Source organism: Podarcis pityusensis (genome assembly GCF_964106645.2).
Source record: "Podarcis pityusensis genome assembly, chromosome: 1".
NCBI lineage: Eukaryota > Metazoa > Chordata > Lepidosauria > Squamata > Lacertidae > Podarcis > Podarcis pityusensis.
In genome coordinates, this window is record NC_138028.1 from 96,800,146 (window position 1) to 97,843,348 (window position 1,043,203).

The 1,043,203-nt window shown below is 40.6% G+C and overlaps 5 protein-coding genes and 5 long non-coding RNA genes across 27 annotated transcripts; 7 read left to right on the top strand and 3 right to left on the bottom strand.

Annotated features, from left to right (window-relative positions):
• Positions 1-19,540: 19,540 nt before the first annotated feature.
• Positions 19,541-147,712, top strand: GPR39 (G protein-coupled receptor 39). Of its 2 annotated transcripts, none has more exons than XM_081008149.1 (3): positions 19,541-19,884; positions 20,258-21,133; positions 147,185-147,712. In XM_081008149.1, the coding sequence occupies exons 1-3, from the start codon at positions 19,854-19,856 to the stop codon at positions 147,709-147,711; spliced, it is 1,434 nt and encodes a 477-aa protein (XP_080864275.1). In that variant the 5' UTR covers positions 19,541-19,853; the 3' UTR covers position 147,712. The 2 variants fall into 2 exon arrangements, with proteins under 2 accessions (XP_080864275.1, XP_080864276.1); XM_081008150.1 differs by lacking the exon at positions 19,541-19,884 and adding an exon at positions 19,918-20,060.
• Positions 147,713-148,080: 368 nt separating this feature from the next.
• LYPD1 (LY6/PLAUR domain containing 1) lies at positions 148,081-174,938 on the bottom strand (the record flags this gene model as incomplete). Its single annotated transcript, XM_081009566.1, is given in 4 exon segments — positions 148,081-148,319; positions 169,452-169,589; positions 172,817-172,834; positions 172,837-174,938. Coding segments are annotated over 4 exon segments (492 nt in total). The 5' UTR covers positions 172,934-174,938.
• Positions 174,939-175,870: 932 nt separating this feature from the next.
• Positions 175,871-803,442, bottom strand: NCKAP5 (NCK associated protein 5). 12 transcript variants are annotated; one of them, XM_081005048.1, is made up of 23 exons: positions 803,319-803,393; positions 788,531-788,616; positions 746,972-747,112; positions 684,191-684,243; positions 673,248-673,373; positions 551,599-551,672; positions 492,599-492,662; positions 464,198-464,331; positions 388,058-388,148; positions 374,166-374,309; positions 332,558-332,626; positions 327,493-327,531; positions 317,714-317,833; positions 277,727-277,831; positions 273,662-273,853; positions 268,281-272,047; positions 266,531-266,708; positions 262,808-262,886; positions 243,023-243,340; positions 235,684-235,820; positions 234,252-234,384; positions 228,071-228,258; positions 175,871-177,293 (listed from the first exon to the last, which is right to left on the bottom strand). In XM_081005048.1, exons 5-23 carry the CDS (start codon positions 673,314-673,316, stop codon positions 177,024-177,026), a joined length of 6,171 nt encoding a protein of 2,056 aa, XP_080861174.1. In that variant the 5' UTR covers positions 673,317-673,373; positions 684,191-684,243; positions 746,972-747,112; positions 788,531-788,616; positions 803,319-803,393; the 3' UTR covers positions 175,871-177,023. The 12 variants fall into 12 exon arrangements, with proteins under 12 accessions (XP_080861174.1, XP_080861175.1, XP_080861176.1 ...); XM_081005049.1 differs by lacking the exon at positions 788,531-788,616 and having other exon boundaries at positions 803,319-803,442; XM_081005050.1 differs by lacking the exon at positions 684,191-684,243.
• On the top strand, positions 533,331-602,098 carry LOC308479331. 2 transcript variants are annotated; one of them, XR_013987608.1, is made up of 5 exons: positions 533,331-533,523; positions 542,451-542,634; positions 586,998-590,339; positions 597,423-597,780; positions 600,165-602,098. It is a non-coding gene; the product is annotated as an uncharacterized lncRNA (long non-coding RNA). The 2 variants fall into 2 exon arrangements; XR_013987609.1 differs by lacking the exons at positions 597,423-597,780; positions 600,165-602,098 and having other exon boundaries at positions 533,348-533,523; positions 586,998-592,164.
• On the top strand, positions 691,174-708,237 carry LOC308479627. The gene is made up of 3 exons (XR_013987763.1): positions 691,174-691,518; positions 693,832-693,986; positions 708,180-708,237. It is a non-coding gene; the product is annotated as an uncharacterized lncRNA (long non-coding RNA).
• A 145-nt stretch (positions 803,443-803,587) lies between the features above and the next one.
• Positions 803,588-821,924, top strand: LOC308479372. Its single transcript, XR_013987649.1, has 4 exons — positions 803,588-804,095; positions 804,585-805,025; positions 812,361-812,452; positions 821,434-821,924. It is a non-coding gene; the product is annotated as an uncharacterized lncRNA (long non-coding RNA).
• A 15,274-nt stretch (positions 821,925-837,198) lies between these two features.
• Positions 837,199-952,332, top strand: MGAT5 (alpha-1,6-mannosylglycoprotein 6-beta-N-acetylglucosaminyltransferase). 4 transcript variants are annotated; one of them, XR_013986736.1, is made up of 18 exons: positions 837,199-837,522; positions 885,659-886,055; positions 895,924-896,091; positions 905,534-905,610; positions 905,980-906,069; positions 911,283-911,354; positions 911,938-912,099; positions 916,127-916,296; positions 918,798-918,932; positions 922,245-922,378; positions 923,327-923,460; positions 937,824-937,973; positions 943,257-943,403; positions 945,357-945,473; positions 946,233-946,307; positions 948,067-948,224; positions 949,917-951,080; positions 951,184-952,332. XR_013986736.1 is itself a non-coding variant. In XM_081006941.1 (17 exons), exons 2-17 carry the CDS (start codon positions 885,815-885,817, stop codon positions 950,113-950,115), a joined length of 2,229 nt encoding a protein of 742 aa, XP_080863067.1. In that variant the 5' UTR covers positions 837,199-837,522; positions 885,659-885,814; the 3' UTR covers positions 950,116-952,332. The 4 variants fall into 4 exon arrangements, 3 of the variants coding, with proteins under 3 accessions (XP_080863067.1, XP_080863069.1, XP_080863068.1); XM_081006941.1 differs by having other exon boundaries at positions 949,917-952,332; XM_081006943.1 differs by lacking the exon at positions 837,199-837,522 and adding an exon at positions 837,932-837,952 and having other exon boundaries at positions 949,917-952,332.
• Positions 952,333-954,500: 2,168 nt separating this feature from the next.
• On the top strand, positions 954,501-958,337 carry LOC308479247. The gene is made up of 2 exons (XR_013987574.1): positions 954,501-955,173; positions 955,350-958,337. It is a non-coding gene; the product is annotated as an uncharacterized lncRNA (long non-coding RNA).
• Positions 958,338-959,914: 1,577 nt separating this feature from the next.
• TMEM163 (transmembrane protein 163) lies at positions 959,915-1,030,792 on the bottom strand. 2 transcript variants are annotated; one of them, XM_081008952.1, is made up of 8 exons: positions 1,030,103-1,030,792; positions 1,026,458-1,026,577; positions 988,573-988,616; positions 987,038-987,129; positions 977,464-977,560; positions 968,457-968,568; positions 961,459-961,600; positions 959,915-961,040 (listed from the first exon to the last, which is right to left on the bottom strand). In XM_081008952.1, the coding sequence occupies exons 1-8, from the start codon at positions 1,030,275-1,030,277 to the stop codon at positions 960,980-960,982; spliced, it is 843 nt and encodes a 280-aa protein (XP_080865078.1). In that variant the 5' UTR covers positions 1,030,278-1,030,792; the 3' UTR covers positions 959,915-960,979. The 2 variants fall into 2 exon arrangements, with proteins under 2 accessions (XP_080865078.1, XP_080865079.1); XM_081008953.1 differs by lacking the exon at positions 1,030,103-1,030,792 and adding an exon at positions 1,028,701-1,028,837.
• Positions 1,029,329-1,036,687, top strand: LOC308479641. The gene is made up of 3 exons (XR_013987770.1): positions 1,029,329-1,029,982; positions 1,031,502-1,031,632; positions 1,035,729-1,036,687. It is a non-coding gene; the product is annotated as an uncharacterized lncRNA (long non-coding RNA).
• Positions 1,036,688-1,043,203: the final 6,516 nt, after the last annotated feature.

Consider the following 1,043,203-nt stretch of genomic DNA (forward strand, 5'->3'; position numbering starts at 1 on the left):
TAAGGGACTACAATGATGGAGATGAATTAGAACAGCCATCCGGTTAACAGCTGGGGAGCGACAGTAAAGAGAAAAGGCCTCCAGCAACCATTATGGAAGACAACAATGGTCTGGTCTTCCTTGTTACTATGTGAAAAATAAACCCATCATACTGTGGACAATCCATCATACTGATGCTGAACTGTGACAATCAGTCCTAGTGATACCACCAAATTGTTTCCCCAGCCACTCTGGGCGGCTTCCAGCACATATCATTGCACCTTGTATGGTTCCAACTTTAAAACTTCAAACATCCAATCATCTGATGTCACTGTGATGTCAGAGTTTGACCTGTGAGGCTCGATCCTGATAAGGATCTGGTCTACAGAACAAAAATACTTCCCTGCCCCTAAAGATACCATTACTTTAAGCATAGGTGCCAACTATAGGGGGCCATGGGGGCCCAGGCACCCACAAATGTTTCAATGCAACTTCCAGTTTCTACCAAAAGTCATGTTGGAGGCCAGACATGACCTCTGAGGTGATGTTGGAGGCCCTGCCAGGCCTCCAACACGAATTCTGGTACAAAGTGCCGCTGCAGCACGTTGATGTAATGTGATGTTAGGACGTCATGTTATGTCATGGGTGCCATTGGGCACCCATAACCTAGTGCCCAAACTGGCGCCTCTGGCTTGAAGACAGTGTCTATAACCTTGAACTAGAACACTTTTCCAAATCAATGCTATTTGCTAATGCTTCTCTTATTACAACTCCTGCCCAGTCAGCACACCTGTGAGTTCAAAAGTTTAAGCCTGATTCTGGTTTTGATTCTGGTCTGGGTGTAAGCAGTGATGCTTCCACCCAGAAGAGTTATTTCCATTGTAGGTCCCTCCAGACCCAGCAGCTTCCTGAGCTCAGCTGTTTATACCTCACAGATGTGGCTTCAGCTCTCTTGGAGGTCTGCTACAGAGAATTTCCTCTCCCTGCAGATGCCCTCGGCTGTGTGATTTCTGCTCTCTGTGTTGCCCCTCTTCTGCCGCCTTCTCTTCCTCTCGACAGCCACTGCCTGCTTTCTTCTCAGTTGTCCCTCCACCGGTCAGAACCCTTCACAGAATCATAAATTACACTCTACAGGCTCATAGTCCATTAGCCTATAATTAAGGACCGAGGAGAGGAGATAAGTCCAGGAGGGAACATTCAATCAGTGTTTTGACCTTTGACTGCATGTTTTAATTATTATTCCTGTGTGCAGCATAAAAGCAGAGGACTTCGATTGTCACAATGACATAACTGTAAACCCCTCAGGTGATAGGTACTTCAATTTACACAGCAACTTTATCAGTTGTGCTGTTTTTTTGGCAAGCTGCCAGCTGAAGGCCATAGATGCATTGTATCTGTGACCCTCAGGCAGTAAACAAACTGCCATCCTTCTTTACCCCTAGACATTAACCATTCTGTGTCACGGAAGACATTTTTATTTATAAATCTACATGACATTCTGACAAACTTTTAAACTCAGGATTTGCTTATTCCCCACATGCTGTCAAAGATATACACAAGGCCAGCCTTGGTTACATGCCAGGCTCCAACAGTAGAAATAACCTAAATATTCCAAGGGAAATATAAACATTGGACAATGTTTGTTCTGAGTTTGGACAAATAAGTTCTTGAAACAGAGAAATTGAATCATCCAGTCTTTGAATGCCATGGTTGCCTTCACCGCTAGGTAATTATCCTTCAAATGGATGGCCATTATTCAGACCTGAAGCCTGGTTTTGTAGAACCAAGGTAGTTTCTGCTGGGTTATCCAGACGATCTAGTACAGTACATTTAAAGGTAGTTTGGGTGGATTCCAGCATATCACCATTCTGTCAGTGCCAAGATTTCTGGTTGTGCATTCTCCCCCTCTCCTCTCTCTGTGTCCCCCCTAAATCTGTTCTAGGGGTGCTCTTACCCTCTTGAGCATACTTAAGGCAGGTGTGTGTTGTGAGGAGGAGAGAGAGGAAGGTTCATTGCACAGGTGTAAATCCTTACACTGATAGGTCTTATTTGTAGAATATGGCCCTTAGTCACCTCAGACCAGCTGTGAGGGTAACAAAACTGTGAGTTACATTTGGAGCAATTGTTTCTAATCTGATCACACACACACACACACACCCTTCACCACACACACTCATTGTACCTGCTCACACCCTCATACCCTCACAAAATAAACTGTGACTGGATCTTCAATGCATTTTGGGGGTGGCAGTATTGTTATATTGAGCTGGAAGCAACTAAGGAAATTAGTACTTTGAAATCAGTCCTTGTGGAGTGTGAGTACATCCTCAGGTAAAAAGTTGTCCAGAATGTTATAAAAGTATGTAAACAAGTCAACTGGTGTGAAATAAAGAGTCATTTGCTGTGTGAATAGTTAAAAGGTGATGTTAAAAGGCTGATAGCTTGCCTCCAAGCCTAGGTTATGAGCAAGTCCCTCAAAAAGGAGTCCAAAGGACCTACACATTTAGTTCCAGGAGCATATATTCTACTTCCATTCAGCAGTCATTAATGATGAGCCAGGGAACTATCTGTCGGCCATAGTAACATTGGACTGGGAAGAGTCTTCTGGAATAAAGGCCAGGCATGGCCATATCCAGCTCCAAGCTGGTTGTTGGTTGGGACAAGACTCAGTAAGAGAGCTGGAGAGAGAGAAAACAGAGGGAAGAATGAAGAAGCCAGCTCACAGGAGTGAGGTGAAGGCAGAAAGAGGACAATAGGGAATGGGGATCATGAAGGGAGAAGCTGAGAGGAGCTACTGGAAATGGCTGGGCTTTTGAAATAGTCCTTCATATAGCCAGGTTGTTCATCTGTGCTGTCTATAGGCAAGCTAAATGCAACTTATACAAATTATTTCGTACTGTACATTTACCAGCATATTCCTAACCAGAGGGAAATCTTGAGTCTTAAACCGATTTGTGATAAGAGGGTGATCTGTCACAGCCCCATTTTATAATGCCGCAACAGAAAATAGAATTTGAAGGTAAGCACTCTTTTCACACAAGTTTCTGCCAGTGAAGACTTCTGTGGGTCAAATATTCAATGAGAGTCTCATATGGCTCCACTTTTAGGTTCCTGACAGGATTATATTTCTCATCAACTTATGCACTGAGGCTGCATTTCACAAGTAGGTATGCACAGAAGGTGTATGATGTTGCCCCCCGTCATTCATTCAAACACAAGAGCCGCATATAAATCTTGGTTGTGTCACAGATCACTGTTCAATTAAACATAAGTCCTTTCTGATAGTTTATGAATTATACCTTAACATGCCATAGATATATAATTGAGAACGTGTGCTTTCATATAAGAAGGTCAGTGTGAAAAAGATCAGCATTACTCAGCTCCTGCTCTTTTAGACCAGTGCTGGCTACTTAACTGCTTTAAAAGTAAGGGTCCTCTCTCTGTCTCTATTTTTTCTTGAACCAACTCACCACTATATATTGAAGGGAACCCATCAGAGCTGCAGTAGAGCTGTGTATTGTACCACAGAGAGCGCTTCCAGACTGTCACTATTGTCAGGTGGAATTCAATCATATCCTAGCAAGTTCAGTCTGCACAAATCAAGCTGATTTGGAGCTCCTGTGGTACAAAACCACAGGAAAGTCATAGGAAAATGCACTGGGAAATGTAGGAAACAAAGGGAAAGAGCTATTGGAAGACTTTTGAAACAGTCCTTCAAGAGAGCTATAGTTTGCTTGTCATCAAATCCCTCTGCAAACAAATCAGGCTGCATCATCATCATCATCATCATCATTTGTGGCTGCTCATTAACTATCAAAATGCAAATACTTTCCTCCAAATGATATCTACTCATGTAGTGGGGTATACTGCAGGAGAGTTTTGCCAACGTGGATATTGCACCAAGGCAGAATTAAATTCTCAGTCTGGCACAGAAAATTTAAACACCACCAACGCCAAGAACTGTTTCAGTTTGCTGTTCAAAATCAGGATGCGAGATTAGAGATGGGCAAATCTGTCAATTTTGGTTTCTCTCGGTTTCTCAGTCTTGAGTTTAGCTCTCTGCATTCCCACATTAATTTGTGATACAGGTACATTTTATGAAAATTCACCAGCATTTAAATGTGAATATATCCTAATTTACATATCTTAGCAAAGCAATATACAAATACAGTGCATTTCTGTATGCTGTTTTCATTAATATATGCACTTTTATGCACACTTTACCCTAGCATATCTATTTGTGTACAAGTTACTTGACTGGAGAGCATGCAAGACACTCTTCATTCTCTCGTGAGCTAAATATCCCAGTGCACATGTACAGGTTATGTTTCAAGCTTTTGCATTAGATAAAAACTTCCACTACTGATTTTTACTGAAAAGCTTTGGCAACCAACCTAAAATACTGGCTCTTGCACAAAAGCATCTGGCAACAGGCTCCAGCAGACCTAAAGCCAGCCGGATTATTATTTTCCCCCCTCCTGACAGTTGGCAACAATACATGTAGGAAGCATATCTGAGGCCAAGGCCTCCTAAGCTTAGCTCTGTCTAATAAGCATTGTACAACTTGGTCTCTCTGAGCACAGCTAGCAAAAGTATGATTACTGACAGAGTTCAAAATGTCCAAGTGCAGTCAAGTCTCAGTACATATCTGTCCCTTTCTCTTAAACCAGGAGCACACAAACCAGTTCTAACTAAGCAGCTACAGGTAAACAATGAGCATTAATCAGAGAGAGCTCACACTCCCAACAAACTCTGATTATAACAGCTGGGACTGTCAGGACCCAGAAACGAAACTCAGAATGACATACTGTTACTAGAATCACTGCTCAGTGCGCTATGAGAAACATTTTTAATGGAATAAAATTATAGTGAGGCTGTGCATGTTTTTTTTTAGCAATGGCACATTGAGACCAAAATTAATCACAATACAGAGAATGACGCAAAAAGTCAAATTCAGTGAGTTGGAAGCACACAGTTTTCTAGCTGCTTGTGTGCCTATATCATGTGCCCAACTTACTGCAATTGGGAATTGAGTTAGAGCCCCAGCAATCCATGGGGAGGTGATCACACGATCGTTGCCAGCATTCTGTGTTCAGTACAGATGTGGTGATATTCTAAAACCAAACACATCGTCATCAGTTCACAGAAAGTCATAAATATGAAGCTGCACAACCTGTGACTCACCAGTGCAGCCCATCAGCCATGCTTCGTGACTAAAAGCCAATTTACACAGAACTCAGGCTTTTGCTTCCTTGGTGCATTCTGCTGGAGCTAAAACACAGCACAGGCTGTCTTTGGTGCAAAACAGTCACTGAAAGGGAATGGAATAAAGGAAATTGCCTTCAACCCCAATTCTAGCACGCAGAAAGGGTGAGAGTTTGATGTTGTTGTTGGCATCTGTCCGTCTCAAGAGACAATGGAGTGTGCCTCTAGGGGTGAAGTCAAACCACTGGGTTAGCAGCATCAAAGTGACATCCCTGGGGCACAAGCATGGGCAGTGTAGATGGAGGTCCTGGGCTCCCAGACAACAAGACTTTGCTCTCAGCCTTTCTGATGTAGTCCAAATGAAAGCAGAGTAATACATTCAGCACTAGCTGGGCTGCAGGAGTTGTAAGAAGGAGGCTTACAAGGCACCATCCAACCGTCTTAGGGACTCCACTCCAGATTTGTGTGGGGTTTACTCCTTAGCCTTTTCTTCTCCCAAAGCTAACCTGCAAGGCGGTGGATCTTTAGGATCAGAGTTTTCCTTCTCTTAGATGAGCTACCTTCCCAGGTTGACAAGCCTCATCTGCCCCTCACTTCCCTCTACAGCATGTGCAGAAACCACCTTCTTAACCATTGGACCCACTATTGGTCTCATCTGCTCAATCCGCTGCAGCCTGTCTTCACATGCAGGGGAAGTCCCTGATTCACTGAGGGTTTGAGACCCACTGGCTACCCACACCTGATTTAGCCAGCCAGTCAAAGCCGTTCCCATGGTGTGGCTGCTGTCGCATGCCAACAGCTTCTAGGAACCACAGGTAAGAGCTGAGTGCAGGTGGGGTCCAAAGGTGTTCAAACTACCCCAGAAGGAGCATGACATGTTGCCCACCAGAGGTGTTGTTTTATACAACTCCTATCTGAGTCTTTAGTAGTTTATCTCTTCTTCCATTGCCCCACTGCTTTAAGTTTTCCTCTCCATTTTTACCCTTTCTACCCTCTTGAACTCCTTTTGAGATTCTCCTCCACTCCTATTAAATTAGTCCAAGAGCATCATGCAATTTGCTCTTGGGCAGCAAATTGCTCACCCCTACCACAGATGGGATTTTTTTGTAGTGCTTTCCAGAAATAGGACCTTCCCCCCCCCCCCAACCGCAGCAGCACACCTAGGTTCCATACATATTATGGGCTCAAAATGCAGCTAGGCTGCTCTTTCCCCCTATTCGGATAGATGGTAGTTTGGAGAAAATGCATCAAAATGCAGTTTTTCATAAGACTAGTATTTCACAGGCTAGATATGGATTGTGACTAATGCCATGTGTACACCACTTTCTAACCAGCAGTGGGAGTGCACTGGATGGAGAGTAAGTGGAAGTGTGTCCACAACCTCACATTCATTGCAAACAATGAAATATTACCTGTACTAGAACACAGATGCTCATTTCTCTATACGCAGGATGCTGCTTCTTCTTTCCATTCACAGCCAGCTTTGTATGATGCAAATTTGCAATGGGAATTAGGATGCAGAAATACAAAGTCTCAACACTCAACCACCCAACTTAACATGTTCTAGGAGGCACATGTTAAATAGCTCTTGGATAAATGCAGAGCTTTTTTATCCCTAGCAGCTTATGTGGAATCCAACACCCAATTGACGGTCTGAAGAGCAGAGGGCTGTGTTAACCTCCTTGAGAAGTAGAATTTAAATCGCTGTGACTTTATTTCAGTTTTAAAGCCTTACTCAGCGTTGCCTGCAACCCACCGTAATCCAATGGCTTCCCAAGAGAATATAACATTTCCATAATATGCTGCAGATGAATTTACTTTACATGGTAAAATCCTTTGCCCACTACATCCTAAAGAGCTAATGAAAACAAATGTTATTCGAGAAGCGGTGAGCTATCTGAACTCAGCCATATGCAAGTGCTACTTAAGAACTTCCAAATGGGAATGTGGTTCATCATGCAAAATGGCATGGAAAGGAAGGACCCAGATTGGGGGTGGGGGGGGGAGATTTGGGGAGGACTGCTGGAGATGCTATTTAGGAAGCTTGATTGCAACAGGGAGAAGCAAAGGAGATTCAGAATCTTGAATGGGTAGGAAATACTCCATGCAGCAAAGTAAGATGGCGATGGCACGCCAGTAATCGACATGATTCTTGTGTATCAGTCATTTTAACCAGAGACCTTTTATAATCCCTGTACATAAGTATTTGTATACTAAAATTGAAAGTGGTGTTAGATCCTTTGAAAAGAGAGACTGAATAATGAAAAAGAGATAGGAAATCCTTTTGTCTCCTGGATTAGTAAAATTTATCTTCTGTTGCCATTAAGAACTGGATAGACCAGGACCCTTGGGTTGCAACATTCTTGCTGCATAGTAACAGCGTAATGATGGTGCACAGTATCTCATTCCCCTTGGCATACCAGAGTATGGGGCTGCTTTGCTTCTTTACTTGGTTTGAATGAAACTCTGATTACCTTTTCACTTCTATTTGTTTTGCCAAGAAAGAAAATCTATGCTGCTCAATTGGTTTGCATCCTCCTTTCCCAATAGAAGTGCATTCAATAATAAATGTCACCCGCGTGACAGGTCTATAAATGAAGGAGATTTTATTTTTGTTTTTTAAAAGGCCAACTTCAGCAAGACACAACACTGAAACAGGATTTTTCATATGCTCAAATACACTGGTGCGCTTAACCAACATACAATCATTCAGCATAAAAAGCACAAAAGGTGTACTACTGTGTGTGAGGTGCCTTTGTTAGGCAAACCAGAGGAAACTGAGAAAACACCTCACCTCTGATTTAGTACACACAAACAGCAAGAAACTCTCCATATGGCAACGCCCCAGGATGTTGCCAGGCGCCACTACAAAGGTCACGTGATCGATTACCCAATTCTAATGTTCAGATTTCACAGTATAAGATTTTGCAGCGGCATTTTAAAGGTGAAAGTGTTATTTTGGAAGTCTGGTATATTTCCCACAAACTAATACTTTAGGATTTGCATTAGAAGTTTCATTAGTGTGATTATTATGAAAGTCTACTGTCTGCTATGAATGTTGCAGTGTTTGGAGAACAAACAGGAGGGGAATACACAATGTCTAGCATTAGCGCTAAAAATAAAATTAGCATTGTAATGCAATCTTTAAACAAAAGTGGCTCCTTTCTACCAGCATGCAGCTTTTAATAACAGAATTCTAATGATGCAAACAGCGTGTATTTTAGGCTTTTATACCTTCGAACATTTAAATAAAAGAATTTGTGTTCACTGCCCCACTTTCCAGACCCAACACTTCCACTGCTGGAATTCACCACCAGGTAAGGTGGCTGCCCACCCTCTAATCTTGATCCCATTGTCCTGACCCTTTTTATAGAAAGATTACATGTATATTCAGTTTTTTAAAAGCTACTAAATAGTCAAGCTAGCACCCATAGTTAAGACAGTTGCTTACTCGCGGCAGTTGTTTTTAAAAAGCATGGGTATGTGTGGGAACACTGTAAGCTAGTGGCCATGAGTAGAAAGAGAACAAGGAAACTGAACAGTACCTGTCCTTTCTACAGAAGCATTACTAGGAATGGACCATTTTACAAATCTTGATGACATTTCAATCTGCGCTGATGTTTCTAATTCCCCTCTCGCTCCTTAATCCCAGTTTGACTTTAATTTTATCCCCGGTTCCATTAAAACACACTTTTTAATAAATAATTGCAATTGTGTGTGTGCATATTCTAGACAGTGGTACCTTGGGTTACATATGCTTCAGGTTACAGACTATGCTAACCCAGAAATAGTACCTTGGGTTAAGAACTTTGCTTCAGGATGAGAACAGAAATCGTGCTCCGGTGGTGCGGCGGCAGCAGGAGGCCCCATTAGCTAAAGTGGTGCTTCAGGTTAAGAACTTACCTCCGGAACGAATTAAGTACTTAACCCGAGTTACCACTGTTCATTCAATGTGCGCACAGTGTGATGTACAGATTTTATACACCATGCACCTTGAGCCTCTGTAAGTAATACACTTCATGGTCTGTCAGTGTGGCATAGTGGAAAGAACTGGAAATGGACAGAGCCATAGGCAGAAATGTGGTTGGTGGCTGAGTGAATGGTCTAGCATACAAAGGCGGAATGCCACCTTAGTTCAATGAGAATCAGCAAAGGTCAACTAATTGGGGTACCAACTACCCCTTGCATACTCCTTGCTTACCATGGAGGTTAATGGTTGATAAGACATGGTTGGCCAAGTACAATTTCAAGATGCAGAATTCAAAGTGAGGAGATGAAGAGAGGGTTATATGTCACCCGTACCAATGGTCTAATTAGCCATGCTTAAAGTCCAACGCAATCAGCAGGTTAGATAACTGTTTTTCTTTTATTTCTACTGTTGTTACAGCAGACACCCTGAGCATGATTTGGTGGGAAGGTGGGATACAAATCTGACAAGCAGACAACTAAAATATTAGTCTGCTGAATGGAGACGCAGAGCATTTCATGCACTCAGTCCAGGATACTTTGTAGATAGCAGGTATGCATAAGGTACATATGCATGTGTTCTTGTAGAAGTGACACAGCTGGAACATTTTACTTTGAAGTAGGACAAAGTACACTGTCTTTTTCCACCCCTAGCAAATGTTATTAGCTGATTTTTGAAGTGAAGGCTGAATGGCTCTATAATTATTGAGATGGACATGTAAGTTTCAAGTACAGAAAGTAACAAGAGATGAAATACAAGATTCCCATTAGCAATGATTTCCTTCCTTCAGCAGATGTGCAGTGTATCACTGAAACAAATAACGTTGCACAAAATAGAGAATTCAAAGTCTTGCCTAGGACTTCCACAGAATTAATTTACCCCCTGCTCCCAAATTCAAACGCCCACTACCTTTCAACAACAATAGCTGTTATGAATTGCACTACTCTTTCACCACTGATGAGAAACCTCTGCATACCCATATTCCGTTGAATTGAATGCTTAATCCTATAGGTTCATAATCAGAATCTGCAGAGATCAAAGCACCTAAGATGATGGGTTTTTAAGAGTGACTCTATTATGTCCTGTGGATGTGATAAGCTGAAGTTGTTGAACTTACATTTAAAGGAATTAAAGGCAAGATTCTATAGCCATTTATGGAACAGCTGAAACTCTGTTAATATTAACTGAGAAGGCCATGTCCCCTGTTATTAACACAGCTATTCTGTACTGAGGAAGGATGTATTGCAGACATTGTGGATAAATGTTTTTGAGATCCAGCAAAGGAGGAAAAAGCATCATCCCAAGCAGGTGGACAGACACTGTTTTAATGCCAATAAACATCCATCAGGGCAAGCAGACAAATTCGCCATCTGGAACAAAAGTAAGTGTGATTTTGGATCATAGGTCATAGGATTATAGAATAGGAAGGGACCACAAGTGTCTACCCCCTGCAGTGCAAGAATCTTTTGCTCAACATGAGTATCAAACCCATGACCCTGAGATTAAGAGTCTCATGCTGACCGACTGAGCTACCCCAGCTTAATGCTCTTCCTACTACAATGAAACCAAAGAGTAGACACAAACATGGGTATCTGATGTCATTTCCCCATCAGTGAGGGGAACTCTGCTGCTGGTGTAAGAAGACTGACCACACAGCCAACTAAGAGGGGCAACGCATTTAAGAAGTATAATTCTTAAAACTTACACAGCCTTGTCTACTTCCCTGGATCTCTGATCTGGCTTCAGTCCAGGCTGGTACACATAGGGATGGATGAGAAATCCCATATAGTTCAATATAAACATGTATGAACATTACTGGCAGGTTCCCCTTGTGACAATTTTGTCACAAGTTGCTTGAGCCAGAGGCGGATTTAGGGTGTGGAGCCTTGAGGCCACCACAACTAGGATTTAGAATTTAGAACTATTTAGAATGGATCGCAAGAGGTGCCGGGGGGGAGTGTGTGCCAAATTTTGGCATCGCACAGAATGCTGCTGAAATTTGAAACCCCAAAGTCCATCACTGCTTGAGTAAAGTGTCAGAGTAGTTGTTGCCATCCTGGTTATGTCAGATATAACCCTTGGAACACTTCTTCGTATGTGGCACCAAGCATAGCAGGTTTTTTTGTGCAATCATCCAAGTGACTCTTAGTTCTTCATTTCCAAAGGTGTTTCGCAGAATGAATGTTATGCTCTTGGCCAGTTTAAACCGCAAGTTAGGACATATATTCTTGCTTCATCCTCTTCCCTTCAGTCTAGCACAACCATATACCCTGTGAGAAATTGTCTGTTCCCATTGTTCCTCTGATGTGGCCTTTTGCCTTAGCTGAGAACTTAGGTCTCATTCCAGTCCTCGGGTTTTGAGATTCCTCCAATACTGCAGTGGTGCATTTTTTGCTGTGCACACAAATAACAGTGGGATTTCTAAGGCTGAAAGCCTTAGAATACCAACCAAGTATAACTGCAACCTCTCCAGGTTTTCAGGAAGGCTTACATTACATTGTTGGTTGGCTATAGCTCATAAGGTAGAATGAGCAATATGTGGTCAGACCATCTTACCTTACTATGACCTGACCACCATCCACCTCCATATTTCCCTCTGCCCCTTCTCCACTCGAGCAATGGATATGTCCAAATCCACACACTGCCCTGGGGGACTTCCAGACTGTTGCTATTCTCTGACGGGATTCAATTACATACAGTAAGCCCACAACTTATGCATATTTAACTTGTGAGTATTCAGCTTTATATACTTGGCAAAAAAAAAAAAAGAGGGTGGAAAGGGGGCTGGCATGTGGGGAAAAGTCTTTGGCAATCCCGCCTGCCATTGCACTCAGTGTGTTTTGAATATACATTAAATATACATGATTTTGGCATTAGTTGAGATTGTTGTATTGCAGGGGGTTGCACTAGATGACCCTCAGAATCCCTTCCAACTCTACAATTCTATGCATCTATGAATGCTAATTGCTGGATGATGTATGATAAATAATTGGAGAAGGATGTTGCAATACATCAGGGGCAGGAAATATTTCACAGCCAGAGTGCCACATCCCCTTCCCAGAACCACATGGCAGTGGTAGGTGGAACAACAAAATGAGACTCTTATTATTGTATTCAAACCATGCAAAAATAAGTATTTACACATACACACCCCTTTCCGTCCAAGCAAACAAGTTCATATATTCCCATTTTGTCATTCCAGACAAAATGAGTTGAGTGCCGGTGGGGGCAGAGCAGGGCTGGTGAGAGGAGTGTGACCTGTGGAGAGACCAGAGGGCCAGGCAGAGAGGCCAGGAGGACTGGATCCAGCCTGCAGGCCAGAGGTTCCTAACCCTGCCAGGGCACTCTGCTTTTAGGCTTCCGAGAGGCATCAACTTGGCCATGTGGAAATGAGATGGGCTTCAGTCTGATCCAGCGAGACGGTTTCAACTTTCTTAATCCGTTACCTTAAAAGATACAGAGAAGGATAAATCACACTGTCCCAAATGAACCACTGATCGTTTAAGCAGTTCCACAGCCTTATTTTTGTCTGTGCTTCTGAGATTTTTCACTTGTGTCCTCTAAGGCTCCACCCAGAAAAAGAGAAAAATCAAGGTGGACTTATTGTCACTGTCAATTTAGGAGGATGGTAGACAAAAAAAGCCAATCAGGGCAGGGAGATTAGCAGAGCCAATTAGGGTACATTTGCATATGCACAGCACAGCTATTGAGAAACAAATATGAAGACAATGGAAAATTAATAATCTCTGGGAGCCATTCTGAGGCAAGGGATTCCCAAGATGAATGGTAATTGAGAAATAAACATACTGTGCTTATGCAGATTTGGATACCAAGAACCCATAAACAAGGATACAATAACACAACTGGGGGAGAAATCTACATATAGGAGTTAGTCATGTAATTATATTCCAGTACAGCAAGAGAATGAAATCTGTAAAAAGGCACCTAAAATGGGACGGCATCTGTCAAATTATGTTGATGTCCTCCATCCAGTTCCTAACGGAAACTTTTTAAGGCTCAAATGTAGGCTATGTAAAGTTAGGTCATGATGAGCCAGTTGATTGATCAGGGAGTTAAGAGCGAGGAATCAGGGGGCAAAAGACAAAGTATATTTTGCTGTGAGTTGGGGGTGCAGTAGGCTGAATGCCAAGACCCTTCTAATTCCTCGATCCAGCAAGTGTCAAAATCTAAGCAAGGATGCAAATTCCTGGAATAGCCAGCCTAGCTTTCTGATGGAAAGCTCTTCAATCTGAGCAGGCTGAAAGCAAAGAGCATGTGGTATGGCACAGGCTCCCTACTTATTTAAAATGAACTACATTAAATGCATTTGTGTATAATGTGTGGTTTCACACATGCATATTCAAAACTTGATAGCTGCAATGTCAGCATGAGCCACTAAAGATCAACGGCAGATCTGCTAAGTATTATTAATTAAATTTGTGTCCTGCTTTTAGACCAACCTTCATAGCATTCATATAATACATCACTTCCAATAAAACTCTTTAAAAATTTAAAAATCAATTAATGGATCCACGAGAGATGACACCTGAGAATGTAGAAAAGAGAAGAACTGGGTGAAAAACAGAATTTTGAAGCAATGGATTCAAAAACAAACCAATTTCCCCCTCTCCACACATGGATAATGTCAAGTTCCTCTGAACATTGGGTACAATGATAACATGTGGAGGGACCCAAAAACATCACTCTGGCAACAGGAGGTGCAAATATGAGTCAAGCAGGTGTGTCTAATAATGTGTTTGCCTGCTTCTTTCCTTCTTCCAGTTCACTCAGATTAGGCAAGTGTTGTGAAGTGTTTACTTTGTATGCATAATCTTTACACCAGCCCTGAAGAGTCACATACTGAAGGCGCGAGGCCAAGAGAGACTGTCTCACATAATGACAGAGGTGAGAACTGAACCAGGAAATAATTGATGTGTAGCTCACACATTCAGCCAATATGCTACACTGGCTTTTCACTTTGACTGCATCATGCCCTAAGTTGCCAGTTCTCATGGCTATCAGTTATCCCTTAAACAATATGTATGGCATCCCTCGTGACACAGCAGTCCATCTTTATAATGTTCCATAGACCAGAGAATGAACATTCCTATTATTCTTCATTTCCAGATTTTATTTGATCTAGCACACTTGCTCAACCCAGTCCACACTGATACTAAAAAAGAAGTTTATACATAATTCAAAAAGAATCTGTGCACGTGACCACAGGCACGCTAAACTATTTTATCTCTTTAGAAAATGGATGTGTGCTTTACAGCCCCTTGTCTACTTTATAAGGCAAATGTATCATTAGAGGAGTTAATGTTGACTGGCCTGTAGGCTATGGGCAGAATGAGATGCCACTGCTAAATCTGCATTGTGTGCAAATAATCTCCATTTTTATGGGCTTTCTGCATTATCTTAATTTCCTAGTTTATATATCACTTTCATTTCTGATTGATGGCAGCCTGCCTCTATAGCTGGATGCTAATGAAACAAAATCAATGTTTTATATTCAGTCCCTTCTAGATAACCAGGGCAGGCGCATACTTACCTTAAGGACTGCAAAGCACTTCTGTAAACATTTTCACATCCCTGCCATTTGCTGAGAGTGCAAACTATTATGCACCCAAACATCTTCCTATCTTTCTCCAAATAGCAAGGGGAAAGAAAAGAAAACACTGCTCTGATTTTTTAAAAAATAATAATAATTCAAGGTCTTCTTAGCCCCCCCCCAAAAGAAAACCCACCTCGGAAGCTAATGGCCTATGTCGCAAAACATTAAAATCATCTAGGTGTTTCTAAGTGCCATTTACTACTATATAGGAATGCAATTCCTTATTACAACAGGCACAGATTTTGCCATTGCAATCGTATACACAAAATGCTTAGCTCGCACGACGGAACTTATGGACTCGGTTTCTTTTTTAAGAAGCTCAGCAACATTAGTCATATTAAAAACACACAGAGACATTAAAATGCAAGCCACCATTAAATCCACTAGGCTTTAAAATATAAGTATATCCCCCCCCCCATCTTTTTCTCTTCAATTATCCCCGAAGGTACAGATTACCACTTTCTTTTCTGACAGAGGCTCCTGTGCCTGCCTATAAGAACCAGAAGTGTGAGATATTTAGCAGGAGCTGCATTTCTCATCACAGAGTTATATGCAGCAAGAAGAGAAGTCGTAGCTCTTGATTTTCTCCCTGTTAGACCATGTTATTCATGTCCAGAAAAGAGAAGGGAATAGTGGTCAGGGAAGGTAACTGCACTTTGAAACATTATATATATGTAAATTACAATTAAGGAGTTCAAATAAGGTTGACACTACAGAAAATGCTCAGGTTTTGTCAGCTTCCAGGAAAATGGAATTCTTTAACTGTGGAGCAGCCACGCGGTGTGTCCATATATGTTGAATGTGGTGTTTTTACAATATTCATAAGGTAGATTCTTTTTTTTTTCTAAAAAAATGTTTAGGGGTAATCTCATTTTGACTCAAGAAAATCACCATTTTATAGTTCAAATTGGGGAAAATAAATACTGTAAATGGACAAAAGTATAAAGATTCACAAAATGTTTAGGGGTATGTGTACCCCTGGGTACCCCCAGAAAAAAGCACTGCATAAGGTGGCTCTAAAGCTGCAACTATGCTTATAATACAATTAACTTAACTTAATGAGGGAGAAATGTTTCTTCACCAGTTAAAAGGTAAAGGTACCCCTGCCCGTACAGGCCAGTCTTGACAGACTCTAGGGTTGTGTGCTCATCTCACTCTAGAGGCCGGGAGCCAGCGCTGTCCGCAGACACTTCCGGGTCACGTGGCCAGCGTGACAAGCTGCATCTGGCGAGCCAGCGCAGCACACAGAACGCCGTTTACCTTCCTGCTGGTAAGCGGTCCCTATTTATCTACTTGCACCTGGAGGTGCTTTTGAACTGCTAGGTTGGCAGGTGCTGGGACCGAACGACGGGAGCGCACCCCGCCGTGGGGATTCGAACCGCCGACCATGCGATCGGCAAGTCCTAGGCGTTGAGGTTTTACCCACAGCGCCACCCGCGTCCCTACCTTCACCAATTACAGAAATATTATTACAAAATTATCGGCACCTAAAGCTCATATAGGTAAACAATGGCAGAGAAGACCATAGTTGATTAGCATTGGAGCAATTTACATATTTTGAGACAGAATAGTCATAATTTGCATTACTGTTGATATGGTGGTGTTTGCTTTTGCTTTGTATCAGTTCCACAACACATATTTGAAGGTAGTTATTGCTCAAAATTACAGGTTTATATATATATATATATATATATATATATATATATACACACACACACACACACACACACACACACATACATACACACCGTATATATATTTCAGGCTCTCAAATCCTACACAAAATTATGCATGCTTAGGTTGCAATCTTTAGCCACTTACCTGGGAGTAAACTCAATTGAACTCAAAGGGAATTGCTTTTGAGTAGAATTGTGATGATGAAATGACTTAAATCATTGGGCTTAAGCACATCTAAGTTGCATCTTACCCACATTTAGATTCTAGACTGCTGTCAGTCAACATAGTCTGTGGTCTGGGATGATGGGAGTTAGAATTAAAAAACACCTGATCTTGAAGTTGCAGCAAATTGTCTTCTTGGAATTATATTACAAGAAATATATTATTACCTCCTCTCAAGTCAACTACCGGTATATCACTCCTTCTAATAGCAAACACTTATGGTGGGTATCAACAGGACTGTAGGTAAGTCAGTTTGGATGGAATATCTGTCTGGAACCCTGAAAATGAGCACTCTTTTAAGAGAGAAAATATGTTGCAACAATTTGTTGCTTAGCCACAATGTTTGACTATGTGCCCTGGTATTGATAACTACCAATATTCAAAGCCCTGCGCTACTCTCCTTCCCTTCTAGAACCACACACGTTTCTTCCAAACCTTTTGGTGGTAGGGTAGACTAAGTGAAAATGCCTATACAGAAACAAATGTAGGTTTTAACTAGCTGTCATGCAGTGGAGAAATGCCCTGTTTCTTGAATATGGAAGGTCTTGCTAACTGAAGATGGCAATGGAAGCTGATTAATGGGGAATTAGCAATAACAGGAAACAAGATATACACAAGCCCAGTGCATAAAACAGTCCCAGTGCATCCAAGTACAGTGGTACCTCGGTTGGCGAACTTAATCCGTTCTGGAAGTCCATTCTTAAACCGAAACCATTCTTAAACCGAGGCGTGCTTTCCCTAATGAGGCCTCCCACTGCCAGTGCCCTTCCACCATTTGGATTCTGTTCTTAGACCAAGGTAAAGTTCTCAAATGAAGACACTATTTCCGGTTTTGTGGAGTTCATAAACCGAATCATTCTTAAACTGGACTGAGAGCCAGTGTGGTGTAGTGGTTAAGAGCGGTAGACTCATAATCTGGTGAACCGGGTTCGCATCTCCGCTCCTCCACATGTAGCAGCTGGGTGACCTTGGGCTAGTCACACTTCTTTGAAGTCTCTCAGCCCCACTCACCTCACAGAGGGTTTGTTGTGGGGGAGGAAGGGAACGGAGAATTTTAGCCGCTTTGAGACTCCTCTGGGTAGTGATAAAGCGGGATATCAAATCCAAACTCTTAATAAAGGTGGTTTTCCTTCTTGTAACCGGTCTCTTAAGAAGACAACACACCTTTCCCAATTGCTGTGGGGAAGAAGCTAGTAGAGGAAGTGATAAATTCACCCCATACCTCTCTCTTACTAGAAGACATGTTAATAATACAATCTGATTACATATGTTATCATACCGAGATTACAAAACTGGTGCTTTTTTATATAATTGGATAGGAAAGTATGTCTGTGGGGGAACCAACAAATTTCCCTGGGCCCTTATTTCCTCTCTTTCCTCAGCCCCTGGTAATGGGCAAATTTTAATTTGTTTCATATCCACAATTCAGCCATGCATATGTAATCTTTGTTCACACTTTTATAAAGTAAAATTAAGTGAAAGAAATTGGGCAATAATAGAAAGCTTGTCTGAGCAGAACAAATTTGAATTATCAAGCACAAGGAAGGAGGATTGGGGCAAGAGGGCTTGAAGCGGCACGGAGATTGGAGGAAAGAGGTTTTTCTCTGAAATAGGACTGCATGAATAATCAACTGGAGCAGGTGCTGATTTTTCGGCATCTTTTGTTCGTTAAGTTTTTGGGTGGGAAGATAACCACCTTGAATATGATGAGAACTGTTTAATAGCTATCTGTTGTTCCACTCTTGTGAAGAGCTAAAAAGCAAGCCCACCTTTTCTAATTATAACCATTTTTAGTCTGGAACTTGTTGCTTTGAGATTTTGTAGTAGATTGAGCCTAGTAGTCTGGAGAAAGTCCTCTGGAAGTGATTCTATTTAGCTGTGGAGTAGTCTGCACTGAAATGTGAAGGTATGCTAATCTATAAATATAAAACTCTGGAGGTTACCATGAGAGGTTCTTGGAAACAAAAAATATAGTGTGCATTAAATTCACTTCCCTCTAGGGCTCAGAGGAATAAGCATGGTTAGGACTGCTATCTATATGTATTTCTGTTATCTAGCAGGAAAAGAAGGAAATCTTAAAATAATGCTATTAAGGGTTTGTATGAAGAGTTTATCCCACATTACATTATGGGCAGACCCACACCCTACATTTGAATCACATTCAGCACACATTTAAAGCATGACCCACTCCAAAGAATCATGAGAACTGTAGCTTCCCCCTCATAGAGTTACACTTCCCAGAATCCTTATCAAACTACAGTTCCCAGGATTATTGGGCTTCAAACGTGCACTGAAAGTGCTTTAAATTTAACTTACCTGGGGGTAGGTCCCATTGAACTAAGTGGCACGTAGTTCTGAGCAGACATGTCTAGAATTGCACTGAGAGTATAAAATAATGGATTTTGGAAATTATTAGCCCAATTTATTAAATATGACTTCTGTTTAGAGAAGGCTCTTGACTTGCCTTGTAATTTGGGTTTAAAAGTTCTTGGGAGCAGGTGAGAGTTTCATAAGCCTATACGTCTTTTTTTTTGGGGGGGGGTTGCATGCTGTCTGTTGCAGGAAGCTTTTTGTACTTTTAGGCAGTTATGTATTCTAGAGCCCTGTGTTCTAAAGCAGCAATGGGATCAACCATCACAGCCCGGCAGAGTTCCTATTTTTCCTCTAGTCCCATGTTCATATGGCATTTGAAGCAATAATCGTTTCTTTTTCCTCTGCTCCTTGGTGACGTGAAAACCTGTACACTAATCTCCCATGTAGAAAAGACGAGGAAACGGAAAGCTGCAAAAACTTCCACCCACGTGAAGTGCTGTAAACAGAGGACATTGAGAAAGAGGGCAAAATCAAACACCCTAGCAGCCACGCCCTGCCTTTATTTAATTTATTTATTTTCCTTGTCTGGTTTCACTTCACAGTTGTTAAGAAGGAGTAGAGATCAGATTTCAGGGAGGGCAGAGGAAGCTAACTGGCTGGAACCAGGCTTGCCTTGTCCCTTTTTTTGGCCACCTTATCTTTTCAGTCACTAACCACATCCCACCCGGCTGTTCAGCTAGAAGTTAATGTTTGACGGAAGTGGTTGCCTGTCGGCCAGAGGGAAGTCTCGTCACTCAGAAGCTGGCGGGGCAAGGAACAGGGAGTGCCTGGAGAAAATCCGAAGGGCTTAGCGTTCCTTCCATCAGGGAGAATTGGATGCACCCTGAAGCGTGTGAGGAGGAAATAGGTACAGGACAGAAACAATACTTAGAAGAAAGAAGCATTTCCTTCGTGGTTCTTCTTCTTCTTTTTAAAGCGAATAATGGTTTGTCTCATCTCTTTCCTGGATTGACTAATCCACCAATGCGACTGGTGTGAGGTGCTGATTCAGAAAAAAAAGTTGTGTTGCCTGTTTGGGTGTAGGTGAGTCATTGCTATTACTTCACAGCTTCTACCTGTGTGAAATAAGCTTCCTAGAATGCAGTAGGCCTTGGCCTGTGAGTAAACTTGTAAGCTTTGTTAGGAAGGATGTTTGGATCAGTGACATGTTTTGACCCACCTTTTGTCTCTCTTTCCTCCATTGTGTGTGTGTGTGTGTGTGTGTGTGTGTGTGTGATTAGCTCTGCTCATGGAGCCAGGAAACAGCCAGCAGGATTGTTGGGATATAATTGATGAAACCCACATTAAAGAATTTGAAGTGGACCAATGGATCAAGATCACCCTAGCCCTTATCTACGTCGTCATCTTTGTGGCAGGCATTGTGGGCAACAGTGTCACCATCCGGACAACCAAACTGCTGCAGAAGAAGGGCTACTTGCAGAAAGAGGTCACAGACCACATGGTGAGCCTCGCATGCTCGGACCTGCTGGTCCTCTTGCTGGGGATGCCCGTGGAGTTCTTCAGTATGATCTGGACCCCTTTCTCCACCCCTCAAGGCAACCTCGCCTGCAAGCTCTACTGCTTCCTTTTTGAGGCCTGCAGCTATGCTACGGTACTGCATGTGGCCACTCTCAGCTTTGAAAGGTACATTGCCATCTGCCACCCTTTCAAGTTTAAAGCTGCTTCTGGGCCCTGCAAAGTGAGGATCCTCATTGCCTTTGTCTGGATTACATCTGTCCTTGTGGCCTTACCTCTTCTCTTTGCGATGGGCACAGAGTACCCATTGGAAGCCATCCAGGGCCACCGAGGACTGGTTCCCTGCAGCAAACCCAAACCCCGGCACCACATGCCTAACTTGATGCTAAATGTCACCATATGCACCAGCTTGTCGTCTCGATGGAAGGCCTTCCAGGCTGGTATCTTCACTGCTTTTATTGTGTATGTCGTGGTGTTGGTATCTGTGGCTTTTATGTGCCGGAATATGATGAAAGCCCTTATGATCCACAAACAAGGGACCTTAGCTGTGAGAGGGAAGAGAGAAAGCCAAAACCAGTACCTAAGGAAAAACGAGAATCCCGATGGCAGGAGTTCCAGGAAACAGACTATCCTCTTCCTAGGTAAGACCCTGTGTATGTACATGTGTGTGTGTGTGTGTGTTGGTAATGACTCTGCAGCTACAAAAGGAAAGACAAATGGCAGGGTGGAATTGATTCAGGATGAAATGATGGGAAAATGAGGTGGGTTTCATCTCCCTTTTAGTGTTTCACCATTCCCTATTCATTATGGAAATAATTCTGCTCAGCACAAAGCAAATGGCATAAATTGCATGGAACCTGTGCGGTGGTGATATTAAAGTAAGCATTAGTGCCTTCAGAATGTGCATTTGAGAGGAATGGTTTTCATTTCAGCTGCATTTCCCTTTTCTTTATGCACAGAACCAAGTAACTCAGCTTTTCAACAGGCTTCTCTACCCATCCTGTCCCACTTTCCCATCATCACTTAAAGAAAGCACTTTTGATTTAAATATTTCAATTTTAAAGCTAAATGCTTATCTTGTGTAGTGTTATAATTTTTGTCTCGTTTGAATTAAGCGGGGGATCCTAAAATTCAATTTGCTTTTACTAGTCATGCTGCTTGATAACATCTTATCCCCCATTTTTAGATAAATGAAACTAGTTTTTTTTATTTTTATAGGCAAAGTGGGGGAGATGTATGGAATGGGGTTCAAGGAAAGGAAGCTTTTTACATGTTGATCTTGCCGGAAAGAATGAGGAGCCCTTTGCAAATCACAACCTTAAGCTGCAATCGGAAATCCTTTACCTGGCGAAAGTCCCACTAGCATCACTAAGAATTATTTCTGAACAAATAGGTTCAGGACTGGAGTGCTGATTAAAAGACTTTGTTTTTAAACTGTTCCAAAAAAACCCAAAAACAAACAAACAAGCAGAAACAAATAATGAGCCTTGCAAGCTCCAAATGCTACTCAAATATGTTCATTCGGAAAGCTTAAACCTGAGATTTGGGTTGTTGCCAGGGCCACTTTCATTTACTGTAGCCCTGCTCATGTGCCTTTAACAGAATCCCTGGTAACTGAAACTGTCCTGGCAAAGATTAGAGTCTGGCTCATGATGATGCCCAGCCCACCAGATCCCACTCCACCCTCTGGGCTGGCATGGAGGTGGCAGTTGTGGAGACACTGGTTTTCAGACATGTGGACTCTCCAGACTACTTCCAAGAATGAGCAGCCTTTCCTTGGGCACTATGATTCCTGCCTCTTTTGCCTCTTTACAAGACTGTTAGCCTGAGTCAGTCACATGCCTGGCAGCAGCCATTCATATTCTCAAGGAGGTTGTCACTAAATGTGAAGACAGTGGCATGCCATAAGAAACCTTCAGATGCTGAAGTTGCCATTAAAGGTATGAGAGCAGGGGCTCTTAAAAAGTTGGAAGCCTTTCTTTCAACTTATTTGTTTTTGCTAGGCCTTGATCACTTTAAGCCAGCCAGATAGTTGCCTTTCTCGGAATTTCCCCTCCCTGCACCTAGAGCTTATTAAAAGACCAATAACTTGGGAATTATGTTTGATTCTGATCTCTCTTGCCACATTTTTCAGACTAAATCTAATCAAGTTGTCATCTCACCATCTTGAGAATCTTTCCAGGCTGTGATCCATGTAGTCTCAGCATCTTGTTGAGAGCTCTTAGATGTGATTTTCATCATGTTCTGCTTGAATTGCTGCAATTCCTCGTTTTCACTGGCCTGCTTTGTACGGTGCTAGCACTACAATAAACGAATCAGCTAACATACCAAACCAGAGTGCACAACCAAACCAGAGGAGATTTTAAAATTGTTTTTCTAGAGGTCCACTACATTGGGGGGGGGGTAAAGGGTGTGATAAAGGGGGCACAAATTACATAGATTACATAGATTAATAACTGTGTCCTCTGCTTTTTTTTAGTTCCTTGCTCTTTTGCTATGATCTGTGAAAAGCCCCTGCTCGTTTCTTGTCTAAGAATGAATTTTCCAACCAAAAATCCCAGATGCAGTAAATGTCAGTGCTGGCTCTATTTAAAAAATAGATTGTATTGGAGAGGCCCTGATAAGTTTTGAACTGTAGCAAGGGCTAGTAATCTACCATCAGTTTGGGAGAAGTGTGCAGTCAACAGAGGTATGTTCAGACGAAAAAAGAAGCCAGGTTTGTGTGTGAGAGAGAAAAATATGGGATGAGAGAGTGGCGAATATATAATCAAGTTTGCTTTATTGTGGCCTTTTGTTTTATTTAATAAGTATATTTCTAGTCCATATTCATGGTTGTGCAAAGACGATAGGATTTATGATGGAAATATGTGCTACACCAAACAGGCTGGTTCAGGTATAGTGACTGATGAAAAATGCCATACTACTTGTTGCCGTTTTCATTATTAAAGCTAAGAAGAAGAATGCACTCCACATATATTATATTAGTAAGCCTTGTGAGGAAGGTCAGTATTGTTTTCTTCATAGGTAAGATCTGCATTGGGAGAGAAACAACTAGGAAATAAAGGCTTGCCTAAAGTCCATCTAAGGGACGCAGGTGGCGCTCTGGGTTAAACCACAGAGCCTAGGGCTTGCTGATCAGAGGTCGGCGGTTCGAATCCCCGCAACGGGGTGAGCTCCCGTTGCTCGGTCCCAGCTCCTGCCAGCCTAGCAGTTCGAAAGCACGTGCAAGTAGATAAATAGGTACATCTCCGGCTGGAAGGTAAACAGCGTTTCCGTGCGCTGCTCTGCTTCCCCAGAAGCGGTTTAGTCATGCTGGCCACATGATCCGGAAGCTGTACGGCGGCTCCCTCGGCCAGTAAAGCGAGATGAGCGCCGCAACCCCAGAGTCGGTCACGACTGGACCTAATAGTCAGGGGTCCCTTTACCTTTAAAGTGCATCTGGTCAGTTCTTGGTGGCTGGCATGATGTGAACAACAGAAGACTTGAGTTTCTAAGCCATAATGCTATACTCACACTGGCTTAGTTTTTCTTACTTGCAGCACCTTTACACATGATTCCAGTTTAGTACTACAAAGTTAAACCAGGCCTGGAAAGAAGGGCCATTTCAAAAACCCAAGTGTGATTTCATTGTGGTTTTTGGTTCAACACTTAGCTCTTTTTATGTGCTTTCTGGTTATTGTTTTTCACCTTAACCTTTTCTAGTGTTTCCATATACTATCAGGATGCTGTGTACTTGGATGAGTCATATGATTTGCTTTCGCACCTGGGTTGGTTTGTCTGTTCTTTTGGTGAGCAACATCACTGTGACTAGATGTGCTACAGCCTTTGAACATTATTTCGTCACCTTCCCAGGTGACGGTACCACAATGCACTTCATGGGAATTTAACAACTGGAAGTTAATCTGTGGGTCGCTACAATGGGCCATATTCTAGGAACTGTTACCTTCCTGTCTGTCAGGCCATGCTCTTTTCCCTGCCTGCATTTTCACAGACATTCAGAAATATCCACATACTTTAACAGGACAGAGCATAGGGACTTCAGTTTTGTCTCTCTTATCTTCCATAGTATAAAGCAGGGGTGGGGAGACAGCAAATCCAGATTGATTGGAAAATCTCTGGGTGATTTGTCATCGATGGCAAAAGATTTTTGACTCTCAATTGTTTACCAATAGCAGCAATGAAATAATGCCCCTCTCCCACAGATTATATACTTTTGAAGTAGAAAAAAAAAAGCGTAGGATAGCCTAAGTCGATTTTTGTGTGAAGGAACTCTGCGCTACATTCAGTTCTGATCCTGAAAACAGTTCTGGGCTTAGAATTCTTTAATTCTAAGCACATGTATTTTGCATCTGGTTGATCTCAGGGTTCTAGTAAACCCTGGCCAGGGTAAGGTTGCATTACCACGCCTACCATGTGGTTGTGACGAAAAAGCATATTTCTCCGCCATTGATGCATCTACAAGTGGTGAATGGGCTTTGTCATCTGTGCAAGAGAGCATTGTTCTGCCACCCTTGGCTGTAACAAATTTGCAAAGCACTTAGAGGGGGGGAAATGGTCTTGAATCCAAACAGAGTTGGATGCCACATTTAGAGCAAGTCTACTGGCAGCATAGAGAGCATTGTCTGTTCCATCTGTATTGGATTAATTTTGATTATTGTGACCAAAGGATGTGGACACGCTGCTTTAAGGAGTGCATCTGGCCACCTGCTCCCTCGATCGCCACCCATCTTGACTTGGACAGGATGTACCTGAACTAGAACTAGTTCCTTTTTAAAGTGAACTTTCCAAGGACTGAGTCTACCCACCACTGGCATACAGAACATAAGATTTTTTGAAAGATTCTAATATCTGAAAATACGATAATGTAATTTTGTCAAAAGTCAGGAATGACCCCCTTTTCTGTAAGATGAAGACAGGGCTTCAAATTTCTTCAATATGAAGACCCTGTTATCTGTTGCTATCCTCATATGCTACAGCACTATTAGCATGTGTAATCTTTCCTTGGACCTATCAATACACCGAGTTCTCAAGGTATATTTGTTTTTCTTTGTTTGAAAAACTTTTGTTCAAAGAAGAAGAAAAAAGCCATTCTGTAACTTCTAGTGATAATTTTGTCTGCAAGCAGATTTGCATTAATGCCTACAAGTGTCTATTGAGGGGGGGGGGGAAGGGTGTTTGGTGTTCTCTTCCCTGACTTCTGTGCTGTATTTCAAATGACTCTCTTAATATGAGTCTCACTAATTAACTTTGGTTAGAAAATAAATTAATGAACAGAAGACAGAAACCATGGCCTGCATCCATGAGAATAATACATTTTGAAGTGGTGGCTTTCATAAGAATTATGCTTTAGGGTGCTTTTAACCCAGGCAGAACGAACAGATATATTGTTTACAAATTGCTGAATTTAAACATTGTGATGTAGCAGGCCTGTTTGAATTTCATTTAACAGATGGGTCAAATTAAAACAAATATTTGCTCATTCCAAATGTATTTCACATTTAATGTGAAATGTAAATGACAACACGGAGCAAGATGTGTTGAAGAGTCTAGCAGTAATAAAAGCAATTTAGAGTCTCTCTCCTCTAGTTGTTAAAAGTGATAACTTCTATAAAGCAGAAATTAAATTCATAAATCTAGTACTCAAGAAGGAAGAGGGTAAGTTGAAAAACAAGTGGTTTTAGTGCTATGCTTTGGTGCAATGTTTGAAAAATAATGAAAACAAATTGAAAACATTTTAGTATGTGTGTGCGGGCGCGCATGCACGCATATGTGAGGAAATGTTTTCTATATGATATTTAGAATCTGCCCAAGAACAAGAACATAAAAATGGCAGGCAAGGGTATAAATAAGCTTGGTGAAAAAATTATAAAGTGGATATTGTAATGTATGGGAGAAACTTGTAAGGCTAAAATTTGGTGTAGTCTCTCCTACAACATTTGCCCCATAATTTCTACAGTTTTGCAGTACCCTTTTCTCATTAAATTAGTGGTCTCAAACTGAGACAGGCTTACTGTGGGAGGAGAGAGTCTTACAGCAAAGCCATAGGCACACTTCATTTAAAAGCAGTTAAAACCTAGTATTCTGGCCGAACAAAATGGCTGTGAGGCATGGAAGGGACACAGTAGCCTGGTTTACACATAACACTAAATCATTGTTATACTAGCCATGATTTACACATTATTTGCCCCTTAGATAATCAAATAAAACAAATCATAGTTTGTTTCTCTGAAGTTTGGTATGTATTACAGCTCCTTTTATCTTGTGCATTGGTAGTTTCATTAGCATGGTTAAACAAACTATGGTTAAGGAAAGGTGCTGAGTTCACACAAAACACCAAGCCATAGTTAAATCAAAGCAAGGTTTGTAAGCCAAACAACAAACCATGGCTTCAGATCATGTTTTTTGGGAGGGCAGTAAAGAAACTATAGCTGCCCAGCAGGATTCACATATAGCACTAGGACATGATTTAGAAAACCATAATGTATTAAACCATGATTTAATGTTCTGTGAGAACCTGCCAGTGAACATATGGGAGATTCTGGCCGCAAGAGGTCTTCCTGTTCATTGTATTGCTGGTTTTAGGCAGAGTTTGAGGACCACTTTACATGTTTCATTAAAACCTGGAGTGTATCTGTAGTGCTGGGGAGGAGAGAGTGCTAATGCTTTTGTTTTCCTTCACTCCATTTTCCCATCTTAAATCTGAAGAAAGAGCTGTTATCGGGGTATGGGGGTGGGCTCAGGAAGGCAGAGTAAATATAGAGGGGTTTTAAAAGGTTGAGAAACAATTGAAGCTAATAAGTGATTATGAGAGAAATAAGCCTTTTTACTGCACAAAGAAGCTAGCTGAGTTATTCTCCCCTTGACATCTAGCTATGTATGACATCCCTGGAGCAAGTGACTGACATATGCCCTTGCCTTGGGCATGCTAGTGTTTTGTGCACATAATCTTAGGATACATCAGCACCATCATATTTTACATGATTTGTGCTGGTAAATATTGTATAAGGTTTGTACAGTCCTGTCCATATATGTCACTGTGGGCCTCTCAGCTCTGGACCTTTGACACAGATAGTGGTATTTCATGAAGTCAGTGCAAATCTTACTATGATGGTCATTAGCACAAGCAGTGTTTTATTCCGATGCTTGCTCAGGAAATGTGTCTTTAAATATGACAGTGAACCTAACCATTTGCAAGGAATTTCCAAACCTGAGTGCTGAAGTGGGTAGCTAGGGGAACTGCTTCTTAGGATTATTCTGTTCAGTGGACAGTGCTGTCAATGACAGGGGCATGGTGCAACTTTTGGCTTCAAAGGAGGTGGAAAGAAGGGGGGAAATTGCAGTGGGACTTGAAAGAAGGCAAGCAAGGACATTGAAAGAGAAGAGAAGCCGATTATTACCTTCTGTTTGAACACTGGAGGAGTGATGGTCTAATGTTCAAACAAGCCAAGCACAAGCTCAGGGAAGAAGAGGGGGGAAAAGAGTGAGACTCAGAAGGGGATGGAGGCATCCAGGACCTCAAGCGTGAGAAGGGAGAGATTCAGGGGAGAAGGGAATCCTGGGGAGGGAAACCATGAACTTTCTTTCCATTCTGACTTGGAGGATAACAAGAAATAGGGATGGTATGTCATCAGCATATTGTTAGCACCTTACTCCAGATCCTCTGCTAACGTCTTCTAGTGGGTTCATGGGAATATTAAACACCACAGGGATGTTTAACAGAAGCTTGTAGTAGTTGCACTGCCCATACTCTGTTGGTCATCTGGCCTCAGAAGTGGCTGACAGGGAGGGTGGGTGCTTACTTGGTGCCTACACTGGTATTGAGTAGGTCAGGGAAGTGATGACGCCGCTCCTCACCAGCCATTCCTGTCTGACCTACCTAATTGTCTAAAGGTCCCCAGAAAACCAGGGAGCATCATGGGGTCATGAATGCTATCTGTCTCTCTTCATCTCACCATTCCATAGTGAAACCAGGTCCCTGACAGAACCCCCAGCCTTCTCACCCAGGACATGGGCCATTATAACTTAATTCAGCAAAAGTTCAGCAAGGGTTGGTTTGATTGGAACTAGATGGAAGTGGTAACAGCAGTCACGAAATTAAAAGACGTCTGCTTCTTGGGAGAAAAGCAATGACAAACCTAGACAGCATCTTAAAAAGCAGAGTCATCAGCTTGCCAACAAAGGTCCGTATAGTTAAAGCTATGGTTTTCCCAGTAGTGATGTGTGGAAGTGAGAGCTGAACCATAAAGAAGGCTGATCGCCAAAGAATTGATGCTTTTGAATTATGGTGCTGGAGGAGACTCTTAAGAGTCCCATGGACTGCAAGAAGATCAAACCTATCCATTCTGAAGGAAATCAGCCCTGAGTGCTCACTGGAAGGACAGATCGTGAAGCTGAGGCTCTAATACTTTGGCCACCTCATGAGAAGAGAAGACTCCGTGGAAAAGACCCTGATGCTGGGAAAGATTGAGGGCACAAGGAGAAGGGGACGACAGAAGACAAGATGGCTGGACAGTGTTCTCGAAGCTACCAGCATGAGTTTGACCAAACTGAGGGAGGCAGTGGAAGACAGGAGTGCCTGGCGTGCTCTGGTCCATGGGGCATGAAGAGTCGGAGACGACTAAACGACTAAACAACAAAACAACAACAACAAGATGGAAGTGGAGTGTTTACATGCTAGCTGACTAGTGGAAAGGGATTACCTCCTTGTCCATGTCAGTAGAGTAAGAGACTATTAAATTTGCCCTGTGCAAACTAAATCCTTACTTGCTTGCCTATCCAGACCAAAATGGACTCTTTTGGAGCCAGGGTGCTAGGAAACACATCAAATGGCAGTGGAATTTTGCTCTCCCGACCACTGCTCAAATGTCTGGCTAACTCCTTTCATTTCTGTCTTTGTCTGGTCTTCTCTCTCTTTTTGAGAATGTATTGATTAATTTCTTCTTAACTTAAAAAACCCCAAAACCTTTCAGCATTTCATGTAGCTGCTGCCTCACAGAAACAGTTTTCAAGAACCCAAATTTATTAAAAACACCGACACCTGTGTGAAGTCAGAAGTTTTCCGCAGAAAGACATCTGTCTGTATAGAAATATTTAGTGTGGTTATAAACCAAACTCTTGACCCCATCCACAATAAGAGAAAGTGCTGTAAATTTTGCAATGTGGAAAGTACATGGTACATGCTCTGACCAAAGAAGTGAATTGGGAAACCAAAAGTTAAAATTGCTACAGAGGTGGATGCTGCTTAGATCTAAATTTCCTTTAGTAAGGCTGCTTTTAAGTACACCAACAAAAGAAGGTTTGGCATTGTTGATTGCTTTAACAAAATACTGAAATATGTAACTTATTTGTGAAGGAGCAATAAGGTGTTTCACATGTGGGCCTGAAGCTAGCAAGAGGGATCAAAAACATCAGGTTAAGTATCACAGATGACAGGTTTTGGTTCTTCATACTGGTGCATGTAATACTTTTTGGCAGTAAACCACATACTGTACAGTGATTGTCACAGTGTGGTTGTATGGGAGAAGGGAAGGAATGCCAGATGGGGAACTAAAAAGAGTCGTCGTTGCACAAAGTGCATGCTGAAAGAGAGTGCTGTGGTATATTTTAGTCTATGGTAAATACAGTTTTGTACTTGTGGCTTTCCTCTGTGTTGCTGAGAATCCGGAGGCCAGCAGAGTGTAAAGGGAAACTGTGTGTGTGCTAAATATATTTGCCTGGAACGAAGACTCACAGCTTTTGGTAAAACCAGTTTCCATTTTTTTAATCATTATTATAGTGCAGGCTTGCAAACCATTACTCCAGTTGCCTGCTCCATTTGCTTGCCTCTTTCCCTCTGATTCCATGACAACTACTACTGCTCTATTGGACCAAATGGGACCTCCCCTGCAATACAGATGTGCCCCCCCGATCCCCAGACCACAGCAGTGGGGAAAGGGTCAAAGTCTTCCCCAAGTCACAGTTACAGTCCAAATTGTAGGCTTGCCCTGAGTTGCCCATCCCTTTGGTCAGACTTCCACTGTGTGGTTGGGAAGGAGGAGAAAGTAAGAAAATGACCTTTTCCACCAGTAGGAGACGCATGATTTGGCAGCAGAAATGACCATGAAATCTCTCTTATTCCATCCTGGCTTCATTCTTTGCTTTTGAGGCAGGAAGGTGGTAGCTGGTGTCCACCTGCTCTCTTTCTCATTCTCTCTTGCTACTCAGGTGTTTGAATGGCAAAAGGCAAGGCTTTTCATAGTATAATTGCATAGCAAGGATTAAACACACATACAAAGCAGACAATCATTCATTCATTTGCACAGACTTTAACAGGACTTGAGTAACATTTTCCTCTCCAAGGCTGAGAGCTGTTGTCTGTCGTTGCCATGAAACTCCCTCAGTAGTGCATACGTCTGCATTTTAAGAAAAACTTGTTTGAAAATACAAGACATTCACTCCAAACATAATAATTCCCCAGCTCCACAAGTAGTCATGAAACACAGTCTGACTCTATTCTAGTTCTTCAAAAAGAAACCTGCAGAAAATTATTATTCAGTAACATTGGGAAGTGTGTGCTAATTGTTTTGCAGCTGAGACTTTAACTTGACAGAATGGGCTACTTTCACATCTCAGTTGGGTTGAGACATTTGGTTTGGGCCTCAGATCATATCCCTCCTAGTGGTGCTGCAATAAAACTGCTAGCACATTTGCAAAGCTAAGTAGGGTCTGGTATGGTTTCAAATTGGACAGGGGACTGTGTGTTGAGACTAGATGATCCGGGGGGGGGGGGTCCCTTCCAACTCTACAGTTCTATGAGGCGTAGAGAAGGGAATATATGTTGGTACTTGGCACAGAAGCTTATTTGTTGTGCCTGTGACTAAAGTTCTGTTCCATCTCCCCAGGTGAGCTTGGTGGCCTTCCATGAGCATGGTCGTTACGGTTGTGGCCACTCAGTTCTGCAACATTCTTCCTTTATCCAAACATCACAGTCTATCTCTTTGACCTTCCGAAACTGAAGATGTCTCTTGGGTTAGCTTCTAATATGGGTTGATGCTGATGGCATTTAGTGATATTGTTCTGCTCCTTTAGCTCTATAAATTCTAGTGATAACTTTAGATTTTTACATTTGTAAACCATTTTAAGAGACCAGACTATAAATATTTCAAGTGAAATAAAAATAAGCAGATTTCTTTTTTAAGAAAAATAGTCTTTAAAAAGGTTTCTTCAATAAACAAGTTGTCTCTAGAGAACAATGGTGATAGAATTTGATTGTGAGTGCTTTAAAAATGGTTTATAGTGTTCTACAAAAATAATTTGCGCTGAAAATGAAAACAACATTTTCCTGCCGTGGCAGCTGTTAAAATAGCAGTTGTGGTATGCGAATGTCTCAAGTGCTCTCTGTGAAAAATATGTTGGACTTCAACACAACGAAGTATCCAGTTTTCAAAATTAAGCAGCCTTTAGTGGATTCTGCCCATACAGACAGAAGTTGTGATGAATAGGTGAAGTGTCTCCTCCCTATGAACAGGCAGCCTGTTACCACATTAAGGGAGTTAACTAATGTTACGATGTACTTTTTAGAATTAGGCTATGTGCGCATTACTGCAGCTAGGTTGCTCTTTTTCTCTGTTCAGACCAAAGCTGGTTTGTGGGGAAGTGCATCAAACTGCAGTATTTCATAAGAAGCAACAGGATAGATGCTGATTTTGGCTAATGCCGTGCGCATACTGCTTCCCAAAGCAGAGGTGGGGGTGCACCAGATGGGAATGTGTACACAGCCACTGTGAAAGCTGCCACAATGTTATTTAAGCATTCCTCACGAGGTGGGTGGGTGGGGGTGTTAGTTGTATAAGCACAAGGGCCAGCAGATGGCACTGAGCAAGGAGGTCAGAGGTCGCAAATATGAAAATAGAGTTAGCTATGTTTTAGTGTCCTGGTTTTCTGCTAATCCTACACTTATGTGCATGCAAACTGTACATGTGTAGACTCTTGTAAGGAAGTCTTGCACACAGCTGCCTTGTGAGGCAAGCCAGTTGTGCACACATCTATCTTTTGACTAGGTTTCTGCCACAACTTCTCTTTTCCCTCGCAAGGAGGAGGGAAGGACAGATCTGCGAGCAAGCATCTGTCTGGGCGAGGTAGCTACCATATTTATTACATTCTAGCTTGGGTGGTCTTGATAGACAGCCTGTCATTTGCCAATCAACTGAGTTTCATGTAGCCAGGAAGGCACTCATAACACCTTTTTGAGCCAGGAGATGAGACTGGAAAGGTGTTAATTAAAAAGGATATTGCTTGGGCTGTCCTTAGTGGACTTGACACATCAAAGGAGTTTTTAGATTTTGTACTGGAAAATAATGTAAAAAATGGGTAAAAGGATTAAAACTAAAATCGCCAGTACGATAAATTCTGTTATACAAGTCCATGGTGTGTCCACACTTGGAATACTGTTGCTTTATCTCAAAAAGGATATTGTAGAGCTGGAAAAGGACAGCCAACATTATCAAAGTGTTGTTGCAATTCCTCTATGAGGAAATATTGCAATATTTGGGGCCTTTTAATTTTAGAAAATAGGCAATTAAGGGAGGGTCATGGTATACAGGTGTATAAAAATATTTGCGTACCCAGGCACTCTGAGCTCACCACCTATTGAAGCTGTGTTTGTGGAAGCTGAAAAGACCACAGTACAGTGTTTTCAGTTCAAATCAGGTCACAACTTTATTTACAGATGAAAGTGAGTTTGGCTTAGACATTGGGTATCACCTGTTACAACCAGCCCACCTGCTACAAGATTTTGCTGGGGGTCAGTCCTGCTTTGGGGCTGACTTAAGACATACATCAAATGGGTGCAACCTCAACAGGATTGCCACTTTAGAAGATACTATGGCCCTCAGTCCCTGCCTGGACATATGGACTGAACCACTTCCCTTAGGATCCCTTTAATAGGATACCCCGATTCATTGCAGGTAAAGACAAAGGCTTACAACCTTCCATCCTTGATTAAGGATTTTACCCAATGCGTTACCCACCAAAGTTGTGACAGTTGCTATAAGGTAGGCAAAACCCCCAGACAGAGCCAATTAGTCCAAAGGAAAAATTCCTCTCTAGCCCTGAATATGGCAGTCAAAAGTTCTGCCACAGCAAGTTTGTATGGAAGGCACCATCCCCTCTGGTGGGTGGGTTCAGCAATGCAATAAGGGTGAGAGATCCATAGGCTGACTGAGGTCCTGAGGCAATGAAATGAGCCTTATTTAAGCCTATGGAGCAGATCTGAGTGAAGACTCAGGAAGGTGTCCCAGGCAGCTCTGCCCCGACTAGGTCCCGCTTCCAGGCCCGCCTACAATTGGCCAGTTTACAGGAGGGCCTGAATTCAAATCCCCACATGCAGGTGATGAAGGATGTGATGTCCCCTGCCAGCCATTGAGAACAGAAATTAGGCATCCAGTAATGGCGGTGGGGCAGTGTTGTGCTGCAGTGGCCATACCACGAAGTAGGTGAACAGATATAAGGTGTGGAGAAAAGAAAAACAGGCAGTTTATTGCTGGAAGTGATACCCCCTCGCTGGAATAGCCCAAGCCAAAGTAGAAATGATGAAATAAGTGAAAGGGGGGGGGGTGTTCCTCAATAATCCTTGCACATCCACACTCTTTTCTCACCAGGGCTACAGGTGCTGGCTACTTGCTTTAAATGGTATTAAGTTGGATGAGTCACCATATTTATGCATTCCCATGTCTGTGCCATTATGGAGTCTGTTGTATGAAAAGCTGGAATGATTTAGGCACTAGGAACGGTTTCGATGTTTAGCCCATTCATTAGCAAGGAGCACAAGCTAGGACACAGGAGCAAATATGGAGGAATTCTGGCAAAGACAGGGCCATTTCCGCGTGTAAAGAGGTGTTTATGACAGATTCCTAACTTAATAGCTCAGCACAGTGTGCATTATGCCATGTATACTACATCTGTGCTTTGGCAGTTAAGTTTGTGTTAACACTGACACATGAACTCAATCAATGGTTTGGTATTTACAGTCACAGCAAAAAAAGAAAAAAAAGAAGGCACCTTAATTTGTTGCTAAATAAAACTTTGCACTTCCTAAATATCTATTAATATTGCAGCAAGCTGCTTTGAAGGCATTTTGCAGGCCTGACCTATAAAATATATTGCTGTAAAACATAATTAGCGACCCGTGTTGGATCTTTTTTGCCTTCCTATATCTAAGACAAAAAAAAAAGACCATAGCCCAACACTCTAAAGCTGAACATCTAATTTTTGCACAATCAATCTACTGTTGGCAGATTAATGTGCAGCTCAAAATAAGGGTGTCGTGCGTAGAAAGAAATAGCCTTTCAAAAGATCACTGAGGAAATATATTTTCTGAGGCACCTGGCAAATGGATTTGCAGTAGGACAGATTACTTCAAGCACTCTGCTAAAAATATGTGCTTGACATCTATGGATGACTCGAGCACTGTAAAACTTGACAATGGTAGGACTTCTGTTACAGGAAAATTAGATGTTTCTTCGTAGGCTGAAAATTGTCTGTGTTTGGGTTGTTGTTGTTTTTCCCTCTTTTACAGAAAAAGATACAGCTTGAGGACAGAATGAAATTGAAAGAACAGCTTGATTGATTGGTTTTCAGAAAAAAATATAGCTTCAGTTCATGTACTTTAGTTGACTTCCTTGGAGTTCCTTGTTACACTCTATTGCGTTTCTTCTTAGGCTTCACTGGAGTTATCAGAGATGTAGATATTTGTGTCTTGGAATTATTTTCATCTGGATGTCCCATGCAATAGTAATCATGTGAGAGATTAATGGATAGAATGCTTGATAATGGACAATATTTCATCATGCGTATGAATCTCATGCCAGTCTAGGCAAATATTTATAATTGATTGGTAGGCGCATATGGGATGTGTTGCCATTTACATGAAAACTATTTGGCTGCCCTGAAGAATGCCTTGAAAATGGGTCACAGTTAAAACGGTGCTTTATTTTTTAAAGTGAGAGGCGCCAGAATTTACCGTAAACTAGCGTAGAGGTCAGACCTTCCGATTAGGCAGCCCTAATCCCATGTGGCTTAGGACTCAACAACCTGGCCCATGATGATGGGAGGCCCTTCTCAGTATCCCATCTGGCTGAGCTGCTGAGGTCCTTTTCAGTAATGGCTTCCCATTTGTGGAATTCTTTAACCAGTAAGGTCTGACTGACATTTTTTGGCACCAGGCAAAGATTTACCATCTCTCTAGAGATTGTTAATTTTGCTGGTAGTGATATGTGCTGGCTAGTTACTTTAATGACTATGCTGTAATAGTAATAGTAATAATTTATTATTACGGTCAAAGACCAGTTCAAGAAGCACAACTGAAACTGCTTTCACAAGAGTGAAGTAGACATTTAAAACAATCTACAGTAACAGTTTATAGATTAAAATTAAAATAGTCGCATGAGCACAAAATGACCTAAGGTTAAACTAACATGCATATTGCCCCTGGGACACCCAGGAGAACGGCTACTATGCTGCTTATGTAGTGCGGTGATTTTTTTTAATGCACCACTGGTTTTTGTTTTTTTAAAAAATTAGTTCTCTCTTAATTTTGCTCTCCAGATTTACGGTAAATTGCTATGAGACTGCAAATCCCCCCCAATATCAACCATCTTGAGCTGTACAATCAGCGGAGGAGACCCTGTGGCTAGTGCTGCCTCTGGTTGCTGTTAGGTTGATGTTTATTCTTGACAGGGCCTTCTTGGTGAAGGTTCCCTGTTTGTAGAATGTCCTCCCTTGTGAGGTGACTTTCAGGATAAATTTTAAAGTATTCCTGTTTTCATCCAGGCATTTTATGACTGAAATGTACCAGTCACGCCAACTGTGAAATTCGGAACTGAGGGGATGTGATAGCTTTTAAATATTTTTAGGTGCTCAAAATATTTTCAAATGTTTCTAAACAGTGTTTAAATGGGCCACTATCTTAAATTGTATTATTTAGATGTTTAGATGTTTGCTGTCTTCTGCTCCTTTGGGAGGAAAGCTGGGATAGGAATTTAACCACAACCACCTGAGAAGAATCGGGGGGTGGGTGGTTAAGTATAAATTTTTTAGTAGGTATGGCTAGAAAGATAGACATGACAATGGCAGTATTATTTATTTTCTTTCATAACCTTTATATACCACTTGATTGGGAAAAACCTCAAAGCAGATTACAAAAGGATAAAATGAAAACAAAAAAATGGAAAGATTCACAACCATACCTTTAAACACACAAAAGTAAAAATACCAAAACAGATTAAGATTACCTCAACTTTCTAAGCGTCTGGGTAGGCTTGTCTAAGTAAGAATGGTCTAGCATGCGCTGAAAAGAGTAAAGTGATATCAATGGGCAGGGAGTTCCTAAGTGGCCAAAATATCTAATGAAATTCTAGAGTTTGAGTGTGTTGTGTGTGATCAAGATTTCTGATTAGAGGTTAAAGCATCAGAATTCTGCATGGAAGCCTTGCCCATAAATAGCAGTGGCACATAGCTGTCAAGCGTCCCTTATTTGGCGGGACAGTCCCTTATCCCAGGGCCATGTCCCGCTGCTGTCCCTTATTGATGATGTCCCTTAAATAAGCTACTGAAGGTAATGGGGCCCTTTCTATGTCCAGCTGTGCTTTGTCAACAACAAATTGTTGCTGTTTTTTGTGTTGAATATATGCTATATGGTAATTTATGGACTTAATACGTATCTAAAGCCATTTGCACGCAACTAAATATGTATTTTATCAAAGTAATTGTTGATCCCTTATTTTGGTTCCTGATCCCTTATTTTCAAGGCTGCTGGTCCCTTATTTTCAAATCTGTAAGTTGACAGCTATGCAGTGGCATAATAAACTGGGCTAAGTAAGGATATGTGCACATCTAGTTAGCCTGCATAATTTGTACAGCTCATGGAATCCGTTTTTGCTGGGTGCGGAATTTTAAACTTTTAGCATAAGCCTTCTGTTTAGAGCTGAAGGAGACCTGTTCCATAATCTTCTGACTGATTCATATTCTCATTAATGAGTAATTAATATTCTTAAGTGCAAGGGAACATCCTCAAGCTTATCTGACCTTGGGGATATGCTAATTTTATATTGCATATAAAGGGATTGCAGATAAAAATGCTACCTTTTCTGTAGTATTCGGCTATATAGATCAAATCTGGATCTTGTAAATACTTTTTAGGTTACCTCTGGGAAGATCTAGAAGGACATGCTGCAGCTATTGCAGAGTTTTACCCAGAACAACCTAGTTATGGCTTGAATATAAAGTGCAATGTCGGAACAATCCTTTAGTAGAATATAATATTGTGGGGTTTCTTTTTAACTGCTGTAGCTACTGATTTAGACCTTTGGCAGAATACTGCTGTAGTGAAAAGACAGTTGTTCTGACTTCCTCTTCTGAACTTTGCCTCTAGGTAACAAGTGCATTAGAGAGTGAGCAGAGTTGCAGCGCCAAATTGCTGGGAACTCATAAGACACTATCTTCGTTCTATTAAATTTTGAAGAGCAACAATTATTGTTTTCTTGCAGACATCACAGGCATTATCTTGACACAAAAGGTTTAATTTTGTGAGAAGTGGTATAATTGGAACTGGAAACAATGGAAGAATAGATAATGGATTTAATATTCATAGGTGAAAGCTTTAATAAATCAGCTGTGAAGGTACCGTAAATGAGTCCTATCTTTTCTGAGTTAGGATGAGATAAGCAAGAAATCATGATTTGAAGAACAATAATGGTAAAGTACTTCAGTTGTGGTCCTTTCAGTTTTACGTGTTGGAAGAGAATAGTAAGTACCATTCCAGGGTCCTATCTAGAATCCAGAGTGAGACGTTGTTAGGCCCATGTAATGAACCTCACTCACAAGCAGGCACATAGGCAACCGTACAGCAAGTGGAGGCTATGAATGTCGAATCTAGTCCCCAAAGGTCTTCCTAGTTCCCCAACAAAAGCTTGGGCAGAATTATTCCTTTAGACAAATTGTATGTTCACTGCTATTTGCCTGCATCATGGCTTGATCATAGGAGTGAACAGTAGAGGTAAATAAAGAGAACACATAGAGACTTCTTTTGCTGTTTTTTCTGTGAAGGAGATGGAGGTAAAGAGCTTATGACACTACTTAGGAGAAAGTGGTTGAAATGCATGCTTTTGTAGGATGAGGGTTTATGGAATAAAGGTCAGCTAGGTGTCCTATTCCTGCGTTAGTCACTGACCTAATATAAGCCCATTTCAGACATAATGTGAAACCATGGTTTCCCACTATTCAGGGATGGGAACCTATGGCTTTTTCAGCAGCATTAGAAACTGATCTAAATGGCACCCTAAACTTAGGTTATGAGTGCTGCAATGCAGTGTCTAGGCGCGCTTTTTTTTATAACAATAATACAAAACAGTGGCAGTTTTAATCTGAAATCATAGGCGCAGTACCTTGCCCAGAACTCAGAAACTGTGCTCGCATTAATGAAATTCCCTGTTGCAAAAAGTGCCTAGAACAATGGGAGTTTCAAACGCTGCTCTTCAGGTGTTGTTGGTTTGTGATTACTATATTTGATCATTGACTCTGCTGGCTGGGGCTGATTGGAGCTGTCCAGCAACATTTGGAGGACTACAGGTTCCCCATCCCAGCACTATGCGAATGAAGTTAAGATCAGATGGTTTTGTTATTAACAAACCACATTTCCCCATGATGCCTGAACTTCAGGAAATGTGGCTTGCTTAAACTGTAGTTAGTGAAAACAATCCAGGATCTGAAATAATGGTTTGAAGCTGTCTTCCCACTTAGCCAGAGTTTAACCAAGCAGAGGTCTTAAAAAGCAGAGACATCACCTTGCCAACAAAGGTCCGTATAGTAAAAGCTATGGTTTTCCCAGTAGTGATGTACGGAAGTAAGAGCTGGACCATAAAGAAGGCTGATCGCCGAAGAATTGATGCTTTTGAATTATGGTGCTGGAGGAGACTCTTGAGAGTCCCATGGACTGCAAGAAGATCAAACGTATCCATTCTGAAGGAAATCAGCCCTGAGTGCTAACTGGAAGGACAGATCGTGAAGCTGAGGCTCTAATACTTTGGCCACCTCATGAGAAGAGAAGACTCCGTGGAAAAGACCCTGATGCTGGGAAAGATTGAGGGCACAAGGAGAAGGGGACGACAGAGGACGAGATGGTTGGACAGTGTTCTTGAAGCTACAAACATGAGTCTGACCAAACTGCGGGAGGCAGTGGAAGACAGGAGTGCCTGGCATGCTCTGGTCCATGGGGTCACGAAGAGTCGGACACGACTAAATGACTAAACAACAACAACCAAGCAACAATTTCCTGAGTTCAGACATCATGAAGAATTATTGTATATTTAAAGGAAACTTGAAACATGAGATTTTGCTTAGAAAACAGAACAGTTTTGTTTCCACATTTGAAAAATTCAGCATAAAATCAACATTTAAACTATGAGAAAGTTGACAAATTCTATTGGCTATCCTAGTGGGAAATATTATTCGTATTCCACATATTTTAGTTTTTATTCCAATCTATATTTTATCCCGACCAAGCCTGAATGAGTTCCTGCATTTGGAAACAAAAACAAACTGTAAAACAAATGCACAAAACTATCTCTGCTACAATTAAGTTCCGGGTCATCGCTGTTTTCTTCTATGAGCAAGTAACTGCTCTCCTATACAGTGGTGGTTTTGTTCATACATAGTAATTCCTCTTCGTTTGAAGAAAACAGGAAAGCCTTTTGCACAGTGTGGCTTTATAATATTGTAGCCCACAAAGAGCATCTGCAAAGCTCCCAACAGTACAAAAATCCAGCAAGAATTACTCCATACCATTTTCAGTCATTTATCTGAAAGCCATCACATGCAATAAGGATCCTGAAAAAGGAGATGTCTGTTGAGAGAGTATCTCTATATAGGTGCAACTTAGGAAAGAATTCTCTGTTTATTTTAGAAACTTCAATAGGGCATTTAGAGGATGCAGCAAATAGGTTTTGTTGTTGTTGCTGTTGCTATTTCTTAAAGGATGGATACAATGAGCATTCAGTACCACTGAATGCAGTTAGCCACTAACAGTTAACATGGGCAGATATCCAGCGCTGCTTCTTACCTGTGCAATTTCTGCCAAATGAAAAATGGATCGTGTGGAGGGACGCAGTGCACACTGCTATTGGCCCTCTACTGGTGTATATAGGGTTGTCATATATGCACTGCCGAAAGAAAGAAAATGAATCACCCCCCCACACACAAAAAACAACCAGGTTTGCATAACATTTGCATGTCTATAATTGCTTTAATTTAAATAGAAATACACCAAGTTTCATTACATTGGTGGGGAAAACTGCAACCTGTGTGCCTCTCAGTCTGCTGTCCAGGTGTTGATTGGCAACATCAAGGCTTCTGCTTGCCCTTATTATGGTCCTTTACCTTTAAACCATACTTGGTCTTTCAGATAGAGGACTGTCCCCTGACCCGGAAACTACAACTAATCCAGAATGTGGCAGCTAGACTGGTGACTGGGAGCGGCCGCTGAGACCATATAACACGGGTTCTGAAAGACCTACATTGGCTCCCAGTACGTTTCCGAGCAGAATTCAAAGTGTTGATGCTAACCTTTAAAGCCCTAAACGGCCTTGGCCCAGCATACCTGAAGGAGCGTCTCCACCCCCATCATTCTGCCTGGACACTGAGGTCCAGCTCTGAGGGCCTTCTGGGGGTTTCCTCACTGCTTGAAGTGAAGTTACAGGGAACCAGGCAGAAGGCCTTCTCAGTGGTGGCGCCCAACTTGTGGAACGCTCTGCCATCAGATGTCAAGGAAGTAAACAACTACAGTGGTGCCTCGCAAGACGAAATTAATCCGTTCCGCCAGTCTCTTCGTCTTGCGGTTTTTTCGTCTTGCGAAGCACGGCTATTAGCGGCTTAGCGGCTATTAGCGGCTTAGCGGCTATTAACGGCTTAGCGGCTTTAAGAAAAAGGAAACAAACTCGCAAGAACTCGCAAGACGTTTCGTCTTGCGAAGCAAGCCCATAGGGAAATTCGTCTTGCGGAACGACTCAAAAAACGGAAAACTCTTTCGTCTTGCGAGGCATTCGTCTTGCGGGGCACCACTGTACCTGACTTTTAGACACATCTGACGAAAGCCCTGTTTAGGGAAGCTTTTAACGTTTTATCATGTTTTTAATATTCTGTTGGGAGCCTCCCAGTGTGGCTATGAAAACCCAGTCAGATGGGGTATGAATAAATAAATAAATAAATAAATAAATAAATAACATCTTTCTCTGTGCAGCTGCCCAAGGAAACAGGACAGTTGAAGGGGAGACACAGAAAAAAGGCATGAGGAGGGGCAGGCGAGACCCCAGGGAGAGGTGGGTGCCTACAGTTTGAGAAATGCCCTTGTGCCCATGTTTGGAAAAGCAACCACAAAACCTCGATGGCACCACTGACTGGCAGAGAGAGAGAGAGAGAGAGAGAGAGAGAGAGAGAGAAAGGGTCATAGACTCTGACCAAAAGAAGACATCTGAAAGCAGCCCTGTTTAGGGAAGTTTTTAATGTGTGACATTTTAATGTATTTTTAATCTTTGTTGGAAGCCGCCCAGAGTGGCTGGGGAAACACAGCCAGATGGGTGGGGTACAAATAATAATTAATAATAATAATAGGATGCACAGACACCCTAGGTAGGTGTACACATAGAATGAATAGTTGGATCTGTGTTTCCCTGAGACTGGAAGATGGGGGGAAGCAGAATCAATGCTGTCTGGTGCTACACTCTGTTGTTGCAGGAAATAGTGAAGGCATATCGCTTTAGTCGAATGTTGTAAATAAGCCTTGAGTTGAATTCCCTGTCTACCTCACTTGCCTCTAATAGCTATGCTTTTGCTTGAAACCTTTCACAAGCTCCTTGTGATTTGTAATTATTTTCTGCATGTTTTAATGAAAAAGTAATAACCTTTGAAATGCTTAAGTGGCCTTTGGCCTCTTACAGCTTAACCTGCTATTTGTCTGCTCTGGGTACCACTTCACTATCCCCAATTGAGGGAGAAGAACCTAATTATAATGTGAAGAAAAGCTCTCCTCCATGCTCTAAGAGGCCAATTAAAAGTGACAGTATCTGCAACAGTTTATAAACAGCTGGTTATGCAGTAGGGAGGAAAAACCCCACACTGGATTCCACTCCTTTTCAGCTTCAGATGATTCTGTGAGAATCTGAATTGTGAAATTGTTTGTAAAGCCCATTCGAAATGAGATCCTGGGTTTTGTATGTAGTTCTTGCCATCCTCAAGCATTCAAAACAACATAGGATGACATGAACTACAGGTGGGTAACCTGTGACAACCCAACTTTTTACGTAGTTTCTCAACAACTAGAATGGGCAGTATGTATTTATTTAAATGAAAGTAGATATTTAAAAAACTTATCCCACACCTTTTTGGATGGCTTGTGTTAAATAATCCCTCATACCTCACCACCGGCTGTCCGATAACAAATTAGCAGCCTTATATAGATCACAGTAAAGTCAGAAAGGAATTGTTTTCCTTTGTTTTCCAGAGAGGTAGCCCTTTTGATTTGCTGCACTTGAGCAGGGGGATTCCTTGGTATAATAACATGAAAGTAATGGAAGGAAGTTCATGGGAGGAAAGTTTTCCATCCCTTTCTCTTTCCCTTTCCCACTTCCCCTACTTTTCCCTGCAAAGCCAGACTATACTCCTGAGTGGTGTGGATGAGTCATACAGGTGTTGCTGAAGGAGAACACAATTGCCCTGATTTGGGGCAATTCCTGGGTCCTGTCCTATAATGTCCAAGTGGGGTCCCAAGCTTCCAGAGAGTCTATGTGGTGGGGTTGTAGCTGTGGGAGGACAGGGAGAGAAAAGATGTGAAATACTTCTACAGTGGTACCTCGGGTTACATACGCTTCAGGTTACAGACTCTGCTAACCCAGAAATATTATCTCAGGTTAAGAACTTTGCTTCAGGATGTGAACAGAAATTGCACAGCCGCGGCGCGGCGGCAGCGGGAGGCCCCATTAGCTAAAGTGGTTCTTCAGGTTAAGAACAATTCAGGTTAAGAACGGACCTCTGGAACGAATTAAGTACGTAACCAGAGGTACCACTGTACTGTGAACTAATTTATATTGGGATCCAAGCCATTATATTGTTAGCTGCCTTGAGCGTAATTTTATGGGCAGGGATTTAGAGAGGTCAATATCAATAAATAAAGTATCCAAAGTATTGGAAGTTGGTTTCCTGGGACCTGTTCCCATTCATACTCAAAGGCGAAAGTGTAAAGATAAACAGCACCAAGACACGCAACTGTAGGCTGCTCTTTGCTTCAGGTGTTACACTTCATGACCTGAGTGTTTGCAAGTCTCCTTGTGCACAATTTAAAGTCCTGCATTGTGAATTCTCTTTGCTGTGGTAGGGCAGATTAGTTTAACCTTATCAAACTGCTGTGAAGTTTAAAAGGTCTGGATATTTGTTTACTGACAGGGAAATGATGATGCTTTCCAGACAGGCTGTCAAGAGTGTGAGCAAAGTACTGTAAAAACCAAATCATAACTTCTTGTTAGCCTTCAATCAGGCTGCATTATGGGTTGGAAAGAGAGATGCTTCTTTGACCAGCTTGGTTCATGCATAGGATTCCCATTTTGAAGCGTGATGCCATGATGAAGGGCGCATTAGGTATCTGCATAATTCAGACGGATGGAGTCCTCTAACAACCTCACAAGTTTCAATTTCATTAGCTTCTGAGAGCGGCTGACTGTTTCCAGCCTTTCGTTGCAGAGGGCAAATTCTTTTTCACTGCAAGTGTTCTTACAGATTAATTTCTTTCTTTAATCAAGCAGAGAAATTCTACTCAAGGGAACCCAAAATTGATTTCCCTTACTGATAAAATGAGTAACATTTTATCATGGGCGAAAGCCTCCCCCACAGTCACAAAATACATGGTCCAAACCCCTTTGCTTTCTGCAAATCAACTGCAGTGAGCTCCTTTGTGCTGCAGTAATATAGATGGTCTGCATGTGATAAAAGCACCAATGTTAAAGGGCTATAAATGGGTGGAAATACATAATTTGAACTCTATGTAATTGCAAGTGGGTGGACATCCTAGGAGATGCTAGGGGTGTCATTATGGATTTTCTTCCATAATAGCCTATCTTACTCATTAAGTGCAAGTACGGTGCTAAGCTGGTTGTTGAACCAGGCACGCAACCAGACCCCGGTTTCAAGAGACTGTCTAAATAGATGTGTGTTTTGCTACGGTGTGGTCTGACATAAGGTGAGTTGGATGTAGGGATTTTCTAGAAAACTGGAGAGCAAATAGTCTTTTAGAAAGTCATTTGAATAACTGAGTAAAGTCTTGCTTTATGTGATCAGTTTCTTAAACGCCTTTCCATTCACCCACTAAACGCCTTCCATAATATGAGCTATACTGGTCGCAGAGTAGAACAACTTTGGGAGGCTCTTTGGAAGGTAGAGAAAGGTTGCCAATTGGCCTAGAAAAGGTTGGGAGAAAACCACTGACTGATGGGTATATGCTAAGACACTTAAATGAATGTACCCCAAAATGAAACTCACACTGATCCCAGGATAGAAAAAGTTCAACTCTACTCCTCTTAATTCATTCCAGTAGCAAGCTCCAAGTGAGGTTAGGTTTGTTTATTATCAGGGCTATAGTTGGAAACCTTTGTATTCCCCCCGCCACGGCCACTGCCTGGAGCAAGTTTTAATCCAGCTTTCCAGTAGTGCCTTTCTACAATTCCTTCATAGAATCATAGAGCTGGAAAGGGACCAGATGGATCATCCAGTCCAACCCCCTGCAATGCAGGAATATGTACCCATAAGGGGGTCAAACCCATGACTTTGGCATCATCAGCACCACAATCTACCCTACTGAGCTCAAATGAAGCTTTTAGGGCTTTAGGTCATAAGTCTGTACACAAAGTAAGCATTGCTCTCAAAGCTTTACAGCCATGTAATTAGCACACGCCTTCTTTAAGATTGTTTTTTTGCATCTTGTCAAGTGTAATTTTATTAGACCAGAGTAGCCCTCCAGGTGTTACTTGACTACAACTCCCATCATCCCTGACTATTTGCCCTGCTGGCTGAGGCTGATGGGAGCTGGAATCCCACAACAACTAGAGGGCTGTACATTGGCTACACTTGCCCTAGATCTTACTTCCTTTATATATGAGTGAAAGGGACTGAGGTTGCTGATCGTATTTCCAATGTTCTGAATGTTTGATTCTCTTCATTTAAATTTAATGGCCATGTATATATACTGAATGTCACAGTTATTTCTTATTAGCTTTCCTTTGTTTATTCTACTCTCTTAAACAGCACATCAGCTCTCTGAAACAGCACATCAGCTCAAAGTCTGGGGCAACATGAACATTCTTGGTAATACGTAGTATTGTTGTAGGCACCTCTTGAGGCAACTATGAGCAAACAAATGATGAGAACAAATATTATGTATATGACTATTGTTATTTGTGCTGGTCAAAGAAATGACACCATCAATTTGATTTTGACTTCAAAGCAGTCTGGGGGATTTCTGTGTTTAAAGGTGGCTTACTTCAGGAAGTGTGTATAAACTTCTCTTAATATCCCCACGTTCTGCGTATGCATTGATGAGAGACCATATGCTGTTTAAACACAGACTAGGGGAAAATAAAAAAGAGAAGCATCTCTTTGAAATGTTTCTTCTGAGGCAAATTTATCTTAAACTTAAGGGTACTTTCCCCAGGAAAAGTTCTGCATCCTGCAAACTTTATGATAGAATTTTTTACCTCAGAGCAGTTGTAAAGATTCTTATGTTCTTCTTTAAAAAAAACACACACACAAAAAGCCTTTATTTTCTCCAAGCCCTGAAGTGCCTGTGAAGCTATCCCTACTACTTTCAGCCTGAAACAAGAACAAACTTCTCTCAGTATCCTGGTGCATCAGTTGTAAATTTAGTGCCATTGAGTACTTGGGTTTCTTTAATTTGCATAACTTCTTTTTAAGGTATAAGTCGTCTACTGTTTTGCAGGAAAGCCACCTTGAGAGGCAAGCCAACTTTCCTCTTCTGGACCCAAAGATCCTTTCATCAAGCCCCATTACTGTAGCTGTTCCAGGCTTCTCTCTCAACTCTGAGTTGGCAACCTGGAAAGGGACCAAGCAGAACTCCCTCAGTGACTAGTAATGGTTCTGAAGATGCCGTTACCGACCCCCGACTTTAAGAAATCTTTGAGATGATTATAATTCCCTCCCTGGTATGGAGGTGAATTGACTTAGCTATTGCAGGGAAGTCAAGATTTTGTGCAAATATTCCCATAACAGGAAAGATAGAGTGCAGATCCACATTCTGTCTTTTCTGCTTCCTTAGTTGCCATTTGCAGTAGAGTGAATAACGTTAAGTGGACGGCACTCTCTTACAATGTGATTTCTCTTCTATAAAAGGCAGCAGGGAACCATGCTGCCATGATGAAACAGCAGCAGCATCAATAAAACAGGTTATTATGCTCTAAGAGTTGTCCACACATACACACAAACACATACACACATAAAGGAAGTGTTTTTAATATTCTCACTATTTATTGCAGAATCCCTCTCTCCTCTTTTGGAAGCAGCATAGAAAAGAAGAGCTTTATTTCACCTCCATAGATTTCCCCCCCAGTTTTCTGTGAAAAATAGCCACCGTTTCCAATTTCATGCTAGTTTAGGATATGGAAGGATTGGTACTGATTGATTGACAGAAACTTATCTATACATCATTTTTTGTTTCTGGTGACCAATGTTTACCATACCAAGGTGACATATTCTCTGTTCCATGTGGTGGCTTGCTTTTTATTGACTTAGTCTCTGCTTTGTTTTGATGCCAGCACAAGAATTATTGCTGGCGCAGCAGGATTTTTCCTGTCCTCCTCCCATGGGTGCCTCATGCCATCCCCCAATCTATTTCTGAGGGTTGGTGGAAGCCCCAGAACCCCAGGAGTTGGGGAGAACATTCTGTTACCCAAGGAAAAATCCTTGCACTGATGGAATGTTTTGCTTAGCACTGCATTGAATACAACCCCAGGACTCCATTTAAAAGTTTCTGTTCCACTGAAGTGATAGAATATATTCTCAAAAAAGGCAAATGGAAAGGACCCAAATTTGTTTTGAGTCATTTCAACTCTGCGATGATGGGCTGCCTTGTCTAAGAGCCTATAGTGAAGTAAAGCATGTGCAAAAAAATAGTTTCTTTTTTGTTAGTTTCATTGGCTATCTGTAAGGAATTACCTCAATTTATACTGAAATAGTTTTATTCAAATACTGTCACATCCAGCATGTGCATGCGCATATATATATATATATATATATATGAACATCTGTTCCTCGCAGCATACAACTTATTTTCATTTAAAATTAGTTGTGGCCTTCTGCTTAGGAAGATTTCCAAACAGGCCTCTGAAGCAAGAAAATGGAAAAGGAGTGGTGTGTGAGAAAACTGGAGAAAGAGTAGAACAATCTCTGTATATCAGTCCTTGCTCTTTGTGCATTCCTGGGTAACCAGTTTCCAACAATGTGATGGCTGTGGGTTTAATTTCTTATAAATCTTGTGATTTCATGGGCAAAGTTATAAGAAGCGCCAATAGAGAGCAGTGAAATTGTACAGCTTGATTCTGATCCAACTCTCTCCACGTAAGTAATAATCTACCTACCTGAATGGTGTGACTTGTCAGTTTTCATTGCCACACCAAAAACAGACTAGTGAACATTTAGAACTGTTTCAAAATTGATGCTGATATCAGGATTCCATTTTGTAGCCATCATTTCTCAGTCTCTGATATCAAGATGGAGCTTTCATCGCTTGTGCTGGGGAGCAGATTGCATGACAGAGAGTTTTAATGATGTGTCATTTTTAAAAACAAAAGGCCTAAATCTTTCTATCTGGATGGGTAGACCAATGTCCTTGGTCTCTGCTTCAGGAAGCATTTTGTAAATGTGAAATAAATCCGGGTTTCTGCAGCAAGGAACTAGTCAGGGAACAAATGTGGTTGAAAGTTGGAAATGTTTGGGCTTTAGATATTACAAATTAAAAAGTAATATGGTTTCCACTACTGTAACCTATATAATACACCACTGCACTATGGCACTGTTACCTTCTAGGTTTGATTTTGTATATGCGTGAAACCATTTCAAAAAGTTGTGCAGCAGAAAACTTCTGCTCTTCTAAGGGCTTATCTACACTTACTTTTTCTCTGCTCTTTTAGGCATGGTCTGCGCTTTAAAGCTCTGTGTCTGAGCTCGTCTCCCTTTGACCAACCAGATTAGAAAAAGAGTTCATTTTTGTGGTTAACTTACGATGTACAAATAAACCACAAGAATGGTGTCTTGGTGTTGCAGAAGAATCCTCTATGAATTTGTTTGAAACACAGGTGTATGCATTTCATTGCTATACCTAAGGGTGGTATGTATAGTAAACATACTGTTTTGTTCATGGGTTTTTCTTCATAGTTATACTTGCTTAGGTTGACTTACAAGCTGCATAACTATGGTCAAAGTTGTTTCCTTTGAATCTTCTCAGTTTCAAAACTCAGCTGAAGAGGGATTCTCAAAGGGTAGGGAAAGACTTTTACTTCCGCATCCTCCATTAAACAGCTGTCACAATGTGCGACTTAGAAAAATATTTCATTTCTCGTAGTTGTTTTGCCACTCACGTGCCATTTCCTAGAGTCTGTAAAATCAGTCTGGAGTGCGGGAGTGGGGGTGGGGAACCCAGAAAGTAAACTTCTCCCGAGGATGCATAGCATTATGGATTTCATATTAATATAATCCAATTATACTAGACTAGGGCTGTGCCGTCTTATTTTGTCCAAGGAATACATCAATTCAGGGTAAGTAGAAAGCGTCTCCAGCTATTCTTTAGCGGCGTAGCACAATGCAGTTGCCAAGGGAAGACTCTACTTCTGTTCTGTAGTAGGGTTTGAAGTGAGTAATTTTCAAGGAGTGGGGGATAAGCGACTTTGGGGAGGCAGGGTCATGGAAGTATTCTCTTAAGGGAACAGGGAGTTTTTTATAACAAAAATACCATCTGGTGCATTCAGAGTATAAAAAGGTTTTCTCTTCAGAAGTTTGAGCCAAGGATGATAATCCTTCCTTTGCCAGGGGTGGCTTAGTGGTATCCAGAGAGCAGGGATGAGTTTCAGAGGCAGAAAAAAAATTCCCTCCCATAACCTCCAATTCAGACATCAAATACGGATCTAACTGCATTTGGTAGCGGCTTATTTATACATGTATCTGGAGATGTCAGCAGTCTACTAAGAAATCTTTCATCTTTTTTTTCTTTTTTCTTTTTTGCTTTCCTTCTGGAAAAGTCTTTCTAAAGCAGCCAAGTATGGATAAGGTTGTGTATGTGTGTGTCTGCAGGAGGCCAGCTGTATCCATTATTTTTATTCCCCACAAGGTCTCCGAACATACATTTTTTAGGAACAGGAAAGAGTAAAAAGAGGACAAACAATATTAATGCAAATAGACAAACCTCAGTTCTTTTATAAATGAGAGTTCGTAAAGAAGTAGACTATTCTAGAAGGCTAGAAGAAAGCTGCTATTCTACTCCTTTTTTGTATAGGCTACGGGTTGACTCAGAGTTGTGTGTGCTCTCAGCCTTAGGTCTATTCATTTTGTTCAGTAGAGCTGACGGTTTTACTGAAACTAGGACAAACCACTTGCAGATAATCTAAATTTCTACAGGCATTCAGGTACAATGAGGACTTACTAAAGAACGGAATACAGTGGAGGTGACCTTCCTTAGTAACAACTTGCCTAGAATAGGAGAACATGATGTCATCCAGTAGCCCACGTGATTGGCCTTTTCTGACATCCCAGAGTAGGATGATTATGGACTGCAATGCAGGAACCATCTTATAATTGCCTACTTTGATCAGCAATCCTGTGGGAGCAGAGACCTAATGTCTAGTAGTCCATAGGGCTCATGGTTCAAGACGAGCAACACCCGGCAGAAAGCTCATGTTGTGCTATAGAAGCTTTCAGGACCTGTCTTCCTTCATCTTGCTGTAATCACAGGTTCCAAGCACTGCATGTGGGTGGGCCAACATATCATAGAATCATTGGAAGGGACCCTGAGGGTCTTCCAGCCCAAACCCCTGCAATGCGGGAACATCAGCTAAAGCATCCATGACAGATGGCCATCCAACCTCTGCTTACAAACCTCCAAGGAAGGAGAACCCACAACCTCCTGAGGGAGATCTTGTTGCTCACCCCATCACAAACATTCCTTTTAATTATTATTAATATATAATTTTTATTTTTCTCTTACAAAATTGTACACCCAGAAATAATAAAACACGACATGACTGACAAAAATAAAAAATCGGTCACCAGGGGGATAAAATACTAAACATATGATTTTACAGTACAAGAGAAAGGGGTGATTAGAGTAATCCAGTTCAGGGAATTCTTGAGTAAATCGGAAAATACAGAAATAGGAGTAAGCTAATGAGTAGCGCCTGCTTATCTACGCCATATTGCAATATATGTTGTAGGTATTTCTTGTCTCTGTGTTGTTTCATTTGTATATTTAATAAAATCGCACCATACAGCGTAAACATTATCTTATTTTTTCTGTCCCTTTGCCACCTTCAATTTTAGTGACAGCTTTTCCATTACAGTTGTTTGCCATACTATATTATACCAGTGATCAATATTAATTAATTGCAAGGCTTACCAGGTTCTGGTTATTACCGTTCTAGCTGCTGTTAATAAATGTGTTATTAATTCCTTATTTATTAATTGTTCCATATCTGAAGTATATAAATTAAATAAGGCTAAAGGAGGCTTAAACTTACATTCTGTTCTACCCTGTTGGTCCATCTGCACAGGATATAGCTGTTTGCCACATAGAATATATTTCCTTTATAGTTCATACTGGCAGTTCCGAAATGTGAAAACTTTGCAGTAGTTTCCTTCCCAATTGCTTGTAAAGCTTTTCTGTTGAAATGTTCTTTCAAAGTGCAGTCCCCCTTTACTTACCGTTTTAATATACAAGGAAGATCCGGCTTATCGTCAACTCTCTTCTTAGTGATTCATGTTGCATATTAGCTCTTTATCATCTTTTTTGCATTTTTTTATGACTGACGTCTAATAAAACCATCTCCCCCTTAGTCTTTTGTTAGACAGATTTTTCTGTATTCCTTGTTTTTCAGTGAATCAACCTTCAGATGTTTTTTTAATTAGTCATTTTATCTTCATTTTTTTCAATTTACACCTCTGCTTGATAGATACCGCGTGTAATGCTGATGGAGATATCCAAAGATAGCATAGATCTTTTAAAAAGAACTCTTGTTATTGTGCTGAAGAATATCTCATTGTATTTAGGATAAAAGATGGATCATGCAGTTCTTTGCTTGATGCCGTGTGTCTTACAAATCCATATAAATGATTTTTGTTTTCATGTTTTGAAAGTTAACCATTTCCTCCTGGTGGCAATACATTTTATGGATGTAAGCTGGTGTGTAGGAAGCAAATAGGACAGGGAATATAATGGCAAGGAATGTCTGCCGTATTATAAATGCTAATTGTGAAGTGGTGTTATAGCATGGCTCAGGAATCTGTGGGCCTCCAGATGTTTTAAGAAATATTGCTAAAAATCACTAGTAGTCTTTACGTCTTTCAGTTAAAGTTCTACAAATGAAATTGAACAGTATACCGTCTAGAACAATAAAGTGCCAATAATAAGTGCACTATGTAGCTGTGTCTGTACCACACATTTAAGTTAAATTACTGACCAGCTTTTAGTGTCTCTCTTCCAGTTCTTAGAACCTAAAGCCAGCAATATGTTTGGGTTTTTTGGTCACTTTGTGATATTCCATGATCTAACTCTATCTGGCCATTATTATATTCACTTATGTGTTCCTATTTTTATAGCTAATCCAAAAAGTAAACGGTCAAGGATCCCTGGACTGTTAAGTCCACCCAAAGGCGACTATGGGGTGCGGTGCTCATCTTGCTTCAGGCCAAGGGAGCCTGTGTTTTTCCACAGACCGCTTTCCAGGTCATGTGGCCAGCATGACTAAACAGCTTCTGGTGCAACGAGACACCATGACAAGTGCTAGAGTGTACGGAAATGCCGTCTACCTTCCCTTGTGGGAATGGATGGCGCTGTGGTCTAAGCCACTCAGCCTCTTGGACTTGCTGATCAGAAGGTTGGCTGTTCAAATCCGCGCGATGGGGTGAACTTCCATTGCTTTGTCCCAGCTTCTGCTAACCTAGCAGTTCGAAAGCACACCAGTGCAAGTAGATAAATATGTACCGCTGTGGCAGGATAGCTAATCCACATGGTATCATAGTAAAATCATTGCATTCCAGTGTTTTCTTAGTTATTTTTTCTCTCTCTCTTTCTCTCTTTTTTCTAGATCTGACTAGTGGTAATTCCCTACACCCACACCTATAAAATTCAATTGCTGCAATAGTTTGTCATGTGTGGACAGCAAAGGACTATTGGTGGTTTAAGGGAAACAGTCCTTAAAATCCAAAGCTTCCTATTTGCAGGTTTTGCCCATGTTCCTTCATCAGAGTGGTTGTCAGAATAGCGCTGAACTGTCCTTTAATCAATCTGCTTTTGTTCCTGTGTGTGAAGGAGGTTATGTATGTATGTATGTATGTAAGCATGTATAAGCCACCTCCTATTTTTGGAGACTCAGATTTAAGAAAATGGGGGGAGATGGCCCAGAGTATAAGACCCCCCTTAATTTTTGAAATTATTTTTTAGGGGAAAAACCTAGTCTTATACACGGAAAAATACGGTGTGTGCACACACACACACACACACACATTTTGGTCAATGACCAGTAGAAGTGTGAAGGAGCTTAAATTACAAGTTCTCCCACATTCCATTATATCAAAATAGTGCAAGAAATACATAATATAACACACACCCCATTTCAGGAACGAAATCACAATGTAAGTGTGGCAAATGTGCATATTCCCTCCACAGCTGTGATATTTCTTCCATGATTGTTCTCTTATATCCCTGCCTCCAACATCTTTGTGAAAATGCTGTCATGAGTACCAGAGGATTATTGTGTAGATCTTTAAAATTGTGGCCTTCAGCAGGGGTTGTATTGTTGGACCGCATGTGACTCGGATATTCTGGCGCACGGACTGGACACAGGGAGGCAAACGCCAATTCAGGTTTCAAGCAGAGTTTATTTGGTTCGCATATGCAAAGCAAATGGTGCAGCGCAATACGTTCACAATCTGCACACCCCAATTAGGGTGCGCCCACTTTTTATAGACTATACAAATAAACAGAGAGGGAAAATTTACATTCTTATCCAATCAGGCTCTAACATTCCATGTTTCTCCTTTTGAAGGTTAAATTCTTAATTTACTCATTCTTGTTTGTCTGCCTGCTATGGCCTTGATCGTCTTGTAATAGTTGCATGATAACTGCATGCTGGAAGTTTCTATTTCTGAGGCCCTTCAGTATTAACCCGTTTATTAAAGTTGTGTGTTGCTGCAGTCCATGCCATAGACTCTCCTGGCCTTTTGGTGGATGGTTCTTCTAAAACCCTGATCTAAGCCTATTAATGCCAGAAAAATTAAGTGTTTTTGCTGCTGACAAACCTGTGTTCATCAAATCTTTTTTATTTAGGTAAAACTATTCTCCTCTGTGCCAATAATAACCCATTACTCTTGTGATATCCAGCTGCTTATAGCAATGATTCTGTGTTAGCCCCTGTATTATCCCTCTTCCTTCCCATACTTAATCAAAGTATAATCTGCCACATCTAGTGTATATGAATATGTGCGTGGTATTTTAGTCCTACAGCTGGCTGTGTGAATGTGGCTTTTCCTTCTGGGTAGAATGACAGACTGAAAAATGACATTGAAAGTTGCAACACTCCTAGAAATAGCTTGATGTCATGTAGAAGCAATACTAAAGTAACTAATGTGTTGTGATTTTTCTTTTCAGCTGAAATAAGGCGTGCAGACGGATATTTTTCTAAATGAAAATGTCAAAGTATCACTAAGTAATGTATTTTGTTAGGATTTACAAATATTAATATTTAAGGTCTTTGACTATAATTTGCTACATCAGCAGTGGAATATGATTTTTTGTTTTTGGAGTAGGGTTTTGAATGTTTGTCACTTGTGTTGGAAAATTTGCAGTCTTTATAGCTGTGTTGATAAATGAAACCATTATGAAGTTTAACTATGGAAGGCTGGCACCTTTCAGCCTCTCTTCACTGAGCTTCTAGAAGGAATCTTGCATGGCTAAAATTGTCTCCATCTATCAGCTTAATACAATGCCAGATAATGGACAGCAGCGGGCTGTGGTTCCACAAATATTTGTAACAGATGCTCAAGCCTCATTGCCATCTTGCCATGTGTTGACTCTGTGATTACTGAATACACAAGGCATAAAGCTATCCCCAGGGCAGCTCAGTGTCGGACTGATCCGGAACAGATTTTGATGGCGTAAAAGTGCCTATGCCGTACCTGTTTAGCCAGGGCTGTGAAGATTTGTTTCCTAGAGTAGCTCGGAGCCACGCTAACTAAATTTACTGGCATACTGCACAGAGTATTGGGCTGTGAGCTGTTAGTATTATAAGGGTCATTTCCCCCTTCTAGGCACCAGTAAGCGCCCTGTTAAAAGCCATTGACCTGTTGGCAATGAGGGGGAAGTGAGTGACATGCACTGTTTTAGTTGTGAATTCCAAGGCTCGGAGCATGCTGAATTTTTCTTTCTGTCTTGTAATGTCTGAAGACAGCTTGGATGCTTCAAGCATGCTGTAATTTGAAGGCATTAAGCTTTTACTTGGCTCTGTCTTTAAAAGTCTGCAGTCCAAGCACGATAGTTTGGCTGCAATTATATATTGCTCAGTTTTATGGCTCTGCACACGTAAACTCTGGAGCTTATTCAGCCATGAGTAAATCCTAAAATGTACAGATCATTAGAGGAAGTATTGAACCATTTACTTGTAGAATGGGCATAGATTAACTGGGAATGGATCAGTGCTTTTTTACCACATAACATCAATTGAAATGCTTAATGTTTTCTCTCTTTTGGGTGGGAGAAAGGCCTAGTCTTGGATCCTGAAGACTCTTTCTCAGTTCTCAGACATACAAGCAGAGCTTAACTACTTCGGGAAATGAACGATAATGACACTTAGCATTTATATAGGGTTTTTAAAGAGTTCCTCACAGACAGTTATCTCAGCAGTCTTTACAACAAACCTGTAATGTAGATTGGCATTTTCATTCCCATATTGCAGATGGGAGATAGTGAGAGAGCAGTGGCTTAAGTAAGGACAGACCAGCTACTCAGTGCATGGCTGGACGAATGTTGGAAGTGGTCCACAGCCATAGAGTGCCAAATAGGTAGGTCCAAGGACTTGAAAATAAGAGAGAAGGAGGAAAAGTTCACTAAAGGGGGAGGGAAAAATAGCAGCTCTTTAGGACCCAGGGGGTTCCAATTGCCTGGTGACCAAGCAATCTACTTAACAAGCACATTCATTGGATAAAAACACCGGCAGGTGGGAGCTGGTGCACTTCAAAGAAATTGCTTAGAAGGGTACCTGCACATTTTTGCTTCAAAATCTGTTTTCTAGAAGGCTTTTTTAAAATAGGAAAGCTCAGAGTCAGGAGGCCCTGTGTTGGGACACCAGTTAAGGCCTTCTCAGGCATCCCATTTCCCATGGGCACTGGGTCGATGACCCTGTTATATAACAATGAAATACAGAAAAAAAGAGATATCTGTTATAACAATGAGATACATCACTTTTTGATGCCTGCTGAAGACCTTCCTCTTCCAACAAGCCTTTTAAGTTGAGATCTGTCCTAGTCTGCATCTGTATTGGAATTGTTTTAAATATGTTTTTGTTGTTTCCTCACTTGTTGTTTGCTGTCCTTGGCTCGTTTGGGAGGAGGGGAGGGTTTGGGAAATAAATTGAGTAAATAAATAATGTTATACCACTTTATGGGAATATGCCTCTACTGTATATGGGAACATCATTAATGCAGTGGTTTCTGAGCTACATTTTGATTGGTTGAAAACCACGGAATCCCCAGTTATGAGTTCTTTCATCCTGTTGGAACAGCTGTGGCCAGAGTTTAAAAGACAGGCAGTAATCTCTGTTGTTTTAATGAACATTTTGCCACCCTGCCTGAATTGGTGGACATTCCGGAGCACAGCTTTTGATGGTATATCTTCAGTACTAACCTAGATTGAAAAAGCAGACAATTTCATATCTTGAAATTGTTCCATATAAACATAGATGAGCTTGCAGTAACGTGCTCTTTAAGGAATTCTCTCTTTCCATTTAAATTGAAGTGGGAACGAACTGCAGTTGATCTGTAAAACCACCCGGGACCTGGCTTTTCTCTTCTCAAACTGTAACTTGCACAGGTGGTGTCTCCAAAAATATGTCGCTGTCACTACCTGTTAATGGCGCACAGTAATATTTGTGTAGCTTTGGCCCTTCAAATAATTTGGCCCCGCCAGTAGGCTTTTGCTACTGAACACTTTGTTCATATCCTGTTAATATTCACTTTTTCTAGTTTTTATTGTGTGTATGTGACTGTGTGTGTGTGTGTGCTGCTGCAAGAGTGGAATTAATTGGAAATATATATTCTAAGAGTGAGAAACAGCCCATTTTTCTAATTTTTTTAGACTTGGACATTATTACTGAAATACTGGCAAATTCCCGCATCAGTGTAAATTGTCTAGCTGCATCTGTCAACAAGCACCTAAAGCAATAATAAAGGGAGAATAGCTCCTCATAAATATCCAATATCCTAATTATCAGAGCTTGACTTAACCAATGGCAGGATAATAAAAAATGAAGTTTTCTTTGCCATGAAAAATGCACACTTTACTCTTCGAAAACTGACTGCTGTGTCACTCCCTTTTTTGTTGCAAGCAGAGCATGAAGCGTATTGTCAAAAATATGGTTGGGGAATATGAAGCCACTAAATATTTTATCACATTGGCAATGCAGTCGGCAAAAGTATGAGCCCTAAATCTATCAAGTTCTCCCCTTCCACCTCCCAAACTCTTTTTAATAATATAAAAATTCAAGTTGTAGTGAGGTGTACCATCCACTTCTCAATGTGCTGTGATATATATAAGGCATACCATGAATTATGTAGTGGTTTTCTTAACTGATATTTTAAGATGTCACTGAGAAACACTTTGCAAGTTTCTGCTTACAGACTTTGACTTGATTAAGGCAGGTGCGTAATTGGAAATTTTGATGGGAAAAGACTTCAGCTACACATGGTCTCCCATTCGTTCTCATCCTCTGGCATGGTCGTGAGAAAGAGAGCTGAACCCTAAGCTGTGGCTAATTATGGTTTGATCACAACCCATCAAATGGAATGTCACGATTGATCATAAATGGAATTAAAAACCCCTGAACCTCCCCTCTTGGCCACGCCAAGGAGGAAGATGGGGAAAAGCACAAACATAAGACCTCGCCTAGGTTCATCTTGTTCCAGAAAAACATAATTTTTCATGATGTCTAAATGCAACCATAACTGTAGAGGAAACATGATTCAGCTGTAGAAAACATTATTTGCCTCCTGGTCTCTGTATATTGCTTGCAAAGCCTAAATTCCAGCCTTCATATTTGCTTCAGTCTGGTGTGCATGTTACGTTTCCCAAGATGCACAAAAATGAAAACGTTGATCTAAATTCTCTTGAATCTTAAGAATGATTAAAATGGTTTGTGTCACTGTATGTAAATATAATGCGGTATTTGGGCTCCAGGGTGGATTGTGGCCTGGTGACACAAATCTCAATATTGCAATAAACTAGAATGCAAACTAAGACACTTGGGGCTCATATTCATTATTATGGAATAACGCTGATCCAAACATAGCCTGCTCAGGTTACTCAATTCTGCTGTGCATCAGTGGGTTAGGATTTGTACAGAAAATAGAAGCAACATAGTGGAGTCTCCTGTTGACCTTTTCCAACAGGTTTTAGCATTTCAAATTTAGAAAACTCTTGTGTGGTTTTGGGTGATGCCTGGCATGCATATCTCTCATACCAACAAATAAGTTGAGGCCTGATTTGAATGTCAGAACCACTGCCATATCTTACAGGTATGACATCTCCATGAGGTGTGCTTGGAAAGCTCCAGGCCCAGTTCTGGCCCACCCCCTTTTTTTAAACAACAAAACTTTATTTTATTGGCACTCTGCCGCAAAGCACTTTGCAGCAACCAAATTGAATTTACCTCCAACCCCCCAGACACCAGATCATTTCAGATCATTGGGTTAGAGGGAGAGAGGGTGTTATCACAAAGATGCATATTTTTTTCTCCATGGAGAGCCAGAATAACTTGGCTTCTAAGGCATGTGGCACAATAAGTAGTGTGTCTAGCTGTTTACCAGAAGGTTAGTGGTTTGAGCCCATCCAGTGACAGATGTGGGCAGGATTCCTGCAACTCAGAGGGTTGGACTATAGATGACCCTTGGGGTCTCTTCCAGCTCTACAATTCTGTGAAAGAGATAATTATTTTAACAGTGGGCCAAGGCAGGTGTTCCCTTTGCTATGGAGACCTTCAACCCTGGAGCCGGACCATGTATGCAGAAGCAAGAAGGGATTTTTTCCCCATCATTGAATATATCAGTATATAACACATTCATATACTCATTTAACATCCGCTTTACCATTTGCCCTACTGGTATCACTAGCATGGCTTTACCTTGACCATTTTGCACTCTTCAGCCAAGAAGACGTAGGTCAGGGCTTGCCACCAAGGCATCTAGAGGCACTGTGTCTGCAAAAGGCCTCAGGAAATATCCCCATAAAAATCCAGAATGTGTGAGAGATGGGTGCCAACAGTGGCTCAGCCTCTCCTACATTGAACAGACACACTTTAGTTTGCCCAGAGCGTCACTTTGTGAGCAAGTCCAGTGGAGGCTGATGCCTTCTTCCCCATTGATACGGGGGCATGCCTGCACTATTTTGTCATCCCATTTTTTGCTTTTTTGTATGTGGAAACCATTCAGTTTATATAATAATTTATTATTTATACCCTGCCCATCTGGCTGGGTCCCCCCAGCCACTCTGGGCGGCTTCCAACAAAACACTAAAATACAATAACCTATTAAACATTAAAAGCTTCCCTAAACAGGGCTGCCTTTAGATGTCTTCTAAAAGTTTGGTAGTTATTTTTCTCTTTGACATCTGGTGGGAGGGCGTTCCACAGGGCGGGCGCCACCACCGAGAAGGCCCTCTGCCTGGTTCCCTGTAACTTGGCTTCTCGCAGGAGGGAACCGCCAGAAGGCCCTAGGTGCTGGACCTCAGTATATTCTTTGCCACTGTGGCGCCCATTTTGTGACTGGTACCCATGGCATTTTCTCACAGCAACACATGTTCCCAGTGGCCGAAAGGGTTTGGGAACACCCCATACCTAAGTTAATCTTTTGGCTATGGATCTGAAGGATCTTGTATTATTCTTACAGTTCTTTGATACAGTAAGAGAAAAATGGGATAAATTGGTTAGCAGTATAAATATTTATTTTGTATACCTTGGACCAGAATCCAGGGCCTTTTTTTAATAACTTGTAGGGGCAATGCCGCTGTATGAACATGAGAGTTGAATGAATCACAAGCCTTGTGTCAGGCAGGCTCTGATGTTTGATACTTCACTCTATCAAACCGAGGTATAAAATGGTTGGCCAGAGTGCATCATATGCAATTTCATTTATATGGAATGAAGAAAGAGGAAGCGACAGCACGAATCCTCAGAAGCCAGCATTTGGAGAATTCCAGTTATATAGCTAACTCACTTAGATTTTTCTCTCATCCTAGAGATTGGATTCTAATTATTTCGCCAATGCAGAAACAAATTATTTCAGGGAGAGAAATCGATCGCTGCTTCACTAGCAGGAATCTTCAGATTTAAAGGCTGCGTTTTTCTCCTCGATTTCCTTGAAAGTGTCAGATGAATTTTCAAAGGCTTATTTATTTTTTAGTTATAGATAAATTAGCCGCGTTTATCAGGGTGAAGCCCAAGCAGATGTAATTGATCTATTGACCTGATTCTATAATAAATGAAAAAAAGGTTATCCTCCCCCCGCCCCCCGGAATGCAATCTAAACTAAAATTATAGCTTTCCATTGATGCTTCAGAATTATATGCACAGGCCAGTTGTTCTCAAATCTTGATTTCTGGTCTCCCAAGATAGTAGCATTAGATGCTTGCAGTTTCTCTCCCCCCCCCCCCAAAAAAAGATTCCGTATTGTCTTTCAGAGAGAAGCTTAGCAAGAAGAGCTCAGTGGATTCCTCAGTGGCAAGACATTTTTTGCGGTTGGCCCTGCCTCCTCAAAGGAGCTGGATGTGTTCTTTTAAAGCGACCTTGTCCAATTATGAAATTGCTGGCTGCTGTGAGGCTGAAAGTGATAGAGATGCAATGTGGAACTCATCCTTGGAGTCAGAGGATGGCAGGGAGAGAGCAACATTTTCTGATTAGAAGGACAAGGAAGACGTTGCTGAAGTGTTCCACACCCCCCCCCCTTCCTCAGGTGGGCAAGCCTGTATAATAATAATACTACTAATAATATTTTTTTATTTATACCCCGCCCTTCCTGGTTCAGAAAACTGGGCTCAGGGCAGCTAACAACAAATTTAAAACACTTAATTGTAATACAACATAGAAGCAACATAAAATATAGTATAAAAACATGAATAACAATAAAATTCAAAGTTCAAAAATCAATTTGGGGGAAATCCATCCAATAAACATTAGATAGTCACTAGGGCTAGCTAGCTGAATTAGTCCTACTTGGGCCAGCAAGGAGGCCAGGGGAGAATTAGCTGTGGGGTCCCAGAGCAGGTAATCTTCATAAAAGGGGAGGGGAGGGAAGAGAAGGGAAACAAAAGATCAGGCTGAATTTAAATTAAAGACCAGGCGGAATAGCTCTGCCTTACAGGCCCGATGAAAGGAGGTTAAATGCTGTAGGGCCCTAGTCTCATGGGACAGAGCATTCCACCAGGGTTGGAGCCATCACTGAAAAGGCCCTGGCCCTGGTGGAGGATGTATTGGCTACCACATCACTGGTGTCAAAGAATTCTGAAGGCATTCCAAAATGATCATGAGATATTTAGAGGATTAGAGATGCTACCTGACAATTAGTATAGGAAGCTGCATTTTATTGAGTTGGATAATTGATTCATCCATCCATTTCCAGCATTGTCCACCGACAATGGCTCTCCAGGTTTCCAGACAGGGGTCTTTCCCAGCAATTCCTGGCAACACCAAGGATTTCACCTAGGAACGTCTGCATGCAAAGCGTGTGTTTTACCCAGTGAACTACAGCCCTCCATTCATTCAGTTCGTTAGGCAAAAGCAGCAGTTTTGGTTTGTTTGGGCACGAAATCTGCAGATGAACTAGACGGGAATCAGTGCCAAGTCCTCTAGGTCAGAGAATCTGTAAACTGTTTGTTAACTCTATCACAGCCAGATCTAAATAGGCAGATGAAAGCAATGCAGAAGCTATGGACAGCCCATGAGTATCTTGAGTTTTTCTCCTTTGTTTTATCTCTCCTTACCCTTGGATTTACCCTTGGCCATATAAGCAATTCCAAGACTGTGTTAATTGGTTTTAGAGATTTGTCTTTTTAGCTAAGTTACATGCACAAATTGTCTGATCTGTTGCAGTAATCTGTATGCTCAGTGCATTAAAGATGCTCTGGCTGACCTCTGTAACCTTCAGAAAAGTAATGGCCAACCTTATTGATAGATTTGGTTCCCAATATTTTAGTGAATGGGCATCTGTCAATGAGGAGGATGCATTTTTCAATCTGGTGAGAATCCACCCAGTTACATATGCACTACTCTAATGTGTATAGACAGAACTATGCACCTGCATGATTATATTGCTGCCTGCTGTGTGCCAAAGCATCACTTGCATTTTATAGCTCTCACAAGGTAAGAAATAGGGCAGACAGCTTTTTGCTGAAGATTGTTTGAGATTATGTTCCTTTCACTAGTTCTTCATGTTAGTGCGTTTCAAGAGAAATATACCTTGATGTGATGGTTCTTCTATTTTTGGATTGCTTTCAATCATGCCAGGTGTTGAACAAAGTTTCAGTGAAACAAAGCCAATTTTGGTAGGGTGAGGAGTTGTTGCTTTTAGCAAGCTTCAGGGTGCTGTGGCATGGATACTTTTTGGTGGGGATTTTTAAGCAGTGGGTTCTTTTATGTAGTTGCACATTTACAGATGTTTCCATTCTTAAGTGATTTAAAAAATACAATAGAGCTGAAGAAGGGGCTTCTAGAGTTCCTCTCCTTCTGCCTGGTCGAACAGCCCCAGAGCAGTTTATTCCCATTAAACTGATTAAAGCTTGCAACCCTAATATTTTCAAATACAGTACAGAATAGGGCAGGAAATACATTTCAATTAATAATGGAACGTGGTGCTAAAGCATTGAACCATAGATGACTAACCACTACAGCAGTAATCTCGTGTGGCTGCAGTTACCATAAAAATGTAGATGTTGTAATTTGAATAATTTGTATTCAAAGTGTATAATACTTGACTTTGGTCATAATACTGCTTAAGAAATACACTGCATGCATGCATACAACAGTCACAGGCTGTGCTTATGATTACATTATAAATGTGTTTTCAGTGTTCTTCTGGCAAGCCACATATATTTCAAAATGCATTAAAAAGTAGCCTCCTATAAAACTTATTGGCCTGATTTTTGGGTTTTTTAAAAGATGCTTTCTCACCTGTTTCTCCAGTAATTTTTTCCACTGGCTTAATGCCTTCTTGCTGTCAGACTTTCATACTGATCTTCCAGTTCAAATACATTCAAAATGCACCTTGGTACACTACAAATCTATGCAGATTCTAACTGTAAAACCTTAAAACTCAACCAAAGCTTACATTTGCCCTTTTATGTTAGCTCTCGTATTCTTTAAAAATACAAACAGGAGTGAAAGCAGCTAAATCTTTTTTTTTTTTTTTTTTTTTAAGTGTGTGAACATAAGTGAGCCCTGCTGCATCAGACCAAAGACCCATCTAGTCTTGCATCCTATTTTCACAGTCGTCAATCAAATGTTATGGGAATCTCACAAGCAGGAAATGAGTGCAACTATACTCTAGGGATGCGGGTGGCTCTGTGATCTAAACCACAGAGCCTAGGGCTTGCCGATCAGAAGGTCGGCGGTTCGAATCCCTGTGATGGGGTTAGTTCTCGTTGCACGGTCCCAGCTCCTGCCCAGCTAGCAGTTCGAAAGCACGTCGAAGTGCAAGTAGATAAATAGGTACCGCTCCAGCGGGAAGGTAAACGGCGTTTCGGTGCGCTGCTCTGGTTTGCCAGAAGCGGCTTAGTCATGCTGGCCACATGACCTGGAAGCTGTATACCGGCTCCTTCGGCCAATAAAGCGAGATCAGCGCCGCAACCCCAGAGTCGTCCGCGACTGGACCTAACAGTCAGGGGTCCCTTTACTTTTACCTTTACCTTTATACTCTCTGCTTGTGCTTCTCTGCAACTGGTGTTCAATTGTATACTGCATCCCAGTACCAGAGGTATTACACAGTGTTTGTGGCTAATAGTAAATGATTGCTTCATCGTCCATGAATGTTTCTAACCTCCTTTTAAATCCATCCATCTTCATAACCATTACTACATCACATTTTAGCAAATTCCATAATATAATTATTTGTTGTGTTAAGAAGTGTTTCCATTTGTCTATCTGAATCTTCCAACATTCAGCTTCATTGGATGGCCTTATCGGATGGCCATCATGAGAGCTGGAGGGAAGAAATCCATCTATTTTAAATATACTGTTGTTGTTTTTTAGACTACTGTTCAGCATTGAACCTTAAGCGGAGGTTACAAAATATCCATACTTCATTGAGAATTTATCCAGATTTGTTTGTGTGGAACTTATGTATCTCATTCCCTGTCACTTTCCTAACTGCAAAAGTTCTGTTTCTTTTCAAGGGACTTTGTTACACTAGAGTGCTTTAATACCCTTTTAACTGTACAAATATGAATTTCCACTATGTGATTGAATTCCACCTGCAAAATAGTGATGTTCTGGAGGTGGCTCATGCATAATTATATACATGTTATCATATTCTTCCTTACTTGCTCTTCCCCCTTACTAGAACGCCCCACACATTGCAATATTTCCTCGGCGGGAAATTGTTCCTGGCCCACAATCATCTGGGCTGCCGTTTTCTGAAACTTTTCCAGCTCTACAATATCCATTTTGAGGTGTGGCGACCAGAACTTTACATAGTATTCCAAATGTGGTTGCACTGTACAGATTCATATGACAGCATTACTATGTTGGCAGTTTTATTTTCCATGCCTTTCTAAATCATCCCTAACACCCCACCTTTTCCACAGCTGCTGCACACTGGGCTGATGTTTTCATTGAGCTATCCACCATGATTTCAAGATTGGTTTTTTGGGCAGTCACTGCCAGTTCAGACCCTATAAGTGTATATGTGAAGCCTAAACTGGCAGTTTCTGTTCAGGAAAGGTTCTGGTGGATAGATTGATGACTGGTTTGTTTTTAGATGCTGCTGTTTGTAAAACACACACACACACAGAGAGAGAGACAGACAGACTCATTCATTCCTTCATTCATTCTTCAATTTATATCCCTCCTTTCCTCCCGAAGAAGTCTGGGATGGCTTGTGTATAGCTGTCTTTTCTTGTTCATACATAGTAAAGCTTATATTATTTGAAGTGACTTGTCAGTAATGTGTACCTGAGCTCTTTCTTGCTTTGTTTGAAAAGGGATGCATTTGATGGAATTCAACATCACACTCTTCTGATCGTTTCATCAGTGCAAGCATTTCAGCTTGGCAAGTGGAACAATCTCCCCCTCTTCTCCCCCTGCGCACAGTTCTGGAGGTTCTCATGACTTCTCTGGAGACAGTTTCGGGAAGGCAGGACATGTGTGAGGAGGAGCGAAATCCCCACTGTGAAAGCAGAAGTCCTTGCACAGGGCGTCTGCTGACAGGGCTCGTTAGGTGAATCCCACCCAATTTAAACTTGTATGATTGTGTGGTGCTGAATAGTGTGATGCCAAATTGTAGCCTCCAGCAAGCTCCTGGTGTTTACTAAAGTTGAGTCCTCTTAAATCCCAACATGTATAAATCTACTCATTTGAGGTATGTTAATGTGCTGGAGGTCCTGAACCACAGACTCAGGCAGCTAGACCAGCAGACATACTGTCTCTCTAATGATGCAAGGGCTTTCCAGGAGGAGAGCAACTGGTCTGCTGTGCTTTAGATTCGTAAGTGTGGCAGGCCAAAAAGATGCCACTGCAGCTACCAGTTCAGTAAGAATTAAGTTGCACAATAAATCATAGAAGTTCCATCTGGTCCCTAGAAAGCCTGTGACTGAGCTTCTGGGGCTGGGGACCAAATCGAGCTCATTTATGTGCTAGGCCTATGCTTGTCACTGCCTAATTTGCCTGTAGACTTCCAGCCTTGACAGAAGGATTACCAGAGTTGTGGATGCATCTGTCTGTGTCACACTAAAAACATAAGGCACCTGTCCTGTTAGCAATAAGGATTTCCTTTTACACAATAGAACTTCTCTCTTCTCCCTGCATGTGCCCCATGTCTTACCCAGATATTCTCCAGAGGGTCAGGAAAAACCCCACAACAAATTTAGTGGGTTTGCAAGGAGAGACAGGGGAAGTTCTTGCACTGGTGGAACAAGTGCATTGAATACAACCCATAATCTCAAACAAGCTATAGTTAACTTTAAACATGGGGTGGAATTCACCCCCCATTTTAGTGGGTTCCTTCTTCCTGTGTGGAAATAGGAGGCGAGTTTCTGCGGTCATGAACACAGCCTTGAAATTTTTTGTAGTGGGTGCTTGTTCTTCTTTGCTTTTGCCTGGTTTATGAGGTGGGTGAAGTTTTCTTTCCTTGCTGTACTGGTAATTGCAATAGCCTTGCGTCTCTCTTTACCTTTGGTTGCATTTCCTGGAGGGTCTGTGAAAACTCTTTGAATGGATACTCCTGGAAATGCAGCTGAAGCTGCAAAGTACACAAAATAAAGACCCAGGTAGAGAGAACTCATTATTTTTTCCTGTACGTGACGGAAGGGGGGGGAAGCCCTATCCTGCCTTGAAACTGAGATAAGGTAGTATTTGGATTTCCCACTTCTCATATTTATAGTGCTTTGGATAAAATACATAGCATTTTGAAATGGATACACTGGAAAGTCCTGATTGAAGTTGTTATGCTTCATAATAATACTTTAAAAAAAAATTAATATTCATCTGTGCATCTTGGTTGTAATTATATATCAGCTATACCTGATAAGCATTTTTGTGATATAACAGGCTTTGCCAACCTGGTGTTTTGGACTACAATTGTCATCAGCCCCAGTCATCATCATACAACAAGCTCATGCTAAAGAAAAATAGAAGTGGTCTCTGCAGAACTATTCAAAGTTAGCAACCAGATTTTCCTGGCCACGAATATTTAGGGGGGAATGTTGGAAAGAAACAGAGTTTAATGGGCTTGGCAAAGTGAATCTGAAAAGCTGAAGGGCCTCACAGTAGTCACATCTAAGAACCGTTTCACTTAAGGTTGTGTAAAATTCCCCTGCACCTGTACTACCTGAAACTATAGGTGTTAAATGACATTATAAAATGCTCCTTCATATACAAAATCTTCCCACATGGATAGCTAGATTACTGGAGAAGAGTTGGTGTTTTACTCGGTATGCTGGTTTTGTTAGCACAGGTCTCCCTTTCTTTTCTTTACAGAGAAATGTTTAAATCATATAATCTCCCAGTCTGGAAGTAGTACAGTCCTGATACAATTTTACCAGCTTGTTTGGCCATTTTGTGAACTATACCAGACATGGGCAGGTAAATATACAGTAACTGTAAGCAGCCCTGGAGAGAGAGGTTTGTTTCAAAGCTTGAATGTGAAAAAGGATGATCTTACTCTTTTGTCTTATTCTCCTACATGGATGCATGGACGCCGTCTAAACCACTGAGCCTCTTGGGCTTGCTGATTGGAAGGTCGGCAGTTCGAATCCCCGCAACGGAGGTGAGCTCCTGTTGTTCTGTCCCAGCTTCTGCCAACCTAGCAGTTCGAAAGCACGCCAGTGCAAGTGGATAAATAGGTACTGCTGCAGTGGAAAGGTAAACGGCGTTTCCATGTGCTCTGGCTTCTGTGATGGTGCCCCGATGCTCCATTAGCGGTTTAGTCATGCTGGCCACATGACCCAGAAAACTGTCTGTGGACAAACGCCGGCTCCCTCGGCCTCAAGCAAGATGAGCGGCACACCCCTTTGTCGCCTTTGACTGGACTTAACCGTCCAGGGGTCCTTTACCTTTACCTTTTTATGTGGATGCAGTATATATCCTTATAAAAACTTGGGTCTATCAGATATGGGATAAGCTGGAGTGCGATGTACTGTGTTAGGATGGCTCTTGTTTGCTTTCCTGCCCAGATCTAGGGTTTGACACAGTGACTTTACAGCTTGTGCTTTCTACTCTTGGGAGTTATGTTTATAAAATACAGTTGGCTTTTAAAAAATTGCCTTTGGTTTCTTTGCTTTTCCATGTGTCCAAATGGATTTTACACAAATTGTATGTCTGTGGGCTTAAAAAAGAAACTTCGCTGTTTCGTGCCTTGCACAGACCAAATTTATGGACTACTTGGTCTATAAACTAGAGAAATAACTTAAGGGTTTTTTTCTCTCTTTAAAGTTCCGTTTCAGACAGAAGGGGGCAGCAGTGCACAAAAGTAACAAGGCTAATGTTAAGAGGAAACAAATTTCATAGTCTGGAGACAAAGCAGTATCAAATTAAACAGAGGAATGCGCAAGGTTTGTAATCTTCACCGGTGATTCCTCAAAGAAGATATTGGCAAAGCTGCCCATATCTAGTTGTTCACATGCACCTGGACCTCCCTACACTAAATTGCAAAAATATAATCAACAATTAGTACTTGTCTAATTTAAAAGACCCTTTTAATCATCCTCCTGCTCTGTGTAACTTGTAAATTGCACAGCCTTCCTGGAAATTATATAAAAACTCGGAATTAAAGGCTGCATTTTATTACAGAAATAAGCTTTGTAGCAAATGATTTCTTTGAGCCAGCTGATTAGCTTTCCCTGTTGTTGACAATCCTCCCCCTCCGCCCCCCCAACATAATTTGCCTTTGCAGGTGACTTGCATCTGGGAATGCACACCTGCATATTTTAAAAGTAAAATGAAACTGGCCTTCAGCTAGGAGGGCATGAACATTTTAGCTTATTTGTTTATACAACTTGCTGAAGTAAGATAGGAAGCATAAACCTACAGCATATATTATCCAGTGAAAACGTTGCTGAGGTGAATTCTCAAAACCGGTTAACCCAACTGTTAGGCTTTTTTAGCCACTTATCTGGTCTGACTAGCATGCCTGTGATAAAAGTGTTCAGCTGAATCTTCTGCCATAGGCAGCAAACAGCTTCAAGGCTGGGAAGCAGGGCTGGGCGATGTCTGGTTTTCAACATTGTGATATATCACCAGCATTGCAATATACCAATATATCATGATGTCTGAAATAAAGATGATACCAAGCAGAGGCGAATGAAGCAATGTACTGGAAACTGCTACTCCTTAGAAGTCTAACACTAATACCTTTAACATATTGTTACAGCTGTTATTTTATAGTACAGAAAAACAGGGGCGGCAGGAATCACAAGAGAAGAGATGACCAGCTTCACGATTTTCCTCACGGCACGATTATTCACATAGCACATGTGCAAATCATGATTTGCGATGTATCACCATGTTGAATATTATGAAACCGTTGCTTCAATGTGCACTTCAAACCATTTTTGGATGATGTATTGATACATTGCCCAGCCCCACTAGAAAGTGGGATAATTTTTTTGAATGTTTCATGATAGAATACTCACATGACTATTTTTCATTTCTATTTCATGACTACCCATCCAGTGATACCTGCCCAACTTGTGTGATGGAAATCTTGTATAATGGGAATTCTGATTTCTGTTTTCCACCTTCATCCCTCCAGAGCAGAATATGAGGGTGTGTGATGAGGTGTGTGTAAGGGGAAGGAAGAGGGAAAAGCCCCACTGCACAAGTGGATGTGCCTGCCCACTCTGTAATGAATCTCACCCCATAAGTGGCCATTTACAATCCCAAGAATTTGGTGAACAGGATCTCAGTCCCATTAAATTTGCCATTTTCTTCACATTCATTTCTGTGGGGCCAATGTGACAGCTAAGCCTTGCCAATCACAAGCTGTTTCCCAAACAGATGGATCACAGGTTCAGTTTAGCTATCCATGTCAAACTTATTCCTTAACGTATATAATACTATATTCAACCATTAGCCTCAATAGTGATTTGGGAATGGCTCAGTTACCGCAAACAGATTAGAGAGTCAAAAATAAAAGGTATGTTTTGACACTGGCATCAAGCAGGAAATGTAAAAGAGGCAGCAACACAGCCAGAGATTAAAATAAGAAAGAAAAACAAGAACATTTTAAATGTATGGCCCTGAAATCCTTTTGAGCATTGCTAAAAGGTTTTCTCAGAGACCCAAGATCAGCAAAACAGGCTTTTTAAGGTTTGTACCTATTATAGTGCTAAGCAATAACTAATTATTAACTGATAATTTGAAAGTTTTGTTCTCATGTGCTTTGTAGGGGTGATCTAGCATTGTAGAAGTTTAACCTAAAGGTTAGCATGAGAAGGTGTTTTTTTAAAAAAAATAAATTAAAAATTAAGTCAAACTAGTTCAGCTCTTTTTGATTTATGCAAGCATGGGGAAAATACACTTTTCCCGTATCTTCAGAGCAAAAAAAATTGCACACTCATAAGTCAGAGCTGGCTGAAGCAAGAAATGTCAAATTAGCTTATTTATAGTCCTCACTGGGGAGTTCCAAGTTCATAGAAAATCATTTCCTTGTTTTTTAAGTTCTGTTTATAAAGTCAGCATTTTCGTGCATGCACATTGCTACCCCCCTCCCCGCATCATGCTTTTAACCTAGATCAGCCTAGAGGATTTAAGGAAGGCTTGGTTAACAATTTATTTGGTTGAGACTTGGCTTTCTGAAGCTGATATCACTTTTAAAGCATTTTGGCCATGCATGCATAGGTGTTTCTGGAAGCAATAAGCAGCAAGTGACATATGTCTTCAAGAAAAGACAATCTAAGAAATATAGTCCCACACTGTTTTTGTTATTACATGGTTTTAGAATAGCTCATCCAGTGCAGTAACAATCATCAGGAAAGAAAATACAGTATATGTTAGTGAAATGCTTGCTAAGATCTCCCACTTGCATGGGTCTACACACAGTACCCTGTGGCAAGTTCTGCAAAAGAAGCCATATAACTTAATAAAAAATAAGTAAATAATAACAAGTACTCTAACCAGTGAGCATCTAAATAAAGGGTACCCCTGACCATTAGGTCCAGTCGTGGCCGACTCTGGGGTTGCGGCGCTCATCTCGCTTTACTGACTGAGGGAGCCGGCATACAGTGACTAAGCCACTTCTGGGGAACCAGAGCAGCGCACGGAAACGCCGTTTACCTTCCCACTGGAGTGGTACCTATTTATCTACTTGCACTTTGACGTACTTTCGAACTGCTAGGTTGGCAGAAGCAGGGACCGAGCAATGGGAGCTCACTCTGCCGCGGGAATTCGAACCGCCAACCTTCTGATCAGCAAGTCCTAGGCTCTGTGGTTTAACCCACAGCGCCACCCGCGTCCCTTGAGCATCTAAATAGGTCTTTGCAAAAAAAGAGAGTAAGTTTCTGCAAAAGTAGTGTTGCAACCCAAGGTTATATCACAGTGTTATACATTGCTTTGATATCTTCAAATTGTGGTTTTAATTAGATGCACCAATTCATTGTTACAATTAATATTGTGCTTACTGTATGTATACATATAGCTTACTGCATGTATACATATAGCTTACTGCATGTATACATATAGCTTACTGCATCTATACATGGACAGAGATGATGTAAAAGTACTATTTCTAATGTGATGCAAGCTTTTGTCTCACATAATGACCAGATGATCATCATGGAAGAAACTATAGGCTGTCGTTATGGTGTACTTGTCAAGTAATGTATAGATACCTCATCATAGTTCACTCAATGGAGTCTGTGTCAGCAGACCTAGAATAACTGGAATTCATCCCTGGAGGGAAGGAGAAGTAGCAATGGCTCCCACTTGTTCATCCTTGATGATTCAGATGCAGCCTGTCCTGGAAGAATATTAAGCAGTTTTCTCCAGCAAACCTGGAATTAACTCATACAGTCTTCATAGATGACTTCACCTAGCTTCTTTTCTACAGGACTAAAGGACCTGTAAATATAGGGGTTGCAGGTGGCGCTGTGGTCTAAACCACTGAGCCTAGAGCTTGCTGATCAGAAGGTTGGCAGTTCGAATTCCCGCGATGGGGTGAGCTCCCGTTGCTCGGTCCCAGCTCCTGCCAACCTAGCAGTTCGAAAGCACGCCAGTGCATGTAGATAAATAGGTAGCGCTCCAGCGGGAAGGCAATCGGTGTTTCCGTGCGCTGCCCTGGTTTTGCCAGAAGTGGCTTAGTCATGCTGGCCACATGACCCGGAAAAACTGTCTGCGGACAAACACCGGCACCCTTGGCCAGTAAAGTGAGATGAGCGATTGGACTTAACTGTCAGGGTTCCTTTACCTTTACCTTTACCTTTAAAGGTAAATATGCCAAATGTATTAAGAAGGTGGGGATCAAATGCTCGAATGTAATACAATCATTATTTCAAATAATAGTGCCCCAATGCCCATGGTTAGCTTCAAACATGATAGAATAATATCATTCTTTAGATGTGACTGTAGCTTCTTACTAAGGTAAATGCCTATTCAATGCCCTACTTTGAGGAATTGCTAGAGAGTCTGGGGCTAGCCCTCCAGTGATGATGGCAATTCCAGTTCAGAGCATTTAGACCCAAATATATATCTTTATTTGTAAATACAGAGAGATAAAAGCATCACCCATACTAGCAAATTTGGAAAAAAGAACCCAGAAGGAAAATTGCCATCTCTACTCTAGTGCTGCATTGATGAAAGGCATGAAAAGTTAGTCGGTTAGAAATTTAGCACACTAGCAAATTGATTTAAAATATACAGGCAGCATTTTTGCCAGGGTGATTTTCTGACCCTACGCTTCATCCCTCATAGTAAAAGCCTCTTATCCCCAGAAGGACACTTTAGGTGGTGAAATTTTACTTTGAGACTCTTAGCTAATGAGGTCTGGGACCCAGGGATTTGTGTCACTTGCAAATTTTGGACCAGCTGATGGAGACGTTAGCTATGAAGCTGACCCTTCCTGGTGTGTTGTTAATTGCTAAAGACAAATAGGGCAGGAAATGAATGTTATTTTCTGTTGTGGAGAGGTTTCTCTCCTGGGGCATTAGTTTTTCATGCCAATTACTGTAGCCCAATCTCTGGATCTGCTTGTAACCACACACTGACTCTGTGGCACAGGCCTGTTAAGACTCATAGGATCTAAGGAAGAGAGCAAACTTATCTTGGCTCTGAGGTAGGCAAAAGCCTGCTGGAAGACTAAATTCAGGCTGCTTTATTATAGAAATCAGCAAGAGAAACTGGTCTACAAAATATCCGGCAAACCAAAGACTAGGCTGCACCTGTTTCTTGGGGCCATTACAGTGGTACCTTGGGTTAAGTACTTAATTTGTTCCGGAGGTCTGTTCTTAACCTGAAACTTTTCTTAACCTGAAGCACCACTTTAGCTAATGGGGCCTCCTGCTGATGCTGTGCCGCCGAAGCATGATTTCTGTTCTCATCCTGAAGCAAAGTTCTTGACCCGAGTTACTATTCCTGGGTTAGTGGAGTCTGTAACCTGAAGTGTATGTAACCCGAAGTACCACTGTATACTATACTTGGGACTATTCATGTGTAACAGTTTGCTACCCAACCCAACGACTTAGATAAATAACTTTACCCAGGCCAATCGGACACCTTCTGCCTTGACTGTCAGCCCGTGTTTCTGGAACTTTCCAGGAAGGTCTGAAAATAGACATGTCATCAACGCTGAGTGCTCCAAAAGCACCAGTTCCATTTACCTTGGACCTGATATTGTTGGCTATTGATTGTGTCTCAGTTGGATGAAGAAGCAATGCAAAGTCCGAATGGCAGGACTATCAGTTCAGTAGCCCGAAATGTTAGTAAAAGCATATTCTTGTTAGATTCAGATGTTCAATCACTGCCTCCCATACTCAAGTAACATAAGTAAGTGGTAGGGCATCTGCTTTGCATGCAGAAGTTCCCTGGCTCAGTCCCTGGCATTTTCAGGTAGCGCTGGGAAAGACCTCTGCCTGAAACCCTGGAGAGCAGGCGCCAGTCAGAGTAGGCAGTACTGCACCAGATGGACCAATGGTCTGAATCTGTATAAGACAGTTTCCTATGTTCCATGGGTCATCCCTACTTGGAGCAGAAATAGCATAGAGTAGCTTTATAGCAGTGAAATAACTCTGTGGTAAATCTGATACTGTGTAAAAGGAGGCAATTTAAATCTCTAAGGTGTATGGGTTCCAGACTCAAGAAACTGCTTCCCCACATTCCTATGGAAAAAAGCAAAGGGATATATTTGTGTACACTATTGGCCTGGGAGCAGCTGAACCTGCCTTCTGACAGAGTTTGGATGAAGGAAGTCACTCCAGATAACTCAGTAGAGAGCTGTTGAGAAACTGCCACCACTGCTCCCACAGTTGTTGCTGAACTACAACTTCCATCATACGTGATCATTGACCATGTTTGCTGAAGCTGGTAGGAGTTGGGAGTCCAGCAACAACTGGAAAGCCATAGGCTCCTCCACAATTGATGTATGGAAATAGAAGCATGCTCAAAATCCTTGCCCTCAAAATGGGAAATGCGCCAAAAGTAGCTGTTCAACATGCACAATACAGATTCTGAATATGGACTAAACATCTACATATACAAGATAATATGCCTTTCCAGGGTGTGGCATTAACTTTAGACCAAACAAAGATCACAGCCAGTTGGCTTTCACCAGAGCCAGCCCCAGAGATTTTGTTGCCTGAAGTAGAAGACAAGCTGCCACACCCCTGTACAGAAACGTAACTGTAGTGGCTGTTGATACTTACTTCAACATTGGTCTTGAGACAGTGTCTTCTTCTGCACCTGAGGGCTTGTTGTGTGGCACACAGCTCTGTCCTTCAGTTCCTCATCAGTGCCACTTGACCCCGAGCTTGTGCTGCCTGAGGCAGCTTCCTTGCTCTAGATAGTGATAGGGCTGGCCCTGAATGTCACCAGCTTGGACAATTAATAACTGGCCACAGATTTAGTGCAGTAGAAGTTGATTACTGAAACCACTCCAAATGAACAAAGCTGAGCCTGTAACATTTTATTTTACTTTATTTTCTTCTGATCATGCCATTTTTGTAACCTTTCCTAGGACAGTTTGGTGAAGGGCAGAATATAAACACAAACAATAAATAAACCTTGAACTTTGAAAATGTTGGGAAGTGGTAGCTCCCAGTTTCAGCTCACTGCGAATTACTGTGTCTGCAAAGTGGTTGGCAAACTCATCATAGATGACTTGGTCTCTGGGTGGAAACTTCTATGGCTTTCATAAAACTACCTGCATAAAGCCCATCTGCTACAGAACACTTAGTGCTAGATTTTTCATGCGTATGAAAAAGTGAAGCTGCTTTAGGAGAGATCTATTTCTATGCAAATAGATCTATGGCCCTAGTTTGTTTGTGCATTAATCATCATTAACTAAATTACATACATTTAATCATCTTAACCTTGATGTTACCCTAGGCAAGAGGCCCAGGAGATATCTGCAAAGAAAACAATGAAGCATTTGATAATAGTTCAGGGAGAAATTAGAGGTTATTAATTTCATTGTAGTTTACAATTAAGAATTCTACAAGTAGGAACCTGCAGCAATATATATAGCCACTATTCTGTGGCTTAGCTGCCCTCAATAATAGACTTCTTAATGTTAGTTTCAATATAATCTGCATAATTTCCAGTACCTTTAACTCCTCTCTTTTTAAGTTCCACCTCTAGCCTGTAGTAGAACCATGGACTACCTTGTCATGAGCTGTTCCCTCCCAGTCACGCTGCTTCTTCCCACAAAGTGGTGGTGATTGACTGCACTGGCATTAGCAGGGCAATTTTAAAAAATGTTTTACAACTTTCATTTTTAAAAACACCCCAAGTAAGACATGATTTAGAAAGTGTTTCTTAGTTTTATTTTGGGCAGAAATGTTGATGTCCAATTGCACCTTCATTAATTGCAAAGCTGCGTAATGATGTTTATCACATAGCTTTCCCTTGAGTGTGAGCCTTTTCTCCCACAAATTATCAGCGCAGGTTCCTCAGTCTGGATCAGGAGGACCCAGATGTGATTGGGGGGCAGCTGTGAAAGCTACCATTTGCTCCTATGGGAGTTCCTCTTTTGATGGGAAAAAAAATCCAGTTCAGTTTTGATGCAAAAAAAAATACAGGTGTGGGATCCTGAACTGGATTGAGATCACAGTGGGAACATAGGATAAAAACATCCCCGTCCCACATGACAGGAACACAGGATTAACCTGATAGGCAGTGCTTTTCTACTAAAAAAACGGTGCTGGTACTCACTATGAAGTTGAAAATGTGTCCATGCATGATAGACACAAATGGAATACACAACTGGCAATCTGTTAAAGAAAAAACATGTATATAAATTCAATAAAGAAATAAAATAATAATAATAATAAACAATAATTTATTTATACCCCACCCATCTGGCTGGGTTGCTTCCAACACATATAAAAACATAATAAAACATCAAGCATTAATAGTAACAATCTGATCCAGTATTTAAAAAATCACAACAAGGGCGAACTGCATGAGAAATAACTATCAAGACATAATTTGGCCCTGAAATTATAGATTTTGTTTCTTTGGCCCATTCTCCCTTCTTCTGAAGATGAGAAAGAAAATATGGAGTTGAATGTAAACCCTTAAGTTTCTTCCCTGCAAAATGAGACTATTTACTTTGGTATTGTGCTCTCTCTATGCCCTCAACATTTTTTAGGTCAAATTTGGGAGGTTTAAACAATTATTTTTCTTTGAATTTACAAACGGGTATGTAAACCACAGAGCCTAGGGCTTGCCAATCAGAAGGGCGGCGGTTTGAATCCCCACAACGGGGTGAGCTCCCATTGTTTGGTCCCATCTCCTGCCCACCTAGCAGTTCGAAAGCACGAAGTCCAAGTAGATAAATAGATAACGCTTCGGCGGGAAGGTAAATGGCGTTTCTGTGTACTGCTTTGGTTCGCCAGAAGCGACTTAGTCATGCTGGCCACATGACCCGGAAGCTGTCTGCGGACAAATGATCGACACCAGCTGATGACATGGCTCCCCAAATGTCTTTTCTGATGAGAGCAGCTTTTGCATCTCATTTGGAAACCAAGGACCCAGAGTCTGGTCAAGAATGGGGAGGCACACAATGCCAGATGCTTGAAGTCCAATGTGAAGTTTCTACAGTCTGTGTTGATTTGGGGAGCCATGTCATCAGCTGGTGTTGGTCCACTGTGCTTCATTAAGTCCAGGGTCAATGCAGCCATCTACCAAGAGATTTTGGAGCACTTCATGCTTCCTTCCACAGACGAGCTTTATGGGGATGCTGATTTCATTTTCCAGCAGGACTTTGGCACCTGCCCACCCTGCCTAAAGTACCAAAACCTGGTTCAATGCCCATGGGATTACTGTGCTTGATTGGCCAGCAAACCCGCCTGACCTGAACCCCATAGAGAATCTATGGGGCATTGTCAAGAGAAAGATGTGAGACATGAGACCAAGCAATGCAGAAGAGCTGAAGGCTAATATTGAAGCTTCCTGGTCTTCCATAACACCTCAGCAGTGCCACAGGCTGATAGCATCCATGCCACGCTGCATTGAGGCAGTAATTGATGCAAAAGAGGCCCAAACCAAGTACTGAGTATATGTGCATGCTTCTACTTCTCAGAGGTCCAATATTGCTCTATTTGCAGTCCTTGTTTTGCTGATTTCATTTAATATTCTAATTTTGTGAGATTGTTAATTTGGGGTTTTCATCAGCTGTACGCCATAAACATCACAATTATAACAAATAAAGGCTTGATATATCTCGCTTTACATGTCATGAGTCTATCTCATATATTGGTTTTACCTTTTAAGTTGAATTACTGAAATAAATGAACTTTTCCACAATATTCTTATTTTTTGAGTTTCACCTGTACAGTAGAAACTGCTACCTTTATATTTGGGTTGTTATGTTTTACATCCAAACCAGCAGGCACTTTGATTACCCAAGTTTGCTATTAAATGAAGTAGTGATGCTGCAGTGGGTTCTCTTGTTGTTGTTGTTTAGTCTTTTAGTCGTGTCCGACTCTTCGTGACCCCATGGAGCAGAGCACGCCAGGCACTCCTGTCTTCACTGTCTTCCGCAGTTTGGTCAAACTCATGTTCGTAGCTTTGAGAACACTGTCCAACCATGTCGTCCTCTGTCGTCCCCTTCTCCTTGTGCCCTCAATCTTTCCCAACATCAGGGTCTTTTCCAGGGAGTCTTCTCTTCTTATGAGGTGGCCAAAGTATTGGAGTCTCAGCTTCAGGATCTTTTCTTCCAGTGAGCACTCAGGGCTGATTTCCTTAAGAAGGGATAGGTTGGATCTTCTTGCAGTCCATGGGACTCTCAAGAGTCTCCTCCAGCACCATAATTCAAAAGCATCAATTCTTCGGCGGCCAGCCTTCTTTATGGTCCAGCTCTCACTTCCATACATCACTATGGCAGTGGGTTCTCTATCCATCCTGTATTCTAATGCCAACCTACAATTCCAAACACACTTACCTGAGATTAAGTCCCATTGAACTCAGTGGGTCTTTCTTCTTAGTGGATGTGCATAGGATTGTGTTGCCAGTTGTGTATTCCCATTTGTATCTATTCTATTTGTGTCTATCAAGCATGGACACATTTTCAACAAACAGGGTGTTCTCTAGCAGCAATCCTGATTTGGCATTTAATACAGTATTGGTGTATTCAATACAAAATGCATTATTATTTCTGAACCATTATACAATATGAAGTAGCATGGATATTTATAGCCACTTGGGTTATCTTGTCCCTGCTTATTTTTAAAGTAATGTAGGCGCATAATGTTCTGTTCAAGTTGCCTAAACTAAATATCATTCACCTTGTGAAGGTGTTTAGCTGCAATGATTATATAATCAATTTAGATAAATGAATTATGTGGCAAGTGACTTTTTAGAATGCCAGATGCTTACTCACATATAGAAAAGGCCCGATTTAATGGTTTTATGTGCCGTACTTTCTAAATGATAAAGCTTAAGACCACACACTTAGTTGGAATATCTGCTCAGTTTGTATGATAATAAAATCAGGAAAACATGGGGATAAATATTTGCTGTCGTCCTTTGACAAGAGCCTACTGACAGAAGGATGGACAGTTTCTGCTTATCAATCCACTTAAACTATACATGTGAACTGTTATTTAGGGCTTTTTCACACATTTATTGGGATTCTCATGCACTTCCAAATATGTATGTGAGGAATGTGTGTGTTCTATTCACAGATTCTCAATAATGTGCAGAGTGAGGCAGCAGAGACAAGAGGGTGCAACCTCACAATCTTTATGCATTCCTTTATACAAGTCTTGTATGTCTGTATGCACTCCCAGACACCATTGCACATGCATACATGTATAATAAAATTCTGATAGTTGCTTTTCCTAGGTTTGGAACTCCACTGGGGTAGGGGAGAATGAATTTGATTTTGAATGGTGAAGTGGATTCTGTATCCCTATAGCCTCTGTGTCTTAAATAACATTTTTCCTTATGAAAATCAGTTGCTAAGCTTTTGTATGCAAGTAGCATGCAGTTCTGCTCTGAAATAAAGTGGATAAAAACCATTTGTCACAAATTATACAGTAGTATCTTAAGCCATATAGCTACAGATAGATGAGAGACACCTAGATTGCCAGTATTACATGTAAAAAGCATCTAGAAGTCTTAGTAAACCACAAGCTTAACAGGAGTCAACTGTGTGATGTAGCAGAAAGAAAGAAAGAAAGAAAGAAAGAAAGAAAGAAAGAAAGCTAATGCTATTATAGGCTGCATCAACAGAAGTGTAGTGTTCCAATCAAGGGATGTAATAGTCCCATTCTATTCTGCTTTGGTCAGACCACACCTGGAGAATTGTGTTCTGTTCTGGGCACCACAGTTTAAGAAGGACACAGTTCCTTGGTTCTCGAACTCAATCCGTTCTGGAAGTCCATTTGACTTACAAAACGTTCAAAAACCAAGGCTTGGCTTCTGATTGGTTGATTGGCCCCGGAAACAATGCTGACAGCTGAAACGGACATTCAGGTTCCGAAAAATGTTCACAAACCGGAACACTTCTGGGTTTGCGGCGTTCGGGAGATGATTTGTTTGTCAACTAAGTCATTTGCCTTGCATTGACAAGCGCTGGAACATGTGCAGAGGAGAGCGACCAAGATGATCAGGAGTCTGGAAACCAAGCCTTATGAAGAACGGATGAGGGAGTTGGTTGTGTTTACTCTGGAAAAGAAGAAACTGAGAGGAGATATGATAGCCATCTTTAAATATTTAAAGGGCTGTCACACAGAAGATGGAGCACACCTGTTTTCTCCTGTTCCCAAGGGTAGGACCCAAACCAATGACTTCAAGTTGCAAGAAAAGGGATTCCAACTTAACATTAGGAAGAACTTTCTGATGGTAAGAGCTGTTTGACATTGAAATAGACTCCCTCGGAAGGTGGTGGACTTCACTGGATGTTTTAAAGCAGAGATTGGCTGGCCATTTGTCATGGATGCTTTAGTTGTGATTCTTGCATTGAAGGGTGTTGGACTAGATGACCCTCTGGGTTCCTTCTAGCTCTACAATTCTGTGATTCATAGGTGCTGAGTAGCCCATCTGGAAAGGATATCCCACACACCAAAAAATAAATTGGGCTGTTGGTCCTTCTCTTAATCAACAAGCAATCATTGCTGCATTATTTCTTCAAATCACATGATCTAGGATTTCTTGGAACTCCTTCCAGGATAGCACCAGTTCCAAAAAAACCTAGTATTTTTAAGTTGCTACTTGGTGCAGGTATGGGCAACTTTCCAATTTGGAGGCCTTTTTAGGTGCTGTAATGCTTCTTATGATTGTACCATTTGGGGTATCTTGATTGTAGTCAGTATCATAACAGCTTGTATCTGTAGTGCTCATTTGGAAACACTAGCAGAACTGGAAACTTTTATTTTCCTTTGACTTTAAAATAAATAAATGAAAGTGTTTATGTTTCACAGTGATACTATGTGGAGTGTTGCTATGGTGCATGAGGTTAGGCTCCTGTAATGGAATCAATTTTAATTCTTCATAGCTTATAACTTGTTCTTTGGATATTGTGGTTCACTTTGAATGTGTGTGAGAGAATTCCAAATAAAACGTTGATAGAGAGGCCTACACTTATTAGGGCTGACTTTTACATTTTCTGCTTTCATCTACTGGAAATAATGAGTTCGTATGCCTTACAATATGCTTGTCTCCTTTGAGAAGCAGAGATGGGGGACTGGATAAACACAAAGCTTAATGTTTCCCTTTAAGGAAAAGAGATGATTGACAGAAGCTTGCAAGTCGCCAATAAGGTGCCAACTAACAGCAATTAATTCTCTTTGAGTAAAGAGGCTAGTGAATTTGCAGCTGCTCAGAAGTGGTTTAAAGATTCTGCAATGGTCTAAGATTAAATTAGTATAGGGACAAAAATCAAAGAAGATCTAGAGGCCATTATAAAACTTGTGTATGTTTAGTTTAGTTTTGCCATCTTTCATCTGAGGGGTTTGTAGTTTTAAACTGAGATTTGAAGACAAGGATTATGTTTTGGTGGTGGCGGGGAGACCCTGGGAACATGGTGGCAGGTGTCTTGATTAAAAGACTGGCCTAGAGCCATGGTCTAGAGTCCCCACTGAGCTATGATGTGACCATGGAGTTCTGGATTCTTGAGATTTCCCCATTCACTTCATTGGTAGAGGTAACCCACTGTGTGTCACTTGGTACATGCAGAGACTCTCCACTGCTGAAGCGTATATTATTTGATTTTGTGGGGACGCGGGTGGCGCTGTGGTCTAAACCACCGAGCCTCTTGGGCGGGCCAATTGTAAGTAGTTCAAATGTGCACGACGGAATGATCTCCCACTGCTTTGTCCCAGCTCCTGCCAACCTAGCAGTTTGAAAGCATGCCAGCTTAGATAAATAGGTACTGCTGTGGCAAAAAGGTGAATGGTGTTTCCGTGTTCTCTGGTTTCCATCACTGTGTTCCATTGTGCCAGAAGCGGTTTAGTCATGCTGGTCACATGACCCAGAAAAGCTGTTTGCAGACAAATGCCAACTCCCTTAACCTGAAAGAGGAGATAAGCGCTGTACCCCATAGTCAAATTCAGTTGGACATAACTGGCCAGGGATCCTTTACCTTTATTATTTGATTGTGCTGACTGTGCTCTGTTAATAGCCATGAAACACATTGCATTTTTAAATATATATATACATACACACACACAGTATATTTATTTTTATTATGGTGGGACGCGGGTGGCGTTGTGGTCTAAACCACTGAGCATCTTGGGGTTGCCAATCAGAAGGTTGGCGGTTCGACTCCCTGCAACGGGGTGAGCTCCCATTGCTAGGTCCCATCTCCTGCCCACCTAGCAGTTCAAAATATATTATCATTTCTCCTAAACACAGTAAAACTGTATTGAATATATGCATGACATATGAATTTGTAGGTCATATAATAATAATAATAATAATAATAATAATACCCCACTCATCTGGCAGGGTTTCCCCAGCCACTCTGGGTGGCATCCAACAAAATATTTAAAATATTTAAAATATCAGACATTAAAAACTTCCATTAAAATTCATTGATTTTCCAGCACAAGAGCAGTTTATACTATTTCTTTTAATTATATTTCTAAACTACCTTTTTCTCCAAGGAGCCCAAGGTGGTGTACATGGTTATCTGCTCCTGTTTTATCCTTACCACAGCCCTGTGATGTAGGTTAGGCTGAGGAAAAGTGACTGGCCTAAGCGAAAGCGACTCAGAGAGCTTCTTGGCTGAGTGAGGATTTGAACCCGGGTCTCTCAGGTCATGCTCCAACCCTCTTAACCAATATACCACACTGGCTCTCTTTCAGCAAAAATATAGCAGCCACACTCCTTTTGATTTTTAGTCATCTCTTGAAGATGTTTCTATGCCATCAGAACTTTTCAGCTGTTGAATTAGCCACTTTGCTGCCTATTTGTACTGTTTCTTAATGGTGTTTTACTCTTTGTGTGCGGTTGTGTATTATTATTATTATTAGTAGTAGTAGTAGTAGTAGTACCTTAAGAACTGGTGACTTCAAAATTTCCCCTCTGTTTAGGCCTTATGTTGTGTGAACCAGTGTAAATATTGTAGCACTATTTTAATTAAATATTAAGGTTGTATAACTGAATAGTCTCTTAAGCCTCAGCAAGTCAGAATAATTGGTTATTACAGTAAACATCTTGGAGTGTTTTTAAAGGTGCCCCCCCCCCGCAAATAAACAATGTATTCGTGAACATGGAAAACCCCCTGTATTAATTGTGAATTGTACATCCAGCTATGGGCCTCTGGGATGTAGTGAAACACTGCTCTCCAACGGGGTACAGCCATCTTTTGCACCTGTCAGAGATGATGTCCATAGAGCCACTTCTCTTTCTGACACAAGATGCATAGAACAATGTAGATTGTTAATTGAGTAATGGCCCTGTTATGCTTCATGCGCCTTATACCATGTGTACTTCTATCCTTATGCTGCTTGCATGTATTTAGTTCTAGATTCTTAGTTTTTGGAGCGCAAGCAGAATGAACTAATTCCTTGAAGCAGCTCTCTGCCAGGATATAAAATTGATCTGTTTTCGTGTATATTTAGCATTCCTCTGTTTCTTCCACTAAGGGTATTTAAAAAGGCCTCTGTTAGTGCTTCAAGGTTAGTGCTTACGCTTCCAAGCTGCTTGTCTGTTTTCTGTTTCCATAAAACTTGAACCCTACAAGGCTTGGGATGGGTCAATCAAATGATATTTGCCAGCATTCCTACAGATCTAGGACAGGGAACTTGTGGGTCTCCAGAAGTTTTGGGGCTTCCAGCTCCCATTGCCTTCAGCCAGCAAGGCCAGTGGTCAGGAGTGATGGCAGCTATAATCCAAAAACATTCAGAGGGCTATAGACTCCCCAGCCCTGCTATAGATATTCTGACAATCCTGAATTTACAGATGCTCATTCCTCTATTCCTTAGTTTGTACTACAACCCTTTTGCAACAAACATGAGCAGTCATAATGGAAAAAACTGACTCTTCCTATGACAATTCAAAGGGGTTCACAAAGGGGCAGGAAAAATAATCTCAGGATTTACAATGCTAATAGCAATGTGTGATGGAGTTCATTATTATGCTAAACTTTCAAATAAAGCAAGGGGACAAAAATTGCCACAGGCACTGACCTGTGTGTTGGTGATAATTGAGTCCATTAGCCTTAATTTTATAATTTCTAAATTAACTTTGCTCACTTACAAATAGCTTTAATTGCTTGATGGAAAAAGTTAGATAAGGGGGAGGGCAGTCTGGTGTGTACTAGTCAGAGCAATGTTGTGGGTTCATTTATATGCAATGTACTCAATTTAGATGGAGGAATATCTTTATCATTATGCGATGACCCATAAACAAAGCTTCACATCAATCCTGGGAGACTAGGACTCCTATTTTTGCATTACTTGTATGTAGGGCATTACCTTGTTTAATCTAGAGTGGGGCCACAGCTTTAGTGTTGTTTCTTCCTCCTCCAACAACTGTGTGTTTTGCTCAGTTATCTGTAAAGAAACCCAATCGCATGATCTTCCATGATGGGAACAACTGGTTACACAGGTGTGCGGATTGTATGGAGCCCACACAGACTATTGTTGGCTTGCATGTTGGGATTTCTTTGCAGACAGCTGCATGCAACTTGCAATTGGTGGAGGAAGAAGAGACTTTACAGTGAAGCTAAAATTATGGCAATACCCAATATATTGATAGGGTGGGGATTGGAAAACTATGTTGAACTGTATCTCCCATCATCCCTAACTGTTGGCAATGCTGGCTGGCGCTGATGGGAGTTGGAGCCAAAACATTTGGAGGGTCACGGGTTCCCCATCTCCGGCCTACAGTATTGCTTTGCATCCAAGGTTAAGACTACTTGCCGGACCCTTCTGTTTTCCTTTGGGTCCATGCCCCATTCAACTCTCCTGATGCTGCTGAATTTCTGCCCAACTGCAGTTTGCAGGCCAAGATGGAAGACATTACTGACCATTGTTACCCAACCTTGAAACTGGACCGAGGGAGACACAGAACTACAGACAAGAGGAAAACACTAGAACTTTCTGCTCTTTGGCTTGGCTCATGTACTCTGTCTTGTCTCTCTGCAAACCACTGCCTAATATTTGGCTGTGATTATAGCTTTTGTCTGCCTCATATCTGAAGTCTTTTGAATGGCGTGTTCCAACAGCGTATCTAATTTAAAGGTGACTTTTGCACTTGAATGAGTAAGGTTGAACGACTGCTGACTTCTGAACAGAGCCAAAACACTGATCATGAGGCCCCCCAACACAAAAGTTTGAAAAGCTTTATGTATTACTCTGATGGATTGAAGAATATGATTAAGAGTGCAATCCTGCTCACATTAAAGCCGGTGTCAAAACTTCCACCGAATTTAAGAGAGCTGGACGACAGTATAAATGTTGCAAGCTAAGTGCCTTGGAACTAATCCTGTTGAGGCAGATTAGATGAGTCTTCAGATATGAAGACGAATGCCTTAGAAGCTTGCATATTTTGCTGCCGTTATATTCAGCAATTACTTCTGTGTTCCCGCAGGCCTAAAATAATTGATTTTGCATTCCACAATGTTTTAGTTTATGTTTAATTTTCTAGATCTACTTTTATATAGATATAAATGGCCTGCTGCAGTATCAAGGGGTACAGATTGGAAATAATAATGAACACTACACACACTTATCTTTGAATAGGTCTTAATGAACAAAAGGGCTGGCTTCTGAATAAACATGCATAGACTTAGCCTGCCAATTGAACTGTGTTGCGTGAACTATGTATTCATTTCTTCATCGCATTTATATTATAAGTCATGTCCAAGGAACATATGGGGAACCTGTGTCCCCCCCCCCCGTGTTGTTGGACTTTAGCTCCCATCATTCCCAGCCAAATGACCAATGTGCTCCACTCCCTTTCATCCCTACAAGAACCCTGTGAAGTAAGTTGGGCTTACCCAGTGAACATCATAGCAGAGGAGAGATTAAGACTTGGGTTTCCTCAGCACTAGCTTCAAGCTGTACCTACAGGTGTAGAGAGACTTTGACCACCTAGATGAACCTTTACAACAGGCATGTCCAACAGGTAGATCACTGGACATCTGTGATAGATCAGTAGATCACCAGTAGATCACTGGCTCCCTCCAAAGAAACTCATCAACTTTGACTCTCCTAAAAAAAGCTCAACAACTTTCCCTTGCACCCCTAAAAAGCGGGGTTTTGTTTCTCCCTAAAAAAAATCTCAACAACTTTGACCTGAACCCCCCCAAAAGGGGGTAGATCACTGCCAGTTTTTAACTCTGTGAGTAGATTGTGGTCTCTTGGAGTTGGCCACCCCTGCTCTACAACTCCCATCATCCCTGCCCACTTGCCATGTTTGCTGGGATGGATACAAATTGTGGTATAGCAGCATCTGGAGGGTCAAAAGTTCCCCACATCCACACTAGCTGGAAAAGACTTGCAAAGCAGACTGGCTTGAAGAAACAGATGTTCTACTTCCTGTAAAACTTGCTAAAATCCTTTCTGCACTTCACAGGAAAGCAAAGGTTTTATGGCTGTGGAATGGGTTAATGGAGCCATGGAATCTTCTCTGCCATTGTGTGGCTCTGTCATCTATGATGAGCCATCACAAATATCACTTTGTTGTCTTGGCACCTCAGAGCTTGGTAGCAGAGCTTGCCACAGTCAAACCAAGCACAGTACATCTGGTATATCCCAGCATGCAAAGTTGGCTTCTTGAACTCAGGCATTAGAGATCAGTCACTCTGCTTTTGTTGGAGTTTCTGATGCTGAGAACATGCAGTGGAATGTATCTTTTTCTTTTTCTTTGCTACTGAGGAGCTGCTAAGCTAGCAATAGCTGAAAGAGTAGACGGCCAAAACTTAACTGCACATTATCCCAGTGTCTTGATCAGTATCTCAGACTCAGGCCCTGCGTCGCTGCTTCAAGAATATAAAGGTGGAGGGTTTAGAAGAGAAGGAAGCTGACGGGATGCCTGGAGGTTCTGTTAAAAGATTGTGCAGTGCAGAAGGGCAAATGTCACCCAGCTTTTAACTCTGCTGTGAAGCAAATGGGCAATAAAAGGGAAAATAATTGGGCTTCTTGCTGGTTGCATTGTCTTTGGTGCCTTAAACCAGGGCAGCAAGCTTATTTCCCGTGCAAGGAGAGGAGAACCTTTCTCACACTGACTTTTCTCACCTTAGCAAAGCCTTTTTTAAATGAAGTCCATTTGTCTCTGATAATCTGGCACATTCACTTTTGGGAAACCTTGCTTTAGAGTCCAATGGCTTTCCTTTGTCAGTAGCTAACTGTTGTGGTTCCATTGAATACCTTGTGGAAGGTCATAATTTTCTTTGGTAATCACTTGCAAAAACAAACGCGGTCTCTGTAACATACATCCACCACATTTCCTCTCAGCTGGTGCCTTAGTATTAGTATTGCTATTTTAATTTATCCAAAGATTAAATTAATCCAAAAGTCACAGAGTAGTTTACACTATAAAAACACAAAAATGTATAACATGATAACAAACAAAACAATACCCCACCCCTGCCCCGGAGTTTTAAAAGCCATAGATGAAGGTGAATGTTTTTGCCGGGTGTCAAAATATATATCTGATGAAGGCACCAGGTGAGGCTTTCTGGGGAGAGCATTCCTTAAATGGAGAACCACTGCAGAAAAGGCAGTGTTGCTACCTTCTGGACTTCTCACGGAGGGGGCACACAAAGAAAAGCCTCAGGTGATGATCAGTAGCTTTGTTGGATTAATTTGTGAAGTGTTACATTATAATTTGACATTTTTAAAAACAAAAAAAAGTGAATATTGGGTTATTTCATGGGACCTAAAGCTCAGCCCTAGGAATAACTTCCCCTTTGAGGTGTGTCTTGCATCATCACTGTGCGCTTTTTGATGATTGGTCAAGACTGCCCTCTTTACCACAAAGGCCTTGGGCTGTGCAGAAGTCATTCCTTTTTCTGCATTGCTGGGCACTGTGGTTCTGTGATGCTGTTGTGTTATTTTGCTGTGGGCTGTTCCATAGCATTATTTTTATTACTTTAATGTAAATTGTATTTGTTTTAATTCACAGACTTTTGTAATCCACTGTGGCACCATTTGGTGAAGGGTGGGCTATAAGTACAAAAAATAATAAGCAAACTGCACACCTTTCTACATAGAAGTAAGTCCCATTGATTTCAACGAGGCTTCCTTCTTTCAAAGATTTGATGAGAACTGCAGACTAGTGTAACATAATATTGGCAAGTGGTCTGTTGTCTTTTCAGTGCTTAAGGACCTGTGGTTTCAAGGATTTCACATCCAGTTAGTGGAGCTAGGGTGGCCGTTTTGGAGGTGGTATGAAATATTCAAGGAGGCAGTGGAATCAAAGTCTAGGAGTTACATCTAATGGATGTGATGGCTAATGCAGGCCCACTTCTAAGTGACAAGAAGCTAATCATGACTGCTTGCCATTTCCCATAGAGGGAGGCACCTGAAGCAACCGAGAAAGCAATTTCTTTACCTATAAATTGTTTTTCTCTTTTTCTTTGAGTATCTAGACATGAGATCCCTCCCTTCTACAGTGTGATTGACACTTTCAATGGGGGAAGTAGTTGACCGCTACAGAAATGCTCTGTTTTATATATCTGAGGACATTGGCTTATAAAAGGAATCCTGTGAGGCTAATTGAATAAGATTGGCATCTGTTACTGATACAGTGAGTAGAAGAAAAGGCATACATTTTGAGCCGGTGGAAACAGGCTGCTAAGTAAAAACCATAAGTAGTAAGAAGCTACCATTCTTTCATTCTTCATCTTTTATGCTCTCTGGAACAGTTGGAACTTAATGGAGAATGAGAATGCAGTTTGCTCTGTGAAAGTCAAAAAATGCACAGAAATGGCTTTGGCCTTCCCAGAGCAAGAGGTCTGAAGGAAATTGTTTGGCTTAATTTATATATCCCATAAACTTGCTATAACCCAGAATTCTGTGCAGCACTCATTTTGTATGCTCTGTGAACCAATTTCTTTGTTCATTTGCACCTGTTATTCCATTTTAAATTGAAAGAGGTTTCTGGTTGTATCCAAGGGGCAGAGTTTATTACACCAATTTGGTTAAACTATAAATACAGAAATGGACTCTGAAGGTATTGTAGGTGGAGAAAGCTGAATGAAGTCTTATGCTTTGTTTACAAGTTTTGGTTGCATATTTGCATGAAAGCTTCATCAGTTTTCTAGCTTGAAACTGTTACTTTAATTCCTAAATAAAAGGCCAAGTTTTAATATTTTGCGTTCAAGACCAGGATCATATATTCTCATGGCAGCCACTGAAAATTCCACCACAATGTACCTGTGCAGTAGTTGTCTGTCACTAGAATGGATATGAGCTTATAATCCCTTTGTATCTATGCTGTACAGTGAAACTAAGTGCCCAGGCCACTGCAGTGTCATTTGAACAGCCTGAACACCACTGCTGTTTTCATGCACCATTTCAACAAGGCCAGCTGAGCTGGATTTTCCAAGTGGCAGGTTTTCAGTTCCATGGTCAGCCATGATGGGCTTCAAAGGCTGCAGAAAAGAAGTAATGGTTGAAGTGTGAATTGTTCATGCTTTTCATATTCCTTGTGAATTGTGCATGAATTGTGTGCTTGCATGTTGAGTTCCTCATTTGAACACACAGCTGAAAGTATGAAAAGAGGATGGGCAAACTACCCACATAGTTTGTCATTCTCTGCAACACCTCAACTTATTCCTTTGCAAGAGACTGCACAGTTCCAGAAGCATGTTGTTCATTGTGAGCAGAAGCCTCTTCTTTTTCTAATGGTATCTCTATTCTTTTATATGACACTGGATTTGAAATGTGGCTTTTCTTTTTTTTTAAAGGAACCCCTACTTGGCTGGGGTGAAGTTTCACTAATGGGGGGAAGCATCACACCCTTGCCCTCACTGGTTCCCTGCTTGGTCCTGCTAGCCATTTTTATTCCTGATATTGCTACGTGGCGGGCAGTCTTATTTCATCTCTATTCTTGAAGTTTGATGGAGTGAATAGGTAGGAACAGATTGAGCCTGGCTGAGCAACTGTGAAGCACCACACATAAAGGGATATACTTATGGGTCAGACATCAGAAAAGGATGTGAAATGAAGACTGCGTAAATAAAAAACTAATTGGTTATCTGCCGATGGCAACAAGACTGACCACTGCACATTTTTGGAAGTATTAGGGAAAAACCTATGATGTAGCATAACTTCTGGCTATGTCAGAAAAGCTCATCCTAAAATTTCATTTTAACAAGTCAAAATGGACATGTTTTATCAATTTTGGTTTGATATAAGAAGATCCTGCTGGATGAGGCCAACATCCCATCTGGCCCAGCATCCTTGTTCTCACAGCAGCCAACTAGATGCCTGTGGGAAGCTTGTAAGCAGTGCCTGAATGTAAGAGGACATAACACATTTCTGTGATTCCCATAATTGGTATTCAGAAGGATACTGCCTCCAACAGTGGAGGTAGAACATAACTAACATGGCCCATAGGCATTGATAGCCATGTCAATGAATTTTTCTAAACCTCTTATAAAACCATCCAAGTTGGTGCCATCACTGCCTCTTGTGGAAGTGAGTTTATCCATAGTTTATCTATGCTCTCCTTGCTTTTATTTGTACTGAAACTTCTAACAGTCAGCTTCATTGGGATGTCCATGAGATATAGTAATATAAGAGAGGGATAAAACCTTTTCTCTATCTGCTTTCTCCACGCTATGTGTAAATTCATAAACTTCTATCATGTCACCTCTATTTCACCTTCTCTTTGGGCTAAAAAGTCCCAAATGATGCAGCCTTTCTTCAAAGAGGAGTTGGTTCATCCCCTTGATTATTTTGCTCGCCCCTTTTATTGATATAGCTAATTTTATTAAGTATATAGATGGAGCAGCAAAGACCCTGAATTACACCAGGAAAAAAAATGTAATTTTGTGGAATTCTTAACTTCAAAGAGACATGATATTGGAGACAGTATCTCTTCAACTCTATGCTGTGTCATCATGACACTGTGAAAAGTATAATTAGAATAAGCAAAGATCAAAGTTTATGTTAACTTACTTTTAGTGTATATTTTCCTCCCAATTCCCTTGTTAATACTGTTTGCCTTCCTATCCATTTCAAAAATCCTAATTGAAATGAAAAGGACAATAAGTCAAGCAAGCAAGTAGAGGGAGGAACAACCTTTGAAAGACCGGCAGCAGGAAATCTCAGAAGTTTATCAAGAGTTGGATGTTGGAAGGGGAATGGCATAATTCCTCCAATAAGTGGCAGAGGCTGTGTGGTTTTACGGGTCCTTGAGGAATTAAATATGGGCATTCATGCATTCCATTGTATGATGCTGATATTGAAAGGTGAGTCTCTCATCTGGTTTGGAGCTTGATTGTGCCATGAACCTCAAGCAATAAGGCAGAGCCTAACTGCCACTTGACAATTGAAATAGACGTGAACATGCTTTCCTTTATTTCAGTGTGTGGATTTGAAACTGACCCCACAAGCTTCAGTGTTTCCTTTGAAGCTTGATTCCATAATGATAGCAAATTGGGCTAGTCAGAGAATCCAGCATTAGAATTCCTGTGCGATGTCTTCCTGAGAAATACTGAACTATTTCAGCTTTGTAGTTTGTGTTTCATTTCAGAAAATGGATGGTGGGTTTGAGGGAGGATTTGAGAGGCTGAAAAGGAAGCAGAGTGGAATTCTATAAAATTGGTAATGCTGTTTTGTACAGCCTTCGAAAACAGCCCATGCTACTTTCAGGGATGAGGGTAAAAAACTAGCCTATGCTTTGATGAAGGGGGTGAGGTCTTGAAGCCCAAGCCCAGCATTATCAGACCCTGCTCTCCACTCCTATATTTCTGAGATAGCTACAGGAATTTAGTAATACTGAGCTATAGGAACATGGTAATGCTGCCTTCAAATGGTTAGAATTTCATTTCTAACCTTACTGACGCAGAAGCTGAATATAACTGCTTTACTATAATTTGTTAGTGCAGGCTAAATTGTATAGGACCAGCTTAAATTGTATAGGAGCAGCTTAAATGTTTAATGCAAGCTTTCTTATCAAATGGTGTAAATTCTAGAAGAGGAGAGGTGTTAGCGTATAAGCATTTTATTCTAGCATGAACTGAGAAAGGAAATAGCTAATTCATCTGATCGTTCATTACATGGTAATGAGCAAACAGGAGCAACACTGAGCCCAGACAGACAGTTACATAAAGAAACTTTAGTATTTGCAACACATTTTAGATTAATCTAAAAAGTACTGTAAACAGAAGATGAATGAGAGATACAAACCTATTGGTTCTAGTAGACTGGGTGGCATTCAACAATGTTTTACTCAGAGTGGATCTGTTGAAATCTGTTGAGCCATGTTCATTAATTTCTACTCTGAATAAAACTTTGTTGAATATCAACCATTGTTTCGTATTGCGCTGTACCAACATTAATTCAAACTGTCTGCTTTTCATAATAAAAAGTCTTATTTGAAACATGTCTGCTCCCCCCTTTCTTCCAAACAGTATTTTTCCTTGTTACCAATAAGCACCATTGATTACCTGTATGTCTCACAGGGTGATATGTAACATTTCAAACTGCTTCACGTGTGATGGTTTTCTTAAAGAAACCAATACTGGATTTTGATACGGAAGTGTGATGTGATTTATATTCTTTGACAAAGGACCAAGGGGTCTATGTGTGTGTTTTTAATAAGTGGTGCTTAAGTCTGAAGTCTTGGGGGAATCACTTTTTAGTAAGGAGCGTTGTTTGGATGCAGCACTGCAAGAGTTAAAGGGGCTTGCCTTTTCTCTTTTCCCATGCTTCACCGCAAGGAGGATGAGTAGGGAGGCGGTGGTTCTGATTCACAGAGCTCTTTCTGCAGGGAGTGCAGCCTGAAGCTCACGTTTGCCAGCCACTGGAGAGACAGGGGAAGGGGGAGGCACAGGAAAGAACCCCATCCCTCGCTTGTTCAGAATCCTTGCGAAAAAGAAAAGCACGGGGGGGGGGGTCATCTGTCCAGGGCTTTCCCACCATCACCATCAAACCAAGAGGATCCTCCAACTCTCTGTCCCCATTCCCCTGCTTAAAATGTAAAAATTGCATCTGTGAGGAATATTTTCCTTAGCAAAAAAAGGTGTTAGGGTGGTGGTGGGGAAGGAGTCTCTCTGTGTGTTTTCTGGACTGCTTTGCAAGCTGCATACATGAGCATGGAATGAGCCAGCTGCTTTGGCTCTGTTAGACTCCCTAACTTGCCAAGACTCCCCCCACCCGCATCCTTTTTGTTTTTTGGTCTTCAAGATATGGCAACCCTAACTCAGCAAGTTTGGTAAAGAAAGAGCATTTTAATATGCTTTGTATATGCAGTTATAACACTCTGACACCAGATGGTGCTGTAGAGTCCCATCTTTCCCTACTGGATTTCCCTGCATGAATTTACAACGCGTTTAACTTACTGTATTTTTCCGTATATAAGACTATATTTTTTTCCTATTTTTTCAATTTTAAAATTGTGGGGGTCGTCTTATACACGGATAGTGCATATGGGGGGATTTCTTTATTTGGAGTCCCCCAAAATAGGAATCGTGTTATACACAGAAAAATACAGTAATTGCTTCTTTGATGTGTCTAGATCCAGCCCTAATTTCCTCTAAGAAGTGGCAGAGGTTGTGTGGTATTTCCTTCCACATAAACATAGTTAGGATTAAGATTCAAAAAGGAAATCTTTGTATGAAATGATGCCAGTGCCCCAAACATAATTACCATACTTTTCAGTGTATAAGACAAGTTTTTTTTTACTCTAAAATAATGTTCAAAAACATGCCTTGTCTTATACATGGATGGTGAATGGGGTGGACAGGTGATTGGCTGCAGCTGCAAGCAGGAACTTGTCAGCGACGATTTGGTGGGTGATTGTTGGCTGCTAGAAGGGCTTCTTTGTATTGGCTGCTGCTGCTGCTGCTTGGGTTGGTGATTGGTTTCTGCAGCAAAGACTGCTTTGGATTGGTTGTTGCTGCCGTGATTGGCGGCTGCTGTTCTGGGATGCGTGCGATTGTCAGTGGACAGCTTTTCACAGGTGGGTTTGTGATTTTCAGCTGGGGAAGAGTCTGTTGGCTATTGGCTGTCACTGTGGGAAGTGGGCAGTTGATTAGCGGGTGCCAGCGATTGCCAGTGTGGGTGCTGCAGGTGAGTGATTTTTGTGCAATCCCCTCCCAAAAAAGCCATCTCCCCCCCATTTCCTTAAATTTGAGTCCCCCAAAATAGGGGGCGTCTTATACATGGGGGCGTCTTATAGACAGAAAAGTATGGTACTGGTTTACAATGGGGAGTCCCTCTAGTGAAGGATAATACCATTTCACATGCAAGTGTATATGTTGCCTTGTGCGGTGCTACAATTATTATGAGACACTTTAAATCTCAGGGTAGTGTTCAACATTTCCTCGTAAATACAAAGCTGAAGTATCAGGTTAGGCCAGTTTGAATGTCCAAATGCTGCCAAGTGAAAAACTGGGAATTTTTGCTTTCAGTGACTAGTTCAGTAGCCATAGCATTGAACTGCATCATAATTGGAAAGCGCACAAGTTCAATAACTGTGACGAAAATGGTAATAAAAGTGTGTGCACATAATTCAGCTAAAATTAATAAAAATCCTGTTTTCTGATATTATATAAGCAGCTGACCTTTGCCACTTTAAATATCTTTATCATCTTATCACGGTAAACACAGAAAGCTGCAAGTAAAACGTATTCTGAAATTTAAATGCATAGATCTCCCTTGTGGTTCCTCCAACTCTACAATTCTATGAGATCTCCTTTTTACTTTTGTAGCTGCTTCTATCATTCTGAAAAAATAAATGCATCAGTGTGTTGTCTTCTACTTCCCCTGTTCCCCACAGTAACCCATAGAGTAGGTAATTCGATAAAGTCACTCTGGTGGCTTCTGCATACTGTAGATTGCTACTGCCAAAAGGACTATATACCTTTTTTCCCTTCCTTTGCAATAGCTGTGAAAATCAGTGACTTCGCTGCTGGAAGAGTGATATACTGGGGAGCGGGGGTGGGGTGGACTTTATTATAACATGATTGCTGCTGAAAAACTGTGAGGTTTTTCTCTTAAGAGAGCTTTTCAGTGACTTTCTCGTTGCCATATTCACTGTATGCTACCGTGGTTTATTCCTGTGATGTTTTGCTTCTTTCCTATTTTCTCCTTAAACTGCTACGTGCTTGATTTCAGAGGTGTTCTTCTTGGTTTCTCATATGCCTACACAATTTCAAACATATGCAGTAGTGACTCTTTATTCAGTGAACACTGTACACTCTATTAAAGGCAAGAAAGCTCTTAAATCACCTGCACAAATTGATTCTTACAATGAAAAAGGTGTGTGTGGGGGGGTTGCCTTGAAGACCATGGTCAGGAGTTTGGGGACCTATGGAGGTTCTGAAGCTCTAGTTGGTGGAAGCATCAGTCCTGGTGTCGTGCATAGTTCACTGTCTGCCAGGTGGTGCCAGAACACATGTTCTTCATAAGGGATGCTTAAGGGTGGAGGCAAACAAGTTCATAGGTAGTGATGGATTGGTTGTCTTGATCAGCATGAACTTGTCATGGGAATTGAACCCACTTCCCTCCTAATGAGAGCTCCTGGACAATCCAACAAGACTGAAAGAGAGTAGGCATGATTGCTTTGCCATTCTTTGCAGGATTTCTGGAAACTATTGCTTGAGGAGACAGTTAAAATGAATAGGGGGTGGTGGGATAATCTCTCTGTGTGGAGGGGAATCTAGAAAGAGAAATATATTATATTCCCACAGTGCAAAGGATCCTGGGCACCAAGTCAGGTGTCTTTAAAAGGGCATTAGGCAAATTCATGGAGGACAGAACTATCCATGGCTACTAATCATGTTGGCTATAGACAACCTCCAGGATCAGAGGCACCATGCCTCTGAATACCAGTTGCTGAAGACCACAAAGAACAACTCTCTGGGAAGCAACAGTCTGTTTATCCTCATGCTCAGCTTCTGGGCTTCCAATAGGCACCTGGTTGACCACTTCAGAGAGTAGGATGTTGGCCTAGATAGATCTTTAATATCCTCGAGTAGGACTCTTCTCATCCCCCCCCCCCAATTTTTTAATTAATGTGACAGGTAGGATTGTGGAAATTCAGGGTTTCATTGCTGGATTATGGCATAAAGAAGATCCTTGGTAGACAGCAAGGTCTATCTAATTTTGTTACAACAACAACAACAAGAAGAGGAAGCCAGATGCCTTTGGAAGCAGGGGATGAAGGCGATACTGGCCACTGGTTCTAGACACCAGGGCAGCTCTACCTCATCTTCCCAGAGGTCTACCCCTGATTGTCAGAGAAGCTGTGGCTTCAGAGGGAACTCTATCTACCTTTGTCTATGCCCAATAGTGGCATTGTTCCGGACAAACGTATCCCAAGAAATAACTACAATTTTGAAAGACTATATTGCATTAACTCTGCACTTGGGTTTAACTGTCTTTGAAGGTCCAAACTTGGACACTAAATCCAATGAAGTGTTGTCTTTTGTAATAAAGGCAGCACGTTTATCAATAGCTCAACTTTGGAAGAACCTGTTAGATTTGGACTTGTCTCTGTAGTACTGCAAAGTTTGGACTATAGCAGTAGCTGGAAAATTAACCCATCATTTATGGACAATAATAGGACTGGACAGCCTGGACACATATTATGAACCATTGCAGAGTTTCATTTTATTTTCACACTATATTGATCAAGGTTATGTTCCAACACAGTTACAAAGACAGTTACGGTTTTCAAGATGAGAAATTCTTGAGCTACTTGGCATCAGAACCTCCTTGATAGTTGTCTGCCTTTCCTGCCTTTTCTTTTGTGTGAGAGCTAAGAGAGAAGGGCTGGTGGGAGAGGTAGTAATGTATAGCTGCTGCTATCTCTGTTATGTTACTATTGTGAAATCTCTTTGTTTGTATAATGTCCCACTGTGTTTATAAATACAAAATCCCTTTAGAAATGATCATCATCATCTGGTCTCCAGATCATACAGCTTCTGAACATTGAACTCCCAGTTGAGCAATAGCTGTCAATAGACCTTTTCTTTTTGAATATGTCTTAATTGTGTGTGTGTGTGTGTGTGTGTGTGTGTGTCAAAGCTAAGCACCACATCTTGCAGCAGCGAATCTTTTGTTAATTATGCTTTGCAAAGAGAACACATGTTTGCATCATTACAGTGAGAATTTATTTTTCCCTTTTAGTCACTGCAAACCTAAAAAAGTCTACAGGGATAGAAGAGCCATTCAGAACATTTCATACCATGGCTTGACAAGAAATATTATTCCAGAAGCAGTACTAATATCAGGAAAGAGAAATGATTTGGGGCTTTGCTGTTTAGGGCTTGGAGCCCAAATCACCTTCTAGTTCAGCACTGTGCCTTTATCGCTGGCCAGCCAAACACTTCTGGGAAGCATTAAAACAAGCCATGAAGGCAACATTATTCCCCTGTGTTTATCCTAAATAGGGATGGGTGGTTACAATGCTGCTCCCATTAGAATTGCATGGGACTTTTAAGTTATTCTAGGTGAAAGCCCCAAGCAGCTGGCCTGCCTGATGCTGCCCTCTGATTCTCCTCCCCCTCCTCCTTTTTCCTCTCCATTGCAAACAAAAATGATCTCTGGGAATGGAAGGGGGCAGCGGACAAGACCTCTCCCACAGATGCATGGAGAGCTATCTCTTCCTGCTCAGGATTTGGGGCGTCAAGTTGCAGAATTCCCAGTAGGAACTCCCAAATGTCGTTAGTTGTTAAGGAGCTTCATCAGGAACTGATTTGGGCCTCATCTAAGGCACTGCCATCTCTCCCCCAAGAAAAGGTGTCCCTTCCTTTGAGAAGGTTAACGGGCACCCAAGGGCCGTGAGCAAATTTGAGGTGGGGGTCCAGCTTGCAGCAGGCTATGCCCTCACCTTGCACCTGTGCACAGAAAAGTACAGGGATGCATGTGTTAACGAGAGCTCACTTCATCCTAAAGGTAAGGAGGCACATTGCCTCTGAGTACCAGGCATTTAGTTTCTATGACTGATAGGGCTCGCCGGGATGAAACAGAGCTTTAGGCAGCTGGAGCTGATGGAATGTGTGATGGAGATGGCTTAGCAAGGTGGCTTGGATTTGTTGTAACCCCCTTGCTTTGGGGAGGCAGTGGCAATCCCTGTAATTCCTATCGGTTCATTCACTCGGCTTAGTTTTCTTTTCTTCCTGCCTGCCCTCCCCCTGCGAGCAGTTAAAACAAATTCTGTCTGAGTTATGAAGCTCTTGTTTTTAATTAAAATGCAGAAATAGGATCTGGACTATGTGTAATAAAGAAGAGAGGATCTATTAAGGTGGTTACTAAAAGTGAGCTAATTTTTTTAAAGCAAAACAAGAAAACAGGATCAGGAAGTTTTGATGAAAGGCAAGCAAAGGTTTGGCAGCTCAATCCAGGGCGGACTGGAATTGGCTGGTGTCCACTTGGAATCGGTTTCCTAATTAACTCGAATTCTCTTTTCACTTGTGCATTTTTGGAATGGATAGTTGCTGCTCTTCTCCCCGTCCTCAAAGCCATTTGCTTATTGTGAGTCCTGGTCCAGAAGAGGTGCAAGCCAGAAAGCAAAGGAAGTAAATGAAGAAGACCATTTTGAGTTTTCAAGGGTATTGGATATGCTTTCAATACCCCTTTCCAAGCGGCACATTCCACTGCAGGAACTTCATTAACTCACTCATTAGTGTTATCTGATTCACTGCTGCAGCCTCTCATCGGAACGTGGAACAGCAGCTGGAGGAAGAAATCAGCTCAAGCTAATGTATATGTTAATAACACTAATGTTTGTAGCATTTGGTGTTAGTAAAAGAGAGGCAGTAAAAAATCTACAGTGTATCCCTCCAACGAAGAGTGGCGGAGAGGGAGAGAAATATCCTCGCAGCCATAAAAGTTACCAGCTCAGAACATTTATAGTTGGTATTTATAGATTAGTGGAGTATGTTAGAAATTCCGAGAGTACAATACCCACATGAAGATCCACACCATGAATTATTCAATGAGATGGATTGCAAACCAGTCTAGTGACAAACAAAACAAAACTGATGTTTCACAGAGTTGAAATGAACTTGCCCCTATGACCCTGCCAACCCTCCTTAGTCAATAGACTTCAGCCAGCAAAAACTTCATATGCTTTATGGTTCCTTGATCTTTTTCCTTTAGAAACTCCTAGAATCTTCTAGTCTTTAAGTTAATACTTGAAGAATCTCAGTGGAAATTCAAGTAGAATCAAATGAATTAGCAGCCCTGCTTTTTACAGTGGTAAAGGTAAAGGGACCCCTGACCATTAGGTCCAGTCGCAGTTGACTCTGGGGTTGCGGTGCTCATCTTGCTTTATAGGCCGAGGGAGCCGGCGTACAGCTTCCGTCATGTGGCCAGCATGACTAAACCACTTCTGGCGAACCAGAACAGTGCACAGAAACGCTGTTTACCTTCCTGCTGGAGCGGTACCTATTTATCTACTTGCACTTTGATGTGCTTTCAAACTGCTAGGTTGTCAGGAGCAGGGACCGAGCAACAGGAGCTCGCCCCGTTGTGGGGATTCGAACTGCCGACCTTTTGATTGGCAAGCCCTGGGCTCTGTGGTTTAACCCACAGTGCCACCCTCGTCCCTTTTACAGCGGTAGGAATAAGTAAATTTGCTTTGAAGTGTTGCATTAACTCAGCCTTCGCCAATCTAGAGCTCTCGATATTTTAAGTTGGAGCCCTAGATAGCATGGTCAGCAATCGGGGATGATGGAAGCTGTAGTCCAAACCATCTTGAGGGCTGCTAGGTTGGGAGAAAGCTGCATTAACCAATATGCACTATCCAATTTTTCAGAGGCACACTTACTCCAATTATAAGCGTAAGCCAAACTCTCTTGAATGGAGGGAGTGTGACTTCCTGCCACCATCTACTGACAGGTGATAGCACTACTTGTAATAGACTGTCAAGTGGGATGTTGATTTACAAAAGAGCTTCTATTGATCTGTGATATAAATGATTACAGAAAAAACTCTTGCAGGATCTCCTCTTGACTTTGTCAAAGGCAAACTGTTACCCGCTTCTGTTCCAGAAATCCCATCTAGGCACCAAAGCCTTACTTTGACATATCCCCACAAGCAACTTATGGAACACCCTTGAGTTGTTTTGAAATGTGTGTGTAATTCAGGCTACCAGCTTGCCTGGGAGTGAGTCCCACTGAGTACAGTAGGGGTTACGTCTGAGTAAACTTGCCTAGGGCTGCACTGCCAAATTCATTTGCTAAAAATTCCACGCTGAACTCAAACCAATGCCCTAGATAAAATTTTGGTTTTTTGATATCTTCATATTTCTGAATGTATCTGCTATAGCACTTGGCTTGAGTGATGCTAATCCTCCCCCCCTCCCGTCAACTGCCTCACCCTGCAGACAGGCTTCTGTGCAACCATATGCAGCATGACTGGGAGCCTGTCTATTCAATCTGTTAAAGCCTATGGCACTAACCATTAATCCCCATGCTGTAGCCCAAAGTTCTGACTAAAACAATAGCGTATTCTCCCCCTGTTTTTCCCAGCTTTAATTTTAATCACATGTACTTAGGCTTGCTTACAGAAGGACAAAGACCTGCCCTCTTGAGCTTCACAAAGCAATATGCATTTTGACATTGCTATAACACTAATAAATAATATTTTTATTAATAATAAATAGTAATATTTCAGTATCTGAAAGGGTGGTACCTTGGTTCTCAAACTTAATCCGTTCCGGAAGTCTGTTCCAAAACCAAAGTGTTCCAAAACTAAGGTGTGTTTTCCCATAGAAAGTAATGCAAAATGGATTAATCCGTTCCAGACTTTTAAAAACAACACCTAAAACAGCAATTTAACATGAATTTTACTATCTAATGAGACCATTGAGCCTTAAAATGAAAGCAATTATCAATTTACTATACTATAAAATAAATAAGACAGTATTGTAGATGATAAGAATTAAAATTATTATTTTTTCTTGCCTGCACTGATGATAGTCATTGTTTGGATGGGGGGCTTTTATCCATTTCCGCAGGCACACAATCAGACAATCAGTAGTAGCTGAACTGGGTTCCACACAGTCACAAAAACAAATTAACCGAAAAGGCCTCAAAAACAAAAATGCAAAATAAATAGCAAAAACAAAAACTCCAAACTCTATCCGTTCCGGAAGTCTGTTTCACTTCTGAAATGTTTGAAAACCAAGGCGCAGCTTCTGATTGGTGCAGGTGCCCCGGAAACAATAGCCGACAGCCGCATTGGGCGTTTGGCTTCCCAAAAACATTTGAAAACCAGAACACTTACTTCTGGGTTTTCGGCGTTTGAGAACCAAGGCGTTTGAGAACCAAGGTACCACTGTACCACATATATGAAACACAGAATTAACCATTGTGTAATATCCAGTGTATTAAGGCTATGCATGCATTATTGGCTTAAAATGCAGCAAGGTCATTTTTTTCTTGCTGATTTTCATGTTGAATTTGCCTGTCATGGTAGTCATCAGCATGGGTTGATGTGTATAGAAGTGACTCACTGTTTGTGCATATCAGTGGATGGAGACTGGGCAGTGATTTCTTTGCTTGAGGGAATCGCCTGGTTGCTTTTCCTGCCCCATCTCCGCTAACAGAAATCTGGAAAACAAGGACAGTTTCCAAAATGTACTGTATACACCTGGGATTCAGTATGACTTGAATAAGGATTGAATTACATTGATGTTGGCTTAGGGAAAACCCCCATCAAAATGCAGTATTTCACCAGAAACTCCGAGATAACTCTGGATCCTGGGTAACATCATGTGTACATGGATTTTAAAAAATGAGCAGTGTATGCACAGTGGAGTCAGAGTAAATGACCAGGTGTACACAGCCTAAGAGGGACTGCCCGTCTTAGAGTAGACAGTAAAAAATGGAGGTACTCATGCTGATAAAACAACATGACTGACTTGATCTAATCAGTGCCGAAGATGTGTTACTGAGCTGGATGAGCCATTGATTTGACACCCCCCGGTTTCACATCAGTGAATAACATTTGGAGTCGTGCCCTTGAAAGAGAACAGCAGAACTCTGATAAGCTGTATGCTAAGATGGACAATGGGTATTCCAAACTGCTGGAATGTATTGCACTGTCTGGATTGAAATTTCAGTGGAGAGCTAAATGTGTTCTACTCTGGTAATTCCTTCCATCATGGTAAGCCACTTGAAGTTGCAAAAGAGAAAACAGTAGCATTGCCTTCTAAAGTCCCAGCATGACTTCTTCTTTCTCACTTGGCATTCTTTTCGCCCATTGTCAGCTGGGAAAGCTCAGTGGGTGGAACATGAGACTCTTACTCTCAGGTTTGTGGGTTCGAGCCCTATATTGGGCAAAAGTTTCCTGCATTGCAGGGGGTTGGACTAGATGACCCTTGTGGTCCCAGATTATGATTTTTTCTTAGCTTCTCTACCTCTGCTTTGGTATCTGCTCATCTCCCTAGAGACCACTTTATCCACCTCCCTAGCCAGAGTCTGGTGCTTCTTTAAATCCCTGTTCTATGCACCTTCAGTCAAACTCTTCAGCCTTCTGTTGAGGATGCAGAACAGAGAGCAGGCATTGGGCTTCTATGACCAGGCTTCTATTCTTTCTCAACCTAGGTCCCAATTCAGCAAGCACTTGGAACAATCTGCCCCTTACCTCCTCTACTGTGGTTTGTAACAGAGCAAACCGCTTTGTAAGCACGCTTCAAGTACCAATCAACTTATTGGGGCTGGAAGTACACTGTCAAAGGAGGTCACAGGGATTGCCAACCAGCTGATTGGCAGTTATGGCAAGCAACTTTAAACATTGACAGATGTCAGTCACCTGACATCATTATGACATAAGGTGATTGACAGGTGGACAGGACCACTCGCCTGTCAAAGTTGACTGAAGGGTTGGAGAATGAGAGGTTCAATCTGCTGGACAGATCCATTTCCCCAGTTCTGTCCTACAGCATTGTTTTGACACAACTCACCTGTGGAATAGATGGTGGGTTGTTTTTTTCCACCATGGTGACTTGACTATGCACTGCCCTTAAGTTCAACCCAGCCTCTCTTCCATGGGGGTTAGGAGATACTCTGCTACAGGTCTGTGTTAAGATCCCTGTCAGGGAGCTATATGCATATGGCCCTGTTTAATAGTCTCAATATATTATCAAGATTTCACAGAGGGCTTCTGCAATTTGATTTGGGTCAGTATAAGAGACCTCCATTTTCAGAGGCAGTCTGGGGCAATAAAGAAAGTGTTAAGAGTTGGGGTGAGGCCCTGGGTTCAAATCTTATTCAAGCAAGAAACCTACTGCTGATCTACTACTTAGGATTCTTGGAATGTATAATACAACAAAGGAGACATGTATGGCTCCCTGAGCTTCTAGAAGGAAAAGCATAATAAAAATGTTATAAATTATAGATTGGGAACATAGAGGTTTAGAGTTACAGTATTTTGGGGCCATCAGCTGCCCATTGTTCCCACAACTGGCATATGTGTAAATAAATGGATGTTACATAAATTCTGTATAAGGAGACATGGCATGGCATGTTCTTCACATATCTCCTATATTCACGTTGAAAATGTTGACTAGTTTTGCAGTGCACAGGTGAAGATCCATGTGAATCCTCTTTCTCTCCAGCTTTCCCTTTCTGCAGTCAGTATTGGCACTTTTTCACCCTACCCAGCTGTTCCTGTCACCCATACATTCCTAAAAGTAGACAAAAACAGGGCAGAACATGAGATTGAACAACATGAGCCTTCCTTTGGCCCTTGGTTTCTCTCTATTCCAATGGAATCTATGCTTGTAAAGCTTCCATGGGGAAATGGGAGAGAGCATCTCATCGCTGCATGAGAAACATGGGCTTGTCAAAAGATGTAATACTCATGAGTTAGAGCAGTGGAAACTTAGCTCTCAGTAATGGGATTGTCATATTATTATTATTATACACCTGAATTCTCTTTTCCTGTCCATAGTGTCTGCTAAGCACCAATATAATTTCAATTAAATTTTGCATCAGATAAAAGGCCTTCAGCTAATTTCATGTGAGTTAATAAGTAATTCTTCTTTCCAAACTGCATTTTCAGATGTCTTATCTGGAATTCTGATCTCTGCCATGCACACTCTGTATTCTGAACATCAATTCTGTGCATTGAACTGTTGCAGAGTATTATTCTGTCATTAACTCCTACTTGGAGGTGTGTAGAGAACTCTGTCCAGCTAGTACTTTTCCTCCCTGAATTTCTGTGTGGCGTATTTGGCTTTGCAGATACTGTTAATATGTGCTCTTAGTTGGTTTAGTCATGGTCCGTTTATCTACATACAGCGTTTCCCACAAACAAATAAATGTTTGCTCTAAGCACAGAAAACAAGCAAAGTCTAAATGCAATAACCACGGTGCATAATAAAAACCATAATATCTGTGCAACATACTGAGCATTCAACAATTAATAGTTCATTTTAAATATATCAAAAGATCAAGTGCATCTAAAGCTTACCAATAGGCCAATTATTCAGTACATCCCCAAATAGTCCCAAAGCTTATGGCAATAGTGCTTAGCAACCCCCAGTCCATTTTTATATCTAGACCCAGAAGGTCAGAACCAGCATTACCATTTCATCTAGAAGCAGCTCCCTTGTAAAGGCTCCTAAGGCTGGTAGATGGGGCAAAGCAAGTAGAAACTCCAGGCATCAAAAGCAAACACTACCCCTCTCTCTCCCTCTCCCTCCCTCCCCCCCCCTCTCTCTCTCTCCCTCTCCCCTGAGTAAATTCTGGTGCTTGGGATTTATTTTAATACATGGAGCAAGCCCACAGAGACTAGAAAATCGTGATCTTGTCTTTACAACGCACTTAACTTGTGCAGTCTATATATTACGTGTGTATATGCTTTCTTGAAGTGTCAAGGATAACAAATTATGTTTTTTTAAAATAATAAAAAAACACAATAAAAACATAGGCATCAAGAGTTGAGAATGGGAAGTGAAGCATGAACAACATTTAGATAAGTTTTGCTAGAGCTCATTGGATATGGGATCCCAGCAGGAAAAGCATAACCCATAAATAAAAAATTATGGCACTGACTTAGTAGCAGCAGCAGCAGCAGCAGCACAATGTTCCACTGTGAAAGTAGAAACTCATTAAGTGCCTCTTGCCAGTTTTCCTTAGCACATCCTAGCTTGCTTGCCCTTCTATAAAATTTTCTTAGTATCTTGGTCTTATTAATTTTATACCTTTTCTCCCAAAAAACCTGCAATAAAAGCCTATTTTGAAATTCATTGCAATATTTACAGAAGCGTCAAAACTCTCTCAGCTTTTTAACTGGAGTTGTCACCTGCCTTTTATTTCCTGGTGTTAAAGTATTAGAGCATTGGCAATTCTAAATCTGCATATATTCATAGGAGTATATATACTGAAAGAATAGTCTTTTAAAAAATAATACCTGGAGAGGTAGCAGTACTGATTCTTTTAATACACTTGAGACAACCCAATTTGATTTATTTATTTATTTATATGTAAGGGCCGTGGCTAAAGGGAAGTAGAGTCCAAAATATCTGGAGGACACCAGGTTGGCAAAGGCTGAATTACATATTATGAATAATTTCCAGCTCTTTGGCCTGGAATCCTGTTTTGCCTTAACCTTGGCATGCAGAGGCCTTCATATATCCTTAACAGCTTCATATAGCCTTCAAGTTGGAGGAGGAGCCCTTGGTGCTTTTAATCTGTTCTAACATTTATATTGCATTTTATGTCTCTCTGTGTGTTTATTTTAGTATTCTAGATTTAGCATTTTAGATTGTAAAACACCTTGGCAGAAAGGTAGGCATGTAAATAACCCAAAAAAAGCAAAACAAAAACTTGCAAAGGAGGCAACTCATTATTATCAAATTAAGTTTCCAGTTTCCATTGATTTCCCATGAGTTCTATTCACGTCACCACTGTTTCCATAAAAGTAAGTTAATTGTAAGGTTAAAAAAGTTGTGTGGTGCACGTGCAGTTATGGTGCTGTATAAAAATAATAAATAATAGCTGTTAAGTAACTAGGCTGCCTGGCTGGGAATGCACACAAGCCTCCCATGGATAGCTTGATTAGATTCCTTTTCCTCTGTGGATGTTGCTATGGTTTCAAGTTTGCGCTCTCAATACATTTCTGCCTTGGGCCACATAATGTTTAACCTGAAATCACCTGCACTGGTACAAGATCTCAGAGTACCTTTACATGTTCTCTGAAGAAACTGGGACAAACCAGGTCCAAGTAACCCAAACCTAGCAAAGTGACTCTGAGGAAGGTTGCAATGTTAACAGTGATCCCCAGCACTAGGTATTCCTGACCTGTATTGACAGAGCGTGCAATTTATTGACACTCCCTTAGAGCTCTGCCCTGGGTCACATGACCTGGTCACATGACCTGGGCAGTTATTTAGGCCTTTAGTTTTGAGTTCTAGATTCTTCTAAAAAACTGTTCCTCGTTCATGGTGCCCAGAAACATTACATGGTGTCAGAAAGAGAGAATGAGGAGTAAATTGCATTGACCAGCAGAGGTTTTCTGGCCAAAGGGCTACAAGCAAAAGATAAGAAACTGTGAGAGCCACGCCCAGAGAAAGCATTAGGTAAGTGTTGCTAAATATTTGCTTAAATGGAAAATTTTCAGCCTTTATTCCTCAAGGGGATATTATTGCAGAAAACAGGAGGACGTTAAGACAAAGGTTTGAACTGTACAGACTTGGCTTGCGGTCGTTCAGAAGCAGTGATCTTGTGAACATCCTGGGTCAAAGCACAGGTGGTCTAGAATGAACACATTATCAGGCTGTGAGAATGGTAAATAATTGCATTTCTTCTGTGATTATTGGTTGTCTGTAAGCTCATGATGTGGAAACTCTGGAGGTGCTGTCTGGCTTCTGCTTGGTTATAGAGCATGGGCAAAATGGCCTCTCCTCTTGACTGAATGCTGCAGGTGAGCAGGTTGCCATGTAGTTCTGTGTCTGGTGAGTTTACTTACGAGAACATGCCACGGGCAAATGACTATCGTGTAGAAAGCTCCAGAGTACTACAGCTGGGTGTAGACTTCTGCTATGTCTTTATAGCAGCTTCAGTAAAGTTTGGTTTTCGTTTGGTAGAGATAAATTAGAAAAGTACAGGGAGAACTAATTGCCTTTCACAAGGAAAGTGGGAATTCAAATATTGTGAGAGAGTATCTTGTTTGTCCTCCTTTCTCCCTTCCCCTTTCTCTGGCTTTCTCAGTAAGAGAGGCAGAGAAAGGCTTCGCTTGTCCTGCAAGCTAGAAATCTATAATGAAAACCAGCTGAATGTCACAGGAAGTGTGAAAAGCACAAAATAATGGCACTTGTTATCCCTGCAGAACAACACAGGCAGGAGAGAGGAAATGAAATATTGTTTAAAGGAAAGCTATTACAGCCCTCTCAGATGATACCATCTCATCCCAATTTGCAAAGCAGTCCCACCATTTAGAGCCATGCCAGTTGCTAATTTGATTGGGATGTAGCAGTGTAAAATTATAAACACAATGCGCTATAAGTACAGACATAGGACTAAACTGGATTGAGTTGGGGTGTCTGGAGCCAAAGCTCAATACAATACATAGATAACCCAGATAACCTAAGGAAAGCGAACACTTGCTGATTAAATTATTCCCGTTGGAGGATGTTATGAGGATTTCACCAGTTGTTGGAGCTAAAAATACTTCCATTATTCAAATACTGAAATGAACAAAGTCATTAAGTTCCTTTTTCTCTTAAAGTTTCCTGTTAAAAAATGTTAATCGGAAGCCTTAGATTACTTAAATGCTTGAGTGAACCATACATGTTGTTCTCTGAAGGATGGCAAAAATCTGTATTGTCTGATGCTTCTATATGTCCCTTTATTTGATTTGGTTTCTGCCACTTGTCACTAAACTGGGGTTATAATGACAAATCATCTAGTAACAAGTCCATTTGTCCTATTTCCAAGTAGTAGGAATCAATGGATAGTTCAAGGGGCAACTCTGGAAATGTGTTATGAGCTGCTGAAGAGCTGCAGTTGCTCATCTTAAATCCATATGATCAGCATATTTATCACTCTCACAAATGTACCAAAGTATGAATGTAAAAAGAAACAAACATTAATGACATCCAGTCCTGAGCAGTGCATTTAAAAATGGATTAATACCCCTTTATTAAATATGGGAACACTCATTGGAAAAGAACTGGGGACCTTTGTTCAGATTTATTGCAGAAAAACTTGATTCTGCTTGTATTGTTTATAGCTTTGATGCTTTTGTTCCTGAGCTTTTTACGCATACACACAGAAGTGAACTGGTCTAAAATGATCAACCAAGCTGCCTTATCTATTAGTACAAAATAGCCCCTCATCCCCTGATTGTACTGTATTTAAAACGAAGTGTTGCCTAGTGTTAAAAGCAGGTTTGAAATCAAAGCTGCTCTTGACACCTACATAAAGGCCAAATGCTGAGCACAAAAGCCATTTTTTAGTGTAGTAGTTTAAGCCTCCTCAGAAACCAGCTCTATAATGGAACTGATAATGAAAGTTTAATTACAACTGTTCTTGCAGGCTCCCTCAGCATACACATCCCATTAGATTGTTTCTGCCACGATAGTGCTGTCTTTCAACCTCATTTCTAGGAAACATTTGGCTTTACCTGAGACTAGAGCTCACAGCATTCGTGTAGGTATTTTTGGCACACCTAAAGGAGGATTAATATTTTAATTTGAAGCCTGACATGCGACTATTCAGATTGGGGGAGGTATAGAGAATGAAAATTACATTTGTGTAGGAGAGACTTTGCATGCTGAAAATGCCAAAGGGCAGAATTTTTTTTCTTGATATCATTATAAAAAGCTAAACATTAAAGGCCAGGAAATCACCCCAAGAAAAGAGTTGACATGTGGCAGTGTTTTATTGTTGATTGTGTTATAAAAACATTGTTTTCTTCAATATGACTGAAGATGGCTGTTGTATTCCAGCCATATACCTGGTGTGGTGAAGCAAGCAAAGTACCACCTACATTGTTCATATGCATGTAATGTCCATCCATTCACTTCAGAAGTGTTGCTGGGTACTTGAAGACTTGTGGCATAGACCCACGACACAAATGTTTATTAACTGTGCATAAGCTAATGTATTGATATTTCTGGGAAATTAAGGTGGTGGGTGGGTGGTCTCTCAGCAGCATAGAGCTTCTGCAGTGTATTCATTCACCCTATAAGCAAAGTAACTTAGAAAGGCGGGCAGGCAGGAGATTTCTGCCCCAAAGTTGGCAGCAGCATGTGTTGTCTGAATTGACCATAGGGCAACAGCAGTTGGAAAACTGGTTAAGATTCCTGAAAGACACATGGCGTATTTTGAATATTTTAATAAACATTTTATTATCATTTGAATAATAATAACTTAATAATTAAAGTGTGCTGTAGAAGTGCCATTTTTAGTATTTTTAAAATCACATACAGAAGAAATTACCTTAAAAGCAAATGATCATACTTCATAAAACAGTGTCAGTTCCGGATTTAATGGCATTGGTTTGCATTTAAAAGTACACATCTAATGAATTTGGGAGTTTAAAAATTGAAAATGTTCTTTAACTCCAGAGTGTCAGTTTCAGTAGTGTTGCATCAACATTTGATGTTGGAGATCGCATAACCCAGAAATCTGTTCCAGCCTTTGCCAACTACATTAAAGATGATACATCTTTTAGAGATTTCAAGGTGCCACAGAATCCATGTTAGGTCCTGTCACTTATGAAAACGGATGTCTTAACAGCATAGATCAGTCTTTGTCTCTAGATGTTTTGTATTTTACCTCCCATTCCCAAGCTGTGCTGATAAGTGTTGCAGTCCAAAACATCTGGAGGAAACCAGGTTGGTGAAAGCTGTAACACATCTATTTTTGTTACATATCTGTTCTTGTTTTCTGCAAGTGACCAGATTTGGCGTTGGTTTTGTGGCATCTAAAGATTCCCTACAGCTGGTACCATCTTGGACATAATGCCATTGAAAAGGGCTGTGTTATGGAAAACGTGGCTTTGGGATTGCGACCGGCAGTGGATCCTTTTAAGATGAATTCACCAATTTATCTGCTGAGAAATGTTTGTTGTTGAAGAGTTATAGCGCACATAAATAACTTTTATTCCAATATTTGAATTTCAGAATCCAGTAGTAAATGGGTATCTCTGACCAAGGTACAAGGTTATGTTTTCAAAGGTTTTATCCCAAAACATGCAAGTGTGTCCAGAATAATGATTCCAGGTTTTATATTGTACCGGAATATAACAAAACACTTGGCAAGGTACTGACACTTAATTTGAGTATGTTTTAATGTAATTTATATAGTTTGACCTCTTAAGCAGCCCACCTCACTGAACCCTTTTTTCAATGCTGTGTTTAATGCTTTGAAACAACTGTAAGTGTGGAGTGATAAATGTTCATCTGCATAAATCCAACATCAGTAATAATATCCTGTACCTAGAAGTAGATGCATCATTGCTGCTTAGAGAAAGGATTCATGATTTCTGTGACATTTCTAAACGCTCATACCTGCTTGAGGACGCTTCCATTCAGATGCACCTTCCAGTTTTGGAGAGGTTTTTTCTCCCTTACATGTGCTTTGTACAAAAGAACAGGTGTTAAGAGCTTTCTGACCTCCTGGGTGCTGCATGAATAACAATCACCAAGTGACTCTAGTACTGCTGAGAGTCTTCCGAGAGAGTGTATAAATGTGAAAGGTATAAGCATTTGAGCCCGGTGATGGCATTAGCTAACCGTGAGGTCTGAAACCTTTACACTACTGCAGCAAAAAATGTACACCTTCTTCTTAACTGATTGAAAAAAAGATCTGCTGGTAGTTGAGCTTATAAAAACCTGGATTCTTATTCTAAAATAACCTCCAAAGGCAAATCTGTTTCTCAAGAGAAAATCTGAATTCGTGAATGTTAGGTACAACTACTTCATAGAAATAAGAGGGATAAGGTCATTTCCAAAGCTGAACCTAAACTCTCACTAGGAATATGCACCTCATCTTTTATTTCACAGATGTCCAGTTTCAGTTTTTATTATAGAAGAGAAGTTTGTCGTGTTTAGTCTGATACCTCTGTCTGTAAGGCACATAATGTATGGAATTCAATACAGTACCACATTATTTTGAGTGCTTCTTATGTGCGAGCATTTAAGCTTGCCAAACGGAATGATTCCACCCTTCCCCTCTGCTGTTCTGAGGGTTCTCCTGACCCCCTGAGCCAACTTCAAGGGCATACAAGGTGTGGAGAGAAAGGAAGACCCCATTGCGCATGCAGAAGTTCTTGCACAGGGCTTCTGTTGATGGGGCGAGTAAGGTGAATCCTGCCCATTATGTTTCTGTCGTCACAGATTTACGGAGCTCTTAAGCATTCAGACAAAAGGCATTTATTAATAAGATTTCCAAGGAGAAGTTTGAATCAAGTGTATGCATAATACCATGTAGGTACATTAAAAATGTTGTGTGTCTTCCTGTTGAGAAGGAAAATAGTTTCTCTGCAAACTCACATTTGAGGTTATGATCTCTGCAAGAATCTGCAACTTCCCACTTCACTAACCGCCTACTCCATTCTGTTCAAATACAATACTGCTTGCATTCGAGTTTAAATAATTAGTCCTTGCTGGCTGGGAACATTTCCACATGCAGATCTGATTTTAAAAGGCCATTGCCATGTATGAAGGGAGGGGAACGATGTGGATGAGAAAAAGACAGGAAAGAGCTATTAGCAAAGCCATTGTATTGTAATGCCTTCTAGCAAATGCACCACTGCTCTGATATACCTCCTTCCTAATTTTTATTCTTCTGAATCATGCAAGAAGAATCCTGTTACGCGTACTCATTTTACCATTATTAAGGTTGCAATCCTACCCATACTTGCTTGGCTGTAAGCGTGATTGGACAAACTGAGATCAAGCATAAGACTGGGTGTAAGAGTAGCAATATACACTGAGAACAAGGCTGTTTGTTGTGTATGCTGCCATTCCATGGGAATGAAGAAAAAGCACGTAATGTTTTGTACATCCACACATGAATGCAAGTGATTTAGTAAGTATTGGACATAAGGGATGCTTCATAATAATTGTTAAGCAACAATTGGAATTTGATCCTGGTGTGTTACTATGACAAACCTAGTTTTTTTAACCTGCAGGGTAGGTATGAAAGTTCTCCTCCTCCTTGCAAGCCTGGTACATATGATACTATCCTAATTCAGCACTGGAGGCCAAGCTATGAAATTGTCCCATAAGACAAAGCAGCAGCACCATGTGTTGGTGGGATTGACCAGTACTGCAGCACTCCTAGGAAGAGACTTAACTGTCTGTTAGCTTGCCACTTTAATATGCATTATATATCTTAATAAAGTGAGCTTGAATGCCAGGAGTGTGGTTTATAAAGAATAGGCTATTTGGTTGCGCCTGTGCTTGGGGAATGTTTTTGATGCAGCATTTAAATTGACATTGTACACAGCTGCATTCATAATAAATGTAAAAGCTCTTCTCAGACCTTACTTGATTTGTACTAGAATGCTGCCCATTTAGACTTCGCCATGGGCAGTGAACTTATTTAGCGTGATTCATGGTCTACTTAGAGAAGATGGCTGAAAATTCTGTGTAGAATGCCTCCCCTCCTCCCCAAATAGATCATTCTTTATTTCACTGTTTCAAAATAGTACAAACCCGTTTTTCATTGTTTGGCTGACCTCTGCCTCTTTTCTGCACTCTTTCCCCCTTCATTGTCAGTGCATCATACTTAATACGTGTGTCTCTAGGTTTTTCAAGTTGAACTTTAGTAAGGCAAGAGTCATAAATTTTTACCTTTTTTCATTTTTGCCATTCACAGTGTTTTCTGCTGCAAGCAGTATCCACTTTGCGCTCTGAGCTTTACAGAATTATTTGTTTTATTGAAGGGGGATATTTATACCCCGCTTTTCAGGCGAACCTTACAAAGTGGTTCGTACTGAAATAAGCACCAATTAAAACTACATCAAAAGGCAGCCAAGGGAAGCTACCACGGTTGGGGTTGAAAACTACATCTCTCCTCCCCTTAGTGAAGCCCTGTGATGATACTTGAGGGAGATGCCACCTCAGTTAAATTGCTAGAAGCTAGATAACAGGTGGTTCTCAAGTGGGCTGGGGGTGGGGCTCCAGCCTTGTACCTCCACATTTGACCTGTGGGTCTCTGTGCTACACCTGACTCCTTATAGCATGTTAGGTGTGGGGCAGGTAAAATAACAACAATGTACTCCTCCCCCCCCCCAAAAAAAATCCCTGGTCGTCCTCCTCATAATTCTCTAAATTTCATATATGGATATGGGTGGTGGTGATTAGAAATATTCAGCTCACAAAATCACATTGGAAAGGTTAAGATAATATTTTTAAAAACTCGCTTAATTCTTTCTAATACCAGAGATCTTCCCAGTTGCTTTTAATAGTATAGGCTTATCCACTCGCTTTCAAGATGGTTGTTTGCGATTGGGGACTGTTAGAGGCTGATGCACCTTAGAGGCTTACCTTTGTGGTTGTTGCTGCCCTGGCATGGTAGCATTTTGGCATTGGCTATCATAGAAGGTTGTTGTTTCAAACATTTCTGAGTGATTTGGATATGTTTATAGTTCTCTCTTGCTCTTCTTATTGTGATTGAGAATTTGCAGTTGCTGTTTGTGTATTTTTGTATACTCTCAAAGCTGGTTTCAAAACTTGGGTTTTTAAGTTCTATCCTGAGGTCACTTAAAAAAAATTTGTACCTAATTTGGTTTATTACAATTAAATGTGTCACATCACAGATACATACATACATTATTTTATTTGCATGCCACCTTTCCATAGTTCAAAACATGCTCAACAGCTTACAACGAGGAAAAAATGCGTAATTAGAAACACTACATAAGTAGTCATAAGCAATAAATAAAACATCAAAAGTTCACAACCAAACTAAACAATTTCCACATAAATCGTAGTAAGATATAAAATAAAAATACAAAAATTAATTTCAATAACAGCAACAATCCTCCTTCCCAAAACAAAACCCCCTAAACCAGGCATCCCCAACCTGGGCCCTCCAGATGTTTTGGCCTACAACTCCCATGATCCCTAGCTAACAGGACCAGTGGTCAGGGATGATGGGAATTGTAGTCCAAAGCATCTGGAGGGCCGAAGGTTGGGATGCCTGATGTAAAGCATGCCAATGCACCATCACAAGGTAAGAACAGTTATATGGATGGCATATAAATAATAAAATTATTAGTGGTGCTGTTGCAAACTGAGGCTGAACTATTTGAAATCACCAGTTTCTTTTTAAGGACTAATGCTCTCTTTGCTTTGAGACAAGGAAGCTATTAGTGGAGAAGACCATAAAACAAGAACATCTTACCAGGAATCTAGCTTGTACAGTCAGTCCCAATTTCACTAGGAACACATGCTTGCACAAGTTGAATTCTAACTAGGTATATTTTGAAGTGATTCCATTGAACTCAGCGGGAATTGGTTCCAAGTGAGTTTAGAGTTGTGTATTTTAATGACATTTTAATAAAACCTTGCTAGCTGACGATATTTTCAGGGATGATGGGAATTGTAGTCCAAAACATCTGGAGGGCCGAAGGTTGGGGATGCCTGCCCTAAACCATACCCCAGCACTAGATGGTGGGGGGAGGGGTATGTCTAGCCTAGTGCTGGAAACCAGAGGTGGGAAAGGAATAAATTAATACAATATTATATTTTATAGCAATAATAGCAAAATTCTTCAAGCTGGATAATTTGCAATAGATTATGTAATTAACCAGATGGAAGAAACAAAAAAGTTTCTTGTAAACTGTAGGAGTGACAAAGTATTTGACAAAGTACTGGTAGATGCATATGATCTTGCTGAAGTAGTAGAAATCCGAGCAATTTTGAACCAGATCCAGTTTGCTTGAGAAAAAGTAGAAGCAATTTGCATATGAAATGAACAATGAACCTATCGAGAATCCTAAAGAAAAATTGAAAGTAAACTTTTACTTTGGTATCCCTGAAACTGCAATGCAATCCCTTGATGGAAGGTTCAAACAGACAGATAAAATCAATTCTTCATTGGGCTTCTTCTGTAATATTCAAAGTTTGCAGAATAGTACATCAGCACAAATTATATAACACTGTGTAAATTTAGAGAAAGCTTTACAACATAGGGATGCCAAAGACATTGATGCTGCTGAATTATTATGATGAATTAAAAACTATTGGCCGACAACTTCTGAACCATGCAACACCCAAGAGATAATTACATTTATATGTAAACATAACGTGACTGATAGTGTACCCAATACATTTATTGCTCTTTGCATCCTCTTGACCCTTCCTGTTTATGTTTCCAGTGGTGAGCAAAGTTTTTCAATACTGAAGTTAATTAAATCATTTATACATTTTTTTGATGTCTCAAGAAAGGCAATATTGATAGAGCATGAAATTGCAGAAAGTGTAGAGGTATCTGCACAACTTTAGGCAAGAAGAATTAGATTCTTAATGTATTAAAGATGTAAAACTTTTGTAAATTTGTTCTGGAAACTTGTTGGAAATTTATGGAATTAACAAATTAACACAATTTATAATAATAATAATAATAATAATAATAATAATAATAATAATAATATTGTTTTATTGTGTCAACCACCTTGAGAAGACTACATAGTCCTGAAACGTGGCATACTAATCCTGGAAAGCAGGTAAATGGCTCTAGTAAAGGAGTAAGTAGAAGCGTGGCGGTGGGTTTTCTTCCAGGCTGTTCTCACTCTGAAGTCAGAGTCCTCATTTCCAGCTCACCCAACTGCACACATTTCCTTTGATCGGGTCCAGAGCTTTGAGGAGGCAGCAGGTCAAAGGGAGAGTGTGTGTTTGGCTGTGCAGGAAAAATGGGATGAGACTTGGGAGAGAGAGTGGTCTTAAAAGAATGAAGGGGAAGAGCAAAAAGGGACAGAAATGTTTGGCCTGAAGCTACTGAGGTGAAGAATCAAAAGTGGATTTGAAATAACCAGTCAAGTCTTGGCTACAGGCTTGCAGTAGGAAAAGAATGCTTCAAAGTTCAAGTTGTATTGATTTTTCACTGCTTGTTTTCACATTCCTCTCATTTCTTGTTGTGCGTTATTGGGCTTTTTCCATGAGATCAATAGGTTTTGTGTGGTGACATCACAGGTAAAGGAAACGCAACATCTCCGTAACTTGATGGAGAACATACCATGCAAAATACTATGGAAATTGCTTTGATTTAGGCTGGAGACCTCTGTCTCTTTTGATTAAGAATGTTTCAAACTTGTGGACTTTGTGATAGTTGCATCTGTTGAGAATGCAGGAAGAGTTCTGCAAGGCAGAGAAAGACTATACTGGACAGTAATTAAAAGAAGGAGGAGACTGTCTGAAATGAATTCAAATGTGGCTGCATTTATTTCTACCCTATTCATTCCAAAACACTTTTGACTGGTTGGGTACAATAATTTTCACAGCTCAATTTGGTCTGGTGGCCATCTGGTACTTTTTAAAGGTTACATCTTATTTTCTGTTAAAACTGAGGCACTAGATTTGCAAGCCTGATATTAATCATTTTATATACACAATTTTCCTGATAGCAACCAAATGCTGATCCTGGACAGTGGAAATAGAAAATCAAGACAATGATTCATTTCTAGGTTAACCTGTGCAACATGTGACCAAGAAATATTGTAGGAGCGCCATACATTCACTGGAAGCAGTTCTTTCTTCAAAAGGGAAATTATTTTAATTAACAAATGCAATAGGTCCTGTAAAAGTTTATATATCTATGCAATGTGTGGATAGAATACCATTACAAATGTTAAGGCAACATTTTTTTTGCAATATCAAAGGAATAATGGATCTGTCTACTCTATTAAGATGTTAGCATAATCTTAATTAACATATTTATTAGTCTAATTAAGTGACAACGCTCTGATAGTAAACTTGCTGTTGACCGTTCCTCAACATCAAGGATGGAATGAGGATATGAAAACCAAATTGATACAGAATCCACACTTTAATGGCCTCACACAGTTATTTGGTGGTGGTGGTGTAGAAAATATAGCTGGTTATGAAGGCACGGTTCATGCATAACACTAAAATAGGAGTGGCTAACATTTATACTTGCATATGTTGCTGGACTAGATCTTCCATGAACCCTGGCTATTGGCTCTGCTGCCTACAGCTAATGGGAACTGGAGCCCAACATTATCTGAGCAGGAGGTTGTCACCCCTCTGTTTAAACATGGTTTAGCCTTATGTGTGCAGACTTCACCCTTGTGCACTTCCTCCTCCACTCAGGGGCTTTCTTGAAGACTTTTTCATGATGTCTGTGTGAGGAGAGGAGGATGGCTCAGGAATGGATGAACCAGAATATTGGAAGGAGCAGCAAGTTCTGCTCAAGTTGGCACCTTGCTAACGCCTCTCTATACTCAATATTCATATTCTGTTTCTTTGTGTGTTTTGAGTGACAGTATTGGCCAGAATGCGTTGCCCCTGGGACAAAAGAAGAAAAAAGGAAAAATTAAGCCAGGTAAGACACAGAAGGCATATAGGATTGTGACATACATGGTGTGTAAATCAGTGTTAAACAAGAACTCCGCTCCTGGCTGGCTCAGATTTCAAAGGAAAACATTTCAAAACACTGGGGGAGATTGTGCTGTTAAGCTGGTGATGCAATTACAAGGCTGTAAGCTGGAGAAACGTTTTCGAAGTGGCACATATTAAACCTTTCGAAGGTAGTGCTTTGATTTTTAATTTTACGCTCTTGGCAGGCAGGCAGGGTCTTTAATAGTATGAAGGCCAGAGGGAAAATGTTTCAAAACAGTGAGGATCTTATCATAGTGTGCAATTAATGAATAATTATTAAAAACCCCAGAAATAACTGGGAAAAAGGAAGCAGAAGTGGGCAGTGCATAGCTCTGGTTTCTAGCCTATAATGAAACCTCAAGAGGAGAAAAACACGATATTTTTTCATTCAATTAATTCCCCGCTCTCATACCGCAGTTAAAAGATCAGTAAAAGATACATCAGTCACTTCAGTTTGGTTTTCAGTGACTTTACCATCATGTGGGATGGTATTTTATATATTTGACTAGTTAAGAGACAATCTACCATCTTCCTTCATTAAGTAAGTTCTTTTTTATATTAAAAAAAAGTACGGCAGTAGAAGTCTAAATTGGAAGACAGTCACTCTGGCAGGCTTATCATATATGATTTCCTTTAAATCTTTAGATCAGATTCAAAGCTGTAACAGATTAAACTAATTAGCATGTAATGGCTTCATTGAAGTACAGTGGTACCTCGGGTTAAAAACTTAATTTTTTCTGGAGGTTGGTTCTTAACCTGAAACTGTTCTTAACTGTTCTTAACCTGAGGTACCACTTTAGCTAATGGGGCCTCCTGCTTTTCACTCCATAAGACACACCTGACCATAAGACGTGCCTAATTTATAGAGGAGAAAAGGGGGAAAGCCCTGTTTTTTGGGGATCAGCTCACAGTTGTGCAGCTTCTTTTGCAAAGGGTAAAAGCCCCGTTTTTTTGAGGATCAGCCCGTCACATGTCGCTGGGGAAACAAACAGCCTCCATCTGCAGAACATTCAACAATGGAGGCCTGGGCAAGGGGCCAGGGCCAGAAAGGGAGCCAGCGATCGACCACACATTTGCTCCATAAGACACACAGACATTTCCCCATACTTTTTAGGAGGGAAAAGGTGCGTCTTATGGAGCGAAAAATACGGTAATTTACGAATTCCAGTGCTTTTTTTCTTAAAAAATGTTTAGGGGTACTCTCAATTTGACTCAAGAAAATCACCATTTTATAGTTCAAATTAGGAAAAATAATTACAGTAAATGGATAAAAATACTGAGATTCACAAAATGTTTAGGGGTATGCATACCCCTCCGCCCCCCCAGAAACAAAGCACTGACGAATTCCACAATTCTTAACTTAAAAATGATATATTGCATAGAATAGTACTTTTTCTGTTTTAAATTTTAAAGCCAATTGATATCATTGGTTGATCTCAACTTGCAGTATATTAGAAAATAATTATTTCCTTCCACTCCATACCAATTTTAAATTTATATCTATTAAGTCTCCTCCCTCAATTAGGCTGAAATCCTAAGCACATGCACGCACAGCTACTAAAGTAAAGCAAATCTTAAACTTTGGAAGAAATCTCACCGTGGCTGACTTCTCAGTAAACAAATTTAGGATTTTACGCTACAAATCCTGTTGTTTTTTTCCAATTTAAAAAAGCTCAAAAGCTTTTGGACTGTGACATACTCTTCACATGTATTTTTCAAAATACATATCCACATTTGACTCAATATTTTAAAGAAGTGGGAATAGTCACCTTCTTGAAAACGTCTTTAAGATGGGAAAGGTGTTTCTTTTCTAATGCATATGCATTTTCTTCGTTTTAGAAACAAATTAGCTCTCCCAGTTGCATTACATCAAGGGGCGGGGGGTGGGGGACAAGATGACAGTACCATGCAGTGAAAACACTTAGCAAGATGGACTGTATGTAAGGGGATAACCAAAAGAATTTGTATGTGGCATTTCCCAGGAACTGTAACTAGGAGACAATGTTCAAACTTCTCTGCTTTTTACTATTGCTTTCCGTTTTGTGTGTGCATGCCCATTTTTAAATCCTTTCTGTCATTTTGAGTTCTCCAGCACAACCTTTGACATAGAGTGAAACAGAGAGCAGCATATATAAGCCATGACAGCTAGTTTATGCATTCCCCGCTACAGAAATTTATCTGTGTCAACATCGTATCCAGTCATATTGCCATAGTGAGGGAGAAAGCGTTCTCAGGAACTTCAGTTTCTATGTGACGTGTTTCTTTTGAGAAAGGATTGTCTGTTGAGTTAGAGCAAGATGGCTGCAATATAGTGAGGACATAAATGTAAAAGTGAGGAGGAATTAAAGAACCTTTTAATGAGGGTGAAAGAGGAGAGCGCAAAATACGGTCTGAAGCTCAACATCAAAAAAACGAAGATCATGGCCACTGGGCCCATCACCTCCTGGCAAATAGAAGGGGAAGAAATGGAGGCAGTGAGAGATTTTACTTTCTAGGGCTCCATGATCACTGCAGATGGTGACAGCAGTCACGAAATTAAAAGACGCCTGCTCCTTGGGAGAAAGGCGATGGCAAATCTAGACAACATCTTAAAAAGTAGAGACATCACCTTACCAACAAAGGTCCGTATAGTAAAAGCTATGGTTTTCCCAGTAGTGATGTATGGAAGTGAGAGCTGGACCATCAAGAAGCCTGATCGCCGAAGAATTGATGCTTTTGAATTATGGTGCTGGAGGAGACTCTTGAGAGTCCCATGGACTGCAAGAAGATCAAACGTATCCATTCTTAAGGAAATCAGCCCTGAGTGCTCACTGGAAGGACAGATCGTGAAGCTGAGGCTCCAATACTTTGGCCACCTCATGAGAAGAGAAGACTCCCTGGAAAAGACCCTGATGCTGGGAAAGATGGAGGGCACAAGGAGAAGGGGACGACAGAGGACGAGATGGTTGGACAGTGTTCTCGAAGCTACAAACATGAGTCTGACCAAACTGCGGGAGGCAGTGGAAGACAGGAGTGCCTGGCGTGCTCTGGTCCATGGGGTCACAAAGAGTCGGACACAACTAAACGACTAAACAACAACAACAAAACAAAATGTAAAAGTTTTTGAGCTTTGTCAAGTGGTTGTCAATTTCCCATAATATACACTTGCTTGTGCAAGCAGAATCATGTGCCTCTGGAGAGGGCAGCATAGACAATACCTTGCTCACAGTTGGAGTCTCTATGGACCAACCAGAAGTGTGGTTAGTTATCGTTTCCTCCAGGACACCTTTGAAAACCAGCCACAGAGACAGCTTTATTTATCCTGTCAGATTGCCAGGTGGTAACAGTGAGAACAGGTGGTAACATGAGAATGGTGGTCCCTAGCCGAGGTGCCTAGCATGGAATGAAAACATCCTTGTTTCACCATTCCTGAAACAAATGCCTCTTAGTACAAGTATTTTATGCAAATATATTTTTTAAACTTCAGTGGTATCTCCAAAGGATTTTGGGAAGCCTTCTATTTATATTATCTTGCACAGTTCTGTTGTCTACTCAGGTTGAATGAGTAGTTCTTGGTGGCGGCTCCCTCAGCAGAACATTTGAATACCATAATCATGAATTTCTGTGTTGATTAGAGTCGTTCAAGGCGCTTTCACAAAGGATAGCAGAGCTATCCAGTTGTTCTTGCATTCTGTCTATAGAGGAGGAGTGGAGTCACAGTCCCTCTAATTCAACCTTCCCATGTTGAGCAGGAAGATTTGGAGCTGTTTAGCTAAACACAGGTATAGTCTTCTGAGTAGACATGGTTATGGTTGTGCCGTGAAGTACCAAGATGAAAGATGCAATTTCCTTACTTACTACGTACTTTATAACAGAAATTAGAATGAAGAACATCTAAATCAGAGGGAAATGTGGGTTCTTTCTAAGAAATTAGCCACTGTGACCATACCGTACTTTTCACAGGACCTGGAATTATAGCAGTAATTGAAGGAAGAGGTACTGAGAAGCTTTGTGTGATTTTTTTACTGTACTACCCACACTTAACCTGCTAACTTTAGTCTAGTATTTATATAAACTGGCTTTAGCACAGTCCCCATGTGACATGGGGGTATTTGTCATGCTGGCTCTGCATATAGAAGTACCTTAGTAGTGTCCATCTTTAAGACATATATATTTTCATGAAACCATGGGAATTTGTTTTCTCCAAATAGTTTTAAGTTTAGTTGGGGATTATAATTAAGTAAAAATGGATACGCTTGTCAGGAACGGACTCCCTCAGAAGGTGGTGGACTCGCCTTCGTTGGAGATTTTTAAGCAGAGGTTGGAGGGCCATCTGTCATGGATGCTTTAGCCGAGATTCCCGCAATGCTGGGGTTGGACTAGATGACCCATGAGGTCCCTTCCAGTGCTACAGTTCTATGATTCTATGTCCCATACTGCATGCTCTATTTAGCCTAACTCACTTCTTAAAAAGGCACTCTAAATAAACACTCATGTACATTCCATGGTTCTTTATTTTCATATATATATGGACCACCTTCTGTCATCCTTTCTACCTTTCTCTGAAAAGCAAGTATGAATAATGCATGGAAGAGGAGGAGGGTGTTGTATTGTTTTTAATGAACAGACTGGCGCCATGTTGTTTTTATTCTAATTATTTGGTGGGTGGGTGTGGTTTTAATTTTATCAGTGTTTAATTATAGGTTTTTAAAAATGTTTTCCCCCTGTGTTTTCCTTGTCAGGGGAAAAGGTGGGGTATGTATGTATGAATGAATGAATGTTTCTTCTTTTGCCTCTGCCCTGGACCACTATGCATTCCTTGTAACTTCATGATTAGAGCCAGTGTATGTACAACTTGTACACATAGGTTCTATCCATATGCAGTTGGAGTCCGAGCTAGATCAAGTATCCAAACTTCAATGCACGTAGGCTCTGTTTACATAGAATAATGTGTGGACAACAAGATGGGCACAGTGGGCACGAAGGACACATTTAGTGTTGGTGGTTTTAGACTAGATGAAAAGGGATATGTTTTGTGTAGGACATAACTTCTCTAACTACAGCAAGATATAACATATCAACTAGATGTCCATTCCTCCCCCTTCAAAAGTATATAGGTTCTTCTTTGCCAGTGAGATTTGCTTAGCTGTCTTGCCTGGCCTTTTTCTACTGTCGTTAATTCATAATCTTGCCAGATAAGCTTTAATTTAGTGCCAACTCAGCAAGTAACTCATGGGTAAAAGTGCTTTACGTGTCAAGCCCACTGGTGGCAGTTCATCACTTGATTTATCTCTTATTTCCATGTGGAGTTAAATGTAAACTGCCACCGTAAATCATCAGTGTGAATGGTGCACTATTTGCATATTTCTGTACTACCCAATTTTAAAAAATTGCCCATATGTTTATCCTCTTTTGTCCGCTCTCAGACTTAGCAAGGTTTATTTCTTATCTTTTATTCCAAATCAAGAAGCACTGGCTTAATTTTGATTTCAGACTGACTTGTTGATCACAAAATGGCTTTAGTAATGCATGTTGCTGCCCACAGAGAACCAACACAAGAATGTGTGTTTCCAGGTCCTTTCCCTAACGTTTGCCCATGCTAATAATTCTTATATATGAACCACTCCTTCCTGTTCAATAGGGACAGTCCTGATTTTCTGGTGTCCATCCATCATAAATTACTGTAAATTACAGTTTTCATAAATTACAGTTTTGGTGAAGAGTAAATTGAATTTACTGCACATTTTGCTCTGTTTCCCACAAAGATTTATAGAGATCCAAGGAGTGAGACTAAAATATAAAGACTTCAGGGGAAGGTATATATACTAGAGCTAGCTTAAAAGGTCATCCCCCAAAACTCTCCAGAGAGCAAGATCACAACTTACAGTAACTTATGATGGATAGGACTTACCATGGGGTTCAATCAGGAATTTCAAAAACTTTTTAAAATTCCTTTTCTTCCTTACTTATCATTTCTTTGTATAATTTCTCTTAAAATTTGGGATGTATCTCTTTGGTAGGGTGATCTGTTGATGCACTGCTTCTAGAATGCTCTTCTATCCTGAAATCTGATGTCAGATTTTGACTGACCTTGCTGTGGGAAAAGAACCACCCATTGCTCTGCTTAGCCGACTTTCCCCCAGATAGCAGCAGGAGTGAGATCAGGACAATTCTCTTCAGGAGATTTTTTTCCACACCTGGGTGACAAGGGTGCAGCATAGAACAGAAGCTGAACGCTGATCACATTTAGAAGTGAGCTTTTATACTATTGACTAAACAACATCTCAGGAGGAAGATCCCAGGTGGAAAGTTCCTACCTGTCAGTCCAGACTGTCATGAAAACCACAATATCTATTTGCAAACATATATTTCCTTATCTAAAGGTCATTTAAGCTTTTGCTGCTTAGCTCTGTGCTTAGCTGCTTCTTGTTCTTGCTTTAAGCACACATTTACTGCCTTCTCGGTAGTGGCGCCCGCCATGTGGAATGCCCTCCCATCAGATGTTAAGGCATTAAGCAGACATCCTATTTTTAAAAGATATTTGAAGGCAGCCCTGTTTAGGGAAGTTTGTAATATTTAATGCTGTATTGTTTTAACACTCGATTGGGAGCCACCCAGAGTGGCTGGGGAAACTCAGCCAGATGGGCGGGGTATAAATAATAAATTATGTTGTTGTTGTTTATATAGAGATGAGCTCAGACTTCAACCAAAATGTAGTCAGTCCTGCTTCACTTACATCAACATGCACAGGGCTGGTCTTACCAAAGAATATGCTAGCATGAAGAAAAGGTTAAACAAGCACTCTTTTCTTGTACTGTTATCCAGCAGCTTGTCAAAATTTGACAATTCTTTTTTTAAAAAAAGGTAATTCCGATCATATTAGGGTTGCCAGAGAGGGTAAAAACCATATATTTCAAAACTGAACTATGGATCGATAGGGAACCTATGGCCCTCCAAATGCTGTTTTAACTACAACTTCCATCATCCTTGACAATCAGCCATGCTGTCTGGGGCTGATGGAAGCTGGAGTACAACAATATTTGGAGGAGCACAGGTTCCTCATCCCTGAACTGTGGATTTTTTCTAATTTTTTCTTTGGTAATATATGGGTATAGCATGGTTATTTTGTAGAACCTAGAGATGTCATTCAGAATAAAGGCTGTTTGGTGACCCTATCTTGGCTGAACTCAAGGGAAGCGACTAATATGAGCCATAAGGAGGCAGCCACAACTTAATTTCCTCTCTCTGAGGCCTTATTCCAGAATATTGCTAGTGTTGCTGCTTTGGCCAGCTGCTTGAAAAAGGGTAAGCACTTAAGAATACCGCACAAAGTCTGTTTTTGAAACTGTCAAAACCCAGATCAAAATGCATATAAGCATTTACTTTCACAGTTTTGAAGGGAAGAAAATAGTATTGTGCCTTCTGACAAGAAAGTATAAATTGTGCCACTTGATTTGTTACCAGTAATGCTTCAGTGGCTAGCAGTGCGTAATAACTTTTCCCTTTATGGCTAGTACATTGCATTGTTGTCTCTAAAATTTTCATGTTTGGATCAATTTACTGGATTTTCATTTCATGTTGAGGTGGTTCAATCTACGTCTGAAGGCCCATTTTGTTCAGACTCATAACTCAAGCGGCGTCCTGTAGCTAGAAGAGATTGCTTTTGAATGGTTATGTTGGTTAATCATAAACTGTTGCTTTGGTGTGTGAGTAAGTGAAAGCATTTTGCTGATGATAAAACATGAGTTTTGAGTGCAGTTCAACTGCTACCTTGACCAAATGCACAAAAGAGGTAAAAAATTAAATATATAGCTCCTGTAGCCTAATCCAGTGCTTCTGCATTGCTGAATGTGTAGAAGATTGCACTTTTGGGGAACGAACCTCCCATAGTGCTTAGTAATAGGATTTACTGTGGATGGAATCACTGTGCTGTTGAAAGCCTGCAGCTTAGATATAGATAAAGCAAGACTTTGTACCACCTGCGCACATACACGGGAACACTGCTGTTGTTGATCATCCATCTATAATTAATGTGTTCTTTGCTTAATTGGATATAGAATATGACCCTAGCATGCTGATCTGAATGAATATGATGGGGGATTAAATCATTAACAGTATGAATAAAGTGAAAACCCAGAATGTATTGAACATAAGCTCATTTCTATACTGCAGAAGTCAGCAATGTTTCAAGCGGTGCTTCCAATTTGCTTCTGTTTACTGATCACTGCGAAAAATGCTTTCCCACTTGTCCTTCTTGCCCTCTGTTACGCTTCAACATTTTGGGGAGTATAAATTACATTCATCCAAATTAAAGGCTCCAGATAAACTTATTTTAACACTTTTTGGGTCTGTGAAATTGGAGAATTTACTGCAGAAGAATGAAATCTATGAAACTGAGTGAGGATCTTTAAACCCATAATAGAATAAATATAATCTATAAGCTAACATAAAACAGAGGTGGATTTGTAACACCCCAAAATGCTATTCATTTGTTGATTTTGCTTGCCTGGCATTGCTGAAGAAAATAAATTGCTATCTGGGCATTACTAGAAAGCTATCACAACATACATTTAAAGTGGAATCTAGCTAGCTTCTCTGGAAATCTGTGGTGAAACTAGGCATTGAGGTAGCTATGATAATTACTTTGTTGTTTTCTTGTTTTGCCCTAGTATTTGTTGCATAGTAGCCTATGTCCAGTCTTGGTTTGCAGCTAGTATGTATGCCTTTACTTGATGTTCATCCTAGTCTTCCAACAGATGCTCCGCACAATAGTCTTATAACCCACATTCAGAAAAGATCAGGGTGAAGTCTTTAAAAAGTAAATATATGATGGAATTTAAGGCTACTCCCACCTCAGTTAAATCAATATGTGATTATTTGGCTTACAGTTTATCTGTGCTGAGACTGCAGTACTAAGCATTCGTGCGTGCAGCAACCATAATATTCCCCTTGTGTCGAAATAGAAAAATTCCTTCCTGTAGCACCTTAAAGACCAACTAAGTTAGTTCTTGGTATAAGCTTTCGTGTGCAAGCACACTTCTTCAGATACACTGAAACAGAAGTTACCAGATCCTTCTATATATTGAGAAGGTGGGGAGGGGTATTACTTAGAAGGGTGGTGGGAATCGGAGATTGGCAGATAGCTGAGATGAGCCTGTTGACGACTCTTAACGACTGTAATAGGTCTTACAGGAAAAGGCAAGGGGTGAGAAGGTGAGAATTGGCTTAGTCATGTATAATGAGATAAGAATCCAATGTCTTTGTTCAAACCAGGTTTCTCCATTGTTTTAAGTTTGGTAATGAGTTGTAATTCAGCAGCTTCTCTTTCCAGTCTATTTCTGAAATTCCTTTGTAGTAAAACAGCTACTTTGAGATCTTGTATAGAATGTCCTGGGAGATTGAAGTGTTCTCCTACTGGTTTCTCTGTTTTGTGATTCTTGATGTCAGATTTATGTCCGTTTATTCTTTGGCGTAAGGTTTGGCCTGTTTGTCCAATATAGAGAGCTGAAGGACACTGTTGGCATTTGATGGCATACACAATGTTAGACGATGAGCAATTAAATAGTCCCGAGATGGTATGTGTGATGTTGTTGGGGCCAGTAATGGTGTTGTCCGGGTGTATGTGGCAGCAAAGTTGGCATCTGGGTTTATTGCAGGCTCTGGTGCCAGTGTCCGTGTTAAGTCTGGTTGTAGTATTATTGTGGGTTAGGAGTTGTTTAAGATTGGGTGGCTGTCTGTAGGCAATGAAAGGTCTTCCTCCCAGAGCTTGAGAAAGAGAACTGTCATTGTCCAGGAGAGGTTGTAGATCTCTGATGATGCGTTGAACTGTTTTAACTTGGGAGCTGTATGTGATGACTAGTGGAGTTCTGTTATTTTCTTTTTTGGGTCTGTCTTGCAGCAAGTTCTCTCTGGGTATCAGTCTGGCTCTGTTGATCTGTTGTCTAACTTCATCTGCTGGGTATTTTAGTTCTGAGAAGGTTTGCTGTAGATCTCTTAGGTGAGAGTCTCTGTCTGTAGAATTGGAACAGATGCGGCTGTAACGTAGTGCCTGGCTATATACAATGGACTGTTTGGTATGTTTGGGATGGTAGCTAGAGGCATGTAGATATGTTTGTCAGTCAGTTGGTTTACGGTATAAGGTGGTGTCTATGTGTCCATCCTGTATTTTTATAGTAGTGTCCAAAATACAGTGTACTGTATTTTTATAGTAGTGTCCTTTCACGTGGACTGTCATTCTGCCCTGCCAAATCCCCACACATGATCCAGTTCTACGGGGACTTGGAAGCATTTTTCCGCCGTTTACGCCTGAAGGAGTATTTTCAACACACACAACAACAAGACAAATCAGAACAAACAACAACTTCACAACACAACACCTCTCAACCCACTGGAGAACAACAACCACCCTCCCAACAGAACACGGACCACCAACTACCACTGAAAAAGTGTTACACAAAAAGGGACTCCACATGGACCCCTCCTGATGGACGCAATACCACACTGGACTTGTACATTGACTGCTTCCGCCACAGAATCCAAACAGATGTAACCAGAAAACACCATCGCTTACAACAAAATCTAAACCATGCTGAAAGGAGAGCCATAGATAATCTCAGAAACAACCCAAACATTATAATTAAAGAAGCAGACAAAGGGGGAGCTGTCGTCATCATGAACAAAACTGACTACATTCAGGAGGCTCGCAGACAACTTTCCAATACCGCCTTTTACACAAAATTGGACTCAGACCCCACACAAGAATACAAGAAAGAACTGAACAAGATTGTTAAGGAGCTACCCCCACACATCCAAGAACAGATCCTCACCAACACACCAACAGAACCTCGACCAGGAACTTTCTATCTTCTACCTAAAATACACAAACCAGGAAATCCAGGACGCCCCATCATTTCAGGTATTGGCACTATTACAGTGGGTGTCTCCGGTTATATGGACTCTGTTCTGAAACCATATGCCATCAGTGCTCCCAGCTATGTACGTGACACCACAGATTTTCTGAGGAAAATACAATCTTTAAATAATCTTCCCAACAATACTATACTAGCTACTATGGACGTGGAATCTCTGTATACCAACATCCCACACAACGATGGTTTACAAGCTATAAGGAACACCATTTCAGATAAAACCACAGCGGACCTTGCCACCAAACTCTGCCAATTTGTCCTTACCCACAACAACTTCAAATTCGGTGATGACCTGTTCCTTCAGATCAGCGGCACAGCAATGGGCACCCGCATGGCCCCACAGTATGCCAACATCTTCATGGCAGATTTAGAACAACGTTTCCTAAACTCCTACCCACTCAAACCTCTCTTGTACCTACGATACATTGACGATATTTTTATCATCTGGACACATGGTCAACAGACCCTGGACACCTTTCACCAGAAATTCAATGATTTTCACCCCACAATCAACCTTACAATGAATCAATCTATGCAAGAAATACATTTTTTGGACACTACTATAAAAATACAGGATGGACACATAGACACCACCTTATACCGTAAACCAACTGACTGACAAACATATCTACATGCCTCTAGCTACCATCCCAAACATACCAAACAGTCTATTGTATATAGCCAGGCACTACGTTACAGCCGCATCTGTTCCAATTCTACAGACAGAGACTCTCACCTAAGAGATCTACAGCAAACCTTCTCAGAACTAAAATACCCAGCAGATGAAGTTAGACAACAGATCAACAGAGCCAGACTGATACCCAGAGAGAACTTGCTGCAAGACAGACCCAAAAAAGAAAATAACAGAACTCCACTAGTCATCACATACAGCTCCCAAGTTAAAACAGTTCAACGCATCATCAGAGATCTACAACCTCTCCTGGACAATGACAGTTCTCTTTCTCAAGCTCTGGGAGGAAGACCTTTCATTGCCTACAGACAGCCACCCAATCTTAAACAACTCCTAACCCACAATAATACTACAACCAGACTTAACACGGACACTGGCACCAGAGCCTGCAATAAACCCAGATGCCAACTTTGCTGCCACATACACCCGGACAACACCATTACTGGCCCCAACAACATCACACATACCATCTCGGGACTATTTAATTGCTCATCGTCTAACATTGTGTATGCCATCAAATGCCAACAGTGTCCTTCAGCTCTCTATATTGGACAAACAGGCCAAACCTTACGCCAAAGAATAAACGGACATAAATCTGACATCAAGAATCACAAAACAGAGAAACCAGTAGGAGAACACTTCAATCTCCCAGGACATTCTATACAAGATCTCAAAGTAGCTGTTTTACTACAAAGGAATTTCAGAAATAGACTGGAAAGAGAAGCTGCTGAATTACAACTCATTACCAAACTTAAAACAATGGAGAAACCTGGTTTGAACAAAGACATTGGATTCTTATCTCATTATACATGACTAAGCCATTTCTCACCTTCTCACCCCTTGCCTTTTCCTGTAAGACCTATTACAGTCGTTAAGAGTCGTCAACAGGCTCATCTCAGCTATCTGCCAATCTCCGATTCCCACCACCCTTCTAAGTAATACCCCTCCCCACCTTCTCAATATATAGAAGGATCTGGTAACTTCTGTTTCAGTGTATCTGAAGAAGTGTGCTTGCACACGAAAGCTTATACCAAGAACTAACTTAGTTGGTCTTTAAGGTGCTACAGGAAGGAATTTTTCTATTTCGACTATGGCAGACCAACACGGCTACCCATCTGTAACATTCCCCTTGTGTGTATCAGTAGAAGGGGATAGCAAGTGGAAGGTTGGAAGAACAGTTTGAGAAGAGCATCCGAGCTCATAATGATTCAGTGTGTTGAGGCATTTGACAGGCACAAAATTCTGCTCCTTAGTTTCTCTCGTGTGTGTGTGTGTGTGTGTGAGAGAGAGAGAGAGAGAGAGAGAGATAGTATGTATGGGGTGGGAGCAAGGGAATGAATCTGCCTTTATCTTAGCTGATATTATGGTTCAAGGTGGACCTGACCCTAAGGCTACGAAATGGTGAAGGCCCTTAGAAACCACCTTTCAGCAGGAAGCAGGAGTGATGACGTCTATATTCTACTTCCACTGTGGAAGATTGTATGCCTCTGAATAGCAGTTCCTGAGAATCCTGTGTGAGTAGAGCACTGTTATACTCGGGTCATACTTTTGGACTTCCCGTGGACATTTGGTTGGCCACTGAAAACAAGAGCACTGGATGAGATGGGCCTTTGGCCTGATTTGGCAGGGCTTTCACGTTCTTGCATTTCTTCTGTTAGAATCTTTTTCATTAAAACCTGTTCAGACACCTGTTGAATATGCTTTAGATTTGTATACTTCTAGCAGCATTGCTGTTTAAATGTAACTCACTCCATCTTTCTGGCTCCTAAATTTTACCATTATAATTTCTCCAGAATATTATTCCTTTCCATTTCTGTCTTTTTGTACATGGGGGTTTGTGTGACCCATAGGCTGGGGCTGGGGTAGTGAAGGCCGTGCTCTAACTACTTTTACCTGGTCTTCATGAATGTTGCCCTGCATATCCTGGGGTAACAAAAGCTGGAGAACTATGCAGGTGAACCTCCAGTTGAAACACCAAAGCCTCAGCCATAGGAGCCAGGGAATGTTAACAGAGATGTCTGAACACAGTGTGACTAATTACAGCAGCTATTGTGGCACTTGACACATAACCATCTTACCCTCTTTTTCCAGTGTGAGAAAGGGGTGACAAGGAAATATAATTGCCAATTATTGTTGCAGCACATATTTAGTCTGTTCAGTCTTTTGCATTGTATCCAGAAAGCATTCACGAAGCGCCTGTATCCTTTTTGCCTTTTCATGAATGTGGTTTGGATGGGAAAGCCCAAGGGGAGAGGAGCGGGGGAGAGGTTTCAAAACTACTATAGCTTGTTTCCTCCTCTTCCCAGGTTTGATTTCAATGCAGTGCTAGGTATTGGCCTTCTGTGGAAAGGATCTTTTCTATTCCCTCCACTGCATAGAATTGGGGATCCTGAGAATGTTGGCTGGGATAGTTAGGATAGCAGGCTTGTTGGTTTCTGAATGTCTGATGTAGATTTTCAATTTCATTGTTCTGTATGGGACAATGACAATAAAGATTGTCGTATTGTGTTGTATCGTATCGTATCGTATCGTATCGTGCGTCCATGAACTGTCCCCTGTATAACTTCAGGTTGTCAACCTAATCTCTTAAAAAGGGCTAGAGTTCAAGCCTGTCTGGAACACCAGCCATCAGTGGGAAGCCCAGATCCCTGGCCCAGATCTGTGTGTGGTTTGGCTGCACTTAGAATTAGAGAGTTGGAAGGGGCGGGCGTGGAGGTCCCACTGCCCAATGCAGGGTCTACAATGCAGTTTACAACTGCAGCATGCCTGCAGATCATCAGCCTCTTCTTAAAAGGCCTACTGCGTGTGGTGGTGTGATTAGAGTGCCAGACTAAGCCTTAGGTGATCTTGGTTCAACAGTCCACTTAACCACGAACCTTGCTGGAAGACTTGCAACCAATGACAGTTTTTAAAGAGGGCTTGCAGAACAGGACAATAAGCAGGTCTAATCAGACAACCCAATCCTAGTCAGTTTTAGAACGAGCTAGAAATCTTTGCAGCCTGGTTTTATTTGCTTGTTCATTGTGTTGTGGTTTAAATAAAAATAAATAAATGAAGCATTCCTCAAAGGGTTAGCGATTGCACGCTTTCAGGGTGACAACCACAACCTACATTCTGTACTTGCAAGCAAGCGCTGCTGTTTTCAATGAAATCTACTCGTTAAATAGCTAATTGAAGTGTGTGGGTTGAGGAATCCTAATTCCAGGAAGCAATTAATTAAGGATGAGAGCCAGTTGATCCATGGAAATGACTTCGAGGCTCAGGATATGAAATAGCTCTGAAACCAGAAATGCACATCAAGTAATAGAGAATGTAGGGCCATTCCAGGCATGTCATCCATCTCTCCCAGGGATAATTCCTCCCTCTGTGCCTCAGCTGCACATTTTCCTATTCACACCTGAAGAGGTTGTGCTGCTGTTCTGCTCTTTCTCTTTTTTATGGAGTTACTGCAGAAAGAAAAAAACTTGTATTAAGCAGTGGGAAAGCACAGGTGGATTACAATTGGCTTACAACATCATCTTTGACCCCTCTGAAAGTTGCATAAAAGAAGCATTAAAAGCCTGATCTGAAACAGCACTCAGGTATGTGAATTAAGTGTATGAGGCATGGTTGCCTGTGAGAGTGTTTGTATTTTGTATGTCTAATCTTCCTCTTCTCACGCATAGACAAAGAGGCAGAGAGAGAAAGGGGGCAAAGAGATGGATGAGAGCCTGATGAATGTTCCTAACTATTGTTTGATTGTGGCTTAGAACATGAGTTTTGCCCATCACAAACTCTGGGTCTACATGCAGTTGATATACTAGTTATATTGGTGAAGATCTTGTCTTTTCTTTCCTACATAGGCTACAATCCTATGTCCACTTCTTGTTGTTTAGTCGTTTAGTCGTGTCCGACTCTTCGTGACCCCATGGACCAGAGCACGCCAGGCACTCCTGTCTTCCACTGCCTCCCGCAGTTTGGTCAGACTCATGTTGGTAGCTTCCGCTTACCTGGATGTAAATCTCATTGAACTTTGTTTGACTTACTTCTGAGTAGACATGCATGGGCTTGTACAGCATATCTTTCAGAGTAAACTGCACTATCCAGTTTTCACATGATACTCTGGCTGTCATTCCCCGCCCCTTGCTTTAATTCATTAACTTACTTTGTAATGATTTAACGTTTTTTGCGTGGTTACTGTGTGAAAAAACTGTTACCCCACCATTGCTTCATTTGATGTTTATCAAGATGGCTGACTGTCTTAAGAGGATGCATTTATTTCTATTCTCTTTGAAAAAGCTTTGTTGAGTCCTACTGTGGTGATTGGTTTGGTATTAAAAAAGAAATATCTCAGGCCTGTCTTTCTAGCAGGAATCTTTATGACATGACATCTCATATCATGTTTTGTCTCATTGGGTATATGTATTGAGCAATTGATTATTCATTGAATTCTGCAGCCAGCTTGCAATAGACAACATCTGCTTTATTTGGCTTATGCTGTGCTGGCTGAATTTTGTTTTTAAAACAACAACAACAAAACTTTGTTTGCACACCCAATTGAATGGTTTCACCTCAGAATTTAAATGTGGATTTGTTTTGGAAAGTACATTTTCAGCAATGAAGACATATCCTTTGTCAAAATAAAAGGCAACTGGACAAAAGAAATAATTCTGCATGAATCTTTGGAGCATTGCTTGTATTTTATATCTATATTCTTTCTTCTGTCTCATGCCCTTGAACAGATCTTTTATTATTATGGCATTATACTTTGGGGCAGTTTCTTTGGTATGGGGATATTGAGCTCTGAATTTCATTTAACTACTTTGTGGTCTCAAATATCACAGTTATTGAGACCTTGGCTTTAATCATCTGTGCGCATGAATAAGGGTTTGATCATTCTTCATTGATTTTTTAAAAAAAACCCCATAGATTTTAAAATGAATTTTAATTTTTAAGTTCTAAAATAAATTTCAGTCAGTCAGTTCATCTTTAGTATAAAGGCTGAATCAGCAGGGAGGATGACATGAAAAAGTTACTTCTTGCTTACTTTTATCTAACTTTATGCCACAGCCATCACTGTCAAGCGGCCTCTGGAAGGTTGCCCATGCAGGAGTGTGGCCCTCAGGCTAAATGTCTAACACCAACCTACATGGTACCAGGTGGCTGTGGAGTTGATTGCTGCACCATGTGCATATTCTGTCTCCTGTGAGAGGCAGACTGCATGTACACTAGGGCTTCTGGCACTACCTTTCTAAGTACAGTGGTACCTTGGGTTAAGAACTTAATTCGTTCTGGAGGTCCATTCTTAACCTGAAACTGTTCTTAACCTGAAGTACCACTTTAGCTAATGGGGCCTCCCACCGCCACTGTGCGATTTCTGTTCTCATCCTGAAGCAAAGTTCTTAACCCGAGGTAATATTTCTGGGTTAGCAGAGTCTGTAACCTGAAATGTCTGTAACCTGAAGCGTCTGTAACCCGAGGTACCACTGTAAAGAATTGTGTAGTTTATATAAAATACTCAATATTAAATAGCAATTTATGTTACTTCCAGTGCTGCTGGAACATCTTTTTGCAAGGTACTGGTAAATTCATAATATTAAAAAGAGAAATCAATAGCAATGTGTGTACTATAAGAAAAAACTTTGCAAGCAAACGAAATGGGCTAAGAACATACTTTTAGCAGAGCTTCACTCAAAGTAATAAGTATGGAATGTACAGCTGAAATTAATATTGAGGAGTGCAAATTAAAAAAAAATTCTGCTTTCACACAATTGCAAATTCAGTAGTGGTGTTCATTAAAGTAAGCAAATGTTTGAGTATTTGCTTTGAGAGTCATTACTTTGTGTTAGCTCTGTTGTAGCTCTATTTGAGATAAAGGAGCTTAGGGAATTTCTAAGCAAGCAGTTCATACTGCAAACAAGATATGCTGTTGTTACTCCCTTGTAGCAAGCATCAGTATGCTACCTTCCCTTATAGCAGTGTTTCCCTTTCAATAACACATTTTATCACTGAGAGCGTGACACTATCCCCAGTTTATGAACTTGCTGTGATTTGGAGTGAGATGCAGAATGCAGCTGACAAAGTGACATGGTCCCTGTGGCATCACATCTACAAAATTCCTTAATGCCCCAGCACTCAGTTGTATGTGTGTTTATGCAGCCACTAAAAGTTGTAAATTCCACACTTTCCACTCCCCCTTCATTTCAACCAACAGCTATTTCATTGACCTTTCTTTTTCTTTTTACACAGCACTGGTAAAAAGAAGAAAAAGCTGTATCTAAAATTTATAAGCTTTTGACGAATGAAACCTGGCAAGAGCTAAATTTATACAAAACATTGGGAAGCAGTTGGGTAGATCGGTAACTGGAAAGACCTTCATTTGGATTACAAGCATTTTTGGACGGTGTGCGAAAATGTGTGCTGGGAACCACCGGCCAGTAAACTCCATCCAAAGGCAACCATTATGACTTTGCTATGAACTTTGCTAAATCAGAAATTCTTAGGGAAAACATCTGTCCTTTAAACGCTTTAAGCTAATCACAATTATGGTACCGATTCTATAATTTTGCTGGCTTTATGCACACAGGACATCTAGCCCCCGAGAGCTGTAGTTGCATTTAGTTCTATCATCTGCAGAGCAGTTAGTTATGCTGCAGTGGCTTCATTCTTCAGATACATCTGTGCAGACCTGAACATTGGCAGCAGAATTTTTCCTGGGGCTGTCATGTAAAGGCGGTTAGATTGCAAGAGGTAAGGAGAACTTGGCTGGACAGGAGATGAGCACACACGGATGTACGTAGCAGCTTGCCCTAGTTAACTCTCGGATTCGTTGGTGAAGCTAAGGAACCAGCAGATCGAAATGGAAATTATTTGACATGGAAGGAGGGACTCAAAGGCATTCTGGCAAATATAACATCATTTACTATACATCATCATCATCATAACGCAGCTCTCCCCAGCTCACCATGGAAATGTGTGAAGTTGGAGCTATTACCAAACAGCCAACAACCACAGTCATACCTTGGTTCTTGAATGCCTTGGTACTCGTATGTCTTGGCTCCTGAACGCCGAAAACCCAGAAGTGTTCCGGTTTTTGGATGCCAAATATCCGACACAGCTTCCGCCTGAGTGCAGGAAGCTCCTGTAACCAATTGGAGGCTGTGCCTTGGTTTTCGAATGGTTCCAGGAGCCGAATGGACTAAGCTCGAGAACCAAGGTTCCACTGTAATTGCAAGGTAGGCAAGTGATCTGACCCTATGTAGTGGTGTGATTAGAGTACCAGACCAAGCGTAAGGTGATCTTGGTTCAATGCTCTACTCAACCATGAACCTTACTGGAAGGCTGGCTGCAAGCTGCACTCTCTCAGTATAACCTAAGAGGACTATGATGGAGATAAATGGAGCAGGGTGTGTGTGAACCAGATATGCTCACTGATGTCCTTGGAGAAAGGGCAGAATAAAATATAAATAAATGCTTCCTTTGCAGCTATTTTACAATATGAATTTTGGGAAGATGCCAGAAGAAATAGTAGTGCAATAATATAGCAGTTTTATATCTTCTAGAATGTGAGTCTCTTTCAAGGAAGTTGTGACATTTGAGACTACAAAGCAGTCAAAACAAATTCAGAGTTTTTAAAAATATAGACATAGGCATAGACCCGAGTGTGTTGATAGGTTGGTTCAGTTAATGCACTAATTTATTTTCCTTTGTAAATATTGACAAAGGTAAAGCAGAGTCAATAATTATGTCTCTGATTAATGAATTGTGATACTTCCAACATTATCAATATAATTTGCTTCTAATTAGCTGTTACAAATATTTGTCCTTGAGTAAACAAAGCATAACCTCTGAAAAGAAATGTAAAGGGATGATGTACCAGCTCCATTGCCATTTGCCATCATTAGGTGCTTTGTTGTTTAGCATATATATGAACTGTAGCCTGATGGCCAGTGTAATTCTTTGTAACTTTGACTAGGTTGAAGCATTCAAGGTGAGATAAAACTGGAATGTGTCAGGTATACTATACACATGATTTAAAGAATTACATTACAGGGTGTATGAGGTATTAGGGCAAGGGGGTAGTACCTCTGGTGGGGGGACATGTTGTGCTCCTTCTGGGATAGTTTGTCCAGCTTTGGCCCCTACCCTGTACTGAGCTCTCACCGGTGGCTCCTAGAAGCTGTCAGCCTGAAACAGCAGCCCCACCCCGGGAAACTTCTTTGACTGGCCAGCTAAACCAAGTGCGGGTAGCTGATGAGTATCAAGCCTTTGGTGAGTTAGGTACTTCCATTGCATGTGAAGACAGGCTCCAGTGGATTAAGAAGACAAGACCAATAGTGGGTCCAATTGTCAATGAAGTTTTAAGAGGAATAAGTGAAAATTAGCTCCTTCTGTTCAACTGACCATATAGTTCATACAGAGTCTGTAGGGGTTCCCTCAGGGGCAGCCAAGAGGTGCCCTCCAGATATTAGACTACAGCACCCATTATTCTTGACCACTGGCCATGCTGGTGGGGGCTGATGGCAGCTGTAGCTCAGCAAAAGTTGCGGTGCCACAGGTTAGCCACCTTCGTTATCAATGGTTCACCTCTATGGTGACATACTTCTTGCGTATATGATAAAACATATGTGAACCTATGAATCTACAGGTCTGTGTTGTACTGTTCACCTTGCCCAGTGGCGCTGTTGGCTTTGACTGGCAGCAGCTCTCCAAGGATCTTATGCAGAAATATTTCCCAGGGCAATATTGGAACTTGTATATGCATAGAACATGCTTTACCATTGTAAAGGTAAAGGGACCCCTGACCATTAGGTCCAGTCGTGGCCGACTCTGGGGTTGTGGCACTCATCTCGCTTTATTGGCTGAGGGAGCTGGCGTACAGCTTCTGGGTCATGTGGCCAGCATGACTAAGCCGCTTCTGGCGAACCAGAGCAGCTCACGGAAACGCCGTTTACCTTCCCACCAGAGCGGTACCTATTTATCTACTTGCACGTTGACATGCTTTCAAACTGCTAGGTTGGCAGGAGCAGGGACCGAGCAACGGGAGCTCACTCCGTCACGAGGATTCGAACCGCCGACCTTCTGATCGGCAAGTTCTAGGCTCTGTGGTTTAACCCACAGCGCCACCCGCGTCCCCCACCCCTATATTGGAATATAGGATTATTGGGACATAGGCTGTGTGCATTTCTGTATTGGAAGTAGGCTAAAGCTCCTCAGTACCGCAACGGGGCGCAAATTTTGATTCAACCATAAATTGAGCCCATGTAATTCTTTATTCAGATTCTTTAATCCAGATTCCTCCCTTTTCTTAAACAGTAATCCAATATCCCTAGATCTTTGTTTCTGCCCTTTTCTCCTGATTTCTTTTCAAAGTTTTTTCTCCCACCACACTGCCTTGTCTCTTTGCTGAAGAACATTCAGTAGCTGCAAATGAAAAGTGGCCACATGGTACAGAACTGTATAACATTTTAAAAATAAACTCCCCACTGGGGGATTTTATGACGCCGGTTTTATATCATCATCATCATTTTTATTCGACCGTCAGTCAGAAAAAAAGTACATTTTGTCAATACACAGTTAAAAACATCCAGGAAGATTTTATAAATATAAATAATGCAGGAAGGTGATAGGAGACTAATGACGCAACTTATACCTAACTATGGTATATAAAGCCAGGTCAGGTAAATGAAAAGCTAAAATTTTAAAACTTAGTCATGTACGTTTTTGTCCACTCGGAACGCAACTAGCCATATGCTTATGTTCCACTGACAATTACCATTTAAATGTCAGTGTATAAACAGATGCTGGGAATCCTCTTTTGTGCCATTAATTTAATGACAAAAAAACTCCTTTTGGTAATTAACCTTGTTCATGCCAGTGCTGTTTTTGTAAATGAGTTGGTCTTGGTCCCAATGAATCACCTATATCCTGTGACTCATACAAGTAATTGGGGTACCCAGAATGGAGTCTTGAAATATAAGTGACTATGGAAATGGTTAACAGGGGTCAGCATTAGATACAGGTATAAATATTTGAGCACTCCTCACAACAGCAGCAGTCTTTAACTCATCAGATGACTCAGGTTCTATGGGTTAATTGGTCTCTCTGGAGAGGCTGCTGTGAGACAAGGTTTGCTTAGACCTTAAAACTTAACATTTAAAAGAACCCAACACTTAACATTTTAAAAGCATCATAAGATGAATGCATATTAATCTTGGAGTAAATGATCCGGTGTTCTCCGCTGTACTTTGAATGCTGCTCTCTAGAATGTATTTTAAAATCCTCAATAAAGATGCAGATAGTAATGAGCTGAGTTTGGAATCCTGTTGCCTGAGGGAGTGTTGTTGAGTCATAAAAAGGAAGAATTGTTAAGGGGAAAGTGACTGCCAAGTTTCTTCTGTTCTGTGCCAGTGAGGCAGAGTTATGCTGTTGGCACTTAATGCGCTACGTTTACTTTGCTGCGACTGTTTTGCTGGTGTGAATGCTATTTAATAAATTGTGATAATTGTTTTTATTTTAACATGAGCACCGCCATGGGTTCTTGTAATAAGCCAGCTTGGGTGTAGGATTATCTGCTTATATGGTGTCTTAAATGCTGCGTGGGGCAACAAGGCATTAGGATAATCGACATTTTGGATACATGTGTTTTACGCTGCATTACATCAATATGCAATATTTTTATTTGCAACCATGATTTTTTTAATAATGTAGTTTCTGCTGCAACCTTAGGAAAAATGACTTCTACTCTGGTTTTGTGCTTCTGTAGAGAGTCTAAAAACTCAAATCCTTTGGGACTGTGTAGAACAAAATTCAACCTAATCATGCACTTTTAAGGCTGCAGTTTTAGACTGACTTACCTGGGCATAAACCCCATTGAACTCAGTGGGGCTTGCCATCTGAGTAGACATGTGTAGCCATGCGCTGAAAGTCTTACTAATGTGCATGGAAAGATTCAGTGGTGACCTTAACTCTTTCTTGTAAATTACTGGAACTTACTGATAGTGGATCTTTATTACTCAGAGCCATAGGCAACCACAATTCAATATATATACAGTACAGATAGAGATACAAATCAACTTAGCATATTTTATAACCTAAAAGTGTTTTAAAAGTGTTGATGTTTGGCTGGACCATGCCACCTTTTGCAGACAGGAGGAGGGAGGGGGAAAGTGTAGAAATATAAGTGAAAGACTGTTCGTTTTTTACTATGTTAAAAGCTGAAGCTATAGATGGACACTTTGTTCCTGCAAATGCTTCTCTTAAAAGTATGTGCCATCTAATGGCTGTTGTGGTTTGGGTACAGTAATTGGATGGGGGGGGAATGAAACTACCGCTCTCCTTACCTTCTGATTAGATTTGCAGTATTCTGAAAGCACACTAAGCCCCTGACCACTGAATAGGTTCTAAGATGGAGCAGCTGCTCAGTCTAATAGAAAATATTGCTTCCTGTGTTATAAGAGCATTTGCTTTACTGGCCTACATAAAAGTTCACACTGCATTACTTAAGCCCACTCTGCCCATTTATAAAGCAGTAGTAGTTGCTATGCATAGCCTATTCGGTCTCTCTCAGTTTGTCATACTCAGGTTTGTATTGGTTGTACCAGCACATTAAACAGAGTGGAAGGATTTTATGCACTATCGTATTATGGCTTGAATGAGAATATAACAGTTTCCCTTGGAGGCTTGTGGTAATTCCTAAACATCTGAGCCAAAACGTAAAGTGTTTTGGGTTGGGGTTTCCCTGCCTGCCTAACCGCTTGCCACCCCTTCCCCCCGCCATGTTTATTCACATCTCTGCAAAAGCAAAGGATGTGTTTTTTCCCCCTGAGGAAGAGAGATGAGCAATTACTTGTGCTTATAAAAATGACAAAGTTTACACACACAGCCTTCCTTCTGCCCCATGAAAGACTAACCTCTACAGTATCGTGCAAGGTTACTAACAACTCATTTTTCACTTGCTGAATGTACAACCAAGCAGTTTGGTGCCTTCTGAAGAATCTAAGGAAGAACCTTGCATGTGCAACATTTCATACTCTCAGTGAAGGTCAAAGCCAAGAATATAGATAAGAACAAAATCTGACTGTAATGCGGTGTTTTTGTCTTGTTTTATAGTCCCGGATGCTAATTTTGGCACACAGTATTGTCCAAATGGTGTGGGTTTTTTTTTGAAATTGTAATTTGTCCCTGTGAATGTGTCAGTCTGTAATACCTAAGAGACAGCCCGCTGGAATTTTGTTCCAAAACAATATTTTTATTTAATTAAATGTATAACCCACACAACCCTGAAGACTCAAGGTAGATTAACAGTAAATTTGAGAGACTGTGTTTAATTTAAAAGCCAATAAAATACCTTGTTGGTGCAGAATAAAAAACTCAGATTAACAGGCATTAAATCTCCCTGCCTTCTGTTGGCCTAAACCAATTGCCGCAAGATAGCTTGAAGTTATGCTATAGCTGTTATAATGCATTGGATACTGTGGAAAACTTGGGAGGGGCAGTGTTCTAGTAAGAATAAGGCAGTGGTACTGAAAGCTCCTCTCTCTATCTAATTCAAAATAGTATAAAACTGGTATTATGATAGGGCATTCTATATCATTTTAAATATATGACAGATATGCAGAACCAACCCATTACTAATAAACTCAGCAATATCTAAATCTAAATCTAACTTGGTGCCAGATCAGATTTTGAGGGGCTGTCAGGAAAGATGCCTTGAATGAATGATCCCACATGTTCCGATGCTTTTGTCGCTATAAATTTGCTGGACTTGTCCTCGGGGCCCAAGTTTGCTGCTGTTTTCTTTGTTTATGGGACTGCACATCCTTAGAGTGAACAGCAGCAAACAGAAGTAACAGCAGGTTCCTTGAGTTAGCTGTGTGCCTGGCTTGTCCTGCTACTAGCCCTGAACTGACTGCATACAAAAAAGAAAAAGGAAAAAAGGAAATTGTATAGTGACTTTCACAATCCTGGTCCTGTTAGCTAGGGATGATGGGAGTTGTAGTCCGAAAACATCTGGAGGGCTGAGTTTGTCTATGCCTGGCCTAGTTTATAGATTAAAGCACCGTTTCTTGGTTTGGAAGTCACAGGAAACTGTAGTGAAACAAAACTCTGGAACTCTTGCATCACAGTATATGGGACAACAATCATTCTCGGTTCCATAAACCATGGGAGCAAGATTGTTATGTCTGAACCAAAGCATAGCTTCGTGTTATGACAAACGCCATTTTTTAAAAAGGGTGATCTGGGGGTGATCCTGGAAATTCCAGGCCAGCTAGCTGGAAAAAATGGTGGAAAGTATTGTTAAAATAACAAAGCATATAGAAGAACAAGCTTTGCTTAAACTATGCCAGTGTGTCTTCTGCAAAGGCCAGTTCTGTCTTACAAACCTAATATTCTGCAAGAGTGTCCAAAAGAAAATAGAGATGGTCCAGTTTCCATAGTGTACTATGTGCTATTTAGACAAGGTACTTCTCACCAAAGTCTCCTGAGTAAGCTTAGCAGTCAGGGGAATAACAGGAGAGGTCCAGGAATTGTGGACCAGGGCAGCAGAGAGCAGGAATAAATAAGACAGTTCTTCAGGTGGAGGGATGTAGAAAGTGGGTGAGCAGTGAGGTAACCAACTTTGCGTATGATACTGAACTGTGCAGCATTGTTTAAATAGATTGTGAAGAGCTCCCTTTCTTTTAGCATTAGAATTTGTGGACGTGCAAAGGAAGACCAGCACAGGCAAAGGAAAGTTCTTCTTCTTCACACAGCACATAGTTAAACTATGTAACTAACTGCCACGTGAAGCACTGGTGGCCAGCAACTTGTCCAAGGTTCATTGGACAACATTATGGCTATGCTCCATCTCCATGGATGGAGGCAGTAATGTTTCTGCATGCCACTTGCTGGAAACTGCAGGAGAACATAGTTTGCTTGTGCTCAGGGCCTTCTTGTGGGTTGGCCAGAGTGAGAGCAGGAGCTGGAATAGGTGTTATTTACTTTGTTTCCACTTTTCCTGCTTTTGCTTTTTTTCCTTTTTCTTCACAATAGCCACAGCAGTGTGGCCTCCTCATAAACATCCTAGATTAGGGCCCTAATGTTCAGCGCTAATCGAAAAATAGATATGTGTATCTGTATCACTTCTACTTTAGGGGAAAGGCATGCATGGGTTTTTCTCAGGAAAAAAACGACCTTGACTTCCAGTGTTTTGGTCAATGAACACAGGGGCACTAGGATAGCGCAAATGCCCTAACTTCATAAAGTTATTTAATTAGATGATGATGATGATGATGATGTAATACAATGATTGCACATCTTAGCACAAAATTTCTGGCTACTGGCCTAAATTGAAAGTATTCTAAAGGTTCAAAAATAAATTCATTTGCTCCACCTTTTTTTCTTAAAAACAAACAAACGGAGTACCTTTGTTAGATTTACACGCCTTCAGTGACATCTATGCTGTGCCTCATTGATCTTTAGTTCTTGTTAATGATTATGACAGCACAGAGAAACAAGTGTGAGGGCATGACCTCATTGTGCTTTTTACATGAGGAATGATCAAAGAGCAAGTAGTGATGAAATGCCTGTTTTAAAAGCAGGTCTGTTGTAGTATAAGGAAGGAAACAGACCTGAAGTGAAGCAAGTGCAAACCTACTACAAAATAACTGCTATGGGGTGAGGCTTACTCCTAGGTTAGTGTGCATAGGCTACAATCCTATACACATTTGCCAGGGAATAAGTCCCATTGAACTTCCTTCTGAGCAGACTTTTATAGGATTGCATTGGAACAGGGAACACATGCAATCAGAACCATCACCTGGTTCAGTTTTTGCAATTTAAACGAATAGGTAAATTTCTAAAGAGCTAGGAAGCGCTTGTTTGAATAGGTAAATGTACACACGTACACTCACACACGTTTGCCTGCATGTACAGAGACTTCCTGCATGTTAAAAGCAAGGCCTAATTTTGCATGGTCATGGGAACATTCAAAATGCAGTTCTTTACTTTGTGCTTCAATTTAGACATCAGAACAAGCCACGATTGTGCTAACAGCTCACAGCATCATTTATTTCCACCATGGTTTAGAATTCTTTAATGCTTTTTCAGAGTCAAATACATTCCTATCACTGGACAGCAAGCAGCCTTTTGAGGCAGAGCAATTGCCATAACTATATGGTTTTTGAAATCATAAGCAAATCTCAGCAAACACACTGGTTTACAAAAAAGCTCAAAAAAAATGGTTTTGCAGCCCTTTGCAAATTAGTTTGTGAGTAGTGATGGTAACAAGTACAAAACAAACCATGGTTCAGTAGTGTGATGTGTGAATGTGTTTTGTATGAAATGGTACATACAGTCTAGTAAAAGCGGTCTCCACATGACTCTTCTGCTTGTCTGTTTGGGCTTCAAGATTTGAAGTAATTAAGCGACTTCTCACAATCCCATCTTCCATGTGCTACTAGAAACACAAGGGCATCACATTCATTGTTAGTACATTCTGTGTGTGTGCCTTATACCATCTATGCACTAATTAGGAGCTGGCAAAGAAACAGTGCACCTACCTTGGGTCTGCTATGGGCAGCTGTTGCCATGAGGATGATTGAGGATAATAGGAAGATGCAAAACAGGGAGTATAATCTACAAACTTAGTCATGTGTTCTTAAGCACCAGTGAGGAAAATGACAAAATGACATTTTCCTTCTGTTTAAGTCCTTTTGAAAGATAGACCTGTGCATGCTATATGACCTGCTATGCGCTCTCTAAGCCAACCTGTTACCCTCAGGTGTGGTAGCGGATGGTGCTATCATGCTACCATGTCACCAGTGGTCAAGTAAGATGCAACTACCAGTCCAGTTTGATTTTGGTTAGGGAATGCAGAAGGATGCTGTTTGCTCTTTGCCTCTGGCAATCTTGTTCACCAGCTGGTACTTTCCTGTCTGCGAAACCAAACGCACCAAGATGTCTGCTGTTGCAAAACTGTCCCTTGGCATTAAAACTGTACACATTTGTGTGTTTATCTACGGTGTAGTAATGAGCACAGCAAATACAGAAAGGTTTTGATTAACGGAAAATTCTCAGTTACAAAAATTAATCTCTTTTTATTAACCAAAAGTAAACATTCAAAACAAAAAGGTTCACAAAACTACTATCACACAAAGGTTATGTTCAATCCTGGCTCTTCCAAGGCGCTGGCCAAAATTTCCCACTACTTCAATATACATTCATATTTATTGTTCTATCGGCATTGTCAAATTCCTTTACATTCCTCGAGACAACAATATTCCTTTTCCATTTAGAATCCTGGACATCTCAATTGTTCTAACCTTTTTTATTTTGGTGTTCCCATATAATAGTGATTAGATACGAGTCCAGATTAATTTTGGCAAGAGTAAATAAGCATAATGCTTGTGCTCTTGCCAAAGAAGCAGGCTGAGTTGAGTAACTAGCCTTAGAGCAAATAGGAGCTTGAGTAAACGGCATGGTGCAAAATGCACAAATCAATGAAAACATTTGCAATGGTTGGGGAACCTCTGTTATGAAAGTGTTTTGTTTTACACATAAGGCACATTTACTGCAAAACAAGGAACACCATTGCAGGGTAAAGAGGCTGAAAACTTTGGAATTGCATTATAGAGGAGTTTAATAATTAAACAGAATTTTTTAAACACTTTCCCCCATACCACTGAGTGCATCCTTGAAAAAAGAAAGAGGCTCCAAGTACATTCATTTTAATACTATCCAGTTTCTGGGTAGAGATTCCTGTTAGAGAAACATTATCAATCAAAATTTAAAAGCACACAATCCAGTGCATTTTTACTTGGAAGTTGGTCCTACTGTGTTCAGTGCAACTTGGGCTGCAATCCTTGCATACTTAAACTAGAACTAATAGACATTGGCTGTTATCCAGACCATGTGTGTGTTCATCAACTCCCATTGTAGTCTACCAGCTAAAAGCACGATCAATGGGGCCTCCTTCTAAGTAAATGGGGTTAGGATTGCAGCCTAAGAGGCTGAACTACAATCACGGTTCAAGACTCACCACCATTATGAGGTTCAAAGCAAGTCATTTTCTGTTCAGTGGCAGCAATAACAGCGACTTACCTCATAGGTTCCATTGTATGCAAGATAATGAATGGGAAGGACACTGAATATTTTAAAGCTCTATCTAAAAGTGTTTTTGTCAGCTATAGCAGATAAAGCACTACAAGTACCTGGGAGTCTGTCCCCTGTTGCAACCAGCAATTAGCTGTCGTTGTGTGGGCTGGTACTGGATCAAGGACAAATCTAACGTGTTGAAAAACAAAATAAAACTCCAGGGCCTAATAAAGTGGAGAAAATATGTTTATAGGTGACTACAAAATGCATGGGATATCAAAGTTCTGAACATACTTCATATTAACTGCAACTATTTGCCATTTCCATTGTATACTTGAGTGTTTTTTTCCTGTGCCATATTACTTTATATTTTAATTCTACTGGATTTTTTTTCCTGGAAAGCCCATTATATGCTCCTTATCATAAAGAGCCATTCACACAGTACGTAAAAATATCTTTTGTAAGAGAAAAGTTACCAAAAATAATGCCAAATATACAGTTGTATGCATATTTGTATTGTAAAATATAAACAGAATCTGGTCATCTTTTGGGTATTGCCTGCTCTAATATGGCTGTATTTTTTTTTAATAATTGAGGGGGGATGAAGGAAAAGGGAAGGGAGCAGGAACGAGAAAAATATATATAATTTTTTGAGGAATGCAGTATCGCTGAAAGACAATGTCTTTGAACGTAACCAATGCCAAGGAGTAAAGAGAAATGCTGTCTTAAATATTATATAATACTTATCGGAGCACAGACTGCAGTGACCTTGAATCAGTGGCTTGCTTTTTCCCCTCACTCGGCTCCTTCTTTTCCCCTTCCTTGGAACAAATTTTGCTACTGGCAGAAGAAGCTGTCAGGCAAAACACTGAAAAATTGGTGTCATTTCCTAGCCGGTAAGTGCAGAACTGATACTAAATATTTTATGATTTGTTTTCACATGCTTTCTCTTTTCTCTTTCTTTGCTTGCAGGATTGATCGTTGCCTCTCTGGCAATATGCTGGCTGCCAAATCAAGTTCGAAGGATCATGGCTGCTGCTAGACCTAAGCAGGACTGGACAGTCCCCTACTTCAGAGCATACATCACCCTGCTCCCTATAGCAGATACGTTCTTCTACCTCAGCTCCGTCGTGAACCCGCTCCTGTACAATATCTCCTCCCAGCAGTTCCGGAATGTGTTTGTTCAGGTCCTCTGTTGTCGCCTGACACTGGAACACGCCAACAAACAGAAGCTTTTAAGAGCCAATTTGAATTCTGCAGCCGATAGCGGCCGCTCGCGGCGCCCATTGATCTTCACGTCATCCGCCATGCGCAAGTCTTCCACCAAGAGCGCTAACAAGGTTTTCTTAAGTACTTTTCAGAGCGAAACCAAGCCTGGCTGCAGTTTGCAGAAATTGAGTCTTGAATCACTGGAGCTGAATGTGAAAACGATGCCACTGGAGACTTCCACAGATCCTTGCCCTGCTAACCAAAATGGACTTTGTGAACACGAACTGTGAATCCACATTAAAAAAACCAGAGCCAGATGAGACAGTATGCTAAAAATTGGATTTTTTTTGGAAATAAATAAAAAGCACAACAAAGGGTTTTTTGCAGCCTATGTGGTTGCACCCTTCAAGTTTAAGTGCTTTGTTTCAATAGACTACGTTCCCAATAACATAAATGAATATGGGTTCTACATGGGTGACGGCTTTTTTTTGTTTTTTAAGTGCTTACCAGAAAGACAGGACAACTAGACCTAGTTGCTGAGGATTTTTCAAATCAAACTCTTCTTTTAGCAGTTGGAAGCAAACAGCAACATTACAATGGAAACCAGCTGTGTCTGGACAAAACGATGCCAACAACAACAAAAAATCTTCCATTAGAGTTCAGCAGTGTACTGGTGTTAAAAATGCCAAGCTAGAGAGCAGTATGGTTGTTAATACACCAGCCCTGGGCATGGTGCCAGAGTTTCCTCTCTTCTTTGGCCTGGGCCCATTGCAGAGTGGAGTATTGCAGCAGCTTATACAAACAGAGTTTATCTTCCCTGGAGTACAGAAAGTCTGGTATCCGGCAGAGGTCATGAGGCAAGCTGCAGAGGATGCGCAGGACTTGCGATACAGGATCCCTGTGACACAGAACAAAAGTTTATTTAGCCTGATATGAACAAACATGCTTTCTACTGTATGTTAGCTCTTTTTTTTATTTAAACAGACTGCCAAGTTTTCCGTAATAGTGGTTCTGATTCTCAGCGCGTTTCCAAAGGATTTAGCCCACCATCACCTGTTGTGTATCTTAGCAGGAAATGTAGGGCTTTAAATAAATGGCACTATTCTTAAGCCCCCCCCCCCTTCTGCTTTTGCTTTCCACAAAGCCTGGAAAATGCAAAATCAATACATTTGGGGCATACAGCACTTAAAACTTTAAAAGTTGTACCTATTAAAGATTTGAGTACATGTAAGTTTGATCACATTCCAAACAGCATTATGGGAGCTTAAGGAGACCCACGATTGTTTTTATGCTTCTGATTTGCAACGTGCTAAAAGGAAGTTCTCCTTTTACACACTTTCTGCAGGGAGGAAATGAGCCCCAAACAAAGAAAAAGCTCATGGGAGAATTTGGAGTCTACAGAGCAATACTCACAAACACAAAAGTTATAAATATTCTCTCTCTCCATCCTTGTAACTAGGCTGCTGTAGGAAGTTGGATAAACAGAAGTCAGAACGAAATGACTTGCCTTGTAAGAAGCCCTCTAGAGACTGTTCTGCACCTTTTTTTAATTGAATGCGTGTAATATGTACATTAAATATGTATTTTAAATTTTACGTGTGTGTGTGTGTGTACAATACAAATACACTCACACAAACCAAATTGGTTCAGAGGGAGTTAAGAACAGCACACAGGGTGGGGGGCGTTGTTCCATCTGGCAAGCTGTTATGCAGACAGAATGTTTGTATTAACACAGTGTTGAATTCCACCTGATCCATAGAACATTGCATGGAAAACCACATTTTATGAGCAGGAAAATGGAACAGAACAGATGAGTTTTACTAAACTTAGCAATCCTGTGAGTAAAAGCTGTAAGCTGCACCGCACACACTAATAAAGAGGGCTACGTTATTAGTATATTACGTTATATACGTTCTATGTATTAGAACCCAGGCATGGTACCCTAAAAGGTTCATGATTTTGGAGACAATGCTCTTGGAGAATAAACTTCCATAGCTTGTGGGAAATACAACACGTGAGAAACTTGAATTTAAATGGAATTTAATGGAAATGGAGTGGATCCCCCCCCCCCGCCCCACATAGCAGATACTGTATACTTATGATTAAGGTTTATTCACTTGAATTGGGTTAGTGGACCAGCCTACAGTTAAGTCTATGGTATTATGTATATGGACCATGTACACAGTCCAATTAAATCTAGGAAATGAGAAGTCTGCCTGCTTTACTAATGTAAGTCTTGACAGCTGTTTATGCTTATTATAATTTATTGGTTTCCTTCATTTATGTAGCTGCATTCACCCAACAGTTTTATTCCATTTCCCCAAACCCCATTCCCAGATCATATTTGAGTTTCCACACAACATAGAAGCCATTTCCAGAAAACTAATGGAACACAACACAGATTAAGTGCTCTTTCTATGTTACTTAGTTCCAGGGGAGGGAAATCCCCCCTGACCTAGAAAATCATGGAAGTGACTAAATTTGGATAAGTATACCAGCATATGGTTCTTTCCTGCTGCTTTCATGGTTGAATCATAGACAAATAGAAGCCCACACGGGTGGGAGGGGTGGTGGAGCAGTGAATGAATATTCAGTGACATTCATTGTTGGGTCAAACCACAACTGGTGTGAATGAAATTTAGCATGACATACAGGTATAGAGGTCAAAAAGCCACAGTTCCATAACAAAACTAGTATTGCAGTCTGAAATGAACACTAGAAAGCAGGACAGAAGCACTAGCATTATAATCAGGAATTGTAGCGTTGAAAGGGACCCCAAGGATCATCTAGTCCAACCCCTGGCAGTGCTGGAATATGCAACTGTCCCATACTGGGATTGAACCTGCAACCTTGGCATCAGCACCACACTATAACCAACTGACCTATCCAGGTTTTATGCAATATTCATCATGTATGAGTACACCAGTAATCAAGAAAATACATGCATATAGGGTGGCTTATTCTATTCTCTTAGTAAAATACCGGTAAGTATCTTTCTACCTTTTTTATCCTACTTAGTGGATAAAGATTGAAGCCACTTTCAGACACGTTTCTAGCAGAACACTTGCAAAAGCTCCCTACACCAGTAGGTGACGGTTATACCAACTTCTGCCTAATTGGGTTGGCTTTGGCATGGTGTGGATTGAGATTAACCCCACTGTAAATGGAAGGGCTTCCTCCTTTCATTCGCAGAAGAGACCAGAATCCAGTAGGGCTCCATGTCAGAGGAAAAGATGGAGCAATTTTTGCTAATCATACCTGTCTCATCACCACCCTCCAGAAATGTTCCAGAGGATTTCCCAACTCCCCATAACACCTTTTCATGAGGCACAGGGGTATGGCAACAGGCAACAATTGCCTCCTCAACCCTTCAGCATGAGTGGAACTCTGCTCATCACAAGTCCAAACTCAGATATCTAAGCTAGGTGTCAAATGGCTACTTAAACCACAATTGACCTCACCGGAATATCTAGTTGCCACTTTAGGGCAAGATAGGTCTAAAGTCTTATTTTTCAAATAATGGACTGACTCTGATTGATTCTCAGTTAAACACCCGGCTAGCTCAGATGACAAACTTGAGCCAGGTTAAGAACTTTGAGAACTTAAAGAAAAGTAGTCACTTTATCCTGGGGCAGTCCACATATATATGGCCTATTTCTACCTCTTTTTCTAAACGGTGACACAGTCTATTTATAACGTAAGAATATTCTTCACAACTACGAGCATAGTGGTGGGGTGGGGTAAGCAAAGACAGGCCACAACATTTAGCTATAACGTTACTCACTCTTCCTGCCCAAGCTGCGCAGAAAAAAGCATTTTGGTTCCTGATACTCATTCCAATTGTGCAGATCCTACAGAATGTGGTATTGGTGTGTGAAAACAGTTAACATCCAATGATCTCCAGATGGTGGAGATGTCAGGCACCATGCTAGTGCCCAGGCATCTTCACTTGGTCGCAGGTGGCCAATAAGGTGCAAAATGCACTTGGCGCCTGGCTAATTTCAAACACGGAATCCAGACCATTGTGATCAGCATCCTTGCAGAACGTGAATTTTACGGGAGATTACTATTTCCTGCATTGTTGCTGGCACGTGGTCATGGCAGCTGCAGCAGGCACAGCTCTTTACAGCAGGGAAAGAGAACCTGCGACTCCCCAGATGTTTGGCTCAAATTCCAGTCATTCCCAGCCAGCCTTGCCAGTTATCAAGGGTAGGAGCTGTAGCCCAGCTGCCTTTAGCACATCTGTGAGAATTGCTGCAGATATACTAACAGAGGGCCTGAAATGTAAAGGAATTCAAGACCAATTGCTCTGCAAGAAATAAGAATCTCAAAAAAGGGCATATCTCCTAATTGCTTAAGGAGTTCACTGTGGATTACCAGAGCTTGTTGCACATGCCTCACTCCGCAGCTAAAGTCACAAAAACAAAATAACTAAAGGATCAAAATGCTGCCACATAGCTATGCCTCCTTGTGTGCAACAGATAATAAGGGTTTTCAATTGTAAAAACAAGTCATGTATTTATTTCCTTCACATTTCGCACAGGAACAGCAGATGAAAGAGACCATATCAGTCCTTGAAAGCTGAATGCAAACTGAAAAACCTCAGGTGAAAGGTTTCATATCTGTCTTTCAGCGGTAACAACCCTGCAGCTACTTAAATATCTGAATAACACAAAGAGCCAAATGAGGTAAAATGCTCATAAAATGTAGCTCAATGCCAAGCTTTTCATTTAGGGCATTGGGATGAGCTGTGTTTAATCCTTCTATTCAAAAGACCTAATGGTGCAACAGCTGAGCGTCCAATCAAACCTGCAGGAATTCATCTTTCAGTGGCAAACACTCTGAAACCATCAGTTCCATGCTGGCGTTTCAGTCACATTGAACAACAAATGCAGCAGTGGTAACTCACTAATCTGCCAATCTAATGTCACTTTTATCATCCATTACCATAAACTGAACAGCTCATCTAGAAACATCTCATAGAAACAAATTATCACAAGTGAAACCTTTTGCATTTCACAGGACAATGATACGGCACATAATGTCTATAGTCACGACAACTAACAAAACTTTGCAATGTCTGGTGGAACAATTGGCATCTTCCCACACAAGCTGCAATCCAGTGCACACTTACCTGGAAGCCCCACTGAATTCCGTGGGACTTGCTTCTGCATAAATGTGAATAGGATTGTGCTGGTATAGTAGCTCAACCAACCTGTCATTAAATGTGTCTGCTCATTTAATACCTTCCTCGAGAGACTATGGAGTCTTCAGTGCCTCTGTGTTAGTCCCCTGATCTCTTTTCCCAATGCTGTTATTTCTAGAAAAAACTAATTCCTAGGAGTGCCTCTGGGCTAAGCAATAATTTAAAAAGGGAGCAAGTTTCTTCCTTTCATTTCTTCTTTCTCTCTTTTTTTGTAGCATAGCACCAAACAACACGTTCAGGTTGCAGAAACCAGAAATCACATACACTGGAGTTTTCTTGATTTCTGTCAAGTTAGCACACTGAGATGGGTCCATACAAAGTTAGCTCCCCTTGGGACTTATCGTCACCAGTATGAGAAGTTAGTAATGATTTAACTTAAAACTCATCGATTGCAATGGAAGATAAATGCAACTGACTCCGTTTAGTTCCAAGCCACTGGAATTACAAATGCCAAGATTGTTTGCATCTAAAAAGACATACTTTGTGCTCCCACCTGAAATATCACTAAAAACCTGAAAGCTAGGTGTGGCAGCTCCAATGTTATGCAACTTCCTCCCCCAAAGATGCATCTAACACCTTCATTATGCAATCCACGTCATATGCTGCAGATGCCCTGGAACTTCATTGTGAATGGTGGGTAAGAAATCGAAACTATAAAAGAGTACCGACCAATAACTTTTCATAAATTACCTGTGTTGTGAAATAAATTTTAGCTTATGCAAGCTGGGCTTCACTACTGATTGAATAATAATCAGCGTGTACTATGTTTCTCCTTAACTACATTTCTAAAAAAGCAAGAACTGTTTTTACCAAATGGTGCTATCCTAATACTAGAGAAAAGGTGAGGACTGGATTCCTAACAGGAGCTAACCCATCTTTGTATTCTTGACTTGGAATTTGATGAACATCCTTTGGCTTTGATAGTTTTGCATTGCTTATACTACAAATAAGTTTCTACTCAGAAAGGAATCTGTCACCGTGTAGCTAGGCCTACTGGATGTGTTGAAATGACACAGAGACCCATTCATAACCAACCATTGAATATATGTCATGGGATATTTTCCCCTGTTCTGGCCTGGCCAATCGCCATCTGTGGCCAAGAAACAGGTTAGCCATACAAAGACCAAGTCACCAAGTAGATTCTAGTTTCCAGTGTCTACCCATTTCCTTTATCCCTCTTGCTCTGTGATCATTATCCTTTTATGATCATAAAGCCAATTCATGAAACACTCTCTTTCCCCATTATGTATTGCACTGATGACAGCTCATTTAGGAATATAAAATGGGTGGCAGAATCTTTTGTTGGGAACTTCTGCACCAGGTGATACCAAAAAGCAATCCATGTCTTAATGAGAACTAATTTGAACCAAATAATTATGCTATATATATAGATAACTGCACCACATAATGCAATAAAACTGTTAGCACATCTGCAAAGCTAATGGGTCCAGTACGGTTTCAAATTGGATGGGGACCATTTGTTGAGGTCCCTGCATTGCAGCGAGTTGGACTATATGACCCTTGGGATCCCTTCCAACTCTACAATTCTATGATCCTATGATAATATACAGCCTCCATCATTCCTCAATAAAACTCAATGAACCTCCAGGTGGGATTGTGCCCTGTGTTCCACTCCAGGACAACCCCACCAACAGAAATGTATATTTTTTTAAAAAAAAAATGAAGAATCACCTTCCCCACTGGCAGACTCCTCTACAGCATCTTAATTCCATTTGCACACAGAATTAGTCCTTCCATTTGTGGAAGTCTAATTAGGATCCAGGCCCTAGCCTTTTTACATGGAGAAATTTTTGCATTACATTTTCTCTCTCACTCTCCCAACTCCCTCTCTCATTTGCAGACTTGGTCATAATTCATGTCAATCTCTGCTGCCTCCATTAAATTTAATTTTCAGCACATCATATAGACAGGCTAGTAATTAATAATTATTCTTTTCTTAATGATACACTTTTGTGATTTATGACTGTTTTCTCTTGGATGTTATTCCCATTTGTTTGTTCATAAAGACAAGATTGAATACCTTGTGCGTAAACTGATAAAGGCTTTTCAGCTCACTCCTGATAAGGGTCTCCTGTAAATGGGCCCATTTATCTCTCCTTTCTCAAACTTTCTCTCGTGTGTGTGTGTGTGTGTGTGTGTGTGTGAGAGAGAGAGAGAGAGAGAGAGAGAGAGAGAGAGAGAGAGAGAGAATTTCTTTTAAAGCATTTGCTTTGATGGAAGTGTCAATCCACACTTACAAATTACCTGTTCTTTCTTCCCCTCCAGATAGTATTCCTTACCTCCTCTCAAATTACATTGTGTTTAGTTCTAACTAACCAAAATTTTAATATACAGTTGCAGAACCACATTCAGATCTTTTAAAATCGCATTTATATTCCACCTTTTCGCTAAGGCACTCAAAGAACCATGGTGTACACGGTTCTCCTCCTCCTGCTGGGGGAGGCTCAGCGTAGTAGACTGAGAGGCAGTGACTAGCCCAAAGTCTCTGAGTGAGTTTCATGGCTGAGTGTGGATCTGAACCCTGGACTCCTGGGTTATAGAATCGTAGAGTTGTAAGAGACCTGAAGGGTCATCTAGTCCAACCCCCTGCAATGCAGAAACCTCAGCTAAAGCATCCATGACAGATGGCCATCTAACCTCTGCTTTAAAACCTCCATACTGCTGGTAAGTCCAAGAATGTATGGACAGCATATCAAAGTTTTGTCTTTCTTATAAAATAAATGTACTGTATGCTGGTAAATTTAAGGAGAGCCCTGCTGGATCAGGCCACAGACCTATCTAGTCCAGCTTTCCCTTTCCCACAGCAGCTATCTCTGGGAAGCCTACAAGCAAGCTATGAGAGGAACAGCGCTCTCTGGCTGCTGCTCGCTAGCAATTCGGAGGCACAATACCTCTGATACTGGAAATAAAAGAACCTGATCAGGATTAAGAGTCATTAATCTGTCTCTTTTAAAGCCATCCAATTATGTACCAATCGCAACATCCCGTGGAAATGAATTCCCAAGTATTTCCTTTTGACTGTCTTGAATCTCTCCCACCCTGCAGTTTCATTAGCCAAACCTAGGTCCAAGTAGTATGAGAGAAGGAGAGAACCTCTCTCCCCACTTCCTCCACACCATGAATTATTTCATCCTTACTCACGTTTTTAATAAACCATAAATATTGGGACCTTTTTTCAAAAGGGAGTTGTCTCAGACCTGATCACTTTGGTCCCATCTTAGCACCATCTACACTATAGAGAAAGGACCGTATCTCAGAAGGTATGTGCAGAAGAGGGCATATTTACCTGGGAAAAGAGGAGATATGATAGCCATTTTCAAATATCTGAAGGGCTGTCACATAGGACTTGAGGGTAGGACTTGAACCAATGGCTTTAAGTTGCAGGAAAGGAGATTCTGACTAAACACACGGAAAAACTTTCTGACAGTAAGAGCTGTTTGACAGTGGAACAGTCTCCCTTCGGAGGTTGTGGACTCTCCTTCCTTGGAGGTTTATAGGCAGAGGTTAGATGGCCATCTGTCATGGATGCTTTTAGCTGAGATTCCTGCATTGCAGGGGGTTGGACTAGATGACCCTTGGGATCCCTTCCAACTACCCAGAACAATGTGGACAGGAGGAAAGAATTGTTCCACCTGGCAAGCAGAAATGCTTGCATTGATGAAATAATCATAAGAATGCAATGCTGAATTCCTCCTCACAGTATTCCAAGACTTTATACAGATTTGCATAAAGGCAGTAAGATATTGCTTGTCTCATTTTCAACCATTTCCCTAATGGTCCCTGACAGGGAATTGACCTTTTTAATAGCTGCCACATTGAGTGTTTACACTAAACTGACCACAATAACCCCATGATCCCTTGCCTGGTCACCCAGTCTTTGGTATACATGTGAAGCTATCATTCTTTTGCCCCAGTGTGCAACGCTGATAGTTTCCTTATATTCCCAAATAATTAATCATGTGAGATGAAACTTTAGTACAAAATTTACAATTCTGTAAGTATTCATTCCTGAAGATGAAGACTCTGTTTTCTGTCACCTTTTCTATTCTGATACTTTGATCCATTCTTTCAGGTCCAAATAACAGAGTAGAACAGACATATTCTCAGGTATATAACCTACAAGGAATCTTTATAAAGATTCCGAAATGACTCTGAAAAGCAGACTCTCCCTATTGGATATACAGGGTGAGTCTTTTAAAAGACACCCTGTGGAACATGTGTACTCTGTATTCACGGGGCCTCTTTTAAAGGACTCACCCTGTATATATTATTTTATTAAAAGATTTTGAAACAACACCCTTCATAAATTAGTAATCAAGGTAGCGTAAAAGTAAGACCAAAGAGATCAATACCTATGTAGACACAACCATAAAACAGAGTACGTGATGTGTCCTTTTACCAAATATATTCTCATAACCTTTGCTATAGCATTTCTCACAAGAATCCCTGTCTATCGTTGTTGACCAGTCAGAGCAAGCACTGTTTTCATATATTTTATCCAATGGAACTCAAAATGTATTAGAAGTGGGGGTGATGCAGTAGCATTGTGTATAAAAAGCAGCACACTGTTTAATTTGTGTAATGTTTCACTAAATTATTACCATTCTGCTTTAAGAGTGAGATGCTTCTAGTAACTCTTTAACATGCTTTCCTTATGTACACAAATGAAGTAATCCGTCAAATAATCTGTTTTGGCAGGAGGAATTTTTATGAGATAAGATACTACATTCCTCGAAGGGCTGATTTATGCAAGGGCTGATTATGTGGCAAGCATTCCTGTTGTGTGTACACTGATGATTGCACTGCCTAACACCATAAGCAGTAAACAAAATGTACACATCTCCAAAATGTCAGGGGTAAGCAGTGAATAATCCAAAGGATGCTGCTGTGGGACTACTGCAGTTTCCCAGGAGTGTTTTAAGATATTTGTCTTCCCTTCATGAGTTTACTGTATAGTGTTCAGCACAGCAAACATGGGTGTGCAAGAGCATCTTGTGTAGAATGAGCACGTATATATTCTACATGAGATGCTCTTGCACACCCATATACAGTATTCCTATATGCATTAAAAAAAATGTAAGGCTGTCACTACACCGCTCACAATGGAGGGTTGTGTTGTTTTTTGCCGCACTACTAGATTTGCATAAAGTCAGCAGGAGCAGGGGATAAAAGAGATGGCAGGTTGCGCAGCAGCAGAGCCCATGTGATGGGAGTGAGAAGAGAGATCACTGAAAATGAAAAGGGGGTGGTTTAAAACAACAGCAGAATAAAGCAGAGATGGAAGGAGACAGAGGAGATTGGTGGTTTTAAACAGCAGAGATTTAAATAAAGCAGTGATGGAGCAACACTGAGAGGGGGGAAACATTTGAAACAATGGGAGAGATTTGAGTGAGCAGGAGGTGACACAGGGGGAAAGGGACAATGTTTTCATACAGCAAGAAGGGAGTTACTCAAACTTATGCCATTGTTTGAGCAAAGCAAGAAGAACAGAATGCCGAAAAGAAAAGAAAAATGGCTGTCCTGAACTTCTCCCTCTTCATCAACTGCCTCATGTGAGAAAGATAAAAGTTGCAGGAAAGGGGGAAGGAAGGAGATATTGGAATTGGGTTGAAGATTAAAGTAGGGGTGTGGAATGGCCCGAAGAACAGGAAGGGGTGGAGGCTTGTTAATTGGGAAGATGAACAGGGTGCTTAGTATTTGCATTGTGTGGGAGGGAAGAAGATGCAGGAACTCAACATGGGGGTGGTTTGTATGGGGGGGGTCTTAAAAAATCAGCTAAAGTCTATGTTGTCCGACTATCTCCTTCCTAAACTTTCAAGCAAACCATATATGGCACTGACTTACAGATACATGTATGGCTCATAGTGTACAACTCAATTAACGCCACAGATAAATGGCTGTATCCATGATATTCCTAATGCAGTTGTAGGTTGGGCTACTGCCGCATTTCTACTTTATAATGAGATCCAGCTTTGGAGACAGTGTGGGGACTGGCATGCTGCTTTTATCTGTGGAGTCATTGAAGCAAAGTTTAGGCATGTTGTTTTCCTCAGTTGTTCTTAAGCCTTCTTGTAAATGGTATACGGAACCATTTTAATGTGCAATCCCATATGTGAATGGAGTCTGGATCCATACCCTGATTGTCCAATAACGTTTAGGAAATTTGGAATATGCCATTCAGGTACGCACGCAATTAACCTCCCTGCTACACAGATTGTTCCTCCTTTCCCCTTCCATTGTTTTCTTTAACTGTGGTGTACCTTTACGTCTAAATCAGTGCACCAGCGAGGATTGCTCTCATCACCAGATTTGCAAACCTCAGTGATTGGTATTGGTGTGTGTGTGTGTGTGTGTGTGTGTGTGTGTGTAGAATCTTGTTATAGTTAATCTAGGCACATATGCATATTTAAAACAACACTGAAGTTAAAACAACAATGGAAAGATGGAATTTATGTAGGAAAGGCTATGTGAGCCCATAACAAAATGTCTGAGCATCAAGACTGAGAATATGACATTGACATCTACAGCCACCATAGTTTTATGAGACAGCTTCATTGTTTTGTCTGCAAACAGCACCCTACCACTGATTGTTTGAAGTGCTTTCAGTTCTTTTTGACAGCATCATTAGCAGTAATAGTACTATAAAATTTCTAGCCCTTTGGTGTTTTGGGTTTAGCAGTGGATAAGAGTACTCAGATGTTTGCTCAGAGATCCGACCAATAAAATGTAAAGGATTGCTGGCATTAAATCCACTTGTCATTATAATAAACTTTTAGAAGGGAAGGGGAGTGTAGTGCATAGATCTGGGTAGGTCACTGCAAATTGTTCTGGAATTTATTCATTTATATGTGAAATTTAAACCACACTCTAGTAGTCTGGAAGCTTAGAACTGAACTGCTAAGATAGCAGCCTGTGGGCACCATATCTGATCATTGTATATCCCCTCAGAACAAGTCCAAGAAATGGAAAAACATAAAAAGCTATTGTCCATATCATTGTGAGAAATTAAAGTCGCTCAACCAGAAATTGCAACTTCCTTTTAAAATAATCCATCAATTTTTTGCATTTTATTCTTTTCATGTTTTTTTCCAAATCATAAACTACTTCAAGTCAACTTCTAGCTCCATCACTGCTTTACTGTGTTTAAAAGTACTAAAAAAAAAAAGCAATTTATTATAAGCTCTCCATGGTTTCACCTTATCTAATGCACTTAATTTAGTTCATCTCCTGCTTCCTTTGTAGTGTTACAGGCAACCGTAAGATTGGAAGCAATTTATTAATAAGAGAACATGCCCTACAGCTTTAGCATCTGAAAACACTTCCTGAATGGTAATATATCTGAAGCTCAGAATTTATAGCATATAGTGAAAGTTAATAACATATACCATAATTCTTTTATTGCATGCAGCCTTGTTTATCATCAACAGAAAGGAGCTGGGTGCTTCAGATATGGGCAACTATAAAGTTATTCCAGACAAACACTGCCAGTAAGGAACTGGCTGCAATGCCTCTACAGTGGTACCTTGGGTTAAGAACTTAATTTGTTCTGGAGGTCTGTTCTTAACCTGAAACTGTTCTTAACCTGAGGTACCACTTTAGCTAATGGGACCTCCCGCTGCCACCGCCGCGCCATTTCTGTTCTCATCCTGAGGTAAAGTTCTTAACCTGAGGTACTATTTCTGGGTTAGCGGAGTCTGTAACCTGAAGCATCTGTAACCTAAAGCGTCTGTAACCCGAGGTACCACTGTAGTTGGTGAAGGTGTCCAGGAGCCAAGGCAGCAAATGTCCCTGCTTCTCCCTCTGGGAAGCCTATTTCATTAATAACTTATTGGAAGAGATGCACATCTCCTCATCCTTTCTTGTTAAGCCTTACCACTCCAGTACGATGGAGTATCCTGTCCAAACGCATTTTAAACTGTGTAATACGGAATGCATGCCCCATTATTTTTAAAAGGACTGTATTAAGGAGAGGACTGTGCTTCTAAGCAAAAAAGCCCTCTTACCAGTGCAGACTCCTGGGAAGTAACCCCCTCCCCACGGTAGATTTACATCTATTTTATTTTTATATATTAATTTTCATGCCACCCTTCATCCGAGGATCACAGGGCGGTTTACAATATCTACACACACAGTATTTAATACAGAGTTTAAAAGTTAATGTGCAGCTCAGGCACATTAGTGTGAGGGCCTCCCGAGAAATTATTCTGATCCTCCACTCATTGATTTGGTGGCAATGGTGAAAAGAAAAACCATTGAAGTAGACACAGCACTGAAGTAGGTGGACACAAAGATGTGGATACAAAGAACCATCTCTAAAATCATCATGTCAATCATTTGATGAGCAGGGCAGAAAAATAAACCTTTCTCAACTGATCAGAGGCGTACTTAGGCGCCCTTGTGCCCTTGGCAAGAAGATATATTAACACTCCCCCTCAGGCTCTTGGCAATCGCTGTCCATCTCCCCCCCCCCCACAAGCCCCTTCTAATAGTGCCAACCAGAGGTGCCCAGAAGTGTCTGTGGGGGCCTGGTCTGGCCCCCAGAGAAGTTGAGGAGAAGCTGGGGGAGCACATGCACAGGCTCCTAGCCACTCTGAGCCACAGTCGAAAGGTGTGATTTGGCAGGAGCCAACCTGCGACTAATCTACTCAGGAGGGGAAAACTGTGTGCCATTGTGTACAAATAAATGAGGTTGTGGGAGAGCCACTTCCCCCAAGGATTGGCTGAATTGAAATTTTTCAGTTTTTAAAATGTTGTCAATATGTAAATGTGAGTAATATACAATTTTTCAGCCTTTCTTAAGTAAGGGGGGGGGGGAATGTGCACCTTTAACATAGATGCAACTAGTATGTCACCTTTTCCCGGGAGAGGTTCCTCTACCTTTTGACAGGTGGGTGAAAAACAAAAACTCAGCAACTGATTGTTTTGTACTGCAGCTGTACTGTAGTAAAAGCTTCACTAGATATATATATTTGCTCATCATGGTCATAGTAAGGCAAAACTGAATGCAACAGCCGTTGAATTACACATGCAGCAGATCAATGAGTTAAATAATTAAGGGGAACTTTTTCAAAATTAGTTTTTCTTTTGGTTTCTGATAATTAGTACGAAAATAACTTGTTTTGCAGAGCTTTAAAAACAGCATTTATTAATCTGCACTGTACCCAGTTTTCTAACATACTAGCTGAAGTACACAATTACAGTAATTGCTTTAATTGCACTGCAGCATTTTATACAACCTTGCATGCACAGGAAAATGCCACTGTAAACTGAACAAATGTATTTTTAAAATCCCAAACATTTAATTTAAGGGAATCATGTTGCTGGTAAATTCAGTTGCAGTAGAAATTCAGCTCTCTGGACTGTTTGTCATTATGGCTTCTAGTTTTTCACTTTATTAGTTTCTTTTTTAAAAAAGTAAAGTATTTAAGCCCAAGCCCATACCACTATTTTTCAGGTTCTCTTACAAATGATATAACACAGCTTATACCCGAAGAATGGAGTAGAAACAATGGGAAATATGTGCTTAAAAGCCGCATAACAGTAAAAGTTCAGAAACTGTTATTTATATATATATATATATATATATATATATATATATATATATCACTAGTTGGATAGCCACCTAACCCCCCCTTTTTTTCTTCCTTCTTCCTACTCTCAATTTCTTTCTCCATATTTATTTGCCATGATGGGGAAATTGAATTTAGACAACTAATATCAAGAACCAAGCTCCCAAAGTACTCTCCATGGGATATGCTTTGCACTCCATGCTGGGATGAAGCAAAATACTGTATATTGATGGCAATCACTAACTGCCACCAGCTTTGTTGCTGAATACTTTCCTTAATTAGCGATAAATATTTGTCACAATTACAAAAGCTAGTTTGCACTGCGTTTCTTGAAATTGCAATGACAGCATTTTTTCAGGCATGCCTACTTATAAGTAAGTCCTACTCAATTCAATGGCACTAACCTCCAGGAAAGTGTATATAGAATTGCAGCCTACGTCTGAATTCTTGCACCCTTTTGCTATTCTGATGATGTATTTCACTAACAGAGAGAACTTCCTTGTACAGTGGTACCTCGGGTTAAGAACTTAATTCGTTCTGTGAGACTGTTCTTAACCTGAGACTGTTCTTAACCTGAAGCACCACTTTAGCTAATGGGGCCTCCTGCTGCTGCCGCCGCGCTGCCGGAACACGATTTCTGTTCTCATCCTGAAGCAAAGTTCTTAACCTGAAGCACTATTTTTTGGGTTAGTGGAGTCTGTAACCTGAAGCGTATGTAACCCGAGGTACCACTGTAGTTGTATGGTAGCATGTGGTGTATTTATATTTTATTTATCATTAGTTCACTTATTTCTTATTCAAAGCAGCATACAAAGGATTCCCTTATGCCCAGACCTGAGCCCTCCTTACCTTACATGCTTGTGTGACTCAAGTTATGAAATTTGCCTTGAAATCTAAGCAACTTTGAAGGCAAGTTCTCACATTTTGAAAATATTGTCAGCTAGCAAAGTTTTATTAAAATGCCATTAAAATACGCAACTCTAAACTCACTTGGAACCAATTCCCATTGAGTTCAATGGAATCACTTCAAAATATGCCTAGTTAGAATACGACTTGTGCAAGTATGTGTTCCTAGTGACCCTGGGAATGACTGTACACCTGGTAAGATGTTCTTGTTTTATGGTCTTCTCCACTAATAGCTTCCTGGTCTCAAAGCAAAGAGGGCATTAGTCCTTAAAAAGAAACTGGTGATTTCAAATGGTTCAGCCTCAGTTTGCAAGAGCACCACTAATAATTTTATTATTTATATGCCATCCATATAACTGTTCTTATCTTGTGATGGTGCATTGGCATGCTTTACATCAGGCATCCCCAACCTTCGTTCCTCTAGATTTTTTGGACTACAATTCCCATCATCCCTGACCACTGGTCCCGTTAGCTAGGGATCATGGGGGTTGTAGGCCAAAACATCTGGAGGGCCACAGATTGGGGATGCCTGCTTTACATCGTTCTCCGAGTACAGTCTAAAGACACTTCATACAGCCAGCTTGCTGCACCACCTAGGTATGGTCAATACCTGGATGGGTTATCCTCTTGGGGGATGCTGCCTTGAGTTGTATGATAATAAGGCAGGCAGGAGACAAATGATATATATCTCACAGGTGCAGTTGGTGTGAGAATCAGACTATAGATTTGGAAGGGGAATTCTGTCTTATTTTATTTAGTTCATTCAGCAACAGAATACCCTTATACTCACATTATTGTCCATGATTTGGCTGTGTCCCTCCATTTTAAACGTACTAGATATCCTGTGCCTCTCTCACAATTTAAAATTTATTTTGGCACTCACTGCCAAAGCTACTGTTCCATTGACACTACTTCGCCTTCTTCTCTGTTCTGCTGGTTTCCTACACACATCAGTCTGAGGTTTCGCACATGCAAAGTATCAACCAGAATATAATCCATAACATGTCTTTACACTCAGTCACCCTATTTACCTCTCTACATGTATAATCTAAACTCCTTCATCCTCCACTATCTCTGAAAACTTTGGGTTGCGTCCAACAGCTGGCTTTGAACTGCTAAGCAGAAAGCACTGCCACTTACGTGAGGAAGAGTATCCCATTTTTACCAATTTCCTCCACACATCTACTGCAGCCCATCACACTCCTTATCCCATACTATTCCAGAGTGTTCCACAGCTGTCAAGAGCAGCATTGCATGGGACAATTTGTAGGTGGAATCAACAAAAATCAGGTGTCTCACTTTACGGAAGTGCTTTTCGCTAGTGAAAATCCACTATTTCTACAACCATTTGGTCTCTTTAATTAGGCAATGAAAGTATGTTGCATTGTTTGTAGAAATGTCTACCCAGTAAGCCTGATGTGATTATTTTATGGGTTGCTTAGTATCCACACTAAATAATCTATAATCAAAGCTATTACTCTGTTTTTAAATTTGGATTTTCTGAAATTTCTCTGTCAGTCATATGTTTTGTCTACAGACAGACTGAATCTGATTTGGATACTGCTAGAAACTACTCTAGTAAAGGTTTGTATGTTGGCTTGTGTAACTTACAAATGGGTCTGTCTTGACCAATAATCATGTTCAATGAAGTACATTCTAATTCATTTACATGGCACTTAATTATAAACTGGTTTATCATTCTTTATTAGCTAACTATCTGAGCTGAGCCACAACAATTCCGTTTCCAAATGAAGAAATGGCACCGGGAGATCTAAAATTGCCGGGGGGGGGGGCGTCCCACAAGCTAAGATTTGAATCCAAGTCAAATATGCCAATATCTTTCAAATATCCTAAAAGGTGTCAAGATGGTGAAAAGCCAAACTACTTCATAATTACAAAAGGAACTGAAAATAATGCAGCAGGTCTTAGGGTGTTGTTATATAAACCTTTTGGTGCGTACACATTTAGTGTAGTCAACATTATGTATGTGGAAATCTGTTTGCACATGAGGGTTTTCCTGACCCTTCCTCCCTGTAGCCCCCTGTATCCTTCAGGGAAGAAAACCTGGTATGTGGTGCATGGGCTTCAACAACATGCAGAATCATTAAAAGTTAGTGTGAGGCAGTTTGCATAAACAAGCTGCTTCCATCTGACTGTCAGCATTTCTGTCTCCAGCTGCAGCTTCTGAACCATCTCCCACGCCTTTCCTAAGGATTGTCTGATCCACAGGCGAAACTTATCATGGGCCCATGAGACTGCAATGGAGTGGGAGGGGGAATTGGGAAAGCCCATTACACACAGATAAGTCTGCTCATATAACATTGGCGACTGTATACAGTTTTGGTTGCACTGTCGTTAAAAGAACAAGTTGAAGAAAATTAATGCAGCTTTTTGGACTACTGTTTTAAGACCTTCCTGTAAGCAAAGACTGAAGAGCCTAGAACTTATTGCGGGGGGCGGGGAGAGGCATACTAAGATTGGAGGATGGTATGAGAGAGATTTGCAAAACTGAACAACTGGGCATAGCATTAAAAACAAACAAACCCAAAGCATTGCTTCAATACTAGGCTATAATTTGTAATGGTTCACACAGTTCATAATTAATGCATGGGATTCACTATCACAAGATGTGGTTGTAATCACTGGTTTTGAAGAGTCTCTCACACACACACATACACACACGTTAATGGAGAATAGTTCTATCCAGGACTGTTAGCTACAATACCTAAAATCACAGCAGTATGCCTGTTCTGAGCCCCAGATAATAGAACTAAGAACGGGGGGGGGGGGGGGAGGGCGTCGTTCAGTTTGACTTTCCAAAAACATCACATTGGACCAACATCCATCTAATGTACAGAGTGGCCAATCTAAAAAGGCCATTCTTACGTTTTTGATCACAAGTGGGAAATCTGTGGCCCTCCAGATATTGTTGGACTACAAGTCCTATCATCCCGGATCATTGGTCATGTTGGTGGGGGCTGATGGCAGTTGGCAGTCCAACAACATCTGAGAAATCACAGGTTCCCTATTTTATCTGGATTATGATAAAAGGGAGACTCTGGTGCCTGGGTTCTGTGTAACAAACCAAAAAATTCAGTACAGAAATTGACCTGCGTAGGTGTCAGCATTCCATTTAATGAATACGAACAAACATGTGTGTCACATTCCCGCCATTATCATGTAGATAATATATATAACTGTATGTAAGTAAGTGATCCTATATATTGCAAAACAGGAAAATAGCTAAATGCATGTTCAAGTGTGTGGATCCATTGGCTTACTGATTTGGACCATTAACATGGTTTCAATTAAATTATTATTATTATTATTATTATTATTATTATTATTTGCCTGCCCTTAACCATAAGGTCCTAGGATGGTTGCAACAATTTAAAATACAACATTGCCTTAAAAAAAAAGTACAAAATATGTTGCATTTCACTTTGAAGTAAGATTTACAGAAACCTTAATTATGCGCACTGAGAGAAATATCTTACTAAAGAAAACAACTATTAAATCTATACTAATTTGATTTTAGCCCTAGTAGTCAAAAGGAGAACCTGTAATTGCAAGATTGCAATTTTATTTATTTTATATATTGGGTTAAAAATTCAAACTGAGTGGCTCTCTTTGAATAAGAAATCTCTTCAGTGCTGAACAAGTGTAAAAGTAAGCAGCATTGGGAAATGGTATGTTAAATGTTGAGCTAGACATGTGCTAAAGCATAGGAATGTGGCAAATTTTTTGGTACACATTTTTAAGTATCTGTAAGCAAACAAAAATCTAGCTGAACACAATCGCACCAGAGGTAATTATTTGAGCCCTGAATTGTTTCACAGTACCCTGTAACCTACCATCTCTTGGATTTAGCTACTCATAACCTGATCCTAAGCACATATATGGAGCTAAGTCTTACTAGCGTGAATGAAATTTTCTTGTAAGAGTGCTCAGTATCACAACCTTGACCCCACTGATTGCAATGGGAAAAAACTGATTTAAAAATCAAAGTGTTGTTGCCTTGCCTATTGGGTTAACTGCAGACTGGGATGTCTTTGATATAGGTAAGAATATATATAAATGTCATCAATCATGGAAACTCCTGATCAAAGTTACAAATATATTTACGTATGAAATTAAGCAGACCAGTAAGATAGTATGTGTACTGCTGCTTGATATGCATAGGGAAAGTTCTGCTGTTAAGTCAGGTACTATTGTTACAACTTGATACAAGATTCATAGGTTGAGTAATTCAAAGAAAAAATATCGTTTAAAATGCCTCTCTCTTACTGAAGCCATTACAAATCAATTTCTCTCCAGTGGGGAAAGCATATTTATGTCACTCTAAATGTTTTAAGATCCAATTAGAACGGTTCTTACTTTGAACTTAACATAGTCATGGTAGCTTTATCAATCAGTTTCAAAATCCAGTAGTAAATCTGATTTTTTAAAAACTCCAACAAATTCATCACTTTAAAAATCTAGGTATCCCAAAGGTTTAAGCAAGCCATTCCCAGATAAAGGCCTACTGCTAGCACAGATTTTTCTGCCTCGCTAACCTTCAGCTTAAAAGATTACCAAAATGGTTTCTGGGAGGCTGTTAAAAGTTTTAAATTGCAAGTTGAAATAAAAATATTATGGCCAGAAGAAGCAATGCTCAAAAAGCACAACTAAGGAAAACACTTTAACATTTCCGCTGGGATGTTGTTAATGGCCTTTCAGCCCCCTCCCATTCAATCCACTGAAGTCTCTCTATATTTTTACAAAAATGTGAATGTTCTGCTTGTGTTATTGTGAGAGTCTTTAAAACTGTATTTCAGATACCTTTCCAAAATTGCTTTTAAGTTTTAAAGAGCATCATAATGTGTTAAATTTCTCTCTAGCAGGAGGATTTCCAGGTAGTATTAGGATTAAGAGGAAATGTTTGCTCTGTGTTGTGCATTCAAATGTTTACGTGTTGAACTTGGGAGTATATATTTTTATTGCATACTTTCAGAGAGCAGAGACAGATCTTTTCCCACCACCACTGTTCAATTCTTTACAGCTTCACAGATCATTTAGAAGATTAGTGCTTTTATTTACAGGATTTCTACCTGGAGTAGGAATGTACTGAACTGCCAATTCTCACCCATTCATTTTCACAGGTTTTAAAGAGGAAACAAATTACAAAACGCTGGTCACCAATAATGGTTATTGTGGCACTTGTTTCATTTACCACAAAAAAGGCCCACTTTACTAAACAACCATTGGTTTGTTGCTGTTGTTATTTTTATGATTAACAAACCAAATATATTGTAATTATATATTTATGTCTTCCATTATCAGATAGGTCCCAGTGTTATTGACATGGGTACTGAAGCATTCCTAGTTCAACAGGCATAACTTGTTGATCTCCTTAGCAAATATATTCTACTCCTCCCAAGATGGATGATAATCTTCCATGTCAGTGATACACAATATTCTCTGCATCTTCTATCGTCTTGCTTTTGTATGTCCCAATTTCATCCCTCTAGAGATTTCAAAGCCAGATATGATTTCAGGAAGGGTTAGAATCAGTGGTTTTACATGGGCTTTCCCATAGATGCCAAAGACCTTTTCCCCCCTAGGTACAATTGTAAATCCAAACCTGTTTGATAGCAACTAGCATGGATCACGTGATCTATGCTGCTTTAAAAATATATAACCCTTCCATGTTGCATGGTTTGGTACACAGAAGAACAATTTATGTTATCAACATTTTCAGCCAACAGACTGTCAGCTACTTTTGCAAAGCATGCCCTTTTGTGTGAAATTCTACATGGGAAATAAATGATCTAGGACCCTTATTCCCAAGACCAAAGCAGAGCCTCCTAACCTTCAGCCCATCTTATGCAATTCCATTATATTTAATGGCCGAAAGCTCAGTTCACCACATCCGCTCTCCCTAAAGATCAACCACTGGGTATGTGACTTGCTAGAGTAAATAACGGCAGCTACTAATTCAATACATTTCCCTCCAACTGATGGGAAAAGGCCCGTGTAATTAACTGTAATGAGATTAAATGAACTTGTTATTAATTCCAGAGTATTCTAAAGAGGTCTGAGGCTTCAAGTGTTGTTTTATTGTACTTTTGATAACTTATTTTAAGTAAGCTTCAGCATTTACAATGTAAAGTGGAAGGATGAACCCTGTGACATACAGCAGAATAAATGAATGGCATGGTTAATGATTCAAATCAAAATAAAGGTGTTATAAACATGCATTTGAATTACCTATGGAGTTGAGTTAGACAGGAAATAAAATGAAAAAGGAAGAGACTTAATGAGAAAGAACTGATATAGTTTACCCTACCTGTACTTTGTTCCATGACTTCCTTTTGACACATATCTTGGACATTCACAGTGCAATTCACTATGAACTCTGGGGACGAGCAATCATTATTTAGCTGAAATTCCTCACACTGATAGCACTGTATTTGCAAAGCAAATCCTAGAATAGAAAGAAACATTATTTAGCATGTGCTAAGAATAATTTTTAATGCAGAAATTCTGTATTTCTATAGGAATAAGCCCCATTGAACTTAATAGGACTTATTTCATAAGCATAAAGACTTGCAGTAAGCAAGCAAGTCCCATTGATTCAGTAGCACTTACTTTTGAGCAGTCATGCTTAGGATTGTGCTGTATATTAAGTTTCCTTTTATTTAATTTCTCGCATATACACACACATACACACTCATTCATTCTCTATTTGGCTGTAACCGTTGTCCTTTTAGCTAACACCATGGTTTAAGCATATAGTATCCTTTAATAATCTGCCAACTTTAATCCACATCAGACCTTTAAACATGGGCAAAACTCATTATCAGTTATGTTTGCTTCCAAGTTTTCAAACCCTTCTGGCTTCATCAACCTAAACTGTATCCAGCAGGGGGCAGAATGAACAATAATGAGCAGTATCAAAATTGATCTGTTTTGCTCACCATCTTTTCCTCTCTGCTTTTCCTTCTTAAAAGGTTTGGTGTAGGGTTGTGGTTTTTTTTAAGCACTAGGCTTTTAAAAAGCAAGCAAATGACCGAAAAAGTAAACCACCTAATAGATGTGCTCCAGAGCTTTTCTGTGCCAAAGGGTTTACTTAACTACTAATTAATTGCAATGATTTAATTACTATTTTGCCATGCACAATTACAGCTGCAAAGCATCCTTAGCTTCCCTCTTTTATCATGCAAACGAGGGTCCTTCTGGAAGTTTAAGGCGAGGGCCGGGGGAGTTTCCCCATATTTACTGTCTGCTGGAGCTGCGCCTGAGCAAGGGCATCCATCCTAGATCTCCCAGCGCTCCTGGAGGATTTGGGTGCTACGGAAAGAGCCGGACGGGATAGCCAACGCCGCCCCACACCTATTGACAGTCGAGGGCACTTGGGAGGGAAGCTGTGCTTTTAGCAATGTCTCCTTAAAATGAAGTGCGATCATTGGAAGGAGCGGTTTGATCGGGCTATCACGCAGGGAACTGGCTTCAGCGCGGTCACAGCGGAGAATGAAGCTCAGCTAGTCATTTAGCTGCCCAAGGATGCCTGAATAGTTGCCATTACTCAGCCGAGTTTCCTCCCCATTCAACTCGTGGGGCCAAGCAGTAGGTATCTGGGCTGTTTTACTTAAACAGGTGCCTGCTGGCTCCTGGCGGGCAGCCCTAGCGTTGTTGCTCCTTAAGGTAGTTTGCAGGAGAACTACTAACACTCCCCACCAAAGGGCTCTGCAAGGAACACGGGGGTTGGGAGGGTAACCGTGACGCACAGACCGAGAAGAATCCTCTGTTCCGAGGGTTGCTAGTTGGCTACTAAGCGGAGGGCTTCCCGGGCAACCGCTTGCCAGTGTGAATCGTCACCCCTCCCCGGGAAATAGGGGGAAGGAGACTCGCGGGAGCGATGGGGCGGGGGCGGCTGCTCTACGGCTTGCTGCGATCTGCCCGCGGAAGTTCCCAGGGCTTGTCTGGGAAGCTCGCCTCGGCAGCGTCCCTTAGGCAGCGCAAGTGGACTGCTTCCAGACAGATCCCAAGCGAGTTCTCCTTGGAAAGCCGAGTTTCTCTTCCAGAAACAAGCGCAGCAGGGATGGGCAAGCAAGCTTTCCTTGCTGCTGTGAGCGAGACCTCGGGAAGCGGACGGGTTCCAGAGGCGGCGATGACCACGGGTGGTCTGCGTGACCCCGCGCATTTCTCGGGAGAGGCACACAGAGGAGCCAGGGTCCGGCGGTGGCTCAAGCTGGCAGGCCAGAGCTGCCGGCGAGACGGTAGCAAAAGGAGCAGCCGCCGCCGCCTTCTTGGCTGGCTGGGGCGGGAGCTGCAGAGTTGGTGCCAGCAGCAGCAGCTGTTGAATGGCAGGCGCGAACTTTGCAGAGTGTCGGCGAGGAGTCCTTGGCACCGGGCAGGCACCGATTCGAGTCGGCGGGGCGGGGGTTGGGGGTCGGCTACGGCGGGCGTCCCCTCTTACCTGGCGCCAGCAACAATCCCCAGAAAGTTGTCGCCACGGCGAGGAGCCACATCCTCTTGGAGCCGTCGGAGGGGCTGGCGGTGGCGGTAGGAGACGCTGGCCAAGGCACGGCAGCTCTCAGCAGAAGCAGCAGCCGGGCGACGCCGGGAGAGCCGCGCACCTCTGCCTCGTCGGACTGGTGCGAGTGCTGCAGCCGCTGCGGAGAGGAGCTCCGGGGGCAGCAGGCGACGCCTCAGCCCGCATCGCCCGCCCGAGCCCCGGCTCCCTCTCGTCCTCCCTGCGAGAGCTCCCTCCAGCCTCGCCGGAGTTGAGAGACTGAAACTACAGCGGAAGACGCCTAGCCAAGAAGAGGCGACGGAGAGGAGGGCGGGGAGAGAGAGAGACCCACCGAATAACCCTCACCCGCCTTCCCGGGGTCACGTGGTGCCCCCTCCCCCCTTTCCTGCAGGGGGGAAGGAGGGAGAAAGTTTATGGAGACAGGCAGAATCCTTCAGCTTGGAGAGGCGAAGGGGGAGGAGCCCCTCCCACCCTCCAAACACCTGCACGCGCCGCAGCTGCGATGGGGGAGGAGGCCGGCGGTCAGCCACTCAGTTCCCACCTGCGGGGCTAACGCGGAAGCTTCTCCGACGCAGCCGCGTCCCCAGTTGGATTGGTACGGAAAGATCGGCACTCATCTAACACCCAGCTGTACAATAGCCCCTTCGTGGACCAACTTTAAACAGCTGCTTACTCTTTTGCTCAGGCTTCTCTCTCTGCCCACCAGGGTCTTCTCTCCCTCTGTCACTCACGCTCACTTTCACGCTGTCTCCCCCTTTCATACCCTCGCCAGATTCCTCCGCCGCCTTAGGACGGTGTGTGGTTGTGAGACTCCCTCTCCCCCACTTAAAACAATGATCAGTTTTCCTAAGCAGCCTTTAAAACGAATGAATGAATAAATAAAACCACACAAACGCTGTGGAGATGCAATAGTCAAAATGACTCATCGAGAGTGGATTAGTTGGCTGCTACAATCAATCAACCACTTTCAAGTAATTTTGCAATTAGTGGCTAATAGGTGGGTTTCCTCCGCTGATTGCCGCCACCTCCCAGCCCCTCCGCGCTTTTATGGGCGCGATTGTGGTTGTGCGAGCACATTAATTGGCCGTAGACGACGTGAACTGGAACCAAGGCCATGGGGGGGGGGGGGGGTTCGCGCTCTGAGAGCCAACGAGGCAGGGGAGCCATTCACTTACCCGCCCGCTGTAGGAGGCCGCGGCCTGTCCCATGCCTATAGCGCCTTCCACCGGTGTGGTGTCTGTATTGGAGCGTCTCGTCTCCAGTGCGCCCAGGGTGGGCGACGCTTCTTCCATCCTAGATTATATACGTTGCGCTTTTGCCGCCTGTTGTAACTGCCTGAGGCACTTGGAAAAGAGAGGAAGCCTCTCTCGGGCGCGGGAAAAAGGCCGCCCTTTCCGCACAGAGACAGCCGCGAGGGACAACAAACGGAGCCGTGCAAAGAAAGGAGCTCGTTTTGGTCTGGGCTTTTCCCAGGGCGATGCCTTCTGCTCCTAAATAATCGGCACATATCAAGCAGTGGCAGCTTCAGTGCCCTGTCCCCAATAGTTTCAACCTGGTGCAGGGACCGCAGGGCCGGCTCATGTTGTGGAGCAGGTGGAGAACAGCTTGAGGTTGCTGCGGATGGGTTGGGGGGTGTCTAAGGGTAGTAGGCTAATACCTAAGATGTCACGATCGCACAGGTCACAGTATAGGCGTGCACACCGGCACACATTCATCTCCTCCACTGGAGAGGGATGTGCTTGGTGTTTATGTTTCTCCTGTCTTTCATGTGGCGCTTTGGCAGCATTTGAGGCGGCAGCTTGCTGAACTGACTGCAGAGAAGGTGAAGGGTGCTCTCCTGGGAGGCCGAGCGGATGCGCCAAGTCGTCTCCCGGCCAAAATTATTTCTGTACTTTCGAGAGAGAACATACCCGACACCCTTGAGGACTAGAAACGGACTTTTAAGAAAACGAAAGAGGGATGAGTTGTAAAATGCCCCCATTCGGTGCCAGATTGCTAAATTTGCGCAAGCATCCTGATGGTGTGGATGCACGAAATGCTCACCTAAGGTGCTCCCCCCGCACAAAGAGGGTAGCCTGAGCAGTTGCTGAAGGCTACGTTATGGGTTTACTTGCATAGAGGCTGTCAAGTTTTGAACCAGGAAGTCAGTGTTCAAATCTTGTCTCTGCTCTGAATTTATGCTAACTTTAACCTAAGCAGTTTCCCTTCATGCAACACGGGGGAAAATAATTCTTACTTGTAAGGGTCGCAAAGCGTGAAGCGCTCTGAATACTTGAGAGCGATATGCAAACATTTAATACAATTAGTTTGCACAAGTCAGAGAAAAGCATCTGTTGCTGCTTTTTATTCCCTGGATACGTGTTCCTGAAGCAGAGATGGGGAACCTCTGGTCCTCCAGATACGGGTGAAGCACAACTGCCACCATTCCTGGGCACTGATAATGCGGACTGGGGCTCATGGGACTAGGAGTCCAAACAGATCGGGTTCGCTATCCCTGTTCTGAACTCTGTCTAGTAACACTGGGTGAATCAACAGGGCGCGTGGGTTAACGTTTTGCGCGCCTCCCGCGTGCATTCAGAGAGGCATGCGTGGGCAGCCTCTTTTCTCAGACTCTTAAAAAAAAAAGTGCGGCGACTGTACACTGACAGCGTCCACCAAACAACTCACACGCTACTGCGAGGCAGCGGGGAGGAAGTGACGCTGTGCAGTAGTGAGGAGGCGCCAATGCGCTCTAACCAAACAACCAAATAGGCGAGCTTAAACGAGTGAAGGCTTTGCGCAAGCGTGTGTGCGTGTAGGATTAGGTGGTCAAAAGGGCGCGCGCTCAGGCACGCACCACCGCCCGCCTCGCTCGCTCATCTTTTTGGCGGGAAAAACGAAGGACGAGGCGCGAGGACGACGGCACTGCCTCCCGCGCGAAAAGGGTCTTACGGAACGGAGAACGCACGCTCTTCAGCGTTTTCAGCCAAGTGTTGCTGAGCACCGGGAAAGCGCTTCGTTCTGTGGGAAAACAACGCGCCAAGCGGCCCTTCGGAGCGCGCCGCCTACTACCTGCCTGCCGCTCTCGCGCGCTGCTGTGCTCCAAAGGCGCGAAACCTCACCCCGCTCCCATCAGCACGGCCCGGAGCGATTGTGTGTGTGTGTGCGCGCGCGCGCGCTTGACTCGCTGAAAAGCGCCTTCTGCAGCCCGCGCAGCCTCTTCCAACCTGAGAAAAATGAGCCAAACAGGCAGCAAATGGGAAAGGGGGACCGGCAGGCAGCCTATCCTCCACATAAGTTTAAGCTTGATAACATTATGGCAATACAGCTGGAGGGGGCGCCAGGTTGGCGAAATAAGAGTTAAAGCATCTCTCATGCCTTACCTTAGTGCTGCAGAGGGGGCGGCAGTCGGGGATCGCTTCTCGCCTTCTAGGATTTACCAAAAAATTTAAAAAAATGAAGTGAGGGCCTGGGCGTCGTTTCTTGGCAATTGGGGACTATTCAGGGCAATCCTATACACGTCCAAGAAGCGAGCTTGAGGGAGCTCAGTGGGACTCACTCTCTGACTGGTAACGGAAGCTTAGGCTTCACCATGTTTCATGCCAGTGACACAAAGGACGTAAGAAAATAAAATAAATATAACGCACGCGCCTTATAAACGGGCAGCCTTCTTTTTATCAGGGCTCAGACCCCTGTCCCATTTATCTCCATGCCTGCAGTTCTGTGGCGGCTTCACTTTGTTGCTGGAGCACTTTATCTCCCATAAGATTATGTGTCTAAAGCTGTTCCATTACCACTTGCACCCGCCTCTGATGGCTTTTTCCAGCCTCATCTCTCCGAGACCTTTCTTTGCTTTTCATCATTCACCCAATCTTTTCTCAGAGAGAGAGAATGAGAGCTAGAGAGAAATCGCTAGAGAGGTTTGAATTAAGCTTAAATTACTTCTTAGTTGCCATGTAGAAAATTCATTTGACTGATTTTGCATCCTATCTGCACATACATTAGCAGAGAAGCATACCAGGCAAGCTTGGTTTGAGAAGGGAAATGGCTGGAGAATCATTAGTATACAGCTGTGTATTTTGTTGCAGTTGGTCCTCCTGTCTATAAATATTGCTTCTTTATATTTACATATAAAGATAGTTTTAACTATCAATTTCCAGGTAGATTTTAAATGCCTGCTTCAAATCAACCCTTACCACTGTTAGAACATCTGTTGATGTGTATGTAATATCATTGTTTGGATAACCATATATGATATGACTTTTATTCAGAAATAAACTTCAAAGGAAATTTCATAAAAATCAGAAACAACCAAACTCTACCCCAACATTATTTAAAACAACATGAAATGTAACATTGCACGAAAGTATTAACCAAGTAACACTGATAGTACAACATAGTGGGTGGAAATCAACAGGCTTATGCTACAAACATAGTAAACGGGTTAGGAAGTATTGTAAATATAGCTAGCTTACAGGCTGCTGTACAAAAGTTGTTATAAATATTCCACATCTAAAAAAAATACGCTCCACCATTGAAATAGACTTCTCCCTTACATATAAAGAGTCTTTGTAGGAAACCCCCACCCCCCATAATTTGTTTGCTGGCACCAATCTTTTTCTTGATTAAAAAAATTTAAATTGTTGAATACAAATCTAAATCAATTGCATTATAGTCCATGATTCCCGAAATAACAGAATTAATATGAAATCATATCAAAGTTAAATCAACACAACATGTATTCATGGTATAAGGCTACAGATTATAGGGAAGGAGGGTATCTCTTGGATGATTTCACCAAATGGCATTAAGAGAAATATGCAAGTTCATAGAGAATCTTTTCAAAATTGCACAAATATATGCATTTTAAAAAACGTATGTTGTACAATGTGGTTCAAGGTGATTCATTATAGACCATTTGGCAAGTTCAATTTTGCGATAAAGCAGTGTTTCTACATACAGTTTTAAGACTAGAACGTTCATAAATCTTTATTTTACAAAAAAATTACTAACTTTGTTAATATTAACATCAGTGTTTAAAGTTAGTAGCCTGCTATTTCAGGAGCATGGCACCAATTAGTATTTATTGCTGTCATGTTTTTCTACAAATATAATTTTATTTCTCTTCCCCAGAACATTTTTTACAACTTCTGTACAATAATTCATAAAAGTGCAAAATTAAGACTATTTCTTTTTAGTAACAACTGTGTTGTACTGTCAAACTTTCAGTCTTTTTGTTATAATGCAGATTTTTCTTCGTTATTGCTCTATATGAATATATCTGGATATATCCTATCATGAGTCTTAGCAACTTACTTTGAATATTTTCAACAGCTCTTATTTATTTAGTTCTTCTGTTCATTAAGTGCTCCACTCAGTGGCCACCCATGTCGAGTGTCCTCTTTATACATCATTTGAGCCTTGGCTTGCACAGGATGAGAAGCTATCATATAAAGAATCACTCAAGGACTCCAAGTGGTCTATATCATGCCTATCAGAACTATTTAGAGAAACCTCTTCATTCTTCCCATTTTCTTCTTCTTGCCCTTCAACCTTGCTCTCCTTTTCCAATAAAATGCTTCTGCTGCTGTTAAATTTATTGAGAGACTCCAGGGAAATTTTAGATAACCCCTTTTCAGAATCTTCCTTTGCTTCTTCAGGTTGCTTCAATTTCTGTAACGATTTAAGAGGAGAGGAAGTCAGAATTAGAAACATACTCTTCTCCAAAAACAAAAATAGTTATCAAAATTGTAAATAGTCAATTACTGCCTGTCCAAAGTTCACAGCAGAAAAGAAATAGATAGTTAAATGCTTTGGGGCTTAATCCTCCATAATAATTAAATCCAAGAATAAAGTTCATTTTGGGATAAATCATAGCTTTAATGATTCTGCTGAGACAAATAGGACTCAATTTGCAAAACAGTTAAGTGCCATTTACATTTTAAGCAGCTGATTTTGGAATTTGTATGTGTAAAATATCTCCAGCATCTCCAGAGTAATTTACATTTCCCATCCTTTTTCAGGAATCATTATTTAAGGACAACTGGCTATTCGTCAAAGTAGCTGGCACTATTATTTCATTTGGACTCCAGTGAGTGCACTCCTATTCTGAGACTCAGTAACAGTGCAAATATTAGGTGAAAGCAGAAGACAAGACAGGCATGGTTAAGTTCTATTAAAATCAGTGGAACTTTTGCATACAGACAAATGTTCATGTCTCACTTATTTCAATAAATCCAAAGTGCACCTAACTTGTCAGGGTCACACCAGAAAGAATAGTGAAAGCAAAGGTCCCCCCCCCACATCATTTCCTAGGCCCTCCCTGCCACCTCCATCCAACACTTATCAGCTTCAAGGCAGGTGTAGTTGTCTCCTTGGCTTGGGGGCATGTTGGTGAACTCCAAAAGCCCCTATACTGCCCCAGGTATACCCACTTTCTGTCTCTATCAGACATCAGTGAGGCAAGAACCAGGAACATTTCTGTAGCAGCAGGAGGGGGCCCTACAACACTGGGTCTCCCTCTCCATCCTTGGAGGATACTGTCCAAAACACCCAATGGCCACTGGAGTGCCTTCCCAGGGACTACAAGACTGCAGGTATTTTTTTTTTTTTAAAGCAATTTATTAGGTTTTACAATAAAGATAAACATAATAAGCAATATAACATTGATCTTAACATATTTTCACATTTTCTTTGGACTTCCTCACATCTCCCGCTCCCACTTTCATCGTTGTAACGTTTTGTCAGCAATTTATCATCTTATTTAAATTCTTATATCCCTTCTATATTTCATAATCTTATAATTCTCAGTAAGGAGCTAAATTTCACAATCTTACTTATTTTCTTAAAAACTTCTAAATTTAGTGGTGCTCAGTTATTTTGATCTAGCATCTTATTTAGCATTCACTCAAATTACAATACTTTTGTAAATAATTCTTAAATTTCTTCCAGTCCTCCTCGATCCTCTCTTCTCCCAGGTCACGGATTCTGCCAGTCATTTCAGCCAGTTCCATGTAGTCTATCAGTTGTATCTGCCATTCTTCCAGTGTGGGTAGATCTTGAGTTTTCCAATGTTTTGCGAGAAGTATCCTTGCTGCTGTTGTTGCATACATAAAAAATGTCTGGTCCTTCTTTGCCACCCCTTGGCCGACAATACCCAAAAGGAAAGCCTCTGGTTTCTTAGTGAAGGTATATTTAAATACCTTTTTCAGTTCATTATAAATCATTTCCCAGAACGCCTTCACTTTAGGGCAAGTCCACCAGAGGTGGAAGAACGTTCCCTCACACTCTTTGCATTTCCAACACTTATTATCAGACAGGTGGTAAATTTTGGCAAGTTTGACTGGGGTCATATACCATCTATAGATCATTTTCATTACATTTTCTTTCAGAGCGTTACATGCAGTAAATTTCAATCCATTACTCCACAACCTCTCCCAGTCCTCAAACATAATATTATGCCCAATGTCCTGTGCCCACCTTATCATAGCCGATTTAACCGTTTCGTCTTGTGTATTCCATTTCAACAGCAAGTTATACATCCTTGAAAGTACCTTAATCTTTGATTCTAACAATTCTGTTTCTAATTTCGATTTCTCCACCTGGAACCCTAGTTTCTTATCATTTTTAAAAACTTCTTTAATCTGAGCGTAATGTAACCAATCTCGCACTTTGTCTTTCATTTTCTCCAAACTCTGCAATTTCCAATTGTCTCCATCCTTTTCTAGTATTTCCCAATATTTTGGCCATTTAGCCTCCATATTGGGTCTTTTTCGGGCCTTGGCTTCCAAAGGTGAAAGCCACCTTGGTGTTTTATTTTCCAGCAAGTCTTTATATTTTGTCCAGACATTAAACAATGATTTTCTGACAATATGGTTCTTGAAGGCCTTATTTGCTTTAACCTTGTCATACCATAAATATGCATGCCATCCAAAGGCATTGTTAAACCCTTCCAAATCTAACACATCAGTGTCTTCAAGAAGTAGCCAGTCTTTTAGCCAGCAGAACGCTGCGGCTTCATAATACAACTTTAAGTCTGGCAGGGCAAAGCCCCCTCTTTGTTTTGCATCGGTTAATATCTTAAACTTAATTCTGGGCTTTTTGCCCTGCCAGACAAACTTAGAGATGTCTCTCTGCCACTTCTGAAAGCACTCCGTTTTGTCCAAGACCTGAAGTGTTTGAAATAAAAACAACATCCTTGGCAATACATTCATCTTGATGGCAGCAATTCGGCCTAACAAAGAAAGTTTCAGTTTTGACCAACTATCTAAGTCTCTCTTAATTTCTGTCCAGCATTTTTCATAATTGTCCTTAAATAGACTTAGATTTTTTGCTGTTATGTTTACCCCTAGGTATTTTACTTTTTTAACCACATTAAGTTCCGTCTCATTCTGAAACCGTTCTGACTCTGTATCAGTCAAATTTTTCCCCAAAACCTTAGTTTTCTGTTTATTTAGTTTAAATCCAGCCACCCGACCAAAGTCATTAATCAGTTGTAATACTCTTTTCGTACTGGGCTCTGGCTTCTGCAAGGTCAAAACCAGGTCATCTGCGAAAGCTTTTAATTTATATTGTTTCTGACCGACCTGAATTCCTTCCACCAACCGATCCCCTCTAATCATGTTCAATAGCACTTCCAGAACCGAAATGAATAACAAAGGGGAAATAGGGCAGCCTTGTCGTGTCCCTTTTTCAATTTTAAACTCTTCTGTAACCACATTATTAACTATCAGTTTAGCTTTCTGTTCTGAATATATCGCCTCAATCCCATTCTCAAAACCCCGTCCCACTCCCATCTCTTTTAAATTTCCCATCATAAATTTCCAGGAGATATTGTCAAAGGCCTTCTCCGCGTCTATAAAAATTAAAACTGCTTTTGTATTTATGTCTGTTTGCAAAAGTTCCAAAATGTCAATAATGTTCCTTGTATTAGCAAACAGATGTCTACCTGGGAGAAAGCCAGCCTGGTCCTTATGAATTACTTCATTTAAAACTTTTTTAAATCTATTTGCCAAAATGTCTGCAAATATTTTGTAATCCACATTTAAAAGAGAGATGGGACGGTAGTTCTTAAGTTGTGTCTTTTCAGCTTCCGACTTTGGTATTAATGTGATGAACGCTTCCTTCCACGACTCCGGTGCCCTCTTCCCCTCCATAATTTCATTGCTGACCTCCATCAAAGGTTGTATCAAATAGTCTTTTAATGTCTTATAGTACTTGGAGGTCAGCCCATCTGGTCCTGGAGATTTGCCAAGTTGCATGTTCTGGATGGCTTGTTCGATCTCCTGTCGTGTTATTTTAGAATTCAGGATTGTCCTATTTTCTTGTGACAATTTAGATAGTCCGTTTTTTGCCAAAAATTGTTTAATCTCAACATCGTCTTGCGGCCCTTGGGTGTATAATTTTTTGAAATATCTCTGGAAACACTTTCTGATATCCACTGGATTCTGGATGTTTTTTCCATCAACCTCTAAATTTGTAACAGTATTTAATCTTTGTCTTCTCTTCAACTGCCAAGCTAGCAGTTTTCCACATTTATTCGCCGACTCAAACGTTTTTTGTTTCATTAATTTAACTTTCCATTCAATTTCCTGATTTATCAATTTAGAATATTGTGTTTGATAAAGTTTAATTTCTCTCAGAGTTGGCTGTGACTTCGGATTCACTCTTAATTTCTTCTCTAATTCTTTTATTTTATCCAAGATCTTATCTTTTTTCTCATTTTGTGTTCTTTTCTTTACTGCATTCTGTTGTATCAAGAATCCCCTCATTACAGCTTTGCTTGCGTCCCAGATTATTCTTTTTTCCACCATATACAAGACTGCAGGTAATGTCTGCAGTGTTATATATACATGTACCTGATCTCACTGGAACATGTTTTTGTTGTCAGATTTTGTTGTCAGTAGTGTAAATCAGATATAAAAACTATGCATTACAGTGGTACCTCGGGTTAAGTACTTAATTCGTTCTGGAGGTCCGTTCTTAACCTGAAACTGTTCTTAACCTGAAGCACCACTTTAGCTAATGGGGCCTCCTGCTGCTGCCACGCCGCCGGAGCACGATTTCTGTTCTCATCCTGAAGCAAAGTTCTTAACCCAAGGTACTATTTCTGGGTTAGCGGAGTCTGTAACCTGAAGCGTATGTAACCGGAAGTACTACTGTCCTTTGAGAGAGAAATGCTGGAGTACAAAATATCTAAACGTGTATGGAATGGTGTGGCCTATACCTAACCGGTATCAGAGGAAAAGAAGCAACTTCTGCTATCCAATTAATCTATAGATTAATATACCACCTGTTTTAACAGGCTGAGTATTTGGAACTTTAGTAAGGAACCTGGAATCTGAGGAAAAGTATCCCAATGTGTATTGGATATATATTTACTAAAATAAATCTGTATAATGCAGACATTAATTAAATTTACTAGGAAAGAACTTCACATTTTGCATGTGTATTGATTTTCATGAACTAAAAAACCTTTCCAACAGAAATGAAAGCAACAGGAGAGGAAATTACACTGAGCTGGTCCAATCCCCTCAGGCCAGAATCAATCAGATATTGGCTATGTCTATTTGGAGAAGTGTTGTAATCTGACAAAACTACATAAAATGAAGCACTGGACAATGTATCAGCATATTATTATTATTTTTTAAAAAACCCACACAACTGGATTGTACAATACCAATTTTATCTCTGCTTGAAGAACACTTTTAATCAGCTGTTTTAGGGAGAGGTTCAATATAAAAATGACCTGGTTTTCACACACAGCTGGTGTTTTTTAAAAAACCAAAAAAAAACCATCTCTTCTCAATAATATCATTAAAGAAATACATGAAAATACTGAATGCATTAGGGGCTTTACCAATATCTAAGGTTTTTGCAGTATCCATTGTTAAATGAGGTGTGCTAAAGTCACAATCATTCTTCATTTTCAGTCTTAGTTCCAAGCAGAAATAAATGGATCAATAAACTATTGGCAGTCCAAGAACAAACATTTTTACTTTATGTCTAGTTGGCAAGTGAAGTGGCTGATTTAGTGGTCATTCAGAAATATCAAGAATACAATACAGACTACCAAAGGAAAAAAAGATATTGCAATGTAAGAGCAACATAAGATGAGGATGTTTGACTCTGAAGAACTTAGGGTTCTGTTTAGGTCCACGTTATGTGTGCCCATTTTTGCAAAAAAAAAAAAAAAAAAAAAAATTAAGCCACAATGCTAATTTTTACAGTTGAAGCCCAACCCATAACCAGCTAGGCCTGGTTAATTTGATTTTTAAAAAATGCTTTAAGCCCAAGTACAAATTGTGCAAGTTATTTTCAAAAAGCATAAGTAGCCAGGGTGATGGGTCTGTGTTCACTGCTACTGAATTACACTACCATTTCCACAATCAGACTATAACATCTGCACTATCTTATTCCATTACAAGAGTGAGATAAGCCAGCTGAAACGTAAGCCTTACATTTATTGATTCAAACCACCCAGTAATTCATGGAAAAAACCACTAAAGTCACTGTGTCTCCAACTGCCAGCCATGCCCCAGCAAAGACATATGCTCATGCATGAGCTGAATAAACTGTGTGTAAGGGAGTATGCTCATGTATTCATGAGGACCATGTATTTTTGTGGAAGAAAATGGAGCACTTCTGCATATGTAATGCTTTGGATCATGTCCAATGTAGGATTAGGTATTCTAGTTCTGTTAGTATTCTATTGGTCTGAATCCTAAGGGCCCCATGCATGTGTTGAAAGCAGTTCTGCACACTTGCAGGGTATGGGGCTGCCCATCTCCCCTCTGACTGCATCCCTCCTCCCCATGCCATATGAAGCCAGCTACAGACATGGCCTGTCAGGCATGCTAATTTTAGGGTTGGTCAGTGCAGGGATGTAGCTGGAGAGCTGGAAAATACACAGCCCTTTGGAGCCAGAGAGAGAGAGAGAGAGAGAGAGAGAGAGAGAGAGAGAGAGAGAGACTAGTTTGATTTTTGCATCTCAGTCATATAGGCCACTGGGTTATTGTCAGCTTGATCCTACAAAACCACTTTCACTGTCAAACACGAAACACCAAAATTCAGTAGCCCAAAAATGGCCTGCAAAGCAGACAAACTACCCGTGGCCCTATTGTGTCCTGCCTTCCACACCTTGTTAGCATGGACAATATACTAACAGGGTATTGGCAATTTTGTGTTGTGGAACCACTAGAGCTGCTCCAAAATCCTTTTTTCTGAAATGTTTCTGAAGTGTTCTTGGCACTGCTACAAGAGCCTTTGTTGTACAACTAAGTTTGTGTTTTGGAACTTAAGCATTATCATATGGTCTTGGTTGCAAAATGCTAAACCACGGTGCGGGGGAGACATTCCATAATTTTTCATTCATTTTCAGCTACACAGCTCTGTTTTGAATACATTTAACACAGCCAAGAAAATCTTAAGAAAAATATTATAATTATTAATAATTCATATAAGGCTGTTTAGTGGTACAGAAATCTGTGGTGCAGTCCTTTTTCTCATGAAGATCCTTGTGAGGTATGTCACTATGAGTCCCATGCTGCAGGATATGGGGAAAAGGTTTCTCAAGGCCACCTAATTACACCACTGCTGAGTTTTGAATGGAATCCAGGCTTCCCAAATTAGCATGTAACACTTCAGTTACATGGTATCCTTCTGTACCATCTGGCTGGATTAGGGCTTGGAGGCAAGGTATTATAGTGGCTGCAGTCCTTTCTGAAGTGACACATCCAAAAGGTGGTGCTGAGGGGCTCATGAGCCATACTGCAGCCATCGATCTCTGGATTCCCTAAACTGTTTGACACCTGCAAACATCTCAGGTGTCACCACTATGTGGGTGTTAATACAACACCATTCTTTTCTATCTGTTCATCCTAGAGAAACTGTTGAAACCCTGAATGGGTATCTGGAGGGAAGTTTTGGGATGGATGTCCTCAAGCAAGCTGGAACTAAATTCAGATAAAATGAATTATCTGTGTGAGAAAATATGTAGATCTGGATGGAGGTATCCTGCTGGTTCTGGTTGCCTTCTCCCAAAAGACAAAATTCTCATTTTTGGAGGTTCTACTGGACTTGGCACTGTCAAATGATGTCCAGGTGGCTTCAATGGCTAGAAATGCTTTTTAGCACTTTAGACTGATTTGCCAACTGCAATCCTATCTAGAGAAAGCAGACCTTGTCACAGTCGTGCAAGCCTTCAGAACATACTATTGTAATGCACTCTATATGACATGAACGGCTGAATTGTTTGTGTGGGCCTCATGATCAGAGCAATTGATATATTTTATATCAGGTGCACCAGTTACCAGTTTGATTCAGGACAAAATTTAAAGTGCCACTGGCTACTTTTAGAGCCTTAGATGGGTTGGGATCAAATTATCTGAAGGACTGCCTGCACTTGTACAAACCAGGCCCTAAGATCAGTTTCTGATGTTCTTCTCATAGGCCCACCCCCAAGAAATATTAGGTTAGTGGGAACTAAAGACTGTCTTTTCGGCGGAGACCCCATATTTATGATCCTCCTATCCATATGTACATGGTTCTTACAGTTTTAAACCAGCCCTGAAAACTTTTGACAGTGAAAAACATCTTCTGTGTTTAAGATGCAATATAAGTACTTTGTTGTATATGCCCAACCCCACAGAAGCAGGGGTCTTCATCTCAAAGAACTTGCCACAAGGCAGTGATATATTTAATACTTTACATATATAGAGATACATGGAAGATTTCCCAAAACAGTAGGAACTGCTTGAGTGGGATGCCAGATTCCTTCTATCAAAATTTAAGGAGATAGCTGTAAAAGGAGCTAAGGGTTTCACCTCTAACCTTGTGGGTAGAACTGATAGACTGATCTAGACAAAGATAAACTTATGCTGATCGGACAAAAGAAATTGCAGCTTCCTTCTATTTATCACTTTCAGTGGTAGTATTACAGTTTAGTTAGTAATTTAATATGATGACATCAATTAATAAAATATACTGGATTAAGGTGGGGGAAAACATTAAGGTCAAATTCTATGATGTTAAATCAAGGAGCCAAATTAAACCAAAATGTTGAGCAATAAACAGTATTCAGCAGTGAAACTAGGCAAGGGATTTAAAATTTAATCCAAAGTCTACCAAAGTCAACAGGAGTCTTCCTGCTAACTGTAATGCGTTTTGGATTAGGTCATATTGTCATCAAAACTGGGTCTAGCTTTTAAAGGTAATAGCTGTCTGGCTGTTATCATAAACACTGGAGGACAGCTTTGGTGGTGAAATGAGTTCTTTTTGTACTTATACTTGACAATACAATAAATAAATTTAATTCCTGTGCTTTAGCACCAAGATTAGTGATCTGAGGGGCACTTGACATACTGCATTGATAGTTGTACACCTAAAGGCTTTTAAGTGTGAAGAGGATAAACATGTGTATCATTAAGGTACAATAGTCAAAGAACTGTGGTTGCAGTTTGAATAAAAATGTGGTGGCAAACTCAGGCTGCATTCACACGTGGGGTTTGTTGCATTAGCCACCACATGGAAACATCAGGAAAATGGAATAAACTGTCAGGTGAATGCTGTCCAAATTCCAACATGTGAATGTTTTATTGAAGCAGGTGTAGGAGTAGGTTGGTCTTCCATATGTTGCTTGACTACAACTCCCATCATCCACTGCCCATGCTTGCTGGGGCTGATGGAAGTTTCAGAAACATCTGGAAGGTTAGAGGAAGGATTTCTGCTTGTGCAATGGAATCCTCCCAGGTGCCCTCTAAAACTGTTTATCCTCTGGAGCAGATTTGGGAAGGGCGCAGTGTATACACATGGAGTAGCAGAGAGGGGAAGTCTGTGTGCGTAAGCAAAAATCTATTCACTACCATGATCTCCAGATGTTGCTGGACTCCAGATGCCATCCGTTCCAGCGAGGATGATCAGTGGTCAGGAACAAGGGAAGATACAGCCCAACAACACCTGGGAAGTTAGCCATCCATGGCACAATAACAGTAACAATTAATTATTTATAAACCACCCATCTGACTGGGTTGCCCCAGCCACTCTGGGCAGCTTCTAACAATTATGAAACCACCATGTGTGAAAGGTTTTTTAACTGATCATCAACGGTGGAAGAGAATCTGGTTTTTCTTTTGTTTAATTAACAGTATTTTATTATACTACAGTAAGGTTATGGCTGTGCTGGAATGGAAGATGTTTGGTAGTGTGCTATTGCTCTTTGAACAAATACTCATGTAAACTATTAAAAATAAGCCTTTTTTAATTTTTGGATTTTATTTATTTTTACTGAAGAGAAAAATTTCAATTACCATTTAAAGTCAGGCTATGAAAAAATGCTCATGATGAGTTTGGTAGACCAATGAATATGAAGACACTCACCTCTCCCCCCACCCTCAGCATGGCCCTTAGTTTAATCTTCAAAACTTTATTTGCAGAATAGATTAACACCTGCATCCTGCTGTCTCTGGGGTAAGAAGTTATGTAATATAATACTTAATGCACATGGGCAAATCATTACAAAAGTGTGTGCAATTAATTGTAAGCCTAAAAATAAACTCAATTATATCTTAGCTTCCTTCTGAAATAAATGTGTCTGAACAAAACTTATGAAAATGAACTGTTCTTCTCTCATGTTAATGGAATAAAGTAAGGATTGCCAAATGGATGGCAAGAAACCATCACATCTGCTCAATTTGGTCCTTATTTTGATTACTTTCTATTCCAACTTTTTATCAGGTTTGGGGTTTTTTTGTTATCAGTTAGCGAAATGACCAAGATGTAGTGTGGTTGATATAAATTTGGCTATTACTACCATGATTATTTTTAAAAATTATTATTATTATTATTATTATTATTATTATTACTACTACTGCTTATACTTTTGGAACATGTAAATCTTTCCACTAATACCAAAGTCATATACAGGTTTGGGACTGCCCTTAATAAAAAATGCAGAAATGCTTCCAAAGATTTTAAAAAACAGATTTGGCATAACATGTAAAAGAAAGAAAACAAAGGAACTGACATTATAAGCATCCAGTTACACAATGGAGAGATAGATGGTGCAGATTTAGCCACCACTACAGTGCTTCTAAATCCACTACTGATTTCAGCCACTAGGAAGCTCAAAACCTCTGCTCATGTTTAAATCATTATTTTACTAATGCACTTTTAGTGTGAATCAGTACTTTTTCTTGCTGATAAGGGCCGTTCTGCAGGATATCAGATATATATTGTATCCTGGGGAATTGGATGGCTCAGGGATTTGGTAATAGTATATGAAGCCTTTAACCTCTAGGTCACTGGTTCAGATAAAATCTGGCCTACACAAGTGACTGAAAATCATTGCTATCAAAAGCTTGCCTGATGAACCCTGACTAACTCCTCCAGATACTTAGTTTACCTGCCAAGTATTCACATCATCATCACAAAGGAAAGGGGAGAACAAGCAAAAAAACCACAAGAGAACAAAGTGCTACCACTACTTCTTAGCTGATTTTCAATGCGATTTCCTGATGATTCACAATTATGTTTGCACATATATACATGTCTGCACACACACACACACACACACACACACACACACATGCTGCTTCATTAAAGATTTAATTAAAACATGCTGCATCATTAAAGATTTAATTAAAACTTAATCACCAAAGTAATGATTACATATTGTTTTGGGTATACTGGATTCCAGAAACAAACAAAAAGACTTAACATGCTACATGTTGTAAGTACAAATAAATAATAAAATGCAGCACATAGTGCCCTTTAACTGTCAATCCACTATGGCAATTCTTCTACTTCAATGAAGATGTATTTATGTTGACTTGTTATACACCCTCAATTGCTAGGAATTGGGTATATTATACTGTACTATTAAACAGACACACAAATGGCAAAATCTGTTCCGGATACCTGAGTGAGCTCAGACTCAAGTTTATGGAGGTGACAGACATGGGTACATTGGAGAATGGGAGGTGAGCAGATCTCCCATTGTAAATCAGAGTTGTTTTGCTACAAGCCATGTCCATGTGCCTAAGAGCTATCTGGGTGGGGAAATGGGCAAAGCAGCCCGTGCAGACTGAAGGATCATGCTCCAAAAATATAAAGATGAAAATGTGAAGAACTACAACAGGTGTGACACCCAATCTAAAGCTTAGACTTGGCCACAAAGAGAAGGCAGCCAATATCTAAAAATCTTTAATGCAACTCAGGCTCAGGAACATTTAAATTTAAGGTTCTTCAATGCTTCCAATAACAACTCAGGTTCAGTTATGGGAGTTCATAACTGAGCCATCCAGCATAGATGTCCTTCTCCATATCCACTGCCATTTGATCCTGCTGTCAGGGATTAATTTAGAAGCCATCTGTGATAAGTCTGAAAGATTGTGACAGGCGAGTGGAGAGAAAATTGTCTGTAAGGCATGCCCAGCAACTGAGTGGGAGCAGTAAAAAGGGTGCAGGGAAGGAAGATAGGTATGGTGTGTATTTTTGTGTTTTTATATTGTAAGCCGCCAAATTGCTATGAGAATTAAATATAGATCAACAAAATCAATACTTAATTGCATAACTCAAGGTCTTTCATTTCACACCTAATCCCTGATCAGAAGTAGCAAGTATGCTGATTAAAAAGTAAAATAAAAATGTCGCTATGAAGTGGAATAGTTTTCAAGCTTTTTGCATGTTTAAATCTGCAAGTTACTCTGCCTTTGCTTATCCAAGGTCATATTGATCCAATAATCTATACTATTTATCATGTTAAATTTCACATTTAATCAGAGCTAGATGTCTTAGAAATCACTGAAGGTACTTTATATTTATGATATAAAGTAACTAATGGGCCATCAAGTAAATTACATAAAAACATCATAGTGCATGCTATTAACATTCTGTGGCTCCCCCCCTTTTTTTTAATTCAAATTTTCTATTGTTAACAAGTTCCTTGGAAACAGTGGAGCTGAATCATACAATAATACAAATCAGAGTTCTTACTCCACTAATGTAACTGGTGATAAATTAGTCAGTCTATTATGCATAAATTTGAAAGTTTGTGCGTGCCCAAGGAATTTGTTTTATAAAAAGGTTTATTTAGTTTTCAAGCTGGAATCAGCAGTTTTCTATCTGCTGAAAACCAAATATACATCCAAAGGAACAGTATTTTGTGTGTGCAATCTGCTGCCAAAAATCACCTGAAAAGAATGAGATACCCATACTGCTTCCTGTGATTGCCATCATTATAGCACATTCCTAGGTATGTCTATTCAGAAAGAAGCCTTATATGGTTAAACTGGGCTTATCCCAGATTAAGTGGGCACAGGGTTGCAGCCTGAGACTGTGTACACACTCCTGTTTACTCTGCACCCTGTGTACTCTCACTGCTGGCTTGGGAAGTGGTGTACATATAACATTAGCCACAATGCATACCTAGCCTGTAATTTCTAATGAAATGCTGCATTTTGATGTGTTTCCCCCCTAACCAGCTACTATCCAAATTGAGAAAAAGTACAACCTTGCTGTATTTTAACCTGGTAACACAGCCTTAGCTGATCTTCAGTGCACTGCTTCCAGATTTTTATTTCTTCTTTCATATGAAAGCTATTACTTTACAAAGGAGGGGAAGAGAAACATTCCTACAATTTATTTTTCCTGCATCTTATTATGCCCCCTCCTTTCCATTATCAGAGCCACTTTCTGCATTGCCACCACAAACCCTGTCAAAATAAGCATTTTGTTAATTTCACTGGATGGTTCCTTTTTGCCAGAGCTAAAATGGGTTCTTCTCAAGTCCAGAAGTCATAGGCTTTCCAAAAATTAGGAAAAATGGATATAGCTGGGCATGCAGTCAGTGACAGGGCTGTTGCAGGCCATACCCCAACATATGCATTCCCAACCTGTGCAAATTCATTTATAAGTTGGAACAGAGCTTACATAAAACTGGAAATGTCTCTCTCCCTAAAATGGGGTCAAATGGTCAAACAATGCAAGGAATAGCATGTGTCACAGTGCTATTTAGAGCACAAACGAATACAGAATGCCCTAAAATGAATATAATCCCATCACTGATATGGATGTGGACCAGTCCCAACCACCACCAGCTGCTAATGAATAAACATGACCAGCAGTGCCCTTCTGCCATTTACATAGTCCAAACAGGTCAGTCTGCACAAGAGGGCAAATGGATACAACTTAGATGGGGTTTGTTTGTTTTTTTAAAAAGGAGAGCACTCAAAGCACTGAGGGAGCATTTTGACCTCTAGAACATCCAGAAACAGGCTTTAAGCTCACTGCGGCTCCAACAAATAAGTTTCAAAGGGATATTCAACTGTGAAGCTCTCTCACTGAACTTCATTAGCAAATTTGACATGGTGGGATTTGGTTTGAGCTGATCCTAGATATCCTAGCTTACCACGGAAGTAAAGAGTGTGGCTACATGTTATGTGCAGTTCTTTTTACTATTAAAAAAAACCCAGCTGCTGAAGCATCAGTTAGAAGTGGAAAACCAATGCAGGGGAGAGGAGCTTATTAAATATTTCTGCTCTGGCTGTTTTTCTGTTGCAAAACATCCTCCTCAGCTGCTTTTACCTCCCACTAGGTAACAGATGGCAGCTAACAAATGCAGAAGGGCACTGTTGGCTATACCTGTTCATCATCCGAAGTTTCTATTTGGGAATGGATCATATCCATGTTGCAGATTTGAACTAGTAATTCTGTATTCACCTGTCTCTGCCTAGATGCCATTCATTTCTTCCTTTCTTTTTACTTGGTAACAAAAACTTTCCTCTTCTCTTTATATTCATATTACAGTATATACCTGCCTACTTTGGTGTATCTGATACGTGATCTCTGGACCATGAAGCTTTTGTGCCACAGCTTTTTAGTCTTTAAGGAGCTACAAAACGTTGTTATGCTGCAATAAACTAACATGGTCAACACTTCCGGTAATAAAAATATTTATACAGTATAGTGCTTCAGCAATTAGCTGTTGAACAGTAATTATACTGGGTATCCAAGATTGCAGCTCTGCTGTTGCACTGTACCTGCATCATCATCATTATTATTTATTCAACTTATACACCGCCCTATACCCGGAGGTCTCAGGGCGGTTCACAACAAGACCACAACATATAAACATATAAAATCAAACCAAAAGCAGTAACCAAATAAACCTGCATGCAACAGAACTTCCCCTTCCCCTCCTGTTCCCAGCCCCAGCCCCCTCTCTGGAAATTTGGGAGACTGTCTGGAGCACATTTTGAGAACTCATGGAAGGAGAGGAAAGAAAAGTTCCATTGTACCAGAGGAAGCAAGCGCATAGAACTTTAGTTAAAAAGGTAAAGGTAAAGGGACCCCTGACCATTAGGTCCAGTCATGGCCGACTCTGGGGTTGTAGCGCTCATCTCGCTTTATTGGCCGAGGGAGCCGGCGTACAGCTTCAGGGTCATGTGGCCAGCATGACTAAGCCGCTTCTGGCGAACCAGAGCAGCGCACGGAAATGCCGTTTACCTTCCCGCCAGAGCAGTACCTATTTATCTACTTGCACTCTGACGTGGTTTCGAACTGCTAGGTTGGCAGGAGCAGGGACCGATCAACGGGAGCTCACCCCATCATGGGGATTTGAACTGCTGACCTTCTGATCGGCAAGCCCTAGGCTCTGTGGTTTAACCCACAGTGTCACCCGCGTCCCCTAGAACTTTGGTTACAACCCACCAAAAGGAATAAACCTTGGCTTACACTCTTTAAAATATGCATGTATGTAAATGTACAAATTCAACATTATTTTTAGGAAGGGGAATAATTTTACATCTAAACATTCCATTCCAGGTGGAAGAAGTGTGCATGAACCAGAACCACGTGCCAATAAATACCAGGACATGGAAGAACAGTGAGGAATGAAAGAAAAGTTAAAGGTATCTTGAGTGCAAGTCTGGACACAATCAAGAGTCATCCCCCCACCCGCCCAGAACAGATTCTGAGAGAAAGCAAGGGAAGAGAGGAAGGTGAAATTGAGTTTACAGACAAGTTTGGATGGAATCCTTTGCCAGTTGATACTTTCCTCCTAATTCTTCAGAAGTTTTTTTCCAGTGAAAACTTCCATACTGGCCCCCAAATTTCACTTTAGGCAAAATTTGATGCCAACTCTCAATAATAGTTTTTCAACAGAGTGGAGTAGAGTCCCCAGATCTCATTTAGCCAAATGAAAGAAAGTGTATGTGGATAAGTAAAGCTCCACAGTGAAAATAGTTGTAAAATCACCTCCTGGAAACTACAAAGGTGAATGCTGTAACTGCATGACCTCTGTTATATTACAGCTAAGCTAAAAATGTAACGTTTGAACCTTTCCCCCCTTTAAAGCGTAACCTTAAATAATAAGTAAAGCCTTTCTCTCCCTCATATATTGTGAGAAGCTTTCATCTATTTTCTAGACTGGCAGTAAAATAATTTTTTGAAATAATGAATCATTTTCCTGCTTGAACAGAAATCCCATGATTATTTTGCTGAAGCAGACAATGACCTTCTCAAAGGAACCCCATCACATTCTCAGGATAAATAATGAGAGGCCCTCTCTTTTCTGCCTCATGGAAAAATTGCATTGATATGAAGTGCTTGTGAAATTATCGATCTGTTCATCATTTTTATAAGAAAACAATATACACTTAGCAGAAAGTAATCTACATAGGCATTATGCTTAACCAAAGTATGAGAGGAGAACAACTTTCCTTATTTGAGATTTTAGTTACAGAAAGGATTTGGGAAGTGGATATATCAAAAGGATTTTTTTTTGGTAAGTAAGTAAATTGTATGGGAGGAAAGAACAATTTATTAGCATGAGCTGTGTGAATGGATCCCACCTGTTGGCCTGAACAAAATGGTTATTGATGAGCAAATAGCTAGCTGTGAAAGGGAGAACCAAAATTGTCCATGCTTTGTATATCTGAATAACACAAAAGGAAGAAAGTATTGAATGAACAAGCCTCACATATTTAAATACAAAATTGCTATAATAGGGTCAGACAACTGATAACGTTTTGGGGGGAGGGAGGAAGCTCACCTAAGGTAAATAACTGGTAAGCAAATATTTTATTTGTTCTATTGGGTTGTTGTTTTTATTTTGATTATGTATTTTGTGGTTTTATATTTTGATTTTATTCTGTGAACCGCCCTGAGACCTCCAGGTATAGGGCAGTATATATATTCAATAAATAATAATAATAAATAACATGATCAGAATTATGTTTAATCCACATTTAAGATTCACCATAACAAAAATATAAGTTTGTACAACTAATACAAAATTAAGCTTCACATTCTTTTGTGTTCAATACTGCACCACAATTAGGCTGCTAAAACTATTGGCTTCGATAGGATATAAGAACATAGCACTGTAGCAAGCAATTGGCTTCCAGGAGGAAGGTGCGGGGGAGAGTTAAGGAATCTGTGGGACGGAGGAGCTACACACTTACCTGAAAGTAAGCCCCACTGAACACAGTGGGATTGCTTCTAAGTAAACATGAACATAACTGAGCTGTTAAAAGTGCTTAGTCCTTGCTGGATAGTGTCCTATGTTACTGTGTTTGAAAAACAGCCCTTGTGGATAGTAGCCCTATGATCCATGAATTCATCTGATTTCCTTTTAAAGGGAATGGTTGGCGGCTATCGCTATACCTGGTGGTCCCAAATCCACGTTTTAACTATTGTTGTAAGCCACCTCAATCTCCAGGAGGCATGGGATTCCAGGGGTTCCAGGCGCTTACTTGGGGTTCGTGTTTCCCCTGGCATGCAGGACAACGGAGACTGTGGTGTTTTTATTATATATACAGTTTATTTACACATATTCTGTGACTACTATGAAGGAGTTCACAGCATTCACAAACCAAGAGGGTCTTGCTTCTCCATAGCCACAGCTTTGGATTCTTGCAGAAATCAGCCATGGCTCTGACACCCCCCCCCCCCGCCTGCTTCTTTAGGGTTGCCATATGTCCAGAATTTCCCATACATAGCCTGCAATTGGCTGTTGTAAGTAGTGTCTGGGGCAGAACGCCAGCCGTGTTGTTTTTGGTGATTTTCCTTAAAATAGCTCAACAAAAAAAGCTCAACAATTTTTCTGTCTGGATTTTCACTTTTTGAAATATGGCAACCATAGCTTCCTCCTTCCAGCTTGTAAGCTTACACACCCAACTCCCAACTCTGGCCTTTGTCTTTGTAACTACCAGCAAGTTGAGGGGCACAGAGCCTATTCCTTGATACCTTAATGGCCTTAATACCTGAATAGCTGCAATAGCTCAAGGACCACCTCTCTCCATATGAACCTATCTGGACACTCTGACTACCATCTGACCACATTTGCTGTCGCATCTACTAAGTTAAAGAGCAGTAGGACTCTCACTCTATAGTCACTCCAGACACATGGAGTGAGACACTCTACCCATTTGTGATTGCCAGAAACTGGTATTCAGAGGTACACTGCCTCCAACGATGAAGGTAGAATGTAGTATCATGGATTCTGTTCTTCCTGAGCAAGGCAATTTATTTCATCAACCATAAGGACCCTCCATCCCACTCCATATACATTTTATTTTTTATGCTAGCAACCATCTCTTCCGGGAAATGAATTAAGATTCTCAACCTATGAATAGGGAAAGTTTGTTATTTGACCCAGACTGGAGGAGGGGCAGGTTGGGGTGTGGGAAGGGCAGGCAGAAAATGTGGAAACATTCATTTTTCAAGGGACAGTTTTCACAAGTGATCAGCGGCCTGAGCCAGCTGTTGAGAAACTACTATTTCTGTTGTGAAAAACAAGCCACATTTTTTAATGCATGAAAGGAAATGCCTTTCCTAATGCTCAGTTCAAGTACAGCTTGTCTACTGGGAGATGAACATAAGGAAAGAGAGAAGGAATTTCCTGTAGAATACCACAAAGCTTATTCTCAAGAGGTGCTTCATCTAAATGGTGGGAAAACATTTACCCACTCTTTCCGTCTATTCCTTCTGTCTATTCCTCCACATATTCCTTCTAAAGTAAATGGAAAAATATTGCATTCCCCATCTTCACTACTAAATTACTCCCCAGGCATCAAAATAAGGAGTACATAAACTATTCGTGTGTACTCTACTAGAACTATATCTAACCCTCCATGTAATAGCTCAGTCTTTGGAAACTTTTCCTTTTCCATCAGTTGGCCCCAGGGAACTCTAAATCTGCATTTGAAAGTTAAAGTTTCAACAGTCATTTGGGGAATTGGTACAAGGATTACATTTCAGGAAATCAAAACAAAACAAAATAAATAAAATAAAATAAATCCTTCCAGTAGCACCTTAGAGACCAACTAAGTTAGTTATTGGTATGAGCTTTTGTGTGCATGCACACTTTTTTTTTGATTTTTTGAATTCTGTTTTGACTACGGCAGACCAACACGGCTAGCTACCTGTAACTATTTCAGGAAATACTACATATACAGAAGCAACAGATTCCCCTCTCCCAAGCAGATGCACCTGTGCAAAATGAGGTTCGTTTCCAAACACCCTGTGTGCAGAAATAGAACTGGTTTACCCCTGCTCCCATTTTCAAACAGAAAATGCAAATGTAAAATACAGTGGTACCTCGGATTACAGACGCTTCAGGTTACAGACGCTTCAGGTTACAGACTGCGCTAACCCAGAAATAGTGCCTCGGGTTAAGAACTTTGCTTCAGGATGAGAACAGAAATCGTGCAGCGGCGGTGAGGCTGCAGCGGGAGGTTCCATTAGCTAAAGTGGTACCTCAGGTTAAGAACAGTTTCAGGTTAAGAATGGACCTCCAGAACGAATTAAGTTCTTAACCCGAGGTACCACTGTACAATGCAATAAATGCCTTGAAACACTGAGACATCTCAATGGAAGCTGATATATATGTATGTTCAGGAAGCCCCCATGAACCCCACCTATTTTCAAGGGGCAGCAAGTATATCCTTCTTGAAGACTGAGAAAGAAAAGGAAACTTGGCGTACAAGATTGGAACACAAACTCTTGAACTATTGCAGCACCAAAAAGGTTAGGAGTCAGAGAAGCCTCTAAAACTTTCTACATTACTTAGTTAACATACTATAAGAGAGAGTGGTCACTTACTCTCAGTCCTGTATAATCGGAGCCTCTAAAGTGGTAGAAAGTATTTGCAGGAATAAGCCAAGAGTTGTGAAAGCTTGTGGACTAAGCGACAGTCACTCCTAGGAATCCAGCTTAAATGATCATGTCTAAGATAGCTAACAAGGCAATTCATAGCTGAGAACACAAACAAGAAGAAGTTGGCAAATTCAGCTAGGGGGACTCACACAAAATATGTGGTTGCAGGCAGAAAATATATATGTGGGACTTCCGGGTCAGCGCCATTGGTTAATGGCGGAGTTCCTCCAACTGGAGGAACGGGCTCCGTGAAAACTGGGTCTTCCCGCCGTGGCGAAGGTGGGGACCTGCTAGAAATCCCAGGCGGAGGAAGCCTGGGAACGTGGGGTTCGGCAGGGCACCAGAAGCGCCCCCCTACTCGCGGGGAATCCCATCTAGGGGCTCCGGAGCGAAGTGGGGTGAGAAGCGCGGTGCTACGAACTGACTGCTACTTTCACGGAGTGAAGCCGCACAGCCATTGCCAGAGAGCACTGACTTTTTCCTGTGGACAACTGGACTTAAAACAAGTACCTGTGAGTAGAAACGGAAAATTGGATCAAGAAATTGTTTTAATTTGATATCGAAGCGGGAAGGTGCAAACAGGAAGTCCGCTTTCCGCTTTTTTGTATATAGACTAAAGCAAAAATTTTGCAAGCTAAAGCCGGGAAGCTGTCAAAAAAGGACTAAATTTCCTTCATTTAGAACCACTGAAACCCCCCTTGGAAGCAGGAGAAAGGGGGGGGGGGGACTCTGTTTAACCCTAGCAGGAGAGGGAGTGAAGAAGGATAAGTTTCCACCGTCTCTAACCTGGGAACGGGGTGTCAGAGACAGAAACTGTTGGAGAGGTTCATTGACTGTGAACGTAACACTTTGACAGATAGCCAATGAAGAGAAACAAGTTGATTCTAATGTTGCCTTTTGCATCCTAAAGAAACAAAATATCTGAAAAATGTCTGAAATATCTGAAAAATGAAAGTAACTTTCCTTTGTCTTAAAAAAAAAATGGAAACAAGTAGATTGTCTCCTCTAGAGGGAGCTTGCTAAATTGTTGTTGCAGCATATTTGAGACCCAACATCTGTGAGATTAAGACTGTGGGAACAGTCTTTTCTGACCTTGAACAAAGATGAGCTGGGAGACAGACTGGCTGCTTGCTCTATGCAAGACAAATGCTTTGCTTTGGAACAGATGCATGAAAAGATGGACTTGATGAATGAGAAAATGGATTTGACTGTTGTGGTTAATAACATTGATACAGAAATCATCCAAGAACCAACCTATCAATCTGTACCAACTGGGCAAGTGCAGTTGACAATGGAGGAGGATGTGGCTGCACCTCAAATAGTACAAATGGAGAGACCCAAGGCCCTACAGGAGCATAAGCCGCTGCTATTGAAGACTGAAGTTGGAGTGGGCCAAGGGGAGTCTGCAGATGAGGAGGTTCCTAGCTTTGGAGAGATCTTGAAATTTGATTTTAAATTTATTTTGGATTATATCGAGGACTGTGGGGAGTGGGACTGTGGGGAATGGGTGAGCTGGATGAAGGGTGATGGAGACAATTTTGGGTTGGAATCCCCCAGAGACCTACTCCTCAATGAGAAAGGAAAGAAACTAAGACAGAGACCAACAAGAGACAAGGAAAAGGGCAAGCACAAACAAGATGAAGAAGAGTTGCAGAAGGGACATGGAAGAGATTTAAGGGCCTCGGACATAAGGCTTCCAGGTTGATGGACTAGACGGAATGGACAATAAGGACTGACATGACCCAAGACCAGGAAGAAGAGACGCTGGATGATGATTGGAAGAGAATTTATAATGGAAACTTTTTTATTTTAGAATCAGCTAATGAATATTAGGGGAAATGTAGGAATGAAACTATACGACTCTAGCAGAAATGATATCAGGAGCTATCTATATTTGAAATTTAAGATTTAAGTTTTAAGGCACTTAGGGATAAGATAAGGTTAAATAAATTAAGGTAATCTGAATAATAGAATGTGGGGAAAGATGGTAAGGATTTGTTGAGTTAATTATTAGGTTAAATTGTTAAGATAAATTTTATAATAAAAATTGAGAAAGATGGAAAGAATTTTCTGAAATAATTACTAAACTAGAACACAAAAACGGAGGTGTGAGGAGGTCAATGAAACAAGCAAATGGAAATTATGGATATGCAATTTGGGATTTGTGTTTTTTTTGGTTTTTTTTCTTTTTTTTTATTGCTGTATTGTCATATTGGTTTTCACATTTTGTGCCTTTCTCTTTTTTTATTGTCTTCTTTTTCTTTTTTCTTTTTTTGTATTGTAGTGTTGTTTTTTGTTTTTTATTTTTCCTGTAATTTTGAAATTATCAATAAATATTATTTAAAAAAAGAAGAAAATATATATGTGGTGCAATCACACTGATGAGGGTGGACAAGATACAGTGATGGACCTTGGAGTCTAAAATTTCAGCAGCACCCTGTACGATGACAAAATCTGGTGCCCCTCGCCTCTTGCCTTCCCTTCTACATCTTAGTTGTGGCGCCCCCTATAGTGCCCCCGAGGCTCCATGCCCAATGCGACTGAACTGGTTGTGTTCCCTTAAATCTGCCTCTGCAAGTAGAGTTACTTGGGTCCAGGGGTCCCACAGACTACAAGAAAGCAAAACTCTGGCTCTAGCTCCACCAGTGGAAGATACTTCCTTTTCAGCCGTACTTGAGAATTTTTGGAGCAGATGGTCACACTTCTCAATCTTCTACTATTCACAACTATTCATGTGTAATACAGCGGAACCTCTGGTTACGAACGTAATTCGTTCCGGAGGTCCGTTCTTAAGCTGAAACTGTTCTTATCCTGAGGCGCGCTTTCGCTAATGGGTCCAGCCTCCGGCGCGCGCTTTCCGTTTGCATCCTGGGGCAAAGTTTGCAACCAGGAGCAGCTACTTCTAGGTTAGTGGAGCTCGTAACCTGAAGCATTCATAACCAGAAGCATTCATAACAGAGGTGCCACTGTAGACATATGCTGGCTCCAGGATTCTTGCTCTCTGCTCAGACAAGGTAAGTTTGACAATGAAAAATTCATTATTTTCTTTTTTTACCTTTCATAGTGCTTACAGCAGGAGCTTCATTTAAAGCGGTTAATGTCTTTTACCCACCATGGCATTAATATGCCAAAGGAGCCTCTGCAGGCTGCCTAGTAGGTCTGCATGGTAGCTTAAAATAACAATGAGCTGGCTTGCACTGGGTGAGTGCTGCCATTTGTATATTTCTCTCTGGGGTGTGCTCTGATCTTTACAATCAACTAGATAAAAAGCGGAGGGAGGGACTGAAGTCTAATTGCTGATGATGGCTGAGCAACACTTCTTCCAGAATACAAGGAACAGTGTTTAGTCAGTATTTGGCTCTCTGATCAAATTCTGAAAGACTGAAAAGGCAAATGGCTCAGCCTCTATTAAAATCTACACCTGCCTAAGCCATCAGCTGTCAAATCCTGCATACTTAGTGCAAAATGCCAAAAACCCTGAAAGCAAGTTGGAAATTTCACATTTGTATATTGTCTTTGCAGAATTCAAATGATATATGCCTATATCTGGAGCAGCAGATTTTTGCCGATATCATCTGGAAAAATATATTTCTAGTACACACCTGTTCACTATGTTTTACTCTGATCAGTACTCCACTTCTAGGCCACCACAAGCTATACAGACAATTCCCTTCTACACTCTTTTCTGCTTTCTGCAGGATTTTAAATGAATTTTCATTTTGTTATGTTAATTTCAGCATGTGTGTCATCTACAAGAATTCACTGATCTTTAAAAAGGATAATAAATCATTTTTTAAATGAGTTAGAATGAACTCACCTATTTTTCCAAGCCATACGGACTTATTTTCTGCTTTTTGATATTTGCTCACCTTGTGCACTGGGGTGAGTGTTAAATGGGTTGTTTATCTGGTTATGCACATATCTGGCTTTTTTGGGGGGGCGGAGAGACTTTATTGTTCTTCCTCTATGTACCACTCTTAGAACACAGAAATTAGATAGGTGCCCATGCATCAACTGTGGCCAGGCTCAGTGCCCCAGTTGTATCTGTTTCTGGTATTCTCACTTGCATTCATCACATCTTGACCTGATGACTCTTTGTGGGAACTGCCCTTTAAAACAACTCAGAGGCCTCAGTTGGTGGAGAATGCTGCTGCCATAATCTTATCTGAAGGCAAGGTGCTGGGATCATGTGACTCCCTTGGTTTATCAGCTGCAGACTCTTGCCTCTAAAGCCCTGAACAGTATGGATCTAAGCTACTTGAAGGGCCATCTTCTCTTATGTGACTCTCTACCTGTTCTTTAAGACCAGCTGTTGCACCCCTCTCACAAGTGCCACTGCATAGAAATGTACAGTTACTATTATACAGAGACTATGGCATCCACACTTCTAGCTGTGTTCTGTGATACAGAATTGGGGACATGACAGTACCTAATACAAATGTACTTCTACTGATAAATGTTCAGCTCCAGCAGACTGTTCTTGGATTTTACTCTGTGCACAGTAGGTAAAATTCATATACGGACTACCCCATCCTCAAACAGTTCTCTCATTCATTTCATCAATGGAAAGCCATGGCTAAGTACATCCCTTTGTGCAGGGGGATTAGCTTTCACAATTGAAATGAATGGGCACCCTGCATGCATTTTTTAAAAAGAAAACAAGGAAGAAGTGCATCTATGAGCATATGGGTGAGTGGATCAGGGCAGAAGTGTGAAACTGGAATAATTAATGCTATGGTAGAAAACGGCTTGCATCCCTTTTAAAAAAATAAAAATCCAGCTTATCTAGTTATGTCAGTGAAGAACTCATGGTACTGTAAAAGAAAACTAAATGGCATGAAGGATGTTTCATTTTATGTGGTTTGAATTTGATTAGTGATTAGTCTTGGCAGTTGAAACCACACGGGAACAGTAATCAAGGTTTCTCTACTGCAGCTCTGTAACAACCAGAAAACATTCTCTTGGCTCTTATCCCACACTATGATAGGATATTAACCTAAAATCTAATTAATCTATGAATGAATTATGGCTCCAGAAATATAGTACATTATAATCAATTTTAAGTGAGTTCCTAACAGAAGATAAGATGAAGAAAAAGCTGTAAAATTACCAGAGGTTGATACATTCTGTTTACTATGACTGATGATTTTTAGGGGGATAATTTTACAATCCATCAAACTTTTGTCAGCTCAAACATCACGCTGCCAAACATATGCAGTAAATTAATTTTTAAATTTACATATTTATTAAAAATCTTATTGAAAACAGCAAGAAGTAAGCTGTGTTTGAATAATAAAAGAACTTGTTATTCTGCTGGATACAAAAAACCCCCCTGTTCTATTAAAAAAGCTTTTATAGTCAGGCAATAATCATATAAATTGCTATCTGAATTAACTAAGTAAACAATTTATTAAGTTGCCCACTAAAATTACATTAATAATTAAGAGACTGATAGAAAAACAGTCAACCCAAGAAAATTGGTAAATAAGGATAAAATTTGCAGCATGCCTGTTCCCCCCACCCACCCAACTAGCCAATTTTATCTAAAGTTACAAACTGAAGGCTAAGAGCCACTGTTACCCTAAACAACATAAATAGAGAAAGGCAATATAAATAGGAAGTATCTGAGTCTTGGAAACATAAATTGGGCTAGTTTGGATTATATTTTCTACCCTGATCTGACCGAATGTGTGGAGGTGAGTGAGTACACAAAGCTTCTCTGGGGCACATTATGTCCATGCCACTCCCATTTTCTCTGGCTCCCTTTCTGCAGAGGTACGAACAAAATGTCTGACTTCTCCCTATGCATATACAAATTGTTTTCCTGTATTGAATTTGGAAAATGTAATTGTTGTGTACAATATATGACAATCAGACAATCCATGTACAGGCGGAGGTGGGGACAGTGCACTGAGTGCGGGTCAGTGCATCTGATGGGAAGAGCAGCCGCATGCCCTCCTTCCCACCTCACTTTGGACAGACTGGGGTATCTTCCAAACCAGCTCACTGACTGTAGCATTCCTGAGCAGGGGAATGTAGACTTTCTGGAGTGTTCTTAAGTTGTTATTTCTTGTAAAACCTTAAGGGTCTATGGCTAGTCTACAATAGAGTGACAAACTGAATCCTGATTGTGTCCTACATTTGTAATAAAATTAGTAATATGTAGCAGTATGTCCCTACTGTACATATTAAAACCTTTGGATTTCTCTGCCTTTGCTACTGACCTGATAGCTTCTGGGGACTAATATTTCAACTGGTATTGGCTTACTATTTGCTCAGCTTGAAATAAGTGAATATTACAAACGAACCTGTAAGTCTGCAGTGACCCCTCATCCAAAGAAAAGGAAATCCATAGCAATGTTCCATAACTTTTCCAGAACCGAGAAAGCAGAGCAATATAACGAATGCTGCAAAAAGACTACTTGGCTTCTTCACTTTTTGAGTTCTTCTGGTACCTCTAGGGCACTCACTGGCACTGTAGATCCAGTAACCACATTAAGCTTAATTCCTTAAAATGCAGCCAGATTCAACAACTAAACACTGTTCTGAGAAATGCACCAAGCACATCAAAGCTGTGCTGTGGCTTCTATCAACCCATGCAAATGTTTGGAAGTGGTATACATTGCACATCAGAGCCAAACATAGACAATAGCTGCTTCCCAAACAGCAGATAAAGGCTGCTTGTGAGCTTCCTAGGGCTGTATAGGAAGGCATTATTGGAGACTGAATTAGATGGAGCTCTGACGTGATTCAGCAAGGCACTCTTCTGCATCTCTTCCCTTTTGCCTCAGAAATTCACCAGTGTTTATGGCAGCTGCTAAAGAGGAGGTCCTGTAACACTAATGACTGATTGTAGGTCTTTTTGAATGGAAAAGCTAATGTTATTGTGAGGTTATTAACTTTCAGTAGCAGCATGGATGAGTTAGCAATGGAGCCAGGGACTAGGTTTGGGGTTGCAAAGAAGACTGGACACATGAGAGAGCTGACTAAGACAAGAATTTTATATTAGGTATAGAGAGTTCTATGAATGGAATAACATGGGAAAATGCACCTCCCTGGGAAATTTAGGGTTCAATACAATTGTAAATGCATCTAGACTGTAACAAATAACAACAGTTAAATAGGATGAGGGGTGGAATGCTTATATGAAGACCTATGTTTTTAAAGGTAAACTCAGCTATGGGATTAAGTATAATTGCGCAGGGCAGACTCGAAGATCTCTGAGTGACTGTCAGCAGATTGACATGCATTACTGATTCCCACTGGTTTAACAACGGTAATAACAAAATAACCTTTTATACCTAAATTAAGCTGCTGAAATGAAGAAAACTAACCAGGAGTGGACTTCCAGTGAATGTGCTCTCAGTTCAGTTGTGCTATTTAAAATGAATTTCCAGGCACAGACATTATTCAGAGGCATCCTATTCTCTACTTCTATCACTTTTACATCTAGCAGTGGTTGGTAGATCTTGGGGTTTTATTAAAAAAAGTAGTTCTGACAAGCCTGAAGTCTGCCCACTCCTGTTGTACATATAGGCAGTGCTTTTTTCTGGGGGGGACACATACCCCTAAACATTTTATGAATCTAAGTTTGGCCTCATTGAGGGGCAGTATTACAATATGAGCAGGGTAATGAGAGTACCACTAAACATTTTTTTAGAAAAAAGCACTGCATATAGGCATGGATACATCCTTTTATTAACAGTCGCACCTCAGCTCCCAAACACCTTGGAAGTCGAGCGTTCCGGCTCCTGAAGGATTGAAAACCAGAAGTGAGTGTTCTGGTTTTCGAACGTTCTTTTGGAAGCAGAACATCTGACGGGGCTTCCACAGCTTCCAATAGGCTGCAGGAGCTTCCTGCAGCCAATCAGAAGCAGTGTTTTAGAAGTCAAACGTTTTGGAAGTTGAACGGACTTCCGGAACGGATTCTGTTTAACTTCCAAGGTATGACTGTACAGGCTAATTGGTAATATTTTGTTGGTATAGGGGATTCCAATCCAATATAATAAACTGGAATAGGTGCTATTGAGTTTCAGCTGATTAAATGTAATCTGTAGCCTGAAGCACATCTGTGTGAACACAAATATGGATCAAAAGCTAAATTTTACACTTGCAAGGAAAGTCAAGGGTACAGTCTCAGGGTGTGACCCATCTGGTGTAAACATGCAGAAAATAAGTAACGGAGGACCGGGTGTTCAGCGAATGTAATTCATGACATATACAAAACCAGACTGCAGGAGACACCCACTCCCTTCTGGAGCATTATAAATAAAAGCAATAGGGGGAACATACTCAGAGCAAAATGCAAAAAAAAAAGGGGGGCGGGGAGGAAAGGAAAGGAAAGGAAAGGAAAGGAAAGGAAGGCTCACATGTGTGTTTGGGAAAACTGCTTGGATCTTTGTAATCAAACATTTAAATAATGTAATTTTAAGGCCTGAACACAAATTGCCTGTTTCAGTTGGAGTTGTGTTTTTTTAACCACTGAAACAGGATTGAAACATTTCTGTTTCATCACATGTGGTGGAACTGTAAAGTAATCAAAAGCTATTGGGAAATGATTTATAATGAAATTGAAAAAATGTTTAAGATAACTTTTGTCAAAAGACCAGCTTTTCTGCTAGGCATTACAGGTCAAGACTTGCCAAAAAAGTGGAAGAAACTATGTATGCTACAACAGCAGCTAGGATATTACTAACCAAAATTGGAAAGACGACAAGATACCAACCAAAGAAGAATGGCAAGTAAAATTGATGGAATATGCTGAAATGGCGAAGCTCACTGGAAAACTTAGAGACAAGGACAATAGAGACTTTAAAAAAGACGGAACCGTTTATGATGTACTTACAGAAACAGTGTAAAGAAGTAGACTCACTTCTAAACACTTACAACTAAGATAACAAATATAAAAGTTAAGAGGCAATAACTGGGAAAATAATAAAACGTAAGATGTAATTTGGGAAAATATGATATAAAAATGATAAGAATGTAATAATGTTTAGCTAAAAGAATACAAAATTAAGGTAGAACAAAACAAGCAGGAGAAACTGATATTTAAAGAACCAGAAGAGGAAGTTGAGGGAAGTCGGGGTGGGGGGAGATGGGGATTCACATATGTTTTTATTTCTGTGATAATGATAATTGTGTTGAATTCAAATGTAAAACTTAATAAAAATTATTTAAAAAAGAAACATTTCTGTTTCAATCCCAATAAAACATACGGACTACTGCACTGGAGAAAGCTGCTCTTCCAGCTGCTTGCCTTTGCCTTAAGAATTGGTCGAGGCAATTTTAAAGGCTGTAGATACCTCAGAAAATTGTCAGTCAGCAAATCAAGTTTCCCTACTATACTACTTACTATACTACTTCAGATTACAACTGGGGGTGGGGGTACGGTTGCCTATTTGAAAATGTTCCTAATTAAAGAAAAGAGAGCACCTTTCCAAATGCGGAGAGTGTGTGTGTGTGTGTGTGTGTGTGTGGAATAGAATGTGTACTCTGCTGAACTTTTCACCCTGATATGTTCGTGTTTTTAATTCAGAAAAAAGTTTTTTAAAGCAAGAGTAGTCAAATATACAGCCTCTAACTTGCAACCTAGATTGGTACTGTCCAGAAAAGGTGTGATTCTGCTAAACATATAAACTGGGTCTTGGAGTTCAGACAGCTATTTCTGGCAGATTTCATGGTCCAAATATTGTATTTTCACTCTTTCCTTATTTCAGTATTCAATCTGTCATGGAACCATCTTAACCATTCTGACAGTCAATAGTGAATAAGTGAGACCGAAATATATTTTATGATAGATCTGTGAATGAACTTGTGTTTGCCTTATATAACTAAAAACTATTAGGAGGACTGAAATACTACTGAAATGCAAGGGTAGTGCATATGATGTCTCTAAAATACATTACTATATGTTTTATAGATAAACTTCATTGACACTCCAAATAAACATGATATAGTAGCTATATTAGAACTTTTGGTTCCAATCTATAAGAAAGTTAGGAACATTCTCCGGGCTTTAGCATTTACTGTGGTTAAAATCATCCCTACAGTGGGTGGGGTCAGATCCCAAAGAAGGTGGGGGCCGAGTCGAAGTGGGTGGCCCACAATCACACACTTTTCAAACACCTAATACACAACACATGTTATTCGCAATCACACACAGACAAACAACCACACACAGACTTATTCCCCTGCCCCTAGCACCGCACCCCCTTCTGCTCTCAACAGCTCAGTTTGTGGAGCATGAGGCTCTTAAATCTCAGGGTCTTGGGTTTGATCCCCACATCGGGCAAAAGTTTCCTGCACTGCAGAGGGCTGAACTAGATGACCCTTGTGGTCCCTTCCAACTCTACAATTCTATGATTCTCGGCTCAACCTAGAGACACTCATTGTGTTGTCTGTGGAGGCGACAGTGGACAATGACAGACATAATGTGTTCCCTGCTGCTCTTTCCTTCCACTTCTCTCCTCCATGGTGGAGGTGGGTGGACCAAGTCCTCCAAATTGCTCTGATGATTGCTGAGTGCTCAGGTGCGCGAAATCTTCCCATCTGCTCTGATATTTCCAAGGTGCTAGGAATGATTGCAGAGCACTTGGGAAGTATTGAAGAAGAGCAGAGTAGGTTGGAGCGCTCAGTCTTGCCTACTTCCTCTATGGAGGTGATAAGCAGCATGGAATGATGTGGGAAATAGAGCGTGTCTGATATTTCATGTTTTTAATATATTTTGTTGGAAGCCGCCCTGAGTGGCTGGGGCAACCCTGTCAGATGGGTGGGGTATAACAATGACAATAATTATGTCATTTTTTGTCCATGGCTACTGCTGCCAGTGATCACAGAGTGTGCCCTGGGAACTCAAGAAACATCAGAGCAGACTGATGCCAGCAAAACAGACTTGGCTTCATTACTTGCCACATATTTGGACTGAACACAATCTAAAATACAATTGTAAGCTATTAACTGTTTATACCTGTCGCTGTTTGGTGCGATATGTCCGTCAGCACCCTAATAAGGAGCCATGGCTGACTTCTTACAGGTTTCATGAGAGAACTCCTCACACACCAGATTTATATTTGAAAATTTTTCATTATTAAGGAGTGGGTACAGAAAATAAATACTGGTGTGGTTTTTTTAATCATAATTCATTGACATTGCGCCACATAGACCTAAATCAGTAGTCCCATACAGTTAATAAAGGGATACGGAAATGGAATTGCTTTCAGGAATAGGTTATTAGTGCCTACCTGAAACAGATATTATCATTTTAGCCCCAGCTTTCCCTAAAAGATCCATAGATGAATCCAGGCCGATTCTAAAGCTACAGCTAAGTTAAAATATCTCAATAATGTTGTTCAGTTCTTAAGCACCACCATGACACGTTTCCTTCCTTATCACTGAATATACTGTATATCAACAACATTGAATAATATCTGCTTTTAGCCCTTGTTTTAGTGATGCATAAATGAAATGTGGTTTTATGATATGCAAACATTTGTAACATAAAAATACCAGGAGACTCGTGGAACCATTGTTCCCTCAGTTTTATTCCTTGGTACTTTAAATTCTTGGGGCATGCAGAGATGATTTTCTTTCAGCCAAGAAATCTCCCTGAAATAAATATCACTTTAGGATTAGTTTTTACTAGATTATTTCCTGCAGCAGTTCAGAAGTTCAGTATTAACTAAACAATTGCCAAAGTTAAAACAAATCTTTCTGATAGCTTCAGTGGACTTTTGATCATGCAGATTATGGGCCACACATATAAGTGATTTAACTTGTCCCTCTTTCCTTGAAACAAAATACCACGCTGCAAATAAACTAGCAATCACCAAATGGGACACCATCTGGTGTAATGAAGAGAACACAACCAACTCTCCATATCAGAGATCCTTCCAAAGTAAAATCTGAAATGGATTTTCATTAGATTCCCAAGTGGCTCACAAAACTGGCTCAACATCGGTAAGCAATTATTTTAGACACGGGCTGCTTTAAAATCGTATTTGGAAATATTGTGCAGAATTGGCCAAAGCTTTGGTGCCACTGGAGCACCCTTTATATTTTTTTTCTAAAATCTACACAAATTTGCAACACAGAGTGCTAGCTGTTCTTCACCACCAAAACTGAGAATTAAAATTTAAATATGTTGCACCCACTCATCTATCCCCAATTTATGAACTGCACAAGGAAGCAAGAGGGGAAGAACTACAGAATTGGTACCTGCTTTGACTAAGGGACGCGGATGGCGCTGTGGGTAAAACCTCAGTGCCTAGGGCTTGCCGATCGCATGGTCGGCGGTTCAAATCCCCGCGGCGGGGTGAGCTCCCATCATTCGGTCCCAGCTCCTGCCCACCTAGCAGTTCGAAAGCACCCCTAAGTGCAAGTAGATAAATAGGTACCGCTTTCTAGCGGGAAGGTAAACGGCGTTTCCGTGTGCTGCGCTGGTGCTGGCTCGCCAGAGCAGCTTCGTCACGCTGGCCACGTTACCCGGAAGTGTCTCCGGACAGCGCTGGCCCCCGGCCAATAAGTGAGATGGGCGCACAACCCTAGAGTCGGACACAACTGGCCCGTACGGGCAGGGGTACCTTTACCTTTACCTTTACCTTGACTAAGGGACGCGGATGGCACTGTGGGTTAAACCACAGAGCCTAGGGCTTGCCGTTCAGAAGGTTGGCAGTTTGAATCCCCGTGACAGGGTGAGCTCCTGCTGCTTGGTCCCTGCTCCTGCCAACCTAGCAGTTCGAAAGCACACCAGTGCAAGTAGATAAATAGGTACCGCTCTGGCAGGAAGGCGTTTCCATGTGCTGCTCTGGTTCTCCAGAAGTGGCTTAATCATGCTGGCCACATGATCCGGAAGCCATACGCCGGCTCCCTTGGCCAATAAAGCGAGATGAGCACATAGCAGAGGTGTGATCTTTATTAGCACTATATCTAGGAAACTCTGCAATTCAGTTCAATTTAAGATTATTTCACTTGTTACAGGAAATGCAGGCACACAAATATTTAGCATGTGATGCGCACTGCAGCTGTGTTTACCACCTCCCACTGCACAGATACTTCAGGGAGCCAGATCTATGCCTCAAAGTCTTCACGTGCTTTCACTAAAAGTGCTCCCTTTTTGTGATAAGAATGGGAACATCTTAAGCAGTTCACTGACTTTTTTTTGACTATCACCTCTGAAACATTCAAGATACTGATTTAATAATCTCCAAATGTCTTAGTATCTAAGGAACTAACAAATGTGTTTGAGTCTTCAGAAGCACATTGTAAATAGCTTTCCATTTAAGTCTAACTCTTGTGCATGAAGACTGAACAGGGAGCTGGGAGTGGTAGGTTTGTATCTGTTATGTCCTGGGATAATGGGGTTATCAACATACCACATGCAATATAAAGTGCTTAGAGGTTTCACTACAATCAAGTGGTACATAAATTTTATTTTTTTTAAAAACAAAATGCTGGATCTGGGCTTTTCCTGTGTACACTGGGTAGCTACTTCTAACTTTGCGGCAACTGCAAATCCATCAGCAGGCTTACGTTCATGGACTGCTGTTGCTTAATCAAAGCAATTTTTAACAGGATGGTTCCATTCTAAGGAACTGTAAGTGTATGCTACCTTCAGTTATGCCAGCAAAAGCTTCAGTAGTTCATAATCTCTGTGAAAAGCTCTACTGTTAATTTATGATACTTTATATGGCTTGAGTTGCCTCAGCTTCAAAAGCCCGGCAGGCCTGCTCTCCTGGCTTTTCAGATCTGACTTCAGGAATGGCTGCATTGTTTGGCTTTAGCATGAAAATTATTCTTGCAAGTGTGTGACCAAATTCCATTTACCTTCTGCTTATCGGCTAACCACTTTCCAGAAATTCTAATAAACATAACTCTTGTGTTTCTAATTCCATTTTGCAGCTTTATAAATACATGATCCCCGACTTGCCAGATATATGATCCTGGTGAAGTTTAAAGCCCTCCTGACATAAAAAAGTCTCATGTACTATTAATGTGAGGTTACAATTTTAATTTTAAAATTCCCTCTAATGTAATTTATTCCTATTTAATTTCCCCATTTCTACCCACTTGTGTTTTATTTGACATTTACTGAAATCTATTTGAGGTCTTGTTTTACAGTATGTTCTATGTTACCTTTCATTTTTGCTGTTGTGTTGGGTGCATATTTTAAAAGCATATCTACTGGAGAGATCACTTTTAGATGTTTGACAGCAATTATCCAGTAATTCTTTAAGTAACCACTCAGGCTTTTATTTACTATGAATAACCCCTAGAGTTGTTAAAAGAAGCCCTTTAAGTCTGCAGGCATTTGACAGTAGTTCTAGGGGGCTTGCCAGTGATTAAGCAAAGAATGGAGTAATCCAAAGCAGCTACTTACTGGAAATACAGCAGTTAGGAAGTGTCCGAAATGATTAATAGAGAGCAATTCAAGCTGGGCGGACTCTGATATATGCCACTAAAGCTTACATTCACTCTTATGAGCCTTTGTAAAATGTTATTAAAAGATGACTAAATTATATAGCTGCAACGTACAGACATCTGAAATGGTATTTGTCATTCATTGCTCACTGCTATTAGTTCTATGGCATCCCCCTGTTGGTTTATCACAGTAGATACAGATATTGCTTTTCAATCAACAACAATACATGAATATTGCATGGGGTACTGAAAGGCAAGTTCCAAGGGAAGGAAGACAAGCCTGATGTGAAGAAAGAAAGGAAGGAAGGAAGGGGGGGGGGAATGGCTCAAGTCAAAATTAATGGCATGGGCTTCCATTAACCCTCATTTTTAGTTCTTAAACTGATATCATTTATGAAACCTTACTGTAATATTATATTAGATCATTCTGTGAGAATTAAGCTGCAAGCCTATGCACACTTACTTGGAAATAAGCCCCACTGAACTTTATTTTTTTAAAAAAATAATATTTATTAATAATTTCAAAATTACAGAAAAAAGAAAAAAAAAATTAAGAACAACATTACAATACAAAAACAAAAAGAATAAAAAAGCAAAACATAAAAACCAATGCAACAATACAGCAAAAAGGTAAAAAAAGAAAAAGAAAAAAGAAAAAAAGACACAGATCCCATATTACATATCTTTAACTTCCATTTGCTTGTTTCATTGGCCTCCTCACACCTCCCTTTTTGTATTCTAGTTTGATTAGTTATTTCAGCAAATTCTTTCCATCTTTCTCAATTTTTATTAGATAATTTATCTTAACAATTTAACCTATTAATTAACTCAACAAACCCTTTCCATCTTTTCCCCATATTCTGTTATTCAAATTACCTTAATTTATTTAACCTTACCTTACCAAAAAATACTTTAAAGCTTAAAGCTTAATACACGATTATACATAACTCCTGATATCATTTCTACTAGAGTCATATAGTTTCATTCCAACATTTTCCCTAATATTCATTAATTTTAGGCTAATTCCCTAGGAAAAAAAAAATTCTTTATAAATTTTCTTCCAATCTTCATCCAACGTCTCTTCTTCCTAGTCTCGGGTCGTGTCAGTCCTTACTGTCCATTCCATCTAGTCCATCAACCTGGTAATCTTATGTCCGAGGCCCTTAAATCTCTTCCATGTCCCTTCTGCAGATCTTCTTCTTCTTGTCTATACTTGCACTTTTCCTTGTCTTTTGTTGGTCTCTTTCTTAATTTCTTTCCTTTCTCATTGAGGAGTAGGTCTCTGGGGAATACCAACCCAAAATTATCTCCGTCTCCCTTCATCAAACCAGCCCATTCCCCACAGTCCCACTCTCCACAGTCATCAATGTAGTCCAAAAAATATTTAAAAGCATATTTCAAGGTCTCTCCAAAGTTAAGAACCTCCTCAGCTCCAGACTCCCCCTGGCCCACTCCAACTTCAATCTTCAAAGACAGCAGCTTATGCTCCTGTAGGGCCTCGGGTCTCTCCATTTGTATTATTTGAGGTGCAACCGCAACCTCCTCCATTATCTTCTGCACTTGCCCAATCAGTTCAGGTTCCTGAGTTGGTCCCTGAATAGTTTCTGTATCAATATTCCCTGTTTGTCCACAATTATTGACCACAACAGTCATCAAATCCATTTTCTCATTCATCAAATCCATCTTCTCATGCATCTGTTCCAGCAAGGCATTTGTCTTGCATAAAGCAAGCACCAAAACTTCCTCCCAGCTCATATTTAGTCAAGGTCAAAAAAGACTGGTCCCATGATCTTAATCTGACAGCTGTAGAGTCCTCAAGTAGACTGCAGCAACAATTTAACAAGCTCCCTCTAGAGGAGACAATTTCTATTTGTATCCATTTTTTTGAGGCAAGTCCAACAAAGGAAAATTACTTTTATTTTTCAGATATTTTGTTTCTTTAGAATGCAAAAGGCAACATTGGAATCAGTTTATTTCTCTTCTTTAGCTATCTGTCAAAATATTCCGTTCACAGTCAATGAACCTCTCCAACCATTTCTGTCTCTGACACCCCGTTCCCAGGTTAGAGACGGTGGAAACTTATCTTTCTTCACTCCCTCTCCTGCAGGCGTTAAACAAAGTCCCCCCCCCCTTTTCTCCTGCTTCCAAGGGGGTTTCAGTAGTTATAAATGAAGGAAATTTAGACTTTTTTAACGACTTTCCAGGCTTTAGCTTACAAGGTTTTTGCTTAAGTCTATATACAAAAAGCGGAAGGCGGACTTCCTGTTTTGATCCTTCCCGCTTCGATGCCAAATTAAGATATTTCTTGATCCAATTTTCCGTTTCTACTCACGGGTACTTGTTTTAAATCCAATTGTCCACAGGAAAAAGTCAGCGCTCTCCGGCGATGGCTGTGCGGCTTCACTCCATGAAAATAGCAATCAGTTCGCAGCACCGCGCCGCTCACCCCACTTCGCTCCGGAGCCCCAAAATGGGGTTCCCGGTGAGTAGGGGGGGCGCTCCTGGTGCCCTGCTGAACCCCACGTTCCCAGGCTTCCTCCGCCTGGGATTTCTAGCGGGTCCCCACCTTCGCCGCGGTGGGAAGACCCAGTTTCCATGGAGCCAGTTCCTCCAGTCGTATAGGCCAAGTCTCTCAGTTCAGAAAGGAACTGGACTAAACTCTCTTTTTTGGGAACAGAATAAATAGGAATCTTTAAAACATACCAATCATTTCATAAATTGAGACTGGTATTTTATTTTAAGTATATTTAACCTTCCTTTCCCACAAGAACATAGGGTGCTTTAGAGGAAAACAACAACATCCAACAAGTATAAAAGTAATAAAATAAATACAATTAAATATTTATTTGTGACAAAGAAATGAGTGAGCTCTAGCAGCAAACTGGGCACCAATGAGCAGCATGCACCAGTACGCTGCTCATTCATTTCAATTCACAGCTGATGTTTACCGTAATTATGGTTCAACGATATGTGTGGAACTGGGCCACTTTCAAGTAATATTTAAAAGCTGCAATTCTAAATGTTCTCCACTAGGTAAGCAAGGTAGCAGAACTCAGCGAGGTTGTACACTTTTGTGACCTCTTCAAATAGCTGATTTGCTGTGTAAAAGATTGTTTTGATAGAAGGCTTTTGCATTTTGTGTGTGTGTGTGGTAAAAAATCATTAAAACAACAACAACAACGATATTGGGACATTCCTCTCCGGACTCAGTCCCATAAAACACTACGACCCACATCCATAGATGTGAGCACACATTAGAAGAGTAAGCGAAAAGCAAGATTGTGCTGGATATGTAGTATCGAGCCTTTATTTACAGCAAAGAAAACAAAAGCATCATGAGGAGCAGTGAGCTGCGTCTTCTCACACAGACAGTTCCCTCAGAAGAGAGAGAACAAAGAGCGGAAGCTTCTCAGACTGACTTCCGTTTCCATGCATAACAGTACAGAAAAGAAAACACAGATATGATACAGCAATGGGAGAATGAAATACTAACATTCAATATCAACCCCAAATATCTCTCCGATATATCCTATGAGTGGTTGGTGGTTTATGTGGTGTGCTTTCTGTGCTAACATGCATAATAAAAGTGGAAACCACTCCCTCCACCCAAGTATCTGATTCTCTGGTGGTCTTATGCATTTTTATCAGTTTCTCAGCAAGTGCAATGTTCCATAATTGCTGACACCACCTGCCTAGGTTAAGTTCCTATAAGAAACCATCAGTTTTGCTTTGCTTTGCCTGTTGGCATGCATTTGAGGAGAGTAATGCTGCAAGACTATGTTGTGTACTATTATCATGCTACTGACTCCAGCATTCAAATTAGCTGAGAAACTCAGTTCTGAGTTCATAATGAGGAATGGAAGGAGAAAGAAATATCTAGAGGCCCTTCCATATGTTCAGGTTTTTTGTTTGGAATAAAGGCACGTTCATTGCACACTGTCTGCATGTCCTCTCTCAAAGTTGCTGTTCTGTAGAGAAGAAATGCCATTTCTCCAGCCCTAAAATCTGCAATATTTTGAATGGACGGGCTATTACTGTCTGGAATGCTGTGGTTTTAATGCTATTGGATAGTGTTTGTGATTCTGATCAGCACAGAATAAGTCAACTCATTCCCATACCTGCATGACATAGTTGTGTGTCTATATCTAGATCTGTATGCGTGTCTGTATATTAAACTATTCTCAGGGAATGTGCTCCTTGAATTTTAAGGTTTCAGAATGAAAGGAATAGCATAGCAACAAGACGTACATGCATGGACACAAGCATGAGCACACATGTGTATCATGTGTGCTATTTATTGAATGATTTATACTCTTTCTAAAACATAATTACTTAGGAGCTGTATGTCCTCTCCTTCAATAGCAGAAATACATCCAGAGGCATGTGGCTGTTGACCATGTGATGTAGCATGTTGGAATGCATAGGACCTTGGTCTGATCACAGCTCTTTGTTGTAGGATAGCTATCCATCCTGCAACAAGGCAGGTATTCCACCCCCACCACCCGCCACTGCTTCCATGCCCACTGCACAATAACATTCTTTTTTGGCCTGGTGCCAGTATATAATAAGGCCTGCTGCTCTCTCACATGAACCTTAGTTTGTTTTGATAAATTGCAAGACTGAACAATATCCTCCACCAACCTCTTTTCATTCACAATGTTTACCCTCCTTACATTACTGGATTCCTGATTTGTATTAAAATGAAGGGCATTATGACCAGAGGCCTAACTCATTTACTCGCAAATGTTCTGGGACCTGTAAATCCTATCAGCAACATTGGATCCCACTATTCTTCAAATCCCATTGCCCCTGATTATTAGAGATACATGAACGTCCCTAGGCTCTTCTTGGGCTTAACTGGAAATAAACAGATTTGTTTCCCCCAAAACTGGAAACAAGTTTCTTGAGACAATCTGAGAGTGTCATGAAATGAAAGGATCCCTTCCACATGAGCCCCAAGGCAATCTTTCCATCCTTCCCATTATTAACTTGAAAGAGAAGATGGTGGCAGTAGCAGCAGGGGGAAAAGTTTCCTTCCTCCCTCCCTCTCTTCCTCCACTTTTCTGACACTGTTAGAAACAGCACATCAAGACTGACAGAGCACTTGGGAAGCCAAAAACTCTGTCCAAAAACTCAAGGGGAAGCAAGGGGAAAAACCTCTTCACCTTCTACCAATCTCTGCCACCATCCCCATTTGCAGGCAAGTAAGTAGAAAGGTGCAGAGAGTCTTTTGGAGGCTGGTACTAAGGAATTTGGGGGATGGCAGGAACAAGGGGAGGGACGTTTGGAACTCTTATTCATTCCAGATATTGATGCTATCTGAAAAAGTATTTTCAAGGAGGGTCTCTCCTTTGAGATCACCGCTAGTTGATTTGTGAACCAGGATTGGTCAAACCTTTCCAGCATAGATGGTCAGGGTACCTGTCCCTTCCTCCTGCCAGGAGGAACTCTGGGACTTGTAGTTCTTGAAAGAGCATGCTACCTGAGGGGCATACTGTTTCTCAGCCTACTTAGCCCCATAATAACTTGTTCAATTTTTATTTCTCTCTTTTGAAACACCCAATCAATAGCTCACTGTTTAGAATGTTTCTTTTTCTGTTGAAACATTATTTTTAATTAGATCTGGAAGACTACCAGTTTCTGATTATTACATGCGAGATAAAATTTTCATCCTCAGTTTATATTCAATTTCTTTTTCAGTGCTTTATGTGTGTGTGATGGTACTGTCACCTCTATTTTTTGCTTTCCGTGGCATCCATCTTTTGCTGGCACCCACAGCCAAGAAATGAATACTGGTACCTCCTTTTTTTAAAAAACCCCAAAAGCACTGACTGTATCCATTCTCCCACGATCTTAAAGCATTCTTGAGTGATAACACATCTTTCTCTAGTATTGGCAGAGGGGTCCGTGAAATATTATGAAAGACACACTATCCTAACAGCAGAAGAGCAAAGTTGATGGAGGTTTGTTAGGACTATGTATTTAAAAAACCAAGAAATAAATACCCATTGATAGTGCAAACCTATAATTGTGTGGAAGAATAAACTGTGCACAACCCACAGGTTCTCTAGGATTTTGGAACCTATAACTATAGCCCAGCTATTGACTTTCAGTGCTCTGAAAAAGAGAGAGGAAAACAAAAGCAGCTAAGATTGGCCAAATCTGAAGCAGAAAGAATCATACAACTGAAGAAATACAAAATGGTTCGGCAGTTCATTTTCGATGCTGTACACAATTCTCATTAATGCAAGCTATGTAACATATTCCCCACTCATCATGCCGAGAACATAACTCTCATATTAGTATATCAGTAATTTCCTATTCCTTTCTTCATAATATTTAACTGCGTAATGCAGAGCATATCAATGTTATAAATGAAGAAGGTACATTTCGGCTATAAAGAAGAAAAAAACCAATTCCCTGAAATACGTTAGCATTATTCATGTAATTTAACTCGGCTGATCAGATTCTCCTTTTGGAGTCAAAATATTTTTCCAATCCTGCATTATAAAAAAGGAGGGGGTATGTTTTTGAGCAGCACTTCTTCCCAACTTCTCTTATCTTGATTGAGTCAGTGCCATGTTTATTGCATTCAATTTAGTTTTTATCTCTTTCTTTTATTAGTAATGACGTTTGTACTGTTATAACAATTACACTGTCTTACAAACTTCCTAAGTAATATTTGTCATTTGTTGCTTTGAATGCTCTATTCAGTCCTGTGTTGGATTCATTGTATCAGTTTATTATAATCCACTCCTAGGCAACAATAGGAATGTGAAGGGACATAAAACGTCAATTTCATTTCTACAGCTTCAAGACTGAAGAGGTCATGATGACAAATGGAAGAAACTTTACTGTACTTTAGGCGATGCTGCAAGTTGCAGTCACTGCATCCGTCATTTTTTGACAAATGGCTATGAATGTCACACAATTAAAGTGAACCAGGGATCAACATTTTCCTTTTTATACAACATATATTCCTTCGTCATTTATCCACATACTAGAAAGACCAATTACATATGGTTAGTTGACATAGCATCCTTTCAAACCTCTAATTTGTTCTATTTTGTTTGGAAGTGAATGAATCTTTAAGGATGCACCACTATTTTTGAGGTTAATTAAACCTTGAAAGTAAGAAATGTGTAATGCTGATACCTTTATAAGGCACATATGTTTGGCCTTTTTCAGCCCATTCAGCCAATGGCTTACTGAATTATACCAAAGAGAAACATGGGCTGCTGTGTACATCAGACAAGCATTGATAGTTGCAGTGTGCAAGAATTTTTAATGGACAACATCAATAGGAGTTGGTAATGTGAAAAGATTTCAGTAGGAAAGTCAAGATTTAGCAATGCACAAATGCTCAGTCCTATTTGATTGTCCTATATGTCCACTCCTATTTAAACAAGAGGTTAAATTTAGCACACACAAAAAAGTAGGCTATTCCCATTGTGGATGATGATTACTGCTATTTGCTTACTTTATGACAACAAACCATGGCAACACAGGTCAGTCTTTTTAACTAATGGGATTTACCTAGATCACATACGTACCCAGCACAAAAAGATCACAAGAGCCCTGTTGGGGCATGTCTTCTACATACAGAACTCTACAAAATCTTTTAGAAACTTCTGTAGAACAATTTTGCCTCAATGTTCAAAATTTGGTGTTCTGCAAAGCTCCTGTACAAAAACAACCAAACAATTTATGGTCCAAATTGATAGATCATTGTTCCGCTATCAGAAATCTCAAAAGTTGGCTTACTGGTGCAAACAATCTCTATCTGCTGCATTATCACCCCTAATAGATGCAGGATCTGCATGTACAGATGGGATGCTTACATGTCCATATTTCCCTTACTGGTTTGGAAGGACTATTAATAGTGAGGTCAAAAGCTGAAATGCAGCCTGTTGAATTTTGTTTAGAGTTCTGTAGATTTACAATGTGGCATACCTTTCATCCATTCTGTACAAGGTAGGTGGGCACCCAACAGGGCTGCTTGTCCTATTTTTCAGGGAAAGTATGAGGAAGTTCCTTAATTCTTTATACATATATATTTTGACTGATTATTCTCACTGACCAGAATGCGTTCACTCTGGATCTATGTACAGACCACAAAGTTAAAGGAATATGGGATTCAATATAATTTATTTCACTGGTGGGAACAACGCACAACAACAGCATCAGCAATTCTTCCCAACTTGCTTTTATTTTAATAATTTGATAAATCATGGTTTAATGTTATATGTGAACCAGGTCAACCCCTGCAAGCCTTCATGCTATCCTAAAGCTATTCTTGGGGATTGCAGAGAGTGACATGTAATGTGGTATAAAGGTGCTGCTTCTGGAGGAGGAAAAACTGGTGAGACTATTTACAGGGATCTTTGGATTCAAGCTGTGCTTGCAAAGTGCTTTGGAATGTTTCAAGGTGGTAAGCAGTATAAGTAGCACCAAATATAATCATCCTTTTGATAGGCCTAATTTGGATAACAGTTTGTGCTAATATGATACATCTGAAGTCTCACAAGCCCAATGAGACATGTTTATGCCATTAATTCCAAATCAATTCACTCAGTCAAAAAAAATAATCCTGAGTTTATCTGGGAATGAAGCCATTTCAATTCTGTTCAAAACCACAGCCAAATCAGCAGCATCTCCTTTCTTAGTGGAGTGTGAATGTTTTAAAAAAATCTGCTCATCTCTGCTAGCTAATTCTTGAATTGCATAGCACGGTAATATGAGCATCAAAACTCCTTAATGAATCATCTGCACAATACACAAAACCACTCTGCCACACGAAGCGAAAAACAAAACAAATGGAAAGCTACATTTAGGTGAACGTAAGTCTCTTTGGCTAACTGAGCCTTGCAGTGGAATTACTGACGTAATAAAAGAATGGAAGGCTCATATGATCTGAAGAGAAACCAGAGTCCTCAATGTAGTAACACCTTACAAATAATGCAAGGTGAAAAGTTACTGGTACTTATGCCACAGCATGTTGGAAAGCACAGGTAGGCCAGCTGGCTGCCAGCACAGCCAGGGGATCAGACTAAGCATTTTAGGGTATACCCTCAGAAGTGAGGAAACATATACTTAAAATAGTAAATACAAATATGTTCTCCCCATTTCCTGAAACCTTCCTCAGGTTTCAAGTTTATTAAAACAAACATATGTCTCTTTGGTTTCAAGGGGTCTCTGGAAAATCCTATGAAAGCTAAACAGTCAATATTTCAACCTATTAAATGCTGTTATTTCACTAACGCCAATGAAATAGCCAGAAATTGCAGAAGAACATTGTTTAAAGTCATAGCCCCTTAGGATTCCATGTGTGCATGTGCATGAAACAGAGGAAATTTTACTGTGGCAAACCAAGAAAATTATTGGACTTGCACATAAATTGTATTATTCTGCACTCCAAAAGCTACATTTTGTTGCTGAATTTGTGTACTTTGGACTGTAGCATAGTGCCAAGTAATACATTCTTCCTCACTCTCCATACCAGTGCTACATTGTGACCTTCCTTTATTGTTTCTATTAAAAAAACCCCCACTTTTTAAAGAGGTTGAACACTCTTCTACTGTAAAAGTGCAGGGGCATTAATGAAGCAATTTTTAAAAAGTGTTGAAGACCAGTAAGAGATGCCTGTTCTACTTCAGTACAGTAACAAAATATTATACTTTAAAAAACCCACCTGTAAGACTATTCTCTTCTGCAGGAAAGAACCTTCCCCCCCCCCCCCCCACAAATCTATATGGAAATGACATCATACCACTGGCGCCTGATAGAGTAAATAAAATAGAGGTGTGTTCAGGTATGCTACCTGCATGAACATCCCTCAGGGGCAGGCACACAAGCCCTGCCTGCAATGTCCCCATGCACTGTGCCCTGCAAAACAAGTCCCTGACCGCCTCTGCACTGAGCAGGGAAGATGTGCAAGGGACTTTTCATTGCATTTGCTTTAAGACAAGGAGAATGCCTTGCTCTATCTACTCAAGTGAATGTGAGTAGAAGCCTCCTGCAGCAGGCCTTTTGGGGCAACATGGGGAAGGTCAAGGACAAGCACCAGAACATCAGGGCTGGGGCTTACATGTGTGCTCTGTTCCTGTCCCCAAATGCCTGAACACACCTCATTATATTTCTCTGTCATCTGCAAAAGCCCACAGAGGGTACCTCGAAAACAAAGATTGGATCTGCTTTTTAAAAAACATTCTTCTCTCAATTTTGTAACACCACAATCAATAACAAAGCTGTTGTGTCAGAAAAAAGATATCAATGGTGTGATAATTCTGATGTAAGGGCAATAATATGCACCCTTCAATTAACTTTAAATGCTTTTGCTTGAACTATGAGTGGAGCTGGTCACAATTCTCAACTATACCCTTGGGTTACAAAGCACATGCATGAACAAATCAATTGCTAAGAATTACAGACCATAAAAATTCAACAACATCAAACCAATTTGCCAACAAACCAACATTTTATATGTGGGAGGCACAGAGCTTAAGAATTTTTGAGGTCATGCAGGGTTGATATTTATATAGAGTAGATAACACTTCAAAGTAAGGAAAGACACAGGCTATAGGAATTAAGCATGTGGCATACTAGAAAACATCTGTTCATTTTATCCATAAGGAATTAAGAAACTGAGACACATTATTATAGCAGACCTGGTGCTGGCTCCAAATTATTGTGGTCCTTGGGCAGGATGCCCCGAGTAAGCCCATTTCCTTGCTCCTGCTGCATTGCCTATTCAGTGTCCTGTGTTGCTTCCTTCCAGGCCCAATTCCAGATGCTCACATTGGTGATTAAAACCCTAAATGACTTAAGACCCCAAACATCTGGAAGATTGCCTCCTTTCCTACAGATCATCTCAGACGTTAAGGCCAGTAGAAGGAGACCTTTTAGTAGTTCAGTTGCTCTCAGAAAACGTGGGAGATGGCAGCCCTGAAAAGGGTCCTCTCTAAGGTAGCCCTTAAATCATGGAACTTCCTTGCCATGGCTGTGTGTCCACAATTTCTGTTGTGTAGCTCCTGCTATACACTGAGGAAGCACCTCTTTATCCTGGTTTTTGACACATTAGGTATTTTGGTTTGTAGGACCCACATCTTATTCTTTGTTTAACCTTCATAGTACTACTTTTGCTGGAGACTGTTTTACTGGTTCTTAATTGCATAATTAGACCAGCCGTCCCTCTGCAATATGAGACCAGCTGGTTGTTGCCATAATGCTGGGGTCACTGACTGCCCTCCTGCTTAAACCGCAGTGTGCATGTGTGTCAGTGGGATGTAGTGACTTTTCTCCCCCCTGGAGAGAGGAAGAAGGTGGAGCCGGCAACCATCCTGGTCATGGCCCACTGCAAAGTACATAGCAGACTAGTAATAGACTGACTGATATTTCCCCCAACTGTATAATAAATAATACATTATATACAATCTTGGCTTCAGTACATTAGCTTTGCACTAATAATATGATATATATTGTGATTTATTATGCTACACTACAAAGTGCTGCCTGTTTTCTGGCAGGCTTCCTATGCTTTTTAACACGAGTTCAGCCATGCCTTCAGCTTCTCCTGACACTGAAGTGCAGTGATGGAAAGAAAAATGCTCCTGCCACACAGCAGCAAAATATGTAGGAACCCTGCCAAATAAAAAAAACAAACAGGGAATTGGACACCTTAGCAGAGGTTCCCTCCAAAAAGTCTTGTTAGGGAAGCAGTCTGAAATCACCATTTTATTATTTTATTCATGCTTTAAGATTCTATTTAATTGAGCCACCTTACACAGAGTCATGGCACACTGCTCTTTTGACAACAGAGTAAACTCATTCTGTCCATCTTGACACCTATGCTTCCTTCCCACTAAACCTTCACATTTTTCTTCGAAGTGGAATTACAGGCGCATAACACTTTTGTTTAAAACAGACCCCATTATAGATCTAAATTGCTTTATGGAAGGCATGACTTTTTTTGCCTGTGCAAAATTTCAGGGGCAGTTTGCTTATCACAGGCACTGCTCCTCATTTGTCATCCTGCAGCATTTAATACTAAAATAGGTAAATCCTATGTGTTTTACTGAGCTCTCAAGAGTTTGCTGTCTTCGAGATGGTAAATATTAAAAACCAACCCAACACGCTGCTGCACAACAACGTGCTGGAGAAAAATTACCGTATTTTTTGCTCCATTGGACGCACCGGACCATAGGACGCACCGGACCATAGGAGGGGGAGAACAGGGAAAAAACAAGGTGCGTTCAAGGTACATTCACCAGAGCTTGTGGGGCTGGCGGTGGGGGGAAGTGCTGCTTTCCCCCACCGCCAGCCTCAAAGATCCCTGAAGCCTTTGGAGCGCAGCACTGCAGAGGTTTGCACGCAGCCGTCCCCAAGCTAGAGCAGCAAAACGGAGCCCTCCGTCTCGCTGTTCTGGCTTGGGAACAGCCTTGCTAGCTTCTGCAGGACAGCGGGGTGAAGGCACCCCGCTGCCCTGCAGAGGTTTGCGCGCAGCCGTCCCCAAGCTAGAGCAGCGAGACGGAGCGCTCCGCAGTGCTCCGTCTTCCTGTTCTGGCTTTGGGCTTAGCGGCGCAGCCTGCATTCGCTCTATAGGACGCACACACATTTCCCCTTAATTTTTGGAGGGGGAAATGTGCGTCCTATAGAACGAAAAATACGGTACCTACAACCCAACAATTGGTGTTTTGCTCCCTCATCAGCCTCTCTCCCAAGCAGCACTGTTTTCTGATCCCTTCAACCAAAATTTACCCAATGCTGCATTTATACATTCCAGAAATGTGCCCCTGTATTTAAGCCATGCAAAACCAACAACCACCCCAATTCTTCATATCTGACATAGAACAAACCAAAGAGATTAAATGCATTTGTAGCTTGAGATCTTAGATGCCACAAACCAAGGTTGTTGCTTTTCATAGCATTTATCTTCCTCAGATAATTGTGATTTCTAAGCATTTTAGCAGTGGAACATCTAGTTCCTTTCCTTTATTCTTTTTGGTGTAGTTGTATTGACATCATTCTTTAAAACCTAATAATAAAAAGTAAAGCTACTTTATGTTTTTCCACATAAACGAAACACTTTTCAAAATGGCATTTATTCTGTTTTGGCTTGAGAGGTGTTAGGACTGTCTGTCTGTCTTTGATTGCATATATATTAAAAGTATCGATGTATCTTTTGTGTCTTTCCACTTCAATGTTTACTTTTTCGGTGATGGACCAACTAACTCTCTGTTCCACCTAGAAGTGTCCCTTCCTCAATTTCTCCCCCTCTGTATTCTGCACACTGCCATGACTACTAAACTAGACTTGCCAGACATTGCTAGACACAAGGCTGATGGACATTTGTGAATGACAGACTTTCAGAGTTAAACACAGCACAAACCAGAGCCTGGTGTCTAAAGCAATCCAGTATTTACAGCCAACTCCAAGCAAGCTTACAGTAAAAACAGAGTGAGTAAAAGGGGAAACAGTAATCACATAAACAAGGCAACACAAACACTTTGATAAACACATTTTAGTTGGCTTTTAATTAAAAATAATAATTAATTTCCTGATTTTTAAAATAAAAAACCCCAGGTAGTTTTGCTTGGCCATAATTTTGGCAGGACACGTGAGGCTAAAAACTGAAAGAGCAAGGGCAGAAGAAACAGCAGCTGACAGTCATTTTTCACACATTGTACTAAGCCTAAGGAAAATGCCACACTGTAGAATATCAGGCCAGGACTGGGAAGGCCCAGGTTCAAATTGCTGAGAAGCTCACTGGAAGACCTTGGGCCAGTCAGTAACCCAGTGTGCACATAAAGCTACGCCAAACCATGACTTAGCATGAATAAGCAAATGTGCCACCTCCTGGAACAATTATCATAGCTGCTGTGCTCCTCTCCCATGTCCTCCTGCTGCTGTGCTACCTGGTGCTAAGCTGTGTATAAAAAGGATGCAGGAGGTGATGCTAATTTCCTTGTCACTGCTCTCCCTGCTAGTTCACATGAAGATGCAAGTGAGCCAGATGTGACAGGATGGCAGCAGCTGTGGGGCATTACAAAGATGCTCACAGCAGCTGCAGAAAAAGGCAGGATGCTGAAACATCAGGGAGAGGTCCCGGGCATAAATAAAGAGAGAAGAGAGAGGGCATTTGAAGAGTTTATAGGATATGGAGAGGCTACAGAACAATGAAAGTGAAACCAGGAGAGAAAGAGGTGGATTACCAGGAGAGATAAAAGTATATAGAAAGGAAGCAGGCCTCAGTTAGCAAGCCCCGTGGAGAGCCAGGGGAGAGAAAGGAAGAAGTGCAAAGGCGAGGAAAGAAGCCACTGTGATCCACGCGACGGTCACCTCCAGGCTGGATTATTGTAACTCACTCTATGTGAGACTGCCCTTGAGACTGACCCAGAAACTCCAGCGGGTGCAGAATGCCGCAGCGAGACTCCTTACGGGGTCTTCGCTGTGAGATCTTATTCATCCGGTGCTATACCAGCTGCACTGGCTCCCGGTGGAGTACAGGATCAGGTTTAAGGTGCTGGTTTTAACCTTCAAAGCCCTATACGGCCTAGGACCCTCGTACCTACGTGTAATGGGTTTAGGGGTTGCTCGTGCGTAAGTTGCCGCCACTCCTGGCTAGGTTACCTGGTTGAACCCTTTCTGACTGGACAGCCTCTAGCTTCGTGGCTGTCTCAGTCGCTGGCAGAATCCGTCAGTGGGCGTTTCTTGAACTTCTTCCAGCAAAGAAGTTCTTTGACGCCAAGTCTCCTCCTAGTCTCCCTGCGCGGAAGTCTTCTGCGCAGGGAGGGTGTGGGCAGCGGAGTACCCGTACTCTCTCCGCTGGTCTCCGGTGAGGAGTCTTGGAGCCTCTTCTCTGATTCCCCCATCTGCCCCCCTTCTCTACTGGTGTTACGCTGATTTCCTTCCCCATCAGATGGGCTGCCTCTCTCCCTACTGGGACCCTCTCCGGCATCCCTCTGGAGCCTTCCCTCTGCCTCTAGCTCCGATGGCAGTTCCCTGACACTACGGGACCGCCTCTCCTGGTATGCCCCACAGAGGAACTTACGGTCTTCAAATAAAAACATCTTGAAGGTCCCAGGCCACAGAGAGGTTAGGCTGGCCTCAACTAGAGCCAGGGCTTTTTCGGCTGCGGCTCCAACCTGGTGGAACGCTCTGTCACAAGAGACAAGGGCCCTGCAGGACTTGACATCTTTCTGCAGGGCCTGCAAGACAGAGCTGTTCCACCAGGCCTTTGGTCAGGGCGCAGCCTGACTCCCTCCTTTGGCAATCTTTACAAAACTTTAGTTTATGGTTGCCATCAATTTTGATTTTAATTAATTTTTATAATGTTTTTATAATGTTGCACTATTTCAGTGTTGTTAGCCACCCTGAGCCCGGCTTCGGCTGGGGAGGGCGGGATATAAATAAAATTTATTATTATTATTATTATTTATTATTATTATTATTATTATTATTATTAACATGAGACTGTGGTTTGGGACTGTCGGGAAGAAGGTACAGGTCCTGCAATGAAAAAGGTATGTACGCACAACTGGCAAAGGTCCCTTCCGAGGTCTCCAACAGGAAGAGACAACCAGGTGCTCTAAGGATCTTTGGGTTTGTGGCTTGTTCTGCTTCAGACAAACCACAAGCAGTAAGCCAAGAACAAACCTTAGTTACAGATCATGGAGTGAGACAAACTATGGCTTAGCAGCTGCATTAGGAGAAGAGCACAGTGGCTGCGATCTTAGCTCTGGGAACTGGCCTGTTTGTTCATTCATGTTATGCCATGGTTTGGGTCGGTGTTACGTGTGAACTGGGTCACTGCATTTCAGTTTAATCTACCTAACAGGAAAGCTGTGAGGATAAAACTGGAGGAGGGGAAGAGAATTGTGTACTCTGTCTTGAGCTCCTTGGAGGAAAGGCAGAGGATACATTAATTATATAAACAGGCTCAGAACATGTGGCTGGGCTATATACCGTATTTTTCGCCCCATAGGACACACTTTTCCCCCTCCAAAAATGAAGGGGAAATGTGTGTGCGTCCTATGGGGCGAATGCAGGCTTTCGCTGAAGCCTGGAGAGTGAGAGGGGTAGGTGCGCACCGATGCCTCTCGCTCTCCAGGTTTCAGGAAGCTATACGCAAGCCTTGCAAGCCCGGCAGGAGTTCCCGCAGGCTCACAAGGCTTGCGGGCAGCAGCCTGCAGCCTGAAGCACGGGGCACCCTCCGGAGGGCGCCCCCGGCTTCGGGCAGGTGTGCGCAAGGCTTGGGGCTGCAGCCGCGGCTGGGGGGGGGGAATATTTATTTTTTATTCATTTCCCCCCCCAAAAACGAGGTGCGTCCTATGGGCCGGTGCGCCCTATAGGACGAAAAAACGGTAAACTCATCTTAAAACCTTGGCTATATGTAACTGCATTTCTGTAATCTGTTCATTGTTTTAAAAAATAAACCAAGTGACTCTGGATCTTAATGGAAGTTTCAGTTGTGCACGCACGTTCTCTCACTCTGCATATATTTTAAAGAGCAGTGCTGTTTATAGTCATACTGCATTATTTGATGCACTGTGGTTTATTGCAAAATGGCTCAAAGCAGCTATAAGCAACCTTCCAAATTTCCGCTTGTAAAAACTGACAACACTGAATGCCAGCCAATCTTTAATGTTCGGCATTCGCAGGATGTTGCTACGAAAGTTGCTGCCACATATATATATGTAACTTGCCTCAAGGAAAGAAAATGCTTAAAAGTTCCTTTTACTCTTCCCTGCAGTCCATGTGACATTTTCAATCTGGACATCCATAAATAGTAATGATGCGTGCAGAAAAAGAAAGCAAACCAGACATATCCCTCAAGAAAGAAGAGAGGTAATAGCATCAAAGAAAGCAAGAAAACTCACACTAGGGATCTTTTTGCTCTTGCCATCTTTAGTGGAAGTTCCATTCAGCTGCTCAATAAAACTGTAATGTGCTAATTGTTCAGGTCCATCCTCTCCATAATGGCCACAGAGACTGTGCTGGTATATATCCAAGATAGACATGGGCCTCCCCATAAAGGACTTTCTCACACTATTTTCTTCTTGCTCAGCTAAGGACAGATTTGAAATAAGAATAAAAAGCACACCCACTATGTACATTTCTTTGAGAAAAAAGCCTACACACTGCTTGGCATGCTGTGTGTTTGTTCAATGTGAAAAATGGACACATTAGGGCTAAGGCTATAACATCCAAAATGATCCCCCATCCAATGTTATGAATGGCATGGTGTAATTTAAACTCACAAATGCAAGGCGATTCTGGGTTACAATTCAAGCTAATGATTCATGCTTTTCAAAAAAAGAAAAAAGAAAAAGGAATAAAGAAAGGAAAGTATATGAGATAAGCGTTTCTATTTTAAATAGTAGGTAATTTCCTTGAAGTGAAATTGCTAATTTCACTTTAATATAGTGTTTTGGGTGTTAGTTTAGCTTAAATCTCTATCTTAATCGTAGTGGCTCATCTGCCCTACATACCTTGAGGATATGTCTAGTTTCTAGTTTTAAACATTCTTTTCTTCCTGCCAATTACATTCTTAGTTGGTCATCTTGCTAATCTTAAATGCTTAAGTGAGAGAGGCAGAGAGAGAGAGACTGGCTGCTGAGTTGATACCTCATTTTTATGGCCATCATGAATTTCACTATCTACATTAAATAATGTGCTATTCTTACATATCAATTCTCTATTTACTGAAGAAGAAGGAAATCATTCAGTTTTAGCATTTAGAAATGAAATCTAGTAAAGTTGAATGAGAGTATTTTTAAAAACCTATTTAGGGGAAGGTCCTCTGGTTCCTGGGATGATGTCCTGGGGTCCAAAGGTTTTTTTTAATATCCCCCTTTCCATAAACAGAGGAGGAGAAACACAGCTGGAGCAGGAGGTCTAAACTCAAAGGCTCCTAATTGCTAATGCGGAAACCTCCACATTGTTCTTCCTACATTCTTGCTGCTCCAGTGACCATGAGGGCAAAAGTTAAGATTTTCTGATAGTGTGTTGGGGCTGCTGTCAGTGTATACTATTTTCTGGGGGTTCTTTTTTGGGGCGGGTGGGTGGGGAGACTGTTGATGCAAGGTCCCCTAAAAGAAAAGGAAAAAAAAACCCTGTCCCTTCCACATACACACAGAGCTTCTTCCTTGGCATTGGCAACCCAGGTTCTGTCAACTCATCCACTCAATCACACACACCCCTCACCAAATCTAGTAGATTGTTCTGCCCAAAGGTTCATTTTTATAGATTTTATAGTTTACCTAATTGTGCAAGTTCCATTCATATATTAGTAAGTAGGTTTAAATCTTGAAGTTCTGCTTGGGAGAGTAAACATGATCCGGCCCAGCTCAAAGATTATGCAGCCTGGTCCTAACCATTATTACCATATTTTTTGCACCATAACACTCACTTTTTTCCTCCTAAAAAGTAAGGGGAAATGTCTGTGCGTGTTATGGAGGGATTGCCTACAGGTGGCATGCCTACGGATTTTCTTCCTCTAAAAACTACGTGCGTGTTATGGTCGGGTGCGTGTTATAGAGCGAAAAAATTGTATTTTTTGTTTTTCTTTTAAAAGCAGCTTCCACTAAATTCAGTGAGACCTGCTAGTAAGTATGTTTAGTATAGCAGACTCCTGATGTACCATGTCTTCCCAAATGTGTTAAAATACTACCAAGGAACAAGGATTATGGTTACTATGAAGACATACATTTTGGTCAGAGACAAGAGTCTGTCACTACAGGCCTGATTCGCTGATCTGCTGAAACACAGTAATCTCTAAACAAGTCACCATATGTGCCTAACCTTCCATGCACTTATTACAGCTGTCAATCACAACAGCTGCTCCAGGCACTCCTGGCCCTTCCAGCCCCCTCTTTGCCCCACACAACAAGCAACGAGAGCCATGTGGCCACCAAGCACCCTCCCAGCAGTTGCTCATTTTAATTTCAGCCATCAGAGAAGGAAAAGGGAAGTGGTGCTTTGAGGCTGTTTTGTTTTCTTTTTTCTCTGGCTTGGCTGCTTGTCCCTGCTCATAATTGCAGAGGCTAGTAGCTGAGCTAGAAAGAGAAAAGGGAATGGGTGGGGGGAGAGAGAGAACAGCCCAGCAGCCTAATTTACTTCTTCTGCTCTGGTTGATGGAATGAAAGTGAGGTGCTGCCAAGGAAGGTGAGTGACCAGAGGCAGCAGCAACAGCTTCTGAGCTTGCAGCAAAGCACTATAATTTTTGACTGGGAGCTTGAAGGGATATTGCAGGAAAATTCAAATGTAGGTGGCATGAAAGATGCCCACAGAATTATTCCCATCCAAATATCTCTTTGGGGTTTACTAAAATATCATTTGCAGAGCAACAATGTGATGATGTTAGCCAGCCATTCTCCTTAAAAACAACGGAGTCTTGGGGCACCTGAAAGAACATGGTGCTACAAAACTATTTTGTCGCTTTTGCTTCAACACACTAATATGGCTACTGCTCTGGAAACCATTTTTACGTGTTGTTTTTTACTGGAGTATTTCAGGATTTTCTTCAGACTCTTTTGCATTTGCAGTCTGCTGCAAGTTTTCAGTTCATGTCTCTTTCCTCCCCCCCTCCACCAATTATGGGGTAATAATGTGCACAAGCGTGTATGTGCATTGATTAAATCACAGCACAAATAAGGAGCACGGCTTCAATCACACAGTCACTTCAGCATTTATTTATTTTTGCACTGCAATTTAATGAATGTATAGAGATGCTTTAACAGAGAAAGGAAATCGTATCAGATAACCATTCCTTTTTGCACCTTGTTTAAAATAATGTACATGTGCACATCAGTAACAAGTACTGGATGTTTTGGATAATTGGAAAATTAATTTTAGAGACTTTACAGTTTAAACTAGAAAATCACACAGCAGAGCTAGCCTGCAGATAGTTGTTCATTGTTATATAAACTTGTATTAGGGATGGCATTTGCACCCCTACTCTGCCTGAAAGCACTCAGAACCATTTGAATGTTCAGCTGCAGCACTCTCTGACACCTCTACCTCCTCCTTACCTGTCAGGGAACTGACATCGGAGCCTGAGACGGAGGGAAGGCTCTCAAATGATGCTGGAGAAGGGCCAAGCAGGGAGAGAGGCAGTTCAGCAGAGGGGGAAGCAAATCAACGTTACACCAGGGATAAAGGGGGGCAGATGGGGTAATCGGCGAGAGGGCTCCAGGACTCTTCACTGGACACCAGCGGGGAGAGCACTGGTCCTCCGCTACCCACACCCTCCCTGCGCAGAAGACTTCCACGCAGGGAGAGTAGGAGGAGACTGGGCGTCAAACAACTTTTATGTTGGAAGAGGTTTAAGAAACGCCCACTGACGGATTCTGCTAGTGACTGAGGCAGCCACGAATTGAAGGGCTGTCCAGACAGAAAGGTTTAACAAGGCAACATAGCCAGGAGAGGCGGCAACTAACGCACGAGCAACCCCATACCCATTATATTACCCTTGGCCATAAAACCTTCCAAAAGCTTACATAGAGCAAGTTGGGGGTGGCAGCAGTGGGAAGTCCCTTCACTGCTTGTAATGTCATCTTTTCTGCTGAGTCCCTGAGAACTGACCATGAATCCTAGGATCATTGGCAGAAAAATATGGAATCACCCACCACCATCTCCCCCAAGGTAAGATGCTGGGGGTTTTTTAAGTGTGGAAGGGGGCTACGAAGCAGGCACTCCAGCAGGGTCTCGTGTCTGCTCTCAAGAAACTCAAGCAGGTTTATTTGCATAGTAATAGTTGATACATTGAATTCCCAACCAACCCTCACTTGAACTCATTATAAAATGAACTTTAAAAAGCTCTGATTGGCTTACAAGCTCTGGTGTATATACAAGAACGCTTGGGGGTATGAATATATGTTGAATAGCAAGTTTTGACTTGATGCACCATGGGTGGTGTGTGTGTGTGTGTGTGTGAGAGAGAGAGAGAGAGAGAGAGAGAGAGAGAGAGACCTGTGTTGGTTTGGAACTGGTAGTAACATAGCAACCTAAAGATAGAGCTATAAAAACGGGAAGTCCCAGGTTTGAATTTTCCTTTTGTCAAGGTCTTAGGAAAGCCACTCTCTCTCTCTCAAACAGCCTCCAATCTGAAAATATGAGGTCAATACTGATCTATCTTACAGGGTTGTTGTAGTAATTACAGGACAATCTGAGTGAAGCGCTTTGACCACTCAAAAGAATTATGAGTGCTATTATGAGTCTATCCATCCATTCACCCATCCATCCTTAAATTGATTCTGGCATCAACAAGATGCTGTATAGTAAAAAGTCTTGATCCCAGCATCTGGGTTGAAGGGTGGGTGTGTACCACTATGGACTGTTCACACCCTAGAATCCCCTGCCTGAAAGAGCACTGCATAGAGATCCATATCTGCAGTCGGTGCATGTTGAACATCACAATATTTGCAAATACGTTGCTATTTCTCAAATGAGAAATAGAATATTGATTCTGGAAACATTTCAGGAGTCATTAAGTCACTGCAGAATCTCAAAAAGAGACTGCAGTTGTTTTAGCTATAAGGTAAAATAATTATTCCTCATTTCCTTTCTTCTCAAAACAGTCTTCCTTTGATCAGATCTATTCACTACAGTTTAGTCTGCAATCTGCATATCACTGAAGTTCTGTATATGCCCCTGGGTTAGTCACAGAACTTAAACAACTTCATGTAATAGTACTTGCTCAACCATGCTTTCTTCTGCCCACTGCACAGACTCTGGGACCTGTCTCTGGAACAATTAAAAGCAGTAAGCAATGAGGTGACATGGTGACTAGGTGAAAATACCCTACTGTTAGGGAACCCTGGGCCAAATGTGACCTTCTATGTCTCTTTATCTGGCCCTTGGGACTCTCCTCATCCCACACACCCTCCCCAGCCAACACTGGCCCTGCCACATACCCTCCTTGGCCTAGTTGGAGTGCATCCTTAAACTCTTGTTTGTCTGATGGAAGTCTGACAGGAGTGTGAGATTGGGTGTAAAACTAGCCTAATGTTCAAAGGTAAAGTTTCTATTTGCTGCTGTGCCCACTTTTGCCTCTGGACCCAACTCACCACTGGAATGTAGCTCCCCCCCCCCCAAAGGGTGTCCAGAAGAGAATGCGGCCCTTGGCTTGAAAAAGGTTTCCCAACCCTACCCTGTGCAATCTGCTGTCCTCATGAACTTTTATATTAAAGAAGAAAAGGAAAATGACACAATCAGCAGCTTTGCTGGATCTGGATCAAATTTTGTTCTCATACTCATACTCTGGGATGGATTTGTAGTCAATGCCTGCACACTGCATATCAGGGATGAACTGGATGATGAACTGGGGGTTCTCAAGAGATTGCTGTTCAGTCCCAGCCAGTATGGCTGATGGTCAGTTGATGGGAGTTGTAGTCCAACATAAACTGATGGGAGTTATAGTCCAACAAGTTCCCCACTCACCCCTGATCTATATTTTAATCTCACCGTTGCACTAAAAAAGAGGATAAAATCCTACATTCTTTAAAACTGTATGCATATCTGTCTACCACTTGTTCTAACACATTTTTAGAGAGACAGCAAATTCACCAAAATATCACACTGATTTTTTTTGTCCTAATTTTAGTAACAATCAACAAGTATTAACTGAAATGGAATGGGTGAGGACAAAATGGTTATTTGTGAGGGGAGAACCAGAAACAGCTTTAACTGTATGTAGCAGTGTGAGCTACATAACATGGAGGTGAGGAAATTAACTTCATGGCTCATTGGGTTATTTTAAACTACCTACAAATGCAATATATATAAATACAAAGAGATATATTATTGAAGCTATAATCCAACTGAAGACGTTTTTAGTTTCAACACAGGGATTTACAACAAAAAAAGTTATAGTTTGGCTTTTAGTGTCAAACACAGCATAAGAGGCAAAAATTGATGTACATATACAATAAAAAGCACATAATGGAAAATGAGATTTGGAAAGAGATGAGAAAACGTAGACATAGTGCAAGCAAAACACAAACAGCTGCCATGACAAAGGTGGGATCAATACATCCCTGTGTACAAATTTTAAATTACCTTGCTTGTTGTTTTTCATTAAATCTACCAACTTTTCCCCTCCGGTTCCAAAATCGTTTGTTTCGTACTCCAGCTCTGTTTCGGTATCACTGCTACTGCTAGCAGAGTAAGTGCACACTCTCAGCGCCCTGTCCTGTACACAGCAACATTAAAGGACAAATCCATGACTCAGAAGAAAAAAACATTACACTGAATACAAAGGATCAGGAGTGCAGCACAATAGGCGAATCATTTCGTCTCTCTTCAGTCTAGCCTATTTATTTAGCTGCTGCAATTTGGCATTGATTATGTAATCAAATGTCACAAATCTCTGAAAACAGATTTCATCCTCCAGCAAGTATTGTCCAGGCATAATCTATGTTCACAGTCCCTATTTTCAAGAAATCCAGCCTGGGTATATGCATAGATTCTTCTCAGGTTTATGTCATAACAAAGCATTTGAGAAAAGGTGATCTATAAGTGGTGACAAACAAGAATTCAGACTGGAACATTTACCTGCCATTACATTTGAGGACTGAGCAAGGCATTATCTCAGCAAATAAATATCTTCCAACCTGCATTTCCCAGCATCAATCCCTGGCATCTCTAGGTGGAAGAGCTAGATAGACCAACGGCCAGACACAGTAGAATGCAACTTCCTATGTTCCTAACAGGAATATGGGGGAATGGAGATACTGATGGATGAACATCAGTGGGCAAGAGGGGGGGAATTGCATTAAATTAAATGAATTTGATTTGATCTGCAATAATTTAGAAAATAAATAAAAATAATTTGAAAAAAGAGAAAAGTTTGGTGTGGGGGCTTCATCTCTTAAGGAGCCATATTATAAGCTCTTATGTCAAAGATTCCTCCTCTGTAAACTTATTGTTGTCCTAATAATAATTACCAATTTATTTATACAGTCTGCAAATTAAAGGGTAAAACACACACAGTTTATTATTAATTACGAATACTCACAATACATCATTAGATGGAAGGTGATAATTGAATATGAAGTTATTTCTGTGAGGTTGTTAGACTAATATTACACAAGGTACTTAGCAATCTGGTTACTTTACTACTCTTCCTGGTACCCAAAATCTAACATTTGCAGTGGTTGATACTTGCTTCCCATTGGTGGCCTGGGCCAGTCACACTCATGAGAAAATGGAACACAGGAACCTGCTTTATACCAACTCAGACCATTGGTCCTTCTAACTCAGTACTGTCTACTCTGACTGGACGTAGCTTTCCAGGGTTCCAGGCAGGAGTCTTTCCCAGTTCTATCTGGAGATGCTGGGAATTCAAGCTTGGACATTCTGTATGCAAAGCATACAGTTCTACCTACTTCACATGTAGGTAGAGCAAAACGAAACTATAGCCCCATTGTCTGTTGCCTGAGCTACTTAAAGGAAATTATATATGTGTCCGGTTTGCCTCTTTCATTTGTACCTTGGCTTTAATAGCTTTTTTGCTGCTCCAATCCGGAAACATCTTGTTGCCACATTTTTCTTTTTCTGAATGCTTTAATGATACAGAAGTCAGAGAACTCTCTTCTTGTCCACTTTTTTTCACAGGGCTCGTTATTCCTGGGTAAGAGAAAGTAGCAGCAAAAGATTTTGAACATCAGAGTGTGAAAAATAGCGTTTGATTCCATTTCCATGAAAGGGTCAAGTTCTTTCACTTGATCCACCCTGAATGCACTGCACTTCTACAAAGACGAGTTTTGCTTAATGTGTTAGGAAAGCAATGTGTTCCGAAAGCAATATCGGAAATGGTTACCCAGTAAATGGGGAAAGAGACATCCACTGGACAGAAGAGGAAAAGGAGAAATGAGTCTCCAGAGCCTCATCCCTTAAATAGCCCAGAAAACATTTCCAAACCTCTGTTGGATTGGGTTTTCATGTATGCATTTTTAATATATATATATATATATATATATATATATATATCAAACTTTATTTATTTATTTTGCAGTAGTGAGGAATAGATTGTGCAACATATCCCACATAGGCCCCATCTCACACAGGTCCCAATTATGATTCCAGTAAAATGGATTTGCACTTCCATGTAAATAACTCATGAGTAAAGAACACGGCTGGTGCAACCCCTTGTTTTTGTGACATGAAGGGTTCAGAAACCGTTCTTTCCATTTCCCACAGTTTCTTTCCGTTCCCAATGTGTTTGGGTGGCAGGAAGGGTAAATACGGATAGACCTAGATCAGGAGTAGGGTACCTGTGGTCCTCCATATGTTGTTTGTTGTTGGACTATGATTTCCATCATCCCTGACCATGGGCCAATAATTTAAACTGGCAGACTTTAAGAAAAATATCTCAGCACAAATGCTTTCAGCCAACTCATTTCTTTCTTTCTTTTTGAAACAACATTGTGTAGAACAAACATGCAAGTAAATTCACTGTGTTTTGTAGAATTCACTGATAATTGCTGTGTGTGTGTATGAGAAAGGGGGAGGGAGGAGATGGGGGAGATGGGTCAGATGATAAAATCTGAGAATGGGAAAGTTGACCTCCCAATCTGCTATATACTACTTTTTTACATTCCTTCAAGACAATTTAATTAAGAAACAAACCCTGGAAGCCTGGTGCAGTGAATATTAGCATTAAGTTCAGGACAATCTTATTGCTACTGACTTCTTATGAAGCAATTCAGTGCTTGCAGTTTCTATTCAATTTGTTATAATGACAGTGTTTAATCATGAAGTCTACTGCATAGCACACTGCTGAATTGAGGTCACACATGTAGCTATCCAAGCATGTAGCATATAATCTATAACTAAGATTTCTCTTCTGAATCTCCCTTAGTTGTGCTATTAATTAACAATACACTTTTTCACACACACACACACACACACACACACGTGAATTAAAAATATCTTTTCTTTTGCTTTGATTTGAAATGAGCAGGGGAGTTTCCAATGAAGGGTGTACAATTTGTGTGTTTGCATTCCATTATAACTACAGTGCAAAACTGCACTGGGAATATTGCTAAATCAACTAAATTCCAACATGTTTAATTAGAATACTTCACATAAACTCACAAGAATCTTTAATGCTGCCTATTTACTCTTTTGCTCAATTTAAATATTGACACATTAGCAAAACATTATTTGGTACACTTGCCATAGACTTCAGCCAAATCTCTAATTCTCACATGGATATGGGAGGGGGGTAGAGAGTGATTCTGTTTCATAGTTATGCAGGCTAAACATATTACTGTGGTCCTTTTGCATGAGTCCCCCCTGCCACCTCTCCTTTATGAAGCACTTAGAAAGCCTGATTCAGAACTTAGCCGAGTTGAAGTTAACAAGATCTAAGCAGACTCATTTTATTCCCATCTAATGGAAGAGTAAGTGGGTGAGTCCTGATCCTAACATGGAGGCAGGGACATGGGAACTAGCCAAATGTCTCACAGGTTACATCAACTACCATGTTTAAACAGGCTGGCAAGGCCAGCTCCACCACCTTGTCATTTGCCTCAGGCAGCAAAATGTCTTGGGCTGGTCCTTCCAGCGGAGATAAGTTTTTTGGTCCAGATCTTCAAATGATCCAGAGAATACAGAATGTTTCAACAGGTCTTGTCCTAAATGTCTATATAATTGCTTGGCTTTGGACTTGTATCTGTCATCCTTGCATAGATCTGGGTGTTCTTTGCATGCTGCAGGACTGGATGGCTGTCTTTAAAGATTTCTCAATTTAACTTTAAATATTGTTTTATTAACAATAACAATTAATAAAATTATGGTCTCAGTTATTATTCAAATAATGGGTTGGTACCTTGATTTTGGGTTCCTAAAGATAATAATTATATTGGCTCAACCCCAAGGTGCTTCAAATTACCTTGGGGTTGTGGATTACGCAATGCTAGCCTTATCTAATTCATTATCACAAGCCTTTACTTTCCACATTTGACTAATCACTAATGCATCTCTAACAGAAGTCACATGGCTAATGTATAGAAAAGATGGGATTTTGTTTTTTTAAAAAATAATATTTATTACTTTTATAGATTACAAAAAGAGAGAAAAAAGCAAAAAAGAGAAAAAACAGAAAAAAAGAACAAAGGGAAAAAAACAGAAAGAAAAACACAATACAATACAATATATAAACAATACAAAACACAACCTAAACTCAAAACTAAACACATTAAGCTGAACTAAACAAACCCCACTCCCAAAACAAAAACAATTTAAAAACATATATCATCTCTTTTCCATACTCTATCTTTCATTCCCTTGTTTCCTCGACCTCCTCACACCTCCCTTTTTGTGTTCCACTTCTATTAATTGTTTCAGCAAATCCTTTCCATCTTTCTCCATTTTCTGTGATATTGTAAATAACGTATTATTTTAACCTTATTTTCCATTAAAACTAAATTACTTATATGTGCTTAACTCCTTATAACATTTCTGTTAAGCCCATAAATAATAAAAAATAAAAAATCATTCCACCATTTTTCTATCACTCATTAGTTTTACCATAAGTCTATATATAAACTTTAAATTTTCCAATCTTCTTCCACCATCTCCTCTCCCAGGTTTTGGATTCTGCCAGTCCTTTCCGTCAATTCCATAAAGTCCATCAACCTGGTGATCTTATGTCCGAGGCTCTTAACTCTTTTCCAAGTCCCTTCTGCAGGTCTTCTTCATTTTCTTTAATGCTAAATAGCCAGTCTCGGGGAAATTCCAACCTGTCAATCCTTTTCTTCCTTCTGAACAGATCAGCTGAATTTCCATAGTTAAAACTACAGTCCATAAAGTATTTCCGGGTATATTTCAAGATTCCTCCAATTCCAAAGGCCCCCCAAACTTCAATCTCCTCCAGACCCGAGTCCATGTCCCAAAAGTCAGTTAGTCCCTGCATAGAGCGCTCTTTCCAACTTTCCTTCTTTAATCCAAACCGGGATCCATTCCTCGGAGTCTGGCTTTTCCTAGATTCAATCATAGAAGGCCTCTATTTATAATCTCCAATTTGCTTCTGTAAATCCCCAGATCTCACTTGTATTATTTTATGTTCAACAACAGCTGCATTCTCCTTCTCCTCCTTCTCCTCCACCATTTGTCCTGCCAAAGTGGGTTCCTGTACCAAGTCCTGAATTATTTCTGTGTTAGTGTTCGCTTTTTGACTCAATTTGGTCACTTTCTGTTCCAAATCATCAACTTTGAGAGTCATATCATCCATCTTCTTGTGAAGCTGTCCCAGCGAACAGCTTATCTTACATAAAACAGTCACAATGGCCTCTCCTGTCAACATTTTGAAATAGTCCAAGGTCGCTCTCTGGTTCCCAAACTCCTTTTCTGCAGCTGGAAATCCCCCAGTTACAGTCCTGTTACAGTTTCAAAAGCTCCCTCTAGAGGGAAACAGTCTCCACTTGTATCAGTTCTTTCAAGCGCAATTTCAAACATTAAAGATAAAATTTCAGTTACTTTTCCTCTTTTTTTTTAAACGCAGAAAGGGACAATGGAAACAGTATCTTACTCTTGTTTAGCTAGCTGTCAAATCCTTTCTGTCAAAAGCACTCTCTCCAAATGTCATCTGGCAGCCCGTTCCCAGGTTCAGAGCAGTGGTAATTTGATTTTTTCACTCTCTCCTGCAGGCTCACTAGATCAAAAAATCTCCCCCTCTTCTCCTGCTTCCAAGGGGGGTTCTGTATTTTTAAACTGGTGAAAATTTAATCCCTTGCCAAAAGCTCTCAAAGGCTTTACTTGCAACGTCTTTGCTTCAGTCTATTTACAAAAACGGGAGGCGGACTTCCTGTTTATAACCTTCCCATTTCAGTGCCAAATTGAAGTATTTAAGAATCCAATTTTCCGTTTTACTCACGAGTAGTTGTTTAAAATCCAATTGTCCACAGGAAAAAGTCAGCGCTCTCCGGCAACAGCAATGCGGCTTCACTCCATGAAAGAAGCAGTCGATTCAAAGCACCGCGCCACTCACCCCACGTCGCTCCGGACCCCCAAAACAGGGTTTCCCCGCGAGTAGGGGAGGCGCAAAGGTGCCAGCCGAATCCCACGTCCACAGGCTTCTCCCGCCTGTGGTTTTTAATGGGTCTCCGCCTCGCCGTGGCGGTTCAGACCCTGTTTTTCACGGAGCGGGTTCCTCCCGATCGGAGGAAATCCGCCATTGCCAGAGGCGCCAACCCGTAAGAGAGAAAAGATGGGATTTTGACGCATGGTTCTCATAAGGCAGAACATAATACAGCTGATCATTAATAAAATACATTAATTCTAGAGGGACTGGGGAAAGATATACATGAGAAAGCTGATAACTTACCATATTTTTCCGTGTATAACATGCCCCCGTGTATAAGATGACCCCTATTTTGGGGGACTACATATTAAGAAAATGGGGCGAGATTGCCCAGAGTTGTTGAGCTTTTTTAAGGGGGGTATTACTGAAAATCGCTCAACCACCTGACCTACGCTATCACATGCGTCACAAAAACCACCTATCGTCTGTCCCACCACCAGCAGAGGCCGCCAATTGCCCGCCCTATTGCCGCAACAACAGCAAATCAACACCAGCCCTTGCCGCAGCCACCAATACCACACCACTGGTTTTAGGCTCACAGCAGCAACCAATCCCATAGCCCCTCTATGCACTATGCACTATCTGTGTATAAGACGACCCCCAATTTTTAACATACTTTTAAAATAAAAAATAAAGTCTTATACACGAAAAAGTATGATACTCTCCTTTGCTTTCCTCTTCCAGTCAGAACACTTCAGCCCTATCTTTGTGTGCAGAAATGAGATTTTTACATTTCATTTTCGTGTGTCCATTCCTAGAATTCTTGTCCAGATCAATTTTTTTAGCCTTTGTGGGCCCTGAGTGTTGTGTCCTATGTGTCTGGAGTGTTGAGGAAAGGGTGGGATTATCCATGCATGAAAATGCAGCATGGTTGATGGGCATGGCTTAGTGTTCCCACAGTCACTGCCTCCTCCATGAGCTACCCAAAGCTGCCACTGCTTAGTAAAAGCATGAAGGGTAGAAAAGGGGATGTTAGTACTCTCTGCCCTAAATTTATCTACTAAGCTGGTTCCCTGGGGCTGGCTTTCCACAGGAATGCTGGAGAGCTAAACAGAGGAGGAAGCATGAGGAATGTGTTGAGAATGGCCTGCAGGCAACCATGAGGGTGGGGAGTCTAGCCTTGAGCATCTTGGCCTGTATTTCATTCAGAAGCCACTTTGAAGGACCATCAGGGCAACATTGGAATAGATTTCTCCCTCCTTCTCTAGCCCTCAGTTCTTAAAGTAAGCTGCTATCTCCATGATCACAACAGTGCCTTGAGTGAAGTTCTGAAAGTCAGGGATATGGTAAGCATTCAGGCAAACCACTGTTGGTACTGATGAATGCAGGGGAGTAGGAGGAAATAGACAATACAACAACAAAGACAAGCGCTGCTGTGCTTCAAGCATTCATTCTAAAGGTATCTTTTCAGCCCTGAACCCCATACATAATGCAACAAATGAATAGCTTTATGCATTAGGAACTATACTGAGTATACATATAATAAAAAGTACTCCTAAGAACAACAAATGGAAGATTTGGGGACTTGGTATGCCACTTCTATTCCATGTTGTTACTGATTTATATGTTTTATATATAAGGGCACATGCTCCCTAGCTGGATTTCCAGCATTTTGTGCTCCTTGTATAGTGATGTATCCCTGTGTTGTAGTCATAGTTATCAAAAACTTACATTTATTGTTAGGTTGCTTCAAGCTTTATGTTTATTTCATGGTTAGCACTTGCTCCAGTGTAAATCTTGTTGGCCAGGGGAGCAACCAGTATCTAACAGTTTATGTTGTAAGTATGTACCCCTGGATAATGTCTGAAAACTGTACTATCCACTAGTATCTCTGCACATGATTTTGAAGTGTTATTGCCATGCTACAGTTTTCTGGAGTCAATAAGGTAAGCACATCCATGCTTTACAAAATATACCTCTTTTCTAAACCACCCTAACAGTGCCATGAATTAAACAGGACTCTCAACAACTACACTTAACAAGCAGTGGGTGTCTTAATATAAGCTAAGCATGACACAGCTTGCATCCCTTGTAGTAGCCAGCCTGATTATGATAAAATGTCTATTATATTGCATGAAAGGTTTGACACATCAAGCTGGATAACGTTAGTTGCATTTAGGTCCCATTTAAATCTATGTAAAAAGATACCAGGACTTAAATACCACTAAAGTTCAACTAACCTAATAGGGATTCAACCCATGCTGATCAACAAGAGGGCAGCAGTCCATTAATCCCTGGGACTGTGGTGTATTAACTTTGAAAATGTAAACATCATATTACAGGAGTAATCATGGGGACCTGTCCTTTCATTGGAAGAAAATTTCATTCCAACATTCATCATAAGTCACCACATTCTATTAGCAAAGCAACTGCTGTTTAACTTTCACAATACTGTCATATCTATATTTAAAGAAAATTTAGGAAGCAAAAGTTGTGACATTTCTGAAGCCTCTTGGACTTGTTTTTGGTAAACATTCCTGGTGTATGCTTTAAATTTATCACTGGGCTGCTTATAGACATGGTGTGTCATACAGCATTTTTTTTAATAGATTAGTATTTTATTTAACAAGATTTCCATGTCAGTGCAGTCTCCAGCTTGTTAACCTTCTGCAGTGACTTGAAGAGTCTTTTCAGCTGTACATTTCATATGTCTTTCATCCAATGTCATTAGTACAGGTCTCCACTAATGGGAACAGGCACCAGGGCACAAAAGATCTAATTTCCAGTACAACTGTCATTTTACCTGCAGAAGCTGGCTTTGGAAGGCGACTCTGAAAAGTCTGTACACCCTTAGCAGTCATGGCAGGATCTGATGTTGAATGTGTTATTATGCTCTCCACAGATCCCTGGTCCTTATTAGCTGTTGAAGGCACTTCTCGCTCAAGGGTTTTGGCTTTCTCAGAAGAAGCCGGAGGGAAAGCTTGTGCAGATGATATGAAAACGTCAGCTTCTAAATCCAGTTCTTGTTTAGAAACGTGTCGTCCAGTCGAGCGGTTTCCTGAGTCCGGAAGAGGGAAGGTTCCTATCCCACTGTCCAGCGTCCTCATTTGGCAGCAGGATTCTAAGAAAGAGGAATACAGTGTAATTTGGAGAACCTGACAAAAACTACAAAAAACAAAGGACACCTTGAAGAAACAACTTTTGTGCAGCGGTGGGAAAGTGGCTTCACCCACAAAGGGCATCAGGTTCAGCCTCTAGCATCTCTAGGTAAAACATTGGAGATCTCAGAGGCCCACTGTTGGTCATAATGTACAATACTGGTCTAGAACAGACCCAGTGGATCGTAGGTTCAAACATATTTGGTACCAAAGAAGTACTATACTTATGGTAATGGGGTCCTTCCAGTATTTTGGCTTAGATTATTTTTTCATTCGTAAGAAAAAAGTGCTGTTTCTCAACTGAAATAAAAAACTCAGCACAGAATTAATCATAGCTGCATGACTAACTTGTGTCTGTTTGATTAGGAGACATACATTATAAAAGGCCCAATTCATAATCTTCTTAAGCAAAGTGCTTAAGTATGCAATTGAATTCAGTTTAATCAGGAGCATTTCCACACAAAGCTCAAAGAATAACACAGTTTTGTTACAACTGTAGTATTTTGTTTTTTTCTAGGGGGACTTTCATCACAGCTTTTTTCTATTATTGTTTAGACTCCACACACTGCTGTGGGCTGATTTTATCCACAACAATATATGATTATGTTCACTGAGTTAACAGAAGGCATCTCAATCCAAAAGAGTTAGCTGCTACCAGTGATTATGTTTGCCTGTTTAGCCAGTTCATTAATTATTTGTGGATGTGCCAGTCTTTGATATCTGGGACTTCAGCAAGAAATATTGTCCCTGTTATATAACTCAAGTATGGGCATCCAAATTCATTTGCACCTCACTAGTTTATAGCACAGAAACCTCAACACAGTGTAGGAACTCTATGGGGTTATAGGCTACACAGAATAAATGTCAAGGTAGAATGTGAGTATCTTAAATCATAGGGTTTTTTTCAGGACAAATTATATATATATATATATATATATATATTAAACACACCTTCTAGCTATTACATGTACTTAACTTCAGATGCAATTTGGTTGAGTAGGAAAACATTCTCAGTTTACAAAAAGTGAGATTAAGAAAGCATTGGAATAACTTTGGAAGTAATTTTGCTTCTGCATAGCTGACTGTCATTTCAGCACCACGGACAGCCCCCATACATGGAATTAAAGCTCAGAGTGTGTGATCAGTTGACTCAGCTTGCTTCTTTTGTGCAGAGTATTAAGCCAGACTTAAAAAGCAACTCTTCCCAAAGGGTGCTGGCAGTGGCAACCATAACCGCCCTGCAGGTACATTCAAATCTAATCATGCTCACCACATGGTCTGATCTATATGTATTCACTAACATTGCAGGGAGGTGGAGATGGAAGACAATCCAGAAAATATTCTGCTTTCCTAAGCCTTTTGTTTTCATTGATGAGTTTTGTTTTGACATTTCCATGTCTGTCAGTGGAGTGGTAAGGCCTCAGATATTTTATTATAGACCACATGATGTTGTAGTCTATGAATCCTCTTTACAATAATATATTTTCTGACCACAGCATCCAACTATAACAGAAGCCTTCACTATGTCCAGTTTGGCTTAATTTATTTTCCTTTTGCTGAATACCATTTTAATCCTCATTTCTAGTTTCAGCAGGTGTCATTAGTTTTGTACAGTGAAGAAAACAAATACATGACAGAATCTTTCTACTTGTACAAATTAGATGCCCACCTCTTCAGCTTGCACAGTACATGTAATATAAGAAATATCAAATATTCTGGAACTGGAAGGCAATTAAATCAAATCCCCCTTTAAAGCACTGATAATTGAGAAGACTTTACAGCAGAGGTTTTCAACCTTTTTGAGTCCATGGCTCCCTTAACCAACTACATTCTTTCTGCGGCACCCCTGTGGGGCTCAGGAGCCCAGTTATTTCACCTGTTGTCTGCAGAGGTAGAAGAAGAAGAAGAGTTTGGATTTGATATCCCGCCTTTCACTCCCTTTAAGGAGTCTCAAAGCGACTAACATTCTCCTTTCCCTTCCTCCCCCACAACAAACACTCTGTGAGGTGAGTGAGGCTGAGAGACTTCAGAGAAGTGTGACTGGCCCAAGGTCACCCAGCAGCTGCATGTGGAGGAGCGGAGACACGAACCCGGTTCCCCAGATTACGAGTCCACCACTCTCAACCACTACACCACACTGGCTCTCAGGTGGCAGTCCCTCACCCCTTTTTGAACACCCTTGCTTGTGGAGGGTTCCCTCAGCCTCCTCTTCTCTCCCCTCTCTCTGGGAGTCCTCCAGGCAGCTGCTGCTGCTGTCCCTGGTCTCTGAGCTTCTCTCCACCCCCCCCCCCAAATAAAGGTGCCTCCCAGAAGTACCATTTGCCTGTGGAGCTTATAGCCAGGGCTGCTGCAATAAACAGCTGTGCAAGCCTTTGGAAGGCAGAGATGTGAGAGGGTATCAGAGGAGGGAGGGAAGAAAAGAGGGACAGAGGCCAGTGTTGCCCGCAGCATCCCTGACTATCATTCAAGGCACCCCAGGGTCCCATGGCACACTGACTGAAAACCACTGCTTTACAGAAATGAATTCAAATGTCTAGTGGCAAAAGGGAATGATGTAGACAAAGAAACCGAAACTGCTATAGGCAGCCATATAGAAAGGCAGCACACTCTTTCACAACCAGAGCTTGCAATTCTCAAAAGATTTATTTCCAAGGGAGAAAAACTCCAGCCCAAGCCTCTTTTGTTCTCTGAATTCTAGAGTCAAGACTGCTACATGCTGTAACTCTGTTTATGGCAGCTCCTCCCTCCTCCCTCTCCCTCTGTACATTTTGTGTTGGATCCCTGCTTATGGCTGTCAATGGAACTATAATTTTGGTTCCTATCATCAATCTACATTTATGGGGTTTGTGATGGAGTGGGAAATGATGACTTATGCACTGGGTCCTTCAAATGAAGAAATTTCCTCAAAATGGGACTGGTAGAAAGGAGGTTGAAAGGAAGAGATTGAAATCCTTCAATAATTCTTGGTGGTTATTCAAAACCAAAATAATAGAAGCTCGGCTAATATGTATACTGCAGATCAGGAAAGGTACAAGGAGGGCCAAGAGGACAACAATGTGGTCAACAGACAGAGTTAAGGAAATTATTAGAGGCAAGAAGGCTTCCTTCAGAAAATGGAAATATCCTCCAAATGAGGAAAACAAGAAGGGCCACAAACTTTGGTAAAAGAAATGGGAACAGACTACAGTGGTACCTCAGGTTAAGAACTTAATTCATTCTGGAGGTCGATTCTTAACCTGAAACTGTTCTTAACCTGAAGTACCACTTTAGCTAATGGGGCCTCCTGCTGAAGCATCTGTAACCTGAAACGTCTGTAACCCGAGGTACCACTGTATAAGTGATGAAATGATGCAAACACTGAAAAAGCTTGTTCTGTTGGAGCCACCAACAAGATTATATCCTTTCCAAAAAACAAACAAATCTCAGCACCAGATATGTTACATTAAACATATGGCTTGTAGGATGTGGGATCCTGCTTTTATCCTGGGTGTGCTCAGTGCAAAACATGATCCCACCCTTCATATCATTTCTATATTCTCTTTTGGGTGGAGGGCAAGTTAGGAATGCATTTAGGTATACAAAGCATGAACAGCACCAAACGGAAGGCACAGACTTCTGATTAACTCCTACTGAAGAACCTAATGATATTTGCTTTTGTTCACATGAACACAGCCTCTGTCACTTAAATATATTACCCATGTGTCCTGGAGCTAGTATCTCCAAATAGCGGTTAAAAGGATTATAATGGCAATTTACATGTAGCTTAAAAAGTAAATACCCAAGAGACCGATTTAGAAGTGCTGGCTTAAATCTGAGCAAAATTTAGGCTAAATGTCTGATAACATCTCTCGATAGCGAGCTCTTTAAAATTGTGGCAGATTTCCTCAAGGGAAAAGTTAGAAGTTCCACTGCTTGGGCAATTTCAAATTAGACTGAATAAAGGACTTCAGAATATACTGCGGTGAGCTATCTCATATTGGCTGACGATACTCAAAATGATGTAACGAATCTTTTCCCTTTCAATTTTATGTTCCTATGTATTGATGTTTTTATAATATTCTCCATTAGTTATTTAACTCTGCCCTAGTTAGCAAGGCTCTTTCAAATTCTGTTTTCATTCTTTCAAACTGTGAATCTTAAGAAGTTCTCCTCATATGATCCCATATAAATATTTTGCCTAAAAACCATGCCTTTAACAATGCATTGGTTTCTGAGCCAAGGCTGTGGCAACATGAGAGAGTGCATTTTCTGCCATGGCACCCTGTATGTGATGCTGCAACTCTGCTCCAAAAAGTTAGGTTAGTTTCCCCTATTTGTGTTCTGCTACCAATTCTATTTCTCTGCTTATTCATTTATACTGACATCCTCTATGCTGCTTTTCAGGATCACAGCTCCTCCCAAAGCGGCTTGCAATAAAAATCACAACACAATAAAACATTATGAACTACGTAATTAAAATGAATACATAATTTAACTCCTTATATATAAGGCAGACAATCAGGAGATACCAAGACTACATAAAAACACCATAGCCGGCACCCTCATTCCCAACACTGAATATGAGCCACCCCAGCTCATCTTAAGCAAAAGCTGACCAGAATGATATTTTATGGCTCTTCTGAAAGAAAACAAGGAGAGTGCTACATAAAACTCACCGGGAAGGGAGTTCCATAAACAGGGTCCCACCAATGAAAAATCCCTATCTCATGTGGCCACCCATCTAACTGTATCCACTGGTGGATCCATAAGCAGAACCTCTGATGGTTCACATGGATTCACATGGATGCACACTGTCCTTTCACTTAACTTGGTTTCAAACAATTTGGGGCTTTAAAGCACTTTGAACTGAGCCCAGAAATGAATTGGCAACCATTGCAGCTGGAGTAATAGGCTCAGAGTGTCTTGCCCCAACTAACACCCAGTTGCATTCTGCACTAGCTTTCATTTCTGAGCCATATTCAAAGGCATCCCCATATAAAGTGCACTGCAGCAGTATACTCAATTGAAAAGTTTCCCTTTTTAAACAAACTATTGATTCTGTTGACAATTTTCATGCTTTTGCTTTTGTTGAATTTTTAACTACTGCTGTGCGTATGAGTGACTACTGCTGTGCAGAAGAACAGAGTACACATTATTAAAAATAAACATTGCAACATCATTTGGATTCACATTTAATTAATGGACCCCAGCCACTCTGTTCCTCTGTTCAGCCCTTGCTGTAATATTAGTAATTTTGTTCTGCAAGCCATAAGTGAGAATGGGACATGCCTACACCTTCAAAGTTGCACTGAACTGTTCCTTATAAAAAAATATGTGGAGACCATAACAGTCCAGGCTGGCCCAATAATTTTTAAATGTTCTAACTTCCAAATATTAGTCTCTCTTTTTCATAGCACCTCCAATGCAAATAGGTTTTTACAGCCTTTTTTGTTGTTGTGTGCTACTAATGAACACTTTTAAGCTACATGTGTTGTTGGCAAGACAATCTCAAACTACAGATGGCAGAGCAGATCTCTTTATTTGCCTGTCCTTTCCATTCTCGGAAATGCTAAAACAAGTGAAAAAACACACACACTAATAGATATCTGCCAAATCAATGTCAGTTTTAAAGTGGATTATTTCTTTAGGGCTATAGCATCATTTGATCTAATTAGTCAAAGCTGAACGAAGCAGTTGTTTATAGTTTTTTTTTAAAGTCAAATCATGTACAAGTCTGAGAAGCAGTGAAACCACCTTCAGTAATAATTTCCACAGGGAAAGTATTGTGAGTCTCTTGCAGCAGAAATAACAAAAAGAGTCTTGTGGCACCTTAAAGAGCTTAACAAATGTTATTATAACACAAGCTTTCACGGACCAGATCCTTCAGATGCACAGAGTGTGACCCCCAGTTGTCAGGCGTAAACTTGACATGGCTGTAAAAGGGTGAAATATAGTTCAGCTAAGGCTTCAGCTACTTAACACTACTCATCTGAGCCTAAATCAGCCCATGTAGTTCATCCACTTTCTGGTCACTACTGTGCAACTACATAATGGACATACAAGCACCAACTTATATCAGAAACCTACTACAGATATTTACATGCTTCTGTCTGGTTTCTATCAAGGAATAATCTACTATGAAACAGACCCAGAGCACTTCTTGTTACCTATGACTCCCAGATAAAACCACTACAACAAATCATCAGATATCTAAAGCTTATCCTGGACAATGATACTACTCACAGTCCTTAGGTGACAATTCTGTACTCTTTTTTTTTTTTACCAATGACCCCACCCTCAACCAAAAACATCTACTCAGCAGCAAGAGCAGGCAACACAACAGAGAAATAAACAAGGACCAGACCCTACAACAAACCCAAATGTCAACTCTTGTCCCCATGTCTACTCTGGCAATAGTATTACAGGACCTAAATACATCAGCCACAATATATACAGGACAATCTGCCAGAAATGACCTTCTGATTTTTACATAGACCAGGCCCGACACAAAAGAATGAATGGATACAAATATGGCATTGGAAATGGCTTCCCCTCCTTTTCAGAACACAAATTCACCTCCCCCAGACTAAATGACATTCTAATCTCTGAATCTGAAGCGAGCGGTAGCTAAGCAGGAAGCAGCAGTTAGTAACAAATGGTGATGATTTAAAGCCAACATTCGAATACTGATTTATTTCAAGAAGTGTGTTTTCCATGCAACAAATGTCTGAAATATAAAAGCTAGTTTGAGCTTTGGAGACATAATTCTGGAATGAAAATTGGTGGGTAATTAATATTAATTCACTTGATGGGTCTTACATGATTTAGGATTCAACAGTGCAACCTTATAGCTCAGTTGTAAAGCACACGCTTCGCATGCAAAAAGTTCAAGGTTCAATTGCCGGCAGAGAGAGGGCTGGGAAAGACCCCTGTCTGAAACTGTGGAGAGATGCTGCCAGTCAGTATTGACACTACTGAGCTAGAGTAACCAATTTTCTTACTTGGTATAAGGCAGCGTCCTATGTTCCTGTCAGAGCCAGGTTACATGTTGGTGGACATCTACTCTAAAATCTAAATGGCCTTCACTCATTTCCTGAATAGGGAGCTGGCTCACATTTTAAGCTTGTCTACATCTATATCTATATCCAATGTACAGACAATGACCGATTTGCACCTGTCCAATTGATGTGCGGCCATGACTGCGCATCATGGTGACCCAGAAGTGGCTTGGAAAGGGGGTGTAATTGGAGGGAGGGATAGGATGGGGGCATAACAGGGAATAGCAGGATGGAGCGGGATGGAACGGGCTTATGCACGCTCCACTGATGCGTGTGAAGACCTAGAACACAACCCCCCCCCCAAATCCGGGGTGGCCTGTATAACAATTACAAAAACCTTGACCCTTTCAAGAGTGGAAGCATACTATAAAAAGCCACCTAAGCATTAAGGTTTCTCATGAAGCATATCATATTACATGCAAAATCTAAATTAGAAGACTAACTTTAAAAGCAGATACTTGTGACCTGGCCACTGGAGCACCCTGGCGTTTGAAAAAACGCTTACATGTCATACTGATGTTGCTGTCGTGTGGGAATCCCTTGCAGATGAGTGCAGTGCCTGGAGACAGTCAGGTTGTGTATCCATAGCAGTGATCACAGGAGGAATGACCACTGGGAGGAGTGCAGAAAAAAGTAACGCCATGTGCATCTGCATTGTGCACAACCTTCATCCACCCCAGCTGCAACAAAACATCTCTCTCCTATATCGGTTTCTAAAGATGTTGTAACCTTCCAACAGTTTGACTTCACCCCCAAAAGCACACTCCTCCATTCTCTCCTGAGACGTATGGATGCCACCAACATGCGGTTTCTAACTGAAAAGTATATTTGGAACACAAAAGCCTGGTTTGCAGTCACACTAAACCAATCCTAGCTTAGCACAAATGTGCAGGCTCCCAGAGAGGAGTTCAGTATCATTTTGCTCTTGAACAAAGCAATGGCTAGGCTTAGTGTGTCTTCTGAACACAGGCTTGTGGTTTAGCTCTCTCTAAACTAACTATGAAGTGTGACCAATATTTACCCTGTGGGAGAATAAAGCCACGAGTCCAGTTTTGGATGGCACAGTAGGTCAAGCCTTTACTTTGCTCAAGCACAACACAGCAGCAGAACTACCAGGGAGGATCAAAATGTCTGCAATCTCTTCTCCAGGAGCTCTCACACATTTGTGCTAAGCAGTGGTTTGGCTTAATGTGACGTGCAACCCAGGCCACAGTTACAACTTACAGAAACCCTGGAAGAAGGGAAGCCTGAAACAACAACACTGCATAGAGAACATATTCCACCATTACGATTGGCCAAAAACATGGGGGAAGCAAGCAACAAAACTACTTGCAAGCACATATATTTCACTGAACTTAATAGAACATAATTGTGGATAGGATCTTGCAAACAAACAGAAACACTTTCCTTTTTGAGAAAAAGCAAAACAGGCTCAATTACCCAACGTTCAAATAATCAAATGGTACAAACTGGTACAATATCATTGACTTATATCACATTACTATGTACAATCAGCTCTTCAAGTGCTTATCAGTTAGGAAATACACATACATATTTCCAGACATTAGTCACTATATCATCTGCATCTAGCTTAAAGAAGATACTAGTTTTTCTGGAATCCTTGATATCACAATACAGTATTTTAGCTTTACATAAACGGAAGGTTAAAAGTTTTTTTTTTTTTTTTTAAATACTTTGTTTAACAAGGAAGTTGAGCCAAATGCTATTGTGTTCTCTTTAGTGGAGGGATAACTAAACTGCATGCCACAGTAATGCTGCAGAAAAATTGGCAATTAGACAAGTGCCATGTGTACTATCTCTTAGAAGCAGAAAGCAATTATTTGTCTCCGCCAGACTGTGACGAACAGTAACTTGACATTATTTAAAAGATACTAATGCATGGTAGATTCTTATTATTCAGGGAGGACAGGGTTTTATATAATCTTCAAGTTACAACGATTTATTATTACATGTGTATATGCCTGAAGTGCAGTTATTTCTATATGACACCATTTCAACAAGTCCCTGTTAACTATGTCTATCCGAAGAACTTTCAGAGTTTAGCAAACGTCCAATCATTCCTATAACAAAGATGATGCCCAGAGTGGAGACTAATTTTCTATCACACAAAGATTAATTGTGCTTTTATCTGCTGAATATGTACACTTTTTGTAAACTGTATTGAAATTGATAAAAGGATGACTATAAATGATTTAAATAAATAAGATTTTTTTTTAAAAAATGAAGGCTGACTTTTAAAGCAAGAAGATATTATGCTGCATTTCTTTTCAAAATCAGACCTGTATGTTGATTTTGAACCATTATTTAATGTTCCCCTTTAAAAAGTTGATAAAAGGAGGATCGTTCTTTAAATGGAAAGGCATATAACAGATGCCTTTTTTTCAGGCATTCAACTACTTCCATGAAAAATGTACTGGCACATATGCTTCCAGTGTCAATTTTTCGGTTACATTTCAGTTCTCTAGTCCTCTCTTCAAAAACCATAAAGCGGTGACTACAAAGAATGATGTCTGTGTATACACATGCTCTTGTTAGGTTTAATACATTTTTTTAAAAAACCGGGTTGTCTCTCGGATGCCTTAGGAAACAAGCCTCCCTCTGGAAGTGCTAGAAGACCTGTGATTACAGGTAACGTTGTGCACACATAAATGACTGCTGAAAAACGTGATCTGCTGCCATTCTTCTTATCAAACTGCAACACCTCAGAATAGATACCTTTTTTAAAAAAAAGAAAACCATATATATATATATATATATATATATATATATATATATCCCACACAAAAAAGAGAATGGAAATTGATTCAGTGCTACTGGTTTTATCTGACAGTGTTTTCACAGCTGGCAACCTACTATATGCCTGCAAAGACATTTAGAAGTACTATAGATTTCTTTGGATGGCAAATGAGGAGATAAAGCAAATATCATTCCTTTATCTGATCATGTGTAAAATGAATGGTTCAAACACTACAACAGTGATAAGATGATTGCTAAATGATTCTTTTCAATTTCTATCAAAAGGGTTGATGGAAGAAATTAAGACTGACATTGATAAGTTGCATTCTCAAGCACTGTGAGGTTTCATGATGAAAGACTACTTTGGGGAGGGGGCGGGAAGTAGAAATACATCTACTGCACGTAGCTCTTTGTTTCACATGGGAGGAACTTTTGGAATTATTTTTTCCCCCGTTTTCTCTGCCTTGCCAAATCAATGCCTTTCGGTTCTAAAAGCAAACCTTGCAAGTGTGATCTATTTGTACTTTGTCATTCAATCCCATTTAGTTTGTTGCACAATTCTGCTCTATCTCAATAATTCATTAAAGCACTCACCTAATCTGACTCTGGTTTTTCAGTTCTTTCTAAGGCGAACATTATTTACTCAAATATGTCACGCTTAATAGAGACATTACAGTATGACACGTGCCAGACTTAATGCATAGACCCCATTAATCATATCCTTTCCTTCCATGCAATGCATCTGGCTATATTTTTTAAGAGGATATTGTGAAACCTAAAAAAACAGAGTCTAAACCAGGAACTGATACTCCTAAGTATTGGCCATGCTGGCTGGGAGCCGATGAGAGTTCAGGTCCAACAACATCTGGCAGGGGTGGTGGTAGCATGTTTCCCCACACCTGGTCCAAATAGTAAAGTAACAACAAAGAATAGTTGTTGTAATACAGTTAACAAGTATCATCATACATATAAATACTACTAACTGGAGAGCCATTTGACACAGTAGCAAAATATGACTATACTTGGGTTTCAGGTTTCATTTAAAAGCTGGTATAGCATAGTGGATGGCTAAAGTTGGGAGGTAGGTACTTAAACCTGTGGTCATGTATGAACTCAGTATCATTTGTAAGATCTGTAAAGCTAATGGCCTAATATGCAGTGGGTAGAACTATGATCTACTATGTAAGGATTAGGAAATTTGAATAATTGAAATTACCACCATCATCACCACCACTATTTAAATAGAGTCAGCTGCATCTCAGTTGTATTGGAATCAATGGGACTGCAGTTGCAACTAGCTTGCCTCACTGATTCCTGCAGAACTTGGGTTTCATGCAAAACTTATGGTCTAATGAATTACACTTTCTGAGTAGGTTCAGGAATATCTTGGATTGCAAGACATGCACACTGTCTACCACTCTGGGCTTTAGGCTTGTTGTTCTTGCTGCTCCTGGAGGTCTGGAAGCAACTGTATAAGGTTTGGAATCTTGTGTTGTGGCCATCAGTTTGTCTGTAGGCTCACAGAGTGTAGTGTCACATAAGGCTGTCAAGTCCTTGCGGCCTCTTTACAACTAAAGTCCATGTTGGGTTTCTAGTAGCCCAGCCTCCGCCTACAAAGATGTCCTTTCCAGGTGGTGGTACACCCTTAAAGCATCCAGCAGAATGGGGAGGATTAGGGTGGTAACAGTTGTACCAGGTATAAATGCTACTTGTCTGTGTGAGGAGCCTGGAGAGAGGCCAAGTCTCTCGGTACACTACTGTCCAGAAATGATCCTAAAGGTTACCTAGCTAAGGCATAAAGTATAGTGAACTCAGTTCTATGAGTGCAAGTTCCTATGTAGCCAAAACAGTACCATTCATGTGAGAGAACTGCTCTGGCAGAACTCAAAGGTTTTCAGAAACAGAAAAACCTTTAAACACACATCTAAGTTGGGGAGTAGCCACAGGATGTGGTGGACTATTGGGAGTGGGTGAGGAACTCAGAAAACCTGGGTGGTCGGGAATGGAAGAAGGCATATCTGGCTGACAGGCAAAGGAACATTCCACACTCTTAACATTTTGATGCAGGCCCCATTTATGTAAACTAAGAGTGAATCCATTTATCTATTAAATTACAGTGCTTGTAGCCCACTTTTCATTGAATATTTTCAATCCCAGAGCAGGGCACAAAAGTAATAGAGATAAACGGAGCAAAAACAGTATACCAAAATCATATGAACAGGTCCAGTGAACAAATTAGCAACTCTACCCTAAGGCAAACAAGAAAAACAACAATGAAGACAAAAGCTATCATTTCCAATTTAGCCAAATACCTAACAAATACGTGCACAACCAATGGTCTTATAGTAACAGTTCCCAGCCCATTTTTCATCTATGGCAACTCCTTCTCTCTCACACACAGAGGGGCCCACTATATGGCTTTTGAGCAACTTACCACCTTACACTCTGAGCCCCACTCTCCAATCCACCCAGGCTCTCACCCTGAATGGTATGAAGAATTGTCCTTAAGCATCCATAGCAAAGGCCTCCCACTTCTTGGTTCATATTGACTACAGAACAGAAGGCAATCACAAAAGAAATGGAGGGAGGCAGTGATCCACAGCTGGCATTTTTCTCCCCTTCCCAGTCCTGACAAAACTCATGGTGCCTAAAACTACTATTGGGAGGGACCCGCAGGTGGATTTTCTGGCTTCGTTCACCCTTACCAGATGTCAGGGATGGTTCAGCTGCAGTTCAGCGCAGAAACTCAGGGATGAGCAGTAAGGTTGATTCTTTATTCAGAGAAACAAAACCCAACAGAGAACTCCACAGGCAAAACTAGCCTATTGAGACCATTGACAGAACTGAGGATCTAAGCCTTCCACTTCCTCCTAAGGCTCCCCCCCAGCCGGCTGCCTACCCAACAGTCACAAACTCCTTCAAGGTGGGGCTCTCTGTGCCTTTTGTTCTGCTACATGTAACACCCTTCTCGTTCTTGGGGGCAGAGGAGGATGGGGGAAGGAAACAGTGGAACTGGCAGGTGGCTGGGGATCTGTCACAGCCTCAGTCTCCTCTTCCTCCTCAGCTGCCTCAGTCTCACTTAAAACTTGATTGCTCAGCCTCCAACCTAGCTGCACCCCCTTCTTCCTCTGATCTTCCTCCTGCATCCCACTATTATTTTCTTGGCTCAGAACCTTCCCTTTGGGGGGGGCTGTAGCTAGACTGAAAACCCAAGGCTTACTGGTTTTTTTTAAAGGATTCCATTAATAAAATCCCCCTACCAGCCCAATGAGGACTGGACATGCGCAGAATGCATGTGATATTGACGTGTTGTTTTAATGGTAGTAGGGCAGAAAACTGTGGAGAAATGAAATGGAGAGGCTGAAAACAAGGAGAGGCGTATTCCATTCTCCAAAATTTGTTGTAGTTCTGTCATTCAAAAATTGTAAGCAAATGAGCTACAATTGGCATTTTAGACAGCTTTGATTCCTCTGGTTTTTCATTGATTTTGTACCTGTCTAGTACTATGACTTGTAACTTAATCAAACTTCTAGGTTGGGTACTTATTAGGTTATGCTGAATAGACAGATACTTATTAGAGAAAAATATTGACACTGTCGTAAGTGTGGTCTCATAAGAAAGAACCCTTCACTTGCATTTGTGAAGGTGGGATTAAAGCATTAAAACTTAAATTCACCAATGTCTTTATTACTTAATAAACACCTGGGTGGGCAGATAAGGACTGAAGAAAGACTGTTACATTAATTTAATATACAATCATTGCCCATTTAATGTTTCTGTTTAAATGAGAAAGCTATAGAGAACTGAATGAGTGTAATGCTGAATTAATCAGCATTAGAACTAGTGAACGAAAATGCTTTATACAGATTTTGTTGCCATAACCAAAGTACTTTAAATGCTGAAACTTCATTCTAACTCTACTGCTTATAGCCATTATCTTTACTAAGCATTCTATCAAATAACACATAAAAACTCTCTTATCAAGACAATTCCAGTCTCTCATTGAAATTTATTTTTTCATCACTTGTCTCCCTTTCTTTATAAGAAGCCCAAAGATGGGGATTGAAAAATAGCCTCACTACTATACAATACCAACAACCCTCAATTTCAAGAACATTTCAAGATCCATTGAATTCAGCTCAACATTTTCACTAAATAAGGATACCTACAATAACAAAGGTATACGAAAAGAGAGACCTTTCTTTTCTGATCAGATTGCTTTTAAATTAAACTGCAGAACCTTTTGCAGAGTTGTTCTTGGAAAGCGAAAAATGATGTTAAAAGAAAGTGCTTGGCTATAAGCTAGATGATTATCAAGAACTTTAATGGACTGGAGTGCCTGGATTCAAGACTATAAAATAAAATCTTCACCTTAGTGTAAAATTCTAGCACAAAGAACTGTATTTTTCTGTGCACCCAAAGAGTGAAGACTCAAAACACATGGAATTGGTGTAAATACTGTAACTTTAGATGCCTAAAGATGCAGCAAGACATAAGTGGCAGTAGGCGTGGAATTTGCATAGAGAGCGTAGGGCCTGATCTTGGGTGGGATTCACCTAATGAGTGCACAATGTCTGCGCAAAGACTTCCACAAGGCTTTCTCACCTCTCTTCTTCCTGCAGCCCCCATTGGGTTGGGAGGGGGGAGGTCAGAGGAACCTCCAAATTATCACATGGTGTAGTAGGGGGGCGTCATTCCTTCTGGCAAGCTGAAATGCTTGCGCTGATGGAACATTTGTCTTAGTGAGACAATAAATTCTTCCAAATATTTCTTATTTTGTAAACCACTTAGTAAACCGTCTTAAGTATTAAATTATATATATATAAATATATTAAGCTCAGTGGAGCTTATTCTCACGTGATTGTGTTACTGTGTACAGGATTGCAGTCTTGCAGTGTTCCTCCTACTTTAGCTCTGGCTGTTGTTATCCCTGACTCCCCCTACCAATAGCTAACTTTCTCCTTGCCTCACCAGCCTCAATGGGCAACAGCTGCCATCCCTGGATTATGCTATAAACATTTTTGTAAGACAGTAGGTACACAGAGGATGGGGAAGAAGCAGTCAAAGAGGTTCCCTGATATCCTTGCTTCTGCAACTCAGCAAAAGAAAAATGCAACTGAGATAATTACTTGTAGCATCTTAATATATATACCAGATTTTATAAGATTTCTATGCATATATACTGTGTGCATGAATGGACCAAATAGCCAAGCTGAACGCTGAATATGATGAGAGACAGAGAGATGGTACAGCACACAGATGGGAAGTTAAGAGTTAAGAATTATGTTCTGCAATTTCTAGATGAATAACTTCAGCTGTGTTGCATGATAGCTTTTCTGTAAGTCAAGGTTTCCCCAGCCGTAAAAGTATCTTGTGAAGGTGCAGTGCCCAAAATAATATCTTATATGTTTATTGATATGTATTACATTGTCTTCTCAGGGTCTTTTAAAAGAAGACTCATCCAGGAAACCATTAACTTATTTAAAGCTATTGGCTTGCTAAGAGCACTTTTGAACAGAATATAAAGTAACTGGAACATGCATGACAAGAACTAGGAGTACTTCACTGTGATAAAATACCATTGTGCCAAATAATACCATACCTGTAGTCCACTGGCTATTATTTAACTTGCATATTATCTAACTTTATAGACCAGATACCCATTTGAGGATCTTACACTGACAATTGTTAACAACTGAATCTCTCTCATTAAAATTATTAGCTTATTAATTTATTTACAAATCTGTAAGTCCCGCTTTCATAAAAATATAGCTGGGTAGAGTACAAGGATAAAATCAACAAAAGATCCATTAAAACATCAGTAATAAACACCAATAAATACACATTGGGTAAAAGAAAAAGAACAAGCATGTTGTATTTGGAGGGAGGGAGGGATGGTTTCTGAAGAACCTCTACTGGTAGGGGCAGGACCTGCTGAACTAAATGCTCTGTCTTTAGTGAAGGTGAATCAAAACTCATGAGTGTTGCTGAGATCAGAGGATCTCAGCAACTGAAGAGGAACATAAGGAATCAAGATAGTCCTTAAGGTACTTTGAGCCCAAGTTGTGATTTATGGATTAGCACATGGACCTTGAACCTGGTCTCTGTACTTGCTCCTTCAGAGGGAGTGCTACCTTCTGAACAGACAACTGACCAACTTCCTGGACATCAGAACCACCCACCCCAAAGGCGTCTTTCTCCCCAGAATTCAAACTCCATTTGTTGACCCTCATCCAGTTCACCACTGTATCCAGGCACCAGTCCAGGGATTGCACAGTGTATCCTGAACTTAGTGCCATTAGCATAGTTTCCCCCTACCCTCACACTATACACACACATTCCACTTTGTTAAAATGTTAGTTTGCACAGTGAAAAATTAGGTGGCAGTGGGGAGGAGAGAGAGAGAATGGCTCGTTAAAATGTGAGTATGTAACCATTTATCATAATAATCTTTAAATTATAGTTTCGAAGCACCTTCTGTGATTGGGAGGAAGTTTGAAACAAAGCACACAAAGTCATATCAGCTGGAGCCTGGCACTGAGAGAGAGATTGCTGTGAGCTGGCAGCGCAGATGTTTTCATATGGAGTATAAGCAGGAGAAAACGAGAACAAGACACAGATCCTCATCACAAACATTTTGGTTTACATTTATGCCAACACTCAGCCTCCCAAAATGTGAAGTGTGGTACATGAATGTATTTGCACTGCCATCTCTTGATAAGAAGGAAACAATAAAGAGCTGAGAAAAAGAGACTTACAGAGGAATTGTAAGTGTGGGAGAAACAGGGGAAATGTGCCTGTTAATTTTCCTCAACCTCTCAGCAGCTTTTGATATTATTGACCATTGTATCCTTCTGGATAACATGTCTGAGTTGGTGGTGGTTCCAGTCCTACTTGGATGGCCATTTTCAGAGGATGATGCTTGGGGAGTGCTTTTCAGCTCCATGGAGCCTTTAATGTGGAGTTCCTCAGGGCTCAATTTTATCCCCTATGCTATTTAATATTGGCAGTGGAATGGTCTCCCTCGAGAGGTTGTGGACTCTCCTTCATTGGAGGTTTTTAAGCAGAGGTTGGATGACCATCTGTCATGGATGCTTTAGATGAGATTCCTGCATTGCAGGGGGTTGGACTACATTACCTTTGGGATCCCTTCCAACTCTACAATTCTATGATTTTATGATTCTATGAAACCACTGAGTGGGGTTATCTGCAGGTCTGGAGTACATTGTCAGAAATTAAGCTGGTGACACACAATTCTACTTCTTCTTTAAATCTACAGGTGAGGCAGTGGAAGTGCTGGACCATTGTCTTGCCTCAGTAGCAGACTGGATGAGAGCCAACAGACTGAAGCTCAATCCAGATAAGAAGAGGCACTGTTAGTGGGTGATTTCCTAGAACAGATGGCTGGGAGGTTGCCTGCTCTTGATGGGGTCATACTCCATCTAAAGGAGCAGGTATACAACTTGGGAGTACTTCTGGATCCTTTGCTGATGCTTGAGTCTCAAGTGGCTTCAGTGGTATGGAGTGCCTTCCATTAGCTTCAGATGGTGGCCCAGCTATGCCCCTATTGGGGCAGGAATAACCTAACTTCTATCTATGCTCTGGTAACCTCTAGATTAGATAACTGCAACACTTTGATAACATGTAGGGCTGCCTCTGAAGATGGTTTGGAAACTTCAGCTGGTGCAGAATTCAGCAGGTTGCTCATCAGGGCAAGACAGTTGAACATATTATACCAATCCTGGCCTGACTGCACTGGCAACCAATTTTTTTCCAGGCCCAATTCAAGGTGCTGGTTTTGACCTATAAAACCTTGTACAGCTCAAGACCACAACACCTCAAGGACCACTTCTCCCCATATGAACCAACCTGTATCCTGCATTGATCACCTGAGGCCTTCTTCATGTGTCTCCTCTGTGAGAGGTCCAGAGAGTGGCAACAAGGGAATGGGCCTTTTCTGCAGTGGCTCACCATTTGTGGAATGCTCTCCCCAGGGAGGCTTGCCTGGCATCTTCATTACCTATCTTTAGACACCAGCCAAAAACCAAGCCTTTGGCTGATTAACCTTATATGACCCTTTAAATGTGTTTAATGGTTTAATAGTTAATGGTTTTGGGTTTTTTGCTTTCGTTTTATTATGTGTTTTGTGTTCTCATCTTTTATTTTTATGTTGTGAACTGCCCTGTGATCTTCAGATGAAGGGTAGTATACAAATATAATAAATAATAATGATAATTTATTCTCTGATGTCAATCATGCTAAATAGTTCTGTAAATAGTATTAGAAATATATAAGCAGCATAGTATATGCAGTCATTTTATGTTCTTACATTTGACAATACTATTCAACATCCTAATTTATATTCCCATGAACCTTTCCTCTACTGATGATTCATCTTGGGAGTGCACATAACCAGGGTGGGGAACTGGATCTGGCTGGAAGGCCAGATCTTTATCTCCGCTATCCTCTGTCGCCGAATTTGATAGGGGACAAGAACATCCACCTGCCAGTCGCCTGATCGGTGCTGGGAACTTGCCTTCAAAACAGCTGATCCTTGGTCACAGAGAGGTCCTTTGAAGCCCTTCAGAATGCAACTAGTATTCAGAGCATTGGAAGAAGAGCTTTGAATACAAGCTGTTTTCTCCAGTCCCCTCATCAGCGCTAGGCAGTTCCTGATCCCAGATGATTGTCAGTGTTTCGGCTGTGTAGCACTCTTTTCAAGCCCCGACCACCAACTGATCCTCGGTGCTTGCAGAGAGCCCTGGGCTGCGCTTTGAAGCCCTGATATTCAGCTGATTGACGGTGCCTGCACATTCCCCTTTTGGACCAGCTGTGACTTTACCTGTCCCCCAGCACACATTATATACATTGTCAGGTGTAGGGTAAGTAGCTGTGGTCTGGCCAAAATAAACTGATGGGACAAATGAGAAGGCCTGCTAATTAGCCTAATTAGCCGCATGAGCTGGAGGTTCCCATCGCTGGCATATAGCATCCAACTTGGTAAACTGGTATGTTCCAAATGCACTGCTACAATGATGCACAAATAACATAGCACTAAAAATCAGGGTGAAGGATAGCAGTGTAGCCAGGAAGTATGGCTATTTAGAAGCCTGTTCATAACATTTCTACAGATGGTAAAGCTACCTGCATTAAGGCAATAAATTTCTCACTGAAAAGAAATATGATTTGAATGAAGAAAAGTAGATGATTATGGTTTAAAGGCATTTCTGATGAGACCCAACCACAGTTTACACTTAGGCAAACAAGGAAAGGCATGATGGAACTAGCATGTAGAGGTAGAATATTTGTGCTTATGGCATATTTCCGATCCCCAATATATGATTACATTAATTTCTGTACTGAGCCATTGAAGGAGAAGTATCTTGTTCCTATTCGAACAGATATCTGTTAGGCCACTGCAAGTACAGGCTGCTGGCTGAGTAAGATCTTTGGCCTGATCCCCCAATGCTGCCTGCTAAAATATATAGAGAAGAGACTCATCCAGTTTTACCTTCAGTCTAGTGTGATTCAATGGGATTAATTGTACATAACTCTGTTCAATTGCACAGACTACATAATGTACTAAGAGAATCTAAGCCACAAATTACAACATTTTAAATTTTTTGTTGATGTTACCTATTAAGTGGCTTTGACAAGTTGAGTCAGCGATGGCGTTCTCTTCATCTTCTTGGAAGTTTTCTGTTACCACTTTGATCTGTGTTGTAAGGGGGGGGGAACAGTAATTGTAACTGCTTACATATCTCTCTTTTAACAGAACAAAAACCGTGTATTTCAAAACAAATCTGTTTAACTTTTAGTATCTCTGCTATCACCCTTTACTATCCACCTTAATGCAACTCCCACATAGTACCAGCTTGCACGGCATCCTATTATGAATGATGTTTAAATTGTTTCTAGATGCTTTGCTAAGAACAATACGATGCAACTGGCAAGAAAAATTAAGTCTTTGTGCAAAGCTACAAACATGAGTTTGACCAAACTGTGGGAGGCAGTGGAAGACAGGAATGCCTGGCGTGCTCTGGTCCATGGGGTCATGAAGAGTCGGACACGACTAAATGACTAAACAACAATTTCTCAAAAAGATAAAGTAATATTTATTTTTATAAGATTAAAGAAATGCATTAAGTTCTCATGATCTTGTATTTTTCTTCCTCCTCAAATGTTGTATCTTATTAATTTATGTTAAAGAACTGAGGAAATAAAATTAATGTGTGACATGGTATCTTCATTCAGTGCTGCAGTCACATAATTCTGGCATCTTTTTCACATCTATATAAATAAAATGAACTGCCACCTCCGCTGTCACTACCACCTGGGCTGAAACAGATTTTGAATTGAAAAGCTGTTGAAAGAAAAAAGGTTAAGAACTCTCCACTCCATTTCTCCACTCAGCTACCAACACTATCTTTCACTGATAACTGGTTTGCTGCCTTAGATACTATTTTGTCAACCAGTGGTTTAAAGGTGCATGGGCAACTTAAATACTTTGACACCCAAGGTAAAAATATGGGAAGAAAGAATGAGCACTGCAATCCATTGTGCCCTTCCCATTGTACCATATTAGCTTCAACAATGTGGCTCAGTTCTAACTCAAGCAAGAATGCTTTCATTATGGCAGTCTGATATTCTACTCTCACACACCTGGCTTCCCAAGGTGCTTTTCCACCTTGGCTGTGGTAAGCACATAAAAACTAAAACCACATTGGCTTTAGTTTGGGGGAGCATAGAATCTTTCCTGCTTTTCACAAAATACTCAATGGTTAGGTTCGAAATGGGGCTATTTATGTAAGCAAATGAGCAAGATTTCCAGCAAAGTCCTTGTTTTGCATACCCTGCGCAAACGATCTGTTCCAACGATGCTAATGGAACATGTTTTTCTTAAAAATGTATATAAAAATCGCCAGGAAACCACAGTCTGAGATAAGTGTTTAAGTGATGGCATAATAGAACCCTAAGCCTTTAATTAACATGCTGAAAAAGAAAAGACATAATTCTATGGCGCATGAAAGATACACTTTTGAAAACCCACTTTAGAGGAGCATTAAATGTAAAAGGCACATTTGATTTTTCCGTTCAGATGAAATTTAAGGCATGCATTCTTTATCAACTTTTGCAAGTGTTAGTTACTGGTTTGACCCTCATCTCTAAATGTACCTTGTATTGTTACAGTGTAAAAAGAAAAAGAAATCATCTCTGCTCAGGGCTTTTGAAAAGGTTTGTGCTGTTTTTCTCAAAAAGGCATGTCCCCCCCTCCTTTTTTAGGGAAAAAAGAATGCACAATGGGAAATTCTACCACACGCTAGTGTTTTCAATCACAGCTATCTTTTTTTACTGAATTCTCTGCAACGTGATTCAAAGTGAGAAGCCAGTAAAGGGAGAAAAAGACATGAAGACCAGGAAATAATATAGGCATTTTAAATGAGATTGAGTAGTACCAAGTTTAGAGGACAAACTGAAATTCCCCACAATTCTGTCGTTATTAAAAAAAAAACACACAACAGATTCCAAAACACAGATTATAGGCACTCATTTTTCTTTCAACCCAAATGGCTTCAACATGGTAATGCAAGCTATTTCATTTACAGAATAAAATCAAGTATTGAAAAACCCACAAAGATGTAGCATATAATATAATCCAATCTTCAAAAACAATGTCCTAATAACACTTTGATTTTCAGCTTAACAAAGTGCAGTCTGGAGAAGGAAAAGGTAATGCCTTTGCAGCGTGACTAATTTGTCCTTAGAAGTTAAAGAGAAAAAAATTAACATTTCTTCATTATTTATGTAGATTCAGAACAATCTTTGTACTTGCCCGATAAAATGAAGTGTGTTTCTTGAAGATATACTTAAAGTCCTAAATGGCTATTATTGTTACATTTGCAAAGACTTCACAAAATGAGACAAAAACTTCTGCAAATTACTGTGCCATTAGACAATAATAAGGAAGTTAAAAAAGAAATTGTAAAAGCAGCATGCTTAAAAAAAATACTTCTGTACAGTGAAGATATACCCTAAGCTGTCAGCACCATATTAAATGGGGCATAGTTAAATTGAGTGGCTGTGATAAGGGGCTCTGCTTTGCTATCAAAGTTCTAGATCAGTTGGATTGAATTTCCTGCATATTGCACATTTCCAGACTTTCATTCTCTCTCATTCCTTTCAGTGACATTACAAGGGCAGACTTAGATATGCTTATAATTTGTGGTTTTATAATGCAGGGGACATCTACATTTTCAAAGAAAAGATGATACTATAGAAGCTACATGCTACAGAAAGGGGGAAAGGGGAAAGGGGGGAGAGGGGGAGGGGAGATAGAAAAAGTTTTCCAAAGCATATGGATTCAGAATGCAGGTTCTGAGATGTTTTTAACAAATGACCTTGTATATCTTCTAGTTAAAGCTTGCTTTACATGGAAGCACAAATGCTTGCAGACATTTGCCTGATGTTGAGAGCAAGCCACTGATACTTTTAACCTTAAGCACCCTAAACATCAATACTGAGCTAATAGATTTTTCAATTCATGAAGGGCTTTGCAAATATGTTTTACCTTTAGAATATATCCCTGAGAAATATGTAATTACTTCACAATTCAAGCTTCCTCGTAGAACGCAGCAGCATGCACGGGATGTTAATCACTCACCTTTTCCTTTTTTCAGAGCAATAACAGAAGAAGCTTAAAAGAAACAACTGTCCAATGGTGTTCTTAGGGCTAACCCAGATGTGACATCCAACACAAAGTTTTCCCACCCCACACAAACTGCCAGTGCTGGGGACCTGATTCAGATTGGGGTCCTGGTGTGTGGGGCAGTGTGGTGGTAGAAGAAAGGCTACAGATCAATGGTAGAGCACTTGTTTTGCAAGTGGCAGGTCTTAGTTCCAACCCTGGCATCTCCAGGTCCTGTATGCTCCAAGAATAGGCCACTACTATAAAGTACCTTCCTTCTAGATATGGAAGGCCTTATATCACAGAGTGAAGGATATGAAGCAAGGCTTAGTTTTCAGGGAACAACCAGCAGGGTAGTTGATATATCCAGAAGGAATGTCTGGGGACATGTGGGTCTCAAGCCATGGAACCACTGAAAAGGTGAAAACTAGGACCTTGAAGTGGGCTTGAAAGTACAGGTAACCAAGTGCAAATTGCCATAAAAAAGGCTGAATATGTTTCCATCAAATGACAGCTATGGGCATTAGTATAATCGGATTCCCTAATCAGGCCATCAGATGCTGACATTAATCCATCGTTCCCCAGCAATGACAAGCATATTTCTACCCTGTGTTGGAGCAGTAACAGTATGGGGAAAAAGTAAAAATTAAGGACAGCAGGGTCTTGTTACGTACCACTGCATCATTTGGTATTTCCATATCAGCCTTTGTTTTGCTGGTTTTCTTCTGGTTTCCTTGAGTGCCGACAGAGTTGTTGGGAAGAGAAGAGCCCTGGGAGCCGCCCTTCGACACGCTCCTGTAGGAAACATTATGTGATCCACTTTCTGTCGGCTGGGCTGCTTTCTTATCAACTCTGTAGGTGGAAAGTGATTCCTCTGATAAATTACATTGCCCTTCTTCAATCACTCTACTTCCACCATTCCTTTAATGTTTAACGTAACCTCCCTGCATCTTTCTCCCCGTAGACCTGTGAGTGATAAATGTTTCTAACTAGCCTTGATCAAATCTGTCACTTGCAATTTCAGGTACTATATCAATTTAGTCTTTCAACATATAATGATTTATTTTAAATTTTCTATGACTGGGAGGCAAATTGGAAAACACACTGAACCATTATTGCCGAATGTCTTTGTGGTCTAAGGTGGCCATAAATGCACTTAATTCTGGTTAGTTGCTGTATGTATTTACTAACAATTAACAATAGCAAATTTTAGAAGACCTTAAAAACAAAACAAAACCAGGCAATGCATTTCCTCCCATACTGCTATGCCTACAGGGTTTTTTCCTAGGAAAAAAAACAACCTTCTATGGCTTAATATTTGTATTAGCTTTTATAAGTCTTTCTATTCTTTAATTTCAGAGCCCACTGACCTGGTTAACAAAGAGCAGATACAAATGATCGGAGCAGCCATGTGGTATAGTTTTTACTGCGCTATGCTATTCTAGGAGGCAGGTGGTAGTAGAGGGGTTTCAGTTCTGAATGCATGGCCATATGCTTTTAAAAAGCTCTCTTGCTATAAAAATAGCATGCCACGGAAAAGTCTAGGCTCCTTGACATCCTACTCTCTGACATCCTAATATTGTCTGATTTTTCACAAAAGGAATGATCATTTTACAGGTATGGTGTATCCAGAATCTTGAAATGATTTATTCATTTTATGTTCTATATCCTAATTTTCTACCTCACGGGTGTCAGCCCAAGTAGCTGCAATGAAAACCAGACAGACAGAATAACTAAAACGCAAATAATAATCAACAAAGTGGACTAAATAATAGAAGAAGATACCATGAGAAAAGAGACAAATTAAACAAACCATTGGTCTGCTGAAATCCTGTGGAGCTGGGTGGTAGTACTGAGGCGGTATAAAAATGCTGCTAAAGTGGGAGCTGAGCTAATCTCACTAAGGAAGGAGCTTCATATCCCAAGTGCTACCAGAAAGCAAGCTCTCCCTTGTGTCATCACCAGTCAAATCCCTGGGATTGACGAGACATGGAGAAGGCTGTGCAGATGCTAGGCCATATAGGGTGTTACAGGGCTCCTCATCTACAGCTGGAATCTAGAGACAAATGAGAGTCAATTTGTGGAAAGTTTGTGGGGTTGTGTTTTTTTGGGGATGAACAGCTTACATGCTCATTGCAAGGTGCTTCCAGCTACTGGGTGCGCCTTGCAAGTTACTTTTTAATGTCAGCAGGATTTTATATAGCAGCTTGTGATGTGCCATAGTAAAAGGGATGAAAAGGGATGCTGTTTGGAAAGAGAAAACAGCCACATTGTACATATTGCGAGGGCATGCTTGATCGTGGCATAGTAAAGTGTGTTCTTTGTGCTTTCCTACTAAAGAAACTAAGATGGGAGTTTGAATGAAATGAAATCTACATGCCTTCACAATATCTATATCTCAATCTACATTTCCAAAAACCTTACCTGTGTAAAAGCTCTTTCATAAAGCTGTCTTTTCCTGAGTGTGTGGTGGCAGAGCTGTTCTTTTGTTCGCACCCAGTTTGGCTGAGGTTATTGTGTGTGGCTTTTGTCATTTTTTTCCCTTTTGGAACACTGTCTAAAATACTACAATTCAGAGTTTTCTTATTTATCTCGTTTTCTGCTTCACAGTGCTGTTCAGTCTTCTTTTTGTCTTTTCTTTTTTCCGATTTTGTTTGCTTGCTTCCAAAAGCTAAACCCTTCGGCTCTTTCTTTTCTATTTTTACTTTAGAAACATCAGCTTTTCTACCACTCAAGGCTGGGAGCTTACTCTTTCGAAAACCAAACCAGCTAGCAATAGAAGGCCCCCCACTCTTTTGTTTAGTCTCAGTGGTAGGGCATTTGCTCTGCCCTTGTTCCTTCTGCATATTTTCCTGGATGCACAACATGACTTTTTCTTCTATCGTGGGCTGTAAAACAGATGAAGCTGAAACCTTCTCCAAGGCTTCAGATGCCTTTATGCAGGCTTCTTGCAATACTACCTTGCCTGCTTCGTGTTTATGAGGAGATTGTGTGCTGTCCAGATTTTTCTGAAGTGGCAAAATTTGTTCTGATGAAATACTAGTTGATGACTCCAATGCCATTTCTGCTTGTGTAACACTTTTTTTGCTTACTGGTTGATGTTTGGAAATTTCGCTGGCTTTTTCATCATGGAAAGATTTACTTTGGACATCTCTCTGAGATGGTGATTTGTTGTCCTCAGTTTTTGAAATGCTGCAGAATAAATCCCCCTTTGGAGACATATGGAATGGTAGTTTGCTTGGGCTACCAACTTGACTGCTGGAACTACTCATGCTTGCAGAAGAACCCTGTCTAGAATAAGAAGTTTCTGGAACTTTTGTCGTGTTTGAAACCGTATCTGACATCACTGCTGAACCAGGAACAGCTCTGATTTGTAATCCTTCCACAGCAGAGTTCTGCCTCGTTAAAGAATTCCCTCTTTCAGATGTGTTTGTTATGATCTGGGTCCGAACTTTTCCTAACCCTTCTGTGGAAGGTATAGGTGACTTTTCCCCTGTGTGAATACTGAAACTTTGACTTCGGGCCTTTGCTCCATTCATACCAAGAGCAGGCTTCAAGTATGCCTTACTACTAGAAGAAATGGATCTCTTAACTAACCTGTTTTCCAACCCATCTCCTCGTTCTATTAAGCAGCAAGTCTCAGGTGAAACAGAGGAAGCTGGATTCATACCAAGATCCCCAGCAAAACTTTCTTTTATTCCATTCTCAGCACTCCTTAATTCAGTGTCAGCTACGTCTACGGTGGTTTGAGCTAAAGATTCACCCTGCCTCCGTTTGGATGAATTCACACAGCTTTTGGAGGCTGCATTCATACTGTCTTTTTCCTGCTTCCCTGGTATAGTGGAACTCTTTCTGAGGAGCTGAGGAGATTTTATGAGTAATTTAAGTCCTACAGGCAGATGTGGTTTCAGACTCTTTTCTGGTATATTTCCAGCATCACTTTCCTGAGACAACAGTGATAATGGGGAGTGATTAATCTGAGGCAGAAAAGGTTTCCCAATCATTGCTGGCTGACAATCTGGTGATGTGGAGAATCTGTTTGGAAATTTATTTTTCTGAGGTACTTCAGTGTCCTTAGGCAGTAGTCCATTTTGCATTAGATCTGTATCTTGTGACGTGCAGTCTGGGGACAGATCCTTGGAATTACGTTCTATATTATTGCAGGATACTGATTGGTTTGAGGTTTTAGGAGGAACTTTCTTTGTAAACACTTTGGGAATGACTTGGCACATTGTGGAGGGTTGCTCTGATATGCATTTGCTTTGTGTAAACATCTCTCCTTTCTCATTGAAGTGATTTAATTTGACTTTAGGTGTTGAAGGGAGCTTGTTAGTTGGCATTCTATGCACATTATGAAAAATAGACATTGAGGCCGTTTTCAGCGGTGACATGACTGGACCTTTTACTGTCTCACTGGGAATGCTTGCTCCTGGCTTATTGGGTACAGGTGGTGAATATTCATAGTTTGGTCTTATCAATAGTGATGTTGACCTGCCTGGAGGAGGTGGTGGTGATGGAGATCTGGCTTCTACAGCAGGCAAATCACAATGGATATCTCTAGTTGGTGGTTCTTCACAGTCAATTGACTCTATAAGATGTTGAGGCAATGAAGTTGATTCTGGGACCTGATTCTTGGGCCAATCTGTTCTGTAAAGCATTTTAGAATTTTGCAGAGGGTGTGCCCTTGAAATAAGCAAATCTACTTTTGAATCAGTATTCTTAGTGGGACTCTGCACTTTTTTGAACCTTGAACATTTTACAGATTTCTCCAGTGTCATAGGACAGTGTGAAGAGGTGCTAGTGGAATATTCATTCACTGTGATATTTGTTTTTTGTGGCGAGAACTTATCTCTGCTTGGAATTTTTGTCAATTTTTGGTTTTGGTTACTACCTGCCTGCATACAAGATGGAGACCTAGGCTTGGAAGAAATACTGCAAACTGGTTTCATTAGCTTTTGCTGTGGGATGTTGTGAAACACGGGTCTTTTGGGGAGTAAAGGAGACTGACTGTTGCATGTAGTCGGGTCAACTGCATGCTCGTTCTCTAAGTTATTTGGGAGAGTCTTTCTCTCAATTTCATTATCAGGTGCTTGCAAAATGCTGTAGTTTTTAGCTTCCATTGCTTTTTGGAAATTAACTATTCCCTGAGGTAAACATTCAGTGTATTCTGCATTGGGCCCAGTACATGAGTGGTTGATTGAAATTTCATTTCTAGTTACAGTGACAACTCCGGATTGATGTGAACTGAATTCAATAGGTTTGCCATCTTCAGCATCAAATATAACAGTAATGCATTCTTCTGAAGAAGTCTTCTTTATAACTTTTTGTTGCTTAATGAAATTACATGCCTTTGGCCTAATGCCCGAGTGAGTGAGTACCTGACTTGCTTCTTTTTCTGAAGATACATGCTGGCAATTTTCCTTCTTTACACGCACATCAGAATTCTCTGTGTGCTTGTCAACAAAAGGAGTTAATGACAAATCTGATGGGCTTTTTTCATCACTGCTTTCTATATGTAATTCGTCCAGGATTTCATTGTCATCAGTATCTGAAAGGTGTAAATTAAGGTCTCTCCAGCTTATGCTAGCAAGACTTTTATCTATTTGCAATACAGGCAGCTTCACATTTGTGCAAGATTTTCCTTTTGACTGAAATTCATTGACAAAACTAGTCAGTTTTTCAGGTCTCTCTTTTGAATTAAAATAAGAACCTCTTTCTGGCAAGTGCTTTCTATCAGGCTCCCAACCAAATAGGCTGTCAGAAACGCTGTGAGTTAATTTATTACAATAGTGCCTACAGTCTTTGCTCGGTACTTCATACAGCAATGCTAAAGATGAAGACTCATCATCCGCATCCTCATGTGAATCTGAATCATACACAAAGTTTTTCTGGTGCTCAATGCAAATGGCCCCCATTTCCTCTGGTGTGCAATGTACCTCTTCTTTATGACTGCTGCACTTAATGCCAGGGGAGTATATTCCTTCATTAGAGTCCATGCAATCTTTGTATCCCCATTTGGATATAACAGAAGAAGGCGGTTCAAGTAATATTTTGCGTTTCTGTAACTTCTTTAGCCCTTCCAAAATGTGGTTTTCCTTGATACGAGTTGGAGGTAGATCATCAGCAGGACTGGAAAGGTTGCTGGGGAGCGAAGAACCAATGCTTATTCTTTTATCCCAGTTCACTGACGACTGATTTTAAAAGAAGTAAGAGAGAGTTATTACCACAGAAATTTACAAACATTACTAAAAAAAAAAGGACAATGTTGAGCTCTCATTGCTATGGTTGTACATTGTACAACCATGTTAAAATGGCCACACTGTGGAGCTTGAGAAGGCCTATGGTTTTTATAGTATTTTTTTTCTACAGACAGTTCTGTTACAATGCTATAATAAAAAGAGGACCTGGCATACAAGGGATCAAGGTCTGCAACCCTCCAGATGTTGTGGGACTACATCTTCCATCAGCTAAAACCACTGGCTATGCTGGTTGGGGCTGGAGGGAGTTGGTAGTCCAACAACATCTGGAGAGCACTGTGTTGGCTTCCCTTGTTGCTCTCGTCAATTTTGTGTTCAAATTATGTGGCATCACATACAAATATCTTAAAATATTATAAGCTACTAAACTCATCCTGTGCTCCTCCATCTGGCCCATTTCCATGAGGCCTAGGAATGTAGACTCTAGCTAAAAGATTGCTTCTGTTGCTGGATGTGCCTACAGTGTATTTCATATTTCAGTAAATATTAATAAGAACAGGTGTGGGGAGTGTTAACAAGAGGGGTAGTAATAATAAATAATAATAATAAATTTTATTTATATCCCGCCCTCCCCAGCCGAAGCTGGGCTCAGGGTGGCTAACAACAATAAATGGTGGGGGACACGCTGTGCGCGTAATGGGCTAGTACCTCCACCTTTGGTCCCCACCCTGTACTCAGCTCTCACCGGTAGCTCCTAGAAGTTGTCTGCATGCAACAGTGGCCATACCCCAGGAAATTGCTTAGATTGGCCAGCTAAACCAGGTGAGGGTAGCAAATGGATCTCAAACCCTCAGTGAGTTAGGGACTTCCCCTGCATGTAAAGGCAGGCTCTGGTGGATTGAGCGGACAAGACCAGTAGTGGGTCCAATGGTCAAGAAGGCGGTTTCTGCACATATTGTAGAGGCAAGTGAGGGGGCTCAGGTAACTTGGAAAGATAGCCCATCAAGGAGAAGGAAAACTCTGATCCTAAACCTCTGCTGTTTGTGGGATATATTTGGGCAAAGAAAAGGCAAAGGAGTAAACCCTACACAAGTCTGGAGTGGAGTCCCTGAGATGGTTGGATGACGCCTTGTACGCCTCCTTCTGGCAACTCCTGCAGCTAAGCTGATGCCAAACGTATTGCTCTGCTTCCCTCTGGATCACATCAGCAAGGCTGAGAGGAGGGTCTTGTTGTTTGGGCAGCCCAAGACCTCCCTACACACTGCCCAGGCTTGTGCCCCGAGGAGGTCAATTTGGTGCTGCTGATGCAGTGGTTCAACTTCATCCCCAGAGGTGGACTCCATTGCCTCTTGAGACAGACTGATTCCAACAACAAAATAAGAACAAAATAGCATAAAGGCTTGCTGGATCGGATCAAAGATCCATCTTGCCTAGCATCCTGTCACACAGATGTCTATTTGCAACTGTCAATGTAAATATATATTTATGAAGTGTGTTTTTGATAGTTTATTTGCTGATGTTGTGAGCTGCTTTGAACTGTTATTTGGAAAAGTGTCACATAAATAAACTTGATGATGACAATGACAATAAATGAACCTATTTCATTACCCTTTTACTGCATGCCTTCCCATCATTCCAAGTGTAGGAGGAGCCACTGGAATATTCACTGCAGGCACTTGACAGAGAGAGCTCACTGCTGCTGCAGCTGCTTCGAGGATAAACTCTGTGAGGCCCTGTCATATTTAACTGGCTCTGGCACTTCAAGGCAGGTACTCCAGATCTGATATTCTGCTGACATTCCTAAAACAAGAAAAAGAGAGAGATTACTTTGTTTTATGGGTTAAAAAATTCCATACCATATTCATATAAGAAAACAAAACAGAAGCCCACATTTGCTGTTCATGCTGATATAAATAATTATTGAATGAATATTAAAACCACAGTGCTCATATTTCTTACCTATTATGAGATTAAAATATCTAGAAACTTGCCATTTGTTGTTGTTGTTATTATTATTATTATTATTATTAAAATACATGCACATCCTAGTATTCAAGCTGGCCTTTCAATGACAGTCTGTTTGAAATATGCTGTGTTTATTAGCAATGTGCTCCAGAAAGATACTGGAAACAAAGTTAAGCCTGTACAAGAACATCTTGACAAGTGCATTATATCCCCACAACGTAACAGATGAGGCCCTACAAAGTGGACAAGGTAAATTAATTTAGTGTCCCAACCAGAATGTCCACGGAGAATGGAATCTCTCCATTACAGTCTAATTTTGGTTTCCTATCTAGTTCAAAGCTTTGTCTAAGAAAGTCTCTGATGCAGGACAATCCATCTTTGTGTCACCGTCCGACAGCTGAACCTCCTGCTTATGCTATTTATTGACACTTTATGGCTGCCTTTAGTACTTGTGTAGTTATCGGCCCTCTCCAAATGCAATCTCAGCTGCTGTGACTAAATACCAGCTTCAAGGAAGAGAATAATGAAGAAAGAGAGTGGTGCTTTAGTAAAAACATTAAACCTTTGCTGGAGTTTGTGGAAGCATTTAATTTCTTTGCAGGCAAATCTTCCACTTCTTAATATGGCAAAATATCATTGAAAGTTCAGAATCTTCATGAATATGCGGCTATGAAATTCTTTCAACTTATCTGCATAAGTTGCTTATTGCATAAGTTATCAATAACAACAAGACTACATTTCCTTGATATTTTGCAACAAATTTCATTAATCTCAAAACCAGTTTTTCTCAACAACAAGAATTGAAAGCTGTGGAGGTGGATGCTTATACTTCTCTATCCCATTAAGAGTAGAGACAAACAACCTAAATCCAGAGTCCCAAATGGATCTTCTGCACAATTAGGATTCCCTTCTTCATTAAAATGTTTTTCTTTCCCTTCCCTTAGAGGTGCCATTCTGAGTTGATGGGGTGAATGCTCACAATCCTGAAAAATCACTCAGGTTTGTCATGGACTAAAATACTCAAGGTGCCTTGTGTGTAAATATGAATCTCAATCTTCAAAGGCAACTGTGGGAAAATGTTGGACATGAAGTCCTCAGGATTGTAGGTTTTGCATGCAATTGGCTTCTCCGTTCCATGCCTATTGAGCAATGGAGGAAATATGCATGGGTGATGACAGTGACACTTGACCTAAAGGCTACAATGCTCAGCCTCTGTCTTATCAAGGGTTTAAAGTCAGTTTATTGATGCTCATTTAGCTCACCACTGTAGCCAGACAATGGTCTAGAGCCTGCACAACCACTCCTGATTCAGATGTTACGGAGAAATAAAGCTGTGTGTTATCAGCATGCTCCAGATTCTCTGATGACATTCTCAACGGCTTCATATAGATGATAAAAAGCACTGAGGGAAAAATAGTGCCCTGCAGCATCCCATAACATAGATGCCAAGGGGCTGAGGAGCATTTTCCCAATGCTACTCTCTGGAGCCAAACCTGCAGGAAGGATCAGAACCACCACAAACTGTGCCTGACTGTCATCCCACAGAACTGGTCTAGGAGAACACTATGGTCAATGGTATCAAAAGCTTTTCCCTTGTCCTGATCACTGTGGCTAAGGCAAATTCAGTCTCAAAACTAGGTCTAAATTTGACTGTAATGGATCTAGATAATCAGTGCCATTCAAGATTGTCTGCAGTTGCTCTGCCACAGCCCTCTTCAATCACATTCTGAAAAAATGGCATATTAGCAATCAACCAGTCAATAACCATCACAGACTACGAGATCTGAAATGGGCTTTCTAAGGGCGGCATCTGAATGCTCCAACACACTTTCAGAATCATTCTGAGATCACAACTGACCACATCTTGGCAAATCACAAAAATACTGGTTGAGTTAGGAATTGATAAGTAATGAGCCCAGTTCCCACAAGCAGTATTTCTGGATTGTAGTACTTCAGACTTTAAATCAGAGATGTTATCACATGGCTGAATGCTTTTCCATAAAAAACTATTTTCTAAATATGAATAACTAGATATCAGGGAGGAGGTTAGGCTCGAACCTTTCCCCCTGACTTTCTGTTTGAAGGCATAGATCTGCTTCAGTGGAACATTCAACCTGCAGGGATAGTGAGCAGAACATGAAGACAGAAGTCATGTAGAGTCCAGTCCAATCTGCCAAGGTCTCCAATGTCATGCAAACTATCAATGAGAGAATATTTCTTCACTCAATTATGGGAGGAGCAGGGGTGAAATCCTATCCTCATTTGTGTGAGAAAAAGACCCATAGAACACAGAAGGATTTGCTTGTGGATAAAAATGGAAAGGATTATGGTAACAGATAACTCTTATTTTTAAATTGAGGTCTCGATGTGCATGCATGAAATGCATCTATACATGCAGCATGCATTGTTTAGAGCAGATGAATACTGGATCCCAACTTCTCTTTATGACCTCCCCCAGATTCTTCAAGTAGAGGGGATATTTTCATCCTTTCTATAGACATAGAATAGATATATAACAGATGGGATACAAAACAACACCTAGCTTTTCTTATCTCAGAAAAAGAAAGAGAATGACTAAGCAAGATAGTATAACAACACACATTAAAGACAAGTCCGGAACATTGGAACAATATTCCATGCAACAGTGGGTGTCTTCTTAAATTGCAGATTTAAAATGGCAGCAGCTTTTTTTTTTTTTTTACGGAGGCTGAATTTTCCTCCTAACAGCATCCTAATCATTTTCTTACATTTCCTTTAAAAGATCTCAAAGATCACCCTTGTGGGGCATTAATTACATATATTTAACTTGTTCATTGGTTTATTAATTTGCTTTTCATGAGTGCACTCCCCCTCCCCTAATCATGGGTTTTAAACCATCAACTTTAATAAAATCAGAGTACAAAAGCTGGCGCGGGATTATATTTTAAACACATAATTGTTAGTAGGAAGAAAAGACAATTGTCTAAATCAAGCTATTGCCAAGATGAAACTGGGTAGTTAGAATAATCTAACCTGAAGGCTAAATTACATATTGCACGGTAGGTCATTAACATCTTTCTGAACTTTTGGAACAATTGCTTCTCTCCCCATCCCACCCCACTTAGAAACACTTTATCATACTTCAGCAAATTGCATTTTTGTTGAATTTTTATATTTAAACCTAAAATGAATGCTTCCATTCACATTTGCTTTAATTCTGCCTATATGCAACTTTTGTTTTTGAGTTACATTTTTCTTTTTCAATGAAAATGAAAGGCATACTAGTTAAAGTTTTGCCAAATAAGCACAAAACCTAAGCCCATCTGAAAAGGTGGTGTTTTTTTCCAGAGCCCATGAATTTTTAACAGTTCATACATAATATATCATAAAACAAGGATGAATGATACAGTGCACCGGCTTTAATAAAAAGCTCCTTGACCATTTCTCAGAAACTTTGAGATGTAATCAATACCCCAAAAAGGTATCTTGGGGACACTGCCAAGATTTATGCCTTTTTGCAAAGAGGGCACTTTTTTATTTCCTATATAGCCTGGGAAATTATAGTGAACTTCAGAGAAGAGAAGAAAATGCTGTTATCTCTACTTCCACTCTGTTTTAGGTTCAAGGATGAGTGTTATTTGTTCCTGCTCTCTCTCCCCTCCATTAAATCATACTTCATGGAGAGATAAGAATGTGCTAAATGAAGAAATCAAATTCAAGAAAACTCACATGAACCTGAACATCAGCACTTTGCAGCGGTATCAAACTTCTGTTCTTCTCTACCTCTAAAAGGAAATCCCCAGACGACAGATCTAAGATGCGCGAATGAAGCTTCTGGGGGAAAATAACAGAATGACCAAAGCATAACCATTTGACAAGCATGCAAAAGATCAGCGATTTTGAAAATCCCAACCGCTGCAGTTAAATTCAAGGGGAAAACAGACCCTAAGGTAAAAGAGCTTTGTCCTAATTTCTCTGTTCATTGAGTCCAGAACTTAACAGTATAAAATGGAGTTGGTAATGCACGAACAAGTAAGGGCATTTTTAGCTTACAGTGTTTGATTACTTATCACAGCTTTGTACATAACGATGATGCATTCATAGGAATAAAATGCATTTATCTATAGCCACTGATGCCTAATATAATAAGGCATGATATTAAACATTTACTGAGCAATCAACAGGTTAACTTTATTTTATTTAGCAGTTGCTATAGCTCGGGTAAATGATTATAAAAGTGACTCTACTTCAAACAACATTGATCTTGCAAAGCCCTCCCTTGCACACATTTAAACTCAAAGTCATTAATGTCATCTGTTAGGAACAATTAATGTGAATAGAAAATAATTGCATCGGGGAGGTAGGGACACAAAGGATTTTGTGCATTAAAATTCACATGCTGTTCGATTACATACTCAATTCTTTCAGTTTTGCTTGGAAGGAGTGCTAAACTGGTGTTATTTCCCCATATTAATCTGTATACTAATTACTAAGGTTTTTATGTCAGTGCTAAGCCTGGTCTGTTTTAATTGCAAATACAATAAGTTTTGCAATTTATGTAAACATGGCTCCTGACTGGATAACTTCAAAAGATTCCAAACCTGGTAATATATATTCTCTTGCCAGTCATATAGTCAGGGCTGTGTGAATTCTATATTTAACAAAAATTAAAAATTTCACATCAAATTCTGCATAAATAATTACTGAATTGCACAGCCTGGAAAAAAATGCAAAACAAACAAATTTGAATACTGTGCTCAAGTTACACCATGTATTTTGCTTCTGCTAGTAACTACAAAAGGGCCAAGCGGTGAGTCCCACCATCTAATCCCTGGAGAGGCTGGGCTAGCCTAGACTCTGGTGATCTTCCACCAGCAGGCAAAAACATTTTTTTTTTTTGGACAGGCTTTGGATAAGGCTTTGGATAAGCTGGCTTGTAAAAATGTTAAAATTGGGTTTAACTGGTTGTTTTTAATGATGTTCACTTGTCTTGCTTTTCTTTTTGAGTTTTTTTTTTACTTGTATTTTATTCAGAAATACACAGAGCCATCTAAATTTGAATACAACATTCCACTTTTCACATCTAGCTGGGGGTCTGGAAGATAAGGTGAGTTCAGTTTAGAAGATAAAACTCAAGCCTAATGTTACGCTGTTTTGCACTTGCACTATTGTTTATAGCTGTCTTGAGCAACAAGAAATAAGGAATGCACATTCAACAAGCAAATGCTATGTAGGTTGTAAACCTACACACACTTGCTTGGAAAGCATTATTGAGAATTTTGGGGGAAAGTTCATATTCACTCGCATTACTACTTTCTGTCATTTTTCCTGCATTGCGGTGGAATCACAGAATGTACAAATTGCTACAGATACTGTACAGTTTTCAGAGACATTGTGTTAAGCATTTTGTCCAAACTCCAAGAAGAAAGTGGAACTATCAAGCACATGTTCCACTAAGACTATTTCCTTGCATAGTGACAAGCTGTTAGTGAGTGACCAGTTTAGATCTATTGGCAGAAACACTCACTCATCTTCAAATCACCCACCACTGCTATGTGTGAGGACCCTCACTGAGCACAGCCTTTATGGCTCATATTCAGTGCCTCTGCTTGAAGAGGGACAAGGACTACAAATACATTTATAGGAAAACAGAAAGAGTTTTCTCTACAAAAGCATCTGAAGTACTAACAGGAGTGCAATCTGGAGAGGCTATAGTGAGGCAGGTTGTTGTTGTTTTTTTTTATAAAAATATTGCATAACCACTGTTCCTTTCTAAGAAAAGCAGATAAAATAATTATAAATACAACTGTCAGCTATATTGTTCACTCACCCTTTCACCCCTGCTAGAGGAAATCTTTCTAAATATGCAGTCCTTTAGTTCATATTCTACACTGGTCATCGCTAACCGGCTTCAGTTCAAGGCCAATTAAAGACTTAAATACCACTAGATGTTAATTGGGGGCTTATTTCACTGTTCATATTCCATTCCATTATTTAGTCTCTGTTACCTGACACCACCCTTGTTCCAGCAAAAATGATATAGCTGTTTGAGGGATACATACAACCCTAAATTTGTTTTCCATGAAAATTTTTCATTCAATATGATTTCACTCTAAATATTTACCTTCTTTTATAATGTAACATCTATCTATCTCTCTATCTATCTCTCTATCTATCTCTCTATCTATCTATCTTGTATCCCCCACTTTTCTCCAAAGAGCTCAAAGTAGCTTACATAGTTCTCCCCTTCCTCATCCAAACCCCACAGCAACCCTGTGAGGTAGGTTATTTTAAAACTTATTTTTTAAAAGCATCTGTTCTTCAGTTATTCAGTAGGTGTTGAGCCCATATATACAGTCACTTCCCCACACACTCTGTCTCAACATTCTACTGTAGGGTTCCTTACTTCTAGATGTAAAAGTTGTTGAGCTTGTTTTTTGTGCCCCCAGCCTGAGCCTGAGCTGCCTGTGCCTGAAACAGAGCCAAAGACACCCACGCCAGAGCCAGAAACAGATCCCAGGTCACCTGAGACAGAGGTAGCCTGTGCCAGAGCCTGAACCCAAGGCGCCAATGCACACACATTTCTTTTTAACCTCCCCCCCCCCCAATCTTAGACATTTGCTTAAAATTGTAAAAATCCCCCCGGGTGGGCATATGGGCCCCCCAAGAGAGGACATGTCTGGGATTTCCCAGACGTATGGCAACCCAATCATATCTGCATTTTATGTGTAGTAAAACCACCTTATTACTTATCAGGATCACTGGAATATTAAGTTAGAAGTAGCTCCAGGAAATCTGATTCTTTGCCTGGACTCACTATTTTCAATGTATTTAATGTGTTTTCCAAATATTTTATAAAGCTTACACATGAGTGTTCTGAAAATTTCTCCTCTTTTTGTTGGGGATGGGGGGGAGAGTCCCTTCGCCCCTGAGACAATCTGGGAGGCATGGAGCAGGGGAAAGCCTCATATTACCAATGGAAGTACTTGTGCAGGATTTCTGTTGACAGGACTTATGAGTTGAATCCTTCCCCAAGGTGGTATTCACTGCTAGTCCTACTCAAGAGTAGACCACTGAAATTAATGGACATGAATCTCAGTGCCTGGAGACAGACAGGTCATGTATCCACAGCAGTGGCCAGAGGAGGAATGGCCATTGGGAAGCGTGCAGAGAGAAGAAACGCAATAGTGCAGCAGCAGCAGCAGAACCGGACAATTTTATCTGCCTACCTGCAATAAAACATGTTTCTCCTGTACTGGTCTCTACAGCCACGGCAGGTGCTCTAACTCTCCAATGGTTTGACTTTACCACCCCCCAAAAGGCACACTTTTCCATTGTCTCCCAAGACTGACAGATGCCAACATGACTAGCTTAGGTACATTAATTTCAGTGGGTCTGCTCTGAGTAAGAGTTATCTAAATACACACCCATCACTGGACCTTCCAACCTCCTTACCTTTGCTTATAAACTGTTTGGAGAGGGGCATTTTGGATTAGGTTTGCGGTGCTGGAGAGCAGGGGTTTAAATCTTTCCCTTGGCAGCATTTCCCCACTTGAAATACTACCCTTGAAATTGGTATGGGGCACAATGTGAAGGAGTTGTAGGATAGCTGAAGTGGTATTTCAAATCATGGAAAAGATGGAGGGGAAGGGGTTAACTGCTTTCCCACATCATTACAACCCTGATCCAAATTCACCCCTCCTGCACCTGCTTTTAAGAGGAGAAAAAGAATTTGAGAGATCAGATCATGGTTTTCCCATATTACCATTGGAAGAAAGTCCCCTGTGTACTAGGGCCTATCATGCCCCCTTCCTATTTTTCACCAAAGTTCTGTTGTATAATGTAAACAACTATGACTTAGTCACCCACATTTTACAAATTGTACACTAGCAGAGAAGTCACAGTGAGACAAAGGACTGGACGTTTTGTGACAAAACATTGCTAATTATGTTGAAATTGTTTCAAAAACATCTTAGGAATCAACTAGAGACTGCTTTGCCTCATTCACAGTTGAGTTTGTAGGTCAAATATGGAGCCTTATGCTCACTTCTGAAGGGTTTTCTTTGAGAAAATAAATGATTTGCCAGCTTCATGCCAACACTACTGGTCCTGCTCAGAGTCTAGATAAAGTGGAAAGGTCAACAGAGACACTAGGCATTGCAGTAAAATAGGAGAAAGAACAGTGAGACAGAGTGGGTAAGCTCTGAGGAGAAGTTTGAAAATGAGACTATGTTCATGTGGGAGGATAAAGGAAAAGCTTACTTAGTCACAAGGACAATTTGGCAAAAAGCCCAAACTTTTAAGTGAATAAAGCTAACAGATCAATCAAATACATGTCTACTCAGAAGTAATGTCATTTAGTTCAATAGGACTTACAGTACTGTAGCCTAAGGAGTTAGCAGGGATGAGGCACACATTTCACATTGCAGTAAAGATTTGGTGTGGGCCAGTATTGACATTTTCTATAGTTTCTTTTAAAATAATATACAATTTTTTATGTTACACACAGACACATGTATTCCAAGTTACATTGATTATTGAGCAAGAATTCAGGAGAATAAAGGAGGCTTTAGGCCAAGCACAATAAACGAGTTTCCTTTTAGTTAATACATAACCTCTTCTGATGTGGCTGTTTTAAAACTTAAAATGTTTCTAATTCTTTTTTACACACTGTGTATGAAGTCATATATAGTCTAGAACTGACATTTAAGTGAGAACTCAATGCCTTGTAGCTTATATCATGCATTAGCAATACTCGTAAGTGGCAAAAGCCCAACCAAAAGGTGCACAGTTGGCCCAAGGCTTTTGCTGCCTAGCAGAACAAGATGGTGTGCCTATTCTATTTACAGATGCCGACTGGACTGGCAACTTTAACCTTACTTCAGCAATGGTGATGGGACAGCATCCCCTACCACACCTGAGAGCAGCAGGGTGGTCTGGAGTAGGGACAGCACAGGCAATTGGGCACACACAGGTATATATCCTTTACCATTGCTTCCGCCCACCACCACCTCACTATGCCTAATGTCATTAGCATCCCCTATTAAAATTGTCTTGTGATTCTCAAGCATGGTAACTAGCTTCCCTGTGGAAATGTAGGCAATCAGCAACAAAAGAGGTCACACCTCTGCTGCCTCTTCAGGTTAGTTCAAGTGAATTGGACCAGAGTACACAGTACTCTCTAGCTTTCTCCTATGGAGAAAGCTAGAGAGTTCCAGAAAGACATCTACTTCTGCTTCATTGACTATGCAAAAGCCTTTGACTGTGTCGACCACAGCAAACTATGGCAAGTTCTTAAAGAAATGGGAGTGCCTGATCACCTCATCTGTCTCCTGAGAAATCTCTATGTGGGACAAGAAGCTACAGTTAGAACTGGATATGGAACAACTGATTGGTTCAAAATTGGGAAAGGAGTACGACAAGGCTGTATTTTGTCTCCCTGCTTATTTAACTTATATGCAGAATTCATCATGCGAAAGGCTGGGCTGGATGAATCCCTAGCCGGAATTAAGATTGCTGGAAGAAATATCAACAACCTCAGATATGCAGATGACACAACCTTGATGGCAGAAAGTGAGGAGGAATTAAAGAACCTTTTATTGAGGGTGAAAGAGGAGAGCGCAAAATATGGTCTGAAGCTCAACATCAAAAAAACGAAGATCATGGCCACTGGTCCCATCACCTCCTGGCAAATAGAAGGGGAAGAAATGGAGGCAGTGAGAGATTTTACTTTCTTGGGCTCCATGATAACTGCAGATGGTGACAGCAGCCACGAAATTAAGAAACGCCTGCTTCTTTGGAGGAAAGCAATGACAAACCTAGACAGCATCTTAAAAAGTAGAGACATCACCTTGCCAACAAAGGTCCGTATAGTAAAAGCTATGGTTTTCCCAGTAGTGATGTATGGAAGTGAGAGCTGGACCATCAAGAAGGCTGATCGCTGAAGAATTGATGCTTTTGAATTATGGTGCTGGAGGAGACTCTTGAGAGTCCCATGGACTGCAAGAAGATCAAACCTATCCATTCTTAAGGAAATCAGCCCTGAGTGCTCACTGGAAGGACAGATCGTGAAGCTGAGGCTCCAATACTTTGGCCACCTCATGAGAAGAGAAGACTCCCTGGAAAAGACCCTGATGTTGGGAAAGATGGAGGGCACAAGGAGAAGGGGACGACAGAGGACGAGATGGTTGGATAGTGTCTTCGAAGCTACAAACATGAGTCTGACAAAACTGCGGGAGGCAGTGGAAGACAGAAGTGCCTGGCGTGCTCTGGTCCATGGGGTCATGAAGAGTCGGACACGACTAAACGACTAAACAACAACAACACAGTACTCTTAAGGCAGTGGTTATCCAAGGGTGTGGCGCACCACACTGGTGTAGCTTGAGAGGATGGCAAGTGCTGTGGGAAGATTCAAGGACAATCAATATTATATTTTGGGAATGATTCATGTTCTTATGTAGCTGCATTGTTTTATTCTTTCTGAATAGTCCACGATCATATTAATCAGTAGTTGTGTTTTATGTTATAAGTCAAGCACTTGCTAGAGGTTTCTTTTTGTTTTCCAATGTACTTATTATCAATTTTTTAAAATGGTGTGCCATTTTTTTTGTTCTGAAAGTGTGGCTCAGAGAAAAAAGTTTGAGAGCCACTGTTTTAAGATTAAAAAGAAGACTTTGGCATTGACAATTAAATGGCAAGTCTGTCTATCTACTGTGAAATTTCCTATCTATGGGGTATCATTCCATCTCAAATTCCTTTTTAAATGTATCATGGACCGAACAATTTTCCATTGAGTTTCCAGCTATTTATTCATTCCAAAGACAACACAACTCTCCAAGTACTGATTGTATCAATTGCTTTAATTGCCTTGATTCTCCCCCTACCCACCCAGGATCTTTAAATTTTGGCACTAGCTTAGCTTAGTATCCAGGAAAGAAATATGCTTCCCTTCACACATTGTGAAGGAATACCTTCATGTATTTGTCAGAAGTGTGGGAACAACAGATCTTCTGCTATCTCTTTTGTGTGTCAGTTATCCAAGTAGAAACTGCAAAGCAGACAAAAGCTACTGTGGATGTCTTCTACCTAGATGAGTAACACACAAGGTGGAAATCTGGTGTCTTTTTTGTGGTCCTTGCCTCAGATCCTTTGAACAGTTTCCTTGTCTACCTGTAATATTATTTTTGTCTTCTTAGCCAACTGTATCCTGCACCGTATGAAAAAAGTGAAGACCTCTCCCCTTTGCTTTCTGTAGCTGAAATCAAGGCAGAAGTCTAGGGGCAACAAGGGAATAAATTGGTAATAGTTTTCAAATGACCACTAGAATAATGACAAATGTCTAAATTTAACATGATTAGCACCACTACCTGTATTATAATATAAGCAGGAAGAACTGTCATACCAGAGACTGTCTCTTTTCCCTTTTAAAATCAGTATTGGGGAACATCTGCCCTCTAACTCCTATCAGCCCCAGCCAGCCTGGCAAAAGGTTAGGTATGGTGCGAGTTGAAAAACAACTGGAGGGTCACAGGTTTCCCATCCCTGCCTTAAATGTAAAGGTAAAGGTACCCCTGCCCGTACGGGCCAGTCGTGTCCGACTCTAGGGTTGCGTGCTCATCTCGCTCTAGAGGCCGTGAGCCGGCGCCGTCCGAAGACACTTCCGGGTCACGTGGCCAGCGTGACGAATGTACTTTAAATACACGTGTCTATAATATCAACCTTGAATATTGTGAATAGTGCACAATAGTATTATAAGCCAAAGTACAGGAACACTAATGTAAACTGTTTTAGTCCAAAATGGTTCTAAAGGAGCATGCTACAATACCACTTGCTACATGTGGTTTACCCATCATAGTAAAGATTAGCTTCCACAAATCAATTCTGGTGGTTCCCACAACCTTTCAAAGCCTATTTAGGGAGCACAGGAAGGGGGAGATGAGAAGAAATCCAGTTGCACAAGCACACGCTGTTTCACACACACAACCTTCATTGAATCTTGTCCAATATGCTTAGGAAATTTATTTTGGGGACCAAATTGCTTTATCTCTCAATCAGAGATTCAAATGACCTAATCTCTAGAGAGCCAGTGTGGTGTAGTGGTTAAGAGCGGTAGTCTCGGAATCTGGGGAACCGGGTTCGCATCTCTGCTCCTCCACATGCAGCTGCTGGGTGACCTTGGGCCAGTCACACTTCTTTGAAGTCTCTCAGCCCCACTCACCTCACAGAGTGTTTGTTGTGGGGGAGGAAGGGAAAGGAGAATGTTAGCCGCTTTGAGACTCCTGAAGGGGAGTGAAAGGCGGGATATCAAATCCAAACTCTTCTTCTTCTCTACCAATATTACAGAGGAGAGCCAGTGTGGCAGAGTCCCCATCTTGATGAATGACCTTGGACTAGTCACAATGTCTCAGATTAACAAGCCTCCCCAGTGTTTCATTTGTGGCGATAAATATCATTTTTAAATGCTTGCAGCTTAAGTTTAAGGAAGTTTAAGAAAATTCCCACAACAGAACATTGAACAGAATACATGTTAGATTTAAGGAAATTTTAAAATTTAAAAATTTTAAATTTAAAAAACACCTTCATAGTATACACATGAAGCCCTAGACCAGGCATAGGCAAACTCAGCCCTCCAGATGTTTTGAGACTACAATTCCCATCATCCCTGACCACTAGTCCTGTTAGCTAGGGATGATGGGAGTTGTCCCAAAACATCTGGAGGCTCGAGTTTGCCTGTGCCTGCCCTAGACTGAGGTGGAGAATAGTTTCCAGCTGGTGGGCTAGATTATTATTTTCCCAGCCCTTGGTGAATTAAATCTGATGGGGAGGCTGGGCCACCCACCTGTCAATCACCTGATGTCATAGTGATGTCAGGTGATGCTGCAATTTGAAGTCCCAATTGTTAGGACTTCAAAGGGCAGAACTGGGATGTTTGAAAGTCTTCTGAAAGCATATTTGCACCTCCCACATTGTGCTCTTCCTTAAACCTCCAATTTCTTAAGTTTAAAGGAGTAGCAGAAAGTGGTTTCCAAATGACTTTGCAAGCAGCCCCACACTGATCCTTTAAAGCTCTGGGACTAGAGGTTTAAGGAGTAGCATAGGGAGGGGGGAACAATTCCCACTGAATGGAAATAGTTTGTTCTTCCTTAAGGAAGGTTGGGAACATGCCTTGCTCCTGCAAAGAAACAAATGGGGGTCCGGTGTAAATTCCTGGTTATTATTTTTAAGTCCCACCCTTACCTGCACCACACCTGACGTCATTTATGAAATCAAGTGTGAGATGGGCATGGCTAGCAGGCCAAATGGGAAGGTCCAGTGGACCAGGTTTGGCCCACAAGCTGGAAATTCCCCTTCCCTCTCCTAGATAAACAAGAGCAGATATGGAAGATGTTGGCGTTATTTGAATAGGAGGCCAAAGAAATATTTACAAATTTATTATTTACAAATTTAAATTTTTGATCCAGGTTTATCCAAACACGGATCACCTTCCTTATCGCCATTCTCTTCCTTCCGCATTTTTTCATCCTATGTCTCTCTGTTTCAAAAGGCACTGGGTTGGATTAAATTGTTGATAATCAATGAGCTGGTTAAAAGTAGAATGGTTAAGAACCTCGGGTTAAGTACTTAATTTGTTCCGGAGGTATGTACTTAACCTGAAACTGTTCTTAACCTGAAGCACCACTTTAGCTAATGGGGCCTCCTGCTGCTGCCGTGCCGCCAGAGCACGATTTCTGTTCTCATCCTGAAGCAAAGTTCTTAACCTGAAGCACTATTTCTGGGTTGGCGGAGTCTGTAACCTGAAGCGTATGTAACCTGAAGCGTATGTAACCCGAGGTACCACTGTAAAGCAAAAGGCCCAAAGTGCAGGCAACAAACTTTTAAAAGAAAGAAGTCTCCAGATATGCTTGGTCAATATCCTGTACCAAACATTAATCACTCAAACGACCTTGATCTGAAAGAAGCAACGTAGGGAATAAAATAAAAATGGTATTGCGATAAAGATTTCAATCACTGAAAGTGTTCAGACAGACAGACCATTACAAATATTAGACTTCTGCTGCCACACATGTATTTGGCATAAGAAGTAGTCTGCATTTCTGAACCGCAAGACACACACACATTGTGAATTGGACTTTCTTAAGATGTTATAAATTACTTCCCTAACAGTTACTGCTTTTGAGAGCTCTTATTGTGAACCCACTGCAGAATGTTGAGCCTTGTACTTAAAGAATACTCTGTTAGAGCTCAAGAATGTTATAATCATAGAATTGCAGAGTTGGAAGAGATCATGAGGATCATCTAGTCTGACCCTCTTCAATGCATGAATCTTTCGCCTAACATGGGGTTAGGTGAAACCCACAACCCTGAGATTAAGAGTCTCATGCTCTATTAACTCAGCTATCCCTCAGTAGGATCATTCCTTCTATCCCTCCTCTTTTGCCATGAGTGTTAATGCGGCTAAAACAGCACCAGACAGGCACAACAGGGAGGAATCAGCAGGTTTGTCATGGCCTTGAGATTTTCATATGTACAAAACAATCTTCTGGGGAGCAAGTTCTCCCCAAATGGATCAACGACAAGTGAAGTTGCTCAGTGGCCATGGGGTACTGCTGGCAAAGTGATTGACTGACCGACCAACTGGGGAGGAGGAAAACTAGGCAAGTCTCCTTTGCAGATCTTAGTGATTTGGCAGATCTATACAAGAGAAGGTATGGCTTCAAATTCCAGAGGTTACTCTAAATTCCTGAGGGCCCCAGGATATGCTCTAAAGGTACATTAAATTGCCACCTTGCTGAACCTAATTGGGTCTTGATGGTTGAATATTTGAGAACCACATATACACTGCCTTGGGTTCTGTGGTGGAAGGCAGGTAAGAAATTAATCACATCATGTCCTAACAACATCTGTGTCCCTGCAGTAAGGTACAATTCCTCAGCTCTGAAATCTTTTTCAAAGCAAACATGCAAGAGATGCCCCATCTCTGTATCAAGAAGCTAATTTTCTAACAATGAGAGCAATTTTCCTGTGTCAAAAACCAAACTTCATCCAGTCACTGGTTTACAGTAAAACCACAGTAATATGCCCATTTACAGCAACCAGACAGTAGGACTACAGCAGTACCTACAGCCATCTTTAAGCACATCTTACAACAGATACTTGGCTCAGACTTGCCTAGTAATACTGGATTAAGAGAGTGCCAGTCCTAGAGATCTCAGTGGGCTCTCATGCTCTGTTGTCATTTGTTTTCATTTTTGCCTAAGAGTCCTATTCCCACACCGATCAGCCTGGTATTGAAAGATGAAACAGAGAATGATATAAAGCTCTTGTTACTAGTAGCCCCATGTCCTGGGGAATAATATATAAACTTGTTTTATTGGCTGTACAGAAAAGGTTCAAATGAGATTTGTATCCTACTGAATTTTTATACGATTTTGTTAATGGTAACACAAGTGAAAAAGAAAGGAGAAAAGCAAAACTAAAACCTTAGCACTAGTCAAAGCTGTACTATGAAAGATCAGAGAACATCCATAAGAAAAGCTACCTTTTCATTTTCTGTTTTATGGTAACTCTCTGTATCACAATATAGTCATTAACATCGTCATAAAAAATCCACACCTTTATTGGGACCAACCCAAATGCCACAAAAAGCATGGCAAGCTTTTGAGTTCTCCAGAACTCTTCATGACACAACATATTACACAAATCACCTTAAAGAAACAGGGGAAAAAAGCCATACTTTTAATTTCTCAGAGATGGGGAGCAGACATTGTTTCTTTATTTCCCTATCCTGGGTGACATCTGTAGCACCCGGGAGGGGCTTTTTCAGCTTGCAATCTCTATCGTGGAACTATATCTACAATATGACCTTATGGCTACAACAGCCAGCCAATTCCACCCCCACCACAAATATTTATTTATTACTGTTGAAGAGTTCTGAAGAACTCAAAGGCTTACCACACATCTGTAACATTCTGGTTGATCCCAATAAAGGTATTTCACAGCTGTGGATTTTGGTATTTTTTCTTATGGCGATATACGTGGCTATATTTTTTCTTCATAGTTATATACATGGCTATATTTGCTTTTTCTGTGCCTTGAATAATGACAATATAGCTTTTGGGTCAAGATGACAAGATACAGCAAGATCTTGAGCTTCATACAATATTTTGCAATCTTCTGAATCTATGGCAATTTTCCACACTGTAGTTTATTCAGTACAAGAGGAGTTAAGATCTTTCTTAAGAGAAAGATGAAAAGATCAAGTACCATAGATGAGATGAGAAACAAGCTCCCTAGTCAGAATCTTTAACATGCTGAAGGACACAAATGTCTATTGTGCAGGCAAATTCAATCAGTACCTGCAGAAGCCTTCCCCTTTTGCATTTACTTATTTTCTATCCATTTCAGAACAGCAGCAGAAACAGATGGAAAACCAAGGATTGGCTTCAAAAGAGTGTACAGAAAGTCTATTTTTGTGAGACGCACATTCAGTACAATGACAGCATGTTAGGCAGGAGTAGCCAACCTTTATGGCCTGTAGGTATGTGCCTTATTAGCTTGTAAGCATCATATGACTTAGCTGGGTGATTATGGCAGCCACACCCTTAGAATTGAGAATGCTATTTTGCTACTACGAAGTTTCGTACAATGCTGATATGATACTGGTGTTGTTCCAGTCAGCAGATGCTGCTGGTAGAGCAGTCCCAACTACAAGCTGGATTACAGCATGTCCTGGATCAGATCATGACACTTGTATGGCAGTGTTGTGATATTATGCTCCTTCAACAGCTGCTATATTAGACAGCATCCTAAACCCCTGATTACTGCTGCAGAAGATCGCATTAACTAGGCTATTAGCTTTCCTGCTTGATAGTTTTGATATTATTAATTTACTTCCTATGCAGGAACATTCTTTCATTTATGCTCCTTTTTTATACCACAAAGGTCCTTTGAAAATATCTGTTGCATGAGATTCAGTGATTAGAGGGTTAAAAAAACACAGTAGGAAACTTATTTATTAGTGTTTCCAAAAACTGTTTAAAATTTGGGGCAGGAAACCTGAAACATATCATTTTGCCCAGTGTTAACAGCAGGAGGAAATATGCATAAAACAAATATTAAAGGATTAACTGCAAGCATACATTCAAGTAAGCCTCATCATTTCCAAAAAGCATCATCCAGCTATTAGGTAAAATTTATCAAGCCCAATGGATTCAATTCTCCCCCACCCCCACTTTCTATTACAGCAACAAAAATACTCTTCAGCATGAGTTTTACTTTGTTTTATAATTTCCACTCACTCTACATACTGTTATCAGAATAAAAAATATAAAGGCTAAACTTGTAAGTGCCTTCCAAGTGGGAGTGGGGGAGGGAGAGAAAATGAAAGGGGATGTGTGGTGGGAATCCACCAAAATCCAAACTTCAGCATTTAAATTTAAACTTTGCATTAAGAGATACTTGCCAGTTTTATGGGCAAATCCTCGGGCGGATTTACTGAGACTTAACTGACAACATCCAAGACAAAGAACAAGGAGATGATATTACAAACATTGGTATGGAAGATTAGCAAGTTACAACTACATCAGAAAATCCTGTTAACAAGGCAAATCCGCCACAAAATATTAAACAATGACTTAGAGAGCCTGCTTCAGTTTCCACAGGCTTGTTATATTTGGTATAATCAAGCCACTTCAAGATATGAACAGTGAATGAAAATTCAAAGTGTTTGGGAGGTTGCAGTACAGAAATTCATAAATGTCCTAGGGTGCAAATTGTGCAGTTTTAAGCAGATATTCAGAGCATAAACATAAATGGCATAATCTTCTTCTACTATTCTAATGTTTCCCGGCAAACAGCATAAGCCTAAAATTATTCCTTTTCCAATCCCTCCCTCCAAGTTTTATTAATGTTTATAAACCGCTTTACATAAAAGATACACAGAAAAAGCAAAGTAATCCTCTCTGATCCTTAGTTTTCATTTTATAACTCTGTCAGTGTTTGTTTTTAAGAAATGCAGAATGTTCATTCTTATTTTAACAGCAGTAAATTGTGTAACTGTTTAAAAACTGACGAAGGGATAGAACTTACTTGGTACAGACAACCTACTTAATAATTTGGCATATATTCACAGAAGAATCCAAGCCTAGAAGCTGCACTCTCTGGAGCAAGTGCTTCTGAGATCAGGTGACTACTCTGGAAGCTGAAATTTTGGAGGAGTATAGTAATGAACTATTCCATTAAACAAAGACAACAGGCCAGGTTTCTATAGCTGGTCAATCATATCACTCTCCCGCTGCAGATGTTCATGCAAAAATATATAGGCTAAGCAATTGCAGCAAGATTTACTCTTGAGTAATTGCCAGTAGGCAATTCTGTGTATTCCGTGTATTTTTGATACACAGAAAGCACTTGAAACTGATGCATAGAGCAGCTGATTCAATGCACTGAACCATTCATGTGCTTTTTGCAAACAAACAAAATAACCTCACACCCACAAATGGGGTTTTGGACATTTTTACCCAGCCTAAATAAAACTGTCTAATTTATGTTGTGTACAAACAGCTCACCGCGTAGAGAAAACTGTCACACAGCAATTAAAGTACTCTTACTATCTGTGCAGTGTGCTCTGACTCAACACATCCTTTGCAGAAGATAAACTCAGTGTGTTTTTCGCCAATGTAGAGCCAGGATCGGGAAGCAATTCTGCTTCTCATGCACATCTTTATCCACCCTATGCATAGGCAGCAATGTCAGAAGATGACGCAAGATTTTAGGATATTTGGAATTTCCATTTATCCTTGTTTTTGGAAATGTCCTCCTAAAATGCCCCTTAGCAGATGGAACATTGCATAGAAGGTCCTCATAGCAGATGCCTATCTAACCTGGAAGAAAGACGAAGAAAAATGTACTGTCTTTCTCTGCTTCCTTTACTGGCTGACTGCATCTTTTTATATCAACAGCATCTTTATTCAAATCAAAAGTACTTCTGAAATATCAATATTGAAGTTGTGCACTCATTTTATTATGTATGAAGATGAGCACCTTCTCCCTAGAAATTGCTTCTCTACTGATCAAATGATGGCCAAAATAAGATAAAATGTCCCTCAAACCAGCACAACCTAAGAGAAATTAGCATCAGGAAGTCAGACAGTGCAACAACACAGGATTCTACACATTATGGCACCTTATCTTTTTGCATTACTCACATGGTTTCACAGCCCTCACCTTTAGATTTCAGGGTGGTCAGAATCATTTCCAAATTCCATTTTATATTTCAAACTTTTGTGACAAGGGCGAATGACATCATTAATCTTTTATGACCCATCTCACACAAAATATTTGCACTTTAACACTGTAAGGCATGGCTATCTTTTCTAACCCTGACGTGCCAAGAGACATAACCCAAAGGCTTCTAAAGGAATGCCACACTAATGTTTTCAAGTGCCACCAGCAAAATCCATTCCTTGTCATTTTCTTTTGATTACACACAATTCATTGTGCCGATATAGATGTATACCTAGTGTCCAGAAATATATCACTCAGACCACAATATATCTTTGCCCCTCATGGCTTTGAGTGCCTTATAGTTCCAAACTTTTCACATCTGCTTCTTGAGTCTGTCACTAGAACCAAAAAAATCATCTAAAGGAATTAGGCAGACCTCAATACGATCCTGTTATTGACATTTATGTTGATCGATGTTGGCTCTTACAGAATTGGAATCTGCAGATCAATTCCCTTATTAGATTCTTTCTCACTGCTGCCATGATCATTTTATCACACAAGCTGTTGCTATCAAATGCTGCTTTATCACTTTATAATGGGAGAAGCGAAAGGTTTCCTCCAGCACTGAGACAGAAATAAAAATGGTCACAGATCTAAACAGAATTTCTTTGAGCCATGAAAAGTAAACTAGTAATTACACATAATATATATTTTATACACCATCACAATTATGTGAAATATTTAGATGATATTCACTTAAATAACATTTCAAACTCTTTCAATAAAATTATAGCCAGTCCTAAGATGAGGTTAAAAAAAATTAGATTGTGATAAGATCATCGACTAGTGAGGTCAACTGCACATGACCTTTAACATGTCAAGAAGAGTTTTGAAAATGTTTTTCAAAATGATAAATAGGTGTGGGGACTCCAATCAGAATCATAGTGTACTAGGAAGAGAGTTTAATCTTTTACTTCCCTACAATCATCTTGATGAAAATTGTTGCTTTTGGAGCTGCTATTAGACCAGGGATGACTGTTCCTGTAGGCATCAGCAGCTGGAGTTAACAGTAGTGGGCTGGGGGCATTTCACTTGGCCTTGCAGTGAGAAAGGGTTAACCTTCCATTGCAGCACACCATAGTCCTGTTTGAGCCCCCTGCACTCGCTATTTACAGTTCGAGAAGCATCCATATGACACTTCTAACATCACTACAGTTTGGCCCTCCGGCTGAAGACAGTGAGGAACAGAACTGAGATAACATAAATGTACTCACAAGAATGCCTTGTACCTACATCATCTGAATGACAGATTTATTATTATTATTATTATTATTATTATTATTATTATTATTTCCTACCTTTTCCCCTGACAGGAAACAAGGTAGCTTACAGCTAAAACAGAAACAGCTAAAAACATGTAAAAAAGCAACCATTACAAAAATTAACAATAATAGAATACACACACACACACACACACACAAAGTTCATAACAATAAAAACAGCACAGAACAGAACAGCCAGTCTCCAAAAGCCTATTGGAATACGAAATTCTTCACCTGCCAGCAAAGGACAACGAAGAAGAACCCATTTAATTTCTCTAGGAACACTACTATAACATGAAGACCAGCATCTTTTATTTTGATGAGAGAAGGTCCTAAAAGAAGGTGTTCTAACACAGGATTCCTGATGTCCTCTTCTGAATCCAATCATACCTACAAGCCTCCAAAGTCTGAGCCTGTTCCTAACTAGATCTTTTCATCCACCTACTGTCATTCCTAACTAACCCAAGACCTACTCATCACTTCTTTCCCCCTTACATTACTGGGGCAGGGGGTTGATTTCAGTTCAAGCATTCTAAACATTAGGTGTTGCAGTACTTACAATGTTGCGGTGAGCATGCACAGCCATGTCCATACATTCTGGCAATAAGAAGAAATCCAAGTTTCCATGGTTCCTACTGTCTGTGGACACGTGTGTTGAAGTTTGCAGCAGAACAACTCAAGTCTAACATGAGTTGTCTCTGCCTCCCTGGTAAGTTAGGGATTTGGCAGGGAGGGGCTCACATACAAAGCTGTCTCCTACTTTACAGAGGAGAGTCCTCTGTTTGAAGGTGTCCACTATGTGTCCGGTTCAAGTGAAAGACCCCTAAGGAAGTACAGGGGCTTAGAAGTTGCCCACCAGCTGTTAGTACCTGGACTGCAGACTGAGAAGAGACATGTCACCTGATCACAGTCTTCTCCACTATGGTGAGATATATTCTAACTCTATTTGAATTGTAGTTATTTTTTATGGATTGCTGCAATTGTGCTTCCACAACATACTTCCTCCTTCAATCCTCTCCCCTGCAGCCCCCAACACACCTTCAAAATTTGCTCCAGATGGTTGCAGGGCCCTTTGGACCAGATTTTGGGGGGGGGGAGGTGTGGGCATACAGGAGAAGAAGGGGAAAGGGGAAGTCCTGTTGTGTTAGCTGAATGCTGCTTGTACAGCACCGGATACAACCCCTCTATGTTTGCGGAAGTGTGAGATCGTCCACTTGTGATAAAATCTTAGTAAAAGCCCCACAACTGTAAACCTCTTTCTCCAGAGATTCACCAAAGTCTGAGCCTGAACATGATTTTAAAGTACTATGGCATACTTTTATTTGGCCTGCCTGTTAATGGCTGGGTTTAAATAGTCATTAGCAAAATCTGCCTCTGGTATTGTACTTCATTATTTACTTATTCCTGATTTTGATATTGTTTTCTCATCATGGGAAGGCGCTGGGCCTCTGGAGCCTAGACATTCAAATAAATATGAATGCACTTCTATATGAACGTGGATAAACACATCCACGGTGTGAGTTTTGTTGCCGTTATTATGCCTTATATAAAGAAGATATTGCACATGCAGGAGATTTACTTTTGCAAGGATGGCATGCGGGTTCCTGCTGAGAGAGAAGTTCATCACATTAATTTAAACCTCCAATAAAATAAATTAGTTTTTCATTGCCAGGTTGAACTATGTGGCTGTGATTGTAATGTATTGCTACAATCCAGGCCTTAACGGCATTTTAGCCCTGTGGTGGTCAAACAGAAACCATTTGAAGCCTTCTAAAGGCTATTAAAACATGTGCAGATGTCTGGAAAATTAATACTATTATCTGACTTTAACCTCTTGCCTGTAGGAGAGTCAAGGCTAGAAGAAGATAGATCAATACGTTACAATGGAAGAAAGTAACAAAGCTCTCTCCTGGCAAGTTCAGTAGCGATAAAACAGTGTCCCAAGAACATGCTATATTCGCTCTTCTAAAAGAGAATCCTTCTTGCTTGTTTTTTTTTTAACCCGAAATCAGTCATTTACCTCTATTAAAAATCAAGGGAGATAAGCTCCATTTTCTACAATCTTTGCTTATTGCTGTTTCTCAAGGTTCAGAATGCCAGACACTGGAAAGGTTCATTCATTTACATGACAAGAACATGAATTTGTCAAGGTTAATGTTGAACAAGCCATATTTCGTTTTTCCCTTCTGATCTTTTGCATTTTGAAAGGCTCTTTTTGTATATCACTAAAATATCAGGTATGGAAGTAGAGGCGCAATAAGATCAAGATTACGGCAAAATGCCTTCATTACTACTTTCAAAGCCAGCATAACTTTCTAATATATAAAGAAATGTGCTTTCTCTGGGACTGCACAGATGTAATGAGTCTTGGACTAGTAAAATAGTTTTTACACTATTCAATTTTTGTAAAGGTTCCAGTGAAAAATCTGAATAGGAAAAGTGCAATAATGAAAACGTGTTCAAAAATAATTTGTTTTTGAGAGACTAGAATCCTCCTTCTCTCTAAAAATTCCAATATATGAGGGTGGGAACAATTTATGGCAATGAATGGGTATCTTTCAGATTTGCAGGAATATGGAATAAATGTTTTAATAAATAATCAGGATGAAAAGTAAGCTGCATTTTGAGTTCAGTTATGCAAAGGTTTTGCATTTAGAGTTGGAAGAGAGAAAATAGCAATCAGTAATGAATGATCAAGCTACAGCTTTATTAGCAGGTGTTTCAAATATGCAGTGGTTACGAGTGGTATTACTAACCTGGAAAACAATAGCCCCTTTCATATATTACTGGAACTGTGTGGTGTTTCCATTTTATAAAGCAGTAGCCCTCCTGATGTTTTTGGACTACAACTCTGCAGACTGTTGGCCATGCTGTTATAATTTATGAATCACAAATCCTGCATGGCATCATTCTGGCTAACCCCCCCCCTCAAAAGGAGCTCAGAACCCTGGTTAAAACAAACTATGGTCTTAATGTGAGACAGCTCTCTATCACCTGGTGGCCACACTACTTTGAACACCAAACCCCCTTGGATTATTAACATTTCTGTCTACCAGTTGGCCACATCACCCAAATGTGGGTTCATTACACCATTCATTTAGGAACCAAGCAAAAACATTCCTCTTCTCCAAGGCCTTTGGTTAAACAATCTATTGCCTTCTAAACTCTATTATTTTTGCTTGTTACTATGTTATGTATTCTTGTGTTTTTATACAGTAAACCACCCTGTGATCCTTGGATGACAGGAAGTTTAGAAATTTAATATGTGTTTACGTCTGGTTTAGAGAAGTGTATTTTGTTTAACTCTCTATGTTAGATTTATTATATTTGGACTTACATTTTAAGGAACCTATATTTTGTGGTGTGTTACATTAGAAATCTGTATCAAAGTCTTGAAAATCTATTTTGTGTTTATGTTTCTTGGTCAACTAAGAAATGCCCATTGTTTCTTGGGCTATTTAAAAGAGCTCTATATAGAGCAAAACCTGTCTGGCCAACACTGTTATCTAAAATTTACCAGCCATTTCACCATAGAGAGGAGAATATTTATCAATTGTCCCTCAGGACATCAAGATTCTATGTAGCTACAGTACAAAACACTCTTCAATAACAAGGGTCACACATTTTGTTGTGGTAATATGAGCTCTCATTGGAAAGATGGAAAATGCTGGCTAATAGTGGTGAGGCTGTTGTCAACAGTGCTAACATTATCAGGCTAATCTTGGAGTAAAACTTCCACAAACAGGAAGTAAGGGAGAAATTTAAACTGGAATTAAAAATTTACCGTAGATTCCGGCGTATTAGGCGACTGGGCGTATAAGACGACCCCCAAGTTTTGCTGTTCAATTTCAGAGTTTTAGAGTTATAGAGTTTGAGCGCTGCCAGGGGCAGAGCGCGCACCACTCCGCTGCCTCTGCCGTTGCTGCAGCAGCAGCACCCCGAGGCGAGGTGTTTGGCGGGCGGGCGAGCGCTGTGCTCGGAAGGACTTTACGCATCCCCTTCTGTGGGGAGGGAGGAGGAGCGACGGCAGATACCTCTGCTCACTGGCTCCCTCTCCTCCTTCCCAACGCGTATACCTGGCGTATAAGACGACCCCCGACTTTTGGGGTGATTTTCCAGGGATAAAAAGTCATCTTGTATACTGGAACATACAGTATGTAAAACTATATGCAAGCTTTCCAGTCACAGATAACTTTTTTCAGAATTAAGAAAGGGTGGCATGTCCAGCTATACACAGTGTAAGATGTCCAAAAAGTTGTGGAACAATATTTGCTTGGGTGATTTGAGTGGATTCTAGCTGCCAAGTGTTCATAGAATCATAGAATGTGGAGTTGGAAGGGACCATCTAGTCCAATCCACTGCAATGCAGGAATATGCAGCTGTCCCATACAGGGATCAAACCTGCAACCTCAGTGTTATCAGCGCCAAACTCTAACCAACTGAGCTATCCACTTGGGTCTACCTTTAGTGCTCTGTTTACACAATTTGATATTTCTTTTCCCTAGCAACTATCTCTCTACTTGAATGACTGTAACTGAGAAAGAGCACATTAAGAAAAAAAGGGGGGAGCAGTAAGAGGAGTGAGCATGTGGGAAGGCTATCAGGGAGTAAGGGGAATTTGGAACAAAAGAAATGGTGGGTGGGGGGAAAGTTAACTGATCCCTTTACTCTCTGCCACTTCTTCACTGTAAATGCTTGCTTTGGAGGGTATTTCCATTAACCCCCCCCCCATGTTAGGTCCTAAATTATATTACATTGCATATAATGTGTACCTAGTTTGTCTGTTCATAACCTTACTGGTTGCCTAATCCCAACCTCTTGTCACCTCAATCATTTTTATATCCCTACCTCCTTCCTTCCTTCCTTCCTTCCTTCTCTCTCTCCGTGTGTGTGTTTTTGTGTGTGTGTGTAGGGAGAAAATAATCAAATTATTTAGATGCTAAACTCTGAATCTGAAAGTAAAGCAAGTTCACACATACCAACTGCTGCTGAGGCTATATATAAACCAAATAAAATATAATCTAATTCCAATCAACTTTAAAAGTTTAGAACAGATGTAACCTCTTGGCAAAGAAAACACAAATGAGAGTAGAAATGTGTTTGTGACTCATTAAGTACCATTGTTATTAATGTGAGACATTATTGCCCTGGCCCTCAGGATTCCATACTTCAAGATCCAGGAAGCTTAATTCATAATGTTCATCATGCCCTTGTACTCCCATGCAAGACACAGACAAATCACCACTTCTCCTTGTGTCCTGACATAGGTGAGTGACTAATGAAACATGGCTTGCTCAAGTTCAGAGACAGAAAATGAATATGAATGCCCAAACACTGTCCTGCTAAAAATATTCTCAGTTAAGTCTGTCAATATCATGTTGCCAAGGTTTAACAATGAAGGTTAATGCTGTCTTCCTGCTCAGGCTCATCAAGTATGAAGGCCCAGTAGAAATGTACGAGTTAAAGAACTGATGGCCTATTTGGTTACACAGAGCATTTGTGTGTTGATTTTATCTTGCCGTACAGTATTTCACATCCTCAGCAAAGTCAGCAGAGATTTTAGTCAATAGTATCAGAGCTTTTGGCACTGGACCCAAATTCTACCAAACAACAAAAGAGGTAAGCTCACATGAAGGGAGTGAGGAGACCCATGGGTAGAATTCAATGCAAAAAAAAGAGGTGATGCAGAAATTATCCAACAGCTCCCACCCTGCCTGTTGGGACACTTAATGCAATTTGTCTGCCAAGGCATATAAGAGGTATAATTTGTAACCTCTAGCAAATTACAGAGTTGATAAAAATCTAAATGCCTCAGAATGCAATGCGTTGTGGTATATACTGGACATTTCAGATAGTACAGGAATAGTTTAATGCTGCTTTATGTCCCAAATTCTGCCACTTCGTGATGTAAAAATGGCTCCAGAACAGCGAAACACTCATAGCTGTACAGTAAGCGAACGTATTAACGATTAACTTTGTCTCATTCACTGTAATGATGCTACAAGCAATTAAAGCCATTAGCACTAAACCTATATATCACACGTGTGTGACGGTGATACAAGATGGTTCCAATAGATGGGCCAACATCTGGTTACAGATGTGATAGGACTGAAGAGCTTGAAAGCTTGTTTCAGCTACCAACAGATGTTGGGTCCATAAAATATATTAACTGACCTACACCGTAGCTCTCATCTCCTGGAACAAGACAGCTGCAACTACTGCAGCCTCATACAAACTCAGCTGCCTATAATCATACGAGCTGTCATCCTATATTTAAATGTTAGGCTAAACATTAGCCTAAATGTTAATAGAAATGGCTGAAATTCTAGCCTTCTTCAAATTTCAGCTTTATCACAAAGAGCAGAAAACCTCTAAATCTTTGAATCATTTAATTTTATGCATTCTTTTTGGTATTTCATTTGGGAGTTATGGAGTGTGTAATATGCACCATGATGAGAAAACAATTATCTCACACACCTGCTGTTTATGCATATTATATTTAAGAAGAGTCCTGCAGTGGCTATTACTTTACCTACTGCAAAATTTCAACCAAGGGAATGAAACTGATCCAAAGAGATAGAATCACACTTTTACATGTTATTCGCAGTCAGTATTTTACCTGCCATGATTATGGTGAAATGATTTCTGTTTTAATACCAAACTCATTTTTACAACCCTGAACCTGAACAACAACAACAACAATAACAATAACATAATAGTAATAATAATAATAATAATAATAATAATAATAATGAAAAAGGTCTGGGACTAAATATAGACTACAGATGTTGTATAATGAAAAAGAGGGATAACTGCACATAGACCATGGGAGCAGAGGGAAGGCATCAACTGTGATATATTTACTACCTCTATTAAATCTTTGGTTCTGTCCTTGCCATAAAACCAATGATGATAAATCATTTCACTTTCTAGGTTACATTTATTATATAAAAAAGGTTTCAATGCAACTGTTTCTGTGAACCTTCTGTGAACCTGAACAAAGCAAAAGCAAAAGAGAACGAAAGGTAAATACTCTGCTTTTCATTTCATTAAAATATTTCACTCTAGCTATAAAGAGCTAAGTCAGCAGCATCCTCTCAAGGGATGAGGAAAGGGTTTGGAGCTGGCTATGAAAACAACAGAAAAACAAACAGAGCTCAAATACTTTTTATGAAATTTAGAGCCGAAAATACAGACTCCCTTTAGACAACTTCAGCTTACTTCTTGACCATTTGCACAGGGATTTAGATGAGAAGGTGACATCTTACTCCTGTGTTCTGTAAACATAGCAGGTTGAAATACCAAACAGCCCTCTTGTCAAAAAGACAATTCTCTTTCAGTACAACATACTTTTTAAACTTTTGTATATTGCATATTATTATTATTATTAGTAGTAGTAGTATTTTGGTATATTTTAATGTAAAGACATGTTTTGGTTGACACTCTTCCTCAGTATTGTATTAGTGTATATATTTTCTTTTCTGTGGTTGACATGATCATGACTGTCAAAACAACAACAATAAGCAAAGTATGAGTAGTCAGGCATAACAATAAAAAGTTTTTTGTATTTATTTATACGCACACTCTTTCTCATATACACATACAGTGATAAGAATTTGAATTGTAAGTTGTATGGAAAGTGACTTTGAGAGTACCTTTACTTTTTATCCCACTCCCAAGGGAATCTCCATACATAAGCAGAATTCTACTCATGTATCACATTGCAAAATAGACTATGCAAGTGTAAATTGGATCCACTGGATTGTTTTCGATGTAATCATTATTACTACTTTATTGCCCATCCTTCACCATCAGGCCCATCCATATTCTGCTATAACCAATACTTCACAAATACTGTTATAAACTCAAAGAACTAGATTGAACCTAACAAACTTTAGTTTGAAAATGGTTTTTAAAAAATACTATTAATGGTTAACTTTACTGACATTTTACACTGTTATTCATAGACAGACAAATGATTCTATGAAATCTATCTAGATGCACTGAACTTGCTAAGAGGCATACCAAAGTTTTAGAAACCATCCACATAATCAAAAAGCCTGAAGTTGGGAACATACAATTACACTCCAGTTTCCTTCATATGTTACACACATGCAAAATACATGAGCAAAAGGTCCATGTGCTTACTAGCACTGCCCCAAAGCAGCATTCCTCCAGTCCTTACTGTTGCCAAGCTGAGCATCATTTCCGCAGTGGGCAGCCTTCCTTACCGGTGGAGGCTCTGTGGGTTTCAAAATGCACTGGAGCCCGAACACCTAAAGAAGTATTCCCACTGCAGTGTGATCAACATGGTGATGGTAGGGGCAGAAGGAGCAACTCATGTTTGAGGTACAGCAAAATTCACGGCCCCGCAACCCTTTTTCACGACACTCCCCCTTTACACAGAAGGAACGTGTGAAGAGGGCTTCTTGCTACTATGAAAGTATCTTGTTCATGCTTTCTGAGTTCTATAAAATGCAAAACCCTAAAGACATAATGTGCCCACATCTCTTTCTTAAAATACCACCCCAACCTCTGAGCGGTGTGAGATTCCAGGGGTCCAGGTGCTTATGAAGGGTTTGTGTTTCCTTTAGGATATATGGTTTATGGTTTATGTACACATATATACAACCTAAGCCTATGATGGAGGGGTTCAAAGCATTACACTCTGAGAGGGCTCTGTTTCTCCCATTGCGGCTGCCTCGGATTCAAAAAGTCAGCCTACCTTGTTCTCTGATGCCGCCTCTCCAGTTTGCTGCTGCTTGCAAACAGCCACTATTCTTCCTTCCAGCTTACATCATTGCCAACTCCGATCCTGAAACTCCCTCCTAAAAAAACCCCCAGCATTATCTTCTGACTAATGATATCAGAGCTCAGGGTGGAGCTCTCCCCATTTGTTGTCTGCCACAGTCTTTGCTTTGTTGATAGCCTATATTCCTGTCTTTGTTTTCTGCTAACGACCCATATTTCGGGCGGTCATTTGAACACAGGGAGCTGAGTCTGATTTCCAGTTTAACTTTCCAACACTGATTAAATTCTAACACTTACAAAATCCAGGAACTGTAGTAACATATGAGAGTGCTGGAGGTGAAATAGTTAAACAGGTTGTCCAATCAGAACCCAGGGGGGTGAAGTCAGAGGGACTATAAAACCAGCTCTGGGAGGAGCAAAGAGAGAGGGAGTTCGTTGGGAGTTGGATGGTTGGTTGGAGTGGGAGTGAATTGGGATAGAGTCTGTGGGTAGGTTGAGTTAGTGTAGCGAAATAAGCTGAGTCAGGAAGAGTTAGGAGCTAGGAAGACAAGTAAATATCTGAGTGGTGGTTTAGTAAGTGAGAGCAGATAGCAGAAGTTATAGGTCTGGATAGGCACTCCATGACTGTAATTGACTGAGACCGTTTATGAAACCACATGCTTGTTAAACTGCAATAAATAAACAGAAGTTTATGTTCCAATTTAACCCTGACTAGACTCAGTATTGGGACGCGGGTGGCGCTATGGGTTAAAGCCTCAGCGCCTAGGATTTGCCGATCGAAAGGTCGGCGGTTCGAATCCCCGTGGCGGGGTGTGCTCCCGTCGCTCGGTCCCAGCGCCTGCCAACCTAGCAGTTCGAAAGCACCCTCGGGTGCAAGTAGATAAATAGGGACCGCTTAATAGCGGGAAGGTAAACGGCGTTCCGTGTGCTGCGCTGGCTCGCCAGATGCAGCTTGTCACGCTGGCCACGTGACCCGGAAGTGTCTGCGGACAGCGCTGGCTCCCGGCCTCTAGAGGGAGATGAGCGCACAACCCTAGAGTCTGTCAAGACTGGCCCGTATGTGTAGAGGTACCTTTACCTTTACTTTTAGACTCAGTATTTTTACCAGATAGTGCCAGAGTGGTGGCAGCGAGAAATAAAGTGGTGGCACAGGGATCAATAGATGGTGAAATGTCCGGGGACCATGTGTGATCGCCACACTTGCATCCACAAAATCTGGCACCCAAACGCCTAACAATACACAAAATCCTTCTCCCACACTAGGTGCTCTCCTTTCCTCACAAAGCTGCCAGGCAAGTGGTTTCTCACTACCTTTTTGTTTGCAAACAGCCACTGAATGGAACAGAGGACATTAAACAGTTTCACTATGAGAGTATGTTTCCCAATAGTGTTAGGGTGGTGAAATGGCTCTGTAAAAGCACTTATTTGTAGGTAAGGAAGGGTCTTTTTTAAATACTAGGCGAACTTGCATGTGAAAATGTGTATATTATTCATACTAAAATACTGAAAAAATCATGAAGCATTTTTTAAAAAATGCAAATTGATGTTGAAATGTAAAGAACTGAAGACTTGGGGGGGTGGACCCAGAGAGAAACCAAAATGAACATATTCACCCATCCTGTTCACAAATTATCTGACCTATGGTGACAATTCAATTAATGCCATGCCAGGTATTGTTTACAAATGGTCAGGGCCAGCGCAAGACATTCTGCCATCTGTGGCAGACCTGCTGCCTTTGCACTGACAATCACTCTCATTTTCCTCCTTTTGCTTTTGCCATTGCACTAGTGACAGCCGTGCAAGTGTGCTGAGGCTCTCTAAAGCCACCCACCTTGCAATCCCCTGCTCCGAGTGGAAGGACCCCAGGGAACATACAATCACTCCAGAGTAAGGCATCATGGGCAGGCTGAACAGAGCCTGGACCACTGTGGCTTTACCACAGCAGCACCAAATTTGTAAGTGGAATAGACAAACTTCCAAGTTAAACAATTTACTGCTGCGAATAAAGTATCTGCTACAGCAAAGTAGCAGTGGCACAGGGAAGCTCCAAGGAAAAGTAGGCCAGAATTCCTCCCTCCCCATGCTCTCCAGAGCAAGATACTCTGGTGTGTGCAGTGCTGGAGAGTCCTACAGGAGGCACTGCCAAGTGTTTGACTGCTTTGCTGCAGCCGTAATGCGGCTATAGCACTCCCAGAACATTCAATGGCGGTGGGTGGGTGGCCAGGTGAGGGCATGCAAATCCATCTTCCTTCCCGTCCCTCAGTCTGAGACAAGACCTCAGAGTGACTAATGGACAGGCCAGTCCTGCAAATGATTACAGACCAGAATTTAGTATATGGCCCTGGTGATAAATACAAGAATACAAGAATGGATTCTATGGCTATGTCAATTTTAGGGATATAAAAATGATTGTGTAGAAAAGCAATGCAATCACACCACTGTCACTAAGGAACATGTGGAGAGCTTTGGTTTCCTGCAGTCAACATTGAGTTATATCTATCTTCATTCTTCAAACCAAGCTCATACCCTTCTTTCTTCCAGCTGTCACAATAGATGGCAACTCCCGTTTCAAAATTATTCATAAATATTTCACTAAAGACCATTTATGTTTTGCCTCAAGACAGTTTCTCGATTTGATTTATTGCCGGTGGCCTTTTCCCCAGCACTGTACTGTCATTTGGGTAGCAGACTAGCAGCTTGTGAAAAGTGACACCCTTAAAATATCAAAGGCTCTTGGTCATGATAAGGACCAAACTGTTTTTTGTTCCCTTTGGCATACAAGGAGCCCTCAGTCCCCTTCCTCCATCGCTGGCAAACAGCCATGCCTCCTGCTCTTAACAAATAGCAATTGGCAGTAACTATTCTTCCCTTCAACCTCACCCCAAACTTCTTCCCTAATCCTTTTAGCCCACCCCTAAAAGCTGCTCCAGCACCTTGAAGCAGTCCCTGAAGTCCAGGTAGCAATGCAGTATTACAGCTGCTAGAAGCTGTAACACGTGCATTTGTTATTGCGTGTATTTAACTGATTAAATACAAAGGAGAATGTAATTAAGAGAGTAAGAAAGCTTTTAAAGCAAATCCAAAGTGTGCTCTTCAGATGTGTTGTCAGACCACCTCCACAGTGGAAGAGACAAGCATAGTGGCAAATAAAATGTTGATGTCAAGCTTTCATTCTTCCTATTCCCTGCAACTCCTGCCCTTCCTCAGTTAGCTTCTTCCTTTTTTATTATCATAGCACATCAGGTTCTCTTTGCAGGTTGTGTGTGCATCTTCTTGCTCAGAAGCTGAAGGGTACAGGTGTCAACACCCTTGGCACTAGCTCAACAGGGAGAATATGCCAGCAATGTACATTATCTGTAATTTTCCCCTGCCTTTCAAATGTTTCAAAAGCATGGTGAGAACTGGAAAAATTCTCACAAAAACAAGGTGAGAGCTTGGTGGGGGGGAAAACCCATCCAGTCTCAACACAGCTCATCAGTCATAGTGCCAGGTGCCCCTCAGCAGGTGTACTGTGTCCCTAGGAAACTGAATGTAACCCCGCAGTTGTATAAGTGGGTCACAAGATCCACAGGGATAGTATATATTGTCTACTCTGAGAACATTATCTTTTATGAGAAATTAAGTTCACAAAATTGATAATTGTCCTATTCAACTGTTTGCCTAACAACCATTTTAAAGAAAAAGGCAAAAGCATGTTGTTCTTTTTTTTTGTAATATAAAATGACAACTGTAGTAAGCAAAAATGCTAACACCAGAAGGCTGGAAACATTAAAAGCAGGGGTGCCCTCCAGATGTTTGAAACGAACTTCCACCTAGCTATTGGCCATCCTGGCTAAGACTGATAGCACTTATAACCAGCGCCGGCCCAAGACATTAGGGCACCTAAGGTGGACCCCAAAAAGGAGGGGTGAGGGAAGATCTGATGCCTTAATGGATTTTGATGCCTGAGGTGGTAGCCTCACCTTGCCTCATGGGTTGGGGGCTGGCCCTGCTAATAATCCAATATATGTAGAGGGTACCACATAGGCTATCCCTTCCTTAAATAATGAAAATATAGAAGAACTACTCTAAATGTTGCTTTAAATGTTGCTCATCTAGGTCCCTCAGCACTGGCCATACTGTAAGCGTTAACAAGGCCTGGCTACCTTTTCTTTCTGTCAAGGGCCATATTCTCAGGGGAAATCTGCTGGTGCTACATGTTGGCAGTGGGTGGAGCCAGTGCAGATGACAGGAAAAGTCAGAAACAAGTGGTCTCTGGGTTAAATGATCCAGAATAAATACCAACCTGCTACTTCAGGTTAAATTCCCAATCCTACGCCGCTCTAATCAGAAGTAAAACCACTGGGCTTGATAGGGCTATAGGATTACCTTCCAATGAGTATACAGATGATTCATTTATTATTATTATTTTACTACAAGAGACCAATGAAGCAACTGTTTTGGATATGAAGTGTAATTCTTTCCTGACATAAGAGTGTCATAACACACGGAGGGAGGGGGAGAGAGAGAGAGAGAGAGAGAGAGAGAGAGAGAGAGAGAGAGAATTGGGAGGGGGGCAGGGAGAAGAAAAACATACCGCACCTATTTATTTCTATCAAAAAAATCAATGCTCTCAAAAGTTCTGAAAGGACACAGAGGGAAAAACACTTTGAAAATCCAAAAAACTAAGGAGGATAGTGAGGAACTTTGATGGGATGGAATAAGGGAGCAGCTTCAAGAGGCATGTGGAGCTACATGTGATGAGGTGGGTGGGCTGCACGTGGCTCACACCCTATACATCCATGTGCCAAGCCACTCATATAATTTGCTGATATTTGCATACAATTGTTTAAAATATTCCTATTGAATTCATACCACACAATGTCCCTATCCTATTTGACTAAAGTTTCAAATGCAGCGCTGTGTTTAAATGACCCACTTCTTGCAAGCGTGAGGCTGGTTCCCAGAAGACTGCACTGTTTGAGGGTCCACCTACAGAATGGACTTTCAGAAAGCTGGAGTTTTGCAGACTGACAAAGGCATAGTCTCAAGGTGACACATTCCCATGGGAATTTCATGTCACATAGAAAACTACTTTAGAGTGGGGGGGGGGGGAGACTGGCTCATAAAAGTCTCATTTCCCAAGCATTCGCCTGTAATACATTTTTAGCTGCTATAAGAATCTATTCGCAGCACTGATTCTGACTGCTGGGCAAGTACAATCTCCCTTCCACCTTTCTTGGGACGATAATCTCATTTGTTCAGAATTATATAAAAGGGGAAACGGGACAGCATATATAGGCAGCTGTTGGCATTCTCCAAGCTACTGCAAGCTAATTTCCTTAAAACTAGGACCTTTCCAGTTTTGCATCTGCTGCAATCATGGAAATTGCTGTTGATTTTATCCATGATGTGTTCTCCACATTAGGTGTGTCTGGGGAAGCCTAGGACTGCTTGCATTAATTAAAAATATATAGTATGGCAAACCAACCATTATTTATTTATTATATCTATGCTATGCCTCAAAATGTACATTCTCTGGGCATAGTACAAATAAAAAGTGAATAAAAACTAACAATAAGCCATGCTACAACCAAAGCACAAAAAGTTTGAAAGCCAATCAGCACAAGAACCCAAACAGAAAACCACAATGAAATACTGCAGACAGCAAAGAACTAAGGCTACATTCAGGCATGGGGTTCAAATGCATCAGTTTTAGGGGTTATAATGTCAGCACTTTATAAAACTCCTTTTAGACTGCAGTACCTGTTGCATTATGGAACAGTAGGGTTTTTTTCTATTGATACATCGCCATGTCAGGCTAAATTTTAAAACCCAATTTTGGTCACATGAGCAGTGGTGGTGTGATCATGAAAACGACAAGAAAATTACAACAGAAAACTTTTGTGATTTTTCTGAGTTTTAAATGGATTTTTCTGGAAGCAATTAACATGGAAATGAGTGCTAAATGTCCACTAGATTCCTAGAAGTGGCTTTTATGTCATGTGAAAATGAGAGAATTAATAGTTAAGGAAACATTGGGAGGACAGAATATAATGCTGCCTAAATGAAGCAAAAACAGCCATCAAATGCATACTTTCAAACCACCATCTATACCACAAGGACGTTTGACCATATCTTAAAAAGTCCTGGGAGAACAATGAAGTCTTAACATGGCACCAATGTGCCCACAACATGGGCAATAGGCAAGTTTCCTGGGGGACACCATGGCCGACAGGAGGGTGTCTGTAATACAGGCATGTACTTACCCACTTCTGAATATTTTATCTCCACTACAAAGACATATTTGGGAGGGGGGAGATGTCAACATGTTCATGCTGATAGAAGCCAACATAATTCTTTATCTTTCAACCTCTTGTAATGTTTAATGATATTTGAATCAGAGGTCAGATTCTAGGGCGACCTACTCCATCTTATTCTGTCAGGTACTGAACAATTAATTGCCTAGAAGTGTTGCCATATATAATAATGTCATGAAGGCAATTTACCCCTTCCTGCTACACTGTTAACTGCTTCCATCTAAACACAGCTCCTTTAAACATATCTCTCAAAATTGCTTCCAAAGATAATGCCAGAATATATAGGTTAACCTTTGTGGATTCCTAAAAATGGTAACCTGGCAGCAGAAGACCATGCAAAATGCAGATTAAAATGAAATGAAGTGAGACATCCAAGGGAAGCATTCATTGAATAAGTCAATTAATGAATTGAACCTATCAAGCCAGATACATACCATTAATAACTGGAATGGTGTTTCATCTTCATCAGTTTTATTCAGAATGCAATAAAAACATATGAGACTGGCAAGCATGAAAATAGCTACTTAGGTTCAATCAGGATTCAGCAGATTTTATTTTTTTGAATTGTTGACCAGTGTTGGGGACCACAGGATCAAATAGGGCCAAAATTTGTCACTGGATGGGGATGATGCAATGTGATAATGTAGTGTCACTTTTACATGGGGAATTGAACAGGCAAAAGTTTGGGAAAGCTGTATGACAGGTTCCACTGACATCCCTCAGCCACTCAGCTCAAGAATATCAGTCAGCACATCATAAAGTGCTTTTGAAACACACCTCAGTTTCAAAACGGTATGTCATGAACCAAAGGGGGAACAGTCATTCAGAGAAAACAGTTGTAAAACTTCATTAGGCTTTCAGGACTAGTTCCATTGCTTTTTGGATATAGGCCAACATGCTCAGAGAATGGTCTAAAATACAGGCCAATTTCAACCTCCAGAGGAAAGAACAGCAATCTATAAGCCATAAGGCTACATAATAGCTTTTCACATTCACATATTGCAAAATGTTTTTCAAATGTCAGTATATGTGGGAAAAAGATAGAATATCACATTAACATGAAGTATTTCAGAACAACAGTTCTAAAATATTTTCATCATAGGACTCATTAAGAGGTTTTAAATTTTAGTTCTGAGTTGGTTCTACCTGTCATCCTATTCTAGAAAAGAAAGAAGTCCATAACTCATTGTAATCATGTTGACTGGGTTCACACATCACATTAGCTGCTTTGAGTTACTGCTTTGTGTACAGTATAAATTTCAATCAAGTATGTATGTATGTATGCATGTATGTAAACCAGAGGTGGGAAACCTAAGGCCCGGGGGCAAATTGCATCCCTTCAACCAGGTTTGTGTGACTGCTGGGACTTGTCCAGGCTGTGCCTCCATAGGCCACACTCTTCACATGCCCTGCTCCATGCTCTCTCTGAGTACTTTTGCCAGGCTGTAATATGATCATGTCTCTTTCTTGCCTGGCTGGAGAGTGGTATGTGTGCGCGCATGTGCATGCATGTATATGAACATGTGTGTCTGAAAACCTCTGTCTTTTGTGTGGCTGGAATGTAGGCCATTGTACCAAGATAAGAGTTACATACATTGCCCTACCCAACTTTTGCCTCTCACCTCACGCACCCCTTCCCATCTCCCAGAAGGTCACCCATGAGCAAATGCTGCCCTCAGGCTGAAAAAGATCCCCCACTCCTGCATTAAGCTGTAGTTGAAATAAAACAATGCAGCAACCAATACCTACTATGATGTCCGCAGATGGTCTCAGTAAACAATCCCTTTAAAAATCCACAATGCACAACAGACTTTTGGCTCTTTCTGATCTGTTCTTGTTGGCACTAGCCCGACCTCTCCTACGCTGAAATAGTCCACATTTCATTGAATTCCAGCATTGGACACCCATCCTCCCTTCCTACTGCTGGGAAATAAACAATGGACTGGCTTGTCAAGTAGTCTAAATTAGGGCTCGTGTTTTCTCCTAAACAAAATATAGATGATAAAACAAGAACAAACTTGGGGGAAATTCCTTTGCCAAATCAAGATCTCAAAAGCACTAGAAAAAGAATGTTAAATGTAGATCATATGCACATGTGACCCTTCTGAATGCAAAAGTTTCTATTAAATTCAAAGAGTGAGACATTAATTAGCAAATAATATAAATACAATCATTTATCAACAACCTCTCTGCTCAAAGATCACATGCAATATTAGGGGGAGCAACTAAAAATGGTGACATAAAAATACACTAAAAAAACCACAAAAAACAGATAATAAAAACAGCAGCAATAAATATGAACAAAAATATCAAAAGTAGGAAAAACCTAATCTGAGTGAGGCATCTCCTTGTGGTCACTGCAGTTTCTATACTCAGATCAGATTACCAGATTGAGTCCAATGTGTTTTGCTGTGGAAGAACATAGTGTTTCAGAGACTGAAACTCTAGTTATTTTCAGAAAGCTTGGCTCTTCTGGGTCAGAGTTTGGTTTACTTAATCTTCTCATGATGGGAATTAGATTTCCCTTGTGGTGACATCCACTGCCAGAAATGGATGCATCAAATTTCGAGTGCCAAGGAATTAATGTACCAATCTGCATAATCAAATCCCTGAGATAAACAGCAGCATTTCTTTTTCAATATTACCAGGCTCTAGGTTATTGCAACTACTTTGTATATATGTAAATATACATATATATATATATACTTGTCCAAAATTCACGACACTGTAATTTTTAATAATAGTTTTATTGTAAAGCCCTTTGAACATAGTTATAGAAAATTTCCACTACATGAAATTGACTAAATCTGGAGTAATCATTTTTTCTTTTGATCTGTGAGGAATGTGTATGGGGGGGAGTTGAACAGAAAAAAGTGTATCTATATAAAACATGGAATGAGTTATGTACTGAAATTTTTCATGTCACACTTTTCAAAAATAACAATTTAAATTATGTTTTAACTTCTTTGTTGTAGAATAACTAAATGATTTTGAGTTTTGCTCTGAAGCTGAAATGTGACAAAAATTAGTTATAAGAATAACTAATTTTCAAAAGTTTACTTCTGTGTCCTTACACAGAAAACACAGAGGAAGAAGAATGGAAGATGGAAGAATGGTACAGAGTAATATATGCACTAGTTATCTTCTGTTTGGACTACTGCAATGCACTCTGTGTGGGGCTACCTTTGAAGGTGACTTGGAAACTACAATTAATCCAGAATGCGGTGGCTAGACTGGTGACTGAGAGCAGCCACGGTGACCACGGTAACACCAGTCGTGAAAGATCTATATTGGCTCCCAGTACATTTCTGAGCACAATTCAAAGTGTTGGTACTGACCTTTAAAGCCCTAAATGGTCTTGGCCCTGTATACCTGAAGGAGCATCTCCACCCCATTGTTCAGCCTGGACACTGCAAGGGGCTCCTGGCAGTTCCCACACTGTGAAAAGTGAAGTTACAGGGAACCAGGCAGAGGGCCTTCTCGGTAGTAGTGCCCACCCTGTGGAATACCCTCCCATCAGATGTTAAGGAGATAAGTAATTATATAACATTTTGGAAACATCTGAAGGCAGCCCTGTACAGTGGTACCTCGCAAGACGAATGCCTCGCAAGACAAAAAACTCGTTAGACGAAAGGGTTTTTTGTTTTTTGAGCTGCTTCGCAAGACGATTTTCCCTATGGGCTTGCTTCGCAAGACGGAAATGTCTTGCAAGTTTGTTTCCTTTTTCTTAACACCGTTAATACAGTTGCGACTTGACTTCGAGGAGCAACTCATAGAACGCGGTGTGGTAGCCTTTTTTGAGGTTTTTAAAGACTTTGGTGATTTTTGAAGCTTTTCCAAAACTTTCCCGACACCGTGCTTCGCAAGACGAAAAAAATTGCAAGACGACAAAACTCACGGAACGAATTAATTTCGTCTTGCGAGGCACCACTGTATAGCGAAGCTTTTTAGGGTTTAATGTTTTTCTGTGTTTTTCTATATGCTGGAAGCTGCCCAGAGTGGCTGGGGCAACCCAGTCAGATGGGCAGGGTACAAATAATAAGTAGTAGTAGTTGTTATATTGTTATGGGTTTGTGGGTACCCTGGCTCCTCCAGATTCCTGGGTGCTGGGGTTTAATCAGTGCTCTGAGAATTAAGATGGGCCGGCAGACATCCTCCTCTCTGTTTGAGACACACACACACACACACACACACACACACACTGCAAAGGAAATGATTAAACAGTTGATTTCCAAATGGGTGCCAATGCCTAAGTGAAAACCATTTGTTCCTCTTCTTCTGGAGTGTTATGTACTGAAGTTCTCACCCTGGGCCAGCAGGGGGATACTGTAGATAGTTATGCAAATAAGGGATCGAAAGTGACGTTCAGTGATTGGATAGTTTTAGAAAATTGTTACAGTTACGTTGTACTGGAGCTCTATATAAACAGGCTGACTGAACCCTTCAGTTCAGTTCCGTTCTGGCCTGTGAATAAACAAGAGCTTTTTGAAGAATCGCTGTCTCGTCTGATATGTTCACCCACAACTTAACATGGAGAAGGATGGCAGAGAGCGTAGCAGTTAAAGTTTTCAAGGAACAAGTATTATAGGGCATTTTCATACCCTCACCTATTTTTAAAGTAGGCTCCAGGGGCAATTAAACAGCACTACAACTGAAATATGTGTAAGTCAGGGGCCACATCACTGTGACAGACACTAAAGACCAAATTGCTTTCACTAGAAGGAGTATACATGATTGGAGTGACTATCAGATAGGAAAGCTATATTGAACAATAAACCAACTTCTTTATCTGAACAATAGACCACTTTATTTTTTACTCTCCCTCAACCTCAAATTGTCAAAACCAATTCAATTACATGCATATTGTACATCTATTGAACCATGAAGGCTGCAGAGAAGACACACTCAAGATCTCATCATACTTGCTCTAGTATCTATGACCTGCTATAATACTTACTGTACCTAATATGCCTCCCATATAACAAGCCTTAGTTTGAAAATTCCAAATATTTTGCTTTTAGATTTCATTGTCATGACACTATATGGAAATTTCCAATGCACTTTTAAGTTTGCTGAGTTCTGTTTGTTTGAGAAGTACACGTAAATCTAAAGAGCCACATTGTATACATATTATATCTGTAAAAATATTCTGTTACTCACATACCATTATATTTTTTTTAGTCAAAGGGCTGTTTTGATATCCAGATCCTTTTTAATTGTGGTTGTATTATGTAGCCTCATCATAAAAAACTCTGTTCTATATAACTGCATCTCTCTAATTTACCTTTTATACTGAATATGCTCCATGTATGGTCCTGTAATTGTTTACATGACTATGTGTTAGTGTGGACATATCTTTATGACAAATCAATAGGAAATGTAAGGGAAAAAATGATGTAAGGTCTGCAAACCAAGTAAATACCAAACTGTGTAAGAATATGCTTATAGAAGGTAGAACAGGAAAAGTTAAAATCTGGAAGGCAGGTAAACACAACTTTGTGATACAATAAATTAAGTTCTTTGGCATACTTGCATGGAACATCATTTCATACTTAATTTTTTATGGGATTTCATTTTCAGTACTAATTGGTTACTGAATAATGTAGTTTTTAGATATTTTATTGATAGAATTATTGATAGAAGGGGAAAAGTCAAGTGCAACAACTTCAGCTTATGGACAGAGGCCATTGCTCAGTGGCTGAGCAACTGCTTTGCATGCAGAAGGTCCCAGGTTTAATTCATGGAACCTCCATTTAAAAGGGATCTGATGTTGTTAAAGTCTTTCTGCCTTAGACCTGGATAGACAATACATGTTAGGTAGATGCTGGATAAAATTCCTGACATGGTAAAACACAGCTTTAGAATATTATTTAAAATTCTGCTGTGCATTTCCTTCTTGATCTCCTGTCTGAATTTGATTGTTTTACTACTTAGTAGATTCAACATTAAATTAGTTTTACTTTATTTACTTTTGTTTTTGTTTAGCATTACCCAGCTTCTGAAATATTTTATCCATTTTAATCATTCTGTCTCATATATATTTAGATTGGGAGGCTGTGAGCAGAAACTATTAATTGATATTTCTGCAGAACACTCTATACATTTAATGTGGTTTTTTAAAAAAATAATAAACAAATATAATGTCTGCTAGCTGATGGTATTACTACATATTTAGAAGCACAGTTTCCAGGACAATATGTAGATTAAAACAATAAATATGATGAACTTGTATAAAGCCACAGAAAAGCAACCACAAAAACAACAAAATCCAGCAAAGCCATAAAAACAAAACTAAAGAAAACCTGCTGAAATGTCTGACACTGATAAACCACGAAAGCTGGCACCAGGCGGGCTTATTTGAGGAAGGGGTTCCTGAGGTGGGGTGCCAGTCCTCTAGTTAGCCGCCATCCACCACAGTTACTTTCAAAAATACTGTCACTTCAGGTTAAATACCTGGCCACTGAGATATTAGAATGATGCCAGATGAAGGAAAAGGAATGGCTTGGAGAGCAAGGTAGGCAAGGCAAGTCTCACAGCTGTGACAAAACACTGAAGTGATGTGCTTTGGTGGCAAATTAAACACGATTTACTGAAGATGGAAAGGTGGTTCTACTTCCATTTGGATCTTTCCGATTTCGTCATTATTATGTATCATCATGGGTTTTAATTAATTTATCTGTATCTTTGCAAGTATGAAGACTAACAGTGAGCATTGCTCATCAATATTCTCAGGTGGTACTAATTCTAAGGTACTGATTTCCATATTTTTCAGGATATATTTGCATCTTCATCATAAGCATACTGGACTAAGTACTTTACCTGCAGGCAGATGCATAGCAGAGTGTTCCCTTTCTGGGCATATGTGCAAAAGTATTGAATTTAACATGTCACCCTACACAGAAAATGTGAGATCTGAGCACTCTGCTCATATTGCCACCCAGGGCTCCCCATTCTATTAGGCAAGTAGGAGGAAGGGGCATGTTCAGCTGGCATATGGGATAAACATAAATCATGTTCAGGATTTGCCTGAACACGTGACAGCTTAAACTATGGTTGGGGTAGGTATGCACACACACAAGCTCAACATGCAATATTCCTGGGCTGCTGCTCATATCTTCATGTGATTTTTGCAAAGATCTGAAGATGGTTTTTAAGCATGTTCAATTGAATGTGCTCTCCATAAATAGAGGTCTGAGGATGAGGTGTGTGCTGCTGCCCTATCCATAGTTTGATCATTCCCATGTTCAAGCAAATGTCACCCAAAATTGTCTGATGGTATTTCCAAGTGAGTTTCCATGCCTGCACACCATAGAAGGAACTCTGCTGTGTCCTACAGGGATTCCTCTATGCAAAAAAACACAATAGACTGGGTTACGACCATCTTGTTTGATTTAAAAAATATGATTGCTTTCTCTTTTTTAACCCTTTATTCATTTCATGTACTAAGTATGTTGATTTCAACAGGCCTTACTTTCACCCCTCCAACAACAGCCTTTGTTATAACAGTAGTACACTGTAACAACTAAAATAATGCTTTAGATCAGGCTGCAATTGTCAGTGCACTGTGGCTGATTTTTCATAATTTAAGAAGAATTGTGCAGAAAAAATAGATGTAAAAGAAGCCAAATCCATTAGCCTATTAAACATTTTCCCCCATAAAAGGTATAAATTAACATGTGCAGATTTCTGCAGAAGATAGAGATAATTCTGTAAATTTGTATAAATTAATTGGTTAGACTAGAAATCTCTTCTTCATCCAATAAGATCCAATAAGTTACATGACTGAAATTATCCTATTACAACATGGCCTGTACTTCTTGTTGCTCTGTTTACTTATTATTCCAAAGTAACTTAGATTTCGTAGTGTTTTTTTAGAAAGCATACTGAGCTCTCTCTCTTCTCTATCTTATTCAGCTTCAATGTACCTTCAGAATTTGTACATTTTCAATTTCAACAGTATCAGATGACAGAGAGCCAATGTCCCTCTAATACACTGTGCCTATCAACTGTCATACTTTGCTTGTTGAAATTGCCATAAGCTGTCTAACGTTATGTAATTTCAGTAAGTATAACATGCCACATATTTAAACTGCAAATGTGTTTTCATGAATTAAGTCTACCTGAAGCAGCAAGCCAGATGTTGGTTTCATTCTTTGATGGAATAGCACACTAAGCGTTCGGTTCTGTTGTTCCAGGTCAAAAACTCTTGTCTTTAACTTTAAACACTCCTCCCTCAGGTCCTAGAACAGGGAAGGAAATCTGAATTAGCAAAAAACAACAACCCACATAATTCAAATATTAACTGAAAAGTCAATGAATATTATAATGCATGTGACAGAACACCACCCTTCTGTTAATGCCTGTGACAGAACACTACCCTATTCTGTTAATAGGAGGAATCCTATTTGCTAAAGGCTACTTGATCTTGTGGAGGCTTCTGCTGACAGAAGGATGCAAAGTGCTTTTCACTTATCTCTTGCCCTCCTGTACCTTCCACAACAACTTCCACACAGCACAGTAGCATCCCTCAACCACCTGGAGCAGATTTTCAGGTGTAGAAGAAGCAACAAAGAAGAGGTGAAATTGGCAACACCATATCCCTCCTTCCATAACTAGAAGTGTTGGCCAGATTAAAAGCCCTCCTGCCTGTAAAGGTAAAGGGACCCCTGACCGTGAGGTCCGGTCGCGGATGACTCTGGGGTTGCGGTGCTCATCTCGCTTTATTGGCCGAGGGAGCTGGCCAGCATGACTAAGCCGCTTCTGGCGAACCAGAGCAGTGCATGGAAACGCCATTTACCTTCCCACCGGAGCGGTACCTATTTATCTACTTGCACTGCATGCTTTGGAACTGCTAGGTTGGCGGGAGCAGGGACCGAGCAACAGAAGTTCACCCCGTTGCGAGGATTCGAACTGCCGACCTTCTGATCGGCAAGCCCTAGGCTCTGTGGTTTAACCCACAGCATCACCCGCGTCCCTTCTTCCTGCCTTTAGGATGAAACAAATGGATTCCTCCCCAGCTTTTAAAATTAAGCAGATTTTAAAAAGTGAAATTTCAGCACTAGCATGTCATAAGAAATTAAAAGGTAGTATTTCTAAATACCTAGTATATTTGTTTAGACTGGCAGTTTTCAAGTATTTATTAGCTTAAGAAAAGTTTTAATTAGTTTCATTTTGTCTGGATACATAATAATAAATAGAAAACATGAAAAGCAATGCACTTTCAGAAAGCTGCATTTTCATTTCCCCAACCAAGAGGGATAACCAACAGCACTCTAGAAACAATGCTATGTGGTACTGTGTGTCAGAGAAAGATGAACCAAGCAAGACCATATTTCATCGCAATCACAAGCAAACAGTGGGAAAGGCAAACATAACCTATGCCAGGTGAAAACTGATAAAAACTATATGCAACCACAGGAATAGCTATGTTTGACATGAGTATATTACATTCATCTTCTCAATCGCTTCATTATAAATCAAGTAGCATTGACAGCATATACATCCCCTCTATGGATATGTTCCTTCCCAACAGCAGTTGGATGCATTGGTTGTGATGATACTCCAATGAGATTTACCAGACACAAAATTATATCTCAAGTATCATCTGGGTACACAGACACTGAGGTATTAAATCACCACACAAATATGTATGTGCTATATGAGCAAGATACTGAATCTGCTTTCCTATCCACTTCTTCCTTTTCACAGTAGGCATGCATGTGTTGATGCAGGCCCATTCATCTGTTCTGTTGTATTAAGGAATGGCAAGCTTCTGAATTCTTGAAGGCCACTCCATTCTCCAGATAGTTGTCTAGGAGTTGTAACAATTCATCCCTCCCATGGGCAGTCAGGTTCTTTACTAAATCTAGCATCCCACATGCCTATCCTTAAGGGGATTTCATTTTGTTGGGAAGTGAGGCAGGAAAGGGTTAATGCTCCCTTCCCAATGTCTGTGCTCCCGGCAAAACACACCCTGCACTTCAAGGGGGAAGGGGTGAGGACTAATGGGAAGCTGTGGAAGCAGTTTTGTGCCACTTCCCACAGACCACACATCCAAGAATACCCTGGAAGCAATGCAATGGGACACAGTTTGGCATCACTCCAAAGACATTCCAGGAAATGCAGCCAGTACATAGCTGTAGAGACCTAGGCCTCATCCACACTTCCTCTTATCCTGCTGCTTTCCCCCCAAGGAAAGCTGCTCTTTAGCACTCAGTTGGAGCAAATGACAAATCAGGTTTTCTCTGAATTGATGTTTGCTCTGATTGAGCACTAAAGAGCAGGTTTTCCCTGGGAAGGGAGTGGGAAAGAGGAAAACCACTTGGATGAGTCCCAAGAAACTAGGGTTCCAACAGGATTTTCTGGGCCCAGTACACTGTATATATGTTCAGCCCAGCGCTCCATCATGCCTACAATCTAATGTTGAGAACTGCTGCCTACATACACATTGCAACTAAAACAAGAGCATATGGGCAAAGTAAGAAGGTGGGTGGGTTGTGGTCTCAATGGCACTGTGCTTTAGTGTATGCTCAGTCATTCCATGGGCAAATTAAAAACGAAAGTTATTTAAGTTTAAGGAGATCTGCAGCTTGGGTTCCTTGGCAACCCATCTACAATCCCCCTGAAACTAAGTAAAGACATTTCTTCTGCCCATATTATGGGCAGGAGCCATCATTTTGCCCTCATCCATCCAATTGTCAATTTCCATTTCAGGCCTACAATGGAAACTGTTGAGATGGCTCAGTAGCATGGAATTTCCATTTCCGTTATATGCTGCATTAATAATAAAATAAAATAAAAACATCAATTTGCTTCTCCTAAACATGAGAACAGCTGCACTAACTACCTACATTCCTGTATTTTATTTTTGAAGGGTGCAAAGCACAATGAAAAGTCTTGCAGCTTCCCACATATTTACTTGTTAACAGAATTAACAATAAATTGAGTTATATGAACCTATTGAAGTAGCAGGCCAGAATGTTCACAAAAATAGTCTTTTTTTGTCTGTTCTTGGTCTGCTGTGCCTAAGCCAGCACGGTGAACAGAGAAGAAGAGGTAACACAATGAGACACTTTTGTTAAATGAAAGCTGTAAAAAATGTGGGTTAGCTTTAATTCAAAGGTAAGGCTGGATGAATTAAGAAGTCATTTTGCCTGAGCACATTACGAGTGGAGTGCTTATTTAAAGTACCCCTAAGGCGAACCAAGTTATACATTCTCTGCCTTCCAAAGTGACAAGGAGGCAATGCTATCTTTTATTTGAAGTGTAGCAAAATTCTAAATCCTCTAATTCTGCAAACAGAAATCCCTGTTTATAACTGCATCATCTCAGACCTTTTATGGGGAGCCATTATATATATATTATTTTACCAAGCAAAAGCACTAAGGACAGTCCTTATGAGGTTCTAAGAGATAACAAATTCACTGTAAGACTAGCTGCTCCAATTGAGACTGAACCCCACAGTCAAAAGAAGAAGAAGCGCTTCACGAGAACTAGCAATTCAAACTAACCACAGGCCAAGTAACACCTCCTCCGCGCCATTCCTTTCAAAAGCTAAACTCTCCTCTCCCGCATTTATTCTTAAAAAAAGAATAAAACGCACGTTATTAGATTGCCCAACTATTGGCTAAAGGTGCTTTAGCACTACAGTTGTTCATAGGAAGATTTATTTTTTAAAGGCAAAAGCAGATGTAAAATGAATCCCCTCACATTATGAGACAGATGCTTCCTAGGCTCTAGAATAGAAGTGGGGTACCTGTAACCTCCAGACGATGCTGGACTACAACTCCTATCATTTCTGACTACTGATCATGTGGGCTGGGGCTTATGGAAGACAGAGTTCAACGGGTTTCCCAAAACTTTTCTAGAACATCCAATCTTCTCATAGGAATAGTTTCTCTTTTAAGGCCGCATAGTTTCTAGCTGCAGATGTTACTACTAAGGCGTTGAGTACTGGAAGTTCTGAAAAGAAGTGAGTATGATCTGGGGCAGGTTATCATCTGGCTGGACTTACTAGGAAGAGTTCAAAACGTCTGAACTCAATACAGTGGTACCTCGGGTTAAGTACTTAATTCGTTCCGGAGGTCCGTTCTTAACCTGAAACTGTTCTTAACCTGAAACACCACTTTAGCTAATGGGGCCTCCTGCTGCCACCGCGCCGCTGGAGCACAATTTCTGTTCTCATCCTGAAACAAAGTTCTTAACCTGAAGCACTATTTCTGGGTTAGCGGAGTCTGTAACCTGAAGCGTATGTAACCTGAAGTGTATGTAACCCGAGGTACCACTGTATGAATATATATTTCATCTCCCTCCATGCCAATCCTCTGCTATGAAGAGCTTTCAATATTCATCTCTACTGTTTCCCACAATCCAGAAGGAGCAGGAACCTGTATAGCATAGCACTTCTTCTTAGTCAGTACTGTATTCCTATTACATGTTTCCTCCTCCTCCACCACAGTCAATATATTGTTTTTCTTGGGTGTTAAAACAACTCCACATTTACCATCCTATTAGGCCATAAAACAGCCCCCTAAGATATGGAGACAAGCTACTGTCCTAGTATAAAAGCGAACATAGGTCAATAATATAGTGAAGGTTACTATTATCATCATTGGAATTAGATTTTATTATACCACAATAGTATGCTTGCAATTTATACATGCTGGGCTCCTTGCTACAACAGTCGTGAATATAATCAGCAGCCACATGGGTTATGTGGTTCAGATGGAATCAGTTTAGATTATGTGGTTAGGCCTACCTGGCAAAATACATGGAGCCAGCAAGGGTATGTTGGTCTTCACTGGTCCTCCACATGGGGCTGGTAAAGGTAGGGCTGGTGAACGGTGTGGGCAGGTAAGAGCTGGAGTGTTTTGGTTCTGTTCGCAGAATGGGGCCAAATTTGGCTTGAAGGTAGCATCTGAACCAACTCATGATCACTTCTAATGTCACAATGTTGATTTTACTAGGAGAAATGGTGCTAGCATGGGTACTTCCACACAATCCATCTTACTTCCACTGAGTTGCTAATTGTAGATGTTGCTGCTGAGGCATGATGCCTACATGGAAACAGCAACTACATTACCAAGCTTCAGGCCTTAAACTGAATCTTAAACTACCACGACAGTGGACCAATCTGATCTCCTGAATATGGACACGCAACTTTCAGGTTCAAGTAGTATGCCTCTAAGAACCAGTTGCCTGCAAGGAAAAATGGGAGTTGTGTTTTGCCTTCCTGTCTTACTTGTGGTCTACCCAGAGGTGTCTATAAGAAACACAATGCTGAATTGGATGGCCTTTTGGTTTGGTTCAGCACTGTTCTAATGTTTCTGTTTCAGTGTGAGAGGAAACTAAAGAGTGAAAGTTGTTAAGACAGGCAAGTCCAGCTTTAATTTCCCCTCAAAATTATCTGCAATGTGAAATAACATGGCAAGAGGACTCCAGCCAAAGAAGCTCCTGGCTAGAGGCTGAATGAAATAAGTTAGAAGCTAGTCTTAAAACTTAAGACATGAAATATTTTCTGGAAATGTTTATGATTGTTTGCTGGTCTGTTATTCCCCTATCGGTTTTTAGATGCCTCTTAAGTAAAACCGTAACTTGTGGAAATGATGGAAACAAAACAACAACAAAATGCGGTGCTCTGAGGCAGAACTCCCAATTTAATATATTTTCCTTCATATTTTCACTCAAAAACTAGGCTCACTGGAGGAGTTCCATATGTCTTATAAGGAACGATCTCTTCCAAAAGTACCCACTTCAAACTATAAATTTGATCTCAAGGATTCAGTGACATTGATAAATCACTCAAGGTTTTGCTCTCTCAGTTGGTGTCACCATGATCTCTCGGCGGAACAGAAGCTTCTCATATACTTCTGGGTATGCAGTACTTCATCCCTTACATTATTATAGTATGTATTTAATTTAAACAAAAAATTAGTCCTTGAGGGGTATTTCCAAATTCACAGTGTAATATACATAGTTGGTGTTACTGCACAATATTACTCTTCTGGAGTCTTTGAGAGCTCTTCAGATTCCCTCTGTATCTCATGATGCCCCTGAGGTGTGTTATCTCTTAGTGACATTACTTGTTCCATCTTGCTGCAGTGTGGTAGAAGACTTATCTGTTTACCAGTTATTACTTAGATTTGTATAGGAGCCATTTGTGATTGACCCGAAGAGCCTAATTTCCTTTTTACTGTACAGTATTGTCTTCCTGTCCTTTCTTATAAATAGTCTCAGTCCAAATGGCATAAGGAGGGCTGTAACAGTTAACATTCATTAACATTTAGAGTGCTGCCTTGTGTTTCCCCTTCAGGATATTAAATTAAGCAGCATTACTCAGCAGTAGGCTAGCATCTGTTAAATTTCATCAATACTAAGCAAATCACATTATTAAATACATTTTAATCTATATCCTTAGTTTGTTCATAAGGAGTCCTTAGTACCTGTGTCTTCCAATATTGACAAAAGGGGTTGTCATGGAAAAACATTGTCCTCAAGGAGTTATAAATAACTCACGAGACTCTCCCCACTTCAACTCCATTTTGCATTTGTTTTGTTTTTAAAAAAGAAAACATGTTGTTTTCTAAATAAGGTATAAATATATTGAGATCAATATACCAGCGAATATGCCACAACATATGGGCTTTTATATTGCAGAATGCTAATCTGGTTTGTGTATGCACTTGTATTCATGGCCTGTTAAATTGCATAACAAGAGAAAATGAATACATTTCTGATTTGTTTCTAGGGTTGGCTAGTCTGTCTTAATTCTCAATTGAGAATTTAGAAAAACAACACTGAAATGACAATTCCAGCAACAGATCCCCCCCGCCAGCTATATTATACAGTACAACAGTCAGCAACAATCCTGATTGCCAGGATTTCCTGTCCTAGTTGGTTGGAACTTCTCCTGGGGTTAAGTGGCCATTGGGACTGCTCAGCATGCACTTAGATTTACAGTCACAATACATGGATATCAGTGTGTAGTGGGGCAGAGCTTGTCTCCTGATACCAACATCACTGCTATTTATGGGGTGGGTTTGGGGCCATAGCACTGCACTCACAGGACTACTGCCACCAATTCAGCATTTCCACCAGTGCAGCAAAACACCAATCTTGTTGCTCCCATGCACCATCCTCACCCAGCTGTAACATTCTGGCCCACCCACATATGCTGGTACCGATGGATATGAAAGAATCTGCAACTTATAATAATGTGTATTTCTCTGCACTTGGAAGATATTTAAACCTTACCCAGTGTTGATGCCTGCAGAAAATAACTCACAATACCTCTATACCTCTCCAGCCCCCCGTCCCTGCAATACACACTCACACCCAAAGGCATCTCCTCACTCCTTCTAAGATGCCTCTCATGTGTTACATTTTATGGAGATGAAAACAAAGCGGGATGTGGCGTGTTAGTTCACAGTCATGTCCCAGCACCACAATGGACACACGGTCGCAGACTGCAGCTCTGAAAAGAATGCATACTTTGCACACAGAAGGCCCCAGGTTCAAACTCACACATCTCCCATAAAAAAAAACACCAAACGGAAAACCTGGCAGAGGATGGTGGGAAAGATCTCTTTCTCTGACCAGGTACAGGGAGGCCTTTTATGTTTCATATGAGATTAAAGGTTGTGTGTTCTTCATCTGAAGAAATGTAAGAAAAACTGTAGGCTGTATGTCTGCTACTGCACGAACACAGGGAAGGTTCTCCTGGACCAGGCCAATGGTCCATGTAACCCAGCACCCTGCAATGGCAGCCTTTGGGAGTGTTTGAGAGGAAAAATAGTCTCCACAGCTGTGATACTCAGAAACAGGTATCCAAAGGCATACAGTCTCCAACAATGGGGATAGACCATAGCTATGGTGACAAGCAACCATTAATTGGATGCAGGTGGCGCTGTGGTCTAAACCACAGAGCCTAGGGCTTGCCGATCTGAAGGTCGGTGGTTTGAATCCCCGCAACGGGGTGAGCTCCCATTGCTCGGTCCCTGCTCCTGCCAACCTAGCAGTTTGAAAGCACGTCAAAGTGCAAGTAGATAAATAGGTACCAATCCGGCAAGAAGGTAAATGGCGTTTCCGTGCACTGCTCTGGTTCACCAGAAGCGGCTTAGTGATGCTGGCCACATGACCTGGAAGCTGTACGCCGGCTCCCTCGGCCACTAAAGCGAGATGAGCGCTGCAACCCCATAGTCATCCACAACTGGACCTAACAGTCAGGGGCCCCTTTACCTTTACCCTTATGGTGACAAGCAACCATTAATAGCCTCCACAAAGTGATTGGGACTAGAATCTCTTTGATTAGCTTTTTAAAAACTGTTTTTACTAATAGTTTTAATATTTTTTTGTAACCTACTTCAAGGTTTTATTACAATCAAGCAGTATATAAATTTTGTTTGAATAAACTTTTAGATAGGCAGTAGATCCACCTCTTTCCTGTCACTCTTGTGTTGAATACAATAACCCCCACCTCCAGAACACCAGTTTGCTCTTGCTTGGGCTTGTGCATACATAGAGTCAGCAGACTGTGCACTGCTGAGAAAGTTGTGCTGGCATTTCCCCCTGTGCAGTAGGAGGGTAACTGGATGCCGATGTCCCAGTGTTATACTACCTATTAGACACACATGCACACTCTGCAGACAATACTTTTAAGTAGAAACTGGAGCCACAGAGAGTTAATTTCTGATCAAGAAATGAAGCCAGATAGCTTTGTAGATAAAAAATTTTTGAGGCAGAAGCACCACTCAAAAAGCTTAACAACAACAAATACAGCAAAGTTTGCAGCAAAAAAAGAAAAGAAAAAAAAGCCTAATATTGGCAATTGGAAATAGAGGAATATGTAACTCCCACCCTCCCAATAGCAAAAATGATGTGAGACCAGGAAAGACAAATAAATGGCAATCTGTACAAAGTTTTCTCTTTGCCAAATACATATTAGTAGGATCTGCAAGGAAATGCTGCAATGTGGAGTGCTTCTGTTCAGGTTTCCAGTTACTCAATTCCCTTTCCCTATCCAAATGTTGCATGTCTGTCAGCATGCTCAGTTCTCACTCTGCTCTTTTTGGATTCCACACCCCTGGGATTTTTCCTAAAGTATTTTGTTTGTATTTCAAACCTTGACATTGCCCCTGAACATTTCTTGTGTATAGCAGGGGTGGGGATACAATTTTGGCATAAGGACAGGCACTTCTAGAATGAGTTGATTAGGAACATGTCAACTACTGGACTTTGACAAGGAAGATCTAGCTTCAAATCCAAAGTTGGTGACTTTGGGCTTCTTTTTCAGCTCAAACCACTGCAGGGATATAAAGGGATTGTGCTTTAATCCCCCTGGAGGAAGAGTAGCATACAATTCTGATAGAGAAAATAAATGTAGAATAAATTCATCTAGTAATAAATGCACTTACTATCAAAGATGATAATAACAACAACAATAACAACAACAACAACAACAACAACAACAACAACAACAACTCTGCCTTTTCCCCTGATGGGAGTCAAGGTAACTTACAGATAAAAACAAGAACCACTAAAAGCATAAAAAAATCAAGCATTAAAATACAATTAAACATTGATAGAAAACATGCCAGTATACAAAGGGTCGAATACATGTCACAGTATATGTGCATGTTTTAAATTTTAAATTCTATTAGCTGAATATGCATGTATGTGCTAATAATTAATGGGATCAGAGAAGACATGGAGAGGGAATTTATCCATTTTCTCCCATGTTACAGTCCTAAGGAAAATCCTCTGCTTAAGCTGATATTTCATTACAGAGTAAATCTCTAATTAGCACCAATTTTATTGAATAAAGATCTTTGATAACTCTAATTAAGTATCCTTGGTAACTATAACATTTAACAGTGTCTCACGAAAAGGAGAAATTACTTACCTTCTGAGTAAGTAGTGCTTGTACAACTTGGTTGGCTACCTGTAAGAATAAATAAAGGACATTTGAGCCGTGCATCAGATTGTGTTTGTGTGTGCTTTCTAAGGGTCATAGCTGAGTAATACAGCATCTGCTTTGAATGCAGAAAGTCCTAGTTCAATCTGTGGCATCTCCAGGTAGACCTGGAAACCCTGAAGAGCCACTTCTACTTAGTATGGACCAGTATTTATCAAACTTGTATATTCAGCTGCTAGCTAGGGATGATGGGAGTTGTAGTCCAACAACAGCTGGCAACCCAAGTTTGAGTAACACTGAAGTTCGAACATTTGCAGTTTGAATCTGTGCAACGGGGTAAGCTCCCGTTGCTCTATCCCAGCTTCTGACAACCTAGGAGTTTGAAAGCATACCAGTAGAAGTAGATAAACTGGTACCACTGTGGCAGGAAAGTAAACTGCATTTCCGTGCACTACGGCTTCCATCGCGGTGTCCTGTTGCACCATAAGCGGTTTAGTCATGCTGGCCACATGACCTGGAAAGCAGTCAGTGGACAAACGCCGGCTCTCTCAGCCTGGAGTGAGATGAGCGGCGCACCCCATAGTCCCCTTTGACTGGACTTAACCATCCAGGGGCAGCGGAGTAGCACAGGGGAGGTGCTAGCCACCATAGGGTGGTGCTAGCTGTCCATGGGGGCGGGGCAAGCCACCCAGTCTGGAGGACGGCCATGACTGGGAGGTGGCGGCTAGGGTGCCCTACAGGCCACGCGCCACACATGTCCCATGCTGCATCCCTTCCTCCACTACTGTCCCTTTACCTTTTACCTTTACCCATAGACAGTGCAGAACCAGATGGCTCAATGGTCTGATTGGGTGAAAAGCAGCTTCCTGTGTTCGTACAGATAATTTCCTTTAGGCACACCTGGAGGGTTTTTTTTTAAAACTTCTCTTATCTTCACTTAAGTTTCAGATTCTACCAGTTCCCTTGAAAACCTCATTTTGTCCCAAATTCTGGAGTAGTGTAAGTCACAGGACTGGAAAAAAACCAGTACCATTCAGCTGATTTTGAAAGAGATATCATCAATTTTGTTCAAGCAGAAGGCCGGGCCCTGGATGTTTTCATGAGGTCTAATTGTTTCTTGATTCAATATTGACAAAACAGAACATCTGTCATGACAGCAAGATACTGTTAAGTGCCACTAAAAATTAAAATGCCTACAGTCATCAAATGTGCTTGGATGGCACTCACACCACACTTTATATTTATTTGCATCAGATTACAAAACATTGATTAGTAGAATTGTGTATACAACTAGTTTTTTTAATTAAAAAAAAAACCCCACCCCACCAGATATTAACATTTGTACCACACATTTAATTATCTAATACCTTATTTTGTTCAAAAAATGACCTATTTTTGTACACACTAAAAAACCTTATGTTGTCAAAGCAGAGCCCTATTATATCTGAAGCTTATCCATTTGAAAATAAGCATACCTAGCAGTTAAAAACAAAATTCCACTTTCTTCTCAACATCTTCATTGAAAAAAAATGTAACCTACTCATATGAACTGAAGCATGAGCAGAAATTTCAACCTACGTAATTCTGCTCCTGTATGATCCAAGAGTTTGATTTGATTCATACACTTATAACATGACCCATTATCACTTCTCCCTTTCCAGAACTGGTCTCTAACCTAAGGCAACTAGGGAATAAACCGTCACATAAAATAGTTCTGTACATGATTTAATACAAGACACAGACTAATACTGCAGCCATAATAACCCACAGCAGTAAATATATTGCATCTCTGAAATCCATGTGTGTTGCCCTATAGGCTTTAAGAACTGACATCCAACAGCATTCCTTCTAGCATGTATTTTTAGTTGTAACATTGTTTGGTGTACCTGAAAATTGAACAAACCCATCCAATACACTACTTCTTTATGAAATGACATGACATGAAGCCACTTATTAGTAAAATAAATAAATAAATAAGCAAGCAAGCAAGCAAGCAAACAGCTATGTTCAAAACCCTACAAGGTTCTGCAGACTGTGTCCAAGTCATTTGCAGCAGTTCTGCCTGCATAGTCACTGAGAGCTGTGCCAAGTGGCATAAGCAGAAGAGGGAGCAATGCAAGCACTTCTGATCTGAGTAGCTGAAGGTAAGGCAACCTAGTGGCAAGGGATGTTGGAGAATTCTGATGAAAGTGGAAACAAGAAAAGGAAATTGCTGATGTTTGCTTTTTCATCCCATGCCCAGAATGGAAATAAATCTAGCAAATACAATTAGTATTCATGTCATTGCTGATTTCAGTCCATCAACAACATGTTAATTGATCATGGCTCCCTCCCCCCCACTCCATTTACAATGCATTTCCTTCTTACTGAAATGAATGGGGTAGAATAACAATAATCCCTTTACCATCATGCAGAAATCCAAGATCTTTATACTTGGAAAAGCTGAAGTAGTATACCCATCATCTTAATTTAAAGAAACTCACCATAACAGATTTGGAGGATTTCTGGCCAATCTAAGAAAGAATAGCAACAGAGCTAAAATAATCCAGGATATATTTCCAGTGACCTGGTCATGTTTTCGAATGACGAAGAATAAGAATAAGCTTTTATTATCTTATTTGCATGGCATGTTAATGACAGCTTTTAGTTGCTTTCAAATACAAGTTAAACATTGGTGGGATCTTTAAATTTTGTGTGGCTAACTGCAAATGCTAGTATAGTAATTTTAAGATGTTATAGTGTGGTGTATCACATTGCCCTGATAGAATGCAGCTGAGTCTGACATAAATCTTTACTGGCATAATAACAGGAATAAATATTATACCACCTCTTGACAAAAAACTGACAATCAATTTCCAGAATAGGAAACTAGGATTAAGCATTTAAACCTCAGGCCCCTGAGGTAGAAGAAGGTAATCCTGTTTCTTGCATTAGGTTTCCTAGAGACAAGGAGATGGGTTTAGAATTTATAGATATATGTATTGAATTTTAAATAAATGAAGCTCATCCTTATATAATGCATTGCAGTGCTATTTACTTTCAAGTTCAATCCAAATGATTGATCTATCTACTTTAGAGGAAATAGCAGAGATAGACAACTAATTTCAAAACAATTGTTTGTTAGGATTACTATCAGAATTTATAAGCGACTGTAATTGTCTTACATTCTGATTCCCCCCCACCCCACCCTTTACAATGACTGAATTTTATGGGTAGATACACTCACAGAATATTAAATTGTATTTCAGGGCAAGAATTTGTAATGCAGTTATGAAGGTTAGGTTTATAATAAACAGAGAAGAAAGCATATGAACAAAAGGGACATTAAGATTTTTAGAAAATGAGGGCCTGAATCCAGCAATTTTGCACCTCAGCTCTGACTATCAGTTTATTTGATGAGGTTTTGTGCCTGTACACAAAGTTTGAAACAGCTGAGTAATCCCCATGCCATCAAATCAAATTAAAGTTTATACAGCTGATATTATTGAGATGGGAAGTGCCACTTTTGTGATCATCTACAACTGCTCAACTCTCCAATCTATGTTGTCTGCCCAGCAGCAAACCCTTGTGCTATTAATCTGCCCATAAACCTATTCCAAAATTCATACCATAAACCTGGCATCAATATGGGCTGATCAGAAGCCTTAAAGTTTTCTGCCACAGCCACTGGAAAAAACAAAAAAAAAACCCGCTTGTGCATGCCCACATGCGATCAGAAGATTTGTGTGTCACTTTTAAGTATGCGGTAGCATAGTACTGGGAACACTTTCACCTCAAACTACATAGAATATAATTCTAGTGTGAGCAATTCTTGTAGTTGTGGCTATATTTTCCCCTGCTTGATAAACCCCCGAATCCATATAATCAGAAGCAGCTGTTTATTAAATAGGTCTATATCCTAGCTGAAAAGTTTCTGTAGAAACTTACTCCAAAACAGCCTATATGTGGTACTTAATGGTAGTAGGTTTCTTGGTGGAAGGGATAGTGTGGAAAGTCTCTCAGCTGGGGGAAATGGTATAGCTGGACCTGGTTTTATAGCCTTCGACATAGGAAGTTCCCAAGAAAATGAATGTCTAAACATATTCTTCAAAGCTACTTCTGACAAATATTGTAAAAAATGGGGGGAGGATCCCTACAATCTCTATTTCAATTTTCAAGATTTGCTCTTAGAAGAACAGAATGAGAATGTATTAAACTCAGGTGGTTAAGCAGGGTCTTGTGAGACAGAGACCTACTAACTTTCAGTATCAACAGTTTCCCAGCTGATCTGGGAAATACAAACTTGCAGACTGAGCTTAGGTGATTTGGGGGGGGGGGGGGGAAATAGAACTAGACATGGGTCACAATCCAAGTTGATATTATTCTGGGATATAAAATCTCCAAGTTGTCTGGAATGCCTTAGATTGTTCATGCCTAATTAAGGCCAACAAAAGAAGAAAATGGTTTGGAAAATCCTCTTTCATTTGGGATGCAGACTATGTCATGGCTAAAAAGGATTATTACTATTACCATAATCTATTGCTGTACTTCTCAAAATGTAAGTCAATGGCATCACAGAGTTGGTTTGTTCAAAGTGAGCATGGGTCTTGAAGATAAATGCAAAGATCCAATGACTTTTCAGTGTTGCATTATGGATTTAAATTAACCAACCCATATTAAAGACAAACTTCCTCGGGTAGATCCACTCAGTAAAAGAACAGGAGCACCACTGGACCACACTACATGGGAATCAAATCTATCATTCCATCCAGGATTTGTAGGTGAAGCTAATAACAGTATTTAACTTTGGACCTTTAAAAAACCCAAAAAAACCTCTTTTGTCTCAAGGGAGCTAATTCCACTGCTTCTAATCTACTTCTGAATTTATTTATTTATTAATCCTGTGTATGTCCCAAGGGAAATCTAGAATCCTAAACAAAACTACAAAAAATTGTTCATAATTAGTATATTCGGAATTATTTTATTATAAACTGATTAACAAATAAAAATGTAACCCAATAAGAAAGGGAAGGGTTGCTTATTGGAAAAGTGACAAAACACTGATCCACCTTACTTCATCAAGGCAACGTTCATACTGTTCTCTCTGATTTTCATTTTCCATAGCCAGTGCGGAATTCTCTGCCTGCAAGACAGAAAAGTAATGCAAATTAATCAGTGGGCATGGTGTGAAACATGACAACCCAATCAATACATTTACCCTATACACCTCCTCAGGATCCAAAATAAACTCAGGGTGGGGGGGTGGGGATAAATAAATAAACAATAAACTAAATCTACGTGCTCTCATTTGCTGTTACAAATAACAGAAATTCTATTAGCTTTATGAAATTACCACAAAATACATTACAATTTAGAGAACGACAGACATTGCTATTCTACACATCTCTGTAATCTATTCTTGGCAGATGCAAAAAACAGCCTTTAGTATAAACACTGCAGTGGATATTTTGCACATCAATTTTCTTTTATTCAAGCTTGCCAAGCTCGAATGCTTGAAAATCATGAGTCAGGGGCATTTTCTTCCCTTTCCAAACCACAAAGCTTAGCTTAATATTAAGAGATTTAGAGATACAATAATAAATGCAATTTCTTTTTATCATCTGAACATTGCAGCATTGATGGATAGCACAGCCATATTTTAGGAGTGGTTTTTCTTTGTGATATCTTAAAATCTAGAAATGCAGCACACACTTTTCTCTTACACTGGGTGCAATGGCTCAAGCCTATTTTGTACAGTGTAATAGGTGGACAGTATATAAGCTCACCTCCAATTATCATAAATATATATAAATAGAGTTCACTGCTGTAAGACTGGAAGAGTTGGTAAAAATGCAGGGCACAATCTAGCCAGTATGAGACCTCTCCTTTCCAACTAAATAAAGTCACATTGAAAACAGCAGAACTTTAACACATGGATGGTATAATATACAAATTGTGCAATGTGGGAGCTTATCAGGGAATCCAGAAATAGAACTTGAAATCTCATTATCTGAGACTGGCACTTGACCTAAAGAGTAATCTGTGACTGCCTGCACAGTTCCCAAATCTTTGATCATGCACAGATAGAATAGGGGCATCTAATGTCAACCCTTTTAGTGACATCAGCATGAAGTCTCTAGATTGCACAGGCTAACTATAATATACTAAGACCTTGACCATCTCATGTTGCCTGGCAAACATAGCAGCACTCTGGGCTCCATCTCACACCTTAGTGTGGGTAGGGAGGGGAGGAATTATAGACAAACAGCAAATATAGCCTTTAGTGTTATGAAAACAATACAAGCCATTGTGATGTCAAACTTTCACTTCCACATTGAATTATGGTCATCTTTACAAGTAGAGGTTCCTTATGCCATGGCTAGTGACTGTCTCCAGATTAGAATATTAACCTATTTTATTTTTCTAGATTAGATCAGATTGTTTTTGATCTGCCACTCTGAAAAGAAATGTCACCACTAATCAACACAACTGAACAATGGGAGCTATAAGAGGAACTATTTGAATAGGCAAGGAGTGCTGGTTTGTCAACTATAGCTGTCCTGGACCAAGACAGCCTGTTATCAATAACCCATATTCTGGATATCTCATGGCTGTGGGACTGCAACATGCTCTACATGAAGATGTCCTTGAACATCATCTGGAAGCTGCAGCAGGTGCAGAATACTGCTGCCAGGTTAAGTAGCTGGGTAGTGAGATGGGATAATGGAACACCAATGCCAGATGCTGTGTCCTGGTTGCCTATGTGCTACCAGGCCCAATTCAAGGGCTGATAACAGTTAACAAAGCCCTAAATGGCTCTAGTCCTGATAAAATGCAGCAGTGCATCTTCTAATACCAGTCACTGCAATCCTTAATATGGGGGGGGGGGCCTCGGCTTGCAATCCCTACAAGGATTCATCGAGAGGGGATGTATAAACGGCCTTCTCTGTGGTGGGTTCTTTACTTTGAAATAATCTCCCCTTAGTTATGTCTGTCTTCCATATTTTTGATTCTCAGATTCAACGGAAGACACTCATTTTCCCATGCATTTGCATTTCATTTTTGGGACTCTTATCCCTAGCAGGGCTGCACATCAAACTATCTTGTTAATTAAATGTTCAGTTTGGGGTTTTTTTTTACTGATGTTTGATGTATTTTGTTCTTATGTTGTCATATTTCACACTTATGTTCTTTAGAGTTAGGAAAATTCAAAAACCAACCAACCAACAAAATCATAAATTTAAACTATTCATTATTTTATTTCTGCAAGATATAAAGCCTTGTTTCACTCCTGTAAAATATTTGCTTGTTTCTTGGGAGAAGTCTTTTGGGATATGGAATCCCTTTCAAATGTATTAGGACCAAATAAAAGTTCTAAGCCATCTAGGCAGCAGTGAGTCTAAATATTAATTCCTCCAGAGGCGGGAACAAAATAAAATAAATGTTCAAGCAAAAACAAACGCTAGCCTTGGGAATCCAGGCATGATACCTGGTGCTCTATGCATAACCTTCACATCACGTAACCATGACACCGCAATCAATACCACACATAATTACAACCATTACATAGTTTACATTGCTTGCTTCTCTTTTAATGTTCTGACAATCTATGAAAAGTGTTGGGGGCTTTTTTGTTATTGGTAATGAAATCAAGTTACGCTAGGCTTGTGCTTACACATTAAGGCTGTGATCCAAATAATTAATTGGCATGCAAGTAAGAGGACCAGATGCACAGCTTGAGCTTCCCCCCCAAGTTTTCTCTGAAACACTGCCCGTTCCCAAAGAGGCAAGCTGACATTCATCTTTAAAAAGGGGTCACTTCCCTCACACCAACACCCATACATCACTTATTTGTACCATATCTACTTTGATTGAATGATGAGAGCTACAGAGTGAGGTAGCATTCCAAAAGCTACAATACTCATGTGATACAACCAAATTGTTGTATAAGAGGAGGGAGAAAATCTTCATCGTATGCTTTGGAATAATCACCTCCATATTAGTGTACAGTCAGCACACAGTGAGCCTACTCAGGGCCAAATTAATCGTAGAGGCGAATGTTGCAACTGTATTCCAGGGCAATGGATTCAGGGGAGTAAGCACAGCTGGAAAGGAGATGAAGAAAAGAAGTGACAGCAGAACTCAGAGTAGGAGGGATTGGTGTGGGATGCCGCCCCACTTTGTGGCAGACAGATAACTATGCCATTTGTACATGTGAAATTAAGATATACATTTTTGCCCTTACGTGTATCACTTTACACTTGTTTACACTGAATTGCATTTGCCATTTTACTACCCATTCACTCAGTATGCAGAGGTCCTTTTGGACTTCTCATGATCTCATTTTATTTTAATGATCCTTAATAGTTTAGTATCATCAGCAAACTTGACCACCTTGCAGCTCACCCCTAACTTCATAGATGCCAATACCAATCCTTGGGAGACTCCACTTTTTACATCTCCCCATTCAAAGAACAATCCATTTATTCCTACTATCTGCTTCCCGCTGCTTAACCAATTCCTGATCCACAAGAGGATTTCTCATCTTATTCCTTGACTGCTAAGCTTACTTAGGAATATTTGGTGAGGTACTCTGGCTTTTGAAAGTCCAGAGACACAGTGTCAACCAGACCACCTCTATCAATATGTTTGTAAGAGAACATGTTAAAAAGCAAACTTGATATATCTGAACGTTGAACTTTTAAATCTGAAAATGGATTTGAATTTACACAGCTGGAGACTCTTCTCCATTTTGCTAATCCAGTGATTTAGATATTTACACATTTTTTTGCTGATTTGTACTCCCTGATCAGAGAAACAAGAAAGTGGTGCTTGCTTGCTTTTTTTTTTTGCTTAGCCCATGTTCCCCAAATACAAAATTAAGAAATAAGGATATGAGAGTCTTACAACTAATAGTATAATCATTTGATAGGACAAGTTAGAGAGATATCCATAAGGATTCTGATCCTAGAGGTTTTAAATATCAACTGGAATTTATGCAAGTTTGATGCCTATCCTTCCAGTGATTGCTGAGCAAATCATATCCATTTATTTGACATTTTGTAATAGGGACTGAAATAGGAAGGCAACGCTTCAATGACTTCATTTAAGACCCTCCTGCCAGCCCCCTAAGGATGAAAAAGCAATGGCTAAATACATTAAATCACCAATAATGTAGCAGAGCATTGGAGGTAAAAATAAAATAAAACTGTAAAATATAAGAAGGTCTATTTTCTGTTTTGCACCTTAGCCTAAAAAAAAAAAGGATTTTATGTCACTCTTAGCATGTATGCTTCATACCTTTCTTCATCTCTTGGAAATCCATTATTCTACATGCTTGTGCCTAGATTATGCTTACCTCGTGTACTGTCCCGTGTCTATAAATGTATTGAAAGAGTATCTCAACAGCTTAAGAAGAGCATCATGAGGAAGAAAGTTTGCATAATTATGTAGGGGAAACATGTATGTAAAATTTCTTCATGGCATCAGTTATTTCACAATAGGCTGAGATTAATTTTTGTAAAGTCTCGGAGTTTTCAGCAATATTTACATTTTAAGCAAGTGATATAGAGTTGTTGCTTGCTGAGCATCACTTCAAATTACAAAATAAGCAAGCGTTTCCCTTTTGTACACCTAAATCCTAGACACCAAGCACTATAGAGTCAGCTCAGCTCTTGTGCCAAAGCCGCAGAAATGTATAGGGAGACGTAGCATGATAGAAGCACCATGAATGTTTTTATGCTGTTCTTATTTTCTTATAATCTATGCTTTAAAGTTTGTATGTGTGTTTTTCTTCTTTTGTTTGTAAGCCACTATGAGATACAAGTGTAGTATTAATCTGACAGGGAACTGCCATCGGAGCTAGAGGCGGAGGGAAGGCTCCAAAGGGATGCAGGAGAGGGTCCCAGTAGGGAGAGAGGCAGCCCATCTGCTGGGGAAGGAAATCAGCGTAACACCAGTGGAGAAGGGGGGCAGGTGGGGGAATTCCTGAAATACCAAGACAGCTTTCCCAGGAGGCTGAGCCAATGGAAATAGGTGACGCGCGCGAGCGCGAGGTTTCAAACTCCAGTGAAGGTTGCAAGAGGGAGGGGAAGGAGTGGAAAACCACCAAGAAGTGTTTCCTCTGCCAACGGCCGGGACATTTTGCAAGGGTCTGCCCTCAAAGAAAGGCCTGGCAAGGGATGGTGGGGGCTGCTGGCTGTGAGGAGAAGGGGGACGAAGGGCAGGCGCAGGGAAACGACAGTGCCTGGCTGCCAACCAAAGGGGCCAGCAGCCAGACCAGCAACCAATAGAAGTGCCCCAGCCTGAACCCCCCAGGGCAGCGATAGCCATAGCAGTGGTGCTAGAACTCCCGAATGGGCACCCAGTCAAGGTTGAGGGGCTGCTGGATTCGGGCAGCTCCTGCAATTTCTTTAGCAGGGACTTTGCTTTGGAGCACCAAATACACTTGCTACCCCTGGATTTTCCCTTGCAAGTGACCACCATCGATGGCAGGGAACTTCTGGGAGGGGAAGTGACACACCAGACCCCGCCAATGCGAATGAGGGTTTCCAGGCACACGGAGACCATTGCCTTTCACGTGGCCAAACTGGCAGGACCCCCAATAATACTGGGAATGAGCTGGCTGGCACTGCATGATCCAGTAGTGTCATGGCATCAGCGGTCAGTCACCTTTGGGCCAGCTTACTGTTTGGAACACTGTCTGGGGGAGGAAACCCCCAGAATGACAGTGGCTAGGGTGGCTGGGCTGGCGGTGGAAACAAAGGGAGAGGTGCCACCACCATACGCTGACCTAAAGGAAGTCTTCAGCGAGAAGGGGGCAGACAGACTACCCCCCCATAGGCCCTTTGACTGCCAAATCAACTTAATCCCAGGGGCTCAGCTGCCGGTGGGTAAGCTGTATGCCATGTCGGACAGGGAGATGCAGGAGTTACGGCAGTTTATTGACAAGAACCTGAAGAGGGGGTTCATAAGAGAATCAAAGGCGGTGGGGGGCAGTCCGGTGTTCTTTGTGGACAAAAGAGGGACTAACCAGCCCAGGCAGGTCGTGGACTACCGGGCCCTAAATTTGGTATCTAAACCCGTGACCTTCCCAATGCCCAGGATTGACGACATTTTAACACGGGTGAGGCACGGGAAAATTTTCACCAAGCTGGACCTCAGGGGAGCGTACAATTTGATAAGGGTAAGGGAGGGGGACGAATGGAAGACCACCATGTTCACCCCCCTGGGGGCTTTTAAGTACTTGGTCTTGCCATTTGGATTACAATCGGGCTCCGCCTGCTTTCAAGCATTCATGCACCACGTGTTGGGTCCCCTGCTGTACAAAAACTGCGTAGCCTTCTTGGACGACGTCTTAATCTATTCAAACAATGAGAAGCAACATGTCAGAGATGTCAGGGAAGTGCTAGAGAGGCTGCAGAAGCACCAGTTGTGGGTCAAGCTGGAAAAATGCCAATTTCACTCCAGAGAGGTCGAGTTTCTGGGGTACAAGTTGTCGGACAAGGGACTGGCTATGGACCCAAGCAAGGTGCAGGCAGTGCTGGAATGGAAAGCCCCCAAAACCCGGAAGGATGTGCAGAGGTTCCTAGGGTTCAGCAACTTCTACAGGAAGTTCATCAAGAACTTCGCCCACTTAACGGTGCCCATCACAGATTTTCTCAGTAGCAAAAGGAAGTTCGCCTGGACAGAACGTGCCCAGCAATCCTTTGAAAGACTGAAGAAGGTGTTCGCTTCGGAAGAGCAGCTCCTGCACGTTGATCTGGAGAAACCCATGAGGCTAGAGACCGACGCGTCCGACAGAGCCATTGGGGCGGTACTTTTGCAGCCAGGGAGGAGCAAGCAGGAATGGAAGCCGTGTGCCTTTTTCTCGAGGAAGCTGAGCAAGTCGGAGCAAAACTATACGGTGTATGACCGCGAACTGCTTGCGATCTATGCGGCGTTTCGCCAATGGAGACATCTGTTAATAGGGGCGCAGCACAAGATCCAGGTTTGTACTGATCACAAGAACTTGGAATACTGGAGGACCGCGCGAGTACTCAACCAGAGACAGATTAGATGGGCACAGGAGTTCTCCAAGTTTTCCTTCGAGATCCGATATGTGCCGGGAGAGGAAAACGTAAGAGCAGATGCTCTCTCCCGGAAGCCGGAGTACATGGAAGGGGAGGGACCGCCGGAGATAAGACACGTGATCCCCGAGGACCGATGGGTGGGGGGGGGGAGCCTTGGTTGGGAAACGAGAACTGGCCGGGCTTTCTAGAAATGACATGTTCGCCCAAAGTAAAATCAGGGAACTCCGAGACGGAAGAGAAAACCATGGGGGTTTGAGGAAAAAGAAGGGGTGCTGTACTATAAGGGGGCGCTGTATGTACCGGGGGAGACCCTGAGGGGGAAGGTACTCAAACAACTCCACGACAACTCCACAGTGGGGCACTTTGGACAGCACAAAACCATGCTGCTCGTCACCAGGCAGTTCTGGTGGCCAAGGGTGAGGGAGGATGTACGGGAATATGTACGGGGGTGCGACCGCTGCCAAAGGGCAAAGGGGGAGAGGGCTGCCCCCGCAGGGCTACTGGAACCCTTACCCACGCCGGGAAGACCCTGGGAGGTGGTGTCCATTGATTTTATGACAGATTTGCCCAAGTCCAGGGGAAAGACAGCAGTCATGATAGTAGTCGATCTACTGACGAAAATGTGCCATTTCATAGCTTGCTCACATGCCGTGACGGCAGAGGAGACAGCCAAGTTGTTTGTGGATCAAATCTTCAGGTAGCATGGGGCTCCCTCGAGGGTCGTCTCAGATCGCGGAAAACAATTTACTTCACGATTCTGGAGGAAGCTCATGAGCTTGCTGCAGGTAGAGGTGGGCTTCTCGACGGCGCGACACCCGGAAACCAACGGGCAAGCAGAAAGAGCGAACAGTATACTCCAGCAATACCTACGCTGCTATGTCAGCGAGAGACAGAACGATTGGGTAGAGAAACTAGCGCTGGCTGAATTTGCGTACAATAACGCTGAACATGTGTCCACAGGCATGAGCCCGTTCATGGCCAATTATGGGTGTCACCCCAGGGCCTTCCCGGGGAGGGGGGAGGAAGGGTGGAGTGTACCTGCGGCCGAGCAGTTTGTGGAAGAAATGGAGGCCTTGCACCAGCAACTCAAAATGAACTTGGAGCGGGCCAAGGAAGTTTATAAGAGGCAGGCAGACAAGCACCGTCAGGAGGGGGATGCCATACGGGTGGGAGACCAAGTGTGGTTGTCAACCCAAGGGTTTCCCCTAAAGGGAGGGTGCAAGAAGTTGCAGCCAAGGCGGTTGGGACCCTTTGAGGTAACACAGCAGGTGAACCCTGTGGCATTCAAGCTCAAGTTGCCGGACTGCATGAAGATACATCCGGTGTTCCATAGGTCCCTACTCTCACCGTACAGGGAGGGGCGGGAATTCCCGGGGCGGGAGGGAGGAGTCACCGCCCACCCGCGGGTAGAGGAGAGGGAACTCCACCACCAAGCCATGGAAATACTCGATTCTAGGTGGCGAGGGCGCCAGGTGGAGTACTTAGTGGCTTGGGAAGGAGAACCCGAGTCAGAAAACACTTGGGTCCCCACTGAGGCGGTCAATGATGGGTATCTAGTGGAAGAATTCCACAGCCTGTTCCCAGACAAACCAAAACCACTAACGAGATTCTGGAAGGAAGAATTTGGAACCACAGACGACGAGGAGGAATTTGTGGGTTTTCCTGCCTCCGAAGAGGAAGGAGGGGAAATGTCAGAGGGAGAAGAATCAGATTGGGAGGCCAACCCCGCGGCAAGATATCGGAGCGGGTGGGAAGCGGGTTTTGAATCCTCAGAGGAGAGCAACAGCTCCTTCAGGGGCTTCCCCGCATTGTCGGCCGAGGAAAGGGACGAGGTTGGATCTGAAGGTCGGGCCGGGGGCGGAGGGGGTCCTGGGGGGGAGATGGGTGTCAGGGAACTGCCATCAGAGCTAGATGTGGAGGAAAGGCTCCAAAGGGATGCAGGAGAGGGTCCCAGTAGGGAGAGAGGCAGCCCATCTGCTGGGGAAGGAAATCAGCGTAACACCAGTGGAGAAGGGGGGCAGGTGGGGGAATCGGGGAGGAGGCTCCAAGACTCTTCGCTGGAGACCAGTGGAGAGAGTACGGGTACTCCGCTGCCCACACCCTCCCTGCGCAGAAGACTTCCGCGCAGGGAGAGTAGGAGGAGACTTGGCGTCAAACAACTTTTATGCTGGAAAAGGTTTAAGAAACGCCCACTGACGGATTCTGCCAGCGACTGAGACAGTCACGATGCTGGAGGCTGTTCAGTCAGAAAGGGTTAACCAGGTAACCTAGCCAGGAGTGGCGGCAACTTACGCACGAGCAACCCCTAAACCCATTACATAATCAATCAAACAAACAAACAAACAAGCAAACTATACAACTGAGAAGGAAAACAAAGAGAAATGTTTGGCCCATTTAGTTTGTCTATAACTTGGGCTTGCAATATATTTTCCACCCAAGTCCTAGATTTCATACAGCCTTAAGCATGGGCTGGCCATGCTATGCTTCCAGATGTCCTATTCTAGTCAACAGGTAATGGAAAAAAATAGGTATAAAAGAAGAATTCCTGGATGCCAATATGAAGGTTTGGGAGAAGTACACTTTGGTGAGAGAACACCAGCAAAGATTTAAAACCACAAAATATATAGCAAAGCAATTTCAGGACATATAGGCTCTTAGAGCTTTAAAATATGGGCTTAGTTAGTGGAGACAGCTCCTAAATTACTGGTATAGGAACTTGAGAGGCTTGTAAGTGCCATGGGGTTTGAGCTTGGAGCAAACAGCTGAGGCCTCTTTACAAACTGAGCTTCTCAGGTAGACTGAAGAACGATATGCTTGATTGCCTTCTTCTCAATGTGAGGGGGAATGACCTAGCGAAGCCTGGCAGGACAGCTTACTCTATGGCATTAACTCCTTCATGTGTGTTTGTTATATAAGACTAGATATCCCACATTTTTTTCCTGGTCACTGACAGCACAACAGCCTGAAACCTGGGAGGAAAAGGCATAATGCAGTCGGCCTTACTTCTACCAACACAAGAGTCCATCAGGAAATGAAGTTTTGAAAATCTTTGACGATTCTACATGGTTGTTGTTGTTATACTACTAACAAACACAGTCTTATGGTTTGGTGCTTAATATGTACCTTGGAGGCAGTCTCCTTTCCTATCTTGTTTTCTTTAAACTGCTGAGACAAGCACTTTATACATATGAGCAATAGTAAAAAAAACAATTAAATGAGGGGGGAAATTGGTCTGGAGAAAATATACTTTGGACTGATGTGCCTCTGCAGATGGAAGATATCTATCAGTGAAATGAGGAAGGGAGTTTTAAAACAAAACAAAAATACTCTTCCCCAAGTAGTTCTCTGCCCAGATCTGTTCTGGAGAGTCTATGGAACAGGGGTTTGGGGGGGCAGTGTTGGGGAATCACCAAAAATTGTTCCCTTCTACATTCCACTGATGGATGCTTTGTCTGTGGAGGGACACCAGTTGTATACCATCCACAATTTGAAAGCTGTATAATCTAAGTGACTTGAGGGTTAATATTAAAGGTTTCCAGTTTGGTCTTGTCTTTACACCAGGCAAATCTACAATTAGGAAATCATTTTTTAAAGAAAAAAAGCAGTATTATGTGTACATAATGCATTGCTTGTAACACAATCATACAACCAAAATATGTGGTTATCTTCATGTCTTCTTCACATCAGATTTTAGGTATCTAAAAACTGCCACAATGACTACTGTCCAATCACTGTTCTCTTGGTTAAATTCCACCTAGCTAGTTCAGACCCATATAACACAGCTTACATTGTACAGTAAATAAGAAGCCATCAAAGATAGATTATTGTGGTTTTCAGTCACTGCTTCTCATGACATAACATATGGTTGGGTGTATGTCCATAAATCAAAGGAAAGGAAGGAAAAAGATTGCTTACCAGTTTTAGTGGTTTCTCATTTTGACTTCAGTTGGGCCTTTAATGAAGGAAGATTTCATAGGTGTCTGTGCTATTACAACTAAAGCCTCACAGCAAACTATTTTCCATTGAACCATTACCCACAGCTATAGCATCAAGTGAGCAAAATATACCATGTAACACTAATTCCCATTAAAGGAGTCATTTACATATCGCTCCAGTGACTATTAAGATATTAAAAGATCTGACTGGTGTGCTTACATTGACAGGTATTTCTGAAATAGGGGTAGGAAAGGAAAAGACTCACCAACCACAAAATTAAATATGAATTTTGTTTTTGACAGCAATGCGATAATCTTAAGAAACTTTAAATTACCTTCATTAGAAACAGCTCCCCCCCCCCATCTACAATCAATTCAAAAGGAAACACATTCAAATCATTTTGAATGAAACATGCATTGCTGGTGGTTTGAAAAAAACAAAACACTAAGGGATTAAACTCTTTCATACATACCATATGTTGCATATGTTCAGCTAGTGATGGCATCCTAAGATCAATTCTGCCTTTCTAACACCCTGCTCTGGCTTGCCTATGCATGGCTTGCCTAACCTGAACTGATCTAATGTCAGTAGGCATCATAACCCAGATCTTTTCAACCTTTTTGGGTTCACAGCTCCCTTGACCAACTACATTTTTTCTGCAGCACCCCTGTGGGGCTCAGGAGCTCAGTTATGTCACCCCTTGCCTGCAGAGCAGGCAGCCTCTCACTCCTTTTTGAACACTCTCCCTTGTGGAGGGTTGTCTCAGCCTCCTCTCTTCTCCCCTCTCCTTGGGAGTCCTCTGGGCAGCTGCAGCTGCAGCCCCTGGTCTCTGAGCTACCCCTCCTACCCCAAAGAGAGGTGCCTACTCACACTGCCCCACAGGCGCCTGGGAAACACCCCCTGGGCAGCCCCAGAGGCACCATTCACATGGGGAGCTTGTAGCCAGGGCTGCTGCAACAAACAGCTGTGCAGGCCCTTGGGAGGCAGAGACACGAGAGGACATCTGAGGAGGGAGGGAAGAAAAGAGGGACAGAGGTCAGAGTTGCCTGTGGCACCCTTGACCATCATTCAAGGCACCCCATGGTGCCATGACACACAGGTTGAAAATTACTGTCATAACCCAAGATCCCTGATTTTGCTGGACAAGAACTATGAGTTATTTGGCTAAGTATGCAATGTTATCAGTAAATGTATGTGAGCCAGTTTTATAGAAAGATTCTTGCAAATCACAGTCAGAGTGATGCAATGTTATTATTTTACCACCTCATAAGAGATATAACTAAAGGACTTAAAGAGATGACTCATATGTTCAAAGAAATGGAAGGAGAAAGAACTGAGAGGACTAAGGCCTCTCCAGGAGGAATGATAACAACAGCAGCAGCAGCAGCAACAACAATAACAACATCTTGCTGAACCTTCTCTTTAGAACTCAGTTGAACTGTCAAATGATTTTTTGTAATATTCTTCATGATATTATATGAGTATTTATTTATAAACTTTTTTTATACTGCAATTTCATAAATATTATCTAAGGTGGTTACAACTACTAAAATGCAATAGGAATAATACAGAGATAAAACATCAACTGACCCTAGAGGTCCCGGGCCCTAAGGAAGTTAGATTAGCCTCAACCAGAGCCATGGCCTTCTCAACACTGGCTCCGGCCTGGTGGAATGCTCTGTTTCATGAGACCAGGGCCCTGCGGGATCTGATTTATTTCCGCAGGGCTTGTAAGACAGAGTTGTTCCACCTGGCCTTTGGCTTGGATTCCCTCCCCCTCTTTCTTTTTCCTTTCTCCTCCTATGAAGAGATTGCACACTAATGTTTTAATGTTGTATCTTAATCTTTTAAATTGTATTTTAATCAACTTGTTTTTATTATTGGTTGTTAGCCGCCTTGAGCCTGGTCTTGGCTGGGGAGAGCGGGGTATAAATAAAAAAAAATTATTATTATTTTTATTATTTTTATTATTTTATTATTATTATTATTATTATTATTATGGAATATGTTTTTCTTAATTGTTTACATAAGCCTGGCAGCAAATGAAAGTCTTCAGCAAACATGTGAGATGTAATACAGACAGTGCGTTTTGAATCTCTACTGGAAGAGCATTACACAGGAGTGGGCCAATAGTATTGAAGGCTCAGTTTTGTGTTGATATTGAATGAACCTCACCAACTTGGGGAGACAACAAACTGTGATCCTCCCACTTATGCAATTATGATACAACTACAGAATTTCACTGTCACTGAAGTCCCTAGACCTTTTACTTACTACCAAGGCAGAATAAGTCACACCAGATGCAAATGGCAAGCAGACATTGTATTAGGGAAGATAATTAACTAGTGCATGGAAAGCTTCAATATTCTAATGAAAACTGAGAAAAAACCAACCCAAATTTCCCGCAAGAGGAAAGAGGAGGGAAGCATGCAGAGAGAAAATTCTGCTTGGCACACCTATAATTACAGAGGAACAAAAAGCAAAAGGGAAGCGAAAGTGGTAGATAAGGAGCGGGCAGTATATTAGCTACTGCATCAGCACCAAGGGAAAAGGAAATGAGGGTTTAAAAGGTCTTGTGTCAAGTTGAACCTCAGCTAGCAACTAAAAAATCTTTGAAGGTATCACTGATAAAGGTCAAGGCAAACAGAGTTATGACAGTGAACTTTAAAAACACTGACAGAATTCTAGAACACTAGTTACCATGTACATTTCCTTGTTATTCATACTAAACTATTAGTCTCTTTATAGAGAGGATTATTGATTTACACAGAGACTCATTTAGCATGGCCCATTCAGTATATTAAAGTTGTTCAAGTACTTCAAATGTACTCAACATCTCAACATCTTTAATCTTTTTTATTTGTAATTCCCTACATTCTGTGCTCCGATGTACAGACACTCCACCATTTAACGCTTTCAACAAGAGGCTTGAAAATTTTAAAGAAGGGCATCCAGTTCTCTTCATTTTTTTTCAAATATTCAAGGCCTGCATAACTAGCTGCTTGCTTTACCCCCCCCCCCCAAAGAGAGAGAGACAACAACATTATCCTGTTTAAGTCCTGGTAAACACTTGGCCTTCATTTCCCTCTGCCTGGATTGATGCACCAGTGACAAGGTGTACTCTCAGATGTCACCTTTTTACTGCTTCTTATTTCAGCAGGTAGAACTCAACCGCCCACCCACATCTGATTGAGCTGCTCTCCCATCTTTATCACAGGACAGCTGTTTATAGACACTACAAATCAGTTTGGATCACATACACCCCAGGCTGGAATTTTAAAGGCGACAAAAGTACTCAGAGTGTCTTCTGGAACACTCAGCAAGTAAAAACACATCAATTAAAATGTGACATCTATTAGCAATTGAACAGAGGCTATAAGGCTTAAATTTAACAAACACTATATTGCAACTACAGTAGGAGCACAAGATGCCCATGGCTAAATTTACTTTTTGGATAGTTTTATACTATAGCCCAATAGATCTTTGTTCTATATGTACTCTTGATAAATTTGTACACTGTGCTGTTAAGGAATATATCTAAAGAGGTGGAGCATTAAGAGTAGGCAATGCTACTGGACTACAGTTTCAGTTCCCTGACTATTGGCCATGGTAGTTGGGTAGTTGAGGCTGATGGGAGTAGAATTTCAACAACATGTGGAGGACCACTGGTTCCCTATCTCTGTGCAACATGTAGGTTAGCTTTAGGGACAGTGACTGGCCCAAGGCTACCCAATGTATCAACAGCTTTCCAAGCATTTTGACCAAAACAGCAGGTAAAAGCAGTGATTTAGAAAATAAGCAACCAACTCCCCCCTTTCCTGTGTCTCACAGATGGTTTTACTTAAACCTATGAGGAACCAAATATTGAGTTTTCATAATGCACATCATAGAATAACATATCTACCAAGATTCTAGTTACAGGTAGGTAGCCGTGTTGGTCTGCCATAGTATCTACCAAGAAACACATAGCGTTGGGACCTGTGGAAGCTCCCACAGGAAGAAAGGGGAAGCTGATTTTTCCCAAGTCATCCATCTTCTGGTGCTCCTTCCCTTGCTGTTCCAGAGGGTCTCCAACCACCCAGAGCAGCTTTCTTGGGAACAGGAGCTGCCTGAATATGAAGAAATCCCAGTCCCATTCCACTACATCCAATGAGCAGATTTCTACTCAGAAAATCTCTAGGTCCAGTCCTCATTCATATATAAGGGAGACAGCATCTATGTGCCCCACAACTGGCAACTAAACACCTTCTTCTCCTTATACACAACCAGCAACTACTTTAGCTCTGGGTTCTTGTTTACCATGATTTGCCACTTTGTCAGATGACACTCATTATTTTAACATTATATCTGAACAGTCCACTGTGTACAGTTAGGCTAATTGGGAGGTGATACATAATCAGAAAAAGGACGCGGGTGGCACTGTGGGTTAAACCACAGAGCCTAGGACTTGCCGATCAGAAGGTCAGTGGTTTGAATCCCTGCAACGGGGTGAGCTCCTGTTGCTTGGTCCCTGCTCCTGCCAACCTAGCAGTTTGAAAGCACGTCAAAGTGCAAGTAGATATAAGGCCAATAAAGCGAGATGAGCGCCGCAACCCCAGAGTCGGTCACGACTGGACCTAATGATCAGGGTCCCTTTACCTTACATAATCAGAAACTTATAAGCCATATTGATAGGAAGACTGAAGTGCTGAAATAAAATTGTAGAGGTAATAAATTTTACAATATGGATTTAAGAATAAGGATTTAAGGGTATACATAATTTAAGACTAGATCCTGCTGCAAGAAAATTGTGAGTGATACTGCTAGTGAATTATACTTGACTTAAATGCGGAAGTCAGAATTATCCATTGGTCATCAATTGAGAGAAAGAAATTAAAATGAAATTTCAGTCAAAATCAAATATGACTGCTCTGACTACATGCAAGATATTAAAATGTGCTTAGTAAAGATTAGTACAATTAATTGATTTGTGTGTGTGTGTATTTTTAATATGAAATATGACATGTCTATTATTAACCAGCTTTACTCTTTAACTGCTAATTAGTGAATGAACAACTTCATTTTGAAATCTATACATTGAAGCAAGATTTATAAGATTGCAATGACTGGACGAACACAAACCACCTGTCTTACAGCTGTCTCTGTAAAATGTTGAGCCTCAGTTTTTCTGAGATAATGTTAGGCATTTCTGCTGTGCTTGCATAATATTTTTCTCAAAAGATGCTCTGATTTTTTTTGATTATTTTTTTTTAAACTTGTGCAAGAATCATAACATCCTTTATTGTCTTTCTGTTTACTGCATGATGGTTAAGACTGACAAGCCTTTAAAACCTTCAACATTTTCTTTCCTGGAAGCGCCGAAATGTCTGGAACTGACATTTCAAGAGAAGGTTAAGAACAATCTCTGGCAAAATAGAATGTGCCACATGTGTGGACTCTTCTGCCAGAAAACAAGTGATCCTGGCTTCAATGTTTAAGCTGTTTGGCCTTGCAAAGTCCATCCATGTTAAATATTGTTACTGATACATCACTTGGACAATTTAGAACACTACGTGGATTGTTAAGGGGGTTTGTTTAGTTTCTCAAATCCTTTGGCAAGCTTACAAATGGAAAATTCCAGCACTTAACCTACGTACATAAAATAAATAGCAAAATAAAAAATAAAAAATGACATACCACAATCTTACATGCAGTATTAAGTAAATATATAGAACCTTTTTATGCTGATCAAGGAGTATATGTAGAAACACAAAATGGGTAGCATACATATTTAAAACATAGATATTCTTTAGATGGGGTGAGAGGCTATGATGATGTTCCTGCATTGCAGGGGCTAACTGATCCTTAGGGTCCCAACTCTACAATTCTATGATACTAATAGATGAGAATTAATGTTGTTGAATATTTCTATATTTTATTAATAATAAATACCCAGAGCACAGGATTTGGGCTTCTTAGGGTGGGTGTCCTTGAAAAGTCAATGGAGTTCTTCAGTAAGATGATCAAACATGGCAGACAAACTTCTGTGAAAGACAGGTTGTCTCCCATTACCAACCTTCCCCTGTAAAATGTAGTCGCAGGAGATTATGGACAATATTCAAGGGTGTACTCACATTTCAAGTGGAGCAATCCTATGGTCCGACAAATGTGGAAAATGCCCTGAATAAACTCAATTACAGTGGTACCTCGGTTTAAGAACAGCCCTGTTTATGAACTATTTGGTTTATGAACTCCGCAAAAGCGGAAGTAGTGTCCCGGTTTGCAAACTTTACCTTCGTCTAAGAACGGAATCCAAACAGTGGAAGGGCACCAGTGGCAGGAGGTCTCATTAGGGAAAGCACGCCTCCATTTAAGAACGGTTTCGGTTTAAGAATGGACTTCCAGAATGGATTAAGTTCGTAAACCGAGGTATCACTGTATACATATGCAGGGTCTCTTGATAAGTAGATGGAGAAAAAGTTCCTTAAAGTTAGGAATCTGAAAGCTCCTGGTCTAGCACAACAGAAAACCTCAAAGTAAAGCTAAGCATTTTCGTAGTTGGAATGGAATAGAATGCAACCAGTAACAGGAAAAACAAAATAAAATACCACAATTAAAATGTTTTCCAGACAAAATCTACATTTGCTACCACAACAGTGTTGGGAGGGATGCATGATACCCAAGAAGGCAATTCCACTGAGTCATTGTTCTGCATTTTATGCTTTTTAACTATTGAGTAAAGCTGTCTTACGCTAAATTCTGATTCACACATTACATCCCTCAGTCACTTCAGCATTTTGGACCTCCTTGCCCTAGAGATTACCTGTCTTTCTTCTGTAACAAAGGAAAGTTGGGGGAGGGGAGAGAAGCATCACAAAACAAGATCACTGCAATGATATCTACCATGAAGTCACAGTAGGTCATCACAAAGATAAATGTGCTATATTTTCAGCAATACTTGATAAATGTGGACTCCAAACCAGAATGGAACTCCATGGCTAACCTGATTTTTTTAAGCAAGTGTTCTGCAGGGATCTAACTTCCTATTGCTATTTCAAAGTGCTGCAATGCAGCCCCCAAATCTTGAATGGCAAAAAGAGGTAGGTAAGGGTGGATTCACATATTACATTTTTAGTGTGCACTTGGCCAGACATTGTACATTTGCATGGATGTAACAGTGCAATGTACACATGCAACTTAGATGAGTTTACAACCACATATATCATATTGGGACACTGTGAATGACTCCCTACAGCATGTACACAAAGTGGTAAAAGACACATTTGCCTCAAATAAAATGTATGAAGTGACTCTTCAGATGCAATACTCAGATAAAGAAATACAGTGGTACCTCGGGTTACATATGCTTCAGGTTACACACTCCACTAACCCAGAAATAGTGCTTCAGGTTAAGAAATTTGCTTCAGGATAAGAATAGAAATCGGGCTCCGGCGGCGCAGCAGCAGGAGGAGGCCCCATTAGCTAGTGGTGCTTCAGGTTAAGAACAGTTTCAGGTTAAGAACGGACCTCCGGAACAAATTAAGTACTTAACCCGAAGTACCACTGTATGGAATAGAAAATGTTTGTTTGCTCTTGTTTTCCTCGAGCACACATTTTCTTTTAAACCTAGCATGGAACATGAATGTTTAATCTTAATTCTGTCACTGGGGCCAATTGTTTGCTGAAAGCAAAAGAACTAAAAGGATGAGCATTGTGCAGTGAGAGAACCTGAGCTTGGATTCACACACTGCATAATTATCATTTTGTTTTCTTCAAATCCCTGTTTCCTTATCTATCCATCCCTTATTAGCATACTCATCTTCTCCTTAAATCTGCTGTTAGGTTTCAAGAGGATAAAGCTATTCTGATTTATTTATGGAAATTAATCTGTCACCAACTTCACTGAGATAGGATTGGTTTTCTGATATTTCACAGCTGGTCTTTTGGAGATGTTCAGAGTAAACACGTGGTTAATAATATCTTCCATTTTGTGGCACCCTGGAAGAATAAGGACTAGAGCTGCAATACCAATTTTCCTGGCACACATCAATTTCTGTAAATAGAACTAAAGTACAGTATAACAGCGGTAAACCTAATTGCTTCCTCTAAATAACATAGAACAGATATATTTCAGTCAACTATCAATTTAAGTTAGTTCCTTAAAGTTTCAGAAGCTGACTCAGTCTTCAGACAATACATTTCATTTCATTTCATTTCTGTTCAGAAATCCCAATGATATATCATTCGGAGATAGTTTTTAAAATGTATCACCACAAAACTCTCTCATTAATAGCCTTAATGGTTATCTACATGACAAACAGGATTTAAAGGTACAGATAGGTAGCCGTGTTGGTCTGCCATAATCAAAATAAAAAAAATCCTTCCAGTAACTGTGTATCTGAAGAAGTGTGCTTGCACACGAAAGCTCATACCAAGAACTAACTTAGTTGGTCTTAAAGGTGCTACTGGAAGGATTTAAAGGATTTGCCATTGACCTAAATAGGGCCAAGATTGTACCCAGTGCCATTTTGCAGCATCTCTTCTTGTGGGAAGAAGCACGGGAGCCCCACAGCTATTAATGGAGGCGGGGGGCGGGCAGGCTAAGGATTCTGACATTTAAAATATTTTTGAGTTAGCCCCATGCACTGCTAAAGGTTTCCTATATTACTTTGGTCAAATCACTTGTGTCAAAGAGCTACAGAAATAATAACACAGAGACAGTCAGTCATCTTGAAAGATAGCTCACTTACAGATGTGTTGAGTGAAATGGAAGAAAATACAGCTCATATGCTATCTTGCAGCAATAAATAAGTCCCTGTGCATGGGTAAAGAGGAGCAGAGATCATAGCCAGGAAATATTTCCTGAGTGAGTGAATTATTCCTATAAATGGGTATATTTAATGATGCCCTAAACAAATCACAAGTCATAAGAGAACACACATCAGATCACTTTAGCTGTACTACGTGCAGTCTAAGTCGAGGACACAGAGAGAGGAATTCAATGTCGCACTAAGAAGATGGTTCCCACTGACAAGCCAAAATGGAACTATCTCCCTTTCCCTCCCCACACACGGTTCCAGGTTTCTCCTGCCTCCCACCAGAGCTAATTTCAGGAGGAACTGGAGATGCATGGGAGGAGGGGAAAGCCCTGTTGCACAAGTGGAATTCATTGCATCGGGCTTCCACTGACGGGACAAGTTAGTTGTATTCCACCCACAGCATATACATAGCAATCAATCAATCTTTATTCCAGTCAAAGATCAGTCAACAGAAATAGCAATAATAGCACATATACCTACATCAGCACCAAGGGGCAGAAGCACTAGACTACAATTTTCAAATTACAAATCCTAAAGCAACTTACAACATCATTTAAGACTATCTAGATATCCTAATCACAAAGAGAGAAATCATCAATACAGTAGTAAAACCAGATGAATTAAAAGCAAATGAAAGCACAGTGAAAACAAGCAAAATATTATCTTCACTTGTCAGCCAAAGACAACCAATTTTTACAGCAGGCAAATAATTAAGGGGGCCAGTTCTGTATCTGAGGTACCACTACTGAAAAGGTCCTATGTGAGCTTTTCTAAGGGAAAAAAGTCAATGCCTTGGACATTCCTAAAGTATATGTCTGGACTGTAGTCTAAGGCACTGAGCATCAAAAAATGGCAAATGTTATAGCCATTTTCAGAAGCTAGAACTCAGGTTCTGATTGAACGTGTGAGCGAGCAGTATTCACGATTGCACTTATCCTCACCCCAAAAAGCATGCACCTTCCCTTGATGTATACACAATGGCTCTGACATTTGAAAAGAAGAGGAGGATATCTGCAAAGAGGAATCAGGAACCTTGTGTGATGTACACGTGTACATGTGACAGCATGCCTATCAGCAAGGGCAGAAGCATGCCACACAACATGGGGGGCAGCAGCAAGGTTAGCCAGTGTGGCCCTATGTTTCGAAACAGGAATTACATGTCTGAATGTAACTATCTTCAGGGGAATCTCACCCACTAGTCACAATGTAGCCTAGGGAAGCTAAACAATGGCATCCACCATGAGGAAATCATGCAGATACATTACTCCCCATGGCATTCTGCAGGTAATACCAATGAGTAATTTATTGCTTGGAGGGAGAAATGTTCACAAGGAACAATGAATAAATTAATGTGTGGAGTGCTATGCAATGTAATATATATCTAGGATCGATCATATTTGTTCACACAAATATGCTGGTGATGAGGATATAACCCTCCGTATAAGAGGTCACCATCAGGGCAAACAGACTGCTTGACAAAATATAACATCTTCACAGCTTTATTCATACCCTATTTGTCAACTAAAATAACACTGTATGCACCATGACCAACATATCTAAAGGGACATTGATAGCTTGCTTTTCTTCTTATAATTGGAAATATTCAGTGTTGAACTGTTAGTCCTCAATTTCTCCAAGGATAACAAAGGGAGTAAAACAAAAACAGTAAGGAGAGAACTAAATAGTTCAAACAACTGAAATTAGAGAAAGCTTGTACCAACAGAGAATGACTATTTTGTCAAAATGTGTTAATGCCTATCTGTATTTATTTTATAAACATTAACCACATATTTATAAACATGCCACATATTGACCAGAAAATAACTTTGACCAGAAGTCTATGCCTAGAGATGACTTGGTTGAATAAAAAAATGTTCAAGGAGCACTATTCTGTTCTCATTCTATCAGAGGGGAACAGGACCATTACTATATAACCTGGAATAGGATGTCAAGTTGGCAATATGTGATGGTTAATGGCTTAAATGCCAGTACATGCTGCTGAATCACTTCCTCTTCACTTCTGCCCTGACGTGTAAGGGAGAAACAAACCAAAAAGCCTTTCCTTGTCATTGCATTCAGACAAGGACTGTAGTTTGTTTCTCCCTAACAAACAACAATCAGTAAGGCAAAAAGGAAACCATGGCTTCATGGTCCTTGGTGTGGTAAAACAAGCCTCATACCCAGGCCTGGACATACCTAAAAGCCAACTCCCACTCACAGAAGAGTGTGCAGTAACGTGCTGCTAAGTCTTGAAAATCCATTAACCAGATCTTAACTTTATGTGTGAAGAAGGCCATAGATGAATACTTACAGAAACCTCTATGCTACAACCAAGGCAGAGATTAGGAATCCAGTTAAGATGCTTCAGAAGAGTAACTTGAAGCTAGGGATGTGGGAGAATTCCATCGTAAACATAAAGAGGAGTGGAAACTGCTAATGTTCGCTTATTTATCACATGTCTGGAACAGAAATCAATCCAGTTAATACGACTGTCTACTGTTGCTGCTGCTTTCCACCTGCAAATGATACATAATTGATTGTTTTCCCCTCATCTGTACTGCATTTCCTTTACACTGAAATAAATTAAGTGGGATAACATAACAATTTGAAACTTATGTAGGTTATATAATTTCACTGCAGCAGTGAGATGAATGACATAGTTTTTGGCAGAAAATGAACTGCAGCGAAATGGAAACAGTACTGCAAGGGCAGAATGGGAAATGATACCTCCTTCCCTCCCACTTGGATCCACAGTAAGGAATAGGGTCTAAATTAATGCAACTATTAAACTATCAATTTTGTTGTCATTATTTGCATTTCATACCTGGAAGTACATTTCAGAGAAATCGTCTTTAAGATCATTTTCAAACTGGTAAGAAAAATGCTACTTCCAGTCTGCAAAGTAATGGTTCTCCCCCCTTCTTTCCTTTCAGCTTATTGATTGAATTGTGTCCCTTTTGATCTCAAATGGTTTTCTCATGTTTGAAGTTGTATTTGTGCTTTCCCTGGAAAATTCAATACAGCTAATAATGGGTGGGGAAAGAGAGAAAGAAAAATGCTACATTGTAGTTCAGTTGGAAATTCCGTGCATTAACTCTCACAACACATTAGAGCTCTAGCTGGGTAAGGATATTATTCTGCAGCAGAAAGGGTTTGGCATATCAACATCACTGGAACAGGCTCAAGAAAACTTCACCAATGAAGTTCAGTTGTGTTGCTGATAGCAACTGGTCTTGTGGGGCCACAGGCCTAGATCTGAAATACAGTCAAGCAATAGTACATGTATTTCAGCCATAATTCCCTAATCACACAATATTTGTATCACACTATCTGTCAATAAGGAGCTCAGGGCAGCAGTACTGCTATTTTTAGTTTTACAATTTATTTATATACTGCTTTTCAGCCCAGAGGCTTGCAAAGAGGTGAACAGCTAAAACAAAATATACAACTAAGTACAATAAAATGTCGTGGCTCCACCAGTAAGCAAACCAATGTAATACAGCAATATCAAATATTAGAGAACCAGGGGGAAAAAAATCCCAAGCTAGAGGAATATAGGGTGTTCTCACCAACCCTGTTTCTTGTAGGACAGAAGTAACCAACACTGTGCCCTCCAGGTATTTTGGGACTCCAGTTCCCATCACCCCTGATTCTGAGCCATGCTAGCTGGGGCTGATAGGACTTGAAATTCAGCAACATCTGGAGTGTACTACATTGGTTAACTCTTCCTTAGGGACTAGAAACCAGAATGGACAATGAGAAATACTAAAAAAAGAAAAGAAAAAAGCAAGCTTATCCTAGCTAGAAGTGTGGTCTCACCACCCATGCTCAAACCATTCAAGGAGAACAAGTACTCAGTGTACATAACTGCCAAAAATCTTTTTTTTTTAAACTAAACAAAATATATATTTAGGAATACCTGAAATATTAATAGTTGCCATGCACACAAAAAGTTCCAAATACCTAACATATGCTCTCTAGGCAAGTACACTTTCCTTAGCGTTAAATAACACGACCCTAACCCTTATGCCAACCCAACTGAATGAGCCAAAAGTGGTATTTGATAGCAATATACTCTGAAGTCCAGTGGTCCCCATGTTACTCCCCATAAGTGTGCAACAGCCTATCGAGATATATATGGCTGAAAGATAACAAAAGATTGTGGGTCACCTAATAACATACACAAACTGAGTGGGAATTTGAATCAAGGGCTTTATAGGTCCAAGCACAACACTGTATCCTCCACACCACACAATATACAAACTACTGTATGACTGCTGCTGCAGAGGGGGGGGGGGGAATGCAAAGTAATTTGCACACTGAAAATGTGACTTTTAAAAGAATGCATTGAAAAGTGCTTTAAAATAATGTGCATAAAAGACCTGCCTCTGAAGATCCTAAATCCTAAACATGCAAATATCAGAGGGTATTAGGGAAATTTCTCCCGAAATTTCAACTTGGCCTGAAAATGATTCAGCTGGCGCAAAGATACAGTTAACTCAGACAGAAACCAGGAGATCAAAACAGATGGAGCTTGAGAAAAGCTGTGGTGTTCCTCATCAGTGAGAAGTAGGCCATGAGGGAGCCTCAAATATATGCTATAGCACTGCACTTTCAATTTTTGTTTTTTATCAGTTTCCCAGCTTACTCAATATTGACATTTGAATTAATCTTATCTGAAAACTTGGAGAGGCCTTTTTCAATCCCACTTATTTTGCATGGAACTACCTCAAATTATAACAGAAGAAGCAAAAGTTTTATTAGTGGTTATAAGACCTTAAGAAAATGAGTGGAGACTTTTTTTGTTGTTGGTAGGATTAGCTGCTTTTGATTGCCAATAACAGCGTAGGCATTAATTGGTAAGAGTTCTTTTTGTTAATAATTGAGATAAATTATTGCCTTGGGTTGGGGGGGCACTGTGGTTATGCAGCTGAAAATAAGATCTCTGATCTGCAAAAAATGTCTGAGTTCCAAGAGATTGATAATGTTCCCTTATGGAAAACATCCAAACTAGGAAAGAAGTGCATACTCTATCACAAATCCCTCTAGGTGGCAGAATTCACTTGAGTATGTCAGATGATAATGGAGACTGAAAGCCAGGTAATAGGGAGAGTGTATACACCTAAGTCAGAAAGATCAGATGGCACTTACTGGCCTCTAGGGAAGGTGACAGGTGCATCACTCTAGCATCCAAAAATGGATGTACTAAGAGACTGCTAACTCTGTGGCAATCTGACAAATACTCAATTTTTGAACTCCAGGATTTGGTTCTCCCCCCACCCTCTGAAAAACGTAAGTATTCCAGAAATGGGAAAATGCCATACATAGAAGTGCTTATACATGATTTCATATGTGGCAATGAGAAACTAGTATGAAACCTTATTTTCAGGTATGCTTACAGTAAAAAGGAAATGGTTAAAAGCAAACTAGTGATAGCAAACTTGTTGTAAAATGCGTAGCACAAATAGACATCAACCCAACATACTTAAGTAATTTTTTCTCAAATGATTAATTGTATTTTATTGATTTGGTTTCATATTCATTGCTAAATATCAAAATTAATGTTTGTGAAGCAGAAATCCAACATAATAATTGGAAATAATAATTGGAAATTATTCTCTCCCTTTTGGTTGTTTGCTTTCTAATAACCTATTATTATTAGAAAGCAAAAGGACAAGTACAGAAGAGACATCTATATTCAACTGTATAGAGTAAAATGAATGTCAGCTTCCATTGAATTAAGAAATATTTCAAAATATTTCTACACGCTAAATTACTTGGAGTAAATCAGTATTGAAGCATACCTATAAAATGGGAATCTACAAACAAGAGTTTGGATCACTATTTAAAACAAAACAAGATTCATGAAGTCTACATGCATATACTCTCTATGCGGAGATAATGCTGTTTGTCAAAAGCACATTTTCTTATTCACGTTCTAAAATAGACTATGAAAGGTAATTTACATCAAAAGTACATTAACACTTCACCATTTTACAAAGCCCATATGCGATATATGTGTGTTATATGAGTCTAAGTACTCGAGTAAATTAAATGGGATTCCCTGGGCAGCAAGCAAAACATTTAGAGACATAAAGCTCAATTTGAATTTTAACTAAAGTGTCTATTAGAAATCTCTGAACTACTTATTTCTTCATCTGATTACAAAGCATAATACAGAAAATGAGTTTCATCCTACAAAGACTTTCCTGCATAGTTTACTGTCTCACATAGAGAGGTCTAGCGCACATGCCATAGTAAGCCGGACTTGGCTTACGATGACTACTCAAATGTACTGGTTCCTTGAGAGGAGTTCACACCCGCTTTACTCTTTCCTGGGCTTTTTAGGTCAGTGGAGGATGTCATCTGATGCTGGGATTGTGCTTAATGTTTCTCCTCATTAACCACTATAACCATGGGACAAACATTTTGGCTTAGCTTCTACACTTCAGTGACCAAAATTGCCTGGGGAGGAGCTCAAAGAGATGCTTGAGGAGAAGCAAAATGACTGTGATTCCCTCAGGAGCCAGCATGTTTATGCCATTTCATTAGGACCACACTACCCCCCCCCCAATCCCTGCCCGCCTCAGCAAAGGTCACACCCCCTGTAGCAATCCAACAGGGAAGGGGGTTGTATATCTGTGTGGCAGCTGGCAGTGCACCTCAGTAGCTCCTGCCCACAGGATTCTCAATTGTCCCCTCTTTTGGGGCAGTGCCAAACAACAGTGGGAGACAAGAGTGCAGAACCCAGTGTGTGTCTGTAGATGTTCTAGCCCCCGTGCTCCATGGTTGGGAACATGAGCCAGCCAACTGGCCTGTCTCTTCTTGTTCTTTTCCACAGCAAAATAAATAAAGAGAGGAGATATCACTTTCTGTATGTGAAAGAGTGTCTGTGGAGGATTGTATGTCCCATTCTTGCCACGTTTACTAGTTCTTGCCATGCCTGCTTTAGGCACTGATAAGGTCCACTTTCCTGGAATATGGACCCAAACAGCATATGAACAAGATAATATGGACTTTCACCAGAAAATGAGACCTTACCTCTGAAATAAATCAATCCACAAAATCAGCAACTTCATTATAGGAAAGGTGCTTCAACTTTATGATAATTTTACTTGTTGTCCTATATCAGTTTTCCAACACTGTGACTTTTTTATTTTATTTTAAAGGGAGAACCCAAACTGTGCCCACTATTTCAAATGCAGATGCATCATGGTTTTATACAAAGGCCTAATCATACTGGTGGTTCTTGTTTTAATTCCCTTTCTAATAATTCTTAGCACAGAATTTGCTTTTTGCACAGCTGCTGCACATCCGATTGACATTTTCACTGAGCTATCTATTACAACCCCAAGATCTCTTTGCTGCCAGTTCACATCCCATCAGCTTATTTATTCAAAGGCTTTCTATACTGCCCTTCAACAAAGCTGCCAGGGTGGTTTACAAACAAAACAAAATACAAGAATCAGAATAAAATTTAATAAATTGCACCGTAATACATTACATAGCTGACAGAATAGAAACACCTTTGCCTTTGCCTATTATAGTAATAATATTGGAAGGCTGTCTCTCTGGTCACTCACCTCATATGGCAGGAGGGAGGGCCTTTGAAAATTACTTCACTTCCTATGGGCTGGTTGGCATGGGAGGAGGAGATGTTTCGTCAGGAAAATGGGTCCAAAATTGTAGGGCCTTCCAAGTAAAGTGCCAGCGTTTTGAATTGGAGTTGTAAGCAGAACAGAAGCCACTGCTGTTCTTTCAACATCAGCAAGGTATGTTCCCACCAAGATCAAATATGATCAATAGAATTATTAATTGTTATTGCTTCAATGTACATCATTTTACTTGCCCCGAATCTCTTTTGCCATTGACCCAGTTTGGACAAATCCTTTTGGAACCTTTGCAGAATGCACAATGCCTTTGGTATCAACTGATTTCAACAACAATTACTAATGGGCAGTTTTCAAAAAGCTTCTCACCACTTAAAGAAACACCCTGGATGATCAAAATTAGATGTATGTTTTAATGTTAGAACTCAACAAGAGCCCACTAGAGAATGTGCCTGGCTTTTAATATAGCAGGCAGCTCAAATATATCGAAAGGTAAAGGTAATTTTCTGTGACTCCCTGTGGTCTGACCTTATCTTGTGTCCACTGACTAGACTATTAGCCAAGAACCCCTGACACCAGACTATTATGCCTGAAGCTTCTATAGCCTGAACAAACTCAATTGAGCAAGATTCAAAAAGCTTTGGATACCTGAACCAAGGAAATGCAGCAGATAAAAAGAAGTCCATAGCCATCATATTGCTTTGTTTGCAATGGTATGAAAATACTGCTGAGGGAGGTCAGGTGCTCTCTTGCAAAAAAGTAGAACCTTTACAATCATGTTAAGCTGTTTCAGAGGAAGGTCTCCACTCAATTATTTGTGCTTTTCTGTCAATTTGCTCTTCCATTGTTCAGAACATAATAATCGATGCTGTTTATATTTTTAGCTCTCTTTTCATGAATAATAGTAGCACTGAAAATTCATAGAACAACATATATATATATATATATATATATATATATATATATATATGGCTATCTTAAGAAGTAGGATTCGAATACAACCAAAAGACACTTGGAAACAATCTTTTTCATAAGGGGCCCTTGAAAAATTAACAACAATAATAAAAGATTTAACTTGCATTACATGTCAAACACTCTGGGCTTTTAAGGAAGGTAAGGGATTTAATTTATGGCTTGCTTTTATCTGCATTTGTTAATCAGATATATGGTTATTGTTTTGGTTTAAAGTACTGCTTTCCACATCCGGATCATATATGATGAAAGGGTAGTTTTAGAAATATATTAAATGAATAAGTAATATATGAAGGAAGAACTCAGAAATTGCAAGCTTCTTGTGGCAGGACTTTTAAAATGTTTGTAGTACCATACACTATATATAAAGTATGTAATAAATAACAGTAACAATTTGATCACTTATTAATATAGCAATTAATTATTTAACTGCAGTTCGAATAGGCTTTGGATTGTGCTTATAACTAGTTTTATTTTATTTTAATTACCTTTAAAAAAAACCATTTGGATTATATTTTGTAATTTGCATTATATAAACTGCCCAGAGGATGATGGATGGTAAGTAAACAAACAAACAAACAAACAAACAAACATATTACATGACTATTTAAATTCTAATATTTATTTTTAGATCTTGCATATTCAAACGTGATAGGTGAGAAATGATATGTTTAAAGTACTGCAAGAAAATAGCACTGAAGTTTAAAGGGGGGGGGGATCCCAATTCCCCCACCAATCTAACACACATAATACTTTCCTCCCACCTTTCCTTTCCTCTTGTCTCTTTTCTTTTGCAAACTGAAGCTGAAGAATGAGTGCCATCTCTTAAATAGCAGCTAATTATCAGGATTTGGACAGCAGTGGAATCTGTGACTATGTTCTCATTACTGCAGGGACAATTCTCTAAACAGTTCAGAATCCTATTGGTAAGAATCTCCCTGGAAGAAGAATTAAGAGCAAAGGGATCAGATAATTAGGATTAAGTAGATTGACCTAGGGCAGCTAAGCAGTTAAAAAATTCTAATCATGTGAGGACCCAATATACTAGGGTGAGATGGGGTTTCTATGAATCAGATTAATTGGAATGAGTGGACAACTTCTACAGGTTCATTTGATAAAATGGAAAGGTTCTGTAGGAACTTTGCATAATTATACTCTAAACTTTTGCTGGATGCAGTGCTTAAAACCACCAGGCAGATGTTCTCAGTGAATTTAGTACTGGCACTGTTCCGAACTATATCTTCAGGAACAGAGAAGTTATCTTCCCACAAATACTCAAAGCAACAAACAACTTTATCTGCTGCAATTTACATAATGCACTGAATCTTTTTTTCCTTTATTTTTTGAAAAAATAAAACCTATATTCTTTAAATTGACCATTTAAAGGATTACATGAAAGTAATCTCTCTGTGAGATTTTGGTTCATCCATGGAAGGTAATTATCATTACAAACAGAATTCCTTATTACTGGTGCAAGGTCAACAAATAGCTACTTTCAAAAAATGAATCAATAGAGCCATTTCCTATGGGCATTTGATAAAGATTAGAGAGGATTTTGGAGACACACTATTAGAGTTCTGTGTAGATAGACAAAAATTGGTATTTATTATAAGAAGGAATATTTATCATAATGATTTGCACAGAGGGCAGCAAACAACTATGCTGGAATATCAGTAAAGGTGTTTGGAGATTATTCTCTGGGGAAAAAATAGGTCAAGTGTAGTTCAGCAAACTTTTGCTGACTTTAACTCAGCCAGAAGCAATGAGATTTTTCACACATAAAATTAGACTTTCACTGGAAACCTTCAAGATTATACATTTTCACTGCTTTCCACTTTTTTTGTAATTTGGTCTGGGAAAGCCAGGTTGAATACAGCCTTTGGTCACTTATATACAAGCACTTTTTATCCTTTGCAATGGGAAGAGTGTAAATGTGCCCTTTCCTATTCCCTATAAACTAATGCCTAGCATAAGCAGGCTTGTCATTTCAGAAGTAATTGGTCAGCACTGAATGTCAAAATAGAAGTAGATATTTAAGTTCCTTCTGGTCAAACAAAAGCCATTGGACAATGTGCAGTTATATAATTCAATGCCTCGTTTAGTGCATGTGCTGGACCAGTATCACAAGTGGCACAGCTCATGAATGATGCAGAGTTCATATGTAAAAAGGAAGCCACTTTTGTAGAAACTTGCTAAACGAGGGACAAAAGAGCAATATTACCTTCATTACTTATTTTGACAAAATAACACAGCAAAATATGATTTAGGATACTTTCATGACTCCTGGCAAGCAGCAGTGGAACTTGATGGATCAGTGCAGTCAGAACTGCATATACAGCTCTGGTGCTCAAATCAGCTAGAACGGAAGGGCAGGGGTGAAACCTTTTTGCTGTGCCAGCTCCCTTGTGTTGCCCCCCTTCCCCTAAATGCCTGTTTCTGGGGTTTCTACTGGCTAACGGCCAGCTGTGATACCACCAACAACATATTTTTGCCCACAGTATGGACAGGCACCTTGGGGTGCTCCCTAGTGGGCAAGACTTTTCTACTGATGGCTGAGCTCCCCCACTGGTGGAACTGGGTAGTGCAGCCGGCAGGAAACTGCTCTACCAGCACAGCAAGTCATTGCTCGGCCTACTACCAGCACTACTGCTGCTGCTACTACTATCTTTTTACTATTAAGTAACTTGTCAACCTAGCAGTTCAAAAGCACGTCAAAGTGCAAGTAGATAAATAGGTACCACTCCGGCGGGAAGGTAAACGGCGTTTCTGTGCGCTGCTCTGGTCCGCCAGGAGCAGCTTAGTCATGCTAGCCACATGACCCGGAAGCTGTAAGCCGGCTCCCTCGGCCAATAAGTGATATGAGTGCCGCAACCCCAGAGTCGGTCATGACTGGACCTAATGGTCAGGGGTCCCTTTACCCTTACTAACTTGGACTCAGTCAGTTTGTGACAGCCAGAATGAATCTTGTTTCATGAATGGAAGAAGAAGAAGAAGAAGAGTTTGGATTTGATATCCCGCCTTTCACTCCCCTTCAGGAGTCTCAAAGCGGCTAACATTCTCCTTTCCCTTCCTCCCCCACAACAAACACTCTGCGAGGTGAGTGAGGCTGAGAGACTTCAGAGAAGTGTAACTGGCCCAAGGTCACCCAGCAGCTGCATGTGGAGGAGCGGGGAATCGAACCCGGTTCCCCAGATTACGAGTCCACCACTCTTAACCACTCTTAACCACTACACCACACTGGCTCTCACACTGGATCATGTGCTACTTAGTGGGTGGAGGGACACCACCCCAAAGCTGCAAGTTTCAGCATACAAAAGAGAAGGACTAGCAGCTCACAAAGATCCTGACTAGGCTACTCAGCGAGTTTCATGGATGAGCAGCAGTAAAGCAAACAACAAAAGAGTGTTGCTTAAGTTCAAACAACGTTTGAAGATCTGAAAACTCAGCAAGCTGTTTTTCTGAATTACTCTTTTTATTGATAATTCATAAATAAATTGTCACTGCTATTTGGGGGGGGGGCCCTTTCATGAAGTAGTTTTAAATTTCCCATCATGTTTGTGCTGGTATTGTAAGTGGTCAAGGGGCTAGACGATACTGGGCGGGTGGAGAGGTGTATTTCATATTCACTTGGAATATCTATCCAAATCTCTGTTTAAAAATCACTTGTGTATGTATGCTGGCAGCTGCAAGGCCACTGAACACTGGCAAACATTCTAACTGCTATAGGGACACAACAAGTCACAAGATTTTAACAAGGCATGAAAAACAAACAGTTTGGGGAAAACATCACACCTAGGTTAATCTAAGATGTAGGTGCTGGAGGACAAATGGGCAGGCAGAGAGCTGGTGCCAGGATGGAACAGGATGAAAATCTTACAAAGGCCCTGAGGATTGAGTGTTGATGACAAAAGGTCTGGAAGGGCAAGGGAAGAAGAGGAGAGTGCTAGGAAAACAATGTTGCTAAGGGCTGTGTAAGCAACTGAGAATGATGCTTAAGGAAGTTAAGGGTGATACTTTTTCAAATAGATCTCCTTCTGTTGCTGAGTATCTGCTCTACCAGATATTTATTTTCCAATAACTGCCACAAATCCTTAAGGTTCATCTTCTTGTTTAGGTATTTATTTAATTATAAAGGTTGCCCCGCAATATCTCTCTTCCTTTTTTCTTCCTTGTGTTCTATAGCATGATTTAAACAAGAGGAGGTCATATTAACCACTTTGAGATTTTTCTTTAGTCAAGAGTTATATAAATTGTATTAGATATATATAGAGAGAGAGGGAGAGAGAGCAAGAGAGAACGAGAGCGCACTTACATGAGAGGAAAGGGTTGCAGCTTGGTGGAAGAGCACATACTTTGCATGCAAAAGATCTACAGTTCAGCCCCCAGAATCTTTGGGTAGTGCTGGAAAAGACTCCTGTTTGAAACTGTGAAGAGCTCCTATCATTCATCATAGATAGTACTGAGCTAGATGAAGCACTTGGCTGACCTGGTGTAAGGCAGATTCCTGTAGTATTACCATGCAGCTGCCATCACACTGAAAGGGCACCTACTACATGACCTATGCCTCTAGAGTCTGTTCTCCTTCAACCTCTCTATTTATTTGAATACAGGTAACTCACATAATAAGTGAGGGTTTGGTTCTCAGGGGTCCATGTGTATACACAAAAACGTGTAAAGCCAGAAACTCCATTTTTCTTTAATTTTTTCTGCAGGAAATCCCAGTTTACCATCAGTGTCCCTACAAGAATCATGTCAATTGCCTACCATGTGATGATGTCCTTATATGTGGAGGTTTTTAGATTTTTTTCTTTTCCCCATACAAAATAAGAAACTGAATTCAGTACCTTTTGTTAAAAGACAAGAATCAGGAGAAAAGACCACAAAAGAGCTACGTCATAAAAGTTTTATCTCCTTTAGAAGGCCATATACACAGGGGAATATTTTTTTACTTTGTATCAACTATAAGGTTTTTATTGTAACGAGTGAAGTAAATTAAATGGGATTTCCTAAGCAAAGCATGTTCATGACACAAGGGAGCTGTGATATCAAAAAAATCATAATTTGACAAGAATTCCGGGCATCAAGAGTATAAGTGAGTAGGAACTATTTGTTAATTATCATCTGTTCCCTTTGATTGCAAATGTACAGAATTTATCAGTCACTAAAGCAGAAATAGAATTGGCAGAGGGAGATAAAGAATAGAAAAAGATGACTGACTGAACGGCTAAGAAGGGCAAATGCTGAACTTAAGTCATACTTTAGTTTTATCTGTGCTGCATAGAATCACAAAATTCTTGGAGAAAGAATGGCTACCTTTGGGAAGACTTTTAAAAGTATTTTTTTTAAAGAAAAAATACGAATAGCTTCCACTCCTTTCACCTCAAGGGAGTAGTATATACGGTGAAGATGATACCCACCCACCCTCTACGGGAAGGCAATGCTCACCTAGTGACAGTGAGAAACTGCTGCAGTCCAGGATGACTAGCTCTCCTTAACACAATTTATATGTCAAAGAGTATGGTGATGATGTTAAATTAATACAACCATTGTTGAGAAACTGGGAAGTCTGCCATACATGTACACTTCATATTCTTCCTGATGGCTGTAAAGCAGTGTACTCAAGGGATTCTCCCTCTTCCTAGGCACATAAATGTCCACCTTCAATTAATTATTCCTCTGGGAGAAGGGCGCCATATATACCCCAAACACACCTGAGGAGCATGTGTTAACCAACCCAGTGGAGAAGTATAACAAAGACCTTAACTGAATATATAGCTAAGAACAGAAAAAGAAGAGGGAGAAAATCAGAAAAAGGGGTATCTCGGAGGAAAACCCTTAATCCAGTCAACTAGTAATGAAAGATAGTTCAGATTTACTACTTTCACCAGGAAAAACAGAAACTAGCCAATTCCAGTTTGTTCCGTTCAGGGACCTAAAGGAGTCTGCTCACTGGGATATAAAAATAAAAGTTCCAGTCAGGATGGGTTGTGCTCTGCCTGCGGTTCTCAGAATTATCGGGATTATGTTATGATTTCCATGTTTAGAGCACAAGAAGTGCAGTGTCTGGAAAGCTGTGGGATTTTAGTAGACAGAGACAATCATCGCTCTCACCCATTGTCCACGACTACATTCTTGATAATACAGGTCTTGCTCCCAATGTTTACATAGAATTATTTAAGCTGTTTAGAGGAAGTGGCATAATTCTCCATTCCACCTTGGAAGACTGGTACAGAAAGAACTGTACCATCTGGCCCTGAGGGTCATCAGGCTGGGAGATAATATTCATCATGGCATCAAATAATGACTATGAATGCCCACACCCTTCTATTATAATTCAGTGTTTTTCAACCACACTAGTGTGCCGCGAGATGTTGCCTGGTGTGCCGTGGGAAAAATTGAAAAATTCGAAAGATTTTTTTTAAAAAGTCAAATTTTCGCCCACTAGGTGGGCGCCGGACTGTGTCCACCCTATTTTCCATCCGTCTTGGGTGGGGATCAGATCGGATGGGATCGGATGAGAGCGGACAGGCAGTCCGCTCTCATCCGATTCCCCATAGAGAGCAGCGGGGCTCTGACATCTCCCTCTCCGCACACAGTGCGGAGACAGAGCTGTCATCCGCCGGCTCAGCGGGGATCAGCGGATCGATCCCCGCTGAGCAGAGAACGGTCCGCAACGTTTTTGTTTGCCATTAAAGAAAAAAATATTAAACCATGCTTGAATGTCGGAACTGGTTACTAAAATTTTTGAATCCCACCACTGATGTTAAGGACTATAAATAGCTCCGGTGTCACTGTTACACTAACAGGAGGAGGACAGGAGGAGACATTGCGGTAGATCGCCGATGAGCAGAAGAGCGCCAATGGATCTGGATTTGGAGGAAACATGAGCAGAAGAGCAGAAGAGCGCTGACTGATGGATCTGGATGGAGACATGCGCAGAAGAGTGCTGAGTGTGACGGACAGCGGCTATCTGGAGGAGACAAGCGCAGTAAGTACTGAGTGACAGTGAGATACTGCAGTGATAGACAAGTTTTTGAAAAGGAAAGAACTGGACTCTGAACAAAATTTGGAGCCAGATGAGAGCCCAAGTATGAGTGGGGATCAAAAGAAAGCAAAGATGGTTAGCTCAAGCAAATTCTCTGGCACAAGGCAATATAGCGAAAGCTATATTTCATTTGGATTTACTTTCACCGGAGATGCAAACAAACCAACTCCACTGTGCGTGGTGTGTGGTGAAAAGCTAGCTAACAGTGCTATGGTCCCAAGCAAACTTAAACGCCATCTCCAAACGAAACACCCTTTGCTTCAAAACAAGAATGCGGACTATTTTTTTCGCCTGCGTGAAAACACGGAGAAACAGGCAACTTTCATGAGAAAAACCACAAAGGTAAATGAAAGAGCTCTTAAAGCTAGCTATCAAGTTGCTGAACTTATAGCCAAGTCAAAAAAGTCGCACACTGTGGCAGAGACATTAATACTTCCCGCCTGCAAAGCTATTGTAGAGGAGATGCTCAGACCTGAAGCAGCTAAGGAAATAGCCAAAGTCCCTCTCTCAGACAACACAATTTCCAGACGTATTAATGACATGTCTGCAGACATCGAAAGTGTGGTTTTGGAAAAGATCCGTATCAGTGAGAAATTTGCATTGCAACTTGACGAGTCTACTGATATCAGTGGACATGCTCAACTCTTGGCCAATGTGCATTTTGTTGATGGTGATGCAATTAGAGAAAACTTCTTTTTTTGCAAGGCATTGCCAGAAAAAACAACAGGAGAAGAAATTTTTCGGGTCACATCAGAATACCTTAAGTGGGAAAACTGCACAAGTGTCTGCACCGATGGAGCTGCAGCCATGGTCGGGCGCACCAAAGGCTTTGTAAGCAGAGTGAAGGAAAGAAATCCAGATGTGATTGTTACGCATTGTTTTTTACACCGTGAGGCCCTCGTAGCCAAGACTTTACCAGCAGACCTAGTTCATGTGTTGGATGATGTTGTGCGCATGGTAAACTTTGTAAAGTCACGACCCGTGAAAAGTCGCATATTTGCAGCTTTGTGTGAGGAGATGGGAGCGAAGCATAAAACCTTGCTGTTTCATACGGAGGTCCGGTGGTTGTCACGTGGCAAGGTCTTGGTTTGTGTGTATGAGCTGTGGGAGGAACTTAAAGTGTTTCTGACAAATGAGAGGTCAGATTACGCAAAGCTGCTTGCAAGTGATGAGTGGTGTGCAAGGCTGGCATACCTGGCAGATATATTTCATCATCTGAATGAACTGAACACACGAATGCAAGGCCGAAATGAAAACCTGCTTACAAGTACAGATAAAATAAATGGATTCCGTTCAAAGGTGCAACTCTGGCATCAACACGTGGAAAGTGGCAATCTTGAAATGTTCACACTCACCAAGCAATGGCAAGGTGTTCACACTGCTGCACTGTGTGAGATAATAGTTAAACATTTAAAAACTCTCGAGGAGAAGTTGTCATTTTATTTCTCTTCAGTCTCCACTGAATGCCTTGACTGGGTTAGGGACCCTTATAACTCAGCATCAGTTGGTGGAAAGGACATGACTTTACAGGAGCAGGAGGAACTAACTGAACTGAGACAAAATCGTGGTTTCAAGCTAAGATTTGCTGATCTACCTTTGGACAGTTTTTGGTTGGATACTGCCAAGGAGTTCCCCCTTCTGGCAAACAAAGCTATTTTGACATTGCTCCCATTTTCCACTACATATCTGTGTGAGATGAGCTTTTCAAGCATGATTGCTATAAAAACTAAATACAGAGAGAGACTGAGAGCTGTTGACGAAGAGCTACGTGTGTGTCTTTCTTCGATTCCAGCCAGAATATCAGCTTTGTGTTTAGCCAAACAGGCCCAGGTTGCGCACTGAATAAAGTATTTTATATTTTTTCATATTTCTGTTTACTTACTATTTCATAATAAAGTAATTATAAAATACTTTCTTTGTGTTTATTTGATTCCTGTTCAAGAGAATTACTTTATATATAGTCAATATAGGCACAGAGTTAATTTTTTTAACATTTTCTAATGGTGGTGTGCCTCGTGATTTTTTTCATGAAACAAGTGTGCCTTTGCCCAAAAAAGGTTGAAAAACACTGTTATAATTATAGAAAGTGAGATGAGAAACTACATCTCATATATGTTGTGCAAGTGACTTAGCTGCCTACTTCCCCATGCCTGAAAACATTTTGAAAACATGATACCAAAACTCCAACATCCACACTAGAAGAATTAATGAATAACTATTTTTGTTTTTTTCAAGCCCACTAATTAAATACAAAGATTAATTATTCTCCAAATACCAAAGGATTAAACTCACTAATTGCACAACTAATAAAATGTGTGTCTCTTGATTAATAAAACTCAGAGCTTCCAGTGCATGACATAAAAATTTATATCTACCAAGCTCAAATACACAAGGGTAAGGATATATAACATTAAACCAACATACAATTAGCAACACTTTATTTTAATTATCTTTGGGTACTATTAACATTGGTCCTGTAGTTCATTTTTCATCATGGATTACTCCTTAAAACTGCTTGTGTAGATTAATTCTGGAAGTATTGGCACTTTTTTTTTTAACCAAGCTGTAGCACAAAACTGGAATCAATGAAGAAATCCTATTCTGTGACCTTCCAATAGCCAGGTTTACTGTGGGCTTCCCTCCTCCCTCTTCAAGGCAAGTGACTATAATTGATAAAAAGCTATGACTTCATTAAACAACTTTCTATCATCAAAAATGAAATGAAGAACTGAAATAGCTACACAGACACAGGTGAAAAACTAGGCTAACAGAAGTTTTTGGAAATATATTGGAAAGTATATTGGAAAGAAAGGTCTGCATGGAACATCAACCCACTAAGTAAATATTGACCTTTAAAAAGGTGGGGGGAGCAGTCATACTAGTAAGCAGAAGTTGTACATATTCTGTGAACCAAAGTTAGATATGATAACACTTGCAACTTATGAACGGATTGCTTACAGATGTAGACTTTGTAAGGACAAATATAATGATATTTGTAATATCATATAATGATATTTATAGTTATTAAAAATATAGTAGGTTATAAATAACAATATATGTATTTGGATAATAATAACAGCTATATGCCTATATACTACACAAAAATGCATGAAATAGTAGTTATTTGCATATATATTGATACAACTTTCTTTCTTTTCTTCAATATGCAATTATAATTTTTACTTTATTTTGTTCAACTGAAATACTCTCAATAATTTCTTTTAGAAATAGTTAAGTATTGACTTTACAAAGTGATGTACACAAGAGCATGAAGCTATGTAATATAATTATTTGCGGCATGATAAATGGACAAGAAATGATCGAGTCTCTTTAAAATGGGGTGTTAAAGATTTGGATACAGAATCTGAGCTGTGTGTGTCCGTCCAGTCTATCATTTTCAGGCACATATGTTGAAATAGAACTAGCATTTTGCTTGACAAGTCACCCTTGGGTTAAATAAATGGGCACCTCAGAATCTAGTAGGCTTGGTCCCCATTCTCCATCAAAATGATTATTATTATTTATTAAATTTGTATACTGTACTTCATCCATAGATCTCAGGCCGGTTGAATCTCCCTTGGGAGAGCTTTCCACAAATAGGGAGCCACTGCAGAAAAGGCTCATTCTCATGTAGCCTCCCTCCAGACCTCTTGTGGAGGAGGAACACAAAGATGATGATGTCAGGGTCCGGGTAGGTTGGTATGGAGAGAGGCGGTCCTTGAGGTACTACGGTCCTGAGCCGATTAAGGCTTTATAAGTCAAAACTATCACTTTGAATTGAGCTTGGAAGCTAAGTGGCAGCCAGTGCAGTCAGGCCCGGATCAGTTAACATGCTCAAACTGTCTTGCCCTGGTGAGCACCCCAGCCACTGAATTCTGCACCAGTATCAGAACCATCTTCAGAATATCTAACCTACAGGTTGCCAGAGGATAGACAACATCCCTGTCCAGACAGGAGCACAGCTAGGCCACCAGCTGAAGCTGATGGAAGGCACTCTGTGCCACTGAGCCCACCTGAACCTCAATCAACAAGGATCCAAAGCTACCCCCAAGCTGCATACCTGTTCCTTCAGAGGGAGGATAACCCCATCAACAGCCAGCCAGATGGGCGGAGTATAAATAATAAAATTATTATTATTATTAACACCCCCCATCAATCTGTTCTAGGGAACCACCAACTAAGCCCTTATTGAAATGGATCTAGAAAAGCAGTTTCCTCCAAGAGCACGCTGATTTGTTCTGCAATCACCCACTCAAGAACTTTGCCCAAGAACCACACCACACACCTCTGGGAGCAAATGCACTAATACCACCTATTAAACCCCAAGCACACTGTTGATGTGCAACTGGTAACACTACTGTGACTTGTGGAGTCCCCCACACCCACCTACCCCCTATCCCCCCAAGAACAGTACTTCTGTCTTGTCAGGATTCAAGCTCAATCTGTTAGCCGCCATCCATCCTCCAATCGCCTCCAGGCACTCACACAGGACATTCACTGCCTTCACTGGTTCTGATTTAAAAGAGAGGTAGAGCTGGGTGTCATCTTCATACAGCCCAAACCCCCTGATGATCTCTCCCAGTGGTTTCATATAGATATTAAAAAGCATGGGGGAGAGGACGGAACCCTGAGGCACCCCACAAGTGAGAGCCCAGGGGTCTGAACACTCATCCCCCAACACCACTTTCTGGACACGGCCCAGGAGAAAAGAGCAGAACCACTGTATAACAGTGCCCCCAGCTCCCAGCCCCTCTAGACGGTGCAGAAGGATGTTATGGTCAATGGTGTCAAAGGCTGCTGAGAGATCCAGCAGAATTAGGAAACAGCTCTCACCCTTGTTCCTAGCCCGCCGGAGATCATCAACCAGCGCAACCAAGGCAGTTTCAGTCCCATGGTGAGGCCTGAATCCCGACTGGAAGGGATCCAAATGGTCCACATCCTCCACGCGTGCTTGGAGTTGTTCAGCAACCACCCACTCAGTCACCTTGCCCAAGAACGGTAAATTTGAGACTGGGCGATAGTTGGCATACTGGCCGGGTCTAAAGATTTTTTTTAAGAAGCGGTTTAATGACCGCCTCTTTCAGCGGGTCTGGGAAGGCTCCCTCACACAGGGAAGCATTCACCACCCCGCAGAATCCATCACCCGGCCCTTCCCGGCTCGCTTTTATTAGCCAGGATGGGCAAGGATCAAGGAGACAGGTGGTTGGTTTCACTCGTCCAAGCAGCCTGTCCACATCCTCGGAGGTAACAGATTGGAATTGATCCCATGTAACATGACTAGACAGGACTCTAGCACTCTCCCGCCCCAGCCCTGCTCCCACAGTGGAGTCTACCTCCTTCTGAATCTGAGCGACTTTATCTGCAAAAAACTTTGCAAAAGCATTGCAGGAGATCTTGGGGTCCCTACCAGGCCCCGGTGACGAAGGTGGTTCCGATAGATTGCGAACCACCTGAAAGAGTCTCCTGCTGCTGTTTTCTGCAGATGCAATAGAGGTGGTGAAGAAGGTTCTCTTTGCCATCATCACTGCCACTTAGTAGGCTTGATGTTGAGCTCTAGCCCGTGTCCGGTCTGATTCAGAATAAGTTTTCCGCCACCGGCGTTCTAGCCGTCTCAACGATTGTTTCATCGCCCTCAGCTCCGGGGAAAACTACGGGGCTGTCCAGGCTCCATGCAATCAGAGAGGGCGCTTCGGAGCCAGGCAGTCAATAGCCCTGGTTAACTCCGCATTCCAGTGGAGAAACTTAAGCCCTCTGGTTGATAGATGCTTTTACTACTCCAGTCAGTTGCAGCAGCGTTGGTAGCAGTTAAGGAGTATAATTCCTAGACCTGGGTGCATCAGGAGTTTGCTGGGGCCCTCACTCCTTGCACTAAGAAGACAGGAAGGTAGGTAGGATACAGTGGAGCCCCTTTGTGATTTGTGCCCTAAAATTAACACCTGAAACTAAATCGTAGACTTAGACTTCTGTATTGCAGTCTCTGTGGGTCTGAGCTAGTCTCAAGCTTGAAACAAGTTAAATTTATTTATGAAGTTTCTTTTTAAGGATATATGATCCTTGACATTAGAGAGAGATCATTTCAGTGGTTCCAATGCACAGCATTTCACTCATCCTGGTTTAATGAATCGTGATCAAAAAATACTTTGTACCAAGTGCTTAGGTGAACTGACAAAGTTAAGATTTATACTGCTCTACGATTCAGTACCAATAAAAGTGAAGACCCCCTTATGCAAAAACTTCCTTTTTATCCTACCTCCAGAGCCTTCAGCCGTTCCAGCAATAATTTTGTCTTTTCCTCTTCAGCGCTGCTGTTTTCATCTTTTGAATCTTTATCTACTGACATGCAAATGTCTTCCACCACTGTTTTAGGACTCTTGCTCTCGTGAGTAAAGGTTTCCTAAAAGATCAATGTATTTTTTCATCAGTAAAATGGTAAAAACAATACATAGAAAAAGCAATGTAATTATAATATCACACATACACACATTGTAGGCATCTTTCGAAGCTTTGTGGAAGTGTGACACCTAATATACATGGAATAACATCCTGCATATATTTAAATATATACACAGTGTATACCCTGCAATGAGACATTGCGTTTTCCTGAATTATCATTTAAAATGACAGTACTCATTGTCCATTGTTTTTTTCCTTTCCAGAGCTTTCTATTACAACCACCACAACCAAAAACAATGGCCCTTTGTCCTCTCGTCTTCTCTCCAATGTAGTATTCAGAAACACAAAATAGAAGCTATCATCATCAAGATGTGAATTCCTCCCTCACCCCACTGTACAACCATAGCTGCCAGTTGCAGGAATAAAGAAACTCACAATGTGAAAAGAAAACATTACACATTTATAATTCCTAAGGTCAAAGGTTATGTTTTAATCCTGCAGTTAGCCCATGAATGCATCGTGTATTTTGCTTTGCAAAGTAGCCAATGTGTTCTTTACCTCCCCACAATTGAATTAAGACCTTGCTTATGCTTGAGTTAGGTGGAAAATTTGCTTGGCTCACATTTTAATGTGAATCTACTGAATTCACACTTTCTGAACCAACGTGCAAACCAAAACATGGTTACCCTTTGAAAATTAATACTTCTCATAATTCTGTGATACAGTTTTCTAGTATCTAGTTAAAATATGATTGCTTACAAAAATACACTTTTGGCTGAAGAGCAGGGTACAAATGCTCTAAATAAATAAATAAATAAATAAATATTTTTCAGATGCGAGTGCTGTAAATAACTGTGCCCACCCACTGGCTACAGTCTCTTTGATCACATGGAGGCTTCTGCTTGTGGTAAATAGACAGGCAATTTTCGCTGATTCTTCTCCTCTACAGTCCTCTATACACCCCACAAGAAAAAAATCAGTTGAGGATTGGTGGACTCTTTCAAATAGCATGGAAGGAGCTGCAGAGAAAAGGGAGAATCAGCTAAATCACTTTCTGATCCTTGAAGCCTCAACTTGAAGCCTTCTGTCAGCAAAGGAACATAACTGGATACAGCCCAGTGTATTTAGGTTTCTAACTCCTTTTGTATTATGATAGCTATTTCTGTTAGTTAAACCCTGTCATACAGATGCCTCCCATGTTTAGCCTATATACTGTGTTTCCTCCCAGAGGTACCAGCAGAGATATTAATAATTCCTATTCACAAAATATTTGTATATGCTTCGAGCCATACCAGCTTTGGAGTCAAATATTGGGGGAGGAGGGAAGTGTTCAAAATACTCAGAATCATATATATCCAGATATCTTTTACACATGGTTAGAACGCTGGGCTAGAACAGTGGTTCTCTTTTCTTTCCCTCTGGGCCACACTTTCAGAATAAAAAATTGCTCGTGCCACACCAAATTTTTTATTGGTAAGAAATATATTGGAAACAAAAAGAAACAACAACTAGCAGTGCTTGATTTATAACACAGAACACAGCTACTTTATAATATGGTCATGGGACACCCAGAAAGTATAAAACAATGAAGTTACATAAGAATATGAATCATTCTCAAAATTTAATTATGAACGAATCTGTTACATATGAGCCTTAAGTATGTATACAAGCTCAATGAGTTTGATTGCCCTTGAATCTTCCCAGCACACTTCCCATTTCCGCCTGCTACACCAATGTGGTGTGCCACACCCTTTGAGAACCACAGGGCTAGGGTCTGGAAGACCAGGGTTCAAATCCCCGATCAGCCAGGAAGCTCACCTGGGTGACTGTGGGCCAGTCACTGTCTCTCAACCTAACCTACCTCACAAAACTGTTGCAGGGGTAAAATGGAGACGAGGGAAAGTTGTGTAAACCCCCTTGATCTCCTTGGAAGAAAGATATGAATGTAATAATAAATATAATAAATAAACAACAATCCACTCTAGAAGCTGCATTATGCACAAATGCTGATCTATACATAAATACTTTCCTTGTGCAATCAAAACGGTCATAGTATTCCGAAATACTCTCAGGCCTCTTAATTTTGATCATGAAAATGTTTGGAACACCACATGTCCAGCTCTTCTTACCCTTGCATCTTTTCCCCATCCCTCCCCTTCCACTAGCTTCCTTTGCTGTTCCTTTCTGTTGTGCAAGTTCTCGTCTACACATGCACTGAACAGAATGGATTGTTGAGGGGCACACAGAAATGTTATTTTCCACCTGCGAGACCAAGGTGGTGCAGTCTACCACCCCAGGATTCTGCCCCATGTGTTTACCCAGCATAGCTGTCATCTCCCTGGATAAGGGCTTGCCTTTTTTGCTTATATGACCAAATGCCACGTACACTGGTAATTACATGGTATTACCATGCTTTTCAAACTACCAAATCTCCAAAAGGATATTGTTATTCAGCACACAAACAAAGCTGTTAAGGAAGAAAACAACATGACTAAACATAGCTGCATGTTACTCTGAATTGGAGCTAATAATTGAAACTTGTCTGACAACCCATTTACTGTAAAGCAATTAAAATAAACGCATTCATTCAGGCATACATTAAAAAATAATAATCAAACAACAGTTCATAGTAAGTGCCATTCAAACACTGACCACACTTTTTAGGTACAAGATAGAAAGCCAAAATGAATAAATGCTAGTGTCAGGCAAAAGTTCTCACAAAGACATTTCACTGAATTCATATGTTTTTCAAATGATGGCATATACCATGACCCCAGAATTTTGCCAGAGAGTTGGGATAAAAGAGACTTATTTTCAAAGTGCATGGCAGATACGTATGACTTATGGTTTTATAGAAAGCAATCCTTAGACAAAGTATAATAAATAAATAAATACTTCTAGGCCTTTTTTTTTTTTTTGGCACGTAGCCCAAGTTAGCAGAGTTGAAAATTCGCACTGAATGTCAACTAAATAAGAAATACATTGGGGGCGCATATGGCACAAAAGTAATACTAGAAAAAGTTGATGCTGAACAATTTTATAGAAAACAAACAGAACAGAATGAAATAACAAATAAAAAAGAGACACAGGTGAGCTGTGAGCTTTCAATGCCAATCACTTTTCTCAACAAATCAATAGAAGATGTGCAACTGTGTTCAATACACGTATGTGCAGATTAATTGCAATTTGCCAGTCCCATCATTACCACAATAGAGGTCTGTGGCCTGACCAGGATATTCATTTTTTCAAATTAAATCTGCAGTTGTACTAAAACAACTAGTCTCATTTCTAATAAAACATGAATAGTATCAGGCTATAAGAGTACTGGTTAACTACTAATGGCTTTAAAAAGACATATAATATGTGTGACATTGCTACTAGATTTCTCTGCAGCAGGATGAAGTTTCCATGGGGATAAATTTTGTAGGAGAACATATTGTCCACCTGTATATAACTGGTCTCTCTGACAAAATCCTAATTAATAGGAGAGCCCATGGCCTTCACTGTGATATGTACTTCTGGCTCATCAATTAAAGACAAAACCATCTCAATGCACTGAAGACTATAACACATGGTGTAATGTAGTTTTTGATTTGACTTATGGCACACTTAGTAAAAAGGATTGGTCACCACTGAATTATTCTGATTATTAGCATTTGAATGTCAATCAAATAATAGACACTTAGTGTCAGCCTTTCATCTTAACCAAAGACAGCTTCTGAGACAGTTAATGTCACACTATTTAAGATGCTACACTAGTCAATGCCACTTAATCATGGCCATCTTGAAAATTTCCTCTTTAACATATTTGACAGGATTGTTACATTTAGAGTAATTGGAACTGTAATTCTGCCCCAACCTTCTGTTGTTTTAGAAGTCCATGCCATTCTTAAGTCATATGGATAATCTACCATGCAGACCAAAGAAACAAAACAAAAAAGCAAAAGCAAACGTATTTATCAAAACAGGCCAAGGCCAAGTCATAAATTGTAAATTAGTGTAAAGCTCCAAGTTACTGTTAAATTCTGAAATGTCACTATTTCAGGCCCAGATTGAAATAGTTCAGGGATTTCCTTTGACTGATATAAACTCCAGAGCACTGATCTTCCTCCACCTAAGCCAAATATTATTAGGTCCTTTAATACTAAATTATAACATTATGATATTCCCATTTTCTGAAGAAAAGGATAATTACATTGAAAGGGGGGTATCACTCTTTCATTACAACGATGGATATAGTTCTATGAACAACCTAATTCTGTAGAAGTTCTCATTGGTGTTCATTTGCAGTCACTATTTATTTACAAGGTTTACATGCCAATCTTTTAGAGTATAATAGCCCCTTTCAAAGCAGCAAACAGAAATTCATAAAAAATACAATAATCACCATTAACACAATCTCATTAAAACTGTCTTACACCCCCTTAAAACTGAGCAGCAGCACTTAATTATACCACAATTATAGCACAATGAAATAGAAAGGTTTAAAGTTTTTTTTCTTCGTGAAATATCCTCTGCTGATAGCGTGAACAAAGATGAGGAAAGGGATAAGAGCTTTAGGAAGAAACTAGATCAGGAATGGAAGTTTGTTACCGCATCACTGAATCTTTTGAGCACCTGTGAGGGGCAACCTATTCCTGACAGACAACTGTGCAATGCATTTTCTGTATGTCTATTTTCAACTCTGCACAGATTTGCACATTTTAAAAGCTTGCCCTTCTTTATTAACTTACAACGCTTCATTATTCAGTACCAGATGGCTACAATTTGTACCGTCCCTTTTCTATCACGGTGGAGGAGCAAGCAGTTTATATCAAAAACTGAAAAGGTTTTCGGGTGGGGGTGACGACGCAATTGAATCAAGGCTATTTTAAAGGCCACTGCCAGCTGGTATCTAAATAGCTCAAAAGGACAAGAAGCATGTTTATTCTCTTCCACTGTGCGCTATCTTTTTATAAGGCCTACATGCTACTTTGTCCTAGTCCTAACCCTGTTAGCTCCTCAGCATCCACACACTTCCAATGCAGCTTAGCTTGAAGTGCTATAGTTTTATACCAAACTGGACCATTGGTCCACCTAGCTTAGACTTGCCTGTACTGAATGGGAGTGACTTTCCAAGGTTTCAAGCTGGAGTCCTTTGCACTCCTTTGGAGTTACCTTGAAACACCAGGGATTTATTTTGGGACCTTTTGCATTTGCTCTACCACTGAGTAGTGTTCCTTCTCAAAGATCTTCACTCTTTCTGAACCTTTGAGCTAGGGTTGGTGGTGCACTGTCACCAATGGTTCATGCCTACGCCTGACTCCTAACTTTCTCCTTTTCATAAAATGGTTGAATCCCATCAGCAGTTGCTGGGGGGGGGGGGAGTCTGAGGGATTGGTGATCAAAAGGACATAACTTGATCTGAGATGATTAAGGAATGGCTGTGCCCTAGGAAAAACTAGTGGTGCATTCAGCATCATCTTCAAAGGTGGGACTGTGGGATGGATAATAGGGGATTTAAGAGGAGTTTAGGTCCAAAAATGATATATAAAAGAAAATAAAGTATATAGCCAAGGAAGTGAAGACAGATATGGGGAGAAAAAGAACTTAATGGTAAATGAAGAACATGTGAACAAAATACAAGGCAAAGGAATAATAAGGAATGAAAATAGGAGAGAAATGTAAGAAAAACAAAAGCATTGTAGTGAAGTATTGATTTTTAATAAGCAGCCTATGTAGGCATTGGGGTTATCAAGGGGAAAGAGTTTGCTGGGAGGCTGTAGCGTGTTTCCACCTGGAGCCTGTTAATCTGACTGGATTTATCTGTTCTCCTCTTCAGATACTTTAAAGGCTTGGTGGGCTTTCTGGCATGAGCTATGCGGCTCTGTGGCTCTTTGCTTCGGCCTTGTTCCCCCGTTATGAGAAAGAGAGGCTGAGGCCCGTGCACTCCTCAGAAGGGACAGCGGAAATGAGTTATCTTAAGAATTCCACTTGGAGACAAGTCACCAAAGACAATCTGTATCTTTTGTGGAAGCTGTTGACCCACTCTCCAAAAGTAACATAGAAGTGATTTATTTCTCTTAGGGTGAAAAAGACTAAAAACTATGAAAGATCTTACTGGGATCATGCTGTTGCTCTGCATGAAGACACGCCTTTAAAGAGAGAATATGATGCTCAGCAGCTTTTTTCTGATACTTTGAATCACCATGAGCTTGCATTGAATTGTATAATAATTGTTTGAGGAATTTCTTTTATTTACATGCTATTCTGTTTAAATATTATGTTGATTTACAGTGCTATTGCTGCTGTTGTGAGCTGCTTTCCAACAACATTTGTTGTTGGAAAAGTGGAAAAGAAGTAATAAAATCAAAATCAAATCACCAATCCTTTCAAAAGATCTTCTAAGGAATATATCTCTGTTATTGTCTCATAAAAGGTTCATGAGGTTAGACGGAGTGTAGGGAGAAGAAATAATAAGAGCATATTCAAAAATCATGCTGTGGGAAAGTGGGGAGCGAAGACGAAACCCCAAAGCTGAAACACAACACAAAGTTCTTAGTAGCAAGCAAAGCCAGCAGACTGTCTGGTATTGTACCCCTGTGTGAAAAGCATGGGACTTCATTTTCTATGAAGGCTTACTCTATAGTTAGCTTTCTCTCTCATAGGATCCTGCCCATGATTTATTTGGTGGGTAGATGAGGAATGCATGAGATGAGTTGCCAGTGTGTCTGTAATAATCATGCTATTTCATTGTAAGGAATTCTCATATTGCTGTAAAGACAAAGCCCACATAGGTAATGTAGGGAACTGTCTTAGCCAGTGTGGTGTAGTGGTTAAGAGCAGTGGGCTCGTAATCTGGTGAACTGGGTTTGATTTCCTCCTGCTCCACATGCAGCTGCTGGGTGACCTTGGGCTAGTCACACTTCTCTGAAATCTCTCAGCCTCACTCACCTCACAGTGTTTGTTGTGGGGGAGGAAGGGAAAAGGAGATTGTTAGCCGCTTTGAGACTCCTTAGGGTAGTGATAAAGCGGGATATCAAATCCAAACTCTTCTTCTTCTTACACTGAAATGTTGGCCCATCTAGCTCAACACTGCCTACATCAGAGGTGAGTAACCTCAGGCCTGGGTAAAAAATGGAGCCCTCTTGACCTAAGGAAGGCTCCTAGGCCACATCTTCCCTGGCAACACCCCTCTACCCAGGCTACCCCTCTCACTGGTCCTGCTCTGTGCCCTCATTTAGTGGATTTTCCTGGCTGTAATGTCCATTGAACTGTGCTAATATCTCTTACTTGCCTGGGTGGATGCACATGTATAGAAACCTCTGTTTTGTGACTGGAATGTAAGATACTAAACAAAACCAAGAGCCACAGTTCTTGCACAATCCACATTTTGCCTTGGACCCCTGCCCACCACTGGCATGTGGCCATCTGAAGGCTGCCCATGGGGGAATATGGCCCACAGGTTGAAAAATGTTCCCCAAACTTGGCAGACAATGACTGGCAGTGGCTTTCAGATTTTTAGACAGCAGTCTTTCCCAACTCTGCCAAGAGATGGAGAGGTGTGAATCAGCTCTATCCATGGAGCTAGAGCTATTCCCCTGATACACCTGGAGGCTTTAGCAGTTTGCTACTAATTCTCAAGTCTTATTTCATTCTCAGAATCATCTGTTTTGTTCCAAAGGTCTTATTGTCCTTAGGCATTGCTTAGATTAGTTTGTTATGGCCTTGTACAGATTTTTCAACCTGAGATATTCTGATATGCCTCCTGAATTTTTAGCATGTGGACTTTTAATCTCCCTTCTTACCTATTCCATATCAGGAACACTTGAAGTGAAGAAGTACATTTTATGCACTCCAATCCAAGCTATGCATTGGAATCTCTGGTGAATTTCAGGGCTGTCTTCAGTTCAGTTCTTTGCAGAGTATATGATGAGGAGGTTTCTGCACCCTCCATGTTTCTATTTTCTGAGTGAACTTAAAATTGTAACCTTTTCTCCTTATTAAAGGAAAACCTTTCAGACTGCTAACGCTATTATCCAGGGCTAAATAGTATGTTGTTATTAAAATGCTAAACTAGTTATGAGCACTAGCTAACTGGGAAAGAAAATCAGAATTCACAGTATAAAAGTCCACAGTATAAAAGTACTGATTTTACTTACCTATTCTGAAACCTGCATGTGGACACCACTGACTTCCTTTCACTATTCTTATTACTATTCCCTTCACATTCTTATGGCAACAGAGCAGAACACAATATGTGTTTGCTTTAGACAACCTATCACAGATGCAAGAATAATGTTTTCTTGTATAGCTAACTGTTTTTGCTCAACACAAGCTGCTGAAAATTTGAAGCAAAAGAAAAGGATTTAGATAAATCAGAAGGTTTGAGAGAAACAGTCTAAATTGTTCACAGTTTAACATTACTGCTGTCAGGCAAGAACACATAAAACTCCTCTTTTTCATCTCTGCATTTGACTTACAAAGTATACACAGAGTGAGCAGTAAAATCTCCTAGATTAAACGCCTGTGATGGATAAGAGAACAAAGTGTTTTCTTTATGTCTCTAATATGAACCTACAACCAGTGGCATATCAATCTAAATCTACTTCACATTAGTCTTCACTCAAACCACTTCTAAATATTGCAGGGTATCATCCTTATTGAACAGCTCTGCAGAGCTACATTAATAAATTTTCTGACGATGCTTTTATTGCCTCTTCCATCCATCAGCAACATTTATTTCTGTTGAAAAACGTTCAGTCCTAAGAGGTACTTTGACTAAAAGGAAGCAACAGAGTAAAATGAAATATTTAGAAAAGTTCAATACTAATGTTAATTAAATCTGTTAAACAGGGAACAGCTCTTATTAATGCTGATAGTGAAAAACACTTCTCTAGATCACCCCTTCAAATGCAGCTATAATGAGCATTTACAGGACCAATGGCCCCAGGAACAGTCTGTTTCCTAGTGCTGTCCTTTTTTCTGCAGGAGATAATTACTCACATCAATGGAAGTACCATCATTGTATTTTGTGCTTATGTAATTAGCAAAGAACTATTAAGACAACATTAAAACAGAAACAAAACAAAACAAAACAAAACAAAACAAAACAAAACACAATGGCCACCTAAATGAAGGCTCAGGCATGAGAGCATCATGTGTGCCATCAATAGCAGCAGTGATGAGGCCTGGTGCATGTCAGTGAATGATCACTAAGAGGAGGCATTCTGCAATGGAGTCAAAGCATTGTTTATCTGTAAAAAGACTTCAGAAGGAAGAAAACTACAGACAAAGCAACCTGGTAGGTCAACTGTGCTTTTTTTCTTCTAGAAGTTTGGTTCTCTAGTTTTGACTTCTTTCATTCAGCACAAAGTTTGGATTCCAATTTTATGCCAGTGCCATAACTCGTCATTTCTACTTTCAGGGCCGACTCTGCTCTGTTCCCTAAGCCAAACTCCTCTCTTCTGGAAAGACAGCCCGTTTGTGGGAGATTCTGAAAGCCTGAGCATAAAATAATCTTCTTCTATTCTTCATCTACCATCCTGAGAACAGGCCTAGTAATTACACTGTGTTTGCTTCCTTTCTATTTCTTACCACCACCAGCAACAAGTCAGAATAGTGGGTGGGAAACCTGAGCAAGATGTGCAACATTTTGGTGCTGCCTTTTCTGCTTCTGTTCACAAGAAGCAGAAAGAAGCAGGTTCTCCCAGGCTGATTAAGGAATCTATGGCCTTTTAAACTGGGGTCGGGAAGGGCGCTGGTTGGTTCTTTTCGTTACTATATTGTGCATTTTTGTTTTTTGTTTTATAATGTAAACTGCCCTATGATCCTCAGGTGAAGAACACTATTGATATTTAATAAACAAATAATTTCCCAACAATACGTACTACTTACAGCCTCATTCACTTCCTAGTTACATACATTCTCCTTGCATATTTATGTGAAAAGATAAAACTATTATTTTATCTTCTATCCAACACCAGTCCTGATGCTTAAAATCAACTATAAATATGAAGCAGAGAGGTGCCAAATGAACAGCTTTTGTTTCCATGTGTTTTGCATATTAAATGTGAATATTTATTTAATTCAAAACTGAAAGCAAGCTCATTTACCTTTTTAAGCTTTAATTTTCACTTGAAGCTGCCTCATTTTTAATCAGAAAATTTTGCATACTGCATCAAACCTCTGCGAGCAGAGCCACTTTTCAAGTTCATAATGGAACATCAAAGACCCTGCCATGAATATATTTGCACAGACACCAATGAAGGTACCCTTTTTTCTATTCTGAGAGGTGTGAAATAATATTGTCCTTCTTTTCAAGATAGGGAAATAAGTTACAAAGAGGCAGAAATTGTATGGCTTGTCCAAGATCACAGGGGAGATATGCACTGGAACAAGGAATTGTTTGCACCAGAAAGAGCTTCGAAATGAAGTTGAAAACTATAGCTATGAAATCATAAGCAGTAGGTGCTAGGGTCGGGGGAGGAAACTAATGCTCAGTTGCTGCTCCCTCTATAGCTTTAGCTTTGCCTGAGAAAAATACTTCAGCAAAAGCACCTGATGTGCTGCCAAACATTTTCAGAAGCAAAACTTTAATTCCAGTTTTCAAAGCTTAGCTTCTATACTTAGTGGCCTAGTTAAGCTTAACTATGGTTTAAAAATGAATGCACAACTTACTGGTGCAGCAAGCTAACATCACAACCACTATGCTCCTCCCTTGCTTCCCCCGCACTGCCAGAACCTAAGCCATTACCTGAATCTGAACCTGGACACCTGTGTTGCTTTTCTCTTAAGAACCATGAGCTGTAACTAACGTTGGTTATTTGCTTACCACTTCTGGTTCCTTTGGTGGAAACAAAACCATGCCCATTTTCAGATATGAAGTTAAGCCATGGAAGGAGTGGGGGAAGAATGAAGCAACCCTGATTTTAGTCCCATGGACCAGCATGCTGCACATTCACCTTGAAACCATGGCTTGGCTCCTTGCAATGTGGCAGCAAAAGAAGCGGGGGAGAGTGATTTTCAGCCTCATGAACCATGCTGCATGCTCATCTATAAATGCTTAACTCTAACTTAAAGTGACACATGGACTAGCCCAGTCTTAAGGATAGAAGTAACATAGACTGCACAAGACTATGTGCCACTGGCATGTTGCCACTGAGCAGTAGTTGTGAAGAGCCTATGTGTATATTACTTGTCTTTACATGCAGCAGATGCAATGGTGCTTTGCCTTCAGGAACCCATTACAGTCAGTGACATCTACACCAGGCCCAGCACTGGAAGACACATCATCTTATCCTGACTCACCTGGTAATTAGGGTTCCATATTCCACTCCATCCTTGACCCACAACTCAGGAACATTAGCCTACTAGGGGGGTATTTCAACCAAGTTTTACTCAGAGTAGACCTATAGAAACTAATGGACCTAACTTAGTAATGCTCATTAATTTAATGTGTCTAATGTGAGCAACCCTTAGTTGAACACCACCTATAGTCCAGCTCGTACCCAAGTGCCAAGCTTGGACAATGCTAGATGAGCTCCACAAAATGTAATCAATATATAGAAAATGTACAACATGCTGTATTTAATCTCTCCATATTCAGGTAACTTTGCTCTTAGTTACAGTGGTATGCAAAGTCAATCCAGGAGTAACTGAGCGTTATATTATTTGCACCCATGACTCAAAAATTAATGTATATGGCAAAAGCGTAGTTTATAAACTTACGTAGTTACCACAAGCAAGTCCTCAAAACTTCCTATTTTTAAAGAAGAACTCTTGACAAGGCCTAACAAAACAATGATAACACATGCATGTTTCTGTGCACATCTGATTACTATTCCACTGACATGACTACCGTGCAACATTTAAAGTTCATTAGCAGCAATATTTATTCTAGAGTCAGGGATATTGATATTGTAATAAGAACTCAGTTTTATATATCCCAGAACAATAATTAGGTTTGAGAAGCAAAAAACAAATATGCAGCTGGTGGTCAATAGATCAAAAGTGTTTATTGCAAAGAAGTACCTTTTATGACTACTCAAATACTAATTTGAACAGGCTGCACACAGTAAAACTAACTTAGCATGGTGTGAGGTAATATAGAATAGTTTCATCAGCTCTTGCTGAGAGCCATATTCAAAACGAACACCCTGCGTTTCCTCATTTCTTCCTATAACACTTGATCAAAAACAAATTGGAAAACTAGTCATCATAATTTAACTTAGAGGTGCATTTTACTAATGTCCTTCATTATGGCACTGATAAGAAACATTATGCAACTTCTAAAAGGCAGCATTGACACTTAATTAAAATGACAGTACAATCCTAGGATCCTGCAAACAGCCTTCCAGGAGCTACAGAAGATAGCAGATATCTTTCACTGTGAGCAGAGAGGGAGGTCCACCTTTGGCCACCTCCTCATAGCATCAACTGTTACTGCTGAAGGTAACAGAAATGATCTTGCTGTGAATTAGGAATTACATGCTGCTGAGGATGCTTAAGGGCTTTTGTAAAAAAAATTAAATGTCGTATGCCACCATGAACATGGTTTACTATGGAAAGGTGGCATACAAATAAATGATGATTATGATTATCGGCTAAAATATCCACCACTATTGCTTCTCCACTAGTGTTATGATGAAGGGCAACAAGGGAGCATTCCAGGCTTTCTGCATACTTTCTTATACATACTTCTGCACATATGACTATTTATACATCCTCTTCTGTGCACATGGTCCATATAAACACTTGCAAACTACACACTATCTATTTGCATATACATACATACATACATACATACATACTAGAACTAGTGTTCTCTACACATATGCACATATGCATAATCAACATGCTTACTCATACCCATAAAATGCAAACCTGCTTTGGATGGTGGTGTACTACCTTTGAAACAGAAAGTCTCTAGTCTGGGAGTGCTACTGTTTGTTGCTACAGGCCCAGGTGACTAGGAATACTTTCTGTCAGCTTCAGCTGGCAAGATAGCTGTGGCAGTTTCTGGACCAGGGTAGCCTGGCCATTGTTGTCTATGCACTGGTAACGTCCAAATCAGGATACTGCTTGTTCTGGTGAACAATGTGGCCACCAAATTTTGCACCAGCTGAAATTTCTGAATCATTTTCAGAAGCCGCCCCATGTATAAATTGCATGCATATGCCGCAAGCCCCACATCCCCATGAGCGTCTGCATGCATGCACTTCACACACAGAGATATTAATAAACTTAAATACATGTTCACTTGAAAGCGCTGAAGAGTTCTTCACAGCTACCTCCTGTCTTTGCCCAGCCGTCACATTAATTCCCCTCTGTCTCCATGCATACTTTCCCCATCTGTCTGCCTTCTCTTCCCTCTTTCTCTCTCTATTCTCCACATGTCGAAATTGCCTTTCCCTTTCCTTGTCATGCAGTCTCAAAAAATCATGACTTCTGATAGCTCTGAGAAACAGCCTTTCAGAGAGGTAACAGTTCTAAGCGTCACTTTTAATCACCTCTTCCTCGGCTGTGTTTTAATACACTTCTGTGGTTCCCATGGCCAACACCTTGCCTCTTTCTCACTTAGTTCACACTTTGTGGCTAGTCTTCATAAAGGGTACTTTCTGCCTCAAATATATTTTTGACAAACATCTGAAGATGAAACTTTGTATCAAAGCCTAAATCATCTGCCTCCAACCCCCCACACATTATATTATCCAATTATTATATCAGTTACCATAAGCGGACAATTGAGCTTACTGATATCAGTATTACCTGATAAGCTTTTATTACAGTAACAGGTTTTTCGCTGTTTGCCTCTGGTGATCCTTGACGTTGCAGTAGATTTCTCACCGTTTCTTCCATTCTATGGACAAGGGGTGGGGGAGAAGGGATAGAATTTGTAATAAATAATCTCATTGTAGAGGGATCATTTAAAGTACTGTTTTTCAGTCAAAGGAAGAACATATTGTTTCATGTCTGTGAATGTACATATGCAGGCACATATCATGCAAAATATGAAACAAATACAGCATTTTTCTTTATTTCTATCATCAATATGCTTCACCCCCTATCCAACAGTGGTGCCCACTAATGGAAAGCAGCTCCAGACCATTGGGAGATCCTCAAGAACCTGGTGGGAAGCAGCATGGGGCTACTCAGAGGGAAGGGAATAGTGTCAAAAAGTAACCATCCTCCCTTCTTCAAAAGCTCAATCATGAGTGCAAGGACACCAGACGGATTCCACCTGAAGTTATGAGCCGTGGGATGTACAGTGGTACCTCGGGTTACATAAGCTTCAGGTTACATACACTTCAGGTTACAGACTCCGCTAACCCAGAAATAGTACCTCAGGTTAAGAACTTTGCTTCAGGATGAGAACAGAAATCGTGCTCCAGCAGGGCGGCAGGCCCCATTAGCTAAAGTAGTGCTTCAGGTTAAGAACAGTTTCAGGTTAAGAATGGATCTCCGGAACGAATTAAGTACTTAACCCGAGGTACCACTGTAGTTCTTTTGTACAACCAATCACCTCGCTCAAGTTGAGAAACATATTAAAAAATAGAAAGCCATAATTATAGCAGCTGTTCTATGAAGGGTGTAGTGGGGCAGAGCTGCTCACTTGACCTCCTAGTGAAGAATCACTATTATCTACCGGGGGGGGGGCAGGGGCAAGGCAAATGCAGCTGCACTCTGGCTATCCTGCTGGTGTACATGCAACATGCCGCCCTCCCCACTGCCTCACCTGTCCCCTCTTCCACCCACTGAGCAGCAACTCACCCACTAGGAGGTTAGGTAAATGCCTCCACCCCACCCACTAATGCAAAATTATTATTTATAAAAGATTTTGGTAGTTTCAGGGGCATTTTTGTGGCAAAGCATAAAACGATGCTCCTAAATGCTCAATACTCCTGAGTATCCCTATCATACAGGGCCAGTGCCATCTATCATTAGGACAACAAAGTTTTTTTCACTATGGCTCACAAATAAGCACTGGCGAGCTGTACAAGGCTCTGAATTGAGGGTTCCTGATTGAAACCCGATGCTCTGTTCAGTACAGTGGTGCCCCGCAAGACGAATGCCTCGCAAGACGAAAAACTCGCTAGACGAAAGAGTTTTCCGTTTTTTGAGTCGTTCCGCAAGACGAATTTCCCTATGGGCTTGCTTCGCAAGACGAAATGTCTTGCGAGTTGTTGCGAGTTTGTTTCCTTTTTCTTAAAGCCGCTAAGCCGCTAAGCCGTTAATAGCCGCTAAGCCGTTAATAGCCGCTAATAGCCGCTAAACCGCTAATAGCCGTGCTTCGCAAGACGAAAAAACCGCAAGACGAAGAGACTCGCGGAACGGATTAATTTCGTCTTGTGAGGCACCACTGTACTCTACTTGTACTCTGGCTGCCAATATAGAGAACAGAATCAAAAAGTTGAGAGGGAACCCAAGGGTCATCTAGTCCAACTCCCTGCAATGCAGGAATCACAACCAAATAAGCCCTTGCAGATGGCCGTCCAACATCTGTTAAAAAACCTCCACTAAAGGAGTGTCCACCATCTTCCACTGTCAAACATCTCTTACTTTCAGAAAGTTTTTCCTAATGTTTAGTCACAATCTCCTTTGAAATAGAATTTGAAGGTTTTTTTCAAGTGACAAAAACCTTGGAATCACATTGCTGGGTCAGACCAGGGTCCATTCGTGTCCTCAGAACCTATCAATTCTACACTTCAGGTAAGACCAATCACCCTTTCTATTCTAGAGACAGAAGAGTTCTGCTGCTCACAAATAGCACACTAAAGTAATGGCCTTCCACTGCTTATTGCCAGCATGCAATATTCTTTGGGAATTTAGGCCTCATCTATCATACCAGTCAGAATTAAATATAGTTACTTTTGATAACATTTGAATTTGTTTAGTGCTTTATATTAAATTGACATTTATCCTGCTTCCCATTGCAAGAAATTCATTCTAATCAGATGTCCAGTGGAAATTGTTATTTTTAGTATAATCATTATTTACGATATGCATACTTTTCATCCGCCCGAATGCAGCTAGTACAGTTACACCATCTGTTGACCAAATGTGAACAAAAATAAACCAAGTATCATCTTCAGTTCAAACAGGAGAACAGTTTCTCAGCAGCAGATTGGAATCATTTGTGTTTTATATCTTGACTTTATTCAGAGCCCTTTCTCATTCCAAATCTTTTTCTTCCCTAATATACCCTCCATAAAATAAAATAAAATAAAATACCATGGAGCATACTTCTGCATGTGGCTTCACAAATTTGTATTAAAACGTAATTATATGCTGATTTTCCAATAGCACAGTAATACTATTGTAGAGGCTTAAAAGGCACATTAAAACAAGAGTCAGTTCAAACATGGTAGCACCTTAACCTTATCAAGCTTGTAGCTGACTGAGGCAAAACCCCCCTTAACTACTGTGTTTTGTTTTTTATGAAGAAAACTTTGACTCTTGGAAACTTACGGGAGTTAAACAGTGAAAGGGTTTATTTTTGTAAAACTAAGGATGTGTCAGGAGATAAAATTATTTCAGTAAACTTATTTATATTAAATTCAGTGGACATTATAGGCTTTGAAACAAGATGATAAACTGCACAGCTTCTTTTCACTTCAGTTCCTTAAACTTATTGGTGTCACATCTTAATACTTTGGTTCTTAAACAAGGTGGTGATTTCTGTTAGTTTCCAATCCTTCTATAAATCACAATCCTGAGGCTCCTCTAATAATATAACAGGATCCAGGGGATTACCACACCCCTCCTAACTGGTTGGGGATTCTGCTTTTTCCAGAAACTCACTCCCCTTCTGACTGAAATGAGGCCCAAGTAAGAGTGTTTCCTCACACTTCCACTTTTCCTGTCTCCAGTTCAGCTTCCTACTTTTCTCTTGTTTGAATACTCTTAAAAGACACCCATCACTGTCTTTGAATCTCTACATGTTTTCCTCAAGAGTGGATTTTACATACATAGCTCAGGAGCTATGCTCCTGACCAGAACCAAACCCTCCAGATGCCTTTCCTTTTTCCCTCCATAAGTGCTGTCTCCACCTGCCTTTGGCTAGCTGTATCCACAGCCAATCAGAGAGAAGCCCCAGCCCAGCCCCCCCCCGGTGGAATTCCACTGCACTGCACCAACAAATTCTGGCCCAGCTGAGCTTTCTGTCACACTGACATGGCTAATGCTGTCATGAGGACAAGGAAGCAGCCGCCAAGGGTACAGACCGAGGGGCACAGTAATGACCTTAGATGGGCACAGCTTTATACAGATTAGTTTTTGTTATAAAGTTCTGATAATATTTTGCTTTTTTATGAAGAAATTTATTATTTTTTAGTACAATGAAGGTTCTATTACTTATTCTTGCAATTTACAATAATTTTAGCAGTTTGAAGTTTTGTGTTTTTCATTTTTTCTGCCAGATATTTGCTTTTGAAAACTGAAGTTACCAATTTTCTTTTTTTTTCAGGGGGGGGGTGCATGTACAAATAGTTAGGCTTGCCTAGAGTGCAAAATACCCTGGCACCAGTACTACTGGCGAGACACTATTTATTTGAACTGGCAAATCCAAACGGAAGCTGTTCCGACAAACAGAGGTATGGAATTAGCTCCAAAAAGTGCTGGTGCCATTATGTAAGTATGCATAGCATTCACATGAATCATACCTTCATGTAAGTACAGCCTGGCTGCAAACCCATTGGTGGCCCCACAAATTTCAGTGTTGGAGCCACCAACATCTATACAACATTTTATGTAGACATGAAGTTTCCTTTACTGCCTTCTATTGCAGTGTAACATCTTCATTAATAGAAGTCAAGGATTGAGAAACTGGGATCTCTATCTATTGTCAGACTCCCAAGTAGCTAGTCATCAAGGATGATGGCAAATGTAGTCCAGCAATATCTAGAAGGCCACAGGTTTCTCATCCCTGATTCAAGTGATAGCAGAAACATAGGTCATACAATCACAGAACAGTAGAGTTGGAAAAGGTCCCAAGGGTGATATAGTCTAACCCCCTTCAATGCAGATATCCACGTACAAATAATAAACACCAGTGCTTATCTCTATTTTAACTGGCTGGTTTTAACTATGTGTCTTGATTTTAGTGATTGCCTGATGCATCTAAACTTGTTTTAATTTGAAATTGCATTTGCAATAAAGAGCAGGTAGTAATTGTTTTAGGTTATTATAAACTCTTGAATCAATATTCTAGATTGAAGCCAAGAACCCATTTGTAAAACACCAAGTTAAATAAGTGTATGGCACTAACTCTCAGAACAGTATTGCATGTTACAAGTTTTTGGCAACAGAAAATCGTGAGTTTTGCTCACTATTACAAAAACAACCACAACACCTCAGAAACTCATTTTCTTTAATGTCTTTTCAGAGATCGATTGTAGCCTCAAACTAGACTGCTCTTTGTTGAATGTACAGATCAGATCCCACCTTATGGCAAAACAACAATTTCTAGAGACAGTGTGAAAAACTAATCCAGCTATTAGGAAGTGTTGTTATAACAGAAAACTAAATGTGGGCTTTGTTGTAGTTATTTTTATTGAAAGCATCTGTAGAGGTTGGCTTATCTATAATGCTGATTCAGCAATGCAGAAAGATATTACTTTAAATGCTGTAAGATGTTGTGCTCATTTGGGCAGACATGCACATAGGGTATGGACAAAAAGTAAAGCATTCAATTTTTTTACAAATTTTATTGGGAGAAACTGGATCGGACTATTTATCCATCTAACTCAGAATTGTCTACTCTGACTGGCAGTGGGTCTCCTGTGTTAAAGAAGAGAAGAAGAAGAAGAAGAAGAAGAAGAAGAAGAAGAAGAAGAAGAAGAAGAAGAGTTTGGATTTGATATCCTGCTTTATCACTACCTGAAGGAGTCTCAAAGCGCCTAACATTCTCCTTTCCCTTCCTCCCCCACAACAAACACTCTGTGAGGTGAGTGGAGCTGAGAGACTTCAGAGAAGTGTGACTAGCCCAAGGTCACCCAGCAGCTGCATGTGGAGGAGCGGAGAGACGCGAAACTGGTTCCCCAGATTACGAGTCCACCGCTCTTAACCACTACACCACACTGGCTATAAAGGTCTTTTATATTACCTGTACTTCTAAGAAAAGATGCCAAGGATGTACTCTACCACTAAGCTACAGTCTCATCACTGCAGGAGATGTTCCTTCAGATCATCCTCTGGAGACCCTGGAGGTGGTGTAAAATTTAGGCTTTCTTAGGGTTTTGTCCACAGTGTATGATTTCACAAATGTAATTACTGAAACCTGAGGATTCTGGTTCAACAGGCATCCCCCAAACTCCTACAACAGCACTAGTACATTCAAGTCTGCAAAAGAACATTTTAGTAATTTCCACAAGTAACAAAGCAGAATAAACATAAAACCAGAATTGAAGCAGGTTGTAGTGCTGCCATAGGACATACAATGAAGGGTAATGGAAGTAGTGCAGAAAGAACTAAATAAAGTGATCAGGTGGAAGAAAAGTAGAACAGAATGCAATTAGCACTCATTCGAACTTGGATCATCCTCACAAATTGGTATTATTCATAGACCATGAAGTGCCAAGACAGTCCTTAGAACATGTACAACGTACTGCCTTTAAAAAGGAAAAAAAAATTCTTATATGTTTACCCATCTGTTCAAAACTTAAACACGTTATAAAACAAATCTATATAGAAAGCTGTCACAGAAATCAATTCAAATATCAAATCAGTGGCAAAATTATATTGTGGTCATATATGGACGAGGGTATAAGAATGAGTGTTTTCTGAACTGGGCCAAGTTTTGTCCATGGCAGACAGACAAACAGGCTTCAGGATCTGTTCTCTATCCCCCCCCCCTATTGATATTTCTTTGCTTTTAAATAGAAGAATTTCAAAGTACTTCCAAAATACAGGATAAATTCTCCTTTAGTGAGATATTCAGACAACCAAAGGCAATAGAAGTGGTACATGTAGCTGATGACAGATTTGCCCTCAATTAATCTCTATGGCACCCCTGTGAATAGTAGTATAAAAGAACATCTTTAATTCACACATATTACCAGGAAGTTCATTGTGAATTATTGAATTTTGCAAATTAGTAATGTGAGCAAACACAATAAAAGAGGCAAGGATGATCCATCACTAATTCTACTTTGTTCATTTATCTGACAAATGTAATTTGACCATAGTTAATTACTACTATGGTTTGTAAACTTGCAAATGGAGTGAAAAACAGTTTGGGGGGGGGGGATGATGCCTCACTGATGCCCAGTTTTTAAGTGTTGGCAAATAAACAGTTACTTCAAAAGTATGGAGTCATGTGAACATTGTCATTTTTTGTGTCAAATGAATAAAATAAAGTTTCAAATTAAGGAACTTTACAAAACTACACTTGATCAGTTAAGAAAAAAAGCACCCTCTCCTAATTTAATATGCCTCATTCTAACCTGTTCAATTAATAATTAGGTGTGGCAAAACTCTCTGACCTTCCAAGTGAAGTATGTGCATCCAAAGCATAAAAGACTCATGTGCCATGGTCACATGTGAATATCTATTTGGTATTGTGCAAGCATTTCCTACGAGTCCTGAAAGAATAAAAACTGTAACTGTGAAGGCCTGAGGGGAGGGTAGAAATGAGGACAAAACCAATAGGGTGGGAGGTGACAGAAGGTTTCATGTTTCTAATTAAATCCAGAAACAGCTAAGTCTTAAGGGTAAAGTTGAAAGAGGATAGGAAAATAATGAGGGACTCTACTTCAATATCTTCCTTTTGCTATAATTCACAGAAGACAGTTTTATGTAACACAATGTATACAGAAGAAACATCTGCACTTGAGCTAAGTTTTGTTGCAGATACACAACGAGAAAATTATTGTATTATTATTGTAAACGTTATCTACACAGTACCACTAACCGTGTGTGGTGTTTCACAAATGACCAAAAGATAAGCAAGTCCAAGCACCAATAAACTTACCATCAAAACCCTTGCACATGGAAAGCAATGAAAGGAGGAGCAGGAAAAGAAGAGATGGAGGCAAATGTAAATACAGAAGGAATATGTGCCCAGATGAGTGCGGCGCTGAGAATGTAAGAGAGGGCAAAGACAGGGACTCCATGTTGAGTCTGAGATGGCAATGAAGAATCTATATTGAATGTATCAGACAGGCAGCTGAAGAAGCAGGGCTGGATAAATAAGGAGATTTCTGGGGTAATGAGGATAGTGTTGTCATTTTGATGTCACCATTATATTAGTGGTCTGAAAATCCAGGCAACTGATAAGGTAAATCAAGAACAGGGAGGTAATAGGAAAGAGCTACAGAGAGAGAGAGGGAAGAGCCTCATTTGCACTATCTAAGCACACAACAAAATTGGACAGCTTGGTGAGCAACCATCTCTATGGGCTTAATTATCTGTGTCCTGTTAGGCAGCAGTTGTATCTTTAAAATGATACAACAGCTCTTCTGTTACTCAGCAATTGAGAATAAGACAATGAAAGTATAACCACAATTAATTAAGTTATCATATTGACTAATTCTAGAATTCCAAGAGGTATACAAATTGCAGAAACATGGAGAACAAAGTATAGGATATGATAATGGTTTTTCTTGTATTTATTCACAAAAACAGACTGAGCACAACTACTTATAAATAATTTGAGTCTAAGATTCTATGAGTAATATTTTATTTTAAAAAATGTCATGGTGCTCAAAGTCTAATGAAAACAGAATACTTGGATTGAAGTATTTGCTCCTGCCAACTCAAGATGGAATATCAATTAAACAATCATTTTATTTTGACTGAGTAACTGATATTCCGTCTCGAGTTAGCAGCAGCAAAGACTGCTGCCACTTCCAGTAGCCTTCTCGGAACTTTGTCTAATAATAATAATAAATAATTATTATCACATATTTCAATAGGTACAAAACAAGGAGACTAACTGCAAAATCGAGGAAGGGGAAATGTAAAAGGCATGAAGACCCAAACATTGTCTTAGGCACACATAATAAATAGAATAATTGTTTACATAACTTTCTCTGAAATTTCACTTCCCTTTTTCACTCCTATTGAAAATCACTGATGTACAAGTGGATAATATAAGTAGAGTTGCATTTTGGTTCTGCCCAACTTAGGTCCAAGAATTGCATGTAGGGTTGTGCAGTGGGATTTTCTTGAATAGTTATTTTCACTGAAGCAAAAAACCTATTCCAAAAAGCAACATGGGATGAGAGGCTCAGGTGGACAGGCACTGGTGGAAATTGGAGACCTTCTCCATCAATGTGCCTTCTGTCCACACAAGTGGCTCTTTGGATCAATCCAATGACACCAATAAAAGATACAAAAAAGTGATTTATACAATCGTCAATTGGACATGTTCCACTGCTTTCTTCATTGTATTTGGGTCCAAACTCAGTGCTTTTTTTCAGGGGGGTACTCAAGGATATGCAGTACTGGCACATCTTTTTTGCTGTTAAAAAGTGTGGCACTTACTTTAACAACTTCATGAATAGTACCAGCACCTATTTGTCTAGAAAAAAAGCACTGTCCCAACTTATTATCACCTTCACTTTTCCCATATGATTCAGTTCCATTTGAAATCTATCTATCTATCTATCTATCTATCTATCTATCTGCCCACACAAATACATATGTATGCTCCTCTATTTCCCTAATCTCTGGATTGTAAATTGTTTTCAACTGATTTAATAGTGCTTTACATTTGTAACATGCATTGAATCCTTATGGTGAAGAATGGAAAAGAAATCCAATTAATATAATAAAATTTTTATTATTGATGATGATGAGGCCTATGGTGCATCTATTACGGGTAGCACCTGTAGTTTTATTTTTCTAGAGTTTTTCATCTGGTAAACAAACTAGACCTTGAAGCACAACTTTGTAATTTTATAAGCATCCCATTGATCCTCCAGATCAGTTTCTATTAAATTAGGTCTTCTGTATTAAATTTAAATTAGTCTCAGCTTGTATACCCTCTGCAGCTTGCACACTGAAATACACTACTGGAATTCCAGCTGAGATGCCTTGCCATTATACCTCCAATTCAGATTACAATTACCAAACAAGTGTGATCTTTTCCCAGAGTATGTAACTTATCTTATATAATGGTGCTATTCAAATTCCAGTAAGTTTGTAAAAGAAAAAAGAAAAAAAGAATTGCATTAACCTGTGCCTTCATTTCCATTTTAAAATGAACTATTCTGTGATCATTTACGAGAATTTCCCAGAGAGCTCATCTTTTCAAAGTTGAAAAACGATGTGCGCCAATGAAGAAATCATGTGGATTTTCATATTTCCACCAGTGTATATAGTGTTACCTTGATATTCTTTTTCTCTCATTTTTATGCATTCTTTTCCAGATGTTGCACAGCAGGGGTTCCTAAACTGTGGTTCATTCAGGTGTGTCTGTGGATTTGTGATTGGTGATGGTTCATTGCATTGGATATTCATATTGATTTTTAATTGTTTTTTATTGTTTCTTTTACTCCTTGTTTTGTGTTTAATTTATTACAGTTTGAACTCTATGGAATTACAATTGCTATAACACAGAGAAAAATCATTAAGTGGTCCACCAAGACTGTCAGTAATTTTCTAGAGGTCTATAAGTAAAAAAAAGTTTGGGAACCATTATATTTATGCCACATTTGGAGATGGTCTTCTTTTCTTTTCTTTTTTAATCTGAATTTTTACTGAAAGTTTTCAGCATAGAACACAATAAAAAGCAAACTAATCTAAATAAAAATAGAGAAGAAAGAAGCAAGAAAGAGCGAGAGAAAACAAAGAAAATAGGAGGGGGGGGAGAGAGAGAGAGAGAGAGAAAGAGAGAGAGAGAGAGAGAGAGAAGAGTAAAATACAGAGACCTTTATCAGAGATAGATCTTAACCCATATTTCACCCAAAAGGAAAAGGACCTTCCCAGCTCTCACCTGGGAGCTTCCATTTCTTCTCCCAGATTCCCACCCTGGAAGTTCTTTCCTGCTTCTAGGGAGAACAGGCCTTTTCTATCTCTGCATGTGTCAACTGTGGTTCTGTTTGGGCTTTTGTTGGTGTTAGAACTTTCTTGCTCTGAGACTAAGTGACTTTTAGCTGCCACAAATGAGTTGAAGTGTACAACAAATGTATTTTACTTAACACAGTGCAACCTACAACTGCTCTTAAAATAGATGCTATCTTAATTTTCAGTTTTCTGCTGAAATTACATCTCTCTATGCACACACTTATAGAACTCTCACGAGACAATATGACTTCCCACAACATCTTATGAGAGTATTTCCACATTGCCCACTTGAAACTGTGAGCAAGATCTAATGAGAGCATCTCCACCCTGAAATTGTGCAAGTTAAATGTGTGTACTGTCTGTATAGGAAGAACAAAAGTTCTACAAGCGTGTGCATAGAGGGAAAGAGAGTTAAGGCTGGAACGCTATCAACACTGTACAACGCAAGCGAAGTTTGATAATGCTGAAAAGCCATTCACATTTCAGGAAAGCTCATTTCTCATTGCTTATATAATAGCCGATAAACCTCTGATAAACTTCTGAGGAACCCTAGGATTCCTGTAAACACAATTTGAAAATGGCTGCCACAGAGTAAGAGAGACGTAAACTTCAAACAATAGAACAAATGTAAGAATTTTAAGGAGGCAGGAATGAGAATATGTGTGGACTGGAGAAGATAAGAGTTGAAAGGAGAGGGCATTTTTAAGAAGACAAAGAGGATATAGCATCATAGGACAGGGCTCTAGAAAAGTAACAGGACAAAATGAAAGAAGGCAGTCGCTGCTCATACACCAAAGCATTTTATTTCAGTACATTTCCTCCCTAATAAAAGGTGGGAATAAAGGGCAGAGAAACCACAGAGGATGACTTGTAAGGAAAGCCAGGGTGAAGGAGGGGTGAGACATAATGGTAGTCCTATAGTAAGAGTCACACCACCCCTTATTTACCCCTGCCTCTGCCACTTGTACTCCACATCTATCTTCAACACAGTCAGAGGTACATTTTCAAGCCACTGTGTGGGTTTTTAGCTATAAAGCTCCCATTGAGCTTAATGGGAATCCTGTGGCTAAAACCCCATGCTAGCCTTTGAAAATGTACTCCAAAGTGTCTAAATAATGTACTATTTGAACATTATCCTGTTAAGTTGTGATATGATGTGACTGAAGGAAAACAGGATTTTATTTTTTTTAAAAAAGCCATATGTTTTTAATACTGCACACATAGCAGGGGTCTCTAAAATGCTTACCTGAAGGTGAATTTATTTTTTGCTTACAAATAATTTGCACCATTTTGCTGGCAGGAAAGGCTGTTTGCTCCCGTTATTTTTAATTTTATTTTTAAATTATGAACCCTTGGTTTGCATAATCACTACCACAAGGCTGCAGAAAATCATCGGTAAGCCTCTTCTCTCAAGTGGCAGGCACTATTTTATTAATCATAACTGATTCACCTATAAGATAATCTAGTAAATGTGAACTTGCATTGCTTATTAATAGTTTTAATATTCAGTGATCCAGCACACTGAAACTCAAGCCCTATTCAGGAATTATTCCAAAAGTGGAAATGGCAAAGGTAAAGGGTGGGGGCAGCCACCATCATCCACATTCTTGCTTATTCCACCCCAGACCTTCCTGCATTGAGCACAAAGAGCTGAAGCACCTGTTCAATGCAGGAAAGCTGGGTTGTAACAGACGGTGGTGTGCACATTGTTCAGCTTCTCTGTGTGTTCTTTTCACACAGTTTTAACAGATCTACAGTAGGCTTTTGTAAATGGCTTCAAAGTGGGCTGCTATTGGTCTAGCACTAGCTTGTGCAAGGAGTAAAATAAATACTGGAACCTAATTTTAAGAAGATGATACCCACTTAAGTTCAAATGTTATCTACCTTGCTTGCTCAATTTTTTTCACTATCACAGCCATCACTCAATCTGTACACTTGCTTACATCTATAATTACTGTTCCCAGCAACAGCCTTAACACACTTTTAGGAGGAAAGGAAGGAGAACAGATATCCCTCTAAAAGCAGCAGCATCCGACAAGGTATGCATCAGCAAAACAGGCAAACCAAGGAGAACACAATTTATAGAATGGCAGAGAACCTCATACACTGATATACACATCACAACGTTATATGTGACCTACTATTTATTTTCTATGCAAAGCAAAATATTAAATTAAATTAAATTCTTAAAAACATTTGAAGACTTGAGGAAGATTTGAACATCAGGGTAAGGGAATCATTGCCAAATGGATTGATCTGCCCTATCCTCCACCTGAACACTGTTTCAGGAATTCTCCCAACATACACATACTGAACCATTTGGGGAGGGCAAGGGGAAAATCCTGTTGCACAAGTGGAAGCCCTTTTTGCAGGGTTTCCACTAACAAGACTCATTAGTTGAATCCAATCCCTGAAGTCCATGGCAGCAGCTGAATATTAACACACAGCTGTTTCATTCACTGTTTCGTATAAATTCTTCAAATATGGAGGTTCACTGCTAATTTGCTCTCTTTCAATTTATTTTGTTTTATATTCTCTGTTCAGAAATTATAATTATAATGATTAGAAAAGAGACTGTGAACTCGTAAATTCTAGTCCTTTAGCTACTGGCACAAGACCTAATCTAACTTATAGCCGTCTTAGGACTGTTACTAGTCTTGAGGTATGTGCAGATAATAGCAGGATATCACCTTTGTACTGTTTGACTCATGGGGTGCTTCTTACTAAATTGTGCTAAAGCAGAGGTAGGGAACTTGTGGTCCTCCAGATGCTGTTTGACTACAACTCCCATCATCTTTAGTCAGCATGGCTCATGGCTGGAGGTGGTAGCTGTAGTCCAGCAACATCTGTAGAGACACAGGATGCCCATACCTATGCTAAGAGAACTTTTTGAAACTAATGAACATTGGTTTATGCTAACCAACCTTTTATGCAACCTTTTATGTTAGCCAACCTTTTTTTAACCAGCCAACTTTTATGTTCTTAGATGAAGAGGTGGGCAGATTTTAAAAAAACAACACACACAAAAAGTATATAGAAATTCTTACATTGTTCTTACATTGCAGACTTTATATTGATTAAACTCAAAATAAGTATTTTATTTGTGAATGATAGGTATATCAATAGTTATTAGGCTGAATGCGTCTGGCTGACACCAGCTTAAATTAGGATTCTGGACTAGATGGATCCTTGGTTTGATCTAACATGCCTCTTCTTACATTTTTACATGTTATTTAAGATGATGAATCTTTCTTCCTGGAAATTCCTTTCAGTAAAGCATGGCTACAGTTTAGAAGTCATTCATCAGCAGTTTAAAATAAATGGGTTCTCAAATAACAACAAAATTGTGTGCTGCTCAAAGTATGCATTGACTGAGGAAGACAGAATAGAATTCACTACTGAAGCAGAATCTGTGAACACATCTCAGTATAGGCAAACTAGTTAAAAAGTCAATCCTTTGCCTAGTGAAAGCTTATTTGGTGGTGCTGATAGTGGTGGCGGTGGAAGTCGCAGCAGCACTGTGATCCAGTGCCAACCCACAATTTAATTTCCTGCAATGCCTTGGAACAGTGCCTGTTGGAGGGTCAAGTGAATGTGTCAGTGGGGGGCTCAGCTGAGGCACTTGAGCTGTAGTAGTTTCTGAGGATGCCACATGTTGATGCTAGGTTTAACTGTGTTGCTTTATATGTCAACTTTGGCAAACTAACAGCTGAACAGACATTTATGGGAAGCTTATTTGGAATAGAAAAAAGAGCGATTTGAAAATAAGGCAAGATTATTTCTAAATAACTTTTTTTCACTCCTAATTAACATCATAATTTGGTTTCCGTTTCCTTTTCCAATGTGAAAAACAGTATTTTCAATGTATAATGTCAGGACTAGAATGACATAAAGGAACTACATGCGTGGTCTGCCAGAAACTTGCTGTGAACCAAAATGATCTTACTTTCTATTGAAGAACAGCAACTGTCACACATGTCAAGTCTATAATCCAAGCAAACCTAATCCTTTTCCATACAATCTTTTCTACATTCCTATAGCATATTGTATGCTTCAGTAATTCTTTGGTATGGTGATTCTACTTCTTCAACTCCGAATCTAAACATTCTGACTACAGTGCTAAAATTCACTAATGCGGTATCTGGATCTCTCTCTCGTAGAGTCAGGTTATCCCATTAATTTTTGCCCAAACACCTATAACTCCCAAAGTGCATTTTAGTACTTGTAAGTGCAGCAGTTTTATACTAGAGCTGCTAAAATGAAAACTAAGGGGGAAGGCCTGACTGTGTGTGCACAAACATACACATGCACGCTTTGGCAAGGTGGTTCTGAAGTTGAAATAAGACACTGATTTCAAGAGAACCTATTTCTATGCAGTGTGTTGAGCTCAGTCTGAAAAAAATACTGCTATTATACATTGAAATTTAAATAAAATTAAACATAGAATTTTTGCATTGCTCACTGTTGGGTGAAACAACTTCTGCAGGCAATTTCTCTCCTGAGCGCAAGTTTAAATGCCAGCTCACAAGAATAATTCACACTGAAGTAAATACATAATTGTAAATAAGTCTTTCAGATCAATACGGATGCTCTCTCTGGGCTTCAAATTGTCTTGTAAAATTATTTGTGCATAATGAACACTTTTCTGAATTGCTACACGTTCTTATTTATAAAAAATACATGAATATAGATCATTTGAATATTAACAATGAAAAGCAAATCCATTAGATTTCTGAAGGCTCCAAGGGCATTTCCCAATTACATGGCTGCTGCTGCCAAGGCCTGACTTTCCCAATGGAAGAGTAAGAGGGTAGAGGCCACTGACAGGATTGCTCATTGTTTTCATACAAAATCAGCTCAGAAACAACCCCCTCCAGCCCTAACCTAGCAGAGCTGTTAAAATAGTAAACTGGTTGGTCCAGACAGATCAGTCAATAAATAACCTGTTGTAAGAGATTTCTGAAGGATATTTGTGGCATTGAGGCCAATGTGCCCTCTTGATCCTTGCCCATCATGCCTGATAAAATCTAGCATGAGAGGAATGACTGGATGGGTGTGGGGAGTGGTTATATTGTGAATGAGTTTGAAAAAGGAGGCAATGCTGCTCCCATAGATTTTAGAAAACTACCATCCAGTATCTAATATTCTTTTCCTTGGCAAGGTGATCAAGAGGGTGGTGGCCAGCCAGCAGCAAGTATGCCTGGACAAAATCAAGTAAGTTCCCCTGTAGTCTCTTCAACTCTTATCTCTCCATTTCATTGCTACCAGGAGAGGCTGTGAAGGTGTTGGACTGGTGTCTGGAAACAGTGATGGGCTGGATCAAGGCTAATAAATTGAGGCTGAATCCAGATAAGACAGAGGTCCTGTGGTTGGGTGGTACCTGGGGGTACAACCTGTTATCTGAGTTGTATTCTTAAGGGCAGGTTCATCGTATGGGACTACTCCTGGATTCCAACTTTTTGCTGGAGTTTCAAGCAGCTTCTATGGCTAGGAGCACTGATACCCATGTTAGGCTGGTTCCTAGATTGGTATAGGTTGGTCTCAGTAGTCCATCCTCTCGTCTGAAGTTGGTTTAAAATCCTGGCTTGTTCCGAACATGGTAACCATACTTTTCCAAGACAGATATAATAAGATGCTATGGTTTATTGAAGACTTCCTAATTTAATTATGATATACTGAGAAGGGAGGAGTAAAGGAGCTATATGCACAATAAAATTTTAGTTTACTAAACTGAGATGTGATAATCTGAAGTAGTTCAGTATGGCTAAACAAGCTCTTGATCTGACAAAAGATGTGAGATCCAATTCTTTCCAAATTTTCCAGTCAAAATGTAATTTGATGGAGAAAGCCATCATTTATGAAAATAGCTGCCTGTTATAACTGCATGCTACACATATTACATGTGCATCAAAACCAAAATGAAATGTTTGGCAACAGTCCTGCCTCTCAAAGAAATTCTAAGAACACATTTTCCCAAATAAGAACGTGCACTTAACCCAATCACCTAACAAAAACTGTTTTGGACATCTTTATGAAATTAGATCAGTATTCCTAAAATCCTGAACATTAAAAAAGTCTGATTCATGGTACAATTTTCATAAAATAAATGGTAGGATGAAAATGCAAACGTGGGGGCCAAAAATGTTCAATGCAAAACAGATCAAGTTTATAACCAATTCACTTTAAGCCAATATATCCCAAGCATTGAGAACTGATATGCAAGAACAGTTAACATGATTTAATACACATTAATAATTCACATCATCTAGCTAATTTGAAATTTGCCACAGCGTATATTTGTCTGCTTTGGACAGGCACACATGAGTTAATCTATTTTGTCTCATGTTTCCTTTTGTTTTCTCTACAATCTGAACCCTAGAATATCAGTGCTCATAATTTATGGAGATATACCTCAAGAATGTCCCCCACTTTTCTGTTATTATCCCATTATTTCTCATCACAGATGTTTTGTATATGTTCATAAAAGGCACATTATAATACAAGACTGATCAAGCATACATCTTCCTGAAATGATAACTTGATTTGATACACTTCACATAAAAATGATTGCAGGTCTGAAAAACAGCTACATCTTGTTCTATTCCGACTTCCTTAAAATATATCTTCCTGAGAGGTTTTCAGATTCTACATTATCATTATGATAAATTGTGTTAAAGGGAAATCTTTTTGGTTAAGGCATAAAATAGTTTTCAATATTGCACCATATTATTGCCTCCATGTGACATTTGATAAAGGAACACATGCTTCACTTAAGATACTGCCAAAGTTATGTAATGGGTATGAGCAACAAGAATAGTCAATATTTTTTAAAGAACTGCAAACTTCCTATAAAGGAACTGTGAAGTACTGACCCTGCGGAATCCAAAGCTGGGTTCTTCCATAAGTACAGCCCTAGTGCACCAGACCAAAGGGTCATCTAGGCCAGCTCTCATAGAAGCCAACACTGATGAGAGACTATGAGGTCAAGCAGTATACAAATGGTTGAAATAAATAAATAAAAACAGAAGCCTACAGAAAGCTGGCAAGCAGGACCTGAGCACAACAACACTCTCCTCACTTGTGAATCCTATCAGTCCTTATTCAGAGGCATACTACCTCCACTCTGGCAAAGAAGACTTCCATCTCTCCATCAGCAAAGATTGACATAAACAAATGGCAAAATATGCCTTTAGTGTTCTTTCACTCTAGCCTAACTGATCCCTGGCCCAGGGTGGTCATGTGTCCTACTGTACAAAGGATGGTCCTTTATCTGTAAGGCTGTCAGAGGACAGCTAGCCATTTGAAGGGTGTCTGATTCCAGCCTGGTTTAAAGATATAGAAGCATAGCTGTCAACTTTCAGATCTGAAAATAAGGGATCAGCAGCCTCGAAAATAAGGGATCAGCAGTCTCACCTGTCCTGGGGACAGTCTAGGGATATCTAACAATCCGGGATAGCAGCGGGAAGCAGTGGAAAATGGTGCTGGAATAAGGGAATTTCCCGCAAAAAATGTGAAGGTTGACAGCTATGATAAGAAGGGGTGTGGAGTTGCCTGTAAATACTTAGGCATCAGGACAGCAGCAAACTCTACAGGCACATGGGGCTTGCTGAGCTTCAGCAAGGTGGCTGCATCATGTGTCCTCAAAACCCCTTTCTTGAAAAGGGGGAGGATGACAAACCAGTACCTCATTTCAACAGATTATCAGACTTGGCTACTGTTTGTAGCCCAACTTTATATTCTGTCAGGAGTGAAATTTTCCTTAAGTGTCCTGTGCTATATATTGCTCTTAGCACCTACCGAGTTAAGACCTGAGACTCATTCATAGATACATGGCAATTCAAATGTTTGCAACTCAAGTAGCACACTCCTCAAGTCTTTTTAAGATAAGTAGTCAACATGAAATATTAAGGAAATTTTAAAAAGATACAAATTAAAATGATATAACAACACAAATGTAAATTCTGAAGGAAACTAAAACAACCTCAGCATGGATACCTCATGCTTCAGTCTGAAAAAGATTAGAAACAATGACATTCAGAACTGCAACCCAAACTGCCCACAGGCCTTTTCCGTGTTCTAAATAGCTACCTAAAGAAATTGTCAAGCTAGTAATTGTGTGAAACTTCTGCTCAATGACCCATAAGATGAGAAAATAAAAGATCAAGAATAAATGCTTTGCTGAGCCATGAGGATTACCTGCAGCAAAAAACAAAACAAAACTTGTTGCTAGTGATTTATGGGCTTAAAGATTTATTTTGAACAGGTGTCTGTTGTTTGAAAGGGCATGCCACTGCTCCAAAGGTAGCTGGCAACTACTGCTGCTTAAAATGGATTTTCCTTTTAATATAAATGGAACAACTGAATGAATACCAAGTTGCATATTAGGAAAATCTGTAAGTGAATCAGAAGTGCACAAGCCATGCTTAATTCAGCTAAATAATTTAAAATGCTATTTCCATGGGATGGTTCCATACAATGTAGTCAGGTCATCTTCTACATAAAAGCGTATCATCAAGGTTCCATAGCAAATAGTCAATAGCCTTCTAATTAGAAGGGATACCATATACATCAGGTGGGTAAAACTGTGCCAGGCTGCAGCATGCCCTGCCCTGAATGAAATTGGCTCAAAGAGCAGAAAGCAATTGGCAAGTTGATATTTCTTGGTTTAGCTTACTGAACAAAATTGTTGAGGGCATAAACTAGGATAACCCCATGGACAGCACTCTGAACTCCTTGGAGGAAGGACAGGTTAAATATGTAATAAATACGTCAAATGAAAGCTTATTTCTGTTCACGGAATAGTGAAGTGTTTTTGACCCCTAATATAAAGAACTATTTATCATGTTACTCTCAGAGGATGGGACTATTCTATTCTGCATGCTAAGTAGGATTTCCTCTTCCATAAAGTCTTTGGTAAAGTAAACATTCTGATAAATAGCAACCATGTATAATTGCTTTGATATCTTTGGAGTGGTGTCACAAATACCTTGCATGAACACTGCTTATGTGATCTATGCTGCAATGCATAAAAGAAAAGCACGCAGGAGCCACTTTCTTAAAAAGAAATCCTTCTCAAGTGCACCATACGCTATTAACCTGGACCGGTTGTAGGTATCTGGACTATTATGGAAACTAATAATAACAGGGTTGCAATATGTAATAAGTGTGACCGGCTAATTAAATAAAGTTTTAGCTGACTAATTGGTTGGTGCCAAATATTAATTGGAAATGCTCAGTGCTTTTTTTGGTAAAAAAAGAGAGGTGCTGGTCCTCCGGATATGCTACATTTCAAATGGCTATTTTAGTATCTGTGTACTACAGTTATTAGGAAATTAAAAACAACATATGTTTTGGGGCACCACACAAGATCACAGACCCAGGTGAGATCTTGGCCCAAAATCTCACAAGAGCAAGGTGCCAAAAATGGCCGCCGTGCTCCCATGGAAAAAAACCAGTATGTTTAAAGTGGATGAATAAAGGAATAAGTTAAATTGATTTAGAATATGCAGAAAATGTAGAAAAATAAATTTAAGGAACCACAGAAAGAAGAGGAAGTCGAGTTTTGAAATATTAGAATGATTGTAAAACTATTGAAATGTATATAGCTGAAAATCATAATTATTTTTTTTTAAAAAGATACACAGAAAATGAAATACAGCAAACTCTGGTGGGCTTCTTCAGGCAGAATACCACAACAGAGTACACAAAATATCTGCTATGGTTTCAGATTCACTTCTAAAAAGGGATTCTCTTATAGGATGCTGCATGCATATATATATATATATATATATATATATATATATATATATATACATTCTAGCACAGGCATAGGCAAACTTGGCCCTCCAGATGTTTTGGGACTACAACTCCCATCATTCCTAGCTAACAGGACCAGTGGTCAGGGATGATGGGAACTGTAGTCCCAAAACATCTGGAGGGCCGAGTTTGCCGATTCCTGTTCTAGTGGAAGCTCATACAGATGTGTTTCAAACCAAAAACACATCTGGTATCAAAGGCGGCGAAACTTTCAAGCTACTTCCAAAAGAAGCTCATTTCAGCCATATTCCCCCCTGCCCCCAAAAGTATTTGATGTATTAAGAACAGACTTAGTGAACTTATGCATCTGTAATTGCACACCAAATTGCAGTTATCAGTCTGCCCGCAATTTGCTTACGCACCTTCATTCTTAAAGCCATATTAGAAAGCTTTTAAGGGGAAACAAGGCTTATTAACCAAGCTAAGTATGGGTTTGTACATGTATTTCACCAACCACTTTGGGTTTTGCTTATTATCATTTTACAAATATGATGGCAACTACGGATGATGGCAGACCTGAATACATAGTATGATGTCATGTATTGGAAAATATGCCAAATATAGTGAGATACAATGAAGCAGTTATTAGCCCTTGGCCTAATATAGTTTTGCTCTGAGTGCCTCATGACAGGACATTGAAGGTTTTTATCTAGCATTACCGGAAATAGATTCCAGCCTGCTTCTTCAAGTATGCTCAACAGATATTCAAAAAGTGTACACAAACCAACCCTTCTGAATAAGGTAAATAACCATACAAAATAGGAAGGCAATGGAAGCAGGAAAAATAAATCATATAGTTCACTGCGCCATAATGGGTAAAAGGAAATTAAAATCTGCCCGTAGATAGTGTTGATTATGAACTCAGTAGAACAAGTCTGCATGATCAAGGCTATCTGTAACTGTATGCTCTATGATTGGGGTGGTCATCGGGGGGGAATTGTCAATACAGAGGATATATTATAGCAAAATAATATCATTATTAATGATTGTATTAAAAATCCAGTTATTAACATTTCATCACACTCGAGCATGACCAAGAAACATAATGAAGAAAAGGAAAATCCAGGAAAAAGGCAAGATTTCAGCAACCAATTTCACCTAATTTTGCCTCGACATTAATGCAATCCTCTTCATATCAGAGGATAGCATTATAGAGCAGATAATTGGGGTGAGGGAAGCAGGTAAATGGAGAGGCTATACACTGTTTGGTATGCTGCAAGCTATGGCTTGTATCCAATGCAGTGTTCAGCACTTCAGCACAAGGATTTGCGCTTGTGCAATGGGGCTTTCCCCCCTCCCACTGTGCACCCCCTAAATCTGCTCTAGGTTCTTCCCAACCATCTGTAGAAGATTTAGGGAGGAAGATCCAATCATCTTTCCATCCATAATATGACTTTTGGCTTTGGGTGGCAAGCACTATTTGAGACTTGGAAGTAGTGCCTGGTTTGGAGCAACAAAAGAAGTGTGTTGCTCTGCCCACAACAATGGCATTAATGATGGACAGGAGGTAATGGAATGGATGAACAGATTAGTGGAAGAACTTTTCACCCACTTTCTCACTGAGACCATTGCCATGTAATGGATGAAGAGCCACAAGTAAGAAACACATTTTTGTTCATCAAAAAGTATAGCAAGGCGATCTGAAAAACACCATAAGTGTCTCTTACCCACTTGCCAAGCTTGATGAATCTATTTTAGCATTATTACAGAATTTGGCTACGATGAAGACCAAATTCAAGTACAGTGGTACCTCAGGTTACAGACGCTTTGGGTTACAGACTCCACTAACCCAGAAATAGTACCTCGGGTTAAGAACTTTGCTTCAGGATAATAACAGAAATCACGCGGTGGTGGCGTGGCGGCAGCAGGAGGCCCCATTAGCTAAAGTGGTCTTCAGGTTAAGAACAGTTTCAGGTTAAGAACGGACCTCCAGAACGAATTAAGTTCTTAATCCAAGGTACTACTGTACCCAAGTACATCACAGCAGAAAAAGTAAAGTAGCAAGCACGGACAACTGGCAATTATTTTCTGGCATAGAAAGTCTGGCTCTTTGGAAAAGGTCAAGACTATTCAATTCAGCAAAGAAATAAAATGATAATATACAAATATAATGAACACGAACTACAAAAGAACTGTAAATGCCAGAATGCATTAACCTATAGCTCAAAACAAATGTTGAAATCCAGTTCCAAACTAGATTATAGGTATATGACCATAAAAAGGTAGATTCAACTACATAAACACAAAGAAAGAGAAGATTGTATACATACTTTTACCTAGTGCTTATATTCTAAAAAAAAAAAAGGGGGGGGGGTACAGTGGACGCTTGGGTTGCAAATGTGATCCATGTGGGATGCACGTTCGCAACCTGCAGCGTTCGCAACCCTCGTCTGTGCATGTGCGGGTTGTGATTTGGCGCTTCTGTGCGTGCGCTGAAACCCGGAAGTAACCCGTTCTGGTACTTCCGGGTTTCGGCGGTCTGCAACCCGAAAAAACTCACCCTGAAGCGTCTGTAACTCGAGGTATGACTGTACTCTCATTTTGACTCCAGAAAATCACCATTGGGGAAAATAAATACTGTAAATGGACAAAAGTACAAAGATTCACAAAATGTTTAGGGGTCTGTGTCCTCCTGCGTCCCCCCAGAAAAAAGCACTGTTTTTGCCTGTCCAGAAAAAAGAAAGCAACCCACTAACAAAATTGTGTGTGTGTGTGTGTGTGTGTGTGTGTGTGTACACACACACACACACACACACACACACACGTATTTGTTGGTCATTTTATTGGTATTTATTTATTGTATTTATTTATTAAATTATTCATTTATTGGTATTTATTGGGCATAATCCCTTCCCGAATACAAAAGTTTTAGCTCTCAAATCAGCATTACCATTTTTACAATTCATCTAACTAGAGACATGATGCAACAATATTTGCAGCAACCACATAAAGAACAGCTTTCTGAACTGAAGTCCTAATTTGCATGAGCATGCTTGCTTTTTGCAACATCACCCACCAAAAAGGATAGAAAAGCCAGCATAATCCAGAAAATATTCTTTCCATACAATACAAAAATCAGTGTAGATTTATACACTCAATTATATTAGCATTCATAATTAATTAGAAATTCAGAACTCTTTAGTTATAATTTACATTTCTTTTAAAAAGTCATTTACACATCAGCAGAGTGCTTCTCTTCCAAAATAATGTAAGAAATCTTCAGGATATTCAATACAGGTTTTGGCACTGAAGTTCAGGGTTTCTGTTGGCACCCTTTCCCCCTTTTCTTAAAGAAAAAAAAAAAAGTAGAGGAATACACAGTTAAACAACCATCAAAATCACATGATTGCAGAAGTTAATTTTTTATTAAATTAGCCTAATTTACTTTGACATATTGGACCTCAACCAAAAATATACAGACAGACACAGGCTGCCCACATGTTGATATGCACATATGGGTGCCAAAAGGATAGATGGCAGTGTCAGCTTTGACAGAAATGATCACCTACTGGCAGAGGGGATGGGTCCCTGTCACACAGTTAGGGAAGGAAGAAAGGGATGGACTGGATTCAGCTCCTAGTCTTCAATTCAAACAAATAGTGTTGTGAAAGCTGACACAACCAGCCTCCACATCAGCACTGTGTATGTGGTCCATAATCTAGCTGTCAGGGACTGAACACATCACCTTAAGTACTGGATAGGAACTACCGTATACATTCAGCACTCCCTGCCACACACACACACAGAGGACCAAATCTAGATTTAATGACACCCCAGGTGTGGAGCATCTTTTGGACCTGCTCTGATTTATTCAGCTATTTAGTACAGTATCTCCAAAACCAGACTTTTCACGATAAGGAAAGTGACAAGGACATGTGCCGGAAAGTTTCAGATAACATTTGCTTGTTGCAACACAACACAACCTCCCCACAAACAAACCAGAAAGAATGTTCAGTAAATAGTCAGCACTGTCTAATCTCCCACATTAGAATGAATACTCAACAAACTGGTCATCTGGAGGAGATTTTATTTGTTGTTACACTTGCACACTCCTTACAACATGAACAGATTTTTTGCTTGCATGAGTTATCACCGTCATAGAACAACTAAATCTGAAAGCATGGATCTGACTGAATCAAACGAATGAAAAACAAGCAAGCACACGTTAACACTGTCCGCACAGGTTAGCATTGCCAGCTTTACAAGGGAAGATGAACTGTTTGCACTCTTTGTTTCAACTGTTAAGTGGATAGTTGAGTAGATAGCCCATGACAGCGCCCCTGAAGCCTGGGGCCCAAGGCAGTTGCTGTCCCTGCTTTTTCATATGCGGTTTCCAATCCAATAGGGAATATGCGCTCGGTCAGAAGCCTTCTTCTGCATATGTCCTGCCCTCAATTGTAGAACTGAGCGTTTCTTCCCCATATTATATTGTACCATAAGAGAACTGAAGTATCTTCAACCCTTCTCTTTAGCCCTGGAAGATGAAATCTTGACATTGAAATAAGTACACAAAATTCACCATGTAATTTGGGCTAAAGTCCTAAATATGCTTACCATGGAATAAACAATACTGATCTCAGTAGGACTTATTTCTCCGTAAACAAGTTTAGGATTTCTCTGCAGGTCCCACTGATTTTAAGCATGATTAACTGTGCTGGGATTCATTTGCTGAGCAAAAGGTAGGTGCAGCCTGCTTAAGTGTTTAGCTATACACTTTAGTTTCAAATAATTTCAATACAACTTAGGTATGCTTTATACCTGCTGGGTTGCCCCTGCTGCTCCCTAAATAATGGCTTTATCCTCCAAATGTAAAGAGAGACAGTTAAGCACATGGATTTCAACAGCCCTGAAGTGTGTTTAACTGTGCACTGTCTTTCCATTATGAATTCCAACGAAGAATGTGTATTCAGGGGAATGTCAAATGTATTTATAAATATATATCTGTGTAAAAGCTGAGCAAAGTAAGCCTTAAATGGACTTCCTTGGGTGCCCTGAAGGCATAGTGCTTTCAAAAGGCCTAATGTTTATTTCGACTCCCCATGTAGTCTTAGATGCCTCCCCACCACCAAAGGATTACAAAAAAGCCACGCTTTGGTTGACTGACTTTTCTCTTTCAGTTTCAATCATTCTCATTACCAGACACATTCCTATCAATCAAACCCTTTGTATGAAATGCTTCACACCAGAAATCTATTTCAAACACCAGGAGTGTGTCAAGCAGACTAAAAAGAAAGAGCCAGCGGGCTAAAAAATGAACATAGGTGCATTATTTTCCATATCTAGTACAGTGGTACCTCAGGTTAAGAACTTAATTCATTCTGGAGGTCTGTTCTTAACCTGAAGCACCACTTTAGCTAATGGGACCTCTTGCTGCCATTGCGCCGCCGCCGCACAATTTCTGTTCTCATCCTGAAGCAAAGTTCTTAACCCGAGGTAATATTTCTGGGTTAGCGGAGTCTGTAACCTGAAGCGTCTGTAACCCGAGGTACCACTGTATTTATATGTAACAATAGGGCTTGAAACTGGAGAAGCACAACCAGACAGAATGCAGGGGTGTGTATTCCACATCCAGGTCGCCACATCCAAGTGCTGTAACTTGGCGGCTGGCAAAAATAAAAATAAAAATTTAGTAGCCTGCGCAGTTGAAATTATGTTAACTGAATTTTGCCTGCACAGGCTGCTATCTAAGTCTGTACAGATATATAGCCTGGATATCAGATCCCATAACCTGTGCACGCTTTCTCAGTAGTCACTTAGCAGTCGTAACTGGCGATTACATGGAGCCTTCCCCACCCTTGGTTGCCAGAAGTACAGCTCATGCCCTGTATAGCTTGTAATTGTCACCTAGCAAAATCCACACACATATCAAATACTCTGGGGTGCCAGCTGGTATATAAATCAAATAAAGCTGGATGGGTTGAAGTTGAACACCAAAGCTAATTTTCAATCATTATAGAATACTTTTATTGCCAGACTTTTTAAGAGGAATACCAACAAATAAATAAAGAAAGAAAGAAATGCATGGCTTCAAAGACGCACATTAAGACATGAATATATTGTCATAGCAGAGTCACAAGTCAACCAAAGTATCAAAAGCAACCATATTTTTCTAAGAATATAAAAGGTGTTTGCTGTGTGTCTGAATCCTGCTATCATTACAGTAGCAATGTACTTAATGTTGCCTAACATACGGGGTTGTATAAATCATTGGTGTTCCAGTCACTAGAGATGGGAGGTTTTTGCAGAGGGACCTCAGGAACAGCATAAGAAGTAGCACTGGGGAATTCAGAAGCAAGGAGAAATTGGTAAAAATTGCCTCTCTCTTCCCCCCTCCAGTGGAGAGCTTTTGCCGATTCCTGGCTCCTTCCTCAAAGGGAAGGAGCCGTTCTATTCAGTGAGGGGCAAATCTGTACCCAATCTGCCTGATGTTTACTTACCTTATCATGCATCCAAATGGTGAGTGGAGATGTCCAAATTTGCCATGTAAATATTAAGCATTATTTTAAACTGCTTTTTATTGTCAAAGAGAACACTTAGATGCTTCTACAGCTCTGGAGACCTACATACACCAAATTGGCGTCACTCTAGGCAGCTATTCCCAGGTCTGCGCTCTATGGAGTAGTTGTAGCAACTCGGGGACCACTCCCCCTCCACCAGTTTATGTGCCTCCCCCTGACACGCTGTGCACATGTAGCTGTAGACTACACCTGCGTGGAAGCTGCTTCTGCTCTTCCCACTTCAATTCTCTCCTGGTTCTAGGAGACAGTGGTGCAGGGGAGGGTGGGGGAAGCACATAGCCCTTCACTTGCCTGGCCTGCCTCTTCCTCCAGCTCTGAAGCTTCCCCTGCTTCTGATTCTTGCCTCCTGGCTGGTACTGCTTCCCAAAGACCACTGCCCTCCTCTCCCATGGCAGACTCCAGCAAGTGCACACTCCAGTGCACACTCATCAGCATCCTTCCAGTCCCTGACACCCACCAAGCTTACATAGCAGATTTGAGTGTCATACGGCAGGCAGCAGGGAAAAGAGAGGAAAGCGAAACCTCACTGTGCAAGACAAAGTTGGGTCCCCTGGCAGGCAGGCACACCTAGCTATCACACACTACAGACAAGAGGTTTTGCAAAACTCTCATTTTAAACGTAAAATCTCAACATTTAATAGAATTTGAGAATCAAGAGAGTGTAAATGTAATAAGAGAAAAAAATAGTTTTATGCTGTAACAATAAAGCATGATCAAAGAGCGCATTATGGCCGTGAGCTGAGATATTACTGGATGATAAGTAAAAGTTAAGTAAGTCTCTGAATGACTTTTCTCTTGTAGTATACCTGGGCCCATAAGATCCAGTGGGCAAACAACTGTAATCATCTCTCTGCTGCCTCAATCATCACACATTCCTCTTCACATAATTATTTAAGCCTCAGGTTTCAAAAATTAGTTTTCCACAGAGAAATATCACAACCTTCAAGGCACTTGATACAGGTGTGATAAAAAGGTTAATTGTGCACTCTCATAGGATCACTGGCATCATTTGAGAATGCCATTTGACTGGCAAATTTCATCGTGGCTTTCCTTTCCATTTAAATTCTCCGCAGCTGAGCTGTTTTATCTTAGTTTCCATTGTATATGCTGCCTACAGGGCAAGATTTCAAAGGAAAATTCCTGTTTCAGGTTATGCTTTGGTTTCAGTGACTAGGAAGCCTGCTTTGCTCAGTGTAATCTTTTAATTCTCCCTCCTCCTAATTCTAAGTAATCTTTTTAAACAACGAGAGAAAACAATGACATGTTTCTCTAAGCACCCAGAATGAATAAATCATCATAGGCATAATAGAAACTTCAGGGCTGATAGCAATACAAGCCACCAAAATGTACAAGCATACTGTTGAATGATTTCCTTACTTAAATGATGCACAAATTTTAGTGAAAAGTGTATGCTATACAAAACTTTTGACGGTCAGAAATTCGCCACTCCTATAAACCTATAGGTATCAGTGGAATGGGGTGGGGGGTTTATTGGTTTGTGGGCTTTTTGGTTTGGGTTTTTATTATGTATTTTGTGTCTTTATATTGTATTTGTTATGTTTTGAACCACCCTGAGATCTACAGATGCTATTACCATGAGAAGACAATAGACAAGGAAGCCATGCTGTTTGGGTGTTGCAGCTGCCACTGGAAGTAACCCTATTATTATGCCTGGGGGCGGGGGGATTCTGAACTATTTGGAGGTTGAATGTTCATTTAAAGGACCCCTTCATTCTTGATACATGCTGTGTCAGTTTCAAATGTTCTCAGTAGGATAAAGTAGATACTCAAATCGTCTTTTAAAAAACTGTTATGAATCTGACATCAGAATTCAGTGCAGTAGTATGTTGAGTTTATGTCTCAAACACTGAAAATAAAGGCTTTGTTTCCTGTGGACAGAAGGTCCTCTTCCCTCCTGCAACCCCACCTTTTCCATCTTAGCCCATCACTTCTGGCTGCTTGCCACCTGGCTGAAGTCTTGCTCCCTTCTGACCTTGGTACCATTTCAAATGCCAAGCCTGCTCTCTGTTCTATTTAAATTAATGGTGTTCTCATCAAAGAGTGTGCAAATTTGTGAGTATGTTGCAGTCAAGGGGAAACTCTATGCAATGGCCTCTGATCAGCAGAAAAAGAAAAGGTTGTAGGGATATGCAGACTGGCAGGATTAGCAAAAGGACCTATTTGGAATGAGCTTGGAAGAGAGATCTTTTGTATAGCCGTAGAGTGTCTAGAGACAGAAAGTTGGCAGATGGGGGTCATTTCTAGCACTGGTGGAGGGATTTTGACAGGTATGATATGGTGGAGAGGAAAAGTGCTAGCCATTGGTCATACAGCTGACACTCCAGCCACCATCTAAACAATCTCCAAAACTGGAGGTGAACATAAGAACACAAAAAGCGCCTGCAGGATCAGGCCAGTGGCCCATCTAGTCCAGCATTCTGCTCTCGCAGTGGTCAACCTGCAAGCAGGCCATGAGCACAAGAACACTCTGTTCTCCTGCAGTTTCCAGCAATTGGCATTCGGAAGCATTACTGCCTCCAGCCATGGAGGCTGGACGTAGCCTTCTTGGCTAATAGCCACTCCATGAATTTTGTCTAATCCTCTTTCAAAGTCATTAAAGCTGGTGGTCATTACTGCCTCCCCTGGGAGCAAGTTTTATAGTTTAACCATAGTTCCTGGAAATGTGCTTGGCAGGAAGGTTAATCTCTAAGGTGAATTTGAGTCTGCTATTTCTGATGAAGTATTAAAATAGCATATTAAAATATTAGTCAAAATAAGTAATATAAACACATAAACATAAAAATTATCCTGTTTATGAAGAGACAACAAGAATAAAAGCACTCTCATGCGTCTTCTTTAATAGATGGTAATTATTTGATCAGTTTTGATAAGTCTGAAAATAAATTAAATTCCTTGCTAACACTGGCTTTTTTCTATGCAGAAACACCAGCAGGAAAGAAATAAAGAAAACTGCAGGGCTTTCAGGGCACAGTGACAGTGTATCAAGTCAGCCACCCCTTCCTATTCTACACTGAGTTGGTTATGTAGTGCATAATAAGTCACCATGCATTAAATGTGCGAGGCATTTCTAATAAGCTTTTGGAAAGTGTGCAGCTCAACGAACCATTTCAAGTCTCATCACAACACATTAGGAATGCCAATTACAGTATTATACATATTAATGCAAGTACTGTTACTCATCTCGAGGAAGCACTTTACAAATCAGAAGAGAAAGCTTGCACTGGGTTTCAATACTTAATCTTAAATAAAGGGAAGGATTAACCTGAATGTTAAATATGCTATGTCACAGGTCTAAGTTCACTAGTATAGTGCAGGTAAGTTGAAACCGGATGCTTCCGGAATTTGATGTTCGCCTATTTAAATACAATTTTTGGTACAGATTTTTCTCTCACACAAAAGCACATCAATAAATTATCCATTGTAGTGGAAATGGGACAGGATGGACTTAGCAGTAAACTGCTAAGACATTCTATTTACAGTTAGGGGGTATACAGATTATGAAGAAGAAAGAAATAGGTGAACATATGCAAAAGTGACAAGGACCAAAAATAGATGGATTCACCCATCCATAGCTGAAACCCACAAAAATGTGTGGAAATTTTATTTTAACATTAGCAACACCTTTTTTCTACAGGATTCCACCAACACTGTCCATATTCTCTCTCTTACACCCCCCACCCCAGCTTCAAATGTCTTTCCTGTATCCAGTGCTTTTTAAACATTAAAAAAAAAAAAAAAAAAAATTTGATACTGCCTATCCTTGAGTACCCCCAGAAAAAAAGCACGGCCTGTATCTGTGGTGGCATCCTATCAGTGAATCCTCTTCCCCAATAGGGCATAGGAGCACAACACATGGCTCACAGTTGGTCTTTGCCCTTGGTCTGTGCAGCCTGCCAATTGCAACCACTGCTGCCACCAATTAGGCCACTGTCCAATTAGCACCTGCTGCTGCCAAAAATCAATATATTAACTTCCCTGCCACAAGATGGTCCTTTTTCCTGCTGGTTTGCTTTGCTCTGTCACACTACTCTTGCCACCCTGGCTGTCATCTTATTTCTTCAGTCTACTTGATGCTCTACTTTGCACCCATCCACCCAACTGACTGCACATTGGAAGTCACAGAGGAAATCCCTTTTGGTATATGCTTCTTTACCCATCCCACCCCCTTTTCCTCATTTAGATGGAACATATTAGACAAATAGGTAACTTCTGAATGAGCACACCCAGCAAAAACCCATTGGTCTTCTCTTCACCGGGCTCAGTCCTTCATCCCAAACAGGCTCTGGATCCTTCTCCCAAAGGGCTCCAACATCCCTCTCATTAGACCCTTCCCATATTTTAAGGAGTCATCTCTCAACTCATTCAGTGCAGCCTGAGATGCTCATTCCAGTTGCACTGTAGCACAGAACCGCATGAATGCTCCATCTTGAAGGGCAGCTCGTTAATTAAATTGCCGTGATTAATGAATGCAAACCTACGTCTAGTTTTTCCTCTTTTGAAATAAACTGTGTGCCTACAAATGTCAATGTAGGAACAATATTAAGTGCTTGACTCATGAATTTAAGTCCTTTTATTGAAACCCCAGAGGCAAAAAGTAGTAAAACAAAATGGAAATTTAACAGATTTGCGTTTATACTTGAAATGATCTCTTTCTGTGAATGTGTTAGGAAAATTCCACCCCAGGGATGTTATGAATGGGTGCAAGGGCAACTTCATGCAGTGTTGGGACCAGGAGTGCTATTTGCAGCTGGTGCAGAAGGGGAAGGGGCACAACAATGCCAAATGGGCATGTTGCCACCTGCATTGGAGGGGCATGACTGTGGGTTTAAAAGATCTCTTCTTTCAAATTGTAATTCATTTAAATTATAATTTCCCTATATTGACAGGGAGACAATCAATGCTATGCAAGCGGCACACAACAATGGGTGCATCCAATGTGGTGATAATTTTTCAACATACAGTGGTACCTTGGGTTACAGATGCATCAGGTTACAGGCTCCGCTAACCCGGAAATATTACCTCGGGTTAAGAACTTTGCTTCAGGATGAGAAATCGCGAGGCAACAGCACGGTGGCAGCAGGAGGCCCCATTAACTAAAGTGGTACCTCAGGTTAAGAACAGTTTCAGGTTAAGAACAGACCTCCAGAATGAATTAAGTGCTTAACCCGAGGTACCACTGTACACTTCATCTCTCTCATGACGTCAGCTGGTGTGTCCTAGTACACAGATTGGCAGTTTCCGATCGAGAAAATATCAAGATTCAGTGCATTGGAAATAGTACCGAACAGAAAACACAACAGCTCTCATGAAACCAGCCTTGTTGATGAGGAGACCACATGAAGATGAGATGTGATTTTTCAGGCAGTATTTAGGAACATTGTAGTATTTAGGAACATTGTCAACTGTGTAACGCTGAAACTGACAGGCAGCAGTCCTCCAGAGTTTCAGCCAGAAAAAATCCTTCCCAGCCCTACCTAGAGATGCCAGGGATTGCTTTGCATGCAGAATTTGTGCTCTACCACTGAGCTCTGGCTCTTCCTCTAAGAGAGAAATGGAGCACCAGGCTATTATTTTCCTTCACTATTTTATCTACAAATAGCAGCTTCACACATTTCTACCATCTGACTTTGTAATTTGCAGCCACAAGGATGGGAACATTGACACCACTGAAGAAATCTAGCAAAAAGAAAGGCCGATTAGAGAATAGGTTTTGTTTACACACAAAGGCTGTTTTTGTTTTGTTAAACACCTTGGAAATCCTTGATGGTTCATTAGATCAATGAGGTGTTGAAAAACGTTTATGGAACCAATAAAGTAAAAGTAGTTTGGGCAAATTATGCCTGGGCACGTCTAGCTGTGGCATCATAAACATTACTAGTAAAACAGGTGAGGGACTCCTATACAAGTAATTTCTTGTTAAAGCCAGTGGAAAAGGTTTCCAAAGAGAATAACAATGCATAATGATTTAAGAAAGGAAATTAATGTCCATGACATTGTTTGCATGTTCCTACTACAGAAAGGGAAAATATTTGATTCACCTGGAGGGGAGGAAGAACAGAGCATTTAGCGCAGAAAGATTGAAATGGAGTCTAATCCTTAGGAGTGACACACACACACAGAGAGAGAGAGAGAGAGAGGGAGAGAGAGAGAGAGAGAGAGAGGGAGGGAGAGAGGGCGGGGGAGAGAGAGAAAACGAACAGTTGGGCCTGTTCTTGTGTTGCCCTGGGGTAGAAATAGGTAATGAGGTTGGTTATAAAAGATGTGGAAATGTCCACTAGGATACTTGTCAACAATGGGCATAGGCTTTTAACCTCTGTTGAGCTTGTTTAATTCTTTCGTTTTGACTGGCTTCTGTGTATATGTTTTAAAGTAGTGTTAGGCACATGGAGCCTATAGGACCAAGCAGGCTAAAAATCCAATGAGACAAACATAAAAATGAGTAATTTCCTGTCTTTTCTACTCTCTTTGTGTAAACAGATAATGGGATTTTTTCCCCCAGATCGAGTGCCTCAAAACTTCAACACTTTAACAAAGTAATACATTACCATGAGTGGCACGGACTCCACTTCCTAATTATATAAACAGAATGTTAAGAAACACACTGCTGAATCAGGTTAATGGCCTGTCTAGTCTAGCATCCTGTTCTCACTGTGGCCAACCAAATGTCTATGGAAACCATACAAACAAGACGTGAGTACAATAGTGCTCTGCCCACTTGTGATTCCCAGCAGCAGCAGAAACAACCACCATCACAATTTAGTTCTTTAACCGCAGCCATCTCATTGGGTTACAGCAACTGGCATTCAGAGCCATACAGCCTCCAACTGTGGAGGTAGAACAATGTTGCGTGAGGTACATAAATATTATGTCACATATACTAACAGCAATCTCAATTCTCTCAGTGCCACCCCTTATGTTGCCAAAACAGCACCACCTACCATCTGCTAGTATGAACTCTGAGGTTTACAAAATACAACAAATCTTTAGAGGAAAAGCAAAGATACATAATTAACAAGTTGCTAAACTAATCCCTTTGGTATAGGTTTTAAATCATTGGCCCTAACTAGGCAGATTTTCCTGGGATTTACATTAAGCTTTTGAGCCTTCCTTTTTTTTGTTCAAAAGGTATTGCAAATAATCTCACTTGCTACCTAAAGGCCACTAGCACCTTCACATTATACGGTTTGAATCATGCAAGTAACTCTGCTTTAACGTATATGGTAATATTTGGGGCTGTGCCCATGCTCACTCCATTTACCAAGCCCCCTGCCATTCTCCCATGGTACCCCCTGGAGAAGGGGTCAGCAAACCTTTTCAGCAGGGGGCCAGTCCACTGTCCCTCAGACCTTGTGGGGGGCCAGACTATATTTTGACAGGGGAAATGAACGAATTCCTAATGCCCCACAAATAACCCAGAGATGCATTTTAAATAAAAGCACACATTCTACTCATGCAAAAACACGCTGATTCCCAGATTGTCTGCGGGCGTTTTTAGAAGGCGATTGGGCAGGATTCAGCCCCTGGGCCTTAGTTTGCCTAACCATGCCTATCCCCTTCCCACTCCATACAGCTACCAAGATTGCTTTTCACCTTCCCAAACCCATATCTGCAGCCACTTCTTTCTTCTATTATGCACCCCCTTTGCACCCATTTTCACCTTCACCTCCATGGCCATGCCTCCACCTCTTTTTGTGCTAACCCCCTCTTGGACACCAACCAGCCCCAAGGTGACCTCTTTTGTTTTCCTCCTCCCGCACACTGCAACTACTAAGCACCTTCTGAAGTCACCACCCCCTCCTGCTTTGCAGATCCTTTCATGCCCCTGCTTTCATCTTCAATCCCATTTTCATCCCTACTTTGCACTCCTCGTTGATGGATGTTGTACATATATGGGTGCTTGCTTGTTAACAAAATGTATGTTCCATATTACATTGAAAATCTAGAAATACAGTGCATGAAGGTACCATGGAATGTTTAAGGGCCCCACATCTCACTCACACTCATGAGCAAGCTGAGGAATCGAAGAGGGACAAGTTTGAATACAGCGAAAAGGAAGACACACTGAAAGGGGGAAAGTGGCTGTTTTAAGCAACAGCAGAAGTTTGAGTTGAGTGGGGGTGGAGAAACACTGCTAGATTTTTTAAAAAAATGTTTTTACAAGGAGAAAGAACAGGAATGGGTACAACACAAAAGCCAACATCATAAAGCTAACGTAACAGAGCCATTCCAAGCTCCCTTCTCACTCAAACCTTCCTTTAAACTACCACTTTACCACTATGTCACCCATTCATCACTCTACTCAAACCTCTGCCATTATTTAAAACCACAATTTCCCCCTAAATGCTGCTCTAACCATCACTTTGCCCAAGTTCCCACCATTGTTTAAAACACCCGCTTCCCTCCTTTCAGTGGTTCTCCATTCTTGATGTACTCAAACGTCCCCCTCTTTCATTCTTCAGATGTGGCATATAAGACAGATAAAGGCTGTGGAACCCTCAAATATTCAATAGTAACTTCACTGTATTTTACTCAAACATTTGCCATTGTTTTAAGCCACCATTTTCTTCTCAGTTCTCTCCATTCCTGCATTACTCAAACTTCTGCTGTTGTTTTAAACCACTTTTCCTCTGTCAGTGTCCCTCTTTGTTCACTCCCATGCCATGCCCAATGCTGTTTTGCAACCTGCCCTCACTTTTGCTTCCACACCGCATCCTGACTTCATGCAAATCCAGAATTGTGATGTGACACTACAAATCCTCTAATGGGGGCTATGCAATGACATTGTTCCAATTTTATTATATATAGAGAGAGATGTGATTGGTGGGCAGGTCAGTTTTTCAAAGAGTTAACATTTACAGCTTATGCACTTCAGAAATGGAATTTCAACCCTCAAATTCCTGAAACATGCTCTGTAAGTGCCAGGAATCCTAACTTGATTGGATTTAGTCAGGACTTTTTTCCAGCCAGAACTCACTAGAACTCAGTTCTGGCACCTCTCTGGTGGGCGCCATAACCATTATAAGAGAACAAGGGAGGTGTTCATGGTGAGTTCCGGCAACCTCTTTTTCTAGAAAAATAGCACTGGATTTAGTTAACTAATGAGAACCTTTAAATTATGATTCATTGAATAATTGGAAAAGTAAATATTAATTGCAGCAATTCAAGAACAGTAATTTGTGTAGTGTTTCAGACCAGCAATATTGAAGAGGTTTACTATTTATGATATTTTAAGTTATCATTAAGATAAGCTATTTCCCCACATATCTGCGGGCCCTGCTTACAAAAGGCTTAGCACAGGAGTGCTCTGAATGTGAAAAAACAAGCCTACAAAGCAAACTGTCATGTTCACACACACAAAAATGTATGCACTTTGGTAGTTTTTTTTTTTTTTTTGGCAATAAAAAACTTCTTTGAAGATGAAAGCACCCCAACAGAGAAACAGAAATGCGGGTTTGTGCTGATATTAGCAGTATTTTCTCTAGGGTTGCCTTTCCTAGTGCTTAAACGAAAAAATCTCCAAGTCTAGGATTTTTAAAAGGCAGAGCTGTGTGGGACATACTTGCTACGGTTGCCAGATTGAACTTTCAAAGCTAAGACAAACCAATATGAGCCATAATATCTGCCTGATAAAGGTTAATAGATTTGTATATTTTTGGTACTTAGGAATACAGGAAGCTGACTTACACCAAGTCAGATCATTGGTTCATCTAGCTCAGTATTATCTACTCTGATTGGAAGGATTATTTCCTAGTCTTACCTGGAGATGTTCAGGATCTAACCCGAAACCTTCTGCACGAAGAACATATGTTTTCATCCTACAAAGGTTCTGTCGAGCTGACATGGTTGTTGTTGTTGTTTTTTTTAAAAAAACACTTTTATATATTTTTATTGAATGTTCTAAGAGGCCAATTAAAATCTTAGAAATGAGCATCAAATATGGCAGATGATATAATGATTATTATATAAAAACCCAATAATCATCCACAGCCACAGAACACTTATTTGACAGAAAAAGATTGTACAGTGCATTCAGAAATATGTTTAGGGTCAGGCTTTGTCCAACCTCTCAAAGACAGGTGGTATTACTACTATTACTACTACTACTACTACACTACTATATAGCCCCATTTCTCTACATTCCACCAAGGACCCTTTGTTACGAGTCCATGGAAGAAACTACCAAGGGTATGTTCTTGGATGGCGATAGAGTATCTGATTAGTAGTTAACTGGTGTGGCAACAAATTTCAAGAAAAATGCTGTACTTCTGCCAGATTTCAGGCACTCTGCCCTTCTCAGCAGAAGCACCAGGAATCCCCAGCTAACAAGTATTAACTTTTCCTGGCATGAGAAACATGCATTAACTCATCTGTTGGTCCTATTCATCTCCAAAAAGATACTATCTGGAACTGATCCATAAAGATAGGTTAAAGTTGGATTTTTAAAATGCTATGTTGTTACTGTGGTGATTCAACTGAGTTTTATTAAAAGTAATGCCACACCCACATACCTCTCAACTGGCCCCTAATTTTACTTAATTTCTCCTGCACTGTGTGTGTGTGTGTGTGTGTGTGTGTGTGTGTCTGTGTGTGTGTTTCTTCCCCTCTCCCTGAGTGACTGAAAAAAGTTCAGCATTAATGTGAATACAATTTGAAATGGAACAAGAAACCCTGCCAAAATCTATGGAATGCATCTCAGGTTCAAATAAAAAATCTTTGTTGTTGTTGTTTAATCGTTTAGTCATGTCCGACTCTTCGTGACCCCATGGACCAGAGCACGCCAGGCATTCCTGTCTTCCACTGCCTCCTGCAGTTTGGTCAAACTCATGTTCATAGCTCATGTTCATAGCTTCGAGAACACTGTCCAACCATCTCGTCCTCTGTCGTCCCCTTCTCCTTGTGCCCTCAATCTTTCCCAACATCAGGGTCTTTTCCAGGGAGTCTTCTCTGCTCATGAGGTGGCCAAAGTGAGCGCTCAGGGCTGATTTCCTTAAAAACGGATAGGTTTGATCTTCTTGCAGTCCATGGGACTCTCAAGAGTCTCCTCCAGCACCATAATTCAAAAGCATCAATTCTTGGGCAATCAGCCTTCTTTAAGGTCCAGCTCTTACTTCCATACATCACTAAAATCTTAAAGGTTAAGGTAAAGGTACCCCTGCCCGTACGGGCCAGTCGTGTCCGACTCTAGGGTTGCGTGCTCATCTCGCTCTAGAGGCCATGAGCTGGCGCCGTCCGAAGACACTTCCGGGTCACGTGGCCAGCGTGATGAAGCTGCAGCTGGCGAGCCAGCACCAGCACCGCACACAGAAACGGCGTTTACCTTCCCGCTATAAAGCGGTCCCTATTTAACTACTTGCAGTGGGGGGTGCTTTCGAACTGCTAGGTGGGCAGGAGCGGGACCGAATGACGGGAGCTCACCCTGCCGCGGGGATTCGAACCGCCAACCATACGATCAGCAAGTCCTAGGCACTGAGGTTTTACCCACAGCGCCACCCGCGTCCCTTATTAAAATCTTACACACATACAAAATTTAATAACTTCATTGGACAAATGATAAATTAAAATTTCAAAGTTGGCGAGTGGAAACTAACACATGGCTACCAAGTCCAGCCATAATTTGTGGCCTCCTGACCAAATATTTATCTATGGCTGCTAATAGATAAACCCAAGAAACTATTTGCTAGATACAACATTTTACAGATGTTATGTATGACTACAGGAAAACAATATTACTAGGAAGATGGAAAAGAGGTATTAGCCATAATCATGGTTTAATTCCTGAATGATTTTTGCCATTAATTAGAAATGGAACAAAATGAGTGCAATGTAATGGTGCCCTCTCCAGGAAATAATAAATTAAGTCCTAGAAAAGACAGTTGATTGAAAGAGAGAAAATGATACTGGAATGGAAGAGAGAACCAATTGCTGTCTACCCCGGCCCCCAGCAAGTAGCTTCCCCACCTCCCCCCATTGTGGACTGCAGCTCAGTGGTACAGCATCTGCTTACCATGCAGAAGGTTCCACATACAATCCTTGGCATCTCCCGGTAGGGCTAGGAGCCATTGCCCGTCAGAGTACAGAATACTGAACTAGATGGACCAATGATCAGAGTTGGCATAATGCAACTTCCTATGTCCCTATGACATCCATGGTAACATAAAGAAAAAACAACACTGCCAGGCAATTACGACTGGAAGATGAACTAATGTAAAATAAGGGAAAGTTAGGATGGCAGGGTTATACTGAAATATATCCATATTTCTGTTTTATAAATCTAACATGTGAGGCAAAGCTCATCTCAGAGATTAGCGTTGCCCCACCTTCTCTTTTCCTCTTCTGTAACTGGCTTCTCAAAGTTATCTATTTCAGTATTCCATAAAATAAAAATTCCACTGCAGTCATACAGGTTTGAAAACAGAATAAATCTACCCTGAAAAAATATCTTAAGTTCTGCTGTCTTTAAAAGCTATAATTATACATACTATTCTTACAGTAGCACTTGCTTCAGAATATATATATACTTACATACAACTGCTTTACCTCTTTTTGTCACTTCAGTAAAGGCACCAATAGAGACAGAATTGAAACAACAAATATTGCTGCTAGACTTGTTTTAAGTGGGGAACGTTCTGTTTCCTTCTCCCCTGTCAATGTCTCATAAGCCACAAGAGGCCACCCAATACTCAAATATGAATGTGCATGTGGCTGCCCCTAAGGTTAATGGGACAGAAACACATGTATCTGGAGGCAGAATTTGACCTTAAGCATACCGCTTATAATCAGCAAAATCTAAGCAAGCAAGCAAGCCTAATACTAGAAACACCATGAAGCATTAGATTTGCTTCAAAATTAATTACACTCAGCAGGAATGACTTAATTTATCCAGATTAGTTGCTAAGATTCCTAGGGGGAAGAATCTAATCATGCTATTTTCCTCAGGAATGGAATGAAGATGTGATTCCAAATGTCATTTCTTGGGCCCACACAATCTACATTTTTATTATCATATCATCCTCAAGAGTACAAATGGGTTCCAATTCGTTTTCATAAGCTTTTCATATTTCTGAAGCCTGGCTGTATATGGTAATTTACGTTTGGTTTTTTTATTACACATACTGAACCTGGAGAGTTTCACTTTGTTTGTAGACAAACTCGCTCAGTACTAGACATAAAATACCTATGGGCAGGAATTCAACTAAGTTGTTGCTTGCACAGAATGAGGTCTGCTTGCAAAATAGAATGCCCCCTACCCTTATTCCTAAATCTGCTCTGGAGGGTTGGGGGGGACGACCCGGAACCAGTTTAGGGGAATCATGTTCTGGCCTACAGGTGCTCAACCATTACCTCTTAGCTCAGAAGGATGATAATGAGGGGGGTAAGAGGTTACTGCAGACACATATGCTGCTTTCTGAATCCTATTCTGTAGAATGAATCAATGAGTAGAAAACCAAAGGCACATCCAAGCAGAAAATGATCATAAACTCAACCATGTATTCATGGTTATTTTCATAGGCTTGGGTTCAGACTTTGCTCCCACCAGCAGGAGGAACATCTCTTGAACAGACCTATGCTTTTTTCCCGTTTCCCTGGCAGCCTCCAATGACATCACCCACACTATTCCAGAGGGTCCCCCAACTCACCAGATCAGATTTTCAAGTAAGCAAAGGTAGCTGCAAGAAAGGGGGGAATGAGTGAAAATCAGCTCCCTGTTCCTTCTGCAGGATCCCTCAAAAGCCTTGTGTCGACAGAAGATTCTTTTCCATTCAATAACTTATTACGCATGCAAGTGAGAAATATTTCCCCCAATGAGTTTTCAATCTAAGGTTGCAGTTCTATATACATTTACCAAGGAGTTTCACTGTAGTTTGTTAACAGTGCTGAGAGTCATTAGGAAACCCCGTTCCGCTCACCCTACAATTCTTAGAGTGGTTTAACTATCCCTCTCTCTTCCCATGTAACACTGGTAATGTTAGCTTTGTGAGGGGAATAAAGGTCTCCTAACAACTCCCAGCACCCTTAACAAAATACAGTTCCCAGGATTTTTTGAGAGAAGCATTGTTTAAAGTGGTAGGATACTGCTTTAAATGTATAGTTCTGATGGGAACCGAGTTAGACAATGGATAAAAAAAAGTCAGAAAACAATGTGCATTTAAGCATTTAGTATGCATAATGTCTGAGGGGGTAAATGAAAGACAAAAAAGAGTAGGTGTTTTTTCAGGAATGATTTGAAGGAAGAGAAATGTTTACAATTTAATATTTATAACTGCAATATACAGCAGCTATTAAAAATCATCTCACTTCCTCACATGACTAGGGTGTTCAGGAAATGTTTCCTACCATTAGCACACAAGAACTGGTGATTCATAATTTAGGAGGTCCAGTTACAACACACACTGATTAATTCCCTTTAGCAAAATGTCACACACTATATAGCATGCCTCAAAGCATGGAAATATTTTATCTGCATATGAGCTCTGCATAGTAACAGGTCATCTATTTCCAATGTAAGGTCTTCTAGAAAATTTCTACGATCAATAATCAACCAGCAAAAGGAACAATTACCACATGATTATGTTGAAACAAAAGAGTAAAACTTCCACTTCTAGTTTTTTGTTTGTTTTGTTTTTGGCATTCAGCTTTATTTCCATGTGCTTGAGGGAAGAGTAGCCTAGGATACGATCCAGCTCTCCCAAGTGCTAGGCTGTGTCATCCAGAGAACAAAGGTCTACCTTGGGATCCAGCTCCAGAAGCTGTATGCTGCAGCCTTGCCAAATGTCCTTGGGGTTGTTCTGTGGGGTTGCACTTTCACCCTTCGGGATTGCAAAGCATGAAGAGCCCACCCGCTTACGCATATTCAGACAGAAGGAATCTTTCCATCTGTATGTGGTCTGATCAGAAGCTACACTTCACTTCTAGTTTTAACATATCTTACACCACAGACACAAAGCATCAGTGGTAATCCACATGGAAAAGTGCCTTTCATCCTGCAAGTGCAACCTCTGCACACTATCAGAGGAGAAGTAAACAGGGAAGTCGCTGCATCTTGAAGATTGTCCCCTATTTTTCCAGAATGCTGAATTAGTGGCTGGTGGTCTTCCACTTTAAGAAACCTGCCATTTCACATAATGTTCTGCCATGACTGACATTTAGAATGACTTATTAGCAGGCCAGGTCACAGAACAGTTCAGCCTTATGGCAATGCTGGTACAACAATCTTCCAACCTTCAAAATCAGCACAGAAATGTCAGTTATTTTATTTTTTATTTTATTTATTGATTAAATTTCTATATCCCCTTCATCCGAAGATGACATGGTGGTTTATAATATAAAAACACAAAAATATATAACACAGTAGCAAACAAAAGCAATACCCCCCATAGTTTAATTTGCCAAAGGCCGGGGGGTGGGGAGGAATGTTTTGCCTGGAGCCTAAAGTTATGTAACAATGGCGCCTGGTGAGCTTCCCTGGGAAGAGCATTTCACAAGTGGGGAGCCACCGCAGAAAAGGCCCATTCTCATGTTGCCGCTCTCCAGCTCTCTTGTGGAGGAGGCACACAAAAAAGTGCCTCAGGTTATGATTGCAGGGTCCAGATTGGTTCATATGGGGAGAGGTGGTCCTCGAGGTATTGTGATCTTGAGAAGTTTAAGGATTTATAGATCAAAACCAACACTTTGAATTGTACCTGGGAACTAATTGGCAGCCAGTGCAGTCAGGGCAGGATTGGTGTGAACAGTCTTGCCCTGGGCCACTCAGTTCTGCACCAACTGAAGTTTCTGAGCCATCTTCTGAGGCAGCCTCAAGTATAATGCATTGCTATAATCTAACCCAGAGGTTACCAGAACACGGACAACACAAGTTAGGCTATCCCTGTCCACATAGGGGTGCAGCTGGGCCACCAGCTGAAGCTGGTGCCACTGAGGCCACCTGAGCCTCAAGGGACAGCAACAGTGGAGTCCCAGTGGATGAAAGCCATTTTATCCTCAAAATGTTTTGCAAACAGGTCATAGCAAGATACTGTCAGCTCTGTTACTTCCTTTGGGCCAGACTCTAAGAGGCCCCCCCCCCCACTACAGGGAAAGCTCTGCTGGGTGGCACAATGAGGATACAGTGAAAGCAGCAAAGTATGCCTCCTTTGCTGCCTTCCTTGCCACTAGGAAGGTTCGATGATGAGCCCTCACCAGTGTTCAATTGCATTTGACGAGAGTTTTCCTCCAATAAATTTGAACCATCTCCCAGCTTGTTTCATCGCTCTAAGCTCTATCCCCCTTAATACCACCTTCACCACAAGCCTCGTACAAAAAGATTACTATATAGAAAAGGAACCAAAATATTATCAGCCGGTAACAATGTAGAAAGTAAGCAACAACTTATTGTGTACAAAACACTTCAGCATTGTGGATTTATTTATAACCACGCTGTCATGAAAACTGTCCCAAAGAAAATAATACAACCCATACAAAAACAAAAAAAGTACTTCTGTTTCTTCCAGGCGAGAGCACATGTAATAATTGTGGAAACAGGAAACAATATTAAAGAAATACAGCATTACAAAGACAACACGGATTCCAAGGAGCTAAAAAACCCTTTCCAAAAAGATAATGACATTTTCTCATAGCTATGCAACTGGAAAAGTGGATTAGGAAAGGTTATTAAGCATTTTAACTTAAGCAGAGCCAGCTCAAATACCTGATAAATACATAAAACTATTAGAAATACAATAAAAGCCTCTAAAACTGCTAAGCAATGCCACTTAAACCACAAATGGTAGAGTATTTGTAAACTAGGATTATGCTGCGTAGAAAGTTTAGATTCCACATAAAATATTTGAAGTAGTCTTATGATAAGACATATCAAGCTTCACTGTAAAAAGCAGTTTTCAAAACTATTGGTTACGAAACATCAACTCATAAAGCACTGGCTTATTGTAACCGCGCCCCTTCTCCTCAATTTTTCAACATAGAAATATTTCAGTCTTAAATTTAGCAACTGGCAGCAGGGGTGGGCATAACTTTTACCCAAATTATTATTACCTGTTATCAGTCTGTCCTAACATGAAGGCAGAATCATCCAGATAGGAACTTGGAGTGATGCTCCTCTTGCGGTGTTCTGGGACCCTGTCAGTTACCTGCCATGACTGGGATAAATGACTTCTCACAAAAGGTTGCTCAAGAACAGATCTACGTTTCAAAAAAGCATTAGCATGACCCCACACTGTGTGTCCAGAGGCTCTTCTGCATGAAGCCTTCATTACTCATAAGTTTCAGATCTGTTACACAGCACATGATGCATCCAATCTTAACATATTGTCCAGACATTTCCACTATGTTGAAAAGCCCTGATTTTTTAGAACTTTCATACTTTCTAGAGAAAATAAAGATTCCTGACTCAACACGTCTTGATGAGAGAGACCAGTACCACACAGAATGCTTCCAAATCATAGTATTTTATTTCCTAAAAACCCCAACAATGACAGATTTGGTGACTGACTTATTTCCCCTTTACTCTTACTGTGGTTGTATGCTTTTGCATATTTCATGATATAAAAAGATTATTAACAGTAGCTTAATTCAAAAAGAGAGCAATTTGCAAATTTAACACACATTTGTGTTCAGAGAATGAACTAAGCAATGCTCAAACCACCAAACGTAAGATGTTCTTTTACAATACCAATTTCCTGTTAGGGACAAAGAGGCTGCTTTCAGACAATCCCTTCCACTAAAATCCCTTTGATGGGACGGGATGCATTAGACCCGCAGGTCTGAACTTCCCCACCCTTGTGCTAACATATAAGAAGCAGGGTTTTGTTTTGTTTTCTTCCCAATTTCCCCTTCCACCTGCAGCTCCCCATGCCGTTTTCCATACTATTCTGGAACACCCCACCCCGCCAAACAGTAACAAAAATAGTGGGGGCGGAAGGAAGAATCTGAGGATTGTGCCCTACATAGTGCCTCTTTACTTTCTCTGCTCACATATGCACTCCCTTATCTGTTTTGCAGGTTTCCCCAACCCGCTGGAGCACATTTGGGAGGGCACAAGGCACACACAGAGAGTGGGGAAAGTCCTCTTGTGCAAGAGGAAATCTTTGTGCTGATGAGACGTGGTAATTGAATACCAACCGCAGTGAAATCACCTCCCTTTCTCTTAAATGAGCAGATGCATCCCTGCAGGATGAAAACCCATTCCACAAGCAGAACAGAGGCATTTGATTTCAGCCAGTAGCAGCAAGCAGTTTTGTGAATGTGTTTATTCATATTAGTGCAGCGCAGTGTTGAACGGCAGAGTGTGATTCTCACCTTGCTAATTGGTAGCCTCTCTCTCACAACCAGCAATCACTGACTGGTATTAACACCAATTGTTCAGGACATATTGAGGGGTAGTGTGTGGGTGGAGGAACAAACCCAAATGTAGTGACACTATATTGCTATAGCTTAAGAATCAAATACTGGAATAGACATTAACCAGAAGACCAATTCATTCATTGCGTCATTTAAGACTTATATGGTATATTTTTATTTGGAGCAATATATCAGTTTAAAGGGGAGTGCATTGTATCAACAAGGACCGTATTTTTATATGTATAAGATTATTATTTTTGCTAATTGTATTTAGTCAAAAACTGTGAATGCACAGTGGTTAAAAAATATCCCACTACTTACCTTCCTGTGGTTGGCCGGGAAGAAACTGGCAGAACCAGTTCTGGCAACCATTAAAGGCTGATTGCCAGGGGGATATTTTCATTTTTTAGCAAATGTCTGGGATGGAGTATGCGTTCAGTGGGGTGATCGCCCAAAAAAAGCTCAAGAATTTTGACTGTGATTGATGGCAACCCTAAAATATGGATTTCTTAATTTGGTGTTCAAACAAAATAGGGGTCGTCTTATACTTGGAAAAATATGGTAATCAGATCACTAACACTAAAGTGCCAGAAGGCACTTTAAGGTTATTTAGGAAATTATTTTGGAAACGACTGCCCACACTTTGCATTTCTGTCATAGGTAGGTAGGTGTCCACTGTGCACATCTATACAAATATACCTCACCAAAAAAATTCACTAGATCCTTCAAAGGTGAACACAACCAACCAGTGAATATATTGCTGTTTCTATTTCTCCTTTGTACCTGGTACAACATATTCCCTAATGCTCTAAGAAAATAATATTAATAAATCCACCACATTTTGAAACTGACAATAAAAAAAATTAGCAGTTATGATAAAAATAACAATTCCTGATTATCAATTAACATATATTCTCTGAAATTTCTCACATATCATGTATATCATTTACATAAGTAAGGCTTATTTCCTATACAAATGTGTTTGTATTTGAGTGTGAGAGTTTATGAGTTAAGTATTTCATCAGAACTCCAATCAATATTTGACTTTATGAAACATGCAGCTCTGTAACTGTAGTCTAGAATGTGTAGATCTGTAATTATGTTCTAAAATCAGTGCCAGATTACCAAATAAGCAGAGTAGGCACCGGTCTATGGGCCCCACGACTTTTAGGAGCCCCATGACAACGTATCAAAATAATATCAATTTGATTTTGAAAGAAAATTAAACCAAGCTTTCTTAGTTCAATGTTATCACAGTACGGCATGTGCACAAGCCGCCCCCCCCCCCCCCCCGGCCACAATTCAACTGCATAGAGGCTTCCACATGGTTTAATCCGGCTCTGTCTAAAATGCATAGTGTAGGTTTTCAATATAGTTTATGAAGCAATAAATTTTTTAGTTTGTATTCTTTTTAATCTTAAGAAAAGTGTAAGGCCCCAGTTGCCTGGAGGGCTGAAAAATTCAGCACAATAGTCCAAAACAGGAAAGAATTGGCTGGTGCTGAAAAGCGGGTTAATTTGTTTCTTTAAGTCTGCTTTTTCCCTTACCTTACAACTGACTCTTCAATTTATTTCAACAGTTTCTGGAGATTTCCTTGGCTCTTTTCCTTTCTGCCACCACAAGATCATGAGAAAAAGGGTTTCTGATGACATGCCAACTGTATCGCTATATGGCCTGGGGTGTGTGTGATTTCTGGAATGTTACAGACTCAAGAAATATATATGAATCTTGTCTATATAATACCGTGACTATACAAGAGTCAGTAAGCCTCTAGCTTTACAACCAGCACATGGAAAAATCAACAGGTTGGATCACATTTCTCACACATGAATAGGGTTTTAAAGTATCCAAACTATGCACAGGATCACATATTTGAAAAGGTGCAAACCCAGTTAAATTGGAAGATAAGGAAAGTAAATCTTTGCCAATATTTAACATGCTGTTACTTTGATCTACTGCAACCCTGCATTTAATTATGAGGTCTAAATCGACATTCTGCCACAGTATCTATTGCTTTGCTTCACTCAGTTTGGCCTGGTGTATTGGAGTGAGTGTAAGAAGCCTGCCAGGTTTTGCTTATCTCTACCCTGCTCAACAGTAAGAGTCTTGCATAAATATTTGTTATTATTACTCTTTGACTACCAGGATAACATGATTAGCCCTTGTATATTCTGCAGCTACAAGCCAACAGAATGCTAAACAGTCTGCAAATTAGTTTATTTAGTATACTGAAGACCAAGGACACAAACATAAAAAGCAGCCAAAAGCCAATTTCAGTCAGTTCACAGGATTAAGGATAAAATCCATCAATAAAGACAGAAAATTAACCCTTTGACAAATTGAGATCAGGTATCAGACCCTGATGTGCTCATTCAATTAATAGACTCCACTGTATGCAAACATTGATAAGTGAACAAAATGAGCTACACCTTAACGATCTAATCTGTATTCCCTCAGAATCCAGACAAAGCTACATCTTTTCTTTTCTGTTTTCCACACAGCTATTTGTTTTGGCAACCAGAAAAATTAACATATGTGCACTGAAAGACCTTCTTATTTGTTTAAACCGCCATCCATGTACATGCATCTCCCCTCACTGATATGCAGTTCTCAGAGGAGTTTAACCCCACTTCCTAGAGAACTCTGGGAATTGTAGCTTGTGCAGAGAATAGGCGACTCCTAACAACCCTCAGTGCCCTTAAACTACAGTTCCCAGGAATCTTTGGGGAAAACCATGACCCTTTAAAGTGGTAGCATACTGCTTTAAATATATAGTGCAGATGGGGTCTTATCCAAGAGATTGGAATAAAAATGTGGAGGGCAAGAAAATGGTTTTTTAAATAAATAAATAAATAAATAAATAAATAAATAAATAAATTTCTGCCACAACATCAAAGCCATGCAAAGGGGCACTTTCTTATGCATGTTTAGTCAGAAGTAAGTGCTACTGTGGTTCATGGGGCTTATTCCCCAGGTAAATAAGGGCAGTGATTTTTCCGGGAAGGGGGAGGACACAGGGATACGCATACCCCTAAACATTTTGTGAATCTAAGTTTGGCCTCATTGAGGGGTAGTATTTCAATATGAATATGAAACATTTTTTTAAAGAAAAAAGCACTGGATAAGGGTAATACTGAAGCCCAAAGCAAGATGAATTCCAGCTAGGCATTGTCAGCTCCCAATACCTCAAAGCCCTTGTTGCTAGCTATAACAGTTCTGTTGTATTAGCAGAAAAAATCAGTTTTTCTTCTGCACAATGTTTCTGAGGGTGTGAGTGTCTTACCTCATCCATTTTTACAGAATGCTAGGGGAGGCATGACCCAGCATTTCTGAGTCCTATTGATTGCAGAGAGATTTAAGCACGTGCTTTGCTTGCCTACTGAAGTAAACAGGAATTTCTGTCTTTAAGTCAATGAATATAAAAGACATACAACTAGGGTAGTTGGCTGTATTAAACACCATTTACTCAGATATGACAACGCTGTCACTTAAAGTCTGAATGATAAGGCTGGGGTGGGGTATCTGCTCATTAATTTCTGCTACATTTCTACTGAAGTTCTTGGGCACCAGCTCTAAAAGACTTGCAGTGCAGTCCTAGGTATGTCTACTCAGAAGGAAGTCTCATGATGTTCAACGGGCCTTACTCCCAGGTTTATATGACTGAAGCTTAGGAATCCAGGCTGAATGGAACAGTAGCAATGTTTATAGCCTTAAAATTATGCTACAACAGATCATAGCACACACATCCCGACATTTAGTGATTTACAGCTTTACAAATAATCTCTCTCACCTTAATAATAAAGCAAAACAATCTCTATGTGGAGCTTATTGATAATCATGCAAAGAGGGAGAAGTTAATGAAATATTTGTTCCAAGGTGTGTATGCGTGCGCGCGCGCACACACACATACACAATGTCTAATAGATCTATGTGCACACCCACACCCCATAGCCCGATTACTCTGTGGTATTCATGAGTCATGCTGAGAGAAATAGGCACTTGTATCCTAAGTATAGTTCTCTGACTCCCATAGGAAAAACTCCATTGCTTTCGGCAATGTAACATACTGCTAGCATCCTCCAGGCACTCTTTCCAGCATTGCCTGTCAACAGTTATTATTGTACCGCATGATTGGTGGAGAACATCGGTTTCTCTAAATAATTAAATGCTTAATTAATGACAGTGTTGCAGGCAGAACTGTAGCAAAGTATAAACTTAGGATGAAGAGAGACTGTACAGGAAAAAGATGGTACAAACCGAAATTATTTCCATGATAATCTGGTTTTAATCACAAACATCTATATGCCTTTTTTTAGGGCAATATCTGTAAATGGATGTACGCTACACACTAAGACCAAAAATAGTAACATCAGGGTTTCCCGCCCCCAGCAACACATTATAATAAGCAGACAGTAATTGTTGCTAAACTGCCATAGAATCTCCATGGGACTGATATTACATCCACATTAGGATCAAGTGACTTCAACATGATTAATAACTTCACAAACACTACCAGGAGAATGTAAATTATTAGCTACTTAAGGACAGATTTGTATGTCTAGCTGCACCAAGAGTTCAATGAATACGGATGCCATCGCCTGACCCGAAGAGTACTTGTATTGCTTTTTAATCATCAAGGAGAAATTGGGGGGGGGGGGGGCGTTGAATATGTTCTGCTGTCAAAGTGCTGCAGCAACAGGAGAGGCTGCACCTGCTAACACATTTCCCTGACACACAGCTGTTAAACTCACAACAGCAGCTTCTGGGCACTAGCATCTCTGGCAATAATGTTGCCTGGGCAAAAAGCTGATGGCCACCCAAGGGGTTCTCTTATATGCAACACTCATCACATTGAGAGCAGCTACTAAGAACTCTACCTGTTGTGAATTCTGCTGTGAACAGGCAGAGAAAATTGGATGGCAAAGAAATCATGCACATAGTGAAGTAGGAGCCACTGGCTGTCATTTCTCCATTGTTTTCTCTCTCCTACTCTCTTAGTGGCTGATTCTCTTTCTGAGTTGGGAGAGGAGTTTCAGGTTTGCAAAGGCAGCCAGATGTGTGATTAAAACACTGCCCCATATTCCTAATTCCACAAGCCATCATATAGGTAGATTTTTTAAAAAACTAATGGTTCCACAACTCTAAGACACAGAAAGAAAGAAAGAAAGAAAGAAAGAAAGAAAGAAAGAAAGAAACCAGATCACAATGCACTTCATTGTTGAAATTTTAGATAACATTATTTCTGCATTGCAAGGGGTTGGACTAGATGATCCTTGGGGTCCCTTCCAACTCTACAATTCTATGATTCAATTATTCTAACCCTTTATGGAACCTGGCAACAATATTAATTCTGTAAAAGAAATCAACTATTGTTAGTACATCTCTGGTTAATGCCTAATGGCACTACTATTTTTACAAGTGTCCAAATGAATGAAAATGTTCTGCTTAGGATTCACTTCTGATGTCAACCTGCTTATGCGGTGGAAATCTGCTCGCCCAGTGGAACTTCCGTTTTCTCTTCTCTCCCCTCCATGCCCTCCCCATGTCCTGGTTGGATGGGGGCTACTGCAAGCATTTAATTAAAAGCACTTTAAATTATTCCCTTCTCTAAATAATTATATTAGGAAAGGAAAAAAGGTTAACTAGATTTTCTCAGCAGTACTGTCCAATTCCAACTATTGCTAAGAAATGAACTACTGTTATGCTATACGTTTTAATACTCTATATTATTAAAACAATAGTGTGAAATAATAATTGCATGTTCCTCAGCAATATTTAAATTACCATAATAATTCTTGCGTAAAAACAATGTAAAATATGCAAACATGAAAAACTACATTTAAAAACTGCATATAAAAAGTTATCAAGGCAAGCAATATAAATTATTCAATTTTTATTACTTATTGTAGCTACTTAAAAGATTGCACAAATCAACATGATAAACTGATTATATTTAGAAAATACAAATTAGCCACACTTAGTGAGACACTCTTTCATGGGCAATTGGGAGGTGGGGGGTGGGAGGGGAAACTAAGTAAATAAAAATATGATCCTAAGGCAAACATATTATGGGCTACTATGGACTTGTTTGGAACATACAGTGCCCTACAGTATTTTTTAATATATGAAAACTCATGAGAACACAGCTACAGTAACTCAGTTTTCCTTGGAACACAAAAATATACATACAACTCAACATAACAAGTGAACAAGTATTATTTCACACGTATTCCGAGCCGAAGTCCATACAATGAGTGCCTATTGGCCCTCAGTCCTAACGTTTTCTGTGTACAATTTCGCAACCATCCTTTTTTCCTGTGATATATTTAACTGGTTTTCTTTGTCATAAAACAAAGCTGTGTAGTAAAATGCTGGTTCATTGAAATGTTAAATAACTGTAGCACTTACACAATTACAGAGCTGCTATTCAAGAGGCTTAATTATGCAGCTATATCCTCATGCAGAATGAAGACTGTGTTATTGGCTCAAGATACCATGTATAAGCCAAAGTAGTGTATGTATAATCTACACAGCATGCAATGTTTCTTTTTATCTAATACATTTGGGAAGAGAAGGGTACCATTTTCAAGTCCTCCTTCACATTGACTATAAAGCATAGATACATAGCTACACAAAGCCTCTGCACCAGCTACAATCCTTTCAACGAGGACAGTCAACACTCCATTACTGAGATTCAGGTTTTAAAAATAAATAAATGTGGGAAGAACAGTCTCATTCCAGATGTTGCACCACTGCACATATACATGTGCCCAGTGTGGTGCAAAGAAATAACACCACATGATTCTGTTCCATTTGGTGGAAGCTGCTGAGCAGATGTGGCATCCGCTTTATACACCTGGCCTATTACAGGTTATAAAAACAGTTGTTCCATTTTTGGTCACACCAGTTACAAATTTCATTACCTCGGCCTTGAAACATTTAACTTATGGGTGGGCAGGGGCATTTTATTCAGTCCTCATTAGTAAACAAACCTACCTAATTCGCACCTTCACATTAATACACACATCTGAAAACAATTATTCTTCAGATTTTGCATGTCCCCAAATTTTGTGTTTCAGTTCTCTGCTCAACCCTGTGTATCAAAATGTTGTTTTCATTGTGCATTTTAGGATTCAGTGCAAGTTTTAATAAGTATTTAAATATGTTTTAATTTAAAAGAAACCCACACGGATCAGTGCAGAAATGAGACAGGATGGACTTATGAATGAACACATGCAAAACTGAGGTGGATTGGAAATAGACAGCCATCCTTGATGACAGGCAATTGCTTTATAGGGGGGAGACTTCCATTGCTTTATAGAGGGAAGACTTTATAGGGATACGATGTCATAAAGAATTTGTTAAATATATAAAACAAGTTTCAACTAAAGCTGAAAATTTTTTAAAATTAAAAAAGGTTTATAAAGTTTATCTCATCATAGAAGATATTGGGTCTCAGCCCAGCCCCCCCCCCAAGCCCCCTTTTCTCTTATCACCATTCTGTTTCTCTAGTCATTTTAGCACAACATAATGTGTAGCACAAAGGGTTTTGTATTAAAAATTGTATTGTTGGATTCTAAGATGTAAATGACTTCCAGTCTCAGAGGTGACTGTGTCTGCAATGTGCTTCATTGTAAATGCTCAAGATTTTTATCAGAACATTACATTACTTTTGGGTATTCTTTCTAGGTTTTTTTTTTTTAGTTCTTTGTTGCACAAATGCTATAAAAACAAATGATATTATTTTTGGAAGTGCAAGGTATTAATTCAGTTCCTAAATTAACGATGTCCACCCAAGACAACACTGATGACATTTTACTGTGTCTTACTTATCTAGCGCGGTTCGAATCTCCGCGACGGGGTGAGCTCCCGTTGCTCGGTCCCTGCTCCTGCCAACCTAGCAGTTCGAAAGCACGTCAAAGCACAAGTAGATAAATAGGTACCACTCCGACGGGAAGGTAAACGGCGTTACCGTGTGCTGCTCTGGTTCGCCAGAAGTGGCTTAGTCATGCTGGCCACATAACCCGGAAGCTGTACGCCCTCGGCCAATAAAGCGAGATGAACGTCGCAACCCCAGAGTCAGTCACGACCGGACCTAATGGCCAGGGGTCCCTTTACCTTTACTTATCTAGCAAAATGTGGCAAAGAAGGGGAAAAGAGTCACAATCCACTTTAGATGAGAACAAGATAATATAGGAAGGGCCTTTGAAGATGACCACAGGATTCAGGCAAGCTCATATAGTAGGTGGCCTTTTTGGCACCTGGATCTCTTGCATGTAAACTATTCCTGAGAAGTGGTCTAGAGGGATTTTTCTCTCCATGTTTTTATCTGGCTATTCCCAACTATGGAGGGGAGGCGTGATATCTCTTTTTTAAAATGCCACACAGAGAGTGCAGTTCATATCTAGCTCTATTTTCTGCCACCATACATTCATTCTGGTAATTCTACAGGGAGCTCATAAGCATTCATTTAATACAATATCCTTTTCTTACTTTAATTAGTATTAAGGCTCTCCACAGTATACGTCAACATATACACTTTATCCCCTGAAACAAAGATAACAAGGTGCAAAATCTTTAGCCTCAATTCTTAAAAGACCATACTCTCAGAACAATCTCTCTGACCTTGGCTATCAATGACAATATAATCAGTCCAAGACTTTATGTGTAAGGCTGTCACTGGGCTGCATCAATGCAATCAATCAGTAATTCTCAGTTTTCATGGTGTATTGCTGTAGGTGTAGCAATGGCAATCAACCCAGGGCACCTAGATCACACATTTCCTTTCAGGGTCTATATACAATTACATAATCATAGGCCTCAAGAGCATATTCCCACCTCTGGAACTACTTCAATGCTACTAAATAAAGAAATCAGGGGTTTCTGCTAAGTCCAATTTGTAAATTTATCTCTACCTGTATTACATTTCTGTACTCCGAATGTAACACCCACTCCCTTCTAGCTCAATTGTGAATACCTGCATTTAGCAAGCGGCAAGAGGTGATAGCCAATGTTAGTCGTCCCCAAGAGTAGACCCAATGAAATAAAGTAACCTAAGTGTATTGATTTCGATGGGTCTACTCTAAGTATGACTTGGTTGGATACTTGTCACCATTCATAACACAAATCCTATGGGTTTATTGGATCTATATTCAGTCCACTGAGCTGACAGCATTTCCTTCCCAGAAGAAGCATCATGAGAGAAAACCAACTCCTTCTCAGGCTGTTAGTACAGCAGAACATCTGAGGTCTACAGTAATTACTTAAGAGTTCTCAAAAGCTTTTTCATTAGAAAATCCCCAATCCCACTTGACATTTTTCTTAATCAAGCTATACAGAGAATAAAGAACTGTTGATAAGTTAGGCAAAAACCTTATGCATTAATTGAAGAACCTTAGTCTGTCTCTCTGACTGCTCAGAAGCATTATTATACATAAGAGCCCAAAAAGGTAGTAGTAGTAGTAGTAGTAGTAGTTATGCCTTGAGTTATGCCAGTAGTAGTAGTTATACCTCTCTCAAGGCAAATCTAAAAAGATGTAGTATAAACACTGACAACTGGGAAACACTGGCCTGCGAGCACTCCAATTGGAGAACAGCCCTTAACAAAGGTGTCATGGACTTTGAAGACACTTGAACTCAGGACGAAAGAGAGAAATGTACTAAGAGGAAGGCACACTTGGCAAACCCTCACCATGATCAACTCCCGCCCAGAAACCTATGTCCCCATTGTGGATCCAGAACTGGCCTCCACAGTCACCTACGGGCTCACTGTTAAAACCATGTTTATGGATGGCAATCATCCTCGGCTACGAGTGATTGCCAAAGAAGAAAGAGTAGTAGTTATAAAATATAATCACTCACCCATTTCTCTTTAATCTGCTCAAAAGTTCTACTACATTTTGTACACATTTGCGTTTTGTAACCCTCTGTGATTAATACACCAAAAAAAATCCTTGGCCTAATCTCTCCATTGAATATAGTACCTGCAGAATAAACTTCAAATTAAATAAATATTAAAATGTGTGTGTGTGTGTGTGTGTGTGTGTGTGTGTGTGTGTGTTATAGTAACATCAACTTTGAATTCTCAACTAACATGAGGTGTTCATAGGTATGGCTCCTGCCCCACTTAATAGCTGGACTCCTGCCAATGTTGGAGAAATATCCTCCAATAGTTTGGGGAGAACCCCCTCTCAGAACGCTTTCTTTAAAAAAACAAACCAACCAAATTTCAGTTCATCTCCAACATGTCATCAGTTTTATTCTTTGCAAAAGACCAATAATTTTACAACAGCTTGAAAGGGCCATCATGCCAACTTTGGCCTTCAGGGACAGCCCAAGGTATTTTGCTGTCTGAGGCCAAGGACAATATGGCATCCCTTCCCATTCCATGTACAGAAGTCTGCACGAGTGGATGTTGACTCTGACTTCAATGCTGCCAACAGGGCAGTGTCCTCCACTACATATGAGGGTAGAAAACTAGTTTAGGGAGTAAAAGACAAGCCTATGGCACGCTTAGCTCTAATCTCCAGCACAGAGCAACAGCCAGGGGGGTCAGGAAAATAGCTTGGGGGGCTTTGCTACTACCCACCAGTATCTACCACATGCTGCTATTGCCTCACTTCGTGTAATGGTGCAGCCAGCCCTATTGGCCTTCACTTTGTCTTATGAAAAGAGTCACATTGCTGGTTTCTAGTAACTTAAATGAGTTTCTTCTGTTATATTTATGCAATTCTAGCTTGCTGTTTTGCATTGAAAATGCCCCTCTGTGTTTCCATAAGTCTTTATATGATGTCTGAGTCATTAAGTCAGCTCAAATGTTACCTCCTTATTGTTCGTATCCAATACAACAATGCCTAGGGATTATGGTTCCATTTACACTGTAGATAGTATAGGCCACACTTCATCATTTTCAGGATTTGTCTCCTCTAATACACAGGAATTCTTTGAGAATTAAATTGCTTTTCACATTGTTTCATATAGGTGTACCCTTTTATTTAAAGCTGCGTATTCTTCTAATTTAAACTGTCAGACCACAACAGTGGTATTTCACATTTTTAAATCTGCAGGCATTCCTCCACAGGGCATGCAAATTTCATTCTTCAGGTATGTTTATGCATTTAAAAAACATTGTCACCTGTGTACTTTTCCCCATTCCCATGTTTCCAGGAGTGGTACCTCTAAATTCATACCCTCCAATATTTCTCTGGTGAAAATAGGGACACCTTATTCCATCATCATCATCATCATCATCATTTTCTTATTTATACCACACCCATCTGACTGGGTTTCCCCGGCCACTCTGGGCGGCTTCCTCCACATAAAAAACGCAATGAAACATTAAACACTTAAAAACTTCCCTATACAGGGCTGCCTTCAGATTTCTTCCAAAGGTTGCATAGTTACTTATTTCCTTGGCTCGGTCTTCACATACCCTCCAACATTTTTCTGGTGTAAATAGGGATGTCCTAAGGAAAAGTGGGACATTGTGGGGTCAAGTCAGATACCAGGACGACTTCTGTAAATCCAGGACTGTCCCTGGAAAATAGAGACACTTGGAAGGTCTGTAAATTTCATATAGATTTACTTGCTGATTTCTGAGCCAGGGTCAGTTCTGAAGAAAAGCAAAAGTTTAACTGTTGTTCAGACAGCAGTCTCTGCATTTTTCATCATTACTTCCACATAGTACCCAGTCCCTTAACATCTGCATCAGAGTTTAATCATAATTACAATTCTGAGAAAGTTTCCTCTGTTGTTCCTCAAACTATCATACTGTCTCCACAGGCCTCCTTGACCATGCATTAAATTTTATTCACTCTACTTTTTTCCACTGTGAGTTGGGTTAGATATTACATTTCATCAGGTTTACCAACTACTCAGAAGTTCAGATCCTGGCTCTTTATAGGTTAATCGATTTCTGTTTAAACCAAACATGAGAGATCCCATACTAATTTATTTAAAACTTCATCTAGCGTAGCATGAAAAAAAGCAGATATTGTTCCCCAGGCCTGTTGTTGTTTGTTAAACTGTGAAAGAGGCCCCTCTAAATACTGACAAGATAAATTTGCACCCTCTCTCTGTTCCTTTTTCTGAACAGGCTCAAGGGTTCCGCTCCATGTTGGTACCAGTTCACTCTGATAACTAGCACTCTAGCCACACTCCACCACTAGGGCAAGCTTCTGCTTTGCAAGTTTGTCTGTCCCTCCTGTGTTCCTGCACAGTCTGTTTTGGACTCTACAGATCACAGTGTGGCTAGCTTACAACCAATTTCCAATAAAACATACTTGGCTGCTAACGTACATTGCAAGTCCAATACTCAGAGGCAGTATTGCTTCATTTAGCAATCACCATTACGGTTAATAGTGTGGTGTGTCTTTCTATACACTGTAATTTAGTATATGCTGCTGTCTACTTTTAAAACTGTTGGCTTTAGTTGCATTGGGCAGGGCTGTCAGGTTGTATATCCTTATATTTCTGGTGTACTGTTATTATATAGTTGCAATTTTTGTTGGTTTTTATCTATATAAATAAAATACTTTTTAAAAACCTGCTATGGCTAATAGCAGTTGATTGGTTTACAATCCTTGAACTAGTCTTTGAAACCAGGGGGCATCAGTATATCTTATGGCCATGAAATCCATAATTTTTCTGAAAGACTGCCTTCTCTTGCACAAACCTTCCCATTAAATGAAATCAATATTTGAGACTCTGTTCCACGTTTCCCTGTCTTCAGAGATTAGGTGGATGGCACCTCAGAATAGAACATTTCAGTGATGATGCTTAAGATGGTGTTCTACAAAGAAACATTTGTGTAGTGCCTACCTATTTATTACTCCCATATTTTGTCCAATGAACTGTTGATCTTTTACTGTTGTTGATTCTTTTGCTGGTTGCAGTTTTTATATAGTTTTTATACTGTATTTGTATATGAATTTATTTTACATTTTTTTGTTTGTAAGCTGCCTTAATCACCTTGTGGAATGAAAATAAGTTTCTCTTTTGAATATCCTGAATCTACTTCCAAGCCTATTTAATTTGTTAACCCCCCCTGTTTGAATGCTAAAGGACAATTCTACTTTATCCACCATACACTGTTATCTAGTCTCTCAAATCATGTCAACTTTTCTCCAAGCAAAAAAGCTCTGATCGCTTCATTCTTCTTCCACAGGAAAACACTTAAGTGACATGATCACACTGAGTTTCTTATTTTATGTAAATATTCCATCACAAAAACATCTCTTTCCTGGGGAGTCAAAGCCCAGCTAAAACCTTAAACACTATGAACATATATGTGATTTGTTTAGGTCATAATGGATAATTTTGTACTTAACTTGAATTGAAACTCATCTGTTCTTTTGCTGCCCATTCACCTATTAGAGAGATTCTTTGGAAGTACTTCACAGGGTGCTTCAGAATTCATCTTGCTGAATAACTCAGTGTCACTCACCATTTTGACAAGATCCCTTGGTTGATGATCCTTAAGTAGCCATCTGGATCAAGTAATTGGACAATATCTGAGTTTGCCAATGCTTTCTTCCCTCCACTGAGAAGCTATCATCCCTTTACTCTGTCCTCTGCTTAGTGCATTTCCAAGCATTTACCCATCTAAAATAGAACCTGTCCCCACCCCCTCTGTGAGTGAGTTCTCTGTCAATCACCTTCATGCTTGGAACTTTCCCCCTTTATGTCTTTAGCATACCTCCTTTTTATCTTCCTTTGCTAAACTTGAGTCAAAATTCCCGTTCCAATTTTGCAATCTTAATATAATGAAACTAGGAGACAGATTCTGGAATTGTCAGTAAATATGTTGAGTGAAATTGGGGAGTGCAGGAAAAGTTAACTACAACAGCATCCTTCCATCAAAATAGAATGATGCTGTGTGGTGACATATACCGATGTGGACATATGGGCTTAAACAATTGTAGATTGCATTTTCAAGCAGAGATCCATACTAGTGCAAAACTACATCAACAAGCATCACTATTCTAGGATCACATTTTGGGGATGTGGTGGGGGAATGGTGGCTTACCCACCCCATCTTTCGAATTTCAATGGAGATTTCAGTCCTCTTTTGCTCTGAACACTCCAAATTTCAAAGTGAAAGTTTTTATCTGAAAACTTCAATCACAACAATTTATCTATTATGATGTATTTTGCTATGGGTGAGGGAAGTTCCATTTCTGAAATTCTTTTCATATTGTTAATTATCAATAACATTTTATTTTAAGTCTTTTAGCTTCTGTGCACCACCAAGCATATACAATACTCTCTGACCTCCCCTGCATGCAAAGACAGGCTCCAGCGGATTAAGGAGACAAGACAAATAGTGGGTCCAATGGCCAACCACCCTGTTGTTCTTCAGTAATGGCCCGCTTTAATTGATAGCTTTTAAGAAAAGATTAGACAAATTCATAAAGCTATTGATGGCAACTAGCCAGGATGGCTACCTCCATTAGTGGAGGCAGTATGCCTCTGAATACCAGTTGCAGGGATGTGTAAATGGGAAGAGAGCTGCTGCACTCAGGGCTTCCCATAGAAATTTGACTGACCACTTTAAGAACAGGATGGTGATCTAGATGGGCGTTTAATTTGATTCAACATGGCTCTCCTACTTTGGAAATCATGTGAAATATATATGGGGGAACATTCGGCCCTCCAGATGTTGCTGAACTATGACTCCCATCAACCTACTAGGCATGGTCAATGGCCACAGAGGGTTCCCCACATCTGTACCATATGGTCAGTAGTTCTAGCTTTAATTATGCATTCTAATACTTTACAGGGGAAGTTATTTCCTCTCTGGTGTGAGTAACCCTAACTTTTCCACACTTTACATTAACCTTTTATTGAGACGGTACCTCATTATGACCTCTGATGTATTAACTAACTCTAAGATAAAACCCACCACTTGCCACTGGCAGCGAAATTGCTAACATGGCACACAATTAGATTCCTAAAATTCTATACTCTTCTATACGATATAAGCAGACTATATGCAGGAGTGCAGCCTTCAAATTCAATGAAATCCTAAAATTCGTGTTTAAAATGATTTCAAGATTAGCTGTATCTTGGGCTAGCTAATGTTACAGCCCTATAGAGTTTCCCTAATCTTTGTAAAGTAATTTGATTAGCTCCCAAAGGGTGAATACATATTTTATTATAGTTCTACTGATAGTTGCATAATTCCTACTGTATTTTTTCAATTACTAATGTTCTCATAAAAAAATCTTTTATATTTAGACCTAAATATAACCCTGTCGCCCTTTTATGTACATGCCATTTTTAATTAGCAATTATAGAGTCTTGGATTAATCTCACTGGCTTGGATAATTACTCTTGCTTTCTTGCCTACTTAAGGAGAGAAAATGTCTCATTGCTTTTGAACATCCTTTACATTATACACTAGTCTGCAATTACAATTTTGTTCAGTCATCTTTAATCCAGACTAAACATACCCAGCTGACTTGTATTTTCCCCCTAAATTGTATTTTTACTGTTCTGATGTGGTCTCCCTCAAGTCAATAAAGGTAAAAGAGAAACAGTAATGTAGTTTGTCCCACATTGCTATCTTAGGAGTAAAAAGACTCAAAATATGTAGTGGGATAAAACTTTTAGCAGAAAAAAGTATTTATGGCAAGCCCTGCTGTCTGTCTCATCTGCTTAGACTAGGACAGGCCTGCAAATCTTGTGACTTACATAATGTATAGCACTCAACCAAGACAACAAACTCCCAGTTTTTAAAGAAGGCTCTTTTTACCATATGTGGTGGGAATGTAAGAAAGTGAAAGGCTTCTGGGAAATGGTATATAATGAATTGAAGAAGATACTAAAATACACATTTATAAAGAAACCAGAGGCCTTTCTGTTAGGAATTTTAGGAAATGAGATAAAGAGAAAGGACTGTAATTTTTTTCAATATACAGTGACAGCTGCAAGAGTGTTACTGGCTCAGAAATGGAAACAACAAGAAATACCGACGATGGAAGAATGGAGAATGAAGCTGTTAGACTATGCTGAGTTGGATAAATTGACTGGGAAGCTTAGATATTTAAGAGACCAAAAGTTCATCGAGGACTGGGGAAAATTTGTGGAATATCTGAAAAGTATTAGTGAGGGACAGATAACGCTAGAGGGATTTAAAGAAGCACTGTGAAATTTGAGAAGTATTGTTAAAAGCGAATAGAAAAGGAAAGGTTTAAATAATGACAACACAAACTTAAGGAATGCGTAACTTAAATAATGACTATGGATGATTTACGGAAAAGCTGAAGGAAGTCCAGAAAAGAAATACTTTGTGAAAAATTGGATGTGAAATTATTGTGAGTTTTTTGTTTTTGTTGTAAATTAATAAAAATTATATACCGTATTTTTTGCTCTATAAGACTCATTTTTTCCCTCCTAAAAAGTAAGCGGAAATGTGTGTGCATCTTATGGAGCGAATGCAGGCTGCGCTGCTATCCCAGAAGCCAGAACAGCAAGAGTGATTGCTGCTTTCACTGTGCAGCGATCCCTCTTGCTGTTCTGGCTTCTGAGATTCAGAATATTTTTTTTTCTTGTTTTCCTCCTCCAAAAAGTAGGTGCGTCTTGTGGTCTGGTGTGTCTTATAGAGCGAAAAATACGGTGTGTGTGTGTATATATATATATATATACTCCCAGTTTTGTTAACTTCCTAAACTAAAAAAATAAGGGGGTGTCATCCACCATGATGCAGACCTCAACTACATCCATGTCATATATGTAGTGTACATCTAGTGTGCATCTGGAAATGTACAGCTCCATGATGCAGAATGTTCTTCCAGTACTATTTTGGGATCAGTGTGCAGAGGGGCATACAAAAGGCAGCAGCACAATGAAAGTAGCACCCAAAAGCTTCTGGTTCGGCATGGAACTTGCAGTCTCAAAGACAAGGACAAAACTTCAGAGAACCATCAGCACCGTAAATTCCTTAAGACTGAATGTTAAGAAGTGCTATCAGTTTATTTTATGCCTTATATTTAACTGATACATAGGCCAGAAGCCAATTATTAGTCTTGATAGTAGCCAGCCTGTGCAGTTGGTAGACTACTGTATAATAATCTGGGTATATGTACTTTCTAACAGTGATTATCAAATGTTCAAATGTACAACAAAAAATGTGGCAATATGCTAGGCAGCCTATTTCTAATATTGACCTTACTTGTATTACCTTCTCAGTTAAGACCATTTCATTAAAAACAACAACACAAAAGTAAATTGCATCTTCTAGCAGGTTTGCATAAATGATGACCAGAACAAGAATGCTTCCTTTCAAATTTAATTCATTAATTAAGCGTTGTCTTCAGAGACTTGAATTAAACCAAATCATAATCCAAACCAAATGTAGCTAAACTAGAGAGATCTGACAAAAACACATCCCCACAGTGTTATGCCTGCAGGCACCTGCTATGTATCTTGTTTCTGCAGCATAAAGGAAAGCTAGAGAAATGTGAATTGCCCCATGAGAACACAATGTAGGACCATGTCAAATTCTGGAATAAAGTCAAGCTGCACTAAGCACATCACACTTCCTTCAGTTGTTAAGCTCATGATCCAATCAAAAAATGAGATTAAGTTGTCTCGACATGGTTTGTAGATAAATCTGCCTCACCAAGAGTCATGCACCAGAATTCTTCCCACATACATACAAGAACTGCTGTTTAGTTAAATCCAACTTGAGGTTTCCTATCCTTGCTGATGCATAATCCAGTCAGTTTAATGCATACATTGCTCCATGAGCATCAACATTAATCCTGAAACTCTGTTATGTCCAGTTCTACCCAATTTCCTGTCCACTGCAGAAATAATGGTAGGGCAGATGTACAAAGTATCACCCAAACTCAGCAAAGGTAGGGATGTACACACAGCCTTGAAATGCACATTTAATACTGGTGCCCATACACAATGAGCTGGTGCACTGTGATAATGTATGTCTGCTTTAGAAACAAACGGATGTGCAAGCTGTTTAAAATAAAATTAAAAATATATTCAAAACAATCCATGGGCTATCTCTGAATATACAAGAACATGAGAGGGTATCAGGCATTGGCAGGGCTCTGACAAGAGGCCAGAGGATTAACCCAGCAGAGGGGGCTAAGCAATTTATGGGGTTTGGTGGCCCCCATGATGCAGGAGCGAGGACAGGGGGAAGGACTTTAAAGCTGCATACTTGAAGTCCACTACCTGTGTCCCACTTAAATCTGTCCTAGATTTCCTCTGCATCCTGTGCAGCAGATTTGGGGAGGGTGTGTGCAGGAAATTCCATTGTGCAGCTAAAAGCTCTTGCACTGGCAGAACTGTTTAGCTAGATACTGCCAAATGTCACTAATCCTTTTAGGGAAGTCTGAACCAAAGTAGCAATTAAGTAGTTTAAGCCTCTTGCTATGTTATAGCTTCTTTAAGTCAATTAAATGGAACACTCACACTGCCCTTTGTCTTTTGTGCTCAATACCTTTTCTGCAGTGTTGACCATGCATTCTGCCTTACAGGATGGTGTTGGCAGAATACCATCATATTTATCCACGGTGTATTTTTTTCCTATAGCTTCTCTACTTTTTAAGGTCACAAAAATCCCCTGAAGCAACAGATTAAGCAAAGTCTATAAATTGCTCATGTATCACTACAGTCTTACAAAAATAACCCAACCATCTTCTGGAGATGCCAAAGCAATTAATGTGGAAGACTGACAAGAATAAATTTGAAAATATTATTGTCATCAAACTCATATGTATTGTCATGAAACACATCAAACTTGTAATAGATATCAGGCTCGATGGATACTTGATTTTTACACTCATTTTTGTATAGTTTCTATCCCCAGTAGCACATCCTTATACTCTTTTACAGGACAAATTGAACCAGCTCACACACAGCATTAAGCCAATCCACAGCTTAGCACGAGTGCACAATTTCTTAAGAGAGGAAAGGGAAGCAGCTACACTTCTCCAGTACTGTTGTGGTCTTGCTGCCTGAAGCTAAGCCATGAGCTATAACCAATGTTTGTTTCAGACAACAGAACATTTCCAGTTCTATCTATCTGCCGTCTAGGTATAGAGCTGTACGATTCTGCACTGGCAGACACACTGAGATCCAGCACCGAGGGCCTTCTGGTGGTTCCCTCATTGCAAGAAGTGAGGTTACAGGGAACCAGACAGAGGGCCTTCTCAGTAGTGGCGCCCACCCTGTGGAATGCCCCCCCCATCAGATGTCAAGGAAATAAGCAGCTATCTTATTTTTAAAAGACATCTGAAGGCAGCCCTGTTTAGGGAAGTTTTTAATATTTAATGCTGTATTGTTTTTAACACTTGATTGGGAGCCACCCAGTGTGGCTGGGGAAACTCAGCCAAATGGGCGGTGTATAAATAATAAATTATTATTATAATAATTTATTATTGTACATATTCGCCAGGTAAATAAAGTGGAGAGCATTAAAAAAAAATAGCCATAGGACCGATTCAGTCATTATTTAGCTTGATAACAGCCTATATGTCAAAGAGTTAAGGCTGAATCTTTGGAAGCACATATCACATGGTCTGGTTATCTCAGACTACTTATTTTAATTATTTTGGCTCCCATATGCTGTATTTTACTATTAAATCTGATTTGAGACAGTAGCACAAAGCAACTAATGAGCTTAATGATGATGAACCTCCAGGCTGTATACATGCATCTCTGCCCACAGAAGTCGCATCTGATCTGGAATCACAGGCATCTCATTTGTATGTCTTTTGAGAAATGAAGGAGTTGCTGAAACTGGAAAAATCTCTGGCTCCATGCAACTTGACATATATTCTGGCAACTGTAAAGTATTCCAAGGCTAGCCCATGACCCACAATGTGTAGACTGTGATTGTGCTGTGTTACCAATGTAAGCCATATAAATTTATGCTGGCTTTGAATATATTATACACATACAATAATGAAAAGCTCATGGTTTTGAATGAAAACCATTTATTTTAACCTGTGAATATTTTCTGATGTGACACTGGCATTATGCAGAGATTGCGGGTATAATTCTGAGGGTGACTCAAGAATTAGACACTTAGACAAGTCTAAAGGATTTCCATGCCCCAGAGGAAACCAATACTAGACAGTATGATTACAAAAGAATTTTGGATTTGAAAGACTAGGAGAACATTTTATTTTTTGCTCATCTTTGTGACTAAGGTACTTACTTGTCTGGCAAAATAATCTTTTTTTAAAAAACGACAACAAGAAGAATGTGTCAGTGTGTGAATATGAGCTATGTTAGATGAAACATGAAGAAATGCTACAGCAACACATGTTCAGTATATGATTCTCCTACTCTGACGCTGCAAGCAATTCACAACTACACCCATTTCCTATTATGGAAAACTCTCTGTATTACTGGCAAAAGGAACTCGAAAGATATTACATGAGAGTCTGAAACCAAGATGTGACACAATTATATTGGCAAATAAAAGGTTTAAGCTTTGTTTTGTTTTGTTGTTTGAGAACCTGGAGGACTTGAAGATTGTCTCTTTTCATAAGGTCAAACTTTTATTATTTCTTTTTAACCTTTACAAAGTTGTGTTCAAAACATTCAATAGCTCCATTCAAATGCTTATTTCTTTTTCTTATAAACTTCGAATACTTTAAATTATGTAAGTTTTTTTATTATTAAATTATTATTATTATTTAGGGAAAATTTTAATATTTGATGCATTACTGTATTTTAATATTTTGTTGGAAGCCGCCCAGAGTGGCTGGGGAAGCCCAGCCAGATGGGTGGGGTGTAAATAATAAATTATTATTATTATTATTATTATTATTATTATTATTATTATTCAACAGGAACAGAACCCCATTGGGGAGAAAGCCGATTCACTGCTCTCCTGACATTTCTTCTTTGGTTTAGGCTAATAGCAGAAACTGAACTTATGCAGCATATAACAGGTGAGCACTTATATAAGTAAAAAACCAACACACACACCTTCTCCTTCTTGAAGCTGAACTGTATACAGCACTGGTTGACTGGCCCTTGTGTCACTCACTGCCAGAGCCAAGCAGATTCAGACACCTGAGTGGTTAAGGCTTCAGTGTCTGCAGGTGGCACTGAGAAGACAGACAAGAATAGCTAGGCCGAGGACAGACACAAGTCTGAGAGAAAACAAGATGAAGGATGGGAAACCTTTGGCACTCTAGAAGCTTATTTCATTTATTTATAAACCACTATATCATAAAAAATAACAAAGTGGTTTACAATAGCAAAACCACATAAAAATTGAAAATTAGAGACCATCTACTAACTGTTACAGAAATATGTTTTCTTAATAGCCTGCATAGGTTTGACAGCATAGAAAAATTAGGAGTGTGGTCAGAAGCAGACCTACATTCAAGTATCAAATCCTGTCAATACAGGGATTTCCACTTGCAGAACAGGACCTTCTCTCTCTGTTCTACCTATAAGCTGCCATGCCCAAATCTACTCCAAAGGGTTGGGGAAAACTCTAGAATAGATTTAGGGGACACACAGGGAAAATACAGTGCTATTCCACAAGCAGAAATCCTTGTGCTTACTGAACAAGAGACTTAGCACTACGCTGGACTCCACCACTAGCTCCACTGCATTTAAAAAACCTGTACCCATTGCTTTCCGCATGTATGCAACCTAATTGGCAGCCAGGTCAGGCTCTGTCAGGGAGAAGACGCTGCTTCACGCTGGTTATTTCCCATTCCAAGTTTAGCGCCCAATATGTTTTCCACCTACTAGCACTAGTATGTTTTCTCCTGGGAGTGAACAGCATTTTGAGAACAAACTTTAACAGAAGAGAAAGAGTTAAGGAGATATTTCTCTGTGCTCTGTGCTATTCTGCTCAAATCTCACTGCTTTACCCTGACACACTTTATTAAACATACATACAGAGACACACCAGGCGACTGGTACACACTTCTTGCTGTGTAACATCTAGCTTGGTCCTCAGATACGTAACTAAAGTTTCTATGCTGGGTTTATTAGGTATTTAGAATGCATTCTGCCTGATGAAGATTTCAATACAAACTGAAGCTTGCGTAATTATCAACCTATTGGTTAGTCTCTCCCGTGTGTGTGTGTGTGTGTGTGTGTTAAAAAAACACACCCACTCTCTTTATTCTGTGGATCTACGAAATAGTTGCCAATTGACAAGATTGCCAGAGTAATGATATGATAGGGTTGAGCCAATACTAAATGCTCACTTTCAAACACAGAATGGAGAAGGAAAGAGAGAGAGAAGTAGAAACCAAGCAAGTAAATTATTATGTTTTTGCCCACGGCAGACACATATTACTCATTTCCCAGGGCCTCTTTAAAGAAGCTTTCAAAACATGTAAAGAATTTAAGCAGACTAGCGAAGGCCTATTACTCAGTTGCTTATCTCTATGCTAAAACTGAACTTCCTAATATTGCATTTTTATATGCCTATGGGTAGTATTCTTGAAATGCATGTCCTATTGTATCCCTTCCTGAAAGCAAAACAAAGATGACAAAAATGTATTAGAAATTAGCCACTTATTTCAGCACCTACAAGGTGCTCCAAGGGAGCAAAAAAGACTTTTTATGTATGCGACGATAGCTGCCCGGATGTTGTTAGCCCAGTGATGGAAAGATAAAGTCCCTACCAGAGAAGAATGGCAAATTAAATTGTTAGACTACGCCGAAATGGCAAAACTGACCGGAAAGCTCAGAAACCAGGAAGACCAAAACGTTAATAAGGAATGGGAAAAATTTATAGCTTATCTAGAAAACCACTGTAAGCAGCTGGAAACACTAGCAGGACTGCAGTAACACTTGTAACATAACAAGAACTATGAATATACTGGAGTTGGATCCAAATACTTGGATTATTGAAAAAATATGCAGTAGAAAAGGGGTAACAACAGAACCCATGGAGGGGAAGGTGGGAAGTCCAGAGATTCGGGGGAATCTTTTAACTGTGGATTTGTTTTGGTATGATTATAATTTTAAGTTTGTAAAACCAAATAAAAATTATTTTGAAAATGGGGGGGGGGGGGGAGAGAAATTAGCCACCTCTTTAATTGGACTTCTGATTTCTTACATGTATTTTCTACAGATGCATTATTTACACTTTGAACAGGCAGAATAATAGGTTACTTTGTACAAAGTATAAGATATTTATATACATATCTGAACTCTTAAAAAAAACACAACAATAAGGAATCACATATACAATAATACAAAATGCATACTTTAAAAAAATGAAACACTTTGACTTTTAGGAGAACCTTAAATACTTTTTTTAGTCTGGTCAGCTTTTGAAAGAGATTGCTTCTGTTTTATTTTGCTGACAATGTAACTGCTGGTAGCATTATATTTTTAGACATGTGGAGTTTTGCATTTTGATTTTATGCTTACAGTATTTTGTGTTTTAATAAGATGTGAGCTGCCTTGGAAGTGGCTACCTTCCTATATATATTTGGAATTTCCCATCTGAACTGAAAATGTAGCCAGTAACAATACTGGCTTGTTCGATATCCTTCTAGCCTCCTGGGCCACAAATACTTGAAGAAGCAATGTTCCTGCTGATGTAGATGAGACCAGGTGCTATGGAATCCTAAAAGGCACCTATGTAAGCATTAAGATTATCACTTCCATCCAAGTAATACACTCCAGGATGATGTACATGCAAAATATCGTATTTTTCGCTCTATAACACGCACCCGACCATAACACGCACGTAGTTTTTAGAGGAGAAAAACAAGAAAAAAAATATTCTAAACGAAACAGTAGATGTATGAGTTTTGTGGTTCATGCTGTGGCCACAGACATGTGATCTGACAGTGAGTTTGGAGTAGCCCAATGCAAAAATCCTGAGGATCCATGTGGATCCATGCTTTGTAACCACATTTTTGCACCACTGCGGCCCCAGGCAACAGTGGGTGCGTGATTTTTTTGGTGCAAGATGTAGCCATGGACATGCTTTGTGATCTGATGGTGAATTTGGGGTGACCCAGTGCAAAATTCCTGAGGATCCATGTGGATCCATGCTTTGTAACCACGTTTTAAGTGGGGAGGGAAGGAAAAGCACTCAAGGGACAAGGAGCACGCATCGGGTGTGTGGAGAAGGATGCTGCTAATAATGCAGAAGAGGGGTTTAAGGGGAGAAGAAGCATGTGTGGGGTGGGTGGAGAAGGATGCTGCTAATAATGTAGGAGAGGGGTATAAGAGGAGAAGGCTCCTCTCCTCTCCCACTTTGCTCCTTTAAAGCAAGCAGGCTCTGCTTTTCTCCCTCCTCCCCACTTATCCCCGGCTTAGCAAGCTGAGAAACTTTGCTGCTATGTAGCGAGCTGAGTGAGGAGGAGAGAGGAACAGAGAGCCTGCTTGCTTTAAAGGAACCAACCAGACAGGAGCCGCTTACACTTGTGTAAGTGGCTCCTCTCCTCTCCCACTTTGCTCCTTTAAAGAAGCAGGCTCTCTGTCCCTCACTCCTCCCCACTCAGCAGCTCTTCTCCCGCTTTGCTGTTTCAAAGCGAGCCAGGGAGGAGGGAAGGAAAGGGAACCATGGATCCTCTGCTCACGACTGCAGCAGATCCCCCCCCCCCGCCACCCATAGGCATTCCCTCCATAACACGCACAGACATTTTCCCTTACCTTCTAGGAGGAAAAAAGTGAGTGTTATGGTGCAAAAAATACGGTAAATAAAATGAGTAATCATACAGGACACCACTTTCTCATTAACCAAAAGTTCACATCCTTATTTTCCATTACAAACCAATGGAAGGTTCTTCAGCTACCATCCCTTAACTCTTAAAACTGTAAATGTTCACCAATGGCAATCAACGTTTACTCAACTAAAGTTGCTTTGGCCTGAAATTCCGATTCCTGGATTTATGACTGGTGGCTGTGTTCACTATCGGAGATTATTACAGAGGGGGTAGAAATTTGATTTGAATTGCATTTAAAGGCAAACCTACCTATTCCAAACTTTCTGAAACAATGTGGGAATGGAAGCACAATCATCCTTCAAATTCACCCTTCTCCAAATATTACAGTATTGTTTTGCGGCCATGTAATGTGCACAAAAATACATTACATGGGTAATATGTGCATAAAACTGATCTAGTAGTAAAATAAAAAGCAAAAATGTACATTACATTAAGGGAATGCTATTTTTTTAAAAAAAGTGCAAGCATATTTCTGTATAATTAGGAGAAATTTGCTGATAAATGTTTATGTGGAGTTTAAAAGAAAATGAAAACTGATTGGGAAATGTAGAGAACTGAACTATAGATTGGAGTGGGGGGGAGATGAGAAACTGAGAGAAACTGAAATAGATACACCTGCTTGTCCTTAGTGTGTGTTTTGGAAGCAAATACCAGGATGAAAGCTGGGAAGGCAAGTCTTGGCAGGATGTGCTCTGTGATGGCGTCTGTCCAGGGCAGAGTTCATACTAGGTCCAGGAAAATTAGTGTCAACAAACAAGGTAATGCTAAGAACAATGGCTGGCAGCCAGGCTATTAGAAAGCATGCAAAAGCAGTGGGGCACAACCCCAAAGCTAGTAGGCAAGGAAAGCACAATGAAATAAAGAATGCCCCAAGTCACTTTGAGCATTAAAGCATAGTACCATCTTTTATCATACTGTTCTCTGACAGATGGTAAGATAAACCATTATTTCTCCCTCCCTCCCTTCCCTGTTCTCTCCCTTTTCAAAGTAGTGTGTTGTTTTCAAGACTTTCTTTCTGATGAATGTTTTATCCTTTCCAGCTAAGAAGACTTCCTACCCTCCCCCCACAGCCTTATCTATGAATATCAGACGAAATACACAACTTATTTTCTTGGAACTAAGCTCACATCCATGGAAGTAGCCTACAGAATTATTTAGCAGGAAGGGGCTACACCTAAAAGAAAAAAATCCTTAAGGAAAGAAACTCCCTTAGAAAACGCCACTCATCTCTAGCTATTATGCAGCAGATGATCTGAGCAATGCCAGTAATCACAAAAGTGCACTGCTGGCAAAAATAAATAAACCCATGGACAACTGTGTACACACTCACTTTTCATACATTTAAAAGACTGTGTGCACCTTGTTCTTCCTTCTAGCGGCAATTCTTTAAGGATAACTACTGCTCTGGAAAGCACATCAACTTTCTGTGGAGTTTTTCATGAGTGTTTGAGGTTCCACTGAGAAGGGAAAGGAAGGCTGAAAATGCACGTTAAAATGGGCTTTTATTACCTAGATTCTATAGGGATATACTGACAGTGCATAGATGTGGGATGCCATACCGTCTAATTAAGCTTATGTGGTAAGATCTCAGGCAATCATAAAACAATATAATATATTTTATTGCTTGCTTTTGGTCCATATAATTCATTGTTTAGACCTGACACCACTGTACCATCCACATGATCATGCACACAATGCAGTTGTTCACCATACTGCCTGGTGGGCTACACAGTGTGCTTTCAATCCTACCCTAGGAAGCACCGTAATGATGGAAATATGCAGCAAAGTGTCTCCATACCCAAGCCAAATATATACTGCCCCAGCCTTTCACATCAAAGTACACAAAAGTAGCCTACTGCTTTAGCATGAGATCTACCATTAGTTTTGATACTGAGAACTGACTTGATAGACTTGCTTTCCATTGCTTACTCCTGTAATTCTGCCTGATAAAAACCTTTGCTGAGAAAAAAAAGAATGGCATTCTATTGTTGTTGTTCTTTAGTCGTTTAGTCATGTCTGACTCTTCGTGACCCCATGGACCAGAGCGCGCCAGGCACTTCTGTCTTCCACTGCCTCCCGCAGTTTGGTCAAATTCATGTTAGTAGCTTCGAGAACACTGTCCAACCATCTCGTCCTCTGTCGTCCTCTTCTCCTTGTGCCCTCAATCTTTCCCAACATCAGGGTCTTTTCCAGGGAGTCTTCTCTTCTCATCCTCAGCTTCCGGATCTGTCCTTCCAGTGAGCACTCAGGGCTTATTTCCTTAAGAATGGATAGGTTTGATCTTCTTGCAGTCCATGGGACTCTTAAGAGTCTCCTCCAGCACCATAATTCAAATGCATCCATTCTTCAGCAATCAGCCTTCTTTATGGTCCATCTCTCTCTTCCATACATCACTACTGGGAGAACCATAGCTTTAACTATACGGACCTTTGTCGGCAAGATGGTGTCTCTGCTTTTTTAAGATGCTGTCTAGGTTTGTCATCGCTTTTCAGACTTATCTTCTTAAACAGTAAAGCAGCATAAATGCAAACTATCACATTATCGCTAATAATCTGAGAATTAATTCTTCACTGTTAAGCTGACAGTATGTCACTAGCATCACTAAACCAAACTCTGAGAGAATCAAAATTACAACGGGAAGGATCTGAAGATGTTTGCACCTGAAGCTGACACAGGCTGTCATCCTATGTAACGTGTTACCAAATTCATAGTGTTTGTGTTCACACCTGTTGGAAGTGACAGGCATAACCTTGTTTAATATTTAGCGTGACCAGCAGAAAGCAGAAACACACACTGAAACTGGAATTACAGCGCGTATTATCTGTCAGACTCCCTCTAACCCAAATGTGATTGATTTCCTACGTTTTGCTTGTGTATTATTAAAAACTCAAGCTGCAATCCTACACAGATTTACCCAGAAGTAAACCCTACAGTACACAGTGGTACTTACTTTTGAGCAAATATGCACAGAATTGCACTGCAAGGCTTAGGCGTAAATGCCACAGTACATACTTCTAAGTAAGCATGCATAGGATATTCCCCCACAATGATATGCTTATCATTAAGGCCATCTTCACTGAAATGCTTGGCTTTTTCTAGTTTAAAACTGAAAAGAAAAGTTTAAAGCACCAGTACAAAAAGCTTCAATAACTGTTTGCAGAGGGACTGTTAATGTAGTAATGTCTTTTATTGCCTTCCATGGCCTAACATAGTAATTGAAATAATAAAAAAGCCAAAGTCAATGCTCTAACATCTGATCGTTTGCATGGATCTTATGCAGAGCGTGTTTGCTCAACAAGCACTTGGTACAATAAGGCCGTGCAGAAAATGAACGATGTAATCCATTTATACCCTGCATACAACTTCATGTTCTTGCTGGAATAACACTATAAATCATTCAGATGTTTCTGAGTCTTCTTTGGCATTTCGGCACATACCACTAGACAGCAGGGTTGAAATAACATACAAAACAAAACAAAACTCAAGAAAGAGAGTAGTTGAACTCCTCGTAGAGCTAAAAGAGAATCATTTAGAGAAGGGCCTGGGGAGACCCTGTCTGAAACCCTGAGGAGTCACTGCCTTTCAGTACGGAGATAGATGGTCCAGTGGTTTGATTCAATGTTAGGTGATTCTTATGTCATGAAACAGGAAAATGTTGTCTTGACCTATGTGAAGCACTTAGTATATTTTAAACCAATCAGAAAGCACTATACTGAAAAAGATGATTTAGTAGACCTGGCCAATGTGATTCTGTATGAAAGCAACCACCAACAATGACAATATAGGATAATGAACGGAATGGTAATGGTGCTGGTGTAGAATGTCAAGCATAATGGAAAGCACTCCATGTAAAACCTACATGCAAATTAACAGCGTAAACTGAAGCCACATGGTTTTCTTAAAAAAAAAAAAATTATTGAGTAGTCAGGCACTTAAAAGTGTGGCTGTAGTCACGGTGCCATTTTTAATATGAGGTTTACACATGCGTTAAGAATAAGGATTTCAGATGATAAAAAAATTCAGGAAGAAATATTGCTGAGTTGGTAACAGAAATGAGATACTGCTGAGTTGGAATGTCAATCAAAGTGGAAAAAAGAAAAAAGAAAACCACCCCTGGCTTCAAAAGTCACATGCATTCAGGAAGACCTGTGCACTCAAACTGACAGCTTATATGATACGTTAACATTTTCTCAGCATATGAAGAGACAGCTTTATACTGTCACTAAACAAAAAAGGGCAATTGACAGATTTTCATATGCTTTCGTGCTTTGTTGTTATACAGATGGGTTGAGTATACTTTGATGATGAGGGGGACAGAGAAGAAGGTGCCCTAGGCCTTACATTTTTAACCAAATGAATTTCAAGCAGTGCATGCACAAGAACAAATAGTTCTTCCTAGAAACAGAAACTTGCAAGTGCTGGTGGGTTCCCATTTTTCTATTATTGTTAGGTGAAAGCCAGAAGTGCAAGGCACAGTGTCACCTCATTTATATTTATTTTATTCAAATATTTATAAGCTGTCTTTCAATAATAATAATAATAAAACCAAATCAGCTCCCAAAATATTATGAACTGTTGAATATCACAGTGTCATAAAAGCCCGGGGGGGGGGGATTAAAAGTAAGCCCATTGCATGATTAAGAAACACCAGTTGATAAATCAGCTAAATCTGCCTATTTTTTCATAGAACCAAAACATGTCTATGTCACAGCAGGAGTATCTTAGGAGAAACGTTCCATCCAGTGTGAACTTGAAGGGGAAATGCTGTTTCTAAGATGGAACTTTTTATCTGTTGTTTTATAAGCACTTGTATTCAAAGTAGCCTTTTAAGTATTAAAATTATTCCTCTAACTTATTAAAGCTTGCAGTTAAGAACAGCAATCAGTTGTGATAAAAGAACAGACTACCCCAAAGGTTCTTTGGAGAAGGGCTGGAGGGGCCTGATGCCTAAAGACCACCAAGAACACCCCTACTGTGTACACACTGCAGCTTGTTTCTGTCAGAGAGAAAGCCTTTTCCCATGCTTCCAATAGACGGACATGGGTTTCTAAGGAGGATTTTAACATGTATAACACCAGACCATTTAAGGTTTAAAAGTGGTCAAACTAAATGGAAAACAGTGAAGTAACTGCAGATTTGACATTGTATGTGTCCCACACAGGCTGCACTGGTTAATACTGAAGCCACTACAACTAAACTAGCTGAAATTTCCAGACATTTCCAGACAGAAATTTCTCCACATACAACACAAATTAATTGGCTGCGTAAGTAGCTTTGTGAAGGCTTACATGACCTGGAATGTCTGTGGTTCTTGTGAAATAATCTCCCTTCTGAACTGAGGCAAGCACCCACATTAATGCATTTTTCTGCACTCGCAGGAATCACATTTATTCTTGGAGGCCTTTTGCCGGCCATTAATAGCAGCTGGATCCTTTTTAACTACTTGCTATTGACGTAGCAGCTGCTGTTTCGTTCTGAATTTTGGGAGCTCATTGTGTTTTCATATACTGTCATTATGCACAAAAGGCAGCATATATATGATGTGATAAATGGCAAAACAAAGAACAATATTTTAAACAAATAAAGAGCAGCCTCACAAAGAACTCATGGCAGTAGACTGAGTGGGATGTAGGTTGGGCATGAATCACCATTGCTATGTTATTCCTCTTTGTAAAGATGCACATGGTGTCAGGGCCAGTCCAAGACATTTTACTGCCCAAAGCAAAGGGCAATATGCTCTTCCTACACACACATAGAGAAGGTAACTAGAATGGTGGCTGAATATTGTTTCAGCACTGGCAACAGGATAGCACACCTGAGGGCAACAGGTTCAAGTAAGAGAATGCAGAGCAAGCTGTGTGGCGCACGTATGTACACACACACAGTACACACACACTTCTTTCTCCATGCAACTGCTGCCTGGGGCAGTTATCTCACTTAAACTAATGGCAGCTTATTCCTGGCTGGTGAACTAATTTGAAGCTGGTCCTTTCACCTTTACATGCAAGAATGTACATAGGACACATAACATGCACAAGTTTAGGTTTGCTTCTCCAGGTATTTTTCATCTACATTAAAGATTGGATTTATTAATCAAGAAAATGAGTAAGTTCAGGACCATTCTTTAACCTTTTCCATACTCCAGATGGCCATTTATGTTGCAAGTGTGCATCTAATTAGTTTGTGTAAATCCCATTCTCGCAGATTTAAACTAGGTTCAGGAACAGAGTTCTGTTAAGGATTGCAGACTTACAGCCTGGGTCCTGATGACAGCTTGTTGGAGACAATTCTTACTTTCATATTTGAACTTACATTTGAGTAGACAAGTACAGGATTCAAGGTTGTAGCCAATGTTAGTCCAACTTGGAGTAGACCCATTGAAATTAATGGATATGGCACAGGTTCATTTGTTTCATTTGGGTCTCTGAGAATAATTTAGTTTGCTACAACTTCAAACTTTTACTGTTTTCATATGTGCATGACCATTTAAAAAAATGAGCCAAAAATTAATAGCATACCTGGAAAACTGCTGCTGCAGTCCTCTCATTTGAACCCTGTTGCGCTCAGATTCCAGTGTCACTTCTCGTAATTTTTTTTCACTTTCAAGTCTCAAATGTCGCTCTTCCTCCAACTCATGTATCAGCTTCTCGCGCTTAAAAAAAAACCAGGAGAACAAAACTGTTCAAGAGTGCTTTCAAATTTCAGCAGTACTTTCACAATGCAAAAAAAGGTTATGCCCCACCCCCATTTCTACATTCCAGTCCACCAGGTTTTGGTAATGCCTATTAAGTCATATTTGCCACCCTATATTAAAAGCTCACGTTCTTCTTGTTTGTTCCCACCCTGAGCTGCTTCCTTCTTGTAGTTTCTTGCCCTTTAGCAGGTTTCTGGAGCACCACATCAGTTTCCTGTGGATCAATTAATCCCTGGTACAAGGTATTCCCCTGGAGGGCTTTAAAAGATTAGACAAAATCATGGGGAATAGTTATCAAAAGCTACTATCCATGATGCCTATGTTCTACCTTCTCTGTCAATGGCAATGTGCCTCTGAATACTAATTGCATTCAAGCCCCACTTGCCAGCTCCCCATATGCGTCTTGTTGCTCACTGTGGGAATAGGATTCTGGACTATGTGGGCTTTCATCCTGATCCAGCCGAACTCTTCTTACATACATAATGTAGTGGCATCAATGAGTCCTACACATAGCTTGTCAAAAGTTCAGCTACAAAATTATAATGAAAAAGTTAGAAATTCAGGGGAATGCTGGGGGGGGGGGGATCACACCAGGCATTCTATTTATGTGTGCATGCTTATTCAAAAACAATTGTAAACACAATGTTGTGCAATTTGTAGCCTACCAAAGGATTTGATGTATGCCTGATAGTGCTGACCTAAATCTTATGACATGCTTAGAAAAATGTATCACCAAATTACAGACATGGTTTCATTGTTGTTGTTGTTTAGTCGCTTAGTCGTGTCCGACTCTTCGTGACCCCATGGACTAGAGCGCGCCAGGCACTGCTGTCTTCCACTGTCTCCCGCAGTTTGGTCAAATTCATGTTAGTAGCTTCGAGAACACTGTCCAACCATCTCGTCCTCTGTCGTCCCCTTCTCCTTGTGCCCTCCATCTTTCCCAACATCAGGGTCTTTTCCAGGGAGTCTTCTCTTCTCATGAGGTGGCCAAAGTATTGGAGCCTCAGCTTCACAATCTGTCCTTCCAGTGAGCACTCAGGGCTTATTTCCTTAAGAATGGATGCGTTTGATCTTCTTGCAGTCCATGGGACTCTCAAGAGTCTCCTCCAGCACCATAATTCAAAAGCATCAATTCTTCAGCGATCAGCCTTCTTTATGGTCCAGCTCTCACTTCCATACATCACTACTGGGAAAACCATGGCTTTAACTATACGGACCTTTGTTGGCAAGGTGATGTCTCTGCTTTCTGCTTTCATTAGAGAATAATAAAGCTTTCTTGGTGTTAAGCCATTATTAGTGTAAGTCTTACAGCTCTACATCTTATATGATAAATTTAAAATTGTAGAAAGCAAGAAACCAAAAATACATGCATCACAAGTCAGAAAACTGATCTTAAAAGACATAGCATGAAGATAAATAAACAGATGACACACCAGGAGTATATAAGGGATTAAATGAAATATCTAAGTTATTTTACTTCTGGTAAAATATGGGGAATTACACAGATAGCAGAGAACTTCTGTCTAGCTAGCCACACATAAAAGCTTGGAAGTGAGGGTTTTTAAATGGGAAAACACAGTTCCATAAAAGAAATTTAGTGTTCTAATTAAATTGGCCAATTAATATTTATTCTTACTACCCCATAACACAATCCTGCAAGATACTGAGAATGTTACTTACAGAGAGCTTTGAGTAAGTATAAAAATGTTTAGCATCTCCCACTGCCATAATCTTGCAAAACCACACACACACACCCGCCACCGCAAATACTGAAGTTCATCAACTGTAGCTAGGATGGGGCTACACATTATTAAAGGGGCAGACATGCATTTCATAAATCCATAACTGTTCCTGAAAATAAACAAGTCTAGGTCTGGCCGGTGCCTAGATTGGTGACTGCCTGAAAACATGTATACCACCTTGGAAGAATGTATACCATGATGGAAGAAAGGTGGGATATAAATCCAAAAAAATAAATATATGGAACATGTAGGGGGCTTCTACAGGACAGAATTTGTCACTGGAAGAAGAGACTTTGAAACCTTTCCCTGCCCACCAATAAATTATACATAATTCCAGTAAATTCCTGGTGGTTTTGATACATAGCTTTTATTTTTATCCTGCAACAGGTAATAATAATAATAATAATAATAATAATAATAATTATAATTATAATTATAATTTATTACTTTTACCCCACCCATCTGGCTAGGTCTTCCCAGCCGCTCTGGGCGGCTCCCAACAAAATATTAAAATACACTAGTCTATTAAACATTAAAAGCTTCCCTAAACAGGGCTGCCTTCAGATGTCTTCTCAAAGTCTGGTAGTTGTTTTTCTCTTTGACATCTGGTGGGAGGGCGTTCCACGGGGTGGGTGCCACTACCGAGAAGGCCTTCTGCCTGGTTCCCTGTAATTTGGCTTCTCGCAGCAAGGGAGCTGCCAGAAGGCCCTCGGTGCTGGACCTCAGTGTCCGGGTAGAACAATGAGGGTAGAGACGCTCCTTCAGGTATACTGGACCAAGGCCTGTATAACTCGCAGGCACTGTGTCTCCAGCTTTGTTTGCTCTCTCCTTCCTCTCTCCTAACCGATAATAAATGAGATAAGCCCTCACACAAACCAGCAAACTCTTTCATCTTCACCAGTATTCTTTCTAGAGCTCAGCTAATTATGCAGAGCCCTACTAATAATCCAGGAGGAAACCCCTAAGGCTAGACAGTCAAAGATCCATCAGCAAAGTAAACAAAGAACTGGAAAGCTCTTCTTTATTTCCTCACCCCCACCAGTGAAAAAATGAGGAGGAAGAGTTTTTATTTTAATTTTCTGGTGGTGTTCATGTTGTTGGTTCCCCCTAAATAGCTTTCCTCCATATTAAAAATGAAGGTTTTAAAAATTTATTTAAAGGAGACTATGTTTTTGCTTGCTTGCCCTCCCTCCTTCCCTTTGATAAAAAGGGAGAGATTGGTGTGATGAGGGCTTGGGGGGAGGTTCTGGGGGGGTGAATGGAGTGGAGAAGATTTAGCCTTATGCTGAAATTGGAGGTTGGGTACTACATGAGAATAATGGGGAGGGTGTTTCTCGGTAAGCTGTGCAAGCAAATGCGTGTCTACTCACAAGCAAGCCCTACTGAATTCAATGAGGCTTACTCCCAGGAAAGTAGAAGTTTAGTTGAACTCAGTGGGGTTTATGCATACACAGATTGCACTTAGACCTCTGAGTGGGGAAGCAGATGCAACTTGACAAGTAAATCACTTATCAACGACACTTAAATTAGTTGAAAATATATTATATGGAAGTTTATTTAATATTTTTATTAAATCTACTACTTGCTTACATGTCAAGGCCCTCCACCATCACAGGCAGCCTCGTCAAGGCCCTTGGCTGCTGTGGGGAAGTGCGGCACACTCTCTGCCACTGCAAGGAGGTACGATGGGACCCTCTGCCGCCGCAGGGAGGCCCAGCAAGGCCCTCCACTGACATAGATATAGATAGATAGATAGATAGATAGATAGATAGATAGATAGATAGATAGATGTATATATATGTGTGTGTGTGTGTGTGTGTGTGTATCTCATATCATGATATTTAGCTTGTGATCTATTGTGATGTTGAAAACCAGATACAGTGGTACCTCGGGTTAAGAACTTAATTCATTCCGGAGGTCTGTTCTTAACCTGAAACTGTTCTTAACCTGAAGCACCACTTTAGCTAATGGGGGCCTCCCGCTGCCGCTGCCGTGACTGAGCGATTTCTGTTCTCATCCTGAAGCAAAGTTCTTAACCTGAGGTACTATTTCTGGGTTAGCAGAGTCTGTAACCTGAAGCGTCTGTAACCTGAAGCTTCTGTAACCTGAGGTACCACTGTACTGCCCAACCCTACTAGATGGGAACTATTTTGCCTCTCTTAGATGAGAACAGACAGCAATAAGCAACTCCGGACTCCTTCCAAATATGACTAAGCCCAGTGCCACCTAGTGACCAAATTATTCAATGACACTATACCACGCACACAGTGCCACACCAGTGTCTTTCACAGTAATATATATTTGGGGTTGTACCTTTTAGTATGCAATTTAAATTACTCAGAGCACAGACAGCCCTTTGTCTGCTCCTCATCGACTGCTGCTAAACTAAATGTTTCTCATCCTGCAATCAATACTTCTTTACGAAAATAAACTTAGGCATTGACAAACAACTCTGCAGCATATTGCAGCTTTCTTGACTGTAGGCTTCAACAGCATGAACAACTATCACCCCGAAGTCTGAGGAGGGCGGGAGAGTGAGGGGGAGAGAGAGAAATGTGCACTGGGTTTTCTGCTCATTTCAGTATTTACAAGCTGCTTACAGTAGAATCATTCTATTACATTAGACAAGTAGCAATTCTTCAATTCCGTTAGATTAGTTAGTTAGTATGCCTTGGTTTCTCATTACCATTCCAAAATGGGCTGCTAAAGCTGACAGCTATCTTTTGCAGGTTTTTTCCCTCCAGTTGCGCTTGTTATAGATTAAATTTAAGTAGCGTGAAGTAACACAAAATAGACTGTAATAACTTTGTGGCGATGGACTGAGAAAGGCCTTTCTTTTTAAACATTCTATAGTTGCTGTATGAACTTTAAGGAGAGGGGGAGGGGAATGAAAAGATAAGAGAATTATCTGCAGGAAAGGATCTAAAAACTGTCCACTTTAGCTATTCTAAATACTCTCTCTCTCACTCTTCTTCAGATGACCTATTTAAATGTTCAAGACAAATGCATGTGGGTTTAATATGTCCATTTCAGAATTCCCTGTATTGAGTGGAAAGTCTGAACGGGGATTCTAAGCAGGTTTAGGTGAATACACTTTTAATTCCTCTTTAAACCTTTGTGCTGAATGCAGAGAGGTCTGAAGGGGAGCTGCATGCATGTGGGTGGAGTTTGCATGCATGCTGCTGAACCCTCTCCATTTTGAAGCACACATGCAGTCTCACCTCAAACACCTGAAAAGGATTAAAAGCTTTAGAATGAGCAAACTATGGTTTAAACAAAGGCCTTACAGAAATCTGAAACCCAAATCTGAGTAGTTGGTTTAGTTCTACGGAAAATCCAACCCTTCTCCCATGGTTTATTGGTCGTTGATTCCCTGCTAGGGTTGCCAGGCTACAATGCTGTACAGTGGGAGACTTAGATTTTTAGACCAGAGGTGGGCAACCTCAAACCTAGAAGCTGAATGTGACTCTAGGCTTCCCTATCTAGTCCCCAGGCCACAAATCCTCTCCAGGCCTATTTCTACAGCTTGGATGGAGAGATGTGTGTAATAACCTCCACCCTTTGTGTCGCTTGAATATGGTACTGTATATAGTTTGGGTAAGAGCTGCATCTGTTGCTCCATGTGCTTTTGCCTCTGGTCCTACCCCAGATGGCATGATGCCTCCGGAAGCTTGTTCATAAGGGATGCTACCCTGTGTTCCTTTGGCTTTCTCCTGTCAATATTGTGCAGACCTTTATGTCTCCAGACTTTATGCAAGGGATTGGCCTATCTTATTCTATTCATAGCCCTTTCTTCCTTCAACTGCATGTTTTTACCACACACTCAGCCACAACTACTTCAACCAGCCAGCCTCCACAGCACCTCATTCCACCCACCCCCTCTCTGTAGCCCCTATCCTCCACTGCCATTTTTTTTTAAAACCCCTATCATTTCTATTTATATTTCTACCTATCCTTTGAGTAGCTCTTTTGCAGACCACTGCCTACCCTGCAGCATACTTGTTTCTGGGGTTCTTGCCCCTTAGTCTTCTTAATTACTGGGCTACATTCCCAGTCTTCACCATCCCTTTTCCAAACTTCTAATTCTAGCTGAACAGATGACCTTCCCATCCCTCAAAGAAACTGATGTGAAGCATGCTTTGTTCTTTAAGCAACCAAACATTCCTAGTCATTGCACTGGTAGTGGCAATATAATATAGATTTCTGTTTAATGTTCCCTTCAACTAAGGCCCAGTTATTTTCCAATTTGTAAATCAGGGCAGCTTTATGTTTTCTGTTTCCATTCTAAGTAACTCCTAAATTAACAGTTCTTGTCACTAGAACAGAAATCCATTCAGCAGCTGGCAGTTACAAATTCTGTGTGCTTTATTTGCATTTGTCTATTAAGATGACTAAGAAAGGAACTGTAAGATTTTCAGTGATTCTGGTGGGATGCTTTATGGACAGTAGATTTCATGATTCGCATTCTTAGTCAATGGTGTTATTGGTGATGTAGTTCTTCTAAACAAATGTCTGTGAATTAAAGTAGTTTCCTTGATGCCAGCACTCGCTATGCAGTAGCTCAAAATTGCCACCAAGTGGCAGGACAGTGACTTTCTTCAATTCCAATTTGGCTTTATTTATCTGGTACTGTGCACAGCTTTAATTGCATCTGTGCAACAGAGTAACTGTTGTTAAGAAGCTCTTTTTTCATTCTAAGTATAAAATTAATCTGTATTTAGAAATTTAGAATGCTATTACATGTGAAGTTACTGTATATGCAAAAAGGCAAAAACAACATAAAGTAGCAATAGGCATTTAAGCTTTGCTCCTGCTCTCTCCAGCTGTGCAACCCTGGCAGGACTTGGAAAATGAAAAGGTATCACTGCCAAATAGCTGTTTAATTATGTGAAACAAGCAACCAGGGCCAATAAAACTAGAGCCACTACTAAAACTGCTTGTCATCTTCCACAGACTAATAAACAAATCCTACTAGGTAGATGGCCTTTTACAGTCTTACTTGGAGACTCTAGGTCTCTAGACATCAAAGCACTAATATGTATATAATTCACTATGGCACTATAACTGTTTCGAGCCATATCAGATTCAGAAATGACACCTGCATCAGTGGTACCCATCTTTTCTCTTGCTGACTTTTCAGATCAAGCTATTTATGGTATTTCCAATGGCACATGAAGGGATGTGATAAATGTATTTAACAAGGCTTTTTCCTATAATGAAATCTTTACTGTTTATTCAAATTTGAAGCTCAGAGCCAAGTTTGAGTTTTTGAAACTGATATTAAGCTCCTAGCCTAATTAATTTTTTTTACTCAAAGGTATATTTCCCTGCCTTGATGTATATGCACCACAAAGAAGTAAGAAAAGAAGAGAATGTCATTTCAATGAACAAGAAAGCTCACATACTCATATCATTTAATTTTTTATCTTAAAACCATAAAGCTACTCAAAAATGAATTTGCAAATGTAATTGAGCTTCTAATAGCTTCTAGAGGCAGTAATTAAAGAAATCTCATTTCCCTAAATTAAACATAATGAAATGTTTTTTGAGATCAAATAAAAACTGGAAATGATATTAGACCAGAAATAATTTATACAAAAATCTAATGTTCACAAGTGTGAAAGATAAGGTTAAATCAATAGCAAAATAAATAACAGTAATAATATGTAATCTCTGTCTTGATCCAGTTACAATATGTTTCTCTGCTAGTAGATAAATACTAAGTATTGCAGTTTTTGAACTAATATATTTTTGTAATGACTTACTGGTATGTTAGTGATATACTCAATGCAGACCATTCATCCTTCATAAAAAGTCAAACGCAGAAGTGTATACACAATATGGTGTGGCTCCACCAAGGATTTACCACTTAATGGGCTTCTCAAGCTTCTGTTCAGATCAACAGCCTGAGTATTAGACAAAAGGAGACAGAACTCTGTTCCATTCTCCTTGACTCATCCCTATGCTTTTATTTGTCTAATCACTCACCATTTTTCACCCTGCATTGTGGCCACTTCCACCATACTGTTCACTACTTAATGCCAATGACACCGTTTTTTATGAAACTCAATGGACATCATACAGAACCATTAACTCCTTCCTGTGGCACTTTTCATGACACTTCAATATCATGACTTCTTTACATTCATGATATTTCCATGTTGCATTGAAAGGAGTTTGCATTAAAGACCAGTGGTGTAAAAGGGAAGCACAGTCCTTCAACTCTCACTGTGCCTCCCACATTTTCTCACTCATGTCATCTTTCTCCTTTATGCTTCCGCACAAGGATTTTTCAGGTTGACAATTGGAATTAATGCAGCAAGTAAGTCCTACATATTACGTAAGACTACATTACAGGTTGATGCATGTAATAAACTCTGACAACACACTTCCTAATGACAGTGTGATCTGGAGTGTAAAAGTGGCAGGCCTTGAACTTTTCCTTGCCTTCCCTTTTTTGAATGGAAACTTCCTCAAGCTGCTCCTCCCATACGGCCAGATGCAATGCTGGAAAGAAAAACAGGGATGTGTAGAATTCCCGTAGTGATGGAAGGGGGGAGGGAATGATTTCCACTCCTAGATAACCAGCTGAGCAGAGATATCTCATATACACTACCTTATCCAACCATGTACACAATACATGGGCCTATTAAGTTCTTCCCCAACAATACTGCCACACCAGTTGTGACTGGCTGAGCTGGGTCTTAAAGGCTTAGTGTACCCAAGCAGCATAAACAATAAGTTGGTTTGGATTTGAAGTTTGCTCATTATGTATTTAAATAACATTATCAATTAGCATTTTTGTTTACAGCAATAAACACAGGTATGTGTATAGCTCATGGGTAGGCAACCTAAGGTCCGTGGGCTGGATGCGGCCCAATCGCCTTCTCAATCTGGCCCATGGACGGTCCGGGAATCAGAGTGTTTTTACATGGCTAGAATGTGTCCTTTTCTTAAAAATGCATCTCTATGTTATTTGTGGGGCATAGGAATTCGTTCATCCCCCCCCCCCCAAATATAGTCCAGCCCACCACATGGTCTGAGGGACGGTGGACCGGTCTGCGGCTGAAAAAGGTTGCTGACCCTTGCTATAGCTCAATCTCAGCTGCACGTAGCAAACATTTCATGTGCTTGGTGATAATATACAAGGTTGCATGAGAAAAAGGAATAGCTCACATTTTAGTATGTCTGACTTTACAATATAAGAACTGAATTTAATGTTCTGTCTTACTGTGATTGGTATCTCCAGATGTTGCTTTAATTCAAATCGGAGATGCAGTTTGCTCAGAATTTATGCAAAAAGATTGAAGAGAATGGTTCAAGGCATCCTGTTTAGTCTCAGGCAAGTCATTATATAGTGGTGTCATCCATATATCTGTTGTAGCTAGTTACTCAAACCAATTTTGAATCTGATCGTGGCACATCAATGAAATGCCTCTTATCCAGAGCACAGAAATGGATTCTAAATAGATTGCCCAGAACATGCTTTGCAATACCTCTTCAGCCATAAAGTGTAGTGAATATAAATTGCTGTCAATCCAGCCATTTTTTCTTCTGTGATGCTGAAGAAGAACAGGACAACTTGACGAAGTAGCAAAACTCACAGATAACCCTAATGCTGCATCACATGATTCAGTGTCCTAAAAGAGAGACAATTCCTTTCCAGACTACCTTGATAGCTGCCAGCTCCAGAATAATGTTAGATGAATGACATCTAAAGAACCTGTGTAGGCCTGTAATATTTTGCTACCTCTCACTTCAGAATATTTCCCTAGGTATCACTGAAACCTTTTTAAAGCTTCCATCATGTCTTGTGACTTAGGTATTTTATTCATATTGCTGCTATTTATTCTACAGAACTTGTCTGATTACACTTCTCTGCTCCTAGTGCCATATGATCTGGATTACTGGCTGATCAGTGAACAAACATCACTGCTTTGGGGGCAAGTTGGCTGGACAGCCCCTCTCCTTACAATTCTGGGAATCCTCATATTGCCATATATTACATTTAATTACTATAAATCAAAGGTGCAATTATTCTTATAAGCTACCTTTTCTAGACTTCTGAAATGTATATCCTCTTGCTATTGTGCTACTGAATGAAACATATTTTAATTCATTCTGAATGCATTTTTCCTGTGTGTTACCTTCAGACTATTAGGATGATCAGACACTGCAAATATTTTCAGATAATTATCACTGTTGCACATGGAAAGTGTTCAAACAATATTAAATCCCACGTCTAGTTGAAAAGGTGGTGTTTTTGCTACCAGGATAGCCACTTTGGTATTCAGACTAGTAGGAACAGAGGAAGGTTGATGCAATAATCGACTATGTTTGCTTTGCATTTCCTTCCTTCCTTCTATTTTATCCTATAACTAGGCTCATGGCTTTTCTTGTGAGAAACTGTAGACTTCCCAAGTTTCTACAGCTTTCCAAGAGGCATGGAGATCCCTTTTGGGTGTTTAAGTGTTTCTTAAGAGCGTTTTTAGCTGTGTGGCTTTAATTTCTGTACAGCTTCTATTTTTTAATGACTATATTGGCTGCTGTTAATGAGAGAGATGGAAGGCAGTGACACTAATAACATGAATGAGAATTCTGGCTAATACAGGGTTTTAGAGACACATCGTCAACCCTTTGAACCAATAATTGTGTTAAAGCTGTGGGGTGAGGTTAGTAATATATTGGATAATTCTGATAGACTTTACTCCTAAATCAGTACAACTCAAATTTGTATTAGTTGGAAATTTAAATTCCAGATTTAAATATATCCAAATATATCCATGTGTTCCATGATGAGCCTATAACAGTTCCATGATGCTTTTCTGATCATGAACAGAAGCTGAGGGAATGAATTGGTTATTGGGACCATCACACTCCTTCCCCCTCATGAGTATGATCTCTTTTCTTTCAAAATAGGCAAAGCAACTCTGGTTAGCATTGGGCTGATCTGCATGAAGACTTGGGCTTACATGGTTCCCCTCTAAACTTTCCTTTTCCTGCACAGCATGGAGAAGGATTTCTGCAGCATTTCATTTCAGTTGACACAAATCCTGGTTTGTCATTGTGTATGAACCAGAGATTGTGCAGAAGTCCTTGCTCTGGCCACACGCGGAGGTGGGGGAGAAGGACGTCAGGGTGGGTTTACAGAAGGCAGAAGTTTGGCTTGGGCTTATTCTACCTTGTTCATATAGCACTAAAATATGGTTTAGTGCTATGAGTGAACCAGCCCAATATGTCTGCACCAACATTATTGATAACCATAGCCCAAAACACAGTTTAGAAACTTTGCAGACAATAGCTTTGCAATGAGTGCTACCTATGGGTAGATAAAATGCTGGCAGAAATGCATTGCTAATCATAATTATATCCAAAACTGGGAGGAGAATGCTCAAACGAGAGGAGAGGAAGAGATGGATCCAATCCATCTAATTAGCCTATAATTAGACTGTGTTGCATTTGCACTTGGCTTGTGTCTATCCCAGGATCACCTACAATAGTTAGGGACCACTGGGGGTATCTGTGAATTGATGCCATTACTAAATCCTTTGAACATTAGTGTACAGAATAACTATAGGACAACCACACAATTTTTTTTTTTTTTAAAAGACAACTGAAAAATAAAGGAGCTTTGCTGTGCATTTTTCATGTTAGGAGTATTGCAGTGACAAAACGGCTTGTGGGTTGGTCAGGGAGCAGATAAAATGTGGATAAGTGTAAAGTGTCTTGCAACAATAGTAGAAGGGAGAGCATTTATGGGACTCTTAGGGAAGTTGTTATGGGGCACAGGAAAAGAAATAGTCTCTGCATAGACTGTGTGGTACTGGAGAGAGCAGAGCAGAGCAGCTGTGGCTTCAGCCACATACAGGAGTTTGAGTGTGTCTCAGAAATGTTAGGCAAGTAGTTAGAGCAGGCAGGTAGATTCTGGACAGAGTTCATAAGAATTATTTCAGATTTAGGTGGGTTCTCATATTGTCCGTATCCTTGACTGAGTTTATCAGTTGAGGAAGGAACTTGTGGAAGCAGCAAGATGACAGGGGTCAAAAGAGGAATTTGGAGGACTGTTGAGTATTGAGGTTTTATTTTTTATTTTTTCCTGGAAGAACATGTATTTTACAACAGGGACAGGCAAATAAGGCATGAGAACAAAGGTAGAAAGAGTGCTTTTGGAAAGATATTCAGTATGTTGGAAGCAGAGGAATTCTGTTTGTTTCTCTTGTGGAAATACTGTCCAGTTTACTCCACCTATGAGGAATGAAGGAACTTTGATCAAGTATTTTTCACTTGCTCTTCTTCTGGTAAGCACTACAGAGTGGCATTCTTTATGAAGAAGCCGGGTGAATAATATATTCCCTCGGGCATTTTCAATAGAATTTGTAAGTGTGCTTTTTTTGGGAAAACTTTCCCCTTGCTGAGAATACATAGAACAGGAAAGAAAGGGATTGTCTTTTATAACCCAAGTTAACTTTTTCTTTCTTAGACAATATGTCATGGAATAATTGACTAGCAATAAATATACAATTAGATTTGCCATTTAGTAGACCACATTTAGTATTTGCCATTTAGTAGACTCCAACTGCATTTTATGTGTCTACCTAAAGACAATAATTCCCAAACTAGACTAATTCATTATAGATACATTTCTGCTCTCTCATTAGCCCACAGTATACCCACCTCCTGAGAGATGAAACAGCAGTGGCAAAACAATGAAATGAGCTTTGGTACAACAGTTCATTTTCTCATCAAAGCAGTTAATCTGAATACATAATACCAGAAGGACTACTTCTGCCCTCAAATGGTAGGTTATCTGTATCCAACATGGAACAGGGAAGAAGAGAAACATTCAGTTGGGAGTTAATGGCTGCCCGAAGAGGCAGAACTGAATTGGGCTTTTCCCAGATGCATATTCATGCCTCCAAACCACTTCTATGGTTGGAGAAGACCATACTTAAAGGCATCTGGCTGTGAACAGAAATTAGTGTACGTCAACCTTCAACTCCCAGTTCCATGTCCGGCCACCAGATGGGCCCCCACTAGAGTAAAGTCTCTACCATCTATATAACATATAGTCTCTACCATATCATCAACTCCTGAAATGTGACATCAGTGGTTGCTGTGCCTCTAAGCAATTTGCTTACCTCTTTAATTTCACACCATATGTAAGCTCTCACTGAAATTCTTGTACCCACAAAACGGGCACTGCTTTAAACTTAATTCACATCCTAACACATAAATTAAGAAACACTTAAATATATCCTTGGAATTTGCCGTTTTTCAAAACTAATTATTAAAATGAAATGAATTGCATTTGTGTTCATAAACTTTTTGATAACAGTGAAACAAAACAGCAGGGGAAAGTATTTTTGCTTCCAGCCTGCTGATTTAGTTGGGAAGCTGTACAGGCGCCGCAGCTGGCTTATCAAACATCAGTGGGGTGTCTTCATAACGACAGAGCTAACACTACAACTCTTCTGTCCCATTGTTAACTAACTTCCCACAAACAGGACAGTATTTCCATTTTCTATAAAGTGAGAATTTAGGCAAAAATTAGTAGTTTGGTGTCAAGGGTTCCAAAGTGGCATTCTTTTAAACCTGAAGTATGCTTTTACCGAACTATACTATGTGAAGATGCAAGTGATAGTCCTTTGGTTTAAGTGTGGCTGCCAAGCATAAAGGCTGACAATGGAAGGTGAGCTTGTTATCTCAGTGAAGGCAAAGAACTATATTTAATGATGTGGAGAAGCTTCCCACAGTCATTTAAATCAAGGGTAGCTAACCGGCAGTCCTTCAGATGCTGTTGGATTCAAACTCCCATCAGCCCCATCCAGCATGGCCAATGGTCAGGGGTCAAGAGTTACAGCAACATGTAGAGGATAACAGATTAAACACCCAGGATTTAGATGTTTACAAAAGTTCCTTACTACATATTGGTAAATGGCCACAATAAATTCCCCTTTTCAGCCCTACTTGAAATATTAAGTGCAGTGTCTTAGGATTGATTTGTGATACAATATAGGTTCTGAGCCCCCTGGAATTAGTCGTGACTAAAGCTATAACCTTAAACATACATCCATGGGAATAAGTACCACTGATTGTCGAACTTACTTTTGACCAAAGAGTCATAGGATTTGTTCTGTTCTGAGAAGTGAACTCCACTTCAGTGGCATTCTGGACAACTCCATGAAGAGAGTCAATAAGACCAGAGTGCAGACATGGTTACAGAAGCAGTCATCATGAGATTGAGCTGAAGGTTGATGAAGATGCAACTCCAAAGTCACTGCCTCCACCTTCCATAAGAGGAGCCATTTTAGTTAAAGGAGACCAATCTGCTTTAGCAGTAATTTTCTCCAATGGAGCAGGAAAGACGGCGGTGTCACTAGGAGTTCTTAAACTGGAGTCCTTTGAGTCAGAGGAGGGCAACACAAACTCCCTGGGACAAAAAAGTGCTGGCATAGTAGGCTCTTCTTGCACAAATACTTCTGGTTTAGTGTTCACATTCTGATTAACTCAGCAAGTGAATGTTTATAAAATGAAATTGCATAGCTTTGAAAACAATGGTACTTCCTATATGCCACAGCTAACTTGAAGTGGATCAGGGCACTTTTCTGGTTGATTTGGTTTCATGGTTACATTGGTTACATTGTTGGCAGGGAGCTGTAGGAAAGGCAAAGTTTGGATATGGCAGCAGGTGATCACCCTTAGGCACCTTTGAAGGTGAAGGGCTCAGGGTTATGGGGTCCTTAGCCTGGGTATGGAACATTCTTGAGGCTCACCTGCCACATCAGCCTAGAGTTGTGGGCACTGGGCGAGGGTGGGATAGGAAGACATCCTTATTCACCATAAAGTGGGGCCCAAGCTTTGGGGTGATGCCTTGTCATGACCCTGAGAATCGGCAAGGTCTGGCTGGCCCAAGGATGTAGTTAAGCTAGGTTACTACTCTTCTAATTTCCCCAGCAGATGCAATTTAAATAAAATGTTCAACCCATCATTTGTGGCTTGCCTGTTTATCCATGGGTCCAGTGTCAAATTCTCCCCACATTCTGATGAACTCTGCAAATGCAGCTTCCACAGCATGTGTTTTCTGAATTCCGATGTAGCTGCACTGCTCAGAAAGCAACAGGACTCATAATCCCAAAAGCAATGACTAACTTTGGGTAGATCAGAACACTTAACTGAACACTAGAGGGGATGGGAATTTGTTTTAACACTGAAAATAAATCTTGACCCACTTTTATAGCACAACTTCCTTGAGCTAGCGAGAAATATGGTTCCACAGAAATCTGCAGTATTTGTTACTGTTATTGTTAGGACAACAAAATTGAATTAGTAAAGAGCTCTCAAGTTCCTCACAAGTAGCACTGATGAGAAACTGCAGGCTGCATTATACAATGATGCATATATTACTTTGATAATTGAAAAACCACATGCACGTATAGCGATACGGCACGGGTAGGACATTGGGGTCAAACATCGCGAGTAGCATAAATCTGTGTTTTCAAATTCTTATCAGCCAGCTGAAGGCCTGACCTTGAACACATAAGAAGGCTACAGAAAAAGAAATGAGCAATAGCAGCTGAACAAATGAGGCTTGCTTGCTTGGTTCCAGGTAAATAAGAAACCTGAAAGGTGAATTATGCCTCTGATTTTTTTGTTAATTTTATTTGTTGTAAATAGGTTCTATTAACATGCTTTTATTGTTCCCTGCGCCTGGAGATCACAGTATGCAGGGCAGATAATAAATATTTTAAATAAACAAGCATTTAATTAAATGATTTTTGTACAATCTCAAAGTAATCAAGTGGTGCATAATTTGACAGAAGAGGTGACACTGGTTTAACCCACGTAATATTCTGGAAATTAAGATACTTTTTTTGAATGCTATAATATGGAAACTTATACTATGATTACAGCCCCCTTGTATGATTCCTCATGCAACAATATTGCTCTTAAATATTAGTTGAGATTTTTTTCTATCAACTCACATTGAACACCACAATAACTAATGTCTATAAATTTTACTTTCTCCCAACACTTAAAAAAGAGCATTGCTATAAAAACATTAACCCAGCTCTACCCTACCTCCAACACACACCACTGCCCCTGGGCAATGGGGAGGGCTCTGGATTCCTGAGCTTAACCTTTTAAAATTAAAGTAGTCACAATTCAGTATTATTAGTGTCTATGCGCTTCGTATCTATTAGCTACTGAGGTATTGCCCCAGGCAGAATAATCTGTTCCTAGCCATAAAATGGGATTTGTTCCACACTAGAGGGAACTGCTTCTGTGATATTAAGTATACCCAGTGGATAGTGTGGAACTCCCTCCAACTTTCCCTTGATCAGCTTCTGCATGGGTTATCTAATGTATAAATGTCAACTTCCACCTCAGGGCTACTTTTTTTTACCTTGTATCCTGTACTTTTGGAAATATTATATGTATTTTACACTGAGGTCTTAACAACCTCATGTTATCCTCTTATACAAATGATGGTGTGTTTGTGTTGTTGTTGTGGTTGTTGTTGTGGTGGTTGTGTGTGTGTGTGTGTGCTTGGAGAGAAAGAGATAGAGAGATTTAATGCTTTTCAAAAGGCTGTTGCAAAGAATGTACTGTAATAATGTGAACTTGAACACCAACTCAAAATTACATTCTGCTGCTTTTTTCAATTCTATTTGCTCCCAGCAAGAGGACTTGAGAGACAGCCCTTGCATCCAACTAAATCTAAAAATAAGGGCAGTATATCCCATGTTTTTCCTCCAGTAAATATGAAAGTCAGCATTTTAAAGAAAGTTGGGATTTATAAGTAAGTGCTGTGACCAAATTTTACACGTAACTGTAAATTAAAGTGGAATTGATTCAATAGGGTTTAAAGAATGCCACCAATGCTGCAACTTTATGGCATTTTCACTACAGACACTGGTTTTGAACTCATTCTGTTGAAACATGAGCCTAGTATCAGGCTGTAAGAGTGTCTTTCAGCCTGATGCTAGGCTGATATTTCAATACAATATGGCATATGCTGCTGTCAAAGTGAAAGAGGAACTAAAAAAAAAAAGTTTGTACATTCTGTGTAGTATTCACTCAATATAGAGATAGAGAAAATGCAACAAGCAAATCTAATCATCACTTGTGATAAAGATTCTACTTAAACAGAGGTGGTTGTGTGTTGTTTTGTTTTTAGTAATGGAACTATTTAAATGTATACAGCTCCCTCTTCTGGAAGAAAAGGAGAATCAGTTATATTAAGAACTGCCAGAGTTATTGCTTACTGAGCTGAGACTCATTAATGTAATTCACACTATAAACGGGTCAAATTTTCATCATATATTTTATGAATATGTTATGATAAATCTTATGCTCATTAATTTGAAAAAGAAAACGAGAAAAAATCAGAAGGAAACAGAATATTCCGGCCAGTTATAAAGGATCATCTCTCTTTCTGAAGATCATTTTTGGTGACACAGATAACTGTGTACTTTGAAAAATATTGGGGGGGGGGGTTCCTCTTGAAACTCAATATAAGTTACATGCTCAAAATGAAAAAAGAAATCAAGTTAGTATTGGTATTAATTTTAATTTTAAAAAATGTAAAGGAAGATGAAGAAGTGGATTTAGTCATAAGATCATTGTGGAATATAAGAGTTGCTGAGCACTGACTCTTGCTAAACACAGGTATGATCTAGGAAATTAAAAGCTGGTATTATTTTAAAGAAAGCCTATTATGAAGAAACTCTTAAGAGGAATAATAGAAATAGAGCCACAATAGGTGCAGATTCCATTAAATGTGATAATGCTCTGAGTGAATTTTCATTTTATAAACACTGTGAAAACCAAGGCATCCATGAAACATGCACACAAGACTAATGCATTAGGTATGTTGATGCTTTTTAATCCTGAAAATGATTTAACAGTTATAGGGGTTGTCAAAGCCAAAACTTTTACTTTGAATTTAGTAAGAGTAGTGTTTACTACTATTAAGTAGAGCACTGCTGAGATAAACTCTACATTTTCTGGAAAATAGTGAGAAAATGAAACTCTTTTAAGAGTTGAAAAATACAGAACAATTTTTAAAAGATAGGCCCAAACTAGACATAAGTTGCAGCTCACCTAACATCTATTTTCAATGCTTAAAAGCAGAAGTGGAGAGCCCAAATCAGCTTTGGATGGGGGGGGGAGATCAATCTTTTCCAACAACTATTTCTCAAATTAAAACTTGGCAGGAAAAATGGGAGGAAAAGGTATAATACATTTACCGTATTTTTCGCTCTATAACACGCACCCGACCATAACACGCACGTAGTTTTTAGAGGAGGAAAACAAGGAAAAAAATATTCTAAAGGAAACAGTGGATGTATGATTTTTGTGGTTCATGCTGTGGCCACAGACATGTGATCTGACAGTGAGTTTGGAGTAGCCCAATGCAAAAATCCTGAGGATCCATGTGGATCTGTGCTTTGTAACCACGTTTTAAGTGGGGAGGGAAGGAAAAGCACTAAAGGGACAAGGAGCATGCGTGGGGTAGGTGGAGAAGGATGCTGCTAATAATTCAGAAGAGGGGTATACGGGGAGAAGGCTCCTCTCCTCTCCCACTTTGCTCCTTTAAAGCAAGCAGGCTCTGCTTTTCTCCCTCCTCCCCGCTCATCCCCGGCTTAGCGAGCTGAAAAACTTTGCTGCTATGTAGCGAGCTGAGTGGGGAGGAGAGAGGGACAGAGAGCCTGCTTGCTTTAAAGGAACCAACCGTTACACGAGTGTAAGCGGCTCCTCTCCTTTCCCGCTTTGCTCCTTTAAAGAAGCAGGCTCTCTGTCCCTCTCTCCTCCCCACTCAGCGGCTCTTCTCCCGCTTTGCTGTTTCAAACCGAGCCACGGAGGAGGGAAGGAAGGGGAACCATGGATCCTCTGCTCACGACTGCAGCACATCCCCCCGCCACCCGTAGGCATTCCCTCCATAACACGCACAGACATTTCCCCTTACTTTCTAGGAGGAAAAAAGTGAGTGTTATGGTGCAAAAAATACGGTAATTGCCTTTTCCCCCTCCACTAGGCTAATAGCAACTTTGGAGGCTTAGACTGGGAAACCAACATGGAAGGAAAAGGTTAAAATTAACCTCATTACTGATCACCAAAGTAGCATGCATTCAACAGGAGAGACATGCATGGATCTCTTGTATCATAGGATGGTTTGGCCCTTAGCTTCTGGGTTTCTTATAATCCTTTTTGATTTTAACCCTTTTAAGATGAAACAATCACTCTCAGATTAAAGAAGCTAAAGCTCACTTCTGTACACACTTATTCTGAAGCAAGTCCTACAGCAGGCTTCCTCAACCTCTGCCCTCCAGATATTTTTTGAGACTACAATTCCCATCATCCCTGACCACTGGTCCTGCTAGCTAGGAATCATGGGAGTTGTAGGCCAAAAACATCTGGAGGGCCAAGGTTGAGGAAGCCTGTCCTACAGTGTGGCTTACTGTCACACGTGCCTCACAAATATGCTTCCTAAAGTCTAGAGATGATAGGAAACCGCAAACCAATAAATATCCTCATAAAGTGGTGAAAAATCTAATGTTGAGTTCAATCAATGAGTTATGCTTTGGAGTTTGAAACCATCTGGCAACTACGAGGGCAGCTTTCAGAAAGCACGTCTGCTGAGATTCTAGATTACACAGAATCTGAATATGCAGATTCTGAATTTAGCCTATAACTTGTTATATTGAGATAGAAGGCTAAAAAATAAATTTTACAAAGGGGAAAAAACAAAAGGAATTGCTTGCAGGACATCCAATCTGCACAGTGTGATCTACCACAAAAAAGAGACTGAGATGTCCAGCAGGAGGCAGAAATAGAGTGTTAAACAGAAACAGGCAAGGCAAATCAAAAGGGGAGGGGGGCGTGAATGGAAATGAGGTAGAAGTTGAAATTGCTTTAAAGAAAAGGTCCAGCGTTCTGTTGTGGCTCCAGCTTTAGTGGTAACATTGCAGCAAATCTAAATATGTGGTACAGTACTTTTTAAAGAACCCTAGCAGGGCACTTCCAAGTTAATGCAATATGGGTTAGAAGTTGGCCTAATAGAGTCAGGGTCTGAAAGGATGATTTATGATACAGAGTTTAAACAGAAGTCATTCAGCAACAGGTTTTTATTTCCTGGCACCACACTGTAAAATTCCTAGCAGCTAACTTCCAAAAGACGACAGGGTGGCATTTAAGGTCATTTCAAAGATTAGGAAATGGAAATGAGTTTCACTTTGTCGAAGAGTTAATATGATTTAATGTTCATTGTTAAATTAAATTCAAACTAGATTTCATAACATGAAAATTTTCAGAAGTGTCAGAATGGTGCTCTTTTGCTAACAACCTTATAAAAAAACCTATGAGCTTTCTTGTTGCAGAGATTAGATACATATGTGAGCAATTCAGCTTCACAAAACAATGGAAATTCTGCTGACATTTCTTGAAGACAGGAGCAAGGAACCTGTGGCCCTCTAGATGATGCCAGAGTACAATTCTCCATCATCTCTGACCACTGAGCCAGGCTAGTGGGTGCTGGTGGGAGTTGGACTCCAATAGCATGTGGAGGGTAGCAAGATACCCCCATCTCTGCTCTAAGCAATTGCAGCTAGGCATAAACCAATCAGATTTTCCTAACCTGCTTCATCAGGAGAAGCCCTACACAAGGACTTCCACTTGCACAATAGGATCTTCCCCCCCATCTTTTACTCCACACCCCAGAAATAAAGTGCAAGTAGATAAATAGGTACTGCTCCGGTGGGAAGGTAAACAGTGTTTCCGTGCGCTGCTCTGGTTCACCAGAACTGGCTTAGTCATGCTGGCCACATGACCTGGAAGCTGTACCCTGGCTCCCTCAGCCAGTAAAGCAAGATGAGTACCACAACCCCAGAGTTGTCCATGACTGGACCTAACGGTCAGGGGTCCCTTTACCTTTACCTAACCCACAAAACAGCATGTGGGGGAGAAGGCATATTGTTACACTTGGCAACCTGAAACATTTGTGCAGATGGAATGGTTGGAAGTGGGTAGCACTAAATTGCACCCAGTGATCTATGGAAGGCCGAATGACTGACTGACTGACTGACTCTCTCTCTTTCTCTCTCTCTCTCTCTCTCTCTCTCTCTCTCTCTCACACACACACACACACACACACATACACACAACACACGTCTGCTGGCCTCACCTACGCTTCTCCTTTTGGGATGGGATTTGATTTCAAAAATGAATCTGCAATTAACCTTAGCAAAACAGGGTTATACATACATTCACACCTATGCAAGCAGAAAATAATGGAGAACAATCCTGGGGGAAATGTTAGAAGAAATGCCAGACATTTACAAGAATATGCTATTCTTTATTAAAGCTACAGCTACTGGAAACCAATTCAAAAACATTGAATGTTGAAAATTCTCTTTTTAAAAAATTGGATAATTTAGTCTTTTGTATCTCATCTGTTAACACTTCATTTACTACTAAACAACATCAATTTCCAAATGACCTTAATGCTTTTGCATCAACAGACTTCCTAGTTGCCCCAGGCAATTGCACAGATTTATGTCCTCTGTGATAGAAAAGCGCTTCCAAGCTGGAGGAGGTACATTGCGCTTCCATGTGTAAGACAGCTATTTCAAAAGCAGGCATGTAACTCCCAACTCCCCCAGTAAAGACCCAGCACGCTGCCGAGAGAACGCACTGGACCTCTCACACAGCCAACTGTGCAGAGTTCAGATGCACTCCCTGCCAGCTGATTAATGGAGCAGCATTAATGTCAGAAGAGGTTGAAGTCGCATAGCATTTGAGGGGGGGGGGAGAGTTACAATAGCAAAGAAAAATACACAGACATTAAGGGAGAAGGTTAAACGATAAAAGCAGGAACCTCTATAGCAATGGTAAGTACTTTGCCCTTACTGTGGTGCTCTGGAATATTGAAAACACTCTGTGTTTAAAAAACAATACAAAACTCTCAACACATGAGCCCTCTTTTGCGACTGAGCTTTAGTCATACATACCTTAGAGGCCTCTTCATAGCAACCTGCCTTATAATAAATCGGACCAATGTTCCATCCAGGTCTGTTCTGTCTACACTGGCTGGCAGCAGCTCTCAGAAAGGGGTCTCTCTGACACTCTCAGAAGATGCCAGGGATTGCATCTGAGACCTTCTGCACGCAAAGCAGTTGCTCTGCCACTGAGCTATGGCCCTTTCTTCACTATGGTTCAATAGAATCAACATGATCAGTGAAGGATGGGTGATTGCAAGATATATTCATAACCACTGTCAATCACAAAGAAGCCATTGACTTATTGCTGGTAGTAGGAGGTATGCTTCCAGAAAGAATGCAAATTCATTGGGTATAAGGTTTTGTACGTATATGTCATTAAAGGGTAGTGCTATTAGTGCTGTAGCAGACAAAATGTTGGACTTGAAATGGGCTCAATTGCCTGCTCAACCACCAAGTAAATAAATATTACAGTTTCCCGGCATTACAAGAAAGCTGATATGAATCAATGTAAAACATCTCTTTACAATATGCAGCACATCTTAAATAATATTTTATGTTGTTATTACGAAACTGCTTTGAATTGTATTATAGTACAGTCGAACCTTGGTTCTCGAACTTAATCCATTCCGGAAGTCTGTTCAACTCCCCAAACCATTTGAAAACCAAGGCGTGGCTTCCGACTGCACTCACGGAGAGCTTCCTGCACTCAAGTGGAAGCCGCATCAGATGTTCAGCTTCTGAAAAATGTTTCAAAACTGGAACACTTACTTCCGGGTTTTCAGCGTTCAGGAGCTTCCTGCAGCCAATCCGGAGCCATGCCGGCGTCATGGAAGTCAGTCACAATGGTTTAGCGCAGGGACTGACTGAGCAGGCGGCAGGATCCGCAAGGTTCACGGGCTGGATTAACAAGCCCAGTGGGCCGCATCCAGCCCGCGGACCTTAGTTTGCCAACCCCTGCTCTAGCTCTTACACTTCTACGGTTTCCCCAGTTTAATATTCCACCATTAATCCTATACAATTTTCACAGAGTCCCACTGAACTCTTGATTTTTAGTTCTTTATGAGCCACCTTTCACAATTTCTCTAATCTTTTGCCCAGTTAAGCACTTTTCAGTCATTTTGTGTGTAGACTGAACACACACGGGGTGGAGACAAAACTGCATCAGCAAGCGTTCCCCCCCAAAATGTGTGTACAGTTGACTCCCTTGAACAGTGTGGGCTGCAACATAGGTGTGCTTCAGTGGGAAATTCCTCAATTAGGGGCCATCCAGAATGACTTTTCAGCATATCCAAAGGAAAGGGAGGCACTGACCAAGTTAGCAGTCTTCTGCTGACCCTAGAACTAACCCCTTTCAATGTACTGTATCATTCATAGCTCATTTCAAATATTTTTAGATGGAAAATTCACTAAAGAAAATTACTATTCTCCCCCTTCCACCAAACCAGGCAATGCAGAATTCTCCAATTAAGGTGACACTTAAATAATGGCTCTATGTGAATGCAATTTTTTTTTAATGTAATGCATCCTTTTAATAAGCACAGTGTAATGAAACTGGCTGGAATAGGACCCAAAAATAGATATGCATTAACTGGAGCATATCCAAAAGCATATGAATTGCGCCATTCGATATATCAGAAAGTCAGAACGTAACAGTTATGTTTTCAAAAGGGCACCTTATTAAACAAAAACTCCCAGGAAAAATCATTTCCCCCCATCATTTTTTTAATTGAAAGTTTAATCTTGCTAGATAAACAATCAGGTTTGGCTTTTCATAATCTAGACTTTTCATTATATCTCTCAATAACTCAATTCTCAAGAACTCAAGGAAGTAGCATCTCAAATGGCACAGCACAATTTATTTAGGGTTCTTTGTATGCTCAACCTTTTTCTTTCCCCTTTTTTAATATAGTGGGCTATATTTTTTGCCAGAAATTATGGTACAGCAGTGATAGGGATGATCACATTGAAACTCATTAATATAACTTGTTTTCCTATTATTAGCACCATCTGAGCCTGTTGAAAGTCTTAACCAGGGCTTTAATTTTTCCCAGGAGGGCTTTAAATTAATTAGAGGTTTACATGCTAACAAAGAATCTGATACATTCATAAATCAATCTAACGCTGAAGGATTACGAAAAAGGAGGGGACCAATTCAGCTGGGATCTCATATTCAGTTAACATGGTGTGTTTCTACAAAAGGGTGCAGGTGTGAATTAGATGGATACAGAGAAGAAGCCACGATAATCACTTTGTATCACTTAAACCCACAGTGGGGAACACAGCAAATAAGGGCTTCTGGCCCACCCTTAGTGACATCTACGCCAACATGAAAGGGAATATCACACAACTGATTCCATTTTAACCTTCATAAATAAATAGCATGAATGCCATAATTTATGCTACAGGCCATGGGACAAAGAAAATGCAATAAGAGCTAATGTTGTTAGGAGGAGACATAGGATTTTGAAATATGCAAAGAATAGGAGTATGAGCCACAAATAGTAGATGAAATAATACTGAAAATCTGACTTGTGCTAAAATAGAAATCATTACAAACACATGTGACTTGGGACCTACTGGTGAAGGGCAAGTATTAATAATAACAATGCAATAATAATAATAATAATAATAATAATAATAATAATAATAATAATTGTGGCTGCTTATATTCTTCAGTTATATTAGGTATTTTGTTTCACTGAAGACACTATTGTTTTTCTACCATGGGAAACAATGCGGTGACAAGTTATAGCACTAGCTACAAAAGAAGCGATAATGTGCATGTAATTGTCTGCTGAATTGTGGCCACATGCAAATTTAAGGACATGTCCACAATGCAGCCATTCCCTCTTCCCAGAGATCCTGGGACACTGTATTTCTGTAAGTGATAGCGCTAAAGATTTCTCAGCATCTAACCCAGTGTTTTCCAAACTTGGATCTCCAGCTGTTTTTGGACTACAACTCCCATCATGCCTAGCTAGCAAGACCAGTGGTCAGGGATAATGGAAATTGTAGTCCAAAAGCAGCTGGAGACCGAAGTTTGGGAAACACTGATCTAACCCAACTATAACCCAACTACAATCCACAGAAGTCTGTGGGGGAAAGCCATGACAGTTAAAGGTAGTGCTGGTCCCTGCCCCAGCACAAGTTCTATAGCTAGTCCCAACCTGCAATGGCAGCAGTATTTGCAACCTCAAGATGCCAATCTTCGTCAAGATGCCCACTAGGCATGGCAAACTGAGAAGGACAACCTTCCAAACTCCACCTTTCGCCAACTTAGGCACAAATAATTATCTTATGCCCACCTTCCAGTCCCCCATCTTACTCATTTCTGTTTCCTTCCTCCTTCTCTTGTATCTGGGGCTGTCAAACCATGCCAGTTCCTGACAGAGCCAAGTGGACCATGACATTTCAAAATGAATCTGAGTCACATTCAAATACAGGGAAACTTGAACAGCCTTTCCCCTCTGACAAGAAATGTGTTCTGTAAATGCAACTATTATACAGGTGCCACTTATTTGTTCTGAGTATGAGCATGTACTGTTTTTGACAGGTATGTGAAACCACCTTTGTGCTGCAAATGCTACTGTTATACTGGTCCACTAATTTCTGCTGCAGTGACTCCAGTGTACTACCTGGGATAGCGTCACAACCTTTTCTTTCTTACAAATGCTACAGATGAAATGTTCAGCTGGTTATAGTCAGAAGGGAGATTAACACCGAACTTTGTACAAATGGAATAAAATCCCACACGGCATGTTCTTAACACTATTCATGTTGAGAAAGCAACAGTATAAACTAGAAACTTTTCTATGCAGGCATGAAAATCTTGGGACAAATGGAAAGTGCAAGACGCAGAGGTCAAAAAGTTCTCATGCTACACATTCTTGCTTCAGATCTACAGGTGTTGCAGAGATACAGGTGGCAAATATTAAAAAGCCAACAATAAATTCACTATTACAAGTCACAATTGAAAAGGGCCCTTTTCACTTCATCTGTTTACGAATTGTGTTGATCAGGGAAAGTTCCAATGAAAGTTTCCATTTTCTATTTAAACAAATACATATGTGATATTAAAGAACCCTCCTTGATAGAATGATTACGGAAGTCTACCAAAATGGATTCAAGAACCATCCAGTGTATCATAGACCAGATATACATTATTGGATCATTAGATTAGATACACCTTATCATTTGATTAGATCATCCTTACATTCTGCCATTGTCTACATTCAGACACAGCTTTAGGAGACTCTTAGCCCAGAGGTTGCATGGGTTCCTTTTTAACCAGAGTCTTGTTATCTGTAGAAAATGACAATCATGTAAATAGATTTATTGGTGCTGACCTATAAGCAAGGGGCCAATGCTTCAGATCATGGTGCCCGCTCATTGCTGCTTTTCATCCTCAGTGAGTTCAGACCTACCACTGAGCACCAGGAGCAGCAGGGTGCAGCTACTCTTGCCTGAGGGCTAAGAGTCAACATCATCAGAGGGCCTAGCACTGATATTTGCCACAGCCAGGCCACACAAGTGGTTAAACTGCGAAAGACGCTGGTCGCAATTAGCATCCTGCTGCTGCAGCTTCTGTTCAAGCAGTCACTACTAACACTCAGTTCAGCAGCCTAAGGCATGCTCCAGCCAATCCATGGTGTGATGAAACTCAGGAAACTGACAAATCCTTACAACAGCACCTGCCCAAACAGGTATTAGGGTGCAATGCCGAAGGTAAGTTCTTCCACAAGCTGCACTTAAAAACAGTATGGCTTCAACCCATGCTGCACTAGATGAGAGTTGGGTGCTTTTTAGTGGTTTTCAGCTCTTTCTGTGTGTGGCAGGATTTACTCATGGCTTGTTTTTTTCCTTTCTTGTGTTGCCTACTTGTGGCTGTGGATTTTAATGTTAGATTTTACTATATTTATTCCATTTTTATTTGCATACCAGCTAGAAAATTTGTGAAATGACAATGCGTGTTTTCACACTGTGAACTGAAGTACTTTCTCTTCTGCCCACTTGGGAGTTCCTTGAAGAGAGTTTTGCATTTTAATAGTGGGGAAGGTAGCATTTGTGTACCCCTGGCATAAAGATGAATGACACCTCTGGCCAACCAACACTTGGAGCCCCCATATCTGACCTTAGATTCTTATTGCTTAAGTGATTTTATTTATTCATTTAAACATATTTTTATTAAAGATTTCTTGGTTTACAAAAGTATGTGCAATGTCTTTTTTTTCAAGTTACATATTTTGAGAAACTGTGTGTTAATAATTGCATTCAAAACCGAATTGACAAATGAAGGGCAAACACAAGATAGTGAAGTATGAAATACCAATAAATGAGAACTCAACTTCAACAAACATGCAATTAGTGTTTAGGATGGAACTTACAGATGCGAACGTGTGTGTGTGTGTGCTTCCAGATCACTGCAAGGAAAATAAGTCCCACTTCAAATATAATTTATTTTACAGTGAATAAGAAGTAGGTCGCTCATATTTCTGCAGTTTGCTTAAATACAGTAATATATGAACTGGTGCTAGTGCCTGACCATCAAGTGTATTGCAGCTCCTGTAAAGGGAAAGGCAAAGTGTAGCAGACATGAAGAGCCTATCTCTTGAGAAGATCAATAAGCAATAAAGTTGATGCTTTAACTGCAGTCAGGGACAGTCACCTCACCTGACCTACCACTGTAAAGAGGCAGCCTTCCTTGACCGTGGACTGGCTGATCTCTGTAGTACTGCCTTTGTTAAGAGCTTGGATGGCCATCATAACTAGAGACTGCCAGTTCAAGACCTTGTGTTTGCATTTTATAATGCATGCTTGTATATGGGTATGAGAAATGACAGAGAGGGATGGAGCCTTTTGTTTTTAATCCTTGGGTTTCACTTAGCCAACACAGGAACATTATCTTCATCTGGGGGGGGGGGGGGAGACCAATACAACCATGCTACATTCAGAAAGGTATTGTATAGAAAGAAAAAGTGCAAGAAGGCTCACTAAAAGTGTGGTCACAGTTATAAACCAAGCTACTGCCAAGTTCTAGCTTCACACTGTAACAGCAGGAAAATGATTTCCATGGAGTATGGAAAAGGTGAATGGAAAGAAAGACTTAAGAATGAGCATGATCAATCTTTCACATGTTTCCATGGTTTTCTTTGTCCATTCTCCATAGCTAGCACTGGGTGATTAATTACTAATGAAGTGTATCTGATTTCAATCTTAAAATTGCCTATTTATGCACCTAATGAGCATGATTTTTCATATGGTCATCAGCAGTCAAAGCAAGCCATTATGATGACCGATAATGTTTTCCTGGGATTCTCTACCACTTCCTGCTATCAAAAGAAGTGATCTCTTTCTAAGCAGTGTTATGATTTCATCATCTGTAAAATTGTACGTTTACATTTTGATTGTAATCACAGACAAAGCCAGTGTGTGTGAAGCCTGAATGGGAACAGGACAAATCACAAATGCAAAGCCAAAACTTACCATTGTTCTGTCACTCTTACTTCGCGCAACTTCCTGCTGTAGACGAGCCACAGACAGCTTCTCCCTGTGGAAAGAAGAAAAGCATAAAAAGGAGCTCGTTTTTCACCAGCTGGGAAAATGTATCATTTGTATGTCACCATAGCATTCTTGCTCATCAATGCGGCAACCCCCCTTGGCAGAAACTGATTTATCTGCCATATTTTATAACATATATTTTAAAGCACTTGTATGCTTTTGTTGTATTTCTTGACAGCGAAATTGATACATATAAGCACCTACTATTTCCCAGGGTGTGGGAACCCAAAAGTGGTTTGTGATCATAACTGTATGTGAAAACTCCACTTTTGGTATACAGTATTGTTTAATAAATGGTCTATGGTTCTGCATATGACTTTTATTCTACTCTGTGATAACACACTTACTTCCCTAACTTCTGCAACAAAAGTAAAGTAGACTTAAAAGCAAACTGAAAGGTGTTTTTTAAAGACCAATAACATGAACTTTTTCAATACCAAAAATATGAATTTTAGAAGAAATGATAACCCATCTCTTTTAAAAAGAAACTCCATCTCTATATCATTCATTTCAAAGCATCTTAAGAGAATAAAACAGGATGCATGATTGGGGAGCAGCAGGAGTTGTACTGTTCCTATATATGGTACTAAATCATGTACACAAGCCTGAAAATGCATAGAAATTGTACAGATGGCTGAGTTAATGTGGACCTGTCTTTCCATGTTCCCTCAGCCATCCCTATACCCATTTTGCATGTCCATAAAAGTTTGTACCCATAAGTCCATACAAAAAACATGGCAAATGACCACATGTAGGGATTGTACAATCAAGTGGTTACATGTGGGACTAGCCGCCATGCTCCTACTCCCTCCCTACATGTGTTCTTCCCTAACAGTCAAAGGTTTCACAGGCAAAGATAGCTCCACAGAGGTTCAAGATTTGTTGTTGTTTAGTCGTTTAGTCATGTCCGACTCTTCGTGACCCGTGGACCAGAGCACGCCAGGCACTCCTGTCTTCCACTGCCTCCCGCAGTTTGGTCAAACTCATGCTGGTAGCTTCAAGAACACTATCCAACCATCTCGTCCTCTGTCGTCCCCTTCTCCTTGTGCCCTCCATCTTTCCCAACATCAGGGTCTTTTCCAGGGAGTCTTCTCTTCTCATGAGGTGGCCAAAGTATTGGAGCCTCAGCTTCACGATCTGTCCTTCCAGTGAGCACTCAGGGCTGATTTCCTTCAGAATGGATAGGTTTGATCTTCTTGGGGTCCATGGGACTCTCAAGAGTGTCCTCCACGTGCTAAACTCCCAAGACCATTCTCACTTTGCCCAGAGCACTCAAGAAGCTCTGAGAGAAATATCACTTTGTTCAGCTTGCTTCTGGTCAACGGTACCTCTAAGTGCATCTTGCCCAAATACCAACATAAATTTTTGGAATCAACACTGCCAATAACAACCGCTATACTTAAAAAACACACGATACAACTAATGCACACCATAATGATTTCCTTGACAGTTCTACAAGAAAGTTCTTTGAAAGTGTCAACAATGCTGACAGCAACTCCTTCCTAGACACATTCACTGCCAATGAGCCCCACTGCGTAGGACTGGATAAAGTATGAGTGAGAAGACGGAGCCAGCAATGCTCTTTTGTGAACCAATCTGTTGGGAAGAGCTGTGGGTAAAAAAAACCCTGCAGAGGGAGGAATAAAAAAGCCTGCTCTATAGAGATTTATGAGGATCCACAGGATACATTGCAACTGATAGTCATTGTGTTTGAAAAGTTATGTCTTCAGACAGCAAACTAGTCTCCTTGTCTTCCCCATAATAGGCAGGAACCAGATAATAAATTAGCTTCTTACATATTTATTGCCCATTTTCTCTATGTCTGCAGAGCAATTGGAACCTCTATTTTTTAAAAAAGTAATGCAAATTAAAAACTCTTCATTCTATTCTTTTCTGTGTCCTTAATATGTTATTTTGATTGATAATTTACCCACTCTTATGTGCTGCTTAATTCTTATATGCAGTTTTCCCTTCATTATCAAGCCATATTTTGTGTATCTCAACACTTCATAAAGAAACTTGTACACATACCTAGGCTCTCAGTTTGTATGAATACCTTTTGTAATGTTGTTCTTGTTGTTACCAATTTGCTAGGGATCCATCTAAAATAATGCCCCCAAATTCTACAGAGTTTTCATGGAAAAGAAAAATTACAAGGCAAGTTAAAAGCATTTTTATTTTATTTTTGCTTTAAAGGGTGGGGGAGTCAACAAAAAAATGGTTCTCCATTTCCATTTCCAGACTTTCAGTATCTCAAAATTGTAGCTAGTATAAATACTGAATGTCACTTACAATGACCATTGTTTTGATTCTCAAGTTTTGAATAAAGTTTCTGTTCTTGCTATTAACCGAACAAGGTAAAAGAAACTTCTGTGGCTGTGGGGTTTTCATAAGGTAGATTTATAAATCATGCTCTAAACTTTCTTTAAGACCTTGATGCTATTTCATTAAAAAGGGCAATCTATAAACTGCAAGTTCAGCACCTCACAGTGTATTAGCAACCACCAGCTTCATTTACTGTTTGTTTTTTAATGATGCCCTGCATAAAATGCTAACCCAAGCAAATTACAAAGCAGTTGATCATGTTTCGGGAGCTAGCCTGCAATCCTATACACTCTTACCTGAAAGTATGTCCAGTTGAACTGGAGGGGGCTTACTTTTGAGCAGTCAGCTACAGACTGTACGGCTAGTTCTAGCCAATGGTCAAATTGTGCTTCTGTACTGGTTTGCTGCTTTAGTCATTCTTAGGCTGTAGTGGAACAACTCTCACACACGTGAATAATCTTGGACTAAGAAACTAATGCCAAAGGAATTATTCCTTGAGCTCTTTATTCAGAAAAAAAAATCTGGGGCAGGGAAGAGGACTGTGGAAGCAACATTAGATTATAGCTGGTAGAAACAATGCAGGCCACGACACAGTTCCTTTCCTTTATCTCGGCTGTCTGTAAATAAAAGCCTCAGCTTTATTCATTCCGTGAGGAAAGTGAAAGCACTGATTGACTGCCCCTATTCAATTCTACATAGGAAAGGAAAGGCAGCTAAATGTCTCCAGAGTCTTTGAGAATCCCGAAACCTCATTTGAACTTCACTAATAACATTTCACTTTCTGACACAATGCTGTTGATTTTTTTAATCCTCAGTTTTATCCAGCACTCTCAAGCTGCATCAAAAGTTTGAATGTTAGACCACAAAAGCTAATTTTTTATTTTATTTTGAATAACACCTGCAAACATTTAGTATAGAAAGAAAATCAAGCAGCACTCTTTAAACTGATTTTATAAACAAAATAAGTCAACTTAAGTCAACTGAAACTAAAAATGTTTCAGAGTACTACACTTATGATTCAATTTAACTGCTTCTGGGTCAACCAAATTCAGTCCAATATCCCCATGATGAAATACTGACACCAGTATTTTGATTTGTCCCATATGATATTATTGTCCATCCCTCATTCTAAAACAAACATTAAAGAAAAGTGAAAACTTAATGTAAAAGACAACCAAACTGTTTTGTCAACTGTGATTCTGGATAATTCATTAGCTAAAGTTCTATATCAAACTGTAAGGATCATAAACAGAGTTTAAAGCGTCTATAGAAATCAACAGTGCTAGACTTGGGACTTCACAAATTATGTAAAAACAAAATATTATTTAAATTTTATTTGTGTCTCCTTCCTCCCTATATATTTGCCTGGGCAATAAAACACCCATGTATCCTTCTGTAGCACAAGGAAAACAGTAATAGAAGACAGACTAAACAGGGCATGAAAGGCCAACAGACACGCACCCTTTTCTGAAGTGGACCATCATGCTATTTGAGACCACATTATGGTGAATAGGAAGAGGGACAAGGAAAAAACAGAACTGAATCATAAAGATCTTCTCCATGGATGCATGTTACGAGCCCAGAGTCCAGCAGTGGTTACAACATGGAGTCAGAGGCTGCAGACTATCTAGCTAAGGAGACAGATCAGATGCTCTGAACCTGATGTTGAAGGATCAGGAAACAACTAAGTCCAAGACTGAGGAATATGAGCCCCCAAAGAACTTCCTGTATCAGTAGGGCGAGAATTTGGATCTTTACAGGTACCTTCACCTGAAGAACCAAATACCTCCCCCAGTACCTCTACAGTCCAGCAATGTAGGGAATGCACCAGGCTAGGGAACAGAGTGCCCCTCTTCAGTTAGAGGAATGGGCTTTAAGAACCTAGAGTTAGTGACAAACGGGTGGAACCCAAGAGAGGTAGTCTAAGAGCAGGAGCTTAAAAAGGCTCAGTCTGCTCTCAACCTTTGCTGGAGCGAGTGGCTAACTTGGAACTATCCATGGTCCTGACCAACCCATGCTTCCTTCTGTGTGTGATCTGGCATTGGATCAGAACACTGCCATGCAAGTCTCATAATACCAGGCAGCAAGTCACATTTTGCATACCCAGTGCAGCCATGCTAAGGCTCCACAGGGATCTCTCAGGTCAACTTATCCCTCTGCTGCTTGTTGTGCACGCTACAAAATCTCTTCTCCTTTGGGAAAGTGAGGAAATAGGAATGGGTAGGGTGCAAGGCCTATTTTGAGGAAGATACAGATTGAATGGAGCTGCACCAAACTCAAAATGGGACCAGTCAGTTTGAGTAGAGGGAACTGGTACTCAAATCTTAACCTCTCTTTTTTCAGTGTCAAGTCCAGGTTTTGCTGGACCTCTGAAACGACACACTCCACAAACACCAACTTAATCTACCTTCTCAATGCAGCAAATCTAGGGGGTCTCTTGTCAGTGACCTCCCTGCTGGGGTGTAGGGCCCCAGCAAATGGCAAATCCTTGGCACCAGTCCTGTTCCAGGTATCATCTTAGCTCCAATATATACCAATAGCATACTTCATGGAATTAGTAGCAATTCCTATCCTGTCCCCACACGTACACACTAAAATTCTACTACACTATGCCAACATATTCATGATTTTTACACGAAATACAAAGCTAAACAGCTGTGCTTTGAAACAATCTTTGTAGAAGTGAAGAAATTAACAAATAAGCAATTGTGGGTGCTAATAAAGAAAATACCTTTTGTGACACAGAGTGAATTGTGTGTGTGTGTGTGTGTGTGTATCTCAGATGTTGTATTAAAATGAATACACTACATGTAGCAAGCTCTATTCTGCTGCAAAAGTAAAATGGGGTATTGGGGTAAGGATCCTGAAAGTAGAAAATCCTTTCTGAGCAAAAATTCAAACTATAAAAGGGTCAGACCAGATACATGCACTCTTTTATGCAAGCATACAAATGTATAATAATAGTTCAGGCAAATTGTTCAAGGCTAAAAGAAAAAGGACTTCCATTTTTACCTGTCAAAACCAAGGTTCTGCTTCCGAGAATTGTCTTGCTTTTAGTGTATCTCCATTAGCACACTAATAAGCTCACATTAATAGATTATGCCATTTGCAAAATCATGAACAGTTATACCTATTGGGCATCGTTCATCTCCATAATGCTGGCAGGTATGTTAAAGAACCCTAAAAGCAGGGCTGGTTTTTAATCCTGCCTTCTAATGACTCCTCTCATTATAAAAATTCAACTCATCTAATTAGGAAACAAAACTTGTAAGGCCAGTTAGCCACATGGTTCAGGAGCTGAGCATCAGATAAAAAGGTGTCATCTGCCAGTGCAAGGTTCTGCTCCAGAGTAAGTCCCTCAAAAATGACTGCACAAGACATAAGGGAATGCAAAGGGATAAATGGAACATAATAAGGCAAATATGTAAAATAAATCTGATGGAATTGACAGCAAGTTATTGACACTATGACCTACACATTCCAAAAATAGATTGCAGGGCTACCTTCAATAAGTCAATTGCACAGTAGAACTATGTCCTGTTCTGCAGGGCTTGATCCTTATAATCCATACCATTGCTTACAACAGGGACGTCAAACGTAATGTGTGGGAGATTTATCAGGCCCTTTAGGTCTTCGCAATGAGGCCTACAGTTCTACTTTACATACAAAAAAACCTTAAACCATATACCAAGCCAGGCCTCCAATGACATTAGATTCTCCCTCTCCATGTACTTTATCCCCAGTTAGTTGAATGCAGGAGTCAAGGAACGTGAGAAGCAAATAAGAGTGAATTGAAGGGCAACAAGCTGTGATTAACTATGGCTTGTTGAAACAAGGCAACTTCAACCATGGGCTATTGAAGCAAAATTATGACTAACCACATTTTGTTGGGTTCAGATAAGAAACAGAAATCAAATCTCCCAGCCTCTTCCTCACAGCCACAATGAAGGAATGGGGGTAGTTGAGAAGGATTTGAGAAGCACACAGACTCCTTCCTAACAAAGTACCTTGGCTCATTGAGATGTCTAAATCAACTCAGTGTTAATAGTACTTGGAATGTATGTGTTGAAAAATAAAAATAAAGTCTTCAACAAAAGCAAAGTGTGTTAGCATCATTTAATAATTCAGGCTCCTGTGACAATATTAATATATAAATGTACTGTACAATAATGGGTACCTGGCTTTTCAGTGCATTTTACACAGCTCTGGGAAAGTATACCCCGTGAGCAGGAAAGCTCAGTAGGCTAGAGTGTGGTGCTGACAACAGCATAAGTTTGATCCCCGTAAGGGACAGCTGCAGATTCCTGTGTGGCAGGGGGCTGGACTAAATGATCCTCAACGTCCTTTCCAACTCTACAGTTCTATGAAAAACCAATTGAGAAATCTCAGCGGCTGATTCTTGCTTTTATTCAGATGCATTAGACTAGGGGTGGGGAAACTTTTTGTCTCAGTGGGTCTGACAGGTTCTCCACCCTTGCACTGCTCAATAGTGCCTTAGGATGCAATCCTAACCCTCATGCAATCCTAACCCCCCACAGACATGGGAGTAAGCCCCATTGAATTCAGCAGGAATCATGAGCAGTCATGATTCAGTTTGCACTGTAAGTCTCAAAACTACCTGTAACTTTGTTTCATGGTGCTAAGGAACATTGCACAATATTTTTATACAATCAAAGCTGCATAATGCAATCATCTCTCAATGCATCCTCTCACTTAACATTTTGTGCTCTGTTACATCAGCTGTGAAGTCTTGCACGTTTAAATAGGACGACAAAGAAGCAACAATTGAGAAAGTTTTGGCACCTCCTGGGCTAACAACAAATGAGGCCATGTACACAACTTGTCTAGCTACAAAACACCCATGTGCTATGCCACTATTTTTAAAAGTCAGCTAAGGAAATGCCCTTCATTGTCTGGGTAAGTTGTGTTTTGCAAAGTAAAATGTGGCCTAAATTAATGTAGGGCAGACTTTAATGTTACACAATAATAAAATAATAAACAATGGCACTCTCTCTCTCTATTTATTAATCCCCACTAATATGAAGCCCTCTTTAACCACTGAAAGTATCTAGGACCTAGTTTTGTCCACATCATTTGAAAGGCAGCACATCCAAAACCAGGAAGTCAATGCTCTTGCATAGTGCTTATTCTAGCCTAAAACACTATATATTGCTGCAGCCTTCAATGCCATGCATGCCACCACAAGCAAATACTGACCATGATTGTTCTCATTAAGTTTATAAGAATCCAGCCCAAGGAGATGCGGCCACAATTAATTAATTTACTAGTTTAACTAGAACTGTGGTTAGCACACAATCACTACAGCTTTCTTCCTTCAACAATTAGCCATGATTTATCACCTTCTAGAGGAGTCCTAACAGTCATTACTGGATTTTTAATCTCCAAAGTGGAATATAGCACTGGAAAAAGTCATTTGCATGTCAATAAGTGTTGCTATCCTACAATATTTAAAGCATGCCGAAGACTTGTGTATTTAGAAAAGAGGTGTCAGCTGGTAGCCTGTTGGCTAACTCCAGACAGTAGCCAAATGGCAATCTGCCTAACGAAGGCTAGCCATACATCATAGTTATGCAAACCAAGTTGTGCATGGGGCTCTGTGCTGCTGCATGCAGTCTGAGCGAGCCCAGCCTTGTTCCTCATTTCCTGGAGCAGGAAAATGTAGCCTAAGCACTGGTTCGGATGCAACACTTCACGGCTGAAACCAAATTTGGCTACCAACACATTAACTACAGTGGTACCTCGGGTTAAGTACTTAATTCGTTCCGGAGGTCTGTTCTTAACCTGGAACTGTTCTTAACCTGAAGCACCACTTTAGCTAATTGGGCCTCCTGCTGCTGCCGTGCCACCGGAGCACGAATTCTGTTCTCATCCTGAAGCAAAGTTCTTAACCTGAAGTTAACTCTGGGTTAGCGGAGTCTGTAACCTGAAGCATATGTAACCTGAAGCGTATGTAACCCGAGGTACCACTGTATATAAAAGATGAAGGCAACTTGGGGAAAACCTAGAAACAGACTATTTAGGGCAAACGATACCAGAAACACAGTTACCTCCATTCTTTTCTCCCAGAAGAAAAATACAAGGCAAGGGTTAAGTTGCCCTTCTCACCTTGCTGGCCCTTCTACTGCAGATTGCAGTCTCCATTGCTGCATTTTGGATAGTTTTTTGTTTTTTTTAAAAGAAACAAGAACTACAGTGACGAGAGTCACATGCGGAGTAAACTCCAAGAGGGCCTTTTATCCTCTCCTACACCAGTGGATCAGCTCTTACATAGGTGAGCCCTGGCATGGTGGAAATATAGTGAGTCCTAGAACCATCTGCCAATGGTGACTGGACTAAGGAAGGGAGAAAATAAATGCTATAAAACAGCCATGTCCAACAGATAGATTGTTATCCACCAGTAGATCACTGGACATTTTTGGTAGATCACTGCCCCCACCCCCAAAGAAGCTCAACAACCATAGCTGTAAACTTTCAGATTTGAAAATAAGGGATCAGCAGCCTCACCTGTCCCGGGGACAGTCTATGGGATATCTAACAATCCGGGATAGCAGCGGGAAATGGCGCTCAACAACTTTTACTTGAACCCCCCAAAAATGGCCCCCGTCCTTCCTCAAAAAAAAAGCTCAACAACTTTGATCTGAACCCCCCAAAAGGGGGTAGATCACTGCCAGATCGCAGTCTCTTGGGAGTTGGCCACCCCTGCTATAGAACAATTCAAGTAACAAACTGTTCTTTATCCAGCAAAAGTTCAACATTTGAAGTGCATAACTACACAACATGTAGTTTTGTTGTGGGTTTTGTCTTTTGTGCGGGTGGTGTTTTCTTTAGCCTTGCCTTGCCCCCTTGTTTGTTTGCTTCCCGTAAGAAACACACCAAGGGACTTGTTTTCAAAAAACATATTACTCCACACCCATAAAGTATCAAATTTAAAGAGACACCGGATATGTTACTTTCTGTCTGGTCTTCTCAGGAAAAGGTTACTCCAGAGCCTCTTTAGACCAATTAATTAAAAACCACCCAGGAAGAAAGGGGAAGAAAATATTAAAGCATGTAAGACAGACCACCTGGTTCAATCATTGTTTTTCTGGTGGGGGTCACTGTTAATGTCCCCCCATGGCTCAGATGCCCAGCTCATATCCACTGAAGCCATGTGCACAGTACTGTGGGCCCAATCTCATGATACTCCATTCCATCTGAGATCAGACAGGCTCCCTCCAAGTTCCTGGTGAAGACTTTATTATTATTTCCACGGGAAATTTAAGTGAGACTTTCTGATTTTACCATTAAATGTAACTGCCTTTAGGCTGTATCCCTGTTGTGCATTGCTTAGAAACTTTGATGTTACGCAGTATATAAATTATTAAAATAAATAAAAATACATGTGTGATGAAGCAAGATGGATACTGGATAATAGAGATGGCTCTCTGCTTCATATGCAATAAATTATGTTGTTTTAAAATCAGGAGTTGACTATTGATTAATAATTTCCAAGAACTTACGTACGTAATGGGTTTATTACATCCAACACTATGTTTAAAAGTCCAATTAATTAATACCAATGTGTATTGATTTTTGCAACAGGATGCTCCTGGTGTCTGCAATCTAGAGAAAGGCAGTAGGCTTTTATTAACAGTTGACCTTTTAACTGATCTTAATCATGTGATTGCCAATGTGGGATACTTACTAGGGTTGGCATACAGAACATAATGTTTTCCAAGAATTGCAGGCTTACTTTTTCAATCTTGTGATTAAGCACATTAACAAGCAGTATGAATTAAAGGTTTGTATGCCAGTTTAACAAGCCGTTTCTCTTAACTGCTGTGAGATAAGAAAGTAATATAAATACAAGTCGTTTGTGTTTACTCAGTAAACAGGTGCTGCTTGCTCCTTGCTAAGCAGATGGTGAATTCAGGAATACTGCAGTTAATTAACTTAACTCTCAGTTACAGGAAGAAAAAAAAAAGCAACTAGAATCCTGCCTCAACTTCCACGGCACAACCACACACACACACACACACACACACACACAATGATACATAAAAGTGTTTTCATAACCATCACACCCATTTATTGCCAATATTTAGGCAAGAAATTCTAACTCGGCCACCAAAAAGTGCAATTCTATGCAAGTCTCCTCAGAAGTAGGACACATTGAATTCAATGGGTACCCAATCCGGCCCCCTCCAGCTGCTGTGAACTACATCCCCCCTGACCATTGTCAGGACTGATGGGAGCCGTAGTTCACAATGTCTGGTCTATAGCCTTGCAAGCTGTAAAGTGCTGCATTGCCTTATACTATTAAATGGCAATTCTACACAGTTGTGTCAATAATTCCCTTACTGATCACAGTTCAGACTGCCAGGATTGGCATCAGGAGGAGAGCTTCTGGTGTTCCTTTGCTACTTGCTGCTTCCTGTTTGAACGCTACAGTCACTCGATTCCAGTGACCCGGCATTATACTGATGAGCTCAACTTTACATCTCTTATGAATGAACCAATAATTTGCATTCTAACCCTGTGATTTCCTATTGCGTTACCCAACAGACTGGGATTATATCTAATGATATTGTGGTTTTATATTGACAGCGAGACACTGTCAGCTTCCCTTTCTAATGAAACATTTAAATTGCTTAGCTAACATTGCTAGAATATGTGTTGGGCGGGCGGACAAGTTGGTAACTGTGGGAAAATGGATACTAGAAACAACATGAAAAGACAGTGGCAGTTTTTGTGGTAACCTGTCAGGTGTTTTAAGCACCTTGATGCCACAAACATCAGAAAGATTCTGGAAGACGGATTTGCTTAGTGTGAGAGCACAGCCAATACTTTGTCAGATGCAAAATGTTGTGACAGCTGAGTATAAGTAAATATTATGCCCTTTGTTTTTCTGATAGAAAAGCTCTTTAAAAAGGGGTTTTGTTTGTTTGTTTTTACTTTAAAATTTCATATCCATTTACACACCCTGAAAACAGAAAAGGTTATACTGACTGAGAGAGAAAATACTAAGAGTAAAGGAAAGATACACTGAACTTGAAATAAAACTATTATTACTATCCAGACAAGGAGACAAGGGTATACTAAAATGCAAGCAACTGGATCACATGTGGTGGCTTCCCGTTTGTGGGATGCTCTCTCTAAGGAAGTTCGCCTGGCGCCTTCAGTATATATATTTTAGGCGCCAGGCAAAAACGTTCCTCTTCAACCAGACCTTGGGCTAATTAATATCCTACAGCCTTTTAAATGTATCTGTCAGAAGGCGGGGTCATTGTTCTGTGGTTTTGGTTTAACTATTGTGTTTTATGCTGTGTACTGCCCTGGGAACTCTTGCTGAGGGGCAGTATATAAGTCTAATTAACCACCACCACCACCACCATCTAGCTTTCTTCCCCTTCATGGAACCCAGCCACTAGCAACCAGACCCAGCAACAAACTTCCATGCATTGCATCAAGAGTTCTAAGTGCACAGCAAATGCAGATGTGCAACTAAATGTCTGTCTGTATCATAACGCTCATCTGGTCTCCATCTAACCACTGGAATTTATCTTTTTATCCAGATAAACAGAGGTGCACATGCAGGCCATTATGCAGTAGTGGCTGGCAGGGCAGCCCAGCATTGCTTCCCAGGCTCCCCAACACCATCCATCACTGTTAGTTACTGAGCAGGAGAGTGGCAGGGCAGCAGGGAGCTAAGCGCAGTACAGATGTAGCAGTGGGGGCACTGTGTCTCTGCAGCTGCAACTGTGCCTTGCCTCCTCCCTTCCGTATGCAGCAGCAGCAGCAGTGCACAGTGCTGGGAAACCAGGGAAGCAGTGCCAGCGACTACTGCCATTATGCACTGCATGTGATTAACTGCAATCCTTAAGATTAGGGCTCAGCTATAAAATGAGACATTTTAGCTAAGTGGACATCAGTTTTAACTAATCATCTTATGTAGTTACCTAACATTACAGAATGTATTGTTAGCAGTGTCACGTAAATGATGCAGATGGAGCCCAGAGAGAAAAGAAATCCTGGTAACACACTACTAAGAGAACTGAACAAAGAGTATAATTTAAGGAGAAAAAAACCAGGACCGCCTCTCCTGGTATGTCCCACAGAGAAATTTATGGTCTGCAAATAAAAACATCCTGAAGATCCCAGGCCACAGAGAGGTTAGGCTGGCCTCAACTAGAGCCAGGGCTTTCTCGGCCACGGCTCCAATCTGGTGGAACGCTCTGTCACAAGAGACTAGGGCCCTGCGGGACCTGACATCTTGCCGCAGGGCCTGCAAGACAGAGCTGTTCCACCAGGCCTTTGGTCAGGGCGCAGCCAGACCCCCCTCCTCTGGCAATCTGCACAGAATTTTGCTTAATGGTTGCCATCAATTTGATTTTAATTAATTTTATTATGAATGTTTTTAGAATGCTGGATTATTTTGATTGTTGTTAGCGGTCCTGAGCCCAGCTTCGGCTGGGGAGGACGGGATATAAATAAAATTTATTTTTATTATTTTTATTTTTATTATTATTATTATTATTATTATTATTATTATTATTATATTTCATGACTTATATGCAGCAGGGAGACATCCAACCAACTATTCAGATGAAAACTCCCTCAGAACCACACAGCCTATCAGAGCCCGTGTTACCTCAGCAAAGATCACAATGATCTGCTTGGTTGTTAAGCAACACCCTCCACCACCACCCCTCGATTAGCTGACTTACTAAAAACAGAATTAACCCTTAGGTTACAAACCAAATTATCTCTGCTGTTGCAATTCCCACATGTATCATACTGAAGTGAAGAGACTGTAAATTCAGCACAGAACCTGGTTGTATTAATGTTTCCACAGTGTTAGCCCATCTACATTGTGCACATTCTGATGTTCTTGTTAGGTTCAGCTATATGGACACCTACAATTTAATCTATGCAATAAAAAGTGCAGGAAGAGGTCACCTAGAATGCTTCAACCTTGCTGCAAGAACCTTCGGCTTTCTCTTGATTTACCAATCAAGTGATTGATTTATCAATCCTAAAGTTGCTTTTAAAATTAGTATTAGCATTCAGCATTGCATGATACGTGCCAACACACTGCAATCCAAAAAGCATATGGAGGGAATTTGCACAATTAGGCAAGCTGCCAAGTACTTAGAGTTCTACTTTATTATCATCATTACCATGAGACCCCTTGGCTTTAAAAAAGGGCTTAAATATAAGGACTAATAGAAGTCATTTTGAAATGCCAGGTGAAGCCAGAAATGTTTAAATTCCAACAACGACAGGTCATTTTGTTATATTCTGAAACCACAGAAGCCAAGCTGGCCAAAGGGCAAAAGGAGGCATTATCCATGCTACCTTCTGTGTCCTGCTCTGGTGAAACATTTGTAGAAATTACAATGAAAGTTTACATAATCTGACTTTGGCAGCATTTCTTCAGAGCTCTTGCACATCTCTAGCTATGGGCTACATCTCTGATGTACATACAAACGTTCCTTCCTTGCCCACAAGGGCTGCCCCAATTACTTGAATGGAAGTAGCAGGTATGCAGGCACATTATTTTGCGGTCAAAGATTTTGTCCTTCCACAAATAGTCCATCTGCACTGAGTGCACACTGGGCTCTGGACTGGATCAATTAGCTTTTTCCTTAGGGTTGTGATCAGGGTGTGTGTGTGTGTGTGCGCTATTTCTTTAATTAATCTTCATTGCTAGTAAATTAAATGCAGGACTTTGTGAGATATATATATATACAAAGTCCTGCATTTAATTTACTAGCAATGAATATATCTATCTATCTATCTATCTATGCGCGCTTCATATAATGGCCACTCATCCATGTTAAATGACTCTCACAGGAGGCTGGGTTAGAAGTACACAATATCAAAACAAAACAAAACAATCTTAATGCCTGCTCCAGGAAGCGAGAGTTGCAAGCCTGTGGAGACTGGTGGTACCGGACCTTGAACCATTATTGAGAATAATAGATTGAACTTCCCTGACCTTCTGCAAAGCAGCAGAATATTATCTATACCTTTATAGCCTCCCTGTGCTCTCTTCCCCTCTATGTTATGCATTCATCTAAACAGTGTGTTCTGGATCATTACCTTTCTTTTTCAGTCTCCCAGAAACTCATCTGTTACACTAGAAGTAGTTTGCCGTTTCAGAGCTCAGTTATTTAAAAACCAAAGCAAATTCACTGATTGTGTATTTATTATTATTATTATTATTATTATTAAGCAAACACAAAGGAGCTTGTGTCTTACGCCACTATTTTTCTCAATCCATTTCCCTCACACATCAACTATTGAAACAGGGGTCACCACTATACTGGTCAGCAGGGAACTTATGCCAAAGGCATTTTAAGAGGTGTGTCTATGTAGCCCAGTGCTTCTCAAACTGTGGGTCGCAGTCCACAGATGGCCTTCAGTGTGTTCCTGGGTGGTCATACAATGAGGAGCTTTTTAACCCCCTTTTCACTGGGCTATCAACACACTATTACCATGGTAAAACCCCTTTAAGAACCAGGTTTACTCTCTCACACCATCCCTCCCCTTTATATGTCATGCTTAAATTCTATTCAAATACATACTAGCCTATATTCACATGAAAAACAAAACATAAAGCATAAAACATAAGCTAGTATAGAGTTAACTATCGATGCAATAGTCTTTCAATTTCTGTTGTAAAGGATGAAAATAGGCCTGGAAAGGTGTAGGTGGTTAAATTACAAGGGGAACATACTTCAAAAATATTCAAAAGCATTTGTGACTTTCTTTCCTGCTATTGATTCTAGTCTATTTCTAAAGCCAGGAACCTCACTCAACAGCAATGGAGTCTCCTTTTAAAAAGAAGTTGGGTCCAAGATAATTTCCCACTGTGCCGAAGAGTGATACTGTATTTATGTCATTGTGGATAATTAAAATGGCAGCTCTGACTGGAACGCAGAATGTCGTAACGCCAACAAAAGATTCTAAACCTCTCAGCAGTGTATATATGAACATACATGTGTGCTGGCTGCAAACATGTGAGTCCAGGTACACACTAGTAACATTTGGGAGCATCTGTAGACACCAATGCACTAAGGTAACGGTTAAGGTTAAGTCCTGTCAAAGGCAACTATGGGGCGTGGTGCTCATCTCACTTTTCAGGCCGAGGGAGCCGGCAGACAGCTTTCCGGGTCATGTAGCCAGCATGACTAAACCGCTTCTGGCACAATGGAACAGTGTGAAGGAAGCCAGAGAGCATGGAAACACTGTTTACCTTCCCGCCGCAGCGGTATCTATTTATCTACTTGCACTAGCATGCTTTCAAACTGTTAGGTTGGCAGGAGCTGGGACAAAGCAACGGGAGCTCACCCCGTCACGGTGATTCGAACCGTTGACCTTCTGATTGGCAAGCCCAAGAGGCTCAGTGGTTTAGACCACAGTGCCACTCATGTTGGGTAGATGCTCTACTACAGAGCTGAAGCCTTTACAGTGCTGATTAGAATGTTCCTGCTACTCCTCCCCACCAGAAGGTACATCACCAAGGGCTTACTGAATCCTCTCACTCATCCTCTTCACCAGATTTTTCCACCTGCATTTTTTGGGACTCAGCGTCATGTCCTCTCTGGATGCAGCAAATGTTCCAAGTGGCCCCTGCAGCTGAGTTATCCAGAATCAACAGGTTAGGTGGTGGTATCATCACCAAGGAAAGATCACAATACTCGTCCAATGCAGTAACCTTTTGTTAAAAGGTTGAATGAATAGTAGAAGAGTAGACATGGCAACTGAAGTTTCATGAACTGTGGGTTTCAGCTAATGAGTTTGACTACACAGCCTCTAACACACACAGAAGTTCAGCGAATACAAATGGAATGAACACATGCTCTACCCTTACATGTCAGAGCAAAGGCCCCTGAAGTCCTCAGCCAGTGTTCCTTGTGAAGACTTCCTCAGAAAAGAAGGAACAAGGAACAATGAGCCAACCCTTTTGGAACACAGACAAAGATGAGCTGAATAGTTGCTAATGCTAACCACTCATTTAAGGGACATCAGAAGAATATCCCCCCCCCCCTCCACACACACAGCAGCAGCAGCAGCTGAAGGGAAATTGCATTCTGGACTGGTCCTCCCCTTCTCTCTGTTTGCAAGGCAATTGCTTATCAAAACTGAAAAGCAATTAATAATGTATTACTTCTGCTCATAGTCAGATTTGAAAATTATTTTTCTCTACAAGCTTAGCAGGGCCAGGGCCAGAAAACAGCATATTGCTATTATCAAGGGCACCTGTAGATGTTTTGCCTTGTCTAGTAAAAAGATTGCTTTTCAGAGTCTTTCATGTTCTGAATGAAACCTTCTGACCAGTTATACTTCGCATGCATTTGCTTTTAAATTTCACTGTGCAGCTATCTATAACTGAAGGATTCTTCTTCTTTAATGATGTCTTATCATTGATGTAATCTGCTTTTTCCTTGTAAAGCTTTCGAGTTCATCTCCTTTATTTTGAATTTCTCCCCATCAAATTACTTTCCCCTTTAGCCTTTCATGATAAGAATACAGGAAGCAAATGAAAACAAACTTAAACAAAAAAAGCCACAAGCCAGGAGTGTTTTATCAAGTAAGTATCTGCTGGCTGAACAAAGTGAGTGGATTCCCCCCTCCCCAGCTTAACTTGACTGTCAACACTGAGTTTGGTGAAAGGATGTTTTTGGTTTGTATGTGTGTTTGCAGCCCAATAACTCTGCTGAACCACTGAGAAATCAAAATGAAATATAGTACCTATGTTCAAGGGCAGAATTCTCACATTTCAGATCTTAATGCCAGCTCAACCACCCTCTCCTTTTTAAAATGGGAAAATTCAGTATACCACACAGTACAATATACAGTGGTACCTCTGGTTGCAAACAGGATCTGTTCCAAAGCCCCGTTCGCAACCTGAAAGGAACGCAACCCGCGTCTGCGCACGCGCAAGCTGTAAAACCCAGAAGTAACCCTTTCTGGTACTTCCGGGACGCAACCTGAAAAGACGTAACTTGAACCGAACGTAACAAGAGATATGACTGTATCTCTTAAATAAGGAAGAATTGAAATGAAAGCTAGATTTCATATTTGAGATTGCATTTTGCATTTTGCATTTTCAGAAAAGGAACAGATCTTGGAGTGCATAGTTTGCGTAAAGAAAGTCCCAAGTTCAATCCCAGTTAAACAGGACCAGGAGATGAGAAAGACTGTTAGGGACTTGAGAGAGCGGCTATCAGTTAGAATAGAGAACATGGGCTAGATAAATAATTTGTCCTCGTATGAGGTTAGGTGCTACCCTATGTTTCAAGTACAGTAAGCCCACAACCTATGAACATTTAACTTGTGTACATTCAGCTTTATGTGCTTGGCATTTTTATTTTTATTATTATTAAGGGGACGGGTGTCCAGGAAAAAAGACTTTGGCAATCCTATCCACCATTGAACCTAATGTGTTTTCACTATACCTAATGTTGGCTTTAGGTGTGATCCCAGGAACGTAATTCCTGCATAAGATGTAGGTTTGCTATGCAAAATCCAACTAGATCCCTGTAACCAAATGAGAGGAAAACTCACGGGACTATAAAATTGTTAGGAGTCATTCTGCAAAAAAAAAACCAGAAAAGATGATTGTAACTTTAAGAACTGTTTCTCTGAGTTCTGGGTGTGGTTTTCTAGGCTGATTAGGTATAGCTGGTGATGAGTACAAAAGGAGGAGAAGTTGCAGTTTGAATTTGCCTGCAAAAGAGAACACCCACATGCTTTGTGTTGGTAAGTTTGTAAATAAAACTCTTGCTTGAGCATTTTACACCTATCTCACAGCTCTGTCACCTGTTGCCAGAAAAATACAGCTCCAATAAAAATGTGCTGAGCTGAGGCTTCTCCAAAACTATACTTTACTAGTCATTGGTTTTGCAACTTTCCACATACATCCCTTAGGTCAGAAATGGCTAGATAAAAGCACTAGGGTCACATATACCACTACTACAGTAGAGTGGATGGTACAGGCAACGCCACTTCCCTTAGGACTCAATCAGAAAATGGTTTGGCCACAGCACAAGGCACACTTTTCAGAAGTGACTAGCAGAAACGCAGACATACTGGCACTTTTCAAGCAGCTGGGCCTCATCGCGTTGGTCTTGGGATATGTCTCCTCAGTGTGGGGAAGGGTGGAGTGCGCTAAGTTTGGCTCCCTTGGACACTGAGATCTCCATGCCATGTCTTAGATAGGTCACTAGTAGTTCAGTCTTCACAGTATTGGAAAGAAGACATCCAGGGGCTTTGAGACAATACTCTGGGATATATTAAAACAGTTGATGTCCCTGTTAAGTGCTGTAAAGGCTGGGGCTCCAGCTCCTCCTTTACCAAGAGACCAGAGAGAGGCTGCCCCTAATCTTGTATTCTCTTGCTTCAGCTCCTGGTAGGGTCAGGGAACTTAAAAGTCCACCAGTCCTTGGGCGCCAGGCCTGCCACTGATGGGGCAATGACAAAGCTTTATCCACTATTTTGATTCCAACCAAGAATAACCTCAATTTGGTTTTTGCTCTAGGTTGAGGAAGAAGTGGTCAAGAGATGGGAGGAGTGGTGGCTATTAACCCATTGTTATGGTCAGTCCGTTTCATGAAAAAGTCTGGAATTATGGCTCCAATTTTCCCCTACAGGGATGGGGTACAGATTAGAATGGTCCACCTTCAGAGACAAATGTAATCCAAGTGATTTCTAAATGCCTTTGTGTGTTTTTTCCCAGTGGACAGAGCAAGCAATGCTATGGAAGCTCTTGTTTCTTGGAACAGTTTAAAAATTACTGCATTAGAGAAATTGGAAAATAAACATATGTTTGCTGCATGGCTATTAACTACATATCCAAAGCATACATATGGAAGTGTTCTTGTTGCATTTTGTTTGTATGGATACAGTATTCTTCCCAGAACTGATCTCAGAAAAAAATAAACTTCTCTCTGTGTTTGGGGCAAAAGATGGCTAGGCACTACATTGATTGGTTGGTGGCCTTTGTCTCTGTGAACCCAGAATAAGTTTTCAACTATTTTTTCTACTGTGCAAGAGTTAAATCAGATAAACTTGCAAACAGTTTTTTAAAAAATAAAAACAGTGGCAGGCCCACCAGAAGAACTGAGGGAGATGCAAGACAGATGACTCGGAAGTGTATTAGCTGATAAGCCCATCTGTCAAAAGCATTTAAAAGGCTGGGGAAGAAGAATCTACTGTAAGTCCTCTTGATAAAGAAATGTCTGCAAACGTGCTCTCACTTGAAACTCAGATCAGTAAATCCACTGTTATTTCTTGCACTAATTCTCTTGTATCCTATGTATCATATGCTACTTATTACCATAATTTTAGAAATACAGATACTAAGGAAAGTTCAAAAGTTGGTTAAAATGTGAGGTGCATTTAATAAATGGAAATTTGTGTAATTTTCTTTATAGAATAATTTTTGTAATTATTCTTTATAAAGTTGGTTAAAATGTGAGATGCATTTAAATAAATGGAAATTTGTGCAATTTTCTTTATAGAACATAGAACATTTCTCAGCATGTGATACAATTTGGTTCTCTCTTTCTATTCAGTAAAAATGTTCATTATATTTTATTCGGTGAGACAGCGTGAGATTCATTGGTTCCTTCTCAATTTGATGATTAACTACAACCATCAAGCACAAAATCACTATATATATTTTATTTAAAAAGCACATGAACACACATTAATAAAACGCAAAAAACCAAAGGATGGGTTCCAAATGGAACCGAGAGCAACCATCCACCAGAGTCCTTAATAAAGTATACCTTGTGTGATAAAGTTAAGAAATGGTTCTTTTCAAAAAAGCCTATTTTTATAAACAAAGCACAGTCACTCTTAATAATTTGGCATATGGAGATATATAGATATACGCACATACTATATATGTATGTATATATAATCTCCACACATACACACACACTTGTCTATATTGTCGCATGCCACCCCAATCTCTGAGTGGTGCAAGATTCCAGGGGTTCCAGGTGCTTATGCAGGGTTCGGCTTCCTCAGAAAAAGTGACAGTGGAGACTGTGGTGTCTTTATGATCTATGATTCATTTATACATATATACAACCTGAGCCTACGATGGAGGAACTCACAGCATTAACACCCCAATAAGGTCTTCCTTTTCCCATAGCCACAGCCTTGGATCCCAGTAGAAATCAGGCATGACTCTGTCTCTCAGCTGCCCAGTCTACTTCCTGTTTCTAGCCTCTAGTGTGCCCTCTCTCTCTCTCTCTCTCTCTCACACACACACACACACAGAGTATAGAGCCACTTTATTACCTTAATGACCCTTACTTAGGGGCCATTACTAAGAAAGCTGTCTGCCTATTGCTGGCAATTGGATTCTTGTTGGATATAAGAATTAGCAGAAACTCAAGCATACAGTCTTATTCCTCTCACCTCCCCCCCCCCCAAAAAAAAACCTCACAACAATATATATAGCAAAAGGGGGAAAGGCAGGGAATCACTGCAAGGATTATTTCAGCTGCAACTTGGCCTATTTCTCACAAACAGCAGATGACAGGATTAGACTGTGGCCTGGTTCAGATATTGCTGTTTTGAGCAGCCAAGTAATGGTTTATTTGGCCTGAAAACATAGCATGCCCATGTATAAATTCACACTGAGATACTTAGAAATGAACTCAATACTGAGATTATTAGTATTGGACAGTAACTAACCCATATCGGCTATATGGCACAGTTGAAACCATCATACAGAGATAGGACCAAGTCTCCAGTGTGAAAGGTATCCCACCCAAGCTCGATTAATTTGACTCCAAAAATGTTTGCCCATGTTGCCCACTCACTCACAGCGTCTGTTCCATGAAATATTCACAATGGATTTAACATACCACAATTTGTATCTATGCAAGATACATCTCCAGGTGCAGTTAGTGATCCAGAAAAAGGTACCTGGAACAAAGGCACTTGCTTCTTTCTACAAACAGGACTCCCTTACTAGGTCAGGAAGATGGTCAGCAAGAACACAACCAACAGCACTGAATCCTGGTCTGAAAGATACGTGCAATCAGATTTTAAAGTGTTCCTATATGCCTGCTCCTACATGCCATTATACTGCCCAACAGTGAACTCCTTACTATGTCTACTCAGAAGTAAAGGTAGAGGGACCCCTGACCATTAGGTCCAGTCGTGACCGACTCTGGGGTTGCGGCGCTCATCTTGCTTTATTGGCCGAGGAAGCCGGCGTACAGCTTCCGGGTCATGTGGCCAGCATGACTAAGCCGCTTCTGGCGAACCAGAGCAGTGCACGGAAAAAAGTCATACTAAATTCAAGGGGGCTTATTCACTTGTAAGTGGAGTTATGAGTGAATCCTAATTCATTAGGGCTCATGCAGCATGTAAAATACACTCAGTTCAAGTCATAAAGGAGATTTGCTGCTTGATCTAAGAGGTTCACATTTATTCTAGTATCAGAACAGGGCCTTTGGTGCACACACACAACTTCATAAATTATCAACCACATAACACCAATAAATATCCATTTCCCAAAAGGAAACTAGACGCAAGTATAATTTACTCTACATCCAGAATTCATTATCAACAAAGACTACATCAGTTGGTGGCATACTATATTTCAGGAACTCAGAAGAAAACTATTAATTTCTAAAAGTATTCCAGTGTCTTTTCAGTAACATATTAATACCGGCTTTAAAATGTCATGAAATTATTATGTAGTATCTTGGAACTTTACCAAAATTCAGAAAGAAAAACACCTAAAGGATTTCACATCTGGTTTCCCTTCTGAAAATACTGGTGGCATTTCTTTTAAGCTTGCTTTCTGCACACCAGCTCTAAGTTACAATAAAATGTCCTATCTGGATAAACACGGAGGTGGGGGGGGGGGAGTATATTTACACTGCTGCAGTCTTCTCAATCTTTTTTGCAACAGTAGACAATGTAAAAGACCCAAACATGACATTAATACAAAAGGCTATTTTAAGATTCATTTTTCTCCATTACAGTGAAGAACAAAACCCCAAGCTTTCCAACATCACACTGAAAGCTATAATTACCCAATTCTGTGTGAGAATGAAATGATAACATTGTATTCTATGTAAGATGAAGCCATTGAGAAATGCAAAATGTGCCTTTCATAAATATGATGAGTGAATACATGACTGGAATGCAAAAAATTCTCGTTAGCCCTCTAGCAAGAAAATAAGGAAAATCATGGTTTCCTCCGTTTAGTGTACAAAAAACAACCTCTCAGTAATTTTACACTGAAAAATATTTAGCTTCCCCAGATCTGGTGCTTGCTCTCCTTTCTACAACATGCAAGCCTAAACACCAGCTTGTTGACAAGGACTGACTGATGCCTTTTCACAGAAAGCAGCCCACATGGAAAATGTGCATTTTTGGAAAATCAGTGGAGTGCACATTGTAAGGATGGCTTATCAGAACATGGGCTATAGCAATAGGTGAGTGTTCAACACAACATAGCAGAGCACTGAGGGGGTTAACCAAATATAATATTTTCGCTGATTCAGATCTGATCTGTCCTGTACCTGACTTGGCATTATGAATATGTTGCTGTTTTAAACTGCTTTTTTTATATTTATCACTGTTGTGATAGATTGGGGCAGGCAAGCAGGCAAGGTGGAATAGAGAAGTTTAGAACAGGTTGGAAAGGCAAAGGAAAGAGTAAGAGTAAGAAAAAGGGGGAAAGGGAAACAGGCAGGAAAATGTTTCTGGTGGTGATGGTACGAGAGGCGGATTTTGCGACGCGTGCAAGTGAGCGGTTTTCGGCATCCCCCGCTAGAAAAAGCTCAACAACTCTGTGCAATCCTCCCCTAATTAAGCTCAACAGCTTTTTTCTTAAATTTGAGTCCCCAAAGAAGTGGGCGTCTTATACATGGGGGCGTCTTATACACAGAAAAGTACGGTATGTCGTAGCAGATAGAAATGAGGCTAGGTAGGGAGAGCTTCAGGCAGGACAGGGAAATATGCAGTGGCCAGGGGAGAACTGCAGTGCTGAGAGAGCTACTGATCAGCAGTGGCGAAAAGGAGGCAATGAGCAGGGGATAGGGGAACAAACGAGAAGGGAAGACTGATGGTCACTGGGACCAGGAGGTCTGGTGGCGGCAGTGCCAAATTCTAATATATTGTAACCAAGAGTGTTGTGTGGCCAATATTTCACCCCACTCTTTGTCCCATGGTGTTTAGGCATACCTCTCAGTGTGCCTGGCATGCTGTTATTTGGGAACATGTTTAAAGCATGTCTGGGACACAATGCAGCAAACAAACCCTGAAGCAAGCAAACAATAAATATGACTTCCAAGAGAGAGAAAACATCGGAAAGGAAAGCCACAACTCTATGCCACCCAGTATTTTACCCCTATCTATGATCTGCTCAATGCTCAACAGGATATTTGTTTATTATTATTTTTTAACCCTCAAGTTTGTAGTGGCAGGGAAGGGAGCCCAGTGAAACAGAACTGGAGTTTTGTGAATAAAAATCATAAGATGTCCACCATCATTTTATCCATTTTTATCTTGACGCCAGAAGCCAAAGGTTCTTTGCTTCCACAGTTATTCGAGAAAAGTATTGATATCCCGTGTACTAAAAACTGAAAACTCTTTGTGTAGCTTTACAAAGAAAGTGAAAGTAGCACAAATGTTCAGTGGTGTCCTAATATGTAGTTCTCAAAGATGCTATTGGCCTATACAGTACTTTAAATAAAAAGGAACCCATATATGTCCACACAAATGCATACACGGTCAAAAGTAGCCTCTTCTGAACCAAAGCCCTTCTTGCGGATAGGTGTTTTTTTTTAGATTTGTCAATCAGCTATACAAAACAGTTACTGTAGGATAGTAACCATGCATAGTTAACAAACCACTTAATCTGTTTTTTAAAAGCTGTTTTCCTTGCAAAATGGTTTTCTGAAAGTTGTAAAAGAATTCATTCACCAAGAAGCCTGGCAACCTGGAAATGGGTCAGAAAGGAATGTTTCCAGTATATACACATTTCCTTCTTTGCATAGGTTAATATTTCACCATACTATAATGCAGTCTTGTGATGCTGTGGTATTTAAAAATTACTTTCCACTACAGTCTCTCTCAAACACTTGCTGAATGTTTATTTTTAATATTTTCACATAATCCTTCAAATCTTGCTCAGGTGACGTCACAAGTACTGCTTATGTTAGGATTACTCTTGTAAGGAAGCTTGGTATAAAATATACAGTGATGAAGGTTCAACTATTAAGAGCCACTAATTGTTTCCCAGCTAAGTGCAAAGCCCTCCCCAACCATTCGTGAGTGCAGTAATATGCAAAACTGGACCCTAAATCAATAGTGCTTTTACTAAAACACAGCCTCAAGAGAAAGCTGATGAAATTGCTGTGTGCCAAACAGGCGATTTGCCAACTGACTAATCATACAATGGTTAAGGCATGCAAGAAGAGGTTTAGTATTCAGATCCAAAGAAAACACATGGGTATTTGGCAGACCCAGATGGAAAAGCAAAATGTATACATGTGTGGAGGCTGCCACCTTGGCTAACCCATGTCTCACAGAATGAAGGACCTTTAGACATAAAATGAGTGTGGTTCTCTAAAACTGGGTATTAGAAGATGTCTGCCATGTCCCATTAAACTTGCTGTGTCCCATTATATACTGCTTTTTGCCTTTCTTTCATCCAGTCATCACATTCTCAAAATTTATTGATTCAATATTTTTTTTAAAGGTGAATTTATTTAGGATGGAACAAATCCTCTGCTGTTCAAGTTTAACTTGGTTTAGAACAAACAGCCAGTTATGCATACAAGTACTCATAGGATCATAGAAACAGAGTTGGAAAGGACTCTGGAGCCAGTGTGGTGTAGTGGTTAAGAACAGTAGTCTCGTAATCTGGTGAACCAGGTTCGATTTCCCGCTTCTCCACATGTAGCTGCTGGGTAACCTTGGACCAATCACACTTTTCTGAAGTCTCTCAGCCTCAATCACCTCACAGAATGTTTGTTGTGGGGGAGGAAGGAAAAGGAGATTGTTAGCCTCTTTGAGACTCCTTAGGTTGGTGATAAAGCGGGATATCAAATCCAAACTCTTCTTCTACCGAGGGTAGCATGTGGCTGCAGTTAGCCCACACTAAATGAACATTCCCAAAAGATGAAATGAAGTTCACCCTGAACATCTGAATTCCATAACAATTCTGATTTCAAGAGGTTGCCACTTCCATGATGGGTGCCAATCTGAATCCTACACCAGGGGCTGTTGCTAACTGACCATGAAGCCTAATTTGCTTACTTGCGAGGTTAGACTGTGTCTGGTGTTTATTAAGCCTTTGTTCCAATTTGTTTGTGGAGAGGTTATACGACAACGAGTATTCATCCTGATTTGCTAGTGTGATGTTTATCTTCCCACTAATCATTTGTTCATCCTGCACTTCTCAGTGCATTTCCCTGTTACTTTTCTAACCACAAGAAGTCCAAAGGGTTCTAAATAACTGGACTGCCACAATTAATAAAAAAAAATCAGCTGGGTGGATAACCAAGTGGTTCTTGTCTGATTTCAAACTTCCAATTAAGATGAAAGAAGGAGTCCCAACTCCCATTAAAAGCCCTGTTTGCTAAATTTTATGCAAATAAAAACAACTCAACCACTGGGGGATTCAGTCAATGATTTAAATTGCTGCAGAATCAGTTGCTGGACTACTTTTTTTTTTTTTTACCCACTTTGCTTAAAAGGATGAGACCTAATTACTGTAAAAGAACAGTCTGCTATATTGCTATATGCCTGTGAATAGGCACAGCTGCTAGGAAACCACTGATTTGGATATAGGAGGCAGTCTCTGTACTGATCACTAGCTGCTACCAATTACACCCATTGAAACCATGAACAGCCATCAGTGCCATTTTTCAGGCACATCAGCCCACTCTTGCACTGTTCTTCAGTGAACCGGTAGCTTGATTTCCAATGAAACATCCTAATATTATCCAAGCAAATAATATTTCTGGATACTTTTCCCCATCAGTACAGAAATGATTAGCTTGGCAGCTAAACATATACCAACATGATTAGATGGTTCATTTCACCACTTAGTTATAACATATTAGGTTCATCCTATTACACCAGCCACACTGGAGACACCGCAGTGCAATTCCTTTCCCAAAACAGATACAGTGGTACCTCGGGTTAAGTACTTAATTCGTTCCGGAGGTCTGTTCTTAAGCTGAAACTGTTCTTAACCTGAAGCACCACTTTAGCTAATGGGGCCTCCTGCTGCCGTCGCGCCGCCAGAGCCCGATTTCTGTTCTTATCCTGAAGCACTATTTCTGGGTTAGCGGAGTCTGTAAGCTGAAGCGTATGTAACCCGAGGTACCACTGTAGAGAGAAGTCATATTGCACTACATCAACCAGACCACACCAGTATCAACCTGACCTGAAACTGATGCAACTCTCTTACAATGCATGGGGGAGTTCTCATGTTATCCAGCTGCATGAGAAGCAGCTACAATTGTAACAAGTCTCACTTCACTTGTATAATGTAAGAAACATGCCTAATGAGGGTATGCCAAATTTGTAATGGTATTCAATTCTACTAGAAATAGGTATGTTACATGACTGTGACAATTAGGATGCCCAACATTACAGGAACACTATCTGATTTATCCTAAGATATACTATTCTATCCTAAGGTAACTTTATGAAGTTCACAGAAGAGAGGTTTCCTGTCCCCTCTTACCTCTACCAGGCCCTTGAGCCCCATCTGGCATTAAAAAGGCAACATTGGGTTGGATACAATGGGCCAGATTCAGTTCTCCTGGAGAAGTAAATGTATGATTTTGGTTGCTCAGAGTTGATTGTGTGGCACATACCCCAGTTCCTTATTTTGATATAAATGGGCTATTATTGGAATGGGAGCACTGTGCTTGAAGGGTTTTGTTCTGTCAATAGATCACTTCCTGTTTGTTTGGTGCATAGACTATTCCCTTCTCAGAGCGTACATGGAGCCTTCAGCAACCTCATGGGTCTTTGCAGACCCTACAGAAGGATGGCTTGCAGTGCTGGGAGTGCCTGGCCCTATAATAAGACTAGCCTGAAAAATGAGGGTAGAACAAAAGCATTTTACATCAAGCTGGATGTTGCAAATTTTAGTATATTTTATGCTAGTATGATTGTTTTCTCAAAATGTATACTCTTTTGCAATTATTTTAAACTTTCCAATCTTTACTTGAATAGTGTTCCAGTATGCAGCAACTGTTGAGTCTTTCGCTCAGAAGTTATTTTAGAAAACTGCAAAATTGCGTAAGAAAAGTTGGTGTCGTTTTTGTAATACCAGCCATGCTTAATTTCTATATTGAGCAGAAGTGAATCTAAACTAGGTACTTAGAAAGAGGGAGAAGGGCTTCTAGAGCCCAATTATATGTGGTTACACAACATAGAAAAGAAAAGTCACTCTATGTGTGCCCAGAGGCCCTCCCTATTATTTCAGACTCAAGTTCAGGGAGTGAAAATGCTTTCTGTGGCTAAGTCTTGGAGATTTGGGTTTTAAATTAATCCTGAATGCCCAGCTTTTTTTAAATGAACACTTTCTGTTACCTCAACAATTCCTTAATTGTACTTGGAATAAAAAAACCTAAGAATAATTTAGGGGCTACGATCAAAATTTTGCAAATCCTGAAAATTGTGCATATTTTGTGTTCAGACATATCTGAAGCTAATGTGGCATACAAATACAGCGAAGCCCAGCTTGCTTGAATAGCATTTAATATGCAATGATATCGCCTCGGGGTACTGTTAACACAGACCTCTCACTCTCCCACCCTTTACAAAGAGCTATTAATAATTACTAAAGGATTTTTTGTTTTGCTTTTTAAACAGTATCACATTAGAAAAAGCTAGCGAGACAGGCCTGCAGAATTCAGAAGCTCATCTAGCATCTTAGAAAGAAAATGGGACTGAGCACCGGCATCCAGGTTGCAAGGAAATTGGTTTCTGCTCCTTTCTGACTCCTAGAAAATCTGTCTAGCTCCCAGATTTTCACCTCTGCCAGTGGATATTCCAAATTAACATATTTGGAAAGCATGAACTACTTCAGATCATTCTGCTTCTAAATAGATAACACTTCACCACTATAAAACCAAGCCCTTCTGGAGCAAGCACAACAAGCGATGAATCCAGTTTTCCTCCCAACTTTCAGCCACTAGAAGGACTGAGACTATACACAAACATTAATCTTTCAATCAATCAATTAAGCACCTAAAACAATATACAAGATTACTATTGGACAACATTCATCTCAAAGATTTCAGAGAAATGCAAGTAACATAATCCATAGGCAAAATACAAGGACTCCACATCACTTCTCTTAATTGTTTTGTAGCATGTGCATTTCTTTGAACTCTTGGTTATTTTTTAAGATGAACTTAGCATTTATGTTCACCTACGAAAACTTTAAAAGTTATGATACTTTGAAGCACCAAGCAGAAGAACCAGAAATAGGTCTTTCATCTGATGTAGGGGATTTTTGCCCTTGCCAGCTTCTAGAACCATTTGGGCATTCTTGCTGCAAATATAATTATCACACACACATCAATAGCTATCATTTGTATTTTTTTAAAAAAGAAAAATGTGTGCAGTAAAATAAAAGACACATTCTAACATCGTGTGTAGTTTGGCCCCATAGGGCGGGTGCTAATCTGAAAAACACTTGAAAATACACTAATCTCAAAGGTATGAGCGTCTCCACCTCCATCGTTCTGCCTGGACACTGAGGTCCAGCGCCGAGGGCCTTCTGGCGGTTCCCTCGCTGCAAGAAGCCAAGTTACAGGGAACCAGGCAGAGGGCCTTCTTGGTTGTGGCGCCCACCCTGTGGAATGCCCTCCCACCAGATGTCAAAGAGAAAAATAACTACCAAACTTTTAGAAGACATCGGAAGGCAGCCCTGTTTAGGGAAGCTTTTAATGTTTAATAGGTTATTGTATTTTAGTGTTTTGTTGGAAGCCGCCCAGAGTGGCTGGGGAAACCCAGCCAGATGGGTGGGGTATAAATAAATTATTATTATTATTATTATTATTATTTGTGACACACTGCTCTCTAATGCTCAGTTAATCAAATGGAAAGCAACTTAAGGTTACTTTAAAACTTACTTATACTGTGACCCTTTCAGATATACTTCAGTAAATGCCATTATTGTTTTCTATGGCCTCACTCAGTAAGATGTGAACATGGGAATGGATTTGTAAACAATGTATGTTTTTTTTAATTGCACACTGCCAGTCACAGAGCTCTCAACTCCCATAGCAACACAACATAATCCTTAGTTTTAGGATTGTTGAGACTCATTAGCTCCTAACACCTGCATTAGTCAGGCATAGAAAAGATGTGCTCACCCAAAGGAAAAACTAAAAGCAGCAACTCAGAGACAAGATGAAGATAATTATTTCCGGGTGTGCAAAGTAAGCAAATAATCATTAATTTATAGAAAGCAATGCACTTTTTTCTGCTGAGATACAAAATCTCTGTGGCACACTGGGTTAATGCATCTGGCTGTTAACCAGAAGGTTTGTGGTTCGAGCCCACCCTGGGATGGCTGTGGGCAGGATTCCTGCATTGCAGGGGGTTGGACTGGAAGCCCCTCAGGGTCCCTTCCAACTCTACAATTCTAGGATTCTCTGATTGCTGACACGATATGACAAACAAGCAAAGCTGATTCTTTCCCTTTTTCATATATGGCCAAGTCAACAAGAGTGTCTTTATGAAATCTGTGGATCACAATCAAAGAGCATGGATTTTTTTTTTAAAAAAATTGTTTTCAACAGTTGGTCCCCAGTTTCCTTCACCACTAGAGACTTACAGATATCCAAATTGAGTACCCCTTCAGAATGTTTGCAATATATACTTCTCTGAATTCACTTTAAGGTCTCAAAGTTATCAGAAGGTAGGGCAGATTAATATAAGATGCTCTGGGAGCCTTTTCAGCTGAAGAATGGGGGTAAAAATCCTTGAAATAAGTCAACAAATACATTAATGCATGGGGTTTTCCCCATTTGGTCCTCAAAGGAGCCCTGTAAAGCACACTAAACAGAGAAACCTCAGTGTCACCAAGAGAGGATGGTGACTGAACAAGGATGCAAAGCCAAGTCTGTAATAACGTCCCACTTCATAGTAATGTTGAGAAGACAAACAAATTCATTACTGCTTCTTAATAGCTATTAACAATAAAGTTTCAAAATGTACATTTGTTAACATTCAGCCCATCAGGTTTGGCCCGTCTCACACACATTTCAACTTCACATTTTATTTTTCCTATAATTTCTACAACAAATAAATACTTAGCATCTGCAATATGCTTCAGAGTATTTAAAGGACCTCACATTAAACACATCAGTAATTCATATTTTCCTTTATTCCTACTTTTTAACTGCATCTGTAATTGTGATTCACAGGAATACTTATCTCAATAATGAGTGAAACAACACACTGTCATCTTGTATGGTTTTTTCTTTCTTTTTTACAGTTAGATTGTTAAGGGCTAGCAGCACTATCTTATAGGCGCTTCCTCAGCAGTCCGGTAAAGTGTTCACAGAATGAAAATATGTATCACACACATATTTTTACTATTAACAATATTAATAATTAAATAATGTCAAAGACTTCACATGCCAAGAAGGCCAAGTTTGCACAGTGACCTTTCACTTCAAAAAAGTTGCAAATTGCTTCAATTGGGCCTGTATTATTTAAAACGCTAACACATAGTTGGCCCACATACAGCCAAAATCGTGTTACCGTTGGAGTTGTCCCATTGCTAGCCAGTTTGTCTTCTACAAGGCAGAGGTAGAGAAGAGTAGCAAGAGCATTGTTACCCATCCCAGAGCTCTTTTTGTGCCAGGTTTGCTTGGGATTCCCAGCACAACAAGAGATTTAAGCTCTCAACCTTGCTTCTCAGGCAAGGCCCACTCGGCATGCCGACTCGGCGAGCGTTAGGGAATATCACTGGGGGTTACCTGAGTGAATTCAAGTTGATGAGGGGAAACCCATGCTATGAATGTATTCCAAATCACATTTTGATCTGATAGTTTGAAAACAAAGAGAACAGGCCACATTTTTCATGAGGCAAAGATAGGTAGCAAATGCTTTGCTAAGGAACTTTCCGCTTCTACATATATTCTGTTTACTAGATTCCAAAAAATTACACAGGCCCAAAAGCTACTCAATGCTTAATTAAGAACATCCATGCTGGATCAGACCAAAGGTTTATCCGGTCTAAAATCTGTTCCCCCAGTAACCAACCAGATGCCAATGGGAAGCCCTCAAGGAGGACATGAATACAATTGTCTTGTTCCTCAGCAACTGACATTCAGAGCCATATTGAGTGTTTCTAATGATAGAGGTGAAATTCTGGAGTCTCCCATCGTGTGAGAAGGCCAAAGTATTTGACCCTTCCCTAGAGTGTGCTTCTCAAAATACTTCATATGATCTAAACAGCAGCATTCTCCTTCACATAGGGTGAGTTCTAAAGACAAGTTATCCTGAGGTTTAAATTAAGCCCTGGTGACACTGATCATAGATACATGGGATCCTAGCCAGGACACTGATGCCCCCCACCTTAAACACAAATGCATAAGCATTTACCCATATCATTTAAAGGTAACTATTAAAAACTTACTTTAGCAAAGTTAACACTCTCTTATTACCTATCTACTCACATTTCTCTCTCTCTTTATCTACAGCAGGGATAGAGAATAGGATCCAGTTGGCTGGCCAGATCTTGAGCTCCCCCACTCCCCCCCCCCAGTGGACAGGGCTGGCCACCTATCACTCAAAGGTGCCACCATTAAATCTGTTGACCCAACTTCCAAAGGAAATAATCCTTAGAGTCTAAGAAGCATTAGTTGGCAAATTTGGTTGGGGACAACTTCTTTGTCCCTTTGTCCTCACAACCACTTATGAGCATAGGCTAGACTGAGAATTGTGACTCATCATTGTTTTTGAACATATGCATTTTTTTCAGGAGCACCCTGATCACATTAGGAAAAAATGTGATGGTCTGGAAAAACACCTGGTCTGCACAAACAGAAGACGCCACACCTAGGAGAACATCTCCTTTCTACCTTTTGTACTTGCAATCACATAATATATTTAAAAACCTCATGAGTCAACACATTTAAGGATAAGGGGGGAAATTACTTCATACAAGACTTCTAAATCATTTATCCACACCCCAAATGCTATTAAGGACTCCATGTACCCTAATCAAGTCTCATTGTGCAAAGCAACAAGAGGTGCTTGTACTCCTTTAGCAGGAGAACCAATAGACTAGGGATGTCATTCAGAAGGGCAACAAGATAAACACTCTTCCAGCACTGCTTCCCCAGTCAAGTAAGCAATCCCCTCTGCAGCTGCTCTGAAGCACAGAAAGAAATGTCAAAAGATCTGATGACTGGTTTCTGCATTACATCTTGTTTGGCTGCAAGAGCAAATTTATTTCTACCTTAAAATGGATGGACAGCACTTACGACGTGATTGTGCTTGTTGTAATTTCCATAACCATGAAAAGCTTCATCCACTAATTTATGAAGTCTACCCAGATTAATTCATGCATGTTACACTGTTGTTGGAGGCACAAAAGCAGGGCAGAACCATTTTCTTCCAGCTAGTTGACAAATCATGGTATTTTCCTCTCTCCCACTGCCAACTGTGCTAAGAGGAGAACATCTGGGTCAAAGTAGGAATGAAGAGAGGCACTTTCACATAGAGCATTCATGATGCCACTGTGGACTGTGCTTAGTTATGGGACTTCAGAGGAAATCTTCAGACCTTTCTCGTGATACATTAGCATATGTTTTGTTTTTAATGTTGTTATTAAACATGATACCAGGATGGACATCACAGATGAAGTCAAAAACAGAACCACTAAAAGCAATTACAAGTCCTATAAAAAGGAATGCTAAATTGCCATCAATTATGAACTATTTGCTTTGAAAATCTGGTTTGTCACATCTGACAATCCCACAGTAATTTTTGTTGACCCTCTGTCCCATAACTCTGAGAAGCCTGGAACTAAAAATGCAATAGTGCCTGGCAAATACAAATCCCCAAACAAAGTATAATAATCTTAAGTAAACTACTGTCAGGCAAAAGTCCTACACATCAAACAGTTCCCACAATGTCTTGTACTGTTAGCTAGCAGAAAAGTCCCATGATGGCTCCATACTCACGCACATTAGGAGACCACAGAGCTTCTATTTACTTCCACATGTGATCATTTGGCGAGAAATGTATGCAGTCAATCCTTTGGGTTAAATTACTTGCATATAAAATACTAAATTGAAACTTAGGCTTAATGAACTTTGAAACAAGGATATTATCCAGAGCTGAAAGTTATTTTAAATAAATTATATTTACAAGCTTTCTGTTTGGACAATTTTGACATTAAATTGTAAGCACAAAATGGATATTGGAAGAAAGGGGTTACCCCTCAAATGCTGAAAAGCAACTAGGTGCAGCAAGACCATCTTGGCTGTGAATCCTGGAAGACCTGCTCCCTGCCTTGCAGGCCTTTTACTAACTGGCTTGTGAGGGCAGGGCCCGACTGACTCCAGCTACAAAAGCTTAGGCTGCTGAACAAACACTTGAGCTGGGGGACTGTTGGGGGGGGGGTTGTTGCTGCTGATTGGGTTTTTTTGTATCTTTGTTTTATATCTTGTTGTGATTTATATGGAAGTCATTCACTTTGATTGTGTGTTTTTTTAAAAAGTTGTATTTATTGTTTATGACTACTTTTGTTATGTTGTAGTTACGTATTCTTTTCATGTTGTAAGCTGCCTTGAGAATAGTTTGAACTGCAGAAAGGTGGCATACAAATAAAATTTTGTATGAATGTATGACATAAATTTAGCAACAATTTAAATATATATATTTTAAATCATGCATCCTGTTTTTGGGTGCACAGGACAAATTTTTATCCCATCTACTCTGAAGAAAAATGAAAGTGACTATGCTAGTAAACTGGTTTGAGATCTGCAATTAATACATTATTTCTAAAGAAGTGTGATATACACACACACAGTGGTACCTCGAGTGACAAACGCCTCAGGTTACAAACGCCTCAGGTTACAAACTCCGCTAACCTGGAAGAGTTACCTCGAGTTGAGAACTTTGCCCCAGGATGAGAAGGGAAATCGTGTGCTGGCGGTGCAGCGGCAGCAAGAGGCCCCATTAGTGAAAGCACGCCTCTAGTTAAGAACAGTTTCAGGTTAAGAACGGACCTCCAGAACAAATTAAGTTTGTAACTAGAGGTACCACTGTATACGCACACACACAGAGAGAGACAAAACCTATGTATAATAAAACTATTCATAAGCATATACCCACATTAGTCAAGTTCATTGAACTTACATCAGTCCAAGGCAGCATGGCCAGGGATGAGACAACTTGTAATATCTGGAGGACCACAGGTTAGCCAGTCCTGAACTAAAAAATGTTTTAAATTCAGACCAAAGAGAAGAAATTACTCTGCACTTCCACAGCTTGATGATCACAGTGCCGAAACTGATAGAGTGCATTTTCCTTAATCATCCAGCCCAGGCTCTGACAGCCAATATCAATAGCAGGAATGGCCTGCTGGATGGAAATATGGGGTAGGCCTACACTGTAGCAGCACCCCAACTGTAGAATTCTCTCCCCATGGTGGTGCAACAGCTTTTACCTTTTGAAGCTTCCAACCACAGGTGAAAATGTATGCATTTACTTAGCCTTCATTTATATAGAATTGTAGAGTTGGAAGGGACCACAAGGGCCATGTAGTCCAGCCCCCTGTGATACAGGAATCTTTCGCCCAACGCGGGCTCAAACCCACAACCCTCAAGTTAAGTCTCATTTTCTACCAACTGAGCTGTCCCAGGACTTTTGGCATAACTGATTAGATTGCCCAAGGTTATGGAAATCAGGGATCATCATATCATCTACTAAAAAAATTGTTATGTTACTATAATCATTGTTTTGTTGTTGATTTTATATTGTTAACATAGTTTTATTAATTGTTTCATTAACTGCCTTGAGATCAATTCTGAAGAAGAACAGCAATAAAATAAGCAAATCGAAACAGAGAAAGCTGCCTATGAGGGTAGATTGCTCTATTAAGATTTTTTTTAGTTTAATTTCCGTCTATCATCCATCACCCATCATTATAGCAGGGACAGATGCCAATGTCATTCAGCTTCCAAACCAAATAACCGTTTCATCATTCCAAGCAACCTGGAATCCAAAGATAGACGATATTCCTCTGAGAATATATAAATACAATTTAATGGCTGCTGTGTTATTAAAGAACAAAAACAAAAACAAGCCCCTCAAAGGATTTTAGATAATGTCAAAATAGCAACAGCTTCAGAACTAAAAAAAGAAAAAAAGTTAACAAACAGGACAACTGCCAGTTCAGCCACTGAGACCATGGTGACAGTGTATTATCCATTGTTTTTCTATGGCAAGGATAAGAACTTGAATAAACATGCAGCATTGCCAGCTCATGGAGGAAGCACACTGACAGGAAGAACATAGGACACTATCTTACAGAAGATCAGACTATTTGCTCATCTAACCCAGTATTGTCTACTCTGACTTGCAGCACCTTGCCAACGTTTCAGACAGGAGACTATCCTATCATCTCCATGTCTCTTTCTAACAAGAGAACCTGGGACCTTCAACATGTAAAGCATCCCCAACTGATGAGCACACATAATTGAAGCGGAATGGTGTAGCCCATCAGGGCAAGGCCAAAACAAACTTACGCCTGTGATAAAGGATAGAATGGCACTACCATCGTTCCAGAATGCCAACTGGACTGGAAGTTGAATCTTCCAGGTTAACTATGGGGTGCAGGATGGGCCATGTGGGACACACATCTCTGTCCTCCAACAGTCAAGGTGCTCCTGCATATATCCAGGGAGCCTCCAAGCACCTATGGCCTGAAACAATGGCCTCACTTTGCCTAAAGGTAGGACCAGCCTCACAGTCAATACACACATAACTTCCACACAAAGGAGCAGAACAAAGTATTGCCACTACTCTATGTTACTTTGCCCTCTTTTCCTGATAATGTGTGCTAGAACATGTGCAATGCGACACGCATAGTGCATAGTGCATTTCCCTACAGTGACTTTAAATAGGTGCAAGGAGGGGAGAGTAGCACAATGAGGTCACACCTGGCATGGTTTGTACATTATACAATGCCAAACTACTGTTTAACATGAAGGAGTCAAGTGTGCTGGTGTACATTTTGAAAATTGTGACCACTTTGGTCCTCTTACAGTCCTTCTGCTGCTGCACTACCAAGAGCATTACTTCTGAAGTCAGGCTCATGCTTGGTCTCACGCCAAACAAACCACAAGCTGTAACCAAGATTTGTTTGTGGCTCGCCACTCATGCTTTGTTTGGAGCTAGACATACATGATCCCAGATTTGGATGTAATGCTAAACCTAGTCATGGTTTGGCTTGGCTCCTAGTAGTAAGGCATCGATCAGTGGCCACAATCTTCACCCTGTGTACCAAGAAACTTGTTTTGCCTAGGGCAGGGCCTGACTGGCGGTATAAGAACTACTGCTGCTGCTGCTGCTGCTATCCAGGAGGACTCCCCTGCTGAGCGCCTGAGGGCCCCAGTCCTGCCACTCACCACCTGGTCTAGGGAGGGGTCTGACAGGCCTATAAGAACTGCTGCTGCTGTTGCTACTGGGCAGAGAGGGCTCTGGTTGTTTTTTTGTGCATGTGTTCTTTAAATTGCTGTTATTTTTTACCAATGTCATTTAAAACTGTGATATTAATGCTATATTCTTAGTTTTAGATTTTTATTTATGTGGAAATTGTTTTCCACTTGGTTGTGTATATTTGATGTGGTTTATTTATTGTTTATGACTTTTGTAATTATGTAAATCTTGTCATGTTGTAAGCCGCCTTGAGCATTGTTTTTAACTGTGGAAAGGCAGCATACAAATAAAATGATGATGATGATGTTCACAGTTTGCCATGGTTTGCCTTATGGCAATATGAAAACTGAGCCATTGTGTTATACTACAAGTGAATACAGAAGGCAAATAGGGAAGGCAACTCTATGTCTAAAATGTTTAGCTCAATACTGAAGAGTATTGATCTTGGGACACTAAAATTAAGTATGCTTCCATGCAGTAAAGGAATCAACATATTTAATTACTGCAAAATTTGTGATACCTTCTGCCAACTTATTTATTTATCAACACAACAATGAGAACAACAGTACTGTGACATCTTGCCAAAAACACAGTTAAGAATAACTATAAAATGAATATCAGGTGCAGTAATGTAAAAATTTTCATTCTAGAAGCAACACATGACTTGTCACAATGCTGCTCACAGCATAGGCATCTGAAATTACATGTCCCCAAAGTGGCATTACCCAGTTTCCAATAAAATATAATAATAATAATAATGACAATAATGACAATAATAGTCTTGTATCAGCCCTTCCGTTCCCAAATATATGCCAAGGAGTTAATGGATGAAAAGAGACAGACAGACAGACCACAAGAAACATAATAAAGGTGGGTTTCAGTAACTGATACAGTTGGATTCAAACAAGTGTATTGTATAGGAGGACACTATAGAAGAGTTTCCATAAACTCATCTTTATGGAGAAGGCCTGCAGGTGATGTTTTGCATGTAGAAGGTCCCAGGTTCAATATCTAGCATCTCCAGGTGGGACTAGGAAAGTCCACTGTCCAAAATCCTGGAGAACTGCTACTAGTCAGTGTAGACAATACTGAGCTAAATGGACGTGTGGCCTAACTTTGTATAAAACTGCTTCTTGCACATCATAAACCAGTTCATGTATCAATTGTCATAAGTATGCTAAATAGGGTGAGAGTATTTAATGACATCTGAATAGCAGGTCTAAGCAACATAATTATGGGATAGTAACAGGCCATGTACATGGACTAGGTTAGATGGTACTGGCATAAATAGAATGATGTGTGCTCACTGGTAGAAATGATGGGATTTATTTCAAGGAAGACATGCTAGACAATATTTCATTTGCGATGAAACAACTATCTTCAAAACCACAGCTTTCCAATTCCCACAAAAAGCCATGGTTTGATTGGTTCCTTAATCATATGTGATTAAATGATAGCTACACTACAGTTCTCACTGTGATTTATGCTTAATTGCACTTGTTGTAAGAACTAACCATGCAATTTAAGCTCTCCATCACTAACCAGCACGCTCTGAATAAAATGCATCTATGATTAAACAATTGTTGTTCCTCTTTTTCATTTAGACTGATTTTCTATAATGCAACATGTAAAGTAGTTCCAAATCTATGTAGCGCAGTATCACTAAAATATTAAGTAGTTCTGTCACTTACAAAAGTAGCCTGTCAGGAAGCTTAAGCATGCAGGCTTGCAATACAACATCATGTAAAGTTACAGTTATGCCTTTAGCACTCTAACCAATAGAATCATGAATACACCAAGCGATGTTTACAATGCATGAGGATCATCACACACAGTACTGCTTGCTGCTTAGCTTAGATGCAGTAGCTGTTGGGAATTAGAGTTTGGTACAACCGTAAAAAGGCACAACTTTTTGTCATTTTATACTAAAATACTCAAAGTACATAGACAAAACTAGCTGTTTAGCAAATTTTTAAAAAAATGTTTAAAGATGTAGCTGGACAGTTTATAGCCCCATCACCCACAAAACACATATGGTGTAATTAATGCCTCACCAGATCATGTGGGATATTTAATTGCACTGATCATAACCCTTCCAGCACTTGGGGGAAGAAAAGTAGCCCTTTTTTTTAAGAGAAGATGAACAGGGGCAGGCAAAGAAAGGGTGGAAAGAAAGGGAAATTAATATTTCTATTATCTGGAGTGAGCTGGTTTCTTTACAAATTGCTTCCGGAGAGCTTTAAAGAATCCTTCTGGGTCAGTAAGATAGGTCGGTTTCAGTGCTCAGGCACAGAAGTAAATTTACTTGAAAAGCTTCATTTATCTGAACCAACAGAGGCATAGATAATGAAGAGCAGAAATAAAGGTCTACTGCAACCACACCAACAGCTTAGATAAACCAGCCAGATCACAAGGAGGAAGCCGCTGGGATTAACCCCCAAGATTAAAAAAAATCTGAATCATGGAAATTATATACAAATACACACACACATGTGAGCACAGAAAGCTTTGGTCTCTCTTCCCCACCCCCCTTTCTCTCTTTGGTCATCCTAAAAAATATCATATTTCTCTGCTATCAATCAGAATTAAGCTGCTTATGGATGCGTAGCAACTCGGTACATGCAGTTGCCAGTAGCAACAGAGCATACAATTGTAGGGCTCTCCTCCTCCTCAGCAACAGCAGCAGCAAAAAGGAGGAGTGACCAAAGAGGGGCAGCAGCAGATGGGACAGCAGAGCAGGGACAGCAGAAGGAACAGGAAAATGAGAGGCAAGGGAAAGGGCAACGGATAGCAGCAGGAAGAAATGGAAACAGTAACAAAAAGCAGAAAGGACAGAAATGCTGGGCCAGACGGAGCAAAGATTCCACGGCAGTAATTTATAAAAGGACAATAAAAGGGCAAGAGTTGCAGGAGCTTCAGAAAACTGGTGGAGTAGTGACAGCAGCAGGAGGAACTCCAAATGACAGAATCAACAGCAGGAAGTTGACGGAAGCAAGTGTCTCCTATTTGTAGACTTAACTGCTCCGTCCATTCGGAAATCAACAGGGCCACTGTGTGTGCCGATTCGCCAAAGTGCTATGCAGCAGCTGTCTGGCTGCCATTCCCCTTGCCCCACATGTTGCCCCCTCACCACATGTTTAACAGCAATGCTAGTCCTGTACAGGCTGTTGAGAACTTGGCAGCCGACTAGCACTGCTGCTCAGACCTAGTGTCTGTGCATTAATCTGCACAGTAGCATGTGTGCCGAGGGTGACACCGGTTTGCATAGCGCTTAAAGAACAAACGACCAGACAAATGAGTTCCTACAGATAATCAGGAGGAGAAAATAAGACACACTCGTAGACATATAGATGCACGTGTTTACACCTACAAACGACATCTCCCCAATGCTCCATTGTCGGGAAGAAGGGCATTCCATCCAAATCACCTTGCGAAGTGGAGCAGCTGCCGCCCACGCTGGCGTCGACGTACGCAGCACGCTTCGCCCCCATGCACTTGCCCACGCTCGCCGTGCACATGCAACTTAGGCACCCACCAAGCGCCCGCGCGCAAGCCGGCCTCTTCGCGTGCATGCATGCACTGCACGCGTGAACCTCTGCAAAAACAGCATGCATGCCCGTGTCAGCTGCTCTCCCATCTTGCTTCCCGCACAAGTCCGCCCCCCGGCTTGCACCCCCCCCCGACGACCTCTCTCCCGTACTTCGCCCTTAACCCAGGAGTGAAGGGGAGGAGACGCCGGCCCGGGAGGGGGGGGGACACACGCCAGAGGGCGGGGTCCAGTCCAGAACTGGAGCGGGAAGCCGGCAGGCGAGCAGGTGAGGAAGCCGGGGAGGGGGGGGTGAGAAAGCGAGGTGAGGCCCGAGGAGGGCCCCGCCGTCGGCGTCCGCCTCTTACCTGCTCTCCGGAGCGGCATTCTGCAGCAGGCGCGCACCAGGGGCGGGGCCTCTATAATCCTCGCGGGCCTCCGGGAGCCTTGCAGGAGCCCGTCGCTGGCGGCGTCGGCGGGCCCCGAGTTCCTAAACTTCCCATGGCCGCGGCGGCGGCGCAGCGAGGGGCCCCCGGAGCATCAGCCGCCTTCGCCTCTTCGCGCTGCTCTAGCCGCCGCCGCCGCCGCCGCTTCTTCCGCTTTGTTGTGCTCCTGCTGCCGGGCTGGCTCTAGTTGGCGCTCCTTGTCGGGCTGCGGCAGGGCCGCCGCCGCCTCGCATGTGCTTGGGGAGGGCCGGCCAGGCGGCGGGGTGGGAAGGTGGCACACTTGCCGCGGGGAGGGGAGCCACTCAGGCGCGGCGGCGGCGGCGGCGGCGGCGGCGGCGGCTCCTCGAGGGGACGCGCGGAGGGGGCTCTGGCGGCCACCACCGTGTGCAAGAACTGCTGGTTCCGCGGCCGGGGCCTATCGACTCCCCGCGCCGCCCTGAAGGAACTGCTTAGGATCGGGGCTGTCAAATCCAGCCCATCTGCTGCAATCATAATCAGTCTCAACTGAATGACTCTGACAAATCTGTGCCTGCAGCAGGGGTTAGGGAAGTCAGGGGGAGGGAGGCAGGCAGGGGGGTGAGGGGAGGGAGGGCGTGAGGGGAGCTCTCGGCGAAATACTGCTATTGTGTGCTGGGAACTAGGGTGCCTGCGAAGTAAGAGGCAAGCGGGGAAAGAGAGGCGCTGGGCTGGGAGAAGGAGGGGGCAGAAGTGCCTCCCCACCCCCCCATAACACCCACTTTGCAACAGCGACAAAAAAGACACACACGCAAGAGCTCCCTCTGTTCCCAGCTCCGTTTGTCAACCCCTCCCCCAATAAACCCCTCCTGCTAATTAACTAAATCAACAATTACTGCACCTTAATCTGATTACCAGTTTTGCTCTGGAGGAACAAGCTGGTGCGAAAGATGCCAGCCTTAATTCTTTTTTCCTCAAGAAGTGAGGAGGAAGTGGGAGCCCCCCCCCCCATGCATTGTTTGAAACTGACAGGGTTGTGTACTTTGTAATGCTGCAAACTTGCCTAACGTCAAGTAACAGCAAGTGTACGAAAGGACATTTGGGTTGCAGGAGTGGGGGGCAATGGTGCTAATGGGAAGAGTTTGTAAATATTAAGGAAGTTGAAGGGAGTTTGGCTTTGGGGAAAACATTGAGTGGTTCACTTTCTGGTTAAGGCACCTCAGAGTTTCAGGGGAAGGGTGCCTGTGGAATTTCCAAAGCTATATACAGTGGTACCTCAGGTTAAGTACTTAATTCGTTCCGAAGGTCCGTTCTTAACCTGAAACTGTTCTTAACCTGAAGCACCACTTTAGCTAATGCGGCCTCCTGCTGCCACTGCGCCGCCAGAGCATGATTTCTGTTCTCATCCTGAAGCAAAGTTCTTAACCCGAGGTACTATTTCTGGGTTAGCGGAGTCTGTAACCTGAAGCGTATGTAACCCGAGGTACCACTGTAGTGAGTGCAGTGACTCCTTTGGGCTCTGGAAACCTTCAGGAAAGTAAGATCAGGGCAGTTTTGGGATTGCTTTTCTACATGTTCATATTTGATGCACCGATTGTCTTCTCAAAGGGCCTTCTAAGCCTAAAAGCTAGCATTCATAGAAGTCTTTGAGAAGATGGTAAGCCTGAAGCTATAATGTACCCACAATTACAATATCCTGCACACTAGTGATGCAGCTGATGTTCAAAATTGGGAAATTTAGAATACAGTACTTAGTAAGGAATCCTGACACCCACTTTGGTGACCATGCTTAGCAGTACTTTAGGCAGAAGACCCCTGGGAAATGCAGTTTCCAGGGCTCCTGAGACCTTACTAAGGACTCAGAAGCCCTGGTAAAGAATCCCTACTATGGTGGTTCATTTGGCGGAGAGACACGGTCAGGACCAACCAAAGTGTCAGAAACAAGTTTAAAGATCTCAAAAATTCTTTTTCAGACTGGATATTAAACAAAGAGGGACAGAGGCAGGGAGGATAAAATATGCATTGAAGCCCCATAATAGGAACATAATAAGCTTACTTAAACCTAATCAGGCCATTTGACTACCAGTTTTATCCAAGTATACACAAATATGTGACTCATGAAAGATTCCTTCAAATTTGTAATAGCAGTACAGAGTTGGGAGATACAGTGGTACCTCGGGTTAAATACATAATTCGTTTCAGAGGTCCGTTCTTAACCTGAAACTGTTCTTAACCTGAAGCACCACTTTAGCTAATGGGGCCTCCTGCTGCCGCCGCTCCGCCAGAGCACAATTTCTGTTCTCATCCTGAAGCAAAGTTCTTAACCCGAGGTACTATTTCTGGGTTAGCGGAGTCTGTAACATGAAGCGTATGTAACCCGAGGTACCACTGTACTACTTTTTAAGGATAGTACTGTTCCCAATATGACCTAAGTATCAGGGAAATGCAAAAAAATATAATATAGAACTCCTCCTCATTACCTTGCATTGTTATGTATCACTATACTGTTTAGATACATTTATGCTGTATATGTTATTTTGGAATTGTTTTATTGGAAATATTTGTGTGGTGGTGGTGGTGTTTTTAAAAAAACCTTTGTGCTGCAAGTTTTCCACAATGTCCCTGTAAGGAAATAGGAGATCTGTGTAGCTACATACACACCATACATTTAAAGTGCACAAGTGCATACACAAATAATCATGGGAACTATAATTTGTTAAGTGTCCTAGGAATTCTAAACTACACTTTCCAGGATTTGTGGGGGTGCTTTAAATGTATGGTGTGTATGCAGCCTGTGTGTCCTAGTCTCACCAACCAACCCCCCACCCCGCTCTAAGAAGTTCTACAAATTGTAGAGCTTAAAAACTGAGCAGATGGAGCTGGTTGGAGGAAGGTATAAAATATACATGGAGACTTCTTGTTTTCTAGGCTGTTCTGTTGCCTGGATGGCATAGTAAGGCAATGAAAACAGGACTCTTTTAGAGAGTGGGGCCCCTCTACATGTGGATGCTGTGTTTGAATGGGGAATGCTCATCTCCACAGTATTTTATAAAAGTGCGTGCAGATCTTATTTCTAAGCAGACACAAAAAAAGTCACTACTAGTAGGTGAAGAACTTCTGCCTAGTAACTACATCTTACTATAATGCAGTGATAAGTGCAAAAATCCTTAGAACGTTGGGGGGGGGGCTGATTCTTGTGTATACACATTTATTGTGCTACGTCTGCAGAAAAAAATAAGAGTTACTTCCAGGAAGATTTCCAGGTCTACTTATTTAGATTAAATGTCAAATGAAGGAACTTGGCGGCATTTTGGTAAAAGACTCTGTATTCTTGCCAATTAGGAGAATGTCTCTTGCTGGAGAAATAAAAGATGCACATAAGACTAGTGAGCTAGAAGTGGCAAAGGAATGTAAGATAAGGAAGCTAATCCAAATAAAACGGCAGAAACATAGTTTCTAAGCTATAAGGAAGGAAGTAGAGTAATCCAGGCCCCAGTTCGATAAAGCACTTAAGCATGCATCTAAATTTAAATACATAAACACCCAACACACCCCGGAAGAGCAGATTTAGAGACAATAAAGTCATATATATGCACAAGTGACCTACTGGGTTGTGGCTACAGAGCACAATTTCCCTTGTCCTCAGTTAATAAACATCAAAGTTCGTAATTGGATTCACAGTACATTAAGCCTCTGACATAATAAAAAATAATAATGCCATTGCAACAAACTGTTATCATACTATCAATAGTCCTTGCTTCAAAAGTTACCTTGCTAATTACAAGCCAGTTAGCTCAGCATTGATTTTGGGTACAGTAATGGAAACACTGATGTGGGGCTCAATTAATGCAGCTTAATGAGAGAAAAGTAAGATTGCATTCAGTCAGCATGGATTTTATGAAAGCAGATTTTGTCCGCTACATCCTACCAATGACAGTTGTTTGGTGGACAAAGCAAATTCATGGTCCTCCAATAACATTTGTAAAAAGGATCTGCTTGGCTCCATCTTAGCTAGCATGATTTCCCTGTAGGAACAGCAGAGTTGGTCCAGAGAAAAAGCAAATACTTCTGCCCACACATGGTTCTTTATTACAAATGTTTATAGAAAAGTGTGGGATCCAACTACAGCCCTCAATTAAAACAATTTCTACTCTTTTCTGTAGATAACATCTAACAAAGTAAAAATAACAGCATGTTATCTCAAAAGTCTGGTAATACTGTACACTATTTTCACATCATGTAACTTCACAATAGGAAATCATGCTATAACTTGACTGTCTCCTCAACTTTCATGTTAGGGAAAAAATGTGTAGGGGATTGATCCTGTAAGTATCCAGAGATGTACTGGTGATGGCTTTTAGAATCAAGCCAGATAAAAAAGAAAAAGCTCTGTTCATGCAGGTACTGAGGCCTGGCCATTGCCCAATGTAATGGACAAAATTGTAGGTGAAGTCGGTCAGCCAAAAATTGCTAAATGTTGTTTGTTGTTTGGGAGGATACTGTTGCACTCATGTTCTGCTTGTGGACTCCCATGAGCATCTAGTTGACCCCTGTGAAAACAGGATGCTGTGCAAGATGGGCCTTTGGTCTGATCCAGAGGGGTCCTTATTAATGAGAAAAACCATTACACTTTATCAAATACAGGAAGGAAGAGAACTCTTGCTAGCACCTTGCTCTTTAATCTAAGGTCCATCATAATATGAACCACAAATTCTTAGACATGGCTTCTGTGGAAGAAAAATGCTTGTAAAAATAGAGAATGGTCCACTGAGCTCTCCCAATAGGTGAGCAAATTCAGAGTCGAGAGTTCAGTGTTGTCTGTACTGCAGTAGTTCATGAGAGTCGCATCCTGACCTGTTAAAAACTAGAGTAGGGCAGAGATAAGTTTAGTTCCAGTGGAAGGGAACCTAAGTTCAGCACCTCCAAGACATCACATGTAGAAAGTCTGCCTTAAAACATGGCTTCATCAAATGAGATTTCAACCATAACTAATAAATTTCTAGAAACTCATCTTAAATTTCCAATGCTCTTTTGTACACAAGGGCAGAACACACAAACACACACACACACACACACACACACACGGGGAGAGAGTCTATGTAACCTATAAAAGAGCATGAAGTCTAATTGATCTTTATAGTACTTGCCTTATGCAGTAAATATTTGCATAGTTTTATGTAATACTTGTGTATTTGGGTGGTTGGATTGTGTATGTATGCACGCATATTGAAATAGCAGTCTTGTTAGTGTAAGTTTCATTCGTTTTTTAAAAACAATAAAATTACTCATCCCCACCTATTCCTTGTATCCCTAGCCCCTTAACCCTCTTCTTCACTACTGTCAGATTTCACTAACTTCCCCAACCATCCCAATTTTTATTTAGAGAAAAGAACAAAGGAAGTCCCTGCATAAAATTTTGTTTTATTTATTTTTGAAAAACCAGTATAGAACTGTGCAAAGTTTTGTTGCCCAGTGCACTGGGACCTAAAAAAGTGAGATGAGAAAGCTGTCCTACAGTGGCAAGAGGATTCCACACATGTGTCACAGATGATTTTCTTCCTCAGTGCCAGATCTTGGAGAAGGAATGTCCCTTTCTCCAGCCAAAGAACACTTTGGGATTTTTAGAACTGAGCAAAGATAGACACACAGTGCATTCCTAAACACATTTACTTGGAATCAAATTCCATTTAAATGTAAGTAAATGCATACAGAAGTGTTCTGTCAGCTGGAAACAAAGCCAAGCAGTGATTTCATATGTATTTTTTTGATTAAAAAAACCCACTGATATCCACCTGGGGAATGTCTCTGAAATCTCTGCTCAAAAAACAGCTTTTTCAGACTGAACACTGAGCATCGCTGAGATTTGGGTTAGGGATGGAGAACCAACATTGACTGCTAGAGAGTCCTGCTTAGAATGTTGCTTTGATTTTCAGGTTGTGCATTTAGCCCAGGGGTCAGCAAGGTTTACCTTGCCTGGGCCAGTTCACTCCAGCACGCCCGCGATTTCTGGCATCTGTGCAGACGCGATTTCCGGCGCCACTGAAGTGAGTCCCAGTGTTGCACTGGTTCAGCACAACACGCAGGGACTCACCGAGCGGGTGGCTCAGTTCGGGGGCAGCTCGAGGGCCAGTTAAATGACCCCTGTGGACCGCTTGTGGCCCATGGGCCTTAGGTTGCTGACCCCTGAACCAACGGTTGCTGACCCCTGAACCAACTGATAAGAAAGCCACAATATTGTATCATTTACTCTTGAAAATAATCCACCTAACGATTTTTACTAGTTCTAAGAGCTAGAACACAAGCGTATATAACGTTACAATATAAATAGCTAGTTGTAATTATCAGAGAGTCATGAAACAAAAACAGTTGTAAACTCCAATAAAACATTATGGAACATGTCTCTCATTTTTGCTCTCTTTCTGAACTTAATTTGGGAAAGGGGGGTATTCTTAAGTAAAAGTTGCTTCTGAAGTTTTCATATTACAGTGGTACCTCAGGTTACATACGCTTCAGGTTACAGACTCCACTAACCCAGAAATAGTACCTCGGGTTAGGAACTTTGCTTCAGGATGAGAACAGAAATCGTGCTCCGGCAGCGCGGCGGCAGCAGGAGGCCCCATTAGCTAAGGTGGTGCTTCAGATAAAGAACAGTTTCAGGTTAAGAACGGACGTCTGGAACAAATTAAGTACTTAACCCGAAGTACCACTGTACAACTGACACATCTGTATCACAGTGTATTTAACCATGTATGGAGTCCCAAGTGTTAGTGCATATTCAAGTTCAAGCAAAAATCTTTATCCATGGCCTGCAATCTTTTAATGTAATGCTGCCTATCATGGATGTTTGCATTTTTTGCAATTGCAATCTTCTAAACAAAAATGTTTTCCACTTAATCAACAGTGACTATTTTCACTGCCTTTAAAACACACAGTTGATGACTATATAAATAAGGTTCTAGAGAAAGGGTGCATTTTGAGGCATGCCAAAGACACATACTAGAAATCTGATAGAAGATGCCCAGCAACATCTGTTCTTGAGTGTTTGGCAAAGTAGCATGATTTAAGCTGAAAACACAAGTATCAAATGCTGAACCAGATTGCCCTGAAGGTTCTATCTATGCCAGTATTGTCACTCACTAAGCCTAGAATTTTAGATAAACCAAGACCGTCTTTTGGTCAGGAGTGGGTTCCTATAACTCGGGAATAAGAGAATAGGAATCAGGATTTCTTAATGTTAAGGGAGTGTGTAAGGAAGTATTCTAGACTTGACCTCTGTACAGTCTCCCACCTGAAGTGAGCTTTGAAGTGCAGGTTGAGCATCTGACAGCTAACTTTCGATAGACAGTCTAGTCTACACCTTCAAACACTCTTTTGATGGAATACCACCAGCTACTGATAGCCAAGAAGCGCCTTAAATCATCACTCATCTTCATCACCTCTGCTATTTCCCTCCCAACTATAAAGGGTTTCTATAAGATGCTATCCCTTGGGAGGCTCTCCTGCTGCATACATTTATATCCTTCCCACATCAGACAAAGACCTTCCCCTTCTCCCAAGCCCTTTAATAACTTTTTAACATTTTAATGTTACTTATTTTTTAGTTCTTGTTCAATTCTAATGATAGGTCTTTGTGTTTATCTGGGTGGGGTTCTTAATCTGATATTACTGTGCTGAATTTGAAGTTTTGTTGTACTTCGGCTTGTTTTTATTTACTAGTAGTTCACATTTTATCACATTTAGATGTTTTAATTTTGTTTCATTGTATGTTACCTCGAAACCTCTCCCTGGAGCAATTAATAAGTCAAACAAAGAAGCAAGCAAACAAAGGTTGAAGCAGGGAGCCTCCACACCCAGGAAAGGCTCATTGCTGTAAACATTGTTCTCAACACATCAAATGCAATGGTGGGGGCAAGAAGAGCAGTGTGATTTGGATGGGGCATGCTAAATGTGCAGCCCCAAGGCTCCTTTCAACATGCTGACCCACTATATGGGGGGGAAAGCATGAAGAATATTATTATCAGCGGAAGTCACTTGGTACACCACCGTCATAGTCACTCATAATGGTTGGATGTGGTGCTAGGGTCATAAAATAAAGGTCAAGGATCCCTGGACGGTTAAGTCCAGTCATAGGCGACTATGGGGTTGCGGCGCTCATCTCGCTTTCAGGCCAAGGGAGCCAGTGTTTGTCCACAGACAGCTTTCCGGGTCATGTGGCCAGCATGCCTAAACCGCTTCTGGCGCAACGGAACACCGTCATATGTTCTCTTTGACTTTCATATGTATATAAGCAATGCACATAAAATTATTCCTAACCTTAAGTATTTCCACTGACGTGGTATTTGGCTGTTAGCATAATGCGACTGCAAAATTACAGACCAGCAGCGATTTTGATGTTGCACCTTTTAACAACTTATAAGCCTCCAGTAAAAAATAAATAAAATGGCTTTGCTGGATCAGCAAGTCTTAGGAGTTGGACATTTGCTGTATATCACTTCAACAGCAGTTTCAATACACTCTTTTAATGAGTAATATCTTCAATAGTGTGGCACAATCATAATATATTAGAATATATATATATATAGAGAGAGAGAGGTGTATTTCTGTGGGATTTTCAATGCTGAATATTTAATACATTTGAAAGCACTTAATCCCTTTCTTTTTAAATGTAAGGACAGGAAATGTTTCCAGGGCTTCACAGAGACAGCTTGTATTACAACAGATAAATACATTTGCATTTTTGTTTGATACTTTGATCTCAATGATCTCATTCAGTAATGAATCTCTAAGCTGGATAATTTTTTATTTTTTATTTTAGATTTGCATGTAATCCAATATCCTCCCCCACCCCAAAGCCACCATTCCTTTGAGTGGACCTGTGCTTAACTCATGCGGTGATACAGTTGTCTATGCATGCTGTGCCCACTGCCCTTCAACTGAACCATGGACTACAGTTCAAGAGATCCAGACAATAACCATCTGCCTTACACAGATGGGATCAGGTAAAATCAAATCCCAACATTTTTCTAGCCCTTTAAACCTTTGAAAGTTGTAAGCACATCTGAATACATAAGAGTTCGTTCTTAAGAAAGAAAGCCTTGAAAACAAACAAGCAAAGGAAAACTTCCCAGGACTGCATATTTAATTGTTCCACGTACTTTCCTTTGGTCTGTGTGTGTATTTGAAAAAACATCCATATGTCTATGAGGTTATCTGCCCTTTTCCCTGCTGGAGTTTGTGCCTTTCAGTTTAGTAGAATAGATTATATTTATTTATGACATAAGTCTAAAGAATATATTTTGCTCAAAGCCTCTAATTAAAAGAAAAAGTTCCAAGAAATACATCTGTTTACATTTCTGCTTTTTGTTCGCTTGCTTGCTTTGTTATTAAGCTTGCTGTGAATTTGGTCAATAGATTTTCTCATTTTTATATCACTTAGTACAACGTGCAGGTTGAAGGAACTAAAATTTATATAAATAGTTCAATTATATGCTCCTTTTCAGAATCATCTTATAAAGCTATGCTTTAAAATGGAATATATGTTCACTACAATCTGATAATATAGTAAGCAAATAGACAGAATGGCATAAAAAAAATAGCCAGTGTTAACCATTTCAGCTTGAAATTCTCATTTATTGCTCTGGTAAGACTTCTGTAAGTAGCATTAAGTGGAAAAACTGTGGAGTAAAATGTGCCTGCTAAAGGCCATGATAACTTTTAAGTTCACAGTTTTCCCTTCAATCAGTCACCAATATGACACAAAAAAATTGATGCTACAGTCCTATGCATGCTTACTTGGGAACACAAAGAACCCATTGAAATCAGTAGTACTTATGTCTAAGTAAACACCCATCAGGTTACACTGCACATCAGGAATGGATTCATATGCAAGATAGGGTAACTTTTTATTTGTTTGAAATTTGCCCTTGCTGCCTGATGCCCTTATCCAATACAACCATTTCCCAGACAACATATCAGTAAATAAAAAAATTTAAGAAGCTAGATTAAGTTTACACGTGATGTAGAAAACTCTGGGAGTATGAAATTAATTTGGGAGGGAGTGGAGAGTAATACCAGCTGGGCAAACCCTCAGGGCCAAAACAGATGTGACATTATTCATGGAAGTGAATGTTTATTTTAAAGTAGATTGCAGCTGGGGGAGCCCAATCCAAATAGGTACTAGATCCAATGTCAGGGAAGGGAGTGATTTAATCATTTGCCCCTGCCAGAGCCCCAATATGTATATTCACACTCCTTGCACCAAATAAAATAAAGTAAAACATTCAAACAATTGTGTCTAATTTGGCCCACAAATCCCTCACTATCACTTGCCCATGGCCTGTGTTAACCAGCTCTTATGAGTGCAATCCTATGCATGTTTATTCTGAAGTACCGTATTTTTCGCTCTATTGGACGCACCGGACCACAGGACGCACCTAGTTTTTAGAGGGGGAAATCAAGGGGAAAATATTATTCCCCCCCCAGCCCCAAAGAGCAAGGGACAGGCTGCGTGCAGCCTGTCCGCTTCTCCCAGAGCTTCTCGGGGCTGCGGGGGAAGCCTGGGTTCCCCCCCCCCGCCCCAAAGAGCAAAGAAGCCAAGACAGAAAATTATTATTATTATTATTAAACGCAGTCGAAACTCCCCTGGGGACTATTCTTCCTGAGGTTGGAGAGTATGGACATTATAGGTGTTGTCTTCTGGACTAATGGTGGTCAAAAAGATCCATCCCATCCATGGGACTTGATGACATGTGTAGGGTGATTGAGGTTTTATAGGGTAGCTGAGGTTCAGGGATTTTGCAGAATATGATTTTTAACAATTCTAAGAACACTGTAAGTATAGATCACAGTTTTACCAAGTGGTAACTAAAACCTGTAGTTCATGCAGTGATAAGCCAGTCTTCCACATTTCTCAACAAAGCCATGAAACTAATTACACAACCACAACTAAATGAGAAATCCAGAGAAACAATGGGCAATAAGGTCTCACCACCAAGCACAACATTATAAATGAGTGGCTTAGCGAGTAGTTATATGCACACTGTAGTGCCTTATCACATGGTAAATGATCATCTGTATTCACCCTATGTCTGCTTGTCCATTGCTCTATTTAATCATATTCTTAGAGAGTCCAACACAAGAGAATAAGTAAGTTGCTAGAAATCTGTGTCGAGTTTGCACTTACAGTTAAATTTGAAATAGCAATCTTCTCCCCACCCCCTAAGGATATGTAGCAGTAATGGCAAGGAGTAAGTAGGTTTCTCCATTTGTTTGTAGTCCCATGGAATCCTTCTCTAGGTAAGCAATTTACAGCTAATCACAATTGTTTATTCTTAATATCTTTTTTCCATGAAGAAGTCCTACAATGTAATTTTGCTCGTGACCAATTAAGTTTTCCCAGTGGATGTTTATGATTACAGGACAAAGCAACCTCTTTAATACTTGCCAATCCTTAGCTTGCAAACATTAAACTCCAGAGGATAGAGACCTGCTAATACTTTCAACAGATATACAAATATATCTCATTTTATTGTAGAAACCCCATTCAATTAAACACATGCTTTGTAAATGCCTAACTTAAGTTATTATCTATTTTGAGCATTCCCTTGGCTGCTTTCCTACATACTCAATATTTTGTAATGTATTCAATAAAACTTTCTGGTATTGGTCTACAGTAAGTGCTTCTGGAATCTACACCGAAATAATGCAGATTCACAGTAACATGTTTACAGTGCCCACTGTCTGTCGCCAAGCCTTCTCTTATGTAAGTATCCTCCTTAGTTATCTGTCAAGTGCTGGTGCAGGGCTACCAGGTGACTATGATCAATACAAAGTTCTAAGTTCAACAACTGTATCTCACAAACTATGCTCTTAGACAACACTGTAGATAGGTAGGAACTGTAAAAAAAATATTTTGGCCTCAGCTGCTCTGGGCTTATTGCTGATCATGCATTTGGCTTTCATAAGACACTTCATCTTTCAGGTACTTTGTTCATTTTTGAGTTCTTGCAAACTTTTCCATCACTAATCCCTGGAGTTTGTATCTATGCACAGATTAGTCTTTATTAGTGCCTGACCCACAGGACTCTGCTCCTTACTTCCTAAACTGCTCCTCTAGATACAGATTAAGGCACCTGCCAGCAACTGTGGTTTCAGAGGCACCCATCAGTTCCCTTACTGTTTCCTAAATAAAGTTTTTTTTGTTCTTGAACAACCAGAATGATTCCAGTCTCTTCCCAGAGGTTCCCCTTAAGTTATTTGGATAAATGAAGCCAATGAAAAATTAAAATCAGTTACAGAATAGTGGATTAAATTAGAAGTAGTATCAGACACATTACAATAATTGGTTTTATGCTTGAAAAGAGTATCACAAGCTTGTAATTAAAGTAGATACAAAATAATAATAAGCTACCCACTGGCATTCACCTGAAGTTCCCGCTAACATGAAATGAATTTTAATCCTGCATTATGTCAAAAGGCCCTCCCATGAAACTCCGGGATAGTAAGAGAAGACAGCTTTACCACTGCTAGGTTGGCATAAGCTGGGGCAGAGCAACAGCTCATCAATGTTGCGTGGATTTGAATCGTCGGCCTTCCAATTGGCAAGCCCAAGAAGCTCAATGGTTTAAACCATAGCGCCTCCTGCGTCCCCTTTATCCTTTTGCAATGTTACTTAGATCCATTAAAACCAACTGGAGTGTTACCATATATTTCAATATGACTCAGATAATATTTGTGCAGCCTATTTTTTTACAAAAACAGCAGTTGAGTTGGTAAACTTATGTCTGGATTGTATCACTTCAGAATGCTTCTCTATACAAAAAAATCCTAGGAAACTGTGCATGTCAGGGAAACTACTATACTGAAACCCTTTGCCTTTATGCCTAGTTTTGTAGTGAATGTTTTTTTCTAGAGAGGGAAGACTGAATATTCAGTTTGAAGTGATCCAGGCCAGACTCAGGGTTACCATCTCATGTGATGTTTTTAAGAATAATGTGCTAATGGAGATCTAAAACCACAGTTTACATAGCAGATAGGAAGAGAAATGGGGGCAATACTGCCTTCAGGACCCAATGTGGGAAGCTGATCTGGAGTTTATTGTGTCCTGCATTCATACAACCTCACAAATAAGAAGAGCTCAAGGTTTAAGCTGGCAAAGGTGGACAGTTATGTGGTATCCATATCTATAGGATTATCCAGCTAAAGTACTCCCGACTTTTCCCCGCTGCTCTCTAGACAGCATTCAGGGCCTTCAGGAATCCTGGTTTGTATAAAGGACTAGACTGATCAAGCTATATTGTATTTATAAAACTGAACTGTTAGAAATCTTAACACTACTAAAGCTCACCTCAAATCTTTCTGCCCTAGAAAATGGGGATTGGGGTTGAGGAACAGTCACTTCAACTTCCAAACACCTGTTATTCTCATACTTCAGGGATATGACACAGGTGTAGCAGGGAAATGCATTTGTGAACAATTCTAAAACATTTCTATCTATAGAACAAGTCCTGCCACCCATCCCCGCATGGTCTCACAATACATAGTATATGTATAGTATGCAAGTGACACCAAAAGAATGTGAATAGGCACAAAGCTCAAGTAATATTTTATAAACTGAGTATCATTAAACAAAGATGGCTCGTGCCTGTTTGCAGGGGTGCCAACTTGAATGAAATATTGTGGGGGCCCAGGTAAGTCCCGCCTGACATAACTGATCACACAACGCAGTGCACAAACACCATTTGAATGGGAATGGCCATCAACGGGGGGGGGGGGAGCCTGGCTCCCTCAAATACTTTATTGTGGGGGCTGAAGCCCCCCAAAGGCCCTAGGAGTTTGCTCCTATTGCCTGTTTATGAATATATTATGAAGTTAAATTAGGAATGAATTGGAGCTCCTTTGCAAATGAAAATGTTTCCCAAGTCTGCAAATAGAGCATCAGCATATTCAAAGCATGATGTATCACTAACAACAACAACAATAATCAATAAAAGAAAAGAAATAGCCTTGTCTTAAAATGATCCAGACCTCTGGCTGTATCTTCCTATTTCATCCCTATCCTCATATCTTCCACAACAACCAACTGAAAAAGCATAGAAGAAAATATGGAGGGAGCAGAAGCCAGTTGGATTTGTACAGATTGCTGAGAGGACTCTTTACTATGCTTTTACAAAATCTGATGGAAAAACTAGTCTGGAGTGCAGGTTCTTGATCTTTTTCTTCTCTTTTTTTGAAAAATGTTATGAAACATGAGCTAACCATAACCGGTCCTCAGGGGAGCGAGATTGTAGCAATAAATTTTCATGTTCCAGAACAGATGGCTATGCCACATGAAGAAAACAAAATCTATCAAGCTCTGTAAAATGAAAAGAAATTTATTCTCCCACATCCAATTAAGCCTCTTCTAGCATACTGTTCTACATGTGGTAACATAGACATTCTGCATGAGCACCATGACATCGCATTTAGTCTCCTCTGTCTCGGCCTGGTTGCCATAAATCAGCCCAGGCTGTGAGTAATGCTGAAGGAGCTAAATGTTCAGAATTTGTGTCTGTCTGTTTTATTAGCTAGCCCAGAGTAAACTGGGGGCTTATCATTCAATGTCAGGTTCAATACCCAATGACCCAATACGTTAAAATTGTGGCAGCCACAAATCAAGGGCATAATGAAGTCTGAGAAGTGGTCCACACTGATTTATTAGGGCATCTGTCTGACTATAGACAATCTACTGTTGCCCTTGGATAGCATCAGCTATTCCCATGGTCTTCCACATATCAGTGACTTCTCTCTTTAAAAAACAAAACAAAAGACCTTCTAATAAAGCCGAAGTGACTTGTAAAATAAGATAACAGTCACAATGCTTTGCTTGCGTGTTTGGTTGAAATGCCTAAAAATGAATAATGTGAGTCAGGATTAAATGTATTGGCTTAAATATTAGCAGCAAGAAAAATTATGTGAACACAATGGGCCAGATTCAACTAACCCAGTACACTTGCGGAAGGCAGTGCAAGGACTCTCACTAGCACAATTGGGCTTCCCCTCCCCACCCCATGGCCTCCTCCAAATCCACTCTGGAGGGTCAGGAGAACCCCTGAATAGCATGCAGAGGGAGGAGAGAGGAGACTATTTGGCCTAGCAAACAGAAATGCTTGCACTAATGGAACAATCATAAGCATGATGTTAGATTCCACCCTTTATCATTCAGAGTAGAAGGAATTGGATATGGCTGAAACAGTGAAATTGGAAATGTTTAAGAGATGGAAATCAATAAGCTGAAATATTTGGAGGGAAACGTCCTCCCTTTGTTCACATTATGTATGCAATGTACAGTCTTGATCCCAATACATACAAAACATTTACTTTGTTGTGATTCCCTCCCTCCTTGATTCTGCATGTTTCTGTACATCACCACTTGGAGACTGCAGTGTTAAGAAGCATATATAAATTATTGAAATAAAAGAAATAAATGCCAAAACTATTAATAATACAAATTACATTCAAAGCCAGCACTGTATTTTCATTCAGTATTTCTGACAGGGAGATTTACAGACAGGGAAGCACTGATTTGATCCTGAAAAGTATTGTGTTCTGCCCAAGTTAGTAAAGCTTATCTGCCTACAACTATTTTTATCTTCCATACACATCCATTAATTTTTCCATTTATTGTAACTTGTTAATCAGACAAAATGCTTTTATTATCTTAATTCATTCACACAATTTCTCTTGCAATATTTCATTTTTAATTATGGTTTTTGAGATGACTGCAGCTAGCAGCACCTTGGATTCTGGTTTGGAAGAGCCACTAGAATATGGTTGAGAACCTGTGGCCCTCCAGACATTGCTGGACTCACATCATCCCCAGTTAGCATGGCTAATGGCCAGAGAGGATAGGGGGTTTGGGAGTCCAGCAACATCTGGAGAGCCCTGCAGTAGACCACAGACATGCTGAATCAGGTACTTGATATTGGACCCAAATCCAGCAGCCCAAACCCCCAATGACCATAGTCCTTGAGCTAGACTCCACTCTAAGGATCAGCCTCTTCAAGAGCCTCTCCACCAGGCCTGCTCTTGACTTCAAGTAATAAACCTGATGAAGCAATGGAGAGGTTGAAGGCCAGAGAGCTGCTCATTGAAGGCTATCTGTTTTCCCGCAAGGGGAGTGGAGCCTAGGAGGGATAATCAGGCCTAGAGAGTCTATAAGGGCTCAGTGAACATCAACTACTCAACACAACAAGTAAACTCTCTGGGACCTGTCCAGGGTTCTGAAGGGCCTATCCATTACCACTCTCATCTCCTAATTCTAGTTCTAAGCCTTTGAGTGGATATACAGTTCCTGCCTACCAGTCACCTTCTGTTACTAACTGCCCCAGACCAGCTTCTTACAAGCTCCTCCACTGACTCATCATCATCAGGACAGTTTCCAACAAGCATTAGGGTTGTTCTTGTCAGTGTTGCTCACCTATGGGTCGTAGCTTTAATTTAGATGTATTTTATTTATTTTATTATACCATTAAAAGTCTAAACTAAATGCATTGGAATAGCAAATAACATTAAAATTACAGTGACAATTCTAAGCTTCTTTATCTGAGAGTCGGCCTCTACTTCTGAGTAGATAAGGTATTGGATTGCATTGTTGAGGCTGCAGTCCTGTTCTTAGTTTCTTAGGAATAACTCCTATTGTACTCAATTAGATTTTTGATCATAAGATTGCCTTGGTTTTTTGGTTCAGTGTCTACATTTACATTTTTTAACATAATGGATGGCACAATGCCTTTGTTCCATTACTGCACAGATTATCACTTGCAAAACGTAACTCCCCCCCCCCCACTGGATGTAGCCTGCACCCACCTGCAGAAGGCTGGAAGGAACCCAGCCTTTGATCTAGGGGATGCAGGGGTAGGAGAGGTGGGAACATTCCCTTGCATAAGAGTAAATCATTGTGCTATTAGAACAAGAGTCTTAGAGCTACTTTTGATACCAAGTCTTTGCCTTTAAAGTCTACTTACCCTCAGGTAGCACAATGGGTCAATGTGTTTGGCTGTTAACCAGAAGGTTGGTGGGTCAAGCCCACCCAGGGATGGCTGTGGGCAAGATTTCTACATTGCAGGGGATTGGACTAGATGACCCTCGGAGTCCCTTCCAACTCTGCTGATTCTAAGAAGTAAGCCCTGGGATTTACTCCTAGGTAAGTACATACAGGATTCAAGCAAGTGTGTGAAAATGTAGCCAATTATTCCAGTTGGAAGCTAAGCATCAGTTTGAGCAAAGTGAGCTATGCAATTGGTATCGTAGAAAATGGCAGTGCAATTAAAAATAACAACCATATCCAGATGGATCAAGAAAACAAGCTCATCATGCTGTCAGTCAATCTGACACAGTATTACAGTATATCATCCAACATTAAATATCAGATAAGGATAAGTACTTATGAATAAAGATTTGATCTTTTTCAGCAGATGTGTTGAGGTACGATTCCAATACTTGGCTGTTACGTTTGAGATTGACTTCACAACACAGATGGGGGAGAAATTCATTTGGTTCATATTTTAAAGTGCACTTTCCAAAACAACATGTGAAAGAAAACCCTGCTCTTCTCCAAATTTTGCATTGTAGTTCTCCAACCAAAGAATGCATACAAAAATACATACATTACCAAAAAGTGTACGCAAAAATGTGTATATTAGTGAAAACAATGCACAAAATTCATTCTATTATGGGGAAATCGCAAAAAATGTACATACCAGGCACAACTGCATACGGAAATGAAACACTGAAAGAAATGCTAATGAAAAATGCCCACAAATTTTCATATGGATTTCCTGCTTTGATTGCAAATGAATGTGGAAATGGGGAGAACCAAAATTAATGTGAACAACCGAAATTGACAGATTTCTCCTTCTCTACTCCACAGTACTTCTTCTGAGTAAATATGAATTGGCTCACACATATATCATTTATATAATTACCTCCACACATTCCAGCGCTCCTCTTCCAGCTGAGTCAGCAAATGGTCAATGTATCTATTTGAGTCCATATATTCCTGTGATAAAAGAAATTGTTCAGCAAATTAATTTGTGTTAACTAATGCAGGTTTCAATCATACAAAAACTGTAGTTCATCAGATGTGTATTTTCTCCTTCAGTGTTGTTGTTGTCACTATTAATTAGTTCACTTCCCATAAGGCATCCCAAAGCAATTTACAATATATTAAAAACAATACACACAGAGAGACAGAGACAGAGAGTTTAAAACAACAGTAGCACATAGATAAAATCAATTCAGGTAGTGTTCACAGCGGCTTTGAGGAAATGGCATGGGAAAATGGAGATCCCACCATGGATATCCCAAGTCACAAATAATATGGCCATGAAAAGCATATTACTTTAATTCATGTAAATGTTCAATAGCTGTTGCAAAGGGAATAATAGGTTTGTAAGAGTTTGAGAGTGCCCACATCTTATCATCTTCTACCAATCTGAAACACTTTGTGCCACTTTTTAGATAAATGGGCTGGATCCAGACTTTGCTGCTGACAGCAAAGGGGAGTGAGGAACCTTTCCTTTGTATCTCCCAGTGCCAGGACCACACTGATCTGGAAACAGCCTTTCTATCTATAGAAGGCAAAGTCTGGATCTCACCCAATGTAAACAAGCAAAAAAGGCAACCAGAAGTTAATCACTACAATGTACTTAATCACTGTCCTATATCATTATATATATTTTTGCTGCTTTAAAATGGGTAAAATGAATTTATAAACTTGTTAAAGGAGGTTCGTGGTTGTGTGAGTAATAACAATTTTATTATTTGTATCCTCCCCATCTGACTGGATTGCCCCCACCACTCTGGGCAGCTAGCTACTTATACTCAGCATGGAAGAGTACATTAAATTGTACACATTCTTTTTTTTTAAGTAGCATATTCAACAACGTTTACATAAAATCTCTTTTCCATTGCCTCATATTTTTATGTTTGAAATGTTCTTTGCAAGTCAAGTACTGCTTTTTTTTCATGAAAGCCAACATTTTACAAGCCATGAATCAATTGATTATATAGTAAAAGAAATACAACAACATAACTCTTCCCCCCGTAACAGTTAAACTTCTAAAAAATATATCATGATTTCAATATTAAATGCAATCAAAAGGAGCTAGTAATCAATGCTGCTTTTCATTACACACAATGCTTACATTGCTGTGTATCTTTTCTCAAGAAAGGTTTTAATAATATGCAAAGTGTATAATGCAACAGTATGTGTCATCAGAACTTCTCTGATGTTTTCTGTACTCACCCAAATACAAGAGATGCACACCTTTGAGGAAAATATCTTTCTCCACACATGGGTTGTTTGGCAGGCTTTATTATTGATTGAGAAGGCATGTGACTGTGGAATTGTGTATTGTGTAATGACAGGTCTTTGTTCAGCCATTTCTCCTCATAATTGAAAAGTGGAAGGTGGAAGTGTCATGAATAATGCATCAGTGCCACATCTCTTTTCAACATGAAGATATATGTTACAAGAGAACCACTATCATATTTCATGTACAGTGGGTGCCTTTTATTTTCCCAGCAATTTCAGGAATTCCCCAGTAACATCTCAGTAGATGCCTGAATTGAAAGACATCACCATAAAACATATGCAAGGAAACAACTTAAGCAATCACTGTGCTTTTCTTTTTTAAAAGACCAAATTCCATGTTAATAATCAGTTGCATTGCAAATTAGCCTGTGGCAGCTCAGAGCTTTGATTTTGACTTCTGCTTTGGATAACGCTATGGCATACACTGGGCCATGTTCCATGCCAGTAAGCATTGTATAATTAGAACTATTTCTGCCATATAAAAAATAACAAATGGTGAAGCATGCTTAAATCAGAGTTGGATCCAGATTTGCCATTCCGTCAATAGAATACAGTGGAGACCCCCACTACAGAAAATGAGGGGGGTATTATTTACATGGCTTCCTGATTTCCCCTGCAACTCCTTCCACACAAGCATCCCTTTCCATGCTGGCAGCCCCAGCTTGTGGCATCCACCAGGAAAAGCCACCCAGTACAGAGTGTCACTTAACCTGTTCATTATGCCTCCTTTTCCATTGTCTCTTGAAACAGACGGATGCCAATAACATTTTAGTTTTGCAGTTCTGTTGGTAAATTTATTAGAAACCAAAGCAGACGTCATATTCTAATACTAAGTCAGTGAAAAATTGGCAAATGCCTTTAAAGTTTACATGCACCATACAGAAAGATCTGAAAATCAAATACATTGTAGTATGAATTCTTTAAAAAAATAAACAACCCCATAGCAGTTGCTTTAACAAAGCATTTTGCATAGATTTCTTAATTGTTCAAAATTACTTAAGCATCAGTGCACATTTAAAATTAAATCTCAGCTGACGTGACTAAGACTGATCTATCATATTCTGAAGCCAATTGTTTTCATATTCTACTGTTGCAAATTTTGGCTGGGTGTCCTTTTCTAACATCGTTCTCAAGCACACAAGTGTATACAGCATGAAGTCAAAAAGCTACTTTACAGCTTAGCTCTCCAGCCTTTATTCATGCTGAATACATTTTTACACAAGTCTCAATGGTGGACTTGGCTAGCAAGGCATCTCTGGCTGTAGAACAAGGATTGCATTCCTGACAAGACCAGGGTTGCTGTGAAATGGTGCTCCTTGGGTTTTATGAGAAACAAGAAAAGCAGTCTATTCTGGATAGGATTATTTTTATTTATTTTATTTATTAAATTAGTATACCACCCATCACAGACCCCAGAGTGGTTCACAAGCAACCCAAGAATACAGTATCAAAACACCAAATACATGATGAAAACAAGAACATAAAACAAATCAATAACCTATCCACCTCAAATACGAAGTGTGTACTCTGGGAAGACCTCCTTGATTCAACTTTGCCACACTGGCACCTATTTCCTGCTAAGGCCAGGGGCAGCCTGAGCACAGTTACCAGTACCTATTCCCTAGTAATATCACCATTAAGATATTGTAATGTGGTTTATGCAGGGCTGCCTTTGAAGACAATTCAGAGATCCCAGCTGGTGCAAGATACAACCACAAGGGTGTTGAGTGGTACTCTTGGGTGAGACTATATAACACCAGTCCAAAGTTCTGCACTGGCTGCCTGATTGCAGAGGCAGATTTATGGCAGCACGATAGGTTCCACTGCACAAAGTACTGAGCCTAGGGTTGAATACAAAATTGTGGGGGTGGACTGCAAAACTTTAAAGGGAAAGCCACAGTGCCTTCCTCTAAAAAAACCCGGGTGTTATGACTGGACTAAAACGTAGCTACATATAAGGAAGGAAGGACAGATTCTCATTGAGACTGAATAAGGAGTTAAAATAATCAAGTTCTGAGCAGTCAGCATTTAACAAGGGCATGTAGAAACTATGCCATCGCTGAATCATTGTTTACAAGAATACAGGTCAAACAAAATAAGCTGAATATAAGTGATGGTTGTAAGTAACTGACCTCTGCAGCATATGGTGCTTGCATGTGAATCATGTATGTGATGGATCAAATGAGACAGGAGGTGTTAACAAGGCATGAGAAGTATTTATGTGAAATGCTGGAAAAAAATGTAGCAGAGTTTCATGTGGGCATTCAGATAGTGTGAGACCAACAGAGGATACTTTATACCAGTGTTTCTGAAAGCTCTCTTGATCCCAGCAATCTGACCCAACCTTTATGGGTCAAGTTTGGGGAAATTAATGAATGTTCTGCTCTCAGATCAAGGAAGAATGCAGACCAGAATAGTTTACTCTGTTCCATAGAAGGGGAAGGAGGATGCCTTTCTTTGACGCCTTCCTATGGTATATTATGTCACAATAAATATGTTTTTTAGATGCCACAAGACTCTTTGCTGCCTTCTTCCTAATACCTTTTTTGCAATGTAAGCTAATTATTATAAAATCTATGCTAAGAAAATTTCAATAATAATTAGTTGGCAATGCAAATATATCTACCTCGTATTATGCCAGTGTATTTTGAGACAAGTTCCATTGCGCCTGAAAATAGTCCTTTGCTTACAATGTAAACTAAACATAATACACATTTATGTGTGTCTTGTGTACCTGAGTGGTCTCTGAAGGATACTCCAAGGGTAGGGCATGCGTCACAAAAATCTGACCTTTATAAAACCAAATCAAGAATATCCAACTGTTGGAACAACAACAAAACTCCAAGTTGGGAAGCGCGACAGAACTTGCCTATGGAACGAATAAATGTACCCATCAATTTACAGTCATCCCCATCTCAGTCTTCTAATCAAACCTACTCCATGACTTGTACCAACTGGGAACTATCACTATCATTCTCAAGTATCAGGTTCTGATTGGACACAGACTGGAAATTTCAGGAGCCACACTGTGGTAAACATGTGCATCTTCTCAAGTAGCAGCAGCCACCCATCTGGTCAGCCAACAATGATGCATTACTAAATCCCACCACCAGCAAAGCTCCTGAATCTGCTGGCAGATAAACAAAAACACAAAAATGTGTCAATTTAGAACTACCTCCTGCCCCCAAAAAATCCTCCCCAGGCCACAGTATTAACAAATGGCACTTGCAATTGGCAAATGGTGAGTCAATGATGCTTTGAGTTTAAGCGCTTCAACCACCACTAAAAGGAACAAGGATTCTTGACTACCTTGCTTCACTTCACCATTACCATCATGAAACGGATATGAGCATTTCCGCTCTGTATATAAGGACCCTAAGAATAACATGAGAGTTATGTGAAGCCAAAAAAAAAAAAAAATTACAGACAGATCCTATTAAACCTTCAGGAAGGGGATGGCAATCAATTCAGCTTATCCATTTTAGAACTAATAAAACAGACATAAAATTTAGGTGGAATTTCATCTATAAGTACCATCCATTGACAAGGCTAATGTGAGGGAGGGAAAGCCATCAAAATTCCTCACTCAAAGGTCTCCAGTTCAGTTGCCTAGACTCTCTTTATAAAAACATTGCTGACTTAGAAAATCATTCCCCAGAGCTATATACAGTAGCTCCTGTATGTTGTGACCTGTCATGAAGACACAGACATGAAAGATTAGCGATTAGAGGCCAACAGGAGTGCAAGGGCTGGGGCTTCCTTGTCTGCAGACATGCCAACACATTCTTTACCCCTTTAGTAAGACAGCTGAGAGGCATCTTGCTTTCATTGTTTCCTGCCGTCACTTTGTCTTTCTGTTCCACGTCTGACAGCGCACCCAGCTCTAGCCACAAACATTTTCTGCTGAAGGAACGGGACTTGTTAAGGCAGGTTTTAAAGTAACATCTGTTCTGCAGTAGCCGGCAGTGCTTGTCTAGTCAATGCACATTTATCCTAAGAACCACTGCTATACAATTAGTCTTATAGTTAGTGGGTGCACATTTATGCATGCATGTGTTTAGATGCGCGCACACACACCTAATGCAGACACAATTCAGTATTAGTAAAGCTCAGATGAGACTGTATACTGCTTACGTTACCATTGAAGCTATTTTATGTACTCTCTTTTCAGTTGAACTTGCACCAGTTTTATTCTCAGTCTGGGATAATAGAGAGTGTGTGAACTTCATACCCAGATTTGTAATATCTGGTATGAAATGTCATTCATTTTTGTTTTGTATATGCCTTATAAGGTATACAGTGACATCACAAACATGTATGGTGACACTTTACAAAGATAGATAGGAAGACAGTTTACTGAATAGAAATTTAGTCAAGAGCATAATACACTCAACTTTAAATAGGCTTAACAGTGCTTTCGCCTCCTCTTGGGAAGTGCCCTGACCCTCAAACATGACTCCTCACATGACCGAGAGGAAGATAATAATAAAGAATTACACTTAGGGAGGGGGTCAATACCTCTCCCTTGAACCTCTGACCAGATGACATAGTTTCCCACCTTCTGCAGACTCAGAGAACAAGTCCCCAATAACAACCCCATACAATCCACAACATAAAAGTCAGTACTTGAAGATTCAGACAAGGGCCCTTTAGTTCAGCACAGTCATCTCAAGGAGGAAGGAGCCATGACAATTCACATAAGACTTCAGAAGATCTCAGCTCTTTGCTAAGGCAACATATTCTAAAGCTCAGCTAGCAAGGCCCCTGGGAGCTGACCAGGGTCCTGCCCTGCCTAGAGACACCTGCCTGGACTTGTATGGATCTGTTTCTTGCTTCTCCTTCCTGTGAGTCCCCAAGCCCCATAACAGGATAGGAAGCAAAGAGAATTCCCAAAAGCCTCACAAAAATATGATCCTCTGATTTTGTTCAAGAACTCAAGGTAAGTGAACTGTAATAAAATCCTGTATTATGTTTGTAATACAGATATTCTCTGTGAGAAAGAACAAATGGAATGAGAGCTTAAGACCAAAAAAGATGAAAGGAAGTAGGGAGGAAAGTCTGAATACAAAGTTTGAAGCCAAGACCATTATCCATTGCTCTGCCTGAATTTCTACCAGATGTGAATCTAACTCATTTTCATCATTTAGCACCTGTATTTTAAGGGAGTGATGGCCTTGCCCACAGATGTCTTCAAAAAGTAAGACTGAAAACTTGCCCCCAATTGGAAATGAGTTCCCATGACAGCAGGGAATCAGGAGTCTTCCAGGCAAGAACTGAAGATGAAAGTTGAACCAATAGTTCAAAAAGTTCATATTTTACATCTTTTCAATTTAACTTTTTTTTTAAAGTAATGCATTTTAACATGGAAAATTCTCACTATTAAATATCTATACAGCAAGCTTTTGTGTGAATTATATTTAAGCTGTTGTCAGGTGACAGAGTCAGGAGCAGATCAGCAATAAAACACCCAGTTAACTCTTTATTCAAATAAACCAAAACAGCGCAAGCCTAGTGATCGCAGCAACTCTTCCCAGGAGAAAGTGCGAGGACCGACGGTCTCCACCTTCCTACCACTATAAGACTGCTCCCCCAGGTCCTTCCCCATTAACCAGAGGTTCCTTCATCTTGCCTCTCTTTGCTCTGCACTCTTCATCCCTCTCCATGTTCTGGGAGACTAGTGGGGAGGGGACCTGGTAACAGCAGAATGGGGAGACTCTTTAGCAGCCTGGCTCTTTAGCAGCCTGCCCCCACTCCTATCCAGACTCCACTTCAGCCTCTGATTTTGGACTGCCCTTTGCCACAGCCACTTCCTGCTCACTAAACCCTGTTACCTCTTCAGCTTCCAACACCTCCTCTACCCAGTCTGCTCCTTCTTCTCCCTCTAATCACTCATCATTGTCCCACCATCCAACTCCCCTCAGGGGTTCCCCAGCTGGTGCCTCCCACCACTGCTCTGCATCCAGCCAGTCCATGACAGCTGTAACAGGAATCTTGAATTTTACTATAGGTGCATGTGCACATCCATAAGCACCCCCACATGCATATATATCTGCACACATATTTCCTGCCTTGAAGTATTTATAATGGTCCATATAAAATCTCAATAAAATTTATGGGATTTGAAGAAAACAACAACACATTGTATGTAGGCAGAGCATATAGCATTCATTTTCTTTGGGGAAATTATTATTTTTGGGAAGTGGGTATGCAACTTATTTGTTTGAGACTCTGTTCTTGCACTAATGAAGAACAACATTCAGTAAGGATATCAACCCCATTTTTTAAATAAAGTTATATTTTCAGCATGAACTGATGAATAAAAGCCCAGCCTAAGCCTACACTCTGTGTTTATGGAATTCTCCAAAAAAAAGCTAGGCATTTCCCAAATGCTGTATAGTGAAAGTAGATAGCATCATGTGCCTTTGCTTAGAGAGGAAATTTGGCACAGATTTAGCAAAATGAAGTGGTCATTTTGAAAGGAAACCTACAATCAGAAAGTTCAGCACCATCCCAGCAATAGGCAATAAGTCTAGAAAAAGAACCTGTGGAATACGTGTCTGTATGTCAAAATTGTCTCCAAACCCCAATAAACACCAATAAGCCCTAGTGAGATATTTTGTTCCTCAGAATCTATTTTGAATGAAAATGTGTACTTGAAAAAAAGCAAATTTAGTAAAAGTTGTTATGCTTGGATGATTCCAAAAGCCTTAATCCAGCAATTCATGTTCTCAGTAGCTACCACCATAAGCTTAACTTAGTGCTGTGAGACATTTACAGTGGTGCCTCGCAAGACGAAATTAATTCGTTCTGCAAGTCTCTTCGTCTTGCGAGTTTTTCGTCTTGCGATGCACGGTTTCCCATAGGAATGCATTGAAAATCAATTAATGCGTTCCTAGGGAAACCGCCTTCAGACCAGGTCCGGGGACAGTCTGTCCCCGGACCTCTTCTGAAGGCTGGGGGGGGGGGACAAGGGCTTTTCTTCCCACCCCCAGCATTTTAAAAAACCCCGGGACAGCGGAGGACTTTGCGGGGGTTTGCGGGGAGAAGCGATCTCCCAACCGCCCCTTGCTTCAAAAGAGGTCCGGGGACAGCGGGAAGCGCTTCGCGCTGCCCCCGGACCTCTTTTGAAGCAAGGGGCTGCGGGGAGATCGCTTCTCCCCGCAAACCCTTGCTTCAAAAGAGGTCCGGGGGCAGCGCGAAGCGCTTCCCGCTGCCCCCGGACCTCTTTTGAAGCAAGGGGCTGCGGGGAGATCGCTGTCCCCGGACCTCTTTTGAAGCAAGGGGCGGTGGGGAGAAGCGATCTCCCCGCAGCCCCTTGCTTCAAAAGAGGTCCGGGGGCAGCGGGAAGCGCTTCCTGCTGTCCCCGGACCTGGGGCTGCGGGGAGAAGATCGCTTCTCCCCGCCGCCCCTTGCTTCAAAAGAGAAGACCCGCTGTCCCCGGGGCAAGCTTCGTTTTGCGAAGCAAGCCCATAGGGAAATTCGTCTTGCGAGGCAACTCGAAAACGAAAAAACCTTTCGTTTTGCGAGTTTTTCGTCTCGCGAGGCGTTCGTCTTGCGGGGTACCACTGTATTGCTATTACATGTGAATCAGGACCTACACCACAAATAGATGGGTATTTTTACACCAAATGTACTGAAAAGTAGAGGGACAGTCTATCATTCACCCACCTTTGATAGTGCACATGGTATTTCAGGGCAAGCTACAAGATGCTCAAAAGGTAAGTAATTCTCATGTGATCTTGAGTTGCTGCACAGATAAGGAACCAAATCCCCATTTTTATAGCTGTTGTGAAACCAACAACTGTGCACTTTTATAGCTGTTGTGAAACCAACAGCTGTGCACATTTCTAATGGCTGTGTGTTCATTTGTCAGTCCTTTCCATTACCAGTACAGTAGCAACAGCATGGGATGCTAAACTCATCTCTGTGTCTGCGACATTTCATTTCCTTGTGTTTTCTGATTTAAAAGTGTTACATACCACATGGAAATCTCATTGAGCTGCCAGGATTATACTTGTGGAGGAGGCAATTAAAAAAAAATGAAATGAACTATTTAATCCTTTCTTTTTAAAAGCATTTGCATTAGTATCAGCTTAACAGTAGTTAAATAAAAGGATTCTGAAAAACCAACAATAATTCTCAAACAGGAAATACTTTCAAAGGGTACCATTTAACATTTTGAGGTGGGGGGTGCACAGTAACCATATCCCTATGACAACACCAGAGAGGATTTGTATCTAACTGCAAGGATCTAATTTATTTCTCATATAATAATATCCAGTGGCCATTGTGAACATTTCATTATCATGGAAATTAAAGACAACACAAAGAAATTAATGTTTTAAGAGAAACCTAGCATGGTCCATTAAACTCTGCCTTTTATTGTCTGTATAACTGTAATAAGATACGTTTTCTCCCTTTCTGTAATATATACACATACATTTCTGAATAATGGGAGTAACACTTTCCATAAATTACATACGAAAGCTTTGAGGGCAAGCCACTAGCTCAGCACAACAGTCTTCATATTTCCATATAAATGTACACTGTGTACTTTTTTCTTTTCTCGATTGTCACACGCCCCATAAAGCAATACAATTTATCCCAGTAGATGTTAACTCTTGCTAATTTGTAACGATCACAAATCATGGCTAAGTTGAACAAAGCGAGGATTTTTGCCATTATTACCAGCAAGGGCCAACAGGAGTTGGCCTTCAGAAAGAGATGGCAGTTGACTACAAGCCAGGATATGTAGTTAGACTACTATCTTCTGTGGTTTGGGTTAGAAAGAACAGGGAGAAGTCCCAATGCCCAGATCAGGCTAAAGGCTTTATATGTGTGGCAGGAGAACTCCACATCCATGACCCTACTTGGATAGGAAATCTCCTGAACAAAATTGATGCGCCCATGATGATGACATTCTCCAACCTGATCTAGCAACCTGGGGCTACACTTTCACACCCACACTTTTTCAAGAGGAGAAATGTAAGGCCATATTTAGGTCTCCCTTACTTTACTTTCTCTTCCCTGCCAAGCAGGTGATTGGTATGATTAAGCTTATTTTTACAGGGAGGCTAGGCATGCAACCTTTGCTGCTGTGCAAGCACTGAATTAGATCGGTGCCTACACTGTCAGGTTAATTTTCCTGAATATTTGACACTGGATCTTTGGTGTTTGAAATGTCTTTCCTTCTATGGTTTGAACAGAGGCACGTTCTTTGTGACACAATACTTTTATCTCATTAAACCAGAACTTTTATGGTCTCTGTCTAGTGGCTCTGACCACAAAGCGCCACTGTTTAGCTCGTTAACCAAGGAATGTACAGTGGAATGCACAAAATTGGTGTGCTCACTCTTGTCATGCCAAACAGCAGTAGCCTGTCTACTCCCATGTTATCCGCAGGGGAGAAATATTTCATTCCAATACTGTTCCTACATTGTAATTTGAGTGGAGATTTATCTAGCCCCATTCATTTTTGTTTGTCCCCATTCCGAAAAGTACATACAGTAGGAGCTATCCCAGAACACCTTTCAGAAAAGCGTATGAAGATTCTAACTACAATTTCTATCCAAGAAGATGGAAGTAGTTTTCCCCCTTTCCCTCTGGGCACTTGGGATAAAGCTGCTGTTAATGGTGAGGAAGAGGAGAAGCAGGACCAGGGAACTCTGGGATTCAGCAATGTCTCAGCAGATGCTCAAACATCCAGTCCTGCCAGAGGATACCTACCACATGCCTAGAAAAAGGATTTGGGACCTATTTTAGCCAGGAGGCACATGTTGGTGCTGGATGGAACCACAAGCATAAGTGGCAGAAAAATTATTGTAGATTTTACCTTTACACTGAAGGCTACTTTCTATACACACATACCTCTTTCCTGTATCCAGGCAATCAAAAAGCATTACCAGAGTTCAAGGACACATTCCAGTCAGGTAGCATGTGAAGCAAGGCCAGTGAAGGATGCAACCTGGGGGGAGAGAGTGTGGATAAGGAGTGTGTGTGCCTGGAGAGAGCCAAATAGAGAAGATTGGAGGGTTGCATTTTGCTACAGGGCTGAAGTTCCCTGCCCCTGGACTAAAACATAGTGCAATTGACAAATAATACTTATTTCTGTTAAAGAAGAGGAAATAGACCAGCTATGCAGATCACAAGTTAAAAGCCTTTCAGTTTTACAGTGTAGACAATAGGTGCCAAGTCTAATAGCCATTTCTGCTTCTAATTGCCAACCTTTGAAGACAGTTTAGAAATTGTAGCTGGTGCAGAATTAAATGACCAGATTGCTGATCAGGGCAAGACAGTCTGAACATATAACAACAATCCTGGCATGACTTCATGGGCTGACAATTAGTTTCTGGGTCCAATTAAACTGCTGCTTTTGAGCTATAAAGCCTTATGCTGCTCAGGACCCCAATATCTCAAGGACTGTGTCACCCAACATCAACCAATTCAAATCCAGCATTCATCATCTGAGGCCCTTATCTGTGTTCCCCCTCGGAAGGAGATGTAGAGGGCAGCAACATGAGAACCGGCCTTCTCAGTAGTTAGTGCCTTCCCAATTGCAGAAGGACCTCCCCAGGGATGCACATTGAGCACCATAAGTATCTGTTTTAGGTACCTTAATTTTCTGCTTATCTCTTTAGTGGGGTGGGTTGTGTCTGATCTGTTCTTTTATGCTTATCACCAGTGAGCATTTTAGGTTGTTTTTACTTGTTTTTCTTTTCTTTTCTGGAAGCTACTTTGAGTCACTTTTATGAAAAATAGTGAATTATGATTACTACTACTCAGAAAATAGGAAAGACTTGCCAAGCTTTTGTAAACACATCATCTTCTAAATTATTTTCTAAAATCAACTATGATATCAATTTGTAGTAACTTAATTAAGATATCAGAACACTGAAAACAGCTTTATCTGATGGCATTTTGGCTTGTTCTGCTTAAGGACAGAGACCTTCATCAGTGTTTATTTGAAGATTATAATAAGTGATGTAGATGACTCATTCTCATCATCATGTTAGAATCAATCCAAACACTGGATGTCTGGGCTGGAAAGGCATGCAGAATATGCAAGCATCTGTTAAGCCACAAAGAAAGTTTGGAAGATGGAAAGAAAGAAAAAGAGGCCTTGATCTATCCTTTGATTGCACAGGACAAGCTTTTCATTAACTTGATAAATGCTTTCTCACAGACTCTTTCTGTGACACCGCACAGCCTCTTCTTATTTTGCAAAACCATTCCTAAATAGTAATAATTTCTAGAGTGCTTCCTGTGCTGATCTCATTCCTCTGGCTATGAAAACTTGAGTTCTCTGAACTAGTCTTGCAACTTCATGCTGCCTCCTCAATGACATTATTGCCCATGAAGGAACAGTGTGTGGATAGTGGTGGCTGATACTCTCACTTAAGTGCTACAATATCAACACTGAACAGAGAGGAACAAATCAATTCAACAGAGGCCCCTGTAGGGCTGAGACTGGAGTGTAAAGTTTCAAGAGAACAACAGGTTCAAATTGCACATTATGCTTAATGTGTAGCAAAGTTTCTTATGTTTCTTTAATGAATTACAGTGGAGAGGATTCTTAAAGAAATCATCACATGTAGAAAGGAAGGTTTATCACTTCCATCCCCAGATGCGACCTCCTGAATATTGCCCCCTCCCCCAGTTTGGGGGGAGTTTCTACTGGTGCTATTTTCTTATTCTAAACCTGGTAGCTGCAGTTGGAGGAGGAAGGGGCTCCATGCACTGTGATTCTAATTAGCAATCTCTCCCCGTGCTTGTCATAAATTAATTAAAGAAAAACAAGAGACAGAGCTGCATGCTATATATTAAGCTACCATGCAGTTTGGCACTGAAGATTCCAGACTGGAAAGAACACTGGACCCTCCAACACCTCAAAGACTATTGTTGTATAAAACATACACTCTCCAGCACCATCCTAGGACTATTAGTATTTGTATGGTGCATACAGCTACACACCGATTTTTTGAAACTGCCTTTTTTATTGTGTCTAAGAACTCTGGCAATGGTCTGTCCTAGCATTGCTACCTCTTTTAAGTTGTCTGAACCTGGTACCTCCTGTGTAGACAGTGCATGCTTAACTTTTAAGTCACAGCCCTTCCACAGAGGGAGGAAGAAATAGAGTTATACTTGGAGAACTTGCAGTTCTTTGACAAAATGCTACCCATTCATTAAATGCAACAAATATGGGATTCCATTTATTTCCAGAATCTAGCAACTCACCTATCTTCAGCCTCAATCTATGGCATCAATAACATTTTCCTTTTGTTCACAAGTAGGTTGATGTCCCAGTTAAGCATGGTTACAGAAGCTCCAAGTATTCAAAACAGACTATGCCCCAATTTTTTTCCAAAACAGCCGAATACACACCACCACTATTGTTTGGTCCTAAATATCTGAGCCCTGAAATCTAATGCCTTTGTGTTGGACATACTAGAGCTGCTGATGGTGTAATATTTTTGAGCAACCAGCTGGCTGATCAGCCCACCTTCCATATTCTTAAAGATCCATTTCTGAGACCAATACACTAGATGTGTGGGTTACTTAAATCAGGACAAGTATAACATTTACCACGCTAAAACTCCAGAACAGAGAGCTGTACATAAAAATACTGATTTGTTTTACTGCCCTGATTTCATTCTTCTTCTAATTAGTGAAGTAACCTTGTGTTGTTAGTTACAATTATCATTCCCATTTTACGATGCAAGGTCTTTGGGTAGAAGACAAGTGATTTGTCCAAGGCCACCTCATGTGTCCATGTGAAGACTAAATATGTTCATTCTAGGCCAAAGTCCAACATTGGCCTAGGAATTCTAGGCCAAAGTCCAACATTCTGCTTGTATCTCTCAAACTTTTAAAGGATACTTTAGGTTCAGTAAAAAGTAGAGGAAAACTTCACTGTATTAACACCTATGGCTGTGTTTCATCTTATTGTGCATTAACAGTTGAAAACTAGAGTTTGCAGACTGACAAATCCTGAAGTAAGAAAGTGTAACTAAACCTGTCAAACAAAAATGTCATCTTATATATTGATATGACTAAGTACTGCCTATCAGCAAATGGAATTTCCAACAGACTGCCTTGTGACATTTCCTATTTCTTCATGCATTTTGCTCCTGTGGCTCTTGCTATGACTGAAAGCAGCAGGGTGATCGTCTCCGCAGTGGGAAGTGAAGCACCTGCTGCTGAGAGTAATGATTGTGTCTTTACTAAATCTTGGATCTATTTATGTGCATTTGACCACTTAGATATATTAACAGCAAGCTCTCCATAGGTTAAGTAGTTAAATACTTTGGAACACCAGCTGAGAAGCTGGTAGATGTCACCTTCAGTGTCTATTGGGGCCAAGAATAACTGACAAATCAAGACGGCCCTTCCATTAAATATGGCAAACCAATCAAAAGAAAAATGATGACCTTTTAGCCACATTGCTTCATGGGAAGAAGAAAAAACAAACTTTCCATCTGCTAATGAAGTAAAAAAAAAAAGTGAACTAAACATTGTTAATTGCTGTAGGCTGCAATTACTCCCAACACCTTCCTCAACAATTCTTTTAAATGGTCTCACTGGGATAAATAAATAAAAAATCTGTATTTACCTGACCATTATTAACTAGTTCCTGCAGTTATTTCAAAGATGGTGTTCTTAGTCTACACCAGGCATGTCCAACAGGTAGATCGCGATCTACCGGTAGATCACTGGACGTCTGTGGTAGATCACAAAGCTCAACAATTTGGCTGTCAATAACAGGGTAGATCACAGCCAGTATTTTTATACTGTGAGTAGATCACAGTCTCTTGGGAGTTGGACATGCCTGGTCTACACTATCTCTCACAATGTTATGGAGTGGGGCCTCGAGCCTGATTCTGGCTCACTATTGTCTACACAGACTGGCAATGGCTCTCCAGGGTTTCAGACAGGTAGTCTTCCGCTGAACTAACTAGAGATATGGAAGACTGAACCTGGGATGTTGAGCTACAGCCCTTCCCCAAAGCTTTGCTCTTAATGTCAAGGCCTTCTGATGTCAGGGTCTGATGTCACAATGCTAATTACAGACAATAAAATACTGGAAATTATGCTACATCACTAGCACCTTTGAGGCAGAGAGGACATGTTACAATAATAAGTTTTGGCGTGCTTTGAGGGTGGTTTCCCAGCCTCTTGCAACAGTGTTGTGTAGTCAGTTACCTTCATGAGAGTTCTAGCTGCCTACACAGTGGCTCCTTTTTAAAAGCATGTGCTGACCATCCCATTTCTAGACACCAGACAGAAAGTGTAATTGTCTTTCTCATAATAAGTTTATAGAAAATAGAGATGATTCAGCTGGGAGTGGATTTACATAAATAAAACAGACATAGAACAACCTGCCCTGGGGCAAAGAATTGATTCAATTACAAACTGGGGCAGTGGGGGGGTACATTTAGTTTTTCAGTCTCTTTCTAGTTGATGGGCAACCCAAAGCATCCTGAATGCTGGTGTCAGAAGTAGAGAGAGGCAAGGAAACTAAAACCTAATCCCAGCGAGATGGAAACGCTGCTAGTTGGTGAGTCCTATGGTGTGGGTAGAGACTTACACATCTATGCTGGATGAGGTTGCACTCCTCTACCACTCCCAAAAAGTATGTTTGCAGCTTGTGGCTAATTCTGGATCTAGTACTTTTGGATAAACAGGCAGCAATAGACAGAGGTGCCTTAAACTAGCATGTTGGTTCACCAGGTGTGGGTCTTTCTAGGGAACTTGGAGTTAGCCACAGTTATTATTCCCCTTGAAATAACTTACATTTCTATAATATCTAGACATGCAGCTTCCCTTGAAGACCATCCAGAAACTTCAACTAGTCCAAAAATAATAATCCCCAGGAGTAGAAGACATCTGAAGGCAGCCTTGCATTGGGAAGTTTTGAATGCTTGATGTTTTACTGTGTTTTTATATATGCTGTAAGCCGCCCAGAGTGGCTGCGGAAACCCAGCCAGATGGGTGGGGTATAAATAATAAATTTATTTATTTATTATTTTTACCACACATACAAGACATTTGAAATCTTAACTGACTATTTATCCATGCTCTGGCAGAATTCAAGGTGCTAGCATTAACCTTTAAAGCTTTTAGTGGCCCAGGAACAACACACCCTAAGAACATCCTTTTCTCATATAAATACTTTTTTTTTTAAAAAAAAGTAACTTTAACTTGATCTGTGCTTGACTATTGTGTATTTTGTGAAACATGTCACTTAGCTGTACATATCAGGCTTAGCAGCCTGCAATTTTTGCAACCTTTATTATAGGTTATGGAGGGAAATATGACTTACCATGATGTACAGGGAATGTTTAACTTTATACCACTTAAGTGTAACTAAATAAACCCCTTCAAAGATGAGTCCTGTCTCACACTTGACTGCAAACGAAGGACATCATTTATCCTCTGGAGCCAATCTGTCTCACTAAAGATATATTTAAGTGCAGAAGATACAATGCCATCACGCTTTTCTTTTCTTTTCTTTGCAAAGAATGACATGTAAGGGGATAATTTGTTACTCATAGGGTTTAAAGAGCAAATTGGAGTAGTCAACATAATTATTGCCTTGCTCTTTAAAAAAAAATGACAATGCAGTCCTCTTTAGATCATTTTGCATGAACTTATTCTGTGAAGCCCAATGGATTGGAACAAAAATAATGGGCAAGGTAATGCTTACTCTGTGGTTAGAATAAAGATCTGCACTAATGTAATCCAAGGAAACCTTGCCTTCTGAGAGTCAATTATGATTAAGCAGATTTGCCAATATCTGGATATTTTGCACAATTGATTCTTCTTCTGAAATGCTTGGGTGTAGCACTGTGTAAGGTGCTGTGTGAGTGCAAGAGAGAGATACAAACTGAGGCTCCAGCCCTGACCTCCTGAAATTCTAGATCCATATTGCTTCTATGTTGCTTCTGGATTGGACTTCCTTAGGGTTGTCATTTAGCCTGTTATAGAGACTTCCGGGTTGGCGCCTCTGGCAATGGCGGATTTCCTCCGATCGGGAGGAATCCGCTCCGTGGAAAACAGGGTCTGAACCGCCACGGCGAGGCGGAGACCCATCAAAAACCACAGGCGGGAGAAGCCTGTGGACGTGGGATTCGGCTGGCCCCTTTGCGCCCCCCTACTCGCGGGGAAACCCTGTTTTGGGGATCCGGAGCGACGTGGGGTGAGTGGCGCGGTGCTTTGAATCGACTGCTTCTTTCACGGAGTGAAGCCGCATTGCTGTTGCCAGAGAGCGCTGACTTTTTCCTGTGGACAATTGGATTTTAAACAACTGCCCGTGAGTAGAACGGAAAATTGGACTATGAAATTTCTTAATTAGGCACCGAAAGCGGGAAGGTCTAAACAGGAAGTCCGCCTTCCGCTTTTGTAGATAGATTGAAGCAAAGACATGGCAAGCTAGAGCTTAGAAAGTCATCTGTAAAGGATCAAATTTTCATCATTTAAAATTACTGAACCCCCCTTGGAAGCAGGAGAAGGGGGGGAACTTTTTTTTTTTTTTAGACTGTTTAAACCTGCAGAAGAGAGAGTAAAGAAAGGTAATTTTCCACCGTCTTGAACCTGGGAGCGGGGTGTCAGGACAGAAGTTTTGGGGAAGTTCATTGACTATGGACAAACGTTTTTGACAGATAGTTAAGAAGAGAAACATATTGACTCCATTGTTCCCTTTCGCATTTAAAAGGAACAAAATATCGACAAAATACCCGAAAAAGGAAACTTTGTTGCTAGATCTGCTTTTTTTAAAAAAAAAGATGGATACAAATAGAAATTGTTTCCCCTAGAGGGAGCTTGTGAAACTGTTATTAAAGTTGAACTGGGGAGCGCTGCAGCTGTAAAGATTAAAGATCATGGGACCAGACTTCGACCTTGAACAAGAATGTGCTCAGAGGCTCTGGTTATTGCCTTTTGCAAGACAAGTGCTTTATTGGAACAGTTACACGAGAAGATGGATTTGATGACTGTTGCGATTGGAAATTTTGGACAGGCAGTGGGTACCTATATAGAACCCACTCAGGAATTAATCCAGGAATGTGCTTTGACAGATCAGATGAGGGAGGAGGTTGTTGCTGGACCTCGGGTGGCAGAGATGGAGGGAGCTGTGGCCCAGCAGGAACCTGAGTTGTTGGATTTGATGAACGAACCTGGAAAAAGTCAGATTCGGAGAGATGGAGTTCTGTTTGGCTTGGAGATGGGGGGCTGGATAGACCCCCCTATGCAGGGATGTTTTGACCTTTCAAGTCTGGCTTTGCGCCGGGGGGAGCTCGGAATTGTAGGGGCCCTTAACTTTGAAGGGACCTTGAAACATGCCTTTAAATACCACATGGATTTCAGTGTTGACTATGGAAAAGGGGCTGACTTGTCGAGAAGGGACAAAAATATTGTCAAGCTGGAGTCTCCCCGAGTGAAAGGAGTAGACAAAGCAAAGTACAGGTATAAACATGAAGAAGACCTGCGAAAGGGACATGGAAAAGACTTAAGAGCCTCGGATATAAGGTCACCAGGTTGATGGACTAGATGGATGGGATAGAAAGGACTAACAAAACCCGAGACCAGGAAGAAGAGACGATGGATGAAGATTGGAAGAAAGTTTTAAAAATTTATTTAGAAAAGTATCGTAAAATTAATGAGTATTAGAAAAATGTTGGAATGAAATTATTTGGCTTTAGCAGAAATGTTAAAAAGAATTATGTAAGAATATGTTATGGTTAAAAGAATTTGGTATAAATAAGATTTAAGTTTTAAGTTTTAGGGTTTTTTATGGTAAGATAAGGTTAAAATAGATTAAGGTAATTTAATGACAGAATATTGTGAAAGATGGAAAGGATTTGCTGAGATAATTAACAACTAGAATACAAAAAAGGGAGGTGTGAGGAGGTCGATGAAATAAGTTAATGAAAGTTAAGGATTTGGGAATATTGGATTTGTTTTTAATTTTTTTGTTTATTTTTGCTTTTTGATTTTGATGCATTGTGTGTTTTGTTTTTTTCTTTTTGACTTTGGTTTTTGATTTGTATTGTTTAATTGTTACTTTTATCTACTTTTTTCTTTCTTTTACTCTTTCTCTTGTTTTTTCCTTCTTTTTTCTGTGTAATTTTAAAATTCTCAATAAATATCTTTTTTTTAAAAAAATAGCCTGTTATGCACAACTTCCTGCCTACTCTGGATTATTCTACTTGCTTCTGGCCCTTCTGAACTTCAGCTGCTGCTTTTGGAACTCAACTCCTTGCTTGTCTTGGATAATACTCCTAACTTGTTCAGGTTGACAGCTTGCTCCCCAGAGCCTGAAAGCTGAACTACTGCTGCCCAGTACTACCAGAACCCAAGTTTTTATAGGCCTCCCTGTGATTAAAATGTATCATAATTATTAGTATATACCATCCCTAGTGGAACATACCAACTAGTATTAACATCTCCTGCATAACCGAAGTAGTAGAGCCATTTATTGTTGTTTAGAATAAGTCATCACAGCTAGACATAGTCAATACACAATTTTAATGTTTCTTAAAGTTGTGTTTTAAAACTGCTATCGTGAGTTTTATGGCAATAAAAATAAATATGCTGCTCTACTTGTGAGTCATAAATAATACTTGGCTGTGGTCACAGAGACCATGGGAATTCTGCATTCTGAAACCAAATGTCTGTAACACTTGACATTTCTGGATGTCTGCATCTGTTTACATGAGGAGTGTAGTAAGCAGTTGAAAAAAAACTCACTGGGAGTTTTCAGAGCCATCCAAGACAGCAATAAACAGCAAGCACCAAGATCCGCAGCTTTAAATTAAAACCTTTTGAAGGGCTTTTCATTACTCCAAGGGTCAGTGAAATGGAAGCAAATTCACTCAAGTTTTCCTATGAACCCATAAAGCCCGTTGTCAAGGGTATATTTTGTGTGCATTTTTTAAGTGCTTTCCTGATCAATCGACCCATCAATTTATTGAACCAGTCAGCAGACCTCACAATGAAATTTATACGTTCATTATCACAGAAGATATCACATGTTCTTATAACTTTATTGACAGTTTGCTGAATATGAATTTGCTTTGACTATTGAATTCACCCACTTCAAGGCATACTGCAGTTGTAATAAACAGACACATCAAAACTAATTTGTGAAACCAACAAGTTATGTAGCACTGCTTATTTTATCTTTTATCAAAAGAGCTTGCATGGATAGCAGTATGTTCAGAAGATTTGTCAAAATAGTTGCAATTCTATTTAGAACACTGATCCATTGGCTGCTATCAGCTGGAAATGGGGCTCTGGAGATTCTCTAGGAAAATCACTAAATTAGGGCCAAACTAGATGTCACACAGTCTCTCACCTTATTGTAAATAAAAAGCAAGGAGCTGCCAATATGAATGGAGCAACAGCATGAGGGACTTCCCAATCTTTCCCTTTTTTTGGAATTATACTGCTCAAACATGGCCCTCTCAAGTGGCTTTACCATTTTTGAGCAAAAATATATTTGACACTGGCTACCAGAAAGAATATCGTGGATCCATTTTGGTTCTATTTAGAGTGAGGAGAGCACACACCTGTAAATCCAAACAGCATTGTACAGGCAGTGTGTCCTGCTGTGTCTTTAGCAAGAACCCATGAAGCAAGGCAACCAGTGTCTCAGCACTTTAGATAGCTCCAGTGTTCAGATGAAAGCAAGAATTCGGCTGAGGCTTCATAACTCCTGCAGTCCAGATTACCTCTCCTAATCTCCATCCCTTCCCCACCTGTTCTCTTAGGTCAGCTTCCTGGACACAATGGGAGTGGCCCTCCTCTCATGAATTCTTGCCTGGTGCAATCCCTACATTGCTGGGCAGGTGCTTGGAGCAGGAGGTGCTTAGCTCTTTGGGTGACTTAAGCTTATTGATGAGGGTATTGGGTCTACAGCTCCATGGATGTCAGGTGGGCCAAATAATTGATTAGTCCTCAGATTTATCCAACCCTCCCCAGCAAATGCTCCAACCAGGCATAAACCAAAGGAACGGTTTCTTCCTTGGAAATGGTTCAATGAGTAATACATATTGACCCTTTCCTTCATTTAACTCCCTTTTAATGGCATGAAATTCATTCATTGTACTAAATGACAAAAACATGGTCATTATATAATCCTTTCACTTACATTAGAGGGCTGCTTAAGTCAAACCTCAAGTTCCATAATCAAGTTCTAAGTTCAGTCAGTGGTGGTCTAGGATTGTACAGCTAGTCAATGGTACAGAAGCAGAGGAGAGTGAAAAGCGTCATCAGCAGGAGCAGAAGTTGGACTGTCACAGTCTCTTTTAAAGGTACATAAACACGTCACAACAAAATGTCACAGTGATCACTTTTATCATTCTGTAACTTTATAGCTAGGAATCAGTCTGATATTTCATAAATGTCATCATCAAAATGCAATTTATATGTAAAATGATAAAGACTTTTATTTTTAAAGAAAAAAGTGACTATTTGCTAAATGGCTAGAAATGACTCCAAACAGCATGCAGCTGCATGTAACAAACTCCATTATTACTCCTACAATATAGTCCTCGGAGACAGTTTTCTGATGTATGAATGGAGCTGCTTTTGTTATCTTTCTGGGCTATTGATAAGTTTGCACTTAACAAAAGCAACTTGCTGGTCACAATTGTTGAGCTATTGATTTTTCTCAGCTACTTCTGCATTACCTTTGTTTCCTTTACTCTGCAAATAGTGATCCCTGTGGTGAAATAGCATTAGAGGGGCAGTATGATAAACTCTATTGTTGCTGAATGTCTCCCTTTGAAAATTTCCACTGGGATGGTGATGGCACTTGCTCATTGCTCTGTACACTTCCAATAATCTTACCCATTGAACACCATCTATTTTCTTGCTCAGATAGATGCAGGACTTGAGATTCTGAACAAAGTAAAATGCCATCCCGGCAGCATGGAACACAAAAGGGACTATAATTGCAGGAGCCTTTACATTCATACTACAAGACTTCATCAAGAGAATGAGAAAGTGTATCATGTCTGTGTTCCTATTGTTCAGTCATGCACAATGAATATATTTATCACTCTGTGATTTTTCCAGATAGTCTGGGGGTAGGGGGAACTACAACCTTCAGAGCAACAAAATTGTATCAGAAAGCCAAACCTTAATTTTCTGTCTAACAAGCAGTCATCTAGCTAATCCATGTAAAATAAAAACAAATGTCAAATATATTTTTGTGCCTGTTGCATCAAAGGGCACAGATACTTGCTTATAACATTCAGAAATAAAATTAGCAAGTTTATACAATCAAGATTCAGAGCATCATTTCAGAATTATTATTCTATGGTTACTACCCTTAGAAATATGCTTTGCCAAAAAAAAAAGGGTCTTATTTGTTTTAACAGAACCCTTTTTTGTAATGCAAACTGCAGACACGGTTTAAAATTTAAAGGTTTAAAGTTGTCCCTTCACATGCTGGAGTCCTAATCCAGATCATGAGCCCCATATTGTAAATTTGGAAAGAAAACATAACCCTGCATTGAAGGGATGACCTACTTAGGATAATAGAATTGTAGAACTGGAAGGGACCCCAAGGGTCATATAGTCCAACCCTCTGCAATGCAGGAATCCTGCTCACAGCTGCTCCTTGGGGGGCTCCAACCAACAATCTTCTGGCTAACAGCCAGATGCACTGATCCATTGTACCACAGGAGGATTAACATTATGTGCACTTTGGAACTCAGGGCTAGTTGATGACTGCTACTCCTAATGTGCAAATAGACTAGAGCATCACAGAAATGAGAGTACAGACAGAACTTTCATGTTATCTTAGATCATTTGAAACACAGCACTTTTCAAAGGAGACTGTTCACTTCCTCGGCTGTAGAGTGCTCAAGGAGCAGATAAGCTGAGGATGGTGTTCTTCTGATGGAAGGCATCCATGGAAAACTGCCTCCCACCCCAAACCACTGGTGGATGTATTCCCTCAATAAAAGGACACTAACAGAACATTTACATATATGTGATGACTAAATCTGCATAAAATAAAGAATCCCAGAGTTTCCAATCTTATACAGTGGTACCTCAGCTTACAAACGCTTTGGGTTACAAACACTTGGGGTTACAAACTCTGCTAACCTGGAAGTAGTACCTCAGGCTGAGAACTTTGCCCCAGGATGAGAACGGAAATTGTGCACTGGTGGTGCAGCGGCAGCAGGAGGCCCCATTAGCTAAAGTGCGCCTCAGGTTAAGAACGGTTTCGGGTTAAGAATGGACCTCCGGAATGAATTAAGTTCGTAACCCGAGGTACCACTGTACTCTTCTAGGCTATGATGAGCCACAGTATTTTTGTTTCTTTGAAACCATTTGAATTCGACAGAGGAGTGAAAATAAAACAAACTCACTATGAAAAGATAGATCTTGGATTCCCATATTCTTTTATCAGTGCTCAAATGTTTTACTATAAATATATTCGTGCAATGTTGTAACATTTAACTGATACTCCAGATCTTTATCTCCATCAAACTCAAGACTAAGAGATCAAACACATTTAACCTATTCAGAAACAAAGTTACAATAAAAGCTACAAGTTTAAGTGATGTTACAAATGCAAACCAGATATGAAAACTCTGGACAAGTCCTATAGCTGTATGGTACACTTAGGGGTGGCTCTTTCATAGCTCCAGTAAGTATGATGCACACATATCAGAGCATTGTCTGAATTGTGATCTCTTATAATGCACAGATGAGCCAAAGCCTGCTCTGATGTAATATCTTTTTCATTTGCCATCATGTGCAGAGAACAATCCATCAAAAGTTAGTAGTGACAGTCAAAATAATGTCCCACTGAAATCAATGAAACTTAAGATAGCAGTAAATAAGACCTATTTCATTGTTTTCTCTGAGGGTTATACATGACAGGAGAAGTATTGCAACCACTAACGGCATAGGGAAGTGACCAGAGCCCATGCTCTATAACTAAGCCATGGCCCTTCCACGATGCTGCAAAGTACCTTTTCACCGAACTCATCTCAGTAAACATACGCTCCTTTGAATCCTAGAGCCCAAATGGCATCACTAAGCATTTATTGTAACTTAATCTATTAACAGACATAAATGAACCTAAGTAAGATTTGGGATAAAAAGGCACCCCGTGTAAAATATTCATATAGACATTTATGGCTGGGTGGCATTCAATCCTGTGCTAAGAGGGGTTTGCACATGGGGAATGTGGTCTGCTTGTGTGGTGGGACTTTATCTCTTCTCCCCCACACCCTGGACCAGCTAAACCAGTTCTGGGTTTTTCCCCAACTCGCCAGAACAAATTTAGGGGGCACGGTGAGAAGGGCGAAAGTCTTACTGCATGAGCAGACTTCATTCTCTGCACACAACAAATTAGTTGAATCCTCCCTGATATATGTTGCTCAGTATGCACACCATAATCACACACACCCTATAATGAGATAAAATTTGCATCTACTTATTAATTTTGGCTATCAATACTGTAATAAAATACAATTGAGAACATTCATATCAGGATAAATAATAACATTAAAATGTATCTATGGGTCGTCAGGCCATGGGAATGGGTCAACAGCCTGAACCAGTTATTACTTCCGTAGGTATGTTTACATTTGGTTTATTGTACTTGGCTTGATTTTCAGAGACTAAGAAAAACTCTTCCAACATGAGGATAACGACAAGTAAGCTGACATGGATTGGCCACAGAAATAGCAATGTCATCTGCACACATGGATTGTTTATGACTCTGGAATGTGTCACCATGCCTTTTATATCTAGTTTCTCATAGGCATCTGGTTGGCCACTGTGCGAACAGGATGCAGGGCTGATCCAGCAGGTTTCTTCTAATGTTCTTAGATTGTCTCATGATGCAGTTGGCAAGCATTCTGCTGCCAATAGCAAAAAATAAGGATGAAAGAGACAGCTCAGTGAAGTGTCACAGTATGAGAGAAAAATGATTGTTACTTAACAGAGAAGCACAAGTTTCATTGGCCCAAAATTCATTAAAAGCAACAGGGATTTCAAAAATCTCCAATTTCATATGTTTTTCCCATACCTCTAAGATGACTGATACAGTCCTTTAGCCACATTGATAACATAAACGGTTGTCCTCACACTATTGGACACTGTTCTTTCGGTAATAAATCTTGTTGGATCTGGATAGCTGAAATAACACTGCGGGAATTTCTATAGTTTGTGCTCTTAAATATCACTCTAAACAAAACAAACCTTGAAAATTTCAGAACAGTTTGGATTCTGCAGGCACATGTGCAGACATTGCCGTAAACCTTGTTTTCCCCTCTTTCCCTTACAGTCCATGCATAGGCACAGGTTCATGACCTCTGTTTGGTTAAGGAACATTATACTGAGTTCCAGGACAGTGGCAAGAGGGTAGGGATATAGGAGGCATGCACAGGTTTCCCAATGCCCACCATGGTCTGGTGCAGCGACCAAGTTTTTAAAGTTCTATATAAGTTGCATATTATTATGTTTATTATATTGTAGTTCACTCTGGGATTTCTTTTTTAAATGAAGAACAATTTAGAAATCTTCTAAATAAATAAATAAATAAATAAATAAATAAATTCAAGTTAGATATTTGTGTGTGAGAGAGAGAGAGGCAACTGATCAAACAGAGAAATTGCATGAAATGCTATGAATAAATTTTATAGTGTTATTTCCCCCCAATTCTACCTTATCCCAAAAATGAACCATGATAATTAGCAGATCAGTTGCTTCAGCGAAAGCTCATGCACTTAATCTTTTATTCTTGCATTGGGAAACTTCATTTCTATATCAAAAGTCACATAGAACATGGAAATAATAAAGTCTAAGAATATAATGGGAGAAATCATTATATTTGTGTTTCTATATTCCCTTAATATGACATTTACAGAACTAACCATTACCTAGGGCCAAACTGTGCCTTTGCATACTTGTGCACAGCTCTTCTTGAATTTAATGGGATTTGAATGCAAGTATCTCAGAGATGCTTGGTCCTCTGGTTTCTACAGGAAAATAGAATTTTAAGGTCAAGTAAAGGTCAAAGTGACACTGTCACCAATTAAACAAATCTGAGCAAGTGCTATGTTTCTTTTTAAACAAAACCCCACAACTCAGGCTATGCAGTTTGCTGAATTGAAATAATTGTGACCAGTAAATATTCCATCTGTATGTATGCATTCATTCATCTACCTTTGTGTGTGTGCTGACACGTGTTTAAATTCTTCATTGCAAGGGGTGGGGGAACTGTTTTGGAAATATTTACCAAAACCGATCAAAGCCCCATAGGAGTACATTTATAATCTGTTTATATCTATCTGATCCTTTCCCTACGGAGTTCAGCGTTTATAGCTGTTTTTAGGGGGCACGGGGGGCTGCAGGGAGAGGAGAGGATGGACAACTTCTGTTCCATGAATTTCCTTAAGCTAACACATCTTAGGATCCAAACCCAGTGCTTTTTTCCTTAAAAAAATGTTTAGGGGTACTCTCATTTTCCTACTCATACTGAAATACTGCCCCTCAAAGACGCCAAACCTAGATTCACAAAATGTTTAGGGGTATGCGTACCCCTGCAGGATCCTTATAATAAAGCTATTACATACAATCATGCCATGTTATAACAGAATAACAGGCAGGGGAGGATGCTTGTATAGTCATGCCAAGTTTGTTAAGGCTGTTCCCACAAGCTTTTCTATTTAGTAGAATCAAGATATATATATATTCTTGCATGATGCATTAATTATATGTATTGGATACCTCAGACATATATATATAAAAGACTCAAAAGTCACATCACACAATGTGAGCTTAAATGATAGTAATACATTTAAGGTAGAGAGCTTGTTGACCTTTATGAATTCAGCCGCTAAGGCAGTTGATAAGAAAGAGATGTTTCATTAAAACTGAATTGTAGTGTTCTCCTCCCTCCCTCCCTCCCTCTCTCTTTGTATCTTAAATCTTTACTAGCTCCATTTTGTAATATTAAAATCATTTACATGAATGATTATGGGTCTTGTCCTTAAACGGTTGCCCATTGCCCTAAAGAAAATGTTTATGACCTGAGCAGAATAATTATATTCTCCTATTAAATATCACTCCTTCAGGCCTAGTTATTGTTGAGGGTAAATGTGCCACTTTATATGCAAATAAAATGCAGTGAGAGTCAAATAAAAAGTTCTGCATACATCTACTGACAAATCATCTTATTATGTTTTACATTAACTGACAGAACATCTAGTGGGATGAAATGTTAATAGAGTTCAACAGGATGTTCCGTATTGCTTTGCTCACATGAAATCTTAGTTATGTGGAAGCCATGGTCTATGAAGAGAGGGGAGTTTAAATGTTGCAGACCCACCAACTCCAGTAGTCATCAGATCCCCTCCTCCAAACCCTGAAGTCAGCTAACCTTTTATTTTTATTATTATTATTACCCACTCTACTCCAGTGTGGAGTAGAACAATTATTTAAAATTCATTTTAGTGCCTATTTCTCTTAATATACACATTATACTGCAATATATATTATGCACACATTTTCTGTAATACAATGCATTATACATATAATTTTCACAAATGAGTGTATCTTTATGCACACTAATTTATGCATTCTTGTACATATTTCTTAATCAGAGAACTACATACAGAACTCAGAAAGGTGGACATTTCAAAGGAAAGCTATGTATTGTTTCAGGGTGTGTAAAATATGTAGGTGCACATTAAAATGTGAAGTGAATCAAATTTCTTCCTCGTCCCTAGCTGCAGAGGGAAGGGAATTCAGTAGATCTCAGTCCTGGTTGGAAAAATAGTTAGGATTCGTCATAATTTTTATTCAACAGCTGATCAGAAACATCTTGATTTATACAAAGCTCCTTCTAATATTGTGAAAGTGGGTTGGAGAAAAAGAATGATGGTCAAATTGTTCTTTTTAGTGTGGCAGAGAGACCACTATATTTCACTATATTTCAGACGAGAGCCTTTCATTTCAAGATAATGTACTGACTTAATCACCACTTTCCAAAACACAAAGCATCCAATCACTTTCCCCTCCTCTTTTGTTCATTTTTTTTAAAAAAGAACAGTTGCTTTTCAATCTATCTGTGCATGATTTTCCACCCACTAGTCTCACCCTATATATGTCAATTCTTTTCCACTCCCACCAAGCTTATTTTTGTAACTATATTGAAATCTTATGCATAATGATGGAAGGGTTGCTATGGAGATTGTGTGTGATTTGTCATGAGGAAAATCTATTGTGTTTGAGATCATTCTCCACATTAATGACCTGAGAATCTTTTTGCTTTCATCCTCAGGGGATTAGGAAGGGGGGGAACCACCTACATAGATATCAAGCCCTACAAACAAAATAAAACCTTATGACCATCAATGGGTGTTAACAGAATCATAGAATTGCAGAGTTGTAAAGGGGTCATCTAGTCCAACCCCCTGAAATGCAGGAATGTCAACTAGATCATACATGACAGATGGCCATCCAACCTCTGCTTGAAAACCTCCAATCACCATCATTTTTAGAAGAGTCCACTGCCTCTTGTGGGAATAGGTTCCACTGTCATACAGCTTTTACCACCAGAAAGTTCTTTTCCTGTAACTTGAATCCATTGATTCAAGTCCTAGCCTCTGCAGGAGAAAACCAGCTTGCTCCATCATCCATGTGACAGCCCTTTAGATATTTGAAGATGGCTATCAAATCTCCTCTCAGTCACCTCTTTTCCATGCTAAACATACCTGATTCCCTCAACTGCTCCTCATAAGGCTTGTTTTCCGGACCCTTGATCATCCTGGTCACCCTCCTCTACACAAGTTCCAGCTTGTCAATATCCTTCTTAAACTGTGCTGCCCAGAACTGGACACGGTACTCTAGGTATGGTCTGACCAAGGCAGAATGGAGTGGTACTATTACTTCCCTTGATCTGGACACTATATTTCTGTTGATGCAGTCTAGAACAGCATTCAATCTTTTTATATTTTTTGCTGCTGCATCACGCTGTTGACTCATAGTAAGCTTGAGGTCTACTAAGACCCCTAGATCCTTTTCACATCTTTACAATCCAAGTGTACTCCGTCTTATATGTGTGCTGCTGGTTCTTCCAGCACACAGAGGCTAATACTATCACTCACAGATGGTATATAATTAAGCACATTTAAGAGTCTGTGGTCTCATGAATCCTGTATAAGAAAAATTTTAAGTGTCTTCGCAATTAATTATTTTCTCCTCTTGAAATATCCTGAAACACTGCAATTAAACTGGTATGCATCTACTTAAGGTAACAATCTCAATCTATATATATGTAGTAGTTAGAAAACTCTAATATACAATGTCTTCAATCCATGCTGCATTTGCTATAGATAGATATATAGATGATATAGATATAGATATATTGATTACTGCATGCCACTCAGAAGCAATTCAGGCTATCCAGTTTGCACCAAACTATAGCTAAAAGCTTAGCTTCAGATTACAACAAGGTGGCATTTCTCCCATACCCTACACACCAGCTGAGGCTCAGGGAAATCTAAGAGAAAATGCATATTAACTGCTTAGAAGCTCCAAGTTTTCAAGGGTGACCATAGCTTTCTCAAGAGACTGAAGGCAATCCCTTAAAGAGAAAGATAATAACATGGAAGGGAGTTTCCGAACACGGAAAGGTACAGTGGTACCTCGGGTTAAGAACTTAATTCATTCCAGAGGTCCATTCTTAACCTGAAACTGTTCTTAATCTGAAGCACCACTTTAGTTAATGGGGCCTCCTGCTGTCACCATGCTGCCGCTGCACGATTTCTGTTCTCATCCTGAAGCAAATTTCTTAACCCAAGGTACTATTTCTGGGTTAGCAGAGTCTATAACCTGAAGCGTCTGTAACCTGAGGTACCACTGTATATGAACTGGAACATTACAGCTGTCCACTTCAGCTAGTGAGAAGTCAAAAGTTTAGGATCCATTTAATAATGCAAAAGCTATGTCCAGCTCAGACTACATAAGCATTCTCTAAAATAGCCAAATGTTTTATGGTATACTTCTTGTTGATGCACAACAGTCTCCATGGCAAGAAAAAGACAATGGGCTAGATCAAAACTAAGTTAGTTAACTTGGCCCACTAATTTCATTGGGATCCTAGTTTGCCTAATCAAGATCTAACCTAATAGATGTGTTTGTTTATTTGAATGCATATTACACTCTTACTCAATGGGCTCAGGGAGCTTATTTCATTTTCATTAATTTTAAATATAATAAAAGATTTCAAATAAAAATACTTTAATTAATTTCAGACCGGAAGCCATATTAGCCTGATATAGGGAGGAAAAAGCAATACAGATTCTGGTGAACCTTAGAAAATTAATAGACTTACTGTGGCTTAAGCTTAAATGTTCCAAAAAACCACTTCGTCTGTTGCAAATTTGCTTCACGAAGAGTACTCTAGATTATAAAAGTAAAAAGGTAAAGGGACCCCTGACCATTAGGTCCAGTCGTGACCGACACTGGGGTTGCAGTGCTCATCTCGCTTTACTGGCCGAGGGAGCCGGCGTACAGCTTCCGGGTCATGTGTCCAGCATGACTAAGCCGCTTCTGGTGAACCAGAGCAGTGCACGGAAACGCCGTTTACCTTCCCACCGGAGCAGTACCTATTTATCTACTTGCACTTTGATGTGCTTTCGAACTGCTAGGTTGGCAGGAGCAGGGACCGAGCAACGGGAGCTCACCTCGTTGCGGGGATTTGCGGCAAGTCCTAGGCTCTGTGGTTTAACCCACAGCGCCACCTGCGTCCCTATAGATTATAGAAGTATTACTCTTTAAAAGTACTGTACAAGACGCTCTAACATTTGAACATTTCTATTCCCCTTGAGTTCTACTATTACCTTTCATCCTCCTGAATACATATTCTATAAATTAAATATTGTAGTCAATGAAATAAATTTGTAATTACGGTAAATATCCTTCCTTCAATTAATTTATTAATGTTGCAGTGTCTACACCAGCCTTCCTCCAACAGTTGCCCTCCAGATCCTTCTGGATATCATTTCCCCTCGTCCCTGACCTTTGGGCATGCTTGCTGTGGTTGATGGGAGTTGGAGTCCAACAGCATCTGAAGATCACCAAGTTGGGGAAGTCTGCTCTATATAAACTAGATGCATCTGTCAAAGTGGCTCTAGCCAGCAAAAGCATATGACATGATGATTTGTTAGTATTTTAAGTAAAGTGCCACAGGACTCTGTTGTTTTGCTGCAGCACAGATTAACACTAATTATATTTGGAGGAAAATTTAGATTAGCACTGCTACTCTTCTGGAACTTTTCCTAGAATATTTTTTTAGGCACTGATGGCATTTCAGCTTTGTTATAAAAACATTAGGTGAATAGCATTCATGATTGCAGAGATAACCCTGAAGATCTGTGCCCTAATAAATATGACTATGGCTGCAACCCTTAACCCACCGACCTGGGAATAAATCCCACTGAAGTCAACCCCATGCTGAGTAGGCATGCATAGGATTTACAATATAAATGAATGGCTACAGCCAGTAGGTGACATTTTACAGGTACACAAATATCTGTGAACTGGAATTGGGATGCTACTGCAGTGGGATCAGTGGGCATAAATTAAAGAGAAACATAGGCACATACAGTCTGCCTTCTCCCTCCCAACAGCAACAAATCATATAGTCATATAACAAAAAGGAAGGCAGAAATAAATAAATAAAAACACCCAATAAATCAGGAAACATAAAATATACAATTAAAAGGACAAAAAATAAAAAATAAAAATAAATCCAGAAAACAGAAAAAAAAAGTTAGGCCAGTTCCACTTCAAATTTGTGTCTTTAAGAATACAATCTTTAAGATACAGTTATATATATCTGTTAGAATGTAACCATCCACTCAGTCAAAGTTAAATGTTTCAATTCTCCATTGCTGTAGGCAGTATCTGTGTCCCATTCACAAAAAAGCTCGCCTGCAGAAATCGGAAGCTGACTTCCTGTTTTGCTTCCGTTTCGCCAAATTAACTTTTTAGCTTCTAATTTTAATTTTAAATGTTTTGACATTTATCTCTAATTGGAAGATCTACTGCTTCTGGTGACAGATCATAGCTTCGGCAGCAGGCTGCATTGGTGTCGAGAGTGAACTCAAGCCTCTTCCTCTTCCTCCTGCGCACACGGCGGCAGCCTGGAAACGTTCGGGGGGTGAGTTTTTCCGCTCCGCTGGAGTCCTCAGGTCTCCACTCCTCTGTGGGGTTTTTTGGGGGGTGCGCTGAGCTGTAGTGCAACCCTTGAAGCTTCTCTGCCAGCTCTGTGTTGAGGACGACACTTGGCGCACCGCCATTGTCCTCCACAGTAGACCGGAAGTCAGTCTGACTTACTTCTGAGTACATACAGGTAGGGTTGCCCTGGTGATCACACTTGTATGTTCAAGTTGCCTAGGATATCGTCCATAGGGTTATCCCATCTTATTACATAATAACTGATCCAAGATAGCTCTTCAACTTCACCTGGTTAAACTTTTTGACTTTCCTAAAACCCTTCAGATTTTGGTGACGTTTCAGTTATGACTCTAGCAGCTAGAGTCTGGTCATGTCTGAGTAGCTGAAACTGAATCTTCATGATACCCTAACACCCTAGCTCAGGGGTAGCCAAAGTGGTGCTCTTGAGATGTTTTGGACTACAGCTCCCATCAGCCCCGGCCAGCATGCACAATGGCAAGGGATAATGGGAATTGTAGTTTACAACATCCGGAGGGCCCTAAGTTGGCTACCCTGCCTCTTAACTCCTCACTGCACTGGATCTCTCGTGAGCATGTTTTAGTATTTGGAAAGCATAGTTTACTAGATTTCTAGGGAGCCAGTCAAAATGCTGCACTACTATATTTACATTATTACATCAAACTACATATTCACTGTTACTATTAAGCATCTTATACACATACATACATCACTAACATTAGATAAGCCTGGTCAAGTACTATTGGATAAAATATAAAACTGCAACTTTATCTCCTGAATTCTCTACTGAAGCAAACCTACTGATGAGAGAGGGAAAGCTACAGGAACAGTAACTTGGACTGGCAATGAGGCCTTAAGCCAAAGGACTCCAGTATCATTTTCATGTTTCATGGTAATCATCTGCCTTGGACTTTAAAAGCATGCCTCATCACCTTTATTGTACCATTTCAGAGCACCTTCTTGCCCTTTACCCTTTATAGACTTTTTTCCAGTGTAGCTGCTTGCTTAAATATCCTTCAAAGTGCCATGAAATGTGAAAGATTCATTAAAATATACGGTGGAACAGATGGAGAAGTGCCGCTTGGGGCAAATAATGAATTTAGGATTCAGAGCAGACATCATAACAACATACACAAACATATGTTCCCCTACTATAATAATGCTCATCTTTTGGACCTGTAACCTTTTAACGGCACAATTAAGGGTAGTAAATTTCATAGAATACTGCTAAATTAAAAGATCATTTACCTTTCTTTCCATCATATCTGAGCAGACCTAATTTTCACACCTGATCCTCTGTGTCTAGCTGTGTTGGAGCAAAGAGTGGCTTGGCTCAGCTTTTTGACTGAGGCACTGTGTGCTGCACAAACAGCCATTCCCACCACAATGCTGTGTATCAGTCCTGATACCATTTGAAAATGTGGCAGACGCACACCAGGCCTTCAGGATTACATTGGCAAAATGAATTTACGCTGACATAAAGATAAACTCTCCCAAGTTATTTACATTCCCCTGCCTATTTTCTGTTTTGCACATTTTTGGCAGGCCTGCCAGAGCCATAAAGTTGAATGCAGCACACAAATTATGTATTTGGAGGGCTTTCAGACGCTTTATGACACCTTTGCATTTGCAAGCCCAGCTAGGTTATTGAGTCCCTAGTAGGCCACCATTCCTGGCTATTGTTCTGCATCCATCTTGTTGGATCACAAGCTAGCAGTCAATGCAATTAGGTTTCCTAACTCCAAGCCGGGGGAAAACAGTACCTGTAACTTTAAGACCTTTGATGCACAATGTAACAGCAGTGGCTTGTATTCTATGGCACATTTGCCTATTCTTTCTCTATGTTATGGCAAAGAAGAATAAGCCCTTAGGAGTTCTTTTTCAATTATTTGCAAATTTATAAACCGCTTCACAACTAAAAGGTACCAAAGTGGTGTACAGAAAGATGAAATACAAGAGATTATTGACTCAGTAAACAATTAGCAACACAACCATTTCTACAATTGTGCAATAATTATTCCCTTAAAATTATTAAAAACCTTCTTTAAAAGGTCTTCCATAACTACCTAAATACCAAGGTGCTGAGGCATGCCTAATTGCAGTTGGGCTGGAGTAGCAACACTAAAAGCCCAGTTTCTATAACAAAATAAGCACACCCGTGAGGTATCGGCTCCTTTCAGTTTGCCCAGTGCAGTTGCTAGGCAGGAATATATGGAGTGAAGGAGTATCTTAAGTAAGCTGGTCCCAAGTTGATTACAGCAGCAAGACCACATCTACTTCCCTATCACCTGATATCTTATAAAATCAGATGCAGGAAACCTAAAGCTGCAAAGGAAGAATCAGGAGTGCAATGGAGTTTGAATTAGGAACTGGTTTTAGCTGTATTGTTAGCATCCACCAGTCTCACAAGACAATGGAATGTGCCTCCATGGGTGAAGTGACCTTTCCAGGGTACAAGCCTGGGTAGTGTGTATGGAGATCCTGGGCTGTCCAGACAATAGGATCCCTCTTTCGGCCTTGCTGATGTGGTTCAAAGGAAAGCAGAGCAATACATTTGGCTCCAGCTTGGCAGCAGGAGTTGCTGGAAGGAGGTGTACAAGGTGCTATCAAACCGCCTTACAGACTCTACTCTGGATTTGTGTAGGGTTTGCTCCTTAGCCTTTTTGCTTAAAGATATTATGCAAGGCAGCAGAGGTTTAGGATGAGAGCTTTCCTTCTCCTAGGCAGGCTACCTTCTCAGGCTGACAAGCCCCATATTTCCCTCACTTCCCTCTACAGCACATGCAGAATCCACCTTCTTGACTGCTGAAATCACTATTGGTGTTATCCGCTCAGTCCACCAGAGCCTGTCTTCGCATGCAGGGAAAGTCCCTAACTCACTGACGGTTTGAGATCCATCAGCTATGCTCACTGGGATGTAGCTGGCCAGTTGAAGTGTGGAGTGTGGCTGCTGTCACATGCCGACAGCTTCTTGGACCCACAGGTGAGAGCTGTGTATAGGGTGGGGATCAAAGATGGACAAACTACCCCAGAAGAAGCACAACGTGTCCCCCCTCACAGGTACTACTCTTCCCCTAAAACCCCATACACCCCAGGTGTGTGTGTGTGTGTGAACACACATGAGAATAGAAATGATCTCAAATAAACAAATATTTTGCTACAAAGGTAAGTAGATCCTATTTCTGCTATATTTTGTACTTAAGTACAGGTTTTGATTTTTATTTTAATGTACATGTACCATGAAAATTGTGAACTGCAACCTACCATTTTGTCTTTTAAAAATACATGGAGGTATAGTTTTTCCCCAAGTGGCTGCTTCATGGATTTTGAAGGAAAGTGTCAATTTACACAAAACATGTACCCTTCACAAATAACACTGTGTGCTTGTATTTTTGTACTCTGATTATATCTGTTCCCAAGTACAAAAGATCATGTGAGAAGTTCCCCTGAGGCACTACTTTGCAAAGTACTTGGGATATTGGAAACCCGTCCTTGATTTATTTCGACAATCTTCTTCTGACACAAACAGGGTAAGCGGAGGGGTGTTATGAGAAGGTATTTTAATTTGTGTGATAAATTGTTAGACTCCATTAGGTTTAATGAGTATCATCAGTGTATTCTTAGAATAGTTTTTAAAATCCTATCAAAGACTGATATAATCAAATTAAGCAAATTAATAGCAAGAATCCTGTGTATCTGCAGGATATAAGGAACTTAATAAAAGCCCACTGTAAAAGTTATATTTTTTTGTTTCTTGTTGCTTTAATTATGTAGTCTAAACTGCTACTTCCCCCCAGTTTCCACTATTTGAACAGACTGGAAAGGCCTAGTTTTGGCCTAGAATCAGCCTTGACTGATGAGTTTATCTAGCGTACAGATGGGGGAGTACAACCCTCCCATCAGGAACCCTTAGAAACTTTTGATGCCATTGACCATGGTCTTTTCCCGGATCATCTATATGAGTTGGGGTTTGAAGCCATTGCTCTACAGTGGTTTGGCTCTTGTTTGTATGTCAGGTCTCAGAGGATAGCTCTGAGAGACTATGTGTCTACATCCTGGCAACTTAGCTGTGGGGAACTGCAAGGCTCTTTATCTCCAGTGCTTTTTAACATCTATATGAAGCCTTTGGGGCAGTTATCAGGAGGTTTGAGATCCTATTTCTCCATTGTCAGGGGACTGCCATCGGAACAGGGAAGGGAAGCAGAGAGGCAGTTGGGTTACAGGGAACCTCCGAAAATCTTGCGAAGCAGTTCTTCTTCCTGCGGTGGGGAAAGCCACACCTCCAGTGGGGAAGAGGGGGAGGGCCAGAGGATGCTGCTGGGAGCCTCAGCACCACTCCTGGCCAAGCCGGCCAGGAGGGAAGCACGCCTCTTCCATTGCCCACGCTGCGCAGGTGTAAAATGCAAAGAAGGAAGGAAAAGGCTGGGGGTGACTAAGCTATTATGTTGGGGGAGGACCCAGAAATGACCACTCCTGGATTCTGCTAGCGACTGAGGCAGACATGAACTTGTGGTTCTGCACTGTAAATAGTTTTGCACCAAAATAAAACCTGTAAAAGACAGGGCGGAGTCCTGACTGGTTATTCACGAGCAACCACCATTGCCATCTGACATCCATTTAAGATGAGCCAGGAGAGTTTGTGCCAATTCTGAACCAGTGTCTGGATGCAGTGGTGGTCATAAGATTAAAGCTGCTAAAACAGTGACACTGCTAAAACAGAGACACTGTGGGTGAATGGTTCCCAGATCCAAGATTCGGGGACTTCGCCTGTTTAGATGAGGCTGCACTCCCTCTGAAGAAACAGGTAAATGGATAATGAGGAACCATCTTTGGAACCATCTTTGTCTATGGAAACCCAGGTGGCCTTAAAGGCAAGAAGTACCTATCGCCAGCAACAACAACACACTTTTGTGCAACTCTAGGAAGGTGAGTGAAATGACTGGTTTGTGGAGGAGAAAGGGAGAGAGAAATATTTTAAAACAGATTTAAAGCATTGGGGTAGGGTGGATCTCTGAAATGGGTGTTCGGAAAAGCTTTTTTTTTTTTTTGGCAGACTTGCTTTCAGTAGTAGAAGCAGTGCTTTTTTCTTTAAAAAAATGTTTTTTTAGTGGTACAGTAATACCTCCACCTTGTCTAGCGTCCATTCCGGCGAATGTCCACAGCAAACCTGGAAGTACTGTACTGGGTTACTTCCGGGTTTGCCAATCACACTTCGTGCATGTGCAGAAGCGCAAACTGCTCCCCGCACGTGCACAAACGTGGCGCTTTGCCCTGCGTCCTTTTCAGAACGGATCCTGGCCGCAAAACTAGGAATGACTATACTCTCATTATCCTACTCATATTGAAATACAGTCCCTCAATGAGGCCAAACATAGATTCACAAAATGTTTAGGGGTATGCGTACCCCTGCATCCCCCCAGCAAAAAAGCACTGAGTAGAAGCAGCCCATACCCCCCCTGGGATTAAAGCAAGGCTAACTGGTCTGCTATGTGTCTGGGTTTGTAAAGCACAACCAAGATGCCCACCACGTTTTCTGCTGCAGAATACATTTTTGCAACTCCCCTGTTTTATCCCATACAGGTACTGTATGGACCGCCCATCTTCAAGAGTGTATTTCAAGAGCGTCATACACATTTAAGTGCTTGTTTGCCTTCTGTGAACAGAGGAACCTTCAGACTTATATTTTTCCCCATCTGCCACTTTTCAACAACACAACGGTCCTCCTCTCCCACCCCTCTTCTTCCTGACCTTATACTGTACTGAACATTAATGTCTCCTAACAAATGTAACTGATCTCTAGAAAAGACTTTACAACTTCAAAAAAGAGACAAGGCACGTACTTTTGTAAACAAAGAAAATGAGAGAGGGGGGTGGGGGAGAGAGAAACGTAATTTGCAACTGAAGTTCTTGATCATGTCACATACTGTCTTTTTTGTTCACAGACCATTCCAGATGGATAGCGTGATGGGAATGAAGGAAGTAGATTTGAACTCTCAAGTATTTGCAAGCCCTCTTGCAAGAGCCTGCGATGAATGAAAGGAGCAGGATGTTGCTTGCAAGCTGCCAGGTTCAAGGAGATGACATGCAGGCAATACATGACATTTAAAGGCTTCTAGTGAGGTTTGTTTATTTCACACGTTACAGTGTAATTGGGAAAGAGATCAACAGCTGGCATCTATCATATATCTGAATCTTAATGCCAAGGATTTTGAGAGGCCCTCTTGAGACTGAAAACGACTGCAGATAGGTTCACAGTGTCCTTCAAGTAGTAGCATTAATTTGTACTTTGAAATGCTTATCTTCCACTTCAACAGATTATCACCTTTTCATCTCTGAGTCTGGTTGGGAATAATGATTCAAAAACACTTTGGATTGGGCTGCCCAACATTTAAAAAACAAGAGTTAGTTACTAATTAACCAATAGCTAAACTGTATGGCCTTAGGACCAGTTTGCAAATGCTCCATCACAAAAATAACATGCATGTAGTGGGATAGTAGACTCATGTTCATGTCATGTGTAACTTGTAACTACCTGGCCAATTGTACTAGACTGCAAATGTGGAGTGCAAGCCATGCAAACAATAATGTCCTACTGAAAAAAATCTAACTTAAAACATTTGTCATGGGAATTAAGTATTGTTTACTTTTCCTGGCATTGAATTTATTCAGTTCCCCAGCACTGGCATGGAGGATGAAAGTGATTGTATCTGCTGGCCCAGTGCTTGACCTGTATGCACGATCATGAATCATGGAGGAATCAGGGTTCCCAGTTATAATAGGCACAAAGCTCAATTTCATTTTCAGGTGAATACACAAAGGATGGAGGCCTGCCAGCAGACATGATCTCCCTTCCTCTCAAGTTTGGTGAAAAGTAAATATAAGATGAGAATGGGGATAATTTTAAAGTGGAATAAAGATCGTTCCCAGCATACTGAAAGGCTGCCAAATGGTAGGACCCCAACAATGCAGACTCTCCCGACAACACCCTCATCAGCTCCTGGGCTAGTCACAGCTGCCCCACTAACACTGGCCTGGTATTTGTTCTCATAAATGGCACTATGTACAGCTGGCCCAAGTCATTTTGCTGCCTGAGGTGAGGGCCAAAATGTTACCCACTCACATTCCATGTACAGAATGTGGCTGAATCTCACTTCAACACATGCAACAGGGCAGCATATTCCACCGCACCTGTTGCAACAGGCTTGTTTACAGGGTACAGAGTAGGCCACAGGGCACTTACAGCCCTGTCATCTGATATCTCACCATTGCTACCAATCCCCTCACAGAATTTGCCACCTGAGGCAGCCTCTTCATTTTACCTAATGGAAGGGCTGGCCCTGGTGAGAATAGCCAATCTATGGAAAACTACAGTGAGAAAGTGGCAGGCAAAACATGACACACCATGTGCCCAGGCTACTTCTTTGCTATTATCATCCACTCCTGAAGTGTGTCTATTTCTTTTTGTTTGCTTGCTATTTTTTCTTCTTTATTGACGTAAAATAAGAAATACAAACAAAACAAAATTATGATTGAAGTCACAAAACATAGAGCAGTGCAGAGCTTGAATTTTCCAAATAAATAAAGGCCCAAAACCCATTATGAAAGCCAAATTTCATGATTTGGTGAAGGAATAAAGTTTTGATTATCAAAATTTGACACATAAGAAATGAAATGCCACCAAACAGCACAAAAATGGTAAGGGTCTTTTTAACCCTTAGAAACATGTAATCTGTGAGTTCTTTTCTCTGCAGTAGCCACAGTCCACATAATCTTTTATAATGAGAGATTTAAGTCCCGTAGTGCCTTCCCTTTCTAGGCCAAAGACATTCTCACTGCAGCCTGCATCCATGTAGGAAGTTCCTTAGATCAGAAAGTTACTGTTTGATCATCCCATAAGTTCTAAAGGAAAAGCTGTGGGGAGGCTTCAATTAGGCATTTTATGTCTGTTTATATCTATCTATCTATCTATCTATCTATCTATCTATCTATCTATCTATCTATATCTATCTATCTATCTATCATCTATCTATCTATCTATCTATCTATCTATCTATCTATCTATCTATCTATCATCTAGCAGCATCAATCAAAAATTGTGGTGATGGATAGCATTCTCACTATAATGGAAAATGGGGTGGGGTGGGGAGTAGAAAAATGTCCCCTGCTACTGCAACCATGCCAACAATCCTATGGGGTATCTGATATCATAAGGGAATTTTTGCAGAATTTGTAAGGAATATACCGTATTTACTTGAATCTAATCTCACCTTTGGCCAAATTACGTTGCAAAAATTAAGGTGTGCATTAGATTCGATAACACATTTATGTTTGCCAGCAAGGAACCCTTTGGATTCCCTGAGAGCCAGTGTGGTGTAGTGGTTAAGAGCGGTAGTCTCGTAATCTGGGGAACCGGGTTCGCGTCTCCGCTCCTCCACATGCAGCTGCTGGGTGACCTTGGGCTAGTCACACTTCTCTGAAGTCTCTCAGCCCCACTCACCTCACAGAGTGTTTGTTGTGGGGGAGGAAGGGAAAGGAGAATGTTAGCCGCTTTGAGACTCCTTAAAGGGAGTGAAAGGCGGGATATCAAATCCAAGGTTCTGAAAACTGAGGTGCACATTAGATTTGATGGCACATTAGACTCAAGTAAATACGGTAACCTTACTTTTTACATAAGCTGAGGTTGATTTATAGGGCTCAGATGCCTGCATTGCATTTCACTTAGAGTCATATATTTTCAACAGAAATATCAAAAAAAATTGTTACAAAGAACAGATATCAGTCTTCTGCCCCAACGACCCAGATGTAATAAAATTCCTTCAAATTCAGTAAGGGGTCTAGCAGCTTGTGCCTTAAGGGCAGGATCAACCAATAAATGTTGAAATTGGCAGATACATATCCAATTAAGCTCTGGTTCTCGTAAGCCTTATAATTCTGCTGTTGCAATCTTGCTGTTATTAATTAACACAGCAAGTGGTGATGCTGCCCACCAATGATCTCCTATCAAATATCCTGTCATTTTGGTACCATCATCACGTGCAAGGCTTGAGAGTGCTAGGTGTTAAGAGCACAGGATGTATGGGTTTAGTTCACTTATGAATTGGATAAACGACATTGACTTCCTAACTCATTTAATTGACAATAGAAACACCATCATTCAGAAAGCCTTATTCTCAGTTTTCCCAGGCACTGCCCTCTGGGAGCTCCAGGAGCTAAGCCTGTTTCACACACTGCCCTATCCTTGTTGGAAGATTACCATGTATCACATTTTAAAAGCCCTTATATTGCATTTCTTCTTCACGATAAAGTTTTTAGAGCCTGAATGACTTTAGAGTGGCAATTTGTAAAGGAGATTATTCTGGCAAAGTGGATCTGGGCAAATTGTCTCTCATTATTTCAGTAAATGAGCTTTACGAGAAATTCAGTAATCAAGAAATGCTGCCAAAGAAAAGGGCTCCAAGGGCTGCTGTTCCCAATACAGACAATCTGTAATCAAGCTGGTAAGATGCATGATACCTTGTGAATAATACAGACCCCTCTGTGTGAATGACTTTTTTTTTAAAAAATGTATTTTTATTAAAGATTTTCTTGATTTACAAAAGTATGTGCAATGTCTCTCTCTCTCGTATTTTTTCCATGTAACATTTTTACAAATCAGTTTCATTTGTTGAGACATTAGGAAGAAAAGGGGGAAAGATGGGTGGGGTCAGATGGCGATGTTTCTGTTTTACTTAATATATGTAAGGTTTGGTGTCAGCGTTACTTGTGCAGGTTCTCGGCTGTTCACTTGTGTTCCTTTGGTGGTGAGAGAGGTTGGGGTTGGCCTAGGCTGTGGTTGTTCATTTGTGGTTGGCTGTGGTGGTCTTTGTTTTCATGTGTGAGTGGGGTGGGTGGGTGTTTTGGTTCAGGTTAGCCATGTTGATTTGTATGCTGTTGGTGGATTTTTGTCATTGTCTTGTTCGGCTGTTTATGTGATAAAGGGGAGCCATACTGGGGTGAAGGCGTCTTCTTCTAATTGTGTCAGTTTCAGTTTATTGGTTTATTTTTCTAGTAAGGCTGTTTCCCATACTATTTGGTAACATTGGTCCATGCTTACTCCTGACAAGTCTTTCCAGTGTCTGGTTATAATGTTTCTGGCTGCTGAAAGTAGGTGGGTTATGAGTTCTTTGTGGTGTAAGTGGGCATTATTGTCTTAGAAGATGTTTAGTAAGGCCAATTCTGGGGTGATTTCTAATACTTGCTTGGTTATTTTACATACTGGAAAATGTACAACATATACTATAAGGGAAAAAGAAAGGGGGAAAGTATGGATGTCATACTGTAAGCATACAGTCAGTATTTGTAGGATGGTGTTGATTTTCTCCATTCTGCAACCAAATGTTTTTGTATTAGGTAAAATTTCAACCTATCTATTTATTCACAATGACTCAACTAAAGTGTCTATCTCACCATAATATGTGCCTTTAAAATTTATTGCATACATTACTTTAGAAAGGAGAAAGACAAAGAATTATTTTCATTTAGTGTATGTACTGAAGGAGATTAATCCTTGGGCCTTTCGGTCATTATTTACCTAGGAAATATACAGTCCAATGTGCACATGTCCTTGCTTCAACCCCTTGACAAAAGGAGGACCTAATGTTCTCTCTGTGGTATCATTCCTTTTTGTTTATTTATCTTCTTATAGCATTTGTATCCCACTGTCCTCTAAGGAGCTCCAGGTAGGCTGAGAGATAATGACTTGACTGAAGCCATGCAGAAAGTTTTATGGCTGAGTGGAGATTTGAGTGGTCTCACTCCTAGTCCAACACTCTAACCACTACACCATACTGGATTTGTTGGAATGGATAGTGGGGGTTTAGGGAGATACTTCATTTAATGCCTGAGCTCTTTGTTCCCCAGGAGATCACTCCCAAGTAACATCTGTACATGCCACTTGTAAAAAAAAAGAGCAAATTTTGTGGTTTTCACTGCTGGACTTATTGGTGTAATTTTCCCACAGAATATTAAATTTTCAAAAATAACTATATTTTTAATGAAATGTAATTTTAAAGAGTTTGCAATTCATTCTTTTCCTAGTGAAGTAGAAATCCATTATCAATGAAGCCAGCTTTATGTACACAAGGATATGGTCTGACCACAAAACTAGGAAGAACTAGTTTTGGAGGGGCCTAGCTGATTGCTGGAGTAAAAAACAGCTAACACATAAGATGCAAGGAAGCCTCTCTGCACACATTCAAATAACTTGGGTTGAATAAGTGGCTTGAAGTGGTTGGATGAGGAAATGGTGAGGTGCTGGAATGACAGAAAGTAGCAGAAAGTTGTTGGCTAGGATGAAACTACTCTGTAAAGTATATCATAATGAAAAACAGATTATTTAGACTTGTAATGCCATTTCTGAGTATAGTCTGACCATTTGTTGTGAGCCTCCATATTGAACCCCCAAAGGGAAATTTATCCTTTTTGATGTTTGCTCTGATTTAGCAGTAAACAGCGAGTTGTCCCAGGGAAAGTGGTGGGACCTATCAGACCCATGCTTGGAAGTCATGGACCAAATAGAAGTGTGGATAAGCTAAAAGTGGTGATGTCACTGCCTGATGGACTTGCCTGGGTTTTTTCCTGCCCGATCTCCAACCCTGGAAGTCCAGAAGGAAAGGAAGGCTTCTGATCTGTGCACAACTGGGATTCAATGTGACTTCAACAAGGATACCATGCTCAGGTTCTATCAAACAGCTTTTAATCAGAATCTACAGTAGGCATTCCCAAATTTGGGTCTACAGCTGTTTTTGGACTACAACTCCTACCATCCCTACCTAGCAGGACCAGTGGTAAAGAATGATGGGAATTGTAGTCCAAAAACAGGTGGAGATCCAAGTGTGAGAAACCCTGATCCAGATCCTGGGTAATGGAATTAAAAATGAACAATGAGAACACACAGCATAAACAGCAATGCATACACAGCATAATGTTGATACAACAGCTGTAATGCAATACTGTATCATTCTACTAAACATGGGAAACCTTTGGCCTGCCAGATGTTCCTGGCCTCCAGCTTCCATTAACCCAAGCCAGCATGGCCCATGGTCTTGTAGACTTGTAGTCTTCAAACATCTGTAGAGTCACAAGTTTCCCACCATTGCCCTACACAAGGAAAAGGCAAAATAGCTTTGCTTCAAGGAACATAGCCTGGATGCAGGATGGTGTTTGTGAATATTAAGTCATTTGCTGCTTTGTTAGAAGTGGGGGAGGTGTGCACTGAAGTTCAGAAAAGTAGGACTGTTTTTTTCTAAGACTGGATAGATATAAAATGGCATGGGAAGGAATAGACTTGCTAGTTTTTAGTACTAAACAAACAAACAAACAAACAAACAAACAAACAAAAGATGTTGTGTGGGTTTAAATATTATGACCTATTATTTATTTGTGGATGCATCAGTACTAGATACAGAATGATACAGTGCCTAAGACTAACAGCCAGTTCCTAGAAAATGCTGTATCAGCCCTGCATCCCCTGAGAATGTATCAGTTGCTTTTCTTCAAATCTCACCTGTCACACTTTTTCTGATGATAAAAATGTGCTTTTTCAAAACCTGATTTTGTCTGCTCCGATACTGGTGACACTTTGGTCTTAAGAGAAATTGATATGAAATGGAGGAATACCATCTTGTTTAAAGAGAGTGTATGTAATAAACTGTACCTGTATCTCAGTGAAGCAACATTTAGGACAAGGAAATTTATTTATTTTATTTAACCCTTCTTGTATTCCCCCCCCCCCCAAGAAATATTAGTCATACATAACTCAGAGTCTGTCTCTAAGCCACACAGTGCAAGGAACTAAAATGGAGATTACAAATTGCTTATGGAGCTGCTCAATTTGCAATTGATTTAGACTTACACAATGTTAGCTTCACTTCAGCAATTCATTTACAGAACACAATGAATCTAATGTGTCAGCTCTAGAAATAATCTGTAGTGGCTGCCCCAATACGCCAGACTGCAACCTATTCGTAAACATTTGGAAGATTGTTCTGAAAAGAAAATACAAGGTGGAATGTTGTTGTCTCAAGCTATTAATTTTAGTGCATCCTTTTTGCTGGAGAAGGAGATAAAAGTACAAAGAATAACTCTATTATATATTTTGACCAGACTAGGAAGAAGAATCTTAGACACTACTTGTCTTAATGTGATTTATTTCTTGTCTTTCAGGATGAAGGAGGCTACAATCCTAAATACTATGCCTAAGGAGTAAACTCCGCTTTGTTTGGTGGAGCACCCTTCCAAGTAAATATGTTTAGGGTCAGAACACATTGCTGCAACTCTAAGCATGTACTTGGAAACAAACTGGATAAAGTAGGACTTACTTTTGAGTAAACATACGAATGATCAAGCTGCATATACTCAAACTGCTCCTATTTTCTGTCCTGGGAAATCACTGTCCCGCTGTATCTTTGCTTTGGGGGGTTGTTAAAAGGTTGGCTTTGCAAGGTGCCAAAAGAGTCATTCAATTTCCTCTCAAGGATCTTAACTTCAAGATCCAACTCTGTGGAATTGGATGCATGTTGTTGTTGTTGTTGTTTAGTCGTTTAGTCGTGTCCGACTCTTCGTGACACCATGGACCAGAGAATGCCAGGCAGCTCTGTCTTCCACTGCCTCCCGCAGTTTGGTCAAACTCATGCTGGTAGCTTCGAAGACACCATCCAACCATCTCATCCTCTGTCGTCCCCTTCTCCTTGTGCCCTCCATCTTTCCCAACATCATGGTCTTTTCCAGGGAGTCTTCTCTTCTCATGAGGCGGCCAAAGTATTGGAGCCTCAGCTTCACGATCTGTCCTTACAGTGAGCACTCAGGGCTGATTTCCTTAAGAATGGATACGTTTGATCTTCTTGCAGTCCATGGGATTCTCAAGAGTCTCCTCCAGCACCATAATTCAACAGCATCAATTCTTCGGCGATCAGCCTTCTTGATGGTCCAGCTCTCACTTCCATACATCACTACTGGGAAAACCATAGCTTTTACTATACAGACCTTTGTTGGCAAGGTGATGTCTCTACTTTTTAAGATGCTGTCTAGGTTTGTCATTGCTTTCCTCCCAAGAAGCAGGCGTCTCTTAATTTCGTGGTTGCTGTCACCATCTGCAGTGATCATGGAGCCCAAGAAAGTAAAATCTCTCACTGCCTCCATTTCTTCCCCTTCTATTTGCCAGGAGGTGATGGGACCAGTGGCCATGATCTTCGTTTTTTTGATGTTGAGCTTCAGACCATATTTTGCGCTCTCCTCTTTCACCCTCAATAAAAGGTTCTTTAATTCCTCCTCACTTTCTGCCATCAAGGCATATCTGAGGTTGTTGATATTTCTTCCAGCAATCTTAATTCCGGCTAGGGATTCATCCAGCCCAGCCTTTCGCATGATGAATTCTGCATATAAGTTAAATAAGCAGGGAGACAAAATACAGCCTTGTCGTACTCCTTTTGAACCAATCAGTTGTTCCATATCCAGTTCTAACTGTAGCTTCTTGTCCCACATAGAGATTTCTCAGGAGACAGATGAGGTGATCAGGCACTCCCATTTCTTTAAGAACTTGCCATAGTTTGCTGTGGTCGACACAGTCAAAGGCTTTTGCATAGTCAATGAAGCAGAAGTAGATGTCTTTCTGGAACTCTCTAGCTTTCTCCATAATCCAGCGCATGTTTGCAATTTGGTCTCTGGTGCCTCTGCCTCTTCTAAATCCAGCTTGCACTTCTGGGAGTTCTCGGTCCACATACTGCTTGAGCCTTCCTTGTAGAATTTTAAGCATAACTTGCTAGCGTGTGAAATGAGTGCAATTGTGCGGTAGTTGGAGCATTCTTTAGCACTGCCCTTCTTTGGGATTGGGATGTAGACTGATCTTCTCCAATCCTCTGGCCACTGCTGAGTTTTCCAAACTTGCTGGCATATTGAGTGTAGCACCTTAACAGCATCATCTTTTAAAATTTTAAATAGTTCAGCTGGAATACCACCACTTCCACTAGCCTTGTTATTTGCAGTGCTTTCTAAGGCTCATTTGACTTCACTCTCCAGGATGTCTTGCTCAAGGTCAGCAACCACACTACCTGGGGTGTATGAGACATCCATATCTTTCTGGTATAATTCCTCTGTGTATTCTTGCCACCTCTTCTTGATGTCTTCTGCTTCTGTTAGGTCCTTACCACTTTTGTCCTTTATTATGGTAATCTCTGAACGAAATGTTCCTTTCATATCTCCAATTTTCTTGAACAAATCTCTGGTTCTTCCCATGCTGTTGTTTTCCTCTATTTCTTTGCATTGCTCATTTAAGAAGGCCTTCTTGTCTCTCCTTGCTATTTTTTGGAAATCTGCATTCAATTTCCTGTATCTTTCTCTATCTCCCTCGCATTTTGCTTGCCTTCTCTCCCCCGCTATTTGTAAGGCCTCATTGGACAGCCACTTTGCTTTCTTGCATTTCCTTTTCATTGGGATGGTTTTAGTTGCTGCCTCCTATATAATGTTATGAGCCTCCATCCATAGTTCTTCAGGCACTCTGTCCAGCAAATCTAAATCCTTAAACCTGTTCCTCACTTCCACTGTGTATACATAAGGGATTTGATTTAGATTGTATCTTACCGGCCCAGTGGTTTTTCCTACTTTCTTCAGTTTAAGCTTGAATTTTGCTATAAGAAGCTGATGATCTGAGCCACAGTCAGCTCCAGGTCTTGATTTTGCTGACTGTATAGAGCTTCTCCATCTTTGGCTGCAGAGAATATAATCAATCTGATTTCGATGCTGCCCATCTGGTGATGTCCATGTGTAGAGTCGTCTCTTGTGTTGTTGGAAAAGCGTGTTTGTGATGACCAGCTTGTTCTCTTGACAGAACTCTATTAGCCTTTGCCCTGCTTCGTTTTGCTCTCCAAGGCCAAACTTGCCAGTTGTTCCTTTTATTGGATGCATATGTAGTGTTTTAAATTAACATAATTGTTTGTTCCAATAGTCATTTTGTGCACAGATGTAGCAGTGGCCACCAACCCTGAAAACTTTAAAAGGGGATTAGAAAAAAATCAATGGCTATCAATGGCTGCTAGTCATGATGACTATATATTACCACCAGTACCAGATGAAGTATGCTGGGAATCATGAGCAGGAGAGCACTATTGTCCATGCGTTCTGCTTGTAAGCTTCTCATGGGCATGTGAAAGGCCACTAAGAAAACAGAAAGCTGAACTAGATGGTCTCATCCAGGAGGGCTCTTCTGATGTTCTTAGTTAGTGAGTTATATAGAGAGAGGCATCTGGTTTTTCATACAATGTCTCTGGAAAGGAAATGGAAATCACATGTTTTCCCTTACCCAGGGACAACTGAGATTTTAATTAGCATGGCCAAATAACAAATCATTGTCTTTTCTAGCTTAATTACGTTTTTCTAAAGGAAGGTAAAGAGAATAGTCAGAGACAGAACCTTCACTTTCCCCCACCCCACTCCAAAGGTAATCATGATATGGTCCTTATTTATGTTGAATTTAATTTATTTAGGGATGCAATGATGTGATTATTGTATTGAATGGGAGGTATTAATTGTAGCAAAATTGATTTCAGAGCAGGATCAGAGTAATCTGGAGATAAATTAATTAAGAAAAGATCTAGCTGATCTTGAGTGGACTGCAAATTATTTTAAGAATTTTAGGAGTCATTAGATAGGAAGTGAGCTGACATGCCTTTAAATTCTAATAATTATTTTAAAATCTGCATATATACAAAAATATTCAAACTTGTGTCTTCTTTTTAGCCTCGTTTTCACTGGTGCATATTATATCTTTTTTTGGCATAAAGTTGCTACCATATCAGCTAATCTAATCATGGATTATGGAGAAAGCAATTTTTTAAAGACTACAATGGTAAAATGTGCTCACATCAAACCTGGAATCAGCACCTGCCATGACTGGACAATGCTGGGCCCTGTGGCTCTTGCCAGTTGCTTGGCATCACTTTTTAAATGAAAAGAAAACAAAAACATTTAGAGCAGTATGACATACTCAGCCTAGCACTGTCAAATAAAGTCCCAGCCTGCTTGGTAAGCCTGAAGTATAACTGAGGCACATCTGAGTGCCAGGATATTATACACAAACACACATCATATACAATGTATTATATGTATACATACACTCAGGCTGCACTCATATCCATTCTTACTCAGGAAAAAGTCCAACTGCACACAGTGAAAGATGAATAGGATTGGGCTGTCAGGTTTTTACTTTCATTATTGTTTCACAACAATGTCCTATGACAGATTCTTTTAACTACAGTGCTTTTGTACTTGGCTGCTGCAGTACAAAAGGCAGAGGAGGTAGAACCACCAAGTTGAACACGGTACAGCTGTGCGGTGCTGGGCAAGATGATGTGTTGCACATATGACATCACAGGCATGTGTCGTGCATCATGTGTATGACGTGCCACTGTGCCCCCAAATCATCGACCCCAAGTGGCAACTCTGGTAGTTACTATGAAAAAAATATTGTAATTTGTATCTTGTTCAGGATGCAATCTTATACCAATTTACCTGGAAATAAACTTCACTGGACTTACTTTTGAGAAGGTGTCATTGGAACTCCACCTTCTGGTTGTGTATTTCTTTCCTCTTGCAGGTCAACCCCTACCTGCCCCTACCTGCCCACCCCAGAAAAAGACAAAGCACACAGATGTACCCTCTCTTTGCTTTCTCAGCTGGGTAAAATTCAGTTCCAGTAGAATTAAAATGGATCTACCCCACATAAGCAAACATAATCAAATTAAAGATTACAGACCGCATAGCAAAAGTTACAGATCTGGTGGTTGCCAGCACCACAAAAAAATGTTGATCCAAGGCACAGATCCTAATAGCCAGGGGTCAACAACCTTTTTAAGCCGTGGGCCGGTCCACCTCCCCTCAGACCATGTGGTGGGCCGGACTATTTTTTGGGGGGGGGGGTTGAACAAATTCCCATGCCCCACAAATAACCCAGAGATGCATTTTAAACAAAAGCACACATTCTACTCATGTAAAAACACGCTGATTCCCAAACCGTCTGCGGGCTGGATTGAGAACCTGGGCCTTAGGTTGCCTACCCCTGCTAATAGCTCTTCATGATTTTCACATAGGACAACAACAAAACCACCTGGGATTTGAGCCTATAATGCTTTCCAATTATACAATGCCTGTTCAGGTTGCATTTATAATCTAGCATTGCATTTTAAAAGATTTCTACCTTTTAAAGATGCTCTGCCAGCACTGCATCCACAAAACCAATCTCCCTACTCTTAGATTTAACCTATAGAAAAATAAACTTTATCCTTGCAGCATATTATTAACCTTCCCAACAGCACCTGTTAGAGACATAATAGGAAAGGTATACTTTACTGAGCCAAATTAATGAGTTAGAACTTAATAACCACAAACAGAATTTCCTGCTGCATTCCCTGAGAAGAGGGGAGACTGCGGCACTGGGGAGTGGGCAGGCTGGTGAGGCCCCCTAGATTTAGAGGCCCAAGTTGTCCTGCCCTCACATGAAGTATTGGGTTTGCAATTTTGGGAGAGGGGAGACTGCCTGCTGGGGAGAGGGCAGGCTGGTGAGGCCCGCTAGGCTTCAGCCTATACATAACTCCGGCATTGCAAACATCCTTTTGTATTCAACTCTGTACTGCAGTCAACATTTAATAGATTGACATGGTGCAACTGTAACATCAGGAAATTGAGTGAACATTATACATAATAATTTGAAAAGCAGTTCAACCTTCCCTGAAATTCTTGTTAGTCCTTCATTGCCATCAACAGCTTTAACTTCTGCTTTAACCTATCTTTGGTCTGAAAGGGACACTGTACACTGTGCTTTTGTTTTTGAAAATTTTCATTTTCATTTTTCCGAAGGTTATGGGGCCTGTGTTCAGTTTTAAGAGTCTGACCAATATCTTTAAGATCTTCTCGGATTTGATATGTAAATTTCATTTTTTTGCCTTTAGCTGTTTTTTCTCCTTCCCTCAAATGCACCAGACTTCTACGTTAGGAATACAGTACTTGGAGGTAGTATATTTAGCTTGATAAACCATTGGAAACAGCTGATTATTTTGTGAATATTAGATACATCTAACTCAAAAGAAAAGGTTTTCCTGTATCTACCATGTAACAAACACCCCATTCAAACATGAAACAAAGAAAACAGAACCAGCTTTCTGCCCTCTGCGAACCTAACTGGACACAACTGCTAATGCATCTGTTGAGTATAGCTCGGCTGCCATTGTGAGCCTGCTTCCACTGTCAGTCTTTTCCATATGTCTGGCAGCCAGCTGGTTGTCCAGATGGAGTCACAGCAAACGATGATAGCCAGATGACCATTACCACCTCAGATGATGCATTGAAAAGGTCAAAAGGGCATTGGCTGCCATTTACGACAAGAGGACTTCATCCACAGGGGGCCCATTGGACGCTTGCAATAAAACATGCAAATAATTTACTAACCTATTGTCCACCTTTTTGTGAAACATCAAGAGCAGAACCCTAAAAGATTACATTTGATTTATTTACTGCCAAATTCATTTGTTCAAATATTCCATTCATTTTATTGTTGGGCGGTATATAACTAGAGGTGACCCTGATGGCATATTCTGAAACCTAATTTAAGAGTTTATATTGTAGTACTTTCATCCACATCCACCCCGTCTTTAAACATTCAGGAGCCAAGCCAAAGTACATTTTAAAATTGATTGATTAATTAATTAATTAATTAATATAGATTCCCAGTCAGAAACTCAGCAATGGCACCAATAATCTGTTTGGGGGAAAGGGAGGCTCATGAGCATAAGGAAAGATGGATACAGACTTTCTCTCTTTCCTCTCATTTCTACCCAATTCATAGGGGGGGAAACCCTATCTAGAATCATAGAATTTAAAAGGACCACAAAGGTCATCAACCCCAGCAATGCAATAAACTTTTGGCCAACCTTGGGCTCAAACCCATGCCCCTGAGACTGAGAGTCTCATGCTCTATCCTCTATTCAGTCCTTCCTTCTCTCCTCCTACCCAACGATCCAACAGCAAAGACTGAAACCCAGTTCTTCAGTCAAGGTTTTCAATTTGGGTAAATGAATGTGCTCCAGTTCTGTTGGCTTACGGCTGATAAGAGTGATATCCAGAATAGTGGTAAATGGATCTTTGTGGGTATCTTACCTTACCAAGGCACCCATTTTTGTTGTTGTTGTTGTTGTTGTTGTTGTTGTTGTTAGCATTATCAGTAATAATAAACAGCTTTCTAGACCCGTTCCCAGTGGAGGGGAGGGACAGGGTGGGTGTGAGGGGGCAGGGTAGGGGTGGCCAGATAGAGTCACCCCTCCTATCTGCGGATCTACACTTCAGGAGTGGACTGGTCGATCTCTGGGACAGCGTTGCAGTGGTTTTAGAGTAATGGGGTGGGGTGACCAGGCTTCAAAACTCACTTGGCCATGAGGCTGCTCACTGGGTGACCTTAAGCCACTTGCTGTTTCCTTAGTTGGACTAGATGATCCTTGGGGGTCCCTGCCATTCTAAAGTTCTATGATATCTCACAAGGTTGCTATGAGAATAAAATGAGGGCGAGAGGGGGAAGGAGAGCCATGTTTGTAATTATTGATATGTTTTAAACAGATGTTAGATATGTATATTGTTTTAATTCTATCAGTATTTTAATTGTATTTTAATGACTGGTTTTTCTACATTTTTAGCGGTTCTTGTTTCTATCTGTACAAAGCCTTGCGTCACGTCAGATAAAAAGGCAGGGCATAACATAATAATAATAATACAAGACAAAAACAGATTAAAAGACCAAAGACATACTAAATACTATTTGGGAACATTTCTTATATTCAGATCATACTGTATTGTATTATTTTGCTTGGTTGCAATGGATACTTTCCAAGCTATAAATTCTAGGGATAATTTCATTAAGCAGCCCCAAAGCTGATGATTAATTTCACAAATAGCTTCATCACACAAAAACTGCAAACGTTTAGTCATCTCATTTGATTACAAACACTTGACATTAGTTCTGGGAAAATTTCACATGGCTTAGTTTTAAACTCTGTCTAGTCATTAAAAAATTACATTTCATCACTGGGGGTTTGCTGCCAACTTTAAACAAAGCCACATTTTGACTGGCCTATTAATTTTGAAAAGCCCATATTTCACCCAACATTTCAGTTATATTTGTTACATACTATAGCTAGAACAGGTTTTGAAACAGCTAAGAAAGAGGAATGTGATATCTGACAAGTGAATGAAAAGCAAATATTTTAAAACTACTTTTTAAAAGCAGCTTTACCCATGTATTATTTTAATTTCCTTGTTTGTAAGAGCCTCATTTCCTCAAATTTACTCAAATTATTTAATGCGGTTGTACAAGTAAATATTTGCTGTGTCCCAGAGTGGAGCAAACAGAAGGATCAAATCAATTAAATTTGATTTGTTTTGTTTTATACTGTTAGGAGCCAGATTCAATAAAAACACTGTCCAATTCTCTTCCACAGTAGCCAGTCCAAGGTCACACAGGACAAAAAGGGTTTATTTAATTTAGTTCCAGATGATTTGTGAAAAGCAAATGCTAATTTGCCTTTAACTCCTGCTTTCTTTAATCCCACACCGCATGGCTGGGGAGATGCTCCAAATAAGTGTGAACATAAAAGTAATCTGAAAAGGCCTCGCTGCTTACACTGTGAAATGGTCAGATCCTGTAACTAAGTTAGATTGAATTGAAAAGTCAAAGTAGAATAATCTTCTTAACTAGGATAGATTTAGCAGACTGTGGAACTCTACCTCAAACCCAAACCACAGAGTTCTTGTTAGGTCAAAACCAAATATTTCCATTTGAAGCTCACTGAATTTAGGTGATTCACAAAATTCCAATCTGCACACTAAAAGTCTTTCCCTCCACATCAGTAGTGCCTGATAGGTAATTATCTAACAATAAAACATAAATAATAATAATAATAATAATAATAATAGGTAATTAACTAACAGTATTTTACCATGTCTAAAAGAAATTATGAAACCTGAAATTACCAAATAAAGGAGGAAATGCTTGATACTACAACTATCTTTGCTGTGAATCCTGGAAGACCTACTTCCTGCCTTGCAGGTCTTTTTCCACCTGGCCTAGGAGGGCAGGGCCCCAATTGACTCCAGCTATGAACGCTGAGGCTCCTGAACTGATTCTTGGGCTGGGGTGTTTGTGGGGTTGTTGCTGTTGGTTTTTGTATCTTTAGTTCAGATTTTGTGATTTTTGTGGAAATTGTTTACTTTGGTGAAATATTCTTTAATGTTCTATTTATTGTTTAAGACTAGTTTTGTTAAGTTGTAGCTATGTATTTTTATCATGTTGTAAGCTGTCTTGAGCATGATTTCAACTGTTGAAAGGTGGAATACACATAATATTGTGTGTGTGTGTGTGTGTGTGTGTGTGTGTGTACAACCTGGTCCTGTGTTTGTTCAGCTCTATTGGGATTTACTCAGAAATAAATATCACAGAAATTTAGTCTAGGGGGTGGTTTTATGTGTGTGGTTACAAGCACATGTTTGTTATCACAGAATCCTAGAGTTGAAAGGGACCCCCAAGGGTCATCTAGTCCAAACCTCTGCAAAGTGTCCATTATATGTATGCCATGTATATATTATATGGATCCATTATATGTTTAATGTGTACATGCCAAACACCATATTGTATGAAGTATCCCTAATGGTTCTTAGTAGATTTAAACTCTCACACACAGCTTTATTGTGGTCAATAGACCCCCAAATACACAGTACTAAACTGAAGAAGAATCGGTTTTGGAATATTATTCCATATGCAAATTCAGATGAAGGAGGAGGGGAGTTTCTGCTATAAAGATAAAACTCACACTGTGCTCACACTGAAATCTATTTTCTAAAATCTATATTTTTATTATTTTTATCACTTCCTGTCACTGCTTTATGATGTAAAGAATAAGGACAATTACAATTATGACCACTAAGAATAGGGCAGATGTGATCCAGCACCAAACATTTACCCCAGAGTGATCTGAGTCAATACATTTGCCATTTAATTAGCATAACACTGTCATTAGTTTCCCCTATAGTAGTTAAGAAATGGGGCCTTTTCAGATGGAAGGACTGCCCTATTTAGATAGCATTTTCATACTGGAAAAAAGCATGCAAACTGAACGTTGATCACCATGATGACTGCACATAGTACTATTCTGTTACGTGCACTGGGGAACTGTGGCTAATGCCTTACAGTGCCAGTACACATGAAACAAAAAATGTACAAGCAATCAACATGCCCCTTTTCTGTAAGTGCCCCCTAATTAGAACATCAATCATGTTTGAAGTGGTTTTCAGATTCTAATGTTGATCCTGGGAAATCTGTCCTGTCAGCAGAAACCTTGACTATGAAGGTTGTCTGTTATGCCTTTGCTGACTTATTCCCTTAAGAACAAAATCCCCTGTGTTGCCTACCTGGTTTTTTAAAAATATAGTAGCTATGATCCATGCACATGAAGTATATGAAGAGGTGGTAGAAAATATGTTGTAAAACCTATAAAAGTTTCATTTTCTGGCCCCTGATGTCTTTTGTTCTTTAAAACAGGGTATAAATACCTAAGCAAAGAAATAGTTCCTATATCACAGCAGCCTTCAACTTGTTCAGACCCAGGACCTACCTATAACCCAAACATGTATCTGAGGAAACTTTTCATAATTTTGTGCAATGTATTTGCAGCTGTGACCCACTTTAGATGAGGTCATGACCTGATAGTGGGCCCCCCGACTGATTAGTGGAAGACCAGCACTATATAGTAACAGCATTCGTCTATTCTATGCCTTCCTCACAAACTAAAGCTGAGTCAGTTACCATGGCTAGTTTTACTAACAAGGCTTCAACCTGTAGTTTAGAATGTCTATTGAACCTATATAATGGTTCTGTTGGAGAGAGACTGGCCCTAAGCATTTCCTTGCAGTAAAGACTAAATTAAAAAATTATCCATGTTTTTTGTTAGTCATAAATTAATACTGGCTTCATAAAAATTCCAAGCACCATCATGCATATACACATGCCACTCTGTTCATTCCCAGGCCCCAAAATGTAATCAAGAGAGAAAGGTTATCAAATAAGCCTAGAGAAAAACAAATATCACTTGAGCAGATATTTTGCTTCATGTTAATAATGTTAATAATGTTGTCAGAATTGTACATGGAAGTAGTATCTTAACAAAGACCCGCTTTCTTCTGTGTGCTGGCCATTTGCTCTCACATGATTCTTGCAGAACAAAGAATTTGTAGTTCCCTAAACAACGTTGCACTGGAATCCATTATTCATGTTGACTGATTTCACCATGTATTTCCATTTCAAAGCAAACCTCTATAGTGTAACAATTTTTTTACTAAAACAATTTGCAGGATCTTATTGACAAAGCCACCAATGCCTCAATAAGCCTATGACTCAACACTTGAGAGTCTTGCTCTCAGCTTAACAAGCTGGAGAGAATTCACTTGACAAAAACAAATGCCTGGTTTGCAGTCCGCTTAACACAGAAATTTGCAGCAATTTCTCCACCTTTTTCATGGGTTCATGATACAGCCAGTCACGTGATGAGCCATAAGGCTACATACTGACATGCACTGTGCTCCCTGCCCATTTCAAAGCTCACACCTTTCTTTCTTTTTGCCTGATGAGAAAGTGGGCCAGTATTTAAGCATAGAAAGTCGTGCTGAAAAGGTAAAACCTAGAAGAATGGCAGCGCGTAAGAGACAGATGGCATGGAGTAATGACATGTGAATGACATTTACTGCAACATGGTGGTATAGCGGTCAAGACGGGACAGGACAGGACAGGCATTTGCAGTGTGAGAGGAAAATTAGAAAAGGAGACAGAAGCACTAGCCTTATAAACAGTTAAACTGACACAGTAAGACACACGTTAATGCAGCCTTAGTATAGGTAAATTCAGAATCCTAGCCTTTGTACTATAAGACTGCAGAGAACTCTGTTCATCCTCTTCCGTGTTCCAGTCTTTGTTGCAGAGATAGCATGATATACATTTAAAAAAACAAAACAAAAGTAAAGCAGTGATAGTAACCTTTGACTATCTCTGTACATTATTTGAAATGAAGCAATAATCTCATAATGCTCTTGACGTTGCTTTCCATTAGCAAATAGCCCGTTTAAAAAGGCAATCTTATGGTAATTCCGTCAACTAAATAAATCTTTTTAAATGAACACAAAACGGATAATCATCACTCCCAGAGGTCAGCTTGCAGGATATAAAATGTGCAGTAAAAAAGGTTTGTTGTTGTTTTGCTAAAGGGCTTGGCTTGATTTCATTCATTAAAATTTGAACAGCATAAACCCATGTGCAACTGCATGATCCACAATAAAAGCTTGCTTCAAGGCAACATCATCATTTACCGCCAATGTATCGTATTAACAAGAACAATTTCTGTGGGATCAGGCATCCCACCATTAACAACCAAAGAAAAGGAAACATGCACAACTGACAATACCCAGGTGCATCACTGAGTCCACATAGTACTGATTTTGTCTTGAAAATATGTGGATCAAAATCACCTTTATTTTTATTTTGTAGACTGCACACTACTGAATTTCTGTTTCCTGCTCTTACTGAACTAGTTCGTGAAGTTAGACCTGCTCTAGGTTTTACCTTTAGCTAAGGAAGTATATTTTAAGAGCAACCTGTACCTCAGATCAGCATGGGGGTGGGGGCTAGGTTGCTGTGGAAGTACATATTTGATCACAGGTGCCACCTTGCCCCCGTGATTGAGGGGCCGGAGCTGTATGACATCAGCACGCCATGCGCTCATGCCCTGTGGTGTGTTGACGTCTTGTGCAGGCGCCCCACGGCTTGCACACGTGACGCAAACATGCCCTGCGGCTTGCGCATGTGATGTGAGCACACCCCACAATGTACACATACGGCCACCACAGAACTTTGTGGGGGCTCAGCCCCTTCTGTGAGGGCCTGGGGGGCCACCTCCCCAAAAACTTTCAATAAAGGGGTTGAGCCACTGGGCAGCTTCCAACATATATAAAATCATAATAAAACATTAAACATTGAAAAATATTCCTGTATAGGGCTGCCTTCAGATGGCTCCAACATTTCTCCAGTGACAATACGGACGTCCTGAGGAAAAGTGGAACATTATGGGATCAAATCAGAAACTGGGAAGGCTTCTCTAAATCAGGGACATCCCTAGAAAATAGGGACACTCACGAGGGTCTGGGATTGATGCTGGCTACCACTGACAGAGATAAAGCAGTAGCTTCCACTTGCCTGTGCTTCCAGTAGGTGAAATGGAGACCTCCACAATGGTGGAGCACAGGGCACCTGGACATCACCACCACTTCCTAATTCAATCCTGTGCGGTGGATCAAGAGTTTATGATTGCTCTGCACCTGTCTATGACTGATATAATGCCAAAAAACATTCCTGGAGCCAAATCAGATACATCTGGGCAGCTGTGTTTATTCATCTATCTGCCACACTCACTTCTGAAGTGAGGTACAGTGTGCACACAGGTGGTGGGTGCTGAACGCTCCTGCCTTATCTCATGGCATTCTGTCACTCAAAGCTCCTTCCTCATCCCTCCCATCCCAACATGTCTAGCTCACTTCCTATAGCAGATGGGCTGGTCAAATGGTGCCTGCAGTGATAAAGCATGGGTAGGCGATAAGCCAGAAGGGGTTTAGCTTCCCCCACCTGTGCATAAGATTTGTTGTAAAAATTAGTAGCTCCGCCCCCCCAGTTTAGACAGGAACACATATACAAATAACAATCATGGCTACCAATCAGGTCTAGTTTCACCCTAAAATAGCTGTGTAGAAAAAAAAAGCATTTCCTTTTTCCTTCTTTGGGGTCATGTAGGAAGCAGGAGAGAAACATTGCATAAATGGAACTGCAAAATGTACTGGATGCAATTCTGTATTTTTAAACATTATTTGTTAAAAAGAGTGGGGCATCTCAATATGTAGGCCATCACAAAGAGTGTATACTGCCTTCTTTTAATCACATCACGGCAAAGGATTTTATGTTTATTTTTTGTTCAGATTTATGATCTATGATGGATTCTCTGGACCTGATACCATCTATCCATTAGGATTACACAATGCCACATGTCACTTTGTCAGGCAGGCATGTTTCAGTGAATTTCATTTCATATTTTCAAATGGCATTAATGAATACAAAATGCCAGCTATGACAATCCACGACTCAATTCCTATAAAATCCTCAGATAAGGACTTTAAACAATATTAAGCAATTAATCAAAAGAAGGGGAGATATTGCCAAACGGTAACACTAATACATGGTTGGGCTTGCAAAAAGTAAACATTCTGTGTTTTCTCCTGCCACCCCAAGGGAAAAAGATGTCATATATTTTTCCTTACTCCTTTTGAACCAGAAAGCCAGGAGATGGTTTCACAAGGAACCATAGTCATTTCAAATTGTATGTCTTGCATATTCTAAACTAATTCAAGAAAGGAAAAACACACAAAGATCCTGACGTTGCATTATATTTGCACCTTCCACAGCTCATTTTTGAGGCACAAAAAGCTTTTGTCATGATGTAATTGTTAGTATTTGAGGTGTCACTGAAGCTTTTTTTGTTTTGCTGCAATAAACTAACATGGCTTCCCCTCTGGAAGTTGATACTCAGGAGCCAGAGAAGAACAGTAGCAATGGAAAGGTAGAGAATTCATATTCCTTCCTTCTGCTTTTTTATCACTAATATTCAGCTCAATAAGGGCAGAGGCTTCTTTTTGTCCTTGATTTTGTAGTGATTGCTTCATTGTTCTTGTGTACTTTCAGCTTTCTATTATAAAGGTTATGCTCGTGGATTCCCACATATTAGATGTGCCTTCACGTTGAATAAAAAGATAACAGACAAGTATTTTGAGCAGATGGCAGACTTTTTCGCCTCTCTTGTGAATAGTGCATAAACTCGTGTATCCCAGTGTTTCATGCAGCCTTTCTATTCAAAGGACTATGGGAACAAGGCTGAGGGAGCCACACAACTGAGCGCCTTCTGCAATCCCAAAGTAATTGTTTGAGGAGGGCAAAGAAATGAGTCAGGTGTCACTGTGGTCTGTTGAATAGTGCTTTGAATCTCTGATAAATGGTGTGTTGTGGAGTTACTGTGGTTGCTACCACAGCAACTTTGACATATGCCATCTTGCTAGGACTTACACTGCCATTAGATTTCCACACAGACCCAACACGTTCGAAGTAGGTGAGGGCGGAGAGTTACAAAACCTTTCAATTGATGTAAAAGGTAAAGATAAAGGACCCCTGACAGTTCAGTTGCCAACGACTCTGGGGTTGCAGCGCTCATTTCGCTTTGCTGGCCGAGGGAGCCCACGTTTGTCCGCAGACAGTTTTTCCGGGTCATGTGGCCAGCATGACTAAGCCGCTTCTGGCAAAACCAAAGCAGCGCACGGAAACGCTGTTTACCTTCCCACTGGAGCAGTACCTATTTATCTACTTGCACTTTGACATGCTTTTGAACTGCTAGGTTGACAGGAGCTAGGACCGAGCAATGGGAGCTCACCCCGTCCTGCGATTCAAACCACCGACCTTCCGATCGGCAAGCCCTAGGCTCAGTGGTTTAGACCACAGCGCCACCCGCGTTCCTTACAATTGATGTAGTACCATGCTTTTGTTCAATAACTGAACATAATATTTAAAATATTATCTTTTCCCAATTTGATTTTTTTAAAGAAAAGAAATCACAACACAGTTTCACCAAGTACTAGTGCTGAAAGCTGCTAGATGCACTTTGGGGTTTTGCACTTAAAAAGAAAAAGCTAACAACCCTGTGAAAGGGAAAACCATTTCTGGGATAAGCACAAAATGTTGTCTTTTGTCTTAAAATGGGTTTGTTAAACTTTAAATATGCTACCCACACAATATACAGTATAATTGCAGTATTAACCCTCCTGTGTTATCAACATCATGCAGCAAACTTGAATCTCATGGGTTTTTCATGAGAAATGATAGAAAATCCTTATCAATTATTCAAGATCTATTTTTCGGCACAGGACTGAAAAATGCAAAAATGAAAGAAAATAGCTCTTTTTACACCTCACCCACACATGCTAAATCATTCATTGTCTACCAACAGACAACACTATAGCATATAATACACAGATAGTGATCTAGGTTGCACCATTGTTACTCATATTTGCTAAGGCAAAACAATCAAACGAACCACATACTATTATGAAAAACTTATTATCTAATTAGCTGAAATATTGCTGTGTGCTCTTTGTAGAAACTGCTACAACTCAGGTCAACTTCGAATAAAAAATAATATACATCCATTTGTTTAACTATAAGGAAATAAACCAAATGAATAAAATGACTAGAACTAAAAATACATGCCTATTCATTTATTTTCCAACAGAGTTGCTAAAATCAAGGCATCCTCTTAAGTTTTCATTTTTTTTCTGAAAAGAACAATGCTAACTGGCAAATGGCAACCCAATCATGTACAAGCTTAATGAGAAGCAAGCCCTGATTAATTCAGTAGCATTTATTTCTAACAAGTAAGCAGTCAGCATAAGCAGAGCAATACCATAGAAGTGGCCAAAATTAAGGAAGTTGATTAGTAGGGTTGTATCCAATGTTAGAGGGACGCGGGTGGCGCTGTGGGTAAAACCTCAGCGCCTAGGACTTGCCGATCGCATGGTTGGCGGTTCGAATCCCCACGGCGGGGTGAGCTCCCGTCTTTCGGTCCCAGCTCCTGCCCACCTAGCAGTTCGAAAGCACCCTTAAGTGCAAGTAGATAAATAGGTACCACTTTATAGCGGGAAGGTAAACGGCGTTTCCGTGTGCTGCGCTGGTGCTGGCTCACCAGAGCAGCTTCGTCACGCTAGCCACGTGACCCGGAAGTGTCTTCGGACAGCGCTGGCTCCCGGCCTCTTAAGTGAGATGGGCGCACAACCCTAGAGTCGGACACGACTGGCCCGTACGGGCAGAGGTACCTTTACCTTTATCTTTATCCAATGTTAGCTCTACAATACTCTTATGTTCACTCATACCAAAATTTCTGGACATGACTTAGGTACATTTAGTACCATATTTTTCGTCCCATAGGACGCTCCGCCCCATAGGACACACCTAGTTTTTTGGGTGGGAAATAAAGGGAAAAATTTTTTCCTTTATTTCCACCCCAAAACTAGGTCGGGGAAACCGAACCAGGTTGAAGAACAGCGGGATGGCGGCGCCGCGCCTCCCTGCTGTCCCCCAAGCTTGTGGGGCTGGCCGTGTCTGCCCGGCACGCGGGGCGCTCTGCTTCAGGGCGCCCCTCGCACCGGGTGGCAGGCTGCTATCCGCAGCGTGGGGAGCCCTGCGGGGAACTCCTGCAGGGCTCCCCACGCTGCGGATGTCAGCCCGGCGCAAGGGGCGCTCTGCTTCAGGGCACCCCTCGCGCCGGGCGGCAGGCTGCTATCCGCAGGGTTGCCTAGACTGCGGATGCATTCCCGAAGCGCCAGGCGCTCTGCTTTCAGCGCGCCCGGCGCTGCGGGAAGCAAGCTGCGGATGCATTCCCGAAGCGCCGGGAGCTCTGCTTTCAGCGTGCCCGGCACTCCAGGAAGCAGGCTGCGGATGCGTTCCCGAAGCGCTGGGTGCTCTGCTTTCAGCGCGCCCGGTGCTCCGGGAAGCAGGCTGCTATGCGCAGCCTAGACAGCCCTGTGGGAACTCCCGCAGGGCTGCCTAGGCTGCGGATGTCTTCCTGAAGCCTGGAGAGCAAGAGGGGTCGGTGCGCACCGACCCCTCTCGCTCTCCAAGCTTCAGCGAAAGCCTGCATTTGCCCCATAGGACGCACCCAGATTTCCCCTTCATTTTTGGAGGGGAAAAAGTGCGTCCTATAGAGCGAAAAATACGGTAACTTAGTTGGATAATGCCTTTAATTGGTAATCAGCTAGACTGGAAGTGAAAATGGACTGCCAGTAAATCCTATTTGAACAGTAATCACTCCTTCCACAGTCCCTTTTGCCTTAGCTGGTAACTGAAGGAATGCTAGGAGACATATAGGTGGAACTACCCAGTGGCCAGATTTGGCCCTGCCTCTTCTGATTGTTGGACCCTAGGATAGATGGTACTTCCTATAATCCATGATACTCAATGTTTTTGCAGAATTAATTGGATAGAGACATCTAATGGAAGCTTCAGGCCAGGGATGCTATTTCAGGTTTCAGCAGGAAGGGACAACATTAATCCTTGTCTTAAACATAATGGAGATGATTGTTTGTTCCTCCCCCAAACTAAATAGCACCCTCGCTTCAGGCATGGAATACAAAGAGAAGTCATATGTTTATTGTACTTAGACACAGAATGTTCATTCTCTTGGAATGACCTGTAAAAGAAATGACTCTAAGCTCCATGTAGTGGGCAACACATAAAAGACTATTTCCCATAACATTGCAGTTACAGTCTGTGGCATCAGCTTTGCTTGAAGTCAATGGATTAAGCATATGTGATTTAGCATATGTGTATTTCAAGAATGAGAACTTCAGAGGAAACTCTTGTTTAAGGTACATGTATGCATCCAGAATAATTTGTTAAACCCCAAACTATCTTTTATAATATAAAACTGGAATAATACTATACACCTTCCTATTCTTTTCCAATTTCTGAATCACAATGACCTCCCATCTCGTTCCATCAATCTGGCCATAAATTAATTATAGCAGATGCACTGATCCCTGTGGCCCAGTTCTGAAGGTTGGGGTTGAAGAAGAAATTGGTCAGAGCACGCTATACTTCCATTCCCCACCCCCAGTTATCCACATATCTAAGAGTGGTATTTCTTAGAAATGGTGCACTATGGCATAATACACACAGCATAACACAGAACGTATAATTTAATCCTTTTGTGTGGTAACCTTGTACATATAAATATAGATTCATATGAGTGTGAATTATACGGGTGAATTATTAAGTAATCAGGGGATATGCCTATTTAAAAAATAGCCTAGTCAAGGTTCACATCATCATTCTGACAGTTAAATAATTCCATTAGTTTGCCTATACATTATAATCATGTTAGACTGAGTTAGTCGGTACTTGAGGGCAGTTTTAGAAGTTACCTTGTTCTGGATGTTATGTTCCTTAGTTAAATATATGTTTGTGTTTTTAACTGCTTTTCCCATTGTACCTCTGGGACTTAATTCTAAGTAGAAATGTTTGTTTGTTTGTTAAATTTGTATACCGCCCTTTACCTATAGTTCTCAGGGCAGTTCACTACCTAAAAATACAAGATAAAAAACAGAACAACATCTGTAAGATTGTATAGGATATTTAAAGTTGGCATGTAGCCTGACGGCATAAGCCTGGGTTCTCAGATGCAAGTCAAATGAGAATAATAATAATAATTTATTATTTATACCCCACCCATCTGGCTGAGTTTCCCCAGCCACTCTGGGCGGCTCCCAATCGAGAACTACCAGTTGTGTTCAAGAAATCATATAGACTCCATACCAGTATACATTTAAGTGGGAAGCAAGTAATGTCCTCCTGCTCTATTTCCACCAAGCTATTTTGACGCGAAATAGATGAACATGCAGTGCACATCTTTCTCTTGCAATATTCACTCACTGGCAGTTCTTCCCATGTCGTCCTTGCTGTCTGTGGTTGCAACTGCTTGCAGCAGGTTTGGGACTACTTATGGACATGTATGCAAAATCTGTCAGCACCCTCAGCAACTTATTTAGGGTTTAAGTGAACCTTGCGGAATAAACACTTTAGTACCAATTGAAAGGCATTAGCAGCATTGAATTGCCCAGTGTATGGGTTTCTCCTGGAGATTTGTTAAGCAAAACAGAGGCAAGGCACAACCTCTACCCAAGGAATCACAGGCTTGGGAGCTGTCTCTATCTGGCCTTCAGATTCTTTCCAAGCTGCAACCCTACTCCCAGGCTAGTTAGTTTGTTATTTATAATTGATATATCACCAACTTGTATAATATAGCAGGTGATATACAGCAGTATAATACAACCACCTTGAGTCCAGGACTAGGAAAAAGGTGGGATATAGAGGCAAAACAGTACAGCTGTGCCTATTAGCAGCCCTAGTACATGCTCTCATTGAGTGTTTTTATCAGCTGAAATGTATCTCTGATTTGTGATAAAGCCTCTTGTTTGAATGGATAGAGGGTGGAGAGGTGTGTGGTAGGGTTGTCATATTTCAAAAAATTAAAATCCGGAGCTTGTTTTGTTTCGGCTAAAAAATAATAGTAACACTTCAGATATGGGCTGCCATATGCCCAGATTTTCCGATTTCTAAAAAATCCACCCAGATGCTATTTTCGGAGGACAAATCCCATATATGTCTGAGAAACTTCAGATGTATGACAGCCGTATGTGTGGTGTGCCATTTACTGGTAAAAGCCAAAGCTGTTGCTCCACCCACTTTTGCCTACCACGGGCAAGCAGACTTCAAACAGTTGTCCATGAGAATACAACATGGTCATGGAATAATGGTGGCATACCTAATTGTCGATCTCTGCTGAAATGACTTGTCATGACCATAAATTGAAACACACATTTGGGAACAGTTAATGGCCATTCACAAGGAAAAACCTAAGTTATTTTTTGCATGCATTAGTGGTATGTGCTGGGAGGGGCTGTTATATTACAAGAATTTCAAAAGGAAATTTTAGTGGATTGGATTTTTAGCATGGGGACTTCTGTGTTGTGCATGGGTTAGATTGGCAAAGCCATACATATTAATAAACCTCCAGAAAAACAAATTTGTCCAACTTAAACTCAAGGTTACAAGTAGCAGTCAGTGACTGGGGGGGATACACCATTTAAGAAACTAAAATGTTCAGCCGTGGACATGGTTCTGTAAGTTGCTGCTGTTGCTTTTAATGAAAGTCTGAATATATTTACTGCAAAATGCTTGCAGTCTTGGGCAAACTATTATTGCAAATATTTGCTTTCTGCTATGCTAAGAAATACCAGGGGACTTAAGTGTGCCTGTTTGAACACTGCTGTAAGACAGAACGAATTTAATCAGAAAGAGAGGTTTGACACAGGACAGCAATCCTATGTCCACTGATTTAAGAGTAAGGTTTAGTGAGAAAAGAGGGACTTATGTCCAAGTAAACAGGAATAGGATTGGGTTATAAAAGGATTTTGAAAGTAACCCTGCCATGTGATCATGCTCTTGGGAAGTAATAAAGATTTTGCTTGTCTTTGGTATCTCCAGAACAGTTATCTTTGCTGAACACCAAATTGTATTAGCTGAGATTATAAATCTCTCCAGACCAAAGCCTTTGTTTACTTTTCTTCTATTTCTGTGCATAGAGTGCCAGGAAAGAATAATGAAAGCCATGATCTTGACCATAATGTGAATTATCATGACCCTAATTTGACATGAAATCAGATATACAGAGATCTGTTAGACTGACATGCTGTGTATGTGTCACTTGTTGTTAGCAAAGTGTTTCAAAGTGTGCAAAAATGTCTTCTTTTTTTGCTTTTGCACAGTTTTAAAGGACAAGTCACCACTGCTATCATTTTGGAGATGAGCAACTGAATGTTAGCTGTGCTTCACTTCAACCCAGTTCTTATATTATCTAAGTGGCATGGCTGAAGTTTCTTTGTGGTTCCTTGGTTATCATGGCACAGAGAGCTGACCACTCGTTTTTTGCTCAGCAAGTAATTGCTACTTAAAACTATCACCAAGTGACCAGCTAATATATCTCAGCCAGGTAACCAGAAATATATTGCTATGTGAATGTCACAAAGAAAAAATTGAGTGAGGTAAATGTTTTTGTGTGTGGTAGGTATAGTTAAATGTCTCATGTTTCAGTTCATCCCTTGATCTATAGCCCATTTTCCTTGTTTAAACTATTGTCTGCTCTGTAGCCTTGTTATAAATATATAATCTACTCAAAGTAAGCAAATATTTGCCTCATTAGAATTTGATTAGTATGTTAATACAAGCTGTACACCTCTGGGATGAAGTGGGAATGTTGCATTGCTAGGAGCTTATTCATTTATTGGATCTTGAGACCAACCCAGTAAAACTAATGAAACTCTTTTCAATTAAATAATTTTGATGCTCCAGTGCTGGTGCAACTGAGCTATTTTTAACTGATGAAAGATTGCCATGTTTTTTTCTGCTTGGGCTCCTAAACCTTTAACTATACAAAAAGAGAAGTTTAGCAGGTAAGTTTCCACAGAATATTGCATGTCCTTAGAGTGTGCCAACTCTAATTTTTTTTTTAAAAAATAAGATTTTATTAATATTTTTTCATAATACAATAAGATAAAAGAAATGAATCTAAACAAAAACAGAGAACACCAAATGAAAACCAAAAAAAACAGAAGAAAATAAAAGAGAAAAGATGAACAATAAAAAGGACTTCTGATTTTCTGTTTGCCAGTTACATAAAAAAACTATTAAAAATATTTACTGACATCCAGCTGATCTACTTTCTGTTAGGAAATATTTTCCAAATCTTCCAACCCAAATGTCTTAGGTTAATTCATTTTCCTTTTTACACAAAAAATCCAAAAGGGATTCTCTATTGTTATTAATAAATTCCAGCAATAGTTTTTTCGAATCAAGCATATCAGCGTTGTCGCCAGTAATTTCTACAACAATTCCTCCATGTTAAACAATAAGTCTTTCTATCTCTGACCACACAAAAGTCTCTCTGCTGTGGTCATATATTTAAATAATATTCCACAATTTTTATTATGTATTCATTAATTCATACCCAGTTCTGTATCTTCCATTCCCATTTCCTGTTGTATCTGTTTTGGTTTCCATCCTTCTTCTTTTTTAAAAGCATCTTACACTTACACTTATTCCATTCTTTTTCCAATAAAAGTGCCAAAGGTTTGATAGCATTTCACTCTGGATTCATTCCAAGTTGTACACTGAGTCCTTTCTCTCCCTCCCCCCCTCTCTCTCTCTCTCTCTCTCTCTCAACTCTATCTCTGCCAGCTCAGGATGTTCTGGAAACCCTTTATCCCTATCATTCTCCAAAGTCTCTGTGTCCCCTTTGATTGCACTTTCCATTTAATCTCTGGTCCATTTTCATTCACCATTTAATCTATCTCACCTCTGTCACTTCTATTTGCTCATCAAAAATTTGCTGAAGGATGCCAACAGTCACTGGACTGTCCAATGATGTACAGTATTTGCCATATTGAATGCTCTTGATCTTATTAACAAGTCAGACTCATTACAAATCCTGTCTTCACCTTAAGATCCATTGATTATTTAAACTTTATTGAATCAAACAATTAGAACATGTTTTTGTTCTGCCTTCAGCCCTTTAATGATCAAAGCCAGAAAGTAGTTCACACACCAGTTGTAAATTTCTACTGGTAGCCAGAGAAACCTCTCTCAGTCATGCAGTCATGAATTATATATGTCTCAGAAATAGAGAGACTTCTGCAGACCCTATGCTCATTGGGACTCTTATGCGTCTTTTGGGAAGATGTTGATTCCCAGGATTCCCAGGAGCTGACAGCTTTCTCAGGCTCACAATTTAGGAAATTTCACTCTTTTCACTCTTATCTCTAGAGTGAATTTGATAGCCAAGATTTATGCTTGGCTATCATCAATCACCAGATAATTATCTCCATCAGCAACTTGCCGACAGAAGACATTCAATCTGCCATATTTCTCCCTGGAAGACACACTTACTGTGTTGAAGGAAAAAAGCTACTCAAGAAAAAATGGTAAATCTAAACATATTTAATTTAAAGAACACAACCTCTCTTAACTACAGTATCAATATGCTTCATAAAAATCTTCCCCATAGTCTGTCCAATGTCTTTATAGGGTTTAATAACAAATTGAGTATTGAGGAGAGTCAATCTTAATAGATGGTACTAAGCCATTGAGCACCAATAGAGTAGTAGTAGTAAGTAGTAGTAGTTGTCCATTTTTGACATTTTTTGTCAATATACCAAATAATAAAGATGACCTTAGGCTACTGAATGTTCCACTCCTCAGAATACAGAATGAAAGTCTTCATCTTATCTGATCAACAAATGCCAGTTCATTTAAAGGTACTATTGTCAAACATTCTTGAAGTCTTATTATTTTAGGGATAATTCCCTGTGCCCCACAATTGACTATGTGTGTAAGATATACAGAAGAAGAATAGTGTACTTCATACTCGCAGAGAGTAAAAATGGCAAGGACAGCACTGGAACATATGTCTTGGTGGGGGTGGGGGGATGATGGCTAATGGGACAAATGAAATAAGATGTAATGCCTTGGAATTGTTGCCTAGAGGAATTTGTTGCCTAGAATTCAAAGTTGAGGGCATTTTATGACTACAGACAGAATGGATACACAATATTGCCTTTATTCTGTTATTGTTCAAGATATGCACTCATACGTAATATGATTCCAGTATTTGCCTGCTTAATAAATGAAGAGCAAAGCAGTAATGGTTTTCAAGGATAAATGAAATTCTTTGGCCACCTCATAATCCTCTGTTGTACAAAGGAGTTACCACTGGGTTAAAAGGCAGCTAATTTTGTTGAACTTGAACACTGCCAGGATTTGGGGGAAAGGCAGCTAGTAAGTGGTTGAGTAAAACAAGGAATATATTCATCCTCCAGTTGCACCTTAGGGTTCATAAAAATTGCCTTTTGGCACATAGACTTGCCCAATGCTGCTGTAGGCCAAAAGAAAATTGGCAAAGGAGCAACTCTAAGGATGTAATAAAGATGTAAGCCATTCAACTATGAATTGAAGGGGGGGGGGGAATTTAAAAGGCGGGGGAACGAAATATTACTGCATTCATTCTTTGGACTGTTGGTGTCCTATTGACTCCAATAAACAGATGATGTAGAAAAGAAGACCCCAACTCTAGTGATGTTTAGGTATAATTTGAAGTCACCTATTTGCCTATGCATTGGAGGTATGATTGGTGTTTAGGGAGGTATTATCTACTGATATTTTTAGGTGCTATGCTAAAGTGTGGTTAATTTAAAATGGAAGCTTCTGCTCTCCTCTTCATGGATATTCCTCACAATCTTTGGATTGTACCCAGTCTGACCATGTAATGTACAACAGGACTATTCTGTGAATAAAATAATGCAGAAAGCAAATGACAACATCTCCTGGTTAAGTCATAGGGGTACAACTTCTGTATACTATTAGGTGGGTGACGAGCAAAGCTGTCAACTTTTCCCTTTTTTTGCGAGGAATCCTATTCGGAATAAGGGAATTTCCCTTTAAAAAAGGGAAACGTTGACAGCTATGGTGATGAGGCTTCAGATACAATCTTAGAACATGTGGCTTGTTCATTAATTTAGACTGTGAGGTTAAAACAGAGAACACTGCTTGGTGGGGGCAAATATTCCAAAATCCACTTTACTCTTATACCGTGCTTTGTCTTTTTCTGTGCCTGTTCACTGCCATTGTTTATGCAATCTGCTGCTGCTTTGCCACCTTCCCCGCCCCCCGCCCCATCACAGTGTGCCTGCTCTTGTGGTGAACAAGAAAATGTTACACTGCCATGTAGCAAATGAGTATCAAATGAATGATTTCTAAACTTGTCACAAGGATGACCCTAGGCAATCAGTAACATGTGCATGAATGATACCTATTCAGGGGGGAAATTCACACTTTTAATGGTGATCCTTGAAAAATCACCACAATAGGGGATGAGTGTTTGATGCTAATTAATATGTTCTTAAAAATCACCTCTCTTTGTCAGTTCCACCTTTCAAGAATCAGAGACCAGAGCATATGTTAGAGGAACTAAGAGCCTTCCTTCCCCCCTCTAATTAATATTCACTGCAAAGTTTTCAAATGTTATAACTTGGCACAGGTCCACTAAAGTCATCTGTTCAACCATTTAAAAATTAGCAAATTTCCCCTGAATAGTACCTTCTGTCTTCTGAATGCAGTCTTGCATCTTTAATTCCATCAGAACCCAACCATGCAGGGGCTCCAAGCAAGTTTTCAAAGGCCTTGCATAAGCTTTCTTGGAAAAGAAACCGGCATTTGAATGTAACTGAGAAGCACTGCACACAAGTGGTGCATTGTAGCAATATTATTTCATATTGTAACAACAATGTTTTGAGCACTATTAATAGTGGATTTTATAGACTGTTCATAGCCTAGGGACTGTTCATAGCCTTGCTAATATTTCTGAAAATTCACTTCAGGAGAGCTTTACCTCCAATGTTGTATGTATATGTGTTATATTAGGTAATTTTCAGCTTTAATCAATTCTGCTCTTTAAGAAACACACTAGTTTTCACTGTTATTTGAGGTGACAGCAATCTATCATTGATAAAAGAAATATGGTTTTATTCTGTTGTGAACAAGCTAGAAACTAGCTCCACCTCTTACAATAAGTTACCATCATTCCCAATGTCATCAAATGCTTCAAAGTTCAACCCCAACACACTTACATACTGGCACTTGTAAAATTATCATTTGTGTTTAAGGGCACAGAATGTTTCACTGTGTTCTAAAATCTCACTGTGATGAAAATTCTGCCCACTGCTACTTTACTTCAGCTGCTGCTGTGCATTTAGGTCCCAGTCTCTACAATCTCTTAACTTTAGGTCCTGTTTCTGGATTCTTTTCACACTGCCTAAAGTGGGAGGTGGGTTTTTTTGGGCAGGGGGAGATGTATGTGCAAAAGGAATAAAGAATGGGATAACTAAAGGTCAAGCGTTGTAATGCTGCTGTGAGCTACAGTACTCATGTGATTACGTGCCCTTCTCAGATGCCATTTTGATTAGTTCTCAAGTAATATATAAACTGCTTTTTCTGTGAGAGTAGCTCAGTCTTGAAAAATGCTATCTCACTTCTCTGCTGACAGCCTTCGGTGCTTAAGGGCATTCCCATCGGAATGCCACCCTAGACTGTATCTTAATGTCAGATGCTCAGATGACCAAGGCCTTTACAGTAGGGGATTGTATTTGTGATGAAGGTAGTGTCTGAATCAGTTCATTGCCCTCAAGGTCTGTAGAAGAAGGGAGCTGACACACATTAGCCAATAATACAATGGTAAGGTTCAGGGAACACCAAAATCTCTTTCTTCTGAAAATTCCCTATTGAAAAATTCCTGTGGCTGTATATCCACCTATATTCACATATACAGACTAAGGATTGTAAATCCTCAGGGCTCAGAGAAGGGCTGGGCAAAGCCTTTTCATCTGTATCCTTTTGTTGTTGCTGATTCTCCCCCCCCCTTTTTTTTCTTTTCTTTTTACTGAGTGGCCTGACACAAATGGCTCTTATGTATCCAGATTCTTTGTTCCATTTGTGGCATTTCCTTCCCCACAAGAAAAGGAAAGAAAATGACATTATTGTGTCCCTGGTTTCAAAAACTGGCCAACTACATTAAAGAATTATCAAACAGATGTTTAACATTTATTTACTTTTGGAGGGGGATTTTTGTACAAGTGACAGCAATTGCTTTATGAGTATAAGATTTCATACATCCTATACTATATACATCCCTGACACTGTTGTTTTGCTAACAACAGAACAGCCAAATTAGGGACAGGTGGACCACATCACTACTAGGCCACCCAATAATGTCATTGGCTTGTTGAAAGGGATGAAGGCATGTCCCAGAAAAGAGGCAAAAAAATGTATCTTCTTTCGGTTGAGGGGGGTGTTATATAAAAAAAGGAAATGGGATTGTTTTATTGTTTAAATTTGATTCAGTATTGAAGAACACATTCCGTTAGGGCATTCTGTACTACATTTCCACCAATATTTGTTTTAACAAATGCCCACTGTTTTAATTTTATATCCCTTAAGCAATATTGCCTCCAAAGCCCTGATCTGTGGTCCCTTATTTTAGAACACCCCTAAACCATACTAGAAAGCTGCTTGTGAAGAGTTTGAAGAGGAGGAGGAGTTTGGATTTGATTTCCCACTTTATCACTACCCTAAGGAGTCTCAAAGCGGCTAACAATCTCCTTTTCCCTTCCTCCCCCACAACAAACACTCTGTGAAGTGAGTGAGGCTGAGAGACTTCAAAGAAGTGTGACTAGCCCAAGGTCACTCAGCAGCTGCATGTGGAGGATCAGAGACGCGAACCCGGTTCACCAGATTACGAGTCTACCGCTCTTAACCACTACACCACACTGGCTCTCAGTGCTGATCCAGTAACCCTTAGTCCCCAATGGTGCGTCAGATGTGACACTCTGGATCAGCCTTTCTCAACTTTGGGTCTCCAGATGTTGTCAGACTATGACTCCCAGCAACCCTGACTGCTGGCCCTTCTCACTAGGGCTGATTGGAGTTGTAGTCCAACAATATGCACTTGCTCACATGCCAGCAAGTTAGGGCCCATCCACACTTATCCTGCCACAAAGAACAGAGAAACCTGCTCTTTACTGCTGATTCGGAGCAAACATTAATTGAGCTTTCTGTGGATTGATGTTCATTCCAATTCAGCATTAAAGAGTAGGTTTTCCTGGGGAATGTATCGGGAAATGGAAAACCACTCAGACCCATGCCTAGAAAGCACAGGGCAAGCATGCTTTCTAGGCACGGGACAGACAAAGTGTGGATAAGCTTTTCATCTGATCAGGTATCAGAAGGGCTGCTGAACAGATGAGGATCCTCTATATTTTCTTTCCCAAAATCAGAAGTGGAGACCCCTTTTCAGTCTGAGGGCCACATTCCCTTCTAGGCAGCCTTCTAGGGGCCATGTGCCAGTGGCAGGGCCAGAGGTAAAAGTGGGCAGAGAAAAAGTGCAAAGTTTTACTTTGTGGCGTACATTGTTTTCTGCACATAGATATGGACACTCTGTCCTCCATTCAGGCAAGCAAAAGGTATTACTCGAGCTGAAGGATGGATTCCAGAAAAGCAAAAATATTTCAGGAGGGTGCAAAGCAGGGGCAAGTGAAGGGCATGGCCTGGGGAGAGTCCCAAGGGCCAGGTAGAAAGGCTTGTAAAGTGGTATTTGGCCCCTAGGTCTGAGTCACCCCACTCCTGCCCAAAGCTTTCCACCAAGCAAATTTAACATTGGCTCCTTGGGCTGTTTTCCCATTTCTCCAACTATCAACTTTAGCAAAGCACTCACTGAGAAGGAATATGAATATTAACTTCCCTGAATTAGAAGGATTTTTGTATGTTAGTTTTGTTAATATATGCATTCATAGTCACACTTTACTGAAGTATATGCGTGTTTGTACTTATTACTCAGATGGAAAAATGCATTGGATAGTGCAACTTTCAAAGGAGAGCTGTGTTTCAGTTAGTGTATCATTCTGAAGAGTAAATTTGGTAAGTTCAACTTGAAATGTGAACTAACTGCACGAGGTAGCACTCGCAATTTGCAGTTGCAAAGGAGCAGGTGGGATTTCCAGCCGGCTCTTCTTCTTCATTCCATCAGGATGTATGCTGCCTTTTCAACATATTTACATAAATTTATACCCTTCCTTGACTGGCTTTGTGCTGAATTTGGTTCAATGATTTCAAAAGCTCTTGTCTCTTATTCAAAGTCCAGAATGAGGATGAAAGGATTAGGGTACAAAATAATGGAAATGTGCAGAAATAAGCAAGGCTGAATTTAAAACCATAGGCTACACAACTATTTTGAAACGAGATTCCCTCACCTCACCCATTCTCTTTATATTTAATTAATGTAATAAAACTTTAGTACCTGTGGGAATTATTTGATTATCTTTGGGGTTTCAATAACTTTCCTTTAAAAAAAAGAGAAAAAAATAAAAGAACTTTCACTTTGACGGAGAGAAATCTTTTCACTCCAGTGAAGCAAGCACATTCAAGAATAAGCATTAAAGATCTCAGAAGGGGGGAAAATATTGACTTACACTCACTGCCAGTTCATTTACTCTGCCAGTGTTACATGAATGCTATATTCTAATTCCCAAGGTACTGCGAATTGTTTATTTTAAACAATTTATTTTAAGGATTGTATTGGACAACAAAGGAAATCACTGCATATCATGATTGATTGTTGAAGCTATGTATTTAGTACCTAAAACTAATGTGAATGTTTTCAGTTGAGTAACAATTTATATATGGACTTGGTGGATTTATTTGTTTGTTTTTAACTGTATCTTTTTGGATACACTGATGTCATATTAACTGGAATCTCTGATTTGTTTACAGCGGTATTCATAGAGTTTCAAAAAGAGTTCCCGTTATTTAGCTTTTTAAATCAGTGTTTCAAAATCCATGGACACGAAAGGATCTCTGTTGCAGACAGTTGTCTTCTGTGACTAACAACAATTCCAGGATTTACAAGGGAGGAAATTGCAACATGACCTATGTTGCATGTTACCTTGGTGTTATTTTTGTCATATAAATAATATTTTGCAATCTGAACAGGTGTGTCAAAGTCTTCCTTTAAAATACTCCCATACATTGTTGATGAAGCTTACAGGGCAATTCCAAACATGTCTACTCAGAAGTAAGTTCAGTAGAAGGAAGTTCAGAAGTGAGTTCAGTTGGACTTATTCCCAGTGTATAGGAGGACTGCACCCTAATTTGATAGTTCACATTCTGTTGCTCTCTACCTGGATACTATAACAACTTGTGCATTTGCAATATCAATAGTGAGCTACTGATTCTGGTTTTCTGGAGTCACATTTGCTTTTGTAATCTTATGACAGGGGTGGGGAAACTTATTCAAGGCTGCATTCTCTCATGGACAATCTACTGGGACCCCATCCCAGTAGTATATGGGTCCAGAGGCAAAAGTGCAATGGGCTATCTTCAAACCATAGGCTACATACTAGCTACAAGTCAGCGTTTCTATACACACACGCCTCTCCACCCTCCTTCTAGGCAAGTAAGAAGTGTTATCACAGTTAAAGAACACATTCCAGTCAGGCAAAAGCACTCCAAAGTGGTTCAGAGCAGGGCTGAGGAGATGGGGCATTGCCCAGGTAGGGTCTCAAGGACCACACAGAGAGGCCTGGGGAGCTGTATTTGGCTCCTGGGTCTGAGGTTCCCCAAACCTGTCTGAATCAAAGGAAAAGATTCACATGTTACAGTTCGAACATAATGAATCCCAAACTTTAATCACAATTCCTCCAAGGAGCTCAAAGTGGAATTTTAGTAGCACAGTAATACTATTAGTGATTAGGCTGAAAATAGTGATGTGCTCAAAGCCACACAACCAACTTTATAGACAAGTAGGAAGTGAGAGCTGGACCTTAAAGAAGGCTGATCGCCGAAGAATTGATGCTTTTGAATTATGGTGCTGGAGGAGACTCTTGAGAGTCCCATGGACTGCAAGCAGATCAAATCTATCCATTCTTAATGAAATCAGCCCTGAGTGCTCACTGGAAGGACAGATCAGGAAGCTGAGGCTCCAATACTTTGGCCACCTCATGAGAAGAGAAGACTCCCTGGAAAAGACCCTGATGTTGGGAAAGATGGAGGGCACAAGGAGAAGGGGACAACAGAGGACAAGATGGTTGGATCGTGTTCTCGAAGCTACCAGCATGAGTTTGACCAAACTGCGGGAGGCAGTGGAAGACAGAAGTGCATGGCGTGCTCTGGTCCATGGGGTCACGAAGAGTCGGACACGACTAAACGACTAAACATTCATTTGAAGAAGGCATTCATGTGCTCTCATCAAATTCCTTTCCATTGCTTGGTAATCATCGGTTACCACAGTTCTCACACCTGGCCCTGACAGCACAGGCCAACAACCATGACATTCCAGCTGTCTTGAAAGAACAGTGGCTATGAGTTCACTGGAATTCCACAATATTATGAAAAATTACTGACACACTACCATAAGATTCCCCTTGCCTAAACCTGTTGTTGTGGTTGTGCAGAGAAATTAGACTTAATCCTTCACTCAAGACAAGATATAAATGTTTTGTGTGTTCAGTGTTGCTTCATTTGCTTCTTGATTGGCTTAAATTGCCATGATCCATTTGCTTTAAAATTGTGTTCTTTCCCTTAGAGAAATGGACATTTGATTTGTAATGGTCCAATCAGTGCACCCCTCCTGTGTGATTCAGGTGGCATAGAAAGCACTTTAAAGAGCTACTGGAAGAGTAAGGGACTTTGATGGCATCCCAGTTAAAACACTACTTTGATGACAAACAAAAATATAGAATGGAAAGAAATGGCCTTTATAAAGCAACATGGGGGAAACTGGTAAATTTGTGAAACATCTTCAGCATTTGTTATGCTTAAGTAATGATTTCTGGTTTGCTTTAAAACTTGTATTTAAAAGGCTGTGAAATGAATATTTTATTATTTGTAGTCACTTTATGTGTTTTGTAACAGGCAATTTCTTTGTCAAATGATCTTGCATCACACAATTTTACATCCATTCACCAGTACTTAGTCAGTCAGCAATCAATACAAATGCAAGTACAGTTCAGCAGTTTCATCAGCCATAGTTGGATTACTAATTTTATTAACATAATTGGTATTACCTGGGATATTCACACACACATCACTTAAAAATAGAATAAACTCTCTTACCTGCTGTGCTGGGCAGCACACAGAAATAAATGAATACCTTGCTAATAAAGAGGTTTCAGCTAAGAATACAATTTTAGAATGTTCTAAAACTATTTCATCTTTCCTATTTATTTCTGTAATATTGTGATTGTTCACAGCTCATAATTCCCTTAACTACTTAACACTTGAAAGAATAATGTGGGCAGATCCATTCATGACTTCTTCTTCCATTCCTATTACTGATAAATTTTCATACTGTGCTAGTCTGTAATTTCTCTACGTTTACACCTGTATACCCCAAATCTTATGACACAGATTTATACAGAACCCTTTACAGGCAAATTGGTTGTATTGTATAGACAACTCATCATAATATGGTCAAGTATGTGTTGATACCTTTGATTTCTTCTATGGCAGAAAAGTCACATTTGAATATAATTTTGGCTTTTTCAGACTGGCATGGAACTATATGTTAATTTTGATACAATGTGAATTCAATAGCTGTAGCATCTGCATGCATTATTACTAGAATTTGGTATAGCATCTGTGAGTTGCCAGATTAAAAACAATTCCAGACTAAAGAAACTTCAGTTGCCATTGTTCAATCTATGTTATAAGAAACTGGCTGCAAGCAGAAATTCAACTTCAGATCATTACAATATGTTCAAATGTAATTGCAGGCATTAAATGACAATGGCAAACAAGAGTTCCCGGTTATTGGGGAGATATTTGTTGGGTGAAAAACTTATAGAAGCTTTTGGCATAAGGCAACTAATAAATCCAAGTAACAACAGCAGCAGCAGCAACAACAACAACAAACAACAACAGCCAGTGACAAGGCTGCAATAAAAGTAGAATATAAATGTGATTATGATTTTTTTTCAATTTGGTCAAAGCCAGCTGTGTAAGGGTAAAAGAACATGGAAATCTTATTCTCAATAATTTAATATTTTAATTTAACATAGAAAAAAGTTGAAGTAGTACAGTGGTACCTTGGGTTAAGAACTTAATTCATTCTGGAGGTCCGTTCTTAACCTGAAACTGTTCTTAATCTGAGGTATCATTTTACCTAATGGGGCCTCCTGCTGCTGCCGCACCACTGCTGCGCAATTTTTATTCTCATCCTGAAACAAAGTTCTTAACCCGAGGTACTGTTTCTGGGTTAGCAGAGTCCGTAACCTGAAGCGTCTGTAACCCGAGGTACCACTGTATTGGATACTGATGAAATATGAATGACTAGGTATATTCCAACTGATGGTTGTGACTTTCCTTCCAACCCATAAGATGCTATTTAATGAAACAGGCTGCATATTCATTTAGCCATCTAAATTGTTTAGCAAGTCAATAGCCCCTCTCACAGTGTGCCTCTCTTGCATGTGTCCGTGACAAAACAGCAAGTGTCCATTTTCTGATAAACATATTGAATATGGTAATGCCCCCTTTGACTGCTATTAAACATTGCATTCTTCTGTTAAGTCACAGTGACTGAGTTTAATTATGGTTCATTAACCCCAAGCTCAGCTTCCCATCCCCAGGCCCTGATGGTGCTCTATTAAGTCATGTGTCATATGCCTCGCAGGAATTTCCCTGTATCAATGCAGATGTTTTATGTGCATGCAGGAGTACAGACCTTGTGACATTTGTAAATGGAAACAAATTTCAATTAATCATCTTCAGTGCTACTCCCACCCCCCACCCCCAAATGAAAGAAACAGAGATCATCCAATCTTTCCCCCTTAGGACAGATACATTCCGATTACAGCCTCTGCACAATTCCTTCCTTGATGTCTTGTGCAGAAACTACCCCATGCTGAGTTTGCCCTCTGGTTATTGGTTTCACCTGTAAACAGTTCACTGCCACTGCTGACTGCACTAAACATCTTTGTACTTCAATCTGCATTTTATGTGAACTCTGGAGCTATTAGCCACTAATATCAACAGTACTCCTCAGCCTAGGAACATTTATGGCTCCCCTGCTTAGCTTAATGTTTCTGCCTTAGTACCATAACATTATTAATAGTCACAAAGCACAATAAAAGAAAATTAAGTGTTTCTTTGGTTTAGGATTTAGCCATTGTACCTGCATGTTTTTCCTCACTACATTTGCACCTAAATGAATGTACACTTCAGTTTTTGGATGCAAATCAGTTCTTTAACTTCTCTAATCATACTGTTTCCTTTCCAATGCATCTTTTTTTTGGGGGGGGGACCCCACGCTTTTGGAATGGCAAACCCTGGTATAATACAGAAAATTAAGAACACAGACACAAAAATCCATATTTGTGACCTTCAGGTTCATAGTGGTATGAAGTGCTTTACAATACTCCCACCTCCTTCAGACCTGGCAAATTCCTACCTCATAATCATCTACTTGTTTCTTACACCAATGGATCTATTTTACGTAACTTGTAGTACAAGCTCTCCTGTCTAAACAACTTCAGGTTTTATTTATTTATTTAGGCTATGGGTGAGAATAATCCTTTATACTGATTTGAATGGAACTGGAAAAATATTTGCATCTGAATATGAATGAACAATGTTAAAGGCTAATTGTGGGGGGGAAATAGCACCACAATGAGCAATCTTTTGTTAATGGACAATCTAATAGATATGGACTCATCTACCTTGCACAAAACGGAAGCAGATATGCTGTAAATTAGGATTACTAAAGGTCTATTTTCTTAACAAAAGCTCAAACGCTTTATATCAGAGTAGAGAGAATGAAACAGAACAGTCATCCCACACAATTTCTTAAACTCAACGTGCCAGTGTCTGGCTTAAACTTTCCATGTGTTTGTTTTGTTACAATCCTTTAAAAGTTACATAATAAGTAATCGATTTTAGATTGTTGAATGTCTTCCCTTTCCTCTATAATGAAAGCACAGGAGCTAGAACATCACTGCTTTAAAATAATGGCTCTGGCCCATCCACATGTAATATTTCTTCCTTGTGCCAGTCACTCAGCCATCTGTGCAATCCATTTAGTTCTTTAACCATCCCAGAATGAGCAATTTTGTTTTTCCTGTGGGAATCCCTGAAACTCAGTAAAGATTTTGTTTTGAAAAAGCAAATCCAGTTGTCCATCTGGCCTCTCAAACTGCAGACATTATTTTAAGTAATCAAGTTTTGCATGCACTTCCATGGGACCTTCTGTTTGCATGTTCAAGTTGGAATGTTTACCTGACTTGCATACAGAACTCTGGAATGAGTTCTTGTTTCCCTACATTTGTCTCTCCTCCCACAGCACAATGGACAAAGTCAAAGCAAAATTCATTGTTCAAGAAGTAGAATTACCATGCTTTGCCACCCTCCAGTGATTTTTTTTGGAAAGGAAGATCTGATTGGTGCACTAAGCTCCTAGGCTTCTATGAAGGAGATCTTCAGTGGAGTGACAAGTAAAAGATGTGCTTGAAGACCAACTTAGGCTTCTATGAAGGAGATCTTCAGTGGAGTGACAAGTAAAATATGTGCTTGAAGATCAACTCCTTCACTGTAGTAAAAGGCATTCACGGGGCTTTAAACTATAAGGAACTTCCAAATCCTCCTTTGCAATGGACAGCCTGATTATATTGATCTCTAGTAACTACTGTAGTACCTATAACCAATTTCACTATCACAGCTCCTTCAGAATTCTGTATATTGTAATGACACATAATTATTTGGCTACCGGCTTTGCCAGGGAAACCTAACCCCTCATTACCCTCTTCTCATCTGATGTGGTGAATGTGTTTGGCTTCTGTGGCTCTAATGATAGAAGGTCAATAAAGCACACAAACTGGAATTGAAAGCCATGTGTTCGAAAAACATGGTTGGTTTGGCATAATGTTCTGTGTTCTCATTTCATATTTTTATGTTGTGAACCACCCTGTGATCTTTGAATGAAGGGTGGTGTACAAATTTTAACAACAACAATAATCGTCTTGCTGGTCTGGACTATGCCAAAGCAAGTTCTTTTAAAAAATAGAACTGAATGTGGTTAAAAAAGTGAAATACTTAGGGGTTCACTTGTCTGCTAAAAATTTGAATTTATTCAAAGATAATTATGAAAAATGTTGGTTGGAAATCAAAAAAGATTTGGAAATTTGGTCTAAACTGAAACTTTCCTTGTTGGGTCGAATTGCAGCTATAAAAATGAATGTATTGCCGAAAATGTTATTTTTGTTTCAAACTCTACAGGTTGTGGACAGAGTGGAATGTTTTGGAAAGTGGCAGAAGGATATCTCTAAGTTTGTTTGGCAGGGCAAAAAGCCCCGGATAAAGTTTAAAATACTAACCGATTCAAAAGAAAGAGGGGGGTTTGCCCTGCCAGACTTGAGGTTATATTATGAAGCAGCGGCCTTCTGCTGGATGAAAGATTGGTTGCTCCTTGAGAACACTGATGTCCTAGATCTGGAAGGGTTTGACAATGCTTTTGGTTGGCATGCATATTTGTGGTACGACAAGGTAAAAATCCATAAAATGTTTAAAAACCATATTGTCAGAAGAGCAATATTTATGGTCTGGATAAAATACAAAGACTTACTAGAGGGTAAGACCCCGAGGTGGCTATCACCAGTGGAGGCCAAGGCTCGAAAAAGACTCAATACAGAGGCCAATTGGCCGAAATATTGGGAAATAATTGAAAAAATTGGAGACAATTGGAAGTTGCAGAGCTTTGAAAAATTAAAGAATAGGGTGCAAGACTGGTTTCATTATGCTCAAATTCAAGAGCTTTTTAAATTGGATAAAAAAACAGGATTCCAGGTGGAAAAATCGAAATTAGAGACAGAGTTGTTGGAACCTAGGACTAAGGTACTTTCAAGAATGTATAACTTGCTGCTTAAATGGAACACACAGGATGAGACAGTTAAATCAGCCATGATAAAATGGGCTCAGGATATTGGGCATAACATCATGTTTGAGGACTGGGAAAGGTTATGGACTACCGGAATGAAATTCACGGCATGTAATGCCTTGAAGGAAAACATTATGAAAATGATATATAGGTGGTACATGACCCCAGTCAAGCTTGCTAAGATATATCACCTGTCTGATAATAAATGTTGGAAATGTAAGGAGGTTGAAGGGACATTCTTTCACCTCTGGTGGACCTGCCCAAAAGTGAAGACCTTCTGGGAAGTGATTTACAATGAGTTAAAAAAGGTATTTAGATATACCTTTCCCAAGAAACCAGAGGTCTTCCTTCTGGGCATTGTAGACCAGAAAGTGTCAAAGAAGGACAAAACCTTTTTTATGTATGCAACTACAGCAGCAAGAATCTTAATCGCAAAGTACTGGAAGACACAAGATTTACCCACACTGGAAGAGTGGCAGACGCAATTGATGGACTATATGGAACTGGCAGAAATGACTGGCAGAATCCGAGATTTGGGAGAAGAAACAATGGAAGAGGACTGGAAAAAATTTAAGGATTATTTGCAAAAACATTATAAGCTGTATGAATGTTAAGAACGTGCATGATTTGGAAATTATAGCTTCAGCAACTAGATTTGATGAACTGGAAACTAAGTTATAAGAAAGACAAGGTAGAAATGTGAAGTAACTTCATTATGTTTATTTTAAGGTATAAGTAATTGGGAAATAGCATTTTGAACTTAGAAACATAATATTTGAAAGATACAGTAAGGTATGAAACAAGGTAACAAATTGCTGATGTTTTTATTGTAAAGAATGCAGGGTCTGGAAGATGTGGGGAAGCCCGATTAGATTGGCAAAAAATGGTTTGGAAAGTTGGTTTTTTTAATATTTCTTTTTCTTTTCTTTGTTTATTTTCTCTCTTCTGTATTACACTCTTGACTTTGTATAAGAAAATCTAATAAAAAATATTTATAAAAAATAAAAAAAATAAAAAATAAAAAATAAAGTGTGTGTGTGCATTTGAACACACATGCACACGCGCGCGCACACACACATATACATATAGTGGGGATACTCAACACCATGGCTTTTGCAAAAGTATTTCACTTTGACATGGACAGGCAGAAGCATGCTTCTTCAACCAGACTATTGACCAATTAACATCCTATACCCTTTTAAATGTGTTTGTGGGTGGGAGGAGGGAAGCATTATTGGTTTCTGGGAGGCTTTTTCTTGTTGTTGCTATTTTTATTATGCATTTTGTGTTTTCCTATTGTATTTTTATGTTGCAAACTGCCATGAGATCTACGATGAAGGGTGGGGCTCAAATTTAACAATGACAATAACAAGATACAGCAATATCTTCCTTCAGATTTTCTGTCTGCTACTTGGCCCATATTCAGAAGTAAGATTCAGTGGCTTCTATATAGCACTGTAATGCTGCTTTCAGGACAGGGACGATGGATACCAGAGCATTGCTGATGGTTGCTGCTAGATCCATTTTGATACCAGCATGTCATCAATAGCTCTAGTGCTGGTTTTGTGTGTTCCATACAGGCTTAAGTAAGTGGGAGGTGGATTTATGCTTCCTCTTTTTATGAAACAACTTAGTTGGCAAGTTGAACATCTCCCCAGTGTTGATATAACAGTATACCTATAAAGCAACTCTCTCATATTTCTTCTCATTCTCCTTGAATTCTGTAATGTGTGTAGCTGCTCGTGTCTGATACATTAATTCTGAAGCACCAGACTATTAGTTTATCCTAATATTATGTCTACATATCAATCCATCCTTCCACCCACCTTCAACTGGTCTTTGCAATATAACACATTGAGGTCTGTAACTGCATTTTGTAGTATTTTTGCTCTGCCTTTAACTAATTACCAATGAAGATTATCTTGACAGAAGGCAGGTGGAGTGAATTATTAGAATGACAGAGTAAGCATTTTCTTATCACATCTTATAGACAATCTTGCAATCATTAATGCCCATTTAATTAATTAACATGTTTAACATTCACAGATAATAAAGTCCTGTGTCTGCATAAGAGAGAGACATGGGTAAGTTTTAAAGTACTTTGCCCAAAAGCCATTTTGAATTGCAGTTACTGGCCGCATATATGGTCCCTACCGAAATAAATGACATTTACTAGGTTGACCCTTCAGCAGAATCTATATCTGGAGGTAAAAACAGAGACTTGCACAACAGCTGACACTCTTGGTCTTTGTGTCAGTTCAATTGTAATAACTATCAGCCCCTTGGTTGCATTCTAAGGTCAGTATTGACAAACTCTATGATCATTCCTGAGTACCCTTTCCTTGTTGCTACCTTGTGGGATATTTTTGGGAGGAGAAAAGGCTAAGGAGTAAACCCTACACAGATCTAGAGTGGAATCCCTAGGACGGTTGGATGGCGCCTTGTATGCCTCCTTCGGGCAATTCCTGAAGCCAAGCTGGTGCCAAACATATCACTCTGCTTTCCTTTGGACCACATCAGTGAGGCTGAGAGGGGGGTCCTGTTGCCTGGACAGCCCAGGACCTCCCTACACACTGCCAAGACTTACTCCCAAGAGTGGTCACTTCGGTGTTGCTAATGAGAGGTTTGACTTCTCCCCCAGAGGCGCATTTATTGCTTTTTCATTATTAACCCTTTACATGACATTACACGACATTATCCTCAGAGCTGAGAAATAATTTTGTGCAAAATGCAAGCAAGGAGAAACTAACAGTTGTCCTTGACACCAATACATATCACTACATGAAAACATTTATTGGTCATTTAACTAGTAGTAGATGGCACAGTGGAACACTGCTGTTCAGCTGAAGGCCAGATGGTCACATCATTGTTGCTTACCAGGAAGCAGAGGCAGCAGGAAAGAAGGTGCAGGGCAAATGCACTAGCAGGAGCACCAGAGTGGCTCCACCAGTGCATTGGCACCATGTCAACCTTGCAACACCTCTCCACTCTCACTCTACCTCCAGGTAAAGAGCAGCAATGTGACCAACTGGAGGTCAGGTGGGTGGCACTGCTCATAAAATTTTCCACTACTATATTTGACTGAAAGGGTGTCAGAATAGTCTAACTCACAGGTCTGTATTTGCAGGATTCACAGAATTTACAGCACTGTATTTAGATAGACTACTAGGGAAATTAGTATATACACCAACCTTCCCCATCCTGGTGCCTTCCAGATGTTTGGGGCTACATCTCCTAGCAGCATAGTCAATGGCCACAGAGTATGGTTATTTTAGTCTAAAAATTTGGAGCACCACAGATTGAGTCGTTCGCAACACAAAAATAAAAATACATAATAAAAACAAGAACAAGAACCAACCATTAACACCCCTCCCCGCCATATAGCATCTTGGAAGAAGGAGTGGAATTTTGTTGGATTATATTCCTCTCCCTTCAGACTCCTACTAGCTTAAGATTCTAAAAGTGCATTTGCCTCATGGCAACCAGATACTTGAAGCAGTAAAAATCTCTTATGTGTTCCCTTGAATGCACTGCTGATATCTAAATAAAGCTCCTAAAAGAATGGAATGGAATGGAAAGAAAGATTTTACTCTTATCTTTCACTGCTGATACACATTCCCCATCTAGAAAAAAGGCCCACAGAAAAACTTACAAGATAATTAAGATTCTCTTTACTTCTTTAATACAACTTTCTAACCTTTTAGGCTTTCCATTAATCAAGGCTCATCAGTTCTAATCAGGATGCGCTCATAAGCTCAGGATGGGCATGCCAAAGTAATTAAAGTTGCCAATTTTGCTGACAGAGTTCTTAAGTTACAACGGCAGTTATCAAAGTTACATAAGTTATTTGGGTATCACATTGATTTCTCAGACCCAGCACTGTCACATTAATGGGCTAATTGGCTTTAGTAGAGGAATTAATCTTCAAGTGTTCCCTCATTCTGTAAAGTTTTAGGAAGAAGTTACAGAGAAGTAGTAGTTAGTTCAAATCACTTTATGTGCGCTCACCCAATAAAAATATGGGCTGCAATCCTCAAACTGCTTTATCAGTGGTATAGTCCCTACTGGCCAATGGAATTACTCTAGAATATGTAGGCCAAAGATTTGAACATTATAATATAAAAGCCTTGCAAGAATTTAACAGCTTTAATTAAACTGTGCAATAATAAAAGTTTTAATATTCCTTCGGTAATTTGGTTGACCCATTAATCATTTCCTTATGTGGCCTACCACTTGGTATGCTTTGCTGTGAATATAGTGCGACTTCAAGGTATGATAAGTTAGTCTATTAATTGATACAGAGAATCTCTTTGACTACACAAATCCTCTTACACAGAATTCATGTAATAAAAGCTATTCATTGTATAAATTGCATTTTGCAGCGTATGAAACCCAGGATTATTCTTATTTCAAAACATTTACTTTCCATGTCTTAGTAAGCTTTTTCTTTATCAGGGATGGAGGACCTATGTCCTTCCAGGCGCTGCTGAGCTAAAACTCCCATCATCCCTGTCTACCGGTTATGCTGGATGAGACTGATACATGCTGGAGTCCAACAATATCTGGATGGTTCCCCACAGGGCTGATCCAAGACATTTTGTCACATGAGGCAAACCCCAAAATGGTACCCCCTCCTCTCCAGGGAAGAAGGGAATGAGAGGGAAAGAAAAATCAACACATGGATCTGCTGCCCCTGGGGGTCCTGCCACCTGAGATAGTTGCTTTACCTAGCCTCATAGGTGGGCCAGCCCTGGTCCCCATCCCTGCCCTGTAAAGTACTGTGAAATATCACTCACTAGATTGTTCAGAAAGTGAGGTATAATTAGATCAGCACTAAGGGCTGCATGAGTATGCATCATACACATTTGCACATATATATAATAACCATGATCCATAAATTCTGTGGCTACCAAGCCAGTTGTGGTAGGCAAGTCCTTTCTCACCAGATGAAGATCCATGTCCTGTACTGTAATGCTGAACCACAGTACCACTAGCTTCCAAAACTTGCTTCAGCCTCATAAGATAGTGTGACAGACTTGGAAATCATGAGATTTGAAACCATGAGGTACCAAAATTTATTGAGCTGGCCCTGACTGAATAACAGATGGTTCCCACTTTAAGGAGTTACCATCATATCCTGCAGCCCTAAGATATCTCCCGCACAAGGCAGTAGCGTTCCAGTAGAAGGCACTGGGCAGCAACCAGCACAGCTAGCTGTGTCGAAGGATTCCCCCTCCAATATCCCTCCTGCTTGTCCTGTGGCAGGCCCATAGTCTGAAGGCTGAGATTCTGGGTCCTCACAGAAGCAACAGTGTATAGTTTGGTATTAGCTTAAGTTGGCAGCAGAGCAGATGCTATCTGTCTGCATTGCAGGAAGCAGTAGAGCAGGGGAAAATTTCATCCAATAGTCTCAAAATGCACCTGTACATGTACAGCCCCAGCCCCTCCTGCTTGGGAAGAAGAGTCAGGCAGGAATGACAAAATGAGTGCATGGCCAAGCAAGAGAGAAAAGCCCCCCCCCCCACTGCCCCCAATTCTGAAGCTTCCTGTTCCCAAGAAGCAGGAGGAAAATTAGGCAGGCAGCTATAGAGGATTTGGGGTGGTGGAAATATGGATCCTTGAGTTGGAAGCACCCTAAACAGAGACTGCTGTCATGATTGCACAACAACCTTCCTTCCAAAGTGTTTAACTATCTTGTTGGCACCTGCTAAGAAGCTGATTGAATCAGTGCTCACTCCAGTGCCCACAAACAAAACAAATGAAGAAAGCAAATCCACATTAAGTTTGAAATCTGCCTAGCACAAACCCACCTAGATCTATTTGCATACAACTTGGCAGGTTTATTACCTAAGAGTACCTCTCTGCAATTTTCAGACCAATTGCCACAAACACAAGCGGCTGTTCATGTGAGAGAACCACTGCAGCTATTGATATGAAATTTGGTGAACTTTCCCTCCTCAGCAGGGCCTACCATGCTTGAAACTTTCATTCAGTTCTGCCAGAAAAAAAATCACAATTAAAGGTGTCCATACAAAAACAGTTGGATATATTTGCCTCTGATTTGGCAGGCTTACTACAGCAGCTGCTATGCTTGAAAATCTTATCAATTTCTGTCAAAAGGGAAAAAGTTATAACTGTTCTTGAGTCCCCATAACAATGAATTGGGGTGGGAGGCAGGATTAAGTTTTGTTTTTCCAAAAACAGATTTTGGCGTGGACCTCCAAGTCGAATCAGGCAGACTCCAAAGCCCTTCAATCTTGCTCTGTTCTGAAGCACCAAACCAGAATTGAATCTTGTGGCTATTGCACATCCCTATTATTTAAACTCGGGTTGTGTAAGACTTACATTATTATTCCCAATCCATGCCACTAGGGGTACAGAATACTATTTGTGCTGTTTAGCTTTTTCAGAGAAGTAGATAGGGGGAAATTTATAGCCTGATACGCAGTGGGGAGATTACAATCAATTCCACTAATGATTATAATCTGAGGCACTGGCTGAGTGGCTGAAGATACTCTCAATTAAATAGGTTAATAGAGATGATACAACACACAGTGATGTCTGATTGTGCCCTTTAATAGCAGTGGTATAAAATGTCACTATATTGATATCAATAGCTCCAAGTATTTCAATCATGCAATCACAGACACAGTCCCAGTAGAAATTGATGCTGTTGGTGAAGCTCCACCAATAACAATGTGGGCCAAATCACATATGCATGTGCAATGTATCTCCTGATGACTCACAGTTAAATGTGATCATGGCCTCTGCTAAGAAGCATTACATCCCATGCTATATAAAATACCCTGAAGACAAACGATTATAAAGTAGATGATAAATGAACTTATGGAGTCAGATCCAAAACTGCTGTTCTGCAAATCGAAGGACTCATTCCATTTAGGTATGGAACTCCTGTCCAGCATAGGCTCACATAAGTTCATGTAGAAACTACCCTATGAAAGGAAAACATGGTTTCAGTTACAAATACTCTCTCTCTCTCATATATATATATATATATATATATATATATATATATATATAAATAATTTTGGGAGCTTCTTAAAGTGGGCAGTCATTTTATATTTACAATAAAAATAATTAAATGAAACCTTTTTTCTTGCATAGGCTGGTTTACACATGAACTTGTGTGAGCTTCATATTATGAAACATATTATTCAGAACACTTTAAGTTGGTGACCCCTGAACACCACGAGCACTGCCTGAGTATACCTGAGATGTCCAAACTGTGGCCTTCAAGGGTTGTCCTATGCATGCTAAATATACTAGTGCTTTCATTCAGTGTTAGTGATACTGGAGCCAGCAGGAATTTGTGCAGTAAGTTGAAGACTGTCAAGGTCTGGCCCAAAATCAGCTGGAAACTGGCCACATGACGGATGCACTTCAGCCCCTCTGGCTGCACTTTCAAGTTACACTGATGGAAGCACCAAATTGTTAGCTTTAATCAGTTTTGCTCATTTTGATTTATATGAACTCCCAATATCTATGATTTGGAATAGATGCATTTTTCAAGGTGATCACAGGCATTTAAATCTCTTTCTTAATGGCTAGAGGGAGAGGGAAGCCACAGTGATTCAAAAAACTATAATATGCACCTGTCTGGTGATTACTTTTTTAAAATCCTGTATAGCTATGATGAGATATTATATTACAGAAAACACTTACTTTGCCTTTGAACACCCAACACAAAATTCACATGGAGCTTGTGTAAGACACATATGAGTAGAATGACACAGGTGTTTCTTCTATTTGTATTGTTTATTATAGTGTGCATATATAAACACACAAACCCGCTAGTAAATATTTCCATCTGGGAGGGTGCAGGAGGAGTGAGCCAGAGTTCTCTCTTTCCTATCTGAATCCAACCAATCGGCTTTTGGGTAGAAGAGGGCACTATTAACAAAAGGACTGAAAGTAGAGTTCTAGTCAGCCCATCTGAAAAATGGGTATCATAAGAGCTGCAACCAAACTGATACAAGAACTCAAGGTTTTCCAGAGAATTCATTCGCAGCTGATTCACAACAGATAAATGAAATAAGTTCTTCACACTATGACAAATTACCTTAGGATAAAAACACATATATTTCTGAATACCTGTATCTATTAAAAATACTTTCTGGCTTTTACATAAATAGGTATGTGCATTATGGGTGCAACCTGAACGTGTAAAAGGGGTACATCAGATGGGGAGTATTATGTCTAAGCAATGTTTTGAATGCTAAGATGCAGCACTAGAATTTTTTTTATTCAAAGATGCGATATTGCCTTTTCAGCAGAGAAGTTTGATTCCCTGAGTGTGTTAAAAGGAACGACACATAGGCAATGTGACTTCATGGCCTAGTGTTAAGTGATTCAATCCCATCCTTTCATCTCAGACACAATAACGCGGAAAATCCTTTTTTCTACTATAAGTGGCAGATCAAATAGTCACTTGCCTTAACCAGGGCCCTCAGTGGAAATAGTTTCCAATTTCTACCCATTATAAATTTCCATAGGGCACATGCAAGAATTCAGAGGTAAAAATGTCAATTATCTTGCTAAACCCAGAAAGTGAGGGTGCCACATGATTATATTCTTACTATAGTTCTAAGGTCAGAAAGTATTTGTTTTTTAATGGATTTGGTACATTAGGACAAACATTTAAGAGCTGGCTTACTGTGTCCAAGGGCCATCAAGTCTATCATACCCAACAGTGGCAGGCCAGGTGCCTTAGTACTTGGGCTAAGATATTAATTTTTTATGCTCCGAAGATCAAAAATAGAGATGTGAGTGAGAAAGATTAGCAGGAACAATAAACTTTGCCTTGTTTATTATTATTATTATTATTATTATTATTATTATTATTATTATTCCCTGAGCCTCTATTCCAGATACTGTCTTGTTGGGCCTGTGGGCACATTTCCAAACTGCAGAAACTGTTTCAGGCACCACACACACACAACCAAGCACACACACCACAAACAGAATGCTTCAAACAAAATGCTTCTTTCAAGCTAGACTTTGTCAAGAGGAAGGGGCACTGGCACACCAGGGGAAGGCCTCTGCAGAAACACGTGCACCCAGTGATAACTTCTGTGCTATTCCTTTGAGTCATGGCGGTTTGCAGGGGATTCCTTTCCCCTACATATCCCTGCCAGTCACTTAGGTCAGGCACATCCAACAGGTAGATTGTGATCTACTGGTAGATCACTGGATGTCTGTGGTAGATCACTGGTAGATCACTGGCTCCCCCCAAAGAAGCTCAACAAGTTTGGTTCCCCTGTGTCCCCCCAAAACGGGCCTTCCTTCTTCCTAAAAAAACTCAACAATTTTGACCTGAACCCAAAAAAAGAGGGTAGATCACTGCCAGTTTTTAACTCTGTGAGTAGATCGCAGTCTCTTGGGAATTGGCCATCCCTGACTTAGGTCATCTTTGGACACCCTCTTCAATGTCCCCTTGCCATCAGATGTGCACACATGAGAGGGTTGTGAGATCACTTTCCCCGGGAGGCTCATCTTACCTCCTTTTGAGGGCCTTTTGGCATCTGCTGAAGACTACTTTATTTTACTACGTTTATGAGATTGAAATACTCTTTTTCTCATATTAATTTCTGCCGCTAGTCCTTTATTTAATTAATATTCTGAATTATTTTGTTTCCAAGTTTATCTTTACCAGTTAGTACTGGTTTGTTTTAATTTTGACTATTGTTGCCTGCCAAGTGCCTTTTGCGAATGAAATGTTTAAGTCACTGCATCAAAACACTCAACTAAGAAATTAGACTCCAAGCCCTGCACTGCCATATGTTTCTTAAATAAATGAGGCATGTTTCATAAGTGCCCATGATAACTGATCTTACATTATCTGAACTGATGGCACCCTGCTGTGCATATTTAGAAAAGGGGCAGCTCATGTCATTGTGCTTGGGGTTTAAAATACAGTAACTGTTGAGCACATGCACATTTGCAAATCTGAGCTAAGGGAAATTGCAGTGAAAATAGAAACACATGCCAAAAGTCATTCAAGAGCTCTGAATGACAGAAATACTGTACCATGACACAGAAAATGGAGTACCAGAAACAAACATCTTTGCTTTGGGACATGAGAGATATACGAGAGACTCAAGGGGCAAGATATATTTAACAAAGATGAAAACAATATTATATTAAGAAAGGCCCAATAGCATGGCTGCTTAATATATGGATAGCAACTTGAAGTACAAATCTGGGAAATTAGTGAGTGGCTGACAGCTGAATGAAAAAAAACACACCCCTGGTATCCAAGAAAGAAAAGAACAATTGATCAAGACTAGGAGCAACTGAATTGCATCCATTAGCACCCCCTGACCTTGTCACCACTCTGTACCACTCGTAAGTGGCAGTGATACTGCTGTGGGGAGGCCGTCACCACAGCACCAACCCAGCTGCCATGCCTGAACCAGGGAATGCCAAGTCAAAGGGGCAGGAACTGCACCAAAGGTCAGGGACCATATAACCCTACTGAACTTATGTCTATTAGATAGTAGTGGCTGGTGCCTATTGGACTGCTTGTGCAAACAGCAGAGAGCCCAACAGTAGCAGGAGGCAGAGGCAATGATAGGCAGAGCCAACTAATTCTAGTCCCCCCCCCTCCAAGTTTTTCAAGGGCAACATTGAGACTAAGCTGACAGTCCCTCCTGCCATAACTCTAAATAAGAAAGCAGGCAGATGGGGTATGGCTGATGATAGATTGAGGTTGGCGGGGCAATTCCCCATTCCCCCAAATGAACTAGCATCCACTTCTGTTAGAATCATGAATCAATTGAATGCAGAACTGGAATCTAAGCCCAAGGAAAAAGGAAGTATAATTGTGTGAACTCTGTTCCTGTCCTGAAGAGAAACTCTCCTGAGCTGTTACTTCACTTATGCGGAAGAATACCCAGAAAAATACAGTGAAATCATCAACCAGTCCCTTTATATACTTCTTATTGAATTCATCTCCACACATATCCTGTGAGCCAGATCATTGCTCCTCCAATTTAACAAAAATGAAATTCCATTTGAGAGTAGGGACATCACTCAGCCCTTCTCTTAGTTCAGAGCACAAAGGATTATTTCTCAGTAGTCCCTGTACCTTTATTATGTGGAATAAGATGTAACCGCAACCAATGCTCTTAAAATAACCTTTTTAACAATTAAAGTTGCAATCCTAAATACATTTCATGTGAACTAAGCTCCATTGCACTCAATGGATCTTACATCTCAGTAAACATGCATATGTAGGTCTCAGAGGGTCACAGCTACCTTCCTGACATAAGAAAATAGTAATATAACTATTATAACTATCTTTCAAAAAGCAAACAATACTTCATGAAAGGCATGGCTGGACATTTTGAAGTTAATTTCCAAAATGTACACCCTCATATATGGAAGATGGAAAGTACAGACAATTTCTCAGAAATAAACGGATAAACCTCTGTAGCAATAAATAAATAAGAAATAAATGGATAAACCTCTGTAGCAATAAAATTAAGTGAATTCTGCAGCGGAGAAGGAACTGGGACCTGGCAGTTGTGGAGATCGTCATTACACATTGAAGAATAATTAATGGATTAGCAGGAAAGTGGTAGAGGCAACTTCACCCCCCTTTTTAAAGACCTTCAGAGACTGAATGCTTATTGTGTAAGAAAGGTGTGTTACACTTTCTTTGGTGTTAGGTTCTACAAAATGGACCTGGAATTATGTGACTTTTAAAAATGAACAAATCTATGTTCCATTTGATCAGAAACAGATCAGCACCTTGGAACTGGCTGCCAGGAATCTATTTAGAAAGCTAGCCAATAAATATCTAGACAGAAAGAAAGGCAGGAGTTTGATAGGTGAGTCAAAAATGGGGGGGGGGGAGATTCTCCTTTTAATATAGCAGAATCTATGAAAAAGGAAGCGACAGAAGACATAGTCCTTGGGTTGTCCAGTTAGGTGGGAGCTTGAGGCTCACCGAAGAAGCAGTCAGTGTCTAGTCTGAGCCAAGTCAAAGTAGAGACAGAAACAGGACCCTGGATAGCTCCAAATGGAACTTGCTGCCAGAAGCATTCTCCTCCTTAGGGAGCTACAGAAGATACAATACTGCATTGCAGGGATCTAGAACCAACTGAAGCATTTTGTAGGAAGAAACACACAGGAGTGTGGTAGTCCAATTCCCTGGAAGAACTGGATGGCAGGTTAAAGGGTCCTTGTCTTGTTTTGCAGTCTTTGTCTTCTGCAAGGCTTGGGAGACCTGGGTATTGCAAGTGACTTGTTCAGTCAGAAAATGGTAGTGGAACTGTGCCCCCTGGCTGGGAGGGGTCTGAATAAGGTGCTGAAAAAGGGACCTTCTCCTGCAAGATGCTGATGACATGGACCATCATGTTCAAAACAGGCTGGGAGCCAACATGGCCCTATAAGCTCTCATGGGTGACTGCATGGGAGCTCTTTACACATGAAGCAGTGCATGGTAAACACACACAACTAGCATCTTTCCTGATAGTAGGAAATCCACAACTTGTGTAAATAAACTCAGTGGGTTCTGTTCAACCATGTACCTCTGCTCAAGGACAGTCCATTGATCCAATGGAAGCTTCTGTGAACAGAAGGGATAGGGAGGTGATTTTTCCCCCCCAAACTCCTCCTTTACCCTGACACCTTTCACACACTTCCAAAGTGTGACAAAATCTCTTGGAGTGGATTGTGTGTTTTTTTAGAGGGCTGCAACGGAAAGGAAGAATATAACCAACCCTCCCCTTCTGTTTTTGGAAGTTTCTTCAATGAGCCGAGTGACTCTAGCTAACATTGCTAGGCCAGAGTACAAAATAGTTCCACACCCTGCAAACCCAAATGGTACAGCTGGGTTATGGGTTATTACTAAGAACAGGAGGATCCCAGGTGTAAGTCCATGAGAACACCAAAATAAGTAAGTACACTGAAAACGGGGTCAATAAATAAAATATTGTACCTTTGGTCTAGTTGAATTTACTGCATTCCCCCCCCCCCACCTGATGCAGTGTCCTGGACCGGGGCTAAATAATGCAAAAAGTATATATTTTCTGTCAGAAAGGAAATATTATGCTTTGTGCTCCAGGGCTCACTAAATATATAAAGAATCAATTTTGGATGGATCAAATTCAAGAAAGAACCTGCCAAGAGTCATTCAATAAATATCTTAATACTAGGTTACATCAGTAAATCTTTCACCCAAAAGATTTTTTAAAAAATCAGTGCTGAAAATAGCATGATGTCCTTTCATGACTCTGCTTATAAATGTGGTGGTGGTGGTGGTTTTAAATATGGACTTATAGCTTTCCTTATTTCCAAAAGGGCCTGCAAGGACAACCTAAAAAAAAACAATAGCAGGGCCTAAAATTCAGTCCCTCAACTGAAAGCATGTCAATCACCAAAAGTGGCCTACAGCAGGATTCTGAAGAACCAGGGCCATTTCTACAACCCAGATGGTTCTCACAGTCTGTGGATTAAATTAGCAATGCACCATGTGTTGACAATGTAGTTCATTCATTGTACCTCACTTATGCAGTAGTAGTAATGACATTATAAATGTAACTCCATATGGAGTATAGCTTTATTTGTCTAAAATAGCCTGGAGGACATCTAAAACATTCAGATAACAGATTTTCCTATAGAAACATAGATATATTCTTCACAAGGATTTTAAAGCTGACTCAGTAAATTCCAATAAGTTAAGAGATTGGAAACCAGTTGAAATAACCACCTGTCATGCATGGTAATTGAAACTATGATGTATTAGCATGTTCGGATGAAATATTTATCACACATCATCTACAACAGAAAACATTCTTATGCGAATGCTGTACTTGAAAGGACGCAAGCTGGAACAGGATATGAGGATAATCGTGTCAGAGGTATAAAATTTTGGAAGCTTCCTCAAGCAATGGTGTAGCACATGGGTGGGGAACCTTTATCACCCCAAGGGCCACGTTGCCTCATTGACAACCTTCCAAGAAATGAATGCTGGGGGCCAGGGGCAAAAGCAGGTGGAGCAACAGATGTAGCTCTGAGCTTTGTACTGCAGGCTACATTCCATTCACACAGATTTGTCTACATACACACACCTCCATTTTCTATCCAGGCAAGCAAAAAGGATAGTCCCAATTCAAAGACACATTACAGCCAAACAAAAATATTTGAGGAAGGCTATGAAAGCCTGGGGATGGACATGGATTGTGAACAGCCCCAAGGTGACTCTGGGGGGCTTTATTTATGCCCTGGCCTGAAGTTCCCCACCCCTAGCATGGAACACACACCAGGTTTTAAGTTAGATATGAATAGCTTTATGAAGGTGGTAGTTGTAAAGGTGCACCATGATCTGTGTTTTATCAAGAGGAAGGGTGTGTCATGTGAGCTTTCTGGGAAGTCTACTGAGGTGGGATTTTGTCTACAAAAAGTCCCACACCACTGTGAGGGCGCATGGGGCTTTTCTATAAGGTTCTTACCCTTATTTTTGGTGGGGGAGTCAACTTCATTTCAAATTATTGGAATAAGGATTATTTGAAGGTTCATCACAACCCTATTATTTTCTAAGCTGATCAATTGCAAAGTAAGCAAGACTTCTGGAACCTTCATTAGTTATGGTAGGAGAAGGGATTTTTATGGCTTCTCATACTGTGATAAAGAAAGCTGCCCGGTGACATCGTTCTTCTACACAGTTAATAATAGTGATTTTCATTGTCATCCTAGTATTTTCTGAAGTATCAGGGGCTGCTACAGCTAGAAAGCAAACATTTTGTTATTTGCAGCAGCACATCCTATATGTCTCAGATCTCACTGAAATCTAAAAAAAGTTTTAATATAAAGACATAACAGAGAAGCCACAGTCTCATCCATATTTAGAGACTATTGGTTTCAAATACATAACCTGTATAGCATCAGGTTTTATGATGAGAAGAAAATCCTCAATACCAGAAAGTACCAGGAGGAATCTAGATTGGGGTTACAGCTATCTTAAACTCCTCCCATTTTCAGGGAGTCCTATCTCCATTAACATTCATATTACTCTTTTCAGCCCCCTAATTTTTTCCTGTAAAACTTTTACCTGCTTTTCTACTAAGATAATGAGGGCTATGGCATGAGGGAGGTATGTGGGCTCAAAGAACATAAGAAGAGCCTGTTGGTTCAGGCCAATGGCTCATCTAGTTCAGCATCCTTTTCTCACAGCGGCCAACCCAGATAAATAATAATAATAATAATAATAATAATAATAATAATTTATTTATACCCTGCCCATCTGGCTAGATTTCCCTATGGGAAGTCCATAGGCAGGAGTTGAGCGCAGCAGCACTCTTCCCACTTGTGATTCCCAGCAACAGGCATTCACAGGCATACTGCTTCTGACAGTGTAGGCACAGGATAGGAATTTTTGCAGTTAGCCAGTGATAGCCTTATCCTCCATGGTTTTGTCATAGAAAGCCTTGCAAGTTGGTGGCTGTCACTAAATCGAGTGGGTGTGAAGTCCATAATTTAAATATGTGCTGTAAGGAGGAGTACTTTTATCTTTCTGCCTTGAACCTTCCAACATTCAGCTTTTTTGGCTGTCCCTGAGCTTTCTCTATTGACTTTCTGAAGTTAAGTAGTTTCAGAACAGTGGATTTTTCATACATTCATGGACTGTGGCAGGACCCTGAAACCATGGATGGAGCAAGCAGAAACAAGCAGTTTATATTTCATGCATCCACTGGACAATAGTTTAGTTCTTAAAAGGCCAAAAGCACAACATGCAAATACAAATAAAATATCAAGATTCACATGCACCAAAGCCATATTATGTGAAGACATATTACTGGAAATCCTCTCTTGGCTCTTAAGCTTCTGACCTAGATTTTTGCTCCTAGGGAGTTTGCCGTATGTAGAAGTAGGCTGCAATTGAACAGCCTTGGGATTGCATTATATTATATTATATTATATTATATTATATTATATTATATTGGTGGCTTTTTAAAGTGCCCTCAGATTCCTTTTACTCCTGAAGCATTTGCTGCCAGTTCCCTGCTGTAGTGAAGAATTATTGATTGCTAATGTGCAAGTGTGCTTACATGCTCCCAAGTATTACCTTTGTACCACAAATTATGTATAACCCCAACTAGATTAATAATGCAAAACTACTCCTGAGTTACAGCAGCCAGATTTCAGTTTAATTCTCTGGTGCAACTCTAAATTACAATGGTGTTGTAACATTGTCACATTGTTGTTGCTTTCATCAAGCTCAACTGCTAAACCATTTCCACTTCAGAAATATAACAAGGTAGTTTAGAACTCCATAATTCAGGAAGAAATATAGATGAGATGAATTTTGGAAGCATCCCTCTGAGCAGGTACTTTGTGTTGGGACTTCAGATATACACACTCACCAGGATTCACAATGCCACTGCTCAACTAAGGATGAGAGGACAAAACACCCCACACAGGTAAGCAAGACATAGGAGCTCAACTGGGTTAGGGTGACCATGACTCAAAGCTGGACTCCTACTGTCACAGCACTGGCAGGTCTGAAGAAGAAGAAGAGTTTGGATTTGATATCCCGCTTTATCACTACCCGAAGGAGTCTCAAAGCAGCTAACATTCTCCTTTCCCTTCCTCCCCCACAACAAACACTCTGTGAGGAGAGTGGGGCTGAGACACTTCAAAGAAGTGTGACTAGCCCAAGGTCACCCAGCAGTTGCATGTGGAGGAGTGGAGAAGCGAACCCGGTTCCCCAGATTACAAATCTACCGCTCTTAACCACTACACCACACTGGCTCACCACTCTGAAATGTGCAGAGTGAGGAATTAAGTCTTTATTGTCAAAAGTACATTTACAAGTTAAAGGGAGGCATGTTACACATCTCTCAGCTATTCCTAGGTGTGCACCTGATGAGGCAGCTGCCACAACAGAGGCCCTGCCCCACAATCTCAGCTTATGTAACTCCCCTATTCGAGCTGTGCCTTCATGTAACCTTAAAATTATCTCTATAGGATTGCTGATAAAGCACTATGTGTGCTCAAAAGCTTGCTCACTTTTTGTGATATTTTGATTAATCATATGCAGCAGGTATTACTTGGTTTTAAATTTGGAAAAAATTATAATAGGCCAACACAACTTCCTCTGCTTTTGTAAATTTTGCTGACAAATGGCACTGTTATCCTTGTAATATTCTTATGTGGGTCCCTCATGCATCTACTTACATGGTTGCAAATCTTTCTGTTAACCATGTACTACAGCAAACTCTAAAAGAACAGAAGAATGGTGCTTTATTAAACAGATGAGAAACAGGTGGCCAGCTTGCACAGAACTGAACTGGTGAAGGCTGAAACATACTCAACATAAATCCCACCGAGTCATAGGAGGAGCAATGATTGCAGCCAATCTTTTTTAAACTCTTTATATGTCATACACCACAGTCCCCAGCAGCTATGGCTCCATTATCTGTGGGGGGAGACCATATAGACTGGATTTCACAATGTCATGGCATTCCCACCATCACAGTGTGAATTCCATGCTGCACTAATGCAAGAGCTTAGGCAATGAGTGTTATTGTGATCGGTGCATTGTGTTCAGAGTTGTCAGGGATGCTGTGGTGGTAGATGTAGCTGTACCTGTGCTATCTGTCCTCCTCTATGGCTAGGATTGTGCTTTTGGCACTGATGTTTTGAGATACAAGGATCACTAGTTGTGCAACTCTGGCGTAGCAGTAGCTATCTTAGCTGAACTGCCCTTGAAGGGGTTCATACAAAGCATAATGAGGTCAGTGGGCTTCAACCTCTCTCCAATCTGTTAACGCCTTAAGCACAAGAAAGACTGAAGCACAAAGTGTTTTTGAGCATTAAAAGTAATCTAAAAATAGAACTCATTAAAATAAATAAGATATTGCAGATAGAGACAGCATATGGATGTCTACATTCATTTGGCATGGCTTGGTGAAAAAGAAAAAGTATATCAGGGCCATTTACAATGTATCTTCATGCTTTGAACATACTATTTTCTCTGTTAATGTGTGCGTGTGTGTGTGTGTGTGTGTATGCGTGTGTGCGCGCGCACATACACACACTATGTTCAAACTTGTCAGTTTTAAAGATTGAGGATCTGGGGCTCACACAGCCTTTGCATCCTTTCGTCTTCCTATGGCCATGTAGATGGATCTTGGACTGAAATATTTCTCTTTAGTAGAAATCAAGATCAAAACCATAAAGATACAAATACCAAAAAAAGCCCCAAGCAGACCTCCCAATAAAACTGCATTTCCCTGGCTTTGGACATTTAGAAACAAACTATTGTAAAGTATTTGCACACACTTATACGCAGCCTAGTTGGAATAATGCTCCAGCAAGTGAAGTAGGGTGTTGGTGGTGTTCAATCAGAAATATAAGTGGATGGGTGGAAAGTAGACAGGCAGGCATGCAGGCAGGTATGTAGGGAAAAAAAGAGAAGGTTGAAAGTCCACAGAGTAGTGGAAGGACTGGTCCTCATTGGTCTTTCATCATCATGAAGTGTGTGAAAGAGTCTGACTGGGTTTAGCTATGGACAGTATAGGTCTTATTGGAAAATAGGTCACCTTTTCTGGCTCGGTTCTGATCCTGACTGGGGAGCTTGCCCTGTCATCAAGTCAACACACTCTGCACTGGGTGAGTCATTTGATTTGGACAGACTTCTCCAAACACATCAGACCACTGATAGATAGTTCAGGATGCATTCAGTATCACCCAGAACATGCCCAAACCAACTTTCTCTTATGGCTTGATTGAGAACACACCCAATCTCCTTACAAGAGAGTGAAAGCAGACTAACATCCAGTCTTTTATCTGCAACTATAGGAACAAGAACCATCATTCCTTCAAGCTTTTTGTTACATGGTTATGTTCTTATATACAGGTGTCTCCCTACTTATGTGGGGGTTATGTTTCTGAGTACCACACATACACATGAAATAGTGTATAGTGGGGAAAACCATCTACAAAGCCAAACCACAAAAAATTCACAAAAATCCAACAAACTCCACCACCATCGCTCCCTCCAAACCTCCTTTTCCAAACTCCAACTCTCTACAGGCCTCAAAGGTTGGTGAAAAGACTCATGGGATTGCAGTTGCACAGGCTCTTGGGATTGTGAGTTGTTTTCCCGATCTTTTCATGCTTTTTTGCCCTTTTTGTGCCTTTTTCCAGTTTAATAGATTTATTTATTTCCCAGTGCTGCATGTACACGAGTCAAATGCATGTAAGTGGGATGATGCCTGTATTTGCTTTTCTGCCATAGATACAGTTTAAACTAAGAGAAGCATAGCTCCAATACTTTTTTCAGCGCAGAACTTACAGCTTTATTAATCAATCATTACTATCAAGACTTGTTAAAGGTCTTGCTAAATGCAAAGTTCTATAGTCATTTGATCCAAAGATGATATTATTGCCTTATACTGTCGTCAAAATACTTCCTCTTTTATTGGGCTGGCAATGATAATTACGTGTACGATTTTCAAGGGCAGAATTCTTCAATATTAGGCCATTAAGTAGTGGATGGGAGTAGAGTTGACCATGAGGAATTCAATACTGTCCCATGTTATCAGTTTATGTGATGCTGCCAAAAATGAATGATAAAAGATAAGTGGCAAATCACCTGGACCAAGGCTTATTTCACTGACTTAAGCCATAATTTATCACACCATAAAAGCAAAGGAAAAGGGTCCTTGAAATCACAGAATGTGAGAGCATCCTCCACAAACTTCCTAGCGATGTCCACTATTTTTAACACTGTTAGTATCCAACTAGCTTAATTTGTTTTCCAGTTCATCTATAAATGTCATCAACAACCTCTGAGATTAAAACTGTACTCAGGGACTCTGAAAAAGACCAGAAAATTGGCTGAAGAATCCTAGATGTCATTTCTTGAGGGTTGCTTCCTTGAAGGAACTTTGAACAGAAAGAAAACAAGAAATAATTGCCCATGATACTTTGATTTCCTCACCCCACAGACATCAGTGATACGCTGCTTTTGAAATGTATCTGTATCAAGAAGGGTTGGCCCAAGATATTTTTGCACAAGAGGTGAACCCCAAAACGGTGTCCCCCTCCCCGGTAGGGAACAGCAGTGGGGGTGGGGGAAGAGAAAGATTGACAGCAGGATCTTCTGGCCCTGTATATCCTGCCATCTGTGGCAGTCATATCGCCTTGCCTCATGGGAGGACCAGCCCTTGCATCAAGGTACATTAGAAGATTATGCACATGGAGATTTACATGCTACAAATTGAAGAAGAAGAAATAATGGAGGCTTAATTGGGATTACTTTGTGCTTGGAAGGATCTGATGTGGTCAAGTTTCTTCCACAAGCCATACCAAATAATTTTCAAAATCTGAACTGTTCACTGTCTCTAGTGAAGTATGAATGAACTAATTCCTAGTTCATACTCTATATATTTATCTAGGATGGGATAAAGTCCAAAACCATAGAGGATTCCTTAACCATATAATTAGAAAATAATTATTCATCGTGTGGGAAAGAAACAAAAATCTATTGGAACCTAAAACACCATGGTGGCTGTCCCCCGTTGAGGCAATTGCAGTAAAAAAGAAAAATATGGAAGACAATTGGCCAACATACAAGGAACTACTAGAGGAAGAAAACAATCAACTGAAACTTAAGAAATACGAAGAACTCAAAGAAGCAGGTATTACTTGGTTACAACATTATCATTTAAACAAAAATTTTAACACAGAAAAAAGTGAAAGGCTTTGAGACAAAAATATCGGACTTAGACAAAGAATTACTACAAAATAATAGAAATATATTATTTTAAAAAAGAATGAAGTAATTCCATCTGTAAAACTCAAAATTTTAAATAGTCTCAAATTCTAGACTGATACGGAAGCCCTAAAAGGTCTTAGTGGTAGGGTCTATGTTCTCTCTCTACAGTGCATCACCTCACAGGAAGGAATTTAGTGAATTCTTATCTCTTAACTATGGGTAAGTGTTGAAGGAGTGGGAAAATGACTGACAGTGGGGAAATGCTTGGATGCAGTACTGGACTGGATGTGGGCCAACAAACCTAAACTGAATCCAGGCAAGATAGAGGTACTGTGCATTGCCAGTTCTTGACTCTGGGAACTAGTTTAATAATAAATAAATAAATAAATAAATAAATAAAGTATTATTTGTACCCCGCTCATCTGGCTGGGTTTCCCCAGCCACTCTGGGTGGCTTCCAACGAAGATTAAAAATACATTAAAATGTCACACATTAAAAACTTCCCTAAACAGGGCTGCCTTCAGATGTCTTCTAAATGTCAGGTAGTTGTTTATCTCTTTGACATCTGATGGGAGGGTGTTCCACAGGGCGGGCGCCACAACCGAGAAGGCCCTCTGCCTGGTTCCCTGTAGCTTTTCTTCTCGCAATGAGGGAACCGCAAGAAGGCCCTTGGCGTTGGACCTCAGTGTCCGGGCAGAACGATGGGGGTGGAGACGCTCCTTCAGGTATACTGGGCCGAGGCCGTTTCTAAATGGGGTTGTGCTCCCCTTGAAGGTGCAGGATTGTAGCTTGTGGCTACTCATTTATTTAGCTTTGTCACCTGAAGGTCAGGCGGTTTCAGGGGAAAGAAATGCCTATTTTGAGCTCTGTCTGGTTCATCAGCTACACTATCCTGGACACAGTAACCAATGCTCAGGTAACATCCAGACTGGTCTACTGAAATGAACTCTGTGTGGCGTTACCATTTAAGATGGTTTGGAAACTGCAACATACAGAATGCAGTGACCAGGATGTTAACTGGTGAGACCAATTAGACCTATGTAACACATGCTCTGAAGAAATTGTGCTGGTTGCTAATAGCCTTCTAAACCCAATTTGATGGCTTGGGCCCAACTAGCTGAAAGAAACCTAGCACACACGACGTACACCCTCTGTCTAGCACCCTGTTGCCTGCCTGGGATGGGGCAGACAGCAGACAACTGGGCAGAGAGAGAGGAGTTAGTGAGTGCGATCAAGGGGAGAGGGGAAGCAGGTCTAGTTAACAGATGATGTCAGGATAGCGGTTGAAGCAGTGAGTTGGTGAGTTAGACTAAGGTATTAAATATAACTATTATTTCCTATTTGTATCAGGTGACTGTACTGGGTGTCATTCTCTATAAATAAATGTATAATTTTACAATTCCGAGTGTGTTCTGGGGATTCTAGAAAATCCTATTTCACCCAATGTATTGCACTGTAAAAAAGAGAGGCCTACTGCTCTCTAGGTGGTAGCAGCAGTGTTATTTAGGGGCAGTTGGGGGAAGTCTGGCCTTGGTGGGTGGGCTGGGAAACTTACCCAGTAAGCTCTAGGGGCCAGGGCCTTGAAGGGGGCCATGAAATTTGCATTTGTTGGATGGTGGTAGGCTGTTATATTGACATCAGTTCAGAATCTATTACAGATTAACATAGTGTTTTGGCTGCAACTGTTATGGATTGAGGCTATTTATATTTTGACTGTCTCTGGTAATAATTTTGCAACTTCAAAGAAATCCAGAGGATGATGTACCTTTTCTCCAGGTTTATTGAAAACTGCAAATTCCCCAGATGTCAAAATTAAGCAATAATAACAGAGCAAAATACAGGATACATTTTGATGAATTTTGAAATTATCAGTCATTTTGATATCCAGACTGACATGGGTGGAAAAGAGTGGACGGACCAAGAGAATTGGGATAGAGTCCTAACAAGAATGCAGTTTGCTAGTATGCTCTTCTATCAAGGGGCTTCATTTGAGGCGAGCTTAATGAGAGGACCAGAAGGGAAATTTAAAAAAAGAAATAAATTATTCCAATATATATTAGGAAATATGCTAAAGATAACCATATAGTGTCCTAATGTTAAAATGACACTGTCATGTGTTAGTAAAATGGGGAAACAGTTCAGCAGATAAATGCACACACAATGCCCAAATATTCTGTAAGATGAATGCCATAGCTTAATTTGCTTACAGCACCATTCCAATCATGCTGCCTTGAAAAAAATGACACTCCAAATTATAAAGATGACTTCTAAGTTAGGGTTGCCATGGACATAAGTTTTCAGCTTCATGAACTGCAAGCTATTTTGTCCATGTTACTTAAATTCTGCAAATGTTCAGGTGGACATATAAATGATACACAGATATACAACTCTTATTGTAAGACATTAAAAAACTCAATGGCTCTGTATCTGAAATATCTGTCAGACAGCAAAGCAGAAAATTTAAAAATATGGCCAGAATAAATATTTAATTTAATTTAATTTAATGAAATTGTTTAGCTAGAAACACAAAGATAAAGTTTGGCTGCCTCAATGGCACCATATGCTGTATTATTTAGTATGAGTTGACACGTCTAATGCAGCTAGACTTAAAATGTGATGCGTCAACCAAGGAAGAACTGAAATAGACATAGTCATCCGCAAAGTAGCCTGGCTGAGATTAATGAAGCAGATTTCACTGCTGCTTCTCTGTTGAGGAATAAGAGCGACTAACTAGGTGCTATTTATACTTTCTCAAATAACTCTTGGTTTTAAATTAGTTTTTAAAGTTGAGCACTTTTTCTCCTTCCAGCCATTAGGTCAGAGATTCTATATCTGGCATATTTCTATTTAAAGCAGTTCAGCATGCACCCTTCCTCTGTCTCTCCCCCTCCCTTTTTCATATATTGCTCCAAAACATCCATGGCAGAACAAAGGCTTGGGGCAGTTGGTCTGCTAGAAATATTGTGAATCAGAGAGGGCTTTTTAAAAGGGGAGGGGGTGAGCTCTATGCCACAGCTGCTTCTAACATTGTTATGATTTCCATTATGATATTCACAGAGGAAGCAATGTGAGACTATCCAAGTATCTGAATGCAGACATGAGATAAAGTAAGGATGCTTGGTCTTCACCACACATAAAAGCTTTTTAGGAAAATGAATCACACAATTTCTATGCAACAAGCACAATGGCAAGAAAAGCTAATGTCTACAAGGATAAATGACATCTCTAAGCCTCTATATGGGACGCGGGTGGCACTGTGGGTTAAACCACAGAGCCTAGGGCTTGCTGATCAGAAGGTCAGTGGTTTGAATCCCCACAACGGGGTGAGCTCCCGTTGCTCAGTCCCAGCTCCTGCCAACCTAGCAGTTTGAAAGCATGAAGTGCAAGTAGATAAACAGGTACTGCTCCGGCGGGAAGGTCAACGGCGTTTCCGTGCACTGCTCTGGTTCACCAGAAGCGGCTTAGTCATGCTGGCCACATGACCCGGAAGCTGTCTGCAGACGACACCAGCTCCCTCGGCCAGTAAAGCGAGATGAGTACCGCAACCCCAGAGTTGTCCGTGACTGGACCTAATGGTCAGGGGTCCCTTTACCTTTACCTTTTAAGCTTCTATATAGAAGACAATTCAAGCAATAAAATGCATGCCCCACAGATTATGGTATTTAAAAATGGTCCACGTGGGTGTTCATCTTTCCCAATTTCAAGTATTAGGGGCAGGTATAGGCCTTACGTTAATAGATTTCCAGGACTATTGCTGCTGCCTCAGCATTTTGAGACACAGGAGATTTATTGGTTTATGCCCCACATCATCTGAAAGGGCTTGAGACAGCTGAACATTAACAACATAATAAAATATTAAAATCTCTACAATCCGGGGCATTTGAGCTGTACACATCTTGGAGCATAACAATCTTTTGCTTATAGCCCCATAATGCACTATGTATTTAAAGTAGCATCAAACAAAACTACAATTCTCAGAGTGGTGTAACAGTTCATTTTTCTTTTCTAGGAACTGTTTTCTAAAAAGAATAGGGATCTCAGCATTCTTTAGTACAATTCCTGGGATTGTTTGGGGGAAGCCATGACGTTTTAAAGTGGTACAATCCTGCTTTTAACATCAGTTGCTGATCTATGGTGACGCCACCACAACCTAGGTTGGGTAGGGCACTTCAGGGACCAAATATCTTACCATTCCTGGCACATGAGTAGGGGGCATGATAGACTGCCAGTCTACCACGTCAGATAGTTTGAGACGCACTGCACTAGCAAATGCATTATTATACTTCTCAGTGCTAGTATTATTGATTAATGAAAGCCTCAAGTTTCCTTGACATTGTCTTTTTACTATGCTCCAGTATGCACCATACTGGAGAATGCTTGTCACTTTGATATTCAGTGTGTATGAGGGTTTGTAGAAGCGAAGCCAGAATCATAAATTTGACAGTGCTGAAGACAGTATAGAAATACTGCTTGAAAATGTATCCACAAAACTAAGCTCTTGAGAACAGCGAGATAAAAGAACAAGGTAAAAGTTGTCGACATTATTTATAGTCAAATCACTCAAAGAAAAAGAGAGGCATATTTTACCAGCAATCACTACTGGGGGATAATGAAAGCATCTAGTGAAAAGATAAGAGTAGTCACAAGAAGGAGGGGACTGAGTAAAATGTGAAATTTTGTGCAATTTCAACTTGAGAAAATCCACATGGGGGAAAGCACAAGAACAATTGTTCCTCTTTTGCCTGCTTTCTGAAGAATAAAAGCAGCTGTTCTGATTTTCAGGCATAAGCATTGGAGAATGGACAAAACAGCTCTGAGACTTACCTTCATCACTTGAAATTATTTTGATGTTTTTCCTAAGCAGAAACCTCCAGATTTACCTCAGTTCTACTTTAGGCAAACTTGGCATTAGGTAGGGATGCATGAAACCGCTCCTCTCCTGGAGAAGTCTTATTAGTTAGTGAAATGTTTTAAGCTTCTCTTAAAATCCTGCAAATGTTTTGGTCAAAGTAAGCACCTCCAGATGGGCTTCAAATTTTAGTTCAGTTTTCCCCACAACATAGGTAGGTGGATTGATAGGCAACACAGCCTGAGCCACAAAACCCTGTGCTTTCTGCTGATGCACCACTGTTATAGAAACTGAATAATTGAGAACATCATAAGATTTCTAATAGCATTTGAAGAAATGTGTTCTGCCTTGGATTCTCAGTAACTCATGCTGAAGTAGTTCAACATGACTCAATTAAACTGTGCTGCTTTAGGTTTTGTTCAAACATTGCACACAAGAAGTGGTCACAGATCCACCTAGTCCACTTTTGTCTATATAAAGTAGGACCACTGATCCCACTCTCTTAGCTACTTTTAGGGTGTCCTGGTTTTTACTTTTTGAAATATGGCAACCCTAAGCTACAGCCCTCCCCCAAAGTGTTCCAGTTGCCCTGGTTGCAAGTGAATTTCTGGGCTTAACTCACTCATTGTTGTTGACCTGTAAGGCCCAACAAGATTTGTGTCAATGTGATTTACAGGACTGCTCATATAGCCCATGTTTTAAGATTAGCTTCAGATACTCTATGTATGGGTCCAGCGGTTCCTCAGGAGCCACCTGCACCCTTATATCCCAGCTCACTCACTAAGATCATCAGTGTTGTTGGTTGTTCCGCGAGTTATAGAGGCTCATTTGACAATAATAGAGCCTTTAGTGTGATCAGTCCAGTTTTGTGGAATGTTTTGTCAATAGATATTCAGTAGGTGCCTCCTGTTTCAGCTTTTAGACACCTCCTGAAAATGTTTTTTCTACGCCACCAGACCTAGGCAGACAGTTATGAGTACAACTTTCCACAATAGTTAATTGAAGTTTGATTTTAATAATATAAATTTACTGCATGATTTTATATAATCACTTTGATTGTGTGGTTTATTTGTAAACAAACACTGTAATAAACAAACAAACTTATACTTGTAGGCCTGAGTAATAGGGCTTTCTCAGTGATGGCTCCAAGCATTTGGAATTTTCTTCTGAGAGATAAACAGCTGTCTGGTTCAGTTCAGGTTTTTAAAGAGGAAAATTCATCTGTTTCTCTTGGCTTTTGATTGAAGAAATATTTTAGTGTATGGGCTGCTGTTGAGGTTGTTATCATCATCGGTTGCATTTTAATCTATGGACGTTTTTAAAATGGTTGTACTATTGTGATTTGCATTGTACATTTTAATGTGATCTTATATTTGTTATTAACATAAGACACCTTTGGAAGGCAATAGTCTTGAAAAGTGACTTAGAAATATCTGAGAATAAATGAATTCATTTCTGGATAGGCAAGTTTTTTAAAAATGTGATCAGCAATAATTGCCTCGATTGCCTTAATCCAATGTATAATTGAAATAACTTTTCCAAATAAACAGGAACTGGTTCAGAAAGCATAATTCCTTTTAGAAACAGCTCCTGGGTGTTCAAAATCATATTTTAAAGTGTTTCATTTTTTAAAAAAACCCTATCTTTCCTCCGGGCATTTTTTGTTACTTTATTGTGTGTGCATTAAAATCAGAAGTGTGAGTTCAAAGCTAACTTGGCTGTGCTCACGTGCCTGTAGGACTGTATATCTTAAATAATGTGGCAGGAAATATCAACTTGCAGATATGGTAGGATTAAAAAGAGAGAAACACTAAAAACTGAAGTAAAGCACATGATCCTGAACCCATCTGAAATATTTTTCTCTTCTTTCATGTTCAACACAAATTCCATTCCCTATGCCATTCAAATATTGATATACTATAAATATGGCAATGTTACTTTTCAGTTCCACAGAACAATTAGAATTCTGAAAGTTTTTGAAAGAATATAGCTAGCACTGGAAGCATTTTGGTTTTGGAAATAACTTTGCTATAAGTTAGAATAAGAAGGCAATGGGGAGGGAAGGTGTTCATGATTTCCTAAGGACGATTCACGTAGCAGAATATTGGATTACTACTTAGAGTCAAACAACACTGTCACTACTGTAACAGAATGTTTTATGGGAAGAGCAGTGGTGCACAAAGGAAAACACAGCTTCTTTATCTTTATTAGCTGTTTAGAAGATGGAATTTCAGAGCCAAACTGCATGTGTCCCTAATGGCATAGTTCTGCCCTTGTATACAGAATCACAACCTCCCCACACCACATTGTTAGTATTGGGGGGTTGGATCCCTTAACTCTTTGCCCCTGGGATCCCAATGCAGATTAGGGACACCATACTTGCAATATACATTGCAAAAAGGGTCCCATTCAATTTGATGGGGGTTTTTTTGCAATAGAAAATGTACACAAAGAAGTCCAATATGGATCAGGACCACAACAGAGACGGGAAGGGTGAGAGTTAAAGCCCTCCTACCCCACATGCTTGGTGCCTCAAATCTTTAAGCATTGAGCAATGACCCTGGCTATTGGTAGTTTGGCCCTCAGTAAACACAACTTTCCTCAGCCCTGAAAAACTATCTGCAGTCATCAAAATTCCCTCTCCTACCCAGCAATTAAAGATAAGGGAGTCCTGCTGCCATACTCTGTACCAAGACACCTTAAGACTAAACTCACATACTTGTTTGTATACAAGTATATTATGCCATACAATATGTTAGTCACAAAAATGGAGCTGGTATTTCCATGTGGGTAGGGCATTTTCATTCTATGAACAAAGTGGCTGGGTGAACAGTGTGTGTGTGTGTGTGTGTGTGTGTGTGTGTGTGTGTGTGTAACAGGTCAGAATGTGTGCTGTGGAACTCAACCCCAAAACACATTGCATGCACCGGGCACAGTGTGAACATGTCCATAGATTTGCAAAATTGCCCAAGAGCCAACTCAAATGTTCACATTTAATCCAGACTTAAAATATTAGAATAATTAATCTTAAGGAAACCCAGCAATTTTATGTAAATTTCATCCAACTCAAACAGACAAGTTAGCCACAGATTTGCTGCTGTCTCCTTCTATTGCCACACACATTGCCTGTTCATGCTGTGGACTAGTAGTCATGAGGCAAATACTTGGCAGGGAGGTGGTAGAATTGACAGCCTATCACTAATTTGGGGGTATAGGGAGGAGTATTTGACTGAGCAGCCAGAGGAGAAACATCCAGACACACAAACATGCCAAGATTGTAAATCAAATTTTATTCTGAGGGCGTTCTTAGTTATTGAGATTTTATGGCATGATAAATAAATGCTTCAAATCCAAGGCTTAAAGGCTGATTCATAAGGGTGATAATATTGACAAACCAACGCAGGGTAAAGGTTACATAGAACTACTTAACTTTTAATATACTGTTTTAAATACACAGCTTCAGTGCCTGTTTCTTGACAGTACGTAATGTATCACACCAGCTTGGTCTGGCTGTTGTCTTAATAAGTTAGAGTGCTGAGGGATGGCACCTTCCCCTTCTGAGGTCGAGGGGAAATCACACATTCATTTTACCTTGAATATGGTTAAAGGGCACATTCTTTGCCATCTTTCAGGTGGGTCACCTTACAGTTTGGAAAACAAGACCTAATTATTCTTATTACCTTGGCTTGCAAAACTACAAACACGATTGTGCGGGGGAGGGCATAAAAAACACTAATTTGACCCTGTTTTTATTTTACTTTATTTATTTATTATTTAATTTGTATAATGCCCCTCATCTGAAGATCACAGGGCAGTTCACAACATAAAACTACAAAATGAGAACACAGAATACATAATAAAACAAAAACAAACCAATAACCTGTCCTCCCACAAATACATTTAAAAGGCCATAGAATGTTAAAGCAGACATCTACACTTACCTGTTGCCCTGTGCTTTCTGGGCATAGGTCCAAACACTCTTTTTATTTTTGCCCCACCACTTTCCCCAGGAAAGCTGCTCTTCAACACTGAATCGGAACAAACAGCAATTCAGGTTTTCTGCAGATTGCTGTTGTGCCGATTCAGAAGTAAGGAGTGGGCTTTTGCGGGGAAAGCACAAGGGCAAAAAAAAAAAAGTGCTTAGACAGGAAGTTTAAAGCATGGACTTGTGCCTAATGCAGAGCAAAGGTAAGTGTGGATTTGCCCTTAGTTGTGCCCAAAAGCTCTGTTGTTTTCACTAAACAGACAAACTCAGCTACCTCTCTGGAAGCTAGCAAATAGCTATCTGCAGTCCTCTTCAGCACGGAGCAGATCTGGGAATGACTATTGTTCAGGGGAAATACAGCTTGTCCCAAAAGGGATGTTAGTATGGGGATCAGACTTAAGGTAATGATATGATGATGAGCTTGGCACTTCAGATAATACTGGGGTAAATAGATGTAGATTGAATAGTAAAGGGTAACATAGAACAGGTAGAAGTATAAATGTTCAGGTGTTAGTAAGCACTTTCCTCGGTAGTGGTGATGTTAGGGCCAGACTTGCGCCCTGAAACCTAGACCCCCTTCCATTACCTGTAGATGATGGGAACTTGCTGCAGCACCCAGCATGAGCACACCATTTGTTAACTTCTAGAGGCACTGGGCTGCTGAATGTACAGCACCCTGAAGGACCAAAGTTACAGGTGCACCCAACATCTTCATGCTTCCTGGGGGAAAGAATGGCACTGGCAGGTGGCTCACTGTGCAGTACACCCACCAGCCAGACCTCTTTAAGTGTTAAAAAGGGACACCCCCTGGCTCCTGCCACCACCTGGTAAGCTAAGGGAGAGCGGAAGAACTAGGACAGCCCCTCAGACCTGGCAGAGCTCCTGTTCACCAGTCAATTCCATGCCTCCCAACCGTGAGCAGCAAATATTACCGGTATCTCACTTGTTAAGACTAATCCGATTGCAAATCACAGTGGTATATAACTAAGCTTTGAAAAGGTGAGAGCACAGGCAATCAGCCTCCTAAGAAACAATTCACTGCACTCTTCTTTTGAAAGTGGAAGGCTGCCCATTAAAAAAAAATGAAAAAAACCCACCCTTTAAAAACTTCTACTTTATAGAGGCTAGCTACTTGTAAAGATGAAACGTTCTCAAGAAGGCTGCTCAGCTAAATGCCATCACAGCTGCAAGTGTCAATCCAAGGCAATTCCCTAGCCAGCTTGGGAATTACTCTCGTAAATAAAGAGCACAGCTTGAAGCACTGACTTTTTCTGATCAAAATGTGTCCTGGAGAAAACTGAACAGTTTTAGGTCAGGCAAAGGCCTCCGTTTCTGGTGGGTCTTTTATTATTTTCACAGGGAGCACTGTACAGAGAGTGTGAAAAAAGCAACAGTTCCTCACAGTAATAATGATTTGGCCTATAATGTGAGTGGTTTCCCCCCCCCCCCTTTTTTCTTCTACTTGGTTACAGAAGGACTTTATATATATATATATATATATAAAAGAATGTATTTGAAGAAAGCTTACAATTCTTCCGGGCAGTAGTTTTAATAGCCACAACAGCAGCCCAATTTTTCTGATGCACAACTCAAATTAAAAAAACCCAACTATGATCACCATTTGAACAGCCCTAACATAATATCATTTATGGAAGGGGGTCAGTAGGTTTTTGTTTCGTTCTTGTTTCTATTATGTATTTTGTGTTTTTATCTTGTATTTTTATGCTGTGAACTGCCCTGATATCTATGGATGAAGGGCGGTAGACAAATGTTAACAACAACAACAACACTATATCCATGTTATTAAATGTTATCTCACTTCTTTGAAAATGAAAACATTTAAACTGAGTTTTGATAAAATGTCCCACATTGCACATTTAACTTTAAAAATGAATATACAGTAGATTATGTATGAGCTGTAAGAACTATGCATTATCCTAGCTAATTAATTAATGTGCATTTCCGAATTCTGATTTACAGCACTACAAAGTTGTGATGTGCTTGTGACAGGAGACAGAAAATAGGGATGTACGTATTTACAAGTTATGAAACTATTTTTAACTAGCTGCATTCTGATTTGGGGTCTAGACTCCCCTTCTAAAATAATACTTGGAGCCAGACGTTATGATGTAATGCCTTCTCTGCATTCTGAATACCAGTTTTGTTGTCCTTATTTTAAATAAAGTGCCTGCCTCATATATTGAATGCATTGGCAAAAGCTGTCTGTTCAATATAGAAGAGGGTGACATAAAGAATAGCTGGACAGAGAACTTAACATTTATTGACTTAGGGTAACTCTGTACTAGTATGTTAGTTGCAAACATGGTGATTGTGTACAGCAACATAGCATCAACGTAGCATCACACCAAGTTGGACCATTGGTCCATCTAGCTCAGTATTGTATATACTAGGGGTCAGCATCCTTTTTGAGCCAGTGAGTGCATTTGCCAAGCAGTGAGGCTGTCATGGTCACCATACATACACACACAGCTTATTCAATCCGCTAAAACAGAAAGCTTGTTTCAAGTCCAATTTCAATGGGGTGAGGAGTGGGGGAGAGGCCTTGTGATCACCAATAAAAACCTATGCAAGCAGATGAGTGGTGGCTATAGGCATCATATTAGCAACTGCTGGTCTATATGGACTGGAAGTGGGTGGCTATTCAGAGCTTTAGATAGGATACATTTCCAGGGATGGCAGTGCTGACAAGTACTGTATTTTTTTTTAATAAGATATTTATTAAAGTTTCAGCATATTACAAAAATAAGAGAAAAAAGTAAAAGAAAATAATAAAAAAACAGAAACGATCTACATCAATTTCTTTCTGTGGCCCCTGTGTATATAATTGTTTAAAATACCTCTGGAAACAGTTTCTAATCTCGACTGGGTTCTGTATGTTCTTTCCTTCCACTTCTAGATTTATAATAGTGTTTAGTTTTTGTCTTTTTTTCATTTGCCAGGCCAACAATTTCCCACATTTATTAGCCAACTCAAATGTCTTTTGTCTCATTTGTTTAATTTTCCATTCTATTTCCTGATTCATCATTTTCATATATTGTACTTGATATAACTTTATTTCTCTCAAGATCTCTTGCGACTTTGGGTTTGCTCTCAATTTCTTCTCACTTTCCTTTATTTTCTCCAAAATTTTATCTTTCTTCTCATTTTGGATTCTCTTCTTTATTGCATTCTGTTGTATCAGGAACCCTCTCATAACCACTTTGCTTGCGTCCCAGATTACTCTTTTTTCAACGTTAGTGTTCATGTTTGTCTTGAAATAGTCTCTCAAGGTTTTTTGGGCCTTCTTAGTCACTTCTTCATCTCTAAATAAGGTGTCATTCATCCTCCATCTGAAAGAGCCAGTTGGTGTTAGTTTCATCTCCATCTTCACGGCATTATGGTCAGAGCAGGTTTTTGGGCAAATTTCCACTTTTCTTGTCTTTGGTGCCATTCCTCTAGTTACCCATATTTGGTCAATTCTTGTCCATGTCATTTTGGCTTCAGAGAAGAAGGTTCCCTCTCTACCCAAGGGATTGTTTGTTCTCCAGATATCAACTAAATCCAAGTTGTCTGTCATCTCAAAAAAGGTTTTCGGTAGTCTACCATCCTTAGTGACTACCTGTCTTTGTGCCTTGTCCATATTTGTAGATACCACTCCATTCATATCCCCCATAAAAATCACATTGTAGTCCAAATAGTCCATCAAGGTCTCATGCAACTTTTTAAAGAATTCAGATTTCCCCTCATCTGGTGCATAAACTCCTACTATCAAAAATTTCTCTCCTTGTATTTGAATTTCAATTGCCACAAATCTTCCTTGGTCATCTTTAAAGATAAATTTCGGTGATAAACTCTCCTTTGCATAAATCACTACTCCTCTTTTTTTAACTTTATCCGATGAGATAAACTCCTGACCCAGTCTTTTGTTGATCAATACTTTTCTATGTAGCCTTATCACATGTGTTTCCTGTAAACAAATCAAGTCCAATTGTTCCTTTTTTAATAAATGAAAAACTCTTTTCCTTTTCTGGGGGGAGTTGAGACCATTAGTATTCCAGCTTAATAGTTGCAGAGTCATGATGTAGTTACTTTGCTTTTCCTCCAACTGCGCCAAGTGTTTGTTCTTGTTCTGTCGGTGGTATCGCTTTGTCTAAGCAGTCCAGTCCAAAAGGTAGTGTTGCTATGTCTAGTATTCCTCTTTCTAGTGCTCTTAGCTCTTCTCCAGATTCTTTCTGCAAATCTTCTCCGTGATCTTTCAAAAATCTTTCTTTGTCGTCCATTGATTTTATTTTTATCTTTCTTCCTTTGAAGCTAAAAGATAGGCCTTGGGGAAATTCCCACCTAAAGATAATTCTGTTGCTTCTCAACAGGGCGACCAAATCTCCGTAATTGGACCTAAGGTCCAAAAGATGTTTCGGGATGTCTTTAAATATCTCCACTCTTGACTGATGTATTTCCAAAGTCTTCTGAAAGTGCAGACTCAAGATTTTGTCTCTCTCCTCTTTTGTTTGGAGGGTGATCAAACAGTCTCTCACCCTGTTCTTCTTCCCCCCTCTTCCAAGCCTGAAAGCACTCACTATCTTAAAATCTTCCTTCTCCAAATCTAGGTTCCAAAAGTCTGCAAATTCCTGCATAAGAAAGTCAATCAGATTGTCTTTCTCAAGTTCAGGTACGGCCCTGATCCTCAAATTCGTTTGTTTCTCCTTCAATTCTATCATAGACAACATCGACCTGTGGTCCTCGAGTTGCCTATGTATCGGTGGTATCTTCTCTTCTACAGCAACTGCTATTTCCTTTGCTTCTTCAGCTGTCTTTCGGGTCAAGGTAGATTCCTGTAGCAGTTTCTCAATAGTTTCTGTGTTAGTGTTCACCTTCTGTCCCAAATTATTAATGCTTGTAGTATTTTGATCAATTTTAGTTGATGCTTCAGCTACTTGTTTACTTAGTTTTTCCAAAGATTCATTAATTTTGCCTAATGCCAAGGCTAAAACATCTTCACATGCCATTCCTTTTGGTTTAGGTTGTACAGAGGCAGCCCCTGATGGTGCAGAAGGGCCAGATGCTGATGCTCTTCGCTGCTGCCAAGTGTCTGGACGGAAAGATCTACCAGACCTCGTTGCTTTTTCTTGAAGCAAGTCTACCTTTTCTTTTCCATCTGCCATAACACTCTAGTTGAAGCCCAAGGTCAATCCCACGGCCAGAATTTGTTTTGAAGTGGAAAATTCCCGTGGCCCAGTTGTTGTAACAATTTCAAACTTCCTCTAGGGGGACACAGTAACAGTCAAAACTTGTTGCATTAAAAAAAAATAACCCTTTTTAATCCCCCAATTCACAAAATAGGCAACAATTTCAATTTCAGTTAGTTTCCAGTTACTTTAAATCCAGGAGAAGCCAGCCAGAAACATTGTATCTCTCTTGCAGAGTTAACTGTCAAAAAGTACTCTATTCACCAACAGCGCATTTCACAATACGGCATTCTTATTGTCCATTGGCAGCCCGTTCCCAGGTTTTAAGCGGTGGATTTTGACTTCCTTTCCTCTCTTTTTGCAGGAAAATATAGTTCACACCTTTCCCCCCTCCTCTCCTGCAGCCAAGGGGGGAGATCGCTTGTTTTGATGTTAGGATTATAGTCCTTTTCAATCGACTTTCCAGGTTTTAGCTTACAACTTATTTGCTTTACTCTATTTACAAGAAACAGAAGGCGGACTTCCTGTTTATGCCTCCCCGCTTCGGTACCGAATTAAGTCTTTATTTTCCTTTATTTCCAAATTTAATCTACTCACGGGTAGTTGTTTTTGTAGCCAGATTGTCACAGGAAAAAGTCAGCGCTCTCCGGTAACGGCTGTGCGGCTTCGCTCCACAGAAGAAGCAGTTGACTCTCAGCACCGCGCCACTTGCCCCGCTTCGCTCCGGAGCCCGTAATTGGGTTCCTTTACAAATTGGGGGGGCGCGAAAGGTGCCCGCCGAGTCCCACGGTCACAGGCTTCACCCGCCTGTGATTTTTTAAAGGGTCCCCGCTTCGTCGTAGCGGAACAGACCCGATTTCCGTAGAGCCAGTCCCTCCGGATCAGAGGGAGTCCGCCATTACCGATGGCGCCACCCCGGAAGTCCGGCAGTGCTGACAAGTACTGTAAAGGGGGCGGGCGAATAGACCTTTTCCCAGCATACTTTTCTTTGCTACATTCTAAATTCCACTGGCATGAACACAGACGTTACCTATCATGCACAGATTTAAGTATGCGTGATCAAACCAGTTTATTTATATACTTAATTATTTAAATATTTGTAGAAGCAGCTTGAAATAAAAGCATTAGAACAGCCAACTGTTGAAAATGAGCCAAACATTTCAAGTGTAAATTATAAACAGTTTAAAATATGAATGTCTTCCATGCCTGTTTAAAAAGCAGCAAAATATGGTCCATGAATACATACCTAGAGAATGAAGTTCTAAGTTTCCATTAAACATGGGGCCAACACCAAAAAGACCCCGTCCTATATAGGACAAGAGTTGTAAACCTGTGTCCCTCCAGATGTTGGACACCAATTCCCATCAACCCCAGCCATAATAGCCAATGGTCAGGAATGCTGGAAGTTGTAGACCAACAGCATCTGGAAGGCCACAGGTTAATTCTAGTGCCTGCCAACTTAATATATATTGATGGCGGGCACACAACTCCCTGAACATATTTTTAGACCCAGACAGGTTTATACAAGTACAAATAGCCCTTCAAACAACTTGGCTACACACTGTTTAGAGCTTTAAAAGTCACCACCAACACTTTAAACTAGTCCTGAAAACAATCTAGCCTCCAGTGCAGCCAGTTCTATTCTTTGATTGCCCCCACAAGAGTCCAGAATTCACCGCATTCTGTACCAACTGAAGAATCCAAAACATCTTTTAATGCAGTCCCTTGTGGACCTTATTGCAACAATCTAGTCTGGTTGTAACTAGGCTCCTTTCTCCCAGCCAAGGGATAATTACAGCTAAGGTGGGGCAGAAAGCTGACTGGACAATTAGTCCTCACATACCCAATGCGACTAGTATGCTAGGTTGTGGTTGTGGAGTTACTCCCTTTTCTTGTCCAGACTTCTCTGAATTTTTTAAAGTGCATAACAAGCATAAGTTTCAGATTATTTCCCTCCCATTTGGATATGAACCGAGGAGAAAGCATCACCTGTCGCTTTGCTTTTCAAACCCAGATCTAAAGCCACAGAAGCTCTGCTTTATATTATTAGCATATTATGGTAGTAAGCAACCCTAAAAGTTTCCTGAAAGCTACACTACTGTGAGACTCCCACAACTTGCTGTGCTGCCGCTGCTGATGAATTACCTTGTTCGGGTTAAAGGGATGTACCTTGATTTATTTTACAAGGCAGAAGGCTCTCTTTCATCTCTGCAACTGCTCTATTACTGACCCAGAAATACTTTGATTTTCATCTCTACTTTCCATTCTTTCCTGGGTCAGCTGATTTCATCATCCTTAGAAATCTCATACCAGCTTTCTCACATTTGAAGGGTAGTCACTAAATATGTCAGCGACCTCCTGAAATGCTGACCCTGGGAACTTAATTTCTTTGAAAATAATGCTGCTCTTCTCTCACTGCTTAGAAGCCCACAAATTCATTATGCTGGAAGTGGAGGCAAGGAAGCAGACTCACGGACATGACTTTGGCCTGAATGCGGCTACTTGGTATTTCCGCGCCGCCCCCCCCCTTTTTGGCTTCTTATTATTGTTTCTCCTCTCCATATTTATTTGCAAATGTATCCCATTAGCTTTAGCAGAGCTTACTCTGCTGACTAAACACATTCAATGTTACGGCACGAACATTAGCCATTAGACAGATGAGCAAGGAGAGTTTTAGAGCATGCTGTAATTCTCAGGAGTTATCATGATTTGATATTCAACTCCACCTCTGCTTTCTGCTTTCCAAAGAATCCTGCCATGACATGGTTGAAAAAGAATTCTGCATTTCTTTCACCAGCAGTGTTAAATTTAAATCCATAAATTTAAACTGTTTCAAAGAACTGGGTGGGTCCTGATGTACTTCTCCCCCATCTAAATACTGTTGCAAAGTTGACAGAAACTCCCTAAAATGTGGATGTGTTGACAACTACTGAAGAGGAAGCTCTCTCTGTTCAGTTTGGCAGAGTTGAGTAATATGATAATATGGCCATATGATGTCTTTGTAGAACAGTATTATGGGGGCATGTACATGCTTGTTGTCTGAAGCATGCCTAAAAAAAGAATGTTTCACATAAGTAACAATGGAGTTTCAGTGCTCAACAAATCACTAACGTCTGGTACCAGAGGACATTAGGTACCATGCATTTGCTCTATGTAAAAGAATGTCTACCAAGTGTATGTTCAGTAGAGTGGCATCCAGGCACAGGTCCATGAATTGCATTTGTCACTTCTTACGAGTAAACTTTGAAAATGTAACGTGTGGAGTGACCCCAAGTCCTTTATTAGGGGAGAAAAAGACTAACCAAGAAAACACATCTAAGTTGCTTATCGAGAGACAGCAATGTTTTAGGTTCAATCTTTGTTCACGGCAGCCAAAATGAACACTGACATTAACAGGGCCATTTCAAACCAAGGTTTGCCATCAAGTGTGCTCTCAGCAGCTGATCCTGGTTTCCAGTGATGCCTGTATGATCATGCACACTCATCATACTGACATAAGTTTTTGATGTATACTTTAAAAGCACTGTACAAATGGCTATAGAACACAGACACAGAAATATATATCTTTGTTATTTGAACATTATTTAACTACATATGTTTTCTTGAAGCAATGTTCTTTGATTAAACCACTTTGGGTTTTCAGCTTGACACAACTTTATCAATGACACCCCTATACCAGGGCATCCCAGATCCACTAAACTCCACTGGACAAGGCATCATTTTTCTTCTGAGATTCTGATCTAGACGAACAAGGTGTCATGTTCCTATCAACAGTTGAATTTTGGCTGAGCTATAATAGTCTTTTAGCATTTACTCACATTTGGCTATTTAGAAAAAAAACTCTCTTGCAATTTTGACAATACAAGGTCTTCAACAAGTCTTCAAGGATGTCTGTTACAAAGGGTCACAGCAATGAAAGGCCCAAGCGCCCAATGCCAAAAAGATATCCAAAACTATAGATATGCTTTTGTACTCACCATGAGAGTACTGTCCAAAGAAAATCTTTTGCTAAATTCCTTTTTCACTAGATGCTGCTTTTTGTCCATGGCTGAATATCCTTTATTCTTTATTCTCTTAGAAATGCCAGGTTGTTGCCGCTTTCACTGTGATGGAAAAATAAATACAAATTAATTGCTTTAACCCACCCAAGTACCTTAGGGTGAAAGATGAGTAATAAATTAAAATAAAAACACTGCTTAGTTGATTCAATGAAACATACACCAATTGCATTTAATGAAGTTAGTTTGGAATCCCACCCCCACACTTTTGATTGAATTTCTTTGGGTCTTGAAAATGCTACAGAATACATCCAGATCACAACTAAGGTGTGCTTGGATTTATATTTATATTTTAAGGAAAACTGGCAAATCACCAGCAGGTGAGGGTTTTCAAATTTGCATAGTTGCAATGTGCTTGCTTAGAACTGATTCAAGAGACAGAAGTTGAAGTGGGGTTGGCCTGAAAGGCTGTAAATCAGTTGTAGAGCATGTTTTGCACACAGCAGGTCCCAGACTCAATCTTTGGCCTCTCTAGGTAGAACTAGGAATGTCCCCTGTCAGAAAGCCTAGAATGCTGCAAGTCGGTATTTAGTTCAATAGTGAACTAGATAGACCAATTGTCAAAGTTGGTATAAAGCAGCTCCCTATGTTCCTGTGACCCTGTTCTTTTACCACAGGCATAGGCAAACTCAGCCCTCCAGATGTTTTGAGACTACAATTCCCATCATCCCTGACCACTGGTCCTGTTAACTAGGGATGATGGGAGTTGTAGTCCCAAAACATCTGAAGGGCCGAGTTTGCCTATGGCTGTTTTACCACATGTCAGTAAGGAGCAGCTCTTCATCAAAGAACTTATAAACAGCTCATACATTTGCTAAGCTAACTGCTCTTTGCAACTGAATTCTCACATAAGCCGGCTACTCACATGAGCAGTGCTCCTTCAGAGAATCCTGGATGGCTGTAGCCCAACCTTGGAAGTGAGAGCCCCATTCAGTTGTCCAATGAACATGCATAGGGGCATGGCATTATGGCAAATGGCAATGAGTTGTAGCCAACAAAGTCATTCCATTTGTGCAAGGATTTGTACCAGGTCCAAATATTAGCTAAATCTAAGAATTTAGGAGGATCTGCCCTCCCTGAAAAACTCATAACAATATTAACAGAATTGGCTGAATAAGAGCCCCAATACATGCAGTCTTTTCAGGCATTCACAAATGGACATAGCATGGAGGTGGAGCTTGTTACCAAAGCATCGTGTCCTCACAGTGAACACATTTCTGAACAACTGAACAGAGTGTCCTGTAACTGAAAATCCTTGGTTGCAATAGCTAGTCTGAAAACTTGTATGTATTCTGGCTCTGATGTTATATGAATACTCCAAGTGCACAACCAATTAAAAAGCATATATCCTATTATTATTATTATTATTATTATTATTATTATTATATCCCACCTTTTCTTCGAGGCGCTCAAGATGGCATACATGGTTCTCCCTCTCCTTGTTTAATCCCCACAATAACCTTGTGAGGTAGGTTAGGCTGAAAGGCTGTGACTGGTCTGACGTCACCCAGTGAGTGTCATGACTAAGTGGGGATTTGAACCTTGTTCTCCCAGGTCCGAGTCCAACACTCTAACCACTACACCACACACAGTGGTGGAGGAAGCTGCTGGGTGCCTGGTGCAGTGCGCCCAGGGGCAGGGCGAGATGCCCATAGGGGCGGGGCACACTGCAAGGCCTCTGGAGTCTGCCTGCCTCCTCCCACTCAGCCGGCATACATCGGGGGGGGGCAGCGGGCAGACCATTTGGGCAGCACAGAGCTTGTGCGCACCCAAGCCACCATGTCTCTCCCAGGAGAGGCATGTGGCTCAGGTGTGCTGCAGGCCCCATGGTGAGTGCCGCCCGACATTTTGTCAACCCCCCTCAGTGGTGACACCCGGGTCAGCCTGCACTCACTGCACCCCCCTTCCTCCACCCCTGACCACACATACCAGTTCAAGTAAATATATGTGTGCAAAGTAAGTCTTATGAGCTTTCCAAGTGTTTGAGATGTGAAAGACAACACTGGAAAGTAGGATGCCCAGAAAGTTTTGGGGCCAAGTTTCTCAAGTGGCTTAGACAGTTAATATGTGCCATAGTTAAATTGATAGTTTTGTAGCATGGCTCTGTCCATTACTAACACAACTAAATGGCAGTCCTGTGTGATTATACTTTTTTCTTGTTAGGAAAAAACAGAGCGAGAGAGGGAGAGATATCTTTTCTGTTTGACATAAAAAATAACACTGAGTATAGTAATTATTTCTAAATGGCACTAGAATAGACCATCAAATTAAATATTACAACATTTCAATCACCACATGAAGCTGGATTAAAAAGGGGTAAAAGGTGCTATTTATCAACTCCCCAGCCTATTCAGTTCTTTGGAAACTATCCAGCATAGCACACACTGGTACATATTGTTATACAGCAGCCCTGCTTATGAAGGAAGCACAGCGCTACCTCAGTTTTCGAATCTAATCCATTCTGGAATACCGTTTGTATTCCAAAACGTTTGAAAACTAAGGCGCAAAGGGCGGTATACAAATTTAATTGAGAAAATTGGGAAACACTCAGTGGAAGCCGTTTGACCTCTGAGGCGCGTTAGAAAACGGAAGCATTTACTTCCAGGTTTTCAACGTTCAAAAACCGGAATGTTAGACTTCCAAGGCATTCGAAAACCGAGGTACCACTGTACTTCAGAAAAATGTGTGTGTTTGTGTGATCTTTTTCATTTCTTCAAAAAATAAAAACACCCCAGTCAATGCAACTAATATTCCAGGATATTGCAAGACTCAAGAACCTTTGCAAGACAACATGAAATACAATTATCAATACATTATGCTTCTCAATTCAGACCACAGGAGCAGTGTGGTACAGCTCACAATCTATTCACCAAGGTTGCTTTAGTAGAATATATCACTTAATCTATCATTTAATAAATATATTTTAATATCATTTGCTCATCTTTCTCCTCAACAAGCGAGTATCCAAATAATGTTGATTTATGGTTGTGTGTGTATGTGTTTATGTACAATTTTATTGGTACACTACTAGGATATCTCTTTGATCAAGTGGTTTAAAAACTATTCTAAACATAAATAATGGAATTTATTAAAAATTTCATACCAGGTTGTTAATAATAGTTATAGTAGAATTCCCACTCTCCACTGATAGCTGGCCTAAATTAAACATATCTATAATTATAGTTATTAATCCTGGTTGAAGAAGAGATATAGCTATTAGCCAAACAGGTAATATTGATTGATTGACTGATTGATTGATTGATTGATTGATTGGTTGGTTGACTGACTTACTTCTAAAATGTATAATATGCCACTCCCATGGTCAATAATTAACTTAGTATAATGATTACATGAAAAATTATGAAAGCTACATCTATATTTAAAACCTTTATAGGTACATGGCCTACATTATACCACAGCCTAAAGGATGGTAACTGCTTTTAATATTTTGCTACATAGATATGTTGTGCATTCTCTTTTCCTCTCTGTCATTCTCCCTTAAAAATGAAAAGAAAATTATGCTGGTACCACTAGTGCAATGTACTGTGAGCTGGAGTTTGATCCATGCTCTGGTAACTTTCAGACTGGTTTAATGTAAAATGTTTTATGTGGGAATGCTCTCAAAGATGATGTAGAAACGTCAGCTGGCCCAAAATGCAGCAGATTACGGGCTAAGGATCCCTTTAAAACTCATGTTTTAAAACAGCTGCATTAGATGCAAGTTCATTTCTGGGCCTGATTCAAGGTGTTTAAAACCCTAATGACTTGGGCCCCAGATATCTGAAAGACCACCTCCTTTTGATATGATGTTGGGCACTACATTGAGAAGCTAAAATAGCATCTGCCTGCTGCTACTAACAGTCCAGAGCAGAGGGACGTTGACCTTCTGTTTTAAAGTCCCACCCCAGGACCACTAGGACCAGGAAGACTACTGGTAGGGCCAAGAAAGGGTGCAAGTGACTGGCAATAGTGGGCAGTTGCAATGGTAGGTGAGAACACTGAGCTGTGGACCAGTGATGTGGATGGTGATGGCTGGCTCCATCAGAGTCTGAATGTTCCTTGTCCCTTCCACTGTTTTGGTGCTGCAGCCCAGTGCTGTGAATACCCTTTTCTACCACAGTGGTTTATTGCATAATAAACTATTTTATGACACAACAAAATATCACAGTGTAATATCATAGCGTACACAGGACCGCGGAGGAACGCTCATTGTAAACCAACATTGCTGATTTATATCCCCCACCTTCCTATCTGTCAGAGTAACATATTTCTATCCCATAACTGTTTCTTATCCTTCCAAATGCTTCAATGCTCCAAAATATTATCACAATATGTAGGCATCCTACCTCTGCAAAGCATGAGAACATCCTGCACTGGGAATAGAATCAGGTCAGTCCAAGAGTTATGTTAACACCCACACCCTTTTACCCTCCCTTCTCTGGTATGCAGCAAGCTGAGCTTATTTAAATGCTAAAAACAACAAAAATAAGAAGTCAATAATTCTAGTTAAGAATTTTTGGCTGCTTCTGACAGCCAGGTGAAGAGGAAACCAGAAAACTTGCAGGGGCATCTACATTATGTACAGCCTGAAATTAAAAAGAAATAAGTTTCTCTTAGCCAAAACCTTCCCAAAGCAACAGTGCTGTGGTAGAATTGAGATATAATGACTTATAACAAGTCAGACAAGCAGTCTCTCTAGCTGACAGGTGGCACCTGTTTCTATGTCACAGCCCCCACTATTTCTATCCGGTCCACTCCAAGCGTGAGGGGGAGCTTTAAGCAGAGCAAGTGATGCAGTAGGTTTCTGATAGGATGGAAGCTTTGAAGTGAGGACTTAGATTGTGAAGACCATATTGCACTGTGGTTGGTTTGGAGGTTTACAAGGCAAGATTGCTTCTTTCAAGCAGCCATGGGTTTTTGTTTTCCCCAACAGCTGATTTCACACATTTTGCTTTTGCAAAAATCCCTATTTACACATGGCCTGGCCTGCCTTTAGAGCACGCATGAGATTTTTGCCAGTGCAAAATAGGCACCTTAAGCACTTTTTAGTGGAAAGGCGGGGCAAAGATGTTTGAACAAACACAGCTGAAATACCGTTTTCAGGGGCATTTGAGCTTGGCAATGGCAGACTGGAGAAATTCAGCCTGTGAGTCAGACATGTTCTCATGTTGATGCCATCATTCAAAAAAGCAGAACAACAAAAATCAGATTAAAAACTCAAGTGCAAAGAACCAAATCTAAACAATGCTTAAGCAAGATCTTAAAAAGAAAAGACACAACAACAAAAAGCATACTCCCTCCCCTCAAAGCACATACCGCCGGCTCTTTATATGAGGTAACTCAGTGGCCTGAGGTAACTCCTTCCCTGAGGTGACTTAAGAACTGAGGGAAGGCCCAGACTCATGATAAAACCATTATTGACCTGGAAGGACTCTACATTTTAGATCATTTGCTTCTTTTAGTGTTTTTAAATTATAAGCCACCATGGGTGCATTGGCAAAAAGTCAGTATATAAACGTAATAAATACATAAACAAATGGAGCGAAGGAAGAGCTAGCATGACTTCAAGGAGGAAGGAATTCCATAGTTTGAAGATTGATTGAAAAGCACCTGCTTCTTGTCAATGGCAAATTCCCTGATGGAATACACAGTAATACCGAGACAGGAAGGGGGATCATAAAGAGGTAGGCATTCCCGCCCCCAATACTCTGGACCCTAACCTTATCAGGCCTTAAAGTCAATACAAGAACCTTGAATTGAGCATACAGATGTATTAGTAACCAGTGAGACCATTTTAGAGCAAGTGCAATACGTTCATGGAAACATTGCCTTTAAACAAATGGACCGCTTTTTAAGGCACCAAATAAACCACCTAGACTAGAGAAACAACCCGCCCTCCATACTAAGTCTCCAGACCTCTTCCCAGTTCTCATTTATATCTTGTGTGAGATATCAGTCCTAACCAGATGAACAACTCAACTCTCCTATTGTTCACAGAAGCTGGACAGTAAACTGCCTTGTCCTCAAAAGATGAACCTCCTGAGCCATCCCACCACCTCACCTCAGTGTCAAGAGTCTTCATATTCAACTCAATTTAGAGGTCTAAGGAGAAATGTTCCTTTAGCTGATCAGGAAACTTGGACAACCAGCAGTTGTTTCCTTCTCTGAGTCCATATCAATTGATTTTCAAATTAATTTGTTATTAATTAATTAGTTAGTTAATATGTGGAACTCTCTGGAATATTATATTAGTTTCAAATCACTATTAGTCTGTCATATCAAAAAACCACCCAGAATCTTACATGAGAATTAGAAGTCTAGTTCTACGATATCTCGTTTAGTATAAAAATAATTTTAATGAATGATAATAAAATGTAGAATTGACTATTACACTATCTAGGAGATAACAGCTACTAGACAAAAATATATCTTAAGATCTGCTGCTCACTACCTTAATCAGCAGTTTGAAAGGCCAACAATATTCACTTAAGAGGAAATGTTCTAGATTGATGTGAAAGCTTGGGACATACTTATCTGCATTGGCAATGAAAATTGATTATGTTTATATCATCTCTCAGTTTCTCTGTAAGAAACATGATTCATCTGATGGCATTTTCTGTTCTTGTTAGAGTATTTCTTGCTAACAAGGCTATGAACATTGAACAGACACAGCAAAACCAAAGGTGGTAACCTTTTCAACATTTCATACTTTGATTGGCTGTCTGTTTTTATCATGAGGTTTTTTGGGGGGGGCATGCTGTAGGGGAAGAGCAAACAGCCTGTAAATTATACCAAAGATGACCGAAAAGGTCAAAGGAGTACATTTGCTATTCATTCACTTGTGTGAAGCAATTGAGGAATTCAGGTTGCAAAACTAAATGCTCGAACAGAGTTCAGAACAGATATGAGCTGGGAAAGTGAGGATGCATGTAGAGACAATGACAGATGAATTCGGGAATGGGGATGCTACGCAGCATTCTCCTTATGCCACCGATCATCCACATGTCACTGTAGAGCTGTGCTCAGTTCTTCAAAGCAATGGATTGGAACCAGATTTGCCCTTTCAGAGGTTTTTTTTTCAGTCGGAACTCACTGGAACTCAGTTCTGGCACCTCTCAGGTAGGTGCCATTGCCATAATAAGACAACAAGGGAAGCATTTGTGGAGGGTTTTGGCACCTCTTTTTCTAGAAAAATAGCATTGCCCTTCCATGAGTACATGGGCTCCTTTTCTTTGCAGATAGGACTTTCAGATTCGGTGGAGGGAGCCCACTGCAGGAAGGGAGATGATGATCTTCACCAATTCCCCCTTTCCCTTTCAGTTTCCTGCATCGTCTTCTCCATTCCAGAGAATCCCCCTAACCAATGAACAGGTTTTCAGGGGGCAAGGGGTTGAAGAAGAAATGGTGAAAATTGTCTTCCTTCAGCAGGACTATCCTTGACCAGAACTCTGTTGACAACAAATCCAGATCCAACCCTGTGGCAGTAAACCCAAAGCAGTAGCGGCTGAGATTTTAAACTACAGGACCTAATTGTTAATATTGAAATAATTCAATGTGGCCTGTGTATTCATTTTTCCACCTATCACTCCAGCAAATCAAGCTATGTTAAAAGGCTATCAGTTTTGTTTGACTGCATTGGATCAACAGTAATCATTACACACTTGGGTGTACAAAAAAGAAAGGGTTTTCCCCCCATGGTTAATCTAGTGAGAGTAGTATAAGAAGTGTGTTGAGCTGTCCAGAGCATTCTCTGCCCATGTTGTAAAAGAAAATTATTTCCCATTATAGACAGAGGTAAAATAAGAACAGTTTGAAAATCAAAGGTACTTAAAGCTCTACAGTAAAGGCAGCTCAGATTAGATAGATAGATAGATAGATAGATCTAGATAGATTAGATTAGATGATAGATAGATAGATAGATAGATAGATAGATAGATAGACCGACCCCAGATTTCATTAACATGTGATCTGAGCAAACTATAAATGTCAATGACTTGAGCAAAATGACAACAAGATGACAATCATGGATTTGTTCATTGCACTTGGTATCCACAACAACTTACATGTGGGTTTTCCTCAGAGTGTTTTCCATTGTATCCACCTGCCAGGACCAAGTTACAAGCCTAAATGAATGTCAATTACATATGTCTCAAACACATTCAATTTCCTGTATGGTGTAATCAATAGATTTAATGAAAAAGCAAGAATGTCTGAATCATCCACACATTCATTTTATGTGTACAAGACAACAAGTCAACCTATGTACAACGGCAGACACACATGCATACAGGTTAATTGCACTTATTTCCAGTAACACATCTATGATTCACATCTAATGTCCACCACTTACACCACAAAACATTCTAGAGCACGGGTGTCAAACACAAGGTCCGTGGGCCGAATCTGGCCCGCCAGACCTCATCATGTGGCCCGTGTAGCCGCCGCCGGCCGCCAGCTTTCACCTTTTATTCTCACTTTTTTTTTTTTACACAAGAAAGCCGCCTCTTCAGCGCATGCGCAGCAGCCTACAAGCCAGAGAACGTCTGCCCTCTAGCAGCGCCGGCCGTTCTACACAGGAAACCTCCACTTTACATGCATTCAGGAAACCTCCACTTGTTTTTATATTGAGCGCATGCCATCCTGTGATGTGACAGATCCAACGGCTGCCTGAACCCTTCTCTCCTGTACTGTAATGTGGGGGGGGAGGGGGGTCTGCTTATTAGGGGGGGTCTGCTTAGTATTCTGCTTAAAAGTCTGAGCGGTAAACTTTGGATATACTGACCACTTCCGTGTCACTTTACAGTGGTCTAGGGACCATAAACTACAATCAAATACAGTGGTGCCCCGCAAGACGAATGCCTCGCAAGACGGAAAACCCGCTAGACGAAAGGGTTTTCCGTTTTGGAGGTGCTTCGCAAAACGAATTTCCTATGTGCTTGCTTCGCAAGACGAAAATGTCTTGCGAGTTCCTGCAGGGTTTTTTTCCTTCCCCTCCCCTTTTTCCCAAGCCGCTAAACCGCTTATCAGCTGATGGCTAAGCCGCTTATCAGCTGATCTTTAAGCCGCTTAACAGCTGATGCTAAGCCGCTTATCAGCTGATCTTTAAGCCGCTTAACAGCTGATGCTAAGCCGCTTATCAGCTGATCTTTAAGCCGCTTAACAGCTGATGCTAAGCCGCTTATCAGCTGATCTTTAAGCCGCTTAACAGCTGATGCTAAGCCGCTTATCAGCTGATCGTTAAGCCGGCTAAGCTGCTAATACTGTAGCGCTAAGCCGCTAAACCTCTAATGGGCTTGCTTCGCAAGACGAAAAAACCCGCAAGACGAAGAGACTTGCGGAACGGATTCTTTTCGTCTTGCGAGGCACCACTGTAACCCAAAAATGTCCAAGAAAAGAAAAGTTGATGCAGAGGGAAGGCAATTTCAGTAGAGATGGGAAAGTGAATACATGTTTGTGATTAATGGAGACAAGCCGGTATGTCTTATTTGCTATGAGGCAGTGGTGGTGATGAAGGAATACAATTTACGCCGGCACTTTGAGACCAAACATGGAGCCAAATTTGCTAACCTTAGCCACCAGGAAAAGCAACAACCTCCATGCTGTTTTGCGGATTGCTACAGCACAAGACCTAACGCCAGACATCGATGGACTGACCTCAGGAAAACAATGTCAGCCATCTAGTCAGAAAAGTTAAAAAAAAGTTAATGCCTTGTGTTTGCCATATGTGTAATAAACAGTGTTTGGCAATATTTGTATGTTTAAAAAAAAATTTACTGTCTGTTACCAAAAATCATTTTTCAATAAATTGTACAAAAATTGTACATTTGAATATCTACTTGTCATTATTCTGACTATGTTTCTGCTTTCAGAGCTAGTTATTACTTACATTATTACAAAAAACAGTAATAATTGAATGCAGTGACAATAATTTATGATAATAAAGAGTGGACACATAGTCCTAAAGATACAACCGGCCCTTTGAGGTTGACCAAACTGCTGATGCGGCCCCCGATGAATTTGAGTTTGACACCCCTGTTCTAGAGATTGGCTCCTGAATGGATTCTATCTGGGAAATTGCAGGGGAAGCCGTGTTTTCTAGCTTGGAGCATATTTTAAATGTGCTGAAAGCTGAACCAGGTGGCACAGCAGCACAATAGTATTCAATTCACATATAATACACTTCCATGTATTCCAAGTAGTCTGCACCAATAATGACCACAAGTTCAGAAATATTGAAAGGTATTTGGAAAACAGCCATAACAGTAGCCTTATGAGCACAGTCGAACAAAGTTGGATGTAATGAATTTAAACAATGAAGAAAGGCCTTTGGGAGAGAGGGGGAAAATAACCATTTTATACTTTTTTGAAGGATGTAAACCATTGCCAAAAAGCTTTAGAAGATTATTGCACTGATGTGAAATAGAGACTGATTAGGATACGCTCTCTACAATGAAATCTAATATAAAATGTGGTGCCATATTTCCAGGGAAAAGGTAGAAGACTTGTGATATTAAACAGTACAGTGGCTAAAGTACTATAAAATACACTACAGGGAGCAATGTATCAAAGGCAGCGATGGAATAATAGGTTTTCTTTCCCCTTAATCTCTTCTGGTTTTCTTTTTTCTGCATTGATGTGTCTGGCCCAAATTATACAGATACTAGGTTGAGAGGTTTGCTTTGGAAAAATATAAATAACAGTAATGCCTCATTTCCCCAGAGGCAGTCAGCTGCTAGCTCACAGGGAGGGGTTTGCTTTACTTTTTGCAAAGAGGTACTGGCAATTGCAGATGGATTCTCACCATCTGCTACAGAATGAATAAAAATGTAAATTAAAAAAAAAGTTCATGAACTACTACTTACAGTCCATAAGTCTTCTACATTTTGTGTCATCCAACCCATTTCCTTTACCTCGTCTGCATTTCAAGTGAAACAGAAAAGAAATAGGTATATAGGTAAAAAATAGGTATATAGGTGAAGGACATTAACAATAATATTAGAGCTACAGATGGTGAATATTACTGGAGATAGAAAATGGAATAGTAATAGGAATATTCTGATTACAGCAACAGAAGATTATTTAGAGTTGCCATATTTCAAAAAGTAAAAACCAGGACACCCCGAAAGTTGTTGAGCGCCACATTTCGGAAATTCCCCCCAGATGTCAAATCCGCCTTTGAAATCTCGGTAATGTCCAAAGAACATCTGGATGTATGGCAGCCCTATATTATTAAAATCTACAGAACAACAGCTGATAGAAAGCTATTTTAAAATCAAGAATTCTAAAACTTAATCAGGCTATAATATGTTTTCCGCTTAGTAAAAGGTGCTAGTCTCTTTTTAGGTAGAATCATGTTAATTCTTATGGAAGTCAGTGCTCCATAAAAGCAAAAGCACGTAGATGCATAATACTTGTGCTCCCATAGGAATACTCCCTCGATAGCACATCTATGAATACCAACTCTCAATCTGCATTGTGGGCAACACTCACTTCTGCTTTCTTCTCCTCTGTAAGACCACATGCAATTGGTTTATTAAGGATTTGAATCAACATTATTCTAGAAATGCCAGAAACAGCTTTCTTGTTTTCTAAATATTTGATGACACTCTAATAGAATGGCAATATTCAGAAGTTTGTCCATGGTTTGTAAAGTTGGGGGTAAGTGCTGCGATTGTGTGTTCTTCCTTGGCTCAACCCTTCTGCCATCACAAACTGGATTCAGTACAGAAATCCTGGCTTATATTGAGCCACAATCCCACCTTTTGGCTTATCAGTTAACAAACAAGCAGGATTATTTTCTGAATCTGTTTTATAACCTTGGTTTGTTAACCTGTATTAAGCCAAATATTAGTTTGGACAGAACAGAGAGCTGTGATTTAATGAACCATAAACTATGATTTATGAAGCCATGGATCAATGTGCTGAATGTTCTGTTTTATTAAACAGAAACTCAACACATGATAATTATTAATGAATCTTGCATGCGAGAAGTTGTGCATCACTTGCTACATTCTGTTGTTTTATTGTTCCCCCTGCTAGGTCTATGGTACAAAGGCTCTTTCTCAGATCCCTTTGAGTATTAGACACTGCAACAGGAATAAACATATTAAGCTATGTGCTGCATGAGACTTTCCTTCACTATCAATTATTAACACTTGCTAAAATCATAAAGCAATGCAACTAATATTTTAATAAGTCATAATTTATACATGATTCCACGTTCCTGAAAACATATAGAGCACTCAAGCAGTGCTTCAGCAGTGTGGTAATGCAGGAAATTGGATACCTCATACTTCTGGTAATTGGAATTTTAGCCTTTAACCCCAAGAATGGCATTTCAGATTCAGTCCAGGTTGGCAGTGGGTGAAAGTCATTACTAAGAGATGGCTGTTCAGTGACCTATATGAAATACTAAAAGTTGGTGGTGAACAGGTGTCTGCATAATTAAAATGCTGTGCATATCACTGTTGTTAAGCCAGGATTTCATTCTTAACTCCTGTTCTTCTACCTGGGATTTTGAGGTCATTTTGAAGCATCAAGATCTGGGGTTTTAAAAGGCTGATTTCTGAAACCACCTACACAAGACTTTATGTTTTATAAACTGAAAGTTATACTTAACTCTGTGGATATATAAAGTATGTACAGAACACTTACATAAAGTCAGGAAGTTTTACAAAATAAATACAGTGATAAATGGAACAATGGAAGTGTGTGAGTTTATCAGTACAGTGGTACCTCGGGTTACAGATGCTTCAGGTTACAGACGCTTCAGGTTACAGACTCCGCTAACCCAGAAATAGCACCTCAGGTTAAGAACTTTGCTTCAGGATGAGAACAGAAATCGCGCGGCGGCTGCGGGAGGCCCCATTAGCTAAAGTGGTACCTCATGTTAAGATCAGTTTCAGGTTAAGAATGGACCTGTGGAACAAATTAAGTTCTTAACTCGAGGTACCACTGTATTGCTGTTATGGCAAAAGCATTTCACTAGCAAACCTAATCTAGCATTGTCTGTGGGATCCTGTAGAATTACAAACTTCTAGAATTCATGGTTAAAGAGAAAGGATTAAATACAAATAAAAAAATGTAAATAAAAAAATATAACCATTTTTTCATTCCTCAATAGTGAATTGGAGGAACCAAGTGGACTTGCAGAGACTCCACTAAATCAGGCAGTGTACAAAGTGTCTCAGAGTGAAGTGGGTTGTTTTCCAAAGCACTGAACTGGGGTCTGAGCTAAATCTTGTTGTTGGTGAACACTTCTACTGTATACAGTGGTATCTTGGTTTAAGAACAGCTCTGTTTACGAACTATTCAGTATATGAACTCCGCAAAACCGGAAGTAGTGTCCCGGTTTGCGAACTTTACCTCGGTCTACGAACAGAAGCCGAACGGTGGAAGGGCACCAGTGACAGGAGGCCTCATTAGGGAAAGCGTACCTCAGTTTAAGAACGGCTTTGGTTTACGAACGGACTTCCGGAACAGATTAAGTTCGTAAACCGAGGTGCCACTGTATGTCCCATTATTAGCTACTGAGCATCAGAGGCTAACAATGTGATACATGGGGGGGGGGGAATCCAAGCTGGCAATTTATGCGTTTTCTTTTTCTCTGCATGGCTTAATACAAAAACTATGCTAAAAATGTAAATAAATATAAAATAAATTGCAAGACTGTACAACAAGCTCTGATAACAAATTGAAGGCATGTCTCCATTGTCCATGCAGCCTTACAGGAATGGTATTGTCAGGTGAGAGACGGGGAAACAAATTATGCAGACCCATTTCAGCAAAGTATAAGGACAATTATAATATCTGTTAATCCTTTGTGCCAGTTATAATTAGGTGCTGTGGAGGAGGAACCCTTTGGCTTACTCCTTTAACATCTGTTCAAAGGACAAGCAACTGAGAGGGTAATGAATGACCCTTTACGTTCAATCAGAAAAATGTGACCATAGCATACACATTCAGAAAAGCCAGGTTTTAGGTAAGAAAGAAATCAATAGTGGATTTTTGGGTTGAATTGTTTACTGTAAAGATGGTTTGCTGATCTAAAATGTCCACTTTCTCATTTTATCAGTGTATTCTGAACACATCATTTTCTAATCTGTCTACCTAGCTATCCTTTTATCTTATGGATGATGGATGACTGAAACTGTTACTTATGTCTGAAAAATTCCTCAGCCTACTTTTAAGAGCCGAGATTAAACAAAAAAAGCATCAGTCTACTACTTCACTGCCATTGAAATAAAAAAGTTGAGCGGGCAATAGTGCTTAATAGTCTAATTTGATATAAAATATCAAAATTACCAAAAAAAACCTTCAAAAATATTGTCCTTTAAAGTCCTCATAAAAACTGCAGCTCACTAAAAGGGTCCATTCTGATATTATTCAGTTTAACATGGCCCTCTACTGGCAAAACTCACCCCCAAATCTTACCAGTATCAGACATTGCTCATTTATGTAAGAAGTATAATTTTAATTAAGGATATGTACTACAGCTAAGTTATTTCACTGTGTATACATTAGAAGACCCATTCTAGAACTTTAACAAGAGGGAAGCACATGGGGGTAAATAGTGTAAAAGTTTAATAATTACTTCCATTTCATTTTGCAAATGCACCTTTGAAGTCATTTCAGGAGTGGGTGGGTGTGTTGAAGGTTATACTATTCTATGAAGCAACTCATGAATGGCTAAACTACACTTCCTTACTACTAACACACCACATAATTTAAATAACACCACTGCCTTCATAGCTGCTTTATACTTTCCGCAGCAATCATGTTTGCTACAACTACACCAGTCCTACACAGCTGTTTCCTGCAGGAAGCAAGTCACATGTAGAGGGAAATGTGTGCCCCAAAGTCTTTTGAACACTTGGAAATATAGGTGAGCTCCAGCTCCACCATATGCATTTCCTGACTGCATAGAAATGTGTTCATTTCTATAGTTTATTGAGCTACGATCATTACATCCAAACAATACAAATGTGTTTGCTATGGGGAATAATGGTTAAAAAAACCAGTACAGAAGAAACAATAATGCCAATGTGCAAACCATTGTGACAAATGAACTTGTGTCTATTTATAGCAGGAAACTACTCAAACAGCCAGTGCAAGGCTGACAGCAGACGCATCATATGTGGCTAGAAGGAAAGGCATGACATGGAGATGTTCCATGTGCACCTGCACATTGAGCAACGTTGAAGGAGGAGTCAGTATATATAAGCCAGAGTGGTCGAACGTGTGGCCTGGTTAGCACTTTCCCAGCTTTCAGAAACAGGTGGTAGGGCTCTAGGACCCTACCTCATGCCTCTTTCACAAAACCCAACACCTTGCTTATCTGGCTTGGGAAGGCAGTGCAAGGGCTGGGGGTGGTGCCAAATTTTGGCCTCCACAGCCTGCCTAACAAGGCATGGGTTCTGTGTTGAATAACACTTGCAGCCCACTTCGTATGAAAAGGTGAGCCATGCTAATATAAGCCCTTGTGCTGCCTCCTTCAGCCCCTTTTGCTGCACAGCACTGATCTGATTCACTATACTGCCTGCTCTATGCTGTATGCATTTGGGAAGGTTGAGACTAGCCAGTGTGTACAGTGGTACCTCGGGATGCAAACGGGATCCGTTCCGGAGCCCCGTTTGCATCCTGAACGCAACGTAAGCCATGATGGCGTGTCTGCGCGTGCATGGGTAGCGTTTTGCTGCTTCCGCACATGCGCATGTCACCATTTTGAGCATCTGCGCATGCGCGAGTGGTGAAACAAGGAAGTAATGCGCTCCGTTACTTCCAGGTTGTCGCAGAGTGCAACTCGAACGCGCTCAACCCAAAGCACATTCAACCCGAGGTATGACTGTATTGTTAAATAGAGTAATCTGGTCCCAGTTGGCAGAAAGGTGCAAGGATAGAATTGTGGTGAGGTGAATAGGTGAGTACCTGGTGGTCCCTTTCTGGGTGCTGGACATTTCTGGATGCGAGCCACTCTGGGCCATGAGACCTGTGTGTTGGATATGGAGTGCCTATTAAGCAGCCTGATTTCACCCACTCAGAGTTCTGTGAGCCCAGGGTAGGGGTAAGAAAGCCTTCCTACACACCTTAAAGGCAGAGGGGCTATGATGTTGCCAGGCATCCTGTCCTGGGCAGGACAGCTCACGCAAGGCAACATGCAACTGATTTTCTCCAACACCCTTATTTCCCTCTGCTGAGATCTGTAACAATAAATGTAGCCCTCATTCAATTCATATTTTCATGTCTCACCTCTTTATTACACACTCTAGCTTAAAAGGCTTTCAGGGGCATCCCAGTCAGACCTCACACATGATACTGTCAGTTCTCCAAAAGGCATGATTTACTATTAATTTCCTAGAAAAACACAATTCGCTGTTCAAAGTTTTTCTGCATCTCTCCTATGGCAGTCAATCCTCACACTGCCACATCTACAATTTATGGCTTTGTTTTTGTTTTAAAAGGTAGCAAATATTATTTGTCCATGTTCCTTTAAGTAGCTATTAACTCTCCTTAGTTTGTCTGTGCAAAAAAGAAAAGAAAAGAAAAGAAAAGAAAAGAAAAGGGAAGCACAGACACTGCTGAATTTAACAATTTAGATAAGGCTAAACCCTTGTAATCAATTAGCACTGTCAAAGAAAACAATTTGTGACGCTGATTTCCAGCTGCAAAGATCTATTGTGTGTGCACACCATCCCAGTCTCATCTGGTTCTGTGAAAACAAACAGGAGACTTTAGTAGAAAGCCCATCAAAACGTGGGGCTCAACAGAAACATTTGTTCTCCAAATGCTTCCTTGCAAATGCCCATCTTTCAGCACATAATGTTTACCCACTGTTTTATTATCAAGCTGCTTTGCCATAGAATTCACATCTTTCACAGCTCACAGGCAATTTCCGCAACAATGTACGGCACCTTCTGCCACAGCATACACCATATTGGAGCAGAACACCTTAGCATCAGTCCAAATAAATAATCTCTCATATATATTCTCTCATATATATATATATATATATATATATATATATATATATATATATATATATATATATATAATCACAAGCCTTTTCACTTCTCAATGCACATTGATTAATTTTATGTCACTAGCAGAAAATAATTGGGGCTTCTGAAGACTACATGAAACACATCATTAAACAAGGGATGAGCCATTGTTAAACAAAGCTATGGGTAATTTTCTCTTTTTATTTTGCATAGTATTTTGCTGCATGGACTGAAATATGCTGCTTCATGCTTGAAACCATGTTAACATTGGCTTTCATTGTATGATTTTGCATTTCTAGTCTACATAGGATGAGCAATCCAAGCCCCTTAATCTGCCGTGCTGGAAGAGGCTGAAGTGAGACTGGCATACTTGCACCCAGGTCCTCCTGGCTGTACCAGGCTCAGTTGGCAGGTAGGCTCCACTGTCACAGAGGTCTCCACTCTGCTCACCAGTGCCAGTGGTATCCCCAGCAATGGTATCCAGGGTAATCCCCTGAAACAGGGTGTTTTGAGGAAAGAGACAGAGCTAAGTTGGCCAAAGGTTTGTTGGATCTTAAGCTAGCTGACCTACCAGCAGGTTGTAGCAAGGAGCCCAGTCTAGACCTCTTTGCTGACTCAGCCTGGAGCTGGTGCAGCAAACTTTTCCTGTCTACCTCCAGATGTTATATTAAAACCACAGCTGGGTTAAACTGGGAACTTCTCCTTGACAGCATCAATGGGCAGTAAAGTCTGGGTGGAGTCATAATGGGCAGCTGGAAAACAATGATGACTTTCACTAAGCATCACAGATGAGTTGGCTGGGCCTAGGTTAAGGAAACTTCAGCTTTACTGAGGCTTGAGGGTACACCACACCCATACCTGTACACCACCTAACTCTCCTTAAATATAGCCTCCAAACCCAGTATTCTTTAGGGATAAAAGATGGGTAATGGAATGGAAAATATGTGAACAAATTGTTCCAAATGGATGTTACTATTTTGAAAATAGAACAGTGAAGCTAAAGGCATTCTCAAACATAATAATTTGATATTTATTTAATTTTTTATTTCTAAGGGAGGGTTGTGGAGAAAGTATTTGAAGACCATGAGGCATGCATGGAAATCCAGACCACCTCTTCTTATATCTGTCAGCAACTGCTATTGCATCACAGTTGCTATGAGAGTGAACAGCATGAGAAGGAACCAGAAGGCAATGTAGGTTTATTGACTATAGAAGTTTCATGACAGCCAGACTCTAATGGTGGCTTTACAGATGAACAGTACAAACCTGTGCATGTTTATTTAGAATGTGTTCAGTGAGACTTCATTCCACGTAAGTGTGCATAGGACTGGATCCTAAGAACATAATTATTTGATTTATTGAGGAGTAAGCCTTACTGAATGCATTGGGAATTACCATATTTTTCGCTCTATAAGACGCACCAGACCACAAGACGCACCCAGTTTTTGGAGGAGGAAAACAAGAAAAAAATATTCTGAATCCCAGAAGCCAGAACAGCAAGAGGGATCGCTGCGCAGCGAAAGCAGCGATCCCTCTTGCTGTTCTGGCTTCTGGGATAGCTGCGCAGCCTGCATTCGCTCCATAAGACGCACACACATTTCCCCTTACTTTTTAGGAGGGAAAAAGTGAGTTATAGAGCAAAAAATACGGTAATTGCATGCCAGACTGCATAGGATTCTCCTGTAAGACTTGCCCTGTAAGAGAGCAAGGAATGGCAGATTCACACTGTCCCTTTTATTACATGATAAATAGTTTATGCACCTTTGTTTGTATATTCGTTGATGAATGTAGGCCAAGCATTCTTAAATTCTAAGCAAGGATGGGGAACCTGTGGCCCTCCAGATGTTGGAGCGGGCTGGGGCTCATGAGAGTTGGAGTCCAACAACATATGGGAGGGCCACAGGTTGCTCTTCTCTGAAATAGAGTTACAAACCCATGTTTCCTTCTGCTGCCAGAGACTACTGTGATTAATGATTCCATGGTTGTGCTCCATCCCATTCTGTTCTCAGTAAAAACCAGCCAATTCCAAAACTGTCACTCTTAGCATAAAGGACTTCTACTAAAACAGCTTCAAGCTGTTAAACATTTTGCAGCGTCTGAACTTTCAAATTTCTAACTTTTCAAAACCTGTACTATGGATCAAGATAGATCCAGTTAGTCTGTTATGTCGAAGCCGGCAATACAATTTTGAAATGCTAATTCTAACATAAACTGAGCATTAACACAGAAGCCACAAGGGGTGGGTGGGAATTTTCAAGTTCTTCGTTTAGCTGATGACAAAATATCTACAATGATATTAGACTTAAAACTGTAAGCGGATGGAACTTGAAAAAGGGGCAGCTTAATATCATCATAAAAATGCAAACAAAAAAGTTAGAATTGAATTCTCGCTCATCAAACATTCCCATTTTATGAGCAAATGCATAAAGCATATTGAAAAGCCTTGCTGTAATCCTGCCTAACAGCAGCACACTTGCTCCTATTATAATTAAAAGCAAACCTTGGTAGTGAAGCTGAAACATAATAAATACAGCAACATTTAAAGAAAGAAAGCTGTGCTAATCTGATAGAATTCTAGAACAGGGAAATAACAGCAGTAAGAACAGCCAACCTTACTTGTTGTTGTTCAGTTAAAACATGCTCCCGTACTAGAGAAATCCAAACCATACGAAAGTTTTCAGCAGTCTAGAAATTGCTCGAGTGGATGCTGTGTTTATTTACCAAGCCTTAAAAATCTGTGGTGAGGAGCAGTACTGAGTTAGCTCTCAAGTTCATCAAGAGCACCGCTGAAAGTCCTACTGTAACTACAGGCATGAAGTTTGCTGCCAGTTAGCTTTTCTGCTGCTCTGTGCTTGTAAATACAAGCTCTGTGGACAAAGTCCCAAATGACATCACAAGCAGCTGCTTATTGTTGAGTCTTTATTAACTGGCTGTCAAAAAAAGAAAAGAGGAACTGAGAGGGGTGGGGAGGCACCACTGTCTACCCCGAAGCACAATCTGAGAGCTTAGTCGGTATTTCACTTATACATATGTAAATACTTGTGATTATCTAAACTATGCTTTCCTTAGGATCATGAAGCCAAGTTTCCATAAGAATCATATCCTTTGCCAGTCTGAAAAATGAAAGGAATAAAAAGGACATGAGGTCTAGTGAGAAAAACATATATTAAATGCTGCATTTACCATACTTTTTAAAAGCTGCATACTTCTAGTATGACTTTTTATATATAAATGTTATATAGATGCACACACAAAACCAGCACAGATGCTAGGAATGGTTTGAAGTTTAATAGAGTCTGCTAAGTCTTAGAGTGTAAGAAAAACTTTGCAAAAATTTTAATAGGTTCATCAAACATGCTTAAGTGTTTTGTAGGACTAATATCTTATATCTAACTTGATAAATAAATAAATAAATAAATAAATAAATAAATAACCACCAGTAAAATAAGTTCATGCCTATTTTTTTAAAGGTGATTATATAAAGTCTCTTTCTGTGTCTCTCTCAGATTTAAATCTCAAAAATTTGAGACTGGAGTCCTAATAATATTTATACGCCCATGTAAGTCTTAATGAAATCAGTGAGGCTTTCTTCTGAATAAAAAGGTTGAGGATCAGGCTGTAACTGACAAAGAGAGCCATTCAGCTTGTGGTGGGTGAGCTGGTAAGACAAGAAATTACTGACCTTTCACTCCTGAGATTGGGACCTGAGACTAGTCTTTATGTGTGAAACGAGAATAACAGCTTCTAGTCTTCAAGGAAACTGCATTGCTCGGAGGAGGGAAATTAGCATCTCCCTAAGTGTGTGTTCCACTTCCTTGTCCCCATGAGTGTCACCTCAAAGAAAGGCCTTGAGCTGAAGTTACAAAACATCTGCACTTATTTCCCAAAAGCTAAACTTTTCAAGTGATGACCTGGATCACTGAAAGGGCAAGGTGAAGGAAGTGCTACTGTGTATACTAATAGCTATTCTCTATTGATGACACAAACATGGGAGGACTCCAGCATTGAGAAATACCAACCATGTATTTCTTTTTATTAAAAAAATGCAGTTATCAGACTCAACAGAATTAAGGAGGACTTAAACTCTGAAATGTTTCAGACATCAGCTTTTCTCTAGTTTACAGATCCTCCTTTGTTAGGAGCACTTAGCCTCCGTTCAAACCGTGCTGGCCATGCACAGGGGGTTGGATTAGATGACCCTCAGGGTCCCCTCCAAACTCTACAAATAAATGATTCTATAAAATCAGACCTGCAAGAGAAGGAATGAAAGGAATGCTTCAGCTTGTCACTCCTTCATGGTCCAACACAACACAGGTTGTTGCAGCAGCCCTGTTACCTCTGGACTTTTATGATCTATGGACATATACATATCACTGGGTCTGCCTCAGTTTCTGATCACATTAAAAATTTTCATCCTCCGAAAGTCATAAAAAATGGTACTAGCCCATCACACTGTGTCCCAGTGATAGTATTGTCCTACACATGCCTACCTAGATTTAAGTCCATCCTACATATTTAAATAAACAAGGTTGCCACCCTAAATAAAACCTACTGAACCGCTTCTGAACAGATATGGCTAGGATTGCATTGTTAGCAGTGTGCTCCTTATTTTCTAGAATCATCACTGTTTCTCTGCAATTGTGCTAGTATTGTATATCTGTCCTTGTATGCCTCAAACTTAAGTTCCCTTGGTGTGTGACTGCCTTGGTTCTTAATGATGTCCATTCAACACTTTCTAAAAGCAAAGTGCCATAAAAGTGGTAAGTTATCTTATAGGTATAAATAGATTTCCAGTTATACCACTACTTTAGCTTCCAATCCAGTAGTCAGAGCCAAGTGCTTCACTGAACTGAAAGATTATTGCTCTATAGACTCCTTTGCTTGGAAAGGAAGAATTTTGGTTGTTCTAATAACAATGTCTGACCTATCACAGAACTTCATTTCTATCGATGCAATGCTTTGCTGTCAAAGCTGTGTCCAAAGAGAATATCAATGGGTTTTATCCAACATTAATCATAATCAAAGACCCACACAGAGCACATTATAGTAATCCAACCTTGAGGTCACTAATACATGAGTCACAGTGGCCATGCTATGGTTCGCCAAATGTATCTGGAAGGTAGCCCACTGAATACAGTAGTCCCTACTAATTCATATGACTGCATTAGCATGTCACCTTTTTGCAAGGTGGGTATCATGGGGCCTGTGAAGAACATTAATGTCTTTGTGTGATTTCACAAACTCGTCACACTTTCTCCGAAATCAAAATCTGGAAAAACAGCCATGTTGCTAAGATTGAGTTATCACCATGTTTGGGAGCAGTTGCAATCCTAATGCCATGGAATGCAGTGTTTAAATTTAATTTGACTACAGTATAACTGATCCAAATGCAGTTTTTCCAATTCTGAATTAGAAATAATACATTAAGTATTTGGGGAGAAGGGGATGAAGCATCACAAAGAAATTAACCCCTTTGCTGTAGTAAAAAAAGCCACATTGACAAGGAAGTGGTCCATGTTATGGAAATACTTTCACATATGTTTAGAACCAACTAGAACCCCAAATACATAAAGGGGTTATGTTTGACTTTCTGCTGCAATTTGAAATTTGACTTTCTGCTGCAATTTTTTTTAGTGAGTCTGAAGTCAGTTAGGTTCATGATGCATCTCATTAGATAAAATGCAAAAGCCTAGTAAATACAGAATATATACATATATATATATTAAAATATATTTGCTTTCGTACGTTAAGAAAAGTGCTTATTCCTCCAAAACAAAAGATGCCAGATGCATATTTTCACATAATACTTACACTCATGAAACCATAAAGAACACATTTAAAACACACAACTGCATATTTGTTCCTATATTTTCAGTATTGCTCCGATTCAAGAATGTATGACGAATGAATATGCCACATTCAGCCCAAAACAAATCACTAACTTTCTGCTCCTACAGGGATATATTTCTTGTGGAATCATATGTTCAAAAATACTGCATGTCTCAGATGGTCTTTCTCTCATCTTTCAAGAGTGGGTCTGTTCTTGTATAACTTTTACTAGAATCATCTGGGAATCATTTGTATTAGAAGTAATAAGAAATTCCATCTTCCAGGACTGCAGCAAAGACATAGACATATTTTACCTTCAACCATAGTCTAAAACACAGGTAAGGTTGAACTGAATTTTGAAGCCTGGCTCATGTATTTTTGCCCTATGTTAAAATGTGTGTTGACTAATTTACAATACCAATCTCTACCTCACAGATATTTAGAAAAATTAAGCACTATTTAAAGCTGTTTGTGTGAATCATCTCTTAGGTTTATGTAATTTCACATTCTGGCACCAAATTTTAGTGAATTGCTTTAAGTGATCAAACATAATTTAGGAATATTTAAAGCATGTTGCACATTAGCATTGGTAAATATTTTACAGCAGTGAATTTAACAAGGTTAGTTACTTGAGAGATTGTTCAACATAACTCAGTAACACAGGCAGTGGCGGAGGAACCCTCTCCGGCACCTGAGACGGCCCAGCCCATATGGACTGCGCATGTGCAGCATCCCACGTGTGCGCACTCTGTACAGAATGCTGCACATGCGCAGTCCGTACAGGATGCCGCTTGCGTGCAGCGGTCGTACAGACGCCGCACGAGAGCAACACCCATACGGACTGCAGGTGCCCTCGGCCACTCTACAGCTGGGGGGAGGCAGGGGCCATCTTGTCACCCTTCCCAGAGTGGCGCCCGGGGCAGCCCGCCCCCTCTACCCCCCCTTCCTATGCCACTAAACACAGGGCTACAGCCAGAGTTTGCCTTCTCTGGATAGAAAGACTTCTTTTAATCAGATGGGAATGTTGATCCAGCAGAGGGAGCCTGCTGATTGACAGCAGAAGGAGAGCAACTTTTACTGATTCCCCAACCCTCCAGAACAATGGTAGTGGTACTGCTGGGGTGCTGGACAGGAAGGAGCGTCCTCAGGCATGTTCATCCTTGGGTGAACCTCTGGTACCTTGGGTTAAGAACCTAATTCGTTTGGGAGGTCCGTTCTTAACCTGAAACTGTTCTTAACCTGAGGTACCACTTTAGCTAATGGGGTCTCCCGCTGCCGTGCAATTTCTGTTCTCATGCTGAAGCAAAGTTCTTAACCCGAGGTATTATTCTGGGTTAGCGGAGTCTGTAACCTGAAGTGTCTGTAACCCGAGGTACCAGTGTACTGTTACAATGACCACCTAGGCTGGCCCACACACTTAGGAGAGTCATGCTCTGGAGTAAAGGTTTGAGGTTGGTCACCCTGGCAAAACTGCCACTTTCTAAGGCCCTAAACCCTCTAGACCTGAGGATTCATGCAATACTGGCTTGTGTTGTGAACATAAGTATAAGCAGAAAGGAAGCAAGAAATTGCCAAGGGTTAACAACAAAACTGAGAAAAGAAAGGGCTGGTGTGGGATAGATAAGACAAAGATATATCCAGGCTGTCCCAGAGTTTAAGCATTTAATCCACAAATCAAAATAAAAGCACAAATGCTTAGGCTTCCAGCTATGCATATGAATAAGTAAACATTTACTTCTCTGGGGTGCTTCTACCAACCATACCTTCCTCCATATCCACAACAAGTGGTGGCAAAACCAAATTAAGTCTAAACATGGCAGATAGTAGGAACAGACATTCCTATTGTCTCATATGAGAACATAACCTTGAGAAGTCTGGTAAATATTATTTTCAGTACTACTAATAGACCAAACAGGACAAACCAGTAATGCATGTGAAAAGGAAGTTAATGTTGTCATCTTTCTAGAAACCCAGTAGCCTATAGATGATTAGGTTTCAAACTTTTTAAGGGTATAGGGCTTTCAATAAACTAGAAATTCCTATTGCTAAATTGCCTCCCCTACCCCTCCACCTTCTCAAGGAAATCAAAAAGCAGTACCTATATTTGCAAATGGAAGAGACAAAATTAATGGTGGGCACAGCTTTCTAAACCCAGGAGAAACTTTTGCTAGAAATGATGGTCTGAGTATATTAAGAAACATTTCCTGTCAAATATTATGGGATTTTTAGTTGCTGGGGGAGTGTCTGCTTCCCAATTCAGTTCAGGAGGAAGACAAAACTACAACCCCCATGATTCTCACCAGGAAATGATATCCCCGAGTCTTTTCTGGCTAAACTGGTATGTTGTGTGTGTCTGTCTGTGAGTATATTCTGGGACATGTCACTGTTGCTGTAATAATATTGCATTAGTGGTGGATTTATGTTGGACTGCCCACACATCATTCCATTTCATCCAGAGGAGTGCTGTTTAGTTGTTGCCTGTGTTACAGAGGCCCAACTGACCTTAACCAGAATTGTGAGCATTTACATAGTATTGCCAGACCCATGTAGTGGAACACTCTTCCAGCAGAGATTCACCAGACATGCTTGCTTTTGACTTTCAGGTATCACTTGAATACTTTTTTTGTTTGTTCCAAGAGGCCTTTGCAGCTTTTAAAATTTCGATTGGCCAGTCACCTTAATTATCTGTATTCCTAATTTTTTAAAAAGATTGTGTTTTATGTTTTAACAGCATATACCACCTTAGTATCTCATGATGTGGCAGTGCAGAAATCCTTCTATAAATAAATCCTGGCTCTTCCCATTGGATGAAGAACTCTAGTTCTGCCAAAGGCTTCAATTTTTAGATAAGATTGGTGCATAAGGCAAGTTACAGGCTTCAGAAATCAGCAGGTACATGAGAGCTGAAATGCAGATGAACTAAAACCTTCATCCAACCTGAACATGCCACCTGCTGCTTGCTTTGAAGAGCAGAGCCACCACAGCTATATGCATGGCAAGCAGCTACAGTCTCAACACTGGGCAAACAAACAGGCACTCCTTTGAGTAAATTGGGTCCATGATGCTTGTTAGTCCCAGCACTGGTGTCTCCATTGAGACAGAGATGGAATTAGGACCAGCTCAGCATCAGAGTTGTTCTCAGTTGGGGAGGCTCCTCACTGACAGGGGAATGTGTCAAAGGCAACTCCAGATCCTGTTTGCACACGGGATCCAAGCCACCAACTATATTACTTGTGACACATGCAAAAAAAAAGGTGTTCTTTTCCCAAAAGAAATTATCTCAGTATCTTTGTCCATCACAAATAAACTTTACAGCGCTTCTGCTATCGAAAGAGACAACAATCAGAACAGCTTATAGAAAATGAGGAATTTATTTTATTCTGACAGTTTTATCTCTGGTACCCTTCTGCATATACAGAACAGATGAGGTGATATGCAGCAGGCTGTGAGAGATCTGGCAACGTGCATCACATCAGTAAACAATAAGGAAAGGGGCAGGATTTTGCCTAGATTTAACCAAGGAAATAGAGATGGTGACATTTTCTACCTCTGCCCTTTTCCTTTTGGAAGAAGAGTTCTCTTATTTTCCAAGTCTCAGGATTCCTTTGACTTTTTTTTTTAAGTTTAAAAGCAAAATCCTAATCAGTCACCCCTATTTATGATAGAACTCTATTTCTTCTCTACTTTACTGTCGGCAATTTTATCCTAAGACCCATTGGTCTTAATAAGCACTTTAGAGGTATCCAGTGAAGCCTGCTACATTTCGCACAAATTACCAAACCATATTCAGGGTATCAAAGCCTATAGTAGGTCCAACAAATATGGGAACACCTCAAAACATAACTGGAAACAAACAAACAAAAAAGTGGCAGAGAAGAAAAAGTCTTGTTGATCCAATGTGTTTCAGACCATTCTGGTTCTTCAGGGAAATTCAGGGACCAATGGGGTCTAACATGTGTTGGAACAACCAGGGGCACAGTGTTTGGGGGAGTAGGGTGGCGTAGCCCCAGGAGCACAATTTTTAGGGGGCATGAACCAAGAGTCTCCATAAAAGGATCCCCATCCTGCCCTGTCTGCCCCTGGTGGTCTTTGAGCCCCAGAGCCCAGCCTGGTCTCGCCGTCGTATCCCCAGCCTCCTTGTTGATTGGCCATCTGGTCAGCATGGGGGGGGGGGAGGCGGGATCTGCCTGCCAAGGCATGCATCGGCCAGATGGGCTCCTCCCTGCACAAGCAGGCAGATGTGCAGCGCAGCCATGCTTGGCCAGGGGTGAGCTGGCACACAGGTTCCATGAACCCTCCATATCCAATGCATGCACACCCAGTTCTAGAAATTATGCTGGAATTTAGACCTGTAACATTTAGGCAGGATCTGACTCAGAAGCGGATTCTAAAACTATCCTTAATTAAAACTCTTAGCTTCATTACCGCTACCACATAAAGACCTGGTCAGTAGTAGTATCTATGCCAGGCACAGGCAAACTCAGCCCTCCAGATGTTTTTGGACTACAACTCCCATCATCCCTGACCACTGGTCCTGTTAGCTAGGGATGATGGAAATTGTAGTCCAAAAAACATATGGAGAGCCGAGTTTGCCTATGCCTGATCTAAGCATGTGTTAAATTGCTGTTCTACAACTTCCAGCTCAAAAACCTTCATCACATAGGGAAAGCACACCTGGGTCTATGTTAAGTAGATAATTGGTGCAGTGGCTTAGATAAAGGTAGCATAGAATAAGAGACAACATCTTCTGTTACATTTTTGCAAAGGCACAATATTTCTTTTTTGCCCACCGGTAGAGAAAAGAAGATGCATCTTTTTATGTTCTTTTGTCCAGATTGTTTTCTCTTCTGGAGCCTGTGAACATTTCTCCCTGAACTTTACAAAGGAGAAACCCTTTGTAGGCTGATATAAATAAAATTCATAGCACAGAGTACTACTTATCTACCAAATGCCTTTGCAACTTTTCTTGAAAATCTGAGCTCAGAGGTACAGTTTCAAACCATGTGATAAAGACTTCAGTGAGATTAGAAGCATCAAAAGAAACCTTCAATTCAAAACAAGCAGCAAAGTCTTTGTTATATTAGTCACAATATATTTTTTTCTAAATTAGCAGGACTCTCGCTCTCAGCTGTTCAAGCTATTCTTTCCCCCCTACATATTAGGTGAGCTTAAAGGGGTCAGTTTACCACCTAAGCTTGCCTAAGGTATATATTTAAAGTGAGGGTGTGGGTGGGATGTGAGGAGAGTTGATGAACGACAGGGGTACCTTTTCAGATTCTGGGAACAGAGTGCAAAATGTTGCAGTTGGCTGTAGGTGTGGATTGCTCCGCAGAGTTTAAAGGCAAACCCTTACATCTATTCATGTTAACTTGCATAAAGCAGTGTATTTTAAGAGCTTGGTGTGGGGTGTGTGTGGATGTGGGTGTAATGCATGATAATATTGTTAACAATATACGGAACAATCACATACAACCTGAAAGAGTAGGTGGGGGCAGGGAGCAAAGAGGAGAAAAGGATGATATCAACCCTGTCTTTCTTAAACCGTTCTGCTGCAATAATATTAGAGGCTTTTCCTTCCATTATTCAAACCTAGTAATATATCAATATATTTCATTCAAAGAACAATGTAATGATTCACTATTAGTCATTATGACTAAATGGAACTTCCATGGTCAAAGACAATATACCTATATAAACACCAGCTGCTGGTGGGGGGTGGGGAGAATTGGGAGGGCTGTAGCCTTCATACTGTATTTTTGGATCTAGCTGTGCATTCTTTGAAACAGAATGCTGCACTAGTTGGACTCTTCATCTTCCTGTGATCACTCTAACATAATATATTTGATCATTTGCCAATATTTGTTATTCTCTGACACATTCTTCTGATGTACACTCCCTGCTTGTAGTCTCCTCTGAAAGCTATCATTAAGAGACAGGGAGACCTGCTTCCATTTCCTCATTTCTGTGTGTAATCCCTCTGGCTAAGCTCAATTTTGAAATGCTGTGTACTTACTCTGCAAGCCTCAGGTCAATTTCATCAACTCTCAGAACTATTGGTTTGCTCATCCTCTTGTGTCTCATCTTCTGCAGTGGAAGACTCATTATATCTGGAGATAATGTACTCATTTCACATAGAAGATCATATATTAAAACAGTTCCTAGCCCAGTATTAGGTCCCCTATAAATCTAGACCAACCTTCTTGCCCAAAACTGAATCTTACACATATGAATACTGTAAAGCTCCTGCTTCTGTAGCTTTAGCCTCAGTGACAAAACAGTGCACAAGAAGAAGAAATAAATTACCTTGCAGCAAACAAGAGTCAACAAGTTTCCTCATGCTGAAATTTCTTTAATGATTCAAAAAATAGGCTAAACAAACAATCCAGATGTCTATTAAGCAAGTTGTCAAATCCATTTATTAGCTAGGAAGGCAAAAAACCAAAACAACAAATACGAACATAAAAGCAGACAATTCTCATTTGGGGAGGAAATCCTTCTTACTTCTTCCTAAATAAAGCAAATCAGGCTATGGACTTCAGCATGGTTTATCTTCTAAACCACTCCTGAAAGAAATGCATGTGGCCTTCTCTATTACAAGGCAACTCCACTTAACATCCAAACCATGGTTTAGCTAGCTTTCAAGTGAGTGCACTGGAAATGTTGCATCCAATTTCTTGTACATGACCAGGGAAACCCCTAAAATTATTGGATCCACAATCCAAGGAGCTGCCTTAGAAACCACTGTGGTCTGCTCCTGAATGTACACTACAGACCTGTTGACTGGCCTTTTCTTTCTCTAAGAAGCAGCCCTATCTTTTCCATGCCACTTTTACAAATTGATTCAAAAACTTCCTGAAATTTTAAATGTGATTTCCTATATGGGTGCAGTTAGAGATTTTAAAAAGAGAGAGCTGTTTAAATGATTCTTATTTTGGAGACTTGCTTCTCATTATGCTGGAAGTATGAAAAAGTTGTTGTTTGGAAATAAAAACTCTTACTGTATATAGCCAAATTAAGATTTTCTTATATAAGATCTGACTGGATATGGAGTCAAAACCTGCACCCTAATGTTATGATCTCTCTACAGAAAGGTTTATAGTTTTTTCGTAAATGAAAAAAGAGCGAATGCCATGGCCAAAGAGACCTAGGGCAAAACAGAGTGAGAAATAGCATATTGGCAAGTGCTACTAATTTGAGCACTGGCTCAAAAGCTAATGTTATGAAGATTCTAACCATTATGTAGTCTTTTCATTATCTCTTGGACCATGATGCATGCAGCAATAATGGTAGGGACAGCCAGTGGAGAGACTCTGCTTCACAATGATATAATTTCAGAGTACCTATGATATGAATTATTAATTCCCAGGATATTTTTGTACTAGAAGTGAATTAGCTGCAGCTAGACACAAGAAAGCTAAGGCTTTTATTTGTATCCTGGGGGTATATCTCATGAATCTAGTTGCCAAGAGATATGGATTTATATATATAAATGGTATCTAGCTATACAAACAAATAAACTTTGTCACGTCTGTTATGGAACCTGAGGATATATAAATGCCCAAATACTTATTTCTGCTTTAAAGAGATAAAACCAGACTGCCACCCAAAGGGTTTCAAAATAAAAGTACAGCAGCCAGAAAATGTGATGGTAATTAGTTCATTTAATGACCTAATATGAATATAACTGTCTCTTTAAAATGTAGCACCAACTAAGCAAAATATGGAGGATGTGAGTCACTCATGCATTAAGCAGGTGCCTCTATTTTAGGTAGCCTAACATAAAAAAACTGTGCATTAGCATAAACTTGACTTACCCTTCGGGTGAATGATGCCTACATACCTTTGCATTCTCAAGGTGGAATTAATTTTTATTTTTTTGCAATGAGAAGCTGTTTTTAAAATGATGTATTTTCAAGATCTTCCTAATTTGGGGGTTGGGGGAGCATTCTAAATTTAGTCTAAAGCGCTTTTCACTTAGAACAGAGATGGAGAACCTGCGACCTTTCAGATGTTGTTAGACTCCTTTCAGCATCTGTCAACATGGTCAATGGGCGAGCAGTGATGCAAGCTGTAGTCCAACAACATCTAAAGGACCACAGGCCCCCCATCCATCTTTGTCTTAGAATGTTCCCATTGCCTATTTAGGCATCCCCATTTGAGCTGTGAGGCTGTTTGGGCCAAGCCATGCCTACCTGTCCTACCTGTGGGTCAGGTAAAGAGATGGATGGGCTGACAGGCAGAGTCACAGGCACCGCCAGCCGCCTAATTGGTGGCACTTGCAAAGCCCCATGCATAGCACTTTGCAAGTGCCGACAAACAGCTGATTGTTGGTGCTTCCATGCACAAAAACATGTCATTATTCAAAAACAGATCATTGTTACATTGCGTAATTGTGGTAAAATACAGGTAGCCATACGTTTTCATTTTGAAATTGGGTTCAAAACCCAATTTACATCATCAAGGTAATTTGAAAGTACACACTGAGTAGTTAATACTCACTAGGCTGCTGCCATACTAGCCATAAGCAGAAATCTACTACAGAGAACGGATCAGTATTTTTTGCTGGGTGAGATAATGTTTTAACTATGTTTAGAAAGTTTTAAAACTTTAGATTTTAAAAAATGTTTTTCATTACTGTGTCTGCCCCTGTGGGCTCCTTAGGGAAGAAGGGCGGGATATAAATAAACAACAACTCTTACATTCTATTTGTCAATGGAGTGGTATTGTCTGTCAGCTTTCTCCTTAGTCCGAGATAAAACTAGGATTAGTTGGCTCTGCCTATCATTCACTTTGGGTCCTCCTACCATCAGTCTTCCAATCTCCCAACCTACCAGGCCTAATGGACACCAGACACCACTGAGAGGCAACCTTCAAACTTGGTGCTTGCCCTGAAATACAGCTATCTAATACTAGACTGTTAGAAGACCCCATCTAATTAATTAATTCTTCTAATGAAATAGAAGCATTTCATCTAATAAAATAATTTTGATATGTCAAAAATCCCCTCAAATCCCAAAAGGTACAATATCTAAAATTTATAATTGCATCACTACATTTTAAATACTGGTATGAAGGGGACTTTTAATTAATAAATAAAAAAATGTAAAGAGCACATACACTGAACGATTTGAGACTCATTTGACAAATAATAGATAGCAAGATACACAGTAAAGTCCTCTATCATGATTTATGATTGGTGAGGTGAAAGATTGCCATTTTAAATAATCTAAAGTTCTTGACATGGTAATTATACAAAAAGCAATGTTTGGATTTATTTCAAATGTGGGTTGACTCCAATGCTGTATCTGGTTACTAAGAACTGTTTGTATTAAGCTAATTCCTTCTATCTAGCACGTATTACACAGAACACCAAAGAAATATATTAAGGGGGAAATATAGACACCATACACTAGCGATGCTAGATCAAACCCTAAATGTAATTGCATTGCAAGTATATGCATGTGCCATAAGCAGCCTGCAACTTTTCCCTGCCAAAATAAAGGGCCTCTCTATTCTACAATTAGCAAAAACGTTCTCATGCATCCAGTATTTCCCTTGAGGCAATAACAACCTTATTTTAGGTGTAGACATCCTTGTTCAGCTTTTATCTGTCAAAAAGGATAAACTTAAAAAGACAACAGCACTTACTTGGATTTGGGGGAGGTGGTGGAAATACATTTTACATAGGCCTAATAAATAGCTGTGGGTACACAATAGAAGCTGACATATCTAGTAATACGAACTGTTATCAGATGAGCCAACCTTTGAATATACAATGCTCTGACAGATGTACTTTCACACACCCAACTGTCAAGGGGTATAAGCAGCTGGAAAGTGATTTTGCACAGTAAGTGGATGATTGAAAAGGAAGTGAAGGGAACTCTGGCTATGATGAAGTGTGTGTGTGTGTGTGTGTGTGTGTGTGTGTGTGTGTTCACGCAAACGCACATGCTGAAATTTTAATATAACAGGGTAGATTAGGTCTCCTTAACACCCTTAAAATAGCTTATCAAATTCACACACAGTGGTTAAGTAATGCAGATGAGACCCAGAGATACACCAGCAGAATAATTTCTGATAGTGGTGCTGTTCTGGCACCTCAAAGACCTACTGGAAGACTTTTCAGAAAAGGGACTTGGCACCAGCATGCATCATGAAACATGGTCTGTTCTTGGCTTATCCTCATGGCTTGTTTGGAGAGAAAGAATTCATGAGGACTGGTTCACACAAAAGCACTAAGGATTGTTTCCTCCCAAAAACTTTGGTTTGTTTCTTCCCAGCACAGCAAATGGAGGAGACAGACATGATGTGAGCAGCATGCTTGCTCATTCCCAGTAAGCCTTGATTTGTTTAACTCTGCCTTACTGTTAGATGCCATCATTATGCCATTGCCCCTGACAGTCATCATTTTCATTCCATGACTGACATTTGTGGGAGTAAAGAAACTCTGAGCACAGTGACATTGTCACTTCTGATTTACTATTTGCTCCTATACATTTTTAGTATATGTTACTGTGGAAAGCAACCTCTGCCCTTGGAGATTTACTCAAGACAAAGGCACTGAAATAACAAACCTTGTATTGCTCACCAGTGGCTACCAACCATGAAGGCTGTGTTTTACCTCCACTGTCAGAGGAATCATGCTGGGAACTGCAAGTGGGGAGAATGCTGTTATGCCTGGTTTTGGCATAGAAACTGCTTTGGTCTATCTGTATGATGATCTCTGTCGAGAGAGAGAGAAGGGAAACATGTCCCTATTAATTATCCTCAACCTCTCAGTGGCTTTCAATACCATTGGCCATGGTATCCTTCTGGAGCGACTTTCCGAACTAGAGGTGGGTGGCACCACTTTGCAGTGGTTCCAGTCCTACTTAGATGGTTGTTCCCAAAGGGTGTTGCTTGGGGAGTTCTTTTCAGGCCCATGAAACCTTCAATGTGGGGTTCATCTACATGAAACCGCTGGGTGGGGTTATCCAGAAGTTTGGAGTACGTTGTCAGCAGTATGCTGATGACATGCAGCTCTGTTTCTCCTTTGCATCTGCAGGTCAGGCAGTGGAAGTGCTGGACCAGTTTCTTGCCTCAGTAATGGACTGGATGAGAACCAACAAACTGAAACTCAATCCCAATAAGACTGAGGCACTGTTAGTGGGTGGTTCCCTAGACAGATGGGTAGGAGATTGCCTACTCTTGATGGGGTTACACTTCCTCTGAACGAGCAGGTCTGTAGCTTGGGGGTACTTCTGGATCCTTTGCTGTCACTCAAGGCTCTGGTGGCCTGGAGTGCCTTCCATCAGCTTCGGCTGGTGGCCCAGCTACGCCCCTATCGGGACAAGGATAGCCTATCTACTGTTGTCTATGCTCTGGTAACCTCAAGGTTAGATTACTGCAATGTGTTATACATAAGGCTGCCTCTGAAGACAGTTCAGAAACTTCAGCTAGTGCAGAATTCAGCTGCCAGGTTGTTCACCAGAGCAAAACAGTATGAGCATATTGCACTGATCCTGGTCCGACTGCACTGGCCACCAATTAGTTTCCAGGCCCAATTCAAAGTGCTGGTTTTGACCTATAAAGCCTTAAATGTCTGAGGATCACAATACCTCACGGACTGCCTCTTTCCATATGGGCCTACCCAGACCCTGAGATCATCTTCTGAGGCCCTTCTTCATGTGCCTCCTCCTCAAGAGGTCCGGAGGGTGGCAACATGAGAATGGGCCTTCTCTGCAGTGGCTCCCCATCTGTGGAATGCTCTCCCCAGGGAAGTTCGCCTTTATTATACCATGTGAAAATGTTCTTTTTTAACTAGGCCTTTGTTTGATTTGATTAACATCCTATGCCCTTTTAAAATGTGGGGGTTTGGGGGGGTGGGGGTTATTGGGTGGTTGTTGTTTTTATTTTTATTACGCTTTTTGTGGTTTTATATTTTGATTTTATTCTGTGAACCACCCTAAGACCTTGGGGTACAGGGTGGTTAATAATAATAATAATAATAATAATAATAATAATAATGCTCCTGTCTATCTTTCAGGTTTCCCACAGACATCTGGTCAGCCACTGTGAGAACAGGATGTTGGACTAGATAGGCCATTGGCCTGATCCAGAAAGGCTCATATGTTATCATACACATCCTGGGGCATACCTAATCTAAGGCCTCTCAATTATCTTGTACTGTCAAGAAATAAGTCTGTTTGATTTGTAGTCTTGAATTTTGAATCCACACAGTTGCTGCTTTAGAGAATTCAGTCTATAACTCTATGTGATCGACCGGCTTTTTCTATAGCTTACTAGTTCAGTTACAGACCACATTCATGTCCCTAGATGTCCTCAGAAAGGCATATCTCTTGCCTAGCCAGCTGATAAAAAAGTTTACTTAAGGAAAAGCATACTATGAAAGCACAAGGCACGTTCTCCACACATGTCAAGAACATAAAAAAGTTTCTGATCAAATTGAACAATGTGTTCACCATTGCATATATAAATTCATGATGGCAATTTGAGATTCTTCTTATAGAATGCCCACCTGTGGATGCAACATTCTTGGCTTTTACCACAAGTTCCTCATCAGGTTTCAAGACATTGCAGAAGTCCTTTCGTGTGTGGAAGATATAATGATTAGGCTACATCAGTTCTGGCCAAGGAATCCATGCCCTAGTAAAATAAAGCCTCCTGTGTGAAATATTTGCAGAAGTGTTCTTAAGCAAGACCAGAGACCACAAATACAAGTTGGGTCCTGTTTAGGGCTAATCCATATCATGCAGCTGTGTCTCAGACAAAAACACTCTCCACCTCTAGCAAAAGGTAGACAAACGTTTTAGTCATGACACATTGCAGAATACACAAGGACCCTGGTTTTTTCCCCTCCAAGGCAAAACCATAAACAAAATTATTATCTGAGTTACCCCCTTTTTGTACAACTATATGAAGAAATGCCTACATAATACACAGAGTGCCATTCTCAAGGAATGGCTAGCACCGTGCTAAGCATACTTGCTAGATAAAAAGCCCCATTGAATTGAGTGGGAGATAGCTCCAAGTAACCATGTATAGCATTGCACTGCATAACACTTTATAAAAAAAGGTTCTAAACTAGTACCAGGTGAAATCACCTCTACAGGATGCTCTCACCTCCATTTAAATTATTATGTTTAGTACAGTATTTATCATATTACTTTTCTATCGCAGAATACCCACAGAAATTTACAGAGTAGCCACACATTCAGTACAATAAAACTTAAACTAAAAAAAAAGCCTAAAACCACAGCAGTAGCAATACAAACACTCTATATAAATTCATTGGGGAACCAGGTGGGCAGAAGTCCTAACCCAAGTGACCAATGGTGGCACTAACAGCCTTGGCCAGTCACAGGGTCTTCTGAGTTGTCCTGACAAAAACTGCACTTCAAATTGGCCAATTGTGGCCATTCCAGTGGGTGTGGTTCTGGAGGTGGTCTTAGGGGAGCTAGTCTTCACTTAGACCTGCCCCCATAGCACAATATTCCGGTAGTGCTGTGAGTGAGCAGTTAGTCGGCAACGGACATCCCACCCTATATCTTTTGGCCCTGCCTGCAGGTAAGCAGGCAGTGCTCTAGCACAACCTTGCTGTGGAATTAACTGGTTGCCGTATTCAGGGCCAGGGAGGAATTTGTCTGCAGACAAATTGGGCCTATCTAGAGGTTTTGCCCACCTCATAGCAACAATCACATGCACGTAACCCCTCTCCATGTACTTAGGGACTCTACGGAGCAGCCTAGAGTGGACAGACAGGACAGATTTGGAGAGACTGCTATATGTAGGAAGTGCAGCATATAAAGAAATGAAGATGCATTACTATTACAAAGCAATAGAATGGGTTGCCATTGCAGGGTTTGCTTTATTAAATGATTCATATTCAAGCTTTATTAAATGATTCATATTCAAGACCACAACAATCAGGATTAACAGACACTGAAATAAATAAATAAATAAATAAATAAATATTTGCACATAGTGCCTGTATCCATGATGTACACCAGTGAATGTAAAATGCCTTGAGGGACTAAAGAGTTAATAAGGATATAGAAAGAGCACCATTATATAAAACACAATCTGTCACTTAGGCACTGGAAACAGTGTTGGAAGTAGATGGTCTAAGTGCATGCACTTCTACCCTGGGACCACCAAAGAGTACTAAAAAAAGACAAACGTGATTTATAATATACTGATCTCGCTGCACATCCTCATTTCAGATGTTCAAAAGCCCTTGCAGGCTGTCACTTGAAGAAATTTCTGATTATTTGCTATTTTGTAGATCTGTAAATCACCTAAATGCTCATATTACTGCCATGTGCTCTGGTGGTGTGCATCAACAGATCATATCGAAATGAACTCGGGTGATGAATTATTGATAATATTACTCATAGCCAGCAAGCATTAATTTGGGGAGAGAAAATCAGAACTTCCTGCAACTATCCGATTGAATCTAATGTTAACTACAGTACTCAAATCCATTCTTTTATTTTCTTTTAATCGCTTGATGGTCACCACAAATATTGTTTCTTATTTATGGTGATACTGAAGTATGCTGAATATATTGCGGGACATCTTTTTCACTGTAATAACATGGCACAGTCAGCTTCTCTGCAGCACATACGTTTTTAATACAGTATACAAATAACCCCATTTTCTGACGTGAATCTCAGCAAAGAGTTTCCCTGTTCTGATTTGACAGACTTTGTGGGAATGATTCCAAAACCTTGCATGTCGTGGCCAATAGCTAGTACAATAAAGATATTTGGATTGGATTGAACCCTTGCATTCTAAATAAATAAATTTATCTCTGTCCTATGGAACGTAATCTACATTTTTAGCAGCAGAGGAAATGAAGGGAAGGAAGGAAGGAAGGAAGGAAGGAATGTATTTGGGCAGTAAGGAGTAAGAGTAAATACAGTTAGAAGACAGTGTATGTATGGCCTCGTTCATATGCAAATATATATGCTGCACTGGCTGCCAGTGTGTTTCCAGGCGCAATTTAGACTGCTGGTTTTCCTTTAAAGCACTAAATGGTTTGGGCCAAAGCTATTAATTGGAATATATGTGCACTCTTACCATTCAATCTGCAGTTTCAGATCTGCTCCACTGGCTCTCCTGGTGTACCATGCCTTAGGTTGGTAAGGTGAATAGTCCTTCGCTATGGTTACCCTACAGCAATGTGTCCTCCCTAAAAGAGGGCAAGTGTTGTGGGTGGCCTGGAGACTGACCTCCTGTGTTGTGGGTGGGTAAGATTGGTCAGCCATAACACCCGATTGGTAGGTCCCTCGATGTTGGGTTCAATCTGGCCAATGGGGCGCAGTCCAAACCAAAAAAGGCATCAATCAAGGGTGTATATTGGCCCCATTTTTATTCAATTTCTATATAAATGATATGGTACCTCTCTTCTACAACATGAACTTACAGCCTCCAAAACTAGCAGGAAAGCATATCTATCCCTGTGCTGCTTTACGCAGATGACGCAGCAATCCTCTCAAGAACTCCTATAGGCCTTAAAAGAGCCATGAAAACATTAGCAGTATACTGCAAGGAGAGCAAACTAAATTATCAGAAAACCAAAATCATTGCCAAAAGGCCCAAACCTTGCTCATGGTACATCAATGGCCATAAGATTGAGCAGGTCACCCGCTTCAAATATTTGGGTATAACCCTTCACTCTTCAGGAAGTAGAAAAGCCCATGGGGATTATGTTGCAGGGAATGCCCAGGGATGCATAAATGCAATACTCAGGTACCTCAGGACTAAAGGCGGACAATATATACCTGCAGCCCTCAAACTTTTTGAGGCCAAATTCATTGCACAACTTGTATATGGTGCCCAATTAGGCCCCTTTGCCAACTGCACACCATTAGAACTGGTACAATCTAAGTTCTTAAGATCAGCCCTGCAAGTGCTTAAACACATCTCCAATGCTGCCATACGTCTTGAAACTGGGTTTGTAAGGATCACCACACTAAATTACTGGCTGAGACTCTCTCTCCTCCTGCGTGGCCTTCCTCCCTTAATTATTATTTCTGAACAACATGGAAATGTGCAGTGATAAACATAATAACAACTCTAGGCTTCACCCCGCAGAGCCTACTTGACTTGGGTTTTAACAAGCCCCAAAAACCATCAAACAGGGTGTAGAAGATACAAAATGCCAAGAAGATCTAGCCAGGTCCCTGACATTTTTAATCAGTGAAACCAGAAGACACTTCACCTCCCAGATGCCATATATGATGAACCTTGAAATTCCAAAACAGCAAAGGGCTTTCACTCTGGTACGTTGCCAGGCCCTCCCTTTAGCCATCCAAGAAGGCAACTTTAGGAAGATACCATATGAGGAGAGGAAAGGCCCATGTGGCTCTGGGCAACTGGAAATAACAGAACGTGTCTTTTTTCACTGCCAATACTATACAGATATACCAGCTAGGTTCAACTTGCCAATATTACATAAATTCCCAGGTTGCACAGAACAACTTTATACCTTCCTGCTACTTCAAGATGAAAACCCATATGTTACATACTCAGTTGCTAGATTCTGTGCTACCAAAGGATGGTTTGCGCCACAAACTAGGCCCCAAATGCAAGGTCTCTGCTCCTTCACGCGCCCTCCCTTATAGTAGCTTTTAACTGTTTGTCCCTTACTAATTACTAGTTTTTCATTCCTTGCCTGATTTAAGTCTTATGTGTTCAGTTTATTCATGTTTTATCTTATGCTGGTCTGTGACCGAAAGAAAGTTTGATACCTGATACTTGATACAGTGGTACCTCGGTTTACAAACTTAATCTGTTCCAGAAGTCCGTTCTTAAACCAAGGTGCGCTTTCCCTAATGCAGCCTACCACCGTCGGTGCGTTCGGATTCCATTCTTAGACTGAGGTAAAGTTCTCAAACCAAGACACTATTTCCGGTTTTGCCGAGTTTATAAACCAAATCATTCTTAAACCGGACTGTTCTTAAACCGAGGTACCACTGTTCAACTGTTGAGTTGTGTGTTAAAAGTAAATTTGTGTATGGTTCTAAACTCTGTACTGTTTTTTATCTGTTTTGCCTGCAAGCCGCTTTAGATGGGCATTCGCTCAGAAAAGCAGCCTAAATAAATACTAATCATATCATGTTGATTTTGAAAATACACAAGGCCTCTATGAGAAACCAGCTTCTTAAACATTAATTTTAATCTACTTTACAGAAGATTAAATAAATTAATGAAGTACAGTATCTGATATTTAAAATAAAATGTTGAAGATACAAACATGTAAATACAAGCAACTTCCAGGTGTGGGTGTGGTACTGTGCCTGAAAACTATATAATTTAGCTATATCATTAAAGAAATCATGGATACTTATCTATGGATTAATTATCTGTGTTGAACACAAAACAAAGCAAAGTAAGAAACTAGTGACATAGAGCTAAAATTGAAAATTAAAGTAACTGGGGAGGGTTTTTTTTAATTAAGAAAGTAAAAGGGCTCTGGGAGGTCGAAGGTTTTTTGTTTGCTTGTTTGTTTTTAATTGCTTTCCAGAACTAACAATGGGATTTTTAAAAATAAAATTGGGTAAGGAGCCCTAATAGTCTGAACATCTTTCATTCAGATAGAAAAGGATTTGTGGATATATAAGATATATAAGCTATTATATACAGGAGTAGTTAGGGAAGATGTCAGACGACATTTTAATTGTTTCTCACAGGTACCTAGAGGTTGTTAAATAAAATGCAAAATAAAGAACTTAATTCATTTGGCATGTGAGAAGCTTCATTTCCCAACCTTTCCCGATTTTAAAATTGATAATAATATGCAGGCAAAATGCTAGAGTCCTACTTGACCCAATAACTCAACACGCAACATCTAGTATCATGCAAGTGAACTTCTGCTCTTTTCCATTCCTTTCCTCCCCCTGGAACCCTCTGCCCAAAATCTGCTCTGGAAGCATAATCATAACCCCAAACCACCAGAGGAAAGTCCATTCTGCTGGTGGATGAACACCACTAGATTTCATAATTGTTTGCATCCTTTGCCTCCCCTTCCTCATGTTCCCACAATTGTTCCAGCCAGCACATTTCCCCTTGATATAATCCTACATACTTCTCTCCTCTGTGCTTCTCCGTAAAGCTTGTAAATTCATGTAAATCTGCCTACTAAGATTATTTTCCACATAAGGTTCATGAACCTATATAATATAATGAAAATGCTAGATGCTAAAGGATTCCACAAGCACTCGACTGAATCCTTTAGGGTAGTAAATAAATGTTATGAAAGTTCATGGAGAAACTATTATCTAAATTACTAAATAAAAAAAGACTGCAGTTATGTTCCAGGAATGCATTTCTGGCATGGAAAGTGAAAACTTGTACACAATGTCTTTTTATAGACTGGTCTGGGTAATAAATGGCTGCATTGATGTACTTCTAACTGTAGCCATTTTTCCCTCAAGAGAATTAGAAGTGACATCAGTTTTCACGTTATCTGAGAAGAACAGAATTTATTTTGTTCATAGAATTCCAGTTTCTTTCTTTCTAGCAAGTTTTTGTTACTGAAACAAACTTTTCTTTTGATTATTGTTTCATGAATCATGAGACTAGTAGCCAATTCTTTAATATCATTATTACTGTAATGGAATGCTTTCAACTCTCACATTTTGTATTACTCTAACAAATATTTCTGGAACACTATGGAATTGCTGTTTCTTTTGGGAAAGGGAAAACTTTCCCTGTTGAAATTTGTGACCTTCTTCCCCCATCTGCACCTAAACTGAAGGACACCAAGCACTTCTGAGATGATGAATGAAATTAGAACGTGACAGAAATCCAAGCATGGCCACTTACATGTCGCCAAAAAAGAGAAAATGCATCATCAAAAAAGAGGTGAGAGTAGGATACTGATTTGAATAAAATTTCCATATTCTAATGTATATGTATATATGCAAGTATAGAAATAATTACTATAATAATAATATAGAAATAATTACTGTAATTATGAACAGCTACACTATTGTGATCCATGCTCTGGACCCTTCCATTTAGACTACTATAATGTGTTGTGCATAGTGCCTACCTTGAATACAATTTGGAAACTGAAGCTGATTCAATAAGAGGTTACTAGGATTCTAACCAAGGCAGTCTACTGGGAACATATTTCACCAGTTCTCCAAGTGGCTACCAGTTCATTTCTAAATCCAGTTCAAGATACTTGTTTTAACTGTAAAATTTCTACCTAGCCTTAAGATATGATAGGCTTCCCATAGCAATCTGGTTGAACAGCTTGGCTATTTTCTGATGCTTTTACCTCAGAGAGCCTACTTCCATATGTACCTGCCTGATGTTAAGATTCTACTAAGGTCCTTCAGATCATAGCTGACAACTTTTCCCTTTTCTTGCGAGGAATCCTATTTGGAATAAGGGAATTTCCCTTAAAAAAAAGGGAAACGTTGACAGCTATGCTTCAGATGGGTGGTGACTACTAGGGGGAGGTCTTTTTTCAGCTGTGCACCTACTTGTTACCAGGCAGACAGATTGGACACACAACCATGACACAAGCAAAAGCAGAGTGCATTGGATGAGATCTAAAACAGTGGTGGCATTTTGCTCTATGCTGGTTGTGGGGAGGGGATTTAATTGTTTGCAGTTGACACCTGAAGCGTACCTTTTCGCCCACAGCTGCTTGGCTCATCGCTGTCCCATCAGGCAGCACATCTCCAGTGTGATTTTGTCACATGAGAATCAGCCACACCACCCTGTTTACTGGTGAAAGAGAGAGAACAGCCTAATAGCAAATTTAGATTAACATTTGCCAACATGAAGCTCGGAGGCGGCTTGTTGGGGCTGTAGTCCAAAACATCTGAAGGGCACCAGGCTGGCAAAGTTTAGTTTAGATATTGAATTATCTGTAAATTACACCACTTATGCAAGTAGACTACTTGCACAAGCAATGCTATGTCACAAGCAGGGCTTGGGTTGTGATCTTGGCTCTTCAGAGATTAAAAAGAAAATGCACAACATGTTTCTAATCATGTGATAGGAGCCATAATCTCAACGGTCAATATGTGAAGAAAGTTCCAAAGGAACGAGTCCATTTATCTTACAAAGTTGTTTATTTGTGTTAATTCAGTCTGCCTTGCTAGAATAACGAAATATGCTTCTTTGCCTTCTTTTCCTATCCCGTTTGACTTTAAAAAAAATAATAATCTGAATTTAAACGCGTTCTGCTTCTATTATTAATAATCTCTTTCAAGGTGCTTAGCGCATGCATGATTTCAGTTTCTTTGAACAGTTTAGGAGCACAAAGCAAGAATTAATAAATAGAAACAGTGATCATTCTCAAAGTAAGCTATGATGCAAATCGATGTAAAAAGAAGTATGAAAATAGCAAGCCTAGAAGTTATATGTGGTGGGATGTTGGCCACAGGGTGACTGTTTCAGAATATATTGTTTTCCTTCCATTCCTTTAAGAAAAAAAATAGAGTTTGGAACCAGCTCTGCCTGCTCCTAAGATTTCTGTAGGATTTTGTGTCCTAACATTTTTATCTTGATAGCCTTAGTCTGGTCCAAAGAGCAGCAGCCAATGTGCAATCAGCATTCCTTGCTAAAGTCTCTATTTTGTAAACCAAAGGTCACCATATCAAATGCTCTTTAAAGATTTTAATCTAAATAAGGGGGCAGTACAGAGATAGAAGATTATACTGCTTCCAAATGTTTTAAAAAACAACACAATGCTATGCTCATCAGTCTTAAAAAGATGCAGAACAAGAATGGATTGCAAAAAAAGAAGAATCTTTTGACTGTAAATTCACAAACAAGAGCCTAGTTCCAGTACAGGCCCCTTTATGTGAGATTTGGTTAGCTGTTTATTCCCACCTAACTCTTTTCAGGATTATTCTTTAGATACCATTTAAATCTGCATAGTCTCCAAGTGTTAGAGAGACTAGTTTCACAATCTCCAGGCTTGAATTCTCTGGCCATGTTTGCACGCAATGCTAAACGGTGGTTTACTCCTTTGTGGCTGAGCCCAAACAACCCTGAGCAAATAAGTATCAGACTCATGTACTCCTAAATTCCCTTTGATAGCATTTTCGTTCACTTTCACACAATCATGATTTAGCATTCCATTCAAATTAGGGACCCTGATTTCCAACAAGCAATGGTTAGTTTAACAAACCAGTTTCATAACCCTGGGCGTTTGAAGTCTGCTTGTTCTGAAACATACCAGGGTTTGTTTTAAACCCAAGATACAGTATCTAGTCCAGACATAATGTTAAACTGTGATTATTATTTTTTTAAAGTTAAACTAAACTCCATCCAGTCATGCTTGAAGAGAAGAGGGGAACATGCAAACACAAAGCTTTGTCCAGGTTCATCCACAGCCATATGCAAATCTATCTCTACTGCTGAATAGGAAGAAAGTAGCTCCGGAAACCTGATAAAATGCATTCCAAAAGTGAGCTTCATCTATTTTCCTTGGTGGACCAAAATCCACTATGAAAATAAATAGTTCCTTTAAAGCCATAGATATTGGCTATTAGAATTGTAAGGCAGAGTGCTCATCTGTTCTCTCTCATCCCATGGCAAGAAAGAGTAAATGGCCACTTACTCTTTCTTCCTATTCCTAAGATAGCGGCCAAGGGTTCTCTACTGTGTGGTACCAAATTCCCAGGGACACATTTGAAGTATCATACAGTTTCCCCACATTTCCTTTAGAAAGACAGCTACTGAAAACCCATATATGCCCTGAAATATCTGAGAGGTGGAGGCCTGTTAATAAGCCTAATGCTAAAAGAGGCCAGTCACTAAGGCAGCCTGCTGAAAACACCCCTCTGCTGCCTCTCAGAAGCTTTAGGAACTGAGAGGCCAGAAACAAGAAAAGAATCCATTAGTTGTACAAATGTGCATTCATTGCCAACTTCAATTTTCTTAGTTTCCCCCTTTGGAATCCAGAATCCATGCATAGATTTCTTTGTTTAAAAATTACTCATATTTGGCACATTCGACTACTTTGCTGGAAGAGCCAAATATGGTGCAATAAGGCCCAGTAATTCCTTTGGGTTTCCCCTCCCCTTATAGCTTGCAGCTCTATTTTCAGCAACATACTTTTATTATTAATAGCAGTCCCTCATATACTGCAGATGCCTTGCCAAATAATCACAAAGCATTTTCGCAAGGTATGGTTTGTTTGTGTCTTATTGCCTTACTGAGACACTGAATCCACTGGAGAGAGAAAATCACATCATGTTGAATTAAATAGTACAGGAAATGATCCAGGGAATCTTCTGTTGAGGTAAAGACCCTGTGCCGCTTGACCTCACTAAAGAGACAGGGTCACACATTATTTTTGCCATAGGATTGTAAAGGACTGGAAAAGATGCAGAATTTTCTCACATTTCTTCTAGTAACATTTTTGCCAGTATTCCTTTTGACAAGCTAGACATGGTAGGTCCCATCTGCACTATTCATTTGAAGCAGTCATGGGTTCCCACAAGGAATCCTGGGAACTGTGGCTTCCTATGGGGGTTGAGAGTTTGGAGACCCCTATTCCCCTCACAAATCTACACAGATCCTAACAACTCTCAGCACCCTTAACAACTTACACTTCTCATGATGCTTTGTGGGAAGCCATGGCTGTTTAAAGTGGTATGATACTGCTCTAAATGTATAGTAAGGATGGAGCCATAGATTCACACCACCCTTTCTTCTTACCGCCATATCTGTCCCTCTTCTTGTAGAATTGATTCTTAACAAGACCGACTTACATGCACTTTCCTAGTGTAGTGTTGGGTTTTCCAGTGGTCTTTTAGTCTCAACAAACATGTAACAATCAATAAAGCAATACATGTCATTTGCTGCCTCTGAAACTATTATGTGTGTTCTGCTGTTATATCAGCTTTGGGAAAGGCAAGGAAGGCTACCCTTAAGTTTTCATAATAGTTCACAAGTGCTGGTGTGGGATCAACCATGTTTGGTTATGGCAGCACTGTCTATTGGGTATCACCACTCAAGCTGCAGTAACTTGGTACATTTGACCCACAGAGTTAAGGCAGGATTGGGAAACGAGATGTTGCTCATCTCAATCTCTCCTCAGTCATATATGCTAGCTTGTATGCAGACTAGTATTACAAGTTTATGGCTGATTGTTTATATACTATTAATGGAGTCTAAATCAGAGACCACCAAGTGGATTCTGTTCAAAAGTGAACTCTCTTCTCCCTTTACATTACTGAATTTTAGAAGGACCTACTTGAGATGGAATTATACCATTCCAAGTTATGCTTGAGGATGCAGAGATGAGACACTTTAAAATGTTAATATGTACATACATAGGTCCACAGCAGTGCAATCTAACTCTTCAAAGGGAATCTGCATTAAGATCAACAGCAATTGCTGCTCATACTTTCTCATGCTCTGCAATCACAAAAGTTAAGAGCCCTTTTACTGGACCACAAAAGATCAAACTATAGATAGCAGGTTATCCTACATCTTCTGAAAAGCAACCAGGCACCACTGTTGTTTGCAGGACAGTTGGGTTTTTTACATTTCTTTTTTTCCTTTCTCTTTCTTTTGCTGCTGCTACTGCCAGCTGCTGTGATCCTCTGATCAAGGGATTTAAAAAATTTAAAATTTAAAAAAGAACAAGAATAATAAGAATAAAATGAGTAATATATGGTCTCATTTTGCTGCCCCATTCAACAATCAGACACCTGCACCCAACTGTACCAGCAGCAGTTTCTCAACCATCTTCAAGAATAATGGTTAGTCACTGTGCAGCAGGTTAGGAGCTAGCATTCTGTCCAGGCCAATGTGAAGTACATGGCTGGTCAAGGCATAAAGTAGTGGGGCTTAGGTGCTGTTTTGAATTGTATTCATCCAATAAAAGTCAGATGAGGAATGGACCTTAGATTCATTGTGACCGGAACAGTCTTGCCCCTTCCCTCTCATCCTTCCCTCCTCTCTACATGAACCATCCCAGCTGCTGTGGGAGACTCCCCCAATGCAACAAGCTAATCTGTAACCCTCAAGCAAACCTCAAATAATGAAGTACAGTGGTACCTCGGGTTAAGAACTTAATTCGTTCTGGAGATCCGTTCTTAACCTGAAACTGTTCTTAACCTGAGGTAACATTTTAACTAATGAGGCCTCCCACTGCCGCTGCCACCCCGCCGCTGCACGATTTCTGTTCTCATCCTGAAGCAAAGTTCTTAACCCGAGGTACTATTTCTGGGTTAGCAGAGTCTGTAACCTGAAGCGTCTGTAACCTGAAGCGTCTGTAACCCGAGGTACCACTGTATATGGCTTGAATATCCAATGTGATAGAATGACAAAACACAAAATTCATGTGGCTTACCACAGTAGTAGTAGTAGTTCTAAACATGATACTCTGTTTATATTTAGTGGTTCACACCACACAGAAAAAGAAGGGGAGGAGGAACTCCTTTGCTCTGGAAGATGATTGTGGTCCTCTGACAAGGAAAAGCACTCATGTTTTAGAAAGCAATAATTCCATTAAGGCAGCATGAGTAGCATTTAGCAAACCACAGCAATGTGCTTTGTTTGCCAAGGTCTTTCACGGACGTGCCCTCTCATTTATCAGTGTTAATTACTGCTGTGCAAGAAGAGTTAAATTCCAGTCCATCAGACTACAGTGCTGGATTTTATACTTGAGAGGTGGGATGATTCCTCATTTTAGGAGAAACAGCTTTGTGGTTTCTAAGAGACTATCAGTAAATTATACTTCAGGTAAGAAAACTGTAGTTTAGGAAGAACAATAAGATAGTTAAGCCCCATCCATCTTGAGAGCTACAAAATTCTAGGTGTCATTTGTCCTGCCTTGGTTGAGAGACCAAGAAAGAGTAGTCTGCTCAAGGTTATCTAATAAAGTGGAAGGTTAAGAAAGGGGTTTGAAGCTGTAATCCCCACAACCGAGTTAAACATTTGTACATACATTCTAATGCACATGTGAGCCAGTTGTTTCAGATTGGTCACACTGCATTGCAACAGCACGAAAAATGGAGTGTTGGTCCAGTTCACCAAGACAAATAGAACTTTCCTATCCTAACACTTTTGCACCTTTACAGTGTCTTTCCAATTGCTAGCAGTGTGGGATATATATATATGACTTTGACAGCTTTCATGGTGATTCCATAATGCTCTTTCATAACCTACTACGATTGCAGGCTATGTCCCATTCCTGCTGTCAATGTGAAAGTGTTTGTAAAATAATTTTTTACGAAGTCTTAACAAGGCAACTTCCCAAAACTTAGCTGTTTTCTTCTATGCCAAAGGCATGAAATGCTAGTGACTATATTGAGAAGCCCAATGGAACACTACAGTGTACAGAGAGCAGGGAAATAGAGTGGAAGGGGGGGGGCACAAAATCAGCTCCAAAAAATGTAAGTGAACATCTGTTTGCTGTTACAAGAAGTGGATCCTGTAGTCCCAGCTTGGGCAAAATTCCCGTTAAAGTCTGGATTTTGAGACCAGGGTTGGTGCCAAGGACTCTGTGATGTTAATCAGGATGCTTCACATATGCTTACTATGATTATTTCTCCCATTCAGCCTTGTCCAGGAACAACCATCCAGTTAAGGCTGTGCTGCAGTTCTAACCTAAACTGTTTGCCAGATAGGTGTATCTTTTAGGTAGGAAGGATCTATAGTTGGCACTGTAAAAGTGCAAGACTTAAATGTTAGAAAATTATCAGGCATGTTTAGGTCTGCCCTGTACTACAGGGATGGGGGACCTGTGGCTCTCTAGACATTGCTGGATTCCAGCATAGCCAGTGGTCAGGCCTGATGGACATTGTAGTTCAACCATAGATAGGTCACAGGTTCCCTTGTCTGTTACACTACAAAGTTCAAGTTATATACCAAGACAGATCACATTATTTCCTCAGGAAGAATTACAGATACTATTTAATTTGCATGTGTATGTTTGTTGACCAAACACTTCTTGTGCTTTGCACTACCGAATCTAGGAGAAGCAGAATGCGTTCAACAATCAGCATTGCTTTTGATTTTATAATCGCTGTTCCTAATGCACAGGAGCCCTGTCTGGAGGCATGGGTTTCACAGGTACCGAAAGTTGTGTGTCCCCCTCCCTCAACGACCTACAGACCTGGTTATAGCATAGTTCGGCCGGCTGACTCTCCTGCGCTAGCTGTTCCAAGCCCAGCAGACAAGAAAAACATGCCATTTTATTCAACCCATATCTAAATATACCAGAAAACCTTGCTAATGCACTGCAGAGCACAACAGGATGGCACTATGCCACAGTTTGGATTGATTTGTGGCACACATATCAAACAAAGAGAAAGAAGGAGAAGCAAATTGGCCACCATTGTCCTAATGCCTCACAATTGCTATGTGTATCTGTGTGAATGTGTGTGCATGTGATCAGTCTAGAATGCAATAGGAAATGCAAATGTTGCTACATATTAACTCACCCGATGTCCTACAAATACCATACCCTTTGGTTGGGTTTTTTAACCCCTGCAACAAACTGCTTCTGCTTTCAGAAAAAAATATTTACTGCATCTGTCTACTAAATTTCTTCCCTAACCATCAATGACAGATTTGGACTGCTAACCCAGGAGAAAAGCATTTAGTTTTGTGTACATCTTTCAGCAGCCTCCCAATAAAGAGTATGGCCAGCAAATGTATTGGAACAAATGAGTGTGTTTGAGGCATTCAGCTTCCTTATGGTTTTCTCTAGCATACCTCACAAATCCCTCTGGAACAGTAGCTCTTTTTATTTGTGCTTTGATGTGGCCTTATTGCGTGGCCATGTTGGTAAGGTAACAGGTTTTCATTTAATGAGGTGATGACCCCTCAGTTGGTCCACACATCATAAAGTGGCCTTTGAGTTTGTAAAGAATTGTCAAGGAGATATCAGCACTACCCTTGAATCTTTGTGGTGCTCAGAAGGAATGTTACTCTTGGGCATTATGCAACATAGCCCTACTTATATATTCTAATGTTCCTACTACATATGAAGAAGTACCTGTTGTGTTTCTAGTAGGAGGGCATGACATAAATAGGCACAATTGAGGAAAAGGCTTCATCCACATCACCACAAAATGAACTTTCCTTACCAGTGGGGCACAAAGAAGACCCTTCTCTGCAAATCTTAAAGCATAGCCAGGCTTGTTTTTGCCCAAAGAGGAATATATTCAGCTATTTGAGTACCAAAAGTTTTAGCACTTTCAAGGTTAGCATCTGTGCCTTTACATTAGCTCAGAAGCAACTAGGCAGCCAATGTACAGTAATTCATTTAGTGAGCCAATCTTGCTGGTTAAAATTCTGGCAGCTGCCTTCTGTGCTAATTGAAGCTTATGAGTCCTCTTCAAGGGCAGCCCCACATACAGTAGTCCACACAGGAGGTTTCCAGATAATAGCCCAGTGTGGCTAGATTACCCCTGGCTATAAACATTCATTGTGGGCAAACCAGCCACAGCTGGAAAAAAGGCAATCCACACCAATCTGCTTGGACCACAGAGACCCTTTTCAACTTCTGAGTTTCACTAAGGCCAGTCAATACCACCATAACTAAATCACAAGATCACTGTGTAGATAAAATGGGAGAAACTATGTAAAGCCCCCTGAGCTTCTTGGCAGTTGTGATACAAATAAAATACCATGGCAGGGTAATACTGCGGATAAGGCCAATGTTTTAAGTAAAGAGAGGCAATCCAAAAACTTCAGCTTCTAATCCCATCTCACCCTGTGTATCTCTGCTTTTCTTAAAAGACATTCCACAAAATGTGATTATGTTTATTAACATGTTGCTCTGTGAAGGTAGCTTTCAATATTAATCAGACATATACATCATATGCCCATAAACATTCCTTATGAGCCTAATTCTACTTAACTCTAATGACGCGTAGTGCTGATTCAAACAAGCTGTTTCATTGAGCTCAACTAGACCTGCTTCATGAATAAGTGCTATTCAATCAGAGGAACGCTTGCAAACTTCCAGCCCCCAACTGTAGGATTTTAATAGGCAAACTTGCATTTGCACGTTTTCCAAGATGCATCAAAGGATCGTGGAATATTTGAACCCACATGTTGAAGTTTGTTGCAAAATTCTTTTAAAAATATTATTTTGTAGCCTGCCAGCATTTATTTTGGCAATGGATACATGAGGTGTTGCTTAAATGTTTCCATTTGGCAAATGCTCAGTGTTACTTATACATTAAAGATTAATAAGGCATATTTAACCAAAACCCTCCTATTGCAACATGATCCCATGGCATGAAAGATGCTTTGCTTACATTGAAAAAAGATGAAGCCCCAAAGACTGGTGATAAGCAACTGAGATGGAAAGCAATCATCAGGCTTCTGCAGTTTTGAGTGCTAGTATGCAGCAATTGGAAGCAACAAGCAGCCGGTAATCCTCATGGATATCAAAATTTTGACTGCATCATAGGTCTATTTCATTCTCTCTAGATATAAATAAATAAATTGTGTTCTTACAAAAAGCCCATTTCAGGACAATGTTTAGTATACACTTTTTCAGTCATCCGGTGATTTCTTCAAAGTAGCATACACAGTGGGGGAAAATATTCCAATGTTTCAAGAGTCTCTCAAGTTAAAATAAAACCTTAAGTCAAACAGGTTTTTCAGTACCCTTTCATTGGCACTAGAAAGCAGTATGACAGTGATTAACTATGTGATGGAGACAATAATGTTTTGCAGGTACAACCCAGGCAGCAAACTTTGAACTCTCAGTTGAACACCACTAGGTGGAATTCTGAGGTGAATTTCATGTGTCCCAGATATTTGGATCTAAGTATGTCTTTAAAATGTCTGAGGAGATTCATGCACCTATCACTTACTGTAATGGAACTGTGAGAAAAGTAGTATTAACATTTGATGGTGCATAGCTACTGGCTAACACAGTCTGTCTATTTACAAAGATTGTCTCATAACTTTTGCCCAAATCACAGAATTAAATCAAAAGCATTCCCAGCCCCTTTTAATACTACCACACATTAAACAACCACTAATTCATAATGGGATTAAAAAAACATGCAGGAACGAAAACATTTCAAGAAGTTTGTCCTTACCTACAGCAAGGCAAAGGCAGAGGAAAAGAAGGTCAGGGCTTTCATTTAACCAAGCTCAGCATTTTCACTTTCACTCTGTTAAACACTGTTAAAGATTCTTGAGGAGAGGGAGGAGGGAAGCTCTGAAGTTTTCAGATCTTCCTTCAGAGTTTTAATCATTCACTTCCCAAGATCCAGCTTAACAAATACCACTGTGTTCTGTCAATATTTGTATGCAGCTCCACAGAGGGCAAGCAGCCAAACACACATGGTTTAAAGAGCCAAGAGGAGAAAACTGACACCCGAACAAACACTCCCTGCTTTGTCTCTTTTAAGGTGGTGCTGAACATGTCATCTCAGCTTCTGACTGCAGATAGGCGCCGTTCACAGATTCCACCAGTTTGGACAAAATAAATAGCAGCTACGCATTACTTTAAAGATCTTGTTTGACAAACTCGAGGACTTTTGCCTTGGAAAGTTTCTTGCAACAGTTTTGGGGGTGTGAGGAAGGATTGTTTTTGCCTTTAAGCAGCTGCCCTTTAAATATATTTTAATTGGCTGGAATTTGGAAAGAATCTCATTTGGCAGTAATTTGCATTTGAAGCACGCCCCTCAGCAGCTGAAACAGGCCCCAGAAGCTTCCTGATTACTTCATCAAAAGGAAATGCTAGAATATCGTTGGCTCCCTCTTAACAGCATGCATCTAGACAAAATTGTGTAATCAATAATTTTTGGCAAACAATTCTTAATTAATTTGAAATGAATTAATAAAAAAAAAAAGAATCTGGCAGCAAAGCAATTAAGAAGATTGTAAAACTTGGAAGTACTACTTTCTCTTTTTCAAACATTCCAGAACAGAACCAAATCTGCATTCCTCGTATGCAGAAAATAATTTTTGTATTTCTTATTTCGATTTCTCCTCTGTAAGTGCTATTGTTTGTGATATTGTAAACTAGTTATACTGATTGTATCTGAAAAATATTTTTACACCACATATTCTTTGCTGATCCCTGTACATTAGTTTTGGGGAGGCTTTTTGTATAATATTTGGTTTCTATATTTTATTAGTACAATATTTGGTTTCTATATCGATTTTACCCTTCAGTATTTGTATTTTTATTGTTTTCTTTTTATCTTTGCTGTCTAGATTCATAATTCTAGGCATATTTACTTGGGAGTGAGTCAGACTGAATTCATTTGGACTTCTGAGTGACTGTGCATTGGGCTGGGAGGCAGAAGGTTTTTGTTGCTAAATAAATTCAGTGTCATCCTATGAAAGTCTACATTGAATTTGGTCTTATTTTATTCCATGAGTCTTAAGATGTATGCACAGGTATGTACTCTAGATGTGTCCTACCTGTTCAAAGTAAGGGCACACCTAATTTTTTTAACTGTTTAGCAAATATTGCTGAAGGATAGCCATTGTAAAAGCTGAGAAAACATACACCAAAGAAATGTTTGGGACGACTTTGGGAAAAGAACTCTAGGGAAATCACACAGTAAATATAAGAGCTGGGGTCTCATCTACCCAAAATTAAACACTTTATGGTATCTTTATTCCCAGGGGACAACTAAGAATGTGCCTTGATGTTTGCCACTGAGTTTAGTCTGAATTAGATGTGCTTAACTTTGGGCTCAGTGGAGCTCTTAGAATACAGCAAAATCAAAAATTCATGGTTTAAAGCCAATACATAACACGGTTTTTTTCTGAACAAAGTCATAGCATCTAAGAATATCTGGCTTCCCCCCGCCCCCTTTGTGTGTGCTTTGTAGTGTAAGTAGGAGCCTGTGAAACTGTAGCTGCTTAAATGTTCACTTGTCGCCATCACCACCATCGCTACCAGCGTATCAAGAAGAATGAAGGCACCAAAGAAAAGGAGATTATTCTCTGGCTAGAATACAATGAAGACTGTTTTCCATAAATATATGTTGACAGTCATGATGCAGAAATTTTAACAACAGTTGCCAGGTGCAGAAAAATGAAGCACTTAAGGGTTGCTGTGTTGAAAAGGAAACACACATTATATAGGCAGAACCCCCCACTTACTTTATCAAAGAGTTGCATGATTTAACAAGTTGGCTGCGTGCAATTCTTTTGAAATTAATGCTTAAGAGCCTTGAAATTCTAAGCATTCACCATGCAATTCTCTTTGTGCTGACTTCCTGGGAAATTTGGTGGTTTAATGGTGGCCAGGAACTTTATAAATGCATATAGATCCCACTGAGTTGCAGAACGGGTTCTCAGGTGGGTTTATCACTATGTTGATGTCAGTTCTTATTTTTAACTCATGTTTCTAAGTTGGCAATTTATGGAAAATGTATGCTTATTATTTGGAACCCATCCCAGTCCCAACAAGCAGCAGTGCCACCACAGCAGGCAGGATGGCAAAGCAGTGACGCACCACCTCAGATACTGTGACTGGTAAGAGTAAGTTGGACATGACTGAAATGCTTGCAGCTCTTGAAACTTGGTCTATATAATGATAGTAAAACCATATTTTCCAGCAAAAAAATAACGTAAGGATTTTAAGGAAAGTAAAAGAATTATGCATTATTAGGCTATGCACCCCTACTCAATCCACTTGCCACCCCCTGCCACTTCCCACACATTAATCTCCTTTAGCTTCCCCTTTGCACTCCATGTAACTTCTAAGCTCACGTTCCACCTTCCCAATCCCAGCCCTTGTTTTTCTTTGTCCGTGCCTTCTGCTCCACCCTCATTTGATGGATGTTGTGGGTATTTGCTTGTTAATAAAATACAATGTGAAATACATTGTGTGAAGGTACTATTTAATATTTCAGGGCTCCACATCCTTTATCTCTCTCACATGAGAAGCCTGAGGAATGGAAGAGGGAGAAGTTTGAGAACAGCAAAAAGGTAGAAATACCGAAAGGGAAAACGTGATAAACTTTTGAGTGAAGTGGAGGTGCAGATATACTGAGAGGAAAATGGCAGTTTCTCCCACCCACCCACCCACCCCACCTGCCCACAGTAAAATATCAGAGATGGGTGCAACACAGAAGCCAACACCTAAAAGCTAATAGAACAGAGTTTTTCTAAACTCCCTTCTCGCTTTACTCAAACCTTGTTTTAAACTGCCACTCCCCCCAGATGTCACTCCCTACTTGCTCAAATATCTGCCAAAGTTTTAATCACCACTATCCCCTCTCAGTATTCCTCTATCCTTGCTTTATTCAAACGTTTGCCATTGTTTAAAGTGGCCACTTTTTCTTACTCAGCATCTTTACATCCTCCCTTTACTCAAACCTCTACTATTGTTTCAAAGCACCATTTTTCTCTCAGTGCCTCTTCATTCCTGTTTTTCTCAAACATCTGCCATCATTTAAAACCACCTTTCTGCCACACCATTGATGGCTAGAACTTTCATTTATGCTCCAAGTTCCAAAGAATTAGCCTGTCAGTGTTGTTGTGGTGGTGGTTGCCGCTTCTGCCATTATTACCAAAGCCATAATGATTTCTAAACCCTGGCACAAGTATTTGATTACATGGCTTCATATAGATTTGTGATTCTATAAACATTCAGAGTTGCAAGCACATGAATGCATCTGAATAGTGAGATGGAAAGATGAAAAAATTAGAGATGAACTTCAGAGTCTTGTAAAGCTTTCTTTAAAGAAAAGTGCAGCTGGCTGCTAATGAAGGAGAAAGGCTTGACTGGATTATAAAAAGTTCTTGCTAGTTGATAAGGAAGGCCTTGGTTGGCACCTTAGCAGCTGGTAAAGCCATAATAATAAGCAGGCAGAGATGGGCAATAGTGGCACTTGTTATGAGACAATGCTGAATGCTTACAAAAACAAGTTGAAAAGGGTGACAAGCTTACATTTAACATCAGTTGTGCTCTCCCCTAGAAAACGGAGGCAAACAAAACATGGTTCATGAAGAGAGCCCTTAACCATGAGCCCTGGCTCAGACAACATACTGAGTCAAACCTTGCCTTTGCTCAGTACAGCATAACAACAAAGCAGGACAAAAGGACAAAGCAGTTGGTAGCTCCACTCTGGCTGCCTGCACAGTAATGTGGTCTGGTAAGCCATAGTTTGGCTTAGTATGATTTGTTAACCAGGCCATTGTCTCTACTGTCCATGTATTGGTCAATGTGGCTTATGGAAAAGCAGTACCATACCTGCAAAGAATCCTGGGAACTGTAGCTTGTTTAGGATGCTGAGGCTTGTTAGGAGACCACTATTTCTCTCACAGAGCTAGAAGTCGCAGAGTTCCCTCAGAAGATGGATTGTAGGTCTGTGACTTGTGGGAACTGTAGTTCTGTTAAGCACCCTTAACAGACTACCGTTCCCAGAATTTTTTGGAGGAAGCCATGACTGCTTAAATTGATATACTACTACTTTAAATGTATAGTGCAGATGAGGCCTTAAATAATTTCAGTTATAATCTTGAATGTGTGACCGTTGTTGCTACACTGGTGTGTACCTTTGAACCCAGATTTGCAATCCTATGGCATCACTATATGAGGTCTGAAACATGGGGGCGGAGGAATAACCCTAGATTTCCATATGTGACATTCTAAGAAGGCTGCAGAGAATGACTCACTGGGTAAAGTTAGCACTGTGGGAGCAGCAAGGAGTTTCCACATGATGACTCACCACTTGTAGGATTTCTGACCTTTAGCCTTCCACCTTTTAAATTAATATATGGATGGCCTAGGTTAGTAGAGTCTCAATGCAACAATGACAAACCTAAATGTTGTTGGTACAAGCCTTAGCAAAGCTGTAAACTAACAGAGTTTTCTGACTGCTGTTCTATACACCCACACCCACCCACAAAAAGAGGCTTTCATAACTGAGAAAATATTTAAACACTTATTATTAAGTCACTTAATAGCTCCAAGGAGAGTAAAAGTGCAGAAGTGCTACTCTGAAATTTCAAACAGTATATATAAATAAAATGGCAGCTATCAGAGGAAAGATAATCAATCCTTCCGGAGCAAAGACATAAACAAGCAAGGACTGTTTTCACCGTTTCTAATGGCAATTCTCCACTGTCTTCCTTTCATTCCGCAGGCTGCCGGTGTGTTGCTGGTAGAGGGGAGCAAAAGAGTTATACAGAGTAAGGGAACTTTGGGAAAGGAGGAACCCTGCAGAGAATGAGAATCTAATTTATGGCAGAGCAGTAACTCCACAGAGAATGGAAAACTAATTTTCTGCTACACAAATGCTGTGCATTTATTAATCAAGTTACAAAACACTTTTGTGGAAATATTTGGAAATAGTGGCGTGCTGGGGGTGCTGACAAACTTTCCTAGGACAGAAGTCAACTAGGGGATACCTATGCTGTTATTTAAGAAGGGCTTTTTGTTGTTGTTGTTGTTGTTGTTGTTGTTGTTGTTGTTGTTGTTGTTTTGAAAGAGGCATGCTATTCCAATGCTGCCCTGGTGTTATTGTTTTCAGGGCCTGCAAAGGAGATGTTCTGAAGATGACATCTCCACTTTTGGAATATTTAGGGAATTCCTTTTCTCCTCCCGCTCCTTTTAAGACAGGTTTGGTGCTTCCAGCATTCCGGTGACTAGGAATGTTGGGGAGTTCGTATGAAAACAGAAAAGGAAGTGGAAATTGCTGCAGGTTGTATGTGGTCATGAACGGAAATCAGTAAAGCAAATACAATCAGTATTTGTTCACAACATTGTTTTGATGTCCACAAATGATATATAGTGGTTTCCCTTATATTAAGATGAATGTATGTTGTGTAAGTTATGTAAATAACTCAATTAAACAGTAGATAGTGAGCCAAATTTCATAGTATATAGTGGAAACTGAACTGCTATGGAATGAAAACAGCACTGATTGTGATAAATACAGGTAGAATCAAAAATTGCTGCCTTCTTACATCCCTAGTTATGGCTCATCTGGCTTGTGCTGCACTCCAGTCCATCACTACATTTCACTGACCTTTGTGTCACGATGCCTTTACATGAGTACAGCGGGAACATGCTCTTGCTGACATATCACACATTAGGTGGCACTTTTTGCCCTATTGTGTTTGTTCTAATTTGAAGGCGGAGCCAACATCATGTTTAATTCATTGTGTCTCCTCACACTGTGATTGGATCAGATTTAGATCATGAATTAGATCAGATTAGATTTATTTATGTATATAACTTCACACAAAAGGAGACCTAAGGTGTATGTTACAAGGGAGAAGAAAGTCAAAATGTCAAAGGTACAGCTTCAGACAACCAAAAAACTGGAAGTGCAAAAGTAAGAAAGGGTGGGATTAAATTAATCCAAATTATTTCCCCCTCAAAAGGCATCTGAGTCCTGAGGTGACTCAAAATTTGATGCCCGATGCCCTAGAGTGATAATGTCAGCCTTAAAAGAAAGAAAAAAGTTTACTTTAACATACCTTAACACACCATTTCTATAATAAATTATTTTCAGCACATGAAAGGAGGACCAACAAAACTAGACAGAACATGATTCACATGTAAGAGCTTTAAAGCAATTTTCATTCTAAAAACTTGGCAGAAAGCTGCTAGCAGATGTAACCAGGGCTTGTCATGTAAAGGTAAAAGCACTCCTGTCTTTCATAATACTCCTGTATATTCTTCATGCAGTCATTCATGCCAACAATGTACAAAATAACAGGAAACAGGTAGACTTTTAATGGAAGTAAGATTACACTATATTTTCCTGTTCATAGGGCAAGCTAGAGATTGGCAATGGAAATACACAAATCAATATCAAGAAGGAGAAATGGAGTTGTCTGCATATAATTTGCTAACTCTTGCTACTTTAATAAGACTGTATACCTACATGCTATAGTTTTGTACCAAGTAGCACATATAGTTCATGTCCTATGGATGCCAATGAATGCCCTCATAAATATCAGACATCACATTGAAAGAAAGCTTCCAGACTTCTGTGAACAATATTGTCCACAAGAAGATGGTTTTAGGAGTGTTCATGCATTACATTCAACAGATGGGAAGCAACAACCTGGAAAGGTAGGCTATCTAGAAGAAGGAAAACTCTGATCCCAAACCTCTGCTGCCTTGTCATATGTCTCTCATTTGTGAGAAAGCCTTCAGGAATACATGGTGAGTGAATATCTGCACCTGCTGCATTGTGGGATATCTTCAGGAGAAGGAAAGGCTAAGGGGTAAACTCAGTGCTATTTTTCTAGAAAAATAGGTACCATGAATGCCTTCCTCATTCTCTTAGAATGCCAATGGCACCCACCTGAGAGGAGACAGAACTGAGTTCTGGTGAGTTCCAGCTGAAAAAAGTCCTGAGTAAACCCTACACAAATCCTGAGTTGAGTACCTAAAGCAGTTGGATGCCTCTTTCCGGCAAGCTGGTGCCTTTGGACCACATGAGTGAGGCCAAGGAAGTATCTTGTCGTCTGGGAAGTCCAGGACTTCCATACACACTACTCAGGCTTGGGCCCAAGAGACTTCACTTCAGTGATGCAAGCACAGACCATGGAGCTACACAGGTTGAGGAAGTCTGGTGTATAGAAAACTATTTATACCACTGACTGAAACAGAAGGTGGTTACTGTTCTGTCCCTAAGAAGATATTGGACCATCACTACAGGAGTCTCTAAAAAGGTTTGTGTCCCAGACGTATGGCTCATGATCTCACTGCAATTACTAAACTAGGACTTGAGTATAATGCTGGGTGGGTAGGAGGGGCCATGGAAGATGTAGTAACTTGAAAGGATGGTGGGTGGCTTATGAAGATTAATAAAAGTACTTTGTAGCTAAATGCTTTTATAGTGTTCCCCCCTCCTTTGTTCCTACAGATGATTATATTAAATGTATGCATAACTTGGTTCCCATATTGCTTTAATACCAATGCTCAAAGACTTCTACAAACATCAGCACATTTAGCCTCTAACCACTCAAATGAAGCTGCAATTATGATAATTAGGAAATGGCATCATGTCATCAATATGCATTTGGAGGTTGAACATGTATCAGAGATAATTAACTGGAGGTGTAATTAAAGCTCCTCTCCCTTCGAAAAAGAGAGGTAAATATGATCACAACATGAGCATAAATTAATGAAACAACTGTCTTTTGCTCAAGATTATACAACTGTTAACATTAATACAGAGCACAGAAGGGGAAGGGAAATCTAACAGGGACTTTCCAAAGAATAATGTCTGTAATTAATTAATGTTTGTAGTACTGTATGTGCGCATTAACAAAAGGGCCAAAGGTGGCTCTTACCTGAGCTTATCTAAACATTTGTATGGGTTACATTTTGATGTTGTTTATTGTCCTAAGCTCCTGTGAAAGGAAGGGAAGGGTGGGATACAAATAAATTAATTGTGATGATGATGCTGTCTCATTGAAGAAATCTAGATTTGTTATGGCCTGATCTAGTCTGGGTTTTGTGGTATGGTGAGAGCCAGAATATGATCTGGAGGCACATGTGGCTGTCAGCTTGCTGAAGCTAAGCAGGTCTGGGTCTGATCAGTGCCTGGAGACCATATTTATCCCAGTTTGGGTTCCATGATGCAAGAAAGGTGGGATATACATGTAAGTAAGATAGATAGCTGCAAAAAGCAGAAAAACTGGAGGAAACATATGCTACCTTCTCATTTACTACTATGAAAAATCTGGATTTATAAGTCTCTCCACCCACTGAATATCTATCATTTTAGGATATAATATCATTAAGAACATCTAGACCCATTCTTAATTCTAGTGCTATTAGTAATGCTATTCACCTTTTAATAAGAATGATATAAAATTATTAAAGAACAAGGTTTCTAATAACAACAACTGTTTCTGAACCCATTTTTGGTGGGCAGAGTACTCTTGTCATCCTTGCAACAGCCCTATGAATTTGGTTAAAATGGAAGTAACAACAAATTGCCCAAGGTCACCCAGGTAGCAAGGCTGAAAAAAGATTGTTAACCTGTCTTCTCATGTCAAAATACAACACTCTAACTCTCAACCCCAATATGCTATGTTGTATTTCCAATGTTTCCACAAACCTGATGCTCAAGAAATGTGGATGGGGAAAAAGACAAGTCTGCATTGACATACCAAATTATTTTAAATTACAACATGCTTCATACAAGTATTTACAGGCAATTTTAAGAAGTACATAAAGCAAGAATGGGAAACCTGTGGCCCTCCAGATAAAGTTTGACTCCAACTTCTACTAGCCACAGACAGCATGGGATGATGGGAGTTGTAGTTCATCAACATCTGGGGAACCAGAAGTTCCACATCCCTATCCTGGGGAGACATCCAACTAAGTCATAATCAGAGTAGACCCACTGAAATCAAAGCCAGAATGGCAGGGAATTTTATATGCCTCATTCATAGGGCAAGTACAGCCCATCTATAGGCCTGTCAAGGTAATAATCTTATTTTGTGGGGCACTATCACTGCAGGTTTGAAGACAAGGTGCGTGGTTAATAAATACAAATAGAAATACATCTGATACCTGCAGCTTCAACCTGTAAATTTAACATAGGGCACAGGCCAAGTTTAGTCATCTTCTTTGCTGTAACAAATCCACCCATGCCATGAGCAAGAAAAAGAATACATAAAAAATCAAGAATGAACTTGTACCTCTAGATGGGTAGGACACACACAGTGCTTTTAGAGGTAGGCATGCCATCTCCCATCTTCACTTCTAAGCAAACATAAACAAATTGGAGGAACGGTTTGCTTTTGCTGAACAGTAGCTTTGTTCTTAACCAAAGTTTGCAAATGTACAAGTTCTCCAAATTTTAATAACTACTTAAAAACATCTTGCCATAAATGTGCAGATCTTACACAACTGGAAATACTTTCATTCAACAAACTTTTAAAGTGTCCAGCCCTGTCTCTTTCTACAGACTTTTTTTAATGTTATCATTTTGCTCTTCCTGCATTTTATTCTGTCATGTTTACTTTATTAGATTGGTCTGCCATTGGACTGTATCATCCTTTGTAACATGGTGTCTAATTTCAACAGAAATATAATTATTGAAAAAATGGGAGGGTTTTGTTTTTAACTTGTCTTGTAGCTCAGTTACAGTCCCATTCTTCATATCCCATTCTTGAGCCTATTCAGTAATCCTTTTGTGATGTTATAGATTCCGCAATCCTAGTGCCTGAACTGTACTAAAATTGCTCCTCCCTATCTGCCACTGTGTACCAAGTACTTTAATTGTTTTCCATATATGACCAAGCACACAACATCTGTCTACACTTGGTACCCTTGATGTTTGCAGAGGATGATTTTTATAACCCTCAAAGTTGAGTATGTCAAGCATCTCACTATCATTAGGTGAAATGTGCATGGTTCTAGATGCAATTGTGGTCTACATACCTTGGACCTACCATTGTACTTGTGATGTGTACCCATTTCCCAGGCACATCTACTTGATTTCAGAGGAATGTATGTCTACCTAACTGTGCTCAGGATCAAAGCAAGACATTTAGGAATACTTCTGTGAAATCCAGTGCTCTTATGTGCTGTATTATTCTCTACATCTCCACGGTATAGCCTCCATTTTTTGACTCACATTCGTCACAAACATCTCTCCCAATTTTCCCTGACAACTACATTCTCTTCCTCCTGATTTTACTAGATACTAACCTTTTCACAGGATTATTTGACCCCATTTTTTTGCACACAAAGTTTACTCCCTTTTTTGTCTGCAGGGTTCAACAGTATCACTACCTACTACTCAGAACTACATTTTCTTTCCTTCACATTTTCCTTTGTTTGCCCTTCAGTAGTAGTACTGTCAGTGATGCCAGTTATAAGGAATGAGTACCCTTGGGGAAAATAAAACAAAAGCAAGGATGACATTTGCTTCTCAAAAAAGTATGCCTGACACACTTTCTCATAAAATTGTCTGCTAGACAAACAAACCATGGACACATCTCCAACCCTACCAGGCTTATGCAACGTCTAAATTATCCCTATGAGTGGGGTCCTGTAGGTTGGCTAACTGTTCCTTATTTATTAATGTTAGATTTTAATACTAAATATATTTCATGAAATAATGGACGAGTGGCAAGCTTAGTGTACTAGATGAGAGAATCAGCTGCTTTGTGAGGACTTAAAGCCTACCCAAATATCTGAGCTTTTCTATTCCACTCATAGCTCAGTGCTCTATATCACGGGTCTTCAACCATGCTTTACCTCAAGCTTGCATAATGGGACTCATTTCTTAATTTTTTGTTACCACATTTGTGTATAACTGTAGCAGCACTGGTATGGCCTAGCTTAGGTCAGACAAGATCCTTTCATGGATCCTGACCCAAAAGCTGACAATGGCCACATACCCTGCTCTGGGTGGGTGATGGTTGTGGCCCCTCACAGGCAGCTTTCCACTCACAAGGTGTGAGCAGTCACTTCCCAGTGGCCAGCCATTCTAAATTCCCCAGCTGGCTGCACTGCAGGGCGGGACAACCTACCAAAACAAAATTTCAGCCAGCTGCAAAACTGCCCAGAACAAAGTTCAACTGCCCAGACAATGAGCATAGCCTGGTCTGCCAACTGAGGATAAAAGCCAACTGTGCCTACAGTTTGCATTGCAGTTGGCCCAAGAGCTCATGGATCCTAACCCACCAGTTGACAACGGATGCTCTAAATCACTGGTTTTCAGCAGGTGGGTTGGGACCAAGGCTTCATTCAAAGTGGCTCGTAACAGGAGCACTATCACGATACAAAGAAATGGGTCTCCAAATGCATGTTTGAGTTAAAAGTGGGTCTTGGGTCTGAAAAGGTTGAAGACATCTGCTCTAAATCACCTTATCTCAAAACCATATGTGTATGCCACTGTGGTGTTGTTGGATAATTATTGAAATTATTGAATTATAGAATAAATATTAAAATGTGTGTAAGAAGGACCAAGAAAGTGAAGGTTGTATGTGCAAGAAAACCATGGGAAAAGAATGGAATGACATGTATGCAGGAGCTATTACTATAACTGTTAAGGACAAAGGAAGGAGGGAAAGATAAGAAAATTGACATGCCTCCTGATTAAACCTTTGCTTGTAAGTGTATAAATGGTTGTTCTGTTTTCATATCCGGTGTGCTACCGTCAATTACTTGCTGGTTGAGGTTATGTCACACTGGCCTTGCAACATCTAAATAAATGTGCTGTTTGACTTGAAAATTGGAGTTTGGATCTTATTGGCCGTCCAGGATGAACTCACAGGGTATTGGGTATTGAGTCCAAATATTTTTCCAACAATGTAATTCCATGCTTGGTCAAAATTGAAGCTGAAAATAGTTGTGCTTGCAGCTCATTTCTGGGTTCAATTCTGCTGGGGTCTTTTTTAAACCTTGAAAGTCCATCATATGTGTCAGGGAACTGCCATCGGAAGGAAGGGAAGTGAAAGGGCTCACACAGGTTGGGAGAGACTCAGCAGCTGAAGAGGGAACCAGTAGGGGGAGAGGAGCTGAGCTGAGGGAAAGGGAGCTGGAGGGATGGCTCAGAGACACTTCCAGCGAAAACAGTGGGGAGGTTTCAGGACCTCCTGTAGGGACACCCACTCCTCGCCGGAAACTGTCACGCAGAGAGTCCAGAAGACGTGTTTCCGTTAAGGAGCTTTTATGTTGGAAGCGATTCCGAAAGCAACCACTGTCGGAATCTGCCAGCGACTGACGGAGCCATGTTTAAGGGGCTCCGTTACAGACAGAGGTTTGCAAACTTGACCAAACTCTGAGGGACTAGGATTTTACACACAAGCAGCTCATCGTCCCATCACAGCATTCCGACAGTCTTCGTGAGCAGCTTGTGCAGGAGAAGGCATCATGAGCAACCCAGCCGGAACCGGAGAAGCAGGAGCTGGAGCGGGTCCAAGCCTGGAAGAAAGGTACCGGGTGTTGGAGGTCCAGCTAGCGCTGCAGACGGCGAGGCTTGAGGAGAGGAGGGCTCAGGATGCAGACAAAAAGGGGAAAGACACCCAGCTCGTCAGAAAGGTACCAGGATTGGTGCAGAAGTTTGGGGGGGAGCCCAAAGACTATCATGGCTTTCGGACAGAGATGCAATATGCCCTCAATCTGCAGTTTGATGAATTCCCTGACGAGGAATCACGAGTGGCTTTCGTGATTGGGCATCTTGAAAAGGGGGCGAGAGACTGGGTTAGACCCCTGATGGCAGCGAATAGTGACGTCCTAAAGGACACGATGAAGTTCTTTCGCGCCATGGATCTGATGTTTTCCAGCGATATTGAACAGGGAGTGGTCCGCAGACAGTTAATGGCTTGCAAACAGGGGAGCCGATCTGTCCGTGAGTACTGGACTGAGTTCACCATGTTGATCCATAAATTGGGGTGGGATCTATCGGCGGAACCCATTCAAATGCTCTTTGAAGAAGGGCTTTCTTCGGCTGTGAAAGACGAACTTTCCCGGGCGCCCAGGGCGGAGTCTATGGACCAGCTGACCAAATCAGCGCTGACCATAGGAGCGCGCCAGGAGGCGAGAGCATTGGAGAGGCGGGAAGGGAAGGGGGAACGTTGGAAGGAGTTCCGCATTCCAGACATTCCAGAGCCAACTTTCCCGCCGGCAGAGCCGATGGAAATCGGAACGGCGCGCGCGCGCGCAGTTTCAAAGCCCAGTGAGGGGGGAAAGAAGGAGGGAAAAGGCGCCCGGAAATGCTATCTCTGCCAACAGCCAGGTCACTTTGCCAGAGTCTGCCCCCAGAGGAAGGAATGGCAAGGGATGGTAGGAGCTGTGGAGGGAAGAGAGGAAGAAATACCGAAGCAAGTAAAAGCCAACGCCTGGCTGCCACCGTCGGGGCACAGCAGCCAGGCCAAAGAGCAGTGAAAGTGCCCACGCCAGAACCTCCTAAACCCGCCCTAGTGATAGAAGTGGCGCTAGAGCTGCCAAACGGACACCCTCTAAAGATAAAGGCGCTGTTGGACTCAGGCAGCTCCTGCAATTTCATGAGCAAAGAGTTTGCAGCTGAACACCAGATACAGACGATCCCTTTAAGCAACCCCCTGCAGGTGACCACGATCGATGGCAGGGAGCTGTTGGGAGGAGAAGTCAGCTTGCAGACCGTCCCAATGATAATGAAGGTGGCAAGGCACACCGAACTGATAGCGTTTAATGTGGCCACCTTGGGAGGAGCTCCCATTATATTGGGGATGAGCTGGCTAGCGTTACATGATCCGCTGGTGGGCTGGCATCAGAGAGTGGTTTCTTTTGGTTCAGCACATTGCTTAGAACACTGCAAAGAGGGAAAGGGTTTGGCAGGGGCCCAAGCCACCCTAGCAGGGACTGAAGTAACGGAGAACGTGAAGGTACCACGACAATACGCAGATCTCCGCGACGTCTTCAGCGAAAGGGAAGCTGACCAACTACCCCCGCATAGACCCTTTGACTGTCAAATCAATTTACTCCCTGGGGCACAGCTCCCTGTAGGCAAGCTGTACGCCATGTCAGACAGAGAGATGCAGGAGCTAAGAGAGTTCATTGACAAGAACCTGAAGAGAGGGTTCATCAGAGAGTCCAGGGCGGTGGGGGGCAGCCCAGTGTTTTTTGTGGATAAAAAAAACACGAACAAGCCGAGGCTTGTGTGTGACTTCAGGGCCTTAAATGCAGTGTCAGAACCAGTGGCTTTCCCTATGCCCAGGATTGACGACATTTTGACAAGGGTCAGGAAGGGAAAGATTTTTACTAAACTGGACCTAAGGGGGGCGTACAACCTGATACGAATAAGGAAGGGGGATGAATGGAAAACCACCATGTTCACCCCTTTGGGGGCATTTGAATATTTAGTTATGCCCTTCGGCCTACAAGGAGGCTCCGCGTGCTTTCAATCGTTTATGAACCACGTCCTGGGGCCTTTGCTTTACAAGAATTGTGTGGCCTTCTTAGACGACGTGTTGGTGTATTCTGAGAATGAGGAGCAGCATGTGAGAGACGTCAGAGAAGTGTTGAGCAGGCTGCAAGCCAACCAGCTGTGGGTGAAACTGGAGAAGTGTCAGTTTCATACCAAGGAGGTGGAATTCCTGGGGTATCGCCTGTCAGACAAGGGATTGGCCATGGATCCCGGCAAGGTCCAGGCGGTGCTGGAATGGAAAACACCCAAAACAAGGAAGGATGTGCAGAGGTTCCTAGGATTTGGGAACTTCTATCGTAAGTTCATCCGAAACTTTGCCCACCTGACGGCGCCCATTACGGACTGTCTCAGCAGTAAGAAGAAGTTCGTTTGGACTGAGGAGGCGGAGCGAGCATTTGAGGAACTAAAAAGGGCCTTCGCCTCGGAACAACAACTCCTGCATGTGGATTTACAAAAACCGATGAGAGTGGAAACTGACGCATCAGACAGAGCTATTGGGGCGGTGCTTCTGCAGCCAGGGAAGGAGGAGTCAGAGTGGAGACCGTGTGCCTTTTTTTCGCGAAAGCTGAACAAATCCGAGAGGAACTACACGGTGTATGACCGAGAACTACTAGCCATTCATGAGGCGTTCCGGAGATGGAGGCACCTGCTAATTGGCGCACAACATAAGGTGCAAGTGTGCACTGACCACAAGAACCTAGAGTATTGGAGGACGGCACGAGTGCTCAACCAACGGCAAGTGAGATGGGCCCAGGAGTTCTCCAAATTTAACTTTGAGATTTGTTACGTGCCAGGCCCAGAGAACATTAGGGCGGACGCTCTCTCACGCAAACCTGAATATTTGGAGGGGGAGGGAGCACCCGAAGAGAGACATGTCATTCCAGAGGACCGCTGGGTGTGTGGGGCGGCATTGGTGGGACAAAGAGAACTGGTAGAGGAAACAGAGAATGATGAATACGCCCAGAATAAGCTCAGAGGTCTTAGGGGTGAGGGAGAGGAACCAGGGGGTTTTGAGGAAAGAAATGGAGCTTTGTATTACAAAGGGGCACTGTATATCCCTGAAGGAGACTTAAGGGGGAGGGTACTCAAGCAGTTGCACGACAGCCCCACGGCGGGGCATTTTGGACAACACAAAACCATGTGGTTGGTCACCAGGGAATTTTGGTGGCCTAAGGTGAGGGAAGATGTACGGGAGTATGTAAGAGGGTGTGAGCAATGCCAGCGAGCCAAAGGGGAGAGGCGGGCACCGGCGGGGCTATTAGAACCCTTACCAACCCCAGAACGACCTTGGGAGGCAGTGTCGATAGATTTTATGACTGATCTGCCGAAGTCCAAGGGGAAAACAGCCATCATGGTGGTGGTAGACCTACTAACAAAGATGTGCCACTTTGTAGCCTGCTCGCATGCAGTCACGGCGGAAGAGACAGCGAAGTTATTTGTAGAACACATTTTTAGGTTGCACGGGGTGCCATTGAGGGTGGTCTCAGACCGAGGAAAACAATTTACTTCCAGGTTCTGGAGGAAGCTCATGAGCTTACTGCAGGTGGAGGTCAACTTTTCGACTGCCCGGCACCCTGAAACCAACGGGCAGGCGGAAAGAGCAAACGGGGTCCTCCAGCAATACCTGAGGTGTTATGTCAATGACAGAGAGAATGACTGGGTAGAAAAGTTGGCGCTGGCGGAATTTGCCTACAACAATGCCGAGAATGTGTCCACAGGGATGAGCCCCTTCTTGGCTAATTATGGGTGTCATCCCAGGGCTTTCCCAGGGGGAGAAGGGGAGAGATGGGGTGTCCCGGCAGCCGAGCATTTTGTAGAAGAAATGGAAGCAATCCATCGTCAGCTCCAACTCAACTTAGAAAGGGCGAAGGAAGAATACAAGAGGCAGGCAGACAAGAACCGAAGGGAAGGTGAAACCATAAGGGTGGGAGATAGGGTGTGGCTGTCAACCCAAGGGTTGCCGTTCAAAGGAGGTTGTAAGAAATTAAGACCCAGGAGATTGGGTCCCTTTGAGGTCATTCAACAGGTCAACCCAGTGGCTTTCAGGCTCCGGTTACCCAACCACATGAAACTGCACCCAGTATTTCACAGGTCGTTACTGTCACCGTATGAGGGGGGACGAGAAGGGATGGCCACTCGGGGACCGGTCATAGAAGAAAGGGAATGCAGCAGCCATGTGGCAGAAATCCTCGACGCCAGATGGAAGGGGGATCAGGTGGAGTATTTGGTAGCGTGGGAAGGAGAACCGGAGTCAGAAAACACTTGGGTAATGGCAGAAGATATCAATGACGAGGTATTGATAGAAACGTTCCATCAAAGGTTCCCAAGGAAACCTCAGCCTGTGGAGAGGTTCCGGAGGGAATACTTTGGGACCACCGATGAGGAGGAGGAGTTGGAAGGATTCTCGGAATCGGAAGGGGAAGGGGAGATGGACTCTGAGGAGGAGGAGTACTTCGAGACCAGGAACCGCAACAGGTGGAGAGAAGTGTTCGGGACATCGGAAGATGAAGGAAGTTCATTCCGGGGTTTTGCCTCCTCACCGCCCGTAGAGGAGGGGGCGAGAGGGGATGAAGGGGGCCCTGGAGGGGAGGTGGATGTCAGGGAACTGCCATCGGAAGGAAGGGAAGTGAAAGGGCTCACACAGGTTGGGAGAGACTCAGCAGCTGAAGAGGGAACCAGTAGGGGGAGAGGAGCTGAGCTGAGGGAAAGGGAGCTGGAGGGATGGCTCAGAGACACTTCCAGCGAAAACAGTGGGGAGGTTTCAGGACCTCCTGTAGGGACACCCACTCCTCGCCGGAAACTGTCACGCAGAGAGTCCAGAAGACGTGTTTCCGTTAAGGAGCTTTTATGTTGGAAGCGATTCCGAAAGCAACCACTGTCGGAATCTGCCAGCGACTGACGGAGCCATGTTTAAGGGGCTCCGTTACAGACAGAGGTTTGCAAACTTGACCAAACTCTGAGGGACTAGGATTTTACACACAAGCAGCTCATCGTCCCATCACAATATGGTTTATGACTGAAGTGCCTTAAGAGTCTGTTGGCTCCACAAATACTTACGTATAAGATTTACAGTTGTTTACTCCGCAAGTGCTTACACATAGCTTTTTCAACACCATTTCAGTACTACCACCACTGAAGACTATATGGGACAGGGTTTATATGGTTGTTGCACTCTGGCTATGGAACGTTCTCACCCAGGAAGTTGTGGTTCAACAGCAGGCAAATACTTTTTAAAAATAAATAAATACCAGGCTATTAAATCCTCTCTGCATTGCCTTCACAATGTTTGGAAGTTTTGCTTTTAATTCTGCTGACTGCTGTTATACTGTGTTGTTTTAATGTGCTTTTTTGCTTTTGTTTCAATTTGTAATCTTAACTTTTTGCAAACTGCCCTGGAAATCTGTTGAAGAGTAGGGTATAATAAATCAAATCAATGCATAAATATTTAAAATGTAGTGTATAAAGTGGATCAGAATCCCACCATGAAATCACAGCATGTTAAGAGCTTTGCAGCACCTGCTTTGCCTTTTATTTGCCTACTGTAAACTGGGCATCTCATGTTATATGTGTTGTTCAGTAGCTTCATATGTGCTACAATGCAGATCTAACTACCGGTACATCATCTGTCTGCTTTCAATAGCAGCTTGAACTGATTTATCTTCCTTATTCAGTCCTTGCGACATGTGGGGAGACACAATAAAGCAGCATTTTAAACCACTTCTGATCAAGCCTTGTTTAGCCCTCTAGCTATTACCTTCGCTGGCACTTCAGGAAATGAGTAATCAAACTGATTGGACAATATCTTCTTCTGCATATTACTACTGTAAACTTATTCATTCTTTAAGTGCTCCACAAAACCCAAATGCCTATTTCTCTATTCACTCATCAAAAAAATAAAATTATTATTTTTTCTACCCAGGTCTTAACGGTGATGATAATGATGATTTGCTCTGGGTGCTTATATGTTATTCCAAGAAACTGAACATGTTGAAACATCACTTTCTATAGCCTGCTGTGTTTCTGGGGTTGCCAAATGTAGCTCACACAGGCACACATATGCATGGGCAGTAGTGTAGGAACTTGCCCATAGGCTGCCTCATAGAGTATGGGTAGATTCTAACTATGGTTTGGGTGCCTTTGCTCATGAACAGAAATGGAAGGAAATCTAAGATACTAAACATTGGGTTTTACTCAGAGAAGTCACATTGATATTAATGAACATGACTAAAGTCATATATAATGTCAACAGGTCTATTTTGAGTAAAGCTTGGTTGACTACTACCTATTCTATGGAGAGTGAATATAACCATTCTGACTTCTCCATATTTTCCTTGAAATTGAAATAAGACTCTTCACCTTGTGTGTTTTGCAAGCAAATCACCGGCTTGGTTACACACATAAAAATATTCTTGTTATGCTTTCTTTGTCCTCTGGAAACACTAGTGCTCTTTGAAGATCAAAGGGAATACAGGAAAAGATTTTTTTTAACTGTGATAACAATCATTATAGTCTACAAGCAAAAACAAGGAATATACCATTTCTAAGAACAGGTGTGTGAGAAGGTTGCTTCTCTCTCTCTCTCTCTCTCTCTCTCTCTCTCTCTCTCTCTCTTTCTCGCTCTCTCTGCAAAATGAAATTGTGTTGACTTCCTTTATAGGCACTGGGCTACTTAATATGTGGCAATGAACTCCTCTAAACTATATATATATATATAAAAGCTTAACCCACTCTGACCAATGTTCTGCTTCAAGTCAAGTGAAGTTCAGGATTCACACTTTACTGAGAGAAGCTCAATCAATAACTGGCATGGCTGTTTTTAATTTACTCAGCTCTGAAAATAGCTGAATCAAACAAAGATAGTACCTCTTGAGGAGTACTGTCATACCTTGGGTTGAAGTAGCTTCGGGGTGAGCATTTTCGGGTTGCAGTAACGGAACGTGTTACTTCCAGGTTTCACCGCTCACGCATGTGCAGACGCTCAAAATGACGTCACGCGTATGCGCGGAAGCGACAAATCATGACCCACTCACGCGCAGACACAGGTTGTGTTCGCTTCAGGATGCAAACGGGGCTACGGAACGGATCCCATTCGCATCCAGAGGTACCAATGTATATATTTTATCATAGAAAGAGAGGCATACGCAATACCTGGAGCTCTTTCTGAAATCCATACAAATGAATTAAACAAACAAATGATGTTTAAATCTCAGCATCAGTCTTTTGTTATCTGGAGCACCTTTCTCCAGCTTGGTGCCTTCCAGATCATTTAGATTACAATTCCCATCATGACAGTGCTAGATGGAGTTGATGGGAGTTGTAGTCCAAAACATCTGAAGGGCACTGTGTTGGAGAAAGCTGGCTTACAGTGCCTGCCATGTAATAAAACACAACATATCTTCAATAAGTAATACAGTGGTACCTTGGTTTAAGAACTCAATTTGTTCTGGATGTCCGTTCTTAATCTGAAACTGTTCTTAACCTGAAGTACCACTTTAGCTAATGGGGGCCTCCCGCTGCCACTGCCGTGCGATTTCTGTTCTCATCCTGAAGCAAAGTTCTTAACCCAAGGTACTATTTCTGGTTTAGCGGAGTCTACTACAGCTCAATGCTGTTATTATTTTCTTTCCATCTATCCTGTAACACTGATTTGTAATGGGAGGCAGTCAACACAGAAAGTTGAAAAACTTCTTGGCATTCCATACACACTGAGCCTCTTTCTCTAGGGTATCGTACATTCATATCTGGAGGAGTAGGGGACTGTACCAAATTTGTGCTTGGGGTACTATCAACACGGTAGGCCTAAAACTGAAATATTCTTCGCTTTCTGGGATTTGCAGTTTCTATGCTCATTGAATCGTCACTAGATGGCATTTAAAACTGGAGGATCATTCTGGAACAACATTTACTGCCTCAGTTGCCCTTAAGTCTGTAAAGCTTTTCAAAGATCGCTCAAGATGACAGCCAGGGAGGTAATGAAAATGCTATATGTTGCCTTTGGACATTGCAGCAGTAGTAATCTCCAAGAACAAACTATTAGGAGTACTACATTTCATACCTTAATATCCGCTGCTTTTAAGGAATGAAAATTCCCATCTAAGCCATTATCTATAAGACCGGTGATCTCTTGTACTCAATAAAGACAGTCTGTAGATTTTAATGTGCAGAGCTGGCCTAGTGACTAATTACATGGCACGGCATGTGGCATTGTACCATCTTCCGTTCAGCTGGGTCATTGTAATTAATTGCCTGAGCAAAGTAGTTTCCAGGATGCTGTTATAAATAATGAATGTTTAAATCTGGAGTAGGTTAGAAAACTCTGGGGATTCCAGCATTCTTTCTTTCCAAAAGCTAAATCTTCCAGGTTGCTATGAAGAAATGAGGCCACTGCTGTAAAGAGCCTAACACACCTCTGGCAAATAAATGGCTAAATGGTAGTAGCAGGGGTGATAGCATTAGTAGATTTCAGTCAGATCCAATTAAAAGTGCAGACAGCACTTGATTCTGCCTACATACTGTGAAAGTTTATTCATGGTATGTATAAAGGATGTAGAGGTCTTTATGTACAGGCCTATATCAAATCAAATATCTTTAATACGGTCAATGACCAGGAAGCAATTTATAAAATATGACATTAAAAGTAGTATTGTGCTACAAGTAACAGTAAAAATATGGCCAATTCACAGAATTGGTGCTTATATTTATGACCAGGTTTCGAGTTTTAAGTTTTTAAAATTCAATTCAGGAGTCGCTACTGTTTATTATCGTTCCTTCAATGTTTACAGTTTGAGCTCCTTTGTAGACATCATTGCTCGTCTTATTCTTGTTGCAATGGCCTATATCTAATCTATCCCATAAACTCAGGCATTTCAGCATCATCAAAACTTTTGAAAATATGGTAGAAAATATAGGCAAAATACGTTTTAGAAGTTCGGTTTAAAACTCACATAACAGCATTTAGGACTGCTTACATTTTTTTTCTTTCTTAAAGACTTACCTCTCCCTGAAGATACTTTGATTCTGAGAATGATACACTTTCTAGCCCAATGAGTTTAAAAGCTTAGGGAGAGGCTACCAGGACTGTCTCTCTGTTTTCCTTCACATTTGAAGCCAGAATGCACTATCTGCCCTCAGCTGCCTGCAGTGCAAACACAGTAGAGGAGTTGAATGATCTCTCATTTTTATATCTGGGCTCAAGCCATTTAGGGCTTCATAGTTCAGAACAACAAAAAGTCACAACTTTGAATTGTTCTCAGATGAGTGCCAAGAGCTAATGCAAACTCTGAAATAACAGTGAAAACCTTTGTAATCAAAGCTTAGCAGCTCACAATTGCACTGATTCTAAGACAAGTGACTTGAAACAATTACTGAGTAGTATATCCCTAGTAATATCACATGGGGCTTTTTGCTGATTTGTAAAAGCACATTTTTAGGTTTATGTGTAATGGACAGCGTCCTAAACACAATGCCAGGGTAATGTGGCTTGGCTTACATAGGTGTGTGTGCATGAATATGCAATAATATTTTAATTAATTATGTGGAAAACTAAAGCATGCCATAAATTAACTTGAAAACCCATCCTGGATTAGTGCTAATGATTGGCCTACATCACTTTCCCAGTTCCATTCTACAGCAATGACACATGGTGATTCAGACCTAGAAACTGACTCCCTTCAATTCCTGGGTCCAGTAGATGTAGAATTTAATTAAGGTTTGGGTGTTAAACTATGTGCTAGACACTTCTAATCACCTGGAATCAGCAAGTATTAAAATCTAATTAAGTCAGGCTAGCCTCCCGTGTTAAGATGACAGCCTGGGAGATGGGCCATTAAGAACACAGAGGATCAAAAAGAACTCAGTGTGAGATGGCAAATGTGTGGGGCCCCTCTCCCTCAACAGATAAAGTCAGAGCTTAGGTTAGAGGGGTTGGAGTTATGAGCTATGTGACTGAAACAGAAAGCAGCAGGCAGGGCGTGATGTTTTATGTATGTTGAATCCAAGGCTGCACCTACGGAAGAAGCTGATTATGCTGTGAGCTCTTCCACTGTAGGCTCAGGTGGTATATATGTGTCAATAAACCATATATCATAAAGACACCAGTGTCCGCTGTGCCTCATTTCCAAAAGAAAACATGGGCCCTAGGCAAGTGCACCTAGAACCCCTGGAATTTCGCACGCTCAGAGATTGGGGTGGCATGCAGCAATACACTCAAAACCTCTCTATCATGTTTTGTTAAATCAGAAAATCCAATTCCAAAAGTACTGCTATTTGTACCTATGAACAGTATGAAGAGGGGGCAAATTCCAGTGGGTGATTGCAATTATTCATGCTGGTTTACACCCAGTAGTCCTTTAGATCTGGTCTCATTTATCATGTTTATTGTGTTGTTGAAATGCCAGTCCATACAGAATTTCTGCACCTCTATCTATGGAATCTGTAAATTAGATACCATTCCTTCCTGAGTGAGCTCATTTTAAAACACTTAGAAATTGTTTTTAGCAAATAAGCCAGAAGAAGGTTAACAAAACACATTCTGGCAACCTTTTGTTTATTGCACTATAAAATCTCATAAATGAAACATTATTTCTCATTTGAAAGTAGACACTCTGAAGCAATGATGCAACCATCATACTTTTAAAGAGCATTTGGCAGGGAAGGGAAGACCTCCCAGGGTGAGAGATGAGGAGAAGAAAGGAAAGCTCCCAGGTGAGAGCTGGGAGGGTCCACCATTTTCTGTGTGGGACAAGGATTAAGAGCTACCTTAGAGAGAGGACTGTGTCTTTTCTCTTTCTTTCACTGTTTTTGTTTTTTATTTAGATTTTTTTTTATATCTTATTGTACTATGAAAAAGTTTTAATAAAATCATTCAGGGATACTTTTAAAGAGCATTTATGCCAATGCCTTACTTCACAATATATTACTGGTGGGTTTGCCAGAATTTTACATCTACATTACATTGCATAATTTTCCATCGTCCTCAGATGTCCAAGCCTTTTGGAATCCCACAGTTAGAGTTGCTGAACAGAATATTTTGTTCATGAAATAACTTTGGCCTTTCTATACCTGTATGCCTGCCATGTGCTATACCACTGCGCTATGTGATGCATAAGAATGAAGTCTCTTGCAACTTCGGCTACAGTAATCAGCCCATGAGCACAAAACCAAATTCATCCACAAACTTTTCAAATATTTGAGCTAAATCACTAAACATGCCCTTAATCCTGTGCACATAAGCAGTTTGTTTATCCTCTAATTCATAATTCCCCGTAATTTTGATGTGTGCAAATAAAAGAGAGTGTACCATGATGAGAAAGATATAGATTGCCTAATGAATGAGATGATTATTTAGCCAAAGCAAACATGATAAAGAAAAGTTTCCAGGTCTAACTTACCAGTGGAAATTCCGTTTCCCCTCCAGGAATTTGCCTGATTTGTTTTCATTTTAACACATTTCCCAAGCTGCCTATTGCAAGAAAGGTCACACACTTCAAAACTGCTCCTGAAATAATTGGACTGGGTATATACATGTATTTTTAACATATTCATCACGCAGCAACACCATTATCCTGTGGGGTTTTTGCTTTTGTTTTGTTTTCAGCTGATTTTAACCTTGTGTTTTTCTACTATGTTCCTAGTCAGTGAAACATCCAAGTGCTATTCTTACATGGACAATCCATGATGTAACTGTGTGTGTTTTAACTGAGATATAATTGCAGGAGTTGCCATTTTCTCTGAGTGGTGTCAGAGAGAGATGTTTAATGATCTCTCTCCAAGTCATTTTTCTGATTAAAAAAAATTCCCTTAATATGATGTTTGGCGTTTGGAGGAGGAATATAGACCTTGGTGTTTTATCATTGCAGGACAAACAGAAGCTGGGAGAAGTTTTTGATCAAGAAAATTGCATAGGGAGGGGAAGAATTCAACAACTCCCCCTCCCCAACTACTTCACATAAATGGGAAGCTCCCCCCAGCTATATTACAGTTTGTAAATATACCAGGAGATCTATCATAGATATCCCACATAACAGACAGTTTGTTTCCCCTCTGTAAGTCACAAGAACCTGCCCTAAACGAAGATGTACAGTTAGTATTAAATAAAATTTAGGGTCTGTTGTGGCCTGCCTCCCTTGTACTTAGACACTTTCTGTTTCTCTTCATAGCTTCTATGTAGGAATTGTGGGTTGTTCTTGCTGTCATTTTAAATAAAGAAACTTGTATAAATATAAATCCTTAAATCCCCTCTTGTTGACCCCTCTGTCAAATTATGTCAGCTTGGAAAAATGGCTGTATTACCAATGAAAACTAGACTATGTTCAAAAAGTGAACTTGTAGCCTTGCACAATGCACTGGAATAAGAGGCAGGAAAAAGAGGTGCACAATTCCAAGTTACAGAACAATGTCCACCACCTCAATGGTTTGGAGATGAGTTACTGAAGAATTAATCACCTATTTACCTGTTCAGACTAAGGCCCCATCTGCACTAGGCTATTGGTACTGCCATACTAAATGATCAACACCTTACAAATGTGGAACAGGCATTAGGTGGCACCTTTTCCGCTAATCGAAGTGTTCAAGTGGGCACATGTGGGGTAAGACATAGGTAAGTATTCTGAGAACAACTGCAAAAAGATTTGAGCATATCTGTAAAATTCTAAGATGAATATTTGGGAGCAAGTTCATTTACAATCTAAAAGAAGACTTGAAGAACACAGCACTTCTCTGAAATTTCAGAGGAAAAAATGATAACAATTGCCAATACGGGGCAGATTTCTACATGATATGTAAATTATTCCACAAACTCCTCTAAATCAGTTCCTATAACCAAACTACAGTATATTCTTGGGAGAGCAAGCTGCATCTGATATAGCCTGGAGCAATCACTGTGTTTCCTCTACATATCTCATAAAAGTGTGGCATCCATAAATTTAGGTGCCTTGTGCAACAGCAATGCAAATTATTCAGATTGTTGCTTAATCTTAAAATCTTAAGATTTACTCTGTAGCCAGCATGAAAGAACTGAAAGGCACACCTACTCCTCAGGTAAAAAACAACAAAAATCCAAAAAAATATATTCATCATCTGTCATTTGGCATGCCCTTCGCTGGCAGAGGAAAACCATGCTAATTACATAATAGTATTGTGTACACAGTTTCACAACCCAAAGACCTGATCCTGCAAACCGTGTTATATACTTCCTAAGGTTCCCTGTTGTGAGTATTGCTGTTATGTAGGGTTGCCATATTTCAAACAGTGAAAATCTGGACAGAAAAGTTGTTGAGCTTTTTTGGCAAAATCAATTTTTAAAAAATGCTGGTTTTGAGATATTTTTATGGGAAAACAGCAAAAAAGGGCACTGCCAACATGGGCTGCCATACATCCAGATTTCCCCAGACATTTGACCAATTTATGCCCGGACACTGCTGCCGAATGCAGTATTCCGTAAATGTCCGGGAAAATCCAGAAGTATGGCAGCCCTAGGTGGACACCTGTATTGTTAAGATAAAATAAGTGGCCGTTTTGGGTCATGTTTCTGGCAAATAACTGATTACGGTGAGATGCAATAACTACAGAATGCCAATGCAGCAACAGGGACAGGGTTAATAGTTATTGTGCTAGAAATGGATACAGCCCATCCCACTCTCCTGGAGAAATCCCTGTGGTTGCCTGTGTAACAATAACTTTCAGTGTGACTTGAGTTTATTCAATCGTTTTTATTTTATTTTATTTTTGCAATCAGTATTCTAGTCTTAACTGCAACTGCAATTGCAATTCCAACCCCCCCCCCCCAAAGCTAAATAGTTGGGGTTAGACATGTATACACACTTAGCTGGGAATAAATCTCATTAAACTTAGTGGGGCTTACTTCTTAGTAGAGATGCTAGGACTGCACAGTAACTGCACTGCCTCTAGTCCTTTCCACTTTCCTTGCTACATTAGTTCTTCTACAACATTCTATTTGAATTTGTCAAACGAGATTTACACTTTGCAAATCTCATGATGACTAGGCTTCTGTCAGCTCATATTTCTCCAGATGTTTTGTGATCTCATCCCTTATTAATGTCTCAGGGAGCTTGCCTACTACTAAGGCCAGGTTAACTGGTCTATAATGTGTTGTCTCTTGCCACTCTAGATGGCTCCCTAGCCGACTAGCAGGCCCTCATCAGCAAGTTCAGCCAGAGTGAACTATACATATATAAGCAAAATAACATTCCACGAGCTGCTCACAAGTTATATTCAGAGGGGTTTGTTTTCATTCAGTGGCCATGATACCTGAAATGTGTATGCCCTTTAATGGCATCTCAGCTGCTGCACTGAGGCAGCAGCTCGGAGGATCTGACATGAACATTTTAAAACCAGCGTAAGGCAACAGCTTGTCACTTTTTGTAGGCGCTGAGACTAGGCACTCAAGCAGTGATGTCAGCGCTGTCACTGGAAGACTCTCATTGGAGCTTGGTATGGTTCTACCCTGCTGCTAGGAGCAAGGAGAAGACAGGAAAGTAGCAGGGTCCACTGTTGCTAATGTGCGAGAGATCCCAATGGGTTATGCTTGGGGAAAATATTTCCACTACACCTTTCAATTCTGAAAGCAGCTTGCAACATCATATCAAAACATTAAAATATAACTAATAAAATAACAATAAAAGCCATAAAAGGCAGCACATGGGAGCAGCAATAAAACCACAGGAGCCATTAAAAATATAGGAAAACAAGGAGACTTCCATCTAGCACTAACTGTATTTATTTATTAGCTACATTTCTGCACCACCCAGCTACTGAAGTTCCCTTTAATGAAGATTAAAATAATAGAATACAATTTTTTTTTAAAAAACAACACCACAACATTATGTATGACCTAAAACAGATTTAAACAGTCACAGAATAAAAACAAAGTGAATCCAACAGAAGCAAAGAACAGTGCATTAGCATTAGCACATTTTTGGTTTTAAAAAGCCAGAAAGAATTAAAAGATGCCATCAGATTCCATGCCCGGTAAACAGATGAAAAGATGGAACAGAACGACAAACATAGGGAGGCAGGGGAACTCCAAGGTGTCACTGCTAAGGAAGCTCTTTCCATTCTAATTAGCGCTGCCCCTGAAATCTATAGTCCAGGAGCAGCCATTGTTGGACTACAACTCCCATCAGCAAGTGTGGCCAATGGTTAGGGATTATGGGAGTTGTAATGTCTGGCAGGAACCACCATAGCTATTTATTTTCAATATTTACAGACAGCTTTTCACCATAAATTATCTCACTGATGTCTACAAAGCAGTTACCCTGCTATGCTGGCCATAACAGATTTTAATGGATGGTAACCAGGCAGTTTCCTTTTTAAGTGGGCATAGCCAGCCTGCATAGCATATCGCAATTTCTTGGCGCTAATTCTAAGCATACTGATTCAGATTAGGCTTCATTGAAATGAACAGAATTTGTGTCTCTGGAAATGTGCTTAGTCAGTTGTTATGGTATTTTCTGCTAATTACAAAGCTAACCACATTAGCATGGATATTGGGCCTACATCTTAAGCAGATAAGATGTCCTGCAGCAATAATAATATTATCCTAATTTTTAATGTCTATGAAAAATCCTTCCCAGATACTGTCTATTTAACATTCCTGAAAATGCTTGCTTGTGTAAGTTAAGCTAGCCAAGCTTTGGAAGAGGTTAGCTGCAAGCCAATCAAGATTACAAAGTTCAGGCAGAGAAACAGAAATATACAGAACTTTAAATCTGGTCTTCAACTTTAAAACATAGCAAAACGTAGAATCTTAATAAGTTTGCTTTTAACATTCATATAGGAATATTTACAGAATTAGTGGGATTCTCAAAATACCTTAAGAAATTTTATTGGCTTTTCACCCTAGATTAAAGGACAGAGGACAGAGTTTATGGGCACGATTCTGTGAAGTTCTCAAACACAACTGAAATGAATGGAAACTGTGCAAAACCCCTTGCATGGCTCGCATTCATTTGATGTGGCTTACATTTAAGAGTCTCACAATGAATTGCTTCCATGACTTCACGACACACTGGAAGATCTGCAGTAAAAGATTTGGAAAGCTACATTTGCAATGTGTTTGAAAGCCTGCCTTGACAAACAAAGGTTGTGGAGCCAGATCATAAAAGCCAAACTATCCCTGATAGCAGTATTACCTGATACCATCATCCTCTGTACCGCTACAAGAGATTGTGGGTTTTTTTAAACTCACACACACCCCAGAAGTTACATCTTTTCAGCATACTTTGTCAACTAACAAATATGCTGTCCAGAAAAATGCACTACTAGATATTTGACTTGGATGAACAACTGGTGATTTTAAAATAAATTATTTCTATCACCCAAAACAAATATCAATATAAGGCCAATGCAATTTCCCACACATTTTATGGAGGTGACATTTTGAACTCCTGACTCCAAGAAGTAATGTTGTCTGCAGTTCAGAAAATCCCATGGAATGTGGAATCCATTTTCCAAACAGCCCTTTGCTATATTCTTTGGAAAGAATTGCAACACAAACACAACAATTTTAATATAAAATCACAGGTATTCCAAAAGTAAGTGGGAGAACAATCCTCCTTGTAAAAATGATCACTGAAACCAGATGCGGCATTACTGAAAAACTCAAATGCTGGCTACACAGCTAGAAAATTAAGCCACATCTGTCTCCTGCCATATTTCATATCAAGCAATGGAACGAATCAAAATAAACACAAGATAAGCCTAGAGTTATCACCATAGGCAGTGATACAATCCAACACACAATTACATTTGAACCAATCCTATTGTGCTCAATGGGACTTACTGCTGAGTAAATATACATAGCATGATGGTGACCTCTTTCCTAAATGGAAGCAATTATTTTATTTAACTCTCCACCCAACCCTTGCCTCACAGCCAGAGGAACTTTGGAGGAGATGTTTTTGTTCCTTTCAATCTTAGTGATAAGAACGTACTTGCTATACCTTTACATTTAGTATTGCAATTATTATTGCTATTAATGTGGTAGGCACGTCTGAACATAGAAGTGGCATCGTGCCTACCCTAAGGACTGAAATTTTTTTATTAAATAGACAAAGCTGGGATGGGAAGGGAGAACAAGGAACTATCAAAGAGTAGGGTAAGAGAAATGATATTGAAGGATAGTTTGGGAGAGACTATGTTGATGAACTGGGTTATGAGAAGGAGTGATGCTGCATGAGACAACCATTTGCCAACATCAACTTTGCCCTTAATCATACCCACCTTCTGCACAATGTGCTAAACTCCCATGTACTGCTCAAATAACAGTGAAAATTGGGGTGGAGCAGCAGGCAATAAATGAATACAGTGTGGGCAGTGGGTACATATCTCAATCCCCAACGCCAACCATCCACACATATAGAAATGATCCATGTTTTAAAATATTGCCTTAAAAATAAAAACTGTGTTATTATTAATAATATTATTTACTAAAATTTGCATACCACCCTTCATCTGAATATCACAGGGTGGTTCACAACAAACAAAAATGCAAAATAAGAACAAAAAATATATTTTAAAACCACAAACCAATACACCCCCCAAACTCATTTTAAAAGGCCATAGATTGTTTAATCAGCTAAAGGCTGTATAGTTCACATGACTGGTCAATATTCTGTGTGCTGATAGAACAAATGTGCAAGCTTCTGTTCTTTAACAGTGTAAGTCATTACAGTGGTACCTCGGTTTAAGAACAGCCCTGTTTACGAACGATTCGGTTTACGAGTAGTGTCCCGGTTTGCAAACCTTACCTCAGTCTAAGAATGGAATCCGAACGGTGGAAAGGCACTGGTGGCAGGAGGCCTCATTAGGGAAAGCACGCTTCAGTTTAAGAATGGCTTCAGTTTAAGAACGGATGTCCGGAACAGATTAAGTTCGTAAACTGAGGTACCACTGTATAGAAATTTCTATCTCAATAAAGCAATAATTCTTTGATATATGGTAGCACTTGTGTGTATTTTAATGCTCTGCAGCTTATAGAGATATTACCTACCTCCAATTCATATAGTTGTTTGTGATTAATAAAACCAGCCAAGAAAGCACTGTCATTGTTTTGCAAACATTTTTTATGCTGGTTGCATTTTTAATTTAACACAACACACTCTTCTCCTTTTGATAATACATACTTGCGGCACTATCTATTCCTTATACTGAGAGAGAGTAAGAGTTTAATAGATTTGTTTTTGTTGCTCTGCATATACTTTGAATTTTTATTAGCAACACAGAGTGCATAAAATCTGCTTAAGGAAGCAGTCTGGGACAACAGATGCCCTTGCAGCAAAAACCAAGGCCAAATCAGCTAATGGGCAAAAAATCTCTACTCAGCCCTGAAGAAACTAGTGAATCTATACAGGATAGAGACTGAGCGCCAAGAACTGGGGCCAGGGTTATATAGGCCAAGTCTCTCACCAACACCCCCAAATTTTAATAAAAGTGGGACATAAATACTGGAATTAATTAAACTGATGACAAAATGTGGATTTTATTCACCTCCATCTTATGTGCATAGAGCCAAGCAGTTATTGTTCACTAAATTAACATGAACCACAGGGTTTGATGTGCTGCAAATGGGGGGGCTATGTTGCGGGGGGGGGGGCTATGTTGTTGACAGAAAGGCAAGGCAAGGACTTACTTTATGTGTGAACCCTGTTAAAATTAATTTGAGATTACACAGGAGCAGAAGAACTAAATACTGTGTTTGCTGCCTCTCATCTTCAAAAGAGCAACAGTGGTGTGACAGAAGTCTTGAAATTAATCCCTTATGGTTATCATGAATCCCTCTTGTAATTTAAATTTAATTCTGGATAGGCTCTCTGAGTGAAGTTCAGAAATCAAAAGGGGGGGGGGGAGAGTGTTATTGTGCTCAGGTCCTGATTGTTTTCCTACAGGTATCTGGTTGGCCACTGTGAGAACAGGATGCTGGACCACATAGGCCAGGGGTCAGCAAACTTTTTCAGCAGGGGGCCAGTCCACTGCCCCTCAGATCTTGTGGGGGGGGCTGGACTATATGGGGGGGGGGAATTATGCAAGAGCACCACGTGCCCCGGTGGCTGCTTACCTGTGTCTTGTGAGCGGAAGGGGCTGGTGGCGGCGGAGAGACAATGAGCAGCACATGAAAGGGCTCCAGAGAGGGGCTGCTTAAAATGGTTGCCGCTGAAGTGCTGCTGCTGCTGCTGGCACCAACAAAGCCCAGCCCCCTTCCCCCATCTAGGCAGGGCAGGGAGAAGCCAGGAGAGGGAGGGAGGAGGCGCCGCCACTGCCGCCATGTGAGGGAGAGGGAGGGAGAGGGAAAGAACATGTGCGCTGGCGATCCACGGACCGTCCACAGGCCATATCCAGAAGGCAAGATCTTCACTGTAATGCATTGTATAAGTAGCAAGCCTGGTTGCAGGCAGGCTGCCCGAATCCTATGTAAACTAACCAGAACAGGTTACTTCTGGGTTTTGGCACATGCGCAGAAGCGCTAAATTGTGCTTTGCGCATGCGCAGAAGCACCAAATCGCAACCTGCACGTGCGCAGACACACCGCTGCGGGTTGCGGACACTGCAGGTTGCGAACCTGCATCCCACACGGATCATGTTTGCAACCCGAGCATCCAGTGTACTAGCATATGGATTCAAGTTGGAGGGGGGCATATTTAAGTAAACAAATGTGCCACATTTCTGCATCTGCACCCACAGATTCACTTACCGTATTTTTCGCCCTATAGGACGCACTTTTTCCCCTCCAAAATGAAAGGGAAATGTGTGTGCGTCCTATGGGGCGAATGCAGGCTTTCGCTGAAGCCTGGAGAGCGAGGGGGGTCAGTGCGCACCGACCCCTCTCGCTCTCCAGGCTTCAGGAAGCTATCCGCTAGCTCTCCCACGGCTAGCGGAGTGCTTGCCAGCACCCAGAAGCTTGGGGCGCGCTGAGCTCAGCACGCCCTAAGCTTCGGGTTTCGCGCAGTCCTCCACTAGCCGTGGGAGAGCTGCGCGAAGTATATGGTAGTATACGGTATATAGTACGGTATATCTAGGGTGGTAGGTGGCCCATGCACAGGCAGAACCATCTGTCAAGAGAATAGCCTGCTCATTTACTTGCAAAGTCAGACATTTCACCAAGCAAATTCTAACATTCTTCACACTGATTTATAACTGACAGACTCAGCCAGTAATCTTGGCTAATTTAAACCATTCTGCAATCAGAAGCTCAGTGTAAATAATGGCTTTACAATTGTTTAAAATAATAATTTCAAAGCATGAAAAATAGTTTCTGGACTTGCTTCATCAATATAACATTTTAAACAGATCAGAGCAGGGTCAGCCACCACAAGCATGTTTGTGTTCAAAGAGGAAATTCCAGATTAGTGCAATATAATTCATAGAACCATATTTCATATGATAGGATCAGTCAATTAGCACATTCCCATATGTGAAAATGCATTAGCTGATTAACACACTTACACATATATTTTGTAAAACATGACCAGATTATTATTTTTTAAAGAATATGGTTCTGTAATATGTTACTACATGGCAGGGCTGGTCAAAATGCTGTCCTCTGTATGTTGTGGGATTCTCTATAGTTTGAAGACATATGAAACCATATGTATAATGGAAAATTGGTCTGAACAAAGGCTGCTGGATTCACCATGTAATTATTAATTAATTTCTATACAGGATTTTCTCATGATTTCAGTTTTCCAGTCATTTGTTGTTACAACTATATATCAGATCCCATAGACTACCCCTTTACACTGAAAGAATTTACCAGAAGCTTATTGCTCCAAGTATACTACAATAACCTACAGCCCAACAGTTACTTGTATTATTATTATTATTGTCCTGCCTTTTTACTGAACCAGGACTCAAGGTGGCTTAAACAAATTCGTAAGCATGCGTGAGTTGGTGTTTGTTGCTAGAAGCCAACAAAGTTTGCAATTCTCTGTAAAATGCATTATAAATACTTCCCATTGAAAGCAGGATTTACGTCTCGGTAGAGATGGAGGAGAAATTCGGTTCAGTTCACATTTTAAAGCAAACTTAGCAAATTTGCACTTTTTGAAACAATATTAAAAGTAAAACATAGCCATCTTTCAAAATTATCAGAATTGTGCAGTGCAGTTCACCAAACAAGTAATGTATACAAAAACATACACAAAAACACTGGGGTAAAGTGTGCATATTAAAGTATACAGGCATGAAAATGAATTATATCAAGAAAATATTAGGCAAAGTTGCATACAAATTTGTGAATGCTAGGAGAAATTTGCATGAAAATGCTGGTGAATTTTCATGCGGACATCATGTGAAACTGAACTGAACTTCGAGAAACTGAAAGCAACTTAATCCAACAAGTCACACATCCCTAAAGTGGACGAGGCCCTCTTTGTACCCCACACAACTATGAGTGCCAACTTGAATAAAAAATGGGAGGGCTAGGTAAGCCCTGCCCTGCATAATCGATCACAAGACACAACATACACACCATTTGAATGGCAATGCCCATCAACTTTTGGGGAGCCCAGCCCACTCAAATATTTTTGGGGGGCAAAGAGACCTTGGCCCCTAGAAGTTGGCTCATATGCACACAACTGAACTTGTGTAGACCATGGTACAGTCAGGAAGTCCCCATCCACAGGTTACAGAAGCCTAGGTGGACTATATGGGAAAAGGTGGTATCAGAGATAGCCTAATATAAAGCATGTTACAGTACTCCAGTCGTGAGATTATGAACACTTGAGTCACAGTAGTAAGGATATCATTATCGAGCAGGGCCAGTCCAAAACATTTTGGTACCTGAGGCAAATCAGAAAATGGTGTCCCGCCAAGAATCGTAGTTTGTTAAGGACCGTGTGTGTGTGTTGTGTGTGACCCTCACAGAAATCCTCTCACACCCTGCACACCCACAGAAATGGTCTCTCTTAAACAGAAATCCTCTCACACTAAAGCTGGGAAGAAAGTGGGGACAGAAGGGATCTTTTTTATTTTTGGTAAAAGAGCAGAGTATATGCTGGATCTAGTAGAGAGGGAAAGAGGAAAGGCATAATGGGATGAGAAGGATGTGGAGATGAAAAAGTAGGTGGGGGAAATAAAACTCACTTCAAATGTGTCAGGACAGAAGAGTCAGACAAAAGCCTCAGTGCATTTGGAGGTGAGCTAAAGAAAAAAAAAGCGAGAACAGGAAAAGAAAGACAGCAGCCTAAACAAAACAAAGGCTGTTGACTTCAGACTAAACATTGATTTCTTAAGCTTTTATCCTATTAAGAGGGATGGTGGTGTTTGTGGTGTATTATTTCCTTATTTTGGCAATGCCATAGGCAAGCCCTACGTCCTTGGGAGTTTAGTTACAAGCACAGCTGCATATTCACTGAGGCATATGGTTGCCTTCTCTGTCCTGACCCATTTTATTGTTAGAGCAAATATATAAAAAAAATACCAAAACCACACACACACACACACACACACACACATACACACACAGAGAGAGAGAGAGAGAGAGAGAGAGAGAGAGAGAGAGAGTAGACTGAGAGAGGAGGAAGGGCAGGGAAGAAAGTTGTGCTTAAATGTTGCTAAGGAAGCTTTCCTCACCTCAACAAAGTGTCTGGTGTCTGCCTAGGCTGCCTTTGGGGCATGGCAACTTCAGCATCTCCTCCTTCTCTTCCTCTGCCCCAAAATTTTGGGGGAGAGACTGTGAGGCAGAGGCTGCATCCTGACAGCAATAAGGAGGAGAGGCGGCAGCTCACACCTTCTTTCCTTCCTCCACAGAGAGGAAGGGAGTCTGCGCACCACCCTTGGGAGGAGACCAGCAATGCTCATTTTTGACAACAAAACAAAAAAAACACAGACTCTTGAAGGAGGCATTATTGCTGGTCACCCCCTTGCCCCTAAGTGAGCATCTCAGGGGTCAAGTCAAGTCAAGTACTTTATTACGGTCATAGACCAGCATAAGCAAAACATCTAAATAAATAGCATAACAGTATGAATCTAAGCAAATAATTATTAAATAAAAAGGAGCAAGAACCAAATGTAGATTTAAACATATACACAGAATACTTAATTAAGCGTAAGTAATGGGTGAGTAAAAATTTATAAGAAAAATTAAAAGATTGGTAAACACAGCTATAAGGGGTGGGCTTCAGAAGTGTGGATCTAGCAATATGGGCCTTCAGTTTAGGATTGAATTGTAGCATTCTTCGTCAAATATCTGTCATGGCAGCGCAAAATATGTGACTTCTGGGCTCTCGTCCTGTAGTAATAGGGAGAAGTTGTGTTCTTCTGAAGACTCAGGAAACTTATATAAGATGGGTTGGATAAACCTAGTTAGAATGTCTATATAATACTGGCAATGAAGAAGGTCATGCTCCATTGTTTCCTGCTGCCCAGAGTTACATGGGCATTTCCTCTCCTCGTAAGGTATCTTCCTATAATGGCCTTCTTGAATTGCTGAAGGGAAGGCCTGACAACAGTGGCAGTGGCTGGCTATGGTGGCTGGGCAACAGCTAGCAATGGTAGCAGCTGGCAGTGGTGGCAGCAATGATGGCCAGCAACGTTGGCAGCGCACAGTGGTACTTCTCCCAGCCTGCCGCCTGAAGCGACTGCCTATCCTCACTTCGTGATGGACCAACAATGTTCTCCAAGAATGTTTGTAGTTGGCAAAGGTGACAGTAGGTATTCTTTGCCACTGAGGTCACTTGGGAATCTAGTGGCAGAGATGGATCCAACTACCCACTGTCCTTTCAGAGGGAGTGCAGCCACACCTAGAACAGGCAGATTTCTCAATTCCTGGACCCAGGAATCACCCACCCACAGTGCCTCTAATTTATCAGGCTTCAGCTTCGTTTTCTTCACCCTCATGCAGCTGACCAGTGCATCCAGGCACTTGTGCCGATAATGCACATCAGCTCCTGTCTCCAATATAATGAAAGAATAGAGCTGAGTATCATCAGCCTATTAATGGCACCTTGTCCCAAGACTCATAATGGCTGTTCCCAATTGGCTTTATATTGGTGTTAAATAACATTGGGGACAAAATGTTTTCCTGCAGCACCCCAAAGCATAATTGCCAGTGGGGCAAGGCACAATCACTCAGTTCTATTCTCTGGAAACTGGCATGGATGCTAGGACCAAAACCACTACAATTCAGTGCCCCGAACTTCCATCTTATGGAGTCAATATAAGCCAATCCATAGCAGATGCCTTCAAAAGTCACTGAGAGGTCGAGCAAGAGTAAGAGGATTGCACTCCCGTTGTGCTTTTCCTAATAAAAGGACATTTATCTGAGTGACCAAAGCTAATTCCATTCTTAAACCAGGCCAGAACCCAGTCAAAAATGTGTCCAGATTATCAATATCCTCTAAGAACAGCTGTGGTTGGGCTCCCCCACCCTCTCGAGAACCTTGCCCCCAAAAGGGGGGCTGTGACCAGATAGTAATTATGATAAAACTCTGGGTATATACAGGGCTTCTTTAGGAGTGGTTGCATAGTGGTCTCTTTGAGAGCAGCTGTCACCACCCCATCATTCCCTGTAGCTACACAACCAACCAATCCCAACTAGTTCAAATAAGCCATGATGGGCACTTGAAGTGGCATAAGCACACTCTCAGGTCTCAACAACTGAAACTGATCCTGCTGGACTGAAGTAGGCAGTACATCGGATGCCTCACCAGCATCTCACCTGACATTGACATTCAGATTTATGGTAAAAGTGCTCGTCTCCATAGCATAATGCCTAGCAAAATTATCACAGCAGACCTCCAAGGTCCATTGTCACTTGAGACTTTATGGGGTCGCCTATGGCATATATATAAGCATCACCTCTACACAGACAGACATGGATGTTTTACAGAAGTTCATTCTCATTCCACAACCAACTGATATGTCTGGCAGGCTAGTGAAAATGTTTGTAGCCTACAATTTGTGCTCCAAATTCTTGCAGTTTCACCAGTACAGGTTTCAACCATGCAACTCTTGGAATTTGGCTCCATGGCTAGTACTTCTTGACTCTACCATGGCAATAATATAGCCCATTTTTTTTAACCAAATGTGAACCAGAAGTTGATTGTTGCACCTATATTAATCCGTTGCTCAAAACCAAAAATTAGTTACCATCACATTTTCTGCAATTCCATTTGAATGATTTATGCTGCTAATGTCCCGGCATTCACCCTGAAGTATAAATCAGCAAATGTATAAAAATCCTTGGCAAGGGGAAGTATGAGATTTATGTACAGCTCCACTCACTTGTCACACAGTCTTTCTAACAGCAGAAGATGTTCTCTAATCAATTTTAGAGACATCAGCTTTCTCCTTTCAGGGTATTTAAAATATAGCTCCATATATTAACATTCTACTCTCATTAATCTTCTAAGTCCATTTCAGAAGCATTCCATCAGCTTATAGATCGAAAAACAGTATTAGAGAACCTGGTCCAACTCAAATATAGTTAAATACATCCTTAGATCTCTAGGGATAAAAAAAATAGTGAAGACAATTTGATTAGTTTGATCTCAAACATATGTGTCTGGAGGATCTGTCCCGGTGACAAGACCAGTAACAAATTCTGAAAGGGAGATATAACAAGAACCGCCATTAAATGTGGTCAGGGAAAGCAAATCTAGATCTTGGGTAGCCAATGTAGTGGCCTGGCCGGCCAGGACACAGGCCTGTACTCAGAATGCAAGCTGAGGTCATTCTGGGCATGCACACTGGTATCTGTTTACCTGTAAGCACACAACTTTTTTTTTTTAATACAAGTTTTTCAATCCATCAGATTTGTACAAAACAACAGTTGTCTCTCTCTATGTGTGTGTGCGTGAGTAACGCAGGCCTGGATGCAGGCATGGTTAGGATACAGGCCATTCTGGGCATGCACACTGGTATCTGTTTACCTGTAAGCACACATCTTTAATATTTTTTAAAATACAAGTTTTTCAGTCCATCAGATTTGCACAAAACAGCAGCTATGTGTGTGTGTGTGTGTGTGTGTGTGTGTGTGTGATGCAGGCCTGGCTAGGAAGCTTTTCCTAATATACCTTCTGGGCTTGACAAGGCATTTGATCCTCACCTGTCCTGAGCTTACTGCAGCTAATGAATCACTTACCTTGTCCACGAAAAATCGAGCCCCACCTGGGTTGTGTGTCCTTGCCAGCCTTCCCTCAGAGCTGACAGCTGTAAGTTCTGGAATCCTGACATCAGGGGTAGTACATCCCATTTTGCCAAACAAAATGTGCCACCCTCCTCTGCCATATCACCTTACCACTACCACTTGTGGGACACTCACCACCACTGTGTCATCTGCCATTTCTGTACCAGCTGTACCATCACTGCAGTGCTGGCATTGGCACCTGAAAGATTCTCTGAAAGAGCTTGAAGATCTCACCTGAATCTCATGAGATGCTTGGCTTTCCTTGACATCTTGCAAGACTTTTATGAGATCTTGCAGGATCTTGCAGGAAAACAGCACCAATACTTGCACCACTTCTCTGGCAGAGGTGGGGGTGTGGCAGGAGGCACCCACTACATTAGCTACTGCAGATCTAAGCGTTAGATCTTTCTTTGACTGGAGATGAACTAATACGTTATAGGCTGATGTGGCTCAGTTGGTAGAGCAAATGACTCTTAATCTTAGCGCTGTGGTTTCAAGCCCCACCATTTGGTAAAGAATTCCTGCACTGGGGGGTGGGTTGGACTATATGACACTTTGGGTCTCTTCCAACTCTACAATTATAGGATTCTAAGTGAGAGTTGTTTTCTGTCTTTGCTGTATGAAAGCAAAAACTTTTGGTAAATACTTTTGTCAGTTTGATGGCAGGAAATTTCTGTCTAGCCATGGAAAGGGAAGATCTTATGAAAGCAGAATCCACACTGGATTTCAGCAATAAAGGAGTCAGAGTTATGCAAGTATGGAAAATTGAATGCCATAATATAAAATGGTTCAGAGTTTTGTCCCGGGCACAGGATCATTTGATCTTTGCCCATATGCTTAGAAGCTGCAGGATTAATTCCAACACACTTCTTTGCATGCCTCAATGCAGGGCTAAAAGGGGCATAATTTTTGCTTAGGTGGATTTCACTGTTCCCTTGCTGTGTAAAGTCATATTGCTTTCTTACAATAAGAGACTTGTGCTTTATGGCCCCAGCCACTGGTTTTATCTTTCACGAGGGAAATAACACAAGAATGATGATAAATTGTGTAATAATTGTTCTTATAGACATCCACAGGCTGAGCAGAATGAACATTTTTAAATTGAAAAAGGAGTTGAGGATTAATGGACAAAGGGACTTTATTTTTTGGAAAAATCTGTCTGGAATGTTAATACTGGCTGCCTTCTTTCAATCTAGTTACCAAATAGTGATAATATTTGCTGTGTGACCATATTGTTCAACGAAGACTTTGGCTCTGGTCAGTAAGGTCCACTATTACCTTTATGGGTTTCATTATGACAGCTCACGCTGGTGTAGGAAATTGTGGCTCTTATCTATTGTTTTCTCCATGGACAAGTTGAGAATTGTCTTAAGAGAGGTTGGTATTGTCTACATCTAGTGTTTTCCCCCTCTTTTCCTTCAATGCCAGTTATCTGTTTCATTTTCCCATTAACTGTCTCTCCAGAAGATTGGAAACACAATGAAAAATGTTCATTACCTATCAGAAGTTTCCTGCGGCAGTCAAGGTGCATTGGCTGTAGAAGGTATACCTTCAGCTTCAATGAGGACACAAACAGGGCAAGTTTGGTTATTGAGTTTGAATCCACTGCACAAGTCTCAAATAATTTCTGTTAGCTGTTGCTGTCCTGCACCCACCCAGCCAAGGAATGCAAATGGCCCATAGTGAATTCTTTATTGATAATACACACACTTACAGCAGCTCCCAAGGTGCACCAGATACACACATACTTGTAGTGCCCACTTAGCTGGCCTGAACTTTTCCAGGTTCGCGCCGTGAAGCAGTTGAAGCCACAGTGGGACCATGCCCCACGCAGAAGAATATTTATTTGCATCAGCCACTAGCCATAGCAATGAAATAAAATACAATGTATGGAAGATAGAGGTAAAAACTTAACTATACAAAATACATTCTGGAGGTTTACATCAATAATCAAACAACAGATCTTACTCTAATTGCCCCTGCTAATTGTTTTTGCAGTTTTTGCTGTCATCTGGTTATTCCAGGCTAATGCAGTGCACACTTCTGATGAAGTGCACACACACACAATCTGAGATTTCTCCTGCATGAAAATCATTGCTCTTCCCTTTTCAAGCCCCTTCTGGTTCTAGGAGACAATAGTGCAGGTAGGTGAGGATTTGACTGGCCTGCCCCTCACCTGAGCAGCCTCTTCTGACAGGTCCTGTGTCCCCACCTCCATCTCTAACTGCTCTGACTCTTCCTCTTCCCTCCACCCTGACTCCTGCCTCACAGATGGCACCAAACCCCATAAATCACTGCCCCTTTCTCCTGGGTCAGTCTCCAGCCCCCTTGCTTCCACCACACATACATCAGAGCCCTGCCAGGCCCCTGCCAGTTGCCCTGCTGAGTCAACAGATCCTACTACCTTCTCTTTTTGCCTCCACCAAACATTTATGAACTGATGGTACTGCAAATATTCTGTGTTATATTTGTTTTCAGTAAGGGCATTCTCCCTTAGAAGACCAAAGGTTAGCCACTTCATGCATAAATGAGCGGCTAACTACCGTAATCATCCCTGACCTAGCTAGGATGAGGCATTAGAAGAAGAAGAAGAGTTTGGATTTGATATCCCACTTAATCACTACCTGAAGGAGTCTCAAAGCGGCTAGCATTCTCCTTTCCCTTCCTCCCCCACGACAAACACTCTGTGAGGTGAGTGAGGCCGAGAGACTTCAGAGAAGTGTGACTAGCCTAAGGTCACCCAGCAGCTGCATGTGGAGGAGCGGAGACGCGAACCAGGTTCCCCAGATTACAAGTCTACCGCTCTTAACCACTACACCACACTAGATGTTGTCTGTAGTTAAATAGAAGACTGGCAGGAAACTCAAACCTGTTGCCAGCGCTTTTTGCAGCTGGAATTCATCAGAACTCAGTTCCGGCACCTTTCAGGTGGGTGTCTTTGCCATTATAAGAGAACAAATGTGGCATTCATAGTGAGTTCCGGCACCTCATTTTCTGGAAAAATAGCACTGCCTGTTGCCTTTAGTTCCATGCGATTGAGACGGATAGGAATGTAATAAAATAAATAAATGTATGACTGTAACAAAAATATTAAAGACACAGAGTATTTGCATGTTCAAAAGATTTGAATGTGCCATCTATAATTCTTTTCCTAGAGTATCTAAAATAAAATATAAGAATTCCAACTGTTTGGTTGGTAGCCTGTGTCCACAAAATGACAGCAGTGAAGATCTGGGTTTCAAGCTACTATTAAATGATAGCTATAAGAAATATCATGCTATGCACGGCTGTTAGATGTTGTATCGCCATTGTCGGATAATGTTTCCTTAGGCTATGCTGACAGCATAAAGCATTTTTCCCCTCCAGTCTGAATGGCTGAGATTTTTTTTTCCCCAACAAAGAAGAATTCAGAAGCTGTGAACATTCTTCAAACTCTGGGAAATTTGGGACCAAGTTCATCGTGAACAAATGTGTATTGTTGTGCTAAGTGTAGTACACTGACTGATAGGACCTGGCATGCATCACAGAAAGAGGAATAAAAGGGAGTCTCTGATAAGCCTTATGATAAGCACACTGAACCACACGAAGGCATTTATATGCTGTGATAGAGACTTAAATGAATAGGCATACTCAAAACATGAAATGAAACAAGCTTTCCTTCAAGACCAGTCTGCTGAATTATTATTTTTAATCCTCAAACTTGCTAATTTTTGCTTCTATATGAAGAATATGCTAAGAAAACATGTATAGATTCGATAGAAAGAAACTTAATATAAATAGAACAACCCCACATCTAAAATTCTCAGGCTAAACCAAATTATATATACATTGGAGAAAGAGCTGTGGTGCTTCCTGAATGGACATTTGTTTCCTTTTAAGTCACAGGAATTTTAACTCAATGACACTTTGAGAAGCCCAACAACATCATCAATGTTATCCACTGAGATCATTTTGTTCAAAGCACTTGATGAGCCCTGATTTAAAGCTCCAAGCAAGAAGACAGCCATTGTGACAATAAAGCACGTTCACCCCAGACTACCTCTGCAAATGTGTATGGAGGAGAGCTCTCCCTCACAAATCTGATTCTATAAGCAACCTATTTCCTTCAAACTAAAAAGACAATTTTCATGAATTTTTTTTTCATTGTCAAAATGCACTCAGCTTTTGGGTGATTGTTTCAAAGGGGGATAAAATACTTTGTGAAAAGAAAAGAAAGGATTGCAATGATTCTGAATGAGTTTTGTTTTCCCTCACTGGGGTCAGGGTTAGAGAAATCTGCTCACATGTTAAAGCCTGTCTGGTTGATGAGGCCACAAAGGCTAGCCCCATTCGCTCTCACCACTGGATATGTAACATCATTATACTATCCCATTATCTTTCTAATGTATGTGCTGCTGTTAGTATGAGTCTAACAGCTTCCCTCCTAAGAACGTGTTTACCACACTTGCTGAGGAGAGACATCCTGAACATTTTGAACAAGTTTCAGGTCATGAAAATGATTGCCCAGATGATCAAAGTGAGCCAGGGTTTCAGCTGAATGGTGTTCCTTTTTAATTTCCAAAACTATTCAATCCTTACACAAATACATTGTATAGCATTTTGTGCAACTGAAGTTTGTGAGGTCTTTAAATGTCAGTTATATGGAGCAGTCTAGCCTAGAGGCTTGATAACTCTGGTCATGATATCTATTTCCAACAAGAATGCAGCACCCTGAAGCTGAGGCTCCAATACTTTGGCCACCTCATGAGAAGAGAAGACTCCCTGGAAAAGACCCTGATGTTGGGAAAGATGGAGGGCACAAGGAGAAGGGGACGACAGAGGACGAGATGGTTGGACAGTGTTCTTGAAGGTGTGCTCTGGTCCATGGGGTCAAGAAGAGTCGGACAACAAAGCTACCAAAAGGCAGTGTGGGTTGCCTGGGCTTTTAGTGATAATGCTGCATCCATTAGCATCTCCAAACAGAGCTCTTCAGGAACTCCTGTCATTGACAAAGCCAAACTCCATGATCAGCTGAAGCAGCTGCCAGTAACACCTCCTTATCTGGGCTGAGCTTTATTCTAGTGGTTCTCATCCAGTCTTAATACACATGCACAAACAAACTGAACTTTTAAATTCTTCAATAATTCACATTTAAAACTAGTGTTAGAACTTCCCTGCACTCATTGGTTGGAAAGACAGGACATAAATTAAATAAATGTATAAAACAAAGCATGGAAGCAAACAGAACATTTCAAAAGTGCAACTACCAGACAAGCCTAGTCCACCACAAACCAAGACTTTATCTTTGTTTCTATATGAGGACAATAAAATGTCTGCTGCAGTGCAAAACAGAATATTATATTTAGTGGACCATTACTACCTTTCCTGAGCAGACTTGTCTGAGCAAAAATTTTCATCAGGATTAAAGCTCAGTCAAGGAAGGGATGAAAAACACATTAGTTGCATATTTATCTTGCAGCATTATTCAAAGTTTAAATTACAGAGCGACACAGCCATTGTTCAATGCATTTAAAAACAAATAGTGCAACTATTGCATTTTAAAACTATTCATTACAATTGGATCTGCCTGGCTCGGTAAATAAAATGGAAATATATTTCTGTCCTGTGTGAGACTAAGGAGACATTGAACTGATGGCAGTCATTTTCTATGCTGTTGACTTCACTACACCTTTTTTTTTCCAGTCAAACCACTATTAGAGCAGTAGAAGTTCAACCTGAAAATATGTAATCTCAACATCATCCAAGTGTTTCCATGAACTGTTCTTTTTAGACATCAATGAATGTTCACTTACAAGATAAAGTATCAAATGAATGCAATCTTACTTGGTTCTTTCATTTTCTTTCCAACATACTTCCACACTGAAATCTGACGTGTGATGATACGACAAGGGCATTCCCCCATCTATGAGCTTGCCTTTATATTATTTCTTTGATGTCCTCAGATTACAAATCCCTCTTTTGAGGTTTCTTTCCCCAACTTGACTAGTGACCTTCAAACATCTGTGATATGAGGAAGTGAACATATGGATGCAGGTAATATAATTACCAATGAAGCTAAAACTTTTGGTGAGATCTTCGAAAGACCCGTGGCTCATGAAATCCTTAATGCCAACAGTCAGTCCTTTATTTATAAAAAGGCCATCTGGAATTAACACAATTAATACAATTAAGTTAATTATATTAATTATCTCAAATTTATATTAACGGAAAGAAGATATGTATCTCTCAGAATCCATCAGCTGTTATATCAGCAGACACAGTGGAGTTGGGTCTTGCTTTTTGTTTTGCACTCCTTTGCTTCCCATATGTACAATTTGGGAGATCAGTGGTAAAGCACATACTTTGCATGTCAGAGATTCAAACCCTGGAATCCTTGGTTAAAGTGGTGAAGGCTCACCTATGGCCCTGAAAAAATTGCTGGACCAAAACATCTATCATACCTAATAACTGGCCATGTTGGCTGGGGCTAATGGGCGTTGGAGCCCCCAAATCTGAAGGGTCACAGGTTAAAGGATTGAGACTGAGCTGACAAAACTGGGCTAATCTGCAAATGGTTTCAGCTAGTCTAAGGCCTCTGTTCCTAGCGATCTCTTGGGAAGGGCTGTGGCCACATTCACACCATACATTTAAAGCACTATTATATTGAGAGTTGTGAGAAGGCCCCTATTCCCATCACAGAACTACAGTTCCCAGAGTGGTTTACCTCTTTCCAGGGAACTCTGGGAACTGTAGTTCTGAGGAGAATAGGGGCCTTCTCACAACTCTCAGTGCTCCCTAACAAACTACAGCTCCTAGACTTCTTTGGGGGAAACCATGACTGCTTAAAGTGGTACCAAAGCACTCTGACTGTATGATGTGAATGCAACCTAAATCCTTCACATGCAAAAGGTAGGGCAGGAAAACCCTGGGGAGTTGCTACTAGCCATTATAGACAATACTGAGTTATATGGGCTTGCAGTTTGATCTGGTATATGGCAGCTATGTTACCATTTTGGAAAACTTTGAGAATAAATGTTAAAGGGACAAAGAAAACAGAATCCAGGGCTGTTTTCTCTCTGCTGTGAATCTAGCCCAGGAACTTGGCTTTATAACTGCTGACTCTCAAGTCTTTTAATTGAGAGCTTTTACTTCTGTTTCACAATGCCAAGATCTTAAAGAGATATAAAATGTCTGTAAGGAACTGCACGCAAAAGGAAGGGCAGTGTAAAACTGTTCCTATAGCAACAGGTCTGATAATGGTAATAGTCTATTTAGCCTGAAGGTAGAGGTGAGTGAGACTATGAGACGTGTAGAATAAATGCCTATATATATATACACACACACACACACACACATATACATACAGACATTCATTAAAATTTAGTTACTGCCTGAATATTACAGATATTATTAAACATATATGGCCAAGGAAAAAAATGGGAGCAGTACAAAAAGCACAGGAAAATGGGACTTGAAGAACATTTAACAGGAGTTAGAGAAATGGCTGGCCATGTTAAGTTTTTTAGGCATAAAAGCCTTTCTTCTGAGCAACTCTAAAAGCTTCTATCAGCACAATTGTTTCTCAAAAAGCCAAAATATTTGTTTAGGAAATCTAATCTATTTATCAGCACTTAAGATAAAAGAATTTGTTATGAGAATGATAAAATGTAGAAACATGTCAAAGGTGAAGGTAAAAACATTCCATCTATGAAAAAATTGTAATGTCAGCCTCAAGTCTTCAGTTTGTTTGACTGTGGCCTTCAGATTTGTCTGAGGCGAAGAATATGAGAGAAAGGAAACTTTGAGACTGTATAAGAATTAACTGAATGAGGTGGCCCAACAAAATTATTTGAAATGTAAGTTCCTGATGATAGGAAGAGTCTGGGCTTTCCTGTAGGGCCTTGCCAGGTCTCCTTTAACACTCCTGAAACTGACTTAAGGTGCTGAAGGAACCTTTGCTGCTGGAACAGATAGAAACTGGTTGAGATGAGCAAGTGCCTAAAGTAAAGCAGTGAGTTCAGATATTGCATAATGTATGTCCTGGGGAGGAACGATCGATCAGAAACTCACATTGGCTTAGTCCACACAAACAGCAAGTCATAAAAATTGTTTCTGCGCCGCAGGTAAAAAAAATGTGTAATAGAATCTTTCCTTGTGAGAAAAATAAATAAATAAAGTCCTGTGCAACCAGAACTAAAATATCGGGGGAGGGGGGCGGAACTATGCCAACATTCATTTCCTTTATACATAGCGGGTGTTTTGCTTTCCTTTCCCTGACTAAAATTAGAAAAGGTATGTGTCAGGACCAGAATTTGAGGGTGTGCAACTGGCTGCAGGGGGGAAGAGAGGAAGAGGAAGTTCTCTTGCACAAGTGTAAGTCTGTTCCACTTGCTCAGTGGCAGTGTTGGGTACAATGTTTAGGCTTTTCAAACAAATACCGCCATCTTTGATGGGGCTATGGCACTTCACTGGATGTTTTCCCAGCAGTATTATCATAAGTATTCATACATTGGCTTCTTTTTCCCAATTAAGAGCAAGGCTTCTCCCAATGTCTGATGGTGCCAGGGTAGGCAGCACCATAGACACAGTGGTGAGGGAGGTGCGGATACAGAGGGAGGTTGTGCTCACAGATCTCATTGGGGAGATGCATGAGGAAAGCGAGCTAGTTGAAGGGAACTCCTACCAATGGTCGAACCCTCCCCAGGATCCTCATTATCAGGCTGCCCCAATTCTGGCAGACACTTCCCCATCCCACTGGATCCTTTTCAAAGGTCCAGGACAAACCATCAGTTTGCACCATCCTGGCTCAGCCAGCCCATGACAAGTGCTTGTTGAGATATAAAAAAGTCTTCACCTAGTGCCCTCAACAGGGGAGGGTGACTGCCTGATCTCAGCTGGGAGGTAGTTCTGGAGCTTTGGTAGTTCTGAATGCCTAGAGAGCATCATTTGACACTGCTGGACCCTTCAGAACCTGAACTTTTCCTCCAGGCTTTTTTGAGAAGGTGCTTTCCCCAAGCACCCTTCCCACTTCCTCACAGCAATCAGGCTGCTCAGAGCGAGCAGTCTCTGTCCTCCTCCATTTTTCACCCGCAGATCCGGAAGTCCACATCCATACATCTTTTCTATGCCCTTCTTTTCCTGTTCCTCTCCTCCTGCTTTCCAAAAACCATTTCCTCCCACTTCATGTTAAGAGAAGGTGCTCAGATCCTCTGCCCTACTGTGAAACCTGGATCCCAGAACACATACTATGTTGGGTGAAGATCTCCTTTCCTTCGCTCTTTGGCACACAAATCTTAAACCTAAACATGCCTCTTGCAATGCTGACATCCAAATTGAGCATTGCACGAAGCCCTAGTGCTTTAGTGACTTAAGCATCCCTCCTGTTGATAAAAAGAGACATTAATTTTAATGTCTACCAATTTCCATTTCAAACTCATACATGAATGCTATTGCTAAGCAGTTTATACTTGCAGAGACACTTAACAATAATTCACCCCAAAATTGCACAATCACAGCTGTGTATTGTCTGTACTGGATACTTTTCTTACAGTAAAGAAAAGCTACCCCACTTCCCCAATTTCTATCTCAAGGTTGCTGCTGAAGCAAGAACACATTTGAAGCCACTTCCTTATTCAGCACTCTCTTCCTAAATGTGTGATTTTATTTTTAATTTACCTGGAATTTACTAAATGCAAAGTTAAACAGAAATAGCCGTCAATATTTTTCTATGTCTTTTATCCATACAATCCACACAATATCCATGAATCTGACCCATTCTTTCGTTTGTCGATTCATTTATGAATTGCTGGTCCTATAAAAGGAGCCTAGGGCACTGTACAAAAGAGTTAGCAACATACAAAAATGCATACAGTCACCCTCCAATCTGCCCCACAAAAAATGATAAAATAACTAAACCTTTAAAGCACAGAATCACTTCATGCTGTTGGGTGTATTAGACAACTAAATATCAGTCTGTAAATTTCATAAAATACATGAAATTAAAGGTCTGAGTAAATAAAAACGCCTTGAACTGACATCTAAATGCAAACAATGAGAACAACAACCCTAACTCTAGAGAGGGACCCCATTGAACAGTCATATTATTATTATTATTATTATTATTATTATTACTATTATTTATATACCACCCTATACCCAGAGGTTTCAGGGCAGTCCTGTGTCCAGGATGAATGGCCAGTGATCTTTTTATAATATTCTAAATGAACTTGCATCAGTCCAATGCATGTCTGATTAGGTGAATTTGCAGTTTAAAATGTAAGCAGCACAGAGAAAGTAATAGAGGAGAAAACCAACACAAACATGCAAGAAAAGTTAATGGAAAGTAGTTTCATTTCTGTATATATCCATGACTCCTGCATAATTGGTCAGTTGCCAAATAGCTTGGTACATGATATATTTTACCCAATTTCAGGCAGGATGTGTGTCAAGTGCAGTGTGTTTTCACCATATTTTCATGTTTTTAAAAGACATCCAGTTTGTTACATTCCATCCCTCAGCCAAAATTTCCTCCACTCATAGAAATAGCAAGAGGATTGTCCATCCATCTTGTCCATTGTCTGACTTGCCTATTCTGTCTCCTAAGCGGAACGAATGATGCCACAATATGTGTTCAGTGTGTCTTTGCCGCTTACGTTTTAGAACGGTGGCAAAGCTGTGCCCATTAAAACACAAGATGCAGTTCATGCAAATTCTGTCTTTTTCCTCTTCACACCCCGTGATATAGTGTCACGTCTTTAAAGTGAAGGACTCCTATGGAGGAGAGATGGGTTCCCCTCGACTCTGCTTTATAATTAAATCATAAATGGGATTAAATAGAATTCCATGGGAAACTCCCATCCACTCGGTGGGAGCATTTTGCTTCCTCGCAACCAGTACTGTATGCATGTCGCTTTTTATCAATAAACACTCTTGTGCTTCAGACATCACACATAAGACATCACACATACATGTCAGTGTCCCTTGTCACTCTTTTTATGTGCTGCTTTCTAATCTAGTGTCTCTTTTAAAAAACATGTTGCATTGTGCAGTTATTCAGAGGAAATTATTACTGCCAGATGCTTATGCAAATATAAACTGCTAAGCATAACATCCGTGTTTGAAATGGATTTAAGAATGCAAATCAGCAGACATTAACATTAACATCTCTTTTTATAAACAGGAGGATGCTTAAGCCACTGAACAGCATAGCTATGCCATGGAGAACTTGTTGACTCCAACAGGAGCTGTAATCTGTACTATTTGTCTGTGCTGTATGGCTTTCTTCTTCTTCTTTTAAAGCTATCTTAGGACCAAAGTAGATGCAATGCCCAAAGCCTCATGTTGCTCTGCTTCTGTTTTCCTAAATAATATCTCTATGTTTCTCTAGGTCCATCAGCTTTGCAAAGACTGAGGCTGCTTATCAAAGGAAAGAAATGGTGTTAGTGAAAGCATGTCTCTAAATATGAATTGTTCCTCTTTTCCCTATAATCAAAGTGTGTCCAGTGGTGCTGGCATCAGTTTTCTCAGCCAACCACACCATTATGTGTTTCATTGGGGTGAGTAAAAGTATTGTATGTTTTTGACCATATTTCTGACCTATTTGTAAGGCAAATGTAGACTATAATGCAAACCATGGTTTTCTGGTTCAGATGTAACCACAAACTATAATTTTCAGCAAATCAGGAACCGGAGCAGGAAAGACAGCTTATGCATACCTGAGGCTCATTGGCTTGTTCATACAGCACCAAACTAAGGTTTGTCATTACATCTGAACTGAAACACTGGTGTGAATTTTATGCCCTTTCTATAGACAATAAGCAGATTGGATAGTTGCAAATTGCCATTATCTGAGGCCTATATCCATTACCTTTTTGGAAAAGTATTATAGCTCAGTGCCTACAAAGAGCTGTAGCTCAGTGGCAGATCATCCAAAATCCAATCCCTGACATCTCCAGACATGGCTAGGAATGTCTGAAGTGAACCCCTGGAAAGTCTCTTCTGGGATGGAACTAGATGCCAGTCTTCCAAGGTGAATCTAGTCCTTTCTGGAGAGTTGGTTTCAAAAGGTGGTGCTGGGAAACTGTCATTTGATGCCTTGGCAATTGACTTATGCAGTGTTTTGTAGGGTTTTGCCTTGTCCTCCAGAGTTTCTGAAAGACATATTCAGCCCCTAGACCTGAGGTTTCCCCACCCCTTTGCTACAGCGCAGCTCCTTCCAGTGCTACTAAAAAAACAAAAGAAAAAACCCACTCAGTTGCAAACCCTATTGCGGGAGTCCAAGGTGGAGTTCTGGTATCACTCCTCTGAAAAACTGGAGCAATGCTTGCTAATACGGAGAAAAGTCACAGCATGGTTCTTAAAATGTGACAGATAGTTTAGCCCAGCTCAGCCCTGGCATTTGTTTACAGTGCTGGGGCTCCTAATGGGTTATGGGTATAACCCAGAGCTGGTGCTGAGTTCTGTTCCTTCATCAGTGAGTAATTATAGGGACTGTCCCTACGTGATAGCTATTAAGGGAAAGGGCTTTGGGGACAGTTGGTATTTCCTGACAGTGCTAGCATCTTTTCTTTAGAAATTACATGTATCTGTATTGCAGCAGTTCCTGCATCAAAATGTAACACAAGGAAAATGGCCCTTTAGCCTAGACACCACATACTCTCAAGATTCAGGCCTCATCCTTGTTACAGCCGCAGAGAGAAATCTAACTGCTCCTTTGCCAGTGTCTGTTTCACCAGAAATGTATTTCTATTCCATTTTAATGCATTAGTGACTTGCTACTGTAGTTAGAGACCTCTGCAGTAAATGAGCATACAATAAGATATTCTTGCAAAAAAGACGGGGGGGAGGGGGAGAAAATCGCCTGCAATTTCCCACAAAAGCCATCAGTGTGTTTGGCACCAATGTAGCAATTTTTACAGGAATTTTACATCCCTCCCTCACTCCCACTCTTCTGTGCCACTGTGAAACTGGGATAATGGTACTTATCTTCCTATCAGAGATTGGTGTAACATTATGAACATTACTGGAAAGTTTCACACAGCAGGGGGTGGGGAGAACCTCATTAAAACTCTTCAGCTCATAAAAAGAAAAGTTAGAGAGGGACACAAGTCCAAACCCTGCCCTAGATTTCTGTGCTTCACACATGGATAAAGAAAAGTATATTTATATCGGACGAATAATACGATGCAACCAAATTTACCCCACCCCCCTACCCCCACCTAATACAAATGCCACAGGTGGTTTATTTATTCACTTATATTTCATGGAATATTAGTACACCATCTCAATATTAAGTCCCATTAACCACAACAAGAGAGCTAAGCTAGTTTACAATGACAAGTTACTGTAACAAGACAGTGTAGTTTTCCAGTTATCTTGAGCTGTATAGTCAAAGCATCAAACATGGCTTAATGTGAATTGACACCAATAGTAATTCAGACCTCAGAGTTCTTTAAGATATTGAAAACCACTTGAAATTTAGAATTATAGCCAAGGAACACAGCCAAATAGGTTGCTCAATGCAGTGGAAAAATGCCTGGAATGGGTGTAGGGCACAGACATAACTTAGAGGTGAAGCGGCAGCGTTCGCTATTATGCAGCGATTGCACATAGATAATAAAGCATTGTGGAGCAGATATTCAGAGAACTGGCCTTTCCCATTCCTGTTATCTATTTCTGGAAGTCGAAGCCATATATATTCATTATTTGTCTTGCAGTAAAATGTATTTTCAATGTAATGAAAGCGCACAAATAATCAGGAAGTGTCCTCCATTGAACAGAATTAGACTCTGAGACAGACTAGGGGCTGCACAACTGCTTGCCTTGCTCGCCAATCCCAGCTACTACACCCTTAGCTTGGCAGCTAAGTGAGATCTTATTCAGATACATCATCTAATGCATGAAGGCACAATTACATGTTGCACTGTAGTTGTGTGTAATGAGGCCCCAATGCCCAATTCTTCCCTTTAAAGTGCTATTGGGAGAGAAAATGCTATGAAGCAAAGAAGCAGCAAAGGAGAAGGGAGTGCTTAATTTCCCCCTATAGCAGCCTGCACTTCCTCTGAAACAGCCCCATTGCCAGTTCAATTCTACCCCTGTGTATTTGGCACCTAGAGAGATGGGGCCATCAGGGCCTCCACAGTGTAACATGTAGCTTTGCTCCTCAGTGGTGATAAAGCCCTTCCTCTTGTAACGTCTGAACTAAATAGCATCCCTGTGTGATAGTCTCATGCTTAAAAAAATAATAAAGTTAGCTTGGATATGAACTGAACACAAGGAAGCCAGGTATTCTTGGCTGACTGAGCTAATTGACTCCTCCTGTACAACCATCTAAACTCCGCTTCCTAATACTTAAATCCTCAGAGCAGTTCTAGGTCTTCCAGCACTACATCTGCTTCCAGCTTTCACTTTCAAACTTGACACAGACAAATGCCAAGGCCTGCTTAGCTGCATAAATATCCCATTGTGCTCTCAGCATGTGCACTGCATGTCATGTAATGAACACAATTCTATCTAAAATATGTGGATGCACAGGGCTTATACATGGTGGGATGGCCACAATTAGCTGTGGCTCCTCATAAGTGTCTGCCGCGTCTTTACAAATAAACATACCCTTCAAAACAATTCAGTCCTCATTGTGTGGATACACATCACACATGCTTGCCAAGGAAAGTCTGAAAACTAAAAGCAAGTTGGCAGATCTGTTCAAACCCACAGCAAAAACCCTCTCATCTGCCGTTCTATCTATATATGTCTGTGGGCCATAGCTTTCCAAAACACAGGAATACACGACTGCATATTATTAACAATGATGGCCAAAAGGGGAAGTGTTAAATAGCCACCCCTGTGACCTTCTAAGAGTTTCCCATATCTGATAGGGGATTAGTAAAATACTTGGCAGGTTTTAGAGATCACCGAATTGCTTCTCTTTTTATGACTGGGACAAGGGAGTAATGAAGTCGTGGTGAAGTCATTCAGCAGGTTTAACTCAGTACAGCTGCATCTGTAGAATATTAAATGCAGTTTACTCCATTTATTCCTCCCTGCCCCCACCACAAATATCCATTTGCAAATCTTCCTTACGCACATAGGACCAGGTCTGTATTATTATGGAATGCTTCCTGTTTAGATTACAAAACGTGTCTTTTTTTAAGGAAAAAGAAAAGATATTTATTTTACAGACTGTTATTTTGATAGACATCCGTTTTATTCCTCCTGAGGCTCAGATCTTGTTACCTACTATAATAGATACTGCTAATCTTAGAAACACTGTAAATAAAAAGGTAAATGTTATTTTTTTAACGTATAAAAATGTGTGAACTCACATTCTTTTTAAAAGGATTCCTCTGCCTGAGGTTTATGTGTGTATGTTATTGGGCTCTTTTTATACAGCCTCAGCGTGGATAACAATGCTTATCAAGCAAACTGAGTATAATCTATACAATAAAATATCCATCAACAGTTTGCACTATCAACTATCCTCAAATAAAACCCATTTTTAAAGGGACATGCCTCAAACTTTATGAGCTTGTGCCCGTATTTAAGAACATAAGAGCCTGCTGGATCAGGCCAATGACCCATCTAGTCTAGCATCCTGTTCTGACAGTGGCTGCCCAGATGCCTATGGAAAACTCATAAGCAGGATTCAAGCACAAGAGCAACCTCCCCTCCTGTGACTTCCAGCAACTGGAATTCAGAAGCATTGCTGCCTTGAATTGTGGAGGCAGAGCATAGCCATCAAGTATTGAGAGCCCTCACCTCCATGAATTTGTCCAATCCTCTTTTCAAGCCATCTAGGTTCAAGCCATCCTCTTTTCAAGTCAACAGGCCTCTGTGAGCAGGCTCCACAGTTTAACTATGTGCTGTGTCAAGAAGTACTTTATTTTATTTGTCCTGAATCTTCCAACATTCAGCCCTTGGTGTGACCAGGCAACACATTTTTGAGATGGAGCTATTCCAGCTCTGGGCAGGATTCTCTGTGGGATCCCAAGCCTTTCAACGAGGGTCTGGGCTGGATGGGATGCTGACACAGACCTGGAGCCAGCCTTGTGTTTGAGGATAATATTAAGACATACAATAATTCCAGCCTTCCTGTTCTTTATGATCAGCAAAGGCGATCAGGAAGTTGGTGGACAAACCAATCAGGGAGGAATACATGGAGTGAGGGGGCCCATAGCTGAGCCTTCTCAGCATCAGCTCTGAAACTCTAGAGCAGCGGTTCTCAACCTGTGGATCCCCAGATGTTGTTGAACTACAACTCCCATCATCCCTGAGCTCTGGCCTTGCTAGCTAGGGGTGATGGGAGTTGTAGTTCAACAACATCTGGGTACCCACAGGTTGAGAAAGGCTGCTCTAGAATGTCCTCCCTACAGAGATGCCTTTAGGAGGCAGGTAAAGATGCACCTCTTCTGCCAGGTCTTTGGTGGAGAGGAAGTATGGCACAGAACTGTAGATAATGCATAAGTTTGATAATATTGTTGTTGTTTGAGTTTGCTGTTTTAACTGCTTGTATTATATTGTGACATTTTTACATTTTCAAAGCACCCTCTGTTGATATCACTAAGTAAAATAAGATAAGTTATGAGCACTTAGGTTATCTGTTCAGCATAAGAAAGGTCAGTGCCAGCAAGGTACCAACTGTAACACAACATTAGCATCAGTGGAAGCTCCTAAACAGGGCCCATAATTTGGAAGCCCGGGTTGAAACTAGCTAGTATGCAGTGGATCAAGGGAAACAGCTTTTGCAGTGATTTCACAATAGTTCAGCTAGGGAGTTTCCTATAAATAATTCTTTCTTCTCCTGTCCTGCTATCAGAGTGATACTGACTAGGGCGAGATATGCAGGAAGCAGCTCTGTTAAGAATGGCCTCTTCCTCACACTGGCAATCTACTGCCATCTGGTGGCAGTTCATAATCACAACACACTAAAGCGATTGTTGCCATTTAGAAATGTTTTAGAATGTATTGCTCTTTCGTCAAATATGTGCAACTTTCCATACGTTGCAGTTTTAGTCTTTATTTCACACACTTTCATATACATATTGCCTGTATGGATACACTGGGAAACCTGGTGTTTCCTTGAGCGTGGTATTCTACGATTTCCTTGTTGGCTTCCCATAGGACAGAGGCATTTGATTCACCAGTATACAAATGAAGATGTTGCTGCGAGTGGCCCTCTGAATCAGCAGGGCTCTTCATATGCTACGTTGCCCTGTGGAGTGACGTCAAGTTCAGCACTTCAGGTGACACAGTCCCAGCCTGGCTCCCAAGCACCCAGACATGTCAACCAGATAGATGCCAGTAAGTCCTTCGTCACTGGTGAACAAGTCTATGAAGAAGCACACTAAAAAATTTATGCAGCATCAGGAGCCATGCAGGTATGTGCATTGTGGCCTTATCTTCAGAGAGCCAGTGTGGTGTAGTGGTTAAGAGCGGTAGTCACGTAATCTGGGTAAGCGGGTTCGCGTCTCCGCTCCTCCACATGCAGCTGCTGGGTGACCTTGGGCCAGTCAGACTTCTTTGAAGTCTCTCAGCCCCACTCACCTCACAGAGTGTTTGTTGTGGGGGAGGAAGGGAAAGGAGATTGTTAACCGCTTTGTGACTCCTGAAGGGGAGTGAAAGGCGGGATATCAAATCCAAACTCTTCTTCTTCTTCAGCCCTGTATTTATTTATTGGCACCATAGACAATCTGCGTTCCAACCACCCTGTCAGCTCCTTTGCTACCCACCACTTTTCTTCCTCTTTCCATCAAAACACCCCTGTTTTAACCCAGGCATTTGATGGCTGAAAGATGCTGCTCCAGGCAACCCTGGCATCATGGGCTGAGAGAATGTGATTGGTTTTAGAATGGTTTTAATTATTTGTTTCCTGCCGAAGGCACCTTTGGGAGGAAGGCGGGATATAAATGTAATAAATAATAATTACCAGGCGGCATTGGCCCATGGACCTAATTAGGCCTGCCAAGCCATTTCTGGCAAACTGCACCCAATTTTCAAGACCCCATTATATGACATCAGATGCAGGGAAATGGCTGCAGAGGCCGAACCATCAGGAGCACACTCCAAATTCTTCCTTTGCGGACACTTTTTGAAATTGGCCCTTTTTTCTGTTGCCCTGAACTGCAGAGGAAGAAGGTGCCAAATTCAACAAGCACTGGATTTGGGCTGCAAAGGAAGTATCGGTAGCAAGAGCATGCTCCCAGTTCCCTCTTTGCAGCTGGGGCTGGAATTGAAGAGTCAGGACTGCAAAGGAAGGCTCTTCTTTTGCAGCCCCTGCTTGAACTTATTACTGCTGCTGCTGCTGCTGCTGCTGCTTCTTTTATGAATCACTTCCTATGAAGCATCTCAAAGCAATTCCACACGACACAAGGTTATTGGTGGGTTGGCCACTTCCATTTCTCACTTTTTAAAAATTCTCCCCCCACAAGCATACCCTTTAGTCTGGCATCCCTATTTCCTGTCTGGCCAGTCAGGCATATGTCAGGTATATGGAACTGCCTTACAGTATCATTACTCCAGTTAGCCCAGTATTGCTTGCTCTGACACGTGGTGGCTTCCCAAGATCTTCAGACTGTCCTACTACTGGTGAGTGACTCTTTTTACTGGAAGGGAAGAGACTTTGGGGCTGTCTGAAAGCAAAGCATGTACTCTCCCCCCACTAACCCAAAGACACATGCAAAGCCCTAGCAGTACAGCACCTCATGCACAGATATGGCCTGAGCAGCTTTATTTCCCATCTAACAAATGACTAAAAATGAGTTAATTGAGAACATATATTCATGAATACCACCCCATGCATTTCTACAACATATCATGATTTTCACTTACAAAAGTTATTTTTTAATTTACTCTAGTGGAACATTTAGAATATAATTGAACAAAGGAGATATGCAATCATTAGGACTAATATTACCATCCATCGTGATGCTTTCTTCACTGCCCTGGCTCCTGTGTAGATAAAAAAAGTGCTTCCAAAATGCAGAAATTTTTAGGCATCCAGAAAATTGGTATCTGGTACACATGTACTAGGGAAGTCGGAAAATTAAGTCAGAAAAATAAGATAGTGTTGCATCTAATGGTTTGTATAGCAGCAAGAAGTGGATATTTGTAAAGTGCTGTTGCATCTAATACTGTACTTCACACACAGCCAGAGAAATACTAACCCCAGGCATCAATGGCACACAATCTCCTCTCTACTGGCCTCCACTGGCAGAGAGGAGCACCACAGAGAGATAGTTCCATCCACCTGAAAGCTCTAGAATGGGGCATTTAGAGGTGGGCCACTCTGGGTTCAGAGTCCTGTGGATCCCCCAACGGACCCACTCCTCAGGCTCCTCACATACAGTAAGCCAGCCTGGCACTGGCACAGTAAATACTGGGCAGGGGGAGACACACCCCACTGCCTGGTCCTCTTCTCTCCAGCTCCTTCTTAGGACTGCTCTTCCCCTTACCAACTACTTACAGTGGGGAAGTTTGCTTACTTCTTATAGGTGTGCTCAAGTGTAGTGCAGTAATATACAGACAACCACGACTTGCTTTATCTTACTCTGGGGCTGCTGTGCTGCATACTGGATTCAATAGCTGCATACTTCCATCCAAGAGCTGCTGCAGTTTTGTTACTACTTTCTGGTTCCTAGAAGCTGAGGGTCTAATTTATCCTCCGTCTTCAAAGTTTATTCACATTAATGATGTTTTTCCAAAGAGGGCAATAAAACATTTCACCACCCCCTGTTTCTGCTTCTTTGGCATTATTATCCTTTTAAAAAGTCTAAATCAAAGTATGATAAAATAAAATCCAAAAATAATAATATTGAAGTCTATAGGGTAGCTCACAAGGCCAGAGTCCAGTACAACAGACAACAGTTAATCCAAACATTAATCTGCTTATGAATTAAACATTGAATAAATAGCCACCAATCACAGTAAATATTTCTACTGTTACACAAAAAGATCTGATTACACTGAACTGAATTTTGCCCAATTTATTATGTAACACCTAGCATCTCATTTCCTTCTTTTAGGGAAAAAAAATTTCTCTCTTTTTTTAAATGGAAAACTACCTTGCTTTTAAGCCCTATTGTTGTATACAATTTCACTCTTTGAAATTGATGCACATGCACACACACACACACACACACACACACACACACAGACACTCAACACATGAAACTGTAGTTTTAGCTGTTTGGCTACAGTTTATCCCACAATGACAAGCAAACCCTAAAATACACTGTAGCAATCTGATATTATGGGGTTAAATGAAAAACCACTCATAATAAAGGGCTGGAGGAAGACCCTATACTTAAAACTTTCTCTCTCCATTTCTCCTTGATGTATTCCAGCAATAAACAGCCATACATTTACAATAGAGTGAGTATAAAAACATAAAAAGAGCTCTGCTGAATCAGGCCAATGGCCCATCTAGTCCAGCATCCTGTTGCCACATTAGCCAACCAGATGCCTGTGGGAAACCCACAAGCATTACATGAGCCCAACTACACTCTTCTTATGTTATCCAGTCAGCAAGTATTCAGAGATAGACTACCTCAGAATACTAGTTGCTGGGGAATGCAAGCAGTACTGGAGGTAATATATAGCCACACTGCGACTAATTTTATTAATGTATGAAAAGGTGCTGCTATCGAAACATACACATTTTGAAGTGGATGTAAACAAATAGTATATGAAAATTGCAAATATCAAAATATGCACTCAATCCTTGGATTGAAAATGGAAATCCTTAAAACTTAAAATCTGAAAACTATACCGCAAAAGCAGGGAAGACACAGAAACCCTCTAGATGGGTGGTGTGGGTGGGTGTTCTGCAACATGTCATTGATGCAATAACTGTGCCTTAATGCTGGATTCTTATAGGGCCATCCACACATCATTCTGCTTTATTACCTATTTTGTGAAGCTTCCCCACTGCTCTCACATTATTGCCACTCAGAGAATGCACAATAAAACACTGCATGTGTAGTTTCTGTAGGTGCAACCCGTGACCCTGACTTTCAGGGTTCCTGATCAGAGCCACTCAATTCAAAAGGTATACTGGGCATGCATGAGGTCAGGGCCACTAGGCAAGGCATCATCCCATGGAGTCCTCTGTACATGTTCAGTAGTCGTGGTCATAAGCCCTGCCCAGCCCTGAAAACAGGACACCTGTACTTCACTCTGTCAAAATGAGAGGACTAAAAGGTGCCAAAATGGCCAAGGTATTTCAGTCACCTTTCCCCATGCATTCTCTGGTCACATGGCAGTGGAGCAGGGCTGTGCATCCCTGCAGCTGCTTTCTCTAGAACTCCATGAATTTTAGAAAGATTTGAAGGGGAAGCTTTTGTGTGACACCTCCTGTGTGGGACTGGGACTCCCAATCACATGGAAGATCATACATGTGTAGGGATGTATGTATGCTACTCTTTAGGTCTTTGTCAAATGCTCAAAATTCAACTAAGCAGCTAGAGTTTTGCAAACACAGCCCAAGTGCCCAGCTCCATGGAAGGTCAAGACTCATGGGGAGTATCCAAACATCCAATACAAAGCAGAGAGCCCACAAGACCAAGACCTTGGTCAGCTCCAAGGGAGCACTACAGGATGAAGCATCCTCCTCATAAGGCAGCTATAGAGAATAGTGTCTCTGGTGGTTCCCAAACATTTTTTGGCTATGGACCACTTAAAAATTGCTGGGGGCCTTGGCAGCTCACTTAATGATTTTTCCACTTGCTGTTATGTGTTAGATTCTGTATTATTTTTAATTTTATTTGCATTGCTTTTTTTATTTCTTATGCATTATATTGTATTAAACTTTGAATTTCATAGACTTTCTCTCTCATCCCTGTCAGTCACCTAACATCAGGTGAATCTACTCATGACTGAAGTAGTGCACCTTGCATTTATCACAAAATTTAAACAGCATTGAAGTCATGCAAGCTGCGCTTGCAAAGGAACAATTGGGTGTGTCATTTAAAGTTGGCGGCAAAGCAAGCCCCCAATTACTCCATTGCAAACACAGCTTGCATTCGGTAACATTTAAATTGAGTGCCAAATGCAAGCCACATTGCTCTCAGCAGACAGTGGATCCACTTGGGAGTTCCAATTAGGAGTTCCCAAGTGGATCCAACCCTAGCAGTGTGGCTTACAAAAGCCTACAAAAGTCTGGCTTCGCCAGTTTTCTTTTTAGAGCAGCTCTTACTGATTTGACTAGCTGATATTTTAGTGTATAGCTATTATCAGCATCAGATGCAATATGTTTAATACGGGATTCAGATTGTATTGTTCTTTGGTTTTGTTGCTGTGACCTGCCTTGTGTTTTCAAATAAAAAGTGAGCTGAACATTTTTTAAAAAGTAAACATGCAAGCAAAATTAAATACAGACTTTGGATAACAGGATGAGAAAAGCAGTGCTGAAATCATGCAGCCAGTTTTCTTAAGTACAGATGCTGCTAATCTAGATTTTGGCTATGTTAGAGACTTTCCTCTTGAACAAGACTCAATGTCCTGTCTTCTGGTGATTCCAATAAAGACTCCTCTAAATTGAGGTGATTGTGGTAATGGATCCAGTGCTCTCCCTTGATTTCCTCCCTCTTGCCACTAGCCAACCTGTGCGTTTAGATTATGCAGACAAGTATATGAAGAGGAGCAGAACAAGCTGGGGGTTAGGGCCCAGTGGAGCTAGAGACATGGGATGGACAAAACAGCAGTGGTGACAGCCAAACAATAATCTGTAGCTGATGGCATCACCTGAGACAAGCTTGTGGTCCAGTTTTGAAGCATATAGAGGTACGGGCAAAACAAGAGATTAGCAGCTCCACTCAGAGATAAATTGCTCAGACTGAGGATGCCAAGACTATGAGAGTTCCCTCTGTCTCCCTGGGCCACCTGATTCCTCTGGGCTCCTTGGCTGCACTCTTCCTTCTGTCAGGGTCTGTTTGGAGTCCTGCTGTGAAGCAACAAGACTCTGCTAAATCAATCCCTCCACCTGTCAGCTGGCCTTCTAATGCAGAGAGCAGGGTTCCCGTTCTGTGATTTGGTTTCATTGAATGACTGCTAGACTGGAAAAAGGGAAAATATGAGCTTCCCAAAATGGGAAGCATGAGTCGCTACCCAGGGCACTACAGTCAATTTGTGGCCATTGTTTTTAAACTGCATTGTGTTGCTTTAGTTCTCCAAATGATGAAGTTTTTCTCCAGGCATGTTCACTAGATTTCTTTTGATAAAGAGAAGCCAGAAACAATCCTATGGTTGTCTTAAATTCATTTTATTTCTCTTTAGATAATGTGGCAACATGCCTTGCTGACTTTAATGGAACTCTGATTCAGCCCAGATTCACAATGCTGGAGGCTGATGGGAAGGTGAAGCAGCCCTCCCTTATTTCAACATTTCTGGTACTCTTCACACTTGCTACCTGTGAACCAGATCATCAAGTGGAAAGGCAAATAAAGACCAAAGAGCAAGCCCAGCAAAAGGGCCTCTGCTGAGAGGAGCACCAGCTGCATTATATGATTATTCTCTCAACTCATTACTTGCTGGCATTACTGCTTTGGGGCCATTGTCCAGCCAGCTTCAAAGCTGGCACCATGACATTTTACATGACAGGCATGGCCAGCCTTCGGAAAAAGGCTGTAACTAGACTTCATCTGCAATTCCCAGACAAAAAGGCAAAGCAGCTGCTTGTGTATCGGTGGTAGAGCTAGACTTGGAAATGACATGTGAGGGGGTGGAGAGAGAGGCTGCGTTATAACAAAGCTGGTATTTGCTTTGGCTCACTTCACAAAAGAAGCCAAAGTAGACAGCAGAGGTCCAGCCAATTGTGCCCCTCCCACCTTAGCCACCTTAAGGCCACTGTACACAGGATTTACCATAACATCAATAGATTGCATTACATCTCATATGCCCTTTGGAGTGCCGTATACAGAAAGCTACTCGATTGTAAAATAACATTAACAATTGGAACCATTGTTGTCATTGTTTTCCATTTTCCCAAAAGAACTTGTCTGTGAAGCTGAGGATCCCAACCAGCTTAAGCTCTTGTGCATTTTGCTCAGGCTTATTTGCACTTCTAAAACTAGCTGCCGAACAATTTTGTATTATCGTTTCCTTTTGCAAGTATCCTTCGAAATGGAATCCAAGGTGGCAGGATAAAGAAATAGGCAAAATTTGAGTAAATGTATTTCAACAAAGATAAGTATAAAATTCTGTACGTAAGTAAGAAGACTACGATGCACAAATACAGGATAACTGATGCTTGGATTGACAGCAGTACATGTGAAAAGGATATAGGGCATTTAGTAGGCCACAATAATTAAAAAAAAGGACTCAGTTGTGTGACACAGCAGCATAAAAAGGCTAAAGCAATCCTCAACTGCATCAACAGAAGTAGTCTCCAGGTTATGAGAAATAACAGTACCACCTTTTTCTGATTTAGTCAAGCCTGACCTGGAATATGGTGTCCAGTTCTGAGATCCATATTGAAAAACTGGAATGTGTCCAAAGAAGATTGAAAAAGACGGTGAGACTAAGACCTGTAATGAAACATTGAGGGTGTTTGATTTGTTTATCCTGGAAGCGAGACAAATAAGAGATGATATATCTGCCAACTTTAAATAAGGACTGTCACATAGATGAGGGACCAAATTTATTCTCTGTTGCTTCGGAGGATTTGACCCGCATCAACAGGGTCACATTACAATAAAGGGGGTTTAGAATAAACGTTTTGAAGCACGTAGTAGTGGTGTGAGCTTTTTGACAGTATAAAAAGGCTGCCTCAGAAAGAGTTGGATGAGAGTCCTTAGTTACAAGTTTTCCAGCAGAGACTGGATGGCCACCTATCAGGGATGCTGAAGCAGTGCATTTTCTGCATCACCAGGAAGTTGGACTAGATGATCTCTGAGATACATGCCAATGCTGTGGTTTATTTTTAATATATAATAATATCCTGGTTACATAGGCCAATGTCTTTGAAACAGAAAGCCGTATCTGAATAGAGAATCTCCATAAGCTCAATTTCGTCTGGAAATAGATATCAACAAACAGTCTATTTCAGTCCTGTCACACGGCAAGTTTACATTACATACAGACTGCTAGCATCAGTCACCATGTGGTGAGTTGCCATGTATGACTCCCTTTTTACATTTGGGGTCTATTTCCGAAGAGAGGAGAAGCGAGAAGCAATGCACCATGTGGCTGACTGTTGCTAGCAGTTTCATGTTTCTAGTTTGTATGTTGATAGCTGCAATTACCACATGTGTGGGTTCAGCCTGCGAAGCACATGGCAAACCTTCTGGTTTTCCCCCTGAACGAGAGGCTTGTTTGTTGCCTCCTCTTAAACATAGTCTTCCATGAGAAGCAAGCAGTGAAGTAGTCCCATGTGGGGGGAAAATGCATTTCAGAAAGTCATCTAGTGGAGCCGGCAGATGACTGAGTGATTGCATCCTCTGCCATATCCTAATGTGCAAAAGGCCTTGCTGGTGTTAGACACAAGAGTAGACAGGTAATTAAATAGACTGATAGACCTTGGGTTTCTCAGAGAACAACAGTATCAAGCAAGACATTAACTCAGAGAAATTGGATTCCATTCCCACATCCCAACAATAAGGACACTGAGGCTCTGAGGCCCCCTCTGTTGAAATGTTATTTGTGAAGCTTTGACATGAGAAGTAACTCCCTTTAAGCCACATGTCAGGAAACTGAAATCAGTGGGTTACTAGATAAAAAGGACTGGCAGGATCAACCACATAGTGAATAAATTTCAGCTACTGAATTCCAGCCATTTTCAATGCTGTCAATAAAAAAAGTAAAACTTGTTAACAGCAAGGTCTACATAGACATTTGCTCAGAGGTAAATTCCATTGGAATATACTTTTGAGTACACAAAGGGAAGATTTCAATTTTAAAAGATTTCATTGGACTGGGGCAGGGAACCTGCGGCTCTTCAGATACTGCTGGGCTGCAATTCCCATCATCCATGGCCTTTGGCTATGCTTGGTGTGGCTAATTGTAGTTGGAGTCCAACAACATATGGGAAGCCACAGGACCCCTACCTCTGCATCATAGCAAAGGTGTGGAAGTAAAAGAAGGACAATTTAGACTCGGGTCTTGATGATCCCAAGTAGCTTGTTTGGGGGGTTGTTTTGGAATTCCATAGCCGTTGTTGTTGTTGTTGCTGCTGCTGCTTTTGAATAGATTTTAAAGTGCAATGCCAAAACAGTGCTCTTTTAAAAACATGTGTTGTGGTTGTTTCATGTGTCCCAGAGGAACATAAAGGGATAAAAACATGTGGTTTCCAACACTTAGGTGATGGGTGGTGATTCCTGCCCTCCCCATCCCAAATGGAACTCCTGCTCAAAGGTGGAGTTCCACTGCAGCTGGGACATACTAGCCTTCCCCAACCTGTTGCCCTCCAGATGTGTTGGACTACAACTCCCATCAGCCCTCGCCAGTGTGGCCATAACTCCTCGCTCTGGAGATTCCCATCTGGCTTTATTCATCCCTTTGACCATGCTTGCTGGGGGCCAATGGAATCTTGAGTCCAACAGCATCTGGGGAGTCATTATATTATTAATTGCTTTGAGCTGCTTCATGGGAAGTGATATTATTATTATTATTATTATTATTGACATATATTGAGATGAGAAAGTAATTAGGCGTTCTGAAGTGGTGCAGTCCTGGATGGACTGTTACCATCTGCAATTTTCTTTTCTTTTTTTCTTCTTTAAATTAGCTTTTATTGAAGATTTTCTTGTGTTACAAAGCAAACAAATAAACAAGGAAAAGTACATATAGTGTCTCCATATTCAATCCATAGAGTATTTTTCAGTTTGTTTACATTCAGTCAGAGACACTATTGTCATAGACATTGTGCAGTTGGGGACAGAGGGGAGAGGGACAGTGACCTATTCCCCCCAATAGCATACAAATCAATATGACTAATCTGACCCAACACCCTGCCCCCAATACAAACAAACCACACTGCAACCAACCAAATGCAACCAACCAAGTTCCAAATTCTCACAATACCAATTAATTAAAGGACCTACCTACATGATGCCGACACAAAAATCCTGCATAAACATCATGTGCATTTTTCTAAAGTATAAAATTTGACCCCTTGGCTTAGCTTCTACTTTTTAATTTCAAACCTACAGTATTCTATAAATGAACCAGCAGAGGGAAGCACATCCCAGCTAGTATTGTTAATCCAAGCAACTCATATTTGTTATAATAGTATGCATGTAGAAAACACAGAGAGAAGATGTGATCAATTACATTTAGGAAGGGGGAAGGTATATGGTGGAGGTGAGACAGTATCAATACTGTGCCATGTATCAATCTTTCAAAGAATGAAACATGAACCTAATGCAAGTCCATCATTGCATCAGTAACAGCAATTTTGACATATTTTGTGACAGTTTTTCCATGCAAGAAAATTTATCTAAAATCCAGTTTTAGATAAGAGAGCCGAAATCTTTCTTCACAATGTTTACTACTATACTGCATATTGAATGGTTAGGGGTAATGGTGGAATTGTTATACAGAAAACCACAACAATTTATTTACAACTTACATACCTTGGAATCGGTTCAAATTCTTGCTAATGAGAATGGGGAGAATTGAGCCAATATCAAGCATAATCGGTTTCCCATTGTGCTATATAGGGTGCTACTACCTACTCCCAACACTATTGGTTAAAATAAATAAGCATCATTTCAGATCAAAAATAATCAGATGAAAGAAGATAAATGCATGGATTGGTTTTCTTTTGAGTAGAAGTGGTGTGGTTCTCTCTAGGCAATGTAAGTCTTTCAGGCATATGAATGCTGCAACACTGAAAATCCTTAAGTTGTAGGTTTAGGAGCAGGGAGTATTTTCAGTATGTTGTGTAATATATTCTTATAGACCCAGTTCAGACATCATGGACTCATCTTGAGAACTGTGTCCCAGTGCCATCGTGTCTGGTTATTAGACTCTGTCAAAGGAATCCAAAGCAACATCTGCAGTAGTGGAAGCTTGTTGCACAACAGATGGTTCTTGTGAAGCAGCTGGTTCTTGTTGTGCAATATGCTGCACAACAATATTTGGTAATATGCTTGTGTTTTTCCTTATGTGGCAGCTGACTCTTGTTGAACATCAGTTGATCCTTGCTGGGGAAGCCATTATATTGTATTTCCCATTGTTCAGCAATGTTCCATCAGCACACATATACCACTAATTGACTTTAACTTGGCGCTACATTGTACACAAGCCTGTGTCTTTTGTATTTTATATCATTTTATTATTCACAACTCTGACAGCTTGTGAGAAGTAGCCTGAGTAAATCTGAGTTGTTGGGGAGTTGAGAAGCCAGGACAGAGACTGTTACAAGAGGATCCAGAATGTAAGCTAAACTGAAAGCAACAAGGCTCAAAACAATAACTTTTTCCCCTCTTCCAAACTCACAAAAGGAATATAAAATGTACGGTTGCAAACCTTTTCAAATTGGATGAAACATGTGAGTTTTAGTCAGTTGGTTAAATGTGCATATGGGTAAAAGCAAAGAGCTGTATTTAATGGTGCCTTTGCAAAAAGAACTTCCACCCACCCAATTTCCACGTGTCCCCTGACCTAGTGCCACCCTCTGCATGTTCCATTCTGTTCTGGAGGGTTACGCAATCCTCAGGTTCCAGACAGTTAAGGTAACAGTGGGGACATATCAAGTGCCACACTAGTACTTTCCACAAAGGCAAAGCTTGGATACAAACTATGGCTTTTCTCAATTTAAATTGATAGATTAATAAGTCATCTAACACTCATATGATATACAAATCCCAACACAATTATTTTATGAAGTTAGAAGCACTTTTTTGTTCTTTGAGAACCACCTCTTTTATGATGGTGCATGCCCTCTGCACTTTTTATAACAGGGTTGTGAAAACTTTCCTAGGCCAAGGGCTGCATTCTCTCCTGGGCATCCCTCTGGGAGCTGGTTAGTGGGGCCAGGTTTGCGGGGAAGACCAAAGGCAAAGGTGGGTGCGGTAACGTATGTGTTTCCTTTTTTTGCACAGTAGGCTACATTCCACTCTCCACACCTCTGTGCATCCTCCATCAAGGCAAGCAAGAGGTCGTACCACAGCTCCAGGAAACATTCCAAGCAGCCCAAGAAGAAGGTGGAAAAGGGCAATGAGGGGAGAGAGAGGCCTGGAAAAAGCCAGGAGGAACAGATGGAGGAAGCTGTGGGGGGTGGGGCTGCATTGGGCTACTGGCCCTGGGGTTACCCATCCCTGTTTATATTTTTAAAACTCCACTGCCCAGAGAGGCCACCTTTTTAGATTAAGCCTACAATTTCATGGGTTCTAGAAGGGCACCCCAAGGTTTATGGGGAGCACTGGATCTTTGGAGAGGGAGATCTATTATCAGATCCACCACTGTTTCCAATTGGATGAAAACAGGGTAGTACAAGAGCACTTCTTTATCCTCAATTCCAATGGGCTCCTCCCCTCCCACATCCTAAGACAGCAGCCTAGAAGTTTTTGAATCTAACCAATTAAGTTGACACACTATGCACCATAGCAGTGACTAAAAAAATAATGTTGCATAACAGGTATCTATCTTCAGGTATGTATACTGTAGCATACACATACCTTTATTTCTAAAAATAAAAGCCAGGGATTGTAAAGCCCCCTGATTTATTAACATACTATTTTCGTAGTGCTTATGAAAGACCAAAAAGAGAGGTGTTCTTCAGTTCTGTTCATTATTTTTTTTTACACAATGTTTTTATTAACTCAGCAAGCCACTAGAGAGCAGCAAAACATGAGCTACTCACAACAGCAGCATATCTTTAATGACACAATCATGTAAACGTAAGCTTGTGACACTTCTGGTATTGTAAAAAATTGCAATCAGCCAAACAACAAAAAAACAAAAACAAAACACACTCACAACAGTCTGTGTCATCTGGTTTATCATTTATCTTGATGATCAAGCCTCATGTATACCCTGCCTTTGAATCTGAGTAGTCCTGTCTCAAAGGCATTGTAATCATATTTGGTCCACATCTCACAAGGGAAGATTTACCATCGCTGAATGGGAATAGTCATACTGTGAAGAGATTGTATTTCCTACTTTTATTATATTTGTGGGAAATGAGTTGAGCACAGTGTGCATCCTTCAATCAACACAGGGCCTGGTCCACAACAACAACTTCTTAATTCCACCCTTCCTCCAAAATGCTCAAGGAGGTGTGAGAATCATAAAATTGTAGAGTTGGAAGGGACCCTGAGGACCATCTAGCTCAACCCTCTGCAATGCAGAAATATGCAGCTGTCCCCTATGGGGATCGAACCTGCAACCTTGGCATTATCAGCACCATGCTCTAACCAAGTGAGCATGTTTCTCCTTCCAATTTTTATTGTCACAAGAAGCCTATGTGGTAGGTTATGTTGAGAGAAGCCCAAAGTTACACAAGCACCTTGCAACATTGTTGGGTGTTGCAATGACTCTTCCAGGGCCAAAGTCTAGAAAGCACGGGCATAAGCAAGCTTTTCTTGCTAGGTGGGGCTGCCATATTTCCTGGCTTGGCTTCAAAGGAATGAACACAGAGGACAAGAGTAGTCCACATGCTCCTGTAGGAATGTTGCTATAGGAATAAAAGAGCAATAAGCACAAATGTTTTTTGAGTCTTGAATACTAAGAGCAAAGACAGATAATTCTAAACCAGAATTTCAAAGCCTTTGAGAATAATGCTCTTGCAAGTATAGTCAAAACTAAGCTGGGTAAACATACTAATCTTCTATACTTCCCTTCGCCTGTAATGTTTCTACAGTAGTTATTCAAAACATTGATCACAGATGCAATGCCAACAACAGAATACCTTTCCCACTCCAGTGTCTATTATCTGATGTAGAACGCCATAAAAAGCTTTTTGTGAAAACTGCCAGCTTACATTATTTACATGCCTCTTACTAAGAACATGCAGCATCTGCTTTACAAATGACATTCCACATGTGTCACAGAACAACTTTATACATAAAGTATTTCCTTTCTGTTTTTTTTTATATAAGGGACAGCCTGGCTTCATTCTTTTTATTATTATTTTTGGCAGCAAAATGATGGCTTGCATTCACAGAGATGAATCTGTTCACTTGACAAAGAGAAATTCAACAGGAACATTTTTATTCCGTTCTCTGTAATGCCCATCCAGATATACGCATATGTGGCAACAGGCTGAGTAATGTAGAAATCATCATGAAAACAGATTGTTACTGCTGATTACCTGAAGAGGAGGGAAAGATACTTGGTGTAATTCATTCCCGCAAACAAGTGATCGGGGTGTCAGAGCTGACAACGCCAACCTGCCTGACAGAGCTTTTGTGGCATAGGTGCAAAGAGGTTCCTTACACACACAACATCTGTAGCAAACTTCTGTGTACAAAGGGGAAACCAAGCAAATAAAATAAAGGATGCACATGCTAAGGTGAGGAGAAGGCTGGTAAAATGTTGAATGGAGAGAGCTGTATGCAATACCTATGGCCTGCACTGGGCACCCTAGAGGGAGTGCAGTGGATGAGCCTGTCTCATTGACAGTGTTGAAATGAGATTCAACTACCAGTCTGGCCAGATTCTGTACCTTGACCAGCAGCAGGAAGGGAACACCAAATTGTCCCTCGCCTTAGGTAGCAAAATATATTGGGCCACCCCTGAAGTCAAGTGAGTTGGAACTCATCAATACAGGCCCTGCTCAGTAGTCCACAGTTACTGTATTCAGTATTGTATGCTCAGAATCCTGTTGCTCTGAGGCAAGTAAATAACTCAACAGGGAGTGGCAGCTACTAATGTAATGTATGTATTAGGAGTGGAGTAGTGTTACACCTGAGGAGTGGGGTGAGGAGCTAGAGATACATAGCTGTTGTTGTTGGCATACCTTCCTTCATCCATAGATCTCAGAGCAGTTCACAACATAAAATTACAATATAAAAACCACAAAATACATAATAAAATTAAGAACAGCATCAAACCAATAATGGATACGGGTGTGTGTTTCCCCCATGCCCCATCCATGACAATCAGAATGAATAAGTGGGTTCTGTTAAATATTTCATTTCCAAATTCATTCAGCAGCTGATGGCTGCTTGCATTGACAGCCTGATTAGCACCTACACCTTGATTCCAAGTACCTACAGCTTTTTATTGGCATCCATCTGTCTTGAGAGACAGTGGAGTGTGCCTCTGGGGCTGAGGTCAAAGTGCTGGAGAATCACAGCGCCTGCTGTGGCTACAGAGACACTTGTAATTGCTGCCTGTTGCATTCGTAAAGGTAAAGGGACCCCTAACCATTAGGTCCAGTCATGACCGACTCTGGCGTTGAGGTGCTCATCTCGCTTTATTGGCCAAGGGAGCCGGCGTACAGCTTCCGGATCATGTGGCCAGCATGACTAAGCTGCTTCTGGCGAACCAGAGCAGCGCACGGAAATGCCGTTTACCTTCCCACCGGAGCGGTACCTATTTATCTACTTGCACTTTGACGTGCTTTCGAACTGCTAGGTTGGCAGGAGCAGGGGAGCAACGGGAGCTTACCCCGTCGAAGTGCCAACCTTCTGATCGGCAAGTCCTAGGCTCTGTGATTTAACCCACAGCGCCACCCATGTCCCACTACTGATGTGCAAATACAAATTTTGTGTTGATCCAGAAAGGACAACAACTTTGGGCAAAAAAAAAAAAAAAGCTCAACACTTTTTCTGTTCAGATTTTCACTATTTGAAATATGGCAACCCTAACTTCCAACGAAGCATGCAAAGGATTACAACCTTTGTTGACCTTCAGCAACAAATGCCAGGTCGAACACACTCATGGATTCACAAGTAACTCTTGGGCTGTGGGCTTAACTGTACTTGTATCAATACTTTTTAGTAGCTTTTTAGTAAATTATTCCAGTGAAAGGGGGTTAGTTGACCGGGTTTGATATATAAAGCTTAAACTACAAATGACTAGAAAATTGCAACCATGAGAAAATCCTGTATACAAATTAATTAATAATTACATAGCTAACACTGAAGCCTTTGTTCAGTCCAATTTCCCATTATAGATCAATGGACTTCAGCCTTGGGGCCTCAGGAAGTGAACAATATGTCTTCAAAAGAGGATAATTATGAAATAATTACAACCTCATAGCAATGTTCAGTCTAGACAAAATAGCTGCAGCATAAAAGACCAGAAGCAGTTTCTAGACTTACACGGTTCTGAGATAATAGTTCAATTATACAAAATCTGACAAGCTGTTTTTTAGTCATTTAAAAATGTATACTGAAGAATTTTTTCCCTTGCCTTGATTCCAAGCAAATTTTCTTAAAAGCAAGTTCCATCAAAATCAGATAGTACTTACTTTAAATGAAATGTGTTTAGATTCAAGCTGGAAATACAAAGAAATTATCTTCCAAAGTGTGGTTCAAGTGCCTTGCAGGCTTAAGTCAGACATTTTTCATATGCTGGCAACTACAACACTGGTTCTTGTATGCAATATTTCCAAGAAATATCTTGTTGCTTCAATTAGTGCACGAAAGCAGTGATTGGTCTTAACTTCATTATCATAGCATTTTCGAGTCTCTCTCTTGTGGTTGCTAGCACCACTTGCAAATCTTTTACTCATGCTTAGATTAGAATCTAAAAATAAAAATAAATCTTCAACTGGATAAACTTGGGCTTCTGTAGCTGCCACCACACACTGACTTCCTTATGCCTTTCTTGAGGGGCAGTGAGACCCTTCTGGCTGACTCTGGGGTTTGGAGATGAAAATCCCTGACTTTGGGTTTCCCCTAGACGGTTGGCATCTGCACATTTTTGGCCTTTTCCCCCTCACAGGACCCTTCTTAAGGCACTGGTAGTGGGCAGAGCAGGGGAGACTCTGTGGTCACAGCACCAGACTGGGCTTTTCAACAAAGAACAAATATTTTCTTGACTATCTACAGGTAAAAGGATTTTAAACACAGAAAAGGAAAACACCACCAGGCATAAATAAAATAAGACAAAACACAGTTCCTCTGACCCTGAACTGACCCCCTATACTGGATGAGGTCCAACCTGGCCTCCTGCTTTCTACAGGTAGTTCTGGATCCCTCCCCACTGCTGCCTTCCTTGATCCCCAAGGCTTCTCTCTGCCTGTGGGTAATTTACAGTGCATGCTGCAGGCACCAACAGGGCTCTGTGAAGTGTGAAAGATAGACTTCCCTGCCTGGAAGGGGAGAGGCCAGTGCCAGGCACATGTGCTTGCCTTGCTCTGTCCAAGCCAAGGAGGAAGGAAGGAAGGAAGGAATGGAAGAGACTTGGGAGAGCTTGCTTGCATGGTTTATCAGCCCCAACCGGCCCCCCCACTCGCAGTCTCCCAGGGATTAAAGTGCAGCATACTGAAGAATGACCTGACCTGACCCTTGAGCTAAGGAAGGCTGTGCATCTGGTTGTTGACTCTGGGCCTACTGACTCTGGATTCTTACATGGAAAATTGTGGGGTGCAAGGCCTGGCCAGGGCAAAGGCTTCTTATATACCTGCTGGGATTGACAAGTCATATGACCCTCACCTGAATCTCATAGCTCTCCTGATGGGTGATTTGGTTTGCAGCCACAGTGTGGAAATAAAGGATGAGATTGCCCACCAGATACCAGGCACTCCACTATTCAAACTAGGCCCCAGTATTTTCTTACAATCCCCTTCTCAATGAATTAATCAATTTTAATCTAGCATGTAAATTCTCAAAGCTTTCTTATTTGTTAATTTGAGCAAGTAAACTAATGCTCTCACTTCATTACAAACACACTTGAGCAAACCTGCTCCTCTTCCTTTCACATATATTTTGTTGCCATTTGCAATTCTAGCTGCCTCTGATGAGTTATCTTTTAACTCTTTGTGGGGGAAATTAGCATCACACGTCATGTGCATGGAAGTCGCCGAATCAATTAACCAACTAGAAGGGTTACTGTTAATGGCACCAGTTTTCCTATAACTTGATATTGCTGGATAGTTCTGATGAACTGCAAAAGCATTTTTAGTTTGCTTTCTGTTGCTACCCTGGAACTTTTCTTTATTAGTGCCACTTTGTTTTGTATGATTCCTTGCAAATGAAGCGTTCCCTGCTGGTTACCTGCATTCAGCAACAGGGGTCGCTGTTTGGTAGTACCCGATTGGCTAGCTGTCAGATTCTAGAGCTCCGTGTTGGTGGCTCTTAGGTAATTCACAAAATACAGTCCATTCATAAAACACAGTGTTCATTCAGAAAGCAGTAACATAAATTTCCACTGGTACATATTTGGTGTATATTTCAGCGGTTGAACGCACAGGTTTATGGCCATGCTGTAGTGTAGTGCTTATTCAACTGTGAATAAAAGATGGCTGGGCTCATCAACCTGAGGCTTGGGGGGGCGGGGGAGAGGTGACAAAACTGATTTCCAATAAGTGGCTCTTATTTCCTTGAGTCTATACTCTGAATAGTGACACCAGGGACCTAGAAGGTGCAGGGCTTGTCAGTCCAACCCCTGCACAGGCTCATCAGGGTTGACCTTAAGGCAATTGGAGCAATTGGGCCAAATTGGGCCCTGCGGTCTACTCCTAAGGGGGCCCCCACACCAGCGCAATCTAGATGGATTTTATTTATATCTCTAAGATTTTGCAGACTTTGGCTGTGAACTGCAGCCCTACCCAAAAAAAAAAATCAAGTTGGGCCCCACTGCTTCAAATTGGGCCCCACTGGCTAGCCCTGAGTCTCATAGTTGCTGGGCCCAAGTTGCCCTGCCCTTGCACGAAGTCTTAGATTTGCAATTTTGGGAGAGGGGAGACTGCAGCACTGGTGAGCGGGCAGGCTGGCGAGGCCCCCTAGATTTAGAGGCCCAAGTTGCCCTACTCTCGCATGAAGTCTTGGGTTTGCAATTTTAGGAGAGGGGAGGTTGCCTGCTGGGCAGCGGGCGGGCTGGTGAGGCATCCTAGATTTAGAGGCCCTAGGCTTCAGCCTACTTAGCCAATACATAAATCCGGCACTGAGCAGTGGCTCCTATCTGTTGCCACTGACAGGTAACATTTTCCAGAACATGGAAATAAATGCTAATAACACATCTGCATATCCAAGCTAATATCCAAGCTGCTGTTAAAAAGAAAAAAGCTGGCAACACTAAAGAAATGGCTGGAAAGTAAGACAGACACTGTTTTGCTCCCTTTTATATTTGAACCTTAGAGGCAAAAATATATCAAGTTGATCACTTCAAATCTTTACACGCTGATTCCAATCAGCAGGCCCACTGAGAGTTTCTTAGAAGCCTGACATAAGCATAGAAGTTGGAAGGTAACATTACAAATGTTTTCCAGAAGCACTACATAATATAGGGGATAGTGATTCAAACTTTTAGCAGTTTAACATTTGTCATATTCTGACATTTTTGAAGAAATGCCATATTCCAAGCCCATCATGTTGCTTTGTCAGCTGTCTGGTTTGAGGTGTTTTGCAAAAACAATAAAAATGGTTCTGGTCCATTAAAAATCTAGTACTCAGCATCTGCCAGCATTCTGGGATTTTTGACTGCAATTTATAAAATCCTTGGACCACCACCATCCCTGCCTCCCCTCAAATCCAGTAAGAGAACTAGCAGAATGCCTAAGTAATATATACAGACTTCAAAAATGTAAAGCATGAGGTTATGAGATGTCTTGGCCATGGGCTTTTAAATCTGCATTCAAATACATCTGACAAGCCTTAATATTACCTAGTCAAGGATTTGGCAACACAGAACTGAAAATACAGGCAGTCTGAAAAATCTGACAGCCAAATTGAAAGGAAATCCTTTATTTTAACTCTACAGTAGTTTGGAACCTGGCTCATTGGAAGCATATTCCGACAAGATGGAGAAACTTTTAGAAGAGCCAAGTAAAATCCTGTACATTAGGGCATAAACACATAGGTGAAATTCTTCACATTCAGTTCTCAATAGGTTACTCCCAGATACTGGGAAACTTCCATTCCACTGGGGCAGATAAGCTGCACTTGAAGCTCTGTCATCAAACTTGCTTCATTCATAAACAATGTATGAGGCACCTATTATTTCTAAGTAGCTAATTGGGTGAACATCACCATGTGTGACAAGCTAGTTGTTTGTACATATGGTAGAAAGTGCCACATGGCAGCAGGATTCCACAGTATGTTGTTGCTATAAGGCATCAGCCCACTTTCATTTTGGGTTCCTACATTACCATCTTTGTCTTACAGGCTTCCATTTTATCTGACAATGTTAATTAGGGCAAAATGCGTTTTCACTTCCCACTGAAACAAAATACAGGCAGCGACCATTTCTCGTGAGGGTTGCTTTTCTGGTCCCCGCACACATAGGCAGAGTGCACATAAGCCCTCTTTCGGGTCCAAAAGGACTCCCCCATCACAATCACGCGTCAATTGGACACATGCAAAATCAAGGGAACATTCTTGCCCTTTTGGAGCATTCAGGTTTAACATGTGATGAGAAAGGATGGGGGCACACACATGAGCCACACACCTCAATGTCTGACAACATCAGGAATACTCACTCTACCCCAGCCTTATCATGTTTAGCGCTATCAGTGTTCCCACTTAAAAAGCAACTTGTAAACACATTCAGGCAAACACACTTGCAACCTCCCCCCTCCTTTCAGACTTTTTGCACTAAATACATGTAGGTCAAAAGTGGAGGTGTCACATCTGGCAACACTGGAGCCAACACCCAACCCTCATGTGCCCAGGCTAAATGCATGAAGTGGGATCCTGCTATCCATTCACTGGATATTAAGAACCCAGCAGGGGGTTGTGTGCAACATTTCAACTGGCCTTTCATTTGGTACTACGCATGTAAAAAGGTAAAGGGACCCCTGACCATTAGGTCCAGTCGTGGCCGACTCTGGGGTTGCGGCGGTCATCTCGCTTTATTGGCCGAGGGAGCTGGCCTACAGCTTCTGGGTCATGTGGCCAGAATTAGAGCAGAGCACAGAAACGCTGTTTCCCTTCCCGCTGGAGTGGTACCTATTTATCTACTTGCACTTTTATGTGCTTTCGAGCTGCTAGGTTGGCAGGAGCAGGGACCGAGCAACGGGAGCTCACCCCGTTGCGGGGATTCGAACCGCCGACCTTCTGATCGGCAAGTTCTAGGCTCTGTGGTTTAACCCACAACGCCACCTGTGTCCCTACTACGCATGTAGAGTAAAGCATTTCCCTCTGACTAGAACAGGAGTAGGAAAACCTCAGGTTGAAGATGGCCTTCCAGAGACTTGGGAGTCTCTTCAGGCCATACCACCTGCCCAGGTCCCGTCCCTCAATCACACTATCCATTTTTAAAAAAATACTGTTTTTATCTATTTTCATGGTACAGAAGATAAATTTTGAGAAAACAATTGTCACAACAGTAAACAACAAATAGCTTGTCATGATAAAACCACATGCTTTTATCATGCCACGTGTTAAAGTTTCATTTGATTAATTTTAACAAATTGCGTCACATTTTCCCAAGAGTGCTGGGATCCTTGAGTGTTTCTGCCTGGCTGGAATATGTCTCTGAACTCTGATAATGCCTTCTGAACCTTAACATGGGGGAGATGAGTGCGCAGAGAATCTTGCCAGATGCACAAAGGTAAAATCTACTGTATTTACTCAAGTCTAATGCGCCATCGAATCTAACGTGCACCTCAATTTTCAGAACCTTGAAACTCCCCCAAAAGGTATTTGCTGGCAAATGTAAATGTGCCATTGAATCTAATGCGCGCCTTAAATTTCACAACACAATTTGGCCTCAAAAAGGTGAGCATTAGATTAAAGTAAATACGGTGCATTTGCTGTTCCACTCACTTTTTTATTTTTATTTTTGTCTCTGGTCCTACTCACCCCTAGCAGGTAGGCCCCAGAATGTTGCACAGAAGCAAATGCAGCCCTGAAAAAAGGTTCTCCGCTCCAGGTCTAGAAGGATAGACCTACCTCATCTTCCCCTTTTGTACACCTGTCAGCCTTCAAGTACTAGCCTGGGTTTCCTCAGATGATAAGTGCTCTGAGAGAGCAGGCCCATGCAGAGGCCCAGGACAGGAGTCTTGTTAGAACAAAGTTATAAACTCAAATAAAAAAGCAGCCAGTCCAGTTAACATAAGATGGCAGGGCCCCCCAGACAGCTTCGATCTCTGAGACCCAGTGCAAGCAGACCCAGCTGCACCCACCCCTTCTTGCACAGGCCTGTGAGAAAAAGTAGCTATAGTTTTACTTACTGTGTTTACTCTTTCAAAAATGCACCTTTCCTGGATAAGCCACATCTCTGTTGCTTTCTTCCATAGGGCTGAGGTGTCTTCACCACCCACCCCAAATAAAGTCTGTTGGGACAGGGCTGAGCCCTCCCAGGGCTGGGCCTCACAGGCCTCACAGCAGCAGGCTTCACAGGTAGTGGTGAGCCTCGCCAGGCCTCGCAGTGGTGGTGGCGGGCCTGACTGGGCCTGGTGGCATGTGCCGCGATGAGTGTGATGCCACACATGAACAATACGCCCTCCAGTGTTGGGTAGAACTTGGTGCCTCTGCTCTCTCCCAAGTACTTTATGAAGGCACTTCATTATCTATCATAAAGTTTCTTAAATGTGTTGTGCCTTGCTCCTGTGCTCCTGACAGAAAGAATAGAGTCAGGGCCATAGAAGGGGGAACTCCCTCCAAGCGCTCAGTTTAAATTCTTCTCAGTCATTTGAACTTCAGCATTTGTGTTCCCTGGACATAGAAGAGTAGATTTTGAGGCTAGAAAAGAGACATGTGGCCCAAGCAAGTGTGGTAGAGCAATGGGCTCGCTGTGAAATAAATTTGGGTGTGTTCCTCACAGATTTATGCCCCCTATACAAAGGGAGGCAGTGCTATCCAGAGATGTTCTGCTTCCTGAAATGGAGGCCAATTTCATGCTACCACTACTGCTCCCCTTCCTTACTAAGGCCAAACTTGCAAAAGTCTTCCAGCATCCTTAGAACACCACCGATTTCTAACTTCATCAATCCATCCTCATGGATGAGGTAGGTTGCTTCACTCTGCTGCCTTTCGCTCTGAAGGCAGTTCATCTTGTGCCACACAGCCCTCAGAAACAGTTTGGTATGGTGTGAGCTAGAGTGTTGTCACTATTCCCATAGAAAAATGAGTTCTGATCTGTGACACTTAGCAGACTCCAAGTGAAAAATGCATATTAATAAAGCAATTCACAGGGTATGGTATCATGAATATAGGTAGGTTTGAAAGCTTAGCAGTGTGATTGCATCTCCACACAATGTCAGTAACATTTACAATTTCCACATCATTTTTAAAAGAGGAACATCATATGCTCCAGTAAGCACCACTGTGTTCAGGTTAATAATACCCCTTTGTATATCTGATTTGTTTTCCCATTAAAATGCTATTAGTATTTTTTCTTCAGTGTTTGAAAAAATTCTAAATAGGAGTTATGTCCATCAGACAACAAAATAGCCTATAAAAGTAGCTCCAACTTATCTTTTCTTTTTCCTTTTTAGGAAAACAGTATACATCAATCACACACTGGGGAGCGGATGGTCCTGTTTGATAGGCTTGCCTACTTATTTCTTTACCAAAGATAACATCTACAGCATCCATGTGTCTGACAGAAATGGCTTGAAGCTATGATGCAGTTGATCAAAAAGAAAATAAAAGTGAAATGCATGTCTCTACTTCCCCACAACCCAAACTTTTGCTGAGGTTAAGTGGAAACAGTGAGACGGGGTCATTCAATCAATCCACCAGTCAATCACACTGTGGGATATACTGCAGAGAGCAGCTTCCTCGGGACGTGATGGATGCAATATATACCTGACTCAGCAGCTACCAAGATTGCAGCAGATCACTGTAATTTGAAACTATGCGCACACAATTCATGCTTCGGTTTAAAGGAAAAGAACAACACATCTGCTGCTGAACCAGATCTTGGGATGGAAATGGTCAGTATCCTGAGTCTAGTAGTAGCGGTAGCGGTGGTAGTAGTAGTAGTTCTAACCAAATGAGAGCCACTGCCTTTATACCTATCACCTTGTCAATTACTGCTGGTTTCCATAAGATATATATCTGTGTCTTGTGCAGACTTATCTGATGTATCAAACCTGATTCGGATCATTCAGGATCAAATAGACAACTCCAAGTTTTCAATAGCTCTTATGGAATTAGCAAATATACCTACAGCTAGTTGCTCAGGGATGAGGAACCTGTGCACCTCCAGATGTTGGACTCCAACGCACATCAGCACCAGCCTGTATGGCCAAAGATCAGGAATGATGAGAGATGTAGTCAAGGAGCATATGAAGACCACAGGTTTATTATCCTTGTAGTATACCATACTATAGTCAGGATTTACTCCATTTTAAAAGGGAGCTAAAAATGAAATCCTTGCTATTAATATCTGCCAGTGAAGCATGGGAAATGTTAATCATTTGGGAGGAGGGTTGCTTGGGCATTGGCACTGATGTTACCCATTAAAGTTCATGGGTCTACATCAGTGTAAATTGCTTGTTAATTTTTTTCCCATCCCATCTAAAGAAAATGGGAGAAGGGTTCATTATTCACTTTATGCCTAATACTTTTCTGTTCTTTGGCTTTCTGCTTGCAAAGCACTTGGAGATCATGGGCCAAAAAGGGTGCCACAAGAAGCAAATTATTTTAAGTAAAATTTATTAATGTGAGTCGTTCCAATATATTAAACTGCAAAGCCAAGGCACTTCCTGAGTTATTAATGATCCTGAACCATAGATCTAGTACTTCCTCATTTTGGCTTTTATTAGCCAAGAATTCTACTGTGAGGCAACAGTAATAGAAAATTCACTCTTGGAGCCAAATTGAAAAGGAAAGAAGCAATCAGTTTACATTGGGGGGCTGCAGGGGCACAGTGGGTTTGGCCGCTTGAGAGCATAAGAAGAGCCCTGCAGGTCAGAGCAAAATGGCCCATCTAGTCCAGAATCCTGTTCTTACAGTGGCCAACCAGATGCTTTCCCTTTTGTGAGAATCCTATTAGAAGACTATACGATGGGCATTGCTATTCAAAGACTGTGTGCGCACCATGTCTTGTCGTCGATTATGTGGGGCAGGGCTTATCTCCCCCCCCCCCCAATATTTTATTCAAGTTGGCACCCCTGGCAGGGGGAGAGGACAGAATTCAGATTTTAAATGAGCGTCTGTTCTCTTCCAAACCACTGGAAGGCTGTGTCTACACTAACCTCTATCTTCCACAGACAAAGACCATCTGAGTTTTCCCCTCCTTTTGCCTCAATGCATTATTTATTGTCTTTATTTTTATTACTTATTATCTTCCCCTTTTGTACAGTACAGTCCTCTGCAAGTCCTTTCTCTAAAGAAAGTGGGCATAAAACTGCAGTCTCCTTTGGTAGTATTGTTTATTAAGACTGAAGGTGGCACTGTCTCTCAGAAGTACCTTCGGCAGAAGCATGCTGATAATTGAATTACCGTATTTTTCGCTCTATAAGACGCACCAGACCACAAGACGCACCTAGTTTTTGGAGGAGGAAAACAAGAAAAAAAATATTCTGAATCTCAGAAGCCAGAACAGCAAGAGGGATCGCTGCACAGTGAAATCAGCAATCCCTCTTGCTGTTCTGTCTTCTGGGATAGCTGTGCAGCCTGCATTCGCTCCATAAGACGCACACACATTTCCCCTTACTTTTTAGGAGGGGAAAAGTGAGTCTTATAGAGCAAAAAATACGGTATGTGGTGCTTCAACTATTCTAACTTCACAAGCATTACAGCATCATATATACATTATCTGCAAACAAGCTCCTAGGAAAGCGCATAAGCTGTAAAGGCTGCCTGTGACTATTTCTACAGTTCTGTGATAAGAATCATGCTGCAGACTCAGAAGTGACTTTTACTTAACACGCTGCCTGTTATGCCTTGAGATAAGATCTTCACTGGGGTACTTGGGTGAGGCCTGCAGGTAGACCTGTCTGGGTGAGGCTGTGGAAAGCAGAGCAGGTCTGGGTTGGAGCCAAGGGCAGTTTGGGGCAGCTCCAGGATCAAAGCCCATTGTTATTTTTAATAGGTCAAGGAGCTCATGACAAAATCTATTCATCTTGGTGTCAACACAATGCAACATGAAAGCTAGTTTGGTGGTAGATTTGGAGCAGAGCCATGACATTGGTGACAGGGGTGTAGCTCAATGCCTATTCCCTGACTTAAGTCACATTGCTCACCTCCAAATCTACAGCGAGCCACAGAGATGGAAACTCACTGTTATAAGAGCTTTTGTCTATACATTTAAAAAAATATATATATGCAGATGTGTGTGCAATTTAAGACAGGGAACCAGACTGGAGCACAGCATGTAACCTGTACTATAGCCCCAGACCCTAAATCAGGCTCTGCCCCACCAATGTTTTTCAGAAAGACAGCCACTGGAAGCTGTAAACACAGAGCATTTGCATCACATATAGTTTGACTTTAAAATGTGCTTTTTAGTTAAATGGCCTGTTAAAACAAACAATCCCTTATCAACTTCTGGCTAGGTCCATTTCTTTTGCTAGTTTGTTTGACAACCCTTTCTGTCCTGTATCAGAAAGACATGGCGTAAATTTAGGTAATTATGTTCTTTTGGTTAATTTCCATTGATCTTATGTACTGTATGTTTTTTGCAATCTTTATGTGCACTACTTAAAAACAGTTGAAATAAATAATAAATAAATATATTAGGAGAAGGAAGGAAGGTATACATCAGGTGCGTGGGGAAACTGTGGTCCTCCCTATGTTGTTGGACTCAAACTCCCATCAGCCCCAGGCAGCATTGCCAGTAGTCAGGGATTATGGGAGTTGCAGTCCCAAAGGTTCCCGTGTAACTGGTATAAACATAAGCCTGCCAGGAGAAAAGCCTCTGAATTTCACCTAACATAAAATTCAGTTTGTGGATTTGAAGGGTACTGCTCAGATGAAACACCTGCAGGAATTTTTGAGGAACTTTAAAATAAGTATAGTAAGGGTATTTTAAAAAATTCACAAGGGAGATGGTTAATTGGCACATCTCTGCCCACAGATTGTATTTCTCTGCTTTTGCTATCCATGTCTGGTGATTCTACACTGCTGTTTACTATCTTGTTACTTCAGTTCTCTCAGTTTCTAAAAGGTGTGACACTGTAGTGAATAATGTATGTTCCTCCAACGATAGATTTCTTCACTAATCATGTTTCTCAGTCTCTAGTTACAATTCCACCAACCCATTTGCTTCAAAATCAGCAGTAGGGATTTAGGTGGCATTCAGAAAACTCTCTAAATAAGAACTGAACTCATTGCTCTTCAGCCTTTTCAGGGTTTATGGTCACTGGCTTGTGTTAAACAGTGAAACTCGGTTTGGTTTTTTTAGGAACTTGGTATCAGTTGTTCCTGGAGGATGAAAGGTCCATGGTGCTGTATTCCTGCTTAAGCAATAGTCACTGCTTGCTCACGGTCATTCCACCATTATATAGAGAGGTGCCTAGGTGGTTGTATTTGATAGCCAAAACTCAACTTACGTTACTAGAAGAGTGGGTTTGTTGGGATTGATAGCTTGACCGTCGCTTCCTAGCTAAACGAAAACAATTTGCTGTAGTCAGAATTCATCTATGACGTGAGTTACTGTTTTCTATGTAGGGTCATAACAATGAATGATTTCTGTTTTCTATGTAGGGTCATAACAATGAATGATTTAGTCAGAGAGAAAGGACATGAAAGTATTGTTCCTTATGCATGTTGTTATTTACTTACACTCAAGGCTACAGAAGGAAACAAGAATGCTGCTGGATCAGAGCAAAGGTTCCTGTAGTGGGGCATCCAGTTACCCCACTGTTGGGCATCCATGAGCAGGGGCACATAAAAGGGACCTGCTTCCATTCCTACTGCCCTCCTTTCCCTTCATACCCATAGACACAGTCTCACAAACTTGGTCACCCTCTTCTGGACACTCTCCATTCGGTGATTTTATTTTATCCATCTTGTCTGTTATCTGTTCCAGTTGATTTCATTGAGCGTTCAGGTGCAGTGAGGCTGCAAGCAGCTGGGGGCTAACATGGGAAGATTAAATAATCACAGGGCAATCGCTTTGGGATAAAATAGGCTATAACTTTATTGATTACAAATGTAAGAAACTCTTGGCATAGGCAATGGTTGTATATCCAGAATCACCCAATCCGACTTCTGGTTGATTACTCAGCAGGGTTAATCCCAGGTTAAGGATCACCTCTTGGTGTACATCTTTTCTTTTTTTAATCTGATTTTTTTATTGAAAGCTTTGAACATATGATACAATAAAATCCAAAGAAATCTAAATAAAAATAGAGAATGAAAGAGGGGGGGACAAGAAATAAAGAAAGAAAGAAAGAAAGAAAATAGGAGGAGAGAGAGAGAGAGAGAGAGAGAGAGAGAGAGAGAGAGAAAGAAAGAAATAATATACAGAGCCCTGTATCGGGGTAGATCTTAACTCTTGTCTCACACAAAAGGGGGTAGACCCTTCCAGCTCTCAACTTGGGAGCTTCCATTTGTACTCCAGCCTCTCAGCCTCGGAGTTCTTCTCTTCCCTGCCTGTCATGCAGGGTTCTTCATCAGTCATCCATTATCTTCCTTACATATACCATATTGAGGTGATCTCCCTCTGGCCCGACTGTGATTAGTCAGAACCATGGATGAGTCAATGGAAGCCCCTGTGACCACTGGAGGAGGAAATAACATCCTTCCTGGTCCCACGGGAAACCAGCACCCCCACCCCACCCCCAGAGTCACTGCGACCAGCATCGGGCCGCAATCGCTGCACATCAGGGGAAGAGGCAAGCAGTCCTTGTGTGACCCTGAATTCTACCATTACAAGAGTGCAGAGAAAATATTGTCTCTCTCCACATTCTCCAAATCACACATCACAACACACTGGTTTCAAGGGCAGAGTTGCTAAATGAAGTAATTAGATGTCTGTTAGCTCCTGAAGCAAAATTCTGTTTACCCCACTGCCAACGACACTTTTACAGTTGCGATCCCACTCAAATCAAATTCAAGGAGAGCAACAAAGAACAGCCTGCCATTCCGCTATGAAAATAGGAGATCTTGCCACTGACTGAACTCTTTAACAGTAACACTGTCTTTCCAGAATATTAATGTATCTCACAAGCTCTTAACCGTTTTTCTCGGTGATGTTGATTGAAGGGCCTGAAGGAGATCAATAAAAAGTGCTGCATAAGGCTTATTTGTTTTAATCACCTTCAGATAAACCATAAGATATTGATCTTAAGCTTTTCAGCAGCTTGAAAAAGAGCCAAATCTTTATCAGTTTCTAATGGCATGCAGCCATTCTGAGGACTAATACCACACTGTTAGGGAAAGTTTCATGTGCTGTACTAGAAGCCTTGGAAAGCCAGTTTTTGCTTCCTCCCTTGCTGGTTGTGATGGAGAGTTGGAGCTGTCGATAGATTCTGATTAATGAACAAAGCAGCTAAGTGATGCTACAGAACATGATGGCTGCAAAACATATTTTTAATTTATTTCATAAAATTCATACACTTCTTGATTGTAAAAAAACAAAACAAAAACTCAAAGCGGTTTACAAAAATTGTGACTTTTATCTCCCCTCCCCTTTTTTGGTTTCTGATGTTCTTTAGAACTCTGGTTTCTCCTCTTCATGATGATCTTATTCTGCAGTTTGATAATATCTTGACATAGCTTTCAACTCGGCTTCAAATTTTGTAACCTACATTGTTCCTGTTGTCTTCACTGTTCCTTATTTAGTATGTCCCATCAACCCGTGCCTTTGAACAGCTGAAGTAAATGGCTGTATTCCATTAAGACCTTAAATGAAAAGTAAACTACTTATAGAAAACTATTTTTAAAAAAGCTGCTCCTTACAACCTGGCTTTGTACTCATTTCATCAATAAACTGAGCACTCTGGAATAAATTTTTCATAAGTTAGTCTTCATTAAATAGTAGCCGATCAACATTGAAGTGAGCAGTGCACCCATCCATTAGTAGTGATGTACCTTGAGCAGTTCATTTGATACGTGGAAAGATGTAACAGCAAGCAATATACAGTATTCTAATTTCAATACATGCCAAAGAATACTGCAGAGTAACTGGAGATTTTACCCTATCCCTATCCCCTATCTACATTTTAACTTCATGCAACTAACCTGTGAAGCTGGTTAGGTCAGGATAAAAGGGAATGATTTGCTCAAAGTCACCCAGTGAGCTTCTTGGCTGACCTTGAATCTAACACATTCCAACACTCTCCAGTCCGAATCTATCCACTACAACACAATGGTTCTGTTGATGTTTGGACAAAGTATAACAACTCCAAAGCCAAATCTGGTGGTCTCTGAAGCAATAACATCTAACCAGTCTAGGAAGCATATAGATCCCTACTCAAGGGGCTGTGGTTTGGGGCAGCAGTTGTGTTGAAAACAAAACATTTGAATTTGATCATAGATTATTTAAGTCTATGGAAGCCTGTCAGTGCAGAGAGTTGACTATACCCAATGACCTTTGTAGAGTTCTGTGGATTCCATTACACTGAATTTATCATGATGAACCTTGCCTTCTACAAAATGTCATGCAACATTTAATTGTTTTATGACACAAATGGCATTTTCTTTTGCTGCCATTTAAACTGTGTTGAAAAGATATGTTCTACTTTTACTTCCTCTTCATACATCTCAACACTATTGCCACCTGTAAAGAAGTTTTCCACTACCTTTTTCTCAATAAACTATTTTCCATTTGTTTTGCAAGGACTGCAAGATCCAGGGCCCCAGGTTAACCACCTAATGTATATCATACTTTGTGAAATGAATTTATGGTGCTGTATAAATGCCTATGGTAAACCTAGCTTTTGACCTTTATTTAATGTGTACACTGATTGCTTCGGTATTTAGAGGCAAAACCTTTGAAGTTTAAGGTAGGTATTTTGACAAATAAAATACCCTGTCTTGATTACTGTGCAGATTAACATTTAAAATGTCAAACATTTGGGGGCATAGTCAAAATATAAGTCTAACGTGTATGTCATACTGTTGGAACAGCAAGAAAAAGCTAAAGTGCAAGAAGGAAAATGGAAACTAAAGCACAGGAAGAAATTCTAACTAAGCTCCTCTTTTTCTACCTCCATTATAGCTTTCTCTTGCAAACACTTATGGCATTGTCCTTTGAAATACTTCTTTGAAGCATCACTGTGGTAGCTACTGTGGTAGAAAGTCAGGAGCTTTCAGGCTTCCAGGAAGAACATATACTGCTACTTTCTAACAGGACTCAACCATTTATTTTAATGTAGAACACAATCAAGGTCAGAACCTCTAACAGCAGTCAGCCATCTTGAAACAAACAACAACCAGCAGTTCTTCTGTCCCATGCAGCCTCAGTAAGGTAGGTGGCATCTCCTACAATTATTAACCATTCAGTCTCCCAGTATTGAAAAACCTCTTCGTTTATCCACTGAGCCCTCTGGTCTGGCAGTGCTGTCACATAACATCAGGCCAGTCCAAAATAAGACCATGGTGATCCACAATTTGATCATGAATGAAGAAAGAACTGAACTGGTGAAACCTCAGTGGGTGAACTAAGTGCATCTAACTTAACTCAGATGTGCCCACCCAGATAGCACTAGTCCAGACTCGATCTTGGGATGGGCTTAGAGGGCCTGCACTTGGTGCTTTGCCTGTGAGACCCCACCCCTTTTATTGAAGTTGGTGGAGAGGGTCAAGGTGGGGCAACTGTAGATGATATGGATTATCTAGACTCATTCCAGTTTCTTTTCAGGCTTGGTCAGGGAACTGAATCAGCCTTGCTTGTCCTGATGGATTCCCTTTTGTTTAGAATGGGATCAGCAGCATGCAACCTTATTCCATCTTCTCGTTCCCTACACCTTTTGTTACCACTGACTATGAGATACTCCTGAACCAGCTGTGTGGGGACACTTTGTTAGAGTGGTTATGGTCCTACCTATAGAGCTGAGACCAGAAAATAGTATTAGTAGAGTGCTTTTCAGATCCCTGGCAGCGGGCACACTTGGAATTTTGAGATAGTGCTATTGGCACCTGGCACAAAATGGCTGCTGTGTTGTGTGTGACTGCCACATTGAAAACAGCATAAAAAGAGATGAAAATGGTGCAGATGGTCTCCCACATCTCGTATATGGTGGATTTCTGAGTGGATATTTGCTGAAACTTTCCATGGATGTCAGAGGGAGTACTGGTGACTATGGGCAGCAGATTGACAACCCCTGTTCTAGGCAGATGCTCCATATCACAGTTCATTGGCTTCCCACAAGGCTACACACAAGGTTACCTGCCACGGCAAACTTTGGTAATACAGCTCCCTGAGTGAGGACAAAATCCCCCCCCCCCTCTTATTTTCACAATACAGTGGTACCTCGGGTTAAGAACTTAATTCGTTCCGGAGGTCTGTTCTTAACCTGAAACTGTTCTTAACCTGAGGCACCACTTTAGCTAATGGGACCTCCCGCTGCTGCTGCTGCGCCACTGGAGCATGATTTCTGTTCTCATTCTGAAGCAAAGTTCTTAACCCGAGGTACTATTTCTGGGTTAACGGAGTCTGTAACCTGAAGCGTCTGTAACCTGAAGCGTCTGTGACCCGAGGTACCACTGTAATTCCTTTTTAATTCATTATTCCTTTTTAATTCATCATTATCTTGTGTCTCCTCGGCTCAGCGCCTGGGGTGGGGGTGGGGGACTGCCCACACCTCTATAAATCCACCACTGGCTATATTTGTCCAAAAAGGTTGGCAATGCCCTTGCTGAAGTTTATATAGTATTTTGTGATTGTAGATCATGATTTGATGCTGCTTCCCAATCTCAGAATATTAGATAAAATTCAAGTGTTCTAATCACTAGGTGTATTCTACCACTGCCTGAAACAGAGTAGGAAGGAAATCTGGTGAAATTATTCAGAGTAATATACCAAGAGAGCCATGAAAAGACTCTGCAGCAAAGCTTTTCCCCCATTTGCTTCTGTTGTTACTCATATTTCATCGGGATGTTCATTCACCATTGACCTCTTTGTAGCATGTTGTTAAATCAAATTTACTTGAGGTTAAATTGGTATGCTGCTTGGTGAGAGATTTTACTTTAAAGTCAAAGCTGACATGATGTCCCATCTCAAGAATAAACACTGAGACATAAAATATTATCACTTCTGTTAACTTCTAGGAAGGGGGTTTCAGGCTTCAGGATATAACTGGACGAAGCTCAGGAAGACATTATTACTCCAGTGAAGTGGTGTAGTGATTGTTAGGTCATTCAGATATTTTTAGTTCCTTAAAACTGACACCAAGTGTTCTCAAGGCCACATTATGAATTCACATAAACATTCGCTCATTGGGCCTCATTCTAATGCAGCCCTGAAAAAGAGGATGGCACAATCTCTGATAATGTAATCAAGGTTTCCAAAGCATGTTTTTACATGTCTTGTTTAGTCTTATTCATGTGTGTACATTTCCAGTAACTTCTGAGATAGTAAAATTTTGTCTAATTTTTAAAAAATAATAATTATTTAATGCGTTCTTACTTGTTACTGCTCATGAACCAAGACACTGTGCTTTATCTCACTTCCTCCTCGTTGCTGTCCCTTAATTTACAAATAACAATAGAACCACCAACAATAATAAATTAATCCCCTGGTGAGGATTTCCTTTTATGCCTGCATTTCCAGGCCTACACTAAATGGTTTTTGTTTGTTTGTTTGTTTTATTCTTTTAGTCAAATAGGTGCCCAAACAGAATATTAAGTGCAGTTTATAAGAGAATGTTGATTCCCCCTACAACAAAATCTGTGCTTTCTCTGATGGGAGCACTAATTATCATAGTATACTCAGCATTTTTTGTTGTTTTTGTTTCATGAAAGAAAGATATGCAGTTTTGTAGTTTAACAGCTATCCAATGCATTCTTGCTGGGGAGTAAGCCCCTCTGAACTCAGTGGTACTTATTTCCAAGTAAACGAGTTTAGCATTGTGTTTTTAATCCCATTATCTATTCATATAGATCCTATTTATCTAGGATTACAGTAACCTTCATCCTGTTCTTCTCTCCTAAACCACCACTGTCTGTGGACAGAGATAACATTGTTTGGGTGCTGTAACTACTACAGTATATATAAAATTTCAAACCAAACCACAAAGCAGCAGGGTATCAATGGTTTTGTTTCTTTTAACTGTAAAGTATGAAAAATACATTAGACAGAGGCAGGGGTGGGTTGCCAAGTGGGGCAAATCTGCAATAGTAGCCTCCCTACCATTTATAGGCAGGCAGAGGAACAAGACAGCCTCCTGTTCAGCCCTTCCCTCTGGCTGGTCAAAGTCCTCCCACCTCCTTGATGTGGATCTCAGTCCACAGGAAGGGCAGAGGAGAGAGCATCTCTTCTTCCCACTGCCTGACATCTAGGGTCACCTCACTCCTCTACCTTTGGGTGCCAGTCTTACAGCCCCTATCCCCACCTGCTCCTTTTCTTCCTTCCTTGGTAGCTCAGCTGGTAGAGCATGAGACTCTTAATCTCAGGATTGTGGGTTCAAGCCCCAAATTGGGCCAAATATTGCTGTATTGCATGAGGTTGGACTAGATGACCTTTGTGATACCTTACAACTCCACAATTCTATGATTCCTCTTCTTCTGTCTGAGGCTGCCAAGACATGCAATTTCAATCTTGCTCTTTCGATCTCTGCCCCACAAAATGTAAAATACTAGAAATGATTGGACACTTTCCCCACCCCACCACTTCTATTTTCACAAGCATGTCCTTCTCTGTGTTCTGAAAAGGAAATATTTAAATTCCAAACCGCCCATGGGAAGTTAAACCATAACCACCAACACATCTTAACTGCTGCAATGCCTACAAATTTCTTCTATCAAAGGATTGGAGTGGAGTTATGGCCATTTGAAAATTTCCTAATAGTTAATGGGGGTGGGGAAATGAAGAAATGGCTGCCCTTGTGGGAAAACCACTGGGGGACCTTCTGAAATTTGGTAGGATATATGCCTTCAGAAGTGGAAACTTGTTGCAAATTTCAGATTATTCTGTCCTTTTTACAACACACACACACACACACACACACACACACACCAAATATCCCTGGGCCTATCTGCCTTTAATTTATCTATTTGGGTGTGGATAAAATGCCTGCAAATTTCATCCACTTCTATCAAAAGGGAGGAAGTTAAAAATAACTTCCTCCCTTTTGATAGAATAACTTCCCTGCAAACAAAAATAAAGATTTGAAAGAGAAATTAAGCAAATTGAAGTTGACCTTTAAACAAATCAAGCAGACTACAAAGCACTTCAGATCAAGACAGGCTGTTTTCCAAAGCACCAAATTGGGGTCCAAATTAAATACGCATCTTAGCACACATCCCCAATAATTAGTTTTTATGGTTTATAGCAGGATTGAGAAACTTGTGACCATCTGGGTGTTGCCAGACTGCAATGCCTATCATCCCTGATCTTTTGCCAAGCTTGCTGGAGCTGATGGGAGTTGGAGTCCAACAACCTCTGGTTGTCCATCGTTGTTTTATGTTTTCCATCCTTGTTTTATAGAGAACTTAGACTCAGGTGTGACTTGTGATCCAGATACCATGAAATTCTCATGGGAGTCTCCAGGATTATTCCAGAGGTGTTAGTTGTGGATTACATTCACAGGACACTATTCAGTCAAATGTAAGCACATGCTTAGCTCTATCACATTAACAGTGATACTTAGAAGTGCTTTATTTTGGTTGAATCACACTCTTAGTGATTTTCTCAAGTCTGATCAGCTGCTGAGCTGGATTACAGCTCAAGTCTCTCAGGTACAAATATAATAATAGCCACTGAACCAGAGGAGCTCAGCTGTAAATATATGTTCCAGTTGCCACACTGGTGTCTCTGGAGTTGCTGCCTTGAATGCCATGTGTTATTAACTATTGAGAAATTTGGATGGGAGAATAGCACTATTAGTGTTTTATATATGAGACTACCTCCCTCCTTGTGTCCTTCAATCCAGTATAATTAAATTGAGGGTTGGATTCTTCAAAGAACTGTGTTATGCAGTAAGGAATGAATAAATGAATGAATGAATGTATAAAATGAGATTAATTTCTTATATTGCAATTGTGATGATAATGCCTGTTCACATAGAGCCAGTTCATGTACTTCTTACTTAAAATTTACAGATGAGCGGGGTGGTATGGATGGTGTGGTGCTTGTTTTTAACAGCAGCTTCATGTACAGAATCAGAATATGAAAGTTTTAATGGGAGAAGAATAAATATTATAACTTACCATTGTCCGCACATCAAACTGGAAACCCTATTCTCTCTCAGTTGTCAGAGCACAAAAGGTGGCCCAAGGTCAATAGCACTGATTTCACACACACAGAAAAGGTTTCCCACCTGCATGCAACTTTACACGTTTTCTTTCTATGCCACTTTTCTTAATTTTACAAATTGATGTTTGATCTCTGCTTTGAAGGGTTGTGGAGCAGAGTGTTAACTGATCTAACAGCAGCAAATCCTTCTTGCAGGGAATCTAAATCAACCCTCTGTGTTGAGTTCTGCATCACTAAAACAGAATCCTGCCTCTTGGCTTAATTATAACAAAGCTTTTCTGTTGGAGAAGAAAAAAAGAAGTTACGCTGCCACCAAAATAAACAAACCTCATAATTCTTCTCCCAAACTGCAATCACTCAGCTCTCAATAGAATGAAACTTCACTTTATTGGGTTCATTTTCAATGCTGTCATCTTTGCCCGCAACCCTGGGATGAACTCAGTCCTATTGTGTTCACAATGCCATCATGGCTATAGAAAGAGCAGAGCTGATCTGAAACACAGGTAAAATTGTCCCCTCAGCCTGCAATCCTTTCAGTTTCCTCAGTGGTGTTGCCAATTTAAAGATGACAACTGTTCCTCTGAGATTCACTTTCCATCTGCCTCTGCTTTCAAAACACTCAACAACACTTCTACTCCTTAACTCCTAAATATATTCACTGACAGATTTTATGCACGCACACAAAAACCATTAAAAATTGCCGTACCTGAACAGATCATGGGTTCATCTGTTCTTATATTCTGCCTTGGCAGTATCTCAAAGGAAACTTAAAGCTCCCATTCTACACCTGGCCAATTAAAAAGTGCTATACAGTATGTAAAGAATGCCATTAACTTCCTGGTTACTTTAGCCACCTAAAAAAGAAAAAGAAACCTTCTATTGCCTAGTTGCAAAGGGGGGTATTTCTACAATTATAGAGTTGTGCAATGTGTTATATATTCTCCCAGGACATAAGCCAAGAGGAGCATAGCCAAAAACAACAACTTTAATAATAAACGAAACTTCAGTGTAACTAGGGGTGGGGAATCTCCAGCCCTGGGAGCCTGAATACAGCTCTTCAGGCTTTCTCCGTGCCCCTCAAGTGTTTTTGCCTGGCCACACGAGTCTTTGAACTGTGGTAATGCCTCTTGTTTGCCTGAATGGAGAGACATCTTTCTGGGTGTAGACAACTCTGAGCATTTGAAACTGGGACAAAAGTGCTAGCATAATAATCAGGAAAACTATCATGGCTATAACCTTCTGAATGCACCCCTATTGTTGGTGTACCTGCTTTCCACTCTACTGTCCCAATGGGCACCAGCCACCACTACTGCACATTTTATTCAAGACAACCTAGTCTGTATAAAATTACCCTAATATGCCATCACTGTTTCTCTTATTCCATATGCCTGTTATTTGTCTGTGGGAAATGCTGTTTCAATTTAGTATGCTATATAAATCAGCTAATATTAACCTGCTTCTCCAGTGCACAGGGTATTATATTTTCTTAAGTGTATTGTCTCCAAATGTAATCAGTTTACTGGATATTTATATGCAGGTCTGTAGAGCAAATCCAGGTGTGTTTCTGAACTCATTTTGGGTTCAGTCTGTTCTATAGGAAGCTACGTCTAAAAATAAAAAGTCATAATTCCAAGTGGCATAAACATGTGCATAATGCAAAACACACACACACACACACAAAGAAATGTAATTTCTGCTTGGCTTAAAATTTATATTGATAGAGATAGTGAGAAAGAACCCCCTTAGGCCTCAGAATTTCCCCTTAAGAACACCAGGAACTGTGTTCCCTTTTGGGACAAGGAGGCACAACAGAGGCAGTGGTGTCTTTATGATATATGCTTTATTTACACATATATACAACCGGAACCTAGATGGAGGGATTGTGGGGCATTCACATCCTAAGAGGGCCTTGTGCTTTCCAGCAGCGCAGCATTGGATTCAGGGGCATCCTAAGCGCCATCCCCCTGTCTCTCTTTAACAGCCTGCTCAAGCCAGCCAGTATGGCTGCTGTCCCTCAGTCCCCACATGGAGTTCTGCCCACTTCCTCCTCCTTGCCAGCAATATTTGCAGAAAAACAACAACTACTCCCCTTCTACTTCCAGCAAACACACATCCTGGTCACCCTGGCATCTTCTGTAAAAGATTGCAAAAGGCACTTTTACCTTTTAGGCCAAAGGTAATCCTACCCCAAAACTACTGGGGCCTTATGTTTTGTCAATGGCTTATCATTACTAAACAAACTAGGCTGTCAGGGAACTGCCATCGGAGCCGGGGGAGATGGAGGGCTCCAGAGGGATTCCGGAGAGCGTCCCGGGAGGGAGAGAAGCAGCACATCTTCTGGGGAAGGAAATCAGCGTAGCACCAGTGGAGAAGGGGGGCAGATGGGGGAATCGGCGAGGTGGCTCCATGACTCTTTGCCGGGGACCAGCGGGGAGAGCACGGGTCCTCCGCTGCCCACACCCTCCCTGCGCAGAAGGCTTCCGCGCAGGGAGACTAGGCAGAGACTAGGCGTCAAAGAACTTCTTTGCTGGAAGAAGTTCAAGAAACGCCCACTGACGGATTCTGCCAGCGATTGAGACAGCCACGGGCGAGTGGCTGTCCGGACAGAAAGGGTTCACTCAGGCAACCCAGCCAGGTGTGGTGCCGATTTACGCACGAGCATAAATGGAGGTTGGATGGCGGCTAACAGATTGAGGTTGAATCCTGACAAGACAGAAGTACTGTTTTTGGGGGACAGGAGGCGGGCAGGTGTGGAGGATTCCCTGGTCCTGAATGGGGTAACTGAGCCCCTGAAGGACCAGGTGCGCAGCCTGGGAGTCATTTTGGACTCACAGCTGTCCATTGAGGCACAGGTCAAATCTGTGTCCAGGGCAGCTGTTTACCAGCTCCATCTGGTACGCAGGCTGAGACCCTATCTGCCTGCGGACTGCCTCGCCAGAGTGGTGCATGCTCTGGTTATCTCCCGCTTAGATTATTGCAATGCGTTCTACGTGGGGCTACCTTTGAAGGTGACCCGGAAACTACAACTAATCCAGAACGCGGCAGCTAGACTGGTGACTGGGAGTGGCCGCAGAGACCACATAACACCGGTCTTGAAAGACCTACATTGGCTCCCAGTACGTTTCCGAGCACAATTCAAAGTGTTGGTGCTGACCTTTAAAGCCCTAAACGGCCTTGGTCCAGTATAACTGAAGGAGCGTCTCCACCCCCATCGTTCTACCCGGACACTGAGGTCCAGCACCGAGGGCCTTCTGGCGGTTCCCTCACTGCGAGAAGCCAAGTTACAGGGAACCAGGCAGAGGGCCTTCTCGGTAGTGGCGCCTTCCCTGTGGAACACCCTCCCACCAGATGTCAAAGAGAACAACAACTACCAGGCTTTTAGAAGACATCTGAAGGCAGCCCTGTTTCGGGAAGCTTTTAATGTTTGATGTATTATAGCATTTTAATATTCTTTTGGAAGCCGCCCAGAGTGGCCGGGGAAGCCCAGCCAGATGGGCGGGGTATAAATAATAAATTATTATTATTATATTATTATTATTACATAGGCTATTGTAAGCTTTTCATTTCTTCAGTGACCCTCAACGGGCCTTGCCAGGCTGGCCTCATGAGGAAGCTAGCCTGTATTATTTCCAGCCCTTGCTAAATTCAGGAGTTTATGAGGTTGTTCAAATTCTAACCCTTCGCTGAATGTAGAGGTTGGAGGGGGTAGTGGTCTGCCACCCACAACTCATAACAATTCTCAGCACTTCTCTTAAGGTTTCAAACCATCCCAGTGTCCCCAGCCAGCAAGCCCATATTATCATCCCTATATTCCAGATGAGAGGCTGATAAATAGTGTCCCTTGTTTAAGAGCATAGCCAAGATAAGATTTGAAACAAAGACTTCACAACATGCACTAGACATCTAATTGTGTAATGTAGAAGTTAACGGCTAAGCTACACGTGGCCTGTAGATTTCTACATGTATGGACATTTAAGCACGTGGCTGTCCAATCAAAGAGATCACAATTCCATCCATGTCTTTGCCCACCACAGGAGACCATGATGTGCATAATATTTCTGTCTTACGTTTGGGCAAAGGGTAATAAATTTGGATGTAGCTCAGCTTACAGGAAGTCTGTCATCAGAATCAGGAAGATACAACAAAGATTTAACAGAGCACTAACCTTTAATCCAGTTATGAGGCAGGCCTAGCTGTGTTGACTAAGAGAAAGAACCTGGCACACCCAGAGAGTCAGAGACATGCATCTTGGATGCGAGTTCTGGAAGACCTAATTCCTGTTTTGCAAGCCTTTTTTCACCTGGCCTGGAAGAGCAGGGCCCCGATTGCAGCTACAAAGCTGAGGCTATTGGGTTGGGGGATTGTTTAAGAGGGGTTGAGATTAGGGTGGAATGGTTGCTGTCACTGATTATTTTTTGTATCTTTATTTTAGATCTTATGTGGAAATTGTTCAGTTTGGTTGTATATTTGTTATGTTTTGTTTATTGCTTATGACTACTTTTGTTGTAATTATGTATTTTTTCATGTTATGCTGCCTCAAGCATGGTTTGAACTATGGCAAGGCAGCATAAAAATAAAATTACATATTTATATATGCACACCCAAAGAAATTTAATATGAACAGAAAATGGGCATCTTAAAGATACATTTATTGGTTCAAGGAAAATAATAATAAAGAAGGGAGAATTCCTATATCCAAGTTTGGAGAAAGTGTTTTTGGGTGAGAGAACCCCAGCAGAACATTGCAGAATATGTAGCAAAGTAAAGCATGGAAATATAAACTGTTAAATGTTTAAAATATGCCCTTTAAAGGGAGTTCCAAAGTTTATCTCCTCTACCATAGAAAAGGACAACATGTTTGGCAAGTTAAAAAAAAGGGTTACTTACAAGCTCTTCAAAGATCAGGTACATGTGCTTCAGAAAGTTGCACATGCAGTAAAACTTGGCTTAGTTAAAAAGTGGTGAAAGTTCCTAAATTATTGGTATAAGAATTCAAGAGTGAGAGCCTTGCAGTTTGAGCTGGAACAACCAGTTCAAACTTCTTTACACGGTGAGCAACTCAGGTAGACTGAGGAACAATAGGCTTGATTACCCATTTCCTCCCATGGTAAGGGAAGTGGACATAGCTATGCCAGGCAGGACAGTTTACTCTATGGTATTAACCCCCTTCATGCATTAATTAGTTTTAAGCATGTTGATTATATGAGGCTGATTATCCCACAACATTCACATATATCAGAATATGTGCCTTCAACATATGTATGCCTTTATTTGAGGGTTTATACCCAACTCTTTAGCAAATTCCATGTGTGGTTTACAAAAAAACAAAAACCCTACCAGGTGGATACAGATTAAATATTAGCAAAGGGGTTGCCTTATAATGTCCCAGTAATATTCCCAAATAGCCATTTCCATGATGCTTGTCTGTTCAGCAGCTACTGGTACCTACCTGTGTGTCCTTAGTATTGCTTTGCTGATTCAGTGATGTCAATGAATAAGTGTTCTGGTGAGAGCAGCATGGAAACTTTAGTTGGCAAAAAAGATACTCCTCTCATGGTAATTATTACAGTGTAATAGAAGAGGACACACTTGTAGTGTGTGTTGCTTGTCTCTTTAAGAGACATGCCTGGTCTTGAAAAGAAGCCTCCCTCCCTGGGTATGGTCCCCCCCACCAAATAGCTAAATGGGAACTGATTGGCTCATCTGTTTTATTTATGTAGCAATTGCTAGCCACTATGTTGCATTGTTGATCACAGATAAGTATAGTTACTGAAGTTTTCTCAACTCCTGGTCTTTGGACAGATGCATTGTAAGACTTCCTCACACAGCAAGTACTCTCCCCAAATACCCAGGATATGACAATACTAGTCAATAAGTTTAGACAAAACCTTGATTAACTAATGAACATTGATGCTTAATTTAGCTTAAGGTGTGTGATTCTAGGAATATCAAACAAAAAATAAGGGACTTGATGGCATTTGTCTTAGGAATGAACCCCTTCCAGAGGGAGCGGTTCCTTTTATTTGTACAGACATTACAAATAATGTCTTTATCCAAGAATTCAAGGCAGCACCCATCATTCCTCATTTTATCCTCAAAACATCCTTGTTAGGGAGGGTATCCCAATGTATCCCAGTGATCTTCATGGCCAAGTGGGAATCTAAACCTGGGTCTTTCCAATCCTAGTCTGATACTCAGTCTAACCACTACCGTATACTGTCTATCCAACTCAGGGATAACTATGTCAAACAGGAGGTGTCTCTTCAAAATATACTTTTTGGTGATTTGATTTCATGATGGGAATGTCGTATTTCCAAAGTTTATTTTAAGTGAAGGCTCAGTCTTGGCACCTCTTTTTATGAACAACAGTTACCCTTAGGACATGCCAAATAATAATAGATAACTACTGAGTATAGAGAGATTGACATGGAATCACATTGAATCATAGAATCATAGAACTATAGAGCTGTAAGGGGCCTCCAGGGTCATCTAGACTAATACGGGAATATTTTGTTCAACATGGGGCTTGAACCAATGACTCTGAGATTAAGAGTCTCACTGACCTATCTGACCTATCCCAGAATGGAGATAGGTCAGATCCCTTTACCCACTGACCTATCCCAGAATGGAGAATACCATTCCTTCACCTGTGAATAACTACAGTGAGTCTTCGCATTGCAATTGGGACTTTGGGCCAGGTATTCCTGAGCCAGTGCTTCCTCTTTCAGACACTGACCACTCACTATTTGTGAAACATTCTTTTAATTATTTAAGATGCTGATTTTGTAAGACACGCATGATGATAGACTGATTTTCACAAGCTGCCTTATGGCTGGGATATATATTGTTCTAGCAAATACGCACAATGGATTATAGCTTATGTTCTTAACTCTAATGCTCTAGCAGTCTGAATATAAAAAGAATCCTCAATAAATGGTTTGCTGAAAACAAGGGCAGCTAGCAAGGGACGCTACTTTATTTCCAATATTATGAACCCCTTAACTATTTCTAAAATCAAGTGAGGATTCATTTCTTTCATGAAATCAAAACGGGGTGGGGGAAGGCATGCTGTTTCTATGCTGGTCTGTTTCTTCCAAGAAACAAGCAATATTAATCTCCCTTAATCATGCTGCTTCATGCTCTGTTATTCTTTGCCTGTCTGAAGTTCACACACAGGAAAAGCTCATTGGTTAAGTGTGGGGAGTGGCATGTTGCAGCACTTCCTTGCCAGAGAAACAGTGAAGGTGAATGACTGGGGCCTGCCTCTTGCCACAATAAATCTGTCTGCAGGGGAAACGTGCAGCCTATGGTGTCAAGCTGCAGTCTGCAGCCCAGTTGTGTCAATGGACAAGAAAAGGTTTCTTTCTGACATGAGTCAGCAGGCTGCAGACTTCCTACCAGCAAACAGATACATTTGAAGTTAATGGGTTTCATTTAGGGTTATTGCTTTAAAAGAACTAATTTTCCCAGAGCAACAAAACAAAAATTTTAAAAACTGAAATGACAGCAGGTTCAGCTTGCACTAGCGATTTACAAAATATATTGTTGTGTGTGGAGATATGTGGGGCAGATCCATCTTCAGGTGGCTCTCTCCCTAGGAAATTAAAAACCTTTCCTTCCTGGTGCCCTAGACCATTTTTAGTAGACCTTAACAATTGTGGTATTGGGGTGTATGTGTATTGCAATGCATGGAGTGTTCTGGGCAGCTCTGGTGTGTGAAGTAGGGAGCTGCTGCTTCCTGGATGCAGTGGCACTGCCAATCCAGGCTCCAGATGTGCTGGGGCAGGGTAGCAGTGAGGGTTGAGGAAGCACTAGGTTGGCAGCGGCAGGAGCAAGTAGCTGCACCCAGCACTGCCAACCCATTGCTCCCCAATCCTCAACACCACCCTCCTTCACCCTACCAGTCCTGGAGAGTGGCAGCACCCCTGCAGCTGGTAGAGTAGCACAGCTGCATCCCCCTACCACATACACTGTGACTTGTTTTGGAGAGGTGTCCCTGTCATGGTGAGTTCATCAGTCCCTTCCCTATGCAGGCAGCATAAGGGAAGTAGTGGAACAGAAACAACACCTTATTGGTTGGCCCTAGTGGAGTTTCCAGGCTGCTCTGGCTATTTCTTCAGTTTTCCTGCAACATTTTGCATATTCTGGTTGTATATTTCCCCTCCCCTCACTGGCTGAGCATGCATTCAGTCCAATGGTTGTTCCATTGACACAGAGGCAGCTTGCCTCTGGTCTCAGCATTATATGAGTGTGGATTGTTCTGCTTGTCACCCATTCAGAAGTCTGCCATTGTCATCAGTAAAAAAATTCACTGCAGTATTTCTGAAGAAAAACATAAGACATTTTATGAGAAGTTCTGAAGTCTGTACGGTTTAAACTTCAAATAATCTAACCCCAGAGCTGAATTTGTTTTAAATCACATTGATCCACTTTCAGAAATTGTGGCTTCCATTGGCTTTTAAAGACGGAAGCAAAACAGTTACTAAAACGCCCACCCTGCAAATGCCTGTGGGTTGAATCACAAGCTGCACACATGGTGAAGCAATCAGAATGACCACCTTGCTGCCTGCCAGATGCTGCATTATCAAGGAATTCAACAAGCATGGGCCAAACTCAGCCCAGCTTCTCAATGCATCCTCATAGCTTATGTAACTTGACCCCAGAATTTCTGGGAAGCCATCCTGAGACTTGGTGGGCAAATGTCCTAAGCGAGATTCTGCACTGGAATTGCATTTAAATAATTATTTTGCCATTTCCAACTTCCAACCAATGTCATCTGCTGTCATTTTTAGCTGTCATTTAAAGACGTTCTGAGGAAAATTCCTAGTTATCATTAAGCAAAGTAACTTGTCTACTTGCCTAAACCTTTGAAATTGTCCTTCAATAATAATTATTTTCCTTGTTTGGTGAAACTACAAAGCAGGCAACTGTTATCAATATGCTAAATGTGCCCATTAGGGAGGACATTCTGAAGTCTGGATGCAACTGCAGGAAAAGCCCCCTCCTTTGTGGAAACAACGTGTGTCTCTACTAAAGAGTATACTGGGATCTGGGCCTCTCCAGGAGATCTTAGGATTGGACAGGCTTGTATGGGAAGAGTCACTCTTTTAGGTATTTGGTTCCTAGTCATTTAGGGCTTTAAAGTTAAGCACCACTGCTTAACTTCTCAGAAGTGAGAAGACAGCCAACATAGATTTTTCAAAGTAGGTTGCATAGGAATGACTCCAGCCATTCTTGCCACCAAATCTTACATTAACTGAAGCTTCTTGGTGATATTTAAGGGCAATTCACATATCACACAGGTCAGCAACATAGCTGGAATGTTACTGGGGCATTGGTCACCATGGCTAAGCCATCCCTGTCCAGGAACAGTCATAGCTGTCAAACCTGGTAAAACTGGTAAAAGGCACTCCAGGCCAGGGAGGGCATGTGAGAGAGCATGAGTGTGAGATGGCAGGTCACTCCACATTATTGACCTACTCCCTCCTTTAGCTCTTTGGTAAGAAGACAAACCTCCTAAAGTATTTCTCTCTTTCTCTAAGCCGTTCTGAAGTTTCTTTTAACTTCAGTTGACAATCCAATTATGGACAGTCCATCCCTTCACTACACCAGGGCAGAACTTTGATAACCACATCAAGGGGCTAATTGTGATTGGGTAAAATAGCAGGTATCTATCTAGTGCCATCATTTATGAAACTGAAGAAGGAATTGGGAAACAGTGCATTAATTCCTAACCATCATCACAGTTCCTTGTTACTGTACACAGTAATTTCAAGTTTATAAATATTTTTTAATTTAAAAAAAATTGAAAGGCAGTGATCAAAGCCTACAAAAGCCTTCAGCACACACAAAAACATGGACAGGTCTGAATATGGACAGGACTTGAACAAGAAATTTTAGACATCTGGGAAAGCTTGAATTGTTGGCTTCTATCTCTGAAATACTTTCAGTAAGTTCTCCCCTTTTTTTCTTTTCCTTGTTACAAAGTGTAATTAATGTGACCAGTTCATTTGAATTACAAATCACTGGCAACCTTAATTTCAAAATATATTGAAAAAGTTAACAGCACTCATAGCCTTTGCTCCCAGGGTCAAGACATTCTGCTGGAGAGTAGCTATTTCAATTAACGCCTCTGGCAAAAGTTCACCCTTTAAAACCAGCAAATATTCCTGGCAAAATATGATTTGAAATAATTTGGTTTTCTAGTGCTCAAGGTCTTTATGTACTTGCCTTACTCTTTGATATTTTTTCTTATCATTACTTCCATGGCCTGACTTTAGGACTTTGAACTCCTAGAGGTAGCTTTCATCTTTATATGTGGTTGTAAAGTGCCATAGATATCCATTGAGCTACAATAAAACTGGCAATGAATAAGAAATTAGATTCTGAGCCTCTCAGAAGAGAACTGTATCTTTTTGTACTCTGTAATAATTTTTATCCACCTGTAACCCTTAATAAGGCAATCAGCAGTTCTTAAATAATAGAAATACTATAGAATGGGCAGTTGTTTCTACAGGAAAAACTTTGCCCTTTCCTGTGGGGAGGCAGAATATCTTTATTACTTCAGGGCTAAAAGTTGACTAGGAACACATGATCTACAGATTTAGTCAATACAGTGGTACCTTGGGTTACAGATGTTCAGGTTAAAGACGCTTCAGGTTACTGACTCCACTAACCCAGAAATAGTACCTCGGGTTAAGAACTTTGCTTCAGGATGAGAACAGAAATCGTGCTTTGGCAGTGCGGCGGCAGCGGGAGGCCCCATTAGCTAAAGTGGTACCTCAGGTTAAGAACAGTTTCAGGTTAAGAATGGACCTCCGGAACGAATTAAGTTCTTAACCCGAGGTACCCGAGGTATATTTGTTGCTAGACAACACCACCTCAGATTACATATGCAGGATCAGCTATGTAATGGTCCCCATAGGAAAACTTCCTCCATATAAAAAATTACAATGTCAGGATTCTACTTTGTGACTTTATATTTCAATAGGAATGTGGAAGTCCAGAATATAAGAATTTGAACACACTGCTTCTGCTAGGAATTAGTGAACATTTGCATTGGGTAACATACATTAAATTTTGTAATATCAAATTTGTGGTGAAACAACAAAACCAAAACCAAAAACTGATAACACCCTGCCTCTGGATAATGTCTCCTAGTAGTATTAGTCAGAACTCTGTGGTATAAGGAACATAGGAAGTTGAATGTTACTGGGTGAAACTATATTGTCCATCTACCCCTGTATTGATTATTATGCTGACTGGCAGTGGCTCTTCAGGGTGTCAGGCACAGCGTCCTTCTCATCATCTGCTACCTGATTCTGTTTGCTCAAACCCAGGCCCTTCTGCATGCAAGGCATGTGCTCTGCCACTAAACTGGGGTCCCTGCACATTTTGTAGGTCAAATTCCACAAAGTTAAGCAGCAGTCGACCAAAACTACTGCATGAGGGAGAACTAGTGAAATACAACCAGAACCGCTGCAAAACTTTCTTAAATCCCCAACTTCCACAAGCAATCAAAAAATAATTCCATTTTCTACTTCATGAAAAGCCTCCAAGAGGTCAAGGGAAATTAAGTCACGCTCCTCTCTGCCCAGGTAATAAATGGATCCTCTTCCTTAAACACAGGTCTGAGGTGCAAAGGAAAGGAATTCAGAAAATCAGTAGACAGGGACTTGGTTGTTATATGGTGGTTCTGTTCTTACATCCTGATTTAATTGTTAATGTTTTCTTTTTCTGTTTAGTAAACTCCTGTGACCTATTGCTATGAATGTTGTGTCCTATGCTGTGACTTACAGCTGAATTCTGTACGTATCTCTTAAAAAACTGCACAACACTACAACGTTTACACAACAGTACGTAAGTCCAGTTGAGGTTAGTGGGGTTTAGTCCCAGATAAGAGGCTACAGGATTTTAGCCTGACCTGATACACGTCTACTCTTTTTTTTTTAAAAAAGAAAAGGTACCCTGGAGGACATTGGGGTTAAATTTCCAGCAAGCAGGCACAGGATTGGAGACTAACAGTGCAATTATATACACGCCTACTTTAAAGTAAGTACCACAGAGGTAAATGTGGCTTACGTCTAGGTACGAGGGCAACAGTAATCCTATACTTTCTATGGCTGGTATCCTATACCCACTTTCTTGGGGGGAAGCTCTGTTGACTTCAAGGAGAATAAGGTTTGAATACACATATGTAGGACTGCACTGTTAAACTTCTGAATAGATTGAACTGTAAATCCCAGCATAAGACACAGCCATAAAAAGGTACCCCTGCCCGTACGGGCCAGTTGTGTCCGACTCTAGGGTTGTGCGCCCATCTCACTTAAGAGGCCGGGGGCCAGCGCTGTCCGGAGACACTTCCGGGTCACGTGGCCAGCGTGACGAAGCTGCTCTGGCGAGCCGGCACCAGCGCAACACATGGAAACACCGTTTACCTTCCCGCTATAAAGCGGTACCTATTTATCTACTTGCACTTAAGGGTGCTTTCAAACTGCTAGGTGGGCAGGAGCTGGGACCGAAAGATGGGAGCTCACCCCGCCGCGGGGATTCGAACCGCCGACCATGCGATCGGCAAGCCCTAGGCGCTGAGGTTTTACCCACAGCACCACCCGCATCCCTAAGACACAGCCATAGGTCTCAACAATTTACCAAGCAGAAAACAAAAACCTTACTATGTTAATTAATTGACTACATTACTGGAATGCACTCTGTGTCAGGTTTCCCATTAAGATGATCCAGAAGCTGCCTGTGGTGCAAAATACCACTGACCAGTTGGTATCTGGTACAGCAAGTAGTGGGGTGGGGGGGTCGTATTGCTCTGATCTTCCAAACTTTGCACTGCCTCCTTGTGAGCTGCTAGACTGGTTCAAGGAGTTTGTATTCCTATACAAAGCCTTGAATGACCTGGGGCTCAACTACCTGAAGGAAAGCCTTCTCCTGTTTTGTCCCCTACGATCATTAACATCAGCAGGAGATGCCTGCTTATTGTCCCACCATTGGCTATTGCTAGCTGGTCAGTACTCCATGACACAAGGCAGGCACCCCCAAACTCGGCCCTCCAGATGTTTTGGGACTACAGCTCCCGTCATCCCTCGCTAACAGGACCAGTAGTCAGGGATGATGGGAACTGTAGTCCCAAAACATCTGGAGGGCCGAATTTGGGGATGCCTGACACAAGGCATTCCCAGAAGCAGAACCTAGAACCTAATGGAACTGAGAGATTATGGCTCTCTCTTCTGATTTCTGCTTGATAGTCCCCCATACTGGATATTTTTAGACACACACACACCACCAGGCCTCTGGAGTATAACAAATTTTCCACTGACTGTGCTGCTTTGTTTTATCCAGTTTTAGTATGGTTGGTTTGTATGTTTTCTGTTAAGTTTTGTTTGTTGTTACTGAAACCTGTATTGTTAGCCACCTTGGGTTCCAATTAGGATGAAGGGCGAAGTATACATCTATAGAAATAAATATATCTGTTTTTTTCTTATAATCATTCATTCTTGACAATCACCACAAACATTTCACAGTGACTAAAAAGCATGCAAGAGAATGCAGGTCTGAACTCTGCTAACCTTCTTTCACCTTAAGTCCTGAAACTGAATAGGGTTCACACACACACACACACACACACACACACACAAAACCTCCAGCATGATTTCTGCTGCTTTCTCTTTATGAAAAGAGCCTGTTTTACAAAGCATATGAATCACAGGAGAATACTTCTAAAGTTGCTCATCCTTTCTAACGGAATAAGTCCAAGGCTTTGATCACTAATAACCTATGAGCATTATAAATTCCAAATGTCTCATTAAATGTCAAGGGCTTTTTATACATAGTATCATAGAATACTATATGCTACAATGTACAACTGCAGATTGTGCCAGCCTTCCTGGAGATAAAATTCAATGTTTCTGAATTTAATTAAGTCTTCTGCAACTGCATTTCAGAATCTAATGTATGTGTCTCCCCTGAAAAACAAATTAGTAGTATTTTGTACCAGTTATGCTTTCATCCACAGCAGCCAAGAAAATTGTACTTCTTTGCCATTTGGTTTTCTTCCATTAGTATGGATAGTTTTCTTGCATTATTCAGGCTGGGTCTTGCAAATGGTACAACATGCATAAATACATCTAAGGTTGTTTGGCTATTGGCCTAACATATTAACTTTGTTCTGAACACATTTTGCAATCTTCATATGAGTTACACAGGAAGTAAGTCCCATTCATTCCAGTGGAAATACTCAACTTTTATTTTTAAAAACCCAGAGAATTTACACTGACCACCAGATGTCACCCATCTTCCATTGGTTGGCTCCAACAAATGTCCCAAATGTTGACTCCAACAAATTATTTTGCCATTCATAAGCAAATAGGGAAGGGGCCATGGCTCAGTGGCAGAGCATGGGCTTTGCATGCAAAAATGGTCCGAGGTTCAAGCCACAGCATCACAATGTAGGACTAGGGAAGACTCTTGCCTCAACCCAGGAGACCTGAGTCTGCCAATCTTGACAGCCTGATAGTCTTATCTCAGTACAAGGCGATTTCCTGTACCAAGTAACTTAGTACCAAGTAACTTAGATTGCAGCAATTCCTTTATCTTTGTTGTACTACAGTTCAATTTTTCAATTATTAGTATTATTTTCTATTAAAATAATTATTCATGCAAGTCTGCACTCAGCAGAACAGTATGCCATGGAATATCTTAGATTTATTTTATTTTATTTTTAAAAAATATATTTCTAAGAATAGTAATAGCAAATATGCACACTGTATTTCCCTGTTCTGGGCCAAAAGGCATGAAACAGGGAATAGAAAAGGGACCAAATAAATAAAATCAGAAATAATGATGGGGTCAAAAGAAACAGAAGGCTTTGCAGTTCCTGATTTAAGAAGATACTACGAAGCTGCATGTTGGAGCTGGTTGAAAGAGTGGGTGTTACTTAAAAATAGGGAGGTTTTGGAATTGGAAGGTTGGGATAAAATTTATGGATGGCATGGCTATTTATTTTATGGGGAAATACAAGTACATAAAAGATTTACGAATCATTTAGTGAGAAAGGCCTTGTTTGAAGTATGGGAGAGAACAAAGGAGAAAATTATAGAAAAAACTCTGTGGTGGACCTCCTCAGTAGAGGCAAACTCCACACTTAAAAATAATGCAAAAAATTGTGGCTAATCTATAAAGAGTTGGTGGAAGAAGTGAATGAAAATCCTAAATTAAAAGAGTATGAAGAATTAAAAAAGACGGGAATAAATTGACTGGAATATTTTCAATTGAAAGCGACATTTGAGAAAGATATAAAGAGTAGAGGATTTGAAAACAAAACATCAAGGTTAGATAAAGAAGTTTTACAAAATAATCAAAAAAATACAAAAATATATAAACTATTAAATAATACACAAACAGATCAAGAAATTAAAAGGAAAATATGTTAAAGTGGGAAAAGATTTAGGTTACAAAATTGATTATAAAGATTGGGGAAAATTTTGGACAAAAGAAAATTTTATGAAGATGCACCACAGATGGTATTTGTCTCCAGACAGGTTGGCAAAAATGAATAAATTGGGTAGTAATAAGTGTTGGAGGTGCAACAAAACGACTGGCACTTTGTATCATATGTGGTGGTCCTGCCCTGAAATTAAGACATTTTGGAATATGATACATGAGGAAATTAAAAAATTGATAAAAATATCATACAACAAAACAGCAGAATCATATTTATTAGGAATCTTGACTAGAGACATCCCGAAAGAGAAAATAAATATTTTCCTGTATTCAACAACAGCAGCAAGAATGCTGATATCCAGCCATTGGAAAGGAAACCACATCCCAACCAAAGAGGAATGGTTGAATAAACTATGTGAATATTTAGAATTAGCAAAGTTAACTGATTTAATAAGACAAAAACCAAAGAGTATAATTCAGAAACAACGGAAATGTTTAAATGATTATTTATACAGACAAGGATCAAATACAAGGTTTTGGTTGTGTTTAGAGTAAATTTGTGAGATACCCAGAGAACTTAGCGACCTAATTATTTATATGAGATTCTTTGGGAGAGGAAAAAAAAAAGGAATAACACATACAATTATGTTTAAAATGTCTATAGGAAATGCAGTGTAAGAGGTGGAAGTCATTCAATGACATTTTATTATTATTTGTTTATTGAAATACATGTAGAAAAAAATTGGAATACCGTAAATTCTTCCTACTTCTCTTTTTCTTTTTCTAATTTTTCTTTCTTTTTCTTAATCTTTCTTCTTTTTCATTCTTATTCTTTTCTCTTCTATGTTTTTCTTTTTTTATTAACAGCATTATGGAGAATTTTAGATATATGTATGTAATTGTAACACTTTGTTGATTGATTTTGATTTTGTAATAATTATATAAAGCTAATAAAATTAAAAAAGGAAATAAAGGAAAGACACCAAATAAATAAATAAATACACACCTTAAAAAAACAAAAACCCTTCCAGGTAGTGGAAGTGACAAGTGCATATGACAGTGCCCCTCTTTTAAAAGCCCAAATAGAATGTGCTTATAGTGAACTCATTGCTCAAATATGTACTGTATTTAAAAATAAAAATGTGATTTGGCATGCTGTGGGGTGTATAAACCTATCTAAGGTTGTGTGCTATGGGCATTTAATTTGGGCAAAATATGGTGCTTGGGTAAATAAAGATGAAAGGATAAATGAAAGTAAAAGACGAGAGAAAATAAAAGCACACGTGGTGATATGTTAAAAGCCCAGCAATTAGCATACTCTGATGGTAAATTAAAATGTCACCTGCTCTAGTCTTCCGTCAGAACTAAGTTAAACATACCCTCTAATTTCAGTGATCTCCATTAAATAAGGCCGAAGATAGAATCTTGAGAAGATTTTCTTTTTTCGCTGTGAAATCACTAGCAGTTTAGCTTACAGGCCCCTGTCTGTAAAGGTCTGACCAAACTTACATGCTCTGATCATACTCTACAGTATCAATATATAGGTCTGGGTAACAGTGTCTTACAGTTAGTGACAGGCCTATAACATCTTTAACATTTAAATTTATGTCTTGGAGTATCACCATATAGTATTCATAGAGGAATGTGGCAAATCTATAACGGAAATATGATGAAACACACATCTTACATTTTAATCGTTGGGCAATCGATACAGAAAGATATTATTTTGAAATCTCAGGCTGCCAGATAGTAAGAGTGATGTCTCATTTATACCCTAGCCACCCTTTTCGTCTAAGCCATTGATCGTTTTAAACTGTCTTTTATCAGACAAGCCCAATGCAGAGTTAGATTCATTGATTTCAGAGGGCTCCTGTGCACCTAACTGCACAAATATGACTGCAAGAACTATTAACAGCTGGCAAACACTCTAACATAAAAGGTTATAAATTCCATCGGGAGAGGATAAGATTCAAATATGTTAATAGGACTCTTCCATATAAATGACACTGAACTTATCCTTGCTTGATCTGCTTTCTTGATGGCTGTATTTCAGACAACTTTGACAAAATGGAGACTATTTTAATTGATGGCTTAAAGAACAGTATACATAGCCAACATTAGTCATACTGGGAGTAGACTCACTTAAATCAGTTTGTCTACTCTGAATATGACTAATGTTGGCTGTTAATAACTTTTAAAGTATATATCACAAGGTGCAACCCTGACACAAAGCTGACATTGACACCCCAAAAATAGGACCTGGCAACTGATGCGTCGGGTGCTAGAGATGCCAAGAAGCTTGTTTTCTCCTCTTTCCACATTATTAAGATCTCACTTCTCTTTCTCTCCATTGTCCTTATTTTCTTCTGCAGCAGGAATGGGCAACATGGTGCCTTCTAGATGTTCGTGGGCTACAACTGCCATGATTCACAGCCAGCAAGACCAATGATCAGAAATTTATGGTAGTTGTAGTCTGACAACATCTGAAGGGTTACTCTGCTGTAAGAGTCAAACTAGGTGTGACATTTGTCATGTAGTTTGGCTTGGCATGACTGATTGAGCCCTATCTGGACCAAGACATGGTGTGAAGGGGTCCTTGCCCCTGCCGCATCCTGATTCACTTTGTCTCTGCCCCTCCCACCAACCTCAGTCTGATTTCAGGCAGCCTCCACCTGCCTGCTCTAGCTGCCACCTTCATCTTCCTTAGTCAATCCAGAGCTCAGCAGGGAAGAGGATGGGGCCAGGGGCAAAACTAGAATTGGTGGGTGTTGCCTGTCATTAGCTCTGGCTCCACCTGCTGCTGGTCTCCTTGCAATGGAACCAGCCACCATTGCCGCCACCATGTCCAAGTGAACGGCAGTGACAGGAGGATGGGGTCTGCATTGCAGGGGATTGGGCCAGATGATAATCAGGGTCCCTTCCAACTACAGTGGTACCTCGGATTACATACGCATCAGGTTAAACACCCTTCAGGTTACAGACTCAGCTAACCCAGAAATAGTACCTCGGGTTAAGAACTTTGCTTCAGGATTAGAACAGAAATCCTGCTCTGGCGGCGCGGCGGCAGCAGGAGGCCCCATTTGCTAAAGTGGTGCTTCAGGTTAAGAACAGTTTCAGATTAAGCACGGACCTCCGGAACGAACTAAGTACTTAACCTGAGGTACCACTGTACTGATTCTAATTGGTCAGGATTCCCCCTTGCACTACACATGGGAGGGTCCATATCTGTATCATCTCACGTGTGAACAATGCTTGCAATGCATGACCATGTGAAACACCCCCAGGCATTCTTCAAAAAAGTTTTGGGGGTGGCCATTTGTACCACAGTTATTCAATACATGATGGCTGGCAGCTGATTGTGTCAACTGACTGAATTGGAAAGCATTGCATTTAGGGGTTGGTGTTTGCTTGTTGAAGTAGTATGGAAATGTGATATTTGAGCCAGTCGCTCATTCACCACGTGTTAACAGCTGTCAGGCGTGTGAGCCTTTAATGCGTGGGCCCGTGGGGAGCTGCAATACAGGGTCGTCGCTAGTTCTAAATCAGGCTCTCACCAAACTTCCCACTTCTCGTTCTGTAATGGGTATTTACTCAGAAAGCTCCGATCTGTCATTGTGGTTATGTGTTTTCCACTGCCGTGCATTGTGCACGGAATCTTCGTGCATGCATCATTTGAAGTTTATGCCTTGGTACCTATTAAGGTACGAAACCCTGCACTGCAGAGCAGTCCATTGGGTTGCCTCTAGCCGCTTTGGAGCCGTGGCCAGCAGACGGGAAATCTATGAATGTCTGTGCTTTAAAAAAAGGGGGGGGGGAGCGAGAGCGGTAAGTTTTAGGTTTATCTAACTGTATTATGTGTCAATGATGCCCAGCCGTCTCGGCGGCTAGGCGGGGACTTTTGCAACCGTAAACGGAGAGGGTTTTGTGGGGAGGTTTTCCTGGGCAACGGGACCCGGGAAGCTGCAGATGCTTCCTGCTCATGCAGTGTTGTTTTACACACAGAGATGAAGGATTTAACCCCTTCCTGCTGAGGACTTTCTGGAGCAATGTGGGACGTGCTGCCGCTCGGCGCATTAAAACGACAACAACGCGGCAGCCAAACGCTCACACGGTGTCATGCGCCTCCGCGGAGGCCTGCCAAGAGCCTCTCTCTCTCACGAGTCCTGATTTGCTGCGGTCTTTCTCCCAGGCCGTTGGATACGAGTGTGGCACTTTGGAGACGCTCCCTTTCTTTCGCGGCAGGCGGCTCTCTCTCTCTCTCTCTCCCCCCCCCCCGCCCCTTGTTGTTTTCGTTTGCGCGCGCTCGCCGCCAGGGTGGGCACTTTGCAGACGCTCCCTGGCTCTCCGGCGAGGCGAGGCTGCTATACACGCTCCCGGCCGGGCGGGAGGCTCGTAGACGCTCCCTGCTCGGCCCGGGCTCCCTGACCCTGCCGCAGGAGCCGGCGCACAAGGAGCCGCCGAGCACGGGCCGCTCCGCGCGGGGTTCGGGCGCTGCAGTGGCGAGCCTGGCCCTTGGAAGAAGCCGAGCGCCGAGCGCCGCCGCCTCCGACGCCACTACTGCGTTGCTCCAGGTCCGGCCTCCCCGCCAGTCCGGCGGGGGGGCCAAGCCCCGGCCGCGCTTGGGAGAGTAGGATGGGCGAGGAGGGCGGCGGGGCGACTCGCCGGCGAAGCTGGTAAGCGGCGGGGTTGCGGGGCTTGTCTCTCCCTGTCTCTCTCTCTGCTCGACTCTTCTCTGCCCCCGTGTAACCCGAGAGCAGCACCGGGAAGCTCGCTTGGAAACGCGGCTTCTCCCAGCGCCGCGAGGGCCCGGCGGGGTGTGCAGCGGCGCGGCGGCGGCGGCGTTGCCGGGCGCCGGGGAAGGACTGCGGGGGGCGGTGGGGGGGAGCGGAGTGCAGCGGCTCCGTCTCCCCTCCCTCCTTACTCCGCCGTAGTTAAACGTGCTGCTTCTCTCCTCTCTGCCGCCGCCCCCACCTCTCTCTGTGTGGTCAGGATGGAAGCAGTTCGCCTTTCCTCGCCCGCATTTACGCGGAGGGGGGGTGGAGAGCGGTGGAAGAAAGAGCGTACTATTCCCCCTCGTGTGCCGGAGCAGAGGCGGGCAGAGGGGTAGGTCTGCTCCTTTGCTTGCCTGCCTGCGCCTATAGGGTGGAGAGCGCGGTTAAAATGCTGCTTCGCCCTCGCTTGCCTTTTGGAGGCAGAGCAGCTCTGCCAGGGCGCTCCTCTCTCGACGGAGGAATGGATGAGGGACAAGGTGGCTTCTGCTTCCTGCTCTCCAGCGCGTCCCGCGTGGTGGCCGCGTCCGGTGCACAGTCACTTCCCTGCTCGGTTATCTCTCTCTCCCTCCCTGTCAGTGTGGACGACGAGGGTATGTTATCCGGTCCCTTTTCTCTCCTCAGCTTTTATCAGGCGGGTAAGACCAACAAGGGAGGGGGGCTTTTTCCTATCATTAGGACAGTAATTGCTTCTCCCCCACCCCACCCCAAATCCCCATTCTTCCTGGCCACGAGATATGGGGAACAGGTTGCCACACCTGCGTCTACTTTCCAGGTTAGCTGGGTGGAGAAATAGGAACCTGGGAAGCTGCCTTAAGTGGAGTCAGGCCATTGGGGCAGATCGGTCCCCATCGACGTGCAGCGCCTCTCCCTGCTTGGGGATGCCGGGGATCGAACCTGGGACATTCTGTACGCAAAGCAGATGCTCCTGCCCTTTTCGTCTGCCTCCTACTAAGGGGCCTTTTCCCTTGGTGGGGCAGGTGGGCAGCAGGCTCGAGTTTCGCTCCCCTGCCTTGTGCGTCCCCCTGAGCAAAGTCTGCCACCTTGCTATCTTTTCTGGAGGGAATATAGTAAACATTATTACTGGATATATCAAAGTGTTTCAGTGGGATGAGGGAGCCCCCTTGCCTCTCTTCCTGGCTTTTTTAGGCTCTGGTTCCTAACGTGCACCGCTGTTTGCTTCCAGCCTTTGTCTTTGTGGACAGCTATTATTGGTCTTCCATGAAAGAAAAGTCTTTTTTCTCCTGTTCTCTTCCCTCCCCCCACCTCCCAGTGCCAACAAGCTGGTGGTGATGTTCCCAGCCCAATTTCCGAGGGAGGGATGCAGCTTTTGCCAGTAAAGATACTCCGCCAAGTATCTTCATGGCCCTGAGGGATGGCTGCAATGCCTTTTTTTCCCTGTGTCACCCAGCAGAAGGAACACTTGTTGGCCTTCTTTTACCCACCCTGCCTTCCGTTTGGGCTGGTGGATTATGTGATGCTTCCCTGAGATTGTAGTGAGAGATGGGAGGTGTGTGTGTGTTGCAGGGGACTATCATTTATCTGCTGCATTTATACCCAGCCTTAATGTCAAAGCATTTGCATTGGAGGTATGTGCAGGAACAAAGGGGCCTGGTGCGTGTGTCCCCTACAGTGTGCACTTCAAGCTTTTCTTTGCTCTTCAGGAAGAGACTCAGGGTGGATTCAGAAATTCAGCAGCTCAGCCAGAGTTTGTATTTCCCTAAAGCTATTGTCTCCCAACACACAAACACACAAATATGTGGCTAGGAAGTCCATAGGGGACCTGAGGTCACTGAAAGGCACCTACAGCTGTTGTCTGGTGGTTGTAATAGCTCTCTTTGTGCTATTGGAAATGACATGTGTCTGTATGTATGGCTAGGGGGTGGGAATTGGCCACACCAGCAAACTTGGCATGTCAACATTACATTGACATTTTATACTGAATTTTTATACTGCCCTTCATCCAAAGACCATAGGGTGGTTTACAGTATAAAAACACAAAAATATATAGCATAGTAACAAACAAAAACAATAAGCTTCTCACCCCACACATAGTTTAAAAGGTCATATATTGTTGTTATTATTTATTAAATTTCTATTCCCTCTGTTGCTGGGTAGTAATGCTACAGTGGCACCATACCTAAAGCTACTTCAGAATGTAGCACACTTCATGCTAAATATGGCAAAGCCAGAATGTTAAATCTGGGCATTAAAATTCCCAAGTCCAGTGTAGCATGCTGTCACTTTTTTTGCTAATATAAATGATAATTTTATACAGAATGGAAAAGAGTGGTGAGATGGGTTCATTCCACAGTGGAATTCAAATATAGCACAGCATGAAATGACAGTAAACAATGCAGGGAGAGCAAGCATACTCGCGATAAAAGATAATGAGGTATACTTGTGTTTTCCTAGGCAAGGATGGCCAAAAGGTTTATTATGCTCTGTGAGAGGAACAGAACACAATGAGTGGGAACACTGGCTTTTAGTGTTGAAGTAGAAAATAACTTTGTAGTATTGACTGACTTCTGTATTTAGCCTCGAGTTTGCTTAAACTTCTCCACTGTAAATCAGAGGTATATAAGCATCCCAAAATGTGAAGTTGGTAGAGTGTTCCAAAATGTTTGTGATTTTGAAAGGATGCTTCATTTTGGCATGCTGTGATTATGATTTATTGGTGAGGACTCTTTGAATTGTGTGTCATAACTTAAACAGTAGCTTATTGGTCGGATTCTGTATTCCTTGTATATGCAAATTTCTCACAAAGGTCCACAGGTGTTCTGATTGCTCATGTAAGGCTGTATCAGGACCTATATGTTTTTTAGTGGGAAGAGCGGTAGAGATTAAAAATTCATAGAATTGTATAGTTGGAAGGGAATCCAAGAGTGATTTAGTCCAACCCCCTGCAATGCTTGAATCTCAACTAGATCATACATGACAGATTGCCATCTAACCTCTACCTAAAAACCACCAAGGAAGGAGAGTCCACAACCTCCCAAGGAAGTCCGTTTCACTGTCGAGCAGCTCTTACTGCCAGAAAGTTAATCGTCTTGTTTAGTTGGAATCTCCTTTCTTGTAACTTGAATCCATTGGTTTGAGTCCTACCCTCCAGAGCAGGAGAAAACAAGCTTGTTCAATCTTCCATTTGACAGTCCTTAAGATATTTGAAGGTGGCTATCATATCTCTTCTTAGTCTCCTTTTTACCAGGCTAAACATACCCAGTTCCCTCAACCATTCCTCCTAAGGCTTGGTTTCCAGATCCTTTATAATATTGGTCAGCCTCATCTACACACATTCCAGCTTGTCAATTTCCTCCTTAAATTGTGATGCCCATAACTGGACACAGTAACTCCCAAGGCACAATAGAGTAAGAGTATTACTTCCCTTGATCGGGACACTAAATGCAGCTTAAAATAGCATTAGCTTTTTTTGCTGCTGCTTCGCACTGTTAAAGCATGTTAAGCTCATGGTTTTCTAGGATCCTTATATCCTTTTCACATGGCAATTCAGGTGTCCCCCATCTTGTATTTGTGCAACTGGTTCATGTCTAAGTGTAGAACCTTACATTTTTCCCTATTGAAATTCATCAAAAAATTATTTAATGGCTTAAATCCTCCATTAATATATTTCCTAAACTTTGCACATTGAGGCACAGCAATATAGTTTGTATAGTTAACAAAAGTGAAGCGTAATTTATTCATTTGCTAGAAATTAGGGTTTAAATAATAATGCTACATTACCAATTTATAGATGTTTTCTTCTTAAAACAAACCTTATTGGAAGTAGAAAATTTTATTAATTAGTTGCCCATTCAGTGTATCTAGTGTATCAGACTTTCTGCACGTTATAGATAAATGTCCTATTGTGCTGCACTGCTTGAGTTCAAAAGTACTGTGGTATGAACCCCTCAAATCTCCCCACAGTCTCATGGACTTCCCCATAAGTGTTCAATCACGCTATCTTCAGAGTAGAGCTGGAAAAAAATCAGATGTCTGGTTGCTGAAGGATGCAAAATAATAAATAAAAATGAGGCTGTGCCTAAGGCTGCGCTCCTGTATCCTTTTACCTGGAGTAAGCTTAGCTGAACTCAGCAGTGAGTTGACATGGATAGGATTGAGACAGCTATAATCTTTCTTGCACGTCTTGTCTCCTCAGAATCATTTTTCCCCATCCTAGATCCTAAAAGCCTGTCAGCTTGAATGCATGTAAATATCATAGCTCTCTGTGCTGATAAAACCAAAATTCTACATGTTAGATGAATTATTGCTGCTTGTACATTTTCATCTTCTGTTGTTTTCTTGAACAGCGGTGGGGATGCCAAGGGACTGTGTTGGCAGATGTGATGGCATGAGAAATGTGATTTGTCTATACTGTAACCTAATAATTCCCACAGCTGTATTTATTTATTTTTGTCTTTTGAGGAAAGAGAAAAAATATGACCCAACACCCTTTGGAGTTGATGGGGAAACTCCAGTTGATCATAATTAAATTTAGTTACGAAAATGTTAACATGCTCTGTTTTGTTCCTTAGGTCTACATGTAGCAACAGTCTCATATTGGATATGCTTGCCTAATATATTTGGCTGAGGTACTAATGGTGTGGTAGAATGCTGATATTCTGATTCTCCAAAGTGAGACAAATCTGTTCAGTACAGACAGCATACAGTAATGCATACATGGCATTAGTGTAAGGAAGGTGAAAGCCTATGGATTCTTCAAAAATCTTCCTGGTGCATCTGTGAGATGCAATCATAACAACTGCCTTGATGGAGCCGAACAGGGATAACTAACCCAACTTCCTGCTTTTTACAGAGCTTGACTAGATATCAGTGGGTTCTTAACAGCGTGGGATGAATGCAGCGGCTATCTCTTGTTTGTCTTCAGTTTCTGGTATGCTGCCCCTCTGCATAGGAAAGCCCTGTTGCCGTAGCTTGACTAACAGTCATTGGTAAACTCCTCCATGTCTATCATTTGTGTGAAAACAGTAGTAAATTTCCAAGTGAGGGTTTTTTTTAAATAAAAAAACCCCAACTGTTAAGTTCCTTTTCCATCATCCTTGTTATTTGATTGATAATGAAGACAGCCATTAAGGCGCATCTCAGCTTGTCAGGCAGAATGATCCCTCCCTCCTCTCCCTGTGTACTGTTCTACTGGGAGTTCTTCAGACTCCCCTGAACCAAATTCAGGGAGTGCATGGGGGCGAGAGATTGGGGGGAAACCCATTTTTCAGGAATAAATCCTTTCACAGGGCTTCCCCTGACAGGAACTCATTAATTGAATTTCCCCCTAAGTGTACAAGAGAAGTGTTGTTTTGGAGAGTTGAGATCCCTGCATTTCAGGGAGTTGGACTAGGGTTACCCTTGGGGCCCCTTCCAACCAGGGTTCGAAACTCCCATTGTTCTAGGCGCATTTTGCGACAGGGAATTTCATTAGTGCAAGCAGTTTCTGAGCACTGGGAGCAGTACTAGACCTAAGATTTCAGATTAAAACTGCAGAGTGGAAGGAAAGGAGGACCTTTTCCTGCCTCTGCACTTCCAGCTACTCTCTGAAGACTAGAGGAGAGACCCTCTTAAGAATATTAGGGGGGTGGGCAGGTGAAGGACTAGACCACATGAAAAATGAACATAATATTTTAGCTGTCGTTCATTCATTTTCAGCTTTGCATTCTTGTTATAAAAACTTGTGTCTAGACATTCTGTTGTTGCGCCCATAACCTAGGTTTAAGGTGTCATTTAGCTCCTAGTTTTCATATTAGTTTCTAACACTGCTTCCAACTCTACAGTTCTTTGACTCTATGAACCTGCCTAGTGCTTACCCTACCTTGAAAGTCATTGCTCAAGGTGGCTTGCAAAATATAATAGCAAGTGTAAAATAGAAATCCATAATTAGAACACAATTTCCAAACTTCGAAGTCTGGAAATTGCATCAGCAAGAGCCAATACTTAACTATCTATTAAATCAAGTAACAAATTAATTTTGTTATGGCATCCATCAAAGATTGCAACAAGAGCATTTTAAGACAGTAGGTGTCCATACAAAAAAGAGAATTAAAACGTTGTGACAGAGGTGACATTACATAAAATTTCTGTGTTGTGCCTGTGAGCTATCCATCTGATTATGCATTTGTACTACTGGAGTTAAGTCTCTGTTGCTCTGGTTTTCTTGAATCATTAGCTTTATTAGGTAGTGTGTTTTTGTTTTTTTGCTGTGTGTGTATGTGTGTGTGTGTGTGTGTGTGTGTGTGTGTGTTGTAAGCCTCATTGAGATTCTTAGGAGCCTAATGGACAAATATAAGCTTGTAAAGAGAAGAACAAAGTAATATTCCAATCGTTGGGAGTCTTTGTCCTGTTTCTTTAAAATGTAATGAAAATATGAAGGTTAGACTTAATTACAAAATTTGGCACAGATCAGAGCAGCATACTAGTAGGTGTTTAACACAACTTTTTTGCATACTTGTGTGATCATTTTTGGTGTGGTTCACTGTATATTGTCTTATATAAATTATGAAGAGTGCCTGATTAGTATCTGCCTGATTAGATTTACAAGGATGCAGAGGCAGTTACATGTGCCATAAATTGCTGACATTGACGCCAAGGCAACTTGGGCCCCATTTTTGAATGTAGTACATATGGCTAGCAACTTGCTAAAGTCAGTTGCCAGAGACCAGGTTCTGCACTTGAACAGAAAGCCTGTAGATACACCACAGTCTACAGTCAGATGGCTTCTCCCCACTCTGAGTTCTGGTTGCATTTCCGGCACCACAATCTAGACTTTTTGTAATTATATTCCTTTGACTACAGAGCTTCTTGCTGGCCATTACAGAGTAGCTGTGTTCTGCTACAGTTGTTGCAATTTGGGCGAAGTTGCTCAGGGCATGTTCACCTAAGGAACTTAAGCGCTGGAGACACATTTCGCAACCAGAAAGTTGAGATTCTGAAGAAATCAGTATGCTAGTCATCATGCAAACACAGGCTCTCAGTTGTCAAGCTATCTAGGCAACTAGCCTGGTACATTTCTGCGTCTGTCTTAGCACCAATGTATTTCCTGCATTTCAGTACTACTTTCCTGTTAAGATAATTAGAGAAAAGATAAAAAGATGAAGGAGGCAGAGTCCAAAACGTTGTTATAAGGATGGCACTGACTTTATGAGACTGGCAGTATAGTACATGTTGATGAAAACTCAGTAATGGAATCCCAGGGCCAGACTGAAAAACGGCCAGGTCACATGTTGCAGTGTTGTCCAACCCTCTTTAGAAAGATATTTTCCTGCTAGAGGGGGGGAAAGTACATTCTTATTTTTTTCAAGAAAAGAGACAGCTGGTAGCATTCTATAAATGATGCTTCTAATAATCTATGGGTAATATCCAACTAAATTACCTGAATCCATTGATTTCAGTGACTCTACTCCTCCAGTTAGAGAAATCAAATTTGTACATCCTTAATTTTAAAATAATAAAATGACTGGTCTTATTAATCTAAGGCAGGCATAGGCAAACTCAGCCCTCCAGATGTTTTAAGACTACAACTCCCATCATCCCTGACCACTGGCCCTGTTAGCTAGGGATCATGGGAGTTGTAGTCCCAAAACATCTGGAGGGCCAAGTTTGCCTTATGCCTGATCTAAGGGCAATATTGAACTAAGCTACTTAAATCCTTTGATATTTACTAAAAGTGTGACTTAACATTGGATATCTTTGTAATTTGGGGGTTGGTTTTTTTGGTAACAAGTAGTTTTATTGAAAAGAATTTAATTATAGATAATTTAGACATCATTTAAGGACAGTTTTCCTAGCAGCTTAAAGCAGGAGCAGCTGAAAACAAAAAGAGATTTGAAATGCCTCAAAATAAACTAAAATCCAGATGAGAAAAGGTGTGACAACTCATCAGTAGTGATGAGACCCTCCTCCGTCCCAAGGATGGATATCCAGAGCCTTCTGATTTGCTGGGATGGAACAGGTATCAGGAAAATATTCCTGTGGTCAAGGGAACATGAGATAGCTGCCTTATACCATGCCAGAATACTCATCAGTATCCTCAGTACTGACTGGAAGTAGCTCTCTACAGATTCAGGCTGCATAATTTCACAGCTTACCTGGGGATGCAACGGATTGAGCCTGGAACTCTTGGCATGCGAAGCATGAGCACACGTCTCAGTGTTAGAATAAATGTATTCTGAAAGTTTATTTGTCCTAGAGCAGAGTTCTTAAAATTGGAATTCCAGGATGTTGATGGACTACAACCCCAACCATCCTCAACCATCTTAGCTAATAGTAAGGGATGGTGAGAGTTGGAAGTCCAACAACATCTGAGGGCACAAGGTTGGGGAAAACTGTGCTAGGGGACTTTATGTGAAATTACCGGTGAAGTTGGAAAATATGATCAAACGACCCTTATATATGGACCTGGAACTAGAGAAAAGTGACAGTTTCCTCAAGTATTCATCTTTGAGTACACTTTATTTACAGCTTTCATTGGAAATACTGAATTGCAATCAATTTGTGACCCTTGAATTGCAGCTTTACTAATGGTGAAGTGGTTTTTTGTCTGTCTCTCCAACTTCTCCTTACCTTGTACCACCTTCCATGCTGTCTCCCCAGAACCCCTTAGTCCCCCAGAACAGATTCTTGGTGTGTGTGATGCAGGGGGCCTCAGTAGGAAAGAATGTAGCCTGTCCTCCTTTTACATTACTCTGTGATCATCACCTGAGGCTTTTCTTTTTGTGTCTCTCCTCCATGAGAGGTCTGGAGTAGCAACTCATGAATGGACTTTCTTCTGTGGCTCCCCATTTGTGGAATGCTTTCCTCAGGGAGGTTTGCACCTTCTTTACATCTATTTAGGCATCAGGCAAAAACATTCTTCTTCTCCATGACCTTTGGCTAATTAAACAATCTATGGCCTTTTAAACTGGTGTGGATTCCTCTCCCCCCCCCCCCGTTATTTTTATACTGTAAACTGCCCTTTGATCCTCAGATGAGGGGCAGTATATAAAATTGATAAGTAAATAAAATAAATTCAAAATATCCTACAAATATATATCACTCTAAATCTGTTTTCCCATTCTGCCAAACCCTTTTCAGAGAGGATACAGAGCCTGAGAGGCAGAAGAAGAAAGTAGCACCTGTTGCCTTTGATGAGTCTTCTGCAGCAACTTTGGGCCAGACAACTTTGGCTGCACACAAACATGTAATCATATACTCCCCTATCAAACCCTTATCTATTTAGTGTTCTAAAAATTAACTTTGCTCGAATGATCTGGACATTCTTAATCTGCCATTCTGTTTCAACAGTAACTAGTCATATGTTTCCAGAAGCTCGCATACAGAATATGATCAGGAATGATGTCCTTTGCTTTACTGGGAACTGTTGAGTCAACTGTCTTTTTCCATACTGCAGTGAAATTGGGAAAGGGGTTGTTTGTATATTTCTTGCCTTACTTGCATAGTGCTTTCACTGTACGCTGTATCATGTAATGTTTGAGCAAGAAGATGCATGCTCGTTTAAATGAAGGATCACCTTCTGAAATGTGGCACTTTCTTAGGCAAGTCAATCAACAAATTGCGCCTTTTGGGCAATTTTTGGGGTCTTCCTAAAAACTAAAACGTTTCGGGGTGTCCTGGTTTTTACTTTTTGAAATATGGCAACCCTACTGGCATAGACCTGGAGCAGGTTATTTATGGTGAGGTTCCCTGGGAAGTTGGTTGTGTTTCATTTAGGATTTCACTGAGCAGAAGCAATTTGTAAGTAATAGTGTGTGCTGAGAACAGTACAGATCTATGCATCTACAAAATGAAGTTGTCAAAATTAAGCAGGTAATCAATATGCCAACTGGGATGCCTACAAACTGACTTTAAAAACAGAACCTGGCTTCTTTTCTTCCCATTAGCTTTGCTGTGAAAAAGACATATTTAGCTATATGCAAATCCAGTGGTGATTGATTAGCCTTGCCTCAATCCTCCATATTTTAAGCAGAGTGCTTGCCTTTTTTCATTTACAAAGAACTGAGTGTATGCTTATTCAATTAAATGTAAACCTGTTCCTTTTGTGTACCTTTTTATTTATTAAAAAAAGCATAATGAAGTTTGTTAAAAACTATGATACTGCTCCAGGGATGTTGATGAATGGGTCATGATGTCATGGACTGAGCAAATTAGCCTACTCAGGTCATATGCATTTATACAGAACATATGAATACTTGATTGGTTGCAATACAAGGTTCCAAGTAGAAGCAATTTGTGAACTGTGCAGATGATTCACTTTTCTTTTCATATTTCATGTTGTTTCTTTCTTATGCAATTTCTGGTGTTGGGCTTTTGGGTGTGGTTCATTATGGGTAACACAAGTAGAAGCCAAAACAAGCTAGAATAGAAACAGGAGCCTGTGATGTAAATAAGGGGTTCCACTATAATAGATTGGAATTATTCTTTCTTCTGTTCATATTCAGGCAGATACATGGGTTACCCATGCAGCCTCCCACTCAGTTATGTACCTTCATACGATGTCCCACCTAATCAATTGCTGATACTTGAGGAAAATTTGCATTGCAGATAAGTTGACAATACAAAAAGTATTGTCTTCTTGTAAACCTGTTGGTCTGCTAAAGTGTTCATAGGGTGGATCTACACACAGGGAAAAACCCTGCTATAAATAACTCAGAAATTAAATCGTTGAAACTAAAGAAAAAAAAGCTATGTAAAAATAACATAGAAATTTGTTTTGCTCTCTGGCACCATCTGGTGTTGCATGTTTATAACACATTCAAACTGTTGTTTTTTTGACTAATGTAGCTGAATCCATAGTCTGTGTGAGTGGTTGCTTAATTAGATAAAATTGCATAGTCATTTACTTCTGTTTTAATAATCTAATATTTGTTATCTGTTGAAGGCTGGTGGCCAGAAGTTGTGTCTTTTAGTTTAGTTGTGTTTGTTTCCAGTTGTTTCATGATACAGCTGCAATGAAAGTAAGTCAAGTATGTGGTTTTTAAGGAATAAGTTTAAAGTTCATTTATGTGAATGTGTTTAACACCACTGCATATGGACTCACATCTGCAATCATAGTTTTCTGTATTCAAGAAAATCAAATGGAGAACTAACTGGATGAGAGAGGGTTCATGAAGGATTGCTGTATGCCTCCTTAACTTTTATATGGAGGTTGCTCTTAATATTTTAGCCTTCTACATTACAGTCTGGAAGAAGATTTCTTCCTCCCATATCATAATTGGGATATGACTCTGGGGGAGTCAATGTGTTTGTGAAATGTTACATGTTTTAATCCTTTGAATCCTTTGACTTCATTTTTTTAATATTAAAATGGCTTCCAAGTTTGTATTCTGGACTCTTGTGGTGCAATGAATCTTAGTTATAAATAAAGGCCTCAGTTCTGTTCTTATTGTCTGTTGGTGATGGTTATTAGCCTCTTGTTAGGCTTCAGTGCATCAGTAGGCCTCATTTCTTGTCAAGAAGTATTTGAGAGCTATGTTACCTCTGTATTTTGCATTATGAAGGCCAATAAAATGACCTTTAAAATAGCCTGAGAGACCATTGTGGTGTAATAATCTAAAACAAAAAACACCCTTCTTCCTATTAGTAGGGATGCTCAGAGAACATTATAAATAGATGGAATTCTTAAAATATTCTGGTAAAGGAATATTTATAGAAACAGACAAAGCCTTACATAAATGGCTGCTTTTACAGATACAGATCTGCTTAAGAATAGATACAGGCAAACTTTTAAATAGTTTTTGTAATTCTTACTGAAAAAGTTATTTAAATGAGTTTCAGTGACTTTCCTAGGAACATAAATGAGACACTATATTAGGTAGGAGTGCGTTCTGTTTTCCTGTTGAGTCTCTGGTTGTACTTTCTATTTCTGAGTAGTTTTTAGCCAGTGGCATTTTTGTTTTGATTGCTCACTTGGCCATTGAGTTTTACTTTTTGCATATATGGAAGAGCAAGATTCAGGCATGTCCAAAGTCCATTTCGGGGGCCAAATTGGTTCAATCTGGTCCCAGTGGCAGTTTATTTCTTGGGGTAAAATCCTAAAAAACCTCAACAACTTCAACCCTTAAAAAGAGCTCAACAACTTTGGGGTAAAATCATAAAAAAAGCTAAACAGCTTCAATCCTGAAAAAAGGTTAACAACTTTGGTCGGCCCTTTGGTCGGCCCGCACGGCCCTTCACTTCATCAGATCTGGCCCTCTTTGAAAAAAGTTTGGACACTAACAGGAGCCTTTTGATAAAAAGGCTTGGTTTTTGAAAGCTGTAAGTTTGAACGCAGTGACAGAAGAGCTGGTCAATCATGCCTCATTCTTTTTAGATCACTGCTGCTGTTGCTTATCAGTACTGTGGAATGTGCTTGGGGACACACAAGTAGTTCTGACGACTGCACCATGCCTATGATTGCCAATGAAGTCAATCAAGACAAGCATGGGCATTCCAGCTAGAATAATCATTGTGACCCAGTATGTGGGCATAGTGCCAGACAAGCATATATACTGATGTCCTTGGAAGGAGTTTTGCTTAGCCAAGTTGTAGCTGGTTTCCAGGCACAGTTTTCTGGGGAATATTACTTATCAGGACGACTGTAAATGAAAAGCTCAGCTCCTGAGATAAGCTAACTCAATGAAGGTCATGAAATGAAAGTTGCTCATCTTGATCCTTCTCCACCTCCTTCAGTAACTGTGTCTCAAAAAACCTTCTCCAGATGTCATTGATCCTCCATGGACAATGGAGGACTGTTGGGTAAGACGTCCCAAACAGATTTCAGTGACTCAAAAAATTAAGCCATAACAGGTGCACAGATAGCAGCATGGCTTGTAAAGGTCACCATGATAATAGGTACATTCAAGCCAAAGTGAAGTACATTTTAATCCACATTGATATCAGTCAGGCTTCTTATAAGTGTTAATTTGTCTGGAACATGGCCAGCCCAACTTCCAAACAGCCAGAGGCTTGTCACTTACAAATCTTCAATAGCCCTACAGCAAAGTTTTTGAGATGTAGCTGCCTCATGGGAGCTTAATATTGTTAATGCAATGTCCAAAATGTTGCACTGGGGCCTTGCCAGCTGCTAGCCTATTTCACAGAGTCTTACTCATGAGTTTCAAGAACTTTATAATGGAGCCAAAACTGTTACAGTGAAGTTTGCAACATGATCAGGTAGTGCTGACTGCAATCACTATTACATATGGATCACAATGAACTGGAACCTGCTTCAGGCACATCCCACTGCTGCAACAATTGTGGAGTTGGTACTTGGCTCTAAAAGGATCTTTATAGTTTAAATCAGGAGTCAGCAAACTTTTTCAGCAGGGGGCCGATCCACTATCCCTCAGACCTTGTGGGGGGCCGGACTATATTTTGAAGAGGAAAAAAGAGAATGGATTCCTATGCCCCACAAATAACCCAGAGATGCATTTTAAATAAAAGCACACATTCTACTCATGTAAAAACACACTGATTCCAAGACCAGCCATGGGCCAGATTGAGAAGATGGGCCGGATCCGGCCCCCGGGCCTTAGTTTGCCTACCCATGGTTAAACGGTATTTTGAAAGCCTGTTTTAATGACAGGTGGAAGCAGCTGGTCACCCCATCTCTCTGCTGCTCAGCTTTTGGTGAAGGCTGTCAATCACTATCCTGAGGGACTGTTGTATCTCTTTGGATGGAGACTCTATTAATAGTCACCGGAAAAGTCTAGAATAATTGTATGATACCCATGCTTCTGGTGGGCTGCCTTCTTAGCTGGGAATTTGGTAGTGGACCGAGGCTGCTGTTACTATGTTTTTAATCCTCATGAACCAAAGGGAAAGTTTGTGTATGTATACAGAACTCTATTTACTTGCACAGGAAATCCCACCCACCGCCCCAAGCTGCCGTTTTTTTACAAGAACTATGTGGGAAAGAGAATGAATGTAAAGTATAATTGTAGAAGATAAATGTAGGTCTTTGCTTCTCACAGGCTTGCCTGAGGAAAAAGTAGTGAAAGCAAGCTGGGAAGAGGTCAGATTGGCTTGCATTTGAGGAAAAGATTGATGAAAATTAGTGAAAGCATTTGTACCATTAAGGATAGATTAGCAATGATCCTTAATTCATTTTGACAAGAGGAAAGACCTGTTCTGCAAGCTAAAAAGGTTGCATCACTTCCCATATTTTTCGCCCCATAGGGTGCACCGGCCCATAGGACGCACCTAGTTTTGGAGGGGGGAAATAAAGAAAAAAAATTATTTCCCCCCCAGGCTTCCCCCGACTCCAGCCCCCAGAACAGGCAGCTCTCCGCAAGCCTTGGGAGACCGGTGCAACTTCCCGCTGGGCTCCCACGCCTTGCGGATATCTGCCTGAAGCCCAAACCAGGTCAGGGAACAGTGTGATGGCGGCGCTGCGCCTCCCCGCTGTCCCCCAGCTTGTTAGGCTGGCTGCGGGGAGAAGCGCACTTCTCCCCACCGCCAGCCTCCAAACCAGGTTGGGGGACAGCGGGATGGCGGTGTTCCGCCTCCCCGCTGTCTCCCGAGCTTGTGGGGCTGGCGGCAGGGAGAAGCGCGCTTCTCCCTGCCGCCAGCCTCCAAACCAGGTCGGGGAACCGAAGCCCGGGCAGCGCGCCCCAGGCTTCGAGATGCAGGCTGCTATCCGCAAACCTAGGGAGCCCGGCAGGAACTCCCACGGGCTCCCAAGGCTTGTGGAGAGCTTCCTGAACCCTGGAGAGCAAGAGGGGTCGGTGCGCACCGACCCCTCTCGCTCTCCAGGCTTCAGCGAAAGCCTGCATTCGCCCCATAGGACGCACACACATTTCCCCTTCATTTTTGGAGGGGAAAAAAGTGTGTCCTATAGGGCGAAAAATACGGTAGGTCTTAGAGGACAGGAGAACAATATATCTTGCTTTGTGGTAGCAAGCCCAAAGGAACAGATATTCTATCTTTAGTTCTGGTGAAGCCTAAGGGAGAAGATACGGATGGTTTGATCTTTGATCTTTCTACTTTTAAAACAACAGCCACCACCTGTAGAGCGAACCCACAATTTCATACCACCAATTGTCTTTTAAAGCACAGTATCATAAGATTTCTCTTTGTTCATGAATTAAATTGTGACTTGATTTATTCCCATTGTAATAGCATAAGAGTCATATCAGCTTTTCACTTCCAAAACGACAGCAAAATGCCAATAACAAATTTTTAAAAGAAAAATAAATTACAAGATCATTTCTTAGTTCCAGTATTATTAATAGAAACACACATTATAATCCTGATTATATATTTATATTTGTTATATTTAAAACATTTTATTTTCACCACGGCAGTGGTAGCAACAGCGGGCGAGGCATTCCTTGGAGGCTGGATCTGCTGCCCCTATGGATACTGCTCCTGAGGCAGTCACCTCACCTTACTTCATGGGTGGATCAGCCCTGAAAGTAAAGGTAGAAAAAGAGGACGCTAATTTTCACTGGACTTTTTTGCGGTCCACATGGATAAATCAGCAGAATGGGCATGAAAACAGGTTGACATCTTCCCTCAATTTCTTTACTACACTGAGATCGTCAGCAACTAGCACTGTGATATTAGTGGCGCTATTAGAGGAAGTCCAGTCACAGCCTTTGCTAACCTGGTGCCTTCCAGATCTTTCAACCACATCTCCCACAGAGCTCTCTGGGGTTGATAAGAGCTGTAATTCAAAATATCTGGAGGACGCAACATTGGCAAAGGCTGTCCTATTGCTTTAGCAGTAACAATGGGCTTCTCACTGTGTTTGCTACTGGCAGTAGGTCATCAGTGAAAGGATATCAAAGTGATAACATTTTGGATTGTCACTTGGTTTTTGTTGCACCAAGTTAAGTTCTGATGTGCTTTGATGATTTAGGTGCCATGTTAACTCCCCCCCCCCCCCCCCGACATTTATTGGTGAGTTTGGCTATACCAACACCAATCCTAGTTTGTGGATTAATAATTATTGCGGTTTTCTTGTGAATAATGTTTTGATCTGTAAACTGTTTTAGAACCTTATGGTTGACAGCTGAGATAGAATTTATATATTTCTTGTTCACTTTGACTTCTGTATATACTTAATCTTTCTTCTTGCACTTTGTACACTTCAAGCATTTTGCATGTATTATCTCAGTAATCCTTACAACAATTTTGCAAAACAGATCAGTAAAGGTGGTAGAAAGTGCAGCTGGGGTTCTGTCAGTGATGGCTTTCCTAAAGCCAGGTTCCATAGATCTTGCCTGACTTTGATAGCTAGCCAGCTTTTGCAAGCCCCAGGACTCTGCTTTTATCCCTGACTGGAGGGAGTATCCTATTACAGTGACAATTGTGATACATTTACATAGGAAAACAGAGCATGAAACAGTTTAGGAGGATGACAGGGAATTACGCAGCATGATTGCCTTTTTGGATAATCAGAGAACCTCTAAGTGCACCATGACAAGATGGATACCCCCTGCCCCAACCACAGCCATCCTCTAAATTCTTAGGAGAAGGGTAGAAGGGTGTGGGCATAGCTTCTTGGTCAGAAGTTGCCAGATCCTGTCTATTAAACTTGTGGGCTCTTGCCTAAGACCACCTCATGGGTTAATGTACAGTGGTACCACAGGTTAAGTACTTAATTCATCCCGGAGGTCCGTTCTTAACCTGAAACTGTTCTTAACCTGAAGCACCACTTTAGCTAATGGGGCCTCCGGCTGTTGCCGCGCCGCCAAAGCACAATTTCTGTTCTCATCCTTAAGCAAAGTTCTTAACCTGAAGCACTATTTCTGGGTTAGCGGAGTCTGTAACCTGAAGCGTATGTAACGTGAGGTACCACTGTATGCAGTAAGTTTGGAACAGTGGATTTACAGCTGCTTTATAATAATAATAATTAATAATAATAGCTACAGCTACTGGTGTAGGCATCTCTTTTGTTATTATTAATGTTTATTTCAGTGTACAAATAACTAAAAGTTGATGAACTTTACGTTAACACATCTTTGGGTATTATAACACATCTATTCTTCTCCCAGATATTTGTGTTTTAGCTGAGAGTGATACATTCTTAGTTCTTCTGCAACAGTATGGGTCCAGTGAATATGTTGGTCACCCCTACTGATCATTCCATACTGTTGTTGAATCACTACAATTTCCATCTCAGTCATAAATTATTTAATGGGTTTCGGTAGGTTACCTTAATGTTTCCAACTTCCTGATTCCAATGCTTCCTGCTGTTTGAGGCTAGTGACTAATTTTCTGTCTGCTCCAGGAAAATGAAGCCTTTGAAATTTCAGCAGTCAGGGGAGGTCACTCTAAAGAGAGCTTCAATTATCTAGAATGGGAAGCTGAATGTTGTTCTTGATCCAGATAACACATCTTGTGAAATATATTGTATTTGTCTGTGTAACTCTCTAAAAGGCATGGATTTCCTTTTGGTTGCAGCAGAAAAGGCTTGACATGAGTAAGTGAATAATCTTCTGAAATCTTCATCAGCTATTCATAACAAAGAGTGAGCAACCATTTCACTCCTATAATTATGTCCTATATTATCCCATAGCAGTGTATGCACAGGGGCGTAGGAAGGGGGGTGCGGGGAGTGCAGTCCACCCTGGGTGTCACCATGGGGGGGGAGAGTGACAAAATGGCGGCTGGCACTCACCGTGGGGCCTGCAGCGCACCTGAGCCACGTGTGGCTTGAGTGCCCGCAGGCTCTGCGCTGTCCACCAGCTGCCTCCCCCATAGCTGTAGGGCAGCTGAGGCCCCACACCGCACACACTGTCCATGTGGGTGCCAGGCTCGCTGTCCATATGGGCACCGTGTGCCCTGCCCCTGTGGATGGTTCGCCCCACCCCTCGGCGCGCCGCACCAGGTGCCCTAGAGCCTTCTTCCGCCACTGTGTGTTCATTCAATAATTTTGAAGCTCCAAAGTTTGGCATCCAGGGCTGAGTTTTGTGAAGTAGGATAGCATTTACTTCACCTACCTTTATTCTTGTAACTCCCTAAACTGTGCACAAACACCGAGACCTTATTTTGAACCATTGCATCTTGCTTTTCCTCCCAAAGCAGATCAGAGCATAGTGTACAATAAGACACTTAAAAATAATAAAACACTAAGCAGTATAAAATAATAACAGCAGAGCAGTCAAACTATCTAGAAGGGCTCAAAAGCCTGATATGTTTTAACTGCCCTTCTAAACATAAGCAGCAAAGGAGCCATATGACATTCCTTAAAACTGCTCTAAGTCACCAATGTTATTGTGTAATACTGATAAGAAATGTTTTTAAATGTTTGAAGCATACCAGTATGCCCAGTAGAAAGGATGGGTACTACTGGATACTAGTGGACTGTTGTGTTTCATTGTCTTGGATGAAACAACTTGTATCCAATTGATTTATATCACCCGCCTGCCTATAACATGACTAGTCCTACTCATTCTGGATTTCAAGGATGTTTGAAATAATTGCTTCCCTGGATCACGTTAACATGCCCTGTGGGCTCTGAGAATTCTTACTGAAGGGAGTTCAGATTCCACTGATGTATCCTATGGCTAACAACCTACCACTTGTAAGCTTATCTTAAGCCACAGAGCTCAATCCTTTGCATGGCTAATGGAAAGTAAAGCCAGCAATTGCTGGAATCGAACTGAAATTGAACTGCCACTGACATAGGTGAGAAAGAACTCCTGAGAAGACTGCAAGTGGCATCAAGTCTGAACTCTTTGACAGGGCAGCCCTGCTCTCCTGGCCTGGACCTTGTCTGATCCATTCCCCAATTTGTTTTTTGGAGGGAGGGGGGAAATGGATGCTTACAAGGAATGTTGGCTCTCCAAGACCACCAGAAACTGCATTGTCAATCACCATAAGATGCTCCTTAGAGCAGGCATCGGCAAACTCGGCCCTCCAGATGTTTTGGGACTCCAAGCTGCAAAAAAAGGAGAGTCATACAAATTTCACACAGAAGCACATTATTGTTTATTTCAACTCGCCTGTGGAAACAACTCAGAGGCCATGAAAGAAAAGGATAACAACAGGAAGATTTAAAGAAGAAACTATTGGAAACTCAAGGCAGTAGAAACATAAGATGATTGGAACCCCACTGAACTTGAAGCATGGGAAGCCCCAACAAAAATTTATAATTTGGCAGAATATTTGGACTATATGATATGTATTTGTATAATTTGGAATACTTAATGTGATTTGATTGGATTGTTAAAATGGAAAATTTAATAAAAATTATTAAAAAAAGAAAAAGAAAATCTACATGGCAGAGGATGATGAACTTGCTCCTCTAACACATGAAGGAGTATCCCAGTAAATTAATGCACCAGTGTTCCGTCTTGCCCAAAATAAAATTACATTATTTTCCCCACTGCCATCGTCTCCATGGAGATGTCCAAACTCTGTGTCGCATTTAAAGCTGCACTTTGCTGAAGGAGTTGATACACATCTGTGCTTGTGTCAGCTAGGACTTGGATGGAGATGAACACCTTGTTTGCTTGTCAGACTAATCCATTACATAGCTACTTTGCAGCCACTTTCATTCTTGACTGACCTAATTACACTAAAAGACTCCGTTGCAGAATGGGAAAAAAATAGTACAAGTCATCTTACACCAAAAAATTTTTTTGGTAGAACTTGTCCTCCCATTAACTTAAACCTTTAAGGTAGCTACTGAATATTAAATGGAAATGAATGGAAGTGGCAATAAGCTACTGAGAAATATGATTGTAGAGTACAGTATGAGTCTGTTTCAAGTTAAACTCTGCTGTTCCGACTAATTTCTTATAGTTGCTTTACTCATCAAGTTGGTTGAAAGCAGCGTGATGTTAGAGGAGAATGATAGCATTGATTAAACTACTTCATAGAGATCAAATGTACTTCTTGCATACCAAGATATTGGCATACATGTAGCAGATGCCTACAGCCCTGAAAACAGTTAAGTCTTTTAGTAAGACAAGACAGTGATCCCATTTATAAGGAGGTGAACTTCATGAATATTGCTGTGATTAAAATACATATTGATTTTACTTTGTGTTTAAATTAGCATTATACTGTGTCTGGAAAGAAAGACTGGCATGGTTTGCACGTTGCATTAAACCGCAGTTAAAATAAACCATGGTTTTGTGTGAATGAGCAATATACTGGTGCATGTTGACGAAACAGAGTTCTTTGCTGGTCACCCACTTCTGTGATTGTCATGCCGCCATGAAACAAGCCATGGTCTGTCTTGTTGTGTTTCAGTACTGGCTCATGGTTTGTCTCTCTCCCAAAATGCCCCATAAGTGAAAGCTAAGCTGGGTTATGAAGCCATAGATTGTTTAATGTAATGTGTGAACCAAGCCACTGTCAAAAATTATTTACTTTACAATCAAGGAATGACTATAAAGTTCTCAGAATTGCAGTCCATCTACTATGTGTTTACAGCTTCAGAATAAGCTTAAAACTGTTGCTGTTCAGACACCAGCAAACATTGCCTGCTAGCCACTATGAGGGAAATAATTCTGATTTGTATAACCTGAAAAATCTGAATGCCATCATCAAGTGGGCTGTGATCAGAAGAGGTACTTCAGGGGTGCCAGTGGGGCTGTACATTTATTTTTTCTTTGAACACAAATCTGTGCTACTTCACAATTTACTTTTGAAAGTCCCATCTATTTCATGTTCCATGGGAGTACCTACTGAAGTAGTGCAAGCATAAAGCCTCAGGTACATGGAACTTGTACAGCTAATGGCATTCAGCCCTGGTATTATTGCTACCCGTCATTGGCAAGTACAGGTAACTCACAACTTATGAGCGTTTAACTTGTCCACGTTGAGCTTTACACACTTGGAATTAAAAATAAATAAATAAAAAGGGGGTGGGCATCCAGGGAAAAATGACTTTGGCAATTCCACTTGCTATATCTGATATTGGCTGGGAAGTGCAGTTGGGAGGAGTGCCAGTGGCACAATGGGTCAGTGCATCTGACTGTTAACCAGAAGGTTGATGGTTCAAGCCCATCCAGGGATAGCTGTGGGCAGGATTCTTGCATTGCGAGGAGTTGGACTAGTTGACTCGAGGACCCTTCCAGTTTCCATGATTCTATGACTCTCTGAGTGACTGACATTTTGATGTGACATTCTGTCCTGGTATTTCCTCAGTATATTAGGACACGATAATTAGGCAATTGGGGCTCACCTCCAAATGCAATCTACTTGGCAAGTGTTTTCTGTTGAATTGTATGAAAATAATCACAAGAACTATAGAAAAATTAAAAAAAACAAAAACACCCAAAAATCCATTGAGAAATAGTTTTGAAATGGCTTTGCCTTCTAATCCCAATGGTTCCAAACGGTTTATGTGTTTCAAACATAGCAAACTTCTTTAAAAATGAGGAGTTTCATAAGCAGTTTAAATATGTCATGAAAGGTCTGCTGCTAAAAGAAAAATAGTTATATGAAAAATTTGGCTAGACATGCCAAGTCCTACTGTGCACCTAAAATAGCTCTTTGGATCCTAGTCTATAAAAGATTGATTTAAAAAGTTATGTGAATTTACCTTTTGCATTCAGATTTTAAATCCTATTTAATTCAAATGTTCCACTGCACTGTCAAACTAGCAACTTCTTTTTCTTTTTTCTGTTTGTATTATTTTAATTTTTGCTTGGTTTTGTTTCAGATGTGTATATGTACCTGTTTATGGAAAATTAAATAAAAAGAATTCATTTTTTATATACTATTTTATCTGCTTGCATTTTGTTCTGTAAAAAGCAACAGAATGATTGGCTTCCTCTTCCTTGGAAATATGAAATGTGCTGTTTTCCCCTGTTGTCAAATTAAGCTTTCCCTTCTAGCAAGAAGAAGCATTACTGTAAGTTCCGAAGGGTGTTTATCCATCTGGAATTCCTTGTACAGTCTCTTTATCAGATAAAGTGGTTCTCAGGGTTATACTGACAATCATTTCCCTCAAACGTCCCCGCCGTATCATATAATACAATCTGTGGATTCTCTGCCTTTTACCTTCCAGGAAATGTGTTGCACATTTTGAATGGATTAGAAAATGAAAATATTGCCATGAAATATCCTAAGTGGGGGTTGGGGGGAGGATGTGTGATGTGGCAGATGGTACACCACACTTCTGAAGCTCTGCTGGCTTGCCCAAGGCGTGGTGCAAAGTGTAAGGGGTTGGACTTACCCTGTGTGTATCTTCATTTTTCAATCTGGTTCCTGTTTCACAGATGCACGGCCCTCTCCAAAGAATGAAGGGAGCTTAGATTTAGCAGATCTGAAGCTGCCTCTGCTCCACCCCTAAAATGCCCATTTGGGGACCTAGCACTGGTTGTGTGCAGAAGCGTCATTGTCAATGTGGATTAGACTACTGGGCTGGCTGCAAGTGTAGTAAGGCATATGCAGTGGATGTGCTCCTCTGCCAGCAGAGCTCTCCTCTACAAAGAGAGAGGTGACACTGTTCCTTTTTAATCCCTTCTAGCTAGTTGATCTGAGAGTTAGGACACTCTAGAGTTGCAAGCTTCTGCACAGACCCTTCATGCTACCTCATGCTGCCTTGCTCCTTCCCCTCTTAGTATCTGGCAGTGTTGGGAAGCCAAGTGAGCAAGGCTGCCCTGCTTGCGTGCCACTTCTGAATTAACATCAATAAATATATATAATAACCCCATTTTTAACAATGTAGCTCAGTGCTAGAGCATCTACTTTGCATGTAGAAGGTCCCATATTCAACCCCCTATGTCTCCAGGTGCTATTGTAAGAGACTCTAATCTGAAATCCTGAGAGTTGCTTATGTACGGTGTAGACAGTACAGTACTGAGCTAGATGGACCATTGGCCTGATTCGGTATATAGGGCAGCTTTCTGTGTTTCCATGTCCCTGGACTCTTAAAGGTTCCATACCCCTGACTTAAGTTACAGTAATTCTAGATCATGTCTAAGTCGGATATGGCCTTTATTTTTGCCCCAGCCCTCATCCTGTCTTCTTTCCTGACAGTCAAAGTGTGTGTTGCTTGACCTTTGTGTCACCCCTGGCTAATATCCTGAAGGTCATGCCAAACTGTCTGTTTTGCATACAAAACCTATAAATATGAAACCTAGCCTACCTTGGATAAATTGCCTTCAGCTGGAATCAGTATTATATGCTTCTTTATTTCCAAGGAGGATATGGATTTCTGTTTCCATAATTGTTTCTTCCACAGCCCATAAGAGATTAACTACATGCCTATTATACCAGCTCTGGCAAGACTTGGCAGTTACATAAGTGATTTTCTTTATTTAATTGTCTGCCATATTTATGTGTTCTGTGTTCTGAGTGATAAACCTATTTTTTATATACTGTATATAGTTTAAGTGATATACAGTATTGTATTCTGATCTGGACATACATTTTGAAACACTGTATATCATTTTGTTTTTCTTCTGATCCAAACTACTGTCCGGGCATATGTTACCCTTCTAGGGAGTTGGGTGGACAGGAATTGAGAGCTGGCAGAGTGGTGTGTCACAGTACCCTAGTCAGATTCCTCTACTTTCTACACTTAGTATCTCACTGCAGGTTTAACTCTATCTGTGTTGGCAGCTAGTGATTCACCTGGCTGTCTTAGTGTTCATTTAGTCCCAGTAGTAAAGTTGGGAGAATTAAACATCCATTTGACCCTGCATACTTCATGATCTTGTGGGGCACAAGGTCAAAGGCTCTCTTAGAAAGACACCAGGGATGCTAGAGTGCCAGTGCCTGGCTGTATACGCAACACTGCCACTTCCCACACTTGAAAGCACTTGAAAGCATTTTCATTCTTTTTCTGTGTGGAGGAGGCAATATAGAGCTAAATATATCACTTGCCAATTTTATTCCTCCTTAAGGTGTTATATTAGTCAGTCTGGCTCCTAAATTTCATTTCATTTTATTTAGTTTGGGTATTTATATCCTGCCGTTAAACAAATTCTCATGACAGCTATATAAATATTGTCAGGATTAGATTGTAACAGCCCCCTGAAATACAAGCAATACAGTAATCGTACTTATCTGGAAAAGATTTGGGAAAAGGTGGTGTAGGAAAGACGAAATGAAGATAGCTAATTAATACACTTTTTTTCTTTTCTTTTTTGGCTTTGTGCACTGAATTTTAAAATGAGAAGGAAAGGTTTTGATAAACTATTCAGGAGGGAAGCTCCACTCATTTGATTTAGACCACCTTTTTCAGTGGCGTTTTTGGATAAAAATTATCTAAAAGTGCCACTAAAGTCTCTGAGTGCTAGTCTAACATTGTAGTTTGAAAATATCAAGTGTGTCTACCTTTTGTGAATGGTGTAAAAAAGGACTGATTTTATTTATTATTATTATTATTTTTGCTTAGTTCCAGCATGTTTTCTGGTGATATATATTGAACTGATAATTCATCTTTGGAGATTTGTGCAGCTGGGGTGGGACAGAGAGGGTAAACTTGTGGTTTATTAATCTGTATTGGGGAAAGAAAAAAACCCAAAGGTTCCTTACACAACCCCACCCCCCTTTATTCCTCTCTGCCTCTCTGAAGAAATTCATTAATAGTCTACCTGCTCTCTCTTACATTATTTATTGTTGGTTACAATTATTTTTCAGTGGTGCAACTTGCAATAGCTGCAGTATGGAGTTTGTTCAGGATTTCAGCTAGCCAGCAACACATTCTAGTATATTTTATTTCATTCCTCTCCCCTTAATAGTCAATCAGGTTTTCATGTGTATTGATCATGCTTAATCTTTTGAATGGGAGAAAAGCAATGACAAACTTAGACAGCATCTTAAAAAGCAGAGACATCACCTTGCCAACAAAGGTCCGTATAGTTAAAGCTATGGTTTTCCCAGTAGTGATGTATGGAAGTGAGAGCTGGACCATAAAGAAGGCTGATCGCCGAAGAATTGATGCTTTTGAATTATGGTGCTGGAGGAGACTCTTAAGAGTCCCATGGACTGCAAGAAGATCAAACCTATCCATTCTGAAGGAAATCAGCCCTGAGTGCTCACTGGAAGGACAGATCGTGAAGCTGGGGCTCCAATACTTTGGCCACCTCATGAGAAGAGAAGACTCCCTGGAAAAGACCCTGATGTTGGGAAAGATGGAGGGCACAAGGAGAAGGGGACGACAGAGGACGAGATGGTTGGACAGTGTTCTCGAAGCTACCAGCATGAGTTTGACCAAACTGCGGGAGGCAGTGGAGGACAGGAGTGCCTGGCGTGCTCTGGTCCATGGGGTCACGAAGAGTCGGACACGACTAAACAACAACAACAACAATCTTTTGGAGCCCTCCACCTTTAGGTATTATTAGCATTGGTATTATAATAATCAGCATTATTGCTATGGTTATCATCATTATACATTTCTGCAAGCAAGCCTTAGGGTTATACTGATGCTACTGATACCCACATCTTTGTTGGTGCTATTTTGTCTATATAAAGAGAAGGTAGTAAATTAGATAACAGATAACATCTAATAAATACCTCTTTAACTGCAACACACACAAACCATGCACACAAACACACACTCACCAGTTTTTTATGATCATCCTCATCAGTTCAGTTGGTGTCAAAATTAGGAAATGGCTGTGTGAGTTTTACTAGTTCCAACAAGTAGAAATCCATTTACAGGAACTTTTGCTATTTTAAATGCTTTCCTAGATTTTTTAAATCAGTTTATCTAATGTTAAAGAACAAGCCCCTCCCCCTACAGTCTCTTTAAATTGTAAAACCATTAATTCAGGAGCATTCCAATCTATCTCCATTAGTGATCATGTACCAAACCTGTTCCACAGAGAGATACAGAATGATTGGTTCAGTAAATTTTAGTTGCAGACATAGTTTCCTCCAATTCTCTGACGTGCTATTCTGTAGATGCTAATATTCAAGTTCACTGGGGCTTAGTTGTTTATCAGAGCTTCTCTGAAGTGCAACATTGCTGATTCCTAAGGGACAAGTGTTAAATAGTGACTTGCCTCCTTGGTCATCGTAAGTAAGAATTGCCTCTAGCTGAGCGGCTGAGAAGGTTTTTGTAAATGAGAGGACAGTGCTTTTGCTTTCTCTTCCAGCCTCTTAAATTTCCACAAATTACTTATGCTGGTATGCATTTGTAGGTGGGCTACAAAATTTCTGTGGAATTATTTACAATAGTGTCATAAGGTTAATTTTCCACCTTCTTTTAAAAATTGTGTGGTGACAATTGGGTGCTCCCTTTTTGTGAAGCTGATTGTTGTGTTAATAATAGTGGGAGATAATGAAATGAGATGTTTTCCTTAATGGACCATCTACTTGCAGAGCGAAATCGGTATTCTGCCAGTGGTGGGGGTGTAGATCTGGGCTATAATTGTTAAATGAGAATGTAGGTGTCCCCCCCCCCCCCCGCGCGCGCTTAAAGAGGAGAAACTGTTGTTGCATTCCTTTAATGGGAGCAGGGTGGGAAGTGCAAGGTGCTTAAGTGTAAGTTGAATGTCTGAATCAATACATTTTACACTTGTACATTTTCCTTGATTTTTTTTTCTTCAATCAGCTACAGCTGAATTACTGAATACTTTAGAGGGCTCACTTCAGTAGCAAGTAGATTTAAAATGAGGTCAGTACTCATAGAGTGTAAGTCACTCTTGTGTAACCAAAGCAGATCTGTTGCTGGTTAAAGGGCTGTAATACTTGGTTAAGAAAAAGGTTGAGTTTCTTTCTTGTTGCTGTTATATTCATTTGAAGCCACCCATGCTAAATACTATAAGCAAGGCAGTACAATAGTGAAAACCTAAGTTAGCACTGAGGTGATTTGTACATAGAAATCACAACTGTTTTAGAAGCAAGCATAAGAATTTAGATCGGAAACAAGTAGGCATCCTCCATCTGGCTGGCAGTAATTATATAAATTAAAGCTGTGTTTCTATGGCCTGCTTTCAGATAATTTTTACTGACATAATACATACTTGATCCTCCCAGGGAACATAATCTGGCCTCATTCTGCTGAGTGATGACATCACCATATACTATGCAACATAAGCTATTTGTTAAAGCAGAACCACAGCAATCTGTTTGGTTCCCAAGCTACAAGTGCAGTGTATTATATAATAGTCTGCCACTTGAGCTGAAGAGAGGGGTCTCTAGAGTTCATTTTGTGGATTGGCTGCTTTTGATGGATGGTAGCAAAGCAATTTGTTAATTTTGCTTCTGGTTTGTTTGCATCATGTTTTACTTGCTTGGGTCCTCCTTTTAGTATTTTTTGTTGGTTCCCCCACTACCCCAAAGTCTAAACTGGCTTCCCACTATCTCTGCACAAGGACCAGATGTTGGCTGAATGAAGGTAATGCGCTGTACAGTAAGAGCTGTTCAACGGTGGAACAGTCTCCCTCGGGAGGTTGTGGATTTTCCTTCCTTGGAGGTTTTTTGAAGCAGAGGTTGAATGGCAATCTGTCATGGATGCTTTAGCGGAATTTCCTGAATTGCAGGGAGGTGGTCTTGTTGATTATATTTTCAAATAATTTTCTCTGTTATGCAACTAGACTGGCCTCTGTACAGATGCAACATGTTTATGTACCTGGGTTTTTGGTGTGTGTGTGGTTTTTTAAAAAAATTGCAAATGCTTTGTAGTAGCTTTTGAACACATGCCAACCGTAAACTCACAACCTCAAAAGCCTCTCAAGGCCCTCATTGCAGTTTTCGCAAGTGGGAAGACAGTTCCATCTCTCCAAAAAGCTACTAAATATAAAACAAAAGTAGGATAATCATATTCTACATTAGAAAAAAAGAGTTTAATTAAAGAAAAGCCATTCCAAACCTTAATTCCAAGAGTGTCTTTGCAATTTTAGTATTTTTTTCCTACTTCACTTTAAAGTTCTCATTGTTAAAATGTTGATATAGTTGCATGGCTTTTAGCACTTTTTTTGTAGTTGCACTTGTAAAAGTGCCGCTTCCACAGATTGACCCAGTTGAGTGGGCACATATCGGTTAAAGTGATCCTCCAAGTAAACAGGCCCTAAGCTGTAAAGGCCTTTGAGGGGGGAATCCAAAATCTATCATAGAGAAGTTAATAACTGTGATGAGACAGCCAAGTCTAATCTTCATCTGGCCTGACTGATTTTCCTTTTGTCTGATGATATGTTCCTGATATCCACAGTGGAATTCAGCTTATGCATTTACTTATGTTGTAGAAATCAGCAGCAGGCTAGCACATTCCACTACGACCAATTGCAATACAGAAACAAATACTAGTATTTCTAAACAGCTGGAAACTCTTGTATTCACCATCTCTTGCACTAGATTATAGTGTTATGAAGCTTCAATTAGTATAATTAGGTTGACAGCTGCACATTCACAATGAGTGAAAATCCAATTGTTGACTCTTCTGGTTTGGACTCCCAGGACCTTATTGAATTACATCAGAAGGGATGTATTTGTTAGTGATTTGATGCATTTAAAGTACTGTAGAGAAATGCTAAGCAAATAAACCATTGTTCTAGGGGCTTACGCTCCTAACTTAATGCTAAACTCTAATTTGTGAACCTGTTCTAAACTTGTAATAAGAGCACTTAAAAAAAAAAAGTAGTAAAAGCTTTGCCTGCTGACTGACTTGTAGAACTACTGTATTAGTGTTGTCTTCAATATAGAATGGTCAGAAGAAGATTTCTTAAGCTAAATGTCAAAGAGGAAAAACTTGTATAAAGATACATTTTAAGAAAGGCATGTCATGGCTTTTGTTAGGAAGTTCTCTGACTCCTTTTAACAGTTTTTTGTATTTTTATAGATAAAGATGTAAAGTATTTTTGGTGGGGGAAATTGCCAGAAAAGGTTAAGATAAATGTTCACAGCCAAAGGTTTGAGTATGAACCCTTCAGACCTTTTATAGACTGTAGAGCTATAGCTTGGTTTAATTCAAAACTATTTGCAGTGTTTTATAATTTATGTTTATTGTGTAGATCTGTGCAAGGCATCACATTCATTTTGCCAGTCTTCCTTCTATCTTCAACTGTCAATCTTCTCATTTTTTTACTTTTCTGTCTCTGAAACTTGCAGTAGCTGAGGGCAACATAAAGTGATAGATGTATGGTTGGCCAAAGTTAAAGAGGATAGTCCTTATATTTACTGTGTTCTGTTACATGTTTTTCCATATAAAGGGTTTTCTCCAGCAGCTTAGAATTAATACTCCTATTTTAGATGCCCAGGTACAGGAGTAGTCACTGTGATAGGGCAGTGCTATAGAACCATGTTCCCTATAGCAGCAGCACTGCCACATACCTGGATAATGTAGAGTTGGGGTGGCAGCAAAGTCAGGGCTGCAAAATTGCACCGATGAAGCAACAATGCAATATTCAGAGGATGGCTCCTGAATATGTATTGATGTTAAACATAGTTCCATGGTCTCAGAGCTCTTTCTCTGAGGTCAGCAGGATCTGTGGGCATGAACAGATGAACCAGGAAGCCTCTAGACAAATTTGCATGCTTTAAATGACACCCAGTTTTCACATTGGATGGGTCTCTGAACGAGTGGGAATGGTATGGTGGAGCGCGGGGGGGGGGGGAGAGAGAATAAACTCCTGTGGCCTGTTTTCTGTGCTAAAATCTGTTTTCCAAGTGAATAACATATTATGATATGAACAATCCTAATAAATAGCAGGAAGAATGAATACATAGAATCGGGAGCAAGCCACATTAAAATGAAGTCAAAGGCTATTGGAAAAAGAACTCTACAAAATGATGTCAGGGGGAGGTTAAGGAGATATCTTTGACAAGAGTTCAGTCTCCTGTGGCAGCCACAAAAAGCCCTGCTCTTGTAGTGACTAACATAGACCCTATCTGAGTAGGACTATGAATCAGAATGGCCCCAGAAGATTATCTACTCTCCATGATGGTGCTGCATTGCTAAATGTTTTCCCCTCCTCTAAATAATATGGCACATGAAGCATTTGCTTGCACATTGGTTCTGTTCTCTTAGAAACTGTGTACATGGCAGAATGTGTTCTCTGTGTTGTTTCATCATTAATATAAACACTTTCATTCAGTTTTGGCTCTTAGATCTGTCCCCTCCCCACTCTTTTAAGAACTCATTTGAGACACTAATCTTGTCCTATTGGAGCTGTCCTTGATGCTTAAACTCTCTTTTATGTACTCATTAAGCTCACTGAATTCAACTTCTGCAGAGTTATTAGCTGTCTTACTTCGTGTGTATGAAATTGCATCCTTTGTTAATTCAAACCTATAGACAGCAGCAGATCCCTGGGAAATTCTGTGTTCCACAGACTGAGGTGGCACAATTGGTATTGCTCTCTGCTAAAACTCTTTTCCTTGAGTGTAAATCAGTGCTGTTGAGCCATTCGGTATGGTAGGCACACATCAATAGCTGTATAATTTATCTCAAGATGTGAGCTCGATTAAGTGCAGAGTGTCTTTGTAAACACCTGCAGGGTTACTGAATAATAATAAAAAAAGAATCTCTTGGAAAACCTTGAATCATCCTTGAAAACTTTGACACATCTTGTTGCATAACCATGTTTCCCTCAAATAAGAAATTCTTTGCTGGGGATACTTGTTTTTAAAAATGGTTTTTTTGTTTGTTTGAAGAACTAGAACTGCTTCCTGCCATAATATCCTCCTACACCTTTCCTGCAATTTAGTTTGCTGACACAGAACATAGCAAATGAGTTTATACTATGGATGGGGAATCTGTGGCCCTCCAGATGTTGTTGGACTATAACTTATACTGGCCTTAGCCAGCAGGGCCAATGGTTAAGGACAGAAGGAATTGTAGTCCAACATCTGGAGGGTCAAACATTCCCCATTCTTTGCTTATGCAAAGCTTGCCAATTATTATGTCAAATTCAGTAAACAAATATTTCCACAATTTTATAACTATTCTGCTATCTCCTATGCTGGTGGTATTGGTGGACTGGTCCCACTGATGCTGGTGATAAATAATGGTAATATTGTAAACTGAGATTTTCCATTCTTCCCTGTCCTCTGCTTATTCCCCATTGACAGTCTTTTTATGGATTTGGTTCACCTTGCAAGCACCTGCCTTGCCCAAATTTTATTTATTTGTGCCACATTCAACAGCAACCTGTTTAAGAATTGCTGTTCCCTCAGTCTAGGTGGAGTGCATGTCTTCTTGTACTCCTGTTAGCTACATTTATGGGATCAGGTAGATTAAAAAAAAATGGCGACAAGAATATATAGGGCGAGTCCTTTAAAAGAGGCCCCGTGGATACAGAGTACACATGTTTCATGGGGCTTCTTTTAAAAGACTTACCCTGTATTATTGCTGTGTGTGTAAGTAAGTGTAATTGAATTGGCTGAATTCTGCTGCTATCTGATCCTGCCCAATTGTACCTCCATGATGTCCATTAGAGGGTAGAAAGGGAAACTGAGTTGAGGATGTGCTATGCATTACATTTATAGTCTACTTTTCTTTCATCATAGAACTCGAGGCAATGTGCATAGGATTCCCAAGCAGGCTCCCTTCTAGGCACTCACAAGACACAGGCCTATTAACATCAGCAGAGTTAAAACACTGTATGCTTGTAGAGTATGTTCTATAATCAAGGGTTCTTTCCCAAGCTTCTATTGCTCCATGGTCATAGTTCTGCCTGTTGCTCATACGAGAAAGTCCATGGCCTTTTCAGTATTGGTGCTTCTATTTCTGTAGTCACACTGTGTGGGTAGCAGAAATTTCAGAAATACGGATGAGGTGCTGGTGTTGACCTACAAAACCCCAAATGATTTTGGACCTTGCACCTCTCCCTGTGACAGCCTGTCCTGTGCTTCTAGATCTATAGGTGAGCCCCTCGTCCTCTTACATCACTCAGCGGAGAACATTCTGCAGTGACATGGGATGCAGAGCGTTCTCAGTAGTGGTATCCCACTTTGGGAATTCCCTACTCCTAGAGAGGCATAGGGAGGGACGCGGGTGGCGCTGTGGGTTAAACCACAGAGCCTAGGACTTGCTGATCGAAAGTCGGCGGTTCGAATCCCTGCGGCGGGGTGAGCTCCCGTCGTTCAGTCCCAGCTCCTGCCCACCTAGCAGTTCGAAAGCACCCCTAAGTGCAAGTAGATAAATAGGGACCGCTTTCTAGCGGGAAGATAAACGGCTTTTCCGTGTGCGGCGCTGGTGCTGGCTCGCCAGTTGCAGCTTCGTCACGCTGGCCACGTGTCTTCGGACAGCGCCGGCTCCCGGCCTCTTGGGCGAGAGGAGAGCGCAACCCTAGAGTCGGTCACGACTGGCCCTGACGGGCAGGGGTACCTTTACCTTTAGAGAGGCATAAGCAAGGCCAGTGCATTTGTCATTTGGTTTGGAAGCTGCAGCTGGTGTAAAATATGGTGGCTCAACTGCTTACTGGGGCAAGACATTGTTTTACACTACTGTTTGAAGAATTGCACTTGCTGCCAGTTATGTGCTGAGTTAAGTTCAGCATGCTGGTTTTAGTGTGAAGAACCCTATGCTGGGACCACCAGGAAACCTGAAAGATCATCTCACCACTTATTTACCCAATTCATCAGTGCACTCTACGGATGAGGGCCTCCTGCAGATACCATCTTACCATTAGGTCTGTTCCACACAATGTAGCAATCAAGCATTTAGTGTTGTAGCACCTACTCTTGTGGAATTATTTTCCCATGAATATAAGGTCCTGTGTCTTTTCAGCACCTACTGAAGACATTCCTATTCCAACAAGGTGATATATTTCCTAGCCTGCATCTATATTGGAGTTGTTTTTAAGTTTTGTTTTATTTTGTCGTTTGGTTGCTTGCCACCCAGGTCTCTTTTGAGAGGAACAAGGGATATAAATTTAATAAATAAATAACTTTTCCAGCACTGGGTGAAAACTCATCTGTTTGCTTTTTGGAGTTGCTATAGATTTTGTCATTCCTGTAAGTTACTGCCCAGGCTGTGACTCCTTGTGTGTTTAGAGTGCTATATTTTTTTTATCTGCTTCCATAAGTTGTGCTGAATTGGTTCTACTGCTGTGTTATTGTGCTGTTTTATTATATTGTAATCTGCCCTGGGACCATATGATGAAGGGTTGGGTAGACATTCTCTTACAAATAAAATAAATATGTTCTCAGCTCCCACAAAGCTATGTGTTTTGGTGAAAGAATGTGTCAAGGAAAGAAAACTGGTTGGCTTTGCAGCTTTCAGCAAAGAACCTGCGGTATGCAGAGAGTAATACATTTCTCCCCTTTAGATTTGTCATCTAATCTTTTACGCCTTACCTTCACTATGACCTGTATTTGTCAGATCCCCTGAGGCTAGCATTCTTAGTGAGTGTGGCGATAGCTGTGCCGTGTTAATGAGTCAGTAAAATGGGACAGTTGTCTGGCTGTTGCAACTCCTGCAGAATATTTATCAGCTTTGTCATATATTTTTAAGGGCACGTGTCCTGGTGCAGCATTGGTTACTTGATAAAAAGAGAGAAGCAAGTGCCCAAATGGCAGAAGGGAAGTTGATTAATTAGAGTATGAGATCTTGAGCCCTCATCAGAATGTGTTAAACCTTAGCAAATTTGCCTGCATAGTGCTTAATGTTTTTGACAAACACAAATGAATGTGGATTTTATTACAGAGGGCATTTTTAGTCTTCAGGCGCTAGCTACCAAAACAGCAGATCCATTCTTGGGTACTATATATGCATCCAAACACTTAAGAACATAAGAAGAGCCTGCTGGATCAGGCAATGGACCATTTAGTTCAGTATTGTGTTCTCACAGTGGCCAACCAGATGCCTATGGAAAACCCACAAGCAGGACCCTAAGCACACAAGCGCTATCCCCTCCTATGGTTTCAAGCAACTGATATTCAGAGGCATACTGCCTGCAGTGGGTGGGCATTTATTTGTTGGGCATCTATATTCTTCAATAAAAGGATCTAAACTACTGCCACATAACTGTAAGAATCCTGACAGTGGTCCAAATACTAGGATCACTTTTTAAGAACTATGTGAAAGCACTGCTCATGTGAACAAAAAGTGAAGGTTTTGCTTGCCAACAGCTGTGTTGTTTTAAGCAACAAAAATACACCAGTAATAGATTTCCTCAAGGCACTTGGAAATGTTATTGTGTGGGTTCTTCATTATTGTAATTAGTCCATAGTCTGCAGATCAAGTGTCCTGATCAAGGGAAGTAATAGTCCTGTTCTATTCTGCCTTGGTCAGACCACACTTGGAATACTGTGTTCATTTATGGGCTCTGCAGTTTAAGAAGAATATTGACAAGCTTGAACATATCCAGAGAAGTGAGGACAAAATGATAACATGTCTTGAAACTTAAGTCTTATGAGGAACAGTTGAGGAAGTTGGATATGTTTAGCATGGAAAAGATGAGACTGAGAGGAGACATGATAGCCATCTTGAAGTATCTAAAGGGCTGTCACATGAAGGATGGAGCAACCTTGTTTTCCCCTGCTCTGGAGGGTAGAACCTGAGCCAATGGCTTCAAGTTACAAGAAAGAAGATTTTGACTAAACATTAGGAAGAACCTTATGATGGTAAAAGCTGTTTGATAGTGGAAGGCTCCATTGGAAGGTGGTGGACTCTCTGCCTTGGAGGTTTTTAAGCAGAGGTTGGATGGTCACCTGTCATGTATGATCTAGTTGAGATTCCTGCATCGCAGGGGATTGGACTAGATGATCCACAGGGTCCCTTCTAACACTACAACTCTTTGTTATTCAAGTATATGCTTTCCTTCTTTCAAACTAAACCGTTCTTCTGTTAAAGTAATCAGCATTCTGTTTAGATGAGCAGGAGCTGTGAAAGTAATATTCCACTTAGAAAGAGGCATGTGTTGTGAGGATTTGTTCATAGGTTGTATGTGTCAAGGGAGTTCTGGGAGAAAATGGACAAAGGTGAACAAGCATCAATGAAGGGAAATTAATGCCTTAATTACAATGTTCCAATGCAAGACGAATACTTCTCATCTAAGAGCATGAACCACTGGGGTATATATGCTATGCATTCATGTAATTAGTAGTTGATGTTTCAAAAGCAAAGCAAAGAAAATACTTGAAATGCCACTGATGTGTATAAAGGTATAAAATTGGAAGAACCCCCTCCTCAAAGCAAAATAAAATAAGTGCAGTATTGATCAGTTCCACTTACAGTGGGTGGTAGTGTTGCTAACTCTGTGCATTAAAAAAATATTAGTTAGGATTCAAGTAGAGCCACTGCCACTGATTAGTTTTCCATTTTGTCAGTAAAGATACATATTATAAATGAGACTTAATCTATCTGTCTTGAGGTTATGTGGTTCATGTATAGTTCGTGTATAGAGAAAGAATAGTTTTGGAATTATCATGACAAAAAAAGTGATGGGGGGATATTAAACACTTAAAGCAATCTTCCAAGTGTTGATCTTTACATCAGACCTATAAAAATGCCCAGTACAAAGTAAATTATGGTTCAAGGTGTTTTAGCAAGTGTTGAGGTTTCATTGTGGCTTTAATTTTAGCCTTCTATCTTACAAATCAAAATTATCTTCACAGAAAATGTTCAGGGTTGAAACCTTTGTGAAGTCACTTATGACCAATTCCCCGCCAAGGAAATTCACCCCCACCCTTACTTCAGTTACTGAATATGAAAAAGTCACTGGCAGCAATTTCAGGAGTGTATTCCAGTTGATTCAAACTAATGAATCATTTTATTCGGTGTAGTTTTGGTTTGCTTTGTTTAGGTCTATGAGTATGGACCAGGGCCGGATTTAGGTTTGATGAGGCCCTAAGCTACTGAAGGTAACTGGGCCCTTTATATAGCAGGCAGGGCCCATTACTTACATCATAGGAGCCTACACAACACAAAACACTCTATACCTGTATGTAGGTTTTATTTTATTTGTTTTTTATCTTACATTTTGGAAATGTACATCCAGTGGGGTTTTTTCTTTACATTTTTTTTTGGGGGGGGGAGCAAAAGAGCCGGGCCCTAAACTATAGCTTGTTTAGTTTATACATAAATCCGGCACTGGTATGGACTCTCAAGCTTCTTCAATTGCAAAATCTGATGTCACTGAACATCCTTGCCTTGAAGATTTTAACCAAGTATGAATTGAAAAAATCTGTTCACAAAGTTGCATTTTAAGGCTGCAATCTTAAATGTTGTTACTAAGTCCCACTAAAACAATTTCCACTAAGTTTCAACTAGACATGTTGAGGATCAAGTTGTGAAATTTTAAGTTGCAATACTATTTCATAGAATCATAGAATTGTAGAGTTGGGGGGGCCCGGGGAGCTTCTAGGCCAACTCTTTACAATGCAGGAATCTCGACAGTTTCAGGAGAATGTAAAGTCAAGGAAAATTATCAGTTGAGAAGTGCACTGAAAATGCAGCTCCTGAGAACTAGAACTTGCTTATTATGTTTATGTATGTTAGGCTAAGAGCTGATGGTATTGCTCCAGTAAATGAAATATGATCTACTTTAACAAGAAACTGCTGACAGAATTGCTCTACAAAATTGTAAATCAAAGTATATGATTTGTATGCTTTACATACAAGCTGTGAATTGGTTTTTCCTATGTGAGCAAAAATTCACTGTGTTCTAATATTTAGATACTGATTTGTGGGAAGTCTCTTGGTTTTCATGTCCATCTGTGTTAAAATGAGAGGTCTGCAAGTGCATTGTATGCAAGCTTCTTTATTTGAGGAAGTAATGGTGTACAGATTTTTTTGTGGTGATTACTGAGTTGGCTACCGTGTGCAGATAAGCACACGCTGCTGTACTGTGCAGTCACTGGCTTTCCACCTGTAAGCTTTAGAGTTGTTGCTATAAAAGGCTAACCTCCTGCAGATATAGAGATTTTAGGTACATGACTGCAACAGGTTCCTGACCCTGGATCCTCTGGGCTGTCAGTCAAAGATTCATACTATAAATTGCTACACAGCTCTAGACCAAGAAGAAGAAGATGCACAGGAATTCACAGGTCAGGTGAGAGTCATTGACCTTGATAAAAGCTTCCAGATCCAGTTGTCTCATTGATCTGATTAACTAGGGCAGAAGTGGGTAGACTTTCAGGTTTGTTTTAAATAGAAACTTGAGATCCACTAGTGAGAGTCAGGTTGAGGATAGTGGGTGGGTCTGAGCACATCTGAACCCAGGAATTTGTTTCTAGTAACAAAAGTAAGTTATTGATTTGTTGGCACACAAACCAGTTTCTTGTTGTACAGTAAGCTTTCTTTCTTCCAGCAGCTGAATTTAGAGAGATAATACTTTGTTGTATTAGAAAAAAAGATATAAAAGTTACTCCTGTTATTCCATTGCCTTATGATTTGCCCTTAAGTTTATGGAACTCTGTTCAATCAACACTTGCTGCCAAATAATCATTTGCATTAAATAATTAAGTAACTTTCCTAAATGGGTGGAGTCCCTTTCTAGTGTGGTGAAATGCCGTTGGAAAAATTAACAAATTGCATGGAGAGTGGCCCTGTTACCTAATTGCTTAGTCATTTGGCTGTACAGATTAAGTCTCTTTTTCAAGTTCATGTCTAAGCATTGCTGCTACTTTTACACCAAGCTTATTCAGTTTAGTGTTGGTTCTGGATTCTTAGTGAACATGGGTGGTGAATGTACAGCTTTTGATGGCAACCTGCTTGCATCTTTGCCTGTATTATTCTGCGAAGCACTATGTGTGGAAAGTGGAACTTGAGCCCCTAAAAATGGCCACCTGGTTGTGTGCATGAGAATTACCCAAACCATATTGGAGTGGAGGTTAACATATTTAGGTTAGGTGACTGCCACGATTCAGCAGCAGTCCATTTGTAGAATGCTGTCCCAAGAGTGGCTCACCTAATGCAGACATTGCCATCTTTTGGATGCCAGGGAAATAAGTTCTTATTTTCCCAGGCAAAAATGGCCACTGGTATTGTGTTGGTTTTTGTGATATTCCTTTGGAAGCAGGGAAGAAATAATCTGTGTTGTAATTGATCTTCATGAGTGATCTTTTTAGTGTATTAGTTTTTTAAACAGATATATTCATTATAATTTTATTTTATTTTTGCGGCCATGAGTTGCATCAGGACTTCAGTCTTTGTATAAAGCATTACATAAATAAATACAGTGGTGCCTCGCAGGACGAATGCCTCGCAAGACGAAAAACGCGCAAGACGAAAGAGTTTTCTATTTTTTGAGTCGTTCCGCAAGACGAATTTCCCTATGGGCTTGCTTCGCAAGACGAAACGTCTTGCAAGTTCTTGCGAGTTTGTTTCCTTTTTCTTAAAGCCGCTAAGCCGTTAATAGCCGCTAAGCCGCTAATAGCCACTAAGCCGCTAATAGCCGTGCTTTGCAAGACGAAAAAACCGCAAGACGAAGAGACTCGCGGAACGGATTACTTTCGTCTTGCGAGGCACCACTGTAATAATAATAGCAAGTACCCTGTGTCTAGACTTTGCAACTATCAAGAGGCAATGTATTGTTGCACATGAAATTGTTTGATGTCTTCTTATGGAAATTTTTGATTCTTTAAAAAAACACTATGACTTTGCTTGCAAACTGCAGGGCAAAAGGCATGAGCAACTAAAGAGTTGAGCTACAGGTCTCCCTGCATTTTATTAAAGGGTGTGCAGGAAATGTTGCCTCTTTGAGAGGACTCCTTAATATCTATTCCTGTATCTAGAGTTTCAGTCTTAACAAGGTAATTAATAGCTTGGCTTGAGTGTTGCCTCCCCTCCTCCCCTTTGACACAAATTGTAGGGATTGGAAGTTGCAGCCCCAGCTATACTTCTTGACTTACATATTATTGAACTAGTTCACCATTTCTCTTGTCAGTGCAGAGAGCAGGGTCAGGGACAGGACTTTTAAGCAATGGAATGGCAGCTAAATTATCTTGCTGCATTGGAATTATTAACTAAATGGCTACTCCCTGAAAACAGGTAATCATTTTTCTCCAGGCCATTACCTCTGGATCAATTCAGATGCCATCTGAAACCATAGATTGTGAAGCTTAAATCCAAACCTTTATTACCAGTAACTTTCTATTGCAATACCTTCCTGAAGTTATCAGTAGTTAATACAGACTGACTTGGGCATGTGAAACTAACGGTATTGTTGGCATAGCAGCATGAATGAGAAATTATTCTTGCCAGAGATGCCAATAAATATTTTACTCTCTTTAAGTTATCTCGTTTATGTAAAAATTGAAATGAGATCTTACATGAAGCATTGTTTACGGAAATGAATGAGTAGAGCTCTTGGAAGAAGGACAGCAGGAAAAGACTATGGCTACAGGACTTCCAATCTATGCTGATGATGAGGTACTGGAATCACAGGGTGGGGTTGGATAGAGCTAGTCACTAAGGATGTTAAAGAGTCCAACTCCGCTTCTTCAGGTTCTGCTCTAGCAACAACTAAGCTTGCCTACTTTCTCTCAGCCTCTCCCTTTCTCTGTCTCATGTTTGCAGTGCACTCATGCTGGTTTCGAAATGGCACCAATGTCCACAGCACTTTTCTGTCCAGTTAGGAATCCTGAAGCCAGCTGCACGTTGTTCTACACTTCAGTGTTTTCTTAAGTGCAGTGCATAAATGACATTTGTAAAAGCTACACTTAAGTTTCCTTTAGAAACAAAGTATTTGTATTTGATGAGTTCAGTAATGGTTACTGAATAAATCTTGGCTACAGATCCTGGTTAGTGAGACACAGCTTAACCATGAACCCAAGTTTGGAATACATGCTAAGCCAAACCTTGGCATAGTTCAGTAAAGCTAGGGAGTATATATTAAAAAAAGACTAGGAAGGAGCAGTAAAAGTGGATGCTTCCATGTTTCCACAGTCCTGGTAAGCCCTGGATGGTTTAGTGTGGTGTGCAAACTGGGGCATTTTCTCAGATGAGGTGGGGGAAGGTATTTTAGAGTGCAATTATTGACTTTGCAAATATTAGACAAAAGCAATATGCATCAACTTTGGTCTGTACTGCTTGCTCCTAATGTAGCTATGCTTAAGATGTAAACTAATTTATATTAGCAGGTAGAAGCAACTGATTACACTCTTAAGGAATCCTCGGGTTGGTGTAAAATTCATTCCAAACTGTGCAGTAAGTGAGCCCGGGAAGTTCTGTTTTGAGAAGAGTAGCTTTTCATCCAGCTAGTCGTTAAAATCAATTTTCTTTCCTACTTGATTCAATTTTTTTCCTAAGGCAGTAAAAGATTTCTGCTTATTCCCTAAACTGTCTGGCAGTCTGGGGAGAGTGCCAGTATAGGGGAAATGGAGGAGCTCTGTTTTGTAGTTAATGATATCAGCTAGAAAAATCAGAAAGGCTGTCAAAATGGTACGCTGTTGCCAAAACAGGTAATTCTTTAAACTTCATGTAATAGAAGCTGGTAGAGTAGGGGAAGAGGAAGTAGATTCTGATCTGAAAGTTTCATTTACTCACACTCTGTGTTTCTGTGTCTGTGTCTGTGTATATGTTGTGATATGAGTAGCTTCTAAGGACAGACAGCAAGCCAAAATAGAGTTGTGGTATTATGTAGAATTTTAAAGTGGTCAGAGTTAAAGATATGCCTCATCGGGGCATGTCAGAGGATGCAAGGGGAGAAAAGAAAGAAAACTGTGCAATCACATAAACCAGAGTAGCCAACACGGTGTCCTTCAGACATTGTTGGATTAAAACTCCCATCATTCCTGACCATTGGCCATTGCTGACTGGGGCTGATGGGTGTTGGGAATTCGGCAGCACCCGGATGGCATCATTTTGGCTGCCCAATACAAACCATGATGGCCACAAAAAAGCCTTCTGCATGGAAGCTGTATTGCAAACCATGAATCTGTGTGAGCCTGAGTGCTGTTGAGCCATGGGCCTGGTGGCAGCCCTCCAAGGTGCCTATGTGGGGCCCCCGTTGCTTCTGAACCTGGCCCATATTCAAGTAAATGCCTTTCGTTATGATAGTAGGGAGAGGCTGTGTACTGTAGCAATTTATCTGGGTAGGAGTACAGCTATCTCTTGTTCCTGCAAGGCTGGGCAATGGTGAAGGAAGGATGTGGCGATGACTCAGCAGGCAAACGAATGAAGCTGCTTTGCACAGTCAGGCCGTTGTTCCATCTAGCTCAGTATTATCTATGCTTAATGGCAACGGCTGTTCCAGAGTTCTGGGCCAGGGATTGAACTTGGGACATTCTGCAGGCAAGGCATGTGTTCTGCCACACTCCATTCTCCAAGTTGCGCTGACAAAATGAGGGTAGCTTTATGGTAGGAACGACCACCCTCCCCGTCCTGCGACATATGCATTAAAGTGATTGGGTTGCTTAGAAATTAAGTAAAGTGAATCCATGAGCTGAAAGAGCTGATTAAGGGATTGAAATCAATTCGTTGAACATGCAGGAAGTCACCTCGCCATTTGGTGTAGCTGACAACCAGCTGCAATTGTGAGTTTGCTTTCCTCATATCCACATAGCGATTGTTAGTAGCTTTTAGATCAGTCTGGAAGAGTTAGATCAGTCTGGCACAGAGAGAGAGAGAGAGAGAGTCTATAATAAGTATATATCTTAACATTTTTACATTTTGGGTTAGATTGAAGTCGTATCTACAGAGCATATCTCAGGATGAGGCCACCCAAGTACTTAAAGTGCTGTTAGCCAGATTTGTGGCATGTAATGTACTCTCTGCTCTGCAAATCTGCCCTGCATATGATGGAAAAAAGAGCATATTATGTCATCTGCTTCTGGTGCACTCTTCTGAAATAAATTAAATTAAGCATCCTTTTTATATGAAATTGTTTACAGTTGGTAGAGAACATAGATGCAATTTATTTTTAGACCTGTGTAATAAGATTCTCTTTTAAATATTTATTTTGTGGAGGCGTCATGAGCAGCTCAAAGCTAAGGCTCAGTTGGCAGAAAATTGCTGTTAGTGATTCTTTTAATCTTATGGAACAGGATCAGTTACTTTAGCAGTAGGGCTAACACTAAGGTAAACAATTGTTTTCTTTTTTTATATTATATATATAATATGCAGATTGGTAGATATTTTTAGATCTGGCCTTTGAATGGCTTTTTCTAGCCCGGGTGTAGGATTTATTAAGGAACAGCTTTTGATGGTTGATTAAAATGGACATAAGATCTTTTAAAGTCCTGCTGATTTAAGAAAAGAAGAGACTGCTGGGTGATGCCAGTGAGCTATCTAGTCCAGGAAGTCCATATGCAAGCCCTAAGTGCCGGAGTGTTCTTTCTCCTCACTTGTGGTTCCCAGCAGCAGGCATTCAGAGGCATCCTATCTCTGCCAATGGAAGAGTTTCAGTGAGAGACTTATGCATATGGTGCATATACCTTTTGTTGAGAAACACTTACCTTTGGCTCAGTTGTATCCAAAGTTCTTAACTGTCACAGTATTTGACATGTAGATGCCATATTCTTAATTCCTGGGATTTTGAACGAAATAGTTTTCACCTGGGCCATCTTTCTTGTTGACCTGTTGCTCCTTAAATATGTTGAGCCACTTCTGAGTATTAACTCAAGAGTCATTTTAACCATTTCATTTGAATGCTCAATCAGCAGGAAACTAACGTAATCACAGATTTTCCAGTAACTCCAACTCAGCTGGAGTTGGAGATTTCTTTAAAATTTAGCTGTGCGTTATCTCTAACAATGGCATGAATGTGTCCTTCACTCGTTTTCAAGCCCTTGCATCTTTTTGTATTATTCTTTTGCATCTCTAACCAGTCTTCAGTGTCTTTAATCTTATTGTCACTATTGTTCAGCTTTGACAACACTGTCCTATCTTGTATCACTATAATGCCTGTGGCTTTGTCTTTGATCTTCATCCTTAGAAAATAGTATATGTAGCTGTGGTGGGTGGGTTTTTTGTGTTGTTGTTTTTTTAAATCCCTGTTCCACAGATACGTGTTGTGTGGAAATAAAATGGCTTAACAAGAACTGGATGCTCAGGGCCATACAATTTTCCTTGTTCTATATTACCATCCTGGTATTGAATCCCTTACAACCCAAGACTTAATCAGAGGTCCACAAATTATGGCTATGCTTGGTAGCTCAAGCATTAATTCCTGCTTTCCAGCTCTGAGATCCAGTCCAACCAGGTTAGTGCAACAGTAGTATTATAAATTTATAAGCACAGATATGGTTGAAATTATGTAAATAGGGTTTGTGTAGGCTGATTTCCTCTCCTGCCCCCTTTTAAAATTGATGTCAGTTTTGCAGGGTTGTGTTGTGGTTGTTTTCCTTTGACGAATTTCAAGACTGTCATGTTAGTTTAGGTAGTTGGCTTCTGTTGCTGTTCTCTGGCAAAACCATCAAATGTTGGGAGAGTGTGGAACTTGACCAGTAAAATGTTTGTTTTAATTTTCTGTCTAATAAATGTTATAAAATGAAGGGAAGATTTTTTTTCACAAATGAGTCCCATGACATGTTAAATACTTTTTCCCCTGGAGTTTTCATAACAATAAAAGGTGCACTTATGAGATGAATCTACCCCCTCCCCCAAGCTTTATCACTGAAAATATCTACCCACAGCTACATGTGTTTCATAGAATTGTAAAGCTGGAAGGGACCCCATCTAGTTCAACCTTGCACTGTACTTGCTCCTCTGACTGAGAATTGATGTCCAAGATCAGGGGATGGAGTTGATTTTGTAGCTCCAAATACACAGCATGTCTCCTACTTTTTTGTGTTACATTCCACCAGGGGTTCACTTCCTGAACTAGGCAATCTTCCTCCTCCCTAGGGGCACTGCCCCAGCATCTCTGTTCCAGGACAGTCCACTCTGGTCTAGCGAGAATTTCCTCATCTTGTTTGTGTTTATCAGAATTCATGAAGAAACCACCACCACCCCTTTCTTATAAACCTTCATTTATTTTATTTTTATTTCATTACATTTATATTCCAACTTTCCTTCAAGGACCTCAACTTGGCATACATGGATCTCCCCCTCTCCATTTTATCCTCACAACCCACTATCAGTCAGTGTAGACAATAATGTGTTAGATGGACTTATAGTCTGACTTTGTATAATGCAGCTTCCTATGTTCCTTAGGGTGATAATAACAGAATTTATTTACCTTTCTTCCTTGGTTCTTTATTTTAAGCTCTCACAAGAGTTGATCAGTTTGCGAGGCTCATGATGATTTTTAATTGCCATATTACCAAGCTCTGAAGAAAACATTGGCTCCAAATTCATATAGGCAGGTGGTTAAGCAAATCAAGAGCAGCAGGGAAAAAGGGGGTTCAAGTAGCTCCACTGTGACTATCATATAACTGTCTCTGGGAGTTATTGTGAGGCTTTTGTCTACACACATCATAGCCCAACAAATTTAACTTTTCCCCAGGAGCTATATCAGTTTAGTAACTATACAGATACCCAGCTGCGTCTCAGACATATGCCATGTTATCCTGTCAAGCTGATTATAATTATTACTTTAAATGAAATTTGGGGTATTTGTTTAGAACCTTAATCGAATATTGTTTATTTCATGAACAAAACTCACAGAACTGTCAGTAGTTCCACATCAACATGTATGTTGAAGAGCTACTTTATCCTACAAAGGGTTCTGGAAGTGTTCAGTATGTTGAAGGAAAAGTATAACTTGGAAAAGTTTGTCCCCATGGGTAAACCCCTGCTAGCTACTGCAAATCTCAGGGTTTCCTGGCACACTTGAAAACAATTGTTATCCAGGGAGCCATAAATTTCAGCTTGGTAGCCAAACATCTTTTCCAGAAGCCAGCAAGTCTGACTTACCTATTTCTTGGTCCACAGATAACTGCATCACTTCTGCAGCCTTTTCCCTTGGTGAGGTGGAGTTAGTGGGAAGAAGTGGCAGGCAGGCTGAAAAGTGTGTTGCCAGCAACACAGTCCCTTTAATCCATGACATTGCATCACAGCAGAAGTTGCAGGCCATTCCCATCTTCATTCTTTGCTTTCCTGCATTGCCGGATGATGGGAAGACTCCATGTTTGCACCTTTCAGCAGAGTAGTAGGAGTAGTAGTAGTTGGTGAGTGTTGGAGCAATATTATAAAACACCTCACAAAAAGCCCTATGATTTCCATATCACAGATGGGACCTACTAGACCAAATTAGTTTTTGCAGATCCAGAACAAGGCATTGTAACCCTACTTGAATGTCACATGGAAAATCATGAGACTACAATCCCCACTGAGATGACATCCTGGAAATAGGAATCACTTGCCCTCAAGCCAGCTTCTGCCAACTCTTCAAATCTAGAAGACGAACATTTGGGGCAGGTGAAGTGTTTTTCAGGGGGCAGTTCAAAAGGCATTCCTGCCTATTATTCTGTTGTTGTTGTTATTATTACTGGCCAATTAAAGGCTGACCATAAATTTGGGAAGATTCTGTTCAGACTTTGCAAACAGGATATCAAATAGTGAGAGGCTCTGGAGCGCCTGTTGTTTTAAAGCCTCCATTTGTCTTCACGCAAATGATGATTCAGGGACAAGCAAAGAAAAAAGAAAAATGGTTGATCACACCATGAGAAAAGTGTCTGCTGATGGATTCATTTCTGTGGGACTAAGCTGTGTAAGATGGCATGCTTGACAGAAAGTTGGAGAGGTTTCAAGATGCTTAGTGCAACCAAGGACTCCTGTATCTGTTAGAATCATGGGTGGTTGCCACAGGCCTGTTCAGCAGCACTCCAAGCACAAAGGAGACTTCTCCCCGCCCCCCGCCCTGAAAATAGAACTACATTGCTTGCTCAAGGTTAAAAGTGATTTCATGTTGCATTATCTTAACGTCTACCCTTGTCAGTTCTCATACATGTCTATTTAGGAGGGAGGAAGTGTGTGTGTGTGTGTGCATGAAAGGTATAGACCCTAGCACTCGGAGCTTAGCCTCCTTCAGTCCATCTGCCTCTCATCTCTCTGCATAGTATATTTTTAATCATTTACAGTAGAGGTGTTTGTTAGAAAGTGGGAGGTGGCAGATATCACCGTATAAAGAAGGATTACCATCTGACGTTAAAAAGGGAAGGACTTCAGCATGTAACATTGCAAGAGCAGCCTGAGAAGAATGGTGTGTGACTATCTGAGGGCTGTCCATGAGGAGATGTGGAAGAACAGCTGTTTTTGTGATGTATAGATGGGGGAACAGGATTGACCCAAGACCTTTTCTTTATTTTATGTATTTGAGAGCATTTCTAGATCACTTAATCTTGCAGCCTGAGGTGAAGCAGCAAATGGTTTTCTCCCCACCCCTGCCCTTGCACCTTGGGACTCAAGGTGCAAGTTGCTTTGGCAGCTGAGGCAGGAAGTCCCGCAAGTACCTCTCCCTCTCCTCCTTGCAGTAAAAATACAATAACAACTAACAATTTGTTGCACTTCGGTGACATCTGAAGTCATCAGCTGGATGCCGCCATCTCCGCCAAGAGGACTGACAATAAACCATCCTACTAATCTTATATAAGCAAATGATTAACAAAATATGAACTAATTATTCGTGGAAGTTGCTCATTGATTTTAGGCTGTGCGTGTTCTTTGAAAAGATAAGCTTAAACTATATTTCCATTATATCACAGGATGAAACTGGAAACAACTTTCTTTTCCAGATTATCTACACCATTCTTCCCCAGGCTTAGGTCTCCACATGCTGTTCAGCCACGACTTCTGTCATCGCTGACCATTGACCCATTGGCTAAGGATGGTGTGGGGATGTGCATGTAGCAACACTGCAGCTGTGCATGGATGCATAAGTTGTGCTTGAATACTTCTGTTAGGGGAGGGGTAGTACTTTTGGTAGGGGACACATCATGCTCCTTCTGGGATAGTTTGTCCCACCTTTTGTCCCCACCCTGCACTCAGCTCTCACCTGTGGCTCCTAGAACCTGTCAGCCTGAAACAGCAGCCATACCCTGGCTAAACCAGCAGTAAACGGTGTTTCCGTGCGCTCTGGCACTTGTCATGGTGTTCCGTGTGCCAGAAGCGATTTAGTCATGCTGGCCACATGACCCGGAAAAGCTGTCTGTAGACAAATCACCAGCTCCCTCAGCCTGAAAGTGAAGATGAGTGCCACACCCCATAGTCAGATTCGAGTGGACTTAACTGTCCAGGGGTCCTTTACCTTTTACTTTTAACTTTCAAACCAGGCCAGCTAAACCTGGTGAAGGTAGCCAATGGGTCTCAAACACTGTGAGTTAGGGACTTCCCCTGCATGCAAAGACAGGCTCTGGAGGATTGAGTGGAAGAGACCAGTAGTGGATCCAGTGGTCAAGAAGGCAGTTTCTGCACATGCTATACAGGGAATTGAAGGGCAACCTAGGAAGGTAGCCCATCTCAGATAAGGAAAACTCTGATCCTAAACCTCTGCTGCTTTGCAGGATATACCGTATTTTGCTCTATAAGACTCACTTTTTCCCTCCTGAAAAGTAAGGGGAAATGTGTGTGCGTCTTATGGAGCGAATGCAGGCTGCGCAGATATCCCAGAAGCCAGAACGGCAAGAGGGATTGCTGCTTTCACTGCGCAGTGATCCCTCCTGGTGTTCTGGCTTCTGAAATTCAGAAAAAAAAATTTCTTGTTTTCCTCCTCCAAAAACTAGGTGCGTCTTGTGGTCTGGTGCATCTTATAGAGCGAAAAATACGCTATTCAGGAGAACAAAAGGCTAAGGCGTAAATTCTACACAAATCCAGCGTGGCAACCCTAAGACTGTTAGATGGCGCCTTGTACGCCTCCTTCCAGCAACTTCTGCAGCCAAGCTGGTGCCAAATGTATTGCTCTGCTTTCCTTTAAACCACATTGGCAAGGCCAAGAGGGGCATCTTGTCGTCTGGGCAGCCCAGCACCTCCATACACACTGCCCATGCTTGCGCCCCAGGGTGGTCACTTAGGTGCTGTTAACACAGCAGTTTCATTTTACCCCCCGGAAGCATACTCCATTGTCTCTTGAGACAGATGGATGCTAACAGCTCTTCTGTCCCAAATGTAATGTCTTGGACATCAGGTGATAAGGTCAGCCCAGGGACCATATCTGTTAAATACACATTTCTTGATCCATTCCCAAATGTTTCCTGGACTCTATGGTCACTTGTGTCATAAAATATTGATTCATAACAATTTACCAAGAAAGCACATTGTCCTGCTTTCCAAGGCTGGCAATGGGGAATTATAAACATGAAAACAGGTTTGAAGAGTTTGGTGGGTATTTTTGCTACTCTAAATTACCATATGTTTCCTTTTCTCTTGCAGCAGCAGGATGGAGTTGAATAGCAACAATATGTTGACTAAGGAGCCAGAGTGAATAGCACCAGAATTTTGTTTGTTACCTGCTTGGACTATGAACTGAGACATTGGTGTGGACTTTTCAAACCTTTTCCAGTTGACTCCAGAGCTGGTTGAACAGCCATGGCATTTTTTACTCCATGGAAGTTGTCCTCTCAGAAACTTGGCTTTTTTCTGGTGACCTTTGGCTTCATTTGGGGAATGATGCTGCTGCATTTTACAATCCAACAGAAGACTCAGCACGAAAGCAGTTCGGTGCTTCGTGAACAAATACTGGACCTCAGCAAAAGATACATAAAAGCACTGGCGGAAGAGAATAGGAACGTGGTGGATGGACCATATGTTGGTACGATGACTGCGTATGGTGAGTAGGCTTCCTAAAACAATTAGACGCTGTCCAGGGGCTGTTGTTGTAACTAGAATTATCTGGAGACCAAGTTCAATCCTTTCTAGTTCATCTCCAATGTTAGTTGACCCATTCAAGCACATTCTCTCATTGGTAAAGGTAAAGGTAAAGGTACCCCTGCCCGTACGGGCCAGTCGTGACCGACTCTAGGGTTGCTCGCTCATCTTTCTCAGGAGGCCGGGAGCTGGCGCCGTACGAAGACACTTCCGGGTCACATGGTCAGCGTGACGAAGCTGCAGCTGGCGAGCCAGCACCAGTGCCGCACACGGAAACGCCGTTTACCTTCCCGCTATAAAGCGGTCCCTATTTATCTACTTGCACTTAGGGGTGCTTTTGAACTGCTAGGTGGGCAGGAGCTGGGACCGAGAGACGGGAGCTCACCCCGCCGTGGGGATTTGAACCGCCGACCTTACGATCAGCAAGTCCTAGGCACTGAGGTTTTACCCACAGCGCCACCCGCGTCCCTTCTCTCATTGTTAGGGCCCTTCAAAAAAGAAAGGATGCAAGGTTCTTCTCTATTTTATCCTTACAACATCCATATAATGTAGTTTAGGCTGAGGGAGACTGGTTCAGGGTTATCCAGGTGAGCTTCTTATTGCTGAGTCAGGATTTGAACCCTCAACCTCGGCCCTCCAGATGTTTTGAGACTACAATTCCCATCATCCCTGACCACTGGTCCAACTAGCTAGGGATCATGGGAGTTGTAGGCCAAAAAAAAATCTGCAGGGCCGAGGTAGAGGAAGCCTGATTTGAACCCATGTCACCCTAGTTATCTGACACTTTTAGCTATGAAGGATATATGATGGCATGAATGGGAATTAGATGATGGCAGGAAGACAGGTAAAGTGGGAGTCAGTTTTAGAGAACTACAGGAAGAGAGAAAACACTGAGGTTTCTTTATCTGTCTTCAAATACTTGTTGAACCAAAGGATTGTCTGTTTAGGTTTTGTGAGAAATATATGCAGTAGTAAATATATCAACTAGTAAGTTTCAGGAAAGCATTTGATCATTGAAACTGGGATAGCTTTTGGAATATGGAGTGTGTTATTGAAAGAACACTGAGGTAGGAATATATAGAATATACCAAACAAGTTTTCATTACTATAAAGAACTTTAAAATTGACTTGACCCGTTTTAAAAAATATTGTTGATGTATGTATAGTTGCATAATAATGCATGGTAATTGTTTAAAAATTATCCTTTGTGACTCTTAGGTTTCTAAATGTGTGTTGCCTTTATTTGCCTTGTGGACCTTTTATAGACATGTAACCATATGGTTAGTCCCGTTAGCCCCCGTTGCTTGGTCCCTGCTCCTGCCAACCTAGCAGTTCAAAAGCACGACAAAGTGCAAGTAGGTAAATAGGTACCGCTCCGGCAGGAAGGTAAACGGCGTTTCCGTGTGCTGCTCTGGTTCGCCAGAAGCGGCTTAGTCATGCTGGCCACATGACCCGGAAGCTGTACGCTGGCTCCCTCGGCCAATAAAGCGAGATGAGCGCCACAAGTCGTCTGCAACTGGACCTAATGGTCAGGGGTCCCTTTACCTTTACCTAACCATCTCTTTAGTCACCGTAAGAATAGAATGCTTGTATTCGTGAGCTTTAGGTCTGATCCAAAAGGGCTGTCCTTACATTTTTATTGTTAAGAGAATGCTTTAGATATAATAAATTAAATTTGCTCCCCCCCCCCCAATGGTATGATTCACCCTTTATGGCTTCAAGTATACACCTAAGATTTTCTGCTAAAATTATAATGCATCAGGCAAATTTAGGTGCACATTTGCATGCATCACTGATACACACGCAAGAGAGATAAAACTAACTGCAGCTTTCAGTTGGTTATACACTCAGTGGCACACCTGCTTTTACTGAAATGAAATATGTGGAATGCCCCAAATTGTTTCCTTTAACCACAAGAGTGAGAGATAGTCCAATGGCAGCTTCCTATTCTTTATGTTGAAGGTACCTCTTGTTCTAGATCTCAAAAAATGGGGAGGGACTGCTATTGTCGCATAGTAAGACTTTTTCCTAGAGCAAGATTAACCCTACAATTTCCCACTGTTTTGGAACAGAGTTATTTTTTGCTATGGCAAATAAGCCCTAATTGCTAAGTATGCATTTCATATCCTCCTACCCGTTGCCCCGCTCTGCCAATCCGTTCCTTATTTTAGTGACTCAAAGTGTCAACAATAGTGGCTATAAGGAATCAGGCTTTTATAACTACACAGCAAGAACTCCCCAACTTCTTTAAATGTCACTTTAGGTGGTTTAGGCAAAGAAACATCACCCACTTTGTGGTTGAAATGTGGTTTTTCAGACCTTCTATTTTTTTTTAAAAAAAATTATTTCACAGGAAAAGTTTTTCAAAGCTAAGAAGTTGCATATTAATAGCTGGCAATGACCACAGTGAGCTCAGCCTTTTCCATTGGCTGAAAACCAAATACTAGCCTTCATTTTTGCCAGGGAGCAGCAGCTTCTCAAAAAGTTTCAGTTCCAAGGCCTTTTTCTCTTACAGAAGATTTGGATAAATAGCAAATATCTGATAAAATGGCAGGCCAGCAGCTTGAAGGGCATTGTACTCGGGAGGGGAAGAGAGATTTTTCAGTTTGTCAGCCATATCTTGCTGCAGGGCACCCTTTTGACCTGGGATAGTCATTGTGATGTCCTCCGTACATTGTTTAAAAGCCTGAATGTCTGGGGCTCAGGATCTGCTGCTGAGGGTCTCCCTATGTATGCCAAAATCCAAAAGTCAATGTTGATTGGGATACCTATGGGACCAGAACTAGAGCAATGATAATCGCATAAGAAGAGCCCTTTAGGGTCTGGCCAAATGATCATCTAGTCCAGCCTTTTTTAACCTGTGGGTCCCCAGATGTTGTTGAACTATAACTCCCATCATCCCTAGCTAGCAAGGCCAGAGCTCAGGGATGCTGGGAATTGTAGTCCAACAACATCTGGGGACCCACAGGTTGAGAACCACTGATGTAGTCCATCATTTCGTTCTCACAGTGGCTAACCAGATGCCATTGTGTGTGTGTGATTTAAAGTTAGTGAAAATGTTTTAATAGACCTTAACATTGCTGTGTTGAGCAAAATGTGGATGTAGTTAATATTGTCAAGTTGTAATATTTTAGCTGTATCTTGTGAATTGCCTTGCGGTACTCCTCAAACTGTACTTCACTCTTGGCCCCACCCTTACCTTTTCCTTTCTCCTTTTTTCTGTTATTAACTATGTCTGTCCTTTCTTTTTCTCTCACCACCTCCTACTCCCCCCCCCCACACCTGTTGGTATTTCCTTTTTGTCTCTCTCTCATTTTCCTTTTCCTTTTTGTTCACTTTATTCTGTCTTGTGTCACCTTGTGACTCCCAGTCCACAATTTCATAGAAATTATGACAGTCAAATAGCAACTCCAAATCAGAGGCTACATCAGTGATGGCCAAACTTGGCCCTCCAGCTGTTTTGGGACTACAACTCCCATCATCCCTAGCTAACAGGACCAGTGGTCAGGGATGATGGGAATTGTAGTCTCAAAACAGCTGGAGGGCCAAGTTTGGCCATCACTGGGCTACATGCCATCCACCTCATCTTCAGTTAGTTTTCCACCTTCCAGTTTGAACCTCAGACAGGTTAGGCTTAGGAATGTTCCATAACCCCCAAATCAACCTACATGCAAGATTTGTAGTTTTATATAACAGTACAGTCTGCAACAGAATCCATTTCCTTCACAGTACATAAGAACAATTCAGGAACTGGAGGAAGTAACACTGAATCATGTTTTATTTCTCCTCCCAACTGCATGGGAGAAATGAGGCGGAAGCGCTTGAGCCAAATATTTTACTAAGACTCCTGCACATAATGTCAAATCATAGTTTAGCATCATGTGTAAATGAGGTCAGTGTTAAGGTGAACAATTATGCATTCATTTATGATGACAGCCAAAGCTGGTGGGCAAAGCAAAGTAAATGTTTGAAGACCTGTTCTAACTGTGTGTAAATGAACAAGCTTCTCTATTTGCAAGGGATGTTTATTTGTTTCTGTGCTTATAAGACTGAGTAAAGGCTGAGGCTACGTCTCACCTTTGTGCTACTACCAACCAACCTGGCAATTCATAATTAATTACTAGAAATGGTATTGATTATAATAGATTATGTACTTTGGTTACCTCTTTGTAACTAGCACCATTATTTAAACATTTGTACGTCACTTCAATTGATAGGAACAAGGGTTGCTCAAAGTATATTAGATATAGGGGGAAGAAAAACGACAATAGCCCTTACTGATCTGTTAAAAAGAAACAAAACCAATGTTTTATGAACTGCAGTGACCAAATATTTTGATTGGTCAGATGCAGAGTCCTATTCCTTGCATATGCATTTCATATGGTAAGACAGAATTGGATCAATCTGTCTGGTTCAGAATGAGATGATTTTGACTATAGCAGAAGCACGACTTTAGCTTCACTCACTTTGCAACTTCTCCTGGGATGAGCTGACTGCTCTTTTGGGTTCCACTGTTTTATGATTCTGCTGCAAGGCAAATTCAGCTAATGAAGCAGGAGCATGTGTTCCTCTGTGTTTTGGGAAGAATAAAAACTTTATTCATTAAGTGGCTCAGACCAAAAGCCACCCAAAATCTTGACACAGATGCTGCCCACAGATAAAAATAAGTTGTACCAGAAATGGGAAGCATGGCTTAACTTGTATGTGTTGTGTTTTATTTGTTTCATTTATTTATTTAATGAATTTAGAAACTTTCCACCACTCATCACTTTTCATTATTGACTACCAGGAGGTCTCTCCCCCCCCCCCATTCCTGTTTACCCAGGCATTTGATGCTTGAAAGATACTGTTCCAGGCAACATTGAAATAATTGGTTGAGAGCATGTGATTGTTTTTAACTGTTTCTGGAATATTTTAATGATATTGATGTGCTTGCCACCCTGGGTTCCTTTGGCAGGAAGGGGCAGAATATAAACACAATAAATGAATTTCAAAAATATTGTGGTGTACAAAAAGAAGTAAAAAAAATGCAAAGCTAAAGCTGTAAGACTATGTTAAACCCATTTGTAAAATTCCCAAGTGTAATACCTACCAATTCTACCCTGAAAAAGCCTAGTTGGATAAAACAGTGCTGTATTTGTGTGAGCAGGCACACATGCACAAATGTACACATGCACATAGAAACGTTTTATTCACAAACTACATGCAGGAGCTCTCTAAAGGCTTTTTCTGTACATAGTTGCTACACGGGTCATAATCTTGTTTATATCACTGTGTTGATGTCCCGCATCTCTAATTTTAAGTGACATTGGCTCTGATAATCCAAATAGTGTCCCTGTTTTCCATAAATCACATGCAAACCTTTTCACTGGAAAAAATACAGCCATTAGTAAACAAGAGAAGGTCTGTCAGCATAAGTACTTAATTGCATGGGAACCAAGCAAAATTTACTGAACTGCCATATAACATCAGAGATGCATTCCTTTTGAAAGTGGACTCACTTTACACGACTTAATTCCACATGTAAACTACTACTGGCATATTTTAGGTTAGTTACACAGCCCTGAGAAAGTTACAGTAAACCTTCCTTTTCTTTTAAGGTGCCCCATGACTTTATCCAGAAAAAAATATAAGATATCATCCTCCACAATCCCCCTCCAATGTTCTAATGTTGCGTGAAATTCATTAGAGCCATGGGAATATAGTATTTATGCTGTTACTGTCATGTAAGAGGTGGATCCTAAGCTCTGAAGCAAGGTTTTTCTTCTCTGTGCAATCCCTTTTTTCATTTTAAAAAAAAGTCAGTGGTTGATTTCTATAAGGCAGCAATCTCAGGGAAGGACTATACAATGTGTGTTGTTACATGATTACATCAGACTTTTTCTTTGTCTTTATGCAATGTACACTTTGAATCTTCTATTTTGAAGCATAAAACTAACATTGAATACACAGGTTTCTTAACCCTTTTACCTGTTTTGCTGCCTTTTAATGGAAACAAGGGGTACTTATGGGGAGGGGGAGAATGTTGAATGGGGTGTGTGTGCATTTGTGGAAAGGTTAAGAAACTAATGTTAACATTTTGCATAATGTGAATAAGAGTCTGGGGAAAAAATAAGCATGGAACTGCATGCAGTATGTGGAATTTCTCTAAGCAGAAGATTGGTAGTGATGGGAAGAAACCATCCTTGCCAGACTTGATAACTGGGTTCAAAACCCAGTTTCTTTTTCCCATATGCTCAGCACCTGCCTCTCTCTTCCTACCACCAAACTCTCTACTTTCCTTGGGGAGCAGCGTTAGGGGAATGAATGATGGAGAAGAAATATCCCCCCTTCCTGGTACAATGTTATGGCTGCAAGCCAAACACAAGCAGTGCTGGGAAACAGCATTTCCATGTGCTTCTTTTGTCTGGCATGCAGCCATAGCATCATACTGGGCATTAGACAGGAAAAGGGTACAGAAACCTTTCTCTGTTCTCCCGCTCTCATAGAAGTAAGTAAGTGGAGATATGGGAGGGAGGGGAAAGGAGGCAAGATAAGAGGGCTGAAGGTCTCTGCTTAAGATTTAATCAGACTCGAAAGATCTCTCAGGCCTACAACAAGAGCATCATATTTGAGGTGAACATTATGAGCCGAAAAATACCATCGCTAGTTAACAGTGTTTGTAGCATCTATTATTCATTGCAATTAAGGCAGTGTGGTAAGTTTTTAAGAAGTTTCCACATTATGGGTAGCACAGACAATAAAAGGTGTCCCAACCCTGGCTTGCCATTCTCACCAAATACTAAGATATATTCAAATAAAATACTAAAATATATGTAGCTTTAGCACAATATTACGTAATTAAAACTCCAGCTATATAAGTGATCCTTTAACCATGCACCAAGAAAGCGTATATCCCAAGATATATTGAAAGTGATGAATCAGATCGGTCTTTGCTAACCTAGTGCCCTCCAGATATTTTGGACTCCAACTGCAGTCAATATGAGCCAGCACAGCTGAGCTGGCTGCCCCTGATGGGGGTTGTAGCCCAAAACATGTGGGTGACACCAGTCTGGCAAAGGCGGTCTTGGTTGTTTATCAGATCAGGCCATTCACTTCATATGTGTAAAGTGCATTGCAGAATATTCTTCCCTCTTACAGGTTGGGAACATACTTAGGTTTTAATTGTGTTCTTATACTTCAATGAGAATTTTGTGCGGTGAATCTGTGCAGCGCCCCTTTAAATGTAGTGCGACTGTGTGTGTTCCCTGTACATTGGTTTTCATTATCTGACCTTTTTGTTTGTTTTGCCAGAAGGCACCTGCCGCTTTGGAAAGCTAGATGCCAATTAGTTGTTCACCTTCTTTTCACTTACAATGGTCCTTTTTCCCCATCGCTATCTTATCATTGCGGGATCTAACTTGGTTTGTCTGTTAATCTTGCCAAAGGAGAGGGGAGTTGTGATGCACACAAGCCAGAGCTTACAGCCATTCATTTACTGCTTCGGGTATCTTCTTCCCCTTCCTCTGTTAGGAATGAAAGCCCTTTTTTAGAACTGGTGCCAGAGATGCCAGGGTGCCATGCTGCTTTTGTATACCTTTGTCTCATTTTCCGATAAGATGCTGGTGGTTCTGTGAATGCATTTGCTTGAAAGGTTGAGGCCACCATCCCCTAGGCAGCTGACTGTTGCATTGCTTTGTAGCTGAAGTAACAAGTATCCCTTGTTCTGTAACTCATGTTTGTCTGTGGCAGCCTCCAGGCTATGGTAGCTTGCATTGTGATTTTACTGTGTATTGCAAACCAAGCAGAATCTGTGCTAGGCTGGCACTTGAATGGAACAAATTTAGAGCATGGTAATGATGTGCTGCTTTCCTCCTCACAAGGAGGCTTTTAAAAAATTAACACTAAAAGAAGATCCACTAAGGCATATGGGGTGCTAAAGGCTGTTCTGAAAGCAAAGCCTTTATTCCTTGATCCTAACTCGCAAGGGAACCATGTACATTTTCTGAGGGTGTTTTTAAAAATAGCAACCTGCCTAGATTAGAAACTTGCCTGGACCAAATGTTCACTTCATTTGGCTTGTTAGCTATAACCGTTGCAGATCTTCTGCATCTGCATTGTTCAGCCATCACATATGTGGACTGCTTCAGAAAACTTGCTTTAATTCCCTCCCCACAAGGAAATAATTTCTGATTTCTGTGGTTTCAAAGGATGGGGAGTTGTCAAGTAGTGTCTGTTGAAGGTTTTAAAAAGTCTGAGATAGGACGTAAGAGTGCTTCCGATTCCAGGAGAAAGAAAAGCAGAAAATTCCCCCAATAATGCAGTTTTTTTATTACCACAGGTCAAATTTCCAGCCGAAATCACTTTCTAGTGGTAAATTTGGAAATTAATTTGCAGTAGGAAAAATATTGTAAGATGTTGTAATATAATGCTGCTTTTTCTTCTCCAAGTATTTCACGCTATGCTCTGGTTTTCACGATGTAGCAAGCCACACCATGGCTTACTGGGACTGCACAAAAGTTTGCTCTTGGCTACAGCTTGTGTTGAAGAAAGAGCTTAACCACAAGCCTGAGTTCAGATGACATGTGGCATGGGAATAAAAAAGAGCAGGGTGGAGCAAAGTCCCTGCAATCTCCTCTAATATAAGTTATCTTTAAGAGGTGTATAAGATAGGGTAGTTGCTTACATATTTCTAGAGCAGTGAGGGAAACTGAAGTACAGGAATAGTGGGTTGAGTTAATAAGGCCACTAGAAGTACTCATGTCAGTCTAAGCTAGAACTGCTAGTGCTCATAACTGCACTGCTACTCTAGTGTACAAAGCTGCAAAATATGTGGTAGAATGGATGCTGACTTACAACATGGAGTTGTCCAAAGGTCTGAAGTTATTGGGTGCAAGGTTCTCAAATAATCAACCAAATAACAGGAGTTATTTGATGTTATTCATACATCATATACAAGATGTGTTAAAAAAAGAGAGTGAAAGTTTGATTAACCTTTTCAAGTATGGCAAATATTATTGTTGCTCAGTACAGTACTGGTGACATTTAGCAACCCCATATATTAAGAACAATGGCTATTTAAACAGTTAGAAACTGCACATATGGATAAGTTGAGATGGTATACAGATGGAATTGACAAGTTATAAATAGTGTATCCCCTCCCCACAAAAGGTAGCCTTTTACTTTGTATTGAAATACTCTTTTGGGGGATTAAAGGTAAAGATAAAGGGACCCCTGACCATTAGGTCCAGTCGTGACCGACTCTGGGGTTGTGCGCTCATCTCGCTTTATTGACCGAGGGAGCCGGCGTACAGCTTCCGGGTCATGTGGCCAGCATGACTAAGCCGCTTCTGGCAAACCAGAACAGTGCACAGAAATGCCGTTTACCTTCCCGCCAGAGCGGTACCTATTTATCTACTTGCACTGTGTGCTTTCAAACTGCTAGGTTGGCAGGAGCAGCGACTGAGCAACGGGAGCTCATCCCGTCACGGGGATTCGAACCGCCGACCTTCTGATCGGCAAGTCCTAGGCTCTGTGGTTTAACCCACAGCACCACCCGCATCCCTTTTGGAGGATTAAGAGGGTGCATATCTTTGTAGTTAGAAAAAACATAGCTGTTGTCTGTAACTATTCATTATTATAATAAACCATATTGACGGCATATAACTGTAGAATGCCTTTAGCCTTAGAAACACACTTAGGTAGTTAAGGAGGATCTGTGGAAATATTTAGGTAAGAAATTAGAGGGTTGGAAGGGTTTGTTGCAAACCTGTTACTTTTACCAAATGGGTATATTTCCTTGTATATGTTGTTCTGTGTAAGATTAACTGACTTTGTTTTTCTTAACTTAGATCTGAAGAAAACTCTCGCCGTCCTACTAGACAACATCCTGCAACGCATTGGGAAGCTTGAGTCTAAAGTGGAGAACCTTGTAATCAATGGCACAGGTGCAAACTCCACAAATAGTACCTCCACTGCTACTCCCAGTTCAGGAGCAGCTGAAAAACTCAACGTTGCAGGTGGGTGTGAAAGTTGCTGTGCCTTTTTTAAAATTCTGTTTTACAGTATCAAATATCCAAGATGGTATGAATTGATCCTTCTGTTTTTTTAAACGGCAATGGACTTCAGTCTTTGGTGTCAAATCTTAACTGAAGGAAAGTGCACCTCTTGTCGGATCCTAATGTACTTTTGTATAAGACTTAGGCTGCAGTCATACTAGTGATTAAGTCCTACTGGTCTCAATGGAACTCCTAGTCTGAGTAAACAGGCTTGAACCCTCTAATGAATAATGCTTAGCATTTATCTTCATTCATGGGCTCAGGGTCTTCCCATACATTTTAGTTAGTTGTTTGTTTTATTATTTATATGCTGCCCATCTGACTGGGCTGCTCCAGCCACTCTGGACAGCTTCCTACAAAATATTAAAACACAAAAAACACAAAAACTTCAAACATTAAAGGGCTGCCTTCAGATGTCTTGTAAAAGTCCGATAGACATTTATTTCCTTGATACCTGATGGGAGGACAATCCACAGGGCGGGCACAACTACTGAGAAGTTAGGTTTCATGGGCATGCATTAGTTAAAGCTATGATTCTTGCATAACCAGCATTAAGTGAACTGGTTTAGTGAGATCAATGAGTTTTAACTAATGCTGGTGCCTGTGACTTAAAAGTTATCTAATCTGCAAACATGCTTTGCTAAAGAAGGTTAATGGAAGGAAGCCGGTTGATCAGTGATCAACCATGTAAAATAAAGCAGCCCACCTGCAACATAACAGTATATTGTGATGTTATGTAATCCCTTTGTTTAAGTAACTTGAAAAGGTATGCAATTATATAGCTTTTGTATTCTGTATTGATAATAAAACCAGATCAGAGAATCCACCTTTTTTTAAAAAAACAACAACCCTTAAACATTTTTGTTTCTCTTGGCAAGCATGAGGCACACAATTATGTGTCTGTCTTTTATATCTTGTGTAGAATTCAGATTTAAGTTGATGCCATTATTTTACCACTTTCTGGTGCAGGGCAATAATATAAATAACATGTCAGTAAAGGGAATTTGTTTTTAAAAGATTGCACATAGCAGATGTGATACAGATCAATTTGAGCAATTGTGAGTGGTTTTTTTACCCCCTTGGAGGAATGTTTAAGCTTCAGAGAACACGGGAAATGTGATAAGGGTGTTTTTGCTTCTTTATAAAAGATCTGCTATGTGACTCTTAGACCACCTTTTTATTTCTGTAGTTGTGTCTATGATTACCACACACAGTGTGATAAAAAAGTTACTAAAAGTATTTAAAGTTTTAAAGAAGAGTGCTATCTAGAAAATGCATAATTTGTTGAACAATAAGTAGCAGGTTTATAAGGCACTCAGATCTTAGAGTTTCCCAAGGGGAGCAACTGAACGAGAGAAGGAGAGAAACCCAGACTCCCATTGTGCAAGCGGAATTCAGTTGTTCAAGTTGGCAGATATCAGTGGATATTGCACCATATGGATATTTCATTTTTAAGATAAAGAGTTGTACCTTGGAAGTTGAACAGAATCTGTTCCGGAAGTCCGTTCGACTTCCAAAATGTTCAGAAATAAAAGTGTGGCTTCTGATTGGCTGCAGGAAGCTCCTGCAGCCAATCTGAACCTGCGGAAGCCCCGTCAGATGTTCGGCTTCCAAAAATAGTTCACAGACCGCAACAGTCACTTCCAGGTTTGCGGTGTTTGGGAGCCAAAATGTTTGAGAACTAAGCTGTTCAAAAACGGAGATACAACTGTACAAATAATACTACATTATTTGGAGCTAAAATTTGATTTCTTGTTTTCTTGTTTCTTTTTTTGGCACCTTGACCTTGCAATGCATTAGGTCTTATGTATACTAAGAGACAATTTTATAGAACCATGTTTAAAACATAGGTCTTGACTCTCTCCCCTTACAAAGCAATGTTCTTCTTTTTGCATGATGTGTCACATGAGCTGCCTGTTTCAACAACATGCTGTAGTTTCCTCTAAGCTCTTTAGCTTGTTATGTCTGTCTGTTGTCCCACCGGCATATGACACTATGAATTTCCATTCATGTTATGTATTTCACGCTTCATAGAACTTTGAAGAAGCATTAGCTTTGCAGTGCTTCTTCAAAAATGAAACTCATTTTCAAACAGCTAAATCATCCCATTTTATGAAATCAGAACCAAAGTATAATGGCTTGTGGAAGACCGGGAACTGGGGGGTTTATGCTTATAGTGAGATTTGATCAGATGTGTTGCATATACTAGTCAAACACAGTAACCTCATACCAACTTAACATTCTGTGATGCAGCAGCAAAAAAGCTAATGCTATTCTAGGCCGCATCATCAGAAGTCTAGTGTCCTGATCAAGTGAAATGATATTCCCAAACTATTCTGCCTTGGGAGTACTGTGTCTAGATCTGGGCAGCACAATTTAAGAAGGATATTGACAAGCTGGAACATGTGCACAGGAGGAGGGCAAACAAGATGATAAAAGGTCTGGAAACCAAGCCTCATGATGAACAGTCGAGGGAATTCAATATATTTAGCCTGGTAAAGAGGAGATATGGTAGCCATTTTCAGATATCTAAAGGGCTGTCACATGGAAGATGGAGCAAGCTTGTTTTCTCCTTCTCCAGAGGCTAGGATCTGAACCAATAGCTTCAAGTCACAAGAAAAGAGATTCTGATACCTTCAGGAAGAACTTTCCGACAGTTCTGTTTGACAGTGGAATGGACTACCTTGGAATGTGGTGGACTCTCCTTCCTTGGAGGTTTTAAGCAGAGGTTAGGAGGCCATCTGTCATCTATGTTCTAGTTCATATTCCTGTATTGCAGGGGGTTGGACTAGATGACCCTACAATTCTGTGACTGTATGATCACTCGAAGCATGGAGTTTGTACTGAGAGAACAGGAGGGCAGATCTCCTGCACAAAAGATAAAGGTGTGACCTTGCATGATTGAGTTGCTGTGAAGCTGCACTGCTTCCTGACTCTTCAAAGGTCTGCCATGAGCATATTAGAATGTTGCAGTAATATATTTGCTGATCACATCTTTCTTGCTTTTGATGCACAGAGTACACCAAAATCATTTTCATTAAAAAAGTGCATGTCAATAACCAACCATTTAAGAAATGGTGGCATTTCAGCTCTGTTTTGAAGTTCATCACATGAGGTCTTTGAAGCACAGGAACTCTGTTAATACATAGTCCTTTACTATTGATCCCCCAGAAAATCCTTACAATAAGGTTAATTCTGCATTGCCTATTACCAGAATACCTACTAACCGTTGATCTAAGTATGAAGGTGTTATTTACTGCTATGTTGTTTGCTTATACTATTTTGCTTACCCTATACTGTTGTTAATTTTCTTATTCATATCCATTTCATTTGGGAGGCTTGCATCCAATAACTTTGGAGGGCAACTGGTATCAAAGAAGACGGAAAATTGCCTGATTGGGTCATGGTGGTGACAGCTCTGTCTGTAACTATTAAAGCTGTTGTGATAAATATGTATTAGAAAAACTGAAATGTGCTGTAGGTGGTCTGCAGTCAGTATTGGGGATTAACTACTTGACAGTTACTTGAACATTTTAAAAGTTGCATTATTTCAGTCAAGTGTTAATGGAAGGCTGCTAGCTCAGCAGGTATTTTTTGAGAACAGAAGGAATTTACTTTTATTTCTTCCCAAAAAGCCATTAATGCTTCTGTTGGCATGGAACTGTGAAGCATTTTACCATCTCATTCAAAAAGAAAAGGTTTTCATAATTCATATCGCTTCTGCCTAAGCCCCTTTTTGTGAGTTGAAGGGGAAAAAAATGAGTGTATAAATAAGAAAAGAGGTTATAAAGTAACTATTAATGCTGCCTCAGCTTATATGTGATTTTCATCTTTGGGCACTTGTTCTCAAGACAGAAATAGTTTTGGGTTTGGGAGGAGAAGACAAAACAATAAGAGTTTTGTAGGAACTCTGAAGAGTTGACAAATAATATTAATTTTCAAAAGGAAATGGGCATGTCTGCAATAAATGAGTGAAAGCAAATGGAAAAGTCTAATCGTAAGTGCAGTCTCTCCTAGTAACACAAACTAGGATTTTTATTGATTTATTATATTTATAGAACAGCCATGATAAACGCAGTGCAGAAGGATCTCAAGATGGGCTCCCACCAGTGAGCTCACTGCATCCAGTCCTGCTTAGCTTGAGCAAGGTGGCTGATCATGTGCCTTCAGACAACATTGAAAGCAGGCTCTCAGAAGAGGGGCAGCCAACATGGTGCCCTCCAGATGTTGTTGGACTACAACTCCCATAATTCCTGATCACTGGCCATGTTGGTTTGGGCTGATGACAGTTGGAGTCCAACAACATGTGGAGAGCGCCATGTCGGTTGCTTTAGATGCTGTGGTGGAACCTGGGTGCTAGACAAACTTTGTTCATTAACGTCCCATGTTTTCCCCACAGTGGATGAGGCAATTGTATTCAAGTAAGCCAACAGCTACTGCTTGACACAAGCTATTGTATTGGGGCCAACTTGGATGCTCCCCTCTCTGCAATAACGAGTTTCAAAATCTTAGTAGTGCAGGGCAGAAATGGAAAAGCTGAGCAAGGACAGGAGCTGACAGCTAAATCCAAGCTGCAGCATCACTCGTAAAAAGAAATTGGATTTAAGGAAATTAGAATCAAAGCAGATTCACATATACTGTATACAGTAAAAGAATATATTTCAAAATCTGGCCAAGAACCGGGTATCCTGATTGTACATTCTTATAATTCATCCTAGGTTCTTAGGGTGAAGGGTGGGATCATCACCAGCACCATAATAATGCTATCTGTCCATTTTGGTTTGCAAGGCTGATTCTGATAAGGACCTTACCTGTGGAGTCAAAAAGGTTCCCTACCCCTGGAGTAAATGGAAGCAATCAGGGTTTTAAAGAACCATTGTGAGTATAGACCTGGTAGACGATCCAATATATGATTACATTAGGATGCTGGTCTTACTCGGAGAAGACCCATTGCATTTTAATGGCTATGACTCATTTAGGTTTGTTAACATTGATGGGTTTACTCTGAGTAGGACTTCGTTAAATGCAACCCCTAGTCTTTTTTTTTAATGACTTACTGTCATTGAACCGAAAGAAGCAGATTGTGAGGAAACTACACCCTGTTGCTCCTCATTCCTTGTATTGTATTGCATAACTGGTTTTAGAGAGAACCTACCCTGCAGACTGAATTGCTGAAACGTGTTGACTACATTTTTCTTTAACATATAAAAGGATACCTATTTGTTTCCTTGCTGGAGTTGTTCCATGGACCTAACAAGGTGTAGCTTGCGCTCACCTTAAAATATTTGGCTATGGTATTGTATCACAGCCCTGATGTGCCCTTTGTGGGTGGGAAGGTGTACCTTATTAGGCAGCAATCATGAAAAGCTTGTCAAGACGGGAGGATAGAATTGCAAGTTTTGATATGCCCATGTGGATGAATACCCTTCCAAAGTATCTTGGAGCTGGCAGGTGCTTCATGCTTTGCTTCCACAAAGTAACGATAAATAATGTGACATCATTATTCCACCTAACCCTATTTATTTTTACTTTTTTTGGTGAGTATATCAAACAAAAGACTACAAATGCAGGAAAACACCCTTCTAATACTTTGGATTGGTTCAGAATTGTGAGGTGCAGGCTTAAAACATCTTTTCCCCTTGTAATGTATGTCTCCACCCAGATGGTCCAATTGCGGTGTGTGTGTGTGTGTGTGTGTGTGTGCTCTTATGCATTTTTTCTCAGAATGTTGAGTGTAATTCTGTTCATTGCGTTACAGGATTGGATATTACTCAGCAATTTCTGGAGGAACCTGATATTTTCTTTATTTTGAGACCTCTGTGCTATTTCTATTTGTATTCCTATTAGTATTCCTTTTTCTTCTCTGGTATGTTGATGATTTCCCACCACCACCACCCACCTTATTTGTTAGCTAGTAAAATGATGTATTCTTGGGTACCGTAGGTTGAAGCACCTGCAACTCCATCTCAAATACTAGTTGCATTTGTAATTAGTCAATTATCTTTGACTATAAAGAGAAGGATTTATATTTTTCTTGCTTCATGCATATACAAGACAGTATTGTTTTGTTCAGGAAGTTGCAATACACTTCATGTTCCTAAACAACTGAAGTTTAGTATGTTGTTTTGAATAACTCCACCTGGTCTTACCTCTTCATGCTGCATCACTGGAAGTGTGTCTTTGGGTTATGTGCTTCTTCTTCATTCCTTATTTCACAGAGAAGGCAACGCCTGAATCAGGGGTTTCAAAGTGTTTAAATAAATGTAAGATTTCCTAGTTTAGGTGCTAACTTTTTATACATGTGAGAAAGTGTATGAGCTCAAAAAGCTGCCCTGATTTTATCAACACATAGAAACAAGATCATATAAGGATTGTCTGAATACCCTCCATGTTTGCATACATTTCAGTTCTCCCTGCATTTCTCAAAAACGCCTGTTTCTCCCACCCTGTGGTTTCAAAATGCCTACATTGCTTGCTTTTGTATTAATGTTGAAAATCACCACCACCACCACCATCATCATTATTATTATTATCATTATTGCATTTTAAGGGCCAGAGCTCACCATAGTTGCTGACTTTGGTTTCATAGCAAGTTAAATTTAATGCTGCATAGGAAGCTGAGGAGGAGGAAATATGAGGTAGAATGCCTGTGCCTGCATCTGGTTTCTGATCCTCCAGACCACTGAACCAGAACCAGTGCCTGGCAGACAGCCCCATACGCTACCTGCCACAGAAAGTGAGAAGTAAGCATGGTTCCTATTGCAAAGGATAGTGAAAGGTGAATATTTCCTCCTTGAAATTTTGCATCCTCTCCTGCAATCTTCAAGCTACTCTTTTCAGTCAGATCTCTAGGGTGTGTGTGTGTGTGTGTGTGTATGTGTGTGTGAATTATTTCTTTCTCCCTTGTTGCAGGGTGGGGAGTCCTTCTAGAAATTATAAATAGAAAGGCCATTTTCTATTCAAGCCCATGACAGAAAAATCTATAATGAATCTCTTGCAAACTTCTCTTTGAATTAGCTTGCAGATTGTGTACTGAAGGACAAGTATAGGACTCAGCTAAATTAGTGACCCTACATAGGCTTTTTATGCTTGCTAAAGCTGTAGTCAAAATGTCAGCTGTCCAGCTCAAACTCATCAGATATTGGCTTCAATTATGTTTCTTAATTGTTGGGAATCTGATTGAATTGACAGCAATCATTGTTGTTACCAAGACTTACCAGTTCTCCCTCCTGTAGTTCCAAGGACTTTGAGGCAGAGAGGTCAGTGCCCTTCAAGCAAAGCCCCATTTATTGTCCTTGATACACCACCTTCATGATAACTTCCAGCTGAGTCAATATTATTTGCAAACAAGCCTTGACATGTTGTTTTGATACATCTGGTGCTCTGTGTGTGTTATGTTTTATTTAAGCATTCCTGTTATGACCTGAGCTTTATCATAGCATAAAAGCTATATATGCAAGTACTTAACAATAGCGTTCTATCTCCTTGGTTTGGTATTAATTTTGTGTACTCTTCTTTTGCTTCCTACACTGTGCTATAGTTTGTATACAATGATATTTTAAATAAAGCTTGAACCATTTTAATATGCTAGGAGATGCGTTGGTTGGAAATGACTATACTTGTGCCTTGAGGTGATATTCACATGCTAAAGAGTCCCTTCACATTTTATATAGCACAACTCTTCTGAAAGACCCCCCAAGGAGACAATGGGTGCAGAAAACTATTGCTGGTATGCTGCCATTGCCGAAACAAAGTAGGCACACTAATGTGCCATTCTGGAGGTCATAATTGAATCAAGTTTTCCACCACCTATATTTAGTACCAAATCTAAAACACTACAAATGAACACTTAACATATAAAAGGCAGGGCTGGAGAGAGTGTAATTGAGTTACACCGTCACCCAGCTAACCAGCACCATGCCTAGATGTTCAGATGAAAATAAATCTTCAGGGCCTTCTGAAAAGACTGCAGTGTAGTGAGGGATTTGGTTTATATCTGCTCCTTTCATCGGTGCAGATTTAGAGTGTGGAACTGCAGGAGTTACTCCATGGAACCCCAGAAATCTGCAGTTCCCCATCCAATTTGAAACCATACTGGACCCTGCTTAGCTTTGCAAATGTGCTAGCAGTTTTATTGCTGTACCACTAGGAGGCATTCCACTGATTTATTCCTTGTGTTAGTTAACAACATTAGATAACATCCTGGATTAATAATTTGGGGTGGGGGAGCAGGCTGAGTTCTTTGCAGTAGTAGAGGAGAGTGTGGTTGGGTAGTGATTGAATCAACTGCCTGAGTTATTTCTGCATTGCACAGATGGACTATTGTAGGGATGAAGAACCTGTGGCCCACCAGATAAATGTTGGACTCCAGCTTCCATCAGCCTAAGACAGCATGACCAGTGGTCATGGATGATGGGAGATGTAGTCTACAACATTTGGGGGGGGCTGCAGGTTCCTCATCCTTGGTTTACTCATGAGAGCAAAACATGTCCATCAGCCACCAGGGGCAGGGCATTTTAATAGGCACACCACACCTGCAAATGTTAGAAACATCTATGAACAAGGAAATGGGCTGGCTGACCATGACAATGAAATGAAAAAGAACTTCCTACTACCAAATCATCAAACTTATGTTTAATCAAGAACATGAGGTCAAGGTATGCAATATGTGGTCAGGCTGATAGTCATGGGGCTGTCCCAACATGGGATGGGAAGATTATCAAAAGCCACTAGCCTTTGTCCTCTGCACAAAGTCCCATGTGTATACACAAACTCCTCACACATGACTTTTGGAATCACATGAGGACTGGGTAGAGCCAGATAACAAGGAGAAAGAAATCTCTGGTGTTCAGATCCCAAGGTTCTGACCAACATCCCGTCTCTCTCTTTATTTTCATACCCATAATAATGTGTGCCACTGTAAATGCATGTGCTCCATGCAGTGATAATAGGTAACGCAGCCTTAAAATTAATTAAGCTTGCATCTGTGTTCTGAGGTTTGTCAAACATTTGACTCTCAACTGCTCATTGAATGATTGCTGTACTTCAGTTTAACAAATAGGTTAATTGCATTTCTTCTTAGGAATTTGGCTGTGCTTAATTATAAATGATGAGAAATTATTTCCATTTTTTAATTCTTAACGACCTGTTCTGTTTGAGCACAATTGCTGCACATTCAGTTTTATTCCTACATGGTTGTATGGCCTGCTTCTAATTCTCCGTTCTTGGGGGCCGGGGGAGAAAAGGCAATGCTCATTTTTAGAATTCAGTTGGGATTTGGGTGGTGATCCATCTGCACAGCCAGTTGAGATGAAGTATGAATATGTTATGAAGTGTGCTACAATTATTGAATCATATTGTGTTTCCCTCTCTCTCTCTCTCTCTCTCTCTCTGTCTCTCTCAGATCTCATTAATGGAGCCCAGGAACAGTGTGAATTGCCTCCCATGGATGGCTTCCCCCACTGTGAGGGTAAAATAAAAGTAAGACTAATTTCCTATTGCATTTATTTGTTGAGTGGACCAATGGTCTGATTTGATATAAGGCAGCTTCCTAGCCTGAAAAAGCCCCATATATAGAATGGTGTGCAGAACAGATCTTGGTCCACTTACATTGTGTGCACAGAAGTAAACCATATATTGATGCCGTGACTAACATTGAGGTTATTCTACATGTTCATGCATGAAATATTAACATGATGTAATAATTAATGGCCACAGCTGACTTTGCTGATCTCAGATGCTGCTTTCTACCAGTTCACCCATATTATATATGTATGGTTGGTATTGTAGTTAGGCTTATAAACCCCATATCTGTTGACTGTATGTGTGTGTGTGTTTTTTATCTTCTAGTGGATGAAAGATATGTGGCGATCTGATCCTTGTTACGCAAGTTACGGTGTGGATGGATCCACATGTTCCTTCTTTATTTACCTCAGTGAGGTCAGTAAATTTGTATTGTGACTGATATGTAGAGCTGTTTAAAAATCCCAATGACTGACTGGATTTCAAAATAAAATTTCAAGCAGTAATCGTTTAGCACAATAACAAATAATTAATGCTAACCACAATTTAACCCCATAGGCCCCATGATAGTGGGGAGAGGCAAAGTGGCTCGGTCCAGATTTTTTTAGTAACCTTTAACTGCGATTTAGATCGGTGGGCAAAAAAGTAATTAGTCTTGCCCTTTGATATGCACACTGTATTGTTCTTATCATAGTCTGCATAATTGTGACCAATAGGTTTCGTTTTTCCAGCAGTATGTTACTGTTTGTAAGATGGAAAATGTTTTTCCCCCCTTTATTTCTCTCTGGTATAACTCCCTGAATATTCAAAGTACAGGCTGACTATGAGTGAACTCTTAAATTTTGTTGCACTTTAAAGATTTATTCCCTTTTAAGGAAGGTCTTTCCTTAATAGAATTTAACCGTCTTTGAATCATCAGCATTTCCTGCTGATGTAGCTAATGAAGAACGTAGAATTCTTCTTTTAAATTATTAAAATGCTATGTGCATACTGTGTGTCATAGTACTTCTCCTCTCCCCCCCCCCTCAAAATGGCATATTTATTCTTTCAGCTTTCAAGAGGTAATGAAAGGCCAAAACATATTCTTAGAGCAAGTTAGCTTGTTAATATCTCCCTCACCTCAGGAGGTATCATAGTGTTTCCTGGCATGTGTCAGTGAGTATTACCGGTATCTTTTTATAGACATGCTAATTAAGCTCAATATAGATGATGGAACAAATACAGTTCACAAGAGAATGCCAGCAAAGGAGTGCCATAACTTGGGTGAAAACAGATTTTTAGAAGATCAGTACATCCAGTATTGGTGGCTATTGATCAGCTTGTGGCTTAACTTCTAAACTGTTGCTTATTAGATTGACAGTCTATCTTACTACAGTGGTACCTTGGGTTACATATGCTTCAGGTTACATACACTGTAACTTTAGGTTACAGACTCCGCTACCCCAGAAATATTACCTTGGGTTAAGAACTTTGCTGCAGGATGAGAACAGAAATTGGGCGGCGGCGGGGCGGCAGCAACGGAAGGCCCTAAAGTGGTTTAGCCCTAAACGGAAGCTAAAGTGGTGCTTTAGGTTAAGAACAGTTTCAGGTTAAGAACGGACCTCCGGAACGAATTAAGTACGTAACCAGAGGTACCACTGTAATAGGTTCTGGGTGAGTTAAAATGGTTTGAAGAAAGACATGGAAAATGCAGTCCCAGTGGACCTCAACAGTGGCTCTTGCTGTCATTTGTTGGCTACCAGCTTACACTGGGCAGCACACACTCTCACAATTAAAAGAAAATAAAAGCATTCTAGAACAGTTACAACACTGTAAAAAGATTCACAATTAAAAACACGATTTCATCCGGTGATCTCAGGGTCGCCAGGTGTACAGTATTCTTCGGCCATTATTTAGGAACGTTTTCAAATTCCTCCTCACTATGATGCACCTCACTAGAGGAGGGCATTCCACAAATGGGGAACCACCAATGAAAAGGCCCTTTTACATGTCAGTGCCAACGAAGCAGCCCCTATTGGTGGCATCAACAGCAAGGACTGACCTGCAGATCATAGGGTACAGGGTGTTTGATACTGAGGAAAGACCTCTTTTAGGTACTTGGATCCTAAGCCATTTAGGGTTGCATATGCTAGGACTAACACACTGAATTAGGCCCAGTAGCTCCCTGGCAGCCAGTGCAGTACTTTCATGACCTGTGACACATGGTCCCATTGGGCTGCCATTGCCTTGTGATACTACTTATTAAGAGTACTGGTTCCATTTATTTGGTGGTGAAAGCTGGTAATCAACTATTGCATGAAGCTTCACTGTTCAACATCTATAAATATATCACACACAGATAATTCTGCAGGGATAATAGAAAGACAAAATTGCAGTGGAAAATTATTTTGAATATGTTCTTTTAGAGTGTAGGAGTAGCATATTCTCAACCAGTTCAGATCAGAGAGTAATTTTGCGTTTGCTCATCTCATTTTTCTAAAAAGCAAGATGTTATGATAAGGCTATAAATATATAAGTTTGTGGAGCAAGTGTTTTAACCTCATCAGTCACACTTTTTAGACTTATTTTCTATGTTGTGTATTGTTGAAAAGGTTTTTCTTTACCAGAGTCCATTACCCCATTTTTAGGGTGATTGTAAGAACTGAAATCTGGGAGAGGTGCATATAAGTGTTCTGTGACACCTACAGTAGTATTATATGACCTAACATGTTGGCTAGGGGAACACCCTATATACTTCCATTTTGTGCAAGGCCATTATATACAACAGGTTAGAGCTATGCAGACAATGGGGCAAATTGTTGTTTATAACACCCAATTCACCACCAGTGCTCTCAGCCATCTTGTAACTATTGATGGAGAAAAAAATGTCAAGGCCTAGTGATATACAGTGGTACCTCGGGTTAGGTACTTAATTCATTCTGGAGGTCCGTTCTTAACCTGAAACTGTTCTTAACCTGAAGCACCACTTTAGCTAATGGGGCCTCCTGCTGCCGCCGTGCTGCCGGAGCACAATTTCTGTTCTCATCCTGAAGCAAAGTTCTTAACCCGAGATACTATTTCTGGGTTAATGGAGTCTGTAACCTGAAGCGTATGTAACCCGAGGTACCACTGTATAATGATTTGTGTTTATCATGTCCTTCGCTTGACATATTAGGATGCTTCTGTATTTATGAAAAAATAGTGAATCCTAGATCTTCAAACACTCCAGAATTTAGGGATTTTATGAAGTACTTCATGTGGCATTTGTTACAGTACATAATTGTATAGAATTCATTGTGCTTCCCCGAAGAACAAATGATCCATGTTACTCATCAATCTGTTTTATGTTTAGTGAACAGCATACATAAAAGTCTTTGGGGGTTTCCTAAGAGGTTTCTTTTTGACAGCACATAAAACTAATATTGTTTGGTCATGGTATTAACTTTGAGCTTAAATTCAGCATACTTAATCCTGTGATTAATGTTATGATTAAGCTAAACAGCAAATTCTGAAAGCTTAAATATTTGTGAATTCAAGCATGAAATAAAATTCTAATAACAACTACAATGATGTGGATATATGAATTGTGTTGCTTGCTAAAGATAACCTGGAACTGGTGTCTCATAAAGTAATTTGTCAATAGGTGGTCTTCTTTTTGCAGCAGACTCTTCCCTGGTCTACCTTTCTATCTGATGCTCCAAAATCATGGAGCATTATTTCTTCAGGCATCCTCTCAGAGATTGATGGAAGATTCTTTCTCAACACAATTTGATCTTTAAATCAATCATCATAATTTTCAACTAGAGTTCTAGACATGCATATTCTGCAATAAGGAATGCAGTAGTTTCAGTAAGAAATGAGAACAGTACTAAAAAAGAGAATTGGGTTTTTGGGGGGTGGATAGCTTAGTAATTCACCATAGGTGGGAGCTGTTTTTCTCCAATGACTTCTGACGAGGAGATTCTGCTTAAAATGTGCAGTTATTCCTCAGTATGTAGCATGGTGCTGCTTCACAGAAACAGTGAAGTACCTCTGCTGCAAGACAAAATTATAAAGTTGCCTGTGAAGAAGCTTGCTTGGTAATAGTGTGCCATTGGTTAAATTCTGATCGCTGATGACAGTTAAATCCTACCATCCCTCTGGCTGTTCTTTCTATCAGAATTAGGCAATAGAGATTCTGACATGGTCAGAAGCATTTCTTTATTCATCTATTTATTACACACACACACACACACACGTATAGAATAGTGCTAACAAAAAGCAGATTATATAAGGCTATCTCTTTATGGATTACAGTGGTGCCTCGCAAGACGAAATTAATCCGTTCTGCGAGTCTCTTCGTCTTGCGAAGCACGGCTATTAGCGGCTTAGCGGCTATTAGCGTCTTAGCAGCTATTAGCGGCTTAGCGGCTATTAACGGCTTAGCGGCTTTAAGAAAAAGGAAACAAACTCGCAAGAACTCGCAAGACGTTTCATCTTGCGAAGCAAGCCCATAGGGAAATTTGTCTTGCGGAACGACTCAAAAAACGCAAAACCCTTTCGTCTAGCGAGTTTTTCGTCTTGTGAGGCATTCGTCTTGCGGGGCACCACTGTAAATTCTGAGCTATAGCCTACTTTAAATCACAGAGTGTTAGTCCTGTCCTAGGACTAACAGCAGTTTGGGGAGGGGGGTGTTTTTTTCAGCACAATGGTGCAGGAGGAAAGTGTTGACCATGGACACGGTGGAATCCTAATCAGACCTCCTTGCACTTTCCATTTCTATTTTAACAACAATAACAAAACATTAATGAAAGTAATGAACAAACCATGGTAGAGTTAGGGGCAATTTGGCACATGGACTCAAACTCTTTTGACTGGCAAGTTATTAACTCCTCTGCTAGCACTGAAGATTTTGGTGAGTGCTAGCACTTGGCCTTTTTTTTGTAGTGAATCATTTTTAAGTGTTATAGGTTCCTTATCACTGGAACGCTCATTTTTGGACTGTAGAAAAGTATTTGCTGTTATGCATCCCACGTGTTTTTGGATGCCAATGTGCATTGGGATTAGTACCACCAGGAAATCCATTACGATAGGAGAATGGATTCATGGCATCCTGTGTTCTCATATATTCATTGTTGTTGGCATCCGTCCGTCTCGAGGGACAATGTAAGGGAAGTGTTGCCTTCTGTGGATATTGGTGTTCCTTCTACTAAATAAAGTCTTAATGTCACAGTTTTTTATTTATTATTGACTCGTGTTGTGCTTTATTCTTGCATAATGATTTAAACACATTTTTCTCCATGTGCCAGCTGTCCTGTTGTGCTGAGCACTCCAATTTTCTCATAGCAACTTCTTCAGGGTTATTTCATACAATACGTATATGATATGTTGAAGATTTGATCAGTTAATGAAAGAGAGCCAGTTTATTGAAGAGGCCAAAGATAGGACTTTTAATAGCCAATCTGTTTTCGTCGTCTTTTGAAAATGCTATTGCTGTTGCTACGATATCTTCAAAGAAGTGCCTCTTTTTTGGTTTGTCGCCTGCTGACCTTGTGCTGTTTTGTTATGGCTACGAGCAAATGAGAATGGGATCACATCAAGGATATAGTTGAATGAACATCTTGCTTGATGCATCTGAAGCTGTGCCTAACAAAAGATCCCTATATCTGCAGGTTGAAAACTGGTGTCCCCGTTTACCCTGGAGAGCAAAAAATCCTAATGAAGAAACTGATCAAAAGACAATGGTAAGGAGTATGTCTCAAAGCTTTCAAAATGGTTAACAAAGTGGGCCTTGGAGTTACCTTAAGTTCAGCTTTCTGTGTAGGGAGAAAAAACCAAAAACAAATCTTGGGCCATAAAGTAAACCCTAAACCGTCTGAATGCCTAGTAATTCTGGTCCTAATCTCACACACTTGCTTTTTCTTGCCATTCTTTTGGAAACATGCATTTGTTGGACATACTTAGAAGTTAATACACGATTTTTAGATACTACAGCAAATATTTGGAAGCATACTTTTTATATTGCAGGTAGGTCTATTCAGTCAGCAGACATATTTGGTGTAATGTATGAAATGACCAAAGTAATATGGGGGGAGGGGAGAACACACATGATGAGCTCAATTATCACACAGATAATATCTGAGAGCTTACTTTCCATTTCCCAACTTTGTGAGTTTGAATTTTGGAATATCTGTATGCATTTTTTAAATAAATGAAGTGGAATGACACTGTGCCTCACACACCCACACACTTTAGAGAGATTTCCTATTAGGGGGAAAAAAATCATTTTTGCAATATCACTTTTAAAACTTTTCTGTTTAATTGAAGGCCGAAATCAGAACGAATTTTGAATTGCTATACAAAATGATGTCCAGGCATGAAGAGTTCCGGTGGATGATGCTACGAATAAGAAGGATGGCAGACACTTGGATAGAAGCAATTAAATCACTTGCTGAAAAACAAAACCTGGAGAGGAGAAAACGAAAAAAAGTGAGTTCTGCTCCAAGGCAGCAATACCATTTACATTGCTTCATCTAGAAAACTGCCCCATTAGCTCTAAGTGTCGAGTAGGAGTTGGTTCAATATACTTGCCATATGTCAGTATACCTCTTTGTAGGTCAGAGAAAAAGAGAGAGGTAACTAAGCTAGCAATTCAAAATGCTTCCAAATGGTGACACTTAAGTAGGTAGTGTAGGCTAACTAAAAACCAGTTACAGTTCTCTGCCAGTGGGATTTTAATCCAATTAAAAACATGAATCCAAGGAAAGGAGCATTTTGAGGATAAAGGTAAAGTAGTATCTGAATAACCTTGATTCTGGATGGACAGGTATTGACTTGCAATCTCTCCATGGTGTTAAGGGCCCAATATAAGCTGATTTCAAATGTCAGACCCTCCAAGTATCCCTATTTTCCAGGGACAGTCCAGGATTTACAGAAGCCGTCCTGGTTTCTGATTTGATCCTGAAATGTCCCGCTTTTCTTTAGGATGTCCTTATTTTCATTGGATAAATGTTGGAGGGTATGGAGTTATGTGACCCCTGAGCCAAGGAGATAAGTAACTATGCAACCTTTAGAAGACATCTGAAGGCATCCCTGTATAGGGAATTTTTTAAATTTTGTTTGTTTAGTTATATTTTTATATATGTTGTAAGCTGCCAGAGTGGCTGCGGCAACCCAGTCAGATGGGTGGAGCATGATGATGATGATTAAATAGGACATCCCTATTTTCATCACAGAGAAAATAGTTGGAGACTATGAAATATTGGCATCATGTATGGAATACCTTTATTTTAATCCAGATGTCTGGAGTTAGAATTATACCCCGGGTGCACTTTTTCATTGCAGAATTTATCTACAGTGTAGTCCTTCTAGGACTAAAAAGGAGCCACATACTATTTACAGTTTTCTGTCTGTGCACAAAAAGCATCTGGGACACAAAATATCCTAAGAAAACTAATTGTATTTTATATGTGGGGTGCTTTTTTGGCCTTGCAAATACAATAATTTGGGGTGTGATTTTCCTAGTCATCACAGAATCATGGAGTTTGATGAGACTATGAGGATTGTTTTCATCCAGCTCCCTGCAATGCAGAAATATTTTGCCCTATGTGGGGCTCGGACCCACATCCCTGTGATCCAACCAGGTTATAATAATAATAATAATTTATTATTTATACCCCATCCATCTGGCTGAATTTCCCCAGCCACTCTGGGCGGCTCCCATTCAAGTGTTAAAAACAATACAGCATTAAATATTAAAAACTTCCCTAAACAGGGCTGCCTTCAGATGTCTTTTAAAGATAGCATAGCTGCTTATTTCCTACACATCTGAAGGGAGGGTGTTCCACAGGGTGGGAGCCACTACCGAGAAGGCCCTCTGTCTGGTTGGTCTGTCTGTATGGTGAGATGGTGATTTTTGATTTTATTACTCGAGCCACTGTTAATATCCTGGCATTTTTAAAAATTCAGGAAAAGCATTCATTCATTCTTCTGGCACCAGCCCACATGGCTGTTTTTGGGGACATCTTACAACCCCAAGTTTCACTCCAGTTTTGCTTGGGATATAAAAATGTCCCCCAAAACTATTTGTGTTATGCCTTTCAGTGGTCTGAGTCAGTGATAATGTGAAAGCGTTTTTGGCAGTCTCCTTTTGGCCATAAGGAAATGATTTAATTTTCTCACAGGGTACCTCACAGCCGTTCCTCATAAGGCATCGTTTCCAGGCCTTTGACCATTTTGGTTGCCCTTCTCTGGACACGTTCCAGTTTGTCAGTGTCCTTCTTGAACTGTGGTGCCACTGTATTCTGCTCTGGTCAGACCTCACCTGGAGTACTGTGTCCAGTTCTGGGCACCACAGTTCAAGAAGGACACTGACAAACTGGAACGTGTCCAGAGGAGGGCAACCAAAATGGTCAAAGGCCTGGAAACGATGCCTTATGAGGAACGGCTAAGGGAGCTGGGCATGTTTAGCCTGGAGAAGAGGAGGTTAAGGGGTGATATGATAGCCATGTTCAAATATATAAAAGGATGTCACATAGAGGAGGGAGAAAGGTTGTTTTCTGCTGCTCCAGAGAAGCGGACACGGAGCAATGGATCCAAACTACAAGAAAGAAGATTCCACCTAAACATTAGGAAGAACTTCCTGACAGTAAGAGCTGTTCGACAGTGGAATTTGCTGCCAAGGAGTGTGGTGGAGTCTCCTTCTTTGGAGGTCTTTAAGCAGAGGCTTGACAACCATATGTCAGGAGTGCTCTGATGGTGTTTCCTGCTTGGCAGGGGGTTGGACTCGATGGCCCTTGTGGTCTCTTCCAACTCTATGATTCTATGATTCTACAGATAACCTCTTGTTATTGTAATGAGAATAATTGGGGTTAAATCACATTAGAAGTAACTGGTACTAATATAATTGGCACCATCAGATCAGAAGGGGTCCTGTACCAGCAGTTAAACCAGAGAGTATTTATTCTGGATACACATTTTAAAAAAACAAAACAAAAAACAACCCACACATTAGATTGTGCAGAACATGGACTAACCTTCAGGGATTATATAACTGGAAACTAAATGATATATCCTAACCGTGAATACAGAATTTGAAGAGAAACTGAAACCTGCAACAACCTGCCAGACTCAGAGGAATCACATTTGAGATGTAACATCAAATGAATGACCAATAAAAAACCTTAAATATAGTGTATTGCTTTTTGTTCTTGACTGTGTACTGGGTTCTGCAAACAGCTAAGGGACTAAGGGCTTTGGGTTGTATGTGTATACATACTTACAGGCAGGGAAGCCCACAACAGTGCACATTAGAAGATTCTCTAATCATCATTAGATTAGAGAATTAACTGCCTGTTAATATTAGACAGGCACCTTCATTGTACTGTTTGTTTTTTGTGCCTTCTAAAACCTTTTTTCCCACCAGCAGGCCTCCCTAGAAATGTAATTTGATCATATGCATTTGTTCTCAGAACTGTTGCTCTTATCTATATTTTGATAATTGTATTGTGTTTACTGTTTTCAAAGTTTATTTTATTGCTATATTGAATTGGTATTTTGTATGTTTTATGTGAATCTCTTAAAAGACTGCAATTTAGTGGTATTTGAATTTTGCTGGCTAAATAAATGATACTGCTGAGACAGTAGCCCTGTTCATGTTTCACTCTTGCGCAGGGCATAAATGTTTAGGGAGTGGGGAGTGGCTCACTTTTAGTCCCACCATCTTACTTGTTCTGTAAGGGGAAAATACCACTGTATGAGCACATTTGCAGGAGCTCCACGTAGTCTGAGAACCTAATTGTGGTGTGTGTGTGTGTGTGTGTGTGTGTGTATGTGCGCCAACCAGTGGCGTAGCGTGGGTTGCCTGGGGCAAGGCAAGTATCCTTGCAGCTGTGATGCCTGTGAGCATCAAGCAGGATGGGGTTTTGGTCAGGAGCGGGTATCTTTCAAAAGCCTGTGCAAAGGGAACCTGAGCAACTGGCCATCGCCAGTTCTGTGTGAGGCAGAGGGCGTGCTATTATTATTATTACTACTTTCTTTTTATCTTATGAAATTTCCCCCATTGCCCCGCCCATGCTACGCCACAGGTCCCAGCTGTGCAAATCCCCAGCTCACAAACAGGAAGCTTGCACATGCTTCTCACACAAAAGTGAGGCCTTGCTTCTCTCTCTGCACACTTCTGCCCACATGAGTAGGTCTGAAGTAATTTCAATAATTGATGCCTTTGAATGCATGACTTATTCTCTTAGTTTCTTTTCCTTTTGCACTGTGCCTGTGAGTCTGTGGCTGAGGAGTATCTTGTGTGTGTTTTTAACGTTCTGTAGATGCTGTAAATGAACAGCTCCATATGCTTAGAAAATACTAGGTGTTTTATAAGTGATTGAAATAATTAAGTACAAATATTTAATATGCTATGTTGTAGCAATTGGGGCTATTGATGTAAAATGATGTTATAGTTAAACCCTCTGTTCAATATATATCCAGTACTGAATACTTACATTTCAGCTTTCTTTTTCAGGTCCTTGTTCATCTGGGACTCCTCACAAAAGAATCTGGATTCAAGATTGCAGAAAATGCCTTTAGTGGTGGCCCACTTGGTGAATTAGTCCAGTGGAGTGATTTAATTACATCTCTCTATTTACTGGGCCATGACATTAGGATTTCAGCTTCATTGGCAGAGCTCAAGGAGTAAGGAGATTATTTTCCACTTTGAAACTTGAGTACCAAAAAACCCCCTTCCTTTAACTGCAAACTCTCTTGAAGCCTTTATTCTACAGCCTATAATTTTGTGAAGAGGAAAATGAAAGTGATAATTCACTAAACAGATGATAAGTAGATTATTTTCATAAGCTAAATATGTGCACCATGAAAAGCATAATATGTTTTCATTGTCACTGCTTCCTCCTTAGGCTTCATAAATGAAAGCTGGAAAATTCAGAACTAAGCAGTTCTATTCTCTGCCATTACAGGTGTGCTAGACATCTGCAGCAAGAGAAATGTCTTCTAATTTGTTTCCTCTTCTTTAAATAACCTTTATTTCCAACATGAAACTGTTTATCAGCAAATTAAATTGGTTGTGGTTAATTTGTGTGAAAGCCATCGTTTTTTCAGACAGGTTTTGGATTTTGAGCTATTTTCTGAAGATCCTGTTCTTCAACATGCGACCCATAATTTCCAAATTATTTCATTGGAAACACATTGAGAATTAAGCCCATGGTTACACTGAATTGTGCTGGGGGTGATGTTTAATAGCACAGGTGGTGGTACAGTAAGCCCACAACGTATGCACACTTAATTTGTTTGCATTCAGCCTTACGCTCTTGCCAAAAAAATGCAAACAAATAATAAAAGATAAAAGCAGGCAGAAAGGGGGCAGGCTTCTGGGAACAAAGGCAAACCCCACCCACCATGGCATCTAACGTGTTTTGACTATACGTGGTTTTAGGCGTGATCCCAGGAACGTAACCCCCACATAGTTGTGGGCTGACTGTATTTGTATGTCAGAAACCAATGAGCTTTGATTTCAGGGCCCCAAAGAACTGTTCTGCTGTACCATATCTCAACTCAATAAGCCTGAAAGACTTCTCTATTCTGTTTCCTTGTAAATTAAGCCAGAGAGTTAATGTATGGCAGCTAGTCCCGGAAGTGTGTGTGCTTGTATTTGTATAATATACATAAGCAGCCATGAATTAAAATGTTTACAATATGGGCTTAAAGGATTAGTCATACTGTTTGGTGACACTCCTTTGGTACATGAATAGGCCCATTTGTGGAAAGAATTATGTGAGTTTAATGTAATAGGGTATCCCTATCTGTTTTAATCTGGTCTGGTTTCACTGTATTTCTGCCAGTGCAGTGAGCACATGTTTATACTAAGGACGTTATCAAGTGTTAACCCTGTTGTGGACATTTCCATGCATTAATACCTCTGTCAGTAGTGCTGTTTGCTGAAATGTGAGAATAATGCGATTTCAAAATGAGACTAGCATAATTTATCTGGAGATTGAGGATCTGGCAAGTTAGTTGCATCTGGAAAGACCAGATTTTTTGAGGCAAGCTTTGGTCTTGGTAGAGAGCCCACCAGGCCCCTCACTTTCCCGATATACAAAACCCCAGTAAGAAATTGGAAGCACATTGTAGCTCACCTACTACCAAATGGGGAAGAAGAGCTATTGCGCATGTGCACACCCATACCATGGTAAGCTCGGGGATATATTCCTCTTGCAGTGTTTCACAAGTATACAATACAAGGAGAATTGGCTTCTCTGAGACATGTAGCTCACAGAGGGAAAACAGAACCCAAGGTCTGTTGTGAAGGTTACCAATCAGTATTGGATTGCTAGGCAGGAATGGGGAGGGGGCATTCAATGAAGGGTGGGGAATTCCTTATAGGGAAGATGGCCCCCAGCTTCAACCTATTCTATATCCTGCTTCCATTCTCTGACACAATATTCCACTTCATTCTAGTGGGGCTCCTGGAGAAGGCAGCAGTGAAGAGAAGAGGACACGAAAGCCATGTTGCACAAACCATATTTGTCACATTAGTCTTTGCCTGCACAATACAATAAGCCAAACTACGGTTTTCTGGGACTGTGTGGATGTGCAGGTACAAGGAGAGTTGGTTGCAACCATTATGCTTTCTTCCTGGTCTTTTTTTAACTCCTCTGCTGAGCTAACCAACGATTTGGCTTAGCTTGTTTTCCAAACCCAAGTGCTGAGAACAAGCCTTGGCCGTAGCTCGCAGTTAGCAAGGAAAGAGCCTAACCACAAGGCCAGGTTTTGATGACGCACTAAATCAAACCATGGCTTAAGATGGGATGAGTAAAGTGACTGTGAACTTCTCTCCAGGAATCCACATGTTCTCACAGTCCTGGTAAACCATAGTTTGACACATGGTGTTCTGTGAACCGGGCCAGCAAGATGTTAGATCAGTGCTGATAATTTGAGGGTTAGAATACTGCCTTGGGCAGGCTTTTGGAGTTGCAGTGACTCCTGCTCAGACACTGCTCTTCAAAAATCCTGTTGAGGCAATACATGCACATACACACACACACACATCGGTTTGTTAGTCATTCTGTCTCTGGGAATGGAAAAATAAAAGCTCACTGTTAAGACTAAATTTATTTCATTCTTCTGTATGAATGCAGGAATTCGGTGGAAATGAAGTTTTACTTTTTTCTTACTATTAGGATTATGAAGAAGGTTGTTGGTAACAGATCTGGCTGCCCAACTCAAGGGGATAAAGTAGTGGAACTAATTTACATTGACATTGTTGGACTGACTCAGTTCAAGAAAACCCTTGGACCATCCTGGGTTCACTATCAGTAAGTATTCCTTTCTAAAGCAATTTATCAGAAGGAATTGTGGTTCCACATGTCTAGTGCATTTTTACAACTTTCTCCTCATTGTTCCTGATGTTGAATCTGAATTTTTAAACAAGCCCTATTTATGTGCTACTCTCCTATAGAGCATTCGCATAAGGCAGGGGTCGGCAACCCGCGGCTCCGGAGCCGCATGTGGCTCTTTTACACCTTTGCCGCGGCTCCGGGGCGGATACTAGCAAGGGGAGGAGGCGCATTGTGTGCCCCAACACTCCCCACTGTGGCAGGCGCTGTACTGGCTGTGACGTCGTATGGGGGTGGTACGTGTGTTAGTCACGCACCGTCCTGACGTCACCTTCCCGCCCACTGTCAGATCGCGGCTCCGGAGATATATTTGTTTTAAATGTCGCAATGGTTTTGCGGCTCCCAGGTTTTTTTCCTTCGGAAACGGGTCCAAGTGGCTCTTTTTGTCTTAAAGTTTGCAGACCCCTGGCATAAGGCCATGACGCCAGTGTCACATACCCAGGCTGTCCTCACATCTTTGTGTGGACGTTGGAAAAGAACTCCTGTGTATGAGTAGCTTCTTTTTCATAGGAGCTCTGTTCATTTGCAGGTCTGTGCTCAACAAGCAGCCTTGCTCTTGCTTTAAAACACAAGTGCCCAACCTGTAAGAAATTGTATGACAGTAGCTTCCGTACCCCCTTATGTCCCTCAAGGCCAGAGCTTTGGGAGTCTCCCTCCTCCTTCAGTGAAGTGGAACTGGAAAATTCCTGGATATCAGAAGGATAAATCTTGCACAGAGCAGAAATGTACTATTTTTTTCTTAAGACTAAGATTCCTTACGCAAGCCTGAATCTGATTCTACTATGGAGTAGCTAATCCACTAATTGTCGTTTATATGCCACTGAAGAAGAAGTTTGAAATGCATCTGGCAGTTGGAGTCACTACTTTTTGCTGATTAGATTTATTAATCTCTGTTTTGTTATCTGTTTTGTTTTTCAGTATTTGATTATGCGTATCTGAAAGTATACTTAACCAAAATAAATTGTATTATTTTGCATTCTTCTTGCTTTTTAGTTGCTTTAGTTTTTTTGTGGTCAGGGTCACTCAGGTGTATCTCCAGACTTTATTTTGGTGCACTGTGAACAAACCTTGTATTCATACCCGCCCTTCTCCCCACTGACACCCAATTACTTCCTCTTACAAACAATCCAGGGCTTGTTTTTCTATCCAGAGTGGTGAACTGAACTACAGTTTATACTTGCTCTCCAAATCATGTTTTCAAATCAGCTTCAAGCTGTGGTTTGCCATTCTAGTTTGGAGTGAAAGCATAATCCATATTTGGATGACTCAAATGTAATAGGCTTGCAGGAAATGGAAGTAAATATTTTTTTCAGATGAGCAAGGAGAGTGTGCATGTGTGTGCAAGCTTTATCACGTAACACCAAGCCACGGTTTGCAGTTGTAGCAGAACAGAGCCTGAAAAACATAATTGAAAATATGAACGGGCAACATATATTCACTCATTTTCCATTCATGTAGGTTTACATTGCCACTGGATTCCAAATTTTAGAAACTGAGCAGATTCTGTTAGGAAGAAGATGGGAGGAAAAAATGTGCCTGACAAACTAAAACCTCATTGTTTTCCTTCTTCCTAGTTCATTAAATATATGAAATAACATGGATATTTCAACTTTTCTTTGATGCTTTTCTTTACCAAATGGTTCAAATTGAAAAAAGGCTGTTTTTAGCATTTGAGGTAACTCAGTTAACTATTCATTTTGCAGCATGAACTGAGTAATGGAATAAAGTGCTTTGGAAAGCTATGGGCTCTGGAGGCATTTGTTGACGATGGGTTCCAACAATTTCTTGCCTTTTCAGTTCAGGAAGTTGAATTAGTTATCCTTTGGTTTTCTTTAAGCTTTCTGTTTTCCAGTTATTCTTTGGTACTCTATAAAGTGGAAGTCAGCAAAACACCTCCAAGTGGTATAGCAGTAAAACTGCTAGCACATTTGCAAAGCTAAGTAGAGTTTGGTATGGTTTCAAATTGGATGGGGGATCAGGTGTTGAGATTCCTGCATTGCAGGGGTTGGACTAGATGGCATCCCTTTCAGTCCTATAATTCTATGAAAAGTAGAGAAGAAGAAAACTTAACAGTAAAGCTACTTTAGGAATCACATTATATACCTTTTCTTAACTTTGGTTTACTTTCCTTCAAACATTATTTTTAAGAGTGCACCATATGCATAACAGTACATTAAAACTTGACTTGGTGATTCATTTCTTTGTTATCAGTTTTAATGCAACGGGGAGAATAATAAATATTATGTAACCTGTCACTGTATTTCAGATAGTTAATTCAGCCTACTCATTTTGCTAATCCTTATCTTCCAAGAATCATCCCACGTCTTGCATTTGGCTTAAAACCAAATGCTTTTATTCAAATCCCACTCTCCTTTCCACAGTATAACCCAACAGCTTCCTTCTGCTGTATGATTTATTCTACTAAATAATACGTTTGGTTCCCGACAAGCACTTGATGTAATCAAAAAATAATTCTGCTGCTGTAAAATGTTTTCACTGAAAGCGGTTGACATAAAGCTCTGAATTTCAGCTACCCAGTGCAGACTTAGGGGACTTAGAATGTGGAAGTATCATGGATGCATAAAATAGAATCACAGAATTGTAGCATTGGAAGGGACACCGAGGGTCATATAGTCCAACCCTCTGCAATACAGGAACTCAGCTAAAGCATCAATGAGAGGTGGCCCTCCAACCTCTGCTTAAAAACCTCCAAGGAAGGACAGTCCACCTCCCAAGGGAGTCTGATCCACTCTTCAACAGCTCTTATTATCAGAAAATTCTTCTTTGTGTTTAATTTATTGCAACTCTTCTCTCCCCCCCCCACCTCTTGATCCATCCCAACTCTGAAACTGCCTTTCAAATACTTTTTCTATCAAAACTTCTCAACAAAGTACTCCTAGGCCATTGTTGAGAAGTACTTCTAGGCCATTTGTCAGTGGACACGTGCAAGTAAGAATAATAATACTTGGTATTTGTGGAGAATGGGCCCTTTCTAAGTCCCAAGATTGCTAGGTTTATGGTGTAAATTGGCCCGTGGTATTGCTGTCAGAGGAAGATCTTTACCATATTTTCTTTGGCATGAATAAATATGAATAGTAACCATGCTGATTTGTTGATGCATATCATGGTATTGCTTTTATTCTCGGTTATGTCAGAAATTTCTGTATCAGCTTTAGAAGGCATGGTCACCAATTACTAACACTGTTGTTGCCTTCCTTTATCTTTGCACAGGTGCATGTTACGAGTGTTAGATTCATTTGGGACTGAACCAGAGTTTAACCATGCTCATTATGCCCAATCTAAAGGCCACAAAACTCCATGGGGAAAATGGAACCTTAACCCACAACAATTCTACACAATGTTTCGTAAGTTCAAGTTGTTTACGAAAGCAATTTTTGCTTTTCAGAATAGGAGTTAGCCCTCGGAGTCCTCCAAGTCGAGATATTACATAAAAAAGAAGATATGTCCACATATTAAACTGTTTTTATAGGTCTGTAGTTATTTTGGTATCCTTCACTTTTAATATTACAAGTCTTTGAATATAATGAAAGGGTAAACATATATTCTATGCACTTATTAGATGCTAGGGGTTGCATCCCTGCTCTCTTTGCTGGACCATCCCACCTACCCTTATCAACCCCCTCACCAAAGCCACCCCCTCCCCTTACGTATCATCAAGGACACTCTCTCCCCTCCCTCCTCTTCCCTTTTCTCCTTACACCTTGCCAAACATCTTGCTCACTTAGCTGGGCCACCCATCCTCTGGCCTGTGCCACCTCCTGCCTTTCTATCTCCCTCCTCCTCAGCCCCTTATGCTGCTGCCTTGGCTCAGCAGTTCTGAGACCAGTTGTTTTTTTTAAACCATGTTGTACCTCACAGTGGCGCTGTGGGTTAAACCACAGAGCCTAGGACATGCTGATCAGAAGGTCGGCGGTTCGAATCCCCGCCCGGTCTCAGCTCCTGCCCAGCTAGCAGTTCGAAAGCACATCAAAGTGCAAGTAGTGCTGCTCTGGTTCGCCAGAAGCGGCTTAGTCATGCTGGCCACGTGACCCGGAAGTTGTACGCTGGCTCCCTTGGCCAATAAAGCGAGATGAGCGCCTCAACCCCAGAGTTGATCACGACTGGACCTAATGGTCAGGGGTCCCTTTACCTTTACTTTACCTCACAGTGCTACCTGTCAACAGCCATGTGAATTGCAGCATGACAATATCCTTAGGAAAATACATAATAGAAGATAAGACTTATGACAGTGTTTCAGTGACGCATAATGATGCAGTGCTGACTTTTTGTTTGTTTGGTTGATTGGTTTACAGCTCACACTCCAGACAATAGTTTCCTTGGTTTTGTTGTGGAACAATATCTGAATTCCAGTGACATCAAGCACTTCAACGTAATTAAAAGACAGGACCAGTCGCTTGTCTATGGCAAAGTTGATAACTTCTGGAAGGTGAGTTGCTATGCTGAACAAATCTTTTCTTGGAAGTTCATTTTCAATGACTGAGCAGAACACAAAGTTGCAAGCTTAAACTGAGCTATATTTTAATTAGTGTTTGACAGGTACTTTTTAGAAAACAATGCCGGCAGATATTATCTGTTCAAAGAGGTTTTTAACAAAAGATGCAGCTCCTTTAGACTGTAGTCTTGTGCACAATTTTACGTCATTATATGTTCAACCAGGTTTATTGCACCATGTTTATAGCTGAAAGATTTGGAAGGCGAAAGTGATATGCCATTAATCTGTACCAAGCTATTAACTGGTTTATCATAATGTATATGAGCAAGTACAAACATTTGACTCTTGTCTTCTCCCCTCTCCTCAATTCTCATGCATTGAAAAGAAACTTAGAGCTCCTGGTTGGCTTCTCAGCCAAAATACTTTCCATATTATATCTGAATATTGGAAACAAAAACTCTCCTAGCTGTACTTACTGGGTGGAACTCAACATCAGGCTCTTCCAATCATTCTATTTGTGCAAGCATTATAACTTGTCAGGTGGAATGATTCCTCTCTCTCCTACCTCCTCGTGTTGTTCAGGTGGTTTTACTGCCACCCAAAAAATAAAAAATAAAAACATTCAGGGAGTGCAGGAGCCAAATTGTACATGTGGAAGTCCTTGAACAGGGCTTCTGTTGATGAGGCTGGTTAGGTGAATCCTGCCCACTGTCTTTAACACACTATTACATGCACTGCTTCTGTGTTCCCATTTGTGAGATTTCTAGTGTGAGTGTCACATTCTTTTTACCAAAGGATCTCCAGCTAATTGTCAGCTTACAAATGCCTCCAACAAAAATTCCTGTTTGCAACCTCTCAAGTTTCTTTGTAATCAAAGTATTCACAATCCTGACCATAGTGGAAGATAGAGGCCCTGATTTGTGCAGCTACACATTGTGAAGCCACAGAACAGCCAATGGAGACTTACTCCAACTCTCTCATTTGTTATAAGTAATTGGTCTCTGGGTAGCAGCCTCTGGCCAAACTTGCTTGTGGATTCATGTGTTGTTGAACTTGTAGGTACTGAAAGGAAAACAGAAGAGTTGATTTCTCTAGTTTCAGTTATTATTTGTCTTTCCAAAATGCTCAAAGGAATTGCTTTTACATGTTTAAAGATCCATTGAATTAGGTATTATTTTAAAAGTATTGTTTATGATAAAGTGCCAATGGTAGACTAGGCCATTGGCACTTCCAAAAATGATAACCTATGAGTTATCTTTTGCCTAAAGTTATTTTTCTTTTTTACTTGCTGACTTGCTGTTTCCCTGTAATCATAATATTAAATAATTCACTTATTTTCACATGCACGGCAAGGTCTTGACTGAGTCAAATTTCTTAGCACTGACTTCAAGGCATTCTCCTCATCCAGAAAGAAGTGCAGAGAGAGAGAGAGCTATGTGCTTACAAAAGAGATTTTCTTTTGTTCATTTCCCTTGAGAATTAAGCATACAGCTCCAGAGAACAAGGGCAAAAAAAACAATCCTTGGTCACCTCTGGTCTGCTAGAAGAACAAACACCTTGGAGTATCCTTCCCCAGCCTATTGCCCTCTAGATGTTTAGGACTCTAGAGCCAGTGTGGTGTAGTGGTTAAGAGCGGTAGTCTCGTAATCTGGGGAACCGGGTTCACGTCTCTCCGCTCCTCCACATGCAGCTGCTGGGTGATCTTGGGCTAGTCACACTTCTCTGAAGTCTCTCAGCCCCACTCACCTCAGAGTGTTTGTTGTGGGGGAGGAAGGGAAAGGAGAATGTTAGCCGCTTTGAGACTCCTTCGGGTAGTGATAAAGCAGGATATCAAATCCAAACTCCTCCTCCTCCTCCTCCTCCTTCTTCTCTAGCTCCTATCAGCCCCAGCTAGCATGACCACTGGTCAGTGATTATGGGAGTTGTAGTCCAAAACATCTGCAGGGCACTAGGTTGGGGAAGGCTGCCTTGGGGTGTTCTCCAAATTGCCCTCCATTCTCAGTAGAAAGGCTTCGTGTTGTCCCATTATTGCCCAGAGGGCACGGCCATCGTCCATAATACAATACAAGTATTCAGAGAAGCAAATGCAGCAAGTACTACTCTGTGCAATTAAAGTTCTGTAATTTCTAGCTCTTCATAAGAGGTAGCTGCTGAGAGCCAGATGAGGTAATCTTAACCTTTTGTGCTTATATGTTGTCATTTTATTGGGTACATGGCTAGTTGAAATGCAGTTGTAACAAACCGAATTATAATGGCATGTTAACAGCCAAAGGCAGCTGTGTTAGCATGTAAGCAAGCAGCTTCAAAATCCAGTTGGCCAACAACTTTACTGGACCTATCAAAGCATTGCAAATTTGTTGCAAGCTTTTGAGTTGTCCAGACAAGATGTTACATAAAGCAGGAGGTGAGGGTTTTTCTTTGTTTGTTTTTAGTACAGAAAGGTTAGGCTAGATATTGTAGCATGTTTGCAGATGGATCTTGCAGGCTGGGTAAATCTCTCCTTGGTGCTACAAATACCAGGTTTTACACCTAGCATTCTAGAATAAAGAATCAATAGCTTGCAACCCTGATATGTACTTTAGTTACTGAAAGCAGGATTTCAGCTAGTCACAACATCAAGAGTTTGGGTTGAGGAAAAGAATTAACTGGATTTGCATTGTTTAAAAGTTCAATTTTGCACGCACACAAAAGTAAAAAGAGTTGTTTATGCAAGAAGCCATCTCTGTTCTCTTACCTTCCAAAAGAGCTATCATCTATACCAAGCAGTGTCTGTAAATCACAGAGAAGGTACTTTAATACTAGCTTCTGAGTCCGGCTTGTTTGGAAGCCATTAGCCATACTCCCTTATTCAGACCAAAGGAGAAATCATCTGGTTTGTTTCACCATTCAAGTGAAGGGAGAGACAAAGGAGACGCATATCAACTGTATATATGCTGGCTTATTTGACCAGGATTTTATCATGCACACACAGCCACATATGTCATAGAGTGGATGCTACCCTGTTTTAAACTATTAGAGGACACTCAGTCAATCAGGTACATCTCCCTTTTATGCCATTAACCTATGACTAAAAGCTGCTTCTTAGATTAGAATGCCTAGGCATCCTGGGAAATTGTTGAATAAATCCCAAAAATAAATGAGTGGATATATGGTGCATACCAGTTTCCCTGAACCTGGTGCCCTCTCGCAGGGTGTCGTCTTGAACTATAACTCCCATCAGTGATGCTAGAAGTTGTTGGGGGAAAGCTGATTTACAGTGTTGCATTTAGAATATTTAGGAAGCCACAGCCAATTCAAGCTGTCATACATGCTTGTATGCAGTGGTGTACAGATGCATATAGAAGCTTTTAACATGATGGCGTACATGAAGTGTATGTGCACATGTACATTATCTAGTGCTAAAGCAGCTCTAATAATTTGTAATTAAAATATTGTTCCTTAAGGAAAAACTAGTGTACGCAATTATCTTAAGCTGTTGCTCAGTTCTTTACAGAAACATGCCAGACTGAGGATTTAAGAGTACAAATTTAGGAGTACAGGTGTCATTTCAATTTTCAAGGGTTTCACAAATTATTTGCGTTTTGTGGGGCATCTTAGTTCTGGCTAGCAGCAGAAAACCGTGAGAGCTCTTCATAATTCATAGTACAGACCTTGGACACGTAGTTTCTTCATCCATACTGCAGTAATTTCCTGGGATTTCCCAGTGATTTAAAGCCACAGTGTACAAACTTCCTCAGTAAAAGCATTTCTCATTATACTTCCCATAGGGATAAATCTGCTAGGCTAAGCCCACTTCAAGAAGGCGCCATGGCAGAAGAAAAGAGACACAGAGAGAATGACGAATGCCTAGTGGCCCCTTTGCCAGCCTATTTTGTCTGCCCGTTATAAAGCCTGAAGGCCTATCAAGACTTTTTCTCTGTGTGGCAGCTGTCTATTCATTTCATTTGTTTAGCAGCATCTTGAGGTTTTGATTGTCTTATTTTTGCCCATGGTTCTTGAGCAGAAAAATTATTTTCTTATTATTTAAGCGGTAGTTGTGCTGCTTTCATTGTGACTTTGAAGAAAAATCATTAACTTTTTCATCCTCATTTATGAACACTCAAGGTTTTTAGAGTGTGCTCCTCGTGCTAGAGTACACATTTTAGCAGCATTGTAAACTGTTAATTCATTTTCAGCTTTTGTGATTATGCATTCTGTTCTATTATCAGTACTAGGAGACTTTTAAAAGCCTCAATAAAAACTGAGTATAATTAATCAGTGTATTTCCCAATGTGATTAGTAGTACATCAGAAGAACAGCCTGTCAGATAGACTTGGGTCTGGTACTCAAAAAGATGTATCAGATTTATTTTCAGATTTTTCTTTTAGTTTATTTTTCCCCAGCTCCCTCCCTTTCTTCCTTGGTTCCTTCCTTTCCTCCCTGTCAATTTGCCTGCCTTATCCAGGATATTCGTATCCGTTGTTAAATGCCCCATCTGTAAAATAGCTCTTTCGAGAAATGTCAGTTAACGTCTCCTTGCATATTAACATTCACTGTGGAAAAGATAAAATATTATCTTAACCAGTATAGTGTTTGCCCTCTCACTCCCCTGGTCTACCCACTATAGATAGATCTGAAATGAATATAGAATCCTTCTTCAATGCTTAGATCTTTGCTTTACCTGGGGGATGAAAATATTCTAGTGCCGCTTGTTCTGTGTTACCCATCTTCCTAGCCTAATTAAAGACCATCTGGAGGATGCATACTTGTAAGGGTAAGGGCAGTGACAGCAACCTCCTGATCATTACACCTCTCCAGGTTCCCAGCTGTTAAATGAACAGTTGTAACATGCAGGCAAAACGGATAATAGGTGGATAGAACTTGCTGCAGAATGTGAACAGTGTGTGGCATTGGTGGACAGTAGAGAAGAAATGGTATTTGTTTGTATTCAGTAGAATAGAGCTTCTTCCTCAAACATTTGGGATTGCAGGCTCCCATACACTCATCTTCTCCAGTTTACTAGTGATACACACACACACACACACACACACACACACACAAGCTCATCAGGGATCCTACCTCTCCAAATTTTGGGGAAGGGAGCTGCTGATTTATACCAAATAGTCATTGCTTTTTATATATAGGGGGGAAAGGTGTTGGTACTCACCATGAAGTTGTTACAGTAAGTGCTGCACTTTTAACTGGGGTGGGGTGGGGTGGGGTGGAGGTGCCGGTACTATGTGCCATTGAGTATCCGTAGAAAAAAGTTATGCAAATTGTTAATAGCCATGTAACAAGTGGCAACCGGCCACAAAATGTTACAGTGTGCTGTGGTTTTACTCAGAGTTCCAACCAATCCATTCCATTTCTCCTTCCACTGGTCTGGTTTTCCTCAGTTAGTATCAGTCAGTTAATATTCTGTCTCCACTGAGAGTGCTCTGCACTCAGTGGCTTGTTTTGTCACAAGGGTTCTCCATTTGGGGATGTTTTTAGCGAATGAAGTAGATAGTTTTACACTACATTAAAACCTTTGATTTCTCCATATGGGTGTCTCCCATTTCCATTCCTAAAGGCAGTTGGGTTTTGGTTTCCCCCCGGCATCTGTAAACATCACGGTTACCTCAAGTCTGCATGGGTGGTGCTGTTTTGCCTACACCTTCACAAGCATAGGCAGATAAATTAGAGATGCAGGGAATAAAGATGATCTTTTCAACCTATTGAATTTGATCCGCTCCTTGTAGGTGGTCAACTCTCTAATTTCATTAGAACAACAAAGGGAGTTAAACAAGGATGCATTTTGGCCCCCTTTTTGTTCAACATCTATATAAACTCCCTAATAGACCACCTACAAGGAGCGGATACACACGCCCCAAAATTAGCAGACAAAAAACTGCCTATCCTACTCTATGCAGACGATGCGGTTATATTGTCCCAGACTCAGATGGGCCTCAAAAGAGCTCTTAACAGCTTATCCCAATATTGTAGAGAAGAGAAACTAGCAGTGAACTACCAAAAAACAAAAATCATGGTTTTCTCTAACAAAAGGAAAATATACAGATGGAATTTAGACAATCAGGAGATTGAACAAGTGACATGCTTTAAATATCTAGGAGTGATATTCCAAGCATCAAGGAAGAAGACTGCCCACATAAACTACAGCTCCTTTACAGCACAAAAAAGTACAACAGCAATCCTAAGATTCCATCGTACAACGGGAGGAAATTTCATTCCTGCTACAATTAAACTATTCATTGCAAAACCAACAGCACAAATCCTATACGGCGCGCCACTCGTCTCCCTCTCTAATCTAGACCCATATGAGAAGATACAATCAGGTTTCCTTAGATCACTCCTGCAAACACCTAAATGCGTCCCAAACGCCGCCCTACGACTGGAAGCGGGCTTATACAGCATTAAAGCCAAAGTATGGATAAGAACCTTATGCACTTGGCTAAGACTTAACAACTCGCCGGTTGGACTACTTTCCCTGATGCTTCTTGACAAATTCCAATCTAGCTGGTTGAAGGGCATTCTCAGAAAACTGGCCACATATGGTCTCTCCCCAGAGTATTTATTAAGTTTAGAAAGGGGAAGGGCCAAGAACATAATCAAAGAAAGACTCAGGGACATTGAAACCCAAAATGACTTTAACCAACTTCCGATAACTTATAAACTTCTATACAATTCCCAAAGGCCACATCTAGCAAACTATCTCAAAGTTCTAGACAACGCTAAACACCGATGGGCATTTTCCAGGGCCCGCTTTAACGCTCTCCCTTCAGCTCTTCTAGAGGGAAGATACAATAAAATACCGATCGAACAAAGATTATGCCCCTGTAACAGCAATGAAATCGAAACCACTGGGCATGTCATCTTATACTGCCCATTATATCGAGACTCAAGAAAAGAGCTGATCGAACCGATTCTGAGGAAAATACCTCGTAGTACAGACGACACCTATATCAGACACCTCTTAGCTGACAAAGAGCCCGAAATTAACAGGTCCATGGCAAAGTACTGTTACATTGCAACAAGAATAAGACGAGCAATGATGTCTACAAAGGAGTTCAAACTGTAAACATCGAAGGAACGATAATAAACAGTAGCGACTCCTGAATTGAATTTTAAAAACTTAAAACTCGAAACCTGGTCATAAATATAAGCACCAATTCTGTGAATTGGCCATATTTTTACTGTTACTTGTAGCACAATACTACTCTTAATGTCATATTTTATAAATTGCTTCCTGGTCATTGACCGTATTAAAGATATTTGATTTGATTCATACGCTCCAAAGTTTGTCCTGCTGTACACAGTGCTTGTTCCTTGCTTAACATATGTTTGCAAATAAAGAGTCAATCTCTTAAATCTGCAAATAATGATTAAATAGTTCATTGGAATAATTTTCAACTGTAATTAAGGTAAACCCAGATTTACATCTGTGCCAGCCCAGATTTCAGAGTAATGACTGCATTTGTATAGTCACATTTTTATCTATAAAATAAAGCTGAGTATTTGTTCTGCTGTCTTTATATAGTGCTTCTCTTGATGCTCACTACCTTGTGCTATATTCATTCCTTAATTATCTGTGCTACACCAGGTTCATGTCTTTATATACCTTATGATAAACAGTGATAAAGTGCTTGAGCACCAGAACTAAGAATGCTGTGTTCAAAAGCTAGATTTGATTATTGGTTTTTTAATGATTAAGAATTTAGGAGTAATTAAAATTGCAGCACAATCATCACCTTTAGTTTGTCCTTGATTGTGTTTATGAAATTTAGCTGTGATGCATGCACAGAAAAGCCACTCACCCTGATTGTGGGATAATCCTAGGGTTGTTCCAAAGCCATGGCTAGATGACGCGGGTGTTTCAGAACAAAATATATTAGGATTGTAAGGATTGTGTAGCAAATGCATACGATCTGCATGCATTCTTCCTAATAGACAGAATCTATTTAGTTAGATGGGGTGGAATAGGGATATGGATATGGATGGAAAGACTCTTCCTTGTGCAGTAGAGACAAAATATTTCACAAGATTCCACTCAGTTGGCACCTGTTTGAGGAAATAGCAGTTTACACATGTGGGTTTCTGGGAATGTAATTTGTTTTACAGAAGCTGTATTATTGAGAATGAAATCCAAGAAGGAATAACATATCCTTCTGCCAAATTGAATTTATATAACTGGCACTCAGAAGCTCTTTTTGTATGCTTCGGCATTAAGCAGGATTGAAAAGAGAAAACATCGATAGATTTAAGATTCTACCATATTCCCTCGTGAGATTTTGAAAAAGTATCTGCTATTGAGAGTTACAATTAATTTCTAGTTCCACACATCTTGCTGCATTAAATGTGACATTTTAAAAATAACAAAGTTGTCCCCAATCATGTTCAGCTGCTTCAAATCTTTCCTGAAGTTTATCTCATTTAATCTTGTAACAATAGCAAGACTTTTGATTTTTCTATCTGTAGTCACATCTGCAGGGCTGTTATGGAATACAGAACTAAGGACTAGAGGAGGGGTAGCCAACATGATGCTATCCCAACCGAGTTGGACACCTGTTCCTATCAGCCCCAGCGAAGGATGGTGGGAGTTTTAGTCTATCAACATCTGCAGGGCACTATGATAGGTATCCCTAGGCTAGAATTACTGGTCAATTCCACCTAAAGCAGATTGCTAATAAAATGTTGGGTTGCTGTGTCTGGGTTGTAGTGTTTAATCCTGCAAGTGAAATTGACATGATTGAATGCTGCTCCACTAAAAGGCATCATAATACATCGGAAGCTGTGCAGGAGAAAGCTAGACTAGCTCCTTTAGGTCTAGCTTTCTACATGGAGGGTTTTGTTTTGTCTTTTGTACGGAGAAAAATTCCATTAAATCGTGAGATTTATCAGCTCAGTGGAAAACAGACCTTAGATAAATGCACACATTTATATATCTTTTAGAAATCATGCACTTTAAAAAGCATGTGTTGTGGTCTCCAACCATGTATCCAGCTTATGTAGCAATAGTTATTTTTTAAAAAATGCTTCCAGTACAGGTGTCGCCAGCATGATGCTCTCCAGATATTGTGGACATCAGCCCCAGCCAGCATGGGCAGTGGTAAGGAATTCTGGGAATTGTAGTCCAATAACATCTGGAGAGCACCATGTTGGCTACCCCTGTTCTCGTTTTCCATTGAATTCTATGAGAAGTCAGAGCATAGCGCTATAGAACAAGACTGCCTGGTGTGGTGACAATCGAGCAGTGAGGTAATGCTTGGGCTCCTCCCACGCACAGAGTATAGCCGGATTGCACTTTGTTCCTGTGGCTTCTAGCAGATCATTGATTAACAAGATTACTATTCTCTGGAGGTGACCTGCATAATTTTTAAATAATGCACATTTTTGCTAATTGTAGGTTGCCAAGTTGATGGCTCAGGCAGCTTTACCTCCCCCTCCTTACTATCTCCATTTAAAACAGAACACGTGTATTCTTTCTTTCCTCCCTATGTTTCTGCAGCTGAAAGCTTGTGGAAATTTGCCCCTTTCCCATTGAAAATTGTATGCCCCTCCACACACATGATTATATTTTCCAGTTTAATGTTGCTTTAAGAGGGAGAAACGCATCAGGCTTTGTCATCCCATTCTCTGATGTGAAAGGTCTTGCATACGGAGGAGGGTTGTAGGTGGAAAAATAATTGGCATAAAGTAATAACAGTTGTGTATTCGATGATCAACAGAAGTGCCTTCTGTAAATGGCAAGTTTATCGTAGCTGTCAAGAAGAAAGCAGATGCTGGTTCTGCCCAAGGAAATAAGAACCACTCTTTTGCGGCTCTGCGGCAGAGTTCAGTGTTGGGAGCCTAGTTTTTCTCTAAAAAGCCTTGGCAAATGAAGTTCCCCCTGGCTGTGCAGTCCCGCACCCCTGGAGTGTCATTTGCACCTGGCCAGGAAGATATAAGATGCATGGACATGCATGTAGAGGTCACATAAACATCCCTATCGGGGGCATGGCTGTGGGGTTTGTGCCATGCCCCCTTTGAGCATTTTGGAGGCCCGATGTTCTGAATTGTGGGGCCCTTAGCCTGGATACCTCATGTGCCTTGAGTTGTAAGGCCCTGGCATGAGACAGGGTCAGGAAGGCATTCCTGTTCACTGGAAGCTAAGGCCTAGGCAATGGAGCTATGCCTGGTCATTACCCTTGCTGAGGACAGGACATGGTGCATCCAAGGCAGTCATAACAATAATAATTTATTATTTATACCCCAGCCACTCTGGGTAGCTCCCAATCGAATATTAAAAACACAATACAGCATTAAATATTAAAAACTTCCCTAAACAGGGCTGCCTTCAGGTGTCTTTTAAAAGTAGGATAGCTGCTTATTTCCTTGACATCTGATGGGAGGCTGTTCCACAGAGCAGGCGCCGCTACCGAGAAGGCCCTCTGCCTGGTTCCCTGTAACCTCGCAGTGAGGGAACCGCCAGAAGGCCCACGGCGCTGGATCTCAGTTGAACGATGGGGGTGGAGACGCTTCTTCAGGTATACAGGACCGAGGCCGTCAGTGGAAATTAGCTGATTGCACTGTTTCATTTGCAGTGCAGAAGTTAAGTTAATAAATATGTGGCCTTAGTTTGACCCATTTTATGTCTCTTGTCTCTTATATCTCTCTATTCCAGTTGCAAACAAGTACTAGCCCTGCCTATCCTAATCTGTGTCAAAAGATTTAACAAGTCCATTCTGTTTCTAAGCAACCTTTCCTTAAAACGTTTCTTCTGTTCCCACCATCCCTTCCTCCTGCCCTTTGAACACTGAAAAAGAACTAAATCTCAGATAATTCACTTGGTGTGTGAGCTGATCCTTGAAATTAAAAAAGTATTGTAAATTCTAAATGGATTAAGAAATTAAAATTTATAATATTGTACAAAAGAAAATATGACATGATTTACTATTATATTCACAGTAACCACATCGTGCTCTAAAACACTTTGGATTAGAATATGAACATTCCTATGGAGCAGGGGTGGGTAGTCTTTTCTGGCTAGATATTTATCTCTCTCACACATACCCCACCATGGACTGAAGTTGATAGCTGCTATCATAGTGATGTTGAGAGATTCTTCCTTTTGAAGACACACACACACTCCATCGTTGATTGGACTTCAAAGCATACTGTGGGGCTTTCAAATAGCCCTTTTGTAAACATCCACCAATGGGGATGTTTACAAAGGGCTTTCTCTCTCTCTCTCTCTCTCTCTCCCTCCCTCTCTCTCACACACACCCTTGAGTTTCTCCTTCAAGTCTCTGCAGAGTTTTGAAGGAGAAATGTGGGAGGGATGTGTTGAAAGTATCGAGCAAGGCATGCTCCTACTGCCTGTTGGTTGATCCCAAATGCCCCCCTCCACGTTTTTCCTTCAAAGTACAGAGATTTAAAGGAGTAGTGTGAGTGGGGTGTGTGTGTTGAAGGCAGCGGCGTAGCGTGGGTTGTCAGCACCCGGGGCAAGGCAAGTAATTTGCGCCCCCTAACCCGGGGCAAGGCAAGTAATTTGCGCCCCCTAACCCGGGGCAAGGCAAGTAATTTGCGCCCCCTAACCCCTAACCTGCCGCCGCTGCCAGCTTCTTGCTGCTGCCTGGTCTGGTCTGGTGTGGTTCTCTCCCACGCTCAGCGCTGCGCTGGGCGGCCGCTGCACTGTCCCTCCCCCAGATAGTCCCTCGCTCTCTCTCTGCACCGCACGCCTGGCACCCACCCCCTCCACAGTGGGCGGCGACCCAGCGGCTCCGATCGGATTCGCACAGCCAGCACTGCAGTGAGAGAGAGTGAGTGAGCCAGGTAGGGGCAGAGAGCTGCGAGTGCGAGCGCCCCCCCCCAGATGTTGCGCCCGGTGCGGCCGGCCCCCCCTGCACCCCCCACGCTACGCCACTGGTTGAAGGTGTTCTCATAGTACCCATCACCTGGGAATGCATCTTGCTTGATCAAAGGAACAACCAAGAGCTTTAATCTCACCTTAGCATCTGTTTGAGCAGCCCCATACTGATCTTGATTCAAGCTCTATTTCAAAGACCACAGTCATTTAAATAATGTGTGAGAGTTTGTAGATGCTAGAATTGTTGTTGTCGTCATCAGCACCATTATTATAATTTCCTACCTGCCCTTCACCATAAGGTCTAAACATGGGTTACATCAAGAACACAATACAATTTTTAAAACTAACAACCATACAAAACAAGTTAATTAGGCATACTTCTCTTTAAGGAAGAATTTGTATTAAAAAAAACAAAAACTCCAACCTGATTGAGTTTAATGAAATCAGAAAAATTAAGCCAAGCTGTTTAATTCTTTTTTTCTGGCTTGGGTTTTCATGAAGACAGGGTTTGGAATTTACAGATAAGCCCAGGAACTGGCTGTGTGTACTAGAGCAGGAAGTGAGCAAGGGAAAGAGATCTGCGCTCCAAGGAAAGCTAAGTGGAAGCATGTTCAAGGAAGAGGTCTGAAGACTGCTGAAATCTTGGGATCAAAAACTCATTGGAGTTGTAGTCCAAAAAGGGGGACAATTTTTTAAGACCAAAGGGAAGACCAAATAATCATCTCCTCCTTTACTGGATGTGTGATCTTCAACAGCAATAGAGAGGGATTTTCCAGTGGTGGACCATCAACTACAAAACACCCCCTCCCCCCGCAAAGAGGCTTGCCTGGCAGGGCACCAGTGTTGCCATGCGGGAGGGACCATTTTGGAAGCAAATCATTTTAATGGGTTTTTTTCTGGATGGGGCACTTTCTGGATTTTATTTATTGTCCTATTGCCCTGTTAAGATCACTGATCATACGCCATCATGAAAACACCAAAAGAATGAAGTGTGGTATTGAAATTTTGAAATAAATTTTAATTAAATAAAACTTCTTACAGTATATTTACTCTTCGTTAGAAGATGTAATAGCTAGTGTGTTTTGTGTTCTTAAACTGATAATTCAAATATATGTGAAGATGCTTGGATTTTACAGGGCTCAAGGCAGGAAGATTCTTCCTAGTCTCCTGTAACCTTTGAATGAGTATCTGTGCATGGCTTTTAACCAACAAACAGGGAATAGTGTGTTGCTGTTGCATGTGATGGAACTGAGGGATGCAAAACACAAGCTTGTGCTTTCTGATCCCACTGGAGTCGAAGGGTACATTTACTTCTCAACTAGAAACCAGACTTTGAGGTTGCTGATTTACACAGTTGAGAAGTCTCATTCATGCAATATGTTTCAAGGGTTGTTCTATACTGAGCACTTCACAATCCATCTTTGAATGAGTTCTAGAGAAGAGGAAAGCAGGTCAAGGGTTTTTTTTTATGAAATAAATTTCTTCCAAACAAAGCACCTAGTTTTCCACATTGCTTCAAGTCCTAGTATATGGGGGGGGGGAAACCAATAGACTTTGTAGCTCACTCTAGAGAAGAATATTTAAATGCCACCATGTATGTAAAGAGCAGCATGACTCTACCATTAAGCTTCTGTGGACTGGGGAATATGAGAGGGATTTTTTTTCCTTCAAAGCACTTGCATGTTGTTGTTTAGTCGCTTAGTCATGTCTGACTCTTCGTGACCCCATGGACCAGAGCACGCCAGGCATTCCTGTCTTCCACTGCCTCCCGCAGTTTGGTCAGACTCATGTTTGTAGCTTCGAGAACACTGTCCAACCATCTCGTCCTCTGTCGTCCCCTTCTCCTTGTGCCCTCAATCTTTCCCAACATCAGGGTCTTTTCCAGGTAGTCTTCTCTTCTCATGAGGTGGCCAAAGTATTGGAGCCTCAGCTTCACGATCTGTCCTTCCAGTGAGCACTCAGGACTGATTTCCTTCAGAATGGATGCGTTTGATCTTCTTGCAGTCCATGGGACTCTCAAGAGTCTCCTCCAGCACCATAATTCAAAAGCATCAATTCTTTGGCGATCAGCCTTCTTTATGGTCCAGCTCTCACTTCCATACATCACTACTGGGAAAACCATAGCTTTAACTATACGGACCTTTGTTGGCAAGGTGATGTCTCTGCTTTTTAAGATGCTGTCTAGGTTTCTCATTGCTTTGGTGGAGTTAAATTTTGGAGAGGATCAGTAATTATTTTGTGTGACTCAGATGTGTGGGGCCCAAAACTTAGCATAACCAGTCTCCTTGGTGAAATAAGAGCTTAGATTTTAACTAGTTCCAATGGTGGGAGTCCTGAGGGGGTACTGCATCATTTTTTGCTGATCTGACCACTGCTACAGCCCCTTTGCCCCTTGAAATTCTGCTCCGTAGGATCAGGGGAGTCTTGGAACAGCAGGAGATATTGTATTGTGTAGTGGTGGTGGGTAATTAGATAGATAGGCCTCTGCATTATGTGAAGACTCAGTTTTGGTTGGCTTATGTTTCCTTACTAGGATAAGAAAGCTTATTTGGATGTCATTCATACCTATACAGAAGTTCATGGAACTGTCCACGGGACAAGTACTGTCTACATGCCCAGCTATGTTAAAAACCATGGCATCCTCAGTGGCCGGGATTTGCAGTTCCTGCTGAGAGGGACAAAGGTAAGTTGGCTGGTATGCAAAAAAGAAGAAGAAGAAGTAGCAAAACCCCAAAAGATTAAAATACATGTGCATTCAAATGCATTTACTCCCCCCCCCCATGAAGCGCTTGGCCCAATATTCTCATTGCACCATAACAGATCTAAACATTTGCCAATGTCCAGTGTTCCAAAGATTTCATTGGTTTCAATTTCTTATTGGGATGGTGCTTCATATGTGTGTTAAGTTTGTTTAGAAAAATGAAAAGCTTTCACTGTTAAATGTCCGCCCCTCCACCCTCTAGAAGTTTTGCATGCATGAGAACCAAGTTTGATGATTTCAGAAACACTCCTCCCACGCAAACTCACTTCAGAATTTGGCTCAGCAAACTTGAGGCAAAATCCCTCTCACACAAATACACACAAATAGCTGTTTATTCTATTATGTTGTGTTTCTGTTATGCTACTTTTTATTTACCTATCAGCCTGAAAAGGGTTCCCAAGGCAGCTCACAAAGAACAAATAAATGTGAATACAAAATAATGCAAATGCAGACAGTAAAAACGACAAAAATTCAACAAAAATCTTAATATTTCAAAAGTATTAAACACCAAATACATGTGTGTTCCTGCCAAAAAAGCAAAGAACATTCCCCACAAAAATACCGAAAATATTCTTTCAAAAAAGCCAAAAGGATTTGCTTGCATGGGATCTTTTTGAAAGAAGATTTTCATTTAAAGTGAAGCAAAACATTACTCAGTAAAATAATTTCCTTTCTTACTGAAATGGTGGTATGTGCTGCTTATAATTTTGATCCAATTGGTGAAGTTTGCAGTGTCATTACTTCCAAGTTATACTTCACAGATGGTAGCAGCTATTTAATATGAGTGGAGGACAGTTGGTGCTGTATTTATTATTAAGTGGTAACAGAAGCCCCTGTGCTGTCAAGACATGTGAGCTGCACACTCTCCCCTAAGGAGCTTGTTAAATAAGTTGACAGCATATAGAACAGAAAAGATGTTCCAACAGCGTCGAGGTAAAAAGTGAAGAATGCTTATCTACCCATCCAGTATCATTTTCTGTAACTAATTAAAACTCAGCCACTGCTGAATTGTTGGTGACATTTTAAAGTCCTTTAATTAATGGTTCGGCCATGTTTCTGCTGCTGCTAATTAAAAGATACAATTTAATTGCTTATCAGACTTGTCTACCTTTTTTGTTTGCTGCATGGGAATGCAGAAATAGATCAGGTTGTTCTTTGTAAATGTTGAGCCCATTAAATCTGCTTTTTAAAAAAAGAGTGGGAACTCATAATGTAGTTTGATACATCAGTAGGTTTTGTTAGGAGGTTTTCTTTTCCTGTATTTCACTGTCAGCCTCTCCACAAAAGACACTCTGTAATAAGGGTTATAACATTTTGCAGCCAGATGGCACTTTGCCCTATTTTTCTTTTGAAGAGGTATATTCATAATCTATACTAAAAAATTGTTGCTTTAATATCCAGTATTGTTCATCTCAAAAGAGCCTGAATCCTGCCCACTTAAGACTTACAAGTTAATAATTCTCAGCAGCAGCCTTTGCCAGGAGCTTTTGGGGATTAAAACTTGCCCCTCTCCAATGGCACGGATCATTGCAGGATGTCCAAATCAAGATTTGTGCATGGAAGCTCATGTTCCAAAAAAGGTGCCTTCAAATGATTACATTTTTCCCATCATATGGGGTTCCAGAGTCATCTGGAGACTTTAAGATGTGGCAATTTGCTGAAAGTGTGATGGCTGGAAAGACCCATTCATGTGGCCATACTTGGTGAGGACTTCCTTTTTTCAGAAGAGAGGGGGGAGGAGTAAGATAGATTGATCTTAAGCAGAAAGTCGGGACATTTAAGTAGCAGAAACTTTTGGAGAAAGTGGCCAAATAATTCTCAAATTCATCAAAAGCGAATGAGTTGAATTTCAGGGGGGAACCCCTGATTTTAATAAGCTCAGAGAAATACTAGATAGGGAAATTCCTCAGGTGGCCAAGAGTTCCTGAAGAAGGGAGGCACAGCTAAGAGAGAGAGAGAGAGAGAGAGATTGAGAGAGAGGTATACAAAAGGCAATGTGAAAGTATAGTGAGGAGCTAAAAATAAAAAGGTCATTTATAAAGGGAGGACAGGTAACCAAGGACAAGTGCAGACAAGGAATTCAGACTTGTAGGGACAGTGTCAGGAAAGCTAAAACTCAAATTTGCTGAAGCTGGCTAGAGATGCTGAGAGCAACAGAAAGGGTTTTTCAGGTACGTACAATGGACTTCTCAGTAAGCATGGTGAAATGCTAAAGGGTGACACAGAGAAGGCAGCACTGCATATCTTCGATCTTTCCTTCATCTTCTCTCAAAAGAGATAGTGTACAACCTTGCATAATTAGCATAATTAATGAAGGTCAGGATTGCAGTTCAGATAGATAAGGAATTAGTCAATAGAAACAAAGATGCCGAGTTCAAGTATTGAGGGCCAGACAAATTGCACCCTAAAGTAATAAAGCAGGGGTCAGCAAACTTTTTCAGCAGGGGGCCGGTTCACTGTCCCTCAGACCTTGTGCAGGGCCGGACTATATTTTGAAAAAATAATAATGAACAAATTCCTATGCTCCACAAATAACCCAGAGATGCATTTTAAATAAAAGCACACATTCTATTCATGTAAAAACACGCTGATTTCCAGACCATCCGTGGGCTGGAATTAGGAGGCGATTGGGCCGGATCTGGCCCCCGGGCCTTAGTTTGCCTACCCATGTACTAAAGGAACTCACTGGTGTACTCTGAGAACATTTGAGAAATCCTGGAGAACAAGTGAGAAGAGGCAGGACTGCCCAATTTTCGAAAGGTTAGGGAAAGGTGAATCAAGGAAACTACATAACAGTCAGTCCAGTTTCATTACCAGGGAAGATGCTTAAATATATTATAAAGGAGTCAGATTGAAAGCATCTTGATGATAATGCAGTATTAGTAGAAACATGTATAAATTTGTAATTAATAATCCTGCCAGAATAAATTTATCATCTTTGTTGAGTTACAGGTTTAGTGGGTTGTGGGATGCTCATGGTATGTCTATATTTCAGCAGAGACTTTGACAAAGTCCACCCCCCATTGTACCTTGGTTTAAATTGTACCTTGGTTAAACTGTTTAAATGCAGGCTAAATGACATTGCTGTCAGGTGGATTCACAGCTGGTGTGAAATTGTACTCATTAGTGGTTCCTCATCAGACTGGAACGAGTTTTCAAGTGAGGTGCTGCAGGGCTGTGGCTTAAACTTTTTATAAATATAAAAGGGTGGAATGAGTCATCATATTTGCAAATAACACAAAACTAGGAAGGAGAACCTCTCAGAAGATTAAAATAAAATTCAAGTTGACCTTGACAGGATGGGAAACTGGGCTGAAGCTGACCAAACGAAGTTCGGCAAAAACTAAGGCAAAGTTCTTCAGTGTGAGAGAAATCAAATGCACAGGTATAGGACGGATGATCCTGACTTGGCAATAATTCCTGCAAACAGGACCTCAGGATTGTAGCCAGCCACATACTGAAATGAGTCAGCAACATGATGCAGCAGCAAAAGAGAAAAATTTGGCTTTAGACTGCATCAATAGAGTCATAGTTTCCTGGACATGTAAAGTAATTAAGTTCCATTTTATTCAGTAATCAGACCCCACTGGAGTACAGTGTCCCATTTCTGAGTGCTACACTTTAATAAAGATACAAACAGAGTGGAGTGGGTTAGACGAGAACAATGATTATGGTGAGCTTTATAAAAAACAAGTTTTATGAGGTAAGGTCAAGTCAGGGATTGGAGTCTGCGGCTCTTCAGGTGTTTTTGGACTGCAACTGCCATCATCTCTGATGATTGGCCATGCTGGCTAGGGCTGATGGTCATGGGAGTTCAACAATACCTGGAGGGCTACAGGTTAACCTTCTTTGGGTTAAAAGAACTGGGAATGTTTAGTCCAGAGTTTCCCAAACTTGGGTCTCTAGCTGTTTTTGGACTGCAATTCACATCATCCCTGACCACTGCTAGCAAGGGACGATGGGAGTGGTAGTCCAAAAACAGTTGGAGACCCATGTTTGGGGAATCCTGGTTAAGCCAAAGGAGAGAAGACCAAGGGGGCAGGATAGCACTCCTATAGATGTCTAAGGAGTAGCCATGTAGCTCTCGGTTTCCTGCATCAGGCTGGGGTTAGACAAAATGGTCTATAAGACCAGGTACTTCTACGCAACTTTCTTTCAGGTGACTTTTTGCAGACCACTCACACTCTCTTCTTTCATCTCTTATGCTAAACAATTTCCAAGAACAGCCTTTTCACACAGCTTTCCAAGTAGTTTGAGCTGGACTCGCTGTTGTAGACTAAGTGCACCTTCTTGCAAACTTTGCTGCCACCTGCCGTTGGTCTTTGGAAGTCTAGTGCTGTTTGAAGAATATGCTTATTCAAGAATGCCACCCTGCTCAGCTACTCTATGCAAGACATTTTAAGCCATTTGTGTAGTAATCATTGTGTGGCACAAGTTCAAGCGAAGTATTTGCTAACTCCCCAAAGACATATTTCCTCCTTATGCCAGGATCTAATGGTGGTTCTATTACTCTGTGATGGGCCTAGAATGTCTTGAGGTCTGTGAACTGTGGTTGTGGATGAAGTGGACTTCGGTCAAAGCTTAGGACTTGGTGATATGTGTTACCAAGAAAGTGGGTGAAAATACATTCTCCCAATAATGGAAAGACAGTGTGCCTTGCTTCACCTTTTTTCACTGCACTTTTGGCTGTAGAGAAATCTAAAAATATGATGTTCCCTTCTTCCTTTCCCTCCCCTGCTCACTACAAAAATATTGGAAATACGGAGTGCTTTATAAAACTTGTTTTTAATTTAGAGAAGGTTTTATTTTAGGAAAAGGGTTTCATAATTTTCACTTTCGCCCGTTATAGAAAGGTTATCAGGTTTGCAGTATATTTTCATGGCTCTTTCAGAAGAGTGGCATGTTGCAAAAGCAAGCACCTTTTGCAGTCATCAGATATAGGGTAGGAAGCTGCCTTACTTAGTGAGTTAGATGTCTAGGCTGACCCTCCTATTATGTCACAGGCAGCCTCCCCAAACCACCTGTACTTGTGTCAATAATAAATACAAAAGAATCGATCCATGCAACATGGCATAAAAGAATACAAGTAAGCTAACCTAATTTTACAGTTTAAAATCAGGAAAGGGGATAATGCCTAACACAGAAATAAAATGTAGCAGAGAAAATGAAATAAAAGCTAATGTTATGGGTGTTTCTATTTTACAGCTCTTTGTTGGTCTTGGCTTTCCATATGAGGGACCTGCCCCTCTAGAGGCCATTGCAAATGGATGTGCATTTCTGAATCCGAAATTTAATCCACCCAAAAGCAGCAAAAACACAGATTTCTTCAAAGGCAAGCCAACACTCCGAGAGGTAAGCAATCAACATCCATATTACAATTTTCTGTTGTGTGTACTGCTGGTTGGACATGTCAACAGTAGCTTTTGTAGCACATCCTTTTTTAAATTTCCAAGCATCACCAAAGTATGGGATTTCATTGCTATTGCCATAGCAAACTCTTGGTCTGAGATTGTTTCCTTCTGAGCCTATCTCCTGCAATTACTTTTATACATTTGTATCTAGAATAGTATCAGTACTCAATTATTTCAATTGGTTCAGTTTACACAGGAAATCCTCGTTGCTAAAAACAAAAATCAATGTATGAAAATCTTAGAGTGTAATTCTAAGCAGGCCACAGGTGTTATTTTTTTGTGTGAGGTGGTTTGCACATTTATTTAGCTTTATGTACGTTAAATGTCCAATTTCCAGCAAGGGGGAAAAACAAAAAACAAACCACTTGAATTATTTTGCTAGACTTTAGGGGCAAGGTCCTTGCACCCCCCCCAACCGTTCACGTGTTCACTCCTGAGCATACTTCTTGTTACTTGGAAATAACAGCTTGTTCCTCAATATTTAGAATTTTTTACAGTCATCACCACCTGAATCCTGTATGCTGACAGCACATAGCCTATTAAAAGAGTATAAATAAAATTCTATGAAGATATTTGTATTTAAATCAATATAAAGAATATTTGTTTGGCTGTTTCAGTTCCTAGAAAGGGCAGTCAGAGGGGGCCATTAACTTAATAAAAGGGATAAACATAGCATGGGGGGGGGTCAATTCTTTTCATAAACTGCTTGAGTGGCAATGGCCTATTTCTTGTAAAAGAAGCATTTGGTTTACAAGGTGCTTTCACTCTGTACAGGCAGCAAATATAAGCTGATAAGGATTTGTCCTCAAAATATGTCTCAACAACAAGAATTGGCTTTGTAAATATGGCATTCAGAAAGTAAAGCAAGGGAGATTAGGATTGAAGGCTCCTCATTTATCTACACATGTGTTAGCTGCCTTTTAGCCTTCACTGGGCAGGAAGCAAAGTCTTGCTTGCCAGCCTTTAGCTAACATTAAGAGTCATCAAACAGTGGAGTATTTTGGGCATAATGCCCAGCACTGTAACTCTGTAGCATTAATTCTGACGGCTTTTAGAAGAACGAGGCTACCTAGAAGTACAGGAGGTGACTCGTGGACTACAGACTCATGGGCTACCAAGGGGCTGGGACATGTGCATGTCAGTGCTTTACATGACCTCATATGCATCTCTGCCAAATGCATAATATCAGGCAAGGAAGTGGCTGCAGGAGAAAGCCAATTCAGGTGGGAACAGTTCCTTAAGAAGTAAACAGCTGCCTATAATATTTTGAAGCAAGGTAAAAGGGGGTTTAGAAAGAGTGGGTGCAGAATGTTTCGGAACACCATGCAGGTAAAATACGAAAAAAGAGATGGCTTATATAGCATGTGCTCTGAATTTGTTTTTTTTAAGCTGTCTTAAGTTTTTCAAAACGTTAAGTAAACAAGCTACAAAAAGTGTGTCATTGCAGATGGCAACTCACAAATTAAGTAATCTTATCGAGTCTTCCAGCTTTGACACAAATGGAAATGACTGAGCATACAATTCTCATATAAATACTAATTAGCTTGGCAAGAGACACTAGAGAGGTCAGAATTTAGTATCAGAATGTTAGGATACTTTATTGCAAGATACACTAGACTGTCTGCTTCCCTTTTTCAAAGTGCAATACACTGTCCCTGACGCTTATATAGTTACTTGCCCCACATTTCAATGATTAGGTTCTATAGAAATCTTGATAGATAATTCCTTTTAGGTGACTACAATGACGTGAGCAAAGCTTTGAAAACAAAGGAATAAAGAGCCCCCTAAATGGCTGGAGTGTTATGTTATCTACACATTTTGCATCTTATTGAAATTTGCCTAATGAAATGAACATGATTCCCGGAAAGATGACATTTGATCGTTTTTCTTTCAGTTGACATCTCAACACCCCTATGCTGAAGTTTACATCGGGAAGCCTCATGTTTGGACTGTAAACATCAATGACCTCTCTGAAGTTGAGAAGGCAGTGAAAGCAATTTTGAATCAAAAGGTTAACAGTTTTGTGTGTTGTTGTTGTTGTTGTTTTTTAAAAAACCACTGCATTATTAAATCAATGCATAAATATGGAACAGAAACATATGATAGTGTGAGGTTTATCAGAAAGAGCTCAATATGAAACTAAAAGCCTTAAATAATCCAACAAAAATAAAACTCTTATGTTTTTTGGCTATGATGAATTAAAGCTTGTTGCAAACTCACATGGATCATTATATAAGATCCATTAATATGCAAACCCTATATATTGTAAATACCATGCAATATGCAAAATATGAATGACATTATTTCAAAAGAAGATTTATATCCTGTTTAGAGCTTGAAACCAGGAGGGGGGCACTCAGCTGATAACTCCCCACCCCTGCCCATCCAATATAGTTGGAATGTCATATTTGAATATATGTATAGATTGTACTTTGTTAAAGCAGATGCTGTTTTACTATGTATCCTGCGCAAATGAGAAGCCTCTGTGGGGGGGAAAATTACAGATCAAAAAAGCACAAAATTATTTCTCTGGTAGCTGAGAGCTTTAATGGTAGGGGAAACTGGGCTAGGAAATACTACAGGTGTGAAAGTTGCTGAGTATTTTTATAGTTTAATTTCATGGTAGCAGCAATATTTAGAATGGCAGATGCCATACTAAACAACTTCATAACTAATACCTGAGCACCTGCACAAACATATGTTACAGTGGTGCCTTGGATAACATTTTTTAAAACAACAAGGAACTAAACTGTACATTTTATTTTAACAGATTGAACCTTACCTGCCCTTTGAATTCACATGTGAGGGGATGCTCCAGAGAATGAATGTTTTCATAGAGAAACAGGTATGCTCTCCATATCCACAAATACTTGTTTTGTGAGCACAGAGATCCTGTGTAAGCCACTATATTACCAGTGCTTGTTCTCTGTTGAATAGAACTGGAATAGACTAGAATCATAGAATCATAGAGTTGGAAGAGACCACAAGGGCCATCGAGTCCAACCCCCTGCCAAGCAGGAAACACCATCAGAGCACTCCTGACATATGGTTGTCAAGCCTCTGCTTAAAGACCTCCAAAGAAGGGGACTCCACCACACTCCTTGGCAGCAAATTCCACTGTCAAACAGCTCTTACTGTCAGGAAGTTCTTCCTAATGTTTAGGTGGAATCTTCTTTCTTGTAGTTTGGATCCATTGCTCCGTGTCCGCTTCTCTGGAGCAGCAGAAAACAACCTTTCTCCCTCCTCTATGTGACATCCTTTTATATATTTGAACATGGCTATCATATCACCCCTTAACCTCCTCTTCTCCAGGCTAAACATGCCCAGCTCCCTTAGCCGTTCATCATAAGGCATCGTTTCCAGGCCTTTGACCATTTTGGTTGCCCTCCTCTGGACACATTCCAGTTTGTCAGTGTCCTTCTTGAACTGTGGTGCCCAGAACTGGACACAGTACTCCAGGTGAGGTCTGACCAGAGCAGAATACAGTGGCACTATTACTTCCCTTGATCTAGATGCTATACTCCTATTGATGCAGCCCAGAATTGCATTGGCTTTTTTAGCTGCCGCGTCACACTGTTGGCTCATGTCAAGTTTGTGGTCAACCAAGACTCCTAGATCCTTTTCACATGTACTGCTCTCAAGCCAGGTGTCCCCCATCTTGTATTTGTGCCTCTCATTTTTTTTGCCCAAGTGCAATACTTTACATTTCTCCCTGTTAAAATTCATCTTGTTTGTTTTGGCCCAGTTCTCTAATCTGTCAAGGTCGTTTTGAAGTGTGATCCTGTCCTCTGGGGTGTTAGCCACCCCTCCCAGTTTGGTGTCATCTGCAAATTTGATCAGGATGCCCTTGAGACTAAAGCTCATAGTTGTGAAACCAATTTCACTTAACCAGTAAACTAACTGGTAGAGGGTACTCTATGAAGCCCTCTATCAGCGTCTAAAAAAAATCTTGTGGTCAGTGCACACCTCTAATAGATGGTGATGCTTTTTTGTTGTTGCTGAGCCATTTTCAGTGCTCTTTTAATATTTTTATTTTATTAGTTGACTGTTTATTGCCTTGGGGGGTCCCACATTTTTAGACAGAAAACATACATTAAAAGCTGCCTTCTACTAAAACCGAACATTGGTCCATCTAGCCAGTGTGCTGTAGTGGTTAAGAGCAGTGGACTCATAATCTGGTGAACCGGGTTCACTTCCCCGTTCCTCCACATGCATCTGCTGGGTGACCTTGGGCCAATCACACTTTTCTGAAGTCTCTCAGCCTCAATCACCTCACAGAGTGTTTGTTGTGGGGGAGGAAGGGAAAGGAGAATGTTAGCCGCTTTGAGACTCCTTAGGGTAGTGATTAAGCAGGATATCAAATCCAAACTCTTCTTCTTCTTCTAGCTGTGTATTGTTTGCCCTGAGTGGTGGTGACTTTCAAGTTTCAGACAGGAGCCTGAAACAAGGTTATACACTTGGCAGAGATCTAGGCAGCCCTGAGATCCATGCTGGTTACCTTACAGTCTTGACTGAACCGTCTGGAGATTGAAGCTTTGAATAACAGCAGCCTATTGAGTGAAATCACTTTTTGCCTTGTCATTATGAAATGTGCTTTTTTTCAGGATTTCTGCCACGGGCAAGTGATGTGGCCCCCATTAAGTGCCCTTCAGGTTAAAATTGCTGGGTCTGGGAAATCATGTAAGCAGGTTTGTCAAGAAAATCAGCTCATCTGTGAGCCATCCTTTTTCCAGCACCTGAACAAGGACAAAGACCTCTTGAAGTAAGTACTGCAGTTCCAAGGACAAGAAAAGAAAGTTGCAAGAAAACATTTTCAGCACATTTTGAATGTTGCTCTGGAACACGGTTTCAATCTCAGCATGAGATAAACTTCAGAGGCTTTTGAATATAATGCATTTGTGTTCATGCATCTATACACCTGCATAGCATAATTTAATACAGAGAAAACTGAACCAAATGATGCCATGCATGTTGCTAACCAAACAGAATTTACCATAGCTTTCCTTTGTATTGCAACCAATTCCCTGGCTTCTGCCTATGTTGACCTACAAGTTACAATTGATGTTTAGATCTACTTTCAAATACTTTCCCCTAGACTGGTGTATGCAGGTATTGGTGGAAAAGAAACCCCATAACTCCCTGTATGCTCTCACTTGTGACGATATCACACATGTATGTTAGCTTACATCTATGATTGCTGAGAACTGTCTGCTAAATCATGGTTTGTTGGGGTATATGCCCCCAGTAAACTTGTCACATGGGACAGTTATTGTATGAAGTGAGTCAACTGTGGTATTAGTGTGGAAGATTTCCTGTGTGTGTGTGTGTGTGTGTGTGTGTGTGTGTTGTAATTAAAGAATAATAGTAGCATTACTAGAATCATGTTTGTGAATGTGCATCTGCCACTGCTTTTTGTTCAATCATCATCATTAAAATAGTTGCCAGCTTCTAGCTTTACTCTACACTTCTGCATATACAGGTGGGTTTGCTAGATGAATTTGAAGAGTGTAAACTGGCCCATAGGCTTCGGGAATGTCCTATACAAGACAGTCACTACTTTCCAGAGCAGAGTGTGCCACAGTGCCCAGGCAACATAATTCCCAATCACTCATTCTCACCATCGCCATATGATTACCGTTGCATGAGAAGTGCAAACAAGGAGTGATTTCTGCACATTCCATCACTGTTTCTGCAGTTCACTGCTTGTTGGAAACATGCTGTACTGAAGCAGACTTGCCACATGATTTAGAACTTCCAGGGTTTCCAGTTGTGCAGAGAGCCTACTTGACTCCTGCCGGGGGAGCAGGAGTGAGTGAGTGTGCTCTTCCCACGCTGGGAAGGGTCGCTTATCGAGACCTAGCCTGGATCTTGCTGGGGAATGCAGCCAGGGAGGTCAACAGGAGACCAAGCATGGGAGAGTTGCCAGTTTCTCCCGATAAAGGCTTGATTTCCGACAGAACAGGCAGTATGCTGTAGAGGATGGATTGGGGAAGTGGTGGGGGGCAGTGGGCTCATCCCTACTTTTCTTTTTATGGAAGGGAAGGGGGGATATAATGAATGAATAGGCCTATAGTAGAACTGCATTGTACAGATCTCATACATTCTAGTTATCCATTTTAACTGTGAACTCTATGCAACTTCATGTCAAAGAGAACTCTGGATTACAGTATTTCTGCTCATTGGTGTTTGTGTAACAAAGTGTTCTGGGATGGTGTCAATCTCTTCTAAGTGAGGCTCTGCCTTCTTGTAACACCCTTTTGAAATTATCGGTGTGATTTTTGACGTTGTGAGTTGGGCAGCTTACGGGACCCGATTGCTGAGATGTCAGTTTTATGTATGAACTGAATCTCTGCATTACCTACCTTTGGAACCACGAGTTGGAAGTGATGCTGCTGCTGCTTGCTGAATTATTGCAGGTGATATAGGTTGCCTTACTTTTTCTTTTCTTTTCCAGATACAACATTGAATGTCATACAGCTGAGTCTGCAAATGATATTGTGGTTCCATCTTTTGATGAAAAGAGAAAACACTGTGTTTTCCAGGGTGATCTCTTGTTGTTCAGCTGTGCAGGATCTCATCCAAGCCACAAAAGAATCTGCCCTTGCAGAGACTACCTTAAAGGACAAGTTGCACTTTGTAAAGACTGTCTATAGCAGCAGCTCATTTGACTTGATGAAGGGACAAAAGAGCCAGTGGCTTAGTGAGAGCTGCTGCCAATTCTTGCACTATGCTACTGCAGGCAGAACAATTGCTGAAGAGAAAAATCTGTACCACGATGGAACAGAAAAGCGATTTTAAAAAATCTCAAATGATTTATATTTTTTTTCCTAAGCAAGCAATTCCAGTGACACAGAAATCTCCTTAATTTACTTAAGGGAGTAAAAAACAAAGTTCAGCATTTTGTAAGGGTAAATTAAGAGTGTGGGTTTCTTTTACCAACAACTCCTCATGATCAACAACTTTTCTGAATATTATTTCCAGTACAAAGAAACAGACCTGGAAGAGATTGGTCAGTACAGGAAAGACTACCGGTAACACAATCCTGGGTACATTGTTTATAGGGGGCTTCTGAATCCTGAATGGCTGGTGAACATGGAACTACAACGGAACACAGCGACAGAATATCTATTGGTTTTTATCTCATCTGACACATTCTGCAAATTCACAGCCGTGTGGTGGTCTCCACATAGCTAAGCAAGTAGCACCATTAACTGGTGGCTTCCTGAATCGCAGATACTTTTGGTTTGATAATGGATTATGATTGTGCCATTCATCGGGGCTTCTAAGCCACATAAGCGTAATCTTTAAAATGTATGGTCTTGTCTAGAATTATGAGTGTAACCCTCTTTCCCAGTCCCACAAAGTTTTGTTGTAGGGTGGTGACTAGACATACTGTTAGATCACTGAAAATAAAATGGTGCCATTGGAGCAATATTTTCTTTGGTATAAGGTGGAGAAACAGTGACTGAAAGTTGAAAATAGAAGTGAGGCAGTCAAATCGTGCTGGCCTGTCTTTGACAGCTTGTGGGAATTTAACAAGCTTTTATAGGACGGACGGAGATGAACAAAACAATGACTATAAGCAAGTGAGACCTCTTCCTGAAGTCCTTAATTAAAAGTAGGTGTGCTGCAGCAGGTTGGTAGTGTTACAATTTGAAATTAATCCAGAGAATTGAACTCAGATGTTTGTAGATCAGCTTCTCCTCTTTTTTTTTTTAAAGGAAAAAGGGGTTGCTTTTGCAGCACAGCTGACATCTTTAAAAGCACTGTTTGTGGAAGGCATTGGATAGAAAGACATTGGATAGAAAATGGATGCTTCCTCACTTTGAAGCTAAAAGCTACCACAGGTTGGCAAGAAAAAACTTGGACCATTTTCAATATTATATCAGAGTACGATACTTCAGTTATTTGCTTCTTTCCCCTCTACCCTAAATATTACTATTTCTACTGGTGGGATAATTCACTCCTTTCTGTTCTTTTGTAATGTAACTTAATTCATTATTTGGCATTCACTGTTTATTGTGGGAAGCACTCAAGTATCTTTTGACATACCAAAGACCATAAGGGAAAACACCTCTCTCAAATCATTGAGATAAGAGAGTCTTTCTTTCTTTCTTTTTTAAAGAACTATTTCATATCAGCAGGGCATAGCTCCCGAAATGTTTGACAAGACTAAAAACTTTTAATTGTATGTGCATAGGATTAAAAATTAGCAGTGGCTGGCCCAAATTCCAGTAACTTGTGACTGGCTTTTGTGTGATTTCTTGGACTTCTGTAATAGTTAACACTTGGAATCTAGCCTTGTGTGTTAAATTACCAAGCAGTTTCTGCCCCGCACTTGTAAGTACATGGGAGCCCATCCCTCCGTCCTTCCTTTTTAAAATGATCACTCTTCAACTTTGATACCCTTGTTGGTGATTGACTTTTTTATTCTAATGTGTTCTTTATGAGGACAGACCGTCATCAAAGTAGACCTGGCAATAAACAAAGCACTACCAATTGCTGCTGCAGCAAAAATGTTTGAGAATATATGTGCTGTAAATGCATCTTAGCACATTCAGATTAGTTTGGCTTTAGTAACAGGGCCAGTTCCAATCTAATATTTCTTCTCCAGAGAAAGATATAAATTAAGCGTCGATATACAATTTTACAAATCTGATCATTTGCTTAGATATTTTTATTTCAACAATAACATAGATTTTGTCCTCTATTGCAACATTCTTAATGTGTTTTTGTTTTCATACATAGCATCAAACGAACCCCAAGAGAAGGATTTGAGTTTTGTTAGTTTGTTGGTGCAATGAATAACATAGTCTTTCAGCAGGGGGTATATCTGTAAATTGCTAGTTTAGACATACTGTATGTTGGCCCCCCCCAAAATGCTATGTGGTTATAATGAGTGGCGGTGTACTGAGAAGGTATAATTGATAACATTATTGTAGGGTGGTATCTGAGTAAGCCGTATTCAGAGCAGGCCACTGAAATGAATGGACTTAAGTTATAACTAACTTCAAGTCATTGGGTTTACTCTGCATATGACATGGTCTCCCATTATTTCTTCAAGCGTTTTATGATATCACTGAGAATAGGATCAGACCTTTGATAGGCTCATCCAGTTATTTCATAGCTGTGTTTTTTAAAATAACAGTAATTGTGGAAGAGAAATGAATTTGTGTATTAGCCTTATTATGGTGTTTACTATGAAGACTTGGTAGATGGTACAAAAGAAGAGTTTCATCTAACCATGTTGTAGTTAGTACAGGGTCAGTGGACCTCAAACTTTTTTAGCATCGAAATGTGGAAGCAAATTAAACTTGTACCATGATCCAGGCTATCTAGAAGGTATTTCTTCAAACCTATCTCTATGGATACCATTGAAAACAAATGCCTTCATAATCCTCTGCCAGCATAAAGAGCAGATGGCACGTGATGATTAAGGTGGATTTTCATTAAAGGCAGATAAACGTATAGATATATTTGAGGGGGGAATGCCTTTCTTGACTGAAACCTGGACCATTTTTTAAAAGTTCAAATGCAGAAATGTGGTATTTCACTTCAGGATTATTAGGAGATCTAAGGGGATAAATAGAATTGCAAATCATTTTGACAGGTTTTGACTTTGGGTGAACTGAGGCTACAATTCATGGAGCTCCCTGAAATCTGAAATAAAATGAAAGAACACATCATGCTAGAAGCATCATGTCTTGATATATCAAAATTTTCTCCCTTATTTTACAAGTTTGTAACTTGGTTTTTTTTTAAAAAGAAATCTTGTTCTGAGAGATCACCAAAACCTGAGAGAAGCATTTACATAATTTATTTTTAAAGAACTTTAACATTAAAGCTTACCTTTGAAAGGTAAAGATTGAATACACTGTTTAAAAATGCCAATAAAAACCTCATTTATTTCATATATGCAAGTTGATTTGCACATCTATAAATAGGTATGCTTTTCAGTACATTTCACCTAGTTTTGATCATTTGTCTCTCTTGTGGTTCATAGAAGCAGTTGTGGTTGGGGGGGGGGTTGGTTTCTGCATGGCAGTGTTGAAGCACATTCTGCTAATATGTGTGCCTTTTATTTTATTTTTTATTTTAAATTAATTGTGTGTTTGGGATGTGAACATTGCCTGAGCAATTATAATGGAACACTAATTTGAGGATTTATATACTTTCTGTAAATATTGGTATGATTTATAAAGAGTATTTTTTAATATTGGAGAAAAGACAAAGCAAAAGTACATACTACAAGCTGCAACAACTCAAAGAGAATGCTACCTATTGATATTTGCACTTGAATGTTTGTGTCTAAACACAATGCGCTTATATATGATGCATTATCCATGCTAAATCTTAGTAAAGGAGGGAGGAGAGAATATAGTTAGCTAATGCCCATCTGCCTGGTCTTAAATGGTTTGGTAGTGTACTTTTCATGTTCCAAGTGACAGGAAATTGCTGACGTCCAATATCAAAGAACTAGAAATGTAAATTGGTATGTACATGATTTTTCTCTCTCTCAAAAGAATGCAGTTCAGTATGTTCTTCTATAAATTACTAGTACTTCACTGGCATGATCTTTTGAAGAAATAGGTTATTTTCTTGAAGTTCTTAGCACAAACCTTCGCAGGTATGAAGGCGCTCCAATTAAGTTATTCACATTTAGTAGTATGTAAGGTTGACCACATGAGCACTCAAGAAGTTGTTTAGAGAGAAAAGTCCCCTCCTCTTTTTCTTCAAAGGAGGTGTAATTGCTCATTCCTATAGCATCAGAGGGTGCATGTCCCCTAGCTCAAGTTCACACAGCTACCATGGCATGCTATGTGCTTCTAACGTTCGCACCACTCTTGTAGAATAAGGATTATCGGAAGCCTAACACCAAGTCACAAGGAGCAGCCTAACCTCCTCAAGCAAGCAAGTGCACAAAGACTGGTGTTGTATGGGTCTACCTATGCACTTCCTTAAAAATAGTCAGATATACTACAGGATAAATTTAAAAGTGGTGACACTTGTAATCTGAGTAGCACTGGGCTTCCCTTGCCTACCAACATGACTGAACACTCACATGTTATTTTGTCAGTGTGGCTCTGGTTATATAGCTGTCCAATATGGAGAATTTTTAGAGTGTGTAAGTAGGCCCTAAGTCAATTTCTCTGAAAAGTTTATGGAAACTTCCATTTGTAACTGGGGATAAAAATGTATTTAGCATTGTAATTAATCATTCAGCATTTTATACCTTGATGGTACGATGCCCACGGCTTGTCTGACAGGCTGCTTAGTTTAAAAAAAAGTACTTGGGAGCAATTCAGGGACCGTTCACTACGTTCCCCCCCCCCCATAACTTTTGTTGCAAAAGTTCTGAGGCACACAATTGAATTAACTACATAACGTAGTGCCCCCCCCCCCGGTAATTAGTGCCTTTGTTTTTGTATTTTTGACAGTGAGCTTTCTAAAGAAAGAATAGCCTTCATACAGGTTCTGAATTGAAAAGGGTGTCGTGACTGCTACAAAATCACTGTGCATTCACAATGGATGTTAGTACTAGCAATTGTGATGGGTTATGCCTGAAGATTATAATTCTCAATAGGTTTCATACAATACTAGATGATTGCTTTCAGCCTTTTGGGCAAAGTAGAGGCCATTCATATTCTAGGTAACTCCTGTTTATTTAGTGCAACAAGTGAAGAGAGTTATTGTTGAGAAGGCATTTATAGGTGTTTTAAGCTGGTTATGCAGTACGTCCTCTGGCTTTGATTATATGCGGTGCTCTAGATGGCTGTTGTCAAATGCAACAAGCAATTGCAATTGTCATGCAAGTTTGTTTTTTTTAAAAAAAATTAAGTATCAACATGCAGAGTTGTCCATAGCCCATTAATGTACTTAGTAATAGCTGGTCCCTTGCACCCTTTGATAAAAATCTTGTATTTCATCCACAATAAGAATCTTTTTTAAAAAAAGTCTTATTCAAGGGAGGCATCTTCCAACAATCCATCTTAATCTATCAAATGGCTTTTCCTTTTTTAAAAAAAACAAAAACTGGGTGTTTTGCTGTTAACAGCATGATTAGGTGCTCTTTGAATACACCTAATATGAAACCATATGTTATACAAAGATGCTATAGCTATTATTTTACTTTGATTGGTTCTCAGCAGCTTTAAATGATTGGTGTGGTTTCTGCTTTGCTAAAGGAACCCCTATACACCATTTTTATAGATGGTCTTTTTGCTTAATTTTTTTTTATCAATAACTTTAGAGTTAATAAAGTACCATTCGAACTTAAATTATCGGTGCCATCACATTAAAATAGCATAGGTACACAGAAAGAGACATTTTCAAGGTCTTTTCTGCATTCTCTTCCACCAGAACAACCTTGCAAGGAAATTCAGGAACAGGTGCATCCTTCCAACTCATGCCAATTTGTATCACGTTAACCTTCCTTCCACATGAAACTAGACTAATTCAAAATAACTGAAATTACAACCTCCTGCTTATAATGTTGCAAGAATAATTAGGCTTGTTCTGCTGAAAACTTAGTAAATAGTCACTCAGGTGCTTGAACTAGAAATTGCCTTAAGGCAGTGCTGTGGACGTGGTGGTCCTCCAGCTTTTACTGCAGTCCCATTATACCTGACCACTGCTGTCGCCAGTCAGTGCTGATAGGATTTGGGAGTCTAGCAGCACCTGGAAAGCAAGAGAGTGGCTATTTAATAAGCTTTGCTCATGGCTAGCACTATTTTTATAGAAAAAAAGATGCTGGAACTCACCCTGAACACCTCCCTGGTTCTCGTATGGCAATGGCACCCACCTGAGAGGTGCCAGAACTGAGTTCTGGCTGGGACAAAAAAAATTCCTGTTCATGGCTTACAGTGCAGCTAGGGCTTTCTTTTTCTCACTTTGGAGCAAAGCTGGTTTAGGGAAAAGCACATCAGAATGCAGCATTTTATATGAAACAACAGGGCAGATATGAATTGCAGCTAAACATCATGTGCACACCACTTCCCAAACCAGGAGTGTACTGGAGACAAAGTAAACAGGCATGTATACAATGCCCAAACTACTCTCACTATGCCTAAGTGCTGATATTTTAACGACCACAGTTAAGCAGTCAGATTAAATTTAAAGCAACTAAAATTACTGTCTAGTTTCAATTGAGCATTCTCTGTTGTCCTTTGTTTTACTAGGATAGGTAGCAGCTATTGTGGAGTGAATGTAAATGAGGAATCAGACCACACAGCATACATGACTAGCATATAAAATAAGAGCCTGCTGGATCAGGCCAATGGCCCATCTAGTCCAGCATCCTGTTCTCACAGTTGCATATGGAAAACTAATGCAACAGGCAAACTTCAGACATAAAAGTCACACTTGCAGCAACTTCCACATTCCATCTGCTGTAAACAATTGGGTTCTAATGGCCAGTATTGATCTCTCTCTCTTATCTGTGCTTCTTTCTATTTACCCCAGTCTCCTGGATTTGATTTCCAGTACCTTAAGCTTCTTATAATGAGTCTAATGCTTTGCTCATGCTTTGCTGCTTCTTATTCTAAAATTTTCTAAATCTCTTCTGGATGTAAAATTCCCATAGTAAAGACTGAACATATTGTGCATAAATTGACTATATAACAGAGCAGGTAGGAAGGTCAGTCAATATATTGCAAATGTTAAAGTGTGTGTATATATATGTGTTATGCTATAGAAATAGCATATACAAGATGGATGTACCTTAGTATTATATCTTATTGAGTACTATATATTCAGGACACTGAATGATGCTACTTAACTATGCCCTGTCATTTTATATTTATATAAATGAATTAATTTCCTTTGTATTGATGTGTACATGAAGGTACCAGATTTGCTTAATAATCCAACATTTGGAGTGTGTTTGTATCAAGTGACCCCCCCTACTACTACAATTATGAAAGTGACTTCTTATATTAGAATTGGCCATATGCTGTATATAGCAGTAGGTGTTTATGGGACACTTTGAATTGCTAGTTCTAATTAAACTTTTCCTTGAACCCAATGCCACAGGGCAAATAGTTTACAATATGACTTTTCAAAGGAAAGAAACCTACCAGTTCCAAGGACTGTTTGCCAGGTGTATGTAAATTCTTTCACCTACATAATGCATCGGTGACACCCGCCCCACTGAGAGGTACTGGCAAACCATGCAGAAGGCTTACATAGTTTACTGAAACCCGGGTTCTAAGCAAATGGCATTGTTTTTGTCCGACAAAACAAAGCTTACCTCCCAACTTAGACTTGTCCTATTTTTTAGAACAGAAAGCAGTGAGTTGTGCATATATTCACCACTCTCCTGTTTCACTAAAATAAGCTAAGCAGTCCACAGCCAGGGGTCAAGATCACAACATTAACATTTGGCTAGTAAGAGAAACCCTAAAAAAAAGTAAGTAGTGGGTTTTTTCCAGAAGTGTGCAACAGAGAATAGCAAGTCACTGACTATCTCTATAAATATAACATTGAAAGTCAAAATATTGTTTGTAATGAGAAGTAAAGTGTTAGCTTCCCAGTTCTGAGTATTGTTCAGCGGAGTAGTAGGTTAAGGTTTTAATAAGGATTTTAATCTGTTTCACAAGCACTGATTATGTTTTTTAAAACAATACATGCTTGAAATTTTGTGCGGGGGTTTTATTTCTTAAATTGTGTTCCGTTATATTTTGTTTAAGCAGGTTGCTTCACAGCAAGTAACTGTAAAATTAGAAGATTAACAACATGGGAAACTTAAAACCAAGGTGTAAATATGTCTGTATTCTCATGGCTGACAATGCTTCCTTCCCCCACCCCCCACCCCCACCAACTGTTGTAGGGCAAACTAGGGAAAATTTTATTTTTCAATAAACTTTTTCTTGTGTGACTGCGTTGTGTTCACCCTTTCTTCCATCCAACCACACTGTGCTAAAAAATAAAATTAAGATCAGAATTTTCTTATAAATGGCTCTGATAGTTATTAAAACAGAGGAAGGCAAAAGCACATTTTTCCCTCTTCCAAGAATTGAACCTCTCTGCTTTCATTTTTCTGCTTTTGGTTTTTTTAAAAGAGAGGGATAGTTACATTGCATAATAGACAATCTTGCCAATGCAACTGATATTCTCCTGCTATAAAATTCATGAAATCAGCCTTACACATATGGGTGTGAGGCCTGGTTGATGGTTTCACAGCACAAGCTCTGTATGCCTGAAACAAAGGTGTCAGAAAAACAGTAGAAGCCGTAAATATGTGCCCAAGTATGAATATCAGTTGCAATACCAAATAATCTATACACCATGGGGGCTGCCAGCTCTTGGTACATTTTGTACCAAGCTCTTGGGGCCTATTGGTAAATTTGCTTATGGGCTTTAACCAAATGTATGGTGCGACTATTCCGTTTGCTATACATTCAATGCTTCTTTCAAGGCTGGGAGAGGAGATGCTGTGGCCTTTTGGGAATACCTCTATTGGCACATGTATGCCCACTGGTACCATATTGGCAATCCATGCTGGGTACACCAAGGGATCTTTATTTAACCATGCCGAACACACATACACAGCTGGGATCCTAAGCTTTTGTTCTGTGAGAAGAAGGAATACCTGGAAGAAAAGTCCTCTATGCAGAGAAAGCTAGCTGGCCAATTCATTGCTTGGAATCCACGACTCTTTTTTGTAACAGATCCCTCCTAGAGTGGGAGAAAATATTTGCATCATTTCTACCAACTGACCCCCATATGTTGCTGTAGTGGACTAGATGCCAAATGTGTTTAACAGGGTTTCTCTGGAGGAGATTATAGACCAGATTTCTTACGAGAATCCTCATTTCTAAGGTGGTAAGGTGTCACGTAGAGAATGAACTTCATTGTTAACACTGTCAGACACCCTTCAACAAGCAGTTTCAGGCAATTGCACTTCAGTGTTTTTTAACTGCAGATAAACTTTTTTTTAATAAAAATGTTTAATGCCTACACCTACTACCATCAGTCTCACATTTTGAGTTCTGTGCAGATTTACTATATAGCAGGTGTAATAAAAAACATATAAAAGAAGGGTAGAGGAGCTGCTGTGTTGCCTACTCAATATGTGACTACTATATATGTAAGCTTTTATTCCTCATAGGTACTTCTGTGGAAGCAGCTGCTTGGGTAAACATCTCATTTCTACCTTTGCAAAATGCAGTATCAAAACAGTAAGAGGTACGAAGTTATGTTTTGATAATTTCTGCATACTCACCAAATGTTAAACTCATGTAGAAAGGGCTTCATAGCTGAAAAAATGGCAGCAACATTTCAGAGGGCTTTTCTACAAGACGACTTGTTCTATTGAGGAAGCAATCTTGAACACACTTACAAGTTAGTAAGCACCACTGAAGCCAGCAGGACTTAACTTTAAATAAGTACATAGATTGTATTGTTAATGTATTATCTAGAGAGCTTTTTTCAAGGTTAATTACAGGTACTGTATAAAATAGGTAACAGCTTTATTGATTTACATGATGGGAGTCATAACTTGTAATCCAGATATTAAATTACATAAGATGGTGGGTGGGAACATGGAACACCTACAGAATAGCCTAACTAACAGTAGAAAGGCTATCTTACTACCACCTTGAAACCATCACTTTTACCAGACAACAGGACACCCATGTATTTACCCATATATACCGCTACATAAGTGCATAATACAGCCATAGACATATAATCAAAAACTACCCTCTTGCTTTTTTGGCTTTTGCCTGTACATTGACACCTTGTGCTTATTTTGTCTGTGCAGCTTAATATATTTCATAATGTGTTGCTTCATATTTATGCAGTGCAGAGAATTTTAGAAAATATTATGAAATTCACATTAGATTCTTTGAATTTAAAAATGGAACAGTTTGGGAAAGGGGGTTGATTTGAGGCTGGTGGGGTGGGGATTAATTCCATGCATCAAGTAGTGTCTGTTGGCCCCCATAAGCTAAGTACAATACCACTGAGTTCTGTGCAGAAGACATAGGGAATGTCTCACTTGCTGGCACATTCTGGAACGCTGGTGGCAACGTAACTAAAGACCATCTCTTGTCTATATTAGATGCAGTAGTAGTCTCTTGTCTATAGAAGCTCATGCCACAATAAACCTGTTAGTCCTTAAGGTGCCATGGTAAAAGACTACTGTGGCTGCGCCCTCTCGGGTTTGGCTCCTTTATACAGGCATCTGTTGTGTTGAAGAACTCTTAATATTCCAGAAGACAAAACATGGCGGCTTGATTAGAACTGTGCACTTTGCTCATCTCAGTTACCATTTGCAGGATTTTAAATAGCACACACAAAAGAAAACGGCTGCTTGTTGCTACTTTTGCCAAGATCTAAGCGGTGTACATATTTGCCTAATTGTACAGATTGACCTTTTCTTGGAAAGATAATGTAAAAAGAAAATATACCATGAGAAACAAAGTGCAATCTTGTAAATATAATTGGCACCGTTTGCCAGGATGTAGTACGTTATCACATTTTGCAAAATTTTATTCAGTCCATGGTGCTCTGTCTTTATTCAAACATTTCATAATGACGTGTTTGCCGTACACGAGGAACCATGTCCACAAGTAGTCTGGAAATGAAAGCACATGTTGATGAAGGACAAAAGTCACAAGTTGTAAGCAGAAAATCATGGACAATGGTGCTCGGAAGATTTTTGAGAATATATCTTTGTATTGTATCCAAAGCTCAACCACTGCAAAGTAGATTTTGATAAGGTGGATTCTAAAAGGTGTTCTAAGCAAGGCATGCAATTGTAAGTCACCCAATACATTGATATTTAAGCAATGAAACTTTGTAGTAATAAGGTAGTAAGGGCAATGGCAAATAATGACGATACACCACAGCAAAGTAAGTGCAACATCTCAGGAAATGGTGTTGAGGTTGCTACCCCATGCCTCAAGCATCATATACAAGAAACAGATCATCACAGTATCTCTTAAGCATGCAAACACAAAGAATAAGGTGAAAAAAGGAACAACTTCACTTACTTCGCTCCATAGGCAAATATTGTCAGTCCAATTAGAACACCTATACTTCCATCCAGGTACCAAACAGCAGCATTGTGTTTAAAAACCTCCGCACTTATAAGTATGGAGAATCCCATTATTCCTCCTACCAGAGAGTTGAAACCTGAAATAAAAAGTATAAATTTAGACTTGTCCAATAACCAAAGAGTTTGCTCATGAGTTTAATGAGTTACATGCGTACCATTGTCAACTCACATAAAATAAACCCACTAAGAAATTTAAGCTTTTCCAGGTACTGGCCACAAGATGTCACTCTGATCATGTGTCTCACATGAAAATACTGACCACTTTGATACTGCAAGGTGTGTTTTTATCAGACTTTGCTTATGTTTACATTATGATAGTTAGGGATCTAGGATAAGTGCAGAGAACATGCATCTGCCTTCATCTCAGAGCTTGTTCTGTAGGTTTTAAGGAAACCTACAAAAGCTTGGCTAACTCTCAACCACCCTTCATTGCCTTTTCCCTAGAGGTCTCTCTATATATGGTGAAAGAGCCAGAGTGTCTGAGGCTTTAGGAATTCATAAGCAGCAGCTCAAGTAATCCTCTGCATCCAAGTGCTAAGGATGGTTTTTGCCTTGGAAGTTCCACCACGCATCCCACCTCTGAACAGTTAATACTTGCACTACTCCATTTCTTCCTACCGGTAGTTCTCACTCAGGTACCCACACCATTTTACAGCAATGCGAACCAGGCATTCTAACTTCTCTCTGTAATGCAGTTTCACTCTATGCATGTCTATCCAGCATCTGCCATCTTCACACCCTATTCGTAGTTAGATTCCTCCCATCTCTGCTGCCTCTTAGGGTGCTGGTCCAAGCAGAATGCTGTCTTTGGGTGCTTCCAGATGCCGGCCAATAGGCATTTCAGATCAGACTGCTATGTGTGTATTCAACATGTTAGTTTTCACACATTCCTGTTTGTTTCCCCCCAGTCATGGCTATTCATTGTGTCAGCGTCGCCATTGAGCCAGTGCCACCAACTGGACTCACACACTTCAGCCCCGACTGGGCCAGGCAAGCTGGGGTAGCACTTCCAGAGACCACCTTCTGCACAGGAACAGGTCAAAGTGCTGTGGACTCACAGCTTAGAGTTGTGAGCACCGGATTCACTCCAACAAGAAGAAGTCATCGCACAGCAGAGTACTGCAGAGTATAGCAGAGCATAAATGACTCGGAAAGCAGCTCTGTAGAATATCTTCTTTATTCTATCTACAACTATATACAGAGCGAAATGAGGTCTAAACAAAAAGCTGAACTGCACTGAGCGTCTGCAGCTGCTCTTAGCAGCAACCTTATCTATACACACGATCTCTAACACTCAGTCTCTCTCTCTGCCCGACACTTTGATGTGAGGCTGGAGCGGAATAAGTAGAGAGCAGAAACCGCCCCTCCTCTCTGAAGAATCAGCAGAGAACATCAGCAGATTCTTGGATATGGGAGGGGTGAAATCTCCTCACATTGCTGTTCCACTGCTTGCCACTCGCAGGAGAAGATGGAGGTTGCTGGAATGACTCTGGAGGGCTTTTTGATTGTACACTCAAGTTACTCCTACGCTGCCATTCATTGCTTTTCTGTTCTGGGCATGCCCCGAGGCACTGATGCACTTTGCCATCACCACCTAATCATATGCATTAAGGTGCCAAATGTGTGCTGGGAGGGGGGTTGCCTTATTTCATGAGCACCCAATCTCTTGCTGGGGATGGGCCACCGAAGATCTCTTTGGGGGGAAATCACTGGAATGAAAAATACTTAAAAGGGCAATAAAAACAGCAAAAGCACCCTACTTCAACTCAGCCTAATGGCAATCAGCCTTCCCTTGTTTACCATACTAACACCTAGGGATGCTAGGTACCTATCTGGCTGGCCACGAGATGTCTCTCCTGTGCAGCGAGAAGTCTTTGAGAAATTGCAGTCCTGACTAGTGCTGGTGAAACATAAAATACTGCCTTGCCTGTTGTGCTGTTGCTGTTCTATCCATGTTTCGAAGGGGCTACTAATTATACTGCACAACAAAATAATATTTATTTTACTTAACAGAATTGGTATATCGCTTTACGAAGCGGTTTACAAAGAATATAGTTTAGACTGTGGGAATCATCACAAACAGAAGAAAGCTTGGAGAATGGGACTTGCCTACGCTCCATCCCAGCCCCCCAACTTTGTAATTTGATTACTTTCAGATTCTAATGAAATTTGCATTTGGAGAGAAAAGGATTAATGAGGCCAGAATGACTGCTTAAAGTTCCTTAATAGTCAAGCTGCCAGCCGCATCCTTTGTTAGGAAAGTTACAGGTAAATAGCCCAGAATCCCCAAGAAAATAGAGTTAAGAAGCATATCTCCAAACTAAGGATAACCTTAAGCAAGTATGTACATGCACACATTTGCCCATAGAAAGATATAGACAGAAACAAAGAAAACTGCAGTTCGACTCAGGAAGGCAGAATGAGCTTTTGGAGAACTGATGTAGGAACAGTGATTTCAATAATGTTATGTTCTGTCTCCACCTATGCTCAGCTTGTGTATCTGTAAATAACTTGAATATTACAAAAAAAACCCAACTATTAAATCACCAATGATTTATTTTCCAAAGGTAGCCAGACCTGGATGAGCACTTCCCCTAGAAGATTTCACCACTTGGATAAATGGTAGTGTACATAATACTATTCCTGGGTTCACCTTATGTGTCAGTAGCAAGGTCTGTCCAAAACATTTGGGCACCTAAGGCGGACGTCCAAATGGCACTCCCCCTCCAGGGGCAGAGGAAGGGGGTGTGGTGGGTGCACAACGCCCCAGGTGTCACCACTGAGGGAGATGACAAAATGCCGAGCGGCACTCACCTGGGAAAGACGCTGTGGCTTGGGTGCACGCAGGCTCTGCGCTGCCTAAATGGTCCGCCCACTGCCTCCCCACCCCAGCTGTAGGGCAGCTGAGTGGGAGGAGGCAGGCAGACTCCCAAGGCCCCAAAGCGCGGCACCCTAGGCGCCCAAGCAGTTTCCTCCGCTGCTGCCCCCCTCACCAGGGAAAAAGGGGTGAGGGAAGATTTACAACAGAAACAAGTGGTGGTGGAATCTGCTGTCCTGGTGGTTCATGCTGCCTGAGGCAGTTACCTCACCATGGCTCATGGGTGGGCTGGCCCTGGTCAGCAGCAATTTACCAAGGTAAATAGTTCAGTTACCTCTTGTTATCCACAAGTCTCTGCCTACTGACCAGGTTCCATCTTGAGCCTTCCCAGATACCATATTGTCTCTGTTAACTTGAGAACATTGGCAAGCATAATATATGCCTCCTCACTTAGCATGTTTTTAAACAATTAACTAAGACTAAATACACGAGACATCTGCAGACTTAAAAAAAGAAATCCCTGTTAGATAGAAAATGCTGAATTCTGCACCCCACTCTGTGCTGTCTAAAAGAAACTTACATTTCCACAGGCTGTCACGGCAGGAAGCAAATTAACAGGAATCAGAAAAGTGCTAACAGGCAAAAGAGACATACTAATTCACTTTGTGCAACTGCTGCTTCCACCCCCTTGCTGTATTGCTTGCTTGTGGGTGGGAATCTCACCCTCCCAAAGATTATATTCCACCAAAAGCCAAAAATACAAAGAGAGAAATCTGTGCTTAGCTGCCTGACTAAAATAGCTTGAATGCACAGACACCAGGCTAATTACAGAGTTCAGTCTCTAATTTAGCTAACAATAAAATCAGCAGCAACACAATTATCACAACGACGTAATTAATGGAAGAGAAGTTCCTCAGCTATTTGCAAAATGCAGGACTAGTTGAAAACACTGGTAATCGTGGCCTATTAAACAGGTAGAGAAGTAGGACAAAACATTCCATCAGTTTTACCACTGAGCCAATTCAGATGGTCTTATCTTGGTTTAATAAGCAGAGATATGAATGAGCCTTTTTTATCAACACAGACAACCGCTTTGTGCGAGCTGCAATTAAACCCAGAAGTCTCTAATTCCCAGTTTTGATGAAACTGACATCTGGTGAAACTATGGTGACCAGCTCTTAACAAGCCAGGTTATTTAAACACAACTGCCAACCATGGTTAGAGACTTCCTGGTTTAAATAACGACTGGAAAAAGGGTCTGCACAGACAGGCAAAAACTCCTTAATATTTGGCTTATTCATCAGCTGAAACAACTGTTATGCAATGGTACTTTGGGTTAAGAACTTAATTCGATCTGGAGGTTTGTTCTTAACCTGAAACTGTTCTTAACCTGAGGTACCACTTTAGCTAATGGGGCCTTGCACTGCCGCCACACGATTTCTGTTCTCATCCTGAAGCAAAGTTCTTAACCCGAGGTACTATTTCTGGGTTAGCGGAGTTTGTAACCTGAAGCATCTGCAACCTGAGGTACCACTGTATACAACTGAAAATGGCCCATCTTCAATGGGTCCTTTAATACAGTGGTGGCTAACTTTGGAGTCTATGGCTGCACTGACCCAGGGTGAATCCCCTGGGGGGCCATGCAGAAAAAGAGACATGGCCTTACTTTTAAACAAAAAAAACTGACTTTTTTGGGGGGGGAATCCTTGTATAATTCATTCAGAAGCAGTAACACCAAGCACACCTTCACCCCCCAAATTGCTTTCATTGATTAAGCAGCTGGACTTGACACTGAACTTCTGGGTAGGAGGATAAATTCCCAAGAAGGCACATCTGTTTTTGGGACCCCCAACAGTGGCAGGAAAGGAGCAGCAGCTGGCACAACTCCAGAGCAGGTAAACCTTTGATGCCTCCATGCTCTGCTTTTGCTGCTGCTCTTCCTGAAAGGAAAGGGGGAAAGCCAGACCATTCCTGGGGGACCACAGAGAGAGAGACACAGACATGCAAAAATCACTGAAATGCAGCAGCTGGCCTTGATTATAGACTAGGAGTGATGGGGAAATTAAACAATTGTTTTTTGGGCTAAAGAGAGGGCATTTGTGTTGAGTTAATTACCATTGCACACTCACTCCAGTACTTTAGCCTCCTAGTTTCAGTAGTTCAGACTTTAAAGCATCTCAGCACTCTCATCAGCAGTCATGGATTTTCTTTTTTTAAAAAAGAATTGCCACAATTGTTTGCTCACAGCTGATGGCTCTGACAGCTGTGATGATGTGAAAGCAGTCAGCTTTTTCTGCTACCACAAGCACCGCTTGCTCCTCCAACAGTAGTGATTCTTCTTCAACAGTCAAATCATCTAGTACAACCAATGTTTCACTGTGAGGAGAGGGGCTTATACTAAGAAAGAGAAATGGTCTTTAAGGTACATAGGCCCCAGGCAATTAAGAGCTTCAAAACATAAGAACCAACACTAGGAAGCTAACCAGCAGCCAGTACAACTGCTGCAATACTGAGTGAATATGGTCTCACCTCCCAAAATGTACCAGTAGGAAAGCAGTGGCATTCTGCAGCTTCCAAATGATCTTTTTGGCACTTTCTCACACAAAGTGCAATGCAGTGATCATTCCTAGAGACTATAAAAGCTCAGTACACATGGCTAGACCCTTTCCAATAAATACCAGAGCTTAGGTAACACAGATTTTTTTAACAAAATAATGCTTATATGTTACTTTTCAACAGATCTGAACCATGTTTACCGGTAATTGCATTAAATTGAAATTGGTATCAAAGCATCTGTTTCCAGCTTTTGTTTTCAGGATCACAGAGAGGCACCATGTCTCAGAATACAGTGGTGCCCCGCAAGACGAATGCCTCGCAAGACGGAAAACTCGCTAGACGAAAGAGTTTTCCGTTTTGGAGGTGCCTCGCAAAACGAATCTGCTATGGGCTTGCTTCGCAAGACGAAAATGTCTTGCGAGTTCCTGGGGTTTTTTTTTCCTTTCCCCCCTCTTTTTCTAAGTCGCTAAGCCGCTTATCTGCTTATCCGATAAGCTGATAAGCTGCTAAAAGCCACTAAAAGCCGCTAAAAGCCGCTAAAAGCCGCTAATAGCGCTAATCCGCTAATCCCGTCAATGGGCTTGCTTCGCAAGACGAAAAAAACCGCTAGACGAAGAGACTCCCAGAACGGATTCTTTTCGTCTTGCGAGGCACCACTGTACCACACAGCAGGAAAAACCTATTGCACTCATGTCCTGCTTGAAAATCCTATTGCACTCATTTTTCCCACATGATGGACCACTGTGGGAAACAGGATGATTTCACTAGGTAGCCTTCGTCTGTGCTCCCTACTTGAATTTCCACATGTCTGCTGTCTTGACTCCTGTGGAATTTTTCATTTGGAGCAAGACAAACGGGTTGTCCCCGATAAATAATTACAGTATTCTTGCTGCTGTTTGACATCTTTTTATGCACTACACAGCAGCCTGCATGGACGAAACCATCCAGTATCAGAAGAAGCCTATGATCTGGCCATGTTTTGTGGGCCTCTCATTTCCTGCAACACACACACTCCATCTGACTACTATTAATGCATTCAAGCTCTCCTGACTTGCTTGCAAATATTATTACTATTATTAACTCCTTGGGATTTACTGGTCTCCATGCTTTATTTAAAGGGCTACTTCCATCCATCGTTTTGTCACTTGGAATGTCTTCATTTTTCTATAGCTTACAGTTGCCAGAAATGCCTGAAATAAAAATCTCTGCAAATCAGGGAAGCTAAGGCTGCATACATACATTTAAAGCAAGCACCCCCCCCCAAAAAAGAATAAATTGTTAAAAGTGCTGGGAATTATAGCTCTGTGTAGGGTAAACTACGGTTCCTATTAATCTTGGCGCAGAGGAGGGCGGTCTGTCCTTACAGCATTTGGTGATTATCCAGTCCGAATCAAATGTTTAATTTAATAGTAAGAAACTCAACAAATCTGTCAGCTGCATGTTAACTAGTAGCTCATATCTGTAGTTGTTTTTGTATTATACCTTATGTTCATCTCACTCATCTTTCATCTTATATAAAAGTAGCCAAAACATAGAGGAATGTGATACTTGCTACTTACCATCAGTTAACAATGCTCTGCTTGTGAGCACATTCCCCAACATAAATTTGATCACTGCCAAGGTAGTACAAAGGATTCCACTTAAAATAGAAACACTATATAGAAAGTTATCCTGGAAAAGAAAAAAGAAAAATATATTATGTGTCACTTTTGCCATGTAATACAAAGCTGTCAAATAAATGTACAGATCTGGGCCCGAGCAAAATGCTTCTGGAGGTGGCTTTGGCTAGATATATCTGAATGGGCACATGTTGGGATACTGCCAGGGAGACAAAGTCCATCATGGCCCCCAAGCCAGCTGCTGGACGATCCATCGATCTCCCGTAGATACAGTATCAGCAATTAGCGACACGAGTTTCTAGAAATAGCTTGCCACATTCCAGAGCTCATGCACACTCTATCAGCAGATAATTCACAGCAGAAGTTGCACGCAGGAGAGCATTATTTACAAGTTTATTCAGCGTTGGTCAGAACAAAGAAAAACATGACTGCCTGCATCAGTGTCTCCAGACACAGAGAGAGAGAAACGAAAGACACAACAGAAACATCCTGCGGAAACAAGAAATACGCAGACTCTGACTCACAAAGCCTGCTCCCTTTTAAGGTGGAACGGAAATATCCTAACACAATTCACACACTTATCTCAATCAGAAAATGTTATCTTCGAAAGGGAACTACATTTCTCTCCCATAGGGATATGTGAGAGTGTTGCTCTTACCCTCTCTGTGCAAGAAAGACCAACAACTTCCCCATTCAAACATACTTCAGGAGCATAAAAAAGGTGCAAGATTCAGCAGCACATCTGCTGGAGCACACCAAAGCCTCCCAGGATGGATCAAAATCCACACTGGCTCAGAAAAAAAGGAGGAACTAGCCCCTGGCACAGAGCCGTCTTTCCCATTGGGTGGGCTGGCGGGCGTGCAGCTTCCTTCCCAAGCCTCTGCGGCAGGAGAGCGATCCCTGCAGAGGCTTAGGATAGAAGCTGCGCCCCGCCAACTATATGGCTGGTGGACATGCAGCTGTCTTCCCAAACCCCCGCGGGAGGAAAGCAATCCCGGCAGAGGCTTGGGAAAAGGTCGACAACTCTGGGAAACGGGGGATATGCTTAAGATAGCCCTGCCCTAGCAGCTTGTCTGGCAAGTATCCTGGAAGGGGGGGTTAAGTTGCAAGGATGTGTACTATGAGAGTAAACATACAGGTTCTGGGCTGGTTAGCTGCCAGCCCTGAATATGACCACTGATAGCTATATAGCAGAAAACAAGGGTTCTGGAGAGTGGGAAGGGGGCAGCCATGGGAGTAGCCAGGATTTATTTGGGGGGTAGGCTTTATGTTTGGGGGACAGAACAAAGTTATCTGCAACACAACTGGTCAGTTAGTTAAGTATTTTTATTTACTTACCTGATTTAGCAGGGGGGCAGCTGCACCCACCTGGTTATGCCCATGGGGGCAACTGGGACTCCTTCCCTGCACTTCCCTCTAGCATTATATAGGAATAATGAGAAGGAGAGTAAAAATGAGACCCATTCTCTTTCCCAGATTCCCTGCTCTATCAGTGCTCATATTCAGGGTTGCTATGCAATCCTAAACCTGATCCCTCCATCTCTTTATAGAACAGGGATGGGGAAGAATAAAAGGGTCCATTTCCCTTCCACTCTTCCAGAAATGCCTCTCCTGCCTGGCCTGGACATTTCAAACCAGCCTGGAACAGGAAAACTCTCCTTAAAGGGTAGGGAGGGATACAGCGCAACATTTCACTGCACATGCCACATCACTATCTATTTTTTACTAGAAATAGGTTACCGTATATAATCGAGTATAAGCCGACCCGAATGAAGGAACAGAGGAGAAAAAGCAAGTGTAGGAGAGTAAAGGAATCCAGTTTTCAAGTACTTGAGACCAGCAAGATCTCTTCAAGGAATCCCTGCAGTATTTCAATGCATCCACTGAGTGGAGCTACTCACCACAATATCTGTATGACTATTCTATGCTTCTTTACGGACCAATACAGCTCCCAGTGCTCTCCCACTCCCACCACCTGCCCCAGGATTCCCACTACCACAAGTACCACTGACAAATACGCAACTATTACAGGCCAGATTACCTTTGGGAGGCAGAATGAATGAGCTGAATTAGGAGTAGGCTTGTGCACCTGAGGGTCTAGTGAGCTGTGTTGTGCACCACAGGGTCAAGGATAAAAGACATGGCAAGAGACAAGTGGAAGTGCTTGTTATGAAGATGAAAACTGAAATGGCATGGAGATGGGCAGTGACCTGGTATCAGCCATCACTGGTAACACATCAGGAACCTCAACAGCATCCCACTTGGTGTGAACGATTACCTTTCCAAATTAATTCATCTTCCAGAAAACTGATCAGAAGAGACACTTTAATATGGTACTAAATTAATAAAATAACCCTGACCATCTGCTGCCATGTCCCCCAGGACCTTTCCTCTTTGTCGCCTCAGATTACCTTCTTGCCATTGCTTCTGAAAATCATTAAATAAGGAATCAAATCCATCGAGATTCATTGTTCGCTACCTCACTAGATTTTAATTGGAGCAACAGCACTGAATTAGAAAGAGAAGATTAATTTTTTTTATTAAAAAAAAAAAAAACCTAAACACTTCCATAATCTGCAGCCTTCTTTTGTTTGAAATGAAACTCATTTTTGTCCAGTTGTGCCATCGTTTATATCTGCATAAGTATATCCCATTCTATCCTAAACATCTTTGCTTGTGACATAATGCAGCTACAAATAATTATGTATTTAACTACGTTTTACACTATGCTTTAATGTTACACTGCCATAGCCATTCCAGTTACAAAGCCATTTATAAATCCTATACTAAGTACACCCACAGCAAATCTGTGAACAAAGCAAAGTGTATACACAACAGACCTGAATGAATAGAATCAAGCCTTCTCCCTCAATAATTGCAATGTTTTTGAACTTTTCCTTCTCTCTCTCTCTCTCTCTCTCTCTCTCTAATATTTTGCTTACAAGACTGCTGGGCCAGAAAGACCTCATCTGCCGAGCTTGTTTACTTGTTCACAAACCTTAATTTGCATCTCTGCATACATATCTATTAGCATATGCAAATTTCTATCACAGGTCTGTGCTTTAAGTCTTTTAAGTGCTTGATTGTGCCCCTGATAGGGAAGAAGTGGGGGAAAGAACAGGGCAGACTTTTCTGACCTTTTTCTTTATGGTTATGCAATGATTGAACTGCAAGGCGAGCTGAAATCTTATAATATATTTCACTATACTAGTAAATCCATCTCAATAAAAGTGCGCAGGGCATCACCATGGAAACTGCACATTACAAAGAGCAAACAAGGAAGGTATTTGTGGCCCACTACCATTCCTTGCTAAGGTTATATCCTTGAATCCAGTTTTATGCTTACAAGTATAGTGTGGATGCCCTCTAACCCAAAAATACATTGTTGAGTGGCAGTGACTTCAGCTGTTTCCAAATCACTTAATGCCCATCATCAAGGAGAGTGCTAGTTTCATAAACAGGCAACACACAACTTCAGGACTGCTCATACCTGAGGATGTTCTTTCAAGAGTGTTTCTTTCTTACTGCACTAAAACATTACTATTTAGGAAAAGGTAATTCTGTGTAATGGAACCTGCATTGGGTTAATGTACAACCTACCTTACTAACTGCAATGCAGATACAGTACTGCTCACAGAGACTATCTACTTCCCATAAATGAAAGTATGAAAACCAGAGTGTGCTGTAATTTAGACAAGGAAAGAAGGCACTTGGATTTGATCCTAATAATGCAAAAAATAGAATAGCTCTCAGAAACTGGGGAAATGTTTAAAAACAACCATAGGTATAAACCAATAAATAATATTAGTATGAAATTGTGTCTCATACCACATCCGCTGTATATTTGCGACTGGGTGGTGGAACTTCCTGTATGGGACTAAGAGAAGCTATCATGCAGATGCACCCAAATTCTCTTTGTGCAAACACACACACGTGATATACTCCATAAGTGATTTTTATCTAAACTGTGTTGTTGTTGTTTTAACTCCCAGAAAGGTAACGTTAAAAACAAAAAATGTCTGGTAGCATCTTAAAGAACAACAGTGGTAAAGCAAAGGCTGGACCTGGGGGCCACAGTTCCTGCTGCCCAAGCTCTTTGATATTGCTACCCAAAGTGTGGCAGATGATGGAACTGTGAAAAACAAGTCTAGCATCTTTGTTCGGCCACTAGGTCGCAAGTGTATATTGTGATTCGAGGACCCGATCCCCGCTTGGGGAATAAAGACACGTGGACACAGTATGTAAGGTTAATGGGTAAGGAAAAGGCCACAACTTTATTGATTACAGCATGTGAGAAGGTATTGGCTTAGGCATTGGACCACGGAACATTAGACTCCACCCACTCGGAGAGGGGTGAGCCCAAAGGGGGTTTATTCACCAGAAGGTGGAGCCTGTTGATGCTAATACAACTACAGGCTCTCTCCTGATGTCACTGAGGGTCGTGCCATGGCCCCCGCCACACGGGCATCGGACAGGATCCACGACCGCCGGATTCTTTTAGCGGAATACCCAAAATTGTCGGGGAAGGCCACACCTTGTCCCCCGAAACACCAACAACACATTCCAATGCCTAACCGCCAAATACCACGAAAGTTGTGACGGTTGCTACGAGGTAGGCGAATAAAACCAAGAGGCCGGGCCAATTTAGCCAATTGGAAAAAACTCCTACCAGGCCCCCTGGTTAAACAGGGTGACCATCCAGAGGTCCATAGCAAAGTCTCAGGAAAAGCTAATCTAAAGGGAGTGGAGGGTGGGTGACTCAAAGAAAATGTGTGTGCAATGGCATGGATGGCTGGCGCGGCCGCATTTGAATGGCAAGCCACGCCCCCACGAGCTTCCCTATTGGGTGCCCAACCGGGGAGGGGCGTGGCGCGCCAGCCCTGGAGTTGAAGCAGGGGGCGGAGCGCCCCCTGCATGACGAGGGAATCGTCTCCCGCTCACAACCACTCCCCTCCGGAAGGAGGAGAGGCTTACTGACCTGCACCAAAACACCACAGGGCAATTTAAAGCATAAAAATGTATTAACCACACAACCCAATAACGTCAATTATTTCACGCTACAAAGCTGCTTTTGGTGTTCCTACGTCATTTCAATTTGGCATGCTATCACCTTTAAAGCCTTATTCTCTCTCTCTCTCTCTCTCTATATATAATAGCTGTAGCATAGTTACTACTGTTCTGTGAAGGAAGCATACTTTGATAAATTCAATTCATGGAGTGATCGAAGTCAATGCAATATTGTGTGCACACAACAGTGCACTCTCAAGAGGAGTACCATCTAAGATCTGACTGTTTGTGCCAGCATAGTCGCAGATCTAGTAACGAACAGGATCAGTGGGTGAGCTGCACTGCTGTAGTCCTAGTTTTCAACCAGACGTATTTTTACTACTCATCTAAAAGCACAGCTAGTGTTACAAATAATAGCTTCTTAAGATACATTTTTATACTGGAACTTCAGCTTTCCTTTGTTGTGGCAAATAAAGTAACCTTATTCCCATCCTAGCAAACAACATCCTGGATCATACTAATGAATGTAAACTGCACTGCCACTGCATGGATGATACTGCTGCCTGGGGAAATAAACACACTCCCTGAATTGCAAGTAGCTATTGATTTAGTACACCAAGCAAATGGTTGTACTCTCCCTGGCCCTTTGAGTTGCTTTATCAAACAAGAAATCATATGCATTTTGTGGTACGTAACAAAAGAGATAACCTATTTGGGGGGGATATGGAATTATAATAAATTATAATGAATTGCTGAATTTACAGTCTTACAACAAGAAGAGAAAAACTCAAAAAGATTGTTAGTTCCTCTGAAATAAATTAATAGCTTAACTGAAAAATATGTCAAGACTAACAGCACTCTTGAAAGTAACTTATTTTCAAAATATGGGCTGTTTTTCGTGCCACTATACCAAGCTTAATAATCTCCGGATATATGCAAAGTGCTCTACTGCAAGGAACTAAAAAAAAAAAAAAAAAAAAGACAATACCGGTATATTTCAGAAAGCAGGATATTCAGTAAGGTTACAGCATTATTTTAGACCAATTCTCAGTGGGGTACCTTCTCTTAGAAAGTTCAGAGATCATTTAGAATTAGCCCCAAGCACACTTGTCAGGCGCTTGACTAGCTTTTACTTGCTCACTATAGTAAAGAGCCCAAGGCCAGCATTTTTCTAGGTATCAGAGTGATGCCACTACCAACGCAATTGCAAAGCTGAAATGATTTTTTGGATTATGCAATTTGCAACAGAGGGCAGTAGCAGGCCACAGGAATATAAGATGAGATGACAAGAGTTGCAGCAAGCAGAGTCAAATCAATCAAAGAAGACAGCAACAAGGTTATCTCAGAGTGCTATCTACAGGTCATCAACAACCCATCCTGGACTGTGGGGAAAGAAACCTCATTCAAGTTCATACAAGGCTTCCAGCCAATGAGCTGTTAGTAAATGAAGGTGTAAGGAAAACTTAAAATGTTACCTTTGCATCATGGGAGCATCTGAGTGATGCACAAACGCAGGTTGCCAGTAGAAGACCTGACTCTGAAACTGAAATAATGGCAAAATGGCCCCAGGAAGCCCTGAATGAAACATTTATGCAGTCTGCTACTTCCCAGGCCTTCCTTGCAACTCAGGCTTCTTTGGCTAGGAACTGAAAAGATGCACCACAACTTCACAAGAGGACTTTCTAAGCTGCGGCAATCTGAAAAACTTGAGGTGAAAGACAGACGGGTGCCTCCACCATTCCATGCACAGAAGCCAACACAAACACTGCCTTCTAGCATATCTGTGCCCCCTGCATACACCCAGAGACACATTCTTAATTATGCCACCTGAGGCAGCTACCTCACCCTTACTAATGATAGGGCTGGCCCTGGTGAAAAAGGGTGCCCCTTGATAAATAGAAAATTCATGTGAGCATTGTGAAAGTACCTTACAGCAGCAGCTTCCAAAACTGATTCTGAACTACACATTATATTGAGTGATTAGTCAATATAATCCATACCTACAGCATATTGAGTCTGGACATGGAACACCCTGATCTGAATCCCTGCAACACTATGGTCAAGTAGCCTTGACCAAGTTTCCATCTTTCAGTCTGAAACTACCTCACTAGGTTGCTGTAAGACTGAAACACTCCGCTCTGAAGTCCTTAAAGAAAGAGGGAAGAGAAACATTAAGCCCTAAAACGGCCCAGAAACAACTGCAGACTAGAAGCCCAGCATAAAGAAAACTTATACTTGTCCTGTTCTTTGACAGAAAATGTTTTAATCTGCTATGTAAATTATATTGCTCCAAACCAAGAGTTAAATGTTATCTTTCTTAACATTTAAGGAATGGCAACATTTTCTAGTGGAAAAATGTTGTTCCACAACCGCATGACTCAAAATCAGAGTCATGCTGCTTAAATTTTACACCAAGCTAGGAAAGCCTATTCTGAAAAGAAGCTTAATTCATGAAATCTGACATTTTCAAATAAATTAACATTTCTAAAAGTCTCTGGAAAATATGCTCCTTTGTGTCAATTTAAATGGGTTACAATGCACTACATGGGCTTCATTCTCAGACATTGTTGGGTAAAATTCCACACTTATGTAAATGCAATCTGAACTCTAGCAGAAAATACTATTTTGAAGACTCTAAACTTTCACTTTAAACTGCTTCAAGCCTTTAGGGATGTAGGTGTGAATTATTATTTTTCCAGTAACCCAATTCACACGTAAGAGGTGGCTCTTTAATCCAAATTATGCACAAAATCCAGCTGCATGTGGAAGACATCCAAACATATTAGTAACCCGTTAATATAAGTGCATCTCCATGTATTATCCATATAGTAGCCTGTGCTATCATGTCCATCTGTCCTCTTTTATATAGAACAAATGTCTGGTTATTTTACAGAAGATGGTTTTGATCTCCATTGCAGGCCAGAAAAGGGTATGAGGGAAAGAAGGAAGCAGGATGATTGCCATATTACTTTAAAATCATAGCACTTTATGGTTTCTATTTACAGTACTGTATTACTCCTTTCACACATATAGTAAGTTGGATACAGCACCAATATGCTGTGCTTTCCCAGCACGATATTTGCATAATTTTGACAACTTCCAGACATGCAGCATGAGTGTTTGTCCATGAGTGTTTGTGAATATTGTTCAATGTTCACTTTCACAGCCTGTATCTTTCACCAATTTTGCAAAGCAACAACGTGCCTGTAGCCTCAAGTTGACATATGGTTTCTTGGCTGCAGCAAGTTATGGAACATAAATTTACAGTTTAGGAAATGTAAGTAAATCTGAATCCAACCCATTCCACCTTCTTCTTAAAGCTTCCCTAGATTCTCTATCTTTGGATTAAATCTATATCTCTCTAGATGTTGTTGGACTCTACAACTTCCTTCAGACCTGGCCAATATGATCAATTGCCAGAGTTTAAGGGAGATGTAATTCAGCAATATCTGAAGGGTCACGGCCTTCTCTTTTCTGTTCTAATCATTCCTAGGTCCATTGTCTAAAGAAGTTTCCCAAACTTGGGTCTCCAGCTGCTTTTGGACTACGATTCCCATCATTCCTGACCACTGGTCTTGCTAGCTAGGGATGATGGGAGTTGCTAGCTAGGGATGATGGGAGTTGTAGTCCAAAAACAGCTAGAGACCCAAGTTTGGGAAACACTGGTCTAAAGTGTGAAATACAGTGGATTTTTTGATTTCTAGAAGTGAATAAATTTTAGTTATTATTGCAAAGAAAAACAATATTTGGAGCTCAAAAAAGATAAATATTAGTTAATGGTCAAATATCTACATTAAAGATAGAACATTTTCATGCCGTTCTGTTGAATTATACAGGGACCAAGCTATAAGTGGACACAGGAATGTGCATCCAATACCATATTATTCTAAGGCTAGATTTTAAGTTTTTCATTTTAAAAAGGTAAAATAAAAGGTCTTACCACTTCTGGAAGCAATTTAATTGCAAGGTCATGGATGGCTTTGATCACTATACATAGCGAAGACAGGAGAAATATCACACCCAAGATGACACAGGCGCTGTAAAAAAGAAGAAAGGAAGAAATATTTGTAACTCATTTGGAGCTTTGTGGCCTATTGATTGATGGCACACAGGATTCTACAATGAACATAATGTTCAGAGAATGAATGTCTACTGAAGTCCTAGAGGTTGCTATACTGAATGAAGAGAAGCACACTCTGGCCTTTGCCATTGGACAGGAAAGGCCACTGGGAAACTGCTCCTCCTGCGTCCCACTTGAAAAATTATCACTGCAAAGGGAGAAAACATCACTGCAATCTTGCAGGAAAATCATCACTGCAAGGGGGAAGATCAGCCTGGCCCAATGCAACAGCAAGGGTTAAATATCAGGTCCTTTTAATCACAAGGACAGAAAAGAGAATCACTGTTAGGAACTCCAAGGTCTGAATTAGGCATTTTGTGGTCATATGATGCATGCCCTATTAACTAGTAAGTTACCAGAGTCTGAATACCCTCAGGCCTCATGGTCCAGGAGCTGGGAGGCAGGGGAGGGGCAGTTTGACAAGGTAAATGTGTACAAACCTTCTAGGAAGCGTTTAGCAATTTTCCTGTTGTATTTCCCAGTGTTTAGAAGTTTAAACGATACTGTGCAAATAAGATAGAAACCTATGCAGAGGTTTCTAAACTGCAATTTAAAGTAGAAACTGTGCTGCACTGCTAATGGAAGTCATTTTTAGGGAGTTCTCTATCTCAAACAAATCCTATGTAAACAGAACTCCTGGTAACCACGGTGTTTTGAACATCTCCCAGACTATTCTGATAAATGATGCTGTATGATAATTCCTTTTGTAACCAGCATCTGTTTTCTTTATTATAAGAAATAAAGAAGCAACGATTCTCATCTGGCATTCAGTGTCTTGTCACCTATTGGGAGCGCAGTCTGAGGCTGTTATAATTAGCACAGCAGTGCGCTACTATTTTTTACCCTGTAGACATTAGCCAATCTGGAGGTTTGGCCGAACATGCAAAATTTACATCAAACTCATTAAAGAGGCTGCAAAGGAGTCAGCAGGGTTCTGCCAAGCTTAAGAAATGCAAGCCCAAGTTGTGACATCGTCAGAACATTTTGTGGCATACCATATTCAGAAATGAAGACATGGGGCCTTATGCTAGAGCACATTTGCTGGCGATTCCAAGATGCTAAAGCTCTGTGTTGCTCTCCCAGGAACAACTGTAAGAGCAGGAAGGAAGATTGGCTGCATAAATCACTGCAAAATCAGACAGGATTTTCTCACTGATGTTACAGCAAGGCTACAGAATTCTGTCACTGGAGAAATGAGGACAAACCTTCACTGATCTTAGGATAAATATTCAACACTTTGTGAAGGCAGATATCCAAAATAAACTTGCGTAAGGTAAGGTCCTCTACCTGTAGCAGAGATGGCACAGCCAGTCACGGGACTGTGGGACCCTTGGCAAAGCTGATGCACTCAAGAGTGTGTCTATACCAAAATGTATCCTTAGCACTTGGCCCAACCTCTGCTTCTGCATCAACTCCCAGCCCAAACCAGCTTGTTTCCATTTGTTTCACTAAGCCAAGTCTCACTGATGCAGACAGGAACAGGTGCAAAAAAATATTTTAAAAATCTAACTGGCTCTGATCATTACTGAGTCAGTCTTAACTCAGAAATTATCTGTCCACACCACTGAGAGCTTCCCAAATCCTGTCCTTTCTACCAATACCCACCCACTGATTCTTCGACCCACTTTCTTCTCCACCCCACTTTCTTGGGTGGCAGTTCTCCAGTGGTGGCAGCAAACAGGGAAGGGAAGAATTTCTGCAAGTAGCAACACTGTTCTGCCAATAGCAGCAGACACAAAAGGAAAGGCCTCTCCATCTTCCCCTCCCATACCTGATATACTACTATGCAGTATGCCAGGCCACAAACAGCCTGTGGAAATGTAGCTTCCCCAAGGCAGACATTGCAGTAGACCTTGAGAAAATGATATTTCACATATGTGGCTTACCATTTTCACACAAAAAGGGGAGGCTTAAAATAAGGGCTTTACTCTCTAACATAAATTTGTTGCCTCCTTTTCTACCTAGCAGAGAGGAAACATACAAGGAATAAAAATCTGAATAGCTTATTACATCAAAAATCAGAAGCTTGTGTCCACATCAAATGGGATAAAATGTACAGGAAACTATGGCTAAAATGGAAATTTATGTTTCAGGATTATTAAAATAACAATAATTCTGTGGCAGCTGCAGTTTATATTTAGCAGAATATTGACACCTTGGAAAGGGTGAAAATGCAAACAAAAACGGAGAGGAGCGCTATTATCTTTTGAATGATTTATCACTCATTCATCATATTTAGCTAGGGTAGCATCTTTTTTAATATACTTGCTGCGAAATTCTGAGGTCATGCAAAATTCATGAGTGTGCCTGTCTTTATACCTATAGCAGAATATCTTAATGGCTGAGGCACTTCTAAGTGTGCTGATTTCTCTCTGCACTGCAGCTAGAATGCTTTATTGTACACTATACTGTTCCAGTGCTAGCAAACAAAAACCTGATAAAACTAGAAAGTCACCCAAAGAGATACATAAGAATGAGAAAACAACATTTTTTACCGAAATTATAAAGAGCTATACCTAGAGAAAAGCCTGTGGGATACATCTGGGGTGCAAGTTGACTTTCCCAGCCCCTCTTCACCTACACAAAACACACACAGCCTCTCTAGGGTCTGGTAACCTAAACAATGTGACCTGTGATGTAAGGGAGATGCTGGAAAATCAGGTGAAGGCAGTGGAAAATAACTTATTTTTCAAGAATCCCCTCTATTACTGCTCAATACACCATCTATAATTCCCTATTCCATGACTTTCTGGGGAGGCAGCCTTGATGGCCCAGCATGGGGTGGGGGAGCAACCAGCACTTCAGACTTCACAGACAACAGGGAAGTGCTTTGCAGCCATGCAAGAAGCTAGGACTGCAGATGGGAGTTAATCTGCATCCACAGAGGGCTCCTGAGGAGTGGAGTTTAGGAGCAGACCAGAGTAAAAAGACTTCATCCAGTCCAATCTGATTCGGAGACCTAAAAGGGGACGTCTCCCCACTGCAGTCTTCATCTGGACTTACCCACCCAATATTGCTTACTTTACTTCTGGTTGTGTTGTTTCATCTTAAACAGGTTGGCTTCAGTTATCAACATTGCTATGGACAGCTGTTGGTCATTGTTTTCAGGGTCAGGAGGGAACATTGCCCACAGACAGATTGGATGTATCCTGTGGGTTTTCACCTACTTCATATCAATCATCACAACTTTCCAGTGGTGGAAGAATCATTGGGCTGTAGGCCCAAAGTAGGGAGAGGTGGGGAAGGGCACCCTAAGCCATCCTATCAGGAGCTGCTGGACCATAGTGCCCCCCCCAACCAATGGCCAGATTCCTGTACATTATCACAACACTGGGGCTCTTTAAAGCATTTCAAATCCAAAAGATACAACACATGAGAATAAAAACTTCATAGGAGCCTTTGAAGCTCAACCATCTATAGAATGCATTTGACTTCACAATCCAGAACAGCATTCTTAAGTAAAAGGTAATGTCATTATTACTGTTATGCATGGTATCCTTGCTCATTGGTGCCATCAGGGCACAGACGTTTAGGACCCTATTGAGTAGAATGATCAAGAGCCCCCCCAAACTGCTATATACATTGCCTTCTCCAGTAAGAACAGTCTAAATTTACTTAACTGCACTAACTGTTCTCTGGGAATCTGAACAGAGTCATCTAAGCCTACATACACACAACATTTTATTTTAAAATCAATGAAGACTGAGTACTTGGGTGTGTGTTTTCTGTCTAGTCGACCCATAATCTAGATCTATTGCATATATTTTATTCCTGAAATACACTTATTGAAAACCAGTTTTATTCCAAAAATAACAGCTCATTGCAGGTTGATTCCAGATTTCCTAACAGTGTATCCATTGGAAAACAGATTAAAACTGATGTAACGGAATGGTGCATATATAACCACACATGCTCAATGATGTTGTTTGTGGGCATATACCAAGACTGCAATCATCACTTCCTCCTTCATTCACCTGCAGCATGTGCAGGGAAGAAAAGGCATGGATAACCTAATCAGGGGGTCAGTTTCCAACCACACCAACCCTTTTGGATGGAAGCAGTATGTTGAGGACAAGCATGGATGGTTCTGGTTTTTTTGGGGGGGGGGGGAATAAAGTTTTTGTGCCACTAATTGGCTAGCATATATGCAGCCTAAGAGGGTAGTAAAGTTAAGCCGCAACCCACTAGAATTATTTTTCTGCCCACATTTTATCAATACAGTGAATTTCATGTTCCTCCTGAAGACACTGCTGCACACATGACAGAGCTTTGTTCACTGGACACAATACATAGTATGTGTTTTGTAGCAGCTGTTTGAGTTGGAACAGAGCCTACAGGTGAGCATGACTTAACATGGTCATTTTGAAATGGATATTTTTAAGGAAGCTTCCTTCAGCAGTGTGAAAAAAATGCTTCCAATTCATGAGACCTAGGAATAGAGCTGCCTGACCTTTGAGATACTAACACTTAGAAACTACATGTGGGAAGTTATAGGGAGCAGTACCAGCAGGTTTAAATAGGTTGAAGTGCAAGGTTTTCTTCCCTGATACACAAAAAGGGCAACCTCAATGCTTAACAACTTTGGGGGGGAAGGCAACCTGCTGCTACTTAACCGTTTGTGCTGAGCACTATTCAAAGAGCAATACGAAATTGCAGAAGTTCATAAAAATCCAAAATGAGGCCATGAGTATGTCCTCCTTATTGCTCAAAATTAAGATACAGTGGCCTGTAAATAATATATAATGGCAATACACTCATGAAAGTCATTTTTCATTGACTGACTCCACTTGAATCAATAAAATTGCTTTAAAATTACCAAATGTGGGGGATGGATGGGAGAAATTCATGAAAGAGAAAACAGTTAATTGTTGGTAAGATAAGTGATGCCTCTCCACTACAATTTAACAAATGTGTGGAAGCAAACCGCATGTCTGAAAATACATCAGTAAGAAGCACCAGGAATTTCAGCTAGCCACAATTTCTGGGTGGCATTTATCTTGCCTCTTTTAAGCATGCAGCTCCCACCAACACATTACTATGCCCACTGTAGTAGATAAACAATGTTTTGTCTATTCTATAAATCTGAAGTGGCCCAATGTCAAAAACAAAACTAGTAACTTCAAAGCAATTATTCAAATAGGCAAATGTCTAGGGGAGCCATCAAAACTAGGGGTGGGGTAGGGAACCTATGGCCCTCCATATTACAATGGATTGAACTCCCATCAGCCCCAACCAGCATTGCTTATAGACCAAAATGATAGGAATTAACAGTCCAGCAACATCTGGAGGACCACAGTTCCCCATCTCTGGATTAGGGATGTATAGGATGCTTCTATTTGTTCTGTTTTGAGTGAATAGAACCCTAAATGTGTTTTTATGCCCATGTGGTGGTAGCATCCCCTTCTCTTTCAGATGATTCCTTCATCCTACATGCAGAGCTGTGATGTCATGATGACCACCTACTGGAGAAGAATGAATCTATAACAGTGTGTGAAGTTGTATGCATCTCTTTGTGAGGCTAGCCCTCAGGCTTTCCAATCTCAAAGGCTTTTCTGTTTTGAGTCATCCCTCTGAAAATTGTTCACCACTCCACTGTTCCATGTAAGAATATTCAGCAATGTTTTGTCGCAACTGCTGTTTTACAGTACATCTCTCTCTCTAACCGAAGAGCAAAATGTAGTTTATATAATTTATCTTCTGTAAAATATCCAGTGTGGGATATCTCCCTGTCTAATTATAATCCTGCTGACTTTCCAGCAAACGGGATGTAGTAACAATATGTCTAAATGGGTATATAATAAAGCCCTTGGTAATTACTACTCTCAGTTCAATCTGCTGAGAGCAGCAGAGGTGTGGCAACAGAATTAAGCATTAAGTAAAAATTAGTGAAGCATGCAAATACAATCTGTACAAATGTTTTCACTTAAACTTGCCAGTACATAGATATTATGCTGCCTCCCTCCTTTAGTGCACTCTGCGTAGCAAGATATCTTTCACATGGAGTTGAAACCAATTTTAGCAGCTCTCCGCATAGTTAATTAGGATATTCACTGAACTGTGATGACATTTTGCTAAATAAAACAAGATTGTCAATATCAGTCAAATAACTAGCTAGTCGACTTTGTTAGCTTGTGCTTATCTTACAGCTTGACTGTCAAAGCTGCCAGAAAAAGAGACCTCGTTTTCTTCTAACATAAGACCTTTTTTTAAAAAAAACAAAATCAGCAAAACCTTTTATTCTTATTACGAAGCAATAGCTAAAATAGTATGTCAAAATTCTCACGCAACAACTAAGCATGTGCTTCACATTTCCATTGAGGTCAATGCGATTTTAGATTGCTGAACCTTTTGACTGCATTGTATCTTTGATTTATGTTCACCGCAAAATGTTCAACATCTTTGGGGGGCATTATTGTGTGTACCTCAGGAATCTAAACTTCAAGCTATGGGTGAAACAAATTTAAAAACTGTAAGAAGATTATTCAGCTAAGAAAAGTACTCCTGGCCACCATCAAAATCAGGATAGCCAGGTCCAGGTGCAATTTCTGCGGTTATAAAAAGTTAATCAGGAGTTTATTTGTTAAAAAGGAAGGTAAAACTATTCCTCAGAGTTGAGGGAACAACTGCACATTTCTAGCTCAACAATCATTTTACCAACACAGTCCTATGTGTAGCTACTCAGAAGTCCCACTGAGTCCAAAGTGACTTGCTCACCAGTAAGTGTGTGCTACAAGGTGCCTGTGGGATCAATAATGCCCCTGAGGTCTTCCCCTGGTGCCCATGAAGCCTCAGCCCTGGCCCTGACACACTGCACCCCTGGTCATGAGGTGGGGAGGGCTATTGTCTTTTTTCCGCCCTTGAAAAGTACATAGAGCTGAAGGAGGAAGAGTGACCATCTTCCTCACCCATGAAAGAGACACCTTGTAGACCACTTGTATAACACTGCGCCCATCCCCACTTACTGGAACTGATGTCTTACTCATGTCCATTAGGTTGTAACCTAGGGAGTTAATACATTTTAACACCCCTTACAAAATCTTTGCACACTTTGTATATCTCTTTGGCTTAATGACCAGTAAGCCTCCATGAAGGTGTGGAGTTTCCATCTGTTCTATAGCGCAAGTAGCCCACCTTTCATTTGGAAACACCAACTATTGTGAAAAATAACGGATGATTTAATATCCATGCGGCATTTGTCTTTCTTTCTTACAAAACAAACTGAAAATTGTTGGTTAATGCCAATGATCAAGTAGACAAGAAAAGATCTTCACCCCATGTGCAGTTCTCATGCTTTAAAAATTCTATTACTATGTCCTTGGTTAGAGTAAACTACATTAAGCAAAAGGCAGTGAACAGCTGGTCATCACGCTTATACATACTGTATAATCATCTGTTTTTCGAAATCCTGAATGCTTCTTTGTGTTTATCAGAGTACTGTGAGTTAATTTACTACGTGACAGGGATTTTGATGAGTTTTCCAATAACAGTAAAAATTCATTTCAAAGGGCATAGCATGTTAGTCCATCATAACAAAAATAACAAAGAGCCTTGTGGCTCCTTAAAGAGTAATAAATTTGTTATGGTATAAGTTTTCATGGACTCAAGCCCACTGCACATCTAATGAAGTGGACTGTGATCCAAAAAGTTTATGCTATAATAGGTGTGTTAATCTTCAATGTGTCACAAGGCTCCCAGTTACAGACTGATTTAACAGTATTAATTAGTTCTGTACTCTATTTTCAAAAAAGTACCGTATTTTTCCATGTATAAGTCGCCCCCTATTTTGGGGGACTCCAAATTAAGAAAACACCCCTCAGCAATACCCGTGTATAAGACGAACCCCAATGTTAAACCTATTTTTTTGGTTAAAAAACTGAGTCTTATACACTGAAAAATATGGTATTTGGTGCTTAAGTTGTCATTAGACTCTCACAGCACTGCAACAACGAAAACATAAGTCATGGGGCTGTGCCAACATGTGGCAGGAGAGACTCTGGCCTCCGTTTTCTTTCTTGGGCAGGAAGAGGGTTATTGGAAGTGTGCTTGCACACGAAAGCTCATACCAAGAACTAACTTAGTTGGTCTTAAAGGTGCTACTGGAAGGATTTTTTTTATTTTGGAAAGTGGGAGATATTGACATCAGTCCCTAGTCATAGTTGGATCACCTCCTGCTGAGTTTTAAGCTTTCAGCACCTTTTCCCTTCTGAAGATGAGGGACCTATCAGGATGATCTGCCCTTAGATTATGATGGATTCAATTGGCTTCCAGGTGGCTGGCAGGGAGTTCGAGCCGATGTGACTGGCACTCCTGTTGAAGCTCTGGCAGATTTGTGAAATATGCAAATAGCACAAGTCATTGACCTGGTAGTCCCTGAGCTTGCTCTGCCACTTTTTGGAACCCATTGACTCCTTGCTATACACCAGAGCTTTGGGCAATGAAACACACCAGGAAATGACTTGAACACAGATGAATGGTGAGTGCTCATTATCAAGCCTAAGTGGTCAGTAAAGGCAGCAAGGGAGACCTATTTTTCTGCCTCCATTGCAACCTCATTGTACCACCCCTCAGAGTTTTCCCAGGTAGTTTGGGGCCTTTTACAGTCTGGCCCAAATGAGATGGTGGAACTGATAGTATCTTGCTGAAACTTGTTCGGAAAGCATTTTGAGGATAAAATTGCTTGCCTCTGCCAGGACCTTGCCTCTGCCAGGACCTTGCCTCTACCGTTACAGTATCAAAAGGTGTCCAGGGCACTGTCTAGGCATGTTGTGTTTCAGTTAATAAGGCTTGAGGACATCTGGAAGGTGTTTGATTCAGTCTAGGTAACCACTTGCACACTTGAACCTCACTGCTTATAAAAACAAGCTTCTAGGCCAGGGAGGTGATTAACAACTCCTGGTGAGAGGGGATGTTCCCTGCCTGCTCAAGGAGACAGTGGTAAGACCACCCCTTTTTAAAAAAACAAAAACTTCCATGGATCCACAGAATTCAATTGTATCCCCCATGCTGTTTAACATCTACAACCTCTCTATGGAATGGCACACAACCCTTGAGCTCGAGCTTACTGAAAACATATTTCTGCAACTAGGTTGTTACAGATACTTAATTCCAGTGGGTTATTAATCCTGCCCTGGGTTATCATTTCAATGTGTTGTGTACCTATTTTAAATTTTGTTGCACACCACCTAGAAACTCGTTGTGAAAGGCAGGATAAAAAGGTTTAAATAAATAAGACTTTGTAGTCAGCTGTATAAGAGCAAGAAGGCTCATATCAATATGGCTATTATGTTGCTAGGAGAACATAAAGAGGAAACTGCCCAGAGAAAGCAGATCCCCCCTCCCCACCCTTTATCATCTCAGACTTTGATAAGTGCTAAAAATAACCACAAGTACTCACATGTATTCTCTGTGCGCTGAATGTACTGCAGCTGCATTGCTGTAGCGCCACAGAACTATCACCGACGACAGCACATCCAAAGTGGCATCAAACTGGAAAAGATACAGAAGCCATTAAGGCAAGCCATGCTTAAATCAATACACTGCTAACTGTGCCACAAGCCTGTAGACTAACTTAGTATAAATCATTTGAATAAAAGCAGGGATAAGCACAGATTACAGCAAGCTCATCCTTTGTGCTGCAAACAAAAGACATGACAGACTTTCAGCTGCATGCACACCACACATCTAAAGTCCTCTTAAAGCACATTCCCCTGCCCCAAGAATCCTGGGAAATGTAGTTTTCACTCACAGAGAAACAATTCCCAGAACTCTTAAACTACAGTTCCCAGGATTCCTGGGAGAAGGGTTTGTGCTTTAAATGGGTAGTGTGAATGCAGCCTTTATTGTGTCAGTCAAGAAAGTGAAAGGAACTTATTCAGTTGTTCCCTACCAGTTTACTACAAGATACCCCTACCACAAAATAAGTTGTTAAATGCTTACTGATCTTTCTACATCCTGCTTGACAAGCATGATGATATTTATGTAAAAAGGAAGAGGAATGTGAATGTAGACTTCTTATTAATTTCGCTACAATTTGAGCATCCACAAGAGGATAGTTTATGGGTAGGGTGCATATGGATACCAAACATGGTGGAAGCGTTTTGCATCCAGATTGAGAGGCAGCTTGTCTCTGAACATCAGTTACTGGAAAGAAGAGGAGGGGGCTGCTTTCCCCATGGTCCTACTTGTGGAGAACACTCCCAAATGAGTGTTAAAACAATACAGCATTAAATATTAAAAACTTCCCTAAACAGGGCTGCCTTCAGGTGTCTTTTAAAAATAGGATAGCTGCTTATTTCCTTGACATCTGATGGGAGGGCATTCCACATGGCGGGCGCCACTACCAATAAGGCCCTCTGTCTGGTTCCCTGTAACCTCACTTCTCACACTGAGGGAACTGCCAGAAGGCCCTCGGCACTGGATCTCAGTGTCCAGGCTGAACAATGGGGGTGGAGACGCTTCTTCGGGTATAGAGGACCGAGGCTGTTTAGGGCTTTAAAGGTCAGAACAACACTTTGAATTGTGCTCGGAAACATATTGGGAGCCAATGTAGATCTCTCAGGACCGGTTTTATATGGTCCCGGCGCCCACTCCCAGTCACCAGTCTAGCTACCACATTCTGGATTAATTGCAGTTTCTGGATCACCTTCAAAGGTAGCCCCACGTAGAGTGCATTGCAGTAGTTCAAGCAGGAGATAACTAGAGCATGCACCACTCTGGCGAGACAGTCCGTGGGGTAGGTAGGGTCTCAGCCTGTGTACCAAATGGAGCTGGTAAACAGCCACCCTGGACACAGAATTAACCTGCGCCTCCATGGACAGGTGTGAGTCCAAAATGACTCCCAGGTTGCGCACCTGGTCCTTCAGGGGCACAGTAACCCCATTCAGGACCAGTGAGTTGTGCAATGTACATTTCAGTTAAGAGACTACTTACAGCAAATCCAAATGATGAAGCACTGTACCTCATTACGGAGACAGCTAAAAGAAAAAGGGGGAAAATACTCTTTTGATCTTTTTGTTCACTGAAGTGAGGAAAAGTTGCAGTTTGAAGAGAAGGAAACAAATAAAATATCACAATATATTCATTAGCAATGGAAGAGACTCCACCAAGCTTCTGTAAATCAAAGGAGGAACAATCTGTCACTTAGGAGAGGCACATGAAAATCATTTTTAACATTTGAGGCTGAAACAGAAGCCAACTAAACATGCAGGTAACACCACTTCTTTTCAAGAAGTAAGCAACTTCACAACAGAGCTTATTCAGAGCAAAGGTGCAACCCAAATAAGTTATCTGGAAATGCCACTGAGAAGTCTACAAATTCAGGTGCAAGCCAACACTCCCATTTCTTCTAGTTTCCCTCTCAAAATCAGATCTGAAATTAGATTAAAGTGGACCCAGCTACGCCAGCCTTATCAAAGAGACCCTAGAAATGGTTAGCTACCACCTCATTCTAACAGCTTACTTGAGAAAGGAAAGATTTGAAACTGAACAATAGGGACACACTTCCCCCCCAAAACTACTTAATTTTTTAAAGGGGAAGGGGGACAATTGACAGCAGTCTGGTTGGATTTATCTATGAAGAACAAAAGTCTAAAGGTCAAGATCACTGGCTGGCCATTCAGCTCAAAGGACTTGATCCATATTTTCAAGCTACAGGTACTGACTTCTCTAACCAATAGCCAAGAGGTTCAGGACACCTTAGATACAGAAACTGCATACAGTACACTGCTCTGAAATAATTTATCCAATGAATGTTTTACAAACATGTCATTGTGAACTATGGAATAATCAGCATTAACAAATAATGGTTCAATAGCTATTAAAGCCAGGTATTATCCAAATTAGCTCAACTTACTGACACTGCAGAGACAATGATGTGGGAAAATACAGCATGTACATTTTGATGCCATCACTACACACAATGGTGCAGTTAGAGAGATTTCAGACTCATTATTTAAGGGTCTTACAGGGAGAGGCCTCTTTAGGTGGCAGTATTAACTTACTTCAAAATATACCCCAGCTCTGCTGCATTTAGGGAGCTTCCTGTTGTACCCTCACAGCACCACTGATTGCATCAAGTAGACTTTGATCATTTCCAAATTGTGTTGGCTTTGTTCCAAGTTTTCTTCCACCTACATTCTAGCAATCACACCTCCACTTTGTTGCATGCGGTTGATCACTTTACCATGGGATTTTTACAAGTGCTACTATCAGGAAGGAAGAAATTGTCTGGGAAATAATAATTTTAAAAACCTCTGAAGAATTGTTAAAGTCAACTTTATCATTGGCATTTCCACAGTGGGACTAACCCAAAGGGAACATTTAATTTTCAGCATTGCAACAAGAACAAGTCCTAATTACAACATTCCTGAGCAAAGTAGGAATAATGGGGGTTAATGGAATATTTATCATGCTTGCATCCCACCCATTCTTGACCGTAATAGGGACTATGCCAAAACACAACAAAAGCATTACACCAGTTCAGAACATCAGCCCTGTGCAACATCTTTAGTCTATCTGCAAACCTCCAACAACAGGCACCAAAGCAGCCAAAGCTATTTTGGGCAAGTTTTATGTCCATTTCAACTCAAAGAAGAAAATGTGGTTTATGAGAAGGACTGCTCAGAAACCTGAAGAAAGCTGAACCATTTGTAAAGAGTCTCGTACAAACAAGCTGAACACTCAGTTTACTGATAAAAAGGAGCACTAGGGAGAAAGACTAGTGCTTGGGATTCTAGGCAAAGAAGTTTATTGAATAGTGAAGCTAATGGAGGACTTAACCTTTCACAAAGCCACAGAGATGGCGAGGCAATCCAAATTTATCAAAAACCCAGTTTTAGGGAGGGAAGACAGTTTTGCTCTACTCCCATAAAAACACGAGAAATAGCCATTTTGAAAAGGGCAAATTCACTCCTCGTGTCTCTGTGGAAACAGCACAAAAGCCAGTCCAGAAAAATTAGCACAGCAATTTTAAAAGCACTCTACAGCACAGCAAAAGGACCACCCTTTCAGATCGCATATGCAAGGGATGGAAAAGTTCACAACATTGGAGGGTTAGTTCAAATAGAGGAACACAGCACCACCACTGTTCAGAAACAGAGCATTTTGCTTGTGTGCTACAAAAAGTGACCACAGCAATGGATGGCAAATATGGTAAAGGCACTGGTTCTCCCAACAATGACTCATTTTAAAATAGAATAAGGAAACAGTAACTCAAGTTTGTTCAAGGGACAACTGCACATGGTGACTTTTGCATTTTCCGCAGGTAGGCAGTTTCTCATGAGTAGCTCAAGCCAGGTAGTATAAGGCAGTAGCCACTGCATATAGTCCAGGGAATGCCCTCTTTTGGATGCTTTGCAACAGAAGCTTTAGAAAGAAACAGTTAGTGTTAACTGTGTATGCAGTATGAAGCTGCTAAGCAGGATAATCATTTAGTTTCCAGGTTCAGTTTAAACTGCTGGTTTGGGCCTATAGAGCTTTATGAAGCTCAGGACCCCAACACCTCAGGGAAAATCTTTGTCCATATAAACCTACCTGGATCCTGCATTCATTAGAGACCCTTCTCAGAGTGCCCCCTCCAAGGGATGTGCAGAAGGTCACATTGCGAGAAACACGACGTGTGGAATGCTCTCCCTAGGGAAGCACACCTGGTACTATCACTGCTGGCTTTAAGATGCCAGGCTAAGGCATTTTAGTTTATCCAGCCTTTGGGTTGATTTAATTGGGATCATACTATAATAAGATCTTTGGCCTGTTTGCTACCTTTTAGTTCAGTAGAGTAGGTTTTGTCCTTTTTAAAATATTGCTGGAAGAGCACTTTACAGAGTCTATCACACATCTCATGATATCACAAGGAATTGCCTAAAGAACTGCAGGAACTGCAGCAGGAATTGCCTAAAGGCAAAACACATGACTGTGACGATCATGCCATTTCATCATGCGCCTACCCTATTACATATAAGGTGGTGAGGTGGAGACTAATTTTCATATCAAAAGTACAGCTTTGTGGTATCAGGATATCTGTGATAGGATTTCCCTGTGTTTTTAAAAGGGCAAATGACTGTGCAGGGGGATTACAATTTGAATCAGGGAGATCTGATCTGATGTTGCAACTGGGCTACACTCCCTCACCCCTAGACTCAATACACCTTTTTCAAAAAGAATTGTCTCTTCATAGACAGAATAATGAAACAACCAGAAACTAAAAATAGAGGCAGAATAGAGAAACAACTCCATCGCTGTCTTTAATTAAGGAAGCTGTACAGAATGTATTTAAAAGGATGAGCCAGATTTGGTTCAATTTTTTTTAAAGTTATCCCACAGCTGACTAGTCAACACTCTAGTAGGATAGTAATGTCCTATCACATGTTTTGTATTACTAGAAACTGGCTACATTCTGATGCAACATTAAGACCTTGGTTGAAAATAAGCTATAGTTTAACGCATTCAAGAGATTTGCTCTTCCCAACTCCCAACACGACCATGGAGGAGAAGAAACAACCCCAAAACAAGCCACCGTCTGGCTTGTCATGATGTGTGAACCTGGTTTGTGGTTTGGTTCCTCCAAACAAACCACAAGCATAAACATTGGCTTACAACTCGCAGTTTGTCTGGAGGAAACAAACCATAAGATTCTGACTTGTGTCTTGTTCTATGTAGCACAGTTAGGGGCAGGGAAGGAACTATGGTTTACCATCCTGTGCAAACCAGGCCACAAGTTAAAGGAGGAGATTCACCACTGCTGCTGAAAACCAGAATTCCTCAGCGCTGTAATGTCTAGTCACAGCCTGCGGAAAAACCTAAACATGTGATCCAAATGTCCAGTGAGACACAGTAAGTCACAGTAAGACCATACATTCTGCAAGCTAAACACAAAATGCCTTGGAATACAGAGAGTGTCTACTAAAACCCACTTCAAAATCAAAGTCTGGTTTCACCTGCAGTTGTCAGAGGTTAAGGATAATTTATTTATACTACCTATCAATCTACAAAACAGACAAGTTGCTCCATTCCCAAGACATGCCTAAAAATGTATTCATCCAGCCATTTATCAGAGGGATCAGCATTGCAATACTGAGGTCATGGGGAAAGAAAATAGGTTTAAAAATATATAACAGAGTAGTTGCTTAATTGTTTATATAAAAACTGCTGCTGTTGTTTTTTTCAAAGCTAGATTGACATACTTTTTATAGCCAACACAGTTTTTATAAATATTTAAAAGGTCCACTTCAGATTTGTGATGCAAGCAGAGCACTTTAAAGAAATGAATTGATTTTTCTCATGGCTCCATTATCATTCAATACTATTTACAAGCATTTCTTTTTCATGTTCTGCGGTATTATATAAATTTAAACCCAGGACTGTGTGTGTTCCCTGCTCCATATGGAATATGTGCTTGGCTATAATTTGACAGCCTTAAAAATCTCATTTTTTGTAAGTGCAGCAGTCTGTTATCTTGTTTACCTATAAAGAATGGAATGCAGATATTGCATAGTTAAACAGTCTCAGTTATTTCAGAACCTCTTCCCTCCCCCTTTTCAGAAGAAAATAGAAATAAAGATTTGTAGTGTACTATTTCCTAGGTGAGAACCATTAAATATTGCTTCCACATGAGAGTGCCCCACACACTGGTTGTAACATAAAAACTTCTTTTCACGTGGTTCAAACACATTGTGTGCAGATTCTCTAACCCAGTACTAGAGAAAATAAGGCTCTGCAGAAAGTGACTTTCAAGCAGAATAATTTATGCACAATGGCTCTTGAGCAGCCTTCATAATGGAGCCTACTGAAATAAGCAAACCCTAAAAGTGAGTTGACAGATGGTAACAAAAAACATCACAACACAAAACGAACACCAACAACACCTGATTCTTTCAGTCAGGCCACATCACATTGTCTCTGGCACAATGTCTACAACAAGAAGGTGGTACGAAACTGAGAATTCAGTTCTAAAACTTGTGCCCAGCGTATGGCCAGATTAAATTTGCCATTGACCTTTCCCTCATGAAGATATAAATGGCAAAGGCTCAGAATAAAGAAATGCTATGAAACCGAGATGCACTGACCATATTACAGTAGTTTCAGCACCAGACAGGTCTCTCCTGCTTCCCCATTAGTTTAATTGAGTGCAATCTAGTCCCTTTATACTTTCCTGTATTTTAGCCTCAGCACATTCCTTCAAACAAAAACCACCATTTATGAAAGTCTATGTTTTCAAATTAGAGTCTCTACCCAGTAATTTAAAATAAATAAAATTCAGCATAAAAAAACAAAACAAATGGATTTCTATTCTGCTTCTCTTCTTGGAAAAGTCCAAGTCATCTACAAAACAAAACAGACCAAAATAAATCCCCTACATTTTTAAAAGAAAAGGACAAAACTTTAAAACACAGAACTAAGTCAAGGTGCCAGATCATCAATAACGCTGGACATACAATATGTCAAGCAAATGGAATGCCTTCCAGAATTTAAAAGAAGTATGGAAGAGATAAAATTATAGCAATGAGGAAACCAGATGGATGTCTGAGGGCAGAGACCACATCCCAGCCAAATGTACCTTAGACAGAAGACATGCACAGGAAAGGGAAGGGTAATATGGGTCACTTTGAGAGTGCCGGAATGACATATTTTAAACAAGAAGTTAGTTCCTGTTCTTATGAGAAAACAGCAAGTTTCCCTCATAAAAAGACACAGGTCTGACAAGCTCATGCAAATACTTCCCCAGCCAACCCCAACTTGCCTTTATCAGTCAGTAGCAAGCAAACACGTGACACTTCTCTTAGACACAAGCATGGGCCAATGTTCTTGAGGTGCAATTGACTCAAAGCAAGTACAAAAAACCTGGTACCATCGACATCTTAGACAGAAGCCCCTTTTTATCTGCCAAGTAGGCCTGGATGAAATTTTATCAAAGTAATTTAAAAAAACACATCACAACAAATGCACTGCTTCATCAGAGTTGGATAGCCTAAACTGTAGCAAGCCATTCTTGACCCATAACTATTCTATTGGATGGGACACCATTGATTCAATGGTAGTCAAAAAGAACCTGGCTTTTTCAGAAAACACACACAGCTAGCATACATCATAGAGTGTGACAGACATCTACATTTCTATACAAAGCATTTTAATCATAAATTTTCCCTTAACAAATATGCTTTTATTTGTATCCTTGAGTCTACCACCTCATTGCCTAAAAATGGGCTTTCTAACATGTCCTATCTAGTTCAGCACAATTTTTCTTGCAAATTTCATCCTGCTCTGCAGTAAACCAAGGTGCTTGATTTAAAAGTCAATAGTGAAGGCCAGCTTCCTATTCTGGCAGAGAGAATCACCATCAGTCAAATAATTCCCCAAGAGAATTCTGGGAAATTGACCAGATACACAAGTTGGAGATTGACAAACCTGCAGGGTCGTATTACAAAGGAAGTGATGATTCAGTACAATGTATCATTTTGTATTTAAACTGTTAGGCAGCTGGGATAGCTCAGTCAACAGAGAATGAGACTCTCAGGATCGTGGATTTGAGTCTCATGTTGGGTAGAAGATTCTTGCATTGGAGGGGGTTGGACTAGATGACCCTGGTGTTCCTTCCAACAATCCTATGATTCTATGTTGCACAATGAAATAACCAATATCATGCTTACAACAAGGTTGTATCTTGCAGGAATGAAGTACAAGCTAAATAAATATACAGCTAAATGCATGAAATATGCACTTTGGTACCAAGGACAGCAACACTGGCACAAGCAAATAAACAATAGCAGCAGTACGCTAACCTAGAAGAAAATTAATTTCAGAGAATCTCCTTGACCTTTCAGCTGCATGTCAATCCTCACTGCATTGTGAAGCTGTGAATAAGTAAATGTTTCATGTCCATCTCTCTAGCACAGCAGGTCTCATCACCACATAAAAGCTTTGTCAATAAAACACATACATATCTGGCAAGGCATAGAGCCAGGCATACTTCCAAATTTCTATGCAAAATATCTTAATTACACTGTCTCTTAATATAGTGTCGTTTATATCCTGTGATCAGCAGCATGTGCCCTTCGGACCAGATTAATCAAATCCCTCTGTTCTGGGCTGTTTCACAGGGTTTCACTCTCCTTAGAACAGATTTTATTTATTCATTGATTTTCATCACACTTCCTCTTAATGACAGAGGTGGCATACAAATTTTAACAAAAGTAAAAAAAGCCATGATGTGTCATAACAAATATGCACTGCAGCAGATCAAACAGGCACAGTTAATTACTATTCAACCCCAAAACTAATTTAAATAAAAGGCCTTACACTTCTCTAAAAGTGAAGGATCATGTCCACTGGCACATATTTACAGATGCTTCCTCAGGGCTGGAACTGATAAAACCCTATTCCTGGGATAGCTGGATTTCACAGTCCTATAATGGAGACAGTCAGTCAGGTCATTTACCCATTGCAGTGACTAAAGGAGAAATTACCTCTGGGAGGAGTGCAGAGACAAGAAGTGCCATGGCGCACCTGTAGCAGCAAAAACCAGACTCCTTCATCTGCCACAGCTGCAAAACCTGTCTCTCCTGTATTGGTCTCTACAGCCACAGCAGGTGCTGTAACTCTCCAAAGGTTTGACTTCACCCATAAAGGCACACTCTTCCATTGTCTCCCAAAACAAACAGATGCCAACAATTAACATGTCCGTGTAATCTGGTGCAGGTAACATCGGCTAACTATGCCTGACTACTGCAGTTTACATGCCTGACCACAAAATGCTATTTAGCCATCTAATCACTATGTTTAAAGTAGGCAGGCAATCATAAATCAGCCTTCATTTATTTGGTTCAATTGGATTAATGAGCTTCTTAGCCTGTAATCCATACCACGCAGTGTTAAATTAAACTGAGGTGGGAGTAAGATCTGCCAGATTGGGTTTGGGTGGTTTTTTTAATTTAAAAAACACACCAAAAGCTTTTACCACACTGGGAAAACCAATTAGCATTAATAATTCATTAATTCATTAGCACACTTCATGGATTATGTGCAGCTAAATTTTAGTTGAATATTCAAATTAGGGCTAGCCAAAGCCCTAAGATTCAGATATTAGTATTTATGAATGCATAAAGGAAATGATAGATTGAACTTGTAGTAGTCTTATATAACTGAGTAATTCTAAATGCATATGTTTTGATGGGATATTTTATTGGTTTTTCTTTTTTAAATAAGTTATCACAACAGAATTTTTTACAATTTTTCAAACTGAAATGTTAAAACCAAACATTGAAATAGTACCCACAGCTCATATCACAATATAGAAACCTGCATAATTAAATTCTATCATGCAATCAGGGCTACACATGGTTTTAAGAAACATCCAGCCTCCCATTAAACATGCAAATCCTGTTTTGAAATTTGTAGAAATTTTAAAGCACTTTGCAATATGGCAATACAGAGTAGAGGGAGGTTACCATTCCAAGAAAAAGATCAAACAAAAAGTCATAATGGGCATGTGTTGGTAGTTAGACATGTTCCTAAAATGAGTCTGAAGTGCACATCTGTATGTATACATATCTGGTGGTATTCAACTACATTTTATTCAGAGTAAACCTACTGAAATTAACAGCTCTAACTTAGGCTGTGTACATACACCCTATTTAAATTTGCATCCAGTGTACTCCCATCTCTATTTTGTGAAGCCATGCACACACAACATTAGCCATAATCCACATTTATCCTGCAGCTTGATAAATATTGTGTTTTCCTGAGTTTTTCCCAAACCAGCTTCAGTTTGATTTGAAAATGGGATGCTTTCCTGAGCAAATTGCAGGTTCCAAAGGTCTTCTCCAGATCAGCACCAGAGTGGGGCAAAGGGGGCTAAATACCCCCTTCCCACAAGACAGGCAGCAGGATCAAGTCCTTTTTCTGTTAGAAGTCATGTATGTTAAGGCAGAGATATTTTATGTATCCTCTAGCTTGGCCATCATCTTCTCTCTCCCCTCTACTCCTTTCTAAACAGTCCTGAACATGTGAAACGTTAATTGAATTACTGGTGAACAATTTAGTCGGTATAGCAATGCATTAAAAGCTACAACAAACATGTTGTCTTATTCAGCCCAATATCTCTTTCTTTGAGGAGTTAACAACCTTCAGGTCATTTTGTGCTTGGTGAGCAGATGTAGAGTTGCTATATGAACTGTGGGTGCATCGTTAATTTAGTCTAAATACATGCAGAAACAGCAAAGATGAATGCTGGATTTATATTGAAATCTACACTAAAAATAAGTTCTAGTATCAGCTTTTTATGTTTATTTTAGCCACAATCATTTGCTGAGCAGGTAAAGGAGTAATGAAAGGACGCAACAAATATAAAACATTTTTCTCTCACATACAGTTATTTGCTTCATGCTAAATATTTGTTCTCTAAATATTTTAATCACTTCTAGAATAAATAAAACATGATGACTGACTGAGCCAGGATACCTTGGTTATTATAATTACTCCTCTTTTGTATCATTCTATTCATATGAAATAACCTGGGTTTTAATTAGTTAGAAATAAACTCTGCTTCAGATATGACAAGCTGCAAAGCCCAATTAAATAGACTGACAGTATGTTGGCATGACACTACAAGACTTTCATTGTTTACAATGCATCTTAAGCCCAAAGAACTGTGATATGATACAGAAATGCAATATTCTTGACAATATTTATTTTTGCATTCTGTGGCGAGAGGGGCTCCAGTTTTGATCAGAACAGCATGCTAGTGAGATGGAGTTTAACCTTTTCCCCCTGCACTATTTTTCTGGTCTAAATCTCCTCTGCACCTGAAGCTGTGATTAGCCCTACTGGGAAACAGTGCAGAAAACAGGTACCAGCATTTTCCCCAGAGGGGCTAATGATGACTTCAGGGCAGGAGATGTTCAGTCAGGAAAAGAACACTGGAGCCACTGCTACAGCAATCAATCACTGAGGCCACTAGTGCCTGGATTACCATGGCCAAGTTATCTCTGTCCAGGAATGGTTGTAGCTATAAGCCAGAGCTGGTGAAAGGCCTCCCTAGGCACTGAGATCACCTGGGCCTCTAGAGAAAAAGATGAATCCTGGTGCATTTCCAGTCTATGCACCTACTTCTATAGACAAGTGCAACCACATTCAGAATGCATAACTGACCTCTCCAGTCTAAGGCTTGCAAAAATATACCCGACTCACATGCAGTGGAGAAATAGATACTGGTAGCATCTCACTCCAAATCCCCTAATGACCACTCTCAATGCTAAACAGCTTTGGTGGCAATATAGTTACTTGTGGCACCCCATGACAAAATTGTCAGAGAGCCGAATAGCATCCCTCAACACTAGTTTGCAAAATAACTCCGCTGGAGTATAGCACCCCTGATGCCCATCCTGTGGAGTTAGTCTGGATACCATGTTGATGGTGTCAAAAGCCACAGAGAGATCAAACAAGAGGAAGCAGGGTCACACGTACCCTCTCTCTTTCAATAAAGGTCATCCACCAGAGCAAAGGACAGTTCAGTCCACAAACCCAGACTGAAAAAGGTCTAGATCAGGCATTCCCAACCTTCGGCCCTCCAGATGTTTTGGATTACAATTCCCATCATCCCTGACCACTGGTTGTGTTAGCTAGGGATCATGGGAGTTGTAGGCCAAAACATCTGGAGGGCCACAGGTTGGGGATGCCTGGTCTAGATAAAATCAGTGTCTTCCAGGAATGCCTGTTAATATGGGCAAAGACCTAAGACTGGAAGCTTCAGGAGCCGCACAATGCCCAATATGCGCTCAAAGTGTTGAATTATTCCTACTTTTAGAACAGCGAATGTACCTTGATATCTCTCATCCTATTTCCTGCTCCATTTTAGGCAGACCTATGTGTGCTCCATGAGTTTGACCAAAGTGCGGGAGGCAGTGGAAGACAGGAGTGCCTGGTGTGCTCTGGTCCATGAGGTCACGAAGAGTTAAGCATGACTAAACGACAACAACAACGTGTACTACTACTGAACACCAACATTCAACATATAGAAATGCTGAGTTCTGCAAACTGCATATGCATATTTGTGATACTTTGCATAATTTATTCTGCTTCTACCAAGAAATTAAGAAGGCAGGAGCCACACATGGCACAAGAGCCAACACCCACAACCACTGTGTTTCCATCTTTCTTCAAGTACATAAAACCCAGGTCAGCATTTTCAAATTAGCGTAACCCCTTTTCCCTTTTTCTTTCTTAAATGAAATAAATAAATAAAGAAGGAAATAATAATATCAAGTTTCACAGGAATCTGACTTTTTAATCAATTTCTACATTCACTTTGCAGAATCACAACACATATAGCTTGGGTATGCTTATGTTGGCAGAGAAGGCAGGCTAATTCTTACATTTCTGTAAACTACCAACAAGGCGCCATCCCTTGCTTCAAACAGGTCACATTATAGTCCTTTGTTTTTGTGTGTGTTATTTTTTAAAAAGGGTAATAACTACCCCCACAGTGCATTGCTCCACCTTTTCCATCCTTGCTGAAAGAACAGCAGTTGTTAATGCCAACTATATGGTTGGCTTTTCAAATTGTTTGCAAACTTTTGCATAAAGGAAAATTGCACAGTTGGCAGCTTAATGGATGTTTACTACAGTTCTAAATACAACTTGAGAAATTATGCATATCAAATGTGTTTGTAATTGCATGATTTATTGTGGACTTCATGTAAATATTCATGTAAATTGACTTCAGTCAATAGCCAGTTACTGCCATTAAAAACGTATTCAAGACTGCATGCTCAAGTCAGCACACACTCACCCTTCACTTTGTTATTAAGCAAGGAGAATGTTACCAGAATTGTTTGTGTTCTTAAAACACATTTATACAAGCTGTTATCAGGCAGTTCCTGTAAGCTTACAGCAACATGCTTTACTCAATAATATATATTTCAACCAACCTGATTTGCCTAGGACAGACTACCTCAACATCACAAATGATGGAACCAGCCGAGGGCATAAGAGATTTAAAAAGACTATAGAAGACTTGGAAAATTTAAGGTGGCTTTGAAATGATCTCTTCACTCCCACTGGATTTATTTTTATTTGACAACATTTATTAACTTCTTAATAGGCAAAGTTTACAATTGGTTTGCATAAAAACAATATAAAATGGTCATTAAAATACAAATCAAACTTTAAGCAACCTTAAAAAAACCAAGTTGACAAAATAAAATTTATCAATGTACAAACGTCAAAATAGCACATCGGGGTAGACTTGCCTAAACAATTTCTTGTTTTTGCAAGCCTTTAAAAATGTACAGTAAAGGCACCTGCTTAATATTAATCTGCAGGGAGCTCCAGACAACAGGTGCTGCCACACTGAAGGATCAATTACTTACAAAAGAATAATAGAATTGGAAGGGACCCCAATGGTAATCTAGTCCAACCCCCTGCAATGCAGGAAACTCAACATTATACGGCATTTGCAAAAGTGCCAGTTACACAGGTTGAAGCTGTTGAGTGGATGAGCAAGGTAAACTGGTCCCAAGCTGTTACGGGTGTTACTAATAGTAGCACCTTGAATTTGGCCCAGGGCCATGGGTGTTCTATGCTGACAGAATCTCATTCCCACTGATCATGCTGCAGCATTCTGCTCTAACTGCAGTTTTCAGACAAAGTGCACTGCATACAGACTGCACTGCAGTGATCCAATTTTTAAAGACTCTAAAGCCTGGTCTACTGTGGTCAAGCTTTCACGGTCTAAGAACGGCCATAGATATTGTTCCAGCAGAAGCAGATAAAAGGCATTCCTAGCCACTGAGACCTCATGGGCCTCCAGTGACAAAGTTGGATCCAGAAGGATCCCCAAAGTGTGATACCTGCTCCCTCAGGGACAATCAATTGGCCAATTTCTTAGACATGGGAACCACTCACCTACAGGGCCTGGTTACAAGCTGAGTAATGAGCAGCACTATTAGAGACTCATATGCAATTTGGAGAGAGACTTTCCTCTCCCAGTTTCCAGGATCCAGGCTTTAATTCATTAATTTAATAAACCCGTTCACAGTTGTGGGGGGTGGAAGGAGAAGCAAAACTGAAAAAGCAGTTTCTCCCATTCATAATTCCAAGAAATTTACTGAATATTTTAATACAGGACATCTCTCAGAACAGACGGTTCAGGGATTAGCCATTGTGTTACTGTGGTAGGCTTTTTTTTTTTAACCATCTCCCGCCCCCACCATCCTACCCAAATTCTGCTTGTTGCTAATCCTTCCTTCTCATCTAAACCTGCTTGGGTTGTTGCCTTGGACAGGAGAGTAAATACATAGGATAGTGTGTGCATTGCTGTGATGAATGAACAAATCTTATCTAATGATTAAGAGCTAATAAGAAGGTCGAGTTTTAGCATGTTTCATTCATCTTCGGAGCTGGCATCACTTTCTAAATTCCCTGTGATCTTTTCTGCTTTATTTGTTCATCATATCTGATGGAGACATAATACAACTGAACTCAGGGCTGCTCAAGCAACATTGCTTGTATTTAAATGTCAGCAGCTGCACACTTGACTAGTTAATATTCCACCACAATCCTGCACCCAAACCTGTTGTGATGCTGATTTGCAACAATGCATGGGGATATTTGGTTATTTAGAATGCTTTATACTGTAGTGAAAATTCAGAGCATCCTATACTTTTCACTTGCTTTGAATCTAAGGCTAGATGGAAGTATTTTGCTTTAAAAACCATTATGCTAGCAGCTCTGGAAAAGACATTCTATTGGACTACTTTATTAATCAAATACTGTACACCTTCTTTGGTATTCCCAGTGTGCCAGATTTGCTGCTTCCATTTCTGAGGAATGAAAGGCTTTGAACCTGCTCAGCCTGATGAGACAATGAGACAATGGTCCAAAGTCCCTCTGTGACGTAAGCACCACAGACTCCAGATGATTTCTACTGGCTGCTGCCTGAAGACAGCAACATGGGAGGCAATGAGAGGTGAAAGGTGATGTTGCAAAGCTTTGTCAAAAGAGAGACTTCGTGTTCAATTATATGTCAAACTGGCTTCCAGGTATATAGATCTTGACTATTAATACGCTATTAACTGTAGTCACTCTTTCTTTTCTTTATCTTAAAGGATTCTGCTTGGCTACAAGGCATTGTGAGCTTGCTACATTTTGTAGCCTGCAAAGGTCAAGTGTTTGCAACAAAAAGGAGAATACTGTGAAACTTAAAGCAGGTCAGATGTGCTCAGTGTTAGTTCACAAGTTTCCATAGCTCCAGTAGCCAATTAAAACCTTATTTATTTTTTACTGCTAAAATAGAGGAATGTGAGCGTGGGTTTTTTTTTTTACAAGGGGAGAGGGGAGAATTCAACAGCAGTAACAGAATCTCAAACTCTAAATGCTTAATTGGGTACAGATTTGTGTGTTATAGAATTGTATTGCTCTTAATCATATAGTCTTATTTTTGTGAGTGCAGACCTGGGACTGTATAGGGAAGAAATAAATCTTGTAAATGAACTATTTCCAATGTTTTTCCTTTAATAAATCATAGGAAATGTGTTTGCAATATTGTGGATAGAGAGAACCAAATTCAAAATAAAATAACATAAACAAGGTGAACTGGGGAGAAAAGGGGCTCATGAAATGGCTCAAAAACAGAAGTCAAGAAAAAGGAAAAACTCATGGGGTGGGTAATTTGTTTTATAAAGGGTTGCATAAGCATTTCTTCATCTGAAAATATCACAGAAGCATTCAGAATCCAACAAACAAAAAGGAAGTAGAAAGTAAGGAAGGATGAAGGTATTTTGACAGGGAGGCTATGACTAGTGATATGACAGACACTAATAAGTGTATGCATCTCTCATAAAACAGTTTCCACTCAGTTCAATTTGCAGCTGACACACAAGACAGAAAAATGTTTGGCATTTTTTCCAGTGGCAAGGAATCACCATTTCAGCTTTAGGAAAAAGCAGCTAACTTCCCTACCAAAAAAATCTACCTGGGAATACTATCTAGATCCCCCAAATCAAATGGAAAGCAACCAGACATTTACTGGGAAACCAACATGCTTAGATCCAAACGAGACATAGGCAAACTTGGGCAAAGAAAGGAAAATTTAGACAGGGTTGAACAATGTTTATTGATTGGCATATCAAAGCCCATGCACAAGATCCAAAGCCTGAGATATAACAAATGTGAATGTAATGTTTTTCACTCCTATTTTTCTATACTAGCTTTTCTTTTAAATATTGCATTTTCATTTATATATACTAATACTACTACTACTACTAATAATAATAATATGAATCAAAGGGCCCATCTAGGTATGCACATCACCTCTGTGAAGAAAAGATGAGGGGAGAGTGAGGTAAGTCAAGGAAAATTTATGGAGAGAATGGGTATCTGCCCACATGGCACATCAATCATGGTGGCTGAATAACTCTTTAAGCTCCACACACAAACACATGGCATTCTGCACAGTATATGTTCATGAAAACAAGCTCCAGTTCCCTGTTGTTTTTTTCAAGGACAAATTAAAATTTAATCTTTGATCTTTTAATATTTACTTCTAATTAATCAAAAACATAATTCAGTAACATGTAGAGAGTAAAGGTGGTGAATACAAGCGGATATAAATTGAAATTGAAGACACATGCACACAGTACAAATCTGGGTTTCTACATGTTTTGTGGATCCTTTCCCCTTTTCTATAAACCTTGCAGCCTCCCTCTTGTGCACAAGTGTGCCTTTTAGCGACACAAGCACTGGCACTCATGCCTGAAAAATAAGAAACAGAGATAATGATGTCATAAAAACTATGAACCCCAATATTGCTCTCAACTCTCTTCTTTTCTGCAATACATTCCAAATTAAGCACTGGCAGCTGGCACACATCTTAGTTGTTTATCTCAAGGTAAAAGTACAGAACAGGTGTTGATATTTCAGAACTATATTTCGTTTTTCATAGGTTCAATAGCTCCAATGCTGGCGTGTTCAAATGCAGTAGGACTAGACATTTGGACCTTTTAAACCACAAGCACTTTGAATTGAACTCAGAAACAAAGTGGTAGTCAATACACCTGACCATTCTCTCTTTGCTAGACCTTATCAGACACTATGGATCAGAATCGTAGAGTTGGAAGGCACCCCAAGGGCCATCTAGTCCAACCCCCTTGGATGCAGGAATCTCAACAAATGGTTCCCCATCCAATTTGAAGACATACCAGACCCTGCTTAGCTGTGCAAATGTGCTAGCCATTTTATTGCTGTACCACTCAGTCTCCCACATGACAGAAGGGGATACTTACCACTATACTAATGAGTAACTAAGAAATGCTATGTTCTAAATGATAGAATATGCAGCAACACGAAGTTGCAGTGACCCAGGGTCCTTGTTTATGGTTGCAATAACTTGATACAAATATCACTCTGACATACAACAGGAACAACTGGGTCCCCCCCCCCATCTGCTCTGGTCCCCCCCCCCCATCGGCTCCTCTATTCTGTAATGAAGTAGCTCTCAATTTACTTCAAGGACTCTCAGCCTTCTAAGTCATTACTCCAATATAATATTATCACATACAAGACATGATCGATTAAACCATCACTGAAATCACAGATGATCACTAGCGTTTGCTAGGTGTTGCACCATAAAATATCACTTACAGCATAAAAATAAAATTAACCAAAATTCATCCAATCTAGTTTAATCTTCAGTGTAGATTAGCTTCTATAGAAGGCAAAGTAAAAAAATTGAGAAAGGCATTCTGGCTACTGCTATGCATCAAAGTAGCAAGATCTACCAGGGTGGTGCATTCTCCTTCCCAGGGACAGTACTGTTGCAACAGAAAAACCAGCAGAGCCCCAGTCATTGAAAAAAAGGAGAAACTTGCTTTCTGCCACTGTCAGATGCCCTGGACTACAGAAATGAGACTCTCTCCCAACAGCCTAAAGGACCACTGTTTAGTTTCATTGTTTCTACCCAAGCAAAATCTCCAGCAAGCATCTGCCAGGCCCCAACTGAATATAAAAATGCATTCACGATACTACTTTTTCTGCCTTGTCAAGCTGATCTCCCTCGTATCTTTACTTCCTTTCCCTTGTCAGTCTTTCATTCTGCAAGCCTAACACTACAGTCTTTTCCTCATTTTCATTTACCGTATGTACCGTACCTATCATAGCACTACATTGTACCAATAGATGTGAATCACTTCAAGAGACCATTTTTGTCCAAAAAATGGCATTAAAAATTAAACTCTTGAGCCATTGCTCAAATCTACGGTTCAGGTGCATGCTTCACATTCATGCTTATGCAGAGGTTTATTCTATGTCTAAACAATGTATTGCGTGAAGCATCCTCTACACATTCAGTAGCTTATCGTTTCCCAGATGAATTTATATTAACAGAAATAAATTCAACATATTGTGATATTTCTGAACCTTGATATGAGGGAAGCACCATAAAATAAAGTTTTGTCCAAATATCTAGCTATATCCTAAAGCATGGAAGAAGAACCTGCAGCCCTCCAGATTATATCCTGCTACAACTCCCCATCATGTCTGATCATTGTTCATGTTGGCTGGGGCTGATGGGAGCTGGACCCCAACAATATCTAAAAGGCCACAGGTTCCCTATCCGTGTACATGGCTGGGGAACCTTTTTCAGCCCAAGAGCCACATTCCCTTAAGAGTAATCTTTCAGGAGCCATATGCCAGTGCTGGGTGGGACCAGAGGCTAAGAGGGCTTCACCTTTGTACAGTCGTTTCTACACACCCGTCTGTCTTCCATCAGTACAAGCAAGAGGTATTGTCAGGATCCAAGGACACATTCCAGCCATGCAAGAACACTTCGGGAGAGAGCTGAGGACCAAATACAGAGGTGTGGAGGGCTGCAGCCCCCTGCCGCCACCGGCCAGAGATTCCCTACCTCTATACTAGAACAATCTGCCTGATATTCCTGTACTCACAGAAGAGTAGGGAAGAAAAAAGGAGGGGGAAGAGACTGACACTGGTATAGATAAACAGAAGGGATATAAGCACCAAAAAAAATCTAGTAGCAGTTTGATGTTCGACAAGGAAGTATGAATAAAATGGAGTCATGTGTATGGAATTAGGGAATACAATTTTATTCAAGCAATATTTGTTCTATTAAAATAATCCATCAAGAATAAACTGACAAAGTCATTGTTGTCTGGGGAGATTGCTTAACTATATTAAAGGTTTATAAGTGCCACATTTGTAAATTCATCTTTCCTGCAGTAGACTACACAATAAAAGATAGCATATACTAACAGATATTAGCAGCTGTAAAGAAATGCAAGAATAGCTTCCAGGAGGAAAACGTTAGTTAGATTATGTTCATATCTAGCTCCTTCTTGTCTTTTACAATTACAGTTTCTTCTGACTTCCTTCTGGTTTCTGCTGTAGCATTCTTAAGTGAAAATTGTCAAATTTCCCCAAGGCAAGTGTGCTATATGCAGCACGGTCTGGCTCCAGAGATCTTCAGCCAATGTGGTTCAGTCAACACTATATTCCAGGTGGATTAAGTATGTGCCGAAGCATCACATTTATCCATTGTCCAGATTTGCAGCAGCATGGCTTCTGGTCATGCTTCAAAATGATGAGCAGCATAAATATTGCATCCATTGCTCCGCCTAACGCTATCCAGCTCTACCCTACATGCCATAATTACTATGGAAAAATTGCTATGGAAATAAGCAAGTGGACTATTGCTACACAAACATCCTCTAGTTCCTCAGCCAACATTTCTACTCTTCTACTGGCTGGCTTCCCCAACCTGGTACGCTCCAGTGTTTGGGACTACAACTTCCACCGGCATGGCCAACAGCCCAATGCTGCCCATCAGAAAGGAAAGCAGCATTAGGGTATGATGCAAACTGGCTCAAGGAGCGCAATGCCATATTGTAATCCTCTGGAAATCTCATGCCAAGGGGTGTGTGGCCATTCCACACATGCATGCACAGATCTAACCCTTGTTAGATGCTTGTGACATATGAAATACATAAGCACTGTTTCTGTTCGTGAGGGCTCTGTTGGGATTCTTGTTCCTGCTCTCAATTTCAAGGGAAGTCTGTTTGTAGCCTCTGCCTTGTGTGCCAGAGCTGCTGTAGATCTTGCCTGCCTGCATGCTTGTAGAGTACAGAAAGCTGCTCCTGTCTTGGTCACCACCACCCATTCTCACTGGGTGGACATGTAAGGTGAGTGTTGGCCAACTTGAAATCACCACCTTGCTCCACCTGTAGAGGAGGAGTTTTCCTCCCTATTATAGTGCTCAGCTATAATAAAACTGCTCCCTGCTCTTCAGAGACCTATCTATGAACAGCAGAGGAGACAATCTTCCTCCTCATCATGGCACTGGACTGAGTAGTATCCTGTAGCAGCTGCTGAAACTGCTGCAGGCGCTGTGCAAAATTTCCAGCCCCGGGACACAATGAGAAAGGAAACCATGTCCTTGGGTCTAAAACGGATTATGGCAACTTTGCTCTCCACTGTGGCACTGGACTGGAAAATAATAGTTCTTCAAGCAGCATACGGGTGCCTTGGGAGCTGCAGGTCAGAGAGGAGGAGGAAGAAATTTTGGCTGGCTTTGTAGGAGCAGCGATATCAGGGCTTAATATCACCACCACCATTGCCTGCCATTTCAAAATGGACAGAGAGCACACCACAGACACCAGAACTTGTAAATGTCTCCCTCTCACACAACACTAGAACTCAAGGATATTCGATAAAGCTGAATGTTGGAAGATTTGGAACAGAGAAAAGAAAATACTTCACCATGCTGTGTATTTAAAACTATGAAAATTGCATATTTACAACTATGGAACTTGCTTGCCCAAGAGACAGCGATTGCCATCAACTTGCATGGCTTCAAAAGAGAACTAAGACAAATTCATGGATAATAAGGCTATTAATGCCTACTAGCCGTGATGACCGTGTTCTGCCTCCACTGTCAGAGGCAGTATGCCACCGAATGAATACCAGTTGCTGCAAACTGCAAGTGGGCAGAGTACATGTCCAGCTTACAGGATTCCCACAAGCAACTGGTTGGCCACTGTGAAAACAGGATCCTGGACTAGATGGGCAATTAGCCTGATACTGCAGGCTTGTCTTATATTCTTATGTACAGCAAAAAAAAAGAAAACTCATCATGATTTTATTTCTTTTAAGAATATTGAGATATATGGTTGCTCAGTTTCACCAGTATATGCAAACATCTGGATCATCTGAGACGTTATACAACTTCAAGCTCAGTAATGGTAAAACTGTGGGGAAGTACTTTTGTTTTTACATGTCTTCATTGTTGCTTTGGAGCTACACTGTATCTTTCGTCCTTCCAGGCTGTGACACTTTGTGATTAACACATTTGATTCTTTGATTTCTGTTTCCTTTTGTTAAGTTTGTACTTTAACAAAACCAATTAAATATTATAAGTGAAAAAAGAGAAAACAAGCAGTGGGGCAGTGGCAGGGACCTTGATCACCAGCTTTTCCTGAGCCATCTACTGCAATTTATGTAACCAGCAAATTTGTAACCACGGTGCCAAGTGGTTTACTGAAAAGACTTGGGAGGCTAGATCAGGGCTGGGGGTCAGCACTTCACCACACCAGCTGCAGGTACACCATCCACTACCCTACTTTCTCCTCTAGTATAGCAAATTAATCTAGAGCAGGGCATATTTGTCAGAGCTGTAACAGCTACCTAGTGCTAGTTCTGGGTTTAACCACAATACGACACACTTAGGGAAGAAGACTATATAACACCAATCTCATGTATTAGACATGCCTTAGAGAAAGACTGTTGTGACAAGGTGTGTGCCTTGTCTTGCTAAAAGGATGTTCTTAAATCCCTTTCCATTAAACAGGATATCTAGAGCATAGGATATAAACTAACAAGCGGGTCAGCTGAAGGAAATCCCAAGAGGGGGAAAAATGCACAGATTACATTTGCACGTTTGTTTATTCATTCATTCATTCATTCATTCATTGCCTGGTAATGCATGCCAGATAATGAATGCTACTGAATTAAATAAAATTGCATTCAGCAAATGAATAGTCTACCTGCTGTGATATCCTTGTTCTTCTTGTCATTCCACTGTTTCTTGTAACCATTTTTATTTCATTTGCATTGCCCGCTATTCCTGTTGTATTTTCCTGTCTAGAAATCCCCCTCAATGTATCTTATCCAATCCAGCACCTTAATACTAGCTGCATATCAGTATGTTCAACCTACAAGTAACAAAAAGATTGCTGTATTGACACACACCCAAACACTTATCAAAACCATAGATTGGTTCCTGCAAATACGCACTTTTGAGGGGGAAAGAAATGGATATTTTCCATTACAAAGGCTTTGAGGGGGAAATGATCACAACGTTATAATGCTGTTACACACTACAAGGAAGCATAGAGAAGTCAACCATCTTTTTTGTGACTGCTACCATTTCTCTTTAGGATGTGACCTAAAAAGCTTGGAATCCTCAGGAACCAACAGAAAGTCCATGCCTGGTCTTAACTATCCAGCGATTGCTGTCACTGAATAATTATCTATCAGCCCATGAAACCATGTTAAACTCATTATATGAGCAGGAATTTAATCTGATATGGGATTCAGAAGCACCAAGTACTAATTACAAAATGGGGGGAAAGTGCTAATCATTTCTCTTCCTGACAATTAGATGAATTAGACTCCAGTATTACAGACAATTAGGCTGTGATAGGGAACCTATAACTAGCCCTTTCCTATCAGTTTGAGAATCCTAATTTATGACGGAATCTTTAAAAACAAATTAAAGAAAAATTAAGTCTGAGCTGAACTTTTAACACCAGTATAAATCTTTGTAAACAATACCTTAACAATACCTTCATAATAAAGTGCCTTGAATTATGATAAACTAGCAAGCTGATTAACCTGCTTTACTTCTGATTTTGAAAACAAAAGCCAATTCTGACCATTCAGTACAAAATGAACAAAATTATACCTGTCCTGTCATATTTATTTATATCTCTTGAGAGGTTTGGAGGGCAGCAACACGAAAGCATGCTTTTTCTGTGGTGGTTCTCCCTGTGGAATGCTCTTCCTAGATGACGACGCTAGGCGAGCCTATTACATGTCTTTATGTGCCAGGCAAAACCATTCCTCTTTACCCAGACCTCTGCACTTTAAATAATCTGTGGCCTGTTAAGGCCATGGGGGGAGGACTGCTACTGTGATTATTTTATCCTTATGCTGTCTATTCTTAGGGTTTTTATTATGTTTTTATTATTGTGATCTGTGAAATATGTTCTTAATGTTGTACACCAACCTGGGATCTTTTGATAAAGGGTAGTATATAAATAAAAATAAATAAATGAAAACAATGTATCTCAGTATTTTTTTAATAGAAGGAAAAAGCATCATGTACCTGGCTGTAAGCTGCCCAAAGTGACTACAGAAACCCAGCCAGATGGGCAGGGTATAAATAATAAAATTATTATTATTAGTAGTAGTAGTGGTATTTACAATATAAAGTATGGAAGAGAATAGGAAATGTATAGCACTCCTATAGGGAGGGCTATTTCTTTTTATTCTTATGAGGATGGTTGATTTAAGGTTGTTATGTCCTTCGAACTGCATGAAGTGGTGAAGAAAACATCACAGTTTTTTCTATACTTTATTATTATTACGGTATTTTTTGCACATGTATGAATTCCTAATCTAGCAGCAAGATGTTGACAGAACAAAGATCATAACCTAACATAGGGCACAGTATTGATTTCTCAAGAGACCAGTATATGATTGGCAGGCATGATCTATGAATAATTCAAGTATTTCGGTCAGGGGAAAAAATCCTGCTGTCTAACAGTTTATTTGTAAATACTAACATTTCCTAAAATAGATTACTGGTATCAGTTAGGATTATGCCAATAGTCAATACAAGAAAAATGACTTGCATGATTAAATGGGCACAAGATGTTGGACATAATATTATGATGGCTGACTGGGAACAGTTATGGACCACTGGTATGAAGTTTACGGCATGCAATGCCTTAAAAGAGAATTTAATGAAAATGATTTATAGGTGGTACATAACACCAGTCAAGCTTGCAAAAATCTATCATTTGCCCGATAATAAATGTTGGAAATGTAATGAAACTCAAGGTACATTCTTTCACCTTTGGTGGACATGCCCAAAGATTAAGGCATTCTGGGAGATGATCTATAATGAAATGAAAAAGGTATATAAATATACCTTCCTTAAGAAACCAGAGGCCTTTCTCCTGGGCATGGTCGGCCAATTGGTGCCAAAGAAAGATAGAACTTTCTTTATGTACGCTACAACAGCAGAAAGAATACTCATTGCAAAGTATTGGAAGACACAAGATCTACCCACCAGGGAAGAATGGCAGATGAAGCTGATGGACTACATGGAACTGGCAGAAATGACTGGCAGAATTCGAGACCAGGGAGAAGAGTCGGTGGAAGAAGATTGGAAAAAATTTAAAGTATACTTAGAGAAACATTGTAAAATTAATGAGTGTTAGAAGGATGCGGGAATGAAGTTACATGGTTTTAGTAGAAATGCAACAAAGAATTAAGTAAAAGTTGATTGATAATGGGTTAAATTGAAAAAATTTAAGGTTAGACTGTTAAGACAAATTATAGAATAAAAATTGAGAAAGATGGGAAGAACTTGCTGAAATAGTGAATTGAACTAGAATACAAAAAAAGGGAGGTATGAGGAGGTCGATGAAACAAGTAAAGGAAAGGTAAAGATATGGAATACTGGATGTATGTTTTAGTTTCTTTTTTGTTTTTCTTTTTTGCTGTATTGTTGTATGGCTTTTATATGTTTTATCATTGTTCTTTTTCTTTTTTATTGTTATTTTTCCCCCCTGTAATTCTTAAACTTTTAATAAATATCATTTTTTTAAAAAAAGAAAAATGACTTGCATATATATACACAAGTTAAGCAAATTTTGAGAATTTGGGCAGTTAGTCTGGGTCAAGACTCTGTCCTGTCACTGGTGGTTTTGTGCAAGTCTCTTCACACAAGATGCTCTTCAGGAAATCAGTGTCAGATTTGGGGGTGGGAGATCAAAAACCATTTAAAATCCCAGCAGCTTGCATTATAAATATCACTATAGTAAGATTTCATCATATGAAATGCATTTATCTCCAGGGTAAATTTGTTACAGTGATGATAATGAGTTGTACTACTTTGCCTTGTGATATGTTTCTCCAGAAATTATTTACTTTTTCCAGATTCACGTTTTCAGGAGAGATTAGAACTGCCTAATGTGTGATTATATCTGCATCTTCTCCCTAGGCCCAGGCAGTGAGCTAAGGAGTATATTTTAGTATAGAATTGGACCAGTTTAGGGATTCGCTAGCAAATTTCTTAGTGTCTTTTTCAGGCTGCTGGAATTGCACAATCATAGTGGCTGCAGATGAAAAGCCTGCTTGTAGACACCAGTATTCAAAAAGCAATTTGATCCATGTCTAGTGGAAGCCCCCACCAGGGTCCTGAAGAATTAGCATGGGGGTTGCAGCAAATGTGAACTATCCCACTGAAAAATCCATGTTTGTCTGCTACTTTTTAATATATACTTTAAGCCCACATACAGGGCATCTGAACATTAAGGTCTTTTTATAAAAAGAAAGAAAGAAAGAAAGACCTGTGCCTCATGTGACAGATGAAACGCCAGTTTTGTTTTATAGATTATTCTACATTGTGAAACCATTGCTCTCCTAATGTGTGTTGGTGTGGATTCCTAAAAATGACACCTATGTAGCAAAGACAGTGACAGAAAAACAACCTGGAATACACAAACAAATGACTGGAGAAATAAAGGATCTGAAGAAAATGGGTAGGTATCACAGGATACAGAAAATAGGATATCCGTATTCATTTCCCCCCATGAAGAAAGTGTACCAATTATCTTCAGGAACTACTACATGCATCATTTTCACTCCCATTTTGTCTGAGACACTTTAGCCAAAAGCAAAGGGCTTGGAGGGAAAGGTTTTGGAATGTAAAAAAAAAGGGGGGGGGAGACCTTGGTCACATGCTTGCCAATGAATGCCAAATGAGTAACACAATGTCTACTTTATATAATATCATGTTCCAAATAAGATTTGAGTTGTGCATTACCCAAAAGCATTTGTATGATGGATTATGTTTCACAGCTAGCTTTTCTAGTGAATGATATTGCATTAACGACACATGATATATTCTTGAGCTATTCAAAAATTATGAAATTTGATCAGTCTTGTCTTGTCTTGATGTAAAAAAAGCCACAAGGTTAGCTCTTAACAAAAGAAATGGCTACAAGAATCTAATATAGGTTGGCATGTGCTCTACAGATTATGTAATCCTACAGCCTTAGTAAAGGGACCCCTGACCATTAGGTCCAGTCGTGACTGACTCTAGGGTTGCGGTGCTCATCTCGCTTTATTGGCCGAGGGAGCCAGCATACAGCTTTCCAGGTCATGTGGCCAGCATGACTAAGCCGCTTCTGACGAACCAGAGCAGCGCACGGAAACGCCATTTACCTTCCCACCAGAGCGGTACCTATTTAGCTACTTGCACTTTGACGTGCTTTCGAACTGCTAGGTTGGCAGCAGCAGGGACCGAGCAACGGGAGCTCACCCCGTCGCAGGGATTCGAACCGCCAACCTTCTGATCGGCAAGTCCTAGGCTCTGTGGTTTAACCCACAGAGCCTTACACAGTGGTAAATGAAAGATGTGTAGGTTGCCATATGCTAAGGGCAAATCTGTCCTGGACTGGTTGGACACAGACAAGTAGTGGGAGAAACCAGCTGGGGAACCATCAAGGGAAGAATGCTCAGAGTCCAGGGAGTGGTAGTGAGACAACGGTGAATGGTTACAGGGAGAAGTCTGGGGAAAGAAGCTGTCAGAAGCATTGAGCATTAAGGCTCAATGAGTTGGGAGAGTATGTGGCAGAGAAGTCAAGCATCAGAGGCAGAAGCTGAAGCAGACATGTGGGAGAAGGGAGGTCAAGAGGTAGAGTTTCCTGGGTGTCTCCCCTCCCTGCTGACACAAGCTCCCCTCCCCCCCTGACTCCCCAAACAAGTAGAGGGATGAAATGGGCAAAGCAAAGATAGGCTGCATGCAGCGCTGTCTCCACTTGTTCGGAAGAAGCCCTGGAGAGGAGAACACATAGATGGCTGTGGGGAGGCAGACACTTTTAGTTTCAGCAACTGATTTCATAGAGTAGGACCTACAGGGCATGAGCTGCTGTGCTCACTGAGCATGAAACCCAGCTAAGTCTGTAAAGATTGTGTTTTTCTAACAACTCCAGCTCTGAACTGTGATTTACTGACCAGCTGACTCTGTGACAATATCTAAGGCAGGCATAGGCAAACTCGGCCCTCCAGATGTTTTGGGACTACAACTTCCATCATCCCTAGCTAACAGGACCAGTGGTCAGGGATGATGGGAACTGTAGTCCCAAAACATCTGGAGGGCCGAGTTTGCCTATGCCTGATCTAAGGCTTCCACACTTTTATACTAGCACACACACACACAAATCTATCATTTTGATCTCAGAGTAAAATTCTTTGTTCAGAAACCAGGAAGAAGAGGTGTGGCTGGTGTGACTTTTTATGTCATTGTTGAACAAATTCATTACTTAGTATTTCCAATCTATTAGCTCAATTTAGAGCTGGAAATAGATAAGTTTGTTTTGCCTTGCTACAAAGCAATAATGTGATTTTCTTAGGTTGGAGAAAAATCTGACAGCACAAGACTGAAAACATACTATAAATATAAAATGCTATAGAAAACTTCAAATGCTACTGTGGCAGCTCCTTTTTCTCATACAATAGTTTTTTGCACAACTGCTGTTTAATTCTCATATAAAACAGTTTACCTTCTCATGGGAATGTATTTTTCTATCTTGCCTACCTATAATATGTGAAGTGTTATGCATAAACTCTTGCTGCTGCATCAATATCACCCAAAGCAACTTGCAGCTCCAGCAGCAAACAAATGCTACCCATAAAAATCTATACATTTATGCAATGTTATGCTATGTTAACATCATTTGTTGTTTTCACAGGTATAAATATAACTTCAGTGTGACCTTGTCAGTTTCCAGTGAGAATGATCAACTGCTAATCTGTGAAGTTCATACCAACCCTTTCACAAGTGCACATTAAAAATATAAAAGCTATGATCTAGGTTATTTTCAAAAGGAGTTAACAGATGACTGGTATTAAGATTAAATAGTTACCTGAATTATTGCTCAAGTTCCTGTAGTCTAGTCCTACAGGCACAGAATAAGCCACTCCTTTATCACTTTTTGGCCCAAAAAGAATGCAAACCTGGCTACAGACCTAATTAAAGGCTGAACTGTACAACTGTACAGGCCTTAAATTCAGAAACTAGTAGCCCTTTTTTATAAAAAAAAACCCCTCAGTAATCAAATGCTCAAGAGGATTGAATCTGTGTGTGCCTGAGTGTGCATAAATCTGCAAAGCTAGAGGAGCAGTCAAGAGACATTTCCTGGGAAACCATTGAATAGAGGGCAGCAGGTGAGAGGATTTGTAGTTCTCCTACCCAACACTCACCAATAAAAGAGATGGATAAAGAAACACTCTGAGTTTCTATTCAATAATCATGACTCACAGCTTTTAATAGAATTGTCCTCCATTAATATACCAAATCCTTTCTCCCCTTTCATTTCTTCAAAGCTAGTAATTACCATCATATCTTGTCATTTCATACGTTAATTATTAACTCTTAAGTGGTATATGCGATGTAAGTTTGTGATCAACACTAATTTGACTTCTCTGGATGTCCCCAAGTTTTAGTACAAATGAAGAAATTGCTTGTCTGCTCTCCCCCAATACAGTAGTAAGTTTTCTGTATTTAAGCTGCAATCCTATATACACTTACAGTTGCCTGAAATTAAGTCCCCTCAAACTCAGTGAGACTTACTTCCGAGTATACATACCTAGGACTGCCCTGTGAAGCTTTAAAACTTTTAAACATTTATTTAAAACTGCAATCCTACGTGCACTCATAAAGAGTTTCTAATTAGGTTATGGTTGGGCTTATACCCAAATAAGTGGATACAGGAATTTAACCAAACTCTTGACAATTTTAGTTTTCATACCCTTTTTCAGATTATGCTTTTGTTTAATATATTATGACCAAAATAATACACAGCAGCATTATACAAATATGTGGCGCGGTTGAACATACAAAAGCATTTTGCGTTTTTTCACTCCCAAGAGAAGCTGCATATGCAGGAAAAACCCCCTGATATGAACAAAAATAATCTGACATTCAATTCAAGAAATGAAAATCCTTCCTTCCCTCCTTCCTTCCACCAGGGTTGGCATGAATCATTTTGCTACAGGAGGAGATGGCATTCTCCCACTTCCATCTGGACTGGAACTAAGTTTCAGCTGCAAAACCGGCAATGTGATAATGTCCACACTGCTCTACAGAATAGTAGGCTAGCTCAAGGGACTTAACCCTGTTATTTAACCCTGCCTAATGATACAGCTACCCCTCCATTCCTGCATTGTGAAGGGAAATCACAGTACTATACCCAGAAATAGTGAGCAAGCCTTTTGAGTTCTCCAGATCTCTTTTCAAGATGGATGTTAAGCAACAACAAGAAGAAGAAAAAGTGGAGGGGAGGATGAGTGAAAAAGCTGGGTGTGTTGGAACCCAGAAGTCTGTAGACTGTAACCGTCTTGAAATGCTGCTTAAAAACAACTAGTGTTGAAATATACTGATGAATGTTAATCCAATCCACATTTTAATGTTTTATCTTCCTTTTTAAAACATACCTTTCTAAAAAGATCCACGATACAGCTAGTGGCAGTGTTTGAAAAAGACTAACATCTTATTTCCAGTTATTGACACATGCCTCCTGCAGGCACAGATTTAAATTACTATAAAGTATTCCAGATTTTACCTAAATCCAGCTATGCTGATTTATCATACACTTGTATCAAGGCATAGACAAATTATTATTGTTTCCAGCTGGAGTAAAACTTGTAGATTACACAGCTATGGTTGTACATCTTCCTCAGCATCAAACCATACAGGTCGAAAACTAAGCTTCTGGCGTAGGATTCACTATGCCCATGACAACCTGTTCATAAAGCACAGATGGCAATATCATACCCTAAATTATATTTCCTGCAAAAGGTACCTCTTGGATGACAGTTAAACAGATTAATTACAAGGAAAGGTCAGGTGTTTATGCACCTTGTGCTACATAATTATTTATACTTGCATAAAATATTTTACCAAGAGGACAAAAGATCTGAATGATGTAGTTGTGTTGATACATAGCTGGTACAACTTGTTTTCCTTGGAAAACAAAGTACAAGAAGTTTTGGTGTGCATTTTTAAAAGAAGCCAGGGCATTTTTAACTGCCATTCCTACATCAGTGAACCAAGGTATGTCCGCTACAACTACTTTCTGTTACTAAGTGCTCTGGAAGTCATTCAGTGGTTTATTATAACAATTATCATTTATATATTCCTTTTCACTGCTCAATGAGTTTCACACACTCAATAATCCTCAAAACGACCTTTTAAAGACAGGCTGGTATTACTGCCTATATCAAAGCTGGAGGACTGGCAGATGAACATTTATACGGTCCTTTACAACTTCCTTTGGTAGTTTATGTAACTAAAAAGCTTGGGGAAATAAAAAGGAAATCCAGGAGGACAGCAAAATCAGGGCTAGATGAGCCTCTCTGGGGAGAGCATTTCGCAACTGGTACACCATCACTGAGAAGGCTCTGCACCTAGAAGCTACCTCAATTCCAATGATAAGGATGCCCAGAGAAGGCCTTTTTCATTTTTAATGCTAGTGGGATCAAATGCATCTCAGCAGTTCTAAAGGATAAGTGACCATGGAACAGATGAGAAAATAAGAGAAGAACTCTATAAAGGCTGCGTACCTTTGAAGCACACTCAAAGCACAATATTTCAAAGAATTTTGGCCACCTCACCCTGAATTACATTTCCCAGCAACTGTTAAACTACCGTGCCCAGAATATATACAACATCTCATTTCACATTAGATATTAGGCCTCCTACCGTGTAATCAACCTGCTTATGCCATTTATTCATTCTGTCCATAACAGTACACTATAGAGTTGTTTTCTATATTTCATAGCAGATTGCTATCCTACCATAAAACTGCACTATTGAAAAAAATTTTTTGTCTTTTTTCACTAAAAATACATTCATTAGTCATGCTCTATTATGTTTTGAAATATCAAGACTTGTTAATTAAAATGATAAGTTTGTGTTGCATACCTAACACCCCACACATCAAACCCATAGAACAGGCTCCTTTGGGTATTATTAGTTCCACACAGCTGGAAATGATAGTCTGATAAATGTTGGCTGCCACAGTAAATCACATAACAGTAAGGTCTGTCATGTCAGGAAGCAAGCATTAATTAGTAAGGGCTGATTTAACTCAAAGGATTAACATCCTCAATCATACAGTGAGCCTTTCTTCCACACCACCTCTTAGCCACTCCTTGCGATCTGATAAAGAGTTTGAGGTCAACTTAAAACATTCAGCTCATAGTATCTTGCTGATATTGGGTGGAGTTTTTGCTAAGGTAACAAACATCCTGCTACTCAGTCAATGAGAGTTTTTGTCTATTGTTCCAAAGAATCGGGAACTGGTCTTTTAAGGCCTAGTAAAACAATATTGCTCTAAAATCATGTTGTATTTAGCTCTGAAGAGATCTTTACCCTCATTAATAACATTACAAAGCATTTCAAATACCACGATTCACAAAACCATGAGGTGGAATCCAACTGTGCCTTTCTAATAGCAAAATGGTTATTAATCCAACAAACACCTCAGCTAGCCAAACAGGGTACATGATTTTTAACCAACTCCACCTCTCTCCTGTTGGAAGTAAAGCTGCATCTGAAACGGGGGTGGGGGGTGGGGTGAAGGTTTTTATTCTTTTTTCACCCTCCTCCTTCAATTAGTGTTAGAGACTTTCCTTCTGTTAAGGACTCCATGATCGCAACATGTAACCTTGTCCTCAGAATGGCTTTGATTATTACTAGGAATAATAAATCTTAAACATCTTTCTTCTTTCAACCAGCAGTCTTACTAGACTATTTATTCCTGTACTCTACTGTGACATACATGCCCAACTCCAACATCTCTTGCAGCCTTTTTACATTTTCCAAAAATATATTCAAGAGTTCAGGAACATTCAAGAACAGCAATGAAGGGTAGGTAGTACAGAGGGCTGAGGAAGGGGTAAATCTGGGAACAAGCAATGCCATCAGTACTGCTGGCATGGTCCTCAGAACAATGACTTGTGGGCAAAATCACTCAGTGAGCTGCCACCACTTTGCCACAATAATGGCAAAATACAGTTTAAAAGTGAAGGGCATTTTACACTAATTTGCCACCTCCATTGCTGGTTGCAACAGTGCTCTTGCAGTAAGTGGGTGAGCAACAGAGGGAGGGAGAGCAGCAGGAGTGGGTGGGTGAGTGAAGAGAAAGGAGAAGCAGGTCTGTTGAATGGCCATTGAGTTGTAATTGGTTGGTGACTGGATATGCAGGGAGATAGCAGAGACATAATCTGTCATCTCACCCAATCTGCTGTCTCAGCCATATGGTTTAATGCAGCTCGTTACTGGGCTCAGCCTTATTGATAGGTCACTCTACGTAACTAGTACCCAGTAATTAGGGAAAGATTCTACCAGGCTCCAACTCAAACACATGCATTTGGAAGCTAAATTGTAGATCATGTTTAGGGTATTCTGCTTTTCCAATGGAAAAGAAGTATTTATTGCGACCGACTATATCTAAGTGTGCAAAATTCATACTCCTATAAATATTCTTAAAATCGCTGATTATGATGCACAGGTGTCAATCCCACTGAGATTTGTTTTGGGGTATTACTGTCATTTTTTATGAAATTATAAGACTGCTCCATCTGGTCTTTAATGAAACACCTGGAGCTACACGTAGAAAGCTCCTCTCTCCATACTCAGCTGGCTGCTACTTTAACCTGGTACTGAGAAGCATGTAAATTACAGTGTGAGTCATTTTTGAACTTAATTACAAATTGCATACATACACCATAAGCTACACTAAACCCACTAAAAGCTACACTCTGGTTTATGGTAAACCAAAATATGATGTTCATTAAACTGTTCTCTACATGTGCAGAAAGATTAGAACAGGTAAGTAGAATTCATTCTAACTGGACTTATAAGATTCACCAGCCAAGTTTTACTGATGAAAAGTGAATGATCAATGGTATATGGTTATTTTCATGCAAGTATTTGTTGACTTTGAAATCCTTTTGAGATCTTTTACTTAACACCAGAACTACACTTTAGTTAGAATATCTATGTGTGAATTGGAGTATCATGCTAGAAAATCTAATCGGCACAGGTATCATAGGATCCAACACTTTGGTTCCCCAAAAAAATATTTGAGCAGGCCAGGCCATTTTGGAAAATTGTTTCTTTGTTCCATTTTGGAAAGTTGGTTCTTTGTTCACTATGCATTTGGACACCTCTTAAGATATTGTGACCAGATTCTGCATGATAGTTCCCGAGATCAAGGTGCAGGTCTTCATCTATGTTTTGATACGGGTGGACACCAATTTGAATCAAGATGACAGAATAAACCTTTCAAACTGCAGTGTTTTCATTTATTGGAATCCCTTGGCAATTCCAGGTACAATGCTGGTAGTTATTAATGAAAAACCTATTCCATTTAAATATATTTCATATTTTTAAAATAATAAGATCTTAAAAAGTGAATGTTCTGTAATTTCCCCAAGTATTTGGCATAATTCACATATTTTTGTCCTTAATTTGAAATCCACTGCAAAAATTGAATAGCCATGACATATATCCTTAACTATAATCCTAATTTTGAATTAGCATAAACATGAACTATCACCAGCTACCAGAACTTCAGAAAGGCTGAACTTGCTGATGACATAAAAACAAAAAGACTCAAAAGTCAAAGGGCACATCTCTTCTACCTTTTTCTCCAGGACTTCACAAAGTTAAATGCATATTGCAGCCAGACATCCTCCCCCAATCATTCCAACCCACTTTTCCTCAGAAATTCAACAAGGATGGAATTACATGTTTGCACTGGAACTTGCTGCTCTTTAGCCTTCAACATTAGTGCTCCCTCAGGCAAGGAGAGCACTCTCAGTGCCTCAGACCCACCGCCTGCAATAACCACCTGTTTCATAGTTCTGAGCACTACCCTGGCTCAGGTGTAAATATTGCAATATGTTTAACATGGAGGAGGGAGAATCGAGAAAGTGTAAACAAGCATTAGCATTCCCTGGTTGTATATTTTTAGGATAATATCTATGTTACATGTGAACCTCCAGATTCTTGGATTCTGTTAACAAACCTCTTGAATGTTGAGCTCCAGAAGCACATTCAAGGTGTCAGAATTTTAAGATGACTTAAGGAATGCTATTGTCTTAGAAATCACTATTATGACTAATTTGAGGACCAAAAAGAAATGTACCAAATGTACCGAAAAGAAACACACAAAACATGTTCTCAGTGCACCCCAAACTGTATATTCTCTTCTGATCATGAATGATAGGCACTCATTCGGTGCATGCAGCTGCCATAATCTGTAGACCCATAAATCTACAACAGTATTATTTCTGCTGACAACAGCAAAGGAAACTCCATGGAGGGGACAAATCTTCATAGCAACAATGGGGAACAGTACTTGTTAGTCTATCTTGCTGCACTACAGCTGTTTCTAAAGGAGTTTCTACATTAAATTAGGCATCTAGTAACTATTCAGGTAGCTGAGAATATATCACCTAAATCTGATTCTTGACATCTGCACTGTCACCAGACATCTCCGCCTCCATAGTTCAGAGAATGACATGCCCTTAACTAGATTAACCAACAGGTTTTCAAGTTGAACAAGGAAATAATCCTGCTTTTTGAATTCTACTTGGCTCCAATCATCCCTCATTATCCTTGGTTTGTCCAGAATATCTAATGAATTTTTCTTCGTTGCAACCTGGCAATGCTAAACAGGAAAATGGTTCTAGCCAGACCTGAAATAAAGATTGGAGAATCTACTACAGATACATTTAAGACTGTATTTTTCTGCTTTCTCATTAAACTATAATGAGAAAAAAATCATTCCAGAATCTTTTTTTAATAACTTCATCAATATATCTGAATATCTCATGCACCCTACTCTTGTGTTAAAGCAAAAGTTTGCTTAAGAGCAGAAGGGAAATTATGAAGACTGAGGGCTCTTCCAGACTTGTGCTTGTCCCATGCCTAGAAAGCATGTATCCAAGCATTTTTCCACTTGCCCCAGTGCTTTCCCCCAGAAAACCTGCTCTTTAGCGATAAATTGGCACAAACATCAACCCAGAGAAAACTCAATTGACACTTGTTCCGATTCGGCAATAAAGATTGGGTTTCTTCTGAGGAAAGGGCAAATCTGGATGAGCCCTGAATAACAGCATGTAAAAATAAACTGAGGTTTCAGAATATATCTTAAAAGAAATGAAAATGTAGGAAGACAGAAAGAAAGCAGTAACAGCCTGACAGCCAACGAAAGTGTTGGCTAGCTGGTCTGCATTCTCAAGAGAAGGGGGGTAGAAATCACTGGACTTCAATGCTAACACTTTGCCACTGTGAATAAGCAGAACAGGAAGAAGCTAGAAAACAGAGTGCCATAAATAGCAGGTGTTTGGAAATGATTCTTAGAGTCAATCTAGCTATCCCAAATGACAAGCAGAAGTCAATCATATAACACAGGAAGCAATCACCAAGCTGTCTGGCAAGCATCTCAGCTTGAAAGATTGGCCAAACATGGGAACAGCTGACAAATGAAAGGAAATATGAAATATGGAGAAAATGCAGCATTATAGTAATGAACCATCAAACAACTGAATCATGCATAAAATTAAATCACTCCAACTTTATCCAGGCTATACTTGATATATTGAATTACACTGTAACACATTTTTATATTAGCTAATTACATATCAGCCAACATATACTTCTTTACATTGAAGGTATGTATTGTGTCTGTATTGAATCTTTTGTAAACCTAAGGTATGGGAACTTCGTTGAAAGTTACATTAAGACAAACTGAAAATCAATCAAGCATTCTTAGAGAAATGCTTATATTGATTAGAAAGCTATATAGACATTTAGCAAACGTATAAAATTTGAATATTCTGTTCACTTTATACTGTTACATAGCATTCTGCTGCAATCAGATAAGTAAAACAAGTATTTAACAGGCAGAATATAGATCTGAGGGTCAAAAGATTAGACGATGTGTGATTGAATCCCCAGTTTGTTGCTATTATCATTTTAATAAGAATAATCGGGGCGGGGGGGAGATGTAATCTGATCAAGACTAGAACAGGGGTGAGCAACACCTCCCCCCCAATTTTGTCTCCTTACCTATCATGGATCCCACCAAAGACCTACATGCCTTATTAGTGGGGAAAACATGTGTCTGTATATTCTCTTTAATGGTGCATACAGCAGCTTTGGAGATAAATTAGATCACAAACATGGTACCAGTGCCCACTGCCACAGCCCCACTGATCAAATTTGGAAACCCTTGCAACTACTCCAAAAAGAAATAAAGCAAGCAGGCTATCCTGTCACAGATGTCCAACTTACGTATTATCTAGCTTGGGCCCTTTGATTCTATACCATTTAAATCAGCAGTGAACATGTTCCTTTCTTGCTATGTACCTAATAAATCTATTTTACTATATTAAAATGCCTATGGGTTTAAAACCTATATGATACTCAGGTTGCAATCCTATGTGAATTTTCTTTTGACCAAGTCCCATTGGAGTTCACTTCTGAGTAGACATGCATAAAACAGAAATGCTGGATGCTATGTTGTGTTCATGCTACTTGCAAGTTGATATATCTTGGGTTCCAGTATTAAAAAACACAGGTGTCTCTAAAGGGCACTTTATTTTTTTCTAGGCAATTACTATTATTACTAGGATGTTTTTTAAATATTAAGGGAGGTGGCTGTAGATGCAAAGATATGACATCAATTAAAAAACTGTTTGGTCTCCCACATGATACTTCAGTGCTTGATACAATGGGTGGTATTAAGGCAGTTTTTATTCAGAGTAGACCAACTGAATGAATGAACATGACTAAGTTTAGCCCATTAATTTCAGTAGGTCTACTCTAAAACATAGTTGAATACCAGCCAATGTGCCCCTCCATCTTTAATGTAGGTTCCTATGTCCTAAGAGGTTTAATAGCAATAACCTGATACTTGGGAAATTGCTTTAACTTGACTAATTCATGCATCCCAGCATTGTATACTCTGAATTAAGCCCCACTGGTTTAAAGAGGACAAAGCAAAGTGTGCAACACACTCTTTTTCAACAGCATAATATTTCAACCAACTGCACCACTCGCTATAGTTGGCATATTTATAGAATCAAAGTTCCATCGAAAACCTCCAGTATGTGCCCTCCCCTTTCAAAATCATAGAAAAATTCTTAAAAGCCACAACCCATTTTGTCTCCCTAAATACTACCTTGTGCCCTAATTGTATGCCAAGGTATCATTAACGTTGTTTGAGGACAATATAATTGTTGCTGTTCTGATTCCAAGGCAGTAAAATCATACCAATGAAACAGGACAATTCTCTTGTCTATGATTTATTTCTTTTGTAGTAGAGGAAACCCTGCTTTCACGTTTTCTTTTCTTCTTTCTTTTTAAATATTGACGCATGGTGTGTGTGTGTGTTTGCCATACAAATTACTCCTAGTAATATATGCTGAGTATTGCAGAGCCCATTTGGCCAGATTCTAATAGCTCCCCTTGGGAGCTGACACTAGCTTTCAGCCGTAGCCCATCACTGCAGATTAGCACAAGAACATGTGCTGCAACGGCATCCAGTTTTGCTTCTCTCACACCAAGAGATGATATTCTGAGAATCCACAAGCAAGTCCTGTGTGTTTCTGAGAACTGGAGTACTATTTTTATGATGAACAATATTAAACCAAACAAAAGCCAACTAACTTTTCTGTTAAGCTACTGCAAAATCTTGTACTTCGCGTCACAAGATGTCTCTACAGAGTTAAATAAAGTACATTTTGCATAATTCATAGGTTAGCACAACCTGCTACTAAGTGTGTAACATTTAAACTATGCTGAGCTAGCATCTTTCAATTTAAATGAAGCAAGCAGCCTTTAATTTCATGTGATTTTTAAAGTAATATTTGCTTTAGATAGATGCTTTCTAGAATATTTACTTAAAGAGCCTAAAGCAGAAAAGCCAGATCCACATGGGCATCATTAAATGTACCCCAAGGAGCATATAATCTTATCAGAATGGTGGAGATTGTACTCCAAACATTAATTATGTATTATTAGCCACAGGAAAATAAATATTACATGTTTTGTGTGTAATTTTTCTGCCTTTGCTCTGTATTTTTTTTTTAAATGGCATCCAAGAAAGATACAGGCTTGTTTAAACTTAATTCAATTTAAATTAAATTCACTGTATTTTTTATATTATTGAGAAAAAAGAATACATTTCCATAACAGGAAACAAAAATCTGCTCCTTCATCTGACCTTCAACAATTATGTCCTCTTCAGCAAAAAAGAAAAAGGAAAAGAAAAAAAGAATACACACAGCTGTTTTATTAATTTATAAGCACGGGGCAAGCCTTCTCTAAGTCACTTCAGTAGCAGAGCTATATAAAAGCACACAGCAGCACAGTGTATGGCTTTTTAAGCATTCAGGTAGCCAAGACAAAGGCTGAAAGATTTGAAATATGTTCAATACTCACTGAAGGCAGCAACTGCCAGAGCCAGTGTGACAATAATGGAAGCCCATGAAACCCACAGTGCCTTCTTTCTGTAGCTTTGAGCTTCATGCGGTTTTAGTCTTGTGCTGCTTTCTAGTAAACCTGGTAAGGGAATGAGAAGAGGAATCAGTGTGGGCTATGTTTTATTCCCCTTTTAAAGAAAAAAAGAAATTAGGTCCATTCAGAACCAAACCAGGAATTCCTTGTGTATTTTTCCCGTTTAGGATAAATCCTGTTCACCTTATTTATATACCATAAATAATGCTAAAGCAGGTGCATGGGTTCAGGTTTGTCTTTGTATTTCACAGGAGGTTAAAAAAAAAGAGTACCAATTGCTGCCTGGAGCAACCTGGAGCCAATCATAAAATAACCAGACATCTTTAGATTTTTGCATTCACACACTCAATTCCTGATCAAACCTTAAAGAGCATGGGGAGAGATTGCTTAAGGTGCCAGTGAAACAGATGCACAAACCAAGCAGCAGCTTGATAGAAGAGCAAAATAAAGGTGCTGATATGATGCATTTCTGAAAATCAGAGCAGGTGCAGTAGAGGTTAACATACGCCATTGTTGTGCAGCCATCTCCCCAAGCTTGTTGGGTTTTTTTGTGTATTTCAGTTCTAAGGACTTGCTCTAGCAAAATTTAGTCAAAATAAAACAAAACAGGTGTGTTCATGTATTAAGCTCCCCTCCCCCTTCGTCTTGTTCACTCTGTGATCTCTGGAAAGAATAGAATAAATATTTCCAGTTGGATTTTGCTAACTCTTGACAACAAATGAGCCAACTATCACAGGATCAGACTTAACAAAACCCCAATGAATTAGTGGGGTCCATACCAAAAGAGCAATAGGAGGATCTATGCCCCGCCAAAATAGAACACATATTTGTGGTGCAAAATTAATAACATTATAGTTAAAATAGTTAAAACCAGCTCTTGGTTGCTACTGGATTCTGAAAGATGGTACAAGTCTAAATTGTTTAAACACCACTCGAATTAAAATTTATGCATTTTACATTAAAATATTTGAATCTTACATACTATTAGAATTGGACAAATGTTTTACAATTTACTACCTCCAGGGGAAAAAGGAATGTGTCACCAGGTAAATTGTTCCCCTTAAAACATATTGTGCTTGTATGTGTGAAAAATCTTTGGGGATTGCACACAAGCATCTATCAGCCAAACACATAAAATGAAAATAGTTTCACAGGTAACGCTAGACCTTTGCAACTTATATCATGAGTGCAAATCCCATCCAGAATGTGACTTCAAATCTTCCTGTGGCACATACCTGGGTTAATTTATACACAGACAAGGCTAGAAAGCCTATATTATAATTATAAAGTCATGTTCACATTTGAAGATTACTGCATTTGATATTTTAGTACATGTAATGAAAGATGTGATGTGTTTTATTAAATTGATATTTTTTCCCATTTGTCTGTAAAAAATAATTTGTAATTGATACAAAGAAACTCTCCTGCTGACAATACATTTATGAAGTTGGTTTTTTGCATATGCTCCTTTAATTGGTATTACACAGACTTTTTAAATTTCAGATTAACTAAAATAATTTTAATGCATTTTCTTATTCCAAATACAGTAGTCACACACAAAGATTCTCTGAATCCTAACTAAAGTAGAGAGGGCACTCTCACAACTTTGTTTTATACTAGACACTGAAAAAGACTAAGCTTCCCTAAAGGCTGAAGCTAAAACCTTCATACTTTGTCCATGATCCATCAAAATGCACCTAAACACCCTACAGACCTAGCATTTCAAAAAGAAAAGAATAAATTCATTGACATTTTGATTGATTAAAGCAAAAAATAAAAACTATTCCTAACATTTCCTTGGAAAGAATAATAGCTCAGACCTGTGAGTTTGTTATCAATGGAAAGGGAGGGACAAGGAATGAGCTTATGAGTTCTTTGTCTTATTTCCCCCATACATCCATTATCTTTTACTAGGTCCTTTGTTCCTTCTCACCATCATCGTCTTACATCTATAGAAGATGTTTAGTGGGAAGATGATTCCCAGGTGAATCAAGATCCCTCTATTCCTGAGCCCAAACTCTTGAATATAGACCAACTTGGCATATACTGCCCAATCCTTATAAAGCGACTAAGCCACTGCAAAAGGCCTTCAAATATCACTATTTCGTTTAGAAGAGCGGCTCCTAATTAAATAAAAATAAAAATGGAAGCACAACGACCCATCATACCCAACAGGATTGTAGCCAGAATGCTGCATGGGAATAGGATCATCCCTTTTTATAACTCGGAAACTGAAAAAGGACTGTGGGCAGTTGCAGAGAACGAAGAGCAAAGAGCAGGCTCCAAGTCAGGCAGGGAGCTGCTTGGCTTCAGATGAAACAGAATGCCATGGGAAGAGTGCAGAGAAAGAAAAACACACAAATCTATTGAATAGGCACGTGCTTGGCAGGTGCCTGTTAGGGAGACAATAGACTGAATGCCCCTTCTTTCTAAGAAGGGGTGTGGAATGGGTAAAATAACATGCTTTCTTTGCAGTCAATGGGGACGCCTGTCTGCATTGTAGTGAATGCATTTTAAATTGCATTTTGAAGACTGGGTGGTTCAACACTAAAGAAAAGGCTGGTGTTTCTTTGTTTAAGGCTGTCAGTGCTCCATTTCTTTTCTAAAATAAAAAAGAATGAGTGAGCAAAGAATTTAACTGCAAGGTTGGCAAAATAGATTGTGTTAAGTGTGTGTGTGTGTGTGTGTGTGTGGAGAGAGAGAGAAATAATTAAATATGAAAGACAAACCAACAGCACAAGCTTAACCTTGTCTACTCTGAAGTAAGTCCTAATGAATTCAATGGGACTTACTCCCAGGCAAGCAGAGTTAAGATTTCAGTCCAACTATTAAGAAGGGTCAAGGAGGACTGAGAATGGTCATTCAGATGGCTGCTGCAGGTGATAAGACAATGGACGACAAGCAGACGAGTTGTGAGGAAAGAACAGCTAGCGGTGGAGGAGACAGACCACAGGAGGTCCATAGATGATGTATGAGAAGCAGGAGTGGCTGAGGAAGGTGAAATACAGGAGGCAGGATTCAGCAATGGAGGATGCACGGCAAAAATGGGTCTATAGGAAGGAAAGGGCGGTAAAGGCATAAGAAGGGATGAAGTGTGGGGTCTTGGCATGATATAGCTGGTTACAAGAGCGACGTGGCAGAATTTAGTGAGTAGCGATTTATTGGTCAGCGAGGTAAATTAGAAAGTGCTAGGACGTCCGTGAGGGAGATATAGAGGCGAGCGGGTGGGCTGCAGAGACTTGGCCGGACCCGGGATGGCGAGAGAGAGAGAGAGAGAGAGAGAGAGAGAGAGAGAGAGAGAGAGAAGCGCTAGGCGCGTAGAAAGGAGCCGGCCATAGGGGTGAGGTGTTTGAAAGAAGGCTTTCCTAGAGAGTCGCCTGGGAGCCGTGGCTTCGCGGTGGGTCGGTCCTGTTCGACGGCAACTTAAGGAATCTTTCGGGAGCCGGCCAGGTGCAGGGCGCGCGCGGGAAAGGAAGAGAAATGGGCGCGTGACAGGAGCCTGGTTTCTGCGGGGGGGGGGGGAGAGGAGAAGCATGTTGTGGGGAGACGTCACTGGCCCCAAAGACTCACCTCTATCCTCCAGCTCTTCACTGAACTGCACGTCCTCCCCGACGCGCAGCGTCTCCGCTGGCTGCGGGTCCCGGGCCGGGTAGGCTGGCGGGGGAGTGGTCCCGGGGGGCTGCACGATGGTGGGCTCGGGGAAGCTGTTGCTGCCGCCGCCCAGTTCGTCTCCGGACGTCTCCATAGTTGGGCAAGGCGGCAGAGAAAGCAGAGCAAAGGAAGAAGAGGGCGAGGCGGCAGGGGACGCCAAGCCGGGGAAAAGGCGGGCTCGCGCGGGGAAAGAGACGCCGAGGCTTCCTTCTCACGAGCCAGGCATGCAGCGAGCGAAAGTGGCCGTCGCCTCGCCTCGCCCTGGTCGCTCCTCCTCGCACATCAACTGCAGGTGGGACCCGCCGGCGGCCTCCCCGGTCGCTCGGCTCCTCCCACCGTCCTCGAGGCGGACGAGAGCGCGCCCAAACTCCCCTCCCCGAGCTCCGGCGTCGGAGGGGCTCAAGAGCTGGCGGCGTCTCTCCACACTCGGAGTCCCAACAAGCCTTGCCTAAAACCTCCCGTTAGCCGAAGCCAATGCTAGGCTGCAGTTAGCAGGAGACACTACACCTCGTGTTAGCACGAGTCTGAGCTCCCACCCGCATCATGGGAAGTTTATGTTTAATTCAACTTGTGCGCTGCCCTATTATCGAAAGAGGTCTCGGTCGCGGCTGGTGGAAGCAGCGCGCTCAACCCGCAGCCACCCTTTTTAAAATGCTATAAATTAGAGGAGGAGGAGGAGGGCTTTCCGGGCGTGTGGGGATTGTAGCAGCGATTGCGGTTTAAATAAAAACAAAAAACTACCTCAGCCCGAGCTTGCTTGTTTAAAGAGATGCAGCGCAATCTATAGTATGTTTACTCGCAAGTAGGTTTGGTTGAGCTCAGTGGGGCTTACTACCTAATTTTAGGGTTGCAGACTTACCAAGGAGTAAGGCTGCACTCCTAACCCTATCTACCTGGGAATAAACCCCGCTAAATTCAACAGGACTTTGAAGTGATGGTTAGGATTGTGGTGTAAGCCCCACTGAATACAGTTCTTCCCAGTAATCCTGAAAATCGCAAATCTTGAGCCATCCCATTCCCAACACCTCTTGCTTCATAGATTGGTAATCCTTAGAAATTTTGATATGTAGCTGTACAGCTTTGGCCAGAACTCAATACGGCAAAAACCAATCCTAGAAAATGGATGTCTATATAGGTAGGTTTGAGGCCTCATAGTGGTATACAGTCTGATTTTGTTGAGACACCATCCCTATTTGCAAACATTCACTTAGAGGGGAGGAATGGTAAGGGTAGCGCCAAGTGTTCCCCCTTCTAAATTCATATACATAATGGGTGTGTGACACATGAAAAAGACCACAAGATTATACCTGAATTGCAGGATATGAAGCACACCTTCTGACCCCAGCTGCTATGGAGGTCAGACATGTGGAAGGGGTGAGAAACAACTGTGATTCCTGCTGCTCCATTGCATAAGCAAAAATGTCCACACGCTGTTAAGGACTTCCTAAGGTGAGTTAATGTGATGTTCAGAAAAATACCTGTTAAAAAAGTTCTCAGCCACAGAATGGTCCCAACTGTCTAGATTTGTGGGTGGCTAAACATTTTTCTATAGCCTGTGTGATGGGTTAGCCTTATCCACTCAGGAAAATGCATCACAAAGGCAATAGGAAAAGGGGGGCTACATATAGGGACTAGTGAGTAAGCCCACAAAATAAGTGACTATTGGAAGGGACTGAAGCAGGCAAGGCTGCTGATGGACAAGTAGAAGGATAGGATGGTGGGTTGGGCAAGACCAGCAGGGTCTCCAGACCTTTGGCTCGCATTAAAACAGGAAAAAGTCAGTTATACATTTTTGAAGAAAGTTACGAGTCCTAAAACCTGACTCATTTGAAATAAATTAGGTTTCCTCCCTATTGGGGGAGGGGAATGCAATATTACAGTCACTTCTTACCAATTTTTCATCACTTAGCTGTTGTTTATTAATATAAGGTAAAGGGACCCCTGACCATTAGGTCCAGTCGTGACCGACTCTGGGGTTGCGACGCTCATCTCGCTTTATTGGCCGAGGGAGCCGGCATACAGCTTCCGGGTCATGTGGCCAGCATGACTAAGCCACTTCTGGCAAACCAGAGCAGCGCACGGAAATGCAGTTTACCTTACCGCCGGAGCGGTACCTATTTATCTATTTGCACTTTGACGTGCTTTCGAGCTGCTAGGTTGGCAGGAGCAGGGACTGAGCTACAGGAGCTCACCCCGTCGCGGGGATTCAAACCGCCGACCTTCTGATCGGCAATTCGTGTAACCTTAAATAGTAATTGTTTGGTTTTAGCCACTATGGTAGAATGTTATCAAACAATTACCATAGTTGCTAAAACCTCAAGTCTGAGAACTTTATGGCAAAACCAAACATAAATAGATAATCTGACCTATATACAACCAAAGTCTGCTAAAATAAAAGGGCTTTTAGTAACAGCAAGAAAGGGAGCCAACCAAACTTCATGGGTCAAAATATTCCATAATCAAGGTGCAACCACTGAGAAGACTGTTTCATCCCACTTAAACATTCTTCTACCCAAGTGGAACCCAGAGAAGACCCTTTCCATCCAATTTTCAGCAGGCAGGGTGATATGGAAGGAAGCAATCTGGACTTATGTCATTTAGGGCTTTGGAGGTAATTGCCAATGCTTTGAATTGTGCCAGGAAAGAAGTTGGTAATCAGTACAATGTGATCTCAGAGGTATGCACTCACCAGCGTCCTTGCAATTGCATACGGGACCATTTGAAGCTTCTCAAGACTTTTCAAATAAAGCCCCATGTACTGTGTGTTTAATTAATCCAACCTAGTTGTACCTAAGGCATGTTTTTTCATGCAAAGTTCTAGCCTCCTCAGAAATGAGCATAGCTGGTCAAATGCTCCTGGCTACATCCTCTATCTGGTCTTCCATTTGTAAAACTGAGCCCCAAACACGCCCACACCAGATTGTAATTACTCCCAAACAAGCTGAAACACTATTCCAGAGACTGTCTCTTTCTTTAGCATTTTTAGATGGTACTTAATACATACCAGGATTAATAAAATGTTTTCAACATTTGAAATGCATGGTTTTCCCCTCAGATTGTTGGAAAGGGTAATTGGAATTATTTCACAGATTTATGCACTTTAACTTAGTAATGAACCCTTTAACACCTTAAAATTCCTGGTATAAAATATTTGTTTTGGATATTAGGTGAATACAGAAATGGCTTTTAAAGGGTCTGTATCTGGCAAAAAAAGGCTAAGGCATGTGTCTCTCAATCTATTTCCTATTGCTGTAACAAAATTATAATAATTATAATTTATTTATACTGCCCTAGTCTCTGTCCTCCTATCCAGCAACACGAGAAAGGTTCTTGTCCATTGTCTCTGAAGTCAGCCTTAACTACGGGTCCTATTTATGACTGAACACAGGCGGCTTTGATTGAGCTGAATAAGGAGTTAGTCTAACCAACGACCACTAATTTCGACTTAGTAAATTCTGACCACATCAGAACCCCTGACATGTCAACAGTCCTCTTTTTATTAAATACATCATTTCTGCTGAGCCTTTTAGGGTTATCCTTCCATTGAATCCACTTTATGTCCATCCTAATCTGTACTGAGGGTATAATATTAGCCCTGTACCTAATTATAGCCATATTTACCTCAATACCAACACTCCAACAATTGCTATTATACCAATTCTACTCCTAGCAATATCCGCCTTTGAAGCTGCAACAGGCCTCACCCTTCTAGTCAGTTTTGTCTTCCATCTGGTAGGGGAAAACTAAGAAATGTCCAGTTTATGCCTTTTCCAGGCTTGAATATGTGGTTAGATTGCTCAATTGGTAGCACTTGATCTCAGGAGCCTTATACTAGGCAAAAAGATTTCTGTATTGCATGGAGTTAGACTAGATGACCCTCATAGTCCCTTCCATCTTTGCAATTCTATGATCTGTGTACTGTTTTCTGCCTAAGTGCAGACTAATCAAACCTCAAAGATCCTCTCTTATGGAGGCTAATCTCATCCACACACACTTCCTAGTACTCAGATTTAAAATAAATAGTTTGAAGTGGACTTCTGTTTACCTTCAGCTGAAGCTAGTCAGGATCAGGTCCCAAGTACTCGTCAATTATTTTATTATTTGATACATCAACTAAATATTTGTGATTTGATTGTTAGCAGTTATTAGATGTGAAGAATAAAGAAAAGTGGGTTTAAAAATAAATGTAGTTCAAATCCATCCTGTTGAGCTTGTCTGAATGAGGCTGTGGATGGTTTTCTAAAGTCAGCAATTTTCATTAATGGCAGAACTTCGGCAATGCTTTTACAGCAGTCATTTGGGACCGTTTGTTAGTGACTATTACAACAATGGCTTAAATATATATAATATCTCTTAATCCTAAATACTAATCCTTGAGATACATTCAGCTGAGCTTTCAAATATAAGTTTATTAAATAGGGAAATGGAATCGAGGAAAAAAACATTAAGGTTGAGCTAGGAGCTGGTTTGTTTTAAATTTTCAAAGACCTGTGCATATTAAATGTTTATTTGGTGCGGGGGGGGGGGGGGCTGTTGACCAGTGGGACAAATATTCCTTGTGAAAGGATGCAAGTGTAAATATATGGTGACTGTGTTCTTTATTACATATATTGCTGTTAGTATTGCAGTATTTCCCTTCATATAGGAGGAAGACACTAAAGCAGGTTCAGGGAGCCTGTGGCTTTCCAGAAGCTGCTGGACTACAACTCCCATAATTCCTGAGCATTGGCCACACTTGACTGGGGCTGATGGAGGTTGCCTTCCACCCCACCAGCCCCAATGGGCACCTGCCACTGCCTAGGAGTAAGCCCCACTGAACCCAATTGGACTTACTTCTTAGTAGACATGTATAGGATTGCACTCTGTGCTGTGCCTATACCAGGCTTCCTCAACCTCGGCCCTCTAGATGTTTTTGGCCTACAACTCCCATGATCCCTAGCTAGCAGGACCAGTGGTCAGGGATGATGGGAATTGTAGTCTCAAAACATCTGGAGGGTTGAGGTTGAGGAAGCCTGGTCTATACAAAGGACTATAACAGATTGCATCCGTATGTATGTAATCGTTTCCGTGTGCTGCGCTGGTGCTGGCTCGCCAGCTGCAGCTTCGTCATGCTGGCCACGTGACCCAGAAGTGTCTTCGGACGGCGCCAGCTCACGGCCTCTAGAGCGAGATGAGCACGCAACCCTAGAGTCGGACACAACTGGCCCATACGGGCAGGGGTACCTTTACCTATGTATGTAATACTTACTATACACCTATAAAAAAAACTCTCAAGGTGTCATACAATGAAGTTGTGATGGACACAAGTAATTTTACTCTCAAAACCAGTTGCAAACATGTCACAGCATGCCACTGAGGGGTTGACTACATCATAGTAGTAGCAAGATTTTAACAAGTCTTGACTTACCAGGAAAAGGTCTGCTGGAGAACACTGAGTGGCTTGTGAAGAAAAAAATGCATCTTCAACCATCATCACAGCCATGGAGTAATCTTAATGATGAGCTCATACCAATGTTCAGTTGTGTTCCCTCCACTTGGATTCCAGATGTTTCCAACTTGGAGTGGTGACTTGTGCCCATTGGAACTGGTGGGCTGGAAGACAGAAAGCCCAACAGTAGATGGAGCCAGAGCCAATGACAGGCACATTCAACTATCTCTAGTTTTGTCCACATCTTTCTCCCTGCTGAATTTTATAAGGACAACACTGAGACCAAGGAGGACAATGATAGCCATTGACACCTCCTGGTCAGGCAGATGCAGGGAAGACTGAGGTTGATGCTCCACTAGCCCCAATGGACCAGCCTGTACTGCCAGTTTGCTTCAATATCCTCAGCTTAAGTGCATACCAAGGAGCAGTAAGGCTCTGCTAAGCAAGAGATGCTGCTTTGGAGTGATCCTGCCAACCACCTGAGTTATCCCTGTATTCCACAAATCAACCAGAGCTTCAAGAACAGCACCAGCCAATGCAAGCCAAGCTGGAAGATTCCCTCAGTGCATTCTTAAATTCATCAGAATTTACCAGCTTCCAGGAATGGGCTATCCAAAAATCTGTTATCTTTACTGGATATTTAGATTCAGTCTTATGATCAGTGGAGTTTCATTTGTTCCCTAGGAAGAGTTTTGAAGAAGCACATTAAAAGAGAAGGGGGGGAGGCTAGAGGCTGTTATGCAAGCAAACCAGAAAAAAATTCCCCAGGTGTGTTTTAGAATATGCGTCAGGTAGTTTTCTGTTGACAATTTTTATACAGGTCATTATAATGCAGAGAAACCAAATGTTGCATCACAGGTGCCTGAAAATGGTTTGTTTGTCTTTCCACATTGCTCAGTTCCCTAAGAGCACACTTACCACTTTGGTGTATTTTGATGCTAAGTGGTCAAACAAGTTTATTGCTAGTCATTTACTTTATTTCTTAGGACACTGAAGCAGAAACAGCCCTGATTTGAGGGTGCTAAATGTGCAACATGTTAGTGTAGTACTTTCTGTTTTTGCCATAAGCAATGAATATGGTGTTTGTCATCCTATCAGCTTACGTTTATTTTTAAAAATGTTTTAAATCTTCATCGTAGTGATTTTAGATATTATTATTCTCGTTATTATTTCTGCTTCATATTTTTAAGAATAAAACAATCGGTAATTAACAAGAGAAAACATATTGTCTTAAGCATAGAACAAACCTGCTGCTGTTGCTGCCAATCCTGCCAATGGTGGTTCATGGCAGCTGTAGAAGCTCAAGCTCGATGACCGGGGTCTGCACTAAGAGACAGCCAAGATGTTATCAAACTTCGTTAGAGTAACAGGAAATGCAAGTACTGTACATACTGTGCTCCCAGTTAAGTGAGGTTAGGTTATTGTAGCCATACTTCAAGTGGACCCATTAAAATCATTGGATTTCAGTTAGCCATTTAAGTCCATTCACTTCACTGGGTCTATATTGAGTCAAATAACACTTCCTGTTTCGCAGTCCATGTCATCTGAATTAGGATTTTTTGCAATCTAACTAGGGCCGTCTTACCCATAGGCACTAGGGGTGCAGGGCACCTGGGCGCTGGGCTCTCAGGGGCGCTAGGCCAAGAGTCCGGGGCCCGAGAGTTGAGTCCGGGGAAGAGCCCGTCCATCAGTTGGAGCGCCGTGGCGGGCTCTTCTGCTCAGGCAGCTCTGCACCGGGAGTTTGGGGGCGACTGAGCCAGCAAGACGCTGAGGCAGCTGGCCAGCTCCCCCCTCCTGCACACCTGGGACTGGGCAACCTGGGAGGGGGGTGCCAGCTGGATCTTTGCACCCCAGTGCCGCATATGCTTAAGACAGCCCTGAATCTAACACAAGGAGAGTGAAATGTGCAAGCACCTGATGCAGAAACAATATCTCCTTTCACTGCAACAGAGCTTTTAAAGAACAAACATCTCCAGTTATGAACAGATACTACAAAGGCCAATTGAGTACTTTGCTCGAGGGACCTCACATGCAATCAACTTAATTTATTTTAGTGGTCACTGTGAAATGTAAAAAATAAAATAAAAATCCAAACATGAGCTCTGGGCGTTGTTTGAGAAACTGGGTTGGTATTATATTAGCTCTAGAAATTAAATATCAAGTGTGGCATAACTGAGAAAGTTTGACATAACATTATGAACCTCAGAAAAATGGGCTGTCACAGAAAAACCCTTTAATTTTTTTTTTTAGAGATGAAGCTTTGAATTCAATGGTTGTGTTCACAATTCATGTTAAGCCATAGCTAATGTTCAGCTGTGGTTAACACAAACTAGCAGGGTGCTAGTATGTGGTACTCAGAGCTCCCTGCCTCACTCATTCCTTACCAGCCTCTGGAATGGAAGCTTGCGAATCAAAAGTTCCGTGGACTTTTGGTAATGACAAATCTCTCGCAGTGCCACAGTACCAGGCCTGTAGCGATTAGGTTTCTTGACTCCACTAGTAGAGGGAGTGCTTTTCCTAGCAGCTTTGGCAGCCAGCTGTTTATGTGGAGCTTTGCTACCAGTGGATTCACAGGCAGTCTGCTTGGTACGGGCCACTTCCCTTTACTTTTTCACTGTCAGGAATGGATCCTTTAAAAACATTTCTGGTCCTATCAGCTGCAAGGTACATGTCCCACTCCTTCCCCAACAAACCCACTACTCGATCCAAACTTATTATGATGGAAGTTTTTGGGTTAAGCTCACAAGGGTCTTGGTGGTGGTGGTTTTATAACAAGTTTTTTTTTACAAAACAACAGCAGCAACCTTCCTTGAAATTCCAAATTGTTATGCCTGCTTATGAGGCCTAATCATAAGTTGCACACATGACTCTTTCCAACAATGGAACGCTTTCAGAAAGCAAAATGGACAAATCTTGAAAGTTACATATGAATGTACATTTGCAATGTGCAACATAGAGCAAAGTCATATAACATTAAATAGCAGACTTCTTATAATTTCAGAATGGTATTTTACAGTTCTCATGTTGCTGAAAATGTCAATGTCCTAAAAAAAATTCCCAGTTCCTCTGGACCATATACTAATACTTCCTGCCTGTCACCTCTGCCTATCTGTCTTTCTGTTTGTCTGTTTCCATGAAACGTCAAGCCACTAATACCCCCAAATTTCTCATACTCTATTATATAAGTTTAAAATTGAAATGGGGCTATGAGGACATGCTTTTTAAAATTATTTTTATAATATTTTATATTCCTGTGGTTGGCTTTGTACTTTTTTAATTTAAAAAGTTGGTATATAAATCATTTAAATAATGCAATTGGTTTGAATAATCGGGGGGGGGGGGGATGCATTTGAGGTTCAAAGAAAGACTTCTCATATACCAAGGATGTCTCCTGTGCTAGTTCAGAGCTGCCGATTCAGAAGTCATTGGTGAAGTCCAGCATCCATTAAATTACATAACAAAGGTAGGAGAGTTAGAATACTGTAATTTCAACACTTTGAAATATCCAGACATCCCCACATCCCAATATGAAATATATATATAGACATCCCCAATATGTTAATTCTCCTACAGCTGTTTGTGTAATAAGTGGGGGAAGGGTATCACTCATGAATAGAGGGAATGACTTGAATGCAAAAATTACCAGGTTCAAATCTCAGCATCTGGGAAAGAGAGGCACTTCTCTAATGTCCTGCAGGATTGCTGCCAGTCAGACACTGAGCTAGATGAGCCTGACATCTAGGAAGCAGTCCAATGCACAACAGGTGCATCTTAGTTGTTACTTAGCTATATTTGTTACTTAGCTATATTTTCATTTTACACTGTCTGCTGCTTTTTAAGACTTCTCTTTTAGCTGTTCATCATGACCTTCTTGACCAGGGGTCAGCAACCTTTTTCAGCCGTGGGCTGGTCCACCGTCCCTCAGACCATGTGGTGGGCCGGACTATTGGGGGGGGGGGATGAACGGATTCCTATGCCCCACAAATAACTCAGAGCTGCATTTTAAATAAAAGCACACATTCTACTCATGTAAAAACACCAGGCAGGCTCCACAAATAACCCAGAGTTGCATTTTTTAAAAAGGGACACATTCTACTCATGTAAAAATACACTGATTCCCGGACCATCCACAGGCTGTATTGAGAAGGCAATTGGGCCGCATCCTTGGGTTGCCTGCCCCTGTTCTTGACCTAGGCTTTAAAAACAAAACTAGTGTCTCTTCTGCGTGCATCACCTGTCCTTAAAAATGTAGCTTCCAATTCATTCAACCTATTACTTTAGATTCTGCATCTCTTAGTTTCCATTTCTTGTTTTGTCAGGCTGCTTGTTCCTTCCTCTCTTCCTCTTGGCACCACACTTGTTAAAATTTGAAAAGGATAACAGCAGAAGTGCCATAAACACTGAGTGTGTGACTTATGCTGGTAACACTCACCCACAAAGCCTAATTTGCAATGGATTAACTTGCCCTCAATTTTCATTTAATTAAATGTGAAAGCAGCACGTGGTATATGTACCTGTGAGAATGTTTTTAAAAGTTAAAAAATTAACAAGCTTTTAGAAATCTAAACGAGCTGCCACAAGACAATGTCCCAAGCTAGACAGGCTGAGCTAAATTCAGAATTTAGAAAATGGTTACTGCTGAATACACAGCAGATGTGTACCTTTTTGTGTGCTGCATCCTGCTCAAGGCTTCTCACTGTTTCACTGCTGCATTGCTGCACAAAGCTTAAGTGAGTGAATTTGATTCATACCTTAACCTACAGCATCAGGCAAACCAAATTATTGGCACTTAAATTAACCTAGATGGAAGAAGGAACAAATGATACAGTTTAATCTATGTAATATTTACATGGAAGTGACAGCCCCTCTGTTCAGTGGTCCCAACTTCACTGTATAAGATTTCAGTCTATACAACTGAACATGACTGTGTGAGATATAACAACAACAACAACAACAACAACAATTTATTATTTATACCCCACCCATCTGGCTGGGTTCCCTCAGCTATTCTGAGTAGCTCCCAACAGAATATTAAAAACACAATAAAATATTAAACATTAAAAACGTCCGTTAACAATACCACTTAATCTCTGTCTCTGCGCTGATGGCTATTATAGGTGAGTCAGAAAAAAAAGATAACCTGAATGCATGAATTTGTCTTCTACTCATCATTAATTTGTAAACATAAATTTGCTGAGATTCAAGTTTGTTGGTTGGTACTGAAGGTCAAAATATTTCTGAAATGCCAACATCCTTTTTAAATATGAAGTGGAAACTATGAGAGAGAGAAATTAACAATGGTATATTGTTTCTACACAAAATATTAGAGCATCTGATGAGAGTGCTGATTGGTGCTGTCACACTCAGGGTCATCCTTATGGGCTTCCTTTAGGCACCTGGTTTGCCAATATGAAAACACGATGCTAAGCTAGATAGGCCTTTGACCTGATCTAGCAGAGCTGTTCTTATGTTCTTAGGAGTATTGTTGCATTTCCAGTACAGTGGTACCTCTAGTTAAGAACTTAATTCATTCTGGAGGTCCGTTCTTAACCTGAAACTGTTCTGAACCCGAGGTACCACTTTAGCTAATGGGGCCTCCCGCTGCCGCCGCGCCACTGCCGCACGATTTCTGTTCTCATCCTGAAGCAAAGTTCTTAACCCGAGATACTATTTCTTGGTTTAGCGGAGTATGTAGCCTGAAGCGTCTGTAACCCAAGGTACCACTGTAGACTGATTTCCCTAGTGCTTCAGCAAGCCACATGTTCACAGATTAGCACACCAGATGGGTGCTGTTATCAAAAAAACAGTGGTGCTACTGGTCCAAACAAACACCACAGTAACAGTAGTACCTAACCAGCCATTCAATTTCTAGCCATTTCTACAAGAAAGCACTTATTTGATGTACTTACTGTGTTGCTACCACTCAGGTTACTGGAGGAACTGCCACCTAGAGGTGCCTTGATTTAATCAAACATAAAGGCAGCCTCAAAGGTTTGCTTAGGGGCTTTGCCACTAGATGGCATCATCCATTAACTGCAAAGATTAAATACGGTACTTTCTGTCATGACCTTAAACTTGACAGAAAGTAAAATGTAGTGGACTATATATTTTTAAAGTTATGCACTTCTTCACTGTATCCTGATTCAAGGTTTTTTACTGAAGATATGAGATAGCAATAACAAAACAAGCACACACATGATGTAATCTCTGCTGTAAAGCTGGAATTATATACACATGCACACCACACAGCAGCAGCTCAAAGGACTAGACCATTATTCTTACGGATTCTCACATTATACACACACACATACAGAGAGAGAAAGGAAAGCTCACAACCAATGACTGGGTTAAATCTTGTTTCAGTGAAATCAGCATCTGTTCTATGAAGGGCAACATTACAGAACAGGCATGTGTTTAGGGTCCTTATTGGTGCCACCACATCAATCATGCCAGCTGCATAAACAAATCAATAATCAATTGGCTGGTTCAGTGGATGATACTTTCCCCCCATAAGGTGCACAAATCCAGATTTGTTACTTTGCCCTAAACTGCCCTCAGGTGGCATGGAAACACCTTTTCCTGCCATGCAGAATCAAGCATGCTCTGCTGCCTAGTCACGTTCCTTGGCTTTTTCTCCATAGCAACAACATTTGCATTGCCTCTTCTCCACCAGATTATTTTGTAGCTCTCTTAATCACTTAGTCTATCTCCACAATAAGCTTGCCTTGAACGAAGATTGTTGGAGAGTTCCAATAGTTTTTATATCCATTCTCTTTGTTCATTCAAAGAAAGAAAGAAAGAAAGAAAGAAAGAAAGAAAGAAAGAAAGGGATTTGCTATCCTTGAAGCTAATTGAAAGGGCAAACTAGATCTTAAGTTAAGCATGTGATTGGACCTTGTGCACTTGGTTTTTATTTCCTAAATAGCATCCAGGGAGGATGATTCAGCTTGAGACCATGGCTTGTGCAGGGGCAATGTAACTTATTTCTTTCTACTGCAGTTTCATTCGAGATTCCTTACCACCTGCAGCTAGCTGTTTGCCCACTGGGGTGGATGTTTTTAAGCAGAGTTTCGATGTCATGGATGCTTTAGTTGAGATTCCTGCATTGCATGGGGTTGGACTAGATGATCCTCAGGGTCCCTTTCAGCTCTACGATTCTGTGAAAATATTCATTACTAGGAAATATACCTTATTAGACTAATTCATATTATATACTGCCTGACAGGGTTCACTGGACAAAAATGTTGCAGGAGAAGGAGATTTTCCAGTAATACAGTCACTCACTATGCGTAGACTGGTAGAACTAAACCTAATTGTTCATTGTGTGAAAATTTCTCACTGCTGGCTGTTGAATGAATGGCAGAAATGCTTAATTCATTTTGCAAAATTAAAAGCAGAGCTTTGGAGGTGTTTTTATCCATAGGCATAGACAAAGGAACTCATCCTTAGGAAACAAATCTGTTAACAGATGAGCAAGCAAAGCCCTCTCAAACTCCCTTAATAGATTTTATACATTAAGAGGTACGTATCTCAATTCTCTGAGTGCCAGTTCTTATGTAACCAAAATGGCATCATCCACACGCTACAGGCAG

Coding starts and splice junctions, on each gene's coding strand:
- NCKAP5 (XM_081005043.1), bottom strand. CDS start 533,284: ATGCATGCACGCGAAGAGGCCGGCTTGCGCGCGGGCGCTTGGTGGGTG. Junction 235,821..243,022: donor TCCAAAGCCAGCTTCTGCAG/GTAAAATGACAG, acceptor TCTCTTACCCAG/GAATAACGAGCCCTGTGAAA. Junction 177,294..228,070: donor AGAGCAAAAAGATCCCTAGT/GTGAGTTTTCTT, acceptor AAATCGTTACAG/AAATTGAAGCAACCTGAAGA.
- TMEM163 (XM_081008952.1), bottom strand. CDS start 1,030,277: ATGGAGACGTCCGGAGACGAACTGGGCGGCGGCAGCAACAGCTTCCCC. Junction 988,617..1,026,457: donor TCTGGCAGTTGCTGCCTTCA/GTGAGTATTGAA, acceptor TTTTTCTTTTAG/CTGTCTCCGTAATGAGGTAC. Junction 968,569..977,463: donor TTAAATTGCTTCCAGAAGTG/GTAAGACCTTTT, acceptor TTTCTTTTCCAG/GATAACTTTCTATATAGTGT.
- GPR39 (XM_081008149.1), top strand. CDS start 19,854: ATGCACCCTGAAGCGTGTGAGGAGGAAATAG. Junction 19,885..20,257: donor AGCGTGTGAGGAGGAAATAG/GTACAGGACAGA, acceptor GTGTGTGATTAG/CTCTGCTCATGGAGCCAGGA. Junction 21,134..147,184: donor ACAGACTATCCTCTTCCTAG/GTAAGACCCTGT, acceptor CTTTGCTTGCAG/GATTGATCGTTGCCTCTCTG.
- MGAT5 (XM_081006941.1), top strand. CDS start 885,815: ATGGCATTTTTTACTCCATGGAAGTTGTCCTCTCAGAAACTTGGCTTT. Junction 911,355..911,937: donor AAACTGATCAAAAGACAATG/GTAAGGAGTATG, acceptor GTTTAATTGAAG/GCCGAAATCAGAACGAATTT. Junction 937,974..943,256: donor TCCTGCTGAGAGGGACAAAG/GTAAGTTGGCTG, acceptor TCTATTTTACAG/CTCTTTGTTGGTCTTGGCTT.